This window comes from Fundulus heteroclitus, chromosome 1, assembly GCF_011125445.2.
Source record: "Fundulus heteroclitus isolate FHET01 chromosome 1, MU-UCD_Fhet_4.1, whole genome shotgun sequence".
In the NCBI taxonomy this organism is placed as follows: Eukaryota; Metazoa; Chordata; class Actinopteri; order Cyprinodontiformes; family Fundulidae; genus Fundulus; species Fundulus heteroclitus.
Genome location: NC_046361.1, coordinates 30174757 through 31072256, shown reverse-complemented (window position 1 = coordinate 31072256; position 897500 = coordinate 30174757). Strand labels below are relative to the sequence as shown.

Genomic DNA, 897500 nt, shown 5'->3' with positions numbered 1-897500 from the left:
CCCTTACCGTCATGCTCACTGTGCGCAGTAACTAGCTAAACCTAGATCCTTGTCCAAGTTGTTTGTCACATCTTCAGGTTGTTTTAATTTTTAAAACATTGCTCTTTAAATGAATGCAAGTTTAAATGACCAGCTGTTCCCTTGCAGCATTTTCAGGAACCATTAAGAGTCACGCATGTTCTTCATTTTGATACCCATTTATGATACTCACTTTGAAGATTGGTTAATAAAAGAAGACCTTTTTTTCCACATATTTATACCCGTACAGATAAAAGGAGGTCATGCATTACTATGTTCAGGAACTAGACGTTCCTGAAAAATAAATAAATTACAGTCATGCTTTCTTTGCTTTTAATTTTACCTTTTGGGGTGCCCCCAGTTGCCAAATCAAAGATTTTGATGTCTTTCCACGAATGCAGCTCGTTGTGGACCATGCTTTGGGATCCCATTCTTGTGGGGAGGTTTACGCTGGGTTTGTCGTTAAGACTCAGCCACATGTGGCTTCCTGTATGTTGGACTCTTTCTTTACAACACATCAGAGGGAAGCCGTCGCTGCTTCATTTTGTAAAGGGGATTGGGATCAAGCTGTCAACCATCATGTTGGAGGAGAACCGCTCTGCAGCTAAAGCAACTGCAGCCCTGCAGCCCCTTTACTGCTCCTGCAGTTAACCAGAAATCATTTATCATCTAAGGCCAAACAGCTGTTCAGCAGTCCACCTCACTGAATTATGGAGACATTCTGCATGTGCATACTGCTGCCGTATTTGAGCCTTGAACACCATTCATCACAGAGCTGCTGAATGCATTTTTCCTGATACTGTGGCTAACTCACGGTAAGCTGCTCAAAATGCAGCGGTCGGTTGTTTTGACTGACACTTGTTCTGACTCCTGATATCCAGAAGCTGTCCAGAATTGGGTGTTTGTGTAAATCTAAGATAACAAACAAAAAAATCGCTGCGTTTTGGCTTTTAGTCTGATCACATTAGATTGAAACGGCGGAATACTCAGAACATGTTAGCAGGAATAAGTGTTGCATCCCTTATTTAATGGCATTCCTGTTTGAGATATGTAAAAAGCCTTAAAATAGTTTCGTTTTTCGTTGTTTTTTGGGGGGGTTGTTTTGCAGCGGCACAATCAGTGAACAATTAAAACAAAATAGATCCGTAATTAAAGTACACATAATTTTTATGGAGGGGAAAAACCTATGTTGAGAAATAATTAACAATGCCACAAACAGTGGGACCTCTAAAAATTATGATAAAAATGTGACTAAGGTCTTCTTTTATTTACATTTTTACTTTCTTACATTGAACTGAGAAGGAAATTTGTAATAATAACCCATAAATTATGAATGATAAATAATATGGTGGGACATAGAAACCTAGTGCTGTTAGCCATTCAACACAACTTGCCATTCAAGTAAGGCAGATGTGTGGTGATTTCCATATATCAGATATTGCTACAAGAGAAATGCTACTGTCCTTTACTTTCCCAAATTTACAGTCAATTCAGTTCCATCTCTAATTGTCATTATTTTTGATAAATACAACAAGATCTTTTTTTTCAGAGCAATCATTCACTGCATGGCCAAAGATGTAATATAGTGCAAGGTTGGTGCAAAAGCCCTTCTCCAAGTCCCATAAACATCCACTATAAAATAAGCATGATATGCAGAATAATATTAAATAAATACACCAATAATTTAAAAAAGTCATCAACAACTGAAGCTGCAGCAAGGCTGGATGAGGACCCAAGTTTAACTTTCCACCAATCACAATATGGAGGATGGTAAGGGAGACAAACAAAAAATCTCCAAAGCTCACAGCGTAGAGGGGCAGCCTTAACTCCCCTGATCTCTATAAAAACCCATTTGTTTGTGTTGTGAAAAGAGAATGAGATAGCAAATGTAAGTTTTCCACAAACAAAAAAAGGAGGAAACACAATGAGACCAGAAAGACTCAGAGCAAACTGGTGTGCTAACATGTTACAGGAGAATCTGATATGAACTGACTGACTTTTAACTGCTTGGGAGGTGATTTGGTGACGCAAGAACCAGGTGAGACTCAGCATACAGTGGAACGGACAGAGGACTTATAAAGAGGAGCTGAAGAAAAAGGACTAACACAGAAATTAACCCAGGGGGATCTAACAGGGGAAAAAATATTCAAATAAAACAAATGTAGCACTAATACTTGACTTAAGAAAATACGGAATGCTCTGAGGGACAAAAAACTAAATAAATAAACCCAAAACAATTATAATACAACATCATCAACACTAAGAAAATGACGATTAGTTTATACGGATGTATGCAAAGATAAAGATGTTTCTATTCTAGGTCTTTGCTTAACGAGACTTGAACTGCGTAATTTGATCAGATAAAACAAAAGTGTAGCTTTTCAGCAAAAAAAACTTTCCCAGAAGGTTTGGTGTGAACATCTTATGTTTATGTGAAAAAGTGCCTCATGTCCACTGTTAAGCAGGGTTGGGGTTCCATAATGCTGTGGGTCTCTTCCTCCTCCGAAGGTCCTGTTTGCCCAGCATAGTATCTTGATGTCTACAAAATACCAGGATATTTAAATTCAATAAAACATCCAGTGGTTTCTTTCAGGAATCCAAAAACAAGCCTGCATTTGGTCTTTTGGCATGAAAATTATACAAAAAGCTGCTTAATCAGCCTTTCTAGTATGGGCGTCTCAGTCCTCAGATCATCCTGTAAGGTGACCTACGGACCGGTACTCTGGACGAGAATCGGAGAGACTGAGCGAAGGTGAATGGTCAATTCAATTTAATTTTATTTATATAGCACCAATTCATGAAACATGTCATCTCAAGGCACGTTACAAGGTCAAATTCAATCAGATTATCCAGATTGGTCAAAAATATCCTATATAAGGGAACCAGTTGATTGCATCAAAGTCCCGACAAGCAGCATTCACTCCTGGAGAAGCGTAGAGCTACAGGGAGAGTCGTCTGCATTGTTGATGGCTTTGCAGCAATCCCTCATACTGAGCAAGCATGAAGCGACAGTGGAAAGAAAAACTCAAAGAGAGTCAAAGATCCTCCTGTCTGTTTGCATCAACAGGAGACCAATCAATGTTGGTTTTATAAAGAATTCATGGCAATGTTACGAGCGGGCACCTATTATTGTTATTTTTTATATATATATATATATATATATATATATATTAGGGCTGGGCAAGTTAACGCGTTAATTTCGCGTTAATTCATTAGACTATTAACGGCGATATTTATTTTATCGCGCATTAACGCATGTCAGCTTTCAGTCAGTGTCAGTCAGCAGGCACGCTGACTGCAGCGCGCTGTCACGGCAGCCCTCCCGCTCCCCCTCCCCTCTCGTACATGGCTCAGCGGCGCCAGCCAATCAGCACGCAGGCTCAGCCTGGCCCGCCCACTCAGCTCTCACACAAACTTAATACACAAACAGCTGAGAGAGACCGGAGCAGCGAAAAAACATGAACAGAGGAAGTAGCACCGTTCGGCTTTATTTTAATACCGTAAATGAAATCAAGCTGTATGTTTTGTAAAAAGCCGGTTCATTTCAGTGGAAACACAACAAATTTATCTAAGCACGTGAAAAAAACATGAAAACGTCGAGCCCCAGAAACGGAGAGAGGAGACGAAACTTCTCTCATTGCCCCGACAGACCCACAGACGTCTCTGACTGAGGCGTTTCAGTCCTCCAGGGAACATCCAGGTAGATCAGTGGATGGATGGATGGATGGATGGATGTTACTGGAGCCCACACATAACATGTAATTAAGACCTTGAAAGAACCCAGTACATATATTAAAAAGTGTTATTTAAGATAAGATAACATTAGCTAATCCTTTTTTTATCCCACGACGGGGAGATTTATAGGATTAAAGCAACAGGCAGGTGCACACAAACACAGACAAAATTACATAAGGATTGAAATATATAAGAGGTGGATTAGCGAAAAAACACTGAACATAACATTATTATTATTATTATTATTATTATTATTAAATTGTAATAATAAAATAAAAACCACAAAACCCAAAAGGTCAACAGTTTCATGATACATCAAGCTTAGGGACTGGCTAATATACAGCAGGTCAAAAAAGGCCATATTTTGGCTGCAGTGCTTGTTCTCTTATGAAGAAAAGATCAACTAGTGCACTAAATTCAATAGATGGGTTGAAAATATCCAGTATAAAATAAGTGCTACAAATGTTACAACACTTTTGTTCATATGGCAGCAGAACATTAAAATAAAAGTGCTCTTTACACTACTTTTGAATTCATTCTTGGAGTTTGTAAATACAATGCGATTAATCGCGATTAATCGCGATTAATCAGGGCGATTAATCGCGATTAAATATTTTAATCGTTGCCCAGCCCTAATATATATATATATATATATATATATATATATAACATTTTTCTTTTATGTAGGATTTATTTTCCAAAGGTCAGATTTTCAATTTTTTCAGAGGGAGATTAAAGAGCTTTTTTTATGCAAAGGTTACCCATTGGTCTTGATGGTGCTGCGCCAAGTGCAGTTTGAATTATCAAACACACTTCAATCCTTTCATAAAAGATCTGATTTAGTAAATGCCAAACATACAGTAAAAATATACTGAATTGATAAAAAAAAAAGAAAACCACAATAGAAATAAACAGAACATTCATGTATAAAATCCAAAACATAAATATTACCAAGTAAATAGAACGTACTTAATTAAAATCCAAACAGAAAGTTTTCATCCCTTCGGTTTGTGTATTCTTCACTGAGACTTCCTGACCAAATGAAGGGTTATCGATGAATAAATGTGACAACGTGAAAAGCGTAGGCGCTCCAAAGCAATAATAGCGGCTGTGTTTTCCTGTTTGTGGGGGTGATAAGCGTGACGCAGACACACTTCAGAGATGTTGAGCAGAATGGAGTCTGCCAGTCACAAAGTAGAGGCCAATCTTGTGGGGCATGTAAGCCCTCTTAAATAAATTAATGGCTTTTCATGGTGATCAGAGCGATGGTAGCTCGTTCCCTGATGCCAACCCATCAAATCCTCACTCATCCATGCTAATCCCAGTTCTCCAATGCGCTGTTTTTTTTTTTTAAAGTGAGAGGTGAGACTGAGTAGGGAAGGAATTAAAAGAGTGCCTTTCAAAGAAAAAAGAAAGAGAAAGAAACTGATGCGAATTTCATGAAGCATCGACTCTTTGGAATATTTCCCAGCATAGGTTTGCCATGAGATATAAGGAATAAAACGACATAGGGAAGCGGGAAGAGTTTCTAAGCTGCAGGAGGAAAGTGAATATGATGGGAGCTCGAGGGAAAGGTTGGTGCAGGAGGAGAAGACATGGAGTAGCCTTAATTAATTCAGCTTTAGAGTCTGTGATGCTTGAATGACTTCCTGTTTCAGCTGCCGCTCCTGTCTGTACCACAGACAAAGTCACATTTAATAACAGGGCGGAAACATATCTCATCAGCTCGACCGAAGGGATGGCATTGATGCTGGTTTATATACAGGACTGTCTCAGAAAATTAGAATATTGTGATAAAGTTCTTTATTTTCTGTAATGCAATTAAAAAACATGAAATGTCATACATTCTGGATTCATTACAAATCAACTGCAATATCGCAAGCCTTTTATTGTTTTAATATCGCTGATTATGGCGTACAGCTGAAGAAAACTCAAAAATCCTATCTCAAAATATTATAATATTTCCTCAGACCAAGTAAAAAAATAAAATTATAACAGCAAAACAAAATCAAACAATTGAAAATGTCCATTAATGCACTCAGTACTTGGTTGGGAATCCTTTTGCACAGATTACTGCATCAATGCGGCGTGGCATGGAGGCAATCAGCCTGTGGCATTGCTGAGGTGTTATGGATGCCCAGGATGCTTCAATAGCGGCCTTTAGCTCATTTGCATTGTTGGCTCTGGTGTCTTTCAGCTTCTTCTTCACAATACCCCACAAATTCTCTATGGGGTTCAGGTCAGGGGAATTGGCAGGCCAATCAAGGACAGTAATGCCATGGTCAGTACACCAGTTACTGTGAGAATCTTATGTCGTCTCTTAACCACTACCATACTTGTGATTTAGTTTACTGAACCAAGCTGAGTGTTTTTCAAAGCTCAGGAAACCCTGCAGTGTTTCGAGTTAATTAGACGATTCAAGTGATTAGTTGAATAGCCTACTAGTATACTTTTTCACGATATTCTAATATTTTGAGAACAAACAGGGTTTGTTTCCAGTTTTTAGCTTCACCTAGCTTTCCTTTAACCGCTGAATAAAATCATCCCCACAGCATGATACTACCAGAGATGACAAAAATCACATGTGGGGTTCCCCAAGGGTCCATCCTGGGTCCCCTCCTTTTCAATATCTACATGCTCCCTCTAGCTCAGATAATAAAAAATAACAACATCAGCTACCATAACTATGCAGACGACACACAGCTCTACATCACCATGTCACCAGGTGACTATGGACCAGTTCAAGCACTGAGTAAATGCCTAAAAGAAATCAATACGTGGATGTGCCAAAATTTTCTTCAGTTGAATAAAAACAAAACAGAAGTAATAATATTTGGACCAATAGAGGAAAGATCAAAAGTTAGCATACAGCTTCAGTCACTTCAACTAAAAACCACTAATCAGGCCCGAAATCTGGGAGTAGTGATGGACTCAGACCTGAACCTTCAAAAGCATCTAAAGACAGTTACAAGGTCGGCTTTCTATCACCTGAAGAACATTTTCAGGATTAAAGAACTGATGTCTCAGCAGGATCTGGAAAAACTAATCCATGCGTTTATTTTTAGTCGAATAGATTACTGCAACGGTGTTTTCACAGGTCTGCCTAAAAAGTGGATCAGACAGCTGCAGCTGATCCAGAACGCTGCTGCCCGCGTCCTCACAAAGACTAAGAAAGTAGAGCACATAACCCCAGTTCTAAAGTCCTTACACTGGCTCCCTGTATCTCAGAGAATAGACTTTAAAATCCCTCTGTTAGTCTATAAATCCCTGAATGGCTTAGCACCTAAATACATCACAGACTTGTTATCAGCGTATAAACCCTCCAGACCACTAAGGTCTTCTGGCTCCAGCCTACTCTGCATACCTAGAACCAGAACTAAACAAGGAGAAGCAGCATTTAGTATATGCTCCACTTATCTGGAACAAACTTCCAGAAAACTGTAAAGGTGCGGAAAGCCTGAGTTCCTTTAAATCAAGATTAAAAACACATTTGTTTAGGATTGCCTTAAATTGTTCTAGTTAACTGAATCACCACTTCTTTGTTCTAATTTCTATCTACATTTTATTCCTACTTGCTTTTATTCTGTTTTAATTTGCTATATTATAATCATGTAAAGCACTTTGCATTGTCCCTGTACTGAATTGTGCTATATAAATAAATTTGCCTTGCCTTACCACCACCTTGTTTCAGGATGACGTGGAGTAACACATTTCTGCCCAGAGTACCTTTTACCACACCTTTACTTTGTCTCCTCCTTTCTCATCTCTCATCGCCTTTGTTTTCCTTTTGCCATTCTTCCACAAAGACCGGATTTGGGGAGTACACAACAACTTCTGACAGATTCTCCCACCTGAGCAGTGGAATTCTGCAGCTGCTCCAGAGTTACCATGGACTTCTTGGCCTCTTCTCTGATTAATTTTCTCCTTTTGTAACCCTGCTTCAAACTTTTCCACGACCTTCTCCCTGGTTTTTCCTCTCTGTTTTCTCGTGATGCTGCAGCTGGATTTATAGAGATTAAGTTACACACAGGTGGAATTTTTATTTATTTTTTTAATTAACAAATTTCTAAACACAGCTGTCTGCACTAGTTTTATTCGGGGGTATCAGGGGTAAAGTAGACTAAATAGACATGCAGGCCACATTTTTCAGATTTTTTTATTGCATTTTTTTTTTATAACCCTGCAGGTTGTGTAATAAATCGTAACGGGAGCATTTTCAGTCACTCCAGCCTCCCTGCGTTAACGTCATCAGTTCAGCCAGTCAATAAAGATTGTGAGATTAACCCAGAAAATGTATTCAACAGCCAGCATCCCTCACCTGTTCGGCCCTGGGGACACAAGACCGTGGACACGTTCAGTCCATGATGCGTTATTAAGAGAAAACACACCAAATCCAATTAATTCCACTTTATCCCCCCCCCCCCCCCCCTCATCTTTCCTCCCCTTAGCAAACCTCCATCCCCAGAGGCTCTCGCCTAATGTGCTCCCCAATGCCCGTCTAACTCTAAATGCTGGCTCTTACAGCTGCAACCTTGGATGTTTTTTTTTTTTTTTTTCAGCTGGGGTGTCTGACAGCTGAGCCTTTACTCTCTGGATATTAATTCAGAAAATTATTTTTCCTCAAATTGCGGGAGCTGCAGGGACTGCAAACTGTGGTTCTGTGTACACACACGAGGATGCAGGGAGGTTTTTTCACGAACCGATCTTCTTCTCCTGCTGTCAACACAGGCGCATAATAAACAACATCTTTCCCACACAGGTGTCCTCAGACATCTGCGAGCTGTGTCTGCTCTCCTCCCACACAGTCCCACTTTTTTCGCCTCGGGCGCAGCCGAATCAATACGTCATTAGCCAGTCTCTCTACTCACCCCGTGGTCTTACAACCCTCTCCACTCTTACTCCATTCTCCCCTCGGAGTCCACACTATTTCATGCTGTTTTTCCTCCCTTTTACCTCGCCCCTCATCTTCACCCGCTTCCACTTCCACCAACCCCCCTTCTTTTTTTTTCTCCTCACTCCCCAGCTCTGCTTCTGGCCTATTGTGTGTTTCTGTGCACTGCGCTGCTGATGCAGGGGGGGAAAAAGCACGTAAGAGGGATAAAAATCATAGAAGGGGGTTATAGGTGCAAGAGAGGGATTTGAGCCAGGCAGAGAGGGAAGAAATACGAGGGAGGAGGAGGTGAGGGAGGATGGGAAGCAAAGGAGAGCGGCTGTAAGGGTGAGATGAATGTGTAACTGTGTTGAAGTGCCCTGAATGGCTGAGTGATGGCAGCGACGACAGCCCCATTACTTCCTGGTAGTGGTGGCAGCTCCTCGGGGCTGCTCTGCTGTTGGGTAAACCGAGGAGGCTGTCGGTGTCTGTGTACGGGCGTCAACACCAGCAGGTAGAAACATCACTCACTGGAAACAGTCAAACAAGATAATGAGCATCGGCGAGTCAGGGAGGCCGGAGGCCGGCACGGATCGCTGGCAGAGATGAGAAAATAATTTCTTACGTGTTAATGATAATGGAAGGGCCAAAAGTCACATTTAATAAATGATGCGCTGAAAGAATGTTTATGCAACTGACATTTCAGTAAAACTGGAAATGAATAGATGTCATTGATAAAAACGTCTAGAATGTTTTTGGTAAATGGGCATTAAATCCAAAATGATTAAGTGTGGAAATCATTATTTGCATTGAATTTGCATTCCTCACATTCAAGAACAGATGTGCTGTACTCTGGAAAAGCTTTTTTTGGATTCCAGCAAACCAAAGTCAGAGTTTTTGTCCACAGATTGAGAAGACAATATCACAATGGGGAACCTTCCCAGGAGTGACCTGCCATAAATTACTCAATCACTCAGCATCTAAGATCCTGCAGGTTGCCTCAGTTAAGGTCCGTGTTCACGATTTAACAATAAAGAAAGATGCTGGGTAAAAAAAGCATCCATGACAGCGAGTCAAGGCCAAAGTCACTGCCAACCAGAAATAATACAAATGCTCGCCTAGAATCTGCCAAAAAATGGCTCAAGGATCCTCAGGACTTATGGGAAAATATTCCCCACACTTAATTAAGAGACAAAAAGGCTTGCTTCTCCTTACATATGGTGTAAAAGTAAAAACATGTCAGAAGAAGAACATTATGCTAACAGCCAAACATGGTGGTACTAGTGTGATGGTCCGAGAGCTTCTCCTCTCTGCCTCGTCTGATCCAGAGTAAATCCTTCCTTACATCCTTTACCGTTGTATCCCTGAAGTTCTGGACCAGTTTGTTGGATGTCAATGCAGTTTCCCAAACCCTGAGTTACTTCCTTTTCCCTTAACCAAACTTTCGTCAAACATCTGACTGGTTAATTCAGTTTTAGCCCGGTCCATCGGATCAGTACACTGGTAATGGTTTAAAGGTGCACAGTGTAAGTTCCAGCATTTTTGCAGAAGTTTTCCCCCTCTGGCGACAAGTTGAAATGACACCAGTGTTGCGCACGTGCATGGGAGAAGAGGAAAAGCATCTGCCTCTGCGACTGCACAGGTCTTTTGTAATTAGCCCGTGTTCTCTCGCTAATGCATCAATTACAGCAGAGACTCAACAAAATGGCCTGGTGAACGAGAGCTCGCTGCATGTTTCTCTAACAAACTCAAACAATCCAGCCTATAGAGGTAACTGCGATAAAAAGAAGAAAGAAGAAGTCAGGAAATCGTTAGGGCACGTATGGGAAAGCAAATAAATGACATTTAACTTTAAAACATGCACTATGCACCTTAAAGCTTTCAACTAGTCCTATATTTAACAAAATATTGACACATTTAAATTAAATTTCTACAGACAAAATGTATTCATATGATGTGTTCATTTCTAATCTTGCTAAAACTATCAATACTTATTCATCGTTATCTATTTATTGAATTGCGTTACTTTGGGCCCTCCATAAATGACAGGCACTCTGTTGCGAAGTCTTGCATCTTAATCTCTGCATCTTTTCCATTTTCTTTAATCTATATTCATTCAGTCACAACCCACCCCACCCTGCTGCTCTCTTTTTATATAAATGTAAATATATATTTTTTTACCCCTTTCCTTTAAATTCCTCTTTCCTGCAAGCCAGTCTGAGGAGACGAGAGGGTTGAAAAATAAGAATAAGAGGTAAAATAAATAAAATGAGGATGTGCTGATTTAAAGGCAGTTCAGAGACACACCTTAACCTCAATAGGGATAGAAAAAAAAAAGACAAATGAATGAAAGAAATAAAAGTAAAATTAATATTTTCAAGCACTTGTAAGAGGAGGTAGGAAAGCCCCGGCTCTGATATCCTCAATCAACCCCTACTAAAACACAGCTCTGATTGATGGGTCTCTGAGGCTCCATGAGATCTAATGAAACATGTGAGACTGCAGCAGCTCTCCAAAAATAAGAAGGGAACCAGATTTCAGCGACCGTGCCATGGTTACTGCAAAGAGAGGGATTGGCAACACCAGGGAGGGTGCAGATGGAGGAGTCACCTTGAGGCAGAAGAGGGGAAGGAGGAGGAACGGCACGTAATGCCAATATATTAGTTTTCAGGTCATGAGCTTGCAGATAAACGGAGCAACACGCCGACTGATCAATTCTTCAGCATTCATAAACAAAATATGTCGTATGTAGTTACATTCTGTTAAATAAAATGGTGATTTATTAAAGAAAAAACAGCCGTCTGCTGCTTTCATTTAATCGTTTTCATGTTGGGAAAATGTGTTTCTGCGTGTTGCAACTTGAGCCAGAGGGACACTGGTTCTCTTCTCTCTCTGGAGCTGTGCAACTGAAAATTAAATTATATTGATTGTATTGATTTGCCTCTCTGTCACAGCTTTATGGGTCCCGCTTTAAGATACATTGTGAGTATGCTTCACAATGAATAAAGCAGCCTTTAAATATCTCGATGTTGACGTTCAGCTGGATTTTATACAGGGGTATTTGCTTAAAGGAGGCTGAATTTATATGCATGCTACCGTTTTCTAGTTTTATTTCTTAAACAGTTGAGTACCATTTATTGATTTTCCTTTACAGATCTAAATTATGCACTGTTTTCTGCCTCATAAAATCCTAGTAAAACAAAGTGAGATGTGTGGTTTTAATGTGAAAAAAAATGGGGTATGAACACTTTTTCAAGGTGTTGTATCATAAGTTTAATGTTTGTAAAAAGGACCATTTACATTGTTTGAAATGTCAAGCAGAAAACCAGTAATAATGATAAAAAAAGATGCAAGGGCTACAATCTTTTATTTCATATATATATATATATATATATATATATATATATATATATATATATATATATATATATATATATATATATATATCTTGCTTTAAAATCCTTAAAACTGTATAGGATTTTTTGTTTTCCAACACTTAACCACACTGACATCTGCTGGTGAAATACAGTCACTGATATTTATTTATATTCTTTATTATAGTACTGATAAACAAGGAACTTCCTATTGGGTATCACAGCCGCCAGTAAAAGCAAGTTTTCTCATTGTGACAAATGGATTCAATAAAGTAAAAAAAAAAAAAAAAAAACATTATTTGGTTTATGTTGCTCTGATACCACACTTGTAAGCATTGGGTCGTTGGCTTTTTTATTCATGGTGATAAATAAATTACCATACAATAAAACCTAAAACATATAACCTAAAACAGTTGTATCTAAACGGTGTTTGGAGATCAGCAAAAACTCACCAGTCTCACAAATCTCCAGCCATGGTTCTGTTGAACTGGGACTCACAAAAAAGCATGAATAAAGATGACCCTTCTAATCACTGCCTAACCTGGTGCCCGTTTTAATTATTTCTGTAAAACCAGTCTGAACTTGTCTAATTAAGAGAAACAATCCCTCAGTACTCTCAGCGTGCCCCCTGAGAGCATCGTTAATTTTATTCTTCACACTCGAGGCCTTGTAAAAGCATTTTTAATGGAGAACTTGAATCGGCAGAGAACAAAGCGGGAAATTATACTGATGAATGAGTAAATGTCTGTGCAGCCGTGTGATCCTTAGCACTGTCACGATAAAACAAGACGCTTCAAAGCTTCAAACCACGTCTTGTTCTTTAATCTGAGAAAACTGCAAATCTGCAGCTGGCACAATACAAATGGACCTGTAAGCTCTACTGTGGTTTGAAAACAAAATATGTACCCCCATCCACGTGTTCACATTTTGTCACAAAACCAGCATTTAAGAGCTTTCAACATTTCTTTTTTATTGGAAAATCAGAAAAGAGTGACAGATTTCATATTCAGCCCCTTTTACCCTAACACCCCTGATTAAAAATCCAGAGCAACCAATTTCCTTCCATTGGCATCTTTTTAGTAAACTGAGTCCGCCTATAAATAATCTAGTATCAGTGGTCTCTGAAGACCAACAATATTCCTTACATGAAGACTGGCAGGAAGAAGAAAACCCTTAAGTGTCCAATTTAGGATTTGCCACAAGACATCTAAGGGCACAGCTAACATTTGGTGGAAATCTGCTCAACTGAGAGCAAAATAAAAAATGTTTGCCCTACATGCAAAACGCTATGCGTTGGAGGGAACACCAACTAACAGAAAAACTGTTAGATGCTGCAAAAAGTTGAGACAGCGATAGAGGTTCACCTTCTAGAAGTACAACAGCCTGTAATTTACAGTCAGAGCTACAGGTAATTGGTTGGGATCTTCATGCGTTAGAAAGGCCTAGTCAAAGTTCAAAACTAAATCCAATCAAAGAATCTGTTGAAAATTGATGTTCACAAATGGTCTCGGTTCAATCTGACAGGGCCTAAAGAAATCTTTCAAAGAAGAATAGGCAAGCCCCTTTTTTAGTCTCTGGGTGTGTAAACCTGGTAGAGACATGCCTGAAAAGACTGTAGCTGCACTAAAAGGCGGTTCTATAAAATGTAGACGGACACAAGCGGACAAATTTCCAGACTTGTAAAAAACTTGCAAAATAATTTAATCATTTTCGTCACATTTCTAAATTGTACATTACTTGATGTCGGTCTGTCACAGATAATCAGGATAAAATACATCCAGGTTTGTGGTTGTATGTGACACAATGGGATATAATTTGTAAGGCACTGTATGAAAATCACAATGCTAAGGCTGAGCTTGCTAGGTTGTCTGTGTCTCCAAAATATTTACCCCCATAGTCCATGGTCAGACATAAAACAGTAAAGGCTCGAGAAAGTTTTCACCTCCGCTGCTTTTATTTGTTACACGCATGTGGAGCTTTTTTTTTTTTTAAATCGTTTTATGGTTTTTGACAACATTCCCTGAATATAAATTTAGCCCAGGAGAAAAGCAAGTCTCCATCTTAGTTTGTACTCAAACTCACAAACCATTTATGACACAGCTTTTAAACATAATAAACTCACAGGAAATGGAAATGCATCATGCATAAATTTAATAATTGTTTGGACTATATAATGTATATAAAACATGAGTAAAGTCGAGCTGAGTGTGGGAGGAAGACATAAAAAAAAGGAAAAGTCAGAGAGCCTTGGAAACATTTGGTCAGACATAAAGCTGCAGTTAATGCATGAGGGACTACAGATACATACACAATGCAACATAGGAAGCATTAACACACCTGTTATAAGTCAATAAATGGACTAAAGAGAGGCACGCAGTACAGTGAATAGGTCCAGGCCCTATATACCACCACCTCTCTGTGGGGTCTTAATGGTCTCCAGTCTGGGGGGGATGTCAGCCAGGCCTGGCACTGCGGAGGAAAACCTGTACTGAGATATTTCTGGCAACAAAGCGTTTGCTGGAACAAACCAAGGACAGTTTTTTCCCTCAGTACTATTAAAGCTGCCTGTTTTTATTACTTTGTCCACCTGAATCCCATATTACAAACAAAATGTGTCTGATCCTAATCCCTCATGTGATTGTGTAACCTGATTAGAAACAGGACTTTACTGCTACTGAAGTGTTCATACTGGACTTTAGGGCATTTTATATATCAATGCACCCTACTCAAGCTAGATAGTGATAAAAAAAAGCATTTTACTGAAGTGCTGCATATTAAGTTTATAGCTAATGCTAATGTTCATCGCCTGTCCTTGGTTGGGCTTTTATACACTAAAAGAATTTACATACAACACTACTTCAATTTAAAAAATAAAAACATGATCAAATTATAAAACATACATATCATACACAACTCTTACCTACTTACAATAATAAGTACAGTTTTGATTTGTCTTTAACCAGTTTTTGAGCGGAGTAGTGAACATTTTAAAATCAGGTACAGTCTTGATGTCAGATGGTAACGAGTTGCAGAGTTTAGAGCCTTTAACAGAGGAGGCTGTCTGTCCAAAGCTGGCCCTGCCTTATCGTATTTTACAGTCATCACTTGAAGTACAGACAGAAATGAGGAGAGACAAAAATAACCATTTTAAGACTCATGATAGATGCAGTCATTTGGCTGTAGACAAACCATCTATAATATAATTTACCCTTACAACAAAAGACTGATTGTAATGGCCTTAATGTTTTTTTCTTTATTAGTTTGTGAACTAAGTGACAACATTTAGTGTTGATTCCTTTATTGACAGAAGAGAAAAGAAGGAAAAGGAAAGATGTTTAGATCTGGGAAATCGACACAAAAAGCATAATTTATTACAGCGTCTCACTACAACCAATATTGTCTGATCACCAATCCTACTTTTTATGTGTCTCAGCATGACTTAAGTGTTTCTGTTTGTTGTTAATTCATCTTTTTTTCGTCTCTGAGAACCAATGACTTTATTCAATGCTACTCTTTCAAACACATTTAGCTAAGCAATATATAATTTATAAGCTATCTACAAACATGGTCCAATTACTTATTGCTTGTGTTTCATTACCCTGAATTTTAATAGATGATTTCTCATATTTCTTAATCAAGGTCGGTTTTTATTTATTTATTTTGGGGGTTGGAGGGTTCATTTTTTATTTTTATTTATTTATTTTGCATATGGGTCATAAATCCACAAGTACAAAACAAAAAATCTGGAATTTTTATGCTCAATAAACTAAGCCTGCAATATTTTAGCCAAACAGCTAAAGTAGTATGAGTATTTGTTGGAAAGAGATGTGTCAATCATTGTACATCCAAAACTTCAAAAAGGATTTTGCACATTTGCCTTATAAAAGACAAGCATAAAGTTCGCAAATCCTTTTGTTTATTCTCAGAAAATGGAATGGGATATGGACCACACTTTCTTGGTGTATTTAAACAAGTTTAATAAAGTAGTTAAAACACACACTTATTCGAAAAAAAAAAAAACACAACATTTTCTGTTGTGAGAGGATTTTAACTTGTCTTTAATAATTTTGCCCTAAATGAAAATAAAACAAAGTCTCCTGGAAATTATTTTGTACAATATCACAATTGTTTTTCAATTTTCTTCTTTTTTGTTTCTTTGTCATTAGTTATTATTATCTTATAATTTTTGATACAATCCACTTACGTCACTACAAAGAGTCCTGAAAGAAAATAATCCAGTTTTCAAAGCTCTACAAAGCTTGAGACCAAACAACTAAATTAAATTTGAACGGTCTCAGGCAATGCTGCGACCACAGCCAGCAGGGGGCCCCATCGAGCTGTAGCAGGTATACAACGTGAAACCAGAAATCAACAAATTTCTCCTCAAATGATTGATTATATTTAGAATATAGCTGGGACAGTAAAGCAAAACAATTTATCATAAAATAGTAAGACAGGCAAATCTGTTCTGCTCACTTAAAATTAACATTTCAGTAATTTATAATCTAATTTATAATCTAATCTAATCTACAGTCAACATTTCCAACATCCTGTATAAATTAGTCTGATAAAAACTAAAAAAAAAAGTGACGTTTTCCATTTATCTCAACCTGCTTCTTGTGTTCAAGTGTTGCCCATCTGGAATAATTATTGTTGATTTCTGAAACAGCAATTTTAGAAAATATCCAAAGTGAAAAGAAAAAGTAGACACCTGAAAAATCTACTTTCATTCAATAGAAATAAGGACGAGCAAGAATTTATTACAAACATCCAGTGTTGATGGTGAGGCTTATTTAAAAGAAATTTCAGACCCCAGCAGTTACAATGACGACATAAAAAAATGTAATTACAAATGTCTAAAGTGATGTTTTAAATAAGCATTTACAGCATGCTGGGAGGCAGTTTTAACATAAAACATGTGAAATAACAGCGCATGAAAAGACAAATTGTTATCAGTATTGGATATTTAGATTTTTTAGATTTCTACAATATTCTTTACTGGTAGTAAGTCGGCGTGTGGGGACATCAGAGCTGAAAATCCACCACTATTTTCAGCTATAATATGAAGAAGCCTTCTGCATTCCTACAAATACCTTTGGAATACTTAAGGGGAATAAATATCTAGTAAGCCAACTGTGAAGCCGTTTGCACCAAGGCACACCAGCAACTATTTTGCTTGAAGAACACTGCCATTTTAATATTAAACAATGAATAATGATTACAAGGTTTTTCTATTGTACTTTTGTTGAAACAGTCTAATCCCTTTTCTTAGAGCCATAGTTTGATGATACAACTCTGAAAGAGAGGAGTTCCCTTCAGCCTGTTGTGAAACTGACATCTAGACTGATTGGAGAGCTCCAACCATCAGTCCCATCTCTGTACAGCGGAAAGCCTCTTTTGTTTTAAATTATGGTTTTCATCCACTTTCAGAGAGTTTCAGCTTCTCCTCTCTGGAGGAAGATTCTTTGTCCCTAAATGCAGGACCAGACGTATTATGAACAGCTTTGTTCCGACCACTGTTACTGACACAAACAAGCTGAAATAATATTGCCACTGTCAAAGGATGTTAAGGGATTTAATTTGTGAACTAATATGGATGCCTCTACTAGTTGTGTTAAGATGTTTGTATGAATGTTGTGGACCACTGCAAAATAAAGCTACCTATGGGTTTTCATAAAGTAACCTTGGCATGGGTAAAATATTGAGTTTTTTTATTGAAAAAGAAATAAATGGGGTAAAAAATAATGAAATGAGGAATAAAGCAGACAGAAATATTGAAACATAGACAGAAATAAATAAATTAAAAAAGAAGTATTTAATAAATAAAGTTGACAAGTGTAATGAAAAATAAATAAATGAGGTGATTATTAAAAAGAGGATTAAATACATAAGTAAATAAAATAGATATTTACATTTATGCATTCTATATTTTTATTACGGCTTACATTTATTTGTTTGCTGTATTTCTGTGTATTTATTTTATGCTTACATGTTTATTGAGAATGTATTTAATTCTGTATTTAATTTTCCATTATGTCAGAGTCGGTCCTCCATATTTTTGGAACCGTTGGTCCGTTTTGTTTGAGCCATTGCGTATGACGTCATCCCAAGGATGCGCGCGCGCTTCTTTGCAACGGAAGTTGACTTCTGCTTCTTCCGTTAACGTCCAGAATCTCCACGCTGATGCTGTCTGCGGCTCATTTCCAGGGCAACAATGCCGTGTTGTTGCGTGAACGGCTGTTTTAACCGCTACTCCCCCAGCTCCACCATAAAGTTCTACAGAATCCCCAGCGGACGCCGGCAGTTTCAGATCCTCAGGAGGCGTTTGTGGGTGGAAGCGATCCAGACCGCTAACGGGGAAGTCTTGCCAGGCGGTGCAAATCTTCGCATTTGCGGCGCTCATTTCGTCTCAGGTACCTTTGACGCTGCTTAAAATATTAGATTTAGCTCAACCCTCTCTTAAACATCTTTATTTATTATTATTATTATTATTATTATTAAGTTATTTATTTATTTTTACAGGAGAAGCTTCCACGGATCCAGACAGGCCTAATTTTGTTCCAACCTTGTTTAGATCCACTAAATCAGACCAGAGTCCAAGTACACAGACGATATGGTAAGCCACTGTAGCACATTGAGCACGTTTTACTCATATGGCACCTTTTACAGGTCAAAAACAACAGAGTGAAGATAAAGCTAAGATGAGAAATCCTTTCTGGTTCCATAATGGACAATGCGACAGTGGCAAAGACACAGAGTTACACACAGTTTATAGTAAAAAACAACAACAAGCTAATTTAATCTAAAGTTAGTTCTAAAGCAGTAGAGGGTGGGCTTTACCAGTAACGCCAAGAATAAACATAAAAACATGCATGCCAGAGTAAATGTTGCATAATTATTGATCATAAACAAAGGATGAGATATTCAAATAGAAAGTGGAAAAAACAATGAACACCAGCCTATTAACAGAACAATATGAAATAATATGCATGATAATACAGCAGCACATCGAGTAGCTAAGGGCGTGTGTGCCTTATCATCTGAGAGACCGTTTAAACGATTCATTATCAGATCTGAACCTGTGCAACCATTAGTGTAGGAGCCAATGATTTTTTGTTATTAAGCAATTCAATTTTTAGTTTTGTGGATAGTCTAGTTAAGGTTATTTATTTAACTTTATTGTTTGATATCTGTTTTGCGATTGTTTTTTTTTTTTTTTTGTTATTTAATTCTAAGCAATTTGGGTAGATTATTCTTATAAATAGGCTGTCAGTGGTAGGACCAGCATGCATCTGGATGGGCGTATGTTTTTTTTTTTTTGTTTTTTTTTTACCAGCACAAGAGAAGCAGGGAGGAAATTGTTTGTCCATTTTTGTTTGCTTGCTTGCAAAGGAGACATAAACCACAAAACTAATGGACTTTACCTGGAAAAATTATTTATTTTTGCTTGCGTAAATTACTCGTCCATGGTGCATCTGTGGCCCTTGTGGATTTTTTGTGTTATCAAAGCTGGGCGACAACAATTGGCATGTTCGTAAACAGTTGAGTCTCTTGTGAGCTACGATGGATTTATCAAAATGTAAAAAAAAAAATGTATTCTTCAATGATACTCAGTTGTATCATAACCTACATAAACTAAGCTGTTCACATTTGCCTAAATGGTTGCACTTCTTCAAACCGCAGCGATTATCTCTACCGTAACACGCACGCACTAACACAAACAACAATGGCCGCGTTCAGAATTTCACTCGTGTTTATGCACTATTCATTTTATTGTGGATTTAAAGCTGACACATTTTTGCTCCTCTTCACTGTTTTTGGGAACCGATGACAAGGCGGTCCACACAAATGGCCCTTTTCTATTTCCTTGTTTACATTCTGCCCTCTTCATCACCCCTCTTTTACTACTGTGGCAGCGTTACTACGCTACTCTCCGGCATGGCATAGGTATTACCACGCCTATTGAGGCTATTCCTGCGGGTTCACCTTTACGCTCAAACTTTTCTGTGTGGTGTTGAGGAAAATAAAATGAACTATTATATTAATCAGGCATTTGTATGGAAAATAATTAGGAACTAATAATAAGGACTCTAGCTGGGCCATCCAAAGATTACATCCTGAAAAAAAAGAAGAGATTATGAACAAATTAAACGTAAATCTTTCAAGGACATGAATAATTTTGGGATTAACTGTATGTGTTTTACAGACAGTGTTGGTAATAAACTGTCCCTAATCCTAATTTATGTGCATCTACCTCATAGCATTGAATAATTTTTTGTTGCCATTTTTTTTTGTTAAAGGACTTCTGTCCATCAAAACACTTGCCTACAGAAAGAGTATGTGGAAACTGGAACAACAGCCAGGGGACAGGATGCAGAGACTGAAAAGTCAACTACCCTGAGAGAGGAGGGGGCGACTGAAAAATCAACTACAATCAGAGAGGAGGGGGCGACTGAAAAATCAACTTCAATCAGAGAGGAGGTGACGACTGAAAAGTCAACTACAATCAGAGAGGAGGGGGCGACTGAAAAATCAACTACCCTTAAAGAGGAAGGGGTGACTGAAAAATCAACTACAATTAGAGAGGAGGGGGCGACTGAAAAGTCAACTACCCAGAGAGAAGAGGGGGCGACTGAAAAGTCAACTACTCTGAGTGAAGAGGCGACTACAAAGTCAACTACTGTCAGTGAAGATGCAGAGACCAACACATCACCAACTCAACCTGCATCGGAGTCTCCTTCAGACCACGAGTCCTCTGCCTTAATGGAAACTGAGGAGGAACCTTTGCCAGAAAGGCAAACTTCATTGTGCTCGTCAGTGTCAAAGGTAGCAGTCGCCACCATTTTATGATGTTTTAACTAGGACACAAAATTACTTTCCTTTTCTTTATGTTCCACACTTGCAACCTTCCAGAGCTTTTGGCCTTTTAATTCCGTTTGTCTTTTTTTTTAGTACATTAAACATCTGTTCTGGGTTTTTGTCCCATCTAGGAAGAAGCAGCAGAGGACAAGAAGATAAATGACAAAGACCAGGGTGTGACCAAAAGTGAAACAGAGGATGAGAAGGACAACCCAGAGAACAAATCCAGCCTAAACGTACCTCCATCACCACGGAAACCACTGGGAGGGACCTTAAAAGTAGATAAAATTAATCCTGTGGTGCTCCTAAAGCCTTTAATTGTACCGCCCGGTGCTTATCACGTTAAGCTGAGCAGTCTGACCCACACTGCGGCGTCACACAAAGAGCAGCCTGAAGAAACGGACTCGAGTGAGACCGGTTTCGCCGAGTCCTGCTCTGTCACCAGGGATCAGCCGGTTTTTCCGTGCAACCTGTGCGACCGGACGTTCACCACAAGCCACTACCTCAAGCGTCACAAACTGCTTCACGTTCGGGACGTGAGGAAGTGCCTGAGGTGCGGCGTGCTCTTCTGCCGCCGCCACAACCACGTTCTGTTCCAGACGCGGGCCGAGCCGTTACCCGAGTCCGAGGAGGAATCCTCCGGCAGCGAGGAGGAACTTCCGGACAATCGTGTGAACGCGGAAAAGGAGAAAACAAGCGAGGTAACGGAAATTGACGGCGGCGCCTTGAGGACTCGGACTGAAACGCCTCCAGCCTGTCCTGCTGTCACAGACGTACCTTTACTGAAGACTGCCCCTCTGATCGACATCCGAAAACCTCTCATGGCGTCGGTGAAGCCTCCTACTGTGCCCTCCCCACCTCCTCCCATCCTCAGATTGCCAAATAACCAGGAAGCCCTCTTTCAGATCAAACCGCTCGTGTCCTCCCCCACTTTGACGAAAGCAAATCTCCCTCAACCGCCCCAGCTCCCGTCTTCCCTGAAGATCTTCTCCGCCCACCACCTCACCTCAGCGCTGCTTGATGTTCAGAGAAATTACGAGTACATTTTAAGCAAGCCTAAAAACAAAGCGGTCAAGTTCAAGGAGGAGCCAGACGAGCAAGTGAACATTTGCCAAGTGCAGCCACCCGTCAAGCGAGTCAAATTAGAGAAAATCGCTTATGACCTGGAGGTGGTCATCTGATTCAGAGCTGCTAACGAGACTTCTCTATGAGATCGGTCAGACTCACCTGTCACCTTTAGAACAGCGTACAATGGTTAGTTACTCAATGTTTTAGCATTAAGCTGTAAAGCTACTTGAGAAAAACATCTTCTGTTTTATAAAGCAGCTCCCACACCCACAGGCCTCTGATGAGGTCACATAAGGCAGAGGATCAGTGTACTTTTCCTCGTTATTCACATGTATTAAGTAAAATTACTCTTTAAATAGCTGTTTTGATGTGGCATATGTCTCTGGGTGTGTGGGGTGGGGGGGTGTTGGGGGGCAGCTTTTAAGTCAATACTGAAGAGCCTTTCCTCTTTTTTTTTTTCACAATCTGGTATATATATGTTTGATCATGGCAATGTCCAAATCCAAAGTACTTGGACTGTTCAAACATTAACGTAAACTCATCAGAGCTGATATCTGCCTCTAAACCATAAACTTTGAGCCCCTTAGAACTTAAATGTAATTCAAAACCCTCCGAATCTTTGTCGAAATCTATCAAGTCACTCATCCGCCATAATAAGGACCGATTCCAACAGATCGGATCGATTTTCGGCGATGACGGTTTGGAAAATGGATGGATGGATGGATGGATGGACATCAACACTAACACTCGCGCATGGATCGGGAGTTTTTTTTTTGGTTTTCTTTGTTCACTTACTAAAAACTTTTTTTTTACGACAGCGTTTTGTGGATATTTATGTTATGAAACTGTTTTTTATTTTAAAAGTAGCTGTGTAAATCGAAAAGAAAAAAACACTGGAATTTTTTTTTTTTTTTTTGCAAATAAGGGGGGGGGGGAAATAATGTAACCACTTGTAGTTGATCCTGATTGATTGTTGAACTCTAGCTACAGTGTAATCTGATCAGCTGACCTGTCTGCCTTACTCTGAATGATTACACTGTTACTTGTTATAGGAACGGTGCTTTCTATTACATATTTATGTCATGCATATTGAGCGGTTGGATCAATCTTGGGAAATTGTGAGCTCCTCTTAATTCTCTCTGTGATTGTGTGTAGTTATATTACTACTGTTTGATTTTTAACGCTGACACATTTTTATATATAGCAGACTTTGATAATGAAGCCGCACTAGTAGACATTTGATCTGCAGCTTATGTTTTTTTTTTTTTTTTTTTGCATCATATCCAAGCAATTTCCTGCACACAACTATTATTAGCAATAATGTTTTGCATTACGCGTTAATAGATTTTGTTTACTTTTGGTTTCTCCTATCTACCTCAGCTAGCTGTAAAAACTAATAAAAGTTGCCGTTTTGTATTACAGATGAACGCTGCTTTGTAAACACATGCGGATACTGTTGTGTTTAGGGTGTAAAAGCATTAGACTTTTTGTGTTGTGTTGTGTGGAAGCTAAGCAGAAGTGGCAGAAGGCGGGATTAGCAGACTGGGAGAGGAAGCTTACAGACTTTCAGCACATGCCTGTCAGATTGGAAGATTGGATCTGCAACCGCGATGAAGTCAAACGCTGCATTTTGCTGTATAAACAAAGCTTTTATGCATTGCATAACTTAGTTTTACAAGTTAACACAGCGGCTTTATAAGCCGTGTTTGTTTCACTCCCTGCAGATCATCGCATAGAGAATTTGCACCGTTTAAATGTACCTTGCCATCATTGTCTTGGCATTAATGGGCTCCGTGGAGGTCCCCAGATTCTTTTTAAAGCTGTTTAAAAAAAATGGATTTTGTGAATAAACCTGTAAGCATTTGTTTTTCATTTCTCATTAGATTTTTCTTGACATGTGAGAAGCTTATCTTATGATTTATTTCTTTTCTTTTCTTTTTTGGACACATCAGTCGTGCCTCCGTTACTACCGGTATATGCTTTGTACCTTTTTAAATATACCAAAATGAAATAAAAAAAAGATTAATAGACGCTCCTCTTCTTGGTACATGCTTATTATATATGTATTATACTGCATTCTTTGGCACATGGAGATCAGACATATCTGCCTTGCTACTCGCTCAGTATACACTATGTGTTTATTCATGATCCCCCCCCCCCCCCCCCCCCCCCCCCAGATTGATGCTGAGGATGGGGAGCAGATTTTGCCTTATGAATAGCTAAGAATTACAAGGTCATGCAGTTAGATTACCTTTGTAGGCTTATTGTGCCGACATTTGTTATTTCTGACTTATTACTGGAAACTAGAAGTATTTTAACGAACTGAAGAATAGATACTCCAATGCTTTAAATTACAAAATCACACAATCTGTGTTTTCTTGACCTGCAAACATTTGTTAACATATCTTTACATATTAATTTAAATGTAAAGGAGGTTGGACATTGGACCAACAACCAAGAAGTTTTAAATAATTGATTTAAAAAAAATTATCATATAATTTCAAACTTTAATATATTTTACTGGGATTTTAGTTGACAGATAACACACAGTAGCACATAATTGTGACATTGAAGGAAGCCAGGGTGTGGGTTTTTAATATGATATAGAAATAAAAAACCCATAGCTGCAGCATACATTTGTCTGAAGCCCTGTTTAGCCTGATAATCCTAAATAAAATCCAGAACAACCAGGTTCTTTCAATTTGTAGAACCCAGTTGTTCTGCGCAGGCCTCAGAGGCTTTTTCTGAACCAGCAGCATTCTGAAGACACACGTTTTTCTTTTATAACTGAAGACCTACTTTTAATGAATTATCTGAATTATCCACAAAAACAAAACAACAGGGCCTTTCTGTGTAACCTCCATCAGCCAGAGGTGCACCTGAGTCCATCTGCAAGCTGTACGCGTCCCATTGGTGCGCACGGTCCGGTCACGCTGGCTGACGCCTCCGATTGGATGTCCCGGCCTTCGCTTCCAGACACCCGACGCTCTGATTGGCTCGCGTTCTGCGATCCAAGCGTCCTATTGGCTGGCCGGTGCCCTCTCGCATGTCTTCATAGATGATTAACCAGTTGTGCTGATGCTGTGACAATGGGAGCGATCCAGACCTGCATCATCTAGACCGAGGGGGTCCTGCAGCGGCTGGACGCAGACCAGAAGGACTGTAGAGAAAAACATCTGGACAGAGACACAAAGGAGGGACCTCCTGCTGCTGCTGCTCGGACACGGTGAGTCCTTACCCCGGAAACCAAAACTGGCATCCCCGGGCCAAGCTGTAGCTGCAGGGGGCTGGGGGAGCAAGTCTCAAAGCAAATTTAGGAGCGCAGGGCTGTAAATCCTGCTGGCCGAGGCGGCTGTCCTGCGTTTCAGATCCATTCTCGGCCTGGTATGTCCCACGCCGGACCAACCGCGCTCTGCATGCAGCTGTGAGTCAACTCAACCCTGAGCCGGACTGCATTGCGGAGAGCATGCCTTGAAGAAGCTAGAGATCTTCATTCAGATCTCCTCAGTTGGTCCCGAGACGCAGCTTCAGCTCATCGGTTCTCACGTGGACTCATCAGATGCATCGTTAACAGGGTTTCTCACTGTCTGCTGAGAGTAAGGTTTACGTTTGCAGAGTAGAAAATAAATCGCTCCTAATGTTTGATCAGTTCCACAGAGTCTCCTGCAGCTGCTGCGTGGATTAACAGAGTTTTTATTTGCTTCAAGAGGGGCGTGTCGACACTAAATACAAAATGCAGATCATGCTTTGAGTTGGATGCATACAGCCTGCATGGCAGTCAGTCAGGCAAACTTTAACTCAAGAGCGCTTTTCGTGCAAACGAGGAAAGTACTTTGCACAGGTTGGAAAACATGTGTAAGGAAGGCAAAGTACTCAGATGAATGACTTAAAATATTTAGACAAATGGATGAAAAAATTCCAAAGGAGTAGGATCTAAATTAGAGAATAATAGAAATAAAAGTAACTCTAAAATATGAAGAACTAAAAATCACAAAAATGTGTTAAAATGTAAAATGATGGCAAGTACAAAACAATTAAATGGAGATGATTAAGACAAGAAACTAAAAGTTATTAAAACAATGGTAATAATAATATAATGATTTATTGCTCTTATTATCAAAATAAGTTCATAATTACAAATAAAAAAATAGAATAAAAACGTATCAGGATAATTATTACAAGTAAACAACAAATTATGATTATTTTGTGTGTGCAAGTGCAAGTGTATATATATATATATATATATATATATATATATATATATATATATATATATATATATATATATATATATATATATATATATATATTAGATAGATAGATAGATAGATAGATAGATAGACCCCACCTCACCCATTGACAGCTGGAGATAGGCACCAGCACCCCTCGCTATCTATCTATCTATCTATCTATCTATCTATCTATCTATCTATATATATATATATATATATATATATATATACACACACACACACACACACACACACACACACACACACACACACACACACACACACACATACATACACTTAACCCATAATTTGATACCAGAAATGTGAATAAATCTAAACTATTAATCTAAACTATTTAACAATACATGAAAGGAAATAATACAATATATAGATTATGAATACTATGAGTCTAAAAACCCTGGTAGTTGCTCTACAAACCAAAGGTGTTTGGGTTCCATCTGCTCTCAGGGTGCAGAGATGGGGGTGTTCAGCCGGCAGAGGTTTTTCCAGGAGCTTGCTCATGGCTGCCTGCTGCCTACGGCTCAGCAGGGCCTGGAGCAGGTTTGGCAGCTGTTGGTCATCTGCCTGATGTGTCGCCTGCTCTGGATGTTGGGTGAGAGCTCAGTTATTTTTGCCGTTCTTCACCCGTTATACTGTCTGCGTCGCACAAATCGGATTTGTGCAAGTCTTATTTTAAAACTTGCTCCGTCAGGTCTCCCCTCCTTTGTGAAGCACCTGTGCACGGTGGCGGGAGGTTTCTACACCCTCTATCTGTTCTTTGAGCTCCACATGATCTGGGTCGTCCTCCTCAGCCTTCTCTGCTACCTCTTCCTCTTCCTGTGCCGCCACTCGACTATCCGAGGAACCTTCCTGTCCATAACGGTGCTCATCTACCTGCTCCTCGGGTAAAAGAGTCGTCTTCCGATCCCCCGAAATATCCGCGTTTCACAATAAGTGGCCGTTTAAACGTGAACTTTCACAAGGTTGCAGGAATTACGTGCACATTAAAATGTTTTTACTCTGTCTTGATCAGGGAGCTGCACATGATGGATACCACCAACTGGCACAAAATGAGAGGTGATACAGAGCCAGTTTATTTTTGATAATGAGAGATAATTTTCCAGTTGTGATTGATAACGTCTGTTGTGTAGGTTCACAGATGGTGGTTGCCATGAAGGCCATCTCCCTGGCCTTTGATCTGGACAGAGGCGTTGTGACCAATGTCCCCTCACCCATTGAGTTCATGGGCTATATTTACTTTGTGGGCACGGTCATCTTTGGGCCCTGGATCAGCTTCAACAGCTACAAAGAAGCTCTAGAGGGACGTAAGTTGGTAAGTTTGATGTACTGAACCATGTGTGTAGGAAAATGAGGTCACCTTTGTTGAAGAAACATATTCTAAGGCTCTGTTAGAGGATTTAACCCTATGGATACTTATTGAACCCTGAACAGGATGAAGCAAGTATAGAAAGTTGATTCAATGTAACTAAATGTATTTACATAGCACAAATTCACAATGTATATCATGTCAAGGCCACTTTACACACAAAAAAATAAGTAAATGCAATCCGTCCAAAAGTGTAGCCTCTGAACAACCGCAAACTTTAAATGGATTTTATTGGGAAAATTATACATACATAGTTTTCAACTTTAAAAAAATATATTTTAAGTGTGGTATGTGTTTGGATTCAGCCCCTTTTTACACTAAATTAATGTTTCAGTCTGACAGAGTTTGAGCTGTTTTGCAAAGAATGGGCAAAAGTAGATTTTGACTTTCTGAGTTGTGGAAGCTGAGTTTCCACATTTGCAACGTCACATAGAAGGCAAGGTGAGGGTCAGACTGGGACAGTGTACTCTGTGCATGTTGATAGGTCTTCACAAACTTTTAGTCAAAAGACGTCGACAGCACCAGTGAGCATTATAGAAAGTCTTCAGGTAAATCTCCCATGCAGTTTGGACATGTTAGTGAGCTGGAAACCCATGTGGAACAATCTTTGTTCTCTGTCATGATTTCTATCAAGGGTTTTGTATTGTATAAGCTGAAGGTGAGTAATTTTTTTGCGGTGCATTTGTGCAGAATTATACAGCAAAAGTAAAAAAAAAAAGAAACAAATTGTACTAGAAGATAATCGTCCTATTTACTGATAGCAAGTGCGATTGTTAAATTTTCAACATTTTATGTACGATTTGGAGAGTAAGTTTAGGGGTTGAAGTTTATGAAAGCTAGTTATTACTACAGGAAGTTCAGTGTTTGTTTAATCTTAAATTTGGACTGGATTTATTTTTATCAATGACATATAAATCTTGTAAAACATTGAAAGGTAGGAAATCATTTCAATTAGGTATATCATCTAAATCAAGGGCTTCCAAACTTTTCAGCCTGTGGCCCCCAGATTAACACTGCCAGAGACTGGCAACCCCATTTTGTTGAGGGTGCTTTTTTGAGCTTTTGTTTTTTTTTTTAATGGGAAATCATAAGAATAAAGTCATAAAATTACAAGAAGTAAATTTTTTTTTTTTTTTTTTAGGAACTCCTACAAAAAAAAAAAAAGGGAAACCATCCCCTTGCGTTAAAATGAGGAATGTGGAGCATCTTGCAAAGGGACACTTTGATATCGTTTCCCAAATAAGGAAATGCTAAATCTTTTATCTCGTGGCCCCTCTAGGGGTCCCGACCCATACTTTGGGAACTCCTGCTAGAAGTTATTTATTCCTTTACTGTTCCATGTTGAAACGTTAGGAGCCCTTTTATTTAGCAGAATTGAAGACCAATTCATTTTGAGATATTCCCAACAGGGTGTCAGATGTATTGATATTGATGCTTTTAAAAGTGCTACACTGCTTAAAGGGCTGATAATTGGAATATCTAAGATATGGATTTCCTTACATCTCTTTTGATCGATTTTTAATCGATAGAAAGTCGACTAAGATCTTTTTCGAAATCTCTTTTAAGATAAATGGTAAATATGTATGGAAATATTTATAAAAGTTTTGGAAGTTCCAATGCTCCTAAAATTTTAGCCCTTTGTAAAGCTTTTAAATATACACATTGAGGTTTAGATGTCCTTGGATATTTATATATGACAGAACTTAAACTATTGAATAAAGTCTGGGGTGGTTTAACTGGAACCATAGAGAAGATAATGTTTATTGTCCACGGGGACTTTTATTTTAATTACAGACATTATTCCCACAGATGAGGAAGGGAGAGTTCTCAACCACATGAGGTTGTCTCCCGTTAATTTGAGTAATTGAGATATAATTTAATTGTCAGCTCATTCAACTTGTTAGAAATACTGATGCCCAGGTACCTGATGTTTCCCATCTGTAAAGGAATGGTTGAAGAGGAGACAGGAAGGGCCTTGAAGAATAATCTAAAATAGTTGAGAATTTATTTATTAGGGTTATTGTGTGTCTAAGAGAGGGGTTTTCATTTTTCAGAAAAACCAACACATCATCTGCATAATAAACGCATTTTGTGTATTCTGTTAGCAGTTTGACTTCTATAAATATATGGAAGTCAAACAAACCACCAGTGGTTCAGTGAATATAGCAAACAGTCCTGTCCGGGGCTTCGATCAAGACTGAAGCTCTGAGAAATCCAATCATTTGTTTTCACACAAGCATTTAGTGAGTTACATGGTATTCTGATACATGACTCAAAATGGGTCCAAATTCAAATTAATGTAAGGTAGCAAATAGAAAGCCTTCTCTGTATCTAAAGATACGATTAAACCAGATTTTATTTGGATGTTGCAATAGTCTATTCGATTGACAAGTATTATTTAATGTAAAGATTACAAGTACGAACCCGATGTTCAAACTGACCCAGAGTACGTTTGGAAAGTTAATTGAGGCTGATTTGAATATAATAATCCAGGGGTAACTAAACTGACCGGGAGTAGCAGATAGTAGTCATGTGTCCCTCCGTATCGAGGCTTCGAAGCGTGTGTCGAGTAATCCAGGATGATTTCTGTAAAGCGCGTATCGAGGCTTGTATCAATGACGTATGTGGTGATTATATATATATATATATATATATATATATATATATATATATATATATATATATATATATATATATATATATATATATATATATATATAAATATTTAATATAAATAACATGTAAAATATTTCAGCACCTAATTTCCTAGTAGTCGATAGTGTTAGTACATCCACTGACTGTAGAATTACCTGTGAAACGTTTTCACACAGCCAGAAAACTGCTTGTTGTTGCAACCAAATCCTACGGGATTCTGTGAGAGTAGGGAGTAGCAAGATGGCGGCCAGTGATTCGGCAAAATCAGCACTCCAGTGTATTATATAGCTCATTGGGTTTGGCGGTTTATTTCAAATATAAGGGCCAGCAAAATGCAAAAATCCCCCTTCACATTTTGTGTACTTGGGAAAGAAACCGTCTGAAGCTGAGTACTGTGGATAAGTTATTGTTTTTAAATATAAATGAATAAAATGCTGACTGTGTCAGCAGTCAAAAAATAACACAAGCATATTCACATGAAAACTCTCTCCCTTTTTTGCACTTTTCATTTTGACCCTGTCATTGTATCATAAAGACAGACACCATATAAAAGTTTATAGTCTATGTATAAGCATCACCAACATTGATTCAGTGCTTTAGACACCAAAGCCAGTCTCATTATATTCACACTACACGTTTTACATTTAATGTCCACTTGATGGCACAATAGAGCAAATGAAGCACCCTGAAGCTTCGACACGTGAGTGAACCAATTGGATTGAACGCTTCAATGCTTCATGAAGCTTCATCTCGCCATCACTAACAGATAGTTCCCAGTGACGCAGAGCGAAGCACGAAGAATCCAGGAGTACCTTCACCAGGCGATGCACAAAAGCACTAGTATACACCCACTAGGACGGGAGTAGGTTCAAAGAATAATCACACTAAGCAACAAGAAGATTCCGGGAAAAGAAACACATGCATGTAACTGGACAAGGCCTTCTAGCAGGAAGTGGATGAGTGAGGCAGGTATATAAAGGCAGGGTGACAGGTGAGTAGAGTTGGGACCAATTATTGGCAGCAGGTGGGGCTGATCTAGTGCTGAGTAGTGGCTGGGAGGTGACTGAGCTGATTGGATAGTAACAGATGGCTGAGAGGAGTGGAGCAAAGAGTGGAAATTTAGTCCAGAAAGTCCAAACCAAGAACCTAAATCATGACATTTAAACCATTTTTAATAACTTCACAATGACCAGGATGTGTAATATGATGGGATTTCTTTTCAGGCATTGCAGATGATTTTAAGATCTACGTTTATACGTGACGTTGGGCTGTGGCTAAGTGGAAAACGCAGGAAGTGTTGGTTCTACAAACGATTAACTCAGAGAGGCTGAATACACATACAAATCACACTTTTAAGAGTTCAATTTTAAAAATATTTACAACCACGTACTTTTCCCCTCACATTTCAAAATGAAGCAAAAACGTTGTGTTGTTTTATCAGCAACAATCAAAATGGGAAAGACTGAATTAGTGATTTGTAATGTGACAAAATATAATGAGGCGTAGCGGTATGAATGCTTTTACAAGCAATAGTAGATCCTGAGCTCAGTTATTTACTCTTGGTTTGTGCTTTCATGTCTTCTCCTCAGAGCTTAGGGTGGCTGTTAAAAGTGTCCGTTAGCTGGGTGAAGAGCCAGATCTGCCTTGTCGTTTCCAACTGCGTGGCTCCCTACCTCTTCCCATACTTCATCCCCGTCTACGGAGACAAGCTGCTCCGAAGGTGAGGGAGACACGGAGGGTTGTTTAAACGAGGTCCAGCTTGAGTTTTCTGTGAGCTAACGCTTACGTCTCGTTATGTGTTTTAAGCAAAAAGAGGAGGAAGATCAGGTAGGTAACGACTCAGAGCTCTCCTGATCACTGCCATCATTATAAGACATGTTTCCCCAGAGTTTTCACACTTCAGTTGCATGGTTGTTTTGCTTACTGTGTGTAAAAGCTTTACCTGCATGCCTGTTCCTACCCCCGCCCCCCCTCCCTCTCTGTGCAGCTGTATATGAACCAGGACACGTTTTCCACCCTCTCATTTTCCATTTCATCTACTTGAATAACTTGGTGAGACATAAATCATCACAAGAAATGACCAAAAAAGAAAAAAGCATTTCTGGGAATGTAACATATCTAATATTGTTCTCTTTTTTCCTCATGTTTTCCTAGAGGTTCTTTGGCCAAGTATGTCCTTTTTATTCCTTTTGTATAATCCATAAAGTTGGATTGCAGCTATAATGGGATCATAGCAACAACTTATCTGTTTCTGGTGGTGTCTGTGCATTAGGTGGCTGCTGGCATATGAGAACACGGCGTCCTTCCACTTCAGCAACTACTTTGTTGGCTACCTGAGCGAGACTACGGCCACTCTTGCAGGGGCAGGCTTTACAGAGGAGAAAGAGAATCTCAAATGGTGAGGAAATGCGCTAACCTGACTCCGCCAGATGGATTTGCTCCGCATATCCATCTGGAAACCTTCTGTTGAAGTAATTTTGGGAAGGGGCGAAAATACTGGTTAGCTGATTGGCCTATGTTGGTGATAGACGGGCCAAATAAACCAATCAGATCAACGAAGCATATGACGTACTAACACGACAAGAGGAGCCAATTGATAGATCAAACTCTTGCCGAAACCAGTCGGGAGAAGAGCAAACACATCTTTTCCTCTGAGAAAAGCCTCCAGAGCAGTGTTTTGCTCTTCTTTCAGTGAAGAAATACTCTGTAATTCCGATAAAACTTGCTCAATAGAAACGCTAACGATAGTTTTATCGGCTGAAGCCGCCATGTTCTTTAGACTGAACTGTCGCGCTTCTCGTTGCGTCACACCTCAACCCGCCTCAAAGCCAACGCTGATTGGACGTTCGTTTGGTGAACTGCTCCAAATTTTCTTTAACGGAAAGTAGCCAGAAACTTTGAAACCCCGATTGAACAGAACCCATCCGTACCTTTTGTTACATTTCCAACAAACTCCCACCGGCTTCTCTTTCGTTTTGCAGGGACCTGAGCGTGTCCAAGCCCCTTAATATTGAGTTTCCTCGGTCCATGGTGGAGGTGGTGACGTCGTGGAATGTGCCCATGTCTCGCTTTCTGCACACGTGTGAGTGGCGCTGATTCATATCTCCTGAAGTTCCTACGCAGTTATGGAAAGTAGAGATTTTCAGTTCAGCGTTTTTGATCACGGGAATGGGGGGAAAAAAGAACACGTTAGGTCTGGTTATTTCCAGACTTTCTTCTATTAAGACTGTCCTTCCCTCCGCAGATGTGTTCAAGAGCGCGCTCAAATTCGGGACGTTCACTGCCATCATGGTGACATACATAGCCAGCGCCCTCCTGCATGTGAGCACTGCGTGGGAGTCTTACATAAGTTTATATAACTTCATTTTGCTTTGTCCATGTGTCAACAAGCTGATTTAGGTTATTGCACATTTCAGGGTCTAAGTTTCCATCTGGGTGCAGTGCTCATATCTCTGGGGTTCATTACGTACGTTGAGCACGGTAAGAGTCCTACTAATGTTTCGCCTTCTACATATTGAAACCTTTCCATTTAGAGTAGAGTGCTTAGCTCAGCGGTAATGGTTCACTGCAGTGCTTGTAATTTTCCTTCTGTGGCTTCTTTTGTTTCGTTTTTAATGCATCGGTCCCGTTTTGTGTTCCAGTTTTACGGAAGAGGCTTGCTGCCATTTTTAATGCTTGCGTGCTTTCAAGGAAATGTCCACCAAGCTGCAGTCACCAAAACAAAAAGGTAATGTGTTTGAAACGTGGTATTAAACAGGACATGGTCATAAGCAAGCCTGTTTTTTTTTTTTGGTTTTTTGTTAAACCAGGGAGGAATATGTGGGAAAGCATCTCATTCTCACTGTTAAGAATACTGGAGTATCTGTGATCCTGTGGGCCTGTTTCTCTTCCAAAAGCCCCAGGAAACTATAGGGAAACTATATAATGGTATATAGCATTATAAACTCTGAAAGTCTCTATAGCAGCCATTAGATGCTGTCCACAGGCAGTGGCGTCTATAGCATATTAAACTAAGTGGGACACAAACTAACAGCAACACATTTTTTTGTGATGCATACAACCTGACATATTAAACAGACAACCTGTTAAATTAAACTGATAAATTAGCATAAACCAACACACTAGAAAATCCATTTTATATAAGCTAAATGTAATTTAATTTTTATACATAAAATTACAAATAAAGTCTCACTCACATTGTTCATCTATTGAACAGAAAAGACTCACATCAAACAAATAATGTACATGTAGGAAAGGGCTTTATGCGTGCTGTTAGGTACAGTGGAGGATCTGTGATGCTGTGGGTTTGTTTAGTTCCACTGGCCCCGTGAACCTTGTTGGAGTTGTTTCCTGAAGGTATATAATAAAACCTACTTGGGTAGATATTTAAATTCCCAGAATATTATAACATCTGAAAAAAGAAGATATGGAGTTTTGTAATGAAAAATGTAAAGGTTCTTTGCATTTATTACAGTGTGTCTTATCTGTGTTAATCATCACAATTAATTCATTTACAAATGTGAATGTATGGAGAAAAAAATTTGAGCTAATATTATGGATTTTTTTTTAAATTTCTTTTTAAGTGACTTTGCAGGGATTTTCCTTCATAAAAGGAGCTAGAGAACATCTGCTAACAGAATTTTTTAAATCTTGCCCCAGATTCTCAAGTGGACTGGGTCATTCCAAGCCATTAATATTATATAATGTATCGAATCATTCTATTGGGCTCTGGCTACCTTTGTGAGGTGGATCTCCTGCCAGAAGGCAAAGCCGCTCCCAGTATCAAGTCTTTAGCTCCATCTGACAGGTTTTCCTTCAGATTTGCTCTGTATATCACATCATCCATCTTCCCATGAGCTCCCATGTCTTTCTTCCCTGTCCTTGTAAAAGAAAAGATTCCCCACTTCATGATTCTGCCACCACCATGTTTTGCTGTAAGGCTTTGACTGTCTAACCCAGCTTTAAACTTCTCTATACCATCACTCCTGACCCCTCTGGGTTTTCCCCCCTGGGTTTTTATAATCCTGTTTGTTCGCAGTTGTTCTGCTGTTGTTCTGCTGTACTAACTTTTAAAGTTACATCAGATGGCCATATGGTGCGCTGTATCTAACTTAAGGCCATTAAAGAGTGCTGACTACATTTCCCCGACACACATTTCCCATTTTGTATTTGTAAAAAGAAAAAAAAACGTATAATTATTTTCATTACTTTGCGTCGGTCACATAAAATCCCCGCGAAATATTGGTTTAGGGTTATAATGTAACCATTACATGAAAAGTTTAAAGGGTGTCAACATTTTTTTTTAAACGTTAGCCGCTTTTCCAATTCTGTTCATTGAATTAAACAAATTTTTTTCCATCCAGTAATCATGCCGCAGAAAGACAACCACTTTAGACCGCAGGCTGTGTTTTTCTTGAAGTTTTTTCTCAGATATTGAGTTTCTTTCTCCGTTTTGTTTATCAGATCAATTGCTGACGTTCACAGCAGCGGGTTCTGTGAGGGGATCTGCTTTTGTGTGCACAGTATTCAGAAGAATAAGAATGAAATCTCCTTTCATATTTGTTGTCGTTGCATTGTTTGTCGAGCAACACTATCAATACCAGACTATCACATAAGGAGACATGAGATCTTACACTTGGACGTGTGACTAAAGAAGCACGGGTATCATATGTGCTGCAGCGAATGTACTGCAGTCTCAGTTGCTTTTCCTACTGCTGTTTCCTGAATATTTCAGTAATTTACTGCAATGTGGCCCAGCAATCCTTTTCTTTTACAGGTAAAGGCTCTCAGAGTGGAAATAAAGATTCGTTCTAAGAAGGATGATATTTTATTTGAGTTTGAATTTATATACATATATCTTCTGCATTTCCTTCCTTATATTGCTTAGCTTATGTGTGCTAACTGATTTAATATGGGTCACATATTTTAAAATGACGCATCCAATCAAGACTGCATAAGAAACAGAGTCGCCTACCATAATGCTTTCTCTGTTTGCAGAAGCTGTGGGTGTATATGATTAACATAGCATTTTCTGCTTTGGCACTACTTCACTTGACATATCTGGGCTCCGTGTTCAACTCCAGTGTGGACTACATGGAGGAGGATGAGGTGAGATGAGAGTTTATCGCTTCTCTGAGGAAATGCCCTTTTTGTGCTGCAGTGAAACGGCGTCTGAAAAGAAAAAAAAAAACAGATAGAAAATAAGTCTAATAAATGGCTTCACAGTGCTATAAGACTAATGCAGTATAGTTGATGTGAATCCATGAGGGAGCTGCGCAAGTAACCCATTTGTGCATTTCCTTTATGTTTTTGTGTTACAATCCGAAATAATAATATCTTAAAACTTTTTTTGTGTGTTTGCTACAAAACACACAATTTTCACCTGAAGAAAACAATAATCAGGTGCTCTGGGATATAATGTCAGGTGTGATGCTTCTAGCTGCCTGTTTTGGATCATTTTTTATTGTTGCAATGCTGCTGAAGACCATTTTTGATGTGTATGTTGCACCGAGTTGGAAAATAATGTCAGCTTTAACAACTGTATGTTATTTCATAACCCCAAAAAAAAAATGCCTTTTAAAAGCATTTTCCTAAGAATATTTTTTGTTCTGTATCAAGCTGAGGATGTTTCAAATCCTCTACATAGCTGAGACTTTACATGTCCTTCAAGATGAATGCACAGAAGTCCAGGTTAGTTTAATAAAATAACAAGAAGATGACAAATTCAAAGCCTGTTTTTGTGCTCAGTAAAGCAGTGAGGGTGGATGCACACTAGGCCCATTTTTATTTAATTTTATTTCTTATCCTTCTACCAATGTTTGCTTCAAGACATAACACTTAGTCGTTCCTGCTTTAATCTACACCTTGAGATGCACCAAATAAATCAACAGGTTACTAGAGCCAAACAGTTTTCAGCTAGATCCGCTGTGACCAGCGCCGTTGGGAAAAATCAAGCAAAGCCAGTCAAGCAGTGCAGCGTTTTGGAAATCTCAGAGCTAAAGTAAAGATCTCTTGGCTATCCACACGGACTCCCCTGTGTTAGTAATTCTGGCCATCTTGACCAAGCTAAACGTTAATATAAGATGTTAAATATGGTTAAAAATGTCAGCTCGAAATCATTTGGTTCTGAAGAATCATTTTTTTTTTTGTTTCTCCTGTAATTCCATAAAGCACTAAACCACCCGTCCCTCTGGTCAACCATATGCTTACAGAGCCAACCGCATTTATAGGTACGCCTGATAATGAGCCTGAAATGAGCTAAACCGAAGCTTTCAAGTCTCACGCAATGAGCGTGAAATGCATTTCCCTCATGCTACAAATGACATTCCTCACGCAGAAAAAAGAACAAAGCCTGGATAAGGGCTGCGAGTGATACGTTCATTGCACCGTCCATTCAGAGTTCAGGCTCATTCCCGCCTTGTGTGGAGCTGCTTCGGCTTTTTTATTTATTTTTTTCACAGCTCCTCTTGATTTTTTTTTTTTTTTTTTTTGATGCGTTGCGCCATATTCTCCTGTCTTGTCGTTGTAGTCTGACTCTTCTGTTTCCGTCAAGCGTGAGTAACATGTCACCCACACGTCTGCGCTGCCAGGGGTGTAAGTTTGATTGGCAGGTATCATGAATTAATCTGATTGCCTGAAGAGGGACACAGATATCGCTGAAATTCTATGAGAGAACAGATATAATAATTATGTTTTATTTTTAAATTTATGTTTACTGTATCTACACTTTTTTTTTCCTGCAATTTTTATGTGGGCGGCACCGGAGCGCCACCTGTCAAAATGTCCAGTTTGTTGTTATGCTTGCAGAAAATTAAAATTTGAAATAGCATTTTTCTCATGAAGGGTTTAAAATGACATAGAAATGTGCTAGTGATAATTATACCAAGCCAAATATTTACAAATTTCATCTTATTTTAACAGTCATAATTTGATATTACTAGTTTAATCATTTCTGCTGCTTTTGTTTGTGCTTACGTAACTTTTAATGGATGACATAGGTGGAAATTAATTGATGGAAACAAATTATACCTCCTTTGCAGATGCTTAATTGAACTCATTTCAACTTCATTTAAAAAATATGTTAAAATAGATATTTAAAATAAATGATTGCAGTAAAAAGCATTTCCTGTTCAGTCTCCTGTCCTCTTGAAGCTGAATTGAAATGTAGGCTTTTGTGGAAGCAACTGTGGCTCCACAATTTATTTACTGTTTGATGAATGTTATTCATTGGAGTTGTGGGCACCACATGACGTTTTGTTCAGGGCTCCATACGGCATCTGGCTGAAGTCTAGTTTATCCTGCTAACAAGGCCGGTAAGATGGATGCCAGGGGGTGGTTAAAAAAAAAAAAAAAAGCTCACTTCTAGATAGCTGTGGACAATGTTTCAATAAAGGATTAATTTACCGAGGGTGCCTATATTTGTGGAGGGCGCTGAATGTGTGAAAGCAGCATTAGCCTGATCTTTTCATGGACTTTTGATAATCCACTAAATCCAATTTGATTTGGTTTCTGTGCAAATCACATTTGAACATCAGTGAAAGCCTTTTTTTTTTTTTTTCTTTCTTTGGAGCAGAAACGGTGATGGACTCACTTTGATGTTGGAGCTCACAGCATATTTCTAAGATCTTCTGTGGCTATATTTATATAGCTCTGTGACATGGCAACACAACATTTGTAAAGTATTTATAGTAGAATAATATGTAGAGTTTTTTTTTTTTTTTTTTTTTGCATCCTCTAATTTTTCTTTACATCTTCCCCCCCCCCCCCCCTTGCAGGACGACATCACCCACCACACCATTCAGAAGTGGTCCGAGCTGAGCTGGACGAGCCACTGGGCCACGTTCGGGTGCTGGATATTCTACCGCCTCATTCTCTAACAACGGGAGACGATGAAGAAGTGAAAGAAGCAATAATCAGAAGCAGGTTTTCCACTTCTGTACCGTGACTTTTTCCTAGATCAGACCGAGGAAGGCAACTTGCAGTTTTCAGGTTGTGCTGCATGTGGGTCGGGTAATGCTATTCTAACCTGCTGGGGACTAGTTTTGATATCTATAAAAAGATAGACCACAGCGCCTTTCCCTCCCCCCCCCCGCCCCTCCCTTTTGTCTGTTTCACATTCTTTTTATCTGAGGCAGAGCCATCGTGGCCTCCTGTTGTGACAGCATTTTCCACTGTCTCACTGTGACTAACAATCAATAACTATCGGCACGGAGGAGACGGCACACACGTGACGGAGCACGTGAGGCGGACGTCCTGCTGAGGTGATGGCCTCTCTCATGTCAGCCGCTTTCTAGTCATGCAAAGTCTCCCAGACGGTCTCACATTTGGTCGTTTTACACGCCTGACTGTGTTTCAGTGGGATTTTATGTAATACACCAACAGAAAGCGGTGTATAATTGTAAAGTGGACAGAAAGTTGTTGGTTTTTAACAGGTTTTGGCATAATTTAAAACTTTAGCTTGTGGCTGAAAGCCTTTTTTGGTTTAGATCAGCTTTGCTCAGCGGGAGACCAAAGCTTTTTACCCGTTCTTCTTAGCAAAGGAGCTCAGTCCGGACTTTAACTTGGCCATTCTAATACACGCATGCGCTTTGGTTCAAGCACTTTCACTGTAGATCGGTTTCTGTGTTCAGGGTCATTCCACTGGTAGCTGAACCTCTGCCCTAATCTCCATTTCTTTACAGTCTCTAACAGGGTTTCTTCACTTTCCCCACAAATGTTGACCAATTTCTCTGTCCCTGCTGTAGAAAGGCATCCTCAGAGCGCGCTGCTGCAACCACCACCATGTCTCATAGCGTGTTTGTCCTCTAACACTGCAAAAACAGAACTAAAAATGAGTAAAATTTTCATTGAAATGAATGCATTTGTCCTTGATTTGAGCAGGTAAATAAGATTACCTGCCAATGGAAAGATTAATTTTACCCCTAAAATACGATAATTAGATATAATGCACTTGAAATAAATTGATGGAGATGAGTTCTTCCATTTTAAGTGCAAAAATCTTATTCCATTGGCAGATTATCTTATTTACCTGCTCAAAAAAAGTACAAATACACTCATTTCAAGAATTTTTTTTACTTATTTTTAGTTTAGTTTAGTCTGTTTTTGCAGTGAACAAACCTCTGAAGCTGTCACAGGACTAAGTTTAAATTGCACACAGGTGGACTCCAGCAATACGCGGACTTCTGGATCTTATTTATGGGTATCAGAGTAATGGGGGCTGAATACAAATGTTCACCCGTTTAGGTGTGTATGATTTTCCCTCCAATTCACAGTCAAAATCTCAATAAAATGCATTTAAGTTTTGGGTTGTAATGTGACAAATGTTAAATAGTTCAATACTTTAGCGAGGCGTTGCAGTTGTGTGTTTGAGGGATTAGGCTGGTGACGTTCGCTAGTCTTTCTTGTCCTCAACAAACATAATTAAATGTCCCGAATCAATAATGCAGTTGCTTGTCTCTCTCTGTGCTTTCTGATTTTTTATTTATTTTTTTTATTTTTTTCCCGGACGGGCTGCATCGCGGCCGCGTGTTTGCGGTTCTGTCAGGGAGCCTAATCAAAGCCCACAGAATTGAATTTTTTATGAACCCTGTTAGGCAGGTGGAGCATGGCTGAAGGAAACAGGCTGCTGCTCTGCTTGCTGATCTGTACATTATGTGGAACTGCTTCCAGTATTAAATATAAGATAAAACACAGAACGTCTCTTTTCCTCTTAGGACCCAACAAAGACTTTATTTTATGAATGCAACAAGCACATGTTGATATTAAAAAGCATTTTTACCACCCTCCCAGTAACTAATTCCCCTTTTGTGACTTTTAGATATATTAAAGATTTTAGATGATTGAAACTGAACTCGATTTCTTTTTTTCACTAGATTAGTATCCTGATGGTGTTTGATTGTGTTTATTTGTTGATTAAATGAATTATATCCTTAAAAAAAATATGTACTTTTATTTTCTTCTCTTCTATATATATATAATGAAACTTCAGAATCAGGGTACTTGAGATGTATTATTGTTTAACAAAAACTCTTTTTTTTTTTTTTAGCTTTGTATAACCTAAATATATAATTGTTCATTATTCTATACCCAGCATTTGTCTTAACTCCAGGTTTTTACTAAATAGCTTCCTCTGAGGACTGAACTCTGTGGCTGATTGTAACCTGATGAAAGAATATGAGTGAGTGCATCAGAAAGGGACGTGGGGGTGTTCGAGTAAAGCTCGGGTGTTTCTGTTGCAATACAGCTCAATACAAGAACCTCTGTAAATACCTTATATTTGTGTTGTGTCCCTGTAAATGTAAAGGACAATGACATACCTGTGATATTTTTATAAAATTTTACATGAAACCACGCATGCAGTCGTTGTTTTGATTTTGTAAATCTCAGTGAATTAGGATCTTGTTCAATCGTTGAATAGGGAAACTTGCACAGTATATTTTATGGGTTGATAACACAGACAAACTATATAATTATTTGGATGATGACAGGTAATAACTAATGTAAACAAATTTTTTAAGGAAATTTAGAATGTAATTTTTTTCTCTATTATTTTAATACACAAATGTATTAAATATGCCTGTGACTTTGTTCAGGTGATAAGGAAGCCTTTATTAGCAGCCTTCAGCCCGTCTGCGTTCCTGGTTCTGGTTTCTCTCACACTCCTTTAGACAAAGAGCCAACAGAGCATAGTGATACCAGCAGAAAGCTGCAAGAAGTGCTCTAAAAAATGTTTTTCTAGATGTCTGCTTTGACTTTGAACTTGATAAGACACAGCAGAACAACACCAGCTGATGACGTGGCACCCAATATCATTACCTACTGAGAAGAAAAAAAAATCACATTGAACCTCAAGCAGCTCCTGTTTCTTAATACCGTTCTTCCAGACCTTCATGACATGAAATCCAGAATTCACTGTGTTTTCATTCTTTTCATAGAGTATTTTGAACCACGGAGCAACAATCCAATCCTTACTGTCCTCTTGAAGCTCAGACTCCTGCCACAGTTTACATCTTCTGAATCTTTCCTAAACTCTTGAATGGTCTTTGTGTCACAATCCTTTCAAGGCTGCAACTATTCTTGTTGCCTGTATTTCTACGACTTTTTCCTTCCACTCAACTTTTCATTATACTTGACTAAAGCCCTGTGTGAGCAGCCAGCTTGGAGCCCGTCTGTGCCTGTTTGCTGGACAGCTGTTAAAGTCAGCAGTCATCCCTATGAATAACATACATGTCCATATTAAATTAGCTTGATTTATTTATTTATTTATTTATTTTAATGTAATATTAAAATTTTCTGACAAACTGAATTTTGGGTTTCCATTAGCTTTAAGCAGGCCCGTATTAAGACAATGTGGTGCCCCTGGGCACTATACCTCAAAGCCCCCCCCCCCCCCCCCCCCCCCTTACCCATGCTGTCCTCCGGCCAAAAACACCAGACATAATCAAGGGGATTTCTGTAATGTAATTTACTATTTACTAACTTACACAGCTACATGTAGGCATATGAGCAGTGAGCAATATTCAAATATCTCATTTTAAAATGTTGAAATAAAAAAAAAATTATTTATTTATCATTTATTATTATTGTGACATCAGTGTTCACAAAACGAATAATGCATGGTCTTTCAACAATTTCAAGTAAATAATATAACAATTTATGAAAAATATATTTTTAAAGCATGTGTCATGTGGTCCCCCCCACCCCCCCTCCAATGGTTGGCCCACTGGCCCTTATGGATAATCCGGCCCTGCTTTAAGGCATAACCATCACAATAGGCATAAAAATACTCTGGGTGTAATGAATCTATAAAATATGTTGATAACATGCATTTTTTTAACCGGATTACTCAAATCACTTTATTTTATGATGATCTAATTTGCTGAGATGCCCCCCCCCCCCCCCCCCTTTTAATCCTGAGACAATACAACACAAGGTCAGGCACAACCACTGATGTAATAAATCATTTGTTTTTATTTCAGTTTTTATTTACAAAAAGAAAGTATACGCTGTTGAACAGTCGGTGTTGGCATAAAGGAGGGCTGGTGTTGGGGGGGGGGACATTAGTCTGATCTAACCTGAAGTCTCTTTCTTAGCATCCAGCGAGGGAGAGAGGAGACTTTGGGTTAGAGAGGAATGGGCCGAGAAGAACAGAGGGTAGAAACAGATGGTGATGGATGGAAATCAGGTCTGCCTTGTGCCTCTCTGTGGGGGCGAGCAGATGTTGTATTGCAGGGCTATGCAGCAGCACAGGCTGCAGAAGAAGAAGGAGGAGGGGAGGGACGCTCAGCTCTGTCTTCCCTGGGGACCCCCGTGTTTACGGCGGCAGGACCCCAGCAGCGTCTCCAAAGCCATCTTCACAAACGCCTGGAAGTTATTGCTTCTCTCCCTTCGGCTGTCCTGCGAGGGAATAAAACAGAGACGGATAGCTTCACTGGGGACACAGCGGTCACGGGTCACAGATGCAGGGCCCTTCTTGTCGTGCTGCAAAGCTGTTTGTTTAGCTACCATGATTTAGTTAAATGCTTACCTCCTTGCTTCTTGTTATCGTCTCCTTTCTGGTCACCTTTTTTCGGCTGTTCTTTAGGACTCTGAGGTTGCTGTGAAATCGATGCTCAAGTTAATATCATCAAACAATTAAAAAAGTGCTGAAGATCTTAAGACCAAAAGCTCTCAGTTGTTTCCAGGGCTCGACTCGTGAGCAGAGGAGACAGAGCTATTTGAGCCGCTGCTCCGAGGCCCTGAAGCAGTCTGCCTGTGAGTTCTGCCGGAAAACTTAAAGACTTTAAATCTCTTTTAAAAAAACTAATCTTTTTAAACTAGCTTTTATTCTGGAGAGCACAAACATTTGGCCAGTTCTTCCTTATTCTATGCCTTTCATTACTGATATTATATTGCTTATATTGTTAACCTTGTATTTTATTGTATATTGTTTTGATTTAGTTGTTTTCTATTTTATTTTTATTCATCTTTACAGCATTTTGCCTTTTGGTTTATAAAGAAAATGATAAGGTATTAATGATGATGATGAAAATAATAACAATAATAATAATGATGATGATGATGAAGATGAGTATTTACCTTGGTAGCTGACTTCTTGTCCGATTTATTACCTGGATATGGTTAGATTATAAAACATGAATCAAAAAGGTAAGACTTTTTACTTTTTTTTTTTTTTTTTTTGGAAATCATTTCTGTGTGTCTTGCTCACCTTTCGTTCCTGGCATGTTGGCTGTATTCCAGAGTCTATGCTCTTTTTCTTTTATTTTGGAGGGGAAACGCACTGCTTAATGTGCTGCCCGACTCGGTCATTTATGGCCCGTGCCTGTGAATGGTTCGCTCACTGGGGCCCCTTCGAGAAAGAGCCTCGTGAACAAGCAAAGAGCTCGGTCAGCTGAGCAGCGTGCCCCCCAGCTCTGCAGGTCTTTGCTGAGCCAGGCGAAACCTCCGAGCTGACCTTGTAATACTGCCATTGTGAACTTACTGGAACTGTGCATCCGTCTATTGTATCAGGCAAGAAAGGATTTCTGTCACAGCTGAGGTGATTTACTGTAGATCCTTTGATTCTAACAAACACATTTTTTTGTTGTTGCTATTAATAAGATTATTTATCCCTCACATTGTCAGAATTTTTATTAGAATGATTACTTAAGTTTCCAGCTTTATGAAGCTTTGTTGTGTTGACTAACTAAAATATATTATAAGCAGGAATTAATCGTGAGGACTATATTATTGTATGCAGCATATAGGGAGTGTATATATATAGGGAGAATTTGGACTTCAGTGTTAAATTGTAAAAGAAAATTAGCTTAAAATTTAAGCATATTTTTAGAAAAATGTAGTTACACAGTCATGAATGATATAATTAAGATTTTTAAACTATGATCACAATAGCTCAAATAAAATAAACAACAATTCAGCCCACTTGTCATTATTATGAGCCTGTATTTGAAGGTTCACTTGATTAGAGCAAGTCTTTGGGTTGAATATGTTCTTTTATAGAGCAAAATAAGACTTTTAGCACCGGTTTAATATCTCCTAAAGGTGAAATGTAATAATAATGTTTAATATATTACTAATACTTTTCAAAGGATACTTTATTTACCTGAACTATTTCCAGAATTCGATTGTTCCATGTTTATTATTGTGTTTATAAGCAACCATAGAAATAAGGGTCTTATGTGTTGATTCATTTACAAACATGTATAGTCAGCATGAAATATATCCTCTGCTCAGAAATTATTGAATTACCATTAAAGTATCACTATTAACAACTCTTGGGACTCCCAGGCCAGCATAAGGCTATAGAGTTTGCTTGCTCTGCCTACTTTGGTACTTGGGTACAAAATATCTACGTGTGTACTTTTAGCATCTGTGGTGTTAGTCAGTCAGTTTATTCACGCAGCGTCATCTTAGGACTCCTTTTACAAGACGGACAGATCCAGCTTAAATACAGAAATACAACCAACTCAATCCCATCGAGTGGACTAACATGGTACCTGTAGGGACAAGGATATATTATCAGGTGTGTCATTTAGTCCTCTTTTCTGTCAGTATGTGTTTGTTCCTACATTATAACTGAAAAACAAAGAATTCAGAAACTCTTTTTCCTCCATTTTCTGCCTTTAATAATAACCGTGAGACAGTTAACATTAACACACCTCAAACTCATCTTAATACTGCAATGAAACAGCCAAGACGAATTGACAGAATTTATATCAGAATTTCACAGAATTTATATCATAATAACATTCTGATACTTTTTAAACATTGGATGAAATAATATACAAACCTGGCAATAATCTGTTTTATTTATAATACAGTTACAAAACAACAACAATTTTCCTGGTAACATAATGGTGAAATAAAACAAATGAAAAATAAAAGCAGTCTAGACCGAATAGTAAATAGGAATCCTGAATCAGATTACCTATCTGGTAATCATGGTAAATTCGAGACATAAAACAGGTCTTGTGGCTTTGTCCAGTGGGAAAAAAAACTATTAAACTATTTTCTTCAGATTCAGAGACTCCGCATCAGCTTGAGTGGGCGTGTCCCGCATGTCACGTGACATGACAGGAAGAGAAGCGATGGAGAAAAGCTAAGGAAGGTGAGCCGTTTTTTATGTCTATTACACCCCGAATATTACATATATTACTACAACATGGCGTTTATCCATTTTATACCACTGGCGCATGATATAGTTTATAAATCAGTGCCAAAACACGCACAAATAAATCAGTTTTCCCTGGCGGAAAAAGGCTGAAGTTGTCGCTTCCTTGCTAGTTGCTAACTGACGCTAGTTAGCTTTCCTACTGCCAAAATTATCTTCTGCTGTGACGGTTGCCGGAAAAATAACAAAGGCACACGCTTTACCTCACTTTGATTTTTGATTAAATTACAATGTTTGCTGTATTTTGATGCCAAGCGGACGCTGAAACACACAGCACAACAACATCGTATTTTTCCTTGCTTCTGCATCATCACCTGATTGAACTGTCACTAGCTATGTTAGCACCCCCCACCCAGAAGAGTTATATGTTAATATATTCTAAAAGAGCGTTAAAGAAATGTTCAAAATCGTATAAAACATTGTATGCGAGTTAAGAATTAGCAATATAAATTTTTGGATTAATTTAATTTCCCTTTTTATTTATTGTTTATTTATGAATTGAATTCATTTGAGTACCTCAATTTAAATTGAAACTCGTGCGAAGTTGTGACCTAAAATCACAAAAGAAATGCTTAGTTTAAAAATAATTTGTCACTGCTATGAAAGGTACTAAAAACAAATGTGTGTGTGTTTGTCAAAAATGTCCAATTTGTTGTTCTCAATGTTAAAAAGTGGCTACGAAGGTTCTGCCTTGGAAAAGAGACACGGTGCTTACATTATCTTTCAAAGTAAATATTATAGTTACATTTTGAATTCAAGCTTTAAATTGTTTCCAACAGAAACACATTATTTTGATACAAAGATAGTTGAGAGACATCAGACTATTTCATTGACGTATTCAAACAAAGTCTTTCTGTGATCTGGTAAATCAAATGTGTTACCAAAACTTCAACATTGTACGCCATCAATGTCAATAATTGGAAATAAATAGGTAATGATATTTTGGGGTTTGTTTCTCTATATTATATCAACTTGAAATTTTTGAAACTGTAACCTATAATATCATAGAAACACATTCTTAAGGAAGGAAATTCAAAGTTCTTTACAAAAAACATAACATAATAAACAAAGTTCAAGAAGTAAACAAATAGAAATGCATTTAAATAAAAATAAATAAATAGTAATAGAAAAAAATAAATAGAAACAGTGATTTCCAGATTCAGAACAAATAAATATTTAAGACTTGGTGAAAAATGAACCAGCCATGTTTAGTTGTGGTCCTGAGATCACTGACTAAACAGGTCTTTCAAGGCCAGAGAGGTTTTAGAGTTTTCTTCCCTGACAAACAACTCTCCACCAGATGTATTTGGTTTTCAAACAGTCCAGAGCCTTCTTGACCAATAAGAAGATTTTAAACTGTAACACAAACCGGGAAGCCGAGCAGTAAAGGACTGGCGTGATCGAATCCGTTGGTCAGACTCAGGACTCTGGCAGCAGCATTTCCTATGAGCTGCTTTTTCTTGCAAGCTCTCTGGTATTTAGCTTAAGTTTAGCTGAGTAAGTTCAAATGTAAGCTGACTGTTTTTGTTTCCTTTTTTTTTTTTTCCCCAGGATCCTGTCCTGGCAGTGGCTTCCTCTCAACCCAGAGCTCTTGTGGAATGGCAGCAGTTTGGCAGCAGGTTTTGGCAGTGGACGCAAGGTAAGACCCGGTCTCACAGCCGCCGACGACGAAGCTCTTCAGGCGTGTAATTGTTGGGTAGTTACGATCATCTGTGCTCGTGTCGCTTCTTCTCCTCTGCAGGTACAATGCTTACCGCACGCCTACCTTCCCACAGTTCCGAACTCAGTACATCCGCCGACGCAGCCAGCTGCTCAGGGAGAACGCCAAGTGTGGCTTTGAGCCAGGGCTGCGCAGGCAGTACCTGAAGCTGCGCAGTCAGCTGTTGGCCCTGCGCTACGGGCCCCTGTCCGAGCAGAGCAGCTTCAGGGCCAGCAGCGTGCGTAGCTCCCGTACCACACTGGACCGCATGGAGGTCAGACTCAAAGAAAAAGGGGGACAGTAGGGAGGAGAGAATAGGTAGAAACGTGGTTGGAGATGGAGGGGGAGGGTTTAAAAGCATCAGTACAAGCCAAGCAACAAATTGGTTGCCGTACATTAAGCTGAGCAGCTTGGCTGAATGGCTGGCACTAACATCGTACATAGAATGAGTTGTTGTTGTTTTTTTTTACTACATAATAAATATTTATGAGCAGATGATTCATGATTATTCGTGGGACTTTTTCCACATCTTCCTATTGACTCATCCCTTTGAGATTCTTTCTCTGCTGTTGCTCTTTTTTCGGCCCTGGCAGGACTTTGAGGAGGACCCCCGTGCTCAAGGGGCTCGCGGTCATCGCCGGTCTGTCAGCAGAGGCTCCTACCAGCTACAGGCCCAGATGAACAGAGCGGTCTATGATGAGAGGTAGAAAAAACAGCGACAATGCCCAGTATAAGTTTAATATAAAGTATTATGTGTAGGGCTGGGCAACGATTAAAATATTTAATCGCGATTAATCGCATCATTTGCCTGATTAATCATGATTAATCGCATTGTATTTACAAACTCCAAGAATGAATTCAAAAGTAGTGTAAAGAGCACTTTTATTTTAATGTTCTGCTGCCATATGAACAAAAGTGTTGTAACATTTGTAGCACTTATCAGTAACACACATTTAGTGTAAAGCTCAACTTAAACATGTAAAACAAAAAATAGCAATAATAATAAATTAAAGCTTATTGCCACTGACAGGGAATTCTCTTTATGGGGAAAAAAATCTACCAAAAACAGGCAATTTCTGAGGTAACAGCAGGGAGCAGCATTACCATTTTATGTTCAATACCAAAGTTTAACTTGGCAGTGGTTACAACTAACTTGTTTCTGTCATATTCCATGCTGGAAGAAATTTAAACTGAAATGCTTGCTAACTCGATATGCTTGCATGGTTATTTGACATTAACACGCGTTTTTTTGTTGTTGCTTTCTCGCGTGCATATAGTGAATGGCAGGGAAAAACAGGCAAAAACACATGGATACTTTGAAACGCGAAGCGACTTCACCAACGGCGTCGATGCAGACCCCCCCGCTCGGCTCCGTACAAAACTTGTTCCGTTCGCCAGCTCACTGCCTCGCCTAAGCAAATTCCTGCGGGAAACACCGCCTTCCGCATGTCAGCTGTGTTTTTTTCCGGCCAGCACCTTTCTTCCTCTTTGAATCCGAGGTTTGGCTGACAGCGAGGTTATTGGCGCATTATCGCCACCTACTGTTCTGATTCAAACCCCTACACCGCAGCAACAGACCTTCACAAAATAAAAGCATGTGAGCAACATGCGTTAATATTGCCGTTAATAGTCTAATGAATTAACGCGAAATTAACGCGTTAACTTGCCCAGCCCTAATTATGTGTTTACGTGGCAGTTTTCATTTGTGACCACAGGCCTCCGGGCAGCTTGGTGCCCACCTCGGTGGCAGAGGCAAGCCGAGCCATGGCAGGAGATACAACCCTGAGTGAAAACTATGCATTTGCTGGCATGCACCACATTTTTGACCAACACGTCGACTCTGCTGGTATGAGAATCAGTCGCCGAATATCATAAATAGCTTCGCGTGAACGCGATTTTTCATTTTGTGTTTCTCCTCGCGCTTGTTGTTTCAGTTCCGCGGCTCCAGTTTGCCAACGACGACAAGCACCTCCTTGCTTGCTGCTCGCTGGACGGCACCCTGTCCATCATGACGCTGTCGCCCACTCCTCCAAGCGTGAAGCTGGCTCTGAAAGGCCACGGCGGACCCGTCACAGACTTTGCCTGGTCCCTAAGCAATGACATCATTGTGTCGACGTCGCTGGATGGGACTCTGCGCATCTGGAACACCGAGGACGGTCGGTGCATTCGAGAAGTCAGAGACCCAGAATCCAGCGAGCTGCTGTGCTGCACCTTCCAGCCGATGAATAATAACCTCACTGTGGTGAGTCCCTCTCAGTCGTGACGGGAACTTGGAACTGGCGATCTCGTCCAGGCTCTTAAAATGTCTTGAGTAATAACGTGTCCAGTTTAGGAATTAAAAGTCATACGTCCAGATTTACCCTAATGTCTTAAATTACATTTACTTAAATCAGAAATTTGATCAGAAGTTTGTTGATTCTATTGAGTCCTCCATCAGCTATGTTCTTTACAATTAGCCAGTTACTGTTTAAACTGGGTAATTGTATTTGTCGGCAACAACAGAGATACAACAACAATGTTCTCGTTACGCATCAGAAGGTGTATTTTTAAAGAGGTTTGGTTTGAATTTCAGTAGTTGGCTAAACTAACCTTTGTGGGGTACGCTGTAGGAAGGCAAAAAGGTTTGGTGGCATTGGTATAAAAGTACTGGATCCTCACGACGAAGTCATAAAACAAACTTTATTTTACACACCTTTAACTAGGACTGGAAGATAAAACCGAAAATCTACCCATGCCCAAATTTACAACAATAACTGACGTCATTTTGCCCATGTCGGTATTTTCGGTGTTTTAATAGGTAAATAATGGCTATACTGTCGTATCTACTGTCCCTTTAAGACGCTGCGCTACGTGTACAGTCTGTAGTCACATGACTCCACCCCATCCAGTCTGAAACAAAAAGCCAAAGAGACAGGAAGGTTGAGGAAATGGAGGACATTTAAAATGTTTTGGCAGCGGCGGCGGTAGAGCTGGAAGAGGAGCAGCTGTTAAACAAGTTGCTGCCACATCTGGTCTCTGCTTCAGTCACATGATAAAACCGTACTTTTGTCTGACTGTACATTACATCAATAACGATTGGAGACTGCGCACCGTCCTTTTTGTCTGCATTATCCTACTGTCTGCTGATGAAACACAGCCCCCTCAACCATACCAATGTATTCATTTTCTATATTCTGCGAAAAGGCAGCACCTTCAGGCCAGCAAGGCCTCAGTTAACCTGTCTACCCTTGTTTGTCTTTCTCTTGATGGGTTGTACTGAAACGCAATTTCCCACACGGGAGACAATAAAGCAATTCAAATTCATTTCAATACTTTCCAGCCGATACCGCGGAGATGGTCGGACGAGGTTTAAGCTCTCGTTTAAGGAAGAGGCTCTTGTTGGTGTTACTAGTGACAGCGGCGCTTGTAATAGTAGCAGCAGATACATGTGTGTGCCTGTCCAACACCAAGCTGGGTTACGTTAAGGGCTGTCTGCCTGGCCGGGGCGTGGCCACAGTGCGACAGACGCTTCAGTATCAATACCATCGCAAGTCAGTATTGTATCCGGATATAAAGTTTGAGTATCGTATGAGTATTAGTATTTTTGACAACCCTAGCCTCCACTGGCTCGGCAGCACCGGCTTCAGGCATTGCTAGGTCAGCGCCTTGAGCCAGCGGCTCAAACTGATAAGGCTCTGATCCGCTGAGCTCCACAAAGCCTCCATCAGTCTCCGGTGATGAGGGGGGTGATAATCCTCCACCTCAAAAGACCGAACTGTGGCGTAACTCCCAGCGTAGCATTGCTCACTCTCCATGATTCAGTATGGCAAATCAAGCTAGCTGCTGCTTCCCCCCATCCTGAAAACAGCCCCCATCCTTTGCCGTGTAAGTCCAGCCACTTCGATAGAGTTTTTCAAATTTTTCTGAGGGCTGAAATATGCTTTTTGCAAGGTTGCTGAGTTAGCGTGTATTTCGTACTATAAGGCGCACTGAAAATCCTTAAATTTTCTCAAAACTTAATATGATTAAAGTTGTGCTTACAAACCGATTTTATGTGGCATAATGCGGTCAAAAATGTGTTAATGTGTAAGTACGACTTTGGTTAGCAATGAAGCCGCTAGGGCTGAACAATTAATCGCATTTTCAATATAATCGCGATTTAAAAAAACGCAATTTCCAAATCGCAGAGTCTGCAATTTTTGGCTGTGTAACAATTAGGGAATTAAACACGTCCATTAGGTGTCAGTAAAATGTTTAAAGTGGGTTTGCTCCACATGGAAGGGAAGACAGTTGCAGCAGTGAGATAATCTAATTGTATTACTTGTTTTAGAGTTTATATAATCATATATAGCATTAAGTACAGGTCAATCAGTTTAATACATAGACTTGCTTGTTGGTTGCACTTTATGTTCAACAAGGATTGATGTCCAATTAAATTAAAAGCTGTTCTCTTGAACAATATTCTGATTAATAGAAACATTAAAAGTTCTTGTTTTAAATAGTCCTTGTTTACAAACATCTTTATTTAGAGGCCATTTTTGTTGCTTGTGGTTAATGCGGAGAAAAGTCAAAATTGCAATTTTGGTTGAAATATATTGTAGGCAGAACGCAATTATTTCTGCTCTGAGTTTAGATGCTGCGGGTCTCTTAGCAACTAATCTGCACAGCGAGGAAACAAATTGATTTGTTGTTTGTATATGTTTAAAACGACATGATAAATTAAACTGGGGAAAAAAATCGCATTAAATCGCAATATTAAGAAAAAAAAATCGCAATTAGATTATTTTCCAAAATCGTTCAGCCCTAGAAGCCGCTCCGCTGAATGGATATTAGGAGCATTACGGTACACTGTGTCACTACCTGATAGGACCCCTGAGCTGTCTACAAGACTGCCTGACTGTAATGTCTAAACTAGAAGTGCATTCATGTAAGGCAGCCCGTGCCCGGAGTACACGCTAGCAACAATAAACCAAGTAAGTTAATTCAATATGAAAGTTTATTTTGGCCCCCTGTTAGAAACGGGGTACTGTAGTCCAACTAATCTGTCCTCGCGACAGAGACGGATAGCGCTTCCTCTCAGGAGAGAAACTTGGGAAGAATATTTGATTTCCCCATAATCCGGTGTGCCTTATTGTCCGAAAAATACAGTACACTTTAAAAACAGCTCCACACACTGCAAAAACGGATCTAAAAATAAGTAAAATGTTCTTAAAGTTAGTGTTTTAATCCTTGATTTGAGCAGGTAAATAAGATTATCTTCCAACGGAATGAGTATTTTGACCCCTAAAATAAGATAATTAGACATCCTGCACTTAAAATAAGCAGATGGAGATGAATTGTTCATATTTTAAGTGCAAAAATCTTATTCCATTGGCAAAGCATCTTATTTACCTGCTCAAATCAAGGACAAATACACTAATTTTAAAGAATATTTTACTTATTTCTAGTTCCGTTTTTGCATTGCACCTTGACGTCCCCAGCTCCAAACTGCACCTTTGGTATTGCATGTTTTTTTTAGGGTGATCTACAGTGCCTCTTGAGCTCTAAACATGGTGGATATTATGGCAACCAAAGTGGCCTGTTTTGGTTTAATTTGGCCAGATCTTATCCTCGCATTTCACAGGCTTGTCGCAGTGTTGTCCACTAAACTTTAGCCGCGCTTTAACAGGCTTTTTTTCTTCATCAGAGAGAATTTTGCAATCTTGTATCAACGCTTGTTGTGAGCTTACATACAACTTGGTAATTGGACGCCTTTTTAGAGGCCATGATTTGGTACTGGACCAGTTGACGTTAATTTGTCATTGCGTTTTCCTGTGAATCATTTATGGAGAGCTATGGTTTGATTTCATCTTTTCATATGTTAACATGATCAGTTGTTGCCCTCATCCAATGAGAATTTCATATTATTTGCATTAGAAATTAGTGTTGCGCCGATACCAATACCAGTATCGGACGGGCCCCCCATCCAGCACTAAAATGGTGGTATCGGTATCGGCGAGTACCAACAAATAGGCACCGATACCATTTTGATGTTTGTATGTCACTTGAACGCAGCCTTCTCTACTATTATACATGTCATATAAGTTCATGAAAGTTTCTGCCATTTGAGAGCCAAAGGTTTATTCAATTATTGTCACCCATTCCAGGTAGGCAATAAAAAGTTTTACTACCCTAAGTAGTATGCAGTTCTTCATATATATACACACACACATCAGCTTCAAACAGATGGTATCGGTATCGGCCAATACTGCACAGCCAGGTATTGGGTATCGGTATCGGGGCCAAAAAATGGCATCGGCGCAACACTATTAGAAATGTGTTGACTTAGAAGTATGACTGTGTATGATTGTCTTATTCTCCCCCTTGTATTAGTTGGGGATTTATGTATATAGGTAATTTTGCCCGTGTTTACAGTTAAACCCCAAATCATTCATACCCCTAGTAGTTGTATGTTTGAAGTAAGATTTTAAATTTAGCTGCATGTTTCTTCTGACTTGAATCTGATTAAGTACCTGAAGATCAGAGTCAAAGATAAATTGTCAAAATATCAGTAGAGGTATGCAAACAGTTAAAAGTTCCATTTAAAGAAGACAAGTGAATTAAAAAATACATTTTCCAGTTAAAGTTAATACTTAGGTTACATTAACGATCTTTCCAGTGATGGATGTCTCCTTTTCTATCAGAAATGATGAATTCAAGATAGAAATCTGCTAGAAGTAAGAATAATTTTGGTCTTAACTGTATAATATATTTTTGGCTAATGATATAAAGTTCTTTTGATAAGGGTTTATTTACTGAAGAATGGCGTGAACTCTGCAGACGTTTTTAATGGCACAATACGATGCAGGCTTTTTCGGCCCGCGGTGTAGATGCGAAGCCAAATGAACAAGAAAAAGTTGCTCAGACAGGATTCGATTTCCCTGCAACAGAAATGCCCTCCAGGCCGTGGCGGCTTCTCAGCCACAGTAAAGTAGAAACGTTTCCAGCCATTCGTTTCATTCTTTAGAATGAGACGGGTGCGGTTACCAAATGGACAGATAGTTTTTAACCTGGTTGAGCAAGAGCAGATCCTTGACCAGCAGATAGTGGTTCAGTTTAAAAATGTACGTTTGTTATAAACGTTAAAGGTCCATAGCCACGTTATTTGACTTTTTAAAATGTATTTATATGTCAGTAGCTCACTGTGGTTTTATATAAAGTTTTTATGAAAGAGTATCACGTCCTGCTGGCGTATTAGTTGTTATTTTGGAGTATTATGCCTTGTTTTTGCTCAATTTGTTAGTAAATTAAGCCTTTCGTGTTTATTTACGATTTTAACAGAAGGACGTACTGCACATGTGCAGCAGGGGTTAAAACAGGGAAGTGGCTAATGGCTATTAGCATCTCCAGGCGTAACAATGAAGAATGGTCCAAGATCCAGTGGGGAAAAAAATGCAAAAAAAATATATGCTTCACTTTCCAAGAGAGAAAAGACTGGAACGTTGGTGTCCACTGAAGCGGACGCTAAACCTGCCGATTGCTCAAATGTGACCGCAGAGTTGTTTGACATGAGTAAATGTTCTGATATAAGGCTGTGGATCGGTGTATTTATTAACGGTTGCTTTTTGATTATGGCGAGCTGCCGCGTTACTGCGAGGCATTTCAGGGGGTCAGGCTCGGCCCGGCATTATTTAATTTGATTTATAAATCAAGCAAACCGGCATTATGACAGTTTTGCGATACTGTCGCTAGATGGCGCCACATCAGTTTATATCTGCTAATCGTGCCTGTTGTGGGGGCTATTTTTAATCCACAAAAAGGACCATGAAAACATTGTCAGCATGGAGGCTTGGTGTATAACTTTATTTTATCATGATCAAACATTTTGTTTGTTTTTTTAAGCATATAGCGTGGCTATATACCTTTTTAAAGGAATAATAATGAGAAAAATTAAGGAAGCTATAGAGTCATTGGAGAAGTCGACATTTTCTGCCTTTACTTTCATGATATGATCTAAATATAGGAGGGTCTCAACACTTGTTGGCATCTCTGGCAGAAAGGTCTAAGAAGCCTTAAAAATAAATTCATTAATAAAGGAAATGCGTTATCTGAACCTCTGAGGTTGTTATTTGCAGATGTTGCCCGATGAGAAGTTCTTTACTCTTTGAAAACTGATTATGTCAGCAATGGGAGGAACAGTCTTATGAAAGAGAGAGCAGAGCGCTGGTTAAATCCCAAAATACCAAAAACCTGTCCTGTCCTGTCACTTTTTTTTTTTAGTTGAGGAAAGTGGTAATATTTTCCCCCCCCAACACATCCAGTTGTCAAAGAGTATTTTACCTCCTCGTGCCTTTATTTACCCATAAGTTTCACAACAAGCAGCGTTTTCTTTTTATTCCAAATATTTTCTGACTGTGCAGGATATCGTCGGACCGTTGCGTGCAGACGGAAGCCCTTTACCCGCTTGTAAATAATGCATGACAGCGTTCGCCGCAGACATTGATTAAAATTTCGCAATTAAAGGTCACAACTTGTAACCAGGATTAGAGATGTAAATATTATCGAATCATTTTTGTTATTTAACCTTTTCCTCTGCGATGATGAATTATCTAGCCGACGAAGCTGACTGTTATCTTAAATAAGAGTTTATTTTTAACTCGTTAAAGCAACCCTTGGGGAAAAAAAAAAGATTTGAATTTGACATTTTTTTTTAACATTTCAATAGAAAAAGATCAGATTGAGATCGTTTCTGAGTCGGCTTGTCGGTGTTCCCCCCCCCGGGGGTGGCATGATGAAGGTCTTCACTCTCGGCGCTGTGTTCCAGGTGGGGAACAGCAAGCACCACCTGCAGGTAGTGAACATCTCCACTGGGAAGAAGGTGAAGGGGGGCTCCAGTAAGCTGACAGGTCGCGTGCTGTCTCTCTCCTTTGATGCTCCGGGGAGGATCCTGTGGGCTGGCGATGACAGGGGGAGCATCTTTTCCTTCCTCTTCGACATGGCAACAGGTACAATCGCCCGCATTTCCATTCGAGCGAGAGCGGCGTGTCCGCTGGCTGCATTACAAAGTCTAATCAGCCCCTCCACAGGAAAAAAAAAAAAAAAAAAAAAAACGAGAGAGGGAGCAAGCAGCTCGTGTATGTGTCGGTCCCTGGTGATACTGTCACCCCACCCCCACCAACACTCCCACCTCTGTCCCTGCAGGGAAGTTAACCAAAGCCAAGCGGCTGGTGGTGAGCGAAGGCAGCTCCATCTGCAGCATATCCGCCCGGTCCTGGATCAGCCGCGAGGCCAGAGACCCCTCCCTGCTGGTCAATGCCTGTGTCAATAAGCTGCTGCTGTACAGGTCAGTTTGATCAGGCTGAGCTGTGTTTTATTGACTGCTCGCTCGCTGCTCAACTTTAAACCTATTAAAAAAAAAAGAATTTCAAAAAATATTGTGCATTTATTTAAATCGTGCTTATAACTGCAGGGTGGTGGACAATGAAGGAACACTACAGCTGAAGAGAAGCTTCCCAATCCAGCATGGATCGCAGCATGTCCATAGCATTTTCTGCCCCCTCATGTCTTTCAGACAAGGCGCCTGTGTGGGTAAGGAGTCTTGCTTTCCCCCCACTGTGGTCTTCTTTGTGCTCCCGCTGGGGTCTCTCTGTGTACCTGCTGTGATATCTGAATTGAAAATGAGACCACACTGCATCGCTTAGCTGCAGGCCATCCAGTGTGTGGAAGACGGAGGGAACAAAGAAAAAAAAAAAAATAAATAAATAACTCACGCGCACGACGGCAAAAATAGCATAAGGCTGCTTTTGGATTGAAAAGGAGTATCTCAAATTAGCAAATTACAGCAACGAGGCGGCCTGTTTTTTCTGCAGCACGTTGCAAACATGAGACTGGTAAACAGCAGCTCCCTGCGTCCCCCATGCTTGACTTTTACCGCCTGCTTTTTACTTCACATCAAGGCACGCCGGTGCCTGAATAACACCAGGGTTGCCCCATTACCAGAACAGTCACCCCTAAAAATATCCGTCCCTAAATAGAAAGAAAACATTTTGCTATTTGTTTTTGTCAGAGGTGATGATCTGAGGGAATATTTTTTGGAGCTTTGGCACCAAAGAATTTAAACTTATTTAAATGTTTGGAACGTCACACAGACTATGGGCGTTGATTTTTTTTTTTTTAAATCCTGAAATAAATGGTTTTAATATCTAGTTCTGTTAAGACGGTTACATCTACTCATCATTTACCTAAGTTTCACAAATTTTGTGCCTTTAATTAATAATTTAAGCAGTGACAAGTTTATTTATAAAGCACTTTTCAGTAATAAAACAATTCAAAGTGCTTTTTTCCTGCATAGAATCAATAAACAGATGACTTCAGTGGGTTTTTTTTTTTTAAACGACATTTAGGTTCATAACATAGAATTTGTTTCTGGATTTTCATTAATCCACACATAGCAAAATCTAAACATGTGAGTTTAAATAGATCCACACATCTCTGATAATGTTTAGTTAGATTTCTCTTAGCAAGTTGCACCTTGACCACACGCTTCGGATTGGTGGAGCTCTTTTCAAATTTGCCGTTTCCCTGGTAAGGACTTTTTTAAATAGTCACCATATTTTTCATTGTAGTGGCGATCAGGGCTTTTCAGAAGCCTCCTTTGTCGGATCCAAAATCTGTTTTATTGTGTCTCTGGGATCATTATAATAGTTTAATATTCATTTGGGTCCAATTTTTTGCAATCTGTGATCTGAGGTGAAGTTGAAGAGTTTGGAGGTGGTCCTCCTTTTAATTTCTCATTGGTGCCGGTATGTCCACTCTACCCACAGTCCCACAGCATGTTGCTGCCACTACCTTGCTTTAAAGGTTGTTCTGTGTTGAAATCTTCATATAGACTTTATCAAACTCGCTTCTTGTCAGTGTGGTAGTTTAATATTTGTCTCAGTTGAAGCCAACGGATTAAACACTTTTCTCCAGAAGCCATTTGGGTTCTCCATGCTAGCATAAACGCCGTCAGCGATAGACACTCAGCACATTCAGAAGCCCTATGACTCCCTGTCCATTAGAATCAGGAAATGAATTAGATAGAGCCTGCCGTCAATATAAAGCGGGTTAAAAGAGCTCAAAAGGTAACATCATGACTCCAATCTAAAAGACAGAATCAAAAAAAAAATACATTTCAGACATAAAGCAACATTTATTAGTCTGGATGGGGTTACAAAGCAATTTTTAAGACTTGGAGACACCAGCAAACTGTAGTGTTAGATCATTATCTACAAATGGAGCAAAACGAAGCGTTATTAAACCTTTCCAGAGTTGGCCGGCCCGTTAAAGTTAGTCTAAGAGTGAAAATAGGATTCATCCAGGAGGTTGTGAAAGAATCCAGAACAGCATCTGGAGCACGGCACGTCTCCCTTGCCTGGGTGAAAGTCAGTGTTCGTGATCATGAGGGAGAAAGAGACGGAGTTAAAATGGTTTCCATGGGGTAATCCTGAGCTACAACCCACTGCTGAGCAACAATAACACAAAGCCTGTCTTAAGACCTCCGGGAGAATATTGTGTAAACTGAGCTGTTACGTCTGGTGTAAACCTGACATAGGAGTTTGGTCAAATGACATCCCACTAAGAGGCAAACGTGGTGGTTGTGGGGTGATTTGGTGAAGTTGTTATAACTGGAACCATAAATCACAGTCTAGCAAAAAATCATGAAAGAAAATGTCCAGCTAATCACAACTGGCTTATGCAACATTGATTCGAAGAACACTTTGAATCACTCATTAAACAAAATATATATAAATATAGGGGCCTAGTCAAAGTCTCGACTCAAATTAGTTGCAGATGTTGTACTCAGGTTGCTCGTGTCGCCTAATTTAAATATCCACCAGCCCCAAACAAATAGATACAAACATTCCTTTCTTCCCTCTGCTGTCCAGCTGCTAAACGCTACCAGGAAAAGCAGATAGTCACACGTTGCATACATATAGGCCTTCGCTTTATTCATTCGCTGTCCTGCACATATTCACATATATTTATTCACCTTACTTTTATATTTTATGTGTTTCTTGTGTTTTTATGTGTGAAGTGTGAATGTTTATTACTACTGCACAAAAATTGCCCATATTGGGACAAATAAAGTTACTACTACTAATTAAAGGTGCCTTGTCACGTTCTATGACTTTACGGCAGTAGGTCACTCTGGTTGCATACGAAGGTTTCCCGATTAAATGATCACGCCCTGCTGGCTTATTATATTTTACTTTGTTTTTGCTCCGTGAATAAACAAAGCGCTTTTATGTATATTTACCATAACAAGACCACGTGACGGGAAGCACAATGTTGAGCATGAACGCAGAGAGTAAACAAGGAAAAGCAATGGAGTCGAGCGAGTCAGCAATGTCCAGCGGCGGTGCAAAAAGAAAGAGGAAAAAGTAACTCCAACCCTGCAGGCCGGGCTGGTCTTCGACCTCGGCGACCTGTCACTTTACTGCGAGGCTTTGCAGAACGGTCTGCTGGCTCGTACAGTAGCCATCTTGCTTCCTGATAGCTATAACACATGGCAGGTTTATTTTCAGGCTCAAAAAGAACTGAGTAAACACTATCAGTGGTCAAAAATTGGTCCGCAGTGACGTAAAAGGCTGCAGTCGTTGCTACCAAGTATGAAAACTCTTATTTTTAGGGAGACATTACTTGTTCACATAGGGCCAGATTGGATTATATCGCCTTTTCCCTTAATGAATTAAATATTTTTGATTTTTCTTACGTATTCAGATTATTTTGGTCTGATATTAAAATGTACGTAAAAGTATGACAAAAAGCCTAAGAAATCTGTAAGGGGGGTATTTTCACTGGACTGTATGTACAGTTTAAGATTCAAACGTGAACATCCAACTGTTTTTTTTTTTTTTTTTTTTTTTCATATTTTTACTAGGAAGTAATGCACATTACAACAATAGGGATGTGTATCCATATGTACATCCTTTTCACATAGGGTATCATAGCCAGCAACAATATGTAGATATTGGCACCATAAAGGTACTGTGCATCTCACTTCCAGGGTGTTTTTTGTAAATTAAGTGGTACGAACAGTACACCACGCAACTAAAAGAAAATAAAACGATATAATAAACATCGTAATAATAAGAACTAAATAACAATAGATCTTAATAAGCTATAATTAAATATAAATAAAGCCCCTCAGAAAGCAAGTCATGTTTTTAAAAGTCATTGGAGTTGTTGTTCTTTCATGGAGCAGGAACAATTCAAGTAGATCCTTTAAAAATGAATGACATACTTTTGATGAATTTATGTAAACTTGTCACCGGCAGTGTTGTATAAAGTACTGAAATCTCGGTGTCAAGTAAAAGTATAAGTACCTCTCCAAAATATGACTTTGGTAGAAGTCCAAGTCAATGACTGAAATGTTACTTAGGTAAAAGTCTTAAAGTATCTGAAATGTCTTGTACTTAAGTATGAAAATTACTGTAAAAAGAGATGTATTTAAGTAATGTAATAAAAAGTATAAGTAAAAAGTAAAACATAGCAAATGCAGTTTGAATGACATTTTTTAGATTTTGGTAAACTTTGAAAGTCAAATTCACTTAAAATAATATAAACAGCCAAGTGCAGGAGAAACTTAGACCAAGTTTAGTCAGAAAATACAACCTTTGTGTAAGCTTTCAGTTTTCCTTCTTCAAGTAAGGTCAGTGCAATGCACTTTAAAATTGTACACAACCAAGTGCAGGAAAAGGGGGTGTATACTAAGAACATGGTTAAGTGATAAAGTGATAGTTAACCTACAGGAAGTGGTAAACCTGCTAAAAGATACTCCTGCGGTTGCAGATATCATTTAGTTAAGAAAATTAGGACTTTCTGCTATTAGATGCTTTACCTATACCACAAGGTTAATTTAACCTGCTTTACCACTGAACCCGCTTCTTATCCCATTGGTGGTGATGAACAAGCCCAGGCAACTCCCGACTTTGTTGCAGTCAATCAGTAGGTGGGGTCAAAACACTTGCATGCGTGAGTCTCTCTCTCTCTCTCTCTTTTTGTAACGAGTAACTAAACCAAACATTGAAAATGTACTGGAGTAAAAGTATGCAATTAAGTTCAGAAATATAGTGAAGTAAAAGTAAAAGTTATCAAAAAATGTTATACTCGAGAAAAGTATAAAGTACTCCAAAATATACTTAAGTACAGTTGTGAAGTATTTTTACTTCATTACTATACAACACTGGTCACCGAAAATGACTGATGAAACCTTTGTTTTTCCACTCTTTAACTTTTCTTTTTTCTTTTCTTCCCCTCCTCTTGGCCGCAGTGACCGGCAGCGAGGACGCCTGCGTCTACTTCTTCGACGTCGAGCGCAACACCAAGGCCATAGTCAACAAGCTGCAGGGCCACGGCGGGCCGGTGCTGGACGTGAGTTTCAACTGCGACGAGAGTCTGCTGGCGTCCGCCGACTCCACCGGCATGGTCATCATCTGGAGGAGAGAGCAGAAATGAATAAACGAATAATCTTCCATCCACTTACATATTAAAAAAAAAAAGAAAAAGACCTCCTGCTCTTTAACCGTCCAGCATCTGACGTAGTGACTCTAAAAGTGCAATCGAGTAAAAACATCTTCCTGTGTACGGGGCGACGGGGGGATGCCTGAGAAGTTCACGGGGGTTGGAGGGTGGGCCGTGTGTGCATGTCAGCCCTCCTACAGCTGCAGCTGGGAAAAGGGCTTTTTTAGGTAAGGAAAGGCTCCGCTACCATGCATGCGTCATGGCTCACCTCCAGCTAGCCGTGGCTGTGACTGAACTCGTGAAGAGGGCGCTGTGTAATCTCACTGGAAAAAAAAAAAAAAAAGCAACACTTTATATCACACCGACGTTCCCTCTGGCGTAGCTCTAGTTCACTATTTATGTAACTGTTGTTCAAGCAGCGTAATCAAGTGTTGTTCGCCCGTTTCGCCTCTGAGACCACGTGCATGAACCTGAAATCAGAGTCGGACCGTTCATCACAAAATCTAGGTGTGTTTATCAGTGTGTTTGTACCTATTTGTGTGTATGTGTGTGTGTGTGTGTGGTCTGTTTATGCTGATTCAGATAATTTATTTAACGCAATAAATGGCTGCATTGTGACTTAACTTTGTGAAATCATTTGAATATGTGGTATGCTGGTTTCAGACGGTGCTTATTAAACTGGAAATTGTTAAAAAAAATAGGATCTATTTAGAAATATTTAAAATATTTGTAACGTTTCCTTTGAAATTCCTTTGAGATGCTTTGGGTTGCACTCACCTTCAGCAGGTAGGTCGTCTTATTTTCCACGCAGGATTGAAGCTCAGGACCTTCTGGCTGCGAAACAACAATGCAGGAGATTGCATGTATCCCAGAAGCTTAATGTTCTGCTTCATCAGTTCCTGATTCTGGTTTGGGAGCATCCATCTGAGTCCAAGTGCTAACGGTTTTGATTTTTGTTGAACTAATTTGGAGCTTGTTGTCATCCTTGGTTATTATTACACCCTCTTTGTGCGATGAACCAGTACCAGTGACAGCATGATGCTTCCACCACCATGATTGCACTGCAAAAACGGATGTAAGAATAAGTAAAAAATGTTCTTAAAATTTGTGTTTTTGTCCTAGATTTGAGCAGGTAAATAAGATTATCTGCCAATGGAATGAGTATTTTGACCCCTAAAATAAGATAATTAGACATCCTGCACTTGAAATAAGATGGAGGTAAATTGTTCCTATTTTAGGTGCAGAAATCTTCTTCAATTGGCAGATCATCTTATTTACCTGCTCAAATCAAGGAAAAATACACAAATTTTAAGAACATTTTACTTATTTTTAGTTCTGTTTTTGCAGTTTGGCACGGCCTTTTTTGGGTTAAAAACCTCCAAACACACTTTGTCACTGGTTGAACAACCCAGTTTTTGTCACTGACTATCCAACATCGTTTATGTGCACATTTCAGCTAAACTTTTCTCTCTCTTTTTTTTTTCTGGTTCACCCAGTTTATGTTGATGGTGAACTGGCGTCACCGTGGACAGTAACCCTAGTAATGATCTAGTAAAGTTTACTGCAAACTTGAGCCACAGTCGTTTATTTCCCTGTTCCTGATCCTTCAAGCTAGTTTCCTCTCACCTGCAGGAAGATAGTTTGGGGAAAAATGACTGAAACAAAGGCACAAATAGGTGTTTTTACAGGACAATGATCCAAAACACGTATCAGAGCTCATACTTGTAGAAGAACACATTAAGCTTGCAAAAATAATGCAGTCGGTTGTCCTGTTTATTACTCTTTGAAGGCCGCATAAAAAAAACACTGAATGTTTTCTTACAGAAAAAGTGCACCATTTTAACTGGTGCATATATTTATAGCTGACAGGGATATATTGCAGTAACACCTGCAGAGATTCCCACATGCCTTGCACAGGTGTCTGCAAACTGCAGCTCCATCGCCACATGTGGCTCTTTGGCCCCTCCAGTTGCTTTTAATATCTTTGACCAAAACCGATACATATAGCGGTAACAGGAATTTGACAAATGAACAAGTGGGAAAACATGGGATGTTTTTTGTCTTCTCCACTTTTATGTAATTTGTTTACAAATGTGAAAGTGAGTTTTTAAATTTACCCTCTTGTAGTAAAACCTACACGCAGACACAAAAAAAGGCATTTTAGTCACAAATCAAAAGGTCACCTGTTAATAAAAGAAATTCTCCAGCTTTGACATTTGGGTAATTCCAGGAAGTTGATGATATTTTGTTTGAGTCATCAAAAAAAGCAGGTTTGATCGTCATTGTGATTCTTTGTCTTTATTTAACTACACATTTCAGCTGTGTAGCTGTCCGTTTAACGTGAAGCTGAAGTAAATGTATTCCACCCACTTTTTTGCATCACAGTGCAACTAGTAGCGCGGCGGGTCCTTGAGGTCATCCCATCAGCTTTTATTGGATGTTCCAAAGGCTAAGCTTAAACGCTGGGGGGACCTTTCCTTTTCGGTGGCGGCAGCCATGCTCTAAAACCAGCTTCCCTTGAACCATCACCAAACCGGGTCTTTATAAAAACAAGTTAAAGATGCATTCGTTCAGCAAGACTAGTTTTCCATAGCCTAATCTTTATTAAATTATTTTTTTTTTTGTCGTTTTATTGTTATGCACTTTTGGTTTCCTTTTTTGGATGTTTTAAAGTGCTTTATAAATCAACAAAGAGCCCAGCACAATCCCACCACCACCATACCTCACACTACGGCCGGATTATCCACAAGGGCCAGTGCCCAGGGGCACCAACCATGGGGGGGCACCACATGACACATGCTTTAAAAATATATTTTTCATTATTTGTTATATTATTTACTTGAAATTGTTGAAAGACCATGCATTATTCGTTTTGTGAACACTGATGTCACAATAATAATAAATGATAAATAAATCAAGCTTTTTTTGATTTCAACATTTTAAAATGAGATATTTGAATATTGCTCACTGCTCATATGCCTACATCTAGTTGTGTAAGTTAGTAAATAGTAAATTACATTACAGAAATCCCCTTAATTATGCCTGACGTTTTTGACCGGAGGACAGCACGGGTAAGGGGGGGGTCTTTGAGATATAGTGCCCAGGGGCACCACATTGTCTTAATACGGGCCTGCTCACACCGTTGTTGGGTTTGAAAGTATTGCCTTGATTTCTTAAAAACATACTTCTTGGTAAATTGCTCAACCTTTGTATCCACTCTCTATGAAACATTTTCCCCAGAAGTTGTTTTGATTGTCCCTGTGAGCAGCGGCACATGTTAGTCGAGCCTCAGTGAGCTGGTTTTGGAGCAGGGGCTTCTTTCCTGGTCGACACTCAGTCTGTTGTATTAAATTCACTTCACTGCGAACAGCTTCACCACTGATGTTCCAGCACCTCTCGAATGATGACGGGTACTCCAGGGCCCCGGTGGTCCCTGAATTTCATAACCAATTTTCTTTCATCTGAGGGCAGGTTGTGTAAATGGCCGTCATTTTTGACTCGGTTGGGTGTTCCAACAGAGCTTTCTGGTTTTAGCTCTGAACGTTTTGTATTTTGTATCTTAATCAGCCAGGCAAGGCAGATTTAGATCAGTTTCTTATTTACAAAACTGGCAAAACTCCCGAGTTGCTTGAGAGAAAGAGGAATAAGAGGCCATGTTGTCAGAGAAGGATTCAGCAACGGATTAAAAGAAACACAATGTGCTTGTTTTTGAGACCATTTTGTAAAGCAGCTACATCCCAACTTTAATAGTGAGTATCATAGTATTTTAATCTGGCAAGCAAATTCAAGAACTGTCAGTCAGTACCTCCCTTAGGGTAGCACCTATAATCGACAATACAGCTCCCCCTTTACCAAAACTCAGAGGTTGCTTTACAGAACTGTCCCAGAACTTAATGGGTACTTTCCCGGATCCTACTAGGGTACTTCCTGAAACTGAGCTGTATTGTAAAATGTCTTGAAATAATTTAAGATGCCTTCAAATAATAGGTAGCACTGCATAAGGTAACAAACACTCAAATAAGTACATTTTTGGAAAGTAACCAGAAAGTTCCATGAAAGGATAATGAAAATACCCAATAATTTCCAGGGAAGGACCTGCTGAGTTCCTGAAGAGTACCGTGTAATCATGTTTTAGGCTTTATGGTCCGTTTCTTTGAAGCTCGTTGTGATTTATATCCTTACTATTTATTACCTTACTTACTACTTACTAATAAACCATCCCCATAGCACAGACAGGTTCCTAAAAGTACCTGGCAAGCTCCAGGAAGGTGCCATGTAAGTTTAAAAAAGTAATATGTAAGTGAGTTGCCTAATAATGCATCCTGGGAGCCGAATAAAAATCAAACAAGTTTTAAAAAAGTAACCTGTACATTTTTCTTGAAAGTACCCAGTTAGTTCCAGAAAATTTCTTGATTAGTCTAAAAATGTTTCAGGGAAAGTAACCTCTAAGTTAAGAGAAAGTATGGGCTGTAATATGTTGTGTTACTAAGTAATAATAATAATAATAATAATAATAATAAACCCAACTAAACACATTTGTTTAGGATTGCCTACAACTGTCCTAGTTAACTGAATCACCACTTTTTTGTTCTTTTTTTTTCTATCTACATTTTATTCCTACTTGCTTTTATTCTGTTTTATTTTGCTATATTTTAATCATGTAAAGCACTTTGCATTGTCCTTGTACTGAATTGTGCTATATAAATAAATTTGCCTAGCCTTGCCTTGCCTTAAACACAGCATTTCTGCTAATATAATGAATATGGTAACATCGCAATACTTCCTTATGGGAGTTTGACAGGAGTTGAAAATCATAGACATATGTCAAAAGGAATGTCTAAGTTTGTAGGTCGAGGGGTGTCCAAACATTTCGTCACATGGACCAAAACTGTCAAATCAAATGCCTTTGAAAGTAAAAAAAATTGATTTAGAATAACAAATACCCAAAAATTATAACCTGTTTTTTTTTTTTTTACCTGCTTCATAAAATATGAGCATGCAGTATTTTATTTTATTTAATTAAACTAATTTGATTTATTTTTGGGATAAGTTGAGTAAATTATTATATATACAATTCTTTTTTTAAAAAAAGTGGGTTTTGCACATTTGCCTCATTAGAATCCATGTCGCAAATTATTATTTTTTTTGTCTATTCACAGTAATAAGAGCAAGATTTGGGTCAGTCCTTCGTTAAAACCGCTTGCTGTATTCAGCAAATTTGAATAAATGAATTTGGTGCACCAAGGTCTTCATTCAAGGAAAAGTAATTGGATAGATGTGGGTCTATGTACTATGAGATTAAAGATAAAAAGTAAAGTTATTAAAAGACGAACATTTTATGTTATACCTGACAATTTCAATTGTGGGAACAATTTAACTTGTCTGTCATAATTTTGCCCTAATTAGAAATAAATAGTCTCCATTTGCATCAATTACCTGAGTAGCAGTTGGGGACCGCACAAAATCAGTCCTGGGGCCTAAAAATGGCCCCCGGGCCACGCTTTGGATGCCCCTGACTTAAGCCATAAAACTTGAATAATGCCAGAAAATTTTATTAATAACATCCAGAGATTATTCTTCAATTTCAGCATCAACACTGTTTTCAGGACAGAAAAAAAGAAGTCATAACTACAATAATAATCTGTTTTGAAAATAATTCCTTGAATGCTTTTTATTAATTAACGCATGAACTGTCTATGCTTCAGGGTTTCTGAGTCCTTGTAACAGGCAGTCATGGTTCATGACTTTCTGACAAAGGTTCCTAATGTAACACCATCAAAAGATGAGCGTTTCTGCAACACGACCATCTGCAAGTCAGTCTGCATGTTTCTGCTTGAGATGCGCCACTGTCAGAGTTCCCAGTTATCCCCTAAACACCTGGTTAGAGTTTCCAAGACGCGCAGGTACGTGGAAGGGAAAGCAACAGTGAACGGCGGCTGTACTGGAAGATCCCTGTTCAAAGATCCCCAATGCAAGAGAGGAAAACCTGCGTTTCTGCCCCCTTTCAAATATACAGCAGGTGTGTTTTCCCTAATGGGTGAGACGGCCTTTTGCTGTGTATGTTGGAAGGGAAGCGGGTGGCAGACTAAAAATAAGCACCAAGATAGGAGGCTTCAACATCAGTTTTGAGGAGACAGACGCGATTGAACCTGTCAAACCTGGAATATCTTCAGGATGCGGCTCACAATGGAAACATCTCTGACGAACGCAGCCTCCGAGCTCCAACACAGACAATGGAAATTAGCTAGCATTCATGTTTGAAATCCAAGCTAATTGTTTTTTTTTTTTTAGCATAATTGCGCAATCATGCAGTGTCTAGATTTCAATCAGGCCCTGATTAAGATAAAAGCTTATTATATTGTTCCATCATATCCATTTTATCTTAACATAGCATAATTATTCAGCGTAGCTTCTTACATAGGGTTTGTGGGATGCGTGGCATTGTATTAGGAATGCGTTTACCTCAAGTGCAAGTGACATTTGCTATCATATAACTTTTTTCTGTGGCACATATTGATAACTGCACGTCTCATTAAGGTCCGAGGTTTGGACATGCATGAGATTTTTGTGATGTGTCTGCAGAGGGGACATGATTTGAGTTTTCTTTTGACCATTCTGTTTCCATCTAAGCTTTTGTAGAAGCTATGAACCAGAATTTTGTCCGTCCGCATTCAAAGACTAACCCCTTGAAGATGTTCTCTCTCATCTCTCTGAGCTCAATAAAAACTGTCGAGCGACACCTCACCTAATTGCTTTTCTTTGTTCATTGTCGGCTTTCAAGCACGGCTATCAAAATAAAGTTCCAAATTAAGAAAATGGTTTTGAACATAACTCCTCTTCTTTTGTGCCTTCGTTCCAAGTTCACGAGTTATTAAGTGTGTTGAAGCCTAAAGTTTCTCGTTTTGTAGCAAAGCGGTGAAGAAACAGAGTTAAAGTCTTCTTTGGTGACAGGCTTGCTTTAAGAATTTTGTTATCCTAATTTTGTTATCCAGTTATCATCATGTTACCCTGCAAAAAAAAAAACATCAAAATCTCACTTTTTTACTGTCTGAAAGCTTAATTTAAGTAAACCACTGCTAAGCGAGGATGTTGTGTTTATATCTTGTATAAATCCTGTATGTAGCGCTACAGTTATTAATGTTTGTGATTTGTAAATCTCCCTCCGCAGATTTGAAAACCACAAAGTCTTTTAAAAGTTTCTAAACCACAATCCTCAGTGTATTTTATTAGGATTATGTGTGATAGATCAACCCAAAGTAGTGCAAAATTTTAAGATGAAAGGAAAATTCGTTTTCAAATGTTTTTAACTAATAAATATCTGAAATTTGCGAAATCCATTTTAATTTGGCCCCCTTTAATCTAAGTCCCTTAGAGAATGTCCATAGGAGCCATTTTTTTTCTGAAGATACCTAATTAGGTAAAAGAGTTTGCAATTTAGTCTCAGCATAAATTCAGCTGTTCTGTGAAGGCCTCAAGAGGTTTGATAGAAAACATCAGAGAACAAACAAATTCAGGAAGGACAAGGAATAGGTCCGACAGGTCAGGGATACAGCTGTGGAGCCGTTTAAAGCAGAGTTGGGTTATAAAACAACATCCCAAGGTGTGAACCTCTCAAGCCATCACCTGAAAATGGAAAGATGATGACACAGCTGCAAACCTACAGCGACAGCTCCGTCCATCTTAACGAACAGAACAGCATTAATTAGAAACACAGGCAAGAGGCCTACAGTAGCCTTGGATGAGCTGTAGAGATCTGCTGCTCGAGTGGGAGAATCTGTCAACAACACAGGTATTCGTCATGATGTCCACAAATCTGGCCTTTACGGAAGAGAGGCAAGACGAGAGCCATTGTTGAAAGCCATAGAAAGTGATTTTTTTTTGTAGCTTTCCTTGGGCCATGTGGGAGAAGATGTTCTGGTTCGATAAGACCAAAACTGGACTTTTTGGTCCAGCGTTACTGAACAACGGCCCTGGACATACGACCGGAGCTACTCTGGTTTAGATTGAGGTGCGTTCACGTGTTAGACTGACCCGAAGTCTTGACCTAAATCAAAAACAAGCCTCTCGTGACAATATATGACACATTATGGTCACAGACGCTTTATTCAAACTGACTTTTGGCCGTTGGAGGTACGTGGCGAACCAGTCGGTAGAGACGTACCCGCTGCCATTGCAGCAAAGGGCGATTCTCCAAAGTATTGACTTTGTAAAACGACTTTTTCTTAATTGTAAAAAGAAAAAAAAAAAAAGAATTAAGTGTAAATAATATCCGCTTCACTTCATGGTCGTGCACTACTATGTGTTGGTCTATCGCATACAATCTCAATGAAACACAATGTTTGTGGTCGTAATGTCGCCAAATGTGGGCGTGATCAAGAGGTATGAGTAGTCTCGCAAAGGTACGGTACTGAAAACAAACCACAGGTTATTTTAAATTGCACAAGTAGGTGTTGGTTGGAGCACCAAACATTTCTGCAACGCACACAGGGATGTAATTTGCACCAGGCGTCATGTTTCAGTCCAGGCAGGTCAGGACTCAGAATGCATCAAAAGTAGAGTCTTTATTGATGAGTGGGCCAAAGAACCACCTCAGTTAAACTTTACAGTTACAGAATATCATCTCGCAAAAAGAGTGCCAGACGTAAAAATGATGGACCTCACTTTGCCTTTTCCATATCGACATCTGTACAAGTCGTAATACCCAGTCTGGAATCTATGAAATGCAGTGGAATGCATGCTAGAACAGTAGGCTGTGCAAGTGTCCACATTGAGGAGATTGACCGCACGTTGATATCTCTAGGCCTAACGCACCGAAGATCAGACATTTGCATTACATGAATCTTAATTTGGAGAAACAATTCAGTGCAGACTAAGCCAGGTTCCACACACCAGCCTAATTTTTCGCTTCGATTTTTCAAACAAGACACTCAAATGGTGACATTTATATTGAGTGGACATATAAAGAGGGCCGGGTAACATTCGAGTTTCCTTCATGGCGTGTCTTCTCTTGCGTTGTATTCTGGTGAAAGCATACAGTAACAGTACAGTACTTTAAAACATTCCCAAGACCATCGTTTGCAAATAAATATACATTTGCTGTTATTATTCTTTTTTTTTAAACTGATGTAATATACGTACATCATTCAAGTCGTCGTTAAATCCTATGCCCCGTTTGTAATATACAAGCGTTAAAATTAATCTGCCCCTCCCCCCCCGCTTTTAATCTTAACCCCCAGTATTTCACATTGTTTTTTTTTGTTCTTTTTGCACATTAGCATTTAAAAAAAAAAAAAAAATCATACCACATTTTTCAGTTGCAGAAATCCATTTAAAAGGATAAATTTCCATATGATGGCGGCTGAATTTTGCAGGATTTTGAGACAACAAAGTGTGGCTGCTTTCCTTTTGACTCAGTATTACTGAAACCTATTCTATCATCATTACTCCTGTCAGTCTCGTTCTGCTTCTCGCTCTCTCTCTCTCTCTCTCCCCTCCAGCCTTTCTACCTTTTTGCTCTCACGCACGCACACACGCGCACACACACGCACACACACACACACGAATGCTATAGAAAAACACACAAGCAGGAATGTACATTCCTGTACAGTCTATACAATAAGAAATCAAGTCATATTTCAAAATAGTGTCATCTGCTTTAACATGTATTGTTTACAAATAAAGCAAAACAGGCAATTTTTTTTTCCTCCATTGTATGATACAAAGAAACCTGACACGCCCTAAGTCCAAAAAAATCAAGCATGTTTAGGGGGAGGGGGAGGGGGGGCTTCTGCGTTCACAACAGCTATTTAAATGTATCCAAGGGTATTGGGTCCGCTTAATGTTCTGCAGTCTCCTTTGAATTACAGGGGAAAAAAGGCGTCCAGAGGGGTCTATCGCTCCATTCAGACCCCTTTGAGTTCTTTGATGTGTTTCAGAGCTGGTAACACTCTGATCAACACTTTCTATTCACAGTCCACGGCACATTTCTTCAAGGGTTTTCTTTTTTACTTTTTTTTTTTTATCAGTGTATGCTCTTATGTGACACAAACTAGTTCTCGGTAGAAAGCTCGAGGGCCGCGTCCGTCTGAAATAAGGCAACGTTATTTTTGAAAATGGCATCTGACACACCTAATTGGAGTGGTGATTGTTGTGATCTCTCCCATCTATCATTCGGACAGCGACGACGTCAGGGGCGCGCGTCGCCAAAAGGGTTTCCGGCGTCGCCTTTTCGCCTCACGGGGCCTAGCCGAACACAGACATTCTTCAAACGTCGGCGCCCCTGCCTGAATTTGGTAGCAAAATTTTGGGATCTTGTTGTGCGAAAGCAACAAATCGACACACCAGCGCTTTTGGAGCAAGTGCACCGAAAACCCTCCCGCTTTTTCCAAATTTTGCTCAAAAAACCTGAAACATTCTTTGAATGAACCCCAAATTTTCGTATCTCTCTCTCACATGATGCAGTAGGCCTCGTCCTGGGGCAGGTGTTGTTTAGTCCTCCAGTAGGTGGGCAGGTGGGCTCGCAGCACTTTTCTCAGGTCCTCGTTGAGCAGGAGACAGAAGATGGGGTTGACGCCGGCCTGGGCGAAGCTCATCCACACCGTGATGGAGAGGTACCGGTGAGGGATGGCGCAGGACTTGACGAACACCCTCCAGAAGCAGGCCACGATGTACGGCGCCCAGAGGACCAAGAAAAGCAGGGTGATGGTGTAGAACATCCTGCCCAGCCTCCTCTCCGACCGCACCTCCTCCATCCCGAGCAGCCGCCGGTGCTGATTGTGTAAATTCTGCCTGATGCCCAACAGGGTCGGGGGCATGGGGCCGCGGCCGAACCCCGCAATCCAGTTGGCCGCGGCTTGGCCCGTGGCCCCGGGCCCGTGGAAGGTCCAGTTCTGGCTGATGGCTGGCACCAGTTGGACCGGCTTCATCTTGCGGTGCCTGTACTCAAAGAGCAGCAGCTTGGCGTAGAAGCCGTGGGTGGCCAGCACCACCACGGCCAGCATCAGCATGAAGCCCAGGGTGTCGTTGGTCTTCAGGTAGCGGTGTTCGAAAATGCACTGATCCTCGTCGCGGATGAACTTGTACGTGCCCACGTCGAAGACGGGCGGGAAAGCCATGGCGACGGCCAGGGTCCACACCATGCAAATGATGGCGGCACAGGTCCAGATGGTCATGCGTTTGGCGTAGAAGCGGTGGTGGGCGATGGCGAGGTACCGGGTGACGGCCACGCAGAACAGCATGAAGGCAGCGTGAAAGCAAAACAGGACGGCCATGAACGCCACCACCTTGCAACTTAAGGCGCTGTAAGTCCAGGCCGAGCTGTTGTGGACGGAGACCAGCACGAAGGGGAAGCAGGCGGCCGAGCGGACTGCGTCGGCCAGGCACAGGTCCAGGAGAAAGAAGTAGGGGGCCTTGTGGAGTGTCCTGTCTCGCAGCACCAGCATGGACACCAAGAGGTTGCCCACGAGGCTGACGCAGATGATCAACCCCAAGAAGACCAGCTTAAAGTAGGCAGACACATCTGTGGCGGTGATTCCCCCGTTGCTGCCGCTGCCGTCACCGCTGCTGCCGCTACTGCTGCCGCCTTTGGCCAGCCCACTCTGGGAGGCCAGCACGGCCAGTAAACTACCAGGGCCGTCGATGGCAAAGCTCTGGTTGGCCATTCTATCACTTTCCGAGAGAGCCTGCCTGATCCGGGGCCCTTAAGAAAACAGCTATTCTCCTCCCGCTGCCGGCGCCGCCGTCCTCGTCGTCGTCTTCGTCGTCTCCCCCTGGTCTCTACAAGGAGAGGCCGAGCGGATCTTTTCTACACGACAGAATCATTTTTTTTTTTTTTTGTCTTCTTTGTCCACGGCTTCACCGCCTGAGAACAGAGGACACACATTTCTGAGATTTGAAAAAAAAAAAAAAACAAGATGTCTGACCTGCATGTTAGTGAACTCAATGGATACAAAAAAACACGGGTGTCGTGTTGGACGACACGGCTCAAAATCTCCTGCCTTCCTGTTTCCCTAACGCTGGGATCAGATCAGCAGCTCTACAGCATGCCAGCTCCTTGGCTCACTCAGTAATTACCTAGCCCGTTGCTAAGATACTACAGCTCACATACTTTGTGCAAGTGTGGGTGTTTGAGTGAATGCATGGGGGTGTACAGGGATGGAGGGCGGGCGAAGGGGGGGGGGAGCAGACACAGCATAACCAACCCTGGGCATGTCCAACAAACGGAGACGTTGTAAATGAGCAAAGGACATTTTATGCTTTCCCTGCGCTCCTCTGTAGGTGTGCAGAGGAGCAGAGGGTGCAATGAGTAGCATTCATGGCACAGAGCAGATATGGGAACATAGCAGCAGAGCAGGGGCAGCCATTTGGTTTTTTTCTTTATTTTATTTTTTTATTTTTCTTTGACTCTGCGCCTGTGTGAAGTGTGCTACCTCACTCAACAGGAGGCGATAAAGTGACGGTAAAGCAACGATAACTAAAGCAGCCAACATCAGAATGCAGGCAAAGACCAATTTTAACACATATATATATATATATATATATATATATATATATATATATATATATATATATATATATATATATATATATATAATGGGTGGGAGATGATACCGCTGGTTTGGGTGGGCCTTTTCAACAGGCCACAAACATGAAATTTATTTCCTGAAGCTGTACTTTTGAGCACCAATTGAAATACCAATTTCACCTGATTAAATGGCTGCCATGTCAGCTAGGCCTGAAACACAGGGTGGAGCGAAAAACAGATGAACAGGTGTCAAAATCACCTCTGCCGGGTGTTTTTCTGTATGTGTATAGCCTATATATGTGTGTGTGTGTTTGTGTAAGTGTGTGTGTGTGTGTGATAGGGAGAGAGACAGAGAGATTGGAGAACAACAGATATAGATGATAACCTACCTTTTCATTCCCTCATTGCATCCTCCCTTCTTTTCTTTTTTTTTGAGGGGGGTCTTCTGTTATTTCACGGCACAGACGCAACAAAAAAAAAAAAAAAGAGGAAAGAATGATCCCCGTCGCTTTGTTTCACCGCTCGTTAAATGGAGAGAAAGACACATAATAAAGCTTCATGCTCTTGATGTGCTCTCAGTCTCAAACAACACCTGTTATGCATAAATCCATCCAACACAGGAACATGGCATAAACATGAGACGGAGACGCTGTCGAGTAGTAATAACGATAATAAGCAACAGCAGATCAAAAAATAATAATAATAATCCAGGAGGAGGAGGATGTTTAAAATAACGATGATAATAATAATAATAATTTGTAAAAAAAAAAAAAAAAAAAAAAAAATCCACCGCCACCCTTTTGCAGGGAGAGAGGGAAGGAGGGAGGGGAGGGATGTGTTCATTTGAATATCATCCGAGAAAACAGATTTTATGTTGCATCACGTCGACGGGACGGCGTCTGTTTTTCTCTGATCATATATATCCAATTGATGTCAGAGTCTCGCTGCTTAGAATAACCCACCCACCGTCGTTGGGGAGGAAAAAAACACCGCGGATCCCCTAAATAAAACGTCTTGGCGTGCACAATGGCCGGTGGCACCAGGACAATTAGTCCACCCAGACAACAGCCTCCATCCGCCTCTGCTTCCCATCTTTCAAAAAATATGATTAAAAAAAAAAAAAAGCCCCAACAACAAAAACCAAAAAAAAAAAAAAAAACGCGACGCAGCTGCCCCTGAACTGTCAGGATGCAGTCTCTGTTGTTGCTGCCTTTTTTTGTTGTTGTTGCGAAGGTGGGCTACATCTTAATGGTCCATAATAAAAGCCTCCATGACAGATGGAATATATGAGGAAAAACCGAAGCCCCAAAAAAAAAAAAAAGAAAGGGAGAGAAAAATCCAGCCGAGGTAAACCGAGGATTCAACCTCGAAGATGCTGCCTTTCGAAATCACCTCTAGAATATCATTAAATGACGTTCCTTTTTTAAATATATATGTATATGTAAAAAAAAAAAAACCGAGGCGAACCAAAACAGCGCGGCCAGGATCAGGCGAATTATTCCTGAATAATCCCAATTATGGCTGCTAGCGAGGAGGCAGCTCGCACATTCGCGGAAAGCGTCGGTTTTATTCGGAGGGAGAGAGAGAGAGAGAGAGAGAGAGAGGCGGGTGGGGAGGGAGGGGGGAGCAGGGAGAGAGACGGGAGGAAGAGGAGGAGGAGGAGGCGGGCCTGCTGTGCAGTGTTGTGGGACACGACTTTAAAAAAAAAAAAAAAAAAAAGGCCCCTCTTAGGGGTCCTGGAAGCCTGAGGATCGCCTGTTATCTGCTGCATGGACACAGTGAGGAGCCCCAGACGTCAACAGTCCGTCTCTCCTTGGACTCCTTGTCCTGTGAGACAAGCCAGGCCGGATGGAGCCGAGGGGACGTTGGGCCTGACAGGGCCGTAGGAAGAGATTCAGGGGCCCTGCGGAGGAAGAATGGGCCCCCAAATGGGTTATAAAAAAATGTTGTGAAAAATTAAAGCTTAATGTCAGCTCCGTTTGCGCTGTTCAACCGTGCATGCGTTTGTCTGCTGCAGCTACTAATTTCAAAAGGTTTATGTTGTGGAAAAGGACACTTTGTTTTGACCTTATTTGTTATTTTGTAAAGAAGTTAGTTATTTTGCACTTTTATTAAAAAATAAATACAAGGTTTTTATCACATTTCAACTCTTGTCATCGTTTTCCAATTACAACTTTTCTTAATAAAATAAATTAAGACATTACAGCTGAGCAGTACGCGAGTTTCACCAAACATGCTTTTATTCTTTCATCCATCCATTTTCTAACACGCCTATCCCTCGTGGGGTCGCCAGTCTATCACAGGCAATGCTACTCTTAGCTGTTTAATTTCTAGAAGACTGTTGTCTTGAAGCAAGGTCCTTGGTTCAAGTCCCGGCATGGATTCTTTCTGCATGCCCAAAGACATGACTGTCGGGTTAATTGGTCTCTCTAAATGTCTTGTGAGACAAAACAGGTTGTCCCTGTTTAAGCTCTTATTTTTGCAAAAATGAACCTTTTAATTTTTTTCAGGTAATATTTAAAATCTTTGGAGCATTTTATTCAGACTTGATGTGATAGACTGACACTACGTGGTACATAATTGTGTAATTATTTTCTGTTATTAGAGACAGTTTTTTTTTAATTCGATGCTTTTGCCAAGGTCAGTTCGTTTCTCTTATTCCCAGACTTTTAGAAAGTGTTTTATGCTTTTATTACATCAAAACTAAACTCTTGCAGTAATTTTTATTTTAGTATCAGGCTCTCTTTGTCTTTTACAGGTTTAGATTGCAGCAGCTAAACTCCACACCTTCTCACACCCAGCTTATTTTATCATTCATTTTGATATATTATTTTTGGTTTTTAAATGCAGAAATGGGTCAGTAAATTTCTACCAGCAGTTCTTTGAGGACCTTTTCGCACATGGGCTAAATGTAAACATGCAAAGAAATTCTTCATGTTATTTCAAAGAGACCATTCAGAAGTTTACATACGCTCATCATTGTCTGAATGCCATATTACATCTGAGCTTTTATTCCCCTATATTCTTTATACTGGGTCTATTTGTAATTGATACAAATTCAATACATTTTTAAAATTAAGAATTAAAAACAAATCTACACGAGTTTGACGTTTTCCCTGATTTATTGAATCAACACATGATCAAATGTATACATTACATGCATACACACACACATATATATATATATATATATATATATATATATATAGATAGATATACACACACACACACACATATATATATATATATATATATATATATATATATATATATATAGATAGATAGATAGATAGATAGATAGATATATATATATAGATATATATATATATATATATATATATATATAGATATACACACATATATATATATATATTAGCCATCCACTGCTAATAGAGTTAGCATTCTCAGCAGCAGTGGAAAGATGGTCGCAGGGTTGATTCCCTTCATCCAGATTAATTTCTCTTTATTGGTTGGGGTGTGCTTCCAAAATATCATTCTCCGATTCCATCCATGGAAATTTGAGCATTTCACATTCCTTTCAAATCCGTGCGTTAATTGGAAAATAAATAAATGCCTGTACTCCCCTTAATGTCATACTAATATGGGAGAGAAACATGAGTAATATTTCTATATAGCTCTATCTATCAATTTATTGATCAATAGTATTGAAGTTACTGCACCCTGTTGCAGTTAAACAGCTTTGTCCCAGCTATTTTCCCCTTAAGTTAATTCCACCTGTTTCATGATAGTTTCAATGAATGACGCTTCAAACAGAATACTATACTTTAACATATTTAATCTTAAAAAGCAGAGGGATGTTTACAGCTTCTGTACTGGACTCTCATACATAAAACAATGTGAAACGGGTAGAAATCCGGACACAAGAGTTCCCCACTCTTGGTTACATCAGCTTATATAGATCATCAAAGCCCTGCTCAGGATGAGCCAATTCTTCCCATGTTGCCTTTGGGAACACCTGTCACTGTTAGACTGAAAGGGTTAGGGTTATCCACGGGTCCATTCTGCCCTGAGATAACTGTCCATTTGTTTATGGATGCCACATCTGTGAAGTCCTTGGCATAAATGAGTTATCGGCTGTGTCCCTGTTAACTGCTTTCTGCAGCTCCAGCATCTGTGATTTCAGAATTCTTAACAGTCCCCCTGTTGATGTGCCCAAAAGGCACACCATAACAAAATAGTCCAAATGTCCATTAAACGTTTCACTGTACAGAAATGACAAGGAACAAAGGCAGTTCTAAATTAAATACACATGAGCCAATTTCAAAATGTCATGAAGCCACTTTTAACTTCAAGCCTCAAGGTGTTAACATGAACATGAAAAATAACCTAAAAAAAACTAAAAAACATATAACAATTGATCCTTAAAAACATGAAGAATTGATAAGTTTTAGACTTAAGATTTCGATACGGGTATTATGGTTACAGTTTCCTTCTGTAACATATATTTCTTCTCATTATTGGCCCTGGCCTCGACAAACCCACTTCATTTTAGCAACATTATGATACCATTAATCTAAGAATATGTTGCTGCGCTAGATGCACTAATGCTAGCTTGCGGAGTCTGACCTCCCTTTGTTTTTAATTTGGTCTTTGCTTGTGTAGTGAAGGACTGTTCAGAGCTGCTTTTATCATCCAGTATTTTTTAATCTACACATGAAGAGTTCAATTCCTGTTGCATGATTGTTTTTTTTAAACTCAATATATAGTATAATAGTTGATTGTATATTGAAAGTGTGTGTGTTTTGTGAGGAAAATATCTCAACAATCACATTAAATAATATTAAGATAGATGAAAAATAAATAATAATCTAATATTTTCTTGGAGGTGCTTTGACTTTTCCAAGGGGAGCTATAGCACCCCCTAGCGCTGCCAGTGCTCAGAGCATAATACTGCTATTTTTCATAATGTGTGTGGTGTTGTTTTGATGATGTGCCTTAACTTATCTTTATAAATTGTTGCCCAACAGTTGCTCAGGTCATAACATGTTCTCCCTCAACGTTTTTGGACACTTTACACAGGCCTTGTTTAAAGTGTTTACTTACCATAGGAATAAAAGTGTGCTGTTTGACGTGTAGAGGACCCAAAAAAAGGTAGCAGGAGGTGGGAAGCAGTCAGCAGAGTGTAAACATGGCTGTATTTTAATAAGAACAGAACTTAAAAACTCAGAGAGAAACATGGATAGCAAAAAAAAAAGACAACCTAGAACGTCCACACAGGCGATTACAACGAATAGGTGGCATTACCAAGAGGCCAAAAGCAAACAGAAGACTCGAGCAAAGTGAGAAAAAAAACAGGAGTATTATAAATGCATGAGATTATTATTTGAGTGCAGACAGATGAGACTGAATACCGGAAGGTAGAACAGCTATCACAGCAGACAAACTAAACTTAAAGTCCTATCAATCAGTGGTCCCCAACCCTGGTCCTCAGGGACCCTTGTCCTGCATGTTTTAGGTGTCTGACTTAAATTAATGGATGATTAAGCGACTTCTGCAGCACTTGGGCCCGTTCCCAATACTTGCACTTCCACCATTGTGTCCCTCAATTGTGCATTCCTACTGAGGGTACGACAGAGTACTGTTCCAATTCTCCAGAGTGGGCTTTTGCCCTGCCCCCTTAGCACCTTAGATCCACACTTGTCTGGATTTGTTAGAATTGTGGGAAATTATGTTACCCACAATTCATTGCTGCATGTGCCGTTTTGAGCAAAAAGGTGAAACGATGTCGAGAATACAAGTCATAAAACTACTGCAGTTTTACAAATTTTTAACAGGAAGGATTGCAAAAACACTGATGGCCCCGTCATTTTTGACGCTGCAGCATTAGGACCAGAGGAGATCATCTGAATCAGGTGAGCTGGAACAGAGACACGTCTAAAACATGCAGGGTTACTTGAGGATCAGGGTTGGTGAGCAGCCCTATAGATCATGAAAAAAAAAAGCTTCTGTCTTGCAACCCTACTCCTTAGTCTAGACACGTTGAGATTAAATGAGATTGTTCTGAGATGCTGGCTAAAACGTCTTAAAGCTCCCCCAGGGTTATTGTCGGTCTGTTGACAGCCTCTCTAATTAGTTTTTTCTAATGTTGCTGCACTCCCATATTCCCTCCACTTGGTGTGCCACGGTGTATATCTAAAGCTGTGGTACTTTATTTGTTCATCTTCTAGCTATGGCTTTGGCTAAAGGGTGACCTAAATATATATCTTTATGTTTTCACAGATAGCGGCAGCGGGTTGGCAATAAGCTTTACTTTAAACTTCCCATCAAAATCACAAAATGAAATTCTGCTTAGGGCATCATAGGATCTTTGGTCAGCATTGACTTTAATTAATGTCAATACAGTCAGCATGTTAGATTTTCATCATTAAGATCAATTTTCATTTGTTTTTCTTTAATTAATCTTTGCAATATAGGTTTAATTGTGTGAACACCTGATCTTGACTTTCTCTAACAAAGCTGGAAATGCTGTTTTTACAACTAACATCTCCCCAAGGGGGATGGGTTAAAAGCAGAGAACAAATTTCGTTGTAATGCATGTTTCAATGACAATAAAGATGATATTACTATTACTTTATTACTATATTACTGAACTAGATTTGTCTTTCCAAGTGTGGCATAGCAAAAAAGCTATGCCACACTTGGAAAGAAGGAAAACGATACAGCTCTAGCTGTGATTTAGTCATGCTATCTATCACTTAGGAAGATGCAAGCTACACTGTTTCTCATGAAGGCACTGATTATTTAAAGTTCAGTCTTGGTCACAAAGTTCACGCATAATATCCTCCTAAAGTCAGTTTCTATCCCGCTTACATTTTTTACAACATTCCACATGTTAATCTGTCTGTTTTTTCCTGTGAAAGTCTGCAAAATGTGGTCTGGTTGATAATTTTATTAGAAGGCCACACACACACATACACAAGTGTGATCCAAAGAACCGCTACGAAAACAATGAATCAGCATTCACAAACTGACCTTAACATAAAAAAATATATATACAAGAGGTCAATAAAAGTCCCTGTAGTATCAGCCATTGTTTTTACAATCAGAATCAGTCTTATGACATGTAATCCTGATACGTTTCTACCCTTAATATCCCTCTCTCAGCTTACAATGGCCAGGGGGCACTGCAGTATGCTGTGACTTCAATGCAATGTGTGACCTTTGGCTGTCTTCTGGAGCTCAAGTTGCAGTTTGTGTTCCTCCTTCAGAAAACGCTGGGCACTCTCCAGTCACACAGGCTCTAAAGACGCTAATGTTACCTCAAAAGCGAGTCACTGACTCCTACCTTTTCTGCTCTGCACAAAAATACCAAGTTTGTGCTTAAAGTTGTAATGAATCTACTTCTTCTGTGAAATAAAGAAAGAAAATACAGTCAGACAACAGGGGATGGGATCATGTTTAATTCCAGTATGTTGCAAAAACCTTCACCACTTCAAACATTTCGTTTTGTGCTTTAATCTTTTTGTGAGGTTCACGAAACAGGGTTATAAAGTTTGATGCTGTGCAACAACAACAAGGGTTTACTGGCAAGACTCAACAGGAATTCCCGTTTAAGAAAAGCAGTGAGGTGGTTTGCGTCATCACATGAATGATATAACTTTTAATTTTAATTTCTGCACATGTTTTCTCCCTACACTGACATACGTTACCATTTTGGGTTCACTAGTTAATAAGGCAAAAATAGATCTCATGCACTTCACAAACAAAAATCTGTTTCTACAGCGAGTCTCGAGGTTTTGTGCCACACTGAAGACAAACTCCACAACACATATGACAAGTGATTAACGTTGACCTCACAGCATGTTGGTTTGACATGGAAAAAACAACAAACTTCGGGGAGCCAAGAATATGTGGACCATTTTAAAACTCAACATTTTGGCAGCTGGTCATTACCATCTTGAGATTCTGGAGGCATGAGCGACCATATTTAGAAAAGACGGAGGAGTCTCGTTATCCCTCTTTTGAGTCACTGCCAGGTGTGAGCTTTGCCTGCATAAGCAATCTCAGTGCACTCTTCCTATAAGATTAAAAAGTGGAAATATTTTACACTTTTTGAACTATGACACCCAAAGGCTTCATGATGCTAACTCTGACATTTACTCAACCTTTAACAACTTTTCTGCTAGTCAAAATGTTGGTTAAGGAGTCAAACTAGCATCAGTTAGTGGCAAGGCATTGCCATTGGCAGGTTTTTCAGACCTATACTGGATAACGGTTGGGACCATTAGCTTTGCTAGCTAACGTTCTGAGCTGTAACGACGCGCATAAGGCAAGAAGCTTTAGTTATAATGGGCATCATTTACCTTAGGAGTTTGATCTTCGAACGATATCACAGCCAAGTTAACCGTGTTCCAGTAGTGAGTTGGAAAACAGCTAAAGTCTATTAGCTAAAACTATTAGCTAAACAACATTATAAACAAATAATCTTTGCAATTTGTACATTTAAAATATGTTGCAGCATGTTTATTAACAGACTAGCGTGTGTGAGATACAACGTCAGAAATGCAGGCAAAACGTGTTTTACAGCAGCCTCCATGTTTTTCTCTCCACCTGGCAGCCATATTAGACTCTTAGCTTTTGTGTGAAGGACGTCCAGCTGTCCAAGTTGGAGTTAGCAAATTTAAGGATCGTTATAGCTGATAATTACATTTTGGAACTTGGACATTTTGACTTTTGAGGTTAAATCGAACCCACTAACAGAAGGAGCACAATGTTGTCGGCTACTGCAAGCACTAGCTGTGCTGCGAAGCCATACCTTCTAGCAGACACTGACTTATTGTTCCCTAACTAGGACTATATTTTACAAATAAATATCCAGTAAAGAACAAATAAATCATGTGGCATTCACATGTTTGCAGGATTTCTCATCTTGGTCAGGGACCAGACTAAATATTATTAGCATTACAAAAAAAAGGCACCCCATTGCTTTTTGTGTACCTAAACTCTGCAGCAATAGGTTTAAAACTAGAAGTTGTACAGCTCTTTGTGTTTGGTTTATAGAAAAAACAAGTTTACAAATGCTAATAAACAGTCTTTTTGTCAAGCTTTTACAGTTTCTTTTTAATCCATGACAGCCATATTGGATTTTGATTTCTGAGTTCAACAGGATAACGCATGCTTATGGGAGGAGCTAGAAGTTGTTAGCTTATGCTAGCACTAGCTGTGCTATTGTAGCCCTACCTTGTTGCACACACACTGATTGGATTTACTATAGCTGGGAACGTAATTCAAACGCACAAAAAAAACATTAATGAGCACGGGAATTGAGACGGATTTGTTAATTGTCGCAGTCAATGACCAGGCTACAGAGTAACTAAAGCTAAAAGACAGAGTTAAATTTGTCAGCTTTTGCAAGCATTACCTATACTTCTTTTAACCAAGTTCTTGCACATATTGACAAATTTTACTCTACCTGGGGTCATAATTCACAAAACATTATTCATAGAGCAGGTAAATTCGAGATCATAGATCCTTGAGACACCATTAAAGAAGTTCCCTCATTGAGTTTCACATAAACTACCATGTTATTACAACTACAGAATTCGCCCTCTGCTAGCCTGAACAAAATGTCGGTTTTAGGGAGGCTGCACTTTAAAGAACACTTACCCCTAAAATGTCAAACACATGCTTTCATATATGGAAGCCATAAAGAATTAAAAAATTTTCTAGAATAATAGGGACATGTGGATCACTAGAATATCAGTTATCCAATTAACAAAGCCAATATAAATGTGTGACCCATTCGACCAGCACACAACCATAAATGGTGAACCAACTCAAATCCATCTTGTTGGGTCCCACAGCAGCGTCGTCAGTCACTTCCACGGGGATATTATTAAAGTGAGCTCTGCCTAAATAAACCTTGTTTTTAAGACCTAATATGATTTTTTTTTTACATTATTGTAAAGAGTTCAACAGTTAATCCGGAGACATAACGATAAAACCATTTTTAAAAGTTGTTTTAGAGTGAGTGGTCCCTACAAATCTAAGACGCTTTGAGGATACAGCCTTGTGATCTCCAGTGGTATTAGACTTTAAGGCACTCACTGGTCGTTTATCTAGTAAAGGAACAATACAGAACCCGACCCTTTGCTACATTTGATGATTGTAATAGAAAGTGCACTGTAACACTAACTGAACGACACCACATAGACTATCTTTACACAACAAGAAATATATACTTTATAGATCACCCACACAAAAACTTTAAAGAATTTACTTTGATTAAGGGACAATAATATTAATGAAGAAAATGTCATTTCCTGTTCATATTCTGCAACATAGTGTCTTATAAGGACATACACTACCTTGCAAAAGTATTCATTCCCCTTGAAGTTTTCCACTTTTGTTACATTACACCCACAAGCTTCAGTGTATTTTATGTTGATTTTATATATTTGATCAAACCAAAGCAGTTCAGAATTGTGAGGTCGAAGGGAAATTATACAGTTTTGGCCTTTTGCAAATAAAAATCTGACATGAATATGCCTGCCACGTCCAGGAGGGAATAATTTGTAGAATCCCCTTCTGGTGTGATTAGAGCTGGAGGTTTTATGGATCTATAAAACTTTGCAAATCTAGCTCAAACTAGCAGGAGGATGCTGCCACCGCCATGTGTCACTGTGGGGATTATTTGTTCAGGGCGATATGCAGCGGCCGTTTTACTTGACAAATAATGTTCTACAAGCCGACCATAAACCTCAACTGATCAGCCGAGCTTCGTCCACACGTTTGCTTTCCTCTACATGACTTGAGACAAACCTTAAAAAAGTTTTTTTTTGTGATAATCTTTAAGCAACGACTCTGTTCTGTTTCCAACTTTTTCAGACGCAGCTAATGTTTTCCTGTCAGCTTCCCTCACCTGAGCTGCGGATCTTTGCCATAAAAACACAAAACCCTGGACTGCTTCTCTGATTAATGCTCTCCTAGCTTGCCAGCATAAATGGACAGTCATGCCATTCATTCGCCTTACTCGCTACGTTTTATGATGCATTATACACAATGTGTGATGTTTAAAGCTTTGGGATGTTGTTTTATAATCTAACTCTGCTTTAAAGTTCTCCACAATTGTATCCCTGACCTCTGCTGTGCTCCTTGGTCTACGTAAACTCCTCTTCTCTAACAAACCTCCGATGCCTTCACAGAACCACTGGATTTACATTCATCTACTCACCAATGGACCATGTGTACTAATTAGGGAACTTCTGGGGGATGATTAACAGCCTTGTATTTTATTAAGGGGAATCAGAGTAAAGAGAGAGGAAAATAAATGCACGCCACACTTTTCAGATCTATTTTTGAAAAAATTTGAAGAGCAAGTACCCATTTAACTGTAACACACTACTTTGTGGTTGTCTGTCACATGAAACTCCAATGAAATACATGAGTTTATGCTGTAGTTGTAACGTAACATGTGAAAAAGTTCAACGGGGGTCAATACTTTTGCAAGGCTCTGTAAATTAGATTTTGCACGACATCAGAGGGAGATGTGTCTATTGTTAAACTCTTTGTGGTTGTTTTTTTTTTTGTTTGTTTTTTTGGAATCATTAAAAGGCACTTGACATGACAGGAGATCAGACTGAACCTCAGGAGCAAATTCACAAACCGTGCAAAACCAGAAGCAGCCCAATGAAGAAGAGGGCACTGGGGGCCTGCATCACTAGCGAGAGCGAAACAACTGCCGTCAGGAAGAAGACGCATGGCATCAGATTATTGCTGAAGTCATCCGCAAACATCATCTCGGAAACGTCTGACAACACGCTCGGTGCATTTTCTAACGAGGTGTGCAGAGAAATGCAGGCAGGCTCTTCTTTGTCATTCCAAGCTGAGAGAGATCGAGGCGCTACATCTTGGCTCACCTCGGTGATGTTCACTGAGGGACTTTCGGCGAGCTCTGGTGATAGTGGACCTTCATCCTCTGCTTCCACGGGTCCATGAGTCTCGCCTTCAGGTGGTCTGTCTGCATGATATGCCGCAGGTGTTGTGGAGACTTCAGAAAATCCTTCTCCGAGTTCATTCAGTCCCACTGCAGCTTCTCGCTCCAGGGCCTCGGTCACACTGGGACAGGAGACACACTCAGCAGCCATCCAACCCTCTCCCGCTGTTGACAGCAGACTCATCTTTGCTACAGGAGGACATAAGAGAGGAGCTTCTAAAGCAGGCTTTTCCACTCTCTCAGCCTGAGAGTCGTCTGATCTCCGCTCGGATTCGTGAGATGAAGGACTTGAGAGAGACAGCGCTGCAATGGGGAAACTGTGCCCAGAGTGCTCTGACGTGTGGTTCTCAGAATCCCAGCGGAGTAAATGTGACGGCTGAGGCTTATCTGGTTGGACGGATTCACCGGCATGCAGTGCAAAGGCCGAGTGAGCTGGAAGGTCGATTTCGGAAGACGCCGAAGGTAATTGTTGGTCTGGGAATATGGCGGGAGTGGACGGTGCGCCACCAGCAGATGGAGGCCCGTGTTCAGGTGTGGCAGAGGATGCAGACTTCTGAACCGCTTTCTGTTAAAGCAAACGGTAGGAAAACAATGAAAGCTCGTAGGAGACCGAAGAGAGAAGATGTGAGTTCAACATTTCTACAGCAAACCAAAAGAAAAGCATTTAAAACACACCAATGCTTTTCTCTAAAATGAACTTCATGCTGACATTGTAATGAAACGAAGACATAAAAGGTGCAGGTGAGAATAGGCGAGACGACTGAATACACTTCAGTTCTCCAATTCTAAAGAACTAATTGTAGCAACTCTGTTAAACTGTGTTAACATATTTTCACAAATATATAAGTTTAATGTTTTTATGTGTCCAGTTGTTGTTGTTTTTTTTTTAAAGAAACTGCAAAAAAATACAACCCCTAAAAATATTTTTATTATCACTGTTACTTACTGCCATATGAAAAAAGTTAGGGCTTTCTAATGTATCTAGACATTCCACAGTACTTTAAATAACACAGTTAAGTTATTAAAATAAATAAACACTCAAATAAAGAACTTTTAAAAAGTTTTCTGTTGCATTTTATAACAACATCCCACATTCATTCCTCTTATAATAACTAGAATTAAACACAGGCGTATCACATCAGATGTGCATGATGCGAACATTAATTACTCAACATTTTGAGTTGAAAACTTTAAATATTTACTTTGGTTTTTGCTCCTGACTGTTGAAGTGAAAGTGAACACCACGAGGAGCAGCTTATAAGGCCGACAAAAGGGTTCAGAGAGGACTCACAATAAATTGAAATCAGCTCCTTTGGATGGCCAGAAAATAGTCTCTAAGTGAAGGAATGTCTAAACAAGAAAAACTGGTTAATGCCTTTGTCTCCGCCAGACTGGACTATTGCAACGCACTTCTCATTGGGATCCCTAGAAAAAGTCTGCAGAGGCTTCAGTACATTCAAAACTCTGCAGCTAGGATCCTGATGAGAGCGCAGAAACATGAGCACATTACTCCATTAAATGTATTATTGTTATTATTATAAACAACTGCCATCACGCTCTGATCTGGCCATTCAAGCAGGTTCAGAATGACAGCAGGTTGTAAGATGAGAAAAGACGCCTCCAAAAAACCCTAAAATGTAATTAAAGCACCAAAACTATAGTTCTTGCTACTGTTGAGGTGAAATGCATGCCTGGGAAAGAGACTGGAGAAGTTTACCTTTCATTGTTCACTTTCTAAGAAAATCATGAAGGCCAGACTGAAGCTTACCGGAGAGAACATGGACAAAACCAGGACATGTGGAATAACGTCCTCTTGACAGATAAGTCTAAAATGTTATCATTTGGACACATAAGCACATGACATGTGTAGCGTAAGCCTTAGAAAACATAACATCATACCAACTGTGTAGCATTGAGGTGGAAGTGTCATGGTTTGGGGGTACTTTGCTTCATCACAGATCACCATGAGTTTTACAGTGTATTGCAGAACTGAGCCCTGCAATACGACAATAGCCCATAAATATAGCAGTAAATCCACCAAGGACTTGCTGAGAAAGAAGTCATGAAAAGTCCTGGGCCAAATCGAACTCCACATCCTCATTAGGATGCTTTGGGGCGACTTGAAATGGCCTGAACATGTGAAAATCTTCCAAACATCTCACACCAGAAAGTAGGGGAAAAGTTTCCTCAGATCAAAAGAACCCGGGTATTGACTCTCAGCAACTACCTGGGAATTTAAAAGCCCTCTGAAGTTTGCTATAATACAAACAGAGGGCTATAAAACTCTTTCTGTGACTGAAAATAAACTTTTATAGTGTTTAATGGGCAAGAATGCGGCTATATGAACGTCAGATACCTGGTCGGTCTTATCAAGAAGATTAAATGCGCATTCATGAATGTCACACAAACATATGAATGCAAACCAAAGAGTCACACAACAACGACAAGACGGGAAACAATGGCTCAATGAAAGAAAATTCAGTCATTTATTTACAAACTAATAGTTTTAAAAGCCTTTTGCTGGAGGAAAACAAGTGGATAAAGGAGCTTTGACCGCACTTGAAAACCCAGCAGCCGGCAAATGACCGTGGACGGATTTATGTCCATGTAGAGTTTATTGAACATAAGTCAACATTTTTGCCCACCTTACACCTTATACTATGTTTTTCCTCACAGTTCAAAAAGGCAGTAACACCTATTCCCCGCTCTCAAGTGACCACAACTTTAACATTACCATAGTAGTCAACTTAAAACCAAAGACTAAACTAAGAATAAAAAACCAAAGCACACAAAAAACAAACTTTTAAATTATCAACCCTCTTCAATCAGTCACATAACTTCCTGACCTTCCAGTCAGTTTGAATGAAAGCAGTGAGGACAAGAGACAGATGTGGAAAAAGGATCCAAGTCAGATCACCCCTTCTGCTAATTTGTAACCTCATTTTGTACCCAGGTGAGGTCATTTCTTCTACATCCTTTTGTTAGCCTTCCACAAACCATTTCCTACACATGTGCTCAACAACAAAACTGTTGTGTATTGGTTTGTTTTCTCCTTAATCATGGAGACAATTAGTCATAAAAATACTCAGATCATAAGTATAATTTTATCTAATTCATAATAATATAAAAAATTGCTATCACACCATATGTTCATTTATTTTAGTTCTCATCTGCGTTAGGCGAAGTTGACAGTTGTGAAGTATGACAGAATATGACCCCGATCAGATCATAATAACCCTGAGCGGCCTCTTGCTGATGCATATTATTTGTCATAACAAAAACTTTCCCTAGAGCACAAAAATAACTAGATAAAAAAATACTTTAAATCATCAGTTGTCAAGGCAGGCACTTGGGATTTGTAGCATGGAAACCCCAAAATAGGCTCCATGTCCTTGTTTTAAGTACCAGTCCACAAAGAGAGTTTAAAAATCAACCAAAACACTGATTTGCACATGGACGGGGAGTGCAAACACAGCAGAATATCTCAATTTTGCAAAATATCTGTGTTTGTGTGGACCTTTTGGACTGTGGCGTTGTTGTTTTTCCCTTTACAATTACATTAAGTGCAATGTTTTATTGATTTTTGTTCCTTTGCTATTTAAAGTATTTTAAATATGTTCATGTTATCCATTTTTGCACTAATTTATGTTTTTATGTCTACCAGATCTTTAAAAAAAAATACTATAAAAAGAATCCTGGGTGTTGGACAGGAACCTAAAACAAACCTGGACAGTGTCAGCCAACAAAGGTTAAAACTTAAAGTGTTACGTTTTTAAATAAAAAACATAAAACACATAGGTATGAAATATCTTTACAAGTCAGAAAAACAAACACTTTCAATTTCCGTTTTTAGTCCAATTTTTGAAAATTTGGGTTCTACAGACTTTAGTATGACTTGGGATCACTTTGTAATAATGACAAATGGCAAATTAATTAAACATTATCAGCATTTATTTTGGTGGAAAAAAAAATCTTCAGGGAGACCAAACTCTGGAGCATGACTAAATGCTAGTGAACAACTTTATGTGTCCACATTTCAAAACTAGCATTAAGTTTTGTTTATAGATACGTGGCTGTGTCAACTTTAGCCGCTACGCTCAGGTATAATGTAAAATCATGCATGTAAACATTGAAGTGAACGAGACAAAAGGGATGAGATAGCAAACTGCTGACGTGCAAACCATGAGTTTAAAATCAGATCAGTACTGTGTTATATTAATATTTGACAAGATGCCGTACTTTTTTTGTTGGTTTATTTCTGATAAAAATGACTTACTCTTTACTATGTCAGGTTTAAACTTTTTGATCTACAGTTCTAAGAAATGGGGAGATTTTTGCTTGTGGGTGTTATAATATTTAACGGTGTCCATATTTATCTTTCATCGGAGAAAGATAAAACTCAGAATCAAAGCAGACACATTACAAAGACCAGATACCCGCCAAGAACATGCATAACGATACGGACGCTAACAGAAAACAACAGTAGAAAAAAAAAATAAAGAGTGGACGTGCTGCAGTGGTGAGAAGTGAAACATTACCTAAGTTGTCGCTGAAGCTTCAATGAGCTGTGAACAATATAAACAACCAAGCCAGTGATGATAAGCTTTTTAAAGTCAGACAGAAATGTTTGTTACGTTTTATTAGATCCATGAACTTAACAAATGGAGAAAGCACTTTATCTGATTACCTGTTAAGTATGAATTTGGAATTAAAACTGCATGCAGACTAAGATCATTTCCTTCAAAAATGGCCCTCCTACTTAAAGGCCGTTTCTCACTCTCTTCACTTTGTCCTCACCTCGACGTCGATCTCGGGTTGTACGATGACCGGATACACAGCCGAAGGCCTGACTATTTCTGCTGGTGAAATCTCTGGTTCCTCTGTTGATTTTAAATAGAAGGAGCAAACTCAAAGATTAGTGTTGACTCTGGGCAGCGGAAAAAAGGCAATTATCTAATTTCTCAGCACAGATAACCAACTCTAAAAACATCCTCACAGATGGAAACATGGGAGAATAATACACAGTTTTACATCATCTGTTAGCATAAACTAGATATATCACTCACAATTCATGCAATTTGTTCAATTCCTAAGATGAAGGAGCAAAGCAGCACCTGCAATATGTGTGCATAGTTTTTCAGTACCTTCTCCTTCCTCCTGATCGTCCCCTGAAAACACGTCATCATCCGAGCTGCAAGAAAAGAAAGCAACCTGTGTTTTATACGGTTGAACAGTCTTTAAACATCTTAAGTCATGGTAAAAGTAAAGTATACCCCTTATATCCTGTTATTAGATATATATATATATATATACTTGAAGTAAAACAGACAAAAAATCCTATATAAGTGCAAAATATAGTACACCCTAAACATTTAGAGAGGGTTTGACTGGCCACAAAATCCAGTCATATATATTTTGTTTTGTAAATCAGAATGTGTATTTGTGAATAAATTTCTCCACATTGTAAAATGTCAGAGAATGTTATCTTTCGTTTATCCATAGATAGAAATTTATATTTGTATAAAAAGATTTATGTTTGTATAAAATAATTACACAAGTTACACTTTTGCTAAGGTCTGATTACAGATACAAACCAAACATCTACGTGTGAAACTCAGCTTTGAGTTTCAACTAATTTTGACCACAATTTTCTTCCTTTTAGCTGATTGGTCAACAGCACGTCAATCACTAGTTTAACAATCCAATCAGAAAACAGATGGGTTTAGTTGTCGGGGTTACACTCTAGGAAGCATAGCCTGGACAGCAGTGCATGTTAAAGGTGGAGAACAGTGCTCTGATTAAAAATATGTTTTTCATAAAGTATATAATTGTAGAACGCCCCCCCCCCACTAAATAAAAAAGTTATGTCCACTTGTCACACAGTTGGCCTTTAGCGGTTGGAGTACATGGGGTGTGGAAGGAGAGATGCAGAGGCAGAAAATGGCAAGGTCCACAATTTTTAATTAATAATTAATTATTATTATTATTATTATTATACAATGCCTCTTTAGAAACCGCAAGTGCAATGGACATTTTTAGTGCAATGGACGTTTGTAGTGCAATGTGTCTTCTCCACCAGCCAAGCAGCAAGTGATGAAACAGGCGCCTTAAATACTGTCTCACTAACTGGCTAAAACCATTAAAACTCTCCCAGGGGTGTACACATTAAGATGAGTACATAAAACTATCTAAAACCCTCCATAAACCATCAAAGCCCCAAGCTATATACATAAAATCCTAAACCAAGCACCAAAGATAAATAGAAACCCCATAAACCACTAAAAGCTCAACTTGGTTCCCTATGCCTTTCCCTGCCTTGGTCCAGCCCGGAACCTTCTTAGGGCACTTGTTTCTGCCCAGGCTTCTTTTAGGTAACGGACCTAGAGACAAGTACAAGGTAAGTACCACACAAAACATATTTCACTAAAACACTTTAAGAGGCAACAAAATGCAAACACTAAGGACAAGATGGCAATATTGCACAAATATTGACTTTGTTGGTACTCTAATTTCTGTCATCCTTCTTCTCCAGGGCCCAAACACTCTAGTAAAGTGCTGCAGTGCCACTGGATCTAAAAGCCAGGAAAAAGGAAAGAATTAATGAACACTAATACAATCAACTATGTGCAATCATTTCTGAAATGTGCAAATATGCTTTCTTAAAGTGCTAAATATGCAAGTTAACGTGATCAAGTGAAAAGTTAAGTGTTCATTCTCAGATGTAACAAACAGCTGTTTGTTACACCACTTGGAGCAGTAGAAGTGCTTGCGCCATCCTCCATCTTTAACATGCAATACTCTTCCAGTAGTGCTTATTATTTTGCAAGTCATATTGTTATTGCAACATTTAATGAAGTTATGGCATATGGCAACCTTTTCTAATTTTGTGTATCCCTGCAGCTGGATTTTTGATTGAAGCCTTGTTGAATTTTAATGTTGTATATGAATGAGCTTAGATGCGTAGGCATCTGCAACCTTAAATGTGCTTGAATCTAAGCTGCCAGCGGTATTGATTTACACGTGTCATAAATTAATCTGATTGGATGAAATATGACACCAAAAGGACTGGTTCGCCACAAATGCAGAGAACTGCGTCCAAAGGAAAATCTTTAATTAACCAATTAGAAATCAGCATGAAGTCACATGGAAGCCAAAGGGTTACATAGACACTGATGTGTCCTGCGCCCCTTGGCTTTGAAAACTTTAAATTAGGAGGCCAACACAAAATAATTGACCCCTACTGACAGGCCGCCACTGGTAGTAACCTTTAACCCTGCCTGCAAGCTGAATTGTGGTATTTGTGTGTTCATAAACACACAAGAATCCATTTTGTCCCGCTGCTGTCTCAGTCGGAACCAAAAAAAAAAGGTTTGAGCCAATCACGTTGCAGTATTATGGTTTAAGGCGGGACATACCAGCTGTGATGAAAGCAGGAGCTGCCGAGCCCACAGTCGGGCCAAAATACACATGGCAGCGCAGGACACATGCGTCGCTGCTGCTATCACATCTGTTTTGTAAGAATCCACGAACAACAATAAGAAGCAACAAGTTTACCAGCGTAAATTTCTTGTGGTTTCTCATGCCGTCTGCTGCTTACATTTTAATTTGATAACATAATTGGCTAAAACCAACCTTTGGTAGGCGGGCACTAAGTGTCGCTTCGCCAAGTCAGCTCAGAAAGTTCTGCTGAATCACGTAGAGCGCTACACATTATCAATGTGACTGACTAAAAGGAATTTCTCCCTTTCATCGAGCTAGCGTTTAGTCTTGGTAATTCTAACCGATTTCAAACAGGACAAGTTTAATCTGATTCAAAGTCAGACAGTGGAAAAATGCTATGTGTCTTTTTTGAACTATGTATGTAAATATCGGGTTTCAGCTGCATGTTGTGCCGGAGCAATCACTCAGACCACATTCATTTTGACAGAGGAATAAAAAAAAAAAAGAAGCCTGTTAAGAGCTGCGGTTGAAAATGTGCCTTCACACAGAGCATTTGAGGGAATTGCTCTCCATTCATGGCTACGGCAGACTCCAACTACTTTAAATCGTTGGCTGTCAAAGGGGATATAAAATGACCCCTTGGCAGGTAAAAATTGACACGTAGTTGCAACGAAGCGTCCTGAGATGGACGGCTCCATTTTGTACCACAAATACCGGGGTATAAAATAGTAAAAGCTGCAAAGGTAAAACATGGCCAAGGGCTGAAATGACTTGTTTCTATTATGTTTTTACATAGGGGGAAATGATTTGTGATATATTCACCCGCCCATCACAGGATGTTTTACATGTCTACTCTAGACCCAGGTAAAAGTGTAAACTGAGATGTGGAACAGGGGGTTGGGTGTTAAATAATGGATTTTCTAACCATGCCGTTATAAGTTTTGCATCGTAAGGTACAGAGAGTTAAAAAAAAAAAAGTACAATCTGAATCTCTGGGTAAAAGCTGGCTACATAGAGAGGTTGTTGTTTGCACCATTGCCCTGCAGCAAGAGGGCCCTGGGTTCCAGTGCCCAGTCTGTGGGATTCCTGCATGAAGTTTTCATGTTCTCTATAATTTAGGAGAACGAGATTATTAAAAACTTAAAAAAATAATATCATATGATTTCAGGTGACCTATCTGCTGCTTCGCACCTTATTCAAAAACAAGCAGGGTGTTTGTTTTTTTTAAGCCAAAGGTCCCGGCAGTGATTTTTGTCATTAGATTATTTGTGAAAGTAGATATGTAGGTGGAAAATTACAGAGTGAAATGTTGTTAACCACGGCTGAGTGTAAAGGTCAAATAAAAAGCTGTGCTGCGGAGCTAAACTGTGCATACGAGGAGCAGCAGTCGCTAGCTGAGCTAAATAAAAGCTAATGCTATGAAACAGGAATGTCCCCTGCGCATCTTTCGAAAGAGGGGGCCAAGCGTGCCAAAACCTCAAGATGTGTGACAAGCATGTGACAAGAGCTCCAGATGCTGTTCACACTCCTTGCGTTTTATTACACCTTCTGCCTTGTATGATTTAAGAATATGACCTCAGATCTCACACAGGTTCTTGTACTCTGCAGATCTGGAGATTGTGAAATTAATTCAAGACTAAATAAATACAGAATCAAACTTATTATTCATGATGTCTGGCTTCTAAGATAATAGGATTTGAATTTTACAGGTTCGGAATCTAAACGTTGCGTTACAGGAACTGAGTCTCCAAGATGCATGCCTGGTCCATCCCTTGACCCTTGAGCCTGACATTGCTGGAGAAAATAGTTTGTTGCTGCCATGAGGGCAGGTGTGTGTGAAATTGATTTATATCACGACTGACTCTGACATTTAAAGTGTGATTTAGATGTTTGATCTGTTGCTCGTGCGGAACAAAAATCAGACTACTTCAGTAATTTAGGATTACCAGAATATTTTAGCGGATTTCTTTAATTATACAGTCATCAACTGGACAAAGCGTCGGGCCTATGCCTGTCTCCCAGCAGCTGCAGCAGTGAAAGATCTACATCACCACTATTGGTTTATAAAGTGTTTGATCCTTTTTATATGACATGGCTCGGGGGACCTTTACCACAGCAAGATTTATTAAGTTCTTTCATGTTGATGCTATCAGAACTAAAAAGGATTATTTGGCTTTAATGGACAGCAGAAGGAAGGAAAGCGATCTGTGCGGCGGCCTCTTAATTACATGTGGGACGAGGCTCGTCTGCTCCTTCGAAATCACTCCAGTGATAGAAAAGGTCAGAGTTCAGTTTTAGAGCGAGGGGAAACGCCAGGACTGAAAACGACACCTGCCCTTTTCCTATTTTGATCGCGTCACACACCACAGGGCCTACTGGCATTAAGCGGAGGGTGTAAGCTTTCTAAACATTTATTTCTGGGCAAGCGGAAAAACAGGAACAGAAATACTTTTTTCTCCTATTTATATATATATATATATATATATATATATATATATATATATATATATATATATATATATATATATATATATATATATATATATATATATATATATATATATATACACAAGAACTATGTACCTTGAACACCTTTCATGCAGTGTGATAACAATTTGGATTTACTTGGAGGTTCCTCCATGACAGAACACCAGTTCCAGGGAGAACCACTGAATGAGGTGACTGCTCGTTTTAGCCAGAAAGGATCAAAGGGTATTAGTAAGCAGATACTGCTCTGTCGTTCCTGCCCCTGTGGTGCAGGGATCACTCTATCCGAGAACTAATATGGAACTTTTTTACTTCAATTTGGAAGGGGTATATATGAGATACCCAGAGTACTGCATACTTATGAAGCTAAAAAAAATTACAAGATGTTTTCTAAGAATCTGAGTTATCCTTTCTATGGTATATGGTACTATAGCGAAAGGATTCCTGGATCAATGTGTGCTTCTGTGCTTTTTGTGTCTCTGCTCTGTCTTCTCTAACCCCCAGTCGGTTGAGACAGATGACCGTTCACATTGAGCCTGGTTCTGGTTCTGCTGGAGGTTCTCCTGCCTGTTAAAGGGGAGTTTTTCTCTCCACTGTCGCTTCATGCATGCTCATTATGAGGGATTGTTGCAAAGCCATCAACAATGCAGACGACTGTCTACTGTGGCTCTACGCTCTTTCAGGAGGAGTGAATGCTGCTTTTCAAGACTTGATGCAATCTGCTGGATTTCCTTAGACAGGAAAGGTTTTGACCAACATGGAGGATTTGATTGAGTTTGACAATTGTAAAGTGCCTTGAGATGACATGTGTTGTGAATTGGTGCTATATAAATTGAATAGCGGTGACAGACTAGCGACCTGTGCAGGGTGTACCCTGCCTCTCGCCCGTTGAATGCTGGAGATTGGCACCGGCACCCCTCGCGACCCCAACAGGGATAAGCGTGAAAGGAAAATGGATGGATGGATGAATTGAATAGCATGCATTCATATTCAGCAACCAACCACCGAACCCCACAATCTGATACTCTTGAATAAAATCCAATGGAAATATCTTTCTTCACAGAACACTGGTAAATAGAATTCAGCAGTCTGTAATTTGTTCTTATTATAGATACAGCTGTTCTGTGAAAGCCTCGGAGGTTTGTTAGAAACAACCTGACAGCAGACGGATGAGGTATAAAGCTGCGGGGAAGTGGGGTTTGGTTATAAATCCATACCCCAAGCTTTGGACATCTCATCTAAAACAGAAAGACACTGCTGCAAAACTACTAAAGCATGGCCATTCACCTGAACTGACAGGTGACAATAACCAGAGAAGTAGCCAACGAGACCCACAGCCACTCTGGATGACCTGCAAAGATCCACAGCTCAGGTGGGAGAATTTGTCCACAGGACACAAACTTCACAAAACTCCACACAGAGAGTGTTGGTGATGACAGAATCATGCTGTTCTTCAGCAGGGGGGAGAGAAACGACATAGCTAAATACAGGCGCTACCACACATCAGGCTGGGACGCAGGTTTACGGCTCTAAACCTACAGCTAGTGCTACAACGAAATAACATACTGCTGCATAATCCTGTGACTGAATGGCCTAGTCAAAGCCCAGACCAAAATCAGCTTGAGAATCAGGGGCGGGAGTTGCTGACAGATGCTTTTCAGCCTATTAAACAGAGTTTGAGCTATTTTACAAAGAACAATGAGAAAATATAGATTTATACCTCGAGATGCGCAAAGCTGGCAGAGACGGTCTGGAGCTGTAATTTGTGAAGTCTTTTTATTAGTAAAACAAAAAAATTTGAAAACCATGTTTAATTTTCCTTCAACTTACTTCACAAATTACTTCATGCAACACTTTATGTTGATCTATCACATAAAATCCTCAATTAAATTAACTGAAACGTTTGTTTGTTTTTGGTGCGATGCGGAAAAAGGTGACAGGGTATGAATACCTTCGCGTCGTATTCCTTTTGTCTCATATCAGCCCACTGGACCTGTAAGCACCAATGATTAACAGAACCGACGGCTTACAAGGTTATTTTAAGTTTAACCAACAGTGAACCCTGAGCTGATCAATTGGTGGATGCCTGAAGGAGAAGGGGCCCAAGGCATAAAGGAACTTAACTCCTCGGAGCCCCCAAATCACAATCCCTGCATTTTAACACAGACCATAACTGTATAATTACCTGTTTATTGTGAATTAGAATGGCATTAAGTTTGAATTTATGTTTTTCAGCAGATGGGCTAAAATATTTTAAATTGTCTAAAGTTTTAAATCGATATTAGTATGTTTGTATTGTAAAAAGTGAATAGAATAACCTTCATGGTTTGATTGTATGAGCTAACAATCTGGTGCCACATGTTTCTCTGTGTTTGAGCTCTGTTTTTTCTCACATCTGGGCAAATATCGAGCTGTCTGTGAGCACAGACGGCATTTAGGGGTCCCTCCGGCCAACATAAAGCGGCTACCTGTAGGCTCTGGGGGTCTTCAGGATGCTTCTTTTTTGTGCCACATCAGTGCTGGGCTGACCCGGGTCGTCTTCATAGGACAAAAGCAGCGTCACGGCGTAATTCATGGAGGAGTTATTGGCCCAGTAATCGCCATCGGACGTCTCATAGCGCACGACAAACTCAATGCGTGAGCCGTGCGTGGTGTAAGGTGGCGCAAAAGACAGCTTGAAGGAGAACCGATCCGTGTCCCCGTCGTTGGATCCGAGCACATACTCTGCCGGGTGGTCAAAGTAAGTGGCCCAGCTGTCCATGGTGGATCTGATGTACACCGCTTTGTGGAAGGAGATGTTCAGCACACGGATTACTCCGCTGAACGCCAGCGGCTCGTCCTCCACCGGGGATATCTGCTCGACTTCCACCTTGTGGGAGCGCACAGCCTGCAGCAGCGCGCCGCTCCCCGGAGCGTGGAACTCCGGGTTCACTCTGTAGGTCGGCTCCCGCTCGGCTTTGCGGTATTTCGCCTCCTCCTCCTCCCACTTCGCGCTGTCCTCCTCGTCCGAGTCGAAGGCTGCGAATTCGCGCACGTCCACCAGATCTCCACCTGTTGTGTCGGCGAACGACACCCTCTTCCCCGCGGAGAGCGCCTGGTGGATGCGCATGTACTCGGCCGTCTCGTCGAAGATGGACGAGCCCCGCTTCCTGGGCACCGGGGAACACCTGGGGATGAGCCGGACATCCTCGGTGTCGTCGTCCTCGTCGTCCTCTTCGTCGCCGTTTTCCTCGTTGGCGTCCGTGCATGCGCGACCCTCCATCTCTCCGGCGGACTTGCTGGATTTAATCGTGGTGAACAGGCCCTCTTGGCTTGGTATGGTTAAGAAAGACATGTCTGCAGAAGAGTGCATGTGGCGTCTTCAAAATAAAGACTTGTGAATACGCATGGTTTGCGGCGCGGCGCGGCGCTCTGTGTGGATCCAGCGCTGTCCCTGCGTTACGCACAGGGGAAGAGGCTCCTCTGTCCTGTCAACGTGTGGCGTTAGATGTCACCCTTGGAAAACCTGGCTTTCCCCACCAGGCCTTGTGACATACTACCCCCCCTGGTTGAGATGGCTTTATGCCGCACTGCTTGGCAGCTCTTCTGAAAGCAGCAGCCTCTAATATTAGTGCTGGTCCTTTTGGCGTGACCTAAATCGTTTTTTTTAAACTGGTATAATCCTACTGCGCCCCCTGCTTCTGCTACGTACGGGCAGGCTGGACGCCCTCTACTGGAGACAGTGGGTATATAAAACACATAAAAAAAACACAAACTCATTGGTGCATTCTTTGAATGAACTGGTGAATAAATAAAATAAGATAAAATAAAATAACATAAAAAACGAAGAGATAAATGAAATCCTTTATTTGTTTCGAACATTTGCAGATATTAAAAAATGGTGTGAATAATTAATCAATTATTAAAGCTCCCACTTACATTAGTCATACTGATGACGTATGCGCAGTTTCATCATAAAATTCATTTTATTAACAAAAATCGCCTTTCTCCACTGATGCATTTAAAAAAAACAAACATGTTATGACATGGATTTAATATTACAGGATGGATTGGATCTGTTCGTCTTGCAAAGTTACTGAGATGAATGTGGCGCTATTTTAAAAAAAAAAAACGTCGAACCGGATTTAAATGTATTGTTCAGCTTCAACTTAAACAATCCATTCATTTTATGCTAAATATGCGTTTGACCTCAATTCTGTGTCAATATTATTGTGTGCTGACGATATAAAGTGAATTTCTATATTTGGACGTTCTGTCCTTTATTGCGCAGTTGGCTCCGCCTGCGACAGAACGTCACGTGCGCCTATCCACGAAGGCGATTGGCTGAGCCGTTTTAGCGCGTCGTCACGCAGCCAATCGGAGGATTGTTTTTCTCTGGCGTCGTTTCGCGGGTAGCAAGCTAACGGATAATGCAAACGCCAAACTTATCTCGAGAACGCGGTTAGTTTTCTTTTTTTAAAAGGCTGCGCTGCGTTGGCGGGTTTGAATGATCAGATAAAGAATCTCCTCCTGCGAATATATTCGCTGCGATGCTGCGCTGTCGTCGGGGCGAGGATTCAGTAATCGGGTAACGTATGCTAACTAAGCTAGCTGCAGCTTGCTGGGTTTAACGCGCCAGGGCCGCGGGGTAATTACGAGGGTTGCTTCCCGATCTGTCGTAGCCGAGAATGTAGCTTAAACTACCGCATACATTTTAACGTCGCACTACTCGTAGAAGCCTTCGCGCCGACTGTGTTGTCGACTGCGCTTATTCTTTAAAAGCCTGCGGGCCTCAAAACCCTGTTAGCTCGTTCGCTAGCCTGCTAACATGAGTGAAGCGACGGACCGCGCACAGTCCGTTCATCCCGGATCGAGGAAACGGACCTTGTCGCCGGACCGGGACGAAGGCGGCGCGACCCCCCGAAAGTCCTCTAAAGTGAGCGACGGCGCAGACGCGACTGGACCGACTTCAAAAAGTGTCGCAGACAGTCGAGGCGAAACTCCGGGAGAGTCGCACGACGGCGTTCCCGGAGGAAGCGCTCCGCAGCAGCAGAAGGAGGAGGAGAAGCGGGCTGCAGATCGTACGGACGGCGCCAGCCCGCAGCCTGTCAACAGCTCCAGTCCCGACAAGCCGCGGTCCTCAGAGGCGTCTGCAGCCGCCGCTCCGAAGGACGAGGCGCCGAAAACAGCCGAGCCAGAGCGGCGACCGTCAGCCCCCGTGGAGCAGTCTGACTCCGCGGCCATAGCGGCCGCCGAAGCCCTCGCCAGCCTCACGGGAGGAGACGGAGAGGAAAGCCAAGAGACTCCGTGTTCGTCCGCGAAAGTCAGACAAACCAAACACGGAAGTAAAAACAAACAGCGGCCGGGCCAGCAGCCCGCAAAGGCCGGCTCCAAGACGCAGGCGGCGGCGGACAGCTCCACGTCCTCGGCGCACGGCCCCGAGAAAGGAGACCAGGAGGACGCCGCGGAAGCGGAGGAAGGGGACGAGTCCGTGTCTGGGTCCTCCTCCACGCCCAGCTCCTCTTTCCCATCCGACAACGAGGACAATGACGACGGGGAGTGTGCAATTGTGTCGGTGAAGATGGCCCCAGAGGTGAGGCAGTCTCTTGCCCTGCTGGCGCAAGTGCAGATAAGACTAGAAGCTCTGGATAAGAAGAGCGCCAGGCTCCATCAGCGGCTGGAGCTGAAGGTGAATCGCCAGAGGCGGCCACATCTGGATCAGAGAAGCTCCATCACGAAGACCATCCCCGGGTTTTGGGTGACGGCTGTATCCTTAAAGGGAAACCTGTCCTGTGTGTTCTATTGTGCGTTTTGAATGGACGAATCTTTGTTGTTGTTTTTAATCTTAACGTCAACACCTAAGCTGCTGAACCATCCTCACCTCTCAGCTCACATAGATGAGACTGATGAAGACGCTCTTAGCTACATGACTGACCTTGAAGTAGGTTTCATTTGTCTTTATAAACTTTTTTTTTTACAAATCTGTTGATTTAGAGCTTTAGGAAATGCAAAGCAGATAGATTTACTTTCTATTTCTTCTTGTTATTCTCAGGTGGAGACTTTCAAAAATACCAAACTTGGCTACAGAATTCGCTTCCACTTCCGACGGAACCCATATTTCCAGAACAACGTCATTATGAAGGAATTGCACCTTGGCGTAGGAGGTAATTGCTATTCGATTGTAAACGGTAACAAAGGTTAACTATTTCAATAGACTTTTTTTTTTAAATGCACTCGGAAAGACTATTACACAAAGTCATAAATACATACATAAAGACCAATTGTGATTTAAAGGAGCAATAAGTGAAATTTCACCACCAGGTTTCCCTGTGGCTCCCCTTTACTTTGGGCATCTGGGGGTTTGGGTCCCCTGGCCGGGAGAATAAAATCTGTTGGGCTCTTTCTGGCATTAAACAACAATTCTTATTGCCACATTGTCAGACAGGACACTATTTAAAAAAAAAAAAAAAAGAGAGAGAGAGAGAAATTTCACTTACTGTTCCTTTAAGAGTACACCTTTAGAAGTCACTCGTAACACTTTATGATTTTTCTTAATTGTTTTTGGTCTGGATGTGATTGTTCCACTCTTTAACCGCGTTTTGACTCAAACCTAAGGTCTGTCTGGCTGGTGTGGTCCGTGTCTATTTTCTAATCCTCGCTGCTGGTTTTTACAGAATCACCCATGTCGTTCTCCAACTCCATACTGTGGCATCGTGGACACAATCTGACGGCCAACAGCGAGCCCAGGAAGTCGTGCCGCGGCGTTTACGAGACCTTCTTCAGCTGGTTCAGTGACCACAGCAGCCCAGCGCAGGACGATGTAGCACAGGTGCGGCTCGCTGCTTTCTCCGGGTGTTTTCCTCCTTTTTATTTCAGCAAACACAGCCCTCTGCATCGGCCCCGTTGCGTACTTGGTGTTAAGGTGATCTGGGCCTAGGCTCAGTACTTCACTGCTGTGGTTATTGGCCGAGAGGCGGGGGTACACCTTTGAGAGTCCATCGCAGGGCAAATCAGAGACACACCAGATCATGTTTTTGGAGTGACAGTAAATAAATAAAAATAGGTCGCTAAGCAACTGCATAAAATGGCCAGGGCTGCACTTAAAATATGTGTTTTGAATTAGTAAATTGTCGATCAATATGATTTCTATTTTATCAATATATACTTTATAATATATACTTTTTTTTACTTCATCATCCATGCTTATAATCATAGCTGTTAATCAGCGATAAAGTTGTTATTTGTCAACCTTGGTTAGCTACCTCAAACGAAGTTAGTCACCTATAATGGGATAAATAAAACACATTTAAACATGTAAATCTGCATCTGTTTTTATGTGCATAATCGAAACAGGACATTTACATTCTCTATATAAATACAGAGAGCCAGAGTAAGACCCAGAACTCACAGAAGTGTGTGTGTGTGTGTGTGTGTGTCTGGGTTTTTCTCCTGAACCTGTTGCCACCGTGACCTCATCTCAGATAAGCAGAACACAAGGAATGGATGCATTAAAAAGAAGCATAAATTAAAAAAAAATTCTTCACAAACTATTAAATCAGACGCAGCGTTTCCTGTTATAGGTCAGTTTGGACTACCTTCATTATTTCTAGCTCCTAAATAAAAAAAGTGAATTTATTTTCTTCCTTTAAGTTCAGTTTGCTTATACCTTTAAACATTTTGGGAAAGCCTAGATGATCATGTAATGGCTTTTTAAGCATCTGTTAGGTTAAATTGAAACATTTGAGTTCATTGGCGGTACATAATGCATCGTTTCATACACCTTGCCTCCCTCTATGACGTCACGGTAAAATCAAACCCTTTTGGTAAAACCTCCAACTGAAGATAAAACGTTTATCTGTTTAAACTAGTATAGAAATTTTCAGCCATCATACCGAACTTTAGCGAAACACGTCCTCTATCTGTGTGTGCTGAAAGGCCACTCGGCGAGGAAGAAGCCATAGCTCCAAAAGCCACTGTCCTGCTGCTTTTACAAATACTGGAAGTACATGTAAACTTCTGAATTCATAAAAGGTGGGAAAATTCTCAGTCTTTTTATCATTACAGGAAATACTCTGGAGGTACAGAGCAAACACCAGCTGGACCTCGTGTAAAGGGAGGTCGTGAAATAGACCGTTTTTTTTTTTTAGGTTTTTTTTATTGTTTAAGCTCTGTCCTGCTGATTTGCATAAACCTGGTTCAGAAGAATCTAGATTATGAGATGTCTGGAAAGGTTGAACTGAAATTATCAGTACTGGCTCATATAAGTTGCCATCTACATTAGAGAGAGAGAGAGAGAAAACAATCAAGTTTAATTAAAACAGGTAATATAGCCATACTAGGTCATTTCCGAGTGGCGCTCCCCTTACAGGACCTTTGGAAAACAGCATTGTCGTAGATACTCACCGCCTCACAGCTACAGCACACAGTGTCACTCTCAAAGCAGCTAGAGACTCGGTTCACTGAGCCCAGTGTAACGCAGCGTGGGTGGGTCTATTTATTGCTCTTGTTTATTTAGGAGAGGGAGGAGAACAGGGAGGAGGTGAGGGAGATGGATGCGGACGGCCAGAGTCACCGGCTCGCTGTCGGTAGGGCAGTGGGAGTGGTGTCTATTTATAGCTTCTGAACTAGTTGCTTATTTGTTGCCCAAATACGAGACTTCACAATCAAAAACAAGCCCAATAAACCACAACCCACGACTCACAAAATTAACAAGAGACTTAAAAAAGTGAACACAAGGCAGACGTTGCTTATAATAAGCAGACTTTGTAACACTGTTATTGGTGCCGATGGCCTTACGTAGAGCTGCCGTGATGCTGTCCGTCTTACCGCGAGAACGGGAACAGAGCCACAAGACCTCCGGGTCGGATCACAGAAAGTCGCTGGTGTGGATTTTTTTTTTTTTTTTTTTTTTTTTTTTTTTTTTTTGCCAGAAACACCAGGGGGAGATGACGGACCCCTCAACACTTAGATTACCATCACAGTGGCTTAGGAGAGGATATATTGATGTAAAAATGTTACTTAGTGGGGCTTTAAGCGAGAATCCGAAGACGAGCAAAGATTACAGACCCCCAACATCTGCATGTCTGCTCGTGCTTTAATCTGCGTGGTTAATTACCTTCTCTAGGCTCAAACTGACATAATCCGTACTTTATACCTGGGAGCTGGCAGGTAAACGGCGAAAAGTCTGACTCTGGCAGACATTTCTGCTTTCCTGGCTGTTTTTTGGGGATTAAACGCAGCAGACGTGATGCGTTAAATTGTCTTCCAGCGTTTAATTACATATCATTGGGAATGTTTCCAAGTACAACATTTGAGGGAGGCCCCGTCTCCACCCGACACTGAAACGTGCACCGTCTGGGATTATGTGAGTCTCCGTCTCTGGTATTTTACTTGCTGTATTCATGTGTTTTTTTTTTTTGTGTCGCCGTTTAGATACTCAAGGATGACCTCTACAGAGATCCGCTGAGATACTACCTCACTCCCCTCTGGGAACCGAGGGAGAACGGCAGGTAAAGCAGACAGATCCTCCTGTGGTAGTATGCACCGGATTATCCGCTGTCAGGGGACAAAAGCTGTTTACGCAAATAAAAAAAAATAAAAAATACTCCATCGCCGTGTCTTTTTAAGTTGTGCGTTTGTCGGCGTTTCTCCAGCAGCGCCACTGAGGCCAGAGCGGCTGGGAACGGAAACGGAGACGACTGTGTGGTGATTTCTGATTCCGACGACGAGCCGGGCGAGGACGCTGGCGACGCTGAGCAAGGCCACAGCAAGGAGGAGGAGATGGGGGAGGAAGAAGGCGGAGAAGAAGAAGGAGAAGAGGAGGAGGAGGAGGAAGAAGAGGACGACGATGGCGGCACGCGAGCGAATCCAGGTCGGTGCAAATGATGATGTCATCGTTTAATTTGTTCATACATTCATGACCCAGGCTGTACGAGGGCTTTCGCCAAGGCTAAAAAAAAAAGTTTTTAAAAAACAGTGATTTGGAAGTAATAATTACCTCTACAAAAGGATTTATTAATTTTAATACATTGGCTGACTCCACACTGACGTATTTTTCGGACTATAACGTGTGTCTTTGTCCACATATAAGACGCACCGGATTATAAGGCGCATTATATATTCTTCTATTATATATTCTTCTTCTAAGTGTGTAATATCACTCCGCCCTTCCGTTAGGGTGACCATATGTCCCTGATTTCCGGGGACAGACCCTGTTTTGGATGACCCGTCCCCGGAAATGTCCCCGATTTTCAGTGTATCATGATCATATGTAAAAAAAAAAAAAAAAAAAAAAAGTTTAGCGCAACAAGAGTTATTTAAATTATCCGTAATGTTTTGATCGCCTAAAAGTCCGTGTCTTGACCATATGTGATTAGATATAGCATATTTTAGCCTGTTAGCTTGTCACAACTACATCATCCATGGCGCTTTATTTTCAACAACTCTTATTTTTCCTACCGAAGAGGAACGTATACGCGTCTGAATTTAGAACTTCAATTAAATTTAGCCGTCGCGTAGCGTTATGCTCCCAGTGTACATTTATTGACTGATTTAAAATGAAAAGCTAACTTAAGCGCAGGATGCACAGTTGCTGCGCTTATGCAGCGCTACGCGTCTGGTGTGTTTCCTCCTTAGCAAAGCTCTCTCCTGAGAGGGAGATCTATCCGTCTCTGCTGGGAGGACAGAGTAGCTGGACGACACTGCCCTGTTTCTAACATAAGGCCAAAATAAACCAAACTTTTATATTGAATAAACTTACTTTGTTTATTGTTGTTAACGCATACTCCATACATGAATGCAGTTCTAGTTTAGACATTACAGTCAGGCAGTCTTGTAGACAGCTCAGGGGGCCGATCAGGTAGTGACACAGAGTACCGTAATGATCTGAATATCCATTGAGTGGAGCAGGTTTGTTGCTAACCAAAGTCATAATTACAGATTTTTACACAAGTTTGAGCGCATTGTACCGCATAAAATCGGTCAGTAAGCAGAACTTTAACCATATGAGGCACACGATCAGTTTTTGAGAAAAATTAAGGATTTTAAGTGCGCCTCATAGTCTGGAAAATACGGTACATAAAACAAACTGTGCCAAAGAAACAAAGTGAACCAGGTGAATAAGTGAAGCTGTGTGTAAATTGATTTTTGGGGAATTATTTTAGTGCAGCAGTTTCAGAGACAAAAAAAATACAGTATTTAAAAACTACATTGACGTTACGAGGCAGCAGCAGCTGCGACGTGTGGCTGCTCTCACTGCAGTGACTCCAGAACGACCGGTGCTTTCAGTAAAGTCCCCATTAAAACAAAAAAAGTCACTTTTTGAAAGCAGGTCACTGGAGGAGTCTGAAAAGTTGCTAAATATAGCAACAAAGATGATAGATGGGCAACACTGGAGCCAAACAGGCAGTAGCAGGCCAAAATAAAGCACCTGTTAACGTTTCACGATATTTAAAATCATTTATGTGTAGTGGGTTTAGCGGGGAAAGGGGCAAGAGGAGAGCCGACGTGTCCAGCCTGCAGGAAACACACAGAATAGGTTCTACAAAGTGCTAACTCTGGGTGCACTGCAAAAACAGACCAAATTAAACTAAAAATAAGTTAAAATTTTCTTGAAATGAGTGTATTTGTACTTTTATTTGAGTAGGTAAATAAGATAATCTGCCAATGGAATAAGATTTTTGCACTTAAAATGGAAGAACTCATCTCTATCATCTTATTTCAAGTGCATTATATCTAATTATCTTATTTTAGGAGTTAAATTTGTCTTTCCATTGGCAGATAATCTTATTTTCCTGCTCAAATCAAGGACAAATGCACTCATTTCAAGAAATTTTACTTATTTTTAGTTCCGTTTTTGCCGTGTGTTAAGGGGTGCGTAAATTTCTTCCACTGCAGTTACGCAGCTCTTTGTGGCGACGCGTCCCCTAAAAACGCCGATAAAATATGTACGCAGCGGTGTTCGGTAAACGGCACAGAACGCGGGAAGCTTCTGTAAATGTACTGACCGGACGTCAAAAATGTCTCCCTCAGATGAGAGCCAGGAGGAGGAAGAAGAGGAGGGTAGTGGAGAAATAGTGATCGACGGTAAGCCGTCACTTGTTACCATTGTAGGAAGATAACAGGAGTTTAGGAACGAGATAAGAAATATCCCGTTTTGTCCCTTTTTTTTTTTTTTTTTTTCTGCCATTTCGTTTAATCCAAATCTGCGGGCGTGGGGGACTTTGAGCCGTCGTCTCCTGGGATCATAGCCGTGTTTATTTTTGTCCAGCAGGCTCTGACGACAGCGACCAGGAGGAAGAGGAGGAGGCCTGAGAAGACGGCGAAGACAAATGGGTGCACACCAATAAGCAAAAAGACCTTCTGGTGTTGCTTCGGGTCCTCTCTGTGCCTCCTAAAACCGCTCTGGGTCATCAGGACACGGACGCTCTGGGGTCTCTGGGAATGTCTTATTGAGCCCGATTTAGAAAAAAAAAAAAAATAAAAATCCATCAGCTCCCACTGGACCAGAGCCTGGGGGGAAAATGAAGGAGGCGCAGTGCAGACATTGAACCGCTCTTCCTAGTGTCGTTCATATGCACAAAATACCAGTCTTTGCTTTTCGTTTTCTTTTTCTTTTTTTTTTTTACCTAAAATAGACAGAAACTTTAAAATCAGGGTAAACTGTAATAGTAAAGCAACGGGAACACGTTTCCGCTGTATTTTCTGTCAATACTGTATACTGGACAACCTTTTCACTTCTATTTTTTTTTTTTTTTTTTCTCCATCTGCACACAGTTTTGGGCTTCAGCTCCCCCCCAGCAGCTCCTAGAAAAAAAATTTGTGCAGTGAAAAAAAACAAACGATTTCTAACATCTACTCTACGTTTAGCAGATTCCTTCACACGATTATGAAATCCTCAGAGGCATTAATAAATATTGATCTTCTCAAGCTGCAAAAGGCTGTTTTGTTTTTATTATGCGACGCGTGAGCAAAGCGAGTTTTATCACGAGTTCGATTTGATATGACGATCGTACATTTTCAGATGCACTGAGTGTGGAACCAAAACGTCTTCTCAGGGATGATCATGGTGGTCGTTTTGTTGAAATAACTAGGCTAGGTTTAAACCATTTACTACGCTTCTGCTTATTGTTGGTTGTGCATAAAGAAATGTGGACTCTACTGTAGTATATAGGAATAATAATTATTTTAATAGACTACCAGTGTGGTTTTTTTTTTTTGTTATTTTCTATGTTTGGCCCGTGCTGTCACGTTACACCCACACCTCCGCCGTGTAAACTATCTCCGATCGTTCGATGATCCTCCTGATTTCAGCTACGTTTCTGTGGATTCCCGGATTTATGTAACTCGATTTGAATCAACTTGTGTAAACATCCAAAGTTGGTGTCTTTAAGGTTACTTTTTAAAAAAGGAAAAAGAAAAGAAACAACAACAAAAAAAGCTGGTATTATGTTTTTTTTTTATACACGTTTGCGTTTACGGCATGCCTGTTAGCACACATTGTAAGACAGGACAATAATGGCACTACACTGCTGTGTAGAGGATTATTGCTGCGTGTTGCATTAATTTCAAAATCACAGCGATTTGTAATAGGATGCACTGTAAAAAAAAAAAAAAAAAGAAGAAAAAAGAAGTATTTGTATCTGCTTACCTTTCTTAGCAATGAACCTTGTAAATAATACTTCTGTAATGTTTTTTTTTTTTTTTTGAATAAGATGATGATTTAATTCGTGGATAGGTTTATGGAATATGGATTTTGTTTTTGGTTGTTTTTTTGTTTGGTTTTTTCTCAGATGTAACAACACGTTTATATTTTGTGTGCTGTGATCTTTAGAAGGCTGTAGTTTATTATTTCTACTTTTTGTTTTTTTGGTAGGTCATGTTTGCTTTAAAGATAAATGTCCACCTTTTGACTCAGACGTAATAAATAGAAAGCTGTTTGACTTTGCTCAACGTGTGTGTTTTATATTTACGGTGTGTTACAAAAGTGTTAACGTCCTTCTTTCACATCACACCTACGATCGATCAGGTTTTTTTTTTTTTGGGGGGGGGGGGGTTTTAGTACATGGCTGTGAAGTGGAAGAGAAAATTAGGAACGGTCCTCGTGTTAATCCCTCTGAGCCCAAACTTTGTAAAAGCACCTTCTGCAGGTGTGCTGAAGCAGCAATCCCCCAAGCACTGCAGTATGAAACCGTTCCACTGTAGGTCTGTCTGTATCTTTACGGGCTTTGTGCCGCTGGAAGGTGAACCACAAGCTCAACTTTGCAGCGTCTGACAGGTTTTCATCCAGGATTGTCCTCCATCCATCTCCAGCGCCTCTGTTCCTCCTCAAGACGAGCATTCCCACAGCATGAGGCTTCCCCCACCGTGTTTCACTGTGGATGGTGTCTTCAGGGAGATGTGAAGTGTTGGTTTTCAGTGTTTGCTTGCAGACCAATGGGGGGAAAAAAAGGAATTTGCTCTGATCAGAGTTCCCTTTTCCACATTTGTTCCATAAGGCAATGCAAATTTATTTATATAGCACATTTCAGTACAGAGACAATGCAAAGTGCTTTACATGGTTAAAATACAGGGGGGAGCAAGTAGAAACAAAATAGAACATGGAAAATGGAAACTAAAATCAAAAATTAAAAACAGTTGGACTACAAAGTTGAACAAGTGATGTTTCAGTAGAACAGTTTAACTAGAACAGTCGAAGGCAATCATAAACAAATGTGTTTTTAATCTTGATTTAAAGGAACTCAGGCTTTCAGCACGTTTACAGTTTTCTGGAAGTTTGTTCCAGATAAGTGGAGCATAGGAACTAAATGCTGCTTCTCCATGTTTGGTTCTGGTTCTGGTTCAAAGTAAATAAATGCTTTGTCTCACACACACAAAAAAACATGACTTTTATTAATGGGGTTCGTTTTTATTACATTTTTAATTAGATTTTATCGACTATATCCATCCATCCATCTTCTTCCGCTTATCCGGGGTCGGGTCGCGGGGGTAGCAGCTTCACTAGGGAGGCCCAGACGTCCCTCTCTCCAGCCACTTGGGCCAGCTCCTCCGGAGGAATCCTAAGGCGTTCCCAGGCCAGCAGAGAGACATAGTCACTCCAGCGTGTCCTGGGTCTTCCTCTGGGCCTCCTCCCGGTGGGACGTGCCCGGAACACCTCACCAAGGAGGCGTCCAGGAGGCATCTTGACCAGATGCCAAGCCACCTCAACTGGCTCCTCTGGACGTGGAGGAGCAGCAGCTCTACTCTGAGTCCTCCCCGGATGACTGAGCTCCTCACCCTATCTCTAAGGGAGAGCCCAGACACACTACGGAGAAAACTCATTTCGTTCTATATCAACTATATAGAACAGCAAATGAAGAAAAAAGAAATTTAAGGACCATAGACATGTTTGGGGGTCACAGTCGTTGGCCACATGAACAAAAAAGTCATTAACAAGAAAATAATGTTTAGAATGTGTATTGCTGTGTACATTAGTTGTATAAATACAAAAAGCTCTTGTGAGAATTGTTGAGATTTATTCCCAGATGTGACGGGGGGGAAAAAAAAGGTTCCCATGGTTTGACAAAAATATCTTTAAAATGCTGCCGACAAGTTGGGTAATCAAGAGAAACATAAAATATAACCTTCAGACATTGTGTCTTAGAAGGTTTTTTTCTGTTTTTTTTCCAGAAATCTAATTCAAGAGGAGGCATGTTCTTACACATCAGATTAATATTCTATAAATCTTTCATTTGTATTTATCCCAGATATTAGGATAAGATATACTAAGTCACAAATATAAGTAACAAGGATTATTGAAAGGGATCATCATGCAAATTAACAGACAGCATTTATGTGTTCTTGTTACTTGTTGCCGTTGTATTTTTATTTAATTATAACCATTTGCTTGCACTAAATTTAAGGAGGCTAAATACAAGTGCATGCCACACTTTTCAGATTTATCCTTGTGAAACAATTTTAAAAACTGTCTTTTTCCTTTCTCTTCACAAATATGTTCCATTTGTATTGGCAAAATCCATATAAAATCATTATTGGTGCTTGCAACGTGACAAAATGGGAGAAGTTTCCAGGGGTCCAGGTGACGTGCATTTCTATATTTTTTTATATGCCGCAGCCGAGTTAATTAAAACGGGATGTTTTACCTCAAATAACCACAAGGCGGCAGTGTTGTTAAGTTTTCCTTCACGTCCATTGAGCTTAATAGAAGGCTGTCAGGGAGTGAATTCACTGGACTTTCTGAGCAGTGTTCAAACTTTCAGGTATAAATAGAGAGGCAGGGCTTACTGTGATCTAAAATGACTAGTATCCGTGTATAGATGTGACTTTTAGATACCCTAACATGCATTTGGCCGAAAGGTTCACATTTCTTAGGCTCTGGGTGGGAAACAAAAACAAACAATCCTGCAGCTGCTGCTCAGTATTTTCTATCTTTGATATGACAGCGATGGTGTGATCCCGCTGACAGCTTGTATGCAGCCCTTGCGAGTAGCCCCGGGGAAAGGCATTTTTGGACAGGTCCTGACAAAGGAACCGCAGCTCTGTCGCAACAGTACACCTAAACCCTTGATTCCACTTTTAATGCACAGCTATAAATATTCCACTAGCAAAAACCTGTCCCGGTGTGGGCCCAGCAGCACCCAGAGTATGCAATCTGGCTTAGGCCTATACTATTAATACTGATGATGAAACCCGCGTACACCCCCCCATGAAGAGAGCCCATGTTAAACAGTGTTTGTCTCCTCTTACAAGCAGCTTAATCCAGCCCACCTAAGACAAGAGCCCAATGGGTTTTCTCGGATATAAATTAATAATAGGGTTGGTTGCTACAATATTGATTGTGACAAACTAAGTACAGATTGCTGGCCCAGCAAAGCTATCTTCAGGCTTTTTTTGTGTGTGTGTGTGTGTGTGTGTGTGTGTGTGTGTGTGTGTGTGTGTGTGTGTGTGTGTGCTGTGGGGGTTGTTTGTAAAGCCTTTTGTCATGGGCAGGGTGGTAAAACCCTAAATGGGTTCCTCTGTGTACACTAAACCCCCCCTTGATCTAAGCTCCTGTTGGTACTGTACACAAATCTTCTTGTCATGCTGCTTCATGTTCTCGTGTTTTCGGTCGTGTTGGTGGGAATGAAAAAAACGAAAAGATAACGCACAAAAGTTAATTCTTCATCTGCGAGATTGACGATCAGGAGGCCATTCTCTCCCGGAGAGTGTGCAAGAAAGAGGCTGCTGCTTCTCTTTGAGTCTCGTCTACTGTGGATAATCTCAAGGTGGGGGCCCCCCGAACGCCAACAGCGCCTCTGTTTGCACACGTGCACATGCTTTAGTCTCCTTCATAAAAAAAGGCTTTGCAAAGTAGGCTGTGCACCACTTTACAAAGTGGCAGGTTTTCAATTACAGCCGATCCCACCGTAAGCGTGATTCGCCTCTCGACGTCGTCGTGGGATGAAGAAGGGGGTCTGAGCTGCATGGAGAGGAGAAGGGGGGGGGGGGGGGGGGAACAGGCCAAGAGTGAGAAAAGAGAACAGAGCGGGGGAATGATGGAGGGAAACGGTTGAGTGCATTGATAAGAGGAGCTGCCCGGGCCCTGACAGATACACACAGCAGATGGATGACTCTTATCAGGGAGATCACAGAGAGCACGCTCACGCCTAGGCCCAGTTACAGACAGCCATGATCACACCAGACAGATGAATGGGCCTAACCCCCAGCAATCAGTGCGCGTACTGTACCGTCCACCAACGCACAACAACGCGCGCACACGCACACACACGTGCACCCAGTTGACAGAGTGAACAGATTGCAGCCCCTGCGATACCTCAGTGTCTTTGACATTGAAATTCACCTGCAGTCTGGTGTCTTGAAGGATGCGCGTGGCGAGAGCGAGGGTGCGAGCGCAGATAAGAGAATTCAATTTAAATCCAAGCAGCAGAGAAAGGGCGCAAGCGCGTCCGGGGCTCCGTGTGCGAGGACGCGCATGCATGTTGGCGATTTCCAATTTACAGAACCGGTTTCCTGCTGTTTTTTCAGCAACAGTTCCGCTGATTCCTGTCTCGGGGTTGGAGCTGAAGTCGCGCCTCCCCAAAGAGGCAAACCATCCCATTGGGCTTAACCATTAAGCGCCTGTTACCGCGGCACCCTGAGAGGGCGCGGAAAGATTTACCTGTTAAGACGCATTGCTTTCGCTCTCACTCATCCCTGCTATCTTCTTCTCGTGTGTGCACGGCAACTCTGCGCCCTCCTCCAAGCACACACTCCGCCTCGTTGTTTTGCGGGAGAACTTCCCCGACAGCTGTTTTGTTCTCCCTGCTGAATTTTATTGCAGTGGGGAGAGAGCGCCAGGCAGTCCTGTCTTCAGGGCAGATGGCGGCTGGCTGGCCCCGGCGGACACGTGGCGCGCGTTGGACCGCTGCAGACGGTCCTTCTCCATCTCTGGGAAGCTGCAGCCACCGTGGGGCCTGCACAGCGTTCTGTGTCAAGCGCCGGCGCTCGCCCCACTTGCGATTCAGTGCGAGGTGAACAGGCTGTGACTGGAATGTGTGCCACGTATGCGCCCTTCGTGTCAGCAGTGTTTTCCATAGTTGCTCCTCTTTGATAATCGGTGAAGTGTGAAGTTCATGGATGACAGGCAGCACCTGTTCCTTTTTGTACACGTTAATGTTTACATTTTTTCCCTCCTTACCTGTAGGATCCTGATTATTTGGCTGTGAAGCTGCAAGTGTTGGAAAGGTCTCTTTATATTTCTCTGCTATATAATTAGACGCCCGACAACCCACAGCCGCTACAAGCCTGTGTTTTATTGACAAAGCAACACAAGGAAGTTCATATCTGTAAACCACTTTGACGTCATATTATAATAAAAAAAATAATCATGCATTTGAATGTAGTCACCTTTACTCTAATGTCCCTAAATAAAGTCCGTCGCAACCAATACGCTCCAAATGAGGCGCAATTAGTTAATGAGAGAAGCAGTTAACAGGTGTGCAGTGTCTCTGGAGGAGCTGCAGGAACCCCAAGCTCAGGTTGACAATAAATCTGTCCTTAACATTAGAGAGGAAGAAGAAAGCCACAAGATTTCCTGTTTGCGGTTTGAGGCAAGCCTTGCAAGTGGACACAGGGATGTTGTTGAGAGAAGGTGACCTGGTCTGATGAGACCAGAATGTTACTTTCTGGCCTTTTTTTCCTTAACTGTAGGTTCATAATTATTTGGCTGTGAAGCTGCAAGCGTAGGAAATGTCTCTTTATATTTCTCTGTTACATGCCGTGTCTTTATAATTGTACACTAGACAACCACAGCCGCTTCTAGCGTCTGCTTTATTAAGATTTTTCTGTGATAAAACAATGCAGTTCATATTTGTACACTTCTTTGACGTCATATTATTATAAAAAAATCATGCATTTGAATATAGTCACCTTTACTCCAATGCCCCGAAATAAAGTCCGCCGCAACCAAATGTCTCCAAAGGAGGCGCAATTAGTTAATAAGAGAAGCAGTTAACAGGGTCACAGTATCTCTGGAGGAGCTGCAGGAACCCCAAGCTCAGGTTGAAAATAAATCTGTCCTTAATTTTAGAGAGGAAGAAGAAAGCCACAAGATTTCCTGTTTGCGGCGAGCCAATGAGAGCGGACACAGGGATGTTGGTGAGAGAAGGTGACCTTGGTCTGATGAGACCAGAATGTTACTTTCTGGCCTACGTGCCAAAATCAACATTAGACATAATAGACTAGAATAGACAAAACATGGAGGTGGCAGTATCATGTGGTGAGAGTGCTTATCTCCAGCAGGGACAGATAAGCTGATCAGATCTGATGGGAATATAGCTGGAGCTGAATGCAGGTCAACCGTGAAAGAAAACCTGATAGAGGCTGCAACACACCTGAGCCTGGTGTTGCACCTCTGCCTCCAGATATATATGTGCAGAGCTACGATGGGTTACACTTAATGCATGTCGACATGTCAGCATGTCGCATTCAAAGATTAGACAAATATGACAGTTCAGAATCTATGGCGAGACTTCAAAATTTACATTTACAGACCTTTTCCTTCCATTCAACTTGTGCTATTTTATAAAGACGAATGTGAAAAATCTTTAACCTCGAAATGTATAAAGCTGGTCGAGACATAAACCAAAAGAATTGGAGCTGGGATCGAAGCCAAAGGTGGTTCTACGAAGTACAGACTTGTAGAGGCTGAACAAACATGCTTGCCACACTTCACAGATTTTTTAAAATTTGTACTTGTTGTTGTTGAATCATGTATCATTTTTGCCTCCACTTTCCAACCGTGCACTACTTTGTCTCGGGTCGTCACCTAATATCCCTATAAAAGACATTGAAGTTTACGGCATTAGCCTGACAAGATGTGGAAAATTTCATGGCGTATGAATACTTTTGCCATGCGCTGTCTATAATTTACTCCAAGGGCCACGGTTACCCAAGCCAGGGCATGCCTCCGAGTTGCAGGCATGTTCAAACACTCCTCAATTCATCAATATACCACAGGAGAGATCAGCAGGAGGACAGATAATAGGTTGTTTTCCCTCCAGGGTACAAATACTATGCCTCTGGAATTGGAGTGATTGATGTGTCTGTGGGAATACGATTTATCTGGAGCTGTTGGTCGGCCTGCAGTTATAAATGTCCACCTCGTGTAGGCATGAGGATCTTCTGGACAATCTTCTGGCTTAACAGGGTAGGAAAAAAAAAAAGAAAACCCAGACATTGTTGCTTTCTAATTCATATTGTCTGTCTCAGTACTATAAAGTCCATCTATCTGGTTGGAGATAACAGGCTTCTCTCACCTTCACATCTTGAACAAAACACGGTGTCTTACAATAGTATCCATACAGTTCAAACCTTTGCAGTTTCGCTCTTTACCAGCTTTACATATCTTAATGAGACTAGCTGGATAAATAAAGGTTTAATAATAGCAACGATAATACTACTACTAATAGTAATAATGAATATTTTCCCCATTCTTTCCAGATTTGATGGCGAGCATTCGCGGTAGAAAACCCCTCCCCACAGCATGATGCTGCCACTGCCTTGCTCCACAGCTGGTTTACCGTGTTTGGGTCGATGTTCAGGGCTAGTTTTCCAAAAACACACAGCGGTGGGTATTTAGGCCATAAACATACATTTAGTTCTCACCTGACCGCAGCACCTTCTTCTGCACGTTTGATACATCTCCAAAATGGCTAGTGACAAACTGGGTTTAGCGTGTCTTCCTTTAAGGCACTTTTTAATAAATGCCAGATTTGAGGAAGGTCCGATTTTTCCAACCCGAGCCGTGAAATCTCTACAGCTCATCCAGGGCGACCGCGGGCCTCTTCGCTGCTTTTTTTAATGAATGCTCTCCCTGTCGGGTCTCTGAGTTTAGGTGTGTGGCCATGTCTTGGTAGGTCTGCTGCTGAACACTCCTTCTGCGTTCAGATACTGGGCTGTTGGTGCATGAGGCGTTATTCTTAATATCAAGCTCTGCTTTAAAGCTCTCCACATCATTGTGCCTGATCTTTGCGCCTTGCTTCTACTTTTTCCAAAAAAAGTAAAAAAACAAAGGAACTGGACTCGTTTTCCGTTGTTGAAGACGTTTCGCTTCCTCTCCAGGAAGCTTTCTCAATTCAAAAAGTCAGGAGTAATGATGAGTACCAAGCTTTATACTACTGCCCAAACAATGGCCTTGTAATGGCTTAGATAACATGCAAATTCAACAGAAACAGGACCACCCCTTAGTAATGGGCGGTCGTTAAAGCCATTAAGCCAGCAGATTGGTCCACTCCTCTGTAACGAGGAGTCGTTAGGGTTGTTATTGGCTTGGCTTAAAGGAGCGATGTTTTGATTACCCGAATGAGGGTAAGAACTGAGGTGATGATTGGCTGGAATTAATCCTATAGCTCTATTGTAAGTTTTTGAGAGTTGGAACCTAAGGCCTCTTCCTCTGTTTAAGGTTGGTTTCTCTCTCTTAGTTGTGCTTCTACTTCACAACTACGCATTACTTTGTGCTGGTCTATCATAAAAATACAGTGAATTATCTTGTTGTTTAAAGAGGACTGAATATCGCTGCCCCTGTAGTGAATGAGGAGCCTTTCCTACACCCTCCTCGCCCGGTGAAGCAGTGGCGTGTGCGTGCCGGTGAGATAAGGACAGCTGATGATGCGGTGACAGATGCTGATGACGTCAGCGGGCGCCTATAAAGCACTGGGAGCCGGTCAGCGTCCTGGTGTCCACGTCCAAAGTTTAGAGCACACGGAAACTTGAGCCCGGCACGCAGGCCGTGACTCACTTCCTCTGCTGGAAACAGAGGGATGCCTCCTGTAGGGCGGGACACAAAGACTCCCTCCTGGTCCCGCTTTGACGCACAGCTGCCAGCGGATCATCGTTGGCTCGCGCCCAGGTTTAAACATGGCTCCCGTGCTTCGCCGGTCTCAAAGTCATTTAGAACTCAAGCACGGTCATTAAAAGATAAGCAATGGCAAAAAAGCCCTGTGAGCTCTGCCGGCGACGGCACACCTCTGTGAACTTTAAACACTCGCACACCACATCTCCTCCTGTGTTTATTTAATTGGACTGTCTTCCAGGGGGCTCCGGCTCAGAATACACTCACCCTCTGCTTTTTTTGGTCTCCAGTGCCCCATCCTGCGTCACAGCCCTCCACAAAGATGAGAGGTGCGCACAAGCGGCTTCAGTTTCAAACTTGGGGCGCTGTTAACAGGATGGGTGTCCTTTACATCCAGCTGCCCACCCCCACCCCCACCCCCCCTGTTTTGGTTGCTTTGTCACTGTTGTCAGGAGCGCCTGTGCCAGCCAGGGAGGAATCCCGGGAATCTTTTTGGGCTGACCCAGCTCTCTTGTGAGGCTGAAAAGCAACGGTGACACAGTCCTAGTAGCAGGCCCCACTCCTTCAGCTTTAATAGTAAACTTCAGCTCCTGCTGATGTATTAAGAATAGCCCGTGACTCTCACAGCGCTTGAGAGAGAGAGAGAAAAAAAAACATTTGTAGAAAAAAAGTGTGAGTTCCCCATCACAAAGTGCAGCTGAATTATTCAGCCCAGGCTGTGCCAGGAGGAAACTATTGGACTCACAGAGTGAGACAGTGTGAACACCACAGAGCCGGCCCCAGGTAGAAACCGACTTTGGGAGCGCTTAGGGCCATGAGAGAACTCGAGTTCTCACGGGGCATGGTGATAAAATAAAAATATTCACAGGTTGAACTATAAAGTCCAGATTTAAAGCTAGTTTCTGCTGCTTGTGCCTGAGCTGAGACCACAGATACAACACTAATAATTTCCCTTTTTTATGGTTGCTTGTAAACGCACCTCCCCTCCACACCACACCCTGTATGGAAATTGTCTCAGTAGACCTGACTGCAAAAGAGCAAAAGGGTATAATAAAAATAAATTAAATTTGTTATTGATAATGTTTGATTTTTTTTACAGTAAAATTGGTCCTTTAGGGGAATCAACATTAATAAAGTTGATGGAAAAAACGTATTAAACCACACAAACGATATTACATACTTCTCCAACTGGACTGCAGACCAGCGTACGGTGTTACGATGTTATGTTATGTTATGTTATGTTATGTTATGTTATGTCATGTTACCAATTTGAATAATAAATTAAACTTGATGGCATTGTTTGATGACTAAGATCTAAACAATATGTAACTGACTCTGAGTCTGTGTGCATGGTTGAACCAAACAGACTTTTTCTTCCTCTTCTTGTGAATCGGTGCTACACAACTAAACTTTGAATTGAACTGTAAAAAATTTTTTGTGTTATGAGATTTAAAATCCTATCTTGAAAGCCAGAAGCTCGTTTTTAATTCAGCTATGTTTCACTTTTTTTAAAAGACTTTAAAGGTTTTCCTGCTCATGAGAACATATAAACCCTTTAAATGAATTGCGACTGAATAAGTCTAAAATTCTGCTCAGAGCCTCATTCATACAAGCGATGGGTCGGCTCTGCTGCACCAGCACTCACAGGGTTAATCACACCCATATGGCGCGCTGAGAGGTTTGGTCCAATGCTGCTGTGGGCCAACAGGAGAGGGAAGGCTGGGTGGGGGCAGAACAGAAGGGAGAGGACAGCGGGGCAGATCACTCGCCCCACACCTGCACCTGGTCACTTTGGTTCGCCTTCAGGCTCCAGCTAAACTCCCCGTTTCTGATCCGTGGACCAACATCTTGATCACGTCGATGGTTTTGTGGGCATAAACTTTTGGAAATTGCGGGACAAGCGTTCGGGTGGATCTGATGCCATTTACGCCCTCTCTCTCTTTCGTTTTGTTGTTACGCAGAGCGATGCCTTCGGTTAAAAGCCACTGATTCGGCATTGTCGCTCTTTCCCCCCTCCTATTGTCTAAGAGGAACTATCAAACCATTCGGACTCTTTTATTTCCTGCGAACATCTATAGCTAAGAGACGTTTTTTTCCCCCCTCCCCAGTCCGGACTCCAAAGGCGCAAAACGCGCGGAATGCCGCGTTAACATCCCGCAAGTTTTGGGATCCTTACGCAGAAATCAAAGGTAAGGACATTTAACTCAACCCTGGTTTAACTTTTAACTCGCGTTTGGTTACTCTGTAGCGGAGACTCTGATCCTTTAGATGCCTGCGGTGTGCGCATTTGTCCCGGTTCCTATTTCTGGATGCTGAGTTCACAGGTAAGTGCGCACTCCTCCGCTTATGAAAGAAGCTGAAAGAAATCCTGTAATTATTTAAAGGGTAGCCATATATTATTACAGCAGAACTTCAATCTGTCCTGCAGCTCCCACCCAGCACAGAAAACCCACAGAACCGCTGAGCAAATATACCACGAAGTCAGGCCAGTGCACTATGGGAGCCACAATACGATTTTTTTTCGACATTTCACATTCATTAAGAATGAAGAAATGAATCAATAATGAACATAGAGCTTTAATTTTAACCCTCGTATAAAGATGTAAACAACAAAACTGTTTTCATTCTGCTATGATTCATTCAGATTAGGTCCTAATGCTTGGTATTTTTTTTAAAATTATATTATCAGACTAGTTTTTGTAGTGATTGCATCATTAAAACAATTTCCTGTCCCCATTAAAAGTCTACACTAACACTACTAAACAACACTACTAAATTTACTAAAGTAAATTTACTTCATTGTTTTAATTCAAAAAGATGAACTTATTTACAATCTAAACTTATTACACACAAGGTTGCATTATTTCTTATTTCTGTTAATTTTGATAATTATACCTTACAGCTAAAGCACGCCCAATATTCAAGAAATTCTCAGGAGATTTCTCTGGAAATTGGAATATTACAGATAGCTAATTGTCTTTGAGACAGGAATGTGATGTTATTGGCATGTTTTGTTCTACCCAATCTTAGTCAAGTGTTTATTTCTATTAATTTTGATCACTAAAACGGACAGAAATCCCAAATTTCAGAGAACATGAATGTGACATGAGACTAGTGGTAACTGAAGTTAAACCACAAAATGTTTAACTTGTATCCATTAAGTGGAAGGGAAAGTTGAGTGGAAGGAAAAGGTGTACTAGAAAAAAGGAGCACCACCACAGCCAACTTGGCACCTGCCCCTTACTGCCTAAAGTGCAATTATCTGGTTTAATGACCAGATAATGGCATCACGGAGCCGGGTTGGTAGCAAACTGGCCTGATGTAAACCTCACTGAAAGTCCCTGATGAGAGACACCAGAGCCAATAATTTAGATGAGCTGAAGAATGCTATATAAGCAACCTGATCTACCTTAACAGCTCAACAGAGCCCCAGGCTTATCTGCTTCATGCTATGCCGTTATCATACAAACGGAGCCCCGACCAAGTATTTTGTGCCTGCACATAATTTTCAGTAGTCAAATGATATGTTGATGCTTATCTTTTATTATACATCTTCACTTTTCTGTAACTCTAAGACATAATAATCAAAATTAACAAATAGAAACGCTTGAAACATTTCACTCTGAGTGAAATGAATCCTGTGTCTGCCGTTGATCATCTCTGGTTCCTAGGAACCAGAACCACCCTTTCTCAGGTCCTCACACGTGGACACTGTTCCCAAGAAGGCCCAGCAGAGACTGTACTTCCTGCTCCAAACTCAACAAGTACAAACTTCCAAAGAAGCAGCTGGTCTTCTTCTGAACTGCCATCATTCAGTCTGTTTTGTGCACATCAATCACCGTCTGATTTGGCTCATCCACAAAACAGGACCGGTCTCAAACTGCAATGAGAAATGAGTCTGCAGAGAGGATCCTCGGGGCTGACATTCCCTTCATCCAGGACTTGTACAGATCTAGGGTCAGACAAAGAGCTGCTCAGATCTCAGCAGACCGCACACGTCCTGCACAAAAACTCTTTTTGCCGTGAGGTCGACGCCACAGAGCACTATTTGGAAAAAATGAGCCGCCAAAGAGACAGTTTGGCCCCCCGGGCTGTAAATCTGATGAGCTCTTAACAGTCAGAGGACCCAGATCAATACCATGCTTAAAACTGTTCAGAAAATATACACATTTCTTATTTCCCTTTGCATATATTTATACTTGAAATGTAATCATTAACGGCAAAGTGGAATCGCACTCAGATTCCTTGTCTGCGTTACAAACTTGCCGATTAAAGCTGATGCTGTAACGCGCGAGTTTCACATTTTTATGTCGAATTGCTCAACTCCCCCTGTGATGCTGCGATTAATTGCGATGCACTAGACACAAGATCTGTGTCCCGATGCCAGGAAGGCTGTTTAAGGTGCCGCCAGTGTGGCCTCTGTTTCTGATTTTTCCCAAATGTTCCAGTCATTTCAGTTTCACCAGAGCGTTCAAAATGTCTTTCTCGGGAACATGTTTTCCAGATTATGTGTTGCACCCAAATTTTTTTTTCTTCCTTTTTTTTGGTGTGAACTCGCGCTCCTTTTTTCACCCCCCCCCCCCCTCTCCCCTTCCAACACCTCCCAATTTCCAGGCGTGTGCCATGTGCGCTGGAGGCTGCGGCTGCCTGGATCTCATGAGGGGGGGGGAGAAAGAGCCCAGGGGATGGCTTATAGACCCAAGCAAAGCACACCTTAAGGGAGACAATTTAATGGATGTTATGGACTCAGCTTTTAGTATTCATAATTTATATGGGATCCTCTCCAGCAAAGTGCAGATGCATAATGAATGGGTGAGTTAAGGTCTAACAGTTGGACTAAGTTTCACAACACCCCTTGACTGTCAGGAGTTGTTTCAGCCGGGGCTACCTGCTCCTTTGAACTGTCATGTCCTGCGCTCATCAGCTTCTGAGAGTGCTTTGTTAGAAGAAAGAGTGAGGGAGAGCCAGAGGGGAATCATTGATTGGCACGTTCATTGTCTCCTCTGTGCAGGTAAAACGTGAGTAAAATACGCGCCGAACTAAGTGCTGTTTGTAGACGAATTTGTCCAAGAGAAAGGCTCGGTGATTTTAATCTCGCGTAATTGCCAGGTTGTTATTTTTTATTTTTTTTTCTCTTTCTCTCTTTCAAGAGGACTGGCCTCGCGCGCTCCGTTTTACAGTCCTAACACATACCTCACTACATTTATGCTCTAAATAAATAATAGGGCTGTCATATTTTCCAGAGCAGGTGTGAAGATTTGAACGTTATTCTCTCTTGCCTAACTACGCGTCTCGTCTGAGAAGGCTGCAGGCCAAGCGTCTGATCAGAGACATCAGAGAGAGTCCGTCCTTCCCTCTCTCTCTCTCTCTCTCTCTCTTTTTTTTTCAGTCTCCCATTTCTCATGGGGCACTCTATAATAACGCTCATTCCTCTTTCTTCTTTTGTCCAGATTTAGATCTCTGTGGGCTACCTGCATGACTGTTACCATGACAGCATCTGGAGCCCAGCTCCTCCTGTTGGCCCTGTGTGTTTACAGAGGCTGGGGCCTGCAGCAGTCTGCACCGCGGGTTCGCCTCTCCTTCAAAGGTGAGCTCATACATATGAAGTGAACTCCTCTGCCTGAGGGGGGTTTATCATAATAGTTTATTTGTTTGCTTTTTTTTTTTTTTTTTGTCCGGTTAATTCCCTGGCAGACTTGCAAGCTCGTTCCCGCCAGCGGTTTTGTTTCCGTTTTATGCATATGTAAAGAGCGTATTTCCCGTCGCATGTCAAACAGCGGAGCGCTGGAAACAAAAGGTGGATGTTACGTGCGGCTGGCTACTGGTTGTGCCCTTCAGCCCAGTTTCTCCCCACACCCTAAAAAAACCATCACGCATTATGACGTGACCTGTCAGGGTTCTTCTTTGTTTTGATGTTGGCCGCAAGAAAGAAAGGCGGGTGGGGAAAAAATAATAAAACGCCTGAAACTTGATCACAGGAGCAAACTTGATATTTTAAGATGTTAAAGGCTTGGCTCCCAGGTTTAAAGCAGAGACGGGGAGGATGGCGGTTTTTGAAACCTTTTTTTTTTTTTTTTTTACGCAGGCATTTGGGATTTTCCTCCCTTTTTTTTCTCTTCTCACCTGTGCTCATTATCTCTGATAGCAGAGATTGTTCCTCGAAAATATGAGGACGACACCTTTGATCAAAACAATGCCAGATGATTACAGTTATTTCTGCCTCCCTGTCATGGTGTCGCATCAAGTGGCGGGAGGGGCCCCACGTGTAAGAACACATGCCCGACACCGCATGGACGTGAAAATTAGAGGTGTGGATCAGATTTATAACATTCTTGACTGCTTTTGATGTGCAGCTGATTCGAGGGGCTTTGGTTTCAAAATAAGGTCTAGACAGCGTCTTATCTTGTTACAGTGCAGCGATTCAGTGATAAACCTTTATGATTTACATGTAAAAAAAGAAGAAAAAAAAACAAGCAAAGTGAGGCAAGCTAATCGTGTGATCTGTGGTTGACAGAAACACTGGCGGCGTACGTGCGAGGCTGCTGTGCATTCTTCTGATTTTGCAACACTGACAACAGCTGTCCACATGCTGCGGATAGCTACAGAGACAGATCCATCCAAGTCCTGAGAGAGTAATTGCCATGCATTTTTATGTGACCTTTAACACTAATCCCCCTCCCGGTAAATAGCTTAGCAGGGTGTTTTTGGAGCTCGGTGCACACAGTAGTTGATGGATCAATCCCACAAGTTCAGTCTTGAATTGGTCCCTCTCAGACAGAGGTATTCACATATTTACGCTCTAAATTGTTAAAAAATAACCCAGTTTGGGCTATATTTATAGTTCAGACCTGAGATACATAATATATTATCAATATGTTACGGATAAAGCCCTGGCTTGATTTACAACTGCAGGGTCAAGATATGAGATTTGAGTTTTCAAAGGTCTTATTAATTAAGCTAGCAAAGGGCCAGTATGAGTTTTCATTCATTATATCATATCATTTCTTGTATTTAAACCAGACAAGCAACAGCTATTCCCAATGCTGCTTTTGTAATCTATGAAATTTGGGTTTGATACCTTGAGTAAAAATGTAAGATTTAAAAAAGTAAATAAATAACTTGTACATTATTATACATTCTGTGGAGGAGAATGACCAGATTGGTCACATTCTTTGTTTCACCTCAACAAACCTAAATGCTAAATACATATCCAGCCATCCAGCTGCCGCTTTTGGACAACATCATCAGGAAACCACCAGTTGGTCATCGCAGATGGCCGTTCACACAGAGCTCGGTGCACACAGTAGTTGTTGGAGGTTTTCCTCCCTGTTAAAGGGGAGTTTTTCTCTCCACTGTCGCTTCATGCATGCTCGGTCTGAGGGATTGCTGCAAAGCCATCGGCCATCGACATAGTGGCTCTATGCTCTTTCAGAAGGAGTGAATGCTGCTTGTCAAGACTTGATGCAACCTGCTGGGTTTCCTTAGATAGGAAACTTTTTGACCAATCTGTCTGATTTGACTGAATTTGACTTTGGAAAGTGCCTTGAGATGACCTATATCTATATAAATAAAATTGAATTAAAGTATTACTTTGTGGCTTTATAGACCGTGCCTAAAAGAAAATTTCAAGTGGGACGCTAAATAATTTGTTTACAGACAATAAAACACATTTCTTTTAGGTCTTGGCTTTAAACAGTGCCACTTGTTCAGTATGTAAACTGGTCCACTGTCCAATTTTACTGTAAAATAGCAAACACTTATGACACTTTCAAGAAACTTACTTAGACCTTATGTTGTTTATTATCATCCTGTCTACAGCTAGAAAGGTAGTGAGTGGTCTTAACTCAGGATGGAAACTTTGGTTTCCTTTGGCATCAATCCACCTAAGCATTCTTTATTATTCTTATCCTGTTTTATAAAACCTTCTTAAACTTTATTAATAGACACTTTGCACAGCTTTATTTCACATAAAAGATGATATGTTAACAGCTGATTGAACCTCTGCCAATATGGCAGCACGTCTCAGGATGCATATGTCCATCTGGGCTTTGTTAAAACTACCCAGCTTTTGTCCCAACAGTATAAATCAAGCATTTGGGTAAAAGAAACAGCCAGCCGTTTTTAGGGTGCGTCAAAGTTGACTTTATGACAAAATATTTGGTCCATGTGTGAATGTTGGACATACCTAGCATTAGCTTGCGCTAACAACTTAGCAGATAAAAAGGCTGACGTTATCTTTACTGAGCAAACTTGTACTCCATGTGAACCAAAGTTATTAACACAGCCCACTGACATCAACATTATGGTACTGGATAATTTTACACTTCTACCATTCCTTATTGCACCATATGGAGCAGATTGCTATATATTTTTTAAAACGATGATCTGTTAAAAATTATGTCTTTTCTTTTTCACAACAAATTGGGTCCCAGATTTTCACACAATGCTTGGTTAAAACTGCTCATCTTTTGTTTCAACAGCCTAAACCCTGCATTTAGGTATAATAAATAACCCAACAGAATTAAGAATAAAAATTTAAAAAATGGCTAAATGTCTCTTATCAGCAATTGTTTGTTTGACTGTTAAACGTAGCTAGGCCTAGCTTACACTAACTATTTAGCAGGTGAAAAGCTAATTACTTGAGCAAACTCATTGTCTTGTGTGAATCAAAGTAATTCCATTACTTTTATTAAAGATTATTGTGGAGCATCATTTTAACATCTATTTTCTATTTCATCCTGTGAAAGAAAACATTGTAGGCTCTAGTTCAAAAATTGGTGATCTTTGAAAAAATGTAAAAGCTCATTCTAGTTTCTTATCTTACCCAACAAACAGTGTTGCAATTTTTGACCAAATGTTTGGCGAAAACTGCCCAAATTCAATCGATACCTAGAAAACCTAAGTGCTGCTCGGGGGGCCTTTTGCAATTTTCATTGGCAAATTTCAATCTTCGAAGAATGTAAAGTGGCATATTTGTCTTTTATTTATCACTTTGAGTATAATGACAATGATAATCATCTTTATTTGTCATTGCAACTTTTTTTGTACATTCTAATGAAATTTGTCTTCTGCCTTCTACCTATCCCTATGATAGGTAGAATGTGATATTTGGGGAGCATTCTGGGGGTAAAGGTCTTGCTCAGGGACACAGAGTGTCAGTCTGTGGAACTCGAAATGGGGAACTTGCAGCCTTCCCAGGACACAAGCAACCTGCTCTAAACACTAGTCCACCACTCCGCCTAATCACGTTTTATGTAGGACCATCAAAGTCCAGTGATCTTTTCCATAAAAAACATTCCATTTCATTTAACTAATGAATAGCTTACTGTTGAACAGCTAAAAGTCCCTTTTTGAATAACCGCGCATGTGCAAGATCTTGCCTGTTCTTGCACTCCTCAGGGGGGTTGCGTGGGGAGCCATGTTTAAATTATACGGGGAGAGCAGTGGAGCTACAATGAACGGCTAACACCGAAGCTAACTGCTAAGCTAACCATATGCATAAACACTAGAAGTGCGCATGCTCAAGTGTAAACTAACAAGAAACGTGGACACACACTGGTGTTACGTGATCGTGTCTGAATGACTGGGATGTGGGACAACCAATACATAAGGGGATTCCCTATCGTTAATAATTAAATACACCGATCTACAGCCTCGTATCAGAACATTTACTCACGCCAATCAACTCTGTGGTCACATCTGAGCCTTGGCAGGTTTAGCATCCGCTTCAGTGAACACCAACGTTCATGTTGTATCCACAACGACATTCCAGTCTCTTCCCCCTGGGAATCATATATTTTTTGCGTTTTTTTTTTTCCCCACTGGATTTTGTACGCATTGTTTCGCTGGGAGATGCTAATAGCAGTTAGCCGCTGGTTTATTTTATCCCTGGCTGCGCATGCAGAGTGATGTACTTCCGTTGGTACTATAAATAAACACGAAAGGATTTACCTACTAACAAATTGAGCAAAACCAAAGCAGAAAACACCAAAATAACAACTAATATGCCAGCAGGATGTGATAATCTTTCATAAAAACTTTGCATGCAATCAGAGTGAGCTACTGACGTATACGCTTAAAAAAAGCCAAATAACGTGGCTACGCCCCTTTAAATAAAAACCCAGCAACTTTTAAGTGTGAATTTATGTATATTGACTTCACGACCAATTCTTTGATCAAAGTGCGAATGTCTAACCATAGGTAGCACTAGCTTGTGCTAACTTCTTAGCAAATAAACTGGCTAATGGTATCTTCAATAAATATTCTTCATTGTGATAACTCCACAGACATTATGATCGTATAACCTAATCTTACCCCTTAATGTTTTTCATTTCATCCTGTATAAATCAGGTTGTTGTACAATTCAAGATGGCATGCTTTAAAGAATGATGAAACTCATTCTAGTCTGTAACCCAACAAAATGGGTCAAAATTCTTGACCCAGTGTTTGGTATTAAACTAAACAACATCTGTCCAACCCAGCATGAACTTAACATTTGAGTTAAGAAATGGCCCAGCAGTTTTTTTTTTCTCCTGTGCACTGAGCTCTCACACACAGCAGCTTGTTAAAGGTTTTAGATTGACCCTCAGGTTTTAGTCATAAAGCAGGCCTCTGTGGACCCTTCCCCCTATAACAGAACAAAAAGAAGTGAGGTTTGGATTTAGTTCCTGACTGTTTTCTGACACTCCAAGGAGTTATTGTTCATTGTTTGTGACAGCGAGCCCCTTTGTTCCCGGAGGCGCCTGTGGAGGAGGTTTTCGGGGCGGCTGGAGGACATGTGACTCTTTCTGAGCGATTGTGCCGGACTAAGTGACACTCTGAGACCGCATGGGGCCTGCAGAGGACAGGGACTTCATGTTGTTTCTCCGGAGGCTGGGTCAATTAAGCACACTTCAAAGTGCATCGGGGTTGTTTGATAGATTCAGTTGGCGTTACTAGAAAGCGGAACGCGCTGTGTAAACGAAGCCGTGTTTTAGAATCTCATACCCTCACTGTGCTGTCACCAGATGGTTCATACAGGAGACGGGCCTGGGACTAAGTGGTGCCGGTCATTATGGTGACTCGGTGACAATAAGCTGTCAGGCTGTAACCTGAGAGGTTGTAGTGGGCCCCATGCTGGACTTCCCAGTATGTCCTTCCCAGTGTTTCCCCTATCGATGTCAGAATGTTGTCAGACGATAAGTGTTTGCTGAATGTTTACCAGATGATGGCAGGACATTGTGTGCTATTTCTGACGAACAGAGACGAGTACGGGGGTGCGGCGTGGCTGCATTTAGCCCGTTCGGTCGATCCACCATGGCCGCGTTGGAGCTCGGCCACGGGGGGCTTGTTATCCTGTGTTTACCTCTTGGGAACAGGACCGGACCTTGTTCCGTCTCAGAGACTCCGTCCCGCTTCGACCGGAGATCCGACTGCTAGGCTTATTTTAGTGGCACCTCTACTGCATCCTGTTAACGCGGGCCTCTAAAGGAAGACGGTGAGCGCTTTGATGTATATAAAGATTGCGCTTCCTCTTGAATCCCCGTAAGCCCGCTTCTGAGGGTCTCGGAGAACATTTGTCATTGTTTAAGCCTGCTGTCTTTAACATGCCTCCGTCATGTCGCAGGGAGCACACATGCTGGCCAATATTTCAGACACGCCACAGATGTGTGTGTGTGTGTGTGTGTGTGTGTGTGTGTGTGTGTGGTGGGGAGCTTTTTATGTCCTTAAACTGATGCAATGAATTGGAGAATTGCTAGGGTTCTGCATGAGGCCACTTTTCTCACAGCAGCTGTGAAAGGTTCAATCAAAGCTTTTAGGAGAACAAAAAAAAAAAAAAGTGAAACATTTTCCACTGCTGCGTGTCTTAACAGGTCACGCTCTGCTGAACACAGACCTGATCTTAAGAATTAGCTGTGAGTTCCACTGACCATGTTTCCTGAGGGACCCACGCAGCTTTTCCTCCTGCTCTGTAAGGCATGCAGTCCCTTAAACCCAATCAGACACCAGAACACATAAAATATTGAGATCCTAAAAGCGAATATGCTTTTTAAAACGCTCCTGGTTGAGTCATATTTAATAAGTGACACACATTTTCCAAAAAAAGAAGAAGAAAAAAAACTTGTGTGTTGTTTCAGGGACCATAAGTTCATCCAAGTGGGAAACGAAAATTGTTAAAGGCATGAGGAGAATAACTCGAGCGCTGCTTGCCCTCTGCAGCTTTTCCTTAAACGTTTCAGAAGTCCCTACTTTTAAACAAAACTGTAACATTTTCCACACAGAACTCATGGACACGAAAGCTGCACGACCCTTCAGTTTTTCCTTCAACACCAGCGACTACCGCATCCTCCTCATGGACCAGGATCAGGGCCGCCTGTACCTGGGCAGCCGGGAGTACCTGGTTGCTCTGGACATGCACAATGTCAACAAGGAGCCACTTATAGTGCGTACAAACTCCAGGAGCCCTCTTCTTAAATCCACTCTGCTACTTGGCATGTGGTCTTAAACCTCTGAGTGCAGTGATCCTAATTTGGGTTCCTTTTTTTCCCCCTCCAATGCAGATCCACTGGCCAGCCTCTGCAAAGAGAAAGGGAGAATGCCAGATGACAGGAAAGGGTAGACAGGTGGGATCTTGTGCTCACACCCAGCACTTTATGAGAAATATCGCGTCTCTCCAGATGCTACGGCAATGTTTGAATTCCATTTGTCTTGCTCCTCTTTGTCCAGGGTGAATGTGCCAACTTTGTGCGCTTGATTGAGCCGTGGAACCGCACCCATCTCTACACCTGCGGCACAGGGGCGTACCAACCCATCTGCACATTCATCAATCGGGGCTGGAGGGCAGAGGTGAGCGAGGCATTTACAGCTCCCCAAGTGGGACTTACAGTAAAACGCTCCCAGCACCGCAGGCCTGGAAAGCTTTGTCCTGCTAAATATTTCAGGACGGCAAACTAGGACACTGATTTGTTTACGATTTTCCTTATGCTCCACCTGTCTCGTCACGGCAGACTATTTTTATGCGCGCTCTCTTTCTGATGTGCCTCTGCAGGACTACCTGTTTAGGCTGGTCTCTGGCTACATGGATTCAGGGAAGGGAAAATGTTCCTACGATCCCAAACAAGAGAATGTTGCCGTTCTGATCAGTAAGAAATGCTTGACTAATAAGCAGAAGAAAAAAAAAACATACCCAGGTGTGATCTAAGCTGCTCAGTGAATTGTTCGATGTTTGTCCATCTTTGCAGATGGTAACCTGTATGCAGGTGTACATATTGACTTTATGAGCACAGACGCTGCTCTGTTTAGGACCATGGGAGGGAGGACAGCAATCAGGACGGAGCAGTATGACTCCAGGTGGCTCAACGGTGAGTAAGTGTGGGTGTGAAGAAGTAAACGCCAGTGATTACAGGTTATAGATCCTCTCGTGTTATTTTGACAACCACTCGTTTCAATCCTCTTTCTGCTTATCTGTTTTGTTTTGTTTTTTATCCCCCAGAGCCGGTGTTTATCCAGATCCAGCAGATCCCTGACAGTGCAGAAAAAAACGATGACAAACTTTACTTCTTTTTCCGAGAGAAGAGTCTAGACACCAGCGGCGGGGCGAGCCCCACGGTTTTGGCCCGGGTGGGCAGAGTGTGTCTGGTGAGCAGAACCGCGCTGTTAAAGAAAATGCGGGGCCTTACAGAAGTGTCTCTGCTCCTTGATCCTTTTCACGTCTTTAAATGTTGCAGCCGCAAACCTTGGTGTATTTTTTTTCATAATTTTATGTTATGGAGGGGACATTAAGTGCATAAATGTGAAGAAGAAGGAAAACATTTTATTTGAAAAGTGTGGCATAAATTTTAATTAACTCCCATTATTCTTATTCCCCTTAATAAATTATAATCTAACCAATTGCTTTTGAAAGTCCCTTTGTGGGTAAATGGATGTGTAATTTAACATCAGTATAAAAAAAGTCAACCTTAATCAACTGCTTGAGCAAGGAGAGCAATAATCACAGAAGTGGCTAAGAGGCCCATGGTGACTCTGGAGGTGCTGCAGAGATCCACCGCTCAGGTGGAAGCACTGTCAACAGGACGAATGCTTGTCATGCCCTCTGCAAATCTGACCTTTTATTGAAGCCTGAATGCACAATCCGTATGGTCAAATATGGCGGCGGCAGCACCAAGAATGTTTGTTAGGGACACGGAAGCTAGTCAGAGTTGACGGGATGATAGATGGATCTAAAAGCAAGATGATTCTGGAGGAAAACCTGTAAGAGTCTTTAGATTGGGACAGAGGTTCGTCTTCCAGTAGGACAACAACCCTGATCATACGGCCAGAGATATAGTGGAAATCGATAGATTGGCCATGTTAAAGATCATGCCTAAGCTCAATTAGGAATCTGTGCCAAAACTTCACTTAGTATCCTCCTAGTCTGACTAAGCTTGAGCTTTTTTGCAGTCAAGGCTTGGTTAAAAATGTCTGTGGATGTGCAGAGCTGATAGAGACAAAGAGTTGACTCAGGGGGCTGCAATACGAGCAAACGTTTCTTTTGTCTCATGAAGTTATGTGAAGTGAGGAGTTAACCAGCCCTTACATATCCCCTGCAGAATGATGAAGGAGGCCAAAAATCGCTGGTGAACCGCTGGACGACGTTCCTGAAAGCCCGTCTTGTCTGCTCAGTAATTGGAGACGACGGGGTTGAGACATCATTTGATGAACTACGTAAAGTCCTGAGAAACTGCCTCTAATTGTGTCTTAGCTACATCTGCTCGGCTGTGTTCCTAATGAAATGCATGACATTGTTTTTTTTGTTTTTTTTTTTCCACAGGAGACGTGTTCATTCAACCAACGCAGGATGAAAGAAACCCCATGGTGTACGCTCTCTTCGCTACAGCCGGGTGAGTCATTAGCTGGAATCAAGGTTAAAAATTCATACCTCCGTCATTTCTTTGTTTTATCAACACATTTTTTTTAATGGATAATCTATTCTAAAATTTTTATGTTTGCCACACTTCTTCATCTTTGTTCTTTGCTTTCTCTCAAGCTCTGTGTTCAAGGGCTCGGCAGTCTGTGTGTATTCGATGGCCGATGTCCGCAATGTCTTCAACGGACCGTTTGCCCACAAGCACGGCCATAACTACCAATGGACCGAATACACTGGGAAGATTCCCTATCCACGTCCTGGAACAGTAAGCTTAAGTCTCATTGGTCTTCACGGGGAAAACGATAACGTTGATGTAATCAAGTGTTTATTTCCCGTCTTGCATCCAGTGTCCAGGAGGAACCTTCACCCCAGGCATCCGGTCATCGAAGAACTTCTCTGACGAGGCCGTGAATTTCATCCGAGCCCATCCCCTCATGTTTCATTCAGTTTATCCTATCCATCGCCGCCCCCTGGTGGTGAAGACCGGTGTGGACTACCGGTACACGGCCCTTGTGGTTGACCAGGTGGACGCCGTGGACGGCCGCTATGAGGTCCTCTTTCTAGGCACAGGTGAGAAAGCTGCGGTACAGATCGATGTGGAACAATTTCACAAAAAAAATGTATATGTTCAACGAGGTTTATGTTGCTTTTAGACCGAGGCACAGTGCAAAAGGTCATTGTGTTGCCCAAAGACCCAACAACCTTGGAAGAACTGACTCTGGAGGAAGTCGAGGTCTTTCGGGTATGTCTCTGTATCTGCCTGAATACATTATGTGACAATGATCCTAACCGCAAAGGTTTAAACGGTTTTTTTCCCCCCCCCATTGACATACAGACCAGAGTTCCTGTTAAAACAATGAAGATTTCTTCAAAAAGAGTAAGCTTTTATTCATTCTTCATAATGTAGACACTGCAGTTTATTGCAAAAGTATTTGTGTAAAATGTAAATATCCTGGAAGGAAATCCTTTGGGGCTTTAAAAGACTCAATACTAGATCAGAGGTTCACTTTCCAACAGGACCACAACCATAGGCACACTACCAGAGCTACGATGGAATGGTTCTGATTAAACCTGTTAGAGTTTTTAGATTGGGACGATGATCATACGGCCAGAGATATAGTGGATATCGATAGATTGGCCCCGTTAAAGACCGTGCCTAAATTCAATTAAGAATCTGTGCCAAAACTTCAATTGGTATCCTCCTAGTCTGACTAAGCTTGAGCTATTTTGCAGTTAAGGCTTGGTTAAAAATCTCCGTGGATGTATAGAGACTAAGAGTGGACTGGTTCTGATTAAATCTTGCCGAGAGACAAGAAGTGAATGTTACTGTTCACAGATGCTCTCGATCCAGTCTGAGTCGTCTCTGTTTCACATAAAATCCTAACAAACACGCAGCAGTAAACCCACAGGGTATGAATACTTTTGTAAGGCGCTGCCTATTTACGCGCGTGTGCAAAAGCCAAGTCCCAACCCCTTTTTGAGTCGAGCCCATTTTGTGTGTGCCGCTGCAGCAACAGCTGTACGTCTCCTCGGACGCGGGGCTGACGCAGGTGTCGCTGCACCGCTGCGGCGTGTACGGCAGGGCGTGCTCCGACTGCTGTCTGGCCCGCGATCCGTACTGCGCCTGGGACGGAGAGAGCTGCTCTGCCTTCACCCCGTCTACCAAAAGGTACGGGTCGCCTCATGCAGTCGCTGTGAAGCATTGCTACGTTTTAGGCATGAAACTTCAACTCTCTCGTTTTAGGAGGAGCAGAAGACAGGACGTTAAGCACGGCGATCCGCTGAGGCAGTGCAGAGGCTTTAATGCCAAAGGTCCGCGGGTGTTTTCACTTGTTAAATGACATGTATGTTTAGTCTCATGTTTAGTTTTCAGCAGTTTTCTTTTCTGTCTTCGTGTGCAGTGGAGAAACGTCTGAGAGAGACGGTGCAGTTTGGGGTGGAGGGCAGCAGTACCTTCTTGGAGTGCCAGCCTCGCTCCCCCCAGGCCTCCGTCAAGTGGCTCTTCCAGAGGGAAGGAAAGAGGAAAGTGGTGAGGGGGAAAAACAACAAACTTTTTTTTTTTCAAGCAACTCCACAGACTTAATTTATTGACTGCAGTTTTAATAAGAAAATTATTAATCATCCATTCAACAAATCGACAAAGTGATTCCAAGTCTGAACCTGCTTCTTAGTTTTGTGACAAGAGAAATAGCCTCAAGCTACAAATCTTAGCCTGCAAGTTCAATGATCCTGGAGCTCTTTTGTGACTTGTTTGTAAGGATTTGGATTTTATGTAATAGACTAGCAGTGCATAATTGTCAAGCGGAAGAAAGATTCTAGTATATCGTAGTAAATAAATAGTTTTCAAATAGCTTTACAAATTAAAGTCTTAAAAGCGTTATGTGAATTTGAGTTCAGTCCGCCTTTACTCCAATACCCCCTAAATAAAAGCCAGGGAAACCATATCAGCAGTAAATAAAGTCACCTCACAGGAGTGAACATTTCAGAAGGAGCCAAAGTCTTAACCAAAATCCAACTTCAAATTTATGGTAATACTTAAAAACTGCTGTTCACAGATGCTCTTGATTCAATATGAATGATCGCAAGTTATATTGAAAGGGAAAAATGTGGAGACCTGCAGCTGTAGTTGCTGGAGTTGATGAATATAGGTTTATACCACACTACAGATTTTACTTTAGACGATACCATGCATGATTTTCCTTCATCTGACACTTAAATCATTAATAAAATACAGTTAAACCTGTGGCCGGAACATGAGAAAATGTAAAAACACCAAGCAGTATGAACACGTTTGCAAGGCATTGTATGTCATCAGTCGGCGACATGCAGGGCAGATGCAGTTTGCTGTTAATAACTTTGCATTTGTGGACAACGAGTTATCTACAGTCAAAGAACTAAACAGAGCCTATTTCAACTAGTACTCAGAGTTTAAACGCTTGCTACCAAACATGGCATATCAGCTCTGCAGAAAAGATGCAAAGCAACTGAGGCCAACCAGCAAAGTGGACGTTTCACTTCAAGCTACTGGGTGCCTGTAGCTGATTACAGCTACATTTACATGTAACTTCATTAATTTACCTCTTTAAGATAGTTATAGTTTATTCAGTAAGGGTGCAGAGTACTTCCTTATGCTGCCGGTGTGGCGCTCTCAGCAATTAATGCATATTTGCATCAATAGTTGGCTATTACCCTTTATTACATGAATATATGTGTGAAGCTGTTGCTGTTGTTTCGTTCCTGTTACCTGCAGCTGAATCGTGTTGGGGGCGTTTTGAAAACCAACCAGGGCATCCTCCTGAAGTCTCTGAACCAGTCGGACGCAGGGCTCTACCACTGCCTCGCCACGGAGAACAACTTCAAGCACACCGTGGCCCGGGTGGCTTTGCGCATCCTGGATCGGGACATCGTCCTGGCGCTCACCGCTCAGGACGAGGACGAGGAGCCAAAGACCCGCCAAGCAGGGCCCTTCCCTCAGTCGCCCGTCGCCTCCACCCCCTTCCCACCGGAGATCAGACTGATTAACCAGTACTGCCAGTCCTACTGGGACCAAGTCGCCCCCAAACAGCAGCAGCAGCGGAAGCGCACCAGCCGCAGGCACACAGAAAGCCAGGACCAAGGCCTTGGTTAGAGGGCGGGGCGGTCCAACACCGGTCTGTCTGGACTTTATGCTGGACTTTTCATGTTCGACACATGTTTGGGTGTCACTTCCACTCGTTCGGGGCGGGCGATACCGTCCCTTTATCATCAAAGTGTTCTGCAGATTTCAAACCCAAGTAAATCCATATCAAATATAGTTTACACTACTGATGACCACATTCTTAATGATGCCATATGTTTCTAGTTACCAAAACAACAGCTTTATTACCGTTGTATAATTATGCTACCGTGCTTTTAAAAAAAAAAAAAAAAAAAAGCAGACTGTTCAGTGGAACAAAACACACATTTCACGTAAACTTGGTGTTCTTTGCAAAAAAAAAAAAAGGAAAAAAAGGCTGAATGCAATGCAAGTGATAAGCCTCTAGTTACACAAGTATGCTCTCTTTAAAGTATCTCCAAACAGAAGTGTAATATATTAATTGTGAATATAATATTAATGGTCATGACCTGTTGTTTCGACTACCCTGTATTGTATGAGGCTACCATGTTGATATAAATGCATATTTTGCATGCATGCGGTCGTCGTTTCTTTGCGAGTTGTACATTTCACGGTAGCTCTGTTCTCAGACTTGTTGTGTTCTTGACGTTGGCGAGTTGTAATGTGTTCTGTTAAGCTAATTCCATTGGATGTTGACGTTTAAAGAGCTCCCCTTACTGTCCTGTGCTTTGGTGATCTACGGTATGTGAGTATTGGACGTCTGTGTAGTGTACAGTGTTCTTCCAGTTATGCACTTTGTTGTTGTTGTTGGTGACATTGGTGGGGAAATGGGGATCTTTGCACAGATGTATGACAAGAACTGATTTTTTTTTATGTACAGTATGTGATAAAAATGGGAGCAAAGCTGTCTCGGATGTAGTATTGTTTGTCAGTGTGTTGTCCTACACTGTATTTGGACATTTTTAACAAGTAAAACCTTTTTTTTTTTTTTCTTTCGGTCAGAGTACCCTTTTTCAACCAGGATGGCGGGTTTTATAAAGATGAAGCACATTTACAATTAGCCTGTAGTAAAGCCTTAAGAAAGCAATTTATAATTGCAGAATCTCCCCATGAAAAATCCAGTCTTTAATTTGGGTACATTAATTAATGCATTATTGACCTTCTCTTCTGACAACAAAGCCGCACATTTCCTATAACTTTGGAGTTACAGATGGGAACATACAGAAAGAGAGGGATTTTTGACCATCCTCCGATGGTTTCCAGAGATATATGCAGGTCTAGGGGCTATTATGGTCACAGAAGACGTTGTCTTTGTCTCTGGTGAGCTATTTTTATGTGTTTTAGATCTCTATCTTGCTGAAACAGCTGTTTTTGATTCTTTTTCAGCTCTTTGGCAGAGGCCAATAGATTTAAAAAAGAAAATGCCCAGCCATTTCAAAGAGTCCATGATGGCAAGCTTCCCCAGACCTTGGGAAAAGAAGATCCTCTACCATACATACGGGAACGAGGTTCTTTGCCATCAGGCTCATCTTTTGGTTTCTGCCAGACCCACCTGTAGTGCTTATTGGTTAAAAAAACACAACCTTAGGCTCATCTAACAAAAGCACTGAGAAAAAGAATTCTGGCATCTACTGGATCTATCTAAGCATATTGTGTTGATTCAACATTATTGTTTCATGTACTTAGAGAACATAATATTGTGCAGATACTATATAATATGAGACGTGCGCATCACCATCTTCAATTTAGCTTGACTGAAACTGAATGAATCAGTTGAAGTTCACTTGGGACAGCAAGTAAAAATTAAAAATCGCCTTCGTTATGTTATCTTGTGTACTGAGAGGCAGATGTTACTTCATGTTCAAGAAGATGTTTAAGAACTGATGAAAATGAATGCGATGAGAGAGATGTTCCTGAAACAATCTGTTACGCTGGTCGCACAGAATGCACTAATGGTTCACGTGAGTGGAGCGTATCCTCCTCACCCGTCTGCTAGCCACTAAACCTAACATCTCAATATGTAAACCTAAAGAAGTCAGGGGAACTGAATATTTCACACAACATAGGAGCCTAGCTTCAAACTCCAACGAAGTCTTTTCTGATTCACTGATCTGGTGGCTCACAGGGGAAGGAGACACCTGTAGTAATCTACAGGTTGCAGGATTAAAGTCTGACAGGTTTCCTATTACTTTAAGCTCCGCCCCCTCGGTTTTAATTGATCAAATAGTTTTAGAGGAAAGTGATTGAGTTGTGTTGAAGTGAAGTGACCAGATCATGTTGAATTAACACAACATTATAGACTGATGTGAAAGCAAAAGGTTGGTCTGCAAACAATGTCCGCTATTGAATTAGAATTAGTGGATCCAAAGCATTTTTATTCGGTGCAGTGCCTTTTCTTAGTTTTGAATCATGAACCCTGATCTCAACAGACAATTGACGCCGTCAGCGCTTTTGATGTTGTTCTTTTTTTGTGTGTGACTTCCTGAAGAAGTCATCAATCTATTCTAATTTTATTCGGTTACCCGGTTTCTGTTTTCGGCGTTTATGGAAAAGAGATTATGCTGAGGTTTAAAAAGGATTTGTAACCATTTCCAGACTCAAAGATAGCAGAGGCTTTCCGTCTTATCTGTTCTTTAGCTTGGAACATGACATGTTTCCTTTTGAGATCTTTTGGCCTACTTCATGTTGTCAGACTGGATCTGGATCACAGGTCTGGCAGTAATCAGGCCTGGGTGTGACTAGAGCAATTGGACCAAGATAATGTGGTTAATCATATAATTTGTGATTTAACAAGGAAGTGAATATATTTTCTCATGAGGCCATGTTGGTATGGATAGCTTTTTTCCCTGAATAAATTTAAAAAAAATCATTTGAAAAATTTAAGTTGTATTCAATTAGGTTCTCTTTTTCCAATATTAATGTTTGAGCTGTTTGATGATCTGAAAAACTGGAGTGTGACGTAAACGAAAGGACAGACGGAAAATGAAGAAACATAGGCTAATTTATTCTTATCTTTTTTTCTAAATTATAAATAAAAATGTGACTTATTCTACTGAAATAACACCAAATTCCCTCTTGTAATACATCAGTCTTCAAGCAGACCTCATTTTAACATATAACATGAAACACTGTCATGTATGTAAGCCAGTTAACGTGTATGTAAACATGAGCTGAGCAGTTGTTTTCAAAGATGTATACAGGTCACACAAAAACACACCTCAGCCTAACCTGAAAGCCATGTTCTCTTGTCTTGCCCCTATTGAAGAGTGGCAAAAACAAATGGGCCTCAGCGTTTCCGCATATTTACAGTATTACCCAGGGAAACAGTAAGTCATGGATTACTGATTAAAAGTTCCTATATGTTCTAATCAACATTTTTTTTAAACTTCAGTTACATTTATTTTACTTGAATTATTTAGGTATTGTGATTATTTTTTAAGATAATGATTCGTTACCATTACATTGAGTTTTTTTTTCTCTCTATAAATGTAATCATATAAAAAAAAGTCAAATTTCTAGTGGAAAGTTATGCTATAAAAGAAGATTTTACTCTAAGGCTTTTTATACATGTTCAACTAAGGGTGTGAATAATCATGGAAGAAAACTGTGCATCCATCATTTTTTTATTTTTACTTTATTTTTATTTTATTTTTTTTAACTCCAGCACAGGTACAGTTTACCATAAATACAAGTCGTTTTCCACTTTGAAGCGCCCGAGCTTCTCACAAAACATCATGTAACAGTTAATGAGCTTAAAACTAACATGTTCAGAATCCTCAGCAGCCGCGGCCTCATCAGTCATCCCATTCGTCGTCATCTTCATCGTCGTATCCTGCCTCCTCTTCACTTTCGTCTGTGAGAGTGAACACACGCGCAAACATGAAGGAGTTTACGCCCCCTTTTCTTTTTGGCTCAATCAACACCTGCGTAAATATGTTGGCTGATGCTTACCAGAAGAATGGATGACTTTACTCCTCTTCTGCATGACCATCATGAGGGCACCGACGATGCCCTCTCCTCCGTCTGGTGTTGACGGCGGTGGCGGCTCAGAGCTTTCTGTTACCTGCAGAACGCACACGAAGGCCGTTTATGGATGGAAATTTAACGCAAAGGTACAAAATATGATGACAGAATTATTATTATTTATTTTTTTACTTTTCTGAGACTTTTTCCAATTCGGATCTGATCGAGCAGGGCCCCTCGGCTCTCTCCTCCTCCTCCTCCTCCTCCAGATGCAGGAGCAGGTGATGATGCAATGGGAGGAGGAGAGGGGAAATCTGAAGAAGTAAAAGCCTGAGGAGGTGGAGGAGGAGGCGGAGGAGGAGGAGGTGGAGGCGGAGCTCCTCCTCCACCCCCCCTGCTGGGTGTAGATGGGGCAGGAGGTGGAGGGACGCCCATAGAGCGATGGTTCGAGGGCGGCGGAGGAGGCGGCATGCTGTGGAAGGGCATTGGGGGTGACATGGGAGAGGGCCGTGAAGGAGGCGGCATCGGCGGATGTGAAGTTTGGGACGGTGGAGGCGGTGGAGGTGGACCTCCTCGGTTTGTTGAGGGAGGGGGTGGCATGCCTCCGCGGGATGGAGGTGGATGAGGGGGCGGGGCTCCCCGCTGTGACGGGCCTGGGACGGGAGGCAGGGGGCCCGTGCGACCTCGTGGGGGTGGGGGGGTCGGACCCGGGGTACCGGCACCAGGCACAGGAGGCAGGGGTCCCTGTCTGCCGGGTGGAGGTGGTGGAGGAAGACCAGCTGTGGTGTAAACAGAAGGAGACGCACATTAGAAACGAGCCCAGTGGATTTTCAGCCTCCCGGGAAGCAGAGGCGTTAATTAGGAAGGCGAAAGCAACAAATCAGACCTTTGTTGGCCTCCCTCTTCACGGCCTCCATGCCTCCTGACTGCTCTATGACATTGTAGATCAGCTGGGAGGTCTTTTCGTCCCTCAGATCGGCGTCAGAAATGCCTGCCTGGGAGAGCAGCTTCGACAGGTCCGGGTCAAGGTTGTTGGGGTCCCATCCTACGTGAGATACATGCCTGTCGAGAAAACAAGAACAGGAAAAGGAGCAACGGTAAACGCTGGAATATATTCATCAGTGACCTCCGACAGCGTTTGCAGCAATTCGAATCCTTACTTAAATCCACTCGGTGCTCCTATGTCCGCCTTGGAGAGCTTGACACCTTTTTTCTTTTTATTGTTCTTGTTCTTCTTGCCTTTGTCAGAGACGGCTGTGGGAAGGGCAGGCGAAGGCATGGAGCGGTAGCGAGAAGACTGGATGTCCGGGTTCTGGATGTCCACAGTGGCCATGTGAAAAGAAGCAGGGCTGGGAGAAGCTGATTTTGGGGGAGAAGAGCAAAACAATGAGCTTCATACATTCATACAATCATGACAAAAACAGAAATACGAACTACAGTCATAATGTATAAATATTTCGGGTGCAAACATTTAAAAAGCGGATATTTAATACCATGTTTAAAGAAACACATACACTGTAATCTTCCCTCTGTCTGACATTAAATCAGACTAAATGTTGCATCCATTGTCAGTCAAGAGTATCTAATTTTTTTCTATTCGCGAAACGATCATTGAATGGAGGAAAATGGGCGAAGCTTGCAATCTTGAGAACAGCGTCCCGACTGTGAAGTACGGTGGCGGCAGAATCATGTTGTGTCTGTGATCCGCTGCAGGCGGGAGCGGTTTGCTTAACAAAACAGACGGCTCCGTTAGGAAGGAACGTTTTATGGACGTTTTGAAGTAACATCTAAAGACATCTGCCAGGAAGGTAAAGCTTGAAATGGAGACACTCAATACCCTGAGCAGCCATATTAGTGGTTAAATGGCAACAAATTCAGTGTTTCAGAGTGGCCGTCCCAAAGTCCCGATCTCATTCCCAAAGAAAATTAGCGGAAAGAGACGAAAAATATTCAGGGGAACAAGGCGGTTCATCAACCCGACTCAGCTGACCCAGTTCTGCCAAGAGGAATGGGCCACAATTCTAGCAAACTACTGAGATAAGAAGACTACCCATATGTTTGACTTTAGTCATAAAGTTTAAAAGGCAAGTCATGCAAATACTAAGGAAATGTCTGAAAACCTTGTATTTGAGGAAGGTAAAAAAAAAGTCTAAAAAAAATGTCTGACATTTAGCAAAATGTAAATAATTTTGTTCATCCTAATAAAAAACAAAAATAGTAATTGTGTAATTTGGTTTACCAACAGGGCATGAGCAGTTTATGTATACACATTATAGGAGATACGCACCAGGTGGAAGAGGAGGAAGGGAGCCTCTATCTGGATCAATAGAAGAAGAGAAAACACGTGTTTATGGCGCAAGTTCAAAGCTGTTTGTAAATTTCAAAGATGTGCTTCAGTGTGTTTTACCATTTGTCGGTGGGGGGCGCTGTTTCTTCTCTGTCAGTCACAAACCAGCCACCATTTTGATTCACAGCATCAAGGAGGTCACAAAGTTGGCATGAATTGATAAAAAGAAATAAACAAACGCAAATAACTTGTAAGTATTTACTGTATGAAGAAACATCCAGCAAATTCAGTCGATTCAGCAGATTTTTTGTACTTGTGATATTTCCCACAAGGGCAACTAAAGTCTTATAGAGCACAGCTAGATAGGCAAATATGGCATTTCAACATGACAACACAAAATGTCTTTGAGCCTCTCTGCGGTGCTGAAACTGCTCTCACTGACCTTGACGGTTGTTTTTTTGGTTGATCTTCTCCATGATGGTGTTCTGGAAGGCGTCCGCTTCCTGCTGGTCCGTGAAGTTCAGCCCAACCTGACAGTCCTGCAGTTTGTTACAAACGCACACGGAATCAAACACATTACGAAGAAACGCAGAACCCGCCGAGAAAAACTCTGACTTGTGAAAACGTGCAGGGAATGCCGTTAAGGGGTTAGATCGGCGCGCGTCTTACATCTGCAGCAAAAGTATGAAAGTACGGCAGCGGCACCGAGTAAACAAGTTGGTTGTACAGCTCCTGCTCCCAAATTTGCCTCCCAGCCTGAGGAAAGAAGATTATAATCATTGTTCCACCCTCTCAGGGATGCCTATGTGCTACTCGTCTCATATAATACAACTTTGTGACGTTTTAAAAAAGGAGAACTTAGTCACTGTGTGACGAAGTCTAAAAATGGGGTCTTTGTTAGTGTGAAGGCTTGTCATCTGACCTTCAGGTCAAACATGCGTATGAAGTAGGAGCGCTGAGGGTTGTCTTTGACGAAGCAGACCACTCCAGTGTGCTGCAGGCTCCACATGGACGGGCTGTTGGGCAGAGCCATGAAGAGCTGGGCCACCGCCGTGGCCATGGACTGCACACACAAACACAGGACAGACACAGGACACAGTTCAGTGCTGATAGGACCTGTGAAAGCAATTTATTGCAGCTCAAAATGTAAATTAGCAGTCGGATGATGATGATGATGATGATGATGATGATGATTGACTTCCTCCTCTGCTTTCATTTGCCCTGATAATAAGTGTTGTAGTGCACTGTGTTTTCCATTGCACCTGCTGTTTTAACTTTTTTTTTTTTTTTTATTGGCATGAGGTCAAACAGACAAACTCCGAAATAATGTTTCCTTTAGTGGATTAGGATAAAACGAAGAGCGGGCCGACCTCTGCTCTGCCGTAAGACTAAACACAGTCATCAAGTCTAATTCTGACAGAGGAGGAAGAATCGATTCAGCCACCATTTCCTGTTACTGCTACCGACTTTCTTGATGACCCGATGTAAGAAACCATTGTTTTGCCGTATTTACATCTTTGATTTAAGAAACATTACAAAAAAATTAAACAGTCGATGTCTTTTTTCCCCCCCTTGAGAACATAGTGAGCAACATTTGAAAGAATTAACTTATGGAAGCTTAAATATTTAATCGACTAACCGTTATTTTAACGATCCACTTCAGGAAATAACTTACAAGGCTTTGACAGGACGAAAAGCCTGCAACTTTAACTCATATCAAGGCCTTTAATCACAAGTTAGAGCAAATTAAGAAGAGCACCCCCCCTCCCAGCTCAGCTCAAAACTTACAGCACACCTTCTGCCCAGCAGCTCCTCCAGCTTCTCATTCTCCGGGTTGCTCAGCAGGGAGCTTTGGACGCTCTCCGTTTTGCTTTTTCCACGGCTCATTATCCTTTCTCACAGAAGTCCCGGCTTATTTGAAATGATTATCTCTTGCATTTGACAGAAATGACAAAAAAATGGTCCTGGCAACGCGCTGTCAGAAAGGAAGTTTCTCTTCTCTGTTCTGTGCGCACATCAGCTCAAAGCAGGAAACGGACAACCACACTTCTCTAACCCCCACTTTTCTTCTCTCGCTCACAGGCGCAGAGCACATCAACTTGTTACTTCCATTTTCTGAGAGAGAGAGAGAGAGAGAGAGAGAGAGGCAGTGTGTGTGTGTGTGTGTGTGTGTGTGTGTGTGTACTCTTCTCTTGCAATGAGGGCATTTGTTTTACAGCCATGCAAACAAATACCCTTTATCTCAAACAGCTGAAACCAGATCTTTAGATAAAGGGTTTTAAAAAAACAGCCCCCCCCCCACACACTGACATTAAAGCAGACTAAACATTTGTTGTTTTCCACAATAAGCATTTTTTTTAGAGAACAATTTAAAATTTTCTAAAAAGTCAGTACCTTACTTTTCTTTAGTATTTAGTGATTTTTTTTTTTTTATTAAACTGTATAACTTGGGGTAAATGTTTGAGGTATACAGCTTCCGTGTATATATCCTTTTTACTTCTTATTTTACTGTATTCTTATTTTTTGTCTGCACCATCAACACCCAGTCAAATTCCTTGTAAGTGCAAACCTACTTGCCGATTAAACTTGATTCTGATTCTGAAAAAAAAACCTTCTCACTACGGTTTGCTGTAGTTTTGGCCCATTCGTACAGAACTGCTGTAACGAAGTCAGGTTTAGGGTCGCCATGCCCAAACGCACCTTTTGAAGCTCTGCCCACAAATTATCTCTCGCAGATCAGGGCCTCGATGTAGCCACTCTAAAAGGTTGGCTTTGTTGTCCTGTGTAACTATTTTACCAGCATCGTTTTCCACCTGGAAGACCCATTTGTGTCTTAGCTTTAACCTCCTGTTTGTCTTAAGGCGTTCCGCATCATGTTTTCCTCACGTTGCCATCGTTTTTGTGAAGTGTGTTAGTCCCACCTGCAGCAAAATACCGTAACATGGTGCTGCCAGCGCCTCGTACTCCATAGTTTGGACGTTGTTCTCAGGCATGCAAGCTTCCCCATTTTGCCTCAAAATACAACAATGGTTATTACACTTTGGGTTTGTTAGGTCACAGGAGACTAAAGGCTGTGCAATTGTAAACTGTGATCCGCTGTTTTAGGTTGCTTTTACAGCAATGGCTTCTTCCTCGCCGGGCGACCTTTTAACCCGTTTTGCTGCAGGACTCATTTAACTTTGAATAGTCCCTTTCTAAAGCTGCAGCCAGCATCTTTACAAGGTCTTTGCTTTAAATATGGAGTTGATTAACGGGCGTTTTCACAATAAATTACCTTTATCTCTGGGACGTAGAATCCATCTCAATAATTGGGCATTCGGGCAATTTAAAATGTCTATAAATGTGACAGCTTAAAGCATTTGCACCATGAACCAGAGGTGGTGGTTCATAATTCTCTTCCTGGATATGTTGCCTAATCTTTTGACATTTTCTTAAAATGTCATACTACGATGGCGTCGTCTTAAAATGCACCCAGAGGTGTGCCTCCGGTTAATTCAGGGTTGGGAAATACCCAATCAGAAGCTGACTTTTCTAAATTGGTATGATGCATAGTAAGATTAAGGGGTGCAAATATCAGATTTTTAAGACAGTAATGCAAATTCAGTTCAGCAAGTAGAAATAAAACAAACTTGTCGCAAACAGGAAATAACTTGTCTGGTTTAATACCGGAGGGCGAGAAAAAAAAAATGTGTTATCTCTTTTTTTAAACAGTGTAGGTATCTGGTGTCGACTGAAGACATAAAAACAAAATGCAATAACAGACTCGCTTGTAGAAACAAAACATATTTTATTGCAATATGTCAGTCAAACCAGTCGGAAAATGAACAGGTTGTTTAACAAAGGTAACAGATGTTTTGGTCCAATTTCACAGAAAGACATTTATTTTCACCTTGTCGATGGGTAACATACTGAAACATTTCTCAAAGAGATGAAACATGCTTTGTAACACTGGATGTTTTAAGGCTCTACTTTAGCACACTTTACGTGATAAATTAAAAAGAGGTAAGTTCTCGGTCAGTGTAACTGAATAAATACACTCTTTGGTTTGCAGCTAAACTAATATAAAAACATTACTTTTCTTGTGCAAAAAAACCCTTTCTGCGATTTGGCTCATGTGATTGTCAGCAAACTGTCTGAACAGCAGCAAAATCCTGCATATTGCACCGGATGTGTTGGTCACCTCAGATTCTGCCTGAAAGAATGCAATTTTTTTTATATTTTTTTTATATCCGTCACAATCAGAGACAAAAACTGATATCACATTAGTTGAACTTCACTTCATACCAAGTTGTTTCTTTACCAAATATAACAATCTCTGTGGAAATACATCCATTGTTTTTTTTATATTTTGTTGGACAAATTTAGGGGAATTTAAGTTTTGTTTGATGAAAAAAAAAAAGTAATCTGAATTATTAGGGAAGTACAATGGAGGGATGTAGGCAGTGACTGAACTATTCCATGGAAGACTGAAATGGGATTTCCATTTTAGTCATGCTCTTCTCATCTGCTGCCATCTTCACCCTCAGTTTGAGCTGTGGCAGGGCGGACTCGGTCAGAACCCGTTCCAAGCCGTCCCGTGTTCCCTCCTCCGCGACAGGACATTTTCTTGTCCCATCGCACGTCAAAACATTTCCCTTATTTCGACGCTTTCTTCGTTGGAAAACTCCAGACTTTGGACGGGATCTCAGCTGATCGGGATAATTACTGGGAGAGTTTTTGGTCGACATTCTGTTTGTAATACCTTTGTTCAGTCACAGCAGCGAGCGCCCAGCTAGTGGCCACCTATGCTTCCGGACTTTCCGGTACTCCAGTCGATGAATATAAATGACAAGCTCATGATCATGAAGATGAATCCTAACGCTGCAAAGCATGCGGCCTGCAAAAGTTAGAGAAAAGATACTATAAATCCATCAGGCAGGGTTAAAAACCTAGAATAGCAAACATAACACACAAAGAAAGTGCGGTTTGATCAAATGCTTTACCTGAATCTTAGGTTTTGACTTCAAAGGCTCCACATCTTCAGGAACAATGCGGATGTAGAAGATTGCAGGTAGTATGAAAATGAGACTGGGGGCAGATGTGGCTCCTGGAAAACAGAGTGGACAGAGACTGCTTATTGTAAACTGTTAACTTGGCGGCAAAACATTTATTCCTGCTACAGGGATCCAAATAAAGCCCTGATCAAACCTCAAGGTTCAGCTCAATGAATTATTATATCACTGAAAGAAGATCTAAGTCAAGAAGAGAAACTCTTCCATTAAATTCATTAAACTAAGAGGGATATATTTAAAATGTTTATTTCTGTTAATCTTGATCCATAAATTCTCTATTAATCAGGTATTAAATTAAAATAAATGTATTTATTTATTTAAAAATGTTAAAATAAATAAATATTGGTACTTTTTGAGAATGTGGGCCGGTGCCAAGTCCTACTGGTAATTTCAGTTAGCATCTCCATACGGCTTGTCAGCAGAAGCGTAACGTGCTCTAGAGCTTCCTGCTCTTGATCAAACCCCAGCAGAAAAGCTCACTGGATTTTAAGATTCTGTGCCTCTAAATTCTTCCTTTAGACTCTGGAAACTTGATTTTCAAAGCTGTTGAGTCCTTTCTTTTCCTTAGTCCAGGTAAGATGCTTCTGGTACCGTCTATGCTTAAAATGTAGCCCAACACAAGGACTGCAACAGTTGTAGCCCGTGTCTGTCTGTGGTGAGTCTTTAAAAGTGGACTCCTGCCACCGGCCACATGTGAAATTCTTGAATGGGTTTGTTTGTTTAACAATCCTCTCAAGGTTGAGGTTATCTCAGCTGCATGTGTACCTTTTCCCATACCACCATTTTTCTGTCAACTCAATTTTCCATTTGTATGCTTAGATAAAACCCTCTGAACAGCCAGCTGCTTTAGCAAAGGCCCTGGTGACTTATTCTCCTTGTGGAGGGTGTCAAGTCAGCAGCTCTCCCAGGATTATATAGACCATAACACAGCATCTCTTGATTAAAAAATATTTTATATTTGTCTCAACCAATTTTTTTTTTATTTTCTGATAAACAGAATGCTGTGTTTTCATTAAATCATAATCATCAAAATTAGGATAATATGTTTGAAACAGGGTATAAAGAATCCATAAAAAGTAGGTTTCACCATTTAGACTTAAATGACTAAAATAAAAAGTTAGTTTTTGATATTCTAATTTAATGAGATGCGCTTGACGTTTAGAGAGCACAAACTGGAGCTCACACTGTAAGTAGCTAAAGTGAGGCTCCCATTTCTTTTCCCTGCAGTGCAAACATACCGATGACGCCAAAGATGTCCTTGATGGAAGGGACAAATATAACAAGCAAGTTGACCACGAAAATGAGACAGAATGCAATGACGAAGTGTCTGGCCCAGTGGAAAGGCTTTTCAGGGAAGAAGATCTGGAGCAGTGCTCTGCGAATCTGTAAATATAACAAAAAAGAGAGAGGGGGGCAAAGGGAAAAAAAAAAAAATCAGTTTTCACATACAAATAATGAGCATCAAAACTGATGAGCAAAACTTTGCAACAAATCTCGTCTTAGCCCTCAGCTTCCTCCCAGTTAGTTGATAGTCCTATAATAAGCAATGTTTGCTATTTTAATAATATTTTGTCTTCTTAATGTCTATATTGAAATGCCCCTTGCAAAAAAGAAGGCATCTTTATGTTATTTGTATGTTTATAAGAAAAGCAAGCACTTTATGAAGTACATTAACTTGGCGTGAGTTGAGGCTAGCTTAGCTTAGCACAAATGTTTAGGTCATTGGCTCCACTACTACAAAATTGTTTGATATTTTGGTTACATAGATTAAAGACACATAATGTTTCATGAGATTTACATCTGCTGGCAGATGGATTTTGTATCCTTTGACAAAAACTCTCATGCTCTTGCATTAAGGCAATGCTAAGCTAAACGTAAACTACAATAAGCTAAGCTAACATAAGCAAACTACATCCAAGCAAAAAACACATTAACATTTTCTGATGACTTCAAAGTCATATTGATCTTATTTTACTTAAAATTATTTCCAGAAAAATAGCTTTATAAAAATGTTAGTCAAATTATGACTTAATCTTGAGTGGAAAAGACTTATTTAGCGTCAAACTAATCTACTATAGCCTACTAGGTTTTCTTTTTCTTTTTTTGCTTCTTTTTAACAAAAGGAAACAGGAAACTATATTTTGTCACAGTTGTATCAAAAAAGTATTTTTCCCAATGATATTTTCATAATTAGCTACAGGTTTTAATATAAACATTAGACAATCACAAATCCCTTAAACAGAATCTTTCTGACAACATGAAGAAAGCTAAAGATCTCTGAAAGCAGCCCATTCAACATACATTTAAGAACAGATAGGAAACGGAGCCATTTCTAAAGATTTGTAACTCCAGTGAAACAGTGAGAGCCACTATCCACAAATGGAGAAATAGGAACCATCTGACCTAATAAAATTGACCCAAGAGTGCATTGCTGATTTATCCAGGAAGTCACAAAAGAATACAGCACAACATCTAGAGCACTGCAGGCCTTAGCTACCTATTTTGTGGAGTGATGAGTCTGAAGTAAAGCTTTTAGAGGGTGCGTGTCCTATATCTGGCATGAAACTAACACAGCATTTTCAAAATAGAACGTCATGCCATTAGTCAAACATGGCTATCGTAGTGAGATGGTTTGGGATCTGAACAACTTGCCATAATTGATGGTAACATGAATTCTGCTCAAATCCCCAAAGAGAATATCCGGCCATCAGTTTTTGACCTTAAGCTCAAGCACACTTGAGTTTTGTAGCAATACAATAATCCAAAGCACACTAGAAGGTCTACCTCTGAAACTCTAAAAAAAAAAAAAAAAAATACAAGGAAATGTATTTCCTTGTATTGTAGATGCATGGGCATGACCTTAACCAGGCTCTTCATGCCTGAAAAGCCACCACTGTGGTTGTATTAAAAAAGCTATACAAAGAAGAGTTGCCAAAATTCCTCAACATAGTTGTAAAGGATTTGTTGTAAGTTATCTTAAAGCAGTGCTTCTCAAATAGTGGGGCGCGCCCCCTAGGGGGGGCGCGGTGCAATACCTGGGGGGGCGCGGTGACCCTGGGGAACAGGCTCTTTTTTTTTTTTTTTTTTTGGCCTTACTAGTATACAGTGTAATTGCGCATCCACTACAGTAGGGGGCAGTGGCGCTCTCATTGTTACTTTTGTCATGTTTGCGACAGTGCAACATTTTGGTTGCCTTGGTTACCAGTGTTGAGTCACCAGAAAGCTTCGACTGCGTTCTGTCTACAGCCTCCGTTATTCAACAAAACAACCGCCAACATGAAAAAGTTTTTAACAGGGATGAAAAGGAAAGCGGAGGGAGACAGAGATAATGAGACGAAAGAAAGTCACCCGAAAGCTAAGACGAGGAAATACGACGAAGCGTATTTAGCGCTTGGCTTCACGGTGACTACGGTTGGAGAAGAGGAAAGACCGCTGTGTTTGGTGTGTCTAAAAATGCTCGCAGCGGACAGCATGAAGCCAAATAAATTAGCGCGTCACCTAAACACGTTACACCCCAATCACGCCGGTAAGCCGTTAGAGTTTTTTCAGCGAAAACGTGCTGAATATTGCCAACAGTCATCCCGCTTTGTGAAGGCTGCTTCAGTAAACAATCGAGCGCTGTTAGCGTCATATAAGGTGGCGTACCAAATTGCGCAGTGCAAAAAGCCCCACACCATAGCAGAGGAGCTGATACTGCCTGCAGCAATAGACATGGTCTCTGTCATGCTGGACGACGCCAGTGCAGCAAAACTAAAAACTATCCCTCTGTCCAATGACACTGTTGCCAGACGTATAGATGACATTGCTAATGATCTTCAAGAACAGCTGGTAGAGAAACTCAAAGACAAACGTTTTGCCTTACAATTTGATGAAGCAACTGACAGCAACAAAGACTGTCTGTTTATTGCTTATGTACGTTTTGACTTGTCAAACTCCCTGTGTGAGGATCTACTTTTTTGTAAATATGTCAGAGACAGAGCCACAGCTGAAGAGCTATTCAAAATTCTGGACTCCTTTTTGACCGAGAATGGGCTAAAGTGGGAGAACTGCATTGGTGTTTGCAGTGATGGTGCACAAACCATGGCAGGGAAGAGAAAAGGACTTAGGGCACTCATCAAGACAGCCTCACCTCATGCTGAGTGGACACACTGTATCATACACAGAGAAGCTCTTGCATCCAGGCAACTTTCCCCTGAATTAAGTGAGGTTATGACTGACATCATAGGTGTAGTCAATTTTATAAAGACCAGACCACTAAAAACAAGAGTCTTCTCTGCCATCTGTGAGGAAATGGGAGCTGAACATCAAGCTGTGCTCTATCACAGTGAAGCAAGGTGGTCTTGTCCCGAGTTTTTGAGCTCAGAGAGCAAATAAGAGTGTTTTTGGAGCAGGAGCACAAGTATGAAGTGGCAGAAAAATTTTGTGATGAGAACTTCCTGGGAAAACTGGCCTACCTGAGTGACATATTTGGAAAGCTAAATGAACTGAATCTACAGCTTCAAGGGAAAGACAAACACCTCCCTCAGGTCACAGACAAGATTAGCTCTTTCACCCGAAAGCTTGCAATGTGGGGCAGGCAACTTGATGAAGGAAACACAGATTCATTTGAGAACCTGCATGAACTTGTGGACACTAATGACTATGATGTCATCTCAGTGATTCCACACATTAAGCAGCATATTTCCTCACTGATGGGATTCTTTAAAAAGTACTTCCCTGAAAACAGTTCCCAGTATGACTGGGTGAGAGACCCTTTCAGTGCACCAGCTCCAACTGGTTTCAGCTCTGCAGAAGAGGAGCAGTTCATTGACATGACATCTGACTCCACATTGAGACTGAGGTTCACATCACAAACACTCAGTGCATTCTGGCTGAGTGTAGAGAGGCAGTATCCACTCTTAGGGGAGAAAGCTATAAGCATTCTGCTTCCTTTTGCAACATCTTACCTTTGTGAGATTGGCTTCTCTGCTGTTGCTGCACTGAAGACCAAGTACAGGTCCCAGCTAAACATTGAGCAGGAGCTGAGAGTTGCACTATCATGCTTCGAACCTCGCTTCGAAAAGCTGTGCACTGCAAAACGTGCTCATTGTAGCCATTAAACCTGACTTCTTCCTCATTTTGTTTAAAAAAAGAAAGAAAAAATGAGCACAAATTGTTTAATTCATTTTGGTTTTGTAGGTTCAAGTGTTTTATATATTGTGCTCCTGAGTTAATGTGGCTGAACTGAATATATATTAGTTATTATTTTTTTAGTTTTTGTAGTTTATTAGTTATTATAATTATTAAATATTATTTATTGTTCTGATTTAATTTTGCAATGGTGCAATTAGTTGGTCAAACATGTTTACAGTTTAAACAAGGATTTATATATTTTTAATTTCAGGCATTGATGCACTTAAAATAATTTCTGTTGCAGACTTAAAACATTATTTAATAAAGTTATTCTTTGTAAGTTTGACCATATGTGTTTCTTTTTTTCTTTTTTTTAATGTTAATAAGGATAAAATGTTATGCAGGGATGGAAAGTCACGGTGGGAAGTGGGGGGCGCGAATAGTTTTCTTCTTGCTAGGGGGGGCGTAACAGAAAATAATTGAGAAGCACTGTCTTAAAGGAAGGAACAGCAATTTAATGAGTTTAGGGGGCAAATACTGTTTTACATACAACCCGTTCGGTTTGAATAGCTCATTGTCCTTAACAGATTAATTCATTCAACTGCAATGTATATTTACTTAGAAAATCTTTATCTGGTTTTCTTTTTTGATCTGAAACATTTAAGCGTAACAAAAAAGGTAAATACAAATGTTGAAGTGTCCTAGGGCAAAAAAACTAAACACTAACTTGGCTACAGATACTCCACTTTGGTGTACGAAGGTGTGAGCAGTTGTAAATATGAATACATAAATGTGACTTCTGGTGTAACAGTGCTGCGAGTAGCCACCAAGAATTTTTAAATATTGTTAAATAAATCCATTTGCGTTTCACATGATTGTCTACATTTTCTGCTGCTTTTCTTAAATGGTATTTAAAAACAAGGTATTTGTGGCCAAACATAATAATATTAAACCTTTTATCTTAGATAACACCTTTAATAGCTACAGAAAAATTCCCCATTATTCTTTAAGACTTACTAAAGGTTTTTCAAAGCTCTAAGCTACATTTTGTTTTGTCGTTTTTTTAATTCTTGTTCGTGACTATTTTAGAGGCTTAACTCTGACATACAAACAATCCAAGCAGTAAGAATTTAAATATAATTGATAACCCAATATTCATCTTTAGAAACCGTCAAAAACAGGTTTAAATGGTATCTTCTGGCGCTTTGAAAAGGTTCATTGACAAAAGAGAATATTTTAAACAATAGATGATTACTAACGTAGTTGTTTAATTTTAGTTCTCACTACTTGCACTAAACCTTTCTGCTTTTCCGTTTCTAGATTTTTACAGCATCTCTTACCGGGAACAGAACCACAGGGACAGTCAGAGTGACGGCCACCAGCACAGCCAGACGCACACAGAGAATCAGGACGTCCAGGGGGTCGACACGACTGTAGGTGTGAAGCAGCTCTGCCTCTACGGCAGCTATCCAGAGACAAGACATATACAGTTTAAATATGTAAATTCTGCATATTTTTAATAAAAAAAACATTTTTCAAGACTTAAATGTTGTTATTTCACAGTCAGCGTTTTTAATATTATTTTTTACATCTCAGTACTTTACTGTCGTCAGACTTTTAGGTACAACTATTTTTAACTGTGAAGACAAATTCCATATGTTCCCTAAATTTGAACCTGTGGGTTACCAAAATCAATGCATACAAAAGTTTGAACCATTCAAATTTTACATAAGCCTGTTCCTATAGTTTAAAGTCCTTAAGGGGACGTCAGGGAAAATGCTGGAGTGAGACTTTTCTCCATCTGAACCTTGCCCATCTGTTGCTGCACACCGCCAGTCAGCTGTCTTACATGAGAGACAATTTTGACCACCTGGAAAAACTTACTAAAGGATTGCTATTTATCAAAGTTAATGCCGTTTTAAAACTATAGTTGGCAAGCTACCCAGTAAAGCAGCTGATTGCAGGCTAGCAACCTGAGGCAATGGTTAACATCAAATTGTTAGACTCCCTCTGAAACTCTGAATGACAGAATAGTAGAAATTGTGTTTTTTTATTATTTCAAAATCAAAATCATAAATAAATGCTATAAAGAATATTACTGTAACCACAATTATTAATGAAGTATCAATTAATTGGTCAAAATCAACTGATTTACACTTCAATGGCTTTGAAAGGTGACTGCAAGCTCAAATGAAAAAAAAATAATGACTTACATAAAATGCATTAAAATCAAGAATCATGAATCACCTGAGAGATGCATTGAAATGATCTTACTAATATCTGATAGATATTATTCAGAGCGTGTATACTATATACACGCTCTGAATAATAGCTATCAGAGAAAACTGGAAACCAGGATTGGCCTGGAAAAGCCTGATTGATTCATCTTTAGTATTAGTCAACATCATCTATTAGTTTTGCAGCAGAAGGAATAACTATTGTTTTTGTGATTTAAATCAAAGCAATCACATAATTTTTTGCAAGTAAATACCCTGTTTTTTGTTTTTTTTGGTTTTTTTTTTTACTTAAGGTTATCATAATGTGTCAAACCTACAGCAAAATGACTTTAGACTCTCAGGTGTTAAGAGCATCTTACCATAAAAGGTGAGATAACCAAAAAGAGCAGTCAGCAGGTACATGACAAACATGGCCAGGATGGAGATGTTGGCAACAGCCTGCATGCGCTTCTTGTTGGCACTGAAGATTAGCCAGGCAAGAAGAAAACCTTTAGTATCGTTGCGATAACTAACAGAGACCAAATATGATGTCCAGACTTACTTCCGTAACTCTGTGTAGATCGGCAGCACCTCCGGGTGGCAGACGAAAGCGAAGGCTATGATCGGGATAGTGTACGCTGCCTAAGAGCCATAACAAAGAAGAAGCCAGATCACAAGCTTGCAGTGTTCCCAACACCGCTGTTGACACAACGCGCTTCACTGCTGTTGACTTTAAACACTCTGGTGTGGAACGTAAGCCGTAAAACCAGGACATGCAATACACATGGCAGATAAAGGAGATTAGGCCCAACGTGATGTTTTTACTGACCTCTGAGTTGATGGTAAACAGTTTGGCATCGCAGGTTAAATCTGTCCGATTAAAGCCTAGTAATTTATCATGAGGAGCGGTCGTGTTGTTGTTGGGATCATACAAGCAGGAGAGGCTGAATTTCTTGTAGACAACCTGAAAAGAAGTGTACATAAAGGTATTCAAAGACAAATATTTGATAGAAGAGCAGCTGTTTATCTGGTTTGGTTTTAATCGTTCTGACTCACTGAAATGAGGAAAAACACCATGCAGGAGAGAGAGAAACCACTTGTATAGCCAAGGTACCCTGGAGAGCAATAAAAAAAAAAGGAAAAAAAAAAAGAGAAGAGGTGATTATTTATGACCGCAGAAGGCAATTCCCATTGCTCTCAGTGTGCGACGTGAAAACGCAGACAACAGAAACTTCTAGTGGAGACATGAGGAGAATAAAACAGAAACCAAGGTGAACAGAATGGCTGACGTACCGAGCTGTTTCATGAGTGCAAGGGGAAGAATGATGGCGGCACTAACAATGATTATCAAGTAGTTTCCATTCAAGAACCACTCGCTGAGAGACGGCCACACAAACAGATGAGAAAATCAGAACACAACAGAACAAAAATAAAAACGACTGAGATCGTTATGAGTGGACTGAGAAAGAACCTGGATAAATACTCACCCTGTATTTTCATGTTTGCCAAGGAAAGCTTGAATGACCAGGGGGAGCTCTGACTTTACAATGTAGAGATAACTGGACATTGCTGCAAACACATAAAAACAAACTTACATTGCTTATCTGTGCATAGTTTGTTTATTTTGAACCTATACAGTCACATTCAATAAATTACAACATACATTCTGATGAAGCTCATTTTGTAAGACTAAAAAGCGCCTATTCAAAAGAACCACCTTTAAAAAGGTAAGCCCTTATTTCTGTTTTAACATGCTTTTTATTGGCCTCATGTGATTTTCTAATCTTAAACGTCATGTTTCCATTAGTTGTAAGAAAAACATAATCATAATCAACACAAATGAAGGGTTGAAAACATCTCTATTTCTGTAATTAATCTAAATAATGTGTTTCACTTTATTGAACTGAGTTACTGAAATACATGAACTTTTCAACACTATTCCAGTTTATTTAAATATGACTGTATTGACATAGCAACATGTTTTTTTTTTAAGTTAAGGAAATTAAAATCCTACCTTAAGACATCATTTAAAAACATGTGAATCAAATATGGTCACAATACCTCCAATATTGTGCATGGTGATGATGAGGGCGGCCAGCACTTTTCCCGGGTGCCCAAAAGCACGATTCCCTAGCTGCTCATACGCACGGATACCTGTAAACCAGTCATGACAATAAATATTGTGTGGAAAGACAAGGACTATTTTGTTGTCACCCCTGGTAAAAATGTGTAAAGAGCTTAAAAGTCTGTTTTATTGCAGTCGAATAATCTCACGCTGATTTTAATCTCAACCTTTAATTCAAAATTTTCAGTGGGTTAAAAATCTTATGTTAAGAAACAATTTTAAAAAACAGAATCCTCAGAGACAAAGACAGGCCAACCGTTTTTGGATCCATGTACTTCTGTAAGAATAAACGATAGCCGGGTTTTAGTTTACTGGTAGGGGCCACCAAATGTTGCTTCGGTATTTAAAAGAGTTCATGGTGCCAAGCAATGTCTAAAGGTTTCCAGAAGCATTGGAAGACAAACATGCTCAAAGCACTTCTTTTTTTTTGGCCTTGCTTACCATCCTGCCCACTGTGCATGGCGGTGAGATAAATAAGGGGTCCTTGTTCTGCCTTTAATTATCATTCAAACTGTAGATATAGGTAAGCATCTACTTTCTAGTAGCTATTTGCTGCCTTACTTCAACGGCTTGTTCGATTGTCTTTCCCATTTTGAAGAGTAGCTTAGAGAAAGGCCCCTTACATCACAAGACTTTCCCATAGAAAAAAGCCATGAGTTACTAAATAAGGGTTCCTACACACTCCGATGAACTTAAGAAATTAAAGTATGAATCATAAAATGCTACAGTGACATTTAATTTAATTGTGCCACTGGGGATTTTGTCTAAAAATGTTTGTTAATGTGAGATCCCCCCCTTCCCCCCACCAAATTTACTCAAATTAAAGGTTTAACATTTCTAAAACGTTCTGTGTGAGATTATACTACTTTTAAGGACATTGAAAATCTTTACCAGGAATGCCAATACGTTTGTCCATATTTGTGAGGTTTGACTGAACAAATGGCAAAGTTATGTAGGTTTAATCGAGCTCCTCACCTACGACTCCAGCACTTTTTAGCAGGAGATGAATGGAATATGCAGACAGAATAGCGATGCACAGTAACAGGATTCTGAAAGACACAAAAAACCACATCTGTTGGCACTCAGCTATTACAAGCTATTAAAGTTATGTGGAAAAAAAAACCCTATTTGGAGTAAACAAGTTGTAGAATTACTGCCGTTATTATTTCTCCACTCTACTAACACAAGTTCAGACAGACAGACGGAGACAGAGAAAGACAGAGAACTCCAATCCCCGCCACATGGTACAGGCCTGCTCCGAGTGGGCGTGTCTCGGAGCTGATCACAGGGGTCTATATTTAACCATCCAAATCTGATTTAGAGGAGCTGTGCCCGTTTGAGCTCTAACGTAGGTTCTGACAGATCAGGGTTTGGACAGTAGTAAAGCTGTTTGTGGCGTAGCGTTGTTTACTTTAGACCGGAATCATGGACAGGCATCCAAGGAAGGCAGCCACGTTACAAATTTTGGTCAAACACGATTACACAGTAACATTATGAAGAACCTTTGTTGTGTAATCTATTTGGACCGTAGCCTTAAATTAAATCCGAGCACGGTTGCCAGATGAGACTGAGAGCTTCCAGCCCAAACACAACGCAAAACTCTCCCCCTTCTCGATAAAAAAACAAAAAAAAAACAGCTCAAATCCCAATCTGTTATGAAAATATGTAAAAAACATAGAACTACTGAACACATAATGAAGAAAAAACCATCAGGCACCTGTCTACATCTTGGATGGGCTGTACTGAAATGCAATTTTCCCCCTGGGGGACAAACAAAGCAAATTAATTAAATTAGCACACAACAGAATGAAAACAAATAAATAAATAGAATAATTAATTTTAAAAAATCAATTAATTAAAAATAATGTATATACAGGCTCCCTGCAAAATGTGCAGTTACTTTGGGAACCAAATAGGCTAACCTGAACACAAAAGTTACGCAAAAAAAAATAAAAATAATAATTATTAATTATCATGTCAATAAAATAATAATAATTAATAGCCTACCAACATTAATTGTATATCCAACTAAATACAACACTTCTTTTTTCCCCCACAGAGTATAGATCAATCTAACATTTCTCTTTCACACATGAGAAGCTAATGATAAACGTTAAAGGTTTATTGTACAATGAAATGCTTGTACAATAGCATTTTTCACCTCTGTAATATCGGCAAAATTAGAAATATTGTGTCCAGGGGTGATGCTGAAAAACTAGTCCATGCATTTGTTACTTCAAGGGTGGACTATTGTAATTCTTTACCATCAGGAAGTCCACAAAATGCAGTTCGAAGTCTTCAGCTGATTCAAAATGCTGCGGCAAGAGTTCTGATGAAAATCAACAAGAGGGATCATATTTCTCCCATTTTAGCTTCCAGTTAAATCAAGAATCAAATTCAAAATTCTCCTTCTCATGTAAAAAGCCCTCAATAATCAAGCTCCATCATATATCAGAGCTCTGATTACCCCGTATGTTCCTAACAGAGCACTTCGCTCTCAGACTGCAGGTCTGCTGGTGGTTCCTAGAGTCTCTAAAAGTAGAATGGGAGGCAGATCCTTTAGCTATCAGGCTCCTCTCCTGTGGAACCAACTACTAGTTTTTGTCCATGAGGCAGACACCCTGTCTACTTTTAAGACTAATCTTAAAACTTTCCTTTTTGACAAAGCTTATAGTTAAAGTGGCTTAGGTTACCCTGAACTATCTCTGTAGTTATGCTGCTATAGGCTTAGGCTACTGGAGGACATTAGGGCCTGTTTCTCTCACTCTGCTGAGTTCTCCTACTGTTCTCCAATTTGCATTGTTTGTTCTTATTTCAGCTTTTAACTTTTTGCTCTCTGTCATTTATTTTCTTCATAGTAGGTACACCTGGTCTGGCGTTCTGTTAGCTGTGACTTCATCCAGGGGATACAGATCATCTGTTATTACCATATAATGTAGAAAGGATTCCTGGATCAATGTGTGCTTCTGTGCTTTTTGTGTTTCTGCTCTGTCTTCTCTAACCCCCAGTCGGTCGAGGCAGATGACCATTTACACTGAGCCTGGTTCTGCTGGAGGTTTTTCTTTCTGTTAAAAGGGAGTTTTCCTCTCCACTGTCGCTTCATGCTTGCTCAGTATGAGGGATTGCTGCAAAGCCATCAACAATGCAGACGACTGTCCCTGTGGCTCTACGCTCTTTCATGAGGAGTGAATGCTGCTTGGAGAGACTTGATGAAACCTGCTGGGTTTCCTTAGATAGGAAACTTTTTGACCAATCTGTCTGGAGGATTTGATTGAATTTGACTTTGTAAAGTGCCTTGACATGATGTGTGTTGTGAAATGGCGCTATATAAATAAACTGAATTGCCTCCGTTTCTGCGCAGACTCCATGTATAGCTGAATAGGATGTCCATGGAAAGAAATCATGATTTGTTTCTTCTGAGATATATATATATATATATATATATATATATATATATATATATATATATATATATATATATATATATATATATATATATATATATATATATATATATATATATATATATACACACTGTGGATCTTTGTCATTATTGTTAATGATACTGAAGATGAAGTTGATTATAATTATAACTATAATTCTTCAAAAAAATAAGATGCACATAGCCACAACACACTGAATTATCTCCTATTATTATCTCAGCACTGTTTCAAAATTTAAATATTGTTAAAGAAAAGAACAGAACACAAAAAACAATTATCTTCTACAGACACCATTACAAAGCCACAAAATAATAAGTCTTACAATCCTTACTAATTGTATTTGCCTTTCTACTGATCTAGCGTGTAATCTGATTCCAGATGTAGCCTAAATTAAATTCCAGTGATTATTTGCAAAATATTACAGACAGGCACAACGTGGCTAGCAACGCTGAGATAAAGATTGTAAACAACTGAAATCCAGAAGAACAGATAAAAATTGTGTATACAGATATCAGCTATGAGAAACAGTTTACAAAATGGGAGATTTTGTTAAAGTAAAATCCCTTTACCTCCTTTTGGAAAGAACTGTGGGTCAGTCCGCAATGTAATTCCCAAACTCACTTAAACTCACATGACAAACAGCCCCCCTGTCATTTTGTAAAACGTTAGGGAGAACAATTTGCGATTCACAAGAAAAGTAAAAATAAAGCATCACAATCAGCTGATGAAATACAATACTGAGTAGTTAACATAAAATCTGTGGAGTGAGCAGAGAGTAACACCAACTCATACTTAGACACATTTTGCTTTGTTTACTCACAGAAACAGAACGATTCCTGTGTTGGCCATTGCGTAAGCCAGTCCCAGGATTCCACTGCCCATGATGGCGTTACTCAGGTTGAAGATGGACATGCCGAATGAAGTCTTTCCCTCAAACTGAAACAAGAAGACATTGGAATGTTTCTTTCTTCATGGTAAAAAAGAAAAAAACAACAACTTTGAATGAAGGAGAAAAATGTCTCGAGTTCAACTCACATCTGTGAAGTGAACTTCTTTCTTTGCACCAGCTTTATGTGGAAGAAACTCGGTGTTTTCTTCAATGGCTTCGACTGCATCGAACCTACGTCGGAGGAACGACCCAAACGGTTGTTAACGTCAAACGAGACACACCGAAGTCGGTCGTCATTCTAGCTCACGTGGAATCTCACCCATCGTCTCTGCTGTGTCCGTTCATCTTTTGAAGCTCCATTTTGCTTTACTTGCTGTGGTTGATGGGGTTTTGGCTGAATGAAAGACTTGTCTTTGAACGTTGAAGTGACTGGAAGTACAGAAACAAACGCCGCCATTAATGGCACGTCCAAAAGAAGCCTCTGCAAATCGTAAAATCGCTTATGCACGGAGGTTTGCTGTGAGTTGGGTTGGTTTTAACATTTAAACACACAGAAGGCTCTGACTAAGTCAACTTATCTTCCTTTTAAACCTTACAGTGTGTATCTTACATCACATCTGTACACGTCAGCTTCTCTGTCAGTTGTTTTAACTTGTTACGGTTGGAAGAAGCTCTTGGAAGGCATCTTCCAGGAAGCACACAATGCTAATGTAACAGTAGCACAGCTGTCTGAGAGCGAATGTTCGTCTATTTATAGACGGAAACAAAAAAAAACCAGGCTCCATAGAAAATACAGAATAAAATTACAAGAGTCAGAAAGTTCCCCAGTTTTTATTTAAGAACTCTCCTTTCAGTTTTGGGTATAACAATGAAATCCGATGCCTGACTAAGATGGCTGGTTTTCATTCACCTCACATTCCCTTTCCCAAACATCAATTTCATTTTGTCTGGAGTTTAGGCGTCAGAGCAACATAAAGTAGTGCAGACTTGCGAACTGTAAGAAAAGGTCAAGGTTTTGCCGAACCACATGTTGCGACAGTTGGAGCTGCAATTCTTTGGGGGTATGTCTCTGTTCTTTTTGCACGTCTAGAGGCTCATGTTTTTGTACGTTCTTCTTTGGAAAACAGCTCCAACTCAGTCAAGTTGGATGGAAAGCATGCACATTAATTCCCAAGTATTAACACATGAAAATGCTTTTGATGCAAGCCACTGTATTTTAGCCATGGCTGCGTGCTTAGGGCTGTTCTTCTGGAAGGCGAACGCCCACCCCAGTCTGACTTTTGCAGCTTCTCAGAGGTTTCCTTTAAGGATTGCTGTGCATTTGGCTCGCTCCATTTCCCCATCAGCTATGAAAACACCTCCACAGCATGATGTTGCCGCCATGCAAGTTTCTTTATTGTCACATCTGCAAATAGTTGCACGTAGTTTCAAATTCTTCCACCTGAGCTGTGGATCTCTGCAGCTCCTCCAGGGTTACCATCCTCTCTTGCCTCTTGAAAGCAATGTCTTTCTGACGCTTTACAAATGTGCACTAATTTGTGTTGGTCCCTCACAGAAAATCCTTATAAAAGCAGGGAAGTATGTTGCAATGTGACTAAAAAAAAAAAACTTTAACGGTATGATTACATTTGAGCAAACTGCTTCAACGAAGCACAAAATGTAGAAACAAGCGAGGTCGTCTTTGCATTTTGGTTCTGCTTTCTAATTTAGCGAAGATACGAAAAAAACAAAAAAAGACATCAGATAACTGAGTTGGATGAACGGAGAACTTCTGTTAGCCCTTCATTTAAAGCTCAGTGAAGCGACTGAAATAGCTTTAAGTAACAAACGTTGTGTGAGGATTTGTGTGGCCCTAATCTCCCCGTGGGACCCACAAAGCTGGCATGGCCCCCCTGGGAATGCCCGTAGCACTGTCCTCCGGCCCACTGGGGTCATGGGATACTTCCCTGTTGTTCCGGGGGCAAACTGCCCTCTGGAGTCTCACATCTGACCTCTAAAGGGCACTCCGTCACTAGTCTTGGCCAGTTGTTGAGAATTTCACACAAAACCGGATTACTGCGCAGGTCTGTCGGCGTACAACGATCCATGCGACTTGGCACCTGGTATTAGCGGGCCACAGAGGTAAACAAAGAGCCGCAGTGTGAATTGGTTCTGTTTGGACTAAATACAGAGTAGCCCTTTCCCAGCAGACCAGCCTGAGGTCAGATTTGGTTGGAGCGACTCTCCTCAGCTGCATACTCTGCAACTTTCCCAGGGCGCCCAGCCAATTCACGCAAACCACCAAATCGTAGCAAATGTCAGTACCAGTTAGGAACTAAACAAGCCTTTTGTTAGGTACTTACCCTTTAAAGAGGCGTATTTTTGCTCCGAGCAAGCTTCACATATTTTGACTGAGGCTGGGGTGGGGGGTTGGACAAACTAGACAAACCTGGTTAACAGAGAACTTGATCCATTAGATTTGTCCTCGGTTACGAGTGGCGGGTTCACCACGCAGAGAAAGAAAACGCACACCATGTGGACAACAGGCAATGAAACGAGAAAGGCAACCCTCTTATTTTCATTTACTCATGTCAATTAAACCGATCCTAAATGCCCTCTTAGAGAAAACCTGTGTTCTCATCAAAAACACATTACAATAAGACGTCAAACAACTAAGGCAGAAAATGTTCTCAGTGAAAACATTCTAGGTTATACACAGTATTGAATATTTGGCTGAGTGCACCACATGGCTTTTGTCTGACGCAAGACTCACACACTATTGACAGTAAGCCCTTCCCTTCTCTTCCTTATCCTACAAGCGGGACTTCTCAATGGGGCTCACGCGTTTTAGCAGCAACTTACCCAGCAGATGGTTTTCTTTTAGAAAAAAATAAAAATAAATCCTTGAAGCAGTTCGCCTGGGTTTCTAAGAATCCGCTAATGTTTTTATATATATAATGTGGTACCAGGGAGGCTCTCCAAAGCTCCTTGGTAGTGAAGAGAGAAGAGAGAAGAGTGTGAGAGAGATTAGAGGGCTGAGAGGGAGCTGGAGCAGGAAATGGGAACACCCATATTTAACCCTTTGTTAAACCACTCACAGGTGGAGTTAGAGCTGCACGTACACGGCACAGATCCTCTTACCTGTTCGCCGAATTGGCGCAAAAACGGGTGGCTGTGTGACGGTAATGACTTACCTGCTGCGCTCAGAGAGTCAGTGCTTCACAGATGGCCATCATTTAAAACTAAGGTATGTACAAGTACAATGTATTTTAGTGCAAAAGCCCTCAAATAAATGCTCGCCGTGGAGACCTGCGTCTATACTTAGATGCCTCGTCCTGCTCCAGACTTTTTTAAACCTCCTTTACCATCTTCTTCTGTGTGTGTGTGTGGTGGCCAGGTATTTAAATCAGCTGCATCACAGATTCAGTTGATTTAAATATTTTATTCACAGCTATGACTTTAGATTTGGGCAAATTTAAGTGAGCGGCTAATTTACTTTGGTACTGAGTAGCCAATTGTTTCTGTATTTGCGTAGCATGTGTTCTTGTCTTTCCCATTTAGAAGAATGACTTGTGCCTCTGTCAAATCCTTTTTGTACCCAAAGTAAACATGAAGTCATTATTTACTGAGAGTAAATAACTTAGCAAAGGAAAAGTATGTTTTAAAAAAATGGTTTAACTATATTGATAAGAATTGATAGAAGAGTCTGATTGTACCAAGAGCAGTTTTTCCTCCTCAGAATAAATTAACTCAAATTGCAAACCATTTATAAAGTAAATTAAGATTAGTTTACTTAATGAAACATTAATGTATTTTAATGCTTGGTATCCATTTTTAACAGGAGAGTATATAAGGGTTCAGGTCGCTGTGTTGTTTCCATTTTGTCTTGTTCCGACCACACACTTCAGTGCATTTTATTTGGATTTTCTTTGTTTAATCAATGCAAAGTGGTGTACAGTTATAAAGGGAATAGAAATAGATTTTCCAAATTTACAGAGAAAAAAAACCCTAAAAGGTGTGGTAAGCTTTGGTATTTAGCCCCTTTACCTTCACACCCTTAGATAAAATCCTGTACAACCAATCACCTTGAGGAGCCACTCAATTACCAATTTTGGTTGACATGTGTGGGTATAAATAAAGCTCTTCTATGACCGACTAAGATTTGTTAAAAAAAAAAAAAAATCTTATGAACAAAAATTAGGATAACCCTAAACATTTTAGGAAGCTGGTTCAATCATTCAGTTACAACATTTGTATAAATGCCAAGAATGTTTTTTCCACCAAATCTGACTGCTTCTTAGCAATTATAGTTGCAGGGCTTTTGGGATATGACATTCAATGCACATCTAAGGATGGAAATTTTGACTCATTCTCTTCTAAATAGCTTAAACTCCACCAGATTGGATTGGCATATTTGGTGAATATCAGCTTTCATGTCTCGACTTAGATTCTCCATAAGTTTCAGTTCTCAATTTCGACTGGGCCATATAAACACATGGATATCGGGGTTTTTTTTATATGGTTGTATGTTTATGGTTGTTGTCCATCTGGAAGGTGAATCTCCACCCTGATCTCAATTCTTTCGCAGCTTTTCTTACAGGATTTCCTTCATTAAGCTACATCCATCTTCCTATCAACTCTGGCCTGCAGAAGAAAAGCATCTCCACGACATGATGCTGCCGCTACCATGCTTTACCGTGGAAGTTGGTGTGTTCAGTGTTCAATGCATGGTTTGTTTTACACCAAATTATGCCCAACTTAATCCCATTAAATCTCAATAAAATTCAACAGTCAACTTGTAGTGTGACAAAAATATGAAAATGCTCACAGTACGTTGGTACTTTTGCAAGGAAATGTAAGTATTGACTATTCAAGCAGAAAGTAGGAGAGCAATGGATGTCATTCGAGGCAGCTCATTTACATCCTCCTCATTGCCATGGCGATGGTAATTAGCTTAGCAGATCAGGGCTTTTTTCAGGATGGCTCCCATGTGACGGAGGAGCCACAGGTGCTGCACTCAAAACAAACTACGAAAGCCACACTGACACGTAACGACGGAAGTGACACATAAAACCCACTACCTCGGCTGCTGCTGCAGTTCAGGTTGCAGATCTTTAACCATTTTCCCCCCCGTCGGTGACGTAGCGTACCATTCAGCTGTTGTTTGAATTAAAGAAAATGCCACCCTCCTCTGAGACACACGATTTCAGTTGACTGATAAAGTTCAACTTAACAGATATAAGCTTTAACAGCACACCCAGACACCCTTTCTTTCTTTATCTCGCTCTGACACAACAGTCTTGCTGGAACAGACGACATTCGGGGAGCTAGTTTGCTCAGCTGGAGGCTTTTTATTTCATTCTTGTAAGTCAGAATCTTGCAGACAACATACATTTCGTTCATGGTTTGTTGTTTAATGACACATCGGGGGTAAGAGAAATGTTAAAGAAACATCACATCTGATTAAAGGACTTGGTAATTTGGAAAGGTACAAGCGTTTGACACTAGATAAAGTCCTTCAAGTATTAAAAGACGGGGCTTCAAACTCCAGCCATGATGATCTTCTACTTTAGCTATTTTAAAAACCCGCCTTTGTGCTGACCATTCTACCAGTAAGTCCGTTCAAAAAAAAATGTACAAGATTAATTTTCTGAACAAAATCCAAAAAAAAAGAAAAGAATAAGTATAAGAGAAGGTGTCAGTTTATTTTCTTCTCTAATCCTAACACTACAACCAGGCACCTTTCTTTTTTTTTTTTTTTGGCACACCATATGGCCACGTATATAAATCTGAAACACTTACAGAGGAAATGTTGGAACACGTGGAGCGCTGCGAAGGGCCTCTACTGCTGACCAGCTCTCAGAGAACAGATTGACATCTCCAGTCCAAAGCAGATGTGGAAGAGCGGGAGGGGGGGGAAAGTTGAAATTTGTAGCGGGTTTAATGTCCTAAGTATTATGTTAGGGGAGTTTAAGAGGAGCAGCAGAGAATAAGCAGCTGAGAGAGGGGGAGAAGAAATGGAGGAAGGAAACAGGAGGTAGTGACTACGCGCGTAAAGAAGTTCCTCCCACTAGCCTTTTTTTTTTTTTTTTTTTTTTTTCTCTCATTTCCACATAGGCTTACACATGGTGCTCTGTTACTTTACTGAAAACTACAATCCCACAGGTCAATATTGTTGGAGCTGTGCTCTTAAGCGACATGAGGTAAGGACTGGATGTAAGACTGCATTTTCACTGAACTACTGACCTCACTGGCCAACACTACTGTCATTATTGTGCCCATCCACATGTTAATGATATTACAATTTTCTTCTCAGTTCATTTCAGAGCCTAGTTGTGTTTTTTTATCCTCCAAACATTGCCATCTAGTGGGTAAAAAAAAAACTTTGACAGGTTGGTTACCAACTGCAGTTCACAGTAATTTCTGAACTTTTAATTCGCCATATGACCTCTACTGGGAAATAAATTCTGTATTTCATACAGTTTCACGTAATAAAACAGCAGGACACCATTAGTTAAAGAAAAAAGTAGCAATAGTTGCTTTAGTGGTGTCCCAGCGTGACCTCTCCTTCCTCATTTGATTTGTTTTGTTTTCAGAAAGTTTTTTTTTTTTTTTTTTTTTTAAAACACAAAGTTTTTAAAAGCATAATCTATAACCACAATTATTCAGCCCAGGTGCTACCAGCTTATTTATAACAGTTTCAATGCCTGTTTCATTCCAACTCTGGTTTTATCACAAAAACGAAAAAATAAATAAATAAATAAATAAATAAAAACTGGGAAATTGTGATTTTTGATGCGTTTTCCAAAACAAAATGAGGTTGTAATGAATCCCAAACTGTTTTAGGATCTCAAATAAAAACAGAACAATGAAGGTTCTGTGTTGAGTGTTAACATTTTACATTTTGAACGAAACACAATCAAATGCAGTCCAGGGGCCTGTTCTTTGTACGTTGCTTAAAAAATCCAAGATCAAATGAGACATCCAAGATGATTTCATCGTGCTAATCATGATCTGCCTAATTGGGTTCCACCCAATTAGCCAGCATCAATTATCTGAGATAACTGCGCGTTCATGCGTCGCTTTAAAAGGGGAAATGTATCAATAGTAGAAACAATGATCAGCAACGCTGCTATGTGCTGTTCATCATGGCCAAAGAACGCGCACAGTTTCTCTCCTTAAAACAAGAGCTTTTAATTGAAGGTTATGCCGAATTTGAGTCATTAATTAAAACGACAGGTAACACTTTAAAGCCTGCTAAGGCCAGGAAAGAGAGCTGGCAAAAAGTAGCAGACAAATTACATGCATAAGTGCTGTCCATGTTAGATGTTTCTATCACTTTCTACAGTATGTATTTTTGCATTTTAATAATTTCATATTTACTTTGTTCTTTTATATCAGAGCCTCCACAGGACCCACTAGAACATGGGGACAAGTAAAAGTGAAGTACAAGAATATTCTACAAGATGGTAGCCTTTAATTATTATACTGTATATTAAAAAGACACTTTTTAAATATGGACAAGACATGGCTACGACAGACTTCCCCATCTCCTTCGCTTATAAAGCCTCAATCTAATCCGGTTTACATGAAATAAGCCTGCTCGCCAGCAGCAAGTCCAGGATGACTTTCGAAGAACCAAATGATCCAAGATCATGCCAAATCGACAATAATCAAATCCAGCTAACTGAGTTAGCGACGTACGAAGAACGAGCCCCCGATTCCTTAAGAAATAAATAATTGAAACAAAAACACAAACACCGGAAGCTCCAAATCCCATTCAGCTTCATTAGCTAGCTGGAGCGTACAGCCATATTTTCTCACAGCGCTAACAGGCGCACAACACAAGGGGGCGCACACTCCTCCTTGGCTGGTGGCGCAAACAAGTCATAGAAAACTCAAAATTAGAGCGAGAATGAAATGGACATAAAAGAAAAAACTGAATAAAACGAAAACCGGAAGTAAGTGAAGGGATAAATAATAATGAAAAAATTTTTTTTTGTTAAATTTAAGCACTCATGCTGTCCTCAAGGCTGTGGCTTTCTGAGCAGGAAAACATCCCCTCCCCATTTAACGCCCCTCAACAATTTTAGTATTATCCATTTTAAATAGCAAGCAATAGGAAATCATTGTATAATTTGCTATTGACGAAAATATTGTAAATATATTTTAGGAATTGTGATTTATTCTGATAGAAAAACTCTTTATTGATAGCTAACTTGAAAAGCTTAAAAAAAAATACAAAAAAAGTTCTCAATGTTGCAATTTGAACAGGAAACACCTAAAAGTGTATAACCTTTCATGTATAAATTTCATGACCCATGATGAGATATCCATTTCTCCTTACAGGAGAATAAACAGAAAGGACTCGTATAAATACAATACCATTTTATTTTCAAGTGAGAAAACATAAAAATCTATAAAAACGTGAAATGAAGAGAAGCGTCTGTGTGAAGGCGTTTTAACCTCCAGAAATCACATTACTTTCCCTTTTTCTACCCACATAAAGAAATTACAGCGAGCCTCTGGGTTGGACGCATGTCCCTGAGGCCGTCCACACACAAAGAACTGTTTGCCCATGTTCGGGCCCTCTTTTTTCACAGTACGAAGCACACAGGGTTCCCTGTGCACCTTGCAGCAGGGGGCCGGGGGCGGGCCGTGAAGCACAGACTTCCAAAACACAGATGATGCCCCCTTCTTGACACCGGTTTGCCCCACAGAGAGGGGCTGAGGGGCCGGCTGTTTGGTCTTCACCGTTCGCTCTGTTTCTCCTGTGGTGCTGCTGGCGCACAGCTGGGACGGCGCGTCAACAACAAGCTCAGTGTCTTCAGTCGGGCTGCCCGTGCCTGAACACGGCTCACTGGTCGCGGGTGCCTTTGGGTCGCTGCGTGGTGAGGTAAATCCGTCCGCACCAGGTGTGTTCTCACACTGCGCAACATCTGTGAGTTTGGGTTTGAAGAAAGAAAGGAGGTTACCCCGTGGCTTCAAAGAGGCATTTGTTGTTTTAGACTTTTTGCCCTTCGGGGCGGCAGATTCTGGCGCTGAAGAGCGTTTTTTACGAGAGACGTCATCGGCGTCAATTGGGTTCCGGTTCTCCCTCCTTTCGTCCTCTTCCTGGGATCCAGGTAGAGCTTCCTTGGGCCCACTCTGAGAGGGCTTTTGGTCCACCTTTACCAGGAAGCGGGAGAGTTTCTGCTGCTTGCCCGCAAACTCTGGCAGATAGCGGGTGCAGAGGGGAGGAGGTTTGGAGCCGGGAAGAAGTGAACATGTCAGCCGCGCCCAAACGGGACAGTGATCCGAGCCCTCCACCTCAGGCATGATGTCTGCCCCCGCAAACTGCTGCTGGGCGAGCCGGCGGTCCGCGAAGATATAATCAATACGTGTTCCGTAGTTGGTCTGCCGGGCTCCAGTGAGCGTGGACCAACACGTGAAGGCATTGGTACGAGTTGGGTGGAAGTACCGGAACATGTCAACGAATTTTCCCATTTGGCTACAATCTGTTATCGCCGACTCTTTGTCCTGTTCCTCGTCGTCGGGTTCTACTTCCTCTTCTTGCGAGCTACCGTACAAAAAGCCATTCAGCCATTTCCTCCCAGGATTTTCAGCAAAATCATCCTGAGCAACATAAGAAAACATTCAGTTATTGTGCTGCCCAAGCAGGGACAGGTAGCGCAATGGCGAAAAGAAACTACATCCTCTTATGATCCTTAGCCGGTTGGAGGCTAAATCTAACCTCAAGCACAGAAATATATGCAAAACACATTCTGCAATACGCTTATTTATGAAACGTTGAGGATTACAACCTTGCGGCTTTCATAAGATTTAAGAGAGGGAAGTAGCAACCCGGTCGGGCTCATCATACGCAATTTGCTGAAATGTCACGACTTCTATAAGGCTACTCGTTCAGGAGTCCTGGCAGTTTGCTGATCTGGAGCGTACAGATGTTGCATGAAACGTTGCCAAGAAGAAAAGATACCAGCAATGACCTAAGAGACGCAACTGAAATGTGCAAAGATCAGACAAATAAACTGCAAACGCTCAAAAGCTAAAGCTCTCTGTCAGCCATAGAATGTTAAAGGGGAAAGTTCATGACAGAACAATGAGTAAGAAGTCTGAACAAGTATGGCTTGTGTTAAAGACAGCCAGAAGACTAACCTGACTCCGCCAGACGTATGTCGCTCCGCCTAGCTTCACTCACATACATCTGGGACATCGCCCATTGAAAGTGATTTCTCCAACCAATTTTATGGTCTGGCCAATCAGGACGCAGGGCTGGAGTTTCATAGATGTGACCTAGTGGAGAAGCGACTGTGACGTGAGACTGTTTTGATTTAGACAATGGCGGCTCGTCAAGGAAGCAAGCGTTAACATTGATGCTGCTATTTCTTCCATGTTGTCCAATCTACATAATATTGTTTCATTAAAAGAACATCAGAGAACGGCTCTGAAGGCTTTTGTTGGTGGAAACCATGTTTTCGCCCTTCTCCCGACCGGATTTGGCAAGTTTTGTTTTCCATGGCGGACGCGCCCCGGAGCGGTTAGCGGTTAGCATGAACCATATTAGGAGGCCTTTAGTCCTCGATGCGGTCGGCCCGGGATCGACTCCGACCCGCGGCGCTTTGCCGCCTGTCTTCCCCCCTCTTCCTGTCAGCTCACTGTCAATAAAACACGTGCCACTAGAGCCACAAACACATTTAAAAAAAAAAGTTTTGTTTTCTCCTGCGTTGCTCTCACAGCGTCACGGGTTAGCTTCGGTGTGAGTGGTTGAAATAGCACGTCGTTAAAGATGACAGACAAGTGGCTTATCCAATCATATGCAAGGATTTTTGATAAGGCCCAGCCTTCAATAAAGGCAATTCCTATGGCGGTGTCCCAGATGTATGTGAGTGGAGCTAGGCGGAACGAAATACATCTGGCGGAGTCAGGTTACCAGAAGACAGCCTCTCCTGGGTTTGAAAAATCAGTACATCTGTAGGAACCCCAAAACATCTGGAACGATGAAGACACCGTACTTAGATTGGAGAAAACCAAAGAAAGAATATCAGCACAAAATTCTCAATCCAGACGACAAGAACAGTGATGGAGGACAGATGATTTGCAGCCGCAGGACTTGGACACCTTGCAGGTAGATGCTGCGCTGATCATGAAGTCCACTTTACTCCGAACTATTCTAAAGTCAAATGCGAGGCCATCTGTCCAAAAGCCATGACTAAACCTGGGTCATCTGCAGCAGTGTTTCTCAACCCCTGTCCTCCAGGCCCACGGTTCTGCTTGCTTTAGGTGTTTTCCTTTTCTCACACACCGAACTTGTATGAATGGTTGAATAATAGGCTTGTGCAGCACTTGCTGGCATACTGAAGGGGAAATGCAATCATCTGGAATTAATCTTTTATTCCCAGTAGCTATCCAGATACTGGGAGTAAAAATTCAATTGATTATTTCCATCTCAACCAGGTTTTACTGCAAAGGTTGCTTCAGGCTGACGTCTGCTGTTTCCACGCTCAATGTTTGTTTTGTTTCAGCGAAAATCGTTGTTCGCAATAAAAAGGAACAAAAAAAGAGTTTCTTGCATGTCGTGCAAAATGTTTTGCACGATATGCACATTGCATATCATATTTGTGATATATTTTGCAGCCCCGGTATAAAACCAGAGGATTTGAAGTTCGGGAGTCTTTTTCAGCTTTTTTTTCTTTTCTTGGTGTGAATCACGTAAACAAACTCATCAATCAGCCACTTTACAGGCTAGGGGTGAATATTAGTTTGCTAATCACAATCACGTTGTATTCTGTTTGTACCAGCCTTTAATGCTAAATACTGCTGCACACTAGGGCTGGGCAATATATCGAGATTTTAAAAATATCGAGATTTTCTTAAACGAGATATAAGATGAGACTATATGGTTTATATCGAGATGGTCTATGTTGTCTTATAAATATACTTTTATGTATTCCAGTAGGGTATTTTTCGGCCTTGCCTCATATTTATCTACTGCTGTTTGTTAGAAAATCTGCCTGTGAGACATTCGGGATAGACTCTGATTGAGAAATTCATTTTTATAATTACTTTATGAAAAGAAAAACATATCGAGATAAATACCGTGCATCGGCATTCAGCTTAAAAATATCGAGATATTATTTTTGGTCCATATCGCCCAGCCCTACTGCACACCATTAATTCTTTCAACAGTGTTCTAGTTTTCTAAATTTATAAGTGAAAAATAATTGGGAAACTGCGAGTCCCAGCAACACTTGACAATGTCAGCAGGTGCAAACAAACAGTTGATGGTAGCTTATTTTAGCCATAAACCATTTGGCCAGAAAATCTAAATACCATGCCAACACGTAATGTAAGTATTAAAGCGTCTACTTGTTTACTTTCAACACTCACCGTGTCATAATATTGTTTAATTTTTTAAGGCACAGATGTAACACTAGCATGCGTTTCAGTAATCTAGACACCATTCCTAAGGGGTAAAATATTATACTAGCTTGAAAACGTTCTACAATCATAACAGCTTTTACTTACGATATCGCTTGGGTCACAGTGGTCTATTGGCCGATGAGAAGTGTTCACGTCTCCTAAAATAATCACGTGGCTGAAAAACAGAAAAGGCAGTGAACTCAGAAAAATCTGAAAAGAGGAAGCAGAGGAACAGCAGAGCTACAAAATGATTAAAACCACTTCCAACCTCTTCCAGATTTTGTCAGATTAAAAATAAAAATTTCAAAGTACTTCATTCCGCTTTTATGCGACAGAGCAACAGAACGCGCATAATGCAATTACGGCAGAAAGCCTTTTTTGGGGAGTTTCCCTAATGGCTTTTCATGTCTACAAACTGAATTTCTGACAGTTCATATTTGCTAAATAACTCAGTCAGATTAAATTTAGAGAATCTGGGAACAAGACTGTTTAGATTTCACCACAGACTGGACTTGGGTCTGGGCCCCTGACTCATGAATATTTGGAAAAAGGATGATGCTGCCTTGACCATGGTTGTTGTTTTCAGGGTGAATTCCAGTATTTTTTTTATTGCAATAACTAATGTGCAATTCTATTTAATACTCTGTGCAATAATCTTGAAAGAAGTGACTCCTGCTGCTATTACACTTGAATATATGTCAATACACATGTATATAGGTCACCGTGAATGTACATAGGATTTCCTCTGCCTTATTTCTATTTGTATTTTTTTATCTTTATTTTATCATCTACCTCTTTTTGATCCACTGTATAAAAACGGGACACACTGTATATACCTGATGCACCTTGTCCTACTTTGGAAGCCTCTTCTTCTTCTTCTGATTACTGAGCCGATGTGACGTGAATTTCTCCAATGTGAGATCAATAAAGCCTATCTTATCTTAATCTGCCTCATACAGGTTTTCACATGCGGGATAAAAAGTTCAAAAATGCTCAAATCTGACTAGAGCTACTTCTTCCTCACATTTGTCCTCTGCATTGTTTGGGCCAGTTTGCAAAATGGGACTTCTTATGGGTTCCTTTCAACAATGACGTTCTTCTTGTCATTTTCCAGAGAGGTAAGATTGTTGGAGAGGATGACTAAAATGAGCCGTGGATCCTTACAAAGTTCCGTTTTTTTTATTTGTAAAAACCTCTGAAATAAGTGTATAATTTTCATTCCACTTCACAGTTATGCACAACTTTGTTTTTGTCTGTCACATAAAACCCAAACAGAAAACATCAATGCTTGTGGACCTTGACAAAAAAAAAAAAAAAAAAAGGTATTTCAGTTAGGATGCTGCAAACGCATTATTATTTTTTTTTTACTTTTTATTTTAGAAATAGTAAAATAAGCACACGGTTGCCACCAACGCACCGCACTAATAAACACAGGAGGAAAAACGGTTGATATAGAAGTTAAAACATTTGTGGTAAAAGCAGGAAACACCTGCACCAGATTCTGTGTTTGTAGAAACGCTTCCACAGCCTCACCTCCCGCCTCTTAATAAGGCTTCGGCCCGACTCTGAAGCAGCTTGTAGAACTGCAGCTTGAACCGTTTTCGCTCCGGCTTGTCTGGGTCGGCCCGCGGGCAGTAGACGTTTATCACAGTAACCGTCCGCTTGTCGTCCTGACACCTGCGAATGAGAAACAAAAATCAGGCAGACACCGCTGAAATTAAGACTACTTACTAGTAGGGCTGGGCGATATGGATTAAAAAATAAATTTCCGATTTTATCATACCAAATCCGATTAATCGAATTTTTTCCTCCTTTTTGTTTCATAAAAAGAAATTAACGAAATTATTTTAAAACCTTGCTTTTTATGTCAAGCATTTCGTCAGGGAATTGACCTGAATTCAAAGTGCAACTAAAAACAAGCTGTGAAACATGCTTGTAAAACAAGATGGCAGCTGTGCCATTATAAACAATGAAAATATAACAAAACATTTGCTGCTAGTGGTATTACACATTGAGCTAAGAACAGGCTTCACTGCACTTGTGAACTTCAAACTAAGTTAAAAAAAAAAAAAGTAAATAAGTAAATGAAGTACCTCGTATTATGGTAAAAAAAAGTTTTTACTTAAGAATATTTTGACAATACATTTGCCTAAACATATATTCAGCATCACATGCTGTTCTCTTCATGGAATCCCAATGAGTGTATTGGCAAAATAAAATCCAGATTTTCCAAAAATGAAATCTTAAAGCATTGTAAATTCTAATTAATCGATTTAATCCATTTATCGCCCAGCCCTACTTACTAGGCTATTTCTCAAAAAAGATTTGCATTTTTTTTGTTGCAAGAACGCAGCTTGATTTGGAGCTGATATTGATTAATAATCACAGAATCTGAATGCGGAAACAGAAATACACACCACATTTCTTACGTTACATTCTATACTCCATAAATAACTTTCTTTCTTACATTATTTTGTGCTGGGTGATGACGGCTCGCCCCTCGTTGTCCAAAAGCTGCAGCTCCTCGCTGGAGAAGTCAGCCTGGTCCCCATAGCATCCAACAGCTCTCTCATGGTTGGTCAGCAGACCTGTGAGGCCCTCCTCAGCAGCAGAAGGAGTGGCATTGTCCCTGCAGTAAGTTGCAACCCCTGCGCACACCAGGCATGGGACATGATAGGGTGGGCAGTGGTTTGAAATAACAGAGCCAACTCAAGGTTATGAGCTTCCTTGTTATGCAGCAACTATCATTGAATAAACAGAGGTAATGGTTTTATTATGGTTTATGGGACATTTATGGCAGGAGAACCGTGTAACACACCTGAATAGCCGCTGCGTCCTCGGCTGTAGCTGAAATAAGAGTTGTAGCCGTCAACAATAGCGGTCCTTTCATCCAGCAGGTCTCCTGAGAAGCATAAACACTGTGGGTTGGCCTTTTTCATAACAGAGCTCTGATTGGAGCAGCGTCCCTGTTTTCAACACTTACTTGTGACTTTTGTCTCCTGAACGCAGATGATGTCTGCGTCCAGGCCGTCAAGCGCCTTTTTGATCCCGCTTTTAAACGTCCTGATGCCGTTAATGTTCCAGGTGACGAGCTTCATGGTTTCAGGCTGGGGAGAGAGAGCGGCAAAAAGCCAACGTGAAGAGTCGGAAGTAAACCGGATGTTAGGGGTGACGCAAGCGGAAGTGTACTTTCGCGTCTTCTTTTTAAAAGCCAATATTAAATTCAGAGCATTTATTTTAATTGTTTATGTATATATGAGCTTTACATTATATATTCATCGGATCAGAGATGACAATAAACACTACATTGACGTTGATATGAACTTAGCTTTTGTTCTTGAACAGGATTTTTCACTTTTTTTTAAGGAATCTTTAATTGTGTAAATTGAATGATGACCGATAGTCGGGATCAGCCATCACTGTGATACCAAACAAAAACATTTTTAAATTAGAGAAGGAAATCTGGTTGGGTATTTTTAGATATCAGAGCAACAGTGTCCTTCTGTGAGCATGTAAATTTCCAAAAAAAAAAAAAAAAAAGAATAGATGTTTCTGGATGAAACTTGCAGTAAGAACAGGAAATATCAATATCACATTTGTATTTCTGGAGAAAGTGCTTGGTTGGCTAAAATCTTTGAATTAATTTAAAGGAAACATATTTGACTTAATCAGTAATTCAACCAGAGTTTGTTACTGTAATAGAAGCAAATCTCTAATGAAAAAACAAAACAAACAAACAAAAAAATACTCATTATTGTTGAACCTTAACTGAATTCAGAGCATTTATTTTAATTATTTATGTATATATGAGCTTTACATTATACATTCATCGGATCGGAGATGACACGGATCGGAGATTGTATTACATGCTTGATAGTTTTAAAGGGTTCCCCAAAGATTTAGCAATTTAGCAATTCAACTACTTTTCTCTCTCTCTCTCTCTCTCTCTCTCTCTCTCTCTCTCTCTCTCTCTCTCTCTCTCTCTCTCTCTCTCTCTTACTCTCTCTCTCTCTCTCTCTATCTATCTATCTATCTATCTATCTATCTATCTATCTATCTATCTATCTATCTTTTTTAGAAAAGTATTATAATATATATAATATATTTTTTCATTGTGGATTAACTGTTAGCTTGGTTGGTGTAAGATCTATCACACTAGATCCTTTCTTTCCTGCAAATTACTTTGACCTTCCATAAAGCGTCCATCATTTACAAATAAATGTGTACACTTTGTGTTGCTCTTCTTTTTTTCCAATGGTTTGCTTCTAATAAAATATTAACAGTTAAAGTGGAAGCAGACAAAAAAAGGACAAATAAACAAAATAAACAAAAACATGCACTTTGTGTTGCTCTTCTATTTTCCAAGGCTGTACTTCTATTACAATATTAACAGTTAAAGTGAATGCAGACAAAGAAATAAAAAATATGAAAATTAAATAAATTAAAAAACAAATAAATGTGCCCTGCTGTGTTTAATCTAGGGACGTTTCCATCGGAGGTGAACGCCTGCTTGTGGTTACAACTGCAGTACCTCGGTTGTACGTAAGAGGGCGCATGCGTGCCTTCACGTTTTCAGCGCGCGTTTGACACCCGACCCCTCCGCCAAACGGGAGAAGCAGGTGGGTTGGGAGGAAGGGGAGCGGCTGTTCGCTAAACCAAACCCGGCACCACCACTAACTAACGTGATTATAGGACACCGCTGTTGTCGAATGCCCCTCAAGGAAGGAGCAACGTTTCCGTTTTGTGGCGGCGGCGGCGGGCGAGCTCCATCTTTGAAATAAAACGGCGGGGTGAGTACGTAGTTTGGCTACTGAACGGCTGACTGCGCGGCTAATTAGCTTGTCTGAGAGGATCCAACTGATGGGAGAGAGCTCCGCGGCGTTTGTTCAGCCCTCTTCCTTATAAACGTCTCTGATTCAGAGCTCTGATCTCTGAGCTCGGCTGTTCCGAGTCACCGTTGTGGTTTCGTTCTGCGGTGCACATCACGTTAAGCTAGGCTAAGCTACTGATGCTAGCAGCCCGCTCAGTGTCCCGTTTCTATGGACCGGTGTCGGGTTCGGTTCTGCGCCTCTGTCGTACGGCGTCTCGCTCTGCTGTACAGCTGGCAGGTTGTACGAACGTGGCTAAAACACGATTTAATTCCTGTTTTTTTTTTGGTACTAAGAGAGGCTGCTTTGTGCGCCGGTGGGACCGGATGCTTTCAGCATGACTAACCGCATCATCTGGGCGCTGGACAACAACCGGGGGACAGCTGGTCCGTCCATCTTCGGTCAAAGATGAGAACAAGTATGGAGATGTGAGGGCGGCTTCAGACGTCTACATTGTTGTTGTTTTTCGTACTTTTTTTCGTTCTCAGGCTGTTCCACATCTTTAACTTCATAGCTTGGAGGCCAGAGTCTGTCTGATGAGGGCGAATGGAGCCCAGCCATCTCATCGCAATAAGAGGATCCGGTTTCTGTCAGTTGCCTGATGATCTCAGGAGTCATTCATACCGAGCTGTAAATAATTTGAAGGGCTCGGGTGTGCTCTGTCTCTGACCCCAAACCTCCTGTTTTACAGGCGAACAGAAGCAGAGTCAGCGCTGTGTTATTATGATAGGGGCATGAAATGCTTACGGTTAGGTAATGTTAGACTCCGGCCTCACCGAGCAGTGGTCCGAGTTAAGATGCCCTCAGCCATTAACAGTGTTAATGTGTGCGACCTGCTTCCTGTCCGATGGCTTCTGCAACCCCGAGTCCAGGAAAGTTGGTAGATTTAAATAATGTCAATCTAATCTGGTTGTAATGCTTTGCGATTCCCATCTTGCGGCCTGGAAATGATAAATTCAACCTTAGTTGGGAGTAATTTTGAACGTGGTCCTAAAGCTGGAACATTTTACCACTGCGAAGCATCCGCTTTTTCTTAAACAGCAGGGCGTGAACGCCTGGAATCCGAGGAAGCAAGTGTTTAAGTGGGGAAGACTCCCGGAAACCCGACTCCTGAGCTCTGAAGCCAGGCTGCTGTTGATGGTGGCGCCTCCTGGGATGTGCAAGCTGCCCCCGCCGTAAGCGGCGATGCACTCAAGACCATCAGAGAAAACGGCGTCTGAGCTGTATGCCGGCAACACGCCGCTTAAATGGGGTTTCTGACCACACCACGCGCTCTCCCACGCTACCTCTGCTCGTTTTAAATGAGCTTTGGCCCAGACCATTCTGCAGCATTTCAGGATGAGGCTCACATATGGTTTCTGCTCTGCATGACAGAGCTTTAACCTACATTTACGGATGGCTTGGCAAGTTTGCAGACGATTCGTGGAAGCGTTCCCGAGACCATGTATTAATGTCCATAACAGAATCAGGCCTGGTGTTAGCGGTGGGCCGCCTGCAGAAGATCCCTGGTGTCTAATGTTGACTCTTAAATATTATGAACTGGAGATGATGGATTATTTTTTTAACCTTAAGTTGGTCCTCCTCTTTATAGATAAATTTGTATTAGAGCCGTGCATAAAAATCGATACAAAGATTGATGTTTTTAAAACTGATTTTAATATCGATATTCTGGCTTTCAATGCTGATATACCTCCCAACCCCTAGGGGGCGATATCACAGCACGCCATTACTGCTCACAGTGAGGAAGTGCAAGTTAGACGAATTTGCGGAACGGCCGACAGGATTTTAGAAGCGCCTTTGTCCCTAAAATCAGACGTTTGGGCACATTTTTGATCTCTGTGATACGTTTAAACCAAATGCACTTTATTTTCCTGTTTAATATATCAGTGTTCAATACATTGAACAAATGCAATTGGTTTTTTTTTTCCCCTTAATTTTTGTCAAATTTTTTTTTTGTTGATTGACTGACTTTGAGCATTAATTTCAAACTAATGAATATCTATATTGGAGTCAAATCAAGCTGAGCTATATCAAGAATTGTACGGAATCGGCTCATCCTAGATGATACCCAGCCCTAATTTGCAGAGCCCTAATAATAATCATAAGAAATGCTTAAGTAAACGCACTAATTAATGTCAGTAACAACGTTTTGTTGATGCTGCTGTAGTGATGTAAACATCTGCGATGCATAGCTGTCAAAAATACTCGGTGGGACTCACCTCTGATCTCTCGTTGACAGCGCGGTGGTTATGAGGGTGGACGAGTGAGGGAGGAAGACGGGCGTCACAGCGGATCGTCGGCAGATAAGCGGGAGGCCGGGCAAGGATGCTGGAGGCCGACGCAGACCTAGCGGGCGGAGAGGCCGAGGAGGCGGCGGACGCAGACATGGGCGGCAGAGACTTGAAGGCCGAGGTGATGCGGCTCACTCTGGAGCTGCAAGAGGCCACGGAGGAGAAGCTGCAGGCCGCTCGGTACGGACTGGTGGTGCTGGAAGAAAGCGCCGCCCTCAAGATGAAGCACACGCAGCTGGAAGAGGAGCACGAATCGCTAAAGATGGAGCTGCAGCAGCTCAGAGAGGTAAGAGCATCGGAGGCTCCCAGACCGGTACGGCATGTTTTTTTTTTTTGTTTTTTTTATCACTGCCGCTGCTTCCAGGTAGGGCTGGGCGAAAAATCAATTTAATCGAATAATTCTAATTTACAATTCTTTAAGATTTCTTTTTTGGAAAATCTGGATTTTATTTTTCCAATACACTCATTGGAAAAAGAGAACAGCATGTGATGCTGAATATATGTTTAGGCAAATGTATTGTCAAAATGTTAAGTGGAAACTTTTTTTTTTACCATAATACGAGGTACTTCATTTACTTATTTACTTTTTTTTTTTCTTACTTAGTTTGAAGTTTACAAGTGCAGTGAAGCCTGTTCTTAGCTCAATGTGTAATACCACTAGCAGCAAATGTTTTGTTATATTTTCATTGTTTATAATGGCACGGCTGCCATCTTGTTCTACAAGCCTGTTTCACAGCTTGTTTTTAGTTGCACTTTGAATTCAGGTCAACTCCCTGACAAAATACTTGACATAAAAAGCAAGGTTTTAAAATAATTTCTTTAATTTCTTTTTATGAAACAAAAAGAAGGAAAAAAATCAATTAATCGCATTTGGTATGATAAAATCGGAGATTTATTTTTTAATCCATATCACCCAGCCCTACTTCCAGGTGCGGGGTTGCAATCACACTTGTGTTTTGGGATCTTTGCAATGTGTGTGTATATATAAACCAGCCATAACTAAACAGGTTATTCCTAAGTTCATGTTTGCAGTGATGACATAATCGTTTGATCCTGCCTGTGTGTTGGATTCAGAGCGACGTGCTGCCGTGACCTTTTTATCCCCGACTCAAAACAGAAGTCGATAATCCTCTATTTCTGAATGTTATGGCTGACATAACTATGGCCTAACAGGATGGTTGAGTTTCTGTCGTTTTTTCCACCATGTTGGCAAAAATGCAAATGTTTTTAACATCGCAGCGGGTGACATAACTGTGCTATCTGGCTACTCCTGCTGTTGATTTGAATTTTCACAGCCGAGGAGATGCCCAGGAGCATTTCTCAAAGCTGTTTAACAATCTCCTGTTTTCTTCTCTATATTTGCATCTGTGCGGGAGTTTAGTTTAACTTGTGTGCATTTTTGCATGCTTTAGGAATTATTACATTGACAAAAAACTAAATACAGCAGTTATGACTAAAGGAAACTTTATCCTCTGATGTTTGAGGCATCAAAGGGAGTTTTCATCACATTGTCCACCATCAGCTAGCCCAACATACAACAACTTGTTTAAGTTGACTTGGAGATTTAATGTGCCAGACTAATGTCTATATGACCATGTGCCATGCACTTGTTTATTAGTATTTTTCATTTAGTATTACTAAATAGACTGATTCATATCAAGCTTTTCTAGTCATACAAGGTGCTTTACACTAGAGCCTCATTCACCCAGTCCATCTCACTGGATCAAGATTTTTGGTTTAATCCCACTTTGTCCCAAATACTGGTTCAGGTTACATAATATTGGGCTTTTGTTAATAGCTAGACCGTAGTCAAGGCAACGTTCACACTCCATATTTTGAGATTTTTTTTTTCTTTCTAAAAGCAGTTTTTTTTTCTGTGTGTGTGTGCGGTTGTTAATGTTACTAATCGCGACCACCATCAGACTTCAGTCTGAATGGTTCAAGACCCCAAAGCGATCCACACGCGCAGATTGTGGCTTGATGGGTTGAGTAGTCGTCTGGCAACCAGAAGGTTGTGGGTTCGATTCCAGCTTCCCCTTGCCACATGTCGATGTGCCCTTGGGCAAGGCACTTAACCCCAAGTTGCCTACCGAGCTGCGTCTCGGTGTATAAATGTGTGCGCGTTAGTGAGAGCGACTGGGTGAATGTGGCTATAGTGTACAGCGCTTTGGGTGGTCAGCATGACTGGAAAAGCGCTATATAAGTTCAGTCCATTTACCATTTACCATTTACCATTAGAGATGCACCGATTCAGTTTTTTCAGCTGATACTCGATACGGAGCCGATACTAATGTTGAATTAATGAAACCGTATACCTTGCCGTGTTGGTGGTGTTGAATTTACCAACTTTATCACCATCACTCACAATTTTCACGTTGCAGGTATTGCATGTTGCAGTCAGACTTGTTGGCGTATCTGGTTTGAAATGTTTCCAAATAGCAGACTTGGCTCGGCCCAGCTTGTTGTTCATCACTAGTTGCTGGCGTACGCAAAAGCACAATTGAAGTGACTAAATTACTGTAACTGTATAGCTGTGTATGATATTAATGAAAATAAATGATTGGATCAGAATGCTGGATCGGCGTCATTCATCCGATGTCCGAATCCAGGCAATTAGCAAGTATCTGTGCATCTTTACTTTAAGGAGAAAGTAGATACTTTCTAAATAAACATCAATACCGGTATTTAACGACACCGATTTTCAGTACTTTTGTGTGTTTATGCAGTGATAAATGTTTTTTTTTTTTTTTTAATAAAATCTCAATTTTGTTTAAATTTAACATTTATTTCTCAATACCGTATTTTTTGGACTATAAGGCACACTTAAAAATCCTTAAATGTTCTAAAAAATCGATGGTGCGCCTTATATATGATTACCGTCTTACTTACCGATTGTATGTGGTACAATGTGCTCAAAAATCTGTTAAAATGTGTAAGTACGACTTTGGTTGGCAACGAAGCCGGTCCGCTCAATGGATATCCAGAGCATTACGGTACACTGTCACCAGCTCATAGGACCCCTGAGCTGTCTACAGGACTGCCTGACTGTAATGTTGGAAATCGGGGGCATCTGGTCACCCTACTGGAGGGGCGGAGTGATATTACACACTTAGGACGAATATATAATGCGCTTTATAATCCGGTGCATCTATATATGTGGACAAAGACACATGTAGACACGTAAATTTATAGTCCGAAAAATACAATATGTTCATTCTCATCCTTTTTATTTTCTTCTAGAATTTGCCATTAGCTTTCAGGTGACGTCCTTAAAAGTTCAATTCCTGCTCAGGTTATCCTAGATGCAACTGTCAACTAATTTCCTAACTTATTTTTTTTTAAAACTGTAACACAGATGTTCATGAGACGCCGCTTGTTTATCTCTTGGTGTTTGTGTGAAGGCCTTCGCAGATTCTGTGAGCAGCCACAAGCGCGCGGCGGCTGATGGAGAGTGTCGGGAAGAGAGCCTGCTTCAGGAGACAGCCTCTAAGGAGGCCGCCATGGCAACCCAGCTGGAGGAAGTTCAGGCAGAGCTCAAACAGGCTCGCCTCGCTCTGGGCAACGCCCACGCAGAGATCGATAGACTGGGGGGGCTCTCCACCCAGCTCAAGAAGGTATGGAGCGTAATCCGTAGACGTCCAGTGAATCATGTCAGGCTTTCTTACTCTGGGCCGTCATACGCTTTAATCTCAATCACTGTGTCAACTTTCCAGGGTTAGTTTTGTTTGTTTTTTTGTTTTTTTTTTGCTCATCGTGATGTTGTGATGTTGGGCTCTGCAGGAATGTGAATGTCTGGAAGGAGAGAAGACCCATTTGAGAGATGAAATGAAGGAATACAAAGTACGCGAGCTGCGGCAGTTACAGGACAGCAGTGAGCTGGAGGAAGAGAACATCTCCTTACAGAAACAAGTGTCTGTGCTGAAGGAAAATCAGGTCTGCTGTCGTTTTGGCATTTTTTTCCTTTGCCTCACTGCAAAAACAGAACTTAAAATAAGCAAAATGTTCTTAAAATATGTGTATTTGTCCTTGATTTGAGCAGGTAAATAAGATGGTTTGCCAATGAAACAAGATTTTTGACCTTTTAAAATAGGAACAATTTATCTCCATCATCTTATTTCAAGTGCAGAATGTCTAATTATCTTATATTAGGGGTTAAAATACTCATTCTATTGGCAGATAATCTTATTTACCTGCTCAAATCAAGGACAAATACACTAACTTTAAGAACATTTTACTTATTTTTAGATCTGGTTTTGCAGTGCTTTTGTGTTCATGTAAATCCTGTGTGTGTGTGTGTCTAAATATTATCATAGGGTTAGGCATGGGCTGGTGGGAGATTCTGACCTGTATCATTTTCGATATCGGCTGGACGATATCGAAAAAAAAAAAAACATATTGGTAAAATAGAAACCATATTGATAATTATCAAAAGCTTCAAAACCTATATTTTAAGTTCAGCTCTGGTCATTTATGCTGTTGCTTAGCGGCATATTGTAGATGCAGAACATACAAACACTGAATTCAAACTCAACTCTTTATTCAACCAACTTTTTACCAAAATTGCAAGTTTTAAAAAAAAGAAAAAAGGAACTCGTGCTCTGGGAACTCTTTGAAGGGGGCGGAGCTTGGTGACGGAGCGTTCCTGGATCTGCGTTGTGATTGGTTGGTAGGGTGTAATGACTGTAATATTAACCTACATCATAGGCTAGAATAGCAAAAGGAAGGAAAACTGTTATTCTATTGAACTTTTTACTGGCTCCTTATTTTCTATCATCGATATACGTCTGTCGATCGATATATATTGTTATTTAATTATCGTCCAGCCCTATGATGTCCACCGTTTGAATGTGTTGAGGTATTTGCTCTAAAATTAAAATAAATAGGAAAAGCTTCTAGTCTTCCGGACACCTTTGGTTGTTTTTCTGAAAGGACTGTCCATTGGTTCAGAGGCAGATGACAGCTCCATAATAACAGGCATGTGGCAATAAATCAAAAAATCAGCTCTTATGTTTACCAGAAGTCTGCTCACGAGTGATTTCACCGCGTTGTGCTTAGTAGTATTTAGATTTTATTTGATAATTAGTTGAAACTAGGAAGACGTGACATCTTTTTAAGAAATCATAATTTACTTTAGCCAACAACACTTTTCTTTACTCTAAAACCTTCCAGAGGATAATTACAGTTTCATCAAAAGTTCACTGATAGAAGTTGATTGGGTTTCTTTGTACAGGCTGTTTATAAAGCGTAGGGATGTGGGTTTTGCTGAGCCGGGATGGTCTGATGTGTTTACACGACTCTTTTCCACAGCGAAGCTCTGTTAGCTCTGTTTCTAGGTAAACTCGAGGACAGTTAGAGATACGACGGCTGTAAAACGTCAAGGTGCCGTCGCGCTCACATGTGTGTTCTCATAGGTTAAAACAGGGGTTCCCAAACCTTTCAGCTTGCAACCTTCCCACCCCAAAAATACTAGTGGTAGAGACCCCCCTTGGGGGGTTATTTTCTTGTTTTTAGAACTTACGAGAATATACTAGTGATTTCTTGGTAACTCTTACAAAACAACGCCGTCTCCTCCCCCCCCGTTTTAAAACCAGGGATGTTGAGCATCTTGTAAAGTTATACTTTGGTTTCCATTTTACAAATGAGAAATTCCTTTTAGCACATCAGTATCAACTTCTTAATGGTACCTGGACATTGAAAGGACTGTGCAAACGGCTGTCTGATGTTGTTGTAACATTTTTACCTTGTTTTCATAATATTATGACTTTATTGTCATAATTTCCTCAAAATGTAATGTGGCCATCGTGCATTAAAGGAACTAAATGATTGGCCATGAGGAGTAAACTTCCACTCATACATATATTTGTGATAACAAATAGTTTTCTAATGTAAAAAATTATCAAGAAAAAATTTAATAAAAATGTTAATATGCTTATATGCAGACAATTGCTATATTAAAACAGTCTATCTCTGACATTGTAAAGTAAGAAATTTGGATCATTGTAGGATAATCTTGTGACCGCCACTTTGGGAATTGTGGGCTTAGCGCATTAGCATCGATCTGATTTTAGCAACACATTTGGCCTTCAACAAAGACGGGAAGAAACTTATGCAAAACTAATGTTTGTTTTAAAGTTAGCAGGATTTCTAAGCACTCTGTCAGAAACCCGAGTTTATTTATTTCCCTCGTCTTGATGAGCGTAGAAAACAAAAACTGGGTTTTTGTATTTTGAAAATGCTTATATTTCCAGAGTTTATTCTCAATTTCATCAGTCTGTCTGTTCGCCAATCCCTCAGTCTGTCCACCCCCCCTTTTTTTGTTCTTTCGTTCTGTTTACTCATCCATCATCCATCCAAAAATCGGCTTTTAGCAGCGTTCTGCTTGTTCTCACCCCTTTAGGTGGAGTTTGAATCAATAAAGCTCGAGCTCTCCCAGAAGAACGAAGAGCAGGAGGAGCTGCGAGCGCAGCTGGAAGAAGCTGCGCGGCTGAGGGAGATAGCAGAGAGGCAGCTGGACGAGGCCCTGGAAGCCCTGAAAGAGGAGCGGGAGCAGAAGAACAGCCTGCGGCGGGAGCTCTCCGCCCTGACCCTCAACCCGTTCGATTCCGTCGGGAACCTGGAGCTCCATTTGGATCAGCTGGACGACAGCCAGGAGGAGGGCCAGGGGGGGGAGGCCGGGGCCCAGGAAGAGAACCCGGACAGCAGTCACACAAACGGCTCCGCGTCCGCGCCCGGCTCTAAAAGCAACGGCCTCGTGCAGCGCTACTCCTCGGCACGCAGCGGCGGCGGCGACGTATTCCTGCGCGCTCCAGCGTCAGGCTTGGTGTCTGACCTGCTGAGCGAGCTGCACTTCTCAGACAGTCAGAAACTGAAGCAGCAGCTTCTGCAGGTAGGCCACAGAACAAGCCCGACTACTTTTACAAATGCCACCTTAATGGCAGCGCTGGGCAGTATAACTCGATTTTAAAAGGGATATAAGATGAGAATATATCGTTTATATCGAGATGGTCTATGTTGCGTTATAATTATACTTTTATGTATTCCAGTAGGTTATTTTTCAGCTGTTTCTCTTATTTATCTACAGCTGTCTGTTAAAAAATCTGCCTGTGAGACGTTTGGGATAAAGATTTGATTCAGAGATGCCTTTTTATAATTACTTCATGAAAATAAAAATATATCAAGATGAATTTCGTCTACCTAATAAAAATATTGAGCTATTATGTTTGCTCCATATTCCCCAGCCCTACTTAATGATGTTAAAATGTGTCGTCCATTTTAAGTTTTTAAAGAAGACAAAATTAAGCTTTTATTTTTAAGGAATTAAGGGAATCGAGTCAAAGTTCAACTTAAATCCAAAGTAAATGCTGCTGCTTGATCTTAAAGGTCATTTCTGGTCAGTCTGGCTGTATTAAAGCCGAAGAACGGTGGGCCAGGATGCTCCACAGTTGTCATTGTCGGTTTCTGCATACGCTCGGTTGCTCAACCAGTTGCTAATTTCCTGTTTTTTTGGGGGGGAGGGTTTGTTTTAATTTGCTCGGGGTAACTTTAGCTGATATGAAAAAATTGTGTGATCTGAAACATTTAAGTGTGACGCAATATCAACAACAACAAACCGTTGAGAGGATCATACGTTTTCACATCCTTCTCTTCTAGTACTGAGTCTAATCTATTCAGAAGTAACCTATATATTCCTTTTTAATGGGTAATTGTGTCTAAATGTTTGGCATCTACTGAAACAAATCACGTAACCTCATATTTATTCACTTATTTAGCATTGGAGATGGAAGGCGATGTTCTCTTGGTCTGCTCAGGCTCAGTTAAACACCAGCATCCCCTGCGTTGTCCCGAGTGACAACGCTCCGGCACGATTCAGTCCGTGTGACTAAGCTGCTAGCTGGCACTTCCTGTTCCAGACCACATCTGGCCTATGCTGGATGCAGGACGAGCGTTAATGCACAACAACTGCTTTACGGAGAAATTTAGTCCACTCCCGATTGTTTTCAACACAGCTTTGCCAAAGGAAATCCCGTGTCGGAGAATTAAGAGCATATTGGGTTTCTCTTTGTTTGGAGGTGGTGAATTATTCATGACGCACTTAAGATGGGGGTTGGGGTTTGGGTTGGGCCTCCTGTCAGATGTTTGGACTCGGGAACTGAATGTGGGAACATTAAAAATGCATCTAGAGGAAGAGGGGAGGGGGCGCCTGGGTCAAAGACTTCATTGAAATGAAGGCATTTCCAATTATCTGAATAAAAAGGATGGCTTTGCACCTGTTTATGTTTTGTTTGTGTGTATTTCCAGGTAGAAAGGGAGAAGTCCAGTCTGACTAGCAAAGTGGAGGAACTGCAAATGCAGCTGATGATGTCCAAACAGGCGCTGAGTCAGCAGGAGGACAGGGTCGGCTCGCTCACGCAGCAGCTGGAAGCTGCGCAGATGAGTCGCCATCAAACCCAGGAGGCCGAGGAGAAGCAGACGGTGGAAACGGGAGAGGACGGCGCCGAAGGCTTCGACTACGAGGTGGACACCAAGAGCAAGGAGGTGCTGGAGGCCCGGATGCGCGCGGCCAGCGAGGAGCTGGTGAAGCTGCGGGACGAGCTCTCTCAGGCGGGAGCCCGCTACAACACCCTGGAGCAGCGGTACAAGCAGGAGAAGGACCGCTGGAGGGGGGAGGCCCAGGAGCTGGCCGACAAGATCCGTCAGTGCATCAAGTCCAGCAAGCAGGACCAGGAGCGCATCAGCGAGCTGGAGAAGGAGATCGGAGCCACGCGCAAAGTGGCCACCGACTCTGAAGGGCACCTGAGCGTCGCCCAGGAAGAGCTGCTGGCCTTCTCCGAGGAGCTCTCCAATCTCTACCACCACATCTGCGTGTGCAACAACATTACCCCCAAGCGGGTCACCCTGGACTACTACCGGGACAGCGCCAGGGGGGGCGGCGGAGGGCTGCGGCGGCCGCACCACGTCTTCGCCCAGCACAACGCGCAGAAGAAGCCTCGGCCTAACGACATGTTCATCTCCAAAGCCGCGGCGCTGCAGTTCATGGGAGAGGTGGACAGCGCCGGAGCCAGCGGAGACGCTCTGACGTGCCCCGGATCCCCGACTCTGGACTTCAGGGACCCCTCCAACGTGTCCAACCTGGTGGCCGTCATCCGTTGCCAGATCAAGCACCTCAGGGTAAGGCGACACGCGTGTCAGACTAATGCCAGAAAGTAGGGCTGGACAATTAAATCGCATTTTCAATATAATCGCGATTTTAAAAAAAAACGCGATTTCCAAATGGCAGAGTCTGCAATTTTTGGCTATGTAACAATTAGGGAATTAGACACGTCCATTAGGTGTTGGTAAAATGTTTAAAGTGGGTTTGCCTCCAAATGGAAGGGAAGACAGTTGCAGCAGTGAGATAATCTAATTGTATTACTTGTTTTAGAGTTTATATAATCATACATAGCATTAAGTACAGGTCAATCAGTTTAATACATAGACTTGCTTGTTGGTTGCACTTTATGTCCAACAAGGTTTGACGTCCAAATCAACTAAAAGCTGTTCTCTTGAACAATGTTCTGATTAATAGAAACATTAAAAGGTCTTTTTGCAACTAATCTGCACAGCGAGGAAACAAATTGATTTGTTGTTTGTATATATTTAAAAAGACATGATAAATTAAACTGGAAAAAAAATCGCATTAAATCGCAATATTTAGGAAAAAAAAAAATCGCAATTAGATTATTTTCCAAAATCGTTCAGCTCTACCAGAAAGCTTGAGTTAGTTTTTCTAGACTGAGACTGAAAGCCAGGCTGCCCTTCAGAATAAAAGCTTCTCCTCATTTACAGTTTTCCTTGTACTCAGGCCTCTAATGCTCTCGACTACCTCTCCCGTCTGCACAAATCCAGCGCCCGTTCTGGGCTTTGTTGACACGTGCCTTCACGCGTTGGTTTGAATGGACGGGATTACCGGGGGTCAAAGTTGAGTCCTGGCCTCAGGAGCACATAATCCTTCTGAACAAACAGAGTCTGAAACACTGGAAAATTCACATTTGATCTTTCTCTACAGTGAAACACAAGCTGGAAAGAGTAAAATGCTGCTATAGTATTAAGAAAATGAACCCAAATCATTTTTGCAGCGTCTAAGAGATCTAATGTTTTTGAAAAACAAGTTATTTTAAAGTTTTAAAATGAAAAAAGTGCTCTTGAATTCCCGTTTTATCAGCCGCTGTGGTCGTGTGTCCTCTCAGGTGGCCGTGGACCTCTGCCGCCAGAGAGGAGCCATGCCGTACTCGGGGCTCAGCAGCAGCGAGGAGTCGGAGCCAGATACCGAAAGCCTTCTGGAGGAAGTCCTCAAACTGAAATCTCTCCTCAGCACAAAGAGAGAGCAGATTGCAACCCTGCGAACGGTCCTCAAGGCAAACAAGCAGGTAAAATAAGCTGCAAAGTTGTTTTTTTTCTCGTCTCTTCTATGGTCGATGTAGTTTAGAGCTCCAGTGGGTTTACTTTATAGGGAAGTCGTCATCTTAACTGTCAGACTGGGTTCTGATTAAAGGTTTTGTTTTATTGGGGGGTTATAGAGGAAACCACAGCTCCATGGTTTTGTCAGCTGGAAGTGTTTTATATATATTCTGAGATTGCTTTCCTTTTTAAAAGCGTCAAAGATGAATAGGGAGTACCATGACTGTTTGTCCCCCATAGATTAAAAAACAACAGTATTCAGTTTATTGTGCTGGTGGTGCAATGAAGTTTTTTGGATCAGCTGAAAAAACAAACGTTAACACTGGACTGAGACTCACTCTATGCAAATACTTCTGGATAAATCCCCTGACAAGAGCATTTCAAATTCAGGTAAAAAGCGGTTTTACTTTTATTGCAATGCGTTGAGTCCTCTCAATAAAACCATGCTGTTCTGAAGCGGATGAGCACACTCCTGTTAAAAAAAGGTTGTAACTCCCTTAATTCTTGTCTGATTTATCTAAAATATGGCTCAAATTAGACCTGAGAAAATTGCATAGAAATATTTACTCTTTTTAAACATTGGTCCATAAGCAGTGTGGGAACTGTGCAGTTAGGGTGTTGAGAGGTATACCTACTGTGCTATAAACATTGCCATGCTGTCACTTAATTTTTCATTATTTTATCTCTGATTGTTGGTTTCTGGCCTTGAAGCTGGTATTTCTACCAATAGGCCAATAAAAGAGGGTTTCAGGGTGGACTGGCCACCGGGGCATTTACTGATGCGTCACCATGGTTAGTCTGGGTTAATTGTAGCCTCAGTTTCCTGTTGTTGTTGTTTTTTTTTTTTTTAGCAGACACGGGTGGCACTCGCTGTGGCCTTCAGCCGCTGGATCCCAACCTTGTTTGTCGAGTGGCTGTTTGAGCTGCTGTTGAGTTTCTATCGAACCAGTCTGCCCATTCTGCCATGGACTCAACAAGACGTCTTTGTCCTCAGAACTGCTGCTCACTGGATAATTGTCTTTTTCAGACCTTCCTTTGTTAAACCCAAGAGATGGTTGTGTGTAAAATCCCAGTAGATCAGCAGTTTCTGAAATACTCAGACCAGCCTGTCTGGCACCAACACTCAGGCCACATTTAGTCCTCTCTTCTCCCCATTCTGACACCAGGTTGAACTTTACTGAGCTGTCTTCACCGTGTCTGGATGCATCAAGTGACTGCCATGCGAAGGGCTTATTTTCTTATTGTTGTCAAGCAGGTGGTGGCCGGCGAGTGTATATCACTTTTTAGCCATTCCCTTATGCTCTGCACCTTTTAAAGTCACTCAAGGTCACCAAACAAGGAAAAAATACAATACAAAACAATAAAATAACAAATCATTCAATCAAACAATAATATAATAAATGAGATTGGGCAGAATAAGAAAGCTTGAAGAATTAAGTTTTGAGATTAGCTTTAAATGAGGACGGAGAATCCTAGTTACAGGAGTGTTCTATGGAGGGGGTTCTAGGAATGATCGTAGTGTTGTGGTCAGGACAAGTTGAAGTTTGACTGATTTAGGAGGAAGACCTGAAAGAAGGTAGATGGTAATCTAATTAATAAATGCATTGATGAAAATGGCTGTGCTGGTGCGTATTAGCCTGTCCAGCCAGACTGACTAACGCCATCTGTATTCAACACACAACTTGTTGGTCAGGACAGGCTGGAGATTAATGCTGCCTCACTCTTTACCCATAATGCAGCAGCGCTCTTCTGTAACCATAACAGTCAAGATGCAATGTTTTATTGATGCCTTTTATTATGTCCTGAATGAGCTGAAGACATCTTTAAAAACTCAACAACTAGCTGCTCTAAGAGCTAAAACGGAGCGTGTTTCTTAGAGGGTGCGTCACGTCCGTAGTTCTCTGATTGGTTCTAACCTGTTTCCGCTGACTCTGTAAGTCCTGATTTGTAATCGGGCTCTACCTGCGTCTTTCCAGACTGATATGCTGTGTAAGACTGGCTGGCCAAGGTAGGTGGGTGTAAGAGATGGAACAAAGATGGTTGGTCAAAATATACAGACCAAGTTGTGCTACTGACATCAAGGATGACACCCAGATTCTTAGCTTGAGGAGAGAAACCGAGGAATCCACTATAATTGTGGAACTGTTACATTTGGTTAAAGTGGACTTAGCGCCAACTCAGTGTTGTAGTACTCGAGTCTGAGACTCGGAACTCGAGTTTGAGTCATTAGCTAAATTTAGAGACTCGTGACTTGACTTGGACTTGAGCACTGATGACTCGGACTCCTACATTCAGATCATTCTGACTCGGAAATTGAGAAAAAGACTTCACTTTTTTTTGTATCATTAGTCTATAATTTTAATTAGGGCTGGGCAACGATTAAAATATTTAATCGCGATTAATCGCCCTGATTAATCGCGATTAATCGCGATTAATCGCATTGTATTTACAAACTCCAAGAATGAATTCAAAAGTAGTGTAAAGAGCACTTTTATTTTAATGTTCTGCTGCCATATGAACAAAAGTGTTGTAACATTTGTAGCACTTATTTTATACTGGATATTTTCAACCCATCTATTGAATTTAGTGCACTACTTGATCTTTTCTTCATAAGAGAACAGCAAGCACTGCAGCCAAAATATGGTCTTTTTTGACCTGCTGTATATTAGCCAGTCCCTAAGCTTGATGTATCATGAAACTGTTGACCTTTTGGGTTTTGTGGTTTTTATTTTATTATTACAATTAAATAATAATAATAATAATAATAATGTTATGTTCAGTGTTTTTTCGCTAATCCACCTCTTATATATTTCAATCCTTATGTAATTTTGTCTGTGTTGTGTGCACCTGCCTGTTGCTTTAATCCTATAAATTTCCCCGTCGTGGGATAAAAAAGGATTAGCTAATTTTATCTTATCTTAAATAACACTTTTTAATATATGTACTGGGTTCTTTCAAGGTCTTAATTACATGTTATGTGTGGGCTCCAGTAACATCCATCCATCCATCCATCCATCCATCCATCCATCCATCCATCCATCCATCCATCCATCCATCCATCCATCCATCCATCCATCCACTGATCTACCTGGATGTTCCATGGAGGACTGAAACGCCTCAGTCACAGACGTCTGTGAGTCTGTCGGGGCAGTGAGAGAAGTTTCGTCTCCTCTCTCCGTTTCTGGGGCTCGACGTTTTCATGTTTTTTCACGTGCTTAAATAAATTTGTTGTGTTTCCACTGAAATGAACCGGCTTTTTACAAAACATACAGCTTGATTTCATTTACGGTATTAAAATAAAGCCAAACGGTGCTACTTCTACATGTTTTTTTGCTGCTGCGGTCTCTCTCAGCTGTTTGTGTGTTAAGGTTGTGTGAGAGCTGAGTGGGCGGGCCAGGCTGAGCCTGCGTGCTGATTGGCTGGCGCCGCTGAGCCATGTACGAGAGGGGAGGGGGAGCGGGAGAGTGCTGACTGACACTGACTGAAAGCATGTGAGCAACATGCGTTAATGCGCGATAAAATAAATATTGCCGTTAATAGTGTAATGAATTAACGCGTTAACTTGCCCAGCCCTAATTTTAATATGTCATTAGAATATTATTTGGTGTATGATTTTAATATCTAAATTATTAGTGCAATGGAATGTTACTGCTTCATGTCATACATCACACGTCACGGCATGTTCCTACAACGAACGTTAATTTTCACTGCGGAACTTGGACTCGACTTGGATCAATAGTGACTCGACTCGGACTCAACTCTGATTTTTTTTTTAACGACTTGGACTTGACTCGGACTTGAACACTGGAGACTCGAACCTGGATTCGGACTCGAGGCATAGTGACTTGACTACAACACTGCCGCCAACAAGGAGAAATCCCATTTCCTTGGAGTTCAGGTTGAGGAAGTTTGTCCGAACCATGACTGGATTTTCCCAGAGGCAGACGGAAAGGATGGGTGATGTCGGGCTTAGTGCAGAGGAACAGCTGAATGTCCTCCGCATAGCAGTGAAAGTGAATACCACAGTTTCTGAAAATAAGTGGAAGAAGATGGGACGATTAAACAGCAGAGGACCAAGAACACAACCTTGAGGTACACCTGAAGTGACTGAGGAGGTCTGTGATTTGAACTTCTAACGGTCAACAAACTGACGATCTGAGAGGGAAGATTTGAGCCAATTCAAAGAGGTGCCAGAGAAACCGATGGAAGATGGTCTGTGAAGGAGGATGTGATGAGAAATGGTACGAGTAGTGCTTAAAGTCCAGAGTCGGCAGCAAAAACGCTGAATCCTGAATGATTTCTAGACTCCTCGTCGTTTAAGCCTGGCGTCTCCTCCGCTCATATGTCTCTTGTGACCTACTTCTGTCGTGTCTGGAGTTATCACTCTGTTAGGCTGCAAACACACTTTAGGTGACGCGGTTTTGACTAACGCTCAAATGATGTTGCTTGTTGGTCGGCATCTTTGGTAGAATCCTGTTTCTTGTCGCATCATACTGTTAAACTGACGATTTCAATAAGAAACGTGTAAAGGGGAACCATTACTGTAACAGACTGGCCTCAGGACGTCTCTTATCTGTAATAAAATATTTATACTTCAATATAAAACTGCATTAGATTTCCTGTCTTCCTTATCAGTGCGCTGTACTGACTTAGGTTCTTGCTTATCTCAGGACCATCCGGGGGGGTTTTCTCCTGCTGTCTGTTTGCACACCCACCGTTTCCTGTTATTCTGGTACCGACAGAACGCCTTAATGTTCTGTTTGAAGAAGCAGCCCGCTGCTTTTCCTGATGTTCTGCGGCAGCAGTCGGTCCAAACAGCATTCATGTATTTTTAGACCTGGCAAAAGCCTAAGCCACGGAAAAATGTCGCCTAAGATCGTCTGGCTGCTGTTTGGCAAACGCTCCTTTTTATATTTTTACAGTTGTTAGCTTTACTCTGTTACTACTTGTTCTTTCGCAGAGCTTTTTTTAAAAAAAAACTGAAATAAAACTCCTCAAGAGCTTTTCAGCTTTTTTTTTTTTTTTTTTTTTCTGTGGATGCCCAGAACCACACCTGGGATAGAAACGCAGCACTGACTTATGGGTAAACTTAACCACTCAGAAAAGCAAACATCATTGTGGCTTTACTCCAGATGTTTTCAAAAGCAAAAGAAGGCGGGTTAGAAAACACCAAAGATCTATGATTATCCTATTTAAGTGTTTAATCTTTGTCATTATTTGTTTTTTGTTTTTTGTTGTAGACCGCCGAGCTGGCCTTGTCTAATCTGAAAACCAAGTACGAGACGGAGAAGAGCATGGTGTCAGAGACCATGATGAAGCTGAGGAACGAGCTCAAAGCCCTGAAAGAGGACGCCGCCACCTTCTCTTCTCTGAGGGTCATGTTTGCCAGTCGGTAAGGTCTCTTTTTGTCGTCAGAAAAAAAAAAACAACAAACAGATTGTTTAAAAGGTTGTGTGTCGCGTTCGTTATTGGGCACCACTTGCTGTCGCTCCTGTAATGAGCTTACCATGCTTATTACGCCTGTGCACGATCCACAGCGTCACGTGAAGATTATAAACCACGTGCTCTGCCTTGTGCTGACAACATGCAGGTGATGTTAGGCGGGAAGAGGTCCGAGACGAGTAAGAGGGAACAGTGCCGTAGCCCACAAAACTTTCCCTCGCTAATCTTATCTGGTCGATTAGATAATAAACTATAGTTATACAGGTGTCTCTGATTTTTAATATACCAGTTATTAAAGGCCCCAGAGAAGTATCTGGACAAGCATCAGACTGTCTGGGCCCTTTGCAGACATTTATTAGCTGCTTTCTGGTGATCCCTAAGAAGGCTTGAGGAACAGACAGTGATCAAGGACGCCTGAAGTCTGATCCAATAGAAGATTATCCTTTGGAAAAGGGTTAAGGTTGATGCTTGGTTTAGAGGCGCCGCCATGTGGTGGGAAACAAGAACTGCACTCGAACAGTTTACTATCCTGTCACTGTCGCAAGAAAATACCGTTTTTAAAAATTGAAGTTTTCCAGTTTTCCTTTTTAAGTGTGTCGTTAAATTCATGAAAAAAATTCATGAGTTTCTTGAATTTAAATAAACAAAAAAAAAAAGATTATTATAAATTTAGGGCTGGGCGATAAATTGATTTAATCGATTAATTTGAATTTACAATTTTTTTTTAAAACTTAATTTTTGGAAAATATGGATTTTATTTATTTATTTTATTTTGTCAATGCACTCATTGGGCTTCCATGAAGAGAGTAGCATGCAATGCTGAACGTATGTTTAGGAAAATATATTGTCAAATTATTGTAAAAAGCAATACGTGGTGCTTTAAATTCCTCATATGCTTTTTTTTTTTAAGTTAGTTTGTAGTTACACAAATGAACCCTGTTCTCAGTTCATTGTGTTATGCCACTAGCAGCAAACATTTTGTTATATTTTCATTGTTTACTATTTCATTGTTCTTGTTATCACAGCTTGAATTTAGTTGCACTTTGAATTCAGGTAAACTCCCTGACGAAATGCTTTACATAAAGTTTTTTAAATTGTTTCTTTAATTTCTTTTTGTGAAATAATAGGAGGGGAAAAATTTATTTAATCAGATTTGGTATAATCAAATTGGAGCTTTTAATTTTAAGCCATGTCGCCCAGCCCTATATAGATTTAAGGAGAAACAGGAACAGGTTGAACACTATTTTCATCATGGGTAAACAAGTGGAGGTGGTGGAGTAATAGAAATACCACGGTGTTCACCTGGACAGCGGGCTGTGCTGGAGATGCAACAGTGAAGCCGTCTACAAGAAGGGACAGAGCAGCTTAGGTCCTGCAGTGTTTTCAGCAAGATGTTGCAGATCTTCTGTCGGGAGAGCAGTTTTAGAGCCAGTCACCAAAAAGAAAAAGCTAAATAAGCTGATAAAGAAGTCCATCTCTGTCCACGGAACTGCTCTAGAACCTCTGAAGCCAGATTGTTCATAAAGTGAACATTACAGACAACCCTGAGCATCATATTCATCAGGCTGGTGGACAAAAGCTGTCTTCAGTCAGCGGCTTCTTCAAATCTGCTGTAAGAAAAGCCGCTGCAGGAGATCCTTGCTGCTCACAGCCATCAGCATCTACATCCACCCGTTAATCTGCATAAAATGAGTCACAACAACATTTAATTTAGCTCTAGGATTAATTAGGAATCTTTATTTGAATTTAATGCAAATTGGATTTTTGTTGCACCTTTTTTTTGTGCAAACTTGTAAAGTGGTCAAAACTGTTTTTTTTTTTTTTTTTTTTTATCCAATAATTATATTTATGCAGTTGGTAGAATTGCAGTAGATGAAAACATGGCTTTATCCTACTGGAAAACATCAAAACATTACATTTTAAAATGTTTTCAACACCAGTGAATGATTTGAAAAACTTTTAATGATAATGGCCAACCGGCAGGATTGTGCGAATTTTTCATTGGTCTGCCTGACTTTAGGGAAGCAAACAGAACATGATTGAATTTGCTCTTACAATAACTATATAAATACCGTTTCATTTCTCCTTTCTCTACTTTCCACTCTCTGAGCTTTAGCACCTGTCACTAAAATCTAAGGTGTGGGCCTTAATGGCAAAGAGAATCCGGAATAATATAGCGTATGAAGGCTTGTTGTTAAGAACATAAACTCATGGAACATTTTCCATTCAAGCAATCCTTTGAGATTAAGCTATCGCACACATTGCTGCTTCGATGACAACAATTTGATATATTTTTGCAGCTGTAATTTTTTGGTTTTCTTCTTTTACCTAAAACATATCCCCACGTGGAAAAAAAAAACATGAAAAAGAAAAAAAAAAGTTATTTATTTGCAGTGCTTGCTGGCATTTCTTCTAACTAGGGAAGCAAACAAGCAATCGACTCACGATGAATTGTCAAATAATTGGTTTATTACATTAAAGTTCATTCCATCCAATTAATTGATGACCTCTGCTTAGAAGGACCTTGTTTCTGTGCCGTAGTGTGGTCGGCATCCACAAGAGGGCGCCACTGCTCCTCCGTAAGCAGAGCAAGATCATGATAGTTGTAAGAGAAATAATCATGGCGGAGGCATGCCAGAACAGGAGGGTGGGATTATTTTATACTGGTTAATGATGACAAGGATGCAAATTGCACTTTATGCGTTTCTGTTTGAAAACATTCAACAAGATCCTAGGTTTTCACTTAAATGTGAATTTAGCCGTGCTGCATGGCGGAGCAGCGTCAACTTCTCAACCAAAATTTGCGGATGTACTCGGAAAGGATGTGATGACAGAAAAGTGGAGGGTATCGCGTAAAAAAAAAAATCTGTAACATTATAGGGAAAAACGATATGATGCCAAAAGCACGGCTGATGGTGAAGGCTTTTGTGAGGATTATAAGTGTTTCACATGTTTTATTCTGTCCATTTTATTTAGGTGTTTTTCTATTCAGTAACCTGATAGGTTTCTGTTTTGTTATGTTATAAATGTATCCAAGTGTAATAATATGAGAAAACCATAATTTTTAGTTGATTCAATCAGTATTTAATACAGGTGGCACAATAAACTTAAATATAATGATGTGCCTCTTTTTAAAACTCAGCATATTTTAAAGAAGAAAAAAAAACTTGCCCTTCATGTTGTGGAAGGACCCTCCTGATGCAAGAGGAAATGGTCGCTTATCAATTAATCGCTCGTTGATCGATGGGACCAATCAATTGTAGATTAACCCGTTAATCGATAACTTGCATCCCTACTTCTAACACACTGACTTTGTCTTTAACACGATTGTGTCTGTGCGCCTGTTTTTTTTCCGGCTCCCTGCCTGCTTGTTTGTGCTGCATGCTGACCCTGTCCACGTCTTCCAGGTGCGACCAGTACGTCACCCAGCTGGACGAGATGCAGCGGCAGCTCGCGGCCGCCGAGGACGAGAAGAAGACCCTTAACACCCTCCTGCGCATGGCCATCCAGCAGAAACTGGCCCTCACTCAACGTCTGGAGGACCTGGAGGCCCCGCAGGCCCCCCGCAGCCTGAACAGCAGCCCGCGGCGCTCCCGGGCCAAAGAGCTGGCCACCAAGTCAGGCCGGGCGTCCCGGAGCCCCCGCAGCAGCCCCGGCAGGCCCCAGCTGAGGAGCAGCCCGCGGGCCAGCCCCGTCCTGGGCAGCAGCGTCCCTGCCTCGGCCACCCACCACTTGCGAGCCCTAACCCGAAGTCTCCACACGAGCCCTGTAAGAACCTCCTCTTCTCTTTCTTCAGACAACAACATTCACACGAGCAGCCGGTGCCGCGGTGGCAGGGGTCTCCCAAGAGATGCCACCTTCATTAGAAGTCATAGTGTCAGTGATGTTTTTAATACGGAGGTGAGTCACGGACGTCGTCTGCCGCGTAAAGACTCCAGCAGTTCTCTGAGCAGCAGCTTAACAGTCAGCACAGATGTCTCAGATAGAAGGAGGGCCGCGTCAGGCCGGAGAGCTTCGGTCCCTGTGCGCCAGGAAACGTTCGTCAAACCCCGCGTTGGCCCGCCCCCGTCCGGCAGGCAGAAGTCTGCCTTTTCTTTAAATGCCGACGACCTAACCTCTTCTTCTAAAGCTTTGCGTGTGTATCCTAACACATCTAAAGCATGGGGTGACAGCCAGCAAAACTGCGATCCAAAAACGCACCTAGATGTGAGGAAGAAGCAGTGGGCCCATCGGTCCAAGTCTGTGCAGGGAGCGGCGGCCGCCTGCAGTTACCCGCTGCGGTCAGACTCGGTCCGTTCACAGGCCAACTCCAAATATTCAGCGCCCCAAACAGTCGCGTCTCTGTCTGTCCACAACCCACCTGGTAAGCCCAGGATGACGGGGGTCTGCAGAGAGTCCAGAGGCAGATCCTCCCCCTCCACAAATAGAGCCGCGGACGATTCGCTCAGTGCGGCCAACAGGAACTCTGGCAGTAAGAGTCAGGCTGCGTCTTCCAGGGCCCGGAGCTCTCATTCAAAACCCTCTCGCAAGAAAAAGTAGCAGCTTTAGCCGTAGGAAGTCTTATCTATCATAGATATTTAATGTAATTTAACAGTTGTGTGATTTGTTTGGAAAGATTCTTAGAGGTGGAGATCATTGAATCTGATTTTGACTGCTGATTGTTGCATGGCTTACGCAGTGACTTGTTAAAAGTGTTCGTACCACATCGACTTTATCCACGTTTCCATGTTACAACGGCACACTTCAGTGCATTTTGTTGGGGTTTTATGAGAAGAGAAGGGAACAATTCATGGTTGTCAACACTGGTTAACTTATTCCCTCCAGGAAAGCTTTTGTTCACCCAGAGACTGAAATTTTTGCCCATTTTTCTTTGCAAAATAGCTGAAATTCAGCCGTTCTGGATAGAGAGCGTCAGAACTACAGTTTTTATGTCTTTTGTCCGGCTGGGAAGTGAACCTCCACCCTCGTCTGAAGTCTTTTGGAGCCTCTAACATGTTTTCTTCTAGGGGTGACCTTGTATTTAGCTCGGTCCATCCTCCCATTGACTGCCCAGCTGACCTTGATAATGTCAGTGTCAGCTGTATTTAAATAGCACATTTAATACAGAGACCTCTGTCCAAAGTGCAGTACAAAACAAACGATATAAATATATGAAATAACAAACACACAACGTGGAATAGGTTCAAAAATAATAAAAGTTAAAATACAGAAAATTACTAAAAATAATAAAAGAATCTGCTCAGATAAGGAAACCCATCCTACAGATTGATGCCGCCATCACCATGGCAGCATCATTATCTACAGTACCAAGGGCATTTGTTCCTTTTTTTGTGTGTGTGTGTGTGGGGGGGGGTGATTTGCAGTGATAGTTTTGCTCCATTTGTTGCCATTTCTATCTAATCCACAAAGTTCAGAGATCCTTCTGCAACATTTTCTGTGTCCCTCGCAAGGCTTGTGATGGGCTGAAAGTAGAGGAGTGGCAAGAAGGAAACCATTGTTGAAAGAAGGCTACAAGAAGTCTTATCAGGACTTTTCTCCTTATCAACAAATGGCCACTTCTCTCATTACTGCCCTCCTTGCCTGGCCTGTCAGATTAGCCGGACCGCCAGGTCTCAGTGGGTTGACAGGTTTTATTTTTCTTTCCGTGTTTGCACAACACGTTGAACAGCGCTCTGGAAAATGCTCAAAGCTTAGGATCTGCTTTTATAGCTTCTAGACTTAGACTTAGACAACTTTATTTGTCATTTTGTATGCACAAAGTGCGTACAGAACGAAATTTCGTTTGCATACAGCTTAAAAATGCTGTAAACTTCTCCAGAGCTTTATCACCAACCTGTCCTTCAGTCTTCATGGTTAATTTTCTTCACTGATGTTCACCAGCAAACCCTGTGAGGCCTTCAGACCAGCTGGGCTTTATTGAAAGCATGTGGATCTTATTTAAGGGGTGTTTGAATGAAGGGGGGATGAATACAAATGCACAGCCCAACATTTTCTATTTATTCTGTTGCTATTTTGGGAACCAAAATGAAAGTGACATATTTCTCTCCTTGTGCTTCACCGTTAAACATAAAGTCCTGATAAAATGGAAGTTTGTGGTTGTAACAGAGCAAATGTCAAAGCGTTGAAGTGGTACGAACGATTTAGCAAGAACCTGTAGATCTGCTTATCATCATCATTATTCACTCTCATGTTATAGAGCTCTTTTTTTTCTGATTAAGTTGAACTTAATGTTTTGTTTTTTGTCTCTGTCTCCTCCTGTTTCCGTAGCGCTGAAACACTCCCACCATCACTCCAAACCCCCTCCAATCCATAAGGACCAGACCCCTCCTCCCCCTTTCCTCCCCCGCCTCCCTCCCTGACTCCAAGACATCCTGTCCATCCCAGATATGACGCCGCATTAGTCCCTCTCTACCCACCAGAACCATGGAGTGAAAAAAAAAAAAAAAAAAAAATCTTCCATCCCAGCCTCTTGGCGTTCTCTTCCCGGAGTGGAGAAACCTGCATGCAGCCTTGGAGGAGGATGAAGAGACTAGCCTGCTGCTCATTTCTTTCTCTTTCTCTCTCATCGACTGTGTGTACGTCTCGTCTTTTCCAACGCTGTATATCGTGGTGAACCATTGACAGTATTTATTCCATAAACGGACCCGTTTGGTTTAGTTTTTTTTCCTTGTACAGTACTTATTTACTATCCTCCGACTCAGATTCAAGGCTGTGATCTGTTCTCTGAAAGGCGTTAACGTCTTCACACCCTCTTGCCTTTAATCTGGCACCCCCGCTCCGGCCTGCTTGGCATTCTTTAGCGTTGGCACGCCACCGGCTCGTCTAGAATAGCTCTCCCCGATGTGCGGAGCGGTGGAGATTTACCGACACATCCGAGAGTGGAGCTCGCCGTTGTCGTCACTTTTGCGGCGCAGGCCCGTCCTTTTCTTGTTCTCTGACTCCGGCCTGTCAGCTACACCCTTTAACTAGAGGTCAGTAAACAACGTTGTTTCATGTGGAAATAGATCAGCCATAAGTTCACCACCTCAGGTCCAAACCATCAGTATTCAGTTTGAGAGTGAAATCTTGAGCGGAAGGTCTTACTTTCCAGACTATGCAGTACCAAAGCCAGGACGGTGCCTCTATCTAGCTGCTGTGTGCTGGAGGTGGATTCATCCAGACGGGACCTTTGGTTTAACTGTGGTTGGCTGCAGCGTCGCTTTAAAAAAGCCATTTACCACCCTAAACACTGAGCAGCTTTTTTTTTTTTTGGTGTCATTTTCTGTAAGAATCGGGCTGGACAATGAAGCGTCCCCATTAAATTAGAATATCACCAAAAAGTTAATGCGTTCCCAGTTAATTCGCAGCGTGAACACTCGTCCTGATTGTTGCGTACAGCTAAACGTAAAACACAGTTTCTCAGAAAATTGCATAAGACCAGTAAACTATTTTTTTTTTTTTTTTTTAAAGAACAAAAGTGTTGAAAAGTATGTCCATGTACAGAAATTATGGGAGTGGTAGCCTAATGGGATGAGAATTGTTCTTGTGTCCTGAAGATTCTGGGTTTAACTCCCACAGACTGTCACTCTGGGTCCCTGAGCAAGACCCTTAACCCCAGATTGCTGCCCGGGTGCCGCACAGTGGCAGCCCACTGCTCCCCAAGGGGATGGGTTAAAAGCAGAGAACAAATTTCACTGGACTGTACGTTGCAATGACAATAAAGATTATTATTATTATTATTATTATTATTACTGCTGACAGTGCAGCGTGGCAGGAAGCTGATCAGCCTGGGACTCTGCTGAGGTGTTAAGTTCCAGTTCTGGTGTGTCTCCTCCTGACAATGCCTCGTAGTTTCTCTGTAGGGTTTAGGTCAGGCCAGTCATGCACAGCCATGCCGTCGTCATTCAACCAGGCACCGGTAGGTCTGGCAGTGTGGGTAAGTGCCAATTTATCTGTGGTGGCTTAACTTTTTCTTTGACACTTTTGCTTTCCACCTAACTAATTTGTGTTTAATTAATGAAGACAACTCTGAACAGGCAGCTTTTCTTTGCTTTCTTTAGTGGTTTGGAGTCCTTGTGGAACGTCTTAAGAACTATAAGCTGCACAACATTTCATTCAGAAATCCTTATCTGTCCTTTTATTGGTCTTATGTAATATTAGGAATTTCTGAGAAGCCAGGTTTTATCTAAAATAAAAGAAATATATCATTGCAATTAATTTATCATGAGTTTCTATTTTTGAAAGAACTTTCTGAAATAATTTAACTTTTTATTGATATTGTATTTATCCGGAATTCACCTGTATGTTTTGACAGAAGTTGAAGGAGATGAAATAAGTTAACATTTCCGTGTTTCTCTCTTATTGGCGGTCAACACAACAATTCAGTCTGCATCTGATCTTTATTCTCTTTGTCACAGTTAATCAACAACCCTCACATTGTGTGTTTCAAATTAAACGTGTGCTTTAGTGTGCTATCAGGGTAAACCTGCAGTAATCACCCACAACAATAAAGTCGCCGCTCGAGTCCAGTTTTCTCTTACTGATGGTGAAGTTGCTGCTAGCTGAAGATCGATTCCCCTGAAAACTTTAAGTCTATGAATGAATTGTGGGAGAGCTCAGACGGTTGGTGCTCCACAGGTAGGACTAGATTCTGTCTTAAAGGAGATTTTTATTGGGATATATCTGTGATCCAAGATGGCCACCTGCTTCACCGACGACGTCTGAAGTTCAGATTGAACCGCTGTCCTCTGATAATGGAGAGAAGCAGCTCTTAGGGTTTTTAACTTCTAACATCAGTTCACTAATCATTTTTTGTTGCAAGCAACATCCGGCAGATATTATCTCTCCTTTGGGTGCCTTGGTTTCGGTCTTTTATTTATTTAATTTTATTTTTTTTAATTCTCCGAACAGCATTTATTGTTCAGACACTGTAGTTTTTATTATTTTAATTTGCTGCTTTTTGAGGGAGCTCTTGAAGTTGATTCAAGCGTTGGCAAAGGTGACGTCCCATTTTTGGTAAGACGTTTTCACTTTTTAGCTCGTTTGCCACGTATAACGCTATGAAGATTGACGAACCCTGCAACCCCCGGCATGTCCTGAAACGTTACCTGCTGCATTGATTATGGAAAATGGCTACTGTATGAAAATCACGAGAAATAAAGAAGTGTAATGTCTTGTAGGGCTGCTGTAAAGTTTTGACCTGCCAGAGGAGCTCGTCTGACTTTGGTTAAAGTCGTTATTAAAAAGTGAAAATGCTTTAACATGATGTCATGTGGCATTGAAGGTTGTAAATTGAGCTCTATTTAATTCACTCTGTGTATAATTTATTGACCATTCCTGTATGATATTTTAACTGTATTTAAGTGGTTTTCATCCTCTGTAAATTTAGATTATGTCCTTCAAGCAGTCGAAATATTTGGTCCGATGGTCCTCAACTTTTTATGTGTATGCAAGTTGACCTTTGTTGACCTCCAGAAGAATAAAAAGCCAACACTGTACACTATTTAACTTTGTGAGTGAGTTTGTTTGGATTCAAGCAGAAATACATACTTAAATGCTTTTATTCTGAAAAATGACCTCAGGTTGTAATCAAGTCAAATGGCTTCGGGAGGTGTGAAGAACGCCGTTTAATACACCGAGAACTCTCCAGTCGCAGTCTGACCTGCAGCTGCTGTCAGAGGGTGATATTCACAATTGAGATATTGTACAAATCTGACAAACTTGAGTCATTTAAAAACCATGAGGAACTTCTAAGTAAATTGAAAAGAGTGCCAGAAGATAATTGGGTTAAAAACAAAAACTTCTAGGAAGCTTAAGACCTGCAGCTTCTTCAGTTGAAGGTTTTCAATCTGGTTGAGTATCGCTTTGCAGCACATATTTACAGTTTTATACACATACTTTATTGTTATTTTAATTTGAAGTAAACAAAATAAGCTAATTAAGTTTGTTATTTTTGTTTAAATTAAAATTGGAAAATGCCACTTTAACAAATAATTGCTTTCAGAAAAGTTGTTTTGGCGTTCCTATCAATTTTTACATTTATGCATTAAGTTCATAAGAGTTTCCAGGAACTTCTTTTTACTTCATGACTTTCTATCTGGGGAAAGATGCAACAGAAGCCTGTTTCCCCCCAAGGCTCCACAAGGACCCTCATTCATTTTGCCACCATGCACAGCAAGGAATCCAGTAAGCGGTAATTAAAAAAAAAAAAAAAAATGGCATCTTGGGTCCGACGAATAGGCAGAATTTTCAAGGCAGAAAAAAGCCCTATCTATCATACCATCTCAAACCTAAACACAGAGAGGGCTTCAAGTAGAAATGTGTGCTTTGCTCACAGTTTACCAGCAACAAACCATGTAGAAGAGGTTAGGCACAACATAAATAATGTATAATATGGAACCTCATGCCTGGAAAAAATGTCTGTAATGTTGTGGGCCTGTTTCTCTTTCAAATGCCTGCAATGGTGGCATTATGACATGTTGAAAAAGATGCATTCCCTGTGTACTCTACCAGAAAACTGAAAACCGGCCATAATTGGGTCCTTCAGCAGGGTCTTACTGACCCAAAACATATGAGCAGCTCAACAGTGGAATGGCTCAAAGTGAGGGAAGATTCAGGACCCTTGTGATCTAAAGACATTGTGCAAAGAGAACAGGGCAAAGATCTCTCCCTTTGTCTATATTCTCCAGCCTTGTGAAATGTGACCAAGAGCTGCTTTTCTTTTCAGTGTGAGATTTTGTTACTGGATTAATTATTTGTTTAAATGAGTATTCCCCATCCAGAGATAAATATCAGGGCTGTAAACCACGATCTTTATCACAATACGATGTTAAATTAATTTGTTTGGGATGGCGATACAATATTTGCCGATATCACAAAGTCTGTCCCAATGTGATTTTGATTTAATTCAATCCACAAGTCTGTGATCGATATGATGTGATATCATCTGCCATTCTAACACTATTGTGGATTTTTTTATTGATATCAACTCACAAAACCCAACAATTTTTTGACAATTTTATTAAGCTCTTACATGTATCATGCATTTATATCAAAAACAGCATTCTTCTAATTTGAAAATAATAATAATAAATCACTTGCTTGCTCTCATGCCTTGTGAAATTTAAAATAAAGGCATATCTTAAAAATGACCACATGGATCGATGTTTTCAATCTAATTGGATGTCTAATCATTAATCAATATATTGAAGTGGAGTGATGTATTGTTACACCCCTAGTAAATATTTATGTGGCTGTTACTGTATATAAATAATACGAAAAGTTCTCCATAGAGCCAGTGTTTGGTTTGTCCCTTTATCGGCTACTGTAGAGACATGACTGAAACAAGATCTTTGGTTATAAAGAACTTTATAACCTCAGATTAGGAAGGAAGACTTGGCTTGGGAAGCTAACCTCTGCAATGGTTTGCAAGTTTTCCCTAATTTCCAATTGCATATACTCTAAATGTATTATTTTAATTTAAGAAGGTCTTTTAGAACAACCTAAACAACTCAATACGCCGCATGTTTTGCTACATGTAATAGCTATATTAAAGCACTTCAAACAAGAACAAGAATGTTGACTGAAGTGCTTCACAATGAGGCCAAGCATAACAGATAAACAAGCTAGAGAATAAAAGTATGCAAATGCAGACGATGTGTAAACGTTCATTTTAAAAAAGAAAACTGATAATACAAAAAAACAAAACATATTTCATACTAAAAACTGAGACGACTGTCAACATCTCGCCCTGAGTCGAAGGCCAGTGAGTGTGTTTTAAATGAGATTAAACTCAAGGAATCTAACGTGCTTTCAGTCATGTGATTAAACCCCTGGGTTCTCTCCTGAGAAAAAGAGCAAAGGGGACAGTTGAGCAGAAAGTTAAAATGGAGCAAAACTATTAAAAGACTTCAAAGCAAAAATATTGTTTTATAGATTTGTAAACAAGCTGGAAACCAACAGAACATAGCCACAATTGAAGAAACGTGTTCTTACATGTTTATCCCAGTGCACCAGATTGAGAGGAAGCATTTTCCACTAGTTTTAGTTGAGCAACACAAGCCTGGCTAATTCCTATCGCAGTGATCCAAGACAAGGGGTTGTCAATGTTTCAAGCTAGTTCTTAGACAGAAATGCCTTTATTTTGCCACTGTGCAGATGAATATCAACTTTTAATGTAGGATTAGTGTTCACACTTAAATTTCTAATATTTTTTTTTTTTTAGTGTAAGGGCAGGGAGCAAATATCAACAAAAGGGGTTCTTCTGATATTGTAAGGTTTCAACAGGATGAATTTAGTCTTTTTCTTGTTGGCATGGATCAAAAACTGTGCTATTTGACAGCAACCTGCATAAAAATGAAAGCAAATACAGTGTAATTATCTTGTTTTTTAAAGCAAACACAGAGAAAAAAAAAGGAGCCGTCCAAGAATGAAGCCTTGTGGTACACCTTCAGCTAGCAGAGCACAGGTGGGGATAGCATCCCTGGCGCTGACAAACAAAATAAATTTGTTATCTAAGAAGGACCCAAACCATCAGACAGCTGGCCAACATGTTTTGCATTTAAAAGCTACTTTTTTATTTAAAGGGATCAGCTCCTGGCATTATGACCAGCAAGAGACACCGCAGTTCATATGACAAAATGTAACATTCACGTTCACCGTTGATGTTATGTCACATGTTGCCTAAGTGTCCAAGGATTATTTGGCTATGGAGAGTTCGACTCATAGTGTAAATCAAAGAACTACTTCTTAGAAAACAGAAAAAGTAATATGGTTGGAAAGCTTTTTTTTTAAATTCTTACAAATCTGGAAAAATATGTGTTAATAAAATGCTCTTTAGTTTTCTTTTACTAAAGAAGATTGAAAATATAACAAGATCCTAACTATTTCCGCTAGGACTTTACCAACTACTCATTCAGCTGCCTCACTTTTGTCGCACAGCTGTGACATTTGCCTAAAACAGAGATTTTACATCACAAACTGATTTAAAACCTCCAATAAACAAGTTTTTTTCTGTAGGCCGCAGCTCTGTCTTTGCTGATCTGTTATAGTTGATCTATAGAGTTTAGTTTTTACCACACTAACTATATCATTGAAGACAAAAGCCTCAGGAGCATAAAAACACAAAGGTCCATTTAGTATTGTGGAAAGAATAATCTCTGTTGTCAAAAAAGGCAAAGGTTAAAGCCTAAAACTAAAATCCAGAGACATATAAAGCTTCCCTTTCCTAATTTATTCTAAAAAAAGTATTGTCTTTTAAACACATTAACAGTTTTATTTGGTTTAGAGTTTTACGAAATGGTAAACGAAATTAGGTTAGGGATCAGACGAAGCGCAGCCCAAAGACCCCTTATGATGAGTACCATTAATCAGTGGACTCAGGACTCAGTGCTCCCTGCCTGTGGGATTCCAGAGGCAGCTGATGGGTATCGGCAGTCCAAGCGACATGCGGCTCGGGCGGTTGCCGAGGCAAAAACTCGTTTTATGAAATGTGCCAAAGAGCCTAGGCTACTGACTTTTTTTTAACAGGGCAATGATGTAATTTTAACTGTATGACTTTTTTTTTTGGCATTACAGTTTATTTGTGTTTAAATTACATCAATTTGCAAATTATACAAAAAATTCTGATCTATTCAACATATTCTTACTGTAAAATGAACAGTTGTATTTGGTTAGGAGTTTTACAGTTTATCATTGTAAATTACACAATGCTTCATTGTTTTTGCATCTACAGTTTTTTTATGTCATGATTTTACAGGAATTCACTGTTAATTCTACGGATATTATTTACAGTGTAAAGCTGATGCTTAATCTGATGCGGATTATTTCTCTCAAACGTGGGCTTGCATAATAGAAGCAGAATTTCCAAGGTGAGTGTGTTTGTTGGAGCTTGTTTTAAGCAGAGCAGGCTGGAGCAACTCCTTATCAGAAAGAGCGAAAATATGAAATGAAGTCGCTGCAATCTGAAGGAAATTTATCAGGATTTAAAGTTTCTTGGTGGTTATTTTTTTGTGTGCAGGCAGAAGGATTTGATTTAATCTCAGAGATGGGATAACACAGTTGCTTGCATAGATAAGCGTCTCATTTCTTTGAAAATCACAGCGTTTCTCATGGATTCATAGGTTCTTGCACTTTTTTTTATATTCCAAGTAACTCGGAGAAGATTGAAGTTGGGGAAAACACTTTGATTACATCAACCTTAGAAACAAGTTTTACAACCTTAGAAACAAGTTTTAATCCTCGTGTGTTTTTTTTTAAATTATTCCAGCAAGATTTAACAATTAATTAGAAGACAAAGAAATTTCACAAGGAAAATGTTTTTGTAGTTGTAGTTTGCTATTTTTACACTCTATTTTTCCACTCTTTTCACCATAAGGCCTTTGTCTGAATTAATGTTCCTAAGTGCGGTCTGTACGCTGCAGGCTGTTTAATGAATATTAGATATGGGTGGTAACATTATACTCAAGCTGAGTAAAATAAAAGCTCTCACAGCTGGTTAATCTTAAAATAGCTAACAAAAATCTTTCTTATAATTTTTGTTGAACCCAGAATCCTAATTCTTTGGCAGAATGCACTTAAAGAGATTATTTTTAAATTATGAAAAGTTTTTGATTTGTGTCTCCGGTTTAATCAGTTGGTTTTCTGAACTGAGCATTAAAGTGATGCGAATACCACTTCCACTTTCCTCTGTTTTGTCTTTTTCTGAAAAAAAGAAAATTATCAGAACAAATAAATCTTTCTTGGAATAATGAGCAGATATGCAAACTGGAGAATGGTATGGATACATCTATTACTGTCCTGTTTTCTTTCAAAGCTACACACGACAGAAAAAAAAAAGCTCTTTCTGAAATATCTTTCCAAGAGATGTTGAGACAGAACTTTAAGGTACCCAAAAACCTTGAAAGGGATCATGGATTACATTCTCCGAGCTTCAGTGGGATGTTGCTGAAAGAGAACATCTGTAAAATGCTTTTCCATGAGTCATATCTGAAGGCAGGAAGTGTGTTTCTGATCCTGATGAAGTACTTGTGGAGTTCCCAAAGTTGTTGTGGGACCAGGATTCCAGTTTGGGTTATGAAACGGCTGGCTCTGGGATTCTTAAGATCATTTCCACAAATTAAATTTAAATTAATTATGACTGACAAAAATAAACTAGCATCTTTTGTCAAAACACATTAGTATAACCTGTAATCTAAATAAAACTGAATTGGACAAGTGTCAAGGACAACCTTGTCCTTGACACGGGCAAAACAGAGCAGATTGCCATCTACAACGCCCCTCAGAGCCAGCGGCCTTGCCGTGGAGAAAGTGGATAGCATCGTAGATCACTGCGATTTCCAACGAGAATCAACTCCCATCAGCACCCTCACAACGTGCTACAGAGCTGAAGTTAGGAGTGTGATGATGTTTTTTATCACAGCTGCAATATGGGAGACGCGGGTGCCCTGCGGAACCACCTGACTGCTACGGCACTTTCTATCTCAAGCTGTTAAAAATCCAAACTGCTGTGAAGAACATGAATCGAGCCGGCCCAGTTCACTGCGTAGGGCCGACAAACCATCATGGGTCTCCCATACATGCTTGAATTTGAAAGATAATAGCTACAAGCTCTTCATCAAAACAATAACATGTGGTGTCAGAATGATTGGCCTGAAGGACAACCAATAGATAAGGCCATACCCCCGGAGCTTGAAGGACAAAGGACCAAAACTCTGACACAGATCAGAGTTTTTATAGTCCTGCAGCTCCCACAGAGATCAAAATTTTAACCTCCTTTTTGTGAATACATAATGTATTTACTACTTTCAGGATGGAGGGACCATTTTACGCTGTGTGAACAGAATTACCAACTATCGCTTTAAATCTCAGCCCATTAAACTTGGCCCCGTCTCCCAGATTCCTCCACATCTGTATCAAAAAGCTTTCAGTGGTGATAATGATCTCAACAGAAATCAAATTTTCCTTAAGGCCTCATACAGCCTTGCCCCAGCCCTGAATTTGCACTTGATTTATTTTCTGTTTTGTACTTTTATTCTTTTTTAAATAAGCTTTTTAAACTGATCGGTTAACAATCTCTCATTGCTTCAGTTATGTGCCTTACAAATACAATACATGTATCTGATAATTTGACATAATGAGTTATTAGCAATTTTATGTATTTGCACCTGTTTTGGTTGGGACATAATTTATGTCAGAGAAACAAGAAACAAAAGCAACACAAGACAGCCTGGAGAAGGTTCTTCTTTGTATTTTCGGCTATGTTTAAATGTCAGGATTATGGGTTTTTCAAATAAAAACCTACTTTCTGTGAGAGATAAAGCGTCCTTTTGATAAACATGCTTTTAAGGATTTTGCTTGAGGAGGAGGAAATTGAATATAAAAGGTTTCACACCGAAACAGTCAGCTTCATTCAAAACTGCAGCTAAGCTCTTTGCATGCCAGCTTGTTTTGCAACAATACTTTAGCTCTCTTTCAGTCGTCGGCTCAGTTTAGATTCCTGTGCAATGTGTGCATATATACAGCTTACCAGATGAAGCATAATGAGTACATGAGAGTAAAATGGGGCGGATTTAGAAATAGTTAGAGTAAGTTTAATCTTCTTTGTTTCAAAAATAGAGTGAAGATTTCACAAATCACAAACGTTGTTTTAAAGAATGTGCATTTAATTGTAGAACGGTCCCATCCGTGTTTAAGTCAGTTTTTACTCTTGACTCAATCCAAGGTAGTCAAAAAAAGGGAGACAAGCTGTTTTAAAAAGTATCTTTTTAAATAAATCTATTTTTGTGTGTGTTTTTATGTTTTTTTTTAATGAAAAAAAGACCTGATGATCTCAAATGGTGTTTTAATAAATCTCTGTTCAGTGCAGAGCAGTTTGGTTCAAGTTCCAGCCCAAGCATTTCAGAACCAGGGATATTAGATCAAGTTCAGACTTAAAAAACAAACAAACAATGAAATAGCTCTTTTGGTTCAGCAGCAAGCCGGACACTTTGAATCAGATACCAAACTTGGGATAATTTGTCAGCCAAATCATACAGAAATAGAGGTTCTTATAGAAAACAGAAGTTACATACCCCCCCCCCCCCCCCCAAACACTTGTGTTGACCCCAAGATGAATGCCACCCTGGGTTTAAAGCCACATCGCTAACATGAGAAACCACCACTGGCTCTGGGTTAAGTCATTTTAGTTACTTTTTTCCCCCTTCTAAAAGTCGTTCCTATTTAAAGGCAATGATTAACAATACAGATGCTTGTTCCAGAGTTTACATATTATATTTGCAAAAGATTTATTTTAATGTGTGCCTGATTTTCTTCTTCCAATTTACATCTCCAAACGAGAACAACAGTGTGTCCCTTGTGGTCGTCCACTCGGCACGAGTCATGTGACAGGGCTGTTGCCCATAACATATACTGGCCTCTTTGTCTTATACCCCAACGTTGAAAAAAGTCCCCGGGGCTAAAACCACGGTAAAGAAATAACAGTTCTTATAGAGATGGGGCATGTGATGTGTTTATTTTTCTTAACGTTTTCCTGTGTCCAGCCAGAAATCCTTTTTCTATTATGGGTCTCTGAGTTCCTGTAAGGGGTCTAAGGACTCCCAGCACAAGGCTGAGTTCATAATCTGTGTGGTTAGAAAGAATAATGGGTTGCCCCTGTTTTTCACAACAGAAAACCACCGCAGCTGTTTACAACTTTGAGACGTGAGACGGGGAACCTTTATGGACTGCAGAATGTTTTAAGAAGTGCATGAGTCTGAAGGGAGTGGTCAGAGGCAATCTGTTTATGTTCGGCTCCACTGGGGCCCTGAAGGCGTGGGGCTCGTGTTACGACGGCGGGCTGCAGCCAATCAAACGCACAAGCGGGCTGTTGCTGTGTGCAGGGAAGTTTAGGGAAAAGAAGAAAAAGAGAAGGTGGGCTTTCTTGTGGGGGGTGGGGATGATAGCTTTAAAGTTCGTGCTAAAGTCCACGAAACGGGATTCTTGTGCTGGTCCCTGGAGGGAACAAAGTAAAAAAAAAATCTTATGCTGGTTAGCAGCTTATTTTAACCTGCTAGTTTTGCTGGGAAAACTGCAAGTCACATATTTGAGTCGTGTGGTTTTCAAAAGAAATGGGGGATGGGGATGAAAGAAGCAGCTTTTCTGCACGGTTGCATGTGGCGTCTCTCCAAAGAGCTGTTCAGAGACTGCAGGCCAGCTCAGGGTGAAGGTAGAGACACGTTGTCTGCTCCTGCTGCTTCGTTCTGTTGTCCCTCTGGTCAATTTGAGTTACGAGGAAGTCCAGCAGCTCAGGAGAGCAAGGCAGGGGTCTCGGGAAGACTCTTTTGTTACTCACTCACCCATTCATGTCGTTTGTCCTGGGTAAATTCTTATCGACAGGCGGATTTTGACGTTTTAAAGCTTGCGGTTGTGTTTTAGATCTTTTTGAACAGACTCTGAGAATTGCTTGCAGTGGTTTGGCGCCTCTCTCAACTGCCTTGCTAAAACCTGTGATTTCTTCCAAGGCCCTGCCCCCAGTTGCGAATCCCTGAGCTAAGCTCTGAACACGGCCTCGTCACAGTTTAACTCCAGCTGGTGGATAATGCTAAAACGTAGTCCTGGACACAGGCGTAAACGTCGGAAATTACAGGATCGGCCCTCGAGTCAGCACAGTTAAGACTCACAAAGTGACCAAGCCCTACTGATATTATCACGAGCAACAACGCCCAGCTCTTCCAAAAAAGTTTTAAAAATAAAATACAACAAAAGGAGCATCGTGGTTTGAAGGAATCAAATACTAATAAGTAGTTTAAGGAAAGTGAAAATTGGGATTTTTAAAATAACCACCAAAAATATTAGTCAGAGTGACACAGCGAATAAAGATTATAATCACATTTCTGAAATCTTTCCTCCTTCTTTGAATAGACCTCATTTAAGTACAAACATGTTTATATGCCTTCATTTTTGTGTGTGCCGACTACAAACTTCTAATGCATCTTACTTGCATTTTATGTGTGAAAGCGTCCCATATTTGTAAATTTGAAGGACATTTTTACCTGGTTTCCAAACTGTTTTTACAAATAAAAGTCTGAAAATTGTCGTGTTTGCATTCAGCCTCCTTTACTCTAATGCCCTTAAATGTATTCCAGTGCCACCGATACAAATACCGCAAGAGTTTGGCACTAGTTTAAAGACAAGTTTAGACATGACCATTTATCTTAACTGACAGGTCAGGCAGGGAGAGGATTAATCGGAGAACCAGCCAAGAGAGCTGTGCTAACAGATACATTCACAGCTCAGGGAGGAGAACCTGTCAACGGGAGAACTACTTAGCCGTGCAATTACCAGATCTGGCTTTTATTGAAGGGTGGCAAGAAGAAAGACATTATTAAAAGAAAGCCAGAAGCAGACATGTTTACATTTTGCCAAAAAGCAATTTAGGATGCACAGCAAACTTGTGAGAATAGGTGCTCTGGTCAGATGAGACCAAAACAGAACGTGTGTGCAAAAGGCTGTGTGTGACGGTCCAGTCAAAGCCCAGATACAAATAAAGATAAAAAGTTCTTACATGGTCACTATGCAATCAGACTTAAATTGAGCTGTTGCCAAAGAACATTGTTCAAAGATGTTCTTGTGTTTAAAACATAACGTTCCTTTTAGAAAAGAAGACACAGCAGTCTTATTTTCTTCTCTGCTGTTAACACGGATCATTTGAAGACAATGATCCTGCGTGACAAGTCTGCCTTTTTGCAGCAGGAACACATGATCTCCAGATAATATCTTTGTTTCAATAGAGGAGGCTTCTGTTGTTTCAGTGAAACAAAACCAAATTACATTCTGTGCATTCCCACGGAAACGGCGTAAGTGCCGGGTAAAGAATAGCGCGCACCATGTGCAGAACTGGCCCTCCTGCAGCAGTGACCTATCACCCACTAACGCCGAGCGAGTTAGAAAGCAGGCAGAAAACCGCTGCACAGCTGAGATCCATGTGTTAAACAGGAACTGGAAAACTATTTGTTTTTTACCAGAGCCATTGTTCTTTTAGGAACCCAGTCAGCTGCAGATGAGGAGGTGATAAACACACTGATGGAACTATCTCAGCTTTTCACATGAGCAGCTGACAACAGCTTCCTTAGATTTCATCAGAATACACTTAGTTCTTATCTTGTGCGGTTTAAAGTTAAACATAGAGTTTAAATAAAGAATGACTAGACCCAGATTTGCTGACTTTTTTATGCACGATTGTTTCTGGAAAGAGCGCCTCTGCTCCATTTCTGGCTGTGAGTTCCTCTCCTGACCCACCGTGTTTCAGTTCTGCCCTGAGGCTTCGGCTCAGAGGAGCACACTGACCCAGCGCGTATGTGTGCTTTGTTCTGATGGAGGCTCAGGAATCTGCTTTTCAGAGCCATTTTATGCATTTATCGTCCAACTTTGGTGAAATCTCTATTTTGCACCTGTGAAATATTTTAAGCACGCTGTGATCAAACCCAACCGAAAAATTCACATTCTATCACATTACAACCACAAGCCTTTAAATGTATTTTATCTGAATTCTGCGGACAGAAAACCACACAAATGAAAACCTAAAAGATTAGGCAGTAATTTGTATTAAATTTTATAAAGTAGAAACACCTTTCACAGTATTTATGTCTCTACCAGCCGAGCATATCTAGAGAATGAAATCTTGGACCATTCTTTCTTCCAAAATAGCGCAACCTCAAAAACGTTGAACGGAGAGCATCTGCGAGCGTTAGTTTTCAAGTCTTGCTCTAGATTCCTATTTAGATATAAGTCTGGTTTTAGACCAGTTCATTCTATGCTTTGATCTAAACCCTGTTATTGCAGTTCTGGCTGTGTGTTTAGAGATGAAACTCTCCCTTGTCTCAAGTCTTTTGTTACCTGGTGGGATTGCAGGATTACCCAACATTTAGCTCTATATATCATGTCATCAACCCTGACTAAATCCCCAGTCCCTGCTAAAGAAAAGTTCCCACAGCATGACGCTGCCACCACCATGTTTCACAATGAGGAGGGCATGTTTGGGGTGATGCATAGTATCCCTCCCCCCCTCCTTTCTTTTAACTTGCTTTCTTTTAACATTAGATTTCTTCTTGACCCTCTTTAATTAGGGCAGATTTGTGTAGTGCACCACTAATAATAAATATCATGTCTCCCATCTGAGCTTTGGGGCTCATGGCTGCTTCTTTTTTGGAAATAACAAAGTTTTACTTCACCGTTAAATATGTGTCCCTTTTTTTTTAAGCTAATTTCCATATGTGGTCTCAGTGGGAAGTATAAGTTTTGAGTCAGAGGAAACACAACAAATGATACGGCAGACTTCAGAGCACGTACATATAACAGATACATTAACCAACAGCAACAACAAAAAACGGATGTATAAAATGCAGTTGCTAGGTTGTCAACTGTCCCCTGAAAAAAAGGAACTGACCCACATTTAGAAACAAAAATATGTGCCTAATTAAATTAAGGTTTAAAAGAAATGTTTACAAATTCCTTTCATACACAGAAAAAAAAGGCAAAACAATAAATAACTAAATTATCGTGTGAGTATGGTGGAAGACAATGGCACAAAGTAGTTTATTCCAGTGAACTACGAGTATACTTCATATTTAAAATGAGGCAGTGTACTAGAAGTTTACTTTTTATAAACTATATTTTGTATACTTAGCAGTAGTATAGCGAAGTATACTTGACTTGTACTGAAAAGTATAAACAGAAGTCTAAGACTAAACACGTTAATACTAAGACTTAAGTACTTATACTTAAGTATTCATTTCAAGTATACTTTTTGCTAAGGGTGGCCAAGAAGTGTCCCTTATTTATTTTTCAGGGAGTTGGCAACCCTAGCTGTTACAAACATTTATAAAAATCTGTACATAATCTATAGAGTCTTGGTTACTTAGGGTACAGGTTTCTTTCTTTATTATATTTTTTTGCTTTTGTGGAAATTATTATTGTTTTCCCACAAATGGCCTCACTATGCGTCCTGGGCGCTATTTGTTTTTCATTTTGGAAAATTACAGCAAAAAAGTACAACAACCCTACATTTGCATGTGCATCTCTTGAGGCTGTCGGCATTTATCGCTGTGAGCTGAACGTGCGCCAGGTGTTTATCGGGGCCTCCGCCTTTGATCGCAGGTGACGAACGTGCTGACATGCGCGTAAGGGCGCATTTCCTAAACGCGTTAAAGTGGGATGCAGTAAACAAGGCTCCTTTTCCACGTTTCAGTAACTCGAGAGATATGAGCGGTAAACAGTGGCAAGGGGTGACGTAAATGCACAGGATAGGAACAGCGATAAGATACCCTCCCCTTCCACGGGGGGGAGGGGAGGCAGCCTGAGTGGGGCGTGGCCACTCGGTGCGAGGTTTGTTTTCATGCTGCTGGTGGGATCCCGCAGTAGCAGAGGCAGCAGCAGCAGAACCGAGGCGTGTTTACATATCTACGTGCAAAATAGGAACAACAAAAAAAATGTCTTTCAAGACCGTGGGCACGGTGCTGACGCGGACACTGTGGGCCAGGGGGAACAGGACCCCCCCTCTCGCCAGATCCCCGCGGGTGAACAGGCTCTCCACGTCGTGCAGGGTGTTCGCGGGGTCCGAGCATGTGGAGAGGAGCGCGGAGCGAAGCTGCAGCTCGGACGCGGACAGGCCGAGCGGCGGGGAGGCGCCAGCATCCGGCGGCGAGCCGCCGCACAAGTGCGCCAGCGGGGACAAGAAGAGGCTGAAGGAGGCCCCCGGAGCGCCGGGCGTGAGCGGCGTGAGGAGACGCTCCTTCACCTCCAACGCTGCGCCCATGGACCAGACGTCGTTCCTGTGGAGCCGCTACAATGACCTGAAACGGCTGGTCCACGGTAAGCACAGGGTCCCCCTTTGTCCACACGGCTTCCCCACCCACCCACCGCCCCGAAGGGAAAGCAGGCACCCCCCCCCCCCCCTGCCCACGTCATCATGCGATCGCTGGTGTTTATCTGCTGCCAGCAAGGACATTTTGTTCGTTTGCGGGTTTCCTATCATCGCGGTTTTGCAGATGGCCCATTCATCCACGCTGCTGGTCCCCATGCGCTCAACGCCTTTTTTTTCTGCTAAAGTTTGCGCTGCAGCGGGTTGTTTATGACGAGTCAGCGTTTAACCCCCAGCCACCATCAGGCCGCTCAGCTAGAATATTCCCTCCGTGTCATTATAGTTCCTCTACATTTGTCCCAGAGTGATGCACCAATGGTGCCAAACCAGTGTTACTGGCTGTATTTGTTAGACTTCTAAATTTATCAGCAATGCGTGGGGGGCGTTTGCCTGCAGGATGTTAATTCTGTGTCTAAAACGAACCCAAAGGCTTGCAAGCTGCAGGACTCCATTCCTGGCTCCATTTGTGCGCCGCTTTTGAATGCATCAGAACTAGGCACTCCATCCATTTGTATGAACACATCCACCACCAGCTGCCCTTCCTGCCATACACGGCTTTCTTTTGTGTAATAAAATCAGATAAAGCTTTGGAAAATATGCATACACTGTCGTGTGTGTGGTAGATCCCAGCTTCCCTGCAAAGTATTAGTTTGCTCTGTCCAATCATATTAGGTTCCAATGCACTGCTTCTATAACACCATATGCATCATAGTTTTTTTCCACTCTCTGTGTTAAACTCCTAAGGAAAATGATTGAAATCAACAGGTCAGATGATCGTTTATTTTTGCGCGTTTGGCAGATGCTTTTGATCCAAAGCGGCTTACCGATGAGGCTATAACGATGCAGTTGATACAAAAGCTTACAATGAGCTGCCTGATCTGAAGGAAAACGTCGGCGTGGATGATCGGTGCATCCTTAGCAAGCAGGCACAGGCTGGTAGGGACCAAAATTAAAAAGGTTACAGCTTCAGAGCTGCTCTTGCCGTTCTGACGGTTTAAAGCTCATTTAATGAGACATCAGGTTTATTGGTTTCTCCGGCCGTGCTGCAGCTCCTCGCTGTGTTGCTGAGCAGTGCCGGCCAGCTGGCTGAAAGAAGGCTCCTACACTTTTACTCCCTTACCAGTCAGAGACATTTGACTGTTGGGAAATGTTTTGGGGTCACGACAAAAATTAAGAACTTTGATGTTAAAATGACAGGAGAGCTGTTCCTACGTCTGGGCGTACTTTGACTATACCGTTCGGAAAGGGGCAGCTTCAAACAAACAGCAAAGCTACTTCTCAGTCATTGACCTTACTGTCTGAACAGACCAATATACGTATAACATTTTCATCATTAGTCAAACTCGGCTCTCAAAGAAACCAGTGAGGGACGATAAAGTGTTTTTTTTTTTTTTGTTTGCTTCTCTTTTAATATACAGTATGCAGGATTGTACCACGATGCCATTTGGCTGCAAAAATATGTGTTGCTGTAAAAGTTGCGCGGTGTATTCGCATTGCAGGGTTGTTTACATTGGCTTGGCCCCAACTGTTAGCAGGTCTGCAAACAAGGTGCACGGGGAGGTCCCGTGCAACAGCAATTTCACATAAACACAACTGAGCAACCAGAAGAAAACTCAAAAGCTCACGTGTGCAAATCAAAGAATGAGCCGTGTGTCTTTCCTATTTCCACGTGAGACATACTGCAAACATTTTAATGCTGCATTCGGATATTGATGATATTTTAGTCGTCCTGTGAAGCAAAATGCCAAAAACACGCCTCCTGCTGATATTGTTTCCAGTGAAACGTGGAAGTACGTACAGTAGCAGTGCGCCACAGGGTACATTGTGTTTTTCCTGTCCTGGTACAGCGCGTTTTTTTTTTTTTTTTTTTTTTTTTTTCAAAAGTTGACGCAGAAAAAAGTTTTCTTTCCGTAACCAGCTTCTGCTACAGATTCTCAACATGAAAGCCAGTCAAGCGTTTCCTTTCAGGTCTGCAATTTGTCTTTCGAAAAAATAAGTGCTTTTGCATGGCAGGAGAGGCGCTTTCAGCCGCAGGGCAGCTATAGCCGAAGGGTTGCTAGTTGCACGCCTGCTGGCCGGCTGCGGCGCTCGCTGAACTGTCCCGGGATAGAAGGTCATGGCCCACTTTCCCATATAGATCGCGGATGACACAGCGTTACTGTGGGTATTTACCGCCTGCCTGTGAAGCAGAATGTAAACAGTCGGCGCCCGCCGCCTCGCGTCGCAGCTTCTTCACACGCCGGGCAGGAAGCAGATAAAGCAGAAGTCACCTGCCTTACGAGACACGCTGTGCTACCTCTCAGTTGAGTGCACAGAATGTTCTTTTTTAGGGTGAATCTGTTTGGTCAAGAGTCGGTGGAGATCTGACACCCGCAGGTTGCGCAACATCCGCCAAGCTCGCCAGCCCTCCGCTGGAACGAAAACAGCAGCAGGGGAGTTAACTTCTTTCCTCTATGCAGAAGTGCAGAATCAGCAGCCTCTGTAAACCTCTAAATCCTACCCTTCCCCTCATGGTCGCCATGTTTTTTTTTTTTTTTTTCCTTATTTACTTGAGTCATTGTTGTCTGGCCTGAAATGATGTGTCATTATTTGAACTCGCGGTGTCCCGTCTGTCTCCGTTTGCTCAGACCTGATCCCCCCCGGCGCGTGTAAAAGCCTCAACTCCTCGGTGATCTACGCCAACAACGAGGTCAGCCTGGAGGAGGTGGACATCTACGGCTTTGACTACGACTACACTTTGGCTCAGTACTCCAACGAGCTGAACGCGCTGATCTACAACACGGCGAAGGGATTCCTGATTGAACACTTCAAGGTGCATTTTGATTGCCGCGTGTATTAGAATAAAACGCCAGCAGTCTTGTAGAGCAAATCTACCTGGACACTGCAGGGCAACCAGACCCACCATGAAGCCAAATAGGAATAAAGCAATTTATAAAGTCGGGTTCATTCGTGCACTTTGTCTCTCCACATTGCAGTACCCTGAAGGAATTGCAAAATATGAGTACATTCCTAACTTTACCGTCCGGGGTCTTCACTACGACATCCAAAAGGTGAGTTATTCTTAGTTTTTTTTTTTTTTTATCGTCCTCTGCAGGAAAATCTGTTTACATGCAGGTGCCTCCTAAATAGGAAAATTATTTAAAATTGAAAGATAAAGGCGCATAATATATCGCACAGACTTAAATATTTCAACCGTTTATTTTTGTTCATTTAGATTTTGGCTTGCAGCTAATGAAAATCCAGATTTTAGTTTCTCAGACAGTAATAATATTACACAAGACTCGTATCAATTGTTTTTTTGTTTTTTTTAAATTGACAATTATGTTATTATGATGACATGGCTTCCACGTTTGTGGGGAAGGCTGCTGACTCGACAGTTATACCGCAGCAGCCACTAACCCCCTGCACAAGAGAGGTAAAGCCACTAAAGTTCATTGGCAGAAAGCTGGCTGAGCATAGTATTGGGTTCAAGCACATTAAAGTAAAGTTTAGTGGAAGGAAAAACTTTTGAAACCAAATCAGTTTGATTTATAAAGCACTTTTAAATAAAAGAAGCACAGATCAAATGCTGAACATAAAAAGGTAAAAAAAATAAGTAAAAGTTTTGCAAAAGCAACAGGGACCCCCACATCCTTGACCGTGACAGAAGTCAGTGCTTCAAAGGCAAGAACACGCTGACAGGAAATGGTCTCCTCCTTAACTGGTGAAGACAATGGGCATTTTACTGGGGATGAGGTGAAAAAAAAGACCAAAGACCTTTCTTTAGATGAAAGCAACTAACACTACTTTAGTTCAAAGTTGAAAATCAACGCTCTAGACTCAACGATGAGTCAAATTTCCTGCCTATTCCACAGCAGGCCTAAGGTCTGGATATATGTGCCGTCTGTCCGGACGGGTCGAGAGGCTTGTCCCAGACTCCGGTTTGAGAGCGGAGAGGTGCAAAGTCCACGTTGTTTGAGGTTAACCGATGTTTCCACAGTTAGTGATCATTTGGGGAGCCGTGTCTTCCGCTGGTGTCGGCCCACTGGGTTTCATAAAGTCCAAAGTCAGCGCGGCTGGCCACCAGGACATTTTACAGCACATAAGGCTGTCATTAAAACAGCCTTAACGTTTCACCAGGGCCACAGGCTGATCACCTCCATGCTGTGCAACATTCTGCCGTTCTTAGAAACTTTTTAGCTGTAAGCCTTAACAATAATCTCTCTGTGTAATCTGTTTAAATAATACATACCTTGAATGAACCTCTCATATACTGAGATCCACCTGTATGTATCCTTTATCGGTATGATCAAATAAACCTCCTTTTCCTCTTCTGTAGGGGCTGCTGATGAAAATCGATGCCTTCCATTACATCGAGCCAGGAACAGTGTATCGGTAGGAGCTGCTGATCTGTTGGAAATCTAAATCAGACGCATTGATTTGTTTCTGTTTATCTTCATCATTGCTTCTGAAGGCAAAATAGTGTTTGTTTTGTCAGATAGATTTATCTTCTAAACAAAAAAAAACTTTGCTTCCCTCAGGGGTCTGAGTCCAGTGTCGGATGACGAGGTGCTTTATCTCTACGGGGGTACTTTCCACGTCCCGTTGTCACAGGACAGTGGGTTCTACGGAAAGGTTAGAGGGAGTTCTCTGTTTTCCCCTTATGTTTTAAAGAAATATGTTGGGTTGTTTTTGTCTGCCACGTTCGTTTAGTTGTGAAATAAGCCCTTTGAGCAATAGCTGGCTTGTGTTCCAGTTGCTGCACTTTGCTTTTGGATTTTCTCGGCGCTTCTTCCAAGAGCAATCAGTTTTGTCTGGCGCTGCGCTCTCAGTGCTGCAGACTAAAAAAAAAAAGCAATAATCTGTTCTGGCCACTGCATAACAAGTTGAGTATGTAATCTGCCGATGTCCTCAGATATTCGACAACCATTGCAGCATTGCATAAGACCGGATGGTGATTTGGGGGAATCGTGTTTATCCCACGGAATCAGCTTGGACGTAGCATTCCTGTGTCAGAGAAGCGGACCCAGATCAATCTCTCTGTCAAGATTTAAGACTTTCAATCTCGGCTGTGTTGCACACAGTCAGAGGAAAGGGCAGAAAAGCTTTGTTGAAAACAGCAGTTTTCACTGGAGTTCAGCCAACACGGGTCCAATTAAGAGCAATTAGGAGTGAAATGTTGGGTCGAGTTGACATCATTTGTTTGGCCAGACATTTTAATTGCTTCCATGCCACTGTCTCCCCTAATCCAGCCTACAAATAAACCTAACACGAATAGTTTTAGTGTGGCTCAAATCTCATTGTCTCTCTTTGCAATAAGGTCTCTTAGTAGCTAAGATTGTCTTGTAAATCCAATAAAAAAAAAAGTAATAATTTCTTCCTGAACGCAGGGACCAAAGGTGAAGCAGTTCATGGACATCTTCTCCATCCCAGAGATGACCCTCCTGGCTGTGGCCAATGACTTCTTCATCACCAACGACATCGAGTACGACCCGGTCCACCTCTTTAAGGACGTTTCCGTGAGTTTCCCTGCGTTCTCTCCGCCCATTGCTCGCATTGAGAGGGAGCCCAGCCCAGGGCGGGACGTGTATGTGACTGTTTTCACATGCAGTCCTGTAATCTTTCAGCTGGAGCCTCAGGAATCTGCTGAGCTGTGGCAACATTCATGCGCAAAGCCAAGAACAATGAGTGCTTTTGCTCTTCGGCTACAAACGTTGGCTACAGGGAACACCCAGGGAGAACATAAACATGCTCACTGAAAGATTCCTAAAAGTAATGGTCCGAATCTTATTTAGTATAGCTCCCCCCCTAAAGGATTCATATCCTTTGAACTTTTTCCCATTTTGTCTCATTACCACAACAAACTTTTATATAATTGACCAACTCAAACTGGTGCATATTTATGAAGTGGAAGTTTAAATAAAATCTGAAAATGTGGTTTGCATTTATATTTAGCGATCTTTATTTTAGTACCCCTAAATAAAATGTAGTGCAACTATTGCCTTCACAAGTCACTTAATAATATACGGAGTCCACCCTGTGTGTAATTCGATATTGGTGTTAATAGAGCTGGCCTCAGATGTTTGTTAATCAAAGACGCATCCAAGAGGCCCATGGTAACTCTGGATGAGCTGCAGATATCCACAGCTCAGGTGGTGAGAATCTGTGGCTGAGACAATTACTCGTCTGGAACTACGCGGTTCTAGATTTTTGAAAAAATACCCGAAGGAAAGGCAGTGTTACGAGGAATCCACGGGTCCTGTTTGGAGTTTTGCCATAAGGCATATAGGAGAAGATGGAGCTCTGGTCAGATGAGCCCAAAACAAAGCTTGTTTTATCATTTGATACATGCAAAGCACTATGCAAAGAGGAAAACTAACACCACACATTACCTTGAACGGACCATCGGCCTGGTGAAACAAGGTGGTGGCTGCATCATGCTGTGGGGGTGCTTTTCATAGGGATGATGGTCAGAATAGACGGAAAGATAGATGAAGCCACATATGGAAGAAAACCTGTTAAAGGCTGGTTCTGCAAATTGCAATTTTAAGATTTTATCTGTAAAAATATAAAAATGTGTGTATGTGTATGTATATATATATATATATATATATATATATATATATATATATATATATATATATATATATATATATATATATATATATATATATATATATATATATATATATATATATATATATATATATATATTTAATTATTATTATTATTATTATTATTTATTTATTTATTTTTTATTGTGTTGATCTGTCAAATAAAATCCCAATAAACCATAATAATGTTTTAATGAGAAATCATTAAATGGGTGTGAGTACTTTTTGCACGGATCTGGATGTGGAAAGGAAAACATTAACATATATCTTTTCTTTATACTTTAGGAGGCCATTGGCATGGTTCACCTCAAGGGCTTCATGTACAAGTGGATCATGCAAGACCTCGGTAAGAACAACGTTCTCTCTGGTCTCTGCTTTTCTTCGTCTTTGACCTGCATGCTGCCGCGCGAAACCCGGACTCACCGCGCGTCGTTTTTCTCACGCAGACAAGTTTATCTTGAGAAAGGAAGAGACGGACGCCGTCCTCCATCGCTTGGTCAGACTGGGGAAGAAGCTCTTCCTCATCACCAACAGTCCCTTCAGCTTTGTGTAAGTCTGGACCCGCCGACGTCTCCGGCCGCTGCCGTTCATTCTGACTCACAGCGGAGGAAATCCAGAAAGGGCTGTGTTTGCAGGTTATTAAGTTTTTTTTTCTTTGTGCAGGGATAAAGGAATGACGCACATGGTGGGGAAGAACTGGAGAGACTTCTTTGACGTGGTTATCGTGCAGGCAGACAAACCTCACTTCTTCACCGACTGCATCAAGTGAGTAACCGTTGCTTCTTAGAGCGCCTTGGAAAAGTACTCACATCCTGTTTTTCACATTTTGCCACAATGTCGCCTAAAACTTTAATATATTCTTATTGGAATGCCATTTGCCAGACAAAGAACCTCATAATTGTGAACCTGTATTCGTATTGTGCTTTGTTGGGTCGGTGAATAAACCATGACGCAAGTCAGGATTTTCCCCGTATCCGCTGATTAAAAAGCATCTCCGCAGCATGATGCAACCACCGTCACGTTTCACCGTAGATGTTAAAGTTCAGGCGTGACCTCGCCAACATGTCACTGTTACAGGCCCTTCAGGCGCCTGGATAATAACGGAGACCTGCGGTGGGAGAAGATCACCGGTTTGGAAAAGGGGCAGATCTATAAACAGGTTGGTGATACTTCTTTATTTGTGTGGTTTCACTGCATCCTGCAGCCGTATGCTTGTTAGTTGACCTGCTGTTTTTTGTTTTCCAGGGCAACTTGTTTGACTTCCTGAGACTGACCGGCTGGCGAGGATCCAAGGTCCTTTACTTTGGGGATCATCTTTATAGCGACTTGGCTGTAAGTATCAAAGTTCGGTGATTTTACTCAGGAAAAGTTCACATTGTGACTAAACATTAGCTGTAACGTGACTCAGCTCCTGTGTTTAATCTGGGTTTTCATCCGGTGGCGTCAGTGGGTGATTAAAGCCAAAGTGGAAAATTTCGCTGGAACATTTGTTGCAGAGTCTTGCTGTCGTGGCATGAATGTGCAAGCTAAGCATGCTGCTTTAATCCACGTCATGTTAAAGTTCTTAGTTTTGCATTTTCTTTGTGTGCAGTTTTATTATAAGACTTTGTAGGAATTAAAAACATTATTTTTTATGCTTTGACAGAGAAAATTAAATATTCAGATTCAACACATGCAGCTTATTTGTTATTTGCATTTAGAGTTCTTGCAATATCAATGAAGAAAAGTGCTTTAAACATGTCAAACTATTACGTGGTTGCAGTCTGATTATTAGATTTCATAGTAAGTAAAAAAATAAGGGCATGAAAAAATGATTGTATATTCAAACTTTAATTCATTCTCATTAAAATACTTGGAAAAGAAATGTGTTTACATGAAGAGCTCAAACCTCAAGGTTAGCGTAATGTCAGCTGTTTCTCCATCTACTGGGCCAAGTCTAAATGTTTTAGACACAACAAACCAGAAGTACGAGCGTGCAACTGTAGATGTTTGATCACCAGGCGCCGTGCAGGTGATGGAGCAGATAAAAACAACCGTCAACTTCATCTCCTTACTTCCTACCTTTGGGTTTTGAAGCCACCTAAACATTTAAACCAGACCGCTGTTTAAACATTTGGTTTAAATTTTAAATCATCAAACATTTCTTATTTTTATGTTAAAAATTGGCAAATAGTTACCAAGAAAGTATGGAATTTAGAAGTTAAAAATGCTAAAGATGTATCTTTAGCTTGTAAAATAAATAGAAAGGGACGTATGGTAACTTAGTTGATATTTTTCAGACCTGGAAAGAATAGTTGTCTTTTTGTAAGGAATTGACTTATTTAAAAAAAAAATTCAGGTTGCAAATTGTAAACAACTATTTATTTTATTGTGTGTTTTTATTGTTTTTCCTCGGAGTAAATGATTTATTGTGGATAAAACTTCTCTGCCCTTTTGGTTTTACCTAAAGGGGAAAATAAATAATTAAAAATACCCCTGCTCCCAGAGAGATAAGAAAAGCGAAAGTTCATTCAACCCGTCTGGCCTTTCAGGATCTGATGTTGCGACACGGCTGGCGCACGGCGGCCATCGTCCCGGAACTGGAGCACGAAACCAAAATAGTGAGCGCCCAACGCTACGCCGTGACCCTCACCTGGCTGCAGGCCCTGACCGGCCTGATGGAGCGCCTTCAGGTGAGCGCTTCACATCCTGTTTGGAACGGGAGACCTCAGACGATCGGTTCTCCAGCTCAGAGAGGTCGTATTTACAAGCTTAGTTCTGTTGTCAAAACACAAACCCCCAACGGTTGTTGGGCTGCTTTTGAACCTGAATACCCTTGTCCAGACCTGCAGGACTTCAGGACCACAAACCCACTGTTTGGATCAGAACAGCAATCGTGCTGATGCTGATTTTTAGAGCGAACTCTTCTCGCTCAAATGAGTGATTTGGACCGTTGCTCTTGTTGATGATTCAATGCAAAAGCGGTATGCGTTGAAGAGCGATGGTTCAGGGAGCGTTTGTTTTTCTAGCTGAGGGAAAAGCTTTCCCACTTTTAAAAGAGAAGGGAAAACATTGGACATTTTCCCCCAGAAACATCATCGCTTTTATTTTTATTCCAGCGAGACGAAGCCAAAGTCTCTCTGCAGCTTTAACAAAGCTGTAGTCTGCAGATGGATGGGGTGTGGCTCCTGAACAGGTCTGTCTGCAGTCCAAACTTGTCCACCCAGGGAAAATGTGAAGGATTTTCAAACCAGATTACCCTGAAAGAGTTTGTCACTTTCCTTAGTGCCTTTATGTTCTGTGTAGCAAAACCACTGGCAACATCTTAAGTTGGTAAAAGCTTTAATTGCTGTGTGTTCTGAGAAAAGAGCGCAGCATAATAAAGTGCCCAAAGCCTAATTTTCTCTTGCCTTTAAAATGTGTTGTCACAATTGGTTAAAGTTAACATGGTTCTATGCTGTTTGTTGAATTTCATTTTTTATTATTTGCCACAGTTTAAGCAATTGTTTGAATTTTGTCGGATTTGGTTTTGTAGCAGAAGTTGCAAGTTTCCATTGAGGGCTTCACACTGAAGTTTGGCTTTCATAGCTTTTAGAGTTATACTCACTAAAACCACAACCGTGCACAGATCTCTCGGAGTCCAATACTTAACACATGTGGCAGCTGTAAAGGAGAAGAAGCAATGCTGGGTAAAATTAGACAGACCCAGAGTCATGAAGTACTTATTAGGAAGGCTTCACATACAAAGGAACCCTGTGACCTTTCCTAATGGAGGAAATACCTTTGGAGACTAAACTTTAGTTTACACGCCTCCTCTAGTCAACGGACCAGATCACGTGAAACCCTTTTTGAGGTCCAAATGAAGCACATGCAACAACTGTGTGCCTTTTTATCTTTAACTAAAGATTGCTTGCCTATCGCTCAGAAATAATCAATGTCATGTCAGCCTTTTTTATGTTTTTATATTTAATTTTCTTCTACTTATTTATTGTAATACTGTCTTTTTTTTTTTTTACTGTTTCAGACACACCGTGACCCAGACTCCAAAAAAGTTTTTCACGAATGGCAGAAAGAAAGAGAAGAACTGCGGTGAGTCTCTTAACTTGCCATAAGCTCCACCCAGTAAACCCAGCAAACCCATTGAACTCTGACAGTCCATACAGCCCTTCCTGTTGCTAAGTGCAGCCCCTATGCTACACAACCCTCCCTATAGCCTCTTGTGCCACCCTAAACATTTAGTCTGCTCTCTGATGTCTGCATGTATAAGGCCTTGCCAAATTTGCCATACGGCCTTAAACCATTTAATATTTTTTTTCATGTTACAAGCATAATATTAATAGTATTTTTGGCCTTTTGGTTGCACTCTGGTTACTGCTGTCGGTAACACTTTATTTGAATGGGTGTGCATAAGACTGACATTACATTGTCATAAACATGAAATAACATCAAACCTGAACATGAAGGAGTCTTTATGAATGTTCGTGAATGTCATTAAGTGTCATTCAGTAAATCATGACACATTTAATGCAAGCTTTACAGTAGCTATGTTCACATGCACAAAATTTCACGATCGGATTGAAATGTATTCAGACTAAAAAAACTAAAAATAATCGGATTGTACCATATGGCCACGCAATCAAATCATCTGGTCCATATGTGTGTTTATATGCACTTGATTTATGCAGAATAAAAGCACTCTGACATGCGCAGTTATCAAATCTCCCTCAAGAAACCACAGAAGAAGAAGCATTTCCGTCTTTGCCGAACAACAGAAAATGTCAAACAAAGCAGTAGAGTACGAGTTCGTTTGTCTTCTGAGCGCCCAGGTTGGACTTGCACCAGCTTCTAATAACGGTTGAGTAGTTACTGAATGAATAACAAATAAATTTCAAATAGAACGGTTGTATCTGGAGCACAGACGTATTTCTGCCACTCAACGCGGAAATGCATTTTTACATGGGGCTACACTCAGGTCTATTAGCCGCATTCAGAATAACTTGATCCTGACAAGCGTTTCCATGCATGTCGATCCGATTATCGATCGAATTAAACCACCACTTTCATTCAGATTACAATGTCTTTCCAATTGACCTTAATCAGATCATAATATTCCGGTTGACTCGTTTACGTGACACATTTTTATCTCTAATCGGCCCGTTATTCCAATTACTTTTGTCCCTGTAAACGTGGCTATTGTTTAAAATGTCTTAGACATTAACCCAGAAATCATAACCTATCGTAAATTTGTCATGATGGGTCTAATAAACCTTTAAAAAGTTAATTAGATGTGTCTTTATCTTAAACGGAGAGCGGTGGGGAGAGGTGTGTTTGACAAAAGGAAAAAATGCTAGTATACTGCAGACATATAAAAGAAAGTGTATCTATTGTCAATAGGTTTTGTTGGGTTTTTTATAAGCATTTATCATTGTTAAAACACTTAATGACATGTTTATGACAAGTATAAATTGTTGTATTGTAACTAAGGTCAAGGAAGATATTGCACTAACAATGACTTTGTTATTAAAGCATTTGTCAGTATAATAACACTTAATGACAACTTTGCCACTAGTCCTACATGTTCCTTAGGAAAAAGCATTAATGACACAATTAAAATGGTCTCATGACAGCCGAAGTTAAGACCGATCAAATATGACAGTGTAATGTAATTTTAATACATAAATCTAAATAACGTTGTATAGGTTTATAATTAGACCTATTATGACATATTTATGATGGGTTATTCTTTCTTGGTTGATGTCATGCTGTCATTACAAAGAAATTGTATATTAAAAGCTTTCTATTATTATTCTTTCCATTTTCTACTGATGGATTGAAAAGGGCTCTGTGAGACGTTTAAAGCTTGGAATATTGTTGTTTTTTTTCTTTACTGAACTGTGCATTAAATTCCTCCGTCTGCGGGGTTCCTTGGTCTTCGTGATGCATCTTGTTCACTAATGTTCTAAAATTCTGAGACTTTGTCAGCCGGATGCAGTGACTTCCGAATGCGTTTGGCTGGACTTGGATTTTACATCATAGCGACGGCGCCTCATACAAATGCTAACTATACTGTTCTTTGCGGAATTTAAAAGCGATACACAAGTGTAAATAGTTTTAATGGAAAGTATTTAATTGTATTTGACTTGTTTGTTTGTGCATATTAACTTTTTTTTTCTAATGCATTTCTGTCCCTTAGGGTGATGACGAAGAACCTGTTCAATCCTCAGTTTGGCAGCATCTTCAGAACGTGCCACAACCCCACCTACTTCTCCAGACGCCTGAGCCGATTCTCAGACATCTACATGGCCTCTCTGAGCTGTCTGCTGAACTACGACCCCACGTACACCTTCTACCCCCGCCGCACACCCCTTCAGCATGAAGCTCCTCTGTGGATGGATCAGCTGTGCACGGGCTGCATGAAGACGCCCCACCTGGATGACATGGCCAGCATTCGATGAGAGCTGTGCTCTCCTCACTGACTCTTTGGACATGTGTTAGGTCAAAGTGGCAAAAACTTGAGCTAGTCGGAGCATTTAGTTCCTCTTAACAGGGTCTGGTTTATTTCCCGAGAAGGTGCTGCACAATTCCTTCCACTGGACACCGCTCACTGTTCAGTATTGAGAAGGCCTCCTCACTGAGTCCACTGGAGGGAGCTGTAGAGCTACGGTAGCTGCGTCTGTGAAAAGTGGTACAAGATTGACAGAGGATTGATGGTTTCTGGTCGAGAATGGGGGAAGTTGTTTAATACTAAGCTGCATCGCACAATTAAAACAAATAAAGGACTAAAATCTTTTCTAATTCCGTGTTTACCTTATTAACCGTCTTGTGCTGTACTCTTCATGTAATCACAGGTTCAGTAATGAACAAAATACCTCACTGTGTTGGATATAATCGACGGAGCATGGAGTGAAAACTAACCTTAAATGAGTTCTAGGCATATAAATTTGATTTGCATATGGATTGAGATGTCATTTATCTGATTGGTCGGTTGGTTGCTAGGCAGCACAGCATCCATTCACCGCCTGCCGTAGCCTCCGTCTGAAATTCATTCGATTCCGGCCGCCTCCCTGAAGACAACGGCAAAGGTACTGTACTGCTGCTATGTTACACTTTAGGGATGGGTCGGTGAAATGTTTCTGCGCGTTAGCCGTGGCTGTTTTCTACAGGAGCTGCTGTGAAATTTAACCAAAAGAGCTGCACAGGTCTGGGTTCAAGTTTTTGTCTCGGGTGTCCCGCCCTGGAGCCCACTGTGTACCTTCTGTTACTCTTTATTTTATTGCAGTGTGAGTTTTGTTGTGATTGGGGTTATTATCAATAAACACGTTCAGCTAACAGAGTGGTTTATGTTTATTTTATCTGAATTGTTTTTTTTTTATATATATAATAGGGGTTTTTCTTTGACGCTGTAAGGTTTTTGAAGGTTAGTTTCTGATGAAACTGCATGTTAAGATGTTTTATTTTTAGATTTGTGGATGCATTCAGTTGTACCTGCAAATGATGCTGTAGAAAAGAATTTCCTTGTCCAAGCCTATGACAGTTAGCAACTTGGTATGTTATAAACTGCCTTGCAAAAGTATAGATTTATTGAAAAGTTTAAAGGAGGACAACAGTGCATAACAATATAACAAAGTACTCTTCATCCATCTAAAAGTTTAAATATGGCACGTCTGTGAACCTACCAAGATATTAGGGCCGCTCAATACTCTGTTATTGCATTATTATAATTATTACATTTTTTTCAGCAGCTGAATAGACTTCAGCATCTGGGGTCCATGTTTGTAATGCCCTCAAAGCAGAGAGTCATCATTAACATCATGATATTCCCCAACATTAATTATTTTTTCCTGATACTGTGCAACACGGTCTCCAACAGAACAAGGGTTTTAAAATCTTCTGTTTGACAGCATGTGGCTCTTTAGACTCTGTGCAGTGGTTCTTTCATAAAGCATTGGACAGTATTTTAATAAAAATAAACAGTAAAAATAAGTAAGGTTATTTTATGTGTTTTCATAGAGTAACTATAAAACATGACGCTAATGGCGCAAGATATTCTCTTTTTAGGGCATTTCCTTTTTTCATTTGCTTGCATCTGTTCATTTCCGCTTTACGATCATGCAGTTCTTTGCCCAGTAGAATATGTTGAAGTTTGTGTTTGTAACAAGCCCAAATGTGGAAAATGGAATGGATATGAATACTTTTGCAATGAACTGGACATACACCCCGACATGTTCTTCAATGCCGCTTATTAAATCGCGTCTTGTACACAAGCTCTTTGCAGCCTTCAGTAAACATGTGTCATAGTTCTGGTTGGATATTTATTCTTGTGAGAATTATTTCATTTAATTCTTGTGCAACGCATAAATGCGTGGGCAGTGGAAAAAAAAAACCTCAGCATGCTGCTACCGCCACCGTGCATTCCAGTTATGACCGTATTGTTTTCAGTGAAGTTTAAAAGCCTCGCTCTGACTCCATCAAACATTCTTTAATGAATTAAATGTATCTTCATGCCAATGTGACCCGGTGGCTCGATCAATGCTCGTCTGACCATAAAACCTCTCCAGGAGCTACGTAGCAGGAAGGAGTTAGTAGAAAAGGATTTTATTTGCTCATTATACTTGAACGACTGATGATTGTTTAACATCGCCTTAATATTTAACACATAACAAACTTTCTGGATGAATGAGGAACGTGATTAAAGGGTAGGCTGGTCACTTAATGGTGTTTGCATTTCCTGCCTCTGTGACTCCGGGAATGTCAGCCGTCCTCTTCTACATGATGCATTTGAAAATCAAGCAACAAAGCGTGAAGTTTCACTTTGCTGAGCAGCTAATGAGCCGGAACAAATGAATTTATTTTGCAAATCGTTAGGAAACATCTGAGGTTCTGTAAATTAGATGCAACGGATAGAGAAACCTCTTCAGCCCAGATTCGGATGATATTTGTTCCGATGATAGTTTCTGAAAGTCTTGTTTTCGCCATTAAGCTTTGCCAACGCTGTCTACACAAGCCTCTGTCCATCTTCTTGTTTCTCCACGCAGTCGTTCTCTATCCACGCTTTAAGCTCGTTTTCATCTCCTTTTCTTCTCTTTCTCTGTTTTTACACCAGCCTTTCACCATCTCCCTGTGGCTTCCCATGTTCAGGGCCTCTGTGTCTGTTCACGAACAGCTGCATGCGCCGGTGTGTGTGCTCAGAGAGCCACTCCCAACGCGCCGCAGCCTTTTCTATTATTAAACGTAACAGGACCTTTGCTTTCACAGCAAGAAATATCAATGTTTGAGACGTTCCCAGTTATGCAGGATCCTCCATCCCTCTGCCTTCAAACTAAAACAACAGCAAGAGAAGCCCCCCATCCCCCCTCTCTGTGGTGAACTTACAGACCCTCCCGGCTCACGTTTCTCTGTTGCCCTTCTTCAAAAGCAGCACAAAACCGCGACGTGTTTTATTTATTTTTATTATTATTCATGTGGTTTGTCTTTCTGCCAACAACCACCGAACAAACATGCGGGTGAAGCTCTGCTGAACGGGGGGAATCTCTTGGTGGAGTTTTAGCAAACAGAGATTGGAAGTATGTGCTGTGGAGACGGCCTTCTTAAGGCTGCAACCAAGTTGGCTATTTTATAATAAAATTAAAATGAAAAATGGGCGATTTGAGGAAAATTTTACCTGTTCACACCAATTCCTCCAGTTATAAGACTGTGGTTTATTCATTTTTCTTCCTCCACCTTGTTTTCCACCTTCTTCTGGCTTTCATGGCAGAGGAACGCTGCAGCAATGTTTGCAATAAGACTGCTTAGTAAGACGACTTGTTGTTTGGAGGCAAGTTAAAAAGACATTTTAGAGGGCTGGCTGAAAGTTTTAGCAAGTTATTGGAGGCGAATACTATCGTGCCAACCTTTAAGATGTTTGCTGTTTTTTATTTTGTAATTTAATCCTTCTATTGTTTCACACTTGTCTTTTTTTCCTCAAATCTAGCTTCTAGATTTCATGTTATTGAACATTTCCTCTCTGGTTTATTGAGGCCATCAGCCTGTCGTCATCATGCATTTAAAATGATTTACTTTGCTGTTCTGTTCTCTTGCCATCTATTAGTAAAGTTTGATGTTTGATTTTGTTTCACAGTGTTCTTGTAAGACACTGTGAAACATAAGTGTGGTCTAGTTAACAAAGGCATGCAGTTTCACTTAGATGAGGGAAACTAAATGGAGGGGTGATATCTTAATTCAAAGATTTAGTAGAATTTAATCATTTTTTCCCTCCCATGTTTCCTTGATTATAAAACACGGCCTCATGTGAAAGGAAACAACAAAAAACTGCATCAACGGTAAGGGAGAAAAACAACTAAGTTTCAGTGGAGATTAAGACTGTGATCAGCATCCAGATCCTGACATTCAGATGCATTAATTAACTTTAGGATTTTGTTTATTTTGCACTTTATTTTTGGAATATGTTGCAGAAATGCTGGAAATGAAGGGACTTAATCTCCTTGAGAGCTTTTAAATTGATGCAGAGGAGATTTGTGTGTGTGTGTAACTATGCTTCATTGCATTGCTGCTATCTATCTTGGGCAAGGTTTTTAACCTCAATAAGATTTTCCTGGTAAAACGTATCAGTTTTCCTGGTTTGAGCACAAAATAGATATTTAGAAGTCTCTAAGACTTCAGCACTTTGCTGTTGTTACGTTGATTCCTCTAAACACGACAGTGTTTGAAGGAGTGATTGATAAAGTACTACTTAATGTCACAAATTAATAATCCAATTATTAATTTATGCCATTGTACTGCTTAATGGGATTCTCCGAAGCCTGGTTAAAAAGATATATTCACAAAAATCATATGATGACACAGCAGCTCTGACCAGGTTCAGTCTATGTCTGAAATCTTTTACTCTGATGTGAAAAGTTTAATTACAACAGGACCAAAAATGCACAGGCTTGGGAGGGTTTTGTGAAGCTCACTTGATAAAAGAACAGAAATAGAATTCTTTAGACATTTCTGAAATGTTGGAGGCAGGATATTTAACAGAGGTATCGATTGGAGTTTGCTTGACCATAGAAGATACCTACTTGTATAAATGTTAAAAAAAAATCTTAATCACAATAAAAGCTGTTATCAGATTCTGCTGAGTTTTCTTTACTCTGCTTTGACTTTTGAGTTGTGTTTCATTATGCCTTCCCTCCTTAAATTCAAAGTTATTTTCCTACAAGTGTCCTGAACCTTTTCCAGGGTTTTAATCAAGTTTAAGTTCATATTCTGGAGTCACATGTTGGCCCATCAATTCAAAAACGGTGAAATGTGGCTTTTTTGTGTGTGCCAGGAAACTGGACATTTACTCAAGACAAAGCAGCAAATTTACAACAGATTAGTTTAAAATCTTAATTAGTCAGAGTATTGTAATGGCCCAATCCAAATGTTGACCTCAACCTCCCTTAAAGGCTTTGAAGCGACCCTAGGAGAGCTGTGAATTAATCAGTATCTTTAAACTTTAATTAACTCAAGAAGTGCTTTAATCAGAATCCTACACAACAATCTGAGAGACTGATAAGGTCAGAAGATAACTACTGCAAGTCAATGCTTCTAAACGTTCTACAGGTTCAATCACTCAGGTTGTTAATATCTTTCATTTATGGCTGCTGCGTTTTAGCTTCATTCATTTTTATGGACTGGCTTTAACTCCTTAGGGCTGTCAGGTATCCAAGTTCTTCCCAGGTGTAACTGTGGAACCGAGACCCGAATGCTCAGCAAGGCAATGTCTGTTTTGAGAATATCCCATTATAACCTTGAGTTACCATATCAATTCAATTCAATTTTATTTATATAGCGCCAATTCATGAAACATGTAATCTCATGTTCAAATTCAAGTCAAATTCAATCAGATTATACAGATTAGGTCAGATTATACAGATTGGGGGGGTAAGTTTTTTTTTTATACAATGGATCCAGCAGTGAATGTGTTGCATTTTTTGGTGATATTTAAAGAGAGTGGAGCTTTTGCAGAAAACACAAACCAAAGAATATTCAAGATTCATTCATACTTCTTTTTCAAAAAGGGATGCATCACTTTCCCTTCACCACTAAATTATTCATATGCTGACTACATCTTTGAGTCATCCTCACTCAGAGGAGGATTTCTGCAAACCCACAGCAAATAGCTTATTACAGTGAGCAGCCTCTTTGATCTTCCTGAACTGAGCCGCCATCTTTATGATTTGGGATTTTCACCACAGATTGCGTCTGTGCTGTACCTACCATGCATGATGAAAAAAAAAGAGTGTTTGTTTGACCTTTCCAGTTTTTCTGATGTCCGTCTCATTAGCAGCAAGTCATTGGTTATTTTCAGCCTCATATTTCCTGGAAAGGCTGTGTCTTTGTTGCGTTCTTTTTTCTTTTTTCTTCCCCACTGGAGAAACACTGCACCCGTGAAAGTAGCCTCTCTTAAAACGCGAGTGCTCTTGAGTGCATGGCATGCAACAATAATTCTTTAATTAGGAGGGTTGGATCTGATGCAATGTCACTGTGACTCTGTCAGGAAGCATTACGATGATAGTCCGTGTTGCTCGTCTGGCGCACATTCAGTGATGCAGAGTGCAGTAACAGTGGGTTCATTTCCTGCAGTGTGGGTTATATGAAGAACGTTGGGATGATATCTTATTATTGATCCTGGTCCTTCTTGCAGGATCTGTTGAGCCTCGTTTTTGCTGTGTCTCAAAGGTCACGGTGCCTCATAGACGAGAAGCTCACAGTTGCCTCAGCTCTATGTGTGCTGCTACTCACCAATTTGTGACTGGAATACTTTTGACCTAGACAGAGACATCGCTTTTGGATTAGTAACAAAGTGGGGTTTTAACCTGAGCGATATTTAATGTTGCACAGGAGTTGCTCGTCATTCAAAATAAATTGTCTCACTTCAGACTGCTTGTGAATGAATATTTATGAGTTTCCTTGAAACAAAACGCATCCCCATTTGACTCGGTTTGCTGTTCTGCACTAAAGATCTCGTTTCTGCACCACTGAGCTCTCTGACAGAGCAAGAGATCCCACATGCAGGAAAATGTTCTAGTTTGGTTTTTCTCAATGTTTCAGAGCGCTGAGATTCCCGCTGCGACAACCTTTCCAGGTAACCCCTTTGATCTTGTGCTTTGCAGATCGGCCCGGTGTCACTGGAAGGTTGTTTATTGCAGGACACGCAGCATATTTCCTGACTCATCAGCAACCCCTTCTGCCCTGCAGGGCACTCCTGTGGACACACAAGGTGACAAATGCAGACGTTATAAAACTATTTTGGGTAATACCAGCTGTTACAAAGCAGCGACTGTCGCTGCCTTCACACACCCACAGGGCTTTTTTGTACTTTGACATCCGAAACCGATGACGAATCTGAGGTTAACAAGATAGTCTCCAAAGGCATAGAGTTTCTTTTTAATTTAATTCATGTTGTCTTTGTAAACATGTGTCCTTTAGATGAATGTTGCATTATAATCTTCACACCAAAAAAGAATTAAAATGGACTTGAAAATAAAATGAAATAGCAATTTTGAGGAAAAGGAGATAAGTTTTATTGAATTACACTCTGTGCAAAACATGATAGGAAGGAAATCCTAAAAAAGAAATAAACATGAAAATATGTTGCTATCAAATATTTAAGTTAGATGCTTAATAATTTAACCAATTAATTGTTTATGTAATTTTCAAAGAAATTTAATGTCTATGACTCTTTCTTGAGCTCATTTTACATTTAAGCTGCAAACCGTTTTTTTTTTTTAAAAAGAATTTGTTATACAAAACAACTTTCCTTATGTTCATATTTTGCTTGCACTGCCGTTCGTATCCCCTGAACCTTTGCTTACATCAGGACCAGCAAAGTAGGAGTATAAAAAAATGGCTCATGACTGTGAAGTAAGAGAAAAATTATACATGGTTTCCCCAATTTCTCCCAATTAAAACTGTGAAAAACCATGACTTGCATTTATAGTCACCCCCTGTGAGTCAAAACTGTGCAGAAACGACTTTCACCGCAGCTACAGCTTCAAGCTTAGAGACTGAAAATGTGACCTATTTGCCTTCGATCTCAGTCTGATTGGATTATTGGTTATTTTAAGAAGTTGATGCAAATTCCTAATTGTATGGATACCTGGCCATTGACTAAGCTATTCTAACACATGAACCATTCCATTATAGCTCCAGCTGCCCCCGTTTGAACCCTTTTGCAGCCTCTAACAGAGTTTTGTTCCAGGATTGCCCTGTATTTAACACCATCCATCCTCCCATCAACCCTTCCCTGCCCCTGCCGAAGAAAACCATCCCCGCCTCACGATGCTGCCACTAGCCTCACGGTGGAGATGGTGTGTCAGTCCTCTGCCTTACGCAGCATTTTGCAAAAGTTTACCTTCTTTCTCACTGGATCAGAACATCTGCTTCCTCGTTAAATGTCTCACCGATATGGTATTTGGTAAACTTTGGGACTTCTTATCGCTTTCTTTTAGCAATTCCCTCTTGCCACGCTTTCATTAAGGCCAGGTCTGTGGGGTGGAAGATTAATGGTCTTCCTGCCTGAGCTGTGGATCTCTGTGGTCCCTCCAGGGTCACCGTGACTGATCAACGCTCTCCTTCTTTGGCCTATCGGTTTGAAAATGATTGTGAAAACTGTCAATTGCCACTTCCACACCTGAACCTCCCCACTGCGGGGCAATAAATGAATTCTTATCTTATCTTAATATGCTTTTTCTTGTGTTGGTCTGTCACATAAAACTCTGATGAATCACGCTGAGGTCTGTGGTTGCAATGAGACCAAACTCATGCATGCACTGTTACCTCTCAAGAAGAATGCCTTTTTTTTTAAAATCCTAGCTGGGTCCTCTCTGTGTGCAGTTTCACCTTATTTATGTGCATGTGTGGCTTTTCTCTTTGACTTGGTTGTTGTAAACTGAGATGGATCCGTGACCTGTTCAGGGGGGGATCCCAGCTACTCACCCACTGACTCCTGGAGGCACCCTTCACCCTCTGTGGTTGCCCAAAAAACGGCTATAAAAAGAAATGTAGATGTTGTTTTCACGGTGTCCAGCAGAGGGCGCGTTGACTCTGTCCCCCGAGGAGCATCCCACACGCTTTAATAATATATGCATGCTCATGAACATATTACAGCCCTTAGAGCTACAACACAGACATGCCCACTACCTTATTGAATTTTTTTTCAGTGCCTGCATATCTGTAGTCCACAGACAAATGAATTGGCCCGGTCCTGCAACAATGTTTTTGTGGAAAATAAATCCTTTAAATTAGGTTTCCCCCTGCGTGAGCTGAAAGCAAAGGGACTATAAGTTACCCTTTGGCTGTTTGTCATTTCCAACCCCAGCCAGGGGATTTAAAGTGGAGTGCTTTTTGGGCTTGGTCTGTCGGTGAGGGATCTATTGATCACCTGGCAAGGGGACAAAGTCTTCCTTAGTCGCAGGGAATCATCAATCGTAGAGCTGCCGGTAGAAAGATAGTATGGCGCTGAAAATCTATTAGCAGAGGAATAGATCTTTCTCTGCAATACAGATCAATATGCAACATGTCCTTGTGGCTGTTCCTTTATTCGCTGTCCAGTCATAATTGCATGAGGAAGATTGACAGCCGTGGCATATTGATTACGTGGTCAATACAAAATTAATGTCACAATTACCTCATCGATTTCTCTTTAGAAATCAGAGGATGCCATTTATTATTTGAACAGTAAGATGGACCGATAAGGGGGAAAAAAAACAAAAAAACAAAAACAGAACTGAGGTTAGCCTGTTGAAATGTGAAAGGAGAACAAACAAATCACGTGAAAGCAGGACAGAGCCCGTTTGGCTTCTCCTTCCCTGACCGCCACATTATCCATGGCCCTCAGTCGCGAAGGCTATGAAAGGCCGCAGTGTGCGAGACGAGGCTGTTTCTCCCAGGGGCCCGAGGGACATGTGACCCCCAGCGAGAGGAGGACGCCTCAGCGAGGGTGCTCGGTTCCTCCCCGTCAGACAGACGGCCGGCAACCCATACTGTAACATCTCCTGTTATTTTCAGCTGTCTCCAAGAGCGGCGCGCTCCAATTGTGTTCCAAGTGCGACAGGGGAAGTGAAACTGATACGTGTACGTTGCTTGAAGTGTAGAAGGGAGGAGAAGTGGTCAATTACAAACCAAATATGACACCTAATCCCTCCTCAAATCTTTTACCGTGACAGTGTGGCATAAAAAATAAATAAAAAATAGCCGCCTGCCTCCTCCCCAGTGTGTCCTATCAGTTAATTCGAACCGTCCAAAAATAACAAATGGCTTTAAATAATATGCCTCGGCACCGGCCATGCCTGCTTACGCTCAGTGAGCTACTGGAGCTGGAAGAGTGCATCGAAAATGGGATCCTCACTGAGCTAAAGCTCGGATTATTTCCTCATGCTTCAAAGCACAAATGGCCTTTGAATGTTCACTCCCTTAAATATTTGCATGGTACCCCTTTCCTCCCTGAACTCACCCTCTTCAAACACTGTGTGTGTGTGTACTCCCTGTTCATTCAGAATTACTGTAGATAAATATTTACAACGTATACAGCACAGAGGCCATAAGCAGTTTGTTCATGGCAGTACAGTGTAAATGTTGTGGATTGATTGAGCTCTTTTCACCTCGTCCAGCCTGGCTTTTTTTTCAGACTGGCGTACAAACAGAAACAGCCTCAGGTTGGACCCCTTGGGCGGATCTGGTTTTAATCGTGATAAACTCAAATGACCAGTGAATAATGAGTCAGTTATGTAAATTTTCAGTTCCTTGGACCTTACGTTAAATCACAGCCACAAACACCAAACTATTTATTTGGGATTTGATGCAGAAGACCAACAAAAAGAAGCCAATAATTGTAAAGAGGAAATCAGATGATGGTTTTCAAAGTTTTTGTTCAAAGTTTTTTGGGTTGCTTTACTTTATATTCTTCATACCACCATTTTTGGTTTTTTATTTGTAGATTGTGTTCTTAGTGGATTCTGTGCATGTTTTGTTATGATTTTGCACTCCTCCTGCCCGCTCATTTGTCTCCATTGGTCTCAGCTGTTCCTCATCTCCTCCTGATTACTTTCACCTGTCTCTGCCTCACTTTCCCCCCCACACATTCCTCTGTATTTAAAACTCCCCAGTTTGCATTTGTCATTTCTGGTTTCTTCTGTTGTCTTCGTGCTTCCGGCCGCTTTGTTGCTCCGCCAGATTTTCTTCCACCTTTCATCCTCGAACTTTATTTCCCCACCCCTGTTCCTCTTGTCAGTTGTGAGTTTTTCATGATTTGATTTTATTTTTAAAACTACACTTACTGGTTTGTCTGCATTTGGCTCCTTTCTCAACCGCAAACATGACATTAATTTAGCATTTTTGTCACGCTTAAATGTTTTTTCTCATCAAAGATAACTGGAGTTAATATAAAATGCGGGTTTCAAAGTATAATTTTATCCATTAATGGGAAATAAACTGACTTAGCCCCATGTGATAGTGTATTTGTCCCACCTTTCTATAAAATCCCAAAAGAACTGTGGTTAACCCCCATGTTTGGTTCAGTTTCACAAGCCACACCCAGGCCTGATTACTGCAAATCCCCTAAACAGAACCTGTCTGACATGAAAAAACACGAAGCATGACAAAAGATCAGAAAAACCAACATATCATGTTCTGATCTCTACAAATACCAAAACAAACGGGAAACAATGTCACTGATATCTGCCAGTCCGCCGTTTCTGAGGCTTTGGGGCTTAAGCAGACATATTCTCCACAAATAGAGAAAATGCTGGTGAACAATCCTGGAGTGGTTTAAATTACTCCAACAGTGCATCAATGATTAATCTAGGAGGCCCCAAAGGAAAATACAACAACATGCCAAGAGTTGCAAACCTTATTTGTCTCTGGTAAGGTCAGTGTTCATGGTTCAACAGTAGGAAACACACTGGGGGAAAAAGACACCCTCCATGGGGGATTTACTAAGGCAGGGGTGTCCAAACTTTTCGGCTTTGGGGCCGAAATTGTCAAGCCAAAAGCACTCGAGGGCCAAAATATAAATAAAAACAAATTACATAACCAAAACAAATATGTTGTTTTTAACCTGATGTGCAAAATATGATAATTTCAAGCATCTGTATTCAGCTAATGTTAATCAATAAATTCGAATCAGGTTTTAATGCACCAAATCTGCATTTGAGTAAAAGTTGTTGGATACTTGTGGTCCTATTTACTAGAAAATTAAAGAGAATGTAAAAAGTTTGGTTATTAAAAGACAAATGTTTTGTGTTGTACCAAACATTTAATTGTCAGATTTGAAGTTGTCTGCAATAATGTTGTCTTAATTAAAAATAAATAGAAATAGTTTCCCTCTGCACGAGCCGCCAGGGCTGGTCGGCCAAATCTTTGTTAAAATTGCAGTTCGGGGGGCCACACAAAATCAGTACAGGGGCCGCAAATGACCCCCGGGCCACACTTTGGACACACCTGATCTAAGGCAACAACCACTGATGACCAAATTATGTAAATACAGCACACCACTTCACACAAAAACAGCTTGACGATCCCTTCTAGGAAAATGTTCTGTGGGTTGATGAGACAGAACATGGAACGTTTGCAAAGGTGTGTGTCCCGTTACACGTTCCAGAGAAGACAAACCAAAGCCAGGAGTCAGACAGGATGCTGGTGGGAATGTTACATCGTGGGGCTGCTTTGCTGCTTCAGGACCTGCAGAACTTGCTGGGATCAACGGAAGCTTGAGTTCTGCTTTCCGGCAGAAAACCCTGAAGGAGGACGCTCCGGCCAGCAGTTTATGACCTCAAGCATGAGCGCCCTTGGTGATGCGGGATGACGGTGATCCAAAGCTCACCCGCTAATCCACCTCTGAGTTGCTCAGAAGAAATCACAATGAAGGTTTTAAATAGTCAGAGTCTGGTCTTAAATCCGACTGGGAGGCCGTGGCACGACCGTAAACAGGTTCTTCAAACGTTAAAACCCTGCAGTGATTTAAATCATTTCTGCCAAAACTCCTCCGCAGCGAGGAAAAAGACTGATTCCCGCAAGGATTGCACAATCAGTTAGCTGTAGGGGAAAATTACTTTTTTCACTTAGCAAAGTAGCTTTGGATAGCTTTTTCCTCTCAGGAAATGAAGTCATCATTTAAAAACAGCATTTCAGATTTACTCAGGAAATCTTTGTCTGATGCTAATGTTTGTTTCAATACCTAAATCACGTGTCCCCGTGCAGAAGATATATCTAAGGGGGCAAATATAGAGCATTATATTATAATTTTTGTAAAATGTTGACCCCCTTAGTTCAGTTTCAGTTCCCTTAATTGGGACAAACTGCTTTTGTATTTCTATAGACTCTTAGATATTAGCATTTTGACGTAATTTGACGTAATTTGACGCAATTTGACGTAACTGAAAAGTAATTCCCACACAAAGTTAAAAAGATAATAGAGGACACAGAGAGACATCAATACGATTATTCTCAAATTCTACCTAGATGCTGCATAACAAGGCTATTCCTTTGACTTATGACGTAAACAATCATAGTAACCCTTGGATATTTTGCAAGGCAGTAGGATTAAAACAATTAAATAAAACATCAAGCAAGTGCATGAATTGACCATTTTAACATTTCAAACTATTACGGCCTTACAATGCAAACACATAGAGTCTCTAATCATGCAGAGAAAACGTTGTTTGTTTTAAAACGGACCTCTGGCCAGAATTTACTATTCACAGCCTGAGGAAAAATCTTTGCTATGTTGTTTGGTTAATCAACGTCTGCCTCCTTGAAGACAGGTTAGCCCTTCATCTTTTTTAGCTAATTTCCTGTTCCTTGAAAGCAGGACTGAGGATGAATGACTGGTTTTTTACCGTAGTCCTGTCCACTCCCTCTCATCTTTTATATCCCATGCAGCAGCTCTGCTTCAGCGTCTCTCCTTGCTGCTCCCCTTTCATCGGCACAGACTGGAAATAAATTATTGAGTTTATGGGGCTGTATTTTAGTCAGTCACAGACTAGGAGTGGGCGGAAATGTGTTTGTTATACCCGTGGTATAACAAAATCAATCAGTGCTGGTTTATGAGTTTAAATTTTTTTATGTTTTACCAGCTTTACGGAAGTCGAATGCATCTTGAAAAAGTGGCTTTCTTGTTGTTTTTTAAACCATTTTATTTATTTATTTTTTTCCTTTTTTTGTTTTGTTTTGCCCTTGGGGATTCTTTTTTTTTTTTTTTTTTTGCCCATCCACTTTCTCTCGAGGACAAAAGCGGAGCCAGAACTGCTCGCAGCTCTGGGCCTTGTTCCCGAGGTGATGTGATTAAAGGCTTCTGTCTGCGCAGCACCCATTTAAATGTCTTAAAAACATCACAGCTACTTTAGGTAATTGAATTATGGAGAGGGATGACTGAAGCTCCCAACAAAGCTGACACGTAAGATCAACAATGTGGCATCTAAATAACTCGGACTGCGTTTGAACCGTCCTAAAAAAAGCAAAACAGTGCGGATGCACCCAGAGTGCCTTTAGGTATTACATCCTCACACTGACTTCATCTCTTAAATGGCTCTGAGTGCATGCTTTAAACACAGTCTCTGCAGAGCAAACCTCAAATGCAGTGTGCTCCAAAACATAACCTACTAAAGCCTCAGCAGATTTCTGTCATCTTCAGTAGTCCAACGAGCATCGTTATAAGTTAGGAAGTAGGAGAATGTCTGGTTAGACTCCAGCCAAAGGGGATGTAAGACCATTTGTTCCCTCTTTTTTTCCAAAAGGCTATTTTCAAATGGGATTGTGTTTCTCTAATAAACAGACTATGATCAAGCGCAAAGACCTTATACACTCACTATGTATTTTTATTGTTGGCGTTCAGGTGGCAACAGCTTGTTCCCCAACAGATGCTCAAATTTGGTTACTATAAGGAAAATGGCAAAATATGCCAAGTTGAAGGCTTCAGCTCTGCATTTCTCAACGCACGAGATGGTGACAAAGAGGCAGCAACCATTTCTTATAGAAGCCATTGGTTGCAGGGGTCTCTGCCCATGCATAATGCCGCAAGAAACATTTACTTTCTTTAAAGATTAGAATTTTAGGTTAAGGACTTGGGATGTCAAGAGCAGATTTTATTTTTCTGTCCCCCGATGCTTTTCTGACCCTTTAATCAGAATCAGAATCAGAATCAGACATACTTTAATAATCCCAGGGGAAAATTACTTTTGTTACATGCTCCAGAATACACACATTGTTATATATGTATTTAAAACATTCCACACAAGGTAATATGATATATACATGTATAATGACATGTGTATATGTATATATATACATGTGTATATATATATATATATTAGATTATATATATATACTATATTCTCGATATATACTATATTATCTATATCTTATATATATATATATCTTCTATATAATATATACAACAACCAATATTGTTATATATATAACCATGTGTATCAGTATAATTTACATGTGTAATCTCTCTCTCTCTCTATCTCATCTCTCTCTCATCTCTCTCTTACTCAATCTCTAGCTATATCTCTCCTGTCCTCTCTCCTCCCTCCCTCCCTCTCTCAGTCTCTCTCTCAGATTGTTTTCCAGGCCAGAGTTTCTGCAGGAAACTCTGGAATATTCTGCTCAAACATGAGGTTTGAACTTGGTTAAGAAAGCTTCTGACAACGTGTCACCTAAAAACTGAGCTTTATCAGTTGTTTCTAAAGATATATCTGGCATATACAGCTACGGTCTTTAGTAAACTTGACCAGGCTAACGATGTTTTCATTCGGAAAACATGTTTCCTTCGTGTTCTTCTATGACTATTTGACAATTTACCTCATAACTGATTGCATCACAGATCGATTCATGTGCTGACAAAACTTTAAATGTAACATTATATATTTCGGCTGTGCTAAGGTTGCAAGGCAGTTGGACCAGGGCATCCCTAGTGAGGAGGCATTTTTAGTTATTTTTAAAGGTTAGTCATGTCCTCTGCTGGTAAGCCTGCGTATAGTTCTTAGTTTGCGTAAATGTACAAGAAATAAACACTTATGTCAGGGTCTATCAAACACAAGGCAAAACTGAAAAATCTTATTTGGCAGGAAAATAGTTTAAATATCAGTGTTGTTTGTCAGCATCTGTTAGCACTAAACAGAAAGCTAATCTAACCTTACATTGTGGCCTAAAAGTAGATGACTGGATTAGTTGGTCACCAGCATTTAAAATCAAATCTGAAGCCAAGCACATCACATGGCTATAAACTATGACTGCCAATCAAATCAGCGTCAGCTATCAGTCCATCTATTGCGTCATCATAAACCTCGCATCTGTCCAGAATTATTGCCACACGGCACAGATACAAAGCAAAGAACATTATCAACAAAGTCACCCAAGGACTTTTCTCTTTTTATTTGCCTTTTTTTGGGCTATTCCTTAAGAATAAAGCTGTGATGTGATTATGTGGAGATGATGTAATTGTCTTTCAGCGTGATTGTGCTTGTTTCATAAGCCCATCGATTAATTAAGTGCTGTAACCAGGAGTGCTTTGCGGTTAATGTGATGCGGGCGTCGTCATCGGTACTGGGAGATATTTACGTCCTAGATTGGTGCGTTTTCATGATTAAAATCCAGATTAAGTGTCGTTCAGCTAAAAACAGTCGTATTTCTTGTCAGCTATACCCGTCTTTTTGTTCCTTATGATGCTGACCTTCCATAAAAACTGAACCCTTTTGGTTTTTAGAGCCGCTCAGATGGCCGGCCGATGCTTGGTCTCTTTTATTCAATATTCCAGAGCAGCGTTAGTGTATCGTTGTCACTGCTGATAGTTCGTCAGATTCAACAGGGACATCCAGAGACCTCATTTAATCAGCCAAGCCGGCAGTAAAAGCACTGCAGGGACATAGCGGAGTTACGTTAACATTTTCTTTTGTGTGCTTGCCAGAGGCTTGCAACAGCAGTCAGAGGCAGATGAACAGATAAGGAACTGGTTCATAGGTCGTCATCTGCAGTACAGTAAGCAGGAGTGGAGGTGGGAGCGGGGCGGTGATTGGGACGTTTCTGAGGAATGTTTGTCTAGTATCTACAGCTTGTTAGACCAGCTGTCCTGGAGCGCGACAAGAGCCCGGCCCAGTACTTTTACACCCTCTGAAACATTTGCTTTTGGAGATAAAAAAGATTTAAGTGACAAAAAGCTGAGTTGTCTTACCGATGTAGCTGATGATTTGAGTAATTTTAAATGAATGCAACAAAACATTTCAAACTTAAACTGCTTTCTCTGTGATCTTGGCGCCTGAGAGGGAGGGCACAGCTCCTTTGTGTCAGCGCCTCTCCTGGTTCCCGGGGAGACACGCACGGTCAGCAGCCCCTGCTTTGTAGCCTCCCCTCTCCTCGGTGTCCTCCTCCATCCTCTTCCCATCTCTTCTCTGAGGGTGAAGGAGGCGTGTGTGCGAGGGGAGGAGGAGGAGGAGGAGGAGGAGGAGGAGGAGGCAGGGCATGTCAGGCTTGGGGAGTGGAGCCTAGGCAGCAGGCAGTGCATACAAACACACATGCTGACACGCACACAAACACGCTCAGTCAGCGTATAGTGCAACAAGCGCTGGCTCCACTCAGCTGTGAGTTGACTGGCGGTGGCTCGCCGCTGTGTTTTGCCGGTATGCCGCAGAGAAAGAGGAGTTTCACTTTTGGAGCCTATGGAGGGTAAGAATGAATGAGAATGAATCCTAATGATTTACTTTGCTGTGTGGCTGTGTGACGGAGTGTCTGTTATTGGCTGCCGCTTCAGTGACTCTGCAGAATCTAGTCTATTTTGCTTTTTTTTTTTTTTTTTTGCGGATGGGAATGATGTCATTTCCATCATCCCGCTTTCACTCTTCCATGTCTTGTTTGATGCATTGAAATCATTTACTAATGTCGTCCCCTGATGTTTAGTCTTTTAAGGTGTTTTAAGGTGACTCCACAACTTGAACAAGATGAGATATTTTGAAAAGTATGACAAATATATTGAATTCCTTAAAATACATAAGCATAGCATTAATCTAGAGAGAAAAGAGATGTGTCTTTCTTCATGGAGGTGTGCTCTGGTTTGTGTGTAATGTGCAGTTATGTTAGGATGAGACCTTTGGTCCATGCTTGCTTCAGATTCAGCATTTTATTCTTTCTTTGCGAAGGAAGAGCCATGCAGGCTTCTGCTCGGACGTTTGCTCTATTTTTGTGACAGACTTGGCTTTTTGCGGGATGTAGAGCATTAGTCAGCAAATATTTTTTTTTGATGGCCAAAAGGTAAATAGGTGTCCCAGCACAACTGCTGCCTGGCAGCAGAGATGGGTTGTGTGCGTTGAAGAGTGGCCTGGAGAAATGTTTGAACAATAGGCTACTATTAAATAACAGGTTGTGCAGATGGTTACAGCTCAGTCAACCTTTCCAATATATAGCGGCGTTCTCGCTGTTCTTGTTTACCGTTTTTGGGATTTTCTGGTGTTAGAACGCATATGACACATTTCCTGAGCATACCTGTTCAGAACTGCAACTCCAGGACTGAAAAATGATCCCATGTGCGAAGAAGGCTTGTAATTCTCCAGAGGAAAGTGCACGCTGTGAACGAAGACAACTTTGCGCTTTTCTTTTTCCCTGCCTGCCAGCAGTTTTACGAGTTGTCAAAGTTGCAAACGTGTTCCAGTACACGCAGCATCGATGTTGACTCAAAAATCCTTACCTTTAAGATGGCAACCTCAGTCGCTTCACTTAATCTAAGGAAAACTAAATGTTGCATTTTTTCCATCCTTTTCTGGCAAAGCATATATTGTTTTCACAAACATTCATCTCTGAATCTAGAAGCCTGGCATTCGGGATACCACAGGGTTCAGTTTTAGTACCTATTGTATTTACTTACACATTTTTTAACATCTTTAAGCTGATGTTGTTTAACTGTCATTTGCCATGTTTGAATATTTGACTAACCGACATAAAACAGTGGGGGGAGTAAAAGTGAGCTACAGTTAAATTCAGAAAAGACTGACAGCTTTATTATTGTTCCTGAACCCTACATAGTTCTGCCCCTGATCAGATCTCTGACCTCCCACAGCTGACCAACCACCTGGTCAGTAGTGCCACAAAAAGACCAGGGGAGACCTTTTCTTTTTAAATTCATGGCCCGTTCGTTGTGAAATGGGTTGCCTCCACCATCTTTCCTTTATTCTCTTGAATCTTAGGAGGTGAAAAATGCAGATAAATACTTTTATTTCTGCTGCCTTTAAGTAATAAGGGCTGGATTTGCTAACTTTGCAGTCTTTTATGTCATGTTTGGTTTGTTTTAGCCCCATTTTGATATTTTCTATTTATTTTGCCTTTTTATTCACCTTTTGGCTTTTACCTGTGGAAAGCTTTTTAAATAAACTTTCCTCCTGATTTAATGAATACTTTTTTTTTCTATTTACAGCTGTGTTGAGATTTATGTCTCTGTTAATGAATGATGCAAGCAAGTGTATTCTCACATTACAATGCAGTTATCTAAATTTGTGCAAAGCTGTCTTTTAGAGTGCTTAACATATTCCGGTTAAAAACAAGAAATGTTGAAAATGCTGTTGACAGTCAGCATAATGCCATTTTATAGAATCAGAGGAATTTCCGTCTGTCCGAGCTTCAAACTTCTCAGAGTAGGGGCAAAGGAGAGGGTAAATTCTCTCACCTAACAAATATAACTCACTTAAAAATTTCATGGCAGTTCAAGTGAACGTTACATACAACCTTTTCTTCATAGCATGTAAAGTTTCCTTATTAGTATTTCTTTTTAAGTGTAGAACATCTGACAGGGCACAACATCTGCGAGGCAATTAGTTGTTTTCTGTAGGCTATACACTGTATCAGTGTCCCATAGTGCCCAATGGTCCAGTCAAGCAAAGGAAAATGTTTTGGTGAATAAAATGTGACAATAAGACCTTAAGCTGGTAGGTGAGTTGGTATCTTATTTAACATTTTGTTCCAAAATTTTCAAAGGACGCAGATTACATTCTTGTTAAAAATGCAGTTAGACAGGATAGAAGCATTATAATCCAGGGTATAATTCAGTTTCTTTCATTTTTATTCATGCAAAAACCAAAACTGCTTGGTTTGTCACACGTTTTCCCTGTCTTGTTTGTTTTACATATTTTTATAAGTCAAAATGGGGACACTGGGCCATGCGGATGCCAGCTCATTCCCACTACCAGCTCATCACGAGCTGTTTTCACACTAGAACGCAGACGAGTAGCTGAAAAATGTGGTCAGGTGTTTTTCTCTGTTCAAATATGAACTTTTCAGCTAAATAACACGCAGCTCCTTTTCTCCGTCCCTTTCATTCACACAGCACTCACACTCTTCCTGTTTTTGTAATGACCGTCCTTTTTTTTGTATGTTTGTTTATATCAGGTATTTTGTAGTTGGTTGTAGTCAAAATTAAAAAAAACTTTGAGTAAATACGTTTTCAGGCCAGAAGAAATACTGAACAGCACCGACTGCAGTGCTAGAAAAAAGGGTTTTAAATGTGGATTTCTAAATACGTCTCACACTTCTTGTTCTCTCAATAACTCTTTCATTTTCTAGACTTCCCCATAGACTGCTCCTGAAACATTTGGTTTCAGTTTTCTTGTATCAGTTCGAAACTCGTGTTGAGTCACTCTGACCGTATTTTACACAGAACTGTTACTCAAGAGTGTACATATGGGACTCAAAAACTCAAAGCACAAGCTACTGGCAATAACAGCGGCGGCTGTTGAAGTGAACAACAACTGTGATACTATTTATTGCACCTTGCCCTCATCTTGGTAATATGCAGAGGTGTAAAGGTGACATTTGGAAGTGTTATTATAGGGGCAGGTGTATCAAAACAGCACTATTCAAAATGTGACTTTAGTTAGGAGGATGGACTTTTTTTGTTTTACTTTTTCATCACTATTATCTGAAGCTTGCAATGGAATAGACCAAATTCTGTAAAGGTACAGAACAGAACTAAATTGCAAACAAAATGAATTGATTTGTGTCAGCCTAATCAATTAGATTGCTCGTTTGAGCGTTATAGCGACGAGACGAAACAAACAGATTGGGGCTTTACTCGAGCGTTACTCCGGGCTGTCCTGGTGAAGAAAGAGCTGAACCCAAAGGCAAAGCTTTCATCCATGGTTGCGAGATGTTTATGATGACCGAAAGAACCAAAGTGCAGAAACAACTGGCTGGGATGAACTTCTTCTCTGGGGTTTTTTTCCGAGTCTGCCCTGAAGTTATGGCAAGAGCTTCCGTTGTCCATGGGGAGAAGTTTGGAGGAGAGCCTCTGCTGATGTGGTTCCTGGATAACTAACATGGGACATTTCTTGGTGGAAGACCCGGAGCATGTTGGTGGACTCAAAAGGCTGTGTGGTAGGAATCCCTTGGGATCTGTCAGCCAGCGGAGGGATGGATGGATGGATGGATGGATGGATGGATGGATGGATTATGTTTAAAGTAACTGCTGTGAGAAGCTCTGATGGTCTGCTGTATTTAGCCCCGCTATTTGTTGTTTATCTCACGCGCTGCATCTAGTGGAACAATTGACCGAAGACGGTGGGAGGGAGTGGATGCGTTTTCTATTTTAAGCAAACAGCTATTTTTTTTTTTGTGTGTGTGGCAGTGGCCCAGAAAGGCATTACACTTGACATTTTGGTATGTCAGCCTGATTGATCAGCGGGAGATACGTAATACGCCATGCCTGCTTCATTTTATTGGCATTCAATGAAAGCAACACAGTCGCCAACGCTCTCAAGATAGGTTTGTCCCTGAAATACCGTGCTCCCAATCAAGCATGGATGCAGCTGTTACTTGTTTTACACGGAGGGGGGGTAGATCGTGACGTCAAGGAGAATTGTTATGTTCTGCTGAAATGTTTGTCGTCAGGTTTGGCCATAACGCCGGGAAGCCAATGTTTCTTATTCGTCCTGTCTTGTATAACCTTACATGTCTTAATAAGATGACACATGGTGCAGCTATGCGCCTTTGTCTGGTGGCTCTCTTCATAAACCCCTAATTATGACACACAGAAGCATGAGCTGTTAAATGAGCTGAACGCTTTCCCAGCGCCCTCACTGAAACGACCTTTGGGCAACCTGAACAATGATGCTTTATGTTACAACGTGCCAAAGAAGCGGTGGAAGAATGCTCGTCAGTCCTGTTCAAAAACAGCCAAGTGGAAAGATAGACATTGTTTTGAAATCTGAGTTGTTCTCTGTTGTCATTGTTAAGGTCATCTGACTTTTAAAAAAAAATGGCATTCCTGCAAGTAAACAAGAAGGTTTAATAAAAAATATAGAGTCTCTCTCTAGATTCTACATTCCTGTTAGGAATTGAACACTTTACTCTAAATGAATGATTTTTTTGTATGCATTTTATTTTATTTTTTTAATTTTTCTCCTATGTCTTAACCTCTCTATGTTGAAATTGAGCCTCGGATAAAAAGCAGTCAACAAGAGAAGATCTGATTTTGTTTGACAAAGGCAAATGATGGCATGATTAAAGATGCTTGTGCAGCAAAACACACCTACTGGAGAACACAGAGCACATTCAAGCACCCTTCTAAGGGCAGTGGCCAAACAAACAACAGTTGCAAGGCAACCAGAGGGCCCTTCAGGGACCGTGGAGTAGGTCCACCTTGCATATTTGCTTGAACAGTCACATTCATGTCTAAAACCGCTAGCCATCTGCAGGGAATACGAGTAAGGCAAGGCATTGTGAGCTTTAATCATTTATCTAATGCTGTCAATGCAACTATTTATTTATTTATAATAAAAATTTATTTATTTAATAAAAAAAAAAACATGCACACGTTTGTTTAATAATCCCCTCAAAGGTTAACATTTTATGGCAAGATCAATAAAGTTTTGCATGACAACGCAGAACAATTAAAATTGTAAAGGGTCGTGAATGCAAACCCTTTACTGCTTTATATTTAAGAGTTTTATAAAGGCTTACAAATGTCCTTACGTTTTTCAGTGCCTTTCAAAAGTTTCCGTAGGCCTTGAACTTTCTTCCACATTCTGTGTTTTTTATCAGAATCACATGTGACAGTTCAACAGAAAGTAGTGCATCATAAACATTTCCACTTTGCCTCCATCAACATGATACCCTTAAATGAAATCAAGTGCAATAAACTGCCATCATATTTCTCCTAATTAATAAATCCATCTCAGTAACTATTCGGCTTTTTTTAGGGCTACAGAGGTTCATAAAGCCCAGGGAACATATAAGGCAGGCGAGGGAGAACGTTGCAGATAAGTTTAAAGAAAGGTTGGGTTTTGAACTATGACACCAAGCTTTAAACGTCTCATTTGTCGCTGGACAATCCGTCATCTAAACAGGCAACAGGATGGCTAAACTACCAACCTGCCAAAACATGGCGGTCTATCCAGACTGGTGGGGGCTTGTGTCAACAGGGGCCGCTCGGGCGCCGCCCCCATCAAGACTGCAGGAACAGATTGTAGACACAGTAAAAGTAAATGACAAAATAAAAAGTAATTATCGCGTCTGTTCTCTCGTAAAATATGTCGGACCTTTTATTTCTCATCATTGCTGTTACATTTTAGGATTATTTCAGGCTAATCTTTTTTGTGTAGGCCTCCTAAATGTAATGTCTCAATGCTGTGGGGCTCTAGACAAATGACTGCGTATGTGTTGTTGTAACCTTTTGGCTTCCATGTGACTTCATGCTGGTCTCTAATTGGTTATATAATTATTCTTCTCAGCCGTGAATATCACTAAAACATTTGAATGCAAACAGAAGAGTGAGACAACAACAAGACATAAGACAATGGAAGGGTGAAATAAAATTTCTGTCATTCATTTAGTAATAATTTAGGGAGGCTTTTGCTAGAGGAAAAAAGTAGGTAAAGAAATTTAGACCAGATTTATAAATCCCGCACAAGGCAAGCGACAGCAGACACCTTTTTTATTTCCACTACACTGGTGTCCTGTTCATTTTAGCACATATTTTAAATTTTGTATCTTTTTAAAGCTTTGCCCCGCTTTATTTATCTGCGTTATTGAGCTTATCTATTCACACCAGGTCCTTGAGGTCAGATAGTAAACTTTCCCTCACGGTTCCAGGATCGGTGGTGGTCACTTGGGGTGACCAAGCTTTATCTGTGGCTGCACCTCGACTCTGGAATCAGCTTCCACTAGATGTTCGATCTCTAACTGAACTTGGCCTTTTGAACTCAACGCTCATGACTTATTTATTCAGGCAGGCTTTTAATACTTAAAACTTCTAGTTGTGTCTACCTTGTTTTTGTCTGTCTTATCTTTTATTTCGTCTACCTTGTTTTTATGCTCTCTTTTATCTACCTGTGTGTCTTTGTTGTGGCATATTGATTATGTTAAGCACTTTGGTCACCATTAGTGGGGATGTGGAAAGGGCCATACAAATAAATGATTGATCAACCGATTGATTCTGGACGGATTTATTTGTAAGTAGAGTTATAAATCCTGACCTCTGGACACTGCACATCACCCTCAGTACATAATCCACATTATATTTGATGATGGTGGCGGTATCAGGCTGTGTTCATGCTGTTCCAGGGACAGGGAAGCTAGCTAGATCTGACTGGAAGATGGATGGAGTTAAATACGAGGCAATCCAAAAAGAAAACGTGTTTTGATAAAAGCCAGTTCACGTCCTCTCAAAGTCCACACTTTAAAGTACATACTGTCAAGACCTGTAATTTAATGCTTACAGAGATCCTCCACCCAATCAGACTAAGCTTATACTATTCTGTTAATTGCACAATATTATAATGTTTTAGTATTAATTAATTTAAGATAACCAATATAATTTCCAAATATGAATGAGAGCGTCTGAACATCTTGCTGAGTCAATAATTACATTCTTAGTGAAATTAGTAACATTTAGCAGCAATATTCTTTTCCTGGGATGCACAAAAACACATAAAATAACAATGTTAGGTATTAAAATCAAAAATTAAGAAACAATTAACACAGTTTCACCAAATATGCACACATTGTTGCTTTTTTGTTAAAACCTTTGGTATAAATAATGCCTCCAGCATAGCTGTGGAGCTGATTTGTATTTGTTACAGTGTATCCTACTGTACTGTGTAACCAAATGAGGACATTCAGCCTCTTTGTGCTGGTTTCTGTGGGCTGAATGAGCCCATTGACAACAACTCATTCAGCCCACATAGGGCTGTCTAGATCTGGTCACGTTTAGCATTGTTTCCACACTGTTTCTGGTACCCTGAGTGTTATTTATGGAGAAACATTTTCAGAACTACACAACGGGCTTTAGAGTACCTCGACGAGGTCCGTTTGTCCGTTATTTTAATTCTACCTAGGAAGGTAGGACAATTAGGTGCTAATGTGGGTGTTAAGGATATCTGAGTAAGACTAATATAGGCTGAATGGATTCGTAATTTATTGTTGTAAGTTTGTTTTTCAATGAGATATGCAATATTTGTCATAGGCTAAAGAATTACATGAACATATTCGTCAACCCATCTGGGTGTCATTTATTGGCATAGAAATACATAGTTTTTATAAACAGGATGCAAGAAATGTGACCATAGGAGCCTGCTAGTCGTGGGACATGAAATTAGATCACATGATTGGTCATTTCTCGGTTGGGGTTATCGTCCTCCCACTCTCCTGTCAAATTTCCCTTTCCCCACTGTTGTATTGCACTTTCTGTCTTTTTGCCAAAGGAATTTTGGACTGTCACATATTTTTATCCAGAACTGGGGAGAAGTGGTGCCTGAAGAATTGGGTTGTCTCCTACTTCCCGCCATGCTGTCTGATTTGGCCCATTAGCAAACACCCAATCACCCGATTATGCTTAGTGACACGCACAAAACCACTGTTTACACATTCTCACGTCTTCTGTTGTTTGAAATTGGGACGTAAGCGTCAATAAAATATTATTTTCTTAAAGGGGTAGCTCAGATTGTTTTAATTTAGGGTTATATTGTGAAGTGATGAGCAGTCGATATCTTATCTGTAGTTAAAAGTCCATCCATCCGTCCATCTGCTATATCCACTCGGTTCCTCTCCACCGTTTGCACTCTCCTCTTCTCTGAGGGTGCATCCTTAATAGGTCATGAGTTTACATAGGGTCATATGAAAACTATTTTCTAACTGTTTTTAAACTGACCGCCCTTTTGAATAAAGTGATTGTTTTTCACTTATAGGTATTTTTAGAAAAGAATAAATTGGTCTGTTGACATTGATGGTGACGGTCCCAGTTTGGGACTTGAATTGCAAAATTTAATTCAGGTCAAAGTGAGCTTTTATTGTCAGTTTTCTATGAAAAGACGATTCTCATAGACCGCCAGTTTGCGAGGTGTGTTTGTGTGTATAAATGATATACAAATTAATGAAAGAAATCCAGTATAAAAATGCATATACCTGAAAACGTTGTCCATTAAATTAGCTTTCCATCAGATAGCTACTCTGTTTTGAATGCGTTACCAGGTTCCATTTTCCAAAATATGTTTCATACCAGAAGATTATTGTAACTAACAGATCATAATCAGTCACTCTGTGTAAATAATGTTTGCTTCATACACAAATGTAACAGTTTATATCACATGCAACACCCTTTTAAAAGTTTATAAAAGGGCTTCTGCCTGACCTCTGATGGTTTTTAGGTTAGAGTTGTTTTACCTTGATAGAAATTCCCTTTCTAGTTAATGCTTTGTCTGCTTGTTGGCTGGTAAAATAATCTCTGTTTCATCAAAATATAGCCTGGAAGATTCTAACCTCTTAACACAATGCCACTTCTAATAACGTAAAGTATGTCTCTAAGACTAATGCCTAAACCTAAGCTAAATATTCCAGTTAAGACTAGTACAAGTTTATTAGCGCGTAGAGCAGAGACAGGCGGGTCGGATCTGATTTTAATACCACGTTAATACAAGCATATGTATTGTTTCAAAGGTTTCGAGATGGATGTAGTTTGAGCTTCTTACTAAAGAACGTTAGGAGCAGGATCTAGTATCAATTCTTTACATGTAAGCATTGGATAATTTGAATAATGTAATTCATGGAGTATTTTAGGAGCTTCAAACATTCCTGTGACGACACAAAAGATAGAAAAAGAAACATCAAATACATCTGTTCTAATTGATGTCAATATTGGCGCAGGAGAATTATAAAGAAACATGAAACATAAAGGAAGTGTTTAAAAAATGTGGCAGGGTTTGTTGTTTACTTTGCTACTGCAGACGCTTAGTGTACTCTCTGGGAAGGGAGCTGTCTTTTGTTGTCTTTAAGGTGTAGCTGTAATTGTAGATGCCAGACGAGATTTGTGACCTTTTTACCTCCGCCCAGCTCGCAAACTGTTTAGCCCAAACTGTCAGATGACTTTAGGCGTTCTCAGGTGGGTGCAACACTCACCCTGACTCCAGCAGACTAATTAAAACCAGGGGGAAAAGGAAGGATTTCCGTGCACGATGGATTTGTCAGCTTTATCAGGAGTTTAGCAGCGCCGGTTTCTACAAATGACTCTCATTCTGAATAATTATGAGGAGCATGTTAACGGGAATTTACCTCTTTCTCTGGGAATTGGTGTTTAACAGTATAGAAGTGTTTTTGTTAGCAACTAATGTGGAGGTAAAGAAGACTAAAGTTATTTAGGATGATTTGCTCAAAGTTGCATTCAGTTGGATTATGACGCTTATTATATTTTAGATTTTAAAAAGTCCCGAAAGAAGATGTCAAAGCATAATAATCAGGTAATGAATGGTTGTTGTTTTTTTTTAAGCTGGATTTCCTTTGGACTGGCTCCTCGTCTCAGTCTGCTGACCTACTTGCTTTGAGCAGCGTCGCTGATTTGATGCGCACTAATGGCCTCGGTTAATTTTTAAAGTGAGGGAAATGTTAAAAAGTTTGCAGGGGGAAGGAGGAAATCTCAAGCTGATTAAGTAGAATTACTTTCTTGTGAAGTGTCACAGCTGTTGACACACTGGTGGGTTCCTGAGACTCTTCTTGAGCTTTCTCATCCCTCGCGGATGTTTGTTTCCATGGCTACCACTTGGTAGGTTGATACCTTGCTGAGAGCAAAGAGGAAACACGAAACATTGTTTTGCCAGTTTTTTGCTGTGATGTTGGCCCGTATGACCCCGCTGTTAGAAATGTTGCTGTTTATGTGGACTATTTTGCAGATTTTCTACTTTTACCATTGGGATAAAATATAAAAACTTCACTCAAAACTGAGTGAAGTTTGACCTTCCATAACATCCAGTTTAATAAATTACACTACTTTACAAAAGTACCTTGCTCTTTTTTACACGTTTGCAACTTTACAATGACAAACTATGTTGTCTTTATTGGTATTATGGAAGGAGTAGAAAGAAAAGGATACATTATTCCTAATTTGTTTTATGAATAAAAATCTGAAATGTGTGGCATGCATTTACTTTCAGACCCCTTCACGCTGATACCACAAAATACACAACCAGCTGCCCTAAACAAACGTATGAGAAGCTACTTTGATCAAATGATAACAAATTTGAACTTTTGGCGTGTAGAAAAACCTCACACAACACATTCCCTTGAGCACACCATCCCCATTGTGAAATGTGGTGGTGGCGGCAGGATTCTGAGAGGATGCTTATCTTCAGGAGAAAGAGAGGAAGCTGCTCAAAGTTTAAAAGAAATCAATCATGATGAAGAGGGGTTAGAAGACTTGAGAATAGAGTCCACATAAGCAAAACTTATTCATATGGTGGAACGGCCCAGTCAAAGTCCAGACCTAAACCCAAATGAAAACCTGTGGCAACAGTTGAAGATTTATGTTCACAGATGTTTTCCAGCCAATTTGACTGAGCTTGAGCTATTTTGCAAAGCAGAATAAGGAAAATGTTGGACTCTCTAGCTGTGAAAATCCGTTAGAGACATACTCCAAAAGAGTTATTACAGCTATTACAGGCAAATATCGGACTTAGGGGGGTTGAATACAAATGCATCACATTCTTCCGTGGAGACCTCTACATGCTAATTAGGTGACTTCTAACGACAAGTGGTTCGACTGGATTATTTTGTAGGGGCCTCGGAATAATGAGGGGTGAATAAAAATACAAACCACACGTTTCAAATGTTTATACGTAAAGAAAAAATATTGAAAACCATGTTCTTCAACTTCTTCCAATTGATGCACTACTTTCTGTTGTTCTGTCACATAAAATCCCGAAGTCGTAGCTGTAAATGTGACGAAATGTGAACATGTTCAAAGGGTCCGAGCACTTTGGCAATTTATTCAAACATCTTAGTGTCTGATACCTCCTTTTAAACACGCAGGCACATTCTTTTTGCAGCGGTGTCTCTCCTCTGTGTCAGGACCCTGATAGGAAGTCTCAGCTGTCGGGTTTTATGTTCTCCTCTTTACGCAAGCGGATGTTTTATTTTAGAAGTCCTCTATAAGTTTCGACATTTCAGTTTGTAACCTTTGCTCGCCTGCGCCGGCACACCCTGGGTGATTTAATTTTTTGGGGGAATTTCATCAAACCTGAGAGGGGATGAGTGGTGCTGAAAATGTTTTTCTTAGTGATTCATGTGAAAACAGACGTTCTTTCCTCATGCACAGCGGACCCAGGGACCGGACTTTAGGAGGAGCGCTGATTTATCTGCAACCATGCCGGTATCGTTTCAAAAGAAAAACATAGAGAATTCCATCCAAGCGTTATTATGTCACACCGAGGCCTTGGGTCCTTAATTATGATTGAGATTCCGAGCAGAGGAGGATCAGGAGACAGAACATGTAGACGTGTAGACCCCCTCAGGTTCTGCTTCCTCTCAGCAACCTTATTCTCAGAAGGAGGAAGTTTTAAGCTTTCATTTATCTTTTGTAAAATGTTCCTCTGTAAAAGGAGGAAGTCCTGTTTTTTTTTTTTTTTTTTTTTTTTTTTACTTTTGGTTTAAATGTTACCTCTTTGGATGTTTCTTGTGATTGGTTGCAGTGTTGTTTGTTGTTGTTGAATGAATGAAACAGGATGTCCCTCCAGGACTGGAACAGTGAGTCAGTTTTTAACATCACTACTGGCCTTGTTTTTTTGGATGGTTGTCATTCCATTCCTTTTAGTTAATGAGGAGAAATCTTCACAACGGTTTAAATGATTGCCTTCATATTAAATGCTCACTTTGCTTTTTCTCTTGAAGATGAAGGTTGCTTCAAGGAGCCCGTCTCATTTCCCTTTTGCATCACTGAAACAAGCTTTGTTTACTTTCAGCAAAACCTCTCACCGATTTTTGTATATTCCCCTACATGATGACAGTCTGATTATTGACGCCGTATCAGAATAAATGCAATCAGCCGCTGATAATAACAGAGGCCTGTGGGTCAAGATGTGGAGAGTTTGTTTGTTAATTCGCAGGTCTCGACTCCAGTCAAGTCTCCTTGAAACATACACTTGTCCCCATTTTACCTCTTAATTTTTCACTGACGTGTGTGCATCTGTATAAATGGGAAAAACAATATTTTTCAGTAAGTCTGCACAAGAATAAAGAGTGAAAGTGGAAGGGGAGTTTAGCTTGTGCATGTTAAAGTTGCCGGAGAGGTCAGCGGATATAAAAAGTGCTTTAAGCTGCCAGTTAATGCTGCCTTTGATTTATCCCGGAAGTCAAAACTCAGATCTCAACATTAGTTTACTTCTGAGTTGCAAGACAGAAAATGATGGGATTAGTTGATTGTTGTGCTGTCAACTACTATTCTTAGTACAATGTCTTTTTTTACTTCCACTTTATGCCTTCAAGCACTAAACATGAACATGTTCAGAAATAGGCATTGTCCGGTACTTATTGTGCCTTTAGTTTAATGTGACACAGACTGTCAGACATGCAAATATGTTTATTCCTGCAAAATGTTCCTTGTGCAACAGCTATATTGAAAACAAAACTTTTTATTTTATTTTTGTATTTCAAGGCATAATTAGGACAGCAATTTAATTTTCTTACTCTGAACATTAAAGTTCAAACTTACAAGTACAAATTAAACATAGTTAGGCCCAAAATTATTATTCAGATCCATGTAAGATTGAGGATTCAAGTTAATAAAAAAAAAACTGATTTATTTTAGCCAACATCTTTCTTCTGACTGTAATTAGTAATAACATTTTAGAGGGGCTCAGCCAGAGTCTTGACAGAAATCTGAGAATCTGTGGAGTAACTTTAAGATTTGAGAGTTGCTAAAGAATCAAAACCTCCCAGCAGTATGAATAATTTTACAGGTTAATTTTACCACCCAGCTTTAGTCACCCTGCTCTCATTTGTAGCCCAAAACGTTGCATTTCAGGTGGGTATGTTTGACTTGCACACACACATACAGTAAGTCAGAATTTATTTTTCTGAATTTGTGAAAAATCAACTAAAGTTATAACTAAAGTTGGAATTCTGTCTTGGAAAATCAAAAGACCCCAAACAACCAAAGTTCAGGATCCAGTTTGGCTTCCCTGTGTACGCAGCCTATAAATGGTCGTTTGTGTCACTTAATCCAGTGTGACACATTAAACTCTAACGTCTGTAGTTGTGAGTTCCTTTAAAATGGAGAGGAATGTTATTATTGGATTGTTTTGCTAATAGTAGTTAGCATCACAACAAGAAGTGAATCCCGGTTCCAGGTAGCAGCTGGAATGCAGTTAACTCCCATAGAAAGTCACCAGTTCCACGTTCCGAGACAAATCCATCAGCCACAGCTCACCACACTAAAAACAGCACAAGGTGCTATTGTCCTGTGGGTGTTCAGATTGGGAGACGAGCCTGTCTTCTGTCCAGAAAAGGTTTATCTTTTATAATAATAACATGATTGTTATTATTATTATTGTTGTTGTTGTAGTTATTATTCTTTTGGCTTTTCCCTTTCAGGGATCGCCACAGCAGGGCATCTGTCTCCATCTAAACTATCATCCACATATTCTTCATTCGCACCAACTATCTTCATGTCCTCTTTCACTTCATCCATAAATCTCCTCTGTCTGCCTGGCAGTTGCGGCCTCAACATCCCATTATTACTATTATTATACGACATAAAGTAAACTTGCATTAGCACTGTTTTTATTTTTCATTTTATTTTGAACTGTTTAACATTATCCATGTAGATGTGGATGCCCTGATACATTAACAACATTCACTTTTCTGTGTTGTCTGCCAGTTTATCCTTTAGCAAAAACAAGTTTATAGACGTGTACTACGAGTATACATATGTCATACTTAAAAGGAGGCAGTGTACTTCAAGTTTACTTTTTATAAGTATATTTCATATACTTAACCTAAGTATTGTGGCTTGTACGTGACTTAGACTGAAAAGTATAAACAGAAGTCTAAGACTAAGTACATTAATAGTAAGACTTAAGCTTATACTTAAGTAGGCTATACGTAATAAAATTTACTTCAAGTATACTACTTTTTGCAAAAAGATAACAGGAACCCAAGCTGCAGCCATGAGCCCATGTTGAGGCGGTTTAGAGCTGCATCAGAACAAAAAATGCGTTTGTCTCTGTTGCAACTTTCTCTTGATAAAAGCATAAAAAAATGCTTTAGAGTCATTTAGCAAAGCTAACCCTTCTGAAATGAAAGGGTTGTGCTCGTTTTTTTTCTGCACATGCAGTGCCATCTATTGGCGGAAAGTGGCATTACATTTTCATCTTGGTAGTTTCCAACACTGTATTAATATAATGTTTGTGGTATTGTTGCTATACTGGCAATTATTGATAAAAATGTATCTAAATCCGAGCAAAAAAAGTATTTCGCAAGGGCAGCATAAAAAAACTAATAATCCATAAAAGCACCAAGTTTTGCAATAAATGTTATTTTATTCTCAACAATAATCTAAATAAAAGCAAACAGAATACATAGATTAAACAGAAATCATGGAATTTAGTTTTATTTCTACAAATAAGTCTCACAAAAAGAGAAAAAAAAATTGTCTTCATGTTCCGTGATGAAGACAGCTAATTTTGAAACAGAGAACTGAGGCTTTGCATGATCATCGCCATTTATGCATCAAAGCAGATGTTCCTAACCTTCACATGATGTTTGCAAAACTCAAAACAAAATGCAATAAGGGACGGACTGTTATTTAAAGGTTGTTGATAAATTTGCAGTCCGAAAAATCACTGGTACAGCACAAACAGAAGCAAGAGACAGAAGATTCATGTGAAACAATTGCTGCAAGAACTCCATCAATGCACCACGATGGCATATCCACAAAAGCGGATAAAAAAAAAACAATATTAAGGTTTGGTCGTTAAAAGATATTTAGATTTCAAAATGTCAGTATGGCATCATAAAAGTAAAAGAAGTAAGGAAGATACACATCAGGACAAGCTGTCAGGTGAAAATATATTTGATGTTGGGATTTTAAGGAGGTCACTGATTCATCTGACCTGATTTCTTCAGGCAGATCTTTCCTGGTCCTCGGGGTCTTGACTTGAAGTGCTCCCCCCCCAGAACAGAAAGGATGTTAAAGTATGTAGCAGCACATGCGGTTCAGGGAAGAAAAAAGAGCGAAGGGACAGAGGCCATGGAGGGCCAGAAAAGCAATCAATATAATGAGATTTGGGGTCTGATTTAGCAACAAGACGACACTTTTCTTTCTCTACACGACAGTGAGTAATGAGCCTCACAGCTGGGAGTCAAACCAGGATAAGATTCACTTTGTCTTAAAAAAAAAAAAAAGGAAGGAATAATCAGCCTCTGATTTTTGAAAATGCTACTTCAACCGATGGCAGGAGGTAGTTCAGTGTAACGAAGCTTGCTGCACAGGCACGCTTTCATTTCATCTGGCTTTTTCAGGTAGACAGGTTAGCCACATAGAGAGCATTGCACTCCAAGTATTCCTCAAGACTTTTGCACAACAATTAGCTTTCCTTTCTGCACCAGCCTGCGTTTTACTTTCTTGTCCCTGTTTAAGAATGATACTGCCAGTAAACACACGCCACTCTCCAGGTTTTTAGTTGTAAATCGTGTTGAAAAGCATGCGTCGCTCTGCCTGACAAAAACCCCAACGAGTGTTTTGCATGCAGCCTTTGAATTTCGCTCGCTCCAAAGAAATGGGTTTTATCTGATTTCTTTCATATCAGGGGAGATGATCTGAGACATAATAAAGCTGTGAATCAAGTATAATTTCTTCATGTTGTGTGCTTTATTTTAGAGTAGACAAGACCTTCTCCAAGGCAAGAAGCATTTGGTGAGTATTTCTTCTTTTTCAACACTGTAATAGTAATATCATCTTCATTGTTATTGAAACATAAACTTGGACTTAGACAGTTTATTTGTCATTTTGTATGCACAAAGTGCGTACAGAACGAAATTTCGTTTGCATACACCTTGAAAAATCACAGTAAATTGCACAAATTTTCAGGATAAAGATTCAGCAGCGATTTATGTAAACAATTGAAATGTAAACAATGTAAAAATGCTGGGGAAATAGACAGTGTGCTATTCACGGTATCCAGGAGAGTATTATTAAAACTGTGTAATATACGAATGTGGTACAGAGTCCATTTGTGGCTTCAGCAGTTCAACAGTCTGAAACATACATTTAAACATACATTACAACGAAATTTGTTCTCTGCTTTTAACCCATCACCCTTGGGGAGCAGTGGGCTGCCATGTGCGGCGTACAGGGAGCAATCTGGGGTTTAGGGTCTTGTCAGGGACCCAGGGTGCCGGCACTGGGGATTGAACCGGGTACTTGCATCCTTCTCTGAGTGAAGCGCGCTGCTCTAACCACTAGGCCGCCACTCTCCCCGGATTTCTCTGCATTTAACCCATCCCCATTGGGGAGCAGTGGGCTGCCACTGTGCGGCGCCCGGGGAGCAATCGGGGGTTGAGGGTCTTGCTCAGGGACCCAGAGTGCAGGCAGTTGGGATCGAACCGGGTACTTGCATCCTTCTCAGAGCGCAAGCGCGCTGCTCTAACCACTCGGCCACCACTCCCCCCCCCCTGCAAAAACAGAACTAAAAATACGTAAAATTTTCTTGAAATGAATGTCTTTGTCCTTGGTTTGAGCAGGTAAATAAGATTATCTGCCAATGAAAAGAGTAATTTTACCCCTAAAATCAGATAATTAGATATAATGCACTTAAAATAAGTTGATGGAGATGAGTTCTTCCTATTTTAAGTAGAAAAATCTTATTCTATTGGCAGATTATCTTATTTCCCTGCTCAAATAAAGTACAAATACACAAATTTGAAGAAAAATTTTACTTATTTTTACTTTAGTTTAGTCTGTGTTTGCAGTGAATGTAAGTGCAATGTGACAGCAATGTGGACAGAACAAAGAACAAAACAACTTAAAAAAAAAAGAAGACAAACCCAGCTTATAAAGGTTGTGTGTGTCTCTCTGGATTGGAGCTCGGTGTCAAGGACTCAGACTGGCCTTGAGATGCTCAGATGTGTGCGTCTGTCCACCAGCCACACACTTTAAGTAAGACGAATGAGCCTGTGAAAGGTAGAGCAGATCGGTCCGTGCTGCGGTTTGCGCAGAACTGCCAAGGTTGGAGTGAGCCGTCGGTGACACATGCGTGCCGACAGGGATGTGAGCATGCACACGGTCCCGCCGCTGCGGGAACACTGCGGGGCTCCCGTCTCCTCCGCCTGACTCCAGCAGACTGAGCAGTGCTTTACCGCAGAAATCATCACACCTTCCCACCGGAATACAGATACAGGGGCAATCGCTCTTGACAGCCGGGCCTGAATTACTCAGTCAGACTGGCCCAGTTTGCTCCGGCTGCGAACCTGTCCGTCAGCCGCGGAGCTGCCTCAGACGAAAATGGCTGCGTCGTTTCCAAAGAAGGCAGCAACGATGAAAAGGAAGATCGAAAGCTGAATACAAAACAGCACGAGAGGTAAAGAGGACAAAGGAACCGGGTGAATGAGATGAGAGATGGCCAGGTCCGTCTTGCATCAAAGAAGGAATTAAAATTCAGCGAATGTTAACACCGCAGCATGAGTTGTTTGGGCCCTCTCCACTCTGTCACCGTAACCTTTCGCTATAATGCGAACAAATGAAAAGGAGTGAATGAATAACGTGTTGTTTGTGGCAACAGTTCAAGCACCTGACTACGACGCACGGAGTCACCATGTCAGGCACAGGCAGTCCTTAAAGACGGGATCGTTTTCTTATTGCACATATTTGTGGGGACAAAAGTTTACACTGTAAAAACTGGCAGCCCTCTTAAGTTCAAAGCACTTATTTTGTCCTATCAACTCAACTCATTATAATCAGCTTTTGACACTTAAAAACTTAAGTTTCTGTGTTTTTCAAAGTTTAACTTACAAATTCAAATTGTCCTGACTTTTCTTAAGTTAGGAACATGCAAATCTGGAAGTTGTCCTTTCTTGCAGTTATAAGGCAGCTTTTCAACTTTTGTTTCTATGTAGAAGAGAGTCAAAATTTATTACAGTGTAACTATGACCACTTCAGTGATAAAAACAAAAACATTAAAAAAACACTTGACTGTGCTTGGGTTCAAGTCATCAAAAAACATTTATTTTAAAAAAGTTGGAATATGTAAAAAGAAACCTACGGAGCCCTTGAGGGGTCATCGCAGAATGTTTTGCATGTTGAGAGAATGTGAGCTCGTTTTACTACATTGTGCTCTCGTTGAACTATATTGTGCACTCGTTTTACTAAATCGTGTGCACAATTTACTATATTATGCTCTCGTTTTACTATAGTGTGAGCTCACTTTACTAAATTGAGCTCTCATTTTAAGCATAGTAAAACGAGCGCACGATTTATTAAAACGAGAGCACAATTTAGTGAACGTGGTTATAGAACATTGTGTGCACGATCTACTTAAACGTGGCCACAATATGTAAAACGTGCACTCAATATTGTCTTGACACATGTAAACATGAGCACGTTATAGTATATTCGAGATCTTGATCTACCAAAACGCACCCACGAATAATTAAAACGTGTGCTCGAATAAGTTTTATTAATTCGAGGACTCAATTAAAAGAAAACGTGGTCACGTTTTATTAATTCGAGGGCTCAATTAAAGGAAACGTGCTCACAAATTATCACGACCTGAAAAAAAATTTCACCTAAAGTGAGCTCTCCTGGGCTCCGTAGAAACGTTTTAGCTGGACTAATTAAATTAAATGGGTTCTGTTTATTACCGAGAATCAAAGTTTTGATTCATTTAAAAGGTAAATACAGGTCAAAATACATTTACTACAGCTAATACTTGCAAAAGTAATCAACCCCCATTGATAATTATCAGTTTATCATGTTACAGCTTCAATATTTATTACATTTTAGTTGGATTTTTTGTGACAGATACAAAACAAATTTGTCACGATCACTAGATGTTTGGCTTTTGTCCTTCTTTTGTCTTTATGTCTTCAGCATTTCCTTTTTGCTTATTTCTGTTCATGTCGGTCTTGCCATATGAGTTTGTGCTTGTTATTATTCTCTAGTTTTGTTCTTTGTATATTTAGCATTACTTTTCTTATCTCTCTGTTTTTATCTTCCTGTTGATTCATAGTTTTCTTTGTGTCCCAGCTCAGCTCTTTGTCCATATTAGTTGCTCTCCCTCTGCTTCCCCGTTTCTATGATCATTCACACTTACCAACAATGAAGCTCATTCAGCCCACGTGTGCCTGTCAATCCGGCTTGTGCTGCTCTTTTTGCCGGGTTCCTCCATTTGCCTTCTTGTTACTACCTCTGTTGCCATGCCTGCGGCTTTTCCATCATTCTGCTCATGTTTCATGTACTGTGCTCCTTGTGTCATGAATGATGTATTTTTTTGTATCTTTCTATTAATAAACCTTGTCTCCACTCATCCCACGTTCCTGTCAGCCACTGAGTCCTAATATAGTTTTCTATTTATTTATTTTTAACAAAATGCTGTTTAAAGTGTGCATTTGTATTCAGTCCAACTGAATCAACAATTTGTAGAATGTTTTTCACTGCAGTCATAGCTGCGTATCCTTATTAAACCAGGTTTGCACATCTGGAGACATAAATTGTTGCCGATCCCAAACTACAATAGGCTCAGTCAGAATGAATGAGTGTGAACAGCAGCTTTCCAGTTTTACCAAAGACTCTCAATTAGATTCAGGTCTGGACTTTGACTAGGCCATTCTAACCTATCTAAACCATTCCATTGTATCTCTGGTTGTATGTTTAGGGTTGTTGTCCTTCTGGCAGGAAAAGGTGAACCCCAGTCGGTCTACCGCACCCTTCAATACATTTTCTTTTTACTTATAGGTTTTAATTGGTTCTTATACACTACACTACTGGGCATTTAGCTCCATCCATTTTCTCAACAACTCTGATCAGCTTTCCTACCACTGCTGAAGAAGAGCATCCTAAAAGCAGAACACTGCCACCACCCTGAGCACACCATCCAGTGTGCTCAGGGTGTGAAGTGTTATGCTTTCCACATGCAGGCCATGAAGTTCAGTTTTGTTATCATTTGACCAGAGTCATCTCTTCCACATTTTCTCTGTGTCCCCTGTAAGGCTTTTGTAAACAGTTGCTGTTGTTACAGCTTTTTTTAAATATATATTATTTTTTACTACAGCTGGTTTATTCTGCCATATTATCCTTAAGGCCAGATTTGTGTGGTGCACAACTAATAGACGTCTTGTCAGCAGGTTATTTCAAAGCCAGTGGTCTAAATGTTGTATCATTTTACATAAGTTTCATCATGCTTGATATTTTGTTACTTTATCACCTGCTGTCAAATCCCAACAAATCGCCTTGAATTTTGTGATTGTAACATTGCTCAATGTAAAAAAAGTCCAACAACTTTGAATACTTTTGCAAGGCTCTGAAGGTCTATCTGATTTTAGCTCGTCCTTTGTTGGGACACTGTCTCAATTTAGGAACAGGGAATTTAAATCACTTTTTTCTACACCCTGACCAAGTCTGAGAGGGGAAAACACAATGGTTCTCTTTTGCAAAACTGACCCACGTTTACCGGTTCATAGGGACACCAACCTGGTGCCACTGACATGAGATGCATTTTGTTTTCTTCTCAAGCATAGTATATGGATGGTTGTGAATAAAAACCGTCTAGGTAAAATTGTTTTGTTGGTAATGTCTTGATGTATAATGTAATGGTGCAGGGGGGAGGAGAGAGACATAAGTGTGTTAGTTTTTAACAATGCAAACTGAGGATGATGAGAGAAGATCACGCATTAAGCAGTTGATCTGAATGTAATGTCAGTATTATTTTACCTCAAGCATTTTCAATAGCAGTGGAAACGGACACATTTGGAACCAGATATTTAGATACACTGCGTAAAAATGTGTCTAGCCTTTGCTTTCTCACTACCTCATTTCTATCAGACTTTAGGATGAACAAAATCCGTTGGATAGAGGGAGATTTTTAGGGAGACCGTTTATCACTTCATTACGATCCAGACATTTGCAAAAGTTTGTTATGCATTTAATTAAAATGGGGAAGTCTGGTGATGCCTTTGTAAGTTTAGAAATTAATTCACGACATTTGAGTTAATCGAAGGAGGGCCTGTGTGTGCATTTTAATGCCAGACCTTAAACGCACTGCTTTCTTGTGTGACATTATGGAAAAAGCAAAAGGAAGTTATCAGGAAGTTAAGGAAGCGTCTTCCTTAACTTCATAAAACTTATTGTTAAACCACAAATTTATCAGACCCTTATTATTAGGTTCATATTAATCTGCTTTCAGTCTTGCTTGTATCTGACCAGGATTACATGGACAAATGTCAGCCCAGTTGGACGGCTTTCCACAGTCCAAAAACACACACGTCCTAGAAGCTGGCCATCCTAAATTCCCCCTAGGTGTGAGTTTGTTGTCCTTTGATGGACTGGCGACCTTTTCAGGACGTAGTCTGCCTCTCTTATTAAGAACTGAAGATCAGCACCAGCAGCCCTGCAACGATTAGGCCAGCATAAAAAGTGGATAAATAAAGTTTTTCATTGTCAGCTGCTAATTTTTTTAATCTAAAACTCAGCATGCTGTATGTGCTCTCAGTGGGTAATTGCTCCTAATCTGTTACATGCATTCAGTGTCAGGAATTGTTCAGTTTTGATCCTCTGGTTCTCATAGCTGATTAAATGTTAAATGACCATCTCCCATCTGGTGGGTCGTACACAATGAATAGATCATCCTCCAGCCCTGTTTTCATGCTCTCCAGGGAGGTCCGTAATTGGTTGTAATCCGGCCTCGCTAAGCTCCCTCGATGGGAGGAAATGGGAGAGGAGGGTTAGTGTGGATAATGGCAATACTGAGACGTTCTCTGAGGGCTTCTCTCCTCCTCTCTCTGTCTCTCTCTGAACATACGAACATGCACCCAGACACAAAGTGCACTCTGGCTCCCTGAAGCATGATGGCTGGATCGCTGTAGCAGGTTGCTCCCTGCCTAGTGTTTGAGAGAGCTCTGCCGATGATGCTGCTGCCATATACATGCTTCAGCACACTTGGCTTTCCAGCAGGACATGGCTTCACGTTTGAACTGCCTTGAGGTGCTAAACGTAAAAAAAAAATATTAGGTAAGATTTGAAAGAGTAGCATCAATTTCTAAGTCATAACACTACTTTTAATCTTTCACCATCCATCCATCCATCCATCCATCCATCCATCCATCCATCCATCCATCCATCCATCCATCCATCCATCCATCCATCCATCCATCCATCCATCCATCCATCATTTTCTCTAAAAAAGTATTCGCCCATTTACAAATTTCTTCTGTTTTGACTTTCTGCACACTTAAACGTTTCGTTTGATCAAACAAAGATAACCTGTAATTATAAAACCTTAATCACGGTTTTATGATTGCAGGTTAAAAACTGAGATCAAGCATACAGATAAAAAACAATAACATAGAGCTAGGTTGGTTTGGATAGTTTTTTTTTTCCTCAAAAAAAAATAATTCACTCAAGTTATTTTTGTCTGAAAGGAGCGTTTTTGATGACTTGAAGCATTTCAGTGCAAGAATAAAATAAAAAAAACTAAACATAAAAAAACAAAACAAAAGCAAAATAGCAAAAACAGAAGACATTTGTAAGGGTCTGTCTCTCCTTCTTTCCATGTTTCCACCATCCAACAATATGTCCATCTATTCATTCTGTCATCCACCAGGCCATCTGCTCCCTTCCCGTCTGTTTTTGCAGGTTCTGCATTAAAAACATGGGTCCATACTCCCAAATAATCTAAGAGTCCTTTCAGAAAGCTCCTGTCTTAGTTTAAAATTCCCACCTAGTCTTAGTTTAAGAGTGATTCAGTTAGGTGCTGAGAGCAACTCTATCTTAGTGAGGAGGTGTGGTTGACCCCCATTGCTAGGTGTGACGCTGTCTTTTAAGAGCTGTGATTGGTTGATTGTACAAGAAAAAAACACACACACATACACAAATGCGCTCCTTGTCATCAGAGGAGAGAAATTAACCGAATAGACCGGATTAAGAAATCTGTCACATGATGATGATGAAACTTAGCAAAATTCAATAAATCACACAGCATCAAAATGTTTGGACCTTATTTACATCTTCATCATCATTCTAATTGCATTGTTATGTTTACTCGCCACACATTTTACTACTTCACCTATTTGGTATTAATGTGCAGTCACCTGTCAGCATTTATCTGGGAGTGCCTGCTTGTGTAAAGCAGTTGTATTTGGCAAAACTAGCAACATAAAATGGAGAAAAACAGGTAGAAAATCCAGAGAGGAGCAGCGCTTCTGTCCTCACAGCTCTGGGAGGAGAAAAGAGGAGCGTTGAAAGGTAAATTGGTCCCTGGATCATGATGCAAATTGGCAGACTTTAAAGCGCAGATCAGTGTTCCTATTTCTCTGCTCGTCTTGGTGCTTTTACACATCAGCCTGGAAGTGGCAAAAGCCAGAGAGCAGTTAGCATACACCTAACAAACTTCAGATGACTGTTTAGGCTACGGATATTATCATGTACAATACAAAAAATACTTTCCCACTCTTTTATTTTGTCTAGAGCGTGTATTTACATTATGTTTATATTTTTCTGCATTTCTACTAAAAAAGATTTATTATTGAGAACATTCTATGAATAAAATGAAAGTTCCTCCATACTATAGTCTATACTTTTCTATTCATGATTATTCAATATCTTTCCTATTATGTATTTATCCTCAATAAAATTATGTTATGAGAGCTGCAACTTTAACCCGTCGGGTCGCTGAAACTAATGAATTTTCCCCTATGGGGATGACAAACTTGATATTTTGTACATATTAATAATTGTATGATTGTTAAAGAGGTTTATGTACTCATTTCCTCCACTGTTTAGGTGGTGGATCAACCAATCAGCTCTCTGTGTTTCCACCAGCTTCCCTGTTTAAAGGTATATAGCTACATTATATGCCTATAAAAAAGACCATAAACCATTTTATCGTAGTAAAATAACATTATATGCACCAAGCATCCATCCTGATAGTGTAGTGATAGTCCTTTTTGAGCCTAAAAATAACCCCAGCACTGGGTGCGATGGACAGATATAAACAGGTGTGGCGCCATCTACCAGCAGTACTGCAGAACTACCGGAAAGCATAATAAAATAAAAATTGATATATCACTATTAATAGTAATGTTGAATGTAAAGCGCCCGCTTGGCGTGATCAAGGACCGACCGTTATTAATTAAATAAACCGATCTAACAGCAACACTAAGAGCCTCATATCAGAACATCACAAATAAATTAATGTCCCGTTCATAAACGCAAACAGGGACACAGCATCAACGTAAGAACCAACCCATCGATCTATTTATAATGTTGTTTTTACTTCAGACTGTAGATGTTAAAAAGCACATTGTTTTACTAATATCACATTATAAATCAGAACATTTACGTCAATCAACTCTGCAGTCACATCCCAGCAGTTTAGCTTTAGCGTCTGCTTCAGTGAACACCAACATTCATACTGTATTCCCAGGTCTATTGCAGTCTTTTCCTCTTGGAATCACATATTTTTTTGCACTTTTTTTACTGGATCTTGGACCTTTGTTTCCATTACTTCACTGGGAGATGCTAATAGCCGTCAGCTGCTTCCCGGTTTATCCCCTGCTGCACACGGGGAGTGACGTACTTTTGTTGTTATTGTAAATAAACATGAAAGGCTTTATTTACTAAGGATTTTTTTTTTTACCAATCTATATAATATGACCAAATCTGTATAATCTGATTGAATTTTGACTTTGGAAAGTGCCTTGAGATGACATGTTTCATGAATTGGCGCTATATAAATAAAATGTAATTGAATTGAATTGAAAAGCGTAAAACGACAAAAATAATAACTAATATGCCAGCAGGATGTTATAATCTTTATTAAAAACTTTGTATGCACCCAGAGTGAGTTATTGACGTATAAATAAAAAAAACATCAAATAACATGGCTATGCACCTTTAAAACCTTCTTAGGATTGATAAAAGTCCTCTTCGCTACTCCTAAAACTTTTTTTCATTGTAGGAGCTCTCTTAAGGCCTAAAATGCTTTGTGAATCACATTCATCTTACCGGAGTTAATTTCTACAAAAAGAAAAAAAGAAAATTATAAAATGACTTCACTAGGAGCTAATTTTATTCTTAGGGTTCTTTATGAATACAGGCACAGGTCATTGAAGAACTATCTGCCATAAAGCCATAAGGAAGTTTGGTATTTGATGTTTTAAAATAACAAAGAAAAAGAACAGGTAACCTTTTCAGAAAATCAGATCTATTTTTTTAAAGCAAATAACTTCCATCTTCTATTTGAAAGGATTCTCAATTGTTTTTCAATGCACTTCAGTTGTTCACATCCGTTTTGTTGCGTCAAAACATACAAAACAGCTGTCACCGTAAACACCTCTGTGTTTATGTTCACCTCCTCCCACCACCTCCTCGGCCCACGCGTGAAGTCGTGCCGGGTGTCAGTCCACACTGATCAGTGCACGTCAAATCGAGCTGTCTGAAAGAGTGGCCGCTGTGGGAGAGCACAACGTCAGGGCCTATGAAGACAAGACTTTCTCCTTGCGAGTCTCCTGCTGTCCAACCAAATATAGCATGGGAGTGACAAGCTCGCCCCTGGTTCTGCCCGTCTCAGTAATCCAAACGCTGCCCCGTGTCATCCATCATCTGGCGCCAGAAAGAGATGTCTTTAAAAAAAAAAAAGCATAAAGCTCAGATGACAGCAGGCTACTGGAGGCAGAGATAAGGGCCACACAACTGGGACTGGACATGTGAAATATACGTTATCGCTGTTTTGCAGCTTCCCAGTTTGAAAGTTTACCCATTCACCTGCAGAAACTTTGTTTGAGCTGCAGAGTCGTTCCCAGGTATTTAAAAGACAGGAACTATCTGTTTGTTGATGGGTCTATCCTGGAGGATATGTACTCACTCGCTGACACTAATATCCCTATTGGAGCAAATTTATTGACATGAAATGCGAATGTGGTAAGGCAGCTCAATCTTTTCCACATCAACAGAAGCAACTCTTGCACTGTGAAATCGTGATTGAGACAATCCGACTGGGACCGAGCATTTGAATCAAACTCCTTTTATGAAATAACATGTGTTTTCATGAGTGTTAAAGCACATGTAGTGGGAGCTGCAAGCTTTGATAAATCCATAAGAAAAAAAAAAATCACCACACTGTGTATGTTGCCGTGCACTTAAGATAAGGGTAGGCCTTTAAAGATAATTTGATTTCTCAAGCCTTGCCTTAACAATCAAAACCAATGGGCTGCACCGAGGAGCTGCCAAGCACTCTGGAAATTAAAGTAATTGATGCCCGCAAAGTGGAAGACAACCATAAGAAGACAGCAAAGTGTTGGAAGTAACCTGTCTCACCAGATCCTAATGCTATTAAGAAATGGGAGAGTCGTGCCCCGGGAGATTGTGAAACTTTATGATGCAGCTGCTTACAGAATTTCTGGGAAGGCAAATCCAAGTCCAGTTTTAGAATAATTTATTAGATTATCCCACACCTCTTTTTGTCCCTCTGAAATCTGACATGCAAAAATATTACTTTCATGACATTAGAAGAAACCTCTGACCTAGACTGCCCAGATTTTCATACCCCTTGAGCTTTTTCAAATTTGATCACATTGAAACCACAAACATTAGTGTATTACATTGGTATGCGGTTAACCAACACAAAGCGGTGCAAAATTGTGAGCCGGAAAGATGATGATAAATGACATTAAAAATGTGTACAAATAAAAATCTGTCTCGGATATTCATGTGGCCTCCATGAATCAAAAAGATTTCGCACAAGTTAGCTCGACCCGTTTCCTAATGTCCTCTGACCAGCTTCCCTGTCCCTGTCAAACGAAGTATACCCACAGTATGATGCTGCCATCACCGTGCTTCGCTATGGGGAGAAACTGTTTCAGTGTTAGTCTTCCTCAGTGCTTTGGATGTTGGACACCTTTAATTTCAGTCTCATCTGACCAGAACTATCCTTGCCTGCAAGCTAAATTATCACGCCTGTTTTGTGCATTCACAAACAAATGAGAATCCATCTCGTCTCGCTCCCATCTCCCGTTGCAGTATCATGGTTTAAGGCGGGACATACCGCTGTGACGAAAGCCAGAGCTGCCGAACCCACAGCCGAACCAAAATAAAGATGGCAGCAGGCAGGAGGATGCACACGTAGTTGCTGCTATCACATCTGTTAAGTCAGAATCCACCATTTCTGCTTTGAAAGAAGAACAGCAAGAAGTGCCTTGACCAGTGTAACTTGTTACTGTGTAACTATGTCGCTTCACCCAATCAGCTCGGATAGTTCTGCTGAATGTCCCTCCTTTGCCTGAACGGATTCGATGGGAGCAGACTCATGACGTGCAGAAATCTGACATGCCTTGTTGCTGTAGCCCCTGCATGGCCTGTTGCAGTTTGCCATTTGTAGAGAGAACAGGATTTCAAACAGCTTTACTGGATCTCCCTACTTCTCCTCTAGGAAGCCCCATTTGTGAAGTGCATAATAAGATATTCTGTCAGTACATTCTTCCCCCTGAATCCCTGCTCCAGAGTTACCATCAGCCTCTTAGCTACCTCTCTGGTTAATGCTCTGCCTGCATTGTTTGTCTGCTCGGGTGGCCATATCTTGGTATGTTTGCTATATTTTTTTCCAATTTTGGAGGATTTGGATAGTAATCGATGAGAATTTTAAAGCTTGGGATGTTGTTTGTCATTTAACCCTGCTTTGGAGCTGTGTCTGTATTATTGGCACAAAGTCGGGATAAGAGTAGGGGTGTGCAAAATAATCGTCATGACGATGCATCGCGATTCTAATTTTTGCGATCTACTGCATCGATTCTTAATTTAAAAAAATGAATACATAAAATTGCATGAATGGTTGGCGACCATCAGCCAAAAACAAGTGGAATACAACTTCATTGGTTTAAAGGACCACTGAGGCCACGTAAACGGCACTGATTATCCTTATTTTATTATTTTAAGTTTTATAATCCTAAGCACTTTTTGTCAGTGTGTCCACTCCAGTAACAGTGATATTAAAATTATAAAATTCCAATAAATAAACATTAAAACTTATGGTTGTAACGTGATAAAGTGTGAAAATGTCCTTGATCTTGCCTGAAGACTTTTACAATTGTCTTACTTTTACGCTTTGTAAGAAAATGCAAAATTAAATCAAACTTTTGGATTGCTGCTAGTAAAGGATGCCTTCGTCGAAACAATGGGGCAGCTTTGACTTTACGGTGCATCACTCAAGTGATTGAGTAGCTGTTATTGTCCACATAAAATTGAGGAAATCTGAACAATCACCTTTTAACGGGGTTTGATGCTTGGCTAAATTAATACCTCAAATAAACCTTGATAATGCTAGTGGCCAAATTTAATAACAACCTTTTTACCATGAATATGCTTTGTCTTTCTGTTTGGAGCAAAGTCTTTTTAATGTTTATCAACCAGTGCCTCATGATTATGAAAACCGTCCCAATTGATGTCACTGCAGAGAAATCCTCAAAGGGTTGCAGAGTTCACTGAAGTCTGGATGTGACTAGTACTCAGCGTTTGCCTTGCAAATGTCCTGATTAAACACCCAGATCATTTGTTTAAGAGCAAAGTGAGGCAGGCATTCAAAACCAGCAGGAAAAAGGTTTGACGTCAGGCTGTTAGAAAACACACACTTAGTTTTGTTTCATAGAAAACATCTACGTAACTTTATTAGTTTGTGGGGTTATAGTGGTGTGCAAAAACAATCATGTCTATTGAGGTTTTCCACCGTTTTTCACATACATTGCAGTGAAATAGTAACAGTGGGTCGAGATAATTTGGGCTACAAACTTGTGATGTTTCAGTGATCTACGACTGTTTAAATTAAAAATTAATTTAAACAGGCAACTCTAAGCAAATAGGGTTTCAACCTTGATTTAAAACTGGAACACATTTCCAGTGTTCTGTGAGTTTATTCCAGATAGGTGGAGCATAAGAACTAAACGCTGCTTCTCCATGTCTGGTTCTGGGAACGCAGAGCAGACTTGAGCCAGAAGACCCGAGCGGTCAAAGTAAATACTGTGCGATGATTTTAAGCCGTCATTCACAGAACATTTACAGAAGGGTATTTTGCAAAGTACAGTGAGTAAATACTTCTCTTTGGATTTGTAAAGCTTGTTGAGGCTTATCCCAACAAAACAACAACCTTTTCTGCGGTTTTATTTTAATGGCTTACTACTCTGTGGTCTATCTCACAAATTCCCAATAAATGACATGAAATTAGTAGTTGTAATGTGACAAATGTGTAAAGGGGTGTTTTTGCGAAGCCCTTAATGGGTATAAGGAGAGGAAATAGGAAAACTTTACTGGTGTTATGCTCAGTTCTCAGTTCTGTTTTGCAGCATGCCCACTGGTGGCTCACTGATTTGTTTGGTACCCCAGTCCCCAAACTCTCTTCCACTCCAGAGGCCCACCAATACTAATTATATCTCTACCTGGAAGACATGCAGTTTTAATAAAAATAAAAGTAGCATTTCTGCTCACATAAAATCAAAATAAATCATTGAGACCTCACTCTTACTATTCGTTTGTCTGACTGCAATCCCTTTGGAATTATGCGATCCAGCACGCTTTAGTGTCATTTCACCTTCAGTCTCAAAGGATGTTATCTCATGCGTCTTTGATTGACAAAAGCTATCCAAAAGCTGAAATTGAGAGGTGAGGTGAGGATATACCGGGTGGATGATGGAAAAACTTTGGGATAGCAGCAATTCTCCGAGGATCAAGGGGATCGAGCGCATGCAGGCCATTTCACCGAGCTAATGGGATGGGAATCCCTGACGGCGAGATCAGGCGCAGGGGATAACCTCTGGGTCTCTGCAGAGGACGCGGAAGCAGAGAGGGTGCTGTCAGTTTAAAACCAGCCATCCTTGTCCACATGAGATCTGCATAAAGCCTCACAAGACTCAGCCTTTTTGTGTGTATTTTCATATTATTCTTGTATTATTATTATTATTTTTTACCATGTGAGTAAAACATCAGCCTGCATGTCGTTTTGAATTGGTATGAGCCCGCTGCACTGATCCTTGGTAAAATCCCATCTAAATTTAATCAGATTTTAGGCGGGCCCTTCTTATTAGATCATGCGTTTTCATCTATAAGCTCAAAGCACTCAATCAAACCCCCCAACATTTTTTCTGCCTTTAAAAAGACCTTTTTAACCATTTTAATCATTCGATATACAAGAAAAATTGCGGGAATAAGAGCAATCTTTAAAGCTTGTTTCAATTTTGCAGCTTGATTTCTAATCCATGAAGCTTTGGATGACACCAGCAGTATTTGTTTGTTATCGCACAGAGCTCCTGAAAGAGCACGGCAGGGGCCTGTGCTGTAATCCCTTAATATCTGCTCATGTCTGACACACGATTCGCACGCTGCACACGCACTGAACCTCGGCTCAGGTACCAGACTCTGAGAGGCCGCCCGAGGAGCAGAACGGGGAGAAAAGGCTCGGCATGAAAAGGTGCTGCTTCTGACATTGGCTGGGGTCTCCTGGGCATTGTGGATGTCAGATTAGTGCAGGAAGCACACATGCTCACAGGGGATTTCATCAGACTCATTACAGTAATTAAAAACCTCTCCACTCAGGCTTTCTCCTGCTGCACAATGAGCTTTATGAAAGTTGGAATGCTTCGTCAACCTTTGGGAGTTTAATGTTAAACATAACCACTCTGTTGAAGTCAGATTACTACAAACGTGTAATTTTAATTTGCAAATGTGGGGAAAAATGTGCAGCCGCTGCTGGAGAAGACATGTAGTAAAAACAGCCTTAACATAAATCCGTCTTTTATTACAGCAGCGTTATCTCGCCCTGAAGAATTATGAAATATCCAACATTTAAATTGAGTGCAGTGATGTATTGCAGAAAAAAAAGGTTACAGAATAATTGTTTTGGACATTTTGGCACTTGAAATAAATATTTGCTTAACTTTTGAAAGTTGATCAGAGTTTCTAATTAGTAATCCATGACTTTTTGTTTTCGAAAGATATAAATACGATCCAACATGGATACCATTTTCTTTTGACCGCACAGCTACAAAGCTAAATAATAGCATGCTTTTATCTTCCCACCACCCATTGTAAGACATACTAAGGGAGGTCAGTGTACACAATTTGATCAACAGATAAGCCAAACTGCAACTACTTTGTTTTTTTGGGTGGGGGGGGGGGGGGGGGTGCATTACAAAAAAATCATTCCATGTGAGTGCAACCACTTTAAAATCGACACAACTGCAACCCACGTATCACAACAGCGATCTTATAATAGCATTATTTCACAAGCCTTGTATGCCACATGTTTGAAAATGAAAGTGAAACTAACGACCACTTGGTGGCACTCAAAGTGCATTAACATTTCATACCAAGTGGGCCAGTTGATCCAAAATTATATATATATATATATATATAAAAATAATGACAGTAACTTTACAGCTTAAGTAACTTAACTCATCCTCATGCTGCAGAACACTGTGAATTCTAAGCCCTTGATCCCATCGCACATGATCCATGCAACACCAGCCTAATTACGCCTTTTCTTTCCAACTATCACAAAGGTAAACAAGTAGAGTCCAAACCTCAACTTTATTTGAAACAAGTGAGACTGAGATGGAACTTTTGAGCAACAAAGAATCTGGATAGGTCCAGTGTGAAAAGGGTGAACATGTGGAAAGCATCTCTTGCACACTATTAAGCACAGTGAAATATTTGGGATGCTGTGGACTTGTTTCTTTTCAAAGGTCCCTGGGAGCCTAGCTAGTTTGCATGGCATCATGAACTCTCAAACAATACGGTGCAAAAATATGGTGTCTTACAACAGAAAACTGGATATTGGTCGTCTCTTGGTCTTTCGGCAAGATAAAGACCCAAAACATTTGGCCAAATCAACTCAGAAATGGTCCCAGACCTAAAGCGTGAGAAGCTGTGTGAAGAGAATTGGTCAACCATCCCTTTCTGAGTATCCCCAAACCTTGTGACACGTGATGGGAGAAGCCCAAGCGCTGCTTATGCTTGCAGAACGGGGTTGTTCACATTATTATGAGCACTCGTTGCAATTATTATTATGCTCCTTTTTATTTAATAAAAAAGCATATTTTCCTTAATATGATATTTTTTCCGCCCCTTGAGTAATTTTCCTCAAGGTAATTCCCCCAAAATGTTCTCATGCAAGATTTCTCTAATGCAATGAAAGGTTAATTTAGTGTAAGGCTTACAAATACTCACTGGCAGAGCCCGTGTTCTTATGAATGATCATGCATGTGTGTGTTTTTAACATGTGTCTGATGTTGGTTGCCCTAGCAACAGCTCTACCAAGCTCATGAGACAGCATGGGATTGAAGGCAAGGCCCTTTCCCTGAATAATCCCTACTTTCTCTTTCAGAGCAGCTGAAAGGGGGGGGAGGGTCGCTATACTTTGAAGGGGATAAGGGTATTAGCAAGGGCTAGAGGCTCAGTGGGAGTGTTGTGTGGCGCTTCAGGTTTCAGATATGACTGAAGGATGTACATCTAATGTAGGAGAGGAGTGCATATGTGAGTTTTCATGTGTGTGTGTAAGGGAGAGAGAGGGAGAGAGGAAAAGCAGAGAGGTTGTGAGTGGGAGGGTTGAGAGGAAAGGAGGAGAGTAAGAGGGGATGCTGGCTGGGAGTATATTGCAGTCTGAAGAGCTCAGAGTGAAGCCAGCAGGTGAACAGCGGATGAGAAGCAAGTGAGTGAGCCGAGAAGAGCAGCAGAGACAGAGCAGATACGCAAGCTCAGGGAGGAGGAGGAGGGGGAGACTCAGACGGTGAGTCATCGGTCCGGAGTGCAGGTCGCTGTCCGGACATCGCTGGGAGCACCTGGCGTTCAGCGGCCCCTCTGCGCAGGTAAGTTTGCAGCTCCGCTCCACGCTGGACGCCAGGCGGTCCCGATCATCTCCTGCAGCGTCTCCGCACGGACGATTTTTTTTTTTTTTTTTTTTTTTGTGCCGCTTCTGTCAACCAGCTGGGGTGTGTTATGTAATTTGAGGCTGTGTTTGTGTAGCGAACCGGTCCAGGCTTTTGTGCCACAGCTCACGCTCGTGAAGTTGAGATTTTTTTTCCCATCACTCCAACTCTTGTTTTGATCCCGTTGAATCAAATGTTCTCCTAATCTTCTTAGAAAAACGTTGCCTCCAGTTTTTTTTCCTCGATTCACAAGTGCTTTTTTTTTGCAAGTTTGCACCAATATGCTCTCCGCAGCATAATGTTTCATTCATCATGAAATCCTCCCTGTGCGTGTTCACGCGTTTGCGTCTCTGCGCGCTCCACCGGTGTACCGTGGCTCAGATGGAAAGGAGAGTTCGGGGCAGCTCATGCCCAGCCCTGTGGACCTCCCATGGGGCGAGCTTCTCCGGGAAGAGTTGCTTTCTTGTTATCCTGAGAGCCCATGCAGCTCATATTCAGCATCGTTCCCATTTCATTTGGATGCTTTCTTGATTGCATATTCGCTCGTTGTGTAATGGCTTTGAGGCAGCGCTGGATGTTAATGATTCATGCTCTGTTTTCTTCACCTACATTTGAATCTGAGTGCACTCAACAAATGCGAGCACAGATTCAAATCACTGTTTGTCTTTTCCATAGCCTCAGCAACAGCTTCAAACCTTCCCTCCTGATGTGGTACCTGTTTTTTTTTATCTCCTTGAAGAATTAATCACTTTTGGCTTAAAAGTATTGATTTCTCAAGGGGTAACAAAATGCTCTAAATATTACTTTTGCTGGAGTGCACCACGCCTTCTGCATGCAGAAATATGATAGGTTCTTCCCTGCTCCAGCTTTCTTTCATCATCAAAGACAGCAATATGTGGATTCAGTATCTATTATTAATGCATCAGGATCATTTCAGGTCTGCTTTCATGCTCATAACTTTTGTGTTTTTAAACTGACTTAATTCATTAAACAAACTTCTGCAGAATCGGGCCCCTCTGTCAGTGCAAAGAGGGCCGCACATACATCAATGGAGAAAAAAAGCCTGCCTGGTTAAGTTTAGAACAAAGGATGCCTGACAGCGGCTTTGCCAATAGCAATTTTCAACCTGACTGAATAAACGTGAAGCGTTTTTATGTTGTGTCCCTGCAGCAGCAGCTCTCTAAACTAAAAAAAAGGGGGGTGGATGGGGGGGGACTTCACTCAGGCATGCTTAAAATTTTAGGGTAAAGTCTTTTTTTGCAAAAAAGCTGAGACAATATTTAAATTAGAGTGACAAAAATGCATACGGTTTATACATGATAAAGGTATCTTACTAAAAAAAGAATGTAGGCATTCATAGGTCAGAATTGTGGGGCTGATTTCTGATCTTCAACTGTCCTAAACCTTCAACTTTGTACTTAGATTTTGGGAAATTCTGATTTCTCTTTGCAAACTATGAAAACTTATCGTAACAAAAATGTGATTTTGTCTTTATGCCAAGAGCGGTTGTTAAATTTGCATATTGGGAGCAGAGGCAATGTGATTCCACTTCATGGGAGAGCAGTTGCTGTGGTTGTTTTATTTTACAACAAAGAAAACTGGCTTTAGCATATTGCATTATTGATTAGTGTGGTTAGCCCGGTGTGTCTGGTTGGAGGAATTAGTGTGGCTAGCATTGCAACAGGACCCCCGCGATTGCATTTCCGCCTCGCGTTTAAATGGCGTTGGAAGATACGCTGCATTGCCTAAATAAAGCTCCAACATCATCTCAAATTACATTTAACACTGTAGCATACATTATTTCATCAGCAGCTTTTACAGGCTGCCACAGATTGCTTTGGACACCCAAGAAAATGTGCCATCATTGTGCTGCTCTCATTTATACTACTGCACATTTACACAACTGTTGCTCAAATATTGTAATGCAATGACCCATTAATGAGGTTACTTAATCTCACGCAATACCATGCAAACAGTCAGTCTGTGCTGACGAAGATTCACTCACCTTGGGATTGCTAAAACTGAAAGTGAAACTGTTGGTATGACCTACTTTTTGGACGTTTTGGAAATACTTATCGGACCACTTGTTGGCGCTCATAGACTATTGAAATTTTATCCCCTGGCAGTGAGTTGATCCTTGATTATGAAAAAAAAAAAATACAAGACAGTTGCGTCAAAGCAAAAGTATCGTACCATGTTCTGACGCAATTGAACTCTGAATTCCAGACCCTTGATCCCAATACGAAAACACTTTTCAGTTTAGGAGTGTGTCAAAAACAACACACAATGATCGGAGACATAACAGAATTTATGGTTCATGAATTTCGCTTCATTTCCTCACATCTTGATCCAAATGGCAATTATGTAACAATTTTCAAAATGTCAACCTAAATAGCCAATATAGGAAAAAAACACGTCGTCAGTGTCTTAACCTTGATTCTAAGGTTTCCAACAGACTGCCAACGTTTCTAAATCTAAGATGCTGTGTGAAAGACAGAGGTTTAAAGCTCAATAAGAGTAAACCAAAGCGCTGTGCTGTGCTCCCCTCAGCCTTCCTGTTATCTGCTGAAAGTCACGCTCTTGTAGCCTGAATGAACTGCAGACGCATCTCAGCATGCAGAAGTGCAGTTTTTTAGATCCTTGCCTTACCTCTGACTTAATTTCATAAACCTCACTGATGCTGTAAATAGCTACGTTTGAGTCTCTTTCACTGAGTATGAGCGTTTGCAGCAAACTGCTGGAGCTTTCACAGATCAGACAAAGAACAAGCTTAAATTTACAACCAAAGTCATCTGCCAGGGACAATCAAGTAAAAAGAGTCAGATTCCAGTCATCAGCTTATTTCTCGGTGCATTTCTAGTCAAAACAGAATAAAACTTTCAAAATGAACAAATAATGGACTTTAAAAAAAATCAGTTCAAGGTTTTTGATATTTACTGTCTTCAAATGATCAATTAAGGTTCTACACAGAAGTGAAGTTTATACTTTCTGGCTTTTATTGTAAATTCAATTCCAAGTTTCTGTGTGTCTAAATTAAATCTAAAAAGCCTCCAGCCACAGCAGTGTTTCAAACACAAACGCCTGTTCCTGTAACCTTCCCCATGACATTACCTTTTCTTGTTCGATCTCAGACTAAGTGACCTTTTCTGACCAAATCTGTTTCTTGCATCTGTCTGATTATAGGAAACAAGATGCGGCTGACCCCCGAATTTCTGCACCGCTAGACTCCCAGCTGCTGCAGCCTGAACTGAGACACAGCACCTCACCTCTCCACAAGGTAGGGGGGTGGGGGGGGCGCTAAGTCTGAACTGTGAGCCCCTAACCTCATGTGACCCCCTCTTTCTGTGATCTTTTGTTAACCGTCTCTTCCCATTCTGTCTCATGTTCTGTTGTCTGGACAAACTTGCTTAGCTTTATGTATTCATAAGACTCAGCCGTCCAAGCTGCATTCTGTTGATGTGCTTTTTTTTTATTCTCGCCTTCTTTCATATCACTTGTGTAATTAAAGCACACAAAGCTAAGAGGCTGCAATTATTATGATTGACTCACTCAATTAATAAAGGCCTATTTTTAGCAAGCCATCCTCAGCCTCACGCTGACAAATTTTCACTCCAAGCTGAGCAAGCATGATTCCATCAAAGCCCACAAGACAAATCGTCTTTGTTTTTTTTTATTTCAAAAGACACCCTTTGTCACCCATAACATCATCAGTCGTGTGTGACGAAAATAGATTACTACAGAGGCAGAGTCAGCTGAGTTCGACTGATTGTTGGTCCGAAAAAGATATTACAGGGCTGGATACATTTGTTTTCACCACTTTTAAAGGTTTTTAAAAAGGCTTGAGGCGAATTAGGCTTTTCGTCGCAGCAGAACAATCTTACTTACCTTATAAAAATCCAACCTTTCCTAAGAGGAAGAAGTGAAGTATCCCTATGGTAAAGTATGGGAACAATCATCTCATATTGAACGTCAATAAAACTAAGAGGATGATTGTAGATTTCATGAGAAACAACAATGGGTCAAACACTATTTCCATCCTGGCAGAAGATGTGGAGGAGTATACACCTCGGTGTTCACCTAGAGTACAGACGGAACAGGAGACCCAACATTGGAGCTGTCTACTGGAAGAGACAGAGCACACTTTATTCCTATAGGAATAAAGCAACTCAAAGAAAAAGATGGATATAGTGATGAAAAAGGCTGGCTCTTTTCTGGAGTCTCTGGAGATGATTGTGCAAAAAAGGATGCTTAATAAAAGGAAGAGCATTAGGGGGAAACCTGAGCATCCTCTTCGTGACACTTCTTCAGATCTACTATAAAAAAATGCTAAAGTATCATTACTGGGTATTTTAGGATAATGGCTCATTCCACCAACCCTAACTATACTGCAACATATGGCAAAATAGACACAGCAATAGTTTATAGGACACATAATCAACCTGTCATCACGACCAGGCCAGTACCCATACAGTACCTGACTCCTCCAGAAAGTCTGTGGGATGAGCTGAAGACAAGAGAGCTTGAAGTCCGGAAAAGATTATGCAAAGAGGAATAGTCAAAGATTCCTCTCTCAGTAAAGCCCCAACCTTTTGAAATGTCCCGTCCTTTTGACACATTAGGTTCTATGATACATTGACACAAGGGAGACCAATAATTGTCCCACTGGTCATTTTGTAAATAACAATTACACTGCTAAAACGGAACTAAAAATAAGTAAAATTTTCTTGAAATAGTGCATTTGTCCTTGATTTGAGAAGGTAAATAAGATGATGTGCCAATGGAATGAGTATTTTGACCCTTAAAATAAAATAATTAGATATTCTGCCCTCTAAATAAGATGATGGAGATGAGTTGTTCCTATTTTAAGTGCAAAAATCTCATTCCGTTGGCAAATCATCTTATTTATGTGCTCAAAACAAGGACAGATACACTAATTTCAAGAAAATCTGACTTATTTTTGTTTAGTTTTTGCAGTGTATTTCCTAGCATGGGATCTAGGTTCAGTGTGATGTTATGCTGCTGCAAAAAAGAAGACCCAAATATATTAAATTAATGATTTTTTTTACACATATTTTAATCCAGTGGTCAGGCTCAAGTGTTTTTGAAAATTGTAACAGACGCGCGTCCATTTTAATCCTTCATGCTTACCTTTTGCACCTTGAATAAAAGACGCGTGGAAAGAAAAATCTGCCAGGGGTATTTTGAGAAAATAAAAATTAAACAGATGCACACTGTGTGGGGGATCATAAGCGGATAACATCTCAGTCATGTCGAAATGGTTCACACACCATCTATTTACACCATTTCTCACAACCTGACTTAATCTCAGCTGAGCAGGGGGAGTGGGACGAGAAAGGGATTAGGAATGGGAGAAATTTGAAACTGGGTTGTTCAGCAGTCACTCTTGATCCCTGCAGCAGTCTAAAGGTAGCTTACACCTGCTGGTCTGTTAGGCAAGAGGGAAGAACATTTGAAACCTCATCCTTTTGCAGACTGACACCAGTTTTCCTTTTTTTTTTTTTTCTGTGCACGCCAGTCACCAAACGAGAATAACTTTCAATTTAGATTTTTACTTACATGCTCATTGCCTCAGTTCTATTAGATGTAACCCAGGAAAATGAAAGTAAAGTGCGTTTCAGTGCAAATATCACCTTAACGGGGCCAGACTCAGAGCATCGTACTAGACAGATCAGAGCCCTGCTAAAAAAAAAAAAAAAAAACAGGTCAATCTGCAGTTAACCCCACTGTCATGTTCACAACCTTGCACATTTGCACGGACACAGACAAAACCATCAGTGTTCTTTTAGAGTTTGTTATGTGAAAAGTTTTAAATGTGGTGAATATGATTTGTTGCAAACTCGAAGTGTTTTACAGAAACATTGGTCGTTACCTCTGCTTCCACATTATGATTCCTCCTAACATTTGGAGGATGTTTAAAAAAATATGTTTTTTTTTAAATATATTTGTTGTGTCTGATTAATTGTAGACATCCACCGATACTATATAAATAAACTGCAGTTGCTCTACCAAATTTATTTCACATCAAAGAAAAATATGCTGGATCCACTTTGGGAAGCAGCTCCCAGTCTTAATGAGCTCTTTTAGGAGACAGAGAGTTGCAGCTGAAATGTCTGAAAGGGGACAGGAGGTGTTGTGCATTTAATTTGTGCGTTGTCATAATGTCGTTCCGATTAGCGTTCATAATGAAGCAGGTCTCGGCTCTCACACCTGCTCTCCGTGCTGGCCTTACTCCCCAGGGATCCTCCCCCACTTCCTCCACCGTGTCCGTCGCCGCGAAATGTTGCTGCTGCATCTACGGTCTCCTTCACTATTCATGACTTTTATACACACACGCGCAGTGCCTTGCAAGAGTATTCACAGCCCCTGACCTTTTTCACATTTTATCATATTAAAACAAACAACAAAGTATTTTATCAGCTTTTTATGTTATAGACCAACACAAAGTAGATTTTTTTTCAAATACAACTTTTATACAAAAAGTGTGGAATGCAAATTTATACTGCTACTTTTACTCTGATGCCCCTAAATAAATCCAGCGTAACTGTCTTCTGAAGTCACTAAATTACTATTCAGAGTCCCACTTTGTGTGTGTGTGGTTTTAATCTCAGTATGCTGCAGATCCAGCTGTTCTGTAAAGACATGAAATACTTGTTACAGAACAATCAGCATTATGAAGAACGAGTAACACACCCAGCAGGTCCGAGATAAGTGATGGAAATTTGTAAAGCATGGTTATTAGATAAGATTATATCACAAACTGGAACATCTCACAAAAAAGGTGCTCAATCCATCCATGAAAACAGAAAATTAACCAGCTGAGAGACCTATAGTAACTCTGGAGGAGCTGCAGAGATCCATAGCTCAAGTGGGAGAGTCTGTTGATTCGTCATGCAATCTGGCCCTTTTTGAACGGAGTCAGGAAGACGTCTAAAATAAGTCTGATTTGCAGTTTGCCAACAGCTATAAAGGAGACAGTGAATATATGGAAAAGGTAATCTGGTCAGATGAAACAAAAACAAAAAAAATAGGAGAATGCCGCTTCTCCATTATTGCACTGCAAAAAGAGAGGTAAAAGTAAGTCATATTTTCTTGAAATTACTATATTTTTTCTTAAAATGTGCAGCTAAATAAGACTATTTGCCAATGGAATGAGTATTTCTACCTCTAAAATAAGATAATTAGACATCCTGTACTTAAAATAAGATGATGGAGATGAATTATTCTTATTTTAATTGCAAAAATCTTATTCCATTGACAAAAAGTTTTGTTTACCTGCTCAAATCAAGGAAAAATCCACTCATTTAAAAATATGTTTGTACTTACTTTTAGTTCCCTTTTTGCAGTGTGGTTCTGATTCTGGGGATGCAGCGTTGACTTAAACCAGAAGACCTGACTGGTCTGGTAGGCTGATCCAATGAGAATACGTCTTTAATGCATTTCGGTGCTGAGCCTTTCAGTGATAAAAAAAAAGTCTGTTCTCTGATTTTGCAGCAGTTTGTGATAGCAGAGAAGTTGGACTCCACCTCCAGCTGTCAGTCAGGATGCACTAACTGTTTAAAGAGAGGTGGATGACATGTGATCCGGATTTCCTCCTGTCATAGGCTAAAAGACAAGAGGAGACACCTCTAACTTCAGACAGAGGATTGCTTATCTAGATGTCTGCCAACAACAGCTGGCTTTTCACCGCGACCTGGTTTATAACTGCCTGCGGATCTTGCCTACAGGTCGTAGTCATCGGGGATGCAGCTTTGGTTCAGGTGTCACAGTCAGGATGCAGTTCCCAGTTTGAGTTTTCCGAGGAGCTCAGCAGTCATGTCCAATTGAAGGCCAATGTTTTAGAGTCGGTGACAGTGAGGCGTTTTGAAGCTAGCAGTGAGGCAAACAGAAAGCTATGGCTGAAGATCTTCGCAGCCGCCACCATTATCCGATGGTGACAAAGACACGCTGGAAGAAACCCAGCAGTGTAAGTAACTTTATTTTGACAGCATGGTGGATGGAAATCTAAAACAGCAATGGAATGCAATTTTATGAATAGTGAGTCTAAAACTCTGTATTTCATGCTACATAATTTTTATTGATGCACTTGAAGTTATGTGCTTTTTTTGTGTTATAGATCACTTCTTAAAACGAGATAAAATGTTAAAGTTCCAAAGCTTTTAACATTTTAGTTTAACAGCAGGGATTATGCAAAACCCCTGAGCCACAGTTTTTCTACTCCTAATCTGTGGTTACATCTAGAAGTGTTTACTTTCAGGGTTTGTGGCAGACTATTGTTTGCTCATGGTGGAGGACTTAACTCAAACTCACACAAAGCTGAGACACGATTGCTCTGTACACTGAGTAATTGTGTCAGGCTTTACGGGCTGAACCTTTCAGCCATCCCTTAACTACACTGGGCTGATTTGCAGCGGATTGGTGCTGCTCATTCTCAGCTGTTTCGGGAAGGTTTTGCATGTGTTCCTTTACTACCCGATACAAGGCGTTGCAAGTGAGTTCAGAGGATTTGCATGGAGCAGGCATAGGGTGAGGCATTGCAAGGAAGGAGAAAGAGCATTATTTGCAAAAAAAAAAAAAAGGTAAAATGTCAGGACAGATATTAAGAGTGAAAACATTTTTTTTTTTTTGTAAAAATAGGCAAATATCATGAAATCCAACATTTACAAGGATTCTGTGCATATTTCTTTGCAATAAAGGTAATAAATATAGCCTGGTTCAAATGTCCTTTGTGTTTGGCAGTTTTTGATTGAGATTCATCACACTTTAATACAGTTTACCTCAATGCTTTATGTATGACTTAAGAGTGAAACAAGGGTTGCATATTGTATCCTTAGGTTGTACACTGTAAAAAAAATCTGTTGTTTTAACTGAAAAATATTGGCAGATGTTACCAGAATTTTTCAGTAAAAATACAGTAAAAATGTAAACCAGTTTACAGAACCACCTGTATATTTTACATTATGAAACTGTGGACTGCCTGTTATCTTTACATGTATATTTAACACCTACTTTTTATTATATTTTTTGTGGCACTAGTGGACCTTATTTTTGAAAGTAGGCTGAGAGAGAGGTGGAAGTCATGTGGCAAAGGTGGCTGGAGTCGAACTTCCTCCACCGCAGCGTCGTAATAGTCGCTGTTAAATACATAAATTATTATTTTTAAAAAGTGTAGTCATGGCACTGGTCATAATCACAATTTATGTATTTAAAATTAACAATTAGGCCGCGCTGGTGGCACAGAGGTAGCACGCGGCCCATTGTACGGAGCCCTCAGTCCTTGGCTCAGCTAACCCAGGTTCAATTTTGGCCTGCGATCCTTTGCTGCATGTCTTCCCCCTCTCTGTCAGCCTACTTTCAATAAAAAGGGACACTAGTGCCACAAAAAATCCTAAAAAATATAATTAAAAATAGCTGTTAAATATACATTTAAAAATGTAACGCTATCAAGCAGTCCACAGTTTTATAATCTATAATATACAGGTGGTTCTGTAAACTGGTTTACATTTTCACTGTAAAATATACTGGTGGGTTGGTAACCTTGCTTACATTTTTACTGCATTTTTACTGAAATATTCTGGTAACCACAGCTGCCAAGATTTTTCAGTAAAAACAACAATTTATTTTTTACAGTGTATACAGTGCCTTCCTAAAGCATTGATAATGCTATCTCATATTTTCTCATATTGCAAATACAAACTACACTGTATGATCATGAAATTTTACGTGATGGACCAATACAAAATATTGTGTAATAGGCAAAGTGGAAAGGAATTAATTTGTAGTTTCAAATTCCTATGCAAATAAAAATCGGTGTGGTGTACATTTGTCTCCAGCATACCTGAATTAATCCTTAAGAAAGTAATCTTTCCCTGCAATTACTGCTTTGCATCTTTTAAACTTTGTCTCTATAAGGTTTGCACATCCATAGACTGAGATGTTTACCCCTTCTTCTTTAGAAAAATCCCTGACTGGACACCATCCAGGAATAGCCTTGCACTTTGATTATGCCATTCTAACACATGAATATGCTTTGGTCATGGGTCAAACTCGAGGCCTGTGGGCCGAATACGGCCCATCAAGGCAATTTATTCGGCCCTCAAGAGCCAAAAAAGGAATATCAAGTCATAAAGTAGAGGCATATATCCTTTTAACGTGTATAAATTTAGATTTCAGAAGCCCGTAAAAGCAGCCATATGCATTTTTGCATGCATCCCTATGATCTACTTTGTATTGGTCTATCACATACGATCCCTAAAGAAATCTGCTTTGGTGACTTCTGAAGGCAAATGGCCAGACTGGATGTTATTACAGTATTGGGTATCAGAGTAAAGGAGGGAGAATACTTATGCAATATACATATCACACATTTGTGACATACAATCCCAGTGAGTAAGGTTCAGTGGTTAAGTCAATATTGATACTCATACAAGTCATTGTACGTCCTGTTATTTATATTATGCTCACGTTTCAACCTTAATATAATTTGCTGCAGAATACATCAAACATGTCACATGAAAGGAAAATATGTCCTCAAAGGTATTACCAGCATTGTATTTGCAAAACTGCTGCTTAAGTAATGTTTGCTCTTATGTGACTAACTCTGGCCCACAATTAGTTCACTACATCCTGTTGCAAGGTGTAAACTTTCACACCTGTCAGATATACTCAGACATGTCATCTCCTCTCCCCAGACCACAGATTTATTTGAAATGATTGAAAAGATGCAGGTAAGATGATGCACAGATCTCTGCATTTTTGCTTTGCCTCACACAGCTAAAAACACTAACCAACCAGTCTGTCTCTTTCCAATTCTGGTGTGTCTGTTACTGACAATGACACTCCTTGTCTTTTTCTATTTTTGTTACTGAAAAGGATGTTGAGTCTTGACTGTTTCAGACGAGCTGTATGTTTTTTTCCTCGGCATCTGTATAAATGTTCTGGTTGAGACGTTGGCTGACAGCACTGTAAGCTTATTATCTCACTTCAAACGCTATCTCCTGGTTTTCTGAAGGCTTTGGAAGGATGTTTTATTAAGTCATGAAATCCCACTCATAAGAGGCTAAGATTTGTATGATGGGGCTTATGAAAAGCCACAACATTTCTGGGTGTTTGCAGTTTATTCTCCTGTGATGGTGCATACACATTAGTCATCATTTAAAAAAAAAAAATCTAAACTATTGCAGAAGGCAAAGCTTCCAGAAGCTTTCACATATTTCCTTCTTTGCAGTCGGTTTTTGTGCAAACAAATATATTTGCTTAGCAGATGGAAACAGAGCTGCTTAAGATACACTTCCCTCAATAAAGTCCAGCCTCGTCATGACTGCAGCATCTTTTTCTGCATTGACCCTCCTCATTATCTCTCTCTCAAAAAGACACACATTCTCATCTTGCTATATGTGGTGAGAAACATGTGTTGACTGTCGTTTTGAGTCATTTTCAACCCTTTCTATGGCCTAATCCTGACAATAATCCTAAACATTACCAATGCCAGTGCATGCCCAACCCTAACCAACTTAACTCACACCTTAGTCCTAAACCCTACCGATAGCAAAATACAATGTGAGGACCTTCACGTTATCCCAAATCCTTCCAAAACAAAACCACAATCAAAAACTTTTAATAAAAAAAAAAAAAGTCCGGTAATAAATTAAAGAGTTCTCTTTGTATAAACCTGTTTCATCAAACGCCAATGTCCCGTCATAAGTTATTTTATATATATATATATATATATATATATATATATATATATATATATATATATATATATATATATATATATATATATATAAAACAAGATAGGTTTGACAAAGCACATCAAAGTCTGCTGCAGATGCAAAATAATAATAATAATACAAAAAAATGCATTGGGACCAAAATTATTCAGTCTTGATTTAGGCTACCACAATAAGTGAATATAACTGTCACCAGTTTGCACATGGCCATCAATCTGACATGCACACAGCTGCTGAGAATCCACCAAGTTCACAGCCTTGGTCACTGCTTTGTGTGGCTCTTTTGCTCTGATTGGACAAGTTTGTCCCTCATAGAGACTGATTCAGAAATTCAAACCTATTCCTCTTTTTCTTTAGCTGTGGGGCAACAGTGTTCAGGACCTGTGGAGCCTCCCATATCACAACAGCTCTAATTAATAGACGCAACGGCCCAAAATACCACATCTTATTGTGGGCATAAACCTAACCATTACCAGAACACACCTAATCTAAACCTAAACCTAACTGACACTTTAGGCCTAAACCTAACCCCTGGCTCAAAACAGGTCCTCACTTTGATGGTAAAATACAGAAAACATGTTCTCATGAATCTGTAAGTAGTACACACACACCTAAGTGGGAATGGCTGTAAAGTATTTCTACCCAACTTAGCTGTTTTTTAACCCTCCAGGGTCTAATTCCCACACTTCTGCAGTTTGTTTACCATACTCGGCGTCCGTTCCCCACCCTCTACTGTCTCACAGTCTTTCAGTATCCCTTCCCTGTCTATGAAACTTATCCGTACCTGTTTTTTTCCATCTGTCCCTGTTTTGACGCTGCTTTGCTGCCTTCTGCACATCTCCTGGGAGATCTCTGCTGTTATATAACGAGTTTGATCCTTTTCTCCCAGTTTGTTGTGATATATTTTTAGACTAAGATTATTACACTGCTCTGCGAACATTGTTTTTTTTTCTCTCTGACGCTTATTTATTGTGAGCTTTTTCTTTCATTGTCTTTTTATTTACCCTCCTACCCGTGACAGGGCAGCAGGATGGATGAGCAGAGATGCACCTTTCCTCCAACTCTAAAGGTACGACTCTGCATGTACAGACCCAGTATCTTTAACAATATACGACCAAGATTGAAATATGCATGTAGTAAAATAGAATTACTTGATTTTCAATTAATGCATCTAGAAAAACTTTTAATTAATGCTTTGATCAAGGTATTGATAACGGAACAGAACAAAACAGGATAACAGAACAGCACAATAGTTAATCTGTTATTGTATATTTTGAGAATGTTCTTTAGGTCATATATATCTTTTTATTATTTGCTAATTTTTTTTGCAGACTGAAGAAGATTACATTCCATACCCAAGTGTCCATGAGGTGGGAAAACATTTTCATCACTTTCTATGTACAGTGGGAGGGGGGGATCAATCATTACTTGAGGACCTGCTAGTTTTTGGTGTTTGCTCACTTACAAAGAAATGAACAGTTCTTCATTTTTATGTTGGTGCTGTTTTATTGAAGGGAAACAGATCAGCCACTGAAAATCAAGAAAAAAAAGACATTATATTTAAGTTAAAATTCATTTCAAAGTGAGAAATGTGTATGTTATCCTCAAGTTTGCCTGGAACCTGTGGATAAAATATACTTGTCCTTTCAAAAACTCTAAATGGCTCTTGGGCAATTGACCAGTTTGCACCCTCGTTTTATCCATATGCACGGCCATTTCGCCTCCATTTATCTCAATCCATACCTTTGAACAAACAACTTTGTTCACTTGTACCAAATTTTAAATTTTTTGTGGTAGTTTAATATTTTGATGACGAGATGTGTGGAGAAAGGTGCTCAAACTCAACATAGTCTGTAGTTTTATTCTACATTATTTCCTGAAGGCTTGTATAGACTCTGATTGAGGATCTGTATAGATCAGCTGACTTTTTTGAAACATCACAGATTAAGACCCCAGTGTAAATCAAATGTAACCTGCTGCAGATAGAGGCACATACCAGCGTTTCCTTACATAAGACAATGAGTACATTAAAGAAAATTATTTGAAATCATTGATTACCAAAGCAGAAATGAAGCATCCTTAAAGCTCATAGCAACTGGTTTAAAGCTTTTGTCCCAAACACTTCCTTCACATGATCATTGTTTAAAAATGCAAAATAGCAAGGTGGCAAATGACCAGCACCCTTATAAATCATTTAGGTTTTCTGGCTGCTGCTTAGAATCTAGAAGGTTAGTGCTCCCTGTGCAGATTTCCTGTTTGGCCAAGGTCCAAAGGCCAGCTGGGCCACCCCATGAACTTATTGTGCTTCTTCTTCAGTCACTCTTTTGTTACCAAGCATTTACTGTAATTCTGAATGACTCTGTCCACCTTAGTGTTATAGCTGAGTAAAGAAGGTTCTTCTCCAAGATTTTATGGTACATGGTTCGATCCATTGGCCCCTCAATGAGGTGAAATAGTCCTATGATTTAATAATTATGGCCCTTCAGACCATACTCTGCATTCCAAAGGCCCTTTCTAAACCTCTCTCCTAAAATGACGTCAGACTGTTCTTGTGTCCCTGCTCTGGGGGTTCTTTCAGCCTTTTCTTGTCATACAACAAAAAGTGTGTGATTGGTCAGACGTTTTAAGTGGGTGTGGTGACAACACTGACAAATGCTTTAATGGGAGGGAACTTTGAGAATTTTCCAGCAGTTGTAAACTGCTAAAAATGTGTTTTTGTGAAGTATGAAATGTTCTGGACAAAGTGAACTTTTTTAATTTGTTCTTGTCACCTCAAGTAAAATGATATTTGTTGTTGTTGAGTATGTACATGCCTTTAGTTAATGTCTTTCCGTACAGTATACATGGCAAGACTAAAAAATTCTGACCAGTAGCTCGATGTTTGAAGGACATAACACAGGAATAAAGTTTTGGTCAGATTATTTCTCGAAAACAATTGGCAGGAACTGAAACCTGGGTAGGAAGAGCACAATGCCACTTTGTACTTGGAAACTGTCCTTCATCTCACCTGACCATTTCTCCCAAAACATTCAGTGATTTTAATGGGTCAAATACTTATTTCACACAATGATGTTTGATAAGTTTCTAACCTTTTCTCTATTGTTTGGTTATTTATTTCTCCCTATTTGAAATAAATTACTATAAAAAAGAGTGTTCATTTCTTTTTAAGTGAAAACAGTTAAAAAATCAGTACAGGAATGCATTTTGCTGTCCTTCCTCTGTATAAGTGTACAGCCATATCAATATTTTAAATAAGTTTTTGTAGTTCTGATTGTCTCTCTGCATTTTAAACAGGTGTTGGGAAAGAAAAGCCCCTTTCCTCTCATCCTGCTGCCACAGTTTGGCGGTTACTGGATTGAGGGCACCAACCATGAGCTGGGCAAAGCTGGGGACCTGGAGCACCACCGACCTCCGTCACCCAACAGCCGCACTAAACTGGAATGCAACACTATGGCTACACTCTACAGGAAACACTTTCTGGGCAAGGTTAGCTAATTGTATTTGTTCAATATGGTGTTATAATGATGAGTAAAAATATTAATTTTTCCTATGAATTAAAAAAATCTAAGAAAGATCAAATATGTAATAAAGCAATCAAGCTAAGACATAACAATACTAGGCCTATATCGAGCATGCTATTTTGGCCCTGATACAGATCTAAGTCATTTCAAGATAGAAATTTGTTAATACCAAGTCTTAATTCAGTATTTCATAAAAATCAATGTGATCATCAATTCTCTATCAATGCTTTAGTGTCTGACAAAGACCAATTTTTGTTCAAACTCAGTTTCTGCTCATCAGTTTCAATATGCTGCTATAATCTGAGAGAGATTGCTTAAAATATGTATAGATTAATGATTTGTTTAATACGCAAATCTTTCTCCACACATAGAGTTACAGTTTTCATTAAACTCCCGTTTGGCTCCTGCTGACAATGTTTTCATCCAGAGGTGATTGCCAGGCTAACATTAGCATCTTTTACGCTCCTATGTGATATGGCTCATTGATAATGTTTTGCTAAATATTTTAGTGCGGTTACAGTATTTCATTATGTCCTACTTCTTAAACTTGTAATGTCATAAAATGTAAATGTAACGTTTCAGCTGCACTCTGCACAATTCTCCGAGGACATTTAGGGATGTTCGAGCGCAATGCCCCAAGACGGCTTGGAAGATGCTATAGAATCACAATCAGAATCAGAATCAAGTTTAATCGCCAAGTAGGTTTGCACTTACAAGGAATTTGACTTGGTATTGATGGTGCAGACAAAAATAAGAATACAGTAAAATAAGAAGTGCAGTGTGCCAATGCAGTCTGTCTTTCAGTCTGAATTTTATCAAAAACTGTAAAAAGCTCTTAGATTGTTATAGAAAAAGCAGGCTCCTTGGGTCAATAGCGTAATTTGCATGTGTATGACAGCTTTTCATGCCGCCTACCCAAGAAAGGCATACAAAATTTTGGCATAAAGTCACAAGCACCATATCAACAACAGGTATCGTAAGTTGGGTCTCGTGAGGGGCTTAGATAAGTACTGCTGTGATGGGAATTAAATTGTGCTTTTCTTTAAAAAATAAAAAAGCTTGCTGGAAAAAACACAACACCGTCCTGTTGCATCCCAAGACTGAAAACTCGGTCTCGGTCTAATTCTTCCTTTTTACTTTGCTTCTCGTCATTGTCCGCCTTCTTCTGTTTACCTGTATTTGTCTTCTGAGCAGATGCCACTCGACAAATTGCCAGTTTTTATGTAAAGCAAGTTGTTTCTTTGCCATTTCTCTGCACAGCTGCAGCCCGCCGGCAGTCTTGAGCTTGAATGATGGTAGCAATGTGTGGGGGAGGGGGTGTGAGCAGCACATACTCAAAAGTGATTGACACTGCTAACAACCAATTAGAGTCAGACATTCCTCCTGTCTTTGATTCGCTGTCTGTCCGGGAGCGGTGTATTTCCGCAAATCGCAGTAGGACCACTAGGAGAAATCTGAAGAGTTTTATTATTTTGAAAGTCTCATACTTTATCTGTCTCATATTTTATCTGTCTCATACTTTACTGTCAGAACATGATGACAGTTTTAACAAATATATAAAATAATAGTTTCACAAAAGTTACCTACTGCTGCTTTAAGCTCAATTCCTGCGGTTTGTACTCTACCTTGGATATGGCAAGTTTAAACTCTCTTGGTCTTGATATTTTTGCTATGTTCTTGCTGGCAGTTCTATACAACACTTCACGTAGGGAAGAACAGACTCAACCAGGGCTACTCTATTTAATATTTTACATTCAAACTAAGAAATTCAACTTCTTCCTGTTGGTCACAATATATTCCCTTTCAGGACTGTTTAAATTTAGGGAAACATAAAACTGCAATTCTATTACTGAGATTATGTTATCTGTTTAACCATTGTCCTCATCCTTCTTTTCTTTTTCTTTTCCATTATCACATTGTCCATGCAACTATCTGTGAAATTCAGCATCTCAGTGACAAAATTATTTACCAGGAAGAAGCAACCAGGGCAGTTAAAGTCAAATGTAGCATTTTCCTGCATAAAAATAAAACAACCCACCAAGCATTGGATCCACGCAGTCCTTTGCTGGTCTAAAATTGAGACAATGATTATGATTCAATCTTTAGGGTGGCTCAGTTTAAATGGAATATTTTCAATACTGATGTTTTAATAAGACTAAGAAGAAATACTATGTTTAGCATGGTTTTTAGGTTTCCTCTTCTTCATTTTGCTTTATGTCTCAAAGAATGAGACAAAATATTAAGGGCAGATGGTATTGATCTTATTTTATCGCTTGTATCTGCAGCTTTACATATCGCAGATTAGACAAGAACAATCTCATGTTTGTTCTTCTCCTTCACACACCAGCGGGCTTCATCAACAATGCACCAATGTGACACAGGGGGAGGATTAAAGAAAAGAAACTCCATCACACAACTACAGAAAAGATGTCACATTAATAGTCTTTGTGAATGTACTGTATAGCCAATATTTGGCTTTAGGCATGGAAGTGTAGTTAAAGAGTTGTGTTGTGTCTCTTTATAAACTGACGCATTTCCAAAATGGACATGACAATGGAGTGATCTTGTTTATTTGTGAGACTCAGCGTTGAACATTCATGCACTTCAGTGTGAGGATCTAGCTGTGATCTTTGAGGTTCTGTAGTGATTCCCTGAAACACTAGAACCCGGATCGAAGGCTGCAATTGTTGGTTTTTGATGGATATTTAATATTGATCAGGTGTTTGTTAATACCGCTGTTTTTGGGTAATACTAAGGCATGCCATAAGGAACTTAAAGGAGTTAGTTTTATCGGGTTCCAAAAGTGCTGCAATTTAAAAAATAAATTACTAATTATATTTTTTTCGATGTATTAAAACTAAAAGGAAATTGTAAATAAACACATTTATTAAAGACAAAAAATAATAAATACTTATACTGATAACTATTTTAATATATCAATAATAAAATAAATTAATTAATATTTAAATGGAAAATACCTTAGTTAAAGTTCAATATTTTAATAATTTATTTCAGAATTTAATTATGTTGTAGCTATTGTGCTATTTTGTTTAGTTATGATGCATTTTATCAAGAGCATCAGGAGCCAAGCAAATGTTTTGTGATATTTCAGGCTGGCAGATAAAATAATATTTATTTTACTGTATGTTTAATAAATGCTCTTTGTATTTTTCCAGTTTTTAATGATTGATGTACTTAACAGGGTCACATCTGAACCTCCAAAGATAATTGTTGATGATGAAATCTTTCCAAAACTTTGTTCTAAGGTTAATGATTCTTTAAGTATTTTCAAATAGCTTTTCTCTAAAGAGTGAGGCAGCATCCTTGTAAAAAAAAATAAAAATTAGGACATTTTGTACAGCTCTTAATCATTAATTTATTTTTCTCTTCATAAAGCCTCAGTTGTAAATGTAAATAGGGTTAAATATTGGAACAGTATATAATCGTGTAATCATATTTAATGATATCACCATTACCCCAACTTTTGGCACATCTAAAAATCCCTTTTAGGATAAATAAAGCATTTTTTATTTATGTTTATTTCTCAAGTTTCAACTACTAAAAAATAATCATTGATTTTATCCTGTGGCCAATGGCTCATATTCATCTTTCCAGACACAGTGCATACAGTGTCAGGAGGCATGGCAGTCCTACCATCCCACCATTACAAACATAAACATGTGGAGTTTGTTAAACTACTAGTCATTTTAAGTGGAACCGTGTGTTTTGCTCAGAGAAGGCCAGAACTGAGTGTTCTGGGCACAGTAGAGGAACAATGATGCTGTGGGCCTGTTTTTCTTCCAAAAACCTTGTTAGAGATGGTTGCACAAAGTATTGTCAGGAGGTGTTTCCATATCTGTGCAACCTACTACAATACAATAAAAAAACACAGTAAAAAAAATGCTGTACATTTATTATAAATTTGTTTTACAAAAATAAAGTCTATATCTCGACTTCAGATCTTCCACTCATTTAATGAATGTGCTCAGACATTAATCTGAGTTGGACTTGGAGATTAGAGCAATTAAAGATGGATGTATTTTAAGATGTTTTGCACATCTTTACCAGGCGTGCCATCAAATTTATCTGTGCTTGCTCATCTGCTAGAGATCCTGTAGCAAAAGGACATGTGCTTTGACTAGTCAGATGTGCTTTGGATGTGTGTGTTTAGTTATGATGCATATTAAAGGTGTTCTGTTAACTCTGTGCCCTCAGGAGCACTTTAATTACTATTCACTGGACAGTTCCCTCGGGCATCTGGTGTTCTCAATAAAGTACGACGAGATTGGTGACCAGGAACATCTCCGCCTGATGCTCAGGTAACACTCACTTATGTATATGAGCAGCCCAGTGTTGCAGTACGCGTAATGGTCAGCTTTCCAAATGATCATATCAGAGGGTTAAAGAGAACCACTTTCAATAGCTGAAAGAGCTGCATCAAATGCAACATAATGATTTTGTTTCACCTGAAATGCCCATTGTGGCAATAATGTGTGACAGGATGTACACATCCTCCCCAGGTGTCAGCGCAGCAGTCGTAAAGCAGAAGAGAGTGTCAACAGAGCTGTCATTTCCACAGCAGAGTAACAGATGGACTCTTTAGGCCAGCGAGTGGGTGTGATAGGAGGGACAGAAGGCAAAGAGAGGGATGGGTGGGGAGGTTTGGTGAAAGTAATTGTTCTATCACGTCTGATGGATGAGTTATTGTTTTACGACTTCAACAGAACCAAGCTGAAAACCCATCATGATGTGATCCCCATATCCTGTCTAACAGAGTTCCCCAACGTGGTTCAAATGGCCAAGGTGAGAAGAGCCGCTCTCCTGTGAACAATAACTGTTCAGTCGTGATGGCCTCACTCTGACATTTTCTTTATTCTCACATTTTCACCCAAGCTCGTCTGTGAGGAGGTCAACGTAGACCGCTTCTATCCTGTCCTCTATCCAAAAGTAAGTTGGCACCACCAGTTTTGTATTTGTCTCTCTCAACAATTAATACATAGTTTGACGATCTGTTTGGACTTTGTTTTAGAAGCTAAATTGATGGGCATGGTGGACAGCACATTGCCATCGAAAAGTATTTTCACCCACCCAGCTTTTCCATGATTAGTCATCTGAGAGCCATAAACGTCAGTGTACTTTAATGGGATGCTGTATGATAGACAAAAAAGAAGCTGCTGATAAAAACAAGTTGAGCCATAAGCCGTTTCTCTGATCAGACCAAGTATGGACATTTTAGCCTGCATGCAAAGTTCTTTCTGTGGCAGAATAGAACACGGCAACACATCCACATTCTCACAGTGAAACACTGTAGTAACAGCATCATGCTGTGGGGATGTCATTCTTCAGCAAGGGCATGGATGCTTGTAATTTTTGGGATTGCCCCATTCATAAACTGGCTGCCTAATTAGTCTTCATATCAAAGTTAAATAAAAAAAAATGCCATTGCTAATTAAGTTTAATTGGCTGGAATCGATCAGCCACCATAGGGTCTGGAAAGGAAGTGAAAACATATTTTGTGTGTGTTTCTACAGGCTTCAAGACTCATCGTCACATTTGATGAACACGTGATCAGCAACAATTTTAAATTTGGAGTCATCTACCAAAAGTTTGGACAGGTGAGTCACGAAGGACGTATCCTGGTGGTCCTTTGCTGCAGAAATGCATGGAACCTCTTCTCTAGGTCTTCCTCCCATTAAACATAGAGCATGCATATTCATTGCAATTTCTGATTTCCTTAAGGAAGGTGATTGTGCTCAGTCCTTCTCGTACTAATTATGGCTCTCTGTCAAAGCAAGCCATTGTTGTTGCCTCCTGCTCACCCTCTCGTTTTCTGAGACAATCAGTCCCTTTGTGCGCTGTGTCAGGTAGCGGGGCTGGAAGGGCAGAGGAGAAGCTGAAGGCTGTTTGAAGAAAACCTGCAGGTTCTGGTAGACACATGCACTGTTGATAAGAGCTTAGATGCAATATGGTCCTATGAGATACACCGGGAACAAGTCAAAAGGAATCTTTTTTTTAATTTTGAGAAAGACTTCCTGGTTAAGTCGGTGTATGGAAGAATAGAGGAAGGTTTTTAATGGCCATTTTACTTGTTTTAAGGCAGGGTTTTGTTCATATAACTACTCCTCAGACAGCTAATAATCGTATCCCAGAAGAGATTATTGTTCAAGCTTCCCTATCTCTGGAGGTTCTGTCTAATTTTGTTACAATATTGAAGTTATCGCAGCACAAGATGTGCATCATTATTTTTATTTTCTTGTACTTGTGCCATGGCTGCTGCTCTGCCAGACTAATGTTCTCTGATGCCCTTTTATTATATTAGTAAACTAGACTTGCAAACCATTTTTGGAATTTTCACAGGGTTTGCTCTTCTATTTTAAGATTCACTTTTTTTGAATACATTTTGTCACATTACAACCACATGCTTCAATGCATTTTCTTAGAATTTAATGTGATAGACACATAACACAAAGCAGCACATAACAAAGAACGGCGAAGAAAACGGGTACATGGTTTCCATTTTTAGATTATGATATGCATTTAGATCCACATTTAATCTAACAATGCTAAATAAAATCCAGTGCAACCAGTTGCCTTCAGAATTTACCAGCTTTTTTTTTTAGAGAACAGTGGCGTAAAATCAGCATCATAAAGACAGAGGAGCACAGCAGACAGGTTGTGGAGAGGATTAAATCAGGGTTCGGTTATAAACAATATTTGAAGTTATGAACAGCCAACAGAGTATTGTTCCCTCATCTAAAAACGAAGAAGGTATGGTACAATTTAAGACATGGCCATCCAATTAAACAGACAGGGTAGAGGAGTGTTAATCATAGAAGCGTGCAAGAGGCCCATGCTAACTCTGGAGGAGTTGCAGAGGTCCACTGCTCATTTGGGAGAATCCGTTGACAAATATTAGTCTATGAATGTTGCCTTTGGTCAGAGCGACAAGAAGAAAACCATCTTTGAAAGAAGGTCTTTGAAAGCCCTGCTTCAGTTTTGCACAAACCATGGAGGAGACACAGGGAACATGTGGAAGAATGTGCTCCGATCAAATGAGTCCAACCTTTGGTCTACATGTAAAACCCTGTGTGTGAACCCCAAAGACTCTGTGAAACGTGATGAAAGCACATGATGTTTTTCTCAAGCAGGTGCAGAGAGGCTGGCCAGAGATAATGGGAAGATGGGTGAAGCTTAATACAGGACGCTGCTGGAGGAAAATCTTTTAGATGCTGCCAGAAACTTGAGTCTGAGGCGGAGGTCCGCCTTCCAGCAGAGCAACCCAACATATACAGCTAGAGCTACGGTGAAATGGTTCAGATCAGAGCATATTAAATGTTAGAATGGACCAGTTCGAGTCCGGACCTAAATATAATGGACGATCTGTGGAAATACTTTTCAATGCTGTAATTTGAGCCAGAGGCTGTCCTACAAAAGGGGGAAACTGAAGGCAGATGCATGCCACACTTTGGACAGATTTTTGTCCAACTTCACAAATATGCAACATTGCTTTTGCCTGTAACATACAATGCCAATAACTTCATTGATATGTGGAGTCGTAATGTGACAGAATGGGGAAACGTTTGCAAGACACTGTCGCACTAATCTTTATTTCCTTATGTGCTTTCCTGGCTTCAGACATCAGAAGAGGAGCTGTTTGGCAACAGTGAAGAAAGTCCTGCCTTCGAAGAGTTCCTGGAGTTTCTGGGAGAAAAGATTGAACTGCATCATTTCAAAGGGTAAGATTCAAAACAAGAGCTGTCGAGGCGCTAAGCGAGCTCTCCATATACATGCCAAACACACAACGTCAACTCCTATTTCCGTCCCATCATGCACGCTACAGGAGTAATGGTCATGCTTCTGCAGTGATGGTGGAATATCCTGTTAGACACGCTTCTGTTTGCTTGTAGTTTCCGCGGAGGGTTGGACGTGACTCACGGGCAGACGGGCACAGAATCCGTGTACTGCAACTACCGCAACAAGGAGGTCATGTTCCATGTGTCCACAAAGCTGCCTTACACAGAGGGGGACACCCAACAGGTAACGTAATACCGCCAGACGACACACCTTTCCTGATTCACAGCGAGCAGCCCGACAGGTTTTCCCAAAGAGGGCCGCGTTTTGCATGATCATCCGCGTTGAGTCAGAAAACAGCAGCGCGTATAAAAAGCGTACGTTGGTTATAAAGAACGGAACTGCTGGCCGCCTGCATGCGTGAGCTGAGGTTTCAGTTCTCAATGCTTTTCACATAAACACTGATTAATAAGAGCTGGTTTACACGCTGCAGGATGTCACGTTTTGTACAGACACAGATGGGGGAACGGCTCTCTTCACGTGCTCAGAGTCCCAGCCAGCAGTAGTGGGTGTTATTATTTATACATGCCAGGTTGACCTAAAACCGTTCTGGCCCACTTCAAGGGAAACAGCGCCTCTTTGTGGTGCGTCACAAACTCACTGACTGCCGACTGTCGTCTCAGAGCAGGAGCCACATGAGATCCTCATTGCCTATATTCTGTGCAAATATTGCTAAAAATTTTTTTTTTTTTTATTTAAAACTACATCCATTATCTCTATTGCGTTTTAACAATAGCTGCTTGTGGCTGTCTTGTGTTACATAATTGGAGATGTGCAAGTTTTATTAGCTTTATGTCGTCGGCATGATAATTTAGCCAGAACATTAGAGAAATAAACAACAAGCGGGATTTTCTATTTGGCTTTGAAATTAAGCTTTGGACATTACATTTTTTTTCACAGTAACGCATTATAACCCACTGAATACAGGAGGAACAGCCCCTTGTAGAACTTGTATGCACCCCTTGAACTTCAGCACAGTCTCCACCTTACAACAACAAGTGTATTTTATTGGGATTTTTGTGTATTAATTAGACAAATACAAAGCAGTGAATATACCTGTAAAGTTAGAGAAAAATCCTAAATGGTTTTCAAATATTGTTACAAGTAAAAAATCGAAAGGCTGGCATGCATTTGTTATCATATCAGGTTATACTTAATATTGCTTTCACAGCTCATAGATTTTGGGCACATGTCTGCCATCTCTGTTAATTTAGATGCTGAGATTTACAGCAAATATTTACAAATAGCTCAAGCTTAGGCAGCTTGGGTAGAGAAAAGTTTTCAAGTTTTAAGTCTTACCAGATATTTTCAATTGGATTGACGTCTGGGCTTTGACTTGACCATTATATTGAATGGCTGTATGTTTGGGGTTGGTAAGCCTCCACTCCGGTCTCAGTTTGTTTTGCAGCCTTTAACATATTTTCTTCCAGGCTCGTCCTGTATTTAGCTCCATTAATATTCACTGCAGTGCAGTTTTAGTTTTCATCCACAAATAGGGCTTTTCTTGCGGGCCAAGGGGTCAAATTTTCATCTAACCCGAGCAGAGCACTTTCTTCCAGATGTTTGCCGTTTCCTCCACAGGACTGTGATTAGGACCTTTTATATATTTTTCTTTCAGCTATGGCTTTTCTCGCTATAAAGAACCAATTTATTACGATCAGGTCCAATAGTTTTACTGTGAAAAGATTCTCCCACCTTTACTGTAGTTCTCTGCCACTCCTCCAACGTTCTTTCCATCTCAGATTATTACAGATGATGGACTAAACAGTGTTCTATAAAATATGGATTTCTAACCTAATGCGGCTTTAAATTCCAATTTATCCCTAATGTGCCTGTGTTCTTTGATTTTCATGATAGTTATCTGTTATTTTTACCAAACAGCTGCTTTTATACTGACATAAAGTTATACATAGGTGGGCTCTACTTATATACTAATATGATCGCCTCTGAAGGTAGTTAGTCACACTAAATTTTATTCAGTGCTATAAGAGGAAAGGGGGCTGACCGCACTACATTTTTGAGATTTCCATTCATAAATAAGAGTATCTTTTAAGCATCCTTCACATAAAATCATAATAAAATATGTTGCAGTCTGTGTTTATAATGTGATTGCAAAATACTGTAAAAAAACAAAACAAAAAAAAAACACTTAAATACATAATAACCACAAACCTGTCCTGGGGATCTTCTGTTGCAGTTGCAGAGAAAAAGGCACATAGGGAATGACATTGTGGCCATTGTATTCCAAGAGGAAAATACCCCCTTTGTGCCAGATATGATTGCGTCCAACTTTCTTCATGCTTATATCGTGGTCCAGGTGGTCAACCCTTGCTCTGACAATGTTGTCTACAAGGTAAATTTCCCTCACTTTCCTTTTTTTCTGCTTCCTTCAAGAAAGTAGGAGCAAGTGATTGTTCTTTAACCTTAATATTTGTTAATAGGTTTCCGTAACAGCTCGGGACGATGTTCCTTTCTTTGGCCCAGCCCTCCCAAACCCTGCCATATTTAAAAAAGTAAGAGAAACACTAAGCTTGATAATTGCAGAATCTCATTGTCATCTTTTAATTTCCCACTGTTTTTTGTAAGGTTTTTTTTCTCACTGCTTTGCTTTTGCTTAGGGCCCTGAATTTCACGAGTTTCTGTTTACAAAGCTAATCAATGCAGAATATGCATGCTACAAAGCTGAAAAGTTCGCTAAGTTGGAGGTGAGTTGTTGAGCCTTGCATTTGTTTTCTTGTCAAACATAAAAAGAGGCATTTTCTTTATTTCCTTGTCTGTATTCGTGTGCTTGGTTTTCAGGAGCGAACTCGATCAGCTTTGCTTGAAACCCTTTATGAGGAACTCCACGTGAACAGCCAGGCCATAATGGGAATTGGAGGAGAGGACGACAAGCTGGAAAATGGCAACGCAGGAGGAGGGGGCTTCTTTGAGTCCTTTAAGGTAACTGGAGACCCTGATGCAGAAACTGCGTCATGTCCAGGAACCTTCTGAAAGAGAGTGGCACGAGAAACTGTTTGCGAAAGCAACGCTGTGCTTAAAAAAATTTGCAAATCTTTAATTCAAGTCGATCATACAGTACCTTAACATAGCTCCGGATTACATTTTGTAAGATTTGAATGTTTCCTGTGACATTTTACCTGCTACAACAGCAGGAATTTGCACCGTCAATGTTGTATTGATCTGTACCCTTTGGATGTGCTACTGTAATTAGTTATTTGTAGACAGCTCCTTGCTTCTGGTCTTATTTAAGCCTGGATAACCTACTGCTGCCTGTAACTTTATAAAGCAGACCGAACTGAGCAGGTTATCGATTTTTTTTTTCTATAATTCACTGCACAAAAGCAAACATTTGTACTTTCAAAAATGTCACACTATTCAAACTGACTACATTGCTTTTACCGATATTACAAGATTATAAAAAAAAAAAAAAATCGATGTTACAGCACAGAAACATTGGCCATTTGTGACCTTTCTTTTTTTAATTCCTGTGGTTGGATTTTTCTCATGGCTCTTCTCTGGCAGCTGGGGCTCTTTACACTTGCGTACAAGCCGGGCCATAAGAGCTTTATCACCGCCTCCCAGTCGGCTTTTAAATCTGAATGAAGCTGATTTCTGCAGCTCTTTCCTTCCTCTTTTCTTCCTTGTGCGTCCCGGCAGTGACTTGACGCTGTGCGCTCTGCATGCTTCTGTGGCGCCGCACTCTGCTGTCATCTCAGTGTGTCACAAATCCAAAGCGGACGGGGGCATTTCGGGTGGCCCTGCTTCTCCGTTGCGTTACATTTAAAGAGGTTTCGTTGGGACTTAAACTTCTTCTCGCTGCTTGGTGGTTTGACCTCTGCTCATTCTTTCTCTTCCTGCTACCTAACTAAACATGATAACTTGTCTGACCTTAACCACGGCAACGTTCGTTCTCTGTCGGCAGTAGTCGGAGCCGTGGTCCCGGTGCCTGTGGTGGTGGTGAGCGTTCAGGGGAAAGCCCAGAGGCTCATCCCAGTCATGCAAAGAGGTCAAAAGTGTCAGTGCGATCTGAATGTATCTGCTCCTCCTCATCTCTTTTCCGTAGCGGGTGATTCGCGGTAGGAGCCAGTCAATGGATGCCATGAGTCTAGCTTTCAAGAAGCCATACCCAGTCTCCAATAACCTGACAAGTCACAGCCCTGCAGAGAGCCCTAAATACCCCGGGATAGTAAGTACAGCGCCTCTCTTCCCCCTAAGTAAGACGAGCCTCGCTTCCTCTGCCTCCTCCAGCAGCTCCACTAGAGTGCCGCCTCTTCCGCACACGCTTGCCGCATTAACTTCTCACACTGACGTGCTATGCCCTCAGCCAAGAGGAGCAATAACAAATCGCTCTGGTCCAGAAGCTGACTCTCATGTTGCAATTAGTTTTAAACTACCTGCAAGATGGAGTGAGAGGATCCTGACTGGTTTTCAAACTCGTGGTGACGGTTTGGGGTAAAGGCTGGGGTTTACTTGTCTGCCTTTTAACCCTAATGCATCTGCATTCTGAATACAAGCATAACCTATTTCTAACATGTTCCAATTATGTTGTTAATATGTATGTTATTATGTGCATGACAACTCAAGCATGAGTCTTTACTTGATAATCACAGAAAAGGGTGTAAGACTCATGCCCGTCAGTGAAAACCTTGTAACTTTGTAACGTCGCTTCAGGGTATTTGTAAGTTTAGTGAACTAATTCAAAGCCTCGTTATTGTTTCAACTGTTTAATCTATCAACAGTGCTATTCCAGTCTAAACTGTTTTACAAGGTTTTTAACTGGCCATACCTGCTTCTTTCATTCTGTACGCACTCTGTGCATACAAAATGACAAATAAAGTTGTCTAAGTCTAAGTCATACCTATGTACACGGTTTACATTCACTCATCATGTGCATTACTGTCCTAATAATTTGGAGCTTTGATATTAACTGAATTGTACCGTTCCTTTTCAGTGGTAAAATAATTATACAGCATACAACTTTAAAATATATATTTTTAAAAAAGCAATAATGGCTGCACAAGTTTGAATTTTATGTGAAAGTTATTCAAATAAACCCAAATATACACATAGCCGGCACTTTTATTTATCCCTTTACAAGTTTAACAATTCATATTTTTTGCAGCCAGCAACCAGCTTTAGTCATAATCCTGATTGGATTATTTACTGATCTTCTTGGCAGAAAAGGTATTGGTGATTTAAATATTTAAATTTCTTGAAATGTCCAGATATGTCATTAAAGCTGTAGGGAGTCCAGAGTTAGTCTGCGTTATTCTTTCCAGCAGGTTGGACGTGTTTTTGGAGCCAGTTTCTTTCTGCTGTGCTAAATTGTGTCCAAGTCTAAAAATGATTCAAATGCATCTTTAAAAACCTAAAATTCATTTGACATTCATGCCCATGATGGCTGCATGCAAACCTCTGTCCAGAGCTGTATGTTGTACATGCTACATTACAGTTTTGTGTATATAACAGAATAAATCAAAATCTATGCATTGAGCAGGATTTATTTTTGCTTCCCTTAAATTTCTACATTCTTTTTATATTAACACTCTCAAATGGGGTTTAACATACAATTACTGACTCATGATGTTACCTAGAGAATAATCTTTCCTTTGCACATGTCTGCTGTATTTTTTTTTTAATCTGTTCTTCATCGTCTTCCTCGCAGGCATATGTGGCTTACATAACTGGTTCATCATTTCTCTCTCCCATTCAGCTGCCTGTGTTGCACCCACGGAGCCAGACTGTGTCCCCATTTGTACTCTCTGGTTAACTTTTGTTTGACTGACATGACTTACTGCATGGGATCTCATATATTTGTATAAATCTCTTGTTTTCTCTTCTTCTCCTCCTCCTCCTCCCCCCTCTTTTTTGTCATCTGTCATAACCATCCTCTCCTCACTCTCTCTCATTCTGTCTGTTCCTCTCTCTGTTTTCCTCTCTTCCTGTCTGCCTCAGTCATTGCTTGTCCCAGGCAAAAGTCCCAGTAAATATGGACGCCGAGGCAGTGCCATAGGGATAGGAACAGTAGAAGAGGTTCATGTCTAATTACTAACTACCTTCTAACTTGCATTTGCTTTCTCTTGTTTTTATTTGCCTGCATGGCTTGACTGCATCACGGCAAAAACACGTGTCCCTGCACATTTCTGCTCCTCTTAATTTTAAGTTCAATCATTTAACATGTATCCGGTATTATAAGACCAATGGACAAATATTTGATACCAGCACACCATTTAAAGAATTATAAGCTTATTTTAATACTTGATACACTTCTCCAGCCAATCACGTTAGGCTCTTTCTGCTATGTTTTCTGCTTTGCTGCAGTAGGTGCTCCCTTTCTGCTGTTTTTTATGGCAGCTCTCCACTTTATTTGTTTCCAATTATTTCATTCAAATAATTTAATAAGCCCCCCTCGCAGAGGTTATTCAAAGAAAACTGATTTGCCGCTCTCTGAAGCCGCTTTAAATGAAAATAAAAAAAAATTGTTCTTAATTTGAGACCTCCCAAATGGAGACAGAATTAACAAAGCGGCTGCCGAGAATGCAAATTTACACGCAGGCTCTGGAGCCTTTAAACCCACATTTTATCTCTCGCCTCAGTGAGCTCTGCTCTGACAGGGGGGGGCTGTCACCTGCTCTTGGCATGAAGTGCATATTCCTCCTTGCTTTTCCTCATCTTTGTAGCAACCGAAAAGCCGAAATGATGACACATATTAGCCTGATAAATCAGATGTGATGTGTTTTTTCAAATGCTATTTTCCTTTTCCGTTTGATTTAATCCGTGTTGTGGGTCATTATAGGACTAAGAAAATATTTCCACTGTTTGACTCTGCTTCTCCGCTCTCCCTGCCAGTCGTTGATCATCCCAGGAAAAAGCCCGACGAGGAAAAAGTCAGGTCCTTTCAGCTCCAGGCGAAGCAGTGCCATTGGGATTGAAAACATTCAAGAAGTCCAGGAGAGAAGGTGAATGAAAGAGTCTTCTCCATCTTTGCTGTGTCTTGAACTTTTCCACATTTTGTCACATAACTACAAATTTCAACGCATTTTAACCTGGTTTTATGTTATAGAGTAGATCAACACAGAGTTCTGTAGTGCATAATTATGGGAGGGAACAAAATATATATGTCACATACTGAAAAGTATGGCATCTATTTGTATTCTGTTTGCTCCTAGATAATTCAGTGCCACCAAGTGGGTCCAGATGTCAAATCCAAATGTTCATCTGTGTATAATTTCACCTCAGTATAAATCTCACTGTTCTTTGAATGCCTCTGAGGTTTACCAGAGAACATTAGTAAATTAACAGCTTCATGAAGACCAATAAACACACCAGGTGGATCAGTTATTGAAGTTATTGAGCAACTTAAAGCCAGACTAAGTTATAAAACTGTATTCTAGGCTTTGAACATCCCACAGAGTAGTGCTGGAAAGAGTGTGGCCCCACTGCTATTTAAACTAACATTGACTAAAATGACAGGCTGAACAAGGAGAGTATAAATAACCGAAGCAGCCAGGAGACCCTGGGTAACTCTGGAGGAGTTGCAGAGATCCACAGCTCAGTGGGTGTGAATACTTTTGTGAGACACTGCACTCGCATCACTCCTGGCTGCTGGCAATGTCCAACTTTCCCTTTTAAAAGGCTTTGTAAGAAACGTCGTTTTTCTTTTTCTGTTGCAGCAGAGATGCGTCTCCGAACACCCAGAAGACACCTGACAGCGGCCACGTTTCTCAAGACCCAAAGTCTGACAACTCAGATCAGAGCTCTCCTGAGGTCCTCACAACCGCCAAGAACAGGTAAGCGAGGCAGATCGCAGCCGTACAACATGTTTTCGAGCAGAAATTTGACTTGGCATGCGTCACCATTGCGTAAGCGTGGCGGCATGTTATACTGCTGTGTCCTGCTGTGTGCATTTAAGATCAGAACTTACTGCGCCGGAGAGTGGTAACCCAGGGTGTAGCTCTTATCTCTGTGGCAGGACCCCTTCCATCCCTGAGGGCCAAGACCTCTCACGCTCCTCCTCCAATGCCAGCAGCTTTGCCAGTGTGGTGGAGGACAATGAGGCTGAGGCAGCAGACGACTATGACACAGGCATGGTGAGTGTGAAGTCCCGTACTGTCGGTTGCATCAGCATTTCTCTCTTGCCCTCATGCATGGTTCCACATGTCTGCTATATGCCACGTCTAGGAGAGTATGTCATCAGCTGGGACACCTCACAAGCGAGACTCCCTCACCTACACCACCTGGTTGGAGGACAGCCTCAGTGGCACCAGCAGCAACAGCCGTGGCAGCTCTCCAGGTTAATAGGTTTAAATACGAGTAAAACCTTATGTAGTCTATTACAAATACGTACCAAATAACACCAGATTGGTCATCTTTAGAAACATATAGATTCTCCATATTTTTCTGATCAACATGTACCTTATCACGTATGTGTAAGTATTTTATTCATTGCAGCAATCAATTCATTTTGGTCGCAGTTCAATGTTATCATTGCGTAAGCAAGCAAGTGTGTAATTAAGTAAGTGAGTGAGCATGTAATAGGGCTGGACGATAATTCAATATCAATATATATCGATCGATAGACATATATCGATGATAGGAAAAAAAAGGATCAATAAAAAGTTCAATAGAATAAAAGTCTTTCCTTCATTTTGCATTCTAGCCATGTAGGTTAATATTACAGTCATTACATCCTCCCAACCAATCATAAACACAGACCAGGGACGCTCCGTCACCAAGCTCCGCCCCCTACAAAGAGTTCAGAAAAGTTCTCTTTTCTTTTCTTTTTTTCTTAAACTTGCAGTTTTGGTAAAAAGCTGGTGGAATAAAAGGTTGGGTTTAAATTCAGTGCTTGTGTGTATCTAAACATAGGTCATTTAGCAAGAGCATAAAATGGCCAGGGCAGCACTTAAAATCTATATTTGAATTTGTTGATAATTATCGATATCAATCAATATGATTTCTATTTTATCAATATAATTTTTTTTCTATATCGTCCAGCCTTAGTATGTAAATAAGTAAACATTTACTTATACAGTACCTCTCAAGATAAAGATCACAAAGTGCTTTACAACAGAAGGTAGAAAATACACAAGACAAAATTAAACAAATAGCAGATTTATAAAGACACATTTTTAGCTGGCCTTTAAAAGAAACCGCTGAGTCTGCTGATCTCAGTGTCCGATGAAGGGAGTTCCAGAGTCTTGGAACCACACAAGAGAAATATCTGTCTGTTTTATTTTTCAATTTAGTATGAGAGACAATCAGTGGGTCTTGATCACTGGGCCTCAGAGCCCTAATAGGGGTGTAGGGATATAATAACTCAGCAATGTAAACTGTTATCTGACCATGCAGAGCTCCCTAAGTCAAAACTGAGATCTTGAAATGCATTCTATAATAAACTGGGAGCCAATGAAGTTGCATATGCAGCAGAGCACAACATTTGGAACATTTTGAAGTCCCCATTTCTGAAAATGACAGTGAGCCCTGTAAAGTAATGTTGCAAGGAGAGGAACCTTTTTCATATGAAACACAGAAGGCATTTTCTCTGAGTCCCTCTTGTGGCAACATAATGAAAAGCATTGAGGGTTGTAGATTCATCATTATAATGAGTATCTCAGCAGGCTTCGGGATAAATGAGTCTCACTAACCCCAGTTTCTTTTTTTTTAAGTTGCAAAGGAAAAAAAGAAGAAGTTGCTGCTGGGGAAAATACCTTTTAAAAAATCTGATATTAGAAATAACAAGAAAGAAACAAAACTGTGCAAAAAAAGTATGGATATAAACACCTGTTGAGTTTGTTGGGAGCAGTGATGTTCTAACGGCTGCTGGGAGGAAGGATCTGTAATGCACCCTTTAGATGCCGCAGTCAGTCACTGAAATTTCTGATGTTTTAGTTTTTCCTTTTCTTGATAAGATAAAAAGTAACTATAACTATGATAAAAGACAAATTCACAAGGTTTAAAACACCTCAAATGTAAAACACTATGTGTACTTGAAATTACCATCTTAAAGACACATTCTCCACAGTAGAGTCGGGTTTTGGTAAATTCATGGTATTTCTTCAGCGGGGACAGGGGAGCAGGTAAAACGCGATGGGAAGATGATAAATAAGAAGAGACTGAAACACGACTGAAGAAAATTACAGACGCAGGTAGAAACCTACCAATAAAAACTCACAATTGTGGTTCTACAGTCTTGACTCAGGGGGCTGAAAACAATTGCCCGCTCCACACTTTTTCCCCCCAAAACTGTAAAAAAACAACAAAAAACATGATTTTCTACTTTGTGTAGGCCTGTTACAAAAAAAAAAAAAATCCCAAGAAAACATTTTGAAGTTTGTAGTTGTATTGTGACAAGAGGCAGTCAACTAGAAATGGAAAACAAGAGTCGAGTCAGGGAGGAGGGAACCTAAAGCCCTTCTTTTTTTTTTAACTCAGCTGCTTTATTTTCCCTCAGGGCTCGGTAAGACTGGGAAGCCCACGGAAATTCGCATCAAACTAGATCGATCACATGACCATCAATCATCAGTGAGTAACCTGCAGTTATTTTAGATTTCCCCAATCCCAAATCTCTGCTGCTTTTTGCAGAGCTTTATTGGTGCTTAACTTGATTTGTGATTCTCTTTGTACAGAACTGTTAGCCCTGCCCACCTGACTTTTTCCTGAATCTCTTATCTTCAGGTTAGACCCTCCTTTTTACCTCCTAATGGTTTTGTTTAGGCCTGTTACTATGATCAGAAGGAATAAACGCAGGGTTGGGGTTATAAAAGGATGCTTGCAGTTTCGATGTTTTTCTGTCTGTGGGTTTTGACCCGATAACTGTCTTCTTCCCAAAGCAGTCCCATAAGTCTCACTCCTTCTGAGAACCATGCATTTCACATGACGAGTGAAGCGAAGGTGGGGGATGCTGACGAAGATGAGAACGGGATATCAGATGGAGCCTGCAGTTGGCCGCTCAGGGAGGACACGCATCCAGAGACCCAGAGGACACTAGAAAGGGTTACGCACAATAAGGAGCCAGCCTTTTACATTCTTCTTTCTTTACACTCTTTTCTTTGCCTGTTCCCAAATCTGTTGCCTGACTGTGATTTTTTTTTTTTTTTTTTTTTTTACCTGACCTTCGTTGTGGAAGTGCACATTTGCTCTGCAACTATAAATGTTTTATCTGTGAAAAATGTCACTTATGTTTAGTTGTCTTGTTGAAGTCACGGTATGCTGGCTATAAAAATGACAGCTTGTGCTCTTAGCTGTCATTGTGTGGAAAGATGCATCCTAAAGATAATGTCATGAGCCACTTCAAAGGGCATATATCATATTTACCATTTCACCTTTTACCATTAGGCCTTTTGGTTTACATTAGCAGTAATCATTTCTATTTCTGAAGTAAAGAGCAATATGTAAAAATCTATGAAGCAAAGAAAAACGGCCACGAATGGAACCACACGTTTGCTAAAGAGAGATACCGTAAAGTACAGAACCCTGACACGGTCAACAAAAACGCCAATAGTGGCAGCAAGGTCTCCTGCTTGATTATAAGCTAATAAGGTGCAGATTTATACACAAATCTGTCCCACGGGAAGGAAGAAGTTTGGAGAAATGCTGTCTGAAAGCAGCATTGTGGAGATGACTGCCATGTAATTCACCTCAATGGTGAAACACCACTTGTGACAAAAATCCCAATTAATAACCTAAATGCTTGCAGCATATTAAGGTATGTCTTGTAGTTTCTACAGCTACCTCTGCTGCTGTGCATCCTCATGCTTAAGCTTTAAGTTGTTGAACTATCCTTAGTTTTAAAGCATTTTGAACCTAGTGGCTTTTGGCGGGTGAAATATTTACTTACAGGAATCTCACCCACTTTTCCTTCACGGAGGATCTTTTGGGAAAATATGCTCACTTAATTCTATTCTGTGTTGCCAACAAGCGGCCACACATCCATTGGCCCCAGAATGCTCCGCCCAGTGGCAGCCCACTGCTCCCTAGGGGGATGGGTTGTATTCAGATGGACGAATTTCATTGGAATGTATGTTGCAATGACAAATAATGATAATTATTGTCCATTCAACACATTTCCTTTTTGGAAGGTCTTTGTTAAGGAAGCAATCCCTTTTCCGTTTACAGCAATATACTGACACACTCTGCTGCTCTAGACGACATGTTTCCAAAGGCACTTTATGTCTCGGAAAAGCGCCTTAAAATTATTTATCTGCTTTAAAAATGTATTGTTTAATTTCTTAAGATATGGCAACTTTCATCCTGTAAGCAATGCTTTTTGGCTTCTGTTTTTTTTAAGACAAGATATAAATTCATTAATTATTAACAAATTAGTTTTATCAGAAAAGTTTTTGTCCTTAGGATGGAAGGTGCTTTGTTTCATCATTTTGCGGGTAAAATCCAAACAAAAGAACAGGATCGCTGCTATAAGACACTTCTTTTCAAGTGGCCATTTTTCTCCAAGTTTTTTTTTTTTTTAACAAAGCTTAACAGCATACAGGGAAGAAGAATATCGACTGATAGCCTTAGAGCTTCAACATGTTATTTTCTAAACCATTATGTTGAGTACCTCAGTTTTTATCTACCATATTTTTTTCCACCAAAATGCATTCATCTTATTAGAGAAATTTTGAATCAAACTTTATTAGAGGAACTTCCAGAGCTGGAGCATAGGATTATTGGTTGCATTGCCTGTTGTGTCCAATCACTCTCTGTGTGGTCAGTGAATGTGCCGATACAGTTATCGTTTATGTTATTTTCTTACTTCTGTCTTTCTGTAACCTGTGTTTTTACTTGTTCCTTGGCTCCTGGTAAAGTGGAAGTCACACTATACCGCTATGGTAATAACACTCAGCGTCTTCTCATACAGCTTGTATATGTTGCTTTGGCATTATTGTAGTTGTTCCCTGTGACACCTGGCTTATTTCAGGGGTCGGATCTTGTTCAGTGCAGTAAGTTTGCAATGCAAATATGATCAAACCATGTATATTTATTTGCTTTAAAAGTGACTAAATCCTAACTAAACTACTGGTTTTATGTATATCTATAGAAATTTACCTGGAGTACATATATGTATGGCCAGTGGATTTTAAATCGGAAGGAGCAACACCACAAGGTTACTGCCAAGTTCAAAATTGACTGTTTAATTTCATGTATTCCTGATTTCAGATTTTATTTTTGAGAGTTTTGTAGATTTTTAAAAGGTTTTCAGACTGTAAAAGAGAAAATGTGTCTGTACATCCCATTGATCATTTCAGTTGCCTTATATCACACAATGATGGTGTAAGTCAAGCCAGTATAGCCAGTAGTTGAGTCATCAGGATTTCCTATGTAATGAATGTTTTGTTTTTGCTTGTTTTTACTGTAAATAAATACCCTGAGAAGTTTAAAGTCTGCTGCGTATGACTTTTCACACCTTTTTTCCAAGACAAGATAAAAATACAGTATTCTAAATGTGGCAAAGTAGAGGTTAGTGTTGTGAAATGCATAGAGACAGAGGGTGTTTTATTTCCCACAATCTTAATAGAACCAAAGAAGAGAAATTCACACTAGTAAAGGATTTGATGGGGCTGCCTGAAAGCTATGTGAGACTGGAAAGATCATTTGTAGAATCCAATAAGGGAAGCAGACATCTTCAGATATATCAAGCTACAAAGAACCAAAACAGAATATTTTTTTTTTTTAAAACGGGAAGAGGAGAGCATAAGAAAGGGTCCAGGACTCTGGACAATCTAGAAAAAATGTTATGTCCCTTATTTTGTTTGCTCCAACCTTGTTACAAGGGACAACTAGTGCTGCCTTCTTTTTTAAAGGGGGTTGTTTGTTTAAAGCTTAATATATTCCTTTAGCAGAGGCGCCAACAAATGTATCCTTCCCATTTAAAGGTTGCGTCAAATGTTATTTATACCAGCATAGCAGGTTGTAAATGTTCACTGCACAGCTATCCTTCCAAGGATGGTGAGGTGATAATGAGGATGAAAACTGTGCCAGACTGTTTCACCAAACACAATGGACACTTCAGTGAACAGAGAAGATTATAGCAGTGCCCCAATTAACACTCAGCAATTTCAGATGCTGTCTGACAAACTGTAAACATCACATCTAATAAAAAAAGTTATGATTTACTTGTGTTATATTCAGACATACGTTTAAAAGGAAATGCTGAAGTGTTCAGTGGATTTTTCAGATAATCTAGGAAACAATAAATAATACAACCATAGATATTGAGGACTTGAAAACAAAAAGAATTAAATCAAAGATTTAATTTTTTTCTAAAGATAAGATTGCAAATTTATGGTAAGAAATATCTTATTTGTACATGTTGTTTCACTCAAAGATGTTCTAATGTACAATTTTAATTGTAGTTGTGGCTTCTATTGAAAGTCTGCCCAATGTTTCCCTAAAAAAGGGCCTGCAACCTGTAGCCCTTAAAACACTGAACAGTGTTATTAAACACAAAGCAAACAATAAAAGTTGAACTTCAGTAGTTTTTCTGTGTTTTAAATAAAATTCTGATAGAATGTCCACAAAAGGTTAAAACTAATGGTGACAAAATATTGTCAATATGTTATCAGCTTGCAAACATTATTTTTTCCCCCTTTTGTTATTTTATATTTCCATTTTTTTAAATAAATATAAATTTAATACATGTTTAACATTTAGCAGGTTGTGATGTTTTTATTTTTTTATTTTTAAAGCATAAAAATAGAAATAAAATTTTATTTATGCTAATTTTACCAGAAAAGTGACCCAATTTCTGGAGTTGGCCCATAGGTTACAATTTTATTTCTTATTTATTAATGTTTTTTTTGTTTTTTTTACATGTCCAGTCTGGCTGTGTAGCACTAAGAATTTCTTTCTTAATGCCAAAGCGAGCCCAACAGATTGGTTTTAACAAGTGGAAGCATTATTGCTTTCGCTACAGTGCTCTCCTTGATATATATGCACAGACTTTATTGGATATTATTTTGGGATTATTTCAAGTTCAATGGACACAGGTAAAGGTAAAAGAGAAATAAAAGAAGAGAAAAGGTGAGGCAAAACCTTAAAAGGGATAAAAGGTGACGGAAATAGAGCCGAGAAAAAAGAGAGCACAAGATACACATCCTCAGAGTCTGCTTCTACACCTGCTGAAAGAGATGTAAAAATAATGGCAAATCCAACCAAAAAAGGTATCACAGGTACAAACAACCAACACCTTTGGTAACGTCACTGAAAAATATGCAGTATTGTTTATTACAAGATGTACTTAGTGACAGCCAAAGCTGATTTTAGGGTTTATCTGTATAGAAGTATATCTGGGAGCACCTGGATCCAAGCACCTGTGGGTGTTTGTGAGAGTATGCTTGTGTATGTAAGGTTTATCCATAAGACAAATGCTCAGTTTATCCATAAGACAAATGCTCAGTGGTGGTTGTGAGGAGCCAAATATCTGGGAGCACCTGGATCCAAGCACCTGTGGGTGTTTGTGAGAGTATGCTTGTGTATGTAAGGTTTATCCATAAGACAAATGCTCAGTGGTGGTTGTGAGGAGCCAATGACCTACCATCCAGAGCCTAATGACCAACACAGGGATAACTGCCTCCCCCATCCCAGAGAAGAGCAGAGGAGAGCCCCAGTAAACCCCCAGGAGTCACAATGCAGGTTACAATTTCAACAGTAAGACAAGTTTTTTTTTTGTATGCTATACCAAGAGCAGAAATGTCTCTTTTGATTGTGAAGGTCGTTGACCCCTGATCTGATGCTCTTTACAAGAAGAATTAGAGTAGACTCTACCTGCTACACTTGCACACTCCTTACTCCGAAATATTGCTCGTACCATGCATATTGCAAATTTTTCTCATATTGTTGTGTAAGTCGGCTGCTGTTTTTCCTCTGATTAACTTGAACATTATTTTTTTTGCCTGAATATGCCATATTATCAATAATTGTGCAAAACGTACTCTGATTTTGGTTTTACATTTATTGTGGCCTTTCTGATAAGTTCATTCTCTGTTGCTTTAGAACTGACTTTAGATTAGATAAGCTTGTTATTTATTTAACGTTTAACCCTGCCTATGTATTTTTTGCCACTGTACGCCCGAATTTCCCCATTGTGGGACAATAAAGAAATGTATTGCACAATGTTTTGTTTCCTTTATTGACAAAAACGAAAAAAAAAAAAAAAAAAAAGCAAATTAACCGAATCCAAAAATAACTCTTAAATTGGGAGAATAAACTATTTTAAACACTAGAACACATGGGTACATAAGTAGGGGGATAATACATATAATACGATGACCTACAGTAGCGGATCTGTTCATAATCGGACTCCATCTGTTCCCGCGGAACCTTTCTTCTCTGCGGGAAACAGGAAACGCAGTAAACACGCGTCGCACGTACCGGAAATTGATTCCCTAAGTCACATTGACGAGGAAACTCGGTCACAAAAAATTATCTGGTAATGTTAATTTTTTTTCTTGAGTTATTAATATTCACGGCGTCTCCCTGTTTAGTGGGACTTCGTTGTTCGTTTGTTGATTTCGCAATATGACGATTTTTACGTCCGCAGAACTAGCTGCGAGGAATCCGTGAAGTGTGAAAAAATGACTAGGTTGTCGGTGTTTTTGCGTTTGGTCTCTACTTTCTCCCCTTTATATATATATATATATATATATATATATATATATATATATATATATATATATATATATATATATCTCAGGATGTATAATTTATGGTATTGAATCGTTATCGCTATTCTGGTTCCGTTTTCTCACATTCTGTTTAAACATTTAAACGTGCTCTGAATTGTATTCGTCTGCAGTCTGACTTATTTTACAGATAATTTCCTAATTTTCAAAACTAACTGCCAATAGCAGCCTAATTTTTTTCAATGAAGAATAATTTAACACTGCTTATATTTGAGAGCTAGAACCAAAATATGCATCTCTTGATTCGGTAAACTGTAACAAATCTCTTGTCAGATGAACTCTTAATCGCTTAATTTGGGGCGGTGTTGATCAGATTGCAGTCACAATCATTTCTCAGCGTGTCTGCCTCTTACTCAGGGATGGTCCTGTAGGTTTGGATGCAGGACCTGCATGTGTCCAACACATCAGAGTTAAATAAATGGTTCATGAGTCCCCATCCTGAGGAAACCTGGTGATATGTTGAGAAACTCCAGTAATTCAGCCATCTGAGTCCCCTGTGTTGCAGCAGGGATGCATCTAAAACATGCAGGACGTTAATTCTTGGCTGATAATTTTATTGTTGTCTTTAATCACCTGTCAAGCACTTTTCTGGGTCCAACATCTGCCATCCAATCCAGTCTGCCCTTTCGTTGTCTCTCTCCTCTGTATTCCTTAATTGTCTTGAATCACGTTTGACTAATTAAGCTCTTCTTGTTTCCAGGACCTTCGATGTGTCAGCCCGTCACTGATGCCTTTATTTAGCTGATCATTGATGATGTTTACCTTGAGGGTTGTCCCGCGACTTTGTCTTTTAAGTAGAGCAACTTGTAAGTATCAACAAATAAGATATAACGTTTTAATTATCAATGTACGGCATTTTGTTCCATTGTTCTCCAGAGAAAACTGTAGCTTAGAAAAGCTTTATCTCTCTGTTGTTTTGCTTTGTGGCTGGTACCTTGTAGTAATTTAAACAATTATAATTTTTTTTGCTACCAAAACTGTTGTTAAACCTTGGGATAGTTATAGTGCAGTGCCGTGCTAAGTTATTCTTTCCTTTTTCCACTGCACCAAAGTCACACATTCATGAAGTAGGCACATAAATGTACATGGTTTAGAAATACGACTTAATATCTCAAAAGTGTGGCATGGATGTGCATTACACAGTACTTTTCAAATTACCTTTCACTCCAATTACACGTGCAAGTCTTTCGTGGGGTTTATCTTCAACAGCTTTGCACATCTAGAGTGGCATGTTTGCCCATTTTTTGTGTAAATGAGCTCAAACTCTCAGATTTGGGGTGGAAACATTTCTGAATTCATAACAGATTCTCCGTTGGATTTTGATCTGGACTTTTACTGAGCTGTTCTAACATCTGAATTTGCTCTAAACCAGGGATCACCAACCTTTTAGAAGTTGAGAGCTACTTCATCGGTACTGTGTCATACGAAGGGCTACCTGTACTGACCTTTGAACCAGAAGAGTCAGAGATCACCTTAACTTTATGTAATACAAACATGTTTTTAATTAATTTTAAATCTGTGCAAGTACAACCATGATTAAAAAGGAATAGCAACTGAATAAAAAAGCATTTTAAATGCAGCTCGTTGGAGAGCTGTGCCACTTTTTGAACAGGCTTGAGGCCACCACATGTGGTCCTTGAGGGCCATGTTGGTGACTGCTGCTCTAAACCATTCGACTGAGGCTGTATGTTTAGGGTAGTCCTGCTAGAACTCAAAGCTCTTGACCAGTCTGAAGTCTTTTTCAGCGTCTAACAACTCTCTGGTACTTTTGTCAGAAAGAGTCAAGCAAAAGGATACAGCAACTTCAGGCTGCCCCTTACTGCAACAAAGAGAAGATGACTGTTCACTGCTGCATTATGGGATTGATGAATATATGGACTTGCTCATAGTATCGGGGCTGCTGGTTTTTTTTTCCTCACTTCCTTCATTCACCTAACCTGACCCTAGCCAGATGTATTTCGCTCCGCCTAGCTCCACTCACATCCATCTGGGACATCTCCATAGGAATTGCCTTTTTTGAAGGATGAGCCTTATCAAAAATCCTTGCATATGATTGGATAAGCCACTTGTCTGTCATCTTTATCGACGTGCTATTTCAACCACTCACACCGAAGCTAACCTGTGACGCTGTGAGAGCGACGCAGGAAAAAACAAAACTTATTTTTTTTTAAATGTGTTTGTGGCTCTAGTGGCACGCGTTTTATTGACAGTGAGCTGACAGGAAGAGGGGGGAAGACAGGCGGCAAAGCGCCGCAGGTCAGAGTCGATCCCGGGCCGACCGCGTCGAGGACTAAAGACCTCCTAACATGGTTCGAGCTAACCGCTCCGCTGTGGGCGTGCCCCGGAAAACAAAACTTGCCAAATCCGGTCGGGAGAAGGGCGAAAACATCGTTTCCACCAACAAAAGCCTTCAGAGCCGTTCTCTGATGTTTTTTTAATGAAACAATATTAGGTAGATTGGACAACACGGAAGAAATAGCAGCATCAATGTTAACGCTTGCTTCCTCGATGCGAGCCGCCATTGTCTAAATCAAAACAGTCTCACGGTCACTTCTCCACTACGTCACATCTATGATACTTCAGCCCTGCGTCCTGATTGGCTGGACAATAAAATTGGTTGGAGAAATCACTCTCTATGGGAGATGTCCCAGATGGATGTGAGTGAAGCTAGGCGGAGCGACATCCATCTGGCTAGGGTCAGGTTATCATTCACCACATTCTTTTCCTCAACTTAGGCCGAATAAATGATTTTGATTCACCTATTTTTCCTTTTATGTAGAAGGGACGCAGTTGTCAGGTGTGTCAAATATAACTAAATATAAAAATGTGAGTTGAATTGACCCTATATCGGAAAACAATCGTAAATTATTGTTTGCTTTTAATTCCCAGATGGAGTTCAAGCTCATGGAGGGATTCTAAATGCGTGCGTCTCCGCAGTTTTTCCTTCGTCCCGCTCATCACTACAGAAAAAAACAAGAAATTACTCAACAGCAGCAGACAACACGACCCCCCCACAATGGGTCCAGCTTGAGCCAGAGCTGGAGGAGGCTCTGGTGCCACGGAAGCTGTCGGTGAGTCCCCTGGAAAGCTGGCTGTCTCTACGCTACTCCCTGCCTCCCCTGCTGGAGTCCGCCAAGCCGCAGGGGGACGCGGAGCTGCTGGAAGAGAAGCTGCTGCCACCAAACTCCGTGCCTGCGGTGGAGGACGGGGAGGGCACAGCAACACCCATGAGATGTAAGAATGTTTTGGAGATCAGACGGCGAAAGATGAACCGGCATAAGTACAAGAAGCTGCAGAAACGGACCAAGTTCCTGAGGAGAAGAGTGCTGGAGGGCAGGGGGAGAAAGAAGCAGGTGAGGACAAATGGGTCGAATGCAACTCTGTTGTTGCTTAAACACTTTTGTTCCCGTGTACTATTATTAAGATGCTTGCTGTCAAAAGCATGGCTAATTATGTGTATATTATGTGCAGAAAAAATTTGAGGAGGAACTTGAGAGGATATGGATGCGAGCTGGACTGAAGAAGGCTCCGGATGGATGGACCACGCCGAAGATCTATATTAAGCAACAAGGAAACAGAAGGAACTGAAAAACGCTGAAAGCAAAGGTTTTGTCTGTGTCGTGTCCTTGCCTCTGGCTCACCCTGAACACCGCGCTTCATTGACAGGCGGGCCCACTGCTTTCTGCCCGCCTGAGGGACGAGGTCGTATTCCTCATGTGTACGGTTCCGTTTTCCAAATTCATCATCTGAATAAAGATCTCCCTGCCTCACCTCACACATAGAAATGTTCTGCTCTTCCTTTCTCTACATACAGGGCTTTGTCTGAATATTTATAATCCTCGAACTTATTCACATTTCGTCACATTACAATCAGATTTGATGTATTCCATGTGTCAGGGCAGCACAAGGAGTGTTGTTTTATCATGGAAGAAAAAATGGCGGATGCTTTTTTTTTTTTTTTTTAAGTAGAACCAGCTTTTTATGTTTCTACCAGCTTTTCATATCTACAACCTGAAGCTTTTACAAATTCTAGAACAGCTGAAGTTCAGTCAGATTGGATGGAGAGCGTCTATGAATAGCAATTATTTAATAGTGCAACTGATTCTCAGTTACTTTTAGATATGGACTTTGTCTTTAATCCAACACTAATTCCTAAAGCTGGCCCACTGTCCTCCATATCATCGATGTGTCTCTACTTCAGCACACTTGATTTAAATGAATATACCTTCCCTTCTCAGCAGGCCATCAAGTGCTGCAGATGTTTGTCACCCATCTGTTCCAGTAAGCTGTGTGGGAATAGGAAAAGTCCTAAAACATGGCGGACAGCAGTTTGCGAGGACGGGAGTGTAGAAATATTGATCTAAACCATTTAATTGCAGCTCCTCTGTGTTTAGGTTCTGTCTGCTGGAAAATGAACTTTTGGACCAGCCTGGAGTCTTTTAAAAGGTTTTCTCCCAGCTTTTTCAGTTCAGTTCCACCCAGCTTCTCATCAACTGAACAGCCTCTCTGTCCCTGCCAAAGAAAAGCATCCCCTTATCATGCAGTTGCCACTACTACCATATTTCACTGTTGGGATGATGCCTTTAGGGTGATGGGCAGTCTTAGGTTTTTGCCAGAAGGTTTAATTTAGGTCTCAGCCAACCAGAGCACCTTTCTTTCACGTGTTTGGTCTGTGCCTTCATGGTTTGTGGCAAACTGTTAATGGTGCTGTCTTCCTTCAACAATAGCCTTCTAGCCTTCAGATTTGTGGACTGCATGACTAACCTGTGGTATCAACATGTTATCCCACCTGTGCTGCAGATCCCTACAACTCTTCGAGAGTAACCACAAGTATCTTGGCTGCTCTTTATAGTGCTCACCTTGTTCGACCTATCGGTTTGGGTAGACGGCCACTTCGCTGTGGGTTTGCAGATGCAGATTTGATCGTTTTATCATCTTATTCTGCTTTAAACTCTTCCACAACTTTGTCCCTGACCAGTTAGCTGTGTTTCTTGGTCCTCACAAGGTTAGTTTTCTAGCAAACCTCTGAGACCTTCACAGATCAGCAGCATTTTTCCAATATTTTACAAATTGACTTTATTTAGGGATATTAGGATACATGGGGCTAAATACAAATGTATTTATACAGAAAGCCCATGTCACTTACATGCAATTATGACCTGCTTTGTAGTAGTGTACCTGTTAAAAAACAATGTTAAAGTTTGTGAAGTTCAAAGGTTATAAATTACTTTTCAATGGTATACACTAGATGGCAGTATTGTGCTGTTACATAATTGGAGGTGACATAATGCGTTTTCGTGGTGGCATTTAGCTAATTATGAAAAAAAAAAACAGTTCTAAATTCTGCTTTACATTAAAAAGGTCGAAAGTTAGAGGGGTTTTTTTCCCATATGGGAAAAAAATGTTTAATGGAAATATGCAGGAAATGAAAGCATTAAATATACCTCTATCTGTAAAAGTTGCTGTGCAGATGATTCAACGAACTCCAAGCAGATCCAGCTGCAGGGATTTTTTTTTTGAAAGGAAAGTAAGTTGAGGAACGTCCTGTAATGACTTCATATTCATATATAGCAGCACACTGAGTGTAAACGGAACAATTGGGTTGCGTTATAAGACCGCGGCTCTTGGTTTTAAGTGTAGATTATTGCACACTGCTTTGTTTCCATCACAACACGCTTTAAACGCCAGTGTGCAGGTCTGCTTGAAGCGCAGCCAGCCCATAACTGTGGCGGTGTTGAATTTCCTGGCCTGGAGAAGGTGGAGCTTGTGAAGACTCCAACTCGCAGGAACAGCACAGAGCTCAGCTGCAGATTCGCAAACTTTTCAGAGTTTTAGCAACTGGTGTGCACACCATCACCTCTGACGGACCCGCAAATCTGCTACAAGCGCTGAGAAGAAGATGCTCCATGATATGAATCTCCTGCAGAGTAAGTCCTTTGTGTTTTTTCATCCTCTTATAAAGTGAAGAAAGTGATGAAGGAACGTTTCTCTCTCGTAATTTGATCCAGGTTGCAAAGATCTATCTATCTATCTATCTATCTATCTATCTATCTATCTATCTATCTATCTATCTATCTATCTATCTATCTATCTATCTATCTATCTATCTATCTATCTATCTATCTATCTATCTATCTAATTAATGGCTTTTAGCCTCTTATTCCAAAACACAAAAGACTTTAAACTCATATAAATTCTTAAGTGGGTAGTAAGCCTGGTGTCAGTCCCAACCCAGAGGGTCACATGTAAACTTGTGTTTTGTGGTTAACAATATGCTGGTCAGAAAAGCAGAAAATGATGGATTGAGGTACTTTTTCCACCTGGAGGGGTGCATTACCCAATAATTGTGTTTTAAAGCAACATGTTCAGGATGAATTTGCTCATAGAAGACCACGTTTTCCCGTGTTCATCCAAAAACATGTCTTGTTTTATGCTACCCTGCATCAAAATTCAGCAATTAGATATTGAGAAATCCTCCAAAAACATATATTTTCTCTCTGTCTCTCTCTCATATCTATCAGGGAGTTATATGCTTCAAAGTCTTATATGCTTCAAAGTCTTATATTTATTTAAATTATTAACCTTAATATATTTTCTATACATTCAGTCTTTTTTTTTTTTTACATTTTTTCCCCCCTTCTTTTTTTGACAAATGTGCCGGTTGCGTTTATTCATTTAATTTACTGAGGAATTAAAGGTCCTATGAATCTGCATGATCCATTATAAACTAGTTTGGCATGGGACAGTGTTTATCTAACAAGGTTCGGCTGGAAATAAAGGGAACCAAGGTGTAATAGCAACATTATTTCCTACCTGAGCTGAAAAAAGCAAACGTAATTGACAAAGCTATAATAAAATTTCCCTAAGTTATTACAATAGTTTAATAGAATATAGTGACTAAATTATGTGGTGAACATTCTTGTTTTAATACAGATTCATGGATCTTACAGTCTTAAGTCTAACTTTCTGAAGTATATCTTTATTTCTCAGGACACAAACTTATTTTTCTGATTTTCTGGTTTGAAAAGAAGATGGATTCTGTTCTCTGAGCACAAAAAAAGGGAATTTCATCTCACAGCATGGCGGTACGGCTGCGACTGGCTCCGTCCTGTTCAGGCAGTTTACTGTGATCTGAATGTGGGATTTTTTTAATGGCTTCAGCCCAATGTGTTTCCAGTTAACTGCGGTCTGAGAGCTGGAATCAGCACAATCCAGCAGCCGGTCATTATACGTGTCAGTAATGAGTGTTTCACCACGAGTGGGTTGTTTTGGGTCTGGGGCGGCGTGGAGCAGGAGGGGGATCCATCCCAAGCATGTTTATGATGGTTAGGTCTGTTTTAATGATCAGCCACAAACAGCAGTGGGGTATGGAAAAGATGAGAACCACTGTTTTGATTAGAACAACCACGGCTGCATGCAGCTAGTCGTTGGAGGCAGAAAATGACAGGGGCTCATAGAAAGAAGAATAAGTCTGTTTGGACTCGGGAGAGACCAGTCACTTTGGTCCTGCTGAAAGTGGCCCACCTATCACAGCTTGGAAGTGGTTCAACTGCATCACAGTAAATTAGAACATCGTCAAATAGTTTGTATATGGGGCATGCTCTGATGGCGCAGGGGTAGTGGGCACCAGAGGTGGGGACTCAAGTCACATGACTTGAACTCGAGTCATTGATTTTATGATTTTATGACTTTAGACTCGACTTGAAAAAGTGTTCAGAGACTTGTGATTTGACTTTAACACCAATGACTCAAGACTTGAATTGGACTTGAAAAGATTTGCTTGAAAATATTGATATTTTACCCAAAATCTAAAGCTTGAGACATCTATGATTAAAAAAGTGCGCACCTTTAATTCATTTCACTCAATCAGTATCTACAATCGCAGACCGTATCTCTCTTTCCCCACTCTGTACATATTCCCCAGCTGCAGCACAGCCAATCAGATTACCCAGATTTAAAAAAAAAAAGGAAAAGAAAGAAAGCTAAGGATATAAATGCTCCCAAGAGTAATTTCGTTTGTGTCTGAATATGAAGTTCTGCTGTTGCATTTTTCACTGAATATTCTGGAATTATACTGTTGTGTAAGGTCAGTTGCACTGGTTTCATCACGTTTTGAGAAAAATACTGATTTAAAAAGAACACATGCTCTATTATTTACATTTAACATGCATTTCAAAATTGTTAAAGACTCAAAACGACTTGAAATCAGAAGTTTCAGACTTGGGACTTGACTTGAGGAATAACTGTTTTGACTTGAGACCTGACTCGGACTTGGCTGTCTGTATCTGAGACTTGACTCGGGACTTGAGGATAAAGATTTGAGACTTACTTGGGACTTGCAAAACATAGAATTATTTGTTTATTTTCGGTTAATGATGGAGATTATAGCTTAAATTTGGAATATAAGATAAAAAAAACATCACAGGGAAGACTTGTCACTCGACAGTTACCCAGTAGACAGACAGACATTGGCCCTCCAATAGCTTGGTAAGATAGCCAAAGAAGCTGCCATATTAATAGAAAGTTGAGCGGAAGAAAAAAGTGCACAAGCAACAAGGATGACTACAGCCTTAAGAGAATTGTGAAGCAAAGATATTTCACGAGTTACAGGGAAAGTCACAAGGCTTGAGCTATGGCTGGATTTAGTGCCTCTGAGCCTCCACAGACAGACACATGTGTTAGATCAAACTTAAACCAGAGTCGCCGTCAGAGATAACTTTGTTGGGGTAAAGAGTAAAAGGACACAACTTTTTCTTAAAGGTACATAGTCAGATGAAGTTTTCAGGTGAAATAATTTGCATTTAATGTGAGTCTTGAGGAAGAGTGGCGAAGAACAGGAGCCAAGTTGCTAGAAGTTCAGTGTGAAGTTTCCACCTCCCGTGATGGAGTGGGTGGACAGACGTGTTATCTGCTGGTGTTGGTCCACTGTGTCTTAACATGTCCAAAGTCAGCGCAGCTGTCTGCTGAGGAATTTTACAGCACTTAATGTTTCTCTCTCTCTGTTGTCGAGCTTTGGGGAGAGGCTGATCTCATTTTCCAGCAGGACTTGGCACCGGCCCACACTCCCAGAAACACCAGCACATGTTTAATGACCGTGTTATCGCTGTAGCTGATTGGACTTGTGGGGTCCAGAGGACTTGTGGGGTACTGTGAGGAGGAAGATGAAACACCAGATCTAACAATGCAGATGAGCTGGAGCAGCCCAGGCAGAGCCACAGGTTGCCTCCACCACGACAGACCACCTGCAGTAATTCATGCAGAAGGAACCCCAACCAAGTGCATCTTCTGTACACTTGGCTTTTTTTCAACAGGCTGACATTTTTGTATCATAATACTTTTTATTTCTTTATTGGACTACTCTAATTGGAAGGGAAAAAAACTGAATTCTGGCTTTAAATTAGTTATGAGCCATAATCAACAAAGTTAAGAGAAACAAACATCTGAAAGGTATCACTCTGTGCAAACAATCTGTGATGAGTTTTACTTTTTGAATAGAATTACAGAAACAAATGAGCTTTTTGATTATATTCAGATTAACTGTTTCGTAGGCCTAATGGTACAAAAAGTTTGACCAACACATGAACTCGTTCTCATACAGAACTAATCCTCATTGCCATTTCTGTTACTCACCGTGAGCATCCTCAGTACTCACACCAGGTGTCTCGGTTCATCCTTGAATGTTCCGCTGACAGTGCAGATAGAAACTTTTGACATGCTTGAACTTGTGACTGCACCATGAGTAACTCACAGCAGTCATGGATAACAGTTTTCCGTTTACTGATCAAATTTTTGCTTTCTACTCCCACATATGCCCTGACTTTTATTTACCTGATACGATTCTTCTTGTGATTCATGGGGTTCAAATGACTTAAGTCATTTGCTAAATACATGTTATTATCACTGGGTAATTCAGTAGCATGTAGTTAAGTCCTAAAACAGGCTGGTGAGTCAATGGCTTGCGCTCGTTTTATGAGACACAATTACAGGAGCTGAGACACGTTGTTTTAAATTTCTCAGGAAAGTACCCTTCAAACAAAATAAGTCACTAAAGTTTTCCAGAGTGCGCTGTCCTCTGTGGGATCGGTGCGGCTTCCAAAACAGTTTCCTAACCTTAAAGAAATGTCACAATAGAAGAAGAGGCCTGATGGAAAGAAAAAAACAACTGTTTTATAAGCTCTACCTTTGCTGTAACTTGCACATTTAAAATTGTATTTAATTATGTAACAAAGAAAGTCCTTAAATACACAAAAAAAGTTGTTTTAAAATATGTGACATGATAAACCTATAACCTGGATACACCTGCTACATGAAAATAAATCAAAATCATTCTGTATAAACATATACAAATTCAAATAAAGTTATGTTTAAAAAAAAAGAAAACATTTAAGCACATTTTTTATTAGTTTCAAATGTAAAGCAAGATTTGACAGATTTTCTTTACTAAAACAAAAAGTGACATTTATTCCTCTGACTGCAAAAATACTACAACCTATTTTTTATTACAGTTAGTTATGCTATCTATGCTAAGTATTTAGCTAAGTTCAGTAGCACTTATTGCAGACAACTTTATGCAATTATGCTGGCCTGTAATAAATGCAGAAAAAAGTATACGGCCGGCGTGATTGTTCTTGTATTTAGCGACCAGAAATGTTGCTTTCCAAAACGTAACTTTAGTCTTTCTTGGACAAACGAAAGAAAAAGAGCAGGAGTTTGCGTTCAGCCAGCTGACCGGAGGTGCCCAGCGACAGGTGGGTGTCAGTCTACGTATCACAGCGGCAGCTAGAACTCCAGTCACTCTGGCTTTTTTTTCTGGCAGCTCATTAAGAGACCACGCCTGTGCAAATTCTCAGTTATCCGGGTCATCGCAATAGCAAACGGGCTTAAGTCGGAGGAGATTTTCTGATTTTCCTTTATCAAGTTTGGTGGCTCGCTTTTGAGCATTATCAAAAGAGCTTGTATTGTCAATATTGTAGAACAAAATAAAATATTTCATGTGGGTGCAAGACTTGAAACCTCTACTACTCTCCTATACTGGTTAGAATAAATGTGGTAAAAAAAAGCAGAGGTGTCAAGTAACTAAGTATAAATACTTTGTTACCTTACTTAGAAATTTTGGTTATTTATGCTTTAGTGGAGTAATTATTTTTTAATCTAATTTTACTTCTGCTCCTTACATTTTGAAAATAGTCTCCATTTTATTTCAGCTTGTTTTTAGTTTTGGCTTGTCAATAAAAAACAAAACAAAAATATAAACAAAACAAAAAAAATTCAAATAAATAGCGCTACCCAAACAGAGTGATTTTGATTGGGGTTAGAGTTGTTTGCCAAACACCCCCACAAAATCTTCCATGTTCATTTACATTCCAATAATAACAAGTAAAAGGTTATTGATAATATAAGCTTTATTTTTTGCACCAAAGTTTAGACAACCAGACATCAGATTTTCTGCTACATGGAACCCACAATGATGCTCAGTGTTGCACCCATATGGACCTTTAATATATTTGCTTTGCATTAAATGGTTTGTTTTCAAACAAAAAGCCTATTCTATTTTTTTTTAATATATATCTCAACATCATACTACACAATTATAGTATTGGGGGAGGGGTGGTTACTTCTACTTCATTATATCAAGTAGCTTTATATCTGGTACTTTTATACTTTTACTTAAGTAAAAGGTTTGAGTTGATACTTCTACTTCTGAAGTATATTTAACCCTAATGTTTATACTTCTACTTGAGTAATACTGATGATGCGAATACTTTTGACACCTCTGAAAAAATGCCACAGAATGGTGCAGCAAAGAAGTTAATGTGATTTTTTTTAATTCTTCTTGATTCAATATTTTTTCCTCTGCTTGATCTTGAGGAGAAGAAAAACAATAACCTTAATTACGACCATTGAGGCGCCTTTCGACAAGCCGCAGTCTTGAGCTGTTAAATATAAAATCTGTACACAGCTCAGTTTTGAGATGAAGATGGCTTCAACTGTTTACAAAAGTCAAATATTTATTGACTTTTGTAAATAGTTTATTTACCCTTGTTAAGTATGTCCTGGACAATTAGAGATTCCACAAGACTTGATGGGTGTTTTATGCTTAGTTTTTTTAAAAAGTGCATGTGCAATAAGAACATTCAACCCAATACACAAACATATGTAACAGCGCTTGCTTTTATTACTTTGTGTTTTTATTGTCAGTCCAGAGGAAACGCACACAGGTGTTTGGTCAGGTTCCTGGACTTTGGAGACCAGGCAGTAAGCTGAATTAGAGAACTGCTTTTTCTTCTTCCCCCCCCAGGATCACGGCCCTGCAAAAACCCTCCATGAATAGAGGCTCTGTATGCTTTGGCAGCATGCAGCCCTGCTGGCCTTTCAGTAAACACACAGCCAAAAAGCACTGTGGGAGGAATTATTAGAAATGGCAAAAGTGCTGTAGGAAAGTCACCAGAGGAAGAAAACACAAACAAATATTTTCCAGGACATGTTATTAACCACCTCTATATTTAAGGGTGTTATTTTCGCATCGCTCTACGTCGGCGTCTCGTGTTTTTACCATCTTTTTCTTTGATATCCTTTGCTCTGTAACGTTGAACTGAACCCACATCTGCTCAAACCCCGGACGTTTTTACTGTCTGGGCAGTGCAGATCAAAGCCTTATGGCAATGCTGCAGTTTTAAGGATGAAAGTGGTTTCAAAGGTAAAATTCCTCCACAGGGACGTAAAAGACCGATTGCCAGTTTTTGCAAAGAATTAGTGCCAGGTGTTTGCTGCCAAGGGAAGCTGAACCAGGTCTTCAGTTATTCCCCGGGTTGGTTTGGAAAAATGCTTCCCTTCAATAATTAAAATCATTATTTGAGAAACTGCATTTTGTGTTAAAACCGATTGTCTTTGTCTGATATTAATATTTGTCAGATGCAATTAGGTGTGACAAAAATGTAGGAACAAAATCTGTTAGGAGGCAATTTTTTTAATTTATTTTGTTTCAAAACACAGCCAGCAATAAAATGAAAGCATCAAAATCTAACCATTATGTCTTCTGATTCTTTCAGTTCTTGCTGTGCTCTTCCTGCCAGGAGGTAAAATATTCATATTACTATGCAATGTCTCAATAAATGATGAATTTATAATATATGTATTTGTGCACATTATGTGAATGTGTCCATGTTTTGTGCCAGCTTGGGGTCAAAGCACCAGCGGTGGGGGTGGTGTGGTGGTGGAGGCCAAGAACATTACGCTCCCCGCGGGCTCTAGGGCCGAGCTGCCCTGCCACAGCCCCCGCATGGTGTGGACCCAGGACAGACTGAAGGACCGTCAGAGGGTGGTGCACTGGGACGTTGTCCACAGCAGCCCCAGATATTCGGTGGAGCGGGTTTTGGACATGTCGCCTGGAGCTCGACAGAGGGTTTACAATGGCTTCAATAAGGGACGCATTTCCATCCCGGACTCCGCTTTCACTGATGGAAATTTCTCTCTGGTCATCAACAGTGAGACTATTTTGTTTTCCTATAGCACCAAAACAAAAAACAAAAAAGTATAAAAAGTATAAAAAAGTATTCATAGTCGTCGATTTTTTTCATGTTTTGTTTCGTTTTAACAATCAAAAACTTTAATGGCATTTACTGAAATTGATAGATCAACACAAAGTAGTGTTTAACAGTGACATGGAAAATTATATAGGTTTTATTTAGGTTATTATGGGGTATGTCTCAACCCAGCGCACTTCAGACGACTGGACTTTATTCCCATTTTTCTTTGCAAAAATAGTTCAAGCTCAGCAAGACTGGAGGGCTTTTGTGAGCAGTGGTTTTCAAATCTTGCCACAGAGTCTCATTCGCAGGGGTTTTAAACTCCAGTCCTCATGGTGAGTGTAGTCCTGCAGCTTTTAGGTTTGCTTCTGCCTGAACACACCTAAATCTAATTATTAGCTCTGTAGCAGCTCTCGGCACAACTTTATTCCATTTATAGGTTTTGAGGACCAGGATTCATCAAAATGTTGCCGTACGCCGCTCATAGAGGACTGGAGTTTGAGGCACCTGCTTTTAATGCTTTATATCTGCGCTTTGACTAGGCCATTCTGACACATAAATGTGTTTTGAGCCAAACTCTTCCATTGTAGCTCTAGTTATATGTCTAGGGTGAAGCTCAGGGCCAGTCTGAAGTCATTCCAGTCCTCTAGCAGCTCTTCCAGTATTGTCCAGCATTCATCTTCCATCAACTCCGCCCAGCTTTCCTATCCCTGCTGAAGAAAAGCATTCCAACAGCCTACTTCCACATAGCGTTTTGAAGTTGGAAAAAGGCTTTCTTCCTGCCATGAAGTCCAGATTTACGGAACGCTCAAACTAATAGTGGTCAAGCTGAAAGATAACTTCACCTGAGCTGTAGATCTGTGCAGCTCCTCCACATTTTGAGTCTCTTGGCTAATCTCAGATTGTCTGGTACGTTCCTAGGTCTTTACAGTGCTTGCAGATCTACAGTAACGTTCTCTAAGAAACTAAGGGCTTTGCAGAACAGTTGTATGCATACTGACATTAAACTAAGCTTTAGGGAACTCCTGGAAATAATTAGGTTAGAGTAAAGGGGTTGGATGCAAATGCATGGCATACATTTGATTAACCCTGTGTTACTTTGTTCCCCCGACAGATTTGTATGCTACTTTGTGTCGGTCTATCCCGTAGCAACACTTCTGATGATGACATGTCATAAATGTAATGCGTGGTGTGAGCACTGTTGCAAAGGACTCAATAAACCCCTCTACTTCACTAACCGTTTTCTGTCTTTCCTTCCAGATGTGGTAACTAGTGACACGGGCGTTTATACTTGTAACTTGCATCACCACTATTGTCAGATTCACCAGTCCATTCAGATCCAGCTCAACGTCACCAAGTCAGGTAAGGCTCCCAGGCGGCACAGCACCATGCTTCAACCTGCCGGCTGAATAACGGTGTCTGCTTTTCCAGCTCGGAAAGAGAAACGTTACTGGGACGGAGAGAAGACCGTGCTGGTGGTCCTGTTGGGCAGCGCGGTCAGTCTGCCCTGTGTGAACCGGCGGGCCCTGTGGAGAGACGGCCTCCAGGAAGACCTGCAGCAGGTGGCCCACTGGGACTTCCAGCCGCCTGGGGTACGTCCCAACAAGGCTGACCGGCTGGTGGACCTCTACGCCTCTGGAGAGCGGAGGGATTACGGCCCGACGTTTGCCCAGAGGAAGATGAGCGTGGCGGAGGATGCGTTCACGTTCGGGGACTTCTCACTTTCGATCCCCGACCTGAAGCCCGAGGATAAAGGCCTGTACTCCTGCCACCTGCACCACCACTACTGCGGGCTGTACGAGAGGCGCATCTTCAGGCTCACCGTGGCACCTGCACTTCTCCACGAACCCACGACGCCTCCCAGAATCGCCTTTAAAGATGAGCTAGAACCAAGTAAGTGGGTCAGGCTTAAGAGAAACACCAGTTTCACCAGAATGTTGTTTTTTCTGGGAGGTGCTTGTCGTATAGACTCCTGGGAAAACTGTGGAGAGATGGAGTCGATTGCAGTGTTTTTATTTTATTTTTATTCATTTTTATTTTTATAGGCATGCTTGCTCAGTAAACCCAGACCCTGTTCCACCCAATTTTCTCCTCAGTCATCTCTGTTTTTGTGTTTGAGTTAAAGAGGGAGGAGGTACTGCGGGAGGAATGTAGAGGCCGGCAGACTGAGAAAGAAGGAAAGAGGAGAAAGAAAAAGGAGACAAACCATTCTGAAGCGTGATGGCCACTTGGCATTTTTTTGGGTCCTTTTCTTTTTTCCCCCTGTCTATTATGTTTTTTTTTTCTTCAGAAGCTTTCAAATTGCCTGCAGCGGAAGTCATGTAATTTTCCCCACCGACTGTTTTATAGTTTACGGCTCTTTGTGCAGTTGCACACATTTTAAGGAGCAGACCAAAAAGTGCGGTCATTTTGGAAAGAGGGTGGGAATATTTTGCTCTTTTGTTCCTTTTTTTTTAAATGTAATTTTCCAAAAAGTCCCAGCCCTCTGTCTAGACCGGCGTGGTATCTGCACTGCTGTTTATTCTTCCTCAGCCAGCCTCTGCTCTGCTTCTCTGCTGATGTGTATCAGCCTCTGGCCGCGCCATGTTTACTAGCAGTCAAAGGAAGTCCTCCTACATCTGTTCAACATCTGGGCCAGCTGTTACATAAAAGAACAAAGTTAGGAAGGGGGGGCAAATGTATGTCAGCTTATACATCCTCCTCCCCTCCTTAAGAGCTGCAAGCCCATTTAATAACACAGTAAATTATGCACACGTTAAGCAGTGGGATGCAGCTCTTTTGAATACATTTCAACAAGGTATTTAGCTTGTCTTCCCACGTTGTCGATCTCCTCTTGAACTGAAGCCGAAAGCTTTTTTTTTATTTCGTTTTTTTTTCTTTAAATGAGCAACAGCAACAAATCATGAGAGCTTTTCCTTTTCACGCTGCGGTTCCCCGTGTCAAGTACAAAAACAGTTCGCGTCCCCTTTATCACAAAGAAAAAAACATTTTGTGAGCTGTCAACAATTCAGATGAAACCTCGCCCTTTGAAAATGAAGACGCTTTTCTTCGCTTCATCGACTTGCAAATGATCCGCGGCCCACTGGGGCGAAAGGAAACAGCATAAAACGGAAAGGGGAATTCTGTGAGCAGCATATGGGAAATAGCTATTGACACGAACAAGCTCGTCTGATCTGTCAGGATGATGTTAATGGGCCGCCGCGGTAAACGTGGCTCCGGCTCTCTGCAGGTCAGTTGTACTCCTGAGAGACAATGGCCTCAGACATGTCTCAATTTGCATGCATATTAGCTACATTATACAATGGCAGCTGATAATTAGCTCCACCAGAGGAGGGGGCTCGTTTTTTGTTGTTGTTTTTTTTTCATTTTTTTTCTTCGCCATTGGCTGGTTTTTGTAAGCGTGGCCAGAGCTTTCCTCGACAGGAAATTAGCTATGTCAGCGTATTTGTTTCTAGTCTGTTTAAACTCTCCCTGTATGTCAAGGACAAAAAAAAAAAAAAAAAAAAAAAAAGATTTGTTCTACCTGTACGATTAGTTCGCATCACAAAAAAAAAAGCCAAAGTTTTCTTCATCCAGTTGTCCCGCCTGTTTAGTGCTGCTCAGCAATGAGCTAAATGTTGGGTTTTCCAAGCACGCAGCAACTGGATTTCTGTGTTTGCAAGAAGACTTAAAAGCGCTCCGCATGGAAAACTAATGCAGACATGCAGACAGACCGCATTACTGAAATTGCCTCGGCTTCCTCACACTTCTGCTCTTTTCTGGTCAGTGTGTGTTTTTACCGAGGAGAAGAAAAAAATAACAGCTGCATGACATCAGGTCTGGAAGTCATTACAGCCGAGCGGCTTTCTGACATTTAACTCCCTGCTTTTCCTGATGTGTTTTTTTTTCTCTTAAAGGAACCAGAGCTAGCCAATCCGTTTACCTTCCAAATGTATTTTATAATCTTTAAACGTTCACTTTGTCACCTTACAACTAAAAACTAGTAGTGTATTTTTTTTATAGGATTCAATACAACGTAGTGGACAATTGTAAATTAGAAGGAGAACGGTAGATGATTTTGTAGATTTTGAAGATATGAGGCATGTAATGCATTTGTATTTAGTCCTGAATTAACACTTTGCAGAACTATTTTTATTGGAGGTGTTATTACAGCTGCAAGTCTTTTTGTGTATGATCTGGACACTAGAATATTTGCTCATATATCTCTGCAAAATAGTTTAAGGGTCATCTTAGTGGATGGCGAGTCTTTGGATTGCAATTTTAAATTCCTGCCGCATATTCTTACTTGGATTTAGGTCTGGATTTAACTGAGTTTAACACATGAATATGCTTTGACCTGAACCGCATTTCAGTGCAGCTCTGGCTGTATTAAAAGCCATAGTCTCTGTCCCAGTCTCATGTTGTTGTTATTTTTTTCTGTCACTAACAGCTTTTCTTCTATAATTCTTCTCTATTTAGCTTCATCCATCTTCCCATCAGCTCTCAACACCTTCCCTGCCCCAGTTTGAAAAAAAAAAAAAGCTTCCCCATATGACCTCATGTTTTGCTGCAAACTTTAACTGAAACCTTTTACGGCTTCCTATAGACACAGGGTGAATCTATGCATTAATCAGGTGACATTTGAAGAACGTTAATTGCACTGGATTTTAGAGGTATCAGAAAACAAATACATCCCACACATTTCAGAGTTTTGTTACGTAACATTTCTTTTAAACCATGCACTTTTTTCTTCTTCCATTTTACAACTGTGCACAAATGTGTTTTTTTTTTGTTTGTTTTTTTGGGGTGGGGGGTATTAAATAAAATCCCAATAAAATGCCTTCCTGTTTGAAATTGTAATGTTGACAAAATGTGAAAAGCTCAACTATGCTCACATTAAATTGTTATCATAGCCACTGTATGAGGGTTATTTGAGATCATTTTACATTGTGACAAATGCATGCTCAGTAGGAGGGATTGCTGCACATGGACAATGCAGACGACTGTGGCTCTACGCTCTTTCGGGAGGAGTGAATGCTGCTTGTCAAGACTTGATGCATCTGCTGAATTTCCTTAGATAGATTTTTTTTTTTACCAATCTGTATAATCTGATTGAATTTGACTTTGGAAAGTGCCTTGAGATGACATGTTTCATGAATTGGTGCTATATAAATAAAATTGAATTGAACTGAATTGAAAATGTTTAACTTTTTACTTATGCTCGCATCAGTTTTTACTAATTCCTTGATTTTGTCGCTTCTCTGCCTCCAGAGACGGAGGAGGTCTCAGCAGATGACGGTAGTCCCCGCGTGGTAAACGTCTTCCTCCCTGAGCAACGAGGGTATTTCGTGCAGCACCTGGGCTACTTCCTGGCGACCTTCCTGCTACTGGCATTCATTGTCTTCGCTGTCATCGTGTTGACTAGGCGACGGAAAAAGAGAGGTAACGTGTTTCTTTAGCTGCCGTCTTGGTTATTTTATCTGACCATTTCAGGCTCTTTTTCATGAAATGTGTTTTCACTGTGATTACTGGTCGCCTGTTTCAGGGTTGGAGTATGAAATGGGTAGATCTGTTAGGTAAGACTTTATTCTTTGCTATTTATTCTTATATTTTCCATTTAATGTTATGCTTATAAGAGTGCTTATTCGTGTGCAGACGCAGTGTGATCAGTGGAGATGAAATGGCATTAGATTGCACAGAACTGAGGACTTTCAATCAAGACCCTTTGAATTCAGGTACACCGAACTATCATATTTATGCAGTAAACACACATGTGGCCTTTTCTGCTTGCAAATGGGCTTTTTTCCCCCCTGATTGCACATGTGTTTTCCCCTGACCCCACAGAATACAAAAACAACCTACTCAAAGAAAGAGAAATGGTTAAAGAGTGCAATAAGGGTGAGGCATAATTCATCGCCATTCAATTAATAAACAACCTGACATGTTATGTTATGAAGACTGTCTTCCAACTGTTTCTCTTGCAGAGTTCGACGGGAGGATGTGAAGTGAGTGCGATATTTCCAAGATGCTGCTGGCAGGTCCAGGGCAAAACACCTAAGGCGTAAAGGATGGTGGAATGAAGAGAAGGGGGAAGAAAATAACACAGGAAATCCAGGCGAAAACACAGGAGGATTACTCCCTCTGCTGTAACATGAGCAAACAAGGCTTTTTCACTTAAAGGCTTCACTTTTTTCCCCGTTCTTTTCTTATATATGTATAGCTTGCATTTTCCTCAGCAAAACTATGTGGTTAGATAGATTTTGTCAATATATTTTCTTTCATTTGTTGTTTCACAGCGTTCGGTTTATTGACATGTGTTCCTAACGTTCACGTGTTTGCACAAAGTCAGTTTTGCTGTAGTCAGTAAAATATAATTCAAGATATTATGTCAATAGGGGGCACTAGGGTGCCACCCCCATCAGTAAAGCAGTAAAAGGGTGTAGCCACAGTAAACATAAATTACAAAATAAAATGTAACTATTAAATCTGCTCTGTCACAAAATGTGTCTGACTTTTCAGCATTCCCATTCCATTTTGGATTTATTTGAGGGTATTTTTTTTATGTATGCCATTTTAATGTTTCAAACCACGGGGAGCTGGATAAATAAGTGTACCTTTTAAAACTTGTTGCTTCCATGTGACCTCATGCTTGTGTCTAATTTGTTGCTGAAAGATTTTTTGCTGTGTCTGTGGTCAATCAGTGCTTTTTGTGTCATTCCTCATCCAATTAGAGGAATTAATCAAACCTGTCAATCAAAGTCACACCCTTGGCATTTTAGATGAGCAGGTGCGGATGTCTTTCGAACACAGAAAAGCAAATGGAAGAGTTGGACTACGACAACAAAAAGACAGGAGAGAACAGTGGCAGCAAAAGAAAATGTGGTCATTTATTTACAAAATGATAATTTCACAAGGCTTTTACTGGTGGAAAAAAAGCTGATAAAGGAACTTTATCACCACAGTTAAAAATCCAGCAGCAGGCAGGTTATTGTGCAAGGATTTATGTTCCAGTAGAGGTAATCTCCGACCTCAAGTGCAACCCCCAAACAATTTTCCCAGCAGCCGCCACTGGATCTGAGAACTTGGTGGAGGGTCTGTCAATTCCATCTGAATGAGTTTTCTATTGCTTAGTTATTTGTTTGTCCAGAATATAGGGATAGGAGCTCCCCTGTATAGTGAAGGTACACCTGCCCCCTTATGTTCACCTATGGAGGCCTAAGTCAACCACAGCTCTGATATCACCCAAATACAGCGTTCATCATTTTCCTTAAATTGGCTCATCTAGTTTCACATGTACATTTTTTTTGGGGTTGTTAAATAGCTAAAAAATTACAATACACAAATCTTTGAACCTCCAGGGTGAATTAATTTAGTCTTGACTGTGTTTTGTTATAAAGATACAAGGCATGGCCAGTATAAAACTGAGTTTTGGAGGATTATAAACATTATCCATTACAATTGGGGGGATTTGCTAGGTGGGTTATAGAGTAGTGCTTCACATGGAGAAGCTAACCCCGGAAAGCCTTCATGTTAGAACTGCTACTCGTTCCTAAACTGCATTCCTTTTAATGGACAAATAATAATAATAAAAACCACAACTTCTTTCTGAAATTTGGCATTCCAATAAAAGGTTTTCCTGAAAAAGAATTATTTCTAACTTTGAGTTAACCAATAACTTCCAAAATCGTATTTTGCTTAAAGTGGACATTGCCATTTTATCGGGTAAAATAATATTTGAATAACATGAAGGTGAACTAAGGGCTCAGTCAATGGAAACTCAGGAAATATCTGAATATTCATTTAACAGATAAACTGTTCTTGTCTGCATCAAGTATAAACTATGTCATAATCTGATAAATCACTGAAATTTTGTTAAGGTAACCTGCATGCCAAACATACATCTGTTATCTACTGCGTGGCTTCTGTCAGGTATTAGTAGTGCTGGTTATTGTTAATCCCAAACAATAGCCCAATCTTCCACATATTTGCACTCTTCAGTGTCTGTTTCTCTTAAATAAAGATTTCATCTTGTTACAAACAAATCTGTGGCTGCTTTACTAAGTTGTGCTTGGAAAAATATGTTTCTGTTTTCTAATGATAAAATCAAGTTCTTTGGTGAATGAAATGTATTCAGGTGTATAAAAAAATTACAATATGAAAAACTTAATTTCAATAATCAATCTTCACATGTATTATAACATGCAGTGATAGTTTTCCAATGCTTATTTATTTTAATTATGATGATTGTGGCCTGCATCTAATAAAACCCAAAAAAAATATTTTTGATGAAATCAGAACTTTTCATAAAACCGAGCAAAACATAAATATTTTTTTACTATGAAAATGTCATGATGGACTATCTTGTCCAGGGTGAACTCCACCTCTCACCCAATGATCGCTGGAGATATGCACCAGCTTCCCTGCGATACTGCATGGTGAGTATTGATATTGGAAAGATGAATGGATATTACAGACTGCACAATCATGCGAATGACTTGAACATATTCCACTAGTCACTGACACCTTCCACAAGGAGGCAAAGCACAAAATTAAAAAATTGAGAGGAAGGGAAAAGGGCAAAAAAAAAAAAGTCAGACATGTCTTACCTGGGCTCAGTAGAAAAAGGACGGGAATATTGCTCAGTAGTCCAAAGTAATATTTTTTAGAGCGATTGAATTTAGCATATGAACTAAAATACAAGATCCAAAAGTCTGCAAGAGGCTTGGAAAGGCACATTTGTGCCTTTCAGATTTCACTGGCTGGTGTCAGCCCACTGTGTTTCATAAAGTCCAGACAACACAGCAGAGCCATTTTAACTGGTACGCCTTATGCATAAGCTAATTTCATTTTCCAGTTGATACTTGCTCGCTGTGCCAAAACTACCGAAACTTGGTTTAATGGTATTGAGCTTGTTTGCCCAGAGAACTGGCCTGACCTGAGCCCCAAAGAGGATCTATATACGGGGAGGAAGTGGAGAGACACCAGACCCAACAATCCAGACGAACTGGGTCTCCCCATTAAAAAGACCTGGACTTAATAAACACCTTAGCAGAGCCACAGGCTGATCACCTTAATGCTGCATCGATTCAGTAATTCATGCACAAGGAGCAATATCCATGTAGCTACTTAATGCAGATACTGCACAGTATATACTTTTCAGTAGACTGACATTTCTGTATTAAAATACTTCTCGTTGGTCATATTTAACTTTAGGATTTTTCTGAGGAACCGAATCTTGGTTTTGTCATCTGTGAGCCAAGATCATTAATATTATTTTACCCCGATCTGTGCAATAAATCTACAAGTTTCACAGTCTGAATAGCTGTTCCGGAAACAATCTCCTTTTAAGCACGTACTGCAATTTATTGTGACGCATTCGTGCATCTTTGATTTAAAAAGAAAACGACTCTATATGCGCGCTTCATTAGGCTCAACCACCCTCCCTTTGTTCCCTGTCTGTGTTGTGCGGTGGGGTGAGGAATTGTGTAAGGCGGCCAAAGACGCACGGCTCCAACGCACCACTAGATGGCAGCACGGTCCAACCAATTAGACAAATAGCAATATTCCCAACTCCCATATCGCAAGGATGTGGACTGTCCCTTCCTGTTCTAGTGCCGAGAGAGCCACCGTAGCGCCTCAGACAGTAGCAGGATTACGGGTACCCCGAACGCGATTATGTCCGGATTTTCGCCGCGTTCGTCGGCCGAACGGAGCGGCAGTGCGCGCCGCGGGCTGCACGGCTTTCGCTGTTAGGGAACGCTGGTATGCTGTTCTCCGGGTAGCTGGTAACGTAGCAGGCCTGTTAATTGCGCTGCCAACCCTTGTTCCTTTCCTGTGTCAATGATTGTCCTCCTCTCAGTCTCTCATGGCGGAGACTAAAATAATATATCACATAGACGAGGAGGAGACTCCTTATCTGGTCAAGCTGTCCGTTCCTCCGGAGAAAGTCACTTTGGCGGATTTTAAAAATGTCCTCAACAACCGACCCGTCAATAGCTACAAATTCTTCTTCAAATCCATGGACCAGGATTTTGGGTAAGTGGCCGTCGTCGGCGATCGTTGCTGTTCTGTAATTATGGTGGTGATGATTATTATTAGCCAGCCCGGCTTGCGCATTTGCTGCGCCCAGAGACATCGCATGTAACACGAACCGATTGGAGCTGCAGCCGCGTTACCTGCGCGTAAACTGTAGTTGCATGTCTGTCTCCGACGCTCCTGGCACCTGCTCATTATTCCAGGCTGCCCTGCGCGCAGCGGAGGAGGCACACGGGTCGTTTGAAGTGAGACCAGATCCGTCCGGAGCCCTAATGACGCAGCTCTGCGCGCATTACACACTCAGACCAGAACCCCCCCTGCTCCTCACATTAGCCACGATGTTGCAGCCAGCTGCGACAGCAGCGTGAGGGTCTGACAAAAGGTTCATGCCCAAGTTCTCAGGTTTCAAAATATTTGGCCTTTCTTTCACTTTCCCTGCGCGGTTTTTGACACAGCATGTGATTTGTCCTCCCCTTCTCCAGTAGTCACAGAGGAAACTGTTTAACCCATTACTAATACAGGAATGAATGTGTCCTGGAGGGAATTAGGGAATTATATGTAAATAATAATAATCATGCATTACCGTGTTGGCCTCCTATTTTAATTCTTGAGGGCTTTTATTAAATAAAATTGTGGGTTATTGCAACAACAGATTATAAATGAGCAGTGCCCTGCAGAAGCATTTTCTTTAAACCTGTCAATTCCCTGACCTGTCAATTCTGATTTTGGTCGAGTTTTCTAATGCTTTCTAATCATTTCACACTTTTATATTCGATCTAAAAGTGTAAACTGATCTTCATCATCTGAACTGGGTAAGGCCAGAATTATAAGCATGAAAACCAAATGAGTGGAATAAGGTGGGCCCAGACACCTTACTAAGCCAATCACTTTTACTAGATGACCAGCACACCTTATGATGTCCAAATCTGTCCAGGGCTAATGTGTGAAAGTTATTGTTTTATTGTCCTTGCTGTAAAGCTAATCACTAAAGCTTTATGACCTTTGCAAACACTAAAAACTTTGATTGTGGTTAGGATTGTTATTTGTTTCTGTTCCAATATTTTTTCCAACAGTTTTTATTTTTCCGGCTATTGAAAATTGCTTTATTTACATTTCAAAATGTGTTTGAATACAATTATTGTGACTTAAGACTTATCAGCAAAAATACTTTGAGGAATTGTATCTTTAAATTTGTCAGCATTGTAATAAATACCCGAAAGCTCTGTTGCAAAAATGTAGTCACATGTTACCAACCCCTGCTAGTTTAGAATAAACCAGAAAATGAAGGGATTATTCAATTTTATTCATTAAAGTAAATACATTTAACCTTTATGTGATTTTTATTAAACTAAAAAAAAAAAGTTTAAGCATTCTTAGGTATTAATGTACACAATGAAAAGGAAGAACCAACGTAAAATGTCATTATTCCAACCAATGCTCCTCAATTGGAGCCACTTGAATAGAAATTGTCCAAATACCATGAATCATGGTACAATACACGTTTGTTCTTTACAAGAAAAACAGAGAGGGGGACTTTGTTTGTGCATCCCAGTCTTCTGGTTATTGTCATTTAATGCTATTAGGTAACCTAATTACACCCTAATTACCCTATAATAGACACAAAGAGTTGTATTTAATTGCATTTAACATGTGTATAAGTTCCCTTTTGAAAGAAAATGGTGCTTGTTGAAGAACAATATAAGCAAACAACACATTAAACATTTTTCTTTTGAGTTGCACCGATCCGTTTTGTGGCTTATGTCCAATTTCTAGATTTTGTAACCTGCTGTTTCTGATTTCTCTTTAGGAGCTAAATGACTAGAATATATAACAGCAGCTTTTAAAATATTTTCTTTCTAGTAGGGCTGGGCAATATATCGAGATTAAAAAAATATCAGCATTTTTTTTTTAAAAGAGAAATAAGATGAGACTATATAATTTAAATCGAGATGGTCTATGCTGTGTTATAATTATGCTTTTATGTATTCCAGTTGGTTATTTTTCAGCCGTTTCTCATATTCATCTATAGGTTTTTTGTTAAAAAAATTGCTTTTGAGACATGCTTTTGGGATAAAGCTTTGACTCAGATATGCCTCTTTTAATTACTTTATGAAAAGAAAAAAAATGGAGATAAATATTGTATATTTCGGCATTTAGCCTAAACACATTTTCCATATCGCCCAGTCCTACTTTCTAGCCTTCCTGTAAGTAGACATTAATTGTTTGTGTCAGAAGCAGAGGCCATTGGGGAGAGAGCCGTCACTATAATAGATGGTTTTACAGTTAAAACAAAACGATCACTAAGTTTAGCATCTTTCATCATCAACTAACACATGGGTAATGTGACTAAAACAGCTGTCACAACACCTGATTTATGAGATTTCCAAAAGACTTGCTAATATTTCCAAATCCTGCATGATTAATGATAGAGGATGAAAGCATAAGAACGTTTGTTGTACTCTGTTTAGCCTTTCTGTTATCTGCTGAACTTCTTGCTCTCTCACTGACACGTCTCCCCGATAGAAGAGACACTTTCTTTTCAAATAGCTTTTAAGATTTTGTGCTTAGCTGACATAAAAAAAAAAAAAAAACATGTTACAGATACCAAGAGTGTCTTCATTTGTTTGTTTTTTTCTGCAAAAGCGTCCAGGTGGAAGTGAAATATTAGATATTTTTTAAGTTTCCGGTCATCAAATCAAACTGAGTATTGGACGATTCTGGTCACCGGCCAAATTCTTAGAGGATCTCTTTTTTTTTTTGCCTTATGGAGGCACATGAGTTTCCTTTCAACCTTATAGATATTGGATGCTATAAAAAAATTCTTCTTTATTGTCCTCACCTTGTGGCTTTATGTGCCTAAAAAACAAACAATAGCAGTTTAAAATCTATTCTAAAATGCACAGGAAGCCAACGTAAAGAGGAAGGAACAGGGCTGACGTGATCGCGTTTGGAGGGGTCTGTCAGAAGACTGGAAGCTGTGTTTTGGACCAGCTGTGGGCGATTTAGGGATGACGGACAGAATCTGAAATAAAGAACATTGCAATAATCAGTTCTGGGGCTGATTAAGGCCTTCTTCATGTCGGGACAATTCCAAAAAATTTTTAAACATTGCCTAGAAGCAGAAAATAATCAAAGAGTCACTTTGTTAATGGATTTACAAACCTTCACCATATACTAATCCTACGTTCCTAACAGAGAAGTTCTTAAAAGTCATTTGTGGGCCCGGGTCCCATTAATACTTAGTTCTGTGCTCATGAGCATGATGAGGAAAATCATTCGACTCATTTCCACTGCATTCTGACCCTGCGAGGGAAACTGGCTCTTCCTGGTCGGTGGACTGCTTTGTCCCCGGCTCTGGCTTCCTGCCTGTCTTGCGCTGCCGGGCCGCGCTTCTTGCTGGGCCTCAGGTGATCGACAAGCAGATTATGGAAACAAACAAAGCGTATTTGCTCACACCACATGGAGACATGACTCCATTTTCCTGAGCACCTTGCTATGAATGCCAGACGTTCTTCCACGATTGTGCAGTGAGCGGCGTATTTCCACGCTGGGCTGATCAAAAAGGCCTTCTCAACGTTCACAACAGCCTTTGAGTTAAGGGTGAATATTCAGGCACTCTGGGAGCCTTATGGTACTGGCACAGTATGGAAGTAAAAGCAGTCAAAGGCAAAGAGAAAAGCGGCTCTTTGTGGTAGCCATACTGGCTGTGCTGCATCCAGCCAGACAGTATGGCTGCCGGAGAATTAGCAACCACAGAACAAGACTGCAGAGCAGAGAGGGAAAACATCAAATCCCTTGCAGTTATATTCAGTGTTTGAAATGTAAATGAGCAGTCAGTGCTCGGTCCTCTGTAGTAGACCCCCTGTTGTGCAGAGGGGGGGGAGCCATTTTCTTAAAGGGTTTCTGGGCTACATTTGTGCTGGCCATATCAGCTCTTAAAGCGGCGGCCACACAAATTTGATAAACGCTTTGCACCCTGAGCGTATGAGCTCACCACGGCGAACATTTCAGGTCCCCTTCGTGGAATCACGCGGAATACATTTCACCATGAGCTGTGGCATTTGCAGCCACACCTCAGAAAACAGCAACATAAACAATACGTCATTTTTTTTTAACAGATCTTATACTTAATGTTTTTTATTTATTTATTTTTTTTTAGTTACCATCCTCAGCTATTCAGTATTCATAAAACAAAAGCAAATCACGCTGGGTTTCTTTTTTTTCTTTTTTTTCCTGGCAACTTTAAGGTGGCGTTACAGGGCTTTGCTGCCGCCGCCGCCGCCGGTGAGTGGGTTCGGGACCTCACTATAATTCAAGTCACAGAGACTCTCTGGTACCGAGGAAGCAGCCAAGCTGAAGGTCTGAAAGAACCAGGCTTGTTTGTGACTCTGAAAACAGAGGGGCTGGCAAAGGGGAATCGTTCTTTTGCCGAGATCGTGATGCCTCTGCAGTTCAAAGAGAGGAGATTCTGGAGCTTCTTGCACAGATGCACAGCGTACGTACTTTTGTTACCCGATGGCTGTGACAAATTTGGAGGCTGTGCTTCAGTTTGCTGTCATAAAGCATAAACAGCAACATTTCCACTGTGATAATCATTGTATTCATGAATAAGCGACAAGAGGGGAGGACTAAGAGGTCAAAACGGGGGGCGTGGGGGTCTTCTCACTTCATCCAATTCCTGTCTGGCAACTGTCAAATAAAAGGCACTAGTCGAAAAAAATAAAAACAAAGTATCCAAAAGCATCACATTTAAGAATTTGGTGCTGTTAACAATGTTGTTATATAATTAATGACCAGAGATGCAGCAATTAGGCTTTTCCTGGCCAATACCAATTACCGTTTTTTCTTTAACGTCTGACCTCCCAGTGGCGATTTTCGGTAATTGCGAGTGTGGGGGGGGGGGGGGGGGGGGGGGGTATCGTTTGATGGAGGTGGTAGCTGTTTTCACGTACCAATCGTAAATGGTATTCCTCCTGCATTTTTATCAGATCTGCTTTTCCATTATGACCAAGCGCTTCAGTTTAGTTTCATCAAAGCAGGCCTCCAGCTTCCTTTACTGAAGAAGGTGTTTTTATGATATGCATAGTAAGAACAATGACTCCCACCACAAGACGTCACTGAAGACCTGAGGACAGGAGAGACCATTCATGTATTTAAAAGGAAACTTAACATTAATCTTTTCTGTTTGGCTTCTTGCTGAGGTGCGGTGATAAGGAGGAGATTATTTCTAATTTAACCTTATGTTAAAATAGTCATATATTTGGTTTTGTTTTTGCCTTTTTAGTCTTTCAGTCAATGATTTTTGAATAATTTATCCATCAATTGTGTTTATTTGGTTTTGTTTATTTGAATAAGTAAATTTACACCAGATATTTGAATTCAACGTGTTTACTGATCCACCAGTTGAGGGCAAGTCGTCAGATTCTGATCTTTTTCTGCGTCTCTATTGATGCAGATAAAACCCAAAATTATTCACACCCTTGACAGATTCAGGTTTGATATGGTTTTCTTTTACCACAAAGTTTGTTCCTAATGGGAAATGACACAAGCGTCTCTAAAGGACATTAAACCATGTAAAACAGCAATTCCTTTTGGAAATGTTCATTTTTTATTTCAAATTTCTTGAAATGGCATGTTTACCATCATCCTGATGTTTAGCTCCCTTCACAGATTCTCTGTCACATTCAGACTACGACTCTGGCCTGAATGCTACCAGACCTTTTGAAGAAAGACAACTTAAAATTTAGAAAAAAAAAAAATCTACTTTAGGAAACACCATCTTGTTTCTATTTTTAGATTTTAAAAAGAAAAATATATTTCCTGATGAAGGATTTTGGTATTTGTGAAAAATGATGTAACATAAAACGCACAGTACTGTAGTTTCCATCTTAATGGCAAGAAAGATAGCTTGTAAAAAATATCGCTGATACTTTTAGTACCTTCTTGTGGAAATCCATTGCAAACAGCTAAAACAGCGTTCGTTATTATATCTATATTTAAAAACATGAGTTGGTTCTTTATCATTTTTTGTCAAAGTTGTTAAGAGCCATTAAGAACTCGCAGGTTGCAGACCCTAGATCTGTTGAGACTGTGGGTCAAACCTGTCTGTAATCCCTTTACCTACGAGTGTTCAGCTTTCCTGTTTATGCTCTCCTGAGCTTCAACCCACCTCGGACCGCCGGCGCCCGCAGTGTGCCGACTTCTACCTCCTTCTGCTTTTTGGTCCAGTCTCAAAGTTACCCACCCTGTTCTCCTTTGAAAAAGCCCAAACAAACACGCCTAATCTCCTCCAGCTAGACAAATATCCGCAGCAGAATATTCCGCGATTGTCGGGGGTTCATCCTGTGTCATTAACCTGCAGAATCTGCGTGAGCTGCTGTCCTCTGTAAGAAGTCAGAGGAGTGGCGGCGCTCCGCACCAAACCACATGCCTCTCCACGCCTGGTTCGTTTGGGTTTGTGCGTTCGCAAAACATTTTTAGTGTGTCAGCATGTCAGAGGTTCAACAGGGCGACGCAAACCGGTCCTGATATCAGATGGAGGCTGTTAAAGATGTAATCTACCGTCTAGTGAGCGGTTATAGCACAGACTGTTTGAGCGGAGCAAGTCAATCCTGACGAGCAGTAGGAAGGAGCGTGGCCGCTATGTTATTTATACAGACCACTCCCACTTCCTCACAAGTCACCTTACAGCTGGGGAGAAGAGGATGCAAACACTTCCTACCTAACAAGCAGCTGGCCCAGGACGGTCGGGCCCTCGTCTCCCTCCCTTTTCCTCCCTGAGGTGGAACATGCCACAGCAGCAGAGTCTCCGCTCGGCACTTCCAGCCACAAGGCCGTGTTATCGCTGCCCACCACTCCCCGCTATACAGCTCCCAGAGCAGCGCACACACACAGAAAAAAAAACATCTAACTTGGCTAATCATTTCGGTTAGCAGGGAAGTTCTGGCAAACATGAAGTGCTGGAGAAGAGAGAGAAAAAAAAACGAAAACCCTTGTAAAGTCGCTCCCAAAGACACCCCTGCGTAAAATCTTCTTAGGATTTCCTGCTGCTCTCGAGTCGTGCCTCTCCCTTTTCATAAATCCCGTTCAAAGCCCAGGAGCTAATGTGAGATCTCCACGGAGTTTCAGAAACACTCTGTCGTAACAAATCCCCAGAAATAAAACATACTAACGACACGCAGGCCGGCGTTAGAAAGGGAGCTGGGACGCCGCTGTGAGCCACTTCAGGTCCGGCCCCCTCTGCTCGCGCCACACTTGATCCGTGTGACACAGACCCAAGCAGGTGTGGTGACGGCTCGCCGCTGAACGGCGTCCCAGCGGGTCAAAGGCTAACTGTCAGGTATTTCTGTCGGAAATTTACTGCCCAACACGCTGCAGGAGCCTCTCACTCTGGACGACTCTATTAATACACAGTGCTGCTCCCTGACACGCTGTCGCCGCGGCTCTGACTCATCCGTCTACACATCCAATCATTCATCTAATCCTCCATCCCTGATTGAGTAATTATGCAGCAGAAATGTGCAATCATGACTTGGGTCTGCGGGGTGCTTATTTATGGGGGCCTTTCCTCCCGTTTCAGCGAGACCTAAATTACACTTCTACACCCAAATACTGTAAAAAAAATATTTTTTTTTCGCAGTCTTTGACATTAATTTATAGTATACTTTTCCAGTTTTAGCTAGGATTTTAGTTAGGATCCTTAAAAATATATCTATTTGCTAAGGATGATGAGGGAGATGGCTTGTTTAGAGGATTTCTTTAATTTTATTCAAATCAGAAAGGTGTGTCAATTTCCTTTAGTATTTGGCAGAATTGCTTTTTAAACTGCATGACTGATTTAGGGGTCCGTACAAAAAAAAGTTAAAAAACAAAACAACTGGACTTTTTTTCCCCCAAAGTTTGAAGACATTTCACTTCCCATTCAGAAAGCTCTCTGCGAAATTAATTTGCATGTTATCTAAGCCATAGCAACAGCCTTTTTGGCAATAATATAAAGCTTGGAACTCCACACTACTCCAGACGTTTTAATTGAGAAAGCTTTCTGGATGGGAAGGGAAACGTCTTCAAACTTCGACGGGAAAAAAATTCCAGTTGTTTTATTTTTTAACTTTTTTTTTTTAAATGATCATGACCTAGATGACTGAGAATCTTCACCAGCACTTACATGTCCGTCCACTAGAGCCTAACTGTAGTTTGGTCCATTCTGTCAGAACTCGTGTAACCGGGTTCTGATGGGTATTTTAAAAGCTGCTCTTATATATTCTAGTCATTTATCTCCTAAACAGAAATTAGAAACAGTAGGTTACAAAATCTAGAAATTGGAAATCAGCCACAAAACTGATCGGTGCAACTCAAAAGAAAAATGTTTAATGTGTTGTTTGCTTATATTGTTCTTCAACAAGCTTCATTCCCTTCAAAAGGGAAGTTATACACATGTTAAATGCAATTAAATGCAACTCTTTGTGTCTATTATAGGGTAATTAGGGTGTAATTAGGTTACCTAATAGCATTAAATGACAATAACCAGAAGTCTGGGATGCACAAACAAAGTCCCCCTCTCTGTTTTTCTTGTAAAGAACAAACGTGCATTTGTACCATGGATTCATGATATTTGGACAATTTCTATCCAAGCGGCTATAATTGAGGAGCAATGGTTGGAATAATGACATTTTATGTTGGTTCTTCCTATTCACTGTGTACATTAAAACCCAAGAACCCTTAACATTTTAGCCTATTAATGCATTAACCAACAGCATGTACTTTTACACTTTTTTTTATTTAGTAAAAATCACATAAAGGTTAAATGTGTTCACTTTAATGAATAAAATTGAATAATCCGATCCAGTCCGATACCGATACCTGTGCTGACAAGTTGGCTGATACCGATCAGATACTACTGTTGAATGAATGAATGAATGAATGAACCGTATATCTTGCCTTGTGAGTGGAAATGCTTCAGGCTTAACGTAAACATTGTTAAAAAGATCTGCATGTTCTTTAGCGTGGTGCTTTGGGAGGTGCTTATTTAAGTTCGTAACGTTGAATTTACCAAATTTATCACCACCCCTCATAATTTTCACGTTGCAGATACTGCATGTTGCAGTCGGACTTGTTGGCAAAAAAAAAAAAAAAGCAGATTAGGCTCCATGTGGCGCTTGCTCCATGTTGCTCTGTGTTTGCTCATCCATAGCTGCTGTGTGTCCTCAGCGTGATGACGTAACCGACGTTGCAAACACAATTGAGGTGACTAGATTGCTGTGACTATTGCTGTGTATGATATTAATAAATTAAAAAAATGGCTGGATCGGAATGCTGGATCGGCGTCATTCATCCGATATCCGATCCAGGTATTGGATCAGTACACATTTCTATTTCCTATCACCTTGATGCTGTTTATTTTGTGAAGCTTACCCATCGGTCCTGCAGCAAAACATAACCCCCCCCCCCAAAAAAAAAAATATGACTATACTCATTATGATCAAATGCTTTAATTTCAGTTTAGGTTTCTGGAACAACCCGGGAAATATGTTTCCCCTGCTGGAACATCAGCACCATTAGCATAAAATAAGAAGATGCCTTCCATGAAAGAGCCTCAGCTCGATAATGTAGACTTGCAGGCTCAACTGAAAAGTGCAGTTACCCACAGGGACAAGCCAAACGCCTTCCGCAGAATGGTTCAATAGGCTAATTTACCAAGGATTGAGTTGTTAAGACACAGTGATTTGGAGAATGAAGGATGTCTAAGTCTAAGTATGGGCTGATTAAGCTGGACCTCATTATGCCAGCTGTAAAGCACGATGGCGGCAGCATCATCCTGTGGTGTTGTTTCGCTGCCAGGTGCCTGGTTCTTGGAGAAAATGTGATGCTCTAACAGGACAATGCTTCTAAAACCTGTACTGGAATGGAAAGGCCTTGTTGTGCTTGGTGTAACTGAGCGAACAACCCTGATGTCCAAGTGTTACCGATACACACTTAAAGTGGGATCTGAGCTGCCCTGTTTTATAAGGCTTTCAGAGCTATGCTGAAACATTTGACTTTTTAAGTGCGGATGTCCAGGTCCACCCAGGTCATCTCATGATATCTGGTGGAAGGTTTGGTCTCTGCATCCTCCTGCCTCCCGGTCCGTTAGCCTGACGTTACGTGTCTTCCCTCTCCCCAGGGTGGTCAAAGAAGAGATTTCAGATGACAACGCCAAGCTGCCATGCTTCAACGGGCGGGTAGTGTCCTGGGTAAGTGAGACGGATGGAGCCGCCTCGCTGCTGCACCCTCCCTTTCTGTTCGCTGTGAAGCCTCAGCTGTATGTGCAAATGTAGCTCGTTCGGGTTTTGAAATGTAGCACCTCCTCAGAGATTCCTAAAAATTTGATCTCGTCGTTCAGCCGTGGAGTGAAGATGTAAGTGCTGCCATTGGATATTAAAATCCTCCTCTTTTACATTTAATACTGTTACTCTAATCTTATCAGCTAATGCTCTATTGAATTAAGTACCCTTGTAGTGTTTTGCGGGGATGGACTGGAAATGTGGCCGAAAACCAGAGCTCCCCTTTGGGAGTAAAAAAAAAAAAAACAGGTTTGTTGTATCGGTGAGAGGAGGATTTAAATCTTCCATTGCTGTTTTGTCCCACTGGACAGAGGACTAACGTTAAAGCGCTACCTTTTAATATCGATCTAAAACTAAACTCAAGGATATATAATTTAGTCTGACAGGTCCCTTGTTCAATCAGCTTCATGGATCTTTTGTGTTACTGCTCAGTTTTATTTTATTATGCTACTTTCCTTCATTGATCTCTGCGAGGAAGTCATTATTCTGCTAGCCTGCCTCCATAGGGAGGTCAGAGGTCAGAATTAACCACACTGTGTTGGCTGTGCACTCGTTAGGGACTGCCACACTCAATAACAGTTAATTAGCGTAGACGGTCATTGGCAGCAGGACCTAAGGTATCAACGCTGCCCTGAATCTCTGCATCTTAACGGCAGACTTTATTCATTCATTTGACTTCATTTATGACAGGAGATAATGCTAGATTTTAAACAACACAATTGCTCCCTCTTGCCAGAGGCTGATCTGCAGATCAATCCATGATTGGGCATCAAAAGCTGTGAAGATACACCAAGATCAAACAACTTTTCAGAAACTAAAACATACAAATAAATATACAAATAAAAATCTGAGCATTCAAAAAAATACACGTGAATAAGATCCCTTGGTTCGCATGAAAGCAGCTTGGTTTATTAAAAAAATATATATTAAATCAATGATGATATGACCTAATTTCATATATTTAACTCTAAGAAAATATCAAATATGTTTGTACTGCTTATAAACGAACTCTACCTTCGTTGTCTACAAAAATGTAGGATAGATAGCCATTAAATTTAGCAGTTTTCAGTTTCTTATTGAGCTGAATATAAAACTTATTACATAATTATGAGCAGATATTAGCTAGATCCTTAGCTGGCTTATGTTTCGGATAGTTTTCCTCTCCACTGTCACTATATGCTTAAGACTTAATGCTTTAAGTCAATGGCTCAATGCATTCTGTTGGGTTACCTTAGGTCAGGGGTGTCCAAAGTGTGGTCCGGGGGCCATTTGCGGTCCCCTAATTATTTTGGCATCCCTCAATGAAGAATGGCCTAAATTTGGTTTTGCCAGCTGAGATGGTTGATGCAGATGCACATTAAAGAAACCTGTGAAGTTTTCACTGATATAAGGTCTTTCAAAAAAAAAAAAAAGAGACACACATTGAAATCTTCTTTAAAAGGAAAATGTAAGGTGCAACACAAATTTGTATCATTTATCAGCCATATTTTTGGTTTAAATTTAAGTATATAGTAAATATGATGACACACACACACACAATATATATATATATATATATATATATATATATATATATATATATATATATATATATATATATATATAGAAAAAAGACGATCAACCCCCAAAAAATAGGAACTCATTTGCTGGGCGAACTCCTGTTTCAAGTGTAAGATGATTTACAGATTCTTTTTATACAGAAGTCAGACTAATTTGCTTGTTTCATTAAAATATTGTGTGTTTACTTTATTGTTAAAAAAGTAAAAATAAAAAACTCGGCCACAACTCCCCTAACAATGACACCTTTAAAAATTGGATGCAAGACACTGCTCTAGGTTGCACACCGTGACAATAATAAGCAGCCAAAATAGTCTTTCTGGTGAGCAAGAGAAACCCGTTGGAGCCATCTTTCAGCTACCGACCAGCAGTGTGTAGCAACAGGTGGGCGAGGGGCAGCGATTCACTACTTTATACAGCCAGAGACAGAGCCCAGTCACTTTTGCTTGACTCTTATTGAAGGTACTTTGCACTGTGGAAACAGAAAGGCACCTTTTAAAACCTACGATATACCTTCGTACTGGTAGCTGGCCCATGTTGTGTCAACGTGTTCCAAAGCTTTCTCAGAATTTTATTGATCAACATTTGAAAACCAGAGCTTAAAGGAAAATACAGGTTTCAGCGTTTATTAACATTTATGTCACACTATCATCTGAGGTGTCTGATGGATTGTGTTTCACAACTGTAGGCTGTAACAGTTGTTTAACCATCTGTGTTATGTTGTTTAACAGTTGACTCCTGGTCTAACAGATATTGATAACACTTAGTAATAATTTCTCACATGTCCATCTTCATCCTCTGTGTCTAACTACATGAAAAAGGCCATATGTTTCTAATAACAGTCATATGAAATATGATGTCTGAGAGAACAACCTTGGATAAGGGATATATTTATAACAGGAGTTATCATAATGTTATCCGAATTTTGATAAGCATTGATATTGAAAAGTGAGTTTAAATTATCTCAGTGAAATTTATTACTGCTTCAAATATTGTATTTCCCTGTACTGCCAAATACAATGAATAAATGGTAAATGGCTTGTACTTGTACAGCGCTTTATCAAGTCCGACAACCCCAAAGCAGTTTACACTACAGTCAGCCATTCACACCCTGACGGTGGTGAACTATGTTTGTAGCCACAGCTGCCCTGGGGCAGACTGACAGAAGCGAGGCTGCCACACATCGGCGCCATCGGGTTCTCTGTCTACCGGCAGCAGGCAATGCAGGTGAAGTGCCTTGCCCAAGGGCACAACAACTGAGATAGTCGGAGCTGGGGATCAAACCGCCTACCTGTCAGTTACAGGATAACCTCCCAAATGCCTGCGCCACCATCGCCCCTAAGTGTATCTTTTTCCATTTCACATTCGATACAAATTTCAGAAATAGCTCTGTCTTAGTTATTCAGTTTTATGGAGTTATTAAATAGATTTACACCAATCAGTTGTACTGCAGTAACTTCAAGCGAGAACTAGTAGATATTGATTGTGCCTTTATACATGTCCTCTTCCATTCCTCCTCTGAAATGTCCTCCTGTAAGTCCTCGCTCCATGCCTCCAACCCCTACACAGATGCCTCTGCACATCCATCAGCCAGGCATTTATATATTCTAGACATTAAGCGCTCTCCCAGACTGTTCATGGTCATTAGTTTTTCCAAGTTGTAGGGATGCATAATGTAATAATTTTTGCCTCAAGGTATGCACGTTTGTTCTTATAACTCAGCTGGACATCTTAACATGCTTCTGAATGTTTAAATGTGAATCTAACTTTAGAGCAGGATATTTAGATTTTGAGACCTGGTTTAAAAAATTACTAATTTACAATGATTTTCATCAATCAGAGATTGGGCCCTTCAAAAAAAGAATATTGACCCTTTTATTTATTTTTTATTGAATTTACATGAAACATGGCTTTTCAAACCATGCTGAAGTAGACCCTAAACATAAAGTCAGTTATATTAAGGGTGGTGCTGCTAAATCATTACCATCTACATACAAAGCATCAGCTCCTAAACTGGTCCTCCAAACAGGCAAATCATTATATGCAACCTGAAAAGAAGGAAGCCCAGAAGCCAACTTTGTGGTGCACCTACATTATAGCCGTATTCAGTAAATTAGAATATTCTTCCCGATGAGGCTTTTCAGATTAAAAGGACCTTTTGAAAATATCAACCTTTTAGCAGATATTAACAATAGCTTTCATTTTTCCCACATTTTTTTATTGGTCTATTAAAATCTTCAATGCTGGTTGTAGCATATGGCCGTTCACACCGAGTCTGGTTCTGCTGGAGGTTCCTTCCTGTTAAAGGGGAGTTTTCCTCTCCACTGTCGCTACATGCATGCTCAGTATGAGGGATTGCTGCAAAAGTCAAGGACAATGCAGACGACTGTCCACTGTTGCTACATCATCATCCATGCAATCTGCTAGACTTCCTTAGATAGAAAATGTTAAACTGATTTGTCTCTAATTTTATAGAATGGACTTTGTAAAGGGACTTGAGTTGGCATGTTGTGCGTTGGCGCTATGCAAAGGAAATAAATTGGATTGAAATGTTGTGTTTTTATTAGCTGTAACATAAATAGAGGCTTGGAAATAACAGCATGTGCATAATTAATCTATATAATGTGTTTCACTCAGTCTGTTGAGCTACAAAAATAGATTAACTTTATAAGAATGGATTTAAGGTTTACAAGATGCAGTTTAACTTACCCTAAACCTATAATAGAAAATATATTTTTGATCATTTGTGAATAAGACTATTGTGGTATTTAATATGCCTATAATATGCTGCTTATCTCTGATTAAGTGATGACTTTATAAGCAGCCTCCACAGGATGATTAGGAGGAACGCTAAATTGTGAAGGATCTTTTTTTTTTTACTGGATTTCCTTCAACCCGTTTCATGCTAATCAGTATACAGAGGTCTGGAGCTTTTCTCATGTGTGCGTCTGACTCACAGGAAGTGTTTATATCTGCCAGATTGCCGGTCCATCACAGAAGATCATTAGGAGAATTAATGTTTTTCATGCATCCACTTGGTTCAGCTGCCTTCAGCTTCAAAGAAGTGCACAATTTCACATGTTGCAAACTGTGCTTCAGTCAAACAGAGCATCTTTGTGTTGTTCTGCTGGTGTTCTAGGGGAGACGTCACACTGAAGCAGAAATGACTGAGACCAGACAGCACACAGCAGAAACTAAGGGTGTTGCAAATTTCATGAACATTAGCATTCTTTAATGGAGGCAGAACAATTCTCCACTCTTCTTGTGGGAATCCGCTTTTACCAAAATGACCCGTTACATTAGAAAAATCATAGTCCCTACAATTGCTAATGTGGCATGGTGTTGGCTGTAACCTTCACTAGATGAAAGGATGGCTCACTGAGCTTCATAAAAGCTGCGTGTATTCAAAACTATACTTTTAAAGCATGTTCCTGTATTTGCTTCTAACCACGAAGTAGGGGGGGTGCTATGTTGGATGTTACCTCAGTGAGTGAACCTCTGCAAATCAAAATTAACTCTAATAATTTCCTTTTCTTTTTTGTTTTTACCCCCGCTCCTCCTCAGCTGGTCCTGGCAGAGAGTGCACACTCTGATGGAGGGTCTCAGTGCACGGAGAGCCATCCGGAGCTTCCCCCTCCCCTCGAGAGAACAGGGGGCATCGGAGACTCGCGACCCCCCTCCTTCCAGTAAGTAGGCTGTTTGCTGCATGTCGTCTGTGCGGGGTTTCACGCAGGCGGGTTGGCAGATGTTTTTTTTTTGTTTTGTTTTTTTTCCCTAGCATGCAGTCACATGTGCTGCCCGAGCTGTTTCCGCTGCAGCCGGCCCATACGAGCTAATTAAAAGTCATCATCGTCATCGACTCGTATGGGGAGTGTAGGTTGCGTCTCGCGCCGAGGTGTGATTATATACCATGAAGAAGCGGTCCTGGAGCTCGAGCGTTAGAGCGGGCACGGGTGTGAGAATTTCTCCCACTTGTTTGGCTGCTCCGTCCCACCCACGCGCCCATGAAGCGGGGAGTTAGTCCACCCATCTATGTAAACATGATGCGCTCGCCATCAGTGCCGCTGATGCTTGAAATAGCCTCTGCAGCGCAAACGTCTTCAGGCGAATACTTTGCTCTGAGTGAGGCCCTTTGTGTTCAGTCACCCGGAGCATTCATCCGAACACGGCTAATAAAGACACACAGGCCCCCCCCCAAAAACACATCGGCGCTTCAAAGGTCAGAAACGGAGAGGTTCTTCTTCGCGGCCCGACTGTGCTCACCTCAGCCCAGACTTTAACTTAAAACCTGGCTGATTATAAAGTATCACACCAGCCGCCAAGGAGAAGTCCCTTGCTAAATTTAGCTGAGGGGGGGAGGCAGTAGAGGCGAGGGGTTGTTGCCATTACGACGCCGCAGCAATAAGACTGAGGCTCTATATTGAGAACATGCAATCTGCCATGTCTCAGTCTGTCTCTTTATCCACTCTTTGACATCTCAGCTCGCTTTTGCCCTCTACGGACCGCCGGCCACAGCCTGGCTGTCAGCCTTCCTGATGATTTTATTGTTACCAGCCAGCTTTCACCGCTGCCCCCTTGTGGCGTTGACGGCAGCAGCATGCTGACCCCCCCACACCCCCCCCTCCCCATGCAATGCCTTATTTCCCTCCACCACCCCCTTCCTCCTGCGTTCTCCGTATCTCTTTCTCTCTTCGAGGCGTAAGGCAGACCCTTTCTCTCCCAGAAGCAAAGTGGCGTGTTACCTATGTCGAAGCTGCTCTGTCTTGAATATTCTCACCACTTCATTTCTTCTTTGTCTCTTATTCATGCATTTCATGTGTTTGTCTGCACGAATAGCTTCATTTGAAAAAAAAAATGGGCATTTTTGGGCTGAGAAGGGACGCACAACTGATGTGCCTGTGCTTGCTAATCCGGATTAAAGCACGCATCTCTATTTCCCAAGAGAGAGGCGGCGGCGGCGGCGACTGGCCGCAGTGGGGAGGGGGTGGCATATTGAAAGAGGGGCCGGATTTGTTCACCGCGGTGTAGCGGCCTCGCTTTTGAGATAATCTCCCCGCGGATCAGTGGCCATCGACACCTCTCGCCGCCGTCCGATCGGCTGCGGATTGAATGCCGTGTGCCGGCGGTCGTATTTGCATGCGGGCGCTGACCTGCGCCAGGTGCAGCCATTAGGCCTGTGCAGAGGAAGCGTGCGAGCACACCCCGTTGAGCATCGTCGTCCCGCTGAGCGAACACGGCAGACACAGAGTCCTGTCTGCTCGGTTATGTGTCATTTGCATGGGTAACGCACACGCCGCCGCTGGGGTATGAGAGGATATTGTTTATAAACAAGGCTGGGTTATGTTTGCGCCACGAGTACGGGTCGGTTTTGCAGCTGAGAGCGGCCGTTTTGAGCACAGACGCATGCATTCTGCCTGTGATTGTTCATGCAGCGTGTTTGTCAACCTGCCTACGTGTGTGACTGTGACAGACGGACAGGGTTGAGTTAAGTTCTCACCAGCTTCAGGTTTCCAAAGGAGCCCAGTGGCGATGTGAGTCCCTTAACCCTCCCTGCCTTAGGCCACCGCGTTTCCAGCCCTTTGACAGAATGACAATCTGCCTCGACACTCCTCCTGGACCTCAAGTACACAGGCCAACTCATTGCTTTGCCCACACCTGATCTACCGCTTCTCACTTTTTTTTTTACGCGATCTGTCACTCTCACCTCTTTGTCTCTCCCCAAATCACGCTCCGGGCACCATCTGGGCTTTTCAATAGGTCTCATTAATGCCAGCATTGTCCGGAACGGCTCCCTCTCGGGCTATCTGGTCATTAATGACACTTAGTGCGAAACACATCACATACCACAGAACAATGTATCTGCTATTTTGGCCCCAGAGGGAGTGAATTTGAAACAGAGTGGCGATACGAGCAGCATATTCCCCTGAGGCTGGATGGCAGAGGAACTGATATCGTAGCAGACAGACGGATGCTGAAGCTGGAGATTCTGTTTGGAGAGCGCCTGGCCGGCTGGAGAGGGACTTCAAAACGCTCTCTCTGTGGCAGCATTGTTGAGAAAAAAATAAAATAAATAAGTTTTTCCGGTGTGTGTGTGTGTTGCAGTGCCAACGCAGTGAGCAGTCGTGACGGCCTGGACACCGAGACGGGGACAGAGTCTCTGCTGAGCCACCGCAGAGAGCGCGAGAGAGAGCGCGCACGCAGGAGAGCTCGAGAGACCGAGCGTGAGTATTATCAGGAGCAGTGTTGATTTGAAAAAGAAATATCGGAATCGGGCCTTTTTTGGTGTTATTACGTTACGGTGCTGCCTAAGTCATAAAGTAAGTTGACGTCCTCATCCTAAAAAAGACCTGGTCATAAACCAGGTAGTGTGCCTAGCAAAAGTCTTTTAAACTCTTGCATTTTGGCATGTTTCAATTGCAAACCTTATTTTATTGGGATTTTGTGTGATAGACCAACACAAAGCCAGAGAGTTACAGAGGAGATCTGTTTTTGGGTTGGTCTGCTTTTGTGTCACCCTCCAAGGGTTTGGATATTGTTTTAAAACGAACTGCTTTAAGCTTCTCCCCGACTAAATTAGGTGACTATCCACCTATCCACTGATCCACTGCCTGTACCCGCTTGGTGCCTGTCTCCAGCAGTGATTGGACGAGAGGCAGGGCAACTCAGAGACACACAGGACAACCAACCAATCACACGCTAACTCATACCTAAAGGCAATTTAGAGTAACCAATTAACCTAGCAGTTTGAACTGTGGGAGGAAGCCGGAGTACCCGGAGAGAACCCACCCACGCACAGGGAGGACACCCAGACTTAATGCAGAAAGACCGCAGGCTGGGATTTGAACCCAGGACTTTCTTGCTGCAAGGCTTGGGGGATTTTTTTGCTATAAACTTTATCAAGCAGTATCATAGTAAAGGAGAATCGATACGAATTCACCGTTTTCGAAAAAGAACTGGAAACCATGCACCCGCATGCATTCCGCTTTACAACAACAAGCTACTTTGTACTGGCCTCATAAAATGGTACTAAAATGAATTTGAAGATTTTGGTCTTAATTTGACAAAAATGTGATCAATTTCAAAGGGTATGAATACTTTCCCAAGGCACTGTGTGTCCTCAAAGAAGCCTCTGGGGTTTGAGTGGGTCACCATGTACTATTACAAGCCAAGAAGTACATCTTGGGAAACAAATAAGAAGTGAATGAGTTCGCTGTCTCCTAAAGTTTCTGGAATTTACTGTCTTGCCCAATAATCCTCTGCGTTCTGTGTCTCAGGATTACAGACGGTGGGTGATTTCCTCCTGCCAGTCACATGTCAGTGGTCAAGGATGGTTAGATCCTGTCACAGCACTGCTTTTAATGAAATATTAGGGGGGAGAATCTGTAGGGGTTGTTTTTGAAACCCAAACCAGTCTGACACAGTCAATCTGGAAATTATATTCATGACTAAAGAGGCAAATAAGGTCAGACGTGTATTCGCGTCACAGACTCTGGTGCTGCTGTTTACAGCTGAACTGGATATGGCGCTCCCTCTGTGTCGGTTTCACAGCGAGCCTGGCTCCATGCATCCTGCGCCGCTGGCTCATTAACCCAATACTCATTAATTTATGTGGTGCAATTAGTTTGACAGAGCTCAGCATCAGTTCGGGGTTGTAGGAAGGGCTTCCACGTTCTAACATATTCTTAATACAACTGCGTGTATGAGGTGAACTTTTGAGCTTTTCCACATTTTACTACGTTACAAGATAAAAAAGTTTTGTCTTATTTTATTTTATGTGATAGACTAACACGTATTTGATCATTGTAATGTAGAAGAAAGCGGATAGGAAAGGCTTCTGGAAGATTTTACAAATTTAAGTCTAAAAACCGTGGCTGCTTTTTCAGTCCTCTTTACTACTACTACTACTAATAATAATACATTTTATTTGTAATGCACTTTACATTTAAGAAAAATCTCAAAGTGCTACAGGTAAAAACATCATAGAAGGGTAAAATCAAAATTTTAAACTAAGCATCGCTTTAAAACACTTATGAAACACACAAAAATGTGTCTAATAACCCTAAATAAAATCTAGTGCATTCAGATGTCACCTAAGTACTGTGTGTAATTTAAACTCAGTATAAATCCCACAGTTTCATTTAAAGTCTCAGAGAAGGTTTTCGAGAACATTGGTGAAGAAACAACATCAAGACTAAGGAACACATAAGAGGGGTCAGGGATAAAGTGTAGAGAAGTTTCCAAAAAGGAACACATTATACTACCATTCTGTCTTTTATCCAAAAATAGAATGAGTGCGGCACACCTGCAAAGCCTACCAAGTCTTGGCTACTCACCTTAACTGACAAGCCAGGCAAGGAGACCATTAATCAGAGAAGGAGCAACTCAGGGAAAACTGCAGAGATCCACTGCTCCGATTTGAGATCGGGCCGTTATTGTTCTTGCATTCTCCTAATCTGGTCCTTGTGGAAGAGCAAGTACAAAAAAAACACCCATAAAGAAAAGCCATAGGAAGTTTTCTATTTAAAGTTTTCCACAAGAAAATATGTGAAAGACGATGTTCTGGTCACCATGCCTACAGTGAAACAGTAGGGATGGTGACAGGAGAAGTTTAGCAGAGAGCATAATCCAGGGTCCGAAATAAACACTCGCCAGACACCAAATGCGAGTAAATGTTCCGTTTGCCGAGTACATTTCAGAAGGCTAGCTGCCACATGGCGAGTAAATTTTTGCGCCAAATAAGTCGTGTTTTTCAGACATCATCTGGGTGGAGGCTTCTTTATGTTCCTCTGCACGTACACAAACCCTCGCACATGTGACGCAAGAACGACAGCAGCTCCGTCATGTCCGTTTGCTAACAACGAGCGTATAGCTCAGGCTAATTACGTAGCGGGATTATGTGGAGATATTTAGCAGGGGTCAGTCAGAATTAACGTTTTAAAATTAAAATGTTCTTGGCCGGTTGATTTTTACAGCTGGTGAATCAGGAAGTTAATTTTGGACTAGGGCTGAACGATTAATCGCATTTTCAATATGATCGTGATTTCCAAATCGCAGAGGTCTGCGCTTTTTGGCTATATAACAATTAGGGAATTAGACACGTCCATTAGGTGTCAGTAAAATGTTTGAATTGGGTTTGCCTCCACATGGAAGGGAAGACAGTTGCAGCAGTGAGATAATCTAATTTTATTACTTGTTTTAGAGTTTGTATAATCATACAAAGCATTGAGTTTAATACATAGACATGCTTGTTGGTTGGACTTTGCACTTTATGTTCAACATGGATTGATGTCCAATTAAATTAAAAGCTGTTCTCTTGAATAATATTCTGATCAATAGAAACATTAAAAGTTCATATTTAAAATAGTCCTTGTTTACAAACATCTTTATTTAGAGGCCATTTTTGTTGCTTGTGGTTAATGCAGAGAAAAGTCAAAATTGCAATTTTGATTGAAATATATTGTAGGCAGAACGCAATCATTACTGCTTTGAGTTTAGATGCTGTGGGTCTTTTAGCAACTAATCCACATGGCAAGGAAACAAATTGATTTGTTGTTTGTATATATTTTAAAACACATGATAAATTAAACTGGAAAATAAATTGCATTAAATCACAATATTAAGAAAAAAAAATCGCAATTAGATTATTTTCCAAAATCGTTCAGCCCTATTTTGGACACTGGCATATTCATCTGTTAGACACTCCCAGTCATATTTCACATATTGATACTTAAACATTATAGTTCCCAAATGCCTTACATCTTTTCTGACTTGAAGTTTGTCTTTGACTTTATTAAGCCATATTGCAGAGAAGAATGGGCAGAAATCTCCATCTATTGATGTGTAAAACTGATTGACCATACTTCAACTGCAGCTGTACCAAAAATTGTTCTACACAATATTGATTTAGGGATGGTATTATAAATGCAGACACTTTTTTGTGAAAATAATCTGCCATTCTGTCTTACCATTTTAGAAAATGCCCTTTTGTTGTTCTGTCCAATTAAACCCCAGTAGAGTTCCCTAAAGTCTGTGGTGGTTGCAGGAAAAGAGCTTTGCTTGTACGAATGCTGCTGCTCTTATTTCCAGGGATTTATCTCACAACGCTCTGCTGGATCTTCTTGTGAAGACCCTGATTTGGCAACGGATTCCTCGTCCCTGCTGTTACAAGCAAATTGAACAGCTGCTGTTTTGGTTTTGTTTTTGGGTGATATCGAACCCAAACAAACTGGGCTTCTCCCTGTGTCCTCCTGTTTGATTACGTACGGGTCACATCCTTTACCGCGCTGACAAAAACACAGCCCCTCCTTCCGTCTCGCTGCCCCCTCCTTGCCTCTAAGTTTGTTAGAGATAATTAAATGAAACCACCAGAGGGAGCCAGGATGGCCCCTTAGGGCTCACCAGCAGCTCATAAATCTGGCAAACATGGCCTGGTGAAATGTAATTTAATTTGGCTCAGTGTGAAGGGTTGGATGTGAAGACGCATGACGAAGGAAGTCACAGGGCCCCGCCTCGCCGCCTGCAGCATCCTGATCATCAGCAGCAGCAGGAATTTCCCTGACACCCTATCCAAATGCTTTAGGCTAATCCTCCTCAGTGTGAGAAAGCTCACTGTTGTACAGTGATGAGTGCGTAACCCCAGTAAACATATCCCTGCGTTTCTGAAAAAGCATGAAAAAATGCAACAGTTGAACCATTTACCGATGTCCTGCTGAGTCTGGAAAAGGCTGAAATCAGGATTTTCCAGGTCTGCAGAAGTGTGGAAAAGAAAATAAGAGTTTGGAAAAATACAGTGTGTGTTTTTGTTATTTCCAGACATCATTCCCTATCCAGTAGTCATGTTCTGTCCTCCCCGTTCCACTCTTGTTGGTTCTTCCTTCTTTCCTTCCCTCCAAAATCATCTTACCTTACTAGTATCCTCCCTTTTTTTCAGTCCTTTCTTGTTTCTCTTTTATTCTCCTTTCCTAATTATTATTTAAATACTTAACTTATCTCCGTTCTTCCTTGTGTCCTTAATTCTCTACTTTCAAGTTATTCCTTCCTTCCTTCCTTGTGTCCTTACTTATTTCCATTTCTTCGTTCTACCTCCTTCCTTCTTTGTGTCCTACCTCCGTTACTTCATATCTCTCCTTACATTTGCCATGATCTTTTTCTCCCTTGATGGCCTTACTTCCTTTCTTGTTCCCTTTCTTCCTTTCGTCATTCCTTGTCCTTCCTTCCTTGCATTTCCTGAGTTTTCATGTTTAAAGCCTGCCTATAGTAAAAATATCTGCCATAAATGTGTAGTATTTTGTATTGAACCTAAATATAAATGACTGCGTACGACACAGATACATATGAAAACATGGCTTTATTACATGAAAAATGTGAAGGAAGCCTTGTTTAAGTGAGTGTCTGATCCAAAGGGCAATGTGAATCAGGAGAAAAAAAATAAGTTTCAGGTCCACTATCTCAAATAAAATGAATAAATAAAATATTGCAAGTGTTGTTATCATGTTAATTGTAATGATGTTCCCTGCAGTCTGGATTGAGGTCAAAGAAGACATGGCTAAGCCAAAGCACTTATGCCAGTATTAAAGTATTAACAGAGAGCAGAAAAACACAGCCTGTGAATTAAACCACACTCTTTTCATTTAAAAGAATCTGGTTTAAAAGAAAATGGTTTATAATTATTTAAGTTTAAATAAAGTTTTTTTTTTTTTTTTACCTGAAGAGAAGAGGGGAAACGGCCGCACGTTGTCTCGGATCCCGAAACCAATCTTCTCTGTTGATATTTGGTAGAATCCTGTCCTCTGATTGGTTGGAGGCAGATTAGTGAGGGTCTACTGTATAGTTGCGTGCCATATGAGGAGCGAGCGAGGGAGGGAGGAGGAAATACTTTCTCCTCTCTCTTCACTCACTTTGTCACTTTGGGATGGACTTTCAGCTGAGGTGAGGTCTCGTCGTGCAATGTTAAATAATAATTCAGGGTTAATTTACTGTAAAAAAATCTCTGTTATTCTAAGGTATACTTTATTCTAATTGGTTATATATAGTGTTTATCAAAATGTAATATCAACATGATTGAGATTGTTGCATTAGTTATTTCCTATTAGTGTATTATGAATTATACAATATCCAATGTTAATTTAGCGTTTTTTAACAATAAAAAAGCCTCACAGTTTAAACTTTGAAGTTGTACATGTTTAGCTGAAATGAGACGGCCTTTGAGTTTGAAATGCTCACTTGTTTTTCGAGGATTTTCTGCTTATTCTCCCCTATTGTCCCTGTCTCTATTGTAGATAAGCTGTGAAGGCTGTGAGCAGCCGCCTGGTGGGCTGAGGCTTAGAGAGCGGCGAGCTCCACAAACGCACACGTTTTCAGTCTGGCTCGGTGAACCTGTATACTTTTTTTATTTTATTTATTCGCTTTTTGGTACTTTGTTTTTTATTGCTCTGGAGGGAGGCGTCGTAGGGGAGAAATATGTCTGGGTGAGAATCCCGACGGCTTTCCTGTGCAGTAGCTCAGCTTACGTAGGGGCGGAGCTAGCCATGGAAACCCCTGCGTTGCTGGAATGCTTTGCTTGCTCAAGGCCAAAACACGGGCGGCCACGCCCTTTTCGCCTAATGAGACCGTTCCGGCAAATCCGCTGTTACCCTGAGACAGCGCCGCATCAAAGGCAGTGTACGTATGGATCAGGGAAAGAGTTTACCCAAAGCGTAGGAGCTGCACTCCAGTTTTCATGTCATGCTCGCAGTCTCACCTTCATAGGTTAAAGCCTCTCCTGTTTACGTTGCTCCCACTGCAGATCCAGATTTTTCCACTAACCCCAACAACCCCCTTCGTGTTTTCTCCTCTCGTTCTGATGCGAGCCCACGGTGAGCAACACGACCTCAGCGTCTGACTCACAGCTCCTCTGCTCTCTCTCTCTCTCTCTTTCTCTCTGCAGTCCCTCGCATCAACGGTCACTCTAAATCCGAGCGTACAGCGAGGGACTCGGCCATGGGTTACGACAGCGCCTCAGTAATGAGCAGCGAGCTGGAGTCCAGCTCGTTTGTTGACAGCGAGGAGGATGAGGATGCCAGCAGGTAATGTGCTACCTTACAGTAAAAGATGTGCTTCTCAGCCCTTTAAACACTAAAAATACCTCTGGGAGAATACTGTTTTTTTTTTTTTTTTTTTACATACAGTTCTATGAAGTATTTGCCGAAATTGTAAGATATCACACAGAAAATCTGTATAAGTACTCCCCAAAATGTTTTTTTTTTTAAATAATTAAAAAATTATTTAATGTATTAAAATAAAAAAAAGTTATCCAAACCAACCTTTTACTGAGTAAAAAAAGCAATTGTCCCCTGCAAGTAGTTGTGGAATCCGTATTTGCAAACTGGCCAACAGTAAAAGTTTTGATCCACTCTTCTTTGTAGAATTGCTTTAATGCTGGCACACCGGTGCATTTTGGAGCATGAACGGTCAATTTAGGGCCATGTGAGTCGTATCTCGACTGAATTTAAGTCAGACCACTTTTTTTTTAGCCATTCAGGCGTGATCCTGGTGGTGCTCTTCACATCAGTGTCCTAGCTCAAGGTGGCTGACGGCTGGACATTTTTTTTTTCTTGAGGATATTTTGATTGAAAGCAGAATTGATGGTTCCATAAATTACAGTCAAGTTCAAGATGAAGAGCCTAAAGCAGCAAAGCAGTTCCAAAACCATCACACTACAAGATGATGTTCTTTTCTTGAAAAGCTTTTAGTTTTGCACCAGAAATAAGGAGATGCACACCTTACAAACAGTTCCCCTCTTCTCTTGCCAGTCCACTGAATATTTTCCAGAAACTCATGGAGATGCTCACGATGGTAAACGTGAGCTGGGTCATTTTTTTTCTGGACCGCAGTGGTTTACACTCTCATAGATGCCATTTTTATCAAGCGTTTTTTTAGTTTTTTTTTTTTTTTTAATCATTAACGCTGACTTTAAGACAAGTGAGGCCTGCAGTGCTCTAGATGAACTTCTGTGTCCTGTTATGACTGCATGGACTAGTTGTTGATGCCCTCTTGTTGTAGTTTTGGTGGGGTGGGAACTCCTGGGGAGCTTCGCTCATGTCCCATGTTTCCCCCATTTGTGGCTAATGGCTCCCATGGTGGTTTTCTGGAGTCTTAAAGCCCTAGCAGGGATTTTATAACATTTTCCAGACTAATAGATTTTAATGATTGGTTTCTTGCCAAATAGTGAGCCTAATTTGTTCAACTGCATGGCTAGGCTCACACAGCAGGTTCACTCCCGATGCTCACTTCCGATTTTTTGCTGAAATTGGATTTTTTTTTTAGGTGACTGTTCCCACCACCATTAGCTGCGACCGCCATCATACCGCTGTCTGAACGGTTCTATACCGCAAAGCGACCCGCGTGCGCAGATAACAGAAGGCGACGTCACAGAGCAGCACACTGTTTGCAGAAGTGATGTGAATGTAATTGTTTCTAGAAGTGTTAGAAGTGTTAACTTCAAAAACAAAAAACGCAGTGACTGGCCGTATCTCTCTTTGTTATTATTAGAAAGCTAATGGTAGCCGACAATATTAAGATCACGTCGTAGCAAGATGAAATTAGGAAAATGAAAGCAGCACAGCTATTAACGACGGCCTTTTATGGAGCGCTAATTGCTGCTACTGTGTGTGGATGTGTAGTGGGAGAAAGGAGCGCAACGTGAAAATGAGCGTTCATACAGCGGACGTTTTAAAAAAGAAAATACGTATCCGAATAAGTATCACATATCGAAGTGGCACAGATCAGATTTTTTGGGGGGGTGAATAGATCAGAATTGGGATTTTCCAAAGACAGATATGGGTTGCATATGGGCAAAAAGATCCGATTTGGGTCACTTTCCCTGCAGTGTGAACATAGCCTAAATTACATCTAGAGTTGCTTATATTAAACATTTCAGACTAAGTCTACCTTGTAAGCACAAACCACTCAGCTTTGTCCCTTGCTCACCCTTAATGAATGCATAATAAACACTTATGAATGAGTTCTAAAGTGTTTACAGATTAATGAATTACAATTTAAAACACATGATAAATTAAACTGCCTTATTGTAAAGTGGTACCAATAAAAGAAACTAAGATGACTAGGATTTTTTTATTTAGTTTTGTTTCAAATATTGGCATGTTGGCAGAGTTGTTGCCATTGTTCCTTTGCAACAAGAAAGTCCTGGGTTCCAATCCCTGCCTCGGGTCTTTCTGTATGCATGGTGTGTGTTCACTGGGTTCTCTCCGGCTGTTCTTACTTCCTCTCACAGCTCAAAAACATGGATCTTAGGTTATTTGGTCTCTCTAAATTGGCCTTCGGGGATGAGTGTGTGCATGCGTGGTTGTTTGTCCTGTATGTCTCTCTGTTGCCCTGTGATGGACTGGGGACCTGTCCAGACTCTCAGCCGGTGTCACATTTCAAGCACACTGTAACTGTTTGTAAGACAATCCAAGTTTGTTGTTTTCCCATGGTTGCTTGGGAACAAAACATAAAATTTCTCCCCTCACCCCTGACTCTCCCAAGTATGTAATGATTGACGAAGTTGACTCCAAGAAGAAATACAGGTTTAGGGATTTATGCGATCTTAGGCTGGCTTGCATTTCTTTTCTTTTCTTTTTTTTCCACTTGGCCTTGGTTTTAATCTGCTACATCTCATTTTCCTCCTCATTCTCTTTCTGAGCCCTTATTTTCCCTCTTTGTGTTTCAGGCTCAGCAGCTCCACCGAACAAAGTTCTTCTTCACAGCTCATGCGCAGACACAAGCGGCGCAGACGGAGGCACAAAATGGCCAAGATAGACCGGGTACGCACTTCTAAGTCCCATCACTGCCTGAGCATAAATGAACGCTGACGCCGAGCAGCGGAAACAGATGGGAGAGCTGATTGATATAGACTTCATGCCAGTTTTTATTTACAAGGTTTTCTCTGCAAACCTCTCCATCCCTTTCTAGTCTTCATCCTTCAGCAGCATCACAGACTCCACCATGAGCCTCAACATCATCACCGTCACGCTCAACATGGGTAAATGGGATGTGCATTGTGCCTTATTTTTTTAACAGCTGGAATTTATTTCCTATTGTTCACGCTTGTTTTTTTGTTGTTGTTGTTATTGTTGCTTTTGACAGAGAAGTACAACTTTCTGGGCATCAGTATTGTAGGTCAGAGTAATGACCGGGGAGACGGTGGCATTTACATCGGCTCCATCATGAAGGGAGGCGCTGTGGCTGCTGATGGCAGAATAGAGCCAGGAGACATGCTTCTGCAGGTATTTTTTACACCTTTTTTTTTTTGTTGCAAATTCTTGTAAAACATTGCGACTGTGACAATTACCAGCATTTTTCGTGTAAAGCAATGACTCTTTAGCTGCCGCCGTTAATGCGTCACAAATGATGCTAAGGGACATGAGTCTCTGTCTGTGGTCTCTGAAGCATATCTATAACCACATCTTTTTCACTTCCGTAGCTCAACTTTTTATGTTCAAGTTTTCCTATGAGCGGTTGATATCTTTTGATCTCTGTACGTCAGAGTTCCATTGTTACACATGTGAAGCACGTGAAGGCTAATTGTAGTTTCTGTGATCGCCGCACTTTACATGTGCTGCATAGCTAAGGGTTTAGAATTTGTAGGAATTCGAAGGTCTTATAACTCTGTAGACCCTGACGTGAAAAAAAAACAACAACATCTGAGCCCTTTCCCTCTCCAGACCGTCAAAACGATATTAAGTTCTTAAAAACCTGCACAGTGTAACCTGAACTTAATATTTTGTATGTGAACCAGGTGAATGATGTGAATTTTGAGAACATGAGCAACGATGACGCTGTGAGGATCCTGAGAGAGATCGTTTCTAAGACTGGGTAAGAGCAATAAACTCACTCAGAGCAGTCCCTCTCTGTCATGAAATACTTTAAATTGTTCAGTTTAGTAAAAACTGTTCAGTCATAAGGGGGTCACCAACATGGCGCCCACGAGCCAGTTCTAAAAAAATAGCACAATACACCAGTGAGCTTCATCTAAAACTTTATTTGTTCTGCGTTACTCTTCCAGTTTACATCACACTTGCATTTATACAGATTTAAAAATGACAATATGTATAACAAAGCATGAAAAATGTGTTTATTTTACATAAAGTTAGGTGAATTCTGACGCCTGTCACTTCAAAGGTCAGTACTGGTAGCCCTTCGTATGACTCTACCAATGAAGTAGCTCTCAGTTTCTAAAAGGTTGGTGACCCCTGGTTTAGATATTCAGAGGATTCATATACCTACAAAAGTCATGTTTAGGAGATTGTAAAACATGTCTGCTGCCACATTGTTATGTTGAGGGATTTTAACAAGGGTTTTCCAAACAGCATGCATGCAATCCACGTTTACTGTCACCCCTCTTTAAGATTTGTCAAACACCTTAAAATAAGTTCCTGTTTCATTGCAGTATAATGATATAGTGTGATAGTATATGTAGTGTGACGAAAATGCTGAACTTTCTTGTCAGTGAGAGTTTAATATATTATTTATCCCACCAAACTCCCCTGTGCATGGAGGCAAAATAAACCTAAATTCATGTTTAGCCTCCTAATTGTTCTAAACTTGCTTATTAATGCCTGACTGTAGATACGGGGAATGTTTAGGTGAGCGTTTTTTTTTGTTTTTTTTTTCTTGTAATCATCTTATTTAAGGAGATCAACACATATCAGCCTGCCTTGAATGGCATGTTCTCTTGTCTTGGATTGGATAAGAGAATTATATATCTGTGTCACACATAAATATGCCCCATGGAAACAGGAGGTCAAAAAATGCAGATTAAAGGTTCCTAGATATTTTATTTAACACAAAAGTAAAGTGTAAAGTTTTTTTTTTCTAAAGCATCGTTTACATTTATTTTAAAGGAATTGTTGCGGGTGTTTGTAAGTTTGGCATCTGACTTTTTATCTAAATGTACTCTAATTAAATGTTAGATATTTCAGTGTGAGATTATGCGGCACTAATAAGACACACATTCATTTTGAGTTTTTTGAGCACATATTTACGAGGGGTTCCAGTAAATATGGAGCAAGCTGTTAGTTGATGAACCAGCAAGGTTTGCACACCAATACCTAGTTCTGTTAATGTAGAATATTTTTACCAGTATCAATCATTACTACTGAGCTATATCTCAGCTAATTATTTAACTTTCATTTAAAAACCATTTAATGAATCTAATAATTTGTATGTAAAGGCAAACATTACGCAGAGGTCCTGTTATGTTATTTGGATAAATGAAACCTTCCGTCTGGGTTGTTTTATTTCTTAATATACTTCTCCACTGTTGTTTGAAATGTTCAAGTTATACAATAAGTGTTCAAATGTTTGTATTTTTTTAATTATTATTTTTTTTTAATTTCTTTCAAATAGCCCCATTAGCCTTACTGTTGCCAAGTGTTGGGATCCATCTCCACGAAGTTACTTCACCATCCCTCGAGGTAAGCTCTCCCTCAGCCGAGTAGGGAGCGCTCATGCTGCAGTGCTTGCAAAAGTATACATACACTTTGAACTTTGTCATTTCACAACCACAAGCTTCAGCGTATTTTAATTTTGGTTTAGTGGGAACACAAAGTAATGCATAACTGAAGTGGAAGTAAAAGGTTTGATGTGCATTTGTGCACAGCCTTCGATGCTTTACCACATGCACTGCAGTTTCACCAGCCAGTCTTTTGGACTTCACTGTGAAAAGCATAACTTACCCACAGCATGACTCTGCAACTTCCATGTTTCAACAGGGTCTGGTCACAATGATGTGCAGTGTTAGTTTTCTGCTACACATAGCGTAGGCATGAATGTTCAGTTTTCTTCTCAATTAGTTTCAGTTAGTATCGTTTTCTGGGTCTTGCTGTGGCATGTGGCAACGTGCAAGCAGGACTTTCTTTTTTTGTAATCAGTGGCTCTTTTGTTTCCATTCTTGCATAACGGTAACCAAATTCTTTTGTGAGATCGTGTGATTCTTCCATCTGACCTGTGAATCTCTGCAGCTCCTCCAGAGTCTGTCTGCTCCTGTTGTTAATGCTCTCCTTGGCTGGTGTGTCAGTTTAGATCTTTATCCCTGACTCATCTGAAGGGTTTCTTAATCTTTGGGATGCTGTTTGTTCACTAATGTTCTCTGAGAAGTCTCAGAGAAAGAAACAGAACAGGAGAGCTTGACTTAAACTGAGGAAAGTTAAACAGATAAACTCTTATTACTAATTAGGGGACTTTTAAGGGTAATCGGTGGTACTGATTATATTTATGCTTATTAAAGTAAAAAGGCATTAACCCAAATCCCTCAAAAATTCAAAAAATATTATTTTCCTTCCAAGACACAATTATATCCTACTTTGTGTTTTATCACATAAAATCCCAACAAAATAAATAACAGTTTGTGGTTGCAACGTGACAAAATTTAAACCAGGGTTAATACTTTGTCAATAATTTCCTCACTACTGTACGTAACGGAAAAAAGTCTGAACTAAAGAGTGTTTATTTCTGTCATTTTGAGATAGTGATGCTGTTTGTTTAATATTCTCAGCGGAGCCTGTGAGACCCATCGACCCAGCAGCTTGGATATCTCACACCACAGCCCTGACGGGACCTTATCCACATTATGGTAAAGCCAGCTAAAGACTTCATTAAAACATTTTTGAGAAATTATTCAAATTCTTAAAAAAAAAATGTTTTTTCACTCCTTCTTTCTCGCAGAATTTGATGACCTGCCTCTGTCTGTTGGTAAAACAGACATGGCAACCATTGTGAAGGTGATGCAGCTTCCTGACTCAGGCCTGGAGATACGGGACAGGATGTGGCTGAAGATCACCATCGCCAATGCCGTCATAGGTGAGAAAAGCTGAGCAAAGCAAAATGTTTGTGGTTTTAAAGGCAGTTTACTGTAAGTTGAACAGAGCTGAAATAGGTATACGCTAGGGCTGGGCGATATGGCTTAAAAATAGAATATCTGACTTTATTATACCAAATACAGTTAATAGATTTTTTTTTTCCTTCCCCCTTTCACAAGAATAAATATATTAAAAACTCACTTTTATGTCAAGTATATGGTCTGGGAGTTGACCTAAATTCAAAGGGCAACTAAATACAAGCTGTGAAACATGTTAGCAATGAAAATATAACTAGATGTTTGCACTAGTTTTACCCAATAAACTAAGAACAGGCTTCACTTCACTTGTGTGACTTCAAACTAACCTAAAAGAAACCCAGAGTAGATTGAAGTGTCTCATATTATGGTAAAACAAATAGTTTCCTCTTTACAATATTTGACAATATGTTTTCTTAAACATATATTCAGCATAACACGCTGTACTCTTCATGGAAGCCCAATGAGTGCCCGATTTTCCAAAAATTAAATCGTAAAAAGTTGTCAATTCAAAATGAATCATTTAAATCGATCTATCCCTCAGCCCTAGTATACGCTGCACTATATGTCGGTGTCTTTTGTTAGCTGTGATAGTATCAAAAACTACTGCGGTCATGCACATTTTGCTTTTATTCTCTGGGGTCACTTTTGTGGTGTCGGCAGTATTTCCAGCGTGTGTGTCCCAGCTGGAGCGGCCACGGCTGTCTTTTTCTCTCTGTGTTGCTGTGTGTAGGTGCTGATGTGGTGGACTGGCTTTACTCCAGAGTGGAGGGCTTCAAGGATCGACGAGATGCAAGAAAGTACGCGAGCAGTCTGCTGAAACATGGCTACCTGAGACACACCGTCAACAAAATCACCTTCTCCGAACAGTGCTACTACACATTTGGGGACCTCTGCCAAAGTACAGAACCCTAGTCTGTTTGTGTAATATTTTAACCCCTCTATGATTTTTTATTTTTATGCTTATTTGAGCCTTGTTTCTGTCTTTTAAGACATGGCGTCACTCAATTTAAATGAGGGATCCAGCGGTGGAGGCTCCGAGCAGGACACTTTGGCACCACTACCTCCCACCACCAACCCCTGGCCTCTTGGCGGGCAGCCGTTCCCCTACCCTCCCTTTCAGCCGCCGCCCCCCTGCTTCCCCCCGGGATACTCTGACCCGTGCCACAGTTTCCACAGCGGGAGCGCCGGGAGTCAGCACAGTGAGGGTGAGCAGCGAGGAAGGCGCAAGACGGGCCCCCTTGGTTTCCCATCAGCAAGTCATTAATGAATGTAATCCGACTGAAAACGGCATCCAACCGTCTGCGTCACATGACATCAGTGTTAGCAAGCGTGTGACTCGTGCTTAAACGTCAGCTGTTCTGGCCCTTTGCTTTGGATTTCCTCCTCCATCGTTCAGTTTGTGTTTTTCTAAAACGCATCCTGTTGTTGTCAAGGTCAATCATGAGCGCGTTGAGTCACGCAGCGGACAGCTCTGCAGTACTGGGTGTGTACAAACGCTAAAAGACATCTGATCAACCTTGTGATTTGGAATCACAAGCGATCCCATCTCCTTTCTCTATGAGTTCTCAGATGATCTTTTGTCTTTATTTCGAGTCTAAATGTGACGGTGCTGCATGGTTTTTGCATTGAAGGAGCGTGGAGAGCCTGGGGGAGGGGGCGGGGGAGGGGGGGGTTGGGAATTTTAAGCTGAGCAGTTCAGTTAAGCTATCAATTTGTTTCTCATCAATGTGAGTGATTCATCCAAGCATGGCCACATCTCGCTTTCAGCCATTCTTTTCACCGAGCTTGGCAAGAACGTAGCTAACGAGTTTTTAAGAAAGGGGGGCTGGGGGGGTTGGGGGTTGTTTGTTTTGCCGCTTTTTAAAGTAGAACGCCATTTTCTTCCATCATTTGCATGTGATAATTTTTATTGGAATACAAGCCATGACTCTTATGAAGCTGGATGGGGGCAGAAAAACAGCAAAAGGCTGTGTTAATCGGAAGGTAGCGGAGCAGGTTTAGGATGTCAGTCAGTGTGGGGGACGTCTGGCCTGGGAGGTGTGTGTAATTCTGTTGTTCCCTCTGTTTCTGCTGGGCTACGGTAGACTGAAGGAGGAGGTAGTCCCAGGACACTGGGGGAACCGGTAAGCCTGCTAACCCCCTCTCCTCCTCCTCCTCCTCCTCCTCCTCCTCTGCTGCTCTCTTCTTTCCACTCACCGTCCGGTCTCACTCTCCCTCCGTCCTCTCATCTCTTTATCCTGCGCTCAGCATTTTTCCACCTATCATACCGCAGCTTTAAAGTTTTCTCCTTTTCTCCTCTCCCCCATCCTTTGCCAGCTCCATGATTTTTTCTGTCCCTGTGTATCCTTTGTGTGACTCTCCTGACAGCCGATCCTCCCTCTCTGCACCTTTGGGCATGCGTTTGTACTTTGTGCTGGGAGGTGCATGATGCCGGATGATCAATCTTAAGGCTTGTGCTGATAGGGGGCAATCGTGCGCCACTTTACCCAGTACTGTTGGGCTCATTGCAGAAGTTGAAATGTTGTCTTTTGCAACGTGTGGTACACCTCCATCAGTATGACAACACGACGGCGCTAAAACCGCCTTTTTTTTTTTAAGGCCAACTTGATGCTTCAGTTTTTGCATAACATTACCAAAATGAGTTGCGCTTTTTTTTTTTTTCTGATGCTGGTGGATCATGGTCATGTGCAACAGTGCCTTGCAAACGTATTCCAACCACTTGAACCTTTTCGGGCTGTTTTTGCAAACACAAATGTTATTGTATTTTAATGAGATTTTATTAGATTAACCAACATAACAGAACATAACAGTCAAGAGGAAAAATTATACAAGGTTTTATGTTCCATGGTGTTCATCAGTTTACATTCAGCCTTTCAGAATCAGTACTTTGCAGAACCCCCTTCTTGCTTTAATTACAGGCTTAAGGGTATGTCTCTACCAGCTTTGTTTATCTTGAGGCTGTATTTCTTGCTCATTCTTTGCAAAATGACTTGTTCAGGCTGGATTTAGGTTCGGACTTTGACTGGGCCATGATAACACAGGCGCACGGTTTGATTTAAACCGTTCTGTCGTGGCTCAGGTTGTAATGTTTAGGGTTGTTGTCCCTTCCAGAAGGTGAACCAACACCACTGTCTGAGGTTTTTTTGCAGGCTCTCAAAAGTTTTTGCCCTGAGAAAAACTTCCATCTACTCTGATCGCCGGCCTTGTCCCTGCCAAAATAAGCACAGCCCGATGCTGCCACCACCAAAGTTTCGCTGTGGGGACGGTGCGTTGAGGGCGATGGACAGGGTTGATTTTCTGTCTCACATCGTGGTTGCCTGTTGGCCAAATCATTAACGGAAAGCCATGTCTTGGCTGGCATGCACCGATCTTTTCCTTTTCAGATGACAGATTGAGCAGTGCTCCATGGGATGTCAACGTTGAATCATTGTTTTTTGGACCAGACTCGGTTCTGTAACCCTATGCTTGACTTGTCTCCAGTGTTCCTCGGTCTTCATGATGCTGTGGAATCTAGTAAATCTAAAAATAGATGACTTCTGAAGGAAACTGATTTTAATTATGGGTATCTGGGTATACAAGGCTGAATACAAATCCACACCGCACGTTTTTGTTTGTACAACGAGCCTAAAACCTTGTATGACTTTCTCTTCACTTAACATAAAATTCCAATAAAATATGTTGAGGTTTTTTGGTTGCATTGTACCAATATGTTATAATATCAAGTGGTATGAATCGTTTTCCAATGCACGGGATTAGCTGTGATGGTTTCACTGTTTGTAGAAACATCAGCTGCAGTATGATTGTAGTTCTTGTGTTGGTACTTGAAGCTCAAATCTTTGATATAGTCCTGTTTGCTCCTGACTTCTGACCCTTTTCTAGATTGCATAAGAACATATCTGGTCACATCTTAAACAAAGAGCTTTCATGTGTTACCTCTACGCATTACTCAGAAGGCTTAACATGTCAGGTTTAGACTTGCAGTAAAGCTCATTTTTAAGCTGTTGTTTAATGTGTGACCTTTTACTTTTTTCCTTCAATCAGTTTCTGGTTCTGAGTCAGCTCTATCTGATCCGTTGCAGTTGCTCACTCAGTGTGTTTTGGGGTGATTTTTTTTTTTGCAAATGCCTGCAAAAGGCCCAATTGAAACATCCTTTTTTTTTTTTTTTTTTCCTTTCTGTCAACAGGAAGTCGAAGCAGTGGATCGAACCCCAGCACAGGCAAAGACAGACGCTCCCCGCAGGAGAAGGCTCAGAGGACGACATGCTGCGAATCCGAATTACGCGGGGGGAGGCGGGGCGACAGGTCCGCCAGCCAGATGAGCCATCACAGCCACGCCAGGTCAAGCCTCAGTCACAGCCACTCACACAGGAGCCACTCGCTGTCCCAGAACAATCACCCCTCCTTCGGCTACGGCCACAACCCCTTCACCCAGCCGGGGCCGGGCTCCTGCTCGCAGAGCGAGAGAAGCCATGCCTCCTCATATGGCCCCCCGGGCTTGCCTCCCCCTTATTGTCTAGCTCGCCTTGCCCCCAAAACCTCAGTGAGCAGTAGCACCCCCCCTGGAGCCCCCCCTGGGAGAGAGCTAGCGACCGTTCCTCCTGAGCTCACCGCCAGCCGGCAGTCGTTCCAGCACGCCATGGGCAACCCCTGTGAGTTCTTTGTGGACATCATGTGACAGAACAGTGCCTTCAAAAAACACAGTGAGCACAAAACAATCCTCCCAGAACTCACCTGCATCTTTTTCTTTTTTTCTCTTCAGTCTTTTGAGCACCCTTAGGTTCAGAATGTAGATACTACCCTCCGTAGCCCCCCCTGCTCTCCGATGCCCACGGAAAGGAACACAGGCTGCGTTAGCACAATGGAAGGATTCCTCTCACAAGCACAGGTGCTCCACCTGGGAAACCCCCCCCCCCCCCCCCCCCCCCCCCTGTTTTTTTTACAAACATGTACAGTTTGTGAAACGTGAGTGCTGTTCGCTGTGGTGACGTCCTTAAAGCTGCCATGCAGACATTCTCGGGTATATCTTGGATATTATCTGTTCAGCAAGACCTTTAACGAGGCTGGAACTGGATCTCAATCCCCCAGACCCAGACTGAAAACTCTGGACTCGTATCTGTGTTGTCCAAAGCTCCTGGCCCAATTCGCCACAGTTTCTGGGGCCTTTGCCAGCAGCTTGCCTGAGCTCTTACGTGCCAACTCTAACCTTGATCTGTGGATTTCTTCAGCTTCATGAGGAAGACCCCCATAGCCGGCTGCCAGTTTTAACAAAGGCTGCGTAGTGCATGTCTGAACTGCTTTAAGGAAATTTTATGGATTAATTTTGTTTTAAGTATTAACTAAACTAGAAGGAGGAGTTTCCCTCCTGCCAACGTTCTAAAGGATGAATCCGTACACTGGATGGTTTTTGTGATGTTATTTATGTGGTCATGTCGCGTTGATGATGTTGTCACAGTTTGTCTCCTCCGGCTCCCTGACAGACAATCAGACATCACCGTTTTGTGAGACAAGAGGCCGGTTTCCGCTCTCTCAGCCGTTCGCTGTCAAACATTCTGTGGATATGAAAAGTTTACACACCCCATTTTTCTAGGGCTGGACGAATATTTAATAACAATATAAATCGATCGATAGATGAATATCGATGATAGAAAGAAAGGGTCAATAAAAGGTTCAATAGAATAACAGTTTTCCTTTATTTTGCATTCTAGCCATGTAGGTAAATATTACAGTCATTACATCCTCCCAACCAATCACAAAGGCCCAGGTAACAAGCTCCGCCTCCTTCAAAGAGTTCAGAGAACACAGGTTCTATTTTTCTTTTTCAAAAATGTGCAGTTTTGGTAAAAAGTTGGTTGAATTAAGGGCTGAGTTAGAATTCAGTGTTTGTGAGTTCTTTATCTAAAAATAGGTTGCTAAGCAACAGCAAAAAATGGCCAGGGCTGCACTTAAAATATATGATTTTAATTTGTTGCTAATTATCAATAACGATCAAAATGATTTCTATTTTATCAATATGCTTTTTTTTTTATAACGTCCAGCCCTAAATTTTTCCATCTCGAATGTGAAATATTTCCTCTATTACACAACTGAAACACAATTAAACCTGCTAGAGGATAAAATATGGTGGCATAACGGTGCACACCCTTAAACTAATACTTTCTTGAACCACATTTTGTCTCAGGTTCTTGAGTTCACATCTTCGATCGGTTAGAGCAAATCAAATGAACCGGAGCTAAATGTCAAGCTGTTCTACTAGGATTTTCCTCAGAAAGGTATCGGTCAGCAGACGTCTGTCAAAAAATTACAGTACCGTAAAGCACCGTATTTTTCTGACCATAAGGCACACTTAAAATCCTTAAATCTTCTCCAAAATTCATTGTGCGCCTTATAATCCGGTGCACTTTATACATGATTGTCGTTGTGCTTACTGACCGATTTTATGTGGTACAATGCGTGCAAAAATCTGTTACAGTGTTACTTTGGTTAGCAACGAATCCACTCCACTCAATGGATATGTTAGAAACAGGGCAGTGTCATCCAGCTACTCTGTCCTCCCAGCAGAGATGGATAGATCTCCCTGTCAGGAGAGAGCTTTGCTAAGGAGGAAACAAACCGGATGCGTTGCGGTGCATAAGCGCAGCAAAGCAGCATACGCGCATCCTAGGCTTAAGTTAGCTTTTCATTTTAATCAGTCAATAAATGTACACTGGGAGCATAACGCTACGCAATGCCTAAATTAGATTGAAGTTCTAATTTCAGACGCGTATACGCAGGGTCTGAAACTAACACTCACCAGTCGCCAAATGCGAGTAAATTTCCCGTTTGGCAAGTGAATTTCAGAGGGCTAGCTGCCACATGGTGAGTAAATGTTTGTACCAAATAAATTAAAAGTAACATAAAAATAACAAAACCCATCTGGGCTGCGGATGATCCGTTCACAGCTCTGTCCATCCAGAGCTCAGTCTAAACTCCGCCTTCTGCGGAGCTGGAGGCAAGGGGGGAGAGCGGCTCCCAGATAAAGCCTTCATTCAAAACCAGTCATGGCTGCCCGCTGGATCAGAAACCAGTTCTGCTAACCAGATACAGTCTAAAACGGCAATTAGTCTGTTTATAAGTTTCGTTCTTATTTATTCTGCATTTTTTTTTAACTACATGCGCTGTGTTTCTGTGCTTCACCGCTCTTACAACGCCCCCTCCACCCGCCCTCTCGGAGCCAGGTTCTTTTGAAAGCGGCCAGCCTTCAAAACGTGAATCACTACGTTTAATGTCCTTCCACTCGTACCAAAATGTCCCAATTGAAGTCAATAGGAGGTCTGGTGAGGATGAATATTTTGGCCGGTAAAAAATATGCCTGGCCGGTTGATTTTTACATCTACCAGCCAACTTGGCTGGTGAATCAGGAAGTTAATTTCGGACACTGCGTACACCATAGACATAATATAAGAGTAGACGCGTCATTGGGCGGGTTCTGCCTATGCTGCGATGCGTCAGAGCGTCCGCCATCTTAAATGTGGCAAATCGGCAGTTACTCAGTCACTTAAACAGTATCAGAGGGACTTTAATCTCTGAATATACTTTGTATTCGTAGTATTTCTTTTTTGTAATATTACAAGTTTATTTTCGTATCCCTTTAGCTTCATTCTCCTGAATTTATTCTAAAGAATAAAATAATTAAAATAATCTAACCTGGCCCTATTACTCCATGAGTGAAATAATTCTGCAAACTGTGATTATTCTGGAAATGTTCCCCCTTAATTCTCATAATATGATGTTTTTATCATAACATTATCACTTTTGTGTTTGTTAGTTTATTTTTACTTTAGGACTTTTTTTTCCTCATATTATTAATTTTACCTCTTTAATACTCACCCAAAAAGTCTGTTCCTAAAGGTTCACATGTGACACGGGTTTATGAAATAATGAAGACCACAATGTTTAGATTTAACAAATTTATCCTTATATTCATAACACATAAACACACACACACACACACACACACACACACACACACACACACACACATATATATATATATATATATATATATATATATATATATATATATATATATATATATATATATATATGCGTGTGTGTGTGTATTTATTGCAGCACAGGAATGAGGCATCTTTTCTGATTCACGTTCACAATAACAGAACTCGACTTTTTTCTGCCACATACAATATGGCGGTGACGTTGACGTGCGAACCTGCGCCCTATGACGCGTCTACGTATATGATGTCTATGGCGTACACATTCCTCTTCGGTAGGAAATAAACAGGAAATGCCCTTAAGCCGCGCCGCTTACGTTATGCAGCCAGTGTAGTTCATCCTTAAGGTGATCAAATTTGATTTCTCTAATGAAAACCAGGGAAATCTGGAAATCGGGGACATATGGTCACACTACCGGAAGAGCGGAGTGATATTACACACTTGGGAAGAATATATAATGCGCCTTATAATCCGGTGCGTCTTATATGTGGATAAAGACACACTTACACACGTAAATTCACAATGCGGTGTATTATCCGGTGCGCCTTATGGTCAGAAAAATCTGGTATCATATCAAATCAGATAAACTTCTGGAATTTTGACCTGGTCATTTCAGTAGTCGAGGGAGGTTTTAGTCATTGTCAGCTGTTTTTTTGCTAGAGAAGGTTAAAAGGTGACAGTCAAAAGATACATCCTCAAACTATTAGTTTCACAGTCTGCACATTCATGCAGGATGCTGAGCTCTTGTTTTAAAGGAGATGCCTTGCATTAAAGATGGAAAAGAGTTTGAAATCATTCATCATGTTGAAAAACCTGGCATTTTACCAGGGGTGTGTAGACTTTTTACATCCTCCGCGTCGTTATTCCCATCAGGTGCGGCAAGCGAACGTTGCCAACACTGTTTTAAGCACAGTAACAGCAGCCGAAATGTGAGCACAACTATCGGACTCAAAGTGTCAAACCAGTTTGCTGTCGCAGCGAGTGCCAGCCATCGTAAAACATCAGCGGGACAGAAGCCAAGGCCTCAGAGCGGTTTATGTTGCCAAATTTGATTTTGTTTTTGATTATCATCAGTTTCTTCTCATTTCATATGAGTTTAAAGTGACTTCAAGGGGAATCCTGGCCAACAAAATAACCATCCCCTTGCAAAACGACGACAAACCCCTGTTGCAGCTACTTAAAGAATAGCTGCAACAGGGAAATAACACTAGTTTTATGAGCACTTTTCCATTTTGTCTCTCCCTTTAAGTATGAAACACTGTTCGCAATCAAAGCTTTGTCTTTAATTTTGTTTCGTTACAAAAGAAGAAGAAATGTACATAAAATTTATTATATATAAGAATTAAAAATATATCTGTTCAAACCTTTGTCTTTATTGTCGGACATTGAACTGAAGTGACCTTTTCTGTGCTTGTTGACGCCTACATGATGAACAAATCATTCAAAGTCACTACATGTTTGTCGACGACTCTGTCCTTAGCCATAGATACCCATTAATGAACTATCACACTTTAAGGATCAACGACGCAGCATTTCATTGGTCAACGATGGAATAAGTGGCAAGTTTTCTCTGCAAAATCGGATTTTTCTTTGTCTATTCAGTAAACGCACTAAAACATACCCTGAATGAGTTTAAGGCAAATTCAAACAAATACAATTAGTTTTGGGCACAGTAAAAAATCAGGTTAAAACAAGTTACACACAGAGACTTTGAAGCATTATTATGTGGGTAAAAAAAACAAATCAGTTGGTTGAATCTCAGAGAAAACCTAAAATGCAAGGTCGGGAAGAGCGCAACGGTCCACCTCTAGTTATGTGCGTTTTGAAAGCAGCAGAATGTTTTGTTTCTCAGCCTCTAAATAATGTGGGAATGTCAGGACAAATCTTCCGTCCGTCCAATGTCTCCAATCTGGTGTGCCCCAGTGTCTCGTCCTAAAGGGATGAGCCCAGAAAACCTCCGTAGACAGGCACCTTGTTCAGATTGTTGAATCAGCTCAGCCGACCCTTTTAAGGAAAGTTCACACCGAACACGAACAAGGTGAAGGGAGCGAGTGATTTATGTGCTATCCTTATGTAAAGGCGCATTCAGAAGCGGTCCGCAATGTGAACGACATCTTTCGAGCATCGTGAACGCCGTGAATTGGCCGAATAGAGCGAAGGGAAACTGCGATTGAGCGCGGTGGACGTAAGTCTAGAGCGAAGCAAAATTCTGCTTGAGTACAACAATCTGAACTTTTATGTCAATTTGCTCCTCGTCCAAGCACAAAAGTGTTGTTTTTTTATGTTACATGTTTAGATAGTACAACTAGGCTATATTTCTATTGAGCAATGATGGATTAACTGACCGAAATCGACTGTAGTTCGTGACCCAGAAAGGGATCCGACGTGTCCTCATACTGGGGATGGACAGAATTACCCCTGGAAGTGACCATCATCCACACTCAGCTCCAGGTGGTGCTACTCGCCAAACCGGGTGCATTTCCGGAGGATCTGGTGGACCCAGGAGCGGCAACGCCGTTTTTCGGCTTTCCACTTTACGTACAGCACCGTCACACGCTCGGTAAAATCCATGTCCGCCATGGTGAGTTGAACTGACAGGAGGAACCGGCAAGCGGACAGACGAAAAACACAGACGGACCGCTAAACAGGCTCAGCTCAGCTCTTTACATCACTGCAGGTGAAGCCCCAATCCAACCAAATTATCTCCCACGGTATCCTGAGTGCACAGGGTAAACCTTTCTATTTTCTGTCTAAAGTTGAAACTTTAGTGATTTAGTGAAGGGATTATCTTCTGATTTTACACTGACCATCTCTTCATGTTATTGGGTTGGATATATATGAAGCTGGGTCGGAACATCTCTAAAACTGCAGCTCTTGTAAATACGACCCCAAAAAAAACGGGTCCATGTAAGGTGCAGTGCCAGGGTCATGAGTGGTCGAGGCCCAGCATGTAGGGAATGAAGGCTGGGCCGTGTGATGTGATCCAAAATATAACCTAGAGTATCTGAAATTGCTAAAGACGATAATGCTGGTTCTGATCATTATATTTACTATAATTATCTATTTGTCATTGTAACATATTGCAATGATAGAAAATTATCTGACTACACTTTATTACAGTGTCATAGTGTATAGGGCTGCACTGCCCCTCACCAGTCAGGGTGTCCATGCTGACTCCTCCCAAACACCAACAGCACCATCAACTGATGCACTCCCATTGGATTTTACTTTCACATACACCAACCTTTGAACTAGCCGTTCCCTTTTTAATCTTACAGCAATGTTCACCGCCAAATCTAACTGTTTGAGTTTGAGCTGTTGACTTGGCTCCTCAGATCTATCCATCATTCCTTTATTTTTTCCATACCCTTTTTGCACGGAGAGGGCGACAGTGTCTATCTCCAGCTCTCAGAGTGCAGAGGATAGGGTTCACCCAGAGCGTCCAAAACTTCCAGATTTAGATCCAGTTGATCTGTGCGGTGTGCTGGACAAACATGTCCAACATCATTCAGGACTTAAAATGATCTGGTTCTGCCATCTTGGTGTCAGAAACCACACTGCACACCAAGGCAAAGGCAAGGCAAGGCAAGGCTAATTTATTTATATAGCACAATTCAGTACAGGGACAATGCAAAGTGCTTTACATGATTACAATATAGCAAATTAAAACAGAATAAAAGCAAGTAGGAATAAAATGTAGATAGAAAATAGAACAAAAAAGTGGGGATTCAGTTAACTAGAACAGTTGAAGGCAATCCTAAACAAATGTGTTTTTAGGGGTCTTAACAGGACCAAGGACGAGAGCTGTTTAGGTAGCGAATAGTTTGCATTACCACCACTAGATGGAGCCCATTAGCACCAACACACTGATGAAAAAAAGTTTAAATTAATCATAACAGACGTATTCTTTAACTCTCTGGAGACAATTACCTGTTTGACACATAATTAAATTGGTGACTAATTTCTTTATTAGGTGGTATTACCCAGTGGTTGTTATAATAAAAGGTTTTCAATGAACTGAAGGTTTATAGTCTACCTCTAAAACCGACTGCAGACGAAATGTGGGTTAACAAAAAAAAAAAAAAAAAAAACGCGCCACAACCCCATAACGTGTCATCAGCGTCTCTGAAGAGTTCACGTTAACACCCCGCAGCGTGGAAGTTCCGAACAACTGCGCCGCTGCGTGTACTTTCCCAGTGGGCAGACGTTACTTTCACAATGTTCATACGCCGCGTCGAAGCCTGACAGACCCCCAGCTCGCCTTGACCCACCATACCAACCACATATACACGCACACACACACACACATACACACACAGCCAGCGTAAATGTGACTCCACGCTCCCACTCACGAGCGTGTGATTAGAGGTCAGGAAGGAAGTGACGTCAGCGCTCGATATTGTACCCCTCAGCGGCAGAGGCAGAATTGAAAAGCACACGAGGACACAAAACAAATGACCTATTTAAACGCTCGCGTTTTTATAAAATTAGAAAGCTCTAAAGAAGAAGTTGTCTATTTCTATCTGAGCAGACGCAGCTCGCAGCCTAGTCTGCCTACATGTAACTTACAGACATCATTTACCAGCAGGCTCAAAATTACTGCTGCTTACCGAACGACTAAGAAGTATTTCCCCAAGTCTGTATGTTAATTGGCAGCTTGAGTAGGGGGGTTACATGGCCTCCGAGCCTGGCGGGAGGGGGGGCGTTTAGGGGTAAGTGTGGGAGGTGTTTCTCAGCCAAGTGTGTTGGCTTTTGACATCATATATTTGTGAAATCTTTTCGTTGAAGAGGATAAATCAATAGTTGTGTGTTGCTTCAGAAGGTCAAAGGCAGCATCATTTAAATGTCAGGGAAAATGTTATATGATCATAGCACCTTGTGAGAATGACACAGACGCTGAGTAGTAATGATGTAGGCATTTTATTTACCCGCCTGATCATGACTGTCGGGATGAGCCAGAATATTTCGGCACATTGGGGTTTGTTTGCAATATAAGTCAATAAATTTTCCCAAACTCAAGTCACTTACTGGAAGGAAAGACTTCCTCTTTCAGAGGAAATAGATAACAATGAGTTAGTCAAGCAAAACATCACTTATAAATTTTTTCTTTTAAAATAGGGACTTACATTGGGCCATTGGGCTTTTATTTTCAGTTTTGCCACCTGCACCATGAACAGAAAATGAAAAGCTTTACTTCAAGCACACACAATGATAACAATACTGGTAAATGATTTGAAAAGCAGCAGGGAAGTTTTTATTTTATTTGCCTTCCCTAATAACTGTCACATGTCAGGAGATCAGAGGTTTTTTTTTCTGCCATAAAACTCACCAGGATGCTTTCCTAATTTGATACGTGAGGCAGGGTATGGAATATGATTAACAACAGTAAGGTGGGACGGGTTGCCATACAGTGTCAGTGATATATATATATATATATATATATATATATATATATATATATATATATATTCCCCTATCTGTGTAGCCGGATACAAAACTGACGCTTTTGCGCATGTGAACCAACATAGACTTCTAAGTAGTTGCCCCTTGCAACTACTTAGTTGCAGTTGTGTTTCAGACAATATTCAATTTATTTTTGGATTTTACATATTTTACTACGCTACTGAATTTGTGTGGACTGCCTTGTCATTAGTTCGCACAAATGCCTCTGTTCTTTTCCCTGCATTCATTAGTTTCACCCAGCTCTTCTTCTTCTTCAATTCTGCGGCAGCGTTACCACACTGCTCAATGGTGCTGCATTGGTATTACATTGCTGATTTCAGTTCCTCCAGCTTCATGCAGTTTTACCTACGCTAATGCTGCGTTCAGAACGCGATTTTAGCATCAAGTCTATGGTGGAGGCGCTTAAGAGGTCTTGGTGCGTTTCACCCGTCGGGTGCGATGACTTTTGGGATTTCAAGCGTCTGAAGCGGCAGACGCTAGAGTTGAAAAATCAGAACTTTTGCAGCTGGACGCGGAGCGTCAACCAATCAGAAAGACCCCTATTTGAGGTAGAGGCGGATATTCCGATGGGACGCAAGAACCGTGAAATTCAGGAAGTTGCAGTGCAGATACAGTATTCAGCTCCATGTGAGTGTTCTGCCTTGATAGATATGACCTTTTCAGGAGGTAAACTGGATCTGTCAAATGAGTTCAATCTACATTGACATCAAAATAAAAGAAGCTGAGTCTTTCTTAGTAAATTACCAGGAGGCTCATTCTTGTGGAATCAGCCGAAGCATATTGTAACGCGCACAAGCTCTTCTGCAATGTTTGCAGCTCCCGTTCCTGCTATAAAACTTGGAATGATGGGAGATTGCAATACCAATGTGATTTATGGCTATATTTTTAACTTTCCGGCTGTAACAGGATGTATGCAGTGAAAAAGATATCTGTGTGAAACGGAAGAAACTAGTTTACTTAATTTGATCCGAGTTTTAAAAGTTGTCACAAAAAATATATTTCAGAAATTCCTGTTTGATCTCACTGCATGTTTGAGCTTGTTCTTATTTTTCTTTCACATCTGAAGACACGCCCCCCTCCCCCTTTAACGAGAGAAACTATGAATAGCAGGCTCAGCTGGTGGGGGGTGACTGTGTGTGTTTGAGCGGAGAGGATTACAGCACAGAGCTTTGCTTAGTTTCATTTTAGAGGGAAACATTAATGAAGCCTGCGAACTAAATCATAAAAAATCTGATTTTGATTACCAGATATACTCAGAAACACCAAAAGGATTTTCTCAATTTTTCTATTTCTTGGATTTGATCATCATCTCTGAGGTTCGAGAACTGATACGTGAGGATGGCTGTGATCTTCTGGATGATGGGTCTCGCTCTGCTCGCTCAGGGCTTCCTGTGCTGCCTTGGACACATCGAAGTTGGCTGCAAGAAATGGCACCCAGTTAACAACGATGTTTACTGCGATGAATGCCACCCTGGTAAGTGGAAAATCAGTATGAGAATGCCACTATATTTAGTTCATTTATTTATTTATTTTTGCTTAATTATAAGGACTATAACATGAACAAGGTTCTTAAAAATGCAGTTCACATTTATAGTGTTACGTTATAGAAAGGCAGTATTCCTTGTCTGCACGAATTGCTCTGTGATCTATATACATACGAGTGTAAATGCAAAGAAAAAAAAGAGGGAGTATTCCCGGCTTTGGGGAGTTCCTCTGCGGTGGCTGCATGCAACCAAATGTAGTTTCAGTGGTTTTTCACCTAATCCCACAACAAAGGCTTGACATATACAACTAATCAATCCAGTCATTCACCAGCTTGGAATATCTCAGAATATTTGGATCGACTTGTACGTCTTCCAGCCTTGAATATTTAATTACAGTCATCATAGGTTTGATAGCAGTTAATTTACTGGTGGTGCAGACAACCTGTAAGTTCATGCACGCGAGCGAGCGTTAACAAAAAGTTCACAGCTCTCTGTGTCTGATTTGTAATTTTGCACGTTTGGATTTCTTTGCAGGGAATCGTCTGGTCAAAGACGTAGGCCCAAATCCTCAAAAGCTCTGCACTCCGTGTGAAAATGGAACGTACACACTCGGGACTAGAGCCAGGGAATGTCACCTTTGCACTCAGTGCGTTGGTATGTTTATTTCACTGAGCAAACACGTTTTCTTTGTTGCCCAGTTGCAGTCTGATCTTACCCGTTATCTTCATCACCATCCCTTCCAGGCGCTCTGGAGCATCATAATAACTGCACCCCCAAGAGTGACACGCAGTGCAAGTGTAAAAAGGGACTCCGCTGTGGAGACAACCAGTGTTCCTTCTGTGTGGATGAGTGCGCCAAAGGCTATGAACCTAACAGACTACGTATGTAAATCTTCAAACATTTGATTGTGGCCCACGGCAGACTGGATTTTTTGCAAAATCAGCTAAAAATACACTCTTTACAGGTTATTGCACGCCTTGTCCGAAAGGAACCTTTAATGACCAAATTCACGGAAAATGTAAACCCTTGCGTACCAGGTGAGTTACCTTTTACTCTAGAACCTTTACGGCCGTTAGAGTTGTGTCACTGCTGATTCAATATAAACAAAGAAAACTAACTGGAATTCTTCTTTTACTTTTTCATTTTCTACAAAGGTGTCTAGATCCAAATCACATAATGTCATTCAAGGGAAATGCAACCTCTGACATTATATGTGAACCTCTTCCACCTCCACCAACTCTACCCGTGACCCGTCCAGTTAAACCTGGTAAGAGAGTGTAGAAATGTAAATGCTGATTAGCTTTCATACTTGTTTTCATGAACAGTAATATGCATCTGCTTGTTTTGCAGGCGATAAAACTGAACAGACATGGCCAATGGCATTATTTGTGATAATCGGGGCATTTATGATGTGCCTTATCATCGTTATTGTCCTTGTGTCTGTGCAAATCCACCACAAAGGAAAAAAGGAAAAGACACCAAGAACTCTCTCGACAACACCCATTATTAGGACCCCTACAGGTAATGATTTTTTAAAAAAAGTGCAACTTTAGTTTTAAGCCAATGTTGGGAAGTTAAAGTCCTATTGTCCTGTTTTCCCTTATTTAGACGATCCAAGGACATTGATTGCCATCGAGTGCAGTTTTCACGAAGCTCAACAGGAACGGGGTGACAGCACAGAATCACTGATCTCCAAGGACCCCTCGGAGCAGGAAACTGTGTGATTGGAAGCAAACTGGACTGCGAGTGGCCCCGACAGCTGACAAAAACAGATTCATCCTGAACAAGATGTGATTGTTTAAAAACTGAGCCACAAGTTTGAAGAATTTCGCCCTTGCATCCATGTCCCAGGTTTCTAGCGGAGGAACGGAGTGCAGTGAAGGAACTGTGGTATCCCTCGGCTGGTTGCCAAATAGTAATCCTTTGATGCCTCTGTAAATACAAACATGGGGGATTCTGAGATGGGGGGGGGAAACCAAGTGGCCTTCAACAATGACCTTTACATCATGTAAATTACTCTGGTTTTCCCCGTACTAACAAAGCAGCCTTAGTGCCTTTTAAAGCACCGTTCTTACATTTCAAATACTTAAGAGTATTAGTATGCTTTGTAATTAGTAGGTACAGTGGACTGACTCTCTGAAGCCACTGTTTTTACTATTATTGCAGAGAGAGAGAGAGAGAGAGAGAGAGAGAGAGAGAGAGAGAGAGAGAGAGAGAGAGAGAGAGAGAGAGCACATTCTACGTTGTATGCTAGCCTGTTGCTCAATTTGAAAGTACAGTAGAGGTGGGTGTTCAGCTTTTAGTCATTTTCATTCTGAGCCCACGTACGCCTTCTTGTACAACCGTTAGCCTTTACCTTTGTTCCATTGTTGAACCTACTTACCTAGTATTATTTTCTATTTTTTGCTGAGTATATTATAGGTGTATTGTATGGTTATTTATTATGCAAGTATGTGAATGAGGCCAAGCAAGAACAGAGCTGCTTTCAGTCAGTAAGCTTATTTTCCTTCCAGCTGAAGCCAGATATGTACGTGGGTCTGTAAAAAGACAACCATTTTCTGACAACAAATTAAACATTTATTTTGGTTCAGTAAGAGCTGCAAATTTTTGTTTTATTGGATGTCAGAATTAGAAAATTAGCTTTTTAAATGAATTTTATTATGTTCTTCAAATTCAGAAGTCTCCATGCACTAAGACTACTGTACTTTTAAACCATTTGGGGGAAACCCAGATGACGTCAACTTGGCTTTGTAGCCTTCTGATAGGTTGACTCAGAACATTTGAGTTAAATGAAGGATTATCTGCAAATGCATTTTCAATCAAACCTCAACGAACACTACTTAGTTGGAATTCATCATGGTGAAAAAAGAAAATAGGCAAGTTTCAGAGCGAGAATAGCGGCGCTCCACAATTCAGTTTTTTTAAGCAAAATCTGAAGCCAGGAACTTAAAGTATTGGAGCAAATGGGCCTTCCAAAAGGACGGAGATCTTTAGCGTACTTCTAAATTTATAACAAAATGGTAAATGGACAACAAAGTCAACGTTTTGGAGGAGAAATCACAAAGCCTTTGTATCCGTGTGATAGAAAATGTGTAGACAGAACTGAAAAGGCGTGTGTGTGCGCAAGGTTGCCAACACACCTGACTCAGTTACACCAGAAGCTTGTGGAAGCATGTTCAAAACTTGACTCAAGTCATATGCTTAAAGGCAAATCTACTAAATATTACGGACATGTATGTAAACTTGAAAAACAATCTAAACTCTAATCTCAGATAATAATAAAAAAGGTTGTCTTTTTAAACAGTTTACGTAAATATCTGGTTTCAACTGTCCAACTTGTTGATATTTTATTTCTATGTAGCTCTTAAGAGCTAACCTCATTAATTGTGAAAGTACCACTGTAGTCAGCCTGTTATACAAGCTGATGGACAACTTAGTATAAAATGTGATGTTAACAGAAACCTTATGGACTTTCCTGTTGTTGCTTAATTGGTCATGACCAAAAAAAGTCCAGAAAAGGGGTTTTCCCCCTCCATGTTGGCGATGTTGGTGTTAAAACAGCAAGGAGTCTATATAGGACAGCACCTAGTTGTAACATATTTAACAACAAGCAAATATTTGTCTAAGCTTAAGCTGAGCATATAAACAAGCTGAGTCATGCTCCTTGCACAACTCTAAAAGCCACGGGGATCCCGAGAAACCTTTAACAACTTGAAAATGTCACCGGTGAAAGTTTAAAGATCTTTGAGATGCCAATTTAGTGTGCCATAAAATCATTTTTTTTATATCTCAGATAAAGGCTCCAGGGTCAAGTGGAAACCCCCCACGTCACTCTTGTGTTTTTCTGTGAAACTCCTGCCCTTGAGCCGTGTTGGTGGCCGATGAGATTAGACCTGCCGGTGGTGTTTTTTTTTTTTTTTTTTTTAAGCCGTATATGTTGCTTGAACTGTAGAAGGCGGGTTTCTTTACTGAATGGAACAATTAAGAAATATGTCGTGTGGGCTTCTGCTGGAAAGAAGTAAGCCCACATCTATTGTGATTTATCACAAGTGTGTTGACGTATGAGTCATAGTTCACAGGTGTCGTCCTGAGAACAACCAACGCGTACGCATGCTGACTGTAGCACTTTATTTTGTCTACCATCTGCTGCTCGAAGCAAATGACGCACTTGTAGTTTGAAGATCCGTTTCTATCTTTAAGTTTGAGATAGTGTTATTTTTTTTTTATTATTGAAAACGTCTCTACAGAAAATGGATTTATTCTGTACTGTATTCAGTTTTACACTGTACTTTTATTACATTTGTGAACACCAAATAAATATGATACATATTTTTTTAATTTGTAGTGCTTTCATACAGAACAGCAAAAAAAAAACAAAAAAAAAAAAAACTGTACTCCAAAAAAGAAGTTGTATTTTATATTTGTAATGAAAGAAAGGAGGAAGTAAAAGCATAAAAATAAAAACCCAGATCACACAACAGGAACAAGAACAAAGATAAATACAGATTCTGCCTTCATTACAATGAAGATTAATTAGGGTTTGGTATATGAAAATTTCCCAACGTATACAACAGCCAGTTCTCAGATACTCTTTGGTGTCATGCCTCATTGACTCTAAAAACGTGGCGGGGAACTCAACTTTGCAGTGTCAGTTAGTGAACCTGGGGACTTAGCTGTTTCTGTTAGATACTTGGATCTTAATATTGTACCTTGCAAAAATATTAAATATTTATACCTCTTCATTTTTTCCCCCACATTTCTCATGTTATAACCACAAGCCTCAGAGCATATTTGGGGGTGGGGTGGGGGATCTTGCATGATGGCACTCATGAAGTAGAGGGATAGTTTGGTTTAAATAACTAAGTGTGGCAAACATTTGCATTCAGCTCCCTTTAATTTGATACCTGTAAAAAGAAGGTATAGTGGATGATCTTTTTCAGCTTCCAGTTCCAGGGGTATCACCTTGTTTATAGGTTGTCCCACATGCCAATCATTGTAACGCACTCCTCTAACGCCAATGTACGTGCTCGTTCTTTGCTAGTTTCTGCTTGCTTGCTGTGTATGCACATTCCTCGTGTTTATGTATCCAGTTAGCTTGTTAGCCGTTCATTGTACCACCGCTGTGCCAACCTTATACTTTGAAAATGGCTGAGAGTCACAAGAGGCAAACGGCGTACAAGTTTGTGAGAAGAAGATGGAAGGCCTGAGAAGAAAGAAACAAGACCAGATTGTATTTGGGAGATTTATTCACGTGACCCATGAGGAGCGGAAGAGCAGGTAGGATGGTCTTGTGCATGCACGCAATTGCTTATAAACTGACTAGGGTGTTTCTTACCTATTGTTCCGAAAAATTGTCTTTAGGTGTCATGTATGTAGTAAACAGAGTCCAACTGAGAGCGAGTTCTACAAATACAAAGTGGCATCATGAAGACCAAGGAATAATAATAATAATGTTATTTGCATAGCATACTTTAAAATCTTGCGACTTCTCAAGGTGCTTCAGAGTTCTAGAATAACCAAAGGTTTAAAACAATCTAGAATAAAAATAAATCCTAAAATAATGAAGATTAAAAACATGACAAATCTAAAATAAAAGTATTAAGATATGGCCAATATGGCCTTAACTGCCAATATGGCAGTTAAGGACAAGGAAGGGAGCATGAAACAAATGAGTCTTCAGGCTGCTGTTGAAAGTAGTAGGGGAGTCTGCCATCCTGACCGACTCAGGCAGCTGATTCCACAGCCGAGGCCCCAGGAAGGAGACGGCACGGTCACCCATGATTGATATCCTAGTACGGGGGACAGTGCGGAGATTCTGTGTGCCAGATCTGAGTGACTGAGGTGCAGACTGAGGAAAAACAAGGTCCTGGAGGTAGGTTGGACCAGTGTGGTTGACAGGAGTAACTTAAAAGATATCCGCTGGTTGACAGGGAGCCAGTGGAGGAGTGGGGTGATGTGGACAGATTTCTGGGTTTTGGTGAGGATGCGGGCAGCACTGTTATGGACATACTGTAGCTTCTGGATGGATATGGAGGGGAGACCTGCTAGTAGGGAGTTACAGTAGTCAAGGCGAGATGAGATGAAGACATGGACCAGTCTTTTCAGTATCCGGTTGGAAGAGTGAGGGTTTGAGTTTAGCAATGTTCATGTTCAAAGCAGTAAAGGAGAGGGAGGAATCAAACTCGACACCAAGACTGGTGACAAAGTGAAGAAAGCGGGATGGAATGATTGTTAGTGGTGATGTGGGTGACGGCTGCTTGTTTAGTTTGATGGGGGGGTGCTGATGAGGTCGGCCTCAGTCTTACTGCCATTTAACTGGAGAGAGTTTTGGCTCATTCAATGATGAATATCCCATGGCTTCAGAGGATATTACCAAAGGGGAGCATGTAGATTAAAAAGAGCAGGGAGGCAAGGACTGACCCCTGGGGGACACCGGAGGTAGCCAATCTGGTAGGAGAGGTGAGATTTCCCAGTTTAACATATTTCCGCCTCCCCGAGAGATAGGAGTGTAAAAGGCTAGACACACTAGAAGGGTAAGGAATACAGTTGTGGACAAGTTTAAAACAGGGCTATGTTATAAAATGCCATTCCCAGCTTTGAACAACTCAAGGAGCCCTGTTAAGTCCATCCAAGGGCAAAAGGAAAGAGTCTGATACATTTCCAAACCTATAAAGACACGGAGAGCACTGTTCATAAAAACAATAATGATAACTCTGGAGCAGCTGCAGATCCAAGCCTCAGTTGGGAGAATCTGGTGAAAAGCCAGTTTGTAGTAGCACATTCATTAAATCTAGCCTTTATGGAAGAGTGGCAAGAAGAAAGCTCCAAGAGAGATTGCCACAACACAAGTAGTTGACAGCATTCCAGAGTTCAGATGGGGGCAAGTGAATGCCTTCAGGCAGGACAACAACACTAAACATACAGTCACAGCTAGAACTGAAAGCCTTATATCCAAGCATGTACATGTGCTAGAATGGTCTAGTCAAAGTTCGGACTAAAATCCAAACATGAATAGCTTGGAAACTGCAGTTAATAGATGCTCTCCAATGGGTTTGAGCGTGAGCTATTTCACAAAGAAGAATGGCCTCCAATGTGTGAAGTTGATATGTGTGCCACAACAGACTTGCTGCTATAATTGCAACAAGCGGATGTTCTACGCAGTAATAACTCATGGTGGCTGAATACAAATGCACGCTCCTCTTTGTAGATTTTTACTGATAAAAACAAAATTCAGAAAAACTATGCATAATTTATCTACTACATAGTGCGCAACTCTGCATTGGTCTGTCGTTAAATCCCAATACAATACATCGAAGTTTGTGGTTCAAATGTGTCAAAAGGTAAAAGAACATTCAATATTTCTGTTTAGCATTGCAGCAGTAAACATTTTTCTGTTTATCAGTTTTCATTTTCATTTCAGGAAAGTCGATTGTCGCTGAAAAGTTGTAAACAATACCTGAAAACAAAGGTGGCACAAATGTCACATGCCATTAGTGTTACTTCTCTTTTGGCCTTCTTGGTAAATAACTTGGTGGCTTTGAACTAAATGGTGCGGTTTGTGGCTTTTATCCAAAAAAACAAGCCCATAAACCTGGAAGGCAGGGGTGCTCCTTACACAAAAATGAGAACATTAGCGCCATTTACTTTCAAATTAAACACTAAATATACACATTTAAAAAGTACTTTAACAAATTACACATTTCCCTTTAAATTCTGATGTCCCAAATGTGAGGATTCTTTATCCAATTATCTAAAATGTGTCCTTATCTTACAGATATAAAGTGCTTGAATGGGGTTTTCCGTTCAGTTTTTGATAATAAAGCATTGAGCAACGAGAACTCTGGTTAGATTGATAACTTCCTAAAAAAAAATCCCATCAGCACAGTCTGTTCCAAATTATTGTTGCTTGCATCCTTCCCTTTTTTCTTTGAGTTTACTCCGTGCAGATTTGTCCGTCTGCCGTTTTGTCGGTGGTATGAACGGGGGTTCCTCAAGGATGTCCTGTGAGCCAGACTGTGCTAGGGGAAGAGGCTCCCTGGTCTGACCTGTGATTCAAGAAGAAAATGTGAAGCCATTGTTTGGGCTGTGTAATACTGACTCATTTATCCTGTTTATAATACCAGTTTGTCCTGCTTGGAAGCTCTGCGGGACATGCCTCCGGGCCTGGAAGGTAGGATCCAGCTCCTCTGCAATGTTCCTCATCTGCTGGGTTTTTCTGCAAAGGAGGCATTTTTCAATTGGAAGATCTATAACCCATACAGTAATAATGCAGATATTCTTTTTTTTTCTTCTTACGGTACAGCGTGAACGGGACTGGGTGGCTGGTTCTCGGGCGAGCAGTCTTCAGTAGGAGAAGGAAGACCCTCTGAGTCAAGTCTCTCTCGGTGGATCTGAAAAAGAGGACTACGTTTCTTTCTTTTTCTTTTCATTCTTAAAAACGACTCTTCCCCACAGGGTAGAGCACATGTACCTGTCTTTCTCTGGCAGCTCGTCTGTCATAGTTTGTAATCATCGTTCTGTGCTCATGCCAAGACCCTGGTCCTTCCAGTTCCCGAGATCTCCGCTTTGCCTTTACTTCCTGCTTCTGCATAAAATGTGCAATTTCCTAAAGAAAAACAAAACAACATGGTAGCATTTGTCATAGTAATTTTACAAAGAAATATATGTTTATGAACAGCACATGGGGGTCCACCATTGTACCTCATCTTGTGCAACTTGCGCTACTCTGAAGTCCCCCTCTGGAAAGGATTTGCGTAGTGATGACTAGGAATTGAAACAAAAGTAACATTAGTTGTTACCTCCCCCAGAAACAAAAACCTGTACCTTTGGTGCCTTGTGAAAATATTACTAACCCTAAACATTTCTCCATGTTTTTTCACGATGCAGCCACAAACCTTGATGTATTTTATTAGGATTTTAAGTAGATTCAAAGTAGATCAGAACAGAAGTGAAACAATTTTGATACATGGTGACTTTTTTTTTTTTTTTAGAATATTCAAATCTAAAAAAAAAAGGAAGTCAGCATTAATATACACCCCCTCTGAGTAAATACAATTAAAGCTGCTAGTCTTTTGAGGTACGTCTCTACCAGCTTTGCAAATCTTGAGATGATGGTAAATGGCTTTAACTAGTCTGACGACCGCAAAGTCAGTCATTCACACCCTGAAGGTGGTAAGCCATGTTAGCTGCCCTGACATCGGCACCACCAGGCCTTCTGACCACCGCCCGCAGGCAATCCAGTGGAAGTACCTTGCCCAAGGACGACTGCTGGATTGAACCAGCAACCTGCCTACTGCAAGATGAACTCCCTAACTCTTGCACCACTGTCGCCTTTGGGCTACAGCCTGGGCTTTAAAAAGCTCAGGCTTTGTCAGATTTGATGGAGAGTGTCTGAAAACATCATGCATTTTCAACACGTTATACATTTCCAAAAAAAAAAAAAAAAATACAAAAAAAAAAGAATTATGTCTAAAACCATGTAACATTTTCCTTTTTTTATAATTATGTTCTGCTTTTTGTTTGTGTATCACATAAAATCCCAATAAAAGTGATGTTTGTGGTTGTACAGAGACAAAACGTGGAAATGTTTCAAATAATTTGCTCCTCAGATCACTTACCCTTCTTAACTCCTTTTCTTCCTCCTCCTGAAGTTTACGGGCCAGTTCTTCATCCAGTAGGACCTGCTGCAGCTCTCCCAGATTCAGGCCTGCATCGCTTGGATCAGGTTGCTGTGAAGCCCCTGTAAGGGTGAAGGCTGGCTTTGTAATTTCAATACAATTTAATGCAAACTTGATGACAGTAAAAGCACATGATTTGTTAGAGAAGTGACTCAAGGTCAATGATGAATCACACAATTGCCGTAAAAGTGCTTGGAATCCACAAAGCCCAAAGTTGTTTAAAAATCACACCAAGAAATGAGAGGATGCAGAGAAGACATTTTGCACATCGAGACTCGGGCTGATTGGCAAAAATGCGACCTTGGATACATTAAAGAACTACAAGGTCTTCTAGAGTGAAAACAGAAAAATATCACGCTACAGATCAAGCCAAAGCCACAGCTGAAGCCCACTCCCAGAGCAATGATTCAGGGAAGCTGAGAGAAGATTAGGAGATGGAAAGAACACAGCATCCGAAGCGTCGCCCTCTGCAGGTCCGGGTGTTACCTGCTGATACGTGCTTTGACCTACGTCTGCTCGAAGCCCTGCTGCTGCTGAAGCTTTGGCTGCGCTGTAGCGCTCTCCGTCTAGGACGCTCCGCTCTCCTCTCCGCCTCCTGCTCCTCCTCTGAGCTTAACGTTTCTTCTGTGATCCTGTGCCAATGCCTGCGCTGACTTGCCGTCCTCTTTACTCTGTTCTGATTTGCATTTCTCTCCCTGTTATTGTCAGTGTTTACGTATTTGTGCTCCTTCCACCGTGTTTCGCTATTTCTCTCTTTGTTAAAGACACAAGACTCTCCATTATTAGGCTCATGAACCTGTCTGTTACAACTACGCCAGTCTTGGTCTTCTCTGTGATCTCTCCCGATGATTTCTGCGGGTGTCAATTTCCTCCTCTGCCTGATATCTCCATGGAAACTGTGCCTGGTGGCGGCAGCTCTGTGGAAGGCTCTCTGATGTGCTTGGGAGTCACCGTAGGAGACCTCGCTCCCGTAAAGCACCTGGCTGTCTCTGCTTTGAGGCCTTATCTGTAGCGGCGCCCCGCTGCCGCCGACCTTCACAGGCACACCCCTCTCCTCGAGGATCTGGCCGAGCATCTGCCACACCTTCAGGCTGTCGTTGCGCTGCTTGGCGGAACTCCTCTGGTCATCCTGGAAGCGCACGTGCTTGTCTGGGTTCTCCTTGCAGCTCCAGGTTCTTGCCAGGTTGCCGGTTCTGTGACCGCTCCGGTCGTGTACGCTCAACGACTCGCTGCGACGACTCCGCCTTTCGCCGACCTCCGCCGACCGGCGGGGTTTTTCCGTAGGCCTTCCGCTGTGCAAGTCTCTGTATTCATCTCTGGACCTCCTATCAGAATCCGTATTCCTAGATATCCTCAATTGCGCATGATCATCGTCGTAATAATCTTCCGCATAGTCGTCTTCCTCGGCCTCTTCCTCCCAGCCTTTGAAGTTCTTTGTGAAGCTGCTGCGAGTGGAGAGACTTCTGCAATTCCTTTCTTTTGGGGGTCTTAAAACAGCCTGTCGTTGAGGAGGTGCCGTATTTCCTCTGTCATACATTCGTCGAGCCCAAAGAGAGAGCTGCTCAGTAAAAACTGCATCCGAGTCTTCTGAATCCTCATTTATGGGCTCGCTCAGTCCAGCCCGTATTTGCCTGCTGGTTTCTACCTGTCCTTGATTTGACCATGAGGTTCTGTCTCTATGAGATGCTGTTCTCCTGGGAGACCTAGTCTGAGGCCCAGTTAACACCGAGCCACGATGAGAGGCAGAACGTTGCCACCTGCTGGTGACAGGCAAGTACTGCTCCTCTCCTCGGTGATGGCTGCTGAGTGTGTGCTGGTGAGAGGACAGCAGTGCAGGGTCACTGGTGCTGCCTTCAGCATTGATAAACATGCAAACAGAAGCAATAAGGGTGGGTGAGTCTGTTAGTGGATGGTGTAACACAAGTGCAGTTAATAACAATGCTAAATAGCCTTCTAAAAAGCTGTAAGTGATGCGAGTTATGAGCAGTTTTACAATGTTTAGGAACCCTAAGGCTTTTGTACTGTTTGGAGATATTGATATTCTTTAAAAAATGTGCTGGCATGCTTAAAAGACATTTTGCTATGCAGAGAACAGATTTAGAGCAAAACATATTGCTCTAAATCTCTTTTAAAAAAAGAACATGCCACATACATTCATACAAACACCCTTTTCAATAGACAACCAAACACAAATTGTACATTTCAGTTCAGTTCTGATTAAGACAATGCACCGAATTTCCATTGATTTGTGCAGCTGAATGCCATACCCTACCCGATATATGTCCGACTGTAGCCTAAACCTAACTGGGACCTTACCCGCTTCTATAATCCCTAACCTGATAAAAAAAATAAAATAAATAACAGTTCACTTCGACTGATGTTCTTCCCAAGTTAAGGTGTAATACTAGAAAGGCTCCTAGAGGTAAGAGGTAACAAAAATTCAGCACACAAAAAATAACACCAACGATGAAAATAGGCTTCTGATACTCGGCAAAATGAAAAATGCACCTTCACGAAAATCCTCGTGGCTCCTTCTCCTCACCCGCTGCTCCTCTTCTTCCTGCAGCTGTTTAGCTATTTCCTGCAAACACACATTCATACTTGGCATTATATTAAATCAGGCAGAGCTTAATAATAATAATAATAATAATAATAATAATAATAATAACAATAATAACAATAATAACAACAACAATAATAATAATAATAGAAACATACATTCCAATTAAATTTAGGGAGCAGTGGGCATCCACTGTCTGATGCCTGGAAGCATTGTGGGGCTAAGTGTGTTACTCACAGACCCAGTAAAGACAATTCTTTGCAACGTATTTCTAGATTGTGCTTACATTAATACAAGCTCCAAACGCTCTAAAAAAATAAGGTTGATGCAGACGATCACTGTAACTTTCAGCCAACAGATGGCAGTGCAGCATAGACTGTAGAAGAAAGCAAGCTGACTTGCTTAACCATTTAAAAAAATAACAAACATTGAAAAATTACTGTTATATATCCTTCGTTCTGGATTACAAATTTACTTAACACAGAGAAACAGTAATTTGTTTTTTTTTCTTTTCTCTGGAAATTCTGAAGCTGCTGTGCTCTTATCTGCTCCAACTGATAAAGTGACAAAAAATACCCCAAAAAGTACCGCCACAAAACACCACGACACCAATCTGACCACTTAACCGCACAGACTACATTCGGGAGGAGCTAACCTTTCGTTCCTAACAGATACAGGTCAGCTGGACGATTAAACTTGAAGTAACGCCTTGTGACCAGGGGTTAGAAAAGCCACCATCTGGTCTCTGATCTCGCTGAGGCAGCGTCACACTCGGGTGCTGCTTTCCAAGAAAGGAAACATTTCATAATGTTCTCCAGATATCAGCAAATTCTACTTGTGAATATAATGAACTCTCTACAGGGCTCTTTTGCAATATGAATCAAAACAAACAGCAAGCCCAGCTCCTTTTTGTCTGCCGCCGGAGCAACTTTGCCAACATCAGCACTTAATTAGCAGTTCGGCATGACAGGTTAGGCATTTAGAGCCACAGGGATCTGGCATTTACAACTGCACACCCCAACGCCTTCTGTTTCTTAATTAAAGACAACCTAATGGGAGGCAAATGTTTATCAACCACTTCCAAACAGTTACTGGCTTACTTGCGTTTAAAATGAGCACTCTCAAATCAGTGCACAGTCAAGAGGTAAACAAAGTCCTAAAGTAGGCGCATTATGTAAAAAAAAAAAAAAAAAAAAAAAAAAAATATACATATTTTGTGTATATCAAAAACTAAAATTCCTAATATAAACAGAAACTACATTTATGCATATATTGTTTTAAAATAATCTTTTTCCTACTGAATAAGTATCAAGTCAGTAAGCTTAATACCAGCGTATTAAAGAGAATTTTCTTCTTGTTCAAAAGTTTACCTATATTTTCGTAGTATTTGCTAAACTTGCCTTTGGATTACTTGTCTCGATTGTTTTTTGTATCTTTCCAAAAGCTTCTTGTTGTGATTTTGATCAATACGTTTGGACAGAACTGCAACAAGCGAGATGGGTTTTCAGCTTTAGCCTAAAATTGTTCCATGGGTCTGAGATCAGGGCTTCGTCTTGGCCACTCCAAAACGTTGCCTTTGCTGTCCTTATGCCGCTTTGTAGTTTTCCTGTATGATTAAGGTCATTGTTCATTTGGAAGATATATCTGTGCCAAAACTTGACCTTCCTGGTCGCTATCCTCAGATGTACCTTCAATATTTATATATAATATGTTGCATATACATAACTGAACCCATCGTTCTGTGAAGTGCACCAGTCCATCTCCATTTTTCCATTGGGTTACTCCAGTGCTTGTAGTTGGGATGGTTTTCTAATGCTTGCTTATTTTTTGCTCCCAATCACGGTCAATATTAATAAAGACCTCAACTTTAATTACAGTAAACCAGATAATATGCACATTTCACAACAATGTTTATACTGCCTTAAAAAGTATTCAAAATTAGTGCGTGTGTGTGTGTGTGTGTGTGTGTGTAAGGAGCGGAGAAGGGAGAAGAGACTGATTTGTTCCAAACCACCCTAAGCAAGGTCCGCACGGCCATATTACATAATTTTGGCTACCACGCCCCTCCGTGTGGCCCAAACTTTCCGCTCCATACGCCTAAGAAAATGCCTAACTTTCTTTTTTTGGCTCAGTACACTGACCACACCCAGGGCCAACCACTGACCAGCAGTCTGCTCACGTCACAGCTCTACTTCACTCCTGCGGTACTACATTCTGAGTAGTCCATCCCATCACTCCAAGAACAGCATCCTCACAGTGAAACATGGTGGTGGCAGCATCATGCTGTGGGGGTGTTTTTATAGCTGCAGGGACCAAGAAACCTTATCTGAATCGAGATAGGTTGAAGATAGATGGTGCAAAACAGAGGGATATTCTGGAGCAGAACCGTTGTCAGTCTGCCAGTGATTTGAGACTGGGACGGAGGTTAAACTTCCAGCAGGACAATGACCCGGAAGCATACTCCTAAAGCAACACTTGAGTGGTTTAAGGGGAAACATTTAGATGTGTTGGATTGGCCTAGTCAAAGTTCGGACCACCGTCCAATTGAGAATCGGTGGTTAGAAGATGGTTGTTCACAAGCGAAAACCATCCAACGTGAAGGAGCTGGAGCGATTTAGCCTCGAGGAATGGGCAAAAATCTCAGTGGCAAGATGTATTGAGCTCAGGGAGAGTGATTTGCCACGCTCATTATTTTGTCTCATTTGTTGTTTGCCTCTCAATAAAAAAAATGTCACTTAAAAACATCTTAAAAAGTTGTAGGCCTGTTCTGAAAATAAAATGGCACAAACGCTCAATCCATTTTAATTCCCGGTTGTGAGGCAACAAAACAAGAAAAAAGCCGATAGGGTTGAATGCTTTTGCAGGCGGCCGTATCTCTGGGACACAGAACCGGACTCTGTCCTAAGCAGTACGAGGCTAGAAATTCCCACGGTGCTTATGCTTGTATTTAATGCTTTGAACAGATGAAGGCGGCAACCTCAGGCATCTGGAAATTTTGCCCAAGGAGGGACCAGAGTTGTGGAGGCCCACCATGGAGGCAGTATGGCTGAGGTGTTACCTTAAAACACATCCACAGGTGTGCCTCTATTCAAGGTTATAACTGACTTCTCTGAAGCCTACTCACACATCATCATCTGACCTTCCCCAATTGTTTAAAGCCGCAGCAATTGAGCTGTATGTAAACATCTAATTTTGAAGGTCGTAACAAACACCCTTTTTTTTTAATTATTTTTGCATTTAGCAAAGATAGATAATATGGTTATCCTGCATAAACTAAAAAATGACTTTTCAGATTTTAGTCTGATCCCAGTCTAATCAAATACAAAAATTCAGCTTTACAGAAAATTTAACTATCCATAACGGCAAAATAAAAGCTCTTTAACAAATAAACGTTTTCATGGCATAACATTTGTGAGCAATGCTATCTGCTGGTGTGGGTACACTGAGCTTTATCCAGTCCAAAGTCAACACAGCTGTCTAGCAGGAGGTTTTAAGCAGGTAATGCTTCCCCCTGTTGGCAAACTTTATAAAGATGCTGATTTCATTTTGCAGCAGGACTTGACACCTATCCTGATTGGTCAGCAAGTGGAATTACCTAAACCCCGAGGACAATCTATGAGGTCTGCCATGAGGAAGATGAGAGACACTAGAGCCAACAATGCATTTGAGGGGAATGCTGTTATTACAATAAGCTAGGAATCATTAAGACCTAAGCAGAGCCACGGGCAAATTGCCAACATCCACTACACATCATTCCAAGCAAAAGGAGCCCCAAATTTTTACTAAGTCAGTATATTGTCACACTATTCAGTAGGCTATTGTTGTCCAGTTCTACATTGTTTTTAGTTCAGAAGCATCTTAATAAAAAAAATATATTAAAAAGAATACATGTCCTGCATATGCTTCTGCATGACGTTGAATTAGGCACTTTTTCCTTTCACTCAACTTTCCATTGATTTTATCAGATACAAAACTATGAACAGCCAGCTTCTTCTTTTCTGAAAATTTTAGTAAATAATGACATAAATAACTAAAACATGTGAAATGTGCGTAATCAACTATTATCATAAGAGTTTCACTTTTTGAATTAGTTATGGAAGTAACTTTGCGATAATGCTGAAATTTAGTTGAGAGGCACCTATTTATTTAGTTGTCTGAAGTGACTAAAAACCTAAAACAAGGCTGACAGCAAAGGCGTTTACCGGTAATCCAGCTGAATTTATACCAAACTATGACAGAGAAACCCTCATTCATACTTCAGGTCGGGTTTTTGTCTCTTTCAACATTTAATTGTAGGTGTAAACATGAATTGAAACCAAACCCTTTCAGCAAAGATGAATGGAGTCACTTTCTTTAAAGAATGAGCTTTTATACAGCCCCTCGTCTTAAAAAGGAAACTGCAGCATAAAAGAAAAACATTTTGGCGGTGCAGCCTTGAGGCACAGAGTGCTGGACCAGATCGGGAGGTTTACAGCAAAAGCTCTCTTTTTTCTTCGCTTCTTGGCCTTTTATGCAATGTAGTTTTTGTTACTAATAATATATAGCAATCTATAGTTTTTTTTTTTTTTTAGAAATTGTTTTAATCATGCACAAAAACATGAAGGTAAAGTCTTTGATTGGCCATGAGAGGGAAGATAAAAACAAATGAGATGTGATTGAGGCAGTATTCTGTCTCCTGTGAGATTTCTGCTTTTTCAAAATTACTACAGAATTCAGTTGCTAAGACACATAATAAAAAATGCCTCAAGTCAAGTAGTTGGGTAAATCCTTGTCCAAAACCTAAAACAGAAAAATTAAGATCAGCTATTGATGGAATTTATTTGCCAATATCTTTTGCATTTTTCTGTCCAAATCCTACAAAACTAACGCCAAATACAGTGTGTTGGTGTTGAGTTTATATGTGAAATCAGCCACTAGAGAAACTGCTTCAGTCGTCATTCAGATGAGCAGCTGACAAGTTGGGTCTCTGGCTAACAGCTGGCATGGCTCCTACAGTCCTCTAGGAGGACAAGAAGTTCAGCTCAGACCCATTTTTCTGCCGATGCCAGGAATTACTGACTCAGTTAATTATGAAAGTGATAGCGAAGGTATGCATATTTCGTACCCTGCCTCACTTTTGACAGGCAAATATCCTGAGTGTCACGACACTGTCTTCGTTCCTATGTGGAAAATATTTTTTTAATTAACCCAATAAACATTTTCTACTTATAGTACAATGTTTAAAGTGATTTAAAACCTGTAAACAACTCAGTAAATTCACTTTCAGTCCTGATTAAGTCAAAAACCAAATTTAACTGCAAACTGTTTCATTTGGTTTTCATAACTTCAATAGCTAAATCACTCAAAAATCATTGTCTGACATTGTGTTCTTCTAATAAGTAATTTACAGTGGTTAGAACAATGGCATAGAAAGTGGTGCTCAAAAGGTGGAAAAAGCACTTCCTAGGCTGAATACCAAGTTAAAATTTATGATGAAATGTTTTTAAAATGGGTTTTTGCTCTGCTGCGATTACTTGTACCTAGGACGGGACGATATGGGGCGCAACTTAAATCAACTTATATCACAATATATTTCTTAATTTCTGCCGATACAATATAATTACGATATTGATATAAACAAAATAAAAGCCTCGGAAAGACTTCAAATAATGCCCACAACAGCTTGTACAAACTTATGACAATTATTTTGCCATGTTTATGAAACTCCTCTAACATTTATGAAATATTTGCTTTAAAAAATAAAACTGCATAAAACCCAGAATGTCAGTCAGTGGCAAATGCTGTAATCATAGATTGTAATGTACATTGAAATATCTGAAATGTCATATCGCCTTTATTAAATAAAGTTAGATCGCAATATATATTGATATTGAATTATTGTCCACCCCTACTTGTACCAATATGACACTTAAAGAAAAGAAGTTGCTCCTTTTTGGATTAAATCACCTAAAACCACATAATGTTTTCACATTTTCTTTTAAGTGCTTACTGTGCATGGCTAAACTGTAACTGACAACTAGGGCTGGACGATAATTCAATAACAATATAAATCGATCGATAGACGTATATCAGTAATAGAAGGTCAGTAAAAAGTTCAATAGAATAAAAATTTAGCTTCCTTATGCATTTTAGCCATGTAGGTTAATATTAGTCATTACATCCTCCCAACCAATCACAAACACAGACCCAAGAAGCTCCGCCCCCTACAGAGTTCAGAGAGCATGCGTTCTTTTTTATTTTTTAAAAACTTGCAGTTTTGGTAAAAAGTTGGTTGAATAAAGGCTTGAGTTTGAATTCAGTGTTTGTGTGTTCTGTAACTAAAAAAGGTCGCTAAGTAATAGCATGAAATGGCCAGGGAAGCACTTAAAATATATATATTGAATTTGTTGATAATTATCGATATCAATCAATATGATTTCTATTTTATCAATATGCTTTTTTTCTATATCATCCAGCCCTACTGACAACATCTAAATTGTTTTCAGGTTTTTTTCCCCCCATTAATATTAGTGAAGTTAATGCACAACTGAGAACAAGTCATTTTTAAAATATTGACTGATTTTACCTTGTTCTGTTGTAGTGTTGTTTCAGTGCAACTTGGCAGAAATTTGAGATGTTGTTAACTAAACTGGCACCTAGTGATGTTTGTTTTTAAACCGTTACTGTTTAAACAGCAGGCTGCTAACTGGTAACTACACTCTTTGTTCTGTACACAAATGCAACAAGAGCAGCTGAACATCCTGTTGGGAATCAATAGTAATATCATAAGACTAAGCCTGCCTGTGCCATACTGTCTATGCATTCTCCCTTACAACTAGAGTTTACATGTAAATGTTTTATGGTATTTCAAAACACAGCCAGGATTGTTAACCTGTTACTGAACCTGAATCCTGCTGCTTACCTCCATGTCGACTTCACAAAGTGTCACACTATTCAATGGGAAGCTTAGAAGAACAGCATTCTATATGTGAAGACTGACACATATAGACCCGTTTATTAAGATAAGACATGACAACTTCGGACTAAGCTGTTCAAGCTGTTAATGGTTACAGTAATATCACTATCCAATTTAGACTTTGATTTGGTAGATATCAGGATCAGATTTTTGACACCAACTAATACAGTCTCTGGCTGAATTTATATATGACTTTTGGGTATTTACATTTTTACAGCGAAATTGAAAAAAGGCACCAAACAACACTAAAATATGTTTTCTTCATTTGCAAATTATGAAAGTTTTTCCAAAATATGAAAGCACATTGCCACTTTAAACTGTAAATAAAACTAAACGTATAACATTTGTTGTATTTATGCAGGGCATCTGAAAACCCTCAAAGCGAGTGAACATAACTCACCTCATCGTCCTGCTCCCTCCTGTGTGCCTCCTCAGCGCGTCGCTGGAGCTCTTCTTGAATCACACGAGCGTATTCAAAGTCCTGCTCTTCTCTGTTGAACAGGAAAGAAAATGGCTTCTTATAATCATGATTTACTAAACAAATAAACTGGGTTGCAGAGACAGCGTACAGCATGCGGGGAAGTCTCTAATATCCTTTTGGAGAGTCAGAGAAAGCTGGGGTAACTTACATTTGTCTGGAGACCTGTCTGAGGAGGGCGCTCTGCTGAGCCCGCTGCTGCTCCTCCTCATGCTGCAGCCTCCGGGCTACCCGGATGTCATTTTGCACCAGCTGGTTCTTCTGGATATTGGTGGTATAGTACTGCTCAACTAAAGGTAAAGCAAAGAAACGGCAGAAGATAATTCAAATTTACAATACAGTAACTTGGTCTGTCAGCTTGAAATTAAACTTGAAATATTACAAGAGACAGATATGTTTAGTGTGCAAAGCCTAATACCAACAATTACTAAAGTAAGAGGCAGCCAACCAAAATCCAAAAGACATGTGCTACTACTGAATGGCAGTTCAATGCAATCATAAATTCTACTTGTTTAAGGCCTTTGTAATTTTACCTTTTGCTGGTTTTGTAAGAGAGTTGGCCATTCTACACAGCTGTCAAGCAGGCACAATTCATCTTATACTTACTCTCCTGCTCCTGGAGGCTGTGTGCCAACACCCCATCCTCCAGCACAGCAAAGGTCTGGCAAACTGAAACAAAATACATCAGCAGCATTTCAGTGCCCCGCCGACATCACTAAACGTGTAACAACAAAACAGAGGAGGGAAACCAGACAGGTGTTTCAGAAAGATATAAGTTCTGCAAATGCCTCTATGGCTCACATGATTATTAATGTTAATAAGGGACAGCGTATATTCATAATCAAATCAGGTAAATGTATCTGGGTTAGAAAAGTATATTTCATCTGTAGTTCCTGTGCCACACACATTCAATAGTTTAGATTTGACTTAAAACACAAACATAAATATGTATATTTTTGTAATTATGTATATTTTAAGATGGAAATCTCAGGGCCCTAACTGTTTTGAATACTTTTAGCTGGAACAGCATTTGCAGAGCCAGCATACAACCTTTCTTTTAAAATCTGTTAACATGCCTACAACTTCCCCTGTGGTTTTACTATGTGTAAAAATAACCACATTTTTATATACATCAAACTAGCACACTGACCACAAACAGTGGTATTTACTATTGATATAAAAGATAATCAAACCAAATACAGAGCCCTGTGGGACACCCGTTGATAAACAGGCAATTGGAGTCACGGCTTCGTATTCTAATGACGTGGGCAAGAGACAGAGGGTTATTTGATCAAATTAGAAAATTCCACAGAGAATTAAAGCCAGGCAATTTATCCAATGCTATGGTTATTGTATAGATTAGCCTAAAATGAAATTGCACTGGGTTCAGCAAGAAATGTTTTAAGAAATTCAATTAGCACATTTTTCCAAAACCTTCGACATATTAGTCCATGCAGTAGTTGGTCTACATTTACAAGTCAACGACTTTAGCCCTTTCTGTTTCAGATACTGATCATAGTACATATGTTTATCTTGCTGTTTTTTTCAAACTGCTAGCACTTTGTTGACTTTTTAAACATTGTGCTTTGTATATTTGTGCATCTGGCAGACAAAGGCTGAAGAGTGCAACTATCACTCTAGCGAAAATTAATTTCTAAGCACATTTTTTAGTACTTTGTTGAAATCTAGACTTTTAAGGGCAGTGTGCATGAAACTAAGATCATGTTTAGCCGCAGATTATATAACTAACAAATCAACATACAACGTTTGTGAACAATAACCTGCTACCTCTAAAGGGAAATTGTAGCTGTTGAATATATTAAGACAGCGAGGTAAACAGAATAATATTGTGTGGAACTTATAGGTGCTGCTGATGAGAAAATAAGCTTAATTTATCCATCATTAAGTCCCAGCCCCCCCCCCCCATTCCTAGAAAGACATGGTTGAGACTAAAACACACAATTTTAGCCAGCCTGAGTGTTTACACATCTGTCCAACAAACTGAAGAGTAACTCGAGAGGAAATAAACAGACGGTCCCATTGTTGTTTTCTTCCTCTCAATTTCTAAAGACCTACAACTCACAGTAATCAGATCAAAATGCCAAAATAGCTCCTGGGTTTTAAGAAAACACCCTCTATGGACTTCTAACCCACAATAAAGGCTTTAAATACAGACTGAGAAACAAATGAGAAGATTCAATGAAAGGGTGATATACTGAGCTTATTATGTCCAGCCAGCAGGAGCCATCTGTGCAGCTCACTCACAAGTGAAACATTCAAGAATTTGACTCATTCCACACTTGAGGACTACTTTACTGCACTGACATTTTTGTGCGCTCTTCAACAGCTCCTGCTATGCTGTTAAACCCGACACTACAGAGGCCCATACCAAGGCCAAGAAATGCAACTGGAATTCAGAAAACCAAAGACGCACAAAACCCCCAAAATTACAGAGCATGCAAACACTATTTACACGGCATAAAGGGGACAGAACAGCAGCAAACCAAAAACAATGCAAAACGGATTTCTGAAAAGGTTATGTGAAATTCTACAGTCTCTTGCATTTAAGGCATGATTCAGTCTTCTCGTGGTTGTTAAAAATATTCGTGCTTAATTTTAGGTTTTGCTTTTATGTTTTTTTTTAATGAGTAGGCTCTGCTTTTATTGTTCATTGTTGCCCATTGTTTTAGTAAATGGCATGTAAGGGGCCCATAAACGTTTAGTTTTTTTCAGATTTACACTCCAGTTAAACCTTGTTTCCCCACTTGCCTCAAGTTTCTACATCTGTTTCAATTTTCCATATTTCTGAAGACTCGGGTTTTCCCAGTCCATTGTTTGACATCTACGTTCAAAAGTTTGTTTAAAATAGCAGCGGATATTTTACAGCGATAACACTTTATACCCACTCAGAGAACATCAAATTTAAAAACACAAACAACTTTCCGTTTTCCTTCTGATTTCAGGTCTGAAGATTGCAGTGTTAACATTAATTGAGGGTTGGTTTACCTGATCCTGCTTCAGTCCTCTAAGACAGAGGCTTTATAAAACCTACTGTGAGAAATAATGCTGAAAATGTAGCACCCAACATTTCCCCTACCCTTATCAAAGGGGTTGGGGGGTCTAGAAGAAGATGTACATCTTCAGATTTGTTAGGTCCACAGAGATAAAATCATGTTTTGCTTGTTTACAGGAGGTTCAAACCAGCACACTGGATGTCACTGCAATTAAACGATGCAGCTAGGGCTGCACAACATTCAGTTTTGTCACTGTTATATTGTCATACCACTGCTTTCAATATTAATATCAAAAAGAGCTGTTAGGAATGCCATACTTTTTTTCACCATTATATTCTAGGTTTCTTGAATCCACACTGCATGCTTATGTTGAATGTTCCATGCTTAATAGTCTTGACCATCTTGTAGCAGAAAGTTTAATATCCTATACGCGTTTTTCCCCCCTAGTGGTAGGGCTGGGCGATAAATCAATTTGATCGAATAATTGGAATTTGCAATGCTTGAAGATTTATCTTTTTGTGAAGAATCAAAAAAAATTTTGGCCAACGTACTCTCTCGAGCTTCCATGAAACAGTCCTGAAAGTGGAAATTGTTTTGGTAATAGCAGGCCATGTTTAATATATGTTTAAGAAGATGTATTGTCAAAATACTGTTTTACCCAAAGACAAGGCACTTTAATTGAGTTAATTTGAAGTTATACAAGTAAAGTGAGGCCTGTTTCTAGATGTGCAATACCACTAGCAGCAACCATTTTGTGTTACATTTTTATAGTTTATTATGGCGAGGTCTACCATTCAGTTTTATAAACGTTTCAAAGCTTATAACTAGTTACACTTTGAACTTCCAGATAAGCCGACTGAAATAAAAATGAGTTATTAAAAATAATTTCAGTGATTTGCTTTCATGAAATGAAAGAAAAAAAAAGATTAATCAGATTTGGTAAAATAAAATCAGATAATTTTTTTGTTTTAGCCATACCGCCCAGCCCTACCAATTTGTCAAAAGATCATTAGCTGACTCGATAAGAAAAGGGGTCAGACAGCCCTCCCATGGGAGCCACTTAGAGAATTTGAAATGATGAGGTGAATTAACTTTCCTCAGCACAGAGATAACGGCTGCATAGCACACAGCTTTTTTTCTGGCAATTGCTGTGACATTTGAGCAGCACATGCGCATATTTAATAACGGTGACACATATAGAGTACGTGGTATTCACCTCTAAATTGTGACGATCATAGCACAACATTTTTTGACGTGTCCAAATAAAAACCAAAAAAACCCGGAAAATCTTCAGAAGCCTGCTTTAGCTGGTGCATATCTTGCAGTTGGCGGATTCATAAAAAAAATGGGATGCTGGAACATAATTTACTTAAAGCTGCATATCCTTTTTATGCCAAACCAAAGGCAGACGTGGGCAATAACATTCAGCCTGTTTGGACGGAGTCTTGGTAAAACAAACCCGGCAGATTATAGCGCCAAAGATGTTTGAGGTCACAGAGCACTGGAAGCACAGACGAGAAAGAGAGGAGTGAGGAAAACGTAGATTTATCAAGAATGCCCTTTTCATGCAATTTTGCAATCAGATAATTTTCTAATTTTGTGCCGCACTAATTATGACCAAACCCTGCTACACACAAAAGCAAAACTGAAAAAGTCTTGCTGCAGGGAGTCATATTTCTATAGAGGCCCGACCTAGACATCACTAAGCCCTGAAGGGATCTGTTTACACCAAAAATGAACCCCCATGTTCCCCCTGGAAGAGTTAAACCACACCAACAGAGACATTCATTGCCACTTACACCTGCTGTGGAGCTTAGAGGAACATCCTCTAAATGGGATCTCCGACCTGCCAGTCGGTGAGGGAGAGGTCGAATTAAAGTCTTAGCTTCATCCGACAGGGCAATGTGATAGCCCAGAACTGTCCCCTTTTAATTCCAGCACAGACAGCAAAGCGGCAGGTGGGCAGATGGAGAGATGGGGTGAAAACCGGAGCGTCTCGTCCGGCATGAGCCGGCACGAGGGTGTGGCTGTCTCTGAACTGCAGTTTAACTCGTTTTTCGAAACTCCTTTATAAAGTACGGTCACATTACTCCGTCCGCGCAACAATGACTGCTAAACAGGTTTGGAGACAACGAAAGTGAGGCACAGAGGCGTGACGGTAATAGGAGAAAAAAAAACAAAAAAACACATATGTTCGTTGTAAATCCAGGGGCGACGACTGTAAGCTTCTTAACAAGCGCTGCTAACAGGCCGAGTCTGTTGTCTAAGAGGATAGTAAATAAAAGGCTGGCAGAAAACAGAAACTCGGTGCTATGTTTACACACTAAAAAGGTAAGTGTTAGACACTCTCTGCGGCTGGATGATCAGCGGACCGGAAACTACGACCTGCGGGATTTGAGACGAACAGCTTTAGCACCTGCTCAGGAGGACTGACACGTCAAAATTATGCCGATTATGACAGGCATGCAGCTCGAGGGAGCAGCATATCACACAAACAGAGAGATTTCTCTCCCGTCTCCACTGCTCCTTGCATAGCTGCAGTGGTGAGTGTCTGCCAACAAAGAAAGCAGCAAAAGGAGAAAATGACAAGGGTTCTATTTTCAGCCAAAATGTCCCACTGACCGCCCACACACACACAGTCTCTCTCTCTCTCTCTCTCTCTCTCCACCTCTCTGGACCGCACTGTGTTCCTCCTCGCTTTTTCTGCAAAAAAAAAAAAAAAAAAAATCACCACAGAACAGCCTGCCTGTGCCACAGCCCGAAATGTCTTGCTGAAAACTGCGCCCAAGCAGCTCGTGAAAGTAGACCTTGTTGTGATGAGAACAAAGAGAGGTGAGGGGAGGGGGGGGGGGTTATGGGACTCGAGGGGTCAGCTGGTGAGGGTGAAACCAGGAACGAGTGGGAGGTGGGGGAATTCCTGCGGGGGCTGCGCTCCCTCGGCACATCAGGGCTATATCAAGAGGAGCCGGAGGAGGGCCAAAACAGGAATAGATAAGGGGGTGCAATGAAAACAAAGAGAGCTGACTTAGCCAAGACACTTCTGTGTTGGAGAGAAAACACAATGTAGGTGAAAAGGGACAAGCCACTTGGGAATTTTGAAACATAAGCATTTGGATGAAAATGTTAACCAAACAAGTCTGGTGCCAGCAGTGCAGTTGGACAGATCTGCCTGGTCAAAGTGGTTAATAACGTCGGTGGGGGAAAGAAAAAAAAAGATCCTGAACTCAGATCTGATTTACATACTGCTATTGTTCCGATGACAAGTTTATAGACGCTCTTACCGCCGTTGTTTGGGCGCTTCCCTCGGCTCGATTAAGCATGGAAACTGCGGAGCTGCACAGAGCGGCCTTTGTGTGTGGAAACAAGAGCGGAGTGCTGAATTATCTCCCCTGATAAAAAGACACACAGGCCTATTCCTAAACCATTCATTAGTGTGGACGTGCCAAAGACCGAGCCAACCATCCACATCCAGGCCGCAGCTTCGAAATTCCTAACCGCTGAATGTTTTCCTATTCACAAGCAAGCAAGGGCAGCATTTTTTAAACGTAGTCTTCTATCCGCAATTCATTTTTAAATATAGTGTTTAGCCAGTGTACGTACAGTGCCTTTCAAAAGTACTCATACTCCTTGGTTTAAAAAAAAATTAAACCAATCCGTCACACTGCAAACACATATTTGAATGACTCTTGATGGGTTTTGCTGAGATATGTGGTACATAACTGAAGCGAAAGGAAGATGATGCATGATTATAGATATTTTTTACAAATAAAATCAGAGAGGTGAGGCACACATTCGTATTCAGCTCCTCTCTGATTACTTTATAGCACCACATTTCACTTAAGTTAGAGCTGCACCTCATTTCTGGGAATGTCTCTGCCAGGGTTTTCACGTCTACAGACTGAAATGTTTGCTCCTCTGATTAAAAAAAAACTGTCAGAATGAATAGACGGACTACAGAGTTTATCAAGTCTTTCCACAGATACTTAACTGGATTAAGGTCTGAACTCTGACTCTAAGACATGAGCTTTGAGCTAAACCATAGGTGTCCAGTCCCAGTCCTCAGGGGCTGCTGGCAGTTTTTAGATGCGTCTCTGCTCCAGCCCAGCTGATTGAAATGGTCCAACCAACTCCTCAGCATGTCATAAAGGTCTGCTGAGGCCCATTAATGAACCATCATTTAATTCAGGTTTGTCGAACCGGGGAAAGAAGTGAAACATGCAGGATACCGGCCCTGAAACACTTGGATTTGGACCTCCAGCAGTTTTTCTTCCAGGGTTGCCATGTATTTAGATACGTCTGAGATGCATCAAATCTGATCAGCTCATTTGTCCCTTCTGAAGAAACGCATCCCCACAGCATGATGGTATCACCGCCGTGTTTCACCACGGGAATGGTGTGTTTAGGGTGACATTCAATGAAAGTTCTCCACCACACATCGTTTTACACGTAGGCCAGAAAGTTTTATTTTTTTATGTTTCATCTCATCGGAGCGCCACCTTTCCCATGTTTGTTCTGTCTCCTACGCTTGCTGCAGCAAACGTCTTGTTTTCCCTCAACATTGCTTTTTTTTGCCACTCTACCATGAATGCCAGATTTGTGTAGTGCATGACTAACAGTCAACAGACTCTTCCACCCGAGCTGTGGATCTTGAAGTCCCTCCAGAGTTGCCATGGGCCTTTTGGCCACTTCTCTGATTACAGCTCTGCTTTCCAAGCCATTCAGTTCAGATGGACATCCATGTCTTGATAGGGCTGCTGTTGAGCTATTCTCTTTCCATTTTTAGATGATGGACTAAACCTTGCTCTGCAAATTGTTCTGAGCTTAGGATAGTGTTTTATAACCCAATATTGCTCTAAATTTCTCTACAACCTTATGCCTGACATGGTGCATTCCTTGGTCTGTTGCTTGTACTGGATTTATTTTAGGGGTATCAAAGTAAAGGGGGCAGAAAATGCATGCCATATTTTACTGATTTTATTTTAGAAAGATTTGGAAGCCATGTACCCATTTCCTTCATCTTCACCATTATGCTCTAATTTACCTATATTACAGTCACACATTTCAGACTCATTGTGTATTTTGCATCCAAAGCGTCAACTGTTGTTTTTCTCATACAGAGACTACAGCCATCCCTTATTTATATGCCCTCAGCATACCAGAGATGTCAACAAGAAAAAAAAACAAGAAAAAAAACTTGATTGTGTACATTTGAATCAGTGAAGCTCTGCGTGGAAAATTCCCTCCTACTTTGACCCACTTTTATCATCTTCTTTCCATATAGATGGAGCCAAAGACTCAACTCACAGGAATCTACACTGTCCGCAGAAATTAGTCAAAACATGGATGTAGAGGGTAGCAAACGCTTTAAAGGGGACATACCATGCTTTTTAATGTCTTCCTTTTCACATTTAAATCATTCAGTTGTGTTCTGTCTAAAGTAAAACTGCAATGCTTTGGTCTGTATTCCTTGTTATTGTTACCCCACAGCCACTCTTTTACCCCTGCTCTGAGGTATTTCTGAGAGCAACTCGTTATGGCACTGTCTCTTTAAATGCAAATGAGGCCCTTCACACGCCACCCCCCTCCAGGTTGCAGAGCGTTCCACTCCTTCGCCCGTTCCGCCATTTTTGCAGCATGCTGAGTGGACGGTGTAATGAACTGTGTGGTTTAATACACCCAACACCAGAAGATTTTCACCTATCCACTTGTACCTTCGGCATCCTTTAGCTTGGACTACAAAAATCCAAGGGGAAAAAAGTAAAATGGCGGATTTGCAAAATTGGTAAGCCAAAAGCCCATGACCTTGATTAGCAGCTCCGCAGTGAATGAAGTGACATAATTGTTAAAAAAAAAATACAAAATAGGGAAGAGAGAAAACTGAAAAGTGTGAAAAATATGACCCAAATAGAACATAAATATATCTACACAGCTCCTGGACAGAATACGTTCAAATTTTCTGCACCCCTAGAGACACCAATAGTGTTCAACTGGCAAGTCAATATTGCCAGTTGAACACTTTGCCCATTTATTTTCTTTAGCATCTTGTCAGTGTCCATCCTAATTTGAACATATTTCCCAAACCCATAAAACATCCACACCTGTTGATAGCACCTTCCTGCTTCATAACCGCTGATTACCCAGTGAGACCAGATAATCAATATCTCATACACAAATATCAATTAATTCACCTTCTGCTCGTACAATGGAGTTATCAAGGATGTTTACATCTGGAACACACAGACACAAAGCACTGTTGTTAGTTATTCATACTGTTTTCTTCCATCTCAACGAAACACAGACAACACATCCACTGCCTTTAAGTCCACTTGTTACTCTCAGCGAGTTTCCTTCCACCTATTGTGCTCCGATTGCTTCACTGGTGGCTTAAAGACAGCTTTTTATTTGCTTTTTGCAGGTTAGTTTCAGGAATCACTACTAATATCAAGATGGAAACAAACTCCAGACTATCACTTATTTGTTTTTTCATTGTAGTGTCTTAATTAATGTATTCAATTTATTTGAGAGTTTATTTTGATACATGCTTAACAGACAGTCCTTGCAATGTCTGAATTCCAGTAAAAATCAGATACTTTTTATCTTAATTTCAGGATTTGATCTTTAGTTTGAAAAATGATATAAGCTGATATGTGATAGTTGTAGTCAGAAAATTCTCTGTTGTTTTTTTATCTTCATTCTTTTTAGTACTCTGTGTGTTGCTTGTACAATCAAGCATATTGCATATTTTTCTCACGTCGTCGTGCAACTTTTCATAGGTTTTAAACGACATTAAGAATTAAAATAACTTATCCCATAATTTCAGTTTTTAAAACACTGAAACGTTTCAATTTGTTTAACCTAAATCCATTATATTATGAATCACTTGAATGCTCTTTTAATATTCTTTCAGTTAAAATGGCTGTTTTGTCATAAAAACTCATTTAAAACATTCTTTTGACCCACTGGCCAGTTTATTAGGTACACCTGTTCAACTTATTTAGTTAAAACCAAATAGCAAGTCGCCCAATCACTGGGCGACAACTCAACACATTTAGGACCTAGACGTGCGGAAGACAATGCGCTGAAGTTGAAAACTGAGCATCGGAATGGTGAAGAAAGTGACTTTGAACGTGGCATGGCTGTTGGTGCAAGACAAGTCTGAGTGTTTTAGAAACTGCTGATTCACAGGGAGTTTCATGCGTATCCGCCTCTCTGCTTAACGGAGAACGGTCAGAAAACGTGAAACATATCCAGATAGTGGCAGTTATGTGTGGATGGTAACGCCACACAACGGCTACAATTTGACCAGGCTGACCAAAACTGGACAGATTGGAAAAAAGTTGCATGGGTCAATTAACCTTTATCTCAGATGTGAAATATAGACGGTAAGGTCAGAATTGATGTGTCCTGCTTTTATTCATAGTCCAACTGCCTGCTAGTGCTGTAATGGTTTGATGAATATTTTATTGCCACATTTTGGCCCCTTGGTGCCTCTGCTGAACATCCTTTCAACCCCATAGCCTCTCTGAGCATTACTGCCCACCCCATTAAAACCCCAGTGTTCATCTACCGATGCCTACTTCTAACAGCACAATGCAGCATTTCACCGAGTCATCTCAAACTGGCTTCTTCAACCTCACTGCACTCCGATGGCCTCCACCGTCACTAGATCCTAATCCAATTAGCACCTTTGGTCCATATGTGGCAGAATCAATCTGGAGGCTCGCATCATGAAAGTGCGGGGAACAAATCTGCAGCAATTGTGTGATGCAGACATTCTAATGTGGACCGACACCTCCAAGTAATGTTTAGGACACCTTTTTTTTGTTGTTTACTCCACGTCACAAATAATAAAGACAGTTGTGAAGACAGAAGCGGGTCCAACCCTGTAGTAGCAAGGTGTACCTAATAAAGGGGTCCTTTTAGGTCCTTGTCTGCAGCTAAGGAACAGAGTCTGGTTTATTAGCAAGCTCACTTCTCTCCAGCACATACTTTCCATGCACTTGTGGCTCTATCAAGGCTGGAGTTATGTGTTTCAGTGTGTGTGTGTGTGTGTGTGTGTGTGTCATTACCCTGTTCGACACGTGGAAGGTTGGACTGGTCAATCTCCAGCTCTGCCATCTCTGCTCCCCGGTCTCACTCCTTCATGGTGTTATAGAAGACCCTGGCACGTTGCAGACGTTTGCGGGTTATTATGTGAAACTCATTAAACGAGGCTTGTACGCAACAGTGGAGCAAGACAGATAAGAATATATAACAAAAAAAAAAAACATCAACATTTTGAAAACACTTGTGGTCTTTATTTAAATATGTGACCGTAGCAGTGGCAACATTTCTGGCGTGGAAGCAGAAGAGCAAGCGTTCTAAGCAGACATTAGTAACAATGTAAACAAGTGTTTCCGCGTTGTAGCAAGCCATTAATCGGGAAAGGTAAACGTCGAAGCCACCTACCAGCGTCCAGCTCGCTGCCCACAAAGGCTGTAGTGTGCGTCGCACACGCAGCTTATTCAACAAGTACCCGACACGGCAGCAAGGTGTCAACTTCTCCAAGCTCCCTTCAATCCCACCTTCCTTCTTCTCTTCTCCCTCCCTTCCTCTTTTTTTTGTGTGTGTGTGTGTGGATCTCAGCAAATTATCCGAGCTGTCTCCGGCGCGCCTAGCCGCCTCTAACGCGCATACTTTCGGCGTGAAGCCTGCGGGGAAGCGGCGGTACTTAACGCCCGACAGAAACAAAGAGGTGTCGGCTCGCTGAGGGAAACCAGAGGGGACAAAGTTTAGCCAGCAGTCTGTGGGTTGTTCCTCCTCAGCTCCTGTTCGGCGGCAGCGGGGGCGGTCATTGAATGCTGCCTTCACGTACACCTCCGGGCTCCGACTCTTCACGGTCCAAATTTTAATCAGCGGCGCCAGTGTTAGCTGACGTTAGTCAGAACGTTTTCACGCCTGTTTTGTTACACTTCCTGGAATGTTTTTGGAATATTGCAAGGTTAAAATACGTATTACAATATTTACTCTGACCGCACTGACGAAAGTTATCAGTTATCTACAGAGACAAGTGAACCAAACACCGCAGGTGAGGGTTTGTCAGTGACCCGCATTGCAATAAAGTTTCTTTTTTTTCATTCTTTAACTTTCAGTTTATAAATACCTTTCCCGGGACGTCACACTTCCAGACTCACCTTTCAGCCCTCGTCATTATACAAATATTTGTTGCACTTAGCTTTTAATTAGTCCACATGTTCAAGTCACTCAGGTGCTTTAGTTGAAACGTCAAAACATTTTAAAAGACTTAGTCTTTACACGTTACCGTGAAGCATAGATGTAAGGACGAATTTCATCAGACGAAACTTCTAAATAAACATAAAAATTAAAGTTTAGTAAAAAAAAAAAAAAAAAAGTTCGGTTCGGCAAAACATCTCAGCATTTGGTTTAGAATACCCGTATGATGAAAAGAAACTGGCGTAAATTGTTTGTTTTTTATCTTTCCTATTGGTTTCTATACCACATTTTGACTATTTAAAGCCTATAAAGGTATCAGGCCACGTCTGTAGTGTAAAGTCAGCATCTAAAAGCATCAGCACGAGCGGAAACGTCAATATACTCGTTAATGGTTTCCTAAATAAAACATCGCCCTCTGGTGGTTGTTATTGTTCAACAAGCCCAGTGGAAGCGTATGGTGTCCGCGAGCCACATCAACAATTAAAGTAAACGTTTGATAGTCTTGCTTGGATTTTGTTGAAGTTCTCCAGAAGCTTGATATGGTGTTCAAACAGATGGCCAAAGTAGTGATTTAACCTGCGCATTATGCTTTAAAAGTCTCACAACAGCATCCTAGTATTCCTCATAATATTAATATCCCGACAGAAATTAGATCCCATTCCACTGCAACACTAATAAAAGTAATCACGATCACGCGTTCCTTAATCATTAAATTTAACTTGTGGTAATCTGTGCAGAATCTTCCCTTTAAAAGAGAATGTTTAAATAAAGTTAGCAACTTTATTTCATCAACTAGTTCTGACTGATCCTTTTAAAATCCCATCGGTATCCACAGCTAAACTTCAGCTGATATGGGATTAAATAAAAATACTACAACAGCTGTTTAAGTTTTTGCAAGCTGTTGTAAGGACACAGCAGAGAATTTCTTGTGAGAAAAAAAACACACACACAGCATTGTAACTTTAAGCAATTTTTTGTTGTTGGAGTATATGTAATAACCCCCAGTTAAAATAAAAATGGGATGATTTTGATGTCCTAAGTGTTTTTCCGCATCTTCGGTACATGGAGTGTATAGTGACTGCTCATTTTTAAATAACAGATTTGTTTCTGGCAAATTTTAAATCCTTGATACTACAAAAACCATTGAAACAGTTCTTGCCAAACAACTGTGTTGTAAATTAAAAATGTTCTACAGTAATTATCAACAAGTCATGTCCTGACATTTCAGCCATGACAGGGTGTCTGCCTCACAGACTAAATCTGGGAGTTGGTTCCACAGGAGAGGAGCCTGATAGCTAAAGGATCTGCCTCCCATTCTACTTTTAGAGACTTTAGGAACCACCAGCAGACATGCAGTCTGAGAGCGAAGTGCTCTGTTAGGAACATACGGGGTAATCAGAGCTCTGATATATGATGGAGCTTGATTATTAAGGGCTTTATATGTGAGAAAGATAATTTTAAATAGTTTTTTTTTAGATTTAACAGGGAACAAATGAAGGTAGGATAGGATAAATATGATCTCTCTTTTTAATTTCCATCAGAACTGTTGCTGCAGAGCTTTTGGATCAGCCGAAGACTTTTAACTGCATTTTTGTTGCATAACTAATTTAACTTCATGAGAAAGATTGTCATCCAACTAGACACACAGAACAATTTTAAATAGACTGATGTTAAAAAAATCCTACTGTCCTACTATCTTCATGTGGAGCACTAAGATGATTGGGTGTGGGGGGTAATAGAGTGCATTAACAGAGACAACAATTAACTCAAAGGGCAAAAACAGATAATTAATTGTATGGGTTAGTATTTTTGAAGTCTTTCACATGGTGGGTACTGTGGTGTCCCACAAGGCTAAATTCTTAGTACCATCTTTATCGATTTGTGTTTGGCTTCTCTCACATTTACTACTGTTAACTGTTTTGTAGAGCATTCAGCTTTATGTAAAGTTTAAACACGACAATATTAAAATCAATCAAGTTTGAGCACCTTACAAGTAAATCTCAGACGTAACATAAAGTCTAACATAGATTTGTGGATTTAAGATAAACTAAAGACATGTATTTTTTAAAGTTTAGAAAAAGAGACAAACTTTTGTTTTCAGTTTTGCAAAAGAACTACTGCACATTATATCCATGCTGTTTAATATTCGCGATTTAACAACATCTAGATTGTTGATGAACAGTAGATTGTTCCAACTGAGATTTTTGCTATGGGAGCTGAAATGTTGCCAGTGAACACTAATTACAGCATAGCTGGTGTGTAATTTCCCAAGTATAAAATCAACCTTTGCCTCCTCATCTGCCCGGATTATCATTTGAATGATTGAGTCATGCCTCTAATAAATATGGAAATTGCCTGCACAGGCAGAACATGTAACTTTTTAAATAGCTGTCTTTCAGCCTTCTGACCAGTAATAGAGTTTGTATGTCGCCGTCCAACCAGACTGGACGCGGTCATAAAGGTTTGGTTTATTGCATGACTAAGAAGAGGGGGAAGCAAAGACCTAACATCACGCAGCCTTACCAAGCTTCTAAATATTGTGCATCAATCAGTCTGAATTAGTGACCTGTGGAAAATCTCCTGCTGCCTCGAATTGATTGAAAATGTCAGACAGCTCATAGAAAAGAGGAAGGAGGGTTGTGAACATTTAAGCCTGCGCTGAACTTCTCATGATGTAATTACTCTGGTTTATTAGGATCTCGCTCTGCTTCGTGTGCAAAAAAGGATTAGACGAGGAGGAGTCGGATGGCCTAAGAATGCAACAAAGCGGTAACATAAAGACGGAGGCGACTCGTCTGCACCGTTTGCATGCCACCTGCTCCCCAGGGACGCTGTTGATACAACAATCTACACGCTAGATTTATTAACATTTACAAACTCTGTAAAATTGGTTAATCAAGCCAAAGAGCTTGTGAAAAATGACCAGTGGCGTGGCACACGGGACAGTGCGGTGTCTTTTTTATTAAGTCTATAATTCACCTGTGCTTCCCTGTTGATTTATACCTGCGAGAGCGGATGTGACTCGGCATCTCGCTGATAGGGTTGCGGCAAAAACAAAAGCGTGCGCGTGTGTGTGCCACGCCACTCAGGAGTAGACTCCAGCTGGAAGTATATAAAACTAAGCTGGGGCCACGGAGCATTTAGAAGTCTTCACCAGGGGACCTCTGTGCAAACCAGAACTTCTTCCCACAGCAGCATCCGACAGAGATGAAGTGCAGCCAACTCTTCTCCTGGGCCTTTGTGCTTGTGGCCTCTGGCCCCCTGCTGGCGCACCCCATCACAGAATCTGCTGAGATCCCCTATCCAGGACCAGGTGAGAACAGATAATATCTCCATTATAGCTCTTATGAGAAATAATCCATCAATTAAGATGTGTAATTAGAGTTTTCAGTCATACAATTTAATTATTTTTTAAAGATTAATGACAATGCAGTCTTAACCTGGGGCCATGAAATAATTACCTGAGTGCTGCAATACTCAACAGTGTTTTTCTCGTGTGCCAAATTTCATATGGAAGTTCAGCTAGCAGGGGGAGAAATGAGGTGTTTCTATTAATGCAGTTAAATCTTTGTTAGTTAGTAGTGACTACAACTGTCTATGATTAGACAATGTTCAGTATTTGAGCTTCTTGTTTGTTGTGTGTTTGTTTTTATTCAAACTAGTCAGATTTCTTTTTTCTCCTCAGCCTCAGCGGAGGATCGAGTTATCGGCACGCTGGGTGACGAGTCTCTTCCCGAGCAAATGTTTGCTCCTCAGGATGGTGCTGGTCTCAGATATTCCACTTTTATATCTGGGGAACTTAACAGAGATGGTAAAAAAAAAACAATAGCACACTTTAGAGAACTACATGGACTTGAAAGAACACGCAACACATTTGAACCTTTTTTCTACAGCTTTCATATGCTTAAAGCACGGCATGCAAGGAAACATGGCAAAGGCAAAAGGCTAGGCAATAGATATACTGAATTGTTTTAAATTGTTTCTGCTCGTATCCCTCAGGTGTCAGGACAACCAGTCTGCTACCAAGAGGAGTCAACAGAGAGGTGTGTGATTTCAAACATTTATGCCAACAATGGACAATGTGAAAGTAATTCTAACCATAACTCATTATTTCACTTAAAAAAATCACTAATTAAATTGCATTTTACATGATTTCTTTTCTTTTCTTCTTTTTTTTTTTTTTTTTAACAAAAGACCCACACAAAGGGCATTATTATGAAGTAAAAAAAAAAAAAGATGCATGGTGCTTAGAAAAAAAAAATATTATGAAACCACCAAGTATACAGCATACAAACTGAATAAACTAAAAGTGTGGGGTGCATTTGTATTCTTCCTTCAAGTCAGTACTTTGTAGATCCACATTTGGTTTAGGGTTGAGTCTACCAGTATTGCACAAATGGGGAAGAAGAGAGAGGTAGTGTCAGGACTTTGGCTGAGCCGCCCAAACACGGGACTATTCTTTGATGCTGAAGAAAAGAATTCCCACTATATGATGCTGCTGCCACAGTCTCTCATCATAGGGCTGGTGTCGTTGGGGGGGAGGAGCAGCGTTAGTTTTGATTGAACGGTGCTCTATGAGATGTTCAAAGCTTTAGATATTGTTTTTAAAACCTAACTCTGCTTCAAGCGTCTCCTCAACTTCATCCTTGACCACGCTGGTGTGTTCCTTCGTCTCCTTGATGCTTTTTATCCACTAATAATTCCCAACAAATACAAATTTCTACTAAGCTTAACAAATTAGGTGGCTCATGAGTACAAAAAAGGCAAGCTACACATTTTCAGGTTTTTATTTGTAAAGAACATTCGGAAAGCATGGGCCCTTTTCCGCGCACCTTGCAATTATGCACGACTTTATGTTGGTCTATCACATGTAATCTCAGTAAAATTCATTGAAACGTTAATTAGTAAAGCAACAAAGTGTGGGAAAGTTCAAGCGTTACGAATACTTACATGGCACTGCACTGTAATTGTTACTGAAGACTGTGCTGCATTAATATATAATGATATATAACTATTATATCCTTTCTTTCAGGTCTTATTAGAGAAGCAAAGTCTCCTGAAGCCTTACAGCCGATTGCTGGGCATCCGCAAGCAGTTCAGGAAGAGAAACGACAATTCTGAGTGTTTCTGGAAGTACTGTGTCTAAAACCCGACCAATAACTGGCATTTTTGCCTTACACTATATGCCGTGTTTATTCTGAAAGAAAACATATTCCTGACAAACAGTTAAAGGGCAGATAAAACCAGCTGGAAACACCATGCATGCATAAATTACACGACTCCTAGGCTCACACATTCACTTTCCATTAGCCGATAGGGGACTTTTGGTTTATTTTCTATAGCATTTACTTCAAAAAACTGTTTAAAATTCAGTGGTCAGGTGTATGTTAAAATCTTTGTATGTATTGAAAAGAATTTTAGATGTAAAGATCAAATGTTATAAAGAATAAAAATAAAAATGTATTATAAATAAATGACTTCTCTTATTGTTTTCAACTATAAGACTGACTGGTGATACATTTTAGGAGAATGATGATGGAAGGAAAGGACGAAGCAAAAAGACATAGGAAAGTTGGTTCTCAAGTTTTCTTAGTTTTTACCTTTTTTTATTATTTTACAGCAGAAAGAATATAAAGCATTCAGAAAACATCTTCCATATTTTAAGGGCAATTCAAAATGTTTTGCATGGCTTCAGCAGCAGAAATCTCTTTTTTTTTTAAACATATCCATTGAGTCAGTGACGCTTGTACATGCACAATTACAAAAATAAAACTTACAAACAAGAAAAGGGAAGAAAAAGGAGGAAAGCATAACACATTGGGAGAACCGAGAGGAGATGAACATTTTTTTAAGGGTGGGGAGCGGAGAAAACTAGGGTCACATAACAGGGAAAGACAGAGAGAAAGACAGCTATAGAGGAGAGGAAAAGAGATCTAACACTAGTTCACATGCAAAGTGTCGAGGACCCGTGACTTTCTATCAAAGCAGGGCCTTTTTTTCTTCTCTTCAGTTTGGAATTGATGAAAACGTGCAATTCTGTAAAGGGTGCCATATAATTGCTGTCAATAAACTACTGAATGCTTGTCTTGCAATACTGGCATTTGCATAAAGAGTAAGTCGACTACACGTGTCCAGTCATTTTAAACTTTGCTAGGCCTGTAAGGGCTCCACAAAATAGTTTCTTTATTGCTCCGTGTCAACACGTGGATCATACTGCAAAACGGGTTTCTGTTCTGTTGCCCTGATGTGCCTACCTTTCTGCGGTTCGGGTGCGTCGGAAAAAGGAAGAGGAGGAAAGGCAGATTCTCAGGTCAATTTGCAGAACGTCTTAAAACTGATAAATCCTGTGTGCTAACCAAGTGTGCCTATCATCCCACTCAGAAATGGCAGTAAAAACAAGATCTGTAGTTGCAGTTTTCACAGAACTACACTTAATCTTAAGTACCCTCTACATTTTGTCACTTATATAAATTAAAGCAGGTTTTCATAAAAGAAAAATCATTCATCTCAAAGAGCTACATGTGAGCGGACTCTATTTCAGGGTTCCACCAGTTCAGGATTGCTGAGAGGAAATTTCTAAATTCACTTTAGGGATTTTATAATGAAACCAATCCGTTCCTTATTGTTTTTCTAACCATTTGTATTTTCAGTTTCAGCTTCCTCTGATGTGAAACACATGTCCTGCTCTGTTTCCTCCTCCCCATTTTGGCACCCTGAGTAAAATACAAAAGGGAGGTTAAACAACGCTAAATGCTTATGTTTCCATCTGTCCCATAAGTGAATTTGGTGGTACACTGACTGAGTCTAAATGAACAACAAAAAGCAAATGAAACATCGAAGAAACCTGTTGCGAAACATAACTCTGTCCTCATGCTCTGCCATGAAAACATCAGCAGCTACCGATTACTGATCATTGGCTTAATTTGCAGGGTTGGGCCCCCCCCCCTCCTTCCCTACGATCACAGTTCCCCTTGTGTGTTACACCAAACCAGCTGCTCACTGTTTCGCAAACATTGTATCTTAGAGCAAGTCTATCTGACTTCCAGTCCAAAGGAAATAAGCATGCTATAGTTAGAGCTCTGTCACCCAGTTTACTAGTTTACCATGCAAGCATTAGAAATCCTTGTCTCACTTTTTTCCCCAAAACATTGCATTGGCTATGCATTCAAACCACAACCTAGAGGATGAGCGCAAGGCAGCAAACCCCGGTCGCGGCGTATCTAAAGAGAAAAAAAAAGTTCCAGTAGAAAAATGGAAGAGGCAGAAGAACAAAAGTGAAGTCATAACGCGGACAAGCTGGAGTGCTCTGCTTCTTACGTGCAAGGGGAGCGAGTGCAATGGTACAAATGGTGGCGATCATGTGGCATACGCCCTCGAGACCAGGTGCCCTGAATGCGTTCTGCTAACCGGTGTTATGAGGACATGAATAGGCACTTTCTACATTAACACTGCAAATAAGGTTTACACGTCAGGTGACTTGGAAAACAACAAGACAACAACCAGTCAATCCAGAACATCAAATCAGAGAAATCTATTCTAATAATCTTAAAAATAAATAAATAAATAAATAAATGAAAATCAAGTTTTCAGTGGCACTTGGCTGAATTTTTCACATGTTTGGATAGAGTACACTTTCTGGCAGAAGTATTTTTTATAAGAATTCGACAGCAGCCAATAGGCACCTAAAAGACTCCTAATTGTTTCTAAGCATCCTAGGTGGTTTTGATATTGTCCAGTGTTTCATAAGAAACACTACTGCTAGAATTTACACACAATATATTACAGTCATTTTAGCTTATTGACTTTTCATGGACATGTGTGAGATCTTCCAGTGCTGTCCTAAAATCACATTAGCACCTTTGACAGTTCACGTTGCAGGTGTGCTTTCAGAGAAACAGAGCCACGTTCAGCTGCCCCCCCGGTTTTTCAACTCCATTTTTCTTTTACATAGCGGATCATAAAATTGTTTAAATGCCAGGTTTGTGTGATGTGAAAAATTAGACTACGCTAAATCATTTGTGTTACATTCCTTTAATATGAGCCAAAAAAATTCAACTGAAAAACAAACAAATCTGTTACAATGAATAACAAAAACCTAGTTACCCGGTTCCATGAGTGGGCACAGCCTTAAATTAATACTTTGCTCAAATACCTTTTGATCTTATTTCAACATTAAGCCTTGGGTTCATGCCTTGGATTGGTTGTATAAAATCTATTTTTAGGCTTATGATCAGTCTGAGTGTAGTTTGCATGTTCTCCCCACGCATGGCTGGGTTCTCTGCAGGTACTCCAACTTTCTATCATAAACATGTCAGGTTACTGGACAACTTTAAATTACAGCAATCAAACAGTGTTTATAATTGCTGACCAGCTTTTTGCATGTTTTTGCTGGTATTCTGGTGATTTATCTTTGCCCGATGAACGTCAAGTCTTTGAGGTTGGAAGCCCTGCTTGCCATTACCCGAATCTTTAGCTCCCTCCACAGATTCTCTATAAGTTTCAATTTGGAACTCTGCCTTGGCTAATTCAAAACCTCAGCTTTACTTCTAGTCATGAGAAACATGTTAGTTTTTTTAAAAAAAAGACCACTTTAAGGCTGAATCTGCCAGGGGTATGAGTAATTTAAGCATAACTGTGCAAGTAGGGTTGCAAAACAGTAGCGGCTTCTTTCAAAGAGAACATCTAGTCCTGGTTCAAAACCTCTTAAAACTGTCTGGGGAAATGTCTTAATGACGATTCTAGAAGGTATGCGTGGTACAAAAGCAACATTGTACATCACCAAAAGCACACTGCAATACACTACAGATGGGGGTTGGCAGCATCATGATGCGGGGCTGCTTTTCGTCAGATTGTTTTTAAAAGGCCCAGAGTCCTGGACTAAATCTGTGGGTTCAACTGAAGAAGGCGGTGGCCAAGATATATCTTTATTATTTTGAGACTTTTTGTCAAGGTACGGTGGAGTTGGCAAATATTGCGAAGTTAAGGTGAGACATGGCGAAAGTTGAAACGTCTTTTAGCTCAATTTCAGCATTCAAAGTATTAATTTAAACGTGTGCACAGTTCTTGCGACTTTAAAGTACTTTTTATCTGTTTGCTTTGTTTTTCAGTTGAATTTGGCATAATATGTGTGATGCTGATAAGAGAAAAAGTTTGGAAATTATTTGTCATGGTCCCATTTCTTATTATTGTTTTTCCTTTAACGTCACAAAGTTTAGTGCCTCACCGCAGATTACAAGATCCACTTTTGGCAACCACGACTGGAAAGATTTCTTAATAAACAAATGTTTGCAATACGTAATTCCCAGTTCATCTTACCATCATTTTACATATATTCGTCTACGAATGGTAAATTAAAGCTTGGCGCATCAGATTGCACAGCTGAGGCAATGAAGTCCATCTGTTTCAGTGATAGAAAACAGGAGCTTGGATTACTTTGTTAGGATCCAAATGGGAAAGGCTTCCATCTACAATCTTTAAGTTCAGATAAGATACCTCAGTAAGCATCACATTCCATTTTCAATGGCAACAAAAATCAAGCACATATCAGATATGGTATAATAGGAGATGAACTCCACATATATGGATGGTGGAAACATGAATAACTTACACTAAAAGGCCCTCTGTTTGAATATGAGTCCCTTTGCAAGTTCGGTTTTCTTCAATCCTCAGCCAGTCGTGATATTATGGTTTTCATTCCTTAGTGTGTATTTCACTGTATGATTATCTGTCCTGCAAAACATGAACTCAAATAAACTCTTAAGCTTCATAGCAATCGTATACCTTGGCACCATTGGCAAAAGTTTCTTGGGAGCCCAAACTAAACAGATAATGAGAGAAAAAAAATGAAAGTAAATATAGTGGATTTAAGATAATTTTTAAAGACCTCTCCTAACACTAAATACGTTATTTTTTTAACCTTTTCATATGCAATAATATCATGCTTTAGCAAAATGTTTGTCTCCGGAACAATCAAAATAAAGTAAAATACTCTAATAGTGAAATATTTTTAATTTTACAGAGCATAGCCACTACTGCTTTAGTTTTTTCCCCCCCTTTTAACTCTGTTCATAATTTTCATGCACTTAGCTCATCTTGATCCCAGATATTTACAGTATGTACAAACAATAGAACCATACTTCTTCAGCATTCAAACAAAACTATACAAATATTCTGTTTTTGTCTTGTACCTGTTTTCGACCCATTTTTAATGAATAAAATAATATATTTCTAAAATACAATCCCTGTAAGGGAACATGTTCATTTTCCCCCCTACATACTTGCAGCCTTCGTTTTATATACAGAAAATCACTCAATTGTCAAAAAATATGGATTTGTCAAACCCCTATTTTGGGACAAGCTTAGGGACCCCACAAAGAATCTCTAAGACGTCAAGGCAATGTATGTGATCTTCCCCTCAAAAAGCCTGCAGAGGTTCTGGAGTTTACCGGTAAAGAACATCACTAACCTCCATGACTTTAAGGGTTACAACACAAAATATGAACGTTTTGATCCCCTCGATGAGAGAGGCAACCAACTCAACAACCGAGACGAAAAAACAAAGCAACCGGGAAAACGCAGAGATTAGCTTAATTACAGAAATAATAAAGGCTCCTATGAAGGGCAATGTGGAAAGAAAAATGAAAATCCGAAAAGAAAAGACCGAGGAACTAGACCATAATCACACAAAGACTTTGTTTGTCTAGAAGTCATGCATTTTTTTTTTCTTGGTAGGAGTTAACAACATATAGCCTGAAGATACAGCTCACCAATACATTGGACATGAAGGAAGGAATACATTGGACGATATGAAACAAATTCAAGTAATAAAGGGACTGTATATATACAATAAAGCATAGTATCTTTTTAAAAGAAAATGTTTTATCCCCAATCATCTTCAGCATGAATGTTTACACCCCACTACATTCATTTGTAGCTCCACCCAGGTGGGCAGATTGGTGGGGGTAGAGCAAAGCAGGACTGGAAAGGATGCTAAGCTAAAGTGGATACTGTTAAATCACAAGCAGAGGGTTAAAGGTGGGTATGTGGGTTATTAGTATGTTAAAAAAATCTCTCTTTGAGTGATGTGTGGCCATAAAAAAACATGAAGCACAATAAGAGCCTAGAGTGTTTCCGCATGGTCTCCTTGTCCTTTGAGATTTTCTGCAACAGCCCCAACTTTCATCCCACCTGTCGTCCGTCGTCTCTCATCGCCGTCCAAAACGTCTTCGTAGCTAAAAAGAAAACAGGAAAAAAAGCAGTCCATGGAAAAGTGCAAAAGATGCCATGAAGCCAATGTTCTGCACCCGTCGCCCCAGTTCTTTTTAATTTATAATCCTGCAGAGGTCACCAAGTCAGTGGAAAGAATACACATGTTGAAAAAAAAACATTAGCTGTGTGCAATGTAATCGTAGTTGAACCTGTTACACTGCTCTACTAGTAGTAATAACAGCAGTGCTTGAACTGATGTTTTTTCTTTTTTTTTCTTTTTTCTTTTCTTGTTCTGTTCTCTTGTAAAATGTCTCAGGTACAAACAAAAAAGAAAAGAGGAGTCCGGAGAAAGATGTCACATCGCTAGGGGGCTCTTCTGAGGGGTCTCATGTTCCTTGGCCCTTTTCAATTCTTTCACCCTGGAACACAGAGACAGGTGGCAACCAGTTAATCTAAGAGGAAATTAGCTACTAATTTATCAAGGCACACGCGTACATAAGCCTAACACTGTCGAGTAACACTAAAACAACATAAACCCAGGTGATCAGGAGCTACTTCTTTGCCAGAGGACCCTCCCCAAAACCTTAAAGTTTACACTGAAATAAACAAGACATTGACAACAAATCAATTTTCAGTTGGAAACACACTTAACAAGCTTTAGATCATCTATCTTTGATTATCAAACAGTTGATCAATCTTCATCAGACAGTTTTATCAATTTCTAAACAGCATGTGACCATTGTTGCTTTTCACTGTCTCAAGTTAAAGGATTTTATACCCCATTGCAAGTTTTCTCAAATTACAATCCTGAACTCTGATGTATTTCGTTGGGATTTTACATGACAGAAAAAAACACAAAGTGTCTGTGAACAGCAACTTTCAAACCACAGCATCTCAGCTGCATTTAGATCTATGACTGGCCCTTCCACTGTAGCTCCAGCTCTATGTGTAGGGCCACAGTCCCGGTGACAGCGGGGACCTCCGCCTCAGGCTGGAGGCTTTTACAGCTTCTAACAGCTTTTCTTCCAGGATTGCAGCACATTTATTCCTATTCATCTCCCCGTCAACTCTGGCAGGCTTCTTCCTTGTGTTCCTGGGTCTTTGCTCACTAATGTGCCTTCACAGCACAGCTGGATTTGTACTTAGATGAAATCACACACAGGTGGACTTTATTTAAGAATTAAGTGCCGTCTGAGGGTAGTTGACTGCACTGGATTTTAATAAGCTGTATCAGAGCAGAGGGGGCTGCATTATAACGAATGCCACCGTTATTAGGTTTTTATGTGTGAAAGATTTGGAAAAAAACCCTGTATCCTTTTCCTTCAACTTTACAGTCACACTCTGCTTTGTGTTGGTCTATCAGACAAAATCCCCACAAAAATACACTCAGGGTACAGATTGTGACATGACAAAACGAGAAAAAAAAAACACAGCTAAAGGGATATGAACAGAGTTAGTTGAATATATAAGCAAAACACAGTCAGCTTCACTGTAATGACATATGCAAATATATCCCCCCAATATAATTTGACAGGCGTTCATCCTGCTTGAGTTTTCTTAAGAAAAGGCAAACGCTGCAACATACTGAAGAGACATAAGCTCACACAGAAACTGATTCTGTGTGTGAAATCACTGAAACACATGATGTCCGACCCTAACAATTGGTCTGGTGTCGCAACACCCTGTTCAGCAGGCAGACCTACGGCACTTAGAGCAAGGTAACCTTGTATTCTTATTAAAGAGTACCTTATAACACAGCTAGTTTTATAATTAGACACTTGGGATGAATCCCACTGAACTGCTTCACAGAAATATGTAAGCAAAGGCTGAAGGGGTGCAGCTTCCCCTCGCAGTCTATTGAGTGGCTTGAAACAGAGCATACAGTCAGTCAGCCAGCCAGCCAGCCAGAGAGGCAACGACCAGAGAAACAGCAGGTTCATAGCATGCCTAAAAGTAGAAAAGCAAGACCCATAGTCGTCACCACTTGACATGCAGCAGGAAAAAAAAACAGAGTTAAGAAAAAGCTTCCCATACTGTAAAACTGGCAATTTGCAAAACCACAGAAAGCTCAATAAATAAAAAAAAGAACAAAAAAAGTAGAAAAGGTGCAATTTTCAAGGAGAGAAAGACAGAAATAAAGAGAATCATAAAGGCCTCTGGTACGTGTTGCAGTGACAAAAGTCATTCAGAAGCATTTTGTTAGTCAGGGAAGGCTCTGAACTAAATCTGAGCGTCTCAGTCCACCTGTGGCTCCGGTCGGCAGCCCTCATGCAAGCAGGCATCAAGCAAAAGTGATGGAAAATGAGAAGGACCGGGAGTGAGAGAAGAGAACTTGAGAGAGCATAAAAGGGATAGACTGCCGAGGATAAAACTTCAGAAGGAGATAAGAGTTTTATTAAAAAAGAGTGAGAGTGAAACAAGAGAAGTTTAGGAAAAGAAAGTGTTACAGAATAAACAGGTAAACAGGAGAGAGCGAGCGAGAGAGAGAGAGAGAGAGATAGAGGAAGGGAGTCACGAACTGAGTTGCTGAGGCTGCACTCACCCGCTTGAACAGTCTATGGTCCATCAAGGGGCTTGGCATAAACAGCAAAACAATACCAGACAGCTATTAGCACACAGTAAGCACTGTGAAGGAGAGGCGAGGAGAGCTGGGGGCGGAAGGTGGAGCTTAGGGGTTGGGGATATCTCTAACGAACGATTCGTTTTCAAGAGGAAAAAAAAAGAAAGTCTAACACACTGAGCCAAAGAAAAACAGTGATGGGTCAAACTATCTGGTTAGAGTAGCATAAAATGGAAGAAAGAACACCAGTGTGCAATATCACCGAGATGATTGAAAGTTAAGTGTTATTGGACACGGGTGTACTTGCTGCTGTTGTATACAGTTAATCGGACCGTGGCTTGTCGATTACTTAAATGGAAACAACACATTTATGCCACGACCCAGCAGAACAGAAGACGTTTATTTGGACTGCCTTGCAAAAGAACTGACATCCGTTCAAACTTTTTGCAGTTTGTCACCTTAAAACCACAAAACCTCACTGTGTTTATTGGGACTTGAAGTGATACAATAACACAAAGTAGCAGTTGAAATTCAGCCAGATTGGATGGAAAACATCTGGGAGGATACGGTTTTAAGCCCTGTCTCAAGCTGGATTTATGTCCGGACCTTGACTGAGCCTCTTTAACACGTAAATGACTCAAACTATTTGATTGCAGCTCTGGAAAGTGATGCTCGGCCACAGTCTCAAGTCTTCTGCTGCTTCCAACACGGTTTCTTCCTGGACTGTATTTAGAGCCATCCATATACACATATCAACTCTGAGCAGCTTCTTTGGCCCAGATGAAAAAGAAAAAAATTCCTACAGTACGATGCTGCCATTGTTGTTTTTTTAATGCTGGGACCGTTTCATTAAGGGTGAAGCCAGATGCTCTTCATCTCACGTAAAGTTTTGCATGAAGGCCATTTAGTTTCCTTTTGGTATGAAATAATCAGAAGCAAACTATTAACTGGACTTCTCATGGTTTTCCTGAAACAATACATTTTTTCTTGCCACTCTACCATAAAAGCAAGGTTTGTGGATTACATGAAATATAGTTTTCTTGTTGACAGATTCTCCCTCCTGAGCTCTGGATCTATCCAGCTCCTCCAGAGTTACCATGCCCCTCTGGGCTGGTTCTCTGAAACAAATGTTCTTTTTTTTTTCCTGGCCTGTCAGTTTAGGTGGACGACCATTTCTTGGTATGTTCACAATTTTACCAAACCGAACAGTGTTCCTAGGTCTTCACGATGCATTTTATACAAGCCTCTTAGGTGATTAAATCAAATTTATTTGTATCAGAGCAAACAGGCAGGAATAAAAATGCCTACCACACACGCTTTAATACTTGGTGTTGGTGTTTCACATGAAATCCCAATAAATCTCATCAAAGTTTATGCTTGCAGTTTAACAAAAATACAAAAGGTTTTAAGGGGGGGGGGGGGTGAATACTTTTGAAAGGCACTTTGTTCAGAGCGTCAGCTTGGGTCAGTGTCTGGACCTACCTGTGACGGCAGCGTCGTAAGAACCTCATAATCTTCCTGGCAGCCTGATCCTGCCTCTTGGTGAGCAGACTCCCTCTGTAACACAGCGGAAACACCGGAGTTACCTTTGCCATTAAGCAGAAAATAAATTACAGGCTTTATTCCAAATCACTATGTATTTAATAAGCCGAAAGAGAACACATCATCTCTCAAACTTATTTTTGCTAATGATTTTTTTTTTTTTTTTTTTTTTTTGATAAATGACTCAAGACGTCCAGCATTTTTCAGTCTGGCAGACGCGGCTTGTAATTTAACTGTCACTTTATCATTATGTAGCAAGATGAAGTGGTTCCTCCCGCATCCTGCAGCCCATAGCAGGATGAATATATCCAATTAGGCTTGCCCTAATTCCCCCTGTACGCCGGTGTTTACCTCAGCTTGTGCTGCACCAGGGCAGCAGCAGCCCCACGGTGATGGGGCTTTAGCTTGCCGAACTCCTTGTAGCTGCGGTAGTATTGCTGAATGAGCACAGCCGCCCTCCTGCTCTGCTGGAACTTCTTCTGTTCGTGGTAGCTGCGAAATTTACTCTGGATAAGGATGGCGGCCTGCGTCATCTTCTTATAAAGTGCATACTGGAGACAAGAAAACATCCCCGTGTCATGTACTGCCCGACGGAAGGAGTGCGGCGGGTTGGTGCTGAGCGAGAACGCGGCCTGAAAATTACCTTTAGGGCTATCCATGTTAGCTTGCAAACGGGAAAGAAGACACATTTCGAATGTTGCTCTGTACGTATGTGCAGAAACGGAAACACTTTTTTTTGCGGGATCCGTCGCCTACCTGTTTGTATTTCTTGTAGCAACGTTGTATAACAGCAGCCGCTACTTCCTGTTGCTCCCGGAGAGGCCGCCCCTGTTGGGAAGTAGAGCGGGACAGATAAGAAGTTACAATAGGAGCCCCTCGCTGCCACAAAGGATATGTGTATGTTGCTGAGGTGTTTGTCATGGCTAGCACATGAATCCGCCTCAGATAAAGAGCACACTTTGTGGACAGACCACCTGTCAAACAGTGGAGGAAGTGAGCTGCTGCCCAACAGGGAGCCACCTCAGAATCAGCTGGCAGATGGGCTAAAGACAACTGTGAACGACAGTGAACAGTTCGTGATAATAAAACTTATTGAAAGCTTCTCAGGGGTGAGTAGGAGGTTCAGGAATGGGACTGGGCAACGAGGGAAAAGACAAAGACAAAGTGGGAGCTCATTTGCTTAATAAATGGTGTCTAAATAATGCAGGGATATGGGGTCAGTGCAGCTCCCCTAAGCAAGGCCATGCTCAGCTCAAGCCACCTTATCCATGCTGGAACCACAGGGACATGTTTGTGTTTTCTCTCGATATTATAATACAGTTATAAGTTGACATACAGAGAATTAGACAAATATAGAGACTGAAATTAATCAGTTGAAACCATGGTTAGAAACAGTACAACACAAGACAAAGTAGGTAATAAGCCATACATATGCTGAACTTCAATCCATAGCCAGATTAAAGGGAATCCTTCATCCCTAAAATCCAAAAACAGATCCATCCAGTTACACCAATCCTTAGCCTGTAGCACTATGAGTCTGGGCTACAGCATTGACAGCTTTCAGGGCCTGAACACCGGGTCTGTACCTTGTACTTGCGGAAGGCAGTTTGGACCAATCGGGCAGCCTCGTACAGCTCTCTCTGCTCTGGATCTGACAGAGTAAGCTGGGCCAGGTCTCGCTCCACTTTGCTGTTGGAGGCGTTGATGAACTCACTCCAGTCAGACGGGGAGGGGACCACAGACCTCTCCAACGGGCCCTCTCTAAGCGGAGACCCCCGAGGACTCAGGTTAGGGTTAGATGATGGTGTCAGTGGTTCATTGTACAGAGATCTATTAAAAAGACAACAGATTTAGATCCTTTGAAGCTATTTTACAGTTTTTTTCTGGCTTATTTCAGCAACGTATATTCTTTTCAATAAATTTTAAATAACATTGAAAGATAACATCAGTAGAAAACAAGCAACCTTTAGATACAAAATGTTTTTTTTAATTAACACTATTTTGACCTTGACATGTGATTGTTTTGCCCTTGTTATCACTTAAACATGGATTATTCAATAGATAGCTTTTCATGACGTATATTATGGCTTCCTTTATATTTCTCTATTAAACTCTGCTCCTGTGGAAAAACGTTTTGCACCCTTACAGATTTTTCTGGGTTTGCTTTTGATGATCTTAAATACCAAAATGTTTCAGATTTTAACATCAGGTAAGTGTAAACATAAGATGACAGGAGATTCATGCTTGACAAATCTTCAAAGTGGCTGAATTCGAACAATCTAGGTTTACTTTTGCACATTGGGCCAATTTGGTTTGGATAGGGTTGTCAACAAATTAAAATTTGAAATGCAATCTATCTATCTATCTATCTATCTATCTATCTATCTATCTATCTATCTATCTATCTATCTATCTATCTATCTATCTATCTATCTATCTATCTATCTATCTATCTATCTATCTATCTATCTATCTATCTATCTATCTATCTATCTTTCTATCTATCTCTCTCTCTCTATATATATATAGAGAGAGAGAGATAGATATATAGTACTTTAAATAACACATCATTTTGTGGTCTTAACACAACTCATTCACAGTAAGCATTTTGTATTTATTATTCAGTGGATATAAAAAGTATACAAACCTACACCATTTTTTTTTGTAAAAAACACTACAGATAATTCATGAAAGTCTTTTTCTACAATTCTTTCTACATTTTGACAAGCTGCGTGAAATCCGTTGAGACCCACTGAGTCTTCCCTCCTCCATGATCCTCCTTACCGTAGGTGTATGATGCTTGGCAGCTGTTCTACATCTCCCAGGTAGCTGGCTAACCAGTTCATGGTGGTGCTGACTGCTGACGTGTCTAATGGCCCAGAGTCTGCAGCACTGAAATTCTCCCTCTTGATTCTTTCCGGTGTCGCTTCAATGATTTGCTCTGCCAGAGTCATCATATTTACCTGTTGTTTTGAAAAAAAAAAGAAAAGAAAGAAAAAAGGACGAGTAATGTCAGCGCCTGTTTAATTAATTTTCTTTAAGATGATATCTGCACAAACTACTTATGCATATGAATTTAATGGCTTGGCCCCAAGACACAAATTTGGGATTTAATGGCAGGACAGAAGATAATAACAATAAAAGTGAAATTGCTAAAGGCTAAAATACTTAAACCGGCACTTCATCTGTTGGAGCAGTAATTAGACTGATATGGATGCCTGGAAGGATCTCCTGGCTGTTGAAGAAGATCAATAAGCAGAGTTTATTATGCTGTGATGGTCACTGACAGGGTGCCAAGCTGCTTTGTTGTGTATGCTACCTAACATACAGACTACAATTGAAACAACAAACATTCCAGGATTTGGGGTAGAACAAAGGATGAATGTGTGGGAAAGCACATCATGCCAACTGCGCAGTGTGGCAGAGGATCTGTGATGATGTGAGGGCATGAAATTGTGAAGTCCCTAAAAATAGCGGGAGAGTTTCAACAGAAATCTGGTGAACTCTGGCAGAAAATGGGAAATAGATAATAATAATAATAATAATAATAATAATAATAATAATAATAATAATAATAATAATAATAATAATAATAATGCATAAGAGTCTGAACAGAAGAGAGCATGAAAGAGAACCAGGGACTCTAGAGGGACCCTAAAGATATTGTGCAGAGAGGGGGAAAACTAAGTCCTGTCCGTCTGGTTCTACAAAATACTGACAGATGGTTACCAGTAACTGTGCCACCAGTGCATTTGTCAAAAACATTATTTCTTAACATGTCTTTTTGGTAGCTATCAAATTAAAAAGAGTTCAGAGAATGATTATGCTTTTGCAACAGAAAATTAAATTTCTTTTAGCGTTTTTTGCCCACCGTTATCAGGGGTGCCAATAAATATAGTCAGCTCTGTGGGTGTTGTTTCAGGTCCGGTTCAAAACTGCATTTATATCTGAAATAAAGTCATTTTGCAATAGACTGATATCTTAAAATTGTCCTGCTGCACTAGAGCTAGAGTTTACTCACCAAGATGACTGTTTTACACTCTATTCTGCTCACCTGTAGGTCATCCATCTGTGTGAGGCAGTCGTGGTTCTCCAGATCTTCTCGATACGATATCAGTTCTGAATCTGCCATTTCTCTGTCCGCCATGACAAGCATGCCTAGCTGTTCTCTCTGCCGCAGTCGGCTCACCAGCTTCTCCTTTCCTAGACTGCTGCCCCCACTCATCCCAAGAGCTTTCTTCCCTAGGCCGCTGTGGGAGAAATTCTCCCTGGAGGTCCATCGGGTGGTCCCAGTACTGCCTCCGGTCGGCAGACCTTTGTCTGCACTCAGGCCTTCCGAGGACAGGCTCTTGGCGCCAGAGGAGAGTTTGTGGAGCTGTTGCTGCTCCAGGCTCGGAGGAACAGACATGGGCTTGTCGGGTCGATTATGAAATAATTCCGGGTTAGGTTTATGTTTTTTAGCTAGTGGGAGGTCTCTTTGGCCCTCGGTGCTGTAGCAGTTAGAAGGTTCTGATCTTGGCCTTCTTAAATCTGCAAAATACAATTGAAAAAAATGACACCATTAGCAACTTTGACTCAAGACTGCAGTTCCTTGCAAAAGTAGTTCTGCATCCCCCCCCCCCCCCCCACACACACACATCTTCTTCCTTTACACACTTTATAAACTTCCATGTATTTTTCTTGGATATCATCAGGGTGTTAAAATGTGATGGACCATTTTAACACCCTGATGTGCTCTGATTTAAACCATGGCTGCCTGTTTAGGAAAGAGCTTTTAAACGCCAGTCCTCGAGGAGCCCGTGTCCTGCAACCTTTAGACGCATCTCTGCTTTAACATACCTGACTCAAAAAGGAGTTCATTAGCAGAGCTATGTGAAATTTTCTTTTATGATTTGTCCAGTATTTAACTCTGCATTCGCCTTCAAATCCAGTCTAACTATTTTTTATGAAAGCGTTGCATTCCCACAGCGTTACGATGCCACCCCTGTGTTTCACTACGGTGAAATATTCAGGGTGATATGCAGAGTGTTTCTGCCACAAATAGCAATTTGTGGGTAGGCCAAAAATTAAAATTTTAAACCGATCAAATCAGCTTTTCTACTTGTTTGCTATGTCCCGAACAAGAGTTGTGAAAACTGTGAACAGAACTTCTTAAGGCTTTCTTTTCAACAATGGCTGTTTTCCCGACAGTCTTCCTAATTTATCAAGTGCACCACTGTTGTGCTGTAAAAGATTCTCCTACTTTAAGCTCATGAAGATGTGCCATATTCTTTACGTTTTTAGTTGCTGGATTGATCAGAGCTCGGTGAGATGTTTAACGCTTGGGGTATTATTTCATAACCCAACTCCGCTTCAAACATCTGACAACTTCATCCCTGACCTGCCTGGTGTGTGGGATCAAACCTCTGGGGAATTCACAGATCGGCTGATTTTATACTGACATTAATTTAGACACAAACTAGGTGACCTTCACAGGCAGATGGTTGTCCTGGGTGTTGTTTAGGGGTGTCATAGTTAAGGGGGCTAAACACAAATGAACATCACGTTTTCCAAAAAAAACCCAACATATAAATAATGTATAATTTTCCTTTCACTCCACAGTCATGTCTTCGCCCGTCACATGAAATTCCAATGAGACAAATGAAAATGAATGGCTATAAATACATTTTAACGGGTTTAAATGCTTTTTCAAGGCATTCTGAGGGTTGCACCTTCTGGTGATCTTTCGTTAATTAGACTAACCTGGGTTGGGGCTGGTCGTGCTGGGTGTGGTTATTGTGTTAGCAGGACCTCCTTTCTTGCCACTGGGTGCTACTATGCTGTCATTTGCCCAGCTGACCATCCAGCTGTCAGAGGTGGGCACGTCAGGGGCCGGGGAGAAAGACATGCGAGTTGTGGGTGGTATGGGGGCTGGCGGTTGCTGCTCTTCCCTCTGCAGTTGCTCCAGACACTCGGCCAGCTTGGTATGGCCACGAGAGCGAGCGATTGACAGGGGCAGGCGACCCAAGGAATCTGGGATGGCAAGGGCCCGTCTGTCCCATTTATACAGGACCACCGCGGCCTCTAGATGACCGAGCGCACATGCCCACATCTGGATTGGAATCAGACAAAGGAGCAGCAACAAACGAGTCAGGATATTTGCAATTCATACTCCTTTAAACGGAGAGTTTTTGCACTTACCAGGGGCGTGCAGGAAAAGTGATCCACATTTAGAGGGTCCACTTCTAGCTCCAAATCGATACTATCAGCATGCTTAGTACTGGACAAGAGCGAGAAAATAATAAGCACCTCCGATGTTTGTTATGGTGCACTTCTGCGATCAATCGCAGTGGCGATTACACAGGATGCTGGATAATTTCATTCTCACCGCCATTTGATGAGTGTCTGGATAAGGGTGGCGTAGCCCTGGCCAGCCGCCAGGTGAAGGAGTGTCATCCCTCTGAAGGTCTTGGAGTGGATTAAATGTTTGGACTTGGCCCAGCAAGCTCTGCTCATCATCTTCTCACAGACCACGACGACACGACTCTCAAAGGAGCTGCTGGCCTGCGTCTGGCCAGATGCACACTCAAATACAAAAAAAAAAAAGCACTGTTATTAAAAAAATATGTCGGTAATATGCAATATTTCTAACAATCTGTGATAGAACAGTAGAATGAATGCGCTGGGAGCTGTCACATGTGCATCAGCAATCTTTGAGCACGATGTGGCTTTTTACCTGTGACTGAGTGTTGGTCCCTCCACCGCCCCCTCCTCCACTGCCTCCACCTACTCCTCCCCCACCCACACCCCCTCCTCCTGTTCCTCCTCCAGCTCCGCCACTCCCCGCACTGCTCGTCTGCTGGTGGCTGGCCATCTCTGCCATCCTCCTCTCCATCTGCTCCAAGCGCTCCAGGATTGACATTCTGAACTGGTTATCTGGGGAAAAAGTGGGAGACAGAAGAAGAACACGTCAGCGCTCACAAGTAGCATCAGCTGTAAAGAAACAAAAAAAAATATCAGCATGCTCGTTCCAGCAGGAAAAAAGCCTTAATTCTGACAGCACAAACGATCATACAATATGCGTCGCAAGCTGTATCAGAATGAGCTGAACACCATGAGGCGTACGATCATTCATTTGGGAACAAATGTACAAGTCCACTTTTCAGTAGCAGCAGCACCAATGAGCAAAAATAAAATAAATTAATTAAAAATCCTTGCAAAAATAATTTGACTTGCCAAGATAAAAAAATAGTATCAATTACAAACTTCTTTAAATTGATTACCTGAACAAAATCATATTGTGCAGCTCAGATTTGACCAAGAATGGCCTTGTCAGTTCATAGGTATAGTCAAAGCAACCGCTTATTACTGCAGGGGAAAAAATTGTCTGAATGCCTGTCAATGCAAAGTTTTGAAATAGTTCAATTTGTTTTACTACTAATTTTATAGACTAATTCTACTTTGCTTTAGTGATTAATGTTTTATTTTAGTATAGGGCTGTTTTCTTTATTAGGTCTAATTGATTTTATTATTGATTTAATGCTATCTGTTCATTTACTTTGGTCCTGTGGGTGTTTAAAGTGCTCTAAATGAAGTTAGCATGGTAAAATTTCTCCTATATGAATAATCCTATCTTTTCAAATTTGGAAATTCAGAATACTATACATTACTATATCTAGTATTCTGTATATAATATTAGCATAGTATATAATATCACTGTATATAGAATAATATATATGTATTGATTATTATTGGGTTATACTCTAAATGTAAATGTTACTTTAAGAAGTTAATAGCTATATGAAAACAGTCCCACTGCTAAGGTAGTGAAATTGTTGGTCTCTCACTGTCTGAAGTATGTTTTAAAAAAAAATACTTTTGAAAGAATTCTCTAAATTTTGTTTTAAAACACAATTTTAGATTTTGTTTGGGCAGAAAAATATCAAATATCAAAATTTCATTGGCTCTTAAAGATGACAGCTGTTCACTTAGCTGAAGCTCACATCTGATTGATCGATCAGCTTCTTCTTAATTCTAAGACTTAGAATGAACAAACCCATCAAGAGGGCTTTCTGGGCCTGATCAATTTTTCAGATTGTTCTGCATCATATGCAATTCTTTGTTTATTTTTGTCTAAAGCTGCACATCTACTTTCGACACACGTTCAGTGTGTCAGTTCTTCCCTTAACAGTGTTTTTCTTTATATCCAACCCAGTTCCGAATCCAAAGTGAGATACCATCAAGTCATTAAACAACCTGAGGCTAAACCACCAACCTGCCAGTCTGCGTGGCTGCTGTTCATACTGAGGTCCCCCATGATACTCCAGCTAAATGACGGGACTGTTCCAGTTCTGAGATTGAGACAGCAGCACGATTCTGGAATATACTGAGATAGTCAATTTTTTTTTTCTGAAAGCTGACAATTCGAGGTCTTACTGAGGTTTTGAATTCTGTAGTAGTAGAAATTAAACTAAAATTGGACAGTGAAATCTCTTTTCCCTAGACATCCGAGAGTTCAGGAAACCTTTGATAAAACATGGCTTTTAATCAGTTTAGATGGTTTTAAAACTTCCTTCTTTAGTCTGTAATTGCATAGTTGAACAAGCAGTTATTTTAAGTTGTAAGGTTGTTTCTTTTGCTTGACTATATCAGTAGATCATAGACCTTTGATTAACAACACACTTAATGCTTAATATAATTGATTACTAGCTCCTGTTAATAGTTTATGAAATGTTGATTATATTAGTATTGATCCTACATAAAATTTATAGCCTTATAAATATTGAGAAATATCCTTGTTTTTCTATGAATGGGACAGATAACTTAATGAAAAAAGTAGATATTTGATAGATTACGCAACAGATTTATTTATTGAGCAATTCAATAATTTGACATAGCTTAGTCAGACTTGACATCCATCAACGACTTTCAACATTAAACCTCTTTCACAGAGCAGTGAAGAATTTGAAGGACGGGCTACTTCAGATTAAGTTAGCGATACCATTCCACTGAAGGTCTTTTTCAGTTTATTAAATCCACCCCATTATGGCCACATTCCCTGCACCTGTTTGGGAAAGGGATTAAGAAGCTGACAGCTCAAAATGAATCAAAACCTAGGCAACTATCTCAGGTCCTTGAAAAAAACAGCCTTGTCACACATCAAGATGGATGGAGGTGGATTTTCTGACAGGAATGGAATTTCTTTAGAGGTCTGTGGCAGCGAGAGTGGTTTAACTGCCACAGAGCTCCCATCTGTTCAACAAAAGCTTGCTTTTGCAGAGCATCTACTGTTCAGTTTAATACCACTGCAGAGTTACGACAGTGATTTACGGCACTGGGTCGTTTTCGTGAAGAGACGTGATTACGTGGGTGTTGCGGGAAGTGTCCAGACATTTGTCTGTGGTTGTGCCTGCAGCTGTTTAACAAAGCATGCTCTTCAAAAAGGAAACCAGACCCTCGATCATCCCACATGGTGTCAGAAGCAAATGAAGAAAACTAAGGAGAAAGAAATGGAAAGGAAAGTCTAATCCACCTGAAGTTTTGCTTTTAACAAGCCATCGGAATGACCCGCCATGTGGATCGAGACAAATAACTTTCTTAAGTCATTCACGTTTGCACAAGGAGAGGATAGAAACGACTTTGCTGCTGTCATGAAGATATTTTCCACAGAGGAATATCTTTCATGAAAGAGCTGGCGTTCACAAGTGTGTCCAGTGACCGACAGAAAAAAATTGGGAGCTTTCTTTGAGCTCTATAAGATCTTTCAGAAAACTTTGACTTTAATACATCAAGAGATGAAAATATGTGCAACAGAATCGTCATCGCCATATTGGACAAAAGGCTGTCAGCTAAAGGCGGATGTCACGCTGGCACAAACGATGCAGACCATCAGGAGGTGGAGGGGGTAGCGGCACAGCTTGAGCCTGCAGGGAGACACAGCAGTCCAAGAGGTGCAGGAGCAAAGGACAAGTGCACAGTGGAAACCACAACCACACAAAACACAACAAGATAAAAATACAACAATACATGTGGAAAGTGTAGAAGAGAACAACATAGCAAAAAACTAAAATGCCCATACAGGGAAGCTGTGTCCCAAAACTATCAGAAAATGGGATCCTTGGCAAGAGAATGATGCAGCGACTTATTAATTAGGACACATTCTACATATTGACCTCTGAATGAAGTTACATCCACCTGATCTTCCACCAGACAGCCTGGCCAGAGAGTTGCTGTGTCCTGGCTGCCTCAATGTGCTAAAAATGGCTTACAAAGGTAACCAATAATCTAGTTAACAGACAAGGGTGTACACACACCACGCCAAGTATCTTTTCCCATGCTGCAGAAATTAAAAGATCAACTGCAAAGAATGGAGAGAGACAATATTGAAAGGGAGACATAACCTATGGAGTGGCATGCCCCCCATGGTACCAGTCCTAAGCAAAAACACTGGCAAAGCTAGGATAAGAGAGCATCTGTGTTTTCCTCCCTATATGATCCCAGTGGATTCTGGTAGACCCCAATGAATCCAGTCAGTTGCAAACAATGCAGGAAATGCAGGAGGTACGTGAAGAAGTGGAAGTCTTCATGGATGACATCCTGGTGTATGGTGCCACAAAGAAACAGCACAACACTCAATTATAGAAGGTGTTGGAGTGCATCAAGTCAGCTGGTCTCAAACTCAATGAGGAGAAGCGCTCTTTCAAATAGAGCCAACTTCACTTTTTGGGTGTTCTTAGTAAGCAGTCCGGGGTCAGGCCAGACCCGGAAAAGTTGAACATTCAGCAGCTGCCAGCACTGAGTAATGTGTAGGACTCAAAAGAGTCTTAGGCACAGTGAATTATCTTGGAAGATTTAATCCCACTCCAGCCACAATAGGTCAGTGGTTATATGAACTGTTAAAAAGCAATAACGTCCATACCTGAGGCTACTCATAGCAGTCAGCCTTTGAGAACATTAAAAAGATGCTGACAACAGATCCAGTCCTTGCCTTCAATGACAAAACCTACAGCTGTGTTTTCTAATGCCAGCAAACTGGGATCTGTGCTGCTCCAGTTTCACGGAGAAGCATGGAGGCCAGTAGCATGCAACGACACACGCAATGGTCAGATAGAGAGACAGTGTCTGGCTGGTATGTGAGTGTGTGAGAAGTTCGACAAATATCTCTGCAGCTTGAAACGGTTCAGCCTAGAGCCTGACCACAGAGCATTGGTGCCACTGATCAACAAGTGAAGCCTTGAGAACGTTCCAATGAGATGTCACTGTCTCCTGATGCAACTAATGAAGTACTCTCTGGACATTGGGAAAACTCTTGTCTATCTACATCTACAGCAACCAACACACACACACACTGATGTAGACTATTATGTAGCTGCTTTAATGCGAGGAATCCCTGCTGATCCCGGCTTCTCATCCGGACCAGACCATGCGTAACAGGAGGTGCAGACTGAGGGTCCGGCTCTAACTGGAACCAAGGGTTTTACGGTTCTGTGGTAGAGTTCGATGCATAGATGGAGCCATGGTTCAGTGATGGTTCTATCTAGTTCCAGGGGCCAAGAGATGGACTCGGCCTCTCGTGCTTCACATGTTGAGCCTTCAACAATACAATGGAGGCTTAAAGCAGCAATGGTGAGTGACAGTGCCCTACATTTAGTCATCAGCTCCATCAGGAAAGGTTGGCTTGAGTACAGTGGCAACATACCACATCCAAGCATAGGTGAAATCGATGAATGAGCTTTCTGAAAGTGATGACTGGTCACAAGATGCTGCAGAATAGCCCATCCAAGGTCAGGAAGGACTGATATTCTAACGAGACTTCACCACTGGTACCAAGACCTCACTATGGCTGTTTTCACACTGTGGGGCCTGATGGTCAATTAAATATTTTTTTGCTGAAATCAGATTTTTTGCGTGGTCGTTCGTACTACTAATTAAATGCAACTGTCATCAGACTTGTGTCTGAACAGTTCAACATCCCAGCATTTGCAGATAACAGAAGACGTTACACAGCAGCACACTGTTTACAGAAGTAATGCAGAATTTAATTGTTATTAGAAGTGTTCAGTAAAGCTTTGTAAAAAACAAAACAAAAGCAAACGTCATAGCAGATACCAGCGTCTCTATGTAAGTACGAAGTTGTTGAGAAATGGGAGCTGACGATATAAAAAAAAAAAACAATATTAAATATTAAAATCACATCAACAAGAAAGCACCACAGACAGCACAGCTATTAACAATGACCGTTCGTTGAGTCGTGACTGCTACTGCTTAAGAGAAGTGTGTGTGGATGTGTAGTTATTGCCAGGGCCGTGAGACGGATGAAATGCAAAATGACCGTTCAGACTGTAGATGGTTGAAAAAAATCTGGTAAGTATCCGATTTAGTAGCACATACGGAAATGGCATAAATCTGATTTTTTTTTTGGGGGGGGTCAAAAAATCCAAATATGGCCATTCACTCTGCCATGACAAAGATGCATTTGCCTGCTGTCTGAACGTAGCCTAATGCCCCTTTTTCTATTAGTTACTAATCTATTCTGGATGGGTCAGTTTAACACGTTTTGTTTCATTTTCTATTACATTTAATCCAATGGGGACGGGATCTTCAATAGCAAGGAGACCTTGCAGCCCGATACACCCGCACAACAACAGCCCTTGACTGCTGCTCTGGTATGGCTGTTTTCAGACTTAAAATAAAAGAGCAGTGTCCAGTGGACGGCTAGAGGAAGCACCCTGCATATGTACAGGAGAGAGAGAGAGAAGTCATGTGGTACCAAACGGTAAGCTAGCACTACCTAATGCTAACATCACCTAATGCTAGCTTGCTATAATAATAGTGCTTATTCCCAATAAGCCGAGTGTAAATGATGAATGGTTGAAGATACTAGTTATTAAAACATGGTGTGACTAGTGACCCCTAACCAATCAGTGACCAACAGTCTTCTGACGTCATGTTTTCAGTGCAACTCTAAATTGTTGAAATCGAAGGCAAACAGGTATTAAAAATAGTAACGGTTCCACTAAAGGAAAAGTCAAAATAATGACCCGACCTGTAACAAACTGCTCAGACTTGGTGCTACTCAGAGACAGAGCTACTACATTGGTTTTGTGCCCTGAGGTTTCTGCAGAATTAAAAGCCATTGTGATGTAATTCCAGTCTTTTTAAGAACAGAGGAGGATTCAACAGACAGAGCCATTAATCTCCATTCTGCTACCCGATCATCCCAAGAAAAGACCGGTTCACATCTGTGAGCACAAGAAGAAAAGTTATCTTGTGATACTGGATTAGTTGCTATTGTTCGGTTTTACACCTGCTACCAACCACCAGCACACAGGAAATCCAGAGGCTAAATATTTGTCAGATTTGACATCCAAGAAAAAGTGGTGATTGACAACGGCCCTCAGATTTATTGTGAGTATCAGGACCTTGCAAGGGAGCTGGACTTTAAGCATGTTAGGTCAAGTCTTCATCAATGGAATGCTGACAGGGCAGCACAGACCACAAAGATGGTCCTTCGACTAGCTCTCATGTGTTACATAAGTTAACTCCCCATCGTGCAACAGGAGTTAGTTTTGCAGAACTCCTTATCGGGAGAAAGACTAGAACAACACTCCTCGTGTTGAAAGGAATGAACAAAATGGCCACATAAATTATGTTAAACAGAGGGACTCAAGTGAGAAATTTAGACAAGACTTCTGCTATAACCACCGCCATGGAGCCAAACCTCTTTCACCTTTACGACCGGGGAAGACAGTCTTTACAACACTAAACCAGGAAAAAGCATAAGCGACAGCTGTTGTTTTGAAGGAGAGCATCAACCCAAGATCATATGTCAATCAGCACATTATAAGGAGCAGGGCTGTGGCAAAAACATCAACCTCTGTGAGCAGAGCCATCTCCACAGCCTACATTCAGCATTCCACCTGAATCAGCCAAGAGCATAGCAGAACTTCTTACTTAGTCTGCAGATGCTGTAACTCCAGGAAGTTCCCATTCTGACCCCAGCGGAGCCACAAGCCATGTGCAAGTGCCAACAGAGACACCAGGTCAAATTCATACAAGGCATGGACGAGTGTGCAAACCAGAGATTAAACTGTAAACCGCTTTAGCAAGAGAGCAAAGATAGGTTACAGTTAAATGTGCTCAAAGAATAAATAGTTTAAATGGATTGCACTTGCAGCTGTTCAATGAAACATCCTTTTGAAAAAGAAGCCAGACCCTCTACTGTTCCCCAGAAACAATATTTTTATGGAAAAAGACAATTTACAATAAATCATGTCATCACTCTGATCATACAGTGAGCAAGAACTCATGTTTTACTCAGATGCCCCACTCATTCACTATGCTGACATTTTTATCAGCATTTACAATACCTTTCAATACTTCTCGGCTGTATGTTTACCTCAGATATATCTTTCATGCTTCATTTAGCTTCAAACTGTATTACACCATCTTGGGTCATTACTGCACAATATTGATCCAATTTATGACAATTTATTACAGCAATTGACACATTACTTTCCAATGTTTTATGTTTAACAATGAAGAAGTTTGATCTTTACAGACGAATATCCCCTCACCCCTGCATCCTAAATGCTTGATGTGATGGCATTCTGACTTTCTGATTACTTTAGCTAATAACTTTTTGACCACTGGTGGGCACTGATAGAAGATTTAACGTTTATTCCGATATGGTCAGTTGATTCTCACGAAAAAAAAAAAAGAAAAAAAAAAGTAAAGTATTGTGTACTGATGCAACAGATACTTTATTAAAAAAGGGGAAGGACGGGCATATTTCAGACGTGACAGTGCTTGTACAGTTTGAGATGACAGGCAACTTGCATGATGAAAAATGTATGGCCCCCTAATGATTGCTTTATGACACCTAATGACTTTAGTAGTTAGAAATGTGTCACATAACAACATTTATTGCTCAGTAATCATAAATATTAGGTTGCTAATTACAGAGACAGTCAAAAACAGCTATTTGGCATATTTATGACTAAATAAGTTAGAGTCAATGAACTCTTTGATAGGACATGGTACCTACTGCCTAATCTCTGATGTTTCAAGCGTGCTTAATTTTTTTTTTCACATTTTGACATATGTAACACATAATTTATAATATGAAAACTAATTTGACGCCTAAACATCAATTTGTAGCAACTTTCTTAAACTTAGCTAAGACGTTTTAACATATCTCAGTACACAAGGCTTCTTTGGAAGCTCAGGTCTTTCAGCAGAAAAGTTCTCAAACTATCTTACAAAAAAATGCATTTAACTGGGATGCGTTTAAGGGACAGAACCTTTTGCATTCTCATTGGCACAACACAGCCATTTCTAGCAGGCAAAAGAAATTTCCCAGCTTAGAAAATCTGCACAGTTGTGTTTTTGAGCTTTTGTACCCAATCTATTTGTGTGGGGGAAAAAAAAAATAGCTGTTGGCATTTTGGCCCAACTATTTAACCTCAAACTTTAGATTTGTCTAGTTTAGCAGTTTCTGTAATTTCCTGCAAAGGATAATACGCTGTCGGGTTAAACAAACAAAAAAAATATACTCGCACTACACACAAAGGAAAAACAGGCACTTATGAGCGTGAGTGTGTGTGTACAATGTACACACACATAAGGTATGCCACGTACAGATAGTGGATTAGGATGGGCACAGAGAGCCCACTGCAGCAGGGAGTATAGAAGACTGCATTAGCATTCCCCATTTAGCTACTATGAGGCCGTTTCTGTGGCAACCTGCTGCCGAGTGGTAACTAGGCGACAGTAACATGGCTGTGTGTGTATATGCCCCGCCTGTGTGCTATTGGCTTATTGATGAAGGGGAGGAGAAGGACCCAGTATACAAGACAAAAATGTAAATAGACAATGAAAATGTAATCTATGAATCTGTTCCTGCATGCAATTTTCTCAGTGCCGACGCCTCAGGTAGACTCCAAGTGGGGAGCCTTCACAGTATGATCCAGTGACATTTGCTCTGTATGGTGTCCCGGCAGCCCCGGCTAAAGGTTCCATAGAGAGCTAATGTCATAGCGAGACACAGAGAAGGAGGTCAAGTAGCTTCTATCATTGGAAAGAAAAGCACAATGCCACTGGCTCATAAATTACTGCTCTCTTTGACAGCATGCTGCACTGTGAAAAATGGGCTGAAAGAACCACAATGAGGCCCCTGCCTTTAATTCCTCTGTGTGCTGTACGCTACCTCGGCGAGCAAACCGTCAGATCAGCAGATAATTTTCATAACAAACAGAAAACTGCTCGGAGGGTTTGTAGAGGCTCCCATTAGACGGTACTTATCTTTCTCCATCAACACATTGGCTTGTAGATGTTAGGGAGGTGCAGACCTCCCTGCCTACTCTGGCCTGAGTGCGTGAGTTGAGAGGGGAGTCAAAAGGTTGAGCTACATGCCTTCATACAAGCTTGTGCTTTCATTTTGCTTTCGTTTGATATGTGGGAAGAGATCCACACACAGGGATGGAGGGAAAGAGTCGGGGATAGTTAGCAGCAGGCTGACATGTCTTTGTTCAGACCCAGTGCTGCAGTGTGCTGCAGTGCAGATGATGTCATCTCCACCTGCTGCCTGCTGCTCCAAATGCGATGCACGTCCACTGCAGAGGAAGGATGGGGGGTAGAGACAAGTGGGAGGAGACAGGGAAGGTGAACAGCCAAACAGTACTGTAACAACACTGTGACGTTCTGAGGGCCCTCCCCCTTTCTGGTTTACTCCCTTGTGACAGTGCATGGTTGCAGACGTGGTCATTGTCACACATTAGAGCCAGATTTTGACAATGTATTTAGGAAAAAAAGCAATGCCTGTTACAAAAAAAAAAAGAGACAACTCACTGTGTGAGAAATTTAAAGTGTGCTTTTTCAGCCAGCTGAGTGTAAAGTTAGTGTTTCTGATAAAGTTTCTGTACATGCTTGTGATTGCCATTGCCATATTCCCCAGACATCCCTTTGCTCAAATTTCTTTGGAACTTTGCATAGAATAGAAGATAAACACCTCAATAGTTTTTGGAATTAAATCCCAATCATTACACTCTGTCTCAAACCTCTGCATAAATAAACTCATTCCATGGGAAGCTATGTGCTAAAATTGCATTTACGGAAAATTACTCTTATCAAAGCCTCTAGCAGAGTTGAGATTGGAAATATTTTTCTGTGTAAGTATACAATTATAAATAGTGACCTAATCACATTTTGCAGGCTTTCGTAAGTCCAAGTTTATTTCCTCAAGGCAATCTGGAGTGATCTCATGAATGAAAAACAGGCAAAGCCAGCCATAGGCAGAAGAGGAATATGTGGCTGTTTCAGGCCCTCTGCTAGACTGGGGGCCCCAAGAGCTCTTGAAATAGCAACAACAATTAACAACAATTAAGAAATCTACAAACTGAAAAATGCTAAACAAAATCTTCTGTTTGATAGTAATGTTAACGTCTTAAACATAGCGACAAAAACATAGCTAATTAGACAATTTTACTGCCTGTGCCTAAGCTACAGTGAGTTATTGCTGTAGTTGTCACTTTTAAATCGTAGCGAGACAATCTAACGTTGCACTGGTTCTTGACTGTACTGAAGCATTTTCATTACACACAAATTGAATGCCAAATGAGTAGGCCAGAGAAATAATTACTAAATCAACATATTCATAGTTTACAGAGCCGTATAGCAAAATTATTATTTTTTGCATACTGATAATATTTAATTAGACAACCTCAAGGGTTCTGATTATTTAGCTGCTTTGCAATTGTTGTTTTGTGCAATGCTATTTCAAAGGGACAAAATGAAAAGGTGTGACTGGGGATGTGTACTTGCTTTATCAACTGGTTATTTGGAGCAATTTTCTGTATTTTACTTGTAGTCTAAAAAAGGAAATCATATTATGTGACTGATAAATCATTTCTCCAAGCAAGAGGTCACTTAGAGTTTTTTTTATTTGATCAGAGATTAGAATAATAAGAGTCACATAGCCTAAACAGGGATCAGAAATGGAGTCACTGGATGTAGTCTAATATTAAATATGCAGACAATAATTCTATATTAAATTAAGTGATTTATTAAATTTAAGCATTTTACAATAATTTTTTTTTTAATCTCCACAATAATTCAAAAGTACCGAAACACTAAGGGCCATACACTTAAGGTATTGGAAGTCGAATTTGAGATCACCTCACACTGGTACTTTATCTATATTCTTTAGATTGATCCTGTTTAAAATACATTACTAACATTGTTGTCAAGCAGAAAACCCAGACTTGGTATCTGTTTCCAAATTAGATTCAATTAAATTTTTAGTCGCATTCAGTTTAGCACCAATTTACTGCAAAGGTCCCCTCAAGTCACTCTACGAGACAGATCCAATTAATATCCAAAAATATTTAATAAAATCAAATACATCACACATACCATTTAATTTAATCATACTCATAATATAATGGTGTCAATTTCAGTTCATAAGACCAATTGGTAAAACGTTATCTTTCATTGGAAGAACGCCTAATTGTACTGAGTCATTGACTGTGTAAAAATCCCTCATCCTGTGCAAGCATGCGGTGACAGTGGAAAGGAATGACTCCCTTTTAACAGGAAGAAGCATTCAGCAGACCTGAGCTCATATGAGTGGCCTTCTGGTGCAACCAAATATAGTTTAAGTGAAAGTCTTGGTTTCTTTAAGGGACGCATCTTTAACTAGTTCCTAAATGCTGCTGTTTAAAATCTTCTTGATAGGGCATTATAATAGTTGTGTCGCAAAATGACTTTCTTAATATTAGCTTCTGTCAAAGCACACCCAGGCCCTTTAAGTGGTCTTCCTAAACAGGCAATTATATAATCTTGGGTGGTCTACCATCTCTAGGACATGGCAGCAGCTCATCATGAGACAGGTTGACATACTCAGGGATAAGGGAATGAAAGACAGTGCTGCTTATTAAGACCCACCAGAGCTTGATGTCAGAGCAAAGGGGTCACTGAAAGAAGGAAGACAGCAAGACAAGAACGGAAGGAAACCTGACACCAGGGTAAAAGGAAATCAGAAGAGGGTTTATAGAGAGGAATAGAGATAAATGAGAATAGCAAGACAGAGTGTGCCAGTGAAGCAGGATGGAGCATTTAGTTGAAGCTACTTGAAAGTGTTAAGGGTGAGAGCAGGACAATTGTTACTGGAATGAAATACAACTGGAGTGGTGCTGGTGTGTCTAAACAGATTTATAGACCTTGCTACTGTACCATTTCACTAGTATAAATATGAAATTAACAGGACTTTAAGGCATATTGTCAACTCACAACACAGAAAAAAAATCCTGGACAAACAATCAAGTGAGGAGTCTTTGCATAGTCACTGAATCTCAGGGTGTTGGTCTGGTTTTTAATACAGTATGTTTCCACCCTCCATGCTTCTGTTATTAGAAAAGGCTGTCATCCTTTCATCTTGAAAGAGTTCACTTCTGATCGACCACGGCAGCACATCTTTAATCTTCACGTCCCAACCTCTGGTCCTGCTCATGCCAATCAAGTTCAGAACTGAACCTCATTATCTTTCTGCAGCTAGTCACATTCTCACATGTAACCCTATGGAGAGACCAGAGGCCGGCCTCCTCCTGGGTCTTTGTGCGAGCTGATTGACAGGGGCTGGTATTTGTGACCAAGGAGAGGAAGAGGCCAGGCCATCTGTCAGCCGCCCTCGCAGCTGGAAAACATGGCTGTGTGCTCATCAAAGACACACCATCCCTGCTTTAAGTTCCTGTAAGAGGACTGCTTGCAGAAGATTTGAACTTCTGAAAGACTAATACTACGTACCATGTAACGGAGATATCTGTAATTTATTTATAATCCATTTGTCCTTTCATCTGATATTCAGTTTCGTCAACACGGTGTCAGGAGTTTAGATCTCGCTGCACTTAAAGTGCATTGCAAAAGTATTCATATCTCTTTTGTGATCTAATAAACAGAAATGCAAAACCTGGGTTCTCAGTGGACTGTGTCCTGCGAGTTTCGAAACGGTCCTTGCTCTAACACTTGTCTAACACCTGATTAAAAATAATTGAATTATCTCGTCACTCCTTCACGGAGCTTATTAATGATGTAGTCATGTTATTCAAGAGTGTTCAAATATGGCAGCATCTAAAACATGCAGGAGACCAGCCCCCAAAGGACTAAACCTACTCCTACCCCGATGATAGACCAACACAGTGTAGCACATGATTGTAAAGTGGAAGGAAAATGATAAATGGTTTAGAATTTTCTTTTCTACAAATAAAAATCTGAAAAGCTTGCCGTGGATTTAAATCCAGGCTCCTTTAGCCTAATACCCCTTGAATAAAATCCAGTGTAACCACTTGCACTTAGACATGACCTAATAAGTTAAGCGAGTCTGTTTCACTATAAAGTCAGCTATTCTGTGAACGCCTCAGAGGCTTGTTAAACAACATCAGTGGGGCGACTGTGGATCAGTAGGTAGAGTACTCATCTTGCAAATAGAAGGTTGTCGATTTGATTCCATTTTCCCCCTGCTGATGTGCCCCTGGGCAAGGCGCTTAACCACAAAGTTGCCTACCAATCTGCATATTGGTGTATAAATGTCTGTGTATTAGTGAGTGTGATTGGGTGAATGTGGCTATAGTCATACAGGTGCTGTATTTAGTGAGCGAACTGCACCATGAAGACTAAGGAATATATAAGACAGATCAGAGATAAAGTTGTAAAGAATTTTAAATCAGGGATAGGTCACAAGACAAGAGACCAAACTTGGAAGATCTCAACCAGTTCACCTTAGAAAATACTGCTCAACTATGGATATATGGCCGTCCACCTAAACTGACGGGCTGGACAAGGAGAGCACTAAGCAGAGGTAGCCAAGAGCGTCCATGGCAGCTCTGAAGGAGTTGGAGAGATTCACACATCCCAAGTCATATTACAAACATTTGGAAGACGGTGCTCTCATCAGATGGGAAAAATGTTACTATCTGGCCTTAGTTTCTGCAGCTGATGAATTTAGTTACGGAATATGTTGCCGTAAGAAAGCCACAGTTGAAAGAAATATATAAAAGGTTATTTTTGCAGTTTGGCACAAGTCAAGACATGAGACCAAAAGTAAACATGTTGGTTGGAGTTTAGCATAGCAACTACAGTCATATTCAAATAATCAAAATATGCATTTTAATGAGCCTTGTTTATACCTTCTAAACATGACAACCTTTAACCAGGTATCAAACATAATTTTCATTAAGTTTCTGTACTAAAAATGTTTTTTAATGGTTTGATGTAATATTCTAATGGCAAATGTTGCGTTTTCAACAGCTGTAATTGTAAAACCAGCATAATCAAAAGAAAGATAAAGTCGAAAACATCCCTCTACGTGTGTTTGATCTATATATTGTGTTTGACTTAGAAAGTACTAAAGAAAATAAACAAAAGTAACTTTTCAGTGATATTCACATTTATTGAATGGGTCTGTATACATGGCAGAAAACCAAGACAGCTGCACACACCCTGAACTCAACACTCCCATGGTTAAACGTGGTGGTGGTGGCAGCATCATACTGTGGAGTTGCTTTATGTCAGCAGGAAGCTGGTCAGAGTTGATGGATGCCGCTACCTACAGGGCATCCTGGGAAAAAAAATCTGTTAGAAGGTGAAAATAAGTTGGCACTGCAGAGGAGGTTCACTTTCCAAAAAAGAGACTCCTAAGCATTAAGCCAGAACAACATTTGAAGTATTTAACGTTTATTAATTACTTTGAATGGCCCAGTCAAATTCCAGACATCAATCCAATTGGAAATGTGGCAAACGTTGGTAGCTGATGTTCACATATGCTCTCAGTTCAATAAGACTGAGCTTGAGCACAGAAAAATAGGCAAACATTTTTGTTTTTAGAGCAAATAAATGCAAGCCACACTTTTCAGGTTATTTGAAAACAATAGATCTGTTTCTTTGTCTTTCACAATTATGCAATATTTGTTTAGAGTTATCCTGTAAAACAGTTGGTCTATCACATAAAATTCCATAAATAAAATAAATATATTAAAGTTTGTGATTGCAGTATGACAAAATACAGAAAGAATCAAGATTTATGAATATCTTCGCAAAGTTTCTGTAGGTCCCATAGCCCTTCTTTTGTGAATTTGAAAACGTTGGGAAACAGCAGAAAACCCTCACAGACAAACAAAAATCCCTGTTAGCATTTTTAGATTCATGGGGATACAGATAATAAAAATAACAGAAATAGACATTGATCCACAGAGATACTTGAATCATACCCCTGCTGTGCATAAAAACATGCAGTGGCCACATATAAAAAACATCAAGTTGCATAATTATTATACCTGTTGCACAGCGTGTATATGCTGTGTTAGATTTTCACCAGTTTAGCCAAATACCATAATTATAACAAAGATCAAAGGTCTTGAGCACATCCCATACCCTTGTTCTGGCATTACCCCAGTTATACAAGTCAATATGAGTGCAGTCTGGACACAAAAGATTCAGTGTGTCACAGTAAAGGTAAAATGCCAAGACACGAGACCCCGGGGATTTACTGTCATTGGATCTTACACTAATGGAGTAACTGTATTGGCTTTTTGTCTTAGAAATTAGACAAGCTGTATTTTTCAGATGTCCAGCTGATTTAGTAACAAGTACATTTCATTTGGCTTCCTTTTTGTGCGAACACCCGACACATGTTTGAAACATACAGTAACAGGCAGAAACATGTGAAATGAGTGCAGAGATTATTTCAAAGAAGAGATGACTCACAAAAACCCTAAACAAACAAAAAACAAGAAAAAATATACCGAAAGCTCAAAGGGTGAAACTTCAACAAACACTGTTGGGCTAAATGCACCCACATGTTTAACCCTTTTAAGCCTTCCTTTGAGTGTTTTTCAACAAATCATTTAAAATCGAGGTTTAACTGTCTGTCTTATGTTATAAAATCAAAAAGAAAGTGTGCAGAAGGAGTTTTACAGTTTATGTTCGGCAAATATAACTCAGATAACTCCCAAATTTGAATTAAAAATACAATGATCCACAAATGGCAAACACAACTTCAAAACAAAATCTTCTACTAGAAAGAAAAAACGCAAACTCAAGCCACAGATGTGAATTGAATAATAGATATTTCAGATTACTGACATATTCTACCTCATGCATATCGTAAAAAGCACACAACATCATGGCAAGGAAAAACAAACTGCAAGTGACAATCTTCACAGCACCCATTAAATTCAGTTCATGTTATCTTTTATCGAACTTACTCACAGCTAAAGTTGTCTCAGGACACTATACAGACAAGGTAAACAACTCCAATTTATTCTGATGATGCTACTTTACTGCCACGATAAATAATGGACTATCTATAGGGTGAAATTTTAATTTATTTAAAAAAAAACAAAGAAAATTAAACAAACGATCAAGGACCTAATCTATAGAAGAAGTCAGTTATAGTAAAAATACTGTCTTTACTTAGATGATTTAGAGTTACTGAGTACATATGAAGTGACACAGAGCACTCTATTTATATAGCACCTTTAATACACAGTTTCGATACAAAGAATCATGCTCCTGTGATCTATCACCTGCAGGTGGAAGAATCCCCACAACATTGCTGCTGTTGGTGGATTTACAACTATTACTCTTTTTTATCAATACAAGTAAAAATACATGAACTTTTACATGACCTAATTCTACAGCTGTTAGATTTGAAAGTCACACTACATACAGTATATACTACAGTTACAGTCAGCACTTAAAACGACTTGTAAACAAGACTGGTAAACTATACAGCTCTGGAAAAGATGAGAGACTGATGCATTTTTTCATCAGCATCTCTGGAAGACTGGTGGAAAGCATGCCGGAAAAAAAACAGGTGATTCAAATGTTTATTTCTAAACTGTTTCTAAGGTAAAACGTTTGTGTCGTGTCATTTACAAATGAATATGGACTTATATCTTTGAAATTTGTGAGGTCTGAAAACACTTTTTTTTGTAAATAAATACTAGAAACTGGATTAAGTTTATTTGGAAAGAATGGTGTCAGTGATTTAAATGAATGTGCTAAAAAAATGTCAATTTGATTTAAAAATATTTCTCTGAAAAAATAATAAAAATAAAATGAGCTAAACATTTTGTGGTGCTCTCTTAAATCTTTGCAAAGCTGTGTTATAAAAGATTATATTTCTGCCTGAAAACAACGTGCTCTATCCCCAACTGTTTCTTTTTTACAACCAGAAACTGATTTCCCCCAAAGCAGAGGCAAAGTGTGGTCAACTTATCTCCATACCGAGTGCATAAGAAATAAAAAAGTGCAACCGTGTTATTGCTGGCTTTGCAGCTACAGTGCAATAAATGCATCTAATTTACTGCAACTGCAACGGATAAACATCACAAATGAGCAACAGGTAGGCAATGCGCAAGAACGATTTCCATTACAATAGTTAGGAAACGTCTATGAACTGAAACTACTGAGCCAAAGCTGTTAAAGTCGATGTTCATGGCTCTGTGGTGCTGAAAGCGATCAGGGCTGTGGAGCATCTCAGCAGCCACACATGGCCCAGATAAACCCATCCGAGCTTATGGATGCGACAAGCCTCCAGTGCGCTATAGAGCTCAACAACACGTGAAACCGCACCTGGGTCACACTGACCCTTTGGGCAACAGCACCCAGATACAATCACTCGGAGTAAGACGTATTTGGGAAAACAAGCACCCTGCGAGGTAACTTTAAAAGAAGACCGAGAATGTTTCTAAGTTTCGGAGGTCGCCCTGAAAGCACGAAGCGCAAGTCGTGAGTCAGGAGTTGCTTAGTCTGAGCGCTTGACGCATGAAACAGTTTGTAAGCATGTGGCTAAAACAACTCCGCTACAGCGCTGGCACTACAGGAATACAGTAAGACACAATAACGGCATGCGGTGCCCAAAGAAGAAGAAGAAGAAGAAGAAGAAGGAAGAAAAAAAAAACGTGGAACTTGTGGCATTCACAATAGTCAACCCAAAAACAACAACACATCACAAGACAGCACAGCACTACAGGTATAAGGTTGAGCTTAACACTTCTAACCTTCTATTTTATTTTCCATTGGTAGGATCCAGCTTAATGCCAAAAACACAGCCCCTTTGTCTGTTTGGAAATGCAGGTGTCATTCACTGGCATCCTGACCCAGAGAAGTCCAAGCAGGGGCGCGTTTCTTTCAAACTGGCCAGACTAAAACATGCTGCTACACGGAGAAGAAAAGCAATAAAAAAAAAAAAAGAACCAGCATATATATCCTTGGTGTAGACTGAGTCTGACTCTCAACAGCGCGCCCGTCAACAATAGAACAAAGTGAAGGAAGAGAGCGGCGCGCAGAAAGGAGAGGAAGACCGCTCATGCTCTTCCTCCTCTAATAGCCCACTCCTCCTGCTGCCCTCCTCTTCACTTTGTTTCACCTCGCGCACATGCACGCTCTCCTCGTGTTTCTAGTAGTCGCTGCGACCCCCTGCCTGCAGTAAAATGACAAAAACCCGCCGCGAGGAAAACGTTGTGCGCACGTGCAGCCGGTAAACAGACGCTTTAGTTCCCGTCTCCTTCACGAGCCCCGCTCGCGCTCACTGACAATTCGCTCTCTCTTTTGTGGATAATCTAGCGATTTATCAATTTATCTTAAAAAAAAAAGAAAACGATCAATCTAACAGATTTGATCAACTAAGATCGAACCAGATCATTTTTGTTGGTGATTTTTTATTTTATTTTTTTCCGTGAACGCACGCACGAAGTCTCTCCCAAACTGGAGGAAAAGCGTAAAAAGCGGATCTTCCAGCAGCGTCTGTGATGCTTTAACCCAGGACCAGTTCTATCCGCGGGAGTTTGCCATGTTTACCCAAACACGCCCACTCCTACTCGGCGCCTGCATTGTGTGCAAACGCTCTGCCGCTTGTCATGCCTCGGCACCGTCAATAAGGCTCCCCTAATCACTGACGGCCGGCACGTCTCTGAGCGGGGCTCTAATCCTGCTATTGCCAGAGTCGTTCGGGTCGCCGGAGCTTGAATCGGGGACTTTACGTGGCAGCGGTTCTGCGGCTCCGAGAGCCTTTCTGTCCTGCCTATGGCTCCGTACCTGCAGTGCTGCAGAGGAAAAAAAAAAAAAAGCGCCCCTTCCCCCACTCTGCATTATGACAAATCAAGGCAGGCAGGCAGCTGTGCCATTAGCACATCATAGCACAGTTAGTCTTCCACGGGAGAGGAAACGCACAGAGCCGAACGGCACACCGCTGCAGACTCGCACTAAACATCGACACGTATGTCGCGTAACTGGACGACAGCAGCCTGTTAATCAGTCGACTGACTAGAAGCTTGAACGGGAAACAGAGACTGACACGTTTTTTTTTTTTTTTTTTTTTTTTTTTTTTTTTTTTTTTTGGAAGTCACTGTTGTTCCTCCCATCTGGGCATTATGCTCAAAAGGAGTTCACATAGCTACACCCTGCCGCCCCCCCTGTTTTAGACATAAGCAACGCTTCAGCCTTGGATTTAATGGTTACCAGAGCAAGCAGACCCACACGGACTCGAGCTTTAACGGACTTACAGTCCACCGATTTTAAAGCGCGCTCAGCAACAGTTGCTGTCCACCCAGCGTGGTGCTGAAACACGGGCTCACACACGCTGCTCCCTGGAAGTACTTTATTTGTTTTAGGCCATTCCACCACTCGACTCACATTCTCAGCTCTTAATTAGGCATGGGCAAGATGCTGTACCGATGTATATCAAACAGTTCTGGTGCCAAAACTGCTAAAATATTACATTATATGGTTTAAGTTTCTTTTAATGAGATGCCAAAAAAAATGTCTCAAACTTTAAGGTGCATAGTGTAATGCACTGCATTACACTATGCACCCTAAACTGTTACTGCACACAAATGGCTAAAAGCACACTTCTGCACTTTGAAAACATGGCCATTCATGGGGTAGAAACCGAAGTGGCATCCGTCACTGTTATTAGTGTGACACTGTTTCAGAACTACAGCTGGAAAGTGATGAGCAACATTTCTAAAGCTGACTGCTGGCTAGCTACCCAAGAAGGTAGTAATTAGCATGGACTAATTAATATTCCAGTGTTATACTTTATTATTTGCTATACTGTTGTTACTTTATAAATAGAGGAATGGCAAAAAACATATAAAATGCAACTAAGCATAGACTAGTTTACTGATTTTAATACATAAAGGGTTTAACTGGAGTTTCCTCCTGCTGCAAGGAGCATAGCACACCTCAGCGGTGCCCCTTTCCAACCTGTTGCTTCATCCAGCCACCTGGCTGATAGAAAGCTGTAATTTTCCGTTCCAAGAAGGAGGGGCTTGGCTAATTTGGGAATATAACCAGGTAGCTAAAAACAAGAACAGCCATGGTATGCTAACTAAAGGAGAAAACCCCACTGGAGTAACTAGTTGGAACTAATTAACCTTTTAATACCAGCTCCTTATACGTGTGCTACTTTAGAAATATCCCAATGGCAAAGTGGTATACCCAATTTCAATGCTACTAAGGGATAGGGACATTCTAACTCTTTTTGTGGAGTGGAGTGTTAAGGGGAATGGCTGGAATCCATAAACAGATACATCTGAGCCACACTTGGTAACAAAGAGGTTGAAACTTTACTTTTACATGCATTCACTTATATAAAACATTTTTTAATGGTGAGAAATATCACAGTGATTTCTATTCTGGAATGTCCTACTGTATTACAGAACTTATTGTGAATTATTGCTAAGAAGTCTGAAGAATTTGCAAGGGTAAAATATTTCTTAATCCAAAATACATTTTACGATCCGAGCAGCTGTTAGAATGTGTAGTTTGATCCATTTACTATGATACCATGTTCAGGTTGTCACAACAAGTAAAAAATAAATAACAATTGGTGTCGCGAAATGATAATGTGAGCCACCTTCACTGCTACATGATCATTTGACAACTCAGGTAGTTATTAAAACACACTAGCGTGGTATTGTGTTATCACCGCTGGGTGACCTGAGTGGCAAGAGCAAAAAGAAAGGGAGAGTGCTAGGATAAGGAATAACCCTAGAAATGGGATGATTCCTTAGTCAGAAATTATTCTGAAATGTGGGCGTGACACCTGTCACACGTATTAGTATTTAAACAGCCACACAATCACAATTTTATTTTCTCTCACAAGCACCCATGGATTCAAAAACGCAACCACACATGGTCAATATCTTACCAGTTTCCTACAATTTAGTCAAATTTTCAATCATGACAATGCACAGTAGCAGCTTGAATATATTACCACAAATGATGAGTTGTATTTTCAGGTTTTAAATATGTCACACATGATTTTACATCCATCCCATATGATCCAAGCTTAGATAAAAACAAACATTACAGATACAATCATTGCTTATCACAACACACCACAGTTCTAAAAATAGGCAGAAAGAGGATGTTACACAACAAATTGTGAGAGGTGGTGTGCAAGGAGTTAATATAAGTAAAGTAATGGGGTGGGTTGTGTTTTTCCCTGAGACAGTCAGCTCCTCCTCATCGGCTTCTGTGAATGGCCCAGTAAGGCAGCAGGGTATGAATGGCGGAGGGATATAATGGCGCTGCCATGTATGTGAGCTGCCATGCAGGTCTCTATTACTCACTCGCACTCCTTGAAGGGCTGTCTGCAATGCAGCTGTCCTGTGAGCCTGTGGTTCATCGTGCCCTACTTTATTCTGTCAGTGCTCAAACACTGCAGCAGTACCTCAGCCAGCAGCAGCAGCAGACACACACACACACACACACACACACACACACACACACACACACACACACACACACACACACACACACACACACACACACACACACACGTTTGCACACACATTGCAAACAGTTAATGGCTTTTATGTGCATCATATTCTGTCACAATAGCCTATGGCAGGCCTGCTGATACATAGACCCGACTTGTTGGAATATAAATCTGGAAGCCTCCATACATCGGATGTTAAATGCAAAATAAATAGTTGATTGCAAATAAATAAATAAAAGTATTTCCTTGCTGGCTCTGACCACAAGGTCAATGTTTTGCAAAACTTCATGTTTATCTTACAGCAATTGATAATTCAACTGGCCAAATTTTGTGTCAATTTATAGTGCTCTTTTTCATTCAATACAGCAACTTGAAGTGTCCTACAGATTATAGAAGCATTCAAACACATCCATCTGCATGAATAAAAAGAACAACAACAAAAAAAGCCCACACATTTCCAGCAGAAACATAAATATGCACAGATGTCACATATAAGGCAGGGTGTCCAACCGCATGTAACTTAATACTTACCAACACACACTAATATACAAAGAAAAGAAAAATAATCAATCCAAACTTGCCAAGGAGGGAATGATATTTACTCTATAAGGAAACACTGAAAAACAAAAACCGAGTAAGACATAATAGTAAAAAAAAAAGATATTAACAATAACTAATACAATTCTAAGATGAGAAATATTTAAATTACTTGAAATCATGGATAAAAATAAATTATTGCATTTAAAAATGTTAAAAATAATAACATTTTATGTCTCAGCTACTAAATAAGCAATTGTTAAAAAAAGAAAAATCCACCCTTAAAACTCTGATACAAGCCAATTTAAAAGCTAAGCAAGAGCTCATGACATTGTCAGATTATTCCAAATAGCTGCAAAATCAACCAGTAAACATGCCAGAGACACACCAGCCAGCAAATGGCTCAATAATAAAAAAATACTGTGCAAAGCCAACACCCTTGTTTTTAGTTTGCTCATAACTATAATGTTGTGCTCCAATGACCACATAGCCTATTTGGAAACAGCTGATTTTTTTTTCTGAAAACAGCAAAGAATAAAAAATCTTCTGCACTAAAACCTTAAACAGCATATCTAAAGTTTTAAACCAGATATAAAAGCCTTATGCAAAACGTATTTTATACACAGTTAAAACTTCATTAGCCAAAATGGAAAAATATCCAAAAGCCCATAGCAAGAATCAATCAAAGAGCATTTTTAGGTAAAATTGCTACATGTTATCTGGGGATATACATCTAGTGTCCACTGTATTAACTTAACCTTGCTTGTACCTGATTGGATCCCTTTTTCCTAACTACCTTTCTTATCCACATCATAAATTCAACACGGTATCACATTCTTTGGAGTATTTGGTTGATATCAGCATAATAGCATAGATTTGTCAGCTGAACGTGAACCTGAACCATTGTGTAAAAATCTGGTAACTACAACGGCTGATGGAGTACAGTGAACCGTGTTTAAAAATCCACTTTGATACATGGTGAATTATCCTGTTGGAAGTAGCCCAAAGAAAATATCCACCACACCATCCGGCTTTTGTTATCCAGTCTTGATGAGCCCGTATCATTTGTAGCCTCATTTTATGGTTCTTAGCCCATGTGAGTGGCAACAGTGTGATCATCAGCTGCTTCAAAGTCTGACATGTTTTTTTCATTCAGAGATGGTTTTCAGCACACCTTCGTTGTAAGAGATTCTATAAAGAGACTCCCTTTTCAGGGGTCACCACAACAAGTCATTACAGACCTTGCAGAGTGTTTATACCACATGCCCTTCCTGAGGCAACCAGTGCCCATATCCACAAAGAATCCCAAGATTAAAAGCAGCTCTGAGTGATGTTATTTTAGGAAAAAAAAAAATCTTAGAATTTCCCAAATTCTAAGGTTTTTCTTAGAATTCTACCTCGGTAAGACGAAGGTTATTCACAAAGCATCTTAGGCCTTAAGAGAGCTCCTAAAGTGCATTTTTTTAAGAGTAGTGAGGAGGACTTATATCGAGCCTAAAAGTGTCGTAAGCAGATTAGATGGTGGAAACAGAGAGAGGTGTTCGGCTGATCCACCACTAAACGTGGATGAAATAAGCACATAAACATCCATATCATACAATTATTAATATGCAGATAGGATAAACTTTAGAATTCCCATAGGGGAAATTAACTAGTATCAGTGCTCTGTCGGGTTATATGCATGGCTCTAACATAATTTTATGGAGGATAAATAAATTACAGAGAAATTTTGGTTAATCATAAAAAAGACGAGGAATTTACAAATAATGTATATAAAAGAGGTAAGAAAGTATTTTCTGTATTGCATGATCATTTTAGTAGCCTCTATGGTCATCTAAGTTTTCTTTGTGATGCCATCTCCTCGCTTTGATCGCCGCACGGAGTGCTTCACTTTTCAGGCTGGTGCGTAAAAGCACCAAGACGTGCAGAGAAAAAGGCGCCTTGATCTGCAGCAACACGCTTTGTGTCGTGATCAGGGGACCAATTTACCTTTCATCACTCCTTCTCCTCCCAGAGATAACTGGACAGATGTGTTGCTGTTCCTCATTTTGCCTAATTCAATCAATCACTTCAATCAATCACTTTATTTATTTTGGTAAATTGTCCACATTAAACACAAGTAACAGCAAAAAAACAATAGACAAACCCACAGTTTACCAAAAAAGGAATAGGCCGAAGCAAAGCTTATTCTTGCCTACCCTATTCAACCGCTTTATACCAGCAGGCAATCCCAGTATAATACTGACGGGTGAGTGTGCACTAATAACAAATAGATGAGGTAGTAAAATGACTGGCGAGTGAACATAACAGTAAGCAAAATAATAGGTATCTAAATAAGGTGCTTTAAAATATTTAGATTCTGTGTGACAAACAGTACGTTTTGGTAGTTTTCATCGTCACAAAACATATTTCTTAATCCAGTCTAATGTCTCTCCTCGCATTACTAGGAGAGCATTTGTCTTGTTTTGTTCTTCTTGTACTATCAACCAATCACAGCTCTTAAAAGGCAGCGTCACATCTAGCAAGGGGGTCAACCACACTCCTCACTAAGATAAAAAGTTCTGTAATTTCCTTACTCAGTGTTGCTCACGGCAGAAATCTGAATTGTTCTTAAGATAGGACTCCTTGGTAGGAGTTTTTAGGCTAAGACAGGATCTATCTGAGAAAACTGTGGGAATCTTTGTGAATAGAGGCAGAGGATTTGAACCCAGGACCCTGATTTAAAGTCAAAGACTTTACCACTACACCACAGAAGGAGTATAATATCAGATACAGTTTCCTTTCATTACTCCAAGTCTTCGCTCTCTCCTCTGACTTCCACAAGATATTTTCAGCCATACATATGCTGGTAACTACATATCTTTTTTCAGATCACCTCAGTAATCCAAAGAATACATTTTGCATAACATTCCCAGGAGATCAGCAGTTTATGAAAAACTCAGACCAGACTGTCTGGCATCACCAACCTATGCTGTTGTGAATGAAACCCCCTCTCTTCCCCATTCTGATGCTTGATTTGAACTTCAGCACGATGTTTTCATCATTGATTTTCTATTGTGTTTGTGTTTACAAGCAATAAAACAGGTTTCTCTGATGAAGTGGGCACTGAGTGCATGTGTTCCATAACAAAATTCCAAAACTGGTAAAGCCACATGGGGAAATAGAAAGTGGGAAAGGAACAGATTGCAAGGATTTCACTGTGGGTGTTTAAAAAAGTAAAACAGACAATTTTAAAAAGAACATAAAAAAGTCCCTGCAGCAGAACAGATGCAAATGGAAGACCATTAAGAAGCGCCTACCATCCAGTGAGAGCCAGTCGTGCTGAGAGGATGGCAGTGAAGGGAGAGCCCGAGCTTTGTACTCAAACACCACAGAACTGGAGATGATCTGGTTGCTGATGGCCACCTGTAGCGTCACCAGACCTGTATCATGAGCTGAACAGGGAACAGACGGTTAGGATCTGGTGATTCAAGGTGTCACAAAGTTTTAAAATCTTATCCAAAAGATCAAATAAACCTTAACCAACATGGATGTTTCAGTCCATGAGGCACATTTGATCATGTAGGCTTATTTTTATTAGATTATCCAGGCAGGACGAAGGTGTAACTTAATAATACAAAAAGCAACAACAACTAAATATTAAAACAAACCTCTACTAAAAAGAGATTATCATCAATAAAGATGTCACCCAAGGGACAATGCACAACAGTGACTACTTTATATAAAGTGGACAGTTTTGCAGTAATGGTTCAGTCAAGTCTGTTTGCATCAACCTGCCTGGTTGAAAGAAAAATAAACAAAGAAATTAGGGCTTAAGTTACCAAACTGGATTAAGAAGGGACTCCTTCACTAGTAGTAAGAAAGGACTACATACCACACATCAAATAATAAAAAAAATATCAACATTCAAAAGAATTATGCTAAACTGGGCATCATATTATAAAAACAAATTATATTATAGGGGAAACAAATGTTAAGAACTGCTATTATGACAGCATTGCAAGTTTTCTCTTTACTACCTGGGCAGTAGCAACGCAGTACGCCTGGCTGGATGAGAGAGGCTGGAACCGAGATCTGGTCAAACAAGCAGCTGTAATTTGAGCTGGCCTCCTGCCATGGACCAGTAATAAGCACCTTCACTCCACCCTGAAAGCACAAATCATGATTATAAAACGGGCCCACAATACTTTTGCTAAACTAAGTTGAAGCGTTTACTGTTAACCGAACAACTACCGTACAAAGATGCTGAAACTCATGTAGGTGGCCAACAACTTAATTTAATTAATCTCTGCTGCCATCATGTGGAAATCCAATAATATTGTGACCCAAAAACACCACTAGCACCACTCTGGTGCCCTCCAGAGGTTAAATGGTGGCATTACACAGGCAACATTAAAAGTTATACAGATAAATGGAGGGCTTGAAAAGCTAAAAAAGAAAAAGATAAAAATATCTATAATCTTTAATGTGCAGAAAATTGCAAATCCCACTATTCATTGAAGACGACAATAAGATGATATTCTGAATACATTAGAACCGATAGGCCTACACCTTTCAGTGACTAGCAAATTAGTTGCATATTTTTTAACAAAAAGTGCAGCTGATTTAGTCCAGACTGGTAAAGTATAGGATTTTGATTTAATGATCACATCATCCTGGAACATTTTATTTTGTTTAAAATTTATCGAAACAATATGTACTTAGTAGCCATGAAGCTATTGCCACCATTAACTGCACAATGTTTTACAAAAGTATTCATCACAATTGGCATTTTTAAGTGTTTTGTCTTCCTCACAACCAGAGAGCTGTGTAACAAATCCAAGATGGATGATTAAACCGTGATTTTCCAGATATCCTGGTTGAATTAAGCCTCGACTCAGTTTCACAAAATCAGTAGCACATAAGTTAACATTTATTCTGTGCCGCTATCCTGCTCCAGACCAGGTTAAGTAATCCTGTTGCCCTATCTATTTGGTCCGCAGTCACACCGATCAGAAACCAAATGCGTTTTGTCAGTAATTCTGTTTTTTTTTTGTTGTTGTTTTTTTTAATCAGCCTACATTAAAAAAAAACAATGATATATTGCCATTCAGTTAGGTACTATTATTATTTTAAAATTATGATGGTAGCCCATACCATGATGCTTTGTTTGATAGAAAGGCCTTTTATAGACTATTGCATGTGTTAAAGGGATTAGATAAATGAGAAATGAAGAAGCAAAGGTGGTCTGGTGTTACACCATCTTCCATGAAATTCTGTGACTCCTCCAGAACAAACATATTTCTCGTCACGTGCGCAAAATACGCAATCTCACAGCCCCAAAAGGAAGAAAAAAAACCCCCAAACAAACCCCAAGGCTCAGTGACTTAATAACTGTTAAGGGCAAGAATGTAATGTTAATTAATATAACTAATAATTTCCATTGCATATCATGTATACTACATATTATTTCAATTTGTTTTAGAGTCTATGCTTAATGTTTTAAATGCAACTCGTGTTTGTATCAATCATCAATGCCACTATTAAAATCTGATCTGAGGTGAACATTGTTCTGCACAGGCTGTCTGCTGAAAAAGTTTCATCCCTCTACCAGTTTTCTTTCAGGGGTTATGGAACAGTCAGCGATACAGCGCCCTCTAGAGTCACAGAATCGGATAGATCAGATAAAATGGTTTAACTTTTTTTTTTTGCCATAGAAGTAGTTTCAAAGAAATGTGTTTCCCTTCAAAAATAGCAGCAGTCTTTCCTTTCTGATGTGCTTCCGTTTCTCATAAGGTTCCATCAAAAGATGTTGGTTGTTTGGTTTGAAGTTTGGCACACGCAATCATTCATTGTAGCATCAGTGAATCTGTGATCGACCTCATGGTCTCATGAAAAAAGCTGGGAGCTGGCATTTACCTGACTTACTTAAACCTGACTTGACATAGACGCACCTACTGGGCCTGGTTTGGCCTTTATGAAACGGATAAAACCAGGATGCACTGATCACACTAAGTCAAGCCTTGTTTTACCTCTTTTGTGAAACAGTCCATTAGAATTAAAATGAATGCTGTGAGAAGCTACACCATTCCATTTACAGAACACGCCTACAACTTCTAAGATGTGTTTGCTTTATTCTGTAGCAAACAACGAAAAGGACAGAATAACAGAAAACTTCAGTGTGCATAACTGTTCCCCCCAACGCCTGTACTTTGTAGAGCCACTTTTTGGTACAATTACAGCTGCAAGTGGCTCTGCATCACTCTTTCTGCGCTCACCACTTTTTGTCACTGGGATTTTTGCCCTTTCCTCAAGGCTGCTCCAGCTCCTTCATGTTGGATGTTTTTTGCTGGTGAACAGCAATTTTGACAAGGCCATTTCAACATATTTAAATGTTTCGCCTTAAACCATTTGAGTGTTGTTTGGGCAGTACGCTCCGGGTCATTGTCCTGCTGAAAGTTTTTTAACCTCTGTCCCAGTCTGAAATCACAAGCAGACTGACACAGGTTCTGCTCAAGTATATCCCTGTATTTAGCACCATCCAGCTTTCCCTTAACCAGTTTCCTAGTACCCACAGCTGAAAAAAAACATCTCCACAGCATTATGCTGCCACCACCATGTTTCACTGTGAGGGTGGTGTTCTTGAGGTTATGGGATTTGTTGGATTTGTGCCGAACATATCGCCTCATTTGACCAGATCACCTTCCTCCCTACATTTAGGGAGTAACCCACATGGCTTTAGGCAAATTCAAAACTTCCCTTTTGATTTTTGTTTTCTGGAGACTCTTTCATAAAGCCCAGCTCTATAGTGTATGGCTTATTGCTCTGTCCCGGGCTGATCTGGAAAAGGCAATACATGCATTTAATAGTTCAAGGCTGGACTACTGCGATGCTCTGTATGCAGAGGTCAGCCAGTCCATTCACCATAAGGTTCGTCTGGTCCAAAATGCAGCTGCTCGGTTTCTTTAAAACGCTACCGAACACACCCTCTCTCCTCTGGCTTCCAGTTCACTTTAGGATAGACTTTATAGTCCTGCTGTTTGCTGTTAAAGTCATAAATCACCTTGCTCCAGCATATTTATCTGAACTTTTAACTGTTCGCCACAACGTCAGGGCTCTGCGCTCATCAGAGCTTGTAACCCAATACTAGGTGCAAAAGATGGGGTGATCGTTCTTTTGCTGTTTTTGCTCCTAAGTTGTGGATCGCTTTACCACCAGAGCTACATTCGATTACTGAGCTAAGAGTCTTTAAATCGCAGCTAAAAACGCATCTGTTCAGACAGACCCTTCACTCCTAGCTGTTCAGCTGTGGATAATGTTTTTTTATGGTTTTATTTTTATATATAGCTCTAAAAAACAGTTTTGAATTGTGCTATTATGCATTTCTTTTTAGTTTTCATCTCCTCTCATTTTCCTTTACATTTTTATATTTTTATATTTTTTGCCTCAGCATCTTTTTGTTTGTATTTTAGCTTGTAAAGCACTTTGTGCATCATATGGATTGTTGAATAGTGCTATATAAATAAACTTTGATTGACAGATTGATTATTGTGGTCTCACGGACAGATCTTCCAGTCTCTTCTGTGGAACTCCACAGCTCCTCCAGGGTTACCTTTGCTCTCTGTGCTGCCTCCCTGCTTAATGCCCTCCTAGCCCGGTCTGCGAGTTCTGATGGGCGGCCCTCTCTTGGCAGGTTTGCTGTGGTAACATGTGCTTTCCATTTGATGAAGATGATAGATTTGATAGTGCTCCAGGGGAACTTCAAAGATTTGGATACTTTTCCTAACCCCTGACTTGTCCTCAACATCTTTGTCCCTAACACATTCAGAGAGCTCTTTGGTCTTCACGGTGTGATGCCTCTTGCTTAGTGGTGTTGTAGCCTCTGGGCCTTTCAGAAAAAGGTGGGTTTATTCTGAAAGATCATGTGAAACTTAGATTGCACACAGGTGGACTTCATTTAACTAATTATGTAACTTTTGAAGGAAATTGGATGCACCAGAACATTTTAGTGCAGGGGTCTTCAACACTTGTCCTCAGGACCCACTGTCCTGCATGTTTCCGGCATTTCCCTGCCTCCACACTACTGTCCTAAGTAAATGAGTGATTGACAGGCCTCTGCAGCCCTTGGGGGATGCTGAGGAGGCCATACAATCATTTGATACAGACGTGGTGGGGCAGAGACACATGGTCATATTTTTAAAATAGGACAGTAGATCCTGAGGACCAGGATTGAAGACCTCTGTTTTAGGAGCTTCATAGCAAAGGATATATTGGTGGACATATATGCACATGCCAGTTTTCAGTTTTTTGTTTTATTCATTTATTTTTTATACATATATTTTTTATTTCACTTCACCAACTAAGGATTGTTTTGTGCAGTTCCATCGCAAAATAAAAAACAAAAAAGCATTTAAATTAGAGGTTGGAATGTAACAAACAGGTAAAAAGCCATGGCGAGTAAAACACTTTTGCAAAGCATTCCAAATTTCCCTCTTTTAAAGATGCTCTTTCCATGTATAGACTTTGCAAATCCCCAGTTGGTTTTGGCAGATGGCCCCTTAAACTGAGCCTGGTTCTGTAGGAACTTTCTTCCTGCTAAAAGGGAGTCATTACCTTCCATCGTTGCCAGATGCTTGCTCAGGAGAAGGGATTCCTGTAAAGTCAGTGACTTGATGCAGTTGCTGGGCTCCCTTTCATAGACGACATTTGACCAATTGCTGTTATAATCTGAATGAGACTAACTTGAATTACATTTGGAAACTGGCTAAACTGGTTGTTAACTAATCTAAATTTGCAGTCTGATAAAGAAACGTATGGTCGAAAAGCCAGAAAAGTTCTTGTTGAAACCTCAGAAGCTCAGTGCTGCAAGCACAGTTTACTGAACATGACTGGAGCTGCTGGCCAGCTGTGAGATTTTATTGAGACGTTTAAACTGACAGTTTGCAACAGAAAGCATAAAACACGATAGCAGTTACTGAGGGAGGAGGCATTGTCTTACTGTCTCCTAAAGTTGTCAAAAACTTTTGCTGTAAATCTGACTTTGTTATAGTTTCACAGATGTTTTAACTTCAACTTCAGCTTTGATCGTTAATCTTTACTTGAAGTCTTAGCTCCAGTTTTATATAGTTTACAAATGTGTGTTTTAGATTTATCTATTTTATAAGCCACTTCTTATCCTCCTGTCTTGTCTATTGTCTGTATTGTTTGTGTGATGGTTGCTACTACTACTGCTACTATTACTTGTTGCAAACGAGTTGCTGTTCGGGGACCTAATGAAGTAAACTCTAAAGTCTAAAGTCATTGAATAACCCATGTGTCTATGATCTCAGTTTAATGTGTTTGCCCGCACAAGAAACAAGCACACAAACAAAAAACAGAGAGGAAGCAAGGACTCCTTTCACTCACCTCTGGGTAGGACCACTCTGGGGAGTAGTCAGTGACCATGAAGAGTCGGCCAGTGGCCTGTAACATCCCCAAAGCCCCCTGAGCGACAGCTGCTGAGACGACCTCTGCAACATTCATGTAGGACAACGATCCAGCGTCTCCGGTGTTGCCTCCTGCTCCCGCCCCTCCGCTCAGAGACTGAGGACTGCAACAAGGCTGAAGGCAGAGCTCTGAGGGGCTGTAGCCCGAGCCCCTGGCTCCGCCATCCTCCTGGCCCTGTTGGGGGGGCCCACCGGCTGTGTTCTGATTCTCGGTGTTGTGAGCTGTGACTAGCTGGTGAGCGTACAGGGCCCCTCCAGCAGACATGGCGGTGCCGCTGCCATCCACTGAGATGAAGTCATTGATGAGGTCAGAGAACTGGTTACCAAAAGATATGTCAAAGTGGTCCAGACTTATTTCCATGCCGGTTCCGCCTGCGCCTCCATTATTAGCGGCTCCGGTCAGACCTTGATGGGCTCCCACTGCGTTGTAAAGTCCCTGCACCATACTTGTGCCTTGGAGAAGAGGTTGTAGCTGATGGGTGCGGTTGCTACCATCACTGTTTCCATTATGCATTGTTACTCCTTCGCCTGTAGCAACTGCCCCTCCGCTGCTACCATCTGAAGCCTGTTGCAGGTAGTGCTCTGTTCGCCCTCCCTCTCTGCTTCCAGCTCCACATGCCTGAATGTGATCCCCTGGCTTGAGGAGGTTCTTACCTCCATTCTCCGTGGCTCCAGCCTGAGCTGGATTCACGTTACTTGGTTGCTCTAGACCGGCAACCTCTTCATGCTCCGTCCCCAGCCCAGGAAACGGCCCCTGGTACTGCAGCAGCTGGAGAGAAGTTGCCTGGCCGGACCCCTCTGTGGGGGAACCTCTGTTGCAATTGGCCCTGTGCTGCGTCTGGCTCTGATGGTGATGATGAAGGTGGCCATTGCTACCAGGAGACTCAGTTTTTACCACTTGCAGTCCCATATAAGCCCCAGTGTCATGGGAGTTGTGCTCCATCAGATGTGATTTCTGGCCCATGTTTGACCTGCCCTGCTGCGTTTGGCTGGCTTGAGAAGCATCCTGCAGGAAGAAGGTGGGCGAACGGTTCTGGTGTTGCATATGTGGACTAGGAATGGCCTGCCCATAGTTCACTGTGGTAGCACTAGAAGTATATTCTTGCTTGGGATCAATGGCGCTAAAATCCATCTGCTCTAAAGTGGTGCTGGGACTAAGCCCCCCTCCTGAAGGAAGCAGAGAGCCTGTTGGGGTCAGACTAAGGCTCCCCTGACCTGATCCAGCACCAGATGACACCCCTCCACCGCAGTTCACTACTCCCCCGACCTGGTAACCACTTTCCTTCATCTGCTGTTCAAATGATGTGTCTTCTGTCTTGATGTTTTTTACGAGAGCTGAGCTGAAGGGGTAGCTGTTGTCTGACATGTCGGGGGAGCGCTGGAGACTCCCGTTGGTGCTACTGCTGCCACTGGAGGAAGAGGATGTTGAGGACGAGTTGCCCTCTGTCTTCAGAGCGCTGCCGCCGTAGGTCTGGCCCTGTTTGGGGTTGTTCAAGAAGCAGTCAGGATCAAAGTTCATATTGGTTTCTGGAATCTTGATGGTTCCAGTATCGAGACTGCTGGTTAGCACCAGTTCTTCAGACACACCCGCTGTAGACAACATGGACAGCCCGTCTCCTGCCGTGGTAGTCCCAGGTTCCCCTACTCCTCCTCCTCCTCCGGGGAAGGCAAATTTGTGTCGATCAGCGGTCATGGACAGCACCAAGCCCTGTGAGGAGGCGTCTGCACCCATCAGGTGAGCATTGGGACCTCCAGTTGGAGACATGCTATAGACGGGTTCTCCAGTGACCTCAGACATAAAGACACTCTGCGACAGGCCAGACATGACAGAGGGTACATGGGTCATCCCTGTCACCACGGGGCTGTCGGCCATATCTGGGTCGCTGTTGAGGCCACTGCTGATGGACACCGGGGAGTTCTGCGTGGTGTCAGGGACCTCCACCTGGTTGGTGGATGACACCTCTGTGCTGTTCTGGTGCAGAAGGACAGGCTTGTGGACTTTGCCATTGCGTTTCTCCCTGGCAGTGCCCCCTCCGCCTCCTCCCCCAGAGCCTTTTCCTCCACCGTGGCCACTGTGTTCAGTCTTCCCTTCAGACACATCATTGTTTTGTACCTCAGAGTGTGCACTGCTGTAGCCCCCAGAACGGGGGTCCACTTTAGGGGAGATGATGCGATGTTTGGCGCTGTTGCATTTGTGGTGTACACTGCTCCCTGCACCTATATAAAGGCACAAAGATTAATTTATTTAAATGTCAATTACACACAAAAAAAAATCATTAAACAGTTATATGAACAAAACAAAGATGGAGGATTTGTAGTTCTAATGAATTTGGCAAAAGGTATTTTCTCTGTAAAAATCACATAACTGGGCTTATAGTAAGTGTACGACATTTGAAGTGTAGAAGAAGCCTTGCATGACTTTGCTTGAGCTTTAGCTTTTCTTAAGAAAAGTAACTTATATTTCAGAATCACTTAGACAATACTAAATTAAATGTCGCAGGTTATTGCAGATAGAAAAGAACAAACTGCTTTAGTATGTTTGAAAGATTCTATAAAAATGTAATGAAATGAAAATGTTCCCAGTGTTCTTCCTGCACCTGACACTCATGTATTGTTGTTTTTTTGCTCTGGACAAGTTATTCTCCATTTAACCTTGAACCTAAAATGAAACTGCAATCTTTCTGTGTTTGGGTCTTCTACAAACAGAATACAAAACTGAAACAAAGATAAAAACATTTGTAATGCAGAGGGCTGTTGAAATAATATAAGAATTAGGAACATTTATTGAATTTATGGTAAACCTGAGACCAGTAGCAAAATTAAATAGGTAAGCTATTCTTCCTTCTCCAAGTGCTGTTAGGAAGACTGGAAATACGGGACAACAAATTGTTTTCCCATGATATTATGCACATAAGCTCACACTTCCTAAAAGTACAGTACACTATGTAGCAAAAATACAACAGGGTCAATCAATCCATGTATTTGCCTATTTATACAGTTATCTAGAGAAAATATGACATGGATATAGATAGTATAGATCATTTAAAGGCATTTTAACTTTAGGTTATTTATTTTCTAAGTTGTATACATTATTGATGCATCTATTTTAAAATTACAGGTTGGCAGACAGACAAAAGATGTTTCATAGCATTTGTTTCATGTACAATGTGCTTAGTGCATATGACAACATACTTCAAACCTGAATAAGAAAGTATATTTTACACATTTATCAGATAATTACAAAATATTTTTTTGAAACCTATAACTTACTTTATCTGGCATTAATTTATTAAGACAATTTTCAACTCAATAGTTTAGATAAAACTTTATATTATCTGGACTGTTTTTGTCTTGTTATATGCTTTTAGGAGACATTGGTAGTAAATTGGGCAAAAGAAAATAAACAGAAGTAAATTGAGAGCAAGGGAAATGGGCCAAACTGACCAGTAAAGTGCAGACCGGGTGATACAATAGGTTTCAGGACATGCGTGGCTTTTTAAACCTCTAAACATTAAAAATAATTGACCAAAAACTCATCTCATACTCCTCTGTAAATGTTGTAGTATCTTAATACATTATTTTAAAGCAGCGCAGTAATATCTTACTGTGCTAGTTTAGTTATACCTTCATTTTAAAGATCTATTGAAAAAAAAAAACAGACAGAAAGCTTAGGGAAACCTGGTGAATTGACATAAAATTATATATAAATAAATATATTAAATTTAAGCTCCATAAGCAGAAGTTAGTGAGAGAAAAGATTTACTATCCAAATAACTGCCTTTACATTTAAATCAGCTGGGCTATTACAAAATTAATCTGAACACGGACAGTGGAACAAAAACATACCGAGCCGAAACAACACCTAGTTGTGAAATTCGTTTGTTACCTCGTCTAATCTATCACACAAACCAGTGTTTAGAGGTTTTTGCAATTTATTTTGTTCCATAAGAAGACACTGTCCCACCCGCTAGCCCTTACCCAGGGTACCCGTGCAGAGGCAGTTGTGAGTCCGGGGAGGCGGCTTAGTTTGGTGGCTGTCCAGAATCTGTTGCACTAGCTGCTCCACTGAGAAGCCAGAGCTGCTGTTCCCATTGCTGCAAGTCCACTTGATGCCATGAACTGCCGGGAGAGAGGAGGAGACAGAGATGTCAGCCAGCTCAACAGACCACCAGCCACGCCAGCCTTCCACCCCCACCCACTGCCCCTGTCTGTAGCCCCCCTCCTTCAGTCAGGACACCCCTCGGAATGCACGCAACTGCAGTTGCAAAGCAGAAAATATCTAATTTATAATTTTCCCCAAAGTGAAAAATCAACTTATGATGCTTTGGTAAATTTTTGTTGGAGTTTTGTTAAAAGACCTTCTTTTAACAAAACGTTTTGATTATGTTGTTTTGAGCAGTTTTATTTTGCTGGCTTTCCCTTATCTTCATGAGAAGCCTCACAGTTCTGGTAAGACGTTTATATGTGCTCACACCGATCAATGCTCTTAGGATTTTGCATACAATGATGCATTTGCAAGGTTCATTTTTCAGGGTGAAATGGTCGCACAAGAACTTAATTAACGGATGGTGAATTTAAAAAAACAAAAACTTATTGTGAAATTTGTCTAATCTGTACAGGGTCAGAGTCGAATATTTACTTACATAACAACTCATATTTGAATTAGCATACCTAGGAGAATTCCATCTCAAACGCACTCTTTTTGTCGCTGTTAACAAGCTTAGTCATAATTCTGACTGAATATTTAATTCCTCTTCTTGACAGTGTATTCAGCATATTCCACAAATGTTTAATAGGGCTGAAATTAAAGCTTTCTAAAAGGGTTAATATAAGCCTGATTTATGCATTAAAAACAGTTTTGACTGGTTGTAAGAGCCTCCTTTAGCTCTCTATGTACTGAGTTTCAGTTGTCCAAAAAGACATGGCAAAAGCCTGCTGGGGATTTTTCTAACTAAAAATGAGACAAAGATTGTGTTATTTGTCCAAAATGTTAATATTTATATTTAAAAAAAGTCAAAGTATAATGATAAGTCAAAGTATGGTTAACTCAAAGTATGGTTTTTGCTGCTAGTGGAATTGGTTGAGTGCAGTAAGTGAGACAAAAAAAAGTGAAGGATTATCTTCAAATCCTTCCACTTCACCTCAAATCAATAACAAAACTTGGGAACACTGGAGTGCTCCAACAGGACAAAGATCTAAAACAGATTTTGGAATGAATAAAACAAGACTGACTCTAAGCATCATGGGTGCTCCAGATCTCAAATCCATGTGGAGCTGTGGTCAAGTATTCAGCCAGAAACTTGGTAAGGGCCACAAAAAGCACATGATTCAGGTCCAACTTGCTAAACTACTTTCCTATCTCAAAATTGTTGACATATTAAACACATTATGTTAATTAATTCCAAAGTTAAGAAACTTAACTGCATTTTGTGAAACATCAAGTCCTCTAGAATGAGTACTGCTTATGATACACCCTGTTTTGTAGAGTTCACATGTATAAGAGTGATTGGTTGCATTGTCGTGTTGCATCTGGATGAGGCACAATACTTTTACCACAATGAGAATGTGTTGTTTTATTTTTGTTTCTCCTTTTATAAGAACTAACTGGGACATCAGTCAGAAGAAATATCTAAAACTTATTTTAAAATGGACACAGAAGACTATCATTCTGCATTTTTATGACCTTCTCAAGGCATCTCAACCATGTACCACACATTTGTGAAAGAAACTTAAAAACTCGCTCCGTGGATAGAAAGTATAAGTCTGTCTTCTACCAAGAAGGTTGCTGAAGACTGCAAAATGCCTGGTCTCGGTGGAACTTTCTAAGGGAGATAAGCAACTATTATTTAGAGTGTATGTAGTACACTTGTAGTTTGTATAAATAATTTGGACTGTTTCAGGATTAAATTCAAACAAATCCACATTCAATTCTCAGTTGTGATTCTTGTGTTTATTTCATCAAACCTGAAAAAAAAAGCCCTGATCAAATAAATGATATCAAGGGCAAACTCTATATGGCATTCATGCCCACCATGATGATGACACATGAATGAACCAGTGGAGCTGTCACGCTGCTTAGTTGTGATTCTTCTCTTTCCATTTCCTTGTCTCAGCGTTTGATCCTCTGCTACGAGATCCTGCACGTGAGCGCTGACGAAACCGATGCAAACCTGATCTCAACTCAACCTCCGCCCCCGATCTGGGACTTTGTTCTTAAAACCTGTGGGGAGGAAAATCACCAAGCAGCTGCTGCTACACCAAGGGAGAAAGGGTTGCCTTTCTCCAGGAAAACTCCCCTCCCTCCTTCAGTCACAGCTCAGTGCCACCTGCTAATACTTTCTATTGCTCCACTTGTCAAGCAGACATGATATCTGATGAGACAGATAGTGCTTTTTAGTGGCCATAAAAGCCTGGTAGGAGACACCACTGAGTGCTACAGTGCTTAGGCTCTCATCCGTAGAAAAAGGTAATATTTCACAGCAGAAGCATATTTGGACTATCAGACAAAATCAAGCAAGCTTTAATTTAAGGCCTCTACACTTCAGTGGCTCTTTTGGTTAAAAAAGAAGCATATGTATGTATATATACACACACACACACATCATCGTGCTAAAAAAATCTAACATATCAGACGTTGGCAGACATATCTCTCTCTCTCTCTCTCTCTCTCTCTCTCTCTCTCTCTCTCTCTCTCTATATATATATATATATATAGAGAGAGAGAGAGGTATATATATATATATATATATATATATATATATATATATATATATATATATATATATATATATATATATATAGAGAGAGAGAGAGAGAGAGAGAGAGAGAGAGAGAGAGAGAGAGAGAGAGAGAGAGAGTTTACAGCATTGAACATTTGCTGTTTGCATTTGAGATAAAGGAGAAGTTTCAAGGGAAGATGAGCTGTACTGTGGATTAAAGATAAAAACTGTTAATTTACATTGGAAGAAGCTTGGAAAAACACGACTGAAGAAGAGTGAGATCGGGGCTCAAACTTGAAAGATTTTAACATCTTCTAGCAGATTACATTACAAGCTGTCACCAGCAGATGTCAGTAGAGGCGCTGTGATCAAACCAAGATCCCACAGTCCCCTGACAACTCGGAGTGGTATGTAATAAAAACATTATGAAGTGAGATTAATTTAGGCTTTATTCCACAGTGAGTGGTGGGAGAGAAAAAAATGTGTACAGAGCAAATATGAAAGAAAAGTTTTGTCTAATTTCAATTTAATTGCTGCACAAATAATTGTTTGTGTCTGGAGACTTGACTAAACGGCGAGGCTTCACTCACCATTAACCTTCTGACAGATGCAATGCAAATTGCACTAATGAGTCGATGCAAAAATCACTAATAAAGACATAATGAGGATATCAGCATAACAAAAATGCTCCTGAACGTTCACGGTAAAGCCAGTGAGCATGTTGCAGGACAGAGGAGTGTCCTTTCTTCTAAGCTGACATCTTAACAGCGAGAGCGAGAGCCTAACACAACAAACTCCATCCACCAGGCAGGGCAATGCCTTCGTCTTAACAATCCCGTCTCCTCTCCTTCCTAATCGCTCATGCCAGATTGCCACAGTCCTCCTCATCTAGACGAGTGTCACCCCCGAAGGCTCCGGGTGGCTGATGTACAGTTACCCCTGTGTCCGCCTGTCTGCTCTTCTTATTGAGTGTTTTACTCCAAAGCAGACATGACAGGAGCAGTGCCACGAGGCTTAATCATAGTCAGAAACAGTGGGGGGGACCACGCAACAACCGAGTCAGACGATCATTTACGTGACTGAATGCTGTCATGAAAATGGCGGCACCTCGTCATGCAGAACTCTGGGAACAACATGGGACAGTGGAATAAAATAGTTCCCACAGTAGGCTTCTTGTCCAACTTGTCCTCTTTGGCCCAAAACCATCGACCCTTGGGGGGCCAGCGGTTTGTCTGTCCATGTTGGTTAGAGCTGCTGTCAGTGAGGCTGTGGGGCGTCGCTGTGGAGGATGGGGTGTTTGCTTCATTTGATGTAAAAAGTAAATCAAGCCGGCTGTGCTGGAACTGTAGCCTCATTGAGTAGTGATGTCCCACTCTCACACTCCGCCCCGCCCCGTCGCCTCGCGTCCTTCTCATCAGACGCCACAGCGTGTCGTGGATGACTAAGCTTGACGTAGACTTGTTTTTAACAGCGCTTCTATTTGAACCTCTGGGCGAGAGCGTCTTTAAACCGTTCGCAGGCTAAAAGCATATCTGATTTTATATAGATAATTCATGTTTAACTGGTAAATAAAATCCCCCCTTTTTTTCTTCTTCTTTCTGTCAACCGTTTTGTAACGTATTGTGACAGAAATAAGAAAGGAAAGAGAAAATCAAAACAGGTCCAAAATAGAAGAAGAACATTTGGTATGATAGCAACATTGCATTCACACAAAAATTAGCTTAGCAAGTAAGGAGATTACATTAGAAAATGATTAATACCTCCTAATTTTTATTTTTCTTATTAAAGAATAGAATCCTAAACCAGCAATGTGTTTTATTGGAATTTTATGGGTTAAACCAACACAAAGTAGTTAATAATAGTGAAGTGGAAAGAAAGATGACATATGGATTTTAAACTGTCAGTACTTTGTAGAGTCACCTTTACAGCTGCAATCCTTTGACATCTTAGTGCATCCAGATAACAAAATATTTGCCCATTAATCTTTGCCAAATAGCTTAAACTCGGTCAGAAAACACGGGGAGCATTTATGGACATGAGTTTTCAAGTCCTACAAAAATTTCTCGGTTAGATTTATAGCTAAACTTTGACTTTGCCATTCTTACCAATTTATATCCTTTTAATATATACCATCCCGGCTCTGACTACATGTTTAGGGTTGTGTTATGATTGGACCTTAAATAGATTTTCTCCCCTGATAATCCTGTATTCAGTATAGATGATTGTTTGTTCAGGGAGATGTTTCAATGTTAGTTATCTGCCCACACGTAGGGCTTCTCATGTAGGCCAAATAGTTCCATTTTGAAATCAAATGACTGACAGAGACCGAGATTCAGTCATGTAAACGACAAACATGGAAATTTTTTGGCTTTCTTCTAGCCGCTCTTTCATAAAGACCAGATTTGTGGCAAAAAGTTGTATTTATAATGAGCTTAATTTGCACACAAGTGGACTCTTTTTACCAGATAGGCAACTTCTGAAGTCTCTTAGCTGCGCTGCATTTTTGGGGTCAGAGTAGAGGGAGGTTAAATAGAAATGCACGGCACATATTTTTCAGATTTAAATTTTAAAACAAAAAAATAAAGATGCATGTAAGACTTTCCTTTTACTTCCCAACTGTGCCGAACTTTGTAAAATAAATCTGAGTCAGTTACAATCAAAATGGTCATTATAGCATGAAAAAATGTAAAGAAAGAAAGAAAGAAAGAAAGAAAGAAAGAAAGATAGAAAGAAAGAAAGAAAGATAAACAGTACTATAGCCAAACATATATTCACAAAAATCCTAAGACTAAAAGTAGCTCTTAGTCTCATAATTTTAGGTAACATTTCCTTAAACGATGTCCCTAATTCTAAGATTTTTCTTAGAATTTTACCTCAGTGAGATAATCATTATTCACAAAGCATCCTAAACCTTAAGAGAGCTCCCTAAAGTGTAAAAACTGTTAGGTGTGCTGAGGAGGACTTTTAGCGAGCCTAAGTGTCTGAAGATAGTGGAAACAGAGAGAGCTTATTGGCTGATCCACCACCTAAACAGCAAAGGAAATAAGCACATAAACTTATTTCACGATCCTACAATTAATAATATGTAGATAATATAAACTTTATAATTCCCATAGAGAGAAAGTAATTAGTTTCAGCAGCCCAACGGGTTAAAGGCACGGCTCTATAACATAATTTTACTGAGGATAAATAAATATGAGGGAAAAAAATTTAAATAAAATGGAATAATCATGAATAAAAAGTGAAGAAATTTGCAAAGAATATATATTAAAGAGGCGAGAAAGCATTTTGTGCATTGCATGATAACGTCAGTAGCCTAAATGGTCATCAAGCAGTTCGCTTGTCATGCCGTCTCCTTGCTCATGATCGCTGCACGGAGAGCTTTTTGCTTTTCAGGCTGGTGCGTAAAAGCACCAAGACGCGCAGAGAAAAATATGCATTGATCTGCGGCAATATGCTTCAAAGTCTGTGTATTTGCACTGTGATCCAGGGACCAATTTACCTCTCAAATCTCCTCTATTCTCCAAATGAGTGAACAGATGCGTCGCTGCTCAGTTTGTTTGTTTTTTTACACCCTTCTTCTCCGTTTTGTGTCAGTCGTTATGCCAAATACAACCAGTTTTACACAAGCAGGCGATCTCAGTAAAATGCTGACAGGTGAATGCGCATTAATATCAAACAGTTAAAGTAGTAAAATGAAAGGCTAGTACTTAACAATAAGCAAATCAAACTAATGATTAGGATGGAAATAAGGTGTGTTCAAACATTTTGAGGCTCATTTTGCTGAATTTCATCATCATGTCACACATTTTTTAATCCAGCCTAATCGGTTAATTTCTCTCCTTTGATCACTAGGAGCACAGTTGTATTGTTTTTTGTACTGTCAACCTATCTCAGCTTTTAAAAGACAGAGTCACACCTCACAACTGGGTATACCATATCTCCTCACTAAGATCTAATTTTCTGTCATTTCCTTACTCAGAGTCACTCTCAGACACAGATGGGAATTTTTAGGCTAAAAAAAAGTGCTCTCTGAGAGGACTCTGAGAATCTTTGTGAATACGGGCACAGGTTCTCAACATGTTCATAAAAATTCTTGCATTTGTATTAATTTGTCAAACATCTAGTGGTTTTGGACAATTCTGAGCAAGAAGGGGGATTTGTACCTCGAATGTGTGTGTATGGTCTTTTTGGGTGGTGGATAACTACTCTAAGTCAAAACTATTGAAGAAATATAATGATTCAAGGTAATTCTGGAAAAAAAGTGCGAGTGGTTAAGGTTAGAGCTAAGATTTAATTGGAGACAAAGCAACGCATGGTTAATTCACAGCACTGAAACTTTATCCTCTTTTCGGAGGAGGTTCGCTGCCTCACATGGCCACTAGATGGCAATGTTTCTCCATGAATCAGGTGGTGTTGGCATGCTCTGTGCTCCAGCAGGAAGGGGGGGGAAACAGAGGAGAAGAAAGTCAGACAGCAAGAGCAGAAAGAAAGCAGGAGAGGGAATTCTTGCTCTTTATGTTACACCCCCCCACCCCCACCCCCATGTTGCCTGGCAGCTAGAAGGCATCTCACTCTCACAGTCTCTGTCCCAACAACTGCTAAAGTTAATGGCTTCACACATTATTGCAAATGAAGCTTGATTTGTACATTAAGCCACAGATGTAATGAATATAGTGGATCTTTGTTGCTCTGACGCTGTCCTGAGGTAAGACTTTATGTCGAAACGTCTTAAAACTAATGCAGTGTTGAGGGTGACAATACAGGCGAGATCTCACTGATGAAGGCTCGGACTGCCTACTCAGTATGCAGCCGGCATGTGAGTGCACTTATAAAGCTGCTGACACCTTCCTCTTCACCTGGCCACATCACCAATAATTGGCCATCGGAATATCAGTCACAGCTCTGCTTGCCCCTGACAGACACACCAGAATCACAGTCTGGTTGTTAAAAAGGATCTTACGGGAACTCTGAAAGTTTTTTAATGCCTTCACAAATTCCCCCTTTTGGATATTGTCGTCATCAGACAAAAAAACCCCTGCTTTTTCCAAAACATTACCTCAGCCTTTGCACCGATGTATAGTCGTAAAAGAAAAAAAAAAAAAAAGAAAAACACGCAGTGCAACTGGCTGATCTTTGGTGCAGCTAATAACAAAGGGAAACAATCCATTCAGGAAGGAAGGAGACAGAGAGAGCCTGGGAAGGGGTGGCAGGGGATTTCTGGTGAGTCTAATATTCTTGCTCACATGCACTAACATGAATCAATAATCAGCTTGTTGCCCCGACTCTGCCTTGACTGCCTCGATGGTCCAGACAGAGGGCAGCTGCTGTCTCAGCCTGGCCAGACGGTTGCCAGAGGTCAAGGGAAAGAGCCGAACTATGACCCAGAAGCATCAGGCATCTCCGGGAATTGAGCACTGTGATATAGGATTCTAGGAATACCGGCTAAAGATGCTTGCTAGAGTTAGGTGCTAAGGGTGCTTAATGTTGAGCTTCAGTTATAAGCTCATATGGGTGAATGTTAAATCCTCCAAAAAAAGAAAAAGAAGAAAAGCCAGAACCACTACAGCAGCTGAAATCTGTTCTGAGTCTATTTTTAATTAAGTTTAGTAGTTAAAGTTTCAATTTCAAGTATCAGAAATTGGTAAAAAAAAAAAAAAAAAGAAAAGTTGTTGATGATTTTTTTTACTAACACATGGGCTTTAGCTGTCCAATCAGCTCCTCTTTGGTCCATTTGGCCCATTCTTTCTTGTCCGTATTGATGGAACACAGGATGGGTCCGCATGGTTTCCCACAATCCTCGATGGCTGGAACATTCAAATAGTGGACAAGCACAATGTCAGGGTTCTGTGGAAGAAACAGAAGAAAGTGGAGAGCATCTTAGAAAGGATGATCAAATAGACACTCTGTTGTATCATTTCCCAAAAATGCAAGATTATGGGATGGGTTAGGGGTGACCCCAACCCTGTAGTAGAAAATAGTCGATTCAGTGCAGAAGTGAGTGATTTTTATGTGGGAAAAGCAAGCTGGTTAATGGCAGGGAAATGTGGCTGAGCTTAAAACATTCCTATGGTTAACCTCAACCTGACAGTAGATCCCATGAACAAGAACGGGGAAAATGCTTATTCCTAAAACCAAGCAGCAGAACAAATCAGGGATCAGAAATTCACCATAATCTCACTCATTATGTGTCTGTCTGTATCTCTGCATCTCAAAACGCCAGAGCGGGTGAGCTAATGCATGTGTTCCGATCTATTTGCATGTGTGTTAATTACAACGTGTGCCAGCGTTACACACTTATGGCATTTTGTCAAATCCTCCCACATAGTGCGATGATGCCCTCAATTAACTCTGGCGGTATTTACCAAGTCAAAACTCAACAATTTACCGCATGCAAATGATCACTGGGTTACCTCCGCAAAATTTTCTAAATTGACAGCTTATGAATAATAGGTAGTGTTTAAAGGAATGTTATGCAGGTGTGAATAACATCAATTCACTTTGATTGCCCAACACTTACACACGGTATGTCCCTCGTTCAGTTTTTATCATATCTAACTCCCACTCAACACACTCATTTGAGACACGTGAAAGTAAAACCTAATACAAAACTGTAAACCTCCTTGTTTTTTTTTAATGATTTTATGCTATGGAGTGTGCATTACTGTGAAAATGATATATCTGCACATTAAAAAATAAAAATCTGAAAAGTGTGGCATGCATTTATGTTCAGCCCCTTGGAGTAAAAACGCTTCATATAACAACTTCCCAGTTACAGTTGCAAGTCTTGAAGAATGTTTCGACTAACTTTGCACATCTAGAGACTCAGATAGTGGTACATTCTTCTTTACCATCTATTTTCTCAATTATATTTAGGCAAAACACAATAATATTGTTTCAATTAAGCCATTCAGCCGTCGTAGTTTTGGCTGTAAGCTTAGGTTTGTGTTCCTGCTAAAAAGAGGAACCTCCACCCAGGCCTCAAGTCGATTGGACCCTCTAACACGCCTTTTTGCAGTATTGTCCCGCATTTAGCTCTGTCCAGTCGCCACTAAAGACAGCACCCCCGCATTATGTTATGTTTATGTTCAGCGCTCGTTTTCTGGCACACAAAGCATTTCAAATGTGGGCCAAAAAGAGCACCTTCCCTTTTTACTGTTGGGTCGACAGATGCTCCCATCTGATATGAGGTTCTTTGCAGCTCCTCTAGAGTTACAATGGGCCTTGTGGCTGGTTCTTTGATTAACCAGTTCCTGGTTCCTCTCCTTGCCTGTCATATCTTGGTTGGTTGGCAGCTGTTTCACAGTTGTTTCATACTTTTTCCATTAATTTTTTTTTGATGGCTTGAACCATACTCGGGGAGATGTTCAAAGCTGGAAACACTGTCTTTTAAACTAATCTTAGGTAAGTCTTTTGTACAAATTTATATCTTACCCATCTGCTGCGTTCTGTGGTCTTTATAAGGCTTAATTGTGTTCTCTAACAAACCGCTGAGGGCTTCAAACCAGCTGTGTTTACTCTGAGATAAAATACATACTGGTTACATTGGCTTTTCTTTGGGCTATCTGAGTAAATGGGGTGGAATATATATGTATGCCATACTGTGTAGAAAAAAATAGATACTCTTCACTTTCCTTGCACCTGTCTGTTTTGAACTATTTTGTTTTGGTCAGTATTTTTTTGTAAGACGTAAACACATGGTTGAAGCATTTTGGTTTTTTTTGTGGGGGGGGGGGTGTGATTAAAGTAAATTCAGCTGTTTATGCAAATGAGCACAAAAACACTGTAATTTCTGCACACACATCTAAACAAGATGCAGGACTGGATGAGCCAAGTTAGATTTTGATCGGGGAAACTGTTGTGACAATATGTGTGTGTGTGTGTGTATTTAGGTGTGTGTATGTGAGTGCAGTTTGAGGCTTCATCAGTACTAAGTGGCAAATAAATCACGGTGCTGCTACTGTAGGTCTGTGCTCCCTCTCAGTGTGAACCATTAATCTGAGAAACAACCCCCCCACTTTCCGCTCCTCCGTTATATCAGACAGGGGTGTGGCTGTGACACGCAGATACAAAAATACTTCAATGAAAACATTTTCAAAACACAAACAGCTCCAGGCTCTCTGTGATGTGTCTGGGGCCTTTCTAGCTCAGTGGTTTGTAAAGCAGGCTCAGGCAGACAGATGACCTTTCCCACAACTTGCCACCACGAGCCGGAGCTGGACATATCTGTGCTTTATGTCCCTGCTTTCCGTGTCCCCTGTCATCAGTTCGGACACTAGGTGATGACTGACGTCCCGATTGGCTGGCGATATCACAGACGGTGTGCCGTGCCCCCCAGATGGCAGCACCAGCTGTGTCAATAGCCAAGAGATGCCCTCAGTCTTTACTTGGATTGAGGATGTAGACAGCTTTGTTTAATTATGAGCCGTGGTAAATGTGTAGGTGCAGGTTGGGGTTAATATGCACACACGGGCACGCGGAACGCCAAAGCAAAAAAAAAAAAAAAAAAAAAAAAAAAAAACAGCTTGTAAAAGGATAAAACTCATTAGCATAGTGTAAGAGACACCATATACACTGACAGGAAACACACAGACTGGTTGGAAACAATCATTCACATGGTTACACACAATTTCCTCCATTTAACATCACTCTCCGAAACAGTTTTTCTACCTTTTCACCAGGAGCAACACAAGCATGCGTGCCCACCTGCAAAGATCGACACAAAGGAACTGACCAAAGCGGCAATCCCGTTTTGCATCTCCGTGTTTCACTTTTCAGAAAGTTCCTTTGTATGGAAGCCAGGGAGGGAGCTGAAGGTGCATGACGTCTGCAACTTTCCATTCTCTCTCACACCTCTTGTTTTACTTCTCTCTCCCCACTTACTTTACAGCATATTTAACAGTTCTTTCCCAACTCAGGTGCACTTCCAGTCGGAGACGAAAACAACACAATGAAAATGTAAAGCACCACATAAATCTATCAGGATGGTAATTTAATTTAATTTCCTGCTGGCTGCTTTCTTTTTCCACAGCGTAATACCAGGAGTTGGTTCTCCATGAGCAGAGGGAAAAGGCTGAGGGGGAACTTTTTGCCTGGATAGTCTTTTTCCAGAGAAAATGAGATCTCATTAACTTATTGATTAATTGTGTAATGTAGTCTTTTGGTTGTTTTTTTCCCTCTCATTTCCCATGTGGATTTCAGGGCATCTTTCCAGCCTTGCTTCGGCATTGCTGTGGACAAGCGGGCAACAATTGCAGGAATTTGTAATCTGCAAAGATCATGAGCACATTTTGCGGCAAGACTTTATGCACCCAAGATGTTTAGATTCTCAATGAACATACAAAACTCCTATAGAGACAGTCGTCCACGGACTCCCAATGACATTAAGAGCCAAACATCATCACATTTCAGAGCTAGGAGACTTAAAAACTGACATATAAATTGGCCCACTAAAATGGATATGCAATTTTATATATCTATAATGACATGTTGTCTAACAAAACAATTTAAAATAAAGAGATTACTTAATTTCTTGAGAAAAAAAGACCTTTGCTAATTGGAATATGTCAGGTGGACGTGTGGCAGCTTGTGTGCAAAACAGTAAAGTGACAGAATGACCATTCCTTCTATCTCCAAAAATCCTCATATACACAAAAACAGGGTGAAGTATGTGAAAGTAGGTGCAAAGGAAATACTTTTTCAGACCGGATTATAAAGCAAATTGCACCTCTGTTTCAAAGGACGTAAAAACCCAAAGCTGAGGGACAAGGACACAAAAATGTTATTTGCCACCGTGATGACAGATACCCTAACCCTAACCCAAAAATGAAAAGTTAATTTATGATATTTAGCTGCAGCAGTGATTGCTTTTTTTCACAGTGCCTGAGCCAAGTGAATGACAAATTGTACATCAATATTTTAACTCGTCTTCCATCTACTATAACCACAGCATTAGCTTGAAGTAGTTTTAAGTGGACTTACAGATTCTGAAAGATGGGACAATGTGGCAGTTTTGACAGCAACATCACTGTGGTGAATACATATGACTAACATACAGAATAATTATGTGGAGAAATCCAAGACGCACATGATCTCTGCATGGCTAACTAACATAAAGTTGACTATTCCGGATAGGCAGAATTTGGGTTAATCACGAGAGAACCGAAGCAGAAGTTACATCTGTTGGAATGCCTTCCGAATCTTGGTTTCAAAAATACAGTTTGTGCCACAAGTAGTTATTCATTAGTCTGGCAAATTACAGGCAGACCAGGCTTACCAAAGAGTGCTTTTAAATCCCTAGGTAGGGTGCCTGCCTGTTAGGTCTCCAAAAGCTGCTTCTCAGACAACACTCACAAAGACACCAGACTGCCATACAAATCATCAAATGAACCCACATTCAAATAGCAATTCAATGTGAGTTACCCCCCCCCCCCCCCACACACACACACACACACAAAGAAGGCTTAAAACGTTTGTTTCCAAACCTACAAAAGGATTCATCTCAGTTTAATTGATATCATCGAGTCTAGTCACACACAGCAGTATTTTTGTCTAAATCTCAACGTTATCAATTTGGTTGAAAATAATTAATTTAAGTAAAGATGAAAAGTTTAACTCATAACCTAGATAAACTCACAGGATTGCTTTTAAGGAGCCATGTATTTCCTCAAAAACCAATTTGCATTACATTATGATCACAGGCTAGCTTTACACTGCGTGACACCTTATTTGCCAGCCATTCATATAAATTAAAGCCTTAATATATCATGTATGCTTGTGCGTGGTCATAATTTCAATGTGGCTGTGTTGTGTTTATGTTTACTGCACCTCCCTCGAACAGATGGATAGATGTTGAGCTAATTACTAGCAGAGTCTTGGGGAGTCAGCCACGGGGGCGGAAGGCCTGCTGAGTGGGTGGCGGTGCACTTTCCTGCCCCTCCTTATCACCAAATCTCACTCACAAACACCAGCAAACAAAGGCATGCCTGCATGTGTTGAGAAAACTCATATTTTCGAATTTGCTGAAAATCTTCGGAGTCAAAAACAAAACGGGCAACGCGCGCAAGTAAAAAGGTGGATGTGTCAACACTTGCACACACATCCGAAAACAGACACATGTATGAAGATATGCGAGACATCGCCATCGCAACCGAAGATAAAGGTAGCTGTTGTAGCCTGGCAACAGGTCTCTGTGGCACGCACACACTTAAAGGCAGCCAGAGCTCCAACAATCTCTCAGTGACTCCCTACTTCGTCCTGGAGTCAAACACCCTGTTCCACGCCCCCCCAAAAAAAAAAAAAAACACAGGAAGAGAGGAGGACTAATGGAGCAAAAGGCAAAGACAGGTTAGATGTTGGTGTAGACATATACGGTGACCTTCTCCTTTACACTCTTCGTGTCATAGGGCTGAAGATATGTACTTTAAGTAAGAACTGTAAAGTGCTGTTCAGATATTGGTAGAAATGGCAACGAGTGGTCCAGTCTTGTCTCCGCTGGCTCATTAAGACTCTGTGACCCTGACACTCTCTTGGAACTACTTCGTGTAGCTGCTACCTCAAAAGCTCACAATAGCTCATTAACAAGAAAAAAAAAAGTGCAAAGAAGAAAGACAGAATTTTAGACAGAGATCTGTAGAAAGGCACCGAGGCAGAGACAGAAAGAAGAATGAGGGTAACAGCTCTAATACTGTCGTTCAGGCGGCTCTGCTCCATGATTGTACTCCACCGTAGAAGGCCTCGCTTTCACAACTCGTGCACGGGAGAGATAAGAACACCATTAACATGAAAGGATCTTAATTGAGAGGGGATGCTTCATGGAACGCGGATGAGCCAGGGAGTGCAGGGGGAAACCTTGTTCCACTGCGATAAAACAACCCACACCGAAGAGTGGGGGCTTCAAAAACGCCTATCAGCGTACAGAGCAGACACGGGCCCGGGTTTGGGGAAAGCCTGGATTTTTACACCTCAACCTGGAGGTAGACGAACAAACCCCCTCCCAAGAAATTAAAGCAAGCAGGCTATGATTACATCGGTCTCAATCAGAGAAAACAATGATAAAAGCAGTAGGAGTTAGTTGTTTCACTACAAACATTCTGCATCAACTGAAGAGGAGGAATATATCTTGGCTTGTGTTTTGTTTACGAAGGTATATGTGCTTTTGTATTTCTGCCTGCCCACGTGAAAATTATAAATAGCAGATGAATGAGCGCCAAGAGAGAGATATCTGTACGTTAGCTGGTGTAAGTTCATCAGTATGCATGCGGAATGAGTGAAATGAGCTGTGAGTCTGAGGGCATCGGCTGCATATTCATGCTGTTTATGTGCGTAATGCATATTAGAATTTGTTGAGCGTATCTTCACATATGTCTGTGCAGTTTTATGTGCGTATGAAACACCTGGGAATCGGATCTGTGTGTTTCTTTCTTGGTCGGCCGGATTCTGCAGATTCAAGACACGATTAAAGTCTTGTGCACTTGGCTGTGCGGGGGCAGTTGCCCTGGCAGTGGCACAGTGATGGATAGCGTGGCGTGCCAGTCATTAGGCTGCCTCCTGGCCTCTGGCACCGAGGTTGCACTCTTAAACAGTGCCCTCCCCCGCCTGTCCCCAAACACCCCTACTCATTTCAAGGTCAACTGCATCTGTGTTGCTGTAGGTTCACCTCCACAAGTCACAAGACTTCTTCTTTTTTTTGTGTGTTGTAGGGAACGTTTATTGCTCAGTGCCCAAGGGAGTATTTTGGAGTGTGGGGGTGGCTGGCTGGTGCATTGCCTCGTGCCAACACACAGTAACAGAGTCATCCATATGCAGAGCGTCAGCACACATGCACAGAGGCTTGCACGAGAGCCGCGGTAAACAAAACTGCATGTCAAGCCTCCCAAAAAAGGCAACAAACAGCCTGAAGCTCCCGTTGAGGAGGCAGAGCAAACCCCTGTTTGAACCCGCTTCTCTCAGGGTCGCCTGTGACAACCTCTTTGTTTAAATGCTCCCAGTTTAAAATTCTGACACCCTAATTGGAGGATGGAGCCTATATGTTAAAGCTTATCGCAACAATTTTCCTTCTACTGCACTCAGCTCTGCACTCACAACAGCACAGCTAAGCTACCACGATGCCTGCGGTTACTATCTGGCCGGTGGTAAGGGATTATTCACAGATTTATTTTTAAGGGATACTTATCAGCCATTTTATTAGGTATTTTTTGCTAGTACTAGGTTGGACCCCATTTTTTTTTTTTACTTCTGAACTTATCCTAAACAAGCTTCTTATGAATTATTATCAACAAGGTATCAGAAATATTTCTCTGCATTTTTTGGGCAATCTTGACATGCTAACTTCATACCATTTGGGTAATAGTAGAGGCCCCTGGTGTAGCTTAAATGTAAATAAAAAAACAAAAAAAACAGGTTAGGATGATTTGACATGGTGCTGCATCCTGCTAGAAGTAACCATCAGAAAATGGGTACTGAAGTGATAATCATGGCAAGAGACAATACACATTTAAGCTGTGGTGTTAAACCAAAGCTCATATATACTATGGGACACAAAGTATATAAATTATTAAAGTATTCTTCAAACCATTCCTCTACAACCAGCTTGAACAGTTGACACAAAGCCCATGCTTTCATGTTATTTACTCCAGCTTCTGAACCTAACATCAGAATTCTGCAGCTGAAATCAAGACTCATCAGACCAAGCGGTGCTGGTGCCATTCGCAGCCTCAGTCTCCTGTTCTTAGCTGACAGCAGTACCACCCTGCGTGGTGGTCTTCATCTTCTTTGAGGTGAAACACATCGTGTGTTCAGAGAAGACATTTTGCATAGCTTGCTAGTAACAAGTGGTTACGTTACTTTTGCCTTCCTATCATCCCCCACCAGTCAGCCCCGCTCTCATCCGACCTCTCACATTAACAAGGTGTTTTCATCCACACGACTCCCACTGACTGTATGTATTGTCTTTTTTTTAACATTCTCAGTAAAATGAGAGATGCATATGTGTGAAAATTCCAGCAGATCAGCAGTTTCTGAAATACCATTCTGCCGTTACAAACCATGCCGGTTTCAAAGAGACTAAAATCCCCTTCTCCATTCTGATGCCCAGATGCCTAAACGCTCAGAGTTGCTGCCATAATTGAATGGTTTGCTATTTTTGCTAACAAGTAATGAGACAGGTGTGGCTAATAAAGCGCATAGTAATTATATGACAGTGAATGGCGTAACTAGAAGAGATTATAATTATAGACGCGTTTTAAGGTGAAACACGTCAACGTCTGCGAATGACGCGGCAGGGCAAAGAGACAAAGCAGAGACTCTGGTTCAGAGAGTATTTATGCTCCACCTCTTTTCTTTTACTAAGTCATGTACTGGGTGGGAGACACGAAAGGCATTGCTTGGAACCTTTGAGGAAAAGGAAGAGGCCAACATGTTTGAATGTGTTTCATTGGAAGCCAGGGGCTGAAGCCTGTGATGTTTAATTCAGCAGCACATAATCACTCCGATGGAGCTGAGAGTGGGGGCTTTAAATAACTCAGCTTAGAGGGGCAGAACTGTTTCACTCTGTGTGGGGTAATGCAAGGCAGCGTATGCATGTGTGCGCGCGCATTCGGTTGCAATGTGTAATTGTGCTTTTAATGTTAGTGCCTTTTGCAATTCTCGGGTGTTCGTAGGAGCACAAGTGAGAGGGCCACGCTATTTCTGTGCATGGTTCCTCCCAGAGTTGAAATATGTCGTTCGAGCAGGACACCACGGTAAAAGGTGTGCCTTTGTTGCTGTGCTAAGCGCATTACAACAAAAGTGCAAAAGGCCCGTACTCGCAGGCCTGAATATGGAGGAGCTTTCGGGATGCCAAGCGGCCAGGCAGTAAGTCAGGCGGTAAGGTGGGTAGTGATGCATTGGAGGCCCTTTAGCTGCCACAACTCAACTCACAGTTTACAGCCTACTTATTCATCCTAAGGCCCTTACAGACCTCGCTGGCTTCTCCATTAGTTGTAGTGGTCCCAAGTGAGAGGCCAGGCAGTCCGGGGGCAAACTAAGAAAGGGCCATCACAAGCCCATCCAGCTGCCATAATGGCCTTAACACAGCTCATGGCACTGATCCTAATATTCAGTGACGGAGCAGGTGTTACCGACTCACCAGGAGTAAACGGAGGCAAAGCAAGTCACTAATTCAGCTGTGCCGCCTCTCTTCACGCTTCCTTTGTTTTGTCTCAAAATAACCTTTCAACCTCTGGCTTTTTCTCGAGCCTTTTTTCAGTTGCTTGCCCTCTCATTTTCCTCTCTTCCTCTTAGGGCACAGTGCAAGTCATTTAGTGGAGGAAACACAGCAAATGCCACATCTCTGTGTGTCCCTCTCTCTCTCTCTCTCTCGCTTCTCTTTTAGCTTTCCCTCCTCTGTTCTGACTCTCTTTCATATCGGCGCTGAGTCTGATTTGTTTGTGTGCGTTGTCGGTCTCCCCTGTGCCAGTCGACAAGGCACGCTATTTATGTGCCTCTGCCCATGTCTGTGAGCGAATCAGGACTTCACAGGAACAGCCCAGGGAGTGAGATGTGCTGGTGCATTTCTAAACAGGGAGTCGCGGGGAGGACTGAAGTGTGTCCAGTTACGAGATAGGCCAACTTGGCCACTATCTGCCTCGGCATTACCTCACTGAACAACAATAGATAACGGCGCTTGTTGGCATCCGCAGTGGAAGGCTGAGGTTGTAACTGAAAACTCACCTGGTCACTTAGGGCGCGGATACAGAAATATGCAAATACCGTATCTGCGCTCGCAACACAAGCTTGGGAGAGCCGGAGCAAACTGGATGAGTGGCAGTACAAACGGGGGCGCGTTTTTAAAGATGTGCAAAAAGGATTAGAATGAATTCATGTTTTATTGCAGCCACATAATCTCACACTGAACAAAACGGTTTGGCAAACCCAACCTTTAATTAAACTTCATTCATTCAGCGGGGGGATTTTCAACAAAATCATCAGCTGCACAGTTGGTGGTACCCTGGCTATTTATGCATTCAGTTGCTTATGGGACACAGTTAACCTTCTCCTATAACACTTCACAGGTTTGCTGCATACAGAAAGCAGGATCTTTGACTATTCCTCTCAGCACAATCTCTCCAGACGATCCAGACTCCTGGGTCCTTCCATCAGCTCTCTTCTCTTCTGCTAAGGTTTTCTATATCATTTAGGTGTCTGGATGGTGATTACTACGAAAGAAGGTTCACAGCATGTCTAGATAACCATTTCTTTGGTTTGGTCAAATGTTTTGGATCTTTATTCTGTTTAAAGATTGAATGGCAACCCATTTTACAGTTTGTTGGTCATCCTCTCTGTTATATCAAAGTTTAGGCATCTAAGTTTCTTTTCTTATTTTGCTCATTTCTTGTTGTTATAAAGAAAATCACTAGCTATGTTTAGAAATTCCTTGTGATGTCTAAAAACCCTTGATCGGGTTGAAATGTGCTCGGATTGAAAAAAGAAAAAAAAAGTTTTATCCAAATACATTTTTTATTTGGGCACAAAATCAATTAATCTGCATAAATATATGCACCAGGTGTCATTCAGAATAGAATCACTGTGACATGTGCAGCGTCCTCAAAGTTTTTTATTTCTCAAAACTTTACTGAACAAATATGGAAAACAAACATTTACATATACAATCAAATTCAGATGTATGTTTGTTCTACGTCCTCTGAGTGCCCAGAATGGACCCATGTCAGGTTCTGACAATGGCTGAGACTTACAGCACTCGTTAATAAAGCTGCAGGCTTAGCAACGCATGCTGTCGGGCTTCCTGCGTTACAGGATGAGAGATAACCCGACCCTAATCCGATCACAATATTCCGATTGTTTACGTGATACATTTCTATGCTTTATTACATATATAAAAACACTTTAAATTGAGAAATATTTTATAAACTAGCATAGATTCTAATCATATAGTGGAACTGGAACACTTCAGATCAGATTTTAAAGTAGCTATATTTTCCAAATAGAAGTGCGTTAATGAGAAAACATTTAGATTCGTAAGGGGCTTTCCAAACACAGCCTTTTGCCCTTTTTTCCCCAAAGTAACTGTACACCCATTTATCAGCACCCTCCTCCCACATTACCAAAAATAATTGGGGTACCCTGCATTTGGAAATGTAGGGTGGAGGGTGAAAAATCAGGTAGAAGGGGTGAAATGTGATTCTGCTTGAAACTGCAGGTAAGGTCCTGGTAGAGTTTAGCAAACTTCAAATGTTTACATTTGTGAAGATAGAGTCTAATAGTTGTTATGGAAACACGGTGAACCCAAGCCGCCACTCTTATTGCAGTTATCTAACAGTAGGCTGGCTTACTGCACATGCTGTAGAGATAAAAAACAGGTCTTTGCCTGACCTTGTGGCTGGTCGTCTTTTTCAAATATAGTCGTTTTCCACTTAAGAAAAGCACTTAAACTCAAAGTTTTGAGTTTTCCATATTATATTGCTGTGTGAAATGATGCCACAGCAATAAAATATTTATTTTACACACCTTCACCAGGGTTACCAACAGATTTGTCTACATCTGCTTGGTTAGAAGTCTTCTGCTGAGGCAGTGTAGTCTGTCAAATGTGGTGAAGGGCTCATTATCATTACTGGGCTGAATACTGGAGTAGACCCTGAGTTCAGCTTTGGCAAGACCTCTCTGGAGACACACACACACACACAATATATATATATATATATATATATATATATATATATATATATATATATATATATATATATATAAATGGGTAATCAAACGTCTGCCCTTGTGGGGGAAAAAAAAGCTCAAATGGTTTCTAAGCAACCGATAGCGTATATTGGTTCCAGATGAAAAATGAAAAATAAAGACAGCATGTGTGGTTGTGAGCGTGACAGAAGAAAAGAATGAGGTTGAGATAAACAGCGCATATTAGAGGGAGATAGAAGCGTTTATGGGATGAAGTACAGAGTGGTCAAAGATAAGAGGCTGTTTTATTTGGGTATGAAAAGAGACGGAGAGAAAAGGGTCTGCCAATCTGATCGACAGCGTGCACTTTCCCTGCTCCTCCAGAGGGGCAGTGTTGACTGCCGGTTGAGCTGAAATCCACAGATATGTTAGGGGACATGGGAACGTGTGATCAAATCACAGCTCAGACAGAGATCATCAGGGGAATAAATAAGTAGCTTACACCCTGTTGCAAATGTGTAACACTGCAGGGGAGGGGATTATGCAAGAACCAAGGCACAGACTGCAGGAAACAGACTAAAATGCAGTCCCATTCATCACCCCAGGTTCAAATGCAAAGCACTAGGGTCTGTCTGTCCTGCATCACCGGAGAAAGGTAAAAAAAAAAACTGTGATTTGTAAATATGCCAAAGAGTGCCGTGCAAAGAGGCAGAGACGTTTTCTGATCATTGTTGAGCTTTGTAACTAAAACAAAACGAGCCTGCTTTAAATATGATTCAACAAATAGAAAGACTTGCATTTTGTTTGTTTATCTGCGCGCAAGCGTGTGAAACGCGAGAAGCCAAACAGCGTGTAATAGCTTCTGTGTGTGTGTGTGTGTTTCCCGGAGATACAAAATTGTGATCGTATGTGTGCATGTTTTGTACATCTGTCAAAAAAAAAAAAAAAAAAAAAATGTGTCGTGTGAGCTAGTCAGAAGAGCGCTATCTCAAGTCAGCAGCTGCCAAGGAAAGGCTTCCCAAAACAAGCGCCGGGCCGTGACAGAGACAGAGCAACCGCAGCCTTCCGGTGGTGTAATAGGAAATTAATTGAGACCATCAATATGGTATTAATCATTAAAGCACAGGTGCTGAGGTGGCACTTTGCTGATTGCTCTACTGTTGGCAGCACTTATACACACAAAGAGGGAAAGTTTAACCTGCTGTTTTGCAAAGAAAATGCAGTAGGGGGCAAATTGAGAAAAGTAAAGACAAAAGGTGTGATCTCTCACTTAAAGGTAAGAGCCAGACTTTTCTGTATAATCAGTCAAACTCACTTAAGACGCAGTTTACCACCTATTAAACAGCATCTCATGTTCAGATGGTCCTTTTGCCTTGATATTCTGTTTTGCTATTTATTCCAGATACCCCCCCCCCCCCCCAACACACATTACATAAGGCAACTTTTTAGAGTCCTTTTGAGTACATCCTTTTGTTTTCCCCCTCTTTATTAAAACCTTTAATCAAATCCCTCATTCAATAGTGTTTTTTTGTATTCCTTATAGCTGCAACAAAATCTTGAGCCATATTTCAAAAAGAAAAAGCAGTATGGATTTCAGGAACATTTGGCAACGTCGCACGGCAGCAATTTTTGGAGGGGACCAGAATGATCTGAGCAGATTTTATCAGCAAAGATCTCCTGCAATCATTTTGTCCCTGACTGTTAAAAAACAAACAAAAGAAAAACATTTATTTAATCAATGTGTCCCATTGAGGTGATTTTCAAGTCCCAATTATGTTTCTTGCGGAGGTGCTGCATCATCCGCTACTTCAATCCAAACTTAATATTGAACTGTCTTACAATGAGCCCGATCTTAGCAGTAAAACTTAGCATGCTTGCACCTGCAGCACAGCCAATAACTGGGGTCAGCTCTGCCAACCAAAGAGCAACCTTACTTACGTGCTGTTAAACAAAAATTGCCAGGCATTGCAAAAAGTACATAGTTTTTAAAAAAGAGAAAACATTCCTACCCTTGTAAGATGTAGACTGAATTTTTTTTTTCCATTTAACCAAGAAGATTGTTTATGAAAGCAAATGTGACAAAAATAATCAAAAATGGCATTATCATTGGAATGATAGAATCCTTATAATTAATGAAAAGCTTTTTGAATGATATACGGTATATTTGATAATACTTCTTGCAAATTGCTCTAAGGCTGAATCCGAAATGTTCTACTTATAGCTCCTTCCTCCTGTCCCTACCTCCTGTTCCTTGAGGTCAACAGTAAGAACTCTATCCATGAGGTAGGCGTGGTTTATACGTCATGTCACACAATGCATTGTGGGATTTCTTACAGCTCCACTGCACCGGTAAGGGACATCACAAGGTTCCTATGCTAAATGAGCTATGCGTAGAAGCATCCAGGTACTTTTTTCTACCTCCTTCTGTACTCACTGCACTATTTGGACAGCATTTATCGTGGCGAACGCTGATGCGCTTCCACTTTAGCAGAAGAGTCCTTACCCAAAAGACATTTTTGGATGCAGCCCAAGTCTTTGAGGTTGGAAGGCCTCTTTGTCATCTTTAGCTCCCTGTCCAGGATCTCCATTAGATTTAAGTTGGCCTTCATCTCGGTTACTTAAAAAGGTTGATGTTACTTCCAGTCAGAAGAAACAAGTTGGTTAAAGATTACTTTAAACCTAAATATGTCAGGTGTATGAATAATCGTGAGTCTATCAGTGTTTGTTCAAGGAAATTTGTTATCTTGTTGAAAAAAACAACCACCCAGAATGACTGTTTTTGTATGTAATTTCAGAATAAAGAAAATCTTTTTAAAACTTAAAATGTCTCATTCTTAGGTGTAAAATCTGTTCACATAGTGCATTAAAACACACAGAAAAACTACTAAAACCAGCCTTTTTTTTATTACCTTCATCTAATACAAATTGCTCAGTTCTTTATCATATTAGGCCCAAACTATCAAGAGCCACTGTGGAAGGGGTATGTGGGTCTTGAGTTACAGGTTGCAGACCGCTGGCCAGTAAGACACTCATTGCTCCAGTCAACAGCAGGGGATGGTGGTTATATTGTCAGTATACATTTGCTCAAGACAAGGAGGTCAGTTTTTATACAAATTCCTCACCTTATTCAAACTTCCCAACACAGCTCCTTAAACAGTCAGAAATGTAATGGTAATAGGTACTCTGAAAGACATTCATATCAGAAAATGTCAGGCAAACTCCCCTGGAAGCCATGTTTCTCACAACATCTAATCCTTCGTGAGGCAAAACACGTTGAGGACTGGAGTGCCAGCGTTAATCAGTCAGAGGAGAGCCAAATTGCAGCAACTACATTAAGCTGTTAAGCACACCACGTCTCCAAATTGTTGAAGGTGCCTTACTGAGATGAATGTTTCTTCTTATGAATAATACATCACACACATATACACGGATAAGACCAGGCACACCTACGGTGTGTGTGCGAGCATGTAGGAATGTGAGAACACACAACGGGTGCGTCCGTCTCATTGACACAGCTTGACAGCTGAGCAGGATGGCGAATCGCACTGAGTGGCAGAGTTCAACGCTTTCTTCAGGCGGAGAAAAGTCCAGCATCAGCCGGCCTCCCAAGGCGTCCCGCAGCAAAGCACCTCTCCACGTCTGTCGGTGTCAAGGCTGAGCTTATGAAATGTTTATGATTCAGGAACTGTAGATAAGATGGAGATTGATCTGGATCGAAAGGCAAATAAGATTGCCAAAACTCAGAGTCAGCTGAAAAGCAGGCAAGGGGAATGGAGCGCGGGAGGAGGAGGAGGAGGAGGAGGAGGAGAGGAAACTTAAAGGGAGGAAAAAAAATGCATTAACACAGAGGTCTGGCCCTGAGAGAGTGCAAAGTAATAAATACTTCCTCTCAACTCGCTCTGTACTGGACGTACAGAACAAACGTTGACACATCATCTCCACGAGCTGATTGGTCTTGTTTGTCAGCGAGCGTGTTTGAGTTTTATCCTCTGTTTGATTGATGCCGTGCTTGACACATGCAGTTGACTACTGAGAGAGCTAAGTTGCCCTTAAGAGTTAGTGAAGCAAAACGTGAAAAAAAACTAAAAAACTTTGAGGGGTATGAATACTTCTGTAAGGTACTGTATCTGTTTGAGAAAAAAAAATGAAATAAGTATGACTTTAAAAAAAAAAACCCAGATAGAAGTAGCACGTTACCATAGATATCGGTCTGAATCAGATAACTGCACTTCAATTGAGGGAGAAAAGCAGGACTCGGCTGTCTTTAGAACCCTGGTGCTGACATATCAGCTTTAATTTATGGCCTCTTACACCATAGCCGAATGAAAAAGGATGTCATCAAATGGAGCGTTTTTCAAAGGGCACAAGTATGTGTATGCATGCATTCATTTGTGTATTTGTGTGTCTGCAGCTGGGCCAGATAGAGGGATAAGACCCTTTGATGAATCTCCCAATGGCCCTGGCCAGCTTGGAGGAGCGGAACAGAGAAGAGGCCACCAGAGAGTTAGGGTCCAAGCTCCAGGGCTCGTTCTCTCCCTCCCTCTCTCAGTCAGCCTTCCCTTTACCTCCTCTGATCAATACTAGTTTCTAATCGCTGAGGACAGTATGGTAGTCCCCTCGTTCTCTCATCTCCTCTCTCAGTTTTTCTTCTCACTTTTACAACCTCTGTCTCTAACCACATTATTGCCAGCCAGCATAAATTAGACGCGCTGGCTTTCGTTTCCCACTCTCTGGGTACGTGCCTATATGTGTCCCCCTTTCAGTCACGCACTTTCTGCCGGTGTTTTTTTTTTTTTTCCTGCGTATTTGTGAAAGGGAATCAGTTAAAGTCTCTGTAAATACACGGGCAGGCTTATATAAGGCTGTTAAAGTGTTCGCATGTGTCTGTGTGCAACACGATAAGAGAATTTAGAAAAGAAACACAACATAAACCCTGGTGAATAATGTGCAGCATGCATAAACTTGAATAATAACACGTCCTCTCATTTTGGTGGCTTTATCCTAGTTATCTAATTGCCTATGTGCCCCCCCCCCCCTTTAATAAACTAATGAATGTTGTTGTGTGGAGGTCTGGAATCATATAGGCAGCAATAAGACGAGCTTTAAACCCCCACACTGCATCAGAACAGCTGAATAATTTGTAGAAGAAATAATTACGGGGCAGAAGAGCAGGCATCAATCCTGGAACACCGACGGTGCCCTCGCTGGAAACTACCTCACCCATAAGCCAAGGCTCCATTAGGTATTGTCTGGGGCCTGCAGGCTAATTTGTTTGCATCAATAATACATTCAAAGGATTTATCTAACTTGCAAATGAGCGTTCGTTTACTGGTTCAAGAGGCAAGGAGGAGGGTAGGCAGCAGGAGAGTAGGTGGGAAAAGCTGAAGCAGCTGGTTGGGGCGATCCGGGACGCAGTTAACTCTTTACTGGCCTGCAGAATGGCGGTCCATATTTGGCTCTTTGCTTATACTTAAATCTGTTAACTTCTGATGCTCAGCGGGAACAGCCACAGTTTATGTAGGGCAAGGACGGGGCCAGGTGTGAGTGGCCAACTCTTGGAAAGACATTAGAAATGAACCAGAGTCCCACTGCAGTCACAAGATATTACCTGCTGCACCTAATGCTCTCTGATCATATGCCAAATGATGCAATGACAAAGAAGAGAGCGTGCCCATGTCTCTCTTAGAAGAAAAGGTGGGGACATTAGTTAGACATGGTGGGTTGTCCTGGGGGAGCGGACTTTTGGATCCTCGGGGGACCCTTTGATCTCTCTGCCGCCGTTCAGCGGGGTTGGAAGGGTGAGGAGGGGGTCATGGCAGAAATGAGCTAGCAAGAGAGAAAAAGACCAGAGAGACAAGAGATTGGAGAGGAGGAAGGAAGCTGGCCACGAACATATGCTGCCTCTCAGTGCCAAGCCTCGCTGGCTCAGGCAACCCACACATACGCTGCACTGCTGCTGCTGTTAGCACTCAGGCCCTCTCCAACACATACACCATGGCACTACTTAGTCAAACAAAGCTGGAGAGATGACTCTGGAAAGAGACAGGGTCTCCCCAGTCTCAGTATTGCCAGGATAGGGTGGCAGAACACAGTCTGATCAAACACACATACACAGAAAAAGAGAGTGGTGGCTAACAAGCCCAGAAGTCTGTGACTATTCTGATGTTGGTCAACACACACAACACTGTTGGATAAACTGTGATATGAACTGAGAGACTTTTATGGGCTCCTAATGTGCTGGCTGCTTTCACTTTGATTAATTATTGGTGGAGGCTGCAAAATATTAATCTGCTCATACTGAGCAATACAGTGGAAAAATATATATATTGTGAGCTTTTTATGCCAACTATGAACTTGAAATACAGTGAAATCATTACTTTCTGGTGTCTCAGGGTCTAACATTTTCAGACTGTGAATCATTGTGCTAAAAAAATCTAACATATCAGACGTTGGCATTCTTACTTCAACCACTGTTTGTAATGGATTTGTGTTTTATATTTATATATATATATATATATATATATATATATATATATATATATATATATATATATATATATATATATATATATAATGTGTGTGTGTGTGTGTGTGTGTATGTGTGTGTAGAGAGAGAGAGAGAGAGACAAAGAGAGAGACAGAGAGAGGGAGAGAGAGAGAGAGAGAGAGAGAGAGAGAGAGAAAACTCATATAAGAATGCAGGTTTTATGCATCGCCTCAAAAGAAAAAGGTATTTTAATTCCTTCATCTTTTTCACATTTGATTACAAACTGCCAATGTACCAGATTTTATTAAGTTTTTATGTGATATACTATCACAAGGCAGCTCATATTTGTGAAGTGGAATAATAATAAGCGTTGTTCTATATTTTACCATTAATTCTAGTGTGATGTACCTTTTAATAAGTTCCTCCTTACCCTTATATCCCAAAACAACATAAAATGGCACCTCTTTCCTTCATGTGAACTAATTAATAAATGACCATTCACTTGTGTGCAATTTAATCTCTTTACACATGCAGCTGTTCTGCAAGGGCCTCATAAGTCATGAAGTAGTTTGAAGAGGACTCACTTTACACGGTTCAATCTGTGATCTGAAAATGGGAAGGGAATGGCACAACTACGAATTAGCCTAGTAAGACCTGATCATTCACCAAAACCAATAGGCTGGGCAAGCAGAGCATTATTCCAGGAAGCCACCAAGGGGCCCATTGTAACTCTGGAGGAGCTGCAGAGATCTATAGCTCAGTGGTGTAAATCTCTGACAAACACAATGATTAGTCATGCACTCTACAGCTGTAGTCTTTATAAAAAAGTATTTATGAAAAAACTGGCCGTAGCAAAGCCACTGTTGAAATACAGCTCAAGTGGGAGATTCTGTTCACAGCTATTACAGTATTTGTGCACTGAAAAACTCTGGACTTTATATAATAAGAAGAAACACATTGCTGTAACAAAGCCATGAGAGCTCTTGTTCACAGTTTGCCACAAGCCATATGGGGGGGGGACAGCAACCATGTGACAAAGTGTTCTGGTAAAACCAGAGCAAAAACTACCTGTTTACCCATGAAAATGCTATTTGATAGCAGATAAATATTGCTGCACATGACCCTAGATCTAACACCCTCTGAGTGTCCGCCTATTTAGAGGACACTAAACATGCATCCTGATTTACAAATAAATCTGTTACAATAAATCACATTCATGTGTTAGGATAGTCGAAGTTCAGGCCTAATGAAAGGTTAGAATCTATGGCGGGTCTTAATGGATGGAGAGTGTATATATAGTCTCTAGTCTCTAAAAGTGGAAAATAGAATTCAGACCCCAACCATGAATATTTGCAGCTGGGATTGCAAAAGAAGATAAAGGATTGAGTAAGAGGGGCCACACACACATTAAATCCCATTTAAATTACTCGGGGGGGGGGGGGGGGGGGGGTTGCAAAGTTACAGTGTGAAAAGTTAAATAGGCGTAAATACGTTGGCAAGGTACAATGAGACTAACTGAAATGCAGGAAGGTTATTTTTTTAGATATGTCATAGGCACCTAACTAAAAAGGCTTCGCACAAATTAATCGGACATTTAGGTTGTATCATTTATCTGTAAAACAATAACCTTAAGGAACTTTGCAGCAGATGGGGAATCTGCAGAGATGTTTCCTCTGAATAGCCTCGAAACAAAGCTGAAAACAGCGTCATACTGGGATTTAAATCAAGGGGATAAAGTGAGAAAATAAACCAAATCACATTCAATTTGCTTGCTGACACACACATAGACACACACGCATGCATTCACACACACACAGACTGATTTGTGTTCAGATTCTACACAAACCCACTCATATTGTAAAACTCACACAAAGATCCAGACGCACAAACACCCTCAGATGCTGAGATATATGATAACAAATGCTTGTATAACACAAAAATCAAATTCAGGGTTCATCTTGCAATCTGAGCCTTGCAAACTCAATTCCACTCTGCTGCCTAGGCACCGACGTTTTCATGCTTTTTCCATGTGAACGAATGGGGTCAGTATCGTCACATAAACATCATCCTTTGCTCTCGCCTCCCTCCGTCCCTCCACCCCTTTCCTATGTGAATGGATGCTGAGCACTGGTGCATATCTACACAGGGATGGCAAGGGCACCAAGGAGAGAAAATCAATACTATATCTCACCACTAAGCACAATCCCAACCAAAAGCAGCTGGAGTCTGCAGGTTGCTCCATAAACTGGACGGCTTCATCTGCCTGGCTACTGTGTCGCTGGATTGCTACAGTAATGCACTACAGCACAATGGTCTGGGCCAGGACCTGCCAGATACAGAGGTACACACACAAGCACAAACAAACAAACCAAAAAAAAAAAATAATACACACACATGCACAGAGACAAACAGCATACTCCCAGGGGCTTGGGAATTGCTACAGCAATGAGAAAAACTCTCATGAGGCAGGAACAGAGTTGACAAATACACTCCCCTTCTGTCACAACCAAAGAAAATACCTTTGGACCGTTCAGCCCACCCTGTGTACCGGGCCACATGTGAACACACATTCGCAGACGACTCACACGTTTACGTACAAACCCTGAGACGGCCTCCGAAAATACCTGTTCTAAAAATAGCAGATGGAAAACAGAAGTGGGGCTATTATTATTGCACACACGTCCTGCCTGGTCCCACCAAGGAAGGGGAAGAGACTAATGATTTTCCTGGTGCAAGCAATTAAAAAACTATTTGTCACCTGCCAGGCCGCATATGACGTTAGGAGCCTTGGCAGAGGAGCAATGCCACGTAGAGGAAACATAGACACACACACACACACACACACACATACACACAAAAGTGGGTTGCACCACAAAGTGAGGTAGAGAGATAAAATGATGTATTAGAAACAGGTGAAGCTGAAGAGTTCCATGAAAACAGGAAGCAGGGGGAAAAAAACGAAGCGAGGCGGGAGGAGACAGAGGTTTCAGAAGAGGGGACAGCGTGGGGGTAAAAGGCTGATTTATTTGGGCAGGTTAATACAGGCCAGTCAGAACCTCAGACAGCACACTGCCATCAGGAAGTCATGTAATATTTAAAACGCGGCCAGTAAAAGTCATTCTCCTGCTGCCCGCCTCCTGGCTAAAATAGAAATGTATATTTCCCCCTCTACTCTCAAACGTTATCAGTATAAGCAAAGAGAAAGTTCTGTCACATACCTGTCAATTCTACTGTTTCTAGGTCTAACTTTTTAAACGGCAAAAACATCCCCTTTTTAATTGAGTTGTAAAATCTCTGTTGAATAACTTTGTGGGGGGGGGGATCCCTGTAAAATAGGGATTTAGAATAACAAGAAAATCGTATTTTTTTTACAATGTATTACGATACTTTTTTACATTTTGTCATAACCTCAACCAAAAACTTTAATACGTTTTTATTGGGAATTTATGGGTAAGACATTATTTTTCATTATTTTTATGATTTAAAAAATACTTATTATAATCTGTATTCAGTCGCTTTCTGATTCAGTACTTTGTAGGATCACTCACCGGCCAGGCGGCCACTTTATTAGGTACACCTTGTTAGTACCCCTTTCGCCTTCAGAATTGCCTTAATCCTTCGTGGCATAGATTGACCAAGGTACTGGAAACATTCCTGAGAGAGTTTGGTCCAGATTGACATCATAGCATCACACAGATTGTGCAGATTTGTCGGCTGCACATCCACGATGCGAATCTCCCGTTCCACCACATCCCAAAGATGTTCTATTGGATTAAGAGCTGGTGACTGTGAAGGCCTTTGAGTACCATGGACTCATTATCATGTTCAAGAAACCAGTCTGAGATGACTCGTGCTTTTTGGAATGGTGTGTTATCTTGCTGGAAGTAACCATCAGAGGACGGGTACACTATGGTCATAAAGGGATGGACATGGTCAGCAACAATACTCAGGTAGGATGTGGCATTGACACAATGCTCAATTGGTACTAAGGCCCCCAAAGTGTGCCAAGAAAATATCCGCCACACCATAAAAGCACCAGCCTGAATCGTTGATACAAGGCAGGATGGATCCATGCTTTCATGTTGTTGATGCCAAATTCGGACCCTACAATCCGAATTTCGCAGCAGAAATCGAGACTCATCAGACCAGAAAATCCCAGTAGATCAGCAGTTTACGAAATACTCAGACCAGCCTGTCTGGGACCAACAGCCGTGCCACGTTCAAAGTCACTTAAGTTACCTTTCTTCCCCATTTTGATGCTCTGTTTGAACAGCAGCAGTTCGTCTTGACCATGTCTACATGCCTCAATGCATTGAGTTGCTGCCATGTGATTGGCTGATTAGAAATTTGCATTAACGAGCAGTTGGACAGGTGTACCTAATGAAGTGACTGGTGAGTGTATTTACCTGATTTGCATATCTAAAATGTAAAGTTTTTCTTGCAAAATAGTTCAGGCTGAGTCAAACTGTATGTATGTATGTATAATATATATAAATATATATATATATATATATATATATATATATATATATATATATATATATATATATATATATATATACACAGACAGACAGACAGACAGACAGACAGACAGATAGATAGATAGATAGATAGATAGATAGATAGATAGATAGATAGATAGATAGATAGATAGATAGATAGATAGATAGATAGATAGATAGATAGATAGATAGATAGATAGATAGATAGATAGATACACATTAAACACATTTGTATTATTTAAATATCAGTCTTTAAAGGAGCGTAGCATAAGTTCCAGGATTTCTGCAGATGTATGCCCTCTCTGGCTACAAGTCGAAATTACACCAGTGTTCCGCACGTGCATGGAAGAAGAGGTAAATCATCTGCCACTGTGATTGCACAGGCCTTTTGTTGAGAGGTGTAATGTCTTCTGAGGTAAGAACGCTATAAATATGGTAGTTAGCTTGTATTCTCTTGCTAATGCATCAATTGCGCGTCATGAAAGTAGCCAGGTGAAGGAGAACATCACACCCACGCACACGGCCAGAGGATTTGGCCTGAATCACTCTCTCATGAATTGGCTAATGGAGCCTATAGAGGCAACTGCGGTAAATAGAGTATAACTCATTTGACACGTCGGGCAATTTTAAGAGCATGTATGGGAAAGAAAATAAATATTTAAGTTCAAAACTTGCACTATGTACCTTTAAGTACTGCCTCAGAATACCAATACCATTAAGGTCTGGGCCTTTCTAAGGCAATAATATGGTTTTTATCTAGGTCAAATCATTGTAGCTCTGGCTACAATGATTTGACAGCAAGAAGAAGCTTTGTCTTTTGCTGCCTATAACACATTGTCCTCCAGAATTGCCCTGTATTTAACTCCATTCATCTTCCCATCAGATTTCCTTTGCTGAGTAACTACTTAGCCACAGCATGATGCTCCCACCACCATGTTTCACAGTGGGGATGGTGCACTCAGAGTGCTAGGTTACCACCACAAAAGACATTTTGCACAGAGGCTAAAATCTAATCTTTTTATCTCGTCTGACAATAGCACCCTCTTTCATATATTAACTGTGTCCTCTACATGACTTGTAGCAACTCCAAATGGAATATCTGACAGCTTTCTGGTCTTCTTCTTGCCATTCTTACAAAAAGGACAGATTTGTGGAATGTATAACTAATAGTTGTCCTGTCAACAGATTTTATCAACACAGGTGTGGATCTCTGCAGCTCCTTCATAGTAACTATGCGCCTTTTAGCTGCTTCTTTTATTCATTGCCCAACTTGTCAATTTAGCCGGATGGCCTTGTCTTGCCAGGTTTGCAGTTGTGGCACATTCTTTTCATTTTCGGGTGAATGATTCAACAATGCTTATTTATTCTCAGATTAAATTACACACTAGTGCACTAAATTTACTAATTAGGTGACGGCAATCGTTTGCACTGGATTTTATTTAGGGGTAAAAAAGTAAGAAGAAAAGTAAAGGGGCTGAATACATACAGACATTTTTTTGTATTATTTGCGAAAAGGTTTGACAAAAATTTCTCCTTCCACTTGCCAATTGTGCTCTGCTGTTTGTTGATCTATGACACACAATCCTGAAAAACATATCTAGAAGTTTATGAAGCTGAATTTTCGACAAAGTTTGTTGCAAACCTAAAACGATTTTCATTGTTGTTGCACTGTGCCTTGTTGGAGTGTGTTGGGAGGCAGATTTATCATCCGTACAGTGTATGAGGGTTAGGGTTCTGCACAAGTGACACTGAGGCTGTCTAAGACAACACACAGTTTTTAAAGCAATACACGGTGATGCTGATACACCAGGCCTAATATTTAGCTTTGGGGCAATGAAAAAAAAAAAAAAAAAAACTTTATAAATTTTCAAAGTGTGAGGAGGATTTAAAATATTGTTAAGGCAAGCATTATGCCTCCTTTTGCAGTTCAGAGATATGCCCAGATCTGGCTTCTAGTGGCCGTAAGGCCGTAGCAATATATGAGGCAGCTCGTTAACATTGGGTGATTTGTGCTGCTCATTTGCTCCCGCTCATCTCTACCAAATGATATCATCTTCTACTTCTAATCTTCTAATTCTAATCGCCATTCTTAGAGCACCCCCGCCACCTCTTGTTTTCCTCCCCCTTCCTCCACAGCACTTCTCCCAGCCTCTACCTTCCTCTCCCTTTTTCCCTCCTCCTCGCTGGCGTGCGTGGGCGTATTTTGAGACTGGGGAGAGCGGACGAAGATGGAGGCAGAGCAGTTCCACTGAAGGGTGTGTGCACGCGGTTGCGTTCAGTATGGCATGTGCTCACTTGAAAACAGCCTAAAAGAAGTCTGGTTTGCCTCTGAAGGCTGAATGTGCACTCGCTGTTACTTTTTCCGGGTCAAAAAAGGAGATTGTTGTTTTTTTTTCTCAAAACTTACAAACAGTTGATGGCTCAGCTATGTTAAGGAGATAGTTTGGTATTGCAAAACAGAGACAGATGGAAAGGTGGGATGGGGGTTATTCGGAGAAATGGTAAAGAGAAAGCATTAAATACAAACACAAACTGTGAATTTGGCTGTTTTAAATTGGAGAAACGACGAGAAAGTGTTTTTGACTCATATCAAAATACTGTTGAGCCCTGCTGGACCTTCACTTCAGCTTTCTATTGATTGAGCTACATTGGCCGATTATTTTTATTTCTTTTTTTTTATCTTGAATTAGTCTAAACACAACCCTATATCTCTTTATCTGTAATCCAGAGAGAAATCACCCTCTCTCAAAGCAAAATGTAGCAAAGTACCCTCAGGGACACAGATTTTCACAATGAAAATTGCCAATTATAGAAATTTCAATCAGCGCTGGTTAAAGTGGTGGCTGGTTAAAGGGGAATTGAGATCGATAACTGACTGAATGCAAAGTGGCTCCAATGACTTCTGTCTCGCATCAAACGGAGCTTTCATACCAACTCCTTTCTGCTCATCTTAATTGTTGCCCAACACTTCCCCGTTCACCTCCATCCTGTCTTTCCCTGCCTCATCTGTCCCTCACATCCAAGTGATTGTGTCGGTATGTCGGGACTCATCCACAACTAATTGGGGCTCAGAGGAGTAATCAGGGCAGGACAAATCAGACAGTTCTGGTCATTAGCTGTGACCAGTGTTCTCCGGGAAGCTGGGAGACACGTGCACAGCTCTGCCATCATGCCTGAGCCTGCGAAAATGACACAGGCAGACTAAGGGCTCGATGCGAAAAGGAAACGGCACAAAACAGATTTTCTGTTGCTTTATAACACACACTGAGATGAATAAAACATAAGTAAAGGCCTGGGTGATTACACAATGTTTGCAGGAGACAGACTGCGTTGCAAAAAATATTCATATTTCTGGGATTTTTTTGTCACATTTTTGTCACATTACAACTACAAACTTAAATCCAATTTATAAAAAAATTGTGTGTTGGATCAATGCAAATCGCTGTGTGATTGTGACAGCAAATGTTGAGACTTAAAAATACAAAATACTCTAAAACCCCTACATACAATAAAATTCAACCAATTCCATTTCAAAGTCATGTAACGAGTAAATAGATGCATAACTGTGTGTAACTTGTTCTCGGTGTGATGGTGTAAATGGCCTGCACTTGTACAGCACTTTATCGAGAACCAAAGTGCTTTACACTACATTCAAACATTCACATGCTGATGGTGGTGAGCTACAATGTAGCCACAGCTGCCCATGCCCTGACTTACAGAAGCGAGCCTGCGTTACAATCAGTGCCAGCAGGCAAGGCAGGTAAAGTGTCTTGCCCTAGGACACAACAGTCCTAGGGCAAGACAGTCAGAGACGGTCAGAGCAGAGATCCGAACCAGAAACCCGCTGGTTACAGGATGATCTCCCTAGCCCCTGTACCACTATCGCCCGAGTGGTGGGTTCAGTTTGTAGTCGGAAGTCAGATTTTCAGGATTGCCAGTTTGAAAACCAACAAGAAAACCGCTTCATGTAAGAAAGCGGACTGAGAAAGTCAGAGGTGGCAATGCAGCTCACAGTTAACTGTTAAGTATGCCCTCTAAGCCAGAGGTGGGTAATCCAGGTTCAGAAAGCTAAAAAGCCTGTACAGAGATTAGTTCCAAACATTTGCATTTCAAGCTCCACAGGATAGACAGGGACTAATGTTTCTAACAGCGGTCTTAAACCCCAGTCCTTGACAGCCGGTGTCCTGCAACGTTTAGATGTGTCTCTGTTTCAGCCCACCTGACTCAAACTTGAGCTCAATAGCAGAACTCTGCAGAACTTGACTGCATGCTAGTTTAGCCGTTTGATTCAGGTGTATAGGCCAAGAGGCACATCTAAAAATTGCAGGACATCGCTCTCCGAGGACTTGTGTTTGAGACCAATGTTTAATCACCTAAGTTGAACATGATGAAGGGTTTTTACTTTCTGAAGCGTTTTTACTTTCTGAAGCGGGATTTACCCACCGCTGCTATAAGGATATAAAATGCAGTTGACGTTGCAAATATGAACTACTTATAAGCACTTAATGCTCCCAACTCAGACGTTAAGTCCATCCATCCATCCATTTTCCAACACGCTTATCCCTATTGGGGTCACGAGGGGTGCTGGTGCCTATCTCCAGCTGTCAACGGGCGAGAGGCGGGGTACACCCTGGACAGGTCGCCAGTCTATCGCAGGGCAACACAGAGACAAACACGCACCTAAGGAGAATTTAGAGAGGCCAATTAACCTAACAGTCATATTTTTGGACTGTGAGAGGAAGCCGGAGTACCCAGAGAGAACCCACGCATGCACAGGGGGAACATGCAAACTCCATGCAGAAAGAGAAGGATACCCACCGCGCCACTGTGCAGCCCCAGATGTTAAGTCATTCCTTAAATTTTTAAGACAAATAAAGTTCCATTTGCAATTTGCAATAAGCCATCTAGAGTAAACAAAGTGTTCTGGTAAAAAAAAGATCCAGAGCTAAACTTCTGGGTCTACATGTGAAAATCTATATGTCACTGTCGTCTGACTGCACATCATCCTGAGCACATCCTTCCCACAGTGAAACAGGGCGGTGGTGGTGTGATACTGTGGGCATGCTTCACTTCAGCATGAACAGACAAGCTGATCAGAGTTGATGGGTGGAACTAAATAAGTGTTCCACCCATCTTGTTATGATGTTAGAGGCTGCAAAAGGCTTGAGACTGAGGTGGAGATTCACCATCCAATAACATGACCATGAACATACAGGAAGCGCTACCATGGAATGGGTTACATCGAAGTATGTACATGTGTTAGAATAACACAAAGGACTGAACACTGCTCTTCACTGACACACTCCATGCAATCTAAATGAGCCTAAGATTTTTAAAAAGAAAGCGCAAAATTTCAGTCTTCAGGTATGCAAAGCTTATAGAGACTTAGCCCTAATTATTTGCAGATGTAATTGGAGCAAAACATAGCATTGGCTTAAGGGGACTGACTACAGACGCACACCACAGTTTTTCCGACCTTTACTCGAAAGGAAAAAAATATTTTCACTTTGTTTCCACTTCACAAATATGATTTATCCCAATTATTTCAATAAAATAAACATACAAAATGTGGGGGATTAATATTTTTGAAAGGCCCTACATAGACACATATGAACATATCTTCAATATGGACAAAATGCTTTTGTTCTTTGTTTTTATTTTACTGCAAATGCAATCTCAGACAAGCAGTTGACTTCAGCTCTGGACCAGTCTGCGTTCGTTTGATCTCGCCAGGAAGCAGAAAGCAAAGACGAATATCATGTAAAGTATTGGTGTCAATAACAATATTGAAGTCACAAAATGTAAACATGTCGATGGCTAGTCTTTCTCTGAAAGTGGGTGCAGGACTCTGGAGCAGGATGAATGTCAATTCGCCTTACTGGCAGAGCCTTAACCTTTCAGGAGAACTGAATTATTTAAGCGCCACATACCTGTTGTGGGACTCTGTTTCTCCATCTGGACCAAGGCCGGTTAGGAGGCTGCACGAGCCTTTGGCCACGCATGCCTCTTTGGCTGCAGAGGGAAAATGGCAAGACAAATGCGGCGGGGGATTTGTGATAATTGGCCGTGCTGGTGGGCCAGGCAACGAGCCTACAGAAAAGGTCGCGGGCACTAAGGAACAGATCAGGCTGCCACAAAGAGAGAAGGCTCAGTGTGCCTCCAGAGGTTTACTCAACTTCTCTCGTTTCCAATTGTATCGAAAGAGGGCGCATCAGCTGGGGTGCTCTTAATTAAGCAGGAGGGTGACCTTCTGTTTGTTTGGAGGAGAGAAGGCCCAAAGTCACAGTTTTGGGTAGAAACCAACATAAAACTAATCAAATATTTTCAAAAGTGCTCAAAGAAGGATGAAAAAGTAAAAAAAAAAAAAAAAAAAAAGATAAAAATACAGCGGATGGAAAGGGGCATTGTTTGCACGATGGCACATAAGGAGAGGAAGATGGAGACAGTGGAGCCACAGGGACGTGGCTCACACCCCGATGTACTACTGAAACAGCTGTTCACCTCATGGTAGAAAGAGACGGGGATGCCAAAAGCAGCATGCTGCTGAGAGCCTCCATGGTCTCCCACCGTAGTGCAGCAATAGAGCTCCAAAGTCTGATGCACAAAGACAAGGATGTGCAGAGACTGACAGGTAGGCGAACACGCACTCCCAATGCACGTGCCGCCACCTGCTCTCGCTCAGTCCGGTGTCGAGGCTCTGAATTTAACAGTAATGTCGGCCAAAGTCAAAGTCATACACTATAAATCTGAACTCCTACTCCGTCGAGGTGCATTTCCATTTGATACAAACAACAGCCTGCATAGCTAAAGGCAATTATATTTCTACAGCCTCCGTTTGCCCCGAGGTTGCAGACAGCCAGTCAAAACCTCACCAGGCTTTACTGACTCTCTACCCTCTCAGTGAAATCAACAGAACGGTGCCCGGGCTCATCCATGATTTATCTCTGTGAAATATTCATTATGTTGCCTTGCATAGTCTGGACGCATCTGATGTGCATCTGGACCTGACAGGCTCTGCTCCGTCATCACACATCACCTGAACCATTCTGAGTCATGCACCTGTCCTCCAGCGCTCAGCACACAGGCAACTTAACTGAGCTGAAAGAATAGAGCACTCTGATAGATATAAAATATCCATCTGTCTGCCTTTAGCCTGCAGGCACGGGCCGCTGTGGATATCCTGCCCGCGCACCTTAACGATGGACCTGCACGGCAAAGCAGCTTCTCAACATTTCTCATTCAATTAGCCAGACGAGAGAGGCCTCTTTCTTTACCAGAGCCGAGGCGTGAAGCATGATGGGCGCACGTGTTGGTCCCTGTACATGATCTGCTGACTGCACTGGCTTCAGGTAGTTTGATAAAGTAATACAGCCTAACAGTGAAAATAAGAGAAGAGAGAAAGGAGGGGGGGATAGCTCAGTGTTTCAGCACCACGGACAGCACAGCTCAGCTTAAACCGCTAAGGGCTCTCCTTAATCGCAAAGTTATCATTCTGCCTGTCCAATTAGGTAACCTTTGAATTAGTCTATAAATTAAAATTGTTGAAATACTGTCTAATATTGCTGAAATGATCAGGGGGACAACAGTGACAAGTCATTTTCCAACGTAACACTAATTCAAGTAGTTCCAAAGTCATTATAGTCCGAAGGACTAATGTAATAGGAAAAATGTAACTGCTGTGAATGATGGTATTAATAATGTATTCATATGAGACAGAGACTAGAGCAAAGCGGCCTAAGCTGCGAGGGGTAAGAGGGAGAAAGTGATAGCTCTGAAGAAACAAGGTCGTCAGCATTCCCTCCTGCCTTACGAGTCATTTCATTATCTCATTCCTCTCTCCTTCTCTTTAAAAGTCGGAAAAGCAGGGAGAGGCTATTGACCCCTCTCTGTGTTCAAGTCAGGCGGCGGGACAAATGAAGTTTTCCCTCAGACCCCCTCCGTAATAATATCATAATTATTCCCCACCTTCGCGGCCCCGCGGGCCAGCACAAAACTCCGCTGTCTGATTTGATGGAGAGCCACAAGCGGGAAATTACATTCGATTAGCACTAAACAAGAGGAAAGGACAACCGAATCAATCAGTGGCACCTGGACGAACAAGGTTTTTTTTTTTCTTTAGGTGCGATCTCAAAAAATTATAATATCAAAAAGTTAGTTTGTCATTGATATAAGTTAAAACATCTAAACTCACATTGGTTTATTACACACATGACAATATAATTCAAGCATTTATTGTTGTGAATTTAAATTATTATTATGGCTTACAAGGAAACACAAAAAAGTCACTCAATAAATTTAGGAATTACGTAGAACATGTAGAAAAAGATTTTTAATGTCAAATATCAAGCTTCTGAAAAGCATGCCCATGCACTACGTAGTAGATGCAGTCAATTCTTCATCAGTGTGGCAAAGGGGCTCTGTGCCTCTACTCTACTCCAGACTCCGGGACCTTGATGTCCAAAAGAAATGCACAATTCTGTTTAATCTGAGAAGATAAAACTAACTCCATGTAAGATGAATCTGGATGTGGCCTCTGGTTCAGAAACGGCTTTAAACAAAGGAAGGTGACAGTTCCAGCATATGTCCTGGGTATGACTGTGTAGTGTTGCTCTTGGAGCTCAGACTCCAGCTGAATTCCACGCCTTGTGAATCTCACACAAACGCATCAATGATGCAGTTACGGGATCCTCAAAAGCAGACTGTTATCCCTATTGTTTGATCCCCCTTTTAAAAAAACCTTTCTCCTTCCACACAACTTTCTATTATATATGTTTAGATTCAGCCTTCTGAATGTCCAGCTTTTTTCACAAATGACTTCTTGATTTACGCTCCTTGTTTAGGGTCTCAATGACTGACTACAACAACCTGGACCTAACATTACATTTCTCTATTAAAATTGACTTTTCAGTAGTTTTATGTATTATATCGTGTTTTATAGAAACATCATTCGGGATTTTTTATTAGTTGTAAACCTTAATTATCAAACAAAAACAAACACTTGAAATTTCTCACTGTGCGTAATAGGTGTATGTATATAAATTTTATATACACCTGGACAATTTTTTTTTTTTTTTACATTGAGCTATGGGAGTAAATGAGTTTTTTATGATATTCTAATTTACTGAAATACACCTGCATGTTGCACGAATTCCAGATGTGTGTGTTCCAGTAAATGTTCTGCATTACAATAACTTTTATGCACATTGCAGCTGTAATTTAACACATTTGAATAGAGAATATGCAACGTTAGAGCTTGTTTGCTATATTCTTTTTTTTACGCCGCATGTTGACAGGTAATTTTAATCATACTTTTTTTTTTTTTACAAGAAAACCCGAGCTGGCCATTCTGCACAGTTCTGCATCTCAGCAGCAATTTGGGCTCGTTGTTTACAGCCCCAGGTGACTGCAGTGGTTCTTTTTTCTCCCTCGCAGTCATTCTCTGGGACGGGCCAGACATTCTGAAGGAGTCTAATGCCATCGGGAGATGGAGGTGGTGCGGATAGTGGACGAGCAGATTGAGAGTGAGAGGTGAAAAGAACAAAAGAAAATGAATGGGCTGTGAGAAGACCCCCCATCGCAGGTCTTTATTCTGTGTCCCCTGTCTCATTACCCAGGCTTTGACTCAATAAGGAGTGGATAAGGAGTGGATTAAGGGGCACACACACCCCTGGTTACCCCCACCCCCTCCCTCTCTTGTTCCATAGAACACCTTATACTAACTTCCCTCTGTCTGTCTTGTTTCTCCGTTTTTACATATTTTTTCCTTCAATATTTAAAATCTACCCCCCCAAACTCTCCTTCCTTTGTTTTTCTGTCCAGCCTAACTTTTTAAAAGTTAAGTCTATGTCACTCTCCTATTCACAGTCTCCCTCTATCCTCTCTGTCCTCTATGTTCCCGCCCTGTTGGTGCGGTGTAATAGAAGTTATTTTCATCCCCTCCTCTCCGTGACTGTGGTTGCTGGATGGCTGAATATTTACATTTTTCACTCACTGCTGACCTTTCCCTGTTGCCGCTCTGGGAGCTCCAGTCTCCTTGCCGCTCTTATGTTGACAGACTACTGCCTGCAAATCTCATATGGACACAGCAAATGGTACACAGGGACTTAGGAACAGAGTGGGTTCAGAGCTCGGAGGAATGTGGAAAAAAGAGAGGGAGCGAGTGAGAAAGCAACTGTAGCCAAGCTGACTGGCTAGAGAGGACAGTGTTAGCAGGCTCCAGCTGTGGGAATCTGCACCTCCGGTATTAAAACTACCGTGTTTCCTTGTCCCTGGCCACATGGCCTAACACTCACCGCGTGAAAGGAGATGTAAGTCCGGCTTTGCTAAAAGGCAACACACAGAAGAAAATGCCTGTTTGGAAGATTTTATTTGGCAGCAGAGGTTACTTTTCTCTTGAAATGAACGGATGTGTTAGTTACACATATGCAGCAGCTCTGAGCCTAGGGAGATACACAGGAAGATTCTCTGAGCAGTGAGAAAGGTGAAGACCAAGGATTCCCCAAGCATTTTATAACTGATGCTGCAGAAGGAAAAAAAAAAAAGTTGAGTGCTCTTCTCAAAGTTTGATAACTGTTTGTGTTTTTGTGTGTGCGTGGATGTGTGTGTGTGTGTGTGTGTGTGTGTGTGTGTGTGTGTGTGTGTAGTCAGTGATCCAGTGTGACCCCGGCTCTTGTTGCACAGAGTGTAAACATAATTTGAACGCGCGAATGTCCGTCTGTGCAGAGTTTGTCTAAAGCAATACTCTGGCTTGGCTCGCAGTGAAACTGCTTCTTGTTGCATTTCTTTCCTTTTGCATTCAGAGCTCGGAAACCCTGAATTCCAATTGCAAAAAATCTACTGTAACAGCCACAAAACTTGGACTTTCACCTTTGAAAGTGGAAAAATTTTTAAGGCCGATAATCAGATTTAATGTGGCAGCTCCTCGCAACAACAGTAAGCTTTTACAAGACATTGTTGGAAAAGTACATCTAAAATCGATGTTACATGTAGCAGCTGCAACTTCGAACCTAACAAATCATAAACAGTGTTTGCATGTGAGTAAAACCTTTTAAACCATTTTTTATTTTTTATTTTGGAATCCAGACTTCTCCAACTGTGTTAATTGGAATGCTGTTCACTCGGGCTTACCTCATTCCCAGCTCCTATTTTTGATTTCCGAGCCAAACGGAATGCAACATCTGTCAGGCTTCTCCAGAATAATAACTACTTTTCCTACAATAGCTATGAAAACATTTTCATCACAGTGCAGTTCCATGTCAATAATGGGGAAAGGTTGCGTGAAAATCTGTAGGACAAGAACTGTATTTGGTGTTTACAGCGCTTTGCTAACATGTTGATACTCCTTTCACGAGATAGACCAGTACAAACCAAATAAATGTGAAGAGTTAAGACAATGATCTAGAGTTTTCTTTTTATAAGCAGAAATCTGAAAACTGGAAGACACACCGAGGACAAAGTCGTGGAGAGGTTTAAGGTATAACGTTATCAAACAATAGCCTGACCTTTGAACAGCCCAAGGACCACTGCAATATCCATTAACTGAAAATGAAAACAAAATAAATATGATGCAACAATTCCAGACCTTCCAGGACATGACCGTACACTTTAGCAGACAGGAGAAAAGCAGCCTAGAGCCCCATAATAACTCTGGAGTAGTTGGTGCACAAAGTTCAGGTGGGAGCATTTGTTGACAGGACAACTGTTGGATAAATTCAGGAACAACCAAACTGACTGAGTTTGAACTCTTTTGCAAAGAATGGCCAAAACTTTGGATAGTAGAGACATAAATAAAATGTTTGCTGAAAGTGTAGTAAAAGGGGGATCTTTTCTATAAAATCCCATTAAAAACATTACAGTTTAAGGTTGTAATGTGATAAAATGTGAAACAGTATGTATATACATACAATGCCAAGGCACTCTGTATTTCAATTTGTGGAGCATAGACAGAGCTCTGGATTTTTATTCACACTCATAGTAGGGCAACACAGCTAATTGTACAGGTAGAGATGTAGGAGAATGAAAAAACAAAACAAAAGGTAAGCTTTTCTTTGGAAGATTTTTTAATGACTCTACAAACAGTCTCTGAATAAAAAACAAACAGATTAATTTTTATTAAAATTCTGTAAGTGTAATCAAGTGGATGCATGTATAAGAAAAAAAGAAAGAACTACACAATTAGTTTTACATAGTGATAAGAAAAGCTTGGTAGGGGAGCACACAGAGCATGGGAGAGAAATAAAGATATGTTGCTTGTAACGTTTGGTCTGCTGTCAGAATACTGTTATCACTCTGATTATTGTTTAGGCAAAATGTAGATTTCTTTCTTTTATCGTTTCCTGTAAAGTAATATTACAGCTAATCAGATTTTGAATAAAAACAAAATTAAAATAGTTAATTTAACATTAATGTGAAATACATTAATGTCATTCAGTTTTAATCACTTCTATTATCATTTTAAATTGATGTAGTACAAAATTTCATAATTCCAAGAAAATACCGACATGCAGAACAATGGCTATTTTTCATCAAGAAACCAATTGAGGCATGAGAAAAAGTATTTTGTCTCCAATTCACACAAATACTATTATAAGATTTTGATTATATGCCCTCCGTTTAGTGCGAATAGTAGTTTTACCCTGCTTTTGTAGGAGCAACGACAAATTGTTTTTCTGCGAAAACCTGTGTTCCTGAGCTAGTGCTGTAATTTCCACCACAACATCAGGTCCCTTTTTAATGCAGTGCTGCCTGAAGGCGAGAAAATCACAACCATTCAGCATTGTTGTGTGGCTTTTTTTATCTTTTCCCTTGTGTATGGAGCTTTCCCTGGGTACTCTGAATCTTTTATGAATTGCTGAAACATAGATATTGAAATTCCCTATTTCTTTGCAATTTCACATTGCGAACATTTATCTTAAATTGTGCAGAAGTCCTCATTTATTCTGCCCCATTCATGAGGGTATTCCTCCATCTACAGATCTGTTAAAACATATCCATGAACATATCTATGGTACTTTGCAAAAATATTCAGACAGCTTGATCTTTTCCCACATGCTAACACATTCAAACCAAAACTTTAGTTTATGTGACAGAGCAACTTAATGTGGTGTATAATTGTGACTTGGAAGAGAACTGATATGTGTGTTTGCTTGTGCCAGCATGCAGTGACTGAAAAAAGAAGAATTAGGTAGGTCCTCTGGACGGGTTCTTCTTTATCAAAACGTTTCATCTCTTATCCATGAGACTTCGTCAGTTTGAGGAGTTCTAGGCAAATCCAGTCCTCATAAGCAATACCTTTTCATAGTGGATCAACACCTTTAGGTGTGACATTCAAAACTGGTAGTTAACATGCAGAAACGGATTGCCACACCTAACTGTGTTGATCCACTATGCAAAGGTATTGCTTATAAGGCTGAGTTTATCTACAACTCTTCAGACCGATGGGTTTTCTCTACCTGGATTATTGAGATACATCAGGACATAGTGACTGAAAAGTTTGCTCATCAGTAAAATAATTCATGCTCAATCAGATCGGATTAAGAGCATCTTTGAACACCGATGTGTGGCAGCCTCGCTTCTATCAGTCTGCCTCAGGGCAGCTGTGGCTACTAACATAGCTCACCACCGTCAGGGTGTGAATGTGCCTGTGAATGGGTGAATGACTGACTGTAGTGAAAAGCGGTTTGGGGTCATCAAGCTAGTACAAGCCATTTACCATCATTTTAAAAAATCTTGACACAAATAATTAACCAGTTTTAGGTCTGGACTTTGACTAGGCCATTCTAACACAGGAATAATCTTAGATTTAGGCCATTCCTTTGTATATCTCATTGCATGTTTAACATTCCTGCTGGAAGATGAACGTCTGCACCAATGTCATCTTTTGGAGTAGGTTTTCTCCAAGGACAGCCCTGTATTTAACTCGTTCAATAATCCCAACAACCTTGGTCAGCTTCCCTGTCCCTGTTGAAGAAAAGCATCACAGAGCACAATGCTGCCACCACCATGTCAAGGATGTTAACATGGTGGTGGCTAACAATGTTGTGTTCAGTGCAAGATTTCCATCACACAACATTTGGTACGTAACTTGAAAAGTTAAATTTCAATCTCTGATCGGAGCACCTTTTTCTACATGTTTGGCCCTTTAAGATCTTCCAGAGTTACCATGCACTTCTAGGCTGCTTCTGCTTGTTAGATTAGGTGGACGGCCATGTCTTAGTGGGTTGGCTGTTTTACACAACTTTCCTTATCTATCAGGTATTTGACTCAAAAAGCAAGAACAGTGCATAAAGCTTCCCAAATCTATTACTAACATTTAGAAAGTGAATTCATAGCCTTTAAAGTATAACAGTGTGCAATATGTCCCATCAAAGCAATAACTTCCTGTTACAATTTTGTATATACAGTATTGATACTGAAATGATGATTGCCATTCATTACAGTGTGCAGGTCGTTCTGTTGTGTGGGTCCATCACATCATGAGCCAATAAAATACAGTGAAGTTGGCGACAAAATGAGACAAAGCTCAAGGGGTCTGAACACTTTTGCAAGGCACTATAAAGACATCTAAAGTCTGGGAGGCCCATCGTCCCCATAAACTCCTATTCACAGTGCATGTGCTCAACCTCGCTTAAAACTGTGTGTGCCGATGGCTGTATCACGCACCCTCCAACTGTAATGGCTGTCATGCAAAAGGAGAACGCTGAGATGTATTGGGGAGGTGATCAAAGGACTGCTATTTACAACCACTCTCAGGCTGCAGACTTGACGACCAACGGTAAGCACACTGTACTGTACAGGGAAACTCTTCCATCAGGCTTTTACTGCCCATCACTGCAGCTGTTAGGCAGGGGAGATGGCAAAGCTTTTAGCAGACTGAGATACTGTCCTGCTGGACGGCTTGTATGGGCAATGCCATCAGAAAAGTGAATGACTGGGAAAGATAAGGGAAATGGAGGCCAGGGAGGGAAAAGGGAAAGAAGAGCGAGGGAGGTGGGGTGGAGGAATAAGTTGATGTCTGCCTGCTGGCTGTCAAAGGTAAACGCTTTGGCTTAATAGAAACTGATATCCGGCGACTCATTCAGGTTTTTGTGGATGGGGAGGGAGCGTCTGGGAGTTAAATAAAGCAGGGTGAACCATACAGGAGAAGAACAGGAGTGCTTACCTGGAGCAGCCAGTAGCACCTGCGGTGGAAGGTGGGGATGATGGAGGAGTGGACGTAGCAGCCATACAGACACTGGAGGGAGGGCAAAAAAAAGAGAGAAAAGGGGACAGAAAAAAAGGACACATTACAGAGAGAAGTAGGTTTGACCTCTCAGCTGACCGTGACACCTGGACATTTTTGAACCCACAACCTTTTCCCTCTATATTATAACTCCCACTAGAACCATTGTTCTTGAAAAACAAAGACAATGACCTTGAGGGAGACAATGGGTGAGATTAAACAGTGAACTCCTCAGCAATGCCCCAGTATCTGCTTCTTATTCCAATGCTTTCTCTTTGTTCCTCCGTTTATGACCAGCATTTCCCTGAAATGGCTTTTGTGTTAAAGAAACTTGTTAAAGAGAACTTTATTCCCAAAATAGTAATTACAAGATCAGACCTTGTTGGCAGAGATGTGTGGAACCCTTACAAAAAGTGCATTTCTCTTCTAGATGCACAAGGATATACAATGATGTTTACGAGCCGAAGGTGTTGGCAGGTACTGTCAGCTTCTACCCAAAAGCTGGATCGTGTCATTTTATTTAGGCTGTCTCTGTCAAAGCTACAAAAATCATTACTGTCCTTTTTATAAACTTTGCACCAGCAGCAGAATGCTTTCATCCACGAAGAAATACAACATCTAATTTATGGAAGCATCCAACACATCGGCACGGCAGCAATGTTGTGGAGAGGCATAAAACAGACAAGATCTAAAGAATTTTGTCCCCGCCTTTGCCTCACCGGGTTTGAGGGGCTGCCACATTTGCAGCTATGCAGTTTTACTTGTTGTACATGCAGTAGAGTTAAGTGCTGTTTAAATAAAGTAGAGTTAAGATAAAGCTGTGGTCAGAAGATTATTACATTCATCATCACCATGCATGTCATATTGCCTTTTAATGACACATTTGAACCATTCTTTCTTTCAAGAGACAAAACATTCTACAGTATCCAAATTTTGATGTTTTCATGAGTTTGAATTTATTGTAGATTTTCTCATACCCACATAGTCCAAATTAAACATGCAAGCTCAAATATCTTACCAGATTAATGCCAAACAAAATTAAACCATCTAACAAATTAATAGTGGGGATGTATGCAAATATTAATGAGGACATACCATGCTTTTTAGTACCTTACTTTTCACATTTAAATCATTCAGTTGTGGTTTATATAAAGTGGAACAGCAATGCTGTGGTCTGAATTCTTTGTTATTTTCGCCACACAGCCTCACTTTTGCCCCTGTTATGAGGTTTGTCTGAGAGCAACTCATTTTGGTGCTGTCTTTTTAAATGCAAAGGAGGCACTTCACACCCCGCCCACTCCACGTCGCAGAGAGTTCTACTCCATCCTGTTCGGCCAGTTTTTTTTTTAGTATGACAGGGGGATGGTTTAATAAATTCCTTGAGACTACAAAATTATGACAAAAAACATGAAAATTGCAGATTTGCAAAATTGGTGAGCCGGAAGCTCTTCCTCAGCAAATACTGTGACGGAATTGTTAAAACAAATGTAATGGTAAACTGAATGGCTTGAAAAATATGATCTAAAACAAAATATAAAAATATCTATGTAGTTCCTGGAGAGACTACTTTCCTGCCCCCCTAGAGACTCCCAGTACACAACAAAATGTATTTAAGCACTAAATGTGGATTTTGTGTGATGCCCAAATTTAAAGCATGTATGTATACTTGTTGACTACGTGTGGATCAAACATAATGCTTGTCTAACTTATTTACCCAAATATTGATTTTAAATAATTATCCCACTCTAGGAAAAAAAATAATTAAAATACCAAAATTAATGACATTCATGCATGAAAGAAGATCTCAAGTGACAATTTAAGGGGAAACAAAAGGCTGATTGCGTTGGCCAAATGCTGTTTGAATCTCCTCCTCCTAGTCAAGCAGGTCAAGATTCAAGCAGCAACAAATTCACCCCGCAGAAGAACTCAGAGCATAACTAAAGCACAGTGTTATTAATATCCTTATCGTAAACAGATAATGCTGCGTCTCGGGGCTCATTACTGTGGAAAGAGCAAGGGAGGGCTGATAACGCCCCCTGGTATCTGGAAAAGAGGCCAGGAGACATTCTTTAGCAGCCAGGAGGAAAAGGTGAGTGCAGTAAACCATCACACTGAGAAACAGAAGCACAGCTGCACTGCATTCTTCCATCCTATCTCATTCCCAGTCCTTTGTTAGATTCACGGTCCTGACCCCAAATGACCTAATAGGAAATTTAGGCTTTCTCTAATTAATCTCATTATACATAACTTCACCACTGCTAAGCCTTTACCTGGTTATTCACAGGCAACGGGTTCATGCAGCACAATATTTTTAAGAGAAGATTAATCTGTCTTAAAGTAGCTGTGCAGAGATGTATTTCCAAAACAAATAATCAAGTTTCAAGTTGATCTATTGGCTTGAGTAAAGACTTTGATTGACAGTGACAATGAAGACGTTCCAACGACGTTCTTTAAGATCGATCTTTAAGACGTTCCATGAGAATTACAGCTTTGATGGATCCAACAAAAAATCCAACATAAATGAGACGGAGTGACCATTTCAGCTGCACTGGGTTTTCCTTGTATGTTTGAGCCAGAACATGACTCTGATGATCCAGAGGCCATGTTAACAGAGATGCTGAAGCAAATGGTGACATGAATAAATGTAAACACTATTCTGCTGGTTGCCTCAACTAGCATTGTGATATAGAGATAAGCTAAAAATGATTCATACCAGAGACAGATTTAGGTGAAGATACATTTTCATTATCCCATTAATCTTTCTTGTAAAAATGAAACAGGCATCCATCAAAACATAATATAAAAGGATTATTAATTACAATGAAAATTATATGAGTTTTATTTCCGTTTTATTCAAAACTGGGCTTCTTGATAATCAGAGAAAAAAATCTCTACTGACATTACAGCAATAAACCAAACATCACAAAATGCAATTAAAAGCCTTCAGCTGATCCAAAATGTTGCAGCAAGAGTTCTGTAACTTTTATATGTGTTCCTGATTTAACATACCTGAGCCAAATAATCAGGTCATTAGCAGGACTCTGGAGAACTTGGCTGCATCCGAAAATGTCTATTTGGTAAGGACTCTTTAGCCAAAGAAGTATGTCAGTGGTCGCCATGATAAGTGCTGTCCGAGTAGTGCAGTGAGTAGAGAAGGCGGTAGGAAAAGGAGCCTGTATGCTCCCTCTCACAGCTCCTTTAGTATAAGAAATCTCCCAATGTCCCTTACATGCATACGGATAAGCTAATTCAGCTATTTGATGTAGCGGTGTTGACACAGAGACACATCTAAAAGTTGCAGGACACCGGCCCGGTTTGACACCCCTATTCTAGGATTACAATGGGAGGCAGATATTTTAGCTATCAGGCTCCTCTCCTGTGGAACCAACTCCCAGTTTTAGTCTGTGAGGAAGACACCCTGTCTACTTTTAAGACTAGGCTTAAAACTCTCCTTTTTGGTAAAGCTTAGAGTTAGAGTGGCTTAGGTTACCCTGAGCTACGTCTGTAGTTATGTTGCTATAGGCTTTGGCTGGTGGAGCACATAATGCCCACTTTCTCTCAATTATCTACATTTTCTTACTATTTCTAATTATGCAATATTTGCTCTTATTTCACCTTTTAACGTAATGTTATCTCTCCGTTTTTTTCTCTTTATAGTAGATACATCTGGCTGGGTGTTCTGCTTAGCTATTACACCTTCCTGGAGGGGGGGGGGGCATCAGCTGAGCTACTGCTGCCAAAAAACTCATGTTCTTCTATCGATGATGTTTGTGTGATTATATTCATATTATTATATTATTTTATATGCAGCAAAGCGTTGAAGATTTTATTAGGTGTAAATGAATCCACTTAGATAAATATCTCAGTCACAGATCGTTCTTAACTAACAATAATATGACATCAAGCTTCTCTCTGCCTGTACAGGTATTGGGGAGTGACAGACGCAGAAGAGATGCGATGAGACCATCTGACCTACTCCAAATTTTGCCCTATGGAGTTAAAATTTAGGTCTTTATGATGATGTGTTTGGCTCAGCCATGGTGACAATCACAATAAGGACTTTAAAGTGTAAAACCGCAGACTTTTGACAGCAGTAAAATAAATTTTATAGGTTGTATATTAGATATTCACGCCACGCTGAATTAGTGGAGTGTTCTTTGGGTTACGTCTGTTGCAGGCACTCTTCTTTAGCGGGCAGCTCCTCTACATTCTCGTCGTGGTTTCATTAGGAGCCATGGACACATTTTTGAACCAGACATGGTTTAGAGACAAACCATAATAGCTTTTTTGTGCGTGTAAAATGAGAGAAAGCCTCGCTGAATCCACGGATTTGATTTAGCTTATTAAATACAGCGCGTCCATCTGCATATAGAAAGCTGAAGTGTCCTTTTCATTTTTTTTTTTTGGTTTGCTTCAGGTGAGGTTGATGGTTTGTAAGTAACAAAATTAGATTTCGGTTTGACCCACTCCATTCATGAAGGTCCTTAATTTTATTGTTGTCACTCTTCAGTTTAACTATTCCCTGCACTTTCTTGGAGAAAACATTATCGATTCTCCTTGTCCCATTACGTCACGTCACATTTCAGCCCTACTCTGCCACGACCATACTACCTCCTGAGGAGGGACAAAAAAAGCCAGCCAGGTGTGAAAAAAAACTAATCGAAACGCTTGAAAAGCGGGCGGAGTCAAGTGGAGTCCATGGGAAAGGGGCATTAGAGAGAAAAGTTTTTAATCAATCTGTCCGTATGACTCCATAGCATCTACTTTGCAAAATGCCTTGAGATCATGCATGTTATGAATTGCCGCAATATAAAAAAAAAACTGAATTTAATTCAAAGTCAATGCTTTGGGTGGGCCTGATTTCAGTCCAACAGTAAATTTGTGGGGGGAGCTGGAAAGTTCCTTGTGAGCAAGATGGCCTAGAAACCTGGCCCAGTTACATCAGTTCCTTCAGAAGGAATGAGTATATGATGGGTTATGGGTATAGAAGGACTGGGTGTGTAATGTTTTTAAATGTTTGGTTTTAACTCTATATTCTTGAGGAGTTTGGCTGATTGCAAAGCAAAGACCGTCCAGTATTTTCAAGGCAATATGTTTTTCTCCCAGAGCAGTAAAACAAGCAAGCAGGTTGAGAGGATTGACTTTCACCTAAATCCTATTTGGTTTAAATATTGGATACGAAATCACAAGATGTAGGCTACTTTTGTCCTCCACATGTCCAGAAATGCACATGGACATAATAACGCAAGCTTCATTATTCAACTGCTGTACTGTACGCGTTCAATAACTTAAGGGAGGTTTCCTGGGGCGCTGGAAATGAGTAGGCAGTGGCGAGGGGACAGGCACGGGAGGAGGGATAAGGTTCTTTTAATATTGGGATGGTGGGCTGCATTGCTTGGAGGACTGAATGATAAATAGATGCCTTGAAGTGTTCTTTGTGCTCGTCTTGTTTAATTAAAACCTAGTTAAAATGAGAAGGGCTTGCTGAGGTGGATAAACATTGATTTGCTAACATCAAACTCTCTGATGAATGTACAGCTACAAAGGCAAGGCACACAAACGGAGAGATGCATAACACTGCTAAGAAAGCGCTTACAGATCTCCCAGATATGAAGGTACAAACAAGTGCATTTAAATGTGCACCCGGCTCATTCACATAGAAGAGAAAAACAATTCACAAACACCATCAGTCCTTTCGGTTTCTCAAGGTGTTCCATTGTTCTATTCGCACCTATTTGTTCGCTGATTTCAATACCACCCAAAGTGTGTTGGTGAGAGTTTGAGACGCTAAGCTCCTGCAGACTGCCTCATTTTCTTATGTTTTTCCTGAACTCTCATCCATTACAGCTGTCTGGTAAAGGATGTATGCCTCCTCCCACTCCTATAACTCTGCCATCCATTACGCTACGCTGGCAATGGACAGCGGCTTCCACCCACAACAACAGCGGAATGAACATCATGTTACAACCACAACAGCTACACACATTTGTACTTTGCAGCTCTGTGACTATTTATGTCAGAAACTAGGCTTTGTGAGCTTTCAAGGGATTACTGATGCAAGGCTGTGCACTGATCTATGAGGCCTTAAACAGTTTCACTATTGTCATGTGCTGCAACAGTTTTAGGAAAGGTGCTTACAAGCAGAAATGCCAACAGCTTCTCTTCAACACCTAGCATTATGTGCCAACGCAAATGCTGATACGACTCCAAATTTGCATTTATTTTCACAGCCAACAGGGAAATAGCAAACTTTTACGGGATGGATTATGATCTTTTGCTCATTTGAAGTTTTATTTTGGTGCTCCATTTAATTTGTTTACACGCCTTTATTGGTTTGAATGATGAGGTCTTTGATCAGAATGTCAGGATCTGGGTTCCGTCACATCTTTTTTTATGCTCGAGTCCTGCACCTTTCAGGACTCAAATTTGCTGTTGTCATAGATCTCACTATGTTTAGTCCATTATAAAATATAAACCTTTTCCATCCTTTGCAACCATCAGGCTTTAATTATGGAACCTGCAAAAACTCCGATTGAAAGGATGGATGGAGGGATGAGAGGGTGGATGGATGGAAGGAAACAACTCTACAGAATGTTTTATATGGATTCGGCAAATTTAGATACATGATATGCAAATAAGTTAAACTATGATGTCATCAAGTAAAGTAAAAAAAAGTCTAAGTTATTTATTAGGACATTTTATGTTACTTTAAATATCTTTCTGTGTGGACCTACGGCATTGTAACCCTGCAGAGTTTTTACATGAATAAAACACTACAGGAGGAAAGAAAGCCGACTCTTCTTAAAGCACTCTGAGCGAGGGAAAACTGCACTTAAAATGGTTTGTCTCCTTAATTCTGATTCCTGAGGAGTTATTCACAGATCAGGCTTAATATTGTTGTAGCCTAAAGCTCTGGGCCCCCTGAGAGTGACCTGCAGATGGACAGAATGATGCTGCTTTGACATGCTTGACACGACTGACAGGCAACAGGTCTAAGTGACTGGGGTGACTTGGGGAGTGAATAAATTAGCCCTGGGGCTGCTCTTCTTCCCCTCTATTTACCCCCATTACACAATGACGCAAAGTGGCAAGGCAGACAAACAGGCGGCTAAAAGCATAACACAACTACTGAAGCTGTCAGTGGCAACATGGAGTAGACGTTAAACACAATGTCAATCTGGGAACCTTCACTCTCTTAAGAACAAGAAAAAAAGAACGATCAGAGCTACAAATGAAGCCACAATTATTCAAACACAAATCCATATTGGTTGCAACATCATGAATGATTACAATATAAAAGTGCAGTCTCACAATTTGCAGTGAGACATTAACATATATTCATGTGCTTCACAAGTGTTTTTTTTTATACCTCTTTCATTATTATTTTTTTCATTTTGTTACAACAACCAAATTACATTTCTTGTATTTGTATTTTATGTATTGGATCAACACAACAAAGCACGAAGTGGCCAAGGGGCTCCTGGTAACTCTGGAGGAGTTGTAGAGAGCCACTAGCCTCGTGAGACCATCCTGATCTCGCGAGCTTTCAAGGTTTCACTCGCAGATCAGTCTGGATACTCTCCGTTAAAGAAAATTTGGAGCCGTTCACCAAACGAACGTCCAATCAGCGTTGGCTTTGAGGCGGGTTGAGGTGTGACGCAACGGGAAGCGCGTCAGTTCAGTCTAAACAACATGGCGGTTTCAGCCGATGAAACTACCGTTAGCGTGGCTATCGAGCAAGTTTTATCGGAATTACAGAGTATTTATTTGCTGAGCTAACGAGCCTTTACCTGCAGCAGCAAGAGTAGCTTGGCTTGTGGTTGTGTTTTCGTCGTCGCTCTGTTACGAGCGACGACGAATCTGATTGGTTCATTTGGCCCGTCTATCACCAACATAGGCCAATCAGCTAACCAGTATTTTCGCCCCTTCCCAAAATTACTTCAACGGAAGGTTTCCAGATGGATATGCGGAGCAAATCTATCTGGCGGAGTCAGGTAAGAGAGCCACAGCTCATGTAAGGGAATCTATCAACAGGACAGGGCCGGTTGGTTGTGCGCTCTGCAAATCTGACCTTTATCTGAAAACAACCATTAAAGAACATACATCGCACACTACCATCTGACCAGACCAGGTGCTCTGCTAAGGCCGCATAAAAACACAATTCCCACAGTTAAAGATTGTGGTGGTAACATCATGCTGTGGAAATGCTTTTTTTTTTGCAGGGAAAGGAGAAATTGTTTGTGTTGGTTGGAGTCAACAATGCTTGTTAAGGCGCAGATCTAAACCCCATTCAGAATTTCTGGGAAGACCTTCAAACTGTGTTTCGGAAAAGATCTCCTTCCAATCTGAGTGAGCTTGAGGTAAGAATAGAATAGACAAAAAGTTCAGTCTCCAGATAAGCTGGTGGCCACATAACTGCTTTATCCACAGCGGAAGGTGGTTCTATAAAAAAATGGCTTTAGGGAGGTCTAACGCAAATGAATGTTGCATATTTCAGATTTCTTTTTTTGTTAACAAAAAAAAAGAAGAAAAAAGAGACAAGCTTGGATCAGTTTCCTTCAACTTCACAATTATGTTCAACCTTGTGTTGGTCTGTCACATAAAACTCCGACAGGATACAACAAAGTTCTGTGACAGAATGTAGAAAAGGTTGAGAGCTATGAATCTTTTTTTGCAAGACACCGCATATTGAACCACACCCCCATAGATGCAAAGCTCATCAACCCTAGCACTTATCAGTTATTCAAGGCGCATATCAGTTGCTGGTGTTTCTGCTGCTTTCTGCATGCTGAGCGTCTGGGTGACAAAGTGACGGCAGAAGAACCATTATTTGCTGTCTGTGGGCTGTGACAGATGACAGCACATCACAGGGCAAGCAATTAAACAATAATTATACACACACATATTCTCTCATAAAAATTGCACTTTCCCAGCATGTAATTTACAAAAGCTTTGGTAGAGTGGTACGAACACATTGAAACAAATACTTGTACTCTCAAAGAGATTCACCCGCCAATGCACATACACACACACACACACACACACACACACACACATGCATGCGGTGTCGCTAATCTGAATGTATTGTTAGTGTGCTGTCATGTGTGCAAATGAGACACAGAAAAATGATTTAGAACAGTTAACAGAATAATTCACAAGAAGTATGACCACAATGTATTTATTTGCTGTCAGTGCAGACAGCATGAAAAAGGAGTTACAGCCTCGTTTGTCCTCCTGGAGCAAATTCATTATGCATTGCCACTTAAGCAAGTGGTCAAGGCGATGAAATGGTGATGAGACCCGGTGAAAGGGTATTATCGCCTGGACTGTACGTGTCCAGTCCTCGGTCCTCTCGGGGAGTCATCTTGAGCAGAGCTGGATCGTAGTTCACACAGGGCAAACAGTTTGTTTTAAATAAAGCCACGGGATACTGAGCCGGAGCTCTTCTTTGCTACCTGTTAGGCCTGCGGAGGCCATTGCCACAGCCAAGCGCCCTGACGACGCTTCACTTATATTCATCTATCACAGCTGGCAGGTGTCGCGCACACCCAGCGACGGGCTTGTAAAATGAAACACTGGTGAAGGCAAAGCTGGCAAGCCAGTTAGAGTGAGACTGAGAGAAGAGGAAACTCTCTCATTAGACCATAATGATGTGTGAAGACAGTCCTAATCAGAGCGCGGCACCTTATTTATGTTGGCAATTTGCTGTTTTCCTGCCGTGATGTAAAGAAATCCACGGTCAGAGACTGCAGCACATCTGTCTTTTGGGTTGATAGTCAGTTCCAGTGGGGGGAAAAAAAATCACACATGCTTTGGTATTATTAGTCTACAAATAAATTAATAGCTTGTTTGACTTTTTACCATCCAAAAGCAATGACACATGCTTTGCCAAGCCAGCTCTTCCAATGATAGTTCTCCACTTTGACATATATTTCACTTGTGTCCTTAGTCAGCATCTGTTCCCACATGTTACCTCTGAGGATATAAACAATCTCAGCTGGATATTCTGTAAATTTGTCAGCATTCACAGCAATGAATGACTCGTACCAGTATATATTGGTTGAGATGGACATTCAGCATCTAAAGTCACTTCTGGCAAACTGCTTCATTAGAGGCAACATATCATTGTGTGTGTGTGTGTGTGTGTGTGTGTGTGTGTGTGTGTGTGTGTGTGTGTGTGTATACAGTACCTCTGTGTGCATGTTTGCATATGTCTGTTCACATGGATGCCTGGGGCAGGTGATACAGCCTGGGGCGCAGCAGCATAAATAGAGCTCACTCTGCAGCCAATCAGACGGCACTATCAAACTCTATCCCACGAAGGCAACGCAAAATCCATACACAATAGAGATTCATGAACCGTGCAAAATTCAAACCAGTCCGGCCATCGACAGCATCCATGATGACTATTGATCAACCCACGATTTCTGGCTCTAAACAGATGTGATTAGATGACTTACCGCAGAAAAGTGCCACTTCCAGTTTGGAGGATGAGCTTATTTTCGACTGATACCATAATGCTGCGTATCTCACCTGCTGTCTTTACAGTCAATACACTCTGCTGTACTCTCTCCGATCGTTCGGCGGGAATCAAATTATCTATAGTGTCTGGTAGGGTGGCACTATGCCCAGAATGCCTGTAATATGCAGGATATTGCTTACATTTTGATTTAGAGAGAAATGGGTAGTTCTGGAATGGCTCAGTGGATCTTAACGCAGCTACTACCTCCATTTAAAAAAAATAAAAAATCTTCTTTTACACGCCTTTAAATAGGCTACAACTTGTGGAATGGCAACAGTATAATTTTTCAACGCATCTTCAGACTTAAGAAACGGTTGATGAGACATTATACATAATAAATCAAAGGAGGCTTAGATTTATCTCCCCTGTCTTCTGCATCGGACCAGCTGCAGCCTCTAAATCAGTCAAAACCGAGCAAGCCGCAAAATGAATTGGCAGGCTGCTCCCGAGCTGAAAGGGGGAAAAAAATGGAGAACAAACCTAAATTCTTCAACAAAGCAAAACAAATGACGCTCGGGAAGAAAATGCATGTGTTATGGAAATGACTAGCCCTAAAAATAGAAAGCTCATTGTAAAATAAACAGAAACGTTTGATAAACAGGCTCAGAGGAGGAGAATTAATTAGCCACGCTGGACATGTAAACATGGCTATACATCAAGTTCAAAAGGAAAACAATAAGAGGACCGAGGCGGACGGAGACAAACCCCTGACCACTTGTAGCATTAAAAACCATATTTCATAAATCGAGAACAAAAGAAAGTGGAGGCATGTTTAGTCAAGGAAAACTGCAGAGATAAAGTTGCTGGGAGATTTTTTACTGCTCTGTGGGAGAAACCCGAGTAATATGAGAGACTGAGAAGAGGAACAGGGAGATACAAAATATAGACAAGGGGATTTGGAGTTCATAGTCATGCTTCTGCACATGTAGGCTCGCGCCCAGGCCCATGAACGCCTGTCTCCCTTACTGAAGACACAGTGTCTGTTGATGCTAATGCTAGCCAGCTGGGCTCGCGGCCAAAGGCATTAAGGGGAATCGAATTCCCCCAAACTAGCTTTAATCAGCAGGTTTTAAGGTTAGAATTACTTTCCCTCTCCTCCAGCCTGCTGGCCAAGGTTAAAGCAGACACAGTCTGGGGCTGGGCGGGCTCAGCTAATCAGCCTATGGCGTGCCACCGTTAGCCAACATGCTAGGACATGCATACATAGAAGTGTACCGATAGAAATGTCAGAAGACAAATAAATTAGTAGCAACAACAACAACAAGACACAGTATAAAACATCTGACTTATCCAGAAAACACATGCATTTTATAATACTAGACCTGCTTTATTCATGAAGTGCTTTAAAACAACCACAACTGAAACACAGGGCTGCAAATAACTGCAAATTATAAACAAACATGAAAATTATATAAATATGACATAAAAACAACAACAGACTAAACACGTTATGACCAATGTAAGACAAACAAGGTCAAACCAAGTCTCACTGAACAGCCAGAGAATAGAAATGGGTTTTTACCACTATGCTACTACCACCATTATGAAGAAAGAGCATTTTTATCTTTAGTTACACATCAGAAACACATGGATCTGTATTGGCTTGGGGATGTATTAACAAAATCACCATAGTGCTTCAGCTAGCATGAAGGTGGAGCATAGAGAAACAAAAAAACAAAAAAACAAACACAAAGTCATTTAGACCAGTTTCTTAGCTTAAATAAAAATGAAAAAACTTTTTTTTAGGGTTTTTGCAACTCTTCCTTACATGTAAATGATGTTTTTAATGAGAAAAATAAAGATTTTAATCAAAATCTTGTGAACATATAAAACATGAAAAAAAATATTATTTTTCGGTATATCCAAATTAAGTAAAGAGATTTTTTTTGGGCCTACTTTGCACATCCTGATTATGTGCTTTCTCTGCTATAAACCATAGCAATGATTAAACCATTCCCCCCACGTCTGTGTTACTATATTTTGTCTCTGAGAATTTCTTTCCATTTAAAAAAAAATAAGTTTAGGCCAAAATGTTCAGTGAGCACTAGCTACAGTTGTTTTACACCCCTGTTTTATACCCAGCTGTTACCATTTTGTCCAAAATACACCTGTAAACAAACCATTCAGTACATATGTTGTTAAACCTGTGTGGATTATTGTTTAATGTACTGAGAAATTATGAAAATAAATATAAAATCGCAAATGTGTTGTAATCTAAAGCCATGTTCTTGGCTGAATGATTTATATTAAATCTTGTTTCCATTCATTGTGGTTCTGATGCCTGTTTCGGCCAGATTGCCCATCTCAAGTGTAGATTGGAACCTCTGATGAATCCAACATAACTGCAAGAGACCTGTTGCTGCTAAATAAACTTTGCTAGAGTCACAAAAGCACATTTTCTCACAGTAGACTGTGATTATATTATAGAAAGCTACTGGTGGTTAAAGTGGGTACGACATTTCTTAAGGCAGTCACAGACTGATCACCAGGTGATATGAAATGTAAAAGTGCAAAATATTGAAGGGAAGAAATGGTTCACATCTATGTTAACACATGCTACGATCTTAATCGTTTTGTATTTTCAAGTTGTACCCGTAAATGTTACTGCTACCTACTGGAGATGAATAGGTGTCACAGGGACTTTTTCTGCACACCATTAGGGTATTTTCTGAAATGAAAAAAAAACAACTGATCTGTGTATAAAAACTCTCCAGAGTGGTAAGGTCAGGGCCTTTAAGTAAGTCAAGAAAGATGCTTGACAAAGTAACACAAAAAGTGTTTAACAGCTTCTGCAGACAAGTAAATATGTCAGGCTGATTTCTTTTTTACACTTCACAAAGAGTCCAGTAAGGCCTCGCCTTGACCTCAGCATACTACAGCAGTCACGGCATTGATGCCTGTCAACAAAAGAAAGCTGAGGAAACCTTGCAGTACTTCTGTCAGCTTCTTAAAAGTCAATCTGTGTTCTTCTATAGTGCCCACACTGTGTGCAGGGCCCTACAAATGCAATGGTAAGAAATGTTCCTTTTCCACTTTCCCCTCTCTTGTGTTCTTTTTCTTATCTTTCTCCTCTCCTTATTGACTTTCCTTCACAAGGAAGAACATGGACTTACTGTGGAGATGAATTACAAACTGAATCAAAAGTCATACTGCCATGGCCAGACTCAGAATTGCTAAACCTTGTTCTTTGTGTTTCAAAACGCTTTAAGATTTCTGCTTAAACCCTGGGCATTTTGAGAAAGCAAAATAGCTTTTAGTTAATCATGGGATGTTTGAAAAAACCTACGAACGTGACAGATGAAAGTTACAATCCGATGTTAAGTTTAGAGAGTGCAGATGAAAGACGTACATCCACTGACCATGGGGAGGAATAAGATATTAATTTGGGGCATTAAAGGATGTATTTGAATCATACAACAACAATGCCAATGAGTCATCCCCAAAAAAGAAAATATTTGGACTCATAAGTTTGAATTCAAAGTGGATTTGCAGCAGTTACTAATGCTTAAAATGCTTTGCATAAAAGTCCCTCCACTGGTTGCAGAAAAAAACACACATTATTTGTTGGCATCAGCAAGCTTCTGGCATAATTTGACCACTCAAATGGTAAGGCATGTCCAGAAGCCTAATATTATAAAAAATATCTGTTTTAAACCAGTTTTGTTGTGTGTTTGGGTTGTCCTGCTCAGTTATGTCCAACTTTCAACCATATATATGTTGATATAAGAAAATAAGATTAGAAATTCCTTTACAGTCTCACAATGGGGAAATTTGGCCTTGACAGTGGCAAAACAGAAAAAGTTACACACCATTAATAGTAAGGATGGAAAAAAGGACAAGCTAATCTAATCTAAGTTAGTCCTATGCAAAAAGGGATGAATTTAATAAGAAATGCAAAAGGTAAAAGTAAAAAAAGGAAATACTGGAGTAAATAAGGTACAGTTATTGCAAAATTATTGATAATATACCATACTCAAGTAAAACGATGAAATATTCAAGTTAAACAGTGGAAAACCCTCAGCCTTTTTACAGAACTTGAGATAGTATGCAATATGCATGATAGTACAACAGAATCTCGAAGTAGCTAAGGTGTGTTCATGTGTGTACCTTAGTATCTGCGAAACTGTAAATGATTCATGATCAGATCAGAATCGGCGCAATGATTAGCACGTTTGTCAACCGTTATTGAAGCTGCTGTGAGCAACAGAGATTATAAAGTCCAACAGCAGCTAGGAGGAACAACCTGTGGAAGTTTTCCCTAGAGCATCTGGGATGCAGCAGTCTGTCACTGAAAGAGCTCCATGCATGTGGTGGGTTGTTCTTGAACACAGTGATCAAGGCTGCAACTCTGACACAATTGGGAGTTCCAATAAGACAATGATCCCAAACACAAATTTAAAACTTGTTTTGCAGGAGTTTTTCCGAATCCTAGGCTCAACCGTGTTAAATGTTTGTGGAAAACACTAAAAAAAAAAACAGGTCCATTCCAGGAAACCAACCAATATGATGGAAATCTATCAATTCTACCCAAAGAAATAGAGGCCCAATATCCAACCAGGAGTAGAGCAGAGGTTTTTTAGTGGTTACAAAAAGTATGTGGTCAAGAAACAACTCTTTAAGGAAAACACACTACTCACAAAATGTAAAGGAATTAAAATTTCTGATTAAATTTCAAAATCCAGAGAAGAACAGTTTAATTTAAACTGTTATCCCCGCTCCCAGCAGTTTTTTTTCACCCATCGAGAAAGCTTCAACGCGCAAAAGACTAAACCCTCAAGTTTGTGCACAATCCTCTGGAAGAAACAAGGCGTCATTGAGGGACTTTTCTTTGTCACATCATCTTTGAATGCAAGCTGTAGGCTGGTGTACCTGAAATGGAATGGCCCTTACTTTCTCCGTACCTGAATTAAAAAGAAAACCTACACAGTCACCAGCGTCATCATATGGATGAACACAAAAACTCAATAGCTTGAGGGCAGCCCTTTTAAATGATTGGAAAGTCTTGCTTCAGCAGACGGTCAGTCTAATTCTCAAAAGTTATTGAGACAGAGATTTTTTGTTGTGGTACACCCACCACTGTTAACTTTCAACTCAATAAACCGTTGAATGCAAAACGATAACAATACATCTGTCTACTTAAATGCCCTACTTTCTTAATATATAATGTGGAGCAATAATTTTTATTATACATTTTCATAAATTTAAACAGAAAGTCAAATATTTGTCCATGTTTTGTGAGTAATGTATAGTTTGGTCATTATGTACAATGTCCGCCATGTGTGGATCAAATTATTCTCAATAAATTCAAACATGTGCCCTCAGTTTTTGTTCCTTTAAAAATCATAGAAGTTGTAGGATATCCCACGCAATAAAGGAAAACAGTTTAAACCATCCTAAAAGGCCCAAATATAATATCACTGTTCCCCCCGGTATATATAAACATTTTACTGGCACTGTATGCAGAAGATGAAATTGCAACGGGGTCCTGATCACTATCTTAAGGCAACACTTCCTTATCGCCTAACCTTTGAGCTGACCTACAGATCACCTGTCTGGAAGAGACACGCGAGCAATGTCTTGCAGCAAAGAGTAATGTGCATCTCTTAGCATTACAAGCTAGGTCAAATACGACAGGCTCTTCATTCCATTAAAAAGTTGAGTAATGGACACGGCACAGAGGTTGCAGAGACAGAGGGTCAGGGGTCACGCTTTAGCTGTCATTTTTCAGTGGCTGCCGAAAAACAGCTGAGTATGGGGAGAAATTCCTGGGCCTGATCTCTTAGCGGAACACAAATGCACGTGCTGGAGAATGGCCAAAGATACGTCAATGCAGAAACCTTGTACTCATATATATTCATGTAGCTCTAAGAACAACAGGGAAGATGAGTGCAGGTACAGATGTGTTCACGGTAAAACAATAAAAAAAAAAAAAACTCAACAAAAGCCAGACGTGACAAGCCAGATTTGTTATCTTAATAACAAATTAGTTGCACTGTTGCTCTTCGGGACTGATCCGGCTTATTAAATCCTGATGGCAGCGTCGGAGTTTGTCAGGCCGCTGATTAACCTTCACTTGTGCTGGGTAAGGTAAGGATGGAAGTGCGGGGGACAAGGGGAGTGCATCCTTTGCATTAATGAGTGCAAACACCAGACTTATAGTCCCCCCCCCCACCCCAAAACACACACACACCCACACACACACACGGTGGAGACCAGCTAAAGATGACGTCAGGGACCTTGCCTCCCTGCTGCGTATTATACCGGCGGAACATGCTGCTTAATTGTCGGAGAGAGCCCAGATTTGTAATGCTGCACCGCTCCGTTAGGGCTGATTAGCAGACGCTCATGCCCTCTCCCCCTGCCATGATCTATAGGCACTCAAAATTTCTAATATCTCCAGTGTAAGCAAGGAGGAGCCGAGAGAGACCGTAAATCATGACAGGTCCTACTGAGTGCAGAAGTGAAAAAAGAAGGAGACGGATGGAGGGAAAGACTGAGAGTGAGTTATCGAGAAAAATATTCAGCCTGTATGGAAACATGAAGGAGGGAGAGGAACGGGGTGAGGGGGGGGGGGGGGGGGGAGGCGGCGGAGCACATATAGGTGGAGAGGAGCACACATCAAGGAGACATGAAAGAGTAAGGGAGGAGAGAAAAAAGAGGAGGAGAGGAGATATGATTACCAAGGAAACAGCTAGAAAAAAAAAATCCAGCCGGGGAGAAAGAGACGGAGTGCGTGGAGCAGACAAAGAGGAGAAAGAGCATAGGAGGAAGAAAGGGAGTAGGAGGACTGAGAGACCCGGAGACAGAGGGAGACGGAGAAAGGAGAGGATAGAATGAATGCTAACAGGGAGCCCAAACCCAGTGCTGAGGCTTTATCCTTCACAGGCGGAGGAGCAACAATCGCAAACACATTTTCTCTCGCCCTGGCCCTAAGAGAGATAAAAAAGCAATTTGTATTCTATTCCTATTCAGCGTCGCTTGGCCTGTTTCTCTGCCTGCATATTTGTAAACACAGCTTTGTCAGAGCAGCTTAATCTTCCCAACACAAACACAGACTACAGGAAGGAGGGGCAAGGGAAGGGTGAGCGGGGAGGAGCGGTGATGAGAGAGGGGGGGTGGGGGGGTAGGTTCGGAGAATGAGGGGGAAAAGAGAGAAGGAGGGAGGGTGAAGAGGGTAAAAGGGGTGAGGGACGAAGGTAAGGGGGAAGCTTGGGAGGCAAGCGAGGGGTCATAAGAGAAGACATGAATCACACTTGTTACTGTCTGCGCTGCCTCGTGATGTCCTCGTGTCAACTGTGAGAGACCTGCACTCGCGCTCTCTCGTTACTCTACCCGCTGGACTAAAGTTCAACAGGCTGGATCACTGAGAGAGCCAAAAACAAACCAAAAAAAAAAAAAAAACCTAAAACCCATCTTTATAGTATGGCTTGGGTGTGACAGATGGAAGAGGTGGGTGCTTGTGCTTCTCTAACTGTCACCACGCTTAAATTAAATGCTTAGGCTGCACATTCACCCTGACATCTAGCTTTCCACGCCCGGGCTTGCAGGCTTTCAGGGGAACCAAAGTGCACATTCTATACAGGCTAAATAACAGAGTCATGTGGAAGGACAATCACATCACTGTAACTGACTGACTACACACCCAAGCAGAGACAGGGAGAGCGGGCCCACGTCCACACACAGGGAGAGGGAGAAAACGAGTCGACTTGGAAGTGGTGATCGTCTGGGTGCACATTCGCTCACAGAGGCGTGAAATTAGGCAGAGCGACACCTGCCAATACGCATTGCATTAAAGCCCTGCTAGGTTCACCCCGCTCTTCGGCCCCTCGAATCACTCCGTGTAGTCTCTCATTCCCCCTCATTCTGCTCCGCCCTACTTTCAGACCTCTTCATTATGGCCCACAGTGCCCAATTAAAGACTGATAGCCACCCCATTCACTTCCAATACTGCGTCGTGGGCGAGATGGTGCTACACTTCGAAGCGCTGCAACAACCCTCATTAGTTTCTGTGCAATCCTTTTTCCATTCACACTCTGTAGACGCAGCCTTAGCTGGACGTCGAGGCGGCTGGATCAGTACAAGTGCGGTTGGTTACCATTATGACGTCAGTCACGGAGGCGCTGGATGGACAGCGGTAGTCGTGTTCAAACTGAATATGTACAGTGCCATGCAAAGCTATTCACTGTCTCTTAACTCTTTTCGATGCTGTCACATTACAACTACCACCTTTATGTGTTTTGTCTGGGTTTTATGGAAAAAAACAAATGGACAAAAAGAAATGATGCACGGTTTTCAACATTTCTTAGAAATAAAAATCTTAAAAGTACCCTGTGGTATTTACCTGCCTTAACCTGGATCACCAAAAAAATACATTTCAAAATATTTATTTCAGAAGGCACCTAATTACTAGGGTCAATTGGTAAGAAATTCAATCTTAAAGTTGTGTAAATCGTGCTGGTCTGTGAAGACCTCAGAGGTTTGTTACAGACAGTAATGAACAAACTGCATCATGAAAACCAAGGAACACAGCACACGGGTCAGGGATGAAGTCGTGAAAATGTTTAAAGCTTGGCAGAAAACAATATCTAACGCTTTGGGCCAATGTCTTCCTGCTTTGTGTTCATTGCAAACATAGACCCCAAACAATAAATAGTCTCTACTGCTATTGGGAAAAACATATAGTAATTTCTTTCTCAACAAACAGGGTTTACTGAAAATACAGCACTTGGCTAATGTCTAGAAATCCTGTTGTGGAAGCAGTGCTTGGCCATACAGGTATTCTGAACGAATTTTCCCTAAATGTATGTAAAAAAGTCACTTTTTGAATAACTGCTAGTGCACAAGACCATCTTACCTGATCTTCAGCTCCTCTGGGGGATTGCGGGAAAATATATCCTAAATAGACTCTGGTCTTTTTTTTCCGAGGCCTTCCTCTTCTTCTCATAAACTTGTAAGACAGCTTCAAAGTATTTGGTGAGAGCAGCAGAACTACAATGAACGACTGAAACCAAATGTCACCGGATACATAAACACTAGAAGTGTGCATGCGCAGCCAGCAAGCGACAACTAACAAAGAACGAGGACGCACACTGGCGTTACGTGATCAGGTAACAATGACTGGCACGTGGGACAACCAATGGATAAGATGATCCCTAGGGAACTCGAAGCCGGCAGTAGAGCGTCCACTATGCCTTTAAATAACCCTGTACATCTCCTAAGACCACAGCAAGCCCCACTGTAAAAGATGGAGGTGGCACCATCATGGCCCGGTGATTCTACTTTTACGCAGGGACAAAAACTAATGGGAGGCTGTACGGAGCTAAATGTAGGGCAGTCCTCAAAGATAACCTGTTGGAGGATGCAAAAGACTTGAGACCCTCCTGACTGGGACCTTCCAGCAGGAAAATCAAATAGAGCCAAGACAACAATGAAACGGTTCAGATCAAAGCACACCCAAGTGTTAAACTGGCCCAGTCAAAGTCCACATCTAGAATATTTGGCAAGACCTGAAAACTGAAATTCATGCATGCTATCCATTTAATTTGACTGAGCTTAAACTTTTTGGTGCAAAAAAAGGGCTACAAACTTCAGTCGCTCCATGTGCCAAGCTGGCAGAAACCCAGCGCTAAAGACATGCGGCTTTAATAGCAGCAAAATGCGATTCCACAAAGTATTGATTCAGGGGGCTGAACGCAAATAGATGCCACCCTTAAGATTTGCATCTTTGTCAAACTTTTCAGACACAATGCATTGTCACAATAATGCACTACTTTGTATTGGCTCTATAGCAACTTATATATCAGCTGCATCACCTATGCAGACACGTCTTCAACTCAAATCTTAATGAAGAGTCAGTTCATGGAGCCATATTTTTTTTAAGTCAAGTTTAATAATAATTATTATAATTGAAAATTAAATAATAATCGAAGTTTTGGGCCTGTGAGGCCTCAAATAAGGTCAGCAGCTTCACCCCGAGCTGCCAGCCATCCCCACTGCCATTAGGTGTACACAGCATTGAGGCAAACTTGTTAACTTGGCTGCCTGTTTGCTGCGGCAGCAGTTTCAACAAGTGTGTGGATCCAAGACAAGTTTTTCTTTTGTGCAATATTTATCTGTCTGTATCCCACTGTAGATGAGTAATGCAGGCAAAAATATCCAACTTTCCCAGTGCTCATACGTGTGGCTCTGTGTGTGTCTGTGTGTGTGTGTGTGTGTGTGTGTGTGTGTGAGAGAGAGAGTGTGAGTGTCGAGAGCCCTGCAGACAGAGACACAGCCAAGAGACAGATTTGGAGAGACATGGATTGCCACAAACAGACAGAAATGAGCAAAGAAAGACTGGGAGAACACGCAGCAGGCAGATGGGAGAGCCTGTGAGCCCCCAGGCAGGCCTGTGTTGAAGACTGTGGGGAACGCAACTGAACGAGACCGTATTATGTGCAGATTGTGAGCGGGGGAGGAGGCTGGTTAAGGGGCTGAGGCAAGCAGACAAGAGAGAAGGAGAAAGACAGGATGAGGGAGAAGGGGAAAAAAAAATCAGCTAGTGAGCCAAAATGAGGGAAAGGAAAGCAAATGAAAAGTGACACTTTAATTCAGGGGGCTTCTTCTGGCTGAGTTATTATGAGATGTTTGTAAGCTGACTTGTTCATGCATCTCCTGGCCTTGTGCCTGACTCGCGCTCACCGAGGAGACCTGTAGCGCTAACCTGTGTTTATCTGAGCTGCACAGCAGGGGCCAGCACTCCGCCACCATCCCCAGCTTTGATCCTCCCACTTTCACGATGACTCCCCCCCCCCCCCATGCTCTTTCCTCCACCCTCGCTCATATGTAAAATGTCTTTGTACCAATGCTCCTTTTGATATGGCCAGAGTCCTCCATGCTCACTTCACTCTTAATTAATTGCTATTTCTCTAATCTAGAAGGCAAAGGTTAGCTTTGGCTTCACAGAGCCACTTCTGAACACAGCACAGTACCAGAGCTTCATATGAAGATAACCGCCGAGAAGAGAGAGAGAAGGGGGGGATACATCAGAGTGAATGTGTGTGTGTGTGCATGAGAGAAAATGCACATAGAGAAATAAAGAAAGAGTAACAAGAAGACAGGGTGAGAAAGCCATAAACACATGGAGAGAAACATGGTTCTGGGCACAAACATATTTGGCATTCCAGCTGGGAAAATTTAGGTGTCTGAACACGAGAACCTGAGCAGAGTACAAGATTTCAACGACAAGAGAAAAAAAAAAGCCCATAAGGGCTTTTTCTGAGTTTTGGGAGGCAGCTACAAAGCAGACAGATAAAGGAGACGGGCAGATAAAGGAGACAGACAAATAGAGGGAGAGTTGGAGCTGCACACAGCCAAGACATGGCAGACAGGTACAACCTGGCAGCCAAAGCAGTTGAAGATGGGAAGTGGAGGGGGGGGGAGGGAGCTCTGAATGAAGCAAATTTAATCAACCCTCACACATTCAATACAAATACATGTAGAGCAAGAAATACTAGAACGGGGATCCATTTAGGAATATGGGGAATGGCTATGATGCGAAATGCAACAGAAGAGCAAGGATGGAAAAAAAGAACCTAGAGCAAAGTCACTGTGAACTAGAGAGAGAGGAAGAGTCTGAGACAGACGGAGGAGGTGGTGGAGGGGGTAGGTAGTCAGCTGGAGTGTCGACAGGTCTCCGGAGGTTGTAATATATAGCAGCGTTTCAATCTCTCAACAGCAACTCCTGCCCCCCTTTTTCATATCCTTCAACAGTCTGAGGACGGAGAGATACGTCTGTCCTTCGAAGCCAAATCGGCATTGAAGATGATATAATGTGAACATTTTTTTGACGTTAAATCCCGAATCTGGATGGTTATTTGTAACTGGATGAGTGCTCCGTCCCCCATTCTCTTTTGAGATCTCAAGGTTACCAATGGTAAAGAATGGATATGAAATGCCCATGTCAAACACGTTTCTATGTTTGTCTTGTAATGTTTCCGCTCTCCCTGAAATCTCCCCGAGAGGCTCGAGTCCGATGCTTGATTTATCTGCTGCATGCGCCATTAATCCAGCGACCATGCATGCCTCTGTTGAATAATTGATCTCTATGCTACTGTAACTAAATTCGTCAAAAGAGTGACATCCCACCTCCCTCCTTGATGCCTTTACTTCCTCTTTGGCTCTCCGATATAAAACTATAGCTGCTCCAACAAGCAAATCTAGTTAGTATTTTTGCACCTTTCTTGGAGGAAGCGGGTTAGAAATCATTTGAGTGGAGGTATGTCATTATGGGTGAGTATGAGAACTGTTCAGCCACCAGAGGGAGCTTTCAAGTTTTTATATTTTAAAAAGGAGGCCAGACCAACAGCGAAAACACACCCAAAATTAAGATGTTGTCGACAAGGTAGTTTTAAGATGCCATTACCTTGGCCAAAGTGAGCCAGGGATTCAAGCAGCAGTGACCTCTTGAGGTGGTCAGCTCCGAGCTCTGTGTTTAGACCTCAACAAACAGCTGCCTGGAGCAGAAGGGGAACAATAACCCTTAATTTATGCCCCCCCCTCTCTTTGTGCCTATCTCTTTGACTTGTTTTTGCATACTGCATTTAAAGTAATAAGTACAGTATCTCCTTGGATGCCACAGTGCTATAAATCAGGGGAAAATAGAGCTGTCATCTTAGTAAACAACGCATGCGGCGAGTTATCATTAAAAAGAAAAGACTTCTTGAGGACGCCTAGCCATGCATGAGGATGAGTGTTAGACCAATCTACCACTCTCCTTGGCCTGCCCTAAGTTTCAGCGGAGGTAAACACAGATGTGGTACAGGCCCAAATGCAGCACCTTTTTACACCTATACTTTTTACACTTTTAAAGTGTGTAAATATTCTTAAAATATTTTGCTGCATTTTGCTTTGCAGGATAAGCCCACAATGAGTCTTTTAGTACATTAATTCAGTGGGGGGAAATCCATATTAAGAAATAATGGATTAAAAACAAATCAGGTTTCGACAATTCCTTTTTAAATAAATATAGTTGATCAGAACATCTAATAAGTAACCCATACTTTCTGTGTGCTTGGGGTTTAGATATGACGAGAGACAGAGGCGTGTTTCTCCTAGCCACTCTTTGAAATGGGAAAGACGAAAGAACATGCCACTGAAGTAAGATATATGTTTGTTGATCTTTATTAGTCAGGAACTAGGAATAAGACCTTCCACTTTAATGTCCCCATATCAACGATAAGGCAAAAATGTCAATACTTTATAGGAAATTTTTGACCAATCTGTATAATCTGACCCAATCTGTATAATATGATTGAACTTGACTTTGTAAAGTGCCTTGAGATGACATGTTTCATGATTTGGCGCTATATAAATAAAATTGAATTGAATTGAATTGAATTGAACTTTAGAACCAGAACTGTCCCAAACAAGCCTGGATGAGGACCCAAGTTCACGTTCCCACCATGCATAGCGAGAAAGTTGGTAATTGAGATGAAAAAGTCTCCGAAGTTCACTTCAGAGAACTAGAGCAGAGAATGGTACTTTGGGTCTGGAAAACAATTCCTTGGTATTCACATTTACGGTTACTTGTTAGGAAAGTCTCACCCTCACAAACGTCACAAGCACAAAAAGTACTTCATGATAACTTTTATAACAGATGATCTGTGATGCTATAGGTCTGTTTTGCCTTCATAGGCCCTAGACATCGTAATAGGGAGAACGTGTTTGACAAGCCAGGAGGGCTTAAATAAAAAACGAGGCGTCTTCTGCTAGGAAGCTTGAAACTAATTGTCATTAGGTGTTTCAAAAGACAATCCACATATTTTGGATCAATAGGATAATGATCCAAAACATATAGCCAAATTGAAACAGAAATGGTTCACCGGGCACAAAATTAACCTTTTACATGGACGTCTTAGTTGTCAGAGCCAGAATAGATGGAAAACCTGTGGGATCAACTGATATAGAAGAATATAAGGACCCAAAACTCTAAATGATTTAGAGACACTGTACAAAGAGAAAAGATTCCTCTTTTTGGATGCTGCAAACTTGTGAAATGTTATAGAAGAAGACTAAGTCCTGCCCTATTGGTCATAGGGGAATTATACAAAGTGTAACAGTAGGGTGACAATACATTTGACCCCATAATTTTGTCAACAAGAAAAAAAAACATATTCATATTTCAGTGTTTTATTACAAGTTAGTGCAGGATTTTGCTACTTTAAAATAATTAAAAGCTTTTTACATATCCTCACCAATGTGTTCAAAGGTTTGGGAGGGTCCTGTTTAAACCCTCAAAAAAAACAAAAAAAAAACAGAAAGGGGGCTCTCAGTTCTTCAATTAGTTTTATGATGTCTACAAATATTCTTCTCAGTCAAGGAAAGATATCATAGAGGTTTGGTTGGGAAGATTTTTAAGTAAAATCTACCACTAATTTATGTGCATATCCACTTGTCAAACATTTATTAAAGAAGAATAAATATGATCTTTTGTACTACAATTCAGACAGCAGAGGACAGGAAGACATTCCGCCCTTGTCTTGAAATGTGACGCGTAGTTATGCAGGGTAACTGCTCCTAAAAATGCTGAAAATGTTGATTTCCCCAGAGCTTGAAGCACAGATAAAGGCTTCAAAAATAACATTCTGATTATGATATTTACACTATATTATGACTTCTTATGACAAATAGTCCACAATCATGGACTCACTCAATCATAACATGTTGGTTGAAGTGACATTAGTAAGATTTAGGTCAGTGCTCAGAAAATGAGCTCCGGATTCGATTGCAGAGACGACATTGTTCAATGTCACAACAGTGCCATGAAAATTTAGGATCATTTGTTATGTTGAGCTATCAATGTTTATGACAGCCAATCCATCCCCAAGTAAGCTGTATGTCAACCTTTGTGGCAGCTTTATGACACATGGATCACATGAAATGTCGTGGAATGTCATCTATGTGTTTGCAAACGCCAGAGCACACGTGATGGATACAAGGGTCAGAGAGAAAATCACAGTCTTTAACACATGTCTGCAGAGCAGAATTGGTGCTGTTGATGTTAATCAGGCCTCATTGTTTCTGCAACCCTGTGTAGGGTGGCAGCTGGATGGCCTCTGGCAGCTATTTGCATGCAAAGCTGCATGTCCCACTCCCATAGCAGAGGCCCATCAGGTGTAACCGAGTTGAGGTTACTGGCAGCTCTTTGCTCTCTCCCGCTCAAATGTGATTGGTTTGAAGTCCCCCCTCATCTGTGTGCGTACATCTCCTGATTTCTCCGAAGGGAGTAAAGACAGAGAAAATGGAGGTCAGAAAAAGAGGGAACGAAAAATATAACGAAAGAGGGAGAAAGTAATAGATGGTCAAGAAACATGGAACATTAACCGGGCTATGCAAAAGCGTTATTACCTCTTGGACTTTCATGTTTAGCATACCACAACCACAAAAGCCTACCATATGTAATTAATGCAAATAAGAATCTGAAAAGTGTGGCGTGCATGTGCATTCAGCTCCCTTTACACCAGTGTTCTCCAACTCCAGAACAACTGTCCTGCAGCTTTTAGATGCATCTCTGTTCTGACACATCTAAATCAGTTTAATTGGTCATTACCAAACCTTTGTCAAACTGATGGTGATGGCAAGCTGAAGAGTTAATTCAACCATTTGATTGAGCTGTGTCAGAGCTGTGCACGTAGAATCTGCAGGACAGTAGGTCTCGGGAACCCTGCTTTATACTGATACCTCTAACAGAAATCCAGCATTCTTGTCAGATGGTACAAAAAAAAAGCAGCATAATGCTTTGAATTTATGTTAGAGTTTCTATAACAAATATTTTTAATCCTTTCAAAGTCATCCATTCAGTATTGCTTTTGGCACAACTAGGTATTCCTTTATTCTAAAACAATAAATGTTTTCTGGTGCTCTTTTTACCAACCCGGAAGAAAGGCTCTTCAGCCTGGTATCAAAAACGATCAGCGGCGGTCGCTGTGCAGATTGGGTGTTAAAAGAGCCACTTTGTCTCAACTTTGAGCAAAATTGATCGTACTCTGCCAAACATCACTGCGCCTGGGCATGTTGTTTACAGGGCAGGGGCGGCGCGGTCAAGGTAGGTACTTCCTGTAGGGGGCGGGTAATGACTGCTCTATATAGACCGCTTGTTTTCCAGCACAGGGAGAGGCTGCTGCTCAGAGAGCAGGATTCACAAGAATTACTCATGCAAAAATATCACTTTGGGCATGATTCGGATGAAGGAACATTATCATAACATCGGTGAAAGCTCCACAAAGTTGATTGTGGCATTATTTAGGCCCTTTAAAGGTAGCAAAACACTTGAAACTGGAGCAGAAGTTCACCTTCCACCTGTGACCATAAGCAAAAACACCAGAGATACAATTAAGTGGTGTAATTTAAAACATTTTCATATTAGAATGACCCAGTCAAAGACCAGTTTAAACTCTAATGTGGAATCTCCGACAAGACCTGAATATGATGCTCTCTAGTCATTTGAAATAAAGAAATGGCAAAACTGTGAAGCTGGATAAAACACTTGCAACTGTAAGTTCAGTTACAAACTTTCATCTGAGAGCAGCTGAATATACATACATGCCACACATTTCGAAGGAAAAAAAAAAATCATAATTATATGCTACTTTGTGTTGGTCACAAAACAAATCTCAATAACAGACAAACATGTTTCCAGTTGGGACAAAACAAGTTCAAGGGGTATACCTCCTTTGGTAAGGCAATGTACCTTGATTTCATGGACCAGAATTAACACCATGGTCAGAGTTGCTTTCTAGCGGAAGACGACAGTAACAAAAGTCATCTATTCTCAGTCCTAGAAGTTTCACTAAAGAGGGCACAGAAGCTACAGCCCATTAGCTCCACGAAAACATGCTATATCCCTGAGAGATACTTGATGAGAATGAAGATGGCCACATCTGTGTGTAGCGCGCCTACAAACAGGCCTCCAGCACTAGTTGTCCTATACACTAATAGGCTTCGGTGAGGCCAACGAAGTGCTGCGACTGCACTTTTAAAGTGGGTAGAATTGCTCTGCTACAGAAATCGTAAAGAGGAGCACCGTGAAGAGAGAGGGAAGAAATCTGAGCCTCAAGTGTAACAACAGCTTGTCTTTTGGAAAGGAGAGCTCACACACAGAAACATGCCTTTGACATACGCAGGCGTAATTAAATTTCCATTTCTATCAGATGTACATGCTTCATCTGACTCTGCCTTGTGATAATTTCATTCGTCCTGCCAGATAAGAGCCACTTGAGGTACAGAATGCATGTCAGGCGCTGTCTGCAGCTGCCATCCTTCAGCTGTACTTGGTGACAGAGGGGTCCAGGATGTCACGGGAAGCCTGAAATCCCGCAATAGCTCCTCCTACCGTCAAGCCTCCCTCCCCTTTAGCCCTTTACTGAGAAGCCCCAGAGCTCCTGCCCTGTCTCATTATGTGGGCGAGATGTTTGTGGGTCTCTCTGTGCCATCCTGTCGCTCTGTCAGCTAGCATAATGCCTCCCAGTGGGCGCCGGGCTCCCACACCACACAGCTCGGTTGTGTTTGTGTGTCTCTCAGCGAGCCTGTCAGAATGGTCTTTTAATCCAAAAAATTCATTTCCTCCACCACTGGATTCTTGTCACATTGCTTAAAAAAGGGAGAAGGCACAAAGAGTGGCTATTACAGTCTAGAGGGTGTCCACACTAATGCACGACTCAAATGTCACTCAATTTACAACTGACTGGTGTAAATACAATACCTGGATTTGTCTATGTGTGTTTTCAATTTGTTCCCAATGCGGAGGGTAGAATTTAATTTAGTAGGGATATTTACACAACCAGATGACAATGGGGCATTGGGGAGTGCTGGTGAGAGTTGCCTTCCAGCATGCAGATTAATAAAAGCTTGTGCAAAGATCCAAAGGATGACAAACAGTGAGAACTAACAGCACAAAACAGCAGCGAAACAATCAGCTTCTTGAAAAGGCTTAAATGACATTTAATATATTTACTGGCAAACATAAACATAAATTGACACTGGGAGGCTGGGAGAAGTGAATACAATATCTGTGATTGCTATTACTGGCATAAGCAATGACAGCGTGCACTAGATTGGAGTGGTATATTGAATTTCATGTTCTTTGAAATGGAGTCTGAAATGTGAGATTTGTCTTTTGCCTCTGAATAGTTCCCACCAACCCCACCCCCGCTATACACGCCATATTCACTCTCATTTGGAGACTGGCACATTCAGTTAACTAATGCGCGGTATACAGCAATGCTACACTATTACCCCATTCTCTCAACCGCCTGTCGAAGGAGTGGAACATCAGATGTGATTTGGGAGGCTTTCTTCTTGTTTCTGTTTCACATCAGAGACGTACCTGCTGGGAAGATTTTCCCTCTATAAATTTCTCCTATCTGCAGCTGAAACGCTATTCATCTCATTACGGTTGATTGGGATCCTCATTACATTAGAGGGTGCACGCACCAGCATGTGTGTTTTCATGCATGTAAATAAAGACAAGAGATAATGAGCAGAGAGAAAGGGAATGGGAGAGAGGGAGGGAGGAGTGTGTTAATGAGTGTGAGATGTGCTGAGGTCGCTGTGTTTGTTCTGTAATAGTGCGTTGCCGCAGAGCACTGCCACCTGAGGTGGGTGATTAGAAGTAATTATATAATTACACAAAATGTGATAATAAACAGCACAGAGGGAATCGGCTCCATCTACTTTGGTACATCTCATATTTATATATTCTAAAACTAATTTACTTATGTGCAAACATATAAATAAAAAACAAAACCTCTCGCTTCTAAAGAATAATACGGATCAAACTAAATATTTACATACACAGCATAAATAGGCACATACCTTTAACCTTTTTTTTTTCTTACTGTTTGATAGCGAATCAGACTGAAGTTTTTTTTTCTCGTGTAACTGAATTGGGATTACTACATTTTTTGTTTGCTTAATTGCAGAACAATGAGCGCGATATTTTTTAAAGTTTTTTTTTATTGCCCTCTTCAACTTCTAAAGTTCACGTTCAGTTATGTTTACAGAAGCTTTAAACAATGTGTGAAAGCCCAGATGATGATGTCATGGCATTGCAAGCTTCTGATTATTATTTCACACCATCTGAGTTAAATGGAGAAATACCAATAGATGTATTTTAGGCCATACACGATAGAGCCTTGGTATTTCATTCTCAGAAGGGTCGGTTGATCCTTATTGTGAAATAAATGGTAAATGGCTTGTACTTTTATAGCACTTTAACAAGTCCGAAGACCCCAAAGCGCTTTCCATTACAATCAGTCATTCACCCATTAATACACACATTCACACCCTGACGGTGGTGAGCAGGGCAGACTGACAGAAGCGGCGACGCCACTGGGCCCTCTGACCATCGCCAGCAGGCAATTTGGGTGAAGTGTATTGCCCAAGGACACAACGACTGAGACAGTTGGAGCAGGGGATTGAACCGGCAACCTGTCAATTGCAGAAGGAAGTCCCTAACTCCTGCACCACTGTCACCCCCTATAAATAAATGACATAAGTGACATCACAGAAAATGAAAGACTGTGCATATCACCCCACTGACCTTCACTATGAAGTTTGCACAATGGGAGCATCTCACATACTAGTATCACAGACTTGACATTGCAAAAAAAAAAAAAGAAAGAAAAAATCCTTTATTTCTTCACATTATGACCCACATAACATATGTTCCCATTGGCAATCACATTCATGACAGCAGCTTTACATTGGCAGAAAAAGCAGAAAGATAACTGAGGTTTGGGATTGGCAGCACCGTGTTATTAGGGTTCTTTGCATTAGGACCGACTGATGCGAATAATCAAATAGATGGCATCATGAGACAAGAGCCTTATATGAAAACATTGAAGGAATATCTTAAGACCACAGAAAAAGTTTGGAGACAAATCGAAATTGTTCAAACTGACAATGACCCCCATCATACCACCAAGGTCAGTGCTTTAATGTCAGCGTTTTAGAATTATCATGACAAAGCTCTGATCGCTGTACGCAGCTACAAAGGTGTGTGCAAGCAAACATTTCTTATTCACATGGGTTCAGCCAGGAGGAATGGGGCAAAATTCCGGAAAACGATCATGAGAAACATCTGCAAGGCACTCAAAACATTTGACCTAAGTTAATAGTTTAAAAGGAAATTATTCCAGACAGTAAGTAAATGTAATCATACTTCTGAATAAAAGAAAAAAAAACAATTCTCACACACATTTTATCTTTCTTGAGTTTAGCATTTAAAGGGTATTAATACCTTTTGGTAATCTTGACTGAACTAAAACAGCAAAGGTCTAGTGTGATTTCATGTCAGAAAGTGAGAGAAAAGGCGTTTAAGGGTCTTTTTATATAGTGCATGTAAATATCTAATTTCAACAATACACGCCAACTCATGCACATTTCTGGACCAACAGAGAGGGACGGACAAACCCATTCACACCCAGATAATTCCAGCCTGATACAAAAAGTAATGGAACACTCACGCTTGTCCTCCACTCACACCTGTGAGTAAAAACCGATTTGCTTCGTGACACACAGTAACGGCCAATAAAACAAGTGCTGACTCGCTCCCAAAGGCAGCCGAGGGGAGCGGGGGGACAAATGAACACAAACTGGGAGTAAAAAGCTGCTCTCAGGAGGATTTTGCCTTTTCTGTAGTCCTCGTGCTCCTTCCTGCTTGAGTGAGAAAGACTATCTGAAAGGGCCTGCAATTGTCCGTCTCATCTCTGGGCCGGCTGAGAGAAGAAACAAGTGTGAGGGGGAGAAAAGAGGGGCCGGTGGGCTGATGCATCCCTCGGCTCTATTTGAGAGCAAGTGAAATGGCTATTTTATTGTTAACTCCACTTAGAGTAAAAGCAGAATGTGGCTGGGTGTCCATGAATCCAAGTGTGAAAGCTTGTGACCTCCAGCTGGAATATATGTGGTCTTACATTCAGTTTGTACGTTTCGGCCGAGCAGGAGCATGAAAGTGCACACAACCCTAGCGATGAGAGACAGTCAGAGCACTTTAAAAACTGGTAAGGGAGTCAATGGGGCTGGAAGAAGTAGAAAACACATCAGCATGTGAAGGGAAAGCAGAGAGAAAACAGTATGCCATGGAAGTAGAGTAATTATTACTAATAAAGCTTAATGGAATTCAGGTCTCACGTCAGGTGCAAGATGATATGATTACCGCGGGGTGGCAGAGAAAAATTGGGAACTGATCCATTCATCCCCCCCCCCCCCATCCTTTTGTCTGTAATTCGGTGAAAATATGTCTATCTATATGTCTGTAAAAAAAATGTAGAAGTATCCAGAGTTAAATTTGGCACAGCAAGCACACGAGTTTAATGTATTTAACATTCATAGTTTCAGAGCAGAGAGCGCGCCGAAATCCGACAGTGTAACTGCAAATTGCATTAGATTTTATATTGGACTTTATGATTGGTGAGTGTTCGCGTGCGAGTCTCACAGTGGGCTCTTTGAGAGTCGCTCCCTGTGACCTGCAGTGTCCCAGATACAGAGCATGGGCCTGTGATTCCTTTGGCTTCTTATACCTTGTCTCATCACATGTACATGCAATTTCAAATACCAGAAATATGTTTGCTCACATGCACACCGGGAGAACTTTTTAACTGACTCTCCTTCTCCAGATGAAAACTGACCTCAGCGGAAAATCACAGCCTGCCAGCACAGACAGCCAGTCTGATGGTTGAAAAAGAGTTCAGACTTGCATGTTATGGCGTGTTATGGAATTATTATTGTTTGTGGAACAATGAAAACGATTGAAAAGAGTTTTTTTTTCAATTTGGGTTTCGTATTAAATATAAAACATTATAGTGTGTGACTTTGTAGTGCTCTGTTTGGCTTTCCAGAAGTTCATGAAGTAGGGAAATCAATGTTTTTGAAACATTCATAGGCTTTTAAAATGCTGGACCATACTTAAAGTTGCATCGTGTACATTTTGACCCGAGCATTAGCTTAATTTGAGATATATTCAGTGGTTTTTCAGTTTAATATGAAGCACTTGCCGTGCATCATTCCGTGCGGACTGCCGTTCTCAAAAACTCGGGGGTCTGATCCGTCACTGAATGATAGGTTACAGCAGTATGATCTCAGGCTGTTGTAACAACAAAACAAAACAGACGTGACACTTACATCATCAGACATATGTTTGGTTTTTTGATGTAGGATTTATTCTAGAGGGGTGAATGTCGCCTTTTCTTTCGACAATTTCTCAATCTGCTGGTCCAAAGAAGTCTGCTATCAGATTCCAAAACAAGGAGGGAGACTGTTTCATTTTTATACAGTGCATGTTGCCAGTGGCCTTCAGGAGCACCAAATCTGGAAGTTACAGGTCTAGCGCCCCTAGTGGCTAAAAGTTACGTAGTGCCGCTTTAAGTATGCGTGTGTTGATCTGGTTCAAATTTTATGTGAACCTTTAACAAAAAGCACCATTATAGAATCTTATGTGGTATACCACAGCTGAGTTTATGTAAGCTTGTGGCTGTATGCGGACACGCATCATGTCACAAAACACCCAGAACAATCTATTGCACTGTTTCTCATTCTAATTATACTCATCCTCATTCTTCAGATCTTAAATCAACCTCAACTTCCATGATGTTTCCTGCTCTCCTCTGACTTTAACATGGCAGCAGCCAAGAAATTGTAACAGCATGGTGAGCAGGGAAAAGAGCGGGCGTCATTAGCCCGGGTGGAGATGCCTTTCTCAGCCTTCCTCTATCTGCACATAGCACCTGCTCCCTCTCCAGATGAGATCAGGAAGGTAGGGCAGTGGAGGGCAAAAGAAGGGTGCAACACAGGCATGCTCGAAGCAGGAAGAGAGGCAGATGAGGGTGCAGAGAAGAGATGGGAAGGGAGAAGGCTGTGCATGGAAGATATCAGCCCAACCCTTAAACCAGGCTCGAGGCGCCCGTTATCGTGGCTTGATTTCTTGCTACGCTGCTCCACATGCTCGGCTCATTGTAATGGCTCTTGGGTGTGAAGATGGACGTGGCAGCTGCAAGTCAAAAGGATTAGCCACTTAAAGAGGAAAAGATGTTTATTTTCAGAAAAGCCGGCTTTCAGCACATTTATCAAAAATAAGCTTCCAAGGCAACAGGGAAATTATATTCCCTGCGGTAAAAATCTGCTTTCTATATTAGAGAAACGGTACCCACAGTGTAAACAAATGGGAATAAACATTGTTAAAGTACAGGTAAAGTCACAACCTCCCCAATGGGAAAAGCTATGATCAGTAAATCACACTTTGAAGACACCAAACAACAGAAAACGACATTTTTTTTCCCTTTGCACATATGGTCGGCTTTCAGCACTTACAGAACCAAGACCATTTTTCATCACCACTAGAAGACGAAAGACCCATATGAATCATTATGTTTACATAATAGCATATTGACCTTGCGTTGTAGGAGATAAAATACACTTCATTTCAGAGAGCAATATGAGACGGCTGTTTTCTTTATTTTACTCTGCACAAAAGATTATGTTGCCCTGTTGCCCTATATTATATCCTGGGTAATGATATAATTTAGCACAACCAGAGCAATGCGCACTCAAAGTTGCTGAAATGTAACGCAGTCACTCTATTATCTACGATGGGCTACAGCGTAGCCATACGAATCCCCAGACATCTGATAAAGACTTTTGGAGAAGGGCTTCTGCATTATATCAAGGTAAAATTAAAACTACTTACTATTCTGAGATCGTCAAAACATGCAATGGTAATGAAGTGAATGATCTTATTATGTTTGTCTGAATGCCTTTTGAGACAGGTCTAAGTATGTCTTAAAGTGATGAATATATATTCTGCTAGTTTAGAACTCACCTTAAAATAATTTCCAATTAATTCAGGAGCAGTTAAACCTTTATATAGGGATTATATACTTTGAATGCCATCATGGATTTTCTCCTCACAGTACACATCTACACCTACAAGGCATTAGGAGCTCCAGCCAGAAAATGTTATCTAATCTACTGCTTGAAAAAACTAATGGACTCATTATGGTGCCATAATGACCTTCTAGGAGCAGAGTATTGGTGACCCAGACAGACTGTACTTGTGCTTGTTCCAGAAAGCTTGGTTTTGTCTTCCCTTCACGGACACCTGCAGTAGTGACAAAACCCAACTTGTTTATTAAAGTAACTATTGGTACTGTTTGGTTCTTAAGTCCAAGTCAGGAGCCAACTGAGACATTTAGAGGCCAGTCCCAGGAGAAGAACTAGTCGCCAGCCTGAATGTGACCTTCCCAAAAAAAAAACAAAAAAAAAACAACAGCTATGTGTTTAGATATTCCCCGTTGGCACCATCCAAGGCAGCTGTGCTCTCTCCACCTGGCGAGGTCCAAATTCAATTACCAGCGAGAGTTGACACGACTTTCTGGTTTTGACAAAAGTCAGAAGTACTCCTACTGGTTTTATGGATGTGGTTCGTTGGTGGCATAGCTGACGGACCAAATATGGTCGACATGGGGTTTGATCCTCCTCCATCTCTCCTCCAAAGTTTTCCATTAGACTTTTAGTCAGAAAAAAGAAATACCTTTGCATTTGAATTTCAAAGAGAGACACTGATGGAATTTTTGATGAAGTTAGACCTTTTATTGGCTTACTATACTCCGAGTGCTCACTCTTGCTTTCCTTCCAAATGTGTCCTTTGCTGCTATTTTAAAATTTTTTTTGGTTTCCTTACTCAATTAGTGTGGCAGATTAGTGTGTTTACTTATTTTTGATTCTGTTACCAAATAGGAATATAGTCATTCTATTTCAGTTGTAAATATTGTATTTTTATGTCCAAATCAAATTTATTCTTGTTCAAATTGTGCAACAAGAAGGCTAACAAATTAAGGAGAAGTATTTACTCTTTAAATTTATTCAAGATATATATGATACTAATCAATTTTATTTGTAGGACGGACAAGATTTTTACATAAATATACTTTATCCCAGCTATTATCCATTGTTACATTAACTGCAGCCTGTCTTTTCAGTAACACCTGAAGTCCCAATATAAGTGGTGATTGTTGATGCCGTGTAGGGCCTTTATATAGTTGCACAAAGTTTGTAAAAAGGTTTTTACTGCCGGCCAATCTCGGAGCTTGTTGTGTTTTTACAGAGCATCATCTCTACTTTTAGTGTGGGGGTGGGATAGCATACTGGATGTTTATTAGACCTCAAGTCAATGCCCAGGCAGGAGTGCAGCTATAAAACTGCCCGCCATTGCTGGCCGGTGGAGGCTGTCAACTGGGTCGCGAGTCTGCTCAGACCAGATGCCACTGAGCTGCTAGGAGCACTCCTGCCCCCTAATGCCCATTACGGCCAACTTGTCCTGGAAAGGTCTAGGAGTCACGCACAAGCGGGGGTTGTCTGTTTTGTTTATTGTGAGATGCAACCTCGGCTAGTATGTAATGAAAGTAATGAATGCTTCCATTGCATACCAGCATTCAGTTTACCACATACACATCTGTGAGGTCTTTTCAAGCATGCCTGTTTTTTTTTTTTTATTTCCTACATCAAAATTCAGCAGCACACCACTTAAACCGCTACCGTGCGCGGCAGAGCAGGTAGTGTATGCTGAACTCTGGTGGCCCTTCCTCAATTTATTTTAGAGTTCTTTGTTCTTTAAAGGGAAAACCGATCACTGACCAGAAGCACTTCAGAGACCCTTGTGACGGCGTGAGTGAGAAGCCTCACTGAAGCGCTCAGAATCACGCACACATATCACGTCAAAGACCTGGGGAGCGTGGTGAAATGCTCGGTGCTTAGGACCTGATGGACGCGGCCAGTCCCTTCCTCATCGATCTTTTCCTCAGACCATTTAGCACCTCTGCTACTCAGGGCTCTGTGGCCACAGCTGTGTCTGTGTGGCCTCACCCCGCTGTGAATAACAGGGGGATCATGAAAGACAAAATATCAAGTCTGCATTTGGGCTGCGTCTGATGCACTTTTAGGGAATTGTGGCTGTGTTATGGAGCCAAGGGGAACCGGCCCCATCTTTATTGCCCTTTAATCAGAGGAGTGCAGGCTGGGTAAAGATCAATGATCTTTGAGTGTTAACATTGACTTGGGCCTACAACTCCCAATGAAGGGCCCCTCTCCCACCTAATGTTACATTTAATGAGCCAATTAGTCCACAATGGCGTGGCCGGCATCTTAAACTGTTGTTTACTCTGCATTCATTATTAATATCTCTTAGTTAGGTATGAATAAAATTAAAAGGAGCAGCGAGACCATTAGCTCCCCATGGTGGATGCTTATTAAGATAGGATGCTTTGTTATCTGAGCTAGGGGTGGGGTAGTAATTGTTCGTGGTGGGTAGGATATGCTGTTTCAGTAGCAAGAGCACAGTGATTTATGCAACCTTGGAGATGTTGTTGCGTGCATGTAAGAGACGAAGTGGTGTGGTTCGCTCTAATGCCTCTGAGAGAAGAACAGCCTGCTTTCAATGGCCTCAGATGCTGCTTTAGTTCCCTCATAAACACTCTCTGTTCTTGCCCTCCTCTGCCTTCCTTCTATCCCATCCTCAACCCCCACTCCCAGTTTAACAGACATCTCTGGGAGGGGATATGCAAATTTGTTTTATGTCCCCTCTCTGTCATTGTCTCTGTGTGTTGTTTATTGTTTCATATCCTAGATTTGAAATACACGCAGAAGAAGGGGCCAGCTACAGTGCCTCGCAAAAGTATTCCAACCCCTTGAACTTTTTCACGTTTCACTATGCCACAAAGACAAACTTCAAAGTGGAGCATAGTGTAGTTCAAAGCAGTGCAAATTTGCGGAGCGAAGGGAAAAAAAAATCGTAACTCACTTGCAGCTGCAAGTCTTTCGGGGCATGTCTCCGCAAGTTTCCACTTGTAGAAACTTATATTTTTGCCTATTCTTTGCAAAATAGCTGAAGCTCACTCAGCTCGGATGGGGAGCATATGCGAACAGATTTTTTTTGGCTTCATCACAGATTCTCAGATCTGGACATCGAGTGAGTCATTCTCACCCTTACGTTGTAGCTCTGTCTGTATATTTAGCAGTACTTCTTCTGTCAGGATTACACTATATTTAGCTCCATCCATCCTCCCACCGACACTGATCAGCTTTCCCGTCCCTGTGGAAGAAGAACATCCACACAGTATGACGCTGGCATGTTTATTGGTGGAGTATCCAAAATCCTATTTATTTTCAGAATATGTGACCTATATCTGACATTTTATGACTGTCCGAACAGCACAAATATATTTTTTTTGCTTAATCAAAACCGGGCCTATTTTATGTGATCTTAAATGAGACCCATTTCTGTTTTTTTTTTGTTGTTTTTTTTTCAAAAGGAACATTGTTGTTTTCAATGTGAACAAATAAAAACTAAATCAAATCTCAGATAAAGAGTCATAATTCAGGATCAAAACGTGCAGTGTGGACAAAGAAAACTCCAAGGTCTTCACAAAACAGGCATATTTAAACTGAGAGTTAAAATAAAAAAATAAAAAAAATAAATGAAAAACAAAATAAACTGAGAGTACAGCCGGTTACAAACCGGTTTAAAACTAGGAGCCTTATGAAGGACATAAATTGTGCTGAATTTTATCAAAGGACATCAAAGTAAGGTGGGCTGAATACAATTGCATTCCACACTTTTCAGATTTTTTTTTTGCTTTAAAAAATTTGAAAACAATCATTTTTCTTACACTTCATGATTATGTTATTTTATGTTGGTCTAACACATAAAGTCCCATTTGTGGCTACAGAACGTGAAAACATTCAGAGGGTACTAGTAGTTTTGCAAGGTGTTGCATATGTGATCTTGTTGGCTCCTTTGCAAACAAGTTTTAAACATATCAAACTACCAATACATCAAACTACAAATACAAACTACAAATATGAATGCCTCATTCAACAGAACAAGAGGTGAGACAAACTCAAACATGCCCAACAATCAGCGTTGGCTTGTTTTGGCAATTCCGGATGCGGGTTACGTGGGGACCGAGACGAAAGCCTGATGGGGCTTTTTGCTTGTTTTGCTGTTCCTCCTGACAAAGACAGAGTAAGAGTGTGTGGATAGAGGCTGGAGCAGAAAAAAAATAAATCAAAAAATCAATAAAACATTAAAATCGCTTCAGTCAACAGAGCAAGAGCCAGCTGCATCCAGCAGCTCTTTTGCAGAGAAAGATTCTCATTCCTATGAGCCGAAGCTGATAGGAATGACTCTAAATATTTAGCGGACAAAGCCGGGTGCTCACCTCAAAAAGGCTCCTGTGTTTCAAGAAGAGAATGACCAGACTATTACTTTTTTTTTTTTTTTTAGTATGATAAAGTAGTTACTGACTCCAGGCTTGGTACTTATGACCAATCATTTTCATTTCCTTTTAAGAATTTATAAAATTAAATGATCAGTGAACCAATTTGAAATGACTTTTGCCATCCCCAAGGCATGTGACTTGAAAGACTTGGCTTAAGGGAATAGTGATTAAATTATAACAAAAATCTGCTAAAGGCCATATTACAAGTAATGACAAATGGCAACATTTGTGTTAAAGTCCTCTTCACCCCCTTCTCTATTCAATCATTCCTCTGCTCCTCTGTGGGCCCCAGTTAGAGCAACAGGGTAAGCCTTTTTCGGTTCCACTGCTCCATGCTGCCAAAGCAGTGTATAATAACCGAGCCAACATCGTGATGGAATGTGGAGGCAATTGCTTTCAAGCTTTGCTCTTAAAATAGTTGTGGTGGTAAGCCTGCTGCTTTAAATAAGCGCCTGAGCCTGTCTGGAGAGGATCCTTAATCCCAGCGGTGAGAGACACTCCAACAGGAAGACACTGGGGTGAAAAAAACAGTCCTGCACAACAGAGACTGCAACAGTTTACAGCAGGTAACTGTGGGAAGCAGGATTCACCGGCAGGGCGAGATAGAGGGTGCGGCACGGAGCATGTGGGGGTTTGGAAAGGGAATATACATGAAATGGAAATGAGATGGCCTACCTACAAATACCCTCAAACCTGCACTCACACGCTGCTAAAACACGTCCCTCAGGGACACCAGAGCATGAATTTAAAAATGAAAATTAAAGCCGGACAAAATAATTGAATACGAATACTGGCAAGGAGAAACACAAACCTTGGGAAAATAGGTGTACCTCATGAACTTTTTCACATGTTGTCAACCTCAACCTTCGGTTCATTTTATTAAAAAAAGACAGACACCAAGTTGTGCATAATTATGAGGCAGATGGAAAATGATACCACCTTCCACTACAGTTGCAGCTGCAATTTCTTTTAAGGTACGTCTCTGGAACACGTAAAGCCGGAAAGTTTTGCCCATTCTTATTCGCAAAAACAGCTCAAGTTCAGTCAGATTGGCACATCTTTGAGCAGCACCTTGTTTTACTATATGGCTGATGTTTTGTGGTTGATGGGTGATGATCCAAAATGCTGCAGCAAGAGTTCTGATGAAAATCAACAAGAGGGATCATATTTCTCCAATTTTAGCTTCCCTTCATTGGCTTCCTGTTAAATCAAGAATATAATTTAAAATTCTTCTTCTAACGTATAAAGCCCTTCATAATCAAGCTCCATCATATATCAGAGCTCTGATTACCCCGTATGTTCCTAACAGAGCACTTCGCTCTCAGACTGCAGGTCTGCTGGTGGTTCCTAGAGTCTCTAAAAGTAGAATGGGAGGCAGATCCTTTAGCTATCAGGCTCCTCTCCTGTGGAACCAACTCCCAGTTTTGGTCCGTGAGGCAGACACCCTGTCTACTTTTAAGACTAGGCTTAAAACTTTTCTTTTTGACAAAAATTATAACTAGTGACTCATGTTACTCTCAGCTACCTTTATAGTTTTACTGCTATAGGCTTAGGTTACTGGAGTATATCAGGATCTAATTTTCTCACTATATTGAGTTCTACTGTTCTTCAATTATGCATTATGTGTTGTCATTTCTGCTTTAACTTTCTGTTCTCTCTCTTTTCTCTTCATAGTAGGTACACCTGGTCTGGCGTTCTGTTAACTGTGACATCATCCAGAGAAGACGGCTCACCCGCTACTACCATCTAATGTAGAACAGATTACTAGATCAATGTGTGCTTCTGTGCTTTTTGTTTCTCTTGTTGTGTCTCTGTTCTGTCTTCTGTAACCCCAGTCGGTCGAGGCAGATGACCGTTCATACTGAGCCCGGTTCTGCCGGAGGTTTTTTTTTCCCGTTAATGGGTGGTTTTTCTTCCCACTGTCGCTTCATGCTTGCTCAGTATGAGGGATTGCAGCAAAGCCATGTACAATGCAGATGACTCTTCCTGTGGCTCTACGGTTCCCCAGGAGTGAAAGCTGCTTGTCGGGACTTTGATGCAATCAACTGGTTTCCTTATATAGGACATTTTTGACCAATCTGTATAATCTGACCCAATCTGTATAATATGATTGAACTTGACTTTGTAAAGTGCCTTGAGATGACATGTTTCATGATTTGGCGCTATATAAATAAAATGGAATTGAATTGAATTGAATTGAATGGGTAGTGCCTTTGCATCACACATAGTGTATTGCATGTAGGGCATGGGTCTTCAACGTTTTCCAGGCCAAGGACCCCCAAACTGATGGCGAGATGGAGCAGGGACCCCCTAATTATATATATTGTATAAAACTGTGTTATATCAAACTGGTCCTAAAGTGCCATGTGTAAATGTACCTTGTTATTGTGCATTCAATACTAAGATACTCATACACATGTTTTTATTTTAAACATGTGCGAGGCACAGTGAGTAGGGTGGCCATGCCACTGCCATTTATAAACATAACATAACACAATAAACTGATACCTGCCAAGATCAACAATGTCTGTCAATTGGATGTAATCATGCATAAAGACATTTCAATTTAAAGACATTTCAATTAGTGGAAAAAAATTGCAGGGGGGGATATAAAAAAATGTCTAATCAACCAAAACCTTCGCGACCCCCATGCAGTACCTCCGCGGACCCCATAGGTGTCGCGGACCCCCTGTTGAAGACCCCTGATGTAGGGTAAAATGTTTGATTCTGGTCTCATCTGACCCACAGCACCTTCTTCCACACATTTGCAGCATCCCCTACATGACTCGTGGAAAACTGAGAAAGGCAGATTTGGAGTGCACGACTAACAACTGTCCTATCAATTGTTTCTTCCACCTGAACTGTGGATCTCTGCAGAGTTATGGGCCCTCTTTGCTACGTCTCTGATTAATACTGTGCCTGCCCAAATTCTCAATTTAAGTAGAGATGGAAATGTCTTGGGAGCAAGGCAGTTTTTCTGCTCTTTTTCCTTTTTCCGATGACGAATGAATGTTGCTCTGTTAAATGCTTAAAGCTTGGCATACAAACCTCTGAGGCCTTTCCAGAAAAGCCAGATATTAAATAAGAGGTGGAACCTATTTAAGTAGGGTGACTTCTGCAGGCAGTTATTTGCTTTGGATTTTACAAAGGTGTGTCAGAGTAGAGGGGGGGCAACATCTTACACATTTTTATTTGGATAAAGATTTCAGTACCTTGTATCCCTGTCATTCCACTTCACACCACTCTGTCTTGATGAATCATATAAGATCCCAATAAAAGAAATTGAAGTTTGCTGTTTTTAACCCAGAGAAAATGGGAAAAAAGCTTAAGGTGGATTAATATTTTTGCCAGAAGGTGGAAATATAAAAAAGACACAGGCACTGTAAAGGTAAGTCAAAAGGGAATTTAAAGCCCACAGTCTGTACTCTTCAGATTCTGCTTGTGCCAAGCTGTGAGGTGATCCATGCTCCGTTCCAAGCAGGTGACATAATCTTGGGCCAGACGAGGGTAGGGGGGGGGGGGGGGGGGGGGGGGGGTGGGGATGGAAGCTATGACGTCACCCATCACCTCTTCCAAACCTCACTTTCATGTTTACACACACACACCCCAGCTCCCTTCTGAGAACAGCGTCCATTACGCAAAGATTTTGGCACACCCTTACTTGCTATTTTCCTTCTTCTCTTCTTTTACCGTTTCTCTGTCCCACCCTTTCATTCTGTTCCACTCCCTGCTCCGTCCAAGCCCCCCACCCCCAGTTCTCTCCCTCGCTTCTTGCCACCCTATCACTTCCGTCCTGCCGCCTTCCTCTCTCCCACCCTCTCTCCCTCTGTACCTGAGGCTCTTGTTCTTTTATAGCAAATTGAACCTTTCACTCTGAAAGAAATAATTACTCTCTGGAGAGAAAGGGGACTGCCATGGAATGCTGATATGACACACAATGTCACCTTGCCACTCAGAAGCTGCCTGCACACCCGGCTCAGAGAGCGGAGGGTGGTGCGGGGGGGGGAGACGGATTTGAGGGAGGGTCATGAAGCGGGAAGGGTGAGACCGGGTATAGAATAAGAGTAATAGAAAAGTAACAGAAAAGAGAAAAGAAAAAGCTTGGGGAAGGGCGACCGAGAAGAAACTTCTTGCATCACTTAAAGAAAACAGGAGATGGAGGCAGAAAAAAAAACACAAAAGGACATGGAAGGTAATCAGCTGGGGCGAATGAGTGAAGGAATGGTCCGAAAAAATTCAATAGAGATGGAAATTACACTGACAGAGAAGACTGACAGTTGTAGATGGAACTGTACAGGTGATGTGAAAGAAGAGGACAAGAGGGGGTACGTGATAAAAAGGAGATAAGTAAAGTTACAGGGCAAAAGTACGACTGAGAATACGTTTTTTTTTTTTTTTTTTTTTTCGGGGGGATAATAAAGGATGGAGACAGACAGGCCGTGTTAGCAGAGCCCTGACTGGGGTCAAAACATGGGATGCATCCATCTTCATCCAGTGGTGTGAGCTGGTGAGCAGGAATAGCAAGAGCCGTGAGCCGGATCGCTGCCATTTGCACTTATTACCCATCATGCCTTTCAGTAGAGTGGCCATGCGGTCATGCTCTGGCCCTCAGAAAACGTAACAGTGCTGTGTGGCTGTAGGGCGGAGGGGACATAATGTGTGGATGAGTGGATAGGAGAGGGAAGGCTAAAGACAGAGCAGTTTTAATGTCTAATCCACTGAATGTGTCTCAAACTAAGCCCTGAGCTTGACGCTCGAAAAAGTTTGCAGTTTTATTTATTCAGGATAAGCTATTAAAATGAATTAATAAAAATAAATACACACAACAAATCATTCAATAAAATATTAATGAAATTACCTTGGGAAACAAATTACTTTCAGATTTACCAATATTTTGTTTCATACTAAATTGCCGAGAAGTAATTACCAAACAAACAACAAAGAGCTGCTACGTTAAAAATAATGTGCAATAGTGCCGACAACAGTCAACAGCCTGCAAAAGCAATGGATTTAGGCCTCTACACAATGGTAAACATATAAATAAATCAAAGTGAAGTTTCTTTTTATCCTTTCACATTTTTCAATATTTTGTTTCACGCTAAATTGCAGCGCATTATTTGCTAAAACAAAAAAACAAAAAAAACAAAGATTTGATAATCTTTTTAAGACATTAATGAGATATCCCAACAAATTAACAACAATGCTAACAAAAGCAACAACTTTGGTCTTCACACACTGAATTAATTAAAACAAATAAATGACTAAATCAATTGTTTCTCTAAATTCTTTTAAGTTTTTCAATGTGCTTCAAATAAGGCACTCTACCCTAAATTGCAGTGTATTATATGCTAAATAAACGGAATAAAAAACAAAAAATAAAAACAAAGAACTGATATGTTTGAATAATACTGGACTAATGCCAAGGAGAATACTCTGATGCTAGTAAAAGCACACCAGCCACTACCGATTAAGGAATAAATAATCTCAGGAATAAACAGATAAACAAGCAAATAAAATCCACCAATCTATGGTTTTACACTTCTGCATTTATACATGTGTTTTCAAGTAATTTCATAACATCTGTAAAAAAAATAATTGGATGATTTATATTTCACTGGAAGAAACCGAAGGTTATTAAACTGTGACAAGAGATGTTGCATATTAAAGCAAATTGACATAAATTAATTAAACTGATATTGCACTGATTGTGCACATGAATACTACTTTAGTTTACAAGGCATCCTTCTCAGCCTCAGAGAACAGTTGTAAAAAAATCTATTCTGCGGATCTGGGGAGAGCTTTATTAACTCTGCAAAAACTCTAACGATAGATTAAAATTTTGAGTGAATGCTATAAATCACAAGGATGCCTATACTGGACTAAATTACCCAAAGATTTTTAATCAAATATATCACTATTAAAACTTGAGAAATCAAGTCGCTGAAACACATATAGCGTTGACTGTAAATTAAAGCTAAATTAAATTATGCAATGAGAAACAGAGGCTTCTAAATGAGTTTCGTACTTTGTTAGATGGCAGAGATTTGCTGGCAGACGAACAGGATTCTGCACAAAAAGCTGCATGTGCATGGCACGGCAGATTATTAGACCTAGCTGGTGCTGATGCTTGGTTACAGGATATATACAGCAGGTTGTGCACATTAATCCATGGTAAGAAACAGCTCAGAGTCCAATTTGCACCTATGAAATCTTAGTTAATTAAGGTAATAGTTCACTGCTTGGAAATTCCTGGCTAAATTAACAGCCACCACGTGAACTGCTTCAGGTTTGTTCCTCGACTAATCCTCAGATTCAAGTGGAGACTCTGGCCAGGCTAATGTGAAATGCTGATGTTACTTGCAGTCAGCTGTAAATCTGCCAGGGGTATGAAAATGTTTTGGGCTTAACTGGGAACCCTGGAATTACATGCTTTTTAAAAAGTGCATTGTTTTAAAAACTGGCAGTAAATTGGCAGTAAACTGGCAGTAAATTGGAGTTGGCACTTCTCCCAAAATCTTAACTATGTCATAAATTCACTTACTAAATAGTTTGAATTTGACAAATTTCAGCTGTTGATTGATTGATTAAAATCCTTCCGAATAAAATATGTTAAAATAAGTATTTTTTTTTTTTTTTTTAAATGTGCTGTAATGATCTTCTGGAGGAAACAACATCCTGGTGTTCGGATGTGACTCTGAAACGACAGGCTAAGCTGGAGATTACTTCAGAGCATCTGCACACCCAAAATGGCAAAAGCACGCCTAAGGCTCAAAGAAAAAACCCTTAAAACTCTTGATACTGCATTATGTTGAAGCCTGATAGCATCTATAAGAGAAAGGCAAATCTGCAGGCATCCCCAAAACCCAAAGAGGTAAAAAGAAGCAAAAGCATTTGGTAAAGTGGCAGTATTAGACAGCCCAGGACTTCCCCAGATGATCTTTGTCCACACCCTGGCTAGTCAAAGCAGTTTTGGTGGCAAAATAAAGAGGTCCTCGATGATAGTCGGATGTTTATATAGTCATTAAGTGTATACCTAATGGATGTTGTATATATCTACAAAGACCGCTATTATCTCAGAACCCACCCCACACACATTTCTTTCATCTTGGCTTGTGAAATGAGAGCTATTTTTAATATCTGCTCGACTGCTTTCTGAATAATGGGCAAATATTACTCAAGGTCACATCTCATTTGTCAGGCTGCGAGTTGAAGGAATGGCTCGGTGCACTAAGGCTAACATTCAGCTTTTATTCCGCTGATAAAATCCACATTGGCTTTACGACTACAAGCAGTTAAAAAACAGAGAATAAGAGACATGGGCGTGTAAGTGTCTATGTGTGGCGGGGTGAGAGCGGTGGACAGAGCAGCACGCCCGAGGAAGACCTACGTTTGGTTGAAATTTGCAGAAATCTATCAGCTTATTAGCTTGTGATGTTTTAACAAAATGCCAGCGGTGGCAGGAAGGAACGGGCCCATGACAGCTTCATCACAAAGATATTCGCGCAGTTGCTGACGTGATCAAACGGGGGGCATTGATGACTTCATCCGGATGTCACGCACAAGGCACTACAGATACCTGGCATCTCTTTGGGCGAGCGTTATTTGATCCTGGGAGACGGGCCCATGGCAAGGTGTAACAAAACAGTTACTATTATGTCTCAGACAGTGAATGACAAGACACGGTTTGCCCAAATGTGTTAATAATGAATATAAGAGAAACGCAGCAGAAGCAGAGGACAGCACCCTGTCATGCCTTACAGCTATATTATTAATCACAAGGGTCTGCTGTTTACTGTCATACAACTGTAAACTATTACAGCACACTGTCTGTGTGTGCTTGCAGCCCCACAACCCCCGGTCTTAGGTTATTAAATCCTATAGCCCCCAGCATGCATCTCCAGCTACGATGCTTCCAACTCTGGCCTGAGACTTTTATCTTTTTCCCCAGCACAGGCATGGCACCTCCATGATGCTTTCAATTTTCTGCTCTGTGCTTCTGTGTTTTATGAGCCTGTGCAAAGGTTCCAGACTGACTGCCTGGGCTGACCTGGACTCTCTGCCTGTCGATGCGTGTGCACTGGCTAGGGTGACATCAAGGCCACCGGCCAACCAAGCAAAGGGCCCCGAGGCATCATCAGCCAACCACAGAACACCCGGACACCCCGTCCACAGATAAATATGAAGGCATCAGGCTCCGCGCATGCTGGCAGCGCTTGCAGTGTTGCCCTCTTTTTCTCACTTCTCCTCTCAGACGCAGAATATTCATAACATGCAGCACCAGGCTGAGGCGACAGTTGCTGTTGTCCAAAAATATTGTGGCTTTTTTACGAGGCTCATTCTTTGCTCCAACAAATACAAAGAAAAAAAGAAAAAGAAAACTAGATTTACACTGGTACAACGACATAGTCTAAGCAGGTCTTTGTTTCTGTTACAGTCAATGTGCAAAAATGGGTTCCGACAAAAAACAAAATAGAAATCCTAGGGTTACCTGAGCAGATTGACGCATGAGTAAACCTTCTATATAGTCAGACAACGTAAACAAAGGCAAGAACCAGCATCTAATTTTATTTTAAACATCCGGTGACAACAATAAGATAAAAAACATATCTTCTGTCTGCTTCAATTTGTGCACAAAGTGATCTCAGCATTAGTTCAAGTTTGCTAGCTGTTGCTTATAGAAAGATAGTATGCGATATTCTTTGCTATTTATTTAATAAAAACCAGGTAGATTAATATACAGTAAACATCACAGTAACACTATCCTCTCTAACAAAGTCTCTCTGGAAACTTGGTGATGAGTTTACTAAACTTCAATGAGAAGTGTGTCTCTGCAACTTGTTAAGGGAAAAGTACTTCTCTATGAGTTGTATGCATGTATATATTCATGTCTGTTTGTATAATCTCAATTCTCTTTCAACAGGAGAAAATACACAATACATTCAAATGTGTGCTCCAAGTTTTTGTTTTGTTAATATATTTAAGGTGCTGGCTGTGTAGTAAAAGTGCTCTGAAAAAAAAAGGATAAACCCTAAAATCAATATGACAACTACACATGCATGCAAACCTCTGACCAGCACTTTAAATTCCAACTGGGATGACCAAGTAAAAGATATTACCTCGTGCAAGCATCTATCATTCACAGCTATTGTGTCTTCTGGCTTGAATCTCAGTAGCTGCATCCTGGCACTCCATGGATCCAAATCAAATCATTACATGAGCTGAAACACTTTGGACACAGCTTTTTGTCAGGTGTAAATACAAGTCTGATGGGGAGGTAATTCAATGAGGAAGATGTAAAACCTTTAAAGGTAAGTGATGATCAGAAGTCCAAGCCACAAACTGAAAAGAAATAAAACAGAACAGCTGCGCTCCAAGCTCTCTAGGTGTCTCCCTTTGTGAAGTACGACTTCCTTTAGCTCCTTGTCATGCATTTGTACTTGTTAAAAGTGGTCGAAGGGGGACAGGGTTTAGGACCTTGTCGAATCCTCCTCAAACCTAGGGATTCACGCACTATTAAATATAAATCTCATGTGGCCTGTGAGACAAGGATGGAAGACCTTAGCTCTACTGAAGGGGCTTGAAGAGCGAGCAGAGGGTTTTCCTGTGTAGGGGAACATGGTGTGATGCATTACATTTCGCTATCCAACACCCATAGCCCACCGCTTAGCTGATCTTTGAAAGATATTGCTTATAAAAGAGATGACTCTAGGCGACGGCCAAGTTCTGTAGTTTTATTACACCTTGGGGCAACAGCGGGCTGTCTTTGGAGAGATAAGGTTGTACCCTTTTCATTTTGTATCCTCCGGCCGATATTTTAAGCTGGCTTGTTAAGGGCAGGCGAGCTGAGCGCTGGAACAGAGTTTGATGCATAGCTTTACAACAGGAGCCGGGCCCATAACGCTCAAAGGCCGATCATTACTGACCTTAATAGCCCAGTCTGCATCTGGGCTTGATTGATCGTGCCTAGCAGGTTGTGAAATGCACCATCTGGAAAGAAGGAAGGTGAGATGGGCGAGCGAAGACGGGGCTGGGGTGGGTGGGGGTGGGGGAGCAGGCAACACCAGCCGAGCATGGAAAAAGAGAGAAGGCAAAGAAAAAAAAAAAAAACCTCTAATCTGGATCAACTTGTACTGGAATTGATGGCCAGAGTGGGATGTTGTGGAAACTTAACTGCACTAAGAGGCCAACCAAGCACCATAAACACCGTCCCTGACATAAACAACATCACTTAGCTAGACTAGGTGTATACAATATTCAGGAGAAGAGCGGCTGCCTGGTAACGCTAGTTCACATGCTTAGTGAGCCTGGATAAAATCAGCGATGCTTGGGTGGGACGACTGCCTGGTAGGGTAAGCACAATATGAGTTATATCAATACGTGTGATTTTGCATGCACGTGTGTCCACTCAACAGTCCATGAGGAACAGGAGGGGGGTTACAGAATGTGTCCTGCCACAGTGCTTTTTACAACAGACCCTGCATAATGTATGATCCTCGATTGGTGCGGATTACAATACAGCACTCAATATTCTGCAGCGCAGCTGAAGCCAAAATACCATTAGGTCACCACTTTCTATAAACCATGTACCAAAGAGATGGCTTCGACTTCCACGGGATGAAAATTAACTTCATCCCACTCAGACGTTCTTTTCATTGAGTTTTAAATCATCAAACGCTATCAGCAAGAGCCACATAAAGTCTGCACTCCAAACAAAGGTCATGCTGAGAAACAGTCTTACTCTAGCCATTCATGCCCAATAAAATTTCACTATTATAAATATTTAACTTTGCAGAACCCTGTGGAGAAGCTCTTCCGTGTCTGCTGAAGATCCCAAGAGCCCATCAGGCTTGCATTCTCCATTGCTTTGCTCTCCTCTCTGCGAGTAAGTAATGGCAGCTGGGAACAGGGCAAAGTGAAGTGCATCAGACACCGAAAAAAGAAGGGGAGACTCGCAAAGACTTTTTTTTTGCACTTCATTAAACCAATTATTTGGCTTCCTGAGTCATTTGATCCAGCCCAGCCATGTGAGTTATGATGAATGCAAAAAGGGGAAGTATGGCACCGTGAAATTTTTGCATCAGCGCATAGTCCTGTATTTTCTATAAAGGCTGGGACATTCCACACCATGTTGAACATCATAACTTCCCCATATAAAACTGTTTAACAGCAAATTTAGGTGTGCTGTAATCAGCAGCATAAAACGTCTTTGGGGCCAACTTTACACCAGGGAGAAGGAAACATCTGGTATCAGCTAGATCAGGGAAAAACGAAAGAGAGAGAGAGAGAGAGGAGAGGAGGACGGGTAGGTAGTTATGTCTCCAATATTTGCACGGCACCTTGCAAAACGTATTTGTACCCTGAGCAAATGTCTTCACAGTATACATACAAGTCAAGCAGCCCCAAAGCATGATGATACTACCACTGTGCTTCATATTATGGATCGTTTGTTCAGCAGGACGTGCTGAGTTACTTTTCTGCCGCACCAAGTGGATTGCAAGCAACCCAAAAAGTTCAGTTTTGGTTTCATTTGACGACTGCAGCTTCTCCTACGTGTTTGCTGTTTCACCCCCATATTACATCTGGCGAATCACACACAGAGGTTTTCTTACAGCTTTCTTTAAGCATTGGATTTGTTTCAGCCTCAAGTCAATAAAAGGGCAGATTGGTGAAGTTTGTAGCTAACCTTTGTCTCTCACTTGAGCTCTTGATTTCTGCAGCTCCTCCAGAGTCACCATGGGCCTCCTGGCTGCTTTTCTGATTAATGTTCTCCTTCCCCAGCTTGTCAGTTCAGCCAGAAATCCATGTTTTGGCAGGTCAGCATTTATCCCATACACCTTTTGTGTATTTGGATGACATGAATTAAAAAAGTGGTCTGTGACACTTTTCCTAAGCTGTATTTATGCTGTCCAGTTCTACACCTTTCTGCTGATATACACTTGCGTGTAATCTTGCATGTCTGACACAAAGAAGAAGGGCTTTTAGAGCGCTTGTGCATGGGCATTTGTGTGAGTGTGTGCTTGTGCTAGGAGAAAGGGGGGGAAAGATGACAAAGGGCCAGGTAGAATGGAGACTTCTGTCGCTGACTCAACACCTTTCTCATTTTATTACCAAATCAGCCATGACAAACAGCTCCGGAGTTTGGCAAAGGGGGAAGCAGGCAGGATAAGAGGTGTGATGAGAGCAACAGAGGTCACCCCCATATGGTAAACATTGCTTGGTAATGTAAAATGTCTGTGTCACTTCAGATGCTACCCTTACATGACGCAGCCATCAATGTGTCATTTTTCGATAAGCTGGGGTGACAGTGATGGCCTTTACTTCCTATAAACCCAGACCGGGTAGACACAAAAGGCTGGTGACGGAGAAATCTTATCACCTGAGTGACTATCACAAGAAAATGCCTTGTGACAACACAATCAATAAACTCTATAAAACATAAAGCAAGCATTCTTTGCAAATATTTAAAGCCAAGTCAACCACGGCAATGAAGGAATAAGCTTTTAAAGCACGCTAAGAGGTAAATGCATCTGATATAGTGCTTGCCACATGTATTGGTACCCCTGGATACTCCACTTTTAATACTGGCATATTCACTTAGTATGAAAAGAGACCTATTTTAGGAAAATGAATTCAGAAAATAATTGTTTCTAGTAAAAATGGTAACATTATTGGTATCCCTGACAATTACTTTCAATTAGTTTAAAACAAATGTAATTGAAGAACTTTTTGGCGAGTGCTTATTTTTATTTTTCACGTCTAGGAATGTCTAATTAGTAAAAATTGTAAACAGAGGCTCATTTCCTTTGGCCAACATTTCTAGAGTTTACTGAACTGTAACAAATAGTTTCGTGCTGCCCAGCTGCAACTGTTCCAAACTCTATGGGCGAACCAGTTGCTTGGGACTGAAGCCAGAAAAAATATATCTGCCCTCCCTCACAAACATAAATATGTTGAGTTTATTAAACTCTACATGGACATTAACTAGGACTGTGTATTTTGGTCAGATGAGTGGAAGATTTAGCTTTTCAACAACAAGTTAAAGTCAGCGAAACAAAGGAGGGACATGAGAAAACCGAGGGAATCTGTGAAGCTGTGGGTCTGGGAATACTGTTAGGCCCAAATCATAGCATCCAGTCTACTCTAAGCTATATATTGACGTCCTCATCCATGCCTGCCCAACAGAGTTGGCTAGCCCGGAGGTTTGGGACCACGGCAAATACTTTAGTTATGGTCTCCAATTTAACAGGTGGCAGCAAACATACAGCTTAGTCAGATCACGGGCAGAAGAAGAAAACTGTGTTTTAACTGAGCTAACAGTGGTACAAATAAGGTAGAGTGCCTGATGGTGCTTACAGACATGGTGAGGCATGTTAAGGCCTTTAGAGTCCACAGTGTTTCGAAAATCAGAACATTCAAATAAAAATCTGGTGAACTCTATCAGGAAAATGAAAACGGTTCATTACTAAGAATTTCAACTCAGAATTTCAAGGTAATGATGATCCAAACATTTGACTGATTCAATCTTCTTGCATGGCAATGTCTGTCTCCAGACCTAAATCTGGGTTTGTTGATATGAGCATCAAACCTGAAAACCCATGGGGTAAGTTCAACAGAACCCAAAGGGGAGAACCCTGGACTCTGGACAATCCAGAGACATTGTATGAAGAGGAATGGTCAAATATCTCTATTTTCTATGCTTAAAACATGTTCAAATGCCTACGCAATATCCAACTAGCAAAAGGCTTTACAAGATACTGAAGTTAAGGAGACCATAACATAGATTTTGATTAAAATAATTATTTCCTAATATTTTATATTTTTTATGCACTGCAGCACAGTTGGTATGCTGTTGCTTTGATGTAAGAAGGTCCTGAGTTCAAATCCCCAACTGGAGTCTCCTGTTCTCCTTATGCATGCATGGGTGATCTCTGGGTACTAAGGCTTCCTCCCTTATTAAAAAAAAACCCTTATTAAAAAAAACTGTTAGGTTAATTAGGTTCTCTATATTGCCTGTAGGTGGGAGTGTGTACGATCCTGGTTGGATGCACTGTGTGTCTATGTGTTGCTCTGTGACATCCAGTCTGCTCCCCCAGTGGCCAGTAGGCACCAGATCATCTGTGACCCTGCATGGGTATAAACCATGAGTGGAGAGATTTTTCTCCCCCTCCAACAGAATAAATGTAACCAAATGAAATGTTTTTCAGTGCAAAATATTGCTCCTGCAACATGGGACGAATTCATTTGAAGGCTTTTTACACATCGAAATCAGAGTCACCGTAAATGTGGCGGGCTCTATATTTTCATAAATGATGTTAGCAATATTTGCAAGGTTTTTGTGAAGCTGTGCTAGTGTTACCGAGGACGACGGTTAGACGGCAGGCCTGCCATTCCTGATGTCAAAGTCTTATGGTCTCGTTGCGAGGGAGCAGATTATCCTGATTGACGGCTATAAGATGCTAAGGATGGAGCTGGGAGCACAGCGAGCCTGGGCGTTGGAGTGGAATGGAGTTCATTCATGAGTTACGAGTCTGTTTCAGTGATGTAGTAAAAGACGAATAAATCCTCCCAACAGCTTGTGAAAAAAAAAATACAACCGTAGGCTTGTGATGGAGACTCATACAAGACAACAGACTGAGACACTGACGACTGACACACCTACAGTTTGGGGGGAAAATCTAAGCACAAATCAGCACCGGGTATTGTTGCGCATCAAGCTGCCGTGCCATTTCAACTTTTTTTTTTTCCCCTACTAAATTTTACATTTTACTCAGAGCCAGGGTTTCACTGAAAAGGCATAGGAGCTACACTACAGGCTGTCACACTAACCTCTGTCAAGTCAACGTTTCAATGAGATTTTCTCTACTCAAGAGGCAGAGGGAGCCAGCGTGAAGTCCTGAATAGACAAGGAACACACTGATATAAATACCAACACTGCAAAGACCTCTTCTTTGCCTCTCAAGGACCTATGCTTGCAAGGACAAACAAGTGTCCCCAATGCTGTCCCCGAGTCCCTGTGCTGAAAGAGGCCAGGTTAAGGTTAAGAGGACCTCAAAACGACCAAACACCAATGAGACGATTTACAAAGTCTCGTCTCACAGGACCTCTGACCAGAGATGTGTTTTTAGCCTGAGATAACCTACTTTAAAAAGGGCATGATCCTACAAGTTTTAAAAAAAAATTAACAATCTAATGCAAAGACCAAGCACACACACACACCAAATGGAAAACAGCAGATTTAGGGGGAATTTTATGAATTATTTTCATCTAATTCACTTTCAACAGTCATTAAATAATGTTCCTCTATCAGGCTGAGTGCTGCGGAAGCTCCCCGTGGAGACCAAATGTGAGGGATTAACATGTCATCACAGAAGGAGCAACACAGACATTTTGACAGTTACACTTGTGAGGTGAGACTAAATCTAACACCTGCCTCACACCTCCTGTCCAAAAGTGCACCTGTTCTGACACAGTATTAGGCTTAGAGCCATTCCCCGAGCTATGTTTACACCCGTCCTAGCCTCAGGGAAACACAATGCCAGGGGTCGTAGTGAGACAGCCGGGCATCAGGAAGATCATGGTTGGATGATGTAAAAAGAAAAACACACACACATACACACACACACACAAAAACAACATGAAACTGATGTAAATTTCAAGTTAAACTGGGAAAGAGAAACGGCAAAGACTGAGCATGCTCAGCAGCAATGTAGTGTCAAGGTAACGTTGATGCATGGTGTGACCTTACTTGTAATGCCAGCCTTAATCTACGCAAGTGGAATAAATGAAGTGGGTCCGCTGTGGACGTGTCACCCAGACTTATAAAGACAAATCCACCGCTGTTCTGAGCTGTGTACACGTATTCATAAAAGTCAGAGAGACGTCTCGACAGAGCAGGGTCCCCACTATTCTGTTCTTGGTGACAAACACCAAGCTCTGGCTGTTATGGCTGCATTAGGCTGTGTGGCGGTATCAGAGATATAAAGGTGAAAAAGCATGTAGGAGATGACTGGATAAAAAGTGTTATGCAATAGGCAGTTTATAACAAATCATACACCACATTAAAATATTTTTTTTCTTTTTTAGTTTAAACCTGCGATATATATATATATATATACCAGACATTCAAACCATCTGAAGTTTTCACTTTTATTGGGATTTTATGTGTCTGCCCAACACAAAGTAGAGCCTCATTGTGAATACAAATCTGAATTCCACAAACCATATAGAAACACATCGAAAATGTAATTACAACTGCAAATACTTTGGAATATGTCTCTACCAGCTTTGCCCATCCAAAACAAAGCTGTTTGCAAAACAGCTCAAGCTCAGTCAGACTGGATAGAGAGTGCCTCAGAACATCGATTTTGCAAACATTCTTGACTTTATGCATAGGTACATGTCAATAAATTAGAATATTGAAAAAAATAGATATTTTTTGTAACCCATTTCAGAAAGTGAAACGTATTTATTGTAAAGAGTCATTACACATTGTGTGAAAAATGTCAAGCCTTTATGTTTTTCTAAGTTTGATGATTATGGCTTACACATAATTATAACCCAGAATTCAGTCTTAAAACGTTTGAATGACACATATAAAGAAGATTATATTATAAACAGAAATATCAGGCTCCTGAGAAGAATGTTTATTTCTATGCACTCAGTACTTAGTAAGGGCTCCTTTTACATGAATATCTGGATCAATGTGGTGTGGCATAGAGGCAATTACCCTGTGCTTTGATAGTGGTCTTCCACTAATCATCATTTTCTGTTCTCGTGTCTCTCATCTTCCTCAGAAAGGTTAGGTGAGTTTGCTAGCCAATCAAGACTTTAATACCATGGTCTTTGATAAAGTAAATCTTAAAAAAAAAACAGGTTGCACCACAGTATACACAGTGTAGACAGTATAACTCACAGGACTAGTTAAAAAGAAAAGAGAAAGAAATGAATAAAATATTGAATTAATTTAAAAATAAAAACAGTTAAGATACTAAGCTCTGTTTAATTCAAAAGCCAAGGCGTAGTAGGAGTAGTGGATCTCTTAAAAGTATTGAGATTATGAGCAGCTCTTATATGAATTAGGAGATTATTCCACTCTTTTTGGTCATGTAACATAGAACCTATAACATGTCTGACATCTTCCAAAGTCTTCTATAACCTGTTGTATAATGTTCTTTAACAAACCACTGAGCTTGCATACAACACCTGTATTCATGCTGAGATAAAATGGCACAGGGGTGAAGTCAATGTGGTGACATGTGAAGGCAATTAGTTACATTATATTAGTTTTAGGAGTATCAAAATAAATTGAAGTAAACACAAATGCTCACTGCCTTTTGAAAGTTTCATTGTTGAAAAAAAAAAAAACATTGATGCTTTTCCGTCTCCCTGAATATAATATATTACTCTATCTCAGTCTATCACTTAAAATCCTAATTAAATACAATGAAAGATGTTGAATCCTTTTTAAATACGTTAACAACAATGGCTGGAGTCTAACTTAACAAAAGTGAAAAGGTGAAAAAGAAAAAAAAAAAGAAGAAAAAAACAAGTGTAAGTAGTTTTGCAAGGCAAAAAGTATGTCAAAAATGTGTCGATAAGAATGATGGTCTCTAAAGGTGCATAAATATTCATAAATAACTCAGAAAAAAGACAATACTTCAGCTTTGCACTCATTCAAGACGAACCAATTTATTGCAAATCCCAATATGCTGACGCTAACGCATCTTGTCATAACCGCTCATTACGGCTTAACGATTGATATCCTGACAAACAATCTTTCCAGCTGGATAGCCAACTGGCTTTCCTGTTAGCGCTCAGTTTATACTTGGCTGCCTTTGGGGCATGTAGTTTGAGCAAAGTGCCGTCATTGATCACCCTGAATTTACGTCAGATTTTTGCGGAGCCGTGGGAGCATGCCGGATTGACAGAAGGCCTTCCATGATGGATGCGGGACTGACAGCGGACATATGGATGCTGAGACCTGACACACGCGGCGCGCGCTGGGATGGAGGTGTGTCTAACATGCCAACAAGCTTCTGTGCACTCTTGCCCCTCTCATCTACCTCTGCCCCCTGTCCAGTTCTGGCTCTTACATGGCCGTGATTAATGCCCCCAAGCCAGGATGATGATAATAATGGTCATAATTAATCAGGGGTTCTTCCTACACCTCTAGGAGCCAACAGTGACCTGAAAAAGACGCCCAGACCTCCTTTCCCAGGGTCCGCTCCTTCCTCTCTTCCTCGCCCTCCTCCTCCTCCTTTCTTCGTCGTCTCACTGACAGGCCTGAACCCCGGGCCCGGCAGAAAGAGCCATGCATTATCCTGCCATCACCACTTCTATTTATATCACACCGTCCATCACTATCACTTTACTCCCCTCCACCAGCCTTTACTCCGCCCGCCTTCCCAAAGTGGAGTTTTCTTGAAACTGCCCCATATTTCCTGGAGGAATAATGCTGCCTATGCAAATGTCCGGGAGTCAAACAAGCAGCGCGGGTGACAGTGAGAAACTAACATCATCATTTTTTTTGACACCCACAGAAACAACATGCAAAACAAAACGCCTCCACCTCTTGGTTGCCCGAGGAATGGGAGTCTCCCCTCTTTCCCATTGGTGGGGCTTTTTTTGAAGGTTTGCCATGCTCCGTGTACATGTGTGACAGGCAGAGTTTCTATACAGGAAAAGCGTTTGCCTCACAGATTTTCAGCATATATGCAACTGCAGAATGATATCTGAAATTCCTTGGCGGCTGCCATGTACCAGTAGCCTGAAGCAACGTAAAAGTATATTTTTTTTGTCTCACCTTCTCTTTATTTCCCCTGGTGAGGAGGTACAAAGCTACTTTGCACGTCTGACGTGTACGTGTCAGGCATGTGTTCAAAACCCCCTTCCTTGTCCCTGAGCTACCCAAATGCACCTTGCATATTACCCCGTTTTTATATTTTAACTGTTACATATACATGTTGCCCAAACGTACTAAACAGCTAAGTGCAGGTTGCTGTCAGTGCTCACAAATCGCACAAACCATTAACAGTAAACTAAAAAAGAAAAGGTAGAGGGACAACGGGCAGCTCGAATGCACCTCAAAGGAGTAGCTGTGATGCAATGAGTTTTTTTTTTTTTTGTTCTGCCAGTGCGAAAGCAAATCCATGCAATCTAATTACTGTTCTATATGTTTGTCTGTCTGTTATTTTATTTAAAGTGCCTTGCAAAAGTATTCACGCCTTCTGGACTCTTTCACATTTTCCCACGGTCTAACCACACACTATAAAAACTGAAAGCCGCTTTAAGTTAATGCACTTATTTTGTCCTGTAAACTGAACTTATTATAATGAGTTTTTGACAAAGAACTTAAGTTTGTGTGTTTTCCAACATTTAACTTATGGTTGTAAATTGTTCAGACTTTTCCTAAATTGGGAATAAGCTAATCTGAAAGTTGACTTTACTTGCAATTTCTACGTTGAAGTGGCTTACAATTTTTTACAGTGTGTTGTTGTTGTTCCTTTTAATTGTGGTACCGTTGCTTATATGTAAATATAATTTATAATTATATATTTATATTATTTGTACATATGTAAATAGTTATATTGGAAGGAAATGTATAACTTGTTGCACATTATTAAGACGTCTCTTCATGTAACCGGTTACAGACCAGACTTCCGTGTGTTTGATTTGGATTTCGTTTGATAAACCAAATCAAAGTAGGGCATCAATTTTGAATGACACATGGTTTCAGAACTTTTTACTGATACAATTGTAAACGTGTGTCATGCATGTGTATGTAACATCTTGCACTCTGTTAGCCATAAATAAGATCCAAATGTATTTCAGCGGAGCTCATGTGACAAATGCAGAGAAGCTTTCTTTGATTTTCTTTAGGGTGTCAGAGAACACAGGGCTGCATAACAAATGCATGGCACACTTTTTAGATTGTTATTAGAAAAAGATACATAAAAAAATAATGGCACGTCTAGCTGTCCTTTCACTTTGCAACTTTTTCCAAAATAATTCATAACCCTGGCAAATATAGGTTTTGAGTAATTTTGTTTTTTATTTGCTTTTGATAAGAACTGAGATGAAAAATTTCATATTATTTCATAAAAAAGTTTAGATTTAGGGAAAAAAATCTGTTTATATGTACATTACAATAAAACATAACATGCTATAATTTATTTATACCCTTCTCAATAATCAATGGTAAAAAAATTTTTATTGCCGTTACAAAAATCAATATCTTGTTAATTGTTGATCAGATTCCACTGAGTCTGTCTAAACATTGTTACTTAAAGCCAGGAAAAGTTGCAAGTAATCTTTAAATATTACTTAAATCTGTAGTAGGATTAAGTTTGCGACTGTGACACAATGTGAAAATGTTCAAGTGGTATGCACACTTCTGCAAGGCACTGTATGCTCATTGTTTGCATCCTGTGTTTTCCACACAACTAAAACATTCAGCTGTTTTTCAATTTAAATGTAGGTGTTTGGGGAATCTTGGTAAAATCCTTTTTATCTCCGTTCTTTACCTCTGTGTCAAGCCTCACCGCCCACAGTAGATCCTGCTTGCAAGAACAACAGCAACCTGTCAGAGCTACAGCAAGCCACTGGCCTGCATTCGGTGTGTATATGACTTAGATTTGGTTGTTGCTAAATCACGTTCATTCTATTGCATTATAAATCCCGTCAGAACACAGTACTGAGCTACAGAAGGATAGAAAAAAAATCAGTCTATATAAATAGGTGTTACATGATCTGTTTTTATCATTACCGTCATTGCTGACGTTCAGTGCATGTTCGCTAAAAAAAATCACCATAGATCTGACTCGATCTGAGTCAGAGGAGCACTTTGCAGATTTCCTGCGCTTCCTCTTTGTAATTGTGCCAGAAACCTTTGTGATCTTATTTCATTCTGAGGTAATAAAATTAAACTCTTACATCTCACCATAGGCAAAAGACGAACAGAATTGTTTACACTGCTTCAATGTGCCTGCAATTGTGGGAATAGAAAATGTTCCCGGAAATGAATGGTTAGAACTAATTACACCCTCTTTAGTTCACATTTTAGGCTGTAATAAAAGAATGCAATCTGTTTCTAAATATAAGATTAAATCGGAAGCAAAAACATACCATTCCACATAATTTTTAACACAAGAAAACCTAAGCTACCTGCTTTATCTGATTGGATTTTGATGGCATTTGTTTTAGCTCAACTTTCTTAAGATTTATCCGCATACTTTTAAATGGGGCATGTACTGTGTCTTAACAGCATCTTACTTTTTATGTATTCAGAAATTATGCTGTAAGGTTGCTGCTTTGTTTAATTTCATTTTCCTACTGTATGACTCATTTAAAGGGCAAACGTGTCAATAGTTAAATAGGTGGCTTCCCACTTGATCTACTTTGAAAAACACTCCTGAACATGTCCTTTTCTGCTGCTGTCGTGGTATTTCCAGGAAAAATCAAAATGTAGATCCTGTGTCTTTTGCAGTTCTTGGAGGGATTTACGACTTCAAAGTGAACTTTTCTGAAACGTTTCCTGGATGATCAATGTACTCTAAATGGTTTTGAAAGTCCTTGTAACTGTTCCCAGGGTACTGGGCAGATATATTTGATTTTGTAAGATCATTGCTATTGTCTTCCCTCCTTAGCATTGTGCTGACATGCACAATTACAATCCAATACACACCTGGAAATTTCAGTTCACCACACTGTCGAAAGCTCTGCTGGGTTGCTCACACTTGCTGACGATTAGTCAATGAAGCCCGTTGACTATCTGGGTAACCTGGCTGCTACTTCCCTCTATAATCCTACTAAACAAAGGCTGTGTTTTCTTTTACATTCTAGCTCAGCATTTGGGTGTACTATCAAATAAAAAAAAAGATTGCACTAATCACTGGCCAGTGACTAAAACCGGTCAGATTTTTCCTCATAAGCTTTGATTTGCCTTGGCAGGTGTGGTTTTAACATGAAATGTCACAAATGTACCCCCCCCCCCCCCCCCCCCCCCCCAGTTTCAGTCCGTGAGCACATCAGCAAAAGCATGATCTTTAAAGTATAAATGGGGATAATGTTCTTTTCATTTTATGAAGGATTTAAAATGCTGCTAAGAAACTTGCATTTCTTTGTCTTTTAAAGTCAATGTTTGTTGCATTTAACCGGTGAATCAAAACGGCTCAAATGCGTTGTATCTGATATTACATTTAGAAAGATAGTCTTAACTGGTAAGTCAGACCTCAAAATCATGCAGCGATCAGACTTTTACTGGCCTGATCAGTGCAAATGATTAAATGAAAATATATCAAATCTTCATTTGCACACTTCATGACCAAATTTACGGTCCAACGATGAGAGCTACATTTGGTTCAGGCATGGGCCACAATTAATAGACTCACAGTATTATATACTTGAGTAAAACTTGTATGGTTTAACTATGTCTTGGTAAGAACAAAAATGATAAAAATCACTTCAGTGCATTTTTAGTGCTTATTAAACAAAAAAATAATAATTTTTTTAAGACACTTTATGAGCCAGACAGATTCAATTAATATTCCAAAATAGTCTATATTCAATGCAACCACTTCTATCCAATCATATTATATGTATACATGCAAGTGTATAACATAATTCAGGGTATTTTATTTTAACACATAATTTAAAATAGAGAGAAATAGTATCATAGATAATGTATTCTGTCTAGAACAGTATTGTTGTCATTTTGATTTTCATACATATACACAATGTATACATATGGGGGAGTCCATCCCATCTGGTCACAGCAGAAATTTCTCTGCCTTCTCAGTAGAAGGTGTCTACGCTGCAGATAAGGTCTGACAAAAAAAAATTGCAGAAACCATAACTTTTCCAAACCTTGGTAAAGCTTGATACTAGTAATTCGCCCACATCTATTCTGGCCCCGTCTTTATATGCAATAATAAAAAAGGGAAATATTATTTTACTCGCTATCCAGACGGAATCAGTTTTGACGGCTGACAGTCAACGGCTGTCAAAGGTGCCTTTGTCGAGAAGTGTCAGCACAGAGGGTTTTTGTTATCGGTTTTCTTCTGGTGGCGTTACACTCTGAATTCATCTTGGTCAGAGTTGAGAAGGTCAGACAGCCTGCGGAGAAGTGGACTGATGCGTGGACAGGCAGAGAGGGGCTAGAAAAGAAAATCGGGAGGAGGAAAGAGGTGGAAATACATATATCTGTAATAAGAGGCACAGCTAGGCCAGGCATTGCTGGTAGCAGAGCAGTCATCCTCAGTCATAGGGGTGAAGAGGTGAGGAGCCTGGAGGCATCCAGTCTAACCACCAGTTCACCAGGTGTGTGCCCCAAAGAGCCTAAAACACAGGCTTCTTATCGCCAGCACTGTAGTTAATTTCCAATGAACACAAAGATCCTCTTGATAACCTTGCTGAACCTTATCTCTCTGCGGCGAGGCAATATTGACAGAAAATTTTTTCAGATTATATTCTCATGACTAAATCAATACACATATGAACTGTCTCTTCAGACTCGAGTTAGCAAAGGAGTCATTGTGAAGGTCAAACAGTTAGCCCATTAAAGAGGCAGCTAGGTGCACAATTTGGCAGCAAATCTCCACCTCCTCCTGCATGGCGTGGAGGTAACAACCTTGAGGAGTTGATTAGCGATAGAGACAGCTCCCACGACACAGGAGAGCCCCACCTCATAAAATCCCGAGCTTGGCAGCAGAACAAGAGAGCCTGGGAGAGGGGAACTGGAGGGAATTCGAGGTGGAAGAGCTGCCTGCCTCATCTTTTACAGGACAAATTAAAACCACAGCGGAACAAGTCATAAAACAGGAAATAATGAATTCAATTATACTTTTTAGTGTTTAGCGGCTGCTGTTGAGATGTGCTGAGTGGGCAACATGAGGCAGCGGGCACAGGCTGATGACTGTGTTGGTGGCGCTGAGCTTTGCTGAGGGCTGCGTGTGTGCTGACTGCATGTCTTCATGCCCTTAGGAGCAGTTTAGACCTCGACAGGGCCTTCATTAGCAAATGAATGACTCTTAATTGGCCCTGCAAATACACAGGATGCTTGTTGATTATACAGATTTTTTCCCATTCTTTTTGAGGCACTTTGACACAAATTGTTAGTATGAAAATTCGAATTGTACTGTTTTCTTCTTTCTATTTGTTTAGGTGGACTGTGTCTTTATTTGATTTAAGTGTTGGCTCTGTGACTGCCTAAAGACAAAGACTAAGAACAAGCCCACAAGATGAGACAGTGCACAAGACGGAATCAAGACAAGAATTTAACAATATTTTAGGGTAAAATCAGAATTTCTTTTTATTGTGCAAAGGTTTCACAAATCAGAAGCTATGTGTCAGAGAATATAAAATCAGTGTTCAGTTTACATGAGGCCACAATGTAATTTTTTTATTAAGATTGGCAAAATCAAAACTGATCAAAATAAGGAAACAGAAATGAGAATTTTATGTGTTCAATAACATAAACAATGTCACAATGTGTTTGGGTTTGATCAGTCAAGGTATTTTAGACTGTAATGGACTCTAATTGAGATTCAATAGAATCCAGATTCTTGGGAAAAAATGATTACAAAAAAATCCTGTGAAAAAGTCCTTTTGATCCCTGACTTTGATGCTAACTTCATCCTCATTGGCAGTCATACTAGCCATTCATCTGGGAAAATCAACAACCACTTCCTTTCTTACTTCACAATACAAGCCTCAAACAAACAAAGATGTTAAGGACTCGGCTTAATATCTTATCCACGTTGTTTACAGCTGCTCCGGCATTGTACTCAAAGTGACCTGTAATCGGTGCTTCAGTTTCCATCCATAATCAACAGATGAGAAACAAAGTCGGATGTGACTGAAAACCTAATTCTTAAGTAACCATAGATTCACACTCACTTTGTCCTGAAAAAGCCCACATGGTAAAATTCTTTCCCGAAGACTTCAACTAACCGGCAGAGAAGAAACATGGAAAAAAGGATTAACCGTGCTCCCTACAGCAGATCCGGTATGATTATAGGCTTTACATGTAAACAATAATGTAGTTGCATTCATCATATGTTACGCATTTTAAAAGTTTTGAAGTTTTAATGACTAAATTGTGGAGTAGCGTTAATTTTCATATTGACGATCAATCATGTTTCAGTTCTAAATTCTTCCGTGCCAAAACAAAAACATAAAACAGAGGAATACAGAATAATTTAGAAATTTGTAAGCAGTAGGACATTTTATTCTGGAATTAACTTATAGTTTGAGCACTTTAAAAAAAATTGCAGCCCCAAAATCGCCCTGCTGTTCCAACATAGAAGCAGCCAGTCAACTAAACTTTTCCCCTATAATGATATGAGAACCACAGCCCGATGGTGTGTGATGTTCAAACCAAACCAACCTTATTACAGTGTAACTATTTTATAGTTCATAGCCATGGAGTGGATAAAGTAGCTTTGTGTGGAGGTATATGGAATCAAAAGCCATTTCTAAAGTCATTCTCCCAATCTTAGAGAGCTGAAGGGACTTTTATGATTATATTGTTCTGTTCAAGATGCAAAAGCTGTTGTTGCCACGTGTTTTTTGTATAAATTTGTTCTGCATTGTGCACAGACGAATGCATTTGTGGTTGAATGGTTGCAAGTCGGATTGTGGGTTGAAGGAATAAATTGGACAGCTTAGACTTATTTCATCAGAAGAAGTCACAGTGACTAGATAACATTTAGCGAGAAATTGCCCGGAAATATTGTGATATTTTGGTGTTGCATTGAGTATTACTCATTACACACATAATTTGGCATAAAAGGGAACTTTTGTGAGCCTAGAGTTGATGAAAATTTGGGAAAACATCTGCTATATCCTGTTCAATCTTATCGCTCAATGAAATAATTCATCAATCAAGGCTGCGGTCTTCTCTGAAGGTCTCCATCACATAAAAGAGTTGTCCTTTCTCCAGTGACCAAATACGGTCTATAAACAGTAATGTGCAACGAAGGAAGCACGCACGGATACTTTTAGCACAGACAGTGCTGACCTTCATGTCATCAGAATGACAGACAACACACGGCGTTGCTTTGTCAGGTTCAAAAGCAAGACTATGACATCTAATAAAGGATTCTGATAAAAAAAAGAAATTCTGGGACATATTCTCTTTCTTCAGCCTATCTATACTGCTCTCGACTTCCCCCTCCACCTCCTACAGTCTATTTTTTACTCTTTTTCAATCCGCTCTCGTTTGTCCCATGGCAGTAGTAACACCTCGGCAGGAGGGAGAATCACAGACAAGAGTCCTCGTGTCCTAGATTCAGCAACACTGGCAGGAGCACGGCTCATACTGGCCTGTCCTACCGTATAGGACTGAAAAGCAATCTATAGATAGCAGCACCGATTAAGAACACTACAGAAAAAAAAAGCACACAGAACATTTACTCTACGTTCACATGCACAAACAGATGATGATAAAGGGGAAACATGTTTTTTTTTCAGGATTATTCCATGTTTGTTATATCAGTAATGCCATCAGTACACTATTTTATCTATGTGTACCAGTGTGTCCGTGGGGGATAACTGATAATACGGCGGTATAAAAAGAAAACACAGAGTATAAAAGTAAACGTAGATTTATTGCTTTATATTTGTGGGACTGGGGTTAAAGTCATAATGAAAGGGAAAATAACTTGGAGAAAAAAGAATGACGGTGAAAGAGAAAGAACAAATAAGTATCTCAGAAAAGTCAGTGTCCCCTCCACGCTCACCCACGGCCGGCCTGCCAATTAAAACCCTGATTAAAACCGACAAAGTGTCTCCAAATGAAGAAAGAGCTGTTGGAGGCCTTGACTGCCGAAGCCTGTCAATTACACTGCCAGAAGAAAGCAGTGATGGAAGAGCAAAGAGGGGATGGTAATGCCATGAGACCTCTCAATGAGCGAGCTGTGACTTTTCATGCTCTTCCACAAAAATGGACGTTAGGAATAATTTTGACTTTTGTTTGGTTCTGTAGAAGCAAATTAAACGTATTGCTTCGTTCAAACTCAGAAATGGAAATAAAACAGCTTTTTACCAAACAGACAAACTTTTATGTGTAGTCCCGAGCAGGTTGATGGTATGTAAACAAAAGATGCATTATCTCTACAGAAAAAGACTGAAAACAAGACCCAAAAGAAGGGGCGAAAGTGTAAGATAAAAATACATATTGTTTCTGCAAAATGTTACAATGCTGAAATTAGATCATCCTTGAAAGGTGATCGTATTGTTTGAAGATAATATTTATTTGTGAGTGCTGATAAAAAAAAAACTGATGCTGGAAAAAACAGAAAGAAAATACATCCTACCATTAGATATGATCCTATCTGTTTAAAATAAAATGAAATCCAACAGTTTTGGCAACTTTTTAATTTGATTTTTGAAAGATACAGATAAATCCAGAGACACACCAAGATATTGAAATTCAATCACTATATAGCGTTCCACACCCCTAAGAAAGCCACCAAGATGCAAAACAACATGTATACTTTGAAAGCATCACACATGCTCAATTTTAAGTAACATGAGATACGATAAAAAACAACAACAACAAAGAAACAACAATCCTGTGCTTGATTAAGAGCTGATATGTGGAACAAAGGTGTTTCATTTTTTGCATAGGTAAACATCACAGTGGAACCTGAATATGTTTTTCCTGATGCATCTCAATAATTCGGGTAGCAAAAAGAAATGTTGCGTAGGTCCTCTGGGTGGGTTATTCTTTGTTGAAACGTTTCCCCCTCTTGCTTATTGCGAGCCCTATGGGAACAATGAGCGACCATCAGAGAACAAATCATCAGTTGCTAGGTGGATGGCCACATTTGCATGGAGCAACCAGTTTTGATTGTCATCATTAAACTTATTGATCCATGATGTGAAGGTACTGCTTATAAGGCAGATTTTACCTGTGACTCCTCACACTAAGGAAGTCTCTTGGAAAAGAGATGAAACGTTCCAACAAAGAACCTGCCCAGAGGATCTACACAACTCTAATCTAAAAAAAATACATAGATATTTCCTTTTATAGTCCAACAGGGGGAAATTTGTCTCTGCATTTAACCCATCTCTTAGGGAGCAGTGAGCTGCTGACAGTAGCAGCGTTGACATGGACAAAAGTATTTCAAATACAGGGCCGATCAAAATAAAAAATGCGTCATGTAAACAAGCTAATCACAATATTATGTTCGGATTAAGCTCAATCGGAGGTAAATTGTAATCCGAATGAGAGTGTTGGTTTATGCCTATCGATAATCCGATCAACGTGCATGGAAACGCTTGTCAGGCTCAAGTTATTTGGAATGTGGAAAACTGACCCGAGTGCGCATGTGACATATCACCGTGTTGTTGAGCGGCAGAAACATGTCGGGAAGCAAAACTGTTGGGGCCCCCGATACAACCAAGGTCAATAAAAGAGCCCAGTAACATTTCAACCGTATTTAGAACATCGTGCAAGTCGTATAATACTGCTTCGCTTACTGTTTTTTATCGTTTAGCTAAGACAAAAGTACTTCTTCTGTCTTTTTTTTGTTAGTAAATTTCATAATTCTACGTCAGAGTAAAGCCAGGTGCATATACACTAACATTATGATCGGATTAATTGATTGTGTGCCCATATAAACAGTACAATACGATTACTTAATCCGAATACATTTTAATACGGTCGTGAAATTTTATGCATTTTATGCTATGTATACATAGCTACTGAGTGCCATACAGGGAAGCAATCTGTGGTCAAGGTTCTTGCTCGGGGAGCCAAAGAGACAGACTGAGTTTCGAACCGCTGACCTTTGGGGCCTCTCCAGGATACCAATGTCTGGCTCTCTTACCACTCGGCCACCACTCCCACGTCAGGTGTTTATTATTTATTATTAACAAGCCCGGTCCAAGAACGGAGCTATTAGGGACTCCTACAGGGCTTTATGGACAGAGGTGAGCAGAACACCTTGTTTAAAATATTTCAATATAGCTGACAGGACATCATGATTAACGGCAGCTAAAGGCTTCTTTAAAAGACTGCAACGCACGTCAGCCCTTCTTAAGCAAACATGTAACTATATTTCATTTAAACATAATCAAAACAGATGTGCTAATACTTGACGCAGCAAAGGTATCATACAATGGACTTGGAGCGTATGACAAATCACACATAGCAATAACAAAATGTCCTTTTTGTTTCCTCCTCTTTCATGTTGCCATTGTAAGTCACAGAAGCCCCAGAGTGATGGGCTCAACAGCAAAGCCCTCAATCCCTGATAAACCACCCACAGTGTACATCAGCTGCTAAAATATGATGGTATTCGTGAGGTCGTAAATCTTGTTTTAGTGGGATGGGAAGAGGAAAAAAAAAAGCACTAGTCTCCCCTGTGTAGTTCCAGGCGCATCCCTGTAGCCCATTCCACCTCCATTTAAGCTAAATGTCAACTTTTCAACCTTTTTTTCCCCTCCTTTCTGCTTCCTGCGGTTGTCATTTGTTTTAACACTGGGTGAGGAAAGTAAGAAAATAAGTCAACAGGAAAAGAACTAAAAAGAATTTGTTGGCATTGGCTTCTGGGGGCTGAGTGGATGGCCTAAAGTTCTATAGCTTACAAAGTGGAGAGAATCCAGCAGAGGGGCAAAATGGATTCCCGATCTGTCTGAATCTCTAAGCCAGGAGCCAATGATATGAGCAATGGGGGATGCTTGTTTGTTACAACCAAGTTCTACAGCGAAACCGAGAGAATAATGTCACATCCCCGTAGAATTACGATACTCTAATACTTCATATTTCTTTTTTATTATGCAGATATGAATCATTGTTAAAACCCCTTATGACATTCTTTGAGTTTAATTAAATTTAATCAATTTTAATATTTATTTTCCTTTGAGTTGCCAAGTGAACGTATTGCAAGATGCTCTGGAAAAACTCTCAGTCAACTACAGCCAGATGGCTGTGGATTAGTAAATAACTCCTGTGCAATGTCACGAGGAGTGAATGGAAAGACTTTGGCTGTACTATTGTCACTGTCAGTTAACTGCAATAAATCATTGACAGGACTCATCTACAGCAGCGCTGGTTGCTCCTCCAACCAATATGGTACTACAGAAGTTGTAAAATAAAAATCAGTTTGAAACTCCATGCGTGCGACAGAATATCAAGGCAAGTGTTCAATTTCTGCAAGCCCTTTGGTGTTTTTGCCACAGTCACCTTTGAAAAGTTGGCGTCTGGTGAAAAAAACAAACAGATGACAAAGCTTGCATGGCTCATAAAACAGATTGCTGTACAGCAAGCATTTTCTTCCAGCGCATGGTAAAACAAACAGCAAGAAGACAGACAATGGGATCAGGAGAAGCAGCCAATCCACTGGCTGTTTGATGAAATTAAGCCCGCAGAATTTTCCCCAAACAGGTGAGCAAACAACAACAGAAGACATGTTGCAAAAACTAATGACACAAAAACACAGAGAGGCAAACCTATGAACAACGGGAGTAAAGCAAGTCATAACTCATAAATAAAAAAAACATAAGTCATGTATTAGGAAGAAAATAAGTTAAATGTGTAAGGCCAAACAGAGGCAGAGGGACATGCATAAAACACCGTAAAGTACTGAACTTTTGCTCAACCGGTTTATTCATAGGAGCTGCAGCCACTCTTAATATTTCATGGAACAAGTCGTTGAAAAAAAATAAGTGTAAGTTTACAATGAACCCCCTAGGTCCCTGTCATTCCCCCATGCTTTTGCTGTCAGGCTTCATAGGAATTCTGTTGAAGATATTGTGGGTTTGTGCTCTACATACATTAGCATTTCTGCTGTCGCTGTCATTTCCAAACCTTTTTCCCCCCACAATATAAAGTGTAATGCAGTATGAGGCTAGGTCTGACTAGGTCAGTGTAACCATTCAGAGTAATACCTGTTCACAACTAAAAAAAAACAAAACAAAAAAACATAACAACCTGGCTTACAGCATTTCACTGTCCACCATAGAAAACAATAGGACAAACTAAGATATACAGCAAATAAGAAGACATCATTATACACTGGAGCCCAATGGATCTATCTTCACATTTTAAGCCAGAAACCAACATATATTGAGTGTATAAAATGTAAAAGGTATCAGTTGGTCATGTCACTGGTTTTCAAAGAGGATACATATTTTAAAATGCACTTTTATTAAACAAGAAGAGCCTTTTCAGTGATGTCTACTAAAACAAGAAGGCTCTATCATATATGGATGATGCCATGTTGTCTGGAACCGTACAATTTGAACATCTCTCATGGTACATATATCTGTGATATTAGCTTGAAGTGACTTTTTGAGGCCACACTGCACGTTAAGACAAAACCAACCGTAGGAATTATGTTGAGTTTGAGTGGCATGGGAAACGGCGTCCTTGGAATAATGTGTGACAGCTATATTATTGTTTTACAGTTAAACTCTGACAAGTAGAACACTGAGTTATTAAGTGAAGAAAAGTGAGACTTGGAGAGTCGCTGTGTGCCACTCTAATACAAAAGTACTTTGGTGACAAAGTTTGGAGAAATAGAAGTGCTAATGAGCTTAAGAGCAACAGTGCAGGCCAGAAGCAGTGCAGAAACTGCAAGCTCTACTTGAATGTTGACAGGACTAATGTTTTGGTCTACAACTTTTGTCATAAATGGTTATTCCCCACTGTGGTGAATTACAGGCAGACTGGGATCCCCACACTGTGATTTTAAATGCTTCCATCGGGTGCCGGTTTATTAAGTCTACAAGCTATTCAACTCAGGCAACAGCCTTTCTTTCTTTCTTTCTTTCTCCTCTTTACTTGACATAAGTAGTTGTTCACTTCATGAACTCAACTTAAAGTTGCATACTTTGCTATCCCTACTTTTGTCCTGCATGGGTGGCCGTTATGGTTTACGAGTATATTTCTTCCAGCATTCAAAATGTAGAGTCATCAATCTTTGTAAACTTTCAGCTACATGCTTCCCTGCCTTGTACCTGATATTTCTCATTCACACTTTTTTACATATTTCTTAATTTTGGTCAGTTAGTTAATTGTAAGGTTTAAAACTCATTATACATGCCCTTGAATTAAAAGACTTGACATCACAGACGTAATTTAGTCTTTTAAGTCCATTGCCAACAGGTTCAAAACTAGATACTATTTCTGCTTCCTGAGTTGATCCTGAGCTTTCAGCGGTACCTTTGTCACACGCTTCAAGAGTTAGTGGAAGTCTAAGAAAGAAAATAAAAAAGACAAGCTGAACAGTGACTCCAAAATTACAAAAGATACAAAATGAATTTGCCGCTCTGGTCTTGACTGTAAGAGGCACTTTGCTGACTATGTTCCTCGTGTGCCAGAGCAGGAGGACAGTCCTTTGTGTTGCAGAAGTCTTGGGCCATTGAATTCCCCGTGTCAGCATTTCTTTGCTGAGGACAGATCCCCAGAGGTGCTGATTCTCCCTGGGCACCCCCGCTGTGAATGACGTCCACCTTCTGTTCACATCTAGAGGGGTAAAAATGGGCCACACTCTGACCCATTTCAATGACTCCCTCCACTTTGTGAACCCAACTGTCCTTAAAAGCCTCAAGTGATGATGGGAGAGGTCATCTATAAGGACTAGGAAAGCAGGCACACTATTACCAACACAAGATGGTCTGAGAAAGAGTCTCAGAGGGTAAGTAGCCCATGAAAAGAACGTGACTTTTGTTAGAAATTATGGGACATCTCTGCTATCTGACTCAAATTAAAATGATAGTTTTGTGTTTTATGTTTCTTGTGTCGTACGGATGCTTTTCTTTGTAGTTTTATTCTTTCGCATTCTTTACACAACTCTTAAGTATTTGATTTGTCCTTCCTTACACATTGCTTTTGCCTCTAACTGTTTATTGCAGGACATGACTGTAGGCTACAAGATGTGCTCTATAAATTGCTTTGTGTCTGCATGCAAATTTGTCTATGAAAGAGAACTTTCTGAAAGCAAGTTTTTTTTTTCTAATCTACCATGCAAAATAAGTCTCTCTCACCTCTCTTTTTCCTCAATTTACCACAGCAATTTTAAATCTTCCCTTGCTTGTCTCTTGGTTGTTATGCTAAAAAAACAGCATATTTTATGATATGTTCTGATGTCCTATGCATTTTTTGTGTTTCTCACCCTTTGTGCACATCCCCGTTTTTGTGAGATGATCTCCGACATCACAAGCAGCACTAGCCAGACATGAAAGGTAGCATTATATTGTTTTAAAGAATCTATGCATTTGCCGTCATATTTATGATGGACCCATAAACATGCCGGTATTAGGCCGGGGGGTCTGTCCTCAGCAAAGAAGTGCTGACATGGGTAATGATGAAATATAACTACAGAAGGTGTAGCTATTCCAAAAGTATAAATAAACTTCAAAGACCTCCTAAAAGTAAGATTTACAGCTGGAAGTGAGTAGTTGGGGTTATGTAGCAGGAACACACTTTTTCTACACTATTCTTCTAATGCCACTTGCTTGATGGAAGCAGATTTTCTCAAATTCTCAAAACAGCAGTGTGTGTCTTAAGGGCAGCCCTGTTTATTATTCTTGCCAGATGACTCACTTAGGAAAAAAAAACTAGTCTCCAATGAGTCCTGGGTCTGGCGTAAGAATCCAAACAAGCAGAAAATGGCTAAAATAGATCAACTTTAAGATGTTTGAATGGCATCATCAAACCATTCCCTGAACAGTTTAATGCAAAACGAGCAATGGCTCAAGTTTGGTCGCTTCTCAAATGACTGAGCTCCTCACCACAAGGTAAAAGATTATCTGCAATATCCTTTCAAGCTTATTTGCACTACTTTCATTACCCAAAACTTTGTATCATTACCTAACTGTGGGACTGTAACCCAAATGGTAAGTTGATTTACATTTTTATTATGAATGCAGCCTTGTCTATTAACCAAATTATTTCAGATAAACATCCATAAAAGGTCAACTTCTCTAACATTTGCATCACATAAACCAATAACTTACTCTGCATCTACACATTCGGTAATTTTAGGCTGCAAGTTATCTTGCGGGCCACTCACTCTATTCCTATACTATGTTATTCAACTTGTTGCAAACCTATTCTCAGTAGTGAACATTACAGTACATTGGTTTAATTGTGCACTCACCAGCCACAAACAAAACATCAGAAAGGGTAAGAAAGGGGATGTAAGTGAGTTTCAACATGGCATAATAGGTTGTTCCTACTATTTCAGAAACTGCTTATCTACTCAAATTCCTATGTAAAAACATTGCAAGAGTTTACAGACATTGGTCAGGAACAGAGACAATATCTAGTAAGTGGCAGTTGTCTTGATAAAAGCTCTGCAGATGTCAGAGGTCAGAGGAGAGTGGTCAACCTGGACAAAATTATAGCGAGACGACAGCAGCCCAAATAACCCCCTGATACAGTCAAAGTATGCAGAATGCTTTCTCAAAACAGCAACAGGTTTAACCGTGAAGTTGAAGGAAAGCCACAGAAGACCATACTGGATAGATACATTTTACAAAGGCCTACCAAAATAAGACAAAGCTAATTGTTCAAAAGTTAGAGCCTACATTAGTATTGTTACTGACAGCGCCCTTCCCTTTGTGACCAGAGTACACCCATATAGCTACACTATCATATGAGACTGGCTTCTTCAGTGGAAAATAATTCATTCTCCACCGCTGTCCTCCAAGAGTATCCAGATCTTCATCGAATAGAATGTCTTGGTCAGAAGAGATATTCACATCATGGATAAGCAACCAACAAATCTGCTACATCTGCATGACGTCCTTGTTAACCAAACTCTCTGAGGAGCACCATGTTGAATCCAAATGACAAATTAAGACAGTTATGTTGCTCTTAATAAGGTGTAACTAATAAGTGGCCAGTGAGGGTATGTCAACAAACCGAACTGTAGCAACACGCCTGTCACAGCATACTCATGAAGCTCCCCCAAAACAATTGTAACTGTTTTCCAAATCCACAAACACATAGAGGCTTGTTGCGCACGTGCTATCAGTCACTCAGCAAATACCCAGCTTCCTGGTCTTTAGACAGAATGTTCTTCAACTGGGAGAACACAAAGATTTGCAAAACAAGAGCAGAAATAGGCACTGCAAATGGTTTACAAGCTGGCCTCGGGCAGGGCACGGTGATGGAGAAGGTTACAATACAGGTCTGTCCAACTGAAAGTTTTACAGCCCGTCTGGATGGAAATGTTTTCATAAGCGTATCAAATTCATCAAGGGACTATTTTATGGTGGTTGTAAAACAAAGTGTGAAAATCACAGTGCCAGAGGCCAGAGAGAGTGTAACTTCCAATGTTCCTGGTGTGACCAGGAACTGGGCTTGAGCATCTCTCTGCAGAGTTTGTTATTTCTCTCCAGTGTGATTTCATGGTCAACATGGGCAGAGTTGCAATACTGTGGCCGCTCATAACACAGGTGGGATGGCAGTTCAAGGCAGCATCATGACTATTGATGTGCAATTGCGCACACCGTCACAGAGGACAACACCAGCCTATGAGTAACAACATAACCAACAAGTACCTTATTGAATATAGCAGCTAACTGTCATACCAGTTGTTTACAATACAATTAAAATACTTGCTTCGAACAACATATATAAAAACACCTTGACCTTCCGTGTTACGGACAGGGCTTTAAACTCGCTTCTGAGTTTGAGCTGAAGTGTTAAGGTCTTGATAAAAAGGCTGTGTTTTTTTTTTTTCTTAGATGTCCCCCTGATGGACAGGCCAGACGCTATAAGATGACCGTCTGGATAATATCTTAGATAAGAGTGTAGCTGCAGGGGTCAGATGGAGAAGCAAACGACGGGGAGAAGAGAGTGAGAGAGACGCAGAGCTGCAAATGAATGCAGAAGCTGTAGAACACCTTGACAGGCAGATATCTTGCTATGCACGAAATTCACCTCGGGGGACATCTGGCTAATTTCTTATGAAAACAGCAGACTAGTGAGGCAGGAGGCAGAAGGAGGGAGTATAACAGAGAACAGTGAAAAGGTAAACCATTTTCAGTTCAGAGACAAATCTAGTCAGACTCAGCTCTGTAGTCTATACTTGCTAGAGACAAATGAATGGGGATAAACAATGGAAAAACTGAATAACTAAGCCCTGTTCTTGATTAAGGAGTGTTAGTAATGGCATATGTTTCTCTTAATATCACATTGGCTCATTTGCATGCTGATTGGGATGCCGTGGCTGCATTGCACCTCGTCTCTCAGCAGTTTTTGATCCAAGCCCAACACAAATAAAAACTCTCTCATTGCAAACACATTATCACTTACATTTACAATTTTCTCTCACATATACAACCTCAGCTTAAATTCCAACCGGCAGCGAGGTGCACAATGAATAGCAAAAAGCAAATAGTTTTTTTAGTCTAGCGCCTGTAAAAGGAAATACGGCCCCTTGGTCTCCAGACACACTTGGTGTACAGCCGCTGCAAATTAGTCAAAGTGCTGTAAATGTGGACTGGGTTGATATTCCAATCATCTGCATGATATCACAGCACAAAGAAAAAGAACAAAGTCATCTGCATCGCCTTGATTAGTGAGGAGCACAGGCAGAAGAAGCCAATTGTCTGTCTCAACTAGAAACACACTCGTTTCCCTCCAAAGGCCTCTGTCTAATAGAGGCGGCCCAGGAACAGAAAGGCTTCCTCATCAGCACAGGGTGCTGATCAACAGTGCTGGAATCTGTTCAGAGAAGAAAGAAAGAAAGAAAGAAAGAAAGAAAGAAAGAAAGAAAGAAAGAAAGAAAGAAGAGAAGATAGGTAAAAGAGTGAAAACAGAGGTTGCTCCCAGAAAGGTCAGGCTGATTGTCTCTGCCCAAATATGCTGGCCTTTTCAAAATTAACTTGGCAAAGGCGATATTTTCCACAAAGGCGGCGTCATGAATCAAAGAAGCGTCTATAGTTCATCCCTGAAAGCAAAGCAACTTCCCTCCCTGCAAGCCCCACTCTTCCTTCTGATGGTCCACCCTCCCGTATAGCGCTGACATCTCCAGTAATTATGTAATTAACACCATGGCAGGCCTGATTTCAGAGAAAGTACATTATAATTGCATTCAGTCTTTCATTAGTTTGGCTAAACATTTGATACGCTGTGCGCAAGTGTGGCAGAGGGCCAAAGACTACTTGTTTTTTTTTTTTTGGAACGCAATTGCTGTGTCAATGTCTTGATTGGTTCCTGCTTGATACCGCTGACAGTACAGGTTTTTTTAATTCACCAATAATTACCCTCACTCGCCGTTACAATAAAACAGTCACTGGTCCCCGCTAAGATAAACCAATTGGCTGCACTCCTTTTGTCCCTCGCCTCACAGTCTGTTTCCTAGGGTGAATAACGTCCAACAGTTGGCTTAAGACTGAACCTGATACCACAGTAACTGTTAAAACATATTACTGCAACAAGTTCAGCAGAGTTACACTGTTTAAAACGTGCGCACAAATGGGAGTTCTGTGTAATAGACTCTTTGGAACAAAAACCAAAGACAGTTCTCCAGTAGAATGTTAGGACTGTACAAAAAGCACTGCATGGATTAGATCCATTTGTTTAACCGGAAAGTAGAGCTAAAATATCTGAAAGTTTTAACCTTTAACATGTTACTCCACAAGTCACATAATTAAAAAGAAATGTGTCCCACTTTGCTATCCTGTAATGAAATACTTTTCTTGTGATTAGTGGATCACACCATTATGATGTTACTGTCTGGTTGGGCAGACAGACAACTGGATCCCAGTAACACCATATCCTTTTCTGTCCCTGTGATGATTTCTTCAATTAAGCCTTCCTGGCAGAGGAGGCCAAATGCTTAACTAGGCAGAATTGGAGCTGCCACTAGCTAGAGGTAGCAATGGGCTCCACTTCAACAGCTCATTCATCAGCCCCTGCGCTACCACTGGGCCACCTGTTCTGACACCATGCAGGGTTGGAGTCATTTGCATTCTGCTCTGACCGTCTTCTTTCACCCTACTCACTCCCCCCCCCTCTCTCTCTCCTTTTCTTTCTCTCTCTCTCTCTCTCTCTCTCTCTCTCTCTCTCTCTCTCTCTCTCTCTCTGTACAAGTTTTAAAGTTCCTCAGTATCAAGTCTGGCAGATAATTGAATACCAGGGTTTGATTTAGTTTGAAATCAATTTGGGAAGGGGCTTTTCATTCATTATGCACTTTGGCTTTGGCGCTACGTCTAAAATCCCTCAAACTTTGGCATGGGCTCCGACATCGTCAATTCAAAGTGAAATTAAGTAGCTTTGAGTTGGATTGACAGGCAAGCAGATCCTGATGGGCCACTGAGGGCCTGACGCGGGGGGGAGGATGCTTGGACTTTTGTTTCCTCCCCTCTCCTGGAGTGTCTCTCTTCTCTGTGCTCTTTGTCTCCACCAGGTGTTGCTGTGAAATAAGGAGAGAGGTGCCGACAAGAGGCAGCCATGCACATAGCTTGACATTTTAGCCGTCTCCCTGCAGAGACATAAGGCTATTGTGTGGGTGGATGTGCATATTCCCAAATGTATAACAATTTGTTCTGTGAGCACACACATGGGAATGTGTGTAGGCCTGTGCTTTAAGTTTGAATATCAAGCCAATGTTTGCCCATATTTTACCTTGTATTGTGATTGTTCTACTATGAAAATGAAAATGTTTTGAAACTTGAATATTCTTGTCCTTCGCATAAATAAGAAACTGCATACCACAATCATATTTCCCTTAATCTGAAATAGAGAGCTACCTGTAAATAACTGCAAAGTTTAATGAAGATGGGCAATGATTTCAGTGTTGCAAGAACTAAAGACCCTTGAGTCTTAGTTAATATGTTACAACCACAAACTTCAATATATTAGATTGGAATTGAATCTGATAAACCAACAAAAGAAGAGACAAGCTGAAGGAAGAAAATATGGAATTTTCAAAATCTGAAAAGTATGGTGTGAATTGGACTTAAAGCAGCACCGTGTAAGTTTTGACGCAAGTATTAGCTTGATTTGAGATAAATGAAATTATTTTTCAGATCAATATACAGCACTTGGCACATATGTATGTTCTGTGTGGTATGCTTTTCTCAAAAACCCACCTATGTAACTTCAGAGGGTCGGGTCCATAACTGAATGGGTAGTATAACCTAAGAACATAAGCGCCGTTCTAGATCACATGACCCATTCTAGGTTACAACAAAACAAAATGTATATGAAAATGTATCTGATCAGACATAGTTTTGGTTCACTGATGTAGGATTTAATCCAGAGGGGTGAATGTGGCCTTGTCTTTACGAGCAACTCAATGACTTCTCATTTTGCTTGTCCAAAGTGGTCTGCTATCAGATTCCAAAACACGGAGGGCGACTGTGTGTCAGTGGCCTTCATGGGCACTAAACCTAGAAGTTACAGGTCTAGCACCTTCACTGCTACTCCAACTGCAAATCTATTTCGGTATGTGTCTACCAGTTGGGAACGTCTAGATTTCCGAAATGTTTTACAATTCTCCTTTGAAAACAGATTAAGATCAGTCAGCCTGGATGGACAACAGTTAATAACAACAGTCTTCAAGTCTTGCCAGAGATTATCAATTGAATTTAGGGGAACTGGCTACCTATATTATTATACTTTTCAGTTTAGATGATCAGTCATGGTACATTTAAATGTTGCTACATTCATACTTTTTCTTTGCAGACAATGGATTAACAAGTGGTTTGTAAGGTGTTCAAAGCTTGGCATATTGTTGTATAACATAACACTGCTTTAGATCTCAAACCTTTATCCTTGACCTGTCCGGGGTGTACCTTGGGGTTTTGTTGTGTGTCTTAGCTTTTTGCTCACTAATGTGGAGGGGACTTAACAGGGGCTCTGTTTACTAAGAAATGTACTAATAAGAGACATAAAAGGGTAAACAGATCTACTGGATTCTATTAATGTATATCAAAGAAAGGGGGTTTGATATAAATAAATGCCATTTTTGAAGCTTCTTTTCAATAAATAAATAAATAAATTTTCTGTATTTTGCTATAAATTGCAGCTACCTAGATTTAGTTAGTAAGTGAAGTTCAACTCAAAGGGACTGAAATAAGTTCACTCAGTCTCCGAAGAAGCGTACTTTTTCCTTCAAGAAACTCTTTTCATTTTTAATTTGGCTCAACATTCTGGATTGCTGTCAGTTGAATGATGAAATGCATTCCGATGATTTTATTGCATTTGGCTGAATGTGAAAACACAGCCCATACTCTCCATTTGCGGTGAAGTCATCAATAACTGCCGGTTTTCCAGTATCAATTCCTTTGCAGCCAAACATACCCAAGCCATAACAAAACCTCTCGAACATTTAACAGATGAGCCTACTACAAATTTTCCCATCATGTGGAAAGAGGCCGACTTTTCTATGGTGGAGTTCATAGCCACGTTATATGCTTGAAAAAATAAAAAAAGACCAAAAACCTTTTGATCATGATAAAATAAAGTTAGATACACCAAGCCTCCATCTTGATAGTGTTTTGATAGTCCTTTTTTATGCTAAATTGAACCCAGCACTGGACACGATGAGCAGATATAAACAGATGTGATGCCATCTACCGGTAGTATCAAAGAACTATCATAATGCTGGTTTGCTTAATTAATAAATCACTTGTAAATAATGCTGGAGCAAGCCCAACCCTCTGCAATGTCTCACAGCAAAGCGAGACATTGCTAATTAAATACACCAATCTACAACAACTTTAAGAGCCTCATATCAGAACATTTACTCATGTCAACTCTGTGGTCACATTCGAGCAATCGGCAGGTTTAGTGTCTGCTTCAGTAAACACCAACATTCCTACTGTATTCCCAGCAGCATTCCAGTCTTTTACCTCTTGGAAGATTTTTTTTTTGCATTTTTTTTTCACTGGATCTTAAACCATTCTTCATTGTTTTGCTGGGAGATGCTAATAGCTGTTAGCTGCTTCCTTGTTTTATCCCCTGCTGCGTGTGCACACTGATGTACTTCCATGGTTATTAAAAATAAACATGAAAGGCTTTATTTAATAACAGCAAAAACACATAAATAACAACTGACACGCCAGCAGGATGTGATAATCTTTCATAAAAAACGTTGGGAGCTACCAACGTATAAATAACATAAGTCAAATAACGTGGCTATGCACCTTTAAGCCAACAGAAACATCTGTTTGCCAACACTACACAATTGAAACATGAGAGGCACATAAGTGGAGATAATGCCAATAATTTTCATTTCAGTCATCAGCAAGGGACCTTCTAGATCAATTCTAAGATCTTTAAGGAAAAAAAAATACTAAATCAAAAAGTTAAGTACCATTAAGACATTTAACTTCACAGCCAATACTGTGGACACATGCAGCTTACTGCTACCTGTTTTTCTCTGTCTACCCCATTCGTTGACACTCTCATTTTGCTTGGCTCTTGGCTCAGTCGTCGTCCGGCTTACCTGAAGCTGTGGCAGATAGCTGAAGCTCCTGGATATGGTAATCCATGGGCTGCTCTGACCTTGAAAGAGCATGTTTGCGATGTGTCAGACCCCCTAATTCATCAGGGACAGGTCATTAGCTAACTATCCAGGCACACAAACACACAATGGAACAGGAAGGAAAGTTCTTGGGGAAACAGCAGCGGCCCTCGTTCCTGAGACATCATTAGTTACTGCCTTTCAAAACTGCTGAATTGGGACACTACCTGACTTGCCCCATTTTTTGCACCATAAGAGCTAAGATGTTGATGAATGGATGCATGGAACTGTCACTAGCAGGAACTGGGGAGAACAGGGTTAAGGATATATTCAAGCTAAACCCTGAAACAGGTACAGCACAGAACATAGAAGTGTGCAAAATGTCATCCTTTTTTTCTTCCCACATATACTTCAATTAACAAATGGGATTTTATTTTATTAGAATACAAACATTTTTAATCCCTTGGCGTGGGATTAGTGAATGAATGACAGGTGTACGTAAATGGAGGATTTTCAAACAATTTCAAATATGGTAAGGGGCTGCCTCATGAGGTCAGTGGTTGTGAACAGCCTCATATATCTAGATGCCAAGTGAGATGGAATGGTAATTACTCCTGTGCATCTCTGCGCAGACACAGCCTCTATCTTGTAAGCGCCAATGATTGACAGCCTCAATAAGAGACTTGCACCGCACCCCCTGCCCTCCGCCTACATGCCCCTGTGACAAGTGGTCAAACCCATTGTCTGGTGCCCCCCAGGCGGAGCATGGGTGACATCCCCCCTCTGATAATCCTGCCCATCACATCCATCATGCCACCCTGCTCACCCCACGAGAGGGCACAACTGAGGGAATCTAATCAGGCAGTCTAATTGCAGAGCAGGGGTAGCCAATACCAGACCTGAGAGGCTGGCTCTGCCTGGGCAGGCTCAGAGGACGTCAATAACACTCAGCGGGTGTCGATTCATCAAACCTGCTTAATGTCATTAGCCCTGAGAGGCTCACTTTCCCCCACCTCACCACATCCCCACCTACCACCATCACCCTCCCAACCCTCAATCTTATCCTTTCATATGTCAAACTTTCTCTCACTTGCCTCCTCTTGTTGTTGATACATCTATTCATCATCTGGTCACATTAGTTTTTCCCTACCCCCTATCATATACATTATGTTTACCCTATATAATAAATTTAAAACCTGCTTACAAAAAGGTGCATCTATCTCTCTATGTTAGGGTAGCTACCACGTGTTTGCTCTTCCTGTCTCTATTTCAGTACAAAACTTCGTGACTTTCTAAGTTCTACCTTGATATGGTTTTAATCTTCAGCCCTCCTCTTCTGCCCCCCAATATGTTTTGCCTCCTGCTCTCCAACAACATGTGGTGTTTATTCCAGCTGTTTATTAAACAATGCCAGAGTTTCCTAGGAGCAGGTGATGCAGTCAATTACTCCACAATTACCTGGGTAATTATGCAAAGGAGGAGAGAGAAGAGCAGCGTCAAAGAGATGAAGAGGACTTTGGCACAGGTGGATTGGCTGGGCCGGCTGTGGTTTGAGGCCCAGAATGGAAAGAGATTGAGACCTTGAAGTGACAGTGCCAGTAGCAATGCACTTATAAAGGGCGACGCGAGGTTTTCCGTGCCCATATCACACATTTGGGCAAAATTACCATATAAGAGCAGTGCTTGAACAGTTGGATTTTGACTCAGTACACTCATATCCTGATGTCAATGTCTATGAAGTATCACATGTATATATTTATAAGTCAGCCGCTCAGCTGTCTCAGCCCATGAAAAACGTTTTTTCAGAATTGTAAAAAAACAAAACAAAAACAAAAACAGGTGTTTCAAAAGCTAAGCATACCCCCATAGTTTCACAGCTTTTGGAACCACCTTTAGAAGCAATAACTTGAAGTAATCTTTTTTTTTGTTAGATACATTTTAGGGTAATTTATTTAAACACATTGTTAGAAAGGAATTTTGATGAAGAAATATTGCGTCAGTTCCCTGAGGTTTGCTAGCGTTAATTTATTCCCAGCTTTTCTGAGATCTCAACACAGCCGTTCAGTTAGACTGGATTCTGAACTTCGTAGATTTGCTGCTGTGTGTGGAATCACTGTCCTTTCAAGTGGCCCGTTTCTGCCAAGCGTCAACTGTTGGACAAACAACTTCACATTTGACCCAGGCATACTTTAGTGCACAGTGGAACCGTCTGGCACTTTTTCATAACAAGCCATCAGAAATGGTCTGATTACTAATATTAACACACACTAATATTTTAAAAAGGTTCCTGTTGTAAAACTGCTAAAACAATTGTTCATCCACTCTACCTGTTGCTGCACACAGCTGATCACAAAGCTACTACACTTTTCTCCACAGATCAAAAGTATGGAAACTAAAGGACCACTCCCCATCACTCTTATAAGAGACACACTAGTGAAACCACAGTTGACAAGAGAAAAGGTCTGTACACAGCTGACTGCAGTCTGGCCAGCTGAGTATGAAGCCCAAATGATTAATCAGCTAATGTCAGCTTGTGAAACTCCCACTGTTACTGGGAGCAGGGAAGTAAAAACGGATGATATTCTGACCCAGTGGCAGTTTGTTAATAGGGGGCTCTAGGGTGCACGGCCATCAAAATTGCAGGAAAGAAGGTATAGATAACTTACAAAATAAAAAGTGAATATCACATCTGTTATTTTGATTTTTCAGCATTCCCATTCCAGTTTGCATTCATTTGGGGGACTTTTGTTTTGTCTAGGCCTAAATACAGATGTTTATATACAGACTTACAGTACATGCGCACTCCAAATGAGTGTGTATGCATCTTGAACTTTTGACTTCATGCTGATTTCTAATTGGTTACTTTAAGATTCTCCTCAAGATGCAGCTCTCTGCTCATTCTGATTAATTCACGACACCTGTCATTTACAGTCACACCCCTGGGAACTTAGATGCATGGGCGCTTCTGTCATTTAGACATACGAACACAAACAGACCAGTCAGACATCAACAACTAGACTGGAGAGAATGGCAAAAGAAAGTTTGGTCATTTATTTACAAGATTATAAATTCATGAGGATTTCGCTAGAGGAAAAAAGCGGATAAAGAAATTTGCACATCAACATTAATTTAACAACTAGCAGGACGCAAATGAACATGGATGGATTTTGTTCAAATAGAGTTTATTGACGCGTTTAGACTTTGTGAAACATTTTTGTTTTTGAATTGCTATGCTAAAACTGATATTTACTCAAGGTTATTTTACTGTGAAAACATCTTATTTGGTCTCTGTAACTGTAATATGATAAATGTTAACATTTATGTTATCATGCTAACCGAGGAATGTCGAATCTGAGATATATCATTCCTGATTTTTTTCCAATTTCATTGTTAATCGTGTGGTCTGACATTGTGGCTGAATTATTTCTGAACCGCAGTGCTGCGAAGATTGGCGTCAATCTTAAATGTTTTCCGCTTGTGACTAATTTTTCTCACAGCGTAATGATGGGCTCTAAATTGTTTGGCAGTGGACTAAAAACCCTTCTCTGATTCATGGGCAGCAATAATTGTTTCATCAAGGACATCACAGAATACTTTCTCGTTGGCATCCGCACACACCCGTATGCTTCATATCAGCAAATTTCCCACAGATCCACTGCAAAGTTTGGTAGCCTAGTATTTAGAAACTTAGGTCCGTTCAATCAAAGAGGAAAGACACCAGGTCCAGGTGACAAGTAAAGGCTGTGGAAGTACATGAAGATTGGTGCGGACAGAGGGGGAAGAAAACAATCTGAAAAAAAGAATAAAGGTTAAATAAGAGTTGGCACGAAAATCAGTGGGGAGTTGCATGTAGCGCATGTCGTCTTTAGAGCAGAATCCGATTAAATGAGTAGAGTGGCTTGCTTTGTTGTTTTGCTTTAAAGATTCTTGATAGTGCACATAAAGAGCAGTCAGAGTTGGTAGCATACACATTCTCTTTCTCTCTAAGAATACTCACTGCTGCTAACAACCAGTGCTGCTCTGCAATCATCCGTGTAGACTGCTTTACACATCGACAGTGAAGCTCTTGTCAAGTGGGCCTGGCAAGCAAATCTTGGGGTAAATTGAAGCATACAAAGGCTACTCTGAAACAAAATGAGTCAGATGGGAGAATAGGGTCTGGCATATTTCCTGCCACGAGTATTTTGTGCACTTGGACTGAAGATATTTTCACTGGCAGGGTGAATACTAAATTGCTCTGTGTCAGCTCATCCCTTAAGGAGGATTGTTGGTGGGTATACGGCTTGCCCACACATGGTTTCTCCAAATAGCCTCTAGCCAGTCAAGCCATCTTAACTCTCTCTCCACAGTCTCCAGGCATTTCAATGCGATGCTGAGGCTGGGATTTTGATTGCCTTTAGTTATGACTCCTCAAATTGAGAATCATGTGAAATATTTGTCTTCTTGCCGCTGATTAATTTCTAAATCCCAGGAACATCGGCAGGTGGTGAGCACCACACGATGAAAAAACTTTACTCCTCGGATGGAAGCAAAATAAAACAGCCCCTTCTTTTTTTTGGTTCAGCTGACTCTCGATAGTTTATGTCTTGTGTGAGAGAAGTAGGTGGTCACATGACCCTCGTGTGTTAGTGAAGATGGGCATGAGGGAATAACTTCACAGCTCTGTATCTTAAATCTGTGGGATTAGGCTCCATTAAACATGGAGCGCCGCCAAAGCTTTATCTCTGGATTTTCACTCTGAGACAGAGGAGCGAGTGCAAAGGGGAGGGGGGGGGGGGAGGGGGGGGGGAGGGAGGGAGAAAAAGCAATGAAATGTCCTTCACCTTTATCGACCAAATTATATAAAAAAGGGGGGGATGAGGAAAAATTGCTTGCCTGGTCAACAGTACAATGGTGCATAGCATTCGTGCATAAAATGCTAAAACGCTTAAAATCCAGGCAGGGACTCTCAATGCTGGCTCCTACCTGGGTAACTATGCCTAGCACACACACACACACACACACGTTCATTTTCCCCTTGGCACATTGGCCATTTCAAACAAAATGACCAGTGCTGATAATTTGTACCTCTTCCAAAGAGAGAAAAGTCTACTTGCCTTTCCCTTTTCCTACGAAAACACAAACAGGTGTGTTGATAGCTTTAATTAAGAGAATGTCCTTCTCTGTATCTTAAAACACTAGTAATGCATCGAGCAGCGGGGTATTCTCACACTTTGAGGACTTTATCTGTGTCTACCTTCGTTTTCGCTCAGAAAAAAATGACCTACAGCCTCCCTATAACTAGAGCCAGAATAAGGTGAGCATGCTGGGAGTCAGGGTGGTCCAGTGATGAACGCCCTCTGTGTCCCCCCTTCATCCTCTTGCTCTCTCCCTCACTCCTCTCTCTCCTCTGGGCAGTTATCGATCGGATCTGCTCCTCTCTCAACTGGAGCCATGATTCATGTTGTTCCGACCGGTCTTCACTCACCACACACAGACACAGCTCAGTCATGCTCTTTCGCATCTATGTGTCCATCTGTCTCTGCCTGCTCTCCCACTCTCTGCCCTCAGGCAAGTCAACCTGCTATCCATATATAAGGCCACCATGGCCTGGTTTACTCCTGAAAGTTTTGTCTTTTAGAATCTGGTTGTCATTAACCCTTTGAGAGTTTTCCTTTCATCACCTTTGTCATCCTTAGGGATGAAAGCATTTAAGCATTTAATCTATGCCTTTTAAAAGTAAGAACCTTAAATAAATCTAAATTGGCCATTCCAATGTTCAAACCGGATAACTGACCATTATTATTAATATTATTATTAATTTTAAAAAAACACTTCTTTGGCAACTCAAAGTTTTGTAGCCACACACATAGGAAGCGAGTATTATATTTGGATGGTGGCACACATTTCTGACGTTCTGATGGGATTATGAGACACGTTGAATGCACGTGTGGCCACTTAAAAGACATTTTCTACAAAGATTATCTATGCAGGAAAGAGCTGAAGAGGGCACTTTTCTCCTTATTTATAAGTAGAATGTTTGCTGTAATGTAAGGGAAGGAACAGCTCAGATCTGGCAGAAAAGGGACACGACACATTTCATCCCAAAGCTGCGACAGAGAGCTCGGGCAATGATTAAACAGCGAGACCACAGAGGCTACCACAGCTGCTCTTTGTGAGCAAGAAGTGTCTCAGGTAAGAAATTGCTTCCTATTATAAGGTTTCTTACTGTTTAAGTTCTCTGTCAGTACATAATGTCTGATGATGTCTATAGATCTTAATAAATCAATACTTGCTCTATCCAAATGCCACTCCTGCATGTTTAGCAATGATATGTAACTTAAGCTGGAACAGATTTTCTCTTAATTCCTGACACAAACGAATGATTGAGCGTCTGATTATATATCATCAGTATTTCAACTTCTCTTCCCTCCACCACACGCCTCGCATCAACTTGTAGCAACTTTTTTATGGCCTAACACAGTGGTTCTCCAATGTTTTCTGTTGCTTCTCCATTTGAAGGACAAATTTGCCGTTCCCCACATCTCCAGAAAAACGTGTGTAAAATGTCAATTTTATCGTTTCATGTTTGAATGTATTAAAGTTGTTGTTCTGAAGATTACCCAGTATCCTTTTAAAAATGTCTAACATATATTTTTGGGTTGATTTATAACACATAACAATGGTTTCCTCACTTGAAAGGCTTTATTTACTAAACTATATAATATAAATGGTTTTTAGCCCGACTCGTAAAACAAAGGATGAAACAAAAACATTTACTTGCTGTGGACACGGCATGTTCTCTCTCTCTCTCATCGTAAATTACAGGCCAACTGGTCTTGACAGAACACATTTAAATCCCATCACGTGGTGCTGGTTTATTAGGTCTCTGAACTACTGCTCTCAGACAAAATTGACAAAGTTGTCATTTAAACTTTCACCTTTGAACTGAAGTGCAAGCTGAAGACTTTGTTATCACCACTTTAGCCTTGGGTGGACATTGTGTTGTTCATTGACAGCTGAGTTTAGTGTTGCACTCTTCGGGAATTCTTAGATGTATTTCAGATGATTGCTTTGTTTATTTCACACGTTTTTTTTTTTTTTGTTTTTTTTGTTTTTTACAAAATTCTTAATTTCGGGCCTGTGAATGTTGATCCAAAAGACTTCACACAAATATAATGGAAAAAGTTAGGATATATGACCTGCCTGTCACTCAAAGCTATAGTTGGTTATCTTGTTCAGAAACACTTTTTGTTAGATAGGGTAAAATGGTCCTTCCATCCTGGAAGTAGTTATTATATTATGTATTCAGAAAAAGCAGGTTTAAAAAAAATCTAACCCTGTGAGAGCTGCAGTTCTGTAAAAAACTCTAACCAACCCCTGGATTTGTAACAGTTTTGGTCCTGCTCTGAACCCCTCTGTCCCTCCAGTTCCAAGGGACTCACCACATCTATTGCTTGTCCCACATGCCAATCATTCTGACGTGTTCACGTAATGGCAGCATGCATGGGAGATTTTTTTTTCACGCAATCCCCCAGAAGAGCGGAAGAGCAGGTAAGATGGCCTTGCACATGCGCAGTTATTCAAAAAGGGACTTAAAGAAACTTCTGGGTAAAAATCGCAGACTCTACCTTTAAGAACTGTATAAAGTAACACATTCAGATGATAAAATGATTGCATTTTTTTTATAACCTACCTGTGACTTTTTTTTACTACTACCAATTACGTTGAATGATATCCATTGTATTACAAACATTTTGAATAACATCAGTTATATTTTTACGTGGGCGATGTGCTATTTTCAAAATACACATAGATACAAATTTTTTTTTAAATATATAAATACAAAAAAAAAAGCCAAAACAAAACAGAGAGAAAGAGAAAAAGCTAGGGAGAGACAGAGATATGTATAGGCCTTCCAGCAGCAGAAGCACATAAAAGCCTAGCTTCAGCCAAGGCCCCTGCTCCAATGTGTAGAAATTAATTGAGTGAAAAAAATCTGCTGTTTAAGGTTGAAGTGGGTTATGGGAGGCAGTGTAACAATTGTTTTCTGTTTGCCAGGGGCTATATATCGTTCATTCCGGCTTTCTCTCTTCTCTCCGCTCAGCACTCTCCTCTCCCTTTCCGCCCTCCTGCCTCCCTCACCATCCATCCACCTTTTAACCCTCTCTTGCTCTCCTCTTTCCTCTTCGTCTGTCCTCTACTTTTTTTTCCTTCTACAGACTTCTTTTTTCTCATTTATTTTTTTTATCTCCCCATTTTCATCTATAACACAGCAGATGTTTTTTTTTTTTTTTTTTTGGTGTGATTAAAAGTAATTTTCCAGTAATAAGCGCATGCATTTAAAAATGCGTTTTATACGTATATTTAGTGTCAAGGTTCATTCGCATGTGTGGCAGAACTTCATACAATACCCTGTTTTACCCTCGTAGTCAGGAAAGTGTGCCAGATAGGGAGAGAAAGCTCATGTGTTTGTAACAACACATTTTTACACGGGTACATCGTTATGTAGCGACACCGACGGTAACAGGGGACCAGTGTCGACACGCAGTGCAGAGCTATCTCGGCAAACCCCTTGGGCTTAGAGAGAATGACTTGTGCTCTCATCACATTTAAATGTGAAAAAGAAACATCTCCTGCTGCATTTTCATTTCAACAGCAAAGGTTAAACACAATCATTGATTAAGATCAACAGACGATGTTAAATGCAAGACAAAGACAGAAAGAACATCCTTTAAAAAGAGACAAGGATATATCCTGTTTACAATAAAAAAAAACTGTGTTAAAGAAGCCTGAGGACCCAGTAGTATGATGAATAAAACTAGAGAGCACTAATAAAGTGCTGTCTTAGTTTATTATCTGTTTAAGTATTTTCTCTGAAGCCCGAAGCAAAGGAGTTTAAACCTGTTTCCTGTGCTAAACTCAACTTCACCACCCTTTTATGTGAATTTCAAACCTTGCAATATCACTCTGAGGAAAACAGAGTTGCTCAGCCCGTATAAGTCTATACAAACACTTCCCCATTCTCTTTGAACTTTGCAGTTCAACTCATTATACCTACTTTGAAGAGTGGATGTTTGAGCGCTGGGTACATTTTGATTCTGTCATTATTAAATGCAACACGGCAGCAAATTACGTCTAAACTACTGTTTTTCTGGTTAATATTGCATGAACTGAAGCGCAGTAGCCAGCAGAAAAAAAGCCCAGTTTATATAGATATACATGTAGCCGATGTGAGAGATGCTTCTGTGTAGCAAATTGATCTCACTGAAAATGTCTACACACACACAAGTATATATATATATATATATATATATATATATATATATATATATATATATATATATATATATATATATATATATATATATATTCTTTTCTCTTTATTTATTTATTTACTTTTGCCGATGAAGCAGAAAAGCTGTTTTGGAATAAAAAGACTGCACACACAGGCGTTTAAAGTAAAAGGCCAATATTATCTCTTGACTCTTTCCTTATAATCCATAACTCCTTTGCTACCCTGCAGCTTCCACGTTCCACTCCAAATCAGAAATATGTTTAAAGAACCAACTAGGAGCAGAAGAGAGAAAGAATTTTGCCAAGTAAATGCTGCTTATTTTATAAAAAGTCTCCTTGAAATTTAGTAGAATCCCTGGTGCAGCTTTGTAAAAAGACTTAAAAGCATTCATCTTGCATTGCAAGGGTCTGTTCCCAGACTGAAACATTTTGAGAAATCTAACCATTAACGCGATAACGTTTATTTGGTAGGAAAAAGATCCCAGATAAAAGATATTTTAGAACCAAAAAATGATTCATACTTTTTAGACTCTGTGATGGACTAGCGAACTTTCCAGGGTGTACCCCGCCTCTCGCTCAATTACCTCTGGAGGTAGGCACCAGCCCCCCCCCATGACCCTGCACAGATAAGCGGGTATAGATAATGGATGGAGGGATGGAGGGATGGATTTTTTCAGTTGATTATAGTTTCTGGTTAAAATCTAGAGGATTTCCTGAGATAAAATTATAAGGCCACTCAGGGGCCGATTTTGCTACTCTTCAAAATTAAACAGGAGAACATTCATATAAGGCACAGTATTTCTATTCATACATTTGTAGGCTATAAGAAAATGTAACACAACTTGCCTACAATTTAAGCAGGTTTGCTGTTGCGATGAGTCGGATAACTGAGAATTGCAAGAAACATCAAAGCTTTTTACTTAAACTCGCTCATCTCTACAGTCGAAGCAGTAATGAAAATGTTTAAATTTACTAAAACTGTGCTAAAGAAAGCCTAGAAAAACTCTTCATCCTGGCACCATGCACAGTAAAGAGGCTGATCAGAGTCAAAATCAAAACCTAATACACCTAAAGCATGGCATACCTGTGGTTAGGTATGGTGGAGAATCTGTGATGCTGTGGGCTTGATTCTCTTCCCAAAGCCCTGAGAATCATGTTGAAGGTTATGACAGCACGAACTCTGTGAAATAACGGGATATTTTGGTGTCCACTCGTAGAGAACTGAACACGGGTCAGGAACGGGTCTCTATGGCTTGCTAAACCTAAATCCTATAGAACATCTGTAGGCTGAACAGAAGAGAAGTGAGCATTAGAGGGGGTTCAGGATTCTGGATAATCTAGAGAGATTTTATAAGAGGAGAAATGGTCTGAGATCCTTCCCTATATCCTCTAACCTGGGTGATGTTAATATTAACTGCTATTATATTGGTAAAAACAGGTTGTTGCAGAGTCAGGGGTGACAAAAAAATGGAACAAGGTTGGATTTTTTAGATTAAAAAGATGTGTGAAATTTTACTATTTTAATAAATGCTGACTAATATTTTTGTTTTTATTATTATTATTATTATTATTATTATTATTATTATTATTATTATTATTATTATTATTATTATTATTATTATTATTATTATTTATTTTGGCCAGGGATGCCCTTTAACGTCAGGGAGTTTGAAAGTTGGCCACAAAGGGGGGCAAGGATTGGTCCTATACAATTTCACGGAATAAACAAATCTTGTTTAATAAGCAGAACACAGAAACTTGAACCCGGTTTAACACATAATGAGGAGGATCGAGGTTCTTTTTCCCCATCACCCTAAATTATATGTCTTACCAAGGAAAATTATGTTATTGGTCTATAAAGCATGGTATGGTCTCAGGCCAAAATAAACGTTTGGGTAGCTTGTCAAATATAAACCATGTGGGTCCCTCAGGTCTACAGACACCTGCTTACTGGTGGTTCCCAGGGCCAGAACTAAACAAAGTGACGGGGCATTTAGTTGAGTTGCAGCTGAAAACATTTTTGTTAACAGTAGCTTTTTATCAAATAATAGGAACCCCTAAACTTTTTGGAACATTTGTTTCTTTAAAGCCTTTAATATCTGGATTTTAACATCTGTTCCTTTTACACAATGCATTTTTGCCTATGCTTGGTTATTTTCCTTCTGTCTTTGCTTTGATGTCCTGCAGCACTTTGAATTGCGTTTTGTACAAATAATGCTATCAACAGTAAATACAATTGTCTAGTCTAGATAACGCCTCTAAAATTATGTTATAAATAACTACAGGTGACTAGACTACAAGTGGCCTTCATTGTGGTGACCCCTCAAAAAACATTCAGGATGCACCTCTGCTATAGAGGCTTTTTCACACACACACACACACACATATATATATATATATATATATATATATATATATATATATATATATATATATATATATATATATATATGTATATGTATATATATATATATATATTTATATTTATATATATACACATATATATATATAAATTAGACAGAAGTTAGAAAGGCATTAACAAAAAAATGAATAAATAAAATAAAGAAGGAGGATAAAAACGAATGGAGTTTTATTCAAGATATGCCCTGTAGATACATGTAAGAGCAATTTTATTCAATTTTTTTTAAACCTTGCTTTGATTTCAGCTAGGAGTCAGATATCAGCTGGCCCCATGGTACTGGCCTCTAGGCGGGAAACCCCTGAAATGTATGAAGCAGCCAAAAGCTGGCTTTTGATTATTAAACACACATTTTGCAAAGAACTGTAAGAGAGGTGAGAGCTTGAGAAATACTGAACCGACCTCACTGTCTTTGAACTCCTACCTTTAAATTCATGTGGATCAACAGCACCCAGGAATGATTTGAAGACTACACCAGAGTGGGCTTTCAGAGACTGCCACTGAAGGCTATTTCACTTGGTATGGTTATTTTCTGTGGAATATGAATATCTGAGTTGTATTCTGGCCTGGATCTGTGAAATAGCAAAGGGCAAAAGGACTAGGTGAAAGGGGCTCATTACCACAAAACGCGGGCCCCACTTTGCACATGGGTCTGTGTTTGGCTCATGAGACCAAACAAAAGCAGAATTCGCACTCAGGAGCAAACCACGAAGACATGAAAAGTCTGCTTTCAGCCAACAGAGTTTTGTTTTGTTCAATCTTTCTAAAAACCCCTTGCCCTGACTTTGCATATTGGGCCTCGGTTCCGCTCCGACAGTCCCTAAGGGGGCTTCATATATTAAACTTTGTTGATTTGGTGCAAAAACCATATTAATGATAATGAGAAGCGTATAAAGAATCTCTGTTTCTTCAAGTCATCTTATGTCATCCTGTGAACCATTATTCTTTTGAACTTCAATATTTCAATACAGCCAGAAGGGATCATCCGAGACTCTGCTATGGAATGCCTCAATCAAGACAAGCTTATAAATGAGAGGCAAAGTCTTCAAGTTCTGGAACAAATTAAAATATCTCCCTGTCCATTTCCTTGAGGACATGTTGTCCCTCCCCTTCACAGTACACAGGGACCCCTGGAGAGATGCCTCAGCGTGACAACACTACATGAGGCAACAAGTGGTAAATTAAATTACCTCAGTTGCTTTTTAATGCACGGTTCCTTGACAGGCTCTATATGCTTTATGCTCAGTCTCTCCAGCAACCATACTAAAATTAGCCTCTCAAAGATGGCTGCTGGCTCGAAAGGGTGATAGCTAGGTCAGTATGAAAGGCGGACCTAAGGTTTAACTGTAGCTGAGTGATTTGGCAATCGTAACATGTAAGAGACAAAAACTAATTACTGTGGGCTTAAAGAAAATGCACGAGTGAAGTGGACGCTCCCGAGAATGAAAGTAAGCTGCTCATGTGGGAAGGCTTTAGTTCAGTTGCTAATAACTACATAACAACCTTCATTAAGACTAGGCAGGGCACGATCATCGCTTTCATCAACTGTCCAGGAAAAAGAAAAAGAAAAAAACCCAGAATAATGAGAAATGCGCAGATACTTAGGTTTTGTTCGGGCTGGTTCAAATAATTACCTAAAACCGGTGACTTTACATGCACGTTGAGCAGCAACCCCTGTGTTTTGAGAACTGAAGGTTAGGAGTTACAACCATGACATCTTTAAAATACCGCCTCCAGATTGCCGTTAACTCCTCCACAATCAGGTAATTCAAAAGTGAGGAGCTAGTTGTGTACTTGTGGAAAAGAGAATGAAAAAAAGTCAATAGAAATGCTCAGGCAGAGGAGATGAAATGACGGAACAGGGATCAATTTCCCGTCTTCGCAGGCATTCAGCTGTCTGCACTCTAGCAGACAGAATGTAAGTTGAATAAAAATGTAGAGGCTGAAGTTTTGTTGTTTTGATCATTGCCTGTATTAGTGATCAGATCTTAATTTCACAGCTCACTTGGATCAGGGGCAGGAGGTGTCACCGCACTTACAGAAACTCGGGTTTGCTTAGTGGCTTAACTCTCACATATACACTCACAATCCGGTTTTTATCAGCCACTCATCTCTAGAACAGACCTACTAACTGAATGCACAGACGTACACCCAGGGCAACTCTATTTCACACATATGCGTCCGGTTTAATTATAAGTTACCGACATCGCTCACCCATGTGGGTTTGAAATTGTAAAATGTTATATTTGCCCACTAAAACTTTTAAATCGCAGACAAAATGGAATAAAGTTATCCGTCAAGTCATTCCTCTGTATTTGGACCAACATGTTCCCTAAATAGGGAAAATCTGTTAGCGTTTGATTTGCTGCAAAACAAAAAGGACGGACTGCTTGAACACAAAGGCACAAAGAGTTGAAGGTCATGTGATATTGAAAGCCAATGCGGTGGAGCATCCAGTAGCATCCACTCCATTATAACATTAGCAACTAATGTTTTGACATTTGTCTTCATTATTATCAATGAACAGAGCCGATTGAGCCACCAGCATGCTCCATTACCTTCCTTCATTGCACAGTTGCACAGTTGAAATCACACATTAGGGTGGATTCAACATAAAATGACAAGTTACGGGGCCTAAGGATGCACCAGCTGATTATTTACATGGTGGAGCGCGAGGGAGGGGTTGGGTGAAAGGATAGTAGGGTGAAGCAGAGGCAGAAAGGGGAGTTAGGGAATTGGCAAAGCACTGTAGCGGCATTAAGATCTGAGGCGCATGGAGGCACAGAGCAACACAGCACACCTTAAGAAGAGAAGCTCATTTCAATCGGTATAATTAGCCTGTGATAAGGAAATAAGTCAGAGGCACTGCCACCTTCACTTAAGAGGAAATCGATCCGTGTTTGAGGAAGTTTGTTAAAGCTTAGGAATAATGGGGAGAAAGGATAGAAGGGGTGGGAGTGTGGAGGAGATGGGGGTTGAGTGTACATTAACAGATAATTAGCTAAGTATAGGTGGAAGCATTGGAGTAGAAGCTTAAGAAGAGGCAAACTATAGATGTGTGAGAGGGGGTACATGCAAATAGGTCTTTGATACCTCTGGTATTCTGGATCATGCAGACAGGGAGTGCTATGGTGAAATGTAAAAATATATTCGGAGTAAGCTCTCATGTCTTTGCATTTAGATTCCTATGAGTCAATGGCAATAATTTAAAAGTGTTTGTAAAGGTTTTGTGAATTTATGATTTTTTGGGGGGGGAGAAATCTTAGCTACTTTTTCAGTCGTTTACATTTCATGGGAATATTTTTCTGCATTAAAAAAATGTAATACAGACATAAATCCTTGAGAAATTAAAAAAATATATATTTTAATTTCAAGAGATAAACTAGTGCTTTGTTGGCAAAAAAAGAAAAGAAAAAAATAGAGCCTGAATTTCAAATTGGACCTTCAAGCCCTTTGGGACAAGAGGCTTGGGAAAAAAATAGACAGATTATGTTATTTTTTTAAGTTTTGCATTTGTAAATAAATACAAAATATGTTCTGATACTGACAAATAAAAAACTAGTAAGTTATCTTCAACAACGGGATTCCGAAAAAACTATTTATCTAAAATCTTACACTACATGATCAAATGAAGAATAAAGTTTATTTTAAGTGTTTCAATATATATTTTTTAAATATGCAATTTTAGATACTTTTCAAATTCTATGAATGTTGTTTTCAAGACTAATGGTTCTTCTTGTGTGCTTATCTTAATTACACTTTAAAGTTTTTTTAAAGTACCACTGCAAAATATGCAGTCATGGTCAAGTAAAAAGACTCAACTTAAAATGAATGAAAAAAATTGTTGAAGTCTAAATAAAAAACTTTAAAAGCTCATAACTGACCATAGTGATCTGGTGTTTGTGAATGATGCACAGTATTGTACAAAATGAATAGACACTGGCTTAAAAACAAAACCTACCCCTAAAACTTTTCCCCTCATTGTCAGATTTCAACAACAAATGTACATTTTGTGACAGAATAACAGTAGCTTTTGGATAATCTTGAGGTGGAGGAAAAAAATAATCGTGGTTTTAAAAGTTTTCAGAAATAAATAACTGAAAAGTGTGCTATAATTCTTTATTCAAACCACTTTACGCTGATACTCCTAAATAAAATCAGTTCAGTCAATTACCCTCACAGGTTACCTAATTAGAAAATATACTCCTACCGAGTACTCCATAATCTCAGAATAAAACGAGCGACTCTGTGAAGTACCCAAAAAGTTGGTTAAAGAGCATTAGTGAACGAACACCATAATGAGACCAGAGAACACACCGGACCGATCAGGGATCAGGACGAAGAAGTCTAAAGTGGGGAAAGCTTCTAAAATATTATCCCAAGCTTCTGATATCTCATAGAGGACAGTTCAATTAATCATTCAGATCATCATTCAAAGGAAATTTTAAGAGGCACACCATAATTCTGGAAGGCCTGCAAAGATCCAAAGCTACGCTGGGAAAACTATTGATAAAACAATATTTAGTCATACACTTCTCAAAACTGGACTTTAAGTAATATCAAGCAAAAAAAAAAAAAAACACAGATGAATGGGACCATGCACACATGTGGAAGATATACATATTTCTGTGTTAGAATGCAGCTGCCAAAGTCCAGACACAAGTTAAACTGGGAATGTTTTGAAAGTTTGAAAATTATTGTTCACGTATGATCTAACTGAGCTTTATCGACTTGGTGAAGAAAATTAGCGAAAACTTTATCATCTGAAGATTTTGAATAACTTTTACGCTATTTTACCTTCCATTTATCAATTATGAACTACTTTGTATTGATAGATAAAATCCCATTAGAGCATACTGAAGCTTGTGGTTGTGACAAAATAATTTCACAATATTTCTTGGAAGGCACTGTACACTTGATATCACTCTTCGGGAATATGGTCCATTCTTGAATTTTGCAAAGACTGATCACATCGCAGAGTGATAACGGGACACCGACAACTCTGAAAGTTGGACCATTGCCAGTAGCTGGTGGACCACCTGAACATCGAGAAAGCAGGGTGGGTAGATAATCCCTGATGGACGTTTCTTCTCCGGTTCCCCAAATGCATGCTGGTTGATGTGAGTTCTGCTTGCTCATTTATCCAGCCGTCTGGCCGACTCACCTGGAGTGATGGGGGAGACGTCAGGAAGGCAGGCTGCTATTTCACGGCCTGTTAAGCGCTAATGCCGCAACATGCCCTGCGCTCCAATTTTAGGGAACAGGGAGCATTACCGCCCAGATCAAGGTTCTGTCTATGTGGACAGTGGACTCGGACGAACGTGGAAGGAGGGGGCAGGGACCATCAGAGAGGCAGATAGATATACACGGGGTAATAAAGGCACTGAAAAGTCTAACAGACGAATTAAATGAAACAGAGAAGAAGGGACAAAAAAAAAGAGAAAACACGCAAAACAGTAAAAGTGGACACCTGGAGAGTGTGGAGCAAAAGAGTAGGGCTTTGGTTTACACGGACTGCTGAGCCAGCATTGCACAGCAGAGAGGACAGCAGCAGCACACACTGACATCTACTCCTGCTATGCAAGAATGCATCTCGCTGTCCCCTGAAGCCAATGCCCCTATACTCACAGCCTCTACCCCACCAGAGCTACTGAACATCATTGGCCTGACCCATCCACAACACTTGTCCCCAATGTGCACTAAAGCTGGCCCATGTAATAACCACAGAGCCTCTATTAAGCACTGGGTGGCTGGGGAATCAGAGCAGCAACAGCAGAGCATGAATGAACAGCAAAGCGAGCTAAGGTATATCAAGTCTCCTTTTTTTTTTTTTCCCCGCTTTGAGAACGCATGACATTCATTATATGCTAAAACAACAGTTTTCGGAGTAAAGTCTATTGTGGAAATTGATATCTCTGAAACACCTGCCGTCATTTTCACAGAGCAGAGGGTAAAGGTCCAGTCGTTTGTATTTGTTGACAGTGAACATGACTATGCATGATGGGTCACAGATTCTATCAGAGGCCAGTTTTCAGCCGTGATGGATCACCTCACTCACCGCCATGCTCTGTCAGACTGAGGGCTGAGATGTTTGAGGACATGAGTCAGATCTTCAGAGGCTACAGAAGGTGAATGTGGCACACACACACAAACATAGAGGCTAATAAACAAAGCACAGCTAATTATTGATTTATTCTTTTCTTATTTTCCATTTATAAGAGAAAATGTCTATTAACACTCACATAATCACAAAATGTGCTGGTGGCTAAAGAATACATAAACCTATCAATGTCTTTCATACAGAAATTTAAATTCTTCTTGACTGCTGACAAAAGTGGAGTTGCATTTACTGTGTGTTCTACAATGATTTCAAAGTCTTGTTTCAACAATAAGGTAGTTAAAATAGAGTTTTTCCCTCACTTTGCAAAAAACATGGCAAAAAAAATAGCAGAAATGTATTCGCGTTTTTGCGCATACGCTTTTCAAAAGCTCTATTTCTGGGCTATGCGTGAATAAAGACAATAGCCAGAATAACCAGCTATCAAGTGAAAGGCTTTGCAGTTACCATCATCTTTAGAGCTTCTCTCTAGACGCAGGTCTTATTTTGCACAGAGATGGTTTATCTTAAAGCGGGTGAATGTGGGAAAAACCATGTCGATCTTAACCTGACTCTCGCCAGATGGATTTCATTCCACAGATTTCCACACAGGCATCTGGGATTGCTCCATTAGAGATGTATTTCAGAAGGAGGGGCCTTATCTAAAATCCTTGCATATGATTGGATAACCCACTTGCCCTTCATCTTTATTGACGTGCTGCTTCAACCACTCACATTGAAACCAACCCATGACGCTGACGAGAGCGACGCAGGGAAAACCGAAACAATACTGAGGAAATATGAGCATCAGTGTTACCGCTTGATTCCTCGCTGTGAGCGGCCGTTGTTCTCTGACTCCAAACAGTCAGACAAATCTCGCCCGGCTATCCTGATTGGCTCGTCCATTTTATGTGGTATCGAAATCCCTCCCAGCGATTCCAGATGGATGTGTGGAGCTCCACGGAACGAAATCCATCTGCCAAGAGTCAGTTTACCTCTGCCAACTATGGAGAAAGGCAATTTCTGCAAAAAGACTATGCAACAAGAAACTAGAGTCACCTTCTCCAAACCAGCTACATGGCTAACTACAGTGTTGCTTAACTTTAAATGTTCATAAAAAAACATTGTCAGCATCGAAAGCCTGCAGGGTTTCCATGACAGCAGACAACACTAAAGTTATAAGTGCACTCTGGATCAACAAGTGAGTCTGCAGTTCCTGTTTTTAATTTGCTGCTGCATTTCAGAGGTTGAACAGTTTATATTGATAACATAAATATGATCAGAATATCATCCGTTGCCATTTGTTTAATACTTTTAGTGCCATAGAAAGTTACTGTTGAAGTTTAAGTCCAAATAAATGTGTACCTATAACCAAATATTAGCAGATTTAATACGAGAAAGTCTTTGATTAACCTGAGCAAGGTCTGGTTTCCATCAAAACTGTAAATAATATAAAGCTGAAATTTAGAATTTATTTATAATGTTTATATAAATTTATATAAATATATAAAAAGGTCATTGATTTAAGACAATGTTCTCATCATACTATCATTCTCTACCATAACAGGCATGACATTCTAAAAAAAAATAAAAACATTTATTTTGAACTTGTATAAAGATGTGTAATTTAACAAAGATGATTTATTGAATATTTATGGTAATATATGTAAACAAGATTCCTAAATAAGCCATTTATTGAAATTTGTGTTCACAACATTTCACTGAGGGACAGAATTTGAAAAACAAAATCTTTAAAAGAAATTATGAATGGCAATTTGAAGACTGATTCCTCATGAATAATCACTGGCAAACTCTTTATTGACATTATAGCGATTACATTTCTTCTTATGATTACTGTGCAGCCATGTTTCCATTGGCATTTTGATGATTTACATTTGATGATGAGCTCCATGTCTTTGAGGTGGAAATGCTCCTTGCATCACCCTAATCTAATGTTCTTCACAATTTATCGCACTGTTATTTTTCACATGTGCCCACAATAAGGAGCACACTGCCAACATCGTGCAGCACTGCACCATACTGTTTGAATACTTATATATTGTTCATTAGGTCAAAATTTAACCTGTTTCCCATCTACTTTTCCTACAATCAGTAAGCGTTCATCCAAAAGTCCACAAAACTGGCAAACTGTCAAGTGTGTATTTGTTTGACATGTTTGCCATCTTGCCTTTTAGGAATTATTTGGGTCACTGCAAATACGATTGCTGGACATGGTGCAGTGTATGAGCACAGCTAAGCTGATTATTTATTGAAACATAGAAGAAGAGTGAAGAAAACTATGACCAGACAGAAAAAACAACAACATCTGCTTAAAAACTAAGAGGAAAAATCCAATATTTAGAAAAATGTAACAGAATTATTTACTATTATTTGACAAATAATTAGGAGAGGTTTCTGCCAGCTGAGAAATGTACTTTAATACTATCAAACCTTTATGTCCAGAGTTGTGGTTGATGGAGAGAAACCAAACTGATATAATAGTACAGTCAATCGACTGGCTTGTATCCAGCTGCAACCCTAAAGAAAGAAATAAAGATCAGAGCACATTGAAAGGAAACCCAGAACCTTGGAGTAGGATGGAAGGATGGGTCAAAATCACACCTGGGAAATTCATGTGAGTAGATTTTCCATTCAGGATATCTCTTTAAGTTATTGTTACCAAAAAAAAAGGCTTTTCCACAATGCATTTAATACATTTCTGTAAGTGTGTCCAAGACTTATTTCCTGTGCCATTTCTAATGTTTGACTCATAGTTTTATTTGTTGACTAATTTGCTTTGTTTTATTATATGGATACATTTTGTGCAAATGGCTCCACGGGAAATGTTTAAATTGAGAAAAACAATGGTGTGTTCTATCCTTTTTCTACCCACTGTGTATATATTACATATTAATTATGTATTTTGTAAGTTGGCCTTTGCCAGCTTGTTAACATCTGTTTAATTCTCTCTGTTCTCTTTACTCATATAAACTGTTTTTTAATTCAGTCTGATTCTTAGTGAATCTGTTCTCATTCACAAAACACCCCGCTTTACTTGTCAGAAAGAAAAATGAGAATGATATTTTCACTGGAACGCAGCAGACAGAGGCTACGGTTCTAATTACAGTATTACAAGGTTGGTGCTCCTCTTTGCTAAAATCCTGATCCTGTTTAAGCACATCAGCTGACAGAATTGCCACTGACAATAAATAAAGAGAGAACAGTGCTGCTGTTTTAGCTATAATTAACTGTACAATGGTTTGCGTCAAAAGTTAGTACTAACAGAATGTTACAGGTATCTCTGTTATCTGATAACACAACGTAAACTTTAACTGCCTGCACTCCCGCAGGTTAACAGCAGGAATGGCAGTGAAGACAAATCGGCATAAAAGTATTGAGGGTCCAGTTTTATAGTTACGTTTCAAGTGAGTAGAGAGACGTACATTAGCAATAACCAGTTCTCACTAAATGTCTTTTATCTCAAGAATCAACATTTGCCATAACATTTTATCAGTTTACAGTTTTTTTGTTCACTCCTAACACAACAGCTTTTATTGTCTCTAGGGATAGTTGCTTTCAAGTTACAATTTGTAATGCAAAAAAATTAATCTTTATGATCCTAAAAAGTAGCTAAAAAGTTAACTAACCAGCCAGATCAATTACTTTCTACACGGAACTTCTCATGTCCTAAGCTTTTCTTGGACAGATCCATTTTAAGAATAGAAACGAGGGCAAAATTAAATTTCTCTTTATAACATGAGACAGAAAAACAACAAATGATTGATAACAGTAAAAACGAAAAACTGAACTGAGACATTGAACAACTTTATGCAATGCTATGAAGATACATTGAATTCCTTCGTGAAAACGCACAACGCACATGTGATGTAAAAAAAAAAAAGCAAAAAAAAAAAAAGTACACATATATGTTACATAAGACCAGATCAGCTTCTATCTTTGCATGGTCCAACAGTAGCTACAGTAGTTGTTTTGTTTTAGCAGACCATACTGAGCAGATTTATCTCCCAATAGCAGGCTTCTGCCCAGTATTAACCATTTATCATCAAAAGGTGAAGCAATGTCACAGGGCAAAATGTTGTGTTTGCATGGCACTGCAACTCACTAAACTGTTAATAATGAGCAAGTCAAGCAAAGGAAAGAAAATCAGTAAAGAGCCACCTTAAAGAACATTCCACCAGACGGGTTGACAAACTAGCAATGAGCGCTAACATCCATGCTGCCTGGTTCCGGTGTCTAATGAGGTCCTTCTTGCAGATTTGCTGAAAAGTACAGTTTTTGTTTTGAAACCAAAACCTGTGAATATTAACAAAGGAGTGATAACAACGTTTGCCTCCAAACTTCATGAGCGATGGCTTTAGTAGCTGGAGGGCCAGTATGAAAGTCTGACAGCACAGTGCATTCATCAGCAGGCTAAGCTGGATGATCTGGATGCCCACTCGAAATGCAAACAACAATCACTGGCTCAAAAGATCTTTTGTAATCCACCAAAACAACACAATCTAAGCCTACATGCTAAGCATTATCAGAACCATCAGCCTTCACACGTCCATTTAACGATGGTATTATGCGTGGGCCCGCTTAACGGTCTTCAAAGCCAGAAATGTCACTAGCTAAAATTATTTGTCTCAGTCCAGCAGAATGGATGAGTGCAGTCGGAGCAGGTTATCAGAACACCACAGATGACACTGAACTGGCTGCACGGATAAAGAGGCCAATTTCTTGAAGTGACAAATATGTAGAGGAGACAGAGACAAAAGAGAGAGCAGAGCCCCTGAAGGTAGAATGCCCGAGCTTTGTCTTTGTCACTCTCTGCGACAAAGACACACAACATCACTCCCAATGTTTGGATGATAGGTGTACACTTTGTGCATGGGTATGCGCTGAATGGGAATCAAAAATCCCAAACCTCTCTTATCTCTGGATTTTCTGTCGCTCAACTGCTGTTCTTCTGGTATCAGTGCTTCTTACTTAATCTGTCACACAAACCTGAATCCAGTCTTTTGTTCTGCCAAACGCTTAAAAGGCAAAACACTGAGTCTTGTCTCATTAACAGCGCCTAAGCCAGCCCATGTTTACACACCGCATAAATGCCTCCGTAGGTGTTCAGGTGAGCCGAGAATGATACAAATGGCTGTTTTATGGCAGGAGCTGGTATGGGCAGTGACTTGGTCTGAGGTGAGGGAACACTTGCTCTACAGTGCTGCTTTGAGCCGGCAAGATTAATGTAGGCTCTCTGGAGCAAAGGCAACAACCACAGCTTTAATAAGGTACAAACAATCGGTTCCACTCCACTGGCTTCCCAGGGAAAACTATTGTTGTGCCGCATTGTTTCTTGGTGTGGTTCCTTGGAGACATGTGTCTACTGCACTGTGCGACTGTCTCCGTTACAGCCAGGGGAGAACTCAGTGTAGACCTTCGTTTGTCTGTGTCAGAATGAAGGCTGGCTCTCTACCCCAACTCTTTCCCCACAATTTCTCTTTTCACTTTCACACTGACCCAACTGAACCCCCCCTGCCCCCCTTCCCCACACACATACACATACTCATGCTTACACACTCACCTCAACGCCCTGCACTTTCAGTTTCATGTGATCCTCTCTCGTGGTCTTCCCATCTTTCCTCTTCTTCCAGCAGTAACCATCCTTTCTGTACTTCACCTTCTTCCTGTTGTACAGTATCATCGACCCATTCTGCGGCCTGGAACCACAAAAGGGAGACAAATTAAATGAGATGAGAGGATAGGCAAAGTACAGCACACCTCAGGAACTCACTTCAGGGACGAACAAAGAGAGCTGACAGAAGTTTCCGGCAGGCGGAAAATGCACCAGTAACCTAGATGACGGAAATTCTTCATGGTGATTCTCAACACTGGTATTCACAGTTTGACAATGAACAAAGCATACCTTTTTTTTTTTTTTTTTAAGAGCGTGTGCGCTGTCAGAAATTATAGTGAGATTCCTCACAGGGTAAATTATGTGAAGGATAGTGTAAGGCGAGCGGCAGAACTGTGTGGAGGAGTGAGGTTCCATCATTTTCTCTCATTCATTCAACCTAAATGAGTTGTGGTGTTGGAAATCCACAGGGAAAAGAAAATATTCTCTCCCAGAGTCCATTCATAATTCATTCTCCCTTCACCAGACCATAGCCTGTTGCTTCATTATGATAAAATGTAACTGTCTGATGATAATTTGCCTTTCCACTTTGATTTTTAACAGGAGCATTTGGCATCCTGTGTTCAGGATGAATAGAAAGTCTAACATATTTGTTTGGCCTTTTTCGGCAAGTAGGATGCAGTCACGGCGCATGGCAGTTGTGTGTGTGCCGGTATTAGTATTTGCCTGTTTTGTGGAACAGCTTTGCGTCATCACTTCAAATCCATTCATGTTGCAACAATGCACATTTCCACCCTCTTCCATCATCCAACACAGATGCACACATTGACTCCAGTGGAGACATATGCTTTCTGCAGGGACAAACTTACACAACATCATAGCAGCATCAACGATTGGATGTGCGTGAGAGACATACGCTGAAAAAAGAAAAACACACTAACATAGTCTGACACAAATTTTGCAGTGTGCATTGCAGAAGGGAAACTCCAAACCTTCCTTTTTGGTATGATTAATCTGCAAGAGGTCTGTGTCTGAAACAGCAAAATGTGAACTTCTGAACAAAAATCTATTTTTTTTTTAACTGAGGAGAAATCTATCAAGGCTCTGCAAACATAACACAGACTGACCAGAAATGGAGAAAAAAATTGGAGGAGAGATTATTCGGTTGGGCCCTTTGATGGACTGGTGACCTGTCCATGGTTACCCGGCTTCTCAACCAATGACAGCTGGAGATACTGTGAACTACCAGCTTAATGTCTACTGAAAATGTTTTGATTGGTGCAAGACCTCCTTTTGGTCTCCACAAGTCACTCCAAAAGTTTGTGCAAAACAACCATTGCATGTGCAGACTCATTACACAAATATTTTAAAGTTTGGAGCCTCCACAGAAACAGAAAAACATTTCCGTCATTGTTGCTCATGCAATGTGAGTGAGGGAGAGACACCTGGCCGAGCTACTGAGAAGGCAGGGCAACTGAGGGAGGCTTAAGCTTTCAGGCAGCTGGTAAGACTTGTTAGTTTTCCGCTCATTGCTCCCACGCACAGATAATGCTCATGTACGAAAGCCTTCCCCCCACCACCACCAAAAACAACTAGAAACTCACGCATCTGGAAAGACACAAAACTGGCCTTATATGAGCTTTCTGTAAAAATAAACAAAAAAAGGAAAAATAACGGTTGTTTTGCATTGTTTTTGTTGTTTATTGCAACATTTTCTTTTTCACTACATTTATTTATAACCCTGCATGCATCATTTTGCAGGGCTGCCTACAGGGGCCATAGCGTGTGTTTATCTTAGAATCACTCATCAATCATTTTTTTTTATTCTTGCCAGATCTTGGGGGCCTGTGGGGAGGGAGGAGAAGAAGGAGGTGGGGTCCCCGTGGCCCCTGCTCTGTGGCCCCTGACAGCACCCTCTAATGAGAGACGCCACTCATACACTGATGCGCTCACTCCTTGCTGATCTCCATGCCTCTCTCTCCCTTCTCCACAGCTCCTCTCTCCTTCTCGTCAGTCAGCTCGGGCTGTGCACCGGGGAATTTCTCTGTCTTTTTCCTCGCACTGAATCCTTTTCTGTTCTGTCTCCCCTCCCTTTTGTTTCATCTGTCTCAAGAACCCTCACCTCAACTCGCCCCAAATCTCCCCTCTTCCCTACCATCTTCCCCTCACCACTTGCTTTTTGAATACTTTGCAGGAAACCACTATTAGGAAGACATTTCATTGGTCATGCTCGAGAAGTTGTACTCTACCGCTCAAAGGCTGGGATGTACACAAAATATAATGTTCTACTTTACAGGATCCCTAATGTCATCCATAGTGGGGCAGTGATCATAAATAGTAGCAGCGACTTTTACAGGCGGTTGCAATCAGCACATACTCTCCTAAGGATTTGCATCCCAGATTGCTCAAATTGCAACAAACGGCGCACAGTTGAGACTCTTACATCTCTACTCGGGATCAATCAAACTTGAAAGTGACCCATCTAAAAGTTTGATGCTATTATTTGTTTCGTTGTCGTTCCGCATTCTGTCCTTCAGAACGATACGTGAAGTGTGAGCTTCTTAAAATGTAGCCCAGCATGAGACAAAAAGATGGGCGCAGATGAGATAAGGTAGAAAATCAAATGACAGAGGGCTATCTGATCTCCTCCAGAGCACTGGAAATTGGGGTGAGGCTTCAGTGTCAGAGGCTCAATGCCGCATTTATTGGCTCGGTGCAGAAACTTATTCACTCAGCTATTTTGGGGGGAGCATTTGGTAGACCCTATTTACAATTCAAGGCACTTTGAACTTAAAAAAAGAGAGCCTGGGCATCTATTCTGGACAGGGTGGCAGACCAGTTGAAAAGCCTTGCTTTGTCGACATAATGTATCTTGTCTCCCGCTTGCAGTCTTCCTCTTTTTCTCTTCCATTCTTTTTCCCACTACTGTTTACTTAGGCGTTTCAATTAATTTTATCAGAATTACACATATTTATACATGAGAGGAAAGCTAAAAGCTGTGTTCTCATAAAAAGCTTGACAGGTGGCCCCTTTGTCTCAGATACTGAAATGTAGCAGATTAATATGGAAATGCAGGCCTCTGTCAAAGTGCTCCACAGCCGCCTTTCCTTTTCCTTCTTTGGACTTTTCAGCGATAATAAGATTTACCCTCAGGACAGTGTTAAGCCTTGTCCACTTCTTTAGGAAACATTCATTTACTCAGGTAATGGCATTCGCTCAATCAGATTTGTTCATTTGAAAAAAAAAAAGGCAAAGGAGGGTAGGTTTTTTTATGAGGCTGTTGACGTGCTCAGAATGGATAACACAGTAAAAGCAAAGGGGCGGAAAAAAGCGGTATAAAGCCTTAGCTTAAAAGTGTTAAGGCACAATCAGAGAATATTAGATGCAGGAAATCCTAAACATTAACACAAAAAAAAAATCTGTTAAAAGAAAAGATTGGTGGAAAAACACTAATGCCAAAAGTAAAAAACATAAAGTACTGATTTAAAAGTACTGATTTTTTGGTGTATCAAAAAATGCATTTTATGCAAGTCTAAATGTGAAGAAATTATGTACATTCTGTGAGACATCAATTCATATCAAGTCTATGTGCATCTTATAGTGCATGTGCATTACAAAGATGTCAGCATGGCGGGACATTTCACATGAAATTACAGTGTTTTATTTTTTCCGTGGTTAACAATCATCTAATGAAAGTTCAAACACTCTTCACACAGTCTAGGACATCAAATATCCAATGAAGTAAAATCTTTGAATTAATAATTGATTATTAAAATAACTGAATTGATTAAGTCAAGTCGTCCTCAATTGCAGCTGCTCTAATCATCTAGCAAGTTGAGATGGGTGAGTTTTCCCCAGTGTAGAGAAAGCACCTGCATAGTGTAGCATGAGTTTTAGTCAAGCTAATATTAGGTCATTTTTGGTAGATCTGAGTAACATTTGTGTCAGTTCTGTAGCAATAGCACATACACTATATAGCCGAAAGTATTAGGTCACCCCTCCAAATACTTGAATTCAGGCGTCCCATGTCTTCCATGGCCACAGGTGCAGAACACCAAGCACTGAGGAATGCAGGCTGCTTCGACAAACATTATGAAAGTAAAACTGGCTGTCAGGAGCTCACTTAATTCCAAAATTGTCATAAGATGCAACCGGTGTAATAACTCCAGGTGTGAAATTAATTAATTAATTCCAGTTAGTGGAAGAGAGAGTAACTTGCATAAAGTTGTCACTCATGTAAAGTAACAGAGTGGCGGCCAGGAGGTGTTGAGGCACATATATTGCCAAATTTCTACAGTTAACAGCTACAGACCATCAAACTTCATGTATCCTTCAAATCTCGAGAACTGTGCAGAGAGAACATCATGGTATGAGTTTCCATGGCCAAGCAGCTGCTCCAAAAGCAGTGGCATAAACCATACCACTGGTGGATGCTAGAGCATTAAAAACAGTGAACAATCCCGCTTCCTTGTCTGGTAATCCAATGTATGACTCTGGAGTTTACAGTTGCCAGGAGAACAACATTATTATAGGCGTAAGGTTTGGTGCAGAGGACATTACCGTGTTGTTGTTTTTCAGAAGTTGGGCAGTTAAGTTCCAGCAAAATTAACTTTTAATACTTCCACTTACAAAAACATGTTGGACAGTTTCATGCTACTAAATGTGCACAAAGGAAGGTCGATAAGGAGATGGATCATGAATAATTTGTAGTGAGTTCTGACGTCAACTTGATAGAATATCTTTGAGGTGAATAAGAGTGGAGACTGTAATTCACGCTTTTGCTTCCAGCATTAGTGTCTGACATAAAAAAAAAGCTCCCTTGGAAAAATGGTCAAAATTTCTTATGAAGTCACTCCTTGAAGACAGCCTTCCTAGAAGGGCAGAAGCTGTCATGACTGCAAAGGGTTTGCCAACACCACATCAGAGCCTTTGGAATGTGTGTGTAAAGTGTAAAAGTATATTTCCCAAAACATTTGGCAATGTGAAGTTTACATGTGGTTGTGGAAGTTTGTGAGAAGTCAGAAACTCCTTAGCAATATTGTGAAATAGGTGCTATAAAACGTCCTTAAAGAATTCTGAATTGGTGAAGGACATTACAACCAGAGGTCAAAACAGGTGAGCTCTAAACTAATGACATACACTGTATGAAGAACTGTTGTTCACCAAGATCATATAAAATCCAGTAGGTGAAGCACCGCTTTTGAAGCCTTTCTCAAGCTCTATATTCACAAATGGCATGTAAAATTTAACTGTGGAGTTTCAGTACTGCGTCCTTCCAGAGCCAGCTTGCATAACCACATAGTGAAAAAGACCCTCTGTGGTCAGACCTATCCCTTTCGAAGAGGTGGATGGAAAATTCTCCAGGCTAAAGACAAAAGGGAACGTCCAGGCTGTTATAACGAAGCAAGTATATGAACCATTCTTTTTTGATGGCATGAGGATTCCCTCTAAAAACTAACTCACCACATTCAAAAGTGGAAAAATATTACATAACATAAAAAATATAACAAATATGACCATTTGCTTAGCAGAGTGGTAGCTCCCCTTTTGCTGCTAAAACACCCCTGACCCATTGAGGCATGAGGCGTAACGGACCACTGAACATGTGGTGTTGTATCTGGGATGGAGATGTTTAAGAAGAAGGCCCTTTTTCTGGAGATTTCAAAGGTTTGAATAAAAACGTAGCTGCAGTATATCTACCTAAGTACCTTAGTTAACTCTTATCTTTTAGGACAGGATTTAATCTTGGGAAGCTTTGAAAATGTAAGATAGAGAGGTATGGGACCTGAAGAGGCTCAAAGGGGAGGTGACCCATGTTATTCCCAATAACTCATCAAAGCCTTTGCTTTACTGTGTGAATTCTAACACTAGGCAGACACACACTCACACACATTATATATATATATATATATATATATATATATATATATATATATATATATATATATATATAGGTTTAACTCTGAGTGACAAATTTGCTCTTGAAAAGTCACAACAAAGCCTTTCAGAGATATGGTTAAAGTTTCCAGTCACCCTGCTCAATGTAGTAACAAGTAAAATGAGAAAACATAAATAAAGCAGTGATGCTGATCATTTCTGTTTCTGTCAATCACTGGTGAAATATACATCACCCATGAGAAAATAAATGTGCGCATCTCTGGCTGTCAAAACTGAGTAGCGATATTTCACACCTAATGTAATTACATCGCAAGCAATGGTGCTCTATTAGATGGCACATCATCTGTGAGTTGTAGACGTGCGAGTAGAAAGGTGCCGACTTCACATTGGGAGCGCCTATCCGAACGTATCACGTGCAATTGATGACTCGCAGATAAGCTGCTCCTTTCAGCCCTGCCAAAGCATGCATCAGGAAGTGGGGCGTTCGCTAAAACTACTTTAAATGTAAATCTGCCACGGCCTCGAGATTGAGATTCATCGTCTGCACTGCTCCGGAGCTCGCCAACTCCCTCCCTGCCAGCGTTCGTACGTCGAGACGCTGCCGGTCGGCTTCCTTTTTGACTGCAAATGAGGCCTCAGCACCTGGTCACTGCAATGCCCACAGTTCCTAGTACTTTGGTCTAGAGTGGCCTTAACTCTCAGTCATGAATGCCTAATGGTATATGATAATTAAGGGTGCAAAGGAAAATGTGGTGCATAAGTCAGCTCAGCTGTAATAGGTTTTGCACCATCTTTTTAAAATTCTACCACAAAGTCTCTATCACCTGAAAAAGTTGCGTTGCCACACTGTGGACTGTCGAACTGAAACACAATTATTATGTAAACAGTATTTGACAGAATTATGAGAGAAAACAACTGACACAAATTAGTCCAGTGAATCATCAAGTTAAGTTTGCCAAACATGTTGAAACATACTGATTTCCAAGGCCGTGCAGATGGAGCTCAATGTTTGTTTACCCAGCATGTTGAACTAAATACCATAGTAATGATGAGAGGGCCGAGCCATCGGAGTTGTAATTCAGAGTAGGAAGACAGATCGCACTCCTCCCTTTTCTCTCTATCTATACTGCCTGCGATTGCCACAGAACCCCAGCTCCAGCCCCCTGCCTTCCAGCAGGAAACAGATGTTCCCTCCACACTTATCTCAATGAAAAAATCACAGACAATTTACAAAGAATATAAATTACGGTTGCAGCAACACATCAGTGTCTCTGTCCCTAGAAGACCTTGTAAAGAGGATAAGGGTGAATTGGTGTGTATAGGGTGGGTGAATTGTTGGGGGGGTGTGAGGGGGGGCAACATAAAGCGAATAGAAGCAGTAGGGGGGGAGGGTGGCAGCTGCTCTTATCTGGTCCCCAGCAGCCAGGCAGAACGACAGGGCAGCTGGTGACTGGCGGTGATGCTGCGCTGATAGCACTAAGCTGGTTTCATGCACATTTCAGGGAGGCTGCCATCACTACTCAGACTTGAAGCTCTCAGCTGCTGCCAGTGGATGAGGCCGGGATGCTATTAATAAATAGCCAATGTCATACACTGGTTACAGCTCTCCGTTCCCTGTGTCAATTCATACTATCACACACAGAGCAGTAAGGACAATGTGCTGGCATGATATACAACTTGGGTGACAAGCAAATTCAAATTTCACAGTTTGTAAAGTTCTGGCCTAGAGGTCATTTGTTACCCATTTGAAATGCATACTGTCAATGTGTGTTTGCGAACGGGACTTTATGGGATAAGCAGCCCATACAATGTGCTGAGTTGAAATGTTGTGACTTGAAGGGGAAATAATGGTTTCTAAAACGGATCCAGACTTTGAATGGGCCATTGTAACACATGGATGTTTTGAGACTAAACCATCAGAGGGAAATGCTGGTTATAGAGTTGTTCTTATGCTGAAGGATAAATGTCCGGCCCGGTCCTAGTTCTTTTGCACACTAACAGACTTTTATTCAGTACTGTGTTAAACTCCTGTAATAATTTTTTCTAGTCTTTTTCAGTTCATTCTGAAGAAGGACCCCCACAGGATGATGCAGACACCACCATGTTTCATTATGGGAATGGTGTGTTCAGTGTGATGCGTAGTGTAAATATTTATTTCTTTGCTGGTTGGTTCTGTTGGCTGCTACTTCGATTAACTAAGGTTGAAAATGGAAATGTTCAAAGCTCGGACTAGTATTTTATTAACTAACACCGCGTTTAGCCTTTTGCACAATTTTCTTACTGAACAGTATAAGGCATTCCTTGGGACTGATGATCTTGCCAACAAACCTTTAAAGCCTTCCCGGAAAAGCTGTGTTTATACTGAAATTAAATCACACACAGGCATAATCTATATACTAAAAGGTGTCTTCTTCAGGCAATTGGCACTGGATTTTTTTAGAGGTCTCAAGGGAAAGAGGGCTAATGTCAAAAGGCAAATGCACACCAAACTTTACAGATTTTTGTTATAAAAACATTGTACAGCATATATAATTTTCCTTTAACTTTAAAACTATGCATTTCTTTATGTTGATCTTCTTTTGCTGTGAGAGCTCACAAGTTATTTTGGATTGAAATGTTAAGGATTTATAGCTTTGTATTTTCCATCATATGTCTTGTGAGTGCAATCAAATTATTTAAGGAAGTGTTCGTTTTGATCACTGCCCCCATTTAATATATGATTAATCTCTTCTTAGTAAACGGATATGTACCTGCTTGCCTGCAGTCAAAGCAAAGAAAAGATCAACCATGCTTCCTGTCCACATTACAATTGAATCATGATGCGCAAAGATGCCGGTGATCCTGCCTGGATTACAAAGCGGGAAATAAATATAATATATAACTGGAATGATCCTGTCCTTCATTGGCTCTGCAGCATTGGGTTCGGGCTTTACCGAGCCAGCGGCTCAAACTGAAAATGCTGAGCCCCGATGGGCTCCACAAGCCTCCTTCAACCTCCGGGGACGAGAAACACCGAACCGTAGCGTAACTACCAGTACAACTTTGCTCACTCTGATTTATTCAATATGGCAAATCAGGCTTGCAGTTGCTTTCCCACCATGCTGAACACAGCCCCCTCCTCTACCGTTCTCGCGTATCCCCGCCCACTTCGATGGAATTTTTAAAATTTGTCTGGGGACAGGAAAATGTTTTTACATGGAGATGAGTTGCACTTTAAGAAACCTTCTCTAGATCATAATTAGTTAATATATTACATACATATGTCTAATCTTCCTCTCTTATCTAAAAGTATAGAGAAAATATTTGCTGATCAAGAGTGTGTGCATTTCCACAGTAATGACCTGCTTCAAAAGTGACAGTCAGGTATCAGAGCTCAACGTTTCACGAAAGCAGCACTGGTGACAGTCAATAATAATTTTTATGGCCTTAGACAGCGGACTTATGTCTGTACTTGTCCAGCTAAATCTCAGTGCTGAATTTGATACATTTGATTAAAACATTCTCTCAGAAAGACTTGTGGATAGCTTGAGGTGCAACCTGATGGCATCAGATGGACCTAAACAATATGTTCCAGAGACGTACTATTGGATTTAGGTTAGGAGAGTGTGGAGTCAATAGTATCAATTTCTTCATCCTCCAAGAAGTGCCTGCATACTTTTGCCGCCTGAGACCAAACATTATCATGCACCAGGAAGAACCTAGGACCCACTGCGCCAGTATAACAATGGTTATAAGGATTTAATCCTGATACCTAATGACAGTCAGGATGCCATAGTTTTTCTTGTGTAGGTCTGTGGATACATCCATGGACCTGCTTCACCAGACCAAACACTGATGTACCACCAAACCATGCTGAACATAACGTTCATTGCAGCTTCTCATGTCTGTCACATGAGCTTAGAGTGAACCTCCTCTCATCTGTGAAAAGAATAGGTTGCCAGTGCCAAACATGCCAATTCCTGCATTCACTGACAAATTACAGTCGATGGTGCCAGGCAGTGAGCACCGGGCCTATTGGACCCTCAGGCCACCCACATAAAGTCTGTTTCTAATAGTTTGGTCATAGACATTCACACCAGTGGCCCACAGGAGGTCAGTTTGTATGGCTCTAGCAGAACTCATCCTGTTCCTTTCCCTTTCACAAAGGAGTAGACATTGGTCCTGCCGATGGGTTAAAGACCTGACACCATCCTGTACAGATCTCTTAAAATAACTACCAGTCTCCTGGAATCTCCTCCATGCTTTTGAGACTGTACTTAAAAACAAAGCAAACTTTCTGGTAATGGCAGATATTGATGTGCCATCCTGGTGGAGTTGGACTGTCTGTGCAACCTCGGTATCACCTCATGCTACCAATAGTGACTCTGACCCTGGTTAGATGCAAAAGTACAGAAAAGCAGTCAGACAAATGAGGAGGGAAAACAATGTCTGTGGCCTCCACCTGCAAAACCATTTCTGTTTCCGGGGACATCTCATTTCCGTATTTTGCAGACCATAAGGCGCACCAGATTATGAGGCGCATTAAATATTCTTCCCGAGTGTGTAATATCATTCCGCCCCTCCCCCGTACACAGCTCTCTCCTGAGAGGGAGAGCTATCTGTCTCTGTCAGGAGGACAGAATAGTTGGACTACAGTGCCCTATTTCTAACATGAGGCCAAAATAAACATAACTTTTATATTGAATTAACTTAATTGGTATATTGTTTCTAGCATGTACTCTGGGCATGGGCTGCCTTACATGAATGCACTTCTAGTTTAGACATTACAGTCAGGCAGTCCTGTAGACAGCTCAGGGGTCCTGTTACAGGCCCATCAGTGACACAGTGTACCGTAATGCTCTGAATATCCATTGAGCGGAGTGGCTTCGTTGCTTACCAAAGTGGTACTTACACATTTTAACAGAGTTTTGCGCACATTGTACCACATAAAATCAGTCAGTAAACACAACAAGTACGGTAATCATATATAATATGCAATGGATTATAATGCGCACTATCCATTTTTGAGAAAATGTAAGGCTTTTAGATGTGCCTTATAGTCCGAAGAACACAGCATATGTATCCATAGATCCTGATAAATATAATCAGTTATGTAGACGGCAGACATGTCTTCAAGACATACAAACCGTACTGAAGGGAGACATAGGCTGGGCTACTGTTGCCAGCAAAACCATGTCCTCCTTCTATAGATGATATAATTTGCCCTGTCCTTCTTCTAGACATGGCTATTGGCTGAGCTTTTACTGCAACTGAGTGCATGTGCTTGTTTTCATCATCTACACTTGAAAATTAGCTGTTTCTCTCCTAGATGAAGCCGTTAAAGGAGTCACTTTTGCTATTCCTTTTTTTATTTTTCTCTCACATAGAAGGTACCCCTAGATCAGCGCTTCTGTGCTCTTTTTTGGGTGTCTCCTGAAACCCCCAGTAGGTTGTGGCAGATGGCCGTTCTCATGGAGCCAGGTTCTACTTTGTTCCAATTAAAGGGGAGATTTCCTCTCCACCGCTACTAAATGCATGCTCGGTATGCGGGATTGCTGCAAAGTCAACGACACATTGTAACCAACTGTCCACTGTCGCTAAATGCTCATCAAAGAGGAGTAAATGCTGAAAGTCAATGACTCTGCTGGGTTACCTTAGATAGAAAACGTTTTAACAAATCTGCATAATTGACTTTGTAATATGCCTTGAGATGACATGTTGTGAATTGGTGCTACATAAATGATCTGAACTGAAACAGAATTCTCAGTACATTGTAAATGCACTGAGATTAAGGCATGTCTAGTGATTCCTGACAGCAACATAGTGTTTGTATCTTGCAAATGCAAACCAAAGCCCTGCACAACCACCCTATTATGACATGTTGTAAAGATGATGCTTTTGTATTTTCAACAATGCATGGCCAGTAGGTTCAGTCTTATTTGTGTCATGTGGCAGAGTTGCTGTTTGAGCAGCTTATATTGCTCCACAGTACAAAAACACTAATGCAATTAAATGCAAAGATGAACTAGCCTGCAGTAACAAAAGGTCAGCTTTTCATTATTAGCAAAATGATGTTGCTTTCTACTAAAATGTGAAGCAGGGGACTTTAACCACAAAGCTCAAAATTAGGTCATCATTTTAAGTGGTCTACTTCCTGAGATAAACACCAGACAACATGTTTAAAAGCATAGATTCTGATGCTAAATTATAGGTTTTTAGGTGGAAAGGACAGATAGCCATACCCTAAATTGTAGAGCCAAAGGCCAAAAAAAGGCTATAAAAACTTAAAACCTTTAAAGTGTATTAATTGTTTTTTTCTGAATGAGAAAATATTTTATTTTGTTTTATAAAAAAAATTACTGATTTTTTTAGAATAGGATCATGATAGCAGTAGACGATAAAGGCCACGTGTGAAGAAACAAACTGTGTGTCCCCAGGGACCTGGACTGCAACAGGACAGGCTCCTTCCCACGCATCATGGCACATGCCAAACCGAGCATATGGATCACCTGAGTTAAGCCCCTCCTTACCTCTCCTCCAGAGCACTCAGTGCCACTGAACTTCCACTATTGATTCCCTCAGTGACGGAGCACAGCTAAGGCCAGCTATTGAACCACTTATTATTAATTCACAAATCCTGCCTTGTCCACAAAAAAAAGTGAGAGAACAAAGCGCATGCTGTAAGAACAAGCAGAAGGAAAGCAGGATAAAGGTCAAAAAACTCAACTTTTTCAAGTGACGCAGCCCCTGAGATAGAAGTGATGCTTTTCAGGCTTTCAAGTCATAAAGCTCATCTCAAAGCCGCCTCTGTAACAAAACAACCTCAATATAACTCTGCAAAGGTTGGTGTTGAGTTTTTTTCAAAAATAAAGACTAATACAAATGGAGGGAATAACAATGGAGAGATGGATAGTAAAACAGAGGAGCAAAAGATGAAGCTATTTTTCCTCTCTCTTCTTCTCCTAGGTCCCATATTAGTCTGGAGGATAGACCGATGACGATGAGAGGCTAAAATTGAGCTGTAACTCTATCTGGGTGCTGGAGCGAATCAGAAAGTCTATCCCACCTTTCACCTGGGAATCACAGCTCTGTCTGTACCCTGTCTGGTCACCATACCAACCAAAGCCAGGCATCATGGCTTTAATTGGAGCCAAGGGCTGACGGCAGCTCAGGCGCAGATAGAAGGCAGGAAGAAGGACAGACATTAACCGTGGCTAAACGATGGTGGCCATGCAGATCGAATCGAATTTCAGGCTTTGCTTGCACTGCAAAGCTGATATGGTCTTAAGGTAGCACAAAATATATTGAAGTCACCTTGCTGAAATGCTTGGTTTTGGATTCAAGCTTGAAGCAAAGTTACCTTTTCTCTGTCAGGTAAATCCTAATGCCGCACACAGGGTATGCACAAGCCCCTTCACAGTGTGATTCGGCTTTGTAAACACTGAAGGGTGTGAACAATTCTAGCTCGCTGACCAGCAACACTCCTCAATAATGAAAGACGTTGATGATATGAGACAAATCAGAACATTAAAGATGCATAGTGCCTTCCAGTGCTGTTCATATCACTTGAACTTTCTCACATCTTGTCACAACCACAAATAACAAAAAAAACATATTCTAAGTTAAGTAAGAGTCCATCAATAAAAAGAGAAAAACAGTAGAGTATTTCCCCAGCAGTGTATTACCCACACCAACTACAGCTTCTTTTCTCATGGCTCCTCCCACCTCAGCAGTCTGTGAGGCTTTCTTCTTGAGATTTCATTAGCTAGACCAACACACAGTGGTACACTCTTGTAAAGTGGAAGGTAAATTTTATATATATATTTTAATCTGACTGGGATATTCTAAGGCATGAATATGCTTTGATCTAAATTATTCCACTGTAGTTTTGGCTGTATGTTCAGGGTCATTGTCCTGCTGGAAAGTGAACCTCCAACAGGTTTTCTTTCTGCATTAACATGTATTTCATTCCATCCATCCTCTTACCCACTGTAACCAGCTTTCTCTGTCCCCACAGAAGCAACGCATCGCCACAGCATGATGCTGCCAATACAATGTTTCAGCATGGGATTGTTGTGTTAAGGTTATTTGTAGTTTGATGTTTTTATGTATTAACCTCTTTTTTTCAGTCTGATCAGCCTAAAAAGCTCAGTTGTGCTATTACCCAAGCATCCTGTGAGCCCCCTCTTCCATGTGTTTGTTGTGGAGAAAGGCTAAATTCAGCAGTTAGTTTGCAAAATGCAAGCAGGACTTCTTGTGCCTTTCTTCAATAATGGCTTTCTTCTTGTCACATTTCCATTTAGTCCAGATTTGTGGAGTGTGCAACTAACAGTTGTCCAGTCCATTACCTGTTGCACCTGGGTTTGGATTTCTGCAGGTCCTCCAGAGTTACTATGGTCCTTCTCTGATTATGGATTGCCTTGTATAGTCTCTTAATTTAGTTTGACATACATTTATAGGTTAACAGTTGTGTTGATTTCTTCCATTTGCGTGGTGTGTTCATTGGTCATAGTGTTGTTTGTGTCCTTAGGTTTTTTATCAGTCTCCAGAGGCCTTCAAAGGACAGATGTATTTATACTGGAAATAAATTACACACATGCAGATTGTTTTTGCGAATTTGTTTTCTGAAGGCAGTTGGTTGTGCCGGATTTTATTTAGAGGTTTTAGAGTAAAGAGGGCTGTATACAATTGCACACCACACCTTTCAGATTTTTATTTGTAAAACAATAAAAAAAAATGGAAATAATTAATATTTTTTCCATTCACTTCACATTTAAGCACTTCTTTGTGTTTATCTAGCACATAATATTTGAATAAGAAATAAAGGTTAGTGTCTGCATTTTGACGTGTGGAAAAGTTCAAGATGTATACTTTTGCTAGGCATGGTGGATAAATGCAAATTAGGTGCTCACACAGCTTGGAATAAACACTGTTGAGCATTTTGAGTGAGCAGTAAGGCAAATGATTACTGACATTTGTCTAGAATGAAGACACAAGATAAAGATAATTTGAAAAAGTAAATGTCACTGAGTAAAATCTTTGACCTATGGCATTAAATGCAAGCAGTTAGTGTAATGTAAGCTAACAACAACACTACACCAGCATGAGCTTATGTTTTTTTTTTTTTTTGCATTTCTAAAATAATACGTAAAACCAACTGTGACACTAATTTTGCTGTTGGCAATTACAAGTAATATTCACAAAGAGTTATTAAATAAAGTGAATTTTCCCCTATCAGTTTGTGCACTGAGGATCACACTGAGCTGAGACTGAAATCAAACGGCTTCAGAAGAGCAGTGTGAGGGACAAAACAGTACAATGGTGTAAATAGCTGGTGAAAAGATCAAACTGCAGTTTGTACAGGGATGTGTCCACCTGGGAATGAGTCTAACTGCGTCAATTTGTAGCAAATAATTTGCTGTAAAGAGCATAAAACCACTAATAAAAAAACGAAAACATGTTTAACACCCTTTCTGTTTTGTGAAGTTTAAACATTGAAAGGTTCTGCAGTACATATTCCACAGACTGCTGAAGTGCAACTTTTGCCAACAGCTACGACAAAGACAGCTGCCATTAAAGGAGTTGTTCTAGCTGGCGAGACGGATGTCTGTCCAAGCAGATCTTCATGAAGCTGTAGCTTTATGAAACATAAACACTACTGAACATAATGCATGACTCATGGCTTGCAGGATGAGAAACCCAGACACATAATGAAAAAGGGTAAATTGAGGAAAATTATTTTTATTACGATTACTTGAATTTTGATATTATTTCTAGTCAGCTGCTTTACACTGATCTTTTCCATAAGACAAATGGAGGCTAACTGTAGGTTGTGATGTACATGGGTTTGTGTGTGCTTGTAACCGTGTTATTCATGTGATCCCACAGATCTCAAAGGTGTCTAACACTCCATTACTCTAGGTATATTTGTAAATGATGACCCTTGACCTCGGACCTGACATATCTAAGATCACTCTACTCTGTTTCTGATTTTGCAGCCAGGGCCAGGACCTAACACACACTCCCAAACACACACACAACAGGGCAGAGTGACTCATAGGTGAAGCAAACTTTGTTTTACCACTGTTATTCTCACTTCCGTGATACCCAGACAACGAACATAATAGGCAATGCCTACTAAGATTATCTTCTTCTGCCTTGCAACAAACTTCCAGGGACTTCTATGCATGCATGTACTCATATGAAAACAGTCATAAAGTGGTCTATAAGGCACACCTCTAATCAAGGACACCGCTGCCTTCTCATTTTCCAAACCCAGTGGCCCATGAAGTGCAAAGAGAGAGAAAAACATAAACAGTCTTTCCACAAGAAATGATCCACCCTCAGAAATGTTAAACGATTAAAGGTTGAGCATCATACAAAATGTCTAATATTATCAGCCGATACAGCACCATTACAGAGCAATGGATCTACTTCTTCTTCTGAATCCAGAACATCTAGCAGGTATAATTATCATGCCTGATCGGTAACTGGCCGGTCAGAAACTCAAAATTTCCATCTTTTTCTGACCAATGACTGTGAAAAAACCTAAAGACTACCTAATTATGGTGGCAAAACCCCTGTTTGAGGTTTCTGTGTGAAAAACACAAAGTGAGTTATTTACTGCGAAATGTTGGTCACCTTTAGGAAATCTTGGAGTTAATGTAAGGATCTGCTTTCTCTTGGGATTTCATAGAAAAGCTGTGGTTTTAGTAATAATAGACTCACTAATGAGATAAAAAAAATCATTAAAATGACAACTACGCTGTTATTCTGTCTTTGTTTTAAAGTAGAAAATCCTGTTTTACAGTGACTGCTCCCTCGAACCCACATGGTGTGACATTGCTTTTGCTGCTAATTTAAAGTAAAAATAATGACAGCTCACAGCAGGGAGGATAGAAAACAACAGTTCAACGCTGTTTTTGAATGGTGATGCTAAAGGAATTAATTGAAATAGCTCTTTCTAGTCGAATTGACCACTCAAAGCAGAATGCAGAGGTCACATTCACTCATCCGAGCACACGTTCGAATGAGTGAACTTGGATTTCTGTCTTTCCTAAAGACACTTCAATGCCCAACAGTGGGAAGCTGAAATGGAAAGTGCAACTCTCACTGCCAGACAGACAACTACTCTTCCCACCAAGCCCCAGGCACTGTTCTTATATCTTCTAATAATATAGTCCTCAAAGAGAAAACTAGAAGTGTTGTTCACAAAAATATGTGCAATTTGTTTGTTGATAAGATACAAGATAAGATAAACTGCAACAAGATAAATGTGCAGTTCTTTAACAAGCAGTGCTCACACATTTAGATCTTTTTTGATTATTCTCTTGTTTTCATTTTTTTAGGAAAAAAAAGTGATGTGCATGAGCTTAAACAAAATTTAATCTTCTTTTACATATTAACCCAAAAATAGAAAATAAAAATTTGCTAGCTGAGGAAAACAGAGAAAACGCTAACACCTAAGAGTTGGAAATGGAAATCGGATAGTTAGTTAGTGACATGCGTCTGGTAGCTGTCTACCAGTGTCTCATGTCACTGGGAGGAAAGTTTGACTCACTCCTCACCGTCAGCTGAAAGATGGTTGTTGTTTTTTCTTCATGCTTTTTTAAGTCACCCCAAGGCATCTCATTAAAATTAAGATGTACGCTTTGACTTGGCCAAGGATTTCCAGGGCTGTTTCTTAATTATTAGCCATTTATTAGTCTTTGTGGGAGTTACTGGTATGTTTGGGTCACTGTCATTTTTGCAGGATCCAGCCCTGCCTCAGCCTTCTGTACTGTTGGGACCCCATTTTTATCAAGCACCCTCTTATAAGTGGTAGAACTCATTTTAAGAGGGTGAGCTGTTCTTTTGACAGTGTCTCTAGACCATGATACTTCCCCATCCATACTTCCCAGTATTTGGATTATGGCAAACATTTGCTCTGTTTTGCTGTCTAAATGTGTTTTGCTGTCTAAAGGTGAACGTTAGGCTCATCAGGACATATAATGTTATTCTACAAGTTCTGATCTTTGTTTATACTGTCTGTGTCAAACTTTGATAGGGCCTTCGGGTTTTTATTTTTTCTTTGACAGCCAAAGTTTTACTTCTTGCACACATCTCATGAAAATTAAATGTGCACACTGTCTTTCTAATTGTACACATATTTTTATATATATATATATTTTATATCAACAGAAGCAGGATCCTGCAGTAGATCCCATGATTACATTTTAGGGGTTTTCAAGACTTCTTTCGACATCTTGCAGTCTGCACTTAGGTTAAGCTGGTTTGGATCTGGGTATAGTGGCTCTTCTGAAGTGGAGGACATTTCCTGAACAGTGCAAATCTCAAATTATTTTGACACCTATTTATATTCCAGACTTCTAAACTGTAACAATCTTCTTCCTGAAGTCCTCACACAGCTCTTTAGATCCATGCATGATGTCTCGCTTTGCCCTCAACAACGAGGAGCACTCCAGATTAAACATCTGAGGATGAAATAGGGCAAATCTCCTTCAGAAGGCTGACTAACAACTTTGTAACAATTTGCACCTGATAGATAGATATGTGTGTGTGTGTGTGTGTGATATGCCTATGTGTAAAATTAGACAGGTTTTCATAGGGTCTCCTAAATTTTTTTCATGACTGTATACAAATAATCAATCTTGTCCCTCTGTATTGAGTCTTCAACTTTAATCAGTTCGAATCATCAGGAAGGGCATAAGATATAAAAACTGTGTGCACGTTATAGCATATAGGAAGAGCCAAAAGGACTCGCATACAAATAATCAATCCGTACTAACATCAGTCTTAAAATATCCTTCTGACTGGACTGTAATAACTCCGCACAACTTGAAGTGGACTAAACACACAAGCAATAAACATTTATTTCTACCTAAGAAGGAAGTAGCCATTTGGAACCATCTATTTCTAAAACCGTAAATAGGTTTATCTGCAGTGTGGCACGGTGAACAACTTTCACACACTTTCTACAGCGGCATCTCCAACCCACACCAGTATCCAGGACTGTTGCACCAGCCTGGCTAATTAACTATTTCCCACACATTTGACATACCGCTGAGACTACTTCTCTGTCACCTTAGCAAAGAGATCCTGGGAGCCGGTGGTGGGAGTCAGGGAAACAGCCCGCAAAAGTTGGCTTCTGACTTTTTGCAGCGTACAGTGCCTAGCAACAGTAGGACGCACTCTTGAATTAGAGCTGTATTTTATGCGTAAATTAAACACCTCTGCGAAATGTAGTAGCCATTTACAACTCATCGGTTTTCTTTAGAAACAAACACATGTGCAAAATTGTAGGACTCAAATGCCTACACATATGCCCACATGTTTGCCTTGCTCTGTAAAGTTTATGGGGGGCAAGTAGACAGCAATCTGGCTAAGCGTGGGGTGCTTTTTCAATGTTGGGTTTTTGAGCATGCCTGCCTAAGAGTGTGTGCGAGATAGAGGGAATGTGTAATTAAATATCTTTTCCTGACATTTACCCTTTCCATCCACATGGCTCTCGGCACAGAGAGGCAACCTGGGAATGACAATCTTGAAACCTGCAACACATCACAATTTCTGTGTGTGTGTGTGTGTGTGTGTGTGTGTCTGTTTTTGTGCATCTGTGTCAGAATTGGAATACACAGTTATTAAGGGGGAGGCCTGCCACTCATGTGTCTCCAGAGGGTGAAGAGACCAGACACCATATATAAAGGATAAGGCAAAAGGCAGACTAAGGGGAGAAACACAGAGAAGCACAGCTAACGAAGGAGAGGAAGGGAGTGGTGAAAGCGTCAAGGCACCCATTGTATCACAGGCCAGGAGCAGTAAAGACAAGCCAGTGGCCTCTGCAACTTTAAGATTGTCATTAAACTCTTGCCTTACTCATGTTTATAGTCGGCTTTGTGTGTCAGAGGAGAAGGGGATCGTAAAGCAGGGCTTTGTCTGTCTGCCATTGATTTATTTCCTTCGTTAGGTTGATGACACTGCCTGCTTATGATGTCCTAGCACAGACTATAATTACAGAGCACTTCTGTCTTTATTGATGTCACTTTGTTAGTTTAATTAGGCTATATTGGGTTTTAGAGTCATGGCAAGAGCAAAGCTATGATGTAGGGCAAAAATCATCAATGGAACATCCTCTTTTGAAGATGTTGGGTGCACAGAGTTGGGGGATAATTATTTCATAGACATATAAAGTAGATTTTATGCATCCCGACATCTACAAAGACAAAGAAAAGGTAATCTAAAAATTAATGACTATTCCATCTGCGCTATAAGCAGAGACAGAGGGAGAAGGCGGCGTGTGTGTGATGAGGACCTGAATGGAAATGAAACACCTGGGTTCAACCTTGAGAGCGACTGTTTACACTCCCAGTCCCCAGGTGCTGGGAGTGACTGAGAGTCGTGGCAAAACCGTCGGTCGGTCTGTGAGTGAGAACAAGTGTGTGCGTGTATAGACATTGTATATATGATGGGATGGGACCCAGGGAGGAAGCGGTGCCACGTCAAGGTGACCCTTGAGTGAAAGAGGAGGAAGGAGAGGCCACCTGCTTGCTAGCGATAGCAAAATGAGGGTGACAGCCATCCACCTGTCTAAGAACACTCTCATTTCAGACCCCATCTGCCCACCCCCCCTTGGGATACCTCTTCCCAAAGGGGTACTCATGACCCTCTGCGTTTCCACTGATCAGGCCTCCTGTTCACTGTCCCTGAACCTAATGGAAACTGCGACTGCTCACCTGACCAGAGGCCATCCAGGGCTACTGTAACACAGTATCGCACAAAGGTGGCTTTGAGTAATTCTATTCTGCTTTTACTTGTCTTATTTCAAAGAGACATAGCTCCCAGACTTTACTTGTAAGAATGGCCAATAAGTCGCCTGGCTTGACTTAGTCATCACACATGGCCAACAGGGAAGGCTTTTATTTGTTCTCTCTTTTTTTTTCTTCTTCCTCCCCGATGTTCTTCAAACTGAAACCTCATCATTGTGTTCTGTAGCACAGATAATAGTTGGCTAACAGCAGAGCAATTTGGCAACTCAAACAATGGTCACATATAGGCCGCTGTCTATTTGTCACTTCTTTTTTTGCTCTCTCTCTCTCGCTTTGTGCATGCAGGTGCCTATGTTTCTTACATTGGGCAGTGAAAAACACACCCAATTGGATTCCTTCAGGGGCTAATCCACCCTGCGGATGGATCACTTTCTTCGAGGATGACTGTCTGACTGAAGTCAGGGGCCATCGTGTGACTCCCAGGGCTTCTGACTTATGATCTGGACCTGGGGCTGTGTTTGCACTTTCTCAATAGGTTTCAACCACATAACCAAGTAGGGCCTGTGTGGAGAAGACCCAGCAGACTTCTGACATGTCTTATGATCTCCCCTAGTCCTTAAGGGCAAAAACCCCACCATACTTTTGAGCTCTTGGCAGAGAAAAATCTGTTCATGAAAACTAAGACTGAATGCACAGAAAAGAGTGGAGAGATGAAGAGAAAAATAAGTTAGAGTGTAAACTGAATGAGATTGCAGAAAATCAAGTCAGCCCAGAAAGACATTTAATACACAATGAACGCTAGAGTATAAAATAATTGAAGGCATTGCAAGGAAGATGTCATTTTGAGAAAGTTGCAAAGCTTTGTAATTTAGCAACCTCCTTTTCTCTCATCCCAGGATGTGAGATCTTTTTGTATGTTCTGCTTGGGTGGATAAGAATTTATGTGTTTCTCTGATCGTCTTGGCCACTTTATCAGAAAAAAAAGCATAATTACACATATTCCTAACTGGTGTCAGAAGCGGAAACAGAAAACATATTTAATGTTTACTCTGTTGGTGGGTGGGGAAGCAGCAAAGTGTTGTGTCACAGCATCTACTTTTCTCACTTGACAGATATGAATCAGTCTGTTTAGAGATGCACCAAGAAATCAGATGCTGCCCGGAATCAGTTGCTTTTCAGCTTCATTGGCTTTGGCCAGTGATGAGCAGTTTGGAAACCTTGTCTAAAAGCCTGTTAGTGAAGAAAGCTTAGGCCTGTGACGATAAAATGTTTTTTGCTGGACGATAATTGTTTTCTAAAACTTATTTCGATAAGTTATAGTATTGTCATTTGGAGACCTTCTGGAGATCATCTATTCTTCAACTAATACTATAATGGCATAATCACACAAGTATATCCTCTCGACCTACCGGCTCAGACAAATTAAGCAGGTGGCGTCAGTTGGTTTAAATCCTAAAAACTTCCACCTTGCAGTGGTCATGTTTGTGCCTACAAGCTGGGTTTCCCCAAACGTATTATAAGCCTGGCTTGCCACCAGATTTGTGTATTTTAAATGCCTCGACTTTTGAGAGAAACGTAAAACGATCAGTAAGGTTCCCGTCTGGAATAAAACCTCCTGTTCAACTAACCTAACCCGCTAGCTGCTATTAGCTCATTAGCTTAGCGCGAGGAGCTGTTAGTAGCTCCTCGCGCTTCCTCATGCACCTCCCACGAGTCACCACACCACTACCACCAGGGTTAGCTCATTTTTTTTGTGGGAAACCCTGGCAAAATTTAACCCATCCTAAAATGAGGAAAAAAGAAGGGAGGGGAGAGCAGACACAATACACCATACTGAAACCTTTTTGCTATCCCATCTCAAAGAGAGAAGACAGCAACACAAGGGGAAATACTCTAAATTACCTATGCAAATGATCACACTTATTTTATTTAATCAAGTGATTAAAATTTACAGTGTGATTAATTGATTTATGGATTATCGCGACAGGCCTACATTAGCTATTTGGGAATCTACATTTCCTTGTGCGCTGATTCTCCAGCTCTGCTTCAAAGACCTCAGGAGATACTTGAAGTACCTTTAGCAGTATTCAAATCTAAATCAACTATATTCAAGATAAATGTGGGGTGATATTGCCTCCATTCCTAATTGGAAATAATTAATGACCACTCAGGTAGCCTAGAACATAAATTATATTGCACGCAGTTCTCATATAGTTTTATCTCATACGTCTTAAAGATGCATAGAACAAGTTTTTAAGCTAACTATATATATGTTTTTTCTTTCTGATACATGCCCTTACAATTGCTAGACATGTAAAATTAGTTATCCTCTATTTACTGCAGTTGCCTCTATGGGCTGGACTAGTCAGTTCATGAGAGAATGATTAGGGCCGAACTTCTGGGCATGCGGATGGGCGCGACGCGCTGCACACTTTCATTCACCTGGCTACTTTGATGAGAAAAGTTGATCTAATCTTCACACGTCACTTTTTTCTTTTGGGGGTGGGGGGGTTGCAAAGTAAGTGATGAAACTTTTTTTTTTTTTTGCAATGCACCACTGACCAACACTGTGTTTTATGTGTTGTCATTATGCGCCGATATTGTTAGCCTGAATCTGATAGAACAAACAGAGAGATATATGTTGCTCTCCGACTATTGCATTGCTTGTGGTGACAATTAAGTTGGCTGAATGGGTGTGTGAGGCATCATCAGAGAGCAGAAAAACAGATAATCATGCAAAAACCCATCATCTTTGTGCATTATGCTTCAGGTAATTAGCATGTGTCTGCCATTAAACCTGCCAAGAGATAGACTTCTATACTGATATACAAGTGCACACGTTTACATTCTCGCAGATGCAAAAGCACTTACTGGAACAAAGCATCAAAACGCATATAACCCTGTATAGATGATGCCTATTAGAATAGATCTGTGTCTCACTGCAGGCCCATTCCTGTGAGCTATCACAAATCCAAGTGAACAGGGACACATTTCTGGGGATTCCTAGGATAACACATGGTGAATTGTATTTCAAACCCAAGCTGAGCTAGATACCCAGAAGACTTCTTTATAGTGCAACAAATGATTTTTGCTGTACACTTTGATCAAATTTTTTGCCTCTAACTTATGCAGGACCTCATGGGGAGACGGAAACAGTTGCCACTCCTGTGATGAGTTTATGCTTCAGCTCAATTCTCCTATAATCATTTGCTGATCTTCACTGGTGATTTAAAAATACACTTCTCATTAATCTTTGCTTATCGCAAAAGCTAAATTGTCTCCCACAGAAATTGCATTAGTGCGTGTTTTGGCCAAAGGCAAGAGACAGCAATAGATAGTAACAGGGTTTGCAATAGGAAGGCGGGGAGTGTGGGCGAGAAAAGGGACACTGACAAACTGAAAATAAAATAATGTGTAAATAAAGAGCAGAAGAAGATGGAGAGAAATAGAGGAAACAGAGTCTAAAGAGGAGGAAGGTGTGAGGTTGAGAGAGAATGAGGTGGAGAAAGAAAGAGGGCGATGAAGAGGAAAAAGGGAAGGTTGGTCTCATTACTAGAAGACCTTTTTCTCTCCCTCCAGGCTCAGGTGACCCCGGTTTTTTACCCCTCTGCCTTTTCACACCACTAATCATTAGGTTTTAATCACCAAGATATTGTCCCCCTTTGTCCCTCCCCTTCTCCCCCTTCCTTCCTCCATGCCCTACTCTGCGCCCTAGCCTTTGCCAAGGTCCAGCTAATTTTATTCTAATTGGCTGTGTAGTTGGGAATGGATCTACTATGCGGACTGTTCCCATCCATCCACCCGTCCAACCATGCATCATGTTCCTCTCGCTGTCCCCTCTGTTCTTCCTGTCTGTCCCCTTCTCTCCTGCTGCCTTCACATCTTCCCATCTGTGCCTGTTTCTCTATCTCTTTGCCACCTTCTCTCTGCCTCTTCTCTCTTCCACCTCTAATTTTTCTTCTCACCCATATGCTGCCGCTGCACCCCCCCCCCACCCACCCACACCCCACCCCGTTGCCTCTCTTTTATGCCGCTCACTGACATCGCAGTTGTGCAGTCGTTTTCCAATTTCTGTTCTCTGTCTCTCTCTTTCTGTGCTGTTGACCTCACATTCCGCCAGACAAAACAAATAGCCTTGATGTTGTCTGCCAACAAAAAGCTTAGTGTGACTGCCTTGATCCGCACACAATGCCATGAAAGGAAAGTGAAGCTGTTCAATTAGGTAAAGCTGAGGGCAGAAGTCCTACTTTCCTTTTATGAGGGAGTGAACAGACATGACAGAAGATGGTGGAAAATAAAAGAAGAGAGTTGCATAGGCAACAAAGTACGATAAGATGCCTGCTGGCAAATAGGTACAAAGAATCAAGACCTGGGATCTAAGAATGCTTCTCATATTTTCTCTGTGACTACAGAACATATACTTTAGTATTACAGTACTGAAAACACCTAGTAAATTTTGTCTCATTGCCGTACTATTATTCATGTATTAGAGTACCAAATGTTTGCATTTTAGCCTTATATTAAAATCTCTAAGCAGCAGATTTAAGCCTGACTCAGTGTTTTCTTTCGGCCATGCCTAGTTTTTCCCTTAAATCTTAAGTCAATAGAAAATATTTCATAAAGTAAGTTTTTTTATTACAAAAACTGCCTGAAAGTGTTTACTGCATCTAGTCCCTGCTTGTCAGATTGAGCCCGAAAAGGTAAAAAGTCAGATTAAAACCCTACGTTACAGTGGCTCGCAGGAAAAACCTCAACTTTTCTTTTCTCCTCTGGATCACAGCACCAATAAATTTTCATTACACCTGTGTGAAGCGCTTCAAATAGAGCCACAGAAGCAGAAACTAATTACTTTCTAATTTATTGACTAATGGCCACAGCCCTGGGAGACAGCTGCAATTGTTCTAACAGTCCTGCTGCTCCGACTGCACTCAGGTCCACTTTAGATTCATAACCAAAATAATTTATCATTACAAGCACATTAAATTGAACCGTATAGACCATAACAGTGGTAATTTATATCATTTTGTTGTTAGGGATGTTTTTTTCCCCTCCCTTGTCTTCAAAGGATGCAACCTAGGCAACTGGACTATCAGAGGCAGATGATCCTGGTTTCAGGCTCACTTCTTGCTTCAAAGATTACTTTGTTTGGTGCTTCATTATCTACCTGCAAAACCTTAAAGAGAACAGGATTGAAAAGAACTGATTTTTTTTTCTTCTTTATCACAGTGTTATCTGTAAAGAAACATTGCCTTAAGTAAGGCATGATCAAACCAGCGCATTAAACACATTTAAGGTTCTAGTTTTCCTTTTTAGCAATGCATTCTCTGTGCTGATAACAAATGCATTTCCTGTAAGTGCCCTATCCCTTCCTTGCTGGGAAAAATGGCTTCCAGGATGGTAATGTCCCCATCATCAAAACTCAAATGGTCACCTAGTGGTTTGAACAGTGTGATAACAACATTAGCCATGTGTCAAGCATTTCTTAATCACTATAATGGATGCCATTTGTGCATTGATGGGGTATTCTGTAGCTACTTTGAGATGGCATTTTCCATTGGTGTCATTAACATAGAATGCCCATATGATCATGCAAATTCATTATGTAAGCACTGATTAGCACTGACCTTGCCCTCCAGGAGGTGAATAGTCTGAAATAATGACAATAAATCCCCAGTACAGTTTGTAGTCTGCATTTAGATTTGTGTGGCATGGCATGCGGAAGCTTGGAGGCATCGAGGGTAACAACAAGATGTGTCCATGCTACCTGAATGTATGGAATTTTGCCATGAGACACATTGGGAATTGGTTCTCGGGTCCAAAACAATGTCTTCCATAAATAAAAGCAGATGGATATTTCCCTGATTTTAATGCAGAAAAAACACCCATGCTTTGAGAAATTATTTCAGTTGGAATAAAAAAATAAAAAAAGTTCAATTTTATTGTTTTTTTGAATGTGAGGTCAACTTTTATCAAGTCGTTAAAGTTTTGTACATTTATTTCATACATCTCTAGGAAATATTTGAAACTATCAATACATTTTACAAAACCATCAATAAAATGTATTATGTAAACAAATGAGCCCAACAAACTGAAACAATACATTGGAATATGTTTGTTTATTGATGGATCCAAACCTTTCTTGCATATCTATTCAAAAACAATACATATCTCCAAGGATGGGAGTAAAGTCAAAGCAACATTTTAATCCATGAATGCCAGATTATCACAGGGCCAATCCAACGATGTTGATAATTCTTATGGTTGTATTGTGGTAATTTAGTTTTCAAACTGTCAGGGGTGTGGCCCTGTGGCATGGTCTGAACTGTGGCAGCCTCTCTCTAAAAAAAGGCAACCTTCACTGACACCCCACATGTAAAAACATAACATCCTCAAATTTACTTTCTTCCAGGACTTCAATGTAGAAAGGCCCATAAATCAATAAATATAGCAAAACTGTAAAAAATGGAGCCACCCTCTGTATAACACCTACTGAGGCAACATTTTGAATATCTCTGTCTTGATGCTCTTATATTCTAAACTTTTCCGACCACCTCATTGGTTTATGAAATAGGTTTCAACATACAATGGCCTAGCTTATGAATGTTTATCAAAAAACTTTAACAATATAACTTAAGCTGTCAATAGACAATATACAATATATATATATATATATATATATATATATATATATATATATATATATATATATATATATATATATATATATATATATAATTTTTTATTTATTTTTTTTAAATGCAAGATGTAAAGTTTTGTAGCTCCAAGCTACTTGATGAATCTTCGCCTTTGCTTTATTTGAGTCTCATTCACATCCACAGTCAAATACACACACAAACTGCACAACACAAATGCCACTCTGCGTCTTTCTTTCGGTTCTCTTCTACAAACATTAAAGCTTTTACCACCTGATCAATAAGATTCAGCTGGCCACAAAAACAGAGAGGATAGTGTGTTTGGAGGGCATCTCCTGGGACGGACAATAAGGACACTGAGAATAAAACTGAGACCAGAGACACACAAACAGAAGCACACACAACACATATAGCCAACCTGTCCTAAATTTCCGAGCCCCGCATTTACGTCAGACTCCTGTTTAAGACACAAGGCACTCAACGGAGCACAGCCAAGGCTGGGCGTCTGTGGGTTGTTGTTTTTTTTTAACTTCCATGTATGTGCTAGATAATTTTGTCATGTTGGGTCGCAACAGTGCAGGCAGGAGAAAGACAAAAATAGGCAAATCTAATAATGTATATGTGCATACGCATTTATGCAGATAAGTGGCAAACATAATCAAATACACGGTAAGACAACTGACAGAGTGTGAAGAAATCGTTGAAGGGAATGAATGACATTCCAAAAGTACATACTCTGCACCCTTATATAAAACGTGTCAGCAGCAGGACAAAAAAAAAAAATCTGTGAATAAGAGCTTTTTGGCATAGGAGATATGGAGAAAAATCAATTTCAAGGCCAAGTATGGAACCAAGGACGTTCAGAAGGACAAAGCTCTGTTGATCTGTTCATATCAATTTGCTCCCTCCTGAAGACAGAGAACGCCACAGCATGCGGCGCTGCATCTTTAAGAAATATCACCCAGATAACGGTGCCATAAAACACATCATTTTACAGTCAAACCGTCTCGGTCTCCAATGCACTTGGAGCGGAAGCCATTTTCAAGCAACATAAAGTTTAACATGGCGCTACATCTGCCGAACCGCTAGCTTTCACACTACATGGGACCGGGCAATTTAATTAGGAGACATGGGATAGCATTAAGTGGCATTAGACAAAGCCCCACCCTCTCTATCTGGACCTGGACCCTCAGGAACTTCAGGTCATTTCTGGAAGAGCGGAGTGAAGACCAAATTATCCTATCCAGTGTTTACTATGACAGCAATTGCAATGTTTGTACAATATATATCATTCAAACTGTTACAGGTTAAAACCATGGCACACAGTAAAGCGTATTGCAAAAGTATTCACACTCCCTGAAACCTTTCCCCCCTTTTGCCAAATTCTAGTCACAAACTTCAATGTATTTTATAAAGATCTCATGTGGTACACAAACACAAAGTAATGCATAATTGAAACGTCAAACAAAAATGATACAAGGTTTCTGAAAATCTTCTAAAACCAGAAAAGTGGACACATTGTCTATGAAAGTGGACAATGTGTTTTTATTCTGCACCTCTTTGTAGAACCACCTTTTCCTGCAATTCACAGCTGCAAATCTTTCAGGGTATGTCTTTTAACATCTCTGCGCATCAAGCGACTGAAAGTTCTGCCCATTTTCCTTTGCAAATCACAGTAGTTCAAGCCAGTCAGACTGGATGGAGAGTGTCTGGGAACAATTTTAAAGTGTCGGCACAGATTCTCAACCAGATTTGGGTCTGAACTTTGTCTGGGTCATGGTAAACCATAGATTTGTTGTGTTTGAAATTTTTCCCATTGTATCTCTGGCTGCATGTTTAGAGTTGTTACCCCATGTACCCTTGTATGGCTTCAGGCAAACGTACTTCATTTAGCTGTCAAGAACGGCTTTGTTCTTGCTACTCCTCCATAAAGGCCAGATTTGTAGAGGTCTGCACAACTGGTAGCTGTCATTTCAACAGAATCTCCCACATGAGCTGCGGATCTCAGCAGCGCGTTCAAAGTAGGGGCTCTTGGCTGCTTCTTTTATTAAGTATCTCCTTGCCGGCCTGTCAGTTGAGCCATATTCTTTTCAGATGATGGATTGAGTAGTGTTGAGTTATTAGTGCAAAGAGGCTAAATACATATACACACCCCATTTTATAAATTGCCTTCTACTTCACAATTGTGGTTTACTTTGTGCTGGTCTATCACATGAAACCCAAATGAAATACATTCAGGTTTGTTGTAACATGATAAAATGTTTAACGGTGTGAATTATTTGGCAAGGCTATGTCATTAGTCAGCGAGATAGCCTTTCAGTATCAGCCTTTGAGTTTCAATTCCTATGACCTAATGCTGTTCAGATATCCCCTATTAATTTGCATATTTTAAGTAAAATATGTACAGTCATGATTCCCGAAGAAGTGAATATGTACTTTACTACTACATGCAAAATAGAGCGCAAGCTTAGATCCAACTGTCTTGCTTAATGAACATTGAATTGCATTAAAATTAAATAGGAGCTTAATGGCAGGAGTATTATTCAAGAAATGCGGAGCAAAATTGAAAGGACAGAACAAAACCTGAGCTATTTAACTGTGACTAGTCCATTGAGAAAATGTTTTACTTTTAACAAACAGACTCCCTCTTAAAAAATCCGGGGGAAAAAAACATCTCCTTTAAGGTTTGCCTGATGTCTAATGGAGTCTCCCTCCACTGAGCATTACAACTACCTGAGAGAGAAAAGAAATCATTATTGCACCCTAATTCAGAACAGTATGGATTACAAATTGTCTAGGGGAAAAGTTTGATTTTTACCCTGACCATCTAGGCGCTAATTCCCAATATAAATTTAATGGATCAATGGCAGCGAAGGATTCTGGGGAACTGTAAGACTTTCAATAGTGAATTACTATGAACAACCGGGATTACAGAGCTGTGTGCGGCCATACGAGAGGGAAAAGATCTATACAACAATTTTGGAGCTTTAAACCTTTCACGTCTCTTGGAATGATATAGTAAGATCAAATGCAACAAGAACAAAATAAATGGTTTTATATAGATGGCCCACTGTGAGGTTTGAATCTCAGCATTAATTCTCTAAGCCTGCCCAGACAAACATGTGAGATGTTGGCTTTTAGGTGAGAAGGGAATAGCCAGATGAAGGCACAAAGGCAAAACTTCAATTAAACCGTAATGGGAATCAATTTGTTTGCCTTAATTACTTTGTTAATTTGTTGAAGCATCGACTTCAAAAATTCCTGCGTCATAGTTTCAGCTGTGATAATGGAGCAGTGCAGGCAGGGAGGGGCGCTTGCTTGGGTTGAGTGCTTTTTAAATGGCTCACCCTCTGCTTCTAAACAAAGTGCTTAGTGTGTCTTCACACCCATCTTTGAGTCTGTTTTAGCGGGCTGTGTCAGTAATGAGGCCCTCCTGTAGTGTTGCGCTCCGCTCCACTGTTGGTGCAGAAAAGCACACCCCCGCCATGCCCTGACATTCTGACAGATAGGAGCCGTGGAAAGCATATGGCCAACGTGACAATGCCCCCCTACGTCCTCCAAACTGTCGTAGGGCTCAAGCATAATGAGCGCTAGAAAGATGGGACCAAGTCCTACGCATACGCGACATTAGTCATCTCATTTTTCCACACATGCCACAAATCAGCAAGAAAAAGGAAAAATAACTCTTATCTAATGTAAAACTGGAAAGACGGCATGAGTTTGTGACTTCTTACCAAAAAAAAGTGTCGTTATAAATTGTGGAACTAGACAAAAAGTCTCCAATAAACTGTTCTTTAGATTTACAAAGGTCTGTTTGAACAATATAAATCTTTGCAAATACATTTTCAGTTTGAGTAGAATCCATTTTAATGTATGACCAGGTTGTTTGGTGAGCTTCCTGTTACCTGCTTGGGTTGGGTGATAATAGGTTATTAAGGTATACCGCAGTATCACAGAAATTTGATGTCAATCATGCATAGATGATTTAAATGGATTACGATTATATTTTCTCTCTCCAGCTCTATCGTAATATAATTTTCTCAACAGAGATGTCTTGTGTTCAGTAGAATGGCATGAGGGAAGGTCACATTATGATGACGTTACAACTTGCTAATGCAATATGATAACCAGTATTTCAGTGTGATAAAGACCTAAAACTGTCTTAAATTACAAAATCCAAGACTATCAAAACAAGAATACGGTGCTCTATTACATATAGTCAAACATGAAGACAAAATGTGATGACTGTTTCCTTCTGTATGCACCCCATCTATGGACATCTTGGAGCAAGTCTATTGCAGGAAAGTCTGCAGCCTGCTCATTTGGGATGAGGCCTATGTGCTGGTATTATAACAATAACAACTTTTGCGTCCAACCTATTAAGAAAGAAGGTTAAAAACCCATTAATTCTCTAAATACTCCAACTTACGTGCAGCAATACGACATGGCAAGCCCGTCAACTATAACCTGAACCATGCTTTTATTTTGACATTCTTTTTTTTTGATCTCCGGCCCATTTCATCTGATCCACTATGTCACCCTAAACGAAACCTCTGTCAGAAAAAAATAACTCGTCATAAGAAAACACATATTTTTGACATCCCAAGATGTTGCAAATTCTGAATGACCATCAACAGCTACATATGATTATACGACATGAACTAAAATAAGGCATCTAAAAGGATAGCAACCTTATTTCTTTTTTGATTAAATAGTTTGTAAGTCTTTATAAGGGTCAACACAGAGTGCTCATTCTGTCAAAGTACTAGGACTGACGTCACTTCCTGTTTGCGGTAAGGCGTATTGTATCACTTCCTGTTTTCACTGCGTGAGCAACGGTTTGTTGCTCCAGATTCTCTCGCTTTTATCTTTAATCTCTTTGCTGTAACATCTGTTTCTAACACATAAGCACTTTTAAAACATTTTCTGTTGCTGCACATCACGCTTGGGAACTCCTCGTGTTTCACGGTTTGCTCTCTTGGCGTGGTAGAAGGGCGCTAGCCTAGCTTTAGCCTAGCCTAGCCTTAGCTCCACAATGGCTTCCTCTCCTACTATTACTTCAGCTTCTCCGTCTCTGACTAAGTCTCCCCTTATCTCCTGCTCTCTGTGTCAGATGTTTAGCTATTCCTCTGCCTCCTTTAGTGATAATGGTACTTGTAATAAATGTAGTGTTTTTGTAGCTTTGGAGGCGAGGGTGTCAGAATTAGAGTCCCGGCTCCGTGCTATGGAAAGACCAGCTGATAGCCGCCCCTCTGCTAGCGCGGAGCCACATAGACCTAGCGTTAGTTCACTTAGTGGTCCTCCAGAAGCACCCGAGCAGCCGGGTAAGCAGGCCGGCTGGGTGACAGTTCGTAGGAAGCATAGCTCTAGATTTCAGCCCCCAGTTCACCACCGACCCGTCTGCGTTTCAAATAAATTTTCCCCACTCAGCGACACACCCGCTGAGAAGCCGATCCTGGTTATTGGGAGCTCAATAGTCAGAAACGTGGCACTAGAGACACCAGGGACCATAGTTAAATGCCTGCCAGGGGCCAGAACGGGCGACATAGAATCTTACCTAAAACTGCTGGCTAAGGATAAGCGTAAATACAGTAAGATTGTTATTCACGCTGGCGGTAATGACACCCGATCACGCCGATCGGAGGTCACTAAAGTTGGTGTTGCTTCGGTGTGTGAGTTTGCTAAAGCAATGTCGGACTCCGTAATTTTCTCTGGTCCCCTGCCTGATTTGACCAGTGATGACATGTTTAGCCGCATGTCATCATTCAACCGCTGGTTGTCTAGGTGGTGTCCTGAAAACGACGTGGGCTACATTGATAACTGGAGAACTTTCTGGGGAAAACCTGGTCTGATCCGGAGAGACGGCATCCATCCTACTTTGGATGGTGCAGCTCTTCTTTCTAGAAATCTGGCCGGATTTATTAGTCCTCCTAAATGCTGACAATCCAGGGTCCAGACCAGGAAGCAGAGCCGTAGTTTAACACACCTCTCTGCAGCTTCTGTACTGTTACCCATCCATTATCCTATTGAGACGGTGTCTTTCCCACGGCCAAAACTTAACAGATCAAAAACTTATCTAAAAGGAACAAATCATAAAAACCTAATAAAAATCAATACGGTTCACCTTGAACCTAAAAATAAAACAATTAAATGTGGTCTATTAAATATAAGGTCTCTCCCTCCAAAGACTTTGTTAGTTAATGAATTGATTTCTGATAAACAGATTGATTTGTTTTGTCTCACAGAAACTTGGCTACAAGAGGACTACGTTAGTATAAATGAGTCAACTCCCTCCAATTATTCAAATTTCCACATTCCCAGATCTGTGGGAAGAGGAGGAGGAGTGGCAACTATCTTTCAGTCTGATTTATTAATTAGTCCCAGGCCAATTAATAACTACAGTTCTTTTGAACATTTAACCCTCAGTTTCCCTCATCCAAGCTGCAAAGCAATAAAACCTCTTCTGTTTGTTGTTTTGTATCGTCCACCAGGCCCTTACACTCAGTTTTTGGATGAGTTGTCAGATTTCTTATCTGATTTGGTGTTAAATACTGATAAGGCTATTATAGTGGGTGATTTTAACATCCATGTTGACACAGAATGTGATAACCTTAGTGTAGCCTTTAAAACTATCCTAGATTCAATTGGTTTTGCTCAAAATGTGCATGAACCGACGCACTCTCGGCTCCATACTTTAGACCTTGTTCTGACATATGGCATTGATTGTGAAGAATTAACAGTATTTCCTCACAACCCTGTCCTATCTGATCATTTTTTAATAACATTTGAGTTTAATCTAACTGAGTTCTCCACCCCCAAAAGAGGGTTCCATTATAGTAGATCTTTATCGGATAATGCTGTATCAAAACTTAAAGAGTCTGTCCCCTTTTTAATATCCTCCGTATTGCAGAAATGCCCTGCAGATAGCAGCAATGTTGTTTCTTCCAATTCACAAATAGATGTCTTTGTAAACGGTATGACTTCGTCATTGCGTTCTGCATTAGACAATGTAGCTCCCTTGAAAAAGAAGGTGATTATTCACAGGAAGCTGGCTCCTTGGTTTAATTCAGAGCTGCGTTCCTTGAAGCACAATGTTAGGAAATTGGAGAGAAAATGGCGCTCTACACACCAAGAGGAATCCTACCTAATCTGGAAGAACAGTCTATTGTTGTATAACAAGACCCTTCGCAGAGCTAGAGCAGCATATTTTTCATCATTAATTGAGGAGAATAAGAATAATCCTAGATTTCTCTTCAGTACAGTTGCCAAACTTACTCAGAGCCACAGCTCTGTTGATCCATCCATTCCCTTAGCTCTTAGCAGTAATGATTTTATGGGATTCTTCATAAATAAAATTGATTCCATTAAAAATAAAATAATTGGCATCCTCCCAAACATGATTACCTCATCCTCAGTAAGTGAGGCAGCATTGGAGGAATCTTTAGAATCTGCGCAGTGTCTGAACTGTTTAAAAGCAGTAGAGCTTTCTGAGCTATCTAAAATTTTAGCTTCATCTAAACCTTCTACCTGTATGTTAGACCCAATCCCAACCAAGTTGTTTAAGGAGGTATTCCCTCTGATCAGTGGTCCTATTTTAGACATGATTAATGTATCCTTGGTAAATGGATATGTACCACAGGCTTTTAAAGTAGCTGTTATTAAACCTTTACTTAAGAAACCATCTCTTGATCAAGATGAGTTAGTAAATTACAGACCTATATCTAATCTTCTTTTCTTATCTAAAATTCTTGAGAAAGTAGTTGCTAATCAACTATGTGAACATTTACAAAGTAATGACCTACTTGAGGAGTTTCAGTCAGGCTTCAGAGCTCATCATAGCACTGAAACAGCTCTGGTGAAGGTCACTAATGATATTCTCATGGCCTCAGATAATGGACTTGTGTCTATACTTGTCCTGTTAGATCTCAGTGCTGCATTTGATACAGTTGATCACAATATTCTCCTACAAAGACTTGAGCATACTGTAGGGATTAAGGGAAAAGCATTAGGCTGGTTTAAATCTTATCTGTCGGACAGATTCCAGTTTGTTCATGTTAATAATAAATCTTCCTCAAACTCTAGGGTCACTTGTGGAGTACCACAGGGTTCAGTCCTTGGACCAATTCTATTTACTATATATATGCTTCCGATTGGCAAAATTATCAGACAGCATGGGATTAATTTCCACTGTTATGCTGATGACACTCAGCTATATTTATCCATAAATCCTGATGAATCCAATCAGTTACTTCGACTGCAGTCATGTCTTGATGACATCAAAAGCTGGATGACTTTAAATTTCCTGCATTTAAATTCTGACAAGACAGAAGTTGTAATCTTTGGGCCAGAGTCTTCAAAAAATAAAGTTCTTAATCAATCCCTTAATCTGGATGGCATTAACTTGGCCTCTGGTAATAAAGTTAAAAATCTTGGTGTTGTTTTCGACCAAGACATGTCATTTAAATCCCATATTAAACAGGTTTCCAGAGTTTCCTTTTTTCACCTCCGGAATATCGCCAAAATTAGAAACATTCTGTCCAGGAGTGATGCTGAAAAACTAGTCCATGCATTTGTTACTTCAAGGCTGGACTATTGTAATTCTTTACTATCAGGAAGTCCACAAAATGCAGTTCGAAGTCTTCAGCTGATTCAAAATGCTGCGGCAAGAGTTCTGATGAAAATCAACAAGAGGGATCATATTTCTCCAATTTTAGCTTCCCTTCATTGGCTTCCTGTTAAATCAAGAATAGAATTTAAAATTCTCCTTCTAACGTATAAAGCCCTTAATAATCAAGCTCCACCATATATCAGAGCTCTGATTACCCCGTATGTTCCTAACAGAGCACTTCGCTCTCAGACTGCAGGTCTGCTGCTGGTTCCTAGAGTCTCTAAAAGTAGAATGGGAGGCAGATCCTTTAGCTATCAGGCTCCTCTCCTGTGGAACCAACTCCCAGTTTTGGTCCGTGAGGCAGACACCCTATCTATTTTTAAGACTAATGTTAAAACTTTCCTTTTTGACAAAGCTTATAGTTAGAGTGGCTCATACCCTGAGCTATCTCTATAGTTGTGCTGTGATAGGCCTAGGCTGCTGGAGGACATCAGGGTCTAATTTTCTCACTCTACTGATTTCTACTGTTCTTCAGTCTACTGTTCTCCAGTTTTGCATTGTATTACATTGAAATGACTGTCGTCATTTCAGCTTTTAACTTTTTGCTCTCTCTCTTTTTCTTCATAGTAGGTACACCTGGTCTGGCGTTCTGTTAACTGTGACATCATCCAGAGAAGACGGCTCACCCACTACTACCATCTAATGTAGAACAGATTACTAGATCAATGTGTGCTTCTGTGCTTGTTTGTCTGTCTTGTTGTGTCTCTGTTCTGTCTTCTGTAACCCCAGTCGGTCGAGGCAGATGACCGTTCATACTGAGCCCGGTTCTGCCGGAGGTTTTTCCTTCCCGTTAATGGGTGGTTTTTCTTCCCACTGTCGCTTCATGCTTGCTCAGTATGAGGGATTGCAGCAAAGCCATGTACAATGCAGACGACTCTCCCTGTGGCTCTACGCTTCCCCAGGAGTGACTGCTGCTTGTCGGGACTTTGATGCAATCAACTGGTTTCCTTATATAGGACATTTTTGACCAATCTGTATAATCTGACCCAATCTGTATAATATGATTGAACTTGACTTTGTAAAGTGCCTTGAGATGACATGTTTCATGATTTGGCGCTATATAAATAAAATTGAATTGAATTGAATAGATGAAATCTAACCCTAATCCAAAGGCAGGATAGTCGTGTATGAGGTGAAAAGACAAGATATGTTAAATGGGGTTCATGGTGGAATTTAAATTGCTGTATAATATTATGCAGCTCCCATATTGTCCAAAGTCATTTTCTGTTTAAGCCAACAGCCCTTGTTAACAGGGAGCGGCTAAAGTGGCAGTCTATATGTGTTTTGCAAAATGTGGTACTATAAGTTTGTTTTGATCTTCTGATTCCATTTCACTTGTCACATTTTAAACAGCCGTTGACACTTTTGCTTACTTTAAAGAAAGCCCTCTTTGTACCGACAACCTGATTGAAGTGATTATCTCCAGGACATCTAAATGTCCCAGTGCCAAAAGGGACAAACACAGCATGCCATTTCACACTGCCAGGCAGAGCCCCTGCTGGAGCAGAAAAGGTGATTTTCAAAATCATGAATTGCAAAAAATCCCTTTCTTCATTATAAGTCAATAGCTATTGACACAAGTAATCGGAATAAAGGGCCAATTGGAATAAAAATGTGTCATATAAACACGGCAATCGGAATAATGTGACTGCATTAAGCTCAATTGGAATGAAATTGTATTCCGAATAAGACATCTAAACACTTGTTCTTGTTATGTTATTTGGATTGGGGAAAATTGTCCTGACTACGCATGTGTGCCCTTTGTCTCTCATCCTGCAACGCAGGAAGATCTCGTAGCGTGTGCTGCTAGGCCTGTAGCTTCATTAGTGAGTACGGTAACATCTTCAACCATTCTTAGAAACTGCCGCAGGTCCATTCTGGGTGCTCAGAAGAAACAACAAACACAATTCCCTGTTTGTTTGTATGTGTAATTGTTTGTTTTCCAAGTTTGTGTATGATTGTTCAATAAAGTTTTAAAAACCAGAAAACTTCGGATTTTACTTTGGCACAGAAATTTGAGAACTGTGCGCATGTCACAAGGCTTGTATCCTGAGGAAAGTCTGGTGCATGTAAACATAAGTACATCATGATCGAATTAATGGATTTTCTGCCCATATAAATGATGTCTTCAGATTATCTTTTCTTTCTCAAATTGAACAAATTTTAAGCCGACTAAGGACTTTTGTGCATATAAACATATGTAATCTAAAGATGCAACAAGTGCTTTACATGAAAATAAGGGTGTTGAGAAATTACGGAAAATATTAGATTTTTTGAAAAGGTATATGATGGATGGGTTTATGGAAAATAAAGCAATTTAAAGTATACCCTGTGATTTTTACTAAGAAGTGGTTAATAGTATGAAAAAATAAAACATGGATATGGCCCAATCCATGTACCTACAACCCCAAAATAAAGACAAATTATGGACAGGTTAAAAACAGTCAATGAGAAACCATGGTCTGGCAGGGATTGAGAGATGGCTTGTTTGGCCAGGAACTGGCTGTTCTTCTTGTCAAGTGTCAGAGCAGTTAGCCTCTAGAAGCTGAGGTCCACAGCGACAAGACGTGATTTTAGATAAGGTGCCCACTGAGCCATGCCCTCGACATGGACTCCTGCTGGCCCAGATTTCTCTGCCAGTTTCACTTCCCTTCTCTATCTGGCCTGTTATCCCAGAATGTCTAGACACATCCCAGCATGCACTGCTCTAACCCAGCCAACTGGGGTCTCCCTCAGCTTTTCTGGCCTCTTCCTACTCAGCACAGTTTCGAAAAGGCCATCGGAAAAGGACAGGACAATGCCAGGGAGTTGTGTCCCTCTCTTTCATTCCAGGCTTCCACTGGAAGATTTGGAAAGGGCTGCTAAGCATTTGTTTCAGTCCTTCTGTAAGAGTGGCTACATCAGGAGTAACATTTCAGGCACTCTCCTGCCTTGGCTGTAAGTGTGTGGCAGTCATTGATGCATGCACTTTCAAACAAATTAAAGCAATTGCAAAACTAAGGGAAGACTTTCTTTTACCAGAAAATAGATCAGAATAATACAAAAAGATTTACTAACTTTTTCCCCACATAAAAGCAAATGTACGATGGCTAAGGTAGTAAGTTACAGAACTGCTCTGTGTTAACTTAGTTGTCCAGTACATGAAGGGTGGATGCTACATATTAATATCAAAGCTAATGGGATATCCTTTAACCCTGCTGCAGTAGAAAGCAGGGGTTGCAATGAATTATCTTCCCTACGCACAAAGCCAGAGCTTCACAATTATGACTGATCTCTATTAAATTACATGGATTGAATCAGAGATCCTTAATTAGGCCCCAATAAAAGTGTCATGTGGCTTTTGAAACCTCTGAGCATGCCGTGATTGGATAAAAATGTGAAAACATACTAAATGAAATTGGTTTACCGCTGAGCCTGCGCCCCATGACTCTTGAGTGGAGCCGCAAAGCAGGGGAAAATAAAGTGAGGAAAAATAAGTAAGAGAGAGAGAGAAAGAGAAAGAGAAAGAGAAGGGAGATGCAAATGCAGAGAAAGAGCGAGAGGGGAGTCTCAGATCGAGTCACACCTCTTTGCCTCAGAAAAGCTCTTAAATTCCATGTGTGACCTGGGGGAGAGCGCTCTAAAGAGACAGCCTAAGATGCTGTGATACAGAATCTGACTGTTGCTGTGAGCTAATACAGTCTGCCATAAGCCTAACTAAAAGTGCTGCTAAAGGTGTGGCACAAATATCCAGGAGTAAAGGAAAAACCCTGTCTATGAAGATTACTTGTATGGATGCAAAACACAGATCAATTCATAAAGCCACTCTTTCTCTTGAAAGGCAATTTCTTTGGATGCAAGATTAATTTATATATATATATATATATATATATATATATATATATATATAAAATATATAAATAAATATATATATAAAATATATATATTTTTTGCTAGTGTTTTGGAATAACCTTCTAAATGCTGCTCTTTGTTACATGAGAGTCAAACGAGGTTTGAACTCTCTTTACTGTCTAATCACCGTGTTCTTTAGAAAGTGTGGATCGGCACCCTCAGTGTGGTCATGAAATGAGTTGTCAGAGAATATCCTGGTTTTAATTTTGCAAATGTATGCCTTTCACTGTGGAAAATTCTAGGTTTTGTCTTGAATATTTACAACTTTTTTATTATCTGAGAACAATTCTTTTCTCAGAAATATGTGAAATTAAACTTAGTTTCTTTGGGTTCTCTTAGGGTTTTTGTGAGGGTTTTTTTTACTCCTCCATGGCCAATATCATTTTTTTTTACTTTAATCCATGATTAACCTAATACGTATTTTCGTATGTGTAAATTAAGAGAATAAAGTCATAATATTAGGTGTACAAGAATAAATAACATTACAAGAACAAAGTCAGAATTTTATGAGAGTAAAGTCACACAGTCCAATGCAGAATTGTTTCAATGTTCTGATGCTAATAACAATTTGATGCTGATGTGCTAAAAATATTTAGTATTTTCTTATTTGTTAAACCAATATCATAACATAACTTTACGAGATGCTCAACATTTCATATTTTAAAGGTACAAAGCCACTTTATTTGACATTCCTGAGTTATTTTGCGAGGGACAATGGGCACAAATTTAAGTCTTTAGATGTGCAAAGCAGGTAGACATAGCCCAAAACACTTGCAGCTGTAGTCACTGGGAACGCTGACCTTACAAAGTATTAACTCAGAAAAGCTGAATAAAAATTCATACTTTTTAGATTTTTACTTGCAATATTTTTTTTAAAACCATGCACCAGTTTATTTCCTCTTCAGATTGATGCGCTTGTGTGTGCTGGTTTAACAGGACAAAGTTTTTGGCTGTAACAGGACAAAATTTGGAAAAAGAAAAAAAAAGTTCAACGGGCATAAATACTTTTACGAGTCGCTGCACACAAAACCATACTCTGCTGGTGCTTGCTATCGGAGTTTTTTTTTTTTTTTTTTCGGGCTGTTCCCCTCCTTGCTTCACTTTAAAACTGCATCTGTTCCCTCTTCAATAAGTTCCTGTCCCGTCCTCAGAGGACCTTCTTCCGTATGATGTAGGACTTGCTTCCGAGGAAGCAGCCCACTGTCCCGGAGAAGACGGTGTTCTCCACTCAGAGGACATCCTTGTCTGTCACACATGCAGACGCTGCTCTGATGTAAACTCTGTGTGGCACACAGAGTGCAACACCCTCCATTCCTTCAAAGCCCACCTTCAGTTTCCTCAGCTTCCTGTGCCTGTGACCTCCCCCTCACGGTTCTTTTGCTCCCAGGTTGCCTTTGAATACCAGGTGTGTAAGAGGAGGTGGAAGAACTAGATTGTGGCCTCGCTGTCTTTTCCCAGTCGGGGAAGGGACAGAGAAATGCTGCACGCTTCCCTGACATCAAATAGAATAAACCTAAACTTTGCCAGCTCCAGCTTATAAGCAACGGCCTGCTCGGTGTGGTTGCTCATCTTGAATATCAACAGGATTCACCTGATTATCCCCCCAGACCAGTTTAGACACGTACAAAACATCGCAAAAAGAAAACCTTCAGTGAAAAAGAGGCAATATATAAAATCACTGCAGTGAGCCATTCTAGATTTTTTTTCCTGCATTAAGGCAAATTCATCTGAGACTTTCTTCTTTCTAAAAACTGGAACATAATGCTTCCTTGCTCCCCTGGACCCACGCATTGCCTAATGTCAGGATGGCCAAAAGCTTTTAAGTGCTTTAAACCCCTGATAGCCCAAATGCTTGGTCTCCCTCCTGTGAGCCCTGTGTTTGTCATAAAAAAATGAAATTCACAGAAATAAAAGCAAAGATGGGGGACTTTTCCGACATTTTGGTTGCTGGGGATTTGACATCTATAAAGGCATTAACGAGGCAACGGAGAGCAAAGAGGCTCCGAGGATGTGTTACATGATGACATGGAAAAGGAAAAAAAAGAGAGGTGTAAGGCTGAAAAAAACATTGTCTGGTGCAACACACACTGGGCTTACGGGTTTTCTTTGCCCTCCTATCATATTGCACATTGCTGGTTGTGTTGTTGATGATGTTTTCTTATTTTTTTGAGAACACAGAATTTGGAAGAAGAAAAAAAGCAGATCTGCTGCAGAGTATAAAGTGCACAAACAAGAAACAGCCCCCAACCACCTTCCCACTCGCCACTAATCCTCTCATGCCCTAATTGTGGGTGCAGTCACCCCTGATTCACTTCTTTGGGGAGAAAAAAAAAGAAAAAAAGAGCTAAAGCCTTAGCTGAAAACAGACCTCCCTGTCTCTCGTTCAATATGATTCCTCGCCAGAGGAAACCAGAACAGTAGGTGGTACTCTCTCTCCATTTCATTTCACTTTTATCTCACTTCCCCTTTGCCTCTCCATCTTCTTGTCATTTCAAGCACTCTTTTCTCTCCCTCCTTTTCTCCTACTGTAAACTGCCTAAGGTGATTATGGATTGTGATGGCGGTGGGTGGAGAAGGCGAACCCCGTTCTTTGTTTCTTTAAAATAGGTTTAATATACCATTGTCAAACACACAAACTCTCAGTTACACTGTTACCGTTGGGTTGGTGGTACGACAAAACTGCCCTGGGATCAATATGGTGATCTAATGAAAACAGAGAATGTGATCAGGTGACTTGCTGCTGGGATAATATTACTATCACTGCTCATTTTGCACTTCGTGAGATCCACAGATTCACAGTCACCTCTTAAAACATATCAATTCAAGGAAAGCGGAGTTCTATCGCTGCCTTTGCTGTGCCTGTGCTCATTTAAGACATCAGAAGGAATTCCTAGAAAGCCATCTTTGACTGGAGTCTGCGTTTTGTCTGAACATTGCAGGCTCTGTTGAGAGACTCTGTTTGAACAGAGGGGTGCCAGCCATTACAGCATCCCTCCGTTTTCCTCTGTCTCTTTTTTTTTTTCCCGTTGGTGTGTAAATATGTCTGTCTCGTGGTTGCGTTGTGTTTTTCAGGGACAAAAAGCAAGGAGCACATCGTAGGCGATTGTTCTGCACATTTTGATGCTCGGGCGCTGCTGCATGATTCTCTGGTCACGTTGAGAGCAGTGAAGCCCAGAACAGTGGGGTTGTGCTCACTGGACTTAACAAGTGTCAACAGGACTGTGTCACCGGTGTCATATATGAAAACCTTTCCATCTTTCTCTGCAAGTATGGAAAACAAACACACACACACGCACACACATATATATATATATATATATATATATATATATATATATATATATATATATATATATATATATATATATATATATATATATTCTACCTCATTGCAAGGTAGACATGAATATTAATTAATCCATCTGCAATGGTTCTCACCTTTCCAACTGTGCATTCCTCTCAAGTGTGCATGACAAAAAAGATTTGAATAATTTATCAATTGTCTTATATTTGAATTGATTAATTCACCTATGCAAAATTAATACGTGGCTATCCAGCATATCTCGCGTGCACCATCCTCTCCCATCTTTAATGAAGCAGTTAAAGTACTGTGGACCTTGCCTTAAGTAAAGAACTCGCCGAGGAAGAGGGCAGAGTGTGCTGGCCCGAGTTATCATTCTGATACACATATAGTGATAATGGTCCATCAGAAAGAACTGTCTATCTCAGGAGATCACGGTTAAGAAGTACCCCAGAAACAGCCTCAAGCATCACCAAGAAATACAAAGTAGCCAGGACAAGGCTGTTTTAATATTGCAGTACTAGTCATACACAAGGCAATTGATGGTGTTTTACAGTGAAATAAAGGGACAGAATAAACAAAAATATATTAACGACTACATTAAAATTATAATAGTAAAATGTAGGCATCACACAAAATGAAAGATACATTAAAATGCAGCTAAAAAATGAATAAATAGTTAAGATATAAAATTAACTGATACAATAGCCTTTGATCTATCTATAAAAGCTGCAGTAGACAGCGTGTTTGCAGTCCTGGTAAAAAAGAGGTACTGTGTCTATAATTCTCAGGGTTTCAAAGAATTTGTTTAAGAGTGGAGGAGCAAAGAAACTAAATGCTGCCTCGCCTTGTGTAGTTCTTGTTTTGGCAACACTTTCCTGTTGGGGGGTAGAGAATAGAGATAATGAATAACAACAAACCAAGAATGAAGCCTTGAGGAACCTCACATGTAATCCTCCATTTTATTCCCAAGTAACAAATAATAACTATTGTTTGCCAAATAAAATTAAGCACCAATCTTATTCCAATGTTTTAATGAGTAAAAGCAAGGCTTAGGGATAAAATGACCACAAATGGAATATGACTATGAACAGTGATGCTCTCACAACACGAGGTTGTGACGAAGAAGACGCACCCGGACAAGGTTTCTGCATGTTTCTGCAAGGTTTCTGATGATGACTGCAAAAGTTTTGTCCTGCCACTTCCCACTTTTTACACCATTAATGATGCCACATGGCAACTTATCATCAGATGTACTTCCTGTACTGAGAAGCTCCGTTAGGGCGAAGAAATGGGACAGAATGCATGCCAGTGTGTGCGTGTGTTTGTGTTTGTACACTCATGTCGTGCCGGTTTTTCGCTGGTGATTCACCCAGCTCTCTGGCAAGAAGCCAGGACCTATTTTCTCGTCTTTACATAACAGCAAACAATATCATTGAAACTGTGTGTCCTTTACTTCATCTCCCTCCTCCACCTCCTCCTTCTGTTTTTTTTTTGTTCCCCTGACGTTTCCCCGGTCTTCCTTATCCCACCTTCCTATCTGCGTGGGACCTTAAAAGACCTCACTATATTTTTTGCTCACTGCAGTAGCACCACAGTAACGCACATGGGATCGTGATGTGACGGGTGGGGAACAGGTGCTCTCCGACCACACCCAAAGCATGGTGTGGTAAAGAAGATTCAATAGAATGGCAAAAAAAAAAAAAAAAAAAAAACCAGTGCGTGGGATGTGAACCTGTTTTTAACTGAAATACCCCCTGGGGACTTCCTAAAGGCCTAGAACGCGCTATCCGTTACACCATATGCCTACAGGACAGTAACCAGCTGGGCACCAGGGCAGGATGGGCTGAAAATAGGGATTCAAAGGCAAAATCCTTACTGAGCTGGCCAACATACTGCCATTCGGTCCCAAGAGAGTACCGCGATGACGTTATAGAGAATGGTACATAAGAGGGTGGAGGACAGAGGGGTCCTGGAAATAGAAGATCAAGAAGAAGAAAAAAAAAAAGAGGGACAGCAGAAAACTTAAGTGTAAGGTAAACATAACGGAGAGCAATCTGGGAAAGGCATTGTGTGCCAGTGTTGTGTCAGGGTGCGTGTAGGAGAGGTGTAGGCAGAGATTAAAGTCTGGACAGCTCAGTGACTCAGGTGTGAATAATATGTTGGGTCTATCTTCTGTGAGTAAGAGGGAGTCAGGAGAAGAGACTCTGGGTGGTATATAGGGCAGTGATGGTTGATATGTATGTCTCTAGGAGGCAGATTAGCTGTGCCTATGGCCTGCTCCATGACGGCCGGCCTGCACGCTGCTCACCGGTGCAGAAGCGCTAATTGAATTAAGTCTTTATTATCAGGCTGCAGAGGCAGCACTTCTCCCCATCTCTGCCCGCTTGGCTGACACTTTCTCCTTGAACACCTGCTTGACATCAACTTCCTCTTCTATTTATTTATCCCCTCTCTCCTGTGGCCAGTAACTGGCTACATTCCTCACTCCCATCCATGGCTTTCTCCAAATTGGCATAGTGAACAAAAAACAGGGGTGTCATTATTTTTTATGCTACTTTTGCTATCTGTACTTCACAAGGCCACTCAACTTAGATGGCCTGGCTTGGAAAATGTTATCACAGCTTTACAGTTCAGCATTGTTCGCCACCCAAAAACAGCACGCGCTTTAAAAGCAGCAAATACTGAGCCTGCCTTTCTTGGGCTTTATCAGTAGCTGTTTTGAGCGAATGAATGTAACAAAAGCGATAAAGCTAGATGAATTTTTTTTTTTGTGCTCTGTTGAATGGCCTCCAGTGGCCAAGCTAGCCAGGGTAGTATAGAGCAGCTGGGGTGTGAACTAACATATATCTAGTCCCCCGTCCATTTCCCCTAGCCTCAGGCTCAGGCAGCTTCCCTGGGCTCAGATTGGGCATTACTTTAGAGGACAGACAAACAGGAGGCACTATTAAGTTGGCTAGCAGTCTGAGCCTCATGAACTTGGCACAACACTAGCTGAAATCTATTGACAGTTTGCATTCTCTTCTCCCGTGCCCCCAAACCACAGGACTTTTCTCTATCTGTCAGTTAAATCCATTGCTCACCTCCCACCACCTCTGTCTGCTGTTTACTCACTCTGTTTCTCTGCTTTTTCTTCACTCCTATATGTCACCTCAATCCTTCTCCATTCCATCTCCTTCCTGCTCTTTCGCCTATTTGCGTAAAAAACTGTTGTTCCCTCACTCCTTCCCTCCCCCCTCACCACCTCCGCCCCATCCATCACCATCCCTCCCATCTTCATCTCGTCTGTTCACTTCTCTTATCGACATGTTTCCATTTTCTAAACTGCTCTCGCTCAATCAAAATCACTCCTCCTCCGTAGACCATTTTTCATTTTCTCTTTCATTCACTCTTAAACGTCATGCTGCCCGGGTTTGCCTCACTCCTGTCCACTCCGCTCTCCCCGGTGGGCTCCGTTCCACACGGCCCGCAAAGACACCAGGTGGGCCTCGCCGTCCTTGTCACGGCTGTTGACTGGGCGGAAGCAGCGGGGTACGGCGTCCTTCAGGGCCCGCCGGCACTTTGGAGCAGCAAAGTGTCAGCACTCTATAGCTAAAGTTTTACTGGATGAGTTTGGGGTAGAAACCAGAGAATGGGTGAAGGACAAGCAGAGGAGAAAGATGAAGGCATTGACACCGGGTCACGTTACCAAACTGTCTCTTCACATTTACTTGACATGATGGATTTATTTCATAACTGCAGCTTGGGTCAGTGCCACTAGCCCTCCTGTCCTGAATCCAGTATAATTTTATCAAATACCTCTTCATCTTTCATGCCTTTGTTCCTTTTTTTGCAGCACTCCTCCTTTGTCCCAACCCATCGCTGCATCTTGGTCCCCCTGCTCCTGTCCTTTCTCCCCTCTCCTCTGAAACTCTGCCAGTGAGCCAGCCAGTGCCACAACGCATTAGGACCAAACACTATCAGACGCGCTTCTGAGGCACATCTTACACATCAGTCTCTCCGCTCTCCTATGCACACACTTGCATACACCAACAGAAAGTCCAGCACTTCTTCACACCATCTGCCAGAGCGGGTGACACAGATGCAGTTTACACATAAGGCTTGAGGGAGGTCTTATGCACAGTGGCAGACTTACCCCAGTGCAACCTTTCTAATCAAGACAGAAACACAAAGAACTCAGTTTTTTTGTTTTTGTTTGTTTTTTTGGTCAGAATGTATGCCTTCTCAAAATATACAATGGTAAAAAGGCCATACAAATGTTTTTATACACCCTAAACTTTTTCATTTTTTTAAAGGAACATCCACAGACCCAAATGTAATTTTGCCGAGTGTATTTGAGTGACCAAAAAAATAAAATAAAAATGGTGCATAGCTTTGAAACAAAAGGAACAAAGTGTTACTAATTTTTTGTCTGCCTTGTTTACTTTGATAACCCTCATAAAATCCAGTGCAACCACTGCCTTTAGAAGTCACCTACTTTACCCGTGTAATTTGATCCTTTTGCAAATCCAGATGTTCATTGAAGGCCTCAGATGTTTGTCAGACAAGAACAATGAACAAACAAACATCATGTGTCACGTTCCCTAAAAGACCTGCAGCTGTGCCTGCAGCAAAAGGTGGTCCTACAACGTATTTGAATTGCGGTGCCGATAGTAAAGGCTTTAAACTATTTTTAGGTTTTTATTTACTAAAAAAAATTTAGAAACCCATGTATACCTTCCCTTTTATAGAACAATCATGCACTACTTCTCACATTAAAATAGTTTGAGGGTTGTGGTTTTAACTTGACAAAATTTGGAAAAAGTTCGAGAGGCATACTTTTGCAAGGCACAGTACATATCCATGCACAAGCATAAAGACAATCCCCTTTATCCACTCATACACACACACCAGATTCTGAATAAAGTCATAGCCCCTATACACAATAGCAAACAAAACAGTCATTAGTAGATTTCAGGCTCCCTTTTACTTCTGCCTCTCGCTGCTGTTAGTGTTTCCACGCCTCTGGGTGGCACCGCAGCTGTAGGTTTTAATAAAAGCATTGTCTTTGGAAGCTGTCTAAAGGGACTTGGTTTCATTTTGCCGCAGCTGCCGTAGATGCGAGAGGAAAGAGGGCTATTGCGCTGGGACGCGGGGGCTACGAGGTTCAGTGTCATTGTCGGACCCTCGAAGGACCGAATCTTATTGTTTGATAGTTTCAATATACAATCTGTTGGTGTGCGTAAGAGAGAGAGAGAGGGAGAGAGAGAGAGAGAGAGAGAGAGAGAGAGAGAGAGAGAGAGAGAGAGAGAGAGAGAGAGAGAGAGAGAGAGAAAATGTGCACATCTCCATTCATGCAATGAGCCTACTTATAGCAATTTGGACAATCTAAACTTGTGTAAAACCCAAAGCACACAGTTCACAGCATTTTTTTTATCCACCAAAAAGAAGCCATATCAATGAAACACACACACACACACACACACACACACACCAAGCCGTGATACAAAAGAAGCTCTCTCTCTTTTTTTGTTTAAAGCAGGCTGCGTTTAACCGGTCCCATACAACAAACAGTGGACACCAGGAATACTAAGACTCCTCCGCTCTGCCATGACACCATGCAATGGTAACGGGATGCTCAGTATAATGAGTTCTCTCTCTATGACACACAGGTGTCCATTAGTTCTTCGGGCAGGCCAGTCCGTGACACCATTCAGTCAACAGTTACTCCATCTGTCAGCATTCAAACACCTTGGAACAAGACCCTCAAGGGGACATTTGTGTCATCTATGATGGACAATAAGTGCCCGCTCTCAACAGGGGCGCAATGTTTTGCCCATGATGAGGTCAAATCAAATGTTAATGTCTAGATTTGGAGCCGCGTTTCTTTGCTGTCCTCCTGTTTTGCCTCTGCTCCCACAGGCGCCTTCAGATACCATCAGCAGAAGCAACATGCTCACATCTTTAAAGGGGCAAAAAGGAAAGAATGAGTACGGCCATCCAGAAACCAGCAGTAGAGGAAAATCCTAATTGTGCCTATAAGTGTGTTCCCTCCTGTGGAGCGAAGGTGCAAGGTAACAGCCATCTTAAATCACAGCCTGGCTGTGGCCTTCATTAAAGCCATAATGCCAGGCTCTCCCTTTAATGGAAATGGAAGGCAGAGAGGCTGTTGGTGTAAATTAAAGTGTAAGGCCCGAGTAGGGAAAGATTTCCCCGGCTCTGACAGGTGCAGCCTGAATTAGCTGTAGTGCTGTACGAGCAGTCAGTGGGAGAACACTGGTATTGATTTTAAGCACTGTTGCACTTCCTATCTAAAAGGGAATGTGTATTACTAGAGCTAAGCACATCAATCACTCAGCATTCCACCACTGTCCCCTGGCATGCCTCAGATTTTGAAATGATAAACAAACAGAAACAGACCAAAACAAAAGGGTAGCGCTGGCTGCGTCACTGCTGCACGGACGCCACTCACAGACATCAGCATGGATGTCACAACAGACATCTGTGCATGCGTGCCATTGGTCCACTTCATTTACTCTTCCGTGCGTTGACAGGATGCCATCTCTATTCAGGGCATGTCCTGCATTGTATGTCACCTTGGTTCAAACAGCTGGCGTCAGCTCCTTGAGCTTCGGCTGCGGCTCACTCCTCTGTTTATGACCTGCATGTGTCAGAGCAGTAGCATGCGTGCAAGCGGCGCGGCGCTGTGCCTCTCTGTGCATGACCCCGCTGCTTATCTCTGCTTTCCATCGTACCCTGCTGACCCAGTCTAGAGATGCAAGCTGAGGAAGAATTAGCCTTCTTAGCCTATTCCCCACAGGGGTCAACCCGCTAAAAAGACAGCACAGCCGCAGCCCGGACGCACGTACCTCACGATAAGCCACGGCAAATAATACAGCAGCACTTAACCACAGGTGTCCTGGGTGTGACCTCTAAACACGTGACCTTGAACATGAAGCTTTTCATGTAAAGGCTGGCAACCAATCATCTCCCATCAATCACACCCAATGTATATTCTTTCACTCTGTGACATCCATCACTACACCTACCCTTTCACCCACATAAACAAACATTCAAACACCTTGAAACCCTTTTCCCTGTCTCTACTACTTGGAAGCACACAAAAAAGGGACACACACACACACACACACACACACGTATCATGGATTGATGGCTGTGATAAAGCACGGGATGTGTTGTCAGGTGTTTTGTTATCTCGGTAAGTGCACTCTTGCACATACTCCCTGGTGACACATCTGAGCTACCCCGGCACCTGGACCAAGACATGGCCAACATGAGCCACATGGGAATTGACCAGCAGACCCTCAGTGGTGACAGACTGTAGCCAGGAGCATCTTGGGTAAGCGTCTGTCTAAGAAGTCACAGGATCCAACCTCACCCGTTTTCAGGCTGTCTTTGTCCTGCGCTTCTAAGATCTCGGATTTGTGGCGTTTGTGATGCTCTGACAATATAAGTTTCTTTTTCCTTCTAGCAGTTAGAACGTATTCATTATTGCTGGCTAAAATGTGTGTGCTTGAAAACGATCGCCACAAAGTGATTTTTTAGCAACTGTAGTGCCTTGCAAAAATATTCACACCCAAGGAACGTTTTTCTTATTTCTTCATGTTAAAACCACAAACTTAAATACATATTTAATGGGTATTTAAATAGATAGATCAAATTAAAATGGTTGAGAATGATTGGGAACTTTAAGGAAAAATATTAATGTTTTATTTTTACATATTTCCCTTTTACTGGAACAATCTCACATATGAAGATTTAAATCATTTAATTGTAGCACCAGCTGGATGTAGGGTAGTTGTCCTGCTGAAAGGTGAACCTGTGTCTTTTTTCTTTCTCTTTTGCAGTCTCTAACAGATTTTCTTCAATCCATTTTGCTATCAGTGCTGACCAGCTTGTCTGTGAGAATGGCGTGTTCCGGGTGAAGTGCATTGTTAGGTATCCACCTCACATCACATATTTCTTGTTCAAAGTGACGGTGTCATATGACCAAAGTACCTTCTCCTACATGTCCACTGTGTACCCTACATAGCCTGTGATAAAATGAAAGTAGGATTTCTGACGGCAGAATTGTGAAGCACACCACTAATAAGTGTGCTGTTGACAGATTTTCCCACCCTAGCTTTGGAATTCTGCAGCTCCTCCAGAGTAACCATGGGTCTTTTGGCTGTTTCTTTGATTAACTTTTCCTGTCCATTCTGCCGGTTCAGCTGGAAGCCATGTTTTTGTAGATTTAAAGTTGTTCCAGACTTAGTATTTTTAATAATGATGAAATGAACAGTTCTACAATGTTGTTTAATAGCAAAACCCTGTTTTAGGCTGCACCACACCTTTATTCCTTATTTTGTCTGGTGTGCTTCTTGGTCACTTTTATCTACAACAAACCTCTGAGACCTTCACAGGACATACTTCTGAAGGTTATTGGCTGCAATGGATTTTACTAAGGTTCACCTTGAAACCATATGCTTCCTTTTATTTATCATGCTTTATTTCACCAGGACAATGGCACTGAGGTAAACATTTTCTTTACAAGAGAATCCTGGCCAAGATGGGCAGCAGAGTAACATGACATTCACAACACAATATAGAATGAAAGAAAAAGAAAATAATAATAATATGATGTATAGAATAATGAAACACTACTCACAACATTTATAGACAATTGATTCCCTTTCAAGATCTTTAAGAGCAACCTTAAAAACATGTTTTTTTACCTCCCTTTTCACAATTATGACCTACTTTGTGTTGTGTTGGTCTATTACAGAAAATTCAATAAAATACATTGTGGTTTGTGGTTGTAATACCACAAAATGTGAAAAAGCTCAAGGAGTATGATTACTTTTGCAAAGCACTGCATACAGCCCACATCAGAAGATTTTAAAGCTTTACACTGAATTTCAGTTAATTGATTCAGAGAGCAGGCAGTCCTACTTGATTAGAAAAAAAATAAAAATAAACAAAAAAAAGCAACAGAGCACTGAGCTCTTTCAGTCAGTAATTACACAGGCGAACATTTTCTAATTGGCTGTGTCTTTGTGCAGAACTCTTATCAATGCCTCTCAAAGGCAGAAGGAGAAAGGACTGGGTGAGCAATGGGTTCTATGCCAATGGGCCCTAGGTCCATTTTCACATGGATGAGGATTGTCTGAAATGCCAAAATATAAAGACCGGCTGTCTGAAAAATCTAAAGGCTGTAATTCCAAATATATGAAGGTGTAACTTTCAGGGAATTGGGCGAAACTGAGCAGATTGGCTGCAACAGTGAAATGATCTGTTGGTCTGAGAGTCTGACAGAAGTCGTGACAGTCTGCAACAGGCCGTCTGTTCTTCGTAGATTAACTAAAATAACTCAAACAAAGAGCAATCATGGGCTGTCAAGTGTCAAAGTCACATGCATTATTATTATTATTATTATTATTCATCCAAAATCTGATACACACATCGCACACTTTCCAGCCACAAACACACTGCCTAACATTAAGTTTTAAGGGCTGAATTTAACTGAAGAGCCAAAGGGGGATATTTTTTTCATCTATATGCGTACATTAACAAGCTACATGAAGTGCTATCCAAGAACCCCTACACATTTCCAAATATCATAGTTACTCTTGGCATTTTATTCCACATGTGGGTGTAACTTGTGACCTCGACTGCTGAGTGCCGAATGCGCTGACAGATCGAAATGTATTAACATACCACTCAAAAGCAGATGTTGTGCTAATGCCTGTTATGTTAATTGGAATGCTAAAAGGCAGCTATTAGTCAGTATTAATATTCAATGATGTGTTTGGAAATTGTGAACTTTCCAAAACAGCAATCAGCAGCATGTAGAATTAAACATCCCCACCCTGAACTCGAGAGGCGTCCTGCAACTGTCTTAACAAGATATGTAAAAGGAAATATGGTAATTCCACCTCCTTGAATGCAGTGGTTTTGAGGCCGTGAATTAAAAAAAATATGCATGTTTAAAAATAGGGCAAGAGTGTAATTGTCTTACCTTGTTTTAGGGGATGTTGTTAGCCACTCTTCATGCTTTTCAAATGTTATCAAGTAAGCTGCAATCTCCTGTGAAACAGAGAGGAGAGAGGAAAGAAGCAGAGTAAGGCTTGAATATGTCATCTTTAATCACTGTTCTCTTGTGTTTGTAATACGTTTGTGAGACTCCTTCATTGATATTCAGACAGCCTAACCAGCAGAACAAACACGGGAAAAGATGGAAACAGGGGCAGCGGCGGGGAGTTCAGGCAGGTAAGCGCACCCGGATGGAAGTAAAATGAAAGACAGAAGTGGGATGCAGCTGAGGTCAGATCATCTTCTGAGACCATCTTTGTTATGGAAGCTTTGATCAAGTTCTCCTCTGAGGACATCAAGGTGCTCTCAGAGAGATTGACATCTCTGTGTTTAAGAGTGAAGAGCTTTTAACATTTTAGGTCCGATCCTCCCCCAAATCCCTTTGATCTGCCCTTGACACTCCTCTATGGATCAATCCACTCTTTAACCTTTGAATAATAATTACACGCAAGTCTCACAATATTGACATGCGTGCGTACTGCTACTTCAGGAAAGGCTGTAGATCCTTTAGAGTCTGTTGTGTACAGAGATGCTATAGACGCTGAAATAGTCATAAAAAGAAGCCTAAACTGCCACAGGCTTAAATAGAGATACTTCAAACCCTTTCATGTTTCCCAACCTCACCCTGCCTTGTGCGTCCGTCTGAGTGGAAGGGGAGAACACGGCAGACCATACCCAACCATTTTCCCACCAAAACTAATGGGTGGAAATAAAGGAACTTTGGATAGTGGTTGACAACCTAATGATTACTAGTGACAGCCAGCAATTCCACCTTTACGGGATCATTTGTCAGACTCTTACACAGAGCGATACACAAACACAAACTTGATGCCCTTTTGCACAAAAACACTGTTGTCTTATTTATTAAGATTGTATGTCTTGCATGAAACACCTGTCCATATGAAGCAAGGTTGTCCACAAAAACACCAAAAAAACCTTTACACTTCACTAAATAATAAACTAACCCAAACCCTATCCTAATAAGGCTGCTTGCCGGACTAGCGAAGCCTCACCCCAAGACAGTCACCGTTTTAGATTTTGGTTAGGTAGATTCTGTGTCAGGTTTGCATCTCAACCTGTTCTCTGAATACTTTATTTGTTTACATGTTAATTTGTCAGTGCATGATTGAAAGCATCTTGTTTTCTTTGACCGATGTACAACTCATTTTGATCCCTGATTGCTGCTGTTGGGCCCAGGCTTACTGCAAGCCCAGACAGGACTGAGAACGTTCTAAAAATGCATGTATTGTCATAGATGACTGATAGAACCAAAAACTGGATTTCCTCTTTTGACCATACCTCAGTAGTTTGCCATCTCTTCACATATTCTCCAACTTCATAATATCACAAAGCTTCATCATATTACTTAAAATGATTAAATGTTTTAAAAGGCAGGTATTATAGTTGGGATTGCTTTGTGTGACAGATGAGTGCTGTGACAATTATCTATTTATTTTCACAAATAAATAACTGCTGCACAAATAAAAACTATGTCTTAAACATCATGTAATAAATGCAGGATGATTTAGAGCAGATCTGACCACAACTTTTCATGCTAGTCCCAACATCGTGATCCTAATTTCAAAAACATGTCTGAAAATGCAGCTTTGTGTGTGTGTTTTGAGAAGCTGGGAAAAAAAATTTCAGTAAATGTCGATCTGTGTTTTAAGAATATTTTTCCAGTGTGAAAAAATCCAGTTTAAATTACAGCAGGATCAGTATTTTACAGTTTCAACTTGAGATGATTAAATGCAACCCAAATTCCTTAAAAAAAAAACTGACTTGGGGCTTTTCCACAGATATTAAGCGTAGAAACAAGTACCAACAAATGCGTTGTAAGTCAGTTGCAGTGTAAGGGAGCATTCTTTCACATTGTGTATGCTGTATTTAGGAGACTCTGCCACCCTTACAGAATGAAGCCCTGGGCAGAGAGCCATATCACCTTTATCGAAACCAGCCACTGAGTCTATTACTCACGTATTGTATGGCGGCAAACATTGACCAGTAAATGTAAAACAATTGACTTATGCCATGGAACCTTTGTCCAACTCTATTAGTAAGTCATTAAAAAACGTTTTAACGAACAATTTAGAAAATGCAAGACATGTAGACAACATTAACAAAAAAACACAACAATATTGCTTCTTGGCATCCCTGAGACTCTCTAAGACCTTCTTTTTCCAAAACACTTAGGTATGCACCACTGCAAAAGGGCTCCCATTGGCTCATCAGTGGCGTGTCACAAGTGTGACTTGGCACAGACTCAGCCGAGTGGCGATAGCCCGTGGGGATGCTGCGGGGTGCTGCGGTGTGAGGGGTTCCCAGGCTGGCAGGCGTCCCAGATGAAGAGGGGGTGGTAGTAGGACTGCGACTGTTGCCTCCAGGAGCAGGCTGTGAGATAATGCAGCGCTGATTAACTTCCTGTCCTCTTGGCCTAACGACCAGAGGCACCTAGGCCATGACAAGAATGGAGTGACTTGAGAGAAAGATAGGAAGGGGATGAGGCTTGCTGGATGAGCTTTGAGCTGCTCTTCCGCTTTGTAACTCCTGTAATCTAACAGGAAGAAAAGCAATAAGAAACAGAAAATTAAAGAAGCACTGCTGTTTTGTTGACGGAATGAGAGAAAGCACAAAAACACATGGGGGATGTATGAAGTTGGTGAGGACACGAGGGGACTGCTAATTAACTAATAGTAACATTACTTTCCTCGGTGTATTTGTAACTAAATTACATCTGCGATTAAATTAATTCCTTTTTCTTCCTCTGCGCTCATTTTGGGAAGGATAAATGGCAGCCAGAAACTCGTTTCTCTGACCTCTGTGCCTCTGAGCACCCAGCCCTTTCATCACTCTCGCCTCTAAAATTGAGCCAGAGCTTCTGTCTCAGTGGACGACGATAATATAGAGGGCCACATGGCCTCGTATTACGAAGAATCCAAACAAAACAACTACAAACTACAAAAAAGTACACCTCTACCTCCGGCTTTTTGCTCCCCCCACCCACCCCCCCTTCTAGCTGAACAGATGCCAGGGATTATTCCAAGCCCCCGACCAGCCATAAAGGTGCAATAATCTTATGGCGAGGAAACAAACAAAAACAGACGTGCAGCCATTAAACAGCTGCAAGGAGACAAAGTTTGCATGGGGCAGCATTATGAGAGGCTAGCGCACGTTCAGGTTGAGCAAACACGCTTGAGGGTTAGCGCAGAAGGTAGGGAGGTGGGCGGGTGGGGGGGGGGGGGGGGGGTTAGCGCAAGCCGAGCGCCGAACACTGATGGTGCATCAAAGTCAAACCAGCTGCCGTCAGTGGGCTCTGAACTCTATCTGCTGACCTCGCTGCCTCTGGCCTGCGCTCCGTATCTGGGGAAATATTCAGCGGAGCCTCTCCGAACACACACCTCCTACCTCACTTGACCCTTAAAGTTAGAATCCACCTCGTGTAAGAATGTTTGTACTTCGCTTCTTTATGCCTCTGCCCTCCCCCCCTTGACATCATCCTAACTAAAGCTTTATCTCCAGGTGTTGCTCTGCACATCTCAAATTGAGACAAACTACCATGCAAAGTTAAGAAATCAACCTACGCTTATGGCTAAGCCAGGGGTGTCAAACATACGGCCCGCGGGCCGGATCCGGCCCACCGAACAATTTAGTCCGGCCCTGTGGCTAAATGCATTATCATTATAAAAATATATATATTTTTTTTTTTTTTCCTCCCCAGTGTCCTGTCTGGCAATGTGGCAATAAGATGCCACAAAGAGCTCATCAGATTTGACTTTCACAAGTGGACAAGATAAAAGGAAGAGAATGATAAAACAATTATTGAAAAAAACATGTACTTTGTTTAATTGAAAATATGCAGTTCCTATATTGTCCACGAGGGGCGCTGTGTTTTAATTAGCAGATTAAGCTTCAGGTGTGGAAAAATTCAAATCATTTCTTAATTTTTATCTGTTTGATGTATTTTGTCATGCAGGACAGTGTTTTTCAGTTCCAAAAAATGTGAATAAATGTTTTTCAACATTGTATAATCACTGTGATCAGTTCTTATGCATAATGCACAAGTAAATGTTTAACTGAGTAAAAGTATTGTTGAAATTGCACATACTTTTCTTAAAAACGCTGAGGTTATTCATGATATATTGTGTAAAAGTGAAATTGATTTAATATAAAAATCAACAAGTCCACATTTATTAGTTCTATTTAATCTTGCAATGAGTTAACTCGTGTGGCCCTCTTGAGATCAGATTAAGCTGTATGCGGCCCCTCAACCAAAATGAGTTTGACACCCCTGGGCTAAGCAGAAGGTGAGCGCGGACAATGCTTCCTCCAATTGACACAGTGGTTGGAAAAGAATGGGGCCTTGCATTTTTTTTCAGGGGAGACGACAATCTCAAAGTTTTGTCGATTGTTGTTAAGTGAGCCATCTCATTTGTTTCTTTTGTCTCTGCAAACGCCACGACACTCTGTTAGCGGCGGCGGCCGCGCCTGAACATGACAGAGCAGTTTCAGGGCTGATGGAGACGGAGATGCACAAGTGTTTGTTCTTCTGTCTGCCATGTCAGAACCACAAGGACTGATTACTGGTTACCTGCCTGTGCACGCCGCTTCATTAATATGCTTTGAGGAGCTGTCACTCCCGCGCTCATCAACCTGTTCTCTGTTCTCATATCCTCCAAACACACACCTTCCACAACCTCTCTCGAGGAAGTGTCTCTTTCCCAGAGAGACACAGAGGTGAAAAGGAAAGCCACCGTGAGGAAATTTCCATCCTGAGATGACTGGTTTTTACTGTCTCGCTTTTCAAAATGATATTTCCACGCTGAAGGTACAACATTTCCTCTTTTGAAATGTCTACCTATTTGACATCAGAAATGACACAACTATTCATCCCAGTTTATGTATTTGCATCACGGCAGGGTGCTGTGGGAGCAGAGGGCAATACCGTGTTTTCCCAGAAATCATGCATGTTTGGAATCATTCCCATATCCTAACACTGTTAGCTTTTACGATGACTTCAGCAGAAACTGCTCGTGAGCCTGATCCGATGAATTTTCCCTAAACCCCCGTAATTCACACCTCGACAAATGTTTGATGGACACATTTTGATGTAGATTTACTGTCCCTGGATGACCAGAGTGTTCTCTAGTTCCTCCTATAACCACCAGCTTTGATTCAAATAACACCGAAGAGAGGTTTTGAAAAGAGCAACGTCTCAGTATTTGGATGGCAAGCTTGATGCCTGGACAGAATTGTCACTGTGCCATGAAACAGGGAGAGATGAGCCTTTTGGTGTGGTCTCATGGACAAATCAGACACCTGTTTCTAAACACCATCCATTTCTACTTTCCTACTGTAATTTGTGTCTTTGAGGTGACCAGCATCATACAGTGAAAGCAACATAACAATTTGAAGACGACATTTCCAGCTGCAACAGGCTTAAATCGAAGACAACTTGACCTTTCGCTAAGCTTTTATGAATACGTTTCGACACCAAAACCACGAGTGTTTGTTAGATTTGGAGGCTTGCTGTGGAGCAACCTGGAGTTTGAACGCGGCTGTTTTTAAGCCAATGGATGCCAATCTTTCAAGGAGCAATCCAAGTCAGATGCCCATCCCTCCTCTGGGTCATTAAGTCTATTGTTTGGTGTGAGTTGCTTATTTGGTCATCTGAATACGGATGACGTCACTTGTGCAATTTCTTTGAAATTAGTTTCAGAGCCGGATTATAGATGCTGGAAAGCTGAAACCAAAACCCTTCCCCTAGGTTCAGATAGGTATTCTACAATGGCATTTCAGTAAAAAAAACCCACTTTATTTAGAGTTAATACATGCAGAGTGAAATATTTCAAGTTTTTTGTTCTGTTACTTTAGATTATTTTGTCTTACAGCTAATACAACCCTTAAATGTAGTTTCTTAAAAAAAAATTGAGGAGGATTTTCAGAAACAAAGGTTACGTTATCACAAAAAAAGGGAACTAAAAATAAGTAACATTTTCTTGACATTAGCATTTTTGTCCAGGGAAATAAGATAACTGCCAATGGAATAAGTATTTTTACCCCTAAGATAAGATAATTAAATATACTGCACTTGAAATAAGATGATGGCGATGAGTTGTTCCTATTTTAAGTTAAAAAAATCTTATTCCAGGGGCAGATCATTTAAACGTGCCTGCTCAAATCAAAGACAACCGGACACTAATTTCAAGAAAATTTGACTTACTCTTAGTTCCCTTTTTGGAGTACACCATTATGAAGAAGAATGATGACAGTTGTCCAGCAGGCAGTCACTATGATCCTCTAACTAGGAGGGTAAACCACAAAAGCTAAAGAAGCTGGCTGCTCACAAATTGCTGATTGTGATGCAAAACGTATTCACGATTTTGGGACAGATTCATAAAGAATGGACTGCAGTCAGAGTCACTGCCTTAATTACACACAGACTTATCCAGGAAAAGGCTACAATTTTTACATCATTTGCGTTAAATTCCTCCTGAACCAAAGCCAGAGAAGCCTCTACCCTGGACTAAGGAGAAAAAGGAGAGAAACATGATGCTGATCAGTTATCCAAAGTCCTTTTGAGTTTTTCATTTGGAAACCAAGATACCATAGTTTGCTTGAATAGTAGTTAACGTCCATTCTGAAGTTTCCAAAGTGATTGATGATTTAGGGAGCTTTGTCATCTATCGGTATCCCACTTTGTTTTAGCAAGTCCAAAGTCAGCACCGCTGTCTATCATGAAAATGTAGAGCCGCTACTGCTTCTCTCTGCTGACAAGCTTTATGGAGATATAGATTTCAGTTTCCAGTAGGACTTGGCACCTCGCTCACTGCCAAAAGTACTAATACCTGCTTTAATTACTTTATTGTGCTTGGCTGTTCAGTAAACCAGTCTGACCCACACCCCCAAGAGAATCTGTGTGGTGCTGTCAAGAGGAAGATGGGAAATACCACAACCAACAATGTAGACGAGGTACAGGCAGCTTTCAAAGTAATTTAGGCAAAGGGAGCCCCTACTAAGTGTTTGATACATATATATCGCACAGTATGAAACACAGTTTTCAGTAGGTTGACAATTCTGTTAAAAATCCATTTTTACAATTGGTCTTGTGTGACACTTTAAATTTAAAGTAACAGAATTGTGCACAGGAAAAGATTAACGTTTACTGAAATTGATGAAGATTTTACACAGAAACACATAACACTTGGTTCCTGTGGTCAATACTTCTACCACCACCAACAGGTGTTCTCTAAAAAAGTTCTTCAACATGAGTAAATTGTACTCAGACAAATTTCCTGTGTGGGTTTTCTTTTGCTGCAAGTTATAATCATCAATATTAGAAACTAATTTTTGAAATATATCCCCCTGTATGCAATGTACTTACTGGATATGAGATTCTTAACTGATTCTAATTTATTGAAATGTACCTGCTCTTTTAAAACATCATAGTTTACGGGACCCTTTGAAGTCGACTAAAATCTGTCTTCATCACGCCTTTGCAAAAAAGGAAGAAAATAAAAAAAGTGATCTAACTCTAAAAACATATGTTTGCCCATTACAGTATTGTTCCAGTTATCCTGGTGCTCCAGTGACACTAATGAAAATGCACTTAATAAATAGCCATATCAGAAAAAACTAAGTTTAGAAACAGTATTGATTGCGGTAAAAGCTTGAGCTAATGAAATGAATATGAGAGAGCAGAGTAATGTGAAAGAATAGATGGAGGGAAAGTCTAGTTAGAGTGCAGAGCACAGCGCCTCCAGCCTGCCTTGTGGTGAAGTCTGGGGAATGCATCCTCAAAGCTTTGACCTTGCCCTGTACTTGAAAGCAGGAAGTGGATGAAAAAGGAAGGGGGTGGGGGGTGGGGGCAAGGGAGGGATACGGTGAGAGGAGCCCTCCCTGATGACCTGGGTTTTTACTGTCGAGTGCCAGGTCATCTGATATTTCCTCCAGGGCAGCCCAGGAAACCAACCTGACCAGGGCCAGGCACAAATGGACTGGTGATGTGTTTGGGGAGGGCATACGGGTTTGCTGAAGCACCAAGCAATCACAAGATTACAGACACACACACACACACACATACACACACGCATGCACGCACACACACACACACACACACACACACACACACACACACACACACACACACACACACACACAAAATGCAATTAGACACAGATGGAGATGAGCAGAGGAAATGGGGATGAAGGAGGAGGGTTGGGGAGTTACTGAAAATGGAGAAGATAATCAAAAAGGAGAGAAGAGGAAGAAAGTAAAAAAAAAATGTTCCCCCCATGACAAAAATAAAAAATGGATTTAAAACAGTAGAAGTGTGAAGGTATGGCGATTAAAGAAAGTGTGCTTTGGTTCGATTTTGTAAGCAAAAGCACCTAAGTTGAATATAATTTCTATTTTTTTTTTGTTTATACTTCATGAATTCTTAATGTCCAAGCAATGATGTTTCACACACCGTATCTTGGCAATCTCATACGGTCATGTTCCTATTTTATGATAGAGAAAGTATTCAGGTAGAGTGGAAATATTCCAGCCACCTGTAACCTCTGACTAGCCCTGAAGAGAGTTTGAGCATATGTTACCGCAAACGCAAATAATTCACTATTAAGACAAATGCTCGGGGTAGTGGAGGAGAGGGAACTTAATGGAGATGAGGCAGGAGAGAGGGAGAGTCAAAGTGAGAAAGTTTGGAAAGTAAAAGTAAGCTACAATAGAGTTTCCTGTTGACAGATGCACTTGGCATCTGGAGGCGAGGAAGGAGGCTATTCAACGAGTCCCAATGCTAGGTTAAAAGTATGCCCTCTACACCATGCTGCTCATAAGGATCTGCATGGGGCCTCCCTCTTGACAGGGGGGGTGGAAGTCACACTGTGTCCACTCTGTCGTTCCTCTGTGAGAAGAAAAGAGGTGTTCTGCACCATCTTCCAAATAACCAATAACCATCCTGCATTTTGACAGCTGATAAATCGACAAAGAAGAATGCGCGTATAAATCACTAAGGAAATAGAAAGGTTAAAAACAATCTTCAATCAAGAGATGATTCCTATTTATCTGCACCCCAAGTTAAGATGAGTAAAAAAGTCTTGAGAGAATTAATCTTTTATTGCATGAGCATGAACACTGTAATAAAATATAGAAAAGTCTGACTTTTAGTTTAAGAGCGTTTTATATTGGAAGAAAATATTAAGAAATAATATATTTTTAACATCTTTTCACTGTAGTCCCAATTGATAACACTTTGTAAAAAAAAAAAAAAAAAGCAGCATTTAGTTTTCTCCTTCAACATTTCTCAAAGTTGGAGGTTCTTTGAGCATTCTTCTTTGCATAATCTTTCTAGATTGTCCTAATATGAATTAGATTTTAGGACTTAAGCAGCCATGGAGGAAGGTTGAAATTGTGTTGATTTCACCAAATATTCTGGATCACCATCCTGCTGAAAGAGCCAATTACAGAATCACCCATAAAAAAGTGTTTGGTATGCAGATGGTGTCTAAAAACAAAAATATAAAAAATATAATATATACATTTTTACATTGTGTATGGTAATTGAGTTTGGCGGTATCAAAATATTTTTGGCATTACAGAACATGGAAGAAGCAAGGCACACCGTACTGGCCTACATTATACATAGTTTTGAGATCAATTTGGCATTGATTCTGGATAGTGATGCTTTCCAGTTTCTGGTCAATGCTTATCTTCACTTTTCTGCTTGGCATGCTGGTCATAGGACTGTTCTGAAAAAAAAAAAAAAAAACACACACTCACAAAAAAAAACAAGACATTCTCATGGAGGGAGGACTCCTCTCACTCAACACTTCCCTGCCTCCACAATCGATGTTACCGACAACCGCTGCTTTCTGTTGAGTTCATGCTAGCACAAGTAATAAATGACAATGATAGCAGAAGAGCAGTTTAACTTTGGAAGATTTTTATGGGATATGAAGGAGTTTTGTTGGCGGGGGATGGAATAACATCTGTCTGTTGTATTGAATCCAGGCTCTGTACATCATTTGCAAAAGAATAAAAAAAAAGGACATCTTTTGGGCAAATAGCTATTTGAATTGTAAGTCAAGGTATTCAACCATAACCAAAGTTAGTATACGGTTGAGTACACTGCAAGCAACAAAAGGGTAACAGACAAAAGTATCAAGATGATGTACATAATTTATTCTTTTCTCCTCCCCACTGTCTGTATCTACATATCTATTTATGTATCTTTGCATCTATGTGAGTATGTCTGTATTTTTGCCATAGAATTTACCCCTCTTTTATTACATTCAAACCTAAAATTTAAATGTTTTTGATATTTTATTTTATGGGATAGAACTGCACAAAATGGTCTAAGTTGGACAAGTTAAATAAGAAAAATATACATAAAAAAATATGTTGCATAGGCTGTACATGTCACATGTTCTAACAGTATAAACACACCTTTTTTGAAAAAACCCAGAGGCTGCAGCACCACTAAGCAGGAGGCATCACACCATGAAGACCAAACAGCTCTCCAAACAAGTCAGGGACAAAGTCAGTAAGAAGTACAAGTCAGGGTGGAGATATAGAAAATATCCAAATCTTTGATGTTCCCCAAAGCACCATCAAACTCATCATCTTCAAATGGAAAACACCTGGTACCACAGCAAATCTGCCAAGAGAGGGCGTTAATCATTGGGACAGCACAGAGACGTAGAACAGACATCCCCACAATTAAACATGGTGGTGGCAGCACCATGCTGTGGGGATGTTTTCAATCAGAGTTGAGGGAGAGATGGTGCTAAATAAAGGGATATTCAGTCTGCCTGTGATTTAGGACTGGGACTGAGGTTCACCTTTCAGCAGGACGACGACCCGAAGAAAACTGCTAAAGCAAAAAAAAGTGAAAATCATCCAACATAAAGGAGCTGGAGCAGATTTTCTACGAAGCTCATGGGCTCAAAGCCACTAACTTGCAGGTGTAATTTCCACGAAAGGTGATTATACAAAATACAGATTTTACAGGGTGTGAACAGTTATGCATGCAGATGTTTTCTGTTATTTTGTCCTATTTTCTTGTTTGATTGAGAATAAACGAAATAACGCATACTAAAAGTTGTAGGCTTTTTCTTTAAATGAAATGGTGCAGCTTCTCATACAATCTCTTTTAATTGCAGGTTGTGAGGTAACAAAACATGAAAAAAGCCAAAGGGGGGGTGAATGCTTTTGCAAGGCACTCTAGCCGTCAGAGAGAGAGAGAGAGAGAGAGAGAGAGAGAGAGGGAGAGATCAATGGTCTCCTTCCCTAGCCTGTGACTTTAGTGAAAGACGATGTTGCTAGGATAAAATGGTTTAGGATTTACTAACCATTTTAATAAAAGAAAGTAATCATTTAAAGGATGGATATTAATTTGCTATTGTATCTTACAAACTTATATAACTAATATAGCTTTACATTATCAGAGCATTTGTATTGCTCCTGAGATTGGTTTGATGCATCTCTGAATTCCTCTGTAACTTCTAGTTTTCAGAATGAGAAGGTGCCGCCTTGTGCTGATGGGAAAGATTGGAGAATAAGACAAAACAACTGATTTTGGTGCTATGGTTGCTGTCTAGGATGATTTTTTCACCGACTTTGAGTACAACACAAACTTTGAAAACTCATAAGCGTGAACAGGAATAAATCTGCAAAGGTGCGACACTGAATGAGGAGTCATCATAAAGTTGACTAAGATGAAATACATCCATCTTCTTGTCAGCCATGATTAGCTTGTGTTGTTACTCAGTGTTTGTTACTTTGCATAAAACCCACATGGGGCCGCCCATTGCCGTATCCTTGAGAGTCGTACGTACAGTGACTGTACTATAATTCTTCCGCTTTTCTTTCTCTCCCCCTCTTTTCTAAGGTCTTTAACCTCTAACATCTCTGTAAGATCCGTTGTAGTACTGACAGGAATATGAAGTATTACATTACAACGAAAGGAGAAAAATCGCATGAAGGGCTTTGCAATATGCCATAGCATACAGTGACCAGGCTTGCTTCCCGATGGCCCAGGGCTGCCTGACCTCATGCGTCTGCACGGCATGTCCTTTTCATCAGCTATGCAGCAGGAAGTGTGTTTCGCTCTGTTGACAGCCAAACCAAGGAGAACAGAGGGTGGCCAAGTCTGTGTGATCCTGAACTCTTCACAACCCTGCTACCAAGACTGCAGGCTGTTTCGCCGCTTCCACTTCCCAACTTTTTTTCCCCCCATCTGCACTGTTCACCAGAGGACAGAAACAGGAGTCAAAATTACAACATGTGTCTTCTCGATTTCCAATTCTTTCCTATATGTCTTTTTATCTGACATACGCTTTTATTTTGGTAGACAGCTGATATTGGAAGTGCCATGTCTGATTGTACAGCCAACGGCTAGATGGTCTGTTTGATTCCTAATACAATTTCAGAGTTTGAAGGAGTGTCGAAATAAATGTTACATTTGTTGCTTTTCATATTCTTTCTGTGTGAACAGTCTAAGAGTTAAAATCCAAAGAGAAGCATTAAATGTCACCAAAAAATATGATCAATGTATTATTCTTTTCTGAGAAGAGACATTATGGGAATCTAAGCTAAAATATTACCAAAATGTTCCCAAGAGTCAAGGAGAGGCAATATTACGCATAAATCCAGCGATAGTGGAATCCTGAAGGTCAACACATCGCTTATCAATCACCTGGTGTCAGTTTTCATTTTAAGGCTCCTTCTGGACTGATGTAAAGAAAGAAAGGAAGAGGCGGAGAGATTCTCACACATTCAACACAAGTGTGCAGAATTCAGCCTTGTGTGATTCTTAAAGCCTATTTATTTCAGGCTCTAAAATCAATTAATGGTGGCATTATCCTTTGAATTCCACTATTCACTGCAGCCAAATGAGCAAGGGCACCCTTGCATGAAAGCAATTTTGACTTTTAATCCAAGAACCCTCCCCAACTAGAACCACCTGCATGTCTATCTCCAGAACTGTGGCTATCTGTGGTTCTGGAATCATGCACATGTGCGAGCCGACTTCTGTGACAAGAATGTGTTTGTAGTGTGCTGCACGGTGTTTCAGGAGATGCACAGACAAAAAAAAAATGCTCAGTTCTCTCTGGCTTCACACAAAGAAATAGTAGATAAATACAAAAATGATGAACTAGGTTTAAAAAAATGATGATAGGTAGGCAGGAAACCGAGCAGGGGGAAGACAAAAGAGGTAGATAGGAGGAAATCCAAGATATCAAATCACACCGAGGCATTTTTATTTATAAAATGGCAAAATCCCAGCATTTTTATATTTTTGAGGAGAAGTCAACTGAGAATACCAAAGTATTTATACCCGTTTAACTTACTGTCATTTTGTCACCTAAAAAACCATAAACTCCAAGGCATTTTATTTAAAAGTTTATGCGATAAACTAAAACAACAGCGGTTGGGTGTAGAAGGAAAATGTTACATAGTTTCCCACTCATAGATGTTTTTAACAAATAGAAATATGAAAAGTGTGGCCTGCATCTATATTCCACTTCCTTTGCTCTAATACCCCTAAATAAATCCAACGACTGCATGTAATTGCAGTCAAAGTCCAATTAAAAAAAAAGGAAGAAGAAGAAATCAATATAGAGCAATTTAAAAATTATTGAATAGTCTACTCTGGGACACCAGTAGCATCAAATAGATCAATTTTATGGCTAAAAAGCACACGATAACTGCATTTGATCATATTTTTAATGTATTGATGCTTATTGCAGTTCTCATGGAACCAACAATGGAAAATATAGCAAAAGTAATAATACTGCCAATATTTGTAATTTTTTGAAACATACCATAATGTTCCATTTATTGTTTTTTAAAATAAATCAAAATTCTTATGACGATAGAAAATCACTATAACAGTACAGTGTATGATAATTGCCCGTTCTTACAATGTAAAGTAAAACCCAGCATGACATATCCCACTGAACAAGGTGAAAGCAGCATAATGCTGTGGGGGAGGCTTTCCTTCAGCAGGGATAGAGAGAGTGGTCAGAGTTAATAGGAAGATGAATGGAGCTAAGTGCAGGGAAATCCGGGGGGGAAAGCTGATAGAGGCTGCAGAAGACTGGGAGTTGCAGTTTTTTGTTGTGCTAAACTGATACAGACATGCCCCGAAAGACTTTCAGCTGTAATTGCAGCAAAAAGTGGTTCTACAAAATACTGACTCGGGAGCCCTAAAAACAAAACCACTTTTCAGGTTTGTAAAAAAATAAAATGCTTCTCTCACTTCATGTTTATGTGTGACTTTGTGTTGGTCTGTCACATAAACGGCAAAAAAAACAAAAAAAAAAACATAAAAATTGGACTTGTAACATGACGCCATGTGGTTTGGTTCAAGGGTAAGAATACTTTGACAAGGCACTGTATAATTATAACTCTCTCCTGTCCATCTACAAAGAGTGACACGTCGGGCTCTTGTAAGAAGGAAAGAAGACATGAATATAGGAGAAGTCAGAAATTTTCACCAGAGAGATGACCACATCCCCGCCATAGGCCAATTAGCCGGCAGAAACTCTTTCATTTCCCGAACAACTTGTCAGCATGAAAGGATCACCCTTTGTCTGTCAGAGTCGTGCTTTTATCCTCTTTTGCTTCGTCCTGCACACGGTCCAGCAGCAAAACACATGCACATGTAACCCTTTAATTCCACCCATGAACAACTTACATTCCTCCAGCTCCCTACCCTGTTCCTGTCATCTCTCGGTTTGCCTGACGGCGCACACGTCTCGGCGGAGCACACACACATACGCACAAACGTTTGACTAGTAACTGTAAGCGCAGACGCACAGAAAATAGACTACCAGTCAAATCCTCGCATGAACAGCTCTCATTTTATCTCCCCTCAGCTTCTGCCATTGCTCTGACTTATGTGATTGTTAGTTGTGAAGGAGGACTTTTCTTTAATTGAAGTAAGCATGAGTGCATGAGCGTGCTCGGTGTGTAGCGATCTGTCCAAAGCATCGTCTGGCCATGGCTGTATTGTTTGGCCTATCAGACAAGCTGTCAAGCACTCTGCCTCTCTCTCTCTCTCTCTCTCTCTCTCTCTCTCTCTCTGGCTTTCTGCCGCTTTGTGTTGACGGTACAATAACGGGAACGTGGGACTGTGAAGGTCACGGATGCCTGAAGCCAAAGCCAGCGTTAACGTTTCGTCTCCTCATGTCAGACACATACATTACGCTAACAATCCACCAAAGATGCAATCAATGGCCACTCAACACCAGCAAAAATCATGCTCAAGGACATTTTTACTAAACTGACTTAAAAAAAAAGAAAAAAAAAGCTGAGGTGCAGTTCTGTGTAAGCAAACTTCTCTTAACTTTCCTGCCTGTATCTGAATAATGCCATCTGCCTCGTAAACATTTTCCTCTCCCTCGCATCTCTCCCCTCTGGAAGTCCGGCCCGTTGAAAGAGGGTGCTCTTTGTGAAGGCTGCACTCGCAGACGGTCAGAGATCGATCAAGCAGACACTCCGATGTCCTGCTCCCTTTGTGAGCCCAATCTGGCTCTCAGCAACTCTCCCCTGTTTATCTCCCTCACGTCTCTCGCTGGCTGCATGCTCTTAATTAAACATGCCGCATGGCTATTAATTGTCAACCAGATTCAATTTGTTCCCCGGGCACGCCATGAATGGGCCTCTCCTCCCAGAACAAAGGTGTCCGAACAACCGTGTCAGAGTTGGACAAAAGGCCCACGGCATCACTTCTATCTCAAACAAGCGGGGCTGCTACCGAGCAGCAGGCGGCCATTGAACGAGGCGTTATCCGCACAGGTTTCCAAGAAAAGGTGCTCAGAGAACGCTGTCATTGTCACACAGTCTGCTTTGTTTGCTTTTACACGCTGACATTTCGAAGAAAAAAAATGGAGGAACTTTATCATAATTTAGCTGATATACCTTATCAAATGCACATAATTGTACAGGTGTTTTTTTTTTCTTCTACAAGCAACACTTCTCCCAATCACCAGCCGTTTTTTTGTACGCCTGTTCAATTGCTTGTTAAGATAAATAGTGAGTCAGCCAATCACATGGCAAACAACTTAGTGCATTATGACAACTAGTGTTGCTGAAGTTCAAACTGAGCATCAGACTGGGGAAATAAGGAAATAAGAGATTTTTGAACATGGCATTGGTGTCAGACTTTCTGGTCTTTCTGGTCCAGACTTTCTGGACTTTCTGTGAGTGTTTCAGAAACTGCTGATCTAGCGGGATTTTCATATGCAACCATGAACCGGGTTAAGAGAGAATGGTGGTTGTGCAGAAAAACTTGCCTTGCCGCTGTAAGAGGCCGGGGGAGAATCGACAGACTGGATTCAAGATGACAGAAAAGTAAACACTTTTCTAAAATAGCAAAAGAATATGGAACCATGCACAACGTCGAAGCAGATGGGCTGCAAAAGCATAGAGCCACACCTCTGTTAGGTAAGAACAGAAAACGCATTCTGCTGTACAGTTTGCAGAAGTCTCGGATTCATCTAGCAACATTCAGATGGTGAGGTCAGAATGGATGCAAACAACAGCAAAGGATGGAGCTGTCCTGCCTTGTATCAACCAGTCAGGCTGTAGGTGATGTAATTATGTAGGGGATACCTTCTTGGCACACTTGGCCCTTTAGCACCAACTGAGCACTCTTTTTTTAACTCCACCACCTACCTGACTAATGCTGCTGAGCAGGCTGATCCCTTTATGACCACACTGTACCCATCGTCTGATGGTTATTTCCAGCAGCATTTTAATAAAGGTCAAATAATTTTAAACTGTCTTCAATAACATGCTAATGAATTCAGTGTACTCCAGCGGGGTTCACGGTGACCAGACCGCAATGCAATACAGCTCCTGATGAATAGGAAATCTGCATCATGGACATACAGGAGACAAAACTGTGAAAATGCTATAATGTAAACATAAAAAAAAAATCTCTGCGGACTGTTTGCTACACTCTTTTGAAGCAATGCTACAGAATTTAAGGCAGCTCTGAAGGTTAAAGGGGGTTAGGTGAGAGGTGTACCTAAAAAAGTGACAGGGTGGTGTATACCCTGATTTCAAAAAGCTATTTTAAAACTGTTAACATTTTCCATTTAGTGACCTTTAATTGAGAGTACAGAGAAAGTGCAAGAGTGACCTGAATTTCCAATGGGCTGCGTGAAGCTCTGAGCAATGCAACAGCCTCTCCACCACACCTGATTCGGTCCTGCAGACTGTTGGCTAGCTAGGTTATAAAAAAAAAATCAGTGACCATACTTTCCCATTGCTTTTAAGAAAGTAAACTGGATGTTTAAGAATCTTTCTAGTCACGACAAACATAAAGCGTCATCGTGTGGAAACCACAAGAGGGCCACCTATCGCTCTTATCAGTGTAACACTGTTTGAAAACTGGAGTTTGCAAGCCAACCAGGAGCACCTCTGCAAAGGAGCTAAATGCAGGTTTACTACCTGAACCGATAGTCTGTCTCATTAACAAGCTAATATCAGCCCATTAGTTGGTAAATTGACTAAATTAGCTAAATAAGATAAATTAGATTAAATTGTATTTTTGATTAAAAAATGTATATCAAAATCCAAATAGCAACTAAACGTGATTGACAACGGTATCCTAACTATAATAATCAATATGCTATGTTAGTTGAGCCGCAATACAGATAATTATCGCTGTCTGGTTTTAAATTAAGGCAGGAAGATAATTTTATAAATTTTAAGTTTTTAATCTGTGTCAATATCATGATATTTCTACTCAAGGTTATCATATCCAGAGAATCTCATACCAGTCCAGGCCTATTTGGAACCAAACAAATAAATAACCCAGAGGTTGCTGAGAGGAGTAAGCAGCGGCCAAGGAACAATATAATTTATAGCCATGCCTCAACGTTACTGGAGGCTGCCCTAGCTTTGAGCCAGAGCCCACAGAGCCAACATATCCATCCCCTTTGCAATTCCCTCAGCTGTCCCACCTCTCAGTCACCCCAGCCATCACCCCAATCAGTGCTCCCTTCCCAAAGTCCAAAAACGACTGGTGCCAAAAAGGTCTGGCTTGGGTTACCGTGTCACAAAAAGGCATAAACCAACCCCTTCTGAGTCACACAGAGAGCAGAACCCAAATCAAAAGCTCATATAAACTCACACCGGGGCCTACATTCTATTGTGTGGCAAGCCTTGTTCAAACACTATCTCGTGGAATTTTTAATGAGAGCTTGACGAAGGTGCGGTAGCATACAGAGAGGGGAGATCGTTTCCCTGGTGGGCTCCTGCGCTTGCCTCTTCAGCAATCCCAATATTTTTGCTGCTGGTGAAATTCACAGAGCATTTGAGGAATTACTTATTTAAAAGATAAGGTTTCCTCTGTTGTCAGCAAAAAAAAAAAAAAGAAAAAAGAAACACTTCTTGTCCATAAGCGGAGAAAACCAATGCAGTGTAAAATCAAAGGTCACCCAGAGACAAATAGCACTAACAGGCAGGAGCAGGGGTGACAAACGCTCCCTCTATGCACTCTCCAAATTAATTAAGACCGGAGATTTAACGTAGCATCTCTCTCACAAAGGAGAACAAGCAGCCATGTTATTGTTAAGGCAGGACTGCCAAAAGAACAAACACGCTCCCCTTTTCTCTCTGTAGTAATCACAGCATGTTTACCCATGTCTCCTAAATGACTGCTTCATTGAATGTTTTATGTGGCAGCTTTGAGAAGTCATTGATCTCTGTCTGGGCTCTGAGACACCTCCGTTGAGCCTGCTTCAGCTGCAAAAGTCCACCTGCTTCCAGCCCAGAATCCTTGGGGCAATGCCTTAAATGTCTTACCCCAGGCAGCCTGCTAATCCGCCGCATTCGCAGGTGTCTCTGTCTGGCAGCAAACACAAGATAAGCAAAAGCCTGAAGGAGACAGCAGCGGCCAATAGACACCAAGTGCAAGGAAGAGTGTGCCTTTGCACCAATCCGCAGTCAGTCACCCAGCCGAGGAGACGGGCTGAAAACAGCAGGTCTGAGACCGGGCCCGAATAATGACACCTCATGTGGGAGCAGCCAGCGAGGAACATCTGCATCCCCTTATCTCCACAATGGCTTCACAATCACGACGACAAGCCGATCATTTGCTGGATTACTCCGCGGTAAGCTGCTGTCTAATGTTCACTCACAGATCAGCGTGGTGGAAATGTTTACACCAAGCGAGCCGGGACAAGAAAGTTGTCTCATTTTCTCAGATAAGCACGAGAGACCGGCACGCTGGCCTCGGGCTTGGTTTCCACTGCACTTACCCGGCATTGATTCCAACTGCAGTGTTCAGTCAACCAGTTGTTCTTCAGAAGTTGTAACAAGCCGGGTTTTAATTAGTCCAAGAGGGTCATTTTGAGACGTTTTAGTGTCGAATGGTATTGCTACGCCGATGCATTGGACCCGCATTAAGGTGAACGCACAATACTCTTTTAAATACAGTCAAGGGCCTTAGTCAGGAAGATGAATTTAATTTCAATAAATGTTGAATGCTCACAGTTTGGGCCAATTAATTTTACACAAAGTAGTTGACTCCAGATAGAAAGCCTGAGAGAAATAAAAGTTTGGCTAATTAGATTTCCTATGAAGGGCAGTCATTCCACACTACATAATATCCAACAAATGTATTGCTTTAACAAACGCTTCATTTATACTGCATTAACAATGAGGGCTCCATGTCCTTGGTGTTGGTGAAATATGGAGAGGGGAGCTCAGATCGTACCAATCACGTGTAAGGGTGCGCCAAGTTGTGCCTTTTGGCCTTTTAATGGTCATTTATTGTTCATCAAGTGTGCGTGTGGGTGAAAGCTTGCAGGTTCCTAGGTGTGTTTTATGAGTTGTCTCCCCCAGTCGGGGGCAGCACTGCCCTGGCCTCAGTGCCTCCATCCACTCATCCATCCCACGTCTTGTCTAATTAAACATCGTTAACATTCATCCCAAGGTCTTATGCAGATGAGCACAGAGGGATTGTGGTGCACTGCGCATTAAGAAAACAACTCGGGGGGGGTGGCAGGGAGGTGAGTGCGGGGATGAGATGGGGTTGTAACCGAATTGAGACGTGCCTGGATATCTCCGATTTGACCTCATTCATCAATTAATTACCACCATTAGTAGGAGGTGATGTGGAACCAAAGCTGAAATCACTGCACCGTGGTATCTCCACCACCAATTTGTTGTCTGCTCGTGTGTGTGTGTGTATGTGTGTGTGTGTGTGCTTGAAAGACAGGATCCCATTAAGAAGTGATCCAGGTACGTTTGAGTGTGTCTGTGTGTATGTGTACCTACTCTATGACCAGAAAGGCAGACGTGGCAGACAAAGTGACAGGCATCAGGCCAAACTCTGCCATCGCTGTCTCCTCAACAGAGCTGTGATCGCAGCTCAGTCCTGTCATGTGGCTGTCACTCTATCATTCACAGTCATACAAACACCACACCAACACACCTCACCCCTCGGCAGCTGTGCAAACACCTACAATGGCACCCATCATAAAAGTCCCCCTTTGTTCTTTATAGGACAGCGACTTGTGGTGCATCTGAGATGAAAACTTGAAAAGCAAACTGTAACTGTGCCCTTTCTTGCATCTTAAATTCCCCAGTTAATCTCAGCAGTCATAAACCCCACATTGCATGTGTAACCCAGCTCTTTATGCTCACACTAGTATTGTTTTCGTCTTGTTTGTAATGTCCTTTAAAGTGGCATTACACATTAAATACAACACACTGTCGTATTTAACATATTACCAATTGTTGGTAATGTGTAATGTCGTCTGTACTATAATACTATCTACAAGATCAAACATAATGTGTAAAGTTTTGGAGACCAAATCTATATTTTCACTGGTAACATTGCAAGTTTAAATAGCTGTGTGCTCGTCGTGCGTCAAGCACATTTTTCCTTTTTCTTTGACGTCCAAGATGTACCGTTTTGGATTAAATGCATTTTAAACTGATCTATCATTGCTCATTATTTTATGTGATTATATTTTTGTGATGGAGGATATCAAAACCTCATATTAAAATAGAGCTTATAATAGTTCCTAGTGGGATTTGAGAGTTTTGAGATTCTCTGAGCTGCTGTAGAGCTGAGACGTGTGAGTCTCTGTCCACATTCTGCACGTCGCCGGACTTCCTTATGCCTACTAATATGATGATTTCCTGCTAGTCGACAAACGGACAGATTGTTGAGGTTTTTCCGCTTCTGTGGAGGAGGCCATCCACCCCCATCTTTCCTGGTGTTCGTTCCTGATCAGGACAACCCCGTCATCTGTTTTCAGATATAGAGCTCATATAAACCTGTGCTTTTGCCAGGTAGGATTTATTTTAATTATTTACAAAGGACAAAGAAGAACCCGCTTGGTAACATTATTTTTTTAAAGAACTGAGCGAAGGACAATGTATCAAAAGGAGAGACAAGTAGTATATGTCTAAAACAGTCCATGAGCATGTTCAAGTGAAACAAATTCATTGTTTGTATTCCATCCAAGCCTAAAACTGAATGTAATTTTTTTTTCTACCAGATAAACTTCAGGTGATAAACTTCAGGTGAAAGATGTGATGAAGTTGGATGTGTTTCAGTCCCATAACTTGTAATAAACAGAACTGGTTGGTAGTAAATTGCTATCAGAACCCAAGTAGACGTAATGTATCAGACAAAATGACTGAATCCCTAAAACACTTTATAAGTAATTTGCATAAGTACATAAAATGACAGCATAAATTCCAGCCATACAACAACTTACTATGCAATGTGAATCTCTTTGATTTAATATTGATGTAGGCAACTTGGCATAAACCTTGCATAAAGATGTAAAAAAAAGCCTTAATATATATATATATTTTTTTTTTTTTTTTGATTTATTAATCTGTAATAGCATTATCACACAATGGAGAAAATTCCAACCTTTGGGCAGTCCCTTTAAAATAAATCTAACTGATGATTTTTTTAAATTAATTCTTTACATTTTTGGGTCGACCAGAGTTTTGAATTAAAGTTTCTTTTCAACTGCAATAACTTTCTGTTTCCCTGGAGTATAAATATTATGTGACAAGGAAGCCCATTTCTTTTAGCCACTGGCCACCAAACTCAATGAGAACCCATATGTGTCTTGCCACTAAGCACAGGAATGGAAAGGGGGCTTGAATCCCTCATAGCTCTTAGTTGGAGAATTAGAGTGTAATGCTTGGTTCCCAAATCTTCATAATGATGATTATACATCATCTACATGCCAACTGGTTGCTTCAATGCCACACTTTATAAAATATTTTTCTGTCCTATTATCTCAAACATGTGATTGGAAACAGGTGATTTAATCAGATGAGACTAAGATTGAGCGTTTTAACAATAAATACTCCAAAGGTGTCTTGTGTGACAAAAAAGGAAAATTATTATAAGATTAAGCAACTTGTTAAAACCCCTTGTACTCTGCTGTCAAGAGTACAAGGGGTTCCCTTAAACCGACACATAGACATGGTGGTGTAAGTATACCACTAATACCTGTTGAGACATTTTCAACACATACCAAGGTACTCTCCAGGTAGCGGTCAGAATCAAACCAAATTATGTCTCATGTAGCTAATTTACATATTAAATAGCTAATAAGCAATCTGCGAATCGGTTTGACAAAAGAAAATGTAGAGAATGTTTTAAATGTGACAAAATAAATTCAAGCAGTAAACTAGACATGGAGAAGGAACTGTGATGCTGTCCCACAGAACCTTGTCAGACTGCATAGCATCATGAAGATTTAGAAAAATCAAGATATTTACAATTAACATCACGTGAATCCGATTAGGAAACTGAAAATAGGTCATCGCTGAACCTTACTGTAGGATAATTATCCCAAATATACGGCCAAACAAACAGAGAAAATGTGCAATAGGCAAAACGTATTTAATTTCATAAGAGTCTCATTCTCCAGTCTAGAGAAAACGTCTGGGCTTAGCTGAAAAGAAGACAGCACAACAGAGGAGCCATCTTTGTATCCCCAACACTTGTGATTGAAGATATGATACAGGAGAAGACTGAGAGTTGTGCTATTGGCCAATGGGAGTTGACCATAAAAACGTTACCTCCAGTGACTTTGTTAAAATCAAATATTTCACAAAATTCTGATAAAATGTACTCAATTAAATGTGTGATTTCCTTTTATTTTTCAGTGTGAGATTATGATGCTATAGTAAAAGACACATTTGAATATTTGTGTAGATCTTTACCACAAAGGTAAAAAAACTAAATACTTAGCTTCTGTAAATCATATGATGGCCAGATCACTAATAAATCACTACTTTGTTTACAGTATTTATTCCAACACCCTAAAATGGGCTTTATGAGCTCATGGTCACAGATATACTGCCTAAAGAAATACCTTCCAAGACTGGCACGACAGTACAGCCTTGAGTTGCTCACATATTTTTGAGGCCAACTTGATGGTTGGCCATGCATGGCCGCACAGCCCGGCACTTCCTAAGATCCTGTTTGTAACTGTCTCTGGAACAAGAGCCCGAGGGAGGAGTCTGCTTAAACTCACTCACCTTCACCGCTGGCATCAGATGCGTCTCTGTGCACAGCAGGTATCCTACATGCACTCAAGCACACGAGCACCAAGACAAGTGCACATGTTAGAAAAATATTCCAGCATACACAGACTTGTCACACAAGGCTGTGTGCAAACACAGCACAGGGTCAGCACATCACATGGAGGCCTTTGCAGAAATGAACAGTTTCCCTCAAAGGACCTGTGTCAAATAGGCATGCATGGAAAAGCACAGAAAGCACTTTGCCCCTGCATACATATCTGATGCAGGAGAGCCAAAGTGTCCTCAAATATTCCTCCCACCAACAGCCAATAAAGTCACCTTCAAGGATTACCAGCTTCCATTTGGTGACATGTCCCTTCTCTAGATATGCAACCGGAGATAACAAAGGCAGAAGCAAATCTGAGGGTTAAGTGTGGTGGGAGATAAACCTAAAAGCAGGGGGCGCTGTGTAGACAGCCAAATGCTGGTAGTGAGGGTGAGCAGCCGGGCTCAGGAAACGATGATGAAGTGCAGCACTAGTGCGGTGATTAACTCCTTTCCTTGCTCTTCCTCCTCTCGTTCAGTCCCATTTCCTCCCACTGTGAGAAGGGAGGGGAGCCACTGATCAGTGTGTGTGAGATTCCCTTGACACACCGTCCATCTGTGAGTATGAGCTGGCAAGCCAGCATGCCTTCTTCACCAACATTCTGTTGAGATGCCATCTCAATGCCTCTCCATTACAAAACCTTCCCTCTCAGGCTCTCAGAATGGCGCTGAAACTTTGATAAGATGTGCCCCATTTAGCATCACATGATGCTACATAGGGTAAAGCTGTGATGTTTGGGCTAGACTAATCCATTAATATTCATTTTCTTGGGACTGATGTAAACATGTCCAAGATTAAAAGTTAAATCTTGAAATTTCTCTGCCCTTCTCTGGTCTACAGTGTGCACCCAGGAAAAGGTTCTGGTAGAGAGGAGTTATACAGAACAGGATTGTTACTTTATTTTTATTTTTTTTAAGATGCAACTAGACGACCCTGAAAATAATTACGCCTCTCGACAACGGGGCATTAGCGAACTGGACTAAAACATTTTACGCTGGCAAACCCACCTTCAAAGATCCATTTTATTCCTCTTTTCTCAAACTATGACTAATTTGGAAATAAGTGGGGAAAAATTGCAGAACTGAGCCTTTCATTAAAAAAAATTGTATACTCAAATATACTGTAGGTTTCCACTATAAACAAAGCAAATAAGTCCTAAAGTTTCTGTATGAATGTGTTGGGATAGAAAAGTTTCAATATCGAATCTTTGACTTTGATTTCCTTTTTTATCCCCTCTTCTCTTCAACTGAACACAACATCTTGCACATTACTGAGATAGTCACGGCAAAAGGTGTGTTGATGACCCATTTTTGTATTCATTTGCCAAGATGTTTAGGATCATTATCTATGGGGTATAGCCGATGTGACATGTGAATTTCTCCAATGTGAGATCAATAAAGCCTATCTTATCTTATCTCTTATTAAATTGTTGCATAGCCCGGGCTCTTTCAGGCTGATAAACATCCACTATGGCTGATAATGAAAAGAAAAAAAATATATAAATGCTTTAGTTTACTTTTAGAAGACAATATAGTTTACTAATAATGTCTTGGTATTTGAAGGAGTTCATAATGCACAGTGCAGTAACAATGTTCCCCGGGCCTCTGCAACAGAAAAAGGCCCACAGTATTACAGTTTCCTCACTGGGCATGTTATGTCTGTTTCCACATAAGTTTCATTGTGAAAATATGTTACCACAATGAAACAGAACACAAATAGCTGAAATGTATTTTTTTAAACTTTTGACGCTGCAGCACAAGAAAAAAAAAATCATCTACTTAGAAGGTAGTATGTCCATAGACTGTTTTAAAAGATCCAAGCCAAATGCGCTGGTTCTCCCTCAGATTATGCCTCAGCTCTTAAAAAAAAACATTATATTTTACGCTGCTTACTATCAAAATATCAAACACGTGGCCCTGAAAACATATCCCTAAATACATGGCAGCTAAGTACTAAAGTGCTTTGACAAGATGATATTTAATTAAACAAATATAATTAACATCCAAACTAGCAATCAGACAGGATATACTTTTCCACAAATTTGAATTATAGAGATAATTATGATAAACTTTACCAAATGGGACAAAGGATGCTGACTATTTATGGTACAAAGAAGGTACACCCCCTTTGAATTCCAGGAGTTTAGGTTTTTTTTATGAATGACTCGCTACGGCAAACCCTGAAGGAGAAAACCTGAAAGAAGAAGTATGTTTTATGATTCTAGCATTTTTAGGGTGCATTTCTTTTGATAAATATATATTTTTTACACTTCAGTTTAGATTTAAGATACTATCATTTAGAAGCTGGTAAATACCAGATCTTGACTTGAAGTCACAGAGGTCGTCGTTCCTTCTTACTTATAGAAGAAACCAATTTGCACCTCTATTACGCACAAATATGCAATAAAAACAAAAAGTAGGAGCAATTCTTTGTTTATGAAAGTATTGCTTTTATTACCAGAAGTTAATGCGGTTTGAGGCAGATTTATCCCTCTTACATGCTTCAAATAATTTCATATAGATTTCATCCCCTTCAATAGGTAATGGGAGTGCTGTTGAACAGAGGTCAAAATATCATTCAGGCATGGCTGTCTGGAAAGCACTCAGAGGCTCCTCAGAGATCCCACTTTTATGCAGACTGAAAATGATGCCTCGTGAACTGCACACAGTGGATGCATTTTTATAATAGTTCAATAACATTTTGGCACAATTTCCTCCCAGAATAATCTGCCTGCTTGTAATTCCATCAAAACTTTGTATCATTTGAGGATTACCGCCTCTGTTCTCTGCAAAAAAGGGGATAAAACCCATGAAATAGAGAAGCACTCGCGCACACTGGCAATCAATGTTAATCACAACAGCATTTACAATGTTTGTGAAATTTTGTAGACTTTCACCTGTTATAAGCATCATTAAGTGCACTTCAGTAAAGGTGATTTTTACAGTGGGTTGTGTATCTCCTCTTATCTCGACTTCTCCCCTGAGCTCTTATAAATTCTCAACAATTACATGCCAAGGTTTTTTTTTTTTCAGGAGTAGAAATTACCTCTGTCTCCTCTCCTTTCTCTCATCCTGGCATCACTCATCTATTATTCAGTTTTTAATTTGGCTATTTGAGGTTTGTTCCCTCGTTTGGCGACAAGTAAGCCTCTGCTAAACAGGCACCTTATCCATTACACTAAATCTAGCGCAGAGCAGACAGCATTCTGGAATTGACCATTAGTGGGGTTATTGATATAACCACCATTCCCTCTCGTCATTATCCCTCTAATTTATCCGTAATTGTATAGCAGCTTTTTGGAGTTATTTTCACCTTGGATGCAAAGAGAACGTATCATCACTTTCTAAAACTTGGGTGGGGAAAAAAAATCATTTTATAGAGGAGTAGTTGGAGAAAAAAATCCAGATCTTGTTCAAAAGCTTTTGTATGTGTTCACAAAAGTTTCAAAATTGCAGTGGGCTTTTAGTGAGGGTATCACTTCTGTACTTTTTGCCATCGTAGAGAGACAAACCTCCCTGACTTCTTCAGACTCCTATAATCATATGCAATTGTGGTAAAGCAAAAAGAAAAGAAGACATGGCTCTTTACTGGGATCTATGGCTCATTGTATCTTATGTGTCACACGAGCCAAGGATCAATAGCACTCAATAGTCTATTAATAGGCAAGTCCTGGCTCTGTTCAGACTGTAGCACCAGCCTGTCCACTAGAGCGGGCCGTGAAAAGAAGACGGTGCAATAGAAACCGTTCCTCGCTCCTCTGTTAGCAGCGAAAGCCTCTTAATCATCTCAGTTTCCCATTGACTTACCGCTTCTCTCCTTCTCGTTGAAGGCCCGTCTTAGAGGAATACTTAACCAACCCTCCCTTATCCCCTCCTTGCCACAAAGAAGATGACTCTGCCTATTGAGAAGCTTGGAGGAGAGGTCAATGAGGTTTTCTTCAGTTCAACTGTCACATAATTCCATTTGAGACGGATACGTTTGGCCAATTTCTCAAAAAATATGCACAGAGTCCTGCATTAGTACACTACATTATCTTACAAAAACAATGAGTAAAACATATTTATTACACACTGGCCACCACCCTCATTCAGCTCTAATGATAATAAGCTATAACAGGCAGCTCATGAGCACTTGCACAAGCGCAAGTACATCTTCACCCTAAGTATAAGTGATCCGCCTAATAGACCGTTGAAGTTATGTGACAGAGACACCAAAATAGCACTCCGGTCGCTCAGTCGTGCAGGCAATCAAAGGACACCTGAGCAATATAAAACAAATATTGATATTGATCCACAGTCTTTAATTTCCTCCCATCTCTGTTAATGCAGAAAAAAAAACAAGCAAACAGAGGCTTGGGACTTTTTCTGTTTACCTTCTTGAGGAGATCATGTCTTTAATTAGAAGTTTTTTATTGACACGTTTTTTTTCCTGTTTGTTTATGCCTGTTATTTTTGACAGGATTCACAAAAAGCTATACTTAAGTTTTAAAATAATTATTTATTTTCTCTCGTTTACTTGACAGAAAATGTTTAAAGTGCCAAATGCTCCCAGCAACTTGCTAGTTCCTTTTTACGTTTATGTCTGTATGTGTACATGTAGATCTTGGTCTAGAACTTAACTAGTATTAAGGAGGTCTTGGCGTCGTTCAGTTGTCCAATCAAAAGATTATCCCACATGAGCGGTGGATCTCTGCAGCTCCTCCTGAGTTACCATGGGCCTCTTGGCTCCTTCTCTGGTTAATGTTTGCCTTGTCAAGACTCTCAGTTTATGTGGACGGCCATGGTATGGTATGTTTGCAGTCATGACATTGTCTTTCTCTTTGTTTTAAACTTTTCCACAGCATTTTCCTGACCTGCCTGTTTTGTTCCTCGGTCTTCATGATGCTGGCTGTTTACTAATGTTATGTAACAAACTAAAGACTTCACAGCCCAGCTCTATTTATACCAGTATTAGATTGTACAAATGTATATATGGATTTAATGAACTAACTAGAAAAATTTGCATTTCCTGCGAAAATGCACTGTGAATGCAGACAGCTGAATGATTAAGCAAAAGATGCAGAAGATCTTTGAAGAAGAGAAAAAATAGCTGAAAAGCATTGAAGAAGTTGAAAAAGTTGAAGAAGTTGAAGAATTTGAAAGAGTTGAAGAATTTGAACATGAAAGAACAATAGCTGAATTATTAGAAGAAGAAAAAAACTGAGGGAAAGGCACCAAACATTTCCTAACTCATTCTAAACACTGAATCGTTTAACAAAGCATAAGTAGAATTTCAAACTTGAATATACTGTTGCCATATGTGGGCCTGCATTTCTAGGGAGTATAAGGGGTTTCGCCCCCATTGAAAAGCATTGGATGTTTGACACCTCCTAACTTGGAGATGCTTTACGTGACGAGGCCCAAACTTATTGTGGAGCATTCTGTATAAAGGAGGTACAGACTCTGTAAAGCAGAAGTTTGTCCGAGCTTCCTAGAGCTACTTCCAATTAGCAACATGCTAACCATTAGCCGCTAACATGGTTGTGCTCAGGATCACCGAGTGATTGTACTCTGTCAGTTTGGTTCAAATCCTGTACTGGGAAGTGCCTCAAATAGGGGTGCCAATACTTAATGTCGCCAAACGTCACCAAAGTTCATGGGTCAGATTGGCCTCCTTTAGCAACTCAGCCTCACCACATCTGGGCCCAGAACTCAACATTTGACCAAAATGGTCAGTAGCGCCATTTCCCACAGGTGGGTGGTGCTGTATTGGCCAATTGGGTCGTGTCTGGGCATCATGCCAGGTCCTGTTGGAAGCAAAGGCCCAATAGGAAAGCATGTGAATTCCAAAATGGGATAGAAAAATGACACATAGCTGTCACTTGAAAATTTTAAAATGTCAAGAGGAAGTGACTGTGCGAATTTCAGATTCCTACATTAATCACAGCAACTGCGGTGAGCGTCGAAAGTTGCCATTCTATCTCAATTGATCCTCTCCCTCTGGCCCTCAGAGTTCCGTCGTCATGGAAACTCACTGACACACCTGCAGCGGCCAGACTACCGAAGTGCAGAGACTTTGCTCACAATAAGTCCCATTGGATTATAATGGAGAACTTTGCCCCGAACAACGCTTCATATCTCCTGATCCCTAAATGGTAGAGACGTAATTTTTTCTGCGTTTAGTTTGTAACGGATAGGGGAAGAAGAAAAGCTATTGTTTTTTGCTGGAAAAAGTTTAATAAAGGCGTAAAAAATTATGATCTAAAGGGTTTTTTTAAGGAATTTCCAAAATCCTCTAAAAACAGTCCCGAACAAATCGCTTTAGCTGAAAAAGTATAAGAGATATCAAAACAATTATTTCACTGTGAGTATCAGCAGGCTTTTGAGGACTATGTTGCTCATTTTTATGTTTGTACAAAAATCGGTGTAGGCACAGCGACGATGTAAAAAAGTGGATCATGTGGAACAATGCAGCTCTAAAGCATTTTCAGGATTTTGCACATTCGCTACTCCCGAACAAATTGTTCCTGCGGAAAAACCGTAACAGTTATCCACAAAATTCCTTTTTTGTGAGTGCCAGAAGGGTTGGGACATTCATATGTGAAAGTTTCATGCCTGTATATCAAACGGTTTAGGAGTAGCGACGATGTGAAAACGTGTGATGTTTTGGATTTTCAGACGTCATTTTTCAAAACCGCTCCATAGGAAATGAATGGGGGAGGTTTTGGGTTTGTGTCGCTCTGAGGTGATTTGCGAAAAATCTATAAATGCTACACCAATGAGGGTTACATTTCCTGATTCCAGACAAAAATTCCTACGTTTTGATGTATAATTTATGTGGATAGGTTGAAAATTGAGCGAGTGAGAAGAAGTTGTTCGGAGATGAAGAATTTATTGAATTTCTAGAGTGCGCACTCTATAACTGCCTCCTTGACGACCATAGCAACGCATGTTATTTGCTGAATTTCTTGAAAAGCCAAAATTATTTTAAGGAGGTTCTATATGAAAATGGTAAAAGATATGAAAAAGCTGAAATAGACCATAATAGCTGAAAGATATCACTACATTTTAAAAGTTGAATGGCGTTTCTAGCTGAAAGTAGGCTGAAGCAGTAAGCTGTCAAAAAGCAGCTGAAATGAGCGGAATTTTAGTGAATTACATTCATTTCCTATGGGAGAAAAAAAAGCTGAAAATGTGCAGAAAAAGATGAATATTTTAAAAAGTTGAAAAGATATAAGTACAAAAAGATATAGCCATCGATTCCAGAAGAAGCTGAATAGTTTAAAAGTTGAATGGTTGAAATCGGAGAAAAACTGTAGGAGGAGAAGCGAATCAAACTTTAAACAGTAAAAAGGCGGAAGAGGATCTCAATAACTATGAATGCCTACTGCATTCACAGTAATTAAGGAACTTTTGAATGTCATTAGTTCTTAATTGTCACAAACTATGACATTGTTCATCAATGAAGTGCTTTTCATTATTGTGAATTGCTAATAACAAGTCATTCTTATGAGACCCAGATATAAAAGTTAGTGTTTTAAGCTTGACACTGCATACTTACGTACATTAAAGACTTTTAAGACAGGATATAGTTCATTGTGGAATCAGCTAATAAAGACTCCAACGCATTAAAGAAGTCTTGACCACTTTTAAATCCTTTGTGTGTCAACATTTTGTACCCAGTAGAAAAAGAAAACTATAACTGAGTGATAGACAAAGTATTAATGATTTGTGAGCACTGTGAGAACAGTGTCAATTTTCTTTTCTAGTTTTTGAGACAGTCCAAAAATAAGACAAAGAAAAATAAAATTCAAGATATGGACTAGTCAAACCTAGACTGAAACATTCTACAGCGATTACACATTCTTTAAGACACAGTTTGCAACATTAGCGCATTTGGAAAATCAAGAAAAATTGGATTCTGCTTTAACCAAAATAATTCTCAAAGCCTGTCTCGCTCTCACGAGCTGGATGTATCATCAGAGCCTAAGTAGGAACGTAAAGAACGATGGATAGACTTAGTCCTTCAGTTGCATGATGTAACGCCTGTATTTTTTCTCTCTCATTATTTTTCACTCTTGGTTTTTCTGCTAACATGTACACAGCCAGTAGGGGCTGATGCAAAGGAGAGGAGGTGGTCAGCATCACATGATCCCCCCTTGGTAGTTGAGCACCATCCCCCTTTTGGGAGATGGGGGCTGTCACATTTGTCTTTGTCACAGTGCAGCATGCCACCCATTCATCAGGCCTGCCAGCAATGGCATCCCTTTCCTCTGTGTGCCCGGAGAGTGGGCACGTCTGGGCCTGACTGCTTCCCAGATACACACAGAGAGCAAAACACAGACACTCTGATGGATTCATTTATTAGGCCTTTCATTACCCAGAGGGCCAATGGTGAATCGCAATGCACTAAATGCCGCAGCTTTGCACAGCTATGCAGCTGCCCTCTAGGCCTTCAGATATCATGGACAGGCTTTCAGAGGACAGACTAATCTTCAGCATTGTGACTCATTAGACACTGGAAATTATTCATATTACTGACTTAAATTAGTAATTCCGAGCTTAAAACATTGCTACAAAAGTTAATTTGCAGGGCTTCCCTCACATGTATTAAAACAAACCAGAGTATTTTCTGTAAAACAAAAACGAAAAACAAATCTAAAATACTACTCACTGTCTGGCATACTCCCTTGATTTTACAGCGAGTTGCTGTAAACAGTTCATGGCTTTTTCGAACCTTGTTTATAAAAAGCCAGCCCTGAATCGGTTCTTTTGTCATGACAGCCTGCAAATTCCAAAGCTACTGGAGAGAAACCAACCACCAAGTAGATGTGTGAGGATAAAGTTCAATACTGCCTGCAAAACTTAGTATTATTGATTGCCCCGGATGGTAAATTCAATATAGTCTAAAGAAGTTAGAATTGTGGATCTACAAGCCAAGCAATTCAATAGTGTTCATCTCATGCAATGGTGAGGATCTGGGGTCTGTCTGATTCAATCCCAGAAGCCGCGGAAAAGGCTAGCAGGGATGAGAGAGCCAACAAATGCAATACGCTGCAGCTTCAGAGGCGATCTGAGGAGTCAACAAATTTAATAGAGCCACTTTATCCCCTCGTATGTTCGTGCAACTAGATTTAAAGTGTGGAGGTTCCTTGTGTGAAGTTCTTAGGAGCTAAGGAGTTTATCTTGCACAAACTGACGTCTGTGATGCATCTCTCAGTGAGTCCAAGACAAGCCTTTGTTTAATTACAACAAATCTGCTGCATGTGTTCACCATGGTTGTCAGGAAAGGGGGACTCCTGGAAAAACTACTGCTCAAAGTAATGTCTTTCCTCATCGGTGGCACAGTGGACAGGCTTCTGCCTAACTGCACAATACTTACAGTACCTTTACGAAAAGCTGCCCCCGCAAACTGTTATACACATTGTATGCAGGGCATCACCTGATTATCAGGAAATATTGGCCAAACAGCTCACAGTCTACATCAGGTATTGTTTTAGGAATACCTGCCTGGTCCAGTGTGCCTTTGTTGAACAATAGTTGGAGTGAATTTGTGCACTAACAGCAGGCCCTACACACATATCCAGAGTAAACACTCCAAATTACAAGAGGTAAGTTTATTAGACTATTAACATTCAACTAAACTATTAAGTAAAAATGAAAAAAATAAGTAAACAACAGGATTTTAAGCAAACTACAGGATTTAAAAGAAAATAACAAATAAGAATAAATTGAAACCAACAAATGATAAAGGGATGCACTGATATCACAGTTCTGGGTGAATATGTATGTCAAGGAATCAATGTTTGTTCCAAGAAATTGGGAATAAGGTAAGGCTGGATGATAAAGAAAAAAAAAAGCATATCAATAAAAAAGAAATCTTATTGATTGAACAAATTCCAAACATATATTTTAAGTGCAGCCCTGGCCATTTTATGCTATTGCTTAGCGACCTATTTTTAGATATAGAACACACAGTGAATTCAACTCAACCCTCAACATGCTCTCTGAACTCTTTGAAGGAGGCAGAGCTTGGTGATGCGGTGTTCCTGGATCTGCGTTGTTATTGGTTGGGAAGATGTAATGACTGTAAAGTAAACCTACATGAACCTACATGCAAAAGGAAGAAAAACTCTTATTCTATTGAACTTTTTATTGACCCTTTTTTCTATCGATCGATATTTATATTGTTATTCAATTATTGTCCAGCCCCAGAATGAGGCGATATTAGCTTTATAACCTATATTTGGAGAAAGAGTTGCTAGGTGTTCAAATAAGTCCACAATGCATGGCAGAAGGGATAACAACACAAATTGTAATAAAAAATTGTTTGCTGGATTGAAAATCAATAACCTTTTGGATAATAGATTCTTATTGTTGCGTTAACTTGCCATCACGGCGACTGATTATATGGAGCGATGGACTACCAAGATGGCGGTGTACTACGGCTGATAACGCTGCGAACAGAGCGAGCTGTGTATGAAACACAGCAAAACTAATGGTAGCTAAAATTTTACCATTAGAACAGCTTCTAGTTTTAGGATCAGTAGCGACATTATTTAGTACAATAATAAAGATTGTGCATACACATTTATGCAGAGAGGAAGGAGAATCACCAATGAAATGGAGCAAACTCATGTTTCAGATCATCAGTGTTTCAACCACTTCCTGAAATAGTTTATTGGACTTTAAATACCTGAAATAGATATTGTAGCATCTGGCTCAGTGGCCTGTTTGCATTCAAGCTGTTAAGCACGACAGAAAAGCAAAAAACAATAAATTAAATAATATTTCCCAGTGTATTATTTAATGAACGGCCGGTCCACTGGTGTGGTCAGAACCACCTAAAGCTTAAACCACTCGATACGGAGGAATTAACAGTGGACAATGTTCTATATTTATCCCTAGTGTCTATATGCCGAGTGCGCGGCCAAATAACCCTGTACCTGATTCTGAATATAAACATAAAATGTACAAATGTAAAACGCTTTTATACTTTTATACACTGCTTTATGCTGGTGAATCAAATAAAACTCCAGTAAAATACATCACACTTTGCAGGTTTAAAGCGGCAAAATGGTTTAATCTGTCAATTTCCAGTAAGAGAGAGAAGAGACTGATGGGAGAGAGAGAGAGAAGAGAGTGATGGGAACTGACTTTTAACAATAAAGAAGTCTTCATATGATTCGGAAGCACTGTTGAATATTCAGAACTGTGTAATCCTCCGATACCACGTACAACCCAGACAAAGCACAAGAGCGACAGGACTCATCTCACCCCGGACATTTACAATCAAGGCCAAATTAAGTGTGGCATAAATTAGCCGTAGATAACATAAACTGGCGCACAGGGGATGGAGGGAGGATATGATGTACACCACTCAAGAGGATATGATACATGTCTTTTCAATTAAGAGTTTGAACAATGTCAAAGCTTGGCTTTAAAATGGGCTGTAATAAAATAACTAATTTGAATATTTGCTCCATTCTCTCCAGATATTAGGATGAGAAATAACCCGTTAAAAACGAGGAAGCACAGGAAGAAGCAAGGCACTTCTAATTGCTGGCATGTTTGTTTCCCTTTATGTGACCCATGACAGTAAAATTAGGTTTAAAAGCAAACAAACAAAAAGAAAAAGCTGAAAAGGCATTAAAGTGTGCTCCAGGAGGAGGCGGAGACGTGCTAGGAATGCTCAGATACAAATTTATCTGAGAGCAACTCTGAATAACACAGGGGCTGGTTGTAATCCCAGCACTACGCTGTGCTGCACTGTCAAGCAGCTAATAAAAATAGGCTGGTGGCAGATCAAGTCTGTGATTCAAATACATTCAAAGCCTTTCTTAACTGAACTGCAGAAATCCCATTCACTCTCATTTTTTGACCCACCTCTCCCCTTCGTTTTCTCTCCCTCTCCCCGCCTGCTTTCTTATGGTTCTCTACGCGTCTCTCCTCGTTCTCGTTTCATCTCCCCGTCTCCTCTCTCGCCGTATCATCGCTAAATCTATTTGGAGTTGCCGCTGGGAGCAATTGACCAGAAATGGGTTTGTGCACATTTGGAAAACCACGTCTGTCATAAAAACACAAAGGTTTAGCACAAAGAACTGGTCAAATATCAATGTGTCTGGCCACCGGTACCCCCTCAGGTGCCCCCAGCTAGGGAAACTGTTGACTTGGAACGACATCAGAGCAGCCCACCCATTGTACTGTAGCGTTGCTTTAGCAATGTGTGTACTGCAGAAATCAATTCCTTGTCTGTCTGGGACTGGTATCTGTGCTACACATTCTATTACCCCAGTCTGGCCTTACAGACAGCAAGCTAGAGTGACCAGCATGTACAAATGTACTGCTATCACAATAACAATACCTCAGAACCACCCGCAGAACAGCTGCGCACAGAGAGACATCGCACTCTCTCCTTTTGACGAATCAAGCCGTGGGCATGGCACCATGTGACAGTGCTGCTTCCATTTGTTGGAGTGAGATAATATGACTTCAGCTAAAGCCTTCTGAACCTCAAAGAGCACGTTCATCTCCATGACTTTGAATTCATTACCCATCAAAGATAAGTCTCCTTTTCACACACGGAGCTCTATTTGTCAGTGTCACCGCACAAAGGAAAGGGGAAACTTATTCATGCCAAACATGCCTCCAGTTCAACATTTGGTTGCCCCTTTGAGCACTGTTTTTTAATTAAAAGACCCCCCCCCCCTTTCTCCACACCCTCTCCTTCTTAAAGGAATGTCTCTTTGATACCATTTTTCCGAGCTTTGAAATAGTTACGATAACATATCTTTCAATTACGGTTTTATTGTGGCTACCATCTGGTTGTCATTCAACTCCTCTACCGACCTCAAGCAACTGTACACCTGCTAAAAGGGGAAAAGCGATTGGTCGGCATAGAAACTGCTCGCGTTTTTTACCCATCATCCACACACACACTGGAAGGGGAAGGGGTACCAGCAGCTACTTTATCTGCAAGCCGAGGAAAAACGCACCACCCGGAGAGACGCTGCGGGCTGGCGGCAGATAGGGGAGGGAGGACGGCAGACGACTTGAACGCACTGTGAGGGGACGGCTCGGACACAATTCCCTTCATCCCAAACCTCTCCTGCTTCCCTCTTCTCACTGACAGGCGGCTAGATTGAGGGCTAAGATTAGCAGACACTTTCTCACAGAAGGCCAGGGAGATACAGTATTGAGAATGAATGGCCACATCATGTTGTCAATGTTGTAACCTTGGCAACAGACGGCAGTGCTATTTTCGTCACCATCATTGGCCACCGGGATGGTTGGGCAAGACGTACCGAATCATCTCTGGTTATTGTCAGGATTGCTCATAGGCACTTTTGTAAAGAAGACTATTGACAACGTTTTCATTAGAGGCATTGCTCATTTACTTTGATTTAGATGCAGCAATAAAATAAAAAAAATAAAAACCTTACATGCTTTGAAATAGAGCTGCACAATATATTGACTCAGACTTGTCAGTGCAATATGAATGTGTGCAAAATCACAACTGGAAAAGATTGAATTGATGCAATATTAGATATGTTGATGTATTTCAAGTTGCAAGTATTCACTCCCTGGATGTCAATACTGTATTTGGCCAGTTGGAAGGACAGTTATTCCTTTTTTTTCCTGAGGGGATCAAAAAACAACTTTGCTGCTTAAAAGATCTCATCAGGTTATAAATTTCCCTTTGTAAGATTCACTAAACTGTTGTTTTTTCTTCCAGATTGGAATGATAAGAAAGAAAACAATACAAAAATAATTAAGAACCAATAATTAGTTGCAAGAATTTGAATGTATTGCGGATTCTATCTAACTTAATGGTCAAATGTGTAGAGACAGGTTCAAGTATGTGACTATTTCCTCACTAATATTTAACAAAAAGTTGCATTTTGAATACATGCAGACAAGAAAAGACTAAACCAACTCTCTGAAGGAGGCGAGGCAAAAGATAAAACCAATGAGAGACTATTTTAAAGATCATTGCTGTAATCATAATAATGTAGTTGTTGCTGCAAACATATTTTTACAAGGCTAATCCAAGACAGGGCTCTAGAGTAACAAGTTAAACTGATGCAACAATCTGGTAACAAGTTAAAAAGAAAGCCAGAAAACTCAAAAGATCACATCCATCCAGCAAAACGTTACCCTACTAAACATTAGCTGCAGGCATAGCGAGCGGAGGCTACAGGTGGAGGACTTTACTCCCTTTTTTCTTTTTTCAGCTTAAACACAAGAAAAACATTCTTGTGTTTAAGCTGAAAAATGTTACCCTCCAGTTATGTCATCCCTCTCATCTTCTCACTCATAGCAACTGTGTATGTGTGTGTGTGTGTGGGGGGGGGGGGGGATTGCAGGTGGCAAAGCTGAAAAAGCATTGTGAAAACAACAAAAGAGAAATTAGTGGTTGCATTTGAATGCACCCAGGACCTTGACACTAAGTTCCAGTATAAAGAAGGGTTTTGCAGCTTTGGACCTGGTCCTAGTCTAGAGTCAAGCAGAGCTGGAGACCAAGACCACACCAAGATTTCAAAATGCAACTATTGTAGAAATTCCCAGAACTTATGTCATAGATAAATGTGACAAAACTTGAATCTTTGAACCACAGTAACTTCCCAACCTTTAACGTCGTTGGAATCACCTGCGTAACAATACAACTGCTCAGTAAATCAAGACAGCACGCCGAGAACAAAACGTATTTGACATCATACATGACATTGGATCATGTTAGGTATTAGTAAACGTACAGAAATGCTGTCACATTTCCAGAAATAAACCTTCAAGAGTTCAAATTACTTTAAAACATTGAATTATCTTCCCCTACACAACAGAACTCCGGAGGCTTAACATGCAAGACTATCAAGGGCAAACTGGCACACAGGTTGGTGTGAAATCATCTGTTTGTGTTGCATGAACTCATTTCTAATTTGCTTCTTCCTTGTGATTGTTTTGTGTGCAGAGTGAAGTCAAAGCGCTGTATTAAAATCTAATCTTCAAACACCAACCTGGCTTCCACTGATCAGCCACAGGCTATTCATCACTGCTATTACCTCACCACACATTTTTATCCCTTCCTCCTGCTTGCCAGCTTTGCTCCCCCTCTGTCTCCATCTGACTGACCTCACCTCTTTCCCTCTCACCCCTGGTTTTGATTTACAGCCTCCTATTCACCTCATTGCTCACTTTTCCTTGCATCTCTTCGTCGGTTCATTCATTTTTTTTGTTCTATCTCCAAGTACTTTCTTTCTTCTTGCCCGTCTGACGTTGCATCTTGTGTTACTTCTGTTACCATCGTTACAATCTAAGGATTACATATTGAGCCCACTGCTGTTCAAATACTATTATGAGAAGTTTGAAGATTAGGTTGCGTCTAGAAATATGAACATGTTATTATGTTTGCTGTCTGAATGAAATCTGCTTTCTAAAGCTCCATCCAGCTTCAAGAGGTAAATATTATAAGACCTGAATGTAAAGTTGAGTGCTTCAAGTTTGACAACATGCATCTGTTTTTGAGATGCTTAATTCAAATGAAGTAGTTCTTCGGTTGTTGAACCGTTATGTTTATAGTGTCCACAAATAAAATATAACATAAAATATATTACAAATGTATGTAGTCTCCACCTGCCAAATAAACCTTTCATTTGGCAGCATTTTGCAGCATCAGAAGACAACCGACACTAAGGTTAGCATCAGCATCAAAGGTTCCCAGGGCACAAAACTAAAATGATATTTCACTGTTTACACAGTTTTTCATTGTTACTTGAAAATCTAAAATACCTGTGAACATATTTCAAGGCAGCACCTCAAAAATATGGCTTGCTTGTATGCCATCTTGGACAAATCTAAAGAATCTGAAGAGATTTGTGACCCAAAAAGGAACGTGCTTTGGTGTGAAATATGCGTATCAACCACAGAGCAACAAAAAAAGACCTTTTGATGGTGTTAAAATTGCTAAGATAGCGTCTTTATCCACAGTGAAGCCAGTATTCTCAGGGACGTGTTTGGGGACGTGTCTTGTTCTCTGTTGAAATTAAATTGAGGTGTTCAGACTATGATAATCTTGAGAACACAGACTGTGAAGTACAAGGGTGGTAGTATGATGTTGTGAAAATGTATTTTGCTGAAAGAGGGACTGATATGGTTCAGAAACTAGACGGAATAGGAAGAAGAACTCTTTGTAGAAATATTGAAGCAGTATCTTAAAGGAGCAATAAGCAACATTACACCACTAGGGCTCGCTTGAGCACTGTCTGTAGACCAAAACAAAACACAGCCCCTTCTTTCCCTTCTCACGCGTCACATTCTATGTGCATATTTGTAAAGGACAAAATCAGAGCAAAACAGCATCACCTTTCAGACAAACATTTTAAGTGAAGAAGTATCTCCTAACTTTATAATGCTGTTAGCAAGAGAACATTTTGATCTGCTGGGGTGATCTCCGCTGTGTTGCTCCAACGCTGCACTGCTCTGACGGTGGCATTTCACTTCAGGAGTGGTTGCTGCTTGCCAAGACTTTGATGCAATCAACTGGGTTCCCTTATATAGCAAATTTTTTGACCAATCTTTATAATCTAACCCAATCTGTATAATTTGGTTGAATTTGACTTTGGAAAGTGCCTAAAGATGACATGTTTCAAGAATTGGCTCTATATAAATAACATTGAATTGAATTGAATTTTAGGGCGGGGAGGGGATGAGTGGCAGCTGTTCACATGCATGTACATGCAGGTGTGCGCATGTACACACCCATCCCGGCTCTGTAAGAAAGAGACTGGAGAACAATGCAGAGAGGTGACGTGTGACGTCATACCATAGTACACCTGAAATATTACCTTTAGTTCTTCACATTTATTTTTTTGTTCTTTCTAAATTTTTCTTATTGCTCCTTTAAGACATCCTGGCAGATGTCTTAAAGGAGCAATAAGTGGGTCTTATAAATGTACATTGCTCTTAACTGCACCACCAAATTAGTTGCAAAGTGGATTAAAAACACCAACAGTTTTTTGGAGTGCCCCTCACAAAGTACTCATTTCAGTCTCTTAGAAGACATCTGGGCAGAGCTAAAAAGCTGTGTGCTAGCCAGGCACCCTACTAACCTGACTCAATTGCTGCAGTTCTGTCAGGAGGAATGGGCCAAAATTCTAGCAAACTGTTTTGAGAAGCTTGGCCATATGATACAGACTAAGAGGGTTAAAAAAAACATATGTTTCACTTTTCTGGCATATGGCAATTGGTAATAATCGTGTTAATATGTTCTTCCTAAAGGAAGAAAGGTTTGATCTAATTTAATGCCAGATAGTGAGGGAGAAAAAGTGGTGTTCTAACTATACTGTTATACAAAATTTTCAGTCACAATCTTTGTCAGGTGTATTTAAATGGCAATGTTGCATATTATTGCTCAATGGATCTCCTCTAATGGGATCCTTTTAGATTTAGGGTTTCCTCGAAATGATTGAAAGTACTCTCTGTTGTAACTTGAAGTCTGCTACAAAAGTCATTCTCTTCTACAAAAGAAATCATATTATGTTCTCCTCCTCATTTAAATCAATGCAGTACACACCCACAAACTGCAAAAAGATCTTGCAATTGAATCAGCCCTTTTCTAAAACAGTTTTCAAGAATATAACCTTTGTGAGGGTAGGATTTATTGCAGAGTGTGACTTTATTACAGTGAAAAACAATTGTATAATCTAGTCGTGTCGTCCATTACAGAACACCTCCAAACAAATTGTTGGCTTCACTGGGAACAGACACATATTGCTTATCAACATAGTGTTACAGCCTAAACATGCTGCTGCACACAGATGCTGTTTTGTGCCTATAAGAATCCTATTCTCTTCTGCTCTAGTGGTGCTGTGTGCGCTGTCAGCAGGGGGTCGCACTTTTTACTTTTTGAGAAACTTAAAAATAGCACCACTTCAGGGCAATTTAGCCGCAAGTGTTTTCCCTCTACTTCTTGTCGGCAACTGGAAATGCTCAAAAACACGCTGACTGCTGAATCTGGAGGATTAGGGAGACGACTCTTTGATCAGAGCTGGGTGAGCTCTGAGACGTTTTATTTTTTATTTTTGCTCTCTCTTTCTCATCGCTCAGTGTGTCTTCCTTCTCCCTCGTCTTACTCTCTCACTCTCACTTTTTTTCCCCCCTGCACCATTTCTTTGGCTATGCCAACTGGCACCCCAGAGCTCCAAAACAGGAGGTGGCAGTGTAACACAGTTGAGACAAATGGGTGTACAGAGAATGGAGAGTGTACATCGGAGAGAAGGAGGCATGGGAATTGGGACAGCACATGAACAACACATTTCTTGTACAGATGACATGAGGAATAAGTAATCCCCAGCCATTTCTGGTCTGACTCAGCAGTCATTTCCCTGTCTCCCCCACAGGAGATAAGTCTAATGGAATCGCAGCATTAGAAGTGCTGCATAGCCAGGTTTGGTAAAACACACAATACGCCTCTTTCTGTTATGACACAGATTTGTTTGCCTTTCTGCCTACCAAGGGGCCTGTGTTGGAGGCTGCTGCCCTTGCTTTCATATCAGCGTGGGAGGGGTTCTCAGCCTGGCAGAGGTTGGTCTTAGGACGAGGTGGTTGCAGCAATTCCTTTATCAAACTTTCATCTGATTCATCCAGGGTATGAGAAATGAGGATTACTATCCTCTGCTATGTAATAGAGGAGAGCTGTGGACTCATGAGCAGTTACACAGACAGCAGCACATCTGTGCGCCGATGAAATATTCAGGAGTAAGACAGCTCTCAAGAGGAGCCTGAGCTACAACTCCTCCACACTTCCTCCACCATCGTTAATGATTTATCAATAACTCTACCCTCCCGCAGACTTGCATGGGATTTTGGGCGCACCTCATTAAAAACACCTGCCCGAAATGGGTAGGGAGTCCACATCAAAAATAGATCTATATGAAATATAAGAGCGGCCGCGAGTGGGCAGGTCCTGCCCAAGGAGAGGCTTTACAGGTGGAGATAGAGAGGTTTAGTAGCCCCCTCCGCCCCTAACCACCCACTACCCCATTCCAACAGCAAAACATAGCCCACAGTGATGTAGGAGTTGCAGCCACTGAGCACAGCATCCCATACTTCCACCTATAAAGTACACTCCATACACTTCTTTGGGGCTTTGAGTCAGAAATGCTGAGAGAGATAGCAAGCCTTAGTGAGTTAAAAATGAGATTTTACATTCCAACACCCCATAACTCCAATACTCTGGAAAAACTGGGTTTTATCATCAGTTTTTAGCTTTATTCATTAAAAATTTGGGGCTTTGACTGCAGTAATGCAAACACAGCTCCAGTCTGATGTGGTGAAGAAAGAGCTGAGCCAATAAGAAAGGCTCATGATGTGCCAGTCTGTCTACGTTCCGACCCTCACCTATGGTCATAAGTAGGGATGGGTACCTTTCACATTTGAACCAATACCCGGTACCTATTTTCGGTATTTGTGTGTTTATGTAATAATAAATGTAAGTTTATTAATTAAATCTCTATTTCTCAATACATAAAGTTGTTTGGATCTACAAATGAACCTTATTAAATAATTGAATTTGTAATACATTGCCTGAATCCACAACACAAAAAAAAAAACACTTTTTACCAAAACAACAGTTATTAGAGGCACACAGTGAATGAGGTGAATAAGGGAATGAAGCTGAGTGTGAATGAAATTCAGGGAACTGTTTTAGTGCAACAGTTTCTGAGAAGAAAAACAGAAAACTATATTAAAAACATTATATTTTTCTTTCTAATTCAGGGCAGGATACATTTGCGATGAGGGAACACAGAGAGGTACAGATGAGGAAAAGCTAATACTAATCAAAACAGAGACGCTAAGGAAAGGAGAGACATGAACAGAGTTGAACAGAGAGAAATCCAGAGAAGAATCTAGTACATAATGTTTACAGAACGAATGAATAAACTAAGAACCTAATCCACAAATGGATGAACTAAAACACACTGAGCCTGGTTCTGCTGGAGGTTTTCCTCCCTGTTAAAGGGGAGTTTTCCTCTCCACTGTTGTTCCATGCATGCTCAGTATGAGAGATTGCTGCAAAGTTATCAACAATGCAGACGACTGTCCCTGTGGCTTTACGTTATTTCGTGAGGAGTGAATGCTTCTTATCAGGACTTGATGCAACCTACTAGGTTTCCTTAGATAGGAAACTTTTTGACCTTGAGATGACATGTGTTGTGAATTGGCGCTATTAGCAAAGCAGTTAGCAAACAATACAACAGGGAAGAACCAGAGCCATAAGGAAAACCAAAAAACTCAAACACCTAAGGATAAAGACACTACCAGTTTTAAAAATCTACAGTATGGAATCTATGAACATTGTTCTTTTTGCAAAATAGCTTCAGCTTTGTCAGATTTGTTGGAGAGTGTCGATAAATTAATCTGAGTCACTGTTTCAGAAATATATCTAAGTCTGGATGTTAAATTGGCAAATTTGGCCCATAAATATGTTTTTGACCTAAACTGTTCCATTGTAACTTTGGCTGTTTGTTTACTGCTGATGTCCTGGTGGAGACAGAAGCCCCCCCCACCAAGACCTTTGTAGCCTATAAGAGGTATATTTTTAGCTTTTATTAACTTTAAATAGCTGTTCTGACTTTGCTAAACAAAAAGCATCTTCATAGCAAGATGGACCTGAACCAGGGGCCCATGCAGAAATTCAGTTGCATGGGCACAACAGACAAATACATTTTTTATTATCGGAATTTCAGGGGTTCCTTGGATTCCAGCTGAATCCCTCCAGATGTGCCTTCTTTCTGGACGTGACCAACTGGTGAGTTTGGGATTCATTCCCAATAGTCAATAGTTGACCTGACTTTGCTGAACAAAAGCATCCCCCCAGCATGATGCTGTCACATCCAGGCTTTACAGTGAGGGAGGTGAGTTCAGGGCAAGTGTTAGTTTTCTGCCCCACAAAGCATTCTGCATTTAGGGGGGAAAAAAAATCAACATGTGTCCCTTCTGATGGGAGAACTTTCTTTCAGATGTTTGTGGTACCCCTTAAATTTCTTACGGCACACTTCAGTAGGGCCTTATGGATTTCTTTGAAAAACTGTTTTCCTTGATCTACTCTTTGGGTAAAGGCTAGATAATAATAATAATAATAATAATAATAATAATAATAATAATAGAAGTCCTGTCTCCCACTTGAGTAGTGGATCTCTACTCTTCCAGAGTTGTCGTAAATCTCTTGAAAGCTTATTGTTGTAATATTCTCCTTGACCAACCTGTCATTTTAGGTTTCTTGTAGAGTTTACAGTTGTGCCTTTTTTGTATTATTGATTGAACCTTGCTGTGTGAAGTAAAACTAGCTTGGGATATTGCTTATAACCTACGCCTGCTTTATGCTTCCCCACAACTTGATCCCTTGTGTGTCTGGTGTGCTCATTGGTCTACATGATGTGATTCATTCAATTAAATCAAAATCAAGCATGCTACTTTTAGTTAATTACATTCCATCACATAAATGTAATGTGGCAAACTATGAAAAAGTTGACGTGTGTAATGATATTTTTGCAAGAGTCTTTTGCTGCCTCTCTTTGATTTTAAGGTTTTACTTAAATTGATGCATGATGATTTGCTTTACTGTACCATGATATAGTGATTACAGAGAGAAATCAGGTAATGTTTGAGGAATCCTTGAGAGCTCCATTGCAAAGATAGAGCATAACTGTATACTATTAGTAACTCTTTAAAAGTCAATATAAACATCAATACTAGACGGGGTTAGCCTCATTGGGTAGAAGAGTGTCCAGGTATAGCTTTGGGGAGAATAAAGGAACCTCGGTGTAAAAGTGAATGTTATACTCCAAACTATAAAAGCAGCGGGTCGATTCACAGGGAGAATAAAGGGAGGGGCTTGCACAGAAAGTTCATAACCATAGAGGAAGCCTATTAACCTTGGTTGGTACTTTAAATGTCATTATTTTGAGCTGATACAACAAAAAGGCCTGCGAGAGCTGTTCTCTTAGCGATGCGCCATGTAAATCACTTTCACAAAAAGGAAATTACTTCCCGGGGCCCAGTGTTATTAATCTAAATTCTCTGGTTAGTCAAATTGTTGCACATAATAAATATGGAGCAGCTCATGATGCTCATCTGCTGTGACATCCCATTCTCGCCAAAACATTTTTTTCCCTCATTTTCTCTTTATTCATGTCTCGATGGCGTTCCTGAAAGAGACAGCTCTACTAAACAGCTCTAACACTGAGGGGTAGGATGGGTGGGAGGAGGACAGGGCTGCAGAGACACTCTGTCTCTCGCTCATCTTCTCATCTTTTGCTTATATGATGCCTGTCTTGGCTGGCTTCTCTCTCTTGCATGTCTTCATCTATTCTCTGTCTCAGACTGTCTAGCTCGACGCCACACGCACACACACAGAATCACACACACACACACACACACTGAAACATCTCCTCTACCCTCTAGCTGGCAGCTGCAGATCTGGTTGCCAATATAGAGCAGACCAGATAACTCACTATGCTGTCATATTAGAATAAGCAGCCTTGACAGAGAGATCATTTGCATGCACCCCATCACCAAATACCAAACTGTCTTGTGTTTTCCACAGAGGCCATGCCATCAGAGTGGAGACAGCGAGACCCAGAGACACATAAGAAGGGTGGATAAAGGGGGGGGGGTGCAATTAAGGAAAAGGAAAACAGAGGGAGGAGAATCACACTCAAAGTCCAGAGAAAAGTCCCACTTTTATAGTAAAATGCTGAGATTGTAGTTGTAATCATGTTGGAAGACAAAAAAAATTGTCTGAGCAAAACACCGTAACCGTCCCTTGATTCAGCGTCTCTGGGACTGCCAGGACTGTGTCCAAGGGGCCTTAGGGTTGCTCTTGATTGCATGCATGTGTGCGTACATATGTAAGTGTGTGTGCTTGTGTGTCCTGATTATGCAGGTATAATTGTGTGGAGGTGGGGAAAGTGGAGTCTCAAGGTCAGGGTGGTGTGGCTCATCAGTTCTAGCCTCTATCACTTTAATTAACTCCTCTGAGGGGCTCAGAAAAAGGCCCTTGTTAAAAATTCACCACAATGGAGCTGACAACCATTGTACGAGAGGAAGGGGGCAACATGCAGCTTGCTAAAAATAACTCCTCAAAGCCCAGCACGTGACTACAGAGATGGGCCATTATGTAATTTTGGGGCCAAGTTAAATTTGTGTCAACTCATGTATTACCTCCATTTGTAGCCTATTAAGATCAAAACAACATAAACTATTGCTTGAGTTTGATTGTATGTTAAGCAAATGAGCTACAAGGCTGCACTACATTCATCAGAATTTTCTCAGAGGCAGGAGTAGACGCAGGCAAAAGCATGGTAAGCCAGTGTGACATGAAGTGCAGAGTTACCTAAGGACAAGACTCCTAACAGACTCTGTACAGACGACGGAGAGCAGTGGCTGTTCATAAAAGCCACACATCAGGAAGAAGATACTGAATCTAACAGGAACTTGTTTGTGGACGGTGTAGGTTTTTTTCCCTTTGATTTTTGAAAAACATTTAGTTGAATCAATAAAAGACACAAGTCTTCAATACATACTGGTAAACTATGAAGTATTACGCTTGCATTTGGAAAGAAGCTTTGTAGTAAACACTGTTCTGTCAGTGTCTACGCATCAAATGCCGAAATTGCTCGAAGGCCACTTTAATTTAGAGCTTTAGGTATAAAGAAATGCAGCAATAATCTCCTGCATCTATTGCATGTCTGGAATAGAAAGTAGGGAAAAAGAAAAAAAAGCCTTTTCTTCCAAAGTAAACATCTAAACCTTGTTAGAGTATGTGTTGAGCTCTGTTAAAACAAAACTTACATCTGTGGGTTGCAATTCCTGAAGATAAACTGTCACAAGACACAACACTGCTTATTACTAATAAAAACAGCATTCGCACAGTGAAACACCGTGGTAGCCGCATCATGTTCTGGGCTTGCTTTTATTCATATGGAACGGCAAAGAGGTATGCACTTTTCCAAACGGCAAACCATTTTGAACCAAAATACTTGAATGAATTTGGATTTTATATGGCAAGCAAATGACATGATATTTTATTATGTGTGACCCTAGGTCTCGTTGCACTAGTGCTGCTTACAAAATCGTCAAATGGTAAATGGCTTGTACCTGTATAGCACTTTGCAAGTCTGACGGCCCCAAAGCGCTTTACACCACAGCCACTCATTCACCCATTCACACCATGACAGTGGTGAGCTATGTTAGTAGCCACAGCTGCCCTCAGGAGCGATACAATGGCTTCACCGGACCCTCTGACCAGTGCCAGCAGGCAATGTGGGTGAAGTGTATTGACCAAGGACACAGCAACTGAGAGTGTAACCCGCCAGTTACATGAACGATGAACTCCCAAACTATTACGCCATCCACGTCCCAAGGTTACACAGTTTTGTTGAAACTTTATTCAATTTATGACAGAAAGAAGGTACAAAAGCAATGTTTTCTGCAGCACTAACACACAACGAAAGAATCCCCATATTTAGTTTGGTCATAAATGTCTTAAAATAAATTTGCTATCACTGTAAATTGTTCCAGTACAGGTTTAACAAGGTTAGTCAGTGGGTTGATGATTGTTTTATCCTAATATAAAAAAAAGATTTGTGAATTCTTTATTTATGTTTTCCTAAACATAATGTTTCATAAACCTGAAATTATTTTAAATACTTAGTTTTTACTGTAGAAATATCCAGATCAAGTTTGATCGGTCTAAGCTTAGCATCAGTAGGATGTCAACCTTAGTGTTTTTAACAGCTGATGGTTAACCAATGGTATTTTCAGTGTCTACAATGTTGCTGATTTGCAAAGTTGTTCCTTTATTACTTCAAAATAAGAATACTAACCATGAAGTAGATACAACAGGGTATCAAGATTAAAGCAAACACATCCATGTCCTGTGCTCATAATAATAGCATAAGCATAGTGGGTAGCACTAATTCCAGATAATTTAAAGGGGAATGCAGATCAGTAGCACTGCAGTGTATGATGTCAATTTAACGCACATTAGATTCACTGAACTGCGTTGATACATAACAGATGAAGCCTTGGCTGGTTTTATTGGAAGTGGTGACGCTTTTGAAAACAACATGTCTATAAAAGGTTCTTTGGACCTCATGCCTCAGATAATCCCCACCTACCAGATGATGCTGGGATGTGTTGTTTACTAGATAATGACAGTGGTATATTATAACGTTGTGATTTGTGGAAACTTTCCTCTATTTGCAAAAATAATAATAATAATGTGGACATTTTTAGCTTTCTTAAAGGTGCATAGTGCAAGCTTTGAAGTTAAATATTATATATTTTCCATCCAATACATGCCTTTACAATTTCCCGATATGTAAAATAACTTTTCCTCTATTTACCGCAGTTGCCTCTATTGGGTGGATATTCAGAGAGTGACTCGGGCAAAATCCTCTGGGCGTGTGCGTGGGTGTTCGTTCACCCAGCTACTTTGTTGAGTCTCCACCATAATCAATGGATAAGTGAGAGAACATGGGCTAACTTCAATATTTACAACTTTCTTACCTCAGAAGACATTATGTCTCTAAATAATAGAACTGTGCAGTCGCAGCGGCAGATGCTTTTCACTTCTCCCATGCACGTGCACACCAACTTGTCACCAGAGGGAGCAGGGGTCTGAAAAGAACCTGGAATTTACGCTATGCTCCTTTAATACTGCTATTACTATTAATTGTGTGTAACCTACAATAACATCTTGAAAAAACACAATGACACTAAGCTATCAGAAAAGTTAGGTACCAGTCGTCCAATAAGCAAAGTTTCATGTTTCCCACTGGTACCTACCTCTTCTGATAGTTTAATGTCATTGTGTTTTTTAAGATAATGTTGCTGATTTGAAAATGTTTTTATACGTTGTTGTGTTTTTTAATTGTTGTCCTGTTATTTAAAATATGTTGTTGTGATTTCATTATGTTATTGTGTATTGTGTATATTAAGGTCTTCCATTGTGGAAGCAGAGCCTGAGGACTCTGGGTCGGGTTCTCCCATCTCTGGTGCTGAGGTTGCCGAGGTTGTTAAAAAGCTCCTCGGTGGCAAGGCCCCGGGGGTGGATGAGATTCGCCCTGAGTACCTTAAGGCTCTGGATGTTGTGGGACTGTGTTGGTTAACGAGGCTCTGCAGCATTGCGTGGACATCGGGGGCAATTCCCCTGGATTGGCAGACTGGGGTGGTGGTCCCCCTATTTAAAAAGGGGGACCAGAGGGTGTGTTCCAACTACAGAGGAATCAAACTCTTAAGCCTCTCCGGTAAGGTCTATTCCAGAGTTCTGGAAAGGAAGGTCCGTCGGATAGTCGCATCTCAGATTCAGGAACAGCAGTGTGGTTTTCGTCCTGGCCGTGGAACACTGGATCAGCTTTACACCCTCAGCAGGATCCTGGAGGGGGCATGGGAGTTTGCCCAACCAGTCTACATGTGCTTTGTAGATCTGGCATTCGACCGTGTCCCCCGAGGGATCCTGTGGGGGGTACTCCGGCAGTATGGAGTACCGGGCCCTTTAATAAGGGCTGTCAGGTCTCTGTATGACCGGTGTCAGAGTCTGGTCCGCATTGCCGACAGTAAGTCGGACTCGTTTCTGGTGATAGTTGGACTCCGCCAAGGTTGCCCTTTGTCACCGATTCTGTTCATAACTTTTATATACAGAATTTCTAGGCGCAGGCAGTGTGTTGAGGGGATCCGTTTTGGTGGCCTTAGGATTGCATCTCTGCTATTCGCGGATGACGTGGTCCAATTGGCTTCATCAGGGCGTGAACTACAGCTCTCACTAGAGTGGTTCGCAGCCGATTGCGAAGCGGCCGGGATGAAAATAAGTGCCTCCAAATCCGAGACCACGGTCTTAAACCGGAAAAGGGTAGAGTACCTCTTCCGGGTTGGGGAGGATGTGCTACCCCTAGTGGTGGAGTTTAAGTATCTTGGGGTCTTGTTCACGAATGAGGGGAAGATGGAGCGGGAGATCAACAGGCGGATTGGTGCGGCGTCTGCTGTGAAGTGGGCGCTGTACTGATCCGTTGTGGTGAGGAGAGAGCTGAGCCAAAAGGCGAAGCTCTCGATTTACCGGTCGAGCTACGTTCCTACCCTCATCTATGGTCACGAGCTTTGGGTCGTGACCAAAAGATACAAGCGGCCAAAATGAGTTTTCTCCATAGTGTGTCTGGGCTCTCCCTTAGATATGGAGTGAGGAGCTCAGTCATCCGGGGAGGACTCAGAGTAGAGCCGCTGTTCCTCCACGTCGAGAGGAGCCAGTTGAGGTGGCTCGGGCATCTGGTCAGGATGCCTCCTGGACGCCTCCCTGGTGAGGGGTTCTGGGCACGTCCCACCGGGAGGAGACCCAGAGGAAGACCCAGGACACGCTGGAGGGACTATGTCTCTTGGCTGGCCTGGGAACGCCTTAGGATTCCTCCGGAGGAGCTGGCCCAAGTGGCAGGGGAGAGGGACGTCTGGGCCTCCCTACTGAAGCTGCTACCACCGCAACCTGACCCCGGATAAGCGTAAGAAAACGGACGGACGGATTGTGTATTTGAATATTTCGTTGTGTTTTATAATTTGTTTTTGTTTTTTCTAGGTGTCTTTCAATTTGTTGTTGTGGTTTTGAATATGTTGTTGTGTTTTCCAATTTGTACATGTGCTTGGTTAATGTGTTTTTTAAATGTTGTTGTTTTGAATATGTCATATCTTTTTATTTATTTGCAGTTGTGTTTAGAGATTTGTTGATATGGTTTGTACTTCAGGGCCACCATACAAATTTCACCGTTGTGAGACTATAATGGAATTTATTATGTTCTTATCTTTCTTATCTTATCTTAACACCCTATCTTGTCTCATTTCTGCGTTTCCAATATCAAGCCTTGTCTTATCACTTATGTTATTGTTACCCCCCCCATTCAGATAACAAATTAAAAAACATACAAGAGAGGGCAAACAAATTCTATGTTGTCAAAAACCATGTTATAAATTAGGACGTCAAATGAGTGGCCATCACTGTCACAGAAAAAAGACTATCTAATATGACAGCAGTGTACAACATATTGGGAAACAAGGACAACTGTTGTTTTATGAGACCATCAAAGGGCAATTTTCACAACAAGATGCGATGCGGAGGGTGGCAGAGGACAGATCTGTATCACTGTGTTTATGGATCAATTTGAGAACTTTAATTAGCCAAAGGGTCAGGGCAGCCACTGCAGCAGGGACAGGTAAAGCTCATCAGTGAGGGGGCTTACAGGTGCCTTCAGCCCTAATCTCACCACCCATCTTGCTGAAATTAAAGCGGCAAATGGGAAATTGATTTCTAGCCCCCCTCCCTGTCCATGGCAATATCTTTTTTGTCTTAAGGACATTAGGTTGGTTTGCACTTGCCTAAGCTGTTCTTTAAAACGTTCATTATTGATACGGAGGCTGTGGTGGCAGACTGCCAGGGCAACTAAAGAGAGAATGAACCCATAAGGAGTTATGCGAACTGCTGACTTTTTTTTGCAGCAACAGGTCATTCATAGAAGAATCTTTAAAACAAGTTTCATGAAGACAAAAGCTTTGACCTTTCCACTCAACGATCAACCTGAGCTGCTGCTGAGACAGCACCTACTGCAAGATTGAGAAGATTAGACCACTCTGAGTGAGCTGGGCTCAACCCTTCAAATAGAACCTCTCACTATCATCCAGAAGATCAACTTAAATCAAACACGTTAGTTCTAAGCTAAAAGAAAAAGCCCCATTGGCTTTTCAACTTGAAGGAACACAAAGCACCCCAATTCCAATCCATGAAAAGCTCAGGGTGACTAAAAATACAATAAAAAAAGATAGAGAAGTGAGTCAGCAGAATCTTTAAAATGATGTGATGGTAAAGCCTTGGCTACTGATATCACATACAATCTAATGGAGTCTAATTCATTTCCCTCCCTGCATGTCACTTCCCTCAGATCGCAAGATCGCAGTTTCTGTTGTGCGTGTTGATGTTTTCTATTTTATGGCAGGATGCTATTTGTCATTCTAATGAACCTCTCTGTGGGAAAAAAAGATCCCAGGGAACATTTCTCAAGATGTCAGGGAGCAGGGAAAGTAAAGTGTGCAACACAGTTAATTCAAGTGGGCCTGCCCTGCAGGGAAGAGGCCGCTAACGCTGCATCCGTTCTTAAGAGGGGACAATTCATGCCAAATTAGTGGAAGGAAATAGAATATTTAGGGACAAGTGTTGAAAGGTGTGTTCATTTCATTTGGGGGAAACCTAACGTAAACCACAGCCGGAGCACCAAGCAGTAATGATGAACAGGCCTTGTTTATCTGGGGCTCTAACACAGAACTAATAGCCATGTATACACTGTGTAGCTTTATGGTCCCAATTATTCAAAAGCAAAAGGAACCAAAAGAGCTCAAAGCTAAAGTTAGTGTGAGAGCAGTAGAGCTTATTCTGCACTGTAGAGAGGGAGAAGGAACTAACTTGGCTGTTGTGTGCACGTGATAAATCTGCTGGTATGCCAGGGCTCTTTTCTCATTTGTTAGGCAGCCATGTGTGAAAATGTTAATGAAGGCCCATATAATCTAGGAAATTCTCACTATTAGAATTTCCTTCACGTAGCCAGGCTTTCTGCTTACACACTGACTATTGTGCGCATCAATCCTTCTCCTGTCGTACTAATAATAGACCTAATTGCCTCAGTCAGCCCACTAGCTTTCTCTGCCCCTCTATGCATCTCAAAAGGAGAAGGGGACTGTCTTATGACAAGCTCCTGTTACAGAACCGGGAGCATATTAACAAGTACACATACAGACACATAACCCTTTTCCCCCACTCATTGTCTCACATTAAATAAGACAAAACTTTTTTTCCTGTTTGAGACCTGTAAGGACTGGTAAAATTATAGATTTTTTTTTCTAACTTTATTCAACTTCCAGTGTTTAAAAAGATAATATTAATATTTGCCCGAAATGCCTTCTAAACTGGTGGAGGAGCATATTGGATATTCCTCCATAAGCTTCTCACAATAGTTTGGTGGTATTTTGTCCCATCCCTCCCAATAGACTAGATGTAACAAAACTAGGTTTGTAGGCCACCTTCCTGGTACACACCTATTCAGCTCTTCCCACACATTTTATGTGGTACTGAGATCAGGGCTTTGTGATGGTCACTACACAACATTGACTTTGTTATCTTTAAGAGACTGCGTTACTAATAGCGTAATGCTGAAGCTTGTCTGTCCATTTGGAAGACCCATTTGTGCCCAAGCTTTAACTTATATTATTAGTATATTTTGCCCTCATGATGCCATCTATTTTGTGACGAGCCCCATTCCTCCCCCGGAGTAAAACACCCGCACAACTTGATGCTGGCACGTATGTACACACAGGTTCGGTGTACTCAGGCTTGCAGGTTTCCCCTTTTTTCTCGAAATGTAAAGATTGTAATTGTGGTCAAACACTTGATGATGAGTTTGATCATATCATGGGACATCTCCAACAATTAAGGGTTTATCTTTGAGTTATTTTTGAATAAATACCACTTCCTTGTTTAGTGGCCTTTTTGCCCATGTTTCTTTCACAGTGGAAAATAGGATTCTAGCAGCATTGATACACCAATTTGGTACTAAAATCTGTTCATCTTTAGGAGACAAAACCAGTCTCCTCCCTGAACAATATGGTGCCTGGATGTTCTCATGATGTTTATACTTGCATATAACTGTCTGACCAGGTGGACTTTGTGCCTTCAGACATCTGGAAATTGTACCTAAGATAATATGAAATCTTCCTGATGTCTTGTGCGACTTCATTAGATTTTCATCAGAGTTCATATAAGCTAGCAATGTGTTTGAGGTGTTGTGTTAAAATACATCCACAGGTGTGCCTATACTTAACACAAACACAAAATGGTCACTAGCCTGTACTTGTGTAGCACTTTATCCTGACAAGCCCTAAATGCTCCACACTACATTTAATCATTCATACATATGCTGACGGTGGAGAGCGGCATTGTAGCCACAGCTGCCCTGGGCAGACTGACAGAAGTGGGCCTGCCACTCAATCGGTGCCACCAGGCCCTCTGACCATCGGCAGAGGGCCCACTGAATTAACTAAGAAAGCCATGGGCTCATCATCTTGGCTTTCCCAAAATGATAAAGGAACAGTCATTTTATCGTATGTAACTAAGATTGGAAGAAACAAATAAAAACATCCCACACCCAGTAATTTAGTATTTAGTCTAATCTAATATCAGGAAGTAAGAAAACTAGGGTTTTAAGAATTTTCATATATATATATATATATATATATATATATATATATATATATATATATATATATATATATATATATATATATATATATATATATACACACATACGTATATATATTGAGCTTATGCTCAATATATATATGTATGTGGTATAAACCACAAAGTTCTGTGGTTTATACCACAAACCCCAGTCTCCACAGGCTATACACTAAGCGCAAAGAAGGAGGCAGAGGCCTATTGAGCATCAGAGCCACCATTGAAGATGAAACATCCAAACTCCAATAATATATCAGGAAGATGGCTCCAAGGGGTGAAGCGTTCATTGAATGCCTCAGACAATGGAAGCTGGAAGACAAGGAGCTGAAGGAACCGTCGTGGGAGACAAAAAATACCCTGCATGGGATTTACCACCGACAGATATGAAGTGACTGATATGACCAAATCCTACCAATGGGTAGAGAGGGCTGGACCAAAATGGGAGTCACCTCCCAGGGTGGTGGAGAATGACAGAGCTAAGATCCTGTGGGACTTCCAGATCCAAACAGACAAAATGGTAATGGCCAACTACCCGGACATTGTGACCATTGATAAGCAGCAGAGGACAGCCGATGTGATCGATGTGGCCATCCCACATGATGGAACCATCAGGAAAAAAGAACACAAGAAACTGAAGAAATACCAAGGGTTCAGGGAAGAACTAGAAAGAGCCTGGAAGGTGAAGACAACAATAGTGCCTGTGGTCATCAGAGCATTCAGACCAGTAACCCACACTCTGGAGAAGTGGCTCCAACAGATACCTAGAGAAACATCAGACATCTCAGTCAAGAAGAGCGCAATCTTAGGAACAGATAAGATCCTAAGAAGAACCCTCAAGCCCCCAGGCCTATGAGGGGTTGGTGAGAGAGCATATATATATATATATATATATATATATATATATATATATATATATATAGTGTTGCTGGTATTTCTGTCTTATATCTAAGGCACAAATACCACTGGCACTCTACATGATGTCCATCACCTACCAAGCTTACATCATCTTTCCTCCTAAAATATTAAGCATTCAGATGCAACGATATTTGCTGGGACTCTGCCAGAGTGTGGAACACTCCCCCACCCCTCCATCTCATTCATTATGAATACGGCAGAATAAAAGTAGGCATTGTGACATGATGTCCCCCACTAACCTCAAAGACCCACTCTGTTTGCAGTGCCTGTTCTACAGCGGAGAAGTCTTTCTGAGCGCTGAGCAGTTCCTTGCTTGACAATGTTTAGCTAATATTTCACTTCATCCTGTCCTTGTACACATAATGTGAAAATATGTAGATCCCCTTTTGAATTTCCTGCTTGAATTAGCATTCAATGAATCTGAGTGCCTCTTTCCTCTCGTCGCTCACGAAGGCAGAATTGCGTAATTACACTAAAAGGAGAGGGAGAGGTGAAGGTTTGGCAGTCTTAATCTCTCAGAGTACAGCCTCTTTAAGAGAGTAGTGGCTGCGAGGCAAAAAGCATCCTTAAACCTTCAGGGAGCAACTAACACATCCGAGCATGTTGGTCCATGACTTCAACACAGCACCCATTTTCTATAAGTATTTCCAAGAATTTGAAACAAATACATTGTACTTTCAAGCTTCTTTCAGACATGCATTGATGAGAGGTAGATCGAGTTAACAGTAAAGTTTTACAGAATAAAACTCAATGAACTTTTTGGTGAAATTATATCAAAATCAAAAATAAAACATAAAATTAACCAAGGCAAAGATCAAACGTTATGTCTAATCAGAGATTAGTATGATAACCGTTACAGCTCATCCTGTGTTTAACGACTGTCAAGCCAAATGATTAACGCTGACAGTTTATCTATGTAATTTAGATTCTTTAAAGGAACAATTTAACTAAATCTTATCCAAGTAAACATAGTTCACCTGTCCGAAAATTAGTATATAAAGCAAAAACAAGATTGACCAAAAAAAAAACAAAAAAAAAACGCAGAACACATGAAAGGACAGCCATGTCAGACTGGTTTATGGAAACACTTAACGTCCTGAAGGTTACATTGGTACGATGTGAACCAATCTAAAGGAGATCCTAACTAGCAGCAAACTATGGTACCTGTTTATTAAAGTGCTGTGATTACCAGTACCAAGACTATAAGGCAGTACAAAGAATATAAGTCAAAACTAGGACTGTAAAATATACTGTACAGTGTGCAGGCATCATGACATCACTAGATATGAATAGGTTAAAACTGTGAACTTTGAAAGTTTCCTGTCCTCTTAGCGAGGACAGGAAACGATCATGCTGAAATGTTCTACTCAACATAGAATATTGAATTAAATTGAATGTGTTGCATATTTTTTCTCACCAATTTTTTTGTCTAGGTCCTGAGTTCATGTCAAAATATTAGGTTCAAACTGATAAGCAGAACAGAACAAGAACACATACGAATGATGGACAAAACAAATTAACCCACCCCTTGGCCTGTACCATCAAGATAAGCGAAAAAATTAGGTTAGGGCATTCAAACCAATGATTTTTAATTTGCTCCGGCTGCTTTTGCCAGTTAGTAATAAGAACTAATAACTATAATTGGTGCAACAGGTCCTGCAATCCTTACATCCCTGTGGGATGTTGGTTCATACCATTACAGACAACAGACAGATGTAACTTAGAGTCAATTTCAGTAATATTGCAAGGTTTCTGGGGAGCTTGACCAGCTGAGAAGATAAGCCAACAGCTGAGTTACACCAAAAAGCCAGAACAGGGGATGATTTTCCTAAACTTTAACCCTTTGTTGCCACATATTACAGATGGCCCTTTGATAGGATGAGTTGTGTCATATTTGGTAGAGATGACACATCAAAAACAACATTAATATAAGACCAAGAATATAAAATCAACACATTCTCCATATATCAGATGAATAAGTGATGTAGTAAAGCTATAAACATGATGACAAGGTTCATTTGACTTGTTTAGGCTTCTGCAATATAAACCAGTGTAGTCAGAAATCACACAGTGAGTTATAAAACATACAAATATGGCCATCAAGGCTGTCAATTATTCAAAGCAGCTTAAACCTGCATGTCATAAACATTGTCTTATAAAAGGCAACAGAGTACACAAGTTTAATGAAATTGTTTCGATCTGTGATGCAAAAATTGATTAAATGTGCCAATATAAAGTGATACCAAGGGAGGCTGAAGCAGTATTCAACGTTTCATGATAAATATCAGTAAAATTAAAGAACACAGTTTTGAAAAGAGATGGGGTATTACTTTTCAAAACATATTTAAGCTCGTTTGCAAACTCCTGGAAATGAAGCGGTTTTTATAACATTTTTTAATGGTAAACCATAAAATCAGAACCAGTTTGGTATATCTTAAACTGCTTATTTTGTTAATTTATAAAGCACCTAAAGTCATTTCTAATGGTTTGTCAAATCACTTAAGCATTTTTTTTCGTAATTTGTTTTTCTTTCCTCCAATTGCACATAATAATGGTTTTTAATAATTTATTTTAAGCTTATCTGCTCCTGATTGCAAGGGAATAATTTGGCTCGCTCGTGCACTTGAAATGTTTTGCTTTTGCTCATAATTATTATATTTCATTTAGTTTGCCCACTCGAAATGAGCAATCAGCAAAATCCAACTGTCACCTTTAAATCACATGTGTTGGTCATGAATAATTCTGTCTACCTGCTCAACAAAACACACTAAAATGCATTCATACCCCATTGGTTCATTTTGGATATTTATGAAGGAGACTAGCACATCAGCCACAGATAGATGAGCAGGTGTGTTGACCCGGGGGTCCGTTTGCCTTCCAATTAAGACACACAGAAACAAAAACCTTCCTCCACACTGACCTCGCCTGCAAACATGAACTTAATTCACTTCAGACACACACTGACCACCTGTCTCTGAGGCAGCCCTTCTACTGCTCCACCTAGCAGATCTATTTACCTAGCTTGTATAATAACCTCAATTTAATATGCATCCAGCTGTCTGGAGGCACCACCTATGTTAAATGTTGTTTTGATGAAAACTTTCAGCATGACTGTAATGTGTACATTGTGTTACTATCTCTGTCTCTTGTCAGTTGGTTGAATTTGCACATGTTCATCAAAGGCTATTATTACAGTCGCTCTCTAAGATTGTACTGGCTGCCATTGTCTTGCTTCCTGCTTATGAGTAGAGGGAAGAAGGGAAGTTCTGGATAAGCTGAAATACTGTTTCACTGCTCTACTGATTCCTAGTTTGTGAGGCAGAATATGATGAGTCTATCAAGCCAACATTGTTTGCTAGCATTGACACCAGTGAGTTATTTCCTGCTGCAAATATACGACCAGGAAGATCAAACTCGGCGTAGTCAAGTTTAACTACATCAAAGTTTAACTATATTGAAAAAAAAAAAAATTGTTCAAATGTTTATAGCAAGATGTGCAACATGCTGTATCACACGTGGGGAAAGCAATTTCACGGCTTGCCGTTGTTTCAGGTAAGTAATTAAGTTTAGTTTAGAGCAAGCTATGCATCTTATCGCTGTTGAAAAGTGGTCTGATATTGTGTAGTCCACCTTTTTTACACTCTAGCAGAGTGAAATAAATGTTGAAATGAAGCCTTCTCTACTTTTTTTAGTGTTACTTTTTAAAGCTGTGCAGCGAAACGTAGAAATATGCATACATGCCCATGTGGAACATAATAGATTATGTGAAAACCTTTCATATGTGGGACCTAATTTCCCCATCGTTAAACAATAAAGGGATTTCTTATCTTATCTAACACTCATTAAATTTGTATGAATTCTTTGTTTATAAAGTGACCTGATAGAAAACACGCAAGACAGAGCCATATCTGCATGAAATGATGTTCCACATGTTTAAAAGATATGTTTTTGGATATATACTAGTTGGCTGGAAACTGCACGTTTATAGCCTGTAGATGCTGCTCTGTGCGGTGGGGTTTACCTGATGCCATTGTCATCCCATAGCTATCATGTGGGATGGCTGTTGCTTAGTGGGAAGAGTGGTTGGTAGTAGGCAGGTTGCGCATTCAGTTCCAGCTTCTTTCATCACATATTTAAATATCCTGAAACTAGGCATTGAGTGGCTATAATTTGCAAGTGTGGTCAGGTGAAAAACATAGAAAAGGTTAGGTTGTATGAGGTCAGATCATGTTGCACGTGATACAACATGCCTCTCATGAGCTTACACATAGATCCCATGGATTTTTTCCACACAGAAAATCCCATGTGCTTCAAACATTATACCAGAAAATCTTCAGAAACCACAATTTCCATTTCCCTAACCACATTCACATTCTCACATGTGATCTTGTGCATGTCTAAATCATTCATATTATGAATACTTCAAATCTTAAAAACTGTTTTGAAAATCAGGAACATGTGGGTTATTTTATCAGTAAGAGAAGCAGCATATTTTCATCCAAACTCTAATTGCATTACGGTCTTACCACCAGAGTGCAGTTTTGCAATTTCTTGTGATAATAAGCAAGATGTCCACTGCTAAAACTTCTAGATTGTCAAAAAAGAAATGTGATGCTAATAGAAATTGAATTTTAATGATTAAATATGTTTTATTTTAAGGTAAACATTAGCTGGTAGCTCTAATTTCAGCAGATAATATTTGTCGGAACAGGAAGCAAACATTTTATCTTTTGAAGGTTGACCATTAAAATCAATCTTATCTAAGTCATTTGTCTCAGGATTTGTTGAACATCTCCAAAATGCTCTTTTGTCTCAGCTTGAGTGACACTGTTTTCTGAAAGGTTAATTGCTTCTTGTAGTAATAAAAGGCCAGATTCCTGGCTGTGATTGACACAGATAGAGGTTCTTTCCCTCCATGTCGAGGTTTTCCTCTACATCCATACTAAATTGCCAGGTCAGTTTCAGACAATTGTGATTTATTATTAATGACATTCAGTGCACTTCCTGTGACATTCCTTTTATAGGGTCTTGTGCCTTTATGTGGCCCATCTAAGAGAGATGCTTGTCCGCCCATGGCCAGCTTTATGGCCTTTGAGAGAATAAATTTTTCCAATGTCACAGCCGGAGCTAATAACGACTTATTTGATGCTAAAGATCAAATGATTCATCCCGCAATTCTGCATGAAAATGTACTTTTAAGTAACAACAATAGAAATAGCAGTGTAATAAATCCTTTGCCTCTCTGTTATGAGATTACTCTCGGTCTGCACAGTCCTGGAGGTAAGACACAGGGACAAAAAGATGACATAGACATTTACTAACACAGCTTCCTCAGGAGAGATTGCTTGGGATATACTGGGTAAATGAAAGTTTAAAACAGCAGGAGTGTGGGGGGGGGGGGGGGTGAAGCACAAGAAGCAGCTATGGAAAAAAAAAATAGCGATGCCTGATTTGTATTCAACCATCAGTCCAAAAACTGGCTCGAAGCAGCTTTGTGGTTGGGAGATTTTGAAAGTTTATGTGGAAAAGTTGCACATTAGATATAGCTGCAAAGGAATGCATGGGAATAGTAGAGCAAGGCAACACCTCCAATGGCTCAGCAGTTTTTTTTTTTTGTCTGTTTGTTTTTACACACATTTGGAAGAGAGTGTGCCAGGCCTGAAGGTCAGCCTGCCTCCTCATCAGCCCTTTTGTGAGAGCCACAAAGCAGCTGGAGGTTAGATGCTTGGGGTGCACAGCGGCCTGTCATTGACCACCACTCCCTGCATAATTACCTTCCTGCCCGGGCCCGGTGTCCATCCAGCCCACTCTAGCAAGTAAGGCTGGGCTGTGCCTAGTCTCATTAGAGCCCCTCTGACTGAAGCAAAATTAAAACACCACTGGGCGCTGTCGAAAACTAATGCATAAGCAGGAAGGCTGAGGCAGACGTAAGGAAACAAATCTTACAAATACACATATCATCCAAGGCATATTAGTCATATTAGTCATAAAATTACTCCTTCACAGGCAGGTGTTACAGTAGTGATTCATGCATACTGCATCCAGGTGATTAGTCCCCTAATGGGTATACTAAGTACACAGAAACCCTCTCCAGCACTATCCCCCTCCCATAACAAGCTTTGATTCCCTCCCATGCCAGCAGAGTTTCCTTGTCAGCGTCTTTCCCACCGCGACTGAGATGGAAAAAGGTACTTCACTTAGAGGTCTTATTTGTTTGTCTGTTTGTTTCTCCCTGTTCGCTTTCATCTTTATCTTTTATGACTGCCCCTTTCTCCCAGCCAAACTCCCCAGAGAGACAAGCGTGGAGTGAAAGACTTGGGGAGGCAGGCGGGTAGGCAGGAGATAGAGGGGGGGGGGGGCTCCTTTGAAGAAGGTCGAGGAGAATTGAAAATGGCCGGTGTTATGAAGGAAGCGAGATGAAGAAAGCCAATCTGCCTGTGAGGGCAAAGAAGTGGGGGAACAAGTTAGAGAGAGGAGGAATAAAAGTGATTTCAGAGAGAGAGGGAAAGTATTTTGGAGCCCGTTTGTTTATGAGGGAAGGAAATTAAAAGTAAGTGACAAAAAAAAATAAATAACGTTCATAGAAAAACCCTTACCCAGGGAGCCATCTCTCTCAGTTTAGGACCTGGGGGCTGTGTAGTGCACACGGAGGCCACAAGGAGGTGCTGTAACAGAAGATCCTTTGACAAGAAAGCCCCTCTCACCAGCAGCTCTGCTCATCAAGCAGTGTGCCGCTCCAGAGGACAAGCTGTTTTCCCACTGAGATAGAACTGTAACTATACGAGCAGGTCTTATAAAGACCTTTTGCTCAAGTAAAAAGGAAGGAAGGCAGTTGAAATTTTAAACAAGCCATGTTTAATCACAACTTTTTGATATATTTTTTTTACCTTAGCCACCTAGGATCTAACCATCCACATGCAGATTTGTAATTAAGACGTCCTTTCTCTCATCAAGCCCCTTTGTTTACGGGGCTTGATGAGAGACGGTTTACGGTATTGCAATGGGCTCTTGTTTGCCAATCTTCTAGGCTGTAATTGTTATAATTGGGTTGCACAACAGAAAACAGATGAAAACAAAGGTAAAGAAAGGCTTTACTGCAGACATATTGTGATGTAAACTAAAAATAAAATCTGCACATACTGCTAACTTTACGGTACAGTTTGCTAATACCAGGTTGCAGCACCTTTTTGTCTTTAGGACTGCCTTAACAGGGTGTCAGAAACAATCTTCTGATATTGTGATCAATACTGATGTGAAAGCATCACACAGTTGCTGTGGAATTGTTTGCTGCTCATCCATGATGCCAAACGCCCATTCCACCATATCCCAAATGTGCAATATGGGATTGATATCTAGTGACTTTTCCATCCACTGAACTACAGTACACTCATTGTAAGTATGGACATGATCTGCAACAACAATGAGGTAGGCTATGATAGTAAAAATATGGGCAGTTGGCCCTCAGGGGCTCAAAGTATGCCAAGAAAACTCCCTCCACAGCAGTACACCACCATCGCAAGTCTGAACCATTGCTACAATGCAGGATGGATTCATGCTTTTGTGACAAATTCCTCATTTCCCATACTTTATGCCAGTGGGACGAAGCAGGGGCATTGATAGTAGCACATTTGATTAGCTAAGTGAGCACCTAGAGCCGTTTCTTCCCCAGTGAGCACCCACCGCACACCTCTCAGTGCATAGAGAGAGGCTGTGATGCTGCGGGTCCTTGCGACTACCTGCTTGGAGCAGCTCAGTGTATCAAGCTCGGTGTCACCATATAAAACAGTTTGATGTGCAGACTTCTTCCTGCCGAGCAGTTTAGTGTGACTCTATGTACGTAGGCGATCGTAAAAATTGAGCTCTGCGTGTACCTGTCCACGAACAGTCCACCTCAAGTATGCGTGGACTCCGCATGTATGTCCGCAGACCCATGTCCACACAAGTATGTGAAAGCCTTTTTCCATGCAAAGTTCTTACCCAACCATTTCAATCTTGAAGCTGAATTAGTAATTTATTACTTATTTATCTGCTGGTTAATTTCTTTCGCCAGAATATTCTGGGGTGATTTGTTTTCTCTCTATCTCTCTCTCTCTCTCTCTCTCGCTCTCTCTCGCTCTCTCTCGCTCTCTCTCTCGCTCTCTCTTACAGTGGTGTACTGTCACCAATGGTTGAGACTATACGATGGAAGTCAGTATAATTATCAGGACAGTAACAAAGTAAAGTTACCCACATACAGCCGAGTCCCAATGGTCTAAATCACTTCAGATTCCAAAATTCACAGTGCCACTGAGGTCACCCTTTTCTACAGAAATGCAAAGCACTGGCTCCTTTTTTAGCTGTATCATACATGACAGCTCAAATTGCTTCCAAGGGACAAACACTGTCACATGCACTCAATTCCCAAATCATGTCCTTGACGTTGACCCTCACCCAGCAACACCAAGTGCAGTTAAAGCTCTGGGTGCAACTTGTCATGAGTGGCCCAGAGAATGATTTAGAAAAACTGCCCTTAAACGTGCCTTATGGGAAGTTTGGCATTTCTCTTAAACTCGTATTAGTCTACATACAGAGTGCATGCTTCATAAGTCCACCTAAACTCAGGTGTATAAACTAAGCAAAACTGAATCCAACTATTCTCTAAACCCCTTGTTTTCCTATTTTTTCGGTGGTTGATAATTCTGTTGAAAATGTCCTCCTTTATCATTTCTTCCTGCTCTCCTTCTTTCTCCTTTCCTCTTACTCTCTCTGACTGTGACCCTTTTCGCTGTTTGCCATGCTGCATTTTTCTTTTCCTTACTCTCTCCCAAGCTCTTTCTTGTTCAAGGCTTTTTGAGAGGACCATTCCCCCCTGACGTTTACAAATGAAATGAATGAAAACCATTGGTACGTGACTCCTCTACAGAGAGACGCTCCATTATGCCTTGGTTTACTCAAAAAGAAGCCTCCCATGATTGGCTAAAAACCGGGATACCGCACTGAAAAACTGTTACCAAAGATAGCAGAAGATTCAAGGAAGTGGAATAATGGTGGGCTTAGAGAGAAAGCCTTACCCAATGTTTTTTTAGCCCTTTGAAAATTGATTTATTCTTACCGATCCAACAGACCCCATGTATTCTCAAGCAATGGATGAAGGATGAAAGGTATCATTTGTCAGAAACCCACTGGTCCACTCAGGAGAGCAGGAATTGTTTGTGAACATGGATAAAAATCCTGTGTATACGCACACAGTTATGTGTCATCTCAGTTGCTTTTTTTTTTACTTCACCACTCCAGCTCTTACATTGACAAATCGGGTAAAGTTTTTTTTGGGGCAAGATATATGATTGTGCTTCTTCGTCCCCTTCGATAATCTTTAAATCAAACTGTGCAGGGCCGGTATGAGATTTTCAAGGTACAAATGCTTCTGTTTCGTCGTATCACAGTATTTAAAATAGTTTTATAATTACAATTATAAGTCACAAGTAGAATGTGGTGGTAGAAGTGCTTTCTGAACAATGTTATATATTTTTTTTAACATTCTGCTTTTTATAGAATAACACAAGTATATCAGGCTAATATTAGGTGGTTAATAATCAGGGCTATCCTCTCAAGTTGCCAGCCTGCCACCAGCTGCTTGGCAGGAATGCCACGAGTCGCTGGCCAATTGTAGCTTTGGAAGCCTGTATCTCAATGCAGGTGATGGATGTCCTTCTTTAAGTTTCCCTACAATTATGTTTCATGATTGTACCAACCAGGAATATTTTCAAACAGCTGAATTTGTCATTTGTGAGGGAAAGTGCAGTAACCTCCTTTTAGCCATCTGACCGAGCAGTGTGCATCAGTCGCTCAAGTGAAGGGCAGAGATGTGCTTCTTTATCCTCCTTAGGGTCAGAGAGATATTCCATGTCCCTCCATTTCCCCCAGAACCTCTGCAAAAGGACTTTAAACCAAACAAAGGGTATGGTGGAAAAGTTTAGCCGTGTTAAAACTGTAACTTTTTAAAACCTTGGAACTTCTTTGAAACCAGCAAACAGCCTATGACTAGATTGTACTTTGACCTACTAACAGACTATTTTATCAGCCTGCATGATACTACAAGAAGAGTAAATTTAGTATGGGGTAGTTGTATGTAGTCATTCAAATTAGTCACTGTATGGACATCAAAGTCCCGTTCACTCAGTTAGATACATTCGTCACAAGCCTTGATTAATGTTTGTCTGTTTTTTTTTTTTTATTAAATGGCATCATGCATTCTATATTTCATGAAGCACATCCCATAGTCAATGGTATTTAGTTTTCATGTACAATGGATATCTAGACACAGGCTAATTTGCAGCCTCTGGTTAGGCTTTTCTATTAAAAACTAACAAATACTTTTCTGGAGCAAAAATAAAAGGCTACACACTTGCAAATTATTATGCCTGACATTTGAAATGAAGATGTTTAAAAGATGAAAGTGATGATATTGTACCTGTTTTTATTCAAATTGGTCAATTATAAACTGATTTTATTGTTGACTAGTTTTCTTGTTTAAAGAAATAATACTTATTTTTCAAATTAATGTAACTACTGTTTATGATCCACAGACAGAAGCATTTTTATTAAATCTGAACAAAAATATGATTCAACAAACAAATCCAAGTGTTTGGAGGCACGAAGCATGCAACTTTATATACTTTTAACACATTCCAAGTGGAAATAAACACTCACATCTGGGATGCAATAAAATTTAATTAATCTTTTTCAAAATCCTTTTTTTTTTTAAACATATGCATTTTTCTGATTTTTATGTTTTACAAATTAAACACAGAAAGACCTATCGTATGTTTCGGATCATTAAAGCGCACCGGATTATAAGGCGTATTAAATATTCTTCCCAAGTGTGTAATATCACTCCGCCCCTTCACGTACACAGCTCTCTCCTGAGAGAGAGAGAGAGAGAGAGAGCTATCCGTATCTGTCAGGAGGACAGAGTAGTTGGACTACCTTGCCCCGTTTCTAACATAAGGCCAAAATAAACATAACTTTTATATTGAATTAACTTACTACGTTTATTGTTGCCAGCGCATACTGCGGGCGCGGGCTGCCTAAAGGCTCCCACATACTCGGATGTACTATCAGCATACTGTGAGCTTGGCGGACTCAACGCTGACTCTCCGCGGACGTTTTACCCTTCATAGTCGAGCTTACTGTTGCCTACATTTATTGTGGCAAATTCCTACAACTCCCACACTTTCTGGCAGTGGGACGAAGCGGCGGAACGGATAGTAAAATGTGTGATTAGCTTGCTGAGCACCTAGAGCCGTTTCTTTTCCAGCAGGCTCTCACCGCACCGCCTGTCAGTGAGAACAGAGAGGGACTGTGACGCTGTGTTTCCTTATGACCGCCTGCTTTGACCAGCTCAGTGTATCAAGCTCAGTGTCACATAGAAAACAGTTTGATATAAAAACTTCTTGCTGCCGAGAAGTCATAAAAATTTTGCTCTGCACGGACCTGTATGCACGGACTCCGCCCGGGTATGTGAATTACACGAATTACAGGAATGCACTTCTAGTTTCGACATCACAGTCAGGCAGTCTTGTAGACAGCTCACTAATCCCGACCCTCTGGAGCCTGTTCCTGATCACTTTTTTTAACATCCTTCCATAAATTCTTGCAGAATTGCTTCCCCAATTTTCAACAATCTTCTGAGATCACATGCCTTAAACACATAGATTGATCATTTATTTATTGCAATTTGTTTGTAAAGGACTGCGTGTTTCCATAAATTCCAAATGGTAAATGCAGAATTTGCATTTACTAACAATCTTTGCTCAGTGGGGCAGTGTAGCTTGACATGCTAATGCTAGCTTCCATCCTCCCTGTTTTGATATGACTTGTCGATAATTTGGCTTGCAGCATATTTTCTTTAGAGTCAGATAATTACGTGTATGACTTACAACAACAGTTGCTCCACTGCTTCATAAATGAGGCTCTTTGCTTTGTAGAGTGTAAAGATTAATCACTTGTGTAAGAGCTCAGGCTTCTAACGCGTGGCTGTCTGTTTGAGCAAGAGGTGAGCTCCCGTTGAATAGCTCACGGCCTCCATTTTGCCAAAAACATGAAGTGTAAAAACATGTATTTTCTTCAGGAAGCCCCAGATTGATTGAATGAAACTCTATAGGATGTCACATTTTTCAGTGCAATCCATTTTATTTATAAAATCCCTCATTTCAATCTGTTTTTTTCCACATTATGGAAATCATACACCCTACTCATCAAACAAAATGAAGAAGTGTCCTGTAAAGAATGATATATACAGACATTTTTTTATACCATTTATATTGTTTACATGCTGTGGATGAGTAAGTGAATATGCATTTTGGCTTGTGGGGGTGGTCTGGGTCACAGTAGGCAAAAGTTATTCAATTCTGTATTCTGTTTTTGCATGGGGTTATGGCAAAATATATCAAAACATTTTGCTGCTGTTACTATAATACCACCAAAATAGCCTTTCAGTCTACGGCTCAATCAGACTTGATATTTTACATCTGTATAGCTAAAACTATGAATACTGTCTGAGGTTACAAGTACTGATACCATAGAACCTCTTCCTAATTAATACGTATTTTTTTACCGTGTATTAGTGCGTCATATTTTCCATTCAAAGAAAGGGGAAACAAACCTCGCATTAAGCTTTTGCTCCTTTTTGCTGTTCTTCACGCCCAAAATCGGGGACATGCTGTGAATCATGATATATGTACACCGTTGTGCACCTAACAGTTAAGACTTTAAAAAGGAAAATGTTCAACCAAAAAGGAAAAATATGAACAGCTCTGTTTTCTTTCATCTTGTTTCCCAGGGTGGCTGTTATGTTTCTCTCTGTTTTATCGACCTTGAAGCTTTGTAAACATCAGTTCAACACTGAAGAAAAAGCATTTTATCAAAGGGATATTTTATTTGACAAAAAGCACATTTTTTTTATATTTAACTTATCACATTCACTCTTGATCAATTGATACAATAGTTTTCTTTTACCTAGCAACAACACTTATTGTGCTGCTATCTTGACAAACAGCGTTGGTTATCACTCTTGCGAATGTTTTGATGTTATTTTCAGCCCTTTAAATGAGATGACAATAGGAGTACGTATCAACAATGTCTCAGGGGTAATGTTAGTGGAAAGATCAGTAATGCTAAATTGGTCAGGAATAAAACAAGATGCCTTTATGATAGAAGTAGCCTGAGCAGACGTCAATCTAACACTCGGAGGCAGCTCTGAGTCCTGGGATAGGTGTAATGGAGCTCAATGTGAAGGCAAGGACGCTTTCCTCCGCAGACGTCAAAACTGTAATACACAGAGCAGTGTGCTCAAATAAAACAAAATCAATTCGAACAACACCACCACTGTGCCGGGACACCACTCACCCCTCCATCCAGGGCCGCCCGGTCTTTCAGAATCCTGCCCTGAAAGCTGTCTTGTCTGCATCCTACTGTTCCCCCCAGTCTCTCTCAGTTCACATCCAGCCCCACTTCCTCCCATCATAAAATCTGGATAAATTCACAAACCGCTGTCTGGCATGCTCCATCTGTCTCCCTGACTCATGTACTGCTAGACAAACCCTCTCTGCAACCCTTGCCTGCCAGCAGCAACCTGTCCTCCAGGCTCAGTTAAAAAAGAATGGAAAAGACAAGAAAAGGGTAGAAAACCACGCTCGAAGTACACTGTAAAGACAGAATGAGGATCCACTTGTGTCAGTGTCACAGCTGATATTCATCTCAGTAAAACAAACATTAAAAAAAATAATAACTAATTGTTCTTGTCCATGCTGCAGCAAAAATGTGTGACTTGCAAATCTATGGGATGGGCAGTTGAGGTATTTGAAAATTACATTTATTTATTTATTTATTTTAAAGATGGTTACTTTTATGCAATTATTCTACCAGACTGCAGCCCAGTTTAATAAAAAAGCATTTCAAAAAATTAAAGTCAATTTGCTGGTCATCACTATTCTATTATTTATTTACTTTTTTTCTGTTTTGGACACCGTGTACCAAGAATAAGTGAGATTCTGTAGCTTGAAGTCACGCCCATGCATAGTTCCAAGATACAAAATAACACAGGCTTCTATAACGCAAACCGATATTTAAGTAAATTAGTGTGAGATTGCCTTGTTCTTTTACTCTTCCTCTAAATGCTCATCTATTTTCTGTAACTGTAGGATCCCGAGGCGAGGTAAAGTCCATCACAGGGTCTACACAGAGACAGACTCACTCCTACAGTCAATTTAGCATCTCCAATTAACCTAACGAGGATATATTTTTGACTGAGGGAGGAGAACTAGAGAAAATCGTTGCTAATACAGGGAGACATGTAATATACTGTGGCTTGTAAAAACATTAAAACCCACTGAACCTTTTTACATGATTCGATGTTATTGTTAATAACAAACTTTAAAGTGTTTTGTGGGGATTTAATGTAAAACCAAACAAAGGATAATTATGATAAAGGAAGAAAAAAAAAACATGGTCCATAATTCTTTTCCTACAAATGAAATCAGAAAATCTGGCGTACATTTATATTCAGCAGTCCTAAGTCCCCACTCAAAAAAGAAACTTTGCTGCAATTAAAGCTGCCAAGGTTTTTGGAACATGTCGCTGACAGCTTGGCATATCCAAAGACTGAAATTTTGCATATTATTCTTTCAAAAATATCCTAAGCTTAGTCATACTGGGTGGTTAGCAATTGTGAACATAGATGTTGAGGTTGTCCCACAGGTTTTTGATAGGATTTAGGTTTGAACTTTGGTGGGATATTTTGTGTTATTGCAATGCTGCAAGGTGAACCAACATCTAAGTGTTTTGCAACCTCAAACAAGTTTTATCTCAGTGCTGTCATGTTTTTCCTGGTCCAAGATGATGAAAGGCATTCCCCAAGCACGATGCTGCCACCACCACATTTTTTACGATGTAAATGGCGTGGCCAGGGTGCAATGCTTGTTTTCTGCCATGCAGAATTTGACATATCTGTTAAAAAGTTCAGTTTTGGTCTCATCTAACCAGAGCACAGTCTTCATTCTTTGCTGCATCCCTTGCATATCTACCGACAAACTGCACACAAGAACAATTATCGCTTTCTTTCTACAATTGCTTTCTCTTGGCAGACTATGGCTAAATGTTTTCTTAACATATTTTTAAGCAGACTGACAACCAAAAAGTGTAACCCCTTTTCTACAATCTCCTACTATACTTTAAAATACTGTAAGACGTTTAAGAATTGATGAAAAACAAATGTCTTGACAAAATCAGCTTCAGAATCACGAAGGTATGCTTCGGCAACCTTTTAGATCCTCTGACAGTAAACATAGGAAGGCAGCGCTCTACTTTCAAAGTAGCATGAGCATGCACGCTGGTTTACGCTCCCCCAGAGATAAAGCTGCCCCAACAGACCACAGCCCAGCGGTCCAGACTGGGCTCATTACATCCGACCCACCCCTTCCAAATACTACCACTAGGGTCCTGACCGCACAGTGGGTCAACACCCAGCCATAGGGGTCCATGTGTTAGCATTCAGCAGAGGGAAGAACAACAACACCAGTGGGCTCATATCATCATCTGCCTCACAACTCTCAGGGCCTGACACCTCCTCACGGTGCTATTGTTTCGGCTGAGTGCTGCTCTCTTGCCCTTTTCTCTCCACTACAGCGTGCGGGAAAGGGCTGCACTGTCAGAGGGTTGGGGCTTGTTTAGACAGCAGGGGACCCCGGCGGCACACAGTGGCAAACATCAACTATGATTGGTCAGGAGAGGCAAAGGAGAGCTTGACGGGAAAATAATCTGACTGAGCTGGGGCCCCTGAGGTGTTATATCCTTTGCGAATAACGCAAAACATAACTGAGTGGGGAATAAAAAAAAAAATGTTTTACCTGTTGATGACCGGAAGAGCCCCAGAGGATCCACAGACATGGAAAAGAAAAAAAAAAAGAGGAAGGAGACCATTACGTTTGTTGCTTCATGTATTATTGTTTTTTTTTTTTTTATAAATGCATGCAATGCTTGACTGTAGTAACAAAAAAAGACTTAAAGTGAATATTTTCTGTTGGATTAAGAGACATTTTGATGAAAGAAAACCTGTGAAGCTCCACACTTTGAAGCAGCTCTGTGAGTTTTTGTTTTCTTTTAAAGCCCCTGCGTACTAAAGCGTTTGATGTGGAGATGAGCGAGAAACAGTTTCCTTGCACCGCAGACTGTTGAAGCGTGTCACCTTTTCTGAATAAAATAAAATGTGAACAAAACAAGATTGGTAGGAAGTCTAGTATTTAAGTTGACATGCTTATGAACATATTTTGGCCAGATTCCTTCACCTTTTTAGGGTAAAATACATCATAAACTGAATGACCTTGAATTGAACTTACCACTGACAATGAAAAGCACAGTAAGAAAGACATCCTATTTACTGTATGAGACTGCTGACATGTAATGATATATACATGCACTTCCCATAACTGCACTTTTAGTCACTATAAATCAGAAGGTCAGAAAAGCTCTTTCCTCAAGCTTAAGCAAGAAAGCAATACGAAAAAGAGGCAAACTTAAACAATATGTAAAAAAAAAAAACATAACTATATTGTTAATTTTAAAACTTCTGGGTGTTATATATCTATCAACACATGTAAGTAGATAATTTCGTTATAGAGACAGGACGAGCTGAGTTAAATGGCCTGTTTGCGATTGTAGGTGGAAGGTTGTTGTCTCTGGCTATCTCCACTCATGCAGGTAAAGCCTGATTAGGATAATCAGAGCAAAAGTCTCTGATGAGCTTGCTGTCCCTAGTGACTTTCATCAATGGCAAAGAAAAAGGAGAGGTTCATTCAGTATTTGTAGTTGTGGCACTTGTCGACTTATTTGGTGAATGATATAAAGCCCTCACATCCTTTTAATCCTGTTACTGTGACTCCTTCTGCATAGTTTGTTAATTCAACTAATTAACTTTTACAATTCAACTCAGCAGATGTATGTTATCACGACATCTGGTGTTTATAACTTGTATCCTTTTATAAACATTTAACTTCTTCTGAAGATTATTTTTCTCATAAAAATGGAATTACCGAGCTCTCAGATCATTCAACCCCCCTATGCTCTTTAAAGATTAAAACTAGTCCCCCCACCCCCACCTCCAAAAAAAAAAAAAATCCATTAGAAAAATTATTAAAACATTTAAACAAGTGAAAAATTGTTGGACTATTACTAAATGACTTCGATGTATTATATCTTTTGATGCTTTTTATATTGAAATCACAGTTGAACTCTTATGAAGAATGTGGTTAAATATGTCTTTTTTTTCTCTCTCTCTCTCTAAGCTGATCACCATCACGGATCACATTTTGCAAACAAATTACTCCTGCTGCCAAACCTTTTTAAAATCTACAAAGTTAAGATCAAACTGTCAGATCTGTCCTCAAAATGTGTGACTTTCAAATAACAGTGTTTTAAGAAAGTAGGACTATATTTTCTGAGGCAAGAAAATCCCACCCACCTCTCCATAGACATGTTTAGCAGAAAAGTCCTTCTTAACTTTCCCCGTTGAACATAACACAGCAGATGGAACCGTCCGTTCTGCTTATATTCGAACTTTTCAACATGTTTGCCATAAACCACCTTTAATGTCTGTGCGCTGTTTTTTTTTTCTTTCTTTTATATTTAAACCCTGTAAGGATTTCTGCTTCACAGATTTTTCAGCTAATTTGAGTTTATCCGTTCAGTTTAAAGCCCTCACACTGCGTTTTCTCGGGAAGTGCAATTTTCCCAGATCATATTGGTGCTCCCGCCAATCCACCTCTTATCCCTGAGACGTTTAGTACTTGCTTGCGATCTATTACCACGTTCCAGCAGCCAAGATTTTTATATGCTGTGTGAAATGGGTCTGCAGACGGAACACCACCTGTCATCAACACAAACAGCCTGCCATCAACAAACACAAACTAAAAACTGTGTCACACCATTAATGTAGGCTACTGATGCTAAACCGCTTGTCTCGCCACAATCATGTTTGCACTCCGATGCTGTAATGCTTCTGTTAGTTCCTCCTTCCCTCGTTTCTAAGAAATGGAACCAATTTACTTCTCTTTTACAGATAATAGAAAGAATGATGATGAAACTAGCAAGGGCATTTGTGGGGTATTTTTTTTTTTTTTTTTTTTTGCCTCTCGGAAGACAGGAGACCCATTGAATTCCATGAATAAATGAATGAATTGAAATTCATCTAATCATACCTCAGGAATCCCCCCTTGCAAACACCCCCACACTGCTAGACTTCCGAGGAAGCTCCGCCAGTACGTAGTTCCACAAACAAATTTAATCTTGCTCTACAAATGGAGCTGGTTTCACTATGGTAACAGCACGTAACACCTTTCTCCAATCTGTCTCTTTGTGCATGCTTCTTCATTAGGATTCATAGATGGGCAATGAAAACAATTCTTTGTCTCTCATTTGGCACCGTATGAATAATTGTTTATACACCAACACAAGATAGAAAATATGGATCCTTCATATTTAGGCTAAATGATCTCGAATTTTCTGCTTTTGTAGAGAGGGCTGAATAGATCTGATTACCTTATTGCTGCAGGTTTAGCTGTTTTATAACACAGTTTTTGGTTAAATCAATTAAGGTTAAGCTCAGAAGAAAGAAGTTACGCTGCTGTTTACCGTGTTTCCCAAGCCAAGGAATTTGTTACCATACATTATAAAACAGCGTTTAAGTACAGAAGGCTGATGTGCACATTTGTATACTTATGCTTTTTTTGACAGCATTAAACAAGCAAGCTGTTTCAAAACTGAGTTTGGAGACCACAACATGCCCTAATTGATATGACCTTTAATTGCTCATCCAGTGCAGTAGAGAGAAGAGGAAGACATCAAGTTAGTCCACAGTGGCTCGGGCTAAAGAGGCGCTGTGTAGATTGGCCTACACTCGCAGGCCCCGTGGACATAATTAAACCTGAATAACAAAACACTTAGACAAGTGTTCTGCTCTCCTGGACGAGATTCTGAAAGCATGCACCAACTCAGAGCTGTTTCAGGTGGTCAGTCATTGAGAAGGAATGGATGAAATAATTAGAATTTAAGATATGTATTGGCAAAATGAACGAAGTCCATGGATAAAAATTGAATAGGTGCTCATCTTTAGGGAAGCTTTTGAATGGAACCATTTTGGATTCAATATTTTTGTTAAGGACCCTTGTTGCAAAAATGATGACATTGCTTAAATTTGAAATAAAACAAAGACTTGTGGAATATAGAACAAACATGTAAGAATGAGTGATAGACCAATAATCTGGCTAGTGTTTCAAATGATCAAATTTCCACTTAAATGGCTCAATGGGGGATCCACAGGTTACATACTGAACCTTATATAATTTTTTCTATTCTGTAAAAGCATCAGAATGGAAAACTCACAGTATTTTGGTCTGTATCAACAGTCAGTCTTTTCTTTGACACATTTATTTAAGTATAGTAACAAACAAAAAACAACAATCAATAAGAGATTAGTCAACGAGTAAGCCAGAAATGGGAATCAGTTAATTTTCTCTCTGATAAGAGATCGGCAGATCAAATACTGAAAATTTCGTTGTTGTTTTTTTCTATTCCTCAAATGCATCAAAAATAAGAACTTCCACAATTTTCAATTAACAAATGCACTAGGATGCACTTTGTTATGAGTTTATTTCAAACCAGATAGCAGCTACAGGGACATGTGCTTTGCTGGATGAATGGGACTAATCTTATTTTCGATTAGAATCGAAACTACTACCTACCAAAGAACCAGCTATAGTTTTTATTTTGTCTACATGTGTAAAAGGTGTATGAAAGAAAATATTTCAAAATCAGTTAACCAAACCAAAGAAAAAAGAAAGCAGTATGAGTCAAGAAAAACCTGATCGACAGAGGAGTATGCTGAAATTCCTACATTACTCTTTCAAGAACCTGAGACACATTTTAATTTTCATTATTGAATGAAACATCGATTGTTGAATCAAAAACAGGAGTGTACACATTATAAGCATAATACTTGTCAGTCCGTGTCAGAAAGTAAAACTAAAATCAGTGCAACCCCAGTAAAAAGAAAATGTGCAGATAAATGAAAACCAGATTTTTTTTTTAATCACTCTTCATCCACATTACGATATTGCAAAAGAGCAATATTTGCTCTTTTGTAATATAATCATTTAAAAAAAATAAACGTTTTTCTTTTTTTTTTCTGTTACAGGGCACAAGGTTGATAAAACACTCCGCACAAAGTCTGCACACTCAAGATGGAGAGCACAAGCTTGGCAACTGGACTTTCACATGGAATAAGACATCACTAATTTATACAGAAGACCAGAAGCTTTGAGTGAGTGCTCAGCTTGAAGTAAGCCAAAGGTTCAAGCTGTCCACTGGGGCCGTGAAAACAGTATGTTTAACTACTATGTATTCACACCAGCAAACTGCTGGTCACCACGTGATCCCACTAGACGGACTCACTGCTGGCCTTTTGCAGACCCCCATCATATCCACCTGCAGTCTACCTACACCCCAGAGAGCTCCCGCCACACAAGCCATATGAATGCAGGTGCTGGCCATCCAGACGAGGCGCTCATTAGCTTTCCTGTGGCTCACAAGCTAGTGATTGTAGAGGCCTAAGCCGCCTTGCCTTGAGGGCGGGGACAAGTCCTGATTGAGAGCGTGCTTTATTACAGAGGCTTAGGAGGGGGCTTCTGGATTAACACATAAGTCTTCCACCTTCATGGGTGCGAAGAGCACTTGTAGTGCTCCATGCAGCTGGAGGCGGAGAGCAGCCCAGGGAGTGAAACAGCTTTTCTCACTTTGCATTGATAGACTGACCAGAGGCTTAACTCACACATCCTGGAGGTCGAGATGGATTTATGTTACTAACAGCAGTCAGCCTAAATCTCCAAAGGGCACACAGAAGTTTTTGAGATGGTAATTCAAGTTAATTAGTTTTAATAACTCAGGTTTCGTCGCATAAGCCGGGGTATTTATGCGACTTTAACATTTTTAGACATCACTATGCGAAAGGCCCTTCGGCAGCCCGTAGTTGTTTCACATTTTGCGCCACAGGGGAGAGCTGGTAAAAGCACTGGCAGCTTGTACCCTTTCCTCTCAGAGGTCTCTTACAAGTGGGCAAACCTTAAGCTATACTGCCCTTCAAACTCGCGCTCGAGTACGAGCAACCTGTGAGGAAAATTGCGCCAGCTTTATGCAATACCTCATGAAATATTTCTAGACAGCGATGTTGCTAAAGTCAGCAGTTGGCTCTTACCTTGAAGTGCATCTAAAACATCAGCTCCTTATGTGCACAGGACAATGTTTGATTGTGTTAAGATACTTAGTACACAGCTCAAAGCAGAGACTCAGAAGAAGAGATCTGCATTGCAAAATCAGTCATTTGCATGCCTCTGCATTCACTAAATATACATGTATTTTTAATTTAACTTTCAGTTCGCTTTCATGCTTGATGTTTATAGTTGACAATGCCCCCACCTCTTCTTCTTATATTACCACAACCACGTTCCTCAGATGATTAAGTGATAAGAAAAAAAATTCAAAACAATAGTGGAACAAACAACTTTTCTCTGCTGAGCCTTTTGCATAATTATGATGCCTAAGGGCCAACCGATTCACTGAAAACTGCTCTCTATGGGGAGAGGGAAACCTAAAATAGCAGCCTCTGATTGTCACACAATTGGCTTAGACTGCACCGTGCAGCTGTGCTCCAAGCCTGTCTGTCTGTCATTTAACTGATTGCCGCATGACTGCCAAGCTATCAGGTGCATCATCACTGAGATGTGGCCCTGCGAAAGCACGCCACAGAATTTATCCCTGGCTCCTTCCAGAAACACGGGGGTCAAAAAGCTGAGTGTGTACGGAGCACAGTGTGCTGCCGCATTAAAGAGTTTCTCCAAATGTATTCCGGGTTTGATTATCATAATGCCACAATGGCAGAGTTCAAAGCATGGATTGTACAGCTGCAGATATGAACAGAGACAACTCCCACCTTTCTATTATAGGAGAGGAATAAAGGGAGTGGGAGAGAGGGAGAGAAGAGAACAGACAGTGCATTCCAGGGCAGTCCTTGTTAATTACTGGGGTAAAAGTGTGATAAAACACTCTTCCACATCTGAGGACTATTACTTTCTGCCAATACTTCCACCTTTGTTTTCAAAGCCCAAAATAATATGCACATACATTATTCCTTGAAGCAACAACTTGTGTTTACCGTTCATCTTTAAGGGCTGCTGAAGGCTAATTCACAGTACAGTGGCAGATTAGTCCATCCTCAGTTGTTTTAGTCAAAAAGCTTTGTCATTATTATGACAAGTCAGCATGCATTATGAATAAGACTGAAATTAATTTGCAGCCAAAATATGTTTCATTACTGTGTCGCCTTATCAGTTATGGCAATTTTTCGGCTTTGATGAGGAATAATGAATATCACCTTGGAATTTCTTTTTTTTTTTTTTTTTTTGCCATGTTAAAGCTTGTAGAACATCAGTTCTAAAAACAAAACCAAAAGGTAAGCCACGTCTTTGCCGTCATATCTTAAATATGTATAATTGGTGGCAACTGCAGGTTGTTTTCTTTAACAACGTCGGTTTGTGATAACATGCTGTATCTCAAAATATTAATTAGTCTAGTCTGTGTATCTGATCACCGACCCGCCTAAAGTGAGGAGGATATAAATGGTGTGCGGTTTATCTGCTGTGCTCTCTGTTGAAAAGAAGTTACAGATAAAACCGGTATCATGAGGTTCATGGTTGATGAATCATGTCCGTAGTATTTTCTCTCCCTTCCGTAGTCAATAGGCCTGTAACGTGAGCACAGCACCGGGCTGTCCCTAGGCAGGCTGACTGAGCTCGCTAATGAAAACAGAGGAAAGGAAGGGAGAGAAAAATAGATGGAGAGCTCTGTGTCTGAACAAGCACAGTAGGGATACCTTCAAGGTCATTTCCAAAGAAAAAAGAGGCGGGGTGAGTTAGATGTTGAGAGACGAGATGAGTGAAGTGACGATGAGACAAGAAAATTGCAGCTAAAGAGGAAAAAGAAGACACATTTTCTCATGTATGTACAGTGGCTTGAAAAAAGTGTTCATACCGCTTGAATATTTTTACACTTTTTTTCACAACCGGATTATAAGTGACCAACAAAACGCGCACATCATTTGAAGTGAAAGATAAAGGATACACGGTTTTGAAGATGTTTTTGCAGACGATATCTGAAAAATGTGGTGTTCATATGGATTTTTGCTCGGTTTGCTTCAGACACTTGTTAGATAACACCAGCAACCAAACATCAACATGGAGAACAAGAACTAGACCAAACAAGTCAGAGATAAAGGTCTGGAGAAATTAAAAGCATGGTTAGATAATATAACAATATCACAAGGTTCATTCCAGTATCTTAAAAAAATGAAAAGAGTATGGCACGACTTTAAGTCTACCAAGACATTTTTTTCTGAATGAATGAATGAATCAAGCAAGAGTGGAAAGAAGAAAGCCATTGATTGACAGAAAGTCAGAAAGCACTACTCTGTGCACCAAAGGGCAGGGGTTCGTCATCGTTTTGTTCCTGCTCTCTCCTCTGTCCCTTAAGTTCCATGGGCATCACCTTATCTATAGGTTTTCCCACATGCCATCATTCTGATGTGCTCATGTTACGCTAGTGTGCATGAACGTTCCTTGTTAGTTTCCGCTTGCTGGCTAAACATGTGCACTTCTAATGTGTGTGTATCTGGTTAGCTTAGAGGTTAGGTTAGCGGTTAGCTTCGGTGTTAGCTGTTCATTGTAGCTTTGCTGCTCTCACCATATACTTCGAACATGACTAAGAGTCATAAAAAGCAAACTGCGTACAAGTTTATGAGAAGAAGAGGAAGGCCTTTGTAGAAAGGAATAAGACCAGAGTGGATTTGGGAGATTTTTTTCACATGATCCTCCTGAAGAGCAAGGTAAGACGGTCTTGCACATGCGCAGTTAATCAAAAAGGGACTTGGGGAAACTTTTGTAAAACCAGAGTTAAATGGACGGTACTTATATAACTCCTTTTTAGCACACCAGGCTACTCAAAGTGCTTTATAACACAATCTGTGCCCTCATTTACCCATCCACACATGCATTCGTACAGCATTTTCAGTGAGTGTGCTCAGTTAGCAGCTAATTTACATAACACACAATAGTAGAATATGCAATATTTACATAACGTATGATAATACAATATGCATAATAGTGCAGCAGCATCCCTTGCTAAGGTGTGTGCAAATTACCTTAGCATCTGGGAACAGTGTAAACAATTAATAGTTGGATCAGAACCTGTGCAACTGTGCAACAAAGATGTAAACAGTTACAATGTCTGTTGGGAGCTGCAAAGATTATAAAGACTGCAGCTGGGAGAAATGACCTGTGGACAAGCTCCTTAGAGCATCTACGATGCAGCAGTCCTCCATTGAAAGAGCTCTCCAGCTCTGCGACAGCTCCATGCATGGGGTGGGAGACATTGTCCATCAATGATGTGATTTTCCCTACAGTCCTTTTGTCTCCCACCATCTGCACTGCGGTCCAGGGACCATCCCAGGACTGAGCTGGCTCTCCTAATGAGCTTATCCAGCTGCTTGCTCTCATCTACAGATAAGCTGCTGCTCCAACAAACCACACCATAGAAGATGGAGTTAAAGAAGGTCTTCAGGAGCCCCTGCACTCCAAAAGACCTCAGCCTCCCCAGCAGGTAGAGTCTGCTCTGACCCTTCCTGTAAAGAGCATCAGTATTATGAGTCCCGTCCAGTTTATGGTTCAGGTTCTGCTGGCACCAGTCTACTTGTAAGATGAGTATATCAAACCATACTCATCTTACAAAGTCCAGACCTAAATACAGCATTCATAACTTGTGGAAAGACTTGAAAATAGATGTTTAATGATGCATTCCATCCAATCTGAGTAAGTTTGAACTAATTTTCAAAGAAACAAAGTTACTTGGAAAAAAAGCCTTAAAGCTGTAATTGCAGCAAAAGGTGGCTGAACTCAGTATATATGCATGAGCACACATTAGATTTGTATTTATAAGATATTTTAAAACCAAGCAACATTTTCCTTTCATTTCATCGTCATGCAGTGTTTTGTGCTGGTCTATTGCATAAGATTCCAATGAAATACATTGAATTTTGTGACTGTAACTTGAAAAATGTGAAACAATTATGGGGGAATGTATAGTTTTGCAAGGCTCTGTAATGATTTGGCCCGGCAGAAGTTGAAATAATTCCCTAATATTTTTACAGTTCAGTTATCTTCTTAAGTGCAGAGGATTACATGGGCTTTATAGCAATAAAACAACACAGCAAGAATGAAACAGGCGAGCACTAGCTAGTGCAAATAAATAAATGGGCTGTGTTTCATTTTTATGATTGCTTTAACATTACTTTATCAATAACAAATAAGACACTTTTTGATAGCTCAGCATTCAAAGTAATAGGCAGCGGAGCAATCCACAGAGCCAGCTGGAAGTGTAGAAGTAAAATGGTCTGCAGCTACACAGAGAGTAGCGGGAAAAGAAACGGGAGGAGGCCTGTCATGAGGACATCAAAAGCTGGACTGTTCCAATAATGCCCAAGTGTGGACACACACTGAGGCGTGACGTTACAGCAAACCTATTATCTACTTTTCTGTCATTTTGGCCTTTCCACTACAAACTTGGGACCACATTCAATTTCAGCATCAGCGCTGTCTGCCTCTTCGACCATCACACTCACACTCTTTCTCACACCCTCGCTGATTGGGTGTGTCCCCTCGGGGAGAAGATGGTGGTTTTAACGGCGCTTCACCCAACCTTAAAAAAACACTTAGCACCATAGATCCGGAGTTGACTTTTTCCCACTATTAAAGGTGTCAGTGCTGCTTGCCACTAATCAAAAACAGGCCTGCAAACAGAAATGCAGCGCCTCACAGAATATGTCACAAGAGATAGTTCTCCAAATGGGAAACTTTCCATGGAGGGATACACTCAGGAATTTATGGTAAGACACGAGCGTGCATGTGTGTTGGTAGAAGATCTTTGGGAAGCAAGATAACAATTCGGTTTCAGAGATATGTCAAATGAGACGAGTCAGAAAAACCTCCAAACCCTGATTCCAATCTCTTCGTTTACCAGAGTAAAGCGTGCACCACCTTTCAGCAACAAAAAGCAAAAAGATGGGAGGTATGGGTCCTGCATCCCTGAACTATCTAAAGTGGACACCTCCTGCCACTCATTGGTACAAAGATAGGCAGTTCCGGTAAGACTACTGTTGTTTCTATGGTCAGAAACACAGCACAAGGGCATATGGAATACATGTCCTCAAACATAAGCAATTACAAACACAACCCCCTTTGTAGCTCTTTCTCATCATGTCGTTTAATACAAGGATCAGTAAGTGCTGGGATGGCAATCTCAAGTCAATCCATGACAGCTGGATGCCAAGAGCATTTCATTCCCTGTCTCCGAGCTCCTTTGTTTCCAGGTGGTGTTGTTCCTTGCCTCTTATGTTTCGATAGCCCAACATCTCACTCGATCAGGCTTTTGTCAAAAGGGACCCGTGTGTTCAGTATCACATTCACAGAGAGGAAATTAGGCAAAGGATGTTACACTGACGAAACCGAAAGACTCTTGGGCCTCTTATTCCATTCGATCAATATGCAGGATTTTACCAGCCAGCATTAAGAGGCAAACAGGAATGAAGCCATAAACACAAAGAAAAATTGCTACCATTATTACACAAAACCACCAAGTAGCTATGGTTGACTGTGAATATATATGGTTGGTTAGTATATCAAATAATTGTGCTAACCAGTGCAGTGTATTTATGCATGAGCGGATCGATGCCCCTTACTCTTGCATTGCCTCTGCATAGTAAAGCCTTTCTTTAAATAGACAGGGTACTGCAGTTTGCACACATTTGCCTCTGCATAGATACATACATGCTATAGTTCTTAAACGTGTTGCTGCTTTAGGTAAGACTATGCACACTCATAACCTGACTCAATAAAAATCTGTTTCTTGGTTTCTCAGCTGGTGCGGCCAATTAGTGTGAAATTTAGTGACATAAGTGTGGAGGAGCTGGGACAGTTCTTGTGTAATTATTGATCTAAGTTTACTTGCCCGCATGGCTACATGTGGGGAGAGGAGGACACAGCACAGGGTTGTTCTCCTACAGCGTCTAATTAATCGTGACATAATCTGATACTATAGCTTAAAGTTGTTGAGGATTTGTGATACCCCCACTGGCGCATAGACTTCAGAGTGCTGCTCGTTGCACCGTAATTGCAAAGCTTTTTCTTGGTGCCACAATTAGAGTGGAACCCAGTATTATTATATCCTCTATTATAATCTCTTCCAGACCCTATTTATCCCTGCTCTAGTTTGGCTTCTTTTCTTTTGACACAGTGCCAGTCTGAACAGCAAACAGACACTAATCCTTGTAGGCTTTTAACAAAGAACCAAACAGTATCATGCTTTTTGGCATATACCCATCCCCATAACTGTCAGATATGTTGCAGCCCTTCGGTCAACTGTGTTGGTTTGAGATGCTATACAAATAAGTTGAATCAGACCGGATTGGATTGGAGGGACAATATAAACATTTTATTGGGCAAATATAGAAAAATCGTGCATACCTGAAATGCATAGATCACAACGCCTTTATATTTGAACCTTTCAAGACTTGTAATTCTACAACCAAAAATATTTATGTAATTCATTGGGATTTTCTGTGTTAGATCCACTTAAAGTAATGGATAATTGTGAAGAGAGTTACACAATTCTTTACAAGTAAAAAGCTAGTGGTGTGTGTTTGTATTCAGCGCATTTAATAAGATACCCCACGTTGACACATGACGGTGGCAGTATCATGCTATGAACATGTTCAGCAGTGGTCGGGATACTGGTCGGAGTTGGTAGGCTTTTGACTGGCGCTAAATATAGAGCAGGGGTGGCCAACTCCGGTCCTCGAGAGCCGGTGTCCTGAAACTTTTAGACGTTTCCCTGGCCCCACACACCTGAATCAAATAGCACAATTAGTTCCTCAGTATGCAGTCAGGTTCTTCAGAGTCCTGCTATTTAACTGATTATTTGACTCAGGTGTGTCAGGCCAGGGACATATCTAAGGGTTGCAGGACACCGGCTCTACAGGGGTGGCCAACAGGACCGCAGTTGGCCACCCCTGATATAGAGCAATCACAGAAGAAAACCTGAAAAATTACCCTAAACAATCAACAGGAGTGACAATGGACCGGCAGGCTTAGATGAAAAAATATTCAAGTGTTAGAATGGCCTAATCAAAGTCCAAGCCTAAATCCAATTAGACTTTGTGACATTAAATTGATGTACAAAGAAGTTTTTTGCAAAGCATTGACTCAGAGGGTTTAACACAAATGCATGACAGACTTTTCAGATTTGTATGTGAAAAGTTTGGACAACCATGTGTCATTTTCCTTCCCCTTCAGAGTTGTGTACTACTTTGTACATATGAAGTTTCAATAAAACACGTTGAAGTTTGTAGTTGTACTTTCAATCGGGAAAGACACAAACAAACTAGAGGCAATAAGAGAGATTTATTGACATAAACCATAGAAGGTTCCTTGGTGCTTGGACCCTGGCGGAAGACGCGAAAACTGTGAATGTCTATGAGCTTGGATGTTCATTTTAGGATTAGGATTAGTGAAGTCTTCCCCATGGGGTCTGGACACTGGTGGCGAAGGCTAAAGGAGAGAGAGAGCAATGTGAGGCTGCAAAGGAGAAGGAGGAGATGGGATGGAGGTGGGTCAAAGCTCAGCTGAAGCTCGGCTGAAGATCAGGAGAATCCATGGATGAAGAGCCTTATAAGCAAAGCCTTGTGGGATGATAGGATGAGGACTTGACGTGGATTTATATATAAAAAAATAAAAATGTTATTTGTGATATTTTTCAATGGTCCTATTCAGTAAGTCTGAATGCCAATCATTCATCAATTCCATTTTTTTTAATGGTCTGGTACAAAACACAGGTGTAACCACACAGCAAAGTTGTTTGTAAAGCGCTTAGAAGGAACTTCATCTCATATTAAACCTTGTGGGTCAGACAAGGAAATACTGTGGGAAAAGCACACAGCGCGTGCTGAAACACCATCTGACTCCTACTCTTGATTCTGGGCTGCATCTCTGAAGAAATGCTAACTAGCATCTTTCCTTCTCCGACCTCTCTCTGGGATTACTTCTAACCAGTCACTCTCTGTAGGCTCCTCTGCAGTGCTTCAGCCAGAAAGACACATAATATTTATCAGAAGAACTGAGAGGGCTGCACAGAAAAAAAGGGAGAGACAATTTAAGTGGTGTCTTTGATAAAGCAGTGTTTTTGAAGCACAGCCCGTTTAACTTCAACAGGACAAGAGGAAATAAGAATGGGAAAGCGTGTCTCGGTAAGGTGCTCCACATCAATACACACCCCAGGTACCTGGATGCCTCCCAAACAGAGGAAAGACTCTAAAACCGCCTCTCCTCCCTTTAAACTTGCTCTCTTTGATCCTCTCCCTCTTCAATGTAGAGATTGTTGCTGCTGCACCACTGAGAGTTCAAGCACCCCACAACCTCCACCCCTTTCACCCAGCTTAGTTTCTACAATACCTGCTTCTCTACTCTGGGCAAACTTTAGAAAGAGGGCTAAGCAACTTTTCCTCTGTAGCAGCCATTTTAAACCATTGGTTGAGCTGGAAGAAGGTTGGAATTACGGGAGTTACCAAATACATGTGCTGGTACCATTTACTATTTACTGAGCAAATTACCACTTTCTTGCCATTTACCTAATTTCATTCCTCTGTATTGATTTTAAATTTCTGTCCTGGTTTATTGGCTGAAGAGGTGACACCGTTTGCTTTTAACATATTTACTATGGCTTTAGCCAATTAACAGAGGTGCAAGAGCATCAGTTGCAGGGCTAAATGAGACTCAGGATACCAATGTGACTCAGCAGGAACCTCTGGTAACAAATGTCGTCTCCCTTAAGCTTCAGAGCTTAAGGGAAACTACAGCTTTTTTTTTTCAAATCTACCCTCTTAACCTTTGCTTTTGTTCACTTATGTTTCCTTGCTACACAAGCTCTTAAAAATGCAGACTGGCATGAGCCTTCAATCAGGCAAGCTGTTTTTGGGTCCTTCAAAAGTTCCCCGTCAGAGCTGTTTTAATTCCTAGAAAGACAGTTTTTAAATAACATCAAAGTAAATACACATGGTGATGTAAAAAAAAAAAATCATCTTCACATTCAGGAGGAGCAGACTTATTTTCCTACTAAGCCCTGTCCACACTAACATGGACATTTTTCAAAATCTAGACCCTCTCCTGTGTTTGCTCTCTTGTTCTCATTCACATGTAAGCTAAGTTCACAACACTAAAACTAACATTTAAGAGTCATCCATGTAGACTGGATAAACCAAATGTTATTAAAAACTGATTCAGACGCATACTCCATGCATTACTACTGTTGCTTTCTGGGCAACAACTCTTAAAGGCAAAAACTCAGAGGAGATGTTTTTATTTTTTTACATTTACCTCCCTTTGTCCTGATGAACAGGTTTTCATTAAACTTTAACAGCAAGCACATAAGTGTGCAGTTAAAACCAGATGTTTACACAAACTGTGCAAAAAGATACTAAGTCAGACTTTTTAGTTCTTATAAGTTTAAGCATTTTCTAAATGCCACAATAATGTGATTGAGCATTTTTTTTTAATTTATTTCTGACTTTTTTCTAAAGCCAGAAATTTACATACACTAACACTTCAGCAATTTCCCTCTGGGATTATCAAAGTATATCTGAATCTGAATCTGAATCTAAATCTGATTTCTATTAAGCCTTTTCCACCAACACGGATCGAAGCACATTCCGGTTCTAGCACATGCTTTTTAATGGCAGCCGCGTGTTTCCACTGAAAACAAGAATTACCACAGTGCGAAAAGTGGTTCAACTCCAGGAAAGGCAAAATAGCTGGTTCTTCTACGGAGCTGCAATATAAGAACTCGAATACAGTGTAAAATACAACATAAGGAAAGCGCTACACAAACAAACAAATTATTCAACGTATTTGTATTTTTCTTGAGCTGGTAAAAAAAAAATTGTTATATATTAATGTAGAAACACAACAGGAAAACAGGCCTTATAATTATTAAAATATTATCCCTTTTACACAGAAACTCTCCTGAAATGTTTTTTCTTTTCCTGGTCAGTCAGTATGGATTGATATTAGTTTTAATTGAAAAAGCAGAGCAATTATTTATACACATGAGGTCATAACCATCTTCTTTTTTGTAAGGACCATGTTTTTAGTTTAGGAGACACCTACATATACCCTTCAGCCTCTCAAAAGCAGTAGCCCTTTGCCTTTTCATGATGTTTAACAGTTCCTATAATGTTAAAATAAAAAAAATATTATAATAAATTTCTACAGATGTATAGTATAGTTGGTATGCTTGGTCGACTCTCAACAAAGCACCAAGGCAGTGTATATATATATATATATATATATATATATATATATATATATATATATATATATATATATATATGTGTAACATATTTAATATTTTATGTGGGTCGACTGGGGCTTAGCAATAAGTTAACTACCGATCTGCGTATCAATGTATGAATGTTTGCGCATTAGCTACTGTGACTGGGTGAATGAGTGAGAAATATGGCTATAATTGCAAAAGTAACATAAAAGCTAGATAACAGTTTGCAATGCACAAAGGCTTTAATTTGGCGACATGCGCTGGGATCCGATGGACCTAAAATTGTAGTGTTTGGCCATAATGACTGCTGTTACATCTGCAAAGTATTGAGGTGGGAGCATAATGCCAAGTGGGTATTTTCTCTGCCAAAGGTACTGCTGGATTTCATGAAAATCATATGAAAACATGAGGTAAGAAGTTTACATGGAAATGTTAAAGCAGTGTTTTAACACATCAGCCAGGAAGTCAAATCTTGGGCACAAATTAGTATTCTTGGCGCACACTGACCTTAGGCATACCTCCATTTTTTTAAGGTGACTTAACAACAAAGGGTGACCCTTTTTAAACTCCTGGTTCCAAGACCATAGAAAATGTGCGGAGAGGGCAGAACAACTGTGTGCAAGCAAGGCAGTGTTGAGAGAAGCTTGTTAAGAGATAATCTAAACATTTGATCAAGGTCATGCAGTTTAAATGGCATTTCTACTTCTAGAAGAAAAGCTATATATGTATGTATATATGTATATTTAGAAAATTTCAACAATCCTGAAAATAGCTTTTCAAAAACAAAAATGTTGCTCTTTTTTTTTGGAATGTAGCAAATAGCAATATGTGTGGTAATCCAAAAACAGTTATCATTTAGTCAGATTAATTGTCAAATAGTGTCATAAATAATGCTGTGTATTTATATTCATCTTAACTGTTCCTTTTTGAGCTTGAATATGAAGTTCACTGCAAACTGGTCTGTGTTTCCCTCCTGGACCTGTGACCACTGTAAACCAACCCTGGTTAATTGGAAGAACCAAATTGATGGAAGGATATGCATGGAAAGGTAGTTAATTACAATAGTTTTGATAAAGGTTTGGTATAGTTTAAACAGCATAGATTTTGGAGCTGTGTAACAAAAGCTTTTGAGCTCTGGCAGAGTTGATTGTATTCTGCCAGAAAGTTCAGAAAATGTTTTGAACAGTAAGAATAGAGAATTTCCACACATGACATGTTTCAACTCCTCTGTTTATTTGGATAAAATTATTTAGTCACTCTTCACTTAAAGCTCTCTTTCTGTGCCTGTGAGATACATTTTTTAAGAAGTGTGGGAGTCATTTCAATGAAAAGAGAGACAGTTAAAATGAATAAAACTAACAAAAAGATTGTGACTTTTTAGAAGGAAATTCTTGGTATATGAATCTTTGTTCGTTTGTTTGTTTTTTTTTGGGGGGGGGGGTGAATAAAAAAGGATATTCTTTTCATTTACATCTACACGTCTCACATTTTGCATTAGTTCCAGTATGAGCAGATTCATTGTCTCTTTTGTCACTATTTTATGTTATTACTTTAGCACTCAGTGGCATGTTTACAGGATTTTTTATAGCAAAATTGTTTGTTTTGTGACTGCCAATGTTATTGTATTTTGCAGCTGTTATACTTTGTGTGACAAATTGCTACCCTTGGACGTTGTGATGGATTTTCCTTCTAACAGATTTGCTAGTAGTTCGATGAAGGCTTTTGGCTTGCCTTTCATGGATAGTTTGCTTCTATTAAATGTTCAGCAGCAGAAAAGACAATCCTTGGCACCACAGTGTCGTCTAACAACCACTATAAAGTGGACACAGTGGAGTGGTTTCACCGTTCTCAGCCAACTGGAGGTGGGCGACAGTTAGGGCTCTCCCATCCCATGAGAACAAAAACTGTTAACACAGCAATGGCTTCGGCATTGCTGAGTGGCACGAACGCAGGGAGGGGCTGCATAGTGAGAGGACTCACCTCTCTCTACCCTCCACTTTCGCTCATCGAGCAAAAAAGCTTTCTCTTGTCTCATGGTCTTGTGTAATGTGCGTCAAGATCCCTGAAATTCAATTATTGATCCTTTTTAGCTGTGCCTGTAATCTTCCTGTTCCGGTCATATGCTCTGGGTGCCAGCCAGTGTTACACACTTTCCCCAAAAGGATTTCTTTTGTTACCAGCCACTGAGAGAAAAACTGTAGCCAGTTATAGAACAGATCTGGATCCATTCAGCCTGCCATTTGCCTAAACCTAATTACATTACATTAGGGGCAATGCCTCTATAAACTGTGGCGGTATAATAGTGTACTCTCTAATGACTGTTCAATTAAACAGAGAACACCACAAGGCATAGCAGGCCCAAAAAAGGCAAGCTGTATTATTTTAAATTTACACTCTCTTCTTGAAGGCCAGCAAAAGTAATGAACTGGCAATCCACGTCATCATTAAGAAAAAGTCATAAGGGAAAATAAGATCCTCCTTATAAAGTATAATGAACCACTACTGGTTTGTCTAAGTATAAAACGGCCACACAGGATTGCATATTTGGAGTGAAATACTTCACTATTTTACCATATGGTGTAAGCCAAACATGGAGTATGTGTATCGTTTTTGATGGGTGCTAATATTGGGTGTGTATTGGGATGAAGGGATTACCTGTGTGTTTCTGTGCATAGTATTTTCATTATTTCTTTGCAGCAGTACCTCTTTTTTATTTATTTTTTTCTGATCAGATGACCATCTTGGGCTGAAAGTTCAATCACAGGCCGTGTGGTTGACATAAGAAATATGTGACAGTCTGGGTTACCTGTATTTCACATTAAATATGCTACAATATCAAATGCATAGAAAAGCAATGCAATAATGGTCCAGTAGTGATTCAATGATGCATTTCTTCACGCATAGAAAAAGCTGATACCCTGTTGTTTGAAGGGTGTTAGTCTTTGTCTTTTTGGGTCAACCTCTCTGAGTTTGTTTGTGTCTAATTGACTTATTAGCGCAATTTACTTTATGCATTTGATTTCTTAAAGCTGAATAGTTTTACAAAATCTGAACCCTTTTCAAGGATATATTGGACTGCTCTTCGTTAAGGTTGGATGAACTTTTGCTAAGTGACCTGATACTTCAAACAAAGTTTGGAGAAGTTAGTCAGAAGAGCAGAGAGGAGGGGTCTGTGGTCGATGTCATCACCTCTGACAAACATGCAGTTGTGTTTAATTATCAAGTGTTTACTTTGCTGCCCCACACGTCAATCGCACGGACCCCCAAGAACCTGACACACACTGTGAACGCATGCTATTAACAAGAGTCAACAGAGCAATGATCTGTTGCTGGTGTTCCTGTCTTGCGTTGGGTGAGGATCTGTACCCCCACCGCTTCGCTCCACCTGCCTCTCCAGTCTGCCGGAGTTAATTTATCTGGGTGATAAGCAGGTGGACAAGAAGGGGGGGGGGGGGGGGGGAGGGGCTCAGACAGAGCAGCACTGTCAGACATGGCAGACTGAGTGACAATGCTAATAGCCAGGTCCCATTAACCTCACCACACGCTTCACCTTTATCTACCACACAAAAGACTGTTTGTTTGCTTGTCTGATGATAATATTTACCTCGTGATTTGGCGGCTGCAGACATGACAAATATATTTGTGCATTTTGAGGAGGCAACGTGATTCAGGTAAAAAAAAAAAAAAAAAAGGGGGGGTAGTGCTGAAGGTAGGCACTGCTGTCTGCAGCTCCGGTCTATGATAAGGGGTAATGTTCTTTGCCTAATCTGCAACTTTATAATAAAAGAATGCTCTTGTTTCTCTTTACGTACTTTTAAATGAAGAGGGTGCTGGTCTGCTATTATTCTATCATGCCCCTGGCCTACCACTATGCAATGCAGTTCAGCTCCATAAAACACAATGCATCTGCACATTGCACTAGTGCATTTGGGCAGTTTATTCTCATCTTGGGGCCGAAGTCTTATAATGAAGAAGTCGGGTCTGAGTATATGGGCGAGTCCTGTGGAGAGCTTAGGGCTCTTGCGCCAAACAAAAGACTGAGAGATATTGCTTTAATTGGAGAGTTACTGATCCTGCAAGGCATTTGGGTGCCAGACGTTAGCATCAATGCTTCTTGCTGTATTCTGCTGCGCAATCACAAAAATGATATTGGGGGGACAGCAGGTGATCCATAAAAGCCGTGTTTTAAAGCCTTGTTAATTATTCTTTCAGAAGTCTAATGAACAATGGGCATAAAACCTTGTGCGGCGCAAATCTATTTGTGGAAGAGGAGGAGCCAGTTTGGTTTCTGATGCAGTCAGAGCTTTTAGCCCCTCGCCTCTGTCAACATGAGTATCATTATTAAGTTTATACATACAGGCTCTGTGCTTTGATCTATGAAACATAGCTAATAGGTTTGATTATTAGCTGGGCATGAGCTCTGAGTAAATCTGTTTGCATGAAGATAGTCATTTGGAGAGAAAAAAAAGTAACCACTGCTTTAGATTTAATGTTTTAAATATTTGAAGATTTAAAAGAAAATATGCAGTCTTTATCAGGTTTTGAAATTATTTAAATCTAACCGCAGGTGTAGCAAAACCTAAACAACGCTTCAAATTAAACAAAGATCAAGCCAAAATGTAGAGGCTGTGTGAGAAATGAAGTACATCCAACAATTCAGTAGCTTGTAGAGCTCCATTTAGCTAAAATGACTTGAAGAAGTCGGTTTAAGGGGATATCTTTATCAGTCTCTTACATTGTTGTCCAAGGATTTTGCGAAATCTTTCTTTACCCAACATTGTTTTGGGTTATTAAGGTTTGTGGATATAAAATCATGCACAGCCACCTAAATGCTCCAAACAGCATTCCAAATGTGTTTAGGTCTGGACTTTGACAGAGCCAGTTTTCTTTGTCTTTTTTCAGCCATTCATTTGTAGATTTGCAGTTGTGTTTAGAAAAATTGTCACGTTTCATGACGCAGTTTGGTCCAAGCTTCGGCTGTCAGACAGATTGCTCAAATCATCACACTTTTAATATTGTGCTTGACAGTCAGTACAACATCTTGGTGTCAATACATTGTGTGTTGTGGTCAAGTATCTATACTTTGGTCTCAGTGATACAAAGGTGTGCTGTGATATTATTCTTGGAGAAGGCACGCTCTACTTGCTAGCGTTTAAATTTAAACCATACTTCTTCAGTATGTCTTTTAATATTTCCATCATGGATTTTAACTTTTATCAAACTAAATGAGGCATGTAGATTCTGAGATGCAGCGGTTGTTGTTTTTTTTTTTTTTTGCAACTCCCTCTGAGCGTGGAACAGCGTAATCATGAGGTGAAAATTGGCGTCTGTACAAAAGAATCTCCAGTGGTGGATATTTCTTTTCATTGCATTGTTGTCTATTTCAAACTGCTAGGAAATCATCTTATTACACTTCCCAGAATTATTGGCAGCTGTGGTTGCTTCTCTAAAGCCATTACTGATATCTTTCCCGTTTCCTGCAATTAATATGCCAAACTCCTGCGTTTATAAACAAGTGGTCACAGTGATGATCCAGTGATCAAGTGCATTTGATTAGCGTGATATTGGGGTACAGCATTGCATTTAATGACTGCAACTTTTCCTGTTATATCCTATAGAAGTAGAGTGTAAGCTTATTTTAACAAAAACCTATTTGCCAAGTGAAATCCTAACTGAAAGGGTGTACTTCCTTTCTTTGTTCCGTCACTATCTATATACATAATAATGCCTTTTATGCAGAATGAAGCAGATGTAGAACATTTTATAGTTTGGCACAGTAGCTGAATATGCATAGATTAACTCCTATTTGATTAAGCAGCTGTTGTCTCAGTATGGAGCTGTGCAGCACATCCCTGACGAAGACCAGGATGTATGCTTCAAGAATTTTGTCTCGGTGTAGTTTTCCATATTTCCTTGTGTGAAACAGACATTGTATTCCGTCTTTGACTGGAGAAGGCTTAATACATCGCAGGCCTGCCAGCTCTATCGCTCCGTAAGAGATATGAGGAGAAGGAGATTAGCTCAGCTACCCATCCATGACCTTGATATTACGATGAAGACTGATAAGAGCTTTCTTCCTCCACCTGCTTAAAGCCTGCAAGGCTGTTTAAACAGCCGGCCAGGCAGTTGTCATCCATTTTAAACAAATGTCTTCTACCGGGGTTCAATATTTTAGCTATTCTTTTTAGTATCTATGGTCAATTAATGATGTCATGTGCTAGCAGCATAAAACAAATGCATGCCATGTACTAGGGCCTTGAGAGTCAGATAATTATGGAAAACTGCTGTATAATTGGAAATCTTTTGGATCACAATGAAAATCCCACTTACGTGAATTTTCCTTCAAACATTTTGGGCAAATATGGCTGTAGTGTTTCCTAAGAAGTTTGACTTTTTTACCTTGCTGTGACAAATTAATTCCTTGCTAACAATGGGATGAGATTACTTTAGAGTATGGTGTGCTTTACAGAAAACAGATCTGAACCCAAAAAGACCATAAAGCAGCTGCTTAAAATAATGAGCAGGCCTAAAGTAATCTGAGCCTCACCTAACAAAGAGATTAAAAAGAAAAGTGGAGCTCAAGTACCCCACAAACGCTGACTGTGCAGAAAGAGTTTGGTTAAGTTGTTGCTTCCGTAAGCTGCGACAAACTTTAGTGTTTTCTTTCGAAACCAAATCCACTAAGATGCTTTATTGGTCTGGGGAAATTCATCAGATTTATTCTAGTTAACGCAAACACAATTACCTCCTGCACTGAGAAACAGGACAGTCTGGTAATGAGAAATATTCATCTATGTTTTCATTTTAAAGTTTTTTTAATTACAGTGCATGGAATGTTGTGCAACAACACCTTCAAAAGAAACGTGTTCATGGGAGGCACTGAGTTTCTGGAGAAACTTGATGCTGTTTTTCACATGAGAAACGTGTCATGTAAGATAGTAAATTATGTTAATCAGGGCTGCTGCCTTGCAAAGTAACTTTTATTAAAATACATTTTATTTGAACAAATAGATAGGAGACAATGAAAATGTTCCATAATTTGACCCAATCAAATGCAGGACATTGTTTAAGTTTGCGCGACACCGGGACTGGAGGGAATAATGCGGCACAGTCCCACACAAATTGTGACATCTGGTCACCCTACACTTATAACTCTACACTTATATATGTAGCATCTGATCTAACTTGAGTAACTGCATTGTTTCGTTGAACCTTTTCTACTCAAAAATAAGATTTCAATAAAGCAGTGGCTACCAATGAAAAAGCTGTTCAGGCTAAAAATAGAATTACATCGCTATATGTTTGCTAGGTAGATTTTGCCTTAGATATAAGACAGAAATACCAGCAACACTATATATATATATATATATATATATATATATATATATATATATATATATATATATATATATATATATATATATTTACAACATGTCATCTCAAGGCTCTTTACAATGTTCATTATATCGACTCATACAGATTTTCTATCTAGGGAAACCCAGTGGATTGACTCATCATTGAATATCATGTTTAAAGCACACAACCTGTTCTAAATTACCTTAATAGGAAAATAACTTCATTTTCCACCTTTACTTTTGCCGTAGATGCAATCATTGCCATTGGCCTTGCATTTTACAAGATATTTACCGCCATATGATCAGCTTGTTTTTCTGAGGTATTCATGTTTGACTGGACCCGTATCAAACAAAGTGTGGTATCCTCTCCTTTTCAAATGTAGATTTGGTATTCATGATTGAATATCAGTTTCATCCAATTATCCACAGTCCATGGCTGCTTCTCTTTGCTCCATTGTAAGGTTGTTTTCTTCTGTTGAGTTGAAAATATGGCTTATGTTTGGCTGTTGTAGGTTCAAAGCACATTTCCTTTGACAGATTTCTTTTCATTTCTTACACAAACATTGGCTCCTCTTTCTGCCCTTTTGTTGTATATTTCTTTTGTAGTGTATTTCCTTTCTAGGTATACTGATTTCAGTTTTCTGTCCTGACAATTTGACATACTCCTTAGTCTACTTGTATGTTTTCTTTTAACAACTTCCCATTTTGTTTGTACTCTCTCAAAATTTTAGACACGGCTGACTGGGAACTGCCACTCTTCTTGTTAAGTAAGTTCTCAAACGAATTTATAATTTTCCTTTCCATTGTTTTAACTGGCAGCTTTCTTGTTGACGCTGGTTTTTTTTGTCAATCAGGCTAGTGCAAAAGCTCGTTAGTGTCAGCAAGCTTTTAAGTATGGGAATTTGCATATTTGATGTGCATAAACTTAAAAAAATTGGCAGGTAATTCTTTATACCTGATAAAAATACACAATGTTTCTTCTTTTATTTAATCTTTGCAAAGGTTCAGCATAAATTACAACTGCTTTGTCTGACTTCTTGATCCAAACTATTAAATAGTAAAATATAGTAATTTCATTTTGCATTTAAGATGTGAACTTTTTTCCACAAGTAAAGAAGCTGAATGATTGCACTCCAAGTGTCGTAAACCCATAATTCCTGCCCTGAGGTTGATTTTCTGTGGTTTTTATGGGCTAAGAGCTCGGTTGGCAGTGACTTTATGTAACCGCAGCAGTTGTTTCCAAAATGACTCTGGCTTATCCAGATGTTGCTTTGCATACTTGACACATTTGTGATGAGGTGTTGATTCTCCCATGTGGTGCCTTTGTGTGGAAGCAACACTGCAGCATGGTGTTTCATCTAGAGCCTGGCCTTCTAAATCATGATTTCCACAGTAACTGTTTATCGATGTGCCAGATTTATCTAAAACTGTAAGCGCTTTCATGGCCAGTATTTTTCTTACTCACATTCTGAATCTGTCATTCCTCTCCCCAAGACACAGTAAAAGTATAATGAGGTTTTTTTTATTTTACATGTAGCATACACCACAATTATGATCAAATAAAATCCAAAGTCATACATGAACAATAGAAAAGGGTTATTTTTTTTATTTTCATGCATCCTCGGGAAGTGGGATTGCTGGAAAGTTGACTCGTTGCAGTTGGTTGGTTTTCCTCAGATAGACAAATTTTGACAACTGACTTTGACAGCACCCATCGGTGGTTCTTGTATGAATCGTGCTCTTGGTGAACCCACAGCTTCTTCGGCAAAGCTCATTCTTCAGATAACAGTAAATTTCAACTATGTAACCTAGTAGAAATATTGAGACCTTAAAATGACCTGTTTGAGGCTAGTTTTGTGTTTTATAAATATGATTTTAAAATGTTATATACTGAAACAGACAAAACCATCCATCCATCCACCATCCATAAATCACTGCACTGGCTCCCCGTTTGTCATAGAAATTCTGCTATTTGTTTATAAAGCACTAAATGGTCTTAAATGGGAAATACAGTTCAGAGTTACTTGTCAAGTATGAACCATACATACCCTCACATAATCAGAGTCTTGCTTGCTCTTTGTTGCCAGGACCAGAAGTAAACAAGGGGAGGTAGTATTTAATTTCTATGCTCTCCGGCTCAGGAACAAACTCCCTGAAAACCTGAAGTGTTAAAACTGTTGTTGCCTGGAAATCAGGACTGAAAATGTGTTCATATACCACTCTTTTGATCAAAGAATCACACTAATGAACTTTTTTGCTTGATAACTGCTAAGTTATTGAAGCATGAAAATAAAGATTAGATTTGCATTTATATTGCAATTTGTTAGGGTTTTTGTTATTTCATTTCCATTGTTTGATGTCCTGTAAAGCACGTTGGGCTTCCCTCTGTATGAACGGTGCCAAACAAATACATTTGCCCTGCTAAGTCTTGTATCAGAAATAAACGGGCTGATTTGAACGGAATTTGTACACGATTTGATTCTCATATCATCAGAAATAGAGTGGAGCTGTTTGTCTTGTAAAGTGCCTTCTGTTGACGTTTGCTATGCATTTTTGAACCGAGTTAAACTAATAGCATTTTCTGACTGCTGCAAAAGACGGCTTTACTTTATGTAAAATTGAAAAATGTATAAAAAGTGATTATTGGATCTTTTTATTTCTTGAACACGACATGCATTACTGACCTACTAATGTAAGCATCTGGACCCAACCTACTCTGTGGCCTAGTTCTTGACAGCAGTAATTCCTGTCTCTTGAAAAGCCTGTGCCCTTAGAAATGGTTTTTCCACATGTCTCCCCTGGTATGACACTGGATGTCTTTTTAGTACTCATTGGTTATTCAGCTTGGATTCCACGTCTACAGCTTACTCATTACTGAGTCTCACTAAAAGCACCTGCAATTTTCCACACTGGGCTGGCATGTCACAGAGGAAATGCTGAGAGAGCAAACCTTTCTTTTACTAGAAAACAGTGAGCATATTAAAGAGATGGCATTAGGACATGATGAATAAAAAACTGTCTCTCTTATATTGGGCCAAGGAGCTGATGGGATTTTTATGCTACACTGGATCTCTGATGTATTCTGCAGACAACAACTGCTCAGAACATATTTGTTTGTTACTAATGTAGCGGATAGCTAATAGATGCTACCGTGTTTTAAAATAGAGTAAATGTAATGAATTTTGACAATGCTTTTTTTTTCCTAGCAGAAGGATACATTATCTCAAGGGAAAAAACATATTCAAGTATTTGTTTAAAGAATGATAAACAAATTACAGAAACCACAGTGCGTGACTGTCCACTCAGTTTCTTCTCTGAATCTAATTTGCTTTCAAGTCAAGAGGAGTTTGTTAAAGTTCAGTATGTTTTATTGTTGTTGTAAAAGTATGATTATAATCACTTTATTCATGCCTGTATGTGTTTGTATAACACAAAAGCATTTTTTTAATATATACACAAACTTTTAAAGCCTTTATAATTGAAGATTTAAATATTTAAAGAATAGTAGGATCTGTCCTTATTTTGAAATGGTTTTTAAATCACTTTTTTTTTTACAAAGATGAGAACACCTTTTGCCCACTAAATGAACTAATCTTGTGTTTTTTAAAAGACTAAAGGCTCATAGAGAGAGGCTTAAATGTAACAGAGGCCAAAGAGAAAAAAAAAATATGTGAAAAAAGAGGGAGCTTGCAGAGAAAAAATAGAGGTGTGGATGGAAAGCAGGAGGCGATGGAGATGGTGGTGTGCCAAAGTTAAGCACTGATCCATGCCGAAACAGATGCATTTGATCACAGCAAATCTCAGGCTTAGAGCATAAATACATAATAAACAAAAATTAATAGAGGCAAGCTCCATGCATGTGTTTCATCAGCCTGTGAGTTGCCACAACAGTGACTGGACCAGGGCAGAGGTATCCATATGGATGCTGCTTAGAGTACAGACTTGTTAACATATCTCCACCTTGCAGGGTGTTATATGGCTAGAATACATTTCACCCGCATTTAATACAAAAAAAGAAAAAAAAAATCAAGTCTATGTAGGAGGAATTAATAAATAAGAAATGATACAGGGGGGAAAAAAACTGCCAGACAATATGTTTAAGCCAAATTGGATCAATATCTCAGAACCACTGTTACTACGTAGCGCAAAGCAATTACTGTAATGTGCCGTACAGACTAGATACAGAGTGCGGTGCCTCACATTGGAACGGTGATGAAGAAGGAAATGCAACAAAAGCATTACCGTCGTTTGACAATCCACTGTCTGTAAAGACACGTGTACTGTTCAGTAACAGCAGCTCAAAACTAATTCTGTAAGTGGTTAGCGTGCTGGTGATGCAATGAGAACGATTCGGAGCTTACATCTGAATTCTACGCCATGCAATTAAACCGCCATTTTTTTTTCCCCCAACAGTCCCGCAGAAAAAAAAAACAGGGAAGTCAAGGATGATAAATTAGTCTAATGATTTCACAGTAATATTGCTCGGACATGGAGCTGCAGGAAATTGCTGTTCCCATGTGAAGGGCCTAGAATTACCCCTTAAGATATGGCTGAACTTTTGCCATTGTGTTTGTGGTTGTCGTCATTACTCTGTAAACTTTTCTGTCGTTATTCACCTGTTTTTCTGCATGGGCATCAGCTGGATGTACCTTGCTTGCTATGGCCGCTGTGGAATTGTTTTCTGTTTTGCATTTTCCCTTAAGCCCTCTCCTGTCACCGTGATCGCATGCTATAGCAAATATATAAACCCTAATGGGATAGTCATGTTTGGTACCAACTTCCTCTCCAAACTCATCATTTCCCTCTTTTTCTCCCCCCTCTGTCTCCTTGCCAGAAAGTGAATGACCGTCCCATATGAGGCAGAGAGACGCGTGACAGAGTTTGCACGTTATTGTACAGTCTCAGATGTCTGGCCTTTGCGGTGGATGAGAAAGGGCAGGGAAAAACTTGATAGAGAACACAACACACACCCACACATAATGCCAGGAGGCCTCGGGGGTGAAGGGCACAGGAGTCAACCCGGCAGTTCGGTGGTGAACGCTAATTAGCGCACAGTTCTGACCTTGACAAGCCATCCTCTCCGCTCTGTCAAGAGGCAATTGTTGCCACAATCCAACGCAGACTGAAGGAAAAAGCCTCAGCTGAATGAGATCTATTGATGGCGGAGTGAGCAGCGAAGAGGCACGGAGACAGGAATAAAAATAATAAAATAAACTGCTACAATGCTTGACTCATTCCCTCAGCAACTTGCTGTGACTTTGGCTTGTGGAACCCCTATTTGGATGCATTACACAACCTTAGAGCACAAAAAAAACAAAACAAAAAATCTGGGCAAATAAGACCTGCGTGGTTCAGCCTGTGCCAGTCTGGGCCGATCACGTCCTCGTATCTGCAATATTAACAAAGGCTGTAAAGTTTTGTTTGAGTAGAGAACGTCCAGGGTAAAAGTCCAGGCTCACTAGATCTTTGTTTACAGAACTCCAAATGATTAACACAAGTTTATTTTTTTACAAAAAGTCCAAAGAGATTTCAATAATAAATGACAAAGGCTCATATAAAAAAAAATTATGTGAAAAGAGTAACTTCACATAAAGACACTCAAGGTTAACTACATTTTCATATTTTCAATGCTCACAGAAACTACTTAAAAGTACTGACAATGTCTGTTTTTAATCAAACATTTAATTCTGGTGTAAAAATAATAAGTAAAATTACACTAAATGCATCATACAATTTTATTTAAAAAAATCTCCTGCAAATTTAATTCAAAACGGTCCGTATAATTAATTAATACCTGTGTAACATTCAGCTTGTGACACAAGAGGATCCATAATGTTGGATTTAAAAGAATAAGAGCAGGACATTATAACAATATTTTTCTGGGGGAAATTTATCCTAACCCTAACATGGCAATTCAATAACCAATAATTTTATTACAATAAAAAAAAATCCTAAAGATAGATTCAGCATGTAGAGTTTAAAGCACATGCCATTGCATCTACGACCCATAATAGAAGCTTATTTTGTCAGATTAAGTTACATGCTGATAATAACTTGATAGAGCTTCATGCGACAGATTCCACTTACTCTAGTTGAATGTCAAAAACGTGTTCATGCCACAAACAAAGTATGAAATACTTTGTTTTCTTTGCATTTTTTAATCATAGCTAGACCAATCATGAAAAAAGGCAATTGGCACATTTATGTTGATACGGGAATTGAAGTTAAACCCACCGTGGCCATACAATAAAGTTTAATTCAAGGAACCGTCATACTAAAACATGAAGGAAGAAAATGTACCTCTGCAACACTGTGAAGTATAAAAAAGCTTGGGTGATCTAGACCTTACGAGGAATATATTTGGTATTTTTGACATGAACTGCAGCATTTTTGATCCAGTCTTATCGAACAGGGCGGAGACTGAACTGCTGGCTGCCATGCAGACTATCTGGTATCCACAGATTAGTGTTCCTGTCAGTTTTGTATTTTTTTTTTTTCTTTCAAACTTACAATATTCTTTGGATGCTAGAGTGAACACACCCGCAAAACTGTGTCTCTTACATTTACATCACTGCCTATGGGAGGAAGAGCAGGAGCAGACAAATACCCACAACTACTGCAGAGACATTTGCCAACTGTATGCTTTCTACTGAAGACAAAAGCCAGATGCTCATGAATATTGCTGGGTTTTTTTGGCCTGTGGGAAAAAGAGCAAAAGAGTGGAAAAGAAACATGGAAGACTTCAACCCTCAAAATCATGTTCTCAGCTAAGCAATACATAAAAAGTAGTTGGCTAAAAAGTATTTTGCATTTGGCTTTGAAATTATATATGTCAACATGTCCATGTTAAATACTGCACTTTGTTTTGGGGGTTGATGTAAAATACTTTGACAAAGCCCATTCCTGTGTGTTTAACAATTATTATGATTATTATTATTATTGATCACTAATTTGTACGGACACTGGCGTTACGTGAGCATGTCAGAATGATGGCATGTGGGACAACCAATAGATAAGGCGATTGCCCCTGACCCCTTTTCATGCCCTTCTTAATTCTCGTGAGAGTATGCATGAGAATTTTATCCGTTCAGGAGCCATAGTTTGCTTACCATTGTTCCCAGTGTCAGTGCTACTGTGAGTGTCAGAGGGGTGAGAGAGCAGGATCAGAACTCTGACCAATCCCTGCCTTTCGGACCGAATGGCAGGTATTGGTCAGAGTTTTTACAGACCTGCAGCTCCCACAGAGATGGATTTTTTTAATCTCCTTTTTCTGAATACATAATGTATTGACTACTTTCAAGATGGAAGGACGATTTTATGCAGTATAACAAAAAAAATTCTGAAGAGGATTATTAACTATAGCTTTAAGACCATTAACTAATTCCATGTCTACATATAAAATCCGAGTATCTGTAAAGATAACACGGAAAATATAATATGTGACTTAGCTGTAAGCTTTACCTTTATACATTTATGCATTTCTGACTTTTTCACACACAGTGGAGGTGATGGAAACTGGGAAGAATTTAAATTAAGAGTCTAGCTTGTTAAGAGGCCAGTTTACTATTAGAAAACTGTTTACATGCTCAAGTTGTCCTGGGTTGACCCTAGTTAAAAATTCATGGTGGAAGTTTCTCTATCTTTCAGTCATAACTGGAAATAAAATCCCTCCAGAGGAAATACGTGGCAGCTTTCTCTGGCTGTCTCCGAGCACTAACTCAGCGGCCCTTTTAAGCTGTCTGTTTATGGTATCCTCATCATCTCTATGTCACGTTCTGATTTGCGGAGGAAAACTGAAGCTCAAGGTCAAAGTGTCACAAAAATTTCAGGCCCAACCTTTCCCCCTGGTACTTCGAGAGAAGGAAAAGAATTATGTTCCATCTAAACCTTGGCTCTGGTTGAGGGAGATGTTAACAAAATACACCATTACTATTTAGCACATTCCTTTACAAGAGTTTTCAGCACAAAACTTTATGTGCTTAAACATTGCTTACGTGATGATAAAATGCCTCGCAGGAAGTCTTAAAATCTAGTATCTATTACATTAAGCACTTTCTTTAGAAGGTAATGGGTGTCTGCGTGGTGTGCAAGAATACGGTGAGGAGTGAGTTGTGTGAGTTGTGTGAGTAGGCAGCCATCAGGGAACTGAGCCATGGCCATGTGCTCAGCAGAGTACATCAGGACCGACAGCGACATCAAGGAGTGGCGACAAAGCCTTATGACGAGCATGAAGCGTGCTTCTGTGTAGGTGTTAGGGTCAGTCTCCAGTTACAGGGTTAATGACTAGCAGTATGGGGGAGGCCATCTAATTCTCCTGTCGGCCATTCGCAGCACGGCATCTCCCTGTCAGCACAGCTGTGTCTGAGATGGGGGTGTTCAGTGCCACAAATAATAGGTGTGAAAACAGGATAAAGATTTATCATGCATATTAAATCATAAGACTGGCCTTAGAGTATATTGTATAAAAGGATGCACAGAACGTGAAATGAAAACAAAAGAAGGGGAAGGAAACCATAAAGAGAGGAGAGCTGGGGCCTGAGCCAGCTCTCCCCCAGCTGGGATATAAAGATGACTGATATCTGCTCCTCTTGCAATCCAATCTCTTTATGCTAAAATGAGCCAAAGATAGGAGCTAAGAAAAGGCAGAGGGAGGAAACAGAAACTACTTCTCCCCTTCCTAAAGTTTGTCTCAGTTGAGTTGCAGACTTCGCACTCTCTTCCTCACTTTACTCTGCCTCATCTTCTTGTTACCCACTATTTCCCCGACTAGCACACTTAATGTTTGTGGTGGCAGACAGGCAGACAAACACCAACATCAGGTCCCTGGGCAGATGTGCTTCCCAGTGTTCTGCACAGAAAACGGATTGTTCAAATGCTGAATAATTACCATGATAATCATGCGTATCCCACAAGGATCTGAAAATGCATACCTGACATCTGACATTTGTTACCCATGGCTCCTTTCTCCCTTTCTCAATCTGCATAATCATATTCATACCTAATTTCCATGCATATGATTGAAAAAAAAAAAAACTCGGAATGTTCTGCATTGAGACATGGCCTTCACAAGAACGAAACACCACAATAGTGAATAAACAATAGAGTTGACGTTATTAATGAATCAGTCAACAAGATTTGATGACTTCTAAATAATTTCAGACATTTTTCTAATCATTTTCTTATTTTACTCATCATATTTAGATAATTACTTTTCTTTTTAGTAGTGTCACAGAACAGCTTTAATATGTAGCTTACAGATTGACCATTTTGCATTTAATCTTACAAAACAGTGATAGTTATCTTTCCTTTGAACCATTATGCAGTGCTATTTTGGCTAAAATCCCTTGACCACCTAGTGGAACAGACCATCTACCATTGCTCTAAAGAAGAAAATGACCAGTTTTTGCGTAAGTCTGCCATTACTTTGCTGAGGAATAACAGTGAAGAATAACAGCGGTGAGTGAACTTAAATGCTCCTCCGTTTTTTTGTTGTGGGTTTTTTTTTTTTTTTTTTTTTTTTTTTTCAGAAAATATGCAGACAGCCAGTCTTGAAGTGATTTCTGTAAGGGGCATCAGAAACTATCAGTAATTGCTTCCCAACACTGGTTCTTCATTTCCCCCAGAAAAAATATACATTTAAAATAATTTCAGATGCCAAGCTAAGGTATAAAAAGATCCCAGATAACAACCCTTCAACATTCTTTGGATAATTTTTAGTGTTAAGCTGTACAGTGAATTTACATAGCCCTTCTACTGAGGCTGATTGACTATGATGTTACTGAGCTATCTTAAGTGCCAGAGCTGACTCTATCGATTCTGGCAGTGATCAGAATACCCCAGATTAAGCATCTCACTTACCTTATTTGCACTACTAAGGCCCTAAAAACTTTTGAACTTCTGGGACAGCATCTCCATGCCTGAGACAGTATTTTATCCACAATAATTGTCTCTCTCAATGCAGTAGAAAACTACAGTAGAATCAGATTTTTCTTACAGGTTGACAACAGCAATGTTGTCACACCTGTTCCAATGTTTACCTCTGATTGGCTGAATAGACACGTGATGACTCCTCGCCCTAACAATTAATGTACAAAGTTTGACAATATAGAACAATGAATATGTAACCAAGCAGAACAAATAACATCCAATAGAGCCCATTGTCCAGAATGACCAAAGATCAAATGCAACTTGTCAGAGGATTAACCTAAAAACTCTTCAGCACAGTGTTGGTCGTTGTATCCTGAACAGGATGCAAGGAGTGGTACAATCAATGATTTCTGTATGTCAAAGATGAACTTATGATAATGTTTAAAGTAAAATTAAACATCTGAATGGGATTACGTTTTATTATTGACACATATTAAGAACTACAGAACAGTATAATAAAGCTCTGTTTGGAATCATATCAGGGGCTATTCACTTTGCAATGTGCTCATTTTCTTCTGTTAAATTGAAGCCATGTTTACAATCAGATCTATATATACTTTTTAAAAAAATTGACATTACATTGAAATGAATAAGGTAAAGTGAGCGCCAATGTATTTAGTGAATGTGAAGAGCTGTTAGTTTTCAATATTCAAGCAGGAATAGAAATATACTGTATTAATCCTCGAATGCACAGCTATTCATAGGATGGTCTTATTAGTGTTTATCTCTGAGTCACACATTTTGAACATTTCTGCAGCTTGCCTGAGATGTGTTGCACTGAGGAACCTTAGTATATCAGTTACAATATGAATCTGCATGCTTCCTAAATGCTTACTAAGCGTTTTCTTTCCACACATTTCAGATGTTTATATGACATCAGGAGATAACAAGTTGGAAATGGTGAGAAGTGATTAGGCAAAGCACTTGACAGATATGGGAAACACTGTTGCTCCTTGTTTAGCACTTGTACAGAAGGCATCAGTCTGAAGGATACCCCCACCCCCACCACCACCACCACCACCACCACCCTCCCCTCGCCCAACCACCCATCCGCACCCCTCTTCTTTCCTGGGTAAAACACATGGCTGACTGACAAACCAACAGCTCTTCAGAGCAGCTTGGCTTCAGTGTGAGCTCCAGTCCCTCTCACTCTGAATCATGCATGCTGAGATGAGACAGCAGTTCAGCCACTCATATTTCCTCAAAAGCACAGTCACTGATACAAAGCTTGACTGGCAGCCAATATCCATCTCTGCAGCTTTTTGTTGCCTCCACCTGAGAGAAAAGCCCTTAAACTGTTATGGCCGCTCATTCCCTCTGAAACTCTATTATGGCTTTTAATACAGAATGGCTCAAGCAAAAGGGCCACCCCTCAGCGGATCCTCCTGAGCTTGTGTATTATGCGAGGGGGTCACTTGGTAAGCAAAGCGGACTCCACAAAGCAAGGCCTCCCCATGTATCATTTCTTTGTTTCTCATTATTGAGCTAAACGCAATTAGGAGAATTTCAACTGGGATTTCTCTTTCTTCCCTGTTCTTTTTTTTTTTTGTGGCAGTTACCCTCTTAAACAACCTGAGGGAGATTTTAACATGCTATTACCCTTTGACACAGTGCTGGTATTAGAAATATGATAGTTGTGAGGTATTTATCTGGGACTTCAGATAGTAAAATGGAAAGCAGCGAAAGACCTGCGCTCTCACTGCAAGAAAAGATGGAGGCGGCGCCTGGGGGCAGCAGGGTTGGAAGGCCCCAGCCGAGGCCCTGTCCACCGTAACCCGCCAGACACCGTCTGAATCCCATTTATTCCTTGTGACCTTAAATAAAATGCTGGCTACCCCTGTGGGCCCCATGTGAGGCTAAAACCAAATGGGCTGTGCTCGCCACACTTTCTACCCCACTGCTAGAGAAAATGAGCTTTATCTGTGGGGGAACTCAGGGCCATGTGACTAAAACGGCCCCTTCCCAGCACGAGTTTCCCCACAAACCCCATCTTGCAGTTAATCTGCTAAGCTGTAGCCATTTAATTACTGACATTTGGTAACCGAGTCCTCCAGTGTGGCAAGTCTTTTTTTTTTTGTTTATTTTTGCAAAGTTTCCTATAGCTGTGCATCGCAAGGACAGTCTGTCTGTTGGCAATGACAGATATGTTTAAATTCCTTATCATGAAAATGTGCAAACATTCTCATTTCGCACACGTTCTCCAAGGTGACATGGGGGCTGTCTGACAGAGGTGCAACTTAATTACTGCAAAGGAGCTGATAAAAGAAATATGTAATCCTAGTTGATTAAGTTATGTTGTTGAACCAGTGGGCGGTGACGAGTTGTTGAAAGGTGAGAAACTGTTAGATTAAACTCAGTGTGAGTCTCTCTGCACTGTCGAGGACTCACGTCACACAACTCAATGCGCCACAGATTCAAATTGAGCTCTCAAATCTGAAATCAGTTGAAACAGGATCATAATTGTGAACTGGAAAGAACATGACAAATGGTTTTCAACTGTTTTACTGAAAAGTTGGGATTTAAATTTTTATTTAATAATCCTATTTATTCTTATACCCCTAAATGCAATCCAGTGCAACCGCTTTAATTCAGAAAGTAAGATCAAGCAAGGAAATTAATACTTCTGCAGGGCACCATGCAGTACATGGCAGTACATGTAGGTTTCAACATAGAACATGTTGATGTCTTTGTGTTATTTCCTGCACGTTTTCCTTAAGTTTTCCAGTCCGAGCACAGAAAGTTCTCCACCCTCTACATTTAACCATGCAAAGTACTGGTGGTTTTCAAGAGCCCATTACATGTCCATGTGGAGCCAAAGTCTGCATGAGTGACTCTAATTAAAGTGGAGTTAATCACAAATAGCTGGATAGGTCCACAATTGAGGCATATGTTAAGAATGAATTACTAATTAGAGCGCCAAGCGGTGAGTGAAGTCCCAGGCTGCTTGAGAAGTCTCTGCACGTTACTAATATATGAAAAGGTATAAACAAACAGCAATCTGGTTGTTTAGCTCCTCCATCCCACTTACAAGGATCCAATTATGGCAGATCCCTGGAGCCGCCAACACAATCAGGCAAGAGTGAGTTGGCGAGATGATTAACTGGGAAAGCCATACACTCTCTATGGCCGTTTTACCAGCCAGCAAACCAGCCACCCAGCCAGGCAGCAAGCCTTATATGACAAGGGTGGTTATGGTGCTGGGTGAGCCCCAGGGCTTCACTCCCAGAACGGACCATTCGATGGCCTAACAACGACAGACAGAAAAAAAAGCACAGTGCAAACCTCGAATGCTGTATTCAGGTTGTGCTGTAATCGGTACAAGCTAATTCACTGGATGGATGGCTTTCGTAGCACCCCATAGGGTGGTACAACCAACAATTAACACTTAAGATTTCTTAAATAATGCGTATGCCACTGATCTGTGAGCGGAACATACATGTTCCTGAGGCAAGCTGGGGCATAGATCCCTTACAGTCAATAATTGAGAGTTTTTATATCACATCGCGGGGACAAAACGCAGCGGAAGCTTCCCTGTTGGGTGAAAATCCTACATGCGAGCTGATGGAAAGTGATCAACATTTTGATCACAGCTGGTCGGTTTTAAGACACAAACACCGAAAAGTAAAGGTAGCCTCTGTCAGCACAGTGGCTGTAAAAAAAACCCTCTCCAGAGTGCACCGCTTCCAATACATCCAACTGTGCTTTTCACAACACGTTCAGCGGGAATATCAGTGTGCAGCCAAGAGGTAAGCCGGGCGATGGATGAAATGTGCTTTTTTGCCATTTATCATTCAGCGCTGGAGGTTGTGTACAGTTAGCCATCTGGATTACAGGGAGCTGTAAAACATTTTCCCCCACACCAAACTGGAAGGAGCAGCTGAACGAGAGAGAGAGAGAGAGACAGAGAGACAGAGAGACAGAGAAATAGAGGGTGGGAAGGAAGGAAGGAAGGAAGGAAGGAAGGAAGGAAGGAAGGAAGGAAGGAAGGAAGGAAGGAAGGAAGGAAGGAAGGAAGGAAGAGCAATGTCACAGTCACACAGGCAACAATGATTAAATATAACAGGTTTATGTCATAAATGTATTTTGTATGTATTTTGTTATTTTGAGACATTTATATACTGCAATTTTTAATTCTCTCACAAAACCAATGATGGCGACTTAAGTCTTTGATCTGAGCCATTAATTAAACATACCAACTACAGTGCAAATAAAAAGTTAATTTGTGCAACTTCTATAACATTTTTATGGGCATATTGGATACTGAAGTTGGGACTGCTCAGGGAACTAAAACTTTCATGGTCAAACTTAATTTCAGGTAATTAAGCGCAATATTGCTATTGCTGAGGAATTGAAATTGTGTGCTATTCGTCCGTAGGAAACATTTTATAGATACATATTTGACAGGATCTTTTAAAATCTTTTCTAAAAGACTGGCGTGATCTGCTTGGAAAGAATGTTTGATTAATAATGCCTAATATTTATGTAAAACAAATATAAATATTAATTAATGTTGAAATAAAAATAACAACAAGAGATTGCGATATTTTACATCAAATTTATAAAAAAAATTTTTTTAAGTGTTTGTTGTTTTATATCTAACTTGATATTTGTTCATCCCTGTGTTCGTAGAGGTTCTGGAGTCAGAAAATATGTAAAACACCATGTTTTAAGTTTGCATTTTAGCATTTGTTTTTGCCCAATACTACAAGATAAAGTACAGCATAATGAGAGAGGTGATGTGAAGTGAAATTTGTATTTTGATAACCAAGAAGTGATAAATGCAACTAGCTTAACAGTGAGAATAAAATGTCTGAGGTAAGTTATCTCTCTTTTATTCTGAAACAACCCAAAGACATCACAATTTCTATGTGATCATCATGAGGCTACAGCTAACATGAACAGATTGCAATGAGCTATTAACAACTGATGGTGTGCAAACGTCACTGACTAATAAATGAAGCGCAATCCTATCAGAAGGAAAAACTATATGCGCATGCAACGCAACACCTATAAAAGCTGCAGCCTGTAAATTACATACTGGCTTCCTTTCAATCCTGATTACATGAGGTAAAAAGATAATTAATTAGTTTGAAATCCACCTCAATGAGTCTGAGCGTGTTTACAGCGTCTTTTAAACTCAAGCCTGTAGTATACGTTTCAGAGTGTAACTGTAGTCCAAGTCTGTTAATACCTGTTTGAAATTCAGAATCTACACCATGGAGTGTTGAGAGGGGAATAAATGGTGTGGATCCAAAGACACAATGTTACTTTCAGTCATAGAGATTTGAGCCTTGACTTGCAGCTTGGGAAAATGGGCTTGTGAGCATGTCTTGGCAGGATAGGCTGCAATTCTGGAAGCTCACATGTAGGGAAACAGTCAGATCTTTACAAAAGAAAGACACCTGCAGACACACAACTGGAGGTGAACAGCTTGATACAACCTATTCCACACATGCATTTGTAGACGCACTCACAAACACAAACTCCCAGCAAGAACCCAACTGTGCTTTAACCTGTGCATCACTGTCTATGTTTCAGCAACACAGCCCACCTTGATTGCCTTTTTTTTTTCTCAGCTCTGGTGTTAATAAAGGCCTTACGCCCCACTTCAATTAGACACTGATTGGTAGCAGTCCTTGTTCCAGCAGGAGGCTACTCAACCTTCAGCTCAGTCCAGCTTTTTACTATTTAGTCCAATCTGGATCCACCTCCTGCTCTGATTCTTCTTTGGTCTCGCTTAAAAATCTGGCCAATGTGACGGCATCTATGTGTGCCTTTGTGCTTGTTTTAAAGTACAGCACACTTAGTTAGAACAGCCACACATGGCAGCCAAGTATTTGTTTCCCCTTCCCCAGTGATTAATATGTAGGCTTGTGGTGGAACTGCAGGGACAGTTGTACTGGGGATTTCTTTGTGGTTTAATTAGTCTATTCCTGGCAAATTCTCCAGCCATAATTATGGCCAGTGTTCTTTCTGACCTTTCCATGTTGTTTCTTGCGTGCTTGGCTTTTTTTTTAATCATGTTTTATTCAGGCTTTTGTTTTGTATAAACTGTATTGTTTCACTACAGTCATATTAGTTGCACAACAACAAAACTCAATCCGTATTTGCATCCTTTATCATTTTTTCTTTGAATTATAATTAACATTTTATGAACCAAATTTAAAATACTAAGTGAATGTGGCAATGTTTAATAAGGCTATTGGGAAGGGTCGAAACCATATTTCTGGACATGTCATCAGTTTTGCTTTCATAAAATTGTATTTTCACAGATGCCCGACATTCTAAAAATATGTGAATATCTTCCTGGTGTCTGCATCCACCAGCTGCCTGTCAGAAATTAATATACCAAATCTGTTTGTTTTCCCCCCTCTGGCATGTTCTTTTTTACATTAGGGAGGAGACGGGAGGAAGAATGATTTAGATGTGCATGTTATTTGGAAAAAGAAAGAAATATGATGGAGAATTTTTAAGTAAAGTACAGCTTTACTTAAATCCTTGGTAAAAACAGAAATCCCCCTATCTGAAGGCTAGTTCACACGGCAGGATTTTAAAATAGTCGTCCGGTTTTCAAAGCCTGAGAGACACCACACATAACGATATCCTGTCTACACGCTAGGATATCGGGGCGAGACGATCCAACATGTTGAATATCGCGGATTTGAGGTGGGAGCGGTCTCAACGCTCACCCGAGCGGACCCCGTTTCGCTTAACATACCCCACATGGCTGGAACATCTCTTAAGAGACACACCGATAAGCTCCGCCTCTCGGAAAGGGGAGATCGGGGTGAAAATCGGGCTAAAAGTCATGCCATGTGAACCAGCCTTTAGAAATGCAGTTCAATCCTATAAATTAACTTTGTCTAACAGATAATTATAAGCAAGTCAGTTGATACCCTTTTCCACTGTGAGTTATCAAAATCAAGAATAGAATTTAAAATTCTTCTTTTAACGTATAATGCCCTTAATAATCAAGCTCCATCATATATCAGAGCTCTGATTACCTCGTATGTTCCTAAAAGAGCACTTCGCTCTCAGACTGCAGGTCTGCTGGTGGTTCCTAGAGTCTCTAAAAGTAGAATGGGAGGCAGATCCTTTAGCTATCAGGCTCCTCTCCTGTGGAACCAACTCCCAGTTTTGGTCCGTGAGGCAGACACCCTGTCTACTTTTAAGACTAATCTTAAAACTTTCCTTTTTGACAAAACTTATAACTAGAGTGGCTCATGTTACTCTGAGCTACCTTTATAGTTTTACTGCTATAGGCTTAGGCTACTGGAGGATATCAGGATCTAATTTTTTCACTCTATAGAGTTCTACTGTTCTTCAATTATGCATTATGTGTTGTTATTTCTGCTTTAACTTTCTGTTCTCTCTCTTTTATCTTCATAGTAGGTACACCTGGTCTGGCGTTCTGTTAACTGTGACATCATCCAGAGAAGACGGCTCACCTGCTACTACCATCTAATGTAGAACAGATTACTGGATCAATGTGTGCGTCTGTGCTTTTTTGTCTCTCTTGTTGTGTCTCTGCTCTGTCTTCTGTAACCCCAGTCGGTCGAGGCAGATGACCGTTCATACTGAGCCTGGTTCTGGTTCTGCCGGAGGTTTTTCTTCCCGTTAATGGGGAGTTTTTCTTCCCACTGTCGCTTCATGCTTGCTCAGTATGAGGGATTGCTGCAAAGCCATGGACAATGCAGACGACTCTCCCTGTGGCTCTACGCTTCTCCAGGAGTGAATGCTGCTTGTCGGGACTTTGATGCAATCAACTGGTGTCCTTATATAGAACATTTTTGACCAATCTGTATAATCTGACCCAATCTGTATAATATGATTGAACTTGACTTTGTAAAGTGCCTTGAGATGACATGTTTCATGATTTGGCGCAATATAAATAAAATTGAATTGAAATTGAATTGAAACAACATGGCTACAAAAACACAAAAACAACACGCACAACAATAAATCCCTGTCACACTCCCAGCCACTATACCACAAATACAACCTTACCCTGTAGACATTATGAAGAGTCAAGGTATGCGTGTCTGTAATATGCATCAATATATGAATGCACACAAAACCAACAGCAAAATGTACGAGCTGTCCCCTACACCGGGGGAAATGTCTGCCGCCTGTGCCCTCCTGTAGGGTAGCAACAGCTTCCTGTTTTCAAGCTTTTCTTTAGTGAAAATGCTTAAAACGAGCCAAACGAGTGCAGTGCTTATCCAGCAAAATTGCTGCTAGATGGAGCAGAAAGTGCACAAATTTTCTATGACACCCCAGTAATGAGGTTTTATATTGACCCAGGCATTGAGTGGAAGAGCTCTGTGCTCCTCTTATCCTGAACTCAGTCAGCTCTCCTCACCCTCTGTTTAGGTCCACAAGAGCTAAAAAAACAAACAAATATGGGCTCAAAAAAACAGGCAAAGAAAAAACATGGCACCTATCCAAGATTGGATTGTGTACTTATAATTATGGTGCCTCTTTAAACTGTTCTAAAACTTATTGTTTTCTGCTCAGCAAAAAATAATCTACGTATTGATATGTGTGTTGGCATAAAACAGCCTACTTTTCCATCCTTACAGCAAATAGGCACTGACAGCTTTTTAATGTCTCAAGTTGGTAGCAGAAAGTAAAACCTTCCTATCAAATCATATCTGATCAATTCTAACTTTGCTGGGGGTTTAGCCTTCTTTAGTTTTTGTTTGAAAATGTTTAAAAACGGCCAAAAATAAATTTCAAGTAGGGGCGATCTGAACAAGAACACCCAATACTGCAGCAAATCACCTAGGATTCAGTAATGGCTGATACTGAGTCCCTGTCTGATATTACAATAAATTATGAAGATTAACTATATGTGGATTCTATGTCGATGCTTGCAAACTAGGCAGAGATTGATATTTTGTACCAAAAGAAGTTTCTGTAAGTAAGCTTCAAAATACTTCTTCAGTGAAGGTTTGTATTGGTATAAAAAGTATCTATAAAGCCTTATTTTATTTGCTTCTGACTGGATACACACAGCTAGAGTCTTTCATAAATGCTTATGATGTTTTCATGGGGAATACTTTGTTGAAGTGCTGGGCCATTTTACCTTTTGATTTGACGTGATACATCAGTATCAGTCTTTTACTGTGAGTGTTATTGTTTGAATAAGACTGTTTTAAACGCAGCAAACTACAGTACAAGATTGTGACAGAATTTTCAGTTACAGTAAATTAAGCTGTACAATGAAGAATAAAAAGAATATCAAACTAATATAAACAGTAGGTGTAAAAAGAATTAAATAACTACTTAACAGACAGACTATTGTAAATATGACAAATAATTTTATGGAAGCATATGTCAACATTTTTCCATGTTATTGAAATTTAAATTCTTAAGGTTCTTAATGACTAGTCAAACAAAAACTACATCCTATGGTCTTGTAAAAGCTGTGGCAATACAATTCAAGTCTTCTCAGTTCCTTCTTTAACTTCATTAGAACTCTTATATATATATATATATATATATATATATATATATATATATATATATATATATATATATATATATATATATATATACATTGCTAAAAAAATAAAGGGAGCACTTAAACAACACAATGTAACTCCGTGTTCCCTTTATTTTTTTGAGCAGTATATATATATATACACACATACACAAATTATGCTGGATATCTTCCAGCTGCAAATACCAGTTCTGCTGATTGGTTGAAGACCTCCGGCAGTCCCGTTCAGCTCTCCTAGAGTAACTGCTTGCTTCCATGAATATCCTCCATGCACTTGAGACTGTGCCGGGAGACAGCAAACCTCCTGACAATGGCCTGTATTGATGTTTCATCCTGGTGGAGTTGGACTGCCTGTGCAACCTGTGTAGGGTCCAAGTATCACCTCGTGCAACGAGTAGTGACGCTGACCCTGCTCAAATGCAAAACTACTAAAAAGCTGTCACAAACATGAGGAGGAAAATTTCTGTTTTTTAGGGTCGCATCATGGCACTTGTTTTTAATTTTTTTTTAACACCAAAACAGCTGACATGGATTAAAACCCCCCTTTACTACTGAGCTGACCAGATCAATACTCCAGAAGCTGAACTGACTAGACATTATACTCTGATTAATTTTTTGAGTAGTATATATATATACTACTTCTGTAATTTTTATGTAAAATCTCCATAACGTAATGTATGATTGGGAATCTGTTACATTTCTTATATTGCTTTGGAAACTGTGCTCCTCCAGAGAAATGTTTTCCCCTCTGAGAAGCAAACCTATATGTTCCTCGCCCGCCCATTAAACTGTCTACTGATTTTAATGACGGTGAGAGAAGCTGATGTGATTGGCCAATACTTAAGCCTGCACCCACTGCACCTGATGAAAATTTTCTTCTGCAGCCTGCTAATATGTTTCTTATTAAGGTGAGTTTTTAGCCTGATCCTCATTTTTATTGCATTAACATTCAGCATTTGCCTCTGATAATCAAAAGAGAAAGTCATTTTTGTATAAACAGTTAAGCAATTACAAGAATACTTTCAACATAGTTTTCCATTTTATAAGCTGAATTCTCTGCTAATTCAGCTTTCAACATAGTTTTCCATTTTATAAGCTGAATTCTCTGCTAACCATACACAATGTTTTTTTTTGGACTTCAAATGTTTGATTTGCTGTTCACAGACTGAAATATACTTTAAGCTAATCCATAATGTATGAATCAAAGAGGTATAATCGTTGGCTTGTACACAAAACGGTACAAACCGAAGTGCAGAAGCTTTGATAACTGTGCATGCCCGCTGTTTGATCAGAGTCTCCCCAAAGAAATCCTCCCCCCCAAGAATCCAGAGTGCCCGAGGCAGTGGTCCATGATGCCCAGCTCTATATCCTACAGCTGGAGAAAGTAAAGGTCAGCCCTGGATGTTTGTGAAAACTGGGGTTGCTGTTAGCTCCAGATACTGCATTATATGATAACATACACAGCTGAAACAAGATGTGTCATAAAAAGATGCATAAAAAGACAACTTTTTGTCCTCACTGTCTCACATTTAATCAGATTGAACATGTCCTGTTTTATGTCAGGTAGGATGACTAAAGTTATTCATATAGCAAGCATAATGAGAGAGAATCTAAATATGATTACATATATATATATATATATGCTGCAGATATCTTCTGTATTTGGTTTCCATTTGAACTGTATACCTTTGGTAAAAGCTTCTCACAAATCTTTGCTGTAATGTTGGCCCATACCAGAACTGTGGGACCACACGGCTCCCACAAATTAGCTGTCGAACTGAGATCAGGTCTGCGTGATGATCATTCCAAAACACTGACTTTGTTGTCCTTAAGTTATTTTTGTATTTGATTTGGCGGCAGAGTTGTTATCTATGTGGAAGGTCTATTTAAAGCAAAGGTTTGACTTCATAGCTGATGACAAATCAAATGTTTTTCACTTTGTCCCACATTAAAACAGATGCAACTTTTCCTGCTTTGGGTCAGGTCGGATTGCCAATTTTATTTTTATTCGCCCCCTACCAGAATACGGAAAGGGAGATTTTCTTTAACGTTCTTCAAATCCTGACGTTTGCACAAACGTGTTTTTAATGATTTGTATCTTTAAAGGGGAAACATAATTTGAATGCCTTCCTTTTCATATTTAACAGCTACAATGTTTTGGTCTGAATTCCTCTTTATTGTTGCCCCACAGTCCCTCATTTACCCCAGTTCTGAGGTTTATCTGAGAGCAGCTTGTTTTGGTGGGGTATCTTTAAATGCAAAGGAGGCGCTTCACCCCCCAGCCCCCTCCAGGTTGCAGATAATTCCACTCCACACCATCCGGCCATTTTTATTTATCAACTTGTAGCTTTTGCATCTTTGAGCTTGGACTACAAAATCTCAACCAAAAAAAAAAAAGGTTGATTTGTGAAATCTGTAAGCCAGAAGACCGTGAAGTTGGTTATCAGTTCTGCAGCAAATACTGTGATGTAATGGTTCAAATAATGTAATACAGAACAGAAAAAAATGGATGGCTTGAAAAATATGACCCAAAAATAATATAAAGATATCTGTGCAGCACCTGAACAAATTGTCTGCACTCCTAGAGTCTCCAAGTACACAACAAAATGCATTTTAGGGCTAAGAAAGTGGATTTTGCATGATATATACGCCTTTAAACGGTATAATCTGGGTCAAATGTTTTAGGTCTTGAGATGCTGATTCAGTATTTTCACATAATGTTCTTACCTTAGGCATGGCAAGGCACGTTTATTTGTATAGCACATTTCAGTAACAAGACAATTCAAAGAGCCTTTGGATTCCATGCATTTTGAAACGTGTACCAGCCCCTCTTAAAGCTAAACAGATCCTCAGCATTATATTACCACCACCTAACTTCCCAGTAGGAATAGTGTCCTCAGGTCTGCAAGCAACAATTTAGGGTTTTAGTGCATTTGAGTGCATTTTTCAAAACGTAATCTAGCTTTTTTTGTTGCTTTTGGCGTAATGGCTTCTAATTCTCAATTGGCCTTCAAGCCCACTATGTGACAAAAATGTAAGGCTGCAGATTGTGAGCAGAAAACCGGTGATGATGTTGTCCTCTGATTACCTCATCAGGATAACATGCAGCTAATTTAAGAAACTGCGTCACAAATGAGTACTGAAAAGTCAGCAATCCTCAGATGAATTAAAAATGCATGCTTGGGTGGAAATCATTTTGGTACACATCATTTAAAATGGAAACTCACCATTTTAAGAGATGTTCTTTTTAATTGAAATGATCTTAGGATTTAAAAAAAAAAAAAAGTTCATTAAAAGTGTTATCTGCTATGGGAAATGTGAGCTGCCGCATCTCCGGCAATTTGGCACCTGTTTTCTGTAAAATCTGTCTGAGGTGCCAGGATTCAGCGTGCGCTTTCTGACAAACATAAGCTTTAAAGGCCACTCACAATGCATTAAGAATGTTTTCTTTTTGACAACACATCAAAATGTGACCTTTAAATGATTCTTGTTATCAGGGACGTTGAACAAGAAAATCGATGGGATGCAGCTAGAGAGAAGGGATTAAAGCAGGGCAAATTGATCATTCCATTTCATTTTCATCTCGATTTGACCACAAACTGCTTTTAACACTTCAGGGGAGCACCCTTTGAAGCCAAAAAAATAATAAAAATACAACAATTTCAACAAGCTTCTCAGTTACAAAAACAGCAAGGGAGGAGCTCTATCCTTTACTGACAGTTAACCTTAATAATAAAGACCCTGGTCTTCCTTTTCCGTTTTTCCTTTTTATTGCCTTTCCCCGTGCTTTTATAGTGCGACTCAGTTCTGTTGCCTGTCTTCACCACAGGGAATACACAGCGGCAGAGCTCATTGTCTGTTTCACACAGTTTGTGGGTCCATCAAACTGCAAAAACAAATACATTAATCATCAGAACACACTGATAGATCATTAATTATTGTACCTCACTGTTGATGTCACACATTGTTGAATCCTATCATGGCTAATCACAGCACTTTGGAGGAACTTCATTAAACATCCAGTTCATTTACAAAGTCAAGTCTGGACATGCGAGCACAGAGTCAAAGACAAAAGATTTTTTTTGTTTTGTTTTTGTCTTTTGTTCAAGAAGCTTTCTGCAGGAATTAAAGGGAATAGCTGGCAGAGAAGAATTGCAGTATTTTCCATCTCCCTGCATGCAGTTGAGATTGGGAGCGTATTACCGCTGAAATGGCAGAGCTCAACAGATAACCGCGATAACAAAGATAGCAAATCTGGGAAATGAAAAATGGCACTTCTCCTCTACAAGGAGATACATCAGTGTTTATTAAATCAATGCCAGACAGAGAAATCTGAAGGTAAAATAATGAACCACTTATAAATGATCCTTGCTTCCCTGGGCCTTACCTGATCAGGCTGTTCAGGGACCACCAATGCGATGCATATTAGGAGAGGTCTATTAATCCTTGTGCCTCCTCATGGCTGACTATAAAACAGCTAAGTCCTCTGTGACTTGCTTTGCACATCCTTTATAATTTTTCATTGCAAAAAAAAAAAAAAAAAAAAAGTCAGACACACAACTTTCATTGATTGGGTTTGAAAGTTTGGGTCGTATGTGTGCTTCATTCGCCCGAGTGTGGGTATTTCATTATGGCGCTCTGGGACACATTACACAACTCGGCTACCTTTCACACAGCATCCATGGCAACTGGAGAGGCTCCTCTCCCGGCAGAAATGTGCTTTTAATTGAGTGACATCTAATCAGGCAGTGAAATACAGCAGTAGAGTTAACAAAACAGGTCAACGAGGGACAAGGACTACCAGCTGCAAACCCCATCAAGGCACAGCGCTTAGCTGGGGTGTTGACCAGCCCCTATTAGTCAGGTTTTAATGAACAAAATTATAGGGTTGCGTGTATTCTTCACAAGATCTTTGGGTGAATATGTGATTGGGGATGATGAGCCCTTCTAAAGACTACACCAGCTTTGGGAGGAGGCATGTCTTTGATGTGCTGAAATTAATGGAGATGAGACGTCTCACAAGCTACGCCTTAACACATATTAAAAAGCCTCAAATGAATGAATCTTTTAACATCATCTGGGTTTTTTTTTATCCCCTTTTCTTTAGGATGATCTATGCCGTGCCAGGCGTGTTTGTCTTTTAGATTCTTCCTCAAACATTGCATCTACTTGTAACCAAAACAGCATTCCCCCCTTATTATGACATGTTGAAACGCTGCACCGTGGGACACCATCAGCTCCCCTCAACTTGGAATTATCAGCGAAAAAGGCAGTCTGTAGTGGCATACACAGACGGAGGGGGTAAAGGCACAAGCCCAGTAAACTGTCGCTCTGCGCTTTGGGGAATCATTGGAATTCATGATCTTTTCTCAGTATGCTAACAATAATCTTCAGCTAACTCTGTCTCGCACATCACTAGGCATGGCAAACACTTGTCTTCGGCGAGTCCCAGGCAGCTCCCCCTCGCCATGCAAATTCCAGGGCTGTGCCTCTCTTTGTATTACAACAATGTCCTCAACCTTTTCCAATCACCAGCTTCCGTGCGGCGAGATGACAAAACTGGTGCTCCTGAGTGACTTGATACAGACGCTCTCACTCACCGAGGATTTTACTTTGATAAACCTTTAAGCTGTAAACAGCGGCTAAATGGGCTTTTTCTGTTTGTAGATCGCAATAAGACACATTTTAACAGGCTCTAAATGTCTCCACTAAACAAATGCGCCATCCCAGAAGTAACAACATCCTCACTACAAAAGGCTACAGCATTCTATCTTTAATATGCTAAGCAGGATATTATAAATGTTTCTGCAGCAAACTGTGCTGGATAATTTAAACGCAAGCAAAACTGGGCTGTGTTTGTATATACCACAATAAAAGAACTACTAAATTAAACATCCTTAATGGATTATACAAAATGTGGAGCTACAGGCATTACTTGCAAAAGTATTTATATGGTTTTGTATTGATACAAAAAAGTATTTACTGCATGGGACTTTTTTCACCATATAACTACAAACTACATTGTATTTTATTGGACTCACAGTGTTGCATAATAGTAAAGTGGAAGGAAAAATGATACATTGTTTTCAACATTTTTCTTTTCAATAAAAATATAAAAAGTGCATTCAATTGCCTTCCTGAGTCACCTAATAAGTAAATGGAGTCCATCACTGTGTAATTTAATCCTAGTTTAAATACAGCTGCTCTGTGAATGCCTCAGACATTTTTTTTAGAGAATATTAGTTAACATAAAGCACCATAAAGACAAAGGAACAAAGCAGACCAGCCAGGGACACATTTCCGGGGAGCCCCATTTAACATCGAACACTAGAACGAATTTGGCACAACCTAGAAAAACCTGCCTGTGCACTTAAACTCGAGCAAAGAAAGGAATAAAGAGAGAAGCAGTTAAAGCCCATGATGACTCTAAAGGAGTTGCAGAGATTGTTAGCTCAGGTGGGAAAACTTTTTCTTACTTTTACTTTGATTTGTTCACATAAAACAACAAAGAAAGCATATTGAGATTTTTGGACGTAGAGCAACAAAATCGGAAAAGGTTCAAACGGCATGAATACGTTTACAAGGCACTTCTGTTCATCTTCTGGTTTAAAAACTTGCATTATTGCTTTTTTTCCACCGTCTACTCTGTTTGGCAATCTACGTGATAATGCAATCAAGGAGTTATTAGCGTCTGCTTCATTTATTGATGAAATTTGTTTTATGTTTTATGTATCGCTCACAAATGAGTCTATGTGCACTCTAAGACAAATTTCCCTTCAGGCACAGTAAAGCTGAAGCCTGAGAGCTGAGGTAAACAGTAAAGATTAGAACAACAGATGGTTCTGATATAGTCAATTTGCAACATACCACTAAAAGAGGTGCTGAATATGTTATGAGTACCACTGAAGACAAATAAAGATATAGCCGTAAGCTCAACTCAATAAATTGTTTGCTGACGTTTTAACGGCTTTTTCTCATTTTGCTGTCTCTTGGGCTTTAAAGATTTACTACATTAAGGTAAAGATTTGTGGAGACTGTGAACAAATCATTTTGTTAGAAAGTAAAGAAGCGTAAATACATGGGTCTAGTCTGCAACTACGCTACCTTGATGTTTCTTCATTAACGTTAAGGTGGTAATCTGGAGACTATTTTATGATTTCAATCACATCTTGAAATGCCTCTAAAGCAACACTTCTTATCTTACCCGTCATATTATTACGGAACCATTCCATCGCCCTCACCTCCAGAGTGAAGCTTTGATGGTGTCAAGTGGGAGACGACAACCAATTAAAAGAAAATCAGTCAAACAACTCGGGGTCAGATCTCAAGATGCTCCCAATCACTCATAATTTCCTGTTGTTATGCTGCCTTTCGACTGCTCCTGATTACTCTGATAAGTTGGCTCGCACAATGGTCAGCGCGCCGACGCTCCAACTGTGCCTCATCAAAAACAAACTCCGGTAAAGATTCCTGCGGCGCTAAAACACAACACTTATCTATCTTTCCTCTGATTAAGTTCAGCGTGGTTACGTTGCCGTAAACAAACAGGAGCAGAGGTGCAAAGACTTCCAAGTAGCTTAAAGAATACCGACAGGACTCTCCTTGGTTTAAGGAATGCAAAAAAGCTTGAAGATTATAGGAAAGGCATGCGTGGGGTCTGGCAGGACAAGGCATAAGTCCTTATAGTATTTCTGTTCACGTCCTCCGCTGTTAGTCATTACTGTGTGCAGACGAGGGGTGATGTTTACTCTGCTGAGACAAGCAAGTCTACTGCTTTAGGTTGCAACCTTGTGACTTGCTTCTCCCTCCTGCTGCCAGCTCTCTGAACGTCTAGCCCTAGCCCTGCCACACCATCAGCCTGCTGGCCTATTGCTACCGCTGAATGCCGACCGATTACAGGGACTGGGATTGTTGCTGCTTTTTTTTTTTTTTTGGAAAGAAATTATGTAAAAGGGGAAATGATTTCTTTACGTACTGTCTTTGTGGTGGGTGTTTTGGGTGATATTTTAAGACATAGTAGCATAATACACACAAGGGATGTGATTCTGCAATGCACTGCTGTGCCACATTGCCTCATTTTGTCTTTAGTTTCCTTGTGTTGTCACTTTCAAACATTACCTCCGCCCACGCACTCACAAGAAGAAGAAGAAAAAAAAGGAGGAGAGGAAGGAAGGGAGAGATGGTGACAGAGACTTACTGCATTACACAATGTGTGAAATGGGGAGTTGTAATCCTTGGTAATAGATTTTTTAAAAATCAATGAAAATACGGTTAGATGTTTTATCATACAAAGATGATGAAAATAAATGACAGAATGAGAAAGAAGTGAAAGATGTTTGCGAGCTCAGCTGACAGCTTATTTGCGGAACACTAATGGCTGAAGGACAATAAAGCAGAGATAAGCACAAAGTAAATAAAAAAGAAACATGAATTAATTGAATAGAGTAGTTAAAATATTACGAATTAAACTAAATGTGATGGGTAACTAAACGGCAAGAGGACAGACTAAAGCGCAGGGGCTTGCACATATGTTAATACTCCTGGAACGTTTTAACATTTTGGCACATAGCAAACACATATATTTCATTTGGGGTTGTGTTTTTTTTTTTTGTTTTGTTTGTTTTATAGACCAACACAAAGTAATGCATGATTGAGAAGGGAAAGAAAAAGTATTCTTGGTTTTCAAATTTTTTTTACAAACAGCAATTTGAAAAGAGTGACTTTCACAAGTATTCAGCCCCCTGATTTAATAGTTGGTAGAACCAACATTTGCAACAATCACAACTGCAAGTTTCTCTGAACTAGTTTTGTACATCTAGACCCATCCAGAGGGATTTAAGCTTTCTATGAAATGAATGCGTTGATCTAAACTATTCCCTCTTAGCACTGGTTATATGTTTAGGTGATGGAAAGTGACCCTTGGCTCAAAATCCCAAATTTGTTCCAGCTTCTAAAATGTTTTCTCCTAGGATTTTGACATCTTTAGCAACATTCATATTATGCTTCTATGTTCCAGCTAAAGAAAAGTACCATCACCAACTTTGTTCACATTGGCCATGGTATCTTCAGTGTGTTTGATCTCAACCACACTTAGCATTTTGCATGAATGCCAAATAGCTTAGTTATAGCCAAGACTGACCACAGCACCGTCTTTTCCATGTTTGCTCTGTTCCCTACTTGGTTTTCATCCAACTCAAGGGGGGAGGGGATGCCTACAGAGAGGATGGGTTTAACCAAAAACCTGCATTAAACTTCTCCATTGTTTCTGATCTGTCTGTTTGTTTTCTAATTATTTTATTTAGGGGTCTCAGACAAAGCTGATTACTTAAGCACAACAAACTATTGAGCTTTATTTCAAAGTCATAGAACTTTGACTTTACAATCATGCTCTACTTTGTGGTTGTCTATTGCAAAATTCTAAATAAAATACCTTGGTATGGTGTTTTTTTCAGGTGTAAATGTGGAAACTTTCTAGTGGTATCAACAATTTTGCAAGGCACAGTGGGAAAAAAAAACAATTGTGTAAGAGAAAATGGCAATGAGGGTGGTTCATAATGGCAAAAAGGTTCAAATCAATCATAAAGCACCAAATTAAAAAAAATGAAATGATTACCAAGCTTATGCAGGAGATCAGGGGTCAGAGGTCAAGTTCAATATAAACACGGAAGCCATTATGGCGCCTGCATGGATGTCTCTGGAAGAAATAAACAAGGAGGTGAAGTAAGTACACTTCAGGGTAAGTGCTGTTTAAGTCCTACAGCTACTTGACAATATGTAGCACTCAAATATTAATGTGACACAATGCTGTAGTAAGCACTGATTCACAGCAGTACACAACTGGTGGTGCTCAGTTTCCTTAAGTGGTGCAAGGCTATTTCAGAGTTTAGTGTTTCGCAGACACACTTATTCCAGCCCTTTAAAGCAATAGAGGGCATCTTTTTTTATCATCCCATAACCATGTCTAGGCAATAAATTTATGTTTGCTCATTCTGAAACCTCTCAGCAAAATTAGGCGGACTAAAAAAGCCTCCAATGCAATGCTAAGACATCGCTGGTGCTCTTTGTGTCAGGATTTCAAGCCCATACCTTCAGCTACAGTTACGCACATAGTGGATGCTAGAAGAGCACATACAGTGCAGACACAAGTGAAACAAATCGTAGGTCTGGTGGGTTTTTCGCTCTCTTTTTTTTTCCAGTTCGCCTAAAATAAATAAAGAAATAAGAGTCCTATAGTAGCAGGAGAAAACGGTCTGCAAAGCTTCAGCACACTGAAGACAACAAAGGCATTACTCTTTGCCAAATGAGGGAAAACTACACAAATGGCTGTGCAGTCCAAGCAGAAAGTGTTCATCTGTTTAAGTCGGCACGGTTTGATTTCAATAAAATGCTTCACTTTTGTTGGAGATGGTTGAATGGAATGGAAAGGGAATCCACCAAATGAAACATATTCTCCGAAATAACATTAAAATATGATACACTCCCATTTTTATTATGTTTAAAAAATCTATTGTTTGCTGTTTTTCATGTGCCACATTATTTGTAAGTTGCCAACTAGGTTTAGCTACACCTCGGTCTCCCCCAGTGAGTGATTAATTGAGGGATTAAGAGTGCAGGTCAGGTTCTTGTTAACATGGTACTTTGTGGACCCAATTAACTGTTAGTGACAAATTTAAAATACAAATACTGAAATCACAATAAAGCATAATGCATCCACTAAAACATGCATGTTCTAATTAAGACCCATCAAACTGTTTCTTTTTCACTAAAACATACAAATTAATGCAAAGGCATGCAACGGGACTGATGGGTTACTTGTCACAGGAAAAAGAAAAAAGACAAAATATGTGTGTCTCTTTTGTCTGGAGAAATATGCTGCAAGGTCCTCTGCACCGCCTGAAAAATGAAATCCAAACAACATCAGATGTAAAACAGCAGCTCTGTACACATTAAGCCCTGAGGCAAAATATCAGCACTGAAACAAGGGGGAAATACCTTTCAAAACATCCTGCGCTTTTATCGGTGCCTAACACTTCACCATCAGCTCTAAAATGACTGTATTTTGAGATTCCTCTGTCGTGCAATGAAAAGGAGAGAAACAGGGGTATGGTGAGGGGGGGGGGGCTCAAGAAGTGAGGAGACACTTCAGATGATTCTGCTTCTGTGTATGATTAGTTTCACTACTGAAGATAAAACATGCACAGCAAATGTAGCCTCATCTTAATTTACGTTTCATGAGGTGGGGGGGAGGGGGGGATCCTTTTACAGAAGACAACCAGAACTGCTGCATGGCAGAACCTAGTGCTGTAAAAATGCCTAAGCGGTAGCCCCGCACGCGTTCTCCACCCGTCATTAATTGTATGATCTTTGTGGAAAAGGAAATAGCACGTGTTTGAGCAGACGGCAGATCCCACAGGTATTAGTTGCTAATTGCCGTCAACCGTTGGAGCAGCCCTTTCCGCTGAAAACAATCTATTCTTCTCATTCTGATTTGCAGAATTCACACTGGAATTTCTTGAGAGTGCAAGATAAATGTTTATACTATAATTACCACTAATTGCGCAAATAATTGCAAATTTCTTGTGCCACCTAAACCCACAGTAAAATAAAAGCAATCTATGTGGCTGTTGGCTGTGAAATTGAAACAGTCCAATTTCTCCAGTCTGCCTTCCAGTCATTCATTATCTAGCATTTGTATCTGCTCTGTGGTAAAAAGCCAGACTTAGCAAGGAGACGGAGGGAGATGGGGGGGGGGGGTTTGGCTGATGACAAGGAATCAAGGATCCTCTGAATGTAGACATGCTGCTGCAAGCATCTCGCCTCTCCCAACAAGACATCAGAAAAGCTTCAAAGCCCACAGCTTTAAGCTTTGGAACACATCTGATCACACCCATGGCTCCTCCTTTCAAAACATGAAGAAATGGAAACAAACAACACATCGTCTGTAAATCGAGATAGCCTTTTGCAGAAGGTATTTTGCACCTGATCCCCTTCATTCTGGGTCAGTACATTATTAGTCCGTCCTTCCTGCTCTGATGGACAAATCAGATTTCAAAGATTCTGTGTGCCTCTTAAGCAGGCAAAGGAGAAAAAAAAAGACAGGGCAGCAGGGAGCTCAGGCAATCCCCCATCTATTAAAGACCAACCAATCATCAAAGTCAAATTACAGTACACTTGACTAGGATATGCAAATTCCAAATTAGATGCAAGTCATCAGAAGATCTGCAGAGCAATATTTTGCATCCACAAATTGAAAATGTCCGCTTTCAGATCCACTTTTAATACTGTCATAGGATGAAAATAAAAACATAAGTGCCATCTAAGCCTAACCAATTAATTCAGATTAAAACTGAGCTCAATGTAAAAAAAATGTTTTTATATAAATTGTTGCTCTGATAACATATTTACAATTTTTTTATTCCAGAATGAACTAGTCCTCAAGTCATTGTTTTTATCAAAGACAAATCCTGCATTTCTCCCCTTAGCCATAGGAAAGTACTGTCTACTGCTACAAAACTGACAATCATCCATAATTATTTACAATTCTGTGTCTTGGTTTTAACAAAGTACCTTGTTTTGTATACTCTTTATAGAATGTTGTTGAATTAACTCAATATCTCAAGTGTATTTTATTATATTCCAGCGATGTCCTTTTTTGTTTTTTTAAAATAAAAAGAGACATTTGAAGCTACTGTGGTTTATCAGTCAACTCCCTGCTGCTCTTGCTTTCAAAAATGCCCAACACAACAAACTAACTGCTCTTTTTGTTCTTTATGAAAATCTTCTAACGTGTATTTATACTGTGCAGTTGTTTTCCTTACAAATTCATACAGCATGCAATCTATGAAGGGCATTCACTCCCAAAAAACAAAAAAAACTATTTTGCTTTAAGTATAAGTAAACATTACTTTAAATTTTTGGAATGTACGAATGGTAAAAACTTGATTAACTTAATTCTAAATATGTTATAAACATAAGATGTAGCTTTATGCGAGATCTATCAACCATGCTCGTAAATGTACAAATCAGCAGTGAGCGATACAGTGGCAGCTATACAGATTCAAGACACCAACTTTGTCCTGAAGCAAAATCACCAAAATGTGCCTGGTCCTCCTCTGCACCTCACAGTAACGAACTATGCTTGCATCAACTAAAAACCATGAACTTTTACTCTCCACTTACTGGAAGCTACTTCAGCCATCCTCAGCGTAATTCTCCCTTGGTCCACTTCAGTCTTGACCTTTTCTTAAAATGCATAAGGCCGATTCCTTTCTAGAGACTCTGCTATGCAAGCTTGCCGCCTGGAGCCATTACCGAGCAGCTGATGCAGACACTGCAGATGGACATGTGTCATTCAGCTGAGCTGTCAGATGAGGAACTGTCAGGCATCTCTCACATAGACAGACACATGAAGAAACTTATCCTTTGCAAGGAAAGATACCCTGGACCCCCCACTGTGGGGCAGAACAGAGTATGCCCCACGGAGACAATGCAGAGAGAGTGCCTTCTGAACTGCACATACTGACATTTTGAGGGTTTTTTTTGGGCTTTTGAACAGTATACCTGACTTTTGTTTCTTGTTTTTTTCTTTCATTTATTAAAGAAGGTATAAATATATGGATTTTAACTTTCTAAATTGTAAATATATTTTTTTATATATTTTCTTAGAGCCTTAACCAATGGTCGTGGAAACCCCACAGGATTAAAAACGGACTGTGTGAAGAAAAGTGAGACTTTCAGCTGTTTCCATTCATTGTAGCAGTGTTGGGCATGACCAATGAACAACTTGGTATGAAAGTATTCTGTTCACACAGAGAAAAAAGAGTGAAGATATTGTTTTAGGCTTTAAAAAGCATTATTATATTGAGCTTAAATTTCACTGAATTTAATTGCAAGCCTAAACAGCAAGTGTGTCCAAACTGTCCAACATGAACACTCGTGTCATGTGCTTCGGTTGCAAAGCACTTTATTGACTCTTGGTAATTTATGGAACCATGCTGTCGATAGTCAACAGTAATTGCATCTTGAGGACATCAATTGTCAACATGTAATAAAATGGAAATGTGTATAAAAAAATAAAGATGCATGAAGTTTCCAACAAATGTAGATAGGTAGAAAATGCGGACAACCTGTTTTACCTGAGAGATAACAGGCTGGTATCAATTAAAACCACATATTCTAATATTTGTGTAACTGTCAGTACAAAACAATGTATTTGTCCACATGAGTTCTCAAAAACCTCTATAAACACAAAATGATTTGTGAAACTATTACGTCTCATCGGTGAATACCACAACCTTCCATCATTCCCCTGTTGGGGTTTCCATTGTGCATTTGAAAAGGAAGACGGCCAAAATGCAGTTAGTTTAAACAATAGAAACGCAGACAGACAATTACCCAGCCCATAGGGAGTCACAGACTAAAGAGCTGGTCAATGTTTCCGTGCAACATTCGCATCAAAAAGGGCTGGGTCAGCTCCTTCTCGTCCTGCTCTCTAAGTGCATCTTCACCCAATCTACGTCCAAGGGTGAGAACAATTGCCACATCACAGAGGTGTGAATACGTTGATGAATTCCCCCCTTTACTTTTGACACCTGATATGTAAAAGCGCGGCTTATGTTCAGAGGCAATGAGTGGTGCTTTGACAATATCAATATCTCTCTCTAACATGCAGAGTAGGCATGCAGACTAATGACAGACCCGGTATATCACCAAATGTGTGCACAACAGGAGCAGAGGACTGGAATTAATAGCTCCAGCAACAAATGACCTGACAGGACAACTGCAAACACACAGACAGACAAAACAGCACAAAAACAAACACGCACAAGCAGGTCCTGTCACATGCAAAAACCACAGGGTATTTCTTCCTAAAAAATACCGCAGCCAGCATAAGGATACAGTAAATCCAGAGAGGACTGCCAGCATGTCACTATGTGTGAAAGAGAATAATATTTGCAAGTGCTGCTGTGATTTCAAGGCTCTTCCATCAACAACATTGTGCTGTCACTCCGCTGTGATTTTCACCCATGACGGGCTTCTTTTTTTTTTTTTTTGTTTCAGGCAGTTGTGGTCAGGTAAACAGATTTTATTTTTTCTTTCATGTCTTCAATAGAGCCCGCACCTCATTTAATGCACCCCTGACACCTTCCCCTCTCACTCCTTATACTCCCACTCCACCCTCCCAGAGCAAAAGGCTTATCATGAAAGCACAACAAGGATATATTGTCAGGAATTTTTACTTTTAGGTAGCCCTGATTGAAAGAGGCTGCATTTGTTCTCTCAAGTACACCCTTCCTCTATTCCCTCCGCCATGGTGCACAAGAGTACCATTATGGTTGCTGTGGACCTCATCCATTCATCATTCTTCTCACCTATGAAGCAAAACACACATATATCAAGCATAGCTTCCCTCCCACTTCCCTAAATCATGCTTTGTTCTGCTGTGTGTAAAGAAAACCGCCTTGGCTTCAGATATCAGCACCCGCTGAGGGAAGTGAGAAGAATGGAGAACTTCACTTTTTTCTGCACTGCAAAAATTAGAATGAAAAGTGCAACATAAAGCAATTGTGGGATTGTCTGAGAAGGTAATATTTCTTTATTTAATATTTGTGTTATAACCGACAGAAAAGGCTCGGCTTCACTAGATTTTAGGCATTTTTTTTAGGTGTCTAATTTGGGAAGGGAGCCACATTTCAATTCAATCCACGGGTTTTTCGGCTGTGTTTGAAGCAGATATTATCATAAGTGAGTCTATCTTAACAGCTTGCAGCTGGCTGAAGTTGTTTTGTCCCTCATATCTTTTTGTACAGGGTTTAGCCTTAAGCGTTTGTGTGATTTGAACGTTTGTAGGTGATATAAGGGTTTCACTCCAATAAATATAGCATGTTAGAGGAAAATTCACAGGCCAAACAGTATTCACAATTTCTAAAATACATGAGCAAAATAACTATAATTATCCTCTTAAAATTGCACTGGATGTTGTTCTAAAATGCCTATCGCAAACATTTAACAGCTTATGAAAATTGTTTGTTAGCAATTGTCGCTCTGATAAGACTGTCAAGCTCCATCTTATGCTAAGGATTGTTTTGCAAGTTCCCAAAATTGCACTTTGCTTTCAGACTGCAGGATCACTGGTGGTTCCAAGAGTTTTCAAAGTAAGATGGGATGTAGATCTTTTTGTTACCAGGCTCACTTTCTGTGTTCTCACCTCCCAGTATTTGTTCACAAGGCGAAAACCCTACCTAATACTAAGATTAGACTTTAAACTTTCTTGTTTTATAAAGCTTGTAGTTAGAGTAGCTTAGGTTCTCCGAATTTACACTTTATTGCCAAAAGAATTGGGTCACTTTTCTTTACACAGACATGAACTTTAATGGCATCCCGTTTTTAATATGAGAAGTTTAATATGATATTGGTCCACCCTTTGCTGCTTCAACAACTTCAACTCTTCTGGAAAAGCTTCAACAAGCTTTATTAGCGTGTTTATGGGAATTTTCAACAATTCTTCCAGTAAAGCATTTGAGAGGTCACACACAAATATTGGAAGACAAGGCCTGGCGTTCAGCCTCCCCTCTAATTCATCCCAAAGGTTCTGTCAGGTCAGGGCTCTATGCAGACCAGTCAAGTCTGTCCCCAACACACTCAATGATTCATGTGTTTATGGACCGTGCTGTGTGCACTGGTGTACAGTCATGTTGGAAATGAAGGGGCCATCTCCCATCTGTTCCTACAGAGTCAGGAGAATTAAACTGTTATGAATATAGTCTTTTGCAGCAGGATTAAGTTTACTTTCTCTGAAACTGAGAGGTTGTGCCCTACTCCTGATAAATAGCCCATATCATAACTCCCTCTGCTTTAAACTTTATGCTTGACCCAAAGCAGTCTGGCTAGTGGTGTTCTCTGACCAGCTGACACATCCAGACTGGTCCACTGGATTGCCGGACAGAGTATCGTGATTCTCCACTCCAGAGGATATCTCTCTACTGTTCTAGAGTCCAGTGGTGGCTTGTTTTACACCGTTGCATCCTCTGCTTTGCACTGCACATTTTGGTGCATGGCTTGGATGCAGCTGCTTTACCATGGAAACCCATCCCACGAAACTCTCTACACACCTTTCTTGAGCTAACCTGAAAGGGAACATAAAGTTTGCAGGTCTGTAAATATTTAGTCTGCAGAAAGTGGGAGATCCTACCACAGTTTCCGCCGACCCAGCTCTGCTATATAAAGTGTGACCTACTACTTTGTGGCTGAGCTACTAACACAGCTGTTGAATATTTAGCAACACAAACGTTTGCATCAGCAGTCAGGATGGCAAGGTGATGAAAGTGATTGGAACACCTGTGATTAATGTTTTGGATTGGCGACAATTATTTTGGCAATATAATGTATCTCTGGAGTTTTGTTGCAATAAACTTGAGCTGTTTAAGGATATATTGCCCCCTTTTCCTTATACAGCTACTCTCCATCAATGCATTATTTGCAACTACTGATGCCCTTAACTTTGTATTCTTTCCTTCTTTGACCTTTAGAAATTATACCTGGCTCAGGGTTTCTGCATTTAAATATGCGTCTTTCTTGGACAGAGTCATTGATTGCCATTGATTGCCACAAGTGCCAGGAATTAACTTTGCTTGCATTCTTTATTTTCTTTCCACAGAAAGTATACCTGGTTCAGTAAATCTGTGTTTTGCTGGGTCTCTTTCCTAGATAAAGCCATGTATTTCCATAGCTTGCCAATATCGCTGCTTAATTACTTTGTGTACTTTTGCTTTCCATGGTCATTATATGTGGCCCAATGATTCTTGATTAGAAATGTCTTTTTACTTGGACAGACCAATTGGCACAGCTATTGCTGCAATGTTTCTCTCTTTGTCTTCTTCTAGAAAGTCCTCTGGGCTAAGTGCTTGTATATTTATTTGATTTAAAGGGGTTGTAATTACATATTAACCCTGCTATTAGCTTTGTGTTCACTTAGCTTTGCTTTCTTTTTCACATAGAAAGTACTCCTGGACCAGTGACTCTTTGTTTGACTGTGTCTCCTTCCTGGATGAAGTCAATAATATACTCATAAATGGGCTAATCTGTTTATACTAACAGGCATTAATTGATCATTTAAATTTGACAGGACTGTATGTCAACTAGGATGGGATTGGGCTGTATGTAATTTGATTTTAGTTTTGCTAAATGACTTAGTGGTAGAACATCAGGATAGCCTTTGTGGTAAATTAAATGAATTCATATTGACATTGTGCTTAGTTATGTTTTGCAACATGTATTGTTTTCTTTTTTAAAAGAAGGGGTTTAAAATCATACCCTAGTGTGTGCTTTGGTTACAGTCTCGCACATTAGCACTTTCATGAGAACTGTGATTACTGTGTTCTCACCTAGACTCATCAAAAACTGTAATTGCTACTGAAAACAAAACCTGAGAAGAAGGTAACCCAAGCAGTCAGAAAGCAGATAACTGTTGTTGAAAAGAAACTATTGTACAGCAGGAGACCAAGAACAATATTGCCAGAGAACGCACTGGCATCAAAGAAAGTAACACAGGCACATTATTTTACTGACAACTCTTGGCATTAATATGAAATCTAGGGGTCCTTTTCGAAACTTTGAGTAATCACATCAGTAATCAAAAAATAGCATGGTAGTAAAATTCTGCCAAAGGAAACTTAGTTAGCATGGATGCACAAGTTTTCCTGATATAAAAATTGTATCCCTAAACACAAGTTAGACACAGTGAATACCCCCAGAAGAAATGCATGGAGGTGAAACAGACACAATAGCAAACTTCTGAGAAAGAGACACTTCTTTAATTTTTGCTGGATTTCCCCATGCATCACTTCAGACCCTTTCATTTGTAGTCACAGTGCTTGGTTAAAATGTTGGCTTTTGCACTGCGTTTGGTTGGGTTTAAAAAAAAAAAACTATTCTTATGTTAGCCATTTAACAGCAAATTAATTTAAATGTTCTGTAAGCTACTGCAATTAAATCTACCAAAATTTGCATTAGACAAAAAGAAAATGTATGCAGCAGATATTTTTTACAGATGTTTCACATTAGCTACTAATTAACCATTTCCTTTTCTTGTTTTACAACTTTCATTGACTTACACAGACTCACCCTTTAAAATCTAAATAACGATGTATCCCGCTGAGACACCACAATAGATAGAAACCCTGTCTTTTGAAGTCTTTTGAAACGTTGAGGATATTAAAAAATCAGTACAAGGTTTCTTTGGATTTAACTCAGCTGGACATCTTTTACTAGTAGATGGAGCATGGCTGGTTTGCATATTGTATGTATGAGAGAGTTAATTGTAGTGGGATTATTTGCCATTTATTCATTACACAAGCTATTTCTGTTGCATTATTCATTTTCAAACAGGATCCGGGGCATGTTTTAATCATACTGAATGCAGATTGACAGTGCTGTGTCACCACTCTTTTCTAATGAAAAGCCAGCAGAAAGCTAGCCCATCTTTGTTCGGTGTTGCAAATGTTAAAGCTTGAACAGATTAAAAAACTGTCTATGTGCAAATATCACTGAAAGCGTAATGAAAAGAAGATGTTTACATGTTTTTTTTTCTTCTTTTTTTATATAAAAAGGATTGAAAAATCCTATCAAAGTGGACCGCTTTGCTTGTGAAGCAAGTTGCATTGCTGCATGCATTGCTGTGATATATTCAAGCAACGCAGTAGGTGGGCTCTGTCCTTTTAATCTCTAATCCTTCCCCTCTAAGGAGGAGGAGAGTGTGAGGATCAGAGAGCAGAGAGAAGGTATCCTCTCCTGGACACAGACCAACGCAATGGCACTTCTCCTGTCCCGTACTGAAGCCGTCACTGCTTGTGTCTGGATCCATGAGGCAGGCAATTTCAGCATTGTGGTGTGAATCGATACCCAATCACATCACGTTCACAGGCAGCACATCAACCTGAAGAGGCCATAGCGCAATTTACAGCATATTGTTTTTGGCCCTGGGAGCAAACAGGCACTAGGAGCAATAGAAGCATCATGGCAGAGCAAGACAAGGCCTTGTCACGGCCATAACAGCCTTATCTCTGACCACAGAGGTACTCATACTAAACAGCAGCGCCAAGGAAGGCTCAGGAACACACAGAGTGCATAATGCATCCACTGTTTAAATTCAGCAAGAGGATTAAGAATCATGGCCTTAACACAGGCGTAGCATCTTAACTAGGACCGTTTAAAGTATATCTGTCACCGGCTGTATAGCAAATGTACTTTCTTTTTAGTGAATAAATTTAAGGGACAAGACACGTCTATTAATGGAGATCATTTGCTTTGTTGAGTAAAACAAGCTAGACCAAGAATCAGGTTACAAAAACACTATCAACCACCATAATAAAAAATAAATAAAACAGTTGTACAAAAATAGCGCCTGGCCAACATATTTATACCCTTAGAAACTTCTCACATTTTATAATGTTAAAACAGCAAACGTCACTGCGCTTAAGGGGTATACTATGTGATAGACTGACAGAGAGTGGTCTATGCTTGTCAAAACATGTGCTGCGGTCCATTTGTCCTCTGTAGTTGGAATTTTCCCGCTCCTAGTTGGAAGTTTCAGCTGGAATGGCCCCTAAAGTTGGAATTAGAAGTTGTGAAGTCGGTGCAACTGGATCATACCTGATTTCCGCATTCATGATGGCTGCTACTCACAGCAACACCAGCTACGTTTACATGGACAAAGGTAATCGGAAAAAAGGGCCAATCACAATAAAGATGTGTCATGTAAACACGGCAATCGGAATATTGTGATCAGAATAAGCTCAATCGGAGTGAAAAGAAAGATTTTGCAGTAAAATGTGACTTTAAAACATTATGAAACTCAGGTTGACTGTATTTTTACGTATAACAACGGCTTCGGAGACCATGTCCAAGTTTTTTTCCTACTGTCTGACGAGAGGGAAACTGAAAGGCAAAAATATTACGTAATCTGCGACTTGTTAGTTTTGAGTTCCGAAGCAAATGACACAGAATGTGTCTGTGAACATCAATTTTCAAGCAATCAAATAGATTTATGTCTAAACTACGGCTGGACTTTGACCATTCTAACAGACAAATATGCTTTAAACTAAACCTTTCTATTGTAGCTCTGGCTGTACGTTTAACGACTTTCAATCGATTGGTCACATTTTAAGCGCTCAACCAATATTGATAAATCAATCAGAATAATATGCTATGAGGTTTGGGATTTTTACATGAGAATCTTTTTAAAAGTTAAACTGGTATAAATACAGTTTTCAAGTGCATAGGAACATTAAAATACAGCACAAAAAGCAACGTGTGAACATAATAACAGCAATACACCAGTCAGCTGGAAACTCACGCAGGTGGTATTAAAGAAGCGCGCTCTGGGGGGAGGGTGACAGACTCATCATTCAGCATACAGAACATAATGTTTGTTTGTGTGCAACTTGCGTCTTGTGAAGCCAACAAGTGGTTTCTATGCACACCTGCAATCACTATACGGTTCCACAGCAGGGTTGCTTCAATGGAGCCAGCAGCCATGCTGTGAGCGCCGTGTGCTGTATGGATTAAAGTAGAAACCACATGATATTCTCCAGAGAAGCACGGACTGAATGACCACGGTGGATGAAGCCACAAGCGATGAAAACAGGTTTCTAACCAACAGAGAATTGCAGTTTTGACCTTAAACAGTAAATTACACAGAAGAAAGGCAATTATTAGGATACAATAAATGAAAAGCAAGTAAAATAGAATATTCAGTTTATTTCAATTAAAGTAAGAATCAACACTTTGTGTAGGTCTGTTATATAGTATACAAGAATGTGTTATTTTGACTCAGGTAATCCACTCTTCTTTAATATTAAATCAGTAACCTTATCAGGAAAGCACAATAGGAAACAACCCCATTATTGGCACAAAAAAAAATGTACGACATATCACTGCTGTTTGATTGATGCAGCTATTCCCCACAGAGATAAAGCCTCTACTTCAGTCTCAACAACAGAGGACGACACAAAACGCTGTACCTAAGATGGTTGTTATGACTACGTAATTCTTTTTAAATGGTGCTTTTATACAGTGCAAAACTGACTGAGGCAAGTCAAGGGCATAAGGACTTAAAGCATTTCCCCATCACAGTTCAAAGATAAGAGAAGCGTTTTTTTCTGTGTTGTCTGACTTCTTTTTGAAATGTTGCCGTGACGTGGGTGTTTGATTGGAGAACCTTTTAGTAAAAAATATATATATATATATATATATATAAAATAAATACAGTTAAGATATTTTCTTACATGAGCAAAGTTTAATCCCTGTTCTTATCATTGCTGGATATGCTAATCAAATTTATTAAAAAAGTTACTAATTAATTTATTAATATTTTTACATCAAAGTTAAAAATTCTAACAGAGGGACAGGTTATTTCTCTTCTTTTATTCAACTCTTAGTGGATAGTTACAGCTCCTTCCATTGCTGTCACTATCACTGCTTCCACCCACTTATGGCCTTGGGGGAGATGTAGACTGCAACTCGTCTCTGTCAATAGTTATGAAGCGATGCCAGCGACACTCTTTCTATCCCATTCCTGCACAGGCAGCCTACACTAGTAACACGAGCAGGAGTCAGTAATGCTGCATGAAATACACGTGTGAACCTGCAAACGCGGCTAAGTTTGGGACAGTGATCCAAAATTCTGCTGTGGTAAGCCATTGCTTTTATTATTTAATATAACCATCATTCACAAGGCAGTAAGAAATGCGTTTTTTTTTCTCCATATATTTTTCTACCTAAATCAATACAAAATCAACCCTAAAATTAATGTCTGGCAATAAAAAGATTGTATAGTATAAATGCTTTTTTAATTAATATAAATAAAAACAGTTTTTACTAAATTATACCCCTTGCACATTGTGTTATCTTTTTCGGAGGGACCTGTGTAATTTCCAATTTACTTCACTGTAAGTGCGACTGAGATCTGAGTCAAACTTGAATCCCCATCTGTGGTTATAATAAATGCGTTCTTAAATGTATTACACATTATAATAAATATATCTTTTCATATTCATATTAATATCAGCATTCATTTCAAGTCGCTTTCATACCTTATCATGTAAATCAAACTAAAAACAAAAGAAAGATCATTTTCTGCTCTGCAGCACATTGTTTTATCATACCAGACTCAACCAGCACATCTTCACTGAGATGGCTTGAAGAATGTAAAAAGAAACGGATCAGCGGCTATGTGCTGACATTTCCATCTACAGATAGCAACAGCTAATACCTTTGCTCTGATTAGAAGCTGTAATTTTTCTATTTGAATAGCAATCAATAAATTCTGTACACTTGTGCACAGTGTGCGAGATGGTCAAGAGCAATGTGAGTGTCTCTAGTATTTCTGGATATCCACAGATAACCCCTCCTCACCACCGCCACCTTTTATTACCACATTACAGACCGTCCGTCTTTTACCGCCACGGATGATCTCCACACAGAGATCAGTGTTCTTGTAGATATACATAAATGTGCATTTTCATCATATCCTCACGCCAAGCAGATTAATCAGCAGTGCATTCCCCTGCCAACCACACCTCATCCATATTCCTGCTGGCTTATTGCACGGGGAGCGGCTGGTGATAAAGCAGGATCGATATGCAAAGCTGGTAAAAACACAGAGAGTACAACGGTATGGCACAAAGACAAAGGGACTAAAAACGACAGGACAGAAAAGAAAGGAAGGTATTAAAAAAATTAATCCACAGCATGTTAATAAGAGGAGAAAGCGCAGAGCTTCACATCCTGTGTTATAGGTAAAGAAAGCATAAAATATTCCTATATCACTCCTCAGGCTATACTGGTTTAGATAATTATATATTCATTTTATAGCGTGTTGGCTAAACTTCTATAAGTGCGTATGAAAAATCTCTATACGCGTCACAAGGCCTATTGAAAAACCCAGCAAGTGAAGGTTAACTCTTCAGGCAGTGTGTAAATCTTTTATATCCACACAGAGCGAAAACAGTTCATAAGTGCAAAAATTATTTTGACTGCAAAAGTCTAGCTGGAATATAACTTGGGACACAGTACCTTTAAACCTTCCTGACAGGTAAACCTGGAAAGGCATCAAAGATTTTCTCTCTTTGTCATATCCCCAAAACTGCCACCGAGAATGGAGTGACAACTTTATTTCTCATCTGTTACATAAATCAAGGAAAATACTGTGAAAGTCAGCTCTTCAAACTAAGAAATTCCCAGTGCTTTCTAAGCTTCATAGGCTTTCTTTAACAAAGTTTCACATAGGAGAAGAGAAGGGGGGAAAAAAGTAATTTCTTTGACAGGCAGACATTATGTGATAGAGGAGACTTTTCACTGCATTAAAGAATGGGGCTCCAAACAACAAAGAGATAGCAGCTGTTTAAAAGGCCAATTTTCCAGTCCACATTGTCATTGTCACACTCTTAACTCCAAAGGCAGACATGCACTCTGGCATCAAAGGCCATTGATTTTCTAATCAAGAGCAAATGATGATTAAGGCATATCTGCCCCCTTATCTTTCCGTTTAAAATCCTCCTTTCTGGATTCAATTTGACTTTGGCTGTTTTGCTACTGAGGGGAATCAGGACAGTCAAAGACGAAGACACCTTGTAGAGACAACGGGTGGTGTCATGAATGATTAAGGCTGGAAGAACAGAAAATGGTCATCCACCCTTCTTACCCCTATAGGTCATCAAGGGATTGTAGTGTAACCTTCTTTCTTGCCTTTTGAGAATACAGACATGAAATTCAACATCTTCAAACTAAAATGTGGGATAAAAGCAATAATGTCACTGTAAATAATACTAGCGTTGACCGATTGACCCAACATCGGTTCACTCTACCCATAATTCTCTTCCGTAAGGTGGGTTTTGCTTGTAAATCAAGTCACGGAGAGGATTGTGGAATTCCTTTATGGCTCCTTAGTGCTAGTGAGGGACATCACAAGCTCTCTTTGCTAAAGGAACTATGATAGGAAGCATACATTCACCTTTTTTGTACCTCCTTCCTTATCGACTGCACTATTCAGACAACACCTATCATGGCGAACGTTGGCGCTTTGGCTAAAATTCTTACTAATTAGACCATTTCAGACGCAGCCACTGTTTTCATTTATTTACAACCTCATTTGGATTGAAATGTACTGGATTAAATACATTTTTGTCCAAATTTGACCTTTAAGTACTATAAATGTTCCAAGAATTAATCAATTTAATATACAACAACATTGCTATTTAGATGTCAGATATTTTGCCGAAAGCTCTGACTAACAGTTCAGCTTTTTAAACAAAATAATTTTACATAATTTGTAAAATAAGTGGTTAAAACTGGCTCAGAGCTTCTCTGCTTAGCTGTTGTTCTTTCCTAGATAGAGCCACTAATGGACCTAGTACGACCATTACCCTTTTACTTTTCGCTCACATAAAAGTACTCCTGTATCAGTGCTTCTGTGTTAATTCTGTGTCTCTGCCCTGTCTTCTTAAACCTTCAGTCAGTCGTGGCAGATGGCTGTTCAAACTGAGTCTGGTTCTGCTGGGGGTTCTTTCCTGTTAAAGTGGGGTTTTCCTCTCTACTGTCGCTACATGTATGCTCGATATGAGGAATTGCTGCAAAGTCAGCCACACACGCTCTTTCAGGACGAGTGAGTGTTGCAAGTCAATTACTCAATGCAACCTACGGGGTTTCCTTCTAGAGAAAACTTTTAACTGTTTGTGTGATTTGATACAACTGACTTTGTAAAGGTGCCTTGAAATGACATGTATATATATTGGCCTGAGCTGAATTGAATCAAACGTGCTCACAAACGTCATGTGGATGTCAAGTGGAAGTAAAAACATTTTATTTAAATAACACCTTTCACAGATATTAAACCCAGTGCTTCACAATAGGAGCATAAAAGCTAAAGTATAATTAAATGATGCAGATAATTAAAATAATATTGAGAGAAATCTTATGGGGAAAAGAGTCTGAATAAGAATGTCTTCATTTAATTTTTTTTAAATGAGTCAAGATGAACCATAAGGAAAACCAAATGAAAGTTCTTTGCATATTCTAGCCGCAGTACTCTGGAACAACCCATCTCCTTGAGACTTACACGGGTAACCAGTGCTAAAACATTAAAATGGGTTGCCATAACTTAATGTTCAGCTGGGCAGCTTTTGAATGGTGGAACACAAGCAACACTATAACAAAAAAAACTGTATGGAGAGCAACACGGACAATCCAGACCCCAAGGACTCCCACCACCAATGCAGTCTGCTGTTTGGGAACATAGCAGCTTCCCAGTGAACTACAGACGATGAAGACGATGGAGAAAGAAAGACGGAGTGAATAAAAGCTTTTTGTTGACGCTGATCAACAGGGATTTGGTATGTTGGTATGTAGCTCGCTCTATAAATGCTGCTTTATTTCATCCACTTCACCATTGTATACTTTTGCAGTTTTGGTCTTTTGTACCTCACTTTTGTAGACAAAGAAAAACAAAGGACAATTACAAACCCAGCTGCCTATAGCCTTCACACAGTCCCTTTATAGCAATCCAAACGCATAACACATCACGTAATGGCTGTGAGTCAACTTGCCTCTTACTCCCATTTGAACCCATGTGTTTCCATTTGCAACCATTGATAAAATCCCAGGTTTTAAAAACTCCCTTAAAGTACTGGAGCCAATTTGGAAAGTTCTCTGTCATCAGCATTTTAGTCAGCAAATTAAACCAGCTTCATACAAGCAAGTACAAGTTATAGTTGTCCTCAGTTTATCCAAAGCTTCCATTATTGCCCTCACTAATGATGCTAATGGTAGTAAGAAACAATGAACAGTATAGGTCAGATAAAGTTTATTTTCTAAATTTGAAACTAAACCTCTGATAATTTTAGTTCACTGTTAAATAAAGTAACAGTGAATAACCAAACATTTCGGTCTGCATTGACCCTTGAATGTACAAAGATATGTTCTGACCTACGATTTTTGTGCACCACCACACCTCCAAATTTTAACATTAATGTGGAAAGCAGCTTTATAAAACTGTAGATATGACGAAAACCTGGCAAATCCGCTGTTGCTGTATGTATTCCCACCTCAATTCTCACCTAAATTCCCAAACTGGGTAGCAATAAACAATGTTAAAGAGGTTGGGAATAAAATCCCCATTTCTTATACCTTGATAACATTAAGAAGTAATACCACAAAGCAGAGCTCGGTCACCCTAAGGGTGCAAATGCTCATTTCTTAGCAGACTTCAATTATCCAAACTCTCTTCCCTGGTCCGTCTTCCTATGTATATGTTTAGCCTTTGTGCTACACCTGCCTGAGGATGAGGGATTAACTTCCATCCGGCTCTCTAAGCTTGGTTTGGACTTTGGGTTTAGACGTCCTTCAGGACCAGCCTGGAGCTCAGCTTAAGAAAGACACCCAAAGCCTTCATCGCCTCAGCGGCCCCTCTTCCACTCACCCTCTATTTTCACCGTTTCCGCTCAGACAGTAAACACTGAAATGGTGGGGTAAAGAATCAAAGACAGATGGGCATCATCAGTCCCTGACCTTCAGGCAATGTGAGCTGAATATGCAAAGCAATATGTTGCGTTTTTAAATGCATTGTTCTCACGGCGGAAGCAGGGAAACAGAGACACAGACAATATAGACAGACAGAAAGAAACACCTTATAAAACATGCAAGGGCCAATATATTTGATGAATAGGGGTCATTGTGTTACAGCTGTTCATACTCAATAGTCAATTTTAATGAGTTATTACACCAGGAAGAATTTCTTCACAGGCAAATAATAAGAAGCAAGGACACTCATTTCCAGATCCATAATTTCCAGCTCGCAACTTATAAGTGTTCATCACACCTAAACCAGAGCGTGATTAGGGTAGGGTCGTTCACGGTGGGTTTTATTCTCTGGTGCATTCATCTTGTTTCCTATTAGCGTTCCCACAAACCTCTAACTCTGTGATGTCACTATACCTAAAGCGATTGTGAAGCAGAGCATCCATCATGATGGAGATGAGATAATTGTGGGATATCTTTGGCTGCACAGAGAGACCTAACTTGAGAGCAAGAGAAACTACAGAATCAGGAGGCTATTGTGTTCACAAAGTCCTCTCCAGACAGATGGTATAACAGAGGGAACTAGTTATGTTCTTTTACAATTTTCCTCTATTTTTGATGCCTACATATGTTGCCTCTCAGAAAGTAAAGATAAAATTATCCCTCCAGGAATTTTTTGACCATATTGAAAGTACTGTTATATTTCCTTTTCAAAGCCACTAAATTGGCTTATAAAGGAATTAGGTTTCTCTTCAAAAGGACATCATGGATCTCGATGAGAATACCTACATTAATAAAGGTCTAATAAAATGATATTAGAAAAGGTTCTTTATAAGCAAAAACATGTTCACATTTTGTCACATTACAACCAAAAACTTGCTATATTTTATTGGGATTTTATGTGATGGACCAGCCAAAGAAGCGCAAACCTTTAAATCAGAAAAAAAAGTAGTTTTCAAAGATTTTGAAAGTAAACATCTGATAAGTTTATATGTACTCAAATCCCCAAGTCAATACACTGCAGACCTGACATTACAACTGCAAGTCTTTTGCGAAATGTCTCTAACCAGCTTTGCAAAATCTCTCTGTCAGATTGGATGAAAAATGTCTGTCAATTTTGGTTCTATTCATTCCTTTGTGATAATAACTGTAAGTTTATGACATTTGTCCTCCTAAAAGACAGACCTCTAACAAGGTTTTTTCAAGGACTGCACTGTATTTAGTTTCACCCATTTTCCCATCAACTCTAACCTTTTCCTAGTCCCTGCTGAAGAAAACCCTGAACACAGCATAATGCTGACACCATCAGGTTTAAACATTGGGATGGTTTGGTCAGGGTGGACTCATAGCATTTTGCATATGAGTTGAAAAGAGGAATTTGGAGCATCTTCTTACAACAACGATTTTGTTGCACTACTTTCCCCCACTTACAAGATTTGTAGAGTCAACAGCTTCTCCCACCTGAGCGGAGGATCTCCTCCAAAGTTACTACCGTTTCTTTGGCTGCTTTTCTGATTAACGCACACCGTGCCCGTTATCTCAGCTCAGGTGGACCGCTTTAACTCAGTAGATTTGCAATTGTGCCATACTCTACATTTTCTGATAGATTAAACAGTGCCTCAACAGAGGCTCAAAGCTTAGGATAACATCTGATGTGTTTGTTGGTCTAAGTGATGATTTTAGGTCACTAATATTCTCTTACAAACCTCTGAGGCTATCACAGAACATTTGTATTTATACTGACATTAAATCACACACAGATGGACTCTTTGCTAATTAAGCGACTTCTGAATAGAATGGTACTGTATTTTAATCAGCAGCACCATAGTAAAGGGGCTTGAACAAAAATACAGGCCAAAACCACTAAGGAGCACTACTTTATGTTGGTCAATGACATAAAGTTGCCAAAGTTTTTTTTAAACATAATAAAATGTAAGGTAAAGGTAATTAACAAGAACTGCATTTTGTGAGTTATCGGTCATCGGTTCATGACTTCCACACTGTGTTAAATGAAGTAACTTCTCACTTTCGCTGAGGGAGATCATTTAAATCTCCCTGCAATGGCAGAAACATGTAATTTCCATCCCCCAGATCGCTGAACCCAGTCCCTCGTGATTTCCTCTACCTGCGCTTATCATGGAACACAATGTGCAGATGTAACCTGCACATTCACCAGGGCAAGATTTGTGTTTTCTTATGGAGAGGTTTCTGTAGATTTTAACCTTAATCCTATCAGCTAATGTGGAGGCACTGATCCGCAGCTGTCTTGAAGGTTATCTGTGCATGTTTCACACCCGCAGCATTCATTATTTACATAGCTGCTCCCCTGAGGCATCAACCACCACAGGAGGTGTAGATGGGAAATCTACCTCCCAATCTGCCAGTGACACATCCATATCTATACTGCATGGCTCACTGACTCAGGAGAATGTCGTGTCAGGATTATCATCCATTCCCTGGAAACTTCATCATCATCGCCACCAGAAGCCCTGTCAGCGGATCGGGCTGGCGAGTTTGCCTTTCAAATCAGGGGTTCCCCAAATGTGGCGCCTCAAGGGAGTGCAGTAGGGAAGAGGGACTTAGACTCAAGTCACAAAGTAACAATGCTTGAGTAATTAAACATAATATGATTAGCATGATGAGGATGGTTGTCTTTTTGCCTCCTCATTATTTTCTACCTTTGCAGTTTAGGCCATTTCATACTAGTCTGCCATATTTCCCACCCATTATTCAGCAATTCATGGCCCCAAGGGGGACGTTTCGCACCTGGTCTGACAACCAACCAATTTTCTATATTCTATTCATGCTCATCTGTTAAGAAATGTGGCTTTATGGCTCAAAGATATATATCTCCCAGCAGGAGGTTGCCTAGAGTTATTCTGGTTTGATCGGCGGTAATACTCTGCCATATCTTTTAGATTTCGACTGGCCCGAATGAGAACTAGAACCAAAAATATCTGAAATAGTACGCAATGTAAAGTTTTCAGAAAATATTATGCAATCAAAATAAAAATTAGGTTTAAATTGAGCACTTTGTCATTATTTATCTGCATAATTCACAAAAGTACATGACTACATTGAAATATAAACTAATACACACAAGTTTAAGTACCTGGTTATGAAATGCTTTGTTAGTGTTATAAACGTTTGAGTACAAACTGAGGGTACAAATTTGTCGAGGGGTGGATGACCTCAGTGTGGGGCGAAAATAATCATCAACACCAGTCACTTTTCATTTTATGTTTCCTAATCATGGAGGTCAATAATACCCAGCTGTGACAAAATACTACTTTCTCTAAAGCTATGTTCATGTATAAGTCCCGCAAACATTTAGAAAAATGCGGTTGGCTAAAAAACAAAAAAAGGATGCATTTGTAATTTAAAATCTCATATAAAAACCAAAAAGGTACTGACAGATACTGCAAATATCAGGAGCATGGCTTTAACCGTTACCCAAAATAACCAAAGACATAAACCTTCTATGTAGGCTGTAAATTTTAAATGTCTTAAAAAAAATCAACTGAGACATCAGTGGGAGTATATGGCAACAAAAATTAAGGTAATTATATTTTGTTAATGTATAAATTACTCATTCACCTAACACCCATTCACTTATCTGGAGTGGTATAAATGCATTTGCAGTTTAATGCAGCAGTTTCATTGCCTTATCCCATCCACCCATGGATAATTAATTCTAATGACACTTTTTATCTGTGACAGCCATTACGATAAACATCAATGCACAAACCCACTCATGCGGATGTGCTATTGAGCGTAGACGTGACCTTTGTGGACCCCCTCGGACCTCCAGAGACGTGTGTGAAAAACACCCTGAACACCTACGCCTACTATTTAGTGTTCAGAGGTTGATTTGATATTAGTGTGAAAGGAGTATTTATAGAGCAGCACAGAGCTTCGTTCCCACATCCTTTCACCACCCCGAGCTCATTCCAGCCCAGACACTATTGGCAGACCTGCTCACTTACTGGAAAAGCCATCATGTCAGCGAACTGGCAGTGGATAGCATGTTGTGCTAACAGGTTTGGTGGACGCATCAAAGAACCCAATCCACTTCATTATATCGGTGACAATGCACTTTAGTTTTTCTTTCTTTTTTTTTTCCTTGAATGTGTTTTTGCACATCAGCCTGACAGTGTGTCTGAAACTGTCACAATATGTTTATGTTATTTTTCACACCAGATAAAAAACAAACATTTTCTTTCATCAGTACACAACCACAGCTACTGGCTCGCCAAAAATGATGCAATCTTTTGCATTTAACTCTCAGCTTACAATGAATCAAAACTATTTCAAATATGTCTGCGAGAGTGTCGTAAATAAGTAAGAGGCTTGCGCTCATCTAATATAAAGTAAGAGATCAATAGCCTGTATATGTAGAGCAAGATTCATGCATTCATGTTAAATTTGCATTGTTTCCTCCATAGCAAAAAGGTCCTTTATGGATTTTGCATGTTCTCACCATGCATGTAGATGGTGTGATTTACCCATTTGCCTATTTATACCAACATGTTATACATGCACTTTGCCATTTTACCACTTTCTACTTCCAATTCCTGTCCATTAACATACCATTTCAAATCCATGTATTTAAATCACTGAATTCAGTTTATTTCTAATGGTTATAAAATGCTCAAATCTCACCTGCAATTCAGTTTGCCTTTGCACTGCTACTGTAAATAAAACTAAAGGTTATGAAATCTTATAAAAAAGCACACTCAGGATTTTGGAGAACACACAAACTGATTCTTAAAATAAGGACAGGCTGATTTCCCCAACACAAAATAAGCTTTTGCATGCAAAGATTTGCTAAAAAGAAATAAATAGGAACAAGACTTGCCAAGGAGTGATCTAAATTAATTAAATAAATAAGTCAAGTCAAAGACCCTCAAGCAAAAGTTTACATAAACATCATGTACAAATGCATTATATATCACCAACCGCCCTCACCGCTCCAGCAGAATACTCCATTAGCTTTCCAGGTGTTCCTTCATAGAGGAGCTTTGATCAGCCTATCAGAACAATTCCCTCTTTCATCTTGGAGAATGTAATTTGGTTAAAGGGAGATTTAGGATCAAGGTTCAGCACGCCCCCTTCTCTTGTTTAGTATTCATGCCGAGTATGGTAATCTGGCATTGCTTCAATGAAAGTTATCAGTAACATACAATTCTCATTAATATAGAGTACATATGTCTAATAGGAAGGGAACATTAAAAAAAATCAGAAATGTAAGGCGTTAGGAAAACAAGAAGCACAGAAAAGGTATCAGGAGGAAGTATCACTTTAAACTTGCCGTTTCCCTTTAATTTAAAAGTCAGCCTTCAGAGTTTTGATGCGGTATTGTCTGAGAAATTGAAGTTCTCTTTGTCTTCCTTAAAGGCACGTCTACTGCTATTTCAGCAGTTTATCTTAAGAGGTCTGACAAATGAATGACTGCAAGCCTAGCTTTTACTATTATACATATCATCAAAACAAGTTCAAGAAGCTGTCAGACACAAGAAGAGGATATAAGTTTTTTCTTTTTTTTTGTTATTCAAATTATTTGAGAACTAAGGCAGGATCTCAGATCCTCTTCCTCCCTTGATCCGGATAAAAATCTATAGTCTGCTCTTGTAAATTATAGCAGTTTTCATCTGCCAATAACAGTAGTTTGTGCTGTTGTGCCGGTTCAGAAAGCTGTGTCCTGAGGCACTGATAGAACAGTTAACAACTGGGCATGACATAAATTATTGTACAGTTTAGAAAATCAGTGAAGTATAAGACATTCCACTAAATATGATTGTGTCCTTGCCTCCAAGCAAAGTTGTTTGTGTGTGTTTTCTGAAAGCCGGAAGATTGATTCTGTTTTTCCAACCTACAAATGTGCAGGTGTTTTATTAGCTGTACACTCTGTGAGACAGAGTCAAACCACAAAGAAAACGCTGTTCCTGACCTCCCAGTTTGACCTTTTCCGTATTTTGAGTGTGGAAAGGAGAAATGAAAAGTTCCACTCCACTTTCTCCGTTTAATACAGTGAGTAAAGGTCTATTCCTGCATTTTCATTACTCTGTGCGGAACACATCAATCTAACTTGGTGGACCGAACTTGTTTGGATGCCACTGACTGAGTACCATCGCAGATTAAAAGCTAAATTATTAAGCCACCAAGTCCAGTTGATAAATGTTGTGTTGTAGCTCAATACATTATAGGCATGTGTGGACAAGCCCCGTCCATAGGATTTATTATGTATAGGCGGAGATAAAGGCCATTGATTGTCTCCAACAAGGTCACAATAAGGTCTCCTTTACGAATGGAAAGGTCCATCTCCCGTGGCGATGAAACTTTAGACTCGTTTGGTGATTCTGTGCAATAAGTTTAATCAAATTTGTGGAAAGAAACTATAAACTGTCTCACGTCTACCAGGGATTCAGAGTGATAATGGGCTCTATTTGTATGAAGGGATATCTCACTTTTACATTATTCATGGAGCTGTGGAAAATGCAATGGCAGTGCTAATATAATATTGACCTAACCCCAACACTACATGAATGGCAATAGAGGCATACCTTAACACACACACACACACACACACACACACACACACACACACACACACACACACACACACACGCACACATCTGCAAGAAGTCTTACTGGAACATCTCTCTTCCAGTTATAATCAATTCTGAAAATATGCATGACAACTGGAAACCCAATAGACAGGAAACTTATCTAAAAGTAAACCCTTATTTTGGCCTTAAAGAGGTGTTCATTTCATATGTATACGTACAAATTTGGAAAAGGGATTATTTGGCTTATCAACTGTACAGCACTGTGTGTATCTAACAGAAAATTAAGGACATTACAGAGCTTTGCAAAAACATGTATATCCCTAAAGTTTGTAACATTTTAATACTGTTATAACAAAAAAACTTCAAAAGGGTTTTTCTTGTATTTAATGTTTATACAGTAACACAAAGCAGCAGATACAAATGAACTGAAAGGAAAATGACACATCTGAAAATGTGGTGCATAATTGTATTTATCTTTCCCAAGACAATAAATTGTAGAATAATGTTTTGTGCAATTTGCTGCCCAAGCTTAGCCAGACTGCATCGACTGTCTGCGTACATCAGGATATGAGAGTGAAGTTGTTGAATACAAATGCATTCCAAGCTTGTCAGAATCATTTCTTCCTCTTCATAATATGCTTTAATTTTAACTGATCACGTTAAATCCCATTAACATACATTGACGTGTGCTGTAATGAAATAACATGTGATTTTTTTTTTATCTTTATATTTTTGCAAAAGGTATTGCAACTCAGGATAAAACACGGTTGACATCTTCGAATTAATAATAAAAAAATGACAATTTGTATACTTTCGTGCAGTGCGTCACACACCATTGCCCACATACAGCACATCCTAAGAGCGTGCCCTATTGAAGGAGTGCATAAGGGAAACAAGCATTCATGCCTCAGGTCCAGGGGAGATTTCTAAGCATTTTCATTGTTAGATACCATCAAAGCACTTTTACTCCTTTCTACTTATAGTATATAAACATGACTTTGAAAAATACCCTGCAGTGGGAGAACAGCCGAGCCACTGAGGGTCCATGTTGCTTCATCAACAGAGATTTCAAAAGGCGGTGCAGAATTTCAATGGTGCTTCAAGGTTCTGCTAAAGGACAGGCTAGAGGAGTAGGGGAAAAGGGAGTGGAAGAGGACAGGTTATTAAAGACTCTAAGCAATACGCAACACATCAATGTTTCAGGCTCAACCCAAACTGCAAATGCTAAACCTCAGACAACAGTATTATATCTAAATGAAGTTCCAACGATTTGGATCAACAAAAAATAACCAAAAACAAGGCAAGAGGTTCCGAGATGCCAAATACAAGTCCTGCATAACCAGATAAAAGAGAAAAACTCAGACTTTTGTCACAGTTTCAAGAAAGTAGTAACAACCTCTAGCTAAGTGTGGGAAAGTCAGAGTGCTGCGGTAGACATTTTAGCTATCTGTAATGTACATTCATTCCAATACGTTTCAGGTTCAGTGCTTTACAAGCCCTGACATACAAGGGATTAAACAAGCTGGGTATCAGAAAATACAGCACTGGAAATGTTGAAAGTAAAAATCCTATCTGTGTACTTTGTTTAATTAAAAACTCGTTCACGTCATTCACGAGTTTTATGTCATCCTTGTAATGTGTTTTTTTTTTTTTTTTCTCCGATATTTTTTTTAAAGCAGCAGAATCCATATACGGCAGGGAAGTATGACGAACTTACTTCTGAGTGTTGCTCACAAGTAGTATCTTCCCTGCAGTGACTCCATCAACTCTGCCAAGCTGAGATAGTTTTCAAATAACTTGCACAGATCAGTCATGGAAAACAGAAATATGCACGTATACTAAACAAAAACAAATGCAAAGCAGAATGGGGAAAAAAAAACACCTTATTTGATTTTTTTTTTTTTTTTTTTTTTGGTTTGGACAGAGTTGGAGGGAGAAAAATACTGCAAAGAAGCTAAGCTGCTTTGAGGCATTCAGGTGCCTAAAGCTCAAAGTAGATTGAGTCACGCCCGTCCTATGTGTGACTTCTAAAAGAAAGGATAATTGGAAACAACACAGGTTGAATTTTCTAAGACGAGCTTCAGAAGAGAAGCCCAGTGAGAGCCTCCTTGTTTCAACCTTTTCTGGGCTAAAAAGGGTTTTTTAAGAACTTGCTCAGTCCTGATTTCTGGGGCCTGTGGGACAGATCATGACGTCCTTGTCGGCTTAATTTTTTTTTCAAATGCAAACTATTTTAATTGATGTGTAAACATCTTAAAGAGGCCATGGACTTCACATGCTGTCCCCGTGAACAAAGAGCTCCAGGACTTCAAGCAAAAGGAACGTCTCTGATTCCTTCTGGACCAGGATCCTACTAGCTGCCAGAATGGGCGGCTTTGATAAGAGAAAAAAAAAACAAAACAAAAAAGAAAAACAATGAACTTACACAGGGATAACCTTCCATACTGAAAGACAAATATACTATCCAAAAGGTCAGTGTGACCTATGCAGGAGTTATGTTACAAAATAAGATATATATACCCATGAAAATGAGTAAAAAAAAAGTTGGCTTTGCAGGATTGCAGATGGACCCATATATGCTTGAGAAAGAAAACAATATTAATAATTCAGGAATGTTGTTTTTTTTTTTCTTTTAGCATGTATCAGTTAAAATGTAAACCATATTTAATTACCAAAGAGATGAAATTTGACTCAGATTCTTACTAAAAGATTTGCGAGTGGATTCTGATGCTGTGCAAGGGCCTTTTCTCTATTGCTTTCAGATGAAACGACCCATTTGTAGAGGAGGGGGGATATTACAGCCCACTCAGCTGAGCACACAAAGACATGAGTGTCTGCCAAATACCCAGGTCCCTTGTCTGCAAGTCTTAAAGATGTCTATGCAGTTTGAGAGCTAAAAATAAAAATTCAACATGGTTATAGTATGTCTCCAGTAAAAGCATGTTTTCTGTAAAACTTGTCAGAACTGCAAGCATCAGCTTAACAGCCTCGCTTGAGCAAAAAAAAAAAAAAAAAAAGAAAAAAATTGACATTACTGTAAATGATTGATAAATGCAAGAAAATGCTTGCATTTTTATCGTTTACTCCTGCTGCTAAAAACAAGGTCAACGTTAGCCTGTGTTCTAGTTCCCTGACAGTGAGGTGGATTATTTAGATGAACGACTGATGTAGCTGAGATGTAGAGGCACAGCCATGCCTGGAGCTGTCCATCAGATAGAAAAGGGCATGATGGGCTACGATCCAAACGGGCCCACAGAGGATCCCAGCCGGCTGTTGTTGCTGGCTCCTCATTCTCAAGGATCTTTAAAGATCAAAGACCAACACACAACAGGAGAGACAGTAAGGCAGAGATGGGGATACAGAAAGATCGACCAAAGAGAGTGAGTAAGGAAAGCAGGAAGGATGCCATGAATCAGAAGAACCCATGTAGCCCTCCACTGATTAGGCCTCCTACTGAGTCCAAAGGGAACAGTCAAAGGGATTTCCTGGAGAAGGTCTGTGAAACATCAACTCTGAGTCAGGGCAGCTTCCTTCCATCCGGAGCCAGATGAAGCATCTTCCGGTTTTAGCTCCATCCAAACTTGTTATAGTTTGTAGAGTGGAAACAATCTGCTTCTTTGATACTCTAAAAAAGATCCTCTTTACCCCAAGGAATTGCCGGAGTAGCCTCTCCTTGTGTTCACTCTCGCAACAAAAATAAAAAGAAACATGGTGTGCTTCTGTTGTTTAACCTCCGCGAAATACAAAATGGGACAAGCAATAGGGCTGAACAAATACGGAGCTTCGTGGAGCATTACGAAAAAAAACTAAGAACATCTAAAAATGGACAACAGAAGTACAGCTGAAAGGGAAAGGCTCCGAAATATGAACTCAGCCGAGCAAAGGCACAAGTTTACTGGAGATCCCCACAAGGAGTTAGTGTTGATGGATGTGCTCAATCAGAACAGCCTACAGAGTGTTGAGTGTAAAATGGATGTGGTCAGAAACTACAGGTGATGGATAAAACACCAGAAGAATCACTCAGTCAGATGTTTTGAAACAAGTACTGCATCCCAAATCCATTTAGAGATTAAATGTAATTCTATCAAGTTATTTGAGCGTGAATAAACACTTCCATAGGCCCTACTGGGTAAACTCAAGTTCAGTCTTCTCTCTTTACTATTACTAATGAAGCATTACATTTGTATTTCATCTGATTTGTGAGCATGAACATGGCAACTCAAATGATTTAACATTTAAATCTAAAGTTGTGTCAAATTTACTATGTGACTTTCAATCCAGGTCTATCCAACAATCCACACGTTCACTGAGCCAATTTAGCTGCTCTGAATAGCTTCTTATGATATGCCAACCATGTTTTGTTATTTTATCTACAGGAAAGTTGATATGTATCCTTAGTTATAAGAATACATATCAACTTTCCTGTAGATAAAATAACAAAACATGGTTGGCATATCATAAGAAGCTATTCAGAGCTGATAAACTCAAACGATTTACCATTTCAAACAAGACAAAATTCATAAAAGTTAATTACCAGATGTATTTAAAACAGGAATTTTTACAATTTTGCTATATTGTATCATTTGTAAAAGGTTCACATCCTGTTGATTTTCACATGAAAACTGATGAGGGTTTTAATGGTCCACAGAGCTCAACATATTATTTCACAACTGTTACACTTGATTTCTTCTTTGACCAATGCTATATAACTGAAAAATAAGCTTTTTAACACTATTAGAAATTGTCTAGATAAACCCAAACCAAGATCTATTCCCCGAACCTATTAAACTGTTTCCTGAATCTTATCAAAGGATATTTTTTTCATCTTTTGCACCTTCTTTTCACGGTTTAGATCAGCTTCATTGCAGAAACTTAATTTTCACCTGCTTTATTATCAGTTCAATTTAACCAGTTTTAATGTGGAGTTGGGATCAATGACCTGCTGGAGCACCCAACTGAATCCAAGGTTCAACCACCTAGCTATTGAATTGAGGCGATGCTGTACAACTGGTATAGACACAGACCTCAGCATGATACTATCAACACCATGCTTAACAGCTAGTTCAGTGTTGCTAGGGTTTAAAGTCTCACTAGGACTCCTCCAAACTCCTCCCTCTTGCCATCGTTGCCAGTTAGTTCAATAAAAGCTTAATCAAGAAGGAATATGGTCCGTCAACATGAGAAGCTGCATTTTTCTATCATGTTTCTATCATGTTCTATCATTTTGATTTCAAAGCATGGCCTTCTTTCTGGTTTAGAACCCTCTCTTTCAATGGAAATGTAAAATTCAAACAAAAATTCAAACCAGGTTTGGAATAAGCACAGCAGATTGACATTAAGCTATCACTATTGGGAATTTTTTGGCTATTTTTAAAAGCTGGGATTGTGCCTGTGAACCTGTATTAACTCTACAGAGTCACATTACTATTGCACCCTGAAAAATAAGAGTTTTGTAGTCAAAATTGATACAACTCTCCTGCCAACAATGAGAGTACGTAAACCCCTGACAGAATTGTAAATCTATTCCTAAACCCGTTTATACTGCACTATGCTGGAAAGGCTACTGGAGACATTGATAAATGTCATAAAGTTATAGGTGGAGAAATGTTATAAGAATTATTATTCTGAAGTCACTATGGCCTCACACCACTCGGACAGAGGAGGCCTGGAGACCTGATGTCTGTGTATAAGATCCACTGTTTTATGATTGCAAGGCCAAATGCTGCAGCTGCTGAGGGATACTGATTGTTTACGATAGACTGTCTTTGTTTTGTCTCATGGGAAGGCCACGGTGCAGTATTAGGGGAAGCCCGAAAAGTGACACAGAGAGAGACAGGGCAGACAGAGACTGCAGCGGAACCGTGGGGTGCGATTACTTTCCAACTATGTGAATCTCTGCTCTGTTTCTCAATAAAATTGCTGGAACGTTATACCACCGTCTCGTCATTTAGTAAAGATGGGAACTCAGTTACTATTGTTTAATATTCCACCCAAAACTCCCACAACAATTTGGCGTAAACGAACAAGATCTCCGACCGACGAGCGAGGGAGTCCGGGGACAGGAGCTGCTTTGGCCGGCCCGGAGAGGTTATCCGGCCTCTGGTACCCCGAATGGATTTTCAAGGGATGTGGAGGAGCTCCTGGTCTCGGAGCGTCTCTGGGCGTCGGCGCGAAGATCCGAACCTTTCTTTCATGAGACGGTAAGGGGATTATTTTCTAGCTCTTTTAAAAACAAACGCAATTGGTCAAAAATGCTTGCAAGCTTTTAAATTTTAAACCCCATTTTAAAGAATACCTCAAGAAATTTTAAAATTAAAAACTGTAAACCTAAAAGGTAGTAAAAGTAAAAGCCGGTAGAAATAATGAATTATATTTAATCCTTAAGGCAAATAAAACAGGGTTCGCAATACCGAACGGTGACTAAGATTTAAACATTAAACTAAAATTCAAAATTTAATTAGAATACGTTTTCAGCTGAAATACGGACTTTCCCACAAGGGGGGAGGAGTGGCAGAGTGATTTTCACCTGGAGAACAGGTGACCGGCTGAGCAGTTTGCAGCTGGTCCATTAAAGTCCTCTTGTCTTAGGTTTGTGCAAGAGGCTGTCCACTTCTGTTGTGGATGAAAGCGGCAGGGATGCTTAAGTCCTTGACTGTTGCGAAGACGTTTGCAGCTTTGATAAGTGGGGACCCCGACCATTATACCAAAAAGGCGACCATCGGATGTGAGGCCTTTCATTTAGTTGGTCGATCGTGCTAAGGACGAGTAAAAATAATAAAAAACACAAAAAAGGATAAAATAAATAAAAAACAAACAAAAAAAAAAGTCTGGAAGCGGAAGAGTCAGTGTAATGGGTCAAAGGCAGAGTTCTCGGGGTCCACCCTTGCCCCAGGGTGAGACGTTCGTTTTCATGCTGAAAAACGTAGGGGCCCAGACGCATGGCATGCATAAATGATTTGAAATGATTTGATTAAACATGCAGATTTCTCACATAGGGATTATTATTATTACTATTATTTTATTTTATTGCAGTACTGCTACTAAATAATAAAAATAAAATTAAGAGAAAAAAAGAAAAGCGATAAAAACAAGGAAACGGAAACGAAACTAAAAAGGCGTTGCACCGGGGAAGCGTTTACGTGGGGACCGATTAGGCACTTCCGTTGTGGATAAAATTGGTTTAAACTGCTAATAGCGACGTATAACTTTCAAAAATGGGTAAGCGTCCAAGTGTCTGCGAGACACAGAGTTGTATCCTTGCGGGACTGAAGCGTAAAACCGCGTGTGGACGAAGCATCGGGGGGGTCGTAACCAGCGCACGCTCTCCACCTTTTAAACTAAGCGGGAACTTAACGCGTTGAAAACATCTTTCGGCGTTGACGTTTAAAAATTATGAAAAACATAGAACTATTTAAGATGGTGAAAAAGCAGGCCTGCACGTGTTTGTCTGTCTGAATGTCATCGTTTGTATGTAACCGTACGTGTGTATGTATCTATGTAACTAAACGTTCGTCTGTGTGAATTAATTCGGGGTAAAAGTAATGTTCATGGTTTCAGAATGTTCATTTGTTTTGGGAGAACTGCAGCTCCGTAATTCAAATGACATTTTAAGCATGGACTATGTTAACAATAGAGGTACAGTAAAAGAGAGATTTAAATAACAAAGTTTGTTTTTTAACATTAAATATCAGGACCAAATTAAATTTATACACGGAGAGATTAACATGGCTTGAACGGAAATATTTCAGCTTTGTTAGAAATTGGAAATAAGCGTTACATAAGCTTGTTAAGTTTACTGTTTTACAAATTTAGGCTGAGATCCTATCACTTGTTTCTTAGCCCTAAAGTAATTTAAAATTACTGAGATCTCATTTCTTATAATAATAATGATTCATCACAAACCAGTCCATGTGAAAGAAGTTTAGATATAGATGATTTTTTTTTATTTAAATAGATGAGAAAAAACTGTGCTTTGAACAAACTGTATGGAACTAAATATGGTTGCTTTTCTAAGGGTTTTCTATTCATTTATTTTATTTATTTTTTACTTGGAATTTGAATGCAACTAATGAGAAATTTTGAAGGGCGTCAGAATATCAGAAGGCCACGTTACACGCGTCATCAGTTACAAAATCATCTGATGTTATTAGTTATGCTGAACTGAGGTGAGCCTCAGACGGACAGCATAACCTGAGAAGGACAATAGATATGATAAACAAATCTGACCATGATTTAAACATCTGAATGTTTATGGCGAGGCTGGGTCTGTGTTTTCTGGCCTGGGGCACGAAAACTATGTCAGAGGGGAAAAAAAATAAAATAAAGCCTGCTTCTGAAGGGTTAAATTTTAATTCTAATCTTGGTTTGTTTTGGGTAGCCTTCTCAATGTGCTGAATTATGGGGAAAACTCTTATCATTTATAGAGAAACACTAGAAGTTCAGTAAACTAAAAGGGAAAAATCATTGTTTTAAAGTTTCACCCTTGACCAATTAAGATTGAAAAGGTATATATGAATAAAAGTATTACTAACAGCAAATACACATGGTCAAAGGACCAGAAGGATATCAAAAAGTTTGTAATAAGTCAAAAACCTATGTCATATTGGAAAAGACATAATTGTGCTCCTTGGAAAACAATTTTGTTTTAATTTTGTTTGGTTAATTTCTTTCGTTTTTTTGTTTTCTTTCTTTTGGAGGTGTTTTGAACAGAGTTTCAAAGGAAAGGTGAAGAATAGAAACCTTCCCAGGATCAGAAAAAAAAGGGGAAAACATCACGTTAAAGGGACACTAAGGGGACCAGGGTTTTAACTGCATGCTATTAACACTCTTGTTTTTCTCTGAGTTATTGCTTTCAGATTAAAGGAGTTATAATCAGATTTGGACACTAAATTATACTTAGTTTTAACCAAGTTATGCCAGATCTTCCAGCAGGAAAGGTGGTGTCTTAAAGATGTTTGTTGCTTTCTGCTATTAACAGCTCTATCTTTCTGCTTCTTTTCTTTGCAAATAAACCTGGTCAATATGATGGGATTGTGCTAACATAGAGATTTAGTCTCATTTTAGACATTCTCAGATGCGAGAGAATGCAGAAACAGTGCCGCAGTGCCATGGGGGCTGATCCTTGGGACAAGGACTAAAGGTGATGTCATTGACTTCAGCCTGATCCAGTTTTGAGTTTTATTTTGTCAGAGACAAAGTTTGATTTATTTTTTTTATCCTTTTGTTTCTTTTATGTTTGTCATGTTAGAGGGAACACTGTAGTTAAAATGTTTGTGACTGTTTTGCTGTAATTTCTTTTCAACCTATGGAGCGTTTTCTTTGGCAAAAAATGCTGGCAGAATTCATTCTGTTTGCAGGTGTGAGGACTGGAGGATGGACTCTTGATGAGAAGGAGAATGTTGGGCTGCTGAATTTAGACATTGGACTGAAAATGGACAATGAAGGACTATGACTGAGGCATCGGACAACCTTCGACAACAAACACAGATGAGTTCTGCAGACACGACTTCATGCATTTCACTTCAGATTTTGTTGTACACAATTAAAACAAAACACACATTACGAAACACATTAAGATAATGTAAAGGTGAAAACTTTTAAAGAAGCACCTTGATGGAATCATGGATCAACTTAATAAATTAAGTGGGTATTATATCAACAGTTAAATAATTAAATGAATGAATTAGTTTTCACTATATAGGTAGAGTAATCTGAACTTTTAAATAACATTTCATTTAATAAACATCTTAAGAGTAAGCTGATTTCTGCTACTCTGGCAGGCATCAATAAAACACAAAGAAAGATTACTGGCTAAAATGGGTAATGTTGCAGTAAAATTAGCATAATGACACATCCTACTAACTAACATGGGTAAATTTAGGATTAAAGCATCAGGGTACAATGGTTACAATATTTATGGAGATTTAATTTCTTTCAACTAGAACACAAATATCTCAATAGTCTTTTTAACCAGTTAAACATCCTAAGGGAAAAAACACAACACTGAGTTTAGCAAACCTTTAACCTGACAGCTTTTAGATCAGGATAATTTAATGGTTATCGTCTTACATACAAAAAAATAAGTAAGATTAATTTAATTAGATTAAATTATGGGGACATTTTGGATCTGGTCAGGATGGTTGGGGGGCTGTGATGATAAAAGGGTAACAGCTTGAAGGTGATATCAATGAATGAAGGTTTTCTCTGAGGAACATTAAAGCAGCAAAGACACCCCACATTGGAACTCCTGTTTTGAACGGGACATAAGGTGAGATCCTTACAATGAGAGACGTTCCACACAGGGGGGTGTGGAGACCCCTGGGGCATGGCACCCAGGGACGAGCTGCTGTGGACTTGACACAACTGGTGGAACCAGAGGGACAACAAGGTGGTCCCACATGTCATCTGACACCTTACACTGACTGTAAAGGGTTCTGGGTTTTCAGGGTTGCTGAAAACAGAAAGCTCAGAGAACCTTAACCCTTCCTGACCAGGCACTCAGAATACATAGATCATAGATCAGATTGCAGAGGCCTAGACAAGTAGGAATGCGGAGACGCGTTCATCCAAGAACTTCTTAATCAAAGTCCTTAATCCTCAGTTTAAGAAGATAAATAAATAAATAAATAATCACAATGTAAGGTTTACTTTATTTTAGGATTAATTTGGGAACTAATTCTGATTTGCTTAAGTAGCTTTGGTTGTTCAACAATGTTAGAACATTTTCAAAAAACTCCTGTTCTCTCCTGCTCTCTGCTTTGTTTTGTTTTGTAGAACCCTGGTATCCTTGAACAGTAACAGCATGGTATAAATATTTTGTCTTTTCTGTGCAGAACAGCACCTCGCTTTCTTTAAAAAAGAAAAAAAAAGAGGGAGAGAGGGAAAAGGCTTTCACATGGAAAGGCTTTCTTTTTCTCAGTTGGGTTTTCAAAATAAAACGGGAAATGACATGAAACGAATATGTTGATGAAATTATGTTGCAGAGAAGTTCAACTGTCAGACAACAACAGTTAAGACACACATTGAAAGCATTCTGATAAGAATTATTATGAATTTACTGCAGATACATTTGAACTTAAAGATTACTATTTTCATTAATAATTAAATTGCAGAATTCTGAGAGCTAAATAATTGTGCACAGAAATATCTTGAATGTGAAAGTGCTTGAAGAATGTTTTAATAAATGACACATGAAAGGGGTTTTGATAAGAACACTAATTACACCTTGTTTCTGTTCTCTAGTGGGAACAAGGACTCGTGTCTGCAGACCATCTTCACAAAGTGTTTTATTAGAGAGAAATGCAAAATAAAATGCTCAGTGCCCATCCAGAACTGAACACAAGCTCAATCGACCAGCCTGCGTGGAGGAACCAAGAAGAGGACTGGGGATGAAGAAGCCAGAGAACTCTGATTCCTTATTCTTCAACGGGAGGAGTTGCCTGAAGAGACCCTAAGCGCGATTAGATTATTTTCTGCCTTGTGCCTGAATGGCCTGAAGGCTTCCTTAACTTTGCGTTCTTGACGTTTAGAACTCTTCTCATATTCTGTTGCTGTTTGTTTAACTGCTCTGTTCCACTGACTCACATGTTTGATTTTTTTGTGTTATGAGATCTACAGTTTAATGTTACATCATGTTGATCAATATGGGGTTATGAAAAATTGGAAACTGTTTGCTTCAGACACACAAGGATCTATGGTTTATGCACCTTTTGATTTGATATAGGAAGAACCAGGATCGGATTGGCTCTAAAGATCCTTTAATATTAGCTGGTAATGATAACACTTAGATTCAATACAGGGTTTTCAGGCTCAGATTGGCCGAGAGCAGATCTCCCTGGGAGGGGGCTTGCCAGTTTTTACTGCCCCCTAGGGGTAGCTTTTTCTGGCATTTCCTCTGCCCGCACTGAACCTCTCCTGCCTTTGCTCCTGGTGTTATAAGTTTGGAGTGGTGGATTATTGTCCACTGGAGGCGTAAGTGGAGAAAGGAGTTGGAGGGTATTCAGGGTGGGTGAAGAGTAGACGGATTCGACCTTGGTTAATGAACAGGGTTTAGCTTACCATAGTCTAATGTAATTTTAAAATAATGTGCGCATAGGTACCTAAAACAGGCCTTACCTAATTAGATGAATCCTAAATTGTGGACAAAAGCTAAATCTTTGATCTTGTGTGTTAAAGCTCTATGAAGCATTCATGTTGATCTGTATTAAAAGTTCCAGCACTACCCGGTTCCAACACGGGAACCCTTTGGGTCCCACTTTACGAGTTTACAGAAATAGTTCCTCTGTGCTTTGTTCACATTTCCAAGTGATGGGTCATCTTGTTTTGTCTTGATGCTGACGACGCCATCATCAAAAAAAAAAAAAAAAAAGAGAGGAATGTTATAAGAATTATTATTCTGAAGTCACTATGGCCTCACACCACTCGGACAGAGGAGGCCTGGAGACCTGATGTCTGTGTATAAGATCCACTGTTTTATGATTGCAAGGCCAAATGCTGCAGCTGCTGAGGGATACTGATTGTTTACGATAGACTGTCTTTGTTTTGTCTCATGGGAAGGCCACGGTGCAGTATTAGGGGAAGCCCGAAAAGTGACACAGAGAGAGACAGGGCAGACAGAGACTGCAGCGGAACCGTGGGGTGCGATTACTTTCCAACTATGTGAATCTCTGCTCTGTTTCTCAATAAAATTGCTGGAACGTTATACCACCGTCTCGTCATTTAGTAAAGATGGGAACTCAGTTACTATTGTTTAATATTCCACCCAAAACTCCCACAACAAGAACATGCAGAACAGTCCATCAAAGAGCCGGCACAGACACATAAGAGACAAGTAAGCGTACATGAACACACCGACTGCTGTCAATTCAGATTAAACAAGTGCTTTTGGAGACACAGAGAAAAGCTAATGCGTTTCATATCAAAAATACATGACTGAACATGATTTTATAGTTTGTTTTATCATAGGATATAGCAGATCTGATGCAAGCATTTGGTCAGTGCACTCACATGCATTGTGTCTTATATGATTTTTTTTTTTCATATTTTAATCTTGGTTAAGCCTTATAGTTCAACATTAGTGCACAAAACCTTATCTGTCAAGCATCAACCATGTCTGATATACAGAAAATGAATGTATATATTTTTTCTTCCTCATATTTTCCTAGATGTTAGCTTGTAAAATCATCAGATTGTTCAGATGTTATTACCAAAACGTTACGTACACTCACTGAACAATAAAGCACTGGTCGTGAACAATACTTTTGATCTGAAGCCATATGCATAATTCAGAATATAGTAATTTTATGCTTCAGTATTTTAGCAGAGGCCCACTTGTATGCAGCAATTTCCAGATGCATTTGTGACAGAACGTTAAACCACTTCTTTGTATTCCACAGGGTAAATATGACTAAAGCTGCTTTCAATTTTGTTGGCAGTCTGTCTCTATGCATCTTATTTTAGCCTTCCCTTTTTTGTTTAAGTATGCTTACCATTTTTTTCTTGCATGTACCTCTTCTTTGAGCAGAGGATTAGGGCTGAATTAGGGATTTTTTTTTCCTTAGAAATTGGGCCAGTTTGATGTCACTTCTTCTTTACGTAAATTATTAGAGTGCAGTACTCATGAAAATCTTAACTTTGACCTTTCACATATTTTAACTGCTTTCCTCCCGGCCACTTCAGAAGCATTTTGCCTTGACTTTTAGGTCTCGGAAAAATAACCTCCTCCGCTACGCAGAAGTATCCAGGAATCTTCAATAAAAAAAATGTCATTGACAGTAGTTATGCTCAAAACATTTTATTTAAAGGCTTATCAATATGTCAAAGTTCACAGATATGAAGCACCTTTTTTCAGAATTTTTTAAATAATATATTACCCCTTGTGACCTAAAAAGTACTTTGAGAGGGAATATGTATTATATTCAACAGATTGAATAAATGTGAAAATAGCTCAGTTTTAACTACAAAAATAGATTATTTTTGGTCTCTCTCTGGCCTCGAGAGAGCATTTAAACAAAGCACCAAAATCTTCGTTTTTTAAATAGGCTTTCTGACATGACATATTTCTTGCGTTTCCCAGCAATCTGCTTCTGATTAGTTGATTAGTCCCTGGCAGTAAACTTTATTTGAAGGCGACTTACGAGCTACATTCAAATTACTCAAGCTCACCGAGCAAGAAAACATGTAAGAACAATAAGAGATAAAGATTAAATTAATATAAGATAAAAAATTAATATAATAAAATAATAAAATAAAAATCTGATAGGTTATAACAAATAATTACACTAAATTGAATATTGTCACCTTCCTAAAATAATGGCCTGCATAATTTTTTTCAGGTTTTTCAGAAAATACACAAACTAAGACGACAATAAGTTGTCAAGTAGACTTAGGCAAAATTAGAATTTTTTTTGACCAGGAAACAAAATTCACTGTTTAGAAAAGTGAATTTTGAGATGGGATTTAAATGAGGACAGAGAATCAGAATCATGGATGTATTGTGGGAGAGAGTTGTGCAGGAAAAGACTCTGGACCCCACAGTAAATCACTTTGAACCGCCTTGCTGCTGAAATGTGTCATACGAATAAAATTGACTTGACTTGTGATTGACGCTGTATTTATTGTGTAACTAGTGAAGATTTAAATTTTCCCCGCCATCAACTTTAGACACGTGCCTGCATCACTTAGTGGCTTTCATTGTCTCCAACCTGGTTCTGAATCCAGAGAGACAATTCAAGTCATCCAACGACCTAGGCTAGAAACAACAGCGTTTCAGTCTGAATAACCTTCCAGACGAAACAACAACTGTTTGTTCAGAGATTCTCAGCATCAGCCAAGCCAGGAGATGGGCATGTGGTAACTGTTCTCCAGGGGAAGTCCAGTCGGTTCCATGAGTCAAACAGCAGCCCCATTTCACACACAACACAGCAAAAAAGCCCAATTCCTTCTTTAGCTGGTGCCCAAATCTGGCAGATCAATGTTGGTTTCTAAACCTTGTCATCACTCTTCTTTTTTCCCCTCTCAGCTGAATGTTTCTTATCACAACTCAAAGCTTGCCTGTAAAACCCCTCAGTTTAGACCTTCAACAGACTGATAAGCTCCTGCTAAATGATCAAACTGATCTATTATTAGTTTTAGAATATCTTAATCGTTCAATTCATCGCTTTTAAACCTGAAGTAGTTCATGTTTTTCTGTATGCGTTCCTTTGAATTTTGTTGTTTTAATTAAATCATTTGTGAGTAGATCATAGAGTGATTCATATAATTCATAATTCTAAATAATCTTTATCTATAGAACTCACCTTGCTTATTTTCTGTTTAATAAGGATTGCTCAATGGACAGGAAAATAAATCCATCCAGTTGATAAATTTTAAAGTTGGACCAGTTTTCTTTAATTATTAGAGAAACTGACAGGTTTCTAACATTAAAATTGTTTAGAATAAGTTAATCATGCTACAAGACCTTTCCTGATGCAATTGTAGCTACAGATATGAATCACTCATCTAGTTATTATCTTTTAAAGTGATAGCAAACTGTGGATAACCTCTTCATCGAGTGTAGAGCTTAAACACTTTGAGGAACTCCAGCATCACCAGAAGAAAAAAAAAGCATGTTTTGTTGAATACAAACATTTTCAGTATATATTAAAACAAACATCCCAGCATGTAGCAGTGGATTGCAAAGTTCAGTGATTAGATAAATTCAGAAACATAGCATGGTAGACGATATGATAACACTGCCATTCAACTTTTCTTGTGGATGACATGCAGGTATTCAATCCCGTGGACATCTACTATATATGGAACAATATAACAGTTTATTGAAGCGTAGATGCGCACATCAAATGCAGAACTCATTTTCCTTTATCTTGTAAATAAAGTTAAACTCCATTACAAAAACGGTCCTGCAAAGAAAAATCCTGACCAAGCACTTCAGAGAGAGAGAGAGAGAGAGAGAGAGAAAGGCACAGATCTTCCCATCTATACCTGAATAGCTTTGCAGCTCAGTGAACACATGAGGGAAAAGGGAAAGGACGGAAGATAAGAGAAAGGAGGGAAACTGGAGGAAGTGAGAGATGGGAAGAAATCGAAGACACAAGCTGGGTTCAATTTAGAGGCTTCCCACAGAAGGTGGAGTGACCTGTATACGCTACAATAGAGGTCATGCAATTTTGAGTGGATACCCCTGTCTTCAGAGGATACTGAGGACCCCTGCCTCGATGTGCACATCCAGGGGAAAAAGAAAAAGGTCCTTGCAGCATGCAGAACCCCCCGAATGACCTGACTGGTGGGTTCCCATTACAGCTGCCTCACTACACCGTAGCCTCGCAATTGACACTTCACAGTACGCTACAACACTAGCAATCAGTAAAGCTATCAAGCTCACAGGACGCAGCTATAAAGTCAGCCATCCATAGAAACTCCCCCAATTCCGTATTTTCCTGTCCTCTAGCCAAATGTAATAAAAAAAAAAAGAATCAGGAAATGTATCATTTAGTAAACCGTAATTGGTTGGAAACTACAACAGTTTAAAGCTCAGTTTAGATCAGGCCAACACAGATTTAGATTGGTTTGGGTGTTTCTGAAAAGTTGACGAAATGCAAGAACTCTATTTGTACAGAAGGAATACATATTGGCATTTCTCCATCCATTCCCCAACTGAGTGATTTAGTAACAGGCTGAAAATATTAAAGATTTGAAGGGGGGAAAATACACCCTGAACTTTGGCTTAAAAACACATTTTGTAGATTCAGACCTAGACCCACACATTTCAGGTTTTCAGTACCTGTTCATGGAAAACATGTAACCTTGACAATTAAAAGAAGAAAAAAAAGGAAACAACAGCTAACTAATAAACAGAAGGATGGACAAACATGACCTTTAATTTCCGCTGATTGCCCCAGAGAAGTTAATGAACGCTTCTGTAAACATTTGCAAATTGTGGGAGTTATTTTAATTACTCTCCTCAGAGAAACTTGTGCATGGCAAGGAGCTCAAATGAAGATAAACATTTAATCAAGCGCGACCTTGCGTTCGATTAGGTGAATATCCATAAAAACAACACTGTCAGTTAAGGTTCTGCAGTGAAATGATCGAAATGTAACAGAATGGGCAATAAAATGTCAAATATCAGCTTAGTTGGGCGAGCTGGATGTTTCTAACACAAAGCCGCTCTAATCCATTAAAGAAAACCTTCATCAATCCAGACTTTTAATGAGGTCAGGATATTCTAAAGGGGATGCCCCAGCTTCAGCACTACAACTTTTAAACCACACGCCTAAAATACACCACAAAGAACATGTGGTTTGTTTCATTGTTAAAGGCTAAGCTCGTACTCAACACTTTCATTTAAACAACAGACAGATATCTCTCATTAGGTAGGAAGGTGAATTTGAGCTCTTATTTACTATTTGGTTTCAGAGAGCCCAGCTCTTGGTTTGAATTTAAGCTGTAGTTTCATGCTATAACACGGTTTGGCAACAGGACTCGTTTTATCAACATTAGGAATGTGTAGCACTTCGGTGCTTAATGGTCATTATTATTTGTTTTGTTTCAAATATATTATAAAGAGTGTGGTGTGAAATTGTATTCAGCCCTTCTTACTTGAGTAAAATTTCTGGCTGCGTTGTCCAGTAGATATTGTCATTGGAAGTACATAAATTACATGGTTTCATAGGTTTTATGTTGAAAAACGTTGTTTTAGAAAAGTTTCTTCTGCCTAAATGTGTTACTTTGTGATTGTTATTGTTTGTAAATTTTTTGTGAGACGTTTAAATACCAGAATTTGTACATAATTTAATGTTTTTGCCTGACCGATTACATCATTTTAAATATTAAATCAGTTATAAATATTTACTCAGTACTTGAGTAGCCTTCTTACCGAATACTTTTTTTCACTCTTACTTGAGTAATTTCTTGGTTGGGTAGTTTTTACTTTGACTAGTTGAAGTAGTGCTACTCTTGAGTAACATTTCTGGCTACTCTACCCACCTCTGGAGACGGGTTTATATTTGCAAAAACTGCAAAGGCAGGTGACATTTTTTAACATTTGGATATGACAACAAGATTGAAACATGAAAACCAAAACATACTCTAGTTTTTTTTTTGTTTGTTTGTTTGTCTTTTGCTTTGGTCATCACCCTGACCAAAAGCCCACACAAACATAAACACATGCAAAGTATATATTTAGTCTTAGGATATAATGCTGAATACAGAAAAAAAAATCAGTATTGCTGCAAATTTCCAACAGAAATACTAATTGAGTTGAGCTTTCCCACAGATAAGAACTGACCCCTTTGCTAACTGGGAACAAGATCCATAATGCATATGTGAGATGAAAAGTGTTTCCGGTGGTATCTATTTCATTCAAAATTAAAATGTAAAAAAAAAAAAAAAAAAAAAAAAAATGAAGAAAACATTAAAAGGAGAAATTTCTTTATCCAAGGAACAGATGCATTTAAGAGGGAATGATAAGGTGTTCTCCTGACTGGTTGCATTCACAGAAATGATAGATGTGTAAAATGAAAACAGCAGGGCCCAAGATAGCAAAGTGGCGTGGAGGCGGTTAACACAAATTATGTTTCAGTCAGAGATAAGGAGTGAATGATTGCACTGCACTGCATCCAGCTGTATTTGTCATTATTGCACCTACCTTCTTACAGTGATACTGTGGATCTATCTGATATCATCCTTAATTTCATTTGTTGTGCTTTTTGATCACTGCCATCCCCGCCTGTTCCACCCGCCGCCTGGTGAGTCCGCAGAGTGTTTCTACTGGCTCTCCTGCTCTGTCCTGAGCGGTGGCATATTGCATGTAGGCACCACGCGGCGCTGCTGCTGGCAGCGACGTGAGGCAGAGAGGATTATTCCTGACGACAAGGGCATTAAATGTGTAGCAGGCCGGTGGAGGTCTGAGCTGATGCTCTCTTGTCTGTTTTGGTTCAGCACCAGTTCAGAAGCAGTTCCCTCTGAGCTGAGAGGAGATCCACAGTACTCAGAGCGTTGTGGCGTTTATTAAAGGCTGAGGGTGTCACACCAGCTTAGACCCAGTGTCCTCCTTCGACCAAGGCTTCATGCTGTACTTCTCTGCCTCTGCTTCTAAGACGGAGTGCCTTGGAATACAGTTACTTCTCCACAACCGACCAGTTTTCTGTTTGTCATAGTCGAACCTCTCGTTCAAAGCCTGCGTGCAAACCCATCGTGCAACAGCGCTCGACCTCATCCAGCATGCAACACTCATGTAGCAAATCATAAATGCTACAATGCAGACTTTGCATTGAAAAGAGCTGGATAGTGAAACCGGGCTGCAAAATAATTCAAAGTGCCTTGGAAGAGAATTCAAACCCCTTGAACCTTACGATATTTTTTGCTCTTTTACAACCATATTCAGACGTAAGGTGGTAGGTCAACACAAACAGTGCATATCTGTGAGCAGGAAACTCTTTTTACAAATAAAAATCTGAAATGTTTGATGTCTCTTGTATTCAGTCCCCTTGAGTCAAAACTCCAATAAAATTACAGGTAATATTTTAACCGCATGTGAGCAACCAGTTTTGATTTGTCGCCGTTAAACTTGTTGATCCACTATACAGAGGTGCTGCTTATAAGGCCGAGTTTACCTGAAGCTCCCCAGACTTAGGAAGTCCCCTTGGAGAAGAGACGGAACATTTCAACAAAGAAGAACCCGTCCAGAGGAACAAGTCATTTTTTATTTTTATTTTACAGCCACAGTTACTTTGGGGCAGAGTTTTGCCCATTCATCTTTGAAAAATATGTCAAGCTCTGCCAGAGTGAATGAGCAGTGTCTATGATCATCAGTTTCCAAGTCATGCTGTAAATTTTTAGTTGGATGTAGGCATCAACTAAGCCTTTCTAGCACATAAATATCCTTTGATCTGAACTTTTACATTGTAGCTCTGGATGTATATTAGGGTTGCTGTCCATCTGGAAGCTAAGCGTTTGCACCAGTCTAATATGTTTCTGCAGTTTTTCTTTCAGCCTTGGCCTATATATTGTACATGGAAAGACAAATTGTGTGCTCTTAATTAACAAGAGGGAGAACTGTGATTTTTACTCAATCAGCACTTTATTAGATACTTGCTAGGAGAACAGAACAGTGCTTACAGCATCCACCCATCTGTTCAACTATGTTCTAACTATACAAATTGGAAAACTAATATATATCTACTCCAAAATTAGAGAAAACCTTCGATCTAGGCACCTTCTAGCATCTGCTGAAAATTTCCCAGGTCCCAGCAAGATGGAAAAACAATATGCTCAGAGATAAACCCTGGAGCTCCACAGGAGAGTGAATGTTTTCTGTCAGGCCATACAAAGACAGAGAACCTTATTTTAAAATTGTATTTAATGATATGGAGCTCAATCCATCTGTCAATTAACTTATCCAGTTTTTTTTGTTTGTAAAGACAAAAATGCATGATGCTGCCACACCCCAATGTCACCGTAAGTACAGTGTAATGGGTGATGTATAGTGTTGGCTGCAACCCCTGCATAACTTGAGATAAGCTTTGAATAAGAACTCTAATGGCATTATTTTTTCTTGCATCAAACCCATAAAAGCCAGATTAGTAGAGTAGTAGCTGTCATATCAACACATTCTCCATTTGATTACTGCAGCTCCTCCAAAGATAACCTGGGTCTCTTGTCTGCTTCTGTTTTTCCTTGCCCAGCCTGCAGGTTTAGGGAGCGAGCAGGTCTTAACAGCTGATGTTGAGTTGTTTAATACCGGTTATTGTTTTATCACCCAACACTGCTTTAAACTTTGACACAACCTAATCGCTGATTTGTCTGCTGCATTTAGCAATCTTTAAGATCCTGGTTGTTCACTAATGTTCACCGACAAACTTCTAAGGAACAGCTGTCTTTATACAGAGATGGAATTACACAAAGATGGACGTCATTTTCTAATTAAGTGACTTCTGCAGAAAAGGTTGTATTTAAGGGAAATGGAGTAAAGGGGGACTGAACATAAATGTGCGCCACACTTTTCAGATTTTTATTCGCAAATATTTTTTTAAACAAAAGTTACCCCTTCTGTTCTTCTTCACAGGAATGCAACTTTGTTTTGATTTATCACATCTATTTCCAATAAAATACATTGAAGCTTGTAAAAATTAAGAAACAAACAAAAGTTTAAGGCGTATGAACAGGTTTATAGCACAAAATATAGTCCTAGAGTAAACAAAATCAGCCCATTTAGAGACACTGTCTTTAAACAGTTTAATTAGTTTGAACAACGCTGATCCAAAGTGAACCATACAGATAAAGGAGTCGATCTTAAAAGCAGTTGTAGGTGAAATTGTAATTCTCGAGCGCAACTCCAGTCGTGCATCCCAGCCCCCCCCCCCCCCCCCCAAAAAAAAAAAAACATCGGGCCGACTGTGTTTGATCCTGAGAGGGATATAGGCCTAAAGCCTTTCCTGCGTGAGATGTCCTCCTTTAAAAAGATTCTAATCTCAGACGAAATGTCTGGCAAAATAGAGGTCGTTGTGCTGGAGCACCAAGCAGACAGTTGGATTCAGACCTGAGGGGAATGCTGTGAAGATTCGCCTGTATGTGTCTCACCTGAGAGGCATGATGACATCGACGGCTGAAAGCGCAGTTACAACAAACAAGGTAAATACAGACTCCCTGAAAGAAATGCTGTTTGCCAGGGCAACTTGCTTACTATAAGCTGTGCTGTCGTCTTGTCACATATTGACAGAAGAGAAGCCACAGAAATGTCCCTGATAATTGCAACAGGACTAAAAAAAAAAAAAAAAAAAAAAAGATGCTTCAAACGTGCCGTACTCTTTTGTTTCTTACAGTCGAGGCTTGTTTGTGTTATCAAGGACTGCCAGGTAATTCGGTCCCTCTGATAATTCGAAGGCTTCCAGCATATCCGCGCGTCGCATCCCTCTCATGACTCACTGACGAGGCTGCCATTCAACCTCTCCTCTGAATTTGGTTACGATTGGTTTATTTAATTTTTCCACTAAATGCTGAAAGTGTATCCCTTCAAATGAAACCACACAGGGGGAGTCACGAGAAGGGGAGAAATGAATAGCTCTGTTTCAGCTTTTACTTCAGGTCACCAGCAACGCCGCAACCCCGGACTCAGTCACCTTCAGAAAACACAGTGTAAGTGTTATAAGGAAGAAAAAAAAAAACAGGACTCCTCCAGATTTGAACATGAAGCGACTGCAGTGAAAAGTGGACAGCGGTACAGAGAAATAATAAATGTTTGATGAATATTCCCTCATACAACTTTTAAAGGGTTTTTCTCTCATGTCAGGAATACTTTATTAGAGGTTAACCAGAGCTATAAATGAACTCGAATAACTAAAAATAATTTAGCGACAGCAAACCATTTTTAAATGATCAGTATCAGAGTTTTATGACTAAACCCAGCTTCTGGCCCTGGTTGGTGTAGCGTCCCCTCTGTGGTTTGATCTTGGTGGTGTTGAGGGAAAGAAAAACTTTTTCATTGCTTCTCTTAATTACCAAGACAGAGAGCGGTGATTTTTATCAAAATCAGAACTGGATATCTTCTTATAAGAAGGAGAAAACATGTGACAGAGAGGGTGTGGTTTGCTCTACCGTGTTCCATTCTGTTCTGATGAGACAAAACGAATCACTCCCTTTTAAACCAGTGTTATCTAGAAAAAATGTCACGCAACAGTTTCACATGGGAACGTTCTTGGAAACCTCAGACTGGCTATAATAAGCACTGCTGCAACCCTTAGGAAAATAATGTAAAGTCCAAAACTAGGCAAAACTAAGCCTTCAACCTAGGGGAGAGCTCCATCTTTATATGTATCTCAAACGCTCCCCAGGTCCAAGCAAAGTGAAATACACATAAATTAAACTCTGCAGCTGCAACAGGGGAGCGAACACTCCCATCAGGTCACACAAAGAGACAAAGAGAAGCCTCCCTGAAAACCTCATTCAACATCAGCTAACCAAAGTTAGTCAGCATGTCATGCAGCTGCGCTTTGCTTTCAAAAAGTAGCAATCACAGCCGGTTGTGTGTGCACGGTTTCTAAAACAGTACTTTAGGCCATTCACGTTATTTTCTCTAACCCGGGTTTGCATCAGCCAACGTATCGCTGTCACGAAAAATAAAATGGATACTGCAGCATCCAGAAAGTCAATGTTAATGAGTAAAGAATGAAATCACAATACTGCTGGTGATCACGTAATAGTGATGAAATGTAAAGTATTATTCAAAAGGTCTCGAGCTTTGAATCCAACGTAGTGGCTCTCAAAAGTGTCAACAACCCTGTTAAAATGTCAGATTTTCTTTATGCAAAAATATCATAAATTAATTTAAAATCTTTTTCACATATAATGGGACAATTTACTGAGTATCAAACAAATGTCTCCAAAGGAAGAAAAATATAATAATGCTTTACCTCGTTAAATACATGTGTACACCGCTAAACCTACGCTTTTATGAAACACCTTTGAATTCAATTTGAACATTGACTTTTCTTTGGTAGGAGTTTTTAACCAGGACCAATCTCGGCTTGGTAATATTTCCCCAACCTGCTTTACATAAGATTTCTAAACTATCCGATAGTGAGAAAATGTCTTGCCCATCCCTCTCTTCAGCTGTGCTGGTGTGTTTTCTGTCTAACTTAGTTCTGGGGGTTTTGGCTAGGCCAATTGACGTTTAATTTTTCTTTGGGGTCATTCTTTTGTGGATTTAGAGGTACGCTTGGACTCACTGTGGTACTAAAAGAATAAAATCAATCTTATTTCAACCTATCCAGGACAAAGACTCCTGGATAGGTATAGAAACATGTTCATAAAAACTAAGCGACAGTCTGGTTGCCTCTGATTTAAGTTTGTTAAGTTTGTGTTTGTGGTCGCCATTACCCGGATGGCCGTGAATTTGCACAGGCAAAATCAATCTTCATCTCCAGCTTTCTACCAGGCATCTCCAGGTTTGGGACAAAACATACTGGTATTTAATCCACCTTATTAATAACCTCTAATCCATCTAAAGATAAGTAACCAAAGAGCATGCCACCACAGTTTCTCACTGTGTGGATGGTTTTCTATTGCTGACGCTCAGCGTTGTTTTCTGCCAAACACACCAAAACTTTACATTTAGTTTCACCAGACAGCAACAGATCTTAGCACATGATTTGTAAGATTTAAGCTAGGCCTGGATGTTTTCTGTGGAAGGGCTTCTCAAAATCTAACTCCTTGGCCTAAACATATAGAGAAGACAGGGAAATGTTGTCTCACGTAGAATAAAACTGCTGCAGCTCTTTTAGCGTTGCTGTCTTCTTCTTGGCAGCCTCTACAGTTTCTATCATGTCATTTCAATCATTTCTTTTACGTCATTGTTGCCCTTTATTTTATCCTGTTACTGATGACTCTCTAACTGTGCCATAGTGTATAAATATTTACTGGGGACATTTTTTATTCTCTTCCCATTGCTCTTCTCTGCTAACCATGGCTTTGGCTAAAGGATCCAAAATGTTGAAAAGTCAAGAAAACCCAAATAAAAAAATTTCTTTCAGGTCAATCAGGTTCAATATAATTGGTGGTAGGAGTAAACTCAACAAGACTCGATGTTGAAAGTGAATTATAAGACAATTCATTCAAGGTTTTAGGCTAAGGTGTTTCACAGATTTCTGTCTGATGTCTCGGACATGCTGAACTTGGGATTATTTTTTTTCAAATCCAAAGGTGCAACATTTTTTTCTTGCTCTAAATTAGTGTCCTACGGGGTGACAACGCCAAAGCATCTCTGTCTGGGGGTTGGTTTGTTTTCCCTGATCTGCAACGTTGATGGGGAAGGCGCGTTCAGCTCAGCTCTTCTACCACGTCAGGACAGGGGCAGGACTGGGAGAATATCTCTTGCTGCGTTAAACTTTTTTACACCATCATAATACACTGAAATCAGGGACATTTCCGGGGACATCTTTTGCCGGGGAGAGGTCATCCAAAACGGGGAATGTCCCCGGAAATCAGGGATGTCTGGCGACCCTAATCAAATTCAAACATGTTTTTTACTTGGAGATTTTCAGTGTGGCCCCCTGTATGTGCTGACAAGGAGAGGAATAGAGCAATGAGAAAACATGAGGGAGAAAAAGGTTTTACACCAAAAACATGGATGCTTTTCTGTCTGTACAAGACCAAGGCAGAAAAAACGCTAAGTGTGTCAAGTCCTCCACTTTGCTCATTCTCCCTGCAAGGAGATTTTCCTTAAAGGTTTGAAGCAACAACTAAATTATTATGATTACTGCAATGCTCTTGAAAACGGTTGCTCAGTGAATTTATCTTGGTCTTGGACTTGGTCTCACCTCCCTCAAAGCCTTGGTTTTGTCTCAGTCTTCTGTTGGCCTTGACTGGGTCTAAGGTTAGGTGGTCTTCACCGCAACACTAGCTTCCACACTGGTTCTTGTTATTGTGGCTATTAACTATACCCCCATTTACATCTTTGTTTTTTAGTTAAATTGTAAAAAAATAAATAAAAATAAATCCACATGACATCATAGGTTAAGCGTACACAAATTAACCAATCATCAAGACAGCTCCAAGTTCATCTCAATCATTGGATTAATTAATTAATTGTGGCATCTTTAAATATTCCACACTGTTATTTTACATCTAGGCTTCCAAAGCATCAAATAAATACCATCCCAGTAAAGATTGTTTTTCTAAAACACAAAATAGTAATACAGAAGACAAATAATTATGATATATAACAAACAATAATGTACTAGACAACTCAGGTTTCTCAAATATCAAAAGGGGGAAATTAGTGCATTAAGCCTGCTGAGCTTGTGCCAGAAATATGCACAGAATTGATGAGGTGTCACTTTCAGTAAGAGTCACACAACTGCACCGACAAGAGCCTCTCTGGTCCCTCCCCTCCTGCCTGTCTGCCACCATCCAGGCACAAACACTCAGATCTGCATGGTCTGCACAAAAAAGAAATGTCCTTGGTTTTAGGAAAGGTTACCTCGCTCTCCTCGGCCTTGGCAAACATTATTGGCATGCATAATGTGACACCAAGAAAGCCGCCCTATTTCGGCCATTTTTTACTTGCGTTCTCCCGTCAGGAGGCCAAACGTCCACAAGACAATCTGCAGCGCAGTGACAAAACAGAGGGATGACTTCATTCGGCAACAGACGACAGCGCACGCTAACAACTGTGGCCGACAGCGTTCCCTAGCAAATGCTTAGACTTACGTTTTGTGATCAATTTCAAAACCATGTTAATTAATTTAGACTGCTGGCAGCACAATGCAGGTCAAACAGGGCAAACAAGTTACAACATCAGCCAATTAGTAACACACAAGCGTTTTACATTTTCTTCATAACTAGGGCAGGGTCTAGTGTGAGCCCGGACATGACAGATGGAAACTTGCAGTGGATGGAGATCGCGAGTGATGTAAAATAAAAGCTACTAAGCAAACTCAGCTCCGTGGTAATGAGGACTGTATTATTTTTTCTTCCAAAACAGAAGTTCATTTTTTTTAAATCCTTTTCTAAATATAAGGACAACAGAAAATCAATGTGTATTTACTCCCTGCACCTGACAGATCATCTTTTTGAATATCCTGTTTCATAAAAACAACCCCTGTCTGGTGCCTTATCATCTGGTTGTTTTTCAGTCAATTAACTCTCATCACCGCCGATGACTGTATTTATATGGCTGCAATTTGTTAATCCCCAAAGCACGGATGGTTGATTTTTGCGCATTGGCCTTAAGATTTGTCATCGAGTGTATTTAGGTCTAATTACTACCAGTTTTTCTCTGAAAAGAAGAACAAGATTTTCATCCATCAATAGTGGAAATGAAAGCGATAAATTCATCAACCCATCCCCTGAGAAGGAGAGCAGGCTGACAAATGAGTTCTGAGGCAAATGAAGCCACACAAGTCCCTGCCTGGGAATTACAGCATAACATGTTTAAGTCTTGTGTCTACTTTCTTCTAGGCTCTAACAGGCAGAGAAAATATATGTTACTAATTGAATAATTTATCATAAAAACTTTTATCAGCTATTCTCTATATCTTAACATAATTCATGTTGTATGCCAAAGTATTCACACCACGGTTGAAATGGCAGAGTTTTCTTTGTGATATAAAATGTGAGGTTAAACTAAACCCTTTCTAAAGCTTTTTCACGTATAAAGTGACATTTATCTTGTAACTGAAAAACAAATCTTTCATTAGAGAGCACACCTTCTAACTAATACTTTATTAAAGTAGCTTCTGACTTAATTTCATTATTCAGTGTTAGGAGTAAATCAGTATGCTACTATTTGACCTGCAAAAGGTCTCCAGCTTTCTCAGATTGTGAGACTGGACTCTGGCTAGATTGTTCCAAAACTTTAATTAAAACCACGTTATTGCATCTGTTTAATTTATTGTTTTACACTTTTACACTTCCAGACAAATTTTACAAGACAAATGCAAAATTAGATAAGAAAAAAAAGTTTTGAAATTATTTATTATGTTCTCCTCTTTTTACATCATAGAAATCAGGTATTGTGAGGTATGAGGACACTTGAGAGCCACTATATGTCACTGTATGTTTTTTTTTTTGTTTTGTTTTGTTTGTGGCTCTAGTGGCCTTTGTTTGACACTTACCAGACAGGAAATGGGTAAGTTCAAGTTGGGACTCGAACCTGTGACTGAGGCCTTCGTAAATAAGTCGCATTTTTCTGCCCCTGTGCCAACGCCACTGTAGATTAGCTTTTTCTAGAGATTTAACAATCTGACTTTTCCTTTTAGCTCCGACCTGCCAGTTCAGATTTTTTTCTTCTACGGATTATAACATATAGAAGAGCAATAAAATGCTATGCTTGCTTAGACAGAAGTAATACTTTTGAATCTAACAGAAAATAAAGAAATTACAAGATTATCCCTGTTTATGCATAAAAGCATTTGGGCCTAAACTTACATCAATGTGCATCAAAGCAAATGGTTGATGCGGTCCCAGATTGTAAACAGTGGGAGTTCTTAGATTTGATGCATTTAATGAATAAGAATTGGCGACTCCAATGTCAACGATTAGTGCAACTTCTATTCTCTATTTCTTTGTATCTCTGCACTTAAAAACTCACAGACTGCTGTCTATATGACTAATACAGCATTTGTGGATGAGCAATTTTCTAAAAGACACAGATTTCTATGTAAAATTGAGTATTTTATTATGTTGTTCTCTACATGTTACATAGCTACAAATCTTTATAAGAAATGTTTTACATTAAGTAAAGATAAAGAATTAATAAAACTGTCACCTTGACAATCTTAATCCATCTGTTATACCAAATGGTTTGACAAAATGTTGTTGTTTTTTTGTTATTTCTTATACCAAATGGTTTAAAGAACAAAACCCTGATGAGTGAATAATAAAAGCAAAACACAGATACTTAAGATTTAAGCTAAGTATAGAGCTAATGTTCAGGACATTTGTCCATTTTGCTACATTGTATTTCACATTTATAAGTGAAACCAAGCACACACCATCACAACCAGAACAACAGATTTTGTTTAATAAAATAAAGATGTCATTCAGTATAAAGCAAATTTTAAACATCATATTACCTGAGAGGTTTGTCACATTTATCCACTTGATTCTAAAGATTATTAATTAAAATTAAAATACCGGAAACAACAACTCAGAAACAACAATGATAAAAAACATTATATGCTCGCTGTTATTATATCACATATTTCCCACGAAGCTGATGTGAGCAGGATGCCTCTACTGCTTATGGACGCTTTGTTAGATTGGGGATCCTAAAAGACAGCTGTGACATCGTTCTGAAGAGAGTTCACATGACTTACAAATCTGTTTAAAAATGGCCTCTGAGAGCAGCGTGTCTGCTAGAAGGACATCTCTGCGCGGAGATGGATTTAGTGGAAGCAGGACTGATAAGCAGCGGCGTCCTTACCTCATTAGTGTTCCACCGGTGCCTCTCCTTCGGCAGCGACGTGCATTTTGGTAGACATTCAAGCAGCTTCTTGGGCAGGTATATTTTCAAATGTCCATGTTCATCTGCGACGAGAGCACAGCAAAAAAAGAATATTAAGCTCGGGGCGCCAAATCTTATTGACTTACATATCTCCCGTCCTTATCAGTCTGTCTCTCAGCTGTAAAACGCTGACTGTAAAATAACTATCCCCACCTGAATTAGGAAATTAATTTAAGAACAGCATAACGCATGCATTTTAGTTTGTGGTCGGCTAAATTATCTTACTGTGTAATGCATTCTGTCAGGGGAGTTCACCGGGAATTTTTCACTGTCAACTTGGAAAGGCTGTGTCTATTCATTATTTAGACACAATAAACACCCTTGAGTGATTTTATGGTGTATGGAGATTTAGTACGGGAATCTGTGTGCTGCCCTAAAGAAGGTGGTGTAATATTCAGGGAAATAATTGCAATTACCAGGCCCAGCATTTACATCACAATCTACGTATTTCAATCTACAATTTACAAGAATTATAAAACGATAAGATTTACAGACAAACCATGCACTTGATGCGTCCAAGTGAGTTTTTCAGAGTATTGCTCTTTTCTTGTTAAATTTAATCTCATCGTGAACAACCAGTTATATTCAATGCATTAGAATATTATTGAAAAGTGTATTTATTTCAGTAGCTCCCTGAGACCCATTATACAGATTAATTAAATACAGACTGATGCTGTCATGCTTTTATTACAGTTAATTCTGACGATTTTTCAGCTTCCAGGTGATGAAAACATGACATTTAAGATTACAATAAAAAATATTTTAACAAAGAAATTTTGGCTTGATAATAATAAGTTTTAAACCTGCTTAAAGGTTATTTTCAATAGGTACTTTAATCAGACAAACAAGCCTCTTTCGAACACATATTATAATTTATTGAATATGACTGTGTGTTGAGTTTGAAGAAAAAAAACTGACTGGTAAAAATCCTTTTAAATTATAAGGGCTTTATTTATTTAATATGCTGTGCCTTGCAAAAGTAGTCACCCCCTTTGAATTTCTTGTTACAGCCACAAATTTAATGTAGTCTAACATAATATTTTATTATTATTGGGATTTTGTGTGATAGGCCAGTCCACAGTGGTGCATAATTGTGAAGTAGAAAGATATAGGTTGCTGGGTTTCCAATATTTCTTGCCAATGAAAAATTGCAAAGTGTGATGTGCTTTTCTATGAGTCAATACTTTGTACAGCCAATATTTGCAACAATGGCTCTATGTCTGTGACCAGCAATTCTCAAGACTTTCCATAGGTTTGCATCTGGAGTGGCATTTAAACTCAAGACTTAATTCAGAATGGATAATGATGCTCTTTTAATAGCTTGTCCTTGTTCTGTGGTTGATGCTCACATTCCAGCCAAACATGTTTATCTTTGGGACAAAGACCCTGTCTTCTTCCTGAACAGAATGATGTAACCAAGGATGAACCAGACTTGCCTTCTATCTTTTAATATTTCCATTATTTCACACAACAAAGCAATGCATGAGACGTGTTGGTTTAAATAATATATCCACAAGGGTGCCTCCATTTAACTTTAAGGTTGTTGATTAACCTATGAGAAGCATACAAAGCCATGACATCATCATCTGGCCTTTCCTAAGTTTCTTAAAAGCTTAACTTCTGTATATTAAAAAACTAAAATAAAGCATTTTAAAAAGTTCTGCCACTTATTACTCTGGCATTGCTAAATAGAAATAATTTTGACTAAACTTTTTCCTGACTTAAAACAGGAAAAAGTTTAGTCTGATCTAATATCTGACTGAGAGGCAAAAAAGGTCTCCTGACAATAAAGAACTCCTTTATTGTCCCGCAGTGAAGAAATGTTTTTGGGTATGACAGTGGAAAACACTATTACCAATAAAAAAGAAGAAAAAAAAAGAACAAACTGGTCTAACTGGTCTAATCTAATATTAGCTCTAAAGAAACACTGAGAGTAGAAGTTAAAAAAGTAAATACCAGAGTAAATAAATACTGCACAGTGAAAAAAATTTGTAACAATGAAAAAGACTCCAGCTTATTTACATGAAACACGATACTACAATACGATAAATGTTTTCAATTGTGAATATTGTATCCAAAGTTCAGTGTAGCTCTGTATATTTAGGTTATTTTTGCTGTAGGCCACTGAAAATTTTTTTCTAGGATTCCCCAGCTTTTAGCCACGTCCATTTTCCCCATCAACTCTGACCATCTCCCTTGTTCCTACAGAAGATAAGCATCCCCAGAGCCAAATGCTGCCTCCACCATGTTTTAGCCACAGGAAGGCATGGTCAGAAGGATGTGAAGTGTTAGATTACATTCGCCCAATGCATTTTGGCCAGAATGTTGCATTTGTACTTATCTGATGACAGCACCTTCTTCTACATGTTTGTTGTGTCTAATAACATTCATATTGTGAAAAATGCAATGGGAGCGCTTATGGCTTTCTTCTTCGCACTCCTCCACAAAGGTCAGATTTTTGGTATACATTGCCAATAGCTATTATGGTGACAGATTCTCCCACCTGAGCGGTGGCTCTCTGCAGCCCCTGCATAGGCGCCATGCACTCGGCTTCTGTGATTAAGGCAAGGCCTCTTCAGATGTAAAGAAGCTCAAAGGGTATGAATACTTTTGCAAGGAACACAAAGAATTCTAACAGCTTTATGTGCACTCAATTTGAATATTATAACTAAACCAATGATCATTATTAAAAAATGCAAACAATATTTTGAAAAATAAAGACAGAGGCTCACATCTGATTTTGTTGCAAATGCAGGGTGAGCTCAACTTCTTACCTGCACGATGAATTTGCATTATTCCTGTTTTCTGCTTTCACTGACTGCAAACTTCTAATTTTGTACAGGATCACAACCAGCGTTATGATGATTAAAAAGAGAATAACAATGCGTTTTGTGAGTGGGACTATTTAATCCATAGGAAAAGGAATCTTTTTTTCATTTGTAATGTGATCACTGCAAACTGAATGTAAATGCATTTGCTTAGTCTAACGCAAATGACTATTTATCTGCAATGGATTAAAGCTCAAAAATAAGATTCAACACGAAAACAAATACCTGAAACTGAAATGGCTTCGTTTACATTTATATGAGTGTAGAATGAGAGAAAATGAGCAATAGAATGAGGGAGAGAAAAACTGAATGTCGGTGCTGAGCATGAATCTCTTGAGATTTCAATGGCCTGACGTAAAGGAAAGAAAGAAAAAGTTTTGAAAATGTAATCATAAAGATAGAGTCTCTGTGGCTTGCCTGCTTCCTATCATACAAATAGAGCACGGTGTCACTGCCCCTGAACATCCATATGGAAAAGTTCAACCCAGCCGATCCGCAGAGACGGAGCTGGCATGAAGCCTCTGGGTGTAATGTGTAAGGTAGAACATCCCTATACCCAAAGGAGTGACGAAGTAGATTTGTAAAATCTGCTACATCCGTCTGTCCCTGTAATACTACATGTAGGCTCAGTTATTTTATGAGCTCTGCATGTAATCATTGGCTTAGCCCAATTAAGAATCACATCCAGCATCTGCTCTGAGGTACCGGCAGAGTGGTTTTATCGTCAAAACTGGAAGAACACAGCGTCGCTGAATGACACAAGATGAAGGAAAGGAAGAAAGGTATAGCGGTCTTTATGTACAGACTAAACTACATACATCAGGAACTTAAAATGGGACTAAATCCGCAAAGTAGGCCTACACTTGAATTAAACTTTGGTGGAATTTTAACTTTAAAAAGATGTGTACAAATGTTAGTTTAAATTAGACAGAAACTTGTACAAAGCCAGACTTTCTTTTAACTTGTTGTAATCTTTTGGTAGAAACGTTTCCAGCATTCCTCCTATGGACACAAGGGAAATAAACTCTGTCTGGCACCAAAACATTCACTATGTAAGTAAGCTGCAAAGTCAGAGGTGTCTGAACTTTAACTTGGATGCGTAAAATATTAAAAACCCCATAATGTTTTCAGGTGTTGTTGCATTTTGAGGGAATTTTATGCTATAGATACACTTAAAGCAGAACATACTTGAGAAGCGGCTAAAAATGTTACATGGAGAAAAAGAAAGGTGTGCTGTGCATTTTGCCACCTTATAGAATTAGCCATAGCAGCAAATATAAATCAGTATGTTTTTGGCTCCGTTTGGCTAGAACCCCTAGATGATTTTGCATAGGATTTTTCATGTAATGAAGAACATTATGGATATTCCTAAGTGTACTTTTCATCAGACTGTACAACAACAGAGTGTCTTCACTCAGAGGCTTCTCCAGATCTGCTGTAAGGCAGACCGGCACAGGAGCTCCTTCCTGCCTTCAGCCATCACTATCTACAACAACTCGCTGGAGAAACCTCCATGAGTTACACCAGCATTTAATTTCCCTTTGGCATTAATAAAGTATGTTTGAATGTGACTTTAATTTGAAGTTAAAACATTTCACTGTAGCTCCGGCCGTGTTTAGGGTTGCTGGTAGGGCCGGTCGGTATGGACCAAAAATAAGATCCGGATATTTTTAGGCTGTTCCCAATATATGTTATTTATCTCGATATGTTTTTCTTTTCATAAAGTATTTCTAAAAAAGCATCTCTGAATCAAAGCTTTATCCTAAATGTCTCACAGGCAAATTTTTTAACAAACAGCTGTGAATAAATATGAGAAACAGCTAAAGAATAACCTATCGGAAAATATATAAGTAATTATAATGCAAATTTGACACCTCCATATGAATATATAGTTCCAGCTTATATCTCTTTTTTTAATCTGGATACTTTTAAATACATTGCCCAACCCTCGTATTTGTCTTGCTGGAAGGTGAACCTCTGTGCCAGGCTCAAGTATTATGCAGAAACTAACAGCTTTCCTCTCAGGATTGTGCTGTATTTGGCTCCATCCATCTTCACATATCAACTCTGACCAGATTCCTGATGTAAAACCACCCTGACGTCATGATGCTGCCACCACCGCGTGTTTAGGCTGACATGCACTGCTAATCTTCCAATATACATCTCAACTGAGTTGTGGATCTCTGCAGCTATTCCAGCGATGCCAAAGAAAGCTTTCCATTCTGGACGATGGTTTGTCTCCAACTTTGTCTCCAATCTGTCTGCTGTGCTTATTGGTCTTTAAGAGGTTGTTTGTTTAATAATGCTCAAACAAACCTCTGAGGCATTCATAGAACAACTGGATTTATACTTAGAATTAAATACACTTAAGTGAATTAGAACATTTACTAATTAGGTGACCTCTGGAGGCAGTTGGTTGAACTAAAGTGAAGGAGGCTGCATAAATGTTCGCAACAGTTTTCAGAGTATTGCTTGTGAAAACCATTGGGAAACCATTTCCTTTTGCTTCCATTTCACATATATTTGCATCAGGAGGGAAATATTCTGGATTCAATGTTTCCTTTTGTCTGTGAAAGATACTTCTGTTCTTCTATCAGGATGAAAAATTTAAAGTAGGAACAAAAAAAAAAAGATTATAAGTTACAAGATTTTTTACCAGGTCTATAACATCACTTTTAATTACACAGCTTTTTGCTCATTTATGTGCAATCCACTGGGTATAAAACTTAGTTCTCCCTCGGAAATTGCAGTTAAAGACTCTACGCATAGTTTGGATGATTAAAACACAGCTGCATTTTACCTATACATTTCTGTCAGGTAGGATAAATCAACTCTTTAGTACCTAAACTTTACACTGAAGCACCGTCATGTTATCATTGATGAGGGTTTTCAAACATTTTACTGCTGTGAGTCCTAATCCCCAAATACATCTAATTCCTCTTCTCTTCTTTATTTTATGTTAAAGAATTCTGAGAGGGTTATAACTAAAACATGATGTTATAACTAAAACACATCCTCATCTCCATGTCTGATGAATCTGGCCTCCCTAAGATCATATTTTGTGCATTAAAGGCAGGTGATGTCTTTTTATAAATGTATTTTGCAGTCATTTATTTTCCACTTCAATTCACTGACAAACATAATGATTGCTCCGTTTAAACATTTGGCATTATGGTGTAATTGTGAAGTCTCCATTTAAATGTTTTTTTTTTTTTTGTAAATTATTGCAATATTTTGCTCGCTATTAGGACAGTGTCAAAATGTTTTTTCATTGTTATAATTATTCTACTTTCAATAATTAGTGATCCTTTTACTTTACAAGGCAAGATAAGGTTAGCAAATAATAGATTACTGAAGAGTCAAAACTCCCCGTCTGTCATAAAGGTATTCTTTGCTCATCAAACCTTCTCCAGGTGTTACTTTTACAGCAACTAGTAATACAATAAAGTATAATATCAATTTGTTCAGAGGCCTCCACTATACACTGTGAAAATATGCTTTTATGATTGGCTAAATATACAGTGCAGGCAGTAAACTGCATTTGGCATGAAAAACAAACCGTGGGTTTAAAATGCTGACTTTCAGTATTTTGATACCCTGTGCAATGCTCCTGAATAGCGAAGTCAGTCAGCTGACCTCAATCCAACTGAGCATGTGTTCCACTCGCTGTAGCCCAGACTGAGGGCAAAAAGCCTTCAAAACAAGAAAGATATGAGCGTGGTTGCAGCACAGGCCTGGCAGAGCATCACCAGGGACCATGCCAAGTATCTGTTGTAGGCTGAGAATCATAAATTAGACGATCACAACAACAACAACAGCGCAGTCTGCAACCACGTATTTAACATATATCTAATGAATTGGGATGTCTACATATTAAAGCATACTCTTTAATCAAAGAACAATGCACGTGTGTTTGCTGTATCTGCCTTATATTCCAAGCTGATACTTAAATAGCGTGTTGCGCTTTTTGCTACGAAGGACGGCACGCGTTTTAGACGTGGCACTTCAGATTATAAGGGTTGGCATTCTGTAATCCAGGAGTCCTTGTCTAACTTTAAATAGTTTTTTTTTTTTTTTTTTTTACCGTCGGCACAGTTCTAGCAAAGCTCTCAAAGCTCATAAGTGGGAGCTCAACATAGAGGAGGGCTTTCTTTTCACAGCAATGCACTCTTAAAGCTGTTTTTTTTTTTCTAATAATATCTGAACTTGTGTATGTCTTTGATTTCTTCCACTGGGCATTTCCACTCATGTGAGGAACGAACTTCCAACAAAGAATTGCTTATTAATTAAAGATCTGCCCACTGTGGAATGGAAACTACTGCGACTCGTGCATCAGCTGAAAACAACCTCAGGGAGAATACCTTAGAAGCCAAATTTGGAATACACTTAATATAGAGTAGAGCTTCCAAATCAAATTGTATGATCTGATTAGAGCTTAAAGAGCAAATACGTGCATAACCATAAGCTAATAATATACTAAAATAACTCGGCTTCCCTGCATTTTGCATATGAATTTCCCTTTAAGGTTTAATATGAAACTGAGATAAAACAGCAGGCTTAATAACTGCCTGTAGCTGGGAGGAAAATACAATGAAAAATACAATTTGTTAGTAACACTAAAGTGCAAGACAGGCTGATACAAGGGTCTGTTACATGAGAGGATGTGCTGAGCTGAGCTGGCACACTGCAGCCAATTACATTCCAGCTCTTGATGAGCAAGCTCACATACAAGAATCTAACCAGAGATGGAAACGCTTTTCAGTACAAAGGTTTGCAGCTTTCATGTCACAATCGCTGGCCGTGTTTGTGCCAAACAGCGGTCGCCTGCACATGCTGCTCCATAATTTACATCACCCTGGCTATAAAGATATATTTTTCTCTGCTGATGTTTGGATTATCACTGATCCTGGCTGCTAAGCAAACACTTGGGCTGAATTTAAGGGTATTTGTCATGCTCGCTTGCTCCAGCCCCACCCTAGAGATGAGAGTGAGGGTCATGAGACTGGAAAGGCTGACAAAAACAAATCTTTAATCAATATCTAAACCCTGAACGCAAAACCCTCTCTCTTCTGTCTCTGTCTGGGAGCGCTCTGGGAGTGACAGTTTTTTTTCCCCCTCCCTTTAAAGCTGTGCCTGCATTGTGGAGAAATTGCAAGCTAATGTTTTGGCTATAGATCACTCAACAGATCGTAGGTGGCGGTGCATATCTAAACCAACTGTTTGAATGCGAGCACTTCACCCAAAAGCTAATAAGGCCTACAGACGTGAGGAGCACTGTAGCTGAGGTTCAAGCTGAACTACATTAGAGATTAATTACCACACAAGTATTTCTGGATACGGACATTTTGGGAGACCATTATTTGTTTAACACAAATGATTTTGTTGGGCTTTCGTACATTTTTTTTTTACACTACTAGGTAATGACACTTCATTAGTGGCATACAAATGGATACAGTAATAATTTATATTATAAATTTCGTGTTTCACATAACAGCTAAAAATATTTGTACTCCTTTAGTCACATTACAACCACAAGCTTCGATGTATTTTTATTATGAATGAAAGCAGCAGAGCAACAGAAAGTAGTGGAAGGAAAATGATGAAGGATTTTATATTTGTGTTTTGCGGATGCAAATTTGAAAAGTGCGGCCTGCATTTGTATTCAGGCCCCTCGGTTCTAATAACCCTCGGCAAAACCCAGTGCAGCCAGTTCCCGTTAGATGTCAGCTATTATTAAACAGAGCCCACCTGTGTGTAATGTAATCTTATATAAATCTAAGTATAAATCCTGCTCTTCTTTTAGGGCCTCAGAGGTTTGTTAGGGAGCATTGATGAAGAAACAACGCCATGAAGACCAAAGAACAGATCAGACAGGTTAAAGATAGAGTTGTGGAGAAGTTTAAGCACGTTTTTGGACATAAAACAACATCCCAGCCATTCAATATCACATGAGGTACTGTTCAAGATATCATCCAAAAATGGAAATCCAAACCAGCAAGAATTTCCAGGACACGGCAACCCAACCCTAACTCACAGACAAGGCAAGGAAAGCAACAATATGAGAAGGAGCAAATGAGAGCACTATGGAGGAGCTCATGTGAAAGAGGGGCAAAAAAGAAGCCATCTTTAAAAGAAAGCCTTGAGAAGTCCTATTGTCTATTTACCACAAACACATGGAAGAAGATACTCTCCTCAGATGACAGCAAAGCTAAACTTTCTGGCCTACATGTAAAACTTTATGTGCGGGGGTAAATTAACACTGCTGTCTCTCTGAATGGACCGAGCCTATGGGGACAAATAGGATGGCAGCATCAGACTTGAGAACTAATCTTAAAGGATGTTCTTTATATAATCTGGCAGAGCTGGAGGTTTTTTGGAAAAATAAGTAAATGGACAAAAATGTATCTTATGTGTGCAAAGCTAGTAGAGACATTGCCCAAAAGAGTTTCAGCTGTACCAGCTGGAAAAGGCGATTCGACAAACTATTGACTCATGGGAGCTGAAAACAAATGTACACTTAACTGATATTTATTTGTAAATACATTTGAATAATTAAATACAAGAATATGAGGCCACGGCCAGCACATTTAATTGTGACTTACTTTTTCAAAAACATTAAACTCTCATAACAAACCAGTGCTTAGAAATGTATTTAGGCCTCACTGAACTGGACAAAAAGTTTATTAATTCGGACTGTTTTTGTTGTTGTTGTTGTTTTTTGTTTTTTAACATGCAGTTGCAAGGTATAAAATATAAGCCATGAACTGGATAAATATAATGGCATTTATAACAATTGTCAAAAAAGGAAAGATTCATGTATGAGAAATGGCTCCACAACGGGCCGGATGTCAAAACAGCAGCTAAAGCTCAGAACAAGGTTAAAGAGGCATAAAGCAGTAACTAGTTGTTGGCAGAGGAAAAGAAATATCTAAAATGTCAAAGCATAAACGGACTCAGACAACCAAGCAGAAATGGTCAGCTGATGAAGTGACGCATGCTAAAAGCAATAAATCTGAAAGCTGGATGTTAAAGAATGAGGAGGAAGTGTAAATATGAGGCTCAACTTGCAGGGGAAAAAAATACTTTGGGTGAATTCATTTTGGATAAGTGAATTCAACATATTCCTGTCACAGACCATAACAGTATGCAATGGCAGGTGCTAATTTATTTACAACAAATAAAACTAAGCATTACAGCTGACCTGATTTTCACTAGAAACCACTTTTCTTCAATGGTTTAATGACTTCAAAATAAAGCAGAAACCACTTTCCCCTGCTACTCTATGTCTGTCATTTTTCGGCACCATCTCTCTGAAAGTACCCCAGCGTGGAAACACTTTTTTGCATGCCGAGAATTTCAGTTTCTGTCTTTACATTTTTATTGTTACTCTTGCAGTGCTGTGGCAGCGTGGTGCCATCTTGCTTGCTCTGCTCTTTTGAGGTCTGCTCATTGATTTTCAATTATGTTTAGGTCAGTGTATTGTGAGGGCCAAGTTCAAACCTTCAGCTTCTGCTTCTTGAGGTGCTCCATTATGAACTTTGATATTTGTTTTAGGGTTGTTGGTTTTTTTTTTAGTTTTGGAAGCTCTTTTTCTCCTATCTATACACATCTGACGGAAAGACCATTTTTTGTTTGATTTGGCCTAATAAGCTTCTCTTACATAAAAATAGTCCTCTCTACAAATTGATATAGGTGAACTTCTTGTCAAAAGTTGCAGGAGGGATTATTCGATTTAATGCTTACTCAAATTTTGTGGACAACTGTGCTGTGCACAAAATGTTTCAGTTACTTAAAATGTATTGCTAAAATTATGAGACTGAGCAAGTTTTTCTATCCTTATGTGAGGCGTTCGTAGGCATATCAACTCAGTGAAAAGTTCACTGCAATGTCAAGTTCTGCTTAGTTTTCTTGAAGGCGTTTTTTGCAATTTATGCGAGTTTCATTCTGCCTCTCTAGCAATCCATTAAGGAGCTTTCTGAATTTTTTTTTTTTTTTTGTTGGTTTTCCTCAGACCTCAGGCTGGCCTTCATTATTCCTGCTAACTCACCTACACTAATTAAATACAAATATTACTCTAGAACATTTGTCCGCCAACTTCTTATGACCTTCTTTTGTGTGGAGGCTTGAAAACTACACAGGAGAATATAAGCAACGTCTGAATCCCTTTGCTGCGCTGTCCAAGGTCCTGATGGCTGTTGATGGGAACATGGAGAATAGTGAGCCGACTTAAAATAGCTATGCATTAAGTGTAGGACCGGGAAACCAATTATATTTATCATTTGGCCTGTGGCCTGTTTGATAACACACTTACATGCAGTGAAATTACCCACCACCCACGAGTGTAAAAGAAAGAAAAGTATCAGTGAAGTAAACCTTTATGCTGGGATGGTACAAAGCAAACCAAAACAAAGAGAGCAGTTCATGGCCTCTGGAGATAGCATCTAGGATGAGTGTTTGACCTACAATGTACACAACAGCTGCTGGGAAAGATGTGAAGGGAGTTTTTTCTTCCCCACTACTGGATAAATGCGATGTAGAAATTTCTGAGAATCTCATTGGACATGAGCTCTTATTTGTACTGCAGCTCGGCAAGAAGCAACATGTGCAGTAGTACTGCAGCTTGTTTTTGGTTGCCGTTTACGGCTGCACTTTCAATGTTTCAGCAGGGGGGAACGCGCGATACATTGTGGATTTGTGTAGCATAATGGGGAAAGACTGTCAAAAAGTCAAACAGCTAAAAATAAATAAACAAATAAAGAGCATAAAAAAAAGCCTCGGCCTATTACTGGAAGTTCAACAAACATGCACACATGGTTAACTGCCAGCAACAAACTGAAAATGACTCTTTATGTGTTCTCAGCCCTCAGTGAGCTCAGCCATCCATAAAAATCCCATCTCAAGGAGAGCAGAGGTGAGGTCTCTCTTTTTCTCCCCCCCCCCTCTCCCTTCCTCTCTCTTCCTCTCGTTCTTTTCCCACTTTTCTCCCTCTTGCTTACAAATGCGTGCACAAAGGAGCCCCTTCTTTCTGTATCATAACTGCTCCCACAATTACTCAGACGATTACTCAGATCAATGGTTTGCCTGCCTGCCTGCATTCAGACTGTCCACCCCCCCCCTCCCAACACACACACACACCCCCCTCCCTGGTAGGCAGAAAAAAAACCTCCAGGCTGAACACATTAAACAGAGTGTGTGACACGGGGGACAGGATAGTGTAATATCACGCAATAACATGAGGGAAAATAGCAAGACTGGCAAAACATATTGTCAGTCAGAGCTGTCACACATGAGGGGGTTACACAAAAGTCTATCAGCAATGTATCTGTTACAGTCTACAATCCTGTTTCATAGATCTGCACAAGCGCTCCCCTGCCATTAAACCTCTCGCACATTCTCGGTTAAGGGGACCAAAACAATGTGGTGCTGTGGAGCTCTTCCAGTGGCAGTTATCGCTGGTGAAGCACAGAGCCTAACAAGGGGTTAGGGTGATTTCATGCTCTCTATTTAGAAATGACAATACATGAGCACACTTAATTACGCAGTCTCTAGTCTAGATCAACACAGTCGCCCAGCAGCGAAGGGGATGGTGTATTCATTAAGAGTAAAAGGGACTCCCTTCTGCTGAGAAACAATCGGCTTCACAGAGGGGGACAGTTTCTTATGTGGCAAAAGACAGAGGCCTAAAAAGGATCAGACGTATTTTCCACAGAGGAGCGAAAAGAAATCCACCCAAAAATAAAGTCAAGACTTTGGCCTATATTTCTGACTGATTTGTTTTGGTTGTGACGAAATAAAGTGCCTGTGTGCAGAACTGTGAGTGCAGCGAAGCAGTTCCCTCAGAAGCTGTTTTTTACAAGTCATAAAAATCCTCTGTGATGTTTTTTTTCTCTTCCTTTTTTCCCCCCTCCATCTTTGTTCTTTGCCCCCGGTCTGCAGTTTTCCCACAGCACATACGTAATGAGAGAAAGACAGAAACAAATATCAATTCAATTTGAATATCACAGAATATTAACTCTTAAGGTATGCATGAATATTTTAGTCCTCCGCGATTTAACCTGGCAACTTTTTTTAATTTGTGCTGTTATTTCCTCATCTTCAAAAGAAGCTTTGAGACCAGCAGACAAAAGGCAAAGGCAGAGTCATAATTGATGGCTCCGAGCTCAAGCTTTCTCTCTGAGGGTCTGCTCGGGTCCTGATCTCGTGGCCTCAACCTAAAACAATCACTCTTAGTTAACGACAACACTTCAGCTATTGACAGCATGATCCTGTAAAGCAGACACTTCAATCAACAGAGCAGCCGCAGGAGGTGTTGTGTTGGAGGAGAAGAAAACAAGGGGACGGGGCATGGGAACGGATGAAATCAAGAAGTAAATAAATGAATTGATGAATGAATAGTAGATTGGCCAACTAGTGGCAACTTGCGGCAGGAATGCAGTATTAATAACTGACTCTTACTGTTCGTCTCTGTGTCATCACTGATACTCTTAGGTGGACCATGGCCAGCATAACACACTGCTGATCTGTACATTCGATCCGGATTACGAACTTTCTTCAGTCCTTTAGGAGGCAAAGAGAAAAGTAGAGAAAAATCGAGGAACAGAAGCATTCTCCCAGCCTGTGACAGCTAAGCACAATCCCCATGCAAGCAATAAACAGAAACAACACAGAATATTTAAATGCATACAGACAAAGAAAATGAGCTTGCATCTCGGATAATGATGTGGAAAAAGGGTTTAAAAAAAGCTGTCTTCATAGCAGCGTTGTAATCACACTCAATAATATTCAACCTTCGATTGGAGTGCACTTATTCAGTTTGAGAAAAATCCTATGTTACAAAATGACTTCTTTTGTTCTTTTTTTCTTAACCAAAGTGGCACAACTACAATAAATGTAACTGGAACATTTTTATTATGTATATTTTACCTTTTTATCAGAATTTCTAATTAGTAATTCATGAGAATAAATCTAAATTCACACAGAGGCGTGTTTCTTTTAGCCATTAGCTCATAGGCTGGATGAGGAGCCATATTTATTTTTAACCATTCAAAGCTAAAAGAGGGTAAGGGTCAGGAGGTAAAACAAAACCTCCACTTATCACTGTACGGCAAACTGCAGCAGTGAGTGACATCATATGGTCACCTGGTCTAACGACCCTATCCACATGTCCATCGGTTGTTTGAGAGGCATGCGAGGAAAAAGCCTTTTGGGTCTGACCACCACAAACATAAACATTTGAGATTGCTGTACTCTACTGGCTATTAAACTGAAACATTGTGCTTTCGTCAGGTTATAATAATATTAAACTTTTTCTCACCAGACACGGCAGGTGGGTCTGGAGTGAAATAAAAGACGAAAAAAAGCACCCCCATAAACACTGTTAAGTATAGCAGAGGATCTGTGATGCTGAGGGCCTTTGTCGTTTCTAAACACCCTGGAAACCTCGCATAACTCGTTGACTTTTGAGCTCTTTAAAATGTCATGTCATTTAGAATAAAGCGAGAAAAAAATCAACCATCAATGCCCATCACAGACTATAGAACCAAATCTTATGTATAGGACTCTTTAAAATCTAGAGAGACGGAAACAAGACTGGCCAAAGCTCCCTTGCACTGCAGGAAAGGTTATATTAGAAGATAATTTCCTATATATTGTCAAAAAGGGGGCCGCGCAAAGTATTCAACACAAGGGTGCCAATAATAGTGGCATCATATTTAGATAGAGACTATAATTTCTCAAACTGGGATTTTTATTCCCAGTACATAAATCTACTCAAATTAAAGGTTGGATTTTTCTATATTCATCATGATGAGATTATACTAACGTCATAAAATTTGAATTTGAATTTATTATAAGGCTTTTTATACTTCTTTTTATGGAGTCTTACAATTTCCTGAGAATTAAACACACATGATCTGGTCGGCAAAATGTAAAAGGAATGGTTACAACGAAAATGTAAAGTTTTTTTGTTTTTTAATGAAATTTCAGTTGCCAAAATTACCAACAAGAATGGTTTTTGCCCCTACAAGAAAACAAGTGAGAGTCGGTGTAACTGTGACCCTGCTTGATATGGGCAGTAACATTTTCTTATTGTTTAAATGGTAAACTGAATGATTCGATACAATCAATCAGCAGAGACCGTGCAAAGCATGACGTAAAGGTCTGCTACGTGCGGGAATCAGGAGCGATACGTCTCAGCAACCACAGACGCTCCCCGAGCTGCATCCATCTATACGTTACTGATCCAATTAAAAAGGCAGAGCAGAAAACCCAGCACCTGATTCGACTCAGAGCCAGGGGAGCAAGCGGTCCGTCCGGCACCATGAGGTCCACACATAAATGCCTCTTTTCTTTTTTTACAAAACACCACTGATATGTTTATATAATTGCTGCTCAAGCATTTTTTGGAAGTTGGGGGCTGACTGTTTGCTTGCTTGACGTTTTGCTGCTGCTTCCCCCTCAATTCTGATAACATCAAGAAAACTTTTTAAACTGCACTGCTTAAAAATAGGAGCGTTACGCTTCTGTTTTAAAGGGGCCACCTTTGTTGACTGTTTTGATCCAAACTTCAATAAAAAATGTTCCTCCGTCTGCATCTTTCTTATTTTGAGTGAATTTAAGCATACCAATGCTGGCCCGCAAAAAATCAGACCGCATAAAGATTCAGCTTCAGTGATTAAATTAAAACCTCCGGCTTGCCTCTACAAATCCCCTGGTTTCAACTCTCACATATGACTCTTGTGCTGAAATATTTGTGTAAGGCTGTGCCCAGGCAGCGTTCTTTAAGACCGCAGGCTGTAGTTTTCTCTAGAGCTGTGTCATTGTGAGGCATATCAAGCCTGTCCTTTCAGTGCCCTCCTAGCCTTGTGTAAAAAAAAAAAAAGTAACGCACACTCTGAGATTTTTAGGAGCGTGAAGGGGAGTAAAAATACCCCCGAGGGCCCAGAGACTTGAGAGAAATACGCCAGGATGTAAACATTACACCACAGAGTAAGTCCAGGTCATGGCCTCTCACTTGTTATGGACCTTTTGTGAGAGCTGCCAAACAAGTGTGAGCCATCAGCACTGCCCACATGCCACAAGGACAAAAGGTTGAGAGAAAAAAAAAGTCCTGCTTTCTCAGTAGCTGCAAATGAAAATAATGCACAAACTGGCGTAAAACTCGTGTTCTACGTTATCGAAGAGCCAAAGCGAAGAAAAAGTGGGAGCGAAGACTTCTGACAGCTCTATACGAGAGCTGTGAAGATCAAGTCTGCATGAGACGACATGGCATTTACATAAAGGTATGAAGTAATCTCTCTCTCTCTCCCTATGCTCTCCGCCCTCCTCCTTCTTTTTCCACTGACCGGCCTCTCAGGAGCACTGAAAATAACTTGACCGGCTCAGCAATGGGACTTTCAAGCCTGGGTTTTCAGTGAAGAGCTCCTCGCGTTTGGAGAGGCTTTACCGGGTTCTCAGCTGCGACGAGCGTGTTGAGTTCGTTTCGGCTTCAGAATAGATTTAGGACTCTACAACATAGTCAAGTCATTACTATCACAAAACAGATGTCTTCTTTTTTTTTTTTTTTTTTTTTTTTTGTCCATGCCCCAGACAGAGTCCAAAGATATGAGAGCCTCCTTAGCTCAATAGCACCCCCTGGTGGGACTCCTTTTGGTGGTTGGCACACTGACATCCAAACCAACTAGAAAGCCCTGTGTTTCATCACTATCTTTTATATGGGCAGAAAGAATTTAAAGCACTGGTCAATATGTATGCTAAGAATTTATCTTTAAAGTTACTGGCACTAGGTCTGGCTGAGTTGTTTTCATTGGTTTGTCAAACACTCAACAAAGTACCAAGGAGTGTTTGGAAATAAGTGGACCAAACAAATAATAGAACAAAAAGAATAAGAATAATAATCCTAATTTATGCAGCCAGTTTTAAAGTCTAGCAGCTCCCCTTTTGCTGCACCCTAAGGCTATTAAAATAAACATTTAAAAAAAGCATCAAAAAGAACATGGTGTTTCAACACGACTGCACTCATTAACAAAAAGTTAATGACAAACATTTGCATGCTAAAAGGGTATGAGCAGTCATACATAATTAAAAAATAAAGGCTATTCAGGACACAAACAACGTCAAGTAGATTTAAAAATACATTTTTAACATACTGAAATTTGTAGCACTGAGAGGGGAATTAAGTAACTCAGCCAAGTCAAAATAGCATTAAGAACGAAAAGCTGCGGTTTGGTCTCGCATTCCCTTTATTTTTCATGCAGATGATTTAATTACTCACCCAAAAAATCCATGGGCCTTTCTGAATGGGCATAGATCTCTCATGCATATGAGTGGTGATAAAATATTCCACCAAAAAAATAAATAAATAAATAATTAAGCCTGGTGCATCTCGTTCTCAGGGAGCGAAAGCGTGTGAAATCAGCTGAGAAAAGGAGGGGAAAGTCATCATTCTGTCCTATGTGTAAAGTAATGTAATGGGCAGGCTGCTGGAAATCCTACTCTCCATCCTCCCTCTTCGTCTTCTGGTGTGATGGCATTTCAAGCGCGACAGGGCATCTCAAGGCAACACAATGATTACACTGTTGTTTAAGAGCGAATATAGGGCAAAAAAGAAAAAAAGTATTGGAGGGGGACGAAAAGGATCATTTAAAAATAGATCACTATTCGCTGAGTGCCAAAGAAAATCCTCGCGCCTCAAGGGGGAACTGAACGACCCTCTCCAACTTCCATATTTTAAAACAGGCGTGCCTTCGTTATTATTTCAGGGCAGCCAAAACAAGCGGTTGGGAAACAGGCAAACTAACACGGCAGAGCTCTGAAATAAGGGAAGAAGTTGGTCGACGCCGATGACATGTTGTCATTAACTTAGCCTTGTTGGGCACAACTTGCCAATGCACGTCGTTAGAGAAGAATCCGGAGCACAATAAACGGTACACGCGGTACTTTTAACCACGCTGACAATTTGTCCCCGTGGCGTGTTTTTTTTTTCTTCCTTTTCTTTTTCTTTTTTTTATGTGAGCTAATCTGGGAATACAGCGGCTGGCTCCAATGAGAGCTAATATTAGCTGGCTAGTGATGCCTCCACGTTTCAGCTGCCTCTGTGTGTTGGAAAGGAAAACAGCGGCGCCGTTCTCCGACGAAAAAAAATTCTCCCCACTCGTCCTCACGCTCGTGACATCCCCGCGCGGAGTTGCGGCCGCTCCGCTTAGAAAAAAAAATAAAAAATAAAAAAAATACCCCCGCACCACACCGCGGTCACACTGTTAAATTTAATCCCATTATATTTCTTCTTACCTTCCGGCTTGTTTTCGGCAGCCATTTCCCCTTCACGCGCAACATCCTCCTCCTTCCTCACGACCGTGGGTACCACGCGCGTGCACGGCGAGGACAGCACGAGGAGGGACCGGAGCGGCACGCGGCGAGTCGGTCCGACCGAGGCGAACTTACTATTGGCTGCGAGGCGGTGAGTGACGGAAGAGAGATGAAAAACATCACATCTCTCCTCACCTTGGCACCTCCAGCTGGGATTTTTCCCCCATTCTTTCTTTTCCTGATACATGTTTTAAGCACTTCAGAAATCCAGATGCTTTCATTAAAACTGGGTAAAACAAAATAAATAAAAGTGTATACGGTGTCTTTTGAATGTCCCTTTCGTTCAAAACTGCTTGTTGGGTTTTTTTTTTTGTTTGTTTGTTTGTTTGTTTGTTTGTTTTGTTTTGTTTTTTAGGTTGGACGTTGCCATTGGAAAGTGACCACAACTGTCATGACTGTACTAACAGGGTAGAGACAACACATTGAGTCCCATCACTGGGAAAAAAAAATATTAATGTGTTATTTATGCAAGCTACTGACAAAAACAAAAAAATAATGTATTCAGTTGAAATTAATTACCATACACTACAGAAATATGTATGTGTCTTTCAGTCTGATATTAAACAAGACCATATTTTTTTTACTTTTTAAGGTCAGTTAGGATTGCCAACAATTATTTATGTTTGCTAAAAGCCACAATAACACAGCAGAAATAGATTTTGTTGGTTTTACGGAAGTTATATCACTTTCATTTAATTAAGAAGTTTACATAGACTTACTATGATTAGGTTACTATGGCATTTAACAATTTGGGAAATCACAGATAATGCTGGCATGCTTTTCTAAGCTTCTGATAGGTGTATTCGGAATATATGAGTAAAATGGAGTTACAGCATTGGATGTCACTCAAAGGTACTTCTGGACATCCACATGTCTGCATGGTCCATCCTTGGGTACTGTTGCCAGTGGACTGAAAGTGGCACGTTCATCTATTCAAACAATCACATGCAAAATTAAACATGTCCAGCTACTGTAGGCCACTGCACAAAAAAAGAAGAAGAACTGGAGTTCTTTGTCACAGAATAGAATGTGTTTGGATCCAAAATATAGGCATCAGCCCCAGACTAAGAAAAATCTAAATACTTTGATGATGTCCAGCCATCAAAGGTTTTGTGTTCTAGAGGTGAGCATGTTTTGGTTTCTAATGTTCGGGTCAACTCCTGAACAAAAGCAAGAGACATCTTGAAGACGTCAGCTTAAACTGGTAAGAGAGTATCGTTAGCCTATAAATATTGAAACAAGTTCTTTGCCAGCATGGTTCAAAAGGCCTCTCAGAGAGGTAGAGCTAGTTATTCCAAAAGCAATACAAAAAGACTGAATGGACAGTATACTGGTGCTGAAAGAACAGCTCCTTTGCTGCCTGCAGTTGATACGCTCCTCCGGAAAAATAATGAATAAAGATATGTGCATACACCCAGCATAAGGGACCAAGATCTACCAGTTCCTGTATGTTTTAAGCGTTACCAAAAAAAAATAAAAAATTATTTCTTGAACTCCATATAAATCCATACTTTTCTGCTTTACTTCTCTTTGTAACAAACATGTGGTACAGTGAAGAATTTTCCCACTTTTCGTCACAGCACTGCTGATACAAACGAATCACTGAAATTTGAAAAAAAAAAATAATTAAAAAGTTGTACTTTTTTTTACGTGTGTCTGGAGTTTTCCCCCCTTTTTTTATTTAATTATTTTTGCGCCTGCCGACCACACGAGGGCGACAGAGGGCGCGACGACGCCTTTTTTGGCGAGGCGAACCCCACGAAGTAGAAATGACCGGGCGTAAACATGGCGTCTGCCTTGGACGATGATGAGATCTGCAATGATGATTACTATTCCCTTCTAAATGTCCGCAGAGAGGTACGGGGCACACCTGTGACGCACATGACCGTCCGTACTGATGCACGCGCCGGCTTCTCCTCGGTTGTTCGACAGCTGATAGCGGAAGCTCGTTGATTTGGGGCGCGTTTGACAAGGCGGCTAGCTTGTGACCCACGACATTGATTAATGTGCAGTGACACTTGAGTGGGAAGCCGAACACCGTTCTCCTTGGGCTCTTGGTGTTGAAGTTTGGTTTGCGTGAATCGTGCTTTGCGGGGATAAGGTAGACGGGTTTCGTGTTGATATGGTAATCTGGGCGCTAATTGGCAAGATAGTTTTAGTTCTCATGGACTGTGCTAACTGGCTAGTGCTAAGACTTGACACTGTAAGCTCCAGCAAGCTGTTCTTGAGCTTACACTGTGGAGGTGAGTTTTTTTTTTTCCTCCTGTGATGTCAGAGTTAAAGGTGCTTTATTTTGTGGGATTAGCGAAGCGAAGGTATTTCGGACAAAAGTGAATTAGGGAATGACATATGGCTTCTGTTCTTCACGGTGCCTCTACTAGGAAACCACGCTGTAATGGTTCACCTTGTTTTCAGACAGGACAGCATGTGTAGGTTGATTTAAATCTGGTGCTAATCCAATGTATACGTTTAAATAAAACATTAATAACTGTCCAGACATCCCTGCTCAGTAAAACGCATGACCCAAAACCTAAATGGTATGAATGTTGACGTGTGATCCAAGCTACTTTGTAGCCTAAAGCCAATTTGTATTGTATTTTACAAAAAAAACCAACAACAACAAAAATGTCTACTCTGTTGATACCTGAGAGACTGATAATCAGTGCAAAAGTCTGAAAACATGTCGACATGCCTTGATGGTACAAATAATGTGAAAGTTCATGTATTACATATTGCTCACTTGAGAACAATGTTGGTGGTGTTCACAAGTGATTTTATGCCAAAAGTCTTGTATTCAAAAGGAAACTATTGTTGCATAGGTTAATAAATACACAATATAAGTATCACAACATGTGAAGAGGTATTATTTTCAAAGGTTATACATAAATAAAAGATTGCTAAATAGATGCATGTCATGCTAAGCAGCCATTTTTACTATCTGGGAATAGGAATTAGAGATGCACCAATCAAGATATCCCGGGTCTAATGATTTCCTCTTGTCTTTAACACCCGTCAAATCCAATAACTATTTAGATTTTATTTTTTTCCAAAGTAGTACAATCAATAAAATGAAAAACTGTTTTGAATGTAAACGATAATAATGGAAATATGATAAAGATAATCACAACTTATGCAATAAAGAAAATGGCCCTAACATCTTTTTTTTTATATTTTTATTCAACTTTAAAAAAAAAAAGTGCCTAATATTGCTTGATTTGTTGGAACATTTTTAATCAGTTAAATTTAAGTTTCAGAGTTTTATGTTGAGAGTCAGTATCAACCTAAAATCCTAGCTTCTTCGATTTGAGTCGTGTGTCTGATCAGATTTATAAACTTGCTTATTATTGGAGAATGTTAACTTTAAATTATATGCAAACACCAAATATTCAACAGAACCGATCTCCTTGAAAAGGAGAACGCTCAAGGGGCTTTATTTTACACCTTAACAAAATAATTCCTGGGAATTTACCTTATTAATCTGAGATAAAGAAACCATGAATTTTGTAAATTTGTTCCTAATGCACTTCATACACACGGCGTGGCTAAAGGCTTGAGATTGCAAAATCGTTACATATTGGTGTCCCTGGGATGTTCATTAAATCAAAACATGACAGTATTTTTTTCTTTTCTTTTTTGAGACAGTTCTTAGGTGTTTTTCCCATTATGCTCTTACATTCTGTGGTCTACTGTAGGCTACCCAGGAGGAGCTGAAAGCAGCATACAGGCGCCTGTGCATGCTGTATCATCCAGATAAACACCGGGATCCTGAGCTAAAGCGACAGGCTGAGACGCTTTTTAACCTTGTACATGAAGCTTATGAAGGTAGGTAAAACCTTCACATTAGACGCTTCACTTTACTTTAGCCTAAACAGAGAACAGATGCAAATTTGAATATGTTTTATGTTATTCATAAGTGTTCATGAATTGCTTTTCATCTCTATGTAGTGCTTAGTGACCCCCAAGCACGAGCCATCTATGATATCTATGGCAAGCGAGGGCTTGATGTGGACGGATGGGAGGTAAGTTTTACAAATATGCAACTCTCAAAGGGCAAGAAATTAATTCAAAAATAATGTTTGTTTTGTTCAGATTATAGGCCAAAGACAACACTATGAAAACTATGAATATCTTCATGTTGAATATAGTTTTAAATGTTTACTGTATGTTGTTTGCCACATATAAACTTGTCCAAATTCCATGCAACAGAAATGCATTTATTTTTTTAAAGTGTGCAGATTCCTACTTGGAGAACCTGCATCTAAAATTCTGTTGTTTTTTTTTTCACACAAGACTAACTTATCTCAAGTAATAGATGGTTTAATAACTTCGCCAAACTTATTTTTGGCCTTAATTAAATTGGCTACAGAAGTCGGTTTGCATTGCAAACAAGAATAACTATCTTACAGCAAAATCAAGACTGTGTAATTATTAACAGGGTTTTGGTATGCGCGTTCTTCAGCGTTTTTTAAAATCTTTTTATATTTATTAATAAGACATAAAAGATGGTTTGATTAGAACAAAACCTTGAATTGCATCGTGTGACCTTGCACGGTCTTCACTTTAGGTTAGTTAACACTAAATTATTATTTGAACTCGCTTCGTATTCAGCTCCTCTCCTCTTCCTCCAGGTGGTGGAGAGGAAAAGAAGCCCTGCCGAGATTCGGGAGGAATATGAGCGCCTTCAGAGGGAGCGAGAGGAGAGAAGGCTTCAGCAGCGGACCAATCCAAAGGTGTGCTCACTATAAGATGATAAGCCTGTAACTGTTGTGGTTTTTTTTGTGTGCAGTGCTAATCTCACATCACTTGACAGGGAACGATAAGTGTGGGCATAGATGCCACAGACCTCTTCGACCGGTATGAAGAGGACTACGAGGATATGGTTGGAGGCATCCCACACATAGAAATCAACAGGATGCAAATATCACAGTCCATAGAGGTACGCGATCGGCTTACGATCCTGTCTTTGGCTGTCGGGGAGGCGTTTGAGCTAGTTCATGTTCTCTGCGTTCCTCTGCAGGCTCCTCTCACTACAAAAGACACGGCCATTTTGTCCGGCTCTTTGTCAACCCACAACGGGAACGGAGGTGGCACCATTAACCTGGCTCTGAGGAGAGTCACCTCAGCTAAAGGGTGGGGTGAGGTATGCTGCATCCTTTCTGTTTCTGGCTACGTTTGTCACAAAGCAGTTTTCTGGCTGTGTTGCAGGAAACGTGTTGACATTTAAAAAATGCAAAGTGTCTTTTGTCGCCTACGTTTACACAGGTAGAGTTAGGAGCCGGAGACTCTCACGGACCTCTCTTTGGAATGAAGATATTTCGTAACTTGACGCCTCGATGGTATGCCTAATAACGGAGCAAATTAACATCCCCTGCTTTTATGTGTGATCATCACGGCAAGAAAGCTGTTGTTTTGTTTCGCCTCAGCTTTGCAACGGCTCAGTGCGGCCTGCAGTTTTCGTCCCGTGGCGTGCGTCCCGGGGTGACAACGGTGCTGGCTCGCCACCTCGACAAGAACACTATGGGCTACCTGCAGTGGCGCTGGGGAATCCAATCCTCTATGAACACCAGCATAGTGAGGGACACGAAGAGCACCCATTTTACTCTCGCAGTCCAGGTTACTGACAATTCTTTTACTTTTACTTTTGATCTAAAAAGTCTTATGCTACCATGTTGAACGGCATCGTTATGGATTTTAGGAAATTGGTCATTAAGGAACCTTTTCCACCATTAAAGTGACCTGTGCAACTCGATGTAAAACAAAAAAAAAGCTAAATGCTGTGGTTTTTTAAGTATGGACACCTTTAAACTAATAGTATTGTTATAGTTTCATACAGTGAAAAACAGTTTAGCAGCTGAATCTTTTACCAGATGAGAGTGGAGAGGGGAAAAAAAGAATGTGTCCAGGGTTAGGGGAGTCTGTTGCGATGGCGCTGGTTTGCTTTTGGAGTCTGCATGTGTAAATGTCTGTCAGAGAGGGCAGCTGTGATCCGATTCTTCCTGTTCTGAGAGCGGCTGGAGAAGCACACAGGGCAGAGAAACACCGGGAGGCTTTCTATCACTGACCATGAGCAGCTGATGAGGGAGGAGAACATGCTTTAACGTCCTGAGAAACTAAAGCCTTTTTTTTTGGGCTGTCAACTCTCTCACTGTGAGTCATCTTCTGAAGTCCATAATTATTTCATTATTATGGACTTTGTGGAAGTGGCTTTTAATTTTACTGCAGCAATGTTTTTTTTGGAACAGATGGCGAGGATTTTATCACACAGACTTTCCAGTTGAGCAGAGAGTAAAGTACCTTTGGTAATTAAACTTGACTGAGGCTCCAGTTTCCAGCTGAAGGAAAAACAGTTTTTAAGCCATGATGCCTCCACCGCCATGCTTTTACTGTTGCATCATTTGGTGGTGTGCACGTGTGTTTTTGTAGTAAACCTACCTTTAGGAATTGCTGCACAAAGTTCAACCTTGCTTCCATCAGACTATAACATTGTTCTACATGTTTTTGGGAGACGTGAAATGTGTTTTTGCTACTTTTAGCCGATCTTGGATGTTTATTTTTATTTTTTTTAGAAAAGGTTTCGATCTTGCCACCTTATCCTGTAGCCACAATATACAAATAATATGAAACATTGTTGCCACATGTGCATTCCTGGAGCTTCTTGAATTACGTCGTAGGTGTCTAGGTAGCCAGTCATCTTTTGAAGGGTCTTCCAATTTTTAGTAATCTCTGCTCTCTCTTATGCTTTTTCTGTAATACTTGATTTGTAAAAATGTTAATTTAAACCAGCAGGAGCAGCTGAACTGTATTTGCCGTTAGTCAGAGGGTGGCACACTAATGCAACCACATCATTTTAGATTGTTCACGTTGCAACAACCAGGTGTCTTAACAGGGGCGCGTAAGCTTTTTATTTCCACTGTATCCCTCCTAAATCAACAGCTTCCTGTCAAAGTTGTACAACAACGAAACTGTTCTTGCTTTTTGTCTCTGCAGCTTGGCATTCCTCACACTTTTATGATGATGAGCTACCAGTACAAGTTTCAGGATGAAGACCAGACAAAGATTAAAGGCTCAGTAAAGTATGTTGTCTGAACTCGCTATAGGTGATGTAATGCAGTTGTAAATTCGTATTGAAAGGAGAGAAATGACTTTCAGACCGTCACAACCAGCTCCCAACAGATACAACTAAAACTGGAGTCATTTTGGTTTTATAGAGGTTCTATCAACCTCTCCTGTCACCTTTACGCAACAAAATGATGTGAATGCAAAAGCTGTTTGGTTAACATTAATATGCTGGTAACTTACATTTATTTCAGTCACAGTTGCTACTATAAAAAAAGCTGTGGTAGCTCACAGGGTCATTTTTAAGAGTCAGCTCAGACATTTAAAAATGAACATTTCTATCCAGGTTGAAGTAACTGGTGGTATGTCAACAAACATGTTTTTTTTTTTTTTCCAATAATATGAAAATAAAACAGAGTTTTTCTATCATTTTGAGGTAGTGCTCAACAAAAAACCTAAACTGTTGACTTTCATTACTCACCTGGCAGGGCACCACCAGGCGGTGCTTAATGACGCTAGCTTCTGTAAGGATTATTAAATTCCTGTTTATTATTTAACCGTGTTATTAGACTCTATATGGCAAGGCAAAGTGTGAAAATATGTCACCGCTTGCTCCACGCGGTTATCAGCAGTGAAACATTTGCACACTGCTGATAAAAACAAGCAGCAGATTAAGGGCTTTTGTGTCATCGTGGCAAAACAAGCTTGAATTGCCGTTCTTCTGGTCAGATTATTTTAAATGTTCTGGTTCATTACACGGTACATAGACATGTGGGTAGGGGATACGCTCACCAAAAACATACCGCCACCACCACCCAGTATTCGTCAGGTTGTTTATTCGAGTTTTGAGTTTAGCATTTGTGCTATTCATTGTGAAAAAAACGCCTAAATGATGATTGTGCTTCTTCTCACTGAAGGCAAAGTGTAAATTCCATTCCTAACAAAGACTTTTTTTTTAGTAACCCTGGCTGTAGAGTTATTATAAACATAGCATACAGGCTCATCTAAATTAATTGCAGTACTGTGTAAAAGTACATACATTTATTTTAGTAATTTTGTACAAAATGTGAAACTCATATATTTGCTACACAAAGTAATATAGTTCAAGCATTTATTTCTAATAATTTAAATAATTATGACTCGCAGCTTTCCAAAACTCAGATTCTCAATAAAGCAGAATGGTATGTAACACCTTTTTAAATAATAATAATTTGTAATTTAATGCAAAAATGTCAGCCTATTCATTTGTATGCCTTATATAATATACACCATACGTACTCTGCTCTGCATCTACAATTCTCTCAAGGCTGTGGTTATTCTTGTTGCTTGTGCACTTTTTCTACTATACTTTTTCCTTCCACTTAACTTACCATTAATATACTTTAATACAGGCCTCTGTGAAGAGCTACCTTCTTTAGCACTAATCTAGTTTAGTTTATCCTCCATAAATGACTGCCCGTTCTGCAATTAAGTTAGCAATTTTTACTGTGATGAAGTACCATAGGCCATAACGTTTCTGTTTTTAAAATAACTTTTCAGCAGTTTTATGTAATATTATAATTTTTTGATAAATTCAATTTTCTGTTTTCTTTTGCTGTGAGCTACAACAGTCCAAATAAGCAAATGTAATTTCTTAAAATATTTAATTCTGCGTGTACTGAATGAAATCGATTAGGCTTTTCGAATTGAATTACTGAACTAAATGAACTTTTGAACAATATTCAAATTTATGGAGATGCACCAGTAAACCAGACAAGTTTCTTTTTGGAGAATAAAGGTCTCTAGGTACAGCTGTACCTGTAGAACACAGATTCTAATGCAGAACAGCTACCAAAGCACAAAGAACTGACATTTTTCTGCTTTTTCTGCTAAGTAGTCCACATCATGTGATTTTTATTTATTTTTTATTATATATGACCTATGAAATATTGCATTGTTGGACATGTTTTAGCCAATAACCTGCGATCCAAATCTGCATAATCCACATGTAGTGCGTTGGTAACTTTGCTGTGATGTGGCAGATCGGGTTTCTTTGGGACTGTGGTGGAATACGGCGCTGAGAGGAAGATCAGTCGACACAGCGTGGTGGGGGCCACCGTCAGCGTGGGAGTGCCACAGGGCGTCTCCCTCAAGATCAAGTGAGTGCAAAACCCTGCTCCGCTTTTGTTTTTCCCCCTTTCTTCCACCTGTTGTGTTTCCAAATGTCTCTTTTTTTTCCTCTCCGCCGTGCTGTTTCCATGGCACCTGGGGGAGTAAAGTCATGGTTCTGTCAATCAGTGAAAGCATGTGTGTTGTGGTGATGGATTTGGCCTGACTTATGTTTTCCAAAGGTTTGGAATTTGAGCCCCACTGCTCAGCATTGCAGAACTGTTTTATAATTACCGGGAGAATGGTTGATCTTTAAATCACTTCCTCCATGTTACCAACTTTAAGCGGATAATTTCTCTACCTACAGACTGAACAGAGCCAGTCAGACATATTTCTTCCCTATTCACCTCACCGACCAACTCCTGCCAAGTGCAGTGTTCTACGCCACAGTTGGACCTCTGGTTTTCTACCTCGCCATCCAGCAGCTTATCATTCGACCCTACGTGCGGGCCCAAAAGGAACAGTAAGAAGCCTTCCTCTTTGTCAAGGCTGCTTTATGCAAGCAGTCTTATTGGGAGGGACGGTCTCTTTCATTACTATGGCCAGATTTTATGATCTCATTTCATTTCTTCATTATTATCTTTTTTTTTTTTTTATTCAGAGAGTTGGAGAAGCACAGGGAGAGCTCAGCCTCTAATATAGCCAAGAAGAAACAGGAAGCAGAGGCTGCTGTGAGTATTTGACAGATTTATATGTAGTTGTGGTGCCACTCCGACATCATGGTGGGGTTTTAGATTAGAGATGTCTATAAATGTGTCTGTTGAGAAATATTTCTCCTATCAACAAGTAAGGCAGAAGGCTGAGATGGAATTAAATACCATGCAACAAAATTAATGGAATTCATTGGCTGGATGCAAAATATCTTGTCTGACTTTTGACTCGTGCTTTTTTCTTTTTTTTTTACAATCTTTGAAGGTTTTGCTCATGCAGGAGTCGGTCCGCAGGATCATTGAAGCGGAAGAGTCTAGAATGGGTAAGAACAGTCACATTCAAGCTGTGATTTTGGGCCTTGAATTTGATTGTAGTTTGGGTAACTCCACTCTATTCATTTCTTTTATTTCGTTACACTTTACTTGCTTTGGTGTGAAATTTGCATGGCTCCATGTGGTGCAATACTTCAGACCCATGCTATTTCTTCTTTCCTCACTGCCTCAGTTAGACATATTCTTATCAGTAATGACAACAGAGGTCATATTAAAAATTCTGAGGGAGAGAGAGGCGCCCTTGAAGGGAATTTTCTGGCACAGACCCAAAAAATAATAATTTTTTACTGTATATGGCATGCGTTGGTACAATTACTTGTGATAATGCTTCAAGTTCACCATTATATAATGGCAGAATCTGGTAACCCTGGTGGTATGTGTTATGTTGAGCGGGGGGGGGGGGTTCAAAGCACGAGAGAGATGCGTTGCATGACACAGCTCAAAGGAGGGACGCCAAGTGTGCGCCAAGCTAATATCAGCTAGCATAATCTTATTTTTGACCGGGAGGTTTTCTCCCAGAAGGGAACTTTACTGACCGTTTTATGTTGCTCTGAAACATTGAGGCATTTAAAATAACCAAATAACGCTTAACCTGGCGGGGAGGGGTGGGTGAGTAAAGCATGGCGGCTTGTCAGGCTTATAATACGGTGGGGGAGACTCTGGATCAACACAAAGTAGGGCATGATTGCGAAGAAAAAGTTTTTTTTTTTTTTTTTTTTTTTTTTTTTTACAAATAAAAAATGTGAGAAGTGTAACGTACATTTGTATTCACACTCCATTACTTCGATAACCCTAAATAAAATTCTGTGTGACCAATTCCCTTGAAAAGTAGCCCAAGTGTGTTAATACTGAGTAATCGCAGTATAAGCTCTGCTGTTTTGTTAAGGCCTCAGATTTATCGGAGAACCTTAGAAAATAGTAAAGTTTATATTAAGAAAATTTGCACTCTTCTTCATTACATCTTCCTGTTTTTTTTTTTTTCTTAAAGAGTGATAAAATATGCAGCTAAATGTATATTAAAAAGCTTTAAATAACTTATGTCCCATATATCCCTTTAGTATGGTAATCTAAATTGCGTTTGTGTTAGTGAAAACATCATGTCCCATCATCCTTTTCACTGATGATGGGACTGGATTGTGTGTCGTCCAGCCTTATTAGTACATTTCTTGTTTGGTGACATTAGTCCGACATCTACAAGATGGGGGTCAGGACTAAAGAATCAAAATATTGGTTCTTGCTTCTCTAGTCTCGGCTCAGGTTATAGAGTAAAGGCGAGGACTAAACGCTCCAGCTGTTATTCATGATGAGTCTGCCTTGTGAAAGACTGTAGAGATGGTGAAGTACAGGATATTGTTCAGTAGGTCATCCCTGCAAAATATTTATCAAAGTGTCAGAAAGTGCACCTACAGTTTTAGGAAAAAGTTTTATTTCAGTCCTATCCAAATTAAAAAAAAATCTTTGAAGACTGGAGTCAGAACCAAAACCTGTTGTTATTGGCATCCTTCCTCTCAGAATAATTGGTTTTATTTACAAATTTTTCTCTGGGAAATCGTACAACAGCACATTATAACGTTATTTTTGTTTCTTCAAACCAGGTCTCATCATTCTCAACGCCTGGTACGGCAAATTTGTGACAGACAATAGCAGAAAGCACGAGAGGGCAAAGGTCATTGATGTGACCGTGCCGCTTCAGTGTCTGGTGAAAGACTCCAAGCTCATTCTCACTGAGGCCTCAAAGGTAAGAGCTGTGGTCCAAAGCAGGAACCGCTAACCCTGTGCTGCAAAGTAGGTTAGAATAGAATAGAAATATCCTTTATTGTCCCACATGGGGGAAATTCAGGTGTACCAGCAGCAAAGTGAAAGGCAAATGGAGCATGCAGATTTCACAATAAGGTAAAATGTATAAAAAACAAGAAATTAGAATAAGAGACTGTAGAGTAAGTACAACTTTACAACATAAGAAAAAAAACTGTCCGGTTGGTTAAAAATGGCATGCTCACATTAAAGAAATGTGCAACTGAGTAGGGTGAGTAAAAAAAAAAAAAAAACAACAACAAAAGAAAAAGCACAAAGGTTCAACAACTACTATGTTTTAGTATTCACTGGTACAGCTGATGGTGCATTTCTCTGATTTGTCTGTCCAGTCAGGACTCCCTGGCTTCTATGACCCCTGTGTGGGGGAGGAGAAGAGCCTGAAGGTGCTGTATCAGTTCCGTGGAGTCATGCATCAAGTCCTGTCAGGAGACACAGAACCACTCAGGATACCAAAGCAATGTAAGTGTCCTGCACAGAACAACGCCTTGCCAAAGTTTTCATAAACCCATTAACCTTCTATAGAGCAACGACCACAAACGCTGATACATTTTTTTTTTTTTTATATCTGATTAGACGAACACACAGTGGTGCAGGATTGTGAAACAGAAGGGATGCATTTTCAAAATGTATTACAATAAAAATCTGAAATGTGTGGCACACATTTGTATACAGCCCCAATTCGATAGGTTATAAAACCTTGTTTCACTGCAATTAAGTTTTTTCGAATGTGTTTAGCATCTTAATAATGAATCTTATCAAGTCTTGCCAAGATTTTCAGTTGGATTTGGGTCTGGACTTTGACTAGGCCATTTTAAGACCTGAATATGCTTTAATCTAAACCCTTTCTTTGTGGCTCTGGCTGCATGTTTGGGTCCGTTTTTCTGTTGAAAGGTAAACCTCCATCTCAGTCTCAAGCCTTTTGCAGCCTCTTGCAGGGTTTTTTGTGCGGTTAACCCGGGATTTTGCTACATCCCAATGGCATGAGGCTGACACCACCACGAGATAAATATCCTTAGGTTGATATATGTACATTTTCTGCAAACACGTTGAGTTTTTTCATGACATCATGCTCATCAGAGCAGCGAGTCCCCTTCATGACTTATGATGAACCTTTTCCACTTTCAAAGGACATATTTAAAGCTCGGGATATTGTTTGAAAGACTAACCTTGCCTTACAAGGAACATGTGTTCCTTCCTTCCTTCATCACACATAAATCGGTAGCAACTGGACTTTCGCTCAGTTTTCTGAAAACATTTTGACAACTGTCAATTCTGGCAGCTCACATTTGGCGACCTGCAGTTAGAGCGCTTCTATTTTGAAACACATGCAGGCCCATCCTCCTAGGTGCATTTCAAGTCAGATGTAATTTAATGACCCATCCATTACTCCTTCCTTCATTAATAATAATTATCTTTATTAATAATGATGACAGTTGTTTACTTGTTTGCTT

The 897500-nt window shown here is 40.3% G+C and overlaps 21 protein-coding genes and 4 long non-coding RNA genes across 65 annotated transcripts; 15 read left to right on the top strand and 10 right to left on the bottom strand.

Moving 5' to 3' along the window:
- The first annotated feature begins 18135 nt into the window (after nucleotides 1-18135).
- On the top strand, nucleotides 18136-22318 carry LOC110369339. 4 transcript variants are annotated; one of them, XM_036140753.1, is made up of 5 exons: nucleotides 18136-18410; nucleotides 18520-18613; nucleotides 20298-20456; nucleotides 20670-20823; nucleotides 20988-22318. In XM_036140753.1, exons 1-5 carry the CDS (start codon nucleotides 18212-18214, stop codon nucleotides 22035-22037), a joined length of 1656 nt encoding a protein of 551 aa, XP_035996646.1. In that variant the 5' UTR covers nucleotides 18136-18211; the 3' UTR covers nucleotides 22038-22318. The 4 variants fall into 4 exon arrangements, with proteins under 4 accessions (XP_035996646.1, XP_035996649.1, XP_035996642.1 ...); XM_036140756.1 differs by having other exon boundaries at nucleotides 18137-18410; nucleotides 20298-20420; XM_036140749.1 differs by having other exon boundaries at nucleotides 18139-18410; nucleotides 20298-20478; nucleotides 20623-20823.
- Nucleotides 22319-24950: 2632 nt separating this feature from the next.
- On the top strand, nucleotides 24951-40059 carry LOC105935193 (porcupine O-acyltransferase). Its single transcript, XM_036140742.1, has 15 exons — nucleotides 24951-25150; nucleotides 26625-26769; nucleotides 26869-27061; nucleotides 27190-27233; nucleotides 27308-27489; nucleotides 31788-31918; nucleotides 32005-32025; nucleotides 32353-32367; nucleotides 32471-32596; nucleotides 33180-33280; nucleotides 33443-33519; nucleotides 33615-33678; nucleotides 33840-33925; nucleotides 36196-36306; nucleotides 38973-40059. The coding sequence occupies exons 2-15, from the start codon at nucleotides 26634-26636 to the stop codon at nucleotides 39072-39074; spliced, it is 1389 nt and encodes a 462-aa protein (XP_035996635.1). The 5' UTR covers nucleotides 24951-25150; nucleotides 26625-26633; the 3' UTR covers nucleotides 39075-40059.
- A 3093-nt stretch (nucleotides 40060-43152) lies between these two features.
- On the bottom strand, nucleotides 43153-44511 carry LOC105935200. The gene is made up of 4 exons (XR_001166757.3): nucleotides 44405-44511; nucleotides 44275-44306; nucleotides 43724-43793; nucleotides 43153-43593 (listed from the first exon to the last, which is right to left on the bottom strand). It is a non-coding gene; the product is annotated as an uncharacterized LOC105935200 (long non-coding RNA).
- A 1703-nt stretch (nucleotides 44512-46214) lies between these two features.
- Nucleotides 46215-63146, top strand: wdr13 (WD repeat domain 13). 2 transcript variants are annotated; one of them, XM_012875616.3, is made up of 10 exons: nucleotides 46215-46303; nucleotides 47918-48005; nucleotides 48108-48339; nucleotides 48659-48768; nucleotides 49781-49911; nucleotides 50000-50307; nucleotides 56848-57028; nucleotides 57225-57366; nucleotides 57493-57611; nucleotides 62338-63146. In XM_012875616.3, exons 2-10 carry the CDS (start codon nucleotides 47965-47967, stop codon nucleotides 62520-62522), a joined length of 1449 nt encoding a protein of 482 aa, XP_012731070.1. In that variant the 5' UTR covers nucleotides 46215-46303; nucleotides 47918-47964; the 3' UTR covers nucleotides 62523-63146. The 2 variants fall into 2 exon arrangements, with proteins under 2 accessions (XP_012731070.1, XP_012731071.1); XM_012875617.3 differs by lacking the exons at nucleotides 46215-46303; nucleotides 48108-48339 and having other exon boundaries at nucleotides 47922-48005.
- Nucleotides 63147-71070: 7924 nt separating this feature from the next.
- Nucleotides 71071-75816, bottom strand: gpr173 (G protein-coupled receptor 173). The gene is made up of 2 exons (XM_036140736.1): nucleotides 75441-75816; nucleotides 71071-74388 (listed from the first exon to the last, which is right to left on the bottom strand). The coding sequence occupies exon 2, from the start codon at nucleotides 74186-74188 to the stop codon at nucleotides 72977-72979; it is 1212 nt and encodes a 403-aa protein (XP_035996629.1). The 5' UTR covers nucleotides 74189-74388; nucleotides 75441-75816; the 3' UTR covers nucleotides 71071-72976.
- A 6638-nt stretch (nucleotides 75817-82454) lies between these two features.
- si:ch211-167b20.8 lies at nucleotides 82455-100268 on the bottom strand. The gene is made up of 4 exons (XM_021323052.2): nucleotides 99403-100268; nucleotides 92152-92198; nucleotides 91805-91887; nucleotides 82455-87572 (listed from the first exon to the last, which is right to left on the bottom strand). Exons 1-4 carry the CDS (start codon nucleotides 100266-100268, stop codon nucleotides 86670-86672), a joined length of 1899 nt encoding a protein of 632 aa, XP_021178727.2. The 3' UTR covers nucleotides 82455-86669.
- A 1033-nt stretch (nucleotides 100269-101301) lies between these two features.
- Nucleotides 101302-110858, top strand: tspy (testis specific protein Y-linked). 4 transcript variants are annotated; one of them, XM_012875628.3, is made up of 8 exons: nucleotides 101302-102680; nucleotides 102777-102854; nucleotides 102966-103077; nucleotides 103588-103742; nucleotides 106346-106422; nucleotides 106567-106784; nucleotides 108944-108997; nucleotides 109185-110858. In XM_012875628.3, exons 1-8 carry the CDS (start codon nucleotides 101742-101744, stop codon nucleotides 109223-109225), a joined length of 1674 nt encoding a protein of 557 aa, XP_012731082.2. In that variant the 5' UTR covers nucleotides 101302-101741; the 3' UTR covers nucleotides 109226-110858. The 4 variants fall into 4 exon arrangements, with proteins under 4 accessions (XP_012731082.2, XP_021178730.2, XP_012731084.2 ...); XM_021323055.2 differs by having other exon boundaries at nucleotides 109182-110858; XM_012875630.3 differs by lacking the exon at nucleotides 108944-108997 and having other exon boundaries at nucleotides 101303-102680; nucleotides 109182-110858.
- Nucleotides 110859-113813: 2955 nt separating this feature from the next.
- Nucleotides 113814-115529, bottom strand: LOC118564024. Its single transcript, XR_004931593.1, has 2 exons — nucleotides 114750-115529; nucleotides 113814-114368 (listed from the first exon to the last, which is right to left on the bottom strand). It is a non-coding gene; the product is annotated as an uncharacterized LOC118564024 (long non-coding RNA).
- A 5416-nt stretch (nucleotides 115530-120945) lies between these two features.
- Nucleotides 120946-138630, top strand: sema3gb (sema domain, immunoglobulin domain (Ig), short basic domain, secreted, (semaphorin) 3Gb). Of its 2 annotated transcripts, XM_012875610.3 has the most exons (18): nucleotides 120947-121429; nucleotides 124691-124827; nucleotides 131501-131661; nucleotides 131780-131842; nucleotides 131946-132065; nucleotides 132268-132361; nucleotides 132461-132580; nucleotides 132712-132857; nucleotides 133808-133922; nucleotides 134029-134098; nucleotides 134245-134389; nucleotides 134472-134694; nucleotides 134778-134866; nucleotides 134960-135001; nucleotides 135636-135793; nucleotides 135869-135936; nucleotides 136026-136153; nucleotides 137375-138630. In XM_012875610.3, exons 2-18 carry the CDS (start codon nucleotides 124716-124718, stop codon nucleotides 137750-137752), a joined length of 2232 nt encoding a protein of 743 aa, XP_012731064.2. In that variant the 5' UTR covers nucleotides 120947-121429; nucleotides 124691-124715; the 3' UTR covers nucleotides 137753-138630. The 2 variants fall into 2 exon arrangements, with proteins under 2 accessions (XP_021178731.2, XP_012731064.2); XM_021323056.2 differs by having other exon boundaries at nucleotides 120946-121429; nucleotides 135636-135936.
- A 2694-nt stretch (nucleotides 138631-141324) lies between these two features.
- wasb (WASP actin nucleation promoting factor b) lies at nucleotides 141325-146039 on the bottom strand. 3 transcript variants are annotated; one of them, XM_012875642.3, is made up of 11 exons: nucleotides 145758-146039; nucleotides 144892-145032; nucleotides 144639-144725; nucleotides 144412-144508; nucleotides 144090-144119; nucleotides 143970-143999; nucleotides 142843-143041; nucleotides 142569-142744; nucleotides 141875-142461; nucleotides 141671-141782; nucleotides 141325-141572 (listed from the first exon to the last, which is right to left on the bottom strand). In XM_012875642.3, the coding sequence occupies exons 1-11, from the start codon at nucleotides 145854-145856 to the stop codon at nucleotides 141514-141516; spliced, it is 1617 nt and encodes a 538-aa protein (XP_012731096.2). In that variant the 5' UTR covers nucleotides 145857-146039; the 3' UTR covers nucleotides 141325-141513. The 3 variants fall into 3 exon arrangements, with proteins under 3 accessions (XP_012731096.2, XP_021178790.2, XP_035996591.1); XM_021323115.2 differs by having other exon boundaries at nucleotides 145765-145852; XM_036140698.1 differs by lacking the exon at nucleotides 145758-146039 and adding an exon at nucleotides 145609-145729.
- Nucleotides 146040-147736: 1697 nt separating this feature from the next.
- Nucleotides 147737-168810, bottom strand: slc38a5b (solute carrier family 38 member 5b). Its single transcript, XM_012875598.3, has 16 exons — nucleotides 168587-168810; nucleotides 163125-163234; nucleotides 162952-163036; nucleotides 162737-162852; nucleotides 159449-159522; nucleotides 158410-158502; nucleotides 157836-157917; nucleotides 157642-157724; nucleotides 157405-157463; nucleotides 157178-157312; nucleotides 156911-156990; nucleotides 156729-156829; nucleotides 155473-155597; nucleotides 150259-150403; nucleotides 148952-149055; nucleotides 147737-148845 (listed from the first exon to the last, which is right to left on the bottom strand). The coding sequence occupies exons 2-16, from the start codon at nucleotides 163163-163165 to the stop codon at nucleotides 148741-148743; spliced, it is 1428 nt and encodes a 475-aa protein (XP_012731052.2). The 5' UTR covers nucleotides 163166-163234; nucleotides 168587-168810; the 3' UTR covers nucleotides 147737-148740.
- Nucleotides 164030-167958, top strand: LOC118563998. Its single transcript, XR_004931589.1, has 2 exons — nucleotides 164030-166031; nucleotides 167373-167958. It is a non-coding gene; the product is annotated as an uncharacterized LOC118563998 (long non-coding RNA).
- A 2254-nt stretch (nucleotides 168811-171064) lies between the features above and the next one.
- Nucleotides 171065-178381, bottom strand: apex2 (APEX nuclease (apurinic/apyrimidinic endonuclease) 2). Its single transcript, XM_036140673.1, has 6 exons — nucleotides 178188-178381; nucleotides 178023-178106; nucleotides 177672-177852; nucleotides 176738-176881; nucleotides 175310-175379; nucleotides 171065-172399 (listed from the first exon to the last, which is right to left on the bottom strand). Exons 1-6 carry the CDS (start codon nucleotides 178300-178302, stop codon nucleotides 171260-171262), a joined length of 1734 nt encoding a protein of 577 aa, XP_035996566.1. The 5' UTR covers nucleotides 178303-178381; the 3' UTR covers nucleotides 171065-171259.
- A 1404-nt stretch (nucleotides 178382-179785) lies between these two features.
- zgc:162200 (uncharacterized protein LOC558638 homolog) lies at nucleotides 179786-205067 on the top strand. Of its 3 annotated transcripts, none has more exons than XM_021323116.2 (10): nucleotides 179786-179994; nucleotides 182312-182649; nucleotides 185765-185977; nucleotides 186144-186296; nucleotides 188761-189249; nucleotides 190662-191531; nucleotides 192590-192769; nucleotides 198041-198192; nucleotides 201650-202010; nucleotides 204510-205067. In XM_021323116.2, the coding sequence occupies exons 2-10, from the start codon at nucleotides 182398-182400 to the stop codon at nucleotides 204513-204515; spliced, it is 2676 nt and encodes an 891-aa protein (XP_021178791.2). In that variant the 5' UTR covers nucleotides 179786-179994; nucleotides 182312-182397; the 3' UTR covers nucleotides 204516-205067. The 3 variants fall into 3 exon arrangements, with proteins under 3 accessions (XP_021178791.2, XP_021178792.2, XP_035996554.1); XM_036140661.1 differs by lacking the exon at nucleotides 179786-179994 and adding an exon at nucleotides 180350-180490; XM_021323117.2 differs by lacking the exon at nucleotides 201650-202010.
- Nucleotides 205068-220558: 15491 nt separating this feature from the next.
- On the top strand, nucleotides 220559-235016 carry nt5dc2 (5'-nucleotidase domain containing 2). The gene is made up of 14 exons (XM_012875589.3): nucleotides 220559-221066; nucleotides 223743-223927; nucleotides 224091-224165; nucleotides 225434-225489; nucleotides 225636-225729; nucleotides 226485-226613; nucleotides 227994-228054; nucleotides 228155-228257; nucleotides 228372-228473; nucleotides 228786-228867; nucleotides 228954-229040; nucleotides 230240-230380; nucleotides 231712-231776; nucleotides 233881-235016. The coding sequence occupies exons 1-14, from the start codon at nucleotides 220685-220687 to the stop codon at nucleotides 234140-234142; spliced, it is 1824 nt and encodes a 607-aa protein (XP_012731043.3). The 5' UTR covers nucleotides 220559-220684; the 3' UTR covers nucleotides 234143-235016.
- A 16205-nt stretch (nucleotides 235017-251221) lies between these two features.
- On the top strand, nucleotides 251222-321567 carry LOC105935263 (rap1 GTPase-activating protein 1). Of its 15 annotated transcripts, none has more exons than XM_021323064.2 (26): nucleotides 251222-251375; nucleotides 267829-267864; nucleotides 288249-288342; nucleotides 295775-295810; nucleotides 297837-297884; nucleotides 298147-298185; nucleotides 300110-300301; nucleotides 304552-304655; nucleotides 305061-305139; nucleotides 305230-305283; nucleotides 305868-305951; nucleotides 307972-308072; nucleotides 308244-308373; nucleotides 310385-310540; nucleotides 310629-310700; nucleotides 310806-310892; nucleotides 310987-311127; nucleotides 312251-312373; nucleotides 314143-314220; nucleotides 315037-315146; nucleotides 315864-315977; nucleotides 316100-316277; nucleotides 316369-316480; nucleotides 318641-318711; nucleotides 318816-318864; nucleotides 319020-321567. In XM_021323064.2, exons 1-25 carry the CDS (start codon nucleotides 251332-251334, stop codon nucleotides 318822-318824), a joined length of 2292 nt encoding a protein of 763 aa, XP_021178739.2. In that variant the 5' UTR covers nucleotides 251222-251331; the 3' UTR covers nucleotides 318825-318864; nucleotides 319020-321567. The 15 variants fall into 15 exon arrangements, with proteins under 15 accessions (XP_021178739.2, XP_021178738.2, XP_021178737.2 ...); XM_021323063.2 differs by having other exon boundaries at nucleotides 315861-315977; nucleotides 319023-321567; XM_021323062.2 differs by having other exon boundaries at nucleotides 315861-315977.
- A 2890-nt stretch (nucleotides 321568-324457) lies between these two features.
- On the top strand, nucleotides 324458-328654 carry aurkaip1 (aurora kinase A interacting protein 1). The gene is made up of 4 exons (XM_021323124.2): nucleotides 324458-324616; nucleotides 325570-325675; nucleotides 327759-328222; nucleotides 328341-328654. Exons 2-4 carry the CDS (start codon nucleotides 325621-325623, stop codon nucleotides 328455-328457), a joined length of 636 nt encoding a protein of 211 aa, XP_021178799.2. The 5' UTR covers nucleotides 324458-324616; nucleotides 325570-325620; the 3' UTR covers nucleotides 328458-328654.
- A 2000-nt stretch (nucleotides 328655-330654) lies between these two features.
- Nucleotides 330655-345015, top strand: LOC105935240 (matrix remodeling-associated protein 8). Its single transcript, XM_012875550.3, has 10 exons — nucleotides 330655-330796; nucleotides 337919-337945; nucleotides 338045-338353; nucleotides 339656-339757; nucleotides 339827-340288; nucleotides 343646-343816; nucleotides 343920-343950; nucleotides 344030-344109; nucleotides 344219-344272; nucleotides 344359-345015. The coding sequence occupies exons 1-10, from the start codon at nucleotides 330769-330771 to the stop codon at nucleotides 344376-344378; spliced, it is 1284 nt and encodes a 427-aa protein (XP_012731004.2). The 5' UTR covers nucleotides 330655-330768; the 3' UTR covers nucleotides 344379-345015.
- Nucleotides 345016-347568: 2553 nt separating this feature from the next.
- dvl1a (dishevelled segment polarity protein 1a) lies at nucleotides 347569-385552 on the top strand. 5 transcript variants are annotated; one of them, XR_004931552.1, is made up of 17 exons: nucleotides 347569-348409; nucleotides 358569-358638; nucleotides 363850-363971; nucleotides 366388-366506; nucleotides 373211-373349; nucleotides 375995-376088; nucleotides 376237-376306; nucleotides 376411-376550; nucleotides 377063-377139; nucleotides 378673-378740; nucleotides 379820-379897; nucleotides 379990-380124; nucleotides 380892-381059; nucleotides 381151-381366; nucleotides 381595-381644; nucleotides 382246-382284; nucleotides 384346-384445. XR_004931552.1 is itself a non-coding variant. In XM_036140540.1 (16 exons), exons 1-15 carry the CDS (start codon nucleotides 348240-348242, stop codon nucleotides 382248-382250), a joined length of 1671 nt encoding a protein of 556 aa, XP_035996433.1. In that variant the 5' UTR covers nucleotides 347569-348239; the 3' UTR covers nucleotides 382251-382284; nucleotides 384346-384445. The 5 variants fall into 5 exon arrangements, 4 of the variants coding, with proteins under 4 accessions (XP_035996433.1, XP_035996427.1, XP_012730999.2 ...); XM_036140540.1 differs by lacking the exon at nucleotides 381595-381644; XM_036140534.1 differs by lacking the exons at nucleotides 381595-381644; nucleotides 382246-382284 and adding an exon at nucleotides 384921-385552 and having other exon boundaries at nucleotides 347573-348409; nucleotides 384346-384810.
- Nucleotides 385553-393631: 8079 nt separating this feature from the next.
- tnfrsf9a (tumor necrosis factor receptor superfamily, member 9a) lies at nucleotides 393632-399997 on the top strand. Its single transcript, XM_012875653.3, has 7 exons — nucleotides 393632-395087; nucleotides 395632-395751; nucleotides 395841-395978; nucleotides 396062-396134; nucleotides 396252-396364; nucleotides 396448-396618; nucleotides 396706-399997. The coding sequence occupies exons 1-7, from the start codon at nucleotides 394952-394954 to the stop codon at nucleotides 396819-396821; spliced, it is 867 nt and encodes a 288-aa protein (XP_012731107.2). The 5' UTR covers nucleotides 393632-394951; the 3' UTR covers nucleotides 396822-399997.
- Nucleotides 399502-426625, bottom strand: ccdc187 (coiled-coil domain containing 187). 3 transcript variants are annotated; one of them, XM_021323043.2, is made up of 14 exons: nucleotides 426230-426625; nucleotides 425851-425942; nucleotides 423970-424008; nucleotides 415374-415436; nucleotides 414919-415057; nucleotides 414690-414780; nucleotides 407283-407355; nucleotides 405261-406625; nucleotides 404715-404836; nucleotides 403798-403860; nucleotides 403568-403702; nucleotides 403393-403487; nucleotides 403218-403312; nucleotides 400326-403142 (listed from the first exon to the last, which is right to left on the bottom strand). In XM_021323043.2, the coding sequence occupies exons 2-14, from the start codon at nucleotides 425897-425899 to the stop codon at nucleotides 402994-402996; spliced, it is 2478 nt and encodes an 825-aa protein (XP_021178718.2). In that variant the 5' UTR covers nucleotides 425900-425942; nucleotides 426230-426625; the 3' UTR covers nucleotides 400326-402993. The 3 variants fall into 3 exon arrangements, with proteins under 3 accessions (XP_012731061.2, XP_021178719.2, XP_021178718.2); XM_012875607.3 differs by lacking the exon at nucleotides 423970-424008 and having other exon boundaries at nucleotides 399502-403142; nucleotides 426230-426624; XM_021323044.2 differs by lacking the exon at nucleotides 405261-406625 and having other exon boundaries at nucleotides 399502-403142; nucleotides 426230-426613.
- A 3504-nt stretch (nucleotides 426626-430129) lies between these two features.
- LOC105935204 (urotensin-2) lies at nucleotides 430130-432275 on the top strand. The gene is made up of 4 exons (XM_012875489.3): nucleotides 430130-430307; nucleotides 430680-430805; nucleotides 430994-431037; nucleotides 432027-432275. Exons 1-4 carry the CDS (start codon nucleotides 430202-430204, stop codon nucleotides 432138-432140), a joined length of 390 nt encoding a protein of 129 aa, XP_012730943.1. The 5' UTR covers nucleotides 430130-430201; the 3' UTR covers nucleotides 432141-432275.
- Nucleotides 432276-432573: 298 nt separating this feature from the next.
- On the bottom strand, nucleotides 432574-884106 carry camta1a (calmodulin binding transcription activator 1a). Of its 9 annotated transcripts, none has more exons than XM_036140504.1 (24): nucleotides 883970-884104; nucleotides 879137-879238; nucleotides 865773-865876; nucleotides 688497-688564; nucleotides 635297-635432; nucleotides 531600-531671; nucleotides 493477-493630; nucleotides 485043-485183; nucleotides 480985-483281; nucleotides 475620-475746; nucleotides 474900-475034; nucleotides 449020-449219; nucleotides 448672-448868; nucleotides 448485-448563; nucleotides 448047-448395; nucleotides 446359-446834; nucleotides 445089-445267; nucleotides 443891-444134; nucleotides 443061-443132; nucleotides 442948-442968; nucleotides 442656-442855; nucleotides 442245-442319; nucleotides 440722-440775; nucleotides 432574-438621 (listed from the first exon to the last, which is right to left on the bottom strand). In XM_036140504.1, the coding sequence occupies exons 1-24, from the start codon at nucleotides 883992-883994 to the stop codon at nucleotides 438558-438560; spliced, it is 5571 nt and encodes a 1856-aa protein (XP_035996397.1). In that variant the 5' UTR covers nucleotides 883995-884104; the 3' UTR covers nucleotides 432574-438557. The 9 variants fall into 9 exon arrangements, with proteins under 9 accessions (XP_035996397.1, XP_021178748.2, XP_035996372.1 ...); XM_021323073.2 differs by having other exon boundaries at nucleotides 440745-440775; XM_036140479.1 differs by lacking the exon at nucleotides 883970-884104 and adding an exon at nucleotides 882954-883658 and having other exon boundaries at nucleotides 440745-440775.
- Nucleotides 441246-442238, bottom strand: LOC118563970. The gene is made up of 2 exons (XR_004931551.1): nucleotides 441400-442238; nucleotides 441246-441368 (listed from the first exon to the last, which is right to left on the bottom strand). It is a non-coding gene; the product is annotated as an uncharacterized LOC118563970 (long non-coding RNA).
- A 1666-nt stretch (nucleotides 884107-885772) lies between the features above and the next one.
- Nucleotides 885773-896567, top strand: LOC118563963 (dnaJ homolog subfamily C member 11-like). The gene is made up of 15 exons (XM_036140460.1): nucleotides 885773-885904; nucleotides 887740-887869; nucleotides 887993-888066; nucleotides 888676-888777; nucleotides 888858-888983; nucleotides 889065-889187; nucleotides 889310-889383; nucleotides 889471-889660; nucleotides 891035-891120; nucleotides 893125-893241; nucleotides 893559-893714; nucleotides 893853-893922; nucleotides 894167-894224; nucleotides 895830-895972; nucleotides 896379-896567. Exons 1-15 carry the CDS (start codon nucleotides 885833-885835, stop codon nucleotides 896550-896552), a joined length of 1695 nt encoding a protein of 564 aa, XP_035996353.1. The 5' UTR covers nucleotides 885773-885832; the 3' UTR covers nucleotides 896553-896567.
- The last annotated feature ends 933 nt before the right edge of the window (nucleotides 896568-897500 follow it).

Excerpts from the sequence above, each read along its gene's own strand:
- LOC105935263 (XM_021323063.2), top strand. The coding sequence starts at position 251,332 with ATGCCGCAGAGAAAGAGGAGTTTCACTTTTGGAGCCTATGGAGG. Across the intron at positions 305,140-305,229 it reads ACGTGGTTCAAATGGCCAAG|CTCGTCTGTGAGGAGGTCAA; the intron begins GTGAGAAGAGCC and ends TTTTCACCCAAG. Across the intron at positions 314,221-315,036 it reads GGATAGGAACAGTAGAAGAG|TCGTTGATCATCCCAGGAAA; the intron begins GTTCATGTCTAA and ends TCTCCCTGCCAG.
- tspy (XM_021323055.2), top strand. The coding sequence starts at position 101,742 with ATGAGTGAAGCGACGGACCGCGCACAGTCCGTTCATCCCGGATCGAGG. Across the intron at positions 103,743-106,345 it reads CGCAGGACGATGTAGCACAG|ATACTCAAGGATGACCTCTA; the intron begins GTGCGGCTCGCT and ends GTCGCCGTTTAG. Across the intron at positions 106,423-106,566 it reads GAACCGAGGGAGAACGGCAG|CAGCGCCACTGAGGCCAGAG; the intron begins GTAAAGCAGACA and ends GCGTTTCTCCAG.
- dvl1a (XM_012875545.3), top strand. The coding sequence starts at position 348,240 with ATGGCGGAGACTAAAATAATATATCACATAGACGAGGAGGAGACTCCT. Across the intron at positions 363,972-366,387 it reads TCGCGACCCCCCTCCTTCCA|TGCCAACGCAGTGAGCAGTC; the intron begins GTAAGTAGGCTG and ends TGTGTGTTGCAG. Across the intron at positions 381,367-384,345 it reads CGGGAGTCAGCACAGTGAGG|GAAGTCGAAGCAGTGGATCG; the intron begins GTGAGCAGCGAG and ends TTCTGTCAACAG.
- aurkaip1 (XM_021323124.2), top strand. The coding sequence starts at position 325,621 with ATGATGTTTACCTTGAGGGTTGTCCCGCGACTTTGTCTTTTAAGTAGA. Across the intron at positions 325,676-327,758 it reads TCTTTTAAGTAGAGCAACTT|ATGGAGTTCAAGCTCATGGA; the intron begins GTAAGTATCAAC and ends TTTAATTCCCAG. Across the intron at positions 328,223-328,340 it reads GCAGGGGGAGAAAGAAGCAG|AAAAAATTTGAGGAGGAACT; the intron begins GTGAGGACAAAT and ends TATTATGTGCAG.
- gpr173 (XM_036140736.1), bottom strand. The coding sequence starts at position 74,188 with ATGGCCAACCAGAGCTTTGCCATCGACGGCCCTGGTAGTTTACTGGCC.
- sema3gb (XM_021323056.2), top strand. The coding sequence starts at position 124,716 with ATGACTGTTACCATGACAGCATCTGGAGCCCAGCTCCTCCTGTTGGCC. Across the intron at positions 131,843-131,945 it reads TGACAGGAAAGGGTAGACAG|GGTGAATGTGCCAACTTTGT; the intron begins GTGGGATCTTGT and ends CTCTTTGTCCAG. Across the intron at positions 135,937-136,025 it reads CAGAGGCTTTAATGCCAAAG|TGGAGAAACGTCTGAGAGAG; the intron begins GTCCGCGGGTGT and ends CTTCGTGTGCAG.
- LOC105935193 (XM_036140742.1), top strand. The coding sequence starts at position 26,634 with ATGGGGGTGTTCAGCCGGCAGAGGTTTTTCCAGGAGCTTGCTCATGGC. Across the intron at positions 27,234-27,307 it reads CAACTGGCACAAAATGAGAG|GTTCACAGATGGTGGTTGCC; the intron begins GTGATACAGAGC and ends TCTGTTGTGTAG. Across the intron at positions 33,281-33,442 it reads GTCTCGCTTTCTGCACACGT|ATGTGTTCAAGAGCGCGCTC; the intron begins GTGAGTGGCGCT and ends TTCCCTCCGCAG.
- wasb (XM_012875642.3), bottom strand. The coding sequence starts at position 145,856 with ATGAGCCGTGGAAAAAGCAAAACGGAGAGCGTCCAAAGCTCCCTGCTG. Across the intron at positions 144,726-144,891 it reads TACGCATGTTTGACCTGAAG|GCTGGGAGGCAAATTTGGGA; the intron begins GTCAGATGACAA and ends TTCTTTCCTCAG. Across the intron at positions 141,783-141,874 it reads TTGGAAAAAGTCTCAGAAAA|GTAACAGAAAGCTCTGAGCC; the intron begins GTAAAAAAATAA and ends TGCGTTCTGCAG.
- LOC105935240 (XM_012875550.3), top strand. The coding sequence starts at position 330,769 with ATGCTCCATGATATGAATCTCCTGCAGA. Across the intron at positions 340,289-343,645 it reads TAAAGATGAGCTAGAACCAA|AGACGGAGGAGGTCTCAGCA; the intron begins GTAAGTGGGTCA and ends CTCTGCCTCCAG. Across the intron at positions 343,817-343,919 it reads TAGGCGACGGAAAAAGAGAG|GGTTGGAGTATGAAATGGGT; the intron begins GTAACGTGTTTC and ends CGCCTGTTTCAG.
- wdr13 (XM_012875616.3), top strand. The coding sequence starts at position 47,965 with ATGGCAGCAGTTTGGCAGCAGGTTTTGGCAGTGGACGCAAG. Across the intron at positions 48,340-48,658 it reads CCACACTGGACCGCATGGAG|GACTTTGAGGAGGACCCCCG; the intron begins GTCAGACTCAAA and ends CGGCCCTGGCAG. Across the intron at positions 57,029-57,224 it reads CCTCTTCGACATGGCAACAG|GGAAGTTAACCAAAGCCAAG; the intron begins GTACAATCGCCC and ends CTGTCCCTGCAG.
- si:ch211-167b20.8 (XM_021323052.2), bottom strand. The coding sequence starts at position 100,268 with ATGTCTTTCTTAACCATACCAAGCCAAGAGGGCCTGTTCACCACGATT. Across the intron at positions 92,199-99,402 it reads AAGACCCCCAGAGCCTACAG|CTCGGATGATGACGTGTTTT; the intron begins GTAGCCGCTTTA and ends CTTTTCTTGCAG. Across the intron at positions 91,888-92,151 it reads CGATCAGGAGGAAGGAGAAG|AGGAACCAGAGATTTCACCA; the intron begins GTACTGAAAAAC and ends TAAAATCAACAG.
- apex2 (XM_036140673.1), bottom strand. The coding sequence starts at position 178,302 with ATGAAGCTCGTCACCTGGAACATTAACGGCATCAGGACGTTTAAAAGC. Across the intron at positions 178,107-178,187 it reads TCAGGAGACAAAAGTCACAA|GAGACCTGCTGGATGAAAGG; the intron begins GTAAGTGTTGAA and ends TATGCTTCTCAG. Across the intron at positions 172,400-175,309 it reads ACTGTGACCCAAGCGATATC|GATGATTTTGCTGAAAATCC; the intron begins GTAAGTAAAAGC and ends TATGTTGCTCAG.
- LOC110369339 (XM_021323121.2), top strand. The coding sequence starts at position 18,212 with ATGCCGTGTTGTTGCGTGAACGGCTGTTTTAACCGCTACTCCCCCAGC. Across the intron at positions 18,411-18,519 it reads CGGCGCTCATTTCGTCTCAG|GAGAAGCTTCCACGGATCCA; the intron begins GTACCTTTGACG and ends TTATTTTTACAG. Across the intron at positions 18,614-20,297 it reads CCAAGTACACAGACGATATG|GACTTCTGTCCATCAAAACA; the intron begins GTAAGCCACTGT and ends TTTTTGTTAAAG.
- slc38a5b (XM_012875598.3), bottom strand. The coding sequence starts at position 163,165 with ATGGAGCTTCAAAAGATGAACGGACACAGCAGAGACGATGG. Across the intron at positions 162,853-162,951 it reads AAGAAGTTCACTTCACAGAT|TTTGAGGGAAAGACTTCATT; the intron begins GTGAGTTGAACT and ends TTCTTGTTTCAG. Across the intron at positions 157,725-157,835 it reads GGCAAACATGAAAATACAGG|CGAGTGGTTCTTGAATGGAA; the intron begins GTGAGTATTTAT and ends GCCGTCTCTCAG.
- nt5dc2 (XM_012875589.3), top strand. The coding sequence starts at position 220,685 with ATGTCTTTCAAGACCGTGGGCACGGTGCTGACGCGGACACTGTGGGCC. Across the intron at positions 228,474-228,785 it reads TTCTTCACCGACTGCATCAA|GCCCTTCAGGCGCCTGGATA; the intron begins GTGAGTAACCGT and ends TCACTGTTACAG. Across the intron at positions 230,381-231,711 it reads GCCTGATGGAGCGCCTTCAG|ACACACCGTGACCCAGACTC; the intron begins GTGAGCGCTTCA and ends TTACTGTTTCAG.
- LOC105935204 (XM_012875489.3), top strand. The coding sequence starts at position 430,202 with ATGAAGTGCAGCCAACTCTTCTCCTGGGCCTTTGTGCTTGTGGCCTCT. Across the intron at positions 430,806-430,993 it reads TGGGGAACTTAACAGAGATG|GTGTCAGGACAACCAGTCTG; the intron begins GTAAAAAAAAAA and ends CGTATCCCTCAG. Across the intron at positions 431,038-432,026 it reads CAAGAGGAGTCAACAGAGAG|GTCTTATTAGAGAAGCAAAG; the intron begins GTGTGTGATTTC and ends CCTTTCTTTCAG.
- zgc:162200 (XM_021323116.2), top strand. The coding sequence starts at position 182,398 with ATGCTGGAGGCCGACGCAGACCTAGCGGGCGGAGAGGCCGAGGAGGCG. Across the intron at positions 182,650-185,764 it reads AGCTGCAGCAGCTCAGAGAG|GCCTTCGCAGATTCTGTGAG; the intron begins GTAAGAGCATCG and ends GTTTGTGTGAAG. Across the intron at positions 189,250-190,661 it reads TGAAGCAGCAGCTTCTGCAG|GTAGAAAGGGAGAAGTCCAG; the intron begins GTAGGCCACAGA and ends GTGTATTTCCAG.
- ccdc187 (XM_021323043.2), bottom strand. The coding sequence starts at position 425,899 with ATGGCAGAGCTGGAGATTGACCAGTCCAACCTTCCACGTGTCGAACAG. Across the intron at positions 406,626-407,282 it reads CCACGAGGATTTTCGTGAAG|GCAGCACCAGTGACCCTGCA; the intron begins GTGCATTTTTCA and ends TCAATGCTGAAG. Across the intron at positions 403,861-404,714 it reads AAGAAAAGGAGTTAAGAAGG|TCATCACTACGCAAATCCTT; the intron begins GTAAGTGATCTG and ends TTCAATTCCTAG.
- tnfrsf9a (XM_012875653.3), top strand. The coding sequence starts at position 394,952 with ATGGCTGTGATCTTCTGGATGATGGGTCTCGCTCTGCTCGCTCAGGGC. Across the intron at positions 395,088-395,631 it reads CTGCGATGAATGCCACCCTG|GGAATCGTCTGGTCAAAGAC; the intron begins GTAAGTGGAAAA and ends ATTTCTTTGCAG. Across the intron at positions 396,135-396,251 it reads TGTAAACCCTTGCGTACCAG|GTGTCTAGATCCAAATCACA; the intron begins GTGAGTTACCTT and ends TTTTCTACAAAG.
- LOC118563963 (XM_036140460.1), top strand. The coding sequence starts at position 885,833 with ATGGCGTCTGCCTTGGACGATGATGAGATCTGCAATGATGATTACTAT. Across the intron at positions 891,121-893,124 it reads AAGATTAAAGGCTCAGTAAA|ATCGGGTTTCTTTGGGACTG; the intron begins GTATGTTGTCTG and ends GTGATGTGGCAG. Across the intron at positions 894,225-895,829 it reads AGCGGAAGAGTCTAGAATGG|GTCTCATCATTCTCAACGCC; the intron begins GTAAGAACAGTC and ends TCTTCAAACCAG.
- camta1a (XM_036140504.1), bottom strand. The coding sequence starts at position 883,994 with ATGGCTGCCGAAAACAAGCCGGAAG. Across the intron at positions 485,184-493,476 it reads TGGACAGCTAAAGCCCATGT|TTCATGGCATCAAGTGGACT; the intron begins GTTAGTAAAAAA and ends CTCTCCCGGCAG. Across the intron at positions 443,133-443,890 it reads CTGCCTTCCGCAAGTACAAG|GGGCGGCCTCTCCGGGAGCA; the intron begins GTACAGACCCGG and ends ACTTCCCAACAG.